The 1153433-nt window shown below is 29.9% G+C and overlaps 13 protein-coding genes, 1 long non-coding RNA gene and 1 other non-coding gene across 48 annotated transcripts; 3 read left to right on the top strand and 12 right to left on the bottom strand.

Moving 5' to 3' along the window:
• Nucleotides 1–54029: 54029 nt before the first annotated feature.
• On the bottom strand, nt 54030–80544 carry LOC129914311 (zwei Ig domain protein zig-8). The gene is made up of 6 exons (XM_055993495.1): nt 80349–80544; nt 79605–79682; nt 72345–72477; nt 54887–55127; nt 54545–54642; nt 54030–54327 (listed from the first exon to the last, which is right to left on the bottom strand). Exons 1-6 carry the CDS (start codon nt 80424–80426, stop codon nt 54185–54187), a joined length of 771 nt encoding a protein of 256 aa, XP_055849470.1. The 5' UTR covers nt 80427–80544; the 3' UTR covers nt 54030–54184.
• A 78614-nt stretch (nt 80545–159158) lies between these two features.
• LOC129918786 (uncharacterized) lies at nt 159159–160700 on the top strand. The gene is made up of 2 exons (XM_055999515.1): nt 159159–160494; nt 160562–160700. The coding sequence occupies exon 1, from the start codon at nt 159199–159201 to the stop codon at nt 160345–160347; it is 1149 nt and encodes a 382-aa protein (XP_055855490.1). The 5' UTR covers nt 159159–159198; the 3' UTR covers nt 160348–160494; nt 160562–160700.
• An 80292-nt stretch (nt 160701–240992) lies between these two features.
• LOC129907488 (uncharacterized protein K02A2.6-like) lies at nt 240993–245849 on the bottom strand. The gene is made up of 2 exons (XM_055983748.1): nt 245583–245849; nt 240993–245530 (listed from the first exon to the last, which is right to left on the bottom strand). The coding sequence occupies exon 2, from the start codon at nt 243543–243545 to the stop codon at nt 240993–240995; it is 2553 nt and encodes an 850-aa protein (XP_055839723.1). The 5' UTR covers nt 243546–245530; nt 245583–245849.
• A 7835-nt stretch (nt 245850–253684) lies between these two features.
• LOC129921144 (transmembrane protein 214) lies at nt 253685–276536 on the bottom strand. The gene is made up of 11 exons (XM_056002835.1): nt 276245–276536; nt 275869–276179; nt 271366–271587; nt 271127–271292; nt 270957–271059; nt 270771–270882; nt 270485–270683; nt 270205–270350; nt 258514–258915; nt 254925–255043; nt 253685–254860 (listed from the first exon to the last, which is right to left on the bottom strand). The coding sequence occupies exons 1-11, from the start codon at nt 276372–276374 to the stop codon at nt 254746–254748; spliced, it is 2025 nt and encodes a 674-aa protein (XP_055858810.1). The 5' UTR covers nt 276375–276536; the 3' UTR covers nt 253685–254745.
• Nucleotides 276537–279681: 3145 nt separating this feature from the next.
• On the bottom strand, nt 279682–280409 carry LOC129905715 (transmembrane protein 230). Of its 3 annotated transcripts, none has more exons than XM_055981257.1 (3): nt 280255–280366; nt 279984–280197; nt 279682–279924 (listed from the first exon to the last, which is right to left on the bottom strand). In XM_055981257.1, exons 2-3 carry the CDS (start codon nt 280173–280175, stop codon nt 279739–279741), a joined length of 378 nt encoding a protein of 125 aa, XP_055837232.1. In that variant the 5' UTR covers nt 280176–280197; nt 280255–280366; the 3' UTR covers nt 279682–279738. The 3 variants fall into 3 exon arrangements, with proteins under 3 accessions (XP_055837232.1, XP_055837231.1, XP_055837233.1); XM_055981256.1 differs by having other exon boundaries at nt 279683–279924; nt 280296–280409; XM_055981258.1 differs by having other exon boundaries at nt 279683–279924; nt 279984–280289.
• Nucleotides 280410–283187: 2778 nt separating this feature from the next.
• LOC129905864 (uncharacterized) lies at nt 283188–284486 on the bottom strand. Its single transcript, XR_008770667.1, has 3 exons — nt 284331–284486; nt 283594–283687; nt 283188–283525 (listed from the first exon to the last, which is right to left on the bottom strand). It is a non-coding gene; the product is annotated as an uncharacterized LOC129905864 (long non-coding RNA).
• A 5923-nt stretch (nt 284487–290409) lies between these two features.
• Nucleotides 290410–343073, bottom strand: LOC129921508 (protein borderless). 5 transcript variants are annotated; one of them, XM_056003363.1, is made up of 8 exons: nt 342594–343073; nt 335004–335665; nt 295755–296262; nt 295522–295670; nt 295150–295410; nt 294799–295027; nt 291044–291250; nt 290410–290973 (listed from the first exon to the last, which is right to left on the bottom strand). In XM_056003363.1, the coding sequence occupies exons 2-8, from the start codon at nt 335499–335501 to the stop codon at nt 290501–290503; spliced, it is 2325 nt and encodes a 774-aa protein (XP_055859338.1). In that variant the 5' UTR covers nt 335502–335665; nt 342594–343073; the 3' UTR covers nt 290410–290500. The 5 variants fall into 5 exon arrangements, with proteins under 5 accessions (XP_055859338.1, XP_055859340.1, XP_055859337.1 ...); XM_056003365.1 differs by having other exon boundaries at nt 342625–343073; XM_056003362.1 differs by having other exon boundaries at nt 342652–343073.
• A 12968-nt stretch (nt 343074–356041) lies between these two features.
• LOC129905734 (protein turtle) lies at nt 356042–1059201 on the bottom strand. 13 transcript variants are annotated; one of them, XM_055981294.1, is made up of 13 exons: nt 1059077–1059201; nt 1054972–1055525; nt 504954–505302; nt 462226–462347; nt 430905–431187; nt 422968–423209; nt 412551–412595; nt 399874–400144; nt 398935–399798; nt 393696–393782; nt 386069–386482; nt 376116–376209; nt 356042–358109 (listed from the first exon to the last, which is right to left on the bottom strand). In XM_055981294.1, exons 3-13 carry the CDS (start codon nt 505243–505245, stop codon nt 356276–356278), a joined length of 4548 nt encoding a protein of 1515 aa, XP_055837269.1. In that variant the 5' UTR covers nt 505246–505302; nt 1054972–1055525; nt 1059077–1059201; the 3' UTR covers nt 356042–356275. The 13 variants fall into 13 exon arrangements, 12 of the variants coding, with proteins under 12 accessions (XP_055837269.1, XP_055837268.1, XP_055837267.1 ...); XM_055981293.1 differs by lacking the exons at nt 1054972–1055525; nt 1059077–1059201 and adding exons at nt 552812–553516; nt 555197–555217; XM_055981292.1 differs by lacking the exons at nt 1054972–1055525; nt 1059077–1059201 and adding exons at nt 552812–553516; nt 555094–555196.
• On the bottom strand, nt 780459–780965 carry LOC129905736 (uncharacterized). The gene is made up of 2 exons (XM_055981302.1): nt 780708–780965; nt 780459–780610 (listed from the first exon to the last, which is right to left on the bottom strand). Exons 1-2 carry the CDS (start codon nt 780876–780878, stop codon nt 780470–780472), a joined length of 312 nt encoding a protein of 103 aa, XP_055837277.1. The 5' UTR covers nt 780879–780965; the 3' UTR covers nt 780459–780469.
• Nucleotides 781384–782580, bottom strand: LOC129907449 (uncharacterized). Its single transcript, XM_055983688.1, has one exon. It carries the CDS (start codon nt 782578–782580, stop codon nt 781384–781386), a length of 1197 nt encoding a protein of 398 aa, XP_055839663.1.
• A 6970-nt stretch (nt 1059202–1066171) lies between the features above and the next one.
• LOC129906751 (ubiquitin-60S ribosomal protein L40) lies at nt 1066172–1067119 on the bottom strand. Its single transcript, XM_055982646.1, has 2 exons — nt 1066988–1067119; nt 1066172–1066726 (listed from the first exon to the last, which is right to left on the bottom strand). Exon 2 carries the CDS (start codon nt 1066711–1066713, stop codon nt 1066327–1066329), a length of 387 nt encoding a protein of 128 aa, XP_055838621.1. The 5' UTR covers nt 1066714–1066726; nt 1066988–1067119; the 3' UTR covers nt 1066172–1066326.
• A 2648-nt stretch (nt 1067120–1069767) lies between these two features.
• Nucleotides 1069768–1072174, top strand: LOC129905639 (putative lipid scramblase CLPTM1). The gene is made up of 2 exons (XM_055981168.1): nt 1069768–1070077; nt 1070148–1072174. Exons 1-2 carry the CDS (start codon nt 1070042–1070044, stop codon nt 1072002–1072004), a joined length of 1893 nt encoding a protein of 630 aa, XP_055837143.1. The 5' UTR covers nt 1069768–1070041; the 3' UTR covers nt 1072005–1072174.
• A 3939-nt stretch (nt 1072175–1076113) lies between these two features.
• On the top strand, nt 1076114–1091565 carry LOC129920419 (ral GTPase-activating protein subunit beta). 16 transcript variants are annotated; one of them, XM_056001691.1, is made up of 16 exons: nt 1076114–1076634; nt 1076698–1076917; nt 1079368–1079394; nt 1079471–1079869; nt 1079933–1080193; nt 1080297–1080731; nt 1084663–1084767; nt 1084825–1085016; nt 1085080–1085509; nt 1085567–1085775; nt 1086062–1086286; nt 1088427–1088567; nt 1089002–1089610; nt 1089668–1090828; nt 1090889–1091144; nt 1091203–1091565. In XM_056001691.1, exons 1-16 carry the CDS (start codon nt 1076443–1076445, stop codon nt 1091315–1091317), a joined length of 4977 nt encoding a protein of 1658 aa, XP_055857666.1. In that variant the 5' UTR covers nt 1076114–1076442; the 3' UTR covers nt 1091318–1091565. The 16 variants fall into 16 exon arrangements, with proteins under 16 accessions (XP_055857666.1, XP_055857653.1, XP_055857651.1 ...); XM_056001678.1 differs by adding an exon at nt 1088853–1088870 and having other exon boundaries at nt 1084825–1085509; nt 1089056–1089610; XM_056001676.1 differs by having other exon boundaries at nt 1084663–1084755; nt 1084825–1085509.
• Nucleotides 1091566–1093640: 2075 nt separating this feature from the next.
• LOC129907158 (uncharacterized) lies at nt 1093641–1099652 on the bottom strand. The gene is made up of 3 exons (XM_055983234.1): nt 1099389–1099652; nt 1098614–1099331; nt 1093641–1093855 (listed from the first exon to the last, which is right to left on the bottom strand). Exons 1-3 carry the CDS (start codon nt 1099482–1099484, stop codon nt 1093782–1093784), a joined length of 888 nt encoding a protein of 295 aa, XP_055839209.1. The 5' UTR covers nt 1099485–1099652; the 3' UTR covers nt 1093641–1093781.
• A 6046-nt stretch (nt 1099653–1105698) lies between these two features.
• Nucleotides 1105699–1105770, bottom strand: Trnad-guc (transfer RNA aspartic acid (anticodon GUC)). The gene has a single exon. It is a non-coding gene; the product is annotated as a tRNA-Asp (tRNA).
• Nucleotides 1105771–1153433: the final 47663 nt, after the last annotated feature.

The raw sequence follows: 1153433 nt of genomic DNA, 5'->3' as shown, positions 1-1153433 counted from the left end.
TAAAAAACGTGAAAAGCTAGGCCAATCCTGACTTCGTATTCGGAATCAGCATACAAAAATCCTTTGGAAAATTATAGTTTTATTAAATTATTGAAAATGTCCTTATGCCACTATTCCACCCCTATATTGTCTCTATTTGACGTTGCATATTTTTTAAGCTTAAGTTTATCTTTAATAAGTTTAGCTGATTTTATTATCCTTTTTAGCCCTGATTTTTCAATCGTCAGTTAGAGTATCAGAAGAATAAATGTCAATATAAAAAACTTTTATTTCTAGGAATAAGACTTTTTATCTGGCTATTGAAAAATTGGCTCTTAAAACACAATTTGACTCAAAGAACAATTTCAAGAAAATAAAAATAAAATTATCTATAATTTTATAAAATGAAACTAAATTTTTATTTTAATCAATTTTGACGAATGTATAACTTTATTTGATAGAGTGCTCATGTCAGTAACTGTTAACTTATAATCTCCTTACGTCTTCTGCAAATTTCACAAAATTCATTTGAGAACGTAAGATTTTTGCCAATTCCGAAAACTAAAATCCTTGATTGAGCATACTCCAACTCAGAACCAAAATCAGTTCGATTTTTCATAAAATAATTAAAAAAAAAAATACCTTTTCTTCAAATTTTCCCCAGTGTATTCTATTTTTATCCATTGTTTCCTCAAAATACAATAACAACAATAAATTCTATCAGCTCTAAACGTATAAAAAATAAACCTACGCTTTGAAACATCATAATAAATCCTTTCAAAACACTTGTTTTTGAAATGAGTTATTTCAATCAACAATAGACATGAAAATAAGAACCCCATTACACACTTAATTATGATAAAATTTATTCTAATTGTTAGCATATAAATAAGTTGTGTTAATTTGTTTTAAGAGCGAATGAATCTGCCTACACTCTGATGTGCTTTATCCTTTAAACCCCCAAAGGACCTTGCAGCAAGGAGTGAGAGAGCACGTGATGGGTTTAGAGTGGTTGGTAGAGCGAAGAATACTTCATGACGAATTAGATTAAAATAATTTATATATTGTTCATACCAAGTTGGAAATTCTACGAACCTGGTAGAGAAACAAGAGAGGTAGCTTGAATTTTGATGTTCACCAAACACGTCATCATATCATCACAATCCCAGTACAAAACAAAATGAATAAAAAAACAAAAAAAAAAATACCTACTTCCTGGCAAAAGTTTTACGCGGAATAATACCATCACTTTCCTTCATATCTCTCCTGATGCGATGCTGCGAGTCCTGACAAATAGCTGCCAGATATTTCTGAAGATAATTTATGATAACGCGCTAAAGTACTTTTGTGAAGAATGTTTTCAAAATGTACTCATGTGGTAGGCACTTTGTAATGAAGATTCGGCTTTACTCTACACAATTCACACCTCTTTTTTCCGCCCAACCATAAGGATCTTATAATTTTGTTTACAAAAAAAAAAAAAAATAAAAATAAAAGGAATTCACAATGACAGCGAAAATTGGAGTGAGAAGAAGTGGGAATACAAAACAGAGGGAAAATAGTTTCACTTTAAAAAAAAAAAGTCGTCGACAATGACTACATCATCATCATACGTTACGATACGATATGAAACGATGAAAGACTTCAACATAGTTGTTGTTTTGTGAACAAATATGTGTGAGCGTGGGATATTGGAAAAGTTGAAATCATTGAGGAAGTTTTGCCCTTATTAAAAATATGGCCAACTCAGAATTTACAAAAAAAAAATGAATCAATTTTTTTTTTGGAATGATATGAATAATTTTATTAGTAAACGAATGATAGTTGACTGAAATTGCTAGCTCATTTTCATAAATAATTTTCATAAATTTTGTGAAATGATAAAATCATTATGATGACAAAAATAGATTCTCCAAATGGGCCAGACATTATTGTAATTCTTTCAACATATTATTTTTATTTTGGTTAAAATTTCCGAGTCGATGACCTGATAAAGTGATACCTAATATTCATTCTTTGAATAATCACAAATGAGGAATTTGGTTGGAGAATGAACACTTTCCTACAGTAGGTATCAGACAAGTTGACATGAGCTCGAAATCTTTGAAGGATCAGAGAAAAATAAAAATAAAATATCGCCCTAACTAAAAAAATTAAGACATAAATGCAAAATATATTAGGAACCATGTGCACTAGGGCGTATACGTACTTTTTAAGTTGATGAATTACATTTTTTTGTAGTTTTACTTCTTTACTGACATGATTATAAATTTTTTGCAGCAAGGATGCAGAATCAAAAGAGTGTTTACAAAACTTTTCACGGAAAAGAGGGGGAAGAGAGTGAAGTTAACAACATTTTTAACTTGAAATTTGTGAAAAAAAATTTCTTTTGTTATAAAAATCAAGAATTTAAAATTCTACAAAATTATCTTGAGTGAAAAGTGTTTACTTTTTATACTATTAGCCCAGGAAAAATAGATTTTTTCAAGAAAAAAATTTGTAACAGGTTAATTTTTTAGTATACAGTTTGATGTTAGGTTGGTTTACAATCTGTGAAAAGTCCTGAAGTTTCCTCTGTCCGCTAGTCCCATTAAAAAGGCTAAAAGGTCACACCATTTTTTATTTAAAAAACGTTAGGTTTTAGATAAAAATTATGTTTTACAAAATTGTAGCTGAATTTATTTTGCAAAAAATTGTCATATAAAGTCTTTTATATCACTTACCGTTTAGACATTACAATATTTCAAACTAAACTATGTAAATTGATTAAAATAACAAATATAAAAATATGAAGAAAAACATTATGCAAGTTTGAAGTGATATAATTTCTAAACGTTGTGCATGATACAAGAAAACTTTGTAAAACAATTTTTTGAAAAAAATCCCACCGTTTTTAATATAAATAAAATGCACGACTGGGGCCGCACGTACTTGCTCTTGTAGTTCAAAGTATCTATATCTTAAATAACTATTGGCAATTAAAGATTTTCGTTGAATTTTGAAAAAAAAAACAAAAGTAAAAAAATTGCATTTAAAAATTTTTTTTTCAAAAACTTTTTAGAATTTTTTTTTATGGGAGGTATACGTTCTAGGCGAGATATTAAAAAACAAAAAAAAAAACCAACCTTGGAAATTACAAAAAAACTATCTGTACCAAATTTCATGAAAATCTATAGAGCCGTTTAGCTACTTGTACAGATGGACGCACGGACGCACCGACGCACAGACCGACGGACGTCATGACGATACCCACTTTTTTGGACTTCTTGATTATCGTAATGCTAGTTTTGATTAAAACCTCGAAATTTTTTTTGACACGAAACCAATACTTGCCCTATAGAGCAAGTAAAATAAAATGCACGACTGGGTCGCACGAACTTGCTCTTAGAGTTAAAGTTGCTTTAATTTTTAAGACTTTTTATATAGAAATTTGGAAAAAAAAATAAAATTCGTTAAAAAAAAAAAAAAATTAAATAAAATCTGAAATTAAATTGCCCTCCAAAACAAGTATGCAGTTTTGATTGATATATTAAGATGCATTTTTAAAAAAAAAATTTCAAAATCGTTAGGGCCGTTTTTTAAAAAACTAATTTTTTATAAATAATTTTTTGGAGAAAAAGTTTTAAAATAAAATTGGTATGCCATTCTTTAGAAATCACTAATCAACATCTAAAAACAAAATTTCAAAAAAATTCAATGTCCCGTTTTCGAAAATTTGATTAAAAAAAAAAAAAAATTCAAAATTTTTTAAAAAATCCAAAAATTAATTTTTTCAAAATCTTGTTTTTGGTTTATATTTAAATTATATAAATGCTTCTTCACAAAAAGTTTCGTTGAAATCGAATAAGCAGTTTCGGAGATAATCGGATTTGAAAAAAACGGTTCTATGGCAAGTACAGTTAATAATGATTCTCAAAAAAAATTTTTTTCATTGAAAGATAGACCTTAGCTTAAAACTAACATTTGAATTTTTTAAACAAAATCGTTAGAGCCGTTTTCGAGATATTTCAATTTTACTAAAATCGGTATATGACAAGTAAAGTTATTTTTTGTCCAAAAAAATTAATTCCAAAAACCCCTCTGGAGAGTCGCCAAATAACGCTACATACTAAGTTTGACATTAATCGGTCCATCCGTTTAGGCTGTAGCTCCTTATACAGACAGACAGACAGACAGACAGACTGACAGACAGACAGACAGACGGACTTCCGGGACCCACTTTTTTGGCATTCATCGTAATGTCATGGAAAAATGTTATCTCAACTTTTTTTTTTGTACGAATGCATAACTTGATATATAGTACCTATATCGCAAGTAAAAATGTTGTGACACTTTTTAACAGTTTTTTTGGTTTCTGAATATCTCGTATATGACTTACCCAATTTCAACAAAAAAATTTAAGCAAATGCATTTAAGTAAACAAAATTTTAGAAAATTTTCAAAAAACACATTTTTGGATTTTTTAAAAAATATTTCATTTCAATTTTTTGAAAACTGCTTAGTGAAATATTTCCAAATTTTATTTTAAGCAGATATTATTTAATTATTTCTTCAAAATTACATGTTAGAAAATGTTAAGGTATATACAAAAAAATATTTTTTTTGAAGAAACGGCTTACCTAAATGATTTTACCAGATAGCGTAATGTATTTTATTAATTATAAGAACAGATTTCTTTTATTTTTTTTTAACATTAGCAAAAATGCTTTAAAAAAAATCACATTTAAATTTTTCTAAAATTTTTTTACTAAATAGTTTAAAGATAAGAGCTAATTTTAATATAAAAGCAGGGACGTGTGAACCAGTTGTACACTTTTTTGTAAATCAATTAAAGACATCAGAAGAAGAAGGGATTAGGTGCCAAATTTTTAGTTTTGAGTAGCTAATAATCGTTTAAAGTTTTTGGCTTACAAACTGTTTGAAAGTAAATGAGAGAGATATAAGTTCAAGTGACCTCAACTCCAAAAATTTATAAAGCGTTTCGCCCAGGTACGACCAAAATAAGGCGTCTTAGTAAGGGTACGACAGATCTAACTGATGAGCCGATGATGCCAACATTTAAGTTATCATTTGACACATTTTATCCGATGGAAAAAAAATTTAAAAAAAACTCTTAACCCCTTCACCTTCATCTTCTAATGTCTTCAATTAATTTTTATTATTTTAAACTTTTACTTTACATTTCATATACCCAACCAACTAAAAACTGATTTATAACTAATAAATAATGTGTTTTATTTCCATTTCATAGTAAAAACTTTAAATGCATATTTTCTCAAAAATTTATTAATTATCATTGTTAAACCTAGCATTTAAATATCTTGAAGTATGGATTAAAGTTAAAGATATATCGATTTATAAAAATCATACGAACAAATTTATGCAAAAACAAACACACTTAATGTTTGTACATATGTATGAACGAACATGTGTATTTGTGTGTATCGAACAAATAGAAAATACAGCAGACTCTTTTAAAATTTATCACAAGAATTTTTATTTTGTACTACCTATATGCCCTTTAGACAGGAAGTATATAATATCAATGAACCATGCGTAATGTTGTGCAATCAATAAATCGTCTCCCTTTTTGCGTTTTCCCTTAATTAGTGGTTGGCATAACATTTTCAAAAGATTTTATTTTGACAGGAAAAAAATTAAAAAAAAAAAACAAATAAAAAAAGAACATTTTTATAGGTAGTCGTCTACGTCGTTGTCGTCATCGTCATCATCGTCGTCTAAAAGGTAGAAAAAAAAGGAAACTTTTGTAAAAGAGAATAATTTTCAAAGGTAATTTTCAAAGGACCGTTATCAATCATTTTTATTTCCAAAAGCAATGCCAACATTTTTGCGGTTATGACAGGAGGTAATAAAGTGTCTTATTGAGATATATTGCCTTTTTAGATTTTTTTTTTTCATACATTTTTAATATTTTTGTTTATTTTAATAAAAGTTTCTTGTTTTTTTTGTGGTTTTGTGTGTTTGTATCATTAAATAAATTAAAGATATAAAACATTTATAAAGCGGCTTAAAATAAACAAAACAATTAAAAAGTTTTTTTTTTAGAAAATTAAAAGTTTATTCAATTTTTTTTTTATTAATTAACTGAAAAGATTGAATTTATAAGGCAACATAACAAAGCCATTATGAAGCTATATTAGAATTTCCATAAATTAACAATGTGGGTACTTAAAATTCGAAGCCACACAATTATTTACAAGCTTGAAATTAAATCTTTTTATACAAATATTTTCAAATAATTGAAAGCTAACATAATATCTAAAGAACAGATTTAAAATACTAGAATAACGATGACGAAACACCAGTAAATGTGAAAAAAAAAAAATATTTAAAATTTGTATTTTGTTAAGGCGTGTTACTTTAGTATCATCTCGCTATTATAAACAATTTTTTTAATAGATTTTTATGATTATTCATATTTTTTTATCATTATTCAATGGACTGGTAATTTTTAGTCAAATACTAAAAACCTCATTTAAATAAATATCATAGTTTCCAAGGAATTAAACAAAAACTGAAAGATATTTTTTCCTGAAAAACCCCTTTTTGTTTTTTTATTTGCATTTAAATTTTTTATTTGCATTTTAAGCTGAATGCATAGTATCTCAAAAATGTTGTGTCAACAATTTAAGTGGATTTGAGCTAAATTGACGAAGTTATGAGTATTTTAAAACTTCGCTTATGAACGCTTTATTCCAGTTTTCAACACTTTACATCGTTCTCCTACAACTAACTTTATCAAAGTCGGTGTAACTTATAACTTCAAAATTACGTCACCGATTCTTTTTGAAATTTCTAACACCATTTCTGAAGAGTTTTTGAAAAATTTTTTTTAAGTGTGTACCTACTTTAACTCCTCCCTATGAAAAAATAGAGTTGCATAAACAAATAAATTTTAGCTTCAAATACTATAATTACTCTGATTATATATTATATATGAATACAAATATTTTCACCTAAATCACAAAATCAAATGTTTTAGTAAATTCAGTTTTTTTTTTTTTTTTAATGCTAATTCAACTAGTACAAGCTGCAACTGATGTTTTGCGAACTGGTGTGACCAATTTATAGAAATAGAAAGACTTCACTTAATAGTAGCCTGGTTATCTACCTTATAAAGCACATAAGCTTCATCCTGGGAGGCAAAGTTGAGAAAATTGATTTATGACCACGTTTTAAATCAAAACACCGAACTGTTCACTGGAGCGTATACGTACTTTTTTTATACATATGTTTTTTTTTTAATAAATTCTTCAAAGAAAATATTTTTAGGAAATATAGAGAATTATAGAGAACTATCTCGATGATTTTCTCACTAATAACATTTGGAAATTCAGGATATTTTTGCTAATATAACTGAATTCGTTGAAAGGAGTTTACTTCCGAGTAGTGTTTGTTTGCTATGTTCCAAAATTTTGCGCTTGGCAACAATTCACTGTCAATGTGGTAAACCTCATTTCAAATGATATCCTGTTACTCAGTTTTCCTTCCCCGTCACTGCCACTCTACCAACACGATCAAAATCAAAATTGGGAGTAAAATTACACAACAAAAACCGGGAAACGCCCTTTAATAGCTGACGGTAATTCAATCTATGTGTCAAATAGAAATTATTATGATTGAGAGTCACACAGTTTTGTTTCAACACGATTGTGGTTGGATTTTGTTGAAATTTGATGCCTGACATTAGACCCCTAAAATGGTCGGCTATATCACAACACAAATCACATACCAACCCTCTTTGGCCATAAATTAAAAGCAAATATTTACCTTCAACGCACATGCAGCAGCAGCAGCAGCAAACCCAGCAACCACACATCTCTAAGCAAGCATTCAATAACAACAAGGACATACCCACTGTACCACCAATAATCCTATAGCTTGATTGTCGCGCGCCTCGCCGCCACTCGGCCGCAACCATACATCATTGAAAGCGAATCGCTGCTGCCGGCCCGTTCACTTCGCGTCCAGTCCATGGCTGGTGGTTATTACTTTATGCGAATATAGCAAACGGTATCTGAGCGAATGCATTTTGTTCCAATCGCCAGGACCATTGAGGTCCTGCCATAACCGTTTCTGCGTTGCTTGGTCTCCAACACGGTAACCCGGTGACGGCCGGCAGCGGCTGTGTAGATTTGTGTGTGTATTTCAGCAGAAAAGGTATTATAATAGGAACATAATAAAACCTCACCACGGCTACCACTGGTCCCAGGCCAAATGGGATATCCGCAAATAGGATTTTGTGATTTATCGCCAAGCGTAAATCTTCAAAACTCTGTGGCACTCTGTGAAGTTCTTTTGTGAATATAGCCGGCCAAAGGCGGTAGGATCTAGGGTGTCTTTCTGGTCTCCATATACACAAACATTCATATACACTTACAACAGCTATTCATATTGGACAAATAACAAGAAGAACGAAAAAATAAAAGTAGAAACCGAAACGTGCTAAAGCGATTATCGTGTTGAAGGCATTGGCATAATGGCCTTCGAACTAGAGCAAGCTCTGGCTCTTACACACAGACTTGATGGATATTTATTTGCCCGCAAAGATATACCTACTACACGGATGAAGAGTTGATCTTAGAGAGTCTATATAAAGGCTCAGTTCATAGATAAAAACAATGTTTGTATAGTTGAATTCTTTTGGAGAATTTATCCTTTGATAATTAACTGTATAACATAATTGAGATAAAGTGAATTCGAAGCTTGTTCACAGGGACAGTTTTTGTGAAATATTGAAAGGTTTTTTTTTTTTTTAACGACTTCCTGATGGTAGAGTCGAGGATATTTATGTTTTTCTAAGTGATTTGTAGATTTAGATATTGTTTTATTGAGAATAGAAAGCCACAGTGTTATCTTGGGTATCCTCTTTAATATGACATTAATTGATTTTCTTGAATTTCAATTTAGTGGAGAATTTGTTAGTAAATTGCTTTTTTGAATGTTTTGTTTTTATAAGAATTGCCACTGAACACGAATTCGATGTTGTCCAACAGAAATGTTTAAGGCAATTATATTAAATACATAAGTTTAAGTTAGTAAAAATGAAGGTGGGACGGACGGTCTATAAAATGATTTTCATTAAGTATGAAAGGCGTACGTTTTTTCTATTTGAAAAATGGATGCAGTTTTAATATTTTAGTTAGTTTTTGAAATTTATCAGTTATTTACAATTTTTCTTCCGAATTTTGAAGCGAAAATGCAATTGGTACCTATAACGTTCTTGTGCCAGCTACGCTATAAGTGTTTTTTATAGGTGTAGTAAAAAAATTCTTTTTAAAAATACGCTAATAATGTTGAAAAGTGTTGAACTAACAATTTTGGTTGTATAAATTTTTTACTAATACTAACAACTGAAGCTACATTAAGGCTTTATAAGAGCAAAATTGTCAAATTCGTCAGTTAATTTTTTTTTTAAAGGCGTTCAAGCCGAGTGATTGTAAGTGAAAATATTGAATAATTACAAAAATTTCTTCTAGATCTAAATTATAGCCTAATTAAATTTGTTCAAAATAGTTACAAGCACTTGCAAAATTTAATAAAAATATATCAAATGACAAATAGGGTAATTCCAAATATTTGCAATTTAAATTCCGTTAAAAAAAAAAACAAGGAAAAATATTGGTAGATAAAATGAAAAATCTAATTTGAGAGCAGTGGCGTATCCAGAAAAAAATTTGGAGGGGGCTAGAAAATGTTTCAAAAATTTTTTAAGAGGAAAAATTGTACTCACTTTTTTATTCGCCTTTGATCGAGAGTGAAGAGCTGTACTGCGGTACTGAAAGTGGTAAATAGTAGCATTTTACTGCTCTCGACAGATTCGTTCTTTCGCTCCACCTTTCACATTCAAAGTAGTGTTTTTTCTTTCAAAGTTCTTGTATCCCAAACATTTTACACAAACATCCAGGTGTTGAGTCATTCTTGAAGAACACTTTATATCGTTCGAACTTTGTCATGTTCTGAATTCAAAACTGTTTACAGGTTTATTCGTATCACGTCTAGTTTTTGAGCTATATAGGTACTCATTACTATTTTCAATATAAACGCCATGTTCCGCAATTCGACCTAAAGTGAATTGAAATAAATTTTCAATTTCACGTGAAATTAAATATCATATTCTTCATTTCGACCGATTTCGCAAACTTCGAAATTGCTTCGAACTGTCAAAACTCAAGGATCATCCATTTTTATTTTGTTTCTAGAGTGAAATTACTGCTGCTTTGAACAAGGATGCAATTTTATTGGAAGACACATTTTGCGAGACAATATGTAAGTGAAATGCAGAACATAAGCGGTATTGTTGCAAATTATAAAAGAAAAATGAATTAGGTAAAGTGTAAGGCGAATGAGGTTGCAAACACCGAGGCAGTGTTGAATTATGATATTTTTCTTGCCTCATGTGTTTTATGTATTTTGTATTGAATTAACAACAAATAAACATTACAAAACAATAGAAATATAAGTTTTGATAATATTTTGTCAAAAAATTGCAGATTCATTAAAAAGGCACCTTTACGAACAGGACCAAAGTTAAGTGAATTTGATCAGAAAATCTAAGTGAGTGAAAAAATGCCGAACACTTAATTTTACTTTCGGCAAGTGAATGCACAAAAGTGAAATACAAAACGTGAAATTGTTAAAAAACTAATTTTCAATGAAATTCTTTTTGATGTTTAATCAGAAATATGGATTTTTTCGTAATATGAAAAAGCGGAAACTGGAATTTGTTACCATTAGTTATGTTGATTTTTAAATATCAAAAATTTCAATTTCCAATATCTTTGAGAAAAATATTATTATTTTTGAAAAAAAAACAACGTCAATGAGCCCCCCCACCCTCAATACGCCACTGTTTGAGAGTCACACTTCGTGATTGTTAAAAAATACTCTTTGAGGTTTTTACACTTTCCTGCAATGATTAGAGACATTCTAATAATTTAAGGGCCAATTTTTCAATAGTCAGTTAAATAGTCAGTTAGTACCCTACTTACAATTTTGCTTCTATAATGCCGTACAGAAGCAACAATTGCATCTGTAAAGCTTTATAGAACCAAAATTGTTTGGCGGGTACTTAGATATTCCCCAGATAGAGATCAGTTTTTCAACAGTCTTATTAGCTTATTCCTTTAATAAATTATTTAATAGAGGAATAAAACTATCTGCTTCTTTCAGAGACGAATAAAAATTATTCTAAAGAATAATCATCAAAAATATTGTGTCACAAAAAAACAAAAACAATTATGAATAAAAATCACGTTTAATTTTGAATATTTATGAATTTGAATTTTTTTTTTTTTTTGTTATTCTGTCGAATAGATTTTTCTTGATTGAAAAATTCAATATTGTTATCTGATTGTTTTTGAGCCTAATAACATTATTCGTCGAACAGTTAACTGTTTGTTTATTAGAAGATTAAAAAATCGGTTCTAAGAGGGCAACATATTATGATTCGAAGAAAAAGCTATTCGCAAAATTACTTTTCGATAAATTGTTTTCGACAAAATGCATACGATGAATTGTCTTCAACGAATTGAAATTTGATGAATTGTTCTTCGCTGAATTGTTTTTTTGATGAATTGTGTTCGAAAAATTTTAATTCGATGAATTTTCCGCTCTTAGAATGTCATAGTTAACCAACCCAAAAGAAATTGAGCGATACTCTTTGACATTTTTTCTTAAACGGAATATTTGTATTCAAATCTTTACGGCAAAATTCACAAAAATAACAAAAGCTATGTTACTGCCTACTTAAAACTGTACGAGTGTGAGACTTTTGATATTCCTGAAAAAATGTTAAGAACAACTGAAAATCCAAAAATATGGCTTTGATTTCACTGTACTGAAATATTAACGTAGAAACTTCTCATTGATGGAATATACCTTTATGCTTACTAGAACAAAGAAGTTACGTTACGTACAAAAATTGCCACTTATGGTCCTTTAAAATTGAATTCAATTTTCAGACATTGAACTTTAATTTTCATGCAAAAAAAATTCAATTTTTTTGAGAATTGTTCCCATGAAAAAATTTAAAAGTGATTTCACAAGCGTCTATTTTTAAAAACGTCTATATTTGGAAAACGTCACACACTTGTTACCCCATTCTCAGAACTTCAGTAAATGGTCTATGAAAAATTTGCATTTATAGGGTTTCATATAAAATTAAAAATAAAATTATAAAAAATTCAAAAAAAAGACATTTTTTTCCTTTGTGGTCCTTTTTTATACCCAGAATAACATCAGAAATATCCAGATACCTGTCATAGGTATATTCCTACTTTTGACTACACCAAATTATATGAGCAATTCAGATACAATACATCAGAGAAAAAGTGAGTGGCTCTTCTCTCCTGCGTTACGTCGCACATAGGAGTATTGTCATCAAAAACTTGGCCATAATTATTTTTCGTGTTTTTTTTTTACTATTTCTGTTTAAAATGAGTATTCCTACAAGAAAATACAATATAAACCTAGTTTTTGTTATTTTTATTTTTTTACCAAAAACTAAAAAATTGATTAATGTCCTGTTACTCCACCTGTCGACATTATTTTTCTCAAATTTTTTTCCCCCTCATCCCTAATACCCAATTCTCAGTTTTTCTTTCTCTCTTCCCCAACCTTAATTAAGATCACTAAAAATAAAGTACACTAATAACATCAGTAAATTTAATTTAAAAATAAAAAAAACGTTGCATAAAGTAAGGAGTATTTTCTATCAGAAAGTGAAAAACTAATTGACCCTCGATTCTCTACAGAGCAACTAAGAGCACCCAATTTTTGTTGCATTATGTTAAAGAATATATAAACTAACTCATAAGTTTCAATTCATCGCAGAATAATGGGGTATACTAAAACAAAATCATTAAAGTTCAAATAATAACTTATCAAAAATATCACCTTTTTAGATACTATTTCTAAGCCCGCATTAAAATAGAAAAAACCATCTAACATTTTCAAAACTTTATTAATATCGTTAACTGAAGAAGAATTCTCCTTCTAAATTTTTTTAGATTTCTATCACAACACTTCGATATCGCATATAGAATAACACTTACCAAAATACTTCGCATTCAAATAAAAATGAGGTAGATGTTACAGTTAACTTTGAACTCATTTTTTAACAAGACACGATCAAAAAACAAAAAAATGAGTGCAGCATATTGACACATGTTTATTTTGCACCCACTTTGCCAAATTTTTTGGTGTCAATTTTGATTTTCAAAAAATCGACTTATGGCCAGGTTTTTACTGCAAATACTCCTATGTGCGTCGTGCGTCGGTTCAATGATCAAAAGGAATATCAATCAGAGAGAGAGAAAGTCCACAATCCAGAATCTGACCAAACCGAAACCTTATTTGTTACCATTTCTATGAAAAAAAAAAAATAACCATGGCAACCCATTTTATTGCTCATTAAATTTAAATTTTCTTCTCTCACAAAGGACGAAAAAGGATGAAAAACGTTCACAACTCCTACGTTTGACAAAATAATAAAATAAAGGAAGAAAAAAAACAATTTGATTTCTGAATGACAAAGGACTTCTGTGGCTGACGCAATTTCTCCAACTTCTGTTCTGATATCGTAGTACACCAGAATACACCAGCCAGGACCAAGACGAGAGTAAAAACAAATGACGTCCCCAATTCTTATGTCATAAGCCACACCACCACCACCATGTTTATTATGTTCGTTCAATTTTGTGCTCGAAATATTGCATGCAATTCAATCAAATTTCCAACAATTGGTTGGAGACCGACTGACGACGGACGACCGACCGACGCACAGTGGTTCCCTCATGGAAAAAACCCAAAAAAGTGAAACAATTTTCTCAATTTTTTTGATTTGGTTTTTCGATTAACAATATATTTAAATACAGAATGCAATCAATTTTAATTTTTTGCATAGCCCTGGTCCCGAGTATACTTAGCTCAAACTAGATTCTTTAAGATTTTTGAAATTTCGTTCTTTTTTTCTGCAACTTTTGACGATTTTTTTTTAAAGAATAGAGCTTTTTTTTTAAAAAAAAAAGTATGTAGTGTTGTTAATGGTATATTTGTCCTTAAGTCTACATTTACCGTTTGTTGAATTTGCTTTTGAATCAGAAAAACCAGAATATTATATAAAGACACCTCTAGAGCGAGTAGTTTTTACTCTTTGTCAGCCTATAAAAAAAAAGCTCCACGATGCTCCACGTTCATTTTAGTATTAATTTAAAGCTTATGATATATACTATTTATGGTGTTAAAACAAATGACCCATTTTGACCCATTCTCCCGTAAGAGCTTCTTGAGTGTAGCAATGCGTGTCACTCAAACAGCACTTGAAATCGGTATTATCGTTTCTAATTTAACGGCTTTTTTGATAAAATAAATTTTTTTATATTATAAGAGGTCTATGTAGTCATCACTGATAAGCCAAAAAATAAATAAAAATCAAAAATTTTCCAAAAAAGGAAAAATATCCAAAAACGATATGAATTTTTTTTTTCAAAATTTAACTTTTTTTGAAAAATTGTAATTTTCTTTGGTTTATCTAAAATTTAAACGGTGTTTAATAATAAAATGTTCAAATAAACTCAAAAGAATTTGATTTTGCTCATAATCACCCATAGTTATAAAACAGCGGCACATTTTCTAAAAACCCATAAAAAGGCCTTTTTTGATAGCTTTTCTAAAATGATCTCAAATGCAAGAAAACATTTTTTAACAAATTAAACTTAATTTATTTGTAGAGGATTAAATGAAATTTTCAAATGTATCCTTAAATTCTCTTTAAAAAGATCCGTTGTTGAGATATTGATAGTCAAAGTCAAAAGTATGGTTTTTGGTGTGATGACTGATATTGCAATCTAAATCGTAAATCGTAGAAGTTTGAAACAAAAAGAATCTTTAGGCCAAATAGTTCTAAAAATAAAAATCATTTTTTCGCTTTTTTTAGAAAACAAAACAAAATTGGATAATTTTGGTATTTGAATAATTCCAAAGATTTAGCTATTTTACCATTAGAAATAAAATATTTAGTTTAAAAATAGAGGAATGTAGCTTTCAATGCTTTTTGTTTTGTCATGAAACGATCATTTTTATACTATCTATCGAAAATCACTAAAAAAATCACAATTTTTTTTTTGTTCCCTTAATTTTTTGGGCTAGTTTAGTAAGTATAAATTTAAGGTGCTATAATACTTATGAAACTTTTTAATTTTTTGCTTTCTGAAAAACCTTCTCTGTATTCAGTTTTAATTTGCCTTAAAGTGTAAGAGACATTTACATTTTTAAGAAAAAAAAAGAACAAAAAAAGGAAATAAAAAGAATAAATATATTAATCAATACAATTTTTAAGAAAATGAGTAATTTTAAAGCACGACACACAATTTTTTAACCACGATGAGAACTCGTTTCATTTAATTTATATACCAAATTTCAATCAAATCAGTCCACCCGTTCGGTTTTTATAGGTTTTTTCCACTTACTCCATAGAAGGGAACCACTGTGCGACGATTGCACAAAGTCTGACATGAAGCAGGCTGAACCGAGACATATTCAGGTACTGATGTAAAATGCATATAGCCAGCAGGAGTCCGCTACACTCTACGAGTCTTAACACTATACACCCCATCCATTTAAATCAGCTCCAAATTTATATACATATATAGAAAGTAGGATGGGATCAAAAATTGCCCACGAATGCAAAAGTATCAGCAAAATTTCGTCGAAATGCTCTTCAACCCTTCCTTAAAGGCTCCTTCGTAATTTTAATAGTATTCGACGTAGTGTAAACACGCCTGCTGTTACTTCAGCTATATACGAGTATATTGCACAGACAGACATAGCGATAAATGAAAGGCAAAAATTGTACAAGAAAGAGTGTGTGGAGGGAGATTGACAAAGGGGCTTTTAAGCGTAGGTATAGGTACACTAACGGTGTGCTGCTCTGCTTTTTCCTGACTCTTCATTTTGTAACTTTTAGTTTGAGTAAAATTGTCCTGGAGGGGCGCACAATTGAATTTACTGAATTCAGCACATCCTTCTATATCAATCTTCTACCACCCCAGCTCCCTTCAAACCTTCTTCTTGTGTTCGATTAATATGTAGTTGAGTTTGGGGATTGGGATAGAGGCGATATTCTAGATACTTTGCTTTACATCCGTACACCAGGCTTAACTTCAATCAATTGAACATTGTGCAGGAACAGAATCTCATTTCCGTATTTTATATTCTCCAGCAACGTATGTTATAAACACGATGGAACAACATTTGCATACAGTCACACACACAAACAAATTTAACAATACCCTGGTACTGTATCTATGTACTGATACTCTCATATGTTTTGATTAAGTATATCGACAAATGAATAGAAAATCCAAATTTGAAATTGCAGTCTAGAATCATATATTGCTATAAATATAGAAAAGATATCCTCAGAAAGTAATAATTCCAATGACGGATTGGACACAAATTGTTCTCAGAAATAAGAGAGAAATGTTTCCGAAAATACCTTCGAGGAGCCTTCATCATCTATTTTATACTTTTTAAAAGATTCAAATTTGAAAATATGGATTGGATATATGTGTTGTTAGATCTTATGATCTGTTTGTATAACCAACCACCTCTAATACATCAAAATCACCACCCCTTTTTTGTAGAGAGAATAGAAATCAAACTAATTTTATGATGAAACCCATATTCACATTGAAACAAGGATATGTGTAATTATAAAAGGTAATTGATAGAACTGGTAATTTAGTTGATTTCGTTTACTGAGGGGGGGGGGGGGCGTTGATTGTTTTAAAAGAATGCTGACGAGTTCATTAATTAAGTATTTGATTTCATGGAAAATAATGATCAAAATTTGCTGTAAACAAAGAGTTTTGAATACACTATCTCGATTTTGAATGAGACTATTGACGTAATGCAACTCTTTTTAAGATATCATAATTAGCTTCGTTTTTGTAAGGAAGTTTTTTTTTATAATTTAAAGACATTCGACAGGATTAAAAAAAAACAAAAAAAATAGTGAGTCTTACATAAATAAAAAACTTTTTGAGGTGATAACGTCTTATAAATCGATGAACCATGACAGCCACCTTAAAAAAGTGACGCCATTTTCTAACGTTACACTCTCGCACTTTCGCAGTGCGGCAAAAAATTTCAATTGAAAATAAACTATTAGAGATACAAAAATCTTCTATAGCTTATTTGAAAGATAATAACCTAAAGCTTAATCCAAATGGAGGATTTTTAAAAATTTCGTCATTTAATAGGGTAAACAGGGGTAAAACGAAAAGATAAAATTTGGGCTAAAATCTAAACGCGAAGTCGTAAAGAATTGATTTTTTTTGCTATAGATAGATGAGACTAATTTAAGAATAACTGCATTTAAGAAAAAATTCTAAAACATTTTGAAACTAAGCTATAACGTTTTGTTTGAACGTTGTACACGTGTTGGGGCTATAACAAAATGATGATTTTGGATAAAGGAAATTTTTTTGACAATTCTAAAGATGCCAGTTGAAAGATGAGGGTACAAAAAATTAGGAGTCTCATACGGATTTTTTTCCAACACTCTGCGTTTCGAAATATGAATTTTTGAAAAATACCTTGTTTTTTACTGGTATATTCGGGTAATTTTTGACTTTTAGCTTTTTTTGGAGCGTTCAAAAAATCTCAAACTTATAGGACATGTAGGTTTTGGCCTTATGCATACATGTGCAAAAACTTGGAATCTTTTACCGTTTTTAACCGATTTTCATCGTTTTTTTTATTTGTATCTTTTTATCTTTAATAGATACAGGAATAAAGTATATGGAGTAATGATAGACCATGACTACGAAAATATGTTTGCGAAGTTTCAATCATTTTCGTAAACACAATTTTGAGATAACGGTAAAATAAAATTTTAGAATTGAACAGGTTATAACTTTTGACCAAGAGCAGATAGAAATTTGACTATGACTTTTATGAGCATCCTGATACAATTACCTTTCATTGGTATATCACACATAACGGTAGACTAACTACAAGCTACACAATGTTAACTCAAGAAACTTGCGAGAACCCTCAAAATACCAGTGGAGATCTGTTGCCCCCCGAACAGCCACCAGTGTGGGAAGTACCGTAATCTCAGTCTGGAAATTCTACATGGTTGACTTTAAAAAATTCTAACTTCTCTTGTAAGCATTTTTGAAATGAGTTTGATACGTCATATGAAAGGTGAAATAATAAGCTTTCACATGGTATAAAATTTTGTATAGGTTGTCAAACAAAAAAATTGATTCCATAGCCTGAGAACATAAAAATAAATGTTTTTTTTTGCTTTTTTTAATGAAATTTGATCGAGTTCAAAAAAATCTAGCTCTTTTTGTAGATGTCTCATAGACCTGATCGATATATATATTTTGAGCTAATACAATAAGCTTTCAGACGGTAAAAAAAAAGATGGTTTTCAATAAATTATTTTTATACTTTTTGCGAATTGTAAAAATTTTAAAATGGTTTTATTCTTAAGAAGAAATACTTGTCTTTAAAATTGCACAATTTTTTTGTAAGCTTTTAAAATAAAAAAATTAATATAATGAGAAAATAAAATAGGAATTTTTTTTAGCTTTTTCTTGTAAATTATGATCGTTTGAAATAAGTAAACGCTACAATTGACAAGCTGTTTTCTGACGACGTTATCACGTAAAATCATCGTCCGTAAACCACCCTACAGACAACCTCTTTTTCTCAACTTTTATTTATTAATTAGTTTATTCTTGTTAGTTTATATTGTTTTTGAGGAATACGCAATAAATACTTTTTGATTTTTATTTTTTCAATAGATAGTTAAATTTTTGTACAGAAAGAACTGCACTTGTTCAACTAAAAGAACTACATCTTTTGTTCTTTGTTCAGATCTCAGGTGTGTAATGTGGGAGTCTGAAGATATTAACATCGAATGAATGTCATTTTTATAAGAGTTGAAAACGATATTACAATAGCGGAAAAATTAAAGGATCCAAAAAAATTCCGAATTTTTGAGGTTTTTCACATCACATAAAAATGGTCGCACTTAAATTACAAAAAAAGTATATTAAAGTTCGAACTTTCTATTTTTTAGAACAATTAATATTTTTTTTATCTACGTGTTCATCTCAATTCTATTGAAACAAAAAAAGAATTTCGAATTTCTTCAGGTTTTTTTTTTTTTGGTCTAAAAACTTGGAAAAATTTTTTAAAACTTATAGTGGAGTAACTAAAGCTTAAAAATTGGCAATATTAGGGAACCCGGCCGAACAGCTTAGATTTCGATGATCTTTTTTTCAACCGTCGGTAATTAAAAATTTTAAAGTCTATAGATTAAAAATTGCCGGTGTTGCAGTCGTGATTTTTTAAATTTAATTGAAGATTTTTGTTAACAAAAAAAAAAATTTTTTTTCGAAAATTTTTCTTTAATTTCATAAATTAATTGATGCCAAAAGATTGTCTAGGAAATTCAAGTAACAAAAATACAGTGGAGTGAGGGACAATCTTCCATCGTTCAAGCGATAGATACAATTTTCTTATTAATTGACTTCAAACACAAAAAAAAATATTTGAACACAACGGCAACACCTACAATATTTAAATATATATTTTTAAAAAGCTAGAAGCTTAGTCATATTTGTAAAATTAAAATTAAGTTAATTGAATAAAGGGCTTTTGCAAGGATGGTAACTGAACTCAAATTTTTGAAAAAAAAAAAAAATTATTGAAAAAATTTTAACATGTTGTTTTTTTTTAAACTTTTTCGTAATATAAAATGCATTTATTTTCAAATTTTTTTGGCCACATTTATTATGATTTGAAATTAAAAAAGGAAATGTCAATATGTATTACGGTTTATGAAAAAAAATTTAAAGTATTTCATTTTTGAAGAACTTTTTTTAATAGAAGTTTTGAAAAAAAATTTTACTTATTTTTTTTTAAGTTCAACATCTAAATATAAAATGAATTTTTATTCATTTAATAACCCTTACTGTTGAAAGTTAAATAGCAAAAATTTAAAGTTTTTATTTACCAAAGTCTTTGAGAAAATTAATTATTTCAATGCAAAAATTCAGTTTTTATCAAAAAACCCATTGAAATTGAAGCAATTTTTAATTTTGTTTCCAAAAGTTTAATATATACCTATTACCTTTTCTGCTTCAGAATTCAACTGATAATATTTATGGCCAAAAAATTTTAAAAAATAAATTCATATTTTATTAGAAAAAGTTTGGAAAAAAGTCATTTTAAATTTTTGTAATAACATTTTTTTTTTAAATTCTGAGTTTGATTAATTTTAGTGGATTTAAATTTAAGAGATAAGAATGAGCTTCTGGTTTTTTAAAAATGTATTTTAAAATATTGTAGGAGTTGCCGTTGTTTTCAAAATGTTTTTTTTGTGTTTGAAGTCAGATTGTGAGAAAATTGCATTTATCGCTTAAACGATGGAAGATTGTCTCTACTACACTATATTTTGTTTCCTTAAATAACCTAGAGAATCTTTTGCTATCATTTGTTTTATGAAATTTAAGCAAAAAAAATGTTTTTTTTTTTCAAAAAAAAATTAATTTTAATTTTAAAAAACAATACGGCAACATCGGCAATTTTTAATCTATAAACTTAAAAGTATTTTTAATTACCTACGTTTATTCAGCTTAAATTTCCTTTTTTTTAAGTTTGATACGAAAATTTCGACGAAGAAATATCGAATTTTGAACAGAAAAGGATCTTTTTGTCTTTAAGCAACGGCGTATACAAGGGGGGGGGGGTCACGGGGTCATGACCCCCCCCCCCCCCCCCCAAGAACTCAAAACTTAAACAAGAAATTGTTATGTTATACTCAATTCCTTTAAGAAAGACCGTTTTCAAAATATTGAAGTTTTAGAACATGAACGAAAATGAAAAGTGAAAAAATTATTTGGTATTCAAACAACCTATTTTACCATTTTTTGGGGATGCGATCATATTTTTAGCGAATGCTATGCTGGATTAGGATTATTTTCATTAGTTCGATAATATTACAAATTGACAGACACTAAGTTGAGTTCCGCTGTAGAGTTTTGTGTAGATTTAAAATCCGAACAAGAACACATATTTAGAGCTTTAAAAAAAAATTGAATTGGGTATGTAAAAAAAAATCATCATTAGAGCAACTTTCCCTATAAAAATAAACGGATTAATCCTCAAGAACTCATCGATTTTTATACATTACTCAATCTTCAATCGCGTTTTAAGGCAAACTATAATTTTAGTCCAGTGAATAGAGACATTTTACTATGAAGCAAATGAAAAAAAAGAGTGTGTGTACACATGTACACTCGACTGAAGTTATACTTCTCATTCAGTATACATATATAAATGAATTTCATTTGATATTTTTAATTTCTATTATTAAATTAATTAATCCACACTTCGTTTTTTACATTTTTATCAAGTGAACAATAAATTAATTCTTTCATCCTCCTTGCGTCCATGTAGTTTTCAATTTAATCTGTGAACTTTACTCATGTTGTGCGGTTCAGAACGTACTATATATGGTTAACTCATTTGAGCTGAGCTGAAAGTGAGCTGAGCTGATGGTTGAGCTGAGCTGTTGGGTGAGCTAAGGTAAAGTGAGCTGAGCTGAGCTGTGATGGGTGAGAGGATACATTGATTTTTATTTGGAAAGTATAATGAAATATGAAGATATTTTAAACTTTTATAAAACACCATAGCTTAAGATGTTTGGTTCTAGTTATTAATGGAATTATTTTAACACATAGATATTTTTATAAATAAGACAGATAATTTTTCGTGATCTTTTCTCTTGGTGTTTTTGATAGTAAATATATTTCTATTTTTTTAGTAAAATATTTCTTTTTTTATCATAAAAAAAAAATTCCGGTAGAATCCGGTTTTTCGACTTTTTTCAAAATTCCGAGAAAATCGGTTTTGAAAGTTGGGGTAAATTTTTTTTTCGAAAAATCCCCGAATCTTTGAACGCTCCTGGAAGCTAAACCGCTTGAGAGCAATTTTTGGGAGTGATGCCAAATGATAGCTTGTGTCATGGGCCTACGCTTTGCACATTGTCAGATTTTTAAAAAATCGCCTTCCATGTTAAACCGCCACATCATGCCTATTTTTTCAGAATCGTGCCTATTTTTTTTTTTACTTTTAAGTTCTCCCGGTTTGAGAACGCGTGGACCTACAGGAATGGGAGTTGTACCCAAATGTAGGTTAGAGTCCCCGCTATCTTTTGGCATCAAAAATTTTATTTTAATTTTCTTCAAAATTCCGCGATATAGGCGTTGGAACGCTTTGATCTAGAGACAGGGGAGTGGTGCCATATGAAAGCTTATATTCTCAGCTATAGTGGTATAATCCGGTTTTTCGATTTTTTTCAAAATTCCGAGAAAATCGCGTTTGAAAGTTAGGGTAAAATTTTTTTTCGAAAAATCCCCGAATCTTTGAACGCTCCTGGAAGCTAAACCGCTTGAGAGCAATTTTTGGGAGTGATGCCCAATGATAGCTTGTGTCATGGGCCTACGCTTTGCACATTCTCAGATTTTTAAAAAATCATCTTCCATGTTAAACCGCCACATCATACCTATTTTTTCAGAATCGGGCTTAACTTTTTTTTTACCTTTAAGTTCACCCGGTTTGAGAACGCGTGCACCTACAGGGATGGGAGTTGTACCCAAATGTAGGTTAGAGTCCTCGCTACCTTTTGGCATCAAAAAATTTTTTTTCATTTTTTTCAAAATTCCGAGATATAGGCGTTGGAAGTTGGGGCGCTCACTTTCAGCTCAGCTCACTTTCAGCTCAGCTCAAATGAGCTTAGCTATGGTACCTAGCTCTAATTTGAGCTGAGCTGTGAGCTGAGCTGAAATGTGAGCTTTTTGCAACCCTGGCAACTTGCCACATGGAAATTACCACATGCAACTTGCCACACGCAACTTGCCACATGCAACTTGCCACACACAACTTGCCACATACAACTTGCCACATGCAACTTGCCACATACGACTTGCCACATGCAACTTGCCACATGAAACATGTAACTTGCAACGTGTTGTGTGTTTTATGTTTGCCGTACTACGGAGTACTGCATTTTTAAGTACTAAAGTACTGCCTACTCTAAAGGTGAAACGACAGCCCTGCTACCCAGGGTGATCGCGTCATAATCCCTTTGACATTCTTGTCAAAAAGTAAATTTTCATACCCACCCTCCCATAAGAAGTATAACTTCAAAAATAGGGACAGGCTAAAATCTTGCAGAAATGAAGTTTTTTGAGGTTTGTTCAATTTTTGGCAAAAATCTCAGTTTTTACTATAACTACATAATTGAATCATCTGAGAATAGGTGTGTTTTTTTGTTTATCTATATAGATTTTGTGCAAAAAAACGACATCGAGATTTTTGAAATCAAAACAATTTACGTGTTAAAAACAACAAAAACTTTATCTGTATAGATTTTTGAAAAATCCAGATAATTATCCAGATTTTACTTTCTCTCGATAAAAACAGTAGTGCCAAGGTAGTTTAATTGTTGTGTTCATACAGAAATATTTGAAAATATTAACAAAAAAAAAAAAAAAGCGGAGAAAACGAGGTTTGAAAAAACTCTCATAGAAAAAAATAATCAAAAATTTGTTTGACATGGTTGCATTGAATATTCGGAAAGCATTGATATTTCATAAATAAGTACATTTTTACAAAAAAATTTTTGGCCGCCATTTTGAAAAATGCCTTTTTGTGATTTTCTCGGCTTCCGTTTGTTGTAGAAAAGATTGTTTTGTCTTGTTTTGTAGAAAAACTCATTCTCTATTTTTTTTTAATTAAAAAACTTTTTTTTTTGTAATGTTTCCGTATAAAAAGTTTTCAACGAAAAAATGTAGGTAAAATTTTCGGAGATAGTCGTCAATATTACATTTTTTTCTCGATTAAGGTTCATCTAACCGAAAAAATCTTATCATACTTTTTGTACAAATCTAAATTTAAATTTATATTATGCACGCCCAAAACTGTTTAAGTTATAACGAGAAAAAATTCACAACCACCCCGAAAATTTTACATTTTTGTGTCACTTCTAATACGAAAACAACACAACAAAAAATTATTTAAAACAAAAATTAGACAATTAATTTTTAATTTTGTCTGTACTGAGGTAATTTATTCAAAAATTATCTTTAAGGTGTAATAGCACCGTGTAGACACGAAACAGAGTGTCATTTTCATCAGTATATAAAACAAAGAAGAAAATTTATTTTCTTTTAAGTTTTTTCTTAGCTCGATATGGTGTATCAAACTCCAAACTAAATTTTTTCATTCAATTTTAAAACAAAATTAAAAAACAAAATTATTTTCAAATGCGATTCGTTTGCCTGAGGTTAAGAAGACTTTTAATTCAAAAGTAACCACTGTTTATTACATAAAAAAAAATTTTATTTTTTATTGTAACTTTTAAAATTACTTTAGGCTAGCGGAAAAAATATATACATAGTTGCTTTTAGGCAAATTATTCAATGGAAGCAAACGAATCACATTCCGTTTTTGTTCGATTCAACTATCACATTTTCCACTTATCAAAATTGTTGTGCCAAAAATTTTGGCATGACCCCCCCCCCCCCAAGAAGTAAACCTGTATACGCCCCTGTCTTTAAGCATCAATATCTCAGCAAACCGCTAATTGCATGAAATAAATTATGGAGTGTTTAGAAATTTTGAATAAATTTAACACAAAAAACAAGTATAGGTTTAAAATTAAATAAACCTTAAATATTTGAAAAATCAAGAAAAAAACGAGCTTTTTGTGGCTTTTGTAATAATCAGGCGCCAAGTTGGAAGTATATCGAGAAAAGCAGTAATGTTGACTGTGCCTTTTATAGCTAATATGCTCACAAAACTTTATAAAGTTTCTTTTCAATCATCCATCAAGCCGTTTTTTGTTCTATTCGATCGAATTTTTGCAAAAAAAATTAAAGGATCACGATTTTAACTTTAAATGATATCTTAACAAACAAATTTAGTTTTCAATTTTTTTATGCATTTCTATATTGTTTAAATGTCATAAATTCAAACGTTTTTATCAATAGAAATGCTAAAGGAATCTAAAAAAGATTTTCTTGATGCCAAATATTTCTTTTAAATAATTGAAAAATAGTGGGTATGTAATAACTCCACGTTATTTTTTTTTTTTTTTCATATTTTGGGGATTTTTCTGATAAGATCTATTGATTTGGTATCATCCAAAAGATTCTACAGTCTGCTCATTCTTTAGCAAGGAGAAAAATTAACGCCAGAGATAACTTAAATTCTGGTATATTTAATCAATAAATATAGTCAAATATACCAAAAATTAGTTAAAAATACCAGAAATTAAGTTAAATTTAAAGCAAACCAAATGTTTTATACTATAAATTCGCTTTGTATTTTCTTGTTTTTAATTTCGTTCGCATTTTTGTTAAAAGTGAGTTATTTTTTTTAAGTTCATTTTGTTTTTTTATTATTTACTTTGACTCTCAATATCAGGTTGATCGACTTCAAGTTCATGGATTGTTTTTGGTTTTGAAGAATTTTGGTTAAAAGTTTAGCAAATCGTTAAAATTTCAAAAGTCTCATATTATAAATTTTTATTATTTTCACTTTTTTTAGTGAATGTTCAACATTTAAGGGCGCTCAATTAAAAACGAACGTTTAACTAAGGAAGTTTAAATTTGCACGAATTAAAACGCCCTTAAGCTATTAACATCCACAAAAAAAAGAGTGTGTGTACACATGTACACGCGACTGAAGTTATACTTCTCATTCAGTATATATAAATGAATTTCATTTGATATTTTTAATTTCTATTATTAAATTAATTAATCCACACTTCGTTATTTTTACATTTTTATCAAGTGAACAATAAATTAATTCTTTTATCCTCCTTGCGTCCATGTAGTTTTCAATTTATTCTGTGAAATTTACTCATGTTGTGCGGTTCATAAAATGTGCGATATGGTAATTTTATGAGAATTGTGTGTGGTTCAGCACTAGTAGTAGCAATATGGAACTTGCAGGGTTGCTACAAAGCTCAAAAGTGAGCTTTTTGAGCTAGCTCACTTTTGAGCTATGTACCATAACTCAGCTAATTTGAGCTGAACTGAAAGTGAGCTGAGCTGAGCTGAGCTGATGGTTGAGCTGAGCTGTTGGGTGAGTTGAGCTGTCGGTGAGCTGAGCTGAGCTGTTGGGTGAGCTAAGGTAAATTGAGCTGAGCTGTGATTGGTGAAAGGATACATTGATTTTTATTTGAAAAGTATAATGAAATATGAAGATATTTTAAACTTTTATAAAACACCATAGCTTAAGATGTTTGGTTCTAGTTATTAATGGAATTATTTTAACACATGGATATTTTTATAAATAAAACAGATAATTTTTCGTGATCGTTTCTCTTGGTTTTTTTTTAATAGTAGATAAATATTTCTATTTTTAGTAAAATATTTCTTTTTTTATCATAAAAAAAATTCCGGTACAATCCGGTTTTTCGACTTTTTTCAAAATTCCGAGAAAATCGCGTTTGAAAGTTGGGGTAAATTTTTTTTTCGAAAAATCCTCGAATCTTTAAACGCTCTTGAGAGCAATTTTTGGGAGTGATGCCAAATGATAGCTTGTGTCATGGGCCTACGCTTTGCACATTATCAGATTTTTAAAAAATCACCTTCCATGTTAAACCGCCACATCATGCCTATTTTTTCAGAATCGTGCCTATTTTTTTTTACTTTTAAGTTCTCCCGGTTTGAGAACGCAGGACCTACAGGGATGGGAGTTGTACCCAAATGTAGGTTACAGTCCCCGCTACCTTTTGGCATCAAAAATTTTATTTTCATTTTCTTCAAAATTCCGCGATATAGGCGTTGGAACGCTTTGATCTAGAGACAGGGGAGTGGTGCCATATAAAAGCTTATATTCTCGGTTACCCGATAGTGGTATAATCCGGTTTTCCGATTTTCTTCAAAATTCCGAGAAAATCGCGTTTGAAAGTTGGGGTAAAAATTTTTTTTGAAAAATCCCCGAATCTTTGAACACTCCTGGAAGCTAAACCGCTTGAGACCAATTTTTGGGAGTGATGCCAAATAATAGCTTGTGTCATGGGCCTACGCTTTGCACATTATCAGATTTTTAAAAAATCGCCTTCCATGTTAAACCGCCACATCATGCCCATTTTTTCAGAATCGTGCCTATTTTTTTTTTACTTTTAAGTTATTCCGGTTTGAGAACGCGTTGACCTACAGGGATGGGAGTTGTACCCAAATGTAGGTTAGAGTCCCCGGTACCTTTTGGCATCAAAAAATTATTTTTCATTTTCTTCAAAATTCCGAGATATAGGCGTTGGAAGTTGGGGGCGCTCACTTTCAGCTCAGCTCACTTTCAGCTCAGCTCAAATGAGCTGAGCTCTGGTACCTAGCTCAAAAGTGAGCTAGCTCAAAATTTGAGCTGAGCTGTGAGCTGAGCTGAAATGTGAGCTTTTTGCAACCCTGGCAACTTGCCACATGGAAATTACCACATGCAACTTGCCACACGCAACCTGCCACATGCAACTTGCCACACGCAACTTGCCAAATGCAGCTTGCCACATGCAACTTGCCACACGCAACTTACCACATACAACTTGCCACATGCAACTTGCCACATGCAACTTACCACATACAACTTGCCACATGCAACTTGCCACATGCAACTTGCCACATGAAACATGTAACTTGCAACGTGTTGTGTGTTGTATGTTTGCCGTACTGCGGCGTACTGCATTTTTTAAATACTAAAGTACTGCCTACTCTAAAGGTGAAACGACAGCCCTGCTACCCAGGGTGATCGCGTCATAATCCCTTTGACATTCTTGTCAAAAAGTAAATTTTCATACCCACCCTCCCATAAGAAGTATAACTTCAAAAATTGGCGAAACAAATGATGGAGAAATAATTAAAATCGAAGTGAACTAAGTTCGACTTAATTCCAAAACGAAATAATAGAAAAACGAAGTGATACAAAACAATGCTTTCCGAAAGTAATTCCAAAGCTGCCTTGTCAAGATAATTTTAAAACCTTTAAATAGGTACCTTAGTTATTGATTTGCTCGTAATGTCGTGAGTTTTTACAAGAAGATTGTACAAACAAGGACCCAACTCTTCACGGTGTGGTAATGTCGTGTTGAAATTATTACCACCGTAGCCTAGGAATATTACAAGGTAAATCGTAACCCTATGGAAATCTTTTCAAGAAGAAGTTGGAGTCCTTACTCATTTACAAATTTTTGGTTTGACTTTTAATTAATTGTAATTCAAACAAAAGTGTATGAATTTAGAATATTTTGAGGAACATAATTATGATTTCAAATCTCAATTGTTTCCCTTTAAAAAAAAATAGCAAAAAAATTGGTATCATTTTTATTTCTTTTTGTTAAGTAGTATTAATATTTATATAAGCTCTTTAGTTTGATATGAAATTGAAAAACTGTTTTCAAATCCCTAAGCTCTACTTTTTTCTTTTACCCCTATGATAATATTTTTTCCCCAAAAACTACATCAAAAACCTCATAAACAAAAAACAAAAAAAAGAGTGTGTGTACACATGTACACGCGACTGAAGTTATACTTCTCATTCAGTATATGTAAATGAATTTCATTTGATATTTTTAATTTCTATTATTAAATTATTTAGTCCACACTTCGTTTTTTTACATTTTTATCAAGTGAACAATAAATTAATTCTTTCATTTTCCTTGCGTCCATGTAATTTTCAATTTATTCTGTGAAATTTACACATGTTGTGCGGTTCAGAACGTACGGTATAAGCTTAACGAAACTAAATGAATTGCGCATAAAATGTGCGATATGGTAATTTTATGAGAATTGTGTGTGCTTCAGCACTAGTAGTAGCAATATGGAACTTGCAGGGTTGCTACAAAGCTCAAAAGTGAGCTGAGCTCAGCTCACAGCTCAGCTCAAATTTTGAGCTAGCTGACTTTTGAGCTATGTACCATAGCTCAGCTCATTTGAGCTGAGCTGAAAGTGAGCTGAGCTGATGGTTGAGCTGAGCTGTTGGGTGAGCTAAAGTAAAGTGAGCTGAGCTGAGCTGTGATGGGTGAGAGGATACATTGATTTTTATTTGGAAAGTATAATGAAATATGAAGATATTTTAAACTTTTATAAAACACCATAGCTACGGTAACCATATTTCTGGAAGCGAAATCCGGTACAGATAAAAAAATTCGTTGGATCGTTTTGAAAATATTGATTTTTCAAATAAAATCAAATTTTTTTAAATGAGTTTTCATAATTGTTCTTCAATTCTTCTTTATTTTGATATCAAGATTTCCTAAACGATTTTATGGGAGGTTTTTGTTGCAATCATTTAAGTTGTTTACGAAATCAGAGATCAAGAAAATGGTTTTATAATAATAAAAAAAAATATTTTTTTGATCAAAATCGGGAGAGCTTTTTTTTCAATTTTAATTTTTTTTAAAAGATTTTAAAAATTGTATGATCTTTAACACAACTTTTAACTTTTCCTCAAAAAATTTGGAATCTATCTGGGTTCCTTACTCTTCCATATATGTTGTTCTTTATTCGAAAACATTTTACCTGGTGGAACTAAATAATTGACGAACATTAAAAAAAAAACTAAGTGGAGAGCCGAAACGAAAATTTTCATACAAAACCAGCACAAAATTTTGCTTTTCGTTGCACAATACGCAGCTTAGGTAACAAAATTCTTACCTGTGCTAGAATATATGGAGATTTTTCAATCATTTGTCACTCCCATTTATTTGTCCAGGCAATTTTTCTTGCAGCAAAAGTTTTTTGACTTTGGAGACTTAGAAAAATTTTCGTTTTGCTTCAGCAGCGTACTAGGCTTAGGCATTATCCGAAAAATTTGAAAAATTTTAATTTCCAGCCACTGTTTTCTTGTTTTCCGTACAAAGTTTTTAAAATATTGAATACAAAAATCAGAGAATGTCCGAATACGGGACAATAACGGGACAAATTACAAAATACGGGACACTTATACGTCCCGGGTTTCTTAAATAAAAACCCGGGACAAGCTGTAGAAATACGGGACAGTCCCGGGTAAACCGGAACGGATGGTCACCGTAACCATAGCTCAAGATGTTTGGTTCTAGTTATTAATGGAATTATTTTAACACATGGATATTTTTATAAATAAAACAGATAATTTTTCGTGATCTTTCTCTTGGTTTTTTTAACCCTAGAAAGATAATCATAATATACGTCTCAGAGACATATGATTCTAAAAAAGATTTTTGGTCTTATGTTAACACTTTTTGTCATATTTATATTTATTTAACTCATTACTTAGATTATTTTAAAGAAAAGATATAATAAATCAAATCAATTTAACAAAAACCCAGAAATTTGAATTGAATTAGATAAAACAGTTCTTTACACGCCATACGTCTTACAGACGTATATTATCTTTCTAGGGTTAAGCCTGGTACGCTGCTCGCGCTAAATTTTAGCCGAGATAAAATTCCCATACAAGTTATCGATAATTTGTATGGGATCCATTTTAGCTCAGATAAAATTTTTCGATAATTTGTATGGGAGCTAAAATTTAATGCGAGCTGCGTACCAGGCTTTAATAGTAAATATATTTCTATTTTTTTAGTAAAATATTTCTTTTTTTATCATAAAAAAAAATCAGGTACAATCCGGGTTTACGACTTTTTTCAAAATTCCGAGAAAATCGCGTTTGAAAGTTGGGGTAAATTTTTTTTTCGTAAAATCCCCGAATCTTTGAACGCTCCTGGAAGCTAAACCGCTTGAGAGCAATTTTTGGGAGTGATGCCAAATGATAGCTTGTGTCATGGGCCTACGCTTTGCACATTGTCAGATTTTTAAAAAATCGTCTTGCATGTTAAACCGCCACATCATGCCTATTTTTTCAGAATCGGGCTTAACTTTTTTTTTACCTTTAAGTTCTCCTGGTTTGAGAACGCGTGTACCTACAGGGATGGAAGTTGTACCCAAATGTAGGTTAGAGTCCCCGCTACCTTTTGGCATCAACAAATTTTTTTCATTTTTTTCAAAATTCCGAGATATAGGCGTTGGAAGTTGGGGCGCTCACTTTCAGCTCAGCTCAAATGATCTAAGCTATGTTACCTAGCTCAAATTTGAGCTGAGCTGTGAGCTGAGCTGAAATGTTAGCTTTTTGCAACCTTGGCAACTTGAAACATGTAACTTGCCACATGCAACTTGCCACACGCAACTTGCCACATGCAACTTGCCACACGCAACTTGCCACATACAACTTGCCACATGCAACTTGCCACACGCAACTTGCCACATGCAACTTGCCACACGCAACTTGCCACATGCAACTTGCCACACGCAACTTGCCACATGCAACTTGCCACACGCAACTTGCCACATACAACTTTCCACATGCAACTTGCCACATGCAACTTGCCACATACAACTTGCTACATGCAACTTGCCACATGAAACATGTAACTTGCTACGTGTTGTGTGTTTTATGTTTGCCGTACTGCGGCGTACTGCATTTTTAAATACTAAAGTACTGCGTACTCTAAAGGTGAAACGACAGCCCTGCTACCCAGGGTGATCGCGTCATAATCCCTTTGACATTCTTGTCAAAAAGTAAATTTTCATACCCACCCTCCCATAAGAAGTATAACTTCAAAAAACTTATTAATCCTCATATAAAATAAAAAGGAACTCTGCTGTCAAAATCCTCTTAAGAACTCACATTCATATTTAATCTTGGTTGCATGATAAATTCATTTTCCCATTTATTTTCGGTGGTCGAAGCAATATCCATCCTGGGGGAAAGTAATTACCAACTCATCCGACACCGACACCCCAATCTGCTGCTATTGCGAGAAAACTATGTTGGTGAATCGTTCAAGCTTAAGTTCTCTCTTCTTGAGGCATATTCAATATCGTTGAATGTTGTCGACGTCGTCATCGTCATAGTCCTCATCACCATCGTTGTCAGTATGGAAGCCATAATACAAGCAAAAAAAAAAAGGATAGCAAAATCCAACTCTACTATGGTATCTTTGCTCTAGCTCAGACTCGAAGTGAAAATATTCCATCGTTAAGCCGAACGCATTTATTTCTGGTATTTGCTCTGTTTGTAATTAGTGTTGACTACACTCCACTGCAAGCATTCTGGGGCAACTCAATGGATAGGATATTCATTCACCAGTTGTTCCCAATTGAACCGAAGAAAAGGATGAACTTTGGAGCTCTGTGGAGCATATACAAATATACACATACAAGAGTAGCAAGGTATTGGAATCCTTGTACGAAGGCATTCCATTTGCGAGCTCCTCTTAAGGCTCATTAAGAATAATAAATCGAAGGGAATAATTGAATTAGCATTTGCGGTATTAACTGAAAGAACTTGTGTGTGCTTTAATCCTTTCTCGGAATCAGGGCTGATGAGTCTATTGATTTTTTGTTCAGTTAAATTTCATCTTTTCTTTCAATTTTGTTTAAATTCTTCAATTTTTTTTCTTGTGTCTGTAACTTTTTCCAAAACTTAGTTATTTTAAGAAAAAGACTTGATACGCAAACCAATTGGTTGGCTAGCACTGCTTTACAGATGAATTTTGATGAGGAAACCTGAAGTTTTGTGTAGAAGTATCTAACTATGATTATGTAATATCACCAGTGCACTACTAACAGACTACTATACTCTAACTGCTTTATGATGATGGGTGGCAATTGAAATTTATTTTCATTTTCAAAAATTAAATTCGACTTAATATATGCACAATTTGATTCAATGATTTAAACGAATTTTATTATTTATTCCCTTTGAATATCGATAAAAGCTTTTAAAAGAGTAAAGTGATGGTATTTTTTTTTAGTTTTTAATTTAATCAGCTTTTCATGTTAATTACATTAAGAAATTTGGAAAAAGTTATTTGAAATTCAGAAATTAGGGTTATAAATTTTGAAAGAGTGTTAATTTATGTCCTTAATACTTTAGTGAAGATTTACAATCTTACACTCCACATTTATAGTATGAAAATGCTCTTTTGAAGTAAGTTGTAATTGAAAACTGCCCTACATTATAGTGAACTTGGTTCAGATTTTAATTTTAATAAAATGCACTACTGAGTTAGTTAATTACAATGTTAAAATTTTTTTATAGTTTTCATAAAAGAATAATATTATATTAATTTTATAATTAAAAAAACCATTAATTTTCTATTATTTACATATTTAGAAAACACATTTTTAATTGGTTTTAATCTCTAAATGAAGTATTCCATTAGATTTCCTGTACAACAAGGAATTGTTGGTTTTTATTTTTGAAAATTGTTGGAGCCGTTTAAAAAAAATTATTTTTTGTATAGTAAAAATTTGTGAACATTTTCCTAAAAAAAATTGTTAGGTATTTAAACAAAATTTCATGAAAATTTAATGATCACGATCACTTTTGACAAAAAAATTAAATTAAAAACCCAAAATTGATTTTATTTGAACATATATAAATAAGTGTAGTTCGCGGGGTTTTTGCTTTGTTTTTGTTAATGTACCTAAATACTATAGCTGCAAGAAATAGCGCAATTTCTTAAATTTTGTATGTTACCTACTCCCTGATGGTTAACAGGACGATTTTTGCATTGAAAGGCACTAGTAAGTATCAGAATAGCTGAAAAAATCGCGCAATTTTTGTCATTTATTCTGTTACTTGCTAATGCTTTTTAATATGTAAAAATCTTTCTGCAAACCATCAGGGAATCCACAATAAGCTGCACTTTTCAAATTCTGGGTCCTTGTCAAGAACCGTCTTTGATAAGTTTAGTTAAGCATTGCCATGTAGATTATGAAAAATGAAAGAAGGCCCAAAATTGTCTTATTTCCTGGGGGCCTAATTTCATAATGAAATAATATATTCGATAATGAAATTAGGCCCCAAAAACAAAATGATATAAGGCCCCAAAAGGTGAAACAATACCCAAAAATTTGAGAAATTTCGTTGTTGTTGTTTTGTGTCTTTTTTTATTTATTTATTTTTTTTTTTTTTTAATTTTATTATTGGGCCTTATTTCTGGGGCCTAACTTCGCAGAGCCAATATTGTTAGGTTAGAAAAATGTAAAATGCATTTTTTAACCGACTTAAGGAAAGGAAAGGAGACAAATCTGAATTCGTCTGTTTTTTATTTTCCGTTTTGGACCTCAAAACTTTTGATTGGGTGAACCGATTTTGATGATTTTTTTTTTATTTGAAAACCGATGCTATCATTGTGGTGCCATTTCAGTTTGGCCCAATTCAGACTATGCCATCTATTGGAGAAAGAAGTCGGTTCTTATTTTTTTTTTAAATATATTATTAAAAATTATAATTCATACACAGAGAAAAATAGACCACATAAAATAGAACAAAAACAATAAGATTTCTCTATGGTTTTCATCCAAGAAGGAAACCTTATTAAAACAATCGGGTTTTCCTTATTGTTTTAAAATCAGCAAAAAAAATAAAAAAAACGATGACCAGGCTGGGAATCGAACTGGAGACTTCAAATCAGTAGTCGCCCACCTTACCACCTGAACCAACCTGCCATGAAAATATTGATCGCGATTTTTGTTCTAGTGCTAAGTTGCAAAAAAAATCAACTTTTCAGTCAAATTTTAATAAGATTTTCTCTATAAAAATAATAAGAAATCTCCTTAAAAAAACCTTATTAATCGTTGATTTTAATAAGATTTCCTTATGAAATGTATGGACAGTAAAACAATATGGCAATCTGTTAGTTTTTAACGGGTCATATTTTTCTCTGTGTACTTAAAACATCTTAAAAACTAAGTTCCGAAAAAGTAATTATTTAACCCTCTACTGCATACGAAGCCAAATATGGTTTTGTCTGTTTGTATGCACTTTTCTCTTTTCTGTCACAAAAAAAATGGTAAAGATTAAATACAATCCTCTTCTTTGTGTTTCTGAGAACCCATAGAGATAGTTTTTTCGTGTGTCCGACACAAAATTAAGGTATATTTTATGATCACAGGTGAGTCGATCAGTCGTGTGCATTGAAATCGAAAATGTAGAATATATTCATACTTTAAGTGTTAATTACTGCGTTTGTTTGGAAAGTAAAGTGGAATTAAAAATTTATTTTTGATCGATTGTCTAATTGTGTATGCTATGAACCAATTTTTGTTGAAACAAAATAATTGGCCTGGTCTTGGGAGGGCAAAAAGTACGGAAGCCATATTTGGCTTCGTATGCATTAAGGGGTTGTAAATCTACACAATTTGTTAAATTTTTTTGTTGGAAAATTTTGTTTCTTTACATTGTTATTTTGCTTGGAAGTAATGTTTTGCTTCAGAAATGGAGCCCCTTCGCCTTTAGAGACATTTTTCTCATGTTAACCCCATTTCCAGCGGCGTAACCTTTAAAATTTTAGGGGGAGGGGGGCTCACCAATTATATTTTTCAATAATTTTATTACTTTATAGTTTTTGTAAGATCTGGGAGTGGGTGAAAATGTTAGAGCAAGACTAACTTCGACAGTGGAAAGAATGTGAACCAGAAGAAATGTTTAAAACGGACGAAAACAAATTGCTTTTCTCGGTTCCATGTCTTTAAATGAGCCAAATTTGAATTAATTCGTAACCTTTTGTAATACAATGTATTTTTTACTTGCGATATAGGTACTATAGGGCAAGTTTAGGATTCGTAAAAAAAATCGAACTCGAGATAACAATTTTACATGACATTACGATGATGGAGAATGCCAAAAAAGTGGGTCCCTCAATTCTGTCTGTCTGTCTGTCTGTCTGTCTGTCCGTCTGTCTCTATCTGGAGCTGCAGCCTAAACGAGTGAAGTGATTTTCTTCAAACTTGGTAGTTAGCAGTTTTTGGTGATTCCCTAGAGGGGAAATTGAAATTTTTTTTTTATGACCAAAACTAACGGTACCTGCCATATAACGGAAATAGAAAAGTTAATTTTTTTCAAAAACGGCTCTAACGATTTTGATTAAAATTTTTGTGTGTAATACTACACATAAGGGCCAACTTTTTAAATAAAAAAAATATTTTTTGTACCGTTATTAACGGTACCTGTCATAGAACGGTTTTTTTTGTTTCTGAATATCTCGTACAAAATTAACCCGATTTAAATGAAAATTTTTATACAAAAGTGTGTAAGTAAAGATAATATTAAAATTTTAGAAAATTTTCAAAAAACCCATTTTTGGTTTTTTAAAAAATATTTCAAAATTTTTTTTTGAAAAATCAATTTTTTGAAAACGGATCAATGAAAAATTTTGAAATTTAGTTTTTATGTGTAAATTAATTATTTCTTCAAAATGGCATACCAACTTTTTTTTTGAAAAATGTTAAAAAAATTTTATATATAAAAAATTATTTTTTTAAAAAACGGCTCCTACAATTTTCAAAATTTTTTTTCTAAAAATACCTTTTTATACGAGAAATAAAATGGCATATTTGTTTTTTTTTTTAAGATATTTTAAAACGGAGTTTTATTAATTATAAAAACAGATTTAATTTTTTTATACTACTTATGAAATTTCTTCAAAATATCGAATTTTAAATTTCTTGAATAAAAAGCTTTAACATTATAGTTACTTTAAGCATAAGAGCAAGTACGTGCGACCCCAGTCGTGCAATTTATTTTACTTTATTTTGTTTTTAAATGATAAATATTTATCTTTTGATGTTTTTAATTGTATTTTTTACATAATCTGAATAAATAAAATTTCTTACCCCTTAATGCATACGAAGCCATATTTGGCTTATAAACAAATTTTTTAAACAAATTAATTTAAACAAATTTTTTAATGAAAACCGTTTTGAAACAACCCAAAGAACCCATGTAAAGCATTTTTTAATTTTTTCGTCCGCTAATATTAATTCATGCAGTAGAGGGTTAAAAACTGAGTTCCGAAGAAATAATTATTTACGATTAGTTTATTTTTTTAAATTGTATTTTAAGGCATTATAAATGCTTCTTCATAAAAAAATTTAATTGAAATCGGTTATGGTCTTTAAATGATGATAGTATGTATACAAAATTATTAATAAACACTGTGGTTTTGAGCTCAAAACGCGTAATGCAATTTGATTTCATTTATAAACAAGAATTTTTTGAAGTTCTTTTTAAAAATTTCGAGGTTTATTTAATATTTTTTTTTAATATTAAACATTTTCAAACAATATTAAAAAAAATGATTTTATTCTGAAGAAATGTTTAACAAATTTCAAAAGTATTTAACTGTCCCTTCTGAATTTTTTTTTAATAAAAACAAATGCTGAGAAATTTTATAAGCTATAAAGATCAAAATATATAACTTTAAAATTTTTTAAATTGAATCGAATACAAAAAAAAAAAAATCATGTGTGCAATTCACACGTGGTAGAAGTGAAACCTTAAAAAATCATTTTTCTTGCAAAAAAAATAGAAAAAATCTACCTATTTTTATTCTACCAACCATGTTTTTTATATGACAAGCTATATAAATTTTATATCATCTGAAAGCTTATTGTCTAAGCTCAAAATATATATATCGATCAGGTGTATGAGACATCTACAAAGAGAGCTAGAATTGTTTGAACTCGATCAATTTCCATTAAAAAAATAAAAAAAAAAACACTGATTTTTGTCTTCTCACGCTATTAAATGCATTTTTTCCCTAATAACCTGTAAAAAATTTTATACCATCTGAAAGCTTATTGTCTTAGCTCAAAATATATATATCGATGAAGTCTATGAGACATCTACAAAAAGAGCTAGAATTTTTTGAACTCGATGAAATTTCATCAAAAAAAGCAAAAAAAAACATTTATTTTTATGTTCTCATGCTATTAAATCAATTTTTTTGTTTGACAACCTATACAAAATTTTATACCATGTGAAAGCTTATTATTTCACCTTTCAAAATGATGTATAAATCTTACTTCAAAGATGTCTACAAGAGAAGTTAGAATTTTTTAAAGTCAACCATGTCGAATTTCCAGACTGAGTTTACGGTACTTCCTACACTGGTAGCTGGTCATCGCCAACAGATCTCCACAGGTGTTTTGAGGTATTTTAAAATTTTTTTTCAATTTAAGATTGTGTAACTTGTAGAGCACGTAACGTTATGTGTTATATATCAAATAAAAGGTTATGTTATCAGCATGCGTATTAATGTTAAATCAAATTTGCATGTGCACTAGATCAAAAGATATAACGGGTGTTGGAAAAGAACATCTTTTTACCGTTATCTCCGAATTTTGGATATGAAATTAATTGAAATTTTGTACAATTATAATTTATTTAATTACCTATCTACAGTACAAATTTCATTCATCTATCTATTAAAACAAAAAAGTAATAACAAGTTGAAGTCGTGTCGCGTTTTCGTTTCATCTTGTTTCAAATCACTACGATACTAAAGAAGTTTTCACTTCAATAATCAAATAAAATTCATACTCTATCTGGCTTTATTGGATTCAAAAATGCAAAAAGATAAAAAGAAGACATTGAAAATCACTTTCTAGAAGCTTTGAAGAATAAATTAAAAGAAAAATTATCAACTTATAAAAAATAGTATATCCCTGCAATTTATTTAATTTCCATTCGAACTCAATTCCATTTCCTCTTAGTCATTTTCTGAAAAAACATTTGGTTTTGAATCATTATAGTTTCTCTATCAGCAACCTGAAAAGACTGTATTTCAACTATTTCTCAAACGGTTTAAAACTAATTTAAACTCGTAACCATTTAATGTTTTTCTGAAAATCAATTCCAAAAGAAAATAGCTATGTTAACAAATTCCAATTAAATAAACGGTTTTACGTCATTTTTTTTCCATTTTCTCATTCAAAACCACACATGTGTATGGTTTCTTCGAAGTAATAAAAGAAAAACACAACATGTAACCACTGACTTTGTATAAAATATTTGAATAAAAAAAGATTCCATAATTGGTTTTCTGATTACTAAACCTTTACGTTGCATTTTTCAAAACGAAGGATATGCGAACAAACATATTGAGTTGAAGGATTCAATACAAAACAAATTGCCACTAGAAACTGTAATTCCATGTAATTTCATTGTTCTGGTTCTCTGGGAGATCAAAAATAGTTACCTTACCTGGTAATATATTTGCAGGTTAGACAAAAAGAATTCAACATAAAAACTTTTCAAATATGTCCCAGGTCAGGATTTGAAAAGTTAGTCCTGATGACTGACCAGCACTTTTGAAATAATTTTCAAATGTAATTTAAACGAACCACATGTTGTGTTTTTTTTTTTTTTCCTTGTTTAACAAAATGACAATAGGTACCTACTTAGTTTAGTGCTTAACGGTGTAATGGTTTTTAAATGATTTTTTTTTTTCGTTTCATGAAGGTGAAATGGTTTTAAACGAAATACGGTTACGGTTTAATTATTTTTTGAAAATTTTTAAAAACTTTAAATTAATAAGCCAGATCCTTCGTTAAAAAATCCTCTTAAATGATTTTTTGATTAGAGAATCCTTGGAGATTTTTATTCTAAAAATATACATCTACTCAAATCAAGGCTAAAAACAATAAAACAAAAAACCTAAGCAACTTAAATGTATAGGTACTTAATTTTGTGATGATGCAGAGTAGTTGAAATCTCTGACTTTTTATTTTCATGGTTTTGTAAATCAAGGAAGAGTATCCTAATTTTTGAATAAAAGATTTATTCGTTCATACCCAAAACACAAAACAACAAAAACAAAAAAAACTCAACTCGATTGTCTCCTTGTTTTTTTTTTTTTATTTATTTACATTGGACTTGTCGGCTTTTCAGGATGACAGTTGTTAGCTGGCTTTAGTTGTTATTGTTGTTTTTTATGTCTCTATTGAAGTACTCCAAGTACTAGAAGATTGATTTCGTGTTATGGCTGTTTTATTGCAATTTGTTTCGGTTTTCATGTTCCTTTTGTCATCCTTGTTTTTTATATCTTTTTTTTTTTGGATTGTATAGAAATGTATCCCTATCATGGAAAGGAATTTTGAAAAAAAAAAAAAAAAAATGGTTGGATAATTTCATCAGTGTTTGTTGTTGCATGAAGCGTTACATTGCGAACGAGACAACACACAAAAAAAAAGGATAACGAATTCGCAGGATTTGAAGATAAAATTTTTGCAGGAATTTCCTATCCAACGTATATTTGTATCCAATTAAACGGGGATGGATATAAAAATGGTTTTTATTTTTAGTCGTTGCGAAAGGTAGATTAGGAGAGACGAAGCATTGAAATGTACACTTTACAGCAATATTTTATTTATTTACATACATAGATACTTGCTCGTATATTTTATGTTTTGTAAAACCTTAGATAGTCAAATATAAGCTTAAGTACTACGACCATAACCACTTGTAAATTCAAGGTCATTAGCTGATTTATTGGAGATTTTCAACGTTATCAAGAAATGGTCCTAGTTTTGATTCTTGTACAAGAACCAAAGCTCTTATGTTCCTTGTTGTTGATTGACAGCTTCAGATTTGGATATAAGAATACCTGGAATGAAAAAAGCTGTAAAAACTGAATTTCAAGCATCAAAATTAAAAATACTATAAATATGCGCGTCAATGTTACGCAAAACCGAAAACGAAAAACCGAAGTTATGAAAGACCGAAGTTATGAAAAACGGAAAAAACGAAGTTATGAAAAACCAGAGCTATGAACACCAAAGCTATGAAACTGGTTTTTGGGTTGGCAGCCATTGAGATGAACGATATACGGGAGGAACCTACCAAAAAGCTAGAGCGTATAGGCTGGGTCAAGGCAAGAAACAAATTGTATGGGACGGGGTGTCTATTCCCCTCCGTTTAGCCGGGATGGGGGATTTTCTAAAAAAATGACTTAATTTGGTGTTCATAACTCTGGTTTTTCGTAACTTCGGTTTTGCGTAACTTTGACGCGTGAAACTCTGTCGCGCATAACTCTGGTATTCATAACTCCGTTACCATTTCCTGGGAACCAATTACCCTTAAAGACCAATACTAATATATGTAGCTAATCACCCTTAAATGCAATATATAAATTCAGTTTAATAAAAAAAACACCCTTTCATGCTTATGGTTTTTTATATTCTTGATGCAAATGACCATCGAAGTATTTTAAATTAACCAATTTTTTAAATCTACTACTATTCTTGTTGCACAACAATCGTTCTCCCTTAGAAAAAACACCCTTCTACACAAAATATTTCGACTCTTTTTTGGTTCTTGGTTTTCATTGCAAATGAAACTTTCATGTCAAATTTTATCTCCGAACCATCATGGGAAGTTGTGTTTTTTTTTTTAATGTGCCTGTTGCACTGAAAATAGTAACTATGTACATCAAATGGGCATTTATAGTAATTTGGGTTAGTCGTATAAATTAAAAAAAAAATTAAATAACAATAAAAAAAATGTTATAACCATAGAACAGTGGTTACAAAAAAAATAATTCAACTTTTTCTAAAGCAAAGGAGAAAAAAATTATTTGGTTGCTAAATTACCAGTTTAAAAGACAAAATAAGTGGATTGGCTCATAATATTAGCTCTTAATAAAATTGCATCTAACAAATATTGGATGTATTTCGCAGCCCAATCGGATTGGGAATTCAACACAAGTTTGAAAACGTAAACCAACATTTATGATAAGGTTGTATTAGGCCAACAGGATCAAAAACCTCAATTTTTCTTTAAACTGAGATCATAAATTTGGAAAAATTCAGAACAAGCTGTTCCAAAGCCCAATTTTATGCCCATGATTAAACTAACAAACAAATATTTTTTTTTACTTTGCATTTTTGTAAGCACTGTTCCACGGTTATAAATTTTTTTCACTGTAATGTATGAATTTTTTTCTCAAGTAGAAATTTTTACTTGCTCTATAGGGCAAGTATTGGTTTCGTGTAGAAAAAAAAATTGAGGGGGTTGGGGTCAAAATTCTGCCGGGGTCAAAATTCTTTTGTCAAAATTCTGCTTTCAAAATTCTGCTTTACAAAATTCTGCTTTCAAAATTCTGCTTTTCAAAATTCTATTTTTCAAAATTCTGTTTTTCAAAATTCTGCTTTTCATAATTCTGTTTTTCAAAATTCTGCAAAAAATTAAAAAAGGGTTTGGAAATGTTAAAAAGCGCGCGCTTTTTAAAATTTTCCAAACCCTTTTTTAATTTTTTGCAAAATTCTGTAAAATCATCTTCTTGAAAACTGATCTGCTTATTTGATTACTTACCTAAATAATTTGTCATTCTTTGAATGCATATTAATTTTTGTTTTATAAATGAACAAATTTGAAAATATTAAGAAAAGGTTTTTAATACTAAACATTTCCGAAAATAATTTAAAATTTTTTAATTTGTCAAATGAAGATGAACATTCAAAAATTTTAATAAGCTATAAAAAAAAACAGAATTGGGAGAATTTTTTTGTTTAAGTATAAGACTGGCAGAATTTTGAAAAGCAGAATTTTAAAAAGCAGAATTTTGAAAAGCAGAATAGAAAAAAAGCAGAATTTTGAAAAACAGAATTTTCGTTAAAAAAGCAGAATTTTGAAAGCCAGAATTTTGAAGCCAGAATTTTGACCCGATCCCAATTGAGGTTTTAATCAAAACCAACATTACGATGATGGAGAAGATCAAAAAAGTGGTTTTCGTCATGCCGTCCGTCGGTCTGTGCGTCTGTGCATCCATCTGTACATCGAGCTAGGGCCTAAACGGATGGATGGATTTGCTTGAAACTTGGTACAGATGATTTTTACGTTATTCCCTAGACCCGTTTTTTTTTTATTTTTTTAATATCTCCTTTTTAACGCATATCTCCCATATAACGTTTTCGAGGTATTACAATTTTCTCGAAAACGGCTCTAACGATTTTGATTAAATTTGGTATACGTAATAGACTTATTGATTCTAACAAAACTGCGTTTTTAGTTTTTCAAAAATTGACACATTTTTTAAGTTCATATATTTCATCAAAGAATTAGTTATTTTATTTAAAATTTACAGAGATCATTAAGTATAAAATGTTAAAAAAAATAGTTTTACAAACATTTTTGAAAAAACAAAATTTTTAATTTAATTTTTAAACTTTTTATTTTTTTTTTTTTTTTTTTTTTTTTTTCTACAAAATCTTAAATTCCCAATAGATATTTAAGATAAAGATACTGTGAACTACAATTCCTGCATTTTATTTCTATTTGGTTTTGGAACATTTGATGCTTATACATTCTTTACCGGACACCCTGTATATTATTTTATTTTTTAAAAGAAACTATACCAAATTGTTGCTTTTGTTTTGTAAATACAAATTATATCAATTCAAATTAAAGTAAACAAAACATTTTATTTTGTCAAATAATACTTTGGTTCACTCTGTTATTAGGTTGGTACAGTTTTTTCTCAATTAATAGTTTTTGTGCTAGAATGTCCAACCGTATCTCAAATTTTGTTATTATCGGTTATTTTCAGAATATAACCCCTCCACAACACAAATTTAAAGTCGAATTTACACCAAAAATACCACATTAATCTATGCTTTTCTAATGAAGAAACCACCCATTAAATGCAAAAAATATTCATTGTAGTAATAAAGTCAGACAAACCACAAGGTAACCTTATCCGACCACTTCTTTTTACTTTTTTTTATCAGAAAAAAATTATTAAAAATTTAAGAAAAGAAGATTAATGACAGAGTAAATACAATTTTTTTTTTAATCTAACCCTCAAACTCCTTGAAGAAAACTTAAAAGTTGTTTATTGTTTTCATTTCTTTTGTGAATAAAAAAAGTAAAAAAAAACTTCATGAACAAAGTGTTTTCAGAGAAGAATAAAAAAAAAAAAGTAATTTTGTCAAATTATACTATCTCAAGATTTTTGCGTCACCAACTTTTATGTGACTATAAATATTCTTGCTACTATAAAAAAGGATAAAAACAAAGTTTTTTTTTATATTTTGTGATATTCCGTCTTTCTTCATTAAATCTTTCAACAGAAATAGAAACACCACCTGACCCCAAGGATTTCTCTAGCAGCAATGACTTTTTGGCCATTCATTTGAAATTGTATATCTTCAACAAAATTTATTTGAACTTCAAGCTGACAAATAAGTTTTCTTTTATTTTTATTTTTTTTTTAATAATTTCAATCGAAAGTTTTTGCATTTTTGCATTATTTTATATATATTTTTCTGTCTCAAAAAAAATGAAAAAAAAAAATAAATAAATATTTGTCCCTCAATGCGTCTTCATCATCATTCGTTCTTTATTCGTTTTTCCCTCCAATATATATTCGTAGAGAAACTGCAAAAATGTTGAGCGCTTTTAGAAAAAAAAAAAAAAATTGGAAAAAAAAGTTTAAGTGAAACTCCGATGCAGTGTATCGGTTGTTGTTTGCATTTGGAAAACTTTTTGATTCCATTAGGTGGCTGATGGAAATCCTTGTGTGCAAGAAAAATGCTATAAAAACGTCTTTCGCTAAGTCAGCACTTTTATGGTTTATCCTGTATCGCCCTCTTCATAGAAAACGGAAGAAAAGAGAGAAAATGTTTTCTTTGCTTTATTTTTTTTTTTTTTTATTTTCTGAGTCTCTTTGCTTTGGTATGGGTTTTCTGGGTATTGATATAGATTATGTCCTTGTCACATGAATTTTGCGAAGAGTTTTTCATTTCACCCATTTTTACTGATGATGATGATGATGATGAATGGAGAAATACGGTTTTCATGTAAATTTTCGTCCCAAGGAGTTATGTTTTTTGTAGATGATGAATTCTTGGGTTTTTTTTTCTATTTTTCTTTTATTTCCAATTCAAATTTTTGAATAAGAAGAAGAAATTGTAATTCAGCTGGACTGGGACTATGAAAGTGTGTTTGTACACTCAGAGAAAAAAATCCCATAAGTCGGTAATGGGACTACCATTAATGAAAAAAAGACTCTTTTTAATAGTATTTCAATAGTTTTGTACCATTGTATTAATAGTTTTGAAACTATTATTATTTATAGGACAGAAACTATTGATTTAATAGTAAATACTATGTAAACTTATGGTATTTACTATTGTATTAATAGTATCGTACTATTAACTGTCTCGGAATTCGAAAAATAATTTGTAATGGTGTATCCCATTAGATAATTTTTGTTTTAATAAGACAAATACCATTGGTTTTAATCGTATATACTATAGTTTTAATAGTACTGTACTTTTAACTCTGTCGAACTTCGAAAAGTAATTTTTAATGGTGGATCCTGTTAGATTTTTTATGATTTAATAAGACAAGTACCATTCGTTTTAATCGTATATACTACAGTTTTAATAGTACAGTACTTTTAACTCTGTCGATCTTCGAAAAGTATTTTTTAATGGTGGATCCTATTAGATGTTTAATGATTTAATAAGATAAGTATTATTGGTTTTAATCGTATATAGGTACTAATAGTACAGTACCATTGGCTTCGATCGTAAACATACATTCTTATTTTAGTATTGTCATATTGAGTGTTTCATAAATATTTTAGACTAAAATTTATAGTTCATACTTTTGTTACGTATTATCAGCTCAAAATATTATTAATATTGAATATTTAAACATAACTACACAAATTTAATAGGATTATTCACGTTGTTGATTATATTATGAATTATTATTTAATCTAATAAAAAGAATTGCCAATATCTAAGGATTGCCAGGAATGTAATGTAACACGACAGTGTTGCCAGAGTTTATATTAATAAAAATCATGTTAGAAGTAAAATTATACTTATATGAAGATTTTTTTTAAGAAAAAGAGATATTAATTCGACAAACTACTATAACTAACAGAAGATTACTTTATATGTATGTATATTTCAATCATTTACACAGTTATGAGCGAGTTAGGAATAGCATTTGATTTAATTATAAGTAAATAAGGAAATGCACGACTCTGTAACCCGTACTTGAAAGAGTTAAGAACACCCACAGGATTTCATCCAAATCGTTTAGCCGTTTTTGAGAAAACATTTTTGGTGTTTGGTGACCCTTAAATTCGAGAACATTTAAGAAAGAAATCCTAGACCTTATCAAAAATTTCAGCTGTACTAAATCTCAACTAAATCCTCCAAGCCTTTTTATTTGCCTTTGAAAAGAAAAAGACATAGGTCAAGGAAGGGCCTATATATTTCATCGCAGAGTTCCGGAAAATAAAATCTCAAAAACTGCAGTTGCAATACTTGCTCTATGACTATAACTTCTATAGGTAGAGCAAGTAAAAGTAATACATATATATACAATCAATATGAAACATAAAATTAATAAAAAAAATAGTATATTTTCGAAAGTTAATCGCAATTTATCTTTGCTGACGGGCTTAAGCATTGAGTTTTGAATTGTCGGAGTTCATGTTAATGAAATTACAATTTTTCTCAAATTGCGTAGGTAAGTAATGGAAGGTAAGTAAAATATTAGTGAGCTAAATACAAAAAAGGGATACAAATTTTAACTACGTAATACATATTTCAATCGAAAATATTTCAAATTTTCTTAAAATAAAAGATTCTGCAATGTTTTTTTGCTAATAATCAATAATCTTAAATGCGATAATATCAGACGCCGCCAGAGTCCCGTTATATTTTCATGGTATGAATACCATTAGTAAACAATTTTAATAGTATATACCATTAACCTTAAAGTTAAACCATTAAAACTTCAGACTTATAATAGTATATACCATCAACTTCAATGGTATCCGATTAAAATGTGGAATATTTTTTTTTTAATTCTTGAAATTCTCCACATTCGTTTCGTTAATGTCCGTGAGTGCAGACCTTTTCAAAAACTTATAGAATTTATCAGAGCATAGTAGTGAGCTAAATAAAAAAAGTGATACAAATTTTAACTACGTATGCTACATATTTCAATCGAAAATAAGTCAGGTAGTATTCCTTACTTTAAATTGTTAAAAGGTTTTTCAATGTTTTTTGCTAATAATTTTTCAATAATCTAAAATGCTATAATATCAGACGTCACCAGAGTCCCGTTATATTTTCATGGTACGAATACCATTAGTGAACAATTTTAATAGTAGGTATATACCATTAACTTTAAAGTTAAACCATTAAAACTTCCGCTAGTATAAAAGAAAGTGTTCGATTAAAAACCCTTTTCTATTATTATTTTTAAAAAGCTATGGATCCCTGCGCACTTGGCAATTTATTGCTTATTGAAAACTAATGCGAATTAGAAAATGAACAAACCATACATGTGGAGGGCAGCATTATTCTCGATGCATCATCTCTTGGAATGCAGAACAACGCAAGCGAGCAAAATGAACCTAAGGAATTAAATTGCGAAAAATTTGGATTCGACGAAAATGTGTTTAAGCGTGTGGCAGGTACCTTCAAAACTATTCCCAAATTTTTAAAAATAAACTCATTTCACATGCATTTAAGACAATGGTTTCGACTTGGAGAGCCTTTTGGTTGCAACCGAATCGGAAATAAACGAGTTATTTCCAGCTTCTCTCTTAGGCACAAGGGCAAAATTTAAGTTTCATTTGAATTTCTGGAGAAAGAATGTATGTACAATATATTTGAATGATAACTTGATTTAAAGCTTAATTTTTTTTTTTAATTAGCCACCGAAAAATATTTCTGAGGCATGCAAGAACTGGATTGAGTCAAATTACTTAGAACCGAATTCCAGTTCAGTACATAGTAATATAAGTTCACCCTCATCTTCACATCGGTCCTTTGAAAATGATTCGATCTTTTTCGACAACAACACATTGAAAGAATTGTTAAGCCAGACAGAGAGGGGTCAGAGCATACTTAACTCTTATGATGAAGAAAAGCATCACTCGGACATACACTTGTAAGTTATCATTCATATAATTTCACTTGGAAATCTGAATAAATAATAGTAGTAAAATTTTTATTTCCAAAATACATACTTCCAGGTTGAAATCGACTATAATATCCTGAAACCAAACAATCAATCGCAACTTTTCAAACTCTGGCCTTCATTCATAAAACAAATCGTTCCCGTGAAGGAGAAAGGTTCATGGGCTCTATTAAACGATCTCGAGAGTATTAGCGCAAGTAGGTGTATCCTTCTTTTTAAATACATATTAATTATTTTTAATTTTCAATATTTTATATTGCTTCCTGCTTCCTTGCCCATTTCAATTTTTTCTATCCTCATTTGTTAAGTTCCTTTTTTTAAGCTTTAACTCGTGTAAGCTGTTATCATAATTTAAAGAGTTAAAAATGTAAAACAAAAAACAAATGTCATGGCACTGTATAACGTATTTCGACAGTCCACCAATTCATATCCATTTCTTACCAAATAATCATAAAAGTTTTTAGACTGAAAAAAAATTAATCTACTTAATTGAATTAATTTGAATTAATCTTATACAAGTATCTTAAAGTGTTGAGACTAACAAAATAATATTTATTTAATTAAATGAATTAACATTTAAAAGTATTATTTAAGAAAATGTTATGGTTATATAATTATAATAAAAGAAATTTTAAAAATTGCAAATTTTGCTGTTTACATATTTAATAAGGTTTCTTTTTGAAAAATTTGTGGATAAGTTCGGCATCTGGTAAGCTAAGTGAATATTAATAAAAGTTCAATAGTACACTATTATTAAATTAATGGTACAATACTGTTAAATCAGTACAGTACTATCCAATGAATAGTATTACAAATTAATGGTAAGATACTATAATATTAATAGTACAGTACTATTAAATTAATAGTATACTACCATTAAATTAATAGTAAGATACCATAATATTAAAAGTACATTACTTTAAATTGATAGTAGGTATACCACCATTAAATTAATAGTCTTATACCATTATATCAATAGTATCATACTCTTGTTTCAATAGTATTAAACCATTAATGTGTGTGTTCGAAATTATTTAAACTTCGAATTTCGATTTCGAAATTTCTTTCTTATTTCGAAATCTTTTATAGGATATACCATTGAATTTATAGTATGAACCTATTATTTCACATCGCCGAAACATAATGGTATGAAAACCATTGAAACAAAAGTACAAATCCTATTGACCAAATTTAATAGTAGAAAACTATTGGAACAATAGTTTTCCTATTGATTTTATGGGATTTTTTCTCTGAGTGTATGTTTTCTTGTCACTTTTGTGAAGGAAAAAGGACCTTTGCTTTTGTATTCTTTGTCTCTTATTTTTTTTTATTTGATTGTATTTAAGCTTTTTTTTCATTTTTTCTGTTCTGGAGTGCATTTTCTTGACAGGACATTTGCATTGTTGTCTTTTATGTTTAAGTAATGAAATTGTTTCGTTTTTCTTTTTTTTTTTTTTTTGCAGAAAGAATGTCACTTTGTTGTGTTCTGTTTCCTATGATTGGTCATTTTTCTTTAAAAAAAAAAGAAGAATAGCTTCTTAGGAAAGTCTGGACAATTTACATAATGTTTACAGCAAATTAACTTCTTTGGAATGCAATTTAATATGAAAAATTTGAAAATGCTTGAATAAACTGTCATATGCAATGCATGGTTATTTGTGAGGAGGAAAAATTTTGAAAATTTTTCTTGAAAATGTTTAAAGGACTATAATCTTTTATTGAATCTGTAATGCATCAATAGGAAATAAATAAAGCGTTACTTCTCAATTGCATTATTTAGAACGATCTTTAACGATTGATAGTGTTCAAGATCCCAAAAGTCTTACTACAATGGTAGGTACATGCAGCTGGAAATCTTCGAAAGAAAAATAGTGCGCATCTCTACTAGAATGAACCATGAATACCACAGACACAAAAAGCTCTATACCTACAACGAAACAAAAAGTTTATCTACAAATGAATAGATATATCCTCCAGAATCTACACCGATAAAATAGAACAGCTTAGAAGAAGCGGATTTTGTATTAAATTAAGCAGATTTCTGCATGTGGTTTTTTAACTTATATATTATAATTTTTATATCAGGACATGCATTAGCTTATGGGGATCATAAAATTAATAATTATAAATTATTTCATTTCAATTCAATTTTTTAAAATTATGATTTGTAGAGAATATCCTTTTTTCTTGTGGACAAGGAAATAGCACACATTCCGGAAATCATTAAAATAATCACTATTAAGCAAACATTTTTACAATTTCTAATAAATTCAATAATACTATGTTAGTAACTTGTTATAAATTTTCTATGGGGTTAAGATCGTGAATTTGAAATGGCTAGGTGCAAACATCAATTTTTTCGTCCGAAACCCTATCTTGTACTATATTTTTGGGTCATTGTCTTGTATGAATATCTAATTAACTGGCGAGAAATATGGTTTTTTGGTATTCTAATGTAATATTAAGATAAAAGAATATTAAGACAATTCTGCCATTCACCTAACCAATGGGTCCTTAACATGCCAGGAAAATGTGCCCAGACCATTAGAGCCTATCCTCCTAGTTTCATCGTCTTGAGATAATACTTTGGCTTGTCCTTTTTACATTTTTAGGGCGATGGACAAAATGTTCTGTCATCGGTTCCAATGCGGTTAACCATTATTTCATCACTCCAAAAGACTCTCATTCAAAACTGCATGTTTTTATTCAGATGTGTTTAAGTTAATTTTAGGCGATCTTTGATGTGTCTTTTTATATCATTGGATTTTTCTTGCTTACCCATCTATACAACTCAGCATCATTAAGTATCCTTCTTAAAAGTCAGCATGACACTTTTTTCAACGAATTCTATATTGACTTCGGGCAAAATCGTGTGAGATGACTTAAAAGGCCTACATTTGCGTTTCTTTGTGATCGCTCTATCCACTCGTATGGAAGTTTTGCGGCGAAAAAGTTAACGCAATTTAAATTTGTATTTGCTCTTTCTAAATAAATCCCCTTATCCATTACTTATTCGAAAAATGTTAAGTTTAAGCTAATTGAGAAGGATTTTTCCCTTGAATGAAGATCGAAAGTAACTCTCCTTTTTTTCTTAGTTTAATGATTTTTTTCTGCCTATTTATTTCGAAAATACTTGTTAATTAAATAGTAGCAATAAAATAAATGCATTTTCGTTTACAACTTTCGAACGCGGAATAAAAATTTAACGGCTAAACAAATGTGTGCTATTTCTGTGTCCACTAGCGAAAGAGACAGGAAAAGCATTATATTGCTAGTGCAAATTAACATAGAAAATAACGGTACTTTTAAGATATTTTTGTCTCCATCACTTTATTTCGACAATATACCAAAAGAAATTAAAATTATAAAAATCATTCCTAAAATCTAAAATTTGATTCGCATGATTTTTCTCAATAGTGTGCTATTTCTCTGTCCATGAGTAATTTTTTGTGGATTATATTCAAACCCACCGAAACTCCTTCCTGGAAAAAAAATCTCTTTCATCAGAAAATAATTTTATGAAATCTCAAAATTCTTTGTTCATTTGGGGTCCTGCAGCATTTTTTGATTTTCATTAAAAAAAAAATATTTTATTTTCTTAAAAATATTTTTTTAAATTATAGGATCAACTAAAACAATTGGGTACCATTATTCTTACTAATTTTTTTTGCAATTAGCTTACCATTCCTTAAAAAAAAAAAAATAACACCGTATAAAATGCACAGCTGGTTCGCACGTATTTGCTCTTACAGTTGAAAGCACTTTTATAATATTAAACTTGTTGACTAGATGAACTGTCCTGTCTATACAAATTTTAAAGAAATTTGGTTTATATGTATAGTGAAAGAGCCTACATAATAAATGAATTTTCGTTACTCCACTAAAAATGCAGTTTTATTGCAATTTTTTTTGAATATTATCTTTGCAAGGTAAAATCAAAATTGTTAAAGCCGTTTTTGAGAAATTTGCAATCATTAGAAAATTTTGTATGGAAGGTACACTTTCTTAGCAATATATAAAAAAAAAAACAAACAACTTTCAAAATTCAATTATAGCTCAGGGAAATTAGTCAAAATATGGGCATGAAATCGCATTTTTCGCATTTCGGGACAAAATTTTTTTCTTGAAATTTGTTCGGGTGGTTGTCCTTATCATAAAAGTCAAGTTTTATTTTTTTTACTATTACCAAAATATTTCCTATTTCCCAAAAAAAAAAAAAAACACACTCTTTAAACATAACTGTTTTATAAACCGTCAAAAACATTTTTAGGGACTTTAAGGATTCTTTGTCATGGCTTTATATAAAATTTGAATTTCTCTAGTTTACTATGTTTTGCATACATAGGTTTCGGTTATATGTTACTTGTCATGGTGAAAATACAAGCATCCTTGCGTTCAATTGGCAATAGCTTATCATATTGATTTTTGATTCTGTTGTTATAAGATTCAGCATCACCCCTTCTTTTCTCACACACAAAAAAAACCAAAATTTGTGTATAGGCTCTTTTGATCTTTTATCCTTATTGCAAAAGAAAAAAATTTCATAGTTTTGTTTTATTTTTGAAGCCTACTTTCACTACACTTATTCTGGTAACTAAAAAAAATACATTTTTAATCTTGAATTTTTGTACTAGTACATTGTGACAGCATTGTTAATTCTAAAGAAATACATTTGCTAAGTAGGTAATCAGCGGTGAGAAAATGCATCAAAGATTTTTTTTCAAAATTATCCTTGAAGCGATGTCATTTGGTCAAAACATTAATTAATCAAGAATTTTGCAAGGATATTGCAAGAATGTATGTAGACTTTTACGTTTGGTATCCGGTATAGTTGTGTATTAGGGTGTGTCAAAATGCTAAAGTATGGAATATTCAAATGTAATAGCTTTTTAAAGTTGCATTACTTATCAAAAATAAATCCTGCGTTTACAATTTTCATTTTAATTAATATCTTTGACTCGCTCAAAATATAGGAATAAATCGAAGAAATTTGAATTTTTAGAGATTTTTTAAATATATGAAAACAAATATATTAAATATATATTTTTATAAGAAAAAACTTTTAAGCTTATATTAGTTGGAATTGAACACTTAGTAAAGAAGCTGCGAAATAATATGCGAAGAAAAAAAATCATTTTTTCATATAAAATCGTTGTTTTCCTTACAACTTCAACCGATTTGAGCGAGCCAAAGACGACCCTAATAAAACTTTTGACCACTATTACATTGCAAAATTAGGGTACTATTTTTCGGCCATACAAAAGTGACACACCCTATTGTGTATGGACCAACAGCAATAATTTGAGATTGCATTATTAATTTTGCAAAACAAAAAAAAAAATTAATGGTGATCTAACACGACGTAAAACCTACTCAAAAAATGCGTTTTTGACAAAAACGTGAGAGTGAATTTTTAACTTCAGTACTTCAGAATCGGGATCAACACACAACAATTTTTTAGAAAAATATGGTTTAGTTCAAGCTCGCAATCAAGCAGTGTTATCAGAAGACACTGCAGAAACCCGTAATGAAGCATTTTCGGTCACGATTTAAAAAAAAATTCAAGGAATTGTAAGGTCAAATGCTCTTTAATGCAGAAGGTGTTTTTTTTTCAACAATATATGTGCCTCAGTTAACATACTTGAGGCGCCTTTCATGTCCCTTGAATGTCCCTTTGATAAATTAGCCTTTTCCTGGAATATTACATATCTACCTACATTACATAATAAAAATCTTTAACACACATTTTGCCTATCTAAAAGTTACCTCACTATTCTTTAAAGTTTTAATTTCAGGCATTACAGCTTAAATGTAAAAATCCAAGAAATTCTTTTTTTCTCATTTCATGGAAAAAGCTGATAAAATAAATCCACGCTTGGTTGCCAAAAAAAAAAAAAAAAAAAAAAACACTTTTGAAAAATTGCCCACCAGTGTTAAGTAGAACTTCATCCAGCCTTTTTACCAAAAATTCTGATTAAAAAATTCTATAATTTAATTATTATGAATCTTTGCGAATTTTTAAAATAGTTCTTCTAGGAAAATACCTACCGTCATTATAATTCGTAAAAAAATTCCAATAAAATCCAAAAAATCCAAAAACAACATACAGTTTTCTTATGAAATTTAAAAATCACTTTATTTTGTATTTTCTCTTATTTTTTGTTTTGTTTTTGTTCTTATTTGCTTTTAAAATTACCTTCGTTTATATAAACTCTAATTAAATCTAAATAACAATTGAATATATTACAATATATTACAAATGCACTGTGGTGGCCATCTTGCCTCCTTCCACTTCCACTGCATCTTCCAACTATCATGATGGCAGCAAGGATTCGTCCATTAGTATTCTGATAAAACACCACATGATATGAGCGAATAAAATTGACGATGTTTTCAAACTCCAATGCCATCGTTGCTTCATGGCACTGCTCTTCTGCATTGCAGCTGGATTCTCGTCTGACGATGGTAACGCAAAAAAAGGCCATCGCATCATCCAAATCGAATTGCATAGAGTAGAAGAAAAATGACACAAGTAAAAAAAAAAAAAAATTGAATCAGATTAAAACCAATTTCAGTGGAAAAGTAGTGGTGCGCGAAAAGTACACACAAACACACAAATGCAACACTGCGTTATGCTCGCCCACACGATATAGACAGATAGAAACAAACTCACCATTGATTACATGAACCATAACGCTGGCGCCTTCCGCCGTTGTTGGCAAACAAGTGTAGTTCCCCGAATCGGCTGTTTGAGCATTGGCAATACGCAGTCTGGTGTGTTCGTATATTGGTAGAAAGGACATGAAAAGAAATCGCATTTGATTAGGAAACAAGGACTAACTTCGGTTAGGTATATTGGAGAGAGAGAGAGTGTAGAGTTTTGAGCTGGAAGCTGCGATAGCAAAATGAACACCTCATTCATGTGGATGTCCAATTTGCTTATATGATGGCACATGGAAATTGTATTTTTTTCTGGGTAAAATAGGATGGGTGATTATTTGCACGCTTTACTAACCTCGATTTGAGGATATCACCTAACTGTGATTCCATGGAAATGCGTCGAGAGAGATCGATTGCTGCATCATTTGGATGCACAGCGAACGGTGTGATTATGTAGGGTCCTCGATACCAGTGAATTGGTCCAATGTCCTGTGATGAGGGCTGTTTCACATGACATGTTAGCGTAATGGCGCTACCAACTTTGACATACAAATCTGGTGGTCCGGATATGAATGCTTGTGAATCAGCTGGCGTAACTGTAACAAAAATATTCAAAACAAAATTAACACGCATAAAATATTTGGTTATGGTTACATTATTAAGTTTATTTGGAAAATTTCGGAGAAAATTTGAATTAGGATTATAATGTTATGTGGAATCAGAATCATATGTGTGGTTTTGATTATTTCACACTTTAATGTCCTTTTTTATTGGGAAATTTTTTACAAGGTATATTCAGGTAATATTTATATTAAACAACTGGATTGGATACTTAAGAGATGGTTAAACTTTATTTTTCTTTAAAAAAATATAGCGAAGCATTCAACTATTTATTTCCAAATAATTTTAAGGATTAAATTACCTACTCATTTCTATATGAGTTCTATAGAAACATTTGTACCTAAATTATACGGGAAAAATAGCACATGTCCACTAAAGAAATTTTTTTGAGTAATGCAAATTAAAAAAAATAAAATGCACGACTGGGTCGCACGTACTTGCTCTTGTAGTTCACAGTATCTTTATCTTAAATATCTATTGGAAATTTAAGATTTTGTAGAAAAAAAAATCAAAAAAAAAAAAATCAAAAGTTTAAAAATTAAATTAAAAATTTTTTTTTTTTCAAAAATGTTTTTAAAAATATTTTTTTTTAACATTTTATACCTAATGATCTCTGTAAATTTTAAATAAAATAACTAATGCTTTGATAAAATATATGAACTTAAAAAATATGTCAATTTTCGAAAAACGGCAACGCCATATTTCCATTCTTCGCATTTTTTGAGAAAAACTAAAAACGCAGTTTTGTTGGAATCAACAAGAGTATTCCGCACACCAAATTTGATCAAAATCGTTAGAGCCGTTTTCGAGAAATTTGCAATACCTCGAAAACGTTATATGGGAGGTATGCGTTAAAATGGATATATTAAAAAAATAAAAAAAACGGGTCTAGGGAATTACGTAAAAATCATCTGTACCAAGTTTCAAGCAAATCCATCCATCCGTTTAGGCCCTAGCTCGATGTACAGATGGATGCACAGACGCACAGACCGACGGACGGCATGACGAAAACCACTTTTTTGATCTTCTCCATCATCGTAATGTTGGTTTTGATTAAAACCTCGATTTTTTTTTTCTACACGAAACCAATACTTGCCCTATAGAGCAAGTAAAAAAAATAGATAAAATACACTGGCCAACAATTTTCAACTTTTTAAAATTTTCCAGAAAGATTTATATCAAATTTTATAGATTTAAAATAATACTGGTTTCTTTCTAGCAGCTCTTGTTTTTGAAATATTTAAAATATTCTTACTAATTTTTAAGTTTTTCTAATTTTAAGCGTTTGTTAAAATTTTCCAGAAAAATTTATATTAAACTCAATGTATTTGGGGTCATTTTTTTCTAGAGCTGAATTTTTTGAAATATTTTAGTTTTCCACATTTTGGGGGTTATTTCGTACTTATTTTAAAGTTATGCTTATTTTAACTGTTTAACCTAATGCATTTGGGTTCACTAAGCCCAAAAATCACACTGGTTGCTTTTTAGGAGCTCTTTTTTTTTTAATTTTGAAAACTTGCATTTTGCTTAAATTGCTATGTTAAATTTTATATTGCAACTAAAAACCATGCCAAATGGTATACCTTAATCATGCCAAATGCCTTATCTGAAGAGGAAACGCTAAAGTTACGATACATAGTTTTTGTGTAGGTATTGGTAAGGTGCCTCACGATAAGTCAACTTATGAGTCCAAGTGAGAAGTGAGTTCCACCCAACGAAATGAAACGACAAATTTTTGTATGGACTAAAGGCCGTAAAAAGCTATATTAAACACTTTAAGAAATATATAAAATTGTGTTTAAAATTAAAAAACATAAATTTTTGTATACAAAAAAATTTAAAAAAAAGTATCGAAAATTGTTAAATGAATTTTCAAAGAAAAATTGGTAGTATGCAATAAAATAAATAAAGAATTAATAAAAAAAAAATTGATATTAGCTTTTTTAAAAAATTGATTTGGTTAAGAAAAAAAAAAAAAATATTTATTTTTTAAACACATAAATAATTTTTTTTCCAATTTTTTTCTTAATTTCAACATAAAAGTAACTGAATCGTTACGTTGTTGCAATAAAAAATGTTTTGACACCGGCTAACCTACGAGAAATTCAGACATCATGAAAATCATCAAAAAATATTTGTTTTTATTTCGAAGTACGGCTTTATTTGCCCACGTTCCTTCTTTTTCATCATTTTTTCTATATTGGTCATAGGGTATGTACCGCTCGTTTGGTTCTTACGAAGTTTAAAGTACCTAATTTAAACTTTAAAAAATCTCCATCAACCTGTTAAGGCTGTTAGAATCAGTTAAGTAAAAATCCACACGAATAGTATGACAAAAAAACACTTTTTGGATTTTTCCAACATCTTAATGCTGTGTTTGATTAAAATCTTGACTTTTTTTTACACAAAACCAACACTTTTCTTATACACCATGTAATAATTAATCATTTTTATCAAAAAAAAAAAACAAAACCAACTTCCATGGATCAAAACGGGTTTTATGGTTTGTCTCATAGTTTCTATAGCCAGAATTGAACGAATTTGAAATGGAACCACACTGCAGGCACCAGATTTCCAATACAAAAAGAACTATCAAAATTGGTACACTCAGTCAAAAGTTATGAGGTAACGTACAGACAAATTGAAGGAATTAAATGGGCCAAAATACTATTTAGTGTCTAAAAAGTTGTCCCTTTTGTTGAATTTCATTTTTCTTGAAGAAAATGTACAAATTATATTCAAGCAACTCACTGCATTGAGTTCTTAAATAAACATTATTTATATTTACAAGTTTGAAACCCAAATTTGGGCTGAATTGTTTGCAAATCACCATAACATTGTGATGTATCTTGGTAACGCAGTGGTCTTCAAAGTTTTAATTTTTTTTTTTTCAAAATTTACTGCCCTAATTAGGCATGAAAAAGTATTTTGGCCCAAATACCTTCTCCTTTTTGGAAGCCGGTAAAAAATCATAAAAGTTCGATTACTCTCTGTTTGAGCAATATTTTGTTTTTTTTTTTACTCTCTAAATTCTATACTTATGCCACTCAATTTTGAAATGGATTTTCTTTATCTTTAATTCACTATGGCGAATTCAACCAAAAATAAACGGATTTTATTAGTGCAACAAAATTTTGAACTGTTTTTTGTCTTGATTGAAATAGGTACTGAAAAAATATTCAATGTTTCTTAAAAGGTATTAGGCATTGAGGGATTCGAACCTTGGATCTCTGGTTCAAAATAAAAATCGTTCAACTCTGAACGGAATCTGTATGCATATTGTTGGATTTGGCGTTTATGCCACACTACTAACAGACTTATTCACCATGAATCAAGCTTTTTCGTTAATGTAGTTGGTATTCATCGATTCACATTTACGTCAAAAAAGAAAAGACATACAAAACTAAAACTTAAACATTAAGGCCCAATTTATTGACTCTCCATTAAACTTAAATCGCCATTAAAAAAGGGAATTTTAAAATTAAAAACAAAATTCGTTTAATTCAGTCTCTGTTAAGGATTTTTTTTGAAGTTTGAAATCATTAACTAATTGAGCATTAAATTTAAAAGTCCTTTTAGTTAAAAGCCAAATTCGACCTTTTAAGGCCCAATTTATTGACTCTCCATTAAACTTAAATCGTCATTAAAAAAGGGAATTTTAAAATAAAAAACCAAATTCATTTAATTCAGTCTCTTTTAAGGATTTTTTTGAAGTTTGGCATCATTAACTAATTGAGCATTAAATTTAAAAGTCGTTTTAGTTAAAACACCAAATTCGACCTTTTAAGAGGAATTTTTAGAGCTAATGAAGGTTTTTAAACAGAATTTCTATTTATTCACTCTCCGTTAGCGTTAAATGTCAAATTATATACTATTTTATTATTTGTTATTTGAAAGCTTGTCAATTAACAATTATAAAAAAAAATTATAAATATGGGAAAAAAGTCTATTTTCTTGGTTTTAAGTGACGTCGCGTCGCTGACCAAAAAATTTATAAGAACTCTATCGAATGATGGAAGGAATAAATAAAGAAAAATGGGCCGATACAAATGTCTATTAAATTATGGGTATGGATTACATTCTTCAAAGATAGGCCTAACATTTGTGTAAATGTTGTGACGTGATAAAGATCAAATTCTGTTCAATCTACTGCCAATTTTTTCTGTGTGTAACTTTTGTGTTCAATCTATTGCCAAAATCAAGCTAGCCAGTTGATTCTTGAATTGCACTTTCGGGTGAAAATCGCTTATATTCCAAAACCAGTTGTCTTTTCTTCCAAGCTACATTCGACGGTTATTTTATAACGATGCATGTGCTTGTGCATAATGTAGTAATTCGTTTTCGGAGGATATCCCACTTTAAAATATCAACATATATGTGCTTCTTCATCCTTTTTAAAATGTAAAAAAAAAAAAAATTAAATCTTTTTGACTTGGCAGAATTTAGCTTTTGACAGATTTTTTATCAAAATAAATTAAAATTCAATGGGATTTTTTTAACGGAGTTTTAAACTTAAAGTTTCCATTAAAAACAAACTATTTAACTAAAGGAGAGTGAATAAGTAGAATATTTAATGGCGTGTATTTAATTGCTTCAATAGTTTAATGGCGTTGTTAACTAAAACGATGAAATCCAATATTTAATGGAGGGTGAATAAATTGGGCCTAAGAGGGATTTTTAGAGCAAATGAAGGTTTAAAAACGGATTTCTATTTATGTCAAATGTCATTTCAGTTATTATTTCATTATTATTTTATTTGAAAAAAATTTGTTCGTGAACAAAACAAAAATTATGTATGTACCTACATTAACAGTCCAGCATAGAATATTTTTGTAGGGACATTATGTAGGTATTTGTTTATAGGTATTCCATAAATAAGTTACAATTTAAAATGACTACGGCTCGCCAGAAATTTTTTTTCTATGGGTATGACGTACGTATGAGGGTTAAATAGACAACACTTAATTTAAGATTTTTCTAATCTACTTCGCCGAGCGCAGAAGAAGCATATATAGTAATAGATCTACCAGAAACTAGATCTTCTTCACTTTAAAAGAATCACGAGGTAAAACTAATGAGATGCTACATAATGTAATCATCCCAAAACATTGCAATTGTAACAGTCTTTGGTTACCCCTGATTGTACATATATCGTTATTCTCGTCAGTGTGCTTTCGCCTGGCGTTTTACGGCTCCAAAATACTTACGGGCCAAAGCTTTTATGTTTTTTGTATTGTTTTTCCTTCCTTCAAATCTTCAAATTAAAAAAAAATTGATTTCACAAATTTCTGCTTTTGACAGTTTTATTTTTCAAAAACTAAAAAATCCCTAGGATATTTTTAATGGAGTTTTAAATTTAAAGTTTCCATTAAAAGTAAAGACTTTAATTAAAGTAGAGTGAATTAATTAATGATTTGACAGTTTTATAATTTTTAATGGAGCCTTTAAAAATAATGGAGAGTGAATAAATTGGGCCTAAATGAATTTTTTAATGATGAATACTTAAAGGCGTCAATAGTTAACAACGCTGTTAACTAAAACGATAAATTTCAAAATTTAATGGAGGCTCAATAAATTGGCCCTAAAACACTATTAAAAACAAAACAGATTGTTCGAAATATCGACGAAAAACTTTTTTCAAAAGCGACCTCAAGCCCGATTACGATTTAAATTTTTGGGATTAATTATTTTCAAAAAAAAAAAAAAAAATTCTCATAAAAATATAGGCCTTGGTAAAAAACTGATTTTTTTTTTCAACAAAGAAATCAATAAATAAAAAACCCTCTTTAAAATCTCCAAAAACTGGTATATATCAAGTTTGATGTGAATCTATTCATCCGTTTAGGCTGTAGCATGTAGCTTTTAAAATGGCGGCCGTTTGTTATTAATAATAAGAAAAATAAAAAAAAATTGAAGAACAACAACGTTATTTTTATGGTTTTGTAAAAAATATGAACCCATCCATAAGTTATTTTGAGTAAAAATTGCTGAGCTTTATGTCAATTTTTTCAAACAGTGGAAATGCCATATAACTTTCTGTTCTTCTGAATACAAAAAAAAAAAAAACAAAAAACAAATAAAAACGGGTACAATCAAAATTGTAAGAACCAAATTTAAAAAATACAAAAATCTTACTTAAGTGCAAGAAAATACGAGATTTTTTTTGAACTCACGACTCAACTCACATTCAAGTTTATTTCAAGAACAAAAAAAAAAATCACTTCTGACCTTGAAACATTCTTTATCTGTCTATGTTCAAAAAGACGTATTCGAATAAATATGATTATACGGTCTAGGAGACTTAAAATTTTGTTTCCATTGAAAAGTTTTTACATAGGTATTGTAAGTAGGCTCTTATATAACTTATTACGAATGAATTTAATAAAAAAAAAAAAAACCAAAAAAAAAAAATAAAATCAAAATGTTTCTTTCTAAATGTTTCTTTTAAAGGAAACCTCTTTAAAAAAAGAAAACTCAAAATGTGTAATAATCGGCTTTTCAAAGAACACATTTTTATTGTAAAGCTATTCCATTAACAGTCTCCAACTCATTTCTGATTTTATCTTCTTTTCCATAGAAAAAAAAATAAAACCTTTTATCCAATAAACATAGACATCATTTTCCAACAAAAATAAAAGTAAAAAGTTATCATCACCATCACTCGCTATAGCTAAGCTCTTTCACCTTTGTTTTCATTAAAAATTTCTTCTTTTTTTTTCTGCATTAAAGAGAATATCTAGGACAGCTTGATGACCATCACAAAAGCAAAACAGAACAGAAAAAAATCTCTAAAACCTATAAACTTCTCAATTTCTCTCCTGAAGCCATAATCATCATTCGAAGCAAGAGCTCGTATTAAAATGTATTGTTGTCACAGTTTATATCCCGATCAGCCGAGTCCTGTGCAGAATCAAACCTAAAAAGTCAAAACCATTCAATCGTCGTCATCATTGTCGTTAGTTGTTGTAACGCAAAAACCAACATCAGGATCATCATCATCATCAGAAGAAAGAGAGAGAGAGAAAAACCAGGCATTAGTTATTTCTGCCAGAAGCGAAAAAAGGCTCATTGGCCCATTATTTCTTGTGTTATAGTATAGAGGTAGTTGGGGCGCTGTTGGCTGGCCTGTTTACCGGACAAAAGTCATAAAATTGCGGTATTGAAACAAATGGTGGACATTGCCGACATTTTACCGTTGATGATCCAGAAGCCATCAATCCCATCAAACAAACTTAACTATGGCATCCGTATAACAGCTTTAACCCCTCAAGGACCCCCCTCAAGCCCCCTTCTAACCTCATTCTCTCTCTATAGATCCCCTTGGGATTGAAATTGAACCACCCCCATCAGAGTGTTAGTGTCAGTGTCAGGGCAAGCAGGTTTGCTATGATGCTTCGATGATTTGACGCTCTGATGTGTTATATGCCTTCAAGTTTTGGTCCAAAAAGCCATTATCGTGTTACTTGTGTAGTTGGGTTGGGGTTGGGAGTCTCTGGATGGGGATAGCTGGTTACAATGGCTTTGGCCTGAAGAGGGAAATAATGTTTTCTGCTTTAGGTTTTTTTTTGTTGTTGTTGTTGGTTTCCTCTGGGTTTTTGGTGATGAAATGGAATCATTACCAACGGATTGTGCTTATTGCTGTGATTTCGAATGGTCCACTGAATGTGTGATGGTAATTTGAGGAATTATTTAACCTCAATGTTTTTGCTTTTTTTTTTTTGATCAGATTTGTTGTTGTTGTCCTGAATGATATGTAGGTACTCGGTATATACGAGTATTGGGCAATAAATTAGGACTTTTCTCAATATCGGAATAGGAAAATTGTGGTAGCGAAATGGTAATGGAAGTTAAAGGAGTTGGGGGTGAGTGTGTTAATTGGATTTTCCATGATGTGTATAGTCCAGTTTAGTAGTGCAAATCATTTAACTAACCTTCCGGAAGGAAGGAAGGAAGTTAGGTAACTATAACTAACCTTCGACGACTTTATATGTGCACTATTAATGATTAAGCTTTATTAGATTTCCACCATTTTTGTATCAATGTGTGTGTGTAGAGGATATTTCTTATTATATAGAATGAACTGTGTGAATTATTATGTAATTGATTATACGCTTAAATTTGTCTTATTGATGCCAAAGATGATAACGACCCACTAATTGATTGAAATCACAAAATTATTCCGACACACACATCAGGGGGGTTCGTTTTCATTTCAAAATGAAGACATTCAATCCTTGATTATTGTTGTAGGAGTAAAGTTTATGTGTGTATGTAAATATATATTCTCGTGGAATGGAATTAGAAGCGATTTGTGTTGAAATAACTAATCAAATGGTAAATTAAATGCCAAGTATGTGACAAGATTAATTAAATAGAAACCTTTTACTGAAATAAAAGAAGAAAAAAAAAACAAAAAAAAATGGAAGAAATGGTATAATTTGCTGAATTAAGTTTATTTTAATACTTTCGATATAGCTTTGATTTGTGAGAGAAATTTACGTAGGCGCATAAATTTTGTTAAAGCGAATAACTCCCACATAGTTTGATATATTTGTTTCAATTACCGCAAGAGGTCAGTGGATGTTTGTTCTTTGAAAATATCCTTTTTAGGTAAGTAAATGTACAGCTGCCTACAGAAATGTTAATGCGAATTACAAGGAATACAAATTTTTGGGCTAATTGGAATTTTGGAATCAGCATTTAGAAAGAAGAAGCTCAAAGTGTTTAAAGGTCATCGCCAGACAATATTAAGGCCTCGTCATTCCAGTAAAAAACGAGAATGTAAGCAATGTACAGTTAAATAAAAAAAAAAACTAAGAATTGTAGCACTTGTACTGCAACAAGTTATTTTCATTTTGCTCTAAGCTCTAAGGTATACCTATGATGTCAAAGCTTCTCATGAACTAAATTATGATAAAATGTTCAAGAATAAGATAATAATGTCTGCTAAACCTGGAATAATGTGATAATGATGCGATTTAAGAAAATACTAACCATCACTCCTCCAACTCCTCAAACTGCTTCCGAAAAAAAATGTAATGTTACGCTTATTAAAACGATTTTGTAAAAAAAAATCGATGAAATAGATTAAATTGCGTATGAATAAGCCAGAAATTAAGAAAACAAATCTACCTATGTGAAATGCTTTTTGTGATGGTGAACTTATTTTTACTTGAATTTTTTTTTTATGAACAAAACTAACGGTACCTGCCATATAACGGAAACAGAAAAGCTAATTTTTTTTGTCAAAAACAACTCTAACGATGTTGATTAAAATTTTTGTGTGTCGTATTACACATCGCACCTCCGGTGGTACAACGACGTAAGTGCAAAAATGTTTATTCTTCAGAAAACTCGATTAAACATTTTGAAAACGTTTGAAAACAATGTAACGGTCCAAAGGAATTTCTGCCCCCTGGATTCAAATAGAACATTTTCAATTGGGTCTTTGTTTCATCGGAAGGAAATACCTTTTCTTGAAACTATGGCATACTTAACTCAGAAAATTCAAAATTTGCACTTACGTCGTTGTTCCACCGGGGGTGCGATAAGAGCCAACTTTGGAAGTAAAAAAAAATTTGGGTACCGTTATTAACGGTACCTGTCATACAACATTTTTTTTTTTGATTTCTGAATATCTCGTAAAACATTAACCCGATTTTTCAAAAATACCTACATATTTCAAAATTGTTTCTTGAAAAATCATTTTTTGAAATTTTGTTTTTATGTGTAAATTTATTTCTTCAAAATGGCATACCAACTTTTTTTTTTTTGAAAAATGTTATAAAATTTGTCTATATAAAAAATAATTTTTTTAAAAAACCAAATTTTTTTACTAAAAATTTCTTTTTCATATATGTATTAGAAGTCAAATGGCATACTTGGTTTTGTGTAAAAGATCATTTAAAATGGTATTTTTAGTCATTTATAAAAACAGAATTTAATTTTTTTTCACTACTTACCTATGAAATTCCTTAAAAATATCAAATTTTAAATTTTCCCTAATTTTGTTCAGTAAAAATCTTTAACATTAAAGTAACTTTTGCCATAAGAGCAAGTACGTGCGACCTCAGTTGTGCATTTCATTTTTTACTTTATTTGCGACAGTATACATAGGTACACTCGAAATTGTTTTTAACAAAATCGTTAAAGCAATTTTTGAGAAAATTAAGATTTTGCAGTAAAAATTGTGATTCGTTTTACCAAAGTTAGTCCAGGATATCTCAACTTGGAATTACCATGGTTGAGAAAAAGTGAAAGAAGTGAAAAAAGTGAAAAAACCAAATTTTGATTTTTAATAGGCAAGTAATTTGAAAAAAAAATTTTTTGTCATAATTTTTGAACTAACTCACCTAACGATAAATAGTGATGTAATTTGTTTTAATTACTAAGGTTAGTTGAGAAAAATCAAAAAAGTACTATTCGTGTACTGAAAAATAAATCACCATTTTATATTTGTTTTTACTTTTGAAAAATATTTGGATAGATTTAACTAAGCATGTAGCTTTTCAAGGTGCTCATACGGCAAAGCAAAAAATCAATGATTTTTACACTTGAAAAAATATTTCTATTTTGTGGTTTAAGATGAAATGAAACAAATCAACTAAACAGGAATCAATGTTATATGGACTGCATTGATTAAATGTAAGAATTATAAGTCAAATAAATAACATTTGAGGCGTAATGCCTGCACCATCACCAGTGGATTTACTATGTCTAAATTATAATTTAAAAACAGTCACTGTGGTGTATGCGTACTATTATTTTTTTTTTATTTTTCTAAGGCGAATAAAAAATAATGGATAAAATAGGATAGCGAAAATAAAAGTTGGGCTGTCCTGGGCTAACCTTGGGCAAACAAATCACAGTTTTAAACTAACTATTTTTTCACAAGAAATAAAAATCAAAATTTGTTCGGTTTCTGAATTCTGATTGAAAAAAAAGTTTTTGTTGTATCTTTAAAAAAAAATTAGTGGATTAATGAAAGAAAAAGCTGGGCTATCCTGGGCTTACCTTGGGCAAACGATACCACAGTGCAAAAGCAACATTTTTTACGATAAATAAAAAAAAATATTTTTTGTGATTTTTTAGGTTAAAAGGGTGGACGAGTGCAAAAAAAATCTTTGGTTATCCTCTGCTAACTAACCAGGCAAGTTAAAAAAAAATAATCATTTTTATCAAAAAATCAACACCGACTTCCATGAGTCAAAACTGGGTTTTATGGTTTTTCTAATAGTTTCTATATAGCAATAACTGGACGAAAGTACCATTACCCGGCCAGCAGTGAGCTATGCAGCAATGGCCCTAAAAGCACAACCACCAAAGGCAGCAACACCCAAGCCAATAGCACCAATGAAGAACCAAACACAACAACGGCAAACCAGGACTCCAGCAAAGAGCATCCCAGTTAAGACAGGGCCAACTAAGCCGACCAAACCAGCATCTACATCAGCACCACCACCGATGAATCTCAACAACGAAGTTGAGCGCCTCTTCGGAAGTGACCTCTTGTCAGTGATGCAGAAAGCCCGGAGTGCCGTTCCGTCTAACTATGGGCTTCTGAGTGATAAAGATAAGTCCGCGGCCTTAGCCACCTTCATCTACACACTATGTCATTAAAGAAGCTCCGCATACTGACGTACAATGTCAATTCATTGTACAGCCTGGAGAAGAGGACATCATTCAACTTGTTCTTGAAGAACAACAGCCCAGACATCGCCCTCATCAGCGAGACCAACGTGACACGGAAAAATAACATTGACATCGTTGGATTTAACACCTTCCGACAGGACAAAGCCGAGAACCGAAGAGGGACTGCAATTTTTGTAAAGAAAAATATAAGCACCAGTGAAACCATCATCAAAGGACTCTCGACCAGTGAAGCTACTGCCGTAATCTTAAACCTAGGAAGAGATGAGACACTCACCATAATAAGCGTGTACTTCAAATGCAATTCCAAGGCCAAAAACATCCAGAGTGACTTACAGACCCTCAACGGCACACTCTCGAGAAGCACTTATGGACTCATCGGCGGTGATTTCAATGCTAGACATCACCTTTGGATGGATACAACAATCAACACTGAAGGGAAGGCAATATCCGACTGGTTGGATTTCAACAGTGCCCAACACTCGTTAGTTGTAATTTCTCAACCGAAACCAACCTACCCAAGAACACCTTCAACATTGGACTTCTTCTTAGTAACATCAAATTTTGTGCATATTCATCCTGATTTCTGCAACTTTATCTGTTCAACAGTATCCAGCGACTCGGACCATGAAGCAGTTCAGCTCAGTATTAAGCTTCATCAGCCCATCAACTTAGTGACACAACCAGCGGAACACTTCATCAACTATAGGAGATTGGATATAGACAGGCTGCAGAGAGAGGTTGAACAATCCATCACTTTCCCACCACACAACAGAAATCTCCAGAATGTTGAAATTGATGCTGCTATTGATTCTCTGGAAACGGCAATCACAAGTGCACTGGACAATCAAAAACAGCCGAAGACATCAAAGGACCGCTACCAACATCTTCCAGTACACGTGCAAAATTTATACGCACACAGACAGCGGTTAAGAAAACGCCTCCAAAGGATCCACAAACGGGACTTAAACACATCAAATGCCAACTACCGGACAGTGTGGAGTGAGCTGCAGTGCACCAACATCATGCTCCGTAACGCCATTCAACACTTCAACAACACACAGTTCCAGAAGAGACTGCAGTCAATAAAGCCCGGACCTGATGCCTTCAAGAATATCAACCGAATTGTTGGACAGAAGTCACCAATGCCGGAAGTTATTAACACCAACAATGGAGAAGCAACAACATCTCAGGAAAAAGCAGAAGCATTTGCAGCCCACTTCGAAGGTAACTTCACACCGAACCCTTCCGCAGACCCAGTCTTCTTACAGGAAATGGAAGCATCCATCCGAAGGACCTTAGTACCTAACATCGATGTAGCAACATTCAGCAACACCAATCCCGCAAGTGATCCAGTTGACAGCCCAAACCTGAGCACCCCAGAAGAGATTGCCGAAATAATAAGCCTATCCAAACCTAAGAAATCAGCCGGACCGGATGGCATTTCCAACTTCGTCATTAAGAGGCTCCCGCAGGCAATATTAATCTTCTTAACCATTATCCTCAACAACTGCATCAACAACAGCTACTTCCCGCAGAAATGGAAAACTGCAAGAATCGTGGCAATTCCTAAGAAAGGTGCGAGGAACATTATATCTAATTACAGGCCAATTTCTCTTCTCAACAACCTAAGTAAGCTCTTGGAAGAGCTGACACTGAGGAAGATCAAGAAGTTTTGCAGCGATTTCAACATTATCCCAGACATGCAGTTCGGCTTTCGGGAGAAGCACTCCACACTGCATCCGCTCATGAAGTTCCACCAAGACATCACCTCAGCTTTGAACAACCATCAAGTTACCGTCGCATGCTTTCTGGATGTCGAGAAAGCATTTGACAGCGTATGGATAGAAGCCCTTATCCATAAACTTCATTTACTAGGCTTCCCTGTAGCACTAATAAAAATCATTTTTTCTTTTCTTTCTTCTAGGAACTTCTTCGTACAAGTGGAGGATAGAAAATCAGCAAAGAAGTGCATTAGAGCTGGAGTTGCCCAAGGATCAAAACTTGGTCCCTTCCTCTATAGTATCCTGACGTCAGACCAGCCGCTTGCAAGTGAGTGCGAGAACCTGCTTTACGCTGACGATTCGCTCACATACTACAAGTCCGTCTCGCCAACGATAGCTGCCAAAAAAGTTGAAGCTCACATTCGAAAACTGTATGAGTTCTACAGTAAATGGGGTATCCGGATCAACTCATCCAAATCGGAATTACTGTGCTTTAGACGAACAGGAGGACGAAGCATTCGGTCAGCTGCAAACTGTAGGAGCATCACACTTACACTACCTGATGGTACTAAATTGGCAGCCAAACGCAACGTGAAGTATTTAGGGATCAACTTTAACGAGCTCCTGAGGTTCAACCTTCACTCTAGGTCTGTCCTGAAAAAAGCCAACTACGCCTTCCATCGCCTTCACCCCCTGATGAAGAGAAGAAACGGATTAAGCCAACCAACGAAACTTCTGATCTACAAGCAGCTTCTACGACCTGTCATCGCCTATAGCTTTCCGGTATGGTATACCATTTCCAAGACAGCCATGAAGGAACTTCAAATTTTTGAGAGGAAAATCCTGAGGATCTGCACCGGACTTTACTTCGATCGACAGCGACAAAAATACTACAGCAACGAGCGACTTTACGAGGAAGCAAACATCATGACGTTGGAAAAGTATCTGCTGCAATCTGCAAAGAAACTTGTCGGAAGCATCGCCAACCACCCCAATCAGCTGATGAGAAGCATGAGAACCCAACAACGACATCCCGAACCCAGATACCTTAGTGCTTTGGATATTCTGGATGAACACATAATCCCAACCGACAACGAGGAAGTAGTTTACTTTTACGCCGATACGCAATCGGCCTACTACCGCGGCTAAATGCCATACCACCCAACCCACCATTATCAATACCACAACTGGACAACCGGGACGGAACACCCCGAGGATAACCTAGTCAGCAGACTTGTAAAATTAAGCCTATTCATGTACTATATTTATATATATTTTATCTTTTATCCATTGTATAAGGTTAGGCCCCATATGTGCCAACAAATTTTATATCAATCAATGTATCTTATTAGAAATAAGTTAAGCTTAAGTCAATTGTATATAGAATGTTCAATAAAACAAAATTGAAATTGAATTGAATTGAAATCGGACCACACTGCAGGCACCAGCTCTCCAATACAGAAAGAATTATCAATTTTGGTTCACTTAGTCCAAAGTTATGAGGTAACAAACATAAAAAAATATATATATAGCCGAATTGAATACCTCCTCCTTTTTGGAAGTCGGTAAAAAACAGCATTTGGGGGTGCCAACTTCACAAAGCGAAACTTGCCTTATTTCAAAAGTAAAAATGTTTAAAATAAGGTCCAAGCAATTAAACAAAAATTTTCCATTTTTATATTTAGTATTTATTGATCAAATCGGAACTAAACATTTATATTAAATATCTTTTTAGATCATTAAGCCTTGAGGTGGAATTACACGAGCATTAATAAATAGCTCAAAAATATACCCAGCAATTATTTTTCTAGGACCTTATTTCTACGAAATTGTTGCATTGTAAAAATTACGTAGTATTTATAAAAATTAAAGAGGTAAGAGCCTTCACTTTGAAATTTTTTTAAATCGATGAATTTTATTCTATGAGATTTTAATTAAAACCAACTTTAAAATGATGGAGAAATACAAAAAGAAGTTGTCTTTGTCACACACAATTCATGCGGCTGTGAGTGAACACATTTCATCTGCCTCAATTTTGGGTTTATTATTTTTTTATTTTGAAAACTGTTGAAAACATTGAACTTTTGTTTAGAAATTTTGGTTTAAAAACCCCAGCTTATAAATAAGATGGAAAAAAACAGAGATATTTGAAAAAGAAAAATGAATAAATAAAAATAGCGGTGGAAATGCGTGAATTTCAAGAAATATCAATCAGCAAATTTTAAAATTCCAATACCAATTAGTTCATATACATATTTGTTTTTCCGGTTTTCTACATGCATACAAATTATACCTTAAATTTTGAAAAAAAAAAAAAACCAACATGGTATTTTCAATGAGAGCTTAACACACTCACCATGATCATTATAGTTGATTTACTTGTTCAATTGAATTTCACTCAAGTGCATCCATGTTAAAGCCTTATCCCAACATGTTTTCGAGGAGATATGAGTGCTATATTTGATAACTTAATGAAATAGGAGATTTAATTTTTCCTGGAAAGTATTTTGCTTTATAAAGTCAATTGAACCGTAGCTCCACTTATTTATAGAAAGCAAAGTTTTCAACCAAAACACTGCCAAAACCTACACATTTTCTTCATGTTATGAAATGATGATAAGTTTAATTCCTAGAAACTTATAATAAGTTTCAGAAATTTAATCTGCCAAATTCAACTTCAACCTCCAACCCAACCCAACCTTGTTCATAATCCAATTTAATATGATTGAATCAATTTATGCTTCCCTCTAAACAGTCAAAACAATATATTACCACTTCAACTAACTGAAACATGCAATTTTTCAAAATCCAACTTGAAATAAATAAAGCCCCCATTATTTTTCAAAAAATATACTATATACCCGTAACTATTTGTAGGAATCTAAAATGATTTATCTCCCACTAAACTGGGCACACGACTTCAATATACAAAAAAAAAAACACAACCAAACAATCACTTGCACATCCTAATGTTCTAACACCGTATTCTTGACTGCCATCATCAATCCCGACTTGAGTTTTTGATACTAAACCAAACTCATGACAACCCACGAATCCTTAAAAGAGGGGTAAACGGGGGTAACGTGTAAAATATGGGAGGTGGAAGATGCATGTCGTGATGGCATTGCAGCCACTCGCTTATCCTCATAAAACATTTCCACAAGCCACACAAACATAAAGACTTCCAACCAAAACCAAATGGGTTGGTGTTATCCTCAAAATACACAAGGAGCCATTCCATATACCGCCACCGCCAGCCACTATATCCATGAGAGACAATGACTAATGGACTCTACAACGGTGTGCACAGTGGCGGCGGTGACGATACCATGCTAGCTATGGTGGGAAAACTCCCATGTCGTCCTAAAATCCTTTGTCTTGCAACAACTGCAACAAAATAACAAAAAAAATAAAATAATAATAATAACTAGACCAGAGGTAGCTACTTCACATCCCTTGTTACGCCTTCCGTGGCGCTACCTCAAATAATAGGAAAAAAAAAAAACAATGAAAATGTGAACAAAAACAACACGAAAAAAAAAATTAAACGAACAAAAATGTGGCACACAGGTTCAAAGGCTCCACAAGCAACATTATTACAACCGCCACCAGCATCACCTAACATAAATTCCTGTCCTAGAATATTTTCAGATCATTACCACAAAAACTTTGCCCCAGATGTTGCTGTTCATGGAACGATGACGATGGTTATGTTTCTGGTACTATTGCGGAAGAAGGGGCAACAACTAATGATTACAAGTCAACATCCTTGGGAACATCTCTCACTCACTCACTATACTAACTCTGTGACTCACTCACCTATGACGTTCAGCCGGAATGCCATCGAGATTTTTGGCTCCGTATTCACTTGGCACTCATAGATTCCACTATCTCGAGGCTGGGCGTATTTCACCTGCAAGGACCAGTCCTTTGAGTCTTCTGTCCGTATGACCTGTAACAAAAAGACAAGAAAAAAAAAACAGACAAAAAAATTAAACAAGAAAAGAAACATTATTTATGTTTTGCTTCCATTTAGGATTTCTGGGTTTCACAAGATATCCACCCACATGAATATTTATGTGCAAGTAAAAGATGTCCTTTTTTGGTTTTAATTAAACCAAAAGTGTATAGGGTGAGATTGTGTTGGTTTTTCGTAAATGTTAATGCGTTTTTATTATGCCTACATGAAATAAATTTTTCTTGTCTGAAGGTGAATTTTTTGGGGAAAGGTTAAACATTATTCAGAAGAAATCAATGTCTAGGATCTGGTGGAAGGATATCGAAATATTTTGAAAAAGTATTTTCTTTACTGGGAAATAAATCTTAATATGCATTAGATCTGTTTAATAGGTTATTGAGAATACCTTTTTGAAGAATTTAGTTTACAGGCAATTATTATTGATTATATTTGAGTAGGATCTTAGTTATACTTTAGACTAACTGCCTCATAGATTTCTGAGAACATTGAATTTTATCCAAAATTTTCGGTGCACCTTTAAAAAATGAGAATTTGAAAATTTTACTCCAGACAATTTTAGTTGAAGTTTCGATTTTATATTAAAGTAAGTAGGTACCTTATAAAATTATGCAGTATTTAATTTTCTATTTGCAAAAGTTTTCGATTTTAAAAAAATAGGCTTAAAATTGGGCATTTTGAAAATTGGTACAAATAACGAGGGAATAACGAACAAGAAGTAACCTTGATGGAAGATCTTTTGAAAAATATTCTGGATTGTGGTCAGAATTTCTATTCCTAAGACCGATAATTTCGATTACGCTAAATTTGTTTCTTTTCACGAACTACATATATTTGATATGATCATAGAAAAAAATTTTGAAAAATTTATGGTAACAATTTTAAAAAGATACAATGATAAGCTCAGAGCTTACACAACATTTAATATCTGAATTGCACATTTTAAGCCCAAGTCGGATTGAAAAAAAAAAAAAAACATTTTTAATCATTCATGGGATCAAAAGGTTTCAAAACTTCTTTCACGAAAAACAATCGAAATCTTAGAAATATAAATTACCTAAATATTTCTCAGTTTTCTTCTCTTAGAATCACAAGTTTTGTCGTTACTTTCAGTTCAATCACCGTCAATCATCATTACACTTGCTATCACTTCAAACATTACCTCTCAAGTCTCAATACCAAACAGAGGCGGATTTATAAATTTTCATGGTATAGGCTTTTCAGTTTTTGCCGCCCTTGCCCCTTCATTTTTTTTAAATTTATATCTCGCTTAGAAAGTGTACCTCTCATACAAATTTTTCACGTTATAGCAAATTACTCGAAAACGGCTGTAACGATTTTGATTTAACTTTGAAGACGTAATACTCAAAGAAATCTCAAAAAAGTCAAATAACAAGAAAAAAATTTTACATATTATAAAACTTTACCCTAAATGTCGGCTCTTCCCCAACATCAAAATTTTTTTTAATACCTACTTAGTGCCTAAAAAATGTCCCTTTTTTTAATTTCATTTTTGTTGAAGAAAAAGTACAAATAAGTAGAAAAACTATATTAAGTTATAAAATTAACATTATTCACTACAAGTTTGAAACCCAAATTTGGATCGAATTGTTTACAAATCACGGCAACATTGTGGTTTAAATATCTTGGTAACGCAGTGGCATTTAAAGTTTTAAAGCTGATTTTTGGTAATAAGGTGAAAATGTTATTTTATAATGGATTAAAGTATTACCATTCTGTGTCAACCAAAATATATGAAAATATATTGATAAAAATGTCCATATTTTTTTCAAAATTCACTGTCCAAAGGGATAACTTTATAGGCACTAAATAGTATTTTGGCCCTTATATAGAGCCAGCTCTTAAAATCTTGAAGTAAACTAATGGGGTTTTCGTTTGGTAAATTTATATTTTGATCTATAAATTGATTTTTGTTCGTTTTGAAACGAATACGTTTTCAGATTGATTTTTATTTGCTATAGTATTGGTGTGTATTTATCTCTGTGATCTAAGCAGCGATCGCAGTTGTCAAAAATATTGATTCCACAGTTGATTTTTTTATTCGAAGATGAACTGGACGAATAAATTAATTCACTTAAAATTGCTTCCATTTGAATACAAAACAATTTTAATTCTGTATTGAAACCGAAACAAATTATTATCAAAAAAAAAAAAATTGTCAAACTCATGGATGTCAACAATGGTGCAGAGTGGTATTAGTAAAAGAGGGGTAAATCTAAAAAAATATTTTAATTTTTAAAAAATTAGTGGTGCGCGTGGTGTTTCGGTTTTTGTGCGTTTTTCGTCGGTTATTTCAATTAATTAAGAATTACGGTCTGACATTGGTCGCTAAATTGTCATGTTTTGACAATTTGGCGAATAATGTCATTTGGGAATATATTACCTTTTTATGTGTACTGTGCAAAAAATCAGTTTTTTGACAGATCTATATCAAAAAATAAATTGATTTTTGTACCAAACGAAAACCCCATAACAAAAGTGGTTTATTTCGTGCATTTTATTTCAATGAGTTTGACTTCCGCAATTAAATGATGGAATCAAGAGTCACTTCGGTTAAACCACAGCTGTGCACAGGTTTGTTCTTAACATTATGAAAATCTTGGGTAAAATCACAATGTCGCGTCATTAAAATCACTGGTTTCCCCGATAAACGAAAACATCCCGACTTACTTTGGAAAAATTACATAACATGCTGTACGATTGTGTTTTTTTTTTGCTTAAATCATCTTCAAAATCTTCGGTAGCCGGGAAAAAAATAAATCATTGAACGTGTCGTTTAAAGCACGGGTTGGCCACTAAAAACAAGGGTAGGGTTAGTTCGGTTAAATAAATGATTTGGTTGCCCCCTTAAAATCACGAGATTCTTCTTTAAAAGTCACGGTTTCCACCCGAATCTTTGCTGTATTTACGCCAGTAAAACACGGATAGCTTTGGTAAATCGCTGGTATTTTTGTACAACCATGGGTTTCCCAAGTAAAATCACATCAACTTTTTCAAATATATACAAGTACATATGATAGTTCATTAGTCCTTTTTATTCTCAAGTGAAAACTCCTAAGGAACGTGATTATTAAAAAAAGCACGAAGGTTAAAATATGGTTTTTTGCGTGTAATTGTTCTATTTTCTTAGCGTATTTTTTTTTTAAAGATTTTTCTATAAAAAAAAAAAACAATTTAAATCACAAAATTACATACATATATATAAACTAGCCAGCTCGTAGCCTCCAAATAGTATTTGGACTGGCATGTATGGGTTGTTAGTGAAAAAAAGGGGAATACATTCACCCCTATTACGTAAGTCGTTTGTACTAAAACGACACAAAAAACGACTCGCTCTGAACGCCAAAATTAAGTCTTAAGTAAAACAATTATCGTGTCATAGGAAAGAGGGGCGAAGAGCGAAGGGGACTGCCAAATAAATTTCTGATTTAAGACAAATTGTATCTCCCACAGCAAGTCATTTTAGTATGCTGTTTTAGAATATGGAATGTGCAATGACTAACGGGAGAAAAAAGTCATTGGAAATTTTTTTTACAGAATTATATCTGCAAGACATCAGAAAGTCGTCATGGAAAAATCTTTTTGACTTCTTTGAGGTGAACAGATCGGTCCCCAAATTTGCCGCCCCTAAAATCTGCCGCATTAGGCTCCAGCCTACTCAGCCTTCTGGTAAATCCGCCTCTGATACCAAATACTTGGATAAAGGTCTTATGCTTCTTACGAAAAATGCATTCATAATATGAACTTCACACGAAACGGTAATATCTCTTCGTCACACATACAATTTTTATAAAACTTCACATTTTGTGTGCAGTTTTTCAGTTTTTATATTTGACATCAGTCTTATATTTGTTGTACACTTTTGTCTAAGTTCCCATATATAATTTTGCATTAGATAAACTATCACCTTTGTGGGAAAATTTATCAAATTTTGAAGTCCCTTATTTGAAAAGTTTTTGCACCTACTTAAAAGCTGCTGTTATGCTGAATTGTAGCAAGTTTAGTTATTGTTTACTGCTACCAATGTACTAATTCTATAATACCTACTTAAAAAAAAAAAGTAGTAGAAAAAGCACAAAAATTTCGCGATTTTTCGGCCACCACGTGGTTAGCACTGGGGTTTCTAAGCTCCAAAGTTAGTTTTATATTATTGGTATTTTTCCTAACAACATATCAACAAATCATTTCGCTGCAATTTTTTGCCTAGGATATCTTTAGTGAGGAGCCTATAATTAATTTATTTCAAAAAAAGAATAGACCTTTTTTTTATATAAAAGAATGTCTGCATTAAAAAAATGATTTAATGCATAATGTGCCCATTATAAAAATATATTTTTTTTTTGCAAAAACGGCTCTAAAGATTTTGATTAAAATTTTCGTTTGTAATATTACACATAAGAGCCAACTTTAAAAAAAAATATTTTTTGTACCGTTATTAACGGTACCTGTCATAGAACGGTTTTTTTCGTTTCTGAATATCTCGTACAACACTAACCCGAATTTAATGAAAATTTTTATACAAAAGTGTTTAAGTAAAGGCAATATTAAAATTTTAGAAAATTTTCAAAAAACGCATTTTTAGATTTTTAAAAAATATTTCAAATTTTTTTTTTTGAAAATCAATTTTTTGAAAACGGATCAATGAAAAATTTTGAAATTTAGTTGTTATGTGTAAATTAATTATTTCTTCAAAATGGCATACCAACTATTTTTTTGAAATTGTTAGAAATTTTTTATATATATATATATATATATATATATATATATATATATATAAAAAATTATTTAAAAAAAAAAAACGACTCTTACGATTTTCGAAAATTTTTTTCTAAAAATACCTTTTTATACAAGTAATAAAATGGCATACCTACTTGGTTTTTTTTTAAACATCATTTAAAACAGTGTTTAATTAATTATAAAAACAGATTTTATTTTTTTACACTACCTATGAAATTTCTTGAAAATATCAAATTTTTCCTAATTTTCTTGAATAAAAAGCTTTAACATTAGAGTTACTTTAAGCATAAGAGCAAGTACGTGCGACCCCAGTCGTGCATTTTATTTAAATATTCTTCTCATTTCTTACAATTGTCACTATTTGGCCTTACACTTGCTACTTCTAGTACAATATTAAATGTTAGGTCAAATAGTCAAAATTCCAAGATGGAAAAAAAATTAATTCACCCAATTTACATTGATTTTTTTAATGCATAAATTTTTTTTATTTAAAATAAATATTTTTTTTTTAAATTTCAAATTCATTTTTTTAAATGAAACTAAAATTTAACTGAGTCTGTCGTTTCAATACTTTTCTTGTCCATACTGCTTCGTACTTTCATAAACTAAGTAAATCTTGCATATTTTCATTTGCTGTTAAAGCTGTAGGATTAGAGTTTCCAGAATAATTGTTCAAACTACGGATTTTTATCCAAGTATTTATTAATCTGTTGTATGAATCATTACGGAATTTTGCGGTTAAAGATCCACAGAGACCCAAAATTATCCTTAAGTCTATTCCAATATGATTTTGTAAGATGTGGATTACTTCGCGCAGCGAACAAAAACAATATGAATTGATTCACAAAATGATTTTTCAACATAACGCATCAATCGTTGGTGGCGATCTTAAAGCAGCTTATCTGTTTGTAATGACAACATTTGTAGTTTCATTAAAATTTTTTTAAATATTTTTAAATCCTATTCACAAAAGTAATGTATTGTGTGGGTAAAAGATTGTCTTACGACGTTTTGTTTTTTTGGAACAGACTTTAGGTTAATCCAAGGATAATTTGGACCTCTAAAAATCTTTACTAGCTGGATTGTATTCTGATCCCCACGCTGATAAAAATAAACGAGATGAGAAAGCCGAAACTTAAGTTAACTATTCCATCAACTCTGCTTTAAAAGCTATTAACTTAACGCTTTAATGTGAAGAATTAACTAACGGATGAAAGAAACAAGCAGTTTTTTCGTCATTTTAATTTAAACTTAACCCATTTGAGGATCATTGGGATTAAAGTTTTATAAATGCTTCTTTACAAAAAATTTAATCAGCATTTTGGGAGAAATTCACAAATTAATAATTATTTTTATCAAAAAAAACAAAACCGACTTCCATCGATCAAAACTAGGTTTTATGGTTTTTCTCACGAACTTGAAATGGGATAACACTGCAGCCACCAGCTTTCCAATACAAAAAGAATTATCAAAATCGATTCACTCCGTCAAAAGTTATGAGAAAACAAACATAAAAAAAAAAAATACAGACGAATTGAATACCTCCTACTTTTTGGAAGTCGGTAAAAAAAAAAAATGTTGCCGTCACAAATGATTTTCGAAAAAAAATTAAAAACTAATATCTCTGGGGTCGAACTACGGCATACGTTCGTTAACGTATGGTTGCTATGCGTCCTTATTTTTTTCTACTAATTATTTTGTACTTATTAAATAGAGAGAGCAATAGTCAAAACGTTAACGTATGATTGTAATCGTGTGCCGTAATTTGACTCCTGTTTTTTAACAAAATAGAAGTAGGTAGTCGTTTGTGTGAAATTTGTACTTTTTTTTTTAATTGTAAGCCAAATTAACTTTAATCTTAAAATGTAGACTCCTGTTATGAAAATTTTCTTTGTTCATTATTTCCTCAAATTTTATAAAAGGTCTGAAAAAAACCTTCATCCTAACTCTAAGTTTACCAGAAAGAATTAAATTCAGTTCCACTAAAAGTTCATGTTTTGTTTTTTTTTTTTAGCAAAAACAGAAAAACGTACAAAATTGGCTTAAGTGAGTTATAAGATTCAACTTACTTAAAATACTTAAAATCTTAAGCCAAAGCTTATAATAAGGTTAATAAAATAAATGAATAAGCTTGTTATATACAATATCTATAACACCATTCTAGTTACTTAGCTTCATGTGTGCGTGTTGACCTTAAAATAAGTTTCATTACTTAAAACAACAACCATTTTCCCTTAAAATTCACCTCTTTATGCTTCACAAAAAACCTTCCACTACACATATCTCAACGCCCTTGTATGATGCATTAAATAACAAAAAAAAAAAAAAACACATAACATCCATACCTTAAAGCGCTCATCTGATGTGTAGGTTAGGATGCCTGCCGTCAGTATATGCAGATCTCGCTTCCGTATCCAAGATATCTATAAAAATAAATTGAAAAGACAAGAATGTGAAAAAAAAAATAGAAGACGAAAAAAAAAACTTAGAACCGGAAACAGGATAGAGTTTGCCACTACGAAAATGAGAAAGAAGGAAAGCAAAAAAAAAAAAACCAGCATTACAGCACTACAAAAAATTCTATTCTTTTTTTTTATGCATGCGTCATCTTCATGTTCATCTTCATAATATTCCCCCAAGGGCAAGTAAGAGTATAGTGGCATAAACGTCAGTGTGGAACCATACAAAAAAAAAAAAAAGAAGAAAGAATAGAAAAAAAAACACGCAAAATGAAAGAAACTTTTGAAGGAAGTTTTCATGTCCTTCGTTTGGAAAGACAAATAATAAAAGCATCTAGATACACTTAAACAGGATGTTATAAGAAAAATGAGCAAGAAAAAAAAACAAGAAAAACTAGTTGTTTCAAGAAAAACACACACAAAAAAAAAAAGAAGGACCAAAAAAAGAATAGAATAAAGCAATGCTTTTCATTTTCAGGATGATGTAACAGAAGAGAGGATATAAAATCTATTGTCTACCGGAAGGGGATATAACACTCTTCGTCTTCTTGCCTTGCCCTTGTCCATATAACCATTTTGTATCATCTTTTCTATATCAAAAAAAAAAAATATATATATATTTATACTAACCGACTTGTCACCTAGCTGTTCGACACGACAGTTAATTGCTGCCGTTTGTCCAGCCCTTGCTGTGATGTTTCTGGGCATTCCAAAGTCAAATACAGGTTGAGCTGCCAATGTGTTTAAATGTTCAAGGTTTTCGTAGTCGTCTGATGATAAGGCTGTGGGATTATCGTTTCCGAGAGCTGAAAAATATATATAATATACACAAAAAATATTTTATATACATAGATAGAGACAACAAAAACGGACAAACTACAAAATTAGTTGGATAAAGATTAGTGTCGTTAAAATTCATGAGATAAATTGTCATTAAAAATAATAGATGTTTATTTTAGCATGAAATTTTAGTTTTGTAAAACTAAATTGGTTCAATTATTAGGGTTTGAGTTTCCATTATAAAAAAAAAAACGAAATAGTTTTTATCTAAAACATGAAGTTAAATTATGATAATAGGTAAAGCTTTTTGCAAGTTCAACGAGATAAGGCTATTATGTCAGATATTAACTTTAAAATTGGATGTTTAATAAATTCAAAATACCCTACCTCTATCTTTTATTTATTATAAGCTTTTAGTTTGATGGGAGATCCTAAATATTAAAAAAGATATGCAATAGTAGGTGGGTATGTAAAATGTTTTGTATTTACTAGCTTGGAGAAAAATTAAAACAATTTCAAATGGTAGGAAGCATATTTTACTATTTCTATTGCATTTTAGAGTTCATGAGAAAAATATTGTATTATCTGATTTTCAGACTCTAAAGATATATATAATGACCATGGCAAGTTTAAATGCAAGTTATAACATCATATAATGAAAATATTTAAAAAAAATTAGTGATCTCTTGATCACGTAGTACCGATCTAATGATTAATTTTGGATTTTTTCAGTCAACTGTTCAAAGTTTAACGACAAAAGGAACCCAAAACTGACATGAAGTATGAGAAAAGTTGTTATAAAGTTAAGATTTATGAAATTTAAATATTTTCTACTTTAAAAAGTTCTGATCAAAAATCGGTGTTGGTTTAACTCCCTAGCTCAAAATGCAGATAATTTTATGAATCATGAACATTATTCAGTACCATATTGTTTTTTTTTTTACTTGAAACCGCACTTGTATAATTATCAATGTTTGGTTCCCACATTTAATGACTTTTTGTAAAGCCTTTAAATTTTTTGAAAGTTGTTTAGCGAAGTGAAAATAATAGGTTCTCATAATTCATGTAAGCTTTTATTAAGCCCTGATTTTTCAATCGTCAGTTAGACTATCAGATGAATAAAAACTGCCAAATGTCAATATAAAAAAAACTTTTATTCCTAGGAATAAGCTCTATCTGAGGTTTGTCTGACTATTGAAAAATTGGCCCTAAATAAATTAAAATTTTATTTTTAACTTCCGTCATTTTTTTTTTTTGGCATATTTAAAAAAAAAAAATCATGGTTTTTTGTTTTAAAAGCAATTTTGTTATATTTCCGGACTTTTCCCGGTCATGATTTTTTTATTTACTCAATGTAAAATTTATCAACCGCTCAAACCCGCTTATTTCTTATTGGCAGGAGTTTAAAGTTTCAAGTTTTTTTTTTTTGTTATTATGTACATTCAAACCCGCTTAAGTGAAACGCCAAAAAATGTTTGAGTTTATTTCTTTTAAGCAGATTTGTCAGTTATGCTAATTTTCAATGAAAAAAACTACAATTTCAAAGCAATAACATGTAATATAAGACAGATTCTGAGCCACTTTGGCTAGCTTCCTACACAATCGAACAAAGTAAATAAGCACAAAGTACTTTTCATCTATAATATATATCTGAATTTTTCTGTTAAAATGTAAGTTAAGCGGGTTCTAATGTACATGCTTACTTTAAGAATAAGACTATTGTCTAATAAGTTGTATATGGTTTTAAGACAAAATAAATCATAAAATAATTTTGGCCGTCTAAATCTGCCAAATCGACCTATGTAGTATTAACACAAGTAGCGAAAAATTAAGGTATACATTTTACCGATTTTTACTAATCAAAAATTGACAAAGAAACTCGTTCATATCGTCTTACTTGTCTGCTGGTTATAGATTTTGCAGAGCCACATTAGGTACAAAATCTTAGTTCATAACATTTTCCTCTAGATGGCGCAATAAAAGTAGATTTTTTGTCACTTAAAACCAGAATACAAGACTCTTTTAATGATGTTTTTTTTTTGTCAAATGACGATAAGTAGTTTAGTTAGTTATTAGTTATTTATCCAAAAAGTGAGTTTATTTTTTCAATGTACATATACATTATGTAAATATATAAAATGAAAATACACATTCAACAATTAATATCCAAGAAAAATTTGTGTTCGCTTTGGGGCTTCTGAATTAAAGTTCGTGAAAAAATCAGCACTTAAAGAAACACATTTTTTTATAGAATTTTCAATTTTCAATTTTTGCGGGATTTTCGAAAAGCAATAAATTGGCCATTTCCAGCTATCTGCAAAAAACCCCATATGTCACTAGCTTAAAAAGTTTCTTACCGGGGGCGATAATTTGAATACAAAGTTCTTTCTTGTTATTAAAATTCCAAGCAAAGTTATTGAAAAATGAAGTAATATAATGAAAAACCGACATAATAAAAAAATTATCAAAAAATATTCTGGATACAAAATTTTTTTTGTATGAAACCAAAATTGGTTCCTCCCAGTTTTTAAATGAATTTGATAAGAATTTGTATAGAAATAACACAATACTTTCAGTGTATTGAAATGCTTCGAAAACCTATATTCCCTTTTAAGATATATGAAGACACAAATCCTTACATTTTTCATATGTATTTAATTCGTTTCATAAATCGATTGTTTTTTATTCCCTTCAAGTTCAATAAAAAGGTCAAATAAAGACATGTAGACGACTTAAGTAAGAGAATACAAATGATAGAGACCAATCTTATAGGTCATTTGTCCACATTTCCAGACAAAACTTCAAAATTATTTTTTTCTTACTACAAAAGCCGTCCAGGACTAACTTCTGCAAAAGAAAATTCCATTGTACATTTATACACATATTCATATACTCGTACACAAAAAACTTATTACAAAAAGACAATAAATCTATTGCTTTTGGGATAATATAATGAAGGTCCTCATCTCTCACTCTCTAAATTATCCCTTTTGACAGCCAAAAATAGATATTTTTATTTTCATCTTTATTATTTTTGGGTCAAGAAGACCGAAATGTTATTTAAGAATCACAATCAATTCAGATCACGTTCACCCCACTGAATTATTGATAAACTCTCTAACACACATCAGGTATATATATTCAATACCCAACTACTACACACATAATACTTTATTTTATGTCAGAAAACATTAATTTAGTGGACTCTACTAGCTAAGGCATGAATGAACTGAAAAAAAATAAATACAGTATTCAATAATAATATACCATCACCACGTAAAAGCACTCAAAAACTTCATACCATAAAACCTCGAGGGTTGATTTTTGAAATCAACCAGAATCATAAAATTGTACTAAAAATGCCACTTTGCCTCGAATTAATGGATAACAATCACCATGGATTACAGCTGCATATTATTATATAAACGGATAGTCTGAAACATTTTTTTTGTTGGTTTTTGGCTTTTGTTTTCGTTAAATACACAAATCAAGGAAAAAAATAGCCACGGTCACGTTTTCGAATGCAAATATGGAATAATATAATATAATTAGAAACGTGCGATATAGCTTATACATATACATCGGCGGAAGCGAGTATTTTGGGAAAATGTGTCGAACGAAATTATGTATGTACTTGTATTAATCGAATAAAGGATCTGATATGATAGTTGTTGAAGGCTACATATGAATATTTCGAGGCAATTACAATATTATTATAATGTTTCTGATGATGGGTTCAAGTGCGTTGGAGTTGAACGATTTCCATATTGAACCATTTAAAGGATTCAATTTCATGAAATATATTAATCAGTGAAGATACAATCAATATAAATGAACGGAATTTGTATATTAAATACTTATTATACGGGTCATTAATTCTACTATATATTTTAGCAGGCTTGAAATTATTATGGAAATCATTGAATTGATACACCGAAAAAAAAAATTGATAATAAAAGCTATCAAATTAACATTTTTGAGTGACAAAAGTCGTCCAACAATTAAAATATCAATTTTGATATGATTATCATATCATTTGGACATTTTTTTAATTTTAGGTGGATAGTGAACATTTCACTTTTACAATTAAAATATCAATGTTGACTAGATTTTACGTTTCAGTTTATTAGAATGATATTTTTTCTTTTTCTTTTTATTATTTTAATTATTCAAAACATTACTGAAAGTGAATACATTTTTTAAATATCAAAAAAAAATTCAAAAATGTGATATTTAAATATCACCCTGATAGAATATTTTTTGCTGATATTTAAAAAATGTTAAATTGATAATGGTTTTTTTTTTTCGGTGTACTGAAGTTATTCAAATGCAAACATGTATTATAAGTTTGTTGATTTATTTTGGGAAGCATATAAATAAAAGGATTTTAATTAAAAAATAAAAAATTATATTAAACTTTGTTCCCATAAAAATTATGCATATTATTCCATTTAAACATTAGGTTATTCTTTTCTCATTTGAAGATCGATTGTCAGATTTATGCAATATTTTACCAATAGAAAATTGTTGCAATTGCTTTTGTCCCTTATTGGTATACTGCCACAATACTCAATATTTTAACAAAAGTTTAAAGTCATATTTAATTTAATATTTAATAGTCACTCAGGCATATGAGTATTTTTTTTTATCTTTTTTTTATAGAAAATGCTGTGAATAAAAATTAAACTTTTCATGCCATTTTTGGACAATAATTTTCCTTCATTTGAAAATATAATCTAATCTAAAATTTAAACGGTTTTTATAAATAAAATGATCAAATTAACTCAAGTAGAGAATTTGATTTTGCTCATATAATAGTGATAAGAATAGTTAAATCCCTCAGAAAAAAAAACTGTTTGATAAATAAATCTGTAAATTTTCTGATTTCATTTATTTATATTGTGCTTCAATAAAATTAAGCCTCATTTTAATCTTATAGCCCATAGTGGTAAATTTTCCAAAAAATAGTGGAAGCTTTTCTAGCTTGATCTCTGATGTGTAGCAAATCAAAATTTATAAAAATATTGAATGTATCCTTAAATTCTTTGTAAAATGATCCGTTGCTGTACTATGGATAGTTAAAGTCAAGAGTAAAGTTTGATGACTGATATTTCATTACATTTCAGAAAAGTAAAAAAAAAGAAACTCAAAACTTATGTCGTTTTCGATTGGTTCTCTGGAATCATTCAAAAGCCTTCTGAAAGTGTTTTATTCGCTCGAATTTGACAGACAGAAAGCTTCTCAGAATAAAAATTCTCTTCTCGATTTCAAAACAGAATTTACTCAAAATCACTAATATTTAAATAAATTAAACGTCAAACCAAATTTCCTAGTAGAAAATTAAAAACATTTTATTGGATTATTCACCAACACAGATTTAAAATTTCAAAATTGAGTGGAAGCGATTCAGACTGTTTTATTGGATTTCAGAATGAGTGAATCCTTGAGTGAGGCCAATCGAAAACGACATTAATAAAAAATTTCTTAAAAAAGCTGCGTTCCTTTGGAAATATTTATCTACTGCTTAGTACTTAAAGCTGCTTTGAACTACTTTTTCAGTATATCAAAAGTAGTTCAAAGTAGTTTTAAGTACTAAGCAGTAGATAAATATTTCCAAAGGAACGCAGCTAAAATAAAAACAAAAAAATGTTTTAAATTTTGATTTTAGGAAATTTCTATGATTAATTTGAAAAAATATATACATATGTATTGAAATGTGTATTTGTATATCCTTTTATATCATATTTATCAATACAAAACAGCCAAAAGTAATTTTTATCAATAAGATAATTAGAAGGGAATAGAGTCACCGTGGCGTATACGTAACTTTATTTTCTTTTTTTTTTCATTTTTTTTTAATTATATACGCTATATATTATTTTTTAACTCAAAGCAATACTTTTTCATTAAAAACAGGTTGATATATTTAAAACCAGTTTTCAGCAACTAATCTTAAGAATTTAACCTTAACAATATTTGTATTTGTAGTATTTGACAATTATCAAGGAAGAAGAAAAAGGAGAAACTTAAGTTTTCAACTTTATTTCCAGCAAATGGAAAAAACAAATTAATTATGTAGTATTTTGTATTGAATAATGTTTAGCTGAATGGGTAATATAAAATTGCTAGTTTTTTTAGTTTTTTGAAAAAGGATTTCAAACTAACCTATCTTTAATTTTAAGTTCAGCAAGATTTATGAAAATTAAAAATTTATCAAAACTAAAAACTGCTTATTCAAGCCAAATTATCATGATCAGAAGAAAAGTGTTTCTAGAATTTATAGAATTGATTAAAACAGTATCATTGTATAAAATATAGCTTATCGCTACACAGGTAATCATATGATGAATCATCATTGACAGCCCATCAAATGGCAAGTCAACACAGAGGACATTTTTTCGAGAGAAACAATAAAAAAAAAAAAAATACAACAACAACCAAAGAAGTTCCTTAAGCAAAGAAGAATATTCAAATAAAAACAGCTCAAAAGTAATATGTTCAATTCGAAACTTGTGGTGACTTTTCTTATAATAGGCTGCCAAATGATAAGTTGCTTTTATTTACGTGTTTGCTACTACAGTACTGTGTATTCAAAAAGGAAGTACGATTGGAGTACATATTTGAAAAAGGTAATTTTTGAACTGTTTCAAAGTGACAAAAATATTGAAACTTCAACTCAAGTTTACATGGTAGCAGTTCAATGGTCTGTTTTTAAAAGTCGTTTGGTCTTGTTCAAAGAAAATCAAAAAAAAAATTTTTTATTACATTTTGTTTGAAAACGGGTCAATAAATATTTTAGAAATTTTATTTTTGGGTGCGAATAACATTTTTTTTTTATTGTGACCCAGCCTTTTTTTTTTCGTTATTGGCAAACTTCAGAGGTAAGTGGTTACACGAGGTAATTAAGCAGAGTGAAATTTTCATTTGCCTCTAAAATATTTTTTTTTTTACATTCTTAGAATTTCTTAAGGTCTCCATTCTTTAGCCAAAAGTACATTATTATACTTTCTTGTATTTAGGTGATATTGAAAGAAATTCCACAGACAAAGTACTCCCAACTGTCTTAGTCATAAAAACAAAAACATGTACCTAAAATCAACCCATTTGTACTTTTCATTTCAATACATCATTCATTTAGATGACTTTTATGGTTTGAGAAAGTAACGAAAAGTTTTGCGCTTTATTTTTCTTGCAAAAAGAAAAAATTGTCAATCAACTTTGATTCTTGTTAATTCAATCAACAAACATACAACATGTCGGCTTATTTCTTGTCAACATTTCCACTTTCAAAATCCCTAAATATAATATCAACTTTTTTTTTGAATATAAGTCACCTTAAGACGTATTCCATAAAAGCCTATACCTCAAAATTTTGTGTTTGACATTTTTATTTTTGTTTTTTTTTTTTTGAATTTTGTCAACACACGTGTGTATTTCTGTGATCCATCCCACATGCAAATATTTTTTTAACATTAAAGTGCAAACAAATCATCAAGTTTCAAATAAAAAAAAAATATAACTCATATTCTTTATTTATTTATTTTACTTTACATATATTTGTCACACAAACTGAAAAATGACGTGTGTTAGGCACATGTACACTTAGTGAAATCTCTTTTCACTCAATTTACATTTCTTCTTCTTCTTCTTTTTGTTTTTTTTTTTTTTTGTTAGAAGTTTTGATTTTTTGGTTAAGTTTATTTTGATTTCTTGAGATATTTTGCATAATTTAGATTCTCAAGTGTTTGAAAAGTTTCAGATTTAAGGTGACAAACAGGATGTGAGTTAAAACGACTTTTAAACAAACCTTTTTTTTTCACCTCAACACTGAATAATTTCGTTTGCACACAAATAAAATGTGTGTGTTCTCCTCTAAGGACATCACACACGATGACAACTTCGGATGTTTGATTGAACGTTGAACACATAAAATATTTACATAGTAAAAAGGATGTCAAAAATAAAACCTCCTTCATGGATTCTGTGAATTTTCACACTCCCACTTTAACCATCACTCTCTTTCAAAAAAGTTAGCAAATAAAGTTATTTTAAATGAAAATTCTAATCCTTATGATGGTACAAAATTTAAGAACACGAAATGGAATAATCTTTAAAGATTACAAAATACGACAGCATAATCACCAATAAAATTAATGACTTTGGCCCCCTAAAGGCACTTTTTAAGCACAATTCAATAAGACGACATGAATCCATAAAACGTGCCTTTTAAATATATTTTCGTATTCAGCCATTTACAGTCATTCAAGCATTTACCGTCTTGTCTGGGAAATCTATTGCTTTAGCGCGCTTTAGAAACGTGGTTAAATCATTGATATAAATCAGTGAATTATTTCCAATTGATTCCACATTTAAATTCGAGTCGAAATCAGATTCGGAATGATTTTGTTGTGACAGGGGCGTAAAGTGAATGTTGTTGAGGAGGGGTAACTTGCTATGAAAATTTGTTTGTCCTGAGTTGTAAATGATCTGCGTGTTTTCAATTATGTAATTGAGTCGCTGGCTGTAGGTTGGTGATTTGTTGTTTTTTCGTCCTATCCCTTAACTCATTTTAAGAATCATTAAAAAAAGTGGCTTCGAATCCACTGAATTCCCCCCTTCCCAGTAGTTTGTGAGTTTAAATGGTTTTAACAAACTTCCCAAGATACATACTATGAAATTCTTGAGTACTAAATGATCTTCCTTAGCTTTTTTTTTTAGTGCTGATGATCATTTAACAATATTTGTAATAATCATGACTGTGGAAAACGTCAGATTGGTCTTAATCGTAACTGTTTGCTGATGAATATTGACAAGTTAAAATTTATTTTAGTTTAGATTTTAAGTCAAATGCATATAGGTATGAGAAATCCATCTTTGCTATTTTGTTTCATAAAAAATAAATAGATTTCTTTGATTTAGAATGACCCACACCTTAAAAATTCAATTATTAAGTAGTTCACTATGGTGTATACGTAATGTTTTTTTTTTCTTTGAAAACTTAAAATATTAATACAAACTTCATTAATGGGATTGATCTGATGATGCCAATGTTTGGGTTGAAAATACAAAATCTAAAAAATCGCACCAAGAGGTACCTTAAAAAGAGGTTGTCTGTAAGGCCGGTTTACGGACGATGATTTTACGTGATAACGTCGTCAGAAAACAGGTTGTGTGCTTTTGTTTAAAATGAGTCATTTGAAGGGTTTACTTATTTCAAACAATCATAATTTACAAGAAAAATCTAAACAAAAATACCTTTTTTATTTTCTCATTATATTAATTTTTTTTATTTTAAAAGCTTAAAAAGTATGCAATTTAAAAGCCAAGTATTTTTTAAGAATAAAACCTTTTTTAAATTTTTACAATGCGCAAAAAGTATAAAAATAATTTATTGAAAACAATTATTTTCATCAAAAAAAAGCAAAAAAAACATGAATTTTTATCTACTCACGTCATTAATTCCATTTTTTTCCCTAACAACCTATATATTTTCTTAGCTCAAAATGTATATATTGATCAGGTCTATGAGACTTCTACAAAAAGAGCTAGAATTTTTTGAACTCTATTAAATTTCATTAAAGAAAGCAAAAAAAAACATATATTTTTATGTCCTCACGCTATGGAATCAATTTTTTTGTTTGATAATATATAATTTTACACCATGTGAAAGCTTATTATTTCACCTTTCATATGACGTATCAATCTCATTTCAAAGATGCCTACAAGAGAAGTTAGAATTTTTTAAAGTCAACCATGTCGAATTTCCAGACTGAGATTACGGTACTTCCCACACTGGTGGCTGTTCGGGGGGCAACAGATCTCCACTGGTGTTTTGAGGTTTTTCGCAAGTTTCTTGAATTAACATTGTGTAGCTTGTAGTTAGTCTATCTCTATCGTTATGTGTGATATACCAAATGAAAGGTAATTGTATTAGGATGCTCATAAAAGTTTAATAAAATTTCTATCTGCTTAAAGATTCCAAGTTTTTGCACATGTATGCATAAGGCCAAAACCTACATGTCCTATAAATTTTGAACGCTCCAAAAAAAGCTAAAAATCAAAAATTAACCAAAAATACCCCTACAAAACAAGGTGTTTTCAAAAATTCATATTTCGAAACGCAGAGTGTTGGAAAAAAATCCGGGTTGGGGTCGAAATTCTGTATGTTGCAAAATTCTGTATTCAAAATACTGTATGCCAAAATACTGTATGTCAAAATTCTGTATGTGCAAAATGCTGTAGGAACAAAATTCTGAAAGTCAAAATTCTGTATAGCAAAATTCTGGGTGGTCAAAATACTGTATTTCAAAATTCTGTACATCAAAATTCTGTAAATCAAAATTCTGTAAAAATGCTGTAAAAAAATATCGTTTTGATAATGTAAAAAAGTGCGCGCGCACTTTTTTACATTATCAAAACGATATTTTTTTACAGCATTTTTACAGAATTTTGATATACAGTATTTTGCCGTACAGAATTTTACAAAACAGAATTTTGCATGTCAGTATTTTGTTCATACAGTATTTTGACGTACAGAATTTTGTATTTACAGTATTATGACGTACAGAATTATGGTATTACAGTATTTTGACCCCACAGAATTTTGTCGTACAGAATTTTGACAAGCAGAATTATGACCCGCTCCCAAAAAATCCGTATTAGACGCCTAGTTTTCTTTTCCCTCATCTTTCACCTGGCATCTTTAGAATTGTCAAAAAAAATTCTTTTACCCAAAATCATCATTTTGTCATAGCCCTATCACGTGTACAACGTTCAAACAAAACGTTATAGCTTAGTTTCAAAATTTTTTAGAATTTTTTCTTAAATGCAGTTATTCTTAAATTAATTTATCATTAAAATTTAGCTTATTTTTTTTTTAGTTTTCAAGAAATATGGTGCAACAACGACACAGATCCATAAAGACCAGTCAAGACTGAATTTGTATGGTTAAAGTTGCACTACCTACTTAAGATTTTGAGAATTACTAAAAACTCATCTCTCTCAAGTTTAAGCTTATCGTTTCATCAATTTAGGTCATAGCTGTATGTAATGGAAGGCTTTTTTTTAATTCTCATAACCTTGGTTTTAATTAAAACATCGAATTTTTTATGACACGAAACCAAATTTTGCCCTTAGAGAGAGTAAAAATAGTTTTTTTTTTAAATTTATAAATGCAAAAAAAAAGGTCACATCAAAACAATACACGAAATCAGAACATCAAAAATATCATTGATAGGTTTCAAAAATAAGATTTTCAAAAAAAAAAATTATTATTTTTTTTTATTCAAAAATATTTTTTTTTTTTTTTGTTTTGAAAATTCTATCAATTTTTAACATAACATTTTACTAGAATAAAAATTATTCAAACAAAAATGTTTATTCAAATCGGCTTAGTTGTTTTCTAATATTGAAATTATTATATTTTTTAAGAAAAAAATCGTTGAAAGTCGTTTTGCAGAAAGTCGTGTATAAAAAAATAAAATGCACGACTGGGTCGCACGAACTTGCTCTTGAGTTAAAGTTGCTTAAATTTTTAAGACTTTTCATACAGAAACTTGTGAAATGTGGGTATATAAAAACAAAAAAAAAAACACAAAAAAAAAATTAAATTCATTTTTCAAAAAAATAAAACAATATCTAAAATCAAATCGCCCCACAAAACAAGTACGCAGTTTTATTTGATATATTAAGGTGCATTTTTAGAAAAAAAATTTTCAAAATCGTTAGAGCAGTTTTTTAAAAAACTAATTTTTTATAAATAATTTTTTCAAAAAAAATTTTAAAAATAAAATTGGTATGCCATTTTGTAGGAATGAATAATCAACATCTAAAAACAAAATTTCAAAAAATTCAATGTACCGTTCTCGAAAATTTGATTTTTCAAAAAAAAAATTTCAAATTTTTTTTAAAAATCCAAAAATTAAAAATTAAAAAATTGGCTTATGTTTAAATTATATAAATGCTTTTGTATAAAAAATTTCGTTGAAATACAATAAGTAGTTTTGCAGAAAATCCGATTTGAAAAAAGCGGTCCTATGGCAGGTACCGTTAATAATGATTTTTAAAAAAAAGAAATTTTCTTCAAAAGATAGACCTTGTTTATCTCAATTTTTTTTTGTACGAATGCATTACTTGATATTTAGTACCTATATCGCAAGTAAAAATTAGTGGGAGTTATTTTTAAAATGGTTTTCCAAAAAATAAACACATACAAATCATTTTTCATTATTTTCATACTTTTTGATACCTTTAATATAACATTTTTGTCTCATTCAACTTTTGTCAAAATCATCTAAAAAAAAGTTTATCTTGCTTAAAGTGGTTGTAATGTATAGTTTTTTATCCAAAAAAAGGAAGCTAAAAAACTTTTTTTAATACATATTTCTTTAATAGGGTATTAAGTAATTTTTTCTTTATTATTTTCTTGCAGAAAGAAAACACTTTTTGGGGAGTTTGACCCTGTGTAATATTTTTGAGACGCTTTTATCGATGACATTGGGAACACAAATCGAAGATTTTTAAATTGTTTGTTGATTTTACTGTCAGTTATGATAGTGCTTAAGTACGTATACACATTTTATTGAGAAATTTCAATATTGATTTCGCGGTACTTTATTCTTCCAATTTTCAATGAAAAAAAGGAGCATCTCTTTCCTTCATTCTTCAAAATAAACGTACGTGCCTGGCATAAAAGACTTCCTTTTAACACGTTTCAAATGAATTATTACCGCTACTATCTGGCTTAATACACAAATACATTTTCTATATCTCTCGTAAAAATTTATACTGAAAATGAGATCAAATCAATGGCTTTGCTGATACTGCCACTGCCACCTTTTTTTTAATTTATCAGTTCATTAAGTGAATTGAACACAACTCTAAGATCATGATTCACGATTTATAGCTTATGTCGTTAAATAAAAATCCTGTTGTTAAGATTTTTTTTATCCACAGTAAAGAGAAAGGTAAGAAAAATCCTTATGTGCCTCCATCATTATTAGATACTCGTCGACTTATTTATCCATTAAATAAAAGTATCTAACTTGAATGTCACAATTTTTTGCACAATCATCTCGTCGGTCTTGTATCTATATTAACTTTCACTTATTCTTAATTCATTTGCAAACAAATTCGTAAACATGATCCATTCACACACATGTTCATGACACTTAACGACACGAACAGGAAAAAACAAAAAAAAAAGGACTCCCTAAACTTCAAACAATAGCTTATGGAGTTATGTCCTCTATCGAGTAACCCCATATCTTTGTATCTCTATGTTTCCTTTTTCAATTCATCTCAATTCTGATAATAGTCTTTTTTGTTTGCGATTCCATCTAGCAAATGTCAATATTTATAGATTTTCCGCTAAAGGACTCTCAACACAATGATAATTGCATATATAACAGAGAGATATCCTATTCAATATGTTTTGTTTGTGTACACAAACAGAACTATTTTTCTTTCTTTTTTTTTTGTTTCTTTTTGAAGGCGGCTCTTTTCGTTTCATTTAACTGTATTTCTTGTCAATATAAGAAAAGTGTCAGGAGAATAGAAATGGCTGAAACAGAAGAAAGTGGGGGAAGGGGGAGAAATGACTTCCGCTGTTATATTCTTATAATGTTACCGAAACCACAGTGTCTGTAAGTGGTATTCAGTTAATTGCCCTCAAAGTGGATTCAATGGTTTGAATAGGCAATTACGCATTTTGTTTGTTGGCGTTTGCTTAACTGCTTTAACATCGTTAATGGCTTTTAACCTTAAGAACTGTTCTAGTTGCCTCTGGGTGGAAAAACTTTTGCTCTATAAGTTTTAATTTTTTTTTGTAACTTTTTTTTATAATACTCATAAAGGCGGTTTAGCGAATAAATATAAAAAAAAGTGAACAGATGGTTTGTTTTTTTAATTATAGTTTAAAAGTTGAAAGTTTAAAAACAAACTTTTAAACGAAATTAGAAATAATATTTGTATCTATTTTGGTGATGTAAAGTTCGAATTGTTTTTTTTTTTTTTCGAAATAATAATAAAATTGAAGTGCTTTTTTCAAGATAGATTTTGAAGGAATGCTAGTGGAAACCGTTTTCTTCCAATCCATAACATAAAGCAGTTTACTTTAAATTTTTCCTAAAAGACAGAATGTTGACCATTATCATTTTTTTAGCATTCTGTTTTATAATTCGGTCCAAAATATTTATTTCTTAAATCTATAAAAAAAACCATTCGTCCACCAAAAAATTTAAAGTGTTTACAAACCGAAAAAATATACACTTTCAATTAAAATCGCGTTACTTATTTAACTTTGATTAAACAACACTTTTGTTGCTGACAATTAAATTGATTTTTTTTTTGTTTTCTATATTGAAGTAAGTATAACTTTGCCAAAGTAACAAAAACTTTTCAACTGTAAAATGTGTTTCCACTCAAAATATTATTTGATTGTTATTATTATATTTTCCACCCTATTCCACAGTAAAACAAAAAAAAAATAAAAAAAAAAAAACTTTCTTGTTCGTTGTTCAAACTTGAGTTTGAACTAATAGAAAGAACAAAGCAAAAAAGTTTTTATTATTTTTTTTTTTATTCATTTATTAACAAAGCAATAAAAACGAACAAAATTAAATTAAATTTAAATGATGACAACTCGACGTGTTGAATATTATAGTTAGATTTTCATGTAATAAGCAAGAAAACATGAACAAGAGTTAAAATGCTTTAAAATTTCCTTAAAATATTCTTAAACTCATTTAAACAAACCATTTGTTAAGTAAGAGCAAATTCCTTTTGTCCTTTGGAAAATTTTTGAGGTTATGTCATTTTCCTTTTTTTTTTTACTATGTTTAAGACATGTAAAAAGCTTTTTTTAAACAAGAAACGAAAAATATACTTCAGCGAGAAAATTGAAAAAAATTGGTGAAAACAAGTAAAAGATAATCAAGAAAGCCGATTTCCGCCAGTAAGTAAAATAGTGAGGAGGGTCTATGTTCTAATGTCGTTTTCTATTGACTTTTGAGATTTTTGTGTAAAATTCTCAGATTTTCCACTGCAAATAGAATATGAAATCTAGTTTTGTAATTGTGTGCGAAATCTGTGCGTATAAAAAAAAATAAAACAACAACAAATGTTCAGACAAATGTCAAACAGAGGAGTGTGTGTGAAAGTGCGTGTGTTTGTATGCGTGAATCTTGATAAAAATCCAGAATCAGATTCTTGAATCTCAGATTCATTTTTTTGTCATTTTTTTGAATCTCAGGACGCAAATAGATCATGAAATCTGAGATTTGTCCACCATTTCCCCTCTTCACCCCCCCTTTCAGCTGTAAAATTCACAAATCTCATTCTGAGATTCGTCAATAGAAAACGACAAAAAGAATGGTTTCAAATTGAGATTAAGTATTAAAAAAAAAAAAACACGATATTAACATAAAAAAAAACAGATTTGTAAAAATATCAATTAGAAAATGCATTTAAAATTTTAAATACAATATTTAGATATTACAAATAAAAAAGGGATTACATAAAAAAAAAGGATTTTATTTGCAACCAATAATGTTTTGCATTAAAAATAAAATTTCATTGCAAATTACTGAATTTTTATTGAAAATAATATTTTAATAAAAATATTTTACAAAAACAAAGTTATTGCGGATGAAAAATTATCTGCATTAAAAAAAAAACTAAAACAAAAATTATTCAATTCAAAATGTGTTCATTAAATATTTTCCGAATATTCGTTCAATTTCTTACAATTTTGACTATTTAAAATAGCTCATGTATCAAATACCAAATGCATTAAAAAGGAAATCATTTTTGTACAATGTTAATTTCCGTATTTTGTTAATATCAACTGCTTTCTTATATAATTGTATTGCCTTTAAGTCCTAAAAGCTAGATACACCAATACAGTGCCACTTTATTGTACCTTTATACAACTCTGAATCATTCCAAAACAATAAAAGAAAGGCAAAAAATGTTTCAGTCACGAAAAAAAAAAATTAATCAATCTAGTTTTCTGTTTTTGTTTAAAAACAAATATGAGCATTGAATTTTGAAAACATAATTAGTACTTAATTTTATAGGTACAATTTTGAACAAAAAATTATTCCAATTATGGTTTTTTTAAATTAATTTTTCAAAATCTATTTCATAAGACAGCATTATTTTTAAACAAAATGAAGGTCGAAACTTTTGTCTTTTCAAAAAGATACAACACGTTATTGTAGGCATAGGGTAAATTAGGGCATTATGGCATACCTAAGCACAAACTCAAATAACTTTACAATGGACAACAATTTTTACTTCAATCATTGTTTTTTATTTAATTTCATAAAAACGTAATATAAATAAATTAAATAAGAATACAAATTCAAGCTGTTTAACAAAAAATAAATTAAATTCAAAATAGTCCAAAAAAAAAAACATATTTCCCTATGTACAGGCAATATGGCGTATATTCGGCATTTCTGAAATATAATTATAAATAAATTTTCATAAAATTAACGTAAAATTGAGGTTATTTTCAAATTAAAATGCAGACACTTTATGTAAGTTACCTATGAAATTAGTTTTACATTGAAACTTCATAATTGCATTATGGCGTAGTCTTGAATAATGTCGCGCCATAATGCCCTTATTGCATCTGCGCCATATTGCAAAATATGCAATTATTCACAAAACACCAAAAACACAATTCTTACTTCATTTAAAATACTACAAGTCGTATAAAAATCCAAAACTGTACTTTGCATTCCACTCTTCACAGCAAACACGTGCACTGTATAGTATACTTACCGATATAAACACAAACAAAAACAAAGCGGTATTATATTGGAACCCAGAACCGGTAACATTTTTTTGTTTTCTTTTTTGTTTGGCACAAAAATAATAGCACTGACCTGTGATCGTCACAAGGCTAGTGTTCGACGAAGACCAAAGTTTCTGCATTGGTTTTATTTAAATACGAGTATTGGAAGTATGGTAGTTGAGAGGTGCGCCATAATGCCCGAAGTTACCCTAACCGTTGATTTTGAATAATTTTGTTAAGGCAGTTTTTTAGAAAAATGTTTCTCCTGGATAAACAAGGGGGGCGTGATTAATCAGAACCAAATAAGTCTGAACTCCAAATAGAATTCAAAAGTTATCTCTGAACACGAAGAGGCTTCCACAATCAATGATGACCTTTGTTGCAATAGTTTCAAATAAATTCCAATTTTTTTTTCTTCAAAAACTACGACTAAAGTTCTAGGTCCGAATTCATCCATCCTTTTTTTCGCAATCTAAAAGGTGCTGTAACATAAAATCGAAAGTTATGGTTTATTATCTCTTGAAAACTCCTCAATAAATCACTTCTTTCTCATTAAAATAATTAACGAACAGTCTTTAACGAATTTAATATAAGGTGCTTATTAGTAATAACTGCTCAAATACTTAACCAATCGTGATATCTTCATCAATGGAAATCTATTGGTGTTTAGTGTTCTTAACATGAACATTCAAACTCAAGAATTTACTACAAAGAAACGCAACAAACTCCCTTATATCGTGTGAAATAGCCATATTTCTTCAAATTAAAAACACATATACCTATATTTTGTTGTTGTTTTATGTTTTTGGTTGGCAGCACATTATTTGTTTCACAAATGGCTTTATGCTTCATTAGAATTAGTCCAGACTTGAGTCCAAACCGCAAATAATTTCAGGAAACAGACTTAATTTAGTTTCTTTTTTTTTTTTGTGAACCATTAGCAGAAATACATTTCACTTCAATACACACAGGCAAACACACACACACACACCCACACAAAAGCAATATAAAGTAAAAACCTTTTATGTTCTTCAATATGTATGTATATCCAAAAGATTAGAATTTTTGGGCAAACAAATCGTATAACGGCGGAAGCTGGTGTAGAAGCAGCACCATGAGAAAAGACTAAATCACAATGAGCCGCTCGTAATAATGGTCCATTATTTTACGTCTAATGTATTCTGCTTGTTTGTTTCAATTATCTTTCTTATGTTTAACATTTTTCATTTATTACACCAATTATGGTTATAGGCATCATTAAATGGGATAACCAAGTGAGATGAGCAAGGATATACTATACTTAGAAATTTTGTTGTTTTTATTGTGAGTGAAGGTATATCGTTTGGCAAAAATCTTTGGAAACTCGAGTCTTATTGGTTTTGAAATTTTAATGTTTTTTGAGAGGAAGAAAATATGGGAACAGGAACAGGAAGAGGTGGTTTTTTGTGTTGAATTATTCAATCGATGGTTTAAATTTGAAGAATTTAAAATTATCTTTGAAAATAAATTGAGCTGAAGAGCATAAAGTAAGTTCTCATAAATTAAAACTTGTAAAAGTAAGAAAAACCACTTGTTTGGAAACTTGGAGTTGAGTGTTATATAACCCTTAAAAGGAGTGTTATTTAAAATTTAAACAATTAATCAAAAATATCAAAACCAAAAATCTTTTGAAAACAAAAAGAAGAAAAAATAATTTTGCTCATACCTAAGCGTTTTTTTAAAGAACTAATAAAAAATTAAATAATAATAAGTAAAAAAATCAATGCCTAGTAAATAAAATGCACGAATGTGGGCGCACGTACTTTCTCTTATGGTAAAAGTTACTCTAATGTTAAAGTTTTTTGTTCAACAAGATTAGGAAAAATTTCAAATTTGATATTTTTAATGAATTTCATAGTGTAAAAATCGATTTCACAAAACCAACTATGCCTAACATTTAAAGTTTTTTTAAGAAAATATTATTCAACACATAAAAACGAAATTTGCATAAAATTCTTCAACCCGTTTTCAAAAATTTGACTTTTCAAGAAAAAAACTTTAATAGTTTTTAAAAATCCAAAATGTGTTTATTTGAAAATTTTCTAAAATTTTAAGATTTTGGTTAGTTAAATGCTTTTGTGTAAAAAATTTTCGTTGAAATATTGGAATAGTCACAAACAAAAAAAAAACGTGTTATTTGTTACATAACAAACAATATTTTTATATCAAAATCGTTAGAGTCGTTTTTGAAAAAAAAAAAACTAAATTTTCTATCTCCGTTAGAGTAAAGTCGGGTATTGTGGTATACATGTTTCTTTTTGGAATATATTTTGGAAAATATTGAATCAAACTAATCGCAAATTTGTGAAGATGTGCAATGGTTTATTAGTTTCGTGTTTTGAATGTTTTGCAATGGTTATTCGTTTCTGAAAAAAGTTTTATATCATAATGTGCGATGACCTCGAAAATGCCACATTTGGAAAGTGGAGGGTAATGTGGTACACATAAATCTGCTAATGTGGTTTACTCTTTTTTATTAAGAATGAAAGAAAAAACAACAGAAGTTTAAAAATTACTTGTGTTTTGTTAAATTTAAGATAAAATATTAATTTCATTGTTGGCATATTCTAAAGGAGTTTACTATACCACATTAGAGTATTGTAAGTATACTACATTAGCGAAAACAGTGATATTGTACAAAAAGTTAAAAAAATATATTAAAAGTTAGATTTGAATCAAACTTATATCGAAATCACGTAAATCAATAGCAAACTGTTCTACTTAAAAAATACATTTTTGTTAATATTGCTTTTTAAACGCTTGGGAATGCATTTTGTAAAGCTCCCAAAAAAAGTCCACGTAACCGTTTATAAATATTTAACAATTTTTTGAAAAGTATGGAATTTTTTGTGCTTTTGAGCAAGCGTTTTCGTTAAACAAAAGTTGTCACCTATTGCTTCAAAAAACGTCCTTCTATTGTGTTTAGTTTCTTAGAAAACAATGTGGACCACATTAACAACCTACACCACATTACTAGAACTTACTCTATATGGTAGGTAGCGTAAGTTTTGTTCCTAAAAAAATTCAATTTGTCCTCTTGGGAATCACCCAAAACTGTCAATTACAAAGTTTGAAGAAAGTATTGGGAAAATGAGATAGCGAAAGAACTATGCTATCTTCTGTGACTGAAAATTTCTCCTTAATTGAAAGGAACGCTGTTAAAGGCGATGTTGTTGGTACAGCGCTTCCATTTGTTTCACAAGTATTCGGTAGCCGAGATAGATAAATCGGCTCTAACGATTTTGATTAATATTTTTGAGCGTACAGAAAAACTATTTCAATAGTTTAAACCGGGATACATACCTATTGTAAGTATTTATTAGTTACTATTTAAAAAATCACATGTTACTATATTAATAGTTAAAATTGACTATTTAATAGTTAATTTAATACGCGTACTTCAATTGACTATTAAAATAGTCACAAAAAAACCTTTTTTTTTAAACTATCTTAAAGTTATCCCGACATTAAAAAAATGTTAATTTGTTTGAAAAACAAGTGTTTGGATTTTTTTTTAAGAAATATTAAAAATAGTAATACAAAATGGCACCCTAAATTAATAAATAACCAACGTGAATGAAAAAGATATTTTTAAAGTTGTTTTAATAAGAAAAAGTCAAACGTTCAAAAACATTGTTTCATCCTTTAAAAATAGGACACATTAAAAAACTGTCTTATAAAAAAACAGACATATTTATACATTGTCATGTAGCCTTTTTTTAAACTTTACTTTCGAAAAAATGATAAATAAGTCAAACAAGATTTAATTACCTAGATACTTTTAATTTGAATAGAAAATATTTCGATACAAAAATATAAACAAAATTTATGATATTTTGTCGTTGCACATACAAACTTGGGCTTAAATCAGCTTATACATGTTTCGTTACCTTGTAAAAGTTTTTTTAAATCTTTTCAAATAATAAAAAAACAATTTTAATGAAACTGTTTTTCTCTACTTTCTAAGACGAAAAAAAAAAAAAAATTAATCAAAAAAAGTAGGTACCTAACAATTTCAAGTTCAACCTATAAAATTTCCATCCTGTCCGCAATCCTTCAATCTTAAATAGGCAATCATTTTTTTTTCATTCTCAATTCACTTGTATGCTTACACTGTAAACATTCTTCCTTATGCGAGTTAGTATTAATAGGACACAAAAGCAAAAAAAAAAAACACACATATCCTATTCCTTTTTGTATATTTTATTTATGTATGTGTGTTGACATCATTTTTTCATGCAAAGTACTTTTGTCGGCATAATAAATGTCTCTCAATCAATTACTCTTTTGTCTAACTGAAACAAACCTATACCTCTCTACTACCACCAGTTTCCCACCGAGTTTATTCTAGAAGCTTAAAGCATGAATGATAACATGATATTATTCACCATCATGATGCTGATCTCATGTCTGAATACAGTGCAAAGTCCTTCAATAAGATAAAAAGCTTCAAGAGAGAATAGGTACACGACCCACAACGACGACAACGGCAAAATGAATATATCATTCTCACCGTCGTCACCACCTGCTGTGACAAAAGAAAAAAAAAAAAAAACGAAAAAAAAAAAAGAAACGACAAGCAGCTCTCGTAACCAATCAAACAAATTTCCACGGGCATGACTTCCTTTTTGCCATACTAAATGTTCGTTTTCAAGAAATATCCTTGAATATGTTCGTAGAAGATCGAGGGAGAGAAGGGGGCTGAGTTTGGTGTTCAAACAAAAATACAACATTCAAGTAAACAAGATAAATTTCTTTTTAAAAACCCCAATTTCCAAAACGGTAAATGTGCTTGCCTCTATAAGGTGTATACAAGTCGAGTATACACACATAAAAAACCTTCATCACGTTTGCTGATGTATTTATCTTTTGCTTCAACTTTACTTTTATATATATACCACCCTCTGAGCACCACCATCCTTCTCTGTCCCCCTTAAATCACTCTTGAATGCCCTCGTTGCGTGCACTTGGAAATCATTCAAAAATTGATTAACGCCAACAACCTTGATGCTTGTAGATTCTCACTCTTATACCTTTTATACACCACCCAACCACCACCCCCTTCATCACCGCAATCATCAACATTAAGCCTTATACACATTTTTGAGGCTGCTAGTTGCGGTGATGTTGATGTTAATGGTGGTACTTCAGCAGCCTGAACATCCCCCTGCAGCGCCATCGTATCCTTGTGTCAATCGATTTTCACTTAAATATTCCACGTATCCAAATTTGTGTATGCAAACGCCATATCCATCCATCTAAATATTTTATAGCCAGCCTCTCCTAGTGGCCAACAATATCTTTTACAAATAACGATTTTTATGTACGTCTCCAGCTGACAAAAACTATTTAGGTATCCAAAATCCCCCTTTGCCCCCTCACAACAGAAACCCAAACGAAAAGCTTCCGAAAACCAGTTGATGCGAAATAATAGGACACTTGGACTATTTAGCAGGAAAAACAGAAAATTTGATTTCCCGAAAATTGCAAATTATTCGCATTCGCGGTTCCACGCCTCGTCGTTTTGCGGCAACCTTATGGCTTTTGGAGAGCTATAGGCTACAAATAAATTTCGACCCCCAAAAAAGGTTTGTGTGTTTAGACTGCCACTAATTTGACATTTAATGGAATGAATGCCTGGTAGCCCATTGCTCTCTTATATTAGACCGAGTTTTATACTATTTGTGAATTGTTTTGCAGAAAGGCGGAAAATTCCGCGCCGGAATTTACTAAAAACAATAATTCCGCTAACAAATTCTGTTTATTTGTTGCCTCGAAGCGAGGATATCTATGACAGTATCCTTTCGCATTCTATTGCGGCCACATTTTCATGGAATCAAAAATTAAAAAAAAAAAACTTTCGATGACACTTTAGACGCCTACGATAGAGGATATTGTTGGGGGTTAACCTCTAAAAGTGTCCTTAACTGGTTGTGATTTGTTTCGTCGCACTCGAAAAATGTGAAACCACACCAACGACGATTTGTTTTGTGTGTGATTTCCTGTGTCCTGATCCTGGTCGTCCCCAGAGGAGAAATTGCCCCCTTTTTTTTATGACTGACAACAAACGACACTAACTTTTTCATGAAACAAAATGGTGGTGGATTATCAAAATCAAAACATCTCCCACAATGTTAACTGTGAACAATTCAAGTGGATTTGATCAGATAGATTTGTGTTGTGGCAAGGGATAAAAAGATGGTTTGAGAAGAAAGAACAGTTTTTGTTATTATTTTTCTTCCTGAATAGCTTTTTATAGAGAGTAGGAAGTTTTTTTTTTTTTTTGATAAGCATTTTCAGTTATTCAATGACAAAAAGGACTTCCTTTTAATCATAAAAATAAAAATGTCACTTTTCTTTGTGTGTAATGTGTATGTGTGAGTAATGCAACTTTTACTTTTTTTTTTTTTGTATATTTTTCTTACCTTCAGGGGCTTGGGGAGATTTGCCTTTTTCTTTTTTACTTTTCTGAAAGAAAAATCACACAACAATGTCGGAAGATACTTAAATATTATTGAAGTGTAAGTAGGAAGTGTTTGCTTGCCAAATTATAGATAACAAAATGTTATGATCGTTTTTCTTTTTATGTACAGTGTGAGTGTCTTTTTGGGGTTAGATTTAGGTCTATTAAGAAGTTTTTTTATGGTTCAAAAGTTGGTTAGATATTTTAGAGAAAGGATAATATTTTAATTGATAAATTAACAATTTTACCTTTTCTATAAATTACAGTAGAACCATTCAAAAACTTACAAAATTTTCAGAAAAAGTTAAATTTCGAAAAAAAAAAACATTTTATACCATTTTTGGTATATTTAATATAGGTATTTCTTTATTTACAAAATTTTACTTTTTTTATGGTTTCTTTAAAATTTAAACGACATTCATTAATAAAATTCTCAAAAAAAAAAAATTAAGAAAATTAATTTTGCTCATGCAAAAAAGGTGTTTTATTTCTTCTCAAAAAATTTGATCCCTCAGAACAGAAAAACTGTTGAATAAATCTGTAAATTTGCTGAAATTAGGCTTGCACATAACCGCATACTGACCCATATATGGTTTATCGATTTCATATCGATTTATTCCCGTTATATTGCACCAAATGTCAAAAAGAAAAAACTTTAATAAAACTATGTCTATTTTACTTTAATTAACCGGTTTTTATTATCAGTAAGAGAGTCGTGATTCTGAAATAAACTCATTGTTTCAAGAGCATGTCTAAAGTGCAAATCAGTGAATAAAAGTGTGAACTTTTCAAGTGTTTTTTTATAATAAATAAGTAAGTTGCATCCAATTAAAAATAAGTTTCGTATGAATTTATTATACTTTTATATGTTTACGAAGTTTGTTTTTTTAATAATTTTTGTCTTTTTTTTGCGTTTTTTCCAAAACACCATATATGGGTTATTATGCGTTGGCGACTTACATTACTGATTTTTGTGGGAATTTTATTTTTTTTTTTTTTGTAAAATGATTTCGAAGACTTTCTTTGGAAAAAAAATAAGTGTGTTAATGCTAAAACTGGTGATGGCTTTCGAAGTGATGATGATCTAGCTTCAGATTCTGGCCCTTTTTAACATCAAACAAGCCATCTCCGAGCACTTTTGCAAATCTGTAACACCTACAATGTCACGAAAAAGAGGATGCCCTTCAGCTTTGGCAGGATATCAAAGCAGAGATGGAACAAAACAAAGCTGAGGGAGTTATATACAAGTCACGGAAGTCCAGCCCCATCTAATCCCCAAACTCCAATTCACTCACAACAACCAAGGGCAAAAGCCGTTGAATTCAGTGCTAACTGAAAACATCGACCATATCCCTGAATGGCAAACAAAAACACCAATATGTCAAATTTACTCACTGAAAACATATTGTGTACGTGTAGAAAATGGAAGGTGTTCTTCTGCAACAATGATGAAAGAAATAGTTTGAATAAATTCCATGAATAAGGAAAGTCCAATGTAATAAAAACATACTTTACAAAGCATACCTTGAATGCATACTATACCATATATGGGTTATTAATTTTTTGCATATATGGTTTATGTTTCTAAAAATTTATATATAAGTAAAAAAATAAAAAATGTTGTGTAATGCCTTTTTTCAACCCCTAATAAGGCTAAAAAATTGTTAAAAAATTTTTTATTTCATTTCGTTCATAACACAGCCACACAAAAAAAAATAAAAGTTCTGACCTGGGATTGCGACTAATCCAGATTCGAAGTCAATTTTGCCCTATCACGTCAGGTTTCTGAGATGTCCTAAAAAAAATGTCAAAACCAAAAAAAAACAAAATTTCTTATCTGGGGTTGCGTTCAGGTTTTTCATATAGTTTTTGGGTTGCTAAAACTGAATCCGAACTTTATTTCTCGGTATTACGTCAGGTTTTTGAGATATCCTCAAAAAATGTCAGATAAGAATTTTTTTTTTAGTTTATACATTTTTTGAGGATATTTCAAAAACCTGATGTGATACGCCAAAATAGACTTCGGATTCGGTTTAAGCGACCCAAAAACGAAAAACGTAGTCGCAACCCCAGATAAGAACTTTTGTTTTTTTGGTTTTGACATATTTTTTGAAGATATCTCAGAAACCTGACGTGATAGGGCGAAATCGACTTCGAATCTGGATTCAGCGATCCAAAAAATATATGATTAACATATTCGCACACCCAGATCAGAGAATTTTTTTTTTGTTTTCGTGACATTTTATGAGGTTATCTCAAAAACCTGACGTGATGGGGCAAAACGGACTTCGGATTCGGTTTCAGCGACCCAAAAGCTATATGAAAAACTTAGTCGCAACCCCAGCTCAGAACTTTTAAATTTTTTTGTGTGGCTGTGTAATTATTCATGCAGTAGAGGGTTGAGGCATTATTTTAATTTTATCATCCATAGTAAAGCCCAGCGAATATGTATGTACCTTCAACACATTATGAAAACGGTATTTCTTTTATAAAAACATAAAATGAAAACCTTAAATTGAGTTCACATGTAAAAGAAATTTCATTTACCAAAATTGTTGAAATGCATCCAAATATAAGTTGAAATATAATTAATTAAAATTTCTTTTTATTGTGTTTTGCGTACTTAATTTTAGGTTTTGTGATCATTTTATGTAAATCTATGGGATTATCAAGATTTGATTGTTCTTCTGAAACTTTAAAGTAAATATTAGTTTGTTCATTGATTTCTTTTTAATCTTACATTCCTTTTTCGTATTTTTTGTATTTATTATATTTTTTGTAAAAGGTTTTAATTAAATGCGTTACCATATTTTTCCGTTTTCTTCAACCCCTTATAAAATGATATATAGTTTTCCAAATAACCTAATTAAACTGTCACCATCAGCTTCACCAACATTTTAAACTTTATGCAACCTGATATTGATGCTGACTATGTTCGTTATTACCACAAAACTTTTTAAACCCTTAAAAATAAAAACTATTTAAAAAAAAAACTTTCCAACCATAATACCAAACGAGATACATGTATTTTATTACCTCAAAACAAACTTGTTAACTTTTCTCGAACGAACACAAAAACTTGTATCGTATTGGAAAATAATGTCAAAATAAAGGTATCGCGTCTCATATCGTTTATATCGTAAGCACATGTTTCAAAAACTCCTCTGAAGTGTGTTTACACAAAGTTACGCTCAAGCCATACACACACATAGTCTTCGTTGCAAAATAATAATAATTGGAAGTGTAAAATTAATTTTATTTCTCATCGTCGTCGTCGTCGTCGTCGTCAGGCAAAAGGGAAAACTTTTTACCCTAAATTCTGTGAAATCACTTGATGCTGACTCATTGCCATCACCCAACAGTCAGTCATCTCCACCTACACGAATTTGTGCCAGGAAAACTTTTCCCTCCATCAAAATTGGAGTTGTTCGTATCGCGTATCGCGTGTTTCCAGGACTCATAAGGTATCGTTTATTTAAATTTCATAAAATTCTATCGATGGTAAATTTGAGCCCTCACACTTTATCTCCCCTAAATAACCAGAGGATATAGGTGGGTATTAAAATAATAACACTAAATTACGAAACACTGCTCTGAGATTCCTGTGAAAACCCTCAAAGCGAAATATCCCAACACGAGACACGACACGATGACGATGTAAATATCTTGTCAGATATTCAAAAATTCAGGAAGAACAAAAAAAAAAAAAAATCCAGGAGCAACACAAATCTACATAAGTACACAGAAGTTATGCAAAGTTCATTTGCGTATTTTTACACATTTTATTGATAAACATTTGAACAAAAAGTTTATGCCTCGAGAGAGGAAGATCCGTCTCGGAAGGACCACGGCCAACAAAAACAACAAAGCGAAGGAATAAAAATAACTTTATTAGCTGGGCTCAAGAGCTTCCGTTTGTCGAATGGAGCGCGATACAGTCGTGTTTTTCTTCCGGTAACCTTATCGACGTTCGAGTCCTTTTTGCTTCCTTATCAATTGCACTATAAGGATCCACGAAATCCAAACAATTGTATCCCACACCAAACAAACGAATTTCTTCACCGAGAAGATACCTTTTTGAAAGCCTCTCAGGGCAAGAAAGACGTTATATCGATTCCATGGGTATCCCCCAATACAATTCTTCCCCTAAATCCCACTTGAAGGAGCAGTTTCGACACACACAGACACAAACGAAACAAAAGTATCCCTTCGCTATTAGCAAAGATAAATACCAAACCAAATAAAAACAATGACTTTCCAATCGAATCATTTTGCTAGAGCACACTGATATAGATACAAAGATAGACATAGAAGATACGCAAATACTTTACCTACTCATTCCTGAGGCAAATTATAGAGGGCAGCACTTTGTGTTTGGTGCTCGAAAAATAGGCTTAATTTAGTTTGCTGTCTTAAATTTTGTGTTGATAAAGTGAATGCGTAACGCGTTGAATTTAAATAATTGAAATTGTTGAACAAAGTTTGAACATTTTTATGCCTTGCAGAAGAGTATTCTGCTGGTAATGTCATTCTGTAAGTCCTGTGAAAGTATTAAAATTGAAGCGAAAGAAAAGTAGTAGAAGAAAACAGCAGCACGACACGAGAAAGTGATTTGATTTCTTTCTACTTTTTTTGTTTTTTTTTTTTGTTTTGTTTTATGTTTGTGCAAACGAAGCATTATTACGGGGCATTACACTTGAAATCGTTTTGTGAAGAAAGAGACAAACAAAAATAAAAGTGAAAAAAGAAGTAGAAGAAAACTAAGGGTCAGTTAAGTTGAACGCCTACTCTAACGCCAACACTAATGCCAATATAAGGACAACGACTATAATACGACACGACGAACGATGATGATGACGATGAAGACGATACTTCCAAGAAAAGTCGTCAACAAAAAGAATGATGATTCACAAAGCAATTTATTTCTTTCTTCCTGGATGTAAAATTGGTTGAGATTTTTCTCAAGAAATGACGAGAAGAAGAAAAAAGGAAAGTTTCTTGTAAATCTTTTTTTTTTTTTTTTTTGTTATTTTCTTTATTTTCTCTTCATTTTTGATCATTTTTCTTTTTGGAAGAGACTTTAACTTGAAGTACTTTTTTATTAACTTGGCAAAAAAGTTTTTAGTCATTCAAAAAAGAAAGAAAAAAATAATAAAAGGACAATAAGTAAAAATGGGATTTTTATCTTTGGTCGAATAATAATTGTTACAAGACAAACCAAGTGTTTGTTGTAAAATGGTTACGATTGATCAGAGTCGGATTCATAAGCAAAAAGTTTCTTATAAAATATTTTTAAATTTAAAAAAAAAAAAAATTGTCTCTCCTTCTAGTACAATTTTGAATTTTTTCTCATCATAATTTAAGAGTGTAAAGTTTAAAAGCTCGCTATCACAAAAATTGTATTGGTTTTTTACTTTCAATCAAATTTTTAAAACTATCCAATTTTTCAGTAGAAACAAAAAAATATTACGCATACACCACAGTGACCGTTTCAGACAATGGCTATAAAATAAGTTGTTTATAGCTTCTAGACTTCAAATCAATCGAAAATCTTTTGAAGTCCGTCCCTGGTCATTTCTAACATTAAGTTTAGCTTGTAAATAGTTATTGCTTATTGACCATAAAAAGAGCTCAATGTACTTAAGTTGAGTTTATTATTTTTTTAATGGTCTGTTAAGGCTCTAGGTTGAATTACCACACATAAGAAAATTGGCAAATATTTTGCTTTCATTTAAATATTATGTAGAAAAAAAAAAGAATGTTAAACATTTTTTATAAGAAATGAGTAATAAGTACATTTTAATGACGCATATGTTAACATTTTGTTTAGGACTTATTTAAAATAAATTGTGAGAGTAGAAAAGAATATATTTTTTCATTTTCTTGAAATACAGTGATACAAATAGAATTTGTCAGATATTTTATTACTTTGAAAAAGAAAATGTATGTGGCATGAAAGTTGATCGCCGGAAAATGCATCGAAAACAATTCTTTGAATAACAATTCATCGAAAACCAAACTCTTTTTTGGATAATGGTAGTGTTAACGCAGCCCTATTTTTCAGGCAAGTCCAGCTCTGGTTGGCCGATAATAATGTCATATGAGGAGTGAATAAACAAAAGGCCGTATTTCCACTTTTCATAATTTCCATTTTGTAATAAAATCGGATTTTTTAGGCAAAACTACACAATGTTGCTTTAATGGAAGTTGCATGGAAGTTACCAAAAAAAACCTTTTCGATTGAAAAGCAGGCTATTTTTTTTCAAAATACAAAAAATAATATTTTGCTGAAAAAAAAATTAAAAATAGGTTAAAACATAACAAAGTAAGTTTTAACAAACTTTTGTTAAATTCCAACTATTTATGTAGAATTTAAAAATAAAATCCCAAAAATCGTATTTTCGCATTTTTCTCACTATTTTTAAAGTCATACAAAAAAATGAATTGAGTAAATTTCTAGATATTTTTACTATCTCCAAATATATTGTTTTATACAGGGCGTCTTCTGACACAAATCATAGTAAAATACCACGATTTTTGAAAACCATCCAATATTTGATTATGACTGTGAGCAATTTATTTTTCCCCTTTTATACATTATTTAGCATTATAAATTTTAACACCGCCTTTACTAATTTTTAATTTTATCACAAGAAAAAGAAAAGGAAATTATCAGGTTCTCGTACAAACTTGTTGTGGGTATGTTAGCCTTCAAAAAACTCTTTAAAGAACTCAAATATTCTGACTCCATGATTTCGGCCCGGGATCGGGTCAAAATTCTGGCTTCAAAATTCTGCTTTTTTAACTTTTTTTCAAAATTCTGCTTTTTTTTCTATTCTGCTTTTCAAAATTTTGCTTTTTAAAATACTGCTTTTCAAAATTCTGCTAGCATTATACTTGAACAAAAAAATTCTGCCAATTCTGTTTTTTTTTTTTTATATCATATATGCGCTGACTAAAGAAAAATACACCTCATTAATGTAATTCAACATTGGTAGTTTCCTAAATTTTTTTGTTTAAGTGTCGCAAATATTTTTTAAAATGCATAGAAATTAAAAAATTTTGAATTATTTTCGGAAATGTTTAGTATTAAAAGCCTTTTCTTAATATTTTCAAATTTATTCATTTATAAAACAAAAATAAATATGCATTCAAAAAATGACAAATTATGTAGGTAAGTTATCAAATAAGTATAAATAATTTTTCAAGAAGATGATTTTAAAAAGAAGGTTTGGAAAATGTTAAAAAGCGCAGAATTTTGAAAAACAGTATTATGAAAAGCAGAATTTTGAAAAACAGAATTTTGAAAAGCAGAATTTTGAAAGCAGAATTTTGTAAAGCAGAATTTTGAAAGCAGAATTTTGACCCCTGCAGAATTTTGACCCCAACCCTTTCGGCCCATATTCTGATTTTTATAAGAAAATATGTTTGTCTGTATATTTGTATAAATTTCTATATATGGGGAAAAATCATAAAGTTTGAGTTCAAGTCATTTTTTTAAATTAAAAAAAAAACCACTTCTTAAAAGATGTGTTATAGAAAATTTCTAAATAAAGACCAAAAATCTGTAGAATTATTTTTTTTTTTTTTTGTAGAACGGTTACTCAGAATTTTTTTTTAAATACCTATGTATTTTATTTTGAAATATTTTAAAAAGTCCATATTTATTGAGGATTCGAAAGATTTTTAACTCTTCTTTGTGTAAGAATATTTTTTGTCAAAAACTTCCATTACAAAAACGATTTTTTAAAACATATTATGACTCTTTGACTTCTAAGGTCATCCAGAAATCTTAGTCAAGTGTTTCTGACTTATTTATTCAGCATTTAGGATCTGGTTCTTCTGTTTAGATTGGAAAATAATTATGCTTAAAAATAAACTTTAAAAAATATATACATACTTCAAAACCTATTCATAAAAATATTTTCAGATATAATTTTCGAGCTCTATATGGGTAAAAATCCTTACGAAAAGTATAACGGTATTTAATGTCCAAACATAATTTATTTGTTTTTGCAAACTAGTCATACTTTAAGGCTATTACTACCAACTGAAAGAAATAGCCACTTTTTCTAATCTTTCATACTCCAAAATTGACTTCATTCCAACAAGCTGCCAATAATTCTACTCCAAGTAGTTCAAGCTGTCTTCCAAAATCTTGGAAGTATTGCTATTTTATGTCAAAATTATGAAATCACTCAAAAACTCTATTTCTCCCAATAAATAAAATATATTTCATACTTGAAATCAAAACGATTGGCAAACGAATGACATCAAGAAAAAGTGACACATAGAAACAAGTTCACACAAGTTCATGCAATCGATTTGTTTGTTGTATACAGCTTCTTTATCATTTCCCCCTCCATTTTCACTTTTCAGAAACATATACATTTCAAATACATCGAAACATAAAGGAAAAACAAAGATTTATTGCACCATTTGTTTCATATATGAAATATCCGAAGACTTGTGTGTGTGTGTTAGAAATTTGTTCTTTTGGTTTTTGTTACTTTTCAAACAAAAAAAAAAAAAAAAAATCAAAAAAACACCATCTGTATAAATAGAAATTGTTGGAATGAGGAATTCACAACACATAAATTACGGATCTGCTATTTTGTAAGATGAATTATTATCTGCATGTATGGGTTTTATCGTCTATTATAGCTCCTTCCAAAAGCAATTTGATTTCCATTACAATTTCATGTGAATAAAAAATTGAGATAATATGTTAAAAATTTTGCTTCTTTTCTTCTACTGGCGAGAGGCATCATATGTTTCAATATGTTTGCCTAAAATATTAAACCAAAAAAAAAAAGTCAATATTTAGACAAACCAACAAAAAAGGATGTTTTATCACACACAAATTGTACGGCCAAAAACCACACGACGGACGAAGGATACTTTACATAAATAAAATCAACGCTGATTTTTCACTTTTCGTAGCGCAACTTTTTTTGGAAATCCTTATTGGGATGATCACTTTCCAGTAAAATAAATCTCCACAAAGTACACTCAAACTATTTGCATAAGACTTGAACAAAGTTTTATCGAATTTTTCCTTAATCCAGTGAAACAGTGTGCTGGTCTGTGTTCGTTGTACGTTTTTCAGTGTTCACAAAAACTTACACTGCGTTGGATATATCCTTCAAAGTCTCCCCGGAAAATGCAGATGAAAAATTAAATGCAAAAAAAAAATAAGTTTCTTTCTTACTTTTTGGCCATAAAATAAAACAAAAAAAAACACTCTAAAAGATGGAGAAAAAACTTGTGGGAAAATACGAGTATATCTTCTTAAGGACCATTATGTTTCAGACAGATGTGGATAAGAAATTAGAGCTATCACTTTGGGAATGTTAATAACTCCACCAGAATTGCGGAACAGTTTTATTCATGGACAATCGCTTCTCAATTTTATGAAAAAAAAAAAACCATGAAGAAACCAAAAAATAAGAGAAAAACAACTAGAGTAGAAGAAGTTTTTCGACATCTTAAAATCTATCGCTTCATAAAATAATAATTTGCAAATTTTTGTTCAAGTTCTTGAAGCTTGTTTTAAAAGTTAATTGAATTTATGGAATTATTAAATTAATTATCTTTTTAAAGTAAATATGATCATGTTTCTGAATATTTCCAAGAATTAATTTGAAATGTATTGTGAGGTACTCTAGCTGAGGTTTAGCTCGCCTAATATGAAGGTGGGATTTTTTTTTTCTATTCAAAATTCGATTGCTGATATGGATTTTTTTTTTTTTTTTAGCAACAAGGAACAATTTTAAAATGGTACCATTGCACCACTTGGAAAATTTAAACTTGATAAAAATGTTATGCTAAATGCAACAAAATTTGTTTTACATACTTCAATTAACTTTGATATATCGTCGAACCGCGAATCTGCCTTTTTCATCATCTTTAAGGAATTTTCTTAAAATATTACATATTTTAAGAATCTTACTATTTGAAGTCAAGTTACATAATATGTTTATATTTAATTTAATACAAAACTAAATTTTTTTCAAAAATTTGTTTCGGAAAGTCGTATTGATGTATCAATAAATCATACAGAACAGAAGTTAAATTAAAGACTAACTAAAAATAGTTAAAAAATAATTCAAATCTTAAAAACTTTAGAGTTGTTTCGAACAAAGTTCGAATGTCATTTTATAGTAACTTTAAATCAACATCTAAATCTGGAATTTGAAAAAAAAAATTGATTTGTTTAAAAATAAAATGCACGAACTTCTTCTTACAACTAAAAAATTTTTATATACAAATTTGGTAAATGTATAGCAAAAAACTTCAAATTCGTTCTTCAAATGTAAAAACCAACTCCTTAAAATGAGCTCCAAAAAAAGTATGCAGTTTTATTTCTCTTATAAAGATGCATTTTTTATAAAAAAGTAATTTTTTTATATGAAAAAAAAAAAAAAAAAATAGAATAAATTTGGTATGCCAAGTTGTAGCAACATATCTTTGGCGCCGGGTACAAAGGTGTTAAGTCAGAAAATGTAGTTTTGAGGAAAATGAACTTGAAGTTTCAATTTTTGTTTGTAAATCTAAATATTATTATTTTTAAAAAGTAATGATGCAGAAACATCATTTATTAGATCTATTTTAATATACATATGTCGTTGACCAGAAAATGACCGTTTTAAACAAAAAAAATTGTGTTGACTTTACACTTTAGAGCCATTTAGTCTTCAAAAATAAACTTGGTCCAAAGGTGTTAAGTCAAGAAAAATCTTTGTTTACATTGATAACAAGGTTTAATTTATAAAAGAAAGTTGGAAATATTAATGTGATTAATTACCAAATGTGAAAATTCTTTTTGAAATAATATAATACAGTAGAAAAATCAATTTTCGTTTTTTTCGTCCTCTTGACTTAACGCTTTAGGATCAATTTTTTTATTTAAAAATTAAAAATTAATGCAAAAACAAAGGAGTTAAGTCAACTTACGCCCTTAGTGCCATACAATTTAAAAAATTTTTGACTTAACCCTTTGTACCGAATCATTTCTAACAGAAGAAGATACGCTAGAGCTATGGCGATAGGACCAAACGAAAGAGAAAAAAAAAACTGGCTGAAGTCCAATAAAAATCCGAAAATCGATTTTTTTTACTTAACTCATTATTTGTACTTGAATTTTTTAATCAAAATCGTACGATACGTTTTTGAAAAAAATTAAACTTTCCCAAAATTGGTATATGACAGGTACCGTTATTTTTGGTCAAAAAAAAAAATAATTCCAAAATCCTCAAGTAGCACAAAACCAAAAGTCTAAAATACACCAAAATATTTGGAGTATTTTTTGCACTTTCGTGATATACATTTTTAACATTAAAAAATACACCGTTTTCTCGTATAAAATAAACACCGGTGGTTAAAAAATTATACCGATTTTCGGTATATAAATAGCACTAGTGGTATAAAAACGAATTTTGTCGATATAATAGTAAAATATTTTTAATCGCTGTCTTTATTTTTAAAATGGCAGCCAGTCGAATGTCATTTTTTCCTGAAAAATATGGCGTCTCCCACTTACGTAGTTTGGTGTTTTTATTTCTCCAAGGTGTACTTAATAAACCAAAGTATAGTGTACAAAATATACCATTTTGGTTGCTTTCAGAATCGAATCATTTTATGCACCATTAATGGTAGGTATATTATAAAAACAACTGTAATCATGCATATTTTGCTCTGAATTTTAAAAGGAATATCTAACTTTTGCACCGAAAAGACAATGGTATAATTTTTACACCACTTTTTTTTACAAATACACCATTTGTTTCAATTTGCTCAATTTTACACTAAAATTTATGAATTTACACCAATTTATACACCAGTGTGCTACTTGAGTCCCCTCTGTACAAGACCCAAAAACTGTTACATACCAAGTTTGAAGTGGATCTGCCCATCCATTTGCATGGGCAGAAAATTGTTATATCAACTTTTTCTTTTACGAATGCGTAACTTGATATACATATAGTACCTATAAATCGCAAGTAAAAGAGTGTTCAAAATATTTTTAAAAAATTAAAAAATGGTATATTCCGAAATTTTAGTTTCGATTTATTTAATTTAAGTTACATATGTAAATGCTTTCTAATATAAGCTTTTTCTGGAAATTGGGTAGATTTAAAAACAAAAATAAAAATGTTTTAATTGGAAAACTGGTAAATGAAAGCTACCATTATTTTTGGGTCTAATTCCAAAAACACATCTAGCCTTTTTTTGAATGAATTTTTTTGAATGAATTCACCTTATTCTTTATACAGGTCCATTTAATTTAATTTTAAATAAATAAGCATTTTTTTCATAAATAAGTATTTACCAGTTCTTTGGGAAAATTGTACCTTTACCTACCTTCTTTTTCCTAACACAAATTCATTTTCATATGTCAACTCGTCTCGTTTTATTTTGTGACATGATTTTACAATACAAATGTTTCAACCGTTTAAATAATTTCCGCATCTATTCAAAAATTCATTCTACATTAACGATCCATTAAAATGGTGTCAAAAATTAAATTTATTTCTGCTTTAATAGCAAATCATTAAGAATCTATTTTACAAATCGCATCTGCAGGACGTTTTTGTTACTTAATTAACACATTTAAAATAACAATTGTTTCAATTAATGATTTGAAGGATATTTTACTGCCGAACACCCTCGATATAAGAATATTAAAATAAGGCATCTTAATTTTTATTACTTTTTACTCTATCAAAATAAGTATTAAATCTTTTAAAAATCTTTAAATAAAGATTTATACCAGTTTAAAAAATCTTAATATTGAAATAAAAATTGGCACGATATTTATTTTAAATCTCATCATTTGTTTTATTACCAATCATTTCCATTTAAAAAAAAATAAATCAAAGAGATCCATTTTCTAGGAAATAAAAAAATACGCATAATAAAATCCCTTAACCAATTTTATATTTTTTTCATGATAAACGGATGCAAAAAGAATATGAGAACCTGATATTTCATGGAATGAAATTTATTCACAAAGTTTTCTCAGAAGTTTCCAATGAGTCTTAAAACTCTTGCAGCATTTTTTGTTTTCCAAGAATACCCCCCATGGATTTTTGTCTTCCAATCTAGATATCTGTTTTTATTTCTTTGAATAAATATACAAAAAAAAAATTAATGGAAATCAAAAATAAATACCTGGTATCCATTGAGATATCAAAACCATTACAAAGAAATAAAAATCACACACGAGCATAAACATTTTTTAAAGAAAATTAATTATAATTTCCTTACATCGAAAAAAAGGATAAAACAAAATGAATAATCATAATTGCCTTTCCTAAAACAAAAACCATAAAAAAAAACTATATCAATTTAATTCAAAACCACTTAAACCTCATAGAAAAACATACACCAAAGCGCAATAAAGACAAAAAAGGAACTTTTAAAAATATACTATTTCCTGCCTTTTTTCCATTATTCTTGGCTCAGTGTGTATATGGATATAGCGTGGCATGAAAATAATTGTTTCATATCCTCAATTTAAAGAACTTGCCTGCAGCAGGATTCTAAAATATGTATGTGTCGGTGTCTGGGCTTTCTATTTCTATTAGATTGTATTAGTGTTGATTGCAAAACACTTTACTTTTTCTCACATAAACCTCTCTTTCTTTCCTTTGAAAGTTTTTTGCTCTTTTGAAATATTTCATATACGATTATTCTAAGTGGCCTTGTACTTTTTTTTTTTTCCTTCATTTTATTTGACTTAGGATTCAGGATGCGTTATTTTCTTCATTTCTTTTTTTTTTTTGCGCTCCTTTCTGTTTGTGTGAATAATGCCTGAAGAAATTAATAAAAGATTACACATTTGATTTCAACAACGATCGTCTGGCATTATAAAATGAATGAAAAAGAAGACGAAGGACTTGGGTGCTACAACACATATCGAAATGAAAAAAAAAAAAAAAAAAAATGTTACGTATACGCCATACGCACATGTATGAATTTGTACATTTATATTATAATTGTGTGTAGAAGAGCCATAAGGTTTCCTTTTTATACATTTTATAATTATTAAATCAACATTAGGGATTTTTTTTTTTTCTTTCTTTTTCATAAAAAATTTTACAATAAAGCCAAGTTTTTTTTATTGCTTGTTGTAAATTGGGATTTATTAAATGTTAAGCCAATCGTAATATGGGCTCCCTTTAAAAAATAAAAATTTGTGACGGCAACGATACGTGGCAAATGAAAATATATAAAAAATGAGAAGAAAATTTTATGGTATTTTGTATGCTTATTTTGTCGGTAATAAATTCATAATTATTAAGTCCTTGGCTATAAACATGTCGAAGATGAATTTGGGTCGATTATATTGTTAATATTGTTGGTGATGGTTTGGTAATAACCAAATGGAAGGAAATTAACATAATAAACACAAGGAGTGGTAAGTTGTAAATGGAAATTTTATTATAAATCGAAGAACTGAAATTAAGATAAAATTTTACAATTTCGGAAATATGTTTTTCGTTCGGTGTTAAGAAACATGCGAATGATCTATTTTTGGTAAATAAAATAGTTCCTTGAAAACAAGAACAAAAAAATGCAGATTTTATTCTCATTTCAACTTAAAATAAAATACACGACTGGGTCCCACAAATTTGCTCTTAGAATTACAAACTTTTTTTATACAAATTTGGTTAATGTATAAAAAAAAAAATTTAAATTCGTTCTTCAAATGTAAACAACAACTCTTCAAATAAAATTGAGCTCTAAAAAAAGGTAATGCAGTTTAATTTCTTTTATAAAGATGCATTCTTAGAATAAAAATTTCAAAATCGTTAGAGCCGTTTTTAAAAAAGTATTTTTAATAAAAAGTAGAAGCCGTTTTTGAGAATATGTATTAAACTTTTTCAAAACTGGCATATGACAGGTAGCGTTATTTTTAGTGAAAATAAAAATTAATTCCAAAAACCCTTCTGTACAGGATCCAAAAACTGCTACATTACAATTTTGAAGAAGATCGACCCTATCCGTTTAGGCTGTAGCTTCTATGTGTTTCATGACATTCTTTTAAGAAAATCCAATGACCTCGAAAAATAATAAATTTCTTTCATTTTAATATAAAACTGGAATAATTAGGTGTCAACTATGAGGAACAAAATTTAGTGGATATAGAATAGTTATTCTATGAGAAAGTAATACCAAAAAAAAATTTAGGATGTTTCGAACACAAAGAAAAGAAAACTCGAATGACTCAGTCTTAAAATTTGAAGTCTCTATTATTCAAACTAAATTTTATTTTATTTATTAAAATCATTGATTTTTTTATTCTATTTTAAATAATTTTAAAGAAAACGCTCATCTTTCAAAAAAAAATTCGTACGTTTCCTACCTGTGACAGTAATTTATCCTACCCATTTATAACTCTCTTCTTTATAAATACAATCGTTTTTATATTATTTCGCTTTTAAAAAAAGTTAAAAATAGATTCTCTGGAATTTTATAAGCAAATACCCTACTTCAAAATCACTTCAATTTTCATCCCACCCGTGATAGTAGATAAAAACTTGTTAATTTTCAATAAAATATTAAATAGCGTAAGGGGTACAATGGTTGGCACCCCCGATTTTTGTACCAATCATTGGCACCCTTCATGCAATAAAGCATTTCACAAAAACTACTATGCCCAGGAACAAAAATCATTTTTTTTTCATAAACTGCATTAATTCTCTACAACTGTGCATATTTATTTTTTTTTCTATTTCATTCTCAGTTCCTTTTAATTAGTAAAAAAGTAAAGCCGTTCTAAGTTCATGAAAAAAGTGCAAAAAATACAGTGTTCCCGCTAAGGACACTGAATTTGGTAACTGTCCGTTTTTGATTATTTTTTGAGTTTTTGGATGAAAATTTATTTTTTTTAGCTTAACAATATAATAAATTAAATGTTTTTGATTGTTTTTTATATGAAAAATATGTTCAATATAATTAAAAAGGGGTGTCAATCATTGGTCCCATATAAAGTAGTGGTTTTATTATTGGCAGGGGGGTGCCAATAATGCGTGCTTTGGGACACCAATCGTTGGCACTGCCAATAATTGTACCTTTAAGACCGCCAATAATTATACCGTATATCTGTTATAAATATATGTTTGAAAAATGGGGAAAAAAGAGCTCAAAATAATTGATAGATTTGCCAACTCGGGACAGATGATTTGTACGTGATTTCCAAGACCCGTTTTTATTTTATTTTAATATCCCGTTCTTAACTCATATCTCCTGTATAAAGTTTTCGAGGTATTGCAATTTTCTTGAAAACGGCTCCAACGATTTCGATTAAATTTGGCGTACACAATATTCTAAAAAAATTCTTACAAAAAAAGAGTGAATATGACGTTTCTCTTTTTTGCGAAAATTACATAATTTTTGTTAAATTTAAACTTAAAAAAAAAAATTAAATTCCAAGAACTATCTAAGATAAAAATATGTAATTTGAAATGCAAGAGCCAGTACATACGACCCAGTCGTACATTTTATTTAATTTTTTTTTAATTGCGTTAAATGAATATTTTTTGTTATATTAAACTGTCTTTAACTAAATTTTAATAAAAACTATCATGAAAAACATTCGTATTTCTTTCAATTTTGAGGGTGCCAATAATTGTACCTTTGTGACAATGATTGTACCTTTTGGGTAGCTTGTCCTATTTTAATATTTTAAAAATAGTCTTTGTTTTCTCAACATTTTTTTCTAATAACATTCAAGTCAGAAATTCTTTAAACTTTAATTTGACATATAAGAATGTACGGCGTACATATAACACATATTCCTAACTCTTCAAATGCGAGAGTAATTCGCAATTTAAAGTGAAAAAATGCTTAGGGGTACCAACCATTGTACCCGTTACGCTAGACACATATTTCTTGGCCCAATTTAATTAATAAAAACATTTTACCGTTTGCATTATGAAAGCCTACAAAAAAATTAGGTATTTTTCTTGGACTTTTTTTCAACACATAATGCTTTCTAATTTTTTTTACAATTTATACAAAAAAAAACCCTTGCATTTTCTTTTTTTACAGATTGATGAAACTATTTTGAGAAGATTTTTGGTAAAAGTGCATTTAGTGATTGCTTATGAAATTGCGCATAGTTTTCATCACTGCATTACCAATCATCGACCACGGCCTTAATAAAAATGAACAAAAAATACGCAAACAAAATAATTCTAACTACCTACGATTAAAAGCTTCAACTTATGACAATTTATCATAACGTATTAAACTTAGTAGTAAGAAAACCTATATATTACCATAAATGCTAAACAAAACTGGGGATAAAAAGTAACGCATTGTTATTTCATTAAAAGCGCAAAATCATACCTATACAAATACCTTTACTTTTAAAAAGTTGATACCAAGCTACTCCTTTTGGGCGAAAAGTATGCAAGTTTCACTTTGTAAGACGATTTAGCAATCATTCTGTACTGTTTGTACATCATATGAAAATGAGATAAGAAAAATGAATATAATAACTGCGTTACTTTTTTAAAGTAACGCAGTGGAGCAGTTGTTAATTAATTAATTATATAGTAAAAATTAACCTAATCCGTCTCAGCAATTTCTTGTGAATTTGGTACATAACAACACTGAGCGGTTGCCGTTATAAGACCAAATTTTGGCACCCTTTCTTACTTCAAAAAAAAGAACAGTTATGATGTAGCAGTATTTTCTTTATCATTATTGTTTTTCTTAAATTCAAATGATAAATTGGAATAATTTTTGATGTAAGCTGAATTTTGAAAAATTTGAAAATTCTCTTCAGATTTCAATTTCAATTTGAAATTCTAAATCCACAAAACAGAATTCTTAAAAACAAAAACAAAAATGAATTTGGTTTAAAAATGCTACAAGGGTCAATTATCAAAACCCAATAAAGTGTAAACCTTCAATCACAATTTGTTTATTTTTTTTTTTTTTTTTTTTTATTGTCTTCAATTAACAACAGGAGGGTCTATTTATAAATTTTTCCTTGACCCAAACTAAATTTGGGTATTATTTTTTTGTTGTCAATTTGTCGATGAAATTGAATCTCTAATGAAGAAGGATATTCGATCAGAGATTTAACTCTAATAAATACAATATACGTAGGAGTCTGTATAAATACTTTTTTGTTTTTGTTGTTATTTTCATTAACAATTGATTGAATCAAATGGACTATAAACAAACTTTTAGTCATTTCAGATTAAGATTTACACAAAAAAGCAAAAACACAAACAACAGAATTGTTAATTGTAAGTCTAAGTATTGATGATTTGTGTTTTATATCTTCTCTTCTCTCAAATAAAATGAGAATATTTTGTGAATGAAAGAAAGAATAAAAATGTTCAGAGGGTTTATAAAAATCTAGAATCAAATGGAAATGTTGTTTATGAAGTCGGGTAACAAAAGAATTGCAAATAATCTTATTTTGTTGTTTTTTTTTTTTTTATTTTATTGAGAATGAGATTGTTATTTATTCAAGTGGATCAAGAAGATATTTTGATCTACATATACATATCAACAAAATAAGGAATAGAGTCTAGGTATATGGTTATACTTAATTAATCAATATTACATGAAGTCTAAGTGTTTTTTTTTTTTTAGGATAAGCTCTGGCTTTTTTTACTTATAATAATGGAAGAGGAGAAAATTTCAATTTTGTTGGTTTTTGAAGATAAAATTAAAGAAGAAAAAAATTGTCTAATTAATTTCACAGGTCATTGATTCGTGGTAAAAAAAAAAGAAAAAAAAACAGCAGCGGCCCTAAAGCTTATACACTTTCTTACAAGGAATACTGGATATGCGAAAATGCGTACCAGGATTGGAAAGAGAAAAATGAAATGATTGAAATTTAAATCTGACCCAAATCGAAAAAAATTGTAATATTGAAGAGAAATAGAAGCGTCAAGAGTAGTGATGGGAACTATCGAATAAAAACTATCAAACTATCGATAGTTGTTCATTCATTCATTCATTCATTCATTCATTCATTCATTCATTCATTCATTCATTCATTCATTCATTCATTCATTCATTCATTCATTCATTCATTCATTCATTCATTCATTCATTCATTCATTCATTCATTCATTCATTCATTCATTCATTCATTCATTCATTCGATAGTTTTAAATCATTCATTCATTTATTTAGTTACTATTTTCATTCGAATAGTTTTTTCATTCGAAAGTTTTTTCATTCGAATAGTTTTTTCATTCGATAGTGTTTTCATTCGAATAGTTTAGTTACTACACCGAAAAAAAAACCAATATCAATTTAACATTTTTTAAATATCAAATTAACATTTTTTAAATATCAGCCAAAAATGCTCTATAAAATGTGTTTTATGATATTTAAAATGTTAAAACAACATTTTTATTATCAGGATGATATTTAAATGTCACATTTTGGAATTTTTTTTTGATATTTTATTATCATTTTTTCATATCAATTTCTCATTCCAAATTATTGAAAAATATTAAATAAAAAATTATTAATGTTTACTAATTTTAAGGCGCTTTGTGTTTTTTCGAAGTAAAATGTATGATTTACTGAGAAAATTTGATCGGCACTAAGATTTTACTTCACATAGTTTGGGGAGAAAATAACAAAACAATTATATCAACTATAATAGAAAAAATAATATCACCATTATTTTGTAAAGAATATTCCCTTTCAGTAATGTTTTGAAAAAAGAAAGAAAATTCTTAAAATAATAAAAATAATAAAAATGAAAAGGAAAGAAATAGGTTTCATTATAATTAACTAAAACGTAAAATCTAGTCTACATTGATATTTTAAATGTTAAAGTGAAATTTTCACTATCCACTTAAACTTAAAAAAATGTCAAAATGATATTTTAACTGTCAAAGTGAAATTTTCACTATTCCACCTGAAATTAAAAATGTCAAAATGATATGATAAAATATCAAAATTGATATTTTTAATTGTTGGACGACTTTTGTCACTGAAAAATGTTAATTTGATAGCTGTTATTATCAATTTTTTTTTCAGTGTATTTTCATTCCAATAGTTTTTTAATACGATAGTTTTTTCATTCAAATAGTTTTCTGAAACGATAGTTTTTTTATTTGAATAGTTTTCTTAATGAATGAATAAATGAATGAACTATTCGAGAGTTCAAATCATTCAGTTACTAACTAGTTCAAATCATTCGAAAGTTCCCATCACTAGTCAAGAGTAACCCATAGAGAAAATAACGCAGGGATAACTTTACAACTGCTATATTTAACATGATTTCTGGTATATTTAACTAATTTCTGATATATTTAACTACATGCATTATGATTAAATATGCCAGACGAAAAAAGTTCTTTTTTCTCCGTGCGTGTGTACATATGCAATTGAATCATTTATTTTCAAAACATGATAAGAACATGATTTCAAATTTTTCAGGAGATGAAAAAAACGTTCTATTTGTAGCAAAATGTATAAAAAAATATATTTTGTAGAACTTTTACCTAGCTACAGAATATCGTTTGGTATTTACTTTTTGGACCGATTGTTTAAAAGATAAAAAATAAAAACGATTTTGGACTTATCATACTTTGAAAATAGGGTAAAATCGGGTGAAATGCGCGGCGGGAGAGTTGGCGCACTTTAAATATATTTTACATTTATTGCTCTAAAAATGTATGAAAAATATTTTTAGCTTTCTTTAAATATTTTAAATCAAAGTAGCCAGTACTCGTTTTTTTGTCTTTGATACAAAAAATAAAAAAAGATTTCAAAGTAAATCATGTGATGATTTTTTTCGAATTTTGTTTTCGCTCTTTTTTTTTGTTACGATATTTTGTGAGTCTTTGGGATCTTAGATGCCCTTGATACACCTATACATACAAGAGAGTATAAGTTATGCATTGCGTGCGAAATCTGAGCTCTATTTCTATCGGCTTTTTATGAGTGCTTACGAATAGGAATTATGAGAAAAAAGGTGAGATGGCGCAGTTTTTTGCGGGTGAAATGGCGCATTCCGTACTAGATTTTTTTAATTGAGTAGTGTTAGCATGTGCCATATCACCCTCAAAATATTTTTTTTAAGTAATTCAGCCAAGTTCAGATTTTATAAAAAAGACGACTAGTTGCAATCTATCATACGGCATGCATTGGTGCTTGACTCCTTCACATCCTTCAACCATTTGTGCAATGAATTTGGCAATAGAAACCTAAAACAAACTCATGCGCCATCTCACCCACCCTACAGGGGGAGATGGTTTTTTTTAAACTTTTTTTCTATATTAATTTAAAAATATAAATTTGAAATATAAAATTCTGTAAAACAAACAATACGTTGGATATTGAATATAGAACATTTTTGCATTGTTAGAAATATGAAATGTGGTTTACTTTGAAAAATATGACAAAAACAAAAAAGGTATGCCATCTCACCCGCTTTTACCCTAAACGAATGTGAAATTAGTTTTAAAATGAATATACAATTTTTGTAAAGCCTCAATCTATCAAACAATTGCATTTGGGAATAGAATATAATGTTTCGAGTAGTTATTTTACTTGAAAGACGCTTTCAACTTAAGATTTCGAGTCAGTAGCAGTGTTGCCACAAGCTGAAATGAAAAGTCGCTAGGCCAACCCCTAAAAGTCGCTAGATTGGCTCAAATTCTGGAGACAAAAAGTCGCTAGAAGTCGCTAGAAAAAAATTGTAAAATAAAGCACAACAAAAATTTATTTTTGAATAACTTTTTTTTTTTATTTAACAAACAAACTTATATAGAGTAACAAAAAACAAATAAAGGTACAGCAAAAAATAATTCAGTCTCATTGTTAATAGGTATTTAGAAATCAAGATAATTTTTAAATCTTTTGGAATAAAATACTTAGTATTTATTCTTTCAGAGCCAGATATCGTGGGTTTGAGCCCAACGGTCGGCTCAGAAGTTTTTTTCTAAATCGCCAGCTTAACTGAAGCCACCTGTGCGATAATATGAGACAATTTTCAATATATAATAAAAATAGTATTTACGTTTCACAACTCAGAAATGCTTGGCTTCAAAAGTCGCTAGAAAAGTCGCTAGAAATAATCTAGCGACATCAAAATATTTTTTGTCACGGAAGAAGTTGAAATGTCGCTAGATCTAGCGACAAAGTCGACAAAGTCGCTAGAATGTCATCCCTGGTCAGTAGTCAGCTTCTCTATGTGTAGTAAATTACTCATAAAAAAGTTGCTGTTTATTTTCAAAAGATGATAAGTCCGGGACTTTATGATGTTTTGACAATAAAATTTTTTTTCGCTTAGCTGTGAAATCGAATATAGACTGAGAAGATGCTTCATATTTTGAAGGCAGGTGTGGTTATCCCCCAAGAACATATTCGTTAAAAAAACGAATTTTGAAAAAAAAGTGGACTTATCATGTTTTGAAAATAAACGATTCAATTGGTTTGGTGATTGATTTAAATTACACTGGTTAACAAAATTAAACTTTTTTTTTTGTTGCCGAAACAAAAATATACTTTTCTGAAGGTTTTTGGTGTGATGAACTCGAATCTGAAGTCAAAAAAAATTAATCAGCTCCCGTTTTTGAAATATTACCGTTAGAAAATGCAGTACTTCGGAATTTATTCTTTTATATAAGGAAAATTTGTTGAGCATATTTAGTAACGGTTTTCATAAGTACTATTTACCACCTTTTTAAATCTTTCCGATATATTTTTTAATTGCCCGAGATATCCTAAGTTGTTTGGTATTTTTATAAATTTTATAACGTCATTATCTTCTATATGATATATGAAGCCAAACCCACTTACTTCAGTTTGAGATATCTCGGGCAATATAAAAGATATTGAAAAGATTTAAACAGGTGTCGAAAGATGAAAACAGTTCTTATAGAAACCGTTACTAAATATGCTCAAACAATTTTCTTTATACAAAAGAAGAAGGTCCGAAGAATTCAAAAAAACGTATTTATGCATTTTCTAACGGTAATATCTCAAAAACGGGAGCTGATTAGTTGTTTCTGACTTCGGATTCGAGTTCATCACACCAAAAACCTTCAGAAAAGTATATTATTGTTTTGGGCAACAAAACCCTTGTAAACCACACAGAGAAAAATAGACCACATAAAATAGAACAAAAACAATAAGATTTCTCTATGGTTTTCATCCAAGAAGGAAACCTTATTAAAACAATCGGGTTTTCCTTATTGTTTTAAAATCTGCAAAAAAATAAAAAAAACGATGACCAGGCTGGGAATCGAACTGGAGACTTCAAATCATTAGTCGCCCACCTTACCACCTGAACCAACCTGCCATGAAAATATTGATCGCGATTTTTTTTCTAGTGCTAAGTTGCAAAAAAAAATCAACTTTTCAGTCAAATTTTAATAAGATTTTCTCTATAAAAATAATAAGAAATCTCCTTAAAAAAACCTTATTAATCGTTGTTTTTAATAAGATTTCCTTATGAAATGTATGGACGGTAAAACAATATGGCAATCTGTTAGTTTTTAGCGGGTCATATTTTTCTCTGTGCAGTGTTATCTAAAGAATTTTGTAAGTATTTCAATGTCTCTTAAACAAAAGAGATCCACTAATTTTTACAGACATCATAAAATGGGTCCCAATTGTTTTCACTCATATATTTAAAAGAAGTGCTTCAATTTTACCAAACACACTTTCAGACTTTTATACTCAAAACAAATGTAGGTATAAATGCTCTTTTTGTCAAACAACTTATCAGACAAAAAGTTAGCTCTTTCTTATCATAAAAACCAAAAAAAAAAAAGGATTCCTTTTTGTATTCACAAGTCCTTGAAATAAGAAATTAGCCCCCATTTTCTTATTTCACATTAATTTTTGGTATTTGGCATCACACTACGCTCACGGCACGAGTTTTAATTTTAATCCTTTTGTCAAAGCTATTCCGCATTCCTCTCAAACTCTCTCTGTGACTTGACTTTCATTGTCTTCTCAAATAAAAAATAACAACACATAATGTTAGAACACACACGTCACTCGTCATCCTGGTATGAAACACAGAATACAACAGTGTGGAGGCTCTGAAGGAGCATTATATGGTTACGATTTAATGGGAACGTGTTTAAATGGAAATGTGGCTCTAATGACTGTCATACTTTGCCATTATTCAGCAATGGTGCCAGTGTACGAGTTTTTCTTATACCTACACTCACTCGCGCTCCCTAACTTCCCTGTCATTTTAACTCGCATCTAAATAATCCCTTTCATTCACATATGAATGAATGCATGTTACGTGAGTGGTTGTGTTGATGAGGTTGGTTTGGTTTGGTTTTGCGTTGCCGCTTTTACCTACTGTTACGCTACTACACTTCTTCTCCTATTCTTCTGTCATAGATGTTCTCTCTCTCTTTCTGTTTTCTATTTGAATCTCTGGAGATGACTCCTCTCGGATATATGAATTGAAATAGGAGAGCTTCTTCTTGTTGTTATTTGTATCGGTTTGGAATTCATATTTTTAGCACGTTCTCAAAAGTCACAAAAATATGCTGTTCACGAGTGTGAAGGAGCCGTTCGTATTTTTTTTTTTCCTCTCGAAAACAAAAATAATAATAAAAAGGCACAAAATCATCATATGCACACATACTCTCCTTATACCAAAAAGAGAGACACGACAGTGAAAGAAAAATAAAAAAAAAAATACGAAAGGATTGTGTCAACGACGTCCTGCAGTGATTTTTAAATATGTGTACATGAGTTTGTGACATCTATAAATATGCCACTCAAAAAAATCTTGTGATATATATATTTTTTTTTCTCGTTTTCATTTTCTTTTTAAACGACACACCCAAGCCATTGAGTTGGTGCGTTGTTGGAGGCGACCAGGCCAGGCCAGGACAGTGTGAATGTTTTTGAAAGATGTCATACTATTTTATAAGATGCATGTAATTTGGAGTGTTTTTTTTTATTTTTTATTTTTATTGTCCTGCGTATATTCTTTTTATGGAACACGTATAAAATAAAAAGAACACCCATAAAAGGGATCAAAAAGTTATTAATTTTAAAGCTCTCGAAATAAAGTTATTTGGAAAAAAGACTAAAATATTTATTATCTATAAGGTTTCGTTTGAAAAGGACCTTTGAAATTAAAATGTTAATGGCAATTTTGTGGAAGGCATAATTTTCGATTTGAGCAGTTACCTATGCGTAAGGACAATAAAATGAAGTCGTACAAATTTAATTGGAAAACGATTATTTTTAAAGTTTCATACCAGTTCTCAAAACCTTGTTTTTCGAAACATGTTTAGAACTACCTCTAATTGGATATAAGTAATTATCACAAATGAGTTAAGTTTATCTGTATAACACCCCGTTCACACTAAATCTAGATTTCAATCAAAAACCTCCAAATGTCATCGGAATCTACTACATTTTTCATACATTAGAAGGTTTAAAATCTATTTTATAATCTAGATTACTGGGAAATCTTCTCAAAATCTACATTCATGCTGTACCTTTTTTGTAAAGCTTGTGATTTAATTTTTATTTTAAAAAAAGGTGTTTTTCAAAATTAAAAAAAAATAAAATGTTTTCAAAATTCATTGTTTTAATTCAAAAACTCATTAGTTTTAATTCAAAAACTCTAACCTTTTTTTTATTTCTGACTTAGGTACTCGTAAACCATTTGATTTTATAGAACATTTTTGAAAAAAAAAATATTTCAATAGCCTTAATGTTAAATTTTTCAAAAAAAAAATATTTTTGAATTTTTAAAAGAATATTCATTTTTTTTTAATTCAATTTTTTGTTTTATAGCAAAAACACTTATTTTTCAAGAAGAAGGTGGTTTTTTAAAGATGGCAGCCATACCCTATGTGAAAATTATTTGACTTACAGAATATAAGTGAGGACACTATTAGGTTAATCTCCACCAAGTTTATGCTTTAAAAAAAATGTTTTGATATTATGTATAAGAAGCTAATTATGTAAATTTAAACACATTGCTTAAATTTTTAAGTTCAAATAATTGACAGATTTCAAAAAAGGTATATAAAAAAAAAACATTGAGTTTAAAAAATGTAGTCATATAATTTTACCCAAAAAACAATTCAGGAAAAAAAACCTTAACACAAACAAAAAAGGGTAAAAAGTGTGCCTGCTTTAAACTTTCAGCGAAGAACTTTTTTTTTAATTAAAAAAAAAAGCCTAAAAATCGGTCATGTCAACTTAAATTGAAATCTGGAATAGGAAAATTTCCTCCTTAAGCTTTCCAACTCCTTCATTCCACGAACTTTTTTGACCCACTCTCGTATAAGGCACCGATTAAGATATTTATACGGAAATTCAAAAAGTTTAATTTAAGTTTGATTTATTTTAATTCAATTTAGCTTAATACAAGCGATTTTTATTCATGAAGGTATTAAAGTCAATAACATTTGCTCATGACCAACTTCTTTTACATCAGACTCATATTGATAACACTGCCCAACACACAAAAAATTTTCCAGAACATTGCACTGGTTAACAAAATTAAACTTTTATTTTGTTGCCGGAACAAAAAAATACTTTTCTGAAGGTTTTCGGTGTGCTGAACTCGAATCCGTAGTCAGAAAAAATTAATCAGCTCCCGTTTTTGAAATATTACCGTTAGAAAATGCAGTACTTCGGGACTTATACTTTTATATAAGGTAAATTGTTTGAGCATATTTAGTAACGGTTTTTATAATAACTATTTTCCACCCTTTTAAATCTGTTTAAATCTTTCCGATATCTTAAATTTAGTGTGCTGATTCCAAAAATAACATTAGTTTCTTTCTAGCAGTTTTTTTTTTTTTTTTTTTTTTTTTTTGTAAGCTTAGAACAAGCTTTTAACTACAATCAGAGGCTCATCATAAGTGCATGTTAGTGGTTAGTAGACAAAAAATACAACCTCCCACATGCACAATGTAAAACAAAATAATTACGAACAAATTTACAAGTTATAAAATTATAAGTACAAAAAATCCAACATGTATAATTTATTTAAAACATTGATTAACAGTCACGATTGTGGAGCACTGGTTCGAAACAATGTTTTTAAACCCATTTTCGTCAAATAAAAGTCTAAGGATGAATGGTTCGAGTTAAAAAGTTTACTCATGCGACTAAGAGGCTCATTAATACCATAGTTTGTTCTATGAAAGTCGATATGCAAAGGTTCAAATCTTCATAGGAGGTGAGATCCACCCGGATAATTTATACCAATACAAGCTAATAGATCAGGGGCGTCAATTTGGGAATTAATAAGCTGATGAAGAAAGATTAAATCATTATTTACACGTCTCTGTACTAAAGTTTGTATCTGAAGAAGTTGAATACGATGTTCATAAGGTGGCAAGTTGAAAGGGTCGGTCCAAGGAAGACCTTTTAGAGAGAAGCGTACAAAATTGTGTTGAATAGATTCGATTCGGTTTTTATGAACTTCATAAAAAGGACTCCATACTTGAGAAGCGTACTCAAGATGGGGTCGAACGTAGCAGTTGTACAAAGATAGAGTAACAAATGGATCATCAAATTCATTTGCCCAACGTTTAATAAAACCAAGCATTGAGCTCGCTTTATTTACTATAAAATTGATGTGTTCAGTAAATCCTAAATTTGAACTAAATTGGACACCCAAGTCTTTGAAGCTAAATACTCGACATAGCTTATGTTGCAAGATGTAGTAATCAAAAATAATAATGACTCGTTTTCTCGAGAATGTAATTGTTTGGCATTTAGCTGGGTTAAGTGAAAGGCCATTTTTACCACACCAAACATTAAAACTGTTAATATCGCTTTGAAGAAGGATACGGTCATTGTCAGACTTAATTTCTTTAAAAATCTTCATATCATCAGCAAATATGAGAATATCACTTGAAGTTATGCACGAGATTACGTCGTTTATAGCTAAAATGAATAAAAATGGGCCTAGGTGACTTCCCTGAGGGACGCCAGAGTTGGCTATAAAAAGATCTGAAAGACAGTTTCTAAATTTGACCTGATAGGATCTTTGGTTAAGATAAGATTCTACCCAGGCAATAAAAATACGTGGAAAACCTAAAGCTTTTAATTTGAAGATTATTATTTTATGACTAAGTTGATCAAATGCCTTTGAAAAGTCAGTGTAAACGCAGTCAACTTCATTACCTTTTTCTAATGCATTTGAACATTTATTTAAGAAGCTAAGAAGATTAGTTGTAGTAGATCTTTTTCTTACAAAGCCATGCTGCTTTTCACTAATCAGATTTTTACTAAAGAATGCTAGACTATCACAAACAACTTGCTCAAAAACCTTTGGAATGCAGGATAGTTTCGAAATAGGCCTATAATTCTTTATATCTGCCTTATCACCCTTCTGCTTTCGAAATAGAGCTTAAACGAAACCATACTTTTCTAAAGCATTTTTGTGTGCTGATGCCGAATCCAAAGCCAAAATTTCACTGTCACGTCAAGTTTTCGAAATATTTGAACATTAACAGGTCAAAAATGCATTTTGTTGGTGCTTTTGGCGTTGAATTTCATCACTGTTAAATTTTTTTTTGCAAAACTAATTACGCAATCTCCAAAAGCCATAATCGTCTTAAATATGTTTTTTTTTAAACAATTTTTTTTTTAAGATATTTGGTATAGAAATTTATAATATCTCAAAATCTTGGTGGTTAAGGTAACTTATAGTTTTTAGAAGCAGATTTGAAGTAAATTCCAGTTTTGGACTCCTGACTTGGATAAAAAAAAAGCAAGATATTACGGAAAAACAAATATTTTAGATCCAACATAAAAAATATTTCATTCAAGATTAGTGTTTGGGACTTTATAGCGAAAATAGTGATGAGCAGAGCTCAAAAACTAGACGTGCTGGAATAAATTTGTTAACAAATTTGAAATCAGCCCGGTCAAGTTAATTAAAATCACCTTACAGAGTTCTTGCTCCCGAATTTTTTTTTTGTTTTTTGTCGACCAGTGTAATTTGTGCAAGCAAGCAGTTAAGAAAATACCAACCTAAAAAAAACATAAATGAGGTGTGTTTTGGTAAAGTAAAGGCATATGCTATGAAAAAAAGCAGAATTTTTTTGTAAAAAAAAATGGTGGCAGAATTTTGAAAGACAGAATAGAAAAGAAGCAGAATTTCTTCAAAAAACCAGAATTTTGTAAATCAGAATTTTGAAGTCAGAATTTTGACCCGCTCCTTTATCGAACATATACTTTTCTCAGATCTTTCCAGAAAAAAAGCAATTCGACAATTAATTGGAATTTGATTCAATACATTTTTCCGATTATTGATGGCAAACTTCCTTTAAATTTGGATTTTCCTACAGTGCCAAAGATACATATAAATTTAAGGCAGTTTTTTTTCCTATGCATACATGTTCAAAAAAAAATCTCATTATCTTCAAAGTTCAAACGAAAGAAAAACCAATAATTCATTTAACCCAAAAATTTCTTTTCTATATCCCTTAAAAAAAGAAAATAATTAATCTTCCAATTAGAGAAAAAATTTAAATAGAACGCGCTTTGAAATCTACTTTGGCTCTCATTCTCTCTTGAGTTATTGAAAAACTTTAGTCATTATTTTTTTTTTACGTTGTAGGGCTATAAATCTCTTGTTTGATTTCATAATATTGTTTTAATTGGATAAACGAATTTTGTAGTATTATACTGAAAGGGACCGCATTGTGGATTTCAATGTATAGGCTACTGTGGTGTATACGTAACATTTTTGTTTTTTGTTTTGTTACCATTTCCTCTTTTGTTGATTTTTCGCCTACAATATTATATAACAAAACAGTCAATTGGAAAAGCAGTTGGCTGAAGTATTTTGTTTGTTATAAATTGATTGTGGTTCTCGGATTTTTTTAAGGATACTCCAAAAATGCTTATTTGTGTAAGAAAAAAAATAAGTTTGTTGGAATGATAAATTTGTTTTCAAATTAAATATTATCAAATTTAATTATGTTGTTTTTGAATTGATGAGAGTCCTTTAAAGAATTTTCCCACTTGTATTTTGTAAGTCCTTTAGAAAAAAACCAAAGCAACCATAAACTATTATTAAATTAACTATGCACAAGCACATCATTGACCATCAGAGACAAGTGCATATACATATACTTGATGACAACCAACGGATGACGACACGGACATCTCCATGACAGACCATTATGTTTGTCTAAAATATGTGCACGTTGTGCATAGTTTTCATATCGATGTCATTAATTATTTGCTACAACTTAATTGTGATAATATCCTTCTGAAGAGGACCATAACAACTGACGAAGCACGGCAATAATAATCGTATGTACGTGTACATGGTCGTTATAAGACTGATTGACCGTGTTATATTGAAGTTATAACGTTATCTTGTATAAGTATTCCGCAGTGACATAAGCCAATTGGCAATTACTATATAATATTATGTGTCGAACTCATGTAAAAGTGTGTGTATGTGGGGCATTGTTTGTTTATTGTGTGCTCAACCAATAACTAATTATTTGTCATTATTATACCATGATTTCAGGAAATTGTAGATATTAAACCCAGCACTTGGACAAAATTTTGGGAACTGTTATTATCTATAGACTTGTTATTATAAGTATACATCCAAAAGAGGTTATTGATCTCTTTGGTCAACGGTCAATTTGTGCCTAATGGTCTACTGCTTAAATTAGAATATTCAAAAGAAAAAATTTTAGTTAGATATCTCTCGATAAATACTTTGTCTAATATAAAGAAATGTTAAAATTAAAAAATATATATATTAATTAAATAGCTATTTATAAAACAATCTGACTCATGGCCGATTTCACGAAAGGCTTTTATATGTTTAGCAGGCTTTTAAACCTTAAAATGGGATTTTTCGGTATCATATCAAGCACTTTTAATTTAACAAGATTTTAAACACCCTTGAAAAATAAATTGGCTCATTAAATTTTAAAAGTATAAAGTGAATAATATTTAATTCGTTTTGAAACATTTTGCATTTCACACATTTCGCTTATTACAAAGAAAAAAACTATTTCTTTTTCCAGGGATGTGAAGAGAACTTAATTTTAGCAAAAATTTCCCTTTAACAGATTGGTGAAACCAAAAATATATTTAAGGGCCCGATAAAATTTAAAAAGGTTTTTGATAAAAGTGCTTTTGGTGAAATTGGACATCAATAAGGTAAATTTAACCTTCATGGGACACTAGGGTGTATACGTAACATTTTTCTTTTATTTTTCCTTCTTGATCAACAAACGAAGCTGCCATTTGATTTTTTGTATACCAAAAAATAATAAGAAAATAAATTTTCAATATGGTTGCAGGCTTTTTTAGAAACTAAAATTTTTTTCAATATCAAAATTAAGAAACATTTTTTAAAAAATAAAGTAGAAATATTTAAAACATGAACCTGTTCTAAAAATGTTGATTTAATTTTACAAAAAGTGTTTTTTTTTTTTCATAATTTTGTTCAATTTTAAGATTACAGTTTTTAGTCATTTTTGATTGTCGTGAACTTAGAATAGACTGATTTCTTTTAAATTTGCACCTTCCAATTGAACTTAAAGGTAGGTAGGTAGGTGGAGATGGCGGTCATAAGCAGCCTAGCTTGATGACCCAAATAGCGCAAAATGCGCCGTTTTGATACCACAACTTGTGAAACCTATGAGTTATAAATGGGTTAATTGGAATAAAGTGATTTCAATACGTACGAGTGTTTAGGCTAGCCTAAAACCACTTCGTTGCATTGAGGAATGAGATCAAGTCTTTGATCTTTAATTCTGAGATGTTATTTATATCGTTGAAAAATGCACTGCCCAGAGAGAGCATTCTACTTCTAGCAAGGGCAGGACATTGGCATAGGAAGTGGAATACCGTTACTTTTTCCTGCTGATTCAAACAACTGCGACAAAAGGTGTTGTAAGGAATACCTAGCTTTGCTGCGTGTTCTCCTATCGGCCAATGTCCTGTACATACCGCAACGATCCTGCTAATTTCTTTTCTGGGTCTAGAGATTAGGTCATATGTTTTGGATTTATTTTAGGTGGGCCAGATTTTTCTGGATATGACGCAGCTAGTCAAGTTGTGCCACCTATTGTTGGCTTTTGTTAGGTATTTTAAGAAGATATCGCCCTTCATGACTCCCATGGGGATGTTAACTATTTCTGCTAGAGACTCATGAAGGGCCGATCCTTGCCTGGCCAGTTCATCTGCCTTTTCATTACCTTCAAAACCACTGTGACCTGGGATCCAGATGAGAGTGATTGTGAGGCTTCCACTCAGCAGTGAGAGTTCCTCTCTGCACTGCTGAACTAATTTGGAAGATGTCGTGATCGAAGCAATTGCTTTTATAGCTGCCTGACTATATGTAAGTATAGCTATGTTTTGGTTTTGATTTGGATATAGGCTAAGTAATTTGCAAGCTTCTTTAATTCCCAGCAATTCCGCTTGGAATACACTGGCAAAGTTTGGTAGTCGAAAGGATTTTGAGATATTGAGGGATTCAAGTAGACACCCGCACCGACCTCACAATCCATTTTTGATCCATCAGTGAAAATGCAGGTGTCGAAGTCTCTCGTCACAATGCCCTCTTCCCAGTCTGATCTAGTATTCAAAATAGGAGTGCAGTAGTCCATTGGTGTCAGAAGCATTGAACTTAAAAATCATGTAAAATACAAAGTAGCTTATCAATTCTTTAACATTTAGTAGAATGGAATCTAAAGACCAACTATATATTGTTTTGGATTAATTCATTTAATTCACATTAATCGTTTAGAAATGTTTTATATTTTAATATTATTGTCAAAAGCGCACTATTTTAATACAAAAATTCTGCTTTTATCGAAATAATTCTTTCAAATAAAGTATTTTTTTTTGAACTATAAGTATGATTTTATTCTGAATAAAACTAAAAATAGCTGAAATTAATTTTGTAGGTTCTTAATGAACACCAATTATTTGGCAGGATCAAGTCACAAATTAAATGTTTATCTTACCCTTGGATTCTGAAAAGAAAAAGAAAAATATTAAATTATTATTAAAATATTTAAATATTTACTATTAACAATTTTAAATGAATAAATATAATGTCAGCAAATTTTCAAAAGTAAAAGTAGTGACCATATAATTTTCAACAATATTATTAAATTAGACTCAGTGAGCATAAAGATTTCTGTTTGAAAAATATTATATATGACTGCAACTTTATCATCCACATTCAATTCAATTGAATTGACATTTGTGTTGCCATTTTGTTGTAAACAATAACAAGAGTGTCCTTCAATAGTATCTCTTGTGTATTTATTTTTTTTATTGCTATATGAAATATCAACAAACAAACGTTTCACTACAAAATAATAAATAACAGCATTTATTTCAAAATGCATCACAATAACACACACAATTCCAGTTCAAAGGATACACTTTTTAAATGGTTGAAAAGGAAGCAAACAAAAAGAATTGAAAATAAATTATACATTTTGTTAAAAACAAAACTTTTTAAAATTATTCAATAAAACATATTATTTTTATTTATTGATCAGTTTATTTCAATAAAAATGGATGTTTATCTTCAAAAGATTGAATTTTTATGAATTAATAAAGTATTAGGTACCTACCAATAAAACCCTTTCGATATTTATCTTAAAATATACTTAAAAAAGTTATTTATGTTTTTGTTTTAATTTTTTATAGTTTTTAATGAATTATTTTTTTATGTATCAGCACTATAAGAAAAAAAAATCTTCAAAAATGTGGTATACCTACTTTCCAAAATGTTTTTGGAAATTATTTCTCAAATTTTTTTTTTAATAATTCCTAAAAAAAAATAGTATACAGTCATAATTGAAATTATTATGATAAGCAAGAAATCCTTTCATCTATGTCACACCTACTTTTTTCAATCGCTAAACCGCCTGCAGTCAGGTAGAACAAAATACAAAATCAAAACGATTGTCAACACATAAATAAATATAATACACAATTCTTGTCACGTTGCTCTGGGGATTTATATTTCCTATACTCATTGGTTAAAAAACATCCCAGCTAAACCGACTTCTAGTGTTTTTGTTGGGATATACTCTAAAATGTAGGTGATGCTAATCTAAGGGTAAGCTATCTGTTTACTAAAAAAAAGTAGACATTTAAAAGCACGAATATTATCATTCAACTTTTGAATTCAATTGAATATTGGTTATATTGGTCTATTCGCATTCAAAAACCGAAATTTTGTTGTACAAAAGGCAGTGATCTAAAAAATTTTGTCTAAAAGTTATTGTAATTTAGTTTTTAATTTTTTTTTTTTTTTTATACCTACACAAACTTCAAACACTTTTTTTTTCTGAAATTAGGTTTTTATATAAAATGAATAATACTAAATTTAAAATCCGATTAGCTCATGTAAAAGTTGGAAATAAAATCTATATTTTGAATTGGATTTATTTGACTATTGTCATATTTTTAAAAATTCTAAACATGATCTTAAGTGGTGCAATTGAACTGTCAATAAAGCTCAATTTGGCTAATTAATTTCAATTACTACAAGATCTTTGAAAAATACATATACCCCAGAGTGACTCTCCAAATCAAACCGCAAAAATTTAAATATAAAAACTGTTGAAAATGAGTAAATAAAATTGGCAACTGAAAATCTTATTGTGTCAAACAAAATTTTATCAAATTTATAACAACAATATTTTTCTTTACAAATAACTTTTAAAAAACATTAAGAATTTAGTTGGTATGTGAATTTTTTGTAGCTACGTTGGTATGAACAAAGTTTGAAAAATTGATTTTTTTCGAAAAAAAAAATAATCTCAAAATTTTAACCAGAAGATGTTTGTAAACAGGAACAACTGTTTGACGATGTTGTTCAATTTTGTGTCTCAAATTAATTAATTTTACATAATGGAAGATTTTACAAAAACATTGTTTTTAATTAAATAATTCAATTTTGTAACTAAAAAATTAAAAAAAATTCAATGCAAAATGTATGCATTAACAATTTTTTTTCAAATTTGGACTATTTGGTCTTACATTAAGTTCATTATTATAGAAATAGCTAATGTATGGGCAAATAGTCAAAATTTTAAGAAATTCGACGAATATTAAAATCAAATATTTAATGTAGATACCATATCATTTTTTACTTGCGATATAGGTACTATAGGGCAAGTTTAGGATTCGTAAAAAAAATCGAACTCGAGATAACAATTTTACATGACATTACGATGATGGAGAATGCCAAAAAAGTGGGTCCGGCAATTCTGTCTGTCTGTCTGTCTGTCTGTCTGTCTGTCTGTCTGTCTGTCTGTGTGTCTGTCTCTATCTGGAGCTGCAGCCTAAACGAGTGAAGTGATTTTCTTCAAACTTGGTAGTTAGCAGTTTTTGGTGATTCCCTAGAGGGGAAATTGAAATTTTTTTTTTATGACCAAAACTAACGGTACCTGCCATATAACGGAAATAGAAAAGTTAATTTTTTTCAAAAACGGCTCTAACGATTTTGATTAAAATTTTTGTGTGTAGTACTACACATAAGAGCCAACTTTTCAAATAAAAAAAATATTTTTTGTACCGTTATTAACGGTACCTGTCATATAACGGTTTTTTTCGTTTCTGAATATCTCGTACAACATTAACCCGATTTAAATAAAACTTTTTATACAAAAGTGTGTAAGTAAAGATAATAATAAAATTTTAGAAAATTTTCAAAACACGCATTTTTGGTTTTTTAAAAAATATTTCAAATTTTTTTTTTGAAAAATCAATTTTTTGAAAACGGATCAATGAAAAATTTTGAAATTTAGTTTTTATGTGTAAATTAATTATTTCTTCAAAATGGCATACCAACTTTTTTTTAAAAAAATGTTAAAAAAATTTTATATATAAAAAATTATTTTTTTAAAAAACCGCTCCTACAATTTTCGAAAATTTTTTTCTAAAAATACCTTTTTATACAAGAAATAAAATGGCATATTTGTTTTTTTTTTTTAAGATAATTTAAAACGGAGTTTAATTAATTATAAAAACAAATTTAATTTTTTTATACTACTTATGAAATTTTAAATTTCTTGAATAAAAAGCTTTAACATTATAGTTACTTTAAGCATAAGAGCAAGTACGTGCGACCCCAGTCGTGCAATTTATTTTTTAATGCAGACAAATTTTTACTATCAATACAAATTTTTTTTAATGCAAAATATTTTTGTTTGTAATAACAATTTTATGTTCAATGCAAATATTTTTCAGTTACAATAAAATTTTTTTCTCAATGCAAAATACTTTTAGTTGCAACAAATATTTATTTTTAATGCAAATTTTGTCCAGTTACAATAAATATTTTTTTTAGTGCAATTTTTTTTATTTGCAAAAAATGTTTTTTTTTTTTTTAATTTGTAATGGAAAACAAATGCTTATTTACAACCTTGCTTAGTACCTTACAGCGGTCATCAAATAGACCCAAACATAAACAAAAACTTAACCTAAAATCATACCAGGAGAATTTTAAAAAGACTATCTTTCTACATAATCCTCTTATTTTGCACTTATTTGAGGCTAAAAACTTTTCCTTTTTATTAATTAAGACTTTGCACTTTCATTTTTATAAAATCAGTGATATCTGATTTTATTTCATTCCTACCCTTTTTAGTTTCAAAGAACCATTTTAAAATTGTTATCTAGCGTTTTTACTATAAGTGAATTTTAAACATTAAACATGGAGAGTTCCACTAACTACGAGTAATTTGTTTATATTTCAAACATAGCAGATAAAATGAACAAAAACGTAAAACTTTTGTGTGTCCTTTTATTTTTTTTAATGTCAAGTGGTGTTTTAGGTGCTGAAGTCTAGGTAAACTAACTTGTCTAAGTATCTTGAAAAAAAATACATAAAAAATAAATAAAAAAAATATTATTTTATCTTCTATGACTTTAAGCTATGAGGTGTGTTTGGGTTGGGTCAGTGCTACAGGACTTGGTTTATATCCTTATAGAAATATTATAAGAGTGTGTATTGCACATTGTTGGATTTATTTTCCTTTTTTGTTCTTGTTGTTGTTTTGTCTAAATGAATCCATAACTCTCTTCAGATAGTACACTCCATTTCACATGGGATCACCACTAAGGCTGGACGGGACAACACGACCTTACCCTCGAGCTGATGCCTTTGAATCGATAGAACAAAAATTTGTTTTTTTTTTCTTCGGTTGCTACTTTGTTATGTACTTTCAAATGGTCTTGCCTTTTTATATATTTTTTTTTTTTGTTTGAGAACATTTATTTTTGCCTCCATCCTATTCAGTCAGTAAAAAAGAAAAAACAAAAAACAAAAAAGAAACACAATTTGAATATTTCTGCATCCATTTTTTGTTTTTTTTTTTTATATTATTTTTATTTTATTTTGTTGCCATTGTGCCACAATTTAGAGGTTGAACTGGAGGGAGTTTTGTTATGAGTTGCGTCCATTGGCACACTGCTGCAATGCAGTAGAATCCGTTTTATTTTATTTGTTTTTTTTTTTTTTTTCGAATGGAAAGTATGTGGGAATGAAATGATGGGGGTAAAATTGTTGGTTGTTATACTTGCCCAAAAAAATATTTGAAGAAATTTCGAAGGATTCAAATAAAATAAAACTCTCTTTCTCTTTTGTGTAGACAGTTGTAGCAGCACCAACAATACCAACAACAACAGCACTAGCAGCAGCAGGCATGGAATTAAGAAGGATGAAAATAAATAAAACAAACATTGCGTTTTTATGTTTGACTAAAATGCAAAACCAGGAGTCTAGAAGTGTATATACTTTTACTTTACACCAGCAGAGCATAAGTTTTCGTTTATTAAAAAAAAAAAAACATATATCTCGGGAGGTAGTGTTGTGAAAACATATTAACATTGATTACTTTTTTTTTATTCTAATGAAAAATTAGTAACCTTGGCGGGAAATAAAACAAGTGAATGGTGCAATCCAAGGATATTTAAAATAAAAATTTACTATATCTATTAGCGGTCATTGAACACAATTTGATTCAGTCTCAATTGAAGGTTATAATAATTTTCCAGATAAAAAGGTTTAATTTTTTCAAGAAAAAAATTGCCAAAATCAACAAACAATTGAGGCAAAACTAAAAAAAGTTATGTGTTTGACCAGGATTTAAGTTTGTATTTATGTAATGTATGTAGCACCAAAGCTTCTTTAAAAACGTATTTTAATTTGAGGTATCATTCGAATCGTCTTGCTTTTCTCAATGAACAAATATGTAAAAAAAAAAAAGTTACGTATACGCCGCAGTGACCATTTATGTTCAAGCTTTTAAAATGTTTACTTTGTAACTTAAGGTAATACCTGATTCCAAATATAGACAGAGAGCAATTGTGTGGTCCGAAATGGCAAACCTCTCAAAAGTGTAAACAAAATGAGTCAAGTGAAGCCAATTGTGCTTTTTACTTGCGATATAGGTACTATATATCAAGTTATGCATTCGTACAAAAAAAAAAAGTTGAGATAACATTTTTCCATGACATTACGATGGTAGACAATGCCAAAAAAGTGGGTCCCGAAAGTCCGTCTGTCTGTCTGTCTGTCTGTCTGTCAGTCTGTCAGTCTGTCAGTCTGTCTGTCTGTCTGTATAAGGACCTACAGCCTAAACGGATGGACCGATTAATGTCAAACTTGGTATGTAGCGTTATTTGGCGACTCTCCAGAGGGGTTTTTGGAATTAATTTTTTTGGACCAAAAATAACGGTACATGTCATATACCGATTTAAGTAAAATTGAAATATCTCAAAAACGGCTCCAACGATTTTGTTTAAAAAATTCAAATGTTAGTTTCAAGCTAAGGTCTATATTTCAATGAAAAAATTTTTTTTTGAAAATCTTTATTAACGGTACCTGCCATAGAACCGTTTTTTTCAAATTCGAATATCTCTGAAAGTTCTTATTCGATTTCAACGAAACTTTTTGTGAAGAAGCATTTGTATAATTTAAATATAAACCAAAAATTAAATTTCCAAAAAATAAGTTTTGGATTTTTAAAAAAATTTTGAAAATTTTTTTTTGAAAAATCAAATTTTCGAAAACGGGACATTGAATTTTTTTGAAATTTTGTTTTTAGATGTTGATTAGTGATTTCTACAAAATGGCATACCAATTTTATTTTCAAACTTTTTTTCCAAAAAATTATTTTAAAAAAATAGTTTTTTTAAAAAACGGCTCTAACGATTTTGAAAATTTTTTTTCTAAAAATGCACCTTAATATATCAATCAAAACTGCATACTTGTTTTGGAGGGCAATTTAATTTCAGATTTTATTTTAATTTTTTTAAAAAACGAATTTTATTTTTTTTCCAAATTTCTATATAAAAAGTCTTAAAAATTTAAGCAACTTTAACTCTAAGAGCAAGTTCGTGCGACCCAGTCGTGCATTTTATTTAAAATGGGATAAGAATAATTTTCACTTTTTTTCAATCTTAGTAAGCAGTTTTATTTTTCACTGTCAAAGCTCTTTTAACCTGCTCAAGTTGAATACAAAAAACTCTGAAAACTCGAGCTCCAAAAACATACATAAACTCAAAATCGTATGAAAAATAATTACTATTTAAATTTTCTGAAAAATTCCTTTCGAATGTTTCGTTTAATTAGTTCTAGCTATTCAAAAAAAAATATTTTTTGAGTCAGTTGAATTAACAGGAATTTTTTGTAGAAGGCTTTAAATAAGCCTTAATATTAAAATTTATCAAAATTGTCAAAAAATATATTTTGTTAAATTTCCAACAAGAATATGTCATGCGCGTTTTATTATTATAATTTTTCAATTTGTTACAAAATTAAGAACAAAAAACGAATTTTTAAAGATTTTCTCGATTTTTGGACCTCAAATATCTATTCAACGGTTAGATAAACGAAAAAAGTGTTTAAGGCCTTTTTTGTAGAGCGTTCAATTTCCTACAAGAATATGAAAAGAAATTTGCTAAAAAGTCAATTAATAAAAAAAAATTTTTTTTAGTAGAAGCTTGATGTAAAAATGGAAAATTGCAAAGCGGAGCGGAGGACCTTTCCATTAATATAAAGAGCTCATATTTGGTGTGTATATTCTAGAGGGATCTAGCAATCGATTTTTCGGAGTACCAAATCAAAAAAAAAAAATTCGATTTTTTTGACCCACCCTAATGTATATGTTTTTGAACAAAAATATTGCTGAAAAATGTTTGAAAATTTACAAAAAATTACATGTTAGATTAAGGCAATTTTTAGTGAATTATTTAAATTAACAGACGTTAAAATCGTCATACGGACGCACCGACACGCAACGCGATGTTTGACTTATACATCATCGTAAAAAATGTTTAGAGACGAAATTGAAATGATATTTTTAGGACCAAAATTAACGGTGGAAAAGATTGTTTTCTCTTAAAATTTTGATTAAAAAATTACATGCACTTTTGTGTATAAGGTCCTTCTTTTAATATATACCAAACATTTTTTGAGCTTCTATTAACTGTCAAAGAACCGTTTTCTTGATTTATGATTTTCTCGTGAACCACTCCACCGATTCCAACGAAAATTCCTAAACAAACACGTTTTAGTGACCTCAATTTAAAAATAAAAATAAAATCAAAACAATCGATTTTGGTTTTTTTTTAAACGGATTTAAGAATTAACTTTAAATTTTGTATAAATATGTAGAAAAATAATTTACTTCAAAAATCAATATTAGTTTTATTTTTTTTTTTATTTGCAAAACTTCTATATTGTTTAAGTATCTAGTACCTAATTAAAAACCATTTTTCATTTAAAATCTACTTTTTTTCATAAAAGTTAATAACAAAATTAAATTAAATTATTATTATTATTTTTTGAAGTTTATAAAAAATACGTGAGAACCAGAGGTGTTCTTTTTTTATTTGATTTTAAATGCATTTTTTTTTTTTTAAGTTGATAATATTTTTTAGATTAAGTTTAAAAACTCTTCTGGAGCAAATAGTTCATGATTCTTCCAAATTATTACCTCCATATTAAATAGGAACAATAAAAAGCAAAATGAAGAATAATATGATCATTTCATATCTTTGTTTCTTACGTTATTTATTATATATCTGTGTTTCGGTCCTCAAAGGGCATTGGCCTGTCATCTGGACAAAAATTATGATGACAATAAAATCATTACCATTTTGATAGCTTTTACAGATTTCTTTAATGCTCTTGTTTCAACTGATTTTATTGTTTTTTTCAGAAGAATCTATTCGGGTTTTAATCACTTTTCCAATTTTGAGTTTTTTTCATCACAATAGGATATAACTTTTTTAAAATCAAAGTATAAATAGAGAAAGAGAGTGTATTCAACAGTAAAACACAAACATCCACTAACCTTGAACCCATTAAATACTTTTTTTAATGTTAAAAATAATGATTAAAGAATTTTGTTTTTTTTTTTTTTCAAAATATTTTTGCGAAGTCATTAATTTATTAAAATTAATGACCATCATTTCAACTTCATTACTACCCTAAGAGCTTACATTACCAACGTTAGCTCTCAAACTATATAACTTTTTAGCCAGTTTTGCCTCCTCTTATACTGGAAACAGATGGGATCATGCCTGTTTGTATTTTTATTGGAATTAATTTTAATTTACTGTAACACACAATGCTTTTATAAAAAAAAAAATAAATAAATAAAAATACATAAATGTGGTCCTTCGAAGTAGGTACTGGAACACGGAACTGGAGGTTTAAGGCGTTCGACTATGAACTGACATAAAATGTGTAGGCTTTAAAAGGATTTCATTTTTTTTCTATCTACTTCTTACTTTACAAGCATGAATGACAAGTCGTGCATTCGTGGAAAAAATTGAGATTTTCATCAAGAAAGCGAAAATCCAGGATGGACACGAAAAAACAGATTTGTTTCAAGGCTTCAAAATTAAAAGTAAATATCTTAAAAGCCTTGCAACATGCCAAAGTTTATCTATTTTTAAGCATTTTCCAGGATTTATTGCTGAAAATTTATACAAAATTAGTTTGCAATCAATTTGAAACTAATTTACATCCATTTTGAAACTAATTTGCAACCAATTTTAAACTAATTTGCAATTGAATTGAAATCTATTTGTAAAAGATTTAAAACTGAGTTGCAACCAATTTAAAATTGTTATAAATTGGTTTTAAAAGGCTTTTGCAACCACTTTGAAACTATTTTGCAATCCATAGGAAAAAATACTTATCTACATCTTTCAATTGCAATAACTTGCGACACAGTGTTATATTTTATTTTTCATTGGATTAAGTGAAAAAATGTGATGAATTCTCCTTTCAACATCATAAAGTTTCAAGAGTAAAATTACGCACTAAGAGTAATGCGAAAAAAAGTATGAAATATAATTTTTAAATTGAGGTAGATTTTTTTTTTTAAGTTGCGTATACTCGTACAATGTACACATCCAACGATAAAAATTGATAATTATTTATATCTTTTTTGTAACGCGAGTGAAAATCACGCTCATTTTGGAAGATGAACAAGAGTGTAGATATATGTACGAGTATGAAAGCGTATGTAAATTAAATGTGAGAATAATAATAATTTCTTCGAAAGGAGATCATCTTTATAATATATATGAGATAAAACGGTGAATGATCCATCAAGGCCATCAAGGATACTTAAAATATATTTTTTTTTTTTATTTTTGTGTCTGTTCATTTCCATAAATTTTGTTGAACCACTCTCATATATATATTTAATGTGGTAGGCGGACGGAGTATAGTCATTTACATACATATATTTTCTGAGTATTTTATATGGAATTAAAATTGCATTAATATAACGAGAAAGCTATAAAAAATCCATTTTATCAGAGAATGAAGTTGAATAAATGCCTTTCGTGGTGGCTTATCCGAAGCTTGTTTGTTGTGTGCAACTGCAAATGTATCGGGTGATAGACTTTTCACTCTTGGATATTAAGTATCTTCAGGATGAAAAGAGAATATTGTTGAGTTTTTTTTTATTCTTTTTTTTTTTAATACCATCAGTGGTTGAGAAACTTCGTAAAACTTTTTTTTTTTTTTTAGGGTTTTTTTCGTACTTTTTAATAATGTAGGCTTCGCATTTTTTTAAATATATTCAGGTAGAAAAATCTTTCAAAGTGTAAGTTTTAATTAAAAATACATATTTTTTTTTCTTTTTATTTTTAAGAAAAAATAGGTAAAATTGCTTTTAAATCTGAAGAGAAAACCTTTATATTAATTGGCAATGTGAAAGTATGGAAAACACAATTATTATTAAAATCTCACTTTTAATAAGCCTTTGAGATAAAATTAACCATTCGATGAGAAGGTGTAGTTTTACAGATACCATCAAGACCATCATGACGATATTTAATGGGTTTAAGCTTGTATGACCCAAAGCTGCCAATATGGAGTTTTTTTTTAATATGGATAATGCGCTATCGGGCAATTGCATTTCTGAATGCTGAATTTAAAAAAAAATTTATATTATGGATGGAAAATTTATTATCATAAGTCTTTTTTCTTGCAAGTGGCCGAAAAGAGAAATAAATTAACTCCTTGTAATGAAATTCTTGCAGGTTTCTGTTTACACCTCTTTTTAATTTATGGATGTAAATTGGTTTTCCAAGAAGCCTTAACTAATTGATTTTTGTATTTGTTTGGTGTTCGAAGGATACGTTATTTACTTAATTAAGATTATTTTATTTCCTATAAAAACAGGTAGATGATGAGTGAAACACATATTCCTTTTGTTTAAAAAAAAAAATAATATAATAATAATAAATCTTCTGTTTGCTTTCTTTTCATTTGTGTATACTCTTAAGCAGAATAAATTGAAACTTTGCACAATTGCTGCTGACACACTAGCTTGAAGGCTACCATTCCAAAATATTTCCGAGAATTTTGTTTGCTCTTAAGTATTTTGAATGAAATGAAACGGGAAGTAATTCACAGGGGAAAATAATTATATTTTACTATATTTATTTATTATAGGGTAAAGTCGAGTGATATGGCACCCTTTCAATATCTCCCACTTAATGACTTCTTTTCAAAGCAAAAAGAGCAAAATAGAATTCAGTCTGACGTAAGCTTTCAGTGGATGCATTCGGATCCGCAGTAGCCATTGCCACTTAAATTTAAAAAATTAACAAACAAAAAAATGGGTTCAATTTGAGCGAAAAAAAAAATTGTAAAATTGCTGTACGTGTGGTTCCAAAAGTATTTGACGCCGAGGTCATTTTAACACAAAAACAACGGTAACGGTTGTATTTTTGTGTTTGCTCATTGCCATAACTAAGCAAACGTGATTATTCGTGTCATTTGAAGAAAACAGAAGTGTAGTCAAATGGGGGATATGGCACCCAAGAACTTCGGGATATATGGCACCGGTGCCATTTCCCCCGCATCTACTTTTGAACCTATTTATTTTTCAACTGACAATTGCATTTACAAAAAACTTAAGCAAACCAGCCCAAGTGGACTCAAACCCAGATCACAGCAGCCGTTGGAGCTGCTGAATGTCAAAAAAAGCGATTTTGCAATTCCCTTCACACGTCACTACATTAAGAAGGCTTCTTAAATGACCAGAACCTAAAAATTTGCCAAATAGCTTTCAGATTGACTGAAAAGTGCGGAATAAGGCAGTAATCATCATTTCACTTTTGGTCTCATGATTCGTGTACGTCTTTCAACAACACATGCAACAAGTTTTACAAAAAAATATCAAGAAGAAATGAGGCTATGAGAGCAATAGTGGCGTAACCGATTTTTTTTCAAAAATGAGTTTTTCATAAAAACTTGGTCTCTTAATATATCTACTTTATTACAAAAATAGATTTATGCAGCTAGATACACTCAGAACTAGATGGCACTCAAAAAAGTGTTGTTTTGAAAAACCCTGTATCTTAAATCACTCGTAGCTCAAAAGAGGCTTACGCCACTATTGTTCTCATAGCCTCAAATAGGGTGCCATATCACCCTCGATAAGGTGCCATATCACCCTCCATTTTTTCAATCATGTTTTTATTTTTGCAAAAAATAGCAAGAAATTATATTTGAATTACACTTATGTACCTATTTTGCATTTAAGAAATAGTTTTAAAATAAACCTGCCTTTGTTTGAAATAGATATCTTCTTTATTTCTCAAGTAATAACGAAAAACAAAAATGGGTGCCATATCCCCCGACTTTACCCTATTAAAATATTGTAAAAAATTGTAAAAAAAAAAAAACAATTTATGTTGTATGTTGTTATGTGGTCACTGGGGCGTATGCACGACAAAGACTTTTTGTAACTAGAAGAGGTTGCATTCATATAAAATTATCTTTAAAAAAGACTATAAATTGAAACAAAAATAATGTGATTTTTTTTTAGTATTTCTAATTTTTGATAATAATAGTTTCCATAGTTACTTTTGCATACATGATAGGGCAGCCAAACTCAGGCCAAAACGTGGCGCATAACTCATAGTATACACTAGCCCAAAAAATTAAGGGAACAGAAAAAAATTGTGATTTTTTAAGTGATTTTCGATAGGCTTTATTCTTCTAGTTTTAGGATTAAATGTTGAATTATTTTCTTTCTAACGGTAAAATAGCTAAATCGTTGGAACTGTTCAAAAACCAAAATTTTCCAATTTTTTTTTTTTGTTTTTACTTTTCTCTTATAGTCTAAGATCCGGCCATAGGACGACCTACCCTCATCGTTATACCAGTTGAGAGTTATATTTTCTGAAAGCTAGTGTCTTAGGAAATAAATTGCACATGGGTTGCCAAGCGATATCCTGTCAAGGCATAGGGTTGCCAGGCCTTAAAGTTCATTTTTGCAAATTTTTGAAAATGCAACTCTGCTTAAATGGCAAGCCTAAGAGTTATAAAAAAAATATAATGTCATAGGAAATTTAATTTAAAAATTTTAATTTTCAGGATTTTTTAAAATTTGAAGTTTGAGTAGGGTAAACAAAGGTAAATTTAGAAAAAGAGCAAAAATTTATTTTCTAAACAAAACGTGATAGAAATAAAATTGAAATTGGAATCGATAGATATTATAAATATATGAAAGCCACACATACAAATAAAAAATGTAAAAAATCTACAACGCGAGATATAGTCTTTTTAGAGTCATGATACTCCAATTCGATATTTGAGAAATAATTCACCAAAAATCAGAATGAAAGATTTTTTAAATAAGTTTTATGTGATAAGTTAAGAAAAATAAAATAACTTGACACGTGTCTGTCAAATTTTTAATTTAACTTACCGTTTTTGCGAGGGGATTTTTTGAAAAGGTGCTTATTTTCGTATTTCAACATATTAAAGGAAAAAATCCCGTCATGGGACGACCTATCCACCTCATTATACCAGTTGAAAGCTATATTTTCCTAAGGGTAGTGTCTAAAGAAACAGTTTGCACATGGGTTGCCTAGCGATATCCTGTCAAGGCATAGGGTTGCCAGGCCTTAAAGTTTATTTTTCATTATTTTTGAATACGCCACCCTGCTTATACCCAAAACCAAAGAGTTGTAAAAAAAATATTATGTCACAGGAAATTTAATTTGAAAATTTTAATTTTCAGGATTTTTTAAAATTTGAAGTTTGAGTAGGGTAAACAAAGGCGAATTTAGAAAAAGGGCAAAAATCTATTATCTAAACAAAACGTGATAAAAATAAAATTGAAATTGGAATCGATAGATATTATATATATATGAAAGCCACACATACAAATAAAAAATGTAAAAAATCTACAACGCGAGATATAGTCTTTTTAGAGTCATGATACTCCAATTCGATATTTGAGAAATAATTCACCAAAAATCAGAATGAAAGATTTTTTAAATAATTTTTATGTGATAAGTTAGGAAAAATAAAATAACTTGACACGTGTCTGTCAAATTTTTAATTTAACTTACCGTTTTTGCGAGGGGATTTTTTGAAAAGGTGCTTATTTTCATATTTCAACATATTAAAGGAAAAAATCCCGTCATGGGACGACCTATCCACCTCATTATACCAGTTGAAAGCTATATTTTCCTAAAAGTAGTGTCTAAAGAAACAGTTTGCACATGGGTTGCCTGGCGACATCCTGTCAAGGCATAGGGTTGCCACGCTTTAAAGTTCATATTTTGAGTTTTTTTGACAACGCCACCCTGCTTATATGGTAAGTGTTAGAGGTGTAAAAAAAATTTATGTCAGAGAAAATTAAATTTAAAAATTTGAATATTCAGGATTTTTAGAAATTTGACATTTAAGAAGGGGAAACTGAGGTAAATTTAAAGAAAGGTCAAAAAGCTATTTCCTTAACAAAGAGTGGTAGAAAAAAGATTGATACTGGAATCGATAGATATTGTTAAATTATATAAGTCACACATACAAACCAAAAATGTAAAAAATCTGCTACTCGAGATATGGACGTTTAAAAGTCAAAACCGTGAAATTTGATGTTTGAGAAATAATTCACCAAAAATCAGCACGAAAGGTATTTGAAATAATGTTTATGTTATTAGAGAGCATAAATAAAATAACTTCGTACGTATCTGCCAAATTTTTGATTTGACTTAGTTTTTGGTTCCTGTGGATTTTTGAAGAATAACACCGAAACAGTGAATTGAATTGTAAAAATCTGTAATTCTTCAAAAATACACAGGAACCAAAAACTAAGTCAAATCAAAAATTTGGCAGATACGTGTCAAGTTATTTTATTTATGCTCTCTAATACCATAAACATTATTTCAAATACCTTTCGTGCAGATTTTTGGTGAATTATTTCTCAAATATCGAATTGGAGTATCATGACATTAAAAAGACTATATCTCGAGTTGTAGATTTTTTACATTTTTTTGTTGTATGTGTGGCTTTTATATTTTTATAATATCTATCGAATCCAATTTCAATTTTATTTCTATCACGTTTTGTTTAGAAAATAGATTTTTGCATTTTTTCTAAATTCGCCTTTGTTTACCCTACTCAAACTTTTAATTTTAAAAAATCCTGAAAATTAAAATTTTCAAATTAAATTTCCTGTGACATAATATTTTTTTTACAACTCTTTGGCTTTGGGTATAAGCAGGGTGGCGTATTCAAAAATAATGAAAAATAAACTTTAAGGCCTGGCAACCCTATGCCTTGACAGGATATCGCTAGGCAACCCATGTGCAAACTGTTTCTTTAGACACTACCCTTAGGAAAATATAGCTTTCAACTGGTATAATGAGGTGGATAGGTCGTCCCATGACGAGATTTTTTCCTTTAATATGTTGAAATACGAAAATAAGCACCTTTTCAAAAAATCCCCTCGCAAAAACGGTAAGTTAAATTGAAAATTTGACAGGCACGTGTCAAGTTATTTTATTTTTCCTAACTTATCACATAAAAATTATTTAAAAAATCTTTCATTCTGATTTTTGGTGAATTATTTCTCAAATATCGAATTGGAGTATCATGACTCTAAAAAGACTATATCTCGCGTTGTAGATTTTTTACATTTTTTATTTGTATGTGTGGCTTTCATATATTTATAATATCTATCGATTCCAATTTCAATTTTATTTCTATCACGTTTTGTTTAGAAAATAAATTTTTGCTCTTTTTCTAAATTTACCTTTGTTTACCCTACTCAAACTTCAAATTTTAAAAAATCCTGAAAATTAAAATTTTTAAATTAAATTTCCTATGACATTATATTTTTTTTATAACTCTTAGGCTTGCCATATAAGCAGAGTCGCATTTTCAAAAATTTGCAAAAATGAACTTTAAGGCCTGGCAACCCTATGCCTTGACAGGATATCGCCAGGCAACCCATGTGCAATTTATTACCTTAGACACTAGCTTTCAGAAAATATAACTCTCAACTGGTATAACGATGAGGGTAGGTCGTCCTATGGCGGGATCTCCTACTATTAAGATTGTGGGAAATTTGTTTCTGATAAAATGATAATTATTTTTAGAAAGGCTATTTATTTGGCTTTAAGATTCATTTTGTTTCAAACTTCTACAATAATTTTTTTTAGACTTTAATATCAAATATCTCAACAACGGATCATTTTGAAGAATATTCAAGGATAAATTTGAAAATTTCATTCAATTCTCTACAAAGGAATTAAGTTTGCTTTGTTAAACAAAATGTTTTCTTATTATTTTTGAGATTGATTTAGAAAAGCTATCAAAATAGGCATTTTTACGGTTTTTTAGAAAATTTACCGCTATTTAATTTTTATGAGTGATAAGATTAAACTTAAAGCTTAATATACCTGAAATTAATATGCAAAGTTTCAGACTTATTCATCGAACAGTTTTTCTGTTGTGAGCGTTTGAACTTTTGAGATGAAATAAAACACCATATTTCTGCAGGTCTAAATGGCTTAGGTACTTCTTTGAACTTTTTTATGAGCAAAATCAAATTCTTTTGAGTTTATTTGAACATTTTTTTGATAAATATCGTTTAAGTTTTAGATAAATGAAGGAAAAATTAAAAGTTTTCAAAAAAAGTTAAATTTAACAAAAAGCTTTTTATAAGATTTTTGGATATTTTTGTCTATTTTTAAAGTTTTTTGTTTTTCCTTGGTTTATCTAAAACTTAGTAGTTCCTCATCAAAAAGTCATTTTCGAAAAAAGTGTCGCTCAATACATTCTTACGGGAAGGTATCGATATCATGCTCGAAATAAACAAAAAAAACATCCATTTAATTTTAATTTGAAACGAAAAGACTCTTAGAAAATTTTCCAGTCTTAATCATAATATGGTTTTTGAAAATGTAAGTAAATGGTGTTTTTAAGTTTTTTTTTTTTTTAAATCCTCAACGTAACCACGTAACAAACCTAAAAAATTAGAAAACGAGTTTTCTTTGATATATCAAACTTATTTGTACTTGATATTGCCTTTGATACGTGAATGATATTGCCTTTGATACGTGAATAAGTTTAAAAAAAAATATTAAACTTAATTTTATTTTCCTTTGAATTCAATTTTTCTATAAACCAATATTTTCTCTAGCAAAAAAAATATCCACGAAAATATATAAAAATCTCAAAATAAATGATAAAAAGATTACCAAATCCCTTTGGAAAATGACGACGATATAGGTTAGCCACTTTAATCGATTGGCAGATTTTGCTTTCGTAATCTTCATATCGTTACGACGTATCACTATCAAAAAATAAACCTCTCCTATCAAACTATACGAAAATGGATAAAAAATGTAAAAAAGAAAATAATCATTTCACATCCGGTCGATGTCGTTAAATTTCACAATGTTTTCCTTTTAAGAAGACTTGTCTATTATATAGTTTGTGGGTGTATTTTTCTTGTATTTCAAAGAAATATACCGTCGTCTTCTAGGATGATAAAATTTTTGCGGATTAAACGATTATTTGGTATCAGAGAAAACATAAAAACTGTTCAATCATTTTCTTCGAATCGATAAACAAGATTTTTTTCGATCTTTTTTTTTTCTCAAACTTTTTTCTAGAGAATTGAGTCTACATACTATATTACACTTATAGTTTGATTGATTGCACTGCCACTCTGCCACCATAGAGGATGGAAATGAAACTATACCTACTTTACTTATATCATTTGTATGTGAAGGAATGTGTGTGTGATGGAGGTATGTATTGTTGCAAGGATAACAATGCTGTCGAGTCATGATGGTGTTCTCATAATACTATGTGGCATCTCAAGGATGAGAATCTATATTATCCTAGTATAGGACTGAAGGTTTCTTTTTTTTTTGTATTGCAAATTTCTTCCATCATACAAGGTGGGAAATAACTGCATTAGCGATGCTATACAAATCACCTTGGTAATCAAGTATTTGAAAGATGCAATTTGTATGATAATCGGTTACTTCAACAATATGAATTATTAAGGTGGAGGATTTAAATTTAATGCACTTCAACATTTATGATAATTCCAGCAGGGTAATCAAGGAATGTAATACAAAGTTAAGGACTAAAGACACTTCCCTGGTGTACACCAACTGTGATTTTGATGTCCCTCAAGTTAGCAGATTAAATTCAGCAGAATATAAGTTTTATTATTGGATCTTTTAGTGAAAAAATTAATGTTCTGCTAACTTGATTTAAAGTTAACAGAAGAATTACCAGAAAATGCCTTAAATTGTAAGTATAAGAATCGGTTTTTGTATAATATTCAAAAAGTGGTTTTCGTCATGCCGTCCGTCGCCGTGCGTCGGTCTGTGCGTCTGTACATCGAACTAGGCCCTAAACGGATGGATGGATTTGCTTGAAACTTTGTACATATGATTTTTACATAATTCCTTAGAACCGTTTTTTTTGTATATCTCCTTTCTAACGCATATCTCCCATTAAACGTTTTCGAGGTATTGTAATTTTCTCGAAACGGCTCTAACGATTTTGATTAAATTTGGTGTACGTAATAGTCTTATTGATTCTAATAAAATCAATCTCAAAAAATGCGGAGAACGGAAATATGGCGTTGCCGTTTTTCCGAAAATTGACATATTTTTTAAATTCATATATTTTATCAAAGCATTAGTCAATTTTAATTTAAAATAAAAAAAAAATGTTTGAAAAAAAATGTTTAATTTAATTTTTTAAGTTTCGATTTTTTTTTTCTCGACACTAAACAAAATCTTAAATTTCCAATAGATTTTTAAGATAAAAATATAGCTTAAGTTTCGTTTTTTGATTAAATTCCACTTTTTTTTCGAGAAAATTCGACTTGAATAAAATTAAGTGCTCGATTAATTTAAATCAAGTGCTCCATTTTCCGAAGAATTTTCCGAGATTTTCCAGTAAAAAAAATATTCCCATTTTCCATACAAATCAATGTTCTACTACCTTAAATTTCGTTTAACCCTCTACTGCATGAATTATGAACGAAATGAAATAAAAATTTTTTTTACAATTTTTTAGCTTTATTATAGGGGTTGAAAAAAGGTATTACATAATTTTTTTAATTTTTTTACATATATATACATTTTTAGAAACATAAACCATATATGGGTTAGTATGCAGCAAGTCGATTTCCAGCAAACAATTAATAACCCATATATGGTTTAGTATGCATTCAAGGTATGTTTTGTAAAATATGTTTTTATTACATTGGACTTTCCTTATTCATGGAATTTATTCAAACTCTTTCTTTTATCATTGTTGCAGAAGAACACCTTCCATTTTCTACATGTACATGTACACAATACGTTTTCAGTCCCCAAATTTGACATATTGGTGTTTTTGTTTGCCATTCAGGGATATGGTCGATGTTTTCAGTTAGTACTGATTTCAACGGCTTTTGCCCTTGGTTGTTGTGAGTGAATTGGAGTTTGGGGATTAGATGGGGCTGGGCTTCCGTGACTTGTATATAACTCCCTCAGCTTTGTTTTGTTCCATCTCTGCTTTGATCACCTACCAAAGCTGAAGGGCATCATCTTTTTCGTGACATTTTAGGTGTTACAGATTTGCAAAAGTGCTCGTAGATGGCTTGTTTGATGTTAAAAAGGGCCAGAATCTGAAGCTAGATCGTCATCACTTCGAAAGCCATCACCAGTTTTAGCATTTACACACTTATTTTTTCCATAGAAAGTCTTCGAATTAATTTTACAAAAAAAAAAAAAACCCATATATGGTGTTTTGGTAAAAACGCAAAAAAAGACAAAAATTATTAAAAAAACAAAAAACAAACTACGTAAACATATAAAAGTATAACAAATTCATACGAAACTTATTTTTAATTGGATGCAACTTACTTATTTCTTATAAAAAAACACTTGAAAAGTTCACACTTTTATTCACTGATTTGCACTTTAGACATGCTCTTGAAACAATGAGCTTATTTCAGAATCACGACTCTCTTACTGATAATAAAAACCGATTTATTATAAAAAAATAGACGTAGTTTTATTATAGTTTTTTCTTTTTGACATTTGGTGCAATATAACGGGAATAAATCGATATGAAATCGATAAACCATATTTGGGTTAGTATGCGGTAGAGGGTTAAAAAAAATTTAAAATATCAATTTTTTTCGACCAAACAAATTTTTAAAAAATAGATTTTTTTTTGTAAAACATCGATTTAAATGGAAAATGTCTGAAAATTCTTCGGAAAATGGGGTACTTAACTTAAATTAGTCAATCACTTAATTTTACAAGAAAAATATTTTTTTTTTTTTTCGAAAGTCAGGAAAAAAAAATTATTTATGGAAAAAAAATGATTTCAAGGAACTTTGTGAATCATTTTAATAATTCAGATTCCGTTATATATTTTATCAGAATCGGTTCATCTGTTCCATTGTAACTTCTAAATTAATTTTCATGATTTGACGAATCAGGCATCGTTGGAAAGGCCTTGCTTGTTTGCTTGCTATTTTCTATGTGATGAAATACAAGCATTATTAATAAATTCTCAACAAGGTATTTCGGACTTAAGTATTCATTTTTATCTAAACTCTCAAACTCTACTTTTAATTACAACAATGTGCTTTTTCGTCCACAATTTTATGTATAAATACAAAAAAATTCATTTAAAAGTTTTTTTTCAACAATTTATTAAATGAATGAATAACATAATACGCGTTAATTCCATTACCTTAACATAAAAAATAAAAATATTTAACATGACACGGATTTTATTCAAACTTATAATAGCGAGCGTTATCATTATAAATAATATCCTCATTAGTGGCTAAAAATATAATTTTTTTTTTAACATTCAAAGAACATAAATATAAATATCATAAAACATAAAACTTTTGAACAAAAAAAAAAAACTCTCTTCTCATTATGCGTTTATATTTTTTAAACTAAGTAAATCCACTCTATTCATACACATTGCCTTTCATTATTCACATTAACTCGACATCAGGAGCAGCACGGGATTAGAATAAAATAAAGTGCTTCACTGATTCTAGTCCCCCAGATTCCAGAGTCCACACACATATTATTGCTATAAAACTTGGGTCCCCTTATGTCTGAAAGGTGTGACCTAGTAAAAATTAAAATGAATAGAGAATAGTGATGTGATAAAACATAAAGGAATTTATTCATAATGTTAAAAGGATTTATTATTAAAATTTATTTAATAAAATTCTAGTAAAAAAAAAAATTGCTTAAAATTCCATGATCATCATATTCTGAAAATTTATTTTTTTTTTTTCTCTTAAAAAAGATGTAAATTAAATTAAGTTGGTTCTCGGAATGTATGTGTATACATCATTTGAATAATTAAAAACGCATCTTTTTACTTTAGAAAATTATTTATTTTTTTTGCCTATATATTTCGAGGTCTTACTTGCCTCATCTTCAGGGTCTAAAAATTACAATATGCGTTTTAATAAATTATATTAACAAATAATTTGAAATAAAAAATAAATTACCATTGAAATATTTTTGAAAAAATATGAACAATTTTCTAAAAAGTTATTTCGACATTTAAAACAATTGAAAAATCAAACATTAATTTTAATAAAAATTAAAAATTTTTTTTAAAGTATTGTTCAAAAAATATTTTAGAAAGTTTAAATTTAGTTACTTTGAACATTTCTATTAACTATAAGGTTATAATAAGTGTTTGTATAATCCTTTTTATCGGTTTTATAGTTACATACGATTTGTTCATTTTTAATAATTTGGTTTACTTCTTGAATTTGTAATTTTAATTTATTTCTTTCAAACTTTAGAATTTTTGCCCCATCAAAATCAAACGAATGTCCATATTGTTTCACATGTTCAGCCAAAGCAGCAACATTTTTTGTATTTGAGCCCTCTATAACTTTTTTGCATTCATTTTTGTGTTGGTCAATTCTCGAGCCTAATTTCTGGATAGTCTCTCCAACATATAATTTAGTGCAATCATTGCATTTGATAGAGTAAACTACTCCACTATTATCAATTTTGTTAATTTTCTTTTTAGTATTAACGAAAAATTTTGAATTTTGGTTTGTTGGTTTCATTGCTAATTTAACCTCAGGTACAAAATATTGGCAAACTTTAGATATTGACTCACTTAATTTAGGAATATATTGTTTAGAAGAATAAATGTATCTATTATTACTTGTTAATTTATCACACGATCGGTCATTATTATTAGATAAGAAACTATAATTACTTAAGTTAAAACGTTGAGGTGCATCAGTTTTTGCTTTGAAATTATCGCTTTTAACAGAAGAAATAAGTTTATCAATTATTTTAACTGGATAATTATTTTTTGATAATATATTTTTGATTTTTATTAAATTATTATTCCAAAAAGACTTATGGCTAAAAGTAAATACTTTTCGAATAAAGTTTTTAACCATATTAAATTTCATTTGAATTGGATGTGCAGAGTAATAGTTTAATAAACGGTTTGAAGCTATTGGCTTATGATACCTAAAACAAAAATTCCTAAATCAACATTTATGAACCTTTTAAAATTTTGTCTTGTGGATTGTAATTATTTTTGTTTTAAAAATAAATATATAAAAATGAAAACTGGACTATTCATGGGATCATCTTTGGCTCCTATACTTGTCGAATGGGTTTTGGATGAAGTAATTCTTCAAGCCTTAGAAAAACTTGATTTTAACCCACAGTTTTGGATGGCCTACGTAGATGACCACTTGACATCCATTCCAAGAAATAAAATCGATATGGTTAAAACAGCCCTAGAATCTTTTGACAAAGATATAACATTCACTTACGAATCAGAAGATATTTTGACAAACGAAATTAATTATTTGGATGTTACAGTTAAAAGAAATAATGATGGCCAAATAATGACTAATTGGTATCATAAGCCAATAGCTTCAAACCGTTTATTAAACTATTACTCTGCACATCCAATTCAAATGAAATTTAATATGGTTAAAAACTTTATTCGAAAAGTATTTACTTTTAGCCATAAGTCTTTTTGGAATAATAATTTAATAAAAATCAAAAATATATTATCAAAAAATAATTATCCAGTTAAAATAATTGATAAACTTATTTCTTCTGTTAAAAGCGATAATTTCAAAGCAAAAACTGATGCACCTCAACGTTTTAACTTAAGTAATTATAGTTTCTTATCTAATAATAATGACCGATCGTGTGATAAATTAACAAGTAATAATAGATACATTTATTCTTCTAAACAATATATTCCTAAATTAAGTGAGTCAATATCTAAAGTTTGCCAATATTTTGTACCTGAGGGTAAATTAGCAATGAAACCAACAAACCAAAATTCAAAATTTTTCGTTAATACTAAAAAGAAAATTAACAAAATTGATAATAGTGGAGTAGTTTACTCTATCAAATGCAATGATTGCACTAAATTATATGTTGGAGAGACTATCCAGAAATTAGGCTCGAGAATTGACCAACACAAAAATGAATGCAAAAAAGTTATAGAGGGCTCAAATACAAAAAATGTTGCTGCTTTGGCTGAACATGTGAAACAATATGGACATTCGTTTGATTTTGATGGGGCAAAAATTCTAAAGTTTGAAAGAAATAAATTAAAATTACAAATTCAAGAAGTAAACCAAATTATTAAAAATGAACAAATCGTATGTAACTATAAAACCGATAAAAAGGATTATACAAACACTTATTATAACCTTATAGTTAATAGAAATGTTCAAAGTAACTAAATTTAAACTTTCTAAAATATTTTTTGAACAATACTTTAAAAAAAATTTTTAATTTTTATTAAAATTAATGTTTGATTTTTCAATTGTTTTAAATGTCGAAATAACTTTTTAGAAAATTGTTCATATTTTTTCAAAAATATTTCAATGGTAATTTATTTTTTATTTCAAATTATTTGTTAATATAATTTATTAAAACGCATATTGTAATTTTTAGACCCTGAAGATGAGGCAAGTAAGACCTCGAAATATATAGGCAAAAAAAATAAATAATTTTCTAAAGTAAAAAGATGCGTTTTTAATAATCTGAACTAAAAGAAGCAAAACAAAGAAGGTAATAAATAAAATAATTACATATAAAGTTCAACATAAAAAACAAATAAAATATATCATTTGAATATTTTGATTTAATATTTGAAATATGTTTTTTTTTTTCAGCTGATACTGATGAAGTATGTATGAAAAATTCTAGAAAACGTGTGAAATTAATTACCTACTGGAAATGGAAGAAATTAAATTAAATTTTGTTTGATTAATACACGCATATAGTAGATATGCAGGAATGTAAAATCACATAAATAATCAATTCTGAAAGTTAAAAAATTGATTGCCTGTAAAGTCGGCTTACGGAATATAATTTTTCGTGATAACGTCTTAAGAAAACATTTATGAACAATTTCATACTTTTATGAATTGAATGGGGTTGAAATATTATCAATAATAATATCTTTTCTAAAGAATTAAACAATATTCAAGTCTATATGTTGCGTAAAAAGTACAATAATATTTTAGAAATCACTAATTTTTCAAAAAAAATATTTATTTTCTTCGTTTGTTTTTTTTTTTAGTTTAAGAAATGCAAATTTTTGAACACAAACGTTAATCAACTTCACTTTTAAGTCCTGTAGGATTTTAAAAACTTCTAAAAATAAGATAAAACCACTCAAAAATATCACTTAAAAATAGGTGTGTTTTAAAGTTCATATTTCGAAAATTAAGGCCTCAGAAAGTCCGTATCATACCCCCATTTTTTTTTTTTTTGCATTATCTTTCTATTAATAAAACTCAAGTTTCTTTAAAAAATATCCCCTGCGTATAATAACCAGATTGGAGACGGTCTTGCATTCTTTTTAGAAGGTGTTCATAACTCAGTAGGTATAGATCTTTTTTAGAATTTTTTCAACACTTCTGGCATTCTTCTAATAAATTCATCTATGGTTTAAAAAAAAAATTCAATTGTCTACAACCTACCATCTAAAAAATATTCTGTTTTAAGGGGGGAAATCCCTCTGGAAGACAGCTATTTCAATAATTTTTTTTTGGAAAACCGAAAGCATTTATTGAAATTTGGAAAAGTATATGATATTATTGACATTATGAAGTATTGATACAATTTTTTTGAAGTAAAATAAAAACAAAATGGCAGCTCTACAGCTCTTTAAAGTTGGCGTCCACAGTTTGCGTCGTGCAATGCCCAAGTCCAGAAAATTATTTATAATCAAAAAAGAAATTTTTTTCAGGTTGGGGTCAAAATTCTGCCTGGGTCAAAATTCTTTTTTCAAAATTCTGCTTTCAAAATTCTGCTTTACAAAATTCTGCTTTCACAATTTTGCTATTCAAAATTCTGTTTTTCAAAATTCTGCTTTTCATAATTCTGTTTTACAAAATTCTGCAAAAAATTAAAAAATGGTTTGGAAAATGTTTAAAAACGCGAGCTTTTAAACATTTTCCAAACCATTTTCTTAATTTTTTGCAGAATTTTCTAAAATTATCTCCTCGCTGCTTATTTGATTACTTACTCACTTTGTCAGTTATTTTTATGTTCATTGTTTAATTGATAAATCACATTGTTTGTTTGATAAACCAATAAATGAAAAAAAAATTAAGAAAAGGTTTTAAATGTTAAATAATTTCGAAAAATAATTAGAATCTTATTAATTTATCGAAAAATTGATTAAGAAAGGAATATTTTGTTGATATGTACCTACATATATTTCTTTTTAGTTTCTAATAGTTTTCAACGGTTTATAGATGTGAATTATAAGAACGTCAGTCGATGCATTATAACAAATGTTTGGGACAGTTACACAATAAACAGTAAGGAAAGTAGTTAAGTTGCTATGAAAAAAAAACAGAATTAGCATAATTTTTTTGTTAAAAAAATATGCTGGCAGAAGTTTGAAAAGCACAATTTTAAAAAGCAGAATTTTGAAAGGCAGAATAGAAAAAAAAACAGAATTTTGAAAAACAGAATTTGGGATCGGGTCAAAATTCTGGCTTCAAAATTCTGCTTTTCAAAATTCTGCTTTTTTAACGAAAATTCTGATTTTTTTCTGTTCTGCTTTGCAAAATTCTGCTTTTGAAAATTCTGCTTTTCAAAATTCTGCCAGCATTATACTTAAACAAAAAAATTCTGCCAATTCTGTTTTTTTTTTTATAGCATATGTGCTGACTAAAAATACACCTCATTAATGTAATTCAACATTGGTACTTTCCTAATTTTTTTTGTTTAAGTGTCGGAAATATTTTTTAAAATGCATAGAATAAAATCTATAACTTATTGGAACCGATGTTGTTTAATACAAAATATTCCTTTTCTTATTCAAATTTTTGATTATTCATCTTTATTTGATAAATTAAAAAAAATTTGAATTATTTTCGGAAATGTTTAGTATTAAAACAAAAATTAATATGCATTCAAAGAATGACAAATTATGTAGGCAAGTAATCAAATAAGCAGACAATTTATCAAGAAGATTATTTTACAGAATTTTGCAAAAAATTAAAAAAGGGTTTGGAAAATGTTAAAAAGAGCGCGCTTTTTAACATTTTCCAAACCCTTTTTTAATTTTTTGCAGAATTTTGAAAAACAGAATTTTGAAAAGCAGAATTTTGAAAAACAGAATTTTGAAAAACAGAATTTTGAAAAGCAGAATTTTGAAAGCAGAATTTTGTAAAGCAGAATTTTGACAAAAGAATTTTGACCCCGGCAGAATTTTGACCCCAACCCACAGAATTTTCGTAAAAAAAGCAGAATTTTGAAAAACAGAATTTTGAAGCCAGAATTTTGACCCGATCCCATTTTTTTCCAATAAAATATATTTATACGCATTGCATGAACCTAAATTTAGTAAAAAAAAAAAGTGTAAAAATAAAAATTAGAGACAAAAAAAAAACGAAAAAACACAATGTTTTTTTAATAACAATTTGTTAAAAAAAATATTTATTGTCAAAATTATTTTAAACTTTTAGGTTCATGCTATGGCCAATAAGTTAACGAGTAATTTGCATTTTATTTCAAGTCGATAGCTTCATTAGTTTTTGAATAACGTTGCACGGCGCGGAAAAAAACGCGTTTCGAGAAAAATGCGTTTAAAATTTTCGTTTTTGTACTGTGGTAGATTCGGAGCGCGTAGGTTTCCGGACCATCTAGGGACTTTTGATGATTCCTTTAAGGCTAAGACCACTGAAAATAGTTCTTCGGTTGATAAATGAATTTTTTAAGCAAAAAAAAAAATAATGCAAAATTAAAAAAATTCCAAAGGGATTTCCCCCCTTAACAATCTCATTTTACCTCTTTACACCCAATTTAATTTGATTTTTTAAAAAATTCTTTGAAAACGTTCACTTTTATAACCTTTAAAATAAGTTATTGTGAATTTTCGTTTCTATATAGTTTATTTCTAATTTTTAATTGCAATATGAAAGAACTGTTTCGAGTTGGCATTATTTTCAATTGATTTATGTACCAAAACCAATCTTTCAATTAGTTTTGAAGTTAACAAAAAACTTAACGTACTGAAGAATTTATTTTCATGCATGCATGTGTATTTTTTTATGGACTTAATTAATTTACCTTTTATTTTATCATTCCAAACATTAAACGTTCCCTAAAATATCACACATTTAAAGACTAATACTACTTGACAAGGGAATGAAATTAATAGTCCATTTTGACCTGTAAGCCTAAAAGCTACGCTATAATAAAAGTACTGCTTCCTGACCATTAAGTAAAAAAAAAAATTGCCTCAAAGGACATACACCAACTTTAATACATGTCTTCTATTTTTTTTTTTCTTCCCCTCTCAAAAAAGCAAAACCACAAAATATATGAACCCACATGTGGTGCTTTTAACAGTGGTAATTTTTTTTATTTTATTTTTTCGTTTGGTTTCCTCATGTTTCTGCCTTTTGTTAGACAGAATCCTTTGCCTTTTCACACGAGTCTTTTGGGGAAAAAAAATTATGTGGCACAGCTTTTGTATAGTAACTTTGAAAGAATAAACTTTAATAAAAAAAACAAAAAAAAACAAACTACATGTTGTGTTATTGTCATATGTGTTTTTTGTTAAACAATCTTGACCTCTTTACCTTTCTTGAGTAAGTAATTTTTGTTTTGTGTTTCGTGTTGTATGTGTTTTTTTTTTTTTTAGTTTTCTAATGTTGTCATTTTGAAAAACTTCCTGTTATACAATAACCTTCTTACACCATCACCATCATCATCATGCAAAACTTCAAAAGAAATATTGTGCTACAACGGAAGACATACCTCCTACTCATATAAATTGGATAACATAGAAAAACTTTGTAAAAATAATGAACTTTGATCAAAGGAAGTTAGAATATACATAAAATAGTTGAATAAGGGACAGGAAATCGATGGTATGGTAGAAGAGAAGTAGAAATTTGACTTTGAAAACTTTTCAGGAAAACGAAAACAAAGAAGAACAAAAAAGAAAAACATAAACAAAATTAAAATGTGGTTTTCTTTGTAAGAAGAATTAAGAAACATTTGAAAATTCGATTATGTAAGAAATAGTTTCTTTTCATTGCAAAAACTTATAAAAAATATATGCAAATAAAATGAGACCATTCATTGAATAGAGAAACAGTAGTTTTACCATCTTTTCCAAGAACTAGGGTCGTATCATTTTTATTACAAAAGACCTTGTTTTTGAAAGTTATTTTTTTTTTTAATAACAAGATAAATTGGATTATTTGGAAAAACAATAATTCTGAATAAGAAAAATACATCAATTTCTTACAAAATATTCGTTCTTAAATAATTTTTGAGAACCTTTCAAAGTTCTTCAAAATTTGTTCAATAAAAATGATTTTTCAATATGCTTTGATGAATTTTCATTTTAAATAAAAAAAAGGAAAAATATTTACAAAATTCAAAAACAGCATCTTTTCAAAGAAAATCATAATTTAATATCATATTGTGATTCTTGAATTTCATTAAACACATCAAGTAAATTACCTGAAACACTCTACTTCATGAGTGAATATGAATGACATAGACACGAGTACCATTCTTTTTTTTTTTTTTTTGTGAGAAAAAATTGTTCTTTCTTCTGAATGACAACATTTCAGTGAAAAAGTCTTTCTTGGATGTTTGAATAAAAATTATCATCTTTCCACTTCTATTGTAGAGCTGAATGGAGTTCTTTTCCACACATAATAAAGAATCTTTGCTTTAACGATATATCATATTTTTTTGTTTATTTACTTGAAAAAAAAAAGAAAGAATACATTTCGTTTTTTTAAAACGCACATCGTTAGAAAGGATTTTCTAGATTTTTTTTTTTTCTTTGAAGAATTTTCATGCATCCTGCCATTATGTAAATAATTTAAAGTACAATCCGGGTCTTTTAGTTAGATATGACTTAAAAATGAAAATAATGTCGAATCTTTTAAAATATACTTTTGAATTTTAGATGTTTCAAAATTCACTGAAAAGTTCACCCAATATATAAACAAAAATCATTAAATTTGTATTAAACCTATCCAAAACTTTGAGAATAACCTTATAAAAGGCTTTCTAGTGTAAAATGTTTAATTTAAACTAATGTTTGTTTACATGTCTAATCGAAGGAACCGTAGTGTTAATAGATGTTGAAATCAAGAATCATCTTCAGGTGTATGTTTCTTGCACACATAAATATTCAACTTGATGAAAATACGTAAAGTGAAACGATGTGAAAGATATTTTCTCAGAAATAGTCTTTATGATTGGAGCTCATTGAGTATAGGTACCTTGGGGAATATTTCCAGCATTTTGCACATTTATTCTTTTCATTCCCGAGTGTCGATTTTTTCATATTTTTCTTCTTTTTTTTTTCAAATACATATATGCAGCCACAAACAGGAAATTCTTTACGAATCTTTTTATTATTATGTACTTTGTGAAAATTGTTGATAAAACCTATGCACTTGGATTAAAAAAAATTACAATTTTGCTTTTTCGTAAGTACCCTTAAAGGTTTTAAAGTAAAATAATTTAAAAAATAATTTAAAGTATTAAAAAAAAAATTTAATGACTTGTATTTACAAGTGGTGTGAGTCACATAGTGAACTTTTTTAATATACATAAATTTATTCAATCGAAAAAAAACATGTGTGAAATTCACACGTGGTAGAAGTGAAACCTTAAAAAATAATTTTTCTTGAAAAAAAAATTACACCATATAAAAATGCTTACAAATTTTCTTAAAGACTAAAGCCGTACTAATATTTTTACAATTCGCAAAAAGTATAAAAAAATTATTTATTCAAAACAATCATTTTTCATGAAAAAAGCAAAACAATAAAATTTTTTCTTCTAACACCATTAAACCCATTTTTTTTAAATAAATAATAATAAATTTTATATCACCTTATACAGGGTGTCCTGTAAGAAATGGATAAGCCTGAAATTACTGATAGCTACACTTGGGACTGTTCTAAAACCAAATAGAAAAAGTTTCTATCGCAACCAGTTTAGAAAATATTAGCTTTTTTTCGTTCAGTGTATATTAAATTTCATCATCTTACGTTTTCACCACAACCACGAATGAATGAGTTTAATAAATTTCTTTTTTTTAAATAATTTTCTACAATAATTGACTCATTAAAAGTTTAACTGTTGAACCTTTTCTTTAAAACAATTTTGGAATTTGTTTTTTAAATGCAAAATGTAAAAAAAAAAATTTTATCAAAATTTTTAAACACCTGTGGTATACAAAAAATTCTATAAGAACATACAGCCATGGACAGAGAAATAGCACACTATTGAGAAAAATCATGCAAATCGAATTTTAGATATTAGGAATGCTTTTTATAAATTTTTTTCTTCTGGTATATTATCGAAATAAAGTGATGGAGACAAAAATATCTTAAAAGTACCGTTATTTTCTATATTTATTTGCACTAGCAATATAATGCTTTTTCTGTCTCTTTCGCTAGTGGACACAGAAATAGCACACATTTGTTTAACCGTTAAGTTTTTATTCCGCGTTCAAAAGTTGTAGACAAAAATGCATTCATTTTATTGCTACTATTTAATTAACAAGTATTTTTGGAAAAAATAGGCAGAAAACATCATTAAACTGCGAAAAAAGGGAGAATTACTTTCGAGCCTCATAGTCAAGGGAAAAATCCTTCTTAATTAGCTTAAACTTTAAATTTTTCGAATAAATGATGGATAAAGCCATTTATTTGGAAAGAGCAAATAGAAATTTAAACTCTGAAATTAAATTGCGTTAACTTCTTCCCCGCAAAACTTCCATACGAGTGGATAGAGCGATCACAAAGAAACGCAAATGTGGGCCTTTTAAGTCATCTCGCACGATTTTGCCCGAAGTAAATATAGAATTCGGCGAAAAAAGTGTCAAGCAGACTTTTAAGAAGGATACTTAATGATGCTGAGTTGTACAGACAGGTAAGCAAGAAAAATCCAATGATATAAAAAGACACATGAAAGATCACCTAACATTAGCTATAAAACATCTGAATAAAAACATGCTGTTTTGAATGAGAGTCTTTTGGAGTGATGAAATAAAGGTTAACCGCATTGGAACCGATGACAAAACATTTGTCCATCGCCTAAAATGTTAAAAGGACAAGCCAAAGTATTATCTCAAGACGATGAAACTAAGAGGATAGGATTTGATGGTCTGGGGCGCATTTTCCTGGCATGGTAAGGACCCATTGGTTAGGTGGATGGCAAAATTGATAAATTCTTTTGTCTTAATATTACATTAGAATACCGAGGAACCATATTTCTCGCCAGTTAATTAGATATTCATACATGACAATCACCCAAACATGCATCAGAAATAGTACAAGATAGGTTTTCGGACGAAAAAATCGATGTTTGCACCTAGCCATCTCAAATTCACAATCTTAACCCCATAGAAAACTTATAAATTGATGTCAAGGTTAAGCGTGGGAAAAGGAAATTCAAAAATTCAAACGATCTTTGGGCCAGAATCAAAGAAGCGTGGTGCCGTACTCCACAAAGTGGATACCAGACGTTAGTTGAAAGTTTACCAAAGAGGTGCGAAAGAACTTTGAAAAACTGTGGTCTACTAACAAGTTACTAACTTAGTAGTATAGAATTTATTGGAAATTGTAAGAATTTTTGCTTAGAAATGATTTTTTTTATGATTTTCGAAATGTGGGCTATTTCTTTGTCCACAAGAAAAAAGGGTATTCTCTAGAAATTATATTTTTAAAAATTGAATTGAAATAAAATAATTTATAATTATTAATTTTATGAATTCCCATAAGCTAATGCATGCCCTGATGTAAAAATTATAATATATAAGTTAAAAGGTCCCAAATAAATCCAATTTTTGTAAGAAAAATCAAAAGTGTGCTATTTCTTTGTCCATAGCTGTAGGTGGCCAACTTTTGAAAAATATGCGCTTTTGAAGAGGATCTCAGAATGGCAACAAATTTTATCTTTTTGAAAGTATTTAGGAAGTAATTGGTACCAAAAGCTAAAAAAAAAACGTAGTAATTTATTGAATTAATTTTACTTTATTATCTTAATTTTATTCATATTACTGTCACAAATGCATGAATTGCATCGGTTTTTTCTAAAGTCATATTTTACAATAATTCTTTTTGTACATAACCATTAAAAAAATATTTCAACTTTTTTTGAAATGCAAAGTAGAAAAAAATATGGTTCAAAAAGACAAAAAACTGTAGGTTTTGAAAGTCCATATTTTATCCAATATTAGCCGTATTCAATTTGTGTGACCATTATGTTGAAAGATAAAGTATCTTCTTTTCTCCTTTACATGTTTAATATCTATAAATATTTATATATTAAATTTTTTTTTAAAAGGATACACATCGATAGGAAATTTAATTATCTACAAAAAATTGCCTAATAAAAATTTTCAAATTGGGCTTGCTTTTCAAGTTATAGACAAAAACTCAAAAAGTAACAGAAAAAGTCAAAAATATTGATCGTTACAAAAATGGTGATATCTTTATAATTTATAAATAAATTTTGAAGAAAATTATCTTTTTATCTTTGCCAGAAAGTGTGCTATGCCCTAAAATTTTAAAACTATGAGGACTCAAAAGATTTTGATTTTTTCTATTAGTAATAAAGTTTTTTTTTTCAGAAATTTTCTTTAAAAACTTGATTTTTTTTAAATGTTTTAATACATTGCACTTAAACATCTGGAGTGACCCAGAAAAGTTGTTCTAGTGTTTGTTGCTTATTTACTCAGCTTCCAGGCACCGGCTTTTCTGTTCAGATTAGTCGTTTATTACTCAAGATATAGCCCGAATACTAAGTAAACGACAAAAAACTTTGAAAAATCATATCTCGAAAACCTATCCATAAATAGTTTTTTAAGTTAAGATTTTTGAGTTTTCTGGGCTCAAATCTATACGAAAAGTATAACGGCACTTGGTGTCCAAAAAATTTATATTTTTTTGTAAACTATGTAGTGTTATTTTTTTTTATTTATTTTTGAAAATTTTGCTGTGAGAATCTACGTGGGTCAATTTATTTTAAAATTCAGTTGGTCAGAAAGTTGTTTCATTTAATTTTTTTACAGAGTCAAAAAATTAGAAGGTATGTAATGAACCCTTCATTGCATGAAGTTGCAAGAAATATCTGGAAATCAAATCAGCTATTTCGATTTTACGACATTAACATGGCCATTGCTGATGAAGATGATCAGCAAATGCAGTTAGGTAGTAACGGTATTTGCCATCATAAAACCGTTTTCTTGATTTCTGACTTTCTTTTAAACGTTTTAAGTAATGTAAACAATTATTGTGTTGTACGTAATCGTTTGAACCCATTAATTTTAAAATTAAGAAATAAAAAAAAAATAATTTTTGGATTTTCCCAAAAAAAAAAGAATATTTCTTTTTTTTTCAAATAATAATTTTTGTTTCGAAAATGGTTAAATACTTTTTATGAAATTTCAGTTTTAAGTATCAAGGCAATTAATTTTTGATTGCAATTCAATTTATTTTTTTTTTTAATTTTAATAAATGATAAAAATCTTTTGTAGCCCTTTTTTGAATAACTTTACTTAACTATACAAAAATTTTCAAAAATAAAAAAAAAATGTATTTAATTGAAATAAATTATTCAATATATAAAATTAAAGTTTTCACATTACTCAAAAAAGGAATGAAACCTTTTTCTAAAATCCAAAAATATGTTTTTTTTTTCGAATATTTTACTTATTTTCAAATTATCCCTTAAATCGGTTAAATCTTTAAAAATTAAGTCAGGAAAGAAGAAACCTTCTATGAAATGTAGGTACAGTAAATAACCATTTTTTTGACGTGATAACGTCTTATAAATCGATGAACCATGGCAGCCACAGTGCGGCAAAAATTTCAATTCAAAATTAAAAATAAACTATTAGAGGTACAAAAATCTTCTGTAGCTTATTTGAAAGATAATAACCTAAACTTAAATACATTTGAAGGATTTTAAAAAATTCCATCTTTTAATAGGGTAAATAGGGGTAAAACAAAATTTATAAAAGCGACAATGTAAAGAGTTGAATTTTTTCAAGCTATTAATGGTTTTCTAAAGCTAAAACATGAGCTAGACCTTTGACAAAGTAGTGATTATAGGAAGGCGAATTTTTTTTTTTTTGACAATTTGAAAAACGTCATTCGGAAGATAATAAAAAAAAATTTAGGGGTCTGATACGGATTTTTTTTTTAAGTCTGCGTTTCGAAATATGAATTCTTGAAAAACACCTACTTATTTTGGGGCATTTTTGGGTGAGTTTTTATTTTTTTAAATTTTTTGTAGCATTCAAAAAATCTCAAGCTTACATACTGTGCGCATACATGTGCGAAAAATTGGTATTTCAAAATGGTTTTTGACCGAATAACGGGAAAAACAAGTTTTTTTGTCCTAAGTTTTTTTGACCTTTTTTAACCGTTTTTTATTTTTATCTTTTTTTCTTCAACAGATAAATAATTTATATTGCAAATAGATAAAAAAAATTCAATCAATTTTGTAGTCACAATTTTGAGATAACGGTAAAATAAAGTTTTATTATTCAACAGGTTCTATCTTTTATTTTGATTTAACTTTATTGAGCATCTCGATGATGTTACCTTTCATTTGGTATATCACACATAACTGTACATTCACTACAAGCTACACAATGTTAAATTAAAAAAACTTGCGAAATACCTCAAAACACCTGTGGAGATCTGTTGATCATGGAATTTCGACATGGTTGGCTTTATAAAACTCTAAATTTTTTCTAGGCATTGCAGAAATAAGATTGAAACGTCATATGAAAGGTGAAATTATAAGCTTTTACATGATATACAATTTTGTATAGGTTGTCTAAAAGAAATTGATTCAATAGCTTGAGAACATAAAATTATATGTTTTTTTTTTTTTTTTGCTTTTTTTAATGAAAATTGATCGAGTTCAAAAAATTCTTGCTCTTTTTGTAGATGCCTAATAGACATGATCGATATATATATATTTTGAAGCAATAAGCTTTCAGGTGGTATAAAATTTATTATAGGTTGTTCTATCAAAAAAATGAATTTTTTTGTGATGGAAATGATTTTTTCACTTTTGTCAAAAGAAATGATTGTTTTTAATAATTTATTTTAATACTTTTTGCTCATTGTAAAAATTTAAAAATGGTTTTATTATTTAGAAGAAATATTTGGCTTTTTAATGATATAATTTTTTTGTAAGCTTTTAAAATAAAAAAAATTAATATAATGAGAAAAGAAAAAAGTTAATTTTTTTTAGCTTTTCTTGTAAATTATTATTGTTTGAAATAAATAAACGCTTCAATTGACTCATTTTAAAAGCACACAACCTGTTTTCTTACGACGTTATCACGTAAAATCATCGTCCGTAAACCGCCTTTACAGACAACCTCTTTTTTTGTATCTAATTGCCACTGTATCTATGCACACTTGTTAATAAAATCGTTGGACTATTTTTGAGAAAAATAAATTTTTCTTTTATTTAGTTTTATGGCAGGTATACTTAAAAATAAAATTTCAATTAATAACTACAAAATTTAAAGAAAATCATTTCAACCGTTTAACACATTTGAACACAAATATTTGTCTGGTTTTATTTGTGTAAGTATTTTGTTTTTTTTTTTTCTTTTTATCAAATTCAACAACAAAACTCATAAGCATTTAAATATGTCAATTTTAAATTGACCTTAAATATATTAAAATGAAGGTATTCTTCTTAAAGTTTCTAAAATGAAATAATATTTATTTAACAACACCTACACCAACGACCGGTGGGAAATGGTCATGTGGTTTTTCCCAAAATACCTTCAACCATACACCTGTGCAGACACACATAAACACAAACATAAAGCTTTTGAATAAATTAACCTTTATTTAAATTGAAGTTGGAAAAATAGAGGAGTGATAAGAAAATAGTTTTAGAGAGAATTTTTTTCATAACCCATACGAGACCACACGAGAAGCAAAAGGATTTATTTATTTATAACAAGGAAGTGTAGGAAATGTATTTTATCAAGTGTGAATTGTGTGTTTTTGTTTTTTAAGTCTTTAAAGTTGTCTGAGGTGTTTTTTTTTTTTTTTGCTACAACACCTCAATTTTTCGGAATTCAAAATGAGTTGGTAAGCAAAAAAACTATGAACACGTGCTACCAATTGCTTTTATATTTTAAACACTTTCCAGGAATCAATTTATTCATTTAAAATCGATATTTTTGTGTTGCCAAAAGCAGTCTACACGCGAGTAGGTATCAACAAAAAATCTCTCATCAAAAACTTCTAAAGCCTCTTGTTTCTTTCTCATCATCAATTATATTTACTTTGTTTCCGCCTATAAATAATAATTATTGCTACAAGACCTATGAAAACAAAATTTTTTGTTTTTCCCCTGAACAAATTGCAATTACCAAAACATACACCACCAGATTGAACTTTTAATCAAGAATTTTCTAGGAACACCGAACACAAAAATATAACTAAGGTTCAGCGCCGCGCCGTGAATAAACAACTTTGTGAATGTTTAAATATCCTATTGATCAAAAACACGTATATTTAGCAATTTCCGCAAGTAAATACTCTCTCATATTGAAAAAAATAAAAAAAAAAAAACAAAGGAAAAAAAATATCCTTCGAGAAAGGTAATTACATTTTTTTAATGTTCTTTGAAATTCAAGGCAACAGCAAAGTAAAAAAAAAAAAAGTTCTAATTAACTTCACGACCTCAAATATATTTATTTAATTTTTCTTTTTTCATTCTTAAACCTTGAGGGCAGCATTACGTTTTGAAAAATTTTAAGATTTTTTTTTTCTTCTTGATTTTCCAAGTAAAATGATATTAAACAAGGACTTTCTTCAAAGTGTTAAATTCCTTTTATTGCTCGCATAAAAACTCTAAGGCGGTGTTTTATATTAATTTTTTTTTTTTCTGAGGTCCTTTTGCGCTGAGTAATTTTAGAGGTTTATTTTCAGTTTATTTAAATTCTTCTTCTTTGCTTTCTTTTTCAAGAAAGTAAACACACAAATTCATGATGTTTATTATTTGCTTATGGGATTCATGACACTGTGTTGGCATGGGGCTTAACCACAAAGTGAAAAAAAATAAAAAAAAAAAATCCTTTTTTTTTAGAAGTCACACGCATACATAAACATAAAGTTGTTATTATGCAACCGCTTTTTAAGAAGTAACTGGAGCAATGCCTGCTTACTTATGAGTTTTTTCTTTAAGCTCCAATAACCGTTCCCAAGGTTTTAAGGCAAACATTAACTCTTTTAACGCTAATTACGTTGAACACTTTACGCATACACGGAACGCATGTCATGCATGTGGCAAACAACTTAAGAAAGCTTTCTCGCGGAAAGATTACAACCCTCAGGCTCAGGGTGTTTTTCTCAAATGGTTCTTGTTGTATATATATTATGTTTGTGTGCTTGACTTAAGAAAATGTTTTTTTTTTCTTATTTCCTGGGTATGATGTTGTAATCTTATAAAATGAAGAGTGTGCTTGTTAGTTGGAGTTCTTGCTGCTGATGCTCACCCATTTTTGTGGTGGTGTTTTAAATTTTCCCAAGAATGAAATTAATGTGAAATGACATTAAATTTATTTAACACCTCCATTTAGAGGAATTATGGTTAATAGAATTAAAAATGTGTATTGTAAATTTTTGGGTAAAATGTGATAAATATAAAAATAAACTTATTAGAATTTCGATTGCTTTAAGATCGTTCAGCGTGCTGATTCCATTTATTTAAATAAAGTACTCTGGATCCACTTTGACTTGATCTTTGAAGCAATTTTTTTACCTTCCTTGCCCCTGAGAGCCTCGGGTATAGGTAAAAGATCGTTTTCAGTCATTTGGTTGGTGTAGTCTAGGTTTCATAGCTTTTTGAACTATATCTACGTGTTTTTACAGGTCAAGGTGTTGTAATTCAAATTATTAGTACGTTTGTCCACATACACTGTGGCGTATACGTGCTATTTTTTTTTTTTATTTATTTAGTGGATTTTTACTTGCGATATAGGAACTTATAGGGCAAGTGTAGGATTCGAAAAAAAATCTAACTCGAGATAACAATCAGATATACGATGATGGAAAATGCTAAAAACATGTGTCCTGCAATTCTGTCTGCCTGTCTGTCTGTCAGTCTGTATGTACCTCGAGCTATAGACTAAACTACTGGAGCGATTTTCTTCAATCTTAGTATTAAACAGTTTTGGGTAATTCCTTAGAGAAAAAGTATTTTTTAAGACCAATGCTAACGGAATTGAAAAGTTACTTTTTTCAAACACGATTCTAGAGAGAAGATTGAAATATTTTTGTATGTACCTAATAAAAAAATATTGTTTGTATTGTTATTAACAGTACCTGCCATAGAGTCTTTTTTGATTTATGCATTTCTCCTTAACCCTTTCGGAAACAGCGTTACTCTCATGTAACATTTTTTTTTAAAATTCGTAAAAAATATTAAATTAAACAATTTTTTGGGTTACGATGGCTTAATTGAAAGATAATAATGCCTAGTTACTGGATTATTATAGAAAGTTAATCAAATATCATACCTTTAATTTTTTTTTATCGAAAAAGGGACTGAAATTCACATATTTTTTTTTGCAAAAAAAAAATTTTTATATATGGTCATAATTTTGAAAAAAAAAAGATATAAAAAATGTTAATGCAGAAAGTGTTTTGTTTTTTAGCTTAAAAGAAGTAGCATACATTATAGTTTCATAAAAAGTTATTTTCTCAGTTCTCCGACTTTTTTTGGTGATCATACGCAGTGCATGTTACTTACATGTAACATGAGAAAAACACTTTTTGCTATTCATATTTCTTAGTTGTGATGTTTTTGACCCGATAATACCGAAAAAAAAACATTTTTTAATATTGATTTTCATAGCTTGGGTTCGAAAGGGTAAACGACACCACATAGCCGATTTCAACCAAAATTTTTATGTTTAAACTTTAAAATAATATTCACTTTAAAAATTTTTTTTATGAACTGTACTCCAAAAAACATAAACAAAAATTATGAATTTATTTTCATTATTTTTGTTTTCTGTTTTCTTTTTCCTTTAAAATAATGGTTATAAAAAACTTTTACCAAATAATCACAAAACACATTTTTGTAGGTATTTAAAAATAGTATTTTGAAAATGGGTTGATGAATTTTATCGAAATTTTGTTTTTATAATTTAAATGGCATACAAATTTTTTTCTTCTGAAAAATGTTAGAAAATTCGTATTCTTTCATTAAAAAGTTATTTAAATAAATTGCACGACTGGGGTCGCACGTACTTGCTCTTATGCTTAATGTAACTATAATTTTAAAGCTTTTTATTCAAAAAATTTAAAATTTGATATTTTGAAGAAATTTCATAAGTAGTATAAAAAAATTAAATCTGTTTTTATAATTAATTAAACTCCGTTTTAAATTATCTTAAAAAAAAAAAACAAATATGCCATTTTATTTCTCGTATAAAAAGGTATTTTTAGAAAAAAAATTTCGAAAATTGTAATAGCCGTTTTTTAAAAAAATAGTTTTTTATATATAAAAATTTTTTAACATTTTTCAAAAAAAAAGTTGGTATGCCATATTGAAGAAATAATTAATTTACACATAAAAACTAAATTTCAAAATTTTTCATTGATCCGTTTTCAAAAAATTGATTTTTCAAAAAAAAATGTTGAAATATTTTTTAAAAAACCAAAAATGCGTTTTTTGAAAATTTTTTAAAATTTTAATATTATCTTTACTTACACACTTTTGTATAAAAATTTTCATTTAAATCGGGTTAATGTTGTACGAGATATTCAGAAACGAAAAAAACCGTTCTATGACAGGTACCGTTAATAACGGTACAAAAAATATTTTTTTTATTTAAAAAGTTGGCTCTTATGTGTAGTACTACACACAAAAATTTTAATCAAAATCGTTAGAGCCGTTTTTGAAAAAAATTAACTTTTCTATTTCCGTTATATGGCAGGTACCGTTAGTTTTAGTCATAAAAAAAAAATTTCAATTTCCCCTCTAGGGAATCACCAAAAACTGCTAACTACCAAGTTTGAAGAAAATCACTTCACTCGTTTAGGCTGCAGCTCCAGATAGAGACAGACACACAGACAGACAGACAGACAGACAGAATTGCCGGACCCACTTTTTTGGCATTCTCCATCATCGTAATGTCATGTAAAATTGTTATCTCGAGTTCGATTTTTTTTACGAATCCTAAACTTGCCCTATAGTACCTATATCGCAAGTAAAAAAAAGGGCTCTTACGATTTTCAAATTTTGTTTTGCTTTTTGTACAAGAAATCAAACGGCATACTTTGTTTTGTGTAAAAGATTACTAAAAACGGTGTTTAATTAATTACTCTAGTTTACAAAAAAATAAAAAATTTTTGGACACCAAGTTCCGTTATACTTTTCGTATAAATTTGAGCCCATAAACTCGAAAATCTTATCTAAAAAAATATTTATGGATAGGTTTTCGAGATATGATTTTTCAAAGATATTTTTTGTGTTTCCGTCTATAACTTGAAAAGGAAGCCGAATATGAAAATTGGTATTAAGTAATTTTTTGTAGATAATTAAATTTCCTATCGACATGTATTCTTTAAAAAAATTTAAAATTAAAATACCTATTCTAAAAAACTAATGAAAAACTATTCGAATAAGAGAAAAACATGACATTTTTAGTGTTTTTACTAAATAGCTATAGTCTATTTTTATCCTTTAAGCATTTATAAATATTGAACATGTAACGGAAAAAAGAAAATACTTTATTTTTCAACATAAAGTCACAAAAATTGAATACGACTAAAATTGGATAAAATATGGACTTTCAAAATCGACTGTTTTTGGTCTCTTTGAGCCATTTTTCCTTAACACATGTTTTAAAAATGGTGATTAGCAGTGGTTTTATTGTATGCATTTGTTATTTAAAATTACTTCCTTAACATTATAAAACCACTTAATGCAAACATACCTATTTGCAAAACTTAGAAAAAATTAAAACAAACAAAAAATCTATTTTCATTTGAAACATTTTATAAAATTAGAAAATAGTTTTGGGATTTAGGATAAACGATATCATATAAGATTGTATTTTAGAAAATGGAGTATAAATTGATAAACATAAAAAAACATACAAAACTCCTAATTACAACTTGTAAAATGTGTTAAAGAAAAATGACTGAAATAGACCAAAAACAGTCGATTTTGAGAAAAACATGTCCCTTTGAGAATTCAAAATGCGTCTATTTTTTTCAAGTGCATTTTTTAATTTTTTGTCAAGTTAAGATAAATTTTAAATAGTATAATTATATTTTTGTATTTTCATATTAGGTAATTTTTAGTTTCCCGCAATTTTTTAACAGACACACCGAAATTATGACTTACAAGTCTGTCAGTTTTATACGTGCTTGAAACACGTAAAATGCATTACATTAGCTTACCAACGCTGAAAAAGAACGTTTGTCAAAATATTTTTTTCCCTACAAAAATTAGTACCTTTTATACAAAAAATGCAGCCTCAAAGCATAATACCAACTATATGACTGACATTGACCATCATGAGATTCACCATAATATACTTAATAAATAACCATCAACTTCCTTATTTTATTTTTAACCGTTACAGATTATTCTCATCAGTTAGAAAAATGTTCATTTTGTCAAAATACTTTTTCCGACTGTTGTAGGTACATTTACGAAATTTGTACCTACATAAAAAGTTTAAAAATATTAGCAACTTGATGAACATGTAAAATAGTTCCAATGCGTCCCTGCGTCACATTTTTGTGTGAGAGTCACATGCGTAGTCAAAAATAAAATAACGATTTAAAAAATATGAAATAATTTATAACCCAATATTTAATGTTCAACTAACCCAAAAATAGAACTTTCGATCCTATGTAAGTTGATGAAAAATGAATTATAGTTACGGTGACCATATTTCTGGAAGCCAAACCCGGGACGGATAAAAAATTCGTTGGATCGCTTTGAAAATATTGATTTTTCAAAAAAAAATTAAATTTTTTTTAAATGAGTTTTCATAATTGTTCCTTTTGTTGATACATATCAAGATTTCCTAAACGATTTTATGGGAGCGTTTTTGTTGAAATCGTTTAAGTCATTTACGAAATCAGAAATCAAGAAAATGGTTTTTTAATAATGTCTGTTAATAACTTCTAAAAAAATATTTTTTTAATCAAAATCGGGAGAGCTGTTTTTTAACATTTTTATTTAAATGGTTTTGAAATTGTATGAACTTTAACACAACATGTCCTTAAAAGTTTTGAAACTTATCTGGGTTCTTTGCTCTTCCATATGTTGTTCTTTATTCGAAAACATTTTTGCTGGTGTACCAACCTGACAAACAGAAGCTGGAACTAAATAATTGAGGAACATTTAAAAAAACTAAAGCCTAGTCTAGAGGCAAAACGAAAATTTTCATACAAAACCAGCACAACGAAAATTTTGCTTTTCGTTGTACAGTACGCAGCTTAGGCAACAAAATTCTTACCTGTGCTAGAATTTATGGAGAGTTTTTAATCGTTTTTTTTTTACTTTGGAGACTTAGAAAATTTTTCGTTTTGCTTCAGCAGCGTACTAGAAAAATTTTAATTTCCAACCACTGTTTTCTTGTTTTCCGTACAAAGTATTTAAAATATTGAATACAAAAATCAGAGAATGTGCAAATACGGGACTATCACGGGACAAATTACAAAATACGGGACACTTATACGTCCCGGGTTTCTTAAATAAAAACCCGGGACAAGCTGTAGAAATACGGGACAGTCCCGGGTAAACCGGGACGGATGGTCACCGTAATTATAGTATACCTACATGTTCTTATTTTCTTTCGTTTCTTCTCACTCGTACTTCAGAATTACAAGTTCAAGTTGTAGATTTTATCGTTACCCAAGTGTTTTAAGTTAATAAAATTGATTGTTCGTATCAAAAGAATTTTTTTTTAAACATTTTGGTAGGGTTTCAACGAAGAACCAATATGCGGTAAGCAAAATGACTGCGCAATAAAATCATAAATATACTTTCTATATAGGACTTGATACCTTATTGACAATTTTCTTATTCTTATTTAGTAATGAACAAAAAAAATAAGTCCATTAGCATTATTAAGACATAAAGTTCTTGTCATTATCTCGTATATATGTATATGGTGTCAGCTTGGGTAAGAACTTACCTAATATGCCATTATTTGATCCTTTCATATACTTTCACCAACATCCTCTGCACCAAAATGTGTGTGTGTGGAAAGTCAAAGTAGATCTCAAGATTAAGATATGATAATAATCAACTCAGTATAATACCACACGCATCAAATTAATTTTATCTTAGGAGAGAATATTATTTGATATGCGTCCATATGTATACTTGCCTTGTCCATATAAAGGCCAAACTAAATCGGCACTAATTGTACGTTTATTTGTCCACAAATGTGAAACTTTTCCTCTCTGTCGAAACAGGGTGCTTTTGTGGCAACTTTGAATAAAACTACAATTTGAAAGATTGAAGCTAGAAAGACAAAGTTTTTTTAAGAATATTCCAAAAATGCATTTTTTTTTATATGAAAGTTAAAATTTGAGGTTTTTCACAAAATCATTTGGTCTTTCTTTCAAAGATTTTTCAAAACATATTTCTTAAATATGAATTTCCTTAGAATTCTATATAAAATACCCTGTTTGAGTACAAAGCTTACCAACACTCATACAACAAAATACGACTATATACAATTTGCATGTCAAATTACAAGATGGTTGTATTAACCTTAACCACAGCAAAACATCAAAAACTTCTTCTTCTTCGTCTTCTTCATCTGATGAATAGAAATGGACAAGAATTCATGTTCAATGTCCAAATTATAAACTATGTAAGACATACGATGTATAGAAGACATGTTTCTTTGAGACAAACTCTCGAGTATAAATGAACAAATAAATATGCTTTTTGCTGACCCATACCTTAATTAAGTCATAAATTCCAACCTATTTAGGTCGAGAGAACTGTGATTCTGATGCTGGTACAAAATATAATGAAGGTAAATAACATTTCGCACGACATTTGACCTCTTATTGCAGTCATCATCATTAGCATCATCATCATCATCAACATCGTCATTCTCACCCTCATCATCAACATCACATCCACATCACTTTGATATTTGAGTGAGCAGCAGTAAAAGAGGTGTGTTTCATACTAAATTGAGCTCATCATTTTAAAGAACTTTAGCTTCCAGGACACCACCCAAGACCCAACACACAAGAAAACGAGGAAGATGTGGTGTAATTTAATGAATGTTCGTAGAGAGAGAGAGATTTTGTAAAAGGTTAAAACACAAGATTTGCTTAGGAATAAATTTCCGTTAAATGAAGTAATATCCGCCATTAATCCTGGTGTAAAGGATACAGAAAGTCATCCAGGAAGATTTCAAAGGTGGGCTTTTTCTTTTCTTCGCAAATTTTTTTTTTGCTGACGAATACGAAAAAAAAGAAAAATATAATGTGAACGTATGGTGGTCATTTTGGATTCTCTTGACTTCAGAAAAGTGATTATTTTTCAAAAAAAAAAAAAAGGTATTAGTTACAAATTCCGCACACGGACAAAATTAGTGTCCTCTGACATTTCATGGCTTGAACCAATTTTTCAAAAAAAAAAAAAAAACCTTCTTTATTGATCGACAGATACTAACAAAATATAATAATGCAAACCAAAAGTTAAGTCCCTCAGGTGATAATTTTTTTTAAGAAGACTTCTCCGAAAATAAAGCATGAACCATATAAAATTTGATTTCAAAATTGTTCTCTGTTAAGTCGGTTTGATGAAAAATTGCATACTTTTATGAATTGAATTACAATCACTATTAAATTATTATCATTATTAAAATTACGTTTTAAAAAAATTGGTATCCCATTTTGAAGAAATAATTAAATAACACTTAAAAACTAAATTTAAAAATATTACACAAAGTCAATTTCAAAAAAAAAAAAAAAATTTTTATTCACTCAGTTTGTTAATTTTGTTTTTTAATTACTTTCGTAAACTTTTTTTATAGAAAACATCTATTTTTTTTAAGAAAATAAACTGGGCTTTAATAATACTCATTTACGTGTTTTTATTTTCAATAAAATGATATGAAAGTGAAAAAAAAAATAAACAACTTAAAAATGAAGAAAATTGGGTTTGATGCAAAATTGCGGAGAAACGGCTCACAGTGGACAGAATAGGTCGATTTGTGATATTAATTACTTTTACTAATAATACCTAAGAGATTTTTTGTCGCTTTATTTGGTTTTGTAACTAAGGTTAAAAGTCTTCTTGAATTTTATGAACTTTTTTCCATTAAAATTATTACTTAACTCCAGGAAATTAAGTAAGGGGACAAAATATTAATACATTTGATAAAGTCTATAATTTTGAATTATGTTTTTTTTTTTTGTTTAAAAAATGAACTTTGTTTTAAGAAATAGTTCTTTAGTTTAACCTGAGAATAAAATTGTATGGGAAGGGGGCATTTTTCTGAAAATTTAACCTAAAATAAAAAAAAATTAATAAAATCAAGAAAAAACCTAGCAATAGCTTTTTTGAAAGCTTATTTTGCATTCTTTCAAATGTTTTTCGATTTAAGCAGGTTTCGCGAATACTTTTTGTGAAATAAAATTTCAAAGTCAAAACTTTGAAAAAAAATTGCTATGTAAGGTGGGACTTTTTTGAAAAAACCTTATAGCCGTATCAATTTTAATTGGAAAAAATTAATAATAAATTAAATTACAAAATATTTTAATAAAAAAAAAGTAAAAAAAACCAATAACTTTATATAAAAATCACCCTGTTTCACGAAACTTCTTATAATAAAATAAAAAAAAAAAAACTTTTAAAAAGAAAAAAATATTGTTTATACGTAATTGGTGCATAATTGCCAAAAAAGAATGATTTTGTATTTTATGTTAATAATAACAAAAAAGCACTTTCTTTAAAAAAAAAAGTTTTTTGAAGTTCAAAATTTTATTACAAATATTTTAGGCAAATATTTAGCAAAGGTATTTATATGGGCTAGTAGAGTAATTACTTATGATGCTTTTTCCATTTTTAGACTAGCTAAATATTTGCCTAAACAGAAGATTTTGAGAAAAAAAAACTTTAAGCTGCGTTTCAAAGAATTCATTATTTTCTCATTAAATTTTTAAATATAAGACATTTTTTTTTTAAATTTTTTTAAGAAGAATTATTACATACTTTCGTCTATGCGAGACATTTTTATTTTATTTTTTTCCCAAATAATTTTGAGCTTAAACAAAAAACAAAAGAACACCTTTTTAATTTCTTATTAAAAACTGAATTTTTGCTCTTAAACTCTCAACTTCAACCGCATGACTAAACATAAATCAGAGGCTTTGAACAAAACAAATACGCTCATCTTATCAATTTTACTGTTTAGAACACGTGCTTTTTTTTCCCATAGCTTTAGTTTAAAAGATAACCTTTATATCACAACACTATATGGGGCTGCCCCACTGTGCGGCTGTCCGCAGAAAAAAAAGTTTTGAGTCAAACTAAAACTGTAATAAATTCTTAATTGATTGTAAAAAAAAATCTTTCGAATCAGACAAAATCATAAAAACCGTCATAACTCGAAAATGGGACGAAAACGGGAAAATTTCCCTTTAAGATTTTTGACTTAAAATTACTCAGGAATCCATGGTTTTCATTTGGGGCGGTGACTGTGGGACACCCTGTATATTATATTCATACCAAAAATTAGTTAAATATAATAGAAATATAACTGCTTTATTTCCTTTGTGTTATAACCTAAAAGTTAAGATTTTCCTCTTTAATATATAGTAGTTTGAAGCATTCTTATCCACTGTTAAATGTCGCATAAATGACAACCGTCATCAATTGGTATTTCTAATAATACAAACTATACGGATCTAAACGTGACAGAAAAAAAAACTTTACTGTCAAATCGACCAGGTATTATGGACATTATTGTGATTAAGTTTACCTACACATTATTTCTTTGCCACTTCCTATACAAATGAAAACAAATCAATCTTATCTCAATTAAGAAACTGACATCTGATCATCTGTCAAAATTAAGTCCGATCTTATGACATATTGAAATATTCGTCAAACCTAACATCATAAAATATTATTTGCCTTTGTTATTTATATTTGTACCTTATACATCAATACTAATTACCACATGACATCCAATATGACTATACGAAAATTTAATTCTGTCAGAATTAAATTCCTCAGGTTGCTTGCTTATTCATCAACATCAAAATTCAATATTATACATAAATCTAATCTAGTCAGGTCCTTAAATTAATTGACTCATCTTCATACAATATTGATATACAAATATTTTCATGTCACTCTCTCAGCTCTAGCTATACCTTATCCCAGGTACCTAGGTTATACACACACATAAGCTTACTCATCCTTCGTCTTCTAAACCCTCAACCAGCATATGTTTAACATTCAACATAGAAGAAGTTGTTGCTAAATTTATGCTTCGTGCCAATGTGACCATGTGTGTCAGCTCTGTTGCCGCTGCTTGTTTTTTGATCTTTGCAAAAAAAGGTATACAACCATTTGACATTTAATATTCCGCTCACGAAATTGATATATAATAAAGCTTTGACACCTGTTTGACGTTAAAAGAGTCAATTATATTTTGACATATCGCAATAAATAAAATATGTATAAGAAACTTGGCCAGACTTTATTGATTCATCAGTTAATCAAAAATTTATCCGACAATGTCAAGGATCTTTCTATAAGTATTTGAAGGAACCATTTATATTTGACATATCAAGAAGGACATATGTAATTGCATTAATTTTGACAGATTTTGTCCATGAACAACTTTACTTATCTATTTGAGTTTGACATTTTGAGAGGATAATCCATCAATGTCATTCTCGTGTCGTTCAGATTTTTAGTTTCAAGGACTTCTTTTTTTTTTTTTTAAATGTCTCTATTAATTTTGAAGATTTATATTTTTTTTGATTTGTTGTTGTTTATTTTTTTATTTGTTCTAAAAGGATAGTGTGGGAGTGTGAATAAATATATTGGCAGTAAGTCAGACATATTTTTTATTTGTACCACTCTCTGAGAGTTTTTTCTTTTGACATTTTGCGATTCGAGAAAATCCAATTGCAAAAGTGTCTTTTTTTGTGTTTTGCCTAAAAACAAAATAAAGCAAAACTAGGAGCAGGCATGATGAAGTCTCGAAATTTTATTATCCTTGTAGGGAAGGTAGATACGAGGAGACGATATTTATGTTTGTATATCAAAAGGAAGGTACCTATACAAAATTGCCAAAGTAGGCAGTAGGAATGCATGTGAAGCAAAATCAAGTTAAGTTTGCCAAAATTAAATTACCATATAAATTGGTATATACCAGCACACAAGGGCGCATTCAAATATATATTCTCTCTATACTTTTTGCTATACAAGATGGGCATGGCAAACTCTGTAGATATAACACATCCACATTCGAAGGATGATTATTATGTTTCGTTCGTTGAAACATTCATATTTCTCTTCATCATTTTCCATAACGGACTTGGAGATTGTTTCTTTTTTGGCAATGCGAAAAGTTTCCAGATTTTAACACACACAGCAGCTCAGCTACGTGGCAAATAACTTACGAGTTACGAGATATTTTGCGAGCTGATTTTGATTAAGTGTGTGTTGTCAGAATTATATGTTGTATATAGTGGTATAGAGATGCGATGGTGGTGTGAAATTATATTATTTGTAGAAAAGATGTTTTGAAATTGTGTCCCATATTGTGATGTTGGGTAGCAATATATTTTGAGAAATATATTTCAGTAAAGTGAACATTTTATTTAAAATTTAAGGTTTCCCAGAAACAGTCTAAACGGCTCTAACGATTTTGATTAAAATTTTTGTGTGTAGTATTACACATAAGAGCCAACTTTTTAAACAAAAAAATATTTTTTGCACAGTTATTAACGGTATCTGTCATAGAACGGTTTTTTTGGTTTCTAAATATTTCGTACAAAATTATCCGATTTCAACGAAAATTTTTATAAAAAAGCGTTTAGGTAAAGACAATATTAAAAATTTATAAAATTTTCAAAAAATGCATTTTTGGATATTTTAAAAATATTTCAAAATTTTTTTTTGAAAAATCAATTTTTTTTTAAACGGTTCGGTGAAAAATTTTGAAATTTCGTTGTTATGTGTAAATTAATTATATCTGAAAAATGTTAAAAATTTTTTATATATAAAAAATTAGTTTTTTAAAAAACGGCTCTAACGATTTTTGAAAATTTTTTTTTCTAAAAATACCCTTTTAAACAAGTATTTGTATTTTTTTGTTAAACATCATTTAAAACGGTGTTTAATTATAAAAACAGATTTTATTTTTTTACACTATACTTATGAAATTTCTTGAAAATATCAAATTTTAAATTTTTCCTAATTTTCTTGAATAAAAAGCTTTAACATTAGAGTTATTTTTAGCATAAGAGCAAGTTCGTGTGACCCAATCGTGCATTCTATTCTTGATCAAACTCTGCAGGAGTTTAAAAAAATATAAATTAATCATTGATTTTTTGAATTGAATATTTCCAATGATTTTTCTTTTTTTTTTTTTTTGATGTTACAAGGAGTAGCCATAAAAGAAAATCAGTCAGACGATTAAATCCAAATATGTATAGTGAAGGGTAATCGATTTTGATTCACTTCATTTACAGTCGTTTGACTAGCAAAAAGTTCCCAGACAGACGCGCTGACATGAAGATTTTAGCATTTTTTTTCACATAACTTTGCATCAGCATTTTATGCAGATGTCTTTTGAGTTCATATAATTCCCTGAAAGACATTTGCGTGGTCGAATTTTATTTAGGTAATGGAGTGTCTAATTTTATTTTAATTTGAATGAGCAGATTTCTTTTAAAAGTTATGATATACTAACACAGATTATTAAAAAAATGAAGACCTTTTAAAAGCCTATAATAAATAAATTATTTGATGAAATCTTATTTTTCTTTGAAGTCTCTGTTGGACTGTTGGATTAAGCAGAGAAAGGACTGCCAGAAAAGCAATTGATTCCACTTTTATTAGGCTATTGCATAGATTTTATCGCAGGCCATAGAAACTTTTTTTTTTAAATCTGATTTTCTGCCAAACTACTAATTCAATTTCAACGATTTTTTTAACAAAAGCATTAATATAATTTTAATATAAATCAGAAATAAAATTTTGAAAAAAATTATTTTTGGATTTTAAAAAAAAATTAAATTTTGTTTTGAAAAATCAAATTTTTTAAATTTAAGTTTTAGGTGTTGATAAGTAATTTCTGCAAAATGGCATATCAATTTAATTTTTGAATTGAAAATTAGTTTTTTTACGATTTTGAAATTTTTTTATGCATCTAAATAAAAGAAATCAAATTGCATACTTGTTTTGGAGTTCAAATTGTTTTCAGATGTTGTTTTTTTTAACTTTGAAAAAAAATTTTTTTTAATTTTAAATTTTTTTAAATTTTAAATTTCCATTTAAATTTTTTTTTACATTTTAGTAACTTTAACCCTAACAGCAAGTTCCTGGGTCGCAGTAGTGCATTTAATTTTTTTTTGATATTAATTGTAAATTCAATTAATCTCAGAGAAAAACTTGAATTAATATCAAAGAAACAAAAATACTGCATACATAAAAAAATAAATAAATAAATTATAATTGCATAAGTTGATAAAAAATGCTGTGCAATAGCTTTACCGCGGCAGTCGCTGAGTGGAACAAATTTTTTTTAAACATATTATGCACAGAAGACGTGTTTTTTTGACAAACCTATCCGCAGTAGGATTTCCCAAATATCAACTCTGAACAAAGAGAAAGGAAAACGTAAACTTATAAACTTTGTCGAAATTCTATCAGCAGCATAGGTTAGAGTTGAAGAATATAAAGAAAATAATAATCGACACGATAAAAAACTTTACAAAGTTAAAAAAAAAAATTAATGAATCCATGTTCAAAAAATTGATTTTTGAGTTTTTTTTAATACAAAAAATAAATTTTTTTTAATACCTAAAAAAAAAAATGTTCATGCCTATTTGGAGCGTCATGTATTTTAATGACTCCAAAAGGACCAAATCATAGTTATTTTAGGTTGAAACAGCTTTCCTTCAATGTTAACATTCAAATTTTAGGAAATTTAAGGCAAAACAAAACAATGATAAATCAAACATCCTGGTAATTATAAAGCGAAAGAAAGACAGAGTCATGTAAAATATTCAACATTCATGAACACATCCCTTATACACGTATCAATTACTGACAGCTTATCGGTTTCATGATACAGGTACAATAAAGGGATATTTCCAATGGCGGAACAACGTACATTACCAACAAAGGACAGCTTTAGGTTTTCGAAGAATTATAAATTCCACTTGGTTTTCAGTTCAATAACCAATTAAACATTGATGTCAAGATTAGAATTCAATGAACTTATCATACACAAGCGTTTTAGAATTACCAAAGGAGAACTGGGGCATGAATGTGGAAACGAATATGAAAATACGAGGTTTGAATCATAGAAAATGAATTCAATAAATTAGAAGAAGAAAGAAAATTGAAGACAAAACGGAACCCTGCGGTACACCAGCGTTTATATACACTTAAAAAGTAATTTTGCTTCGTTTAAAGTTCCTATTTAGCAAATTTCAAATTATGTTTAAGAAAAAAGTTACTCATACACCACAGTGAACAAAAAAGTTAAGCTTTTGTATGCTCCTATAAGCAGATCTTTGATTGTGAAGTGAAAATTAATATTGAATAATACATAGTCAGAGTGTTTACCAACAATATTTATGCCAAGCTAAGCAACTGCATTACAAAAAATAACTCTTCTATTATTTTGAAACAAAATCAGAACAAAAAAATTGCTTTTTGTTCTTAATCCCAATAATTACTTCTTAGTTTCAAACTCGTTTGACTAAATAATAGACTTTATTTATAAAGTAAAATGTTCGCTCTATAAAAAAATAAAGAAATATTTTTTTACCATGGGCATTGTTAAAATTTTAAACAAAAGGTATTTTTTTTTAAACTCCTTTTGTGTAAAAAAATATCCTTTAATTTTTGTAAGAAAATATTTTGAAAAGAAACAAACAATTATTAAAAAATTATTTTCATCAATTAAATAAAAATTTCATTGTGGGTAGATACCTTTCATAGTCCTTTTATAACCTTGACCTAAATTTTCACAATATAATTCATCTTTTTCTTTTTTTTTTTGTTAGTCGAAGTGAACACTTGAATGAATATAGTTCCTAAGACAAATAGCTTTCTCTTAAAAAAAAAATTCCTCAAAGTCATTGTAGGAAACACTTTTATCTTTTCTAAGAGGAAATAAGACTTTTTGTTTGTTCGTCCCACAAAATTTATTGGAATTTTTATTGATGGTGGAATAAGAAGAAAGGTTAGAGGCAGCAAGAAAAAAAAGAACAAAAAAAAACAGACAAAAGTCCTTGGATGTCACAGCAGAAATAAAAAAGTACCTCCTATTATTTGGCATAGAATTTAATCCACGAACCAAAAAAAAAAAAAATAAAGCAGTCAACGAATGACGATGATAAGACATGAGGATGATGATGATTTTGATAAAATATATAAAAAAAAAATAAAATAAAAACGATGATCCTTAACCGGAGATGAGAAGTAATAAGGGATTAGTTTACCAAGTTTCTTGAAAGAAATTATAATGAAATATAACTATCTTCTAACCGCTCATCATCCATTTATACAAATATAAGGAAGATACTACACTCGTTCATTGAATTGTGAAAAGTGCAAAGAGTAAAGAGTATGAAAAAATAAACTTTCAAATCATTTTTTCAAGCACGAAATTGGAATAAGAATTTATATAAGTATAAACTTACTCTCCACGAGATTTATCATCTTCGTTTTTTCATCTTCGTTAATGCTCTTTTGGAATACTTATACTTTTTTTTTTGGTGGTACCAACAAGAAAGGTCTGCGATATAAAAATTGAAAACGAACAGAAAATCAATTGAATTCAATCCTTGGCAAGGATTGAACTTATTTTTTTGTGTCTTTTAAATTGGTATTTAGTCTTTTTCTTCTTTTTTTTTTCTTGTATACATATGCAACGCTTGGAAGAAGTCTCGCTGAGACTGAAGAAGAACATATAATTCAAATTATGGCAAGAGTAGCAAATCAATTTAATATAATCTGGAATCATATTATATTTTTTTTGGTGAAGTAATCATTTTCTTTTTGTTGGTTGTTGTTTGTTTTCAATTTTCTTGATTTTATTTCTTTTTTCTTTGTAAATGGTTGGATTTATTCGATTTGAAAGTACAAAAGCAATCTTTCATTTCATATTACATCTACTGAGGATAGTACAGAAGAAAAATGTGAAATTTGTATCACTACGTTTTAACGATGAAAACGTGACTCAATATCAAGCATATGAGTAAAAATACAAGAGGACGTTCTGACTTCAAAAATGTATTAAACCATAATGGTTCTATATTTTCATGCTTGTTTGAATACAGTTTTTGTGAAATCTAATGTTTACAATTGATTTTTGTAGTTGATTTTTGAAGTTGAAAATTCTAGATTCTGTTAAAACTTTTCAAACACAATGTAATGAATTCTCAATATTTTCAAAGGAAGTCGAAAAATCTGTCTAGAGCTGCAAAATAAATTTAGTGAATAATAAGGATTCCTTCAAACAGTAATTTTCAAGAAATTAAATGTACAACTGGGTTGCACGTACTTCCTCTTAATTAAAAAGTAGCTTGGATTATTAAATCGTTTTATGAATTCATAATTTTTTTTAAAGAAAGTAAAAAAAAAATAAAAAGTAGTATAAAATGTGCTTCCAAGTTACAAAAACATCTCTAAAGTGGTGTTAACCTCCAAACGAAGTATGTATGCCATTTAATTTCTTGTATTAAAAAAATTGAAAAACGTAAAGGCAGTTTTTTTAATAGCCTTTTTTTTATAAATTTTCAAAAAAAAAAATTAAAAAAAATGGTATGCCGTTACAGGGTAATTTCATTGTTATGGGTGGTACACAGTTTCATTTTTTGTTCCTGGCTTGTGTATTTTTCACTGCATTAAGTAATTAATAGCTTGAACACCTTATATATTTAGTTGTTAGTAATTGTTTAAAATAACATTTTGTTAACCAGTCTTTCAATGTCTCAAACTCTTATGATAAGATGCAACGGGTGTGACGTTAGAAAATTGATTCAGTATACTTCGGTGACTCTTAAAAGCCATATTTTGGATTTTTGAATGAAAAGTCGTGGATATCGTATTCATAATGAAAGGAGATTTTATTACGTTGCCAGAAAGCATATATTTCAAGGCACTTAATAAAAACAAAATGGTTTTTTAACAATTCAAAAATGTAACGGGTGTGACATATTTTTGTAACGGGTGTGACACTGTATGAAAAATATAGTTTTAAAATATATAAACATTAAAAAAAAAATCAATAACTTCAAGTTTCAAATATTTAAGCATTATTTACACAACAAATATTTTTTTTAGGGTCAGATTCTCAGTTATTGTCAGAATAATTGAATCGAGATTTTTTTGACCAAATAACCAATTTCAATTTTGAATAAAAATGCGCGTCTACCGTCAATACATAATAAATAAAGCTCTGGCTTTGGAAACTTTTAGAATGTTAATTTTTCTCATATTTTTCTAAAAAATTTCTCATTTTTTTTAATTTTTAGATTGAGGAATAAGAAAAAAATTAAACTAATATGAAATTATTAAAATAAAATGCAAAAGAATTTAAATCACATTATTTAATTTCTTATATTTTCACTTTAATTTTTTTTACTTGCGATATAGGTACTATAGGGCAAGAATTTTTTTTTTTAAGACCAAAACTAACGGTACCTGTCATATAACGGAAACAGAAAAGTTGATTTATTTCAAAAATGGCTCTAACGATTTTGATTAAAATTTGTATGCTTACTGTTATTAATAAGAGCCGCCTTTGATAATACAAAAAAAAATTTTTGTACCTTTATTAACGGTACCTGCCAAAGAACGGTTTTTTGGATTTATAAATTTCTCATAAACGACAAAACAGATTTCGACCAAATTTTTAATACAGAAACGCTTAAACAATCATTATTTCAAAAAATTTTTAATTTTTCAAAAAACACATTTTTGGATTTTTAAAAACTATTTCAAAATTTTTTTTTGAAAAATCAATTTTTTGGAAACGGGTTGGTGAAAAATTTTGAAATTTCGTTTTTATGTGTAAATTAATTATTTATTCAAAATTGCATATCAATTTTTTTTTTTTGACAAATGTTAGGAAATTTTAATATATAAAAAATTATTTTTTTAAAAAACGGCTCTAACGATTTTCGAAATTTTTTTTCTAAAAATTCCTTTTTATACTAGAAATAAAATGGCATACTTAGTTTTTTTTGTAAAAGAGCATTTAAAACGGTATTTAATTATTTATAAAAATAGACTTTATTTTTTTGCACCACTAACGAAATTCAGTGAAAATATCAAATTTTAATTTTTCCCTTATTTTGTTCAATTGAAAACTTTAACATTAGAGTAACTTTTACCATAAGAGCAAGTACGTGCGACCCCAGTCGTGCAATTTATTTATTATGCGTGGAACTACCCTAAAGTGGAAATTTTGATATAATATTAAAAATAATAAAAACGTTTAATTTTTAATATTCAACTGAATTTTTTGTAGGCAGAAACGGGACGTTTTTCATTTTATGCAAATCATTCTGTATAGGAGCAAAGCATACAAATTAAATAAAGTACATTATTGGGTCGATCGTGCTTGCTCTCATTTTTTCAGACTACTTATTTCTTAGCATTGCATTTGGTTAAATGTATCAAAAGGAACTTTCCAAAAAATCGATTTTTTTTTTAACTTTTTATTGTAATTTGAATGCACAACATCCTTTTGAATTTGGTTAATCCATTAAGCCGAGTTTTTTGAGCAAAAAATGCACTTTCCTTATTTTTATGTTATTCTTTATAAGAGCATTTAAGCAATGTTGACATCTTTTTTTGATTGATTAGATATTAATTTTAATAGCAAATATGATTTTGTACCCGGTTTTTGGATTTTATTGGGATGTTCAGAACACCAAAAAACCTTTGAAAAAAATTTAATTTTAGCAACAAATCGCCTGTAACCTCAAGACTAGTTAAAAAACGTTGTTTTTTGCATTTTCTAATTCTATCGTCTGATGTACCTACTTTATCACAAAATTAAACTTTAAAATAAATTTAGTGATAAAGAAACTTTATAAAAACATATAAAAACATCATAGTTCATAGATTCCACATAATCTAAAATATAAGTCTCCATTCTAACACATTTGACTTAACACTAATCTTAATTATCAACACACATACACAAAAGAAGGTCCTCATTTAAATAGTCAATTGAAAACTCATATAAATGTGTATCAATCTAAATTTAAAAAAATAAAAATCACATCATTACCAATTTATAAAACTTTTTATCAGAAAAACCAACAAAAACAGAAATAAATAAAAATATAACAGAAGGAAACATTATAGAAAGTATTGATTCTGCTGTGGTTATGTCCTTGTGAAGATACCAACTATCAAACTATGTTCATTTTAAATAAACACTAAAAACAAAACAAATAAAAAAGTTTTTTAAATATCAATGCCATGCCAATGCTCTAACACACCTTCATAATTTTCTCTCATTTAAAATTTCATTGTTGTGTCCTCCGATGTGATACATAAGTTGTTTCACCTCACTTTCCAACATGAAAAAAAAAATAAAACAAGGACTCCCCCACAATCTGAACATCATATAGGATATGAATGGTTGCTTGGTAACCAAGCTAGTTTGTCTACACCTGTCGATGGTTATGGATATTAAAAACATAAAAAAAAAAAAATAACGAACAAGAAAAGATATGTTCTTGATTATTATGACAGAGAAATAAAATACAGATACATTTTTGCCATTTCCCCCGTTTATTTGAATGAAAATCTGAAGTTGTAACGATTTTGTTGAATTTATGTCCTCTCCGAAAGGACATCAATCTTTTTTTTTCTCATTCAAACTTTCTCCTCCATAACACAGGTAAAGGATATACACTGAGTGGTTATTCACAGAACATTCTATCAGAGAGAAAGAGAGTTGTGAAATGATATGGTATCGTCCTGGAAAATGTGAAGCAATCATTTTGAGCACTTTTGACGATAAAGTCAGAAATATTGCAGGACACGACATCATCGTATACAACATACACGTACTCCGCACTCGAATACCCAGGTTATATTGAGTAGGGGGAAGATTTATGTATGGAAAATTATCCGGAATTGTGAAATTGTTATTTTCTTAAGAGCATTGTGCATTTGAACAAGGGGAACATAGAATTTAAAAAAAATCCTTGAATGGAAAATGATTTTAATGTTGAAAAAGTAATCATTCATTCGTATACAAGAAGATGATTCAATATTTGAACAAGCAATTAAGTTTATGACAAAAAAAAAAAAACAAATGCATACAAATTGTAGTGGTTTTGGGAAAAAAAGGGAGAGATTTCAAAAAAAGGATACAAAGAATGCTAAAAGGAAAATTATTTTTTAATAAAGAATTTTTGTATTTCAGTGGAATCACATAATTAGAAAAGTTAGGTTTTATTGTTTAACTTCTAATCAGAATTACTTGAAACATATAATAAAAGGTCCTTGTATATTGTTGTAAACCTAAGATATTGTTTTATTTGTTTAAATAGCTTTCCAATATTCAACATTAATTTAATTTTACCTTTGTTCATTTTGTTTAAAAAATATTTATTAAATAGAAAAAATTCCATCAAACTCCTCAATAATATATTTTTTGAAACAACAAAAATCAAAAATCCTATATTTTTAACCAACCATTGGTGTTAATAAATGCCTTTATATTAAACAACTAAAATTTTAATTAAAATTCCATTCAAGTTCAATTAATTTAAAACAAAAGATAGATACCAAGAATTATTTGGTCCATTGAATCGTTAATAATTCAATTGCATTTTTGAAACCATACAAATATACATACATACCCACGAGCATATGTAGTATGTATGTATTTGTGGTTTTCTATAAATCAATATATTATTAGGGGGAAGTGGTCACCCTTCGTACAGTTTTTACTTATTTTTTTTTAGTTATTTATTTACTCACTCCAGCTTCGAGAAAATGGACTTTATTTGTAATATGTATATTATTACACTTTACAAAAAAATTTGACACTTTTAAGTCAAAGGCTTAAATAGTTATAGCCATTTTACTGGGATTAGATTTTTGTACGAATCCTCCCCACCCGTGGGGTACCTTCGTACAGCACATGGGGTACATTCGTACAGGATATTTAAAACGTTAATTTGACTAACTTTTGATTTATCAAATGCCAAATTTGAGTTTTAAAACATTTAATTACTTATTAGTTTATTAATTAATTGAACTTGACTCAGAAAAAAAACAAAAACAAATAAAAAACTTAATTTTTCGCGATTCGACGATTCTGAAACAAATTATTATTTACATATATAAAAATACCAACCTTAATTTACTATAGAATGCGAAAAACTTATTATAGAGGTTTAAATTTCATTTCAATAAAACTGTAACTCCGTGTTTTGATTGTTATCTGCTCAAGAAAATTTACTGGCGGGCATACGTATGCGTACGAATGTGCCCCATGTTTGACTGTACGAATGCTCCCCAAGCTGTACATAATGCAGAAAAATTGATTTTTGAAAAAATGTACTGAGATTTTGCAATATTTATAATTAAAACACAAATTTAACACTTTAATCAACAATTCTTCATTACTGTTTAGCCAAAAACATACTTAACTTAAACACAACATGACATCAAATGTACATAAAAAAATTACTCAGAGCACTAAAAAACACTAAAAGTCTTGTGGCGACCGAATTCGTTGCACTTAGGATTCAAAATTTATCTAGCAGCTCGGCGCCTACTATGTCTATGCACACTAGTAAGCACGTGTTTGAATACCGTTTAGTTTTTGTTTTAAGCTCACTGTACGAAGGGTGACCGTGTACGAAGGGTGACCACTTCCCCCTATAGTTTTTGGTCATCAAAATTAAATATTCAAAGTTTCATCCTTTATCAAATATTTATTTTATTATTTTTTTTTTTTTGTTTTGAAAACACAAAAAAAAATAAAACATAACCACAAAATGGAATTATTAGAAGACTACTAGCAAGTGTTATTTTCCCATTTTTAATCAACTGATGGTTCTGCTCTATTATTTTCCATTAAAATGGTATATAGAGAATGAAACAAATATTTTATGCAAGAAAATATTCATTTGGTTTTCTATAGAACAGGTGCATTCACACATTTCAATAATAAAAAAAAAAACTAGTTTAACCATAAAAATAAAAGTCAAACAATTATTTTGTAGTCTCTACTCATATTGAAAAATGAAAACTAAATTTCATTGTTTTTATCTCTGATGAAAATAAAATAAAAAAAAAAACAAAAATAATATGTACATATTATGTACACGTAAAAATAAAAAATAAAAAATATGTTTTTCTAACGTAATTATTAAATTTTCTCTTAAATACTCCAATTTTTTCATGTTAAAAATTCATTTAAAATTATTGTTTAATATATTTCTTTAAGAGAAATTTTGTAACAAGTTTTGTTTAAAAAAAACGCGAAACAAATAATTTCAACATTTAAAATGTTAATTGTCCTTGCAGATGTATCAATAGTGACATTTTCATATTGCTCACATACCTTTTACTTGCCCTTTATAATGAAGAAATTATTGGTTTCGTGTTAAAAGTTTTCGTCGATGATTATATCAAAAGCATTGTCATTTCTTGACAAAAAGTCATGAAATGTGTTAAGCTGTGCTGAAGGATATAAGTATGGAGAATATGGAAAAGCTGCCAACATTTTTTTATTCAAAATGAAGACTCCAAAATGGCGAGCAGAATAAGCATGCATTTTTTTTTTCAGAACAGTATATACCTAAGTTAAAGATTTAACTTGATTGATATCAAAAAGATGTTCAATTATATAATAAAACAAATACCTTCTTATCCTCGTACAAATAAAGAATTTGTTTTATTATATAACTAGCTGACCCGGCGGACTTCGTTCCGCCATTTTTTGTATTTATTTTTAATTTTCGACTCTATAATTAGTTAACATTTTAAATGAAAAAGGGAATCAAAACTTGAAAAGTTCGTAATACAGGGCCTATGAAAAAAATCCGTTTTAGACCCCTAATTTTTTTTTTAAATATCTTTCTCATGGTGTAACTCAAATTTCTGTGCAAAATTTTGAGTACCTGTAATTAGTCAATACCTTTTTTAACTATTGAATAAATTTGTCTATCATTTAAAAAAAAAGTCAACTCTTTACGACTTACCGTTTAGAAAATAGCCTCTTTTTTCAATGTCGTGTTACCCCTATTTACCCTATAAAATCTTAAATTTTTTTTTGCCTTAAACCTTCTCCTCTTATGCCTCTTTGATTAAAAAAAAAATTAAGAAAATAAATCAGTCGGTGTGGCCGGTTAGCGAACGTACACAAAACCAAACTTTAATATATGTATATATATTATATAATTATACAACTCGTACAGAAATTCCAAATATAATTCTATAAGATGTTCAATGCTGAGTTTTGGTTAATATTTAGTATTTATATTTAATATTCATATTTAATGAAAAATAATAATCAAAATTTGTTGAAAACAAAATCTGAAAAATGTCAAATTGGGTAAATGTACCTTAAGGCCTTATATTAAGCTATTTCTTGTATTTTTTTTAAAGCAATTATAAAAATTGACTTTTTTGACGTTATAATATAAAGAAACTGCTGAAGTAAAGATTATTGCTATATACTATTCGTTAAAAAGAAACTGCTAAAGTAAAGATTTAAAAAAAAAACTATCACATTATTGCTATGAGTCAAATTTTCAAAGCCGACTTCTCGAATTTGATACTTTTTTTTGCATATATTGCAAGATTTATATGTTAAAAATAATATTCCAAAGTATTGTTGATAAATGTCAATTTTGTTAAAAGTTATAAACAAATGAAATTTTGTACGTCTTTTTGTTAAAATGACTCTCAGTAATAAAAACATAAAAATTAATGAAATTTGGTACACATTATTATCAATTGTACACACAACAATTTACTAAAAAAACAAAAAATTATTTATAAATAATTGATTTTATTATAAACAATAATTGCATTTTTTACTAACTTTTGGAATAGGTAGGAAAACCATTTTTCTTATATTCGATTTGAAATTGTATAAGCTTTCATTATCTAAAAGAAAATTTCAGTGCAAATCATAGGAAATAAATTGCACGACTGGGGTCGCACGTACTTGCTCTTATGCTTAAAGATACTATAATGTTAAAGCTTTTTATTCAAGAAATTTAAAATTTGATATTTTGAAGAAATTTCATAAGTAGTATAAAAAAATTAAATCTGTTTTTATAATTAATTAAACTCCGTTATAAATTATCTTAAAAAAAAAAAACAAATATGCCATTTTATTTCTTGTATAAAAAGGTATTTTTAGAAAAAAATTTTCGAAAATTGTAGGAGCCGTTTTTTAAAAAAAATGTTTTTTATATATAAAAATTTTTTAACATTTTTCAAAAAAAAAGTTGGTATGCCATTTTGAAGAAATAATTAATTTACACATAAAAACTAAATTTCAAAATTTTTCATTGATCCGTTTTCAAAAAATTGATTTTTCAAAAAAAAATTTTGAAATATTTTTTAAAAAACCAAAAATGCGTTTTTTGAAAATTTTCTAAAATTTTAATACTATCTTTACTTACACACTTTTGTATAAAAATTTTCATTAAAATCGGGTTAAGGTTGTACGAGATATTCAGAAACGAAAAAAACCGTTCTATGACAGGTACCGTTAATAACGGTACAAAAAATATTTTTTTTATTTAAAAAGTTGGCTTTTATGTGTAGTACTACACACAAAAATTTTAATTAAAATCGTTAGAGCCGTTTTTGAAAAAAATTAACTTTTCTATTTCCGTTATATGGCAGGTACCGTTAGTTTTGGTGATAAAAAAAAAATTTCAATTTACCTCTAGGGAATCACCAAAAACTGCTAACTACCAAGTTTGAAGAAAATCACTTCACTCGTTTAGGCTGCAGCTCCAGATAGAGACAGACAGAATTGCCGGACCCACTTTTTTGGCATTCTCCATCATCGTAATGTCATGTAAAATTGTTATCTCGACTTCGATTTTTTTTACGAATCCTAAACTTGCCTTATAGTACCTATATCGCAAGTAAAAAAGTTATGGGCGTTTAAACGTTGCAAAATATAATTTTTTTTTACAATGGTACGATTAAATTGTGTGAAACTAAAAATATACGCGGGCGAAAACCTATTACGTTTTGTAGAACTTGTTACACCAATTACAAAACGGTATTTAGAAATTCCGTAACTCCGCAAAATTTAGAACTTAAGGCCAAAAAAAGGTTCCTACGTGTTTTTTCTTTAAAATTAATAATATAAAGAAACTACTGAAGTAAAGAAGTAAACATTATTTTTTGCAAAAAACTTACAAAAATATGTTACCTTCTCTCAAAAAAACACACTTTTACCCAAGAGATCATTCTAATTATGGTTCCCATGAATATTTAAATTTCTTTTAATGTGTTACCCGAATCTTTGGCGTTCTGGTGATTTTTTTTACAAAAATCGAAAAACTACCATTTCACCCAAATTAGTACAATAATGCATGGTTTCTATACCAAATGTAACGTTATTTATTATTCTTTTTTTTTTTAAACAACCTATCTATGATTTTCTAATAGATTTTCTAACTTTAGATTCTTACTTCCAATTCCAAAGGTAACATTATTGCTAGATTTCAATAGGGTACATTTACCTTTTCACATGAAAAAATTTACAGGCTTATTTAATTCATTTTGAATCGACTTCGTAAAGGTACAATTTTACATTATTTTTTTAGACTTATCGCAGATTTTTCCTATATCTAAAAAAAAAACACCCTATCACCAAAAATTGTAATAATGGACGTAAAGATCCTTTGTTCCTTTATCGTCTTAAACCCCCTTTTCCATTTCAAATTTTATCAGTGTGTAATGTATAGACTCTATTGATGGAGTCTTTTGATCCTTCTTCCTTATTATTTTTGTAAAAGGAATTAATTTTGTGTACCAAGCAAATAAGTTCTGAATATATAATGACTTTTATTATTTCTGAAAATAATAATTATTTTTAAACGTTAAGTCGTCACAATGACGCTGAATATACATAACTCGACCTACTGATAATATCAAAAATATTGAAAGACAATTTTCTCGACAGCCCGATCCTGAGTTCAACAAATTTGAGATAAACATGTGTAATTTACTATTCTTTTGTTATAAAGAAGTGGTGTCTAGACTGAACATTTTTAATTATTAAAATCAAAATAAAAATAAATCATCAATAAGAAAAAAAAGGATATCATTCTTCCAATGTTCACCACAAATAGATTAATGATTCTATACCCACATCAAGTACTACTTCAAATAAAACACCTATTTTTAAATGCATCCACAACAAGAACGAACTTCTTTCAAAAGAGCACCCACATTATTTTTTAATTAAAAAAGCTACCTACTATAATACAAGGTTCATTTCAAAAGGACTTCAATTGAAATAAATCGATAAAAACCTGTAAACCTTTCTTTTGTTTTCAACAACAAAGCTCATTCACGTCCTCCTTAGCTTAAGTATGCCGTTCAATAATAAACTAATTAGTAAATAAGAGACTACTATATCCGCACAACAACTAGGTACACACAGACAAGAAGACGCACATGAAGCACATGAGTTGAGTTGAGTATAATCCTTGCTATACAAAAGAACGCCTTTCTTTCTATATATATATTTTTTTTTATTTTTTCATTGAATGCACGACATACATTCAATGCATATTCTCTGTACTGGAACCGCAATTAACTTGTGACCTCGAGGGAGAGAGAATGGCTTTTTAATTTTCTTTTGGCTTAAACAGAAAATAATAATTACACAAAAAGCAAAACATTCCTGCCTCGTTGGAGTAATACAATATCCAGCTATAAAACGGGAACTAAAAGAGCCAACAACGTGATGGAAAAAGCCTAAGGATGTGTGCGATGCGAACTCATGTGAATTCAAAAATAAAAAACAAAAATGAAAGAGAAAAGAGAGAAAAATAAAAAAAAAAAAAAAAGACAAGACAAAAGCCTTTCAAAATACTCACAGAAGCAGCATGTTGTCTATATATCACCTGTCAAGGATATGTTTTGCTGCCTCCCCCGCATACACAAACACTCATGATGCTGAGTTTTGCTCTCAACCTGATGATGATGATACAGGTAGGTGGCTTTGAAAGAAGAAAAAATACCAACCTATCTCTTCGCGGTTAACTGGGTTTGTGGTAGCAAAAAGTTGAAAGTCTTCATTTCTCTTCTCCAATATCAATTTATTTTTGCGTTTTTTCTTGACAAAATATTTACAAACTTTTTAGACAAAAGAGATCTGTATAGGTATGCATCTAGATTCAATTAAGCAAACCTCTTTCATTTATATATTTTATTTTATTCCAGGTAATTAAAATACACACACCAGAATTCTACGAAAAAGTAATGAATTTCAAGATGAAAGAATTCTGAATATCTGCAGTCTAACTTTTCTGTATGTCTAAAAATGTTTGCTTATTGTAAATAAGGATCCACGTGCAAGTATCATGACAACTTGTGACAAGCACAGAAATTTTCATTTGCATGTAATGAAAATTTTGTCTCACTTTTTGTTTTTTTTTTTTTTTTTAGTGAGAAAAATATTAATTAAAAAAAAATAAATAATATGTTTTTCTCACTAAAATTTGGAAAATTTGAATGTCTAATTGATCTAACTTTACCGAAATGAAAAATCCGAAGGCTCAAAAATATAAAATTATGAAACGAGTTACTTAAAAAATACAAAAATCGAAAAAATATAACTTTTTTTTATTCCATTTCACTTTTTTTATATGACAACCTAAAATAAATTTTATACCATTGGAAAGCTTATTGTTTCAGCTAAAAATATTTATATCGACCATGTCTATACAACATCCACAAAAAGAGCTAGAGTTTTTTTAACCCAATTAGTTTTCATAAAAAAAGCAAAACAATCAATCTCTTTTCTCTTCTAATCCCATTAAATCCATTTTTAAAATGACAACCTATAATAAATTTTATATCATTATTATTTCACCTTTTATATGACGCTTTAATCATTTTTCTACAATGCCTACAAAAAAAAGTAAGATTTTTTTTTAAATCCAACCATGTCATTTCAAACTTAGATAACGGTACTTCCTACACTGGTGGCTGGTCATCGGCACAGGTGTTTTGAGGTATTTTTCAATTTTTCCAATTTTTCAATTTAAGATTGTGTAACTTTTGGAGCATGTACCGTTATGTGTGTTATATCTAATAAAAGGTTATGTTATCAGCATGCGTATTAAAGTTAAACCAAATTTGTATGTGCACTAGATCAAAAGATATAACGTGTATAGAAAAAGAACATCTTTTTACCGTTATCTCAGAATTTTGGAATATGAAATTAATTGAAATTTGGTACAATTATAGTTTATTTAATTATCTATCTACAGTACAAATTTCATTCATCTATCTATTAAAAAAGTTATAGCAAGTTGAATGTTCGTGTCGCGATTTCGTTTTATCTTGTTTTAAATTACTACGATACTAAAGAAGTTTACACTTCAAAAATGTGAAAACGTTAATCTCTGATTTTTTAAAACTTTTTTACTATGATAACCTACAATAACCTCATACATCAGGGGCTTGTTTCAGAGCTTAGCACATCAACTATATCAGCGACCTCAAAAATCAAATGTTGAGTTCGATTGAACTTCGAGAAATACTTTTTATGATCTTATGATCTATGTTCAATAAAGTCCAATAGCCCACACCAATTAATGTTTTAAGTCGTTGTTATCCTATATAGCTAATGAAATTGGCCCCAGCCAATGTCTAAAATTTAACAAAATAGTTTATGATTTTAGCTCAACAAGAGAACTCGAGTGTCAAACGCAAAATTGACAAAAATGCATGAAATGTCGAAAAAAAATCGAACTTTTTAAATAACTTTGTTGGTGTTAGTTCTAAAGAACTAGTTGAGGACCAAATTATATAACTTGAGTCTAAAATAATTTTTTGTTGACGTGATAACGTCTTATAAATCGATGAACCATGGCAGCCACCACAAAAAAGTGAAGTTATTTTCTCCCGTTCCACTTGAAATTTTTCTCAGTGCGCCAAAAATTTCAATTCAAAGTTAAAAATAAACTATCAGAGATACAAATATTTTGTATAGCTTATATTTGAAAGATATTAACCTAAAATTGAATACAAATCAAGGATTTTTAAAAATTCCGTCATTTGATAGGGTAAACAGGGGTAAAACAAAATGGCAAAAATTGGATATTTTCTAAACGCGACAATATAAAGAGTTGAATTTTTTTATCGTTAGATAAATTTATTACAAGACTGACAATGGTTTTAAAATAATTCTAAAAAATTTCAAAACCAAGTAATACACGGTTTTCTAAAACTAAAACATGAGGTAGACCTTTGACAAAGTAGTGATTATAGGTAGAGGAAATTTTTTTTGACAATTTAAAAAACGCCATTCGAAAGATAATAAAAAAAAATTAGGGGTCTTATACGGATTTTTTGAAGTTATACTTCTTATGGGAGGGTGGGTATGAAAATTTACTTTTTGACAAGAATGTCAAAGGGATTATGACGCGATCACCCTGGGTAGCAGGGCTGTCGTTTCACCTTTAGAGTACGCAGTACTTTAGTATTTAAAAATGCAGTACGCCACAGTACGGCAAACAAAACACACAACACGTAGCAAGTTACATGTTTCATGTGGCAAGTTGCATGTGGCAAGTTGTATGTGGCAAGTTGCATGTGGCAAGTTGCGTGTGGCAAGTTGCATGTGGCAAGTTACATGTGGCAAGTTGCCAGGGTTGCAAAAAGCTAACATTTGAGCTCAGCTCACAGCTCAGCTCAAATTTGAGCTAGGTACCATAGCTTAGCTCATTTGAGCTGAGCTGAGAGTGAGCTGAGCTGAAAGTGAGCGCGCCAACTTCCAACGCCTATATCTCGGAATTTTGAAAAAAATGAAAAAAAATGTTTTGATGCCAAAAGGTAGCGGGGACTCTAACCTACATTTGGGTACAACTTCCATCCCTGTAGGTACACGCGTTCTCAAACCAGGAGAACTTAAAGGTAAAAAAAAAGTTGAGCCCGATTCTGAAAAAATAGGCATGATGTGGCTGTTTAACATGCAAGGCGATTTTTTAAAAATCTGACAATGTGCAAAGCGTAGGCCCATGACACAAGCTATCATTTGGCATCACTCCCAAAAATTGCTCTCAAGCGGCTTAGCTTCCAGGAGCGTTCAAAGATTCGGGGATTTTTCGAACAAAAAATTTACCCAAACTTTCAAACACGATTTTCTCGGAATTTTGAAAAAAATCGAAAAACCGGATTATACCACTTTCGGGTAGCTGAGAATATAAGCTTTTATATGGCACCACATCAAAGTGTTCGAAAGCCTATATCGCGGAATTTTGAAGAAAATGAAAATAAAATTTTTGATGCCAAAAGGTAGCGGGGACTCTAACCTACATTTGGGTACAACTCCCATCCCTGTAGGTCCACGCGTTCTCAAACCGGGAGAACTTAAAAGTAAAAAAAAAATAGACACATTCTGAAAAAAAAGGCATGATGTGGCGGTTTAACATGGAAGGCGATTTTTAAAAAATCTGATAATGTGCAAAGCGTAGGCCCATGACACAAGCTATCATTTGGCACCACTCCCAAAAATTGCTCTCAAGCGGTTTAGCTTCCAGGAGCTTTCAAAGATTCGGGGATTTTTCGAAAAAAAAAAAAATGTACCCCAACTTTCAAACGCGATTTTCTCGGAATTTTGAAAAAAGTCGTAAAACCGGATTGTACCTGATTTTTTTTTATGATAAAAAAAGAAATATTTTACTAAAAAAAATAGAAATATATTTACTATTAACCCTAGAAAGATAATATACGTCTGTAAGACGTATGGCGTGTAAAGGAAATGGTAACGGAGTTACGAATAACAGAGTTACGCGCGACAGAGTTACGGCCGTCAAAGTTACGCGAAACCGAAGTTACGAAAAACTAGAGTTACGAATTCTAAAGTTATGTTAAGCTATGACATGTGATTTTTGGGTTGGCAACAATTGCGAGGAACGATATGGAATTATGGAAACATAAATAAGAGAATATCGATACGTAGGTGCAATATTAATGAGATAAATAAGAAGTTAATTTCAATTATGTCCCCCAAACTTACATAAGTATACTTATATTTTTTTTCTATTTCAACGTTTTTGCGATCTTCTCACAAAAACAAAACCATATATGTAATTATCTTTACCTATCCAATCAAAATTTTACAAGATTAAATAACACCCATTTTCGCTTTACTCATTTACATAGTTCTGTATTTCCATAATTCCATATTTCCTCGCAATTGTTGCCAACCCAAAAATCACATGTCATAGCTTAACATAACTTTAGAATTCGTAACTCTAGTTTTTCGTAACTTCGGTTTCGCGTAACTTTGACGCTCGTAACTCTGTCGCCCGTAACTCTGGTATTCGTAACTTCGTCGGTTTCCCCGTGTAAAGAACTGTTTTATCTAATTCAATTCAAATTTCTGGGTTTTTGTTAAATTGATTTGATTTATTATATCACTTCTTTAAAATAATCTAAGTAATGAGTTAAATAAATATAAATATGACAAAAAGTGTTAACATAAGACCAAAAATCTTTTTTAGAATCATACGTCTCTGAACGTATATTATGATTATCTTTCTAGGGTTAAAAAAACCAAGAGAAAGATCACGAAAAATTATCTGTTTTATTTATAAAAATATCCATGTGCTAAAATAATTCCATTAATAACTAGAACCAAACATCTTAAGCTATGGTGTTTTATAAAAGTTTAAAATATCTTCACATTTCATTATACTTTCCAAATAAAAATCAATGTATCCTCTCACCCATCACAGCTCAGCTCAGCTCACTTTATTTTAGCTGACCCAACAGCTCAGCTCAGCTCATCGACAGCTCAGCTCACCCAACAGCTCAGCTCAACCATCAGCTCAGCTCACTTTCAGCACAGCTCAAATGAGCTGAGCTATGGTACCTAGCTCAAAAGTGAGATAGCTCAAAATTTGAGCTGAGCTGTGAGCTGAGCTCAGCTCACTTTTGAGCTTTGTAGCAACCCTGCAAGTTCCATATTGCTACTACTAGTGCTGAAGCACACACAATTCTCATAAAATTACCATATCGCACATTTTATGCGCAATTCATTTAGTTTCGTTAAGCGTATACCGTACGTTCTGAACCGCACAAGATGTGTAAATTTCACAGAATAAATTGAAAACTACATGGACGCAAGGAGGATGAAAGAATTAATTTATTGTTCACTTGATAAAAATGTTAAAAAAACGAAGTGTGGATTAATTATTTTAATAATAGAAATTAAAAATATCAAATGAAATTCATTTACATATACTGAATGAGAAGTATAACTTCAGTCGCGTGTACATGTGTACACACACTCTTTTTTTTTTTTAAGTCTCTGCGTTTCGAAATATGAATTTTTGAAAAACACCTACTTTTTGCGGGGTGTTTTTGGGTGAGTTTTTATTTTTTTTTTTTAAATTTTTCGTAGCGTTCAAAAAATCTCAAACTTATAGAACATGTAGTATATGACCGTGCGCATGCATGAGTATTTTAAAATGATTTTTGACCGAATAACGCGAAAAACAAGTTTTTTTGTCCCGATTTTTTTGTTTGCCATTTTTAACCGTTTTTTATTTTTATCTTTTTTTTCTTCACCAGATAAGTGAATGAAATTTATACTGTAGATAGATTATATACAGGACAATTTTGTAGTCACAATAAATAAAGTTTTTTTTTGCAACACGTTCTTTCTTTTGATCTAGAGCTGATGAAAATTTAATTTAACTTTATTGAGCATGCTGATATGAGATATTTCCCAAATTTAGTCACTATCTGTTCGATAACTTTAAGTACTTTTTATTATGTAAAAATAATATTAGAAGACACTTTTTTACTGGAATTTACTGAACAATCGATCTCAAAAATGTGTTTATTTGCTTGTTTCTGTTTTTGACAGCATTTTCTTATCAGAGCATACAATTTTTTTTTAACATCATTTTAAAGTAAAAGTTTCATTCAAAAAACGTGTACGTGCATATATGTAGGTATGTATTTGGAACATCAAAGGTATATTTTCACAATTTTATCAAAGTCCAGCTTTTTTGGTTAAATAAAAAACAAAAAAATTAGTTTTTGACTTTTTACTCAATATTTTTGAGATAATGTAAAAAAAATGATCTCATAAATAGTTAAAACCCCATTTTTGTGCCCCACCCCTCTTCCGGCCATCTGTTGCGATCCAATCGAATTTTCTGCTAATCATTCTTTTAATTTTCAATTTTTGACGTCCAAAAATGGCCGAACGGAATTAAAAATACTCACAGCAACAAATTCAAAACTATCCTAATTTTTACACCACAAAAATTCTCGTACTGGATGAATAAGTTGGAAAAGAAAAACAATCCATTAAAACTTTTGAACTTTTGGGATAATTTGTTTTTCAAAATTTTTGTCAGAACTATGAAAGTGGAGTAAACTTAAATAAAGGTTTGCGGTAAGGAAGTTTGAAGTTTGGTCGAAAAATTTTAATAAATCGGAGAGTGGCATACCCCTTAACTTCAAAACTAAAAAAAGATTAATTTTTGGACATTTCTAAGAATTTATTTAACAAAAAAAAACTATTGGATTCTTTCAAAAACCGTACAATGCAAATGTTCAGTGGGTTCTCTACTATAGAACTACAAAACCAAACTGCATCAGTTTTGCGCATTACGAGTAAACCTTTCCCTTTCTAAATTCTGACAAACATGTTTTTTTTTTCGACCAAACATTGGGTAGCATAAAGATGACCTTATCAATAGTAGTAAAGAAGAAGAAAAAAAATCATGTGTGCATTCACACGTGGTAGAAGTGAAACCTTAAAAAATCATTTTTTTTTTTTTTGAGAAAAAAAAATTAAAACCATTAAAAAGCTTACAAAATTTTCCTAAAGAATAAAGAGATTCTAACATTTTTACAATGCGCAAAAAGTATAAAAATAATTTATTGAAAACAATCATTTTCATCAAAAAAAAGCGAAAAAACACGTAATTTTATCTTCTCACGCTATTAAATGCATTTTTTCCCTAACAAACTATAAAAAATGTTATACCATCTGAAAGCTTATTGTAAGAGCTCAAATTATATATATCGATCAGGTCTATAAGACATCTACAAAAAGAGCTAGATGAAATTTCATCCAAAAAGCAAAAAAAAAACATTTATTTTTATGTTCTCATGCTATTAAATCAATTTTTTTGTTTGACAACCTATAAAAAAGTTTATACCATGTGAAAGCTTATTGTTTCACCTTGTATAATGATGAATAAATCTTATTTCAAAGATGTCTACAAGAGAAGTTAGAATTTTTTAAAGTCAACCATGTCGAATTTCCAGACTGAGATTACGGTACTTCCTACACTGGTAGCTGGTCATCGCCAACAGATCTCCACAGGTGTTTTGAGGTATTTTTAAATTTTTCAATTTAAGATTGTGTAACTTGTGTGATATATCAAATAAAAGGTTTTGTTATCAGCATGCGTATTAAAGTTAAATCAAATTTGTATGTGCTCTAGATCAAAAGATATAACGTGTGTTGGAAAAGAACATCTTTGAATATGAAATTAATTGAAATTAATTAATTGTACAAATTTAATTTATTTAATTACCTATCTATAGTACAAATTTCATTCATCTATCTATTAAAACAAAAAAGTTATAACAAGTTGAAGTCGTGTCGCATTTTCGTTTCATCTTGTTTCAAATCACTACGATACTAAAGAAGTTTTCACTTCAAAAACGATGAAATTGACCTGATGGACTGACATCCCTGAGGCACTTTACATGCTTTTTACATAATCTTGAAGTACATAACTTTGGTAAAGAATCTTTTACATCAGCATGGAGACAACAAGTAAAGAAAATTCGAGAATAAAAAAATTTTAAAAGTTAAAGCCCCTCAAAGCAAAATTAAAACTTAAAAAAAATAAATTGTGTTCCGTTTTTCATTTCAAATCCTTACACGTGACCAAATTTATTAAATCTGCTCATTATGATTCTTTGATCTTTATCTAAAGAAATTTTTTTTCTACCTACATAAAGTATAAGTACAAACTCTCTATTAAATGACCTATTAAATGTCAAAACAAAAAAAAAACAAAAACTTTGTCCTACTTTTTTTTAAATAATTTTTTCTTCGAATTTGTTCCCATTTTTTATTTCACAAAATCAAAGCAAAAAAAAAAATAAAATATTAAATTTAATTGGCCCAATAAGAAGGCCAATCAATCGCCCTACTTTATCCTTGATTTGTTGTCATATAAATAAAACTTCTTCTTCCCTCGGATTTTCAAACAAAACTTCTTAGCAAAAATCAAACAAATCAAACAACAAAAAAAAAAAAACAAAGTTTAAATGAAATAACGAGTTCAAAGTTCACTTATATAGCTCACAAAACTTCTCTCTCTACCAATATAAATGAAAGTTCGAATAGTACACGAGTGTATAAGTATATCCTATACGATTGATAAACCTGCCAATACTTAAGCTCTTCAAGAGTAATTCCCTGATGTTTTAGTAATTACAGTAAATAGCCACTACTCGTGTTGCTATTAATGATGGTCCTTACTTTTCGACGTTCATGAATCTTAGAATCCATAAAGTTCCAAAACAAAACCGAAGTAAAAAAAAAAAAAACAACAACAATCCTGGAAGAACTCAAATACTCGTATACATATGTGAGCTAAGGTAATCAAGAAAGCGTAACTTTTTGAACCTCTCTGTGATCTGGGGGCTTTCATAGCAATGGCGTCCTGTTCTCCATTAAATGTAGACAAGAATAAAAAATAACTTTCAAAATCCCATATATCCTCTGATATATCCCCCCCCCCCCCCCCCTACCACCACTATTTTGCCCTTTGCTCTTAAAGACTTCTCTGGTCACTGATGGTCTTGGTCTATGGCCGTCAGCCATGCATTTAGGTATTATAGTCAGTTCTTGTTCTTTTTTTTTTTTTGTCTTTTAACTTTTTTTTCTGCTGTTTTTCTGTATCCCATTGTTGACAAACTTTTCTGATTCTCGATATCTGCACACACACAGGAGAGAAAACTTTTGATTCCTGTTTCGTTGTAGTTTTCTATGCCATGGTTAAAGTTTGTTACAAGTTTTAGGTTCCATCCTTTAGATACACTTTTGGGTTTTGATACTTTAGAGATGTATAGGTTAGGTTGTATAGTAGCTATAAGCTTGTAGCAGAGCAGGTGGGCTCATTCGATTGCTACTGGTACAAGTTTCGCATGTGAAATGAGAATAAGTCTTGCTGCTCTGCTCTGCTCATCCCTAACGTACGTGATTTGGTTTATTTACTATACGGCAGTAGAGTTAACGTTGCACCACTTCGTAGTCGTTGCCGCCAACTATCAACCACCATTGCTGCCTGCCGGATATGATTCGGATAAAAGGTATATAAAGAGTGAAGAATCTAAGCAAGCACACTTTTATATTTCGTATAAAAGATCATGAACTTTGTTGCTTCCTTCCCTGAATCTGGGGAGTTAATTTCTTCAATATAACGATACTTATATATGACAGCAACAAGTAGGTAAGGTATACGGAAGTTCATTTCTTGTTAAGGCCAGGTGTGTGCTTGTACTTCGAAAGGAGTTTTCATTCATTTTTATTTTCTATTTTTGTATTGGAACAATCAGAGGAACTGCATTGGATGTAATAAGCAGGTACAAATAATAGACTAATTAGTTTATTTCAGTGAGACAGTGAACAAATAGGGTATTTAACCGCAGTGTAATGTTCTTCGCATTTTTGAAGTTACATGGAAACTTTTTGGTTACATGTTTGGGAATACTAAAATACAATTTAAAATACAAACTGGAGACAATTAGTTTATGCAACGGCGGATCCAGGGGGGGGGGGGGCACGGAGGAACGTGCACCCCCCCCCCCCCCCCAAATGGTTTAGGTATACTTAAAGCAAATAAAATTATAAGAGTTGTTAAAATATATGAATAATAACAGAAAGAACTTGAGTGAAACTCTTGTCTATTTCTGGCTGGAAATGCGAATTTTATTTTTTTTGGTATTCAAAAAAAAAATTAATTGTATATGCAACTCTATTTTTTCATAGGGAGGGGTTGTGTACTTACACATTTAAAAAATTTGCACTTTTTTCTTTGTTTTATTTAACATTAGTGTTTTTAAAATAGCGCAACACGCCACAACATTGCATAACCTATATATTATTGAAATGCTGGATATATAGAACAATTTTGCATTTCAAGAGTTTGCCCAAGTTTGCAACCCCGAAAATAAAGACCCCTTGAAAAAAAAAACTCCTCAAAAGCGACCCTTAATTTTAGATTGTTATAAATTTTATGTTATTAAGAAAATTTCTCCAGGGATACCTTTAAGAATATGTAAAAAAAAAAATAGTGTTCCAAATTTCAAACAATCGGTGCAGTAATTTTGAAGTTATGAGGGACACCGGCTTTGAAAACATTAGTTGTGGCGAGAACGATTTAACTTAATTTAATTTAATTTAATTTGAACTCTGGACTAAAAATTTCGTAAGCGAAGTATTAAAATACTCATAACTTGGGCAATTTGGCTCCAATAGACCTACAATTTGAGCACAATATTCTTGAGATATAAAAAACTTTAATGCAAATAAAAAAAAAAAAAACAAAGCTTGGTTTTCCAGGAAAAAAGTATGTTTCAGTTTTTTTTTTATTCTTATGAACTTTAATATTTATTAGACTGAATTCTTTAGTATTTGACTAAAAACTACCAGGTCATTAAATAATGGTATAAATACATATGTCCATAATATTGCAAAATTTTATACAAAATCAATTAAATAACGAAAACATTTTTTTTTTTCTAAATTTCATCTTTAAAACTTAATTCCTCAAAAACTAGAGTGAAACAAAATAAAATAAAATAAAATAAAATAAAATAAAATAAAATAAAATAAAATAAAATAAAATAAAATAAAATAAAACAAAACAAAACAAAACAAAATAAAATAAAATAAAATAAAATAAAATAAAATAAAATAAAATAAAATAAAATAAAATAAAATAAAATAAAATAAAATAAAATAAAATAAAATAAAATAAAATAAAATAAAATAAAATAAAATAAAATAAAATAAAATAAAAAAAAAAAAAAATAAAATAAAATAAAATAAAATAAAATAAAATAAAATAAAATAAAATAAAATAAAATAAAATAAAATAAAATAAAATAAAATAAAATAAAATAAAATAAAATAAAATAAAATAAAATAAAATAAAATAAAATAAAATAAAATAAAATAAAATAAAATAAAATAAAATAAAATAAAATAAAATAAAATAAAATAAAATAAAATAAAATAAAATAAAATAAAATAAAATAAAATAAAATAAAATAAAATAAAATAAAATAAAATAAAATAAAATAAAATAAAATAAAATAAAATAAAATAAAATAAAATAAAATAAAATAAAATAAAATAAAATAAAATAAAATAAAATAAAATAAAATAAAATAAAATAAAATAAAATAAAATAAAATAAAATAAAATAAAATAAAATAAAATAAAATAAAATAAAATAAAATAAGATAAAAAAAAATAAAATAAAATAAAATAAAATAAAGAATAAATTACTAACTTTAAGAAAAGTTATAGCACAGGATTGTACATACATTTTAGGATTTTTAATATTTTTTTTTCTCCCGTCTAATCGTGAGGTAAGTGGGTAAGCACTTAATTGGATTTTACTGTAAGTTTTTCCGAATAACTTTTTTGTCATTTGGTACCTATTTGATGTGGAAAATGTGCCCAAATATATTTTGCGTCGTTAAAATTCGCTGCTTGTCAGTCAGTCGTATGATAATTCACTTTATTTCTAACTGTTATTACTGATTTTTTTGCCAGTCCGTCCCTTCTGCCCCCCCCCCCCAGAAAAAAATCCTGGATCCGCCCTTGAGTTTATGTGTACACATTGGAAGTTATTTAATTTCAACAATTGTGCCCATGAATATGAAAGTGGACTAAGTCACTTTTTGCATTGTTTAAAGCAAAACTTACATAATAATTTTCTTATAACGATTTAATTATATTTCTTTTATGAAATCACTAGAGCGGCAATAAAGAAGTTTATTAACTGCAATTTCGCTTTCAAATAAACTTTACCCCTTAAATAATAATTATTTTAAGGCTAGATTTGAGGGGAGTGACTTAGTCCACTTTCATAATTAAGGGCACAATTGTCGTAGAGTTTTTGTAAGATTTTTATTTCACTTGAGTCGTTTTGTAAACTTTCTAACCAAGATTTCAATAAGATGCATCTTAATCAAAGTACTTTTAGCTCATATTTCAGCTGTGCTCAGCAAACCTAAGACCTTTTGTATAAGCTGAACTAAGGACTTAGAGAGAAGTAAGCTGATTTGTTTGATAAGATAAGTTAGGTTATTATACTAAGTCTGATTTACAATTAATTCTAATAGTGAAAATTACCAATTTGATAAAAAGTGAAAAAATGGATTCCACTTCGTTTTTAGCTTTTTAAAATACATTTTTTCTACTTTGAACTAAAGCTTAATGAGAAGAAAAAACTTTATCATGATAAAAAAAATTTGAATCTATCACTGAAGGGTGCCTATTTAAGATTTATTCTACTGGAAATTGTCGTCAAGCTTCCTCAAAGAATTCTTTTTTTACCCAACTCTCAGTAAGTTTCATGACAACTTCCTGCATTTTTATCAACACCTACTTTCTACAATTGCAGGTATTCCAACAAAAAATAATGTCTCTTAGCCCACAATAAAACCAACAGTTTTATTGTGGGCTTCTCTTAATTATGCTAAACTATCTTTAAAATGTTCACAGAATTTAAAACATTTGTATTGAAACTAGAAGGCCCTGAAGACCTTTCCAATCGAACCAGTCTATTTATTAATGTGACGCTAACCTTGTAAATGCCACAAACACCAGTTTTTTTATATTATATAAAAATGTGAATGACTTCTACATAATGTAAGGAGTCGGAAAATGGTCCAAAAAAAATCACTTCTTTTTTACAAAAAAACATTCATTTGAAATTTTGAACAGTTTTTTTTTCAAATTTAATGGCTTGACGCCTTTAAACTACTTTGTAGCTTATTTTTTTTATATCCAGAAATATTTTGTTTTAAGCTGTGCAATTTGCATGTGCAGATTTGGTAAGGTTTCATTGGCTGTCAGACCGAACTTTGAGCTCAAAGCAAGTACAAATTTTTAGAATTCAAAAGCCAATAACAAAAATATGTCAGTTTAAAAAAAAATATCTACAGTATCTATACTAAAATTGAAGTTGGCACCCTCAAATGCTGATTTTTTTTTTCAAATTGAATGGTGCGACTGCCCAAGATTAGCCCAAAATTTTTTTTCGCTAGGTCACCCTTAGTTCTAAAATTGTAACGTAATTATTTTGTTTTCACCTTAAAAATCACAATAAATTTGTTTTCGCGTGCAAAAATTGTGGTTGGTTTGCCTAACGTTAGCCAAGGATAGCCCAACTTTTTTTCCTCATATCACTATTTTTCTAGATGATGCAATAAAAAACTTTTTTTTGAAGTTATACTTCTTATGGGAGGGTGGGTATGAAAATTTACTTTTTGACAAGAATGTCAAAGGGATTATGACGCGATCACCCTGGGTAGCAGGGCTGTCGTTTCACCTTTAGAGTAGGCAGTACTTTAGTATTTAAAAATGCAGTACGCCGCAGTACGGCAAACATAAAACACACAACACGTTGCAAGTTACATGTTTCATGTGGCAAGTTGCATGTGGCAAGTCGTATGTGGCAAGTTGCATGTGGCAAGTTGCATGTGGCAAGTTGTATGTGGCAAGTTGCGTGTGGCAAGTTGCATGTGGCAAGTTGCGTGTGGCAAGTTGCATGTGGCAAGTTACATGTGGCAAGTTGCATGTGGCAAGTTGCATGTGGTAATTTTCATGTGGCAAGTTGCCAGGGTTGCAAAAAGCTCACATTTCAGCTCAGCTCACAGCTCAGCTCAAATTTGAGCTAGGTACCATAGCTTAGCTCATTTAAGCTGAGTTGAAAGTGAGCTGAGCTGAAAGTGAGCGCCCCAACTTCCAACGCCTATATCTCGGAATTTTGAAAAAAATGAAAAAAATTTTTTTGATGCCAAAAGGTAGCGGGGACTCTAACCTACATTTGGGTACAACTCTCATCCCTGTAGGTCCACGCGTTCTCAAACCGGGAGAACTTAAAAGTAAAAAAAAAAATAGGCACGATTCTGAAAAAATAGGCATGATGTGGCGGTTTAACATGGAAGGCGATTTTTAAAAAATCTGACAATGTGCAAAGCGTAGGCCCATGACACAAGCTATCATTTGGCATCACTCCCAAAAATTACTCTCAAGCGGTTAAGCTTCCAGGAGCGTTTAAAGATTCGGGGATTTTTCGAAAAAAAAATTTACCCCAACTTTCAAAACTGATTTTCTCGGAATTTTAAAAAAAGTCGAAAAACCGGATTGTACCGGAATTTTTTTTTATGATAAAAAAATAAATATTTTACTAAAAAAATAGAAATATATTTACTATCAAAAACACCAAGAGAAAAGATCACGAAAAATTATCTGTCTTATTTATAAAAATATCTATGTGTTAAAATAATTCCATTAATAACTAGAAACAAACAACTTAAGCTATGGTGTTTTATAAAAGTTTAAAATATCTTCATATTTCATTATACTTTCCAAATAAAAATCAATGTATCCTCTCAACTAACTTTAACTTTCCTGTACTTAGACTATAGTTTTCAGATCAATAACTTTCGACTTCTACATCGCATGACTTTCAAAAATATACCAAATTATTGGAAATTTGATGGTCTATAACTTTAACATTATTAAAATTTATGTAACTAATACCGGGAATGATAAAATCTTAAAAAAACCGAAAAAAAAATAAATTAAAACAACATAACCTTAAAACTATTGGCCGCTCAGAAGAATAATGTATTACAAAGAAAAAGATAATTAAATTTCAAAGAACTTTGGTCCAAAAATCATTTCTCTAGGATAAATAGTTTTGGATATATAGAGCGATTCGCGTTTTCCAAAATGGCGGATTTCGCCAGGGGGGTGGCGTCCCGAAAACCAGGACTTAAGCTTTTCTAGTGTCCCTCTTTCAGATTTGAAAAATTCAGCCGTCCTATATTTCGTTCCACAATTATGCTTGTTTTTTTACTAACTTTCCTGTACTATTATTGTTCATAAATAAAAATGTAAAAAAACGAAGTGTGGATTAATTAATTTAATAATAGAAATTAAAAATATCAAATGAAATTCATTTATATATACTGAATGAGAAGTATAACTTCAGTCGCGTGTACATGTGTACACACACTCTTTTTTTCATATCAGAAACCGAAAAAATTATGATTTTTTCCCTGTCAAAAAAATCCTTAGTTTAAAACCGTGGTTTGTTTGCTCAAGGATAGCTCAGAATAGTCCAACTTTTATTTTCGCTATCCTACCCTTAGTTTAAGAATTATAGAACCATTATTTGTATTCACTACACAAAAAAAAATAGTACGCATACACCACGGTGACCTTTTTTTTAATTTATATGTAATTTAGAAAAAGTAATAAAAATACTGGTGTTGGCATTGCACCTCAAATGTTATTTATTTGACTAAGAATTCTTACTTGAATGAGTGCAGTCCATATAACATTTCTGTTGAGAAACTTAAGTTTATTTGTTTTATTTCACCTTAAAAACCACAAAATACATATATTTTTTCAAGTGTAAAAATCATTGATTTTTTTGGTTTGCCATAATAATGTATAATCTCTCCAAACATTTTTCAAAATCAACAACAATTCATTATAAAATTATGTGTGAAGTGATTTCTTTTTCTGTACAAGAATAGTGCTTTTATAGGGCCATTTTTTTCACTATTGCTCAACTTGAAGCAAACTCTCGAGTTTGCCAACTTGAGAGTTGACTTTAACTCGAGAAATGAAACGCAAGTTGTAGTTTCTTTTTATTCACTTATTATTTTCTCAACTCTCCCGTTGAAGATCTAAAGTTGAAAAATATCCCTGGGATAATATGGAAAAAAAACAGTCATTTACCTATGTATTTAAATTAAAATTTGAATCTGTTATATCGATAGCATATTTGTATTTTATTTTGTGTTTAATTTTTCGATTTTTATTTGCTTTGGAATATTTATTCGTTATCACAATAACTGCCATTAAAATTTTGACAGAAAAATTTAAAACAAAAAATCTGAAGCAAACTCTCAAGTTTGGTCTTCAAACTTCTACTTTTTAGGTAAGTTGAGAAAACTGGAAGTTTAACAACCCTCGAGTTTAAAATCGAAAGTTGAAAACGTCAACTTTGAGTGAATAAAACCAAATTCGGAAGTTGCGGATAAAAATCCTCAAGTTATGTTCAACTCCGAGTGAAAAAAAATGGCCCTTAAGACCTTTGTAACCTTACTTAAAATTTTTTTTTTTTTTTCAAATTACCAACCCCTTAAAAATCAAAATTAGTTTTTTCAGTGTAAAAATGGTCCTTTTTACACTTTTTCGCAATTAACCATGCTAATGACCACGACAAATATTTGTGTCGTTTTCGATTGGAATCACTCAAGGATTCACTAATTCTGAAATTTAACAAAACAGTTTAAATCGCTTCCACTCAATTCTGTTTTTTTGTGTTTGTGTTTGTTTTTCTGTGAAATTTAAAATGTCAAACATGGCATACGACTTAAAAAATAATTAATAGCTGCGTTCCTTTGGAAATATTTATCTACTTTTTAGTACTTAAAGCTGCTTTGAACTACTTTTTCAGTATAGCAAAGTAGATCAAAGTAGTTTTAAGTACTAAAAAGTAGATAAATATTTCCAAAGGAACGCAGCTAATATTTAAAGAAAATTGTAGCTAATTTTTAACCAATTAATGGGAAATTCATTTTTGGAAAATATTTTAAAAGTATAATTTATTTGTTTGAAAATAAATTAACAAATTAATTGCAGAAAACAAAAGAAATTGAATGAAAAACAGAAAAAAACAATGATTGAGTGTTTCTTTGACATGTAAGTATAAATGTATTAGTGCTTCTTGATTGGATTCGGATTTGAAATCGAGAAGAGAATTTCTCTTCTGAGAAGCGTTCTGGCTGTCATTTCATGCCAATAAAACGGTATCCAGAAGGCTTCTGAATGCTTCCGAACGCTTCTGGACGTCCAATCGAAAACGACAATAATCAAATGACAAATAAACAAACTTCAATTTATTTATCAAGTTTCAAGCTACAAATTTCGGAAAAAACTGAAAAATAATTGAAAAAGCAAACTTATTTTCTTTTTTTTTTTGATATTTTTAGGCTATTGATTATGTCGAAAAAAACATGGCAATAAGGAACTAAGACGTTCACGGGTTTTTATTGCAGGAATCGTTCAATGGATTATAAGAGAAGACAAAACCGCGGAGTGCTATTAAATGAGAGGGTGGAAACTGAAGAAGAAGATAGGGGTGCAAAAGCCATCTTTTTGGTTTTTTCAATATATACCTCGTAAACCAAGCAAAATTTTGATATATTGCAAATAAAACTTTTTGTAGAGAATTTAATTTCCTATTGGAATAATGTTCTTTAAAAATTGGAAAAAAAATTTCCATACCAAAATAGTGGAAACAATCATAAAAAAATATCAAAAAAATCGATTTTTTGAGTTTTTTTTGCTTTTTTAGTTGTACATTTTTTTTTGGGGTTGAGATAGACATAAACATTGCTCCAAAGAAAAAAAAGAAGATTAAATTTCCTTCAAAATGCTGTGCTAACTAAATTTTTTCATTGAAAATTAACCGAAGTATGGCCATTTTAACCAATCTTTTTTTTCGCATTTTTAGTTTTACTCAAGTAAAACAGAAACATTTGAGGGGAAAGTACGATAACTTAAGCACCAAGAAATGATAATGAGATTTTGTAGAGGGGTTAAATACAATCATTGTTTACTATGAAAGGGGGGGTCTATGTCCCCCCGTTTTGGAGGGAGTGGCAATTTTCTAAAAAAAATACTTAAAATAAAAAAAAATATTAAAAACCAACGGCAACACTTATAGTTTTGATTGATACTTTTTCTAAAGCTAGAATTATAAACTCAATATTAATTTTAAAATGAAGTTATTTTTTTAATCAATTGTTTTTGAAATAAACGAGTGATTCCGATAAAGAAAGTATTTTGTCTATTTTTCAATTTTCTCAAAAAGAGGAAGGCATAGGAACATTATGATTTTCATAATTTGATAAGAAATCAATTAAGACAGTTTACTTTGTCGATCAATTTCGTATTGAAGTCCACAGTCATTGTGAAAATTGTACTCAATGTGCTTTTTAAACTTTTTTTTTCACAAGTTTTGACTTTGAAATCGGGTATTTCAAAAACAATTGACTAAAATAACTTCATTTTAAAATTAATATTAAGTTTATAATTCTAGCTTTTGAAAAAAGTATCAATCAAAACTGTAAGTGTTGCCGTTGTTTTTTAGTAATTTTTTTTTTCATTTTAAGTATTTTTTTTTAGAAAATTGCCCCTCCCGCCAAAACGGGGGGACATAGACCCCCCCTCTCATAAAAAACAATGATTGTATTTAACCCCTCTACAAAAACTCATTATCAGTTCTTGGTGCTTAAGTTATCGTACTTTCCCCTCAAATGTTTCTGTTTTACTTGAGTAAAACTAAAAATGCGAAAAAAAGATAGATTAATATGGCCATACTTCGGTTAATTTTCAATGAAAAAATTTAGTGAGCACAGCATTTTGAAGGAAATTTAATCTTCTTTTTTTCTTTGGAGCAATGTTTATGTCTATCTCAACTCAAAAAAATGTACAACTAAAAAAGCAAAAAAAACCCAAAAAAAATCGATTTTTTTGATATTTTTTTTTATGATTGTTTCGACTATTTTGGTATGGAAGTTTTTTTTTTTTCAATTTTTAAAAAACATTATTCCAATAGGAAATTTAATTTTCTACAAAAAGTTTTAATATATCAAAATTTTGCTTGGTTTACGAGGTATATTGAAAAAAAACAAAAAGCGGGCTTTTGCACCCCTATCTTCAGTTTCCACCCTCTCATTTAATAGCACTTCGCGGTTTTATCTTCTCTTATAACCAATTGAACGATTCCTGCAATAAAAAACCCGTGAACGTCTTAGTTCCTTTCTAAACGACATAATCAATAGCCTATTTTGGCTTTTTGTTTATTTTGTTTACGCGCTTACTCTTCATGTGATTTTGTTTTAGAAAATTGTCGTACTACTCCATTTTCTTTTTTAAATTAAGCTTTATACTTTTAATCGTATACTTTTTTGTAAAAAAAAAAATTTATGTTTTTTTTTTTTCATTTCAAATTATGTAGTAATTAATTTGTTTTTATTGTTTAAGTTTTTCTTAGGCATCTAAACATTTCGTTATCTGACCAAACTACAATGATATGACAAATATAGTTATATAGTGTTGCCACACAGAAGTCAACTTTAAAAGTGGTAACCGTATTTTTTTCTTTATTTTTCGTATCAACTTTTCTTTCATTTGATACTGATTTTAATATCTTTACCAACTAAATTATTCGACGGTCTAAACAGCGAACAAATACATTCTGTGTGGAAGCAAATCAAATTTTTGGCTGGAATATTCCAATTTTTTTTTTAATAAATTTAATAACACACCAAATGCGACATTTTTTCGTGACCCCTTTTTTGCGCTTTTTCATATTCCCCCAACAATTTTCAGAACTAAAAAATGTACTATAGCTTTTGAGGTTTGTATCCACCGTTCGAAGTTTTGTTTTCTCAAAAACTGTAAACTTTATTAACTGAGTACACAAAAAATTGTTTATTGACGATCTACCTCGATAGTTCCAAGTTAATTAAAATCTGGATCCATCAGAATGAAAAGTCAAATTTTTATGTAGACACTAAAGGACGTTTAAGTTTATATTGAATTTATGTTTTAAAAATATGTAGTCATGAGTATCCAAAAAATAAATAACTACACATTTTCTACATACATAATAATGAAATTCGCTGTAAAAGTGAACAAATTGAATTTATTTTATTTTATAAAGTTCAAATAAATTGAGTTTATTTATATTTTATTTTATCTGTCATTCACATTTCGCTATAAAACCAGTAGCAGCTGCTGCCACTGTTGGAAGATTGAAAGTATTGACGAAAATTTCAAATATGTGTACGTGTAATTAAATTCCGAATTCCTGGTAACTGACAATATTCATTACTGATATGGTTCTCTTTTAAAATTTTCTAATTGAATAACAATTGAATTTATACAAAGCCAGACGAATGCACACACTTTGTTCTTTTTTGATGAAAACAATTTTATTTAATTGATACTTTTAAATTAATGCAAAATAAATTGCAATATATAGTTACAATTTGTCCATATTTTAACAGAAATTAATTGTTTTAAAATTAAAAACACAAAAATAAAATTTAATTTAGTTTTAATTCAGTTAAACCTTAAACTATGTTTGCATTTATTTTTAAATTAAATCTCAATATTTTTCATTAAAAAAGTATTTTATTTCAAATGAATTGACTAATTAAAAATAAAAAAAAAATAAGTATTGATTTTAAATTAAATTATTTTTTTTTTAGAATGGCCTCAGTTTATCCAACACAAAATGTTTATTACATCCCCAAAATTAAGGAGAAATTTATGTATGTATTTGACCTTAAAAAATAATAATAACTATGTAATTTTATGTATAATGTTTATTATCAATTCCTAATTGAAAATCCTAATTAACGTTTTGGAAAGTGTTTCATGGAAAATTTCAGACAAACAAACAAAAAAAAAAATAGCATTATAATAACCAAACTCATAAATTTAATGGGGAGGCCATAATGAAAATTCGATTATAGCAATTTCGTAAACAGAAGCAAATTTATTTATTGTTAATCAATATGTAGATTAATTGTTATTCATTTATACAGATTTTATACAGGAATGGAGGTGATAAAATGTTATTAGCTTAATTATTGTAATAATTTTATATTCGTTATATACTCGTTGTTATATTAAATATGGACAAATCTAGCATTTTTATTTAATATTTCTATCACAAATAGGTTACATTTATTTGAATTGATCAAGGCTATGAGATAGTATATTTTTTGTTATTAATATGTAATTATAAAGGAGGGATAACAAAAAACAAACATGTTTGCAATTCACACGTGGTAGAAGTGAAACCTTAAAAACACATTTTTCCTAAAAAAAAAATTCGAAAAAATCGATTTTTTTTCTTCCATCACCTTTAAATCCATTTTTTTATATGACAACCTATAATAAATTTTATATCATCTGAAAGCTGATTATTTCACCTTTTATATGGTGCTTCAATAATGTTTCTGCGATGCCTACAAAAAGGAAGAGTTTTTTTTTTAATCAACCATGTCGAAATATCAAACTGAGATTACGGTACTTCCTACACTGGTTTTTTTGTAACTTGTGTAACTTGTACGGCACGTACTGTTATGTATGATATATCAAATGAAATGTAATATTATTACCATGAGTATTATGTCGTTTTCTATTGACTTTTGAGATTTGTGTGTATAATTCTCAGATTTTCAACTGCAAATAGAATATGAAATCTAGTTTTGTAATTGTGTGCGAAATCTGTGCGTATAAAAAAAAATAAAACAACAACAAATGTTCAGACAAATGTCAAACAGAGGAGTGTCTGTGAAAGTGCGTGTGTTTGTATGCGTGAATCTTGATAAAAATCCAGAATCAGATTCTTGAATCTCAGATTCATTTTTTTGTCATTTTTTTGAATCTCAAGACGCAAATAGATCATGAAATCTGAGATTTGTCCACTATTTCCCCTCTTCACCCCCCCCCCCCTTTCAGCTGTCAAATTCACAAATCTCATTCTGAGATTCGTCAATAGAAAACGACATTAAAGTTGAATCAAATTTGTGTGTGCTCTAGAAAAATATAACGTGTTTAAAAAAAGAACATCTTTTCACCGTTATCTCAGAATTTTGAATATGAAATAAATTGAAATTTTGTATAAATTTCATTTATCTTCTATTAAAACAAAAAAGTTATAATCAATTGATTTTTCCTGTCGCTTTTTCGTTTCATCGTGTTTCAAATCAGTGCGATACTAAAGAAGTTATCACTTCAAAAATAAATGAAAAAAAAAGCTTAAATAATGGAAAGTAAAACAGGCTATTTTTTTGGTCGTTGTTTAATATTTTGCAAAATATATTATTTATTCAAAAAATTAAAAAAAAAAAAACTTTATGCATTGGCTAAGAAAGCTGATATAATAATCAAACATGACATTACGTTGGTTAAGAATGTGTAAACAGTAGGGTCTTATAATTCCGCCTGTCAGTATTTTTGTTGTAAGAGGAACTAAGACCTAAACCAATGAAAAATAATTGGCTCAAGGGATTTTGATGAAAAAAAAGTCTATGTTTTGTCGTTTTTTTTTCGAAAATCATTTTTTAAGGTTGGTACCTATAAACAAAAACTCTTCTTTTTTTTAATAAATTTTTAAAAACAAGGCGTTCATTTTTTTCTAATTTAGTTTTATGTGTTGATTAATAAAAGCTTCAAAATGGGAAACCAATTTTATTTGAACTTTTTTTTTTTCTTTAAAAATGCATCTTAATAAAAGAAATCAAATTGTACAGTTTTTTTTAGAGGTCGAAAAGATGTTGTTTTTTTCCTTTGAAAAACTAATTTTCTGTAAAGTATTTTTTTGTGATTTTTGCAATTCCTGGGTCAAATAGGGATTGGATTCGAATTCAGCCTATAAAAATACATTACCATAGTTAGATCTCTCGAAGCATTTTTTTAGAACATTTGCACTATTTAGTTCATAAAATGTATTTCCCGATGTTCAATCGGACTCAGCTACTGATATTTGAAGTCGCTGATATAGTTCTTGTATCTGTATGAAGTAAGCTCTGAAATAGTGTTCAAGAAACTTTTTCTTTGTACGCCGGTTTTAATTTAATCAAAAATCAAAATTTAGACTAAAATTTAAAACAAGTGTAATTTTATCTTGTTATTCTTATCGATATAGCATGTTGCAGCAAAATGTGTTGTAATAAAAGATAAAAAAAAATTAGTCTTTGAATTTGTTGATGCATTTTAAAAGATGTCACCCAGAGCAATTTGTGGCAGTAAGAAGCCAGGATCATGTTTAAAGATGTCGGAATACACCTGATGATGTACAAAAAACAAAAAACTGTGAACAAAATTTTATTACGCTTTGTCAATTTTAAGAAATCGCAGATTTTTTTTTAGGTGTTTGCAGATTGTATAGTGGTCTGGTTTTGTGGGAAAAATATGTCGTTTTTAACAAAAGTATCTTTTGGGTGATGGAGAAACAAAAAACGGATATAACATTTTCGAAAATGGCTCTTACGATTTTGATAACAAAAATCAAGTGTTATTTATTGAAAAGGCTTTTTTTCGACGAAAATATTTTTTTTTTCAAATATAATTACTACCTGCGATAGAACAATTTTTTAAATAAATTTTTTATAAAAACAGATTTAAAAAAAATCGATATGAAATGAAGAAAGGACAGAAAACAAATTCATCAAACACTTTTCAAAAAAAAATTAATTTTTCAACCAATTTCTTCAAATTTCAAAAAATAAGTAGGTATTAAAGGTATTTTTCGAAAAAAAATGTAAACTTTAAATGCGTCTGTATTAAAATATTCGCTGCAATTGGTAAAGTAATATAAGAGAAAATCAGTAACCAAGAAAATGGTTGTCTGACAGGTACCGTTCATTGTGGTACTAAAAGTAGATTTTTCCCACAAATACTAAACTTGCCCTACAATATATTAAACTTAAAAAAATTTTATTATTAAATAAAAACTTTTTTTGGAAAAATCAAATTTTCGAACAAAGCACTTCGATTTTTTTTCACAAAAATATATAAATCAATTTGTTAAGAAATAGGTACAACGGTTTTTTTTAGCTCAATTTTTTTGAAAAGTAATTTTTTTTTTCAAACAAATTTAATTTTTTATTTTAATTTACATAAATTTTTTAAAAATTGCAGCAACTTCACCTCTTAGAGCAATTTCGTGCGTGAAGCGTGAAGGATAATCCAAGTGTTCAAGGCAATTTTAAAGTAGGCTATTTATAAAGCACACCAATCTAAAGCCTCTTTTAAAATTAGTGATAATAATAATTTTAATATCTACCTGTAACAAATAATATCTTTAAAAGGTAATTTATATTATTATTAATTATTCCGTAGTTTGTTCATTTTTAAGTAATTACATTGAAGTAGGTGATAATTATATTTTGGCTGTCATTAAAATGGTTTTAAATTTACTTAAAAATTATGACCAATTCAATTTTGTTTCTTTTTTTAATAATTGCGTATTTACATAATATACTCATAATTTGTTGCTGGGATTAAAAAATATTTTTTCTGGCATGACATGAAAATCTGTTGATCTACTAACCTACTTAACTGCTTACAATGTTCAACCAAGGATAATAATAATATTTTTTTTTTTTGGTATATTTTTTTAACTGAAATTTATTTACAACCACTTCAATTTGCCGCGGGTCATTAAACAACAAAAAATAATATTTATACCGCTCTTCCACCACCCAATTATACAAATTTTTCTAGATCATCCTTTTAGCCATAAATTTTATAAAGTTTCCTGGTACTCACTGGAGACCATTTTCATTTTCCAACTCAATAAATCATCTAGCAGACGACAAAAACAATACACAAAAGCCCGACCTCGGGGTTCGTCGTTTTGGTATATAATAGTCACTTCCCTTAAAAACTTTTTGTAGAGTTATTAGTTGTTGTTATCCTTTTCTTTACTCTCTCTCTCGTTTATTGTTGTGAACACAAAGTCTTTACTAAAATTCTATGACATCCCAACCATTAGCTAGCTATATCGACAATGAGAATAAGAATTCTTTTTTTTTTTTGCTAGATGATTTATTATCCCTCTCTTTTACCTGAACCTGGAACGCAGACATAGAAATTCGAGAGAAGAAGATCTAGATATGTTTGTCTCCATTATTCAGGTATTTTGTGGAAGCGATAATCTTAACGACACAATAGAAAACAATAAACCAATATCGAATCGAAAAACAAACTTCAAGGACTAAGAAGAAGGACTCAGTAGAAGAGCAAGAGGTAAAAAGAAAAAGGACATACCAAAAGTTTTCACATTAATAATGAGAATCAGCAAAGTTAATCCATTTGTCAAACACATCCTGTGTGTTCTGCGGGGCTATGTTTATATTGCATTCACTTGTTCGTCGTCCTGCAGGTTCAAATCCTGCTCCTGCTCTTCTTGCGTCTGTTTCTGCTTCTGTTGTGGTTTCTGCTGCAGATATTCCAATTTGCTATTTCTATTTGTCTGATGCAGTAGTTGAGGGTGTTGCAGGTTGTTGTTTAAACGTTGTTGTTTACTTAAATGCTGATAACAATCCTTATCCATCAACATATTTTCAAACATACAACCAAAAAAAAAAATAAATAAATAAATCACTACAAATATTTACACAACGGTTTGATCCTTGTCACCTAGGATTTTTTTGTTTTCACTCATAATTTTATTTGATTATCATTATACAAAACCCGACAACACACAAAGGACTAACAATAAAACTAATTTCAAGGACCAAAGCGACCGCACACAAACATCAATTTAATAAAGGATCGAATGCCAGCAGGATTCATTCATCCGTCAATAACCGCACTCGAAACCTACAAATATGATAACATTCACACAGTATGGAAATTTGTGTCCGGTATTTACACTAATTACACGCGCACAATGTAGCCTTCCGGGTTTTGAACTGACGCTATATATATACTCATCATTATTAAACTAATTTTGGAGCATTATCCTGAGAATTGCCCTTGCACTTGCTGCATACACATCAGATTCTGGTCTGCTGCCATTATTGTGTATAGTTTGCAACAGCACTGATATACACAGAACAATGTTGACCAACAACAAGCTTGTTTGTCTAAACAATAATCAGATGCAAATTACGAAAATGGTTTACTCTCTCGAACAAAGAGACACAAGACCGTCATTCAAACGCCTCGCTCGTCGCCCGTGTTAAGTGAATTCCACCTGCCACGTCAAGTATGGTGAAGGACTCTCGAGGGGGGCTTCTTACACACACAAAAAGGGAATACAGAGGATAATTGTATTTTGTGTTGTTTTTATTCTATTCGCCGACAGGGGTAATTGGTTTTGTTTTCAGAGATATACTAGAGAGACTTATCAACATGCAACGTCACCAATCCAGAAAAAAAAAAAAAAAAATCGTCCTTTTTCGGGATAGGTGTGAACAAGTTATAATAGCAACACGCGAGATTTCGAAATGATAAACGTTCACGTAAACGTAACTTTTCGTAATCGTATAAGACACACCAACGAGAAAACGAAACAATCCAGAAGGAACGAACTGTATACATGCGGTGTTGAGACCGTATTAAAATCTGGGAGATTTATCGTGGTCCTTTCACCTTCATCTTTATGGTCCTTTTATCTTCCTACCCATCTGGTTTTTGAAGAAGCTTTTCGCCGTAAGTTTTATATTTTGAGAGTTAGTCCGAAAATTCATTTTTCAAATGGATTCCACAAGAAAAGCTTTCTTGTTTTTGAGGGGAAGTGAGAACACTTTAATTTTGATTTGATTTCCCCTCAAAATTTCTCCAGATAAATTAACAGAGTTGGTGCTTTTCACCTCAAATGGAAATTTGTTTGCTTTTTTTTTTGAATCCACAAAATGAGCTTTGAAACTTTTTTTTACTTTATAAGAATTTAATCAATTAGTACCGTTAAATGAATGATGCAAAATGCTTTAAACCCTTTCGGGATGTAATTCAGGTGATTAGCCACAGAGTTTTATTCATATGTCGCAGAGAAATATAAATAACAAATAAAAATTGAGATTTTAGACATGGTTAAACTTTTGATGGTACACCATGTGTATTAGACTGATTCAAAAAAAAAAAATTTTTTTTGTTCAAAGCATTACCGAAAATATTGTTGGAAATGACGAAAAAAAAATACTGTAAAAGTTTCAGCCCTTAATATTAACATTAAGTACCGCCGCATCGCAAATTTCTATTTCCCATATGATTTACATGGGAAAGATTGTGTTTTTGATTTTGGAATATTATAACTTTTTAACGGTTTATCAAAAAGGCTAGATTTAATCATTTTCTTATATAAAATTGAACGCTTTACAAAATTGCAATTGTAAAATTTAAAAAAAACCGACGCGAAAAAATAATTAAAATAATTTTTAGTTGAAAAAATGAATAATTCGAATTTATTGAAGAAATCTAATATGATAGTATTAGGGGTTTGAGAGTTATATTAAAGGATCTGTGAAACCAAAACACAACATAGAATACAAATATTCGAAAAGTTTGCCAAATTTTTTGAAAAACTTAATAGTTTCGTCAAAAAATTAAAAAAAAATGAAGAAAAAATTACATTTTATATTTTAAAGTTGAATAACTTTGAAACGGGGCAGTTAATGAAAAAAATTGTCAAAAGCATTTTTGTAGAGCGTTCAATTTTATACAAGAAAATCTAGCCTTTTTGATGAACCTCTAAAAAGTTATAAAATTCCAAACTCAAAAACACAATCTTTCCCATGTAAATCATATGGGAAGTAGAAATTTAGTATGAAGCCGTACTTAATGTTAATATTAAGGGCTGAAACTTTTACAGTCATTTCCAACAATATTTTCGGTAATGCTTTGAACAAACAAAAAAAATTTTTTTTTTGAATCAGTCTAATGTGTATACCGCGTATCTCAAAAAGAATTATAAACATAAAAAAATTGACATTCGTACTGTTGGGACAAATATTGTTCTATGGCCAAAATGTAAAAAATCTCAAAATACTGAAAATATAGCAATATGGGTATCTTTCAAATGATAGGTAATTTTTAATAAACCAAAAAATTACTAATTGTATTGTAACCTAGTTTTTTGGCAATTGACAAGATATTGACAAAATTAAACCCATTTTCAAAATATTGCAATTTTCAAAAAACAATGAAATTATAATATTGATGTCAAGTGAAAGTTATTTTTTTATTGCAGGCTAATATGTAGATGTACATTAGGATGCTTTTTTTTACAACCATTTCTTTAAAGCTTAGGTAGAAAGAAATTTTAGGTAGAGAAATTTTTTGTTATTATTTGTCGCCAAAAAAACACCGTTACTAGTCATTGTTACATGAGTAGTTTTTACTTCCTCTATTGGGCAAGTATTGGTTTCGTGTCGAAAAAAAAATTGAGATTTAATCAAAATCAACATTACGGTGATGGAGAAGTGCGAAAAAGTGAGCTTCGCAATTCCGTTCGTCCGTCTGTGCGTCTGTGAGTCCATCTGTTAGCATTTTCACAGCTTAAACGGGTGGACAGATTTTCTTCAAATTTGGTAGGTAAAATGGAGATGATTTTTATGGAATTCTAAAAGTTGATTTTTTTGTTTTTTTATATATCTCGCTTAGAAAGTGTACCTCCGATATAAATTTTTCATGTTATACTAAATAACTCGAAAACGGCTCTAACGGTTTTTATTAAACTTTTTAAGGCCCGTCGGGACTTATTTCGTTTTTTCTACTTGGAAGTAGAAAACAAGAACATCTGAACTTCCAAACTTCATTCTTTAAAAAAAATTTAATGTTATGTGAAGTTCAGAGCTTATAAACGTCAGATGAATAAGCGGGGATACATCCACTTTATAGGATTTGGGGTGGAGGCAAGGTTGAGTGAATTCAGTATTCTTTTAGTTTCCTAGAAACTTTAAAATTTTGAAGAAAATATGCTCACACCCAACCTAACACCCACCTTAAATCGGTGCAGGGAACTAACTTAAAAATTTCATCTGTTGTGCGTAATAATTCTACTTTTCCGTTATATTCCATCATTTATGGCGGCAATTAATTGGCCAAAAAAATTTAAAAATTGACCAAGGATTTAAGAAATACAGGGTGTGTCATGCTAACTTTATATGGAATAGGGTTAACAAAAAATAGATTTTATTTTTTTTTTGAGAAAACCAAAAGAGATAGTTTATTTTCGATTTCACGGCATAATTACGGCAATTAAGCTTTAAATAATTAGCTAAAAAAAAATTGAAATTGATCAAAAATTAAAAGTTGTCATGCTAACTTTATATAAAGTTAGCATGACAAACTTGGTTTACCGATTCTGACCAAACTAAGCGCGCGGAAATTTTTTTGACTTCACGGCATAAACACGGCAATTATGCGGCAATTACTGAGCCAAAAAAAAATTAACTTTTCAAAAGTTGTCATGCTAAGTTTATACGGGTGTGAATTTCGTTCCAAAAAAAAAAAAAAATGTTGTTCCCACAGTCAGCGAGAACTAACTTCCCAAAAAAAGTGAAATTATTTCCTACTCTAAGTGAAGTAATGTCCCATAAGAAAGCCGCAGAATCCCCTTAAAGTTCACAGTTTTTATTTTATAAGCAAATTAGAAATTGAAAACTCATACAAATGCCTTCAAAACGATTTTGTTTTTTTGCTCTCCTATAAAATTTGCTAAAATGGAGTTACACACTTTTCTGGTTTCACCTACGAAATGTTTTTTTTTTTAATTTGTAGAATTTCTAAGTCAAAAACTGTAGTCTACATTTTCACCTATCGAAAACTTTAAAATTTACAGAAATTTGGCAAAAAAGAATTTAAGAATTCCAGAATTTTGAAATACAGATTTTTGGATTTAAAGAATTATGGTATACAAAATGTTGGCAATTATGTTATTATTATGACCCCAAACCCAAATTTAATGTATCTGAGTTGAGGAAGAAAAATGAAAAAAAAACAAATAAATATAAAATAAAATAAATGTGTACCTACACTGTTAAAAACTATTTTTAGGATAATAAGAAGATTTAAACCTTAAATTTAGTTTATTTCCACTTAGTTTAACACGGAAGTCATCTTGTCAAAAAAAAAATAATGAAAAAAATGCTGAAATCTATACTTGCTTTAAGGTAATCTTTTTCTCTGTGTAAAAAAAAATTAAATTGCGAGTCATTTTCAAAATGATACAAATTATGATATAAACTGCTTTGGTCGAAACTGCATTATCTAAAACTGAGATTTTATACAATTTAATTACTCATTTCTCTCTAAAGTGAGTTTTCTTAAAGAAATTAAACTATTGTTGCAATATAGCTGTATCTACAAATTCACATATTTTTATTTAAATTTGTTCAACCTTTTTGCAGTAAACTTATTATGCAAAATTTTTAAATATTTGTGTGTTCTCATCTCATGTATTGGTAATTTATTTCTCAATAAACCTTATTAATCAAAATGATTAACGTCATTACCAAAGTATATATACCTACCAAAGCAACCACTACATCCTTTAGGCTAAGATCATCAACCACATATTTGACACATCGGTCACTATCACCTAATGCGTAATCTCAAATAAGCCAAAATACAATTTCCTCTGGTATAATATGATATTGCCAATGGCATTAATTAAGCTCCACTTAAATTATATTAAACTCGATGCAGTTGGTTGGTTATCCATATCCATATGAGAGTTTCGAAAACACCAAACATCATGATTTTCTGTCAAAAAAAAAAATAAAAGGAAAGCCTCCAGCCTTTTGCTATCATCATCCAGAAACTGTGGTTGTCGTTGTTGTTACTAATATTTAATTCAAGTGAAAAGCACATTCGACGCGTTCGTATCATATAAATCCACTGAAAATTTGTTTGTTACTGAAAATAATACTTGAATGTGTGTGTGTAGTGTATATTTGTATGTAAATATAAAATATACTCAAAATCACAAGCAACAACCTTGGGGGTTTTCAAATGAGACTGATGGTGATGGTCACAGGTTGTGGGATGCATGGATGAGAGTCGAAATATTATGGGTGGTGTTTCGCGGAAAATCAGATGAATTTTCCCATTGCTGAAAAAGACACCAACATGGCCTTTTAACAGCCTTGGTGATGCAGTTAAATGTTGCCAACTGTGGTTACAAATCTTTGGAGTCTTCTAATTTTGTTATAAAATAAGTGTTGGAACCATTCAAATACCTTTCAAACATAACAAATCAATAAAACAAACGGGATGCCTCAAGGTTCCATTTTATTTCTGAATTCTTTTAATACAAACTTTAATTCTTGACAGTTTCCCGAGTAAAAACAGAAATTGAGTTTTTAAAGAAAAAATCTTGTCCGCCACACCATAGCTGCACCACCGCCGTTTGGCGGAAAATTTCAGCGCACCACTGCACCACGACTGCACCATGTGCGCAGCATTTCATTTTGAATTAAAAATTCGGTGCACCATCGCCGCACCACGACTGCACCACGTCCACACCATTCCATTTTGTATGAAAAAATCTCTGCACCATGATACATAATTTTGGGTTATTGACAAATAAAAGAAAACTTCCGACGAGAAGAAGATTCGAACCCGATTAACCAGAGCACTTTCAATTAGAAGTGCAACGCCTTAACCACTCGACCACCAAGTCATGTCTGTACGCACTGGCAATTTGTTGCTTAAGTCAAAATAACTTTGAAGACGACTTAAAAATTTGTATAAGTACCAGAATAGAATTTTTGATCATGGTGTAGACCCACGTCTGGTGGCGATGGCGGTGGTGCATTGCATTTTTCATTCAAAATTAAATGGTGCAGTCGTGGTGCGGCGTTGTTGCACCGATTTTTTTCATGCAAAATTAAATGGTGCGGCAGTTTGGAAGTTTTTAGAATGGTGCGCAAGTGGTGCAGCAAGCGCGGACGTGGTGCAGCGGTGGTGCGGCGATCCATTTTTACTCGAGTTCTTTATGCATGACTAAACTAATATCAAAGTATTTGGTAACAATTGAATTAAAGGATGATGATGATACAGAACTTGTTACATATTTAACCATAGATGGAATCAGACGAAGAATTATTGCTGCATGGTTCACTTGGGTTATGTGTCGAAATTTCATTAATTCCTGCTGCCACTCTTCCCGGTTACTGCGTGTAACTCAGTCAGCACTGCACAGAATCTCCTTCTTTCAGTTGTGTTGGTCTTGAAATTGCAGAGAGATAAATTAATAAACAGCGAGGAAATATATAAAGCCTTTATATATGATGTGTGTATGTTTTCAAAAGGAGTGCGAATTTTAAATAAATGCATAAATTTTATAGAATTACCAAGTACGAATGCGATATCTGTCTTGAGTGTAAGTAGTTTATTAAATTTAAATGAATAACCAACCATTATTGCGAAAGAAAATATACACATCTCTTGTAATTTTACAAAGAAAGGATTTATAAAAAAAAAATTGCCATATGAAATGAGTGTGTCCTTAATTATTTTTGACTGTAATTTTTCTCTCGAGAGTCTTAATTCTTTTTTTTATGATTTATCAAACTATTACGAAGGATTGAATTGATAATATAAATAATAAAGAATTGTGAACAATGAAATGTGATTGTAAATAAGGTCCATTAAAATATTGACCTACTTGGCTCATTAAAACGAAAATTACTTTGTTTTTATGGGTTGTTCGTCTGTGAGTGGTCGAATGTGGTTAAAGAGAATAAAAGGCAATCGACTTGTGTAATCTATATAACCACAGTAATTAATGAACTTGTGGCTCTGAAAGGAGAATTATCGTAAATAAGAAATTTACTTTTGTTAACAAAAATTTATGAGGTCTGTTTATCTTAGGAGAAATCGATTAATGATATGAAAAAAAAAATAAAGAACATTTATATACCTTAGAGGTTTTTCTGTTTATTTTTTAACACTGACGACAAGAAATTATTGAATGCAAGTGTTTATTAAAATCAAGGTGTGTAGGAACGAAGAGCGAAGTTATAATTCACTTTATTTGCAAGTTGTGCACGTGCACTGTGGCGTATGCGTGTTTTTTTTAGGCAAGTTAATTCCTACAAAATCCACCAGTTGACTTTTTTTAAACCCTAAGTGCAAGATTAGAGGAGGTTTTGACGCTGGATCATAAAATCTGGCTATACGACATATTATTTCAAGATATGTAGAATACTCTTAATCAAATGAGACCCTACAAAGCACTCTTAAAAAATTTATAATTTTTATTGAAAAGTGAAAACTGTTAAAAAAACAATGGAACGCTAGTAAAATATGGCACTATAGTTTTATTTCTCATAGATACACATAAAGAATAAGGAAAGTCCATTTAAGTTGTTCAGGTGAGAAGGTATTTCTTGAGGCAAAATGAGAGGATTTGCAAATATGTAGTACCGCAAGACCCTGTATATTAGGGTGTGTCACTTTTGTATGGCCTAAAAAAAAGTAGGTACTCTAATTTTGCAATGTTATAGTGGTCAAAAGTTGTAATAGGGTCTATGGTTTCATAATATGTAAAAAAGTATTATAATATCGTTATCGTTGGCTCGCTCAAATCCGTTGAAATTGTTAAGAAAAAAAAACGATTTTATATGAAAAAATGATTTTTTGAAGTGAAAACTTCTTTAGTATCGTAGTGATTTGAAACAAGATGAAACGAAAACGCGACACGACTTCAACTTGTTATAACTTTTTTGTTTTAATAGATAGGGAAATGAAATTTGTCTGTAGATAGGTAATTAAATGAATTATAATTGTACAAAATTTCATTTAATTTCATATTCAAAATTCGAAGATAACGGTAAAAAGATGCTCTTTTCCTACACACGTTATATCTTTTGATCTAGTGCAGATACAAATTTGATTTGACTTTAATACGAATGCTGATAACATAACCTTTTATTTGATATATCACACATAACGGTACGTTTTCTACAAGTTACACAATCTTAAATTGAAAAAATACCTCAAAACACCTGTGGAGATCTGTTGCCGATGACCAGCCATTAGTCAGTGCAGGAAGAACCGTAATCTCAATTTTAAATCTCGAGATAGTTGGCTTTAAAAAATTCTTACTTTTTTGTAGGCATGGTAGAAACATGATAATATGTGAAATAAAAAGCTTGCAGATGATATAAAATTTATTATTATTTAAGTTATTAGGTTGTCATATAATATAAAAGATATGGATTTAAAGATGATGGAATAAAATAAGGTAAATTTTTTCGATTTTTATTTCTTGCAAAAAAAATAATTTTTAAGGTTTCACTTCTACCACGTGTGAATTGCACACATGATTTTTTTTTTCCTTCGCCTATTATTTCGCAGCTTCTTTACTAAGTGTTCAGTTTCAACAAATATAAGCTTAAAAGTTTTTTCTTGGAATTATCACGAGAAAGCCTAAAAATGTTTAATATATGTATATATTTTTTTTTTTTTGTATCCAAACAGCGCAGTAAAAAAAAAAAAGTATATTTCAAAAACCTATAAAAATCCAAATTTATTCGATTTCTTCCTATATTTTGAGCGAGATAAAGATATTTATAAAATTGAAAATTGTAAATGCAGAATTTATTTTTAATAAGCAATGCAACTTTTAAAGCTATTACACTTGAAAATTTCATAGTTAAGCATTTTGACACACCCTACTGTATATGAAATATTTGTGAAATTCGGTGAAATAGTCGTTCGTTTTGTAAAGCTTGTTAATAATAGTAAAACGATAGGTACATATTTTTTTCTCTGGTTAAGGGCTTACATTTTATTGGCCTTCAGACATGAAAAAATGTTTTAGAACAATAATATTCATATTTAAAAGATTACATCGAATGAAGATAACAATCGTATGGGGACCCAAAAAAATTTCAATTTCTTTCCTAGGGAATCACCAAAAACACTTTACATCGTCCTACTGGCTGTTGCCTGATTTAAAATATTTTTGGAATATAACCAACTTTAAGTAACATTTTTGCACAAAAAATTTTAAAATGCAAGAATTCTTTAAAAAATCATTTTTGAATTAAACAAATTTTTTTAGTAAAAATCCACAATTTTTTCTATACTATGTACATTTTATTTTGCGGTTAGTATATTCTTTTTTAATAGAATGAAGTTTTTTTAAAATTTTTATTAAATCGACTTTAATGGTATCTCTTTTTTTATATTCTTTGTTAAACAAGAAATTAAATGGTAATATGGATTTAAAAATGATCTAAAAAAATGTTTTTGTATACTATTTTTTATTTTTATTTTCATTAAATTTCTTTAAAAAAATTTCTTTGACATAAAAAAACTTTGATATTTGTAGTTACTTTTATCATAAGAGCTAGTCAATGTGACTTAGGGTAAGGTCGGGAAGATTTAAAAGTATTCAAAAAGGATGTTTTGACAATTGTTTTAAAGGAGGAATTGACAGGGTGTCAAATCCTCCTTCTTAAGTCAATAAAAATATTATAAAGTAAAACGACCATTTTCTCTTATTTTAGAATATTAAACATGTCCAACATTTATAAAAGAAAACATCCTAACCTAACCTAACCTTACCTTACCATGAAATAAATGTTGAAAATGTTATTAAAGTGCAGTGCCGCAAAATTTGGTATTGATCGTATTAGACTTAAAAAAAATACAGGAAGGAAAACTACAACATTAGCTCTATGGGCGTAAGAGAATATAGAAACATTAGGTTCCTTATAAGTTAGACAAGTAATTAAATTACTTTTTACTAAATGATCAATTTTATCAAAAAAACAAAACCGACTTCCATCTTCCATGGTCATAATTTTTATCGCCAGAACTGAACGAAATTAAAATGGGAGCACACTGCAGCCACCAGCTTTCCAATACAAAAAGAATCATCAAAATTGGTTCATTCCGTCAAAAGTTATGAGGTAACAAATATAAAAAAAAAAAATACAGACAAATTGAATACCTCGTCTTTTTTGGAAGTCGGTAAAAATAGCCAAATTCGTGAACATTTAATAATGAAAAACTTTTGAGCCGTGATCATTTGTCAAATGCTCCTCTCCCTGTCAAAACCTCTTTATGTCAATGTCAAATCATCTTACCCCGAAGGAGGAATTGACAATTTGGAAAGGTTACAAAAAAGTCTATATCCCAGATACAAATACTTAAACCATTATTTTATGTTGCTAAAATGATATTTTAACATATCTAATATATGAAAGTTTTTAAAATATAAGTAATATATTTGGATTTTGAGATATATTGCAAAGTTTGTTAACTTGTCAAATCATAACGACCTTACCCTACTCGTACATTTTATTTTTTAATGCAAAAAAACTTAAACCATTTTTTTAATGAAAAAAACAAAATGCAAAAACTTTTATTTTTATTTCAAATCCTGTTAACCTACCGTTGCTTACATTAAATAAATAGTTAAAATTTTCATAATTTTCTGCCTACATTATTTCAATATTTTTTTCTTTATCAAGGGGCACGGTAGTGCCCAGCCAAGTTCTCTAGCAACTTTGGCACTACACCCTTATTTACAGGAAACAACTCAGGCCATTTTCGACCCCCCTCTAACTTCCACACCAAAGATGCTAGAAATTTCAAACTCACTACATTTGTTGAGCTCGTCAAAACCAAACACCTCACAAAATTTAAGCCTCCTACGATGAGTAGTTTCTGAGATATAGGGCTTCAAAAATCGCAAAAACCGTAACTGATTCACTGACTCACTGACAGATCATCAAAAATATGGAGAACTTCCCGATATCGTAGAAACTTGAAATTTTACACGGTGATATGACTTGTGGTGTATACAAAGGAAAAAATCGAAAATTTGAGATTTTCAATTCAGGGGGCGTGGCATCCGCCCATTTCCGCTGAATTTTCATCATATATTATAGAGCACTTCTGATTATCGTAGAATCTTGAAATTTGGTAGAATAGTAGAGCTAGTAGTTTATACAAAGGAAAAAATTTAAAACTTGAGAATTTCAGCCAGGGGGCGTGGCAACCGCCCATTTCCGCTGAATTTTCATAAATTATTATAGAGCACTTCTGATTGTCGTAGAATCTTGAAATTTGGTAGAATGGTGGTGCTGGTAGTTTACACAAAGGAAAAAATTTTAAATTTGAGAATTTCAGCCAGGGGGCGTGGCAACCGCCCATTCCCGCTCAATTTTCATCAAATATTATAGAGCACTTCTGTATGTCGTAGAATCTTGAAATTTGGTAGAATGGTGGAGCTGGTAGTTTACACAAAGGAAAAAATTTAAAGTTTGAGAATTTCAGGCAGGGGGCGTGGCAACCACCCATTTTCACTGAATTTTCATCAAATAAAGAGATTTTATATTCTACAGCCATACCTTGCAAAAAGTAGTGAAATCACAACAAAAACATTACTGTTAAAAAAGAGCCAAGTTCTCCTATGTTGAAATTATGCTGGCACAAAAAGTACTGAGATGTAAAAGTGTACCAAGTTCTAAAGTTTGGGTTCAAATTCGTATCAATAAAATTTTGATTGTTTACTTGGCAATTTTTGAAATAACTTTAAAAATCGATGGTTAAGAAAAATTGTCAAGTAAACAATCAAAATTTTATTGATACGAATTTGAACCCAAACTTTAGAACTTGGTACACTTTTACATCTCAGTACTTTTTGTGCCAGCATAATTTCAACATAGGAGAACTTGGCTCTTTTTTTAACAGTAATGTTTTTGTTGTGATTTATATTAAAATAAATGCTTCATTTATAAAGAGATTTTAAGCTTGTTCAATGTTCAATTCTGCTCGTTATGGGAAAACTTTTTTGTTTCAAGATATTAAGATCACTAGAATTAATTTTTATCAAATTATGATATGTATCTACAATAATTAGAAATTTGTGAAAATTTGGAAACATTATTTTTAACATTTTTTGTTTTGCTTTGAAATAGTTAATTCATTTGCATATTACATACGGAATTTCTGAAATAGAAAATTGTACATGTACATATTTAAATATACATAATATACAACTAAAGTTCAACCAGAAATTACAAACACATAATACCTATGCAAAAATATTTTTACAAATTATTTTCCAGCGACCCAAATAATTCGCCACCCATTTGGTTTGGGTTTATGACCTGAGTTTGCAAATCGATACCTTTATATTTTACTAATTTAATAATTTTTATTAATAGGTATCTTTTTTTTTTGTATTTTTGACTTTGAACCTTTTCAAGCATAACGACACAGTATCAAATTCAAAGACCTTTGAAATTCACAATTTTTAGATAACCTATTGACTCCTTGAATAAAAGGATACCATTTCAGGAAAAAGGTAGTTAATTTAATTATATCTATTTCTATAACTCTGTCCATTATAATTTTTGACAAGAGATGGGAAAAGGTAGTTGACATGAATAACAATACGAAACACGAGTAATTTTTGTATTTTTTCTTTTTTTCTAAGGGATAGGCATTCATAAAAATATTTGGGGAGGTATTTTAAAAACTCCCACCTACAAGTAAGGTTAACCTATCCATCAGGGTTAAAAATGAAAATTACAAAATAAAATTAAGTGTGTATTTTTATTATGTTTTAATATGAGATAAGAAAAAGATATGTGTGTCTTCAATATTTGAGTTCTTGATGAAGAATATTATAATATTAAAATAATATTTGAAAGGAATTTTCATCTTTCCAAACCTTTTTTGTAAAACATGGACAAAAGAACACGTGAATTTATTGGTAGAAGATAATATACACTGTACATCAAAGGCCAGAATTGATACAGGCCCGTAGCCAGGGGGGCATTGTGGGGCAATTCCCTACCTTAAATTTAAAATGCCCTATAGTGAATAGGTATACCTTTAAATAGTCCTACCTTGGAAAATGCCCTACATTAAAAAATGCCCTACCACCAGAAAGGGATTACCTTCAAAAATACCCTTTTTTATAAAAATGCCGTACCTACATACATACATTCAATAATTCCCTGCCTTAAAAATGCCCTACCTTAAAACATGCCCTACTTATGAAAATGTTTTACTTTCAAAAATGCTCTAGCTTTTAAAATGCCCTTACTTCAAAAAGGATATGTCCTTTTAAAAATGCCCTACCTTCAAAATAGCTCTAGCTTTAAAAATGCCCAACTTATAAAGATGCCATAGCTTCAAAATTGCTCCAGCTTTAAAAATACATTGCCTCAAAAATGCACTACCTTCGAAAATGCCCTATTTATGAAAACGTTCGAACTTCAAAAATGCATTACTTATTGTTATATCCTATGTTCGCAGCTCAACGGTTGGCATTCAAGTGATCCCTCTTGCAGAGAGATTTTCCCGGTTCGGCACGGTTGACTTTGACTTGACGTTTTATTATTCAGACCTGTTCGATTGTTATTTTATAAAGACTTGTTCGATTACTTATTCGGAATGAAACTCGATACTACATATACTTTCCTCTTTTTTTTTTTTTTTTTTTTTTTTTAAAATCAAATACATATTTTTTTTTTTTTTTTTTTTTTTTTTTTTTTACTCTTCTGAAAGGTCATATTCTAGAAAATGATTTGGCATCGTTCGCTTCCTTTTTGGTGCTTGTGTTTCTTCCATTGGCAATGTTTGCACAGGTGGGGATGAGGGAGTTGCCGATGCTGCCTTAAAAACACCCGGTGGTACTTTTCTTACATGTGCTACATTTCTTCGATACTCAGTTCCTGTGTTTGGGTTTTGAACCGTTACTTCAGATCCTTTTCGATCAACCACTTTGTAAGCTACGGGCTCAAATGTAGTAGCAAGTTTATTTGTAACTATCTGGCGCTTCACAACAACATCATCTCCTTCTTTAACGTCACTTACTTTTGCGTGACGCTTGTTGTCGGCATAGCACTTTCCTTTCCACTTTTCTCTAGCATCTTGATCTCGGACTTCGTGGTCAACGTCTTCGTGGTCACCGTCTAGCAGTTGGTTGATTGACGGTAATTTGTCGCGAATATTTCTTTTAAACATTAACTCCGCAGGAGTTTTTAAAGTTGTTGAATGCGGTGTCGAATGGTACATAAGGATATAGTCTTGCAAGTCCTCCTGCCAATTCCCTTTTTCATTCTGAGAAATGATTAATCTTTTCAGTAACGATCGGTTTTGGCGCTCGACCTCCCCATTTTGTTGAGGCCAATATGGAATTGTACTAATCAGCTGAATGTTATTGGTACATAAATATTCTTTGAATTCGTCACTTATAAACTGACGACCGTTATCTGCTGTTACTGAAAGGGGTAACCCAAAGCGAGCGAAAATTCTTTTAAGGCGTTTAATGGCCTCTGAAGAATCTATCTTTTTCATGACTTCAACCTCAATAAAGCGGCTATAGTAATCAACGATAACGAATAGATGATGACCTGAAGGTAGAGGTCCACAGAAGTCAATGGCAAGATGTTGCCATGGAGCCGATGGTAATTGCGTTCGTTTCAGTGGTTCCGGAGGTACCAATGCACTTGTTAAAATGCAACCTCTGCATTTTTTCACAAACACATCTACTTCAGCATCGATCTTTGGCCACCAAACTTTGGCTCTTAGTCTTCTCTTCATCAAAGTCATACCAGGATGGCCTTCGTGGGCCAATTTAAGTGCTTGTTCACGTAGCTTTTCAGGGATGACGATCCGTGTGCCACGTAGCAAAATTCCTCCCACAAATGACAGTTCGTGCTCAAAAATCTTAAACGCTGAAACATCATTTATCCAACTGCCTTCAGCCATTGCTTTTTTAACTGCTTGTATTTCGATATCTGTTTCTGATTTTTCTTCAATTTCTTTTAATTTGATTGCTTTTGGTTCTGCGTACGACATAATCCATTTAATGTACTCTTCGGTATCAGTGCTTTCATCCAATTTCATATGGACTTGTTTTATTAGACGAGATAAGGGGTCAGCAATATTGGATTTGCCGGGCTTATAAATGACCCTGAATTTATATGACATAAGGCGAATAACCCACCGTTCTATACGGGCACAAGGTTTTGATTTTGGTCCAAACAGAGTTTCCAATGCCTTATGATCTGTGATTAAATCGAAATGTCGTCCAAACAAAAAGAAGTGAAACCGTTCCACAGCCCAAACTAATGCTAATGCTTCTTTCTCGGTTTGTGCATAATTTTTTTCAGGTGCTGTCAAACTCCGACTCGCATATGATATGATCCTTGAATCACCTTCTTGTGTTTGGAGTAAAACAGCCCCTAGACCTACGGGACTGGCATCAGCTATAACTTGTGTTGGGCACTTTACATCGTAGTAACCAAGAGTCAATTCATGCGTCAGACTTTGTTTCAACAGTTCAAAAGCTTTCTGTTGATTACAACCCCATTGAAACTTAACATCTTTTTTTGTAAGCCGACGCAGTGGTTCGCTAATTGTGGCTAGATTTGGAATAAATTTGCTGACGTAGTTGACCAAACCTAAGAAACTTCGCACTTCCTCAGCATCATTTGGCTCTCGAAATTGCTTAACTGCTTCCAATTTGTCGTGCATTGGTTTGATTCCCGAGCCTGACAGCCGATGGCCATTAAAAGATATTTCAGAAACAGCAAATTCACATTTTTCCTTGTTTAAAGTGACATTAAACTTTCGCATTCGGTCTAGCACTTTTTTCAATCGTAAATCATGAAGTTCTTTTGTTGGTGCAAAAACAACAATGTCATCAATGAATATTATGACACCATCACAACTACTTAAAATCTGTTCCATCAACTTTTGAAATATTTCAGGGGCACATGTAATGCCGAACATTAACCGCTTATATCTGAAAAGTCCTTTTCTGGTCATAAACGTCGTAATCTCTCGTGACTCCGGCGAAATTTCAACCTGATGAAAAGCTTGCTTTACGTCCAATTTTGTAAAAACTTTTGCATCACCCAAATGCGGTAGAAAGTCATCCATTGTCGGCAGTGGATGGTGTTCACGTTCAACCGCTAAATTGGCTCGCCGCATGTCCACACAAATCCGTATATCATCCGACCCTTTTGGGGCGACTACAATTCCGGATACCCATTTGGACACTCCATCAACTTTTTCAATTATACCCTGTTGCAACATTTCTTCGATTTTTTCATCAACTCGTTTTTCTAAGGGTGCTGGAATACGACGGTAAGGCTGAATAACACCTTTTACATCTGGCTTCAGTGGGATATCGACCAGTACACCCTTAATTTTGCCAAACTGTTTTACTTTTGAGTCATTCGAGATAATATTTTTGTTCAGGTTGATAACGTTTACGTCAGATGTATTTGGGTTTGCATTATAGCCAATTTTCAAAATACCTATTGAAACGCGTTCAAGAAGTAATTAAGTGAAATAAAGCAATTTAATATAATATACTATACCTAAGGCTTTGGCAGTATCATGGCCAATTAGTATCTTGCCAAACTCATCTGCTACGTAAAACTCCGCGTAAGACTCCCGATTGGGGACTTTGATGAACGCAGCGAATTTCCCCAAAATGTTCAATTTATGACCACCGTAACCACGGAACTGGAAATCAACTTCGTTGGTGCGTTCCGACATCTGAATATTTTTAGCCTTCAACTCAATCCATGACAAACGATCTATTATGTTCCGTTTTGTTCCCGAATCCACAATGACCTCAACATCGACACCCCCAATGTTACACCAAATGGTGTTATAGACTTCATTGTTATCAACCATGAAAACATCTTCATACTCACTCTCAATACCTTTCAAATTCTGGTCAATCATTTGAACCGATTCACGCTTGGTATTCTTAAAGTGTGGCTCATCTCCATCTGCTTTCCGTTTTAAAGTATACTTCTTCATTGCCAAATCTCCTCGCATAAAGCATCGCCGAGCAAAGTGGTCCTTGCGACCACAACTATTACAGCTCTTGCCTTTCGCTGGGCATTTTGCGTCCGAAGCCTTATGTCCTCTTAGACCACACCTTCCACAGATGGTATTATTGAAATTATTGTTTTGGTCCCAAGATATTTTCTTCGATTTTATTTGGCACGCGCTCTCACTTTTCTCATGCGGCTCAAGATTGGGAATGACTTCCTTGCCCTTATCAAATGTTCTTTGTTGCTTTTCCACAACTTCGTGGATTTGAGCCAACTTGACAATGTTATCGAGATTCTCATCTCCTCTTTCAAGGATTTTCCGACGCAAGGCAATTGACGAACATCCGATGGTGATTTGGTGTTTTATACCGTCTTCCAGTTGAAGACCAAATTCGCACCGATCGGCCTGTTCACGCAAACGCATTAAGAACATGTCGATGCGTTCATCTTCGCCTTGTTTCATTTGATGAAACACATGTCGCTCAAAAGAAATGTTCTGCTTAGGCTCGAAGAAAGCACACAACTTTGACACTGCTCTATCATACGAGCACGTATCAAATTTGAAGTAGCCAGACGCCAAGGGTCCCCTTTTAGTGTCTTCCACGTCTTTGTCCGGCAAAGATGCATAGACCGTTTGGACCTTGGGGCCAGCGTAGTGCAGCATCCAATTGAGTTTGTTCTTGTTTTCGTTTAAAGCAGTCGCTTCTGCAAAAATTTCAAACGAACGGAGCCACACTCTCCATTGGTTTCGGCAATTCGTATCGGTGTTAAACTCAAACGGTGGTGGACCATCTCCTTGACGCATCATCTCTAAGATAAACAGAGGAAGAATAAAAAAAAAAAAAACACATGAACACGCTGTAACTCTATATAAAATTTCTTTTATTGTAATTCTACTTTCAGGCAACTCAAATTGTGAATCCATTTTGTTTTTCACTCTTATAACGGAATCTTTGTTGGAAGATTACATTCCCGTTGCATTGCAAAAAAAATGAATTTCCACTACATGTACGACGACTTCTCTCCCCTTTAGTCATCACATTGGATCATCGACTTCTCTCCCCAATGTAATAATATAATCACAATACATAATTCACAAAGGATCGTCGACTGCTCTCCCCAATGCGAAACATCTTCTTGTTTAATAAAATCATCACACTTTAGATCGTCGACTTCTCTCCCTAAAGCAGATTTTTTTTTCATTATTTCCAATAATTTCTCCGTTATTTGCTGCATGAATAAAAGATAAAACAATTCTTTTTTTTTTTGGATATTCACTTACCAAAACAGTTATTGCTTCTATGTATAAATGTGTCGGAATAAATAAAGCCACTCTTCTTTTCCTTTTTTTTTCTTTTTGTATCCTCGTCGCCAATGTTATATCCTATGTTCGCAGCTCAATGGTTGGCATTCAAGTGATCCCTCTTGCAGAGAGATTTTCCCGGTTCGGCACGGTTGACTTTGACTTGACGTTTTATTATTCAGACCTGTTCGATTGTTATTTTATAAAGACTTGTTCGATTACTTATTCGGAATGAAACTCGATACTACACTTATGAAAATGCCCTTCTTTTAAAAATATCGTGGGCATAATTTCACTATGGAAAAATACCCCAATTTGAGTCTTATATATCATTTTTTCTTTTGGGGCCTTATTTTCTGGGGCCTAATTTTGTGGAGCTGAGTTCAGCACACAAAAAAGCCTTTAGAAAAGTTCAAATTAAACGCATTTGCATAAAAATGCTAATTTTCAATTGATGTTTAAGGTCTTACAATTCCAACAATGGAAAGAGTCTACTATGTTCAAAAATTATTTGAGTAAACTCGAGGATAGAACCGAAAAAAAAGTGCAGATTTTTTACAAAAAAAAAAAAATTAAATTGGTTGTATTATTGTGCTTGCTCTATTGGGATTTCAAGAAAAAAAAAAAAAAACAATGAAATAAATTAGATTTCACTACATATGTATTTGTCAAACATTACTACTATAGGGTACTACTATAGGTACTATAGGGCAAGTTTAGGATTGGTAAAAAAAATCGAACTCGAGATAACAATTTTACATGACATTACGATGATGGAGAATGCCAAAAAAGTGGGTCCGGCAATTCTGTCTGTCTGTCTGTCTGTCTGTCTGTGTGTCTGTCTCTATCTGGAGCTGCAGCCTACACGAGTGAAGTGATTTTCTTCAAACTTGGTAGTTAGCAGTTTTTGGTGATTCCCTAGAGGGGAAATTGAAATTTTTTTTTTATGACCAAAACTAACGGTACCTGCCATATAACAGAAATAGAAAAGTTAATTTTTTTCAAAAACGGTTCTAACGATTTTGATTAAAATTTTTGTGTGTAGTACTACACATAAGAGCCAACTTTTTAAATAAAAAAAATATTTTTTGTACCGTTATTAACGGTACCTGTCATAGAACGGTTTTTTTCGTTTCTGAATATCTCGTACAACATTAACCCGATTTTTATACAAACGTGTGTAAGTAAAGATAATATTAAAAATTTAGAAAATTTTCAAAAAACGCAATTTTGGATTTTTAAAAAATATTTCAAAATTTTTTTTTGAAAAATCAATTTTTTGAAAACGGATCAATGAAAAATTATGAAATTTAGTTTTTATGTGTAAATTAATTATTTCTTCAAAATGGCATACCAACTTTTTTTTGAAAAATGTTAAAAAAATTTTATACATAAAAAATTATTTTTTTAAAAAACGGCTCCTACAATTTTCGAAAAATTTTTTCTAAAAATACCTTTTTATACAAGAAATAAAATGGCATATTTGTTTTTTTTTAAGATAATTTAAAACGGAGTTTAATTAATTATAAAAACAGATTTAATTTTTTTATACTACTTATGAAATTTCTTCAAAATATCAAATCAAGGGGCACGGTAGTGCCCAGCCAAGTTCTCTAGCAACTTTGGCACTACACCCTTATTTACAGGAAACAACTCAGGCCATTTTCGACCCCCCTCTAACTTCCACACCAAAGATGCCAGAAATTTCAAACTCGCTACATTTGTTGAGCTCACCGAACCGAAATTCCTCACAAAATTTCAGTGAGGTAGTTTCTGAGACAAAGGACTTCAAAAATCGCGAAAACCGTAACTGACTCACTGACTCACTGACAGATCATCAAAATTATGGAGACCTTCCCGCTATCGTAGAAACTTGAAATTTTACATGGTGATAAGACTTGTGGTGTATACAAAGGAAAAAATCGAAAATTTGAGATTTTCAATTCAGGGGGCGTGGTAACCGCCCATTTTCGCCGAATTTTCATCAATTATTATAGAGCACTTCTGGTTATCGTAGAATCTTGAAATTTGGTAGAATGGTAGAGCTGGTAGCTTATACAAAGGAAAATGGGCAACCGCCCATTTCCGCTGAATTTTCATCAAATATTATAGAGCACTTCTAATTATCGTAGAATATTGAAATTTGGTATAATGGTAGAGCTGGTAGTTAATACATAGGAAAAAATTTAAAATTTGAGAATTTTAGCCAGTGGGCGTGGCAACCGCCCATTTCCGCTGAATTTTCATTAAATATTTTAGAGCTCTTCTGATTATCGGAATATCTTGAAATTTGGTTGAATGGTAGAGCTGATAGTTTATAAAAAGGAAAAAATTTAAAATCTGAGAATTTCAACCAGGGGGCTTGGCAACCGCCCATTTCCGCTGAATTTTCATCAAATATTATAGAGCACTTCTGATTATCGTAGAATCTTGAAATTTGGTAGAATGGTAGAGATGGTAGCTTATACAAAGGAAAAAAAATAAAGTTTGAGAATTTCAGCCAGGGGGCGTGGCAACTGCCCATTTTCATCAAATATAGAGATTTTCAATTCTACAGCCATACCTTGCAAAAAGTAGTGAAATCACAACAAAAACATTACTGTTAAAAAAAGAGCCAAGTTCTCCTATGTTGAAATTATGCTGGCACAAAAAGTATTGAGATATAAAAGTGTACCAAGTTCTAAAGTTTGGGTTCAAATTCGTATCAATAAAATTTTGATTGTTTACTTGGCAAATTTTTGAAATAACTTTTAAAATCGGTATTTAAAAGAAAAATTGTCAAGTAAACAATCAAAATTTTATTGATACGAATTTGAACCCAAACTTTAGAACTTGGTACACTTTTATATCTCAATACTTTTTGTGCCAGCATAATTTCAACATAGGAGAACTTGGCTCTTTTTTTAACAGTAATGTTTTTGTTGTGATTTTAAATTTCTTGAATAAAAAGCTTTAACATTATAGTTACTTTAAGCATAAGAGCAAGTACGTGCGACCCCAGTCGTGCAATTTATTCAATATACAATGTATGTATACCCCCAAAATCTGGATTTAGGGCAACCAAAAACAATTAATAGGGTATTCCCGATTCGATGCTAATGGTCTTGTATCGTTGCAAAAGTGTAACATTTTCTTACATTAAAACAACCAAATATACAGACTTCAATTTTTTTTACACTTTTGTACTTTTGCTATATGTATAATAAATACAATGGTGCAAAATTTGTCTATTTGTAGTTGTAGTAGTAGAAAAATAAAGTTTAGCAATTTTACACTTTTTAAACTATTACCAATGACCTACCTGATAAAACCGTATCCCTACCTTAAATTCAACTCTGGCTACGGCTAGCTCATATAATAATATTTGAAGTTTGAACCCTTTCCTACAACATTATATGTTGTATCACCTACATCACTATAAGCAGTTACATAACAGTCTCACACTTACATTAACAACATTTTAATATTTTATTAGGCATAATGCATAACTTTTAATATAAAAAAAGCTAATTCTGTCCCAATATTTTTTTTAGCTATATGTACCTCAAGAACAATTTTAAAAATTAATATTCAAAATTGTAGAAAATGGCATACACACTTGCATGACAAGAGAACAAAAGTTACCTCAGTTATCATAAAGAATTTCTAGCTCCTTTTCAACTGTCCCATATGTGGTCTATTTAAATGTGTCTTGACATTGTTTGTGTTCTCATTTTTAGTTGACAGTCTACTCTTACAAGTCTTAAAGAAGATTTGAAAACCATTGTCCAAATGAGATAACAACAAACAAAAAAAGCCTCAAGCAAAAAGTTTTTTTTAACATCTTTGATTATTCGAAATGTAGTTTTCAATTTTTTGAAGGTTTCTGGGGTAGAGAATATTCATTAGTTTATGTTGGCTGTTGGCTCCCATATATGTATGTATGTATTATTGTACCATGTGCATCCCACCTGAGCTTGTGATGTTTGTATAATCTTTAAGAATGTCACAAGATCTCATTATTCTTAAATTAGCAAACAAAAATAATAATTGTTTAAATACTTTTGATGAAGGAGAATGCGAGATTTTTGTGCCAAGTGTTGATTTTGTTAATTTTATTAAATAAATAGCCATGCGTAACATTTACCTTATATACCTATGACCTATGTATGTAAAACTGTCTCTTGATGTTTTGTTTCAAAAGGAAAAAATATCACACATACGCCATAGTGACCCACTTCAATAATAAATAAAAAATAATAGTGCATTCGAATGTTGAGGTTATTTCTTTTTATTTTAATGAAAATACATATAGTTACTTTCAATGAGAAGTGACTTTTGAATTGATCCACGAATTTTTGCATTTACATTTTGGCAAATGCAAAACATTAGATAAGCCAAGAAACAATTTTTTTTTTGGGCTTAATATTTTTTTTAAAGTATCATCCACTAAATGAAGAAACTTTTGCAGTGTTTTATTACACTGGTCAACAAGGTTTTTGCCACAAGAACCAAAATATACTTTTCTAGTAGTTTTGGATGTGCTGAACTCGAATCTGAAGTCAGAAATTTATTGGCCTCCGTTTTTGAAATATTACCATTAGAAAATGCCAAAAAACGTCATTTTGGCTATTTTCTATGTTTTTATGTGGGGTAATTCATTATGAATAAATTTGTAACAAGGCCTATAAGAACTGGTCTATATTCTTTTAAAAAATGTTTAAATCTTTCCGATATCTCTTTTGCTGCCCGAGATATTTAAAATTTAAGTTGCGGTCTTTGACTCAGACACAGCACTGGCCAACCAAACTAAACTTTTTTTGTCACAAGAACCAAAACATACTTTTCTGAAGGTTTTTTGGTTGCTGAATTCGAATCCGCAGTCAAAAAAAATTTTACTAGCAATTGTTCTTGAAATATTACAGTTATAAAATGCAGAAAAAATGTTTTTTTTTTAAACGGTTATATTTCACGAACGGAGGCTAATAGAATTTTTCTGACTGCGGATTCGAGTTCAGCAAAAACCTTCCGAAAAGTATATTTTGGCTCTTGTGGCAAAAATTCTGTGACCAGTGACTTAAACTTTAGATTAAGTTTAGTTTCTCTTTGGCTTATTAACTGAATTTAAGATATCTCGAGCCATAAAAGATATATCGGGAAAATTTAAACAGTTTTTGAAAGAAGAATATCTGTTCTTATAATCACCGTTACAAATTTGTTTTCAATGAATTACCCCACATAAAAAAAGAACCTCGAAAACAGCCAAAATTACATTATCATTTTATAACAGTTATATTTCAAAAACGGAGGCCAATCAAATTTTTCTGACTTCAGATTCGGATTCAGCACCCCAAAAACTACTAGAAAAGTATACTTTGGTTCTTGTGGCAAAAAAAAGTTAAATTTTGTTGACCAGTGTTATTAACGTAACTCAGTAAAATTTAAATTGCGGGTGTCAATGGTGCAGTGGATGTGGTGCTTGACTGCTAACCTAGAGGTGTGGGTTCGAGTTCCAGCTTAGGCAGCACTCTTTAATTTATTCCCTATCTTCAACTGGACGCAATTCGTGGTATTATATGAGATAAAAATCTTCTGATTCTCAATTCACTGTACCAACAAAAATCTTTCCTATCTCTCTATTCTTCTAACTAGGCCGTGCAATTTGCATTTAAAAGACATAAGGTCTTACAGGCATATAGTTAAAATTATTATTATTATTATTAGGTATGTATAAATAACAATAAACGTTTCGATATAATCACAAAATCAATTTATCGCAAATTTTCTACGAATCCCGAAAAACGATCACAAAATCTGTTGGTAATGATGACCATTTGTATGAAATTTTCTATCACCAACGGATTTAGTGATCGACTTTTAGCAAATTTTAGTATGTTTGTCAAAAAAAGCGTATGTACCTTGAAAAAACATCATTGTAATAGATTAACAGATCTTGTATAGTTGAACTTTTGGCGGTTGTCAAAATCGGCGGCAAAGCGTGATTGTGTTTCTGCTTTTACAGAGAGCAAATCAAAGACGATCACGTTTTGACTATCGTTTTAATGAATACGGAATGACCATCAGGTAAATGCCAAAGGAAAACGATAATTAAGAGCCAAAAGCAGACCTTAATCCAAAACGACTATCGTCCTCTTCATATAACCTGAAAAAAAAACGAAAGAATTCGTTCCGAACTTGTCGCATTTATGTAATATATTCTATTGTTTTTGAAAAACGAATTTTTTTTTTATAGAATCTGGCACAAGGTTTTACCGTCGACTAATTATAGTTTGGGTTTAACCTAGACAGCCTCCAGAAAGATGGAGGCTTACCAGGGTTTTTTTTGCGAATTTCATAGTTTTCAACATGCTTTAAAGAGGTTAACTAGTCCTTTTCTTGCTGGATAAGTCCTAAAATTGTGTTTCCTAAGTCTCCTGGGAGTCTTTGCTTTCTGATGAGGAATCCTTCCCTAGGGCTTTCATTTCCAGCTCCATGATATAAGGGTTCAATCTGGGATTCAAAGTGAACTACGCAAAAAAAAATTGTCTTTTTTTTGGGTAATTTTTTGTTTTGTACAGATTCATGGCTGATTCTACTCAGTACTCTTGTGTTTCTTTATTAGCTTAGGCCTCAGTTATAGCTATCAGTAAAATCCATCAGTAAAAATTGAAACATCAGGAATCTGAAATCTTTTACTGATGAGCGTTTATAGCAATCAGTAAATTTACGTCATTAAATTAAATGTTTATTTGACATTCGCGCCTCAAGCAATTTTTTTTACTGTTGATTTCATCAGTAATTTTTTTAATGATGGCACCGGAAAAGTAAAAAAATGGAACGCCATCAGTAAAACGAAATGGAATTTTTTTGGCATTTGACAGTCAGCTGTTCAGTAAAATGAAATTTCATCAGTAAAAATTATAAAATGAATTTGTGTATACAATTTAACACAACATGGATTTTACTGATAGCTATAACTGAGCCCTAAGACATAATTTGCTTAGCAGGTAACGGGAATTTTAACTTGTAACAATATATGCCCTAATTTCAATATTTATTTGCGAAATGCTTCCAATTTTTTTTATGAATCTGAGCTTTAACATGTTCAATAGTTTGATACATGCTTAAAATAAGCAAAATGTATTACTTTACCTTACCAAAATTGAAAAAGAATTCTGGTCAAAATACTCAAAAAATAGCACTTCTAATACAAAAAAAAAGCTGCCTGGACGCCAAATTTCACTCATATGACTTACTTTGACCACCATGAGATTCATTAGTAAATAACCATCAACTTTACCTATATAAAGTTTAACCGTTAGATATTATTCTTATTAGATCGAGAATTGAAAATCAGTCAAAATAATTATGCCGACGACTGTATAATAGAAACCATATTTTTTGCATTTTTAATTCCAGATTAGGATTAGGACAAAAACAAACAATTTTTTTTTTCACTAATTAATTTATTATGTTCATGTTGGCAAACAAGAAAAAAAAATTCCGTGGGGAAATTTCCGATAGTAGGAACTTGTCCCCGAGAAGGGAAAAATTCCGAGGGAAAAATATTTCCCAAGGAATTCCCGATAAGGTTGATTATCGCCAACATCTAGCCTTCTCGTAAATCTCCAATAGCACTTTGTTTCCCTTATAATGAATTTGTCATGCGAGTGTCATATCACTTGCATATTTTTCATAACGTTTCCGCATTTTTTTGATTCCATTTCACCATAAAAATCCTACCCAAAAATTAACTGTTGCATGCACTTTTGCTAAACGGTCCACTGTGTAGCGATCAAACCCTACCCTGCCTCTGCTGAAAAGAAGAACTCACCTTTACAATTAACTCTAAATGGGATCGAGTTACGTTTGTAAAATAAAAGCACTGGAAACTATTTTACAACGCTTTTTCTTTCCGTCTCCTTAAACAAAAGAACATACAAGATCCTTTTTTATATTTAAACAAAAAATCTCGTTTTTTTTATTAATTTTTTTTTATAAACAAATTATAAAAGGTTTTCATTATAATAAAATAAAAAAAAAAAAAAACAAACCAAAAAAATATCATGTCAAAGCAAATTTTTTTTGTTTTACCTTAATTTAAACTAACTTGTCATTATAATAAAGAGAACAGTACAGTAATTATTGGTAATAATGGTAAAGATTCAGTTCTGGAAATGTTTTTTTTTTTTAATAATAATAAAATGTGCTGATTATGGAACGCATCGTTTTTTATTTATTTTGATAGTCTTACAAAGCTAATATTTTTTTACTATTTTTTTTTATAAAGCTACAAATGACTAAAAAAAAATAGATAAACACTGAGGAAATAATCTTCTTTAATAAATCATGCAATACATGAAATTTTGTTGTAACATATTCATTTCAATCATTCGTGGTGGTGTTCAAAGTTCAAAAAATATTTGTTTGATGTATTTGGTCAAAAATACAAAACTGATTAACCAAATTAGCGCCTATGTCTTACCAACTTAATTTGAACTACATAATTCTTTTTGTATGCAACTTTAGGTCTGAGCAGTGTTAAAGTAACAGGTGATGATGTTCCCAACTGCTAACTTTCAAGCTTGATACACTCAATTTGACAAATTTCGAACGAATGATTGAATTAACTATACAATCGTAAAAATATTGCATTCCGTTTTTTTGTATAATGGCCATATTTTCAACAAATTACAAAAAAAAAAAAAACATAGTTATACGACTAATGAAGTGTTATATTCTAACAAACAATATTTCCAAAAAGACCGTTTAGCCAAAATAAATACAATCAAAATAAACTAAGTATGTTTGTTTTACGAACAAGAGAACCAGAGTTTGAGGATCAAAAATGCACATTATAATGTTTCTGTTTCCGTAATCGTAATCATTCACACAATTTTTTATTTAGATTTTGTTTGTTTCTTTATTAAATTTTTTGTTTACTTTTTTTCTCTTAAAAAATAGACCTAAAATTTGTTTTATTTTTTTTTCCACTTTTTTTGTTTTGTTTTATTTCCTTTTTCTGATGTGTGTAAAGTTTTTTTGTTGACTTTTTTTTAATTTTTTTTTTGTATTTTGTTTTTTTTTTTCTATTTTTAAATTTCAAATTCAATTTATTTATAATTCACTCTCTCGTTTGAATTCGGATAATTTTCTATCCGAATCATTTCCGTTTCGCCCATGCGTCCATTTGTTGACTAAACTCATTAGCATACTTGATAACTGCAACCTGTGTTTGGTTGAGAGCTTTACCAAGATTTTCAGGCGATAATGATCCTCTGCAATGATTGAATTGATTATAAATTTGTTTAAAAATATTAACAGAAATGATGAAAAACTTACACAAAAACATTAACTTTAAAGAATTCGGTAATTTTTCCGATGCTGTCGGAAATAAGCACTCGTGTTGAAACTGTAACATTTTCGAGTTTCTGCGGCAGGCCGGGGATATAACTTTCCAACTGCAATACAAAAATTGATATTAATTTAATGTTTTTTAAACAAAGAAAAAAAAAATCATACAATAAAACTTAGAAGAACACTCAAAAATTTTAAAATGTTTTTTGGAAAATTACCATTTTCAGTATAAAACTAAGAATTTGAGATTTACATTGAACCGAAACGCACACATTTACTTCTACAGACATAATTATTGAAATGCAATACGAAACGACTGCTAAGGAAATTTCAAGTAGACTACGAGGTATTCATTGAGCCCAAGCAACAATTCATTTATTAAGCAAATTACATCACATGCAGAATTGCTGAAATGTTGATTATTGAAACATTAAAATTGGTTTTGTTTCAAAGGCCAATGACCGGATATTCTTGTATGGAAAAAAAAAGTTGCAAATAATTAAGCTGTCACCGTGACGTAGAATACTGAATTAATGTAAAAGGGAATAAAATAAATTCTACACAAATTAAAAAGTATGACGTAAAAGATTTGTCGGAAAGAAGGAAGTACGAGGGCAAATTGAAAATTTCTAGGCCTGACACATATATATCCAATCAACTAAAATATTTAGATCCAGCGTAAGTTTAAATATCATAAGCTCATATGACAATTTCCAAATTTGTACCTCATTTGGTTTGGTCACAATGGGTACGTTCACGTTAAACTCGTCTTAAGGTATCTGGATACCTTTGTGTTGTTGTAATCCCATGTTTAATCATAGCTGATCGTGAACATGTGTTGACAAGCAAAAAAATCCAAAGGTATCCTAAAAATTTCTGGATACTCGTGTATATTATGGAAAATTTGAAGAACAACTGATTCGTGTTAACAAACGTATCGGATACTTAAGTATCTTGGATAGGGTATCTATGCGTACGTGAAAGCACCAAATGATTTCTTTTAAATCTTCCTCAGTAATTAGTCGTTAAATTAAAAAAAAATAAATATAGGGCGGTGATAAAATGCTTTGTTTTGGACGTTTTATCCTCAAATGAAATTCATTGGAAGATGATGGAAACTTACGCAGAATCTCGTCGTTCGTTGTCAACCGTCAAAATATCAGCAGCTGAATTTAAACGTGGAAATTAAAAAAAAAGAACCCTTGGGAAAGGTCCATAGGTGGTATTTGGTGATGGGCGTGTGAAGAAAGGTTAGTGAAACAGATGAATCTGTGAGGATATCCGAAGAAAGTGTTCAAAACATCTTGCACAAGCAATTACCCAAGCACTAAGCAAGGTGGTTGCTTCTTTTGCTTAGTGCTGATCAAAAATAAAGACAAAAAAAAAGCTCACAATAAAAATTCCAGAACAATGTTTAGGAAGGATTCGATTGATTTTGTGCGGTGATGGTAACCATGGACGAGATAGGGGTCCATTACTTTACGTCAAATCAAAAAAATATTCGAAAATTGATGGAAGCCTGAGGTTCCGCTCAAAAACACGAAAAAACGATCGTCTACGCCAAAATTAATGAGAAGAGGGTTGGATTAAAGACGAAAAAAATTTCCACCCGAATACAAAAAAAAAACAAGGTTTTCAGTGTTCAATTAGTATAACCTCATTGCATTCTTTTGATTCTAAATAACTGTTTTAACAATATTTTTTTTGGATTTTAATACAACATTTTTCGGTTGCAATTCTCTCAAATCTTTTTTTATCAGGATACTCTAGCTAGTTCTTGCCTTAAAATTAGTTGACAAGTTCCCCCAAGAGTTATTTCGTCTAGGCTGCGTAACTCAGTTTTCTGAATTTATGGAGAAGGAGGTAAATGAAACGTTCATAATAACGTAACTTCTAACTCCAACGTTTCACTTCACGCCTTTTATTGTCCCGAATAAAAAAATAGGATTTGAAAAAATATTTGAATAAAAAAAACATTTCCAACAATGGATGAAATTTTTTTTAATTCTTCACGAATGATCAATGCTTTATAAACAATCGTTCAGGACATTATAATAATTTCCTTCTAATTATACCGGCTCACAAAAAATCGCATTTAAGTTGGGGATTTATGCAATTCACTTCAAATTGGAGGATGGAGGACTGACTTCAGATTCGTATTCAGCACGAAATACATAAAGATTTGTAGGTCCGGTCAAAAGTACTGGCCACTTTTTTATTTTGTAGGCCTGTATTATTTATTCGTGTTATGAGACCAGTTGGGGAATTTTTTGTTTCTTTGAAATTTAACCGCCATAAAAACGAAAAGCAAGCATCCTGAAAGTTGGTTTTGTTAAAAATTAGTCTTAGGCCTAGTTTTCCATTGCGAGGTTTTGCACCGTGTTAACTCAACTATTTTCTTGAAGTAACGATAGTCAGCAAAATGTAAGTAATATTCTAGGATTTTTGACAATGTTGTCAACAGGCTCAAAGTTTTTGCTCAAATGCTGTTCTAGCTAGGTGCTCATGCCTAGTAATTAATTTTTTTTTAAATTTATCAAGTGAATTATGTTGTGACGTGGTAAAGTTTTTCGTGATATGTTTTTTCTTTCATAAAAAAACACTAGTAAAGTGATGTTTTCACATATTTTGTTTTGTTCATTTAAATTCGTCTCTAAGTATATTTAGCTTGAAGTTAAAACAAAACAGAATTAATCAATGAAATATGAATGACTCAAAACTAAAGAAACATGAAAATCATTAACTTGGTTGTCGGAAGCATGCGTGCTTATCATATTTAAGCCAAATTCCAACTCCAAGTCAAGTCCTATTACAATATAATCAGTTATTAAGGGTAACAAAGTCTAATATTTCAAAGCTGATGAGCGCCCTGTTCCTTTTACTTTTGAGAGCTAAAGCTTTCAGCAAATGTTGGTATAGATGTCTATAGCAAAACAATGGGTGGGGAAGTAAAGAATTATATGGTTTTTTTTTTTGCCTTATAACGTGGACCACACTAGCTGTACGTAAATGTTTTACAAATGGTTCTTTAAATGGCGAAAATTGATTGCTAATTTTGAGCTCATAATTTTATACAACTCTTAATTTTAATAAGTAGAAGCCAATGGTTGAGTATATTTTGCAGCAGATATTTATTTTTGGGAAATATTTTTGGAAAAATTTAATTAACAAGAAGTTTTTTTGTTATCGATAATAACTTCTTTATCGAATAAATATTAATGTTTGGTTATACTACTGAGACTTTTGCTGACCATTTTTTAATAAACAATTACAAACATTATAGGCGCCAAATAAGGATACTATTGGCAATTAAATTTATCTGAATCTATTCACAACCCCAAAAATAAGTGGGTAAGTTTCTGCCTAATTTTAATTCATTCAGAATTGATAAATCGGTAACTAATTAATAATAATATATTTTGTGATAGTTTTTTAATACGAATCAAACAAAAAAAAAAACAAATAACGTCAAGTTATTAGAAACTTAAAGCTCATAAAAAGAATTTTCTATTTTGAGTGCAGCGTTCATGATATTTTAAGAAAAATTCTAAACAAACAATTAAATAATACTTACAGCTGCCGATACAACTGGCCACTTAGCCACAGCATAGTCTTTAATCATTCCGCACGCACTGCACGCTGTATTGCGAGCTAATTTAAACATATCGCATGCCAATTGCCCAACCGGTGCCATATAACCCGGCACCCTTTGTTCGGCCCACTTATAACCTCGTGCTGTATTTGTCATTACAACAACATAACTCTTCTCCACATGAGGCAGTAAACCGGCATTCTTAAGCATTTTTCCTGTAGCGGAGTTAGCAAATACACCTTTGCCATTTGTATTTGTATCATAATGCAGTACGCCAGCGATAACTGCTAATAACACAATACTGCCAAGGAACCATTTGCAACCACATGAAGATTTCCCCGCTGCGGTTTTTTTCTTTTGTTGTGTTGATTTGTCTTGAACATTCTAAAAAATCAGAAAAGAAAAGTTTAATATTTTATTTTGATAACAATTTAGTTTAAATTTTAATTTAAAACATGTATGTTACCTTCTTGGCCTGTTGTTTGGTTTGTTTGGCTTTTTGACTCTTTGCGTTTTGTGCCATTTTTGTTCTTATTTTATTTATAAAATAAAGTTTACGTAGCAAAAATTTGTTTTATTTTTTTGAAATAAAAAAGAGATAAACTGCAAAAAAAAAATTGGAGATATTGAAGACAAAATTAGCATATGAATTGGTCATAGGTATCATCACGATGATTTAGAAAGTGCTTTCTAGTTTGGTTTCAATGAGGCCCCACACAGGTAACATTTTTACTATGAATCAATTAATATGGAGTGAGATTTATTTATATTTGTTTCTGTTAAAGGAATCATGATGACATCATTAAACTGTTGTCTAGCAGAATGAACAACTGCATTGACATTAACGACCATCGATCTAATAGAAATTAATTTGCATTTTTTTCCGGGTCTCTAATATGAACAAAGCAAAGATAAAATTGGTTGAAAACGAACATTTATTTTCACTCCATGGAGTTTGCTTTTAAATAAAATATTATTTATTTGTGTGTGAGAATTATACATAAAGTTATGTCGTAACACAGGTGTGATATGTAAATAGCTTTTGTACTTTGTATTTTTTTTTTTATTTTAACATTAAATGCTGAACTTTTGTATTTACTTTTGAACCAGAGTTGCGTTATGAATAGAGAATGGTTAAGTAATACATTTCCCGAAAAACATTATTGAATTTGTGCTGACTGTTGGGAGTATACACAAGTGTTTTTTGCACCTTTTTGGTTGTTCTACGTCATATTTAGTATTATTCATTATGTCACACTCGCAACTGTTACACAGATATAAAAGAGAGGCAGATGACTGGTAGGACTATTAACCTTTGAAATTAGCATAAAGACAAAGTATATTTTGCATAATCTTTAGATAAATTATTTTTTCAGTTTTTTTTTTTTTGGGTGGAACAAACTCACTAGGATTTCTTTCTTGTTTTGGTAAATTTAAAGAACAACAAGATACAATCTATATAAATTATTCAAACAAAAAGGTTTCGATTACTTGCGTCATTGCATTAACAAAGCTTTTTTGTTGTAATTTTCAATTTACGGTATTTCTATTTTTTCGATTAAGTGCATTTTACACAACAAAACTACATTTGTTTTTGAAAAATGTACAAAAGGTTAATGTTTATTAACTTTGTAAGCTAGATTAAATTTCTGAGATCACAGAAATCTGAGCAAAATTTAGTTTGAGATTCAGATCAATTAAAATTTCAGATAATTCACTATTCAATGCAAATTACCATTGAAAGCAATTATGCCAATAAATGATTAAGTTCCGATTAAATCAGTGACAAGTTATCACTGGTCTACATGGAGTATTAGACAGCAATTATAGTCTCGTTGCCGAGGTAATCATAACTCTCCCACGCATTTGTATTCTTCAAAAACTGTAGGATTCTTTGATACCAGGGGTGGAATTAGCGTTGTGATAGTCGATATTTGAGCAAAATTGTCGTTTATTGACACTGTCAACTACCGATATCGCGATATCCGTTTCCACCTCAGCACTTAATTTAATGTCATAGGATAAGGCAATTATAATTTATAATTCAAGTGAGTTATGACAAGTGAGCTTATCGAGAATTTTTAAAAGATTTTCAATGATAAATAAGAAATATACAGTTATTTATAACCGCTCAGAACTAGAAACCCCATTAATTATAATTTAATGTTCAGTAATAGTTCTTGTTTACATTTCAAATAAATCAATTCGAAGTCGATAAAAGTCATTCACTTAAACACTATCATTATGCTTATCAATTTATTATACGATAATGAGTTTATTTCAGGTGCGGATATAAAGGTAGGGAAAAAGTTTAGTTTTTTTGGCATATCTATTTCAAGTAAAATTATAGTTTGTAAGATTTATAACGTCTTAGAAACAGGTATTTTAAAAAAGATTTTTAAAGCAATACTTATTGTTTGTTCAGCAAGTTGGAATAAAGTAAATATAAATTTGAAAATGTTTTCATAATTTAGAAACTGTTCAACGTCTCTGCGTCTTAGAATAAAAAAAGTGAAATTTTTTATTGCAGAGAGTGGTGTTTGAGGTTGAATTTGACCCAGAATTTCTAGAGTGAGAGGCCATCGCACAGGGTACATCGTACTACAGAAGAAAATATAGTTATGCTCTTCAAAAACAATTTGGTTTAAAAGCACATCATTTAGTTTTCCCTCAAGCAGACCGGAAAGCAAAAACCTCTTTTATGATGAGTTGTTTGAATATCGAGCCCGTGACATTTGGACAACTAATCGACATTTTTCCACTATTGAGATCGAAAAGGAAACAATTTTTGCTCTCTAATTTTATCAACAGTTGCTCAAGAAAACACACAAATCAACACCTACTCAAATAAATGTAAGAGCAAAAATAGAGGTTTTTAAACTCTGTTGTCGTTACGATAAAATGGCGGAAAAGCCTCATGAACAGAACAAAACTAATGCCTTCGAAAACAATATTTGAAGCTCATTTAACTCTAGTGCCAACATCAAAACAAAGAGATGCACTTATGTAAGGGAAGGAAGTAAATCGAATGGGTCCAGAGATAACAATTTCAGATATACATAGACCATTATTGCGTTTTTTTATCGATAAACAACTTTTGTTGTTAGTCGATCAACACAAAAAAAACCAAAATATTGTTGAATTCACTAAAATAGAGTGTATTACATATTTACAAAAACAAATAGGTATCTTTGTGAAAAGAGATACACATTACCAAAATAGATATTAATCTTTATCCCACAAAGTATATGGCACAAAATTATTTTAAAAACATAGGTGTCAAATAACTTTGACAAATTTTGGTCAGCCAGAAAAATAAATAATACAAGTGAATTTAAATAAGTAATAAATTACTTTCTTGGAGACAATATGAGTTCTTTAAATAAATAATAGATACAAAATATTATATATTATTTATTTTATAAAAGTGAACTAAAAACTTTTTTATTTCTAGGTAGGTATTCCAAGAAATAAAAAGTACCATATTGAAACTGCATTAAAAATTTACAAATAACTTAAATTATGCTATGAATTTTTTTAAATTTCTTAAAAAGTCATTAAAGACAAATCAAAACGAACGTCTACCTATGCATCAGGCAGGTACCCTGATCAAGTTTCTATTAGTAGTCTCACCCTATAAAATCAGAAACATCCAACCATTCAAATGGGAAAACCGCTTCGGATGTGATTAGAAGCAATCAAAGATTAAACGACTTATTAATGAACAACTTGAGAAATAAACAAAAGATGTAAAAAAAAAACAGGTTATTTTGTTTCTAGTTAGATAGCGTCTAAGAAAAAATTGTATAGATATACTTAGGGTACCTAAATATCTACCTAGATCAGGTAAGTAGGTATGTTATAATATGAATGAATTTTAATTATTTTCTATTCAACATGCATAAATAGAAGAAAAAAAACTTGCATTTTGTGCAAATGAAAACCCATTGAAATTGTAGGTAGGTAGGTACACAAAATAATTTGCAATAAAGGGACAAATTACAGAAACAAATGTATGCAAAATATTAAAATAGCACATTTTAATTAATTAATAGTTCCTATGCATGTGCTACATATTTGCAGCAACAGCAACTAACAGATGATAACATCTGACCTAAAGACTCAAAACATCAGTTCCACTAGCCCTAGTGTTAATGAACGTTTATCTTTCAGTCAGAAATGTCTACGTGTACCTTTAGCTGCCTTCATATTAGGTACACCCAAAGGATTCATCTACATTAATATACCAAGGTACATATTGTGACAAAAAAAAAAACATTTCACAAATTGCCTTTATTTTTTTTTTTGTTCTGCGCTCTGCAAAAAAAAAACCGTGAACAATTTAACAAATTACAAATTTTCCAAATGACCTATATTTCCATTGGAGCATGTGTAGAGTGTGGACAGAAATATAATTCCCAAGCATATTATACCTACTTAATACCATTCCCGCCCTCTTCTCAATTAAAAAATACGAAAAAAAAAAGAAAAATTGATTAAAGTTTGCACAACAGACACGCGTCAGACTTTGTGTGCAAAAGTTTGTAGTTGGGAAAATGTATTTAAAAAAAAAAATAAAAAATGCTCCTCTTTTCACTCTCTTTTTCAAGCACTTTCTAATTTTTTTTTTTTTTTTTGTAATTTGAAAAAAAGAAAGAAAAATTTCTATGTATGTATATATGCCACGTGGTGCAACTTGATTGGCTCCTAACAAAAATTTATAATACAACAAATTGCTAAATAAATTAAAACAAGGGAATAACACAAAGTTTACAATCCAAATGGAGGCTATCAGTCGTCCACCTTTTCTGAGTAGGTAGGTATTAAAGTAACCAAGGGGGCGCAATTGAGTTGAGATAACAAGCCGGCTTTTGCACTGATAAGCTGTTTTGTTTCCCTTGAACTATACCACCATTCTGCAAAAGCTGCAGTTGGTAATTCTTATCACTTATCAAGGTATTTTAAAATTTAAATTTATTGTTCTTCAATTTATAATCAAAGGTTCAAAAGTGGATGACAAAGTGTATCAACATTCACCACAGAGTGAAAAGAAGGAAAGGAAAAAAAATAAAATTCCTAATATTCCTCCACGTAGGCACATTATTTGCTGCCACCATGACGCACCGGGAGGAAGCAGTCGTCAACGTATACAAAATATAATCTCGCTTATCCCACACAGAAAAAAAAGGCAAGACAAAAAAAAAACTAATGGTGGATGCTCCGAGTTGGATCGAGTTTTAATGATCTGCTGAAAGGGGGAAATGAGATTCTAGTTTTTTTTTTTTCTTTCACAGAAAATTTTAGTTTTTTTGCTGACCAATAAAACAATAGAAATGTGATTTGTACAGAAAAAAGATAAAAAATGTATCTAGATACTTTTTGGAAGAGATTGAAAAAGTATGACGTTTTATATGCAAAATATGTATAAAATCTTAAAAACCACCCCAGAAAGAAAAGCACTTTCTCATCGCAAACAAATAAATTTTATAATAAAAAAATTTCTTTTCAAGTTCTTACGCACTTTTGTTGAAACTTTAGGTATTACTCAAAGATTCCACTGAGTTTTATTGAGAGTATATAGAAACCACGGAGAGAAAGATTTACAACTTTAAACAAAAAAAAAAATATATTTGATAAATGCATATAATTTTTTTTATGGGTGTAAAATTTCTTTTTTCGGTGGAAATTTTTTCTTTTTTTTATTAAAAAAAAAAAAATATTAAATATATCTTCACCTCAGAGCTCACGTCAACTAATAACCGACAGTGTATTTTTTTTTTATTTGGTGTTTTCAACGGGGCGGCGGCGGTGGTAGTAGTGGTGAAGTCGAAATCGTTGAAGATGGCCGATGTTGAATATTATTCAGCTATTGTATTTAAATAGCGGAATGGAATTGAAATTAAAATCAATAAAAATGGCTGGCAGTTGCTTGCAATTTTGCAAGCAAACATGAAATGATGTTGAATATTTGAGGAAATGAATTGCTGAATTGATTCTTATTAGAAAATATGGTTTGTGTATGAGGAAGATACAAACAAGTGGAGATGAAATTGGCAACAGGTGGCGCTTTAGAATTTCGGTTAAATTTAAAAATGAAACGAAAATGTAATTTTTCAGCTGAAATTCTTAGGCCTGTTCCTTTGGGAGGTGGCAAAGTACTACTATACTCTGTCCGATAAAAATTGGCAGTGCAGGGAAGATAGGGCATTTGCATCTCACTCTGCTTCACGCTTTCTGGATATGTCTATCACATAAAAAAGCTCACACAGCGATGCCGTATTATCTAAATTGTTATTAAAATGTTTCGAAAAGGTACCAGCGTTACCATTTTGTCAGTAAAATTTCACAAAAACGAAAAAAAAACATCAAATTTTCATTTAACGCCAAAAAAAATTCACTCATTTAAGACGCAGCCCGACCCCACGTATGGGTAAAACAAATTTCCTGTTGAAATGTTAAAATGTTGACATTAACTGTTTTCCTACATACACAAAATAAAAATCAAAACACCACGACAACACATATGCTTTTTTTCGTTCTAAAAGCTTAAAATTTTATGAAGGAAGTTTACCAATGGAAACTCTTATGTATTGTGAATACTTTTAATAAATAGCATTTATGACCAGGGATGGGACTTTGCTGCAAATTTAGATCTACTGCATTTTTTTTCAAGAAACGAATCTACTGCCTTTAAATAAAATCTACTGCACTTTTTGTTTTAAAATAAATCATGTGAACAAGATTAAACCCGAAAAAAAAATAATTTTTCAATTTTACTTTTACCCTATTATAAGTTCCGTGCGGAAAGTTGTTCACGTTCATATTTTGAACTTTTTTTTCAGGTAATGAGTGAGGAAGTCGACAGGTCTTTTCTAACTAAAATTTTAGTGACGAAAATGTAAATTCCATTCGGGACAAAAATGTTTCGGGTTGAAAATTTCCACGTGAATCTCATGTAAAAATGTTATGAACATATTATTTTTGTTTGATCGTGTTTCTGAATGCATACATTTTTGTTTTGTTCTGTTTTTGTTATTTTTTCTTAAAAAGAAATGAATGTCTAGTTTTCGTTAATTTTTATGAAATTGTATACAAATATAAAAATCTACTGCGATAAAAATGAATCTACTGCGTTATTTGTTCAAATCTACTTCGACATTTTTTTTCAAAAAGTCCCATCCCTATTTATGACTGAGTTTCATTCTTCCACAGATCGTGTGGCAGATCGGTCATAGGAGGATGTACTTCGCTTAATAAAGAAATAACATCAACAATGCCATGGCGCGTCTGTAGTGTTCTTGTGTGTTTCAGGGGCATAGTTTTCGTGAATTGCTTTTTAGCAATCGTTAGGTCCCATTGATTTTGAAAAAGCTCTCCCATAAGGCCTGTACTGCCAATTTTTATCGGACAGAGTATAGCAGCGTTACCGTTGAAAATTTTTGAAAGTTCGCTAAAAAAGTCGCTTTCAGAAAGTCGCTATTTGAAAAAAAAGTCGCTAAACCGTTTTCATATGTTTTTACATAGTTGTTTAGTAACAAAGTTTTTATTAACAACAAAAAATAACAAAATTAGAAACTAAAAAAAACAGTCTTCATTTTAGGAACTTAAAGTTAGTTGGACGCTACGCTTAGACCGTTAACATTTGAAGTATACAAAATTTGATTTGAAGAAGAAAAAAAGCTTTCCTATATATTTTTTACCTTTCCAATTTTCATTGTGTGTGTCTGTGCGTTCTTGTTTGATTTGACATCTGAATAGGAATGTGTGTGAAGCAGTGCAAAAGAACACACCACATGCATAAATGGACTTTTAGTTTGAATTGAAGTTGTGGGTATGGAAATGGATGAGTTTATGGGTAGGCAGAAACAAGAAATAAAATTTAAAACTTGAACTAACATAAAAAAAAACTAGACCGACTACTGCACTCTTGCGCCATTATTTTATTTGTTTGAAATTTTTTTTTTCAATTTCATTTGCTAAATGCTTGTGTTCAGCATTCAACTCGGTCTGCTCAGTTATTTACTTCTGAGTCCATCGATCGCGCTCTGAACAAGCTCAGAATACGTTCAGAACGAAAAAAGAAGCACACATTTGAAGCTCTAAATGTTCAGAGGTAAAAAAGAAATACAGTTTTTAGAAAAAAAAACAAAAATGGCTATTATGAAATTGGTGAATAGGTCGCTTCGAATAAAAAGTCGTCGCTTGGTCGCTAAGGCTTCAAAAAGGTCCTGATAGCGACTAAAGTCGCTTAGCGATAACGCTGTCTACTAGTAGTTTAATAGCGATTTTCAAAGTGAATTACTCGGTCATTTTCGATTTTGACAAAAATTGTCTTGTTAAACATTTCTCTATGACTCATATGTTTCTAGTTAAAGTAGAATCTCGATAACTTGAACACATACGAAACCAGGGGTCGAATCACGGCACACGATTACGATCATACGTTAACGTTTTGACTATTGAATTAGAAGAAAAAGATAGGGACAAATAGCAACCATACGTTAACGAAAGTATGCCGCAATTCGACACCAGGCTTGTTCAAGTTATTGGATTGTTCAAGTTACTGGAACATATAAAAAAGCCTTTTTTTTTTTGTATGAATTCAATTTGTTATTATAAATTAATGTAAATGACACAAAACACAATTACAAAAGTAGTAACTTATATTGAACTTCTGTTGAAATACAATTTATTTGTTAGTTATAGAGCTTCAAATATTTAAAATATTCAACTTATAGTCAGCAATAAAAAAAGTTCAAGAAAGTAGGATGTTCAAGTTATTGCATTGTTCATGTTATCATATGTACAAATTAGCAAGATTCCACTGTAATTTTAAAATACTATTCCCTTACTGAGCTTAAACGTTATAACCTCTTTCGAGTATTAACGTTAACGGAGTGTCTTTATATGTTTTTGAGGGTGAGAAATCTAGCTGTGATGTTACTTTTTGCAAATTCCTGAAATTTTATAAACAAAAGGCACTATCTTAAAATCGATAAGTGTTATGTTAAAGAAAGTAACTGATGTTTTACAAAAGAATAAAGTTTTGAAATTTTCAAATGGGTCCATTATGGGCAGAGATATGTTCAATTCTTTATTGAAACATGAACAGAGAGAAAGTTATCTTCATTATATCATTAGTATTGTCTTACGTGCTCGAATAAATTATTTTTTTTTTTTTTGTTAAGTTTAAAATCAATTTATATTTTTATTTTAATTCAAATTTGCAGATCTAGATCTTTCGGTTGATTTAACCTTCCTTGTAATTTAATCACTACACTTCATTGTAACTACTCTCGTTAAGAAAAATCTATTTAAGAACGTAATCCACTTGCCACTACAAATTTTTATTATTTATTTTTTAGTTTTTCGACAGCTATCAAAAATTTTGTTAAAACAAAAACTCTAGAGAATGTTCTATAAAAGTAAACAAAAATTATTATTCTACGACCAATAACGGCCGAGAAATGGCGAACGACGCATACGGTTATTTTGTTCAAACTTTGTGGTTTTAGAATCCCCAAGAGTTACTCCTCAAAATAAAACAATAAAATTCTCCTAAGCAATTTTTGTAGATATATTTTACTAATTCCACTGGACCAAAAAGAAAACCCATTCTTTTTACTGAGTATCTGCAATAACTTCTCTATTTTTCGTCTTTAAATCAGAATTGGTGAAGCACTAATTTGGATCGTCGAATAGGAACGAGTTTTACACCAAGAGCATCTTCATTTGGGAGTACTCCCCGATTCGGAATGCGAAACGAACAATTATCTTTTAATCCTCTTTTTTTTATTTTGAAGTTTGTGTGTCACTATATTTTTGATGGATTTCTAACATTACCACATAGGTAAATTTGAATAAGGAAATAGTTTATTTGACCTCACTTAAATTTTTTTTATATCGGTTACCATTTAATTCCAATGTTTTTAAATTTTATTTTATCAAGATAAAAAGATTACACAATTATTAAAAGAATGGACTTTACAATTTGAAATTAAAAATATGTGAGTGGATGCGTACGTCTTTAAATCCCGAACAAAACAAACGATTTCAGAATTACGTGGAGTTAATCCGGACAGTTTCGGACTATACGTGTGAATACTACTCGAGTTTCATTTTCAAACATAGCAAATCATCTCGAAATGACTTTCAACGAGAAATTAAAACGTACAAAAAAAAACAAATACATTGAAAAAAAAATACAGGGTATTTAAGATGTCAAAAGATATCCGCAGTCCCATTTTTTAACATTTTTTCAATGTAAGAAAATTATTTTCATAATTTTCATAAATAACACTGTGCAAGTTTTTTGAAAAAAATTTTTGAGACAGGTGCGCGATTAACTGTTTCGCCCTATTTCAGACCCGAGAAATCCATTGGCATCATTAGTTTTTCGATTTATCGGTACGACTTCGAACAAAACTTTTTTTGAAAGTTTTTTCAATTATTTTGAGAATTTTCCACTGTTTTTAGTGATTTTTCAATCAAACAGTGTTTATATTGCTAATACTTCTGCTCAAACGTTATTTGCTACCAGTAAAAAGACATTGTAAACAATTTTGAACAATTTATTTAAAAGTTTAGTGATTTTTTTTTAAAAAATTAAAAAAAAATCGAAATTTTTACATTGTTTATCGTTTTTTCGCTGTTGTTGTTCTCTTTTGCACAAATACATTGCATGTTTTCCATTAAAAATTAATTTAACTGTTGATTTAGTGTTGGTTAAACTTTGACATACTATCGATAACAAAAAAAATATCGAGTATATCGATACTTCACAAAACTATCGATAGTTTCAATACTTCCAAATTATTTAACCACAAGGCTACCGATACTATCGAAAGCTTTGAAATTAATTAAACACAATTTGAACTACAAGTTAAGTTTTCGTTTGACATTGGATGTAAACAACGAATTAACATAGTGTTTGGTAGATATCGATAGTTTCCATTGTCGATTGTATCGATAGTTTTAAGAAAAAACTATCGATAATATCGGAAGCCTTGTGATAAAATAATTTGGAAGTATTGAAACTATCGATAGTTTTGTGAAGTATCGATATACTCGATATTTTTTTGTTATCGATGCTATCGATAGTATGTCGAAGTTTAACCAACACTAAATTAACAGTTAAATTAATTTTTTATTGAAAACATGCAGTGTATTTGTGCAAAAGAGAACAACAACAGAGAAAAAACGATAAACAATGTAAAAATTTCGATTTTAAAAAAAAATTTCAAAAAAAATCACAACTTTCAAATAAATTGTTCAAAATTGTTTACAATGTCTTTCTACTGGTAGCAAATACCTAACGTTTGAGCAGAATTATTAGCAATATAAACACTGTTTGATTAAAAAATCACTAAAAACAGTGGAAAATTCTCAATATAATTGAAAAAACTTTCAAAAAAAATTTTGTTCGAAGTCGTACCGATAAATCGAAAAACTAATGATGCCAATGGATTTCTCGGGTCCGAAATAGGGCGAAACAGTTATTCGCGCGCCTGTCAAAAATTTCGACTTGCACAGTGTAATTTTTAAGCCACTTTTGATTGCAAATTAAAAAAAAAAATAACCAAACAACAAAACCAAGAAATTTTATTTAGTACTTACCGATATTTTTATAACAATTTAAAATTAGGTAATTTGAAATATTTCAAAAAAACTTACCCCAAACAATGAAAGCAAATCATCCAAATGTGGATCCCTTTTTTTGGCCGCAGTTAAATCCTGGTTAAGCTGCGCTGCAACTACAAGGAATTCATCAAATGCTTTCGAATCACGCAATTTAATCGCCGATCCATCCCATTGTTGATCTGTTTAGAAATAGAAAAAAAAGAGATGATAACATATTTAATAATAAACTTTTTTTTAAATCAAAAGAAAGAATAGGAACTAGACAAAAAAAGATAAAAAATAATAATAAAGTGATTACAATATTCATACTTACAAATTTGTTGTAAAAGCAAAAACGACGGCAACACATTTTTCTTGTAATTCATTTTCCAAACTTTAAAACATTCGTCACCGATGCTCAGGCAATCGATGCACCCATCAATTTCAACTTGACTTTTTGTGGAATCTTCAATATCACGGAATAGATTGAGGAAGACGTTAGCATGTTTTGATGAGCTCTCGATGTATTTTTTCTGTAATCAAAAAATTAAAAAACGAGTTTTTAATCAAAAGATGGTAATCATTTCAATTATGTTATCAGTAACATTATCTTAGCTTACCAAAAATAGCTGAGAACTCTTCGCTAGCACCTGCTGACACTCCCTTGGAATGCTATATTTTACTTTTAATGCATTATACAAAACAAAAAAGTCACTTTGACTCATAACTAATCTAAAAAGAGGCGAAAAAAAAAAACAAAAATCAATAAAATCGATAAGATACCAGTTTAAATGGTAATAATTTACTTTTGGTTGCCACCGCTGTGCGATAGAACTTTTTCAATATAATCGGTAACATATCGAGAGTAGCTCTTCATTTCAATCACAGGAAGCATAATATTTTGCCAAACTGAAACAAAAGAATAAATAAATAATGCATTATTTATACCCACTTAATGACCCTTTTGTATTCATACCTTTAACACCAACATTAACATCACGAAAACCACCTTGTCCAACACCCCATAAAATACTCAGTCCAATGTTGCTTCTATTTTGATAAGAATTTCTTAATATCGCAGTCTTTGCTAAGCTGTTCGAGCACACTGTTGGCCAATTTTGAGCAACAATTTGTAGAAGAAGCTGTAGGGAAAGAAAAGCAAGTCCAAAAATTAACAAGAACTCAAATATAAAAGATGATAATAACTATTCTTACCTTATAACCAACAACAGATTTGTTCTTTGATAGCTCTTCAGTCATTCTAGTTATCAATGTATCGTAAAAATAGGACAGATTTACTTCGCCCATAGGTTTGAAAATATCAATTATTGCAGTCTTGAGGTTTTTCGGTAAAACATTGCTTGGATAGAGCACAGCTTTGCCCGAGAATGTTGGATCACAATCGAATGGAAGGTGCGAGTTAAAAAATGAGGCAATCTAAAGTAGAAAGATGAATTATAGAATTTTATAGAAAACATATTATTGGTATATTTAAAATATTTTGTCAAAAAATAATAAGCGAAATGAAAGACATACATGAAGATTTAAAAATGAGAAGGAATTAATTGACATATTTCGAGTTTTGAGTAATCGTCTTCGTCGGGCAAAATTTTTGGAATATGGCATTTTGTATGCAAATGAGAGAGATTCCAAAAAAATTATCTAAGGCTAACTTCTATTCTAAGGACACTAAATGAATGGCAATAACACCAACATTTGAGTTGTTTTTTGTCCCGTTTATTGGATAGAAAAAATAAAATAAATCGAAAATGTCACTTAACCCCTTGCATTCTCAACGCTTCGAATATACATAGATCAAAAACTTTAATAACTTTGTAGTTGCATTTCCCAACCAGGCAAATGTACCTGTAAACAGGGTTTTCATGCATTCTAATATTTTAATAATAACATTGGTCAACAAGGTTTTTGTTACAGAAGCCAAAGTATACTTTTCTATACAATACAAGAAGTTACAAGAATGTAAATAAAACGTTTTGTCAATATTTAAAAACGATTGGCAAAGAGCTTTTCGAGATTTGCTATTAAAAGCAAATAAACATGAGATATACCAAAACACGTTGATTTCAACTTAAAATTTCTCGAAGAAGAAAAGAGATATTTAAAATATTGAAACGGATTTAGAAAGACAAAATTCAGTTCTTTTAGATACCGTTACAAATTTATTTAAAGCAAATAACCAAACGCTAAGAAATAACTTCGAAAACTGGTAAACAGCGGAATTTTCGATGTCCTAACGGGAATATCTCAAAAACGTGATGTGATAGAATTTTTCTGACTTCGGATTCGAGCTCAGCACACAAAAAACCTTTAGAAACGTATACCTTGATTTCTGTAACAAAAAAAGTTTAATTTTGTTGACCACTGTAATTAATCACGCAATTTATTTCCTTATGAAAAATTAAACAAGCTAATTGAATTATATGAATAACAAAAAGTTGCCTAAAAAAACTTTCTTTTAACAAAAATTTAGACTTTGAAAGATTCGATTTTAAGATTGAAAAATCTTCATGATGTTAAAACTTTTAAGTTCTCCCTTTCAATTTTCTTCTATTCGATTTGGAAGAAGAACAAAGTTTTAAAGAATATAAGATTAATAAATAAAAAGTATAAAGAAATTGAATCGGTCATTTCAAAAACAACTTAAGCCCAACAATTTGAATTTTTCAGGACCCCATAAAAACTGTTTCATGCTCAAGCAAACCAATCGTGAAGGACTTCTTATGCTTAATTTAGTATTGGAGTTGTGAAAAACTAAAAAATGTAAAATAAACTTAACAGTCTATTAGAAATAATAACGAAAAAAATCAGAAAAACTGTGTTGAACTTATGTTGATTTCCGTTTGAAACAGAGACTTTTGTAGCAAATCTAATGATCTCTTGTGGCAAATGGATATTGCCAAGAAATTCAGGGCTATTTGCCATTTAAATAATTTATGCTGAACATAAGCTCTTATCCTCCTCAGGTACAAAAAACCCTGCCAAAAATGTAAAACATACAAATGTTCACATTAATGTCAAATACTGCGGTGGGTGTGAAAATTTGTGCGTAAAAAGGTGCAAATTTTATTAAAAATCGTGATCAGGAATATTTGATCCGGGAGCAATACAAAATTATCTTTTTTTGCAAATAGAATTTGAGATGCCAATATTTCCCGGTATTTTTTTATCTCGTTTCAGAAATAATTTTTTTTTTAGGTTAGGTTGTTTTAACAACGAAAAGAATACGTGGTAAATAATCTTTAACGTATTTTGTATATGGCTTATTTTTAAAAATGTATCTTTAAAATGTATTTATGAAACTTGTATTTATTTTGCATATTTCATTATTATTTAGGTTCATAAACATATTGTCTATCACTCTTGTTTGGGGTGGATCACCAATATTTTTTCTCATTTCAACAAAAAATAAATGTAATAATTTCTCATGGAGCGGTTACTAAAGTAAGATGTTCAACTGGATTCACTGAAGTTATACTGTCATGTGCAAAAACTGAGAACGATGTTTAAAAGGCGTTAACATAAAACAATCTAACAATATCGACGTTTCGTGTTTAGATGTTGCTTTGGTTTGGAAGAGTATTCCAAGAAGGGGTTGTTATTTCGAGATCATAACAATTATCGGAAAAACAAGAAGTCAAACTTCGCCGAACCCTGGTAACTAGAAGAAAATGGCTCAAATTTTTAAACGATTTTGTAAAATGCTTAAGTCATTTTAATAAGTTGCTAAGTCAAAAAGCAGGCTGATTTTTAATTTAGAAAATTACTAAATGGCTAAGGCATTTTACTAAATCGTTTAAAATTTTGAGCTAGTGTTTTTATTTTTTTTTTATATTCCGTTCCGTTTCCGGCGTGGCAAAATCGCATCGTCACCTCCTCGCGGTGCCCGCTGGATATCCAACTAACGACGAGCGTTGGATCCATCCGATCCACGAGCTGAGTCACCTGAGTTATCTTTTCAGGAACTAGGAGCAAAAGAACAGAAATATCGCTCTGAATGCACCAGCTCACAATTAAATCCAAGAGCGTCTGACACATATTGTGCGGCACACTGGTCAGCATCTGTACCCTGTGGGGCGGCTGAATATAAACTATGGATAGAAGTAACTGACCTATTTATGGTACCAAAACAAAGTTAAAAAAATTATGACAATGAACAAAACGACTAGATTAAATACCCCAGGTGGCAATCCAGTTAAACTGGTAAATCCACTATCTTTAGAGGTCGGTCCTATGGATTCTGGGGAGGACCAATTATTGCTTATAAATATTGAGAGACGGAGTTCAACGATGCAAAGAACTCCCTCAAACAAATTTACTTCAGGGGTTACATCACCGACAACCCCAAACAATACTTCTTCTTCCTTTTTTCCCGGTTTTGTATTGTTCCATTTCTAAGGCCAACTGAATGCTGGTGGTTTTGCATTTGCTTGTACCAGGAGTTTTTAGGCCTACCTTTCTTTCTATTTCGACAACCCCAAACAATACTATTGATGTTAAACACATCAGCGAAAAAGGGACCAAGAAAAATGAAGAGATCGACATTACAGATCAACAGAGTTCCATGGAAGACAAAGAGATAGACCAATCAAAATCAAAGAACTACTTTGAAGAATGGCAAATTGAAATAGCGGCAAGAAAACAACTTGAAGTTCTAGTTCAAAGTCTTCAGCTGCAAGTGAAAAAACTCTAAGAGAAAGTTTCCTTACTTGACAAGAAAGTCCACGCTTCAGTTAAGTCAGAAAAAGAAAAATAAGCGTATCACAAAGAAACGTAAACCAAACGGGAGTCCTGAGATTTGTTCAAGAAATCAGAAAAGCTCTAAAACCGAAAATAATAAAGAGTTGTTTACAGAAACTAAAGAAGCGAATAATGTGATAGCTGTTGTTAAATCAAATTCTCACGCTAAAGGCAGCACAAAAATTACACCACCGCCAATTATGATCTCAGGATTTCCAATTTTTGGAGATCTTAAGATGTCGATCTCTCAAGATTGGTCCTGATAAAGAGGTGGTTTTAGTGGTTAAGAGTCCCACACTACTTGGTGTCGAATACTGCCAAGTGTCTTTTGAAGATTTCCTCCCGTCAAAAAAAAAAAATATTCCGTTCCGTGTTTACTCTTGTTTTGTCCCTTTTAAAAGAGAATACATGCAGTGATTCAGAAGAACTTTTTTTACCTGGGTTACAGCAGATACACTATCAAGAACCAGTTCTATAATAATTGTGCGGGAGAAAATTGTCTCAAGAATACCATTTATATGTATGCAGACCAGTTTAATTTTCTAAAGAAATAAGCAAGAACAATAGAAAGATCAGAAAAATGAAAAATTAGTTCTTTTCCATTTTTTTTTTTTGTTTTCTAAATTTTGAAATTGAAGTTTGATATTGCATAGATATGTTCTCTTTAAAAAACTGCAGAATCTCATCTTTTATGATACTAAATTTTTTAAAAAATACCTATGAGTTTTTGACTCTTTTAAAAATAAAAGTACTTTTGGGTTTCCCCAGTTAGGCTTATCTAATAGAAACATGACCTGAAAGTGTAACATCAGCTAAAACTTGAACTTTGTTCACTTTATCAGTTGTAAATTATAAAATCTGATGTGTTTGATATCTTATCAACAAAAAGTAACATTTTGGGAAATGGAAGGTTTATTAGAGATTAAATAAACGAAAAAGTAAAATATTCCATCTTCTTACCTCCCTCAGCCAATACAATTCATTTCCAGGGAATGTCGATCTCAATTGTTCCATTAGCCCATTGAGTTCATCTGGAGTTATTTTCAATAAAGCCGTTTCCAAATTCTTTGGCTTTGGTGGAGCCGAAGGTGCTGATGATGATGATTTTTTACTATTGCTCTCATTGTTGTTGTTATTATTATTGCTTTTGGATTTCTTTGCGGGAGATGACTTGTTGCTGCTTCCAACTGCTGCCGACTTTTTTGGAGATTTATTCTCCTTGTCTTTAGAACTTTTATTACTAAAAATACTTTTTAATTGATGTTGAGGAACTAAGAATAAAAATGATATAAAATTAAATTAATTCTCTCTCTCTTCTCCAAGTGGGAAACCTTACGAATTTCTTCCAAGCTTGGACCGGCTAATGCAAGACGTTTCTTTTCCGTGTGCGCTTCAACTTTCTTTTCGAGATTGCGCTGTTTCTTTGACTTGGTAACAACTTCCCATTGATTTGATGATGATGACATTATTGAATAGTTTAATTAAATGCAATTTATTCCAACAAAAAAAAACAACAAATGGAAATTGTTGAAGAAATCAATTTTTTATTTAATTATAAATCAAAAATGAAAAAAAGATAAATGCTATGGCCTCTACTGACTGCTGTCACACGGTAGAAATGGGAAATAAAAAAAAAAGCTGTGACGTTGACGCCTTTCTGTTGGCTTTGGCGGTGACAGTTTGCGAGAGTGAATTTTTTACCGAAATTCATCTGAAAATTCATTTCAAAATGAATTCAGCAACTATTTTATGTCGTTTTCCAAAATTCAAGGAGTGACACTCCTAGCTATATAATCACTCCCAAAGGAGTGATTTCAAATTCCAAAATTGAAAAAAGAGTGAATTTTTGGAGTGAATTCTTCACTCCCAAAATTTTAGAGGAGTGACGGAGTGATTACCAATACTTCTGCATTTGACTTCATGGACTGCTTGTCAAATTGTTGGGTGGTTGTTTTAACTTTTTTTTGTGAAGGAAATTATATTTATTTACAAAAAAAATTCAATAAAGTATTGTAAAAAATCACTAAAAGTGAATTTAAAAGATTGTGTTATTATTTTATTCATTATTTCGTATTACAAACACATGCAAAGCAAAAGTCAAATCACTCCACTTGTCAAATTCTTCGTGAACAAATTCCAAAATTGCACAAAAAAGGAGTGATTCACTCCCATAATTTTGGAAAACGACATTAATTACCCTAGGGCAGCGTTGCCGCTGTGCGAATTTAGTGACATTTTGGCACCCTTTTTTAAATTCGTGCGACCATTTAAAAAAACTGTCTATTTTACCCCTTTTTGATAAATACTGCAACTTTTTTGACCCCATCTTTAAAGCCTAGTACGCAGCTGAAGCGAAACGAAATTTTCCATACAAAATTTCGTTAACAAAATCTTGAACGAAATTAAATTTGTTTTGTTTTTGCTTTTAAACTTATTTTCTGATGTTTTTTCTTGATTTTTTATTTTTTATTTGTAGTTTTATTATTTTTACTCTGCTATAATAACCAGAGTCACTGGCCATAGAACTGACTTGGCGATTGCCACCCGGGCCCTCAGCTATCCCATAGTTACAAAATAAAAATATATAAAGAACATGTGAAAAAAAAGAACAAATACAAATTTCAAACAAAGAAAAGGGGCCCTTTAAAAATGCAGGCCCTTACTCTAACTTTTTGAAAGTTATATTTATAATAATTATATAAGAAGTTAAAAGGTTTGGGGCCCCAGGGGTGTACAATTGGACATACCCTTGTACCGGGCCAGTGCCACGGGGCCCCCACGTACATAATGCTAGGGCTCCACGATAGATTGTATTTGGGAAGAAACAGGATGTAAGAAATAAACAACGAAACAAACAGATACCTATGATGTGCACTCAGTTTCCTTATTATCACATAAGATATGTTTCCATCTTAAAGCCTGCCTGGTACGCTGCTCGCGCTAAATTTTAGCTCCCATACAAATTATCGAAAATTTTTAGCCGAGATAAAATGGATCCCATACAAGTTATCGATAACTTGTATGGGAATTTTATCTCAGCTAAATTTTAGCGCGAGCAGCGTACCAGGCTTAAAGACTTGAATCAACAAAACAGAATAGATACAAATTATTGGGGTTTTCGCGTACCGTACTTGTCCTCGGGTCTTGCTTGTACCTAACATTATTGGACCCCTGTACAAATAAAATGGGTTTGTAAATTCCAAATACAAACTTAAATTATTTTTATTCCAAAATCACAGGCGATCTTTTGTGAGCTTTTCCACACAGTGGCCCCAAAATAAATGAGAGGGTATCCTTTTCTATAGATTAAAAATTGCCGGTGTTGCCGTTTTGATTTTTTAAATTTAATTGAAGATTTTTGTGAACAAGAACAAATTTTTTTCAAAAATTTTTCTTAAATTTTATAAATTAATTGATGCCAAAAGATTGTCTAGGAAATTCAAGGAAAAAAAATATTTGGGAGTGAGGGACAATCTTCCATCGTTCAAGCGATAGATGCTATTTTCTTATTAATTGACTTCAAACACAAACAAAAATATTTGAACACAACGGCAACACCTACAATATTCATATATACATTTTTTTAAAGCTAGAAGCTTAGTCATATTATGTAAAATTAAAATTAAGTTAATTGAATGAACGGCTTTTGAAAGAATGGTAATTGAACTCAGATTTTTGAAAAAAAAAATTATTGAAAAAATTTTAACATGTCGTTTTTTAAACTTGGTCGTAATATAAAATGCATTTATTTTCAAATTTTTTCGGCCGCATTTATTATGATTTCAAATTATAAAAGGAAATGTCAATATGTATTACGGTTTATAAAAAAATTTAAAAAGCATTTCATTTTCGAAGCACTTTTTTTAATAAAAGTTTTGAAAAAAAATGTAACTTATTTTTTTTTTTAAAGTTCAACATCTGAACATAAAATTATTTTTTATTCATTTAATAACCCTTACTGTTGAAAGTTAAATAGCAAAAATTTAAAGTTCCTATTTACTACAGTCTTTGAGAAAATTAATTATTTCAATGCAAAAATTCAGTTTTAATAAATTGAAATTGAAGTAATTTTTCATTTTTTTTCAAAAGTGTGATATATTTTACCTTTTTTGCTTCGAAATTCAACTGATAATCTTTATGGCCAAAAATTTGTTTTAAATAAATTCATATTTTATTAGAAAAAGTTTGGAAAAAAGTCATTTTAAATTTTTCTAACAACATTTTTTTTTAAATTCTGAGTTTGAGGACCATTTTTTCAAAAAGTCTTGATTAAACTTAGTGGGTTTAAATTTAAGAGATAAGAATGAGCTTCTGGCTTTTTAAAAATGTATTTTAAAATATTGTAGGTGTTGCCGTTGTTTTCAAAATATTTTTTTTTGTGTTTGAGGTCAGAATGTTAGAAAATTGCATTTATCGCTTAAACGATGGAAGATTGTCCCTTACTGATTTATATTATATTTTCCTTAAATTACCTAGAGAATCTTTTGCTATCATTTGTTTTTATGAAATTTAAGCAAACTGGTTTTAAGCTCTCAGTGATCCCCTCTATCGTCCTATGAAAAAAAATTGCACGATCTAATTTTTTCCATTTCAGCTTAATTTTTTGTACATCCCGACTGGGCTAATACGAGTTTCGTTTGATTTTGCTAAAAAAAAATTTCTACATGGGACTTTTTTGCCTGCTGATGGTGACTTTTTTGCGATCTTCTCGAATTTCCCAGCGGCAACACTACCCTAGGGGTATGTTCAAAAAGTACGATTTATATTTTTTTGGTAAAATTGAAAATGTTTATTAATTGCACATAAAAAAAAATTTAATTTATAAAAATATTAAAAAATAGGAATATCCTCGTAAGTAAAGCCGTCTTTTTTAAAAAGAATACATATTAAAATGTATCCATAATAACCTCCAGGAATAAACATTAATATTCCGAGCATTAAAAGTGGCCAAACACGATCTTCATATTTTGCATCAAAATAACCGGCTGATATGAGAATACTGAGTGTGATTGAAATCTATAAAAAAACATACAAATTGTTTTATCTTTTAATCAAATTGTTTTGGATAAACTTACTCCACCAAAAATCATAAATCCTGTTATAAGAAACATTTGTTTCCACGGGATTTTTCTCTCCGGTTCAACATCGAATTGGTCAGCAGAAATTCCATCGGCTGTGTCATGAGTTGATGGATCGATGATGCGGGTGTAATCGCCTCTATTTACATTTTTTCTACCGCGATGATGAACACTCCCGGCCGTTGTCATTTTTTATATCACAATGGAATAACTATTTACAAATTAATAAAGAAGTAGGTTATTGAAAAGTTGTTATTAACTATTTTACCATAAAAGGAAATTTATGTTGAAAAGATAAAAAAAATTTACTTTGTTGTTTTGTTTGCACTGAAAAAGGTTCTGAGAAAAAAAATTCCCGTTTTTTGTTTTGGGTAAATGTCATTTGTCTTGTGTGAAATGTCATGTGTTGCAGGGGAATGAACTAGAGAGCGTTCATGGGTGAAGAAAAATTTTCAGCTAGTTAATACGATAAGGGGGAAACACAATGAAGTGATAAGCTAAAACTTAGTACACACCTAAAGCGAAACGTAATTTTCCATACAAAAATAGCACAACGAAATTTTTGTTTTGTTTTTGCTTTTTTGTATTTTCTTGAATTTTTGTATTTGTATTTTTATTATTTTGACTTTGACATAATACTTGATGGTATTTTTTCGTTAACATGTTCGCTGTCAACTTTGGAGACTTACAACCATATTTATAGAAGAAAAGGTTGTTTAACTTTAAACCACCTCTAAATAGATCTTAAGTACAAAATGTGTATTTATAAAGAATTTACACATTTAAGCAACGTTGCTTAACGATTGCTTAACTTAAACGCCGTTCACCACGTTTAGAGCTTGCTTAGAGCGATTTTAAGAATGATTTGACGACATATGAATTATTACTAAGATCGTGAGCTCAGTATGATGCTATTAATTTATCTAGGGTTTTGATGTGAAGATATCATTTTGTTTTAAAATGAAATTATTTCCTAAAAGGAGCTTGAATTTTAAATTGAAATTAAAGAATTGAAGAATATTAATAATAAAAAAATTAAAATGTCGTAACAAAATCATCGTCAAAGACCTAATCAGTGTTTTTGTTTGCAGCCAAATTTAAGAATATTTGTTTACAAATACTACTTACAAAATGTCAAAAACCACGTGATGTTTCTAAAATGTAGTAGTATTTTGTATTATATTAGTTAATTTCCCCTCATTTTTTGACACAACTATCGTTTAGTTAATCATCTGTGGGAACTCGATTATAAATTCAAATTTAAGCAACGTTGCTTAAAGACGAATTAAATATTTAAGCAAGCCTAACTAAATAACCTTTAAGAGCCGATTTAAGCAAATCTAATAAATATGGCTGTTAATGTTTTTTCGTTTCGCATCAGCTGCGTACTAGGCTTAAGGCCTAGTACCCAACTATAACACAACAGCTTCTGTGCAACAGCTTGTATTGAGCTTGCGAACTTGTTTAACAACTTCTAATAAGTTGTTTAAATAAATACTGTTAAGAAAACTTAACCGAAGAAAGCTTGTTTTTCGGATAAACTTGGTTAATGAATTTATAGTAGCTTTACAGAAAATATCAAGTTTTATAATTGATTTTTGGTTTTGATATTGAATAATCTAGCTCGGACACTTTTTGGTTTTGACATTGAATAATTTAGCTCGAAAATTTTGTTTGTTTTGACATTTCTGCTTTTTGAACTTATTAAGTTTTTGATTTCAATAATAAATAATGAATTTACTAGGACGGTCGAGTGGGTAAAGTGGTGGACTACCACCAAGCAGATACGAAGTTCGATTTCTGGGTGTATTAAGGAAATTATATACTTTTAAAATTATTATTAAAAGATATACTACAAACTAATAGAATGTTATATATAATTTCAGATTAAAAGATCAAATTCATGATTTAAAATCTAATCAAAACCAATTAAAGAGCTATACAAGCTATACATACAAATCAAAATCAAAAAATTCAAGAAAAAACATCAAATCTTCGTTCAAAATTTCGTTATTTTTGTATTTTTGTATGACTTGAGAAAGAAATTTTGTTTGTGTAAAAAGTTTTTTTTTTTTAAGTGAAAAAAAGCGACAGGAAAAATCAATTGATCATAACTTTTAAAAGATAGATGAATGAAATTTATACAGTAGATAGGTAATTAAATAAATAAATTATGATTGTGCAAAATTTCAATTAATTTCATATTCAAAATTCTGAAATAACGGTGAAAAGATGTTCTTTTTCTAAACACGTTATATCTTTTGATCTAGAGCACATAACAAATTTATTTAACTTTAATACGCATGCTGATAATATCACCTTTCATTTAATATATCACACGTAACTGTACGTGCTCTACAAGTTATATAATCTTTAATTGAAAAACTTGAAAAATACCTCAAAACACCTGTGTAGGTTTGTTGCCGATGACCAGCCAGCAGTAGAGGAAGTACCGTAATCTCAGTTTGAAATTTCGACATGGTTGGCTTTAAAAAATTCTTACTTTTTTTGTAGGCATGGTAGAAATATGATTGAAGCGTCATATAAAAGGTGAAATAATAATGATATAAAATGTATTATAGGTTGTCTTTTAAAAAATGGATTTAATGGCGTTAGAAGAGAAAAGAGATTGATTGTTTTGCTTTCTTTTATGAAAACTAATTGGGTTAAAAAAATTCTAGCTCTTTTTGTAGATGTTGTGGTCGATATAAATATTTTGAGCTGAAACAATAAGCTTTAAGATGGTATAAAATTTATTTTAGGTTGTCCTATAAAAATAGTGATGGATTTTTTTAAAATGATTTTTAAGGTTTCACTTCAACCACGTGTGAATTGCACACATGATTTTTTTTTTAAGAAGTTTGGAATAAAACTTCTGAGGTGACGCAGAAAAGTTATTCTACTGTTTGTAACTTATTTTTTTCAGCACAGGTGGAGGTTATTTTTAATTCACAACAAAAAAATTTTAGAAAATTATATCTCGAAAACCTTTTTGTTCTATTTTGATTAATGCGATTTCTCAGGTCATCAGGAGGTGTTTCTACGCACAAAAAATATCTGCTAACTGAACAGAATTTTTCTATTACCTTAACAGATTATTATATTTACCAAATAGCTTAAAAAAAACCCTCGTACAGTTTGTTAGTGAAATGTATTTATTATCTGGTATAAATGGAAAATGTAAAAATTTAAAAAAAACAATAGATAAAAAGTATGTATATATTTTACGAGAAAAAAATTGTTTGGCATAAGTGTTAGGTATAAAATTATTTTTTAATAAAAATAAAAAATAGAAATTGTTTTTTTTAGTTTTTCAAAGGAAAGGACAGCATTGCCATACACCATGCTGCATTCCTCAGTACTTTTCCAGTAGTAGAATTCGCAAATACGCCTTCACCGTTTATTTGTGTATCACCATACAATATGCCGGCAATTACTCCCGCAAACACAATACCGCCAAAGAATACTTTTAAACCAAAAGCAGCTATGTTAACTTCATTATTTAAATTCTTTTGTTGTGTTAATCTATCTTGCAAATCCTTAAACAAAAAAAAAAATACATTTATTTGATTAAAAAAAAAACTGTACAGGAAATTTATTTTCTTACATTATGTTTACTGTTCTTAGTATCTGGAGTCCTTACATATATTCCCATGATTCTCGTTTTGCTTAAATTATAGTTGGCACTTTAGAATATCTTTCTAAAAAAATATAGTGTAAGTACAACAAAAAAAAAAGCTGCCGACAGCTTTTTTGTATGAAATAAATTTTCCAAACCTGAACGTCGACTGTCAGGTGTGGAGTTTTTTTTTATTTGAGACTTAGGAGATCCTTTAATCAGAATGAAAATATTGCATATAGCTAAACTAAAGAATCTAATATATTTTGTAAATGAATACGAATATATTAGTAAAATATACATTTTTAGAACAGTTTTATATAAACAGATGTTATGTTGAACCATGACATTTTTAAATTATTCCCATAAAGCTTGTGCTAGAAATGTGAACGCACCCCTTAGCCTATATTATCAACCATAATTCTGTTGAATTGAAATTAATGAATGAATTGTTTGATATCGATTTTTCACACAAATGCTTGGTAAATAAAGAGCGAAAAACTCGAAACTGCAACTTTGGATCGAATTTTATTTTATAAATTTAAATTATTTTATGAAATCAAAATTATGTTTTTTATTGATACAAAATATTTATTTTTTAAGATGTACTTCATGGAAGAGAAATTACATAGCTCTAGGTAGAAACGAAAGACACATTTTGGAAACTGTTCTTAAAATAGAATATGTGTTTATTTAAAATATAAGAAAATTATTGAAGTAGGTACCTATTTTTCCTTTTTTAATTCAAGACAACTTTAACTCAATACCAATTTTGTTTAGATATAAATATACATACAAAAAAAACTATTATTAATTGAACAAAAATTTGAACACTTTACAAGATGGGTTATCAAAATAAACAATGAATTTGACAAAACTAACTTTTGGCGTTTACTTTGTATTTCAGGTCAACAATAGATGCGTTCTACTATCTATAAAACGTGAAATTTATCTGCGTTCAGGTTTAAAGCCCTTAGTCAGCTATTACATGAAGCCTCAAGAGGCGCGACTCTTTTTAAACATAATGAGTGCAAAAGAGAAAAAAATCATGTGTGCAATTCACACGTGGTAGAAGTGAAACCTTAAAAAATCATTTTTCTTGCAAAAAAAAATCCTTCAAATCCATGTTTTTTATATGACAACCTAAATAAATTTTATATCATCTCAAAGCTTATTGTCTAAGCTCAAAATATATATATCGATCAGGTCTATGAGACATCTACAAAAAGAGCTAGAATTTTTTAAACTCGATGAAATTTCATCCAAAAAGCAAAAAAAAACATTTATTTTTATGTTCTCATGCTATTAAATCAATTTTTTTGTTTGACAACCTATGTATAAAAAAATTTATACCATGTGAAAGCTTATTGTTTTACCTTGTATAATGATGTATAAATCTTATTTCAAAGATGTCTACAAGAGAAGTTAGAGTTTTTAAAAACAACCATGTCGAATTTCCAGACTGAGATTACGGTACTTCCTACACTGGTAGCTGGTCATCGCCAACAGATCTCCACATGTGTTTTGAGGTATTTTTCAATTTCTTCAATTTAAGATTGTGTAACTTGTAGAGCACGTACCGTTGTGTGTGATATATCAAATAAAATGTTATGTTATCAGCATGAGTATTAAAGTTAAGTTAAAGCAAATTTGTATGTGCACTAGATCAAAAGATATAACGTGTGTTGGAAAAGAACATCTTTTTACCGTTATCTCCGAATTTTGAATATGAAATTAATTGAAATTTTGTACAATTATAATTTATTTAATTACCTATCTACAGTACAAATTTCATTCATCTATCTATTAAAACAAAAAAGTTATACAAAGTTGAAGTCATGTCGCGTTTTCGTTTCATCTTGTTTCAAATCACTACGATACTAAAGAAGTTTTCACTTCAAAAAGATGAAAGAAAAAATTATCCGACCGGTGACTCGTGGGTCGTGAGTCCGAGACTCTTTTTTGACGTTTCTTTTTCCACTTTTTCTTTTTTCAACATTCCCTCTCATTTCATTTTGCTTCTTGGTGCAATACAACAACAACAAATTTTAAATCAAAAGAGAAATGTCAAATTTGAGTTCTTGACTCAAGAGGCATCGTGTAATAGTACTCGCCTCACAGAATGATTTATCAAAAGAAAATTCGAAAAAAGAGTCAAGCCCCTTAAGGCTTCGTGTAATAGCTGACTATCACAACTCAATCAGTTCACTGACCACTGCACAAATAGAGAAAGAAGACTTGGTTTTCACAAAAAAAAGCCTTAATTAATTACTTTTTGAAAAAGTACAAAAGTGAATGTTTTTTTTCTGGCTAGCGCAATTGTTTTGTGAAAAAGAGTATACAAATTCTAGGGAGTTTGGTATTAATAACACAAGTCCAAAATCGTCTTTTTGAGATAAATGCATTTTAAAGTTAGGAAAATTCATCCAAATTCAGTTTTATTTAATACAAATGTATAGGGATTCAATTTTTTTTTAAATATGTAATAATATTTACACAAATAGATAAAGTAAAAAATTTGAATTTTTAAGCGTATTTATATGTTTTTATTGAGATATGTTGTTTTGACCAAACTATTTTTCGTTCAAGAATAAGATTATTTCGAGTTGTGTCCTTATACAGGGTGTCCCAAAAGTCAACGTCGAAACGAAAACGGTAGATAGGGTAGGTGGTGACGGTTATTTTGTGAGTTATGGGCATTATGTGACGGTTTTTCATGTGCCGTGACTACAAATCTTAATTTTTCTCATTTGTTACGGAACCTTGAATAACCCTGCTACCAAATGCATTTAAAAATTTAAACTCAGCTGCTAAGTACTAAAAATTTTTACATGACTCTAATTCAATGCACCGTAGTGTAAAAAAAATGCACAACGATGTTATTTAAGTTTTTTGTATTCTGAAAGGGTACAAAACTTAAATAATATGGAAAAATTACCTAATAAAAAAGTCGGATTTCTTAAGAAAAAAAATTTATCTCGGTTATAAATGGAATATTCGCAACAATGTTGTACCATTTTAAAAATAGAATTGAACACACAAACTTTTAAGGTAACTTGCCGAAACAACGTAGTGCATTTTTTTTTAACATTACGGTGCATTGAATTAGAGTCATGTAAAATTTGTTAGTACTTAGTTGGGCAAAAAAGTAATATTTGCTTTAAAACTGATGCAGCTGAGTTAAAATTTTTGAATGCATTTGGTAGCAGGGTTATTCAAGGTTCCGTAACAAAAAAAAAAAAAAAAAGTTTAAACATTTTTGATTGGTCAAAACAGCATAAGTTGGAGTTATGCCATTATGATAAAACATAATTTTAGAAAATGGAGTTAAGTGTGGTTAGGATCATTGAATATCTTTGGAAAGAGTTATGCTGTTAACGAAAAAAGTTTTTTTTTTAAAAATAGTTCTGCATACTTAACTCATTTTCGAAAAAAATGGACTGTTAATACCAAACTCCATAGAATTGATTTTTACACCAAGAAACTAAACTTTGTATCTTTATTTTAAGTTTTCCACTCGGAAAAACTATCAAAAACTACGTTAGAAAATTATCACTTTTGTACTCTTTGAGAAAAATTTTTGTGAGTTATCAACATCAAATTATAAAACATAAAAAAAAATGTTTGTTAAACCTTTAACGATACATGCCATAGAACAACTTTGTTGATTTCTGATTTTAAGGAAATTTTTTATAAAAAAAACGTTTTAGCGACCTCAATATTAAAACAAGCAAAAACATTTAAAAAATAATTTTTGAATTAAAAAAAATCCTTTTTTTTTTCTGAAAAATCAAGTTTTTGAAAACGGATCAATACGTTTTTTGATACTTTGTTTTTATGTGCCGATTTATGTTTTCTGTGTAATGGCATACCGAATTTAATTTTACATACATATATGCATTTTAAAATTTTTATTTCTAAAAAATAATTTAAAAAAAGAAAACGGTTCTAATGCTTTTCAAAAAAAATGTAAAAATTCTTTTTCATAGCCTATGTAGATCGAGCTATTAAATTAAATAAAAATTATTCTCTTATGAGTTTTATACACAGCTATTTGTTTGCCGTCATAAGGTAACGCATCTTAAAAAAACACTCGAATTTAATATGAGCAGATTTCCTTTGGAAATGGCAGACAATTGGGCTTTTAAGCCAAACGTCAGGGTCGCAGAAAAAAAAAAAACAGACAAAAAAACTTTTGACATTTCAATTTTGAGGAAAAGTGGCGTGTATTATGCATGCATGCTTTTGTTTTCCTCAGAATTGATTTGATTTGATTGGTTGGTTTTTTCTTGTACTTCTTTAATAAACAGTTATGATAGAAAGGAAAAAGACAAAGACAGATTGCTTAAAAGCCCAATTCATGAGTTAGATGATTACTAGATCTAGTACTAAAATCTACACAGCATGATTTGCTCAAGAAGATAGACATATAAATAGTAGATAGAAATGTGTAGTTGGCAGTAATAGATTTTTACTCAAGAGTAGGAATAATTAAAAGTTTAGAAAACGACATTAAAGTCACAAAATTATGCTCATGCGTCATTGGTTTTTTTTACTAAAAAATGAAGCGAAAAATTGTTTTTCTGATTTTAGTACAGGAAAGTTAGTAAAAATAAAATGCACGACTGGGTTGCACGAACTTGCTCTTAGAGTTAAAGTTGCTTAAATTTTTAAGACTTTATATAGAAATTTGGAAAAAGAAATAAAATTCGTTTTTTACAAAAATAAAATAAAATCTAAAATTGAATTGCCCTCCAAAACAAGTATGCAGTTTTGATTGATATATTAACATGCATTTTAAGAAAAAAAATTTTCAAAATCGTTAGAGCCGTTTTTAAAAAAAATAATTTTTTATAAATAATTTTTTGGAAAAAAAGTTTTTAAATAAAATTGGTATGCCATTTTGTATAAATAACTAATCAACATCTAAAAACAAAATTTCAAAAAAATTCAATGTCCCGTTTTCGAAAATTTGATTTTTCAAAAAAAAATTTTCAAATTTTTTTTAAAAATCCAAAAATTATTTTTTTGGAAATTTTATTTTTGGTTTATACTTAAATTATATAAATGCTTCTTCACAAAAAGTTTCGTTGAAATCGAATAATCAGTTTCGGAGATAATCGGATTTGAAAACAACCGTTCTATGGCAGGTACCGTTAATAATGATTTTCAAAAAAAAATTTTTTCATTGGAAGATAAACCTTAGCTTAAAACTAACATTTGAATTTTTTAAACAAAATCGTTGGATCCGTTTTCGAGATATTTCAATTTTACTTAAATCGGTATATGACATGTACCGTTATTTTTTATCCAAAAAAATTAATTCCAAAAACCCCTCTGGAGAGTCGCCAAATAACGCTACACACCAGTTTGACATTAATCGGTCCATCCGTTTAGGCTGTAGCTCCTTATACAGACAGACAGACAGACTGACAGACAGACAGACAGACAGACAGACAGACAGACAGACGGACTTCCGGGACCCACTTTTTTGGCATTCTCTACCATCGTAATGTTATGGAAAAATGTTATCTCAACTTTTTTTTTTTGTACGAATACATAACTTGATATATAGTACCTATATCGCAAGTAAAAAAAACATTTTGCATGTCACATACATTTTTTAGCTTTCCACTTTTTTACGAAACATAGTTTCGAACATCAAAAATGGTGATGGCAAATTAGATAAATCATCGGCCCAAAATTACAAGGTTCTAAGCGCCATTTTTACAAAAAATGAGTTATGGGTATCGTTGGATTCGTATTTTCAAGCGCTATCGAATGAGCGTACTGGCATCTATGTAGCAAAATTGGAATATTGAAATAGAACTTTGAATTTCTTATTTTTGTACATAGAACCTTCAAATTGTTATCAAATTTCACTGTGCAAGTCGAAATTCTTGACAGGCGCGCAAATAGGTAACTGTTTTTCCCTATTTCGGACCCGAGAAATCCATTGGCATCATTAGTTTTTCGATTTATTGTTACGAATTCGAACAAAATTTTTTTTGAAAGTTTTTAGTAATTTTTCAACCAAAAACAATATTTATATTGCTTATAATTCTGCTCAAACTTTATTTGCTACCAGTAGAAAGACATTTTAAACAATTTTGAACAATTTATTTGAAAGTTTAGTGATTTTTTTGAAAAAATTAAAAAAAAAAAATCGAAATTTTTTACATTGTTTATCGTTTTTTCGCTGTTTTTGTTCTCTTTTGCACAAATACATTGCATGTTTTCCATTAAAAATTAATTCAACTGTAAATTTAGTGTTGGTTAAACTTCGACAGTCTATCGATATAATCGATAACAAAAAAATATCGAGTATATCGATACTTCACAAAACTATCGATAGTTGCAATACTTCCAAATTATTTTACCACAAGGCGCTATCGAATGAGCGTACTGGCATCTATGTAGCAAAATTGGAATATTGAAATAGAACTTTGTGTTTCTTATTTTTGTACATAGAACCTTCAAATTGTTATCAAATTATTATCGAAAAAAATTTATGTATTTATTAGCCACTTTTTTTTTTGGTAAATAAAAATCAAAAATACGGGCTATGTTCCACATCAGACGGATTGTAGTTTTATTATTTTCTTTATTTTTATTATTTTCATTTAAAATCAATTTAAATTTAACAAGAATATAATTACAATATTAGAATTGTACAATTTTTGAATAACATTTTTTTTCTTATAGAACAGAACACTTTTAGCAAAATAAATAGACAAAGAAAAAAGGAAGATTTTTTTTTTTTGAAAATCGATAAAAGATAGTGGAAAAGCAATAAAGAGAAACCAAAAAAAAAAAAAAAACATCAGAAAGATACAAAAGTATATGGCTTAAGAAGAAAGTTGTATGGATGTATTTTATTAATTTTTATTTTTGTTTAGGTATCATTAATTTTCTCATTATTGCTCTTCAAGTGTCGAAAGCAACTCCGTTTGACATACAAAAATGCACAAAATGCTGTCACCAAAAAAATCACTCCAACTGCACTGCCTATAACGACAGCTCTCATTTTACGATGAGATGGCACCACCAATTCTAGCTCATTGCTAGCTTCTTGATCCCCGTTTATCGATTGGCTGTTGATCTGAACTTTATAAATAGCATCTTCTTTAAGGTGTCTCAGTTGATAGTAGGTGTCAATAGTTTCAGCCGATCCGATGAGATAGTGTTCGGGTTCTCGCCACCATCGAATCACATACAATCGAAGGCTATCCAAGCCATGAACCGGTGGATCCCAATGCAAAAGGTAGCCATGTGAGTTTTCCAAAGCTGTAAGGTTTCTTGGTGGTCCAATGCGAGTTGATGGTGGTATTGGATCATGAAACTGTTCTGGTTCACTAAAATCCGAACCTTTACCAATAAAAAAAAATTAAATTCAGATATAACGGCAGAATAATGATAATTAAAATATTATAATTACCTTTGGTAGAATAACGGAAAAGTTTGCTGAACATCCCGTCCCCATATCGATCCTGACTAAGCACCATAAATTCATATTCCCGGCCGGGTATGAGATTTTTGATTGTCGCCTCCATAACGTTCTTTGTGAGGATTCGCATTGTGCGCCATTCAGCTGCATCCGACAGTCGATACCAGACGATATATTCCAAATTGGGTCGCAGATAGCCTGTCAATATAAAGAAAACACAAAATACAAAATAGATGATGTGAGTATAATAATGTTCGAAGCCACTATAAACGTCCCGATGCGTTTTGTGGGGTCGCGGCGGACGGGCGGCGCGCGGATGCAACGTCCAATATACGACTCGGACGAAATCATCATCTCTCACTTATTGTCCTATAAAAACCAAATATCATCGCATCCTTGTTAGCTTAAATTTTGTTTGCGTCATAATAGCCATTTGGTGTATTGAACCATGCATCATATTTTGTGACTCCTATGCGTCAGGGTGCACCCTGAAGCCATTAGCGTTTTGTGGTAACAATTAGCCACAAACGATTTATGGCTTCTATAGTATCTATATGTTTGAAGGGGGGGAGGTGACACGCGAGTTGAGTTATAAAGCTAGGGTATGAGATGTATGATTCATAATTTTGAATATTTCTCAACGTACGTATAGAATAGAGTACATATACGAATATATGAAGGGGATGTATTATATGGATTTTGAGTTTTGATGGATGACCGAGGGCATCGCTGATTGGATGCAGAGTTGCTGATGCAAATCATTGATCCCATTTATCTTTATTTTAGTGCGAATGTAGGTCAAATGGATGATTCTCAATATTATTGGGTATTGATGTTTCTTTGGGATTCGGAAGCTTAGAAATATTGTGGGTAAATTTTAAAAGTAAAAAGAAGTAAAAAGAAGAAGAAGCAAAAGTTGTGACTTTAGGACATCCCGACAAACAATTTTGGTTCTATAAAGCTTTACAGATGCAATTGTTGCTTCTGTAAAGCATTATAGAAGCAAAATTGTTAGTGGGGATGCAACGAATATTGTCAGTAAATAACACATTTTGTGTCAATGGTGTTTAGATTGCAATTTTATTTCCAATAATGATTATTTAGCCTGAGTCTTTCCGAAAACAGATAGTTGAATTATTTTTACATATAGGGCCCTTTTATAGGTCGCGTGTCGCATGTTTGACTCAACTCGAACGATTTGGGAAACAATCATTTATTGGTATTCCGATAAAAAAAACTACGACGTTCACAGTCAAAATGAAGAAATTAATGTGAAAATATCATTTTTAAAACCCGAAATTTTTAGCGATTCGCAAGTCATAATAAGGCTCATAGTATTTTTGTGCTAATTACTAATACTAATAACTTAAAAATGGTAAATCTACTTAAAATTAATATATTGTGGTTATGACATTTCCCAAAAGTTTCTTTACAAAGTCTTTATTTTTTAATGGTTAACATTTCCCATTCAATAAGTTCTTTCTTCATTTTAGAGAAATTCATAAATTTTATTTATTTGGTTGAGTAAAATAGATACTGAATTTTTCAACAGTTGAAGAAATTAATTAATTTAAATATTACAATCTCTAATATATAAAAATCTCATGTCGCAGTGTGTTTGTTACCAAACTCCCCCGAAACGGCTGGACTGATTTTTATGAAATTTTGTACACATATCGGGTAGGTCTAAGAATCGGCCAACATCTATTTTTCATACTTCTAAATTGCTAGGGTGGTCCAGCCAAATTTTTTCATATCTTCTTGGAACGATCTTTTCAAAATTTTGTGTGTATTCGGGAAGTTTGAGAATCGGCCATTCGACCAACATGAATTTTCATATGATAAATTGGTTAGGGTGGTCCAACCAAAAAATTTTCTATATTTTTTTGGAATGATATAAAATTTTGTAGGTAGGTATATCGGGTAAGTCTAAAAATCGGCCAACATCTATTTTTATACCACTAAATAGTTAGGGTGGTCCAACCAAACATTTTTTTTTATGTATTTTCGGAACAATTTTTATGAAATTTTGTGGGTACATCGGGTAAGTCTAAGAATCGGACAACATCTGTTTTCATACCATAAATGGTTAGCGTGGTCCACTCCAAATTTTTTTTTCTGAACGATTTTTTCAAGTGCTGGCTTTATATTGTTTTCAAAGGGTTCAAAAAAGTTAGTTTTCCAACTCATATGAATAGTCTAAATTCGTAATATTTCATATTCTTAATACAGAAACTTTAAGCCTACAAACATCAATCATGATAATGCGATCAATAGAACTCAAAAAACACATTCTTTTATTTATAAAGACCTGTATTTGATGTTGTGACCCGATTTTTTTTTTTGGAAAAGATTGACACACTCCAAAATTTAAAGTAAATAGTAGAAGAGGCGTAACGAAGTCCGTCGGGTCAGCTAGTATTAGATAATTTAGTGATAAATTGTCGATTTGAATAATTAATTAATCTTTAAAGATTAAAAAAATATTTCCGTCAGTAAGTTCTATGTGATTTTATTCAGTTTATGGGGAAAAAAAAACGGGTTGGAGTCAAAATTCTGCCGGGGTCAAAATTCTTTTATCAAAATTCTGCTTTCAAAATTCTGCTTTACAAAATTCTGCTTTCAAAATTCTGCTTTTCAAAATTCTGTTTTTCAAAATTCTGTTTTTCAAAATTCTGCTTTTCATAATTCTGCTTTTCAAAATTTTAAATTTTAAAATTTTAACTTTTTCCAAACCCTTTTTTAATTTATTGCAGAATTCTGTAAAATCATCTTTTTGAAAATTTGTCATTTTTTAAATGCGTATTAGGTAATTTTTGTTTTATGAATGAATAAATTTGAAAATTTTAAGAAAAGGTTTAATATAAAACATTTCCGAAAATAATTAAAAATTTATTAATTTATCAAATAAAGATGAATGTTCAAAAATTTGAATAAGAAAAGGAATATTTTGTATCAAACAACATCGGTTCCAATTAGTTTACATATTTTATTTGAAAGAAAGTCAGTATATGGAATTCAAAAAATATTTGCGACACTTAAATAAAAAAAATTAGGAAAGTACCAATGTTGAATTACATTAATGAGGTGTATTTTTCTTTAGCCAGTGCATATGCTATAAAAAAAATACAGAATTGGCAGAATTTTTTTGTTCAAATATAACACTGGCAGAATTTTGAAAAGCAGAATTTTAAAAAGCAGAATTTTGAAAAACAGAATAGAAAAAAAGCAGAATTGTGAAAAACAAAATTTTCGCTAAAAAGGCAGAATTTTGAAAAGCAGAATTTTGAAGCCAGAATTTTGACCCGATCCCAAAAAAAAACAACATACAATTGAATCTACGCTACCGCCGCGCCCGTTGCAAAAGAGCTTTCTTCGTCAATTTTCAACCAATTTCAGTTTTTTTAACCACCTATTTTAGAAAGGCCTTTTGATAAAATATGCAGTTTAGGTAAAAACCCTAGACCTTATGAACTCAAGAATATAAAAAAAAGATGGTGTATTCTTCCATAAGTAATATAAAAATAAATCGCATAACTTTTGGGAAGATGTACGCATTTTGAAAAATTAAATTTGGTTTATTGTATTCCCAAAAACGCTTTAATAATTTTTTTCACTTCAATAAATTCTTGCTTTCCAAACCTTATTCCTTTCTCCTTTAAAATTCTCTACTTATGTATATATGTAGATAGTTGTTTATAGGTTCAAGTTATTTATCTTTACCAAACCCCCAAAAATTGTCTCACCTGGTTGCCATCGAACTGTAATCGCTGTCTCTGTACTGTTTGCTGTCAAATTATGCGGAGGCCTTGGAGCCACGTTTTCAATCATCAATTCCGTGTCGGCTGTTATAGTCGCTGCCCCATTTGTAGCTGAACATTCATAGATGCCGCGATCTGATTCAACTATTCCCTCGATGGTCAAATTGCCTCCTTCGATTTTGTATCTTCCCTCTGGCAATGGTATACCATCTTTCTATATACATTCATATAAAATATACAACACAACAACACGAAGTATAGACAAATCCCAATCAAGCGGAAAATTCCGTGTATGCATCTTAAGTAAACACACATAACACACAACTCAGAACTCACCCTTGTCCAAGCCATTGTTGGCAGGTGATTGCCATCACGTTCGCTAGCCTCACACGAAAGCTGTGCATTTTCGCCAAGCTTGTGAATGTAAATCGGTTTCGGACTGATGGTAAATATTGGCGGCCTCTGAACAATCACATTAATGATTGGTGATGGTCCATCCGTGCCCAACTCATTGTATGGAGTGCATGTGTAGCTGCCCGAATGATTCTCATCAACTTTGCTGAAGAACAAGCTGCCATTCATTTTATAAAAGACACCCTTAGAGAGAGAGAGAGTGGGCAAGAAGTGGTAAGGGGCAAGAATAACATGCGCATACATTAGACATAACAAAAATACCTTTAGAAATTAACAATTCTGCGATATACTTACTGGAACGTTGTACGAATCGAAAAGCAATCCATCCTTCTCCCAGCGAAGATTCTTCAATGGCGGATTGGAACGGAAGTGACAGTCCAAAACTGCTGGCTGACCATAAGGTAAGTACACTTCCGGCGGTGAGTAAATCACTTTTGCTTTGTCTATAATGGTTTTGAGATAGGAAAGGATTTCGGAATTTAAATTAAGCAGCGAGTTCGAAGTGTTTCGCTATTTGTTAGACTTACATTGAATATTGAGATAGGCCTTGGCTGTTTGCACTTCCCCATCGTTATTTTTCACATTGCACTCATATTCACCCAAATCACTCATCATGGTCGGATCAATGCTCAAGCTGCCATCGGGACCCATACGCGAACGACGTTGAAGGTCTTGTTGTTCGTTCAAAGGGACAGCATCCTTGTACCATGTTACTTTCGAGGTGTCCGGGTATTTCATGACACAGTGGAAAAACGCAGTCTGTCCTTCCATTATAGTTTGATTGATGGGTGGGATTTTGATCAAAGAACCACCTTCGACAGTGAGTTGGAAAAATGTACCATTGTTGCGATAGCTTGGCGTTCGATTTGGAAATATAATCTGGCAGTGGTAGAGACCTTGATCGGATTCTCGTATGGATGTTAGATTGGCTGAAGCTTTGCCATAATCGTTGTGATTGTCGACCAAACTTAAACGGCCTGAGAAGAGTTCGCTGGTAGAAACATCGCCATCGTACCATGTGAAGATTTTTTTATTCTGCAATATATATTTTTAAAATAAAATTATATTTCTTTTATTGTACTAAAATAGGTTAAAAATCATGTTTGAGGTTTTAGACAAGTTATTAATTTAGTGAATTTGATATGGATAAGTGTGATGTACTAAAGATATTAAAATCAAATTGTGGTTAGTGAAGGGATCTTCATTATTAATTTACTTTTGAGTTTAAATTTGATACCTGTCTTTGGCATGAACCCATTTGGCAAGGCAAAGATTTATGGTTATAAACTAATATTTATAGGCACTTGGCTGGTGAATGGTAGTGCATTTAAGTTTATTCAATAGATTACACTGGTTGGCAAAAAACAAAAAAAAGTCGGGAGCAAGAACTCTGTAAGGTGATTTTAATAAACTTGAGTGTGCTGAATTCAAAACAGTTCACAGTTTTTTTTCCATCACGTCTAGTTTTTGAGCTCTGCTCATCACACTTTTAGCTATAAAGTCAGAAAAACTAATTTTAAATGATATATGTTTTTAGACATTTGATCTAAAAATATTATTTTTCCGTAATATTTTGCTAGTTTTTCATCCGAATCAGGAGTCGAAAACTGGAATTTATTTCAAATCTGCTTCAAAAACCATAAGTTTACTTAACCACCAAGGTTTTGAGATATCATATTTTTCTATACCTACCAAATATCTTTTAGAAAAAAATAGTTTGAAAAAAAAATAAACGTATTTAAGACGATAAAATATAGCTTTTGAATATTGCAAAAGTACCAAAAAACGCGTTTTTGACCTGTCAATATTCAAATATTTCGAAAACTTGACGTGCCAGTGAAATTTTGACTTCGGATTCAGAATCAGCACACAAAATTTGAAAATTCCTTTAGAAAAGTATGGTTTGGTTCATGCTCCATTTTCGTTGCCAACCAGTGTTATCAGCAAAGAATACTGCAAATTTTTATTTAAATGTACCTATACCTACTTATATTAATTGGTAAATTGCCTGGAAATACTTTAACCAGAGAAAACACTTAAGTTTATTATTTTGTTTTAAAAGGAATCGAAAAATTAAAAAAGTATAGGAATATTCTTTTTCGGGGAGGCAGTTAAAACTGTTTCACCTAATGCTTCAAGTTTTATTAAACGGTAACGCTCACCTAAAAGGAACACCTATAGCATTTATTATTACAAAAATTAAATTGACCAGGAACACAATTAGGTAGTTGTTTTTTTTTTTTGTGGGTGCTGAAATCTTCAAACTAAACGAGTGTTCATAGAAAGTTTGGACTCTCACCGCACCAAGAACCACTAAAAAAGTTCAGATGGATTTTATCAAGTAATTTATCATTCTCGGAGATAAGTTACGTATTCTAGTTAATTTTTTTTAAAATGTTTCAAACAACGTGAAATCAATGAAAATCACCTTGATTTAACTAGTATTTTAAAATCAAAGTAAAAAAAAACATTGATTCTTAGTGGTTTCTTACTTTAAAGTATTTTTAATCAGAGAAGTTAATTTTTGGAACAGTTTTTAAATCCAATTTTTTTTCGTAACAATTTTGTTTCTACAAAAGCCTTACACAGAATACTTTATACAGGGTGTCTCAAAATTAATGGATGAAACGAAATATGGTGATAGGCCAACTTAAGGGTTCTCGGAATTTGTATGGTGTGCCACTGGTTTATTATTTTAAAAGCTTGTATTGCAGTTTTCAAAAAAAGTAATAAAAATTTCCAAAGTTGAAGTTAACAATTTAAATTCAACAAAACAGGGTTTTTTAGAGCTGAAAACCGTAAAGATTTTGGGATGAACAAGTTACCAAATTCTGAGAACCCTTAAGTTGGCCTATCAGTATATTTTGTTTGATCCATTACTTTTAGAACACCCTGAATATGAGCTTAATTTTAGTTAGTGTTATATTGAATTTAAGCATTATGAAAGTAAAGTTCTATGAAAACTCAACAAAAAACTAAGTCCAAAAACTAAAATGTTAACCAAAATTCGAAAAAAAAAACACTAAATTTATGACAAAAACTATATTAGTTTAACAAAAATTGAAAAAAAAGACAGGTACTTTTATATTTGTTTTATTTGTTCCCAAGAAAAAACTTGTTTAATGGTTATTTAATTAACAGATTCGCAAGTTTAAACCACTTCTATCATGACCCAAAACTAATGACATAAACGTAGTGGTATTTTGGCTCCTTTTTTGTTGTTGTTTTTTTTATTTTTGTTGAGTTTTTTTTTAATTTTTAGAGTTTGTAGTTTTTAGAGTTTTTTTGTTTTTTTGTAATTTTTTAGAGTTTTGCATTTTATTTTTAATTTTTATATTTTTTTAGAGTTATTTTTATTATGCTCTGTGTATTTTTTTTTTAAATACATGTTTCGTATAACAGAAAAAGATCCCACATTAAAATGGATTTCAGGACAGTTAAGGTCCTCAGGCACAACAATACCTTTTATCGATTTTCATCGTGAGAACCATTTCTCTTGAATCCATGTTGACTTTTCGCATTAATTAATAAAAAAAGACGTACTGATCACCAGCGAGTTAGCGTGACCTTTTTTCCATTTTTGATTTAAGTTTAAGTTTTTCTATTAGAAAAAAAATTAAGAAAATGGCGAGAAAAAATTCTAGAGAAAAATGACACCTTTCCTTGAATATCAAAAACTAAGATACTTATAAACATTCGGTTTTTTTTTTTTTTTGTAAGTAAATGAGATCATTGAATTTTGTAAAAAAATTTAATACTTTATTTAAAAAGTTTGAACAAAAAAAATATAAACTTGAAGAAAAAAAAATATTTTTTTTTCTAAGATGATGACTTTAAAATTAAATTTCTCAAATCCTATTTACTCATTAAACTTCAAATAAACATCAAATTCAAGTAGTATATTTGAGCTTTCAAAAAAGACATATGACATTATAATGTGCTTTTGTTTTTGTCAAAATTGTTTTCCTATTCGAAATTTCCTCCCGCGTGTATATATATATAAATTTGGAATCTTGAAATCATTCTGAACAAATCTGCATCACAGAAACCCAATCACCATGTAATTTGGCCTTATCTGGAGTCGATACCAATGCCCAGTGGTGGTTTCAACAGTTCATATTAATATTATTCATATTATATAACATCGGCAAAATACACGAACTTTCTAAATCACTCTCTTCGAATCATTTTCGTAATATTTTTTTAGCTTACGGTCAGCTTTTTTGACAAATGGCGTTTTTTAACAGACATTTTCACATAAAGTATATTCACATAAAGTATATACGGTGACCATATTTCTAGGAGCGAAAACCGGGACAAATAAAAAATTCGTTGGATCGTTTTGAAAACATTGGTTTTTCAAAAAAAAGATAATAAAACGAGTTTTAATAATTTTTTCTAATATTGATATCAAGATTTCGTAATAGATTTTATGAGAGAATTTTCGCTGTAATCAATTAAGTCGTTTACGTTTAAGTCAGAAATCAAGAAAATAGGTTCTTTAAAAAAAATTTTTTAAATCAAAATTGTGGAAGCTAATTTTGAAATATAGCTGGGATCTTTCCTCTTTCATATTATGTTGTTTACTATTTGAAAAAAATTTTCAGGTTTAGCTTTTCAACCTGACAAACACAAGCTGGATCTAAATAATTTTAAAACTATAAGAAAAATTAAAAGAAATTTTATTTTCCAACAAATTTTTTCTGGTTTTTCGTACAGAGTATTTAAAATTTTGAATACAAAAATCAGAGAATGTGCGGAAATACCGGACAATAACGGGACAAATTACAAAATACACTTATACGTCCCGGGTTTCTTAAATAAAAACCCGGGACAAGCAAACGAAACACGGGACAGTCCCTGGTAAACCGGGACGGATGGTCACCGTAAGTATATATGACTTCTATAAAAATTCATGAATGTGTAAAAACAGTTTGTTTACATGTTTCAGCTTGGTTTATTTTTCAACAATGTGGTATGTTTAAATGTTTCTTATTGTTTTTGCCTTATTTGTTACTTTAATCTCAAAGAAAGCCAAACAATAGAGATTGTCATTTAAACTTATAAACTTTATTATCGAAATGGGTTACTGTGGTGTATGCGTATTTATTTTTCTTTTTATTTTAAAAAACAAAATCTAACATTGACTTTTAAAATCAATCAATTTACCCTTTTATAATATTTTTTTCGAGCGGTTTTTTCAATATTGCTAAGATCATGAGGAAAGGAAGTTTTGTAGGGCAGATTTAACAAATAAACAAAAAAAAAATTCAGTGAAATTTTTTTTTGTTTTTTACTCGTATTTTCTTGTTGCAGAATTCCAAACATGAATTTATTTAAATATTTATTTTTGTATCATTTTCATGCAAAAGCTAAATTCAAAAATCACAAAAAGCGGTCTCTCTAATTTTAACAATTCCTTTGTTTTACATTTGTATCTATCCGTACAGACTAAAAAATGTACTTACAATATCAAATTTTCAAGACATTTGTTTTGTTCAAAATTAAGTTCTTCTACTTAACTCAAATTTTTTAAACAGCAATTAGTAAAGTTTTTTTTCAAAATTTTTAATTGTTTACGCACCCCCTCCTACGCAAAAACCCGATTTAATTAATGCCAAAACCAAATTTGGAATAATAAAATTATTTGTCTCTCTATTAATATTAACAATCCTAAACAAGTAGTCAGTTATTTCTCTGATTGTATCCCCCCCTTTAAACATTCATCAACAATTTGTCTATTTATAGATAACATAAAATTTACTCAGAGATTATTTGTATTCTTTTTAATGGTTCACTCGGGCGTATGTGGAACTTCCTACCCACACAATATGTCGTCCACACACACTTAAATTGATAATGATACTACCGGCATTGATAACAATTTCAGAAAAAATAAATCGATCATAATCGTTCCCCCGGTTTAAAATAAAAAAAAAATTTGCAAACAAGACGTGGATAGATGTGGTCTCGTCTAGAAATACATATAACCGCCCCATATGAGTGAATGAAAAATTTGCATTTTTGTCTACCTTCTTCTCCCGCCAACACTTATGAACAAAAATTCCTCTGAAGCCTCCAGTTCCAGCCCATTGGGACATTTTATCATTCATAATCCTCTCAGACGATGTTCATTTTTTATATCTTCTAAGAACTTCTCTCGTCACTTGAATGATTTCCTTTGCTCTTACAAAAAAAAAAAAATAAGAATGTTCCCATGGCATTCAGCTAGTTGTCAAAACCAAACCCCTCTCAGTCGGTGGTCTTCCCCCAAGTTTGCTGTCATAAGTTGCCTCAATGAAAATTAATTTATGGAAATATTCCCCGCTAGTAATTTGCTAATCAAATCGCAATTATCATAAACAAGTCCACAAAAACACAGCCAGCATATTACCCGTACCCAAAGTATATACTATATAGAGGACCGCCATCGCCATCAGTATGACAACGGACCTGCAGTTGACCCTGACAGTCATTTTACTAGAAGCAATAAGAACGTTTAGTTGTCGTTTATGTCAAATCTGGTACAATTCAGCGTACAGAGCTTATACCTCTAGCTAGCTAGTCGGCTCTTGGCTCTTGGCACCACCCGCTGATTACCTGAACGAGTAAAAATTGCCCCATATACATATACCTACAAATAGCGAGCGGTGTTTACGCCGATGATGATGTCAAACTTTCTCTCAAGTTCAGTGTTATGCAACTTTTTATATAGCGAGCGCGGGGGTGGCAGGCAGACTTAATTTGATTCCACATCAGATGTGCCCTCTTCATTACACTCGGACTCAGAGGCTTTTGGGGGCAGATTTTAAGTGCCCCCTTAGGCATATCGTGTGGCATCGATTGGGCATGATGATGATGATGATGATGATGATGATGATGAGCTTTGTTTTAGCGCTGCTGAGTGCGAGAGGATTTCATGGAAGTTAGATATCTATAAAGCATAATTTTCGTGCCCGGCCCGTTTATAAATCATAAAAAGCATATATACCTCGTCGCTATGCACTATGCAAATTATATTCAAATTGTGATGAGTCGAACGGAAAACCCGCCCGTCTCAACTCAAACCGAACGAACGTGAGTCGAGGCGACACGTCAAACTGAAAGCGTATAGGCAGTGCGCGCATATTGCACAAAAGTGCACACTGGTCACTTGCCTTAGAAATGTACAGGTGGACGACATAGCGACAATGCAGGGGTAGTGCAAAGCTACTATATAGTGTATTCGAGTAGGAAATCATGTGGCAGAGGCATTACATTGTGGGGCAATATATATTGCGGAATCTAAATTAGTCACAATCAACGCGTATTGTGGACACTGGTGTTTCGAGTGCTTGGTGTGTTTTTGTTATCAACTTGCAACATTGATGGCATGGAATGGAGGCCATTTTGATTTATAGTCATGGCGCACAGAAGGGAGCATTCTGGTGTGCATATAAGTTTCGTCAAGCAATGCTTAAAATGGTAATATATATCACGACGTGAAATAAGGAATTGATTATATTGTAAGGGTTGGTTTTTATTGATATAAAGGTAGGTGCGTAAGTTTTCGCTTTGAGAAAAAATTAAATCGAGATTATAATCAAATTGATATCACGAAGACGATAATAGGAAGGAAGTTCACAGACTTTACTGTCATTTGGTCGGATGGATGTGATCAAACGAAACTGGATGGTTTTCAAAAATGAACCCCCCTAATAACAAATGTGCGAAAATAAAGGCTTACAATCGTATGTAATGGTTTGAGGTGATCCTTTGGAAGTCATAACTTTTTTTTTTTTAGATATATGACGAAAAGACATGGCGCATGGCACTTACAGCACCTTACTTGACAGATTGTGTTTTTTTTGTCACCCTTTTTTACATTGTGATTCTTTTCATTTCAAAAATGCAAGAATTGTCAGATATTTCTCTGAAATTTAATCCCAGAGTTAATTCACTAAATTTTGTGGTTTTTTAACTGATCGTTCTTATCAAACAAATATCAAAACTTTTTGAAGGAAACACATTAAGCTGTTAAGAACATAAAAGCAAAAACACACTTTTTCGACAAGTAAAGTATTGATATTGTGTAGGGGAGAAGGGGGTACATTTGACACTTAGTTTTTAAAGAGCTATATTTTCGAAAACTGTTAATTTTTTCCAATGTTTTGTTTTGTATATGATTTATTGACTATTCAAGATTATACTAACAGTAAATTTTTTTGTTTTACCATATTACAACATTTAAAAAAATAATGTTTTCTAAAAAAAGTCATTTTGTCAAAAGTGCCCCGGGACCGGGGCACATTTGACTTTAAAAGTGGTACATTTGACAATGGTGGATTAAACCCCACATCGTGTGCATTATATTTTTAAAACTATCAGCGAATTATGCTTGTCTATTGTTTAATTAGAAAAAAAAAATTTGGTTTTAAACAATCTTGTTTAGTAGATAGCAAAAAAAAAAAATCAAAAAATTTATTTTCTAAAAAGAAGAAGAAAAAAACAAAAAACCATAAAATATTTCAAAAAATCTCTCCTTTTAAATCTTAATCAAAATTAATCGATATCGATTTATTTTTAAATAATTTATTTAATATATAATTCACCAAAATCAACGTAAAACTGTGCCCACATTGCAAAAGTCAAAGATGCCCCGAAGGAGCCACAGAACTGTTTTTCTTTTTTTTCAATAAATAATACTATTTTTTTACAAAGCTGGTTTTAATTTACTTAATTTTAAGCTTAGTGCTATCAAAATATTGATTCACCATTAAAAAAACTGTTTTATTAGGTTCAGAAATCGCTTACATACCGGTGGTCAAAAATTAGATCAGAATTACAGAAAACACGAAAACACGTGGTACTTCGCGAAAAGTTAATGAAAGACTGCGAAATTTCGCAAAATTTCTTTAAATCAAACTAAGATTCTTTCATCATTCAAACTATTGTTAATTAAGGGCACGATCATACCGAAAAACCCAAAGTCAAATGTGCCCCGGTGTCAAATGTATCCCCGCTTACCTTAAGTAAAAACTAACAAAAATAAATGCATACGGTTTTTTTTTGAATGTAAAATTATGGAAGAACCTTCTCAATCAAATTTAAAAGTCTTATGATAAGAACTTACATTGCCTTTACTACTTTAAAGCTTTTAAAGTAGTTATATCATGTAACTGGTTTTTTGCATGAAAAAAAGTGTCAAGCCAATTATTGCATGTACTATTTTTATTTACATAGTGAGCAATTTAAAAAACAAAAATAAATATTTTTTGATTTTTTTTGTTTTCATTTAAGAACCATAGATCTTAGACAAAAATATAAATACGCTCAAAAAACAAATTTTTCAGAAAACAAGTTTTCTTAGTATCGATCTATTTTTGTATATAAAAAAATTAATTTTTAAAACAAACCAAATACCTTCCTCTAATTTTCTAAATTTTTTATATTCGATTATGGAATTCGGAAACACCCTGTTTTGATATGATATCTACACAAATTTTCATATTAATTTCAAAATAATTTATGATATTAAGTGCCATTTGAAATAAAATAATTTAAATTTATACCAACCCTATATCATTAACTATACCAACGATATAATCACTCAAACCAGTTACTTAAATGTCTCTTGTTGAAAATGCATTTAAGTTTTGTTTATGCAATTGTAATTTAAATTAATAATTACTTACTACTTATTATTTGTTACTAAATAATATGTATATTTGCTCGTAAAACTTATGCATGATGCATCAAAGCTCACACAATTGATTTTTTTTTTCAATTTATAATACAAATTTCTCTAATACTATGACTCATACACGGTTAAAAATTCTGGAGTATTTTTTAATACTTTTGGTGTTTCATATAGGTCTACACCAGAAATGTATTAGAATTTAATACATGACAAATATTAAAATTTTTTAGCTAATACCAAATGTATTAAAGTTTAATATAGTTGTATTAAAAAATAATACAGTTTATATTAGAATTTAATACCAAATGTATTAAATTTCAACTATTACATATTAAAATTTAATCTTTTTCTATTAATTTCTAATAAGAATTTTATTAAAAGATAATACAATAATATTTCAATTTTATACCAAATGTATTTAAAGTTGATAAGATGTACTTTTTTTCCAAAATTCATTACTGAAAATAAATATTAATCATAAATAATATAATAATGGTGATATTATTTTCTCTAGTTTATCTGTTTCACAAACTGTGGCATGTAAAATCTTACTGCCGATCAAAATTCATCTGCAATGTATGCATTTTGCGTCGAAAAAACACAAAGCGCCTTCAAATTAGTAGAAATTTACAGTTTCTGATTTAATTTTTTTTTTTTTTAGAAAAGGTACCTCAAACAATTAATTTTTTTCTTTTTTAAAATGGCTGCTGACGTCGTTTGATTAAAATTTAATATTCTTGTATTACAATTTAATACTTTTCATATTAGTTTTTAATAAATTTGTATTAAATTTTAATACAATTATATTAAAATGTAATACAATTTACATTAAAATGTAATACAATTATATTAAAATGTAATACAATATATTAAAATGTAATACAAAAATATTAAAATCTAATACAGCGAAAATTCAATACAAGATTAGAATTTAACCCACGGAGATTATTTTCTAATAATTTTTGTATTAAAAGTAGTAAACTTGATACTTAAATATTGAAATTTAATACAAAAAAGATTAAAAATAATTTTAATATTTTGGAATATTTTTTGTATTGAAAATTGATTTAATACAAGAGCTGTATTAAAAACTACTCCAGAATTTTTAACCGTGTAAGAACTTGGATTTCCGTATTTACAAAGAGGATTTTAATAATTTTTTAGTGTCTTTTTTCAATTGACATAATTTTAAATCAGAAAAATGCGTTATTGAGTAACATTTTTTCGTCTGATTTATGAAATGCCAAAAAATATATTTTTAAATTTTTAAATAAATTAAAAATTTTGGTATAATAATTCTTTTTTAACCGGCTTTAAATGGTTATAATATTTCTTTAATATTTTTGAGATTTTCAAAAATAAAACTAGTTAAACCAAAGAATTTTATGCATTCTTATTTAAAAATTAAAATTTTTTTTGAATTATATATCTACTAAATATCTTTTTTTTACTTGCGAATTGCGATATAGGTAGGTACTATATCAAGTTATGTATTCGTAAACAAAAAAAAAGTTGAGATAGCATTTTTCCATGACATTACGATGGTAGAGAATGCCATAAAAGTGGGTCCCGGAAGTCCGTCTGTCTGTCTGTATACGAAGCTACAGCCTAAACGGATGGAGCGATTAATGTCAAACTTGGTATGTAGCGTTATTTAGCGACTCTCCAGAGGGGTTTTTGGAATTAATTTTTTTTAGACCAAAAATAACGGTACTTGTCATATATCGATTTTAGTAAAGTTGTAATTGCTCAAAAACAACTCCAACGATTTTGTTTAAAAAATTCAAATACAAGTTTTAAGCTACGGTCTATCTTCTAAAGAAAAAAAATTTTTTTGAAAATCATTAACGGTACCTGCCATAGAATCGTTTTTTTTTTTTTCAAATTCGATTTTCTCTGAAACTGCTTATTCGATTTCAACGAAACTTTTTATGAAGAAGCATTTATATAATTTTAATATAAGCCAATAAAATTTGAAAAAAAATTATTTTTGGATTTTTAAAAAAATTATGAAATTTTTTTTTTTTTAAATCAAGTTTTTGAAAACGGGACATTGAATTTTTTTGAAATTTTGTTTTTAGATGTTAATTAGTGATTTCTATAAAATGGCATATCAATTTTATTTTAAAACTCTTTTTCCAAAAAATTATTTATAAAAAATTAGTTTTTTAAAAAACGGCTCTAACGATTTTGAAATTTTTTTTTCTAAAAATGCATCTTAACCCCTTGTAACCCAACATCGTAAATTTTAAAATTAATTATGTCAATCGAAAGGGCTTTAGCTATAATAAAACACGTATTTTTTAAAAATTCAATAAATTCATTATTTGCTTAGTTATTTCGAAATTTACGCAGTAAAAAAAAAGTTTAAATAATTAATTTTTGTATATAAATGCAAAAAATCGAACAAAAAGCTATCTAATATTTATTTTTAGGCGCATTCCTAAAATCTAAAAATAAAACCCCGTTAGTTTATGCACGAAAAATATTTTTTCTGAATTTCGTAGTTTTTACATAAATTTGCTTGTTTTCCAAAAAAGCCGAACTTTCAACATTAACTGCCAACTAAAAACTATTGGTGCTATTTATTAGAAATATGGCGCATTATTTCGATAAAGCAATTCTTAAAGATTATGTAAGAAGCTTTAAAAGAATAAAAATATGTTTTTTACAACTTTTGGGCGATCTTTTTCGGTTTGTTACAGAAATGTCACATGGGGCTACAAGGGGTTAATATATCAATTAAAACTGCATACTTGTTTTGGAGGGCAATTTGATTTCAGATTTTATTTTATTTTTTTAAAAAACAAATTTTATTTTTTTTAAATTTTTTTTTTTTTACCTATATAGGTAGTAGTTACCTACATTTTCCAATTTTCTATATAAAAAGTCTTAAAAATTTAAGCTACTTTGACTCTAAGAGCAAGTTCGTGCGACCCAGTCGTGCATTTTATTTTTTATTGGTTTTGAAACAATTTATCTTAATTATTTTCATAAGGGACTGTTTAGTTGTTGGTCACTAAGGTTTGAGTTTTGGAAAAGTTCTATGCAACGATGCTTAAGATTTGCAATTCTTTGAAGAATTAAACGTGTGTCGCTAACCCTAAAATTTTACCCTTTTTATCTACCTATTTGAGAATTTTTTTCATTGATTTAGTAAAAATATTCAAACAACTCTAAAAATTCTTGTAAAATTATGATTGATGAACAAATAAAAGTAATTTACGAGACACACAAACTCAGAGAATTCGTCATAAACAATTTACTTGTCCACTGCCATAGTTGTTGTCCCAGATTTTTTTTTCAATTTTATTAAACAAACAACACACCGCCTAAAAATTCTGAAGGGTGTAACACAACAAAAATAAACACTTGAATAGATGAAGTACCTTCTGCTGCCTAGTAAAGGTACTATAGCAAAAATGGTATGTCAAGCCCTCAAATGAAGCATCTTTTTTTATGTTTTTATTTTTTATTATTTCAACAACAAAATAACACAAGTGCATTCAGAGACAACATTTCCATCAACTTTTTTTTCAAGCATCCAATCCTCCATACAACCGTTTCCGACTTTCAAAAAAACCAAATAAAAATAAAAAAAATTACATAAAGGAAAAAAAATCATAGCGGGTGATGTCATGAAAGTGCTATGAACTGTGAAATTCCATGGACCATTGGTCCAGATTGAAAAGCAGACGAATGATGGTCTTTTTTTTGTATGTGTATGTTTGTGTGTATTTTTGTATGTTGTGATGTATTCAGTGTTCCCTGATTCACGAATGTTCAATTGTTGGTGGCCATTGTCAATCAGAGAATTCGAACGCGTACGCGTATAAAAGAAACTCTCGCGCCTGCTGCCACCGCGCGCCGCACCGCCACCGCACCAAGCGCCGCGGCCGGCTTTTTCTGCTGGTTAATCCGTCCGTCATTCATGTTCACGATTCTTTAATTTATTTATTTGATGCATGCATTGTCGAATGTCGGGTGCTCCTGTGCTCATGAATTAAACTTAATTCAATCGACATGGTGTAACGCAATTTGATAATATCGGTTTGCTGCGTAGAGTTTTTTTTTTTTTGCTTTGTTTGTTTGCCGGCTGATTGGGTTTAGAATCTGTTTTGGCTGGCCGGAGGGGCACGAGATGTGTGTTGTGACACTGGGATCATGGGCCCAGCCTTTCAATTAACTTAATCATTGTCCGTTTCGTCAACGTCGGATGACTGATAGTAAATTTGATGAAATATTTAGCCGAAAGTGTAGCTGGCACAGGATGATGATGATGTGATTCACTAATCGCATTTCACATCCTTAGATTGAATTATCTTGGTGTGTGTGTGTGAATTTAGTAAATACCATAATGCATTGATGATGACGATATTGGATGACAAATGCAATAATAGCTGTGGGAAATCGTCGGTCGTCGGGAAAACTGCCGCCAAATGTATATAATTTGATGAGTTTCTTCGATCAATTTCTGACAATTAAAACAATGGCCGAGAGCGGGTATTTATTAGCAAAACCGAACAGAACTACTATAATATGAGGATGAGATATTATCAATTAATATTGTAGGAGTTTATTTATAATGTTCCGTCTTCATATCGTAAAATGCAAAGGTCAGTGGACAATTTAATTGTAAAATTAACCAGAGGAATTTTGAAATGCGACAAATTTTATAATTAAGAGCTTGAAGACAGAAGTTGTCGTCGTTGTCGTTGTCGTATTGGATAAGTGACTGCGATATGAGAATGAGGGTCAAAAAAGATGTTTATTTTGTCAATTTAGTTTAAGAAATCTTGGTTTTTCATTTGGGGATGAATCAAATCATATCTAATTAAGTCTGGTGTTCCATTTTAATAACGTTTTATTTGACTATTTTTGTATATCTTAATTATTTTAATAGAATTTTCTACCACTTGTTGAATTTATATTTTAACAAAGAAAACGACGTCAATCCTAATAAAATAATCACATAAGCATTTTTACCAAATTTTGTTGACGCAACAATTAAGAAGTAATTAAGGAAATAAATCTACATGAACCCAAATACTAGATTGAGAAGCTAGTCTTTTATTTGTTTTTAAAACTTAACGAAATAAAAAAATATTCATGGGGTATTACAACTTCACGATGTTGAAAGTGTGACTTTTTGAAGTAAAAAGTCTTCATTAAAAAGTCTGCATATTGTATGAGAACTTCAGGGAGTGAAAAGAGTGCCTTTTTGGAGTAAAAAGTCCTCATTAAAAAGTCTGCATATTGTATGAGAACTTCAGAGAGTGAAAAGTATGCCTTTTTGGAGTAAAAAGTCCTCATTAAAAAGTCTGCATATTGTATGACAACTTCAGAGAGTGAAAAGAGTGCCTTATTGGAGTAAAAAGTCCTCATTACAAAGTCTGCATATTGTATAAGACCTTCAGGGAGTGAAAAGAGTGCCTTTTTGGAGTAAAAAGTCCTCATTAAAAAGTCTGCATATTGTATGAGAAATTCAGGGAGTGAAAAGTGTGCCTTTTTGGAGTAAAAAGTCCTCATTGAAAAGTCTGCATATTGTATGAGAACTTCAGAGAGTGAAAAGTGTGCCTTTTTGAAGTAAAAAGTCCTCATTCAAATGTCTGCATATTGTATAAGACCTTCAGGGAGTGAAAAGAGTGCCTTTTTGGAGTAAAAAGTCCTCATTAAAAAGTCTGCATATTGTATGAGAACTTCAGGGAGTGAAAAGTGTGCCTTTTTGGAGTAAAAAGTCCTCATTGAAAAGTCTGCATATTGTATGAGAACTTCAGAGAGTGAAAAGTGTGCCTTTTTGAAGTAAAAAGTCCTCATTCAAAAGTCTGCATATTGTATAAGACCTTCAGGGAGTGAAAAGAGTGCCTTTTTGGAGTAAAAAGTCCTCATTAAAAAGTCTGCATATTGTATGAGAAATTCAGGGAGTGAAAAGTGTGCCTTTTTGGAGTAAAAAGTCCTCATTAAAAAGTCTGCATATTGTATGAGAACTTCAGAGAGTGAAAAGTGTGCCTTTTTGAAGTAAAAAGTCCTCATTAAAAAGTCTGCATATTGTATGAGAACTTCAGAGAGTGAAACGTGTGCCTTTTTGAAGTAAAAAGTCCTCATTAAAAAGTCTGCATATTGTATGAGAACTTCAGGGAGTGAAAAGTGTGCCTTTTTGAAGTAAAAAGTCCTCATTCAAAAGTCTGCATATTGTATAAGAACTTCAGGGAGTGAAAAGAGTGCCTTTTTGGAGTAAAAAGTCCTCATTAAAAAGTCTGCATATTGTATGAGAACTTTAGGGAGTGAAAAGTGTGCCTTTTTGGAGTAAAAAGTCCTCATTAAAAAGTCTGCATATTGTATGAGAACTTCAGGGAGTGAAAAGTGTGCCTTTTTGAAGTAAAAAGTCCTCATTCAAAAGTCTGCATATTGTATAAGAACTTCAGGGAGTGAAAAGTGTGCCTTTTTGGAGTAAAAAGTCCTCATTAAAAAGTCTGCATATTGTATGAGAACTTCAGGGAGTGAAAAGTGTGCCTTTTTGGAGTAAAAAGTCCTCATTGAAAAGTCTGCATATTGTATGAGAACTTCAGAGAGTGAAAAGTGTGCCTTTTTGAAGTAAAAAGTCCTCATTCAAAAGTCTGCATATTGTATAAGAACTTCAGGGAGTGAAAAGAGTGCCTTTTTGGAGTAAAAAGTCCTCATTAAAAAGTCTGCATATTGTATGAGAACTTTAGGGAGTGAAAAGTGTGCCTTTTTGGAGTAAAAAGTCCTCATTCAAAAGTCTGCATATTGTATAAGACCTTCAGGGAGTGGAAAGAGTGCCTTTTTGGAGTAAAAAGTCCTCATTAAAAAGTCTGCATATTGTATGAGAACTTTAGGGAGTGAAAAGAGTGCCTTTTTGGAGTAAAAAGTCCTCATTGAAAAGTCTGCATATTGTATGAGAACTTCAGAGAGTGAAAAGTGTGCCTTTTTGAAGTAAAAAGTCCTCATTCAAAAGTCTGCATATTGTATAAGACCTTCAGGGAGTGGAAAGAGTGCCTTTTTGGAGTAAAAAGTCCTCATTAAAAAGTCTGCATATTGTATGAGAACTTCAGGGAGTGAAAAGTGTGCCTTTTTGGAGTAAAAAGTCCTCATTGAAAAGTCTGCATATTGTATGAGAACTTCAGAGAGTGAAAAGTGTGCCTTTTTGAAGTAAAAAGTCCTCATTCAAAAGTCTGCATATTGTATAAGAACTTCAGGGAGTGAAAAGAGTGCCTTTTTGGAGTAAAAAGTCCTCATTAAAAAGTCTGCATATTGTATGAGAACTTTAGGGAGTGAAAAGAGTGCCTTTTTGGAGTAAAAAATAATTATGAAAAAAACTGCATATTGTTTGAGAACTTCAGGGAGTGAAAAATGTGCCTTTTTGGAGTAAAAAGTCCTCATTGAAAAGTCTGCATATTGTATGAGAACTTCAGGGAGTGAAAAATGTGCCTTTTTGGAGTAAGAAGTCCTCATTAAAAAGTCTGCATATTGTATGAGAACTTCAGGGAGTGAAAAGTGTGCCTTTTTGGAGTAAAAAGTCCTCATTGAAAAGTCTGCATATTGTATGAGAACTTCAGAGAGTGAAAAGTGTGCCTTTTTGAAGTAAAAAGTCCTCATTCAAAAGTCTGCATATTGTATAAGACCTTCAGGGAGTGAAAAGAGTGCCTTTTTGGAGTAAAAAGTCCTCATTAAAAAATCTGCATATTGTATGAGAACTTCAGGGAGTGAAAAGAGTGCCTTTTTGGAGTAAAAAATAATTATGAAAAAAACTGCATATTGTATGAGAACTTCAGGGAGTGAAAAATGTGCCTTTTTATAGTAAAAAGTCCTCATTAAAAAGTCTGCATATTGTATGAGAACTTCAGGGAGTGAAAAGTGTGCCTTTTTGGAGTAAAAAGTCCTCATTTAAAAGTCTGCATATTGTATGAGAACTTCAGAGAGTGAAAAGAGTGCCTTTTTGGAGTAAAAAGTCCTCATTAAAAAATCTGCATATTGTATGAGAACTTCAGGGAGTGAAAAGAGTGCCTTTTTGGAGTAAAAAATAATTATGAAAAAAACTGCATATTGTATGAGAACTTCAGGGAGTGAAAAATGTGCCTTTTTGGAGTAAAAAGTCCTCATTAAAAAGTCTGCATATTGTATGAGAACTTCAGGGAGTGAAAAGTGTGCCTTTTTGGAGTAAAAAGTCCTCATTTAAAAGTCTGCATATTGTATGAGAACTTCAGAGAGTGAAAAGTGTGCCTTTTTGAAGTAAAAAGTCCTCATTCAAAAGTCTGCATATTGTATAAGAACTTCAGGGAGTGAAAAGAGTGCCTTTTTGGAGTAAAAAGTCCTCATTAAAAAGTCTGCATATTGTATGAGAACTTTAGGGAGTGAAAAGTGTGCCTTTTTGGAGTAAAAAGTCCTCATTCAAAAGTCTGCATATTGTATAAGACCTTCAGGGAGTGGAAAGAGTGCCTTTTTGGAGTAAAAAGTCCTCATTAAAAAGTCTGCATATTGTATGAGAACTTTAGGGAGTGAAAAGAGTGCCTTTTTGGAGTAAAAAGTCCTCATTGAAAAGTCTGCATATTGTATGAGAACTTCAGAGAGTGAAAAGTGTGCCTTTTTGGAGTAAAAAGTCCTCATTCAAAAGTCTGCATATTGTATAAGACCTTCAGGGAGTGGAAAGAGTGCCTTTTTGGAGTAAAAAGTCCTCATTAAAAAGTCTGCATATTGTATGAGAACTTTAGGGAGTGAAAAGTGTGCCTTTTTGGAGTAAAAAGTCCTCATTTAAAAGTCTGCATATTGTATGAGAACTTCAGAGAGTGAAAAGAGTGCCTTTTTGGAGTAAAAAGTCCTCATTAAAAAATCTGCATATTGTATGAGAACTTCAGGGAGTGAAAAGAGTGCCTTTTTGGAGTAAAAAATAATTATGAAAAAAACTGCATATTGTATGAGAACTTCAGGGAGTGAAAAATGTGCCTTTTTGGAGTAAAAAGTCCTCATTAAAAAGTCTGCATATTGTATGAGAACTTTAGGGAGTGAAAAGTGTGCCTTTTTGGAGTAAAAAGTCCTCATTCAAAAGTCTGCATATTGTATAAGACCTTCAGGGAGTGGAAAGAGTGCCTTTTTGGAGTAAAAAGTCCTCATTAAAAAGTCTGCATATTGTATGAGAACTTTAGGGAGTGAAAAGAGTGCCTTTTTGGAGTAAAAAGTCCTCATTGAAAAGTCTGCATATTGTATGAGAACTTCAGAGAGTGAAAAGTGTGCCTTTTTGAAGTAAAAAGTCCTCATTCAAAAGTCTGCATATTGTATAAGACCTTCAGGGAGTGGAAAGAGTGCCTTTTTGGAGTAAAAAGTCCTCATTAAAAAGTCTGCATATTGTATGAGAACTTTAGGGAGTGAAAAGTGTGCCTTTTTGGAGTAAAAAGTCCTCATTTAAAAGTCTGCATATTGTATGAGAACTTCAGAGAGTGAAAAGAGTGCCTTTTTGGAGTAAAAAGTCCTCATTAAAAAATCTGCATATTGTATGAGAACTTCAGGGAGTGAAAAGAGTGCCTTTTTGGAGTAAAAAATAATTATGAAAAAAACTGCATATTGTATGAGAATTTCAGGGAGTGAAAAATGTGCCTTTTTGGAGTAAAAAGTCCTCATTAAAAAGTCTGCATATTGTATGAGAACTTCAGGGAGTGAAAAGTGTGCCTTTTTGGAGTAAAAAGTCCTCATTTAAAAGTCTGCATATTATATGAGAACTTCAGAGAGTGAAAAGTGTGCCTTTTTGAAGTAAAAAGTCCTCATTCAAAAGTCTGCATATTGTATAAGAACTTCAGGGAGTGAAAAGAGTGCCTTTTTGGAGTAAAAAGTCCTCATTAAAAAGTCTGCATATTGTATGAGAACTTTAGGGAGTGAAAAGTGTGCCTTTTTGGAGTAAAAAGTCCTCATTCAAAAGTCTGCATATTGTATAAGACCTTCAGGGAGTGGAAAGAGTGCCTTTTTGGAGTAAAAAGTCCTCATTAAAAAGTCTGCATATTGTATGAGAACTTCAGGGAGTGAAAAGTGTGCCTTTTTGGAGTAAAAAGTCCTCATTGAAAAGTCTGCATATTGTATGAGAACTTCAGAGAGTGAAAAGTGTGCCTTTTTGAAGTAAAAAGTCCTCATTCAAAAGTCTGCATATTGTATAAGAACTTCAGGGAGTGAAAAGAGTGCCTTTTTGGAGTAAAAAGTCCTCATTAAAAAGTCTGCATATTGTATGAGAACTTTAGGGAGTGAAAAGAGTGCCTTTTTGGAGTAAAAAATAATTATGAAAAAAACTGCATATTGTTTGAGAACTTCAGGGAGTGAAAAATGTGCCTTTTTGGAGTAAAAAGTCCTCATTGAAAAGTCTGCATATTGTATGAGAACTTCAGGGAGTGAAAAATGTGCCTTTTTGGAGTAAAAAGTCCTCATTAAAAAGTCTGCATATTGTATGAGAACTTCAGGGAGTGAAAAGTGTGCCTTTTTGGAGTAAAAAGTCCTCATTGAAAAGTCTGCATATTGTATGAGAACTTCAGAGAGTGAAAAGTGTGCCTTTTTGAAGTAAAAAGTCCTCATTCAAAAGTCTGCATATTGTATAAGACCTTCAGGGAGTGAAAAGAGTGCCTTTTTGGAGTAAAAAGTCCTCATTAAAAAATCTGCATATTGTATGAGAACTTCAGGGAGTGAAAAGAGTGCCTTTTTGGAGTAAAAAATAATTATGAAAAAAACTGCATATTGTATGAGAACTTCAGGGAGTGAAAAATGTGCCTTTTTGGAGTAAAAAGTCCTCATTAAAAAGTCTGCATATTGTATGAGAACTTTAGGGAGTGAAAAGTGTGCCTTTTTGGAGTAAAAAGTCCTCATTCAAAAGTCTGCATATTGTATAAGACCTTCAGGGAGTGGAAAGAGTGCCTTTTTGGAGTAAAAAGTCCTCATTAAAAAGTCTGCATATTGTATGAGAACTTTTGGAGTAAAAAGTCCTCATTAAAAAATCTGCATATTGTATGAGAACTTCAGGGAGTGAAAAGAGTGCCTTTTTGGAGTAAAAAATAATTATGAAAAAAACTGCATATTGTATGAGAACTTCAGGGAGTGAAAAATGTGCCTTTTTGGAGTAAAAAGTCCTCATTAAAAAGTCTGCATATTGTATGAGAACTTTAGGGAGTGAAAAGTGTGCCTTTTTGGAGTAAAAAGTCCTCATTCAAAAGTCTGCATATTGTATAAGACCTTCAGGGAGTGGAAAGAGTGCCTTTTTGGAGTAAAAAGTCCTCATTAAAAAATCTGCATATTGTATAAGAACTTCAGGGAGTGAAAAGAGTGCCTTTTTGGAGTAAAAAGTCCTCATTAAAAAGTCTGCATATTGTATGAGAACTTTAGGGAGTGAAAAGTGTGCCTTTTTGGAGTAAAAAGTCCTCATTCAAAAGTCTGCATATTGTATAAGACCTTCAGGGAGTGGAAAGAGTGCCTTTTTGGAGTAAAAAGTCCTCATTAAAAAGTCTGCATATTGTATGAGAACTTTAGGGAGTGAAAAGAGTGCCTTTTTGGAGTAAAAAGTCCTCATTGAAAAGTCTGCATATTGTATGAGAACTTCAGAGAGTGAAAAGTGTGCCTTTTTGAAGTAAAAAGTCCTCATTCAAAAGTCTGCATATTGTATAAGACCTTCAGGGAGTGGAAAGAGTGCCTTTTTGGAGTAAAAAGTCCTCATTAAAAAGTCTGCATATTGTATGAGAACTTTAGGGAGTGAAAAGTGTGCCTTTTTGGAGTAAAAAGTCCTCATTTAAAAGTCTGCATATTGTATGAGAACTTCAGAGAGTGAAAAGAGTGCCTTTTTGGAGTAAAAAGTCCTCATTAAAAAATCTGCATATTGTATGAGAACTTCAGGGAGTGAAAAGAGTGCCTTTTTGGAGTAAAAAATAATTATTAAAAAAACTGCATATTGTATGAGAACTTCAGGGAGTGAAAAATGTGCCTTTTTGGAGTAAAAAGTCCTCATTAAAAAGTCTGCATATTGTATGAGAACTTCAGGGAGTGAAAAGTGTGCCTTTTTGGAGTAAAAAGTCCTCATTTAAAAGTCTGCATATTGTATGAGAACTTCAGAGAGTGAAAAGTGTGCCTTTTTGGAGTAAAAAGTCCTCATTCAAAAGTCTGCATATTGTATAAGAACTTCAGGGAGTGAAAAGAGTGCCTTTTTGGAGTAAAAAGTCCTCATTAAAAAGTCTGCATATTGTATGAGAACTTTAGGGAGTGAAAAGTGTGCCTTTTTGGAGTAAAAAGTCCTCATTCAAAAGTCTGCATATTGTATAAGACCTTCAGGGAGTGGAAAGAGTGCCTTTTTGGAGTAAAAAGTCCTCATTAAAAAGTCTGCATATTGTATGAGAACTTCAGGGAGTGAAAAGTGTGCCTTTTTGGAGTAAAAAGTCCTCATTGAAAAGTCTGCATATTGTATGAGAACTTCAGAGAGTGAAAAGTGTGCCTTTTTGAAGTAAAAAGTCCTCATTCAAAAGTCTGCATATTGTATAAGAACTTCAGGGAGTGAAAAGAGTGCCTTTTTGGAGTAAAAAGTCCTCATTAAAAAGTCTGCATATTGTATGAGAACTTTAGGGAGTGAAAAGAGTGCCTTTTTGGAGTAAAAAATAATTATGAAAAAAACTGCATATTGTTTGAGAACTTCAGGGAGTGAAAAATGTGCCTTTTTGGAGTAAAAAGTCCTCATTGAAAAGTCTGCATATTGTATGAGAACTTCAGGGAGTGAAAAATGTGCCTTTTTGGAGTAAAAAGTCCTCATTAAAAAGTCTGCATATTGTATGAGAACTTCAGGGAGTGAAAAGTGTGCCTTTTTGGAGTAAAAAGTCCTCATTGAAAAGTCTGCATATTGTATGAGAACTTCAGAGAGTGAAAAGTGTGCCTTTTTGAAGTAAAAAGTCCTCATTCAAAAGTCTGCATATTGTATAAGACCTTCAGGGAGTGAAAAGAGTGCCTTTTTGGAGTAAAAAGTCCTCATTAAAAAATCTGCATATTGTATGAGAACTTCAGGGAGTGAAAAGAGTGCCTTTTTGGAGTAAAAAATAATTATGAAAAAAACTGCATATTGTATGAGAACTTCAGGGAGTGAAAAATGTGCCTTTTTGGAGTAAAAAGTCCTCATTAAAAAGTCTGCATATTGTATGAGAACTTCAGGGAGTGAAAAGTGTGCCTTTTTGGAGTAAAAAGTCCTCATTTAAAAGTCTGCATATTGTATGAGAACTTCAGAGAGTGAAAAGTGTGCCTTTTTGGAGTAAAAAGTCCTCATTCAAAAGTCTGCATATTGTATAAGAACTTCAGGGAGTGAAAAGAGTGCCTTTTTGGAGTAAAAAGTCCTCATTAAAAAGTCTGCATATTGTATGAGAACTTTAGGGAGTGAAAAGTGTGCCTTTTTGGAGTAAAAAGTCCTCATTCAAAAGTCTGCATATTGTATAAGACCTTCAGGGAGTGGAAAGAGTGCCTTTTTGGAGTAAAAAGTCCTCATTAAAAAGTCTGCATATTGTATGAGAACTTTAGGGAGTGAAAAGAGTGCCTTTTTGGAGTAAAAAGTCCTCATTGAAAAGTCTGCATATTGTATGAGAACTTCAGAGAGTGAAAAGTGTGCCTTTTTGAAGTAAAAAGTCCTCATTCAAAAGTCTGCATATTGTATAAGACCTTCAGGGAGTGGAAAGAGTGCCTTTTTGGAGTAAAAAGTCCTCATTAAAAAGTCTGCATATTGTATGAGAACTTCAGGGAGTGAAAAGTGTGCCTTTTTGGAGTAAAAAGTCCTCATTGAAAAGTCTGCATATTGTATGAGAACTTCAGAGAGTGAAAAGTGTGCCTTTTTGAAGTAAAAAGTCCTCATTCAAAAGTCTGCATATTGTATGAGAACTTCAGGGAGTGAAAAGAGTGCCTTTTTGGAGTAAAAAGTCCTCATTAAAAAGTCTGCATATTGTATGAGAACTTTAGGGAGTGAAAAGAGTGCCTTTTTGGAGTAAAAAATAATTATGAAAAAAACTGCATATTGTTTGAGAACTTCAGGGAGTGAAAAATGTGCCTTTTTGGAGTAAAAAGTCCTCATTGAAAAGTCTGCATATTGTATGAGAACTTCAGGGAGTGAAAAATGTGCCTTTTTGGAGTAAAAAGTCCTCATTAAAAAGTCTGCATATTGTATGAGAAATTCAGGGAGTGAAAAGTGTGCCTTTTTGGAGTAAAAAGTCCTCATTGAAAAGTCTGCATATTGTATGAGAACTTCAGAGAGTGAAAAGTGTGCCTTTTTGAAGTAAAAAGTCCTCATTCAAATGTCTGCATATTGTATAAGACCTTCAGGGAGTGAAAAGAGTGCCTTTTTGGAGTAAAAAGTCCTCATTGAAAAGTCTGCATATTGTATGAGAACTTCAGGGAGTGAAAAATGTGCCTTTTTGGAGCTTAAAGTCCTCATTAAAAATTCTGCATATTGTATGAGAACTTCAGGGAGTGAAAAGTGTGCCTTTTTGGAGTAAAAAGTCCTCATTGAAAAGTCTGCATATTGTATGAGAACTTCAGGGAGTGAAAAATGTGCCTTTTTGGAGTAAAAAGTCCTCATTGAAAAGTCTGCATATTGTATGAGAACTTCAGGGAGTGAAAAGTGTACCTTTTTGGAGTAAAAAGTCCTCATTGAAAATTCTGCATATTGTATGAGAACTTCAGGGAGTGAAAAGTGTGCCTTTTTGGAGTAAAAAGTCCTCATTAAAAAGTCTGCATATTGTATGAGAACTTCAGAGAGTGAAAAAGGTGCCTTATTGGAGTAAAACGTCCTCATTAAAAATCCTGCATATTGTATGAGAACTTCAGGGAGTGAAAAGTGTGCCTTTTTGGAGTAAAAAGTCCTCATTTAAAAGTCTGCATATTGTATGAGAACTTCAGAGAGTGAAAAGAGTGCCTTTTTGGAGTAAAAAGTCCTCATTAAAAAATCTGCATATTGTATGAGAACTTCAGGGAGTGAAAAGAGTGCCTTTTTGGAGTAAAAAATCATTATGAAAAAAACTGCATATTGTATGAGAACTTCAGGGAGTGAAAAATGTGCCTTTTTGGAGTAAAAAGTCCTCATTAAAAAGTCTGCATATTGTATGAGAACTTCAGGGAGTGAAAAGTGTGCCTTTTTGGAGTAAAAAGTCCTCATTTAAAAGTCTGCATATTGTATGAGATCTTCAGAGAGTGAAAAGTGTGCCTTTTTGAAGTAAAAAGTCCTCATTAAAAAGTCTGCATATTGTATGAGAAATTCAGGGAGTGAAAAGTGTGCCTTTTTGGAGTAAGAAGTCCTCATTTAAAAGTCTGCATATTGTATGAGAACTTCAGAGAGTGAAAAGTGTGCCTTTTTGAAGTAAAAAGTCCTCATTAAAAAGTCTGCATATTGTATGAGAAATTCGGGGAGTGAAAAGAGTGCCTTTTTGGAGTAAAAAGTCCTCATTAAAAAGTCTGCATATTGTATGAGAAATTCAGGGAGTGAAAAGTGTGCCTTTTAGGAGTAAAAAGTAATCATTAAAAAGTCTGCATATTGTATGAGAACTTCAGAGAGTGAAAAGTATGCCTTTTTGGAGTAAAAAGTCCTCATTAAAAAGTCTGCATATTGTATGAGAACTTCAGAGAGTGAAAAGTGTGCCTTTTTGAAGTAAAAAGTCCTCATTCAAAAGTCTGCATATTGTATAAGACCTTCAGGGAGTGAAAATAGTGCCTTTTTGGAGCTTAAGTCCTCATTAAAAATCCTGCATATTGTATGAGAACTTTAGGGAGTGAAAAGTGTGCCTTTTTGGAGTAAAAATTCCATATTGAAAAGTCTGCATATTGTATGAGAACTTCAGGGAGTGAAAAGTGTGCCTTTTTGGAGTAAAAAGTCCTCATTAAAAAGTCTGCATATTGTATGAGAACTTCAGAGAGTGAAAAGAGTGCCTTTTTGGAGTAAAAAGTCCTCATTAAAAAGTCTGCATATTGTATGAGAACTTCAGAGAGTGAAAAGTGTGCCTTTTTGGAGCTTAAAGTCCTCATTAAAAATTCTGCATATTGTATGAGAACTTCAGGGAGTGAAAAGTGTGCCTTTTTGGAGTAAAAAGTCCTCATTGAAAAGTCTGCATATTGTATGAGAACTTCAGAGAGTGAAAAGTGTGCCTTTTTGGAGCTTAAAGTCCTCATTAAAAATTCTGCATATTGTATGAGAACTTCAGGGCGTGAAAAGTGTGCCTTTGTGGAGTAAAAAGTCCTCATTGAAAAGTCTGCATATTGTATGAGAACTTCAGAGAGTGAAAAGTGTGCCTTTTTGGAGCTTAAAGTCCTCATTAAAAATTCTGCATATTGTATGAGAACTTCAGGGCGTGAAAAGTGTGCCTTTTTGGAGTAAAAAGTCCTCATTGAAAAGTCTGCATATTGTATGAGAACTTCAGAGAGTGAAAAGTGTGCCTTTTTGGAGCTTAAAGTCCTCATTAAAAATTCTGCATATTGTATGAGAACTTCAGGGCGTGAAAAGTGTGCCTTTTTGGAGTAAAAAGTCCTCATTGAAAAGTCTGCATATTGTATGAGAACTTCAGGGAGTGAAAAATGTACCTTTTTGGAGTAAAAAGTCCTCACTGAAAAGTCTGCATATTGTATGAGAACTTCAGAGAGTGAAAAGTGTGCCTTTTTGGAGCTTAAAGTCCTCATTAAAAATTCTGCATATTGTATGAGAACTTCAGGGCGTGAAAAGTGTGCCTTTTTGGAGTAAAAAGTCCTCATTGAAAAGTCTGCATATTGTATGAGAACTTCAGGGAGTGAAAAATGTACCTTTTTGGAGTAAAAAGTTCTCATTGAAAAGTCTGCATATTGTATGAGAACTTCAGGGAGTGAAAAATGTACCTTTTTGGAGTAAAAAGTCCTCATTGAAAAGTCTGCATATTGTATGAGAACTTCAGGGAGTGAAAAATTTACCTTTTTGGAGTAAAAAGTCCTCACTGAAAAGTCTGCATATTGTATGAGAACTTCAGGGAGTGAAAAATGTACCTTTTTGGAGTAAAAAGTCCTCATTGAAAATTCTGCATATTGTATGAGAACTTCAGGGAGTGAAAAGATTGCCTTTTTGGAGTAAAAAGTCCTCATTGAAAAGTCTGCATATTGTATGAGAACTTCAGGGAGTGAAAAGAGTGCCTTTTTGGAGTAAAAAGTCCTCATTAAAAATTCTGCATATTGTATGAGAACTTCAGGGAGTGAAAAGTGTGCCTTTTTGGAGTAAAAAGTCCTCATTGAAAAGTCTGCATATTGTATGAGAACTTCAGGGAGTGAAAAATGTACCTTTTTGGAGTAAAAAGTCCTCATTGAAAATTCTGCATATTGTATGAGAACTTCAGGGAGTGAAAAGTGTGCCTTTTTGGAGTAAAAAGTCCTCATTAAAAAGTCTGCATATTGTATGAGAACTTCAGAGAGTGAAAAGTGTGCCTTTTTGAAGTAAAAAGTCCTCATTAAAAAGTCTGCATATTGTATGAGAAATTCGGGGAGTGAAAAGAGTGCCTTTTTGGAGTAAAAAGTCCTCATTGAAAAGTCTGCATATTGTATGAGAACTTCAGAGAGTGAAAAGTGTGCCTTTTTGAAGTAAAAAGTCCTCATTCAAAAGTCTGCATATTGTATAAGACCTTCAGGGAGTGAAAAGAGTGCCTTTTTGGAGTAAAAAGTCCTCATTAAAAAATCTGCATATTGTATGAGAACTTCAGGGAGTGAAAAGAGTGCCTTTTTGGAGTAAAAAATAATTATGAAAAAAACTGCATATTGTATGAGAACTTCAGGGAGTGAAAAATGTGCCTTTTTGGAGTAAAAAGTCCTCATTGAAAAGTCTGCATATTGTATGAGAACTTCAGAGAGTGAAAAGTGTGCCTTTTTGGAGTAAAAAGTCCTCATTAAAAAGTCTGCATATTGTATGAGAACTTCAGGGAGTGAAAAGTGTGCCTTTTTGGAGTAAAAAGTCCTCATTGAAAAGTCTGCATATTGTATGAGAACTTCAGAGAGTGAAAAGTGTGCCTTTTTGAAGTAAAAAGTCCTCATTCAAAAGTCTGCATATTGTATAAGAACTTCAGGGAGTGAAAAGAGTGCCTTTTTGGAGTAAAAAGTCCTCATTAAAAAGTCTGCATATTGTATGAGAACTTTAGGGAGTGAAAAGAGTGCCTTTTTGGAGTAAAAAATAATTATGAAAAAAACTGCATATTGTTTGAGAACTTCAGGGAGTGAAAAATGTGCCTTTTTGGAGTAAAAAGTCCTCATTGAAAAGTCTGCATATTGTATGAGAACTTCAGGGAGTGAAAAATGTGCCTTTTTGGAGTAAAAAGTCCTCATTAAAAAGTCTGCATATTGTATGAGAACTTCAGGGAGTGAAAAGTGTGCCTTTTTGGAGTAAAAAGTCCTCATTGAAAAGTCTGCATATTGTATGAGAACTTCAGAGAGTGAAAAGTGTGCCTTTTTGAAGTAAAAAGTCCTCATTCAAAAGTCTGCATATTGTATAAGACCTTCAGGGAGTGAAAAGAGTGCCTTTTTGGAGTAAAAAGTCCTCATTAAAAAATCTGCATATTGTATGAGAACTTCAGGGAGTGAAAAGAGTGCCTTTTTGGAGTAAAAAATAATTATGAAAAAAACTGCATATTGTATGAGAACTTCAGGGAGTGAAAAATGTGCCTTTTTGGAGTAAAAAGTCCTCATTAAAAAGTCTGCATATTGTATGAGAACTTCAGGGAGTGAAAAGTGTGCCTTTTTGGAGTAAAAAGTCCTCATTTAAAAGTCTGCATATTGTATGAGAACTTCAGAGAGTGAAAAGTGTGCCTTTTTGAAGTAAAAAGTCCTCATTCAAAAGTCTGCATATTGTATAAGAACTTCAGGGAGTGAAAAGAGTGCCTTTTTGGAGTAAAAAGTCCTCATTAAAAAGTCTGCATATTGTATGAGAACTTTAGGGAGTGAAAAGTGTGCCTTTTTGGAGTAAAAAGTCCTCATTCAAAAGTCTGCATATTGTATAAGACCTTCAGGGAGTGGAAAGAGTGCCTTTTTGGAGTAAAAAGTCCTCATTAAAAAGTCTGCATATTGTATGAGAACTTTAGGGAGTGAAAAGAGTGCCTTTTTGGAGTAAAAAGTCCTCATTGAAAAGTCTGCATATTGTATGAGAACTTCAGAGAGTGAAAAGTGTGCCTTTTTGAAGTAAAAAGTCCTCATTCAAAAGTCTGCATATTGTATAAGACCTTCAGGGAGTGGAAAGAGTGCCTTTTTGGAGTAAAAAGTCCTCATTAAAAAGTCTGCATATTGTATGAGAACTTCAGGGAGTGAAAAGTGTGCCTTTTTGGAGTAAAAAGTCCTCATTGAAAAGTCTGCATATTGTATGAGAACTTCAGAGAGTGAAAAGTGTGCCTTTTTGAAGTAAAAAGTCCTCATTCAAAAGTCTGCATATTGTATAAGAACTTCAGGGAGTGAAAAGAGTGCCTTTTTGGAGTAAAAAGTCCTCATTAAAAAGTCTGCATATTGTATGAGAACTTTAGGGAGTGAAAAGAGTGCCTTTTTGGAGTAAAAAATAATTATGAAAAAAACTGCATATTGTTTGAGAACTTCAGGGAGTGAAAAATGTGCCTTTTTGGAGTAAAAAGTCCTCATTGAAAAGTCTGCATATTGTATGAGAACTTCAGGGAGTGAAAAATGTGCCTTTTTGGAGTAAAAAGTCCTCATTAAAAAGTCTGCATATTGTATGAGAAATTCAGGGAGTGAAAAGTGTGCCTTTTTGGAGTAAAAAGTCCTCATTGAAAAGTCTGCATATTGTATGAGAACTTCAGGGAGTGAAAAATGTGCCTTTTTGGAGCTTAAAGTCCTCATTAAAAATTCTGCATATTGTATGAGAACTTCAGGGAGTGAAAAGAGTGCCTTTTTGGAGTAAAAAGTCCTCATTCAAATGTCTGCATATTGTATAAGACCTTCAGGGAGTGAAAAGAGTGCCTTTTTGGAGTAAAAAGTCCTCATTGAAAAGTCTGCATATTGTATGAGAACTTCAGGGAGTGAAAAATGTGCCTTTTTGGAGCTTAAAGTCCTCATTAAAAATTCTGCATATTGTATGAGAACTTCAGGGAGTGAAAAGTGTGCCTTTTTGGAGTAAAAAGTCCTCATTGAAAAGTCTGCATATTGTATGAGAACTTCAGGGAGTGAAAAATGTGCCTTTTTGGAGTAAAAAGTCCTCATTGAAAAGTCTGCATATTGTATGAGAACTTCAGGGAGTGAAAAGTGTACCTTTTTGGAGTAAAAAGTCCTCATTGAAAATTCTGCATATTGTATGAGAACTTCAGGGAGTGAAAAGTGTGCCTTTTTGGAGTAAAAAGTCCTCATTAAAAAGTCTGCATATTGTATGAGAACTTCAGAGAGTGAAAAAGGTGCCTTATTGGAGTAAAACGTCCTCATTAAAAATCCTGCATATTGTATGAGAACTTCAGGGAGTGAAAAGTGTGCCTTTTTGGAGTAAAAAGTCCTCATTTAAAAGTCTGCATATTGTATGAGAACTTCAGAGAGTGAAAAGAGTGCCTTTTTGGAGTAAAAAGTCCTCATTAAAAAATCTGCATATTGTATGAGAACTTCAGGGAGTGAAAAGAGTGCCTTTTTGGAGTAAAAAATCATTATGAAAAAAACTGCATATTGTATGAGAACTTCAGGGAGTGAAAAATGTGCCTTTTTGGAGTAAAAAGTCCTCATTAAAAAGTCTGCATATTGTATGAGAACTTCAGGGAGTGAAAAGTGTGCCTTTTTGGAGTAAAAAGTCCTCATTTAAAAGTCTGCATATTGTATGAGATCTTCAGAGAGTGAAAAGTGTGCCTTTTTGAAGTAAAAAGTCCTCATTAAAAAGTCTGCATATTGTATGAGAAATTCAGGGAGTGAAAAGTGTGCCTTTTTGGAGTAAGAAGTCCTCATTTAAAAGTCTGCATATTGTATGAGAACTTCAGAGAGTGAAAAGTGTGCCTTTTTGAAGTAAAAAGTCCTCATTAAAAAGTCTGCATATTGTATGAGAAATTCGGGGAGTGAAAAGAGTGCCTTTTTGGAGTAAAAAGTCCTCATTAAAAAGTCTGCATATTGTATGAGAAATTCAGGGAGTGAAAAGTGTGCCTTTTAGGAGTAAAAAGTAATCATTAAAAAGTCTGCATATTGTATGAGAACTTCAGAGAGTGAAAAGTATGCCTTTTTGGAGTAAAAAGTCCTCATTAAAAAGTCTGCATATTGTATGAGAACTTCAGAGAGTGAAAAGTGTGCCTTTTTGAAGTAAAAAGTCCTCATTCAAAAGTCTGCATATTGTATAAGACCTTCAGGGAGTGAAAATAGTGCCTTTTTGGAGCTTAAGTCCTCATTAAAAATCCTGCATATTGTATGAGAACTTTAGGGAGTGAAAAGTGTGCCTTTTTGGAGTAAAAATTCCATATTGAAAAGTCTGCATATTGTATGAGAACTTCAGGGAGTGAAAAGTGTGCCTTTTTGGAGTAAAAAGTCCTCATTAAAAAGTCTGCATATTGTATGAGAACTTCAGAGAGTGAAAAGAGTGCCTTTTTGGAGTAAAAAGTCCTCATTAAAAAGTCTGCATATTGTATGAGAACTTCAGAGAGTGAAAAGTGTGCCTTTTTGGAGCTTAAAGTCCTCATTAAAAATTCTGCATATTGTATGAGAACTTCAGGGAGTGAAAAGTGTGCCTTTTTGGAGTAAAAAGTCCTCATTGAAAAGTCTGCATATTGTATGAGAACTTCAGAGAGTGAAAAGTGTGCCTTTTTGGAGCTTAAAGTCCTCATTAAAAATTCTGCATATTGTATGAGAACTTCAGGGCGTGAAAAGTGTGCCTTTGTGGAGTAAAAAGTCCTCATTGAAAAGTCTGCATATTGTATGAGAACTTCAGAGAGTGAAAAGTGTGCCTTTTTGGAGCTTAAAGTCCTCATTAAAAATTCTGCATATTGTATGAGAACTTCAGGGCGTGAAAAGTGTGCCTTTTTGGAGTAAAAAGTCCTCATTGAAAAGTCTGCATATTGTATGAGAACTTCAGAGAGTGAAAAGTGTGCCTTTTTGGAGCTTAAAGTCCTCATTAAAAATTCTGCATATTGTATGAGAACTTCAGGGCGTGAAAAGTGTGCCTTTTTGGAGTAAAAAGTCCTCATTGAAAAGTCTGCATATTGTATGAGAACTTCAGGGAGTGAAAAATGTACCTTTTTGGAGTAAAAAGTCCTCACTGAAAAGTCTGCATATTGTATGAGAACTTCAGAGAGTGAAAAGTGTGCCTTTTTGGAGCTTAAAGTCCTCATTAAAAATTCTGCATATTGTATGAGAACTTCAGGGCGTGAAAAGTGTGCCTTTTTGGAGTAAAAAGTCCTCATTGAAAAGTCTGCATATTGTATGAGAACTTCAGGGAGTGAAAAATGTACCTTTTTGGAGTAAAAAGTTCTCATTGAAAAGTCTGCATATTGTATGAGAACTTCAGGGAGTGAAAAATGTACCTTTTTGGAGTAAAAAGTCCTCATTGAAAAGTCTGCATATTGTATGAGAACTTCAGGGAGTGAAAAATTTACCTTTTTGGAGTAAAAAGTCCTCACTGAAAAGTCTGCATATTGTATGAGAACTTCAGGGAGTGAAAAATGTACCTTTTTGGAGTAAAAAGTCCTCATTGAAAATTCTGCATATTGTATGAGAACTTCAGGGAGTGAAAAGATTGCCTTTTTGGAGTAAAAAGTCCTCATTGAAAAGTCTGCATATTGTATGAGAACTTCAGGGAGTGAAAAGAGTGCCTTTTTGGAGTAAAAAGTCCTCATTAAAAATTCTGCATATTGTATGAGAACTTCAGGGAGTGAAAAGTGTGCCTTTTTGGAGTAAAAAGTCCTCATTGAAAAGTCTGCATATTGTATGAGAACTTCAGGGAGTGAAAAATGTACCTTTTTGGAGTAAAAAGTCCTCATTGAAAATTCTGCATATTGTATGAGAACTTCAGGGAGTGAAAAGTGTGCCTTTTTGGAGTAAAAAGTCCTCATTAAAAAGTCTGCATATTGTATGAGAACTTCAGAGAGTGAAAAAGGTGCCTTATTGGAGTAAAACGTCCTCATTAAAAATCCTGCATATTGTATGAGAACTTCAGGGAGTGAAAAGTGTGCCTTTTTGGAGTAAAAAGTCCTCATTGAAAAGTCTGCATATTGTATGAGAACTTCAGGGAGTGAAAAATGTGCCTTTTTGGAGCTTAAAGTCCTCATTAAAAATTCTGCATATTGTATGAGAACTTCAGGGAGTGAAAAGTGTGCCTTTTTGGAGTAAAAAGTCCTCATTGAAAAGTCTGCATATTGTATGAGAACTTCAGGGAGTGAAAAATGTGCCTTTTTGGAGTAAAAAGTCCTCATTGAAAAGTCTGCATATTGTATGAGAACTTCAGGGAGTGAAAAGTGTACCTTTTTGGAGTAAAAAGTCCTCATTGAAAATTCTGCATATTGTATGAGAACTTCAGGGAGTGAAAAGTGTGCCTTTTTGGAGTAAAAAGTCCTCATTAAAAAGTCTGCATATTGTATGAGAACTTCAGAGAGTGAAAAAGGTGCCTTATTGGAGTAAAACGTCCTCATTAAAAATCCTGCATATTGTATGAGAACTTCAGGGAGTGAAAAGTGTGCCTTTTTGGAGTAAAGAGTCCTCATTGAAAAGTCTGCATATTGTATGAGAACTTCAGGGAGTGAAAAGTGTGCCTTTTTGGAGTAAAAAGTCCTCATTGAAAAGTCTGCATATTGTATGAGAACTTCAGGGAGTGAAAAATGTACCTTTTTGGAGTAAAAAGTCCTCATTGAAAATTCTGCATATTGTATGAGAACTTCAGGGAGTGAAAAGTGTGCCTTTTTGGAGTAAAAAGTCCTCATTAAAAAGTCTGCATATTGTATGAGAACTTCAGAGAGTGAAAAAGGTGCCTTATTGGAGTAAAACGTCCTCATTAAAAATCCTGCATATTGTATGAGAACTTCAGGGAGTGAAAAGTGTGCCTTTTTGGAGTAAAAAGTCCTCATTGAAAAGTCTGCATATTGTATGAGAACTTCAGGGAGTGAAAAGTGTGCCTTTTTGGAGTAAAAAGTCCTCATTGAAAAGTCTGCATATTGTATGAGAACTTCAGAGAGTGAAAAGTGTGCCTTTTTGGAGTAAAAAGTCCTCATTGAAAAGTCTGCATATTGTATGAGAACTTCAGGGAGTGAAAAGAGTGCCTTTTTGGAGTAAAAAGTCCTCATTGAAAAGTCTGCATATTGTATGAGAACTTCAGGGAGTGAAAAGAGTGCCTTTTTGGAGTAAAAAGTCCTCATTGAAAAGTCTGCATATTGTATGAGAACTTCAGGGAGTGAAAAGTGTGCCTTTTTGGAGTAAAAAGTCCTCATTGAAAAGTCTGCATATTGTATGAGAACTTCAGGGAGTGAAAAATGTACCTTTTTGGAGTAAAAAGTCCTCATTGAAAAGTCTGCATATTGTATGAGAACTTCAGGGAGTCAAAAGAGTGCCTTTTTGGAGTAAAAAGTCCTCATTGAAAAGTCTGCATATTGTATGAGAACTTCAGGGAGTGAAAAGAGTGCCTTTTTGGAGTAAAAAGTCCTCATTGAAAAGTCTGCATATTGTATGAGAACTTCAGGGAGTGAAAAGTGTGCCTTTTTGGAGTAAAAAGTCCTCATTGAAAAGTCTGCATATTGTATGAGAACTTCAGGGAGTGAAAAGAGTGCCTTTTTGGAGTAAAAAGTCCTCATTGAAAAGTCTGCATATTGTATGAGAACTTCAGGGAGTGAAAAGTGTGCCTTTTTGGAGTAAAAAGTCCTCATTGAAAAGTCTGCATATTGTATGAGAACTTCAGGGAGTGAAAAAAGTGCCTTTTTGGAGTAAAAAGTCCTCATTGAAAAGTCTGCATATTGTATGAGAACTTCAGGGAGTGAAAAGAGTGCCTTTTTGGAGTAAAAAGTCCTCATTGAAAAGTCTGCATATTGTATGAGAACTTCAGGGAGTGAAAAGTGTGCCTTTTTGGAGTAAAAAGTCCTCATTGAAAAGTCTGCATATTGTATGAGAACTTCAGGGAGTGAAAAGAGTGCCTTTTTGGAGTAAAAAGTCCTCATTGAAAAGTCTGCATATTGTATGAGAACTTCAGGGAGTGAAAAGTGTGCCTTTTTGGAGTAAAAAGTCCTCATTGAAAAGTCTGCATATTGTATGAGAACTTCAGGGAGTGAAAAAAGTGCCTTTTTGGAGTAAAAAGTCCTCATTGAAAAGTCTGCATATTGTATGAGAACTTCAGGGAGTGAAAAGAGTGCCTTTTTGGAGTAAAAAGTCCTCATTGAAAAGTCTGCATATTGTATGAGAACTTCAGGGAGTGAAAAGTGTGCCTTTTTGGAGTAAAAAGTCCTCATTGAAAAGTCTGCATATTGTCTGAGAACTTCAGGGAGTGAAAAAAGTGCCTTTTTGGAGTAAAAAGTCCTCATTGAAAAGTCTGCATATTGTATGAGAACTTCAGGGAGTGAAAAGAGTGCCTTTTTGGAGTAAAAAGTCCTCATTGAAAAGTCTGCATATTGTATGAGAACTTCAGGGAGTGAAAAGTGTGCCTTTTTGGAGTAAAAAGTCCTCATTTAAAAGTCTGCATATTGTATAAGACATTCAGGGAGTGAAAAGAGTGCCTTTTTGGAGTAAAAAGTCCTCATTAAATATTGTATGAGACCTTCAGGGAGTGAAAAGAGTGCCTTTTTGGAGTAAAAAGTCCTCATTGAAAAGTCTGCATATTGTATGAGAACTTCAGGGAGTGAAAAGTGTGCCTTTTTGGAGTAAAAAGTCCTCATTTAAAAGTCTGAATATTGTATGAGAACTTCAGGGAGTGAAAAATGTACCTTTTTGGAGTAAAAAGTCCTCATTGAAAAGTCTGCATATTGTATGAGAACTTCAGGGAGTGAAAAGAGTGCCTATTTGGAGTAAAAAGTCCTCATTGAAAAGTCTGCATATTGTATGAGAACTTCAGGGAGTGAAAAGAGTGCCTTTTTGGAGCTTAAAGTCCTCATTGAAAAGTCTGCATATTGTATGAGAACTTCAGGGAGTGAAAAGTGTGCCTTTTTGGAGTAAAAAGTCCTCATTGAAAAGTCTGCATATTGTATGAGAACTTCAGGGAGTGAAAAGAGTGCCTTTTTGGAGTAAAAAGTCCTCATTGAAAAGTCTGCATATTGTATGAGAACTTCAGGGAGTGAAAAGTGTGCCTTTTTGGAGTAAAAAGTCCTTATTGAAAAGTCTGCATATTGTATGAGAACTTCAGGGAGTGAAAAATGTACCTTTTTGGAGTAAAAAGTCCTCATTGAAAAGTCTGCATATTGTATGAGAACTTCAGGGAGTGAAAAGAGTGCCTTTTTGGAGTAAAAAGTCCTCATTGAAAAGTCTGCATATTGTATGAGAACTTCAGGGAGTGAAAAGTGTGCCTTTTTGGAGTAAAAAGTCCTCATTGAAAAGTCTGCATATTGTATGAGAACTTCAGGGAGTGAAAAGAGTGCCTTTTTGGAGTAAAAAGTCCTCATTAAAAAGTCTGCATATTGTATGAGAACTTCAGAGAGTGAAAAGTATGCCTTTTTGGAGTAAAAAGTCCTCATTGAAAAGTCTGCATATTGTATGAGAACTTCAGGGAGTGAAAAGTGTGCCTTTTTGGAGTAAAAAGTCCTCATTTAAAAGTCTGCATATTGTATAAGACATTCAGGGAGTGAAAAGAGTGCCTTTTTGGAGTAAAAAGTCCTCATTGAAAAGTCTGCATATTGTATGAGAACTTCAGGGAGTGAAAAGTGTGCCTTTTTGGAGTAAAAAGTCCTCATTGAAAAGTCTGCATATTGTATGAGAACTTCAGGGAGTGAAAAGAGTGCCTTTTTGGAGTAAAAAGTCCTCATTGAAAAGTCTGCATATTGTATGAGAACTTCAGGGAGTGAAAAGTGTGCCTTTTTGGAGTAAAAAGTCCTCATTTAAAAGTCTGCATATTGTATAAGACATTCAGGGAGTGAAAAGAGTGCCTTTTTGGAGTAAAAAGTCCTCATTAAATATTGTATGAGACCTTCAGGGAGTGAAAAGAGTGCCTTTTTGGAGTAAAAAGTCCTCATTGATAAGTCTGCATATTGTATGAGAACTTCAGGGAGTGAAAAGTGTGCCTTTTTGGAGTAAAAAGTCCTCATTGAAAAGTCTGCATATTGTATGAGAACTTCAGGGAGTGAAAAGAGTGCCTTTTTGGAGTAAAAAGTCCTCATTGAAAAGTCTGCATATTGTATGAGAACTTCAGGGAGTGAAAAGAGTGCCTTTTTGGAGTAAAAAGTCCTCATTAAAAATTCTGCATATTGTATGAGAACTTCGAGGAGTGAAAAGTGTGCCTTTTTGGAGTAAAAAGTCCTCATTGAAAAGTCTGCATATTGTATGAGAACTTCAGGGAGTGAAAAGTTTGCCTTTTTGGAGTAAAACGTCCTCATTAAAAGGTCTGCATATTGTATAAGACCTTCAGGGAGTGAAAAGTGTGCCTTTTTGGAGTGAAAAGTCCTCATTGAAAAGTCTGCATATTGTATGAGAACTTCAGGGAGTGAAAAGATTGCCTTTTTGGAGTAAAAAGTCCTCATTGATAAGTCTGCATATTGTATGAGAACTTCAGGGAGTGAAAAGAGTGCCTTTTTGGAGTAAAAAGTCCTCATTGAAAAGTCTGCATATTGTATGAGAACTTCAGGGAGTGAAAAGATTGCCTTTTTGGAGTAAAAAGTCCTCATTGAAAAGTCTGCATATTGTATGAGAACTTCAGGGAGTGAAAAGTGTGCCTTTTTGGAGTAAAAAGTAATCATTGAAAAGTCTGCATATTGTATGAGAACTTCAGGGAGTGAAAAGAGTGCCTTTTTGGAGTAAAAAGTCCTCATTGAAAAGTCTGCATATTGTATGAGAACTTCAGGGAGTGAAAAGTGTGCCTTTTTGGAGTAAAAAGTCCTCGTTTAAAAGTCTGCATATTGTATAAGACCTTCAGGGAGTGAAAAGAGTGCTTTTTTGGAGTAAAAAGTCCTCATTAAAAAGTCTGCATATTGTATGAGAACTTCAGAGAGTGAAAAGTATGCCATTTTGGAGTAAAAAGTCCTCATTTAAAAGTCTGCATATTGTATAAGACCTTCTGGGAGTGAAAAGAGTGACTTGTTTTAGTAAAATGTCCTCATTAAAAAGTCTGCATATTGTATGAGAACTTCAGGGAGTGAAAAGTGTGCCTTTTTGGATTGAAAAGTCCTCATTAAAAAGCCTCCATAATGTATGAGAACTTCAGGGAGTGAAAGGTATGTTTTCATGTAGTAAAAAGCCTGCATTAAAAATTTTTCATAATAAATGATAGCTTCAAGGAATGAAAAATGAGTTAAATAATTTAAAAGTCTTCATAATTTGGAGTAAGAATTCCTCTTATCATTATAATTACGTGAACATCAGTTAAGTTTAAAACAAAATTGCGCCTCATTGATTTAGTTTGAAAGGATTAGGTAAATAAAAATAAACCAATAGATAGTAACTAATAGAAAATATGTTTAATGGTGCATTTTATTAAGTTTTTTTCTATACAAAATAACATCAAAATGACTACCCATTAAATATAAGAATATTTTACAATTTTCTGGTCTAATAAAATGTATTTTAATTAGAATTTTAATTACCAACGCTTCAATTACCAACAACATAAATGGCGCCCAACGTTCAATTTTCGCATTAAAATGTATACACAATTTATCATAAATGGATAACCGCATATACAAATTAAAAAATAACAAATAATAATACCTATACACTCTCTTTTCTGGTTAAAATGTGTTTTAATAGAAATAATATTAAATTTCCACACAGCAGCAGAGTTTTAGCCACAAAATTTCAATAAATAATTATTTTATTTTATTTCACAGAGGGCGCGGTGTTTTTTTGCAACATAATTTAGATTAATCTAAACATAAACAATTCAACTTTAACATTCCTATACATATGAAAAGGCATAATTTACCTGTTCAAATTCGATACCATTTATCAAACAAAAGATTATTTCTAATGATTACTCTGCTCTCTGATCTAAAAGCTACATTCATGAACGATATTATTATGCCAATGTTGTCACACTTTTTGCGTCAGATGTGTTGATGGACGATTAGGAAAAATCATTAGGGAATATATGGTGTCAAATGGAGTGACAAATAAACTTTTCATATGAATTTCAATGGAAAATGTAAACAAATGAGCTCCAACCTACAAGCCTACCTACAGTAATAACGTTGTTTTTTTTTTTTTGGTCAGGATTGAAGAGGTGGGGCTGCTGTATGTCATTCAATAGTGTCTGTGGCATTTTGAAACTTTACACAAGCCCACAACACTGTTTGGGCTGCATCTATGATCTCTTTATTTATTTGAATCATTTATAAATTGTATAGGGTTAAAGGGTGTTCCATTTCAAGCTCCACTTAAAATAAAAATAATTTTAATAATTTTATATTATTTTTCTTATTTTTTCTTCGTTACTGAGAAATGAGTTACTGCTATTTCACTGTTAGTTTTTAAAAGAGAGAATTAATTACCCATTTTTGAAAGACTAATTTTTTGTTGACAAAATATTTGACATAGATTTCCGGGTTCAAAAGTTTGTCACCTTTCTATGGAACACCTTGTTTGTGTTTCTGTTTTTAGAGAAACAATTTTCCACTTAAGAAGGAGTGATTTTTTGTTGAAAAAAGTTGTTTGACAAAGATTTCCGGGTTCAAAAGTTTGTCACCTTAGAATGGAACACCCTGTTTGTGTTCTTTTTTTTATTGATACTTGATCCACAATTTGCCATTTCGAACAATCACCCATTCACAGTCTCAATTTGACGTTTTATTAGTTTTTGGAACCTGACGACATGCGGTAGCCATTTGTAATTCAATATTGAAAATGACATAATTTCCAATTTATTTGAAAACTCAAAATGAATTTAAAAAAAAAAAAAAAAACACCGAAAAAGTGAGAGAGTATAGCTTACGAATGAATTAATAGAGAAATTTATAGATAAAACAAAAAAATTAGAAAGAGATAGAAAAAACAAAATGTTTAGATACAAAAATAAAAAAGTCGCAAACTTACTTACATCTTTGCTCCAATGGACAACATATGGGATGTGATAATCGTATGGAAAGTCAACGCGACAGTTGAACACGACATACGATCCGACCTTGCCTTCCAGATTCATTGGACTTGAGTGCTCTCTGCTGGCTTCGACACAGGATATATTAATTAGTAGAAATAATAGTAGACCATAGACGATGATAACTCTATCGACTATGGCAGATGATGATGATGTTGTTGATGATGGGGATTTAGAAGACGCTATTGCTGGTGGTTGCGATATTGTTGTTGTTATTTTTGTTGTTGAAAATAATGACATTCGAATTGTTTTGTCAAAGTTCAACGTCATGATTTTTAAATGACGATATAATGAACTGTCGAAATTATTGTTTTTCGATGATAAAATAGATTTTATATGATCTTTTTGACAATTTCGTGATTTTTGTTCGTCACTTTTAGTTGAAGACATTAAGTTTTTTATTGTATTTTGAGTATTTATTACACTGGCATTGGGACACATTTTGACATAGTTTTTTTTTTTTGGTTTTTTATTATTTATTATTATGGTTATAAATTTTATATTTTTTTTTAAAGTAAGATTTTTTCGAACAATTAAAAGGTTGGGTTACTTCCAATGTTCAACTTAGCATATGCACTGCACATTCAAACGACATCAAACGCTCACTAAAAGGGAAGATTTTGAAAATAACAAAAATTAATAAAAGTAGGTAACTGTAGAAAGATTAGGCTGCTATGTAAACAACAGCTATAAACTTCTTGTGGAAGTCATGCTAAAAATAAATGTGGAAGTCTATTCTACACATTAGGATGTGTAACATAAAAATTTGAACAATTTCTTGAATACAATTATTGAATCATCAGTTGTTGTAAGAACAGAATAATTACATTTTTTTTTGTTTTACAATTTGTAAAAAATTAGTAAGTCTGTCCAATTTTTGAGAGTTTCGAGAGAATTCCCTCAGAAGAAATAAAACTATGAAAGACTGCCAAAGTGTTTTTGCGAACAAATTAAACAATATTATACAATTTCATATTAATTTAAACAAAAAAAAAAAAAATAAAATGCACGACTGGGTCGCACGAACTTGCTCTAAGAGTTAAAGTTGCTTAAATTTTTAAGACTTTTTATATAGAAATTTGGAAAAAAAAAATAAAATTCGTTTTTTAAAAAAATAAAATAAAATCTGAAATTAAATTGCATTCCAAAACAAGTATGCAGTTTTAATTGATATATTAAGATGCGTTTTTAGAAAAAAAATTTCAAAACCGTTTGATCCGTTTTTTAAAAAACAAATTTTTTATAAATAATTTTTTGGAAAAAAAGTTTTAAAATAAAATTGGTATGCCATTTTGTAGAAATCACTAATCAACATCTAAAAACAAAATTTCAAAAAAATTCAATGTGCCGTTTTCGAAAATTTGATTTTTCAAAAAAAATTTTCAAATATTTTTTAAAAATCCAAAAATTATTTTTTTCAAAATTTGATTTTTGGCTTATATTTAAATTATATAAATGCTTCTTCACAAAAAGTTTTGTTGAAATCGAATAAGGAGTTTCGGAGATAATCGGATTTGAAAAAAAAACGGTTCTATGGGAGGTACCGTTAATAATGATTTTCAAACAAAAAAAATTTTCATTGAAATATAGACCTTAGCTTAAAACTAACATTTGAATTTTTTAAACAAAATCGTTAGAGCTGTTTTCGAGATATTTCAATTTTACTTAAATCGGTATATGACAAGCACCGTTATTTTTCGTCCAAAAAAATTAATTCCAAAAACCCTCTGGAGAGTCGCCAAATAACGCTACATACCAAGTTTGACATTAATCGGTAAATCCGTTTAGGCTGTAGCTCCTTATACAGACAGACAGACAGACAGGCTGACAGACGGACTTCCGGGACCCACTTTTTTGGCATTGTCTACCATCGTAATGTCATATAAAAATGTTATCTCAACTTTTTTTTTCGTACGAATGCATAACTTGATATATATATCTATATCGCAAGTAAAAAAGTCATGTGTGCAATTCACACGTGGTAGAAGTGAAACCTTAAAAAAAAAAAATTCTTGCAAAAAAAAAAACTACCTATTTTTTATTCTATCTCCTTTAAATGCATGTTTTTTATATGACAACCTGCATTAATTTTATATCATCTGAAGATTATTGTTTCAGCTCAAAATATTTATGTCGTCCATGTCTATACAACATCTACAAAATGAGCTTATTTTTTTCAAACCAAATCACTTTTCATTAAAAAAGCAAAAAAAATCAATCTTTTTTCTCGTATCAAACATATTTCTACCATGCCTAGAAAAAAAATAAGAATTTTTTAAAGCCAACTATGTCGAAATTTCAAGCTGAGACTACGGTACTTCCTACACTGGTCATCGTCAACAGATCTCCATAGGTGTTTTGAGGTATTTTTCAAGTTTTTCAATTTAAGATTGTGTAACTTGTAGAGCTTGTACAGTTAATTGTGATATATCAAATGAAAGGTTATGTTATCAGCATGCGTATTAAAGTTAAATCAAATTTGTATGTGCACTAATCAAAGATCAAAAGATATAACGTGTGTAGAAAAAGAACATCTTTTTACAGTTATCTCAGAATTTTGAATATGAAATTAATTGAAATTTTGTACATTTATAGTTTATTTAATTACCTATCTACAGTACAAATTTTATTTATCTACCTAATAAAAAGTTATAACAAGTTGAATGTTCGTGTCTCGTTTTCGTTTCATTTTGTTTAAAATCACTACGATACTAAAGAAGTTTTCACTTTAAAAACTCTTTTAATGCAAAAGAGAAGTAAACGCGATTCAATTTACACAATCACCACAATCTGATTTGTTTTCTTCTTTTATTTGTTTGTTTGACATAATGTTAATTTTTTCATTTGACAGAACTCATATTTCTGTCCAAAGAAATTCTTGGGACTAAATTTGTCAGGATGAGGAAATTTTTACTATCTCGGGAGCGCTTTCTTCTACGAAACATAGCACAATTTTTAAAGTTGGGAACAGACTCGGTACCAAAAATAACTTAATATTCCTTAATTCGAAAGTCTCAGACTGAGTGTGATACGGACCTTTGATACTCTACATTAATATAATTTTAGCGGTCTTGGTGGAGCCCGATGTAAAATTTCATCACCTTTTGCTAGAATTTATTTAACTGTTTTTTTTTTAACTGTCGTCGCATAATAGTTTGTCAACTATTAAAAAAGCTAGGCATTCCTCACTGTGCATATCCGTTTTTAAATTGTTAATTATACTGTTATTAATACTGGTCAACAAGGTTTTTGCCACAAGAACCAAAATATACTTTTCTATATGTTCCTGATGTGCTGAACTCGAATCTGAAGTCAGAAAAAAATTTTATTGGCCTCCGTTTTTGAAATATTACCGTTATATAAAATACTAAAAAAAAACGTAATTTTGGTGGTATTCGAGCTCCTGTTTTTATGTGGGGTAATTCCTTATGAAAAAATTTGCCTATTTGCCAGTGCCTATAAGGACTGGTTTTATTCTTCCAAAAAATGTTTTAATCTTTCCGATATCTCTTTTACTGCCCGAGATATTTAAAATTTAAGGATTGGTCTTTGACTCAGAAACACCACTGGCCAACCAAATTAAGCTTTTTTTGGCACAAGAACCAAAATAAACTTTTCTAAAGGTTTTTGGGTTGCTGAACTCAAATCGACGATCAGAAAAATTCTATAAATATAAAATGCAGAAAAAGGTTTTTTTTATAACCTTTATATTTCAAGAACGGAAGCTTATAGAATTTTTTTAATTGCGGATTCGAGTTTAGCGACCCAAAAAACTCTAGAAAAGTATATTTTGGTTCTTGTGGCAAAAATTTTATGACTTAAACTTTAGATAAAATTTAGTTTCTCTTTGGCTCACTAACTGAAACTTAAGATATCTTGAGCAATTAAAGAGATATCGGGAAAATTTAAACAGTTTTTGAAAGAATCACCGGTACAAATTTGTTTATAATGAAAATTTTGTTGACTAGTGTTATTTAATAGTGATCGATAGCACCGAAAAAAATATTAAGAAGTCGAAAAAGTAGTGAAATACTCCTTATTTACAAACATCTTTTAAACTCTTTTTACTTTAATATTTGCATTAAATTTTGTTATCTTGTTTTGCATGACCAATAAAACTTTCATATCAAATTAATACATTTTTTTTTTTTAATTAGATATACTCTAATATTTCTAACAATGTACTTACTTCTATAAAAACTTATAAAATCATATTTCTTCCAAACCTTGCACACTACTTTTAATGTATTTATATTAGGGTGGTCCTTAGGAAAAAATATTTGGGACGCCGCCTAGATTGGTTCCAAATCAGGAAAAAAATGCCCTAATTTTTTCAAATTTGTATTCCTAACCCTTCCTGACCCTATTTCATTAAGAAGTTTATACGTATGAATGATCAAACATCCACCCTTTACCCAACATTGGACACAGAATATCGCTCCTGCTCTTGTTACTTCTTATTAAAATAGGGCCAGGAAGGGTCAGAGATAAAAAAATATGAAAAAAAGGTTTTTTTTTCTGATTTGCAACCAATCTAGGGGGCGTAGCACTCAATTTTCGCAAAAGAGTAAAATAAAGACCACCCTAATGTATAAGTATTAGGAAAGTATGTATTAAAAAAAAATCTGATACTTCTCGTATTATGTGTGATTGCCAATGCTTGCTAACAAAGTGTGTTATAATATTAAAAGTTGTGTATGTTAAGCTGATCGCCTCGAAATCCTTTTAAGGGACAAGTCCACAGTCGTATTTTTGTTTTAATTTATGATAATGAAACCTATTTCTTTCTTTTTCATTTTTATTATTTTTATTATTTTAAGAATTTTCTTTCTTTTTTCAAAATGTTACTGAAAGGGAATATTCTTTACAAAATAATGGTGATATTATTTTTTCTATTATAGGTGATATAATTGTTTTGTTATTTTCTCCCAAACTTTGTGAAGTAAAATTTTAGTGCCGATCAAATTTTCTCAGTAAATCATACATTTTACTTCGAAAAAACACAAAGCGCCTTTAAATTAGTACACATTAAGAATTTTGTATTTAATATTTTTTAATAATTTGGAATGAGAAATTGATATGAAAAAATGATAATAAAATATCAAACAAAATTTAAAAAATGTGACATTTAAATATCATCCTGATTATAAAAATGTTGTTTTAACATTTTAAATATCATAAAACACATTTTATAGAGCATTTTTGGCTGATATTTAAAAAATGTTAATTTGATATTTAAAAAACGTTAAATTGATATTGGTTTTTTTTTCGGTGTACGTCTGTATTTTTTTGTTTGTTTGTTACCTAATAACTTTGGACTGAGTTAACCAATTTTGATACTTCTTTTTGTATTAGAAAGCTGGTGCGTGCAGTGCGTGGTCCCATTTCAATTTCGTTCAGTTATGACTATAGAAACTATGAGAAAAGCCATAAAACCCAGTTTTGGTCCATGGAAGTCGGTTTTATTTTTGACGTGATAACCTCTTATAAATCGATGAACCATGGCAGCCACCACGAAAAAGTGACGCCATTTTCTAACGTTACACTCTCGCACTTTCGCAGTGCGGCAAAAAATTTCAATTAAAAATTAAAAGTAAACTATTAGAGATACAAAAATCTTCTATAGCTTATTTGAAAGATAATAACCTAAAGATTAATCCAAATGAAGGATTTTTAAAAAATCCGTCATTTAATAGGGTAAACAGAGGTAAAACGGAAAGATGAAATTTGGGCTAAAATCTAAACGCGAAATTGTAGAGAATTGATTTTTTAGCTAAAGATAGATGAGATTAATTTAAGAATAACTGCATTTAATAAAAAATTCTAAAAAAATTTTAAACTAAGCTATAACGTTTTGTTTGAACGTTGTACACGTGTTGGGACCATGCCAAAATAATGATTTTGTGTAGCGAAAATTTTTTTTGACAATTTTAAAGGTGCCAGGTGAAAGATGAGAGAAAAAACATCAGGGGTCTGGTACGGTTTTTTTTCCAACACTCTGCGTTTCGAAATATGAATTTTTTAAAAACACCTTGTTTTTAGGGCTATTTTTTGGTAGTTTTTGATTTAAGCATTTTTTTAGAGCTTATAGATCATGTAGGGCTTGGCTATACGCATACGTGTGCAAAAAATTGAAGTGATTGATTGATTTTTGACTGAATAACGGAAGAAACAAATTTAAAAAAAACAGTTTTTTTTTACCGTTTTTAACCGTTTTTAACCGATTTTCATAGTTTTTGATTTTTATCTTATTTTATTCAACAGTTAGAGAAATAAAGTATGTTAAGCAATGATAGATCATAACCAGGACTATATGTGTACAAAATTTCAATCATTTTTGTAAACACAATTCTGAGATAACGGTAAAATAAAATTTTAGAATTCAACAGGTTATAACTTTTGACAAAGAGCAGATAGATTTCAAAAAATTCTAGCTCTTTTTGTAGATGTCTCATAGACCTGATCGATATATATATATTTTGAGCTTAGACAATAAGCTTTCAGATGGTGTACAATTTTGTATTAGTTGTTAGGGAAACAAATGGAATTAATGACATGAGAAGATAAAAATTCATGTTTTTTTTTGCTTTTTTTTGATGAAAATGATTGTTTTCAATATATTATTTTTATACTTTTTGCACATTGTAAAAATTTCAAAATGTTTTTATTCATAAGAAGGAATACTTGGCTTTTAAATTGCATAATTTTTTTTGTAAGATTTTAAAATAAAAAAAAATTAATATAATGAGAAAATAAAAAAGGTATTTTTTTTAGGTTTTTCTTGTAAATTATGATTGTTTGAAAAAAGTAAACGCTTCAATTGACTCATTTTAAACAAAAGCACACAACCTGTTTTCTGACGGCGTTATCACGTAGAATCATCGCCCGTTAACCGGCTTTACAGACAACCTGTTTTTTTTTTTCATTTCATTTAAAAAATTTCCTTATACGAAGCACCAAATAGAAGAAAAAAAATTTAGGGACTCCTTCATTCTAGAAGAAGCAATGTAATTTGGTATTCATAAGGAAGTATATTGTTTTCTCTATAATACCAATAGAAAGAAAAGGATACCGTAAATAGCAATTATTTTATACATCGTATATGAAATGGAAATGTTGTTATTGATAACTGAAAAATAAATAAGTCAAAGTTTTTTGCGAAACAAGATAACATTTCTACATTAGTTTTTCCCATTTTGTTTGGAAACCTAAGTTTGATTGCTTTGCTTAGTGTAAAAAAAAGTCCATTTATGTAAATTATTATTTATCATTTGTGTTTTCTGTTTATGTTTAATTAAGTTACTACGACTGAACTTTTTTCCATAATTGATGACAACAAGATAATCTAATCTGAATGTGGAAATAACATTGCATTGCAATGTTGCTATGCTTGTTCATTGCTACTATTTTTTTTTTGCACTAATTAATTTAAATTGTAAGCTCTAAGTTTTCAAACTATTGTAGCTGGTACTTAAAAAAAATTCTCTGTTACTGCCAAATTCGATTTAAATTTTTATTCAATTATGAGAAAACCTGGTGTAAAAGGTTTGTTTTGATGGGTTACACTTTGATAAGTTATGTTTTTGTATACTTCACAAGTACATATCGAGTTGACACAATTATTATCCTTGTTGATTTTTTTTTTGTTTTGAAAATTGCAACGATTCAGAACATCCGCAACTTATACAATCGGTCAAGACTCGTTCGTTCGTTTAAAAAAAAAAAAAGAACCAACTTAAATTCAATCAATTCGCGTGTTTTTTTTTCCTTTTTTTCTTGCAAATCTTATTTATTCACTTACACAAATAGTGTAAGTGACACAATAGAGATCTGTAAATTGTACGTAAATTTTTTTTTTTATTTTTCTTTCTTCACAATCGTATAAAATTTTATTAGATACTTTTTGTATCTTTGTATCTTTTTATATATTTTTTTTTTTTTAATTTCTTTAACGAATTTTAGTCTCGTGTCTAGCTCACTAAACTCCAATTCATGCAACCGACTACAACGAGAATACAACCGAAACTAAACTGATGCTTTAGTGAATGATACAATTTTCTATCCGATTAGATACTTACTGGTTATACTGATTCGCACTTAGTATCTCAAAAGTCTTTATATTTTTTTTTCTGTACTTTCATCATGTCAACATGATTATAACGATCATCGTGTTGCATTTTGAAGACCCACAAAAAAAAAAAAAAACATTAGAATGCTGAAGCTGACAGACGGGGATGTTTATGATATTGATATGAGCTTTGTGGTTTTGGTTTTTGAGCTTAAGTTAGACTTTTTAGTGAGTGAGTTTTTTGTTTTTTTTTTCAAGACTTTGTACAAGATCTCTCCAAGCATCGACATACCCTCATTAAGTTTACTAATAAAATTTAGGAAGCATATTCTTTTTACTAGGGTTGCCGCTTACGTTTTATGCAATAATATTTGTACTTAACATTTTTTTCTCGACATTTTGTTCAGTATTTCATATTATTCAGGTAATTTTGTACAGAAGACAATTTAAGTAACAATAATGAATAAAAAAAAAATATGTAAATAATATAACAAAATGAGGTTGATAATCTTCTTTCCAGAACAAAAAGGGTTTTCCGCAGAATTTAGTTTTTTTTTTGTGAATTCTCTTTCTTCAAAATATATTTCTAGGGTGATTGGTTCAAATCAAGATACTCAAACCAATTATCCTTAAAAAACAACCTTTCACCAATTAAATGCTTATGGTCTGTTTTTGATTCTTGATCCCCCAATGACCAAAGAAATATTTTAACCAATTTTTACTTGCCATATAGGTACTATAGGACAAGTTTAGGATTCTTAAAAAAAAATCGAACTCGAGATAACAATTTTACATGACATTACGATGATGGAGAATGCCAAAAAAGTGGGTCCGGTAATTTTGTCTGTCTGTCTGTCTGTCTGTCTGTAAGAACCTCGAGCTACAGCCTAAACTACTGAAGTGATTTTCTTTAAACTTGGTAGTTAACAGTTTTGCTTGATTCCCTAGAGGAAAAATTGAAGTTATTTTTTTAGGACCAAAACTAATGGTACCTCTGTCATATAACGTAAACAGAAAAGTTGATTTATTTCAAAAACGGCTCTAACGAGATTTTGATTAAAATTTTTCTGCTTACTGTTACAGATAAGAGCCTCCTTTGATAATAAAAAAAAATATTTTTGGTACCGTTATAAACGGTACCTGCCATAGAACGGTTTTTTGGATTTATGAATTTCTCTTAAACGACAAAACAGATTTCGACCAAAATTTTAATACAAAAACGATAAAGCAATCATTATTTAAAAAAAATTTTAAATTTTTCAAAAAACACATTTTTGGATTTTTAAAAAATATTTAAATTTTTTTTTTTTTTGAAAAATCAATTTTTTGGAAACGAAAAATTTTGAAACTTTGTTTTTATGTGTAAATTAATTATTTATTCAAAATTATATATAAACTTTTTTTTTGAAAAATGTTAGAAAAATTTTATATAAAAAAAAAATTATTTTTTTAAAAACGGCTCTAACGATTTTCGAAAATTTTTTTCTTAAAATTCCTTTTTATATTAGAAATAAAATGGCATACATAGTTTTTTGTAAAAGATCATTTAAAACGGTATTTAATTATTTATAAAAACAGATTTTATTTTTTTTTTGCACCACTAACGAAATTCCGTGAAAATATCAAATTTTAAATTTTCCCTTATTTTGTTCAATGAAAAACTTTAACATTAGAGTAACGTGTGACCCCAGTCGTGCAATTTTTTTTTTTTTTAATTATTATTTTAACAGGGTGTTTTAGTGCTTGTTGCACAATGTTCTTTTCCCGAAAAAACACCCTTTCAACCAAAATATTTCGATGCATTCTTTTGATTCTTGGTTCTCAGTGCAAATGAAACGTTCATGCCGAATTTTAACCCTGTACCGTCATAAGAAGCTGATTTTCTGAAAATATGTGAAAATATGAACCTGTTGCACTGAAAAAAGTAACCGTATTTAAAAGGACTTTTATAGTCAATTGGAGTTGTTGTATAGATTTGGTTTTGATTTTGTTAAGCTATGATTACACGCTCAACGAAATCGGTCAACGTGTTGACTCTCTGACGTCAGGAAAAATCAATATTTTCTCTGTCATCTCACCGTCAACGTTCACAGTGTCAATGAATAAAACATTGACTATCACACAATTGACACTATTGCGTCAATGTTGTCCCAAATTACGTTGATGCGCAGGCGTGTCAACGTGACGTTTACTTATCAGTGTCAACGCGTTGACTCGTGAAACATAGATGATCACACAGTTTGACACAAAACAAAAAGTCATAACCGTCAAAAAAGAAATTTTTTTTGTTGAGGAAATAAAATAAATATTGTGAATTTATTAATATACAGTACCTACCTGTGTACATAATTATACAAAATTATATAATGAATGTACATATAATATATTTTCATTTATATATAAAAAAAAAACAAAACTTTTGAATAACTCTGGCGGTCTTCGATATTTTTCCGATGATGTTATCAGGTTTCCACCATCATCCGCCTTTTCTGCTTCCTTATTTAATCCATCAAAAACTGCTTTGGTAGCTTTTGTAATTTTATCCTTAGCCGCTCCTTTAGACCCAGATTTATATTCCAAGGCGATTGGCCAAAGTTCAGCGCTAATTTTTGTTTCATCAAACACTGTGGTTTGGATACCAATCTGTCGAAGGTTCTCAAATTTAAAATCGTCACGGTTGTTTATCCATTTGAGAAGATATTCTTGATAACGAGCTATCTACTTGCTGGGACATTTTTTTTTTGTTCCTCTAATCGTTGTTGGTGTCTGAATTTTTTCTTTTGTCGAACTATGAGTATCTCTTTGATATTTTCAGGCTTCTCACTTTCTGCAAGTTGTTCAGCGGTAAGTTCACTTAATTTTCAACGTCATCGTCAGGATTTACAGGAGTTTGTTCATTTTTGTGTTTCTTTTGATCGGCAGCAGTCAAGCTGACTGCTTGTTTCATTCGATTGGATTTTATTTTGGGTTTTGTCGTAACTTGCTTTTTTGGTGTCCGGGAGCTTCTCTGGATCTTTTTTTGGTGGTGATTTCCTGTTTTTGGAAACATCACTTTTCTCAAATTTGTTTTAATTTTTAGGACTTTTGGATATTTTTAAGAAATCTTTAATTTATTTATTTTAACCATCGCCGATTCGTATCAAATGAAAATTAAAACAAAAAGAAAAAAATATGAAGAAAACAGAAAACACACTGAAATTGATATCGACTGAACCGAACTCGTCGTAAAATTGAAAATGTTTTTGCCATTATGTCAGCTTTAAAATTTTAATATTTTTTTTAATACAAAAAATCCTGTCAAACTGCTACGATGACACGGTATTAAATTCTGCCCCGTCAACGCTGGGACAGGGTCATTGCGATGACACTCAGTCCTAAAATTCCGTCAACGCGTCCCAATGGCATTGACAGAGAGATTACACGGTCATCGAAAATAGTCAATGCGTTGACCCAAAAATGTGTGTCACCGCGAGTGTCATCGGACCCGTCAACGCAATGACAGCAGTTTCGTTGACGATCACACGACGTGACACTCTTGGGACAGATTGTGACGTCATTTTTACGTCAGAGAGTCAACGCGTTGACCGATTTCGTTGACTGTGTAATCATAGCTTTATATTAATAATATTATGCAGTTGTTTGACGATGATGGCCAAATTCCAAATGGAATTCGGTGGGACTTTGGGTATATTCATACCTAAGGGTATTGTGTCAACAATAAAAATGCTGCATATAATTTTTTCGGACAGGCCTCTTTTATGTCTAAATTCCCTGGCCTTTATATTCAGCAAAATAATTTATTAAACAACCAAAAAAAAATAAAAAAATAAAAATGTTACACATACGCCATAGTGACCGCTTTGGTTTGCACTCTGAAGTCTGATACTGCATATTTTTGCTAACGCTATAACCGTAACATTTTTAAGTGGTAGAAGCCGTCTTGTTGTGTTTAATGTTTATGTATCAAATCCAACGTTTTCAGCAAATAAATTTAAAATTATTATGACTTTGTTTAAATTTTTAAATGTTTCTTATCAAATCAACACACCCATAGGAACCCGGAAAATCTACATTTCTGTTTCTTCAACCCTAATTTAAAAGACATTCAAATCTTAAGACACAAGCATAATATAAGACAAACAAAATCTCTTAAACAAAAAATAAAGCATCGTCTGTCTTTGTAGATTTATCATCGTTTAAACTTAACTAAGTATAATCACAGCTCGCTAGCAAGAGGATAATGATTTTCAACTGACAATGATGTGCTTATAAATGTATGCGCGATACCATTCCATCTATGATGGGCGTTTTTAAGTTCTTTGGATTGAGTCTTTTTAGTTCTTAGTGAGTTAAACATAAAATTTGTTCTTTTGTTTTTTTTTTTTTTTGTTTATTTTGTGTCATATTGTAGCACGTAAGTATGTCTTATATTCTTAATTGAATTACTGCAAAAGTGTGTTAGTATCATCATAATTTTTTGAGGAAAAGACCATCATCATGCAAAAAATGTTTTTTTCATGTCTTACTATTTGTACTAGACAATGTTCAAGTTGTGTTTATTTTTTTTTTTCTATTTCGTAACAATTATGTGGGTGTAGAATAGAATTTGAATAACATCAATTATTACATGATTTTTTTTGTCTTACACATTTTTAACTCACATTACATGGTAAACATAAGTTCAATTAAAAAAGAGGTCAGATAGTTTTACAAAAAGCAATTATATGTATGGAAGAACTCATCGTTATATGGTGACAATTACTTACATGTTACAAAAATAAAACAAAGAAACCCGCCTTTTTCACAATGAAAAGAGCATGTTTTTTACTTCACAGTAAAAAAAAAAAAAAAAAAAAAACAACAACTTAGAGGTAAAGAAAGAAAGAATTTAACTGCATGATTTGAGGAGGTGATTTCCAAAACCAGCTATCTGACCTGAAGGTAGTTTTGAGTAAAATGCCAAAAACCTTTACTTCGTAAAGGTATAGATATAGAGCAAAATAATCTCTTACACAGAGAAATATATGACCCGCTAAAAACTAACAGATTGCCATATTGTTTTACCGTCCATACATTTTATAAGGAAATCTTATTAAAATCAACGATTATAGTAGAGTAACTAAAGCAAATTATTAGGGAACCCTCTGATTTTGACGATTTTTTTTTTCAAACGTAGGTAATTAAAAATACTTTAAAGTCTATAGATTAAAAATTGCCGGTGTTGCCGTATTGTTTTTTAAAATTAAAATTAATTTTTTTTTTAACAAAACCATTTTTTTTGCTTAAATTTCATAAAACAAATGATAGCAAAAGATTCTCTAGGTAATTTAAGGAAAATATATAAAAGGTAGTAATCGACAATCTTCCATCGTTTAAGCGATAAATGCAATTTTCTAACATTCTGACCTCAAACACAAAAAAAAATATTTTGAAAACAACGGCAACACCTACAATATTTTAAAATACATTTTTAAAAAGCCAGAAGCTCATTCTTGTCTCTTAAATTTAAATCCACTAAATTTAATCAAGACTTTTTGAAAAAATGGTCCTCAAACTCAGAATTCAAAAAAAAAATGTTATTAGAAAAATTTAAAATGACTTTTTTCCAAACTTTTTCTAATAAAATATGAATTTATTTAAAAAAAAAATTTTGGCCATAAATATTATCAGTTGAATTTCGGTAAAAAAGGTAAAATATATCACACTTTTGAAAGAAAAAAAATGAAAAATTACTTCAATTTCAATGGTTTTTTTTTATTAAAACTGAATTTTTGCATTGAAATAATTAATTTTCTCAAAGACTGTGGTAAATAGGAACTTTAAATTTTTGCTATTTAACCTTCAACAGTAAGGGTTATTAAATGATTAAAAAATAATTTTATGTTTAGATGTTGAACTTTAAAAAAAAAAATAAGTTACATTTTTTTTCAAAACTTTTATTAAAAAAAGTTCTTCGAAAATGAAATACTTTTTAATTTTTTTCATAAACCGTAATACATATTGACATTTCCTTTTATAATTTGAAATCATAATAAATGCGGCCAAAAAAATTTTAAAATAAATGCATTTTATAATACGACCAAGTTTAAAAAACGACATGTTAAAATTTTTTCAATAATTTTTTTTTTTCAAAAATCTGAGTTCAGTTACCATTCTTTCAAAAGCCGTCCATTCAATTAACTTTATTTTAATTTTACATATATGACTAAGCTTCTATCTTTTAAAAAAATGTATATTTGAATATTGTAGGTGTTGCCGTTGTGTTCAAAATTTTTTTTTGTGTTTGAAGTCAATTAATAAGAAAATTGCATCTATCGCTTGAACTATGGAAGATTGTAACTCACTCCCATATATTTTTTTTCCTTGAATTTCCTAGACAATCTTTTGGCATCAATTAATTTATGAAATTTAAGAAAAATTTTTGAAAAAAATTTGTTTTTGTTCACAAAAATCTTTAATTAAATTTAAAAAATCAAAACGGCAACACCGGCAATTTTTTATCTATAGACTTTAAAGTATTTTTAATTACCGACGTTTGAAAAAAAAGATCATCAAAATCTAAGCTGTTCGGCCGGGTTCCCTAATATTGCCAATTTTTGAGCTTTAGTTACTCCACTATTAATAAGGTTTTTTTAAGGAGATTAATTCGCGCGTTGAAAAGGCCTAAAAAATTACATACATATCTCATTTTCCGATTTTTTCCGATAGCTGGTTTTGGAAATCAGCTCCTCATTTGAAACTGTTCACTTGTATTGAAAAAGTTGTCATAGAATTCCTTTTGTCTCTTAAATCAACTTAATTTTTTTGTCCATGTTATTTACCAGCAAAAAACAGTTTTTTTTTTACTTTTAACGAATTTGTAAAAAAATGATATTGAAAAAATTAAAGCTATTAAAAAAACAGTTTTTTTTTTACACTGATCTGCAACGAAAATAGAGCTTGACCAGACCATAGTTTTCTTAAAGATTTTTGTGTGCTGATTCCGTCAAAACGTCGACGTCGAGATACAGTATCGTAATTTTTTTTGGAAAACTACTTAGGTACCAATGTATATGCAATCTCAAGATCACAAAAATTTTTTTTTTCTGTTGAATGTGGAAACTTTTATATGGAAAAAGTGGTCTAAGTCGTTTTCCTGACAGCCATTTCTACCTAACCTAATCTATATAGAAAAAATAAAAAAAACTATCAAGTTTGAACTAATCCCTTAAGGGGGGAAATCCCTCTGGACGACACCTTTTTCAATATTTTTTTATGAAAAACTGAAAGCACTTATTGAAATTTGGAAAAAGACAAGATATTACTGACATTATTAAGTATTGAAAAAATTTTTTTTGAAATGAAAAAATAACAAAATGGCGGCTCTGGAGCCTTTCAAATTGACGCCTCTAGTTTACGCCGTGCAATGCACAGGTCCAGGAAATCATCTTAAACCAAAAAGGAAATTTTTTTCCGTTAGATGATATTAGTACGCATTGCATGAACCTAAATTTATTTTTTTTAAATAAAAAAATAAAAATTAGAAATCAAAAAAACGAAAAAACCATGTTTTTTGTACAAAGAAGTAGTTAAAAAAATATTTACTGTACAAATTTTATTCAACTTTTAGGTTCATGTTGTGGCCAATAAGTTAAGGAGTAATTTGCTTCAAATTTCAAGTCGATAGCTTCATTAGTTTTGAGTTACATTGCACGGCGGCGCGGAAAAAAACTAGTTTCGAAAAAAATGCGTTTAAAGTTTTCGTTTTCGTACTATGGTTGGTTTGGAGCGCATTGGTTTCGGGACTATCTAGGCACTTTTGAGGCTTCATTTAAGGCTTCATTTAAGGCTAAGACCACTGAAAATAGTTTCTTCGGTTGATAAATAAATTTATTACGCAAAAAAAAAAAATATTGCAAAAATAAAAAATTCCAGAGGGATTTCCCCCCTTAAGTGGCTTCGGCTGTACCGAAAGATAGAAACAAACAGGATACATTAATATTAATGACTTACTAACTCTGAAAAAAAAAGACGAAAGATGCAATCTTTCCCCACCTGAAATTTGAATTCTTTTTTCCATTCATCTATAAATGCATACTTACGAGTATCTTTTTAATTTACGTATTTATCACACATTTCAAATTAAAACACCTTTCAATTTATTTTAATAATTTTTTTTTGTTATTTATTTTCAGTTGTTTTTTTTTCTTCATTAAATTTCACTAACATATATGTACTTCGAACGTAATTTATATAAAACATCATTTTTACCTTATTCCTTTTTTTCTTGTTGTTCATGTTGTTTGTTTTTTTTTTATAATCATTGTTTTATTTTCATTTTTTTATACAGATTTTTTTTTTTGTTTTGTAAAATATTTTATTTTTAAAATAAAATATAATAAAAAAAAATTATAAATAAATTGTACCAAAAGAAATATTAATTCTCATTTAAATTTAACTTAAATAATACTTATATAAAAATTGTTTAACATAGTTGAGTATACATTATATAATTTATAAATAAAATAATTATATGTTTTTTTTTTTTTTGTTTTATTTTTCAAAATACGTATGTACAAATATAATAATTTTAAATGCTACATCAACTATAAATTAAAATAAAATTATAAATAAATTAAATTTTTTATTATTTTTAACTTATGAGTAATAAATAAAATTGAACTTAAGAAAAAAAAAATATTGATTTCTTTAATGATAATTTTTCTCGAGTTTTTTTTGTTTTGTTTTTAATTTCTTATTTTTTTATTGTGAACTATTAATTGCTGTTAGTTTTTTCTTAATTCAAAATGTTACCTATTAGTGTGTTTCTTTCTTTTCTTATTTATTTTAATCTTCTGTTTTTTTCATTTATTTTTCTTTTTGTAGTTTTAATGAATTCAATATTGGATTGTTGTTTTTTTTTTCTTTTTTATATATATTTATTTTTGATTGTTTAACTATGTACGAAGTTTTTTTTTCTTCTCATTTCGTTCGTTTTAGACATACGTACTTTATTTTTTTTTCTTCAGTTTAGAAATCATGAAAAAATCGTTTCGATTTTAAAAAATACAATCAAGAAGAACGGCGTGCTTCTTAATTAAATTTACGATATTTTTTCTTTTGTTTTTTTGTTAGTTTTAATTTATTTTTGTTCTTATATAAATTTCACTTAAAGTTTCAATAATAATTATAAAATAAATATTATATAAAATTAAAAAATAACATAAAAAGAATTTGTACTATATAAAAATAAAAATACATGGTAAAATAATATGAAATGTTTTTAAAAATATAAAATTCTTATTTAAAATTTTCGACCAATTGGTTAACTTTGTGCCATATGTTTTTGTTTTATAATTTTATTTTTTATTAAAAAAATAAAAACAAAAAAAAAAAAAATAAAATAAATAGATAAAATTTATTTTTAAAACAAAAAGTCTTTATGTTAAAAAAAAAAATAATTAAAGCTTGATGTTTAAGAAATATCAGTTTGTTTTATATTTTCATTTTTATAAAATAGGATAAATAATAAGGTTTTTCTTCCCATAAAGAAGTAAAATATTTCTCTTAAATTATAATATGGTCGATAAAGCGTTAGATTTCTAAGTCAGAATTAAGTTTTTTTTTTTGTTTTATAATATTTATTGATTCTTTTTTATTTTTATTTTTTTTTTGTTTCTTAAGACCTAGTAATTCTCCTCTCACATTTGTTTTAAGTTTCAATAACTTTTACAAGATACTTGCGTTTTTTCTTTTTTTTTTGTTGTTAAATGTTATTTGATGTTTTTTTTTTTTGTTTTTGTTTAATTTAATGTTTCAATAATGAAATAACTATTTTTTGTTATAATATTTTTTGTTAAAATTTTTCTGCGACCAATTTGAGTTTACAAAGTTTAAAAAATAATATAATATATAGATTTGATGAGAAAAGATTAAAAGAACATTTATATAACTTTTAACTGAAAATTTTAAGTTTTTTTATAAGGATAAGTGAAAGGTTATTATTAAATAAATACTGGCAAGATTTAAACGGCATAGTTTTATATGACTTCGAGGATACTTAAATAACACCTGAAGAAAAATCCAATCTGTGGTTTGAGTTCAAATTGAAAATTCTTATTTTTACTCTCTGAAAAAACTTCCACTTTATGACTCATTTTGTAGGTTTTTTTCAGAAATGATATTAGAAGTTTTTTTTTTGTAAAAACAGCTTGCATCGAAACTTGGATCTCCTTCTAAAATATGAAATAATTTCTGATCTATTTCTTAAATAGGCACGCTACACTTTTTGAAAGTTTAATATTATCGAGCTTCTTTGTTCTGAAAATGGTAAGTTCAATCGCCAGACATGAATTCTTTTAGCTTTCTTCATTTGGACCCATATCGAAGGATGAAGTGATTTTAATTGTCTGTCTCTTTGAAGCGAATCCATTTTGGGCAAATTTAATTTGGACAAAGGATAAGTTCAATCGCCTGGCAGGTGCTTTTTGGTGGCGGTTCTTTTATAGTTAATATTAGTTTAGGTGAGGTGAATACTTACACATTCCATTGGAAAGGAGTATTTTGAATCTATTTTTGGACTCACTTCTGGTCAGAAAATTTATTTGGGCCCTCTTGTTGTGTGTTTAATTTATTACTTCTCCTTGTGGCTACTGAAAGAATTAGGGTTTTTATACTGGGAGATGGAGTAGTTTAAACTCCTTTTTCAGAACCAATCTCTCTTATGAAATTCAAAGCTCAGCCTTGAGCCAGATACCACACGCATAAATGGTTGATTAAGACATCAGAAATACAGAAATTTGCTTGGCAAATAAACTCTTTTAAGCTGAATGCAGAAATTAAGTTAACCAGTGTTTTAGAGGCAATCCTGTTCATGAACATTTTACGACTAGTTTAGAGTATGTTCGGTAACCACGAATCAAAAATGTTAACTATTTAATTCAAGAAACAAGTTTTTTTTGCTTTTTAGCTATACTTTGTTTGAGCTGAGTATTGAAATTCAAACTGGGAGTATCAAAAATGGATAACTTTTACCTTTAATATGTTCGGTCGCCTCTTAGAGAATTTATCAACAGTTACTTGTTTTTTTTCAAAGTATTTTGGTGTCTTTTTTTCGTTCTTACATTAAAGCGGGTAACAAAATTTGGACCCTTGCTTGGCGACTGAACTTTTTTTCCAAACAAACAACTAAAGTTGGGAAACTGAAAGTGATTTTGAATACAAGATTCAAATTCATTTATCCTCTATTTATAAAACTTTAATAACTTTAGCTGCTAAACATACTATCTTTAACTGAACCAAGTCAACATGTGTACACCTTGTTGTCATTTTTAATTCCTGACAAAAAAAAAAAACCAAATTGGGAGCTGTTTTTTCAAGGATGTTTAGTTTTAAGCTTCAAAAAATCAGCCGAGGGCTCCTCACCGAATATTGTCTGCTTTTACCTCAAAGTCATTTGCGAGTATAAAGGTTTTCTACTATAAAAACTATTATATAGTTTTGTTATTTAAATAAACTTAAAAAAAAAATCAGGGGCCTGATTTTTGTTGAAATGTTATACGAGATGTCAAATAGTGAGAATGTTATGACTGAGAAAGAGGTCACTTTGCTTATAATTTTCTATTAAATATATTATTATTTTGAAATTAAAACAAAAAAATTAAAACTTAAAACATTTTAAATGTTATTTTCTATATTAAAAAAAAATAAAAATAAAAAAAAAATATATAATATATTCGCAAGTAAGATTCGTAATTTCCATTTTTGTTGTATGCTTCTATATACTTCACTATAGTACATGATGTATAATATTAATTGTTGTTTGTTTTTTTTTTTTTAATTTAAATTTAAAATTAATTTTTTATCAATAAATGTGCACCTATTATTATTATATTTAAAATTTAATTCATTTGTTAAATATTATTTGTTTGTCTCTCTTTTTTTAATGCTTAATTTTTTATTTGGTTTGTTCTTTCTAGTTATTAACCAAATAAAAATTTATTATTATTATTTAAAGAGATACTGTTTTTTTTTTTTTTTAGTTTATTATTTTTTATATATATAATTTTTTGTTTATTACCATTGTTTTTTTTAAATTATGAAACGTTTTGTCATTATTGTGGTTTTTTTTTTCTATATAATTTTTTGTTTTTATTTGGATTTACTGCCTTAAAGTAAAATGTTATTTTCTATTTAGTTGTTATTTTATTTTTCTTATATTTTTCTTTCTAAATATTTTTTTATATATTTTTATTTTAAATATTTTATGAAAGAAAAATTAAAAAAAAATTTTTTGTTTGTTTTAAGTTTGAAAAGATTTTTATATATTTATATATATTTTTTTGTTTGTTTTTTTTTTTAAATTTATGTTTCTGTGTTGTAATTTTTTGGAAATTTTTTTTTATTTTATTTTTTTCTAAAATATGAAATTATAATTAGTATTTACAGTTTAGTTTTTTTTTTAAATTTAAATTAATTTGTTTTATCCTAAATAATTATATTTTTTTTTATTTTGTGAAGTTTTTGTTTTATTATTTTATAATAACCATAGCCATTTACTATATATGTTTTTGTTTTTGTTAATTTTTTTTTTATATTTATAAATTAATTGTATAATAATTGCGATCTTATCGATTTTTTTTTATTTATTTTTAAGTTCTATAATTATTTTTACAGTTAAATTTATAATATAATCTGTATGATTTTTGTTTTTAATAATTTTATTTTTTTGTTTGTTTTTTACAATTAAAATTAAATTTATAATTATGGTTGTTTGTTGTGTACGTTTTTTTTTTTTTGTTTTAATTTTGAAAATGTATGTCTAAGGTTTTTGTTTTTTTTTTTTTTTTAGAAATTTTATATATTTTTATTTTTAATTATAATTAAATTTACCTATAACTACTGTTTTTTTTTTTACTTAGAAATAATTCGAGTGCTCTTTAAAAAGTTCGAAGGATGGGGTGGCGTGTTTTTATTTTTTTCTTTTTTTTTTATATTTTTGTAGTTCATAGCCATTGCGCTGTTTTTTTTTGTAGATATTCTATATTTTTTGATGTGTTGTTGTTGTTGTTTTTTATTGCTCTAAATCGGTCTCATAGGGGGATTGTTATTTTGAAGGTTTCTAAGCGTGCTGAGTTTTATATTATGTTATTTTTTGTCTGTCATTTTTTTAACACATACTTTCCAATTCCACAACTCCAGCCCGTTTCATTGCCTGACGCTTTCGATAAGCGTAAAATTCTTCCTTCATCGCTTGTACACGCGTTTCAATGTTATCATAGCGTGTACTAGCGCCATAGCGTTGCTTACGCATTGGCGGGCCTAGAGTCATTGCGGCAGTTGGTGGCATTCCCGAAGTTGCCGTATGGAATATTCCACCGACTGTACTTCCCGTATCGATATTGAGCAAATTGAGATCATCGCGCGGTCCACCGGTCGGTGTTGAGGCACTTGGAGTCGGCGTTGACGGATCGAATTCATAGTGTCCGTCGACACTGCCAACGTCGACTGCCTTGTGTACGTTGACTGTATCGGTGGCGGCATTTAGACGCGATATCATGTCCAACCAGTTACCCATTGTGTATGGTGGAGTTGTTGGACGTTGTTTGAGACTACCGCCGGTTGTGTTGTAGTTGTTGTTGTTGTAATATGGCAGCGTTGATTGTGTACCCACTGTCGCTGATGCGTTGGCTACTGCTGCTGCTGCTGCAGCAGCAGCAGGATGATGATGATGGTGATGATGCAGGCTATGATGATGATGATAGTGCGGTCCTGGATCTTGATAGTAATATGATGTGGATGGAGGTGGCGGTGGTGGACGATACGGAGGCAGTAGTCGCCATTCACTTGTACTCCCCGAATGATGAGATCCATGCTGCTGATTCGATGTATTCTTGCTGCCAAAGCCACTCGAACTGGAGCGGCTTTCTGGCGAAGCTTCTAAACCCATGCCACCGGACGGTCGATAGTGGGCCGCAGCGAAATTGAGATGTGGCAGTGGGGATAGAAGTTCGGAATGGGAGCGGGTCACACGTGAATGGCGTGGATACCATCTCGTTCTAGGCCGATAGCTGTGATATGGTGTTTGCGATTGATAGTATCCGCGCCATGACGGTGACGGTGGTATATGCAGCGGAACAAAACCTTGATTCATGCGTCGTGTTTCCTCTTGAATTGTCCTCAGCGAGGGCAGTTCATGAGAATAGTAACGATGGTAGCGACTTCCGGCGGTGTTTCCAGAAGCAGTTGCACCCAATCCACCGCTAGATGGCGTTGGAAAGGATCTTTCAGCAGAACTCGGATAAACTGTACTCAAATCAGAGAACTGATTAGCTGCAGGTGACCATGGCGAGTGTATACCAATTGTACTTGCCGGTGAGCTGGAAAAGATCCTCGATACCCTCGATGGAGTGTACAAGTTTGGTGTAATTGGTGTTTGAGGTACTGCCAAAGTGTTTATATGAAGGTTTTGATGTAGTGGTCTCGAAGCTGGTTGTGGCAGATTTCGATAAACATTCGCATATTGCTGATTGCGAGGTACATTTTGATAGCGTCCCGCACCAACACGCAACAGACCACCCAAGCCATTCAAGAATCCCCTTGCCGAACTATTCGACTGAAGACTGAGTTGACTGGGAGAAGCGACTAATGGACGTCGCCATGAGGCACGCGAGTTGATAAAATTTCGTCGTGCTAGAAATCCTCCATCATCACTGCTGGAGTTTTGAGATCCTGTGCTGTTGCGACGTTCACCATTCTTATTATTGTTGTTATTGTTACTGCTTTTAGAATCTTGTTGTTGAACATCTGGTGTTTCAGAGAGTACGAAACGTCCATCCACAGAACGATGAATTTGACCAACACTTCTTCGATTGCCATCTATTTCGTCGATATTTGGTGTGCTATAAATAGAATGACAATTTGTACAACGATCTGGTGGCCAAATCCAATGGAGAATGGTTATGAAGACAGTGGTTACACTTGATATTCTGGCTTGTTTATATCTGAAATAATATTGAAGGAGTTTGTTAGTAATTTATGGTAGTGGAAGGATGTAGAACATCTATAAACATTAAACAAAGAAAGAATGCAATGCAGCAACATAAATCACTCTGAACACATGCAACTGAATAAAAAATTTAACAAAGATTTCTATTAATTGTCTTGGTTGACATAAATTGAAATATCAAGTAAAATAAACTTTTAAGTCATCTTGAATACGGTGCCGGACTATTTAGTTATGTTCACAGTGAACAGTAGTAAAACTATTAACGAGGGTAAGGTGGAATACCTGTTCGGGTAAGTTGCGTCAGAAAGGCGATATCGAAAAGGTTGTTAAAGGCTCTTAATCACACAGAGTAAATTTGTTTCAAATTTCAAAGATTAAGGCGCTATCCGCTTAGCAAAGATTAAGGTGGTCGAATCAGGTTCAAGTCTAGACTTAGTTAAGTGTTTGTAAGTCTTATGTAATGCTCTGCACGCAGCTTTGAAGAACTAGAATGAACTGTTGAACTGCGTGCTATCAGTAGCATGATCACGGATATTCATCAATTAATAAGAGTGAGCTATACACATATAAATTCTAGAACCTTTTTTCATGCATGAAAAACAGTTTTTTTTTGTAACAGCACGTGGGAGAAGGGGAAACGTTGAGTTACCGGGGCCCCGGGGCAAGACTAAATTTTGGGGCTCCTATTATTATTTTGGGGCCCGTTTAATATAGAAAATATAAACAGATAAAAAAGTTTACGTATACGCACTACTTTTTTTTGGGGCCCCTGATATATCATTTGTTGGTCGCAAAGATTATTCAAGTAACATATTTTGGGCAATAAGATAATTTATATAAATTTTCTTTAAAAAAAAAACCGATTTATTTTTTTGGGGTCTCAGAGGTAATATTTTTGTTTGACATAAAATATTATGTGGCTGGAAGAATATAATTTTTCGCTCTATTGTCCGAGGTGATTTATGCCAAATTTTTTGCTTCGTTACTTTAAAAAAAGTTGCCTTTTCTGCATTGTCTTCAGTTTGGGCCCATGCGTGTTGGGGGCCCCGGAGCACAGCCCCGCTTGCCCCAATGGTGTGTACGCCCCTGGAAGGAAGTCCCATAAAATATTAAAATTCACAGTCTATTCAGGTTGTGATTTTTATAAGTGTCTGTATTCATGGACCAAAATTTTGCGTCTTAGTAAGGGTATGACAGCATCAAACTGATGAGCCCACTGTCATACCTGGGCGAAAAGCATATGGAGTTGAGGTCACTTAAACTTTTTAATTGAAGCATATTATATTCCGACTGAGTCTTGAAAAAAAAAACTTTAGCACCATAAAAAGAATTTTGTTTTCTAGAGAAAAACTAAAAGCAGTAAAGCCGTTTCAGAGCTGAAAAATTTCTCTCTGCAGGTCTAGGCTATAGTTAGGGTCTTTTTCTTTTATCTTCCCGATACGTGGGTCGCAAAATATTCTGCATTTTTATATTTACAATAGTTGCATTTGTAAAAAACACTATTAAACTGTAAAGTTTGAATATGGCACTTTGGCCGACACTTTATATCGGAATTGAAAAATTTAAAAATTTTAAGCTTAAAAAAAGAGGTAGGTAATTAAAATTTTTAGTCACCAAAAACTAGTTTTTACTATTCAGGATTCCACTAAAATAAGACGAGCTTCAAATGGAACGGTCAAAATTTTCAAAGAAGTTTAAATTTTTTTTTCTGTTAACCTTAGCTTTTCAAAACAAAGTTTGTTTTGCAAAAAAATAATTTTGTTTTTGGTGGGTTTTATTTCAAATTGAAACTTTAAAAGTACCATTCCGGTTTATTGTTGGTACCAATGGAAAAAAGTTTAAAAATGACTTTAATAAAAAAAAAAACATCCAGTCATTACAGCTTTTCAAAACAAAATATATGATATAAGCCGAACCGTAGTTCGAACGCTTTTAAAAATATTCAGGGTTTTTGAAGAGTTTACCGTTGCATGTGCGGTTTCGCTTCATTAAAGTTGAATCTTGAATCTAGGTGAATACTAAAAAATGTTTTTCTGAATTTCACTTTTTTTTTTATCTTAGAAGCTCCAGTTTTAAAATAAGCGTTTGGGCTACAAAATTGGGGTTTGCACTAAAAATTTTGAATAGAAAAACTACAATTACTTGTAGAAACTTTTTCAAAAGGTCAATTTTTTCTGTAACTTCAGAATTATTTTAGAAGAAAATTCAATGGTTAAAAAATCAAGCGATGTAAAATTTTTTTTGTTTGTGCAACAAATTATCTATGATTAAAATTATTTGAATCCTCCATAAAGTACTTGCCAATGTAAGGAACGTAAAATAATAGAAAAAGAATCATCTATGTGTAAAAGTAGCTTGATGATGCGTTTCAAGAAAAAAAAATTTAAGAATCTCAAGACAAATACGAGTTATATACTCGTTATTAGAAGCCTATGTACTATTTGAAGACGAAAAACAACAAATACAATATTTCAGTAAATTACTTAAAAGATATTATATGAACGGGCACTAAACCTAAAAATGGACAGCATATTTTGGAAATGGAGGAATAAACAATAGTTAATAAACAAATGTTGGTATTCCTCAATGGAGAATACTTGGTCCTTTTTTTTTATAGTGAATTATAAGAAGAATTATTTTATCCACGAAAGTTTTGGGGGATGCGCTTATGATGCGCCGTGTTTTTATATTATTACATACTTTCGGAGAAGAAATATTGATTTTTAAAAGAACAGATTTACAGTGAGTTGAATGTTAGAAAACCGACTTTAAAGATTAAATTTAGATTAAATTAAATTTTTTTTTATTGCATTCAATAACTGAAAACAAAAACAGAACAATATAAAGCAATTACTATTATTTACAATAATATAATATGCACCAATGAAGACAAAAACAGGAAATAATAACAAAAACATAAAACACAGCTTTCAAAACACAATATTAAATATAAACAACAAACAAAAACACATTAAATTGAGAGAAAGAGAGTAGTATCACAACAAACCTTTAAATCTGCATTAATAATATACGTCCCAATGCACACACACACACACACAGAGTTACACATTATTATTATTATTATTTTTCCAAACCAAAAAAAAATCAACAACGAGCAGAAAAAATTTGTTGCACATCATTTTCCATTATACACAACAATATTATACGATATTGGAGCAGCAGGATATTATATATTGAGATGAATGTATTTGGATATAATGTGTGTGTGTGGTGTATAGTTTAGCAATAAAAGCATTAAACATCCATTTAGAATCCGTTTTCGAAGGCAATAAAAGCGAAAATAAATAAAAACAACAAAAAAAAAGTAAAAGAAAAAAACAGGGAGAAAAAACAACAATGTATTATGTAGTTAAAGAGAAAATGATTTTTTTTTTTTTCAAAATATACATAAAATATTGAACAATATTAATTCATTTGCAATAATCCAACAGAAAAAAAAAATAAAGTAAATACAACAAAAAATCCTTTTAAATAATAAAAAAAATTCTTATTAAGGATCAAAATTAACGGGGAACTTTGAAATAAAATAGGAATTCGACATAAGCCCCAGGATTACTATTTTTTTCTAAATATCTAAAACCAAACCAGTCCCCCATTAAACCCTATATACAAACTAAATTTTTCACTATTACACCTGAGAATATGTAAAAATTAAAAAAAATCAACAACAAAGTGTTAGGAAATAAAATAAAACACAACAAAAACACCTATAAAATTGAATTCCTTTTGGAATAGTGAACATTTGGTATTACCTACCAGCTTTAGCGTTTATTTACTAGGTTTTATGACTTTTTATGCTGAAAATGCAATTTTTGATGCCAACGTCATTGTAGCCATTTCAAATTCTATTCTTTTCCTATGTTGCAAAAGTTACTATGCAATATCATGTGGAATATAAAGAATACAAAAAAAAAAAAAAACCAATACAACACAAATGAAAATTCAAACGTTGGGCGCCATTTAAGAGCTTAAATAATAAAACGCGAGTATGAGGTAGGGGAAACACAGGTAAGATTTGATAGTTGAAGTTTATTTTGAAGCAAAGTGATTTTCTTTTAAACGCTTTTCAAATTGTATAGCAATAAAAGTGTTAAAGTACTGATTTTATGGATTTTTCAAAAGAATACAAAAATATGAGGTATTGATCAAATAATGTAGTGATTTTTAATATTTTTAGAATATAGTAATACAATATTCTGCCAATTTTCTATAACAAAATTTGCCAACTTAGTCAATCGTATGAGCTTGTAAACACACGTTATTTATTACTTTCAAATAATTGTACAATTGTGGAAAGCGTCCAATATTTAATTGGCAGATAATTTTGTATTCGTTATTGAGGTAAATTTTAAAAAGTATTTTTTTTTTAATTTCTTAAAAACGGCAAAACATTTTTTCATCCGGTTTTCTATTGTTGACTAAAAAAAACTTTGAACAAAAGATAGACATTTTTTTTTGTAATTTTTTTTTTCAAAGTTTTGAAATTGAAAATTATTTTTTTTCAAAAACACTATTCCTTGAAACACCTTTATTTTTTTTGGCTTTACAAAAAAGTGTAGAACGTCATAGTAGGTGTAATTTTTAATAATTTTCCAACTAAGCTAAACGATTTTTTTCTTCTCTCAACACAACTTCTAAATAAATATTCATATTCTCTAACATCTGTTAGAAAAATTGTTTTACAATGAGTCTAACAATTTTTGCTCTAAAAAATCTTCAAACCAAGTAAACAGACAATTTTTAATTATAAGACAAAAAATTGTCGGCAGTTGTCAGCCGATTTTCTACCAATGATTTGTCTAATAAAAATGTTACTTTTTTCGTAAGTGTCGTAAATATATGGTTGAAGCATATTGTTAAAGATCAAATGATATAAAATTTATTATAGGTTGTCATGTAAAAATATTGAAAATATGATGTCTAAAGAAAAAAAAAGTAAATTTTTTTCCCTTTTTTCATGAAAAGTATTTGATTTCAAGAATTAATTTTTATACTTTTTACAAAACTTATAGGCTTTATAATTATGGCTTAAGGCTTTTTAAAGGTATAATTTTTTGCTATGACTATTCATGATAAGTGCCCAAATCACAACATACAAATTGTTCTTAGCAAATAAATTCCACATTTAATTATTCACAAAAATGGACTTTGAAGTTGTTAATAGATCATCTTTCAATTGACGTTAAATATCCTTATAGTGTCCTGCATGCCCGAAAATTTCACGGATTCAAAAAAATACACAGGGTTACCTTAGCCGTATATAGGGGGGGGGGGCGGCGTTTGGGTGTTTAACCCCCCCCCGAAATTTTTTTTCAGAAAATCAAAAGATACCTATATATTATAAACATATACAAGTCTAATATATGCAGCACTAAATGATTTGTTTTTGTATTTTAGTGATTTGATTACCTATATGAAAATCTCCCTTAAAATCACTACCAATTTTGCATCGTTGCAGAAGCTGTCGATGAAGTTTGTATAAAGGAAAACAAAAATTGTTTGGTCCATTACAAAGAGTTTTTATCTCTTTGACCATTTCCTTAACACTATGTTAACACCTTAAAATGCTCTTTTAAGAACCCTTTAAATACCACAAGTACTTATGCAGGGTTTTTGGTGCCGGGACTAAACTATGCTTTTTCAAAGGGTTTCGGTGGCCGAACTCGAATCCAAAGACGTACTTATTCGATCACATCTCGTTTTTGAAATATTACCCTTATATCTATTTAAATCTTTCAGACATCTTTTCTACTGTCCGAGATATCTTCAGTTGCTTATTACCCACCATGTTAACCTTAAATCCAGTATGTAAGCGAAAATAAATGTATCGATTTATTCAGAGACTGTAGTACCTACCAACGCTAGGAAATAACCTCGAAAACTGGTAAAAAGCTGGATTTTCGATTTTCTAACGGGAATATCTCAAAGACGCGATGTGATAGAATTTTTCTGAGTTCGGATTCGAGCTCAGCACATAAAAAACCTTTAGAAAAGTATATCTTGGTTTCTGTAACAAAAACCTTGTTGGCCATACTCAAAATAAAAAAAATGCGATTATACTTTTGCAATGGAAGAAAAACTTGTTTTTATTTCTAAAAATTATAAGAGAAAGTAACGGGACTTTTTGTTCTTCTCAATATTCTTGTTTTTTGATCCCCTTTAATAAAAAAAAATGGTATGGTGTCGCTGCAATACTCGGTTTTATATAAATAGCATTTTTATATGGTGCGGTTATACTTTTGCAAAGCACTGTATTTACAACATTTCGTTATTCTTTTGTTTCAAATTATAAAATTAAACAATTTCAGTTTATTGTTAAATTTCAAAGTGAAGTATAACACTGGTCAACAAAATTAAACTTCTTTTTTGTTACAGAAACCACGGTATACTCTTCTATAGGTTTTTTGTGTGCTGAGCTCGAAGCCGAAGTCAGAAAAATTCGATCACATCACGTTTTTGAGATATTCCCGTTAGAAAATCGAAATTGCCGCTTTTTACCAGCTTTCAGGGCTATTTTTAAGCGTTTACTTATTTTTTTTAATTGAATTTGTAACAGTTTCTAAAAGAATTTAATTTTGTCTCTCTAAATCCGTTTAGATCTTTTAAATATCTATTTTCTTCCTCGAGAAATCATAACTTGAAATCAAAGTGTTTGGGGCATCTCATATTTATTTGCTTTTAATAGCAAATATCGAAAAGTTCTGTACCAATCGCTTTCAAATTTTGACACAATTCTTTTAGAAACTGTTACAAATTTAATTTAAAAAAAAAATAAGTAAACGCTAAAAAATAACTTTGAAAACTGGTAAAAATCGGCATTTTGATTTTCTAACGGGAATATCTCCAAAACGTGATGTGATAGAATTTTTCTGACTTCGGATTCGAGCTCAGCCTATAGAAAAGTATACCCTGGTTTCTGTAACAAAAACATTGTTGACCAGTGTAATTAGCTCATGTGAAACAACTTGGATTATTTAAAATTTTGGTTTTTAAGTATTGCTAATTTCATATAGAACTCAATAGATAGAATGTGCCTGTCAATTTTCTGCTACAAAATTTCAGTGCAAGAAAAAGTCCATTTTTCAATGTTTTATATATTAAATTGTACGAAATAATTTTTTTTATAAAGCCTTAGAATGGTTAAAATTTGTTTCTTAAAAAAAATTTTCTTGCTCGCTAAAGCTCGCAATTTATATCAACCAACTTATTACTCTTGTACCTACAAAACTAGAGATGCCGCTGAATATTCGGCCATTTTTAAATTCGTTTACCGTAAGCAGGGCTTTTTTAAACTTTTAACTACGAATTCCTCTCCTAAAAAATACTTAAAAAGGATATTGGCAAATTTTTCGCTTCTACACAGTTCAAATGACTATTTGATTTAGCGGGATTTAGAATCGACTGCAGTTACATATAGTTGATACAAAGTATTGTGATTTCAAAAAAAAAAATTTGTTTGGTCTGAGCTAACCCCCCCCCCGAAATGAAATCCTAGCTACGGCTATGAGGGTTACTACGTGGCATAACCCAATTTTTTGTAGGCTCTATTAAATTTGAAATCGACACTCAAAAGATGAAAAAATTAAAGTTTGTATGCGATTTAACAGTTTTTTGAACTTTTAATATAATAAAGAGCTAAAAATAAAGAATTTATAATTGCTAGGGCATGTAAAGCGAGGATCATAAATGTTCCAGCCTTTAAAACGAGTCCTCGAACTCAACTCCAATTGACTCGGATGAATAACTTCTTCCCAAACTAAAAGGCACATAACTAGGAACTACACTGACTTAAGAAGACTATTAGTCAAAATAGTGGTCTACCCTGAAATATAACAACTATAAAAAATAATGTGAATAAAAGTAAATAAATCTTCAAAATCTATATAAATTTTAAATAATCCAAACTGTTCCCAATTTCCCACAATATCCCCTATAAAATTGAAAGTGTGAGAAGGTTGTTAAATTTGGAACGACGGAAAAAAGCCATTAGACGCGCAAATATCGAAACGTACTTAAAAACTGATTTCGATATGGTATTTATGGGCCAGAGATCCTTTTTTTATTGCCACTTTATGTTATACTTCCGCATGCGAAATAATGTTTTTGCAATTGGTTATGGGTGGCGGATTGTTGCTGGTATAAGGTGAGCTTAGATGAGAGGCAATGATAATTCTGCTGGCTTTTGATATTGGTCCTTTATAGCACAAAAGTATATATTCTCCACCACCTTCACTTTATTTTAATAGTAAATCATTGAAGGAAAAAATATTTTTGTAAAATAAAGGACCAAACCAAAGACAAAGAAAAAAAACATTCCAAGTCAAATAGGTACCACAATTCAAATGGCAAACAAACAATAAGCCCAGCATAAAAAAAATTTAAATCGACATTTGAAATAATTGCCCAGCTTGGAAAAGGTATAAGAAGAGCAAAAAGATTAGTATGTATTGAAGGAGTATAAAATAAGACGTCATCTGCGACGTCCTTGAATACGGACACATGCGGGGGTGTGTATGCTTTATAAACGTTTACATTTGAATCCTTTTATTTTTGATTCTTCAAGCAAACAGTAAGTTATGTTGAATAAAAGAAATAATCATACCGCTATCTGAATGCGAAGACGACAACGGATGACGACGGAAAGAAAATATGATTCAAAAGGATATGACTCCTGGGAAGATGAATTTAATATGTCAAGATGATGGTTTTTTACACGTAAGAGTATGAGAGTGTGTAAAAAGATGATAGAAATAAGGTGTGTGTATTTTTCTGATTTTTTGTTTGCTCAACACACATGGTTATATTCCTTATACACACACACATTTGGGTTAAAATAATGGCATACTGGAAAATAAATTATTCTAAATTTATGTTTGCTTTTTTTTTTTTTGAAGGATTCAAAAGTAACGACACGAACAATGGCATTCGATGTGTGTACACACCTTTCTTGAGAAATATTATGTATATTTTTCGTTTTGTTCATTTTTAATATAATTTCTTACAAGAAGAAGAAGAATGAGATAATAAGGATTTATCATGAATGTATTTTTATGTATATGAGTATTATAGAGAGGAAAAGAATATTTATTTTGATTGAAGTGAGAAAAAGAGATTTCAGTGTGGGTTTAACTTAATGGAAAGTGGGTTGTTGAAATGTCAATTTTCGTCGTCATTGAGGTAAATAACGATTTATGATGCGGAGTTATATAATATGAATTGGAATTCTGTGGCATTAAGGATATTTGTTTCTTTTTTTGTTTTATTTCATTTTTTTTCTTGGAAATAGGTATATTGAGGTACTTTGACAGAATTGTGGATTATTTAAATTAGAAATGCAAACATGTTTCAAGAAAATAACAATCAATAATTTATAAAAGATTAAATGTTATGATCTAAAATGGAATAGATATAATGTTATATATGGTTTCTTGGCTTTGGTATAATTGACTTTGTCATTAGGTATAGTAAATCAGGAAACGATAAAACATGACAAGCAAAGAAATATCAGTCACATAAAACTTTAATAAGCATTAAAAATTGTCTCTGAAAAAAATGTTGCGTATACACCTCAGTGACCCATATTAATTATAATCTAAGTAACATGCTGTTGATTAAATAAATTAAATTAAATTAAATAAGGTTTAAAGAAAAAAATAATCACTAATCTTGAATGGTATTTTTGTAAGCTAATACTTTTAAATTTTTTCTTTGAAAAATTTTAAGATACAAAAGATACAAAAGATAACGGACCGAAAAAATTATTTTGCACTTAAAAAAGAGGTTGTCTGTAAAGCCGGTTTACGGACGATGATTTTACGTGATAACGTCGTCAGAAAACAGGCTGTGTGCTTTTGTTTAAAATGAGTAAATTGAAGCGTTTACTTATTTCAAACAATCATAATTTACAAGAAAAAGCTAAAAAAAATACCTTGTTAATATTAATTTTTTTATTTTTAAAGATTACAAAAACATTATGCAATTTAAAAGCCAAGTATTTCTTTTTAAGAATAAAACCATTTTTAAATTTTTACAATGCGCAAAAAGTATAAAAATAATTTATTGAAAACAATCATTTTCATCAAAAAAATTATCTTCTCACGTCATTAATTCCATTTTGTTCCCTTACAACCTATAACAAATTTCATGCCATCGATCAGGTCTATGAGGCATCTACAAAAAGAGCTAGAATTTTTTGAACTCGATCAAATTTCATTAAAAAAAGCAAAAAAAACATTTATTTTTATGTTCTCACGCTATCAATCAATTTTTTTGTTTGACAAACCTATAAAAAATATATATAATGTGAAAGCTTATTATTTCACCTTTCATATGACGTATCAATCTCATTTCAAAGATGCATACAAGAGATGTTAGAATTTTTTAAAGTCAACCATGTCGAATTTCCAGACTGAGATTACGGTACTTCCCACAGATCTCCACTGGTGTTTTGAGGTTTTTCGCAACTTTCTTGATTTAACATTGTGTAGCTTGTAGTTAGCCTACCGTTATGTGTGATATACCAAATGAAAGGTAATTGCATCAAGATGCTCATAAAAGTTTAATAAAATTTCTATCTGCTCTTGGTCAAAAGGTATAACCTGTTGAATTCTAAAATTTTATTTTACCGTTATCTCAAAACTGTATTTACGAAAATGATTGAAACTTCGCACACATATAGTCGTAATCATGGTATATCATTACACTATATACTTTATTCCTGTATCTATTAAAGAAAAAGAGATAAAAATAAAAAACGATGAAAATCGATTAAAAACGGTCAAAAAACGTGTTTTTTAGAAACTTGTTTCTTCCGTTATTCAGTCAAAACTCACTAAACGATTGCACATGTATGCATAAGGCCAAAACCTACATGTCCTATAAGTTGGAAAAAAATCCGTATTAGAAGCCTAATTTTTTCCCCTTATCTTTCACCTGGCATCTTTAGAATTGTAAAAAAAAAATTTCCTTTACCCAAAATCATCATTTTGTCATAGCCCCATCACGTGTACAACGTTCAAACAAAACGTTATAGCTTAGTTTCAAAATTTTTTTAGAATTTTTTTCTTAGATGCAGTTATTCTTAAATTAATCTCATCTATCTTTAGCAAAAAAAAATCAATTCTCTACGACTTCGTGTTTAGATTTTAGCCCAAATTTCATCTTTCCGCTTTACCCCTGTTTACCCTGTTTTAAATGACGGAATTTTTAAAAATCCTTCATTTGGATTAAGCTTTAGGTTATTATCTTTCAAATAAGCTATAGAAGATTTTTGTATCTCTTGTAGTTTATTTTTAATTTTGAATTGAAATATTTTGCCACACTGCGAAAGTGTGAGAGTGTAACGTTAGAAAATGGCGTCACTTTTTTGTGGTGGCTGCCATGGTTCATCGATTTATCACGTCAAAAAAAGAAATACTACACCGCACTGTGGGCTAAAGGCTATTTTAGCTGGAATTAATTATAGAAATTCACGAAATCGTCTAAAATTGCAATTTAAGGCATTAAAATGGTGTCGAATGATATAATAATGATAATTTTATGACACAACAGATTCTAATGGTAAGAACATCACCAAAATTAAGCGAGTTATTATGTAAAATGAGGTTTTCAAATTTACAACACATATAATTGGTCTAAAAAACAAAAAAAATGGGTTCTTTGAAGTTTGAACGCATCAAATTCGAAAATGGTATCATTGAAGCGAACAAAAGTTGTTTTTGCTTATTATGGAATATAAAATGTTAATGGAAATAACAAAATCGTTATTTGAAAACATTCAACTCGTTTTCTTTTCATCGTAAGTAGGTTTTCTGAATGTTTTGCTCCCTATACTTTCGGAGTTACAGCGAAAAAAGTTTGCTCTTGTAGGACATAGTTTTATATAAAACATAAAGCCATATAGGCTAGCTACTTTTTAAAATTATTTCTAGAGTGTGCCTACGCGTGCCTTTTTTTTTAAAGCTTAGGAACATTCGTTTTATATGAAATCGGTGCTAGTAACATACTTTACTTTAAAATTTATACACAAAAGTTCAATATAATAACAATTTATTAGCAAATACTATATTAAGATACTTCACTCATTGATAAACGAGCAAGCAAAATTTTCACAATCAATCCGTTAAAACAAACTCAGTAAACGAATATCTGGATAGAGGAAAAAGTGGCCTTTTTTGTTTTGTTTTTCGAAAAATTGCTTTCGACTGTGTTTTTTAGGTAGCCAATGACCTCAACTTTTAATGAGAAATTATAACTAGTCCATTTATCTATCGAATGAGACCAAAATTATCAATTTTGGAAGAAGTTGACATTTTTAATTAATTCCAGCTAAAATAGCGTTCTAGCCCACAGTGCACCGGTTTGAAGAAACCATGGTTTAGTTGTTCTAGACGTACGGGTTTCCAAAAAGAAAAAAAGAGCTTGAAGTAAAACACATCCTATTGTCTAGACTGGGATGGCTCTTAATATCACCCTATACCAACTTTACAAAAACGTAGTGTTCAACGAACTACTTATTGTCATACGATGACAATGATACATTGCGAGTCAGGGAAGCATCTTCACACAATCTTTCCCATGTAAATTATATGGAAAATCGAAATTTTGCGATGCGGCAGTACTTAATATTAAAATTAAGAGATGTAACTTTTACAGATTTTTTTTCAACATTTCGAACAACATTTTCGATATAACTTTGAACAAAAAAAAAATTTTTATTTGAATCAGGAAACTTGTTGTATCCTTTACGGAGGTGCTACGCTATGAAGAGGATGGCTATTTATAGTAATGTAACTTCTTGTAGAGCATCAAATAAAAAGTCCATAAAAGGCGGTTTTTTTAACAGTACTTTGAATTTCATATCAAACTTAAAAATAAATTTCGCATTGTTCTTCCAAATTCCAATATTAAAGACTCAAATAAATTTTGGTTTGAATTATGACAAGTTGTTTGTCATAAATACCTTAAGTTAGTCTAATTTAAATCTTATACTGTCTACCTAGGTGCTTTTACAAAATTCTCAAAACAGATAAAACAAAACCCAATAAAAGGTACAAAATTGTAAATTTTAATTAAATCTAGAATAGGTTAATTTTATTTTACCACAAAACCACCACACACTATCTCGGTAAACTATGTAAGATTTAAACCTGGTAAAACGAAGATTTAAAGACTATAATGTCTTCTTTTACATTTCCATTTCAAAGTCAGATCTCAACCCTTTAGGATAGAATATCCATCACTTAGAATGTTACCTTTTTCTCAAGAAATAATTGTGTGTGTATAGTCAATTTTATTGGTATTATTCCTTGAGCAAGGATATATACCCTTGATAAAGTTAACAGGATATAAAATAACCCTGCACTAACGAGCTTTTAATCTACAAAACATTATCTATACTGAAATAGCACTCACGATTTCCGAGTAGGTATATGCCATGTTAGCTCACAGCACAGCCACCGAAACCAAAATTGCAAATGCAAGGAAGATTCACTTTACTATAAACCTCCTTGTTCTATATAAAACCAACTCTTCGTCGTATATTTCTCTACTAGATGCGATGTGCGATGCGATGCGGTGTACGAAATAAATTTCTTGAATTTCATGGTTAACCCAAATTACTTTAAAATTCTGCCTTTTGTGGCACTGAAAACGCACTCTTTATTTTATTTCTTTCTCTGTTTTTTTTTTTTTTTTTTTAATTTAAGTGAAAGAATAGCGAAACAGGGAGACTATGAGCTTAATTTGAATAAAACCACTCATTTCACAATAAAAATGCACTCTTGTTGCCGTTAATTATTCAACACCCTGTTTCGTAATGAAATATTTTTTTTTTTTCATTCCACACACACATACACAGAGATATACACTAGTATCCTCTATCTCTTTCATCATATAAGTGTATAATGTGTTTAAGTTGTGAATGTGGATATGTGTTTGTATATCTCAAAGGATATATGTTAAGTTTTTTTTTTTTCTCTTTATGAGACAAGGCCATTTCATAATTTTTACCGTCCGCTTTTGCCAATGCAACATGCCTCTTGTATTTCCACCTCTGATGAAACCTGCCATTGCTGCCACCCCTCATACTGACAGTTTCCTGTTGATGGTTAATAATGTATGCATTTTATTTTTTTTTTGAAAATGGTGGAATTTTCTTTTGTTTTAATTTTTCACATTTGTGAATTTTATGTGTGTTTCCCTGCAATAAAAATGCACAAAACAAAGAGAGGAAAAAAGATATATGAACATAAACTTTGTAGATATATGTCACTTTATATACAGTTTTAAAGTAGGTGGCTATTTTTCAGTTTCTATTACACAAATTAGCATTGAAACGAGGGCTACAAATTTTGCACACATATAAATAAAATGAGAAAATTAATGGAAATAAGGATACAAAAAAAAAAAAAAGTGAATAGTTTATAAAGGCTTTTATATTTTTTTGAATAATTTGATTCACAGAAGGCCATAGATATGTTTTCGGTGTTATTTTTTTTAAGAAGGATTTAGAATTCTAATTCAAATGGTTAGTATAAGTACTGTTATATGTGCTGATTCTAATGGTAAATCCAAAAGAAGTACTAATAAGTGGCATACAAGAGCCTTTTTAGGTTTTGGGAGTATGTTCTATTGAACTGCCGATTTTACAATATTTTTTAAATTCGTTATCTCTAATAAAATTAAGCGTTTAATTGTGGCATTTTGATTAAAAAACGCGATAAAGTGCTTTAAAAATATTCTAAGAAGAGTTATCGAAGCTTTTAAGTATTGCTTTCGCAATGTAGGAAGGTTACCTTAACCATAAGAATTCACTTAGGTACAATACCGTCAGCTCTACCTACCTATCCTCCACACAGAGCTGAGTAAGTTAAATTAATCAAAAATTTAAATATAATAGCAGTTTTTCTGTTTAACTTTTATGCTTATATGAATTTTTTTTAATGATAAAATGACGGATTATTTCTGGGTCACTGTGGCGTATGTGTAACTTTTTTTTATTACATGAACAATTTTTACGGATAATGCAAATTTGTTCAATTCTTCAGTAATTAATTAGATGAATTGAGCTTTCTTCAAAATTATCCAACCTTTAAAATGTTTAAAATGCTCTTGTTAAGGTTCCCATGTGGGATGCAAAAATACAGTCAGTTGAGAGTGTGTATTAAAATAGCTTGAACGAGGGAAAAACAATGTCCATTTTTAAAGAAGTTTAAAGTTACAAAATCGAGCCAAGAAACAAAGTATTGTGTCACTCTTGGCTTAGTTTTCCTTTAGGTTATTTAATATAGGTATTCGACAAAATTATTTTAATTTTGGAGACTATTAAGTGAAAGTAATATTTTGGAGACCATTAAGCTTAAAGAAATATTTTATTCTAAAATTATTAGAAATTTTACTAGTTTGATACAGTAATTTTGTCAACAAGTCCTTAATGAAAAACTCATGATTATTATAACCACCATTTATTTCAAAACTTTTCTGAAATCATTTCGAAGTAAAATTGTACCGTTCGAATTTATGTTCAGCTTAAACGTAGGAAATTCAAATTGTGTTTGGAAAGTTTTGATGGAAAAGTATCAAAATTTGAGACTCTACACGGAGAAAAAAAGACATGCCAAAAACAAGAAGAATCTGTTTTTAATTATTAGCCCTCTATCGGCACACGGATGCGAATTTGGCATAACAAAAATAAATAAAATGCACGACTGGGTCGCACGTACTTGCTCTTGTAGTTCAAATTTAAGATTTTGTGAAGAAAAAAAAAAAAATAAAAAAAAAAAAAAAAAAAAAATCGAAAGTTAAAAAAATTCAATTTTTTTAAAAATTTTTTGAAAAACTTTTTTTTTAATTTTTTTTTACATTTTACACTTCAATACCTATGATGTCTGTAAATTTTGAAAAAATTGACTTATGCTTTGATGAAATATATGGACTTAAGAAACATGTCAATTTTTGAAAAACGGCAACGCCATATTTCCGCTCTTGGCATTTTTTGAGAAAAACTAAAAACGCAGTTTTGTTGGAATCAATAAGAGTACTGCGCACACCAAATTTAAACGAAATCGTAAGAGCCGTTTTCGAGAAATTTGAAATACCTCGAAAACGTTATATGGGAGATATGCGTTAAATTGGAGATATTAAAAAAATTAAAAAAAACGGACCTAGGGAATTACGTAAAAATCATCTGTACCAAGTTTCAAGCAAATCCATTAACCCGTTTAGGCCCTAGCTCGATGTACAGATGGACGCACAGACGCACTGACGCACACACGCACAGACCGACGGACGGCATGACGAAAACCACTTTTTTGATCTTCTCCATCATCGTAATGTTGGTTTTGATTAAAACCTCGATTTTTTTTTTCTACACGAAACCAATACTTGCCCTATAGAGCAAGTAAAAAATTAAGATTTTTCAAAAAAGTGGTCCCAAAAAGTCTCTTTATAAGAGTAAAAATATATTCTTTTGAAATTGTGAATACAATATTCGAATTTCTCGGAAAATTCTACATCAATTTTATACACATGATTCTTTATAAAATATTGAGACCGAAAAAAGTTCTAGCCACATAAAAAAGTATAAACCAAATTCGCGCCCGTGTGCCTATCACGTCACAAAAAAGAGGTGTGCCTACAGAGGGTTAAGCTTGGCCAAGAAAATTTCCGTCTTAAATTAAGCGAACAAATCTTCTTAATTTCTTGAATGTGGAAATTTAAAAGAAATAAAGTTATTATAGTAAGAAAATCTTGTTATTTTAATGTGATGACATTTTAATTTAAAAAGTAAAATAAAAAATTGGCTACAACTCTGAGTTACTAGGCGAGTGTTTTACCTTCAGGCTTTCTTTTCATATTAATAAGTTTGCTAAAAGAATTTATATTGAATATTTTAATTTTTGGTTATGTTTTTTATATAAAAATTAAATGAAGTTCACTTTAAATTAAAAAGAGTTTAAGTGGATTACATTTTTTTTAAAAGAAATCTTATTTCTTTTAGAATATCTATTGGATTTGAAATATACAGCATCTTTAAACAGAGTGTATTTTTCTATGTGAAGGGTTGTCACTAATAAATAAAAGTATTATCAATTTTTGAATTATTACATTTTTAGCAACTATAGAAACTTAAAAAAAAAGAAAAATGTTTTTGGGATAAATAGTTTTCCATTTTATTTAAGAAAAATAAAAAGCTTACCAAATCCCTATGTTTCATAGAATTTCAGAATTAAATTTGTATTTATATAGTACTTTCCGAACTATACAGCGTTCATTGTATTCAATTCACCTTTAATGAATTATTTCCCTATTTAAAAAAAAAAAAATTTGGTGTCAATAGAAATCTAATTTACTGGATTTATGATACCATTTTTGTATACAAATAAAATTATATCCTTTTTATTTATATCAATTTCAAATAAACCTAATCTAATTATCCTCCATAGAATCGAACTTTAATGACCAAAAAAAACCCCATAATAAAAAAAACACTAATTCAAAATATTCAATCAGAATAAAATAACATTTTCTAAATTGAATTTGGGGATTTTTGAAAAGGATTAAAATACAAAATTTAATTTATAAAAAAAAAACACTTTAAAAGAGAATATCATTAAAAAAACAAAAACTTATAATGGACACAATGAAACGCATATAATGACACCAATTAAATAATGACACAACTATGTAGTGGAAATTAATGATTTTGCTTACGATTTTGGTTATGACATGATGGGCCTGGAACTATAAAAACGGTTTCGTAATCCCGATAATATTCGGAGTTATTCCTGGGAATGATTATTTTTTATGGTTTTTTGTTTGTTTTAATGTTAATGAGAATAATTAACAAAACAAAAAAAAAAATGAAAAAAAAAGATTGGCAAAAAGGAAAATAATTTTTTTTGCAGCATAATTAAGTTTATATATATTTTTTATTTTTTAATTTAATAAATAAAAAAAAAATACTTGTTTTTATACTCACTTTTTTAAAGGCACTTGACCACTGGAATTACAGCCCGTACGATTGGCGGCAATGTTACGGGCATCAGTAATCCTGCAAGCTACCATGTTGAACTCTGTAATCGAATTATTTCTAAAATTAATTTGGTTATAGCATTGGCCATCCTTAAAATATATATATCTTGTTTAAATTGTTTCTGGCTATGGATTACACATAGAACATCAAACAATATTATACTCCACCACCATTACATTCACTATATAGATATACGAGTATAATAAATTTTATCTAAAAATTTATATATTTGCACAGATTTTAATTTATATTTTTGCATTTATTATTTAAGTTTTTTTTACCTTAATTTAGATTACATTTTTACGTAATATTTACATTTAAAATACGATGCATTGAAAATTGGGGATGCATTTATATTTTACTTTTTCCAAATTTTATTATTTATTTAATATTTTACCAAACACCACCGCAATAATAATAATAATAAAAAAAAAATATAATCATCATCACCAGCAATTAGTAATAGATAAATAGATACTTTTTACTCTAAAAAAAAAAAAAAAAAATAGATAGCAGCATTTTAAGCCTACGAGTATGTGTTTTATACTCATTATCATTACTCAAATTATTTAGCATTTTAATGTCTAATTTATTTAAATTTTCAACTATCTCTAAGTAAACACACATTTTACATATAAATTTTTGTTTTTCAAAATTATTTTTTTAATTTAATCATTCTCACTATGATATGTAATCAAATTTATTTTGTTTATTTTAATTTAAACTATATAAATGTAATTTGCTTATTACGTTTAAATTTATTACTTTTTTATGTTATATAGCATAATCATATGGAGGGGAGCACACACAAAAATATATATATTAGGACACGGCTCTGGTTGAAAGTTATGGAAATTTGATGGTCCAGGATGCTGATGATACCTTCCTTGAAAGTTTAAGTAGAACTTTCGAGGTTGGTTTTGCCGGGTGAAAGTTTGAATTTATTTTTTGATTTTCAATTTTTGGTTTTTTTTTTTTTTTTTAGTTTCAATTTGTATAGAAAAAAAAATCAATGAAGTGTTTATGTATGTGTGTGCGTGTGAATGTGTTTATTTTTTATTTTTTTTATGTAAAACTAATTCGAAAAAAGGATTTCAATTGATTTGTATACAAATAAGTTACAAAACATAGAAAAACAAAAATAAATACATGATGAAATGAAATTTTTTTTATTTGTGCAATATTTTGGGTAGGTAGATGAGGAGGTATTAACTAAGTTCTTTTTTTTTGTATCATCTAACTACCCACCTTTTTGATGATACCTTTGATAGTGCAACGATTCGATTTAGGTTTAACTTTATTCATAAAAGATTATATTCTATGTACATTCAAATAAAATGGTGAAGGACAAACATTTTTATGATCAAAATTTTTGAAAAATGCTATTATAGAGGCATTTTTTTTTTTGTTTTTTTTTTTTGCTATCAGCTATGCAGTGAAGTGAGAATATTAATTGAGGTTTTTGATGCATTTAGTGTGACTTTTAAAGGCTTTGTGGGACAGTGAAAAAAAAAATAAAATGATTATAATGTTAGTTTTATTTCAGAATATTCTTCAATTTTTAAAAAGACTTTAATTTAATTATACATAATTAGAGGCCGTTTTTTTTACATATTTTGGTTTTGATCTTTTGAGATTTTTTGATACTTAAACTACAAAATTTAACTTTCGTTAATGAAATTAAACTCGTATTTTGAAAATCAATTATAAGAGAATTCAATTTTTTATTCCTTTAAGTATCAAAGACCGAAAAGCTTCTGCTTTTTTTATGACTTCATTATTAGGTATTTATTTTTTTAAATCTTTTGGACCACAGATTTGTGTTTCATTGAACAAATGTAGCTTAGATTCTTCTTAAAGAAGAATATCGTTTAAGAGTTCTGTTAATTTTGTTTTGTATTTTATTATATTTTGTGAAATTAAAAAATTAAATTAAATTAATTAAATTTTTAAGTTTTTTTTTTAACATTCAATTTAATAGAAAATATAAAAAGTTTTAAAATGACTTAGATTTCCAAAGATTGAAAGATTTCGGTATTTATTGGCATTTAATTAATTTTTGACAATAATACATTTGACACTTTTGTCCGAAAACTTGGGATGTTCATTTCGCCATAACCACAATCGACTCTTCTGTTAAAAAGTAAATCTACGAAAATTAGGTAGATACTTGTTCTATTAGTTTTCGAATCATATTTTGACTTACAAACTACCATACAATGGAAAAAAATTCAATGCTGACACTGAGGTAGTGGAAACAAAGTTTGCTTTTTAATTTATCTGGGTAGATGAATAATTTTAAAGGCAACGAGTATAAATTATTTAGAAAACTCGTGTTTTTTTGTTGGTGTTGTTGGTTATGAATAAGAAACCAGATACCTATTTTAATAAATCTTCGAATAAGTTTTAAAGTTTTTATTATTCCTTTTATAATTGAAAACTGAGTTTGGAAATTTAGCTAGAATTACACTGGTCAACAAAATTTAACTTTTTTTTTGCCACAAAAACCAAAATATACTTTTCTTGTAGTTTTTGGGGTGCTGAATCCGAATCTGACAAATAACTGTAATATTTCAAGAACGAGGGCTGATAGAATTTTTCTGATTTCGGATTCGAGTTCAGCAACCCAAAAACCTTCAGAAAAGTATATTTTGGTTCTTGTGGCAAAAACCTTGTTGACCAGTGTTATTAACTGACAAAAAGAAAAAAAAAGTAAATAGATACATATCTATTTGAAAAAAAAAAATAATAGATTTCTCAACAAAACAATGTATTTTTGGTCCCAAATTATGTAAAATTCTTACTTGTTTTTTCCTTAAACATGACCATTTAATTTATCGTGATGTGATTCGACGTCAAAAGTACCAAAAAAAAAAAAAAATGCGTTTTTGAACTGTTTATATTAGAGTAATGCAAAGACGCGACGTGCTAGTGAAATTTTTCGGATTCGGAATCAGCACACAAAAATCCTTAAGAAAAGTATGGTTTGGTTCAAGCTCTATTTTCGTTGCCGTCCAGTGTAAAAGATAAACTTTCTTTAAAATTGCTTTTACTAGTATCAAAATTTTTTTTTTTTTTTAATCAAAACATTTTTTTATTACAAAATCGAAAAAGAATATTTAGAGAAATTTAAGAGGGTGATCATTTTACAAAAATTGTAAGTGGTCAAGAAATATTAAAAGGTGGCCAAAAGTGGTCATTTAAATAATCATCTTTAGGAAAATTGAAAAAAATTACTTTTTTGCGACTAAATTAACACACGGTTAGAAATTCTAATAATATAATAATGGTTATATTGATTTTTTTCTTTTTTAAAATGGCTGCTGGCGTAGTTTGATTAAAATTTAATATTCTTGTATTACAATTTAATACTTTTTATATTAGTTTTTAAAAAATTTGTATTACATTTTAATACAATTATATTAAAATGTAATACAAAAATATAAAAATCTAATACAGCGGTATTAGAATTCAATACAAGATTAGAATTTAACCCGGAGGTTATTTTCTAATAATTTTTGTATTACAAGTAGTAAACTTAATACTTAAATATTGAAATTAAAATACAAAAAAGATTAAAAATAATTTTAATATTTTGGAAGTATGTATTAAAATGTAAAATTTTTTGTATTGAAAATTACTTTTACAAGAGCTGTATTAAAAAATACTCCAGAATTTTTTACCGTGCTAAATCATTCCCCTTGTTTAAAAAAAAGCATGGTATGATATTGTAAAAGTTGCCATTAATAATTTTTTTTATTTTGGCCATGTTTTTAGAAAGCTGTACTCTCTCCTGAACAGGAAGATGAGACCTCTCCTTGGTATAGCATGTACAATTGAGGAATAAATATTATGAAAAAATGTAAAAGTGAATAAACATAGAATTAAATAAATAACGTATAGAAGTTTGGATGTAATGAGTTTTAAAAAACGAATTAAAACCAACATATGCAGAGTTTCCAGTGGGATATGATAATTTGTCAATTTGTTTTTAAATTAGCATCTAGTTTTATCCCCATACGCAGCGATTCTACTAAGTTTTAAGGTTTACCTAAAAAGACGTCCACATGTTGCGTGCGAAACTGGAAGCAGCGAGCTAGCTGGATGGAGAAGCTTGTTGGTTGAGGTCCAAATCTAAAATGGATCTTAGCCGCCAAATGGCGCTGGCCACCTTAACAAATATTTTTTTGAAGATATGACGAAAATTTTGTATTTTCTCGATAAATTCATAATAACGTACAGTAAGAAAGTTTTTACTTTTTCGGTTATAAATTAAGGTTTGAAAATAAGTTATTACCGGAGAGAGGATTTATTTAAAAAAAAAAAAAAAAAATGATTAGGGCTCATTAAAAAATGATAGTATGGTAAAAAATACTACTATACTATTGTATGATTTAGTTCGTTCTTGAGATGAAGTGGGCCTCAGAACTTAAACTCGTACAAAACACTTTTATTAAAATAATTATTACCTTTTAGACTTTATGTCAAAATTTACGATTCTTTTTTCTTACGATTCTTTCAAAAAAGGAAGATATTAAGAGAATAAATTTCTATGATTGTGACACCTATATAACTTTGCATCGGAAATATACAAAATATGAGAACTCATAATATTATTCCTTATATAGATTATTTATTTTATTATGAAAAGAAAAGATAATGGTATTTAACATTAGAAAAATGTATATATTAAAACCTCATAAATGACATATGAATATAATAATATATTTATATATGTGCACATTTATCTACGACATTTAACTAAACACTCATGCAACACAAAAGCCATTTATAAAAAAAAAAACATTGTGTGTACAATAACTGAAGAATCTTAACAAAACTTCCATGTTAGTAGGTACATCAAAAAAAAAAATTGATCATAAAAATGTTTTCACTTAAAAAAAAAAAAAGAAACTCCGTTTCGAGTCAAATGGAAAACTAATTTTTCTTACAATAATAAAATTTTAACAATCATTTTTTTTTTTCTTATAAGGATTTTTTATAAAACTTAAGAAAAAAAAAATTTAAACTAAGACTGATCTGAAAGTTGTCTTTGATTTTTTCTTACTAAAATTTTGTTTGTTTTCTTATTTATTCCATGCTTGGGAAAAAATTATTTTTTTTTTTTTTGAATCTTGTTATTAATATCAAACTCAGATCAGTTGAATTAGGATTTAACTAAACTTACCCAAAATTTACCACCCACCTTTACACGAATAAACAAACAAAAATATAATTACATTAAGAGTATAAAAATTTAAATTTAAATCGAAAAAAATTATTAGTTGCCAAAAAAATGTTTCGATTCGTCAAGTTTTTTTTTTTTTTTTTTTAGTTTTTTATCGACGATATTATTATACATCAGTTGCGTAACACATTTATTACTGTCGTTATGGGGTAGATATTTTACCAATTTTGTGCGTGAATTGTTTACAAAAAACGTCTGCCCATTTTTGTTGAAAATGATTTATAAATATATTTATAATAAAGCATTTTTTTTGTAGAAAAAAATTGTATCATGTTTCTCTGTCTGTCATAGAGGATCTTAGTTCTGGGCAGTTAGAACGATAAAACTAAGACCAACATTTATTATGTTTGTAATTTTTACAAAATTTCATTTTGATCTGTATTTTTTTGTTTAGTAAGAAAAATAACCCTTTTCAAATTTTCTATATACCTAAATTAATAAAATTAAGAATAAGAAATTAATAAAACAAATAAAATAAAACTAATGATAGAAAAATTTGTATGTTTTTTTTAGTTTTTTGTAAATTGCATGCAATAACTGTCACGATCGCTATAGTATTTTTGTATTTTTTTTGTTTTTAATTTGGTTTTTCTCTTTTTTTTTGAAGAGACAATGCAATTTTTGAAAAGTCGTTTTTAATTAAATTAAATTTTTTGTAATTTTTATTTGTTAAAAATTATACCTATAATGTACTTTATTTTGTTTCTAAAAGCACAAAAATTTGTCAGTTGAACACCATCCTTAAATAAGTAATTAACGATTTTTTTTATTTTTACTTAAATATAACATTGATTTTCAGTTAAGCAGGTTTCATTAAAAATTGTTGTTCACATAAGCGTAACAGACTGTTTGTACATGTTTCACACAAAGTGTAGACCATTTTTTTTTTTCATTTCAAATTGAATTGTAGATTATTTCGATTGCGATCACACATATCGGAAACAGCCGATTCGATGTGCAGAGATTTTTCAATCAGCAGATGCGACATTTAATTAACAAAGGATTGAATTAAAATAAAAAAAAATAAAATAAAAAAAAAATGTGTCACGGTTTTAAGGTAGGCAGTGTTAATCAATTGTAAAACATTAATCGCTTTTGTGTTTGTGTCAACCATAAAAGGATGACAAAATACATACACACGCATGTACCTACATAAAACCACATATGGAAAAGATAAAAAAAAAAAGAAAACCGATAACATTTTATATTTTCATATGTTTCACATAAATGAAATAACGTGTATCTATACATTGTATGACAGAAAACAGTCAAATGTGTACATATAATTGAAAATCTGTTATGCTGATTGTTTCGACAGATTTAAAATCAATTTTGATAAAATGTTCATACATGTTGTGTAGGTGGACACCTTATATTGAATTGAAGCATTTAATATTCAAGTTGTAAGGTCATAAGTTTATAATATGCCATCAACTGTTTATTGGATACGTTCCAAACCTAAAGCATTTATTTTGAATAATATTGAAATTTTTTGAGAAAATAAGCTGCATACTTATTCATTTACCTTTAAATAAAAAAAAAATAATTCAAATTTTATTCTTGTTTATTTTAAACAAAAAAAAAAAAGTGTTTCAATTTAATTTTTTTGATCAAAACAGGCACAATTTTTTTAGTTTAGTGGAAGACAATTGTATTAACAAATAATAATTTTTAGCAATTATGTTTGTATTGATAAAAATATTCAAACTTATTTATTTACTAAAGATAAATCATTTTTATCATTTTAAGTGAAAACTTCTTTAGTATCGTTGTTATTTGAAACACGATGAAACGAAAAAGCGACACTAAGGTCCATTTTCTTCACTCGGAGTTGAACAAAACTTGAGAATTTTTATATTAAAAATTCTCAAGTTATGTTCAACTCCGAGTGAAGAAAATGGACCTAAGTTAATTCATTATAACTTTTTTGTTTTTAAAGATAAATGATTGATTGAAATTTAGACTGTAGATAGGTAATAAACAGGGCTCTACAAAATTCATATTCACAATCCTGAGGTAACGATCTTTTTTAAACACGTTATATCTTTTGATCTGGAGCACCCATAAATTTGATTTAACTTTAATACACATGCTGATAATATTATGTTTAATTTGATATATCACACATAACGGTATACGTGCTCTACAAGTACCGTTTAAAATACCTCAAGTACCAAGTACAAAATACCTCATAACACATGTTGCCGATGAAAGGCCAACAGTGTAGGAAGTACCGTAATCTCGGTTTGAAATTTCCACATGGTTTGCTTTAAAAAATTGTAACTTTTTTCTAGATGCCGTAGTTACAAATATGATTAAAACATCATATTAAAGCTTAAATAATAAGCTTTCAGATAATATAAAATATATTATAGGTTATCACATAAAATAATCGACTTGAAGGTGGATGGAGCTTGATTTTCTTGTTTTGTTGGATGAAAATTCATTGCCTTCAAAAAATTGTAGCTCTTTTTGTACATGTCGGACAGATGTGATTGAAGAAAATATTTAAAGCTTATATAATAAACTTTCATATGATATAAAATTTATTATAGGTTGTAATATAAAAAAAAATGGATTTAAAGGTGATGGAAAAAAAATGTTAGATTTTTTAGATTTTTTTTCAAGAAAATTGATTTCACTTTTACCACGTGTGAATTGCACACATGATTTTTTTTTTAAATTTCAAACATTTGATTTTTCAAAAAAAAAAAAAAAATTAAATGTGTTATGTGTTATTTGACAATTGTAATAATATAATATTTATGCACAAATACTTATTATGTGATGGTTATGCAGAGGACATTTTTTTTATTTTTACGTTGAAGTATCTTAAATTTGATCTAAAAATACGAAATTTTTTTTGAGTGACCCAGTTTTTAACTCAAGTTCAAAAACTTTTAAGTAGTAAGTATTGATATTAGGGGTAGATATTTCTCGTATCGTTTTTTTTTTTAAATATTTCTGTAATTTTATTTATGCAATATATGTACAATAGGACAAGATTAGGATTTGTAAAAAAACGAACGCAATACAACAAAAAGACATGACATTATCGAGCTACTGCCCGTAGTACTGCAGTGATTTGCTTCAAACTTAGTAAGGGGTTTGAGAAATTCCCTAGATGAGGAAATGATTATTTTTGGGACTTGTCATACTACTTGACATTACTTGACATATGAGTCAATATGGTAATAGTTGCTTTTCATTTTATTTTGATTAAAAAAAAGTATGTGTACCATCGCAAATAATTACCTTCTTTTAAAAGAAAAAAAATTAATATTCTCTGAACTATTATAAGGAACCGTTTTATTTCTGTAAATACCATTTTTTTTTTTTGAAAAACCAATTTTTTGAAAACGGACCAATGAATTTTTTTAAAACTTTGTTTTTATGTGTCGATACTTTTCCAAAGTATATCAACCAAATTTTTTGTTCAAAAATTTTCGAAAATTTTTATTTATAAAAACCTATTTTTTTGTAAACAGTGTTAAAAACAATTATTCTAAGAAATTTGTTTATACAAGAAATTAAATAAAAATAAATACGTGTGAACTAGACGTGTATCTTATAAACTTAAATTCCTGTAATTTTGTGATACAGGTTGTTAACCGGCCTGGGAAGATCATTTTTATGTTTTTTATTAAATGTGAAATTTTTGTTATAGACATTTGAGTTTTGAAATTATTATGATACCTACTGATGATCTTATGTTGGTTTAATACAAAATATGCTTTTATGTATGTTGGTGATAGAAGAGAAGAAAAGTGTTTAAAAAGATTGTATTAGCTATAATCGTTTAAGCGATTTTGGCTTGTGGTGATTAAATCATACATTTTTAAAGTATTAATTTATTATATAAAGTTATTAGGTTTTTTTTTAAATAATTCTTTTGTGATAAATGCTGCAGTGCTAGACAGCTGAATAGAGTTTACATACCGCCTTAAATTATATTAATATATTTCGATTTTTCAAAAATTGCATTGCCATTTCAAAATTTAAGTACAAAAAATAAACACTTTTTATATTATAACCAGTTGTTGTGGCTTTTTCAAATATTTCTCCAATAAGCGTGTGCTTTGTAAGCGTACGCACATTCGCGTTGAAGTCTGTGAGTTTTGTTATCTGTTTTTTTTTTTTCAAAATTTTTAGTATTAAGCAAAGCAAACACCCATATAATATAATTAATTTACTGATCTACATCAAGCACACCAAAAATATTACACAAAATATAAAGAAAAAGCAACTAAAAATTTTATTTATATATTAAAAAAAGCTTATAAGCATCTCAATATTAGATATCGAACCAAAAAACACAAAAGGCAGTCCCGAATAGTTTCAATTGTTATTAATAGCAAATGTATTTTCAAACAACATAAATTTAAGATAAACCTAATAATGTAAATTCCCTTAGTTTTTTTTTAATTTTTAGTGTAAGAAAATGTTTTATTGAAAAAAAATTTCATATTAAAAATATGTCCACCAAAGCCAATTTATGATAAAATTTTGGTTTGTTGTCTCAAAGAAAAGTATATATTAGTAAACTACTATTTTTTTTTTTAATTTTTGGATATCGCAACAGCATCCCAGATAATTAAGCCATCAAATTAGATTTTTTTTTTAGTTTGTTAGGCTAGTATTACAGTTTTACCTTTTTCCTGTTTTCGTCGTTTACGTTTATTGCAAATTTTTACGGCACAAACCGATAAAATGATCGCAACAATAAAAAACAGGATCCCCCCAACGACACCGGCTGTAATTGCTTTATGTTTGACACGAGCCGGCACAGGGAATTTAACTTCATCGCTGGATTCGAAACTTTTTTCAGAATTTGCTAGAACACGAAAATAATATGTACGACCGCCGACTAAATTCTTAACTAAGTATTGCGTTTCTTCTGGCCGAATTTGGCCACGATTAAGCGTCTTCCAATTTGAATCGGTACGATACTTAATTGTGTAGAATTTTACGATATGGGCACGTTCTAGTGGTGATTGCCATGATATTAAAAAGCCATTTGATACTTCTTGAACGGTTAAGTTGCGTGGTTGACCTGGTTTTGGACCTGTTGGAAAGAAAAGTTGTTTAGAACAAATTCGTTTTTATTTTTTTTTTAAATAATAACTAAAAATTAATAATGTTTGTATGGTTTTGTGTTTTTTATTTTTTTTTTAAAGCATGCAAATGTAATGTGACAAAATCGATGATATATGAAAGTATGATTTGATTGTGAATGCTCTGCACATGTTTTAAAAGCGTGCTTAATAATAACTAAAGAAATCTTTAAAAAAAAACATGCAAATGCAATAATCTAGTTTTTCTGTTTGAGAATTATGCTATTTAAACAGTTAAGCAATTGCTTAGTTTCATAGTTGTTATTCAAAATCATTCAATCATGCAAAATAATTTACCAAATTTTAAAATACTTTACGATACTTCCAAATACTTGCTTGAAAAAGAAAACTTCAAGAAGTATTTACATTAGTGATGGGAACTATCGAATAAAAACTATCAAACTATCGATAACTGTAAAATATTTATTCATTCGATAGTTTTAAATCATTCATTCATTAAGTTACTATTTTCATTGGATAGTTTATTCATTCGAATCGTTTTTATAAATAATAGTTTTTTTATTCGATAGTTTATTCGATAGATTGTATCCGATAGTTTATTCGATAGTTTTTATTCGAATAAATAAATGAACGAATGAATGAATGAATTATTCGATAGTTCAAATCATTCAGTTACTAACTATCAATAGTTCAAATCATTCGATAGTTCCCATCACTAATTTACATATATCATTGATGACGATTCTGTAACAATTTTTTCTTAAAATTTACCAAACTATGCGGTAGAGCTAAAACGAGGGTACCTATTGTATTTGAACGGTAAGCACTAATGTATGTATTTTCATAAGTTCTATCTAAACTTTTAAACTTCTGATTATAATATGGTAAATAAGGAATCGTTGAAAGCACCTAGCTTGTTAGATAAGGGATAACTTAACTTCTGGTATATTTAATCACAATATAGTTAAATATAACAGAAATTAGTTAAATATACCAGGAATAAAGTTAAATATATCAGAAGTAAAGTAATTTGCTCTCTGTGCATTAGAAAAAAAAATCTAAATCTAAAAAAAACAAATACTCCAAATTGAGGTTGCTGTTGGTAGTAAAAATCAAATGAAATAGAACTGAAGAAACAAAAGCCAATACCTTTTCATTTTTATTAATTACCAAATACCTTTAAAAAAGAGATTTCGATACAAAAAAGAGCCCCAAGCACACTTCCTGGATTGAACGTTGCTCTTCATTTCGTGAATTCCTTGTTTTTTTTTTAATGCATTTTCGATAAAATATTTTTAAAATTATTTTTCGTTATTTCACCGAAGTATAGTAGGGTAGAGTTGCCTATTTTCGACCGTCTCCAGTTTCCGGCCCCTTTCGGAAAATCGTTATAACTAGGGATTTCATAGGGTTTATTCCAAAATTTTGCTTTTATACTGTTTATTACTTGGCACAGCATACGAGCGAAAATTTGGAATAAACCCCTTTGAAATCCCTAGTTATCACGATTTTTGAAAGGTGGCCGGAAACTGGAGACGGCCGAAAATAGGCAACTCTACCCTACACAATATTATTATATCTACTCTTTTGAATTCAGCTAAAAATTAATGCATATCGTCGGCGGAAAGCATAACACCGTGTTACAAAAATGAGGTTTCAAAATATACGCGGGTGGAGACCTATCAGGTTTTGTAGAGCTAGTCGCACTGATTACGAAACGGTATTTGAAAATCCCCATAACACCCCCAAAATCTGGAGTTACGGGCAAAAAACGTTTTTTTGGACCTTCACCCATTGAAAAAATTCTGATTGGAGATAAATATACCTTTTCAACAATGTATAAAACATGTAACTCGGTTAAACCACTTAGAATTTATAAGCTGTCAAAGTTCAAATATTCCATTTTTTTCGTCATTTGCCCAACTTCGGCATCAATTTAAAGTATATGTTTTCAAAACAACATGCTATTTAAAAAATATATTCATAAACTATATCTATTTCCCAATCAATCGAGGTATTTTTTATGAAAATCACTCCAAAATTGGCTTAGAAAAAAAAAATCTTCGATTTCAACCCAGATACAGAAATTCGAACTTTTAGGTATAGAACAAAAATGTTGTTTCGGCACGTAGTAGGATAACCTGGGCGCCAGGATTTGATAATGGGTTTTTGTAGAGGAGCTCAATACAAACATTTTTTTCTTTGGAAGGGGGGTCTATCTCCCCCCGTTTAGGTGGGAGGGGCAATTTTCTAAAAAAAAAATTATCAAAATAAAAAAAAATTATTAAAAAACAATGGCAACACTTACAGTAATAAATGATACCATTTCCGAAAGGAAAAATTGTACATTTGATTCTAATTTTTAAATCAATATAACATAACCAATAGTTTTTGAAATTTTATACATTGTTGAAAAGGTATATTTATCTCCAATCAAAAACTGTAAAAAAATCGAAAATGGGTAAAAAATTGTCGAAGCTAGAATTTTTTCAATGGGTGAAGGTCCAAAAAACCGTTTTTTGCCCGTAACTTCAGATTTTGGGGGTGTTAGGGGATTTTCAAATACAGTTTCGTAATCAGTGCGACTAGCTCTACAAAATCTGATAGGTCTCCGCCCGCGTATATTTTGAGTGTTACACCGTGTAATTGTTCTAAATCCACTTTTTACCGAAAATGAGATGATGATGCAGTTTTACTTATTTGAGGGCGCTCTTTCCAGATTTGAAAAGCGTTTTTGTCTAAAAAATTTCTTCAGCAAATAATATAGGTATTATATTAAATTATATTAAATATTAAATATATTAAATATAATTAAATGGGACATAGAACAATAAAAGTAAGCAAGTAGCCTTCTGAAAATAAGATCCGAGTATTCTTGATTGTTCAAGTCCCATCATATTTTGTTCTAAGTCCACTTTTTATTTATTTAAGGAAAGTGCGTACTTGTATAGGAATTGTTCTATGTCTAATTTTGGGTTTGTAGTTTTTAAAAATATTAAAAAATAGTATGTATTTATTAATGAAGTAATTTTGTATGGTTTATTCAAAAGGAAAGAACAAACTTTATAAAAAAAACATAACTTGAATTACGGACGAGCAAAAAAATATCGCTTTCAATCAATTTGAAACTTAAAAATCGTCCGCTGAAAAATTAGCTTTTTGTGATTTAGAACAATTTTGCTTTCTGCCGACACGATTATAATGGCGAAAAAAAAAATGTACGCTACGAAAAAATTTTAAAAATAAAAAGTGTTAAATTAATGTTGTTTTTGCTTCTACACAAACAAAAATTTCATTTATATTTTATTTGTTTTTTATGTTGAACTTTATATGTAATTATTTTATTTATTACCTTCTTTGTTTTGCTTCTTTTAGTTCAGATTATTAAAAACGCATCTTTTTACTTTAGAAAATTATTTATTTTTTTTTGCCTATATATTTCGAGGTCTTACTTGCCTCATCTTCAGGGTCATTGAAATATTTTTGAAAAAATATGAACAATTTTCTAATGTCGAAATAACTTTTTAGAAAATTGTTCATATTTTTTCAAAAATATTTCAATGACCCTGAAGATGAGGCAAGTAAGACCTCGAAATATATAGGCAAAAAAAATAAATAATTTTCTAAAGTAAAAAGATGCGTTTTTAATAATCTGAACTAAAAGAAGCAAAACAAAGAAGGTAATAAATAAAAAAATTTCATTGTTTCAAAAGCAATAAATTAAGAGACAAGAAAGATCTAGCAGCTTTTCAACAACCTTGATATTTACTGTATTTAAATAAATAAAATTTTCTTTAAAAATCGTATAGTTAATCTTTTTATATCATTTACTGCATTTCCAAACATTTCCTCAAAATCTGATCCGTTCAATTTTTTTTTTTTTTAATAATAATTTTTTTTTTTTTCAAAAACTTCAGCGAGTAATTAATCTTTCGTTTTTGTAATCGGTTAAGCCGTTTATCCATTTTGAAGTTTTTGTTTTTTTCTCATTTTAAGAACTGTTGCGATTTTTTTTTGACCTGGCACATTTGAGATCACAGAAATTCTCTGTCCGATTGCTTTTAATTTAGATTTAAAAAGATTTACAATGCCACGCCGGATTTTTATGATTTTTATTTTTATGATAACATATGATTATTTTTTTTGCTCATGATATTTCGGTACAAAATTGATTAATATTGATTTACCAAAGAATAATTTTGGCTAGTACAAAAAGTGTGATATAAAATCAGCTCAAGTTTTTGTTTTTCTTTTCATTCCTGAATTTTTTTTTTAATATTTAAGATGAAAATAAATAAGAAATTTGTCTTATTATAACGTAAAGCTTAATGTTGTCATTGTTTTTTGGTTAATATTGGATTAAAATGAAAATGGTTATTTCAATTATTTGACATGGTTGGTTATTGCCCTTATTTGTGTTTGAAATATTATAAAATTTAATTTTTTTAATAAAAAATGGTCTCAAATCATAAAGTTATATATAAAAATATGTTATGTTCATAAAAATATGTATTTCTTAAAAAAAAAACACATTTTCCATTCATTTAGGGTATTTTCTTCGAAAGCTAATTCTCATTAAATGATTTTATCAACATCAAAGCTTTTTTCAAGCTACTTTTCTAATTTTCTCAGAATTTTCATTTAATAAAATATAACAATGTTCGGCAAATCTAAATTTCAAATCTTTGAATTTCCACCAAATCAAATTCTTATACCCTGATTCTCAGAAATACAAATTTCACAACAAAAATCTTACCTTCTGAATGTTATATACAATAAAAAAAAAAAAACTGATTTTAATCTTGTAATTCATTATTAAATTATACCCTTGTGACATAATCTCCTTTAGGCAAAATATATTATCAAAGAAAAATAAATACATACTGATGTTGTTGAAAAAACCTCTTAACAGCTGTGATTGAATTATTAATATTAAAAAATTTCAACAAAAAAACAATATAAAATCAAAAAACAAAAACAACATCAATAAGTCTTAAAAAGTAACCTTTTTGTGTTATGATTAATTATTTCGAAAATTTTCCAAACAAATATTTCCAAGCTACACGTTTGATACAAATAAAAGGCATTCTTTCGCCAGAGAAAAAAAAATGAAAATAACAAAAACGATCGAACGAATATAACAAAAAAAAAGGATTTTAACATCTCCCTTCCAAAAAATATTTTCCTACCTTCAGCTTTTCATGCGATGATAATTTAATAAGCGGCATAGCAAAAATTTTCATAATTGCTTAATTAAACTTTTCTCATAACTGCCTTTTTTTTTGTATAATTTTTATGATTATTATTATTTTTTCACTGAAATTTTTCGAGAGAGTGCAAGTTTTGTAGAGAAATAATGATGGCTAGGCGGGTAATAGGGCCTATACCATGTTAATGTATAAACCCATAATAGACTCCCCCTTGGGATAACCAGTACAAAAAAAAAAGAAGAAAAAGAATAACAAACTTTTCCCTAATTTTTACCAATATTTTATCCCTTTGTTTTCTGAAAGTTTATATTTTTTGTTTTGTTCCTGTTGGGCGCGTTAAGAAACACCAAAAAAAAAAAAAAATTATAAATAAAAATACAGAAATGGATCATAATAGCAAGTGGTGCTTATCTACCCCAAACCATTCGCCATAATTAAATTTCATATTTTTATTTGTATTGTTTTGGGTAATTTTCCTGGTATTTTGTTTCCCCAAAAATAAAAAAAAGGACTAAAAAAGAAAAGTTTTATCAACAAGAAAAAAAAAAAAATCCATACCATATACCTTTAGCTTAACTTAACTCTACTCACTTATTCATAAATTAAATACTCAACAACTAGGCAAAACATGCAAATGGCTCAACAGGATTCGTGTTAAAATATAATTATACCCACTAAACAGAACATAAAAAAAAAAACAGAAAAAAAAACATAGAAAAACGCGTAATAATAAATCTAAATTTACTACTGACTCAGGTCACAAAATTACAAGAACTACAACTACCACCAACGCTCACGTACATATATAAAACAACTTTTAACATTCTGTCTTACAAGTGCTTTCATTTTCCCAGGACACTCGTAAAAAAGGGAAAATGTTAAAAAAATTAAAAAGAAAAAAAATAAAACAAACAAAAGGACGAAAGCATTCATCTTCGAAACGCGAAGTTTAATTTTTGAATTTGAATCAAGGATACGTAGGATTTTTATACCTACACACTCAACACATAAAACAACAATTGAATAAGAAAGAAAAGACAAAGGACTCCCCCGAAAAAAAAAGGATTTATTTTTCTTTAATTTAACTCAAGTTGGGTGTTTCTTTTGTTTTTTTTTTTGTTTTTTATGTATAATTGTGTGTGTGTGTGTGTTTTGTCCTTATGCAAATCCTTTTTCTGCCAAAAAGGCCACTATAACACTTGTCATTTCATCCACTTCAAGTTGTTTGTTATTGTTGTTTTTGTCGTCGTTCGTTGTCGTCCTTATGCCATTGTGTGTTTGTTTAGTATGGAATGAAAATAAATCCTTTTTTATTATTTCTTATCCTTACAACAACGAAAACGAAAAGAGAGGGAGAATATGAGAGAGTGTCTTTGGTTAAATTGCCTTGTCTTATCCTTGTCTGTTTGTGTCTCTTGATTTCTTGTATTTTTTTTTTTCTGTAATATTTAATTTTTTCAGGACTCTCATTTTATGTTTTGTGTCTAAACAGAAATTAAAATGGATTTCCACAATAAATAACGTTGCTTAAACCTTTATCCCAAGTGTTATTATACTCGTAACTCTCTTTTTCCTCCCCCTCTTACTTCCTCCACCCTCTTTTTCCATATGAGTATGTCTGTATGATGTTTAGTCTTTAAATAAAGTTACGCGACATTTACCCCAAAAAGGTTTAATTGAGCGTGTTTTCAATGAGAAAAATACAAGAAAAAGAATACAAAAAAAAAAAAAATTATCTTAATATGAGGTTAAGGATATTCAACCGACAGAAAGTTTCTACACGTCAATAAAAAATTAAACTAATTAACTTAAAAGACCAAGAAATACAAAAACAAAAAAGAATAAGAAAAAAAAAACACAAAATCTAATTAAACGAAAGGAAAAAAAACCAACCCACAAGGACATTTTGTGTGTGTTTTTTAATATATATAATTTACTTTTGTGCATGTGTATTTGTGTGTGTGTATTTTTTTGTAAAATATATAATGTATACCTCTTAGTTTGAGTTTTGGAGGATTATAAATTATAGAGCCATTGGAGTCTGTTCGAAAGTGCATTTCATAGAATTCTAATATTGTGTCTGGAATTAATAATAATTAAAAAAATAAATTAAAAATTAAATTTAAATAAAAAAAGGATATAATCTAAAAAAAAAAAATACAAAATCATTAAGGTTCCTTTTTTTATAAAAATTGTATATGTTCAACAACGAAAACAGAAAATACCATAGAACAACAAGGTTGCGTGATAATAAAATATTACGTATACGCCATAGTGAGTGTGTTCAACTTCGGTTTGTTGTTGTTTGTTGGAATTTAATTGGTAACCTTGGCATACTATTTTCAGTTTTTCCTTCAATTTATGTATATTTTTTCTCTCTCTCTCTCTTTCTCTCTTATTGTTTTTTTTTTGTTTATTTATTATTTTCATTTTAACTTTGTTGTTTAAGGGGGTTCATATTTTTTCCTTCTATACTATGATTCTATGACTGACTGACAATATGGTGTAGTTATAGTTTTTTTTTTTATGAACAAAACTATTCTAATTCATTGTAGATAGGTATAGGATTTTTTTATTACTATTTTCCTTGAAAACTCATTTGCATACATATTTTATAGAAGTTTTTTTTTTTTGTTGTTTTGGAGTTTTTTTTTTATATTCGGAAACTTACTGTTATTGTTCGATTGAAAGGTAGGTGGAGGTACATACTTGTAGGTATGCAATAATAATAATAGAATGACTGATGTTGCGTGATATATATTGAAGGATATTGACTTGAAATTTTTATAAATAAACATTTGATTGACATATATGGGTTAGATTCAATGTTTTTTTTGTTGAGTTTATAGGTAATACAAAAAAAAATGAGAGGTTTAAATTTATTTATGCAAGACAAGGTAGTATTATTACCTTAATAGTATGAAATAATATTAAAGTTTGAGTTTGCATTTAATTGGGATACTACATTTTTCTTTTTAATAAAAATATGTTGTTTTTTTTTTTTGTTAAATTAAGGATTTTGGCTTCAAAATTGGAGATTTATTGGAAGTCATAAAGAATTGCATGCCTGTGTGTTTTAAACAGTAATTTGGTCTTTAATACAATGGTTGGACAGATTAGTTTTAGTTTGTCAAAAAAAAAAACTTTAAAATAAAATCAACAAATATGTTAATTACCAAGATTTTTTTTGAATAATTGGTAAGACGACATTTTATAATGTATAGGTATAGCTAATTTCTTATCTTTCTCGAAAATAAACGGCCAAAATGAGCCAAATCTGGCTGTACATAAAAATACTTTTACGTTTGTTAATCTTAAAAATATTCAGAAATTGAAGTGTTGAACAGATTGCGAAATAAAAAGGTCTGCAAGAAATTTCACACTGTCCTTAGTGAGTGGATGTCCTTCATTCAAGATTTGAGGCTATTTTAGCATTTGAGAGTGGAATAAAGTTTGGAATTAGTTCAGATTTTATATCAACATTAAGAGATATATTTTAAACTTTATAGCAATTGTTTATATTTCATGGAGGCCTAACGAAATTGCTCTTAGAGTTAAAGTTGCTTAAATTTTTAAGACTTTTTATATAGAAATTTGGAAAAAAAAATAAAATTCGTTTTTTTTTTTAAATAAAATAAAATCTGAAATTAAATTGCCCTCCAAAACAAGTATGCAGTTTTGATTGATATATTAAGATGCATTTTTAGAAAAAAAATTTTCAAAATCGTTAGAGCCGTTTTTTAAAAAAACTAATTTTTTATAAATAATTTTTTGGAAAAAAGGTTTTAAAATAAAATTGGTATGCCATTCTGTAGAAATCACTAATCAACATCTAAAAACAAAATTTCAAAAAAATTCAATGTCCCATTTTTTTGATTTTTCAAAAAAAAAATTTTCAAAATTTTTTTAAAAAATCCAAAAATTATTTTTTTCAAAGTTTTATTTTTGGCTTCTTCACAAAAAGTTTCGTTGAAATCGAATAAGCAGTTTCGGAGATAATCGGCTTTGAAAAAAACGGTTCTACTAAACGGTTTACTAAAATCGGTATATGACAAGTACCGTTATTTTTGGTCCAAAAAAATTAATTCCAAAAAATCCTCTGGAGAGTCGGCAAATAACGCTACATACCAAGTTTGACATTAATCGGTCCATGCGTTTAGGCTGTAGCTCTTTATACAGACAAACAGACAGACAGACAGACAGACAGGTAGACAGACAGACAGACAGACGGACTTCCGGGACCCACTTTTTTTTGCATTGTCTACCATCGTAATGTCATGGAAAAATGTTATCTCAACTTTTTTTTTTTTGTACGATTGCATAACTTGATATATAGTAATTATATCGCAAGTAAAAATTTAAATGGTCAAGAATATTTGACGATTTAATGTTTTTCGAGTAAAACATTTTCATATGAAAAATTCTCTTTTGATCTTTTTTATTTTTATTACATTAACTAAGAGGAAAAAAAACGTAACGTTAATTATTTCAAATTTGATTAATCTTTAAAAAAAAACTTGCATACAAATTATGGATAAATGGATTATTCTTTGACTTATTAAAGTTGAGAATTCAAATATCAAGTTTCGAGTATCAATTTGGATCAGTGTTGCCAGAGTATTTTCGAGGCAAGGAGCCGATTTTGAAAAATCTTGGAGCCAAAAATAGCCGCTTTCAAAAATGGTAAAAAAAAACGCAAAAAATTCTTGTGGCATGAGATTTAAAAATGTTGTACTTTCAATTTTCAAATAACGTTTGCTTACCAAACTTCAAGTGTAATTATTTTTTTCATTTTGTTGATATATTTTAGTTTTCATGCTCTTTTACGGGCGTAAAATTAAATTTTAAATGAAAATCAAATCAAAATGCAAATTAATTGTCACATTCACATTTTAGGTGGATTTTGGCTGTAAAATGCTTTCATTTGAAAGAAGCCTGAAATCGCCAAGTTCGAAATTAAAAGAGCCAAAATTCGATAAATCGAAAATCAAAATTTTAAGGAGCGAGTTAAAAGTTCGAGGAGCCTGTTTGGCTCTGGCAACACTGATTCAGATTATTATAGTAATTTTTGTATAGTGAGCTTTCATGTTGGTAAAACAATCGACCAATGGTTTATAAAAGCTCTGCGGGTTTTTAAAACTGCTTGGACCTTCAAATCTTCTATAATCTGCAAAGAAAGTTTTTTGGAAAGGTGATGAAAAGAGGATTTCCGCATAGCACAATATCTAGTTTGGAGATATTAAACAACGATCTTATATGTAAGAAAAAAATTTTATTTTAAGTGACAGATTAGACCCGTAAAAGACTATAGGAGCCCAAAGTGATTACAGATTTTGTTATCATGACTTTCTGCTTCATTGACAAAACTTGAGTCCCATTGTTTATTTGATAACGATTTATTAGAAACCTAAAAGTTTTGAAATTTTTCGTTTTGGAGTTATTTATCACAAAATGATATAACCAAAGTGAAATGCTCTTAGTAATGGCAGTTTCTCAAAATTTGAGAAGGTATTAAGGAAAAGTTCACCTTCATTAAATTTCAACGTAATACAAAATTAGGTATAAAAGTATTTATACAATTTTGAGACTTTTAACATTTAAGGACATAATGTACACTAAAATATTACACTACAAGGATTTATGTTATGTTTGATAGATTCAAACGAATTTTATTCGTCGCGTCAGGTTTGTGTACCTGCTAAGACCTAAATTTAAAGTCAAATAAAAGTAAAATGAAATGAAAAAGTTAATGAAATTTAATTTTCGGTTAATTTGGGGTATGATATGATAGAGAGTATATATGTCCTTGTTGAAAAGGGTTTCAATTACAACTAATTTGGTTAACATTTCTTACAATTTTGAAACAGCAATGAGGGCGAATTCGAACTAAGCACACCGATTATTATCTTTGCGTGGTATAAATTCGGATTTTGTTTTTGAAAAGATGATTAATTTTGTATCATTATTTTTTGAATAAGCTTTCATCTACTGAAAACACAAAAAATATTAATAGCTGAGAATCTGTTCTGAATTAAAGTGATAGCTTCTTTTTAACTATCATATTGTTAACCTAACCGCCTTGTTAATACTTAAACGTACTAAATGAATTCCATATATTTTAAGAATTTTCAATATTATCCAGATTGATTCAAATGCCGTGATGTAGCACAATATTATTTCCGTTCACTTACATGACATTTTTTTTTATTGTTTGGGGTGTTTTAATGTTATTTATTTTTTATATAGGAAATAAAAATCAACCTAAAAGTATTAAAGCTATAAAAAAAAAACTAAAAAATATTTGTAGTTTGTTGTACAGCCGTTATTTTGAATTAAATAAACTCAAGAAAAGCAATTATGTAATATTAATAATTATAATTTTAAAAATATTATATGTTAACAAAAGAAAGGAACATAAAACATCACTAAACATTCCACATACAACATTTTTTAAATTTATTTTTAATTTTTTTTTTTAAATAACAGAATCGCATGCTTTCTTCCATCATTTATGTTTAAAGTTAACATCCTTTTTGGTATCTTATATAGTACAAGTACATTTAAAGTAACAATATTAACGGTGGGTATAAAGGAATATATACATCTTCCCAAGCAGAGCTAATGATTTTATAAATATTTAAAATATTTGTATGACTGTATATGTGTGTGGTAGATATTATGTGTTGTGTATGTGTTATTTTGAAGCATGCCAAAAATGTGTCATATGTTTGTGAAGATGAATTGTAAATGAAGGAAACACAAAATGATGATATTAAGAGCTCATCATGAGAATGATATCCTCATGTGACATTCGCACGTCACGTTTACAGAGCTCACAACACAACCCAAAAAACACACACACATTCTCACAAAAATAAAAACAAAAAATATCTTTTTTTTTTTCACTGTCTAAATGATTAATTATGTGTGTGAGTGTAAGTTTGTGTGTGTTTAAGGAGTCATTTGTCAGAATTTCGTTGTGTTCTGTTGTGAAAAATCTCATGTCTTACCGGCCTCGTCTGGCATAAGTTGAAACACATGATCTGGAGGTTGGGTCGCAGCTTTGACGTTACGAGGCGCTGCTGGGGCATCTTTAAAAAGAGAGAATACACACGCAAACCAGACAAAGAAATGTTGTATAAGGAATAAGTTTACAAATACACAGGACATTAAAGTGTCAGTAAAGGATATTTTGCAAAGGAGTTAAGGATATAAGAAAAATTCCAACTCACCAAGTGTCCGGACAGTCATCACTTTGCTCATCATACCAGCACCGAGGGCATTACTCCCCACCACCTGGAACTCGTAGGTCATGCCCGGCGCCAGGCCGTTAATCGTCACCTGAGTACTGCCCGATGGAGTCACCGATATCGTTTGCCAGTCCGAGACGCCAGCCTCTCGGTACCATATCGTGTAGTCCTGCTTATACTCCTGGCCGCCACTGTATCCGGGCATCCATTGCAGCGTTATCGAAGATTCGGTCGCCTTACCCGTGATATTGTACGGTGCATGCGGCTGAGTACCTTCGATGACCAGCTGGGTTGCCGACATTAGGGTGGCCACTTCGTTCGACACCACACACTGATAATAGCCAAAGTCCTCTCGCCTCAGGCTCTCGATGGTTATGTTGCCGCCATTGATTTTCACGCGACTTTTCTGCGACTCGGTTAGTTGAACGCCATCTTGTTTCTGCCACTTGATTGTGGGCCGCGGAGTGCCTTCCGCTTCAATAGCATCGCAGTGCATTTCCACGCTGTCGCCAACCTTTCGCTGATACAGCGTCTCCGGTTCGACAGTGAATATGGGCGGCTTACGCACCAGCACCTCCATGGGACCGGAAGAGCCCTGAGTGCCCTGAGCGTTGTACGGGGTGCAGGTGTAACGCCCCTGATGATTTTCACCAACGCGTGTGAACAAGAGCGAACCGTTGTTCATGATGACAATGTCCTTGGTCTGATATGGCTCGAGGAGAAGCTTATCTTTGATCCACGTCACGTATTGTAGGGGTGGATTCGACTTAATATAACATTGAACGACACCGGCAAGTCGAAAGGGTAGATATTGTACAGTTGGTGTGAAGGTCACTTTGGCAGGATCTTTTTAAAAAAAAAGGATATAAAAAAGGACATAAGTTGTTTATTCGCTTCAAGTAACAGTAAAAAAAAACTCACATTCAACATTCAAATAAGCCGAAGCACTTTGCGGATCTCCAATACCATTTGATACTTCGCACAGATACTGTCCGGAATCATCAGCACTAACTGGATTTATAATAAGGGATCCATCCTTACGAATGGTGACACGCGTATCTAGCGAGGCCACCTCACGTACGGGTGAACCCTCACGAAACCATCGAACGGTGACATTACCAGGCATGGCTTTTGCCTCGCATGAGAACATCACCTTCTCGCCCTCGAGCTTCGTTTGGTTTGTGGGCGGCACCTGTATTTATTAAAAAAAAAAAAAAAAACGGAGAACCAAAAAAAAAAAAATAAAATAAGGGAACAAGAGAAAATGGAAACATGAGCTGGTTTTAAAGGGTTCTTTTTATTTTTTTTGTTGGTATTTTTAATGAAAATTATTCGAAAATAAAAATTGTTGAAGTGATTAAAAACTTTGTGCATATGAAATGATTGGCAATTAAAATTACAAAAAAAAAAAACATAAAAAAAAAATTATAATTAATTAATATCATAATGAAGTTAGTAAACATGATGGAAGGCAATGAGGTTAATAAAAAAAAAAATTAAAACAAAATTTTAAGCCCATCAAGAGGTAGACAGATGGGAGGCTAGAGAAACAGACTTTGGTAAGCGGTATGGTATTTTTTATTTTTTGGTTTTCCTTGTCAACGTTTTGAATTATGGTGTTACACATGAAGAAGCTTTTTTATTGGCAAAATTTATGGTTGGCGGTTGTTTAAAAAAAAAGTTGAATTTTGTTATTTTTTTTCTATTTAAAAATATCAAAATCGATGAAGTTTATTTAAAAACAAAAAAATTAAAAATGCGGTTTTGTCAAAATGGATAACATTGTTGGTTGATTTTTATGACATTATTTTGAAGGCAATTAACCATCAGGCAATTGTAATTAATTAGATTGCTAATTTATTGAGAGAATGGATTTCGTTTTAAATTATTTATAGATTGCTCATATTCATATCCAGTGACAAAGTGTCAGGTTAATGACACAATTATGTCAAAATTATTAAGATTTCTTTGCAATTGAATTTTATTAAAAAAAAAAAACATAATACAGCTATTTTTAAAAACGATGATTTTCCTTTTTGCTTCGTTAAGTACTAATTCGTCATGATCATGAAGACTTTTTTTTTTATAAATTCGCATCTTAAAAGAGGTCTTGAAGTCATACTTTTTACTTCGTGAAGTCTTTATTCATCATAAAGACATATTTCTTTCATAAACTCGCATCTTAAAAGAGATCTTAAGGTCATAGTTTTTTCTACCTGAAGTCCTTATTCATCATGAAGACTTTTTTCTTTCATTAATTCGCATCTTAAAAGAGGTCTTAAAGTCATACTTTTTACTTCTTGAAGTCCTAATTCGTCATGAAGACTTTTTTCTTTCATCAATTCGCATCTTAAAAGAGGTCTTAAAGTCATACTTTTTGCTTCGTAAGGTCCTTATTCATCATAAAGACATTTTTCTTTCATAAATTCGCATCTTAAAAGAGGTCTTAAGGTAATACTTTTTACTTCGTGAGGTCTTTATTCGTCATGAAGAGTTTTTTATTTTTCATAAATTCGCATCCTGAAAGTGGTCTTAAGGTCATATTTTTTGCTTCGAGAAGCCCTAATGTGTCATGAAGGCTTTCTTCATTCATAAATTCGAAGTCCTGATTTGTCAAGAAGGATTATTTGTTTCATAAATTTGCATCTTAAAAGAGGTCTTAAGGTCATACTTTTTTCTTCGTAAGGTCCTTATTCATCATGAAGACTTTTTTCTTTCATCAATTCGCATCTTAAAAGAGGTCTTAAAGACATACTTTTTACTTCTTGAAGTCCTAATTCGTCATGAAGACTTTTTTCTTTCATCAATTCGCATCTTAAAAGAGGTCTTAAAGTCATACTTTTTACTTCTTGAAGTCCTAATTCGTCATGAAGACTTTTTTCTTTCATCAATTCGCATCTTAAAAGAGGTCTTAAAGTCATACTTTTTGCTTCGTAAGGTCCTTATTCATCATGAAGACTTTTTTCTTTCATCAATTCGCATCTTAAAAGAGGTCTTAAAGACATACTTTTTACTTCTTGAAGTCCTAATTCATCATGAAGACTTTTTTCTTTCATAAAATCACATCTTAAAAGAGGTCTTAAAGTCATACTTTTTGATTCGTAAGGTCCTTATTCATCATGAAGACTTTTTTCTTTCATCAATTCGCATCTTAAAAGAGGTCTTAAGGTCATACTTTTTGCTTCGTGAAGTCGTTATTCGTCAAAGAGTTTTTTTTTTCATAAATTCGCATCCTTAAAGTGGTCTTAAGGTCATATTTTTTATTCGAGAAGTCCTAATGTGTCATGAAGGCTTTCTTCATTCATAAATTCGAAGTCCTGATTTGTCAAGAAGGATTATTTCTTTCATAAATTTGCATCTTAAAAGAGGTCTTAAGGCCATAGGTTTTGCTAAGTGAAAAACTAATTCATCATGAAGAGCTTTTTTTCTTTCATAAATTTGCATTTTAAAAAAATTTTTAAGGTCATAATTTTTGCCTTGGGAAATCCCAATTCATGATAGAGTTTTAAAGAAAAGGAAGGTGAAAGCTCTGGTCGCACTTTAATGAAAACTTTACTTTAAAATTTTAAAATGGTATTCTTGGTAAAAATTGCCATTTAAACAATAAGATTTCTTAGTAATAAGAACCAATAAGAGAGTCAAATTATTTGAATGCATTATTATTTTTTTTCCGTTAATTTCTTAAAAAATGGAACACAAAATACTTTTGGTATACATCAAAAATTTTTCATAAACTTTTATTAAAAGAAAAAAACGGTAGGGAAAAACGGAAAAGCTTGTGGTAACCAATCTAATTCTATCCATATTTTTCTCTTTTTTGTTGGATGCGAGTATGCGGGCTAGGTTTCTTTCCTGGTTAAGAGCGTTTAAAATTCTTTATCAAAATAACAGGGTAAAGATTGAAGTAAAATGCCACTTTGCATCTATAAAGTTAAAAGAGAAACATAAATTATTCATAATGACTGCAATATTTTTACATCCCATTTGTAAAATTTCTAAACATTTAAACTTTCAATTTTATCGGTCTAAAAAATGTAACTATTTTTAAAAATCGATCTGCGATATAGGACAAAAAAGTTACTCATACACCACAGTGACCGTTTAAGTTTAGTAAAATTAAAGAACCATATGGGATGGACTGTAACACCGGAGGTCAGAGTTATAAAAATACACAAACAAATTAATTGCGCTATAATCAACCAGGGATCACAAAGATCCTTTGAAAAGTTGATATAATCTTATGGTGTTATTATAACTTTAAAGCTTGCAGTTCTATAAAAGAAATTATTTAAATACATATACATAAATGCTTTCACAAAGAATAATAATAATAGTAACAAAAACCTTGTCTATTTTGTACACATAGCTATAATTTTATTTATTCCAATACAAAACAAAAACTAAATAAGCTTAAAATATTGATATTTTCAATTTCTAAAAAGAATTTTGATGGACTTGTGTATGTATATATCAAATTTAAAACCCTTGTCACATAAAATATAACTTCTTAATTTTCCAACTTTATCTATTCATACCTTTATATTTGAATAATAAACCTATTTAATATTCATCTGCAATAATATTTCAATTGAAAGAAGTAAAATTATTACCTCCTGTATACCTTTCTATACCATAATTTCATTAATTTTACCAAAAATAATAAATAGAAATTAGCCACAAGCGCCAAAAAACATGTACAATTTTAATTTAAATTAATTCTCACATCAATATCCTGGCTTATTAAGTTACCTTTTCCCTCCCCCAACAAAAAAAAAAAACAACAACAACAAACAAAAACAATAATGAAATTACTATACTTCCATATATAATACTGTGATATTCATTTCAATAACGCCCATGATGCTGCACACGCCTCTCATCAAAAATAACCAAAATTTAATTAGTCACCAATCAATGTTGGATCAATCAATTCATATGACTATAATAGAGGTTAGGGAACACATAACATTGTCTGCTGATGTTCTCTCTGGTTCTAATGAACACACCATTTCATCCTTCCTTAACTACTCAACTCTCTCTGCTCTGCTGTGTAACTTGAATATATGGAAATTGAGGGTGTGTGTGTACAAATGATATAACCATTAACCACACTACCACACTTACATTTATACTAGAACAGTGTCATCCAAATTGAGATCAGATAGTAGCAAAATGCCCCACTTCCCTCAAGGGATCAATCCATTACCGGAAAGAATGAAATAAAGGGGCGACAGGACATCAAACCCAAGGACATTGGTATACGGTAAATACAATTACATCACTTTGATCTCAACTCTCTGACTATTTTCATACTCCTTCCCCGACCGACTTCCTCTTCTCTTCTCATCACATCAGTCATGTTTTATGTTAAATGAAGAGGTCCTGAATGATATGTTTTGTCTATAATGCCTGTGTGTGTGTGTGTAAAAGTTGATGATGTGTATTTTTGTTTACACACATCCTTGATAAAATTCTATTCGTACCAACCAAACTAATATAAATTTGCATGATGAAAGAGGATTGACTCAATGTTTCTGGAGGAATGGATATAGGGACAGAGAAAGGAGAAAGCAAAGTCATATCCTTCCTTCGTTTTCATTATTCCCAGCTTGGATTCCTTCCGGTGTGGAAAAGGCTCCTCTCGTTCTGTGGTGGTATATGGTTCGGTATAATGTCCTTGCACATTCTTCTTATATTTTTGCCTGTTTTTCGTTTTTTTTTTGTTGTTTTTTTCGTTTCCTCTGTTTGTCATTTTTAATTAGCCCTCAGCTAACGAAGGACAATTAAATTGAATCAAAACAGGAGCACAAACACACACACACACACAGTGTTGGGAGTGAAATGGCAAATAATCAATTTCAAATGTTACGTTATAGCTGGGTGAACTGTGTTTTTCGTGGTTAAGTTTTGGGTTTTATTTTTTCTGCCGGATGTGTGGGGTTTTTCGGTAAATAAAATGGGCGGATGGATAAGACTAACAATAGAATAAAAGGAGGAGGGGGGGGGGGGGGGAGGTTTTTGCAAATTTACTGTTTGTTTGTTAGCTTTTATAAATGATGTTATCATCTCCTTCTTTTTCGTTTTTCTTCAGAACAGAGATGTTTTTGAGGATCCTTTCTTTTAAGAAAAATTTATTTTTGTTTTTCTTTGACTCTTTTACCTAAGCTTATTTAGGGTTTATGGACTTTTTCGATATTTTTCTTCAGCAATTTTGAACAAAATTTCAAAAAATTTTTTTTTCAAAATTTGTTCGCTGTTATCTCAGGAAATAAGGAACCGATTTATATTAAATTAGTTTCATTGTTTGCTTAAAAATATAGAGATAGTTATAGGATATTTTTAAATTCAGAAAAGAGAAGGTTTTGAGACTCCTTTCATATAAGAAAAATTTACTTTTTTTCTTTGACTTTTTTCAGCTTCTTTTGGGGTTATGTTTTTTTGTTTGATATTGTTCTTTACTCAATCAAAAATTTGAATCAAAATTTTCAAAAAGAAATTTTTTGTTGAATTTTTTCAAACTTTGTTCGCTGTTATCTCAGAAAATACTGAATCAATTTATGTAAAATAAGTTTCATTGTTTGACCGAAAGCATAGAGATCATAAGAGGATATTTTTAATTCAGAACAGTGATGTTTTTGAGGATCCTTTCTTATAAGAAATATGTAGGTTTTGTTTTTTCTTTGACTTTTTTCAACTTCTTAATGGCTTATGGCCTTTTGAAACATTCACAAATTTTAAACAAAATTTTCAATTTTTTTTTAAATTTTTTTCAAACTTTTTTCACTGTTATCTTCGAAAATACTGAACAGATTTATGTTAGATTTGTTTCATTAATTGCCCGAAAATATAGAGATAATTATAGAGTATATTTCAATTTCATGAATTGATTTCATTTCTTTGAAAAACTTATTTTCTGAATCTTTGCTAGTAACTCGAAAACAGGTTTTTTGAGGATCTTTTATTAAACTTTGAAGCCTAAATTTTGAACCAAAAAAGAGGTAACCCTGTTCTTAAAGTCACCTGAATTAAAGAATTTATTTCCTTCTTTCTAAAGGATAAACCTACTTTGTTCTACATACATGGATTGAACTTTTTCATACACAATCTGAATTTCTAATTTAGTATTCTTCTCATGTTATTCTAGCTCTGGTGCGCCTATCCTATTAGGGGTTTATTTTTTTTTTCTGTGTGTTTTTTTACTCTCTCGTTTAATTTTACTATGTGAAGGGATGGGGCGCTTAGGTTTTAGGTTCCTGAGATGATTTGTTAATTTATTTACATTCTGAAACCTGACTTTGGTGAATTTATTTTATTTAAGAAGATGGTTTTTTTTTGTATACCTAAACTGTGTGGGGGAGGTCATGGGTATTTGTATGTGTGATGCTACACTTTGCATAGTAAGCAAATGATTTTTATTTGCAGAAAAAAAAAAAGAATAACTCACTCGGAATGAACTATAGTTTATGGGCCACCTTTGTTCAAATATACGATAAATAGGTATAGAAATATATTTGCACGAATGAGTTGCACGTTTTTGGCCTTGTTTGTTAATGGTTTGAGGAGAGGAACACAAAAAAAAAGCCAAATCAATTGGTTTTATGGTGTGGTAAAATGCTGTCAAAGGTTTCACATTTTTTTGTATTTTGTTTATTTTTTTTTTTTTTTTTTTGTAACATGTTGATTTTGTTCATGTTCAAAAAAACATGGTTTCACTTTGAAATATATTTGAAAAATGATTTTGAAAATGAACAAATTCCTAGAATTAAAGGAAGTAAAGGGGATAAAAGGGATTATAACTTCAAAGATCCTACGAATAGGCTATTGTTTAATGAGGAAATGGAGATAAAAAGAATAATAATGTACATAAATTCTTAAATTTTTAGTAAAAGTTCTCGAATTTGAAAAATATGACATTTTGACATAATAATGATCATTAAGGATTGTTTATATGGTGGTTAATTGTTTTTTGAGAATAATTTTTTATGAAATTAAGAGCCTTTCTTTTTAAACTTTTGAACTTTAAAATTAAAAAAAAAAATTAGAAAAAACACCAACAAATTTGTTATTGGTATTTAATTTTTTTGTTATTTGATTAATAAGATATTCAATTTTTAGAAATTATATACTGGGCTGACTTTTAAAAACAACGGGCTAAAGTAAAAGAAAAGTTTTCTTGAAAAGAATTGTAGATTTTGATTTTCTACAGGATACCAATATACAGTTTGAAAAGAAAGATTATCGTCTTACAAAAAAAAAATTACGTCCTTTAAACACAATTTTTTTTATGTACATATAACAATTATATTGTGTACTACATAAAAAAAATATTGTGTACTTAAAAAAAAAAAAAAAAACTAGTATACCTACCATTTTTATGAAATTATTTATCAACACTTACAAACTAAGATTAAACAAAAATTATCCAGCCTTTTTCAAAAAATTGATTTTTTAAAAAGAAATTTAAATTTAAATTAAAACGAACTCGAGATACCAATTTTACATGACATTTAGTAGAGTAACTAAAGCAAATTATTAGGGAACCCGGCCGAACAGCTCTGATTTTGACGATTTTTTTTTTCGAACGTAGGTAATTAAAAATACTTTAAAGTCTATAGATTAAAAATTGCCGGTGTTGCCGTATTGTTTTTTTTAAATTAAAATTAATTTTTTTTTAACAAAACCATTTTTTTTGCATAAATTTCATAAAACAAATGATAGCAAAAGATTCTCTAGGTAATTTAAGGAAAATATATAACAGGCAGTAAGGGACAATCTTCCATCGTTTAAGCGATAAATGCAATTTTCTAACATTCTGACCTCAAACACAAAAAAAATATTTTGAAAACAAAAGCAACACCTACAATATTTTAAAATACATTTTTAAAAAGCCAGAAGCTCATTCTTGTCTCTTAAATTTAAATCCACTAAATTTAATCAAGACTTTTTGAAAAAATGGTCCTCAAACTCAGAATTAAAAAAAAAATTTGTTATTAGAAAAATTTAAAATGACTTTTTTCCAAACTTTTTCTAATAAAATATGAATTTATTTAAAAAAAATTTTTGCCCATAAATATTATCAGTTGAATTTCGAAGCAAAAAAGGTAAAATATATCACACTTTTGAAAGAAAAAAAATGAAAAATTACTTCAATTTCAATGGTTTTTTTTTATTAAAACTGAATTTTTGCACTGAAATAATTAATTTTCTCAAAGACTGTGGTAAATAGGAACTTAAAATTTTTGCTATTTAACTTTCAACAGTATAAGGGTTATTAAATGAATAAAAAATAATTTTATGTTTAGATGTTGAACTTAAAAAAAAAATAAGTTACATTTTTTTTCAAAACTTTTATTAAAAAAAGTTCTTCGAAAATGAAATACTTTTTAATTTTTTTCATAAACCGTAATACATATTGACATTTCCTTTTATAATTTGAAATCATAATAAATGCGGCCAAAAAAATTTGAAAATAAATGCATTTTATATTACGACCAAGTTTAAAAAACGACATGTTAAAATTTTTTCAATAATTTTTTTTTCAAAAATCTGAGTTCAATTACCATTCTTTCAAAAGCCGTTCATTCAATTAACTTAATTTTAATTTTACATATATGACTAAGCTTCTAGCTTTTAAAAAATGTATATTTGAATATTGTAGGTGTTGCCCTTGTGTTCAAATATTTTTTTTTGTGTTTGAAGTCAATTAATAAGAAAATTGCATCTATCGCTTGAACTATCGAAGATTGTCCCTCACTTCCATATATTTTTTTCCTTGAATTTCCTAGACAATTTTTTGGCATCAATTAATTTATGAAATTTAAGAAAAATTTTTGAAAAAAATTTGTTTTTGTTCACAAAAATCTTCAATTAAATTTAAAAAATCAAAACGGCAACACCGGCAATTTTTAATCTATAGACTTTAAAGTATTTTTAATTACCGACGTTTGAAAAAAATGATCATCAAAATCTAAGCTGTTCGGCCGGGTTCCCTAATATTGCCAATTTTTGAGCTTTAGTTACTCCACTAATTACGATGATGGAGAATGCCAAAAAAGTCAGTCCGTTTTTGGATTTTTAAAAAATATGTCAAAGTTTTTTTTTTTTTGAAAAATCAATTTTTTGAAAACAGTTTGATGAATTTTATTGAAACTTCGTTTTCATGTGCTGAATAATATTTTCTTAAAAATGGCATACCAATTTTTTTTTTCGAAAAATGGTAGAAAATTTTTATATATAAAAAATTATTTAAAAAAAAACGGTTCTAACGATTTTTGAGTTTTTTTCTAAAAACTCTCTTTTATACAAGAAATCAAGTCGCATACATGGTTTTGTGTAAAAGATCATTTCAAACGGTATTTAATCTTATATATAAAAATGAGTTCGTTAACTGTGTGTGGCCGATAAACTCGCGTTTGGCTGGTCCGATTTTGGTAATTTTTTTTTTATTTGAATGGTATTAATAAGTAGATGGTTTGTATCAAAAAAAAATAATACCTTTTCTCGCATCTTTACACAACTGTCAATATGAACGAGTGAAGAAACACTCTCTCTTTTTAAAAATTTTAACTTAGCTTAATTTGTAAAAAAAATTATTAAGACAGGCTTTCAAAATAATTATTATTGTTTATAGTCTGATTTTGAATATTGTGATGCCTGTCAAGGTTTGAATTAGCTTGAAGCAGAAACTCATTGGGATCCAACGCTTTCTGGTGCATTGGTTGCTCTAATCTAATCAAAAAAGGATAACGTGATATTCTTAATTTTAGGGCAAGGACCCAGTCTAGCATAGATATAGAAGCTTCGAGCCTCGAGCCCGGATAATTACCAGACCGGTCCAATTCTTATTTTTTTGTACCGAGGAATAACGTGGCATGCGCTTAACTTTATGGCAAGGATCGCAACTTGCATAAACATAGAAGCTCTGATCCTTTCTCTGCCACCGGGTACAAAGGGGTTACATAAGTCGTAAATGATAGTTTGCAAAAAAAAATGCGATTGAATTTGAGGTAATGTATGAAAATCGATGAATTTTTGAGCATTGATCCTCTTATTTTTATAGGAAAGAGTTGCTCTAAATTTATGTTTTTAAAACCAAATAAAAGAGAAAAAAGAGATTATTCTTATTTCATCAAAACCCGAAAATGCAATTTTGTGACTTGACCCCTTTGTACCCGGCGGCAAAGAATTATTGGCTGTTCTGCTATTTAAGTGCTGTTCTGCTATTTCAGGGAAAGGCTCCCGACCAACACAAAAATGAGCTTGGGAACGTTTTGATTCTACGATTTCAGAATAGGCTCGAGGCTCGAAGCTTCTATATCTATGCAAGACTGGGTCCTTGCCATAAAGTTAAGAATGTCACGTTATTCCTTGAAATACAAATTTAAGTATTGCACCGGTCTCATAATTCTCCCGGCATGAATTCCATAGGAAACGTCTTTTGGGGCTTATCCCTTTTTGTACGTTATTTTGTATCAAAAAGTATGAATTCTTTGACTTTTTTTAAGGCAATCCTTATCAACATGATAAGCGCAGGTAAATGGGACAGAAAAAAAGTTCAAGACATTTAGACAAAAACCAAAAATTTTATTTTTTTGCTTGGGCCTAATAATATGGCAAGGCTTTTTGATACACACCATTTTTTGTTTTTGCATCTTTGATATATGTAAATATAGCATATGGTTTTCTTACTCGCTAACAGCCAACATATATGTAGTTGACAATGGGAAAAAACAGGATTCACTAAATTAATACCACATATTTTTAAAGATAGACCTTATTTATGGTTATAGCAAATGCCAATGTTACAGAAAATTGAAGACGCTTAAATTCAAATGGGAAAACTGACTGAATCATTGGACCTTGAGAAATCAACACATCTTCGCCTTTGAATTTTCCACAAAAAATGGTAGCTTCAATTAGCCATTAACTTCTTTGACTTGCTTTGAAGCCTTCAGAATCAAGTGCCATTATTCCATTAACAATGTCCAATAACTGCTTAGATTACAATATTGGTTAATGTTCATTACAATAAACAAGTTTTTTTTCGGTTTAAATTTATTTTCAAATAGGTTTTATTTTTTTAAAAGTGCACTCAGCGAAGCGGGTGGGGTTAGCTAGTTTATTATAAAATCTAATAATGATCAATAAAAAGCTTTAATATTACAGTTACTTTTTACCATAAAAGCAAGCACGTGCGACCCCAGTCGTGCATTTTATTTTTTAAGTTTTAATATAAGTGGTACTTAAAAGCTTCGGGATGAAATTTTTCGTTTAAATCGGCTAAATTTTTTTTGTATCACGTAGATTTGAGCTGCTTTTAAAAAAAATTATTTTATTTTTTATGATAGGTACTTGTTAGTTTTGGTATTTAAAAAAGAATTACGATTTAACTTACAGTTGGAATAAAAAATTTAAAAGCTGCTCTTTATGCGGTTTTAGAATAAAACTATCAAATCACATTAAATTTTGTGGAACGTAAAACTTGCCAAATTATATCATTTGTGCTCTAGTGAAAACAGGCTATAAGTCGTTTATAAAAGTAAAAGAATTATCGAGCATATCATCCACCAGGAAAATCACTGTTCTTTTACTATATCAATAGCATAAAGTACCAATGAGACAATCTTCTATTCCACGGTCACTGTGGCGTATGTGTGATATTTTTTTTTTTAATGAAGATTACAAAAATGTTTAAAGTGTTAAGAAAAAAAAAAAAACAGGAGTACGAAAGCCGATTCAGGTACATTTTTTATGATCGATTGTTTTCATTTCATAGCATGTTACAGAAATAAAGAGAGTAACTGTCAACGAACTCATTAAAAAAATTGTGTTTTTTTTTTTCGAAAAAAAAAAAAAATTTATTTATGATTAGTCATTGTCTTTTTGGCCAGTTGCATTTGGTGAGTCATTAAAAATATATAAAACGGGGCGATAAGAAAAAGTTCCATACATAAAATTCTAATTTTGACAATTTTGGAGAATTTTTAAAAATTTCAATCAAATAATTTTTATTGTATTTTTCTTTTAACACAAAAACAAGCATGTTCTATTGACTGAAGCTTTATTCATGCATTCTTATGATATTGTTTCTAAACTTTAACGAAAAAGTTTAGTCACGTTAATTTTGCTTATTTTTTTTTTAAGAAATATTATGTATTTAAGCTGCATGAGGATACAAAATTACATCAAGTAGATTACATCCTTAAGTTAAAATCATGCTAGCTCATTACAAACGACAACATTCAAATTGAATTGAGCCATTTTTTTTTTTTAATTATTATTTATGGTTAACAGAACAAAATATATAATAATAATAATGTTTGACAAGCAATTCAAACAAGCATTAACTCAATTTGGCCTGAAGTTTGTAATTTGGAATCAGGCTTCAATTTCTATACCGTAGAAATATTATGTTTGTATGTAATTTAAGTAAATTAACTTAATTATATATATTTTTGGTTAAACAAAATAAAAAAAAAACATAAATAATAAATAAATTTCAATTCTGTGTTGGTTTTAGTTTTTTTTTTTTTTTAAAGAATAGAAGTAAGTACAAGTAGTTTTGTTTTTTTAAGCAAGAAAAAAAAAAAAAAACTTACAGTAATACCGACTTTTTTTAATTCATCGGCTTTACCGGTATCCGGCTGGAAAGAAGAAGAAGAAAAAAAGAAAAAAGAATACTAACTGTCATACCGATTTATGGTAAAACTTTTATAATAATAACAATATAAAATTATTATTTTTTTTTGTAGAAACGATGCATAAATTAAAAATAATTAAATATTTAGTTTTTGGTAGACTTAAAATGAAATGTAGGTATAGAAACAAGAAGTACACAAAAAAGAGAGAAGAGATTGGTGGGTATTGGTTGCATTTTCGGTGTTCTTGTAATAACTTTTGGTATGTAAATGTATTAAATGTTGATAACATAAAGATTTTATAAAAGTGAAATGTAGAAGGGAGTATTATAAAGAATTATTGTTTAATGTAAGAGAGAAGCAAGTTGAATGTAGTTTAAAGGTACAATGTAAGAGTTTTAAGAATGTAGGCGTTTTATGTTATGTTTATTTTTCTGTTTTTTTTTTTTTTGTATATTGATTGATTGATTTTAGCAAGTAAAGCAATCAATTTAAGCAGGCAAATATAATTATTACAACACACGAAATGGGTATACCTATTTTTTTTTTTTTGAACAATCTACATGTATCAATTTAAATGTAATAATAAGCCAAGTTGAAGTTTTTTTTTCAGAATTTTCAACTACCTATCAAAAAGAGTAAAATTCGTTTTATGTCTTTGTGGTAGATCCTAATATTTCTTAAGAATATCAAAATCTTTATACATATTGTAATATTGTAAAACAACTATTAAATTTTTTACCCTGAATCGACTAGATCCTAATAATTACTTAATATTGAAAACAGTCAAATACTCTTGCAGGTATGGCGAAGGTATGTTTCTATAATATTTTATAAAGGTTTCGTCAGAAATATTTTTGATAAAGCAATTAAATGCACTAATATTCGACAAACACTTGCTCTTCTAGTCAAATTAACTTAGGCTTTTCTTTCAGGTGTCACAGGCACTTGATCTAATGTTAAAAATAGTGAAGAATGTTAAAGCTTTTTTGTAAAATATCCGTAAAAAAAAAATAACTTGTGTACTTATAAAAACAAAAAAATGTTATTCCTACAAAAATATTAATGAATACTCAAAACTGAAATTAAAAAAAAAAAACATTTGACGCCTTTGAAATTCAAAAAAAAAAAACAAAAAAAAAGGTTTTTCGAGATTCAAAAATGTGTTTATTGATAATTTCTTTTACGTTTTGACTCTTCAGTTTGCTTAAATGTTTTGCACCAAAGATAGCCCGTATTTAAAAAAAGGTTTCTTAAAAACAAAAACAAAACAACTAAAACAAAATTTCATCAATTTTTAATCTACAAGTAAAACTATTTTTTTTTTTGTTTTAAGTTATGTAACATGTAAACAAAAGCGACCGTATAAAAAAATCTATTAAAAAATTCGTTAAAATTAGAAAGTAAGAGGTACAGAAACGTGTCTATGACATGTATGGTTTCAAAATTAAGTTTTTTTGTATTATTATTTTAAAAGTAGGATCTGTTCAAAATATAGTAGGTACCTACAGTACAAATTATTTTAATTTAAGCCGTTAAAGCAGTTTTTTTTTTTTAAGAAAATAAGGTTTTAAATTTTGGTCGTTAGCAAGACTCTCAATAATTCCTCAAGGAAAAAAACCCAAAACTCTTGATTTCATATGCGTAGTAGGGTGGGTCGAAAAAAAACAGTTTTTTTTTTGTCGAATTTCAAATCCTAATAGCCCGGAAAAGTTGTGAATGTTAAAGACTAAGAAGGGTTTAAGAAATTATCAAAATCGGTTAATAACTTCTGCCTCCAGATCGTCCCTAAAGCTTGAAAAAAAAAGTTTTAAAATTGTGTTTTTAGAAAAAAAAAAAAAAAATTGACCACCCTAACATATTATTTTTTGTAAATACATAAAAGCTTTAGAAAACTCTTTTATCAGCTAAATATTAAGTAGAAACAAACATGGTTCAAATTGTTTAAGGACTTCTGGCGTTTTGAAAATTGTCGAAAAATGGCAAAATTCCTATTTTTACGATAATTTTTCATAAATTAAAGACTATTTTGTAAATTATTATTTTTACCAAATAAGAATAAAAAATGAAGTTGACACAATCAGTGAATGTCATGAACTCACTGAAGATTTAAAAATCTGTCGGTCAAGAGGGTTTTGATTATTTTTCATTCTCCTCGCCGCACAGTGGGGTCGGTTTAGAAATGCTGTTTTATTTAATCAACTCAAAAAAATTTTGCGATTTCTGAATAATTTGTTTTGTTTATTAACTCGTGAAAAAAGCTTGTACTTTTAAAGTAAACGAAATATTAAATACCTACGTTCTTATAAGTTTTGAATGCGTAGTTTTTATTTTAAGGGGTTATGAATTTCGTAAAGATGCATATATATTGAATATTTTTCTGAAAACATAGCATATTTTCCTTAATCAAGATTTTGATACGGGTTCATAAAGTTTTTTAAAGCTTTGCTCATTTTTTAAAAAATTTTGTTTCTTAGGTATATAAGAGAGCAAATGGCTTGGATTTCAAATTCTTCTAAAACCGTGTTTTGCAATAAAAAGCAGATTATATGTTTTTTAAATTTGTTTTGTTTATTTTTTATAAATTCTCACAAAAAAGGCTTCTAAGCAAGTACGTTCGACCAAGTTGTGCATTTTATTTCTGTCGAATTTCAAAACTTTTGTGAAAATTTTGTGTGGGAATTGCACTTATAATAATGTGGTAATCACCATAAATTGAGTAAACTCAACACATTTGTCTTCGTTTAAAAAAAAATGAAAAAACACAAAATTTTATTAAAAAGTTTAAGCTTTTATAGACTTTTGCACTGTAATTAGCAATTACAATTTTTTAATCCGTTTGAAAATGTAAGCAAAGTGAAGTGAAAATGTAGTGCTTAATTCATTTTAATGCAGCTCATCTCATCATCATTGTACTAAATATATTTACAATTTTAAGAGAAATTTTTAACAAAAAAAAAAATCATGAAGAAAAATCCCCTGAAGATTAAAATCAAGCCCTCATTCATATTAACCTCAAAAGCATAACGATTTTAACACAAATTCAAATTAATTTTCAATAACAAAAACAAACACGTCTCCTTAACACAAAATTTCTTCCTCATACAAAAAACACAAACAAACACCAGAACACACACACACAAAGACGGTTAAGGCTAATTAAGTTTGTTTTTAGTGAGTTCTTAATATATAATCAGCGGGTTACTCTGTACGTTCTTGTGGTAGCGCATTAAAAAGCAAATTCAAAATTCAATCGCGTCTCAAGTTATTTTTCTTTTCGAACCCCCATCGAGATTGAATAAATTTATTTCAAAAGAAGAAAAAAAGTATTAAAAGTTTTAATATTAATTTCTCTTCAACACATACATACATACATCCTGCAAAGTACACCAATACATTGAAAATACCAATATAAAAAAAAAAAAAAAAAATACAAAGCAATATAACAACATCAACCCAAAAAGTCTTATAGCCCAAAAATTTCATATAAGCTCGAATAAATTTATTAAATTAGAAACTTTGTGTCACAATAGCGATAGCATAAAATAAGCGAACTCATTATAAGAGTTAGAAAAAGTTTTCCTTTTTCTTGTTGTTTTTTTTTCGTCTTTTTCTTTGTCGTCTTTTTTGTTTTGTTTTGTGCTTTCACCATTTTCTCTGGAAAAGTTTTTCAGCGAGTTTTTGGCGTCTTTGTTGTTAGAGTCAATGGAGGGATTTTAAGGGAGTAGATACTATTTGGCTTTAACTGCATTGGAAAAAAGAAGTTCAATTTTAGCCTTTGAAAAATAGGGATAAATTGTGACGGAAAGTTTAAACAAATTTATTATTCACCCTCATTCTTTTACTAATCAAACACAAAAAAATGAAAACAAAATTCTCAAATGCAAATGAAACAGTAAGAGGTGACAGAGATGTTGTTAAAAAGGGAGCTTGGTTCTTTGAAAGGTGAAGGAATAGTTTAATTTCAAATCAACTTATTGATATTTCCGGGTCAATCAATAGATTTAACTGGAGCGATTAACTTTCAATTTGACTAGGACAGTTCGTTAATTTTAACACAGAAAGCTTTTGAAATACAGCAGCAAATTGTTGATTTTAACAGAAAAACTGGTTAAATTAATTAGACCACTCGTTGATTTAACGGGATCAATTTTTTCAAATTAAACGAGGCTATCTATTGATCTGAGGCAATGGGTTACTTTTACAGTTCATTTATCGAAGAAGTCAAGGATCCATATGAATCTGCTATTTTTAGCAGAAAAAACCTTTTAACTTAAGGAATGCAACGTTAATGGATCAATTCATTGGCTTAGAAGGAGCAGTTATTAATTTTGTTTTTCGGTGCAATGCAATAGCTCGATATTACTTAAGATATTGTAGAATTTACCAGGCCATCCAATTGATGGTATATCACAGGTTTCCCTTTTAAGAATTAAATGTTGCCTGGTAAGTATCACAGGATGTCCTGGTTAATACATAAGTATCACCAGCTGCCCAGAAAGTATAACATGTTCTTTTGCAAAGTATCACAGTTTTGAAAATTGTATCACAGCTTTGAAAATATGACAAGTTTCCTTGGTAAATTAATCGGATTGACCGTAAATAACAAATATTTCCCAGGTTAGTATCATAGATTACCTTGGCAAACATTTTCTGTTTTCCAAATAAGTATCACAGACGCCCAGAAAAGTATCACTTCTTGTTGCACAGGAAAGTATCACAGGTTGCCCAAGTTACTATCACATGCTGTTCGAAAAAAATTTATAAGTTCTACTGCGAAGTATAACATTATGCTGTAGAAATTGGTTTCCCGGTAACTATCACTGGTTGACCGTGAAAGTATCACAAGTTTCCCTGGTAAATTATTCGGTTTGATCACAGGTTTCTCAGGGTGCCCTGGCAAATATTACAGGTTGCCCCAATAAGTATCACAGGTGCTCCAAGTAAGTATCACAGATTTCTCTGAATATTTAACATAGCAGAGTATCACAGTTTACCCTGGTATGCATCATCATGCTTAGAAAAGTATCACAAGTTCGCCGCAAGAATATCAAAAGTTCTTTTTGAAAGTATCACAGTTTTCACAAATTTACCGGTTCCCCTAATAAGTATCATTGGTTGTTCAGGAGAGTATTACAGATGTCCTTGGTAAATATCACAGGTTCTCCTGATAAGTTATTCAGATTGACTATAAGTATCACAGGTTTCTAAGAAAGTATCACAGGTTTCCCTGGCAAATATCATAAGTATTACGGGTTGCCTCGATTAGTATCACAGGTTGAATAATGGTGAAATAATTTTCGTTTATTTTTGTTGATTTTCGCAATATTATTTCTTTGGATGAGGAACGAAACAAGAAAAAGTGAAACGACTAAACAGACAAAGTGAAACAACAACAGTAGATTATGATGAAGAAGTAAATAATGAAGAAAAGGTGTCCTTTCTTAAAGTAGCTCAATGTGCCGTTGTAGCACGTTAAAATTTTTCACAGAGCCAGGTAAGGAAATTTTAAGAATAAGTTTTAATTCCTATTTAAGAATAGGAGGACACGAAGTAACCAACAAGTTACCTTAGCCCTCTATATTTTTTTCTTCCTTGCCACTTTATAAAATTGATGCTATTTAATTATTTAATTATACTTATGTACTCAAAAATATTTGCATACAATATTATAAAAGGTAGATTGAGTGCCCTAGAATGGTTTTGTAAAAGCATTTTATATATTTTTGTATTTTTTAATTTATTGTTCACATTCTTTTGTTTTAAAATTTTGTATACATCTTTTGTTCACTTGAAAATTTTAATTAAATAACTGGCAGTGTTTTTTTTTAGTTTAAAATAAAATTTAAAAACAAAAGTTAATTTTTGTTTCATTGTTAACGTTGTAGCCACACAAAACAATTGCTTTTTAGACAAAGTCAGCGTCCCCATATAACAACGGACGTGCGCTTAATAGCCATTTTTTTTTGTTTAAAGGTTGTGACATTTTTTATGTTTAATGTAAGTAAGTACATTAGTACTTATACCTACCTACAAATATATTATGCATATTATGTATGTATTATGCACATAAACCTTTATTGTTTGTTGTTATATAATTTTTGGTATTTTATTATAATTCCTTTGCAAACAAAAATATAAATTATGAACCTTTTGTTATATTGTTGTGAATACATCATAATACCCTATTTCTGTACTCATATTGAAACTCAATTGTTTAATTTATAATAAACCATGAACTGAATGACAAGAGAGTTGAAAGTTGATACAATGAATTTCAGAAAAGTACCTAACTAAGTTATTTTTGGAAAAGCTATTTATGACTGCATTTATGTTGTTGATGGTGAATTAATGTTTTAGTTGAAATAAAATTAACAACTTGTAAGCTGAGGCAAGTCGTCAAGAGTTGACTTAAAGTTTAAATAGGTAGTTCGTGATGAAACACAATAATTGTTGAAGGGTAGAAAATATCAGAGGAACTAAACACCTGTTTTCCTTACAAAAGATCCCTATTTCTTAGAAAGTTTGTTACAATAGTTAAGATTAAAAGAAGACAGATAAAGCAACAGTTGAGAAGGTGGTAAAGAGATTTCTTTCATCTAAGTTTTAAATTCTTAGAAACTATGAAAAAAAAAACAATTCAAAGTTTTTAAGAAAATACCTAGTCAGAAATTTGTTAGAAAATAATGAAGTATTTCTTCGAATATAAAAATAATAGTATAAAATAACTTATTTATAAGATTGAGAAATAAAAATCTAACATTTAACTTATAGCCACTAGTTTATTACTTCTAATTATCATAATGTTTCGTTAAAAGAACCAAGGACCTTTAGAAAAATCTAAAAGGAGAGAATTTTGACAGCTGCGTTTAAATACATGGAAAATATTTCTTATCATGTTCTGTTTCTTTTCTTTTAAAGAGTTTAAAATAGCTTTGAAAGGTATTTTTGATCTCACAATCTATTCTTAAGATTTCAAAGTCAAGAAATTCTACTTACATTTTTCAATTCAAAATAATAACTCTGAATGAATGAATAAAAATAAAACAGACAAAGTTGAACATACGTTTATCAAGTTAACTTATCATGATTGCAACAGATAAGTGAAATTTGAAGAGTCGCAAGTACAAAATAGAGAAACATAAAGGATGCTATGAAATAAAGCAAGGTAATAAGAGTGCCATCCGTACAAAAGAATTACTTGGTAGTTTTTTTTTTGGCTATTTTGAGCTCCATATCGTTAATTTGGCCTGAGGTGTAAAAACAGTAAATACTTTTACTTGTTGAAGAATACATTTTTTTAAGTGAATTTTTCAGTTGCAGTTTTTTCTAATGCAAATTATTTTTATTTGCAATAAATATTTTTTTTAAATTTCAACAGCATTTTTTTTTTATTGATATTTACAACCCTGATTATATGTATACCTCGAGCTACAATCTCAACTACTGGAGCGATTTTTTTTTTTTTTTCAAACTTGGTAGTTAATCGTTTCAGAGAGGAAATTGAATTTTTTTTAAGGATCAAAACTAACGGCATTGAAAGTACAAAAGTTTAAAAACATTTTTTTTTTCATTCCTGAACTTCTCGTTAACTACACAACTGATTTCAACGGGAAATTTTAAACGAAAGCGCTAAATCAATCGTTAATTATATGTATAAATAAATTTTCAAAAATGACATTTTTCGTTTGTTTTTTTTTTAAATATTTCATTTTTTTATTGAAAAATCAATTTTTTGAAAAAGAGGTGATTTTTTTCGAATTATTATTTTTAAGTTTGGATTGCAATAAGGTTTTTTTTTTTGCAAATTTTTAGAAAATATTTATTAATAGAAAAATATTTTTATTTTATTTATTTATTAATAATATTTTTTTGCAACTACCTATGTTAGTACACACTCTAACGATTTTCAATTGGCAGGGATTATTTAACAGATACAAGTACATCCTAATGCACGACTGGGGTTGCACGTACTTGCTCTTGCAGTTCAAAGCACTTTTATGTTAGTTTACTTGTAGATTTTAAGAGCTGGCTCTATATAAACTAAAACACATTTAGGGCAAAATTTTGTTAAATGAAAAAATTGTTTTTTTTTTTATTTGACTTTTTTTTTTGGAAAAAATAAAAATTCAGTTTTATTGCAATCGCTTTGAATATTACGTCTGCAAAGTTGAATCAAAATCCTTAGAGCCGTTTTCGAGATATTTGGTTTAAATTGAAAAATTTGTACACTTTCTAAGCGAGATATACAAAAAAAACATTCATAATTCCATAAATATTATCTGTACCAAATTTGAAGAAAATCCCTCCACCCGTTTAGGCTGTGGAAAGCTGACAAAATTTTCTTCAATTAAAATGCAACAAAAGCTAGCTATGTGTGCTCAGTGGGCTTAAGTCGTTTACTACCCGTATCACTTTACTCTAAATTTTATGACAAAAAGGTAAAGAGTACAATTCTTTCAAAATATTGTTTCCCCTAAAATATGCAATTGTATTTTAGCTCACCATAAAATCATGTCGGAAATTACTTAAGAAAAAAAAAAAAATAAAATGTTTTCGCTATCCCTTCGACACACATAGGAGTATTCTGGTCGAAAAGCTGGACAAAAGTCGATTTTCTAAAAATCAAAATTTTGAATTAAAGTTTTTACAAAGCGGATGCTAAATATACATGGGATCATACAATGCACTTCTTTTTTTTGTGGTAAAGTGTTTGGTGTGTCAAAACAAGTTCAAAGTCAGCTGTTTATTTTCTGGAATTTTTTTTGTAATTTTTGCTGATTTGGTGAGTATATTTAGAGATTGATTGTGAGCAAGTGTGCTTTTAAACATTAAATTTTCATATGAAAAATACAATTGCAGGTATTGAATAATAATTGAAGAGTAGTTATGGAAATATTAAATTTTTTTTGTTTGAGTAAATGACAGTGGGAAAAGAGTCTGCCACATATAGATATTTTTATTACTTTTTTTTTTAAAGTCTAAGTGTTTTGTTATAGTATTCCCTCCTATTCTTCTTCGATACATAGATATATGATAACAGATGGTTGAATAAAAGAAGGACTATTAGAAAAAGGATGTACATAAATACGGCAACATCCTGTATACAATTATGGAAATAATATCACTAATAACTGTTGATAATTTATACAAAATGTAAGTTTTTTAGTAAATTTTAGTAATCATAATGTTGTGGAGCATTAACAAATTGGTAGTTTTTTTGTCCCAAATTTTGGAAAAAAATTTCTTGAAAAAGTTCAACTGTTCAATTTTTTTTTACCAAAATGAATCGACATCAAACTCTAAAACATTTCGATCAAAACTAATGAATGCTTATGACTTCATGTATGTATTTGCTTTAACATCATTGAAAACCATTAACCGCATTACCCAAGACTTTTAAAAATATAGCAACAAAAAAATGATGATTGAAAAAGTTATGTTTTTTTTTTTTCATTTTTTTAACTAAAATATGAATACTGTCGATATTTTTTTTTAACAAATATTGCTTCTTTTTTTTCTTAAAAATTAAAGCAAATGAAATATGCGTGGTGATTTGAAGAAAAAAAACCCGAATTGGAAAAAGAGAAGGTTGATAATTTTTGTTGTCCTTTTTTACTTTTTCCAATTGAATTTTTTTTGTTTGATTTGAAATTTTTTATGAAATAAAATGGGAAACACATTTATTAAATAAATTAATAATAATAAGAATAATAATTAATTTTTTTTTGTTGCAAAATTAATGCTCTGAAAATGCAAAAAATGCATTAAATCTAATGAATTTGATAAATATTTTTTTTATGTAAAATAGGTAAATGAAAGGGGGTGGGTTTTTTAAGGATAATTAACACGAATCATTCAATAGGGGGCGACAACAACACAAGAACTACCGAAAATATTTCATTTTGGCTATTAATTATTTCTTTTCTTTTCGATTTCGATTTTTTTTTTTCAATTTTTTTTTCTAAATTTTAAATCTCAATTAAATTCATTTAAGTTATTATTTGCCAATTCAACAATAATCATATTTTGTTAACTATAGTGTGGAAAATTAGGGAAATGAAAATTAACAAAAATGCCAATTTTTATTCTGTTCAAATTAAATTAAAAAAATAATTTAAAAAAATTACTAAAACTAAATGGAAATGAAAGTTATTATAAAACAACAAAACAAAATTAAATTATTTAATTAAAAGAAAATCGAAAAAAAAACTAAGTAAAAATGTAAACTAAACAAGAAAAAATTGTGTAACTTTTTTTTGTGTAAAATTTAGAAAATAATATAAAAATAAATTTTGTGTTTTATTTAATTTTTTTTCTTGTTTTTTTTTTTTCTTTTTTTTTTTTTGAATTTGTTTTGTCATCTTTTTCTTTTTACCATGATTACAGCGCCGCCCGCTATTATAACACGGGCCGTATGGGAGACTTGTCCCTCACCATTGCGTGCAATGCAGGTGTACTCTCCGATGTCCTCGTTTCTGATGGTGGAGATCCGTAACTCGGTACCATCATTAAAGATGCCAACAGTAGAGGATGGATCAACGGGATTAGCATCTTTGTACCATAGAATTTCTGGTGTTGGTGTGCCATCGGCTTGGCAATTAAGAATAATTGAATCCCCTGAAAATAAATAGAAAAAACACAAATATATAGTTGTTGTTATTTTGAATGAAATAATTTTTTAATTTTTTGTATTTTTACAACTTTAATGAAAAAACTTGGCAGAGTTCCAAATATAATTTTTGATTATGAAAAAGAAGGTCCGTCGCGTCGTTCTGCCTGTCTATTTATTAGAACATATAGCTAGTTACTGTCTAAACGGATGACGTAAGCAAAGAAAAATATGCCAACTTAGTTACTTTTGAAAATAGATGAGATCTTAGAAAATTTCAATGAATTATTGATTTTTTTATTATTGAAAATCTGTTCTTCAAAAGTTATAATTTTTTTTGTCGTTTTTACATTTTGTTACAAGCGTTCTCATACGAATCGAAAAAAAAACTTAGAATGCGGGATAATTAAGTCGATATATATAGCAAAATAATTAATCGCTGTCTTTATTTTTCTTGAAAAAAAATATGACGTCACCAACTTATGTAGTTTGGTGAATTTTATGTCAGGTTGTACTTCCTACACCAAAGTATATTGTTAAAAATTAATGGTATATTATAAAAATGGGTTGGGGTCAAAATTCTGCCGGGGTCAAAATTCTTTTATCAAAATTCTGCTTTCAAAATTCTGCTTTACAAAATTCTGCTTTCAAAATTCTGCTTTTCAAAATTCTGTTTTTCATAATTCTGCTTTTCAAAATCCTGCAAAAAATTAAAAAAGGGTTTGAAAAATATTAAAAAGCGCTCGCTTTTTAACATTTTCCAAATCCTTTTTTAGTTTATTTCAGAATTCTGTAAAATCATCTTTTTGAAAATTTGTCATTTTTTAAATGCGTATTAGGAAATTATTGTTTTATGAATGAATAAATTTGAAAATTTTAAGAAAAGGTTTAATATAAAACATTTCCGAAAATAATTAAAAATTTATTAATTTATCAAATATAGATGAATGTTCAAAAATTTGAATAAGAAAAGGAATATTTTGTATCAAACAATATCGGTTCCAATTAGTTTACATATTTTATTTGAAAGAAAGTCTGTACCTATATGGCATTCAAAAAATATTTGCGACACTTAAATAAAAAAAATTAGGAAAGTACCAATGTTGAATTACATTAATGAGGTGTATTTTTCTTAAGCCAGTGCATATGCTATAAAAAAAAAAAAAACAGAATTGGCAGAATTTTTTTGTTCAAATATAATGCTTTCAGAATTTTGAAAAGCAGAATTTTAAAAAGCAGAATTTTGAGAAACAGAATTTTCGCTAAAAAGGCAGAATTTGGAAAAGCAGAATTTTGAAGCCAGAATTTTGACCCGATCCCTATAAAAATTTCAGAATATCGGTGTATTTTTCGCACGGAGTTTTTAAAAATATGTTGAAATTTTGTACAGAAAAGACAATGGTATAATTTTTGTACCACCTTTTTTGACAAATGCACCATTTTTTTTTTATTTTATCAATTTTTAAATTAATGAATGTTCACCAATTTATACACCAGTATTCAAAGTTGATTTCTTAAAATTGCAAGTGTTTTTACTCACTGGTCTTGACAAAAAGTCATACAATTTGGTACATTGAAGGATATTAGTTTAGAAATACATATGAAAATTCTGCCAACCTTTTTTTTTTTAATTAATTCTTAAGTCATGATTGACACTTTTTTGACATAAATTTAGGGCCCCAATTCCGGAAGAGTGAGTTTTTCTGTGTTAGTTTCTGCCTTGTTTCTAAATCAATTTACACGTTTTTTCGTGTACACAGAGGAATTCACTCTTGCGGAGGCAAATTTCACTGGTCAGCAACGAAAATAGAGCATGAACCAAACCCTACTTTTCTTACGGACTTTTGTGAGCTGAGTCTGAATCCGAAGTCAAAATTTTACTGGCACTTCACATTTTTTTAAATAATTGAATATTAACAAGTCAAAAACGCGTTTTTGGGTATATTTGACGTCACATTACATCACCGTTAAGTTATTTTTTTTTTGAAAAATTACCTATGAAATCTCAATGCCATATTAAAACTTCGTATTTGTTTTTTTTTTTTTTTCAAAATTATTTTTTTTTCTCAAAGATATTGAAAATAAATTTTTGATAAATATATCAAAATGTTGCTTGTTTTTTTCAAAGTCATTAATGGTTTTTTTGAACAAAATTCTAGTTTGCGTCTTATGATTTGGACCGAAAAAATATATATTTTTGATTAAACATCAAAAAGAATTTACTAATTGGAAATAAGTTTTTTGGAGATTATAGTGAAAATAGTGATGAGTGTAGCTCAAAAACTAGACGTGATAGAATAAATCTGTAAACCGTTTTAAATTCAGCAAACTAAAGTCAATGAAAATCACCTAACAAAGTTTTTGCTCCCGACTTTTTTTGTTTTTTTTTTTTTTTTTTTTTTTTACCGACCATTTTTTTAGCTTATAAAATGTTCTGAAAAAGAAAATTTTATTCATTTATGAAATGAAGGTTTCTCAAATTCTAATAGTAAAGCCATTCTTAGTATCAATATAAAAAAAACCTTATTTAGTTTTCTACAATAGAATAAATTTACGCTTCATGGAAAATGCTTTTTTTGCTCAATAAAGTTAAACCTTCTATGTCTTAGTTTTTCTAACATTTGTATTGTCACTCTACTCACTGACACACAAACCTAGCAACTACCTCAATAAATTTCTTTGAATCATTATGAGTGTAAAATAAATTGTCTCATTCAAATCTAACGGTTGGTGGTATATCCTTTTTATCAAAAGGACAATTCATAATTCTCGAATAATGTGCAATCCATAGCATCTTCCTTTTTAATATAAAACAAACAACAGAATAGAACCATCACCCGTCTGTGTTTCTGCTTTACGCTGCGCTATAAATCTTAAAATCCTTATGCGGTTCGCCATTTCTTTGTATTGTTGTCGCTTGTCTCCATTTGACAACAAAATATGCATGTTTCTATGATAAGAGAGAGAGAAAAAAAAACGTCAGAGCCACTATGTTGTGACTTCTTTAACCTCCTGAAATAACATTATTATACCCAGCGCTTCCTTGTAAAGGACTCTGGAAAACCAACACTCTATGCGCGAACCTTTAAACAAAAGAAAACAAAAAAAAAAAAAATTGAAGATGACAAAAAAAAAAAAAAAAAACATTGAAGATGTCTGCGTGTGTATCCCGGCGAGTAGTGTTGAATATTCTTTCCAGGATAATGATTAAGCCACCATAGTGTAGATGATGATAAGCAAAAAAAATGCACAGCAGGAATGCAAACAAGCAAAAAGGGGGGGGGGGGGGGCTAGACTAAGACTATATCCTGGCGATATGGTTGGTTGGACTAGGACTCTTAGCAAAGCAATTGATAGTCTCAAGAGAGTGGTGAAGAGACAGCAGTGCACCCACATTCTATGCAAAGCCACATGGATGCTGGATCCTTTGATGGGCATCATCATCATGTGGGTTAGGTCAGAAGGGAGAAGGGAGGAAGTGAGTATAATAATTATAAAGCATCATGCTGGAGCAGCATGAAATGACACTTCCTTCCTGAGATTACATCTTGCTGTTATCTACTTGAAAGTAATTTCCCTACGATGTTTCTTTTCTTCTAGGTTGTTTATCCTAGGTTTTTTTTTCTTGGATATATCCTTTTTTTTTTGTGTTATTATTTTTTTCTTTTTTTTTTGCTTTTAGAATGTTTCCAACGAATGAACGAACGAACGGTGTCAGTTTGCGCAAGCACGCGATTATGCACATATTCCTTTTGTTTACCAAAAGGATATCATCGTGCACTATAGATAGAGGTAGGTTAGGTACATTTATATAGAACCAAGAAGGATAGAGCACAAATTTTCTAAGATGGGTTTCTTAGATTGTTTTTTTTTTTTTTCTTTTGCTCATCAAAAGCTTCCTCTATATTTTTTTATATCCTTTTTATCCTTAAAATATAATCTGACAAAAAAGGACAAAAATAGGTAAAAGGAAAGATGTCAAAACAAAAATATAGCACGCATTGAAACGTCCATCCAACTATAACAGGAACATCACTAATGTCCTTAAGAATACTTTGACTTGTCTCCTTTTTCTCTCTCTATGAAGGTGGGGGGAGGTACTCTATCACCCACACTTTTTCCATCTCTATCTCTCCTTCCGGTGTATGTTATCCTGTTTAGAATGCTTCACAGTAGGAAAAAGAAGCTTTGAATCTAAAGTGTTATTTATTTCACTCATTTCGTGTGTTCTAGGAGAAACGAGAAAGATGAAGAAGGAGAAGATGATGATGTTTCTTGAGTTTTTTTTTTTTTTTTTACTGAGAATGAGTTTATTTACAAAAAGGATATGCTGACACTTAACAGTAGTGGAGCTGTTCAAAGCTGACATTTGTCATTAAACTTAGAATGGATTTGTTTGTTATTTTTATCTTAGGTATATTTTTTTTTGTATTTTATTTTTTGTTGGATAAGATGTGAATTATATGTTCTTCTCACGTACGTCATTATTTTATATGTGTTTTTTTTTTTTTTTTTTGAGATATTATGTGTACTTAGACTTTTGAGAGATTTTGCAAAGTGACTCCTTGCTAGTAGCTATCTCTGGTAGACAGCTTTGTTTTTTGATGATGTGAATATTTTCCCAATTTATATGTGTGACAAGAGAAGTTGTTGCAATAATATTTGACAGGGGAGTTCTTAAAGCCATTTCCCCGAAAACTGTAACCGTGTGAAGTTGTTTTAACACACGTACAGAAATATGGGCTTGAGTTGAGTATATATGTAACCTATCTACTTTGAGTAATAATTCATGACTAAGATTATGTGTTTGTTCCTGGTAGATGCGATATATACAATTTCTAAGTGTGTTGATATTTCATATGCAAGCAATGTTGTGTTTCTTAAGTTAGAAGACGTCTTCGTTGTCAAAATGTATTATACCTACTCAAAAACTATGTATGTTTGAAGCAACTTGCAAAGTTAGCAATTTATGTTACCTGTCAAAATAAATTGAGTCTGGGAATAGCTTCTTTTTTGTGTGGGGGACATAGAGATGAAATTAGGTGTATACAGTTTTGAATAAGCTGTAATATTTATTTGATTTAGTGTAGCTATCAAGGTATAAGGATTAATATTATTCATAGAAAAATTGTCAAAATTCAAGAATTTAATTCACAAATATTTCAAGTGAGAATCTGATCTTGGTTTACATATACTTTTCTGTTATTTTAAATTTACATAAAATTCGTTGCTTTATTCAAATTATATAAATTTTATGACAAAAAGTTTGAAAAAGTAAAGATTGCTTCATCCAAGTCTTATAAGGAGGTTTTTAGACGTAAACAGTTTGGTTGGAGAAAATATATCACCATCATCAGTTTTTGTTGTAAGGAAAAAGGTATTCTATCTAATTTCGTATTGAAAATTTTAACAGAGTTTTGTAACTTTCAAAGGATATAGAAGCTATTAAATAATGCAATCTGTCTCAAGTATAAGTAAGTTTTGATGTTTAAAATGTATTTAAAAAAATTAGTAAAAAAAAGTACGTATACACTACAGTGAACGATTTTGAACGCTTTTTTTTTTAATTCATATACGTTGAGCCCTTTGGAAAAAAAATCTTTTGAAAAAAATTCTGATCAATAAAAAAACTATTCCATAGAGTTAAATTGGATCCATTAGCCCACAATATGACTTCTTCAGTGCATTTATAAAACTTTTTGGTTAACGGAGGAATAAAATGTTTCTTAGAAATAACAATTTTTTTTTAGGATCGGAAATATTTATAAAACTGGATTGTTATTGCACTATAAATGGTAAGTGCCCCACACAAGGTTCGTTAAGACTGATTTAATTTCCAATTCCAATTTTTTGATGCCAATTAAGTCAATAAAAATATTATATTTTTTAATCAGTTTTCCAGAACCTTCAAGTCAAATCGCTTTAAATGCCCTTTGAAAAATTTTTAAATGATTGTTTCATTCATAAAATTTAAAGAGCTATTCAAAAATATCCTATCACTACGGTGACCATATTTCTATCATTCTGAAAATATAAATTTAAAAAAAAAAAATTAAATTTTTTAAAATGAGTTATAATTTTTCCTTAATTTTGATATCAAGAATTCTTAAACGATTTTGTGGTAACATTTTCGTTTAAATCATTTAAGTCGTTTACGTTGAAGTCAGAAATCAAGAAAACAAGTTTATAACAGTTTAAAAAGTATTTTTTTTAATCAAAATCGGGAGAGCTGTTTTTTTTTTATTTTAAATGATTTTGAAACTGTCTAATGTTTAATTCAACATATAACATTTCCTTAAAAGTTTTGAAATTTAGCTGAGTTCGTTACTCTTCCACATGTTGTTCATTATTAGAAAAAAAAAATTTGTCTGGTGTAGCTTTTCAACCTGGCTGGAACTGAATAACTGACGAAAATTTTTAAAAACTTATGTTTTTATATGTAAAATTAGAAACACTTTTATACTTGTTTTCCGTAAAAAATATATAAAATTTTGATTAAAACTATCAGAGAATGTGCAAATACGGGAAAATCACGGGACAAATTATAAAATACGGGACACTTATACGTCCCGGGTTTCTTCAATAAAAACCCGGGACAAGCTATAGAAATACGGGACAGTCCCGTGTAAACCGGGACGGATGTTCACCGTACCTATCACAGATAAAAATTGTTGTGGTCTAGTCTTTCACCATATTTTTTCGCAATTAACAATGCCTTTACATTTGGTGGTCATAAGGATACTCTGGCATGCATTTTTTTCGATATCTTTTTCAGTACCTACTTCAATTTTTTTTCAAAATCTATGGAAAAGTCATAAAGATATGATAACTTTTTTTACCGATCAAAATTTTCGACTCTTTTTGTTGTTACTTTTTGTTTTTTGTCTATAACTTGAAAAGGAAGCCGATTTTGAAAAATTTTATTAAGAAATTTTCTGTAGATAATTAAATTTCCTATGGCTATATATACTTTTACGAATGTTTAAAATTAAAATATTGTAAAAATCTTAAGAAAAACTATTCAAAAAAGTGAAAAAAAAATGAAATGTTTTTATTAAATAGTCTATTTCTATGTTTTGAGAATTTGAAGTATTGAACATGTAACGGAGAAAAAAAAATACTTTATCTTTCAACACAATGGTCCCAAAAATTGAATACGGCTAAAATTGGATTAAATATGGACTTTCAAAATCTACTGTTTTTGGTCTTTAACTTATCATATCTCGAAAAAGTATCAATAAACAGTTTTTAGATACAATTTTTGAGTTTCCTGGGCTCGTATCTATATGAAAAGTATAACGGCACTTGGTGTCCAAAAATTTTTTATTTTTTTGTAAACTAGTGTATCTTTTCAAATTAATTTTCATATTAATTAATCCTGATCACATGCTGTAACTGTAACCCAAATGTTCAAATCCGGATTTTCTAAAGGCATATTTTTTACCTGGAAAATAGAACCCTAGCCGCTTCAGTTAACCTTTGGCGTTTTGTATAAGAACATACATAGTCTTTTTGAAAGGTCCATCTAAGGCATCTTTGTGGTATACTTTTGGGCCCAATTTTTGGGTTACTTTTGTGACAGACTTTATGTAAAATGTATTGAAAAATCAAAAGCTTATACAAACTTTAAATTTCACCAAGATCATTTTTTTGTTCAAAATTTTATATTTATATATTATAAGAAAAAAATAATAAGAACTCACCTAAATTAACGTATATAATATCTTCTGGTGTAACACTAAAACGTGGCGGTGCATGTACATCTAAATGGAACCATGTACCGTTCTTATGTTGTTTTGGATCACGATTTAAAAATACAACTTTACACTCGTACCATCCCTGATCCGCTTCCTTAATGTTGGTCAAGTTGAGTGATGCCGAACCAAATGGTGAGTCCTGTGACACACGGGACACGCGTCCCTTATAACCTTCTTCGATGTGTTCTGGATAACTTTCGTACCAAATGTATATGGGTAAATCAGATCCCTGTTATAGTTTTTTTTTTTTTTTTTTAAAGAAAATTTAAAATAATTTCAAAATCAATTAAAATTATATAATCATTATAGAAGAATTTTTTAAAAAAATTCTTAATTATAAAATAAAAATTAAATTATAAGAAAATTAAATATAATTTTTTTTTTTTATATATTTATAAATATGAAAGCAATGTTTATATACATTATATAGGTTAGTTTCTTTTTTATATATATATATATATGATATATAGAGAATGTATATATATATGCACATTTAATGCGAATGCTGATTTAAGTTTTAATTGTTTTATTAAATTATTTAAATCTCAAATGCTATAGCAGAAGTTTATTTTATACTTTATTTTTCTTATATACAAAAAGGCGTTCATATACAACATGCCGAAATTGATGCATACATATTTACAAATAAAAAAATATATATAAATTTAATAGTGCCATGCGTTTTTATTTGGGATGCAATATTTTATAAGAGATTGTGTCAAAATTAATAAAAAAAAAAAAATAAATAAACAAAAAATGGTGTGTTTTATCCTTTTTATTTGTGTGTTGTGATATGTGTATAGCACCTACGAGGACATTTTGCAAAAGGCTCCACCACAATGTCGTGTAATGTAATTAGTTCAACACTGATTTTGGTGTTGCCCATATAATTATTTATATACAAAATAATAAAAATAAAAATTATATGCGGATATAATATGTAACATTATACCCCAACAAGGATAATAATATTCGTATTGGATATATATATATATTTTTTTATCCTGTGGAATTTATAGGTAAGTAATCATGTTATTTTATTTTCAGTTCACGTTTATAATATGGCTATGCTATGTCCTGCATACACAATTCATTGCATGTTTTGCTACACATATATATATTGGTTTGTATGTGTGTATGTGAAAATGTGTGGGTTATTTTTATCCTTTTTGTGGTTAATGGTGTCCGGTTGGGAATTTTTTTTTTGTTTTTTTTTTTTTTTTTAATTTTAAAAACTCTACGAACGCATGTGTTGTTTTTTTTTTTTTTTTGTGAAACTGTTTTGTTCTAGGATAGATGAGTTTCAGAATTGATTTTCTATAGTCGAGGTTTAATATATTTGTATATATATTTTTAGTTATTTTTTTTCATTTATAATATTTTTCAGCATAAATTATACCACGATGTTGTATAACTGTGTATGTGTTTTCAATTTTAAAAAAATATATTCATAAATCAACCAGAAAACGTGTTTTATATGAAAATGAAGGGCTTTGCAAAAATATATAAACACGAAACCACGCAAAATGTTTCCTCAAAGTTATTTATATAGTGCAATTATGAAAGCAATTTATCACACATACAAAAAAAAAAATGATATAAACGACAAGGGTTTTTTTTTTGATTAAAATTTGCTGCGATATTGGAATTTAAATTTTTTTTAGAATATCGAGAAAAAACATAGCATACAATTAGGCGTAGTTTAGGTTTTTGTTATGACAAAAAATCACATTCTTTTGTACAAAAATATCTCGAAAAGTAAAATTAGCTTGTTTTTTTTTAAAGGTAGATTACGGCTAAAAAGGTTTTATTAACATTTCCATTGCAACTTTGTTTTGCGTAGCGAAATTCATTTTGTCTTTTTCTTGTTGAATTTGTGAATCTCAAGAATTTTTAAGCATAGTTAAGTCATCAATAATATTTTAATGGTATTTCTAATAGTTTCTATGGCTTTAACTGAACCAAACTAAAATGGGACCACATTGCAGCCACCAGCTTTCCAATACAAAAAGAATTATCAAAATTGGTTCACTCAGACCAAAGTTATGATTTAACAAACATAAAAAAAAAAAATAAAAAAAAAAAAAAAAAATACAGGCGAATTGAATACCTCCTCCTTTTTGGAAGTCGGTAAAAAAAAAATACAGGCGAATTGAATACCTCCTCCTTTTTGGAAGTCGGTAAAAACATAGACGAAAATTGGTACAGCATAAACCTTTATTAGATTGTTCCGAAAAAATTATTCTCTTATAACACTTATACTGAAAAATTCTTGTGCAATATTTTCAAAATGTATGTATAACTTGCCTTGCAACTAGTACTTTATTATTATAATGCAGCTATTTGGTAGATATTTCTTGAAGAAAAAAGTTTAAAAGACCATTTTGCTGAATACTTCGACCTTGTTACACGGCTACATAAGAAATCGTCGGTTCGAAGGAAATACGCGCTAACTTCATACGATTTCAATAGCAGTTAGTGAGTTTTTCCTTTTTTAATTCAGAACCTCAAAAGTAGCAGTAGGTTTTAATTATTTAATTAAAAGTTTTGAACTTTGTATCACTCGGAGAAAAAAAAAAAACATTTTTGCTTTTATTATGTTCGCCTAAATTACCACATTTTTGGAATTCACTTACTCATAATTGAAAAAGTAAGTGTAGTTCATTCAATGAAAAAAACCTCAAACATTTTGAAAACAAGTCTAAAAATTTCTAAAATTAGTATCTAAAACATTTCTATGTATTTCTATTTCTTAATTTTAGCCAATTCTGACATATTTCCTATTTGTTTTCGTCAAAAAATTTACTATTTTGGTGTCATATTATTGCCAACTACCTATATTTTAATCTTTTCGGTATCTCTTTTTTTTGTGATATCTTGAGATATGTATGTTGAAATAAATATACACGTTTAAGCATTACCTACCTCAAAAAGAACCAAAATAACGATTTTTTTTTTTTTTGCTTTTTATAACTGTAATATTTCAAAATCGGACTCCAATCGAATATTTCTGACTTTGAATTCGAGTTCAGCACCACTAAGACCATCAGGAAAGTCTTTGAAAAAACTCTGTAGGATAGGTCAAAAAGTAAAAAATGTATGGTTTGAAAAAGTCAAAACAATATTATTTTGTTTGAAGATAACTATTCAAAAATTGGTCCCGAATAAAAAAGGATTATGTTCGAGATATGTATCTATTACACATTATACAGGACTCTCGACATCTTCCAATATATAATGTTGAAATTATAATTTTGTTTTGTCAATTTCATGACTTGTATTAAATATAGTTAGGTACCTATATATCAAATTAAATTTTGAATCCTTTATGGAAGACACAAAAAGCTTTATAATTAACACTTGATTCTCCCTCATCTTTACTTTTGAGACACTAAAGACACGGACATAGGTAGATGACCTCCAGTCCAGTGCCACAATGCAAAATTTCGGTGTCTATTTTTTTTCTTCTGTAGGTCAAATTTTAATTTCAATTTAATCCAGCAAAGTTAAGAATTTTTGAAAGTCATTAAGCTTAGAAATAACCCCCAAAGAACCGATTGATCGGCCATTAAAATTGCAAAAAATCCTCAAAAATTCGTTATTCTCTGATTATAGAAGTGTTTTGATAATTTTTAGTCTAGGATTAACCCTCTTTTTTGCGAATTTGGTTTATACTTTTTCATGTCGCTAGAACTTTTTTCGATCTCACTATTTTATAGAGAATCATATATGAAATTGATGTAGAATATTCCGAGGAATTCGAATATTGTATTCACAATTCAAAAATTTTCACCCTTATAATTTTCACCCTTCTAAAGACACTTTTTTGTGACCACTTTTAATTTTTGTCCTACCAAATTTGCACCAGTCCGTGTGCCGACAGAGGGTTAATGTTCAAATCGTATTTAAATTGTAAAGTTTGTTGAAAAGTCGTAAATTATTTATGTTGCAGGTTTGTAATATTTTATTGGGCCAAAATTGAAAATTTTAGTTTTGAAAATTTAATCTTAAAAAATGAGATTTAACGCCATTTTAAGGCAGCTTCAAACAATTATGTTCGTGTTTCTATACTATTTTCTATATAAATCATGTTGTGCTTCTTTCTTATAAATTTTCGAATGTGAATCAATAGTTTTTACTAAAACTAGAAAATATAAAATACTATTCAAATTTTAACTAAGCGTCACAGACAATCGAGAACAAGAATGAAATAAGTATAATTTTATCCACTCGTGTTAGAAAAAAGTAAAGTTTCAATCAAAGAGGCGCAAATATTGAAATCCCCTAAAAATTAATATTTCGGCTTCCAATTTAATAGTAAAAAAAACTGAATAAGCGAGGAACCACTTGTCCCGATAGTACTAGATTCCCATGTCATCATGGGATCATTCAATACAAATTTCGAAAAACGAAAATCCTAACTGTTTTCAACATACATTCATTTTTTGACGTGATAACGTCTTATAAATCGATGAACCTTGGTAGCCACCACAAAAAAGTGACGCCATTTTCTTCCGTTACACTCTCGCACTTTCGCAGTGCGGCAAAAAATTTCAATTAAAAATTAAAAATAAACTACTAGAGGTATTATTTGAAAGATAATAACCTAAAGCTTAAGGGGTTATATCTAGTTGTAAGTGCAAAAAAACCTTCTTTTTTGTGGATTTTTTGTGAAAAGGCATTTAATTATATAAACATAAAGAATATATATCCATATACCAAATTTAATGTATTAAAAGAATTCGCTGTGTATTTTAAAAAAAAATATTGGGTTCCGTTATTTTTGTAGTAGATCTCCTAGACGACCTAAAAAAAAAGGGTGTCTTGCGGTGAGCAAAATTTCTCCGAAACGACTGGAGTATTCGACTTGAAATTTTTACACAATTTTCTTAGATATTTTTGTCAGGTAATGAACGAAGGAAAAAGGTTTTTGACAATAATTCGATTTTTTAAGCCACTTTAATGTGTAAATTTTCGTGAAAAAAAAACGATTTTTTTCTTTGGGAGGCCGCCATTTTGTCAAAAATCAAAATTTTGATTATTCCTTCGTTCATTACCTACATTTGTCTATCCTGAAAATGTATCTTTTTGTTTTTTTTAATTTTAAGTGACTTGGGTCAGAGATATATTGCTCACCGCCAGACACCTTTTTTTTGGAGGTCGTCTAGGAGATCTACTACAAAAATAACGTAACCCTATATTTTTTTAAATACACAGCGAATTCTTTTAATACATTAAATTTGCTATATGGATATGTATTCTTTATGTTTATATAATTAAATGTCTCTTCACAAAAAATCCAAAAAAAAGAATGTGTTTTTGCACTTACAACTAGATATAACCCCTTAATCCAAATGAAGGATTTTTAAAAATTCCGTCATTTAATAGGATAGACAGGGGTAAAACGGAAAGATGAAGTTTGGGCTAAAATCTAAACGCAAAGTCGTAGAAAGTTGATTTTTGCTATAGATAGATAAAACTAATTTAAGAATAACTGCATTTAAGAAAAAATTCTAAAAAATTTTGAAATTAAGCTACAACGTTTTGTTTGAATGTTGTACACGTGTTGGGGCTATGACAAAATGATGATATTGGGTAGGGGATATTTTTTTTTGACAATTCTAAAGGTGCCAGGTTAAAGATAAGGGAAACAAATTTAGGGGTCTGATACGGATTTTTTTCCAACACTCTGCGTTTCGAAATATGAATTTTTGAAAAACACCTTGTTTTTTAGGGGTATTTTTTGCATAGTTTTTGATTTTTAGTTTTTTTTGGAGCGTTTAAAAAAATCTCAAACTTAGAGGACATGTAGGTTTTTGCCTTATGTATACCTACATACATGTGCAAAAAATTGGAATCGTTTAATGAGTTTTGACTGAATAACGGAAGAAACAAGTTTTAAAAAAACACGTTTTTTGGCGGTTTTTAACCAATTTTCATGGTTTTTTATTTTTATCTTTTTGTTTTTAATAGATAAAGAAATAAAGTATATGGAGTAATGATAGACCAGATAGAAATTTTATTAATACTTTTATGAGCATCCTGATACAATTGTATATCACACATAACGATAGACTAACTACAAGCTACACAATGTTAATTCAAGAAACTTGCGAAAAACCTCAAAACACCAGTGGAGATCTGTTGCACCCCGAAAAGCCACCAGTGTGGGAAGTACCGTAATCTCAGTCTGGAAATTCCACATGGTTGACTTTAAAAAATTCTACCTTCTCTTGTTGGCATTTTTGAAATGAGATTGATACGTCATATGAAAGGTGAAATAATAAGCTTGCACATGGTATAAAATTTTTTATAGGTTGTCAAACAAAAAAATTGATTCCATAGGGACATAAAAATAAATGTTTTTTTGCTTTTTTTAATGAAATTTGATCGAGTTCAAAAAATTCTAGCTCTTTTTGTAGATGTCTAATAGACCTGATCGATATATATATTTTGAGCTTAGACAATAAGCTTTCAGATGGTGTAACATTTTTTATAGGTTGTTAGGGAAAAAATGGAAATAATGACGTGAGAAAATAAAAATTCATGTTTTTTTTGCTTTTAAAATTTAAATTAAACGCTTCAATTGACTCATTTTAAATAAAAGCACACAACCTGTTTTCTGACGACGTTATCACGTAAAATCATAGTCCGTAAACCAGCTTTACAGACAACCTCTTTTTCAGATTTAATTTACCACTTAAAATATTCGTCTGGCCGAAAAAAAAAATAAATAAAACATTATTCTTTATTAATATTTATAATGAATTTTGATTTCTCAACCTAAATACAAAAAAATAAAGATAGAAACTTTCTTATTTTTATTTTCGATAAGAAGCTTGAATTTATTGTTCTCCAAATAAATTCATAATAAAAATTGCCAAAAACGAAAAGAAAATGAAATTAAATATTTCTTTTTGTGTTTTCTTCTTTTTTTCATTTTTGTTTTTACGATGATGATGGGATAGAGCTTCTTCAGCCTAAAATTAGATAATAAAATGCAAAAGAAAAAAAAAATATCTTCACATATTTTATTTTATTATTATTCTATATCAAATGAAATATTAAGTCATAAATATTTAATAGATTAACTTTTTTTTATGTGAATTATATTTTTTTTTTCTCTTTTTCATTCTCTTTTTTATATCATACAAATTGATTTGTGTGCATGATCAGGTTTTATCACTTTTTGTTGTTGTCATATAATAATCCAAAAAAAGGAGATACAATCCTTTCTTTTTTTTTTATATATTTTTGTTAATACAATGAAAATTGATGATAGCTTTTAGGCGCAGTATTGAAAGAAATATTTGGATACTATTATGTATAATGTTATGTTTTCTTGTGTCGTAAAAATGAAGTCATAAAATTCAATTTTCTCCCCCATTTTAAAATTGTATGTTAAAGGTTCTTTAAACAGAAAATTTTATTTATTTATATACGTTGTTTTAAGCGAGATTACAAAATATTTAAACTAGGTTAAAAAAAAAAAACGCACTATGCGCTCCAGGAAAGTTAGCGTTAGCTTTTAGGGTAATTCTATGAATGAAATCTCTCTCTTCTACTAACTAATGAAATAAATATTTTAAACCATCTAAAATGTCAAATTCCAAACTTTATTTTTTATTTTAAGTTAATCTCTACCATTTAAATATAAAATCAAAGAAATCTAAGCGTCGTTGTTGATACAAAAAAAATAGAAAACATTTTTTAACTGGAATATTTGCAAGTTATTTTGTGAATTTAATATTTTCTACCTTTTTTTCATTAGAATCAAGATACTTGCTTTATTCAGTTTTTTTTCAATTTTATTAGAGCAATTTCATTTATTTTTTTATTTTATATAAAATTTTAATAAATTCCAAAAGCATAGCGATATCCTGAATGTTTCACTTCACATTTTTTTTCAACAATATTTCCACTTTACTAAATAAAAACAAAAAATAAACAGAAAAAACAAAAACGAAAAACACAGAAAATAAAGTAGATACTTATGAAAGAAGAATATTTCAAGAGCTTTGTATACTGCTGGTTTTTACGGTAGTTTTTTTTTTTTTTTTTTGTTGTTCTTTTTACGTCCTTCATAAAGGATAGGTAAAAATAAAACAAAAAAAAAAATACACACAAAATAAAAAAAAGTATATAACAATAAGTGCGGCCAAAGTTTTTTAATTAATCATCATCTCTCATGAATCCCTTTGAATAAAAATGAAGCTTTTCCATCCGCAGTTGTGGTGTATGGTTGAGTGAAATAATACCACGCAATCTCTTCTTAAGTCGGTATAGGTCCAGCTTCAGAGAATATTCTAACCTCACATATATTGTGTCCTTTTTTTTTTCAAGAATCCCTGAAGCCAATACTTAGAAGAGAAAAAAAAACTATAAACCGAAAATTAAAATATTTCATTTTTGTTTTTTCTTCATTCTTCTTCCATCTTCTATACGAAACCATCCACATTGGAGTCCTTAAGGATGATCCTACGACACTCGTAGATTTCTTGAGAAACTTTTCTCACAAACTAACATTTTTTTTTTTTTTTTTATTTATCTCAGAGTCAAGCGCACACTATCATCCTTTTTTTTTCAATAACATGAGGCACTTTATATAGTTTATACTCTTATCAAGCAGACATAAGGACACGTCGAGGGTATATCGTTTGGCTATAGTCTGTTGACTTAAAATCTCACATCCCTGCTGTGCGTTGGTATAGTATTTTTTCTTGAAAACAGAAAAGTTTTCTTTGCAGTGCAAGCGAGTGTGAGTCCTTGCACAAAAAAAAAAAATAAAGCAAACAACCAGAAAGGATTTAATGTTTTTGCTTTCAGTATTATTTTTTGTTTTGTTTTTATGACACCCTGAGGTTTTATATATCCCCGTAATTATTGTTATACCCCAAAGATGGACATAGTTTTTGCTCAAGATGAGTCCATACCCTTGGGTGTAAGGATATTTATATATGACAAGTGAGCTATATTATGGAGAACGAGTAGTATAGTGCGGTTGGTCTTATACTCGTTGTCGTCCTTGGTTTCGGTATTTCCTCTGTCTTGGCTTTGTTTCTTCTTAATAAAATTATCGGCTGAAGTTTTATGCGGTTTAGGGTCTTGCTCTTTTTTTTTTTGTAACCTTCGTAGCCTTCTTTATTGAAGAACAGAAACAAAAAAAAAAAAAAAAATATTAGGATTTTGTTTCTTATTTTTGTTTTTGTTTTATTTTGTTTTTTCTTCAAAAGAATCTTAAATTGCTTTTTTTTCCTTTGCCTCGTGTATATAGTGACTTGGAAGTGACTTTGAAGAATATCGAACGAAATTAATGTTTTGATGGATAAAGTTTTTTGACTTGATGGCTATTTAATTGCTGGTATGTTGTTTCTAATGGCTTTTTGTGGCCCTCGATTTTGATAAGAATATAGATTTTTTTTTTGGAATGGCAGGAACATCTTCTCTTTCTACAGGAACGTCATTCATTTTTTTTTTGTTAGGAAGAATTAATGCGGAAGTTGATGAGTTTTTTTTTAGCCACAAAGTAGAGATTCCGATTTTATTTTTGGAAAGAAGAAGGAAGAGGTTGATTTGATGTCGGAATATTTTTCTTATTTCTTTTTCGTCAGTAATATCTATCAAGTTAGTTGTTATTTTCTTTCTGAAATCCTGTACATTTTGTTTCCTATCAATGGCTTTGTATGGTGTCTACCAGATAGTAAAGACACCTTTTATCAAATTGTAGAATAGTTTGTCAATATCGAAAGCATTCAATTAACAAATCAAACACTTTGCGGATCACTGTGGCGTATACGTAACATTTTTTTTTGCACAAAAAAAATATTTTGTCAAAAATTTTACGCCAGTAAAAATTGCTGAAATTGTTTAATTTAGAGCAAAGACAAAAAATCAAAGCGGTCTTTAAAAATTATTTAGGTAAAAATGTGTACATTGAAAAATAAAAAAAAAAAAAAAAAAAAATTTGAAAAAAGAAAAAATCTGATGAAATTATTTTTCAATTTTCTCAAAATCTAGAAAAAATACAAACATATAGTTTTCACTGTTCGATAAGGATTTAATTGAGGCAGTTTTCTACATGAGTCAATTTCTTATTAAAATTCACAGTCTGGACAAAAATAGTAATTAATGAGTTTTTTGTGTTTAATTTGTTCATCTATTTTTAACTTTGAAATCGATTATTTGAATAACAATTGGTTGAAATATATTGATTTAAAAATTTAAAGTAAATGTACAATTCTGCCCTTCGGAAATGGTATCACTTATAACTGTAAGTGTTGCCGTTGTTTTTTAATAATTTTTTTTTTATTTTAATAATTTTTTTTTTAGAAAATTACCCAACCCTCCTAAAGGGAGGGAGATAGACCTCCCTCCCATAGTAAAAAATGATTGTATTAAACTTCTGGCGCCCGAGTTATGGTACTACGTGCCAAAATAACATTTTTGTTCGGTGCGCAAACGTTCGAATTTCTGTGCCTGATTTGAAATCGTAATTTTTTTTCTAATGGCCAATTTTTCAATAGTCAGATAAACCTGAGATAGAGCTCATTCCTAGGAATAAAATTTTTTTTTATATTGACTTTTATTCTTCTGATAGTCTAACTGACGATTGAATAATCAGGGCTAAGTCAATTTTGAACTGATGATACCTCGTTTCATTTGGAAATGAATATGTTGCATGTTGTTTTTGAAAACATATACTTTAAATAATTGATGTCGAAATTGGGAAAATTACAAAAAAAATGGAATTTTTGAACTTTGACCGCTTATAAATTCAAGGTGGTTGAACTGAATCACATGTTTTCTAAATTTTTGAAAAGGTATAATTATCTTCTATCAGAAACTATAAAAAAATCTAAAATGGGTAAAAATTAGACGAAGCTAGAATTTTTTTAATGGGCGAATGTCCAAAATATTGTTTTTTGCCTCTAACTCCAGATTTTGGGGGTGTTGGGGACTTTTTAAATACCGTTTCGTAATCAGTGCGACTAGCTCTAAAAAACGTGATAGGTCTCCGCCCACGTATATTTTGAAACCTTCTTTTTGTAACACAGTGTAATTATGTTAAATAAAAGTGTGTTTTTTCGAGCAAGGGAAATGTAAGGATTTTGAATGGAAATTTTATCTCGGAGACATTTTTGTTTTTACTAAAAAAAAAAACACCCTTTCCTAATGGAGCTCTCAAGGTAAACATATTCATTATATCCATTCAACAACTCCAACTCTTTTTTGACCAATTATTAAAAATAGGCAAGTCAAAAGTCAAAGGACCTCATTGAGATCAACTGACTTTCTTCTTTTTATTTCAGTGTCTATAAGAATTCTTGGTGGCAGCAAGAGTTGAAACTGTCTTAAAAAGATCCAAAGTCCTAATCAAAAAATTCAATTTTTATCAGCCAAGTATAGCTGATATATTTGAGTTAGACCTCTTTTTATTGAAATTTGATCCTTTCGATTCGAGATATTTTATGTTTGACATTGATTTTGATGGGTTTTTTTTTGTACCAAATCCAAATTTGCTAATATTTACCTCAATTCAAAATGTTTGTCTGAATAAATTAATGACTTCTTAATGATTTATTGCTATATTAAGCCCTTTTACATTTTTGTTTTGTTTTTGATCTACAAAAATTCTTGTAACTCTATGCAAAATATGAAGTTTTTTTTTTTTTTATTATTTTTATATTTTTATTTGACATCAGATATCTGAATGCTCTTAGTTTTAAAATACCTAATAATTCCCATTGTCGGTTTTATTATTCTTGTACTATTTGTATTTTTGTACCTTTTCACACACCCACTTAAGTTTTGTATAGGTCCTAATCTAAAAGAATCCTATTTTTTTTTTAAGCTTGGAAATTGTGACATGAAAAACGGTCCAGGGCTAAATATCGCCATTATATTTTTTTCAGAATTTTATGCTGTAACCCTTTTTTTTTTTAATATGTAATACTATAGTCACATTCTCTTGTAAATCCTTAAGTTTGATTTATCTCAAAAGAATCAATCGAGTAGGAAGGTTTAGTGCCAGCATGTCGGTAGATATATTTACGTATACAAAAATTCCCTATTTGGAATTTTTTTTCGATATTCCCTTTATTTTGTTTTTGGTATAGCTACCCATAATATTTTATACCAAACGTTTTTATCTATTCACATGGCAATATGGACAGATTTATAAATTGAATTTATTTTAATATGAATAATAAAATGAAATATCCCTTCAGAGCTACAATATTCTCATACATAGTGTCTGTGAATATGGGGGGACGATATAAATTAACAAAAACACACACACATATGTAAGGCATAGTCATATAACCAATACAAGTATATACTTTTAATTATCTCAAAAATAAAAGAGGACATAGAGGTAGACAAAGCCAAAAACCGATGCGATGTTGTATGCCGCTCGAATGCAATCTCTTCTCTGGTCGGCTTACCACTTTTTTTCGGTCCGATTTTTCCTGTCACATATCCGTGAGGTATATTTTTGCATAGCCAGCTTCCTTTCACACACAACAAACTGGTCGCTCTTCATTCAACCCCTTCGTCTGTCCCACAAATCCTTCCTGTGGATGGGGCTATGTTCTGCGGCACAGAGGAACACAATAAAAATAAACAACCAGTTGGGGGACATTCAGTGATTACGGACCACACCTGTAAAATAATTTCAAATATTCCAATGGTGACGATTGGAATATACGACTACGGCGTACATCGTACCGATCCGTACGATTTTTTGAGAGGAGCTGTTTTTTACTACCCTCCAGTTTGTCTTATTTTAAATACCTTTTTTGTATAAAAAATATTCCTGGGTAGCAGGAGAAGAGGTGCATATAAATAAACCGTAAAAACTGGGTAAAAAGGATAAAACAATATATACGGATCCAAAAAACCGTAGGTACGAAGGTATTTTCATTTCGCTATATCAGTCTGTAGGTAGGTATATTTAGTTTTTTTTCGAAAAAATATGCAAGCATATTAATTTACATAAAGGATGAGATATGAAAAAAATATATAAAAATTGGTAAAAGCGTATAAACTGAAAAAAAAAAAAAAAATGAAATTCCACAGAGACTGAGAATGTCCTTGTTATTGTTATTGCAAAATGTTCGTGTAGAATGCAAAAATATAATATATTTATGTATATCAACGTGAAGAGAGTTTTTTGTGAATAAATATACTCGTTAGCTTATATAGGTCTATATTTTTTGTGTGAATATACAAAAAAAAAAAAAATATTGAAAGGTATAAAAAGGCAGGTGTGTGAAATGGTACAGACAACAAAAACAAAAAAGGAATAATAAAAACGGACAATGGGAATTATTATTTTAAATATTAAAACTAAGAGCATTCAGACATCTGATGTCAAATAAAAATATAATTTTATTTTTTTTTATATTTTTTCAAGAATTACACAAACTTAAAAAAAGTTTATAAAAGGGCTTAAAAGAGCTATAAATCATGTAAAAATTATATCAGTGTCAAAAATTTATTTTGTGAATTATTTTTAAGATGAACTTTGTTTTTAGATAAGTAACACAGTTTTCTAACATTTATTTTTTTGCGCCAAAAAAGTACCCTGAGACAGCAAAAAAAAAGTGCTGACCTGGGTTGGATCACGTCAATAATAGTTTTTTGGTCGCCTCAAAAAGTGTTCACGACACTCTGAAACGAACATATTTTTTGAAGTTATCTCGAAAACTTTAAGTGACGCGGTGAAATGGACTTCGGATTCGGTTTCAACGACCCAAAAAACTTATAATTTAGTTAGTCGCACTCCTAGGTCACAACTTTTTTTTCTGGTTTCAACTATTTTGTTCTCAAAAATTCAAATGATAGTCTTTTGGTGAATTTTTTTTTTCGAAAATCATTGATAACCTGTCATAGAACCGTTTTTTTTTTTAACCAAAATACTAATTCAATATTCAATAAACTAAACGAATATTTTTTATACAAAAGCATTATTATTATTTTATTATAAATCAAAACTAAATAATTTTTGGAACACTAATTTAAGGATTGAAAAAGAAATTGTTATTTATTTTGAAAAATAAAATTTTCGAAAACGGGATAGGTACTGAATTTTTTTGAAATTTCGGTGGTATTGATTTAGAATTTCTACAATATGCCACACCAATTTTATAATGTAATGTTTTTTTCCTTTGAAAACGAAATTTATGTTTTTTTTTTAAACATAATGAAATTTGCAAAAATTTCTTTGGCAACTTGAACTTTTGCCGTGTTATTTGAAGCGATGTGTATTTTGCTCATTCCAGGTAGATGTCGAAAAACGCAGATCTTCATCAGTTTCATACCATAACCCAAGCAACACAATTTGGAACTAGTTCATTTTATCCAATATAGACGGTTCCAGACTGAAATTCATCATCAGAACTAAGACTTATAACAAAAAATTTTACTAAAAATTCTTAATTCTTTGATTTTTTTTTTTAACTTTTGATAGCCAAAAAAACCATGAAAAGGCTTTATGAAATGGTTATCGGTAGCCATTTAGTTGTGGAGAAAAGTTACCAAGAAAGAATGGGTATTTTGTAAAGTAGGTATTTCAAAATGAAATTCAGAGTTACAGTAGAAATATACTTTTCAGATTGCATTGCATACTTTAAGGCATTTGTCTTAAATTATTTTTTTTTAATTCAAGTAGGTATTAGTTAGATTCAATACTCTTTCGGGGTCAAATTCCTCTTTTATAAGCTATAAATTACAAACACAAGACCATTAAGAAGACAAGAATAATATTCTCTGAAATCACTGAGTGTGAATTATGAGTTGCAAAGTGCAAAATCGTATAAAGATTTCCATATTTTATTTCAAGTGTTTAAAACTCATATAATACAATTGAATCATAAGTTGTAAGAAAAAAATAAGTCTATTTTGTAAAATTGTTGGGAAAACGCAAAAAACTGAATACCTTCTATATTTTACTGTTGTCAGATGTTTGACCTTCAGATAAAATAAAGATTATTAGGACTTGAGTCGCATGAAATAAAAATTAATTTTATTTCTATCGATTTCTGGGAGACAGCTATAACGGTTTAAATACGTTGGACTTATTCCGTTCTTACAACTTACCGTTTGAAATTTCACCCAAATGCCAAATTTTGAATGAAATCAACATAAAATTTATTTAAAACAAAAGTTTTAATGATATCAATAGATTAACTATTACTATAACTCAAAAAATCGTTTTTTTTTTTTTTTAATTTTGTTTAGGTATGTTTTTTTTTTAACTGTTTTAGATGGAGTTTTTTTTTTTAATTTAAAAAAAAAATAACATTTTTCCAATATTAAATTTGATTCTCTACAACAAGTTTAAAAATCAATTTATCAAAATTATGTTTTATTTACGAAACATATTTAAAAAACCAAAAAGCGGCTTTTGCACCCCTTTCTTCAATTTCCACCCCCTCCTTTAATAGCATTCCGCGGTTTTATGTTCTCTTATAACCCATTCAACGTTTTCTGCAATTAAAACCCGTGAACGTCTTAGTTAAGACATAATCAATAGCCTAAAATCCTGGATTTATTCTGTTTTTCAAACTTATAACATTTTTCAACCCCTGTAACTTCCACACCTAAAAAATTTTTTTTGTTTTTTTTTTTTTTCAAATAAGAAAATGTGAATACACCTAAAGATACTACTTATTCCTTTCTTACAACTGACGATTCAATTATAGATGACATTTTTCGAGATCTAGAATATTATTTAAACTAAATACGGCATAGTTTTAGGTACTTGAAAGTCTGAACTCAGCAAAATCAGTTTTTCTTATCCGCCTTGAATCGATGTTTCGATTTAAGGCATTCAACACTACTTCATCTCGATAATAGTGTCTTTAACTCACAATCTAATTACACTTATTGTTAGAAATATGTTAGCTATTAATCTCAGAAAATCTATATAATTAAAGTACCGTTCATATCGAATTTGTAAAGCCTATCAAACATTATCCATCCAATACAAATAAATTATCATCCATACATTTGTATATATTCCTGTATCTATATCGATGCCATTGAATCTCTTCATTACACTTAAGCTTTTCTATTCATAAGTCAATACACAATATAATAAGCAATTTTACCACACCATCATATAATACAAATGCATTAATAAATTATTATTTCGATTATAATAGCATCGTGACAAAATATACACACATATATGGACCTAGCCCCAAATACTATACATTGATTATATTCAGGGGAACAAACATACCTACTATACGCAGCTATGACTTCTTTCGAATCTGTGGACAGGGACACATTATTATCCTGGTTGTTTGGGAATTGCTTTATGGGTCCCCTTTGGTCGAGTTCGAGTCCTCGTCGTCTGTCGATCGGTCGGGGCGCAATAGTTTAACTAATACCAAAAGTAAAATTTACTATAATATCGAAGTGGCGAATATCGAAATGTGCGTGCGTATATTTCTGTCGCTTAAGCAAAAGCTATTTGTACAATTGGATTGGGTCTCTATACTTACTCTTGGTATATCGATATGAGTGTGTGTATGTGTTTAAATGTCCTCCCAAAATATTAGGACACTTCATCAAAATGGGGATAAATTTATTATGGTTATTATGTCCTTTTGATGGTTAGTTGGTGGTTTTTCCAATCCAATCATTTCGAAAAGTCGGTCTTTCACTGTTTCGATTTCGTTGACAACAATAACAAAAATAACGAATTCAATGACAGCAATGGCGACAATATTCTGGCTTGTCAATATTGGCAGGAGTTTTTGTGGTGGTCTTTTACCTCAATAGTTGGGTATAGGCATTTGAAAAAAGGTGGTAGAAGGAATTTTTTTTTATTCGTCTCTAGGTAAAACCTACGTTGCATATTAGACAGAAAGAGAGAGTCCTGATAAACATCCTGGCAAAGCTAAAATTTTCAAAACTGTCATATATGTGTATGCAATACAAATGTAGTTATTTCTCTCGAGGAGTTTTCTATTTTTTTTTTGTTCAATATTGGATGATTGACGGAATTGTAATCGGCTTTAGTTTTAGCCAAAAAAGGATATTGATAGGTTTTTTTTTTATGATCAAAGTTTTGTTATTTTCTGCTGTTATTTATGTATGGATTGATTGGTGGTGTAAAGATATGGGAGGAAATGTAATTTCTTGGAAATTCTTTTTCTACTTTTGGTGGAGATACTATAGTAGAGTTGTTCGTTAATCAAGAGAAAGAGCCAAAAAAAAAGATGGTTAAAAGCTTTTTGGTTTTGGTTTGGTAAAATGACTAAGTGGACGTGTTATGGAATAATGGACTTTTATGGAAAAAACACTTATGTGTGATAATATTTTATATGAAATACAGTAGATAATTTATTGATTTTCATTTAAGTTGCGAAAAGAAAATATGAGATTTTATGAAAGTTGGTTAATGAGAATTCTGTGCCGAAGAATTTCTTGTTCAAATTAAGTGAAGAATAAATTTGTTTGCGAAAAATATTGATTTTTTGTAAAATTTGTCATTTGGAAAAATGAGTATCTTCTTTTGACTGGATGTAATAAGCTTTTCTGGTCATAAGCGAGTGGAATTGTAGGCCCTTTTTTTACTTGAGATGACAATCATACATGATTTTAATATAATAAACAGTGTAAAAAAAAAGTGCGTCTCATAATTCTGTCTGCCTCTATCCCGAGCAGCAGCCTATAAGCCACTGAAAGAAATTACTTCAAAATTCGAAGTTAAGGGTTTTTGGCAGTTCTCTTGTTGGGAAATTGAATTTTTTAAGGACCAAACAGGGACACCTACTTGTTACAGACCAAATTGAAAAAGGTTGGGTTTCTCAAAAACGACTGGAACAATTTTGATAAAAAAAAATTATATGGTAAAAAGGGTCGTAGTTAACAAAAAAAATTTTTTTTTATTGCCCATTTAATAAACGTATACCTACTTGCCATAAAACCGTTTTCTTGATGTTTGTATTTCTCGAAAACGACCCAATCGATTTCAATGAAAATTTGTTGTCAAATAAATTTTTGTATTAAATATAGAAAACTTAAAAAAAAATCTTTTTTGGATTTAAAGTGGTTGTCTGTAAAGCCGGTTTACGGACGATGATTTTACGTGATAACGTCGTAAGAAAACAGGTTGTGTGCTTTTGTTTAAAATGAGTCAATTGAAGCGTTTATTTATTTCAAACAATCATAATTTACAAGAAAAAGCTAAAAAAAATTACATTTTTTTTCTCCTTATATAAGTTTTTTTATTTGAAAAGCTTACAAAAAAATTAAACCATTAAAAACCAAATATTTCTTCTATCAATCTAACAATCATTTCTTATGAAAAAAGTGAAAAAATCACTTCCATCACCCAAAAATCCATTTTTTTTTTTACCTATAATAAAACCTATAATAAATTTTATAGCATCTGAAAGCCTATTATTTCAACTCAAAATATTTATATCGCGAGTTTCTATGCGACGTCTACAAAGAGAGCTAGAATTTTTTGAACTCAATCAGTTTTCATCAAAAAAAAAGCAAAAATATCAATCTTTTTTATCTTCTCACGCCATTAAATTAATTTTTTTCTTTAATAACCTATATAAATTTTATATCATAAGAAAGCTTATTATTTCACCTTTCATTTGACGCTTCAATCATATTTTTATGATGCCTACAAAAAATATTAGAATTTTTTAAAGCCAACCATGTCGAAATTTCAAACTGAGAATACGGTATAATTCCCGCACTGGTGGCTGGTCATAGGCAACAGCTCTCCACATGTGTTTTGAGATATTTATGAAGTTTCTTAATTTAACATTGTGTAGCTTGTAGTTAATGTACCGTTATGTGTGATATGTCAAATGAAAGGTTATATTATCAGCATGCTCAGTAAAGTTAAATAATTTGTATCTGCTCTAGATCAAATGAAAGAAAAATAGAACATTATTTTAACATTATATCAAAACTGTGACTACAAAATTGATTGATTTTGCACAGATATAACCGTGACTTTTATCTATCTACAGTATAAATTTAATTTATTCATCTGTTAAAAAAATATATATAAAAATAAAAAACGGTTAAAAACGGTCAAAACATTTGGGACAAAAAAATTGTTTTCCCGTTATTCAGTCAAAAATAATTTTGAAAAACCACGTGCATGCGCACGGTTATACACTACATGTTCCATAAGTTTGGACGCTACGAAAAATTTAAAAAAATAAAAACTCACCCAAAAATACTCCAAAAAGAGTAGGTAAGTGTTTTTCGGAAATTCATATTTCGAAACGCAGAGACTTAAAAACAATCTGTATCAGAACCCTAACTTGTTTTTTTATTATCTTTCGAATGACATTTTTAAAATTGTATATCATATAATCCCAACACGATAAAGATCCCCCTTAACTTTTTTCTTAAAAATTTTCTTTATTTGCCAAGAAAGTCAGTGGAGTGAAATTCTTCATCTTTAATCCAACCTTTTATACATCAAGTAATAAAAATCCCTTTTTTATTCTATAATCAAACTACAAATCTATTGGAATTTTATCTCGTTTATAACGTTTATTTTTTTTTTTTTTCAATTAAAACTGAAAGTTATAAAGAAAAAATCAAAGTCTTTAATTTAAGTGCTTTTCTAGCACGTATCTACAAAAAAGTTACCACCATATTTTTCAATATCCAATAAATACACTATACACATAATCTATACCACCTACGTATATTAATATATAAAGAAAGAATAATTGGCAGCTTATCATTACATAAAAAAGCAAAAAAAAAAAAAATACCATTTTATAGATAAAAATCTTGTGTGTGGGTTCTATTTTCTTATAAGAGGCTTACTTCAAAAAACCACTTCTCTATATTTATACATAGAACCTACAATTCTTTTCTCTATAACAAATAACTTAAGTACTTTAGATTACTTTCTCCCTTAAATTCTTTTAATAAATAGCAAAAAAAAAAAACCCAAACTCTAACTAAATCTATAGTATATGAGTTCCAATACACACTCTAACAACAACAACACGGAATAAAAAAAATTCCTTTAACGACCTTTTATTTTTTTGTTGTTCGTTGTTACTGGTAACAATTTCTCCATCACCCACTTGGTCATTGAGTCAATATTCCACTTAAATAAAAATTCAACCCCCAATCAAACTGACACCTCACCCTCATTCCCTTACCTACTTGAAATCGAAAATAAAAAAAACAACAACAATATTGATGGTAATTCCCATCGAATTGAACTTTGCTGTTCGTTAACTTTTGCTTCTAAAATAAACGACTATTTTTATCCTCCGCAAACCCCCCTTATCCCTTATTATATCTACTTGTATAAGCTATAGAGGGTAGGGTAGGTACCAGGAAATCCCTAAATGGACGACCATTTTGTTGACACCAAATGCCAGATAATTTAATAGCTGTTCATTTCGATGCCAATTTGTTTATACCTACTCTCTTTCTCTCTCTCTCATTCTGATTCTGAATGTTTGTATTTTTTTTTTATTTTTATATTCAATCCCGCTTAATGCAAATTAAATGCATTTGACACATGATAATTGCCCATCTGTATCTATTAATACCAGGATATTTGAGTTTTAACCTTTTTTTTTTTTTGTTGCTCGTCGTCATCGTTGCTCGTCGAAATTATGGCCAACTGATAATAAACACTCATGACACTTTATTTTAAACAGGATTTTAGCCCTCTTTGCCTTTGAGTATATTTACCTACTCGAATATGAAGAGTAAATATATAAAAAAAAAAATACATACAAAAAAATGAAAATAAATGGCTAGACTATGTCATTGAGCTCTGAAACTATAATCTGGGTTAACACTAAAAATATACACAAATACACTCACATTTTATGTATCTGATGGCATAAAACTGAACTGCAGAAATAACCTACTCGTTTTGAAACAGTTTTTTTTTTTTAGAGAGAAAAAAGGACGAATGAAAATTGAATCAGGATCATCCCCCCCAAAGTACTGGTAGGTATTTCTAACGCTTCGAAAAGTTCAACAAAAAATTATTTCTAGCCAAAAAAAAAATTCTTCATCCCCCTCGTCTTCGTTAAAAAAGAAACTTTTTCGTTCTGTTGTATCAGAAGCGTGTGTGACAGACTGACAGGATAGAAATTCACAAAGTGGATATAAATATCCTCTTTTGTCGAATTTACCCCACCACCGGCGCGTCGCCGTTTGAAATTTTCAAATTGAGGGACAGTTTATGGTGGGACAGACAATAGGTTAGCAAAAAATTTATGTCTAACCAGACAACTTGACTGATATTTATTTTCTCAGTTAGACAGTCGAGTCTGGAATCTAATATTTGGCCTTCTATATTGACTGAGTTTCTTATTCTTCTTCATCTCCTTCCATTTTGTGTCTTGTGTGCTACATATTATTAGCACTGACTAATTTGGCATTGTACTAGATTTTTTTTATTAAAAAAAAAAAAGAAGACACTTTCACCTATTCAGGGTAAGTACGTGTTTGGCCTCGTAACCTCGGCTATCTTATATTCAGCTCTCTAAGCCAACCTCTCATACCTCCTCTTTCTTTGAGCTAAAAATATATCCTTACCTCTGCACATATTGATTTTCCTTTCGTTTGCTTTCTATTTTTTTTTTTTTTTTTGAGTTTTCTATTTTTTTCTTTTTATATAGTGTGAGGACAATTAGTTCCACTTTCGTTCAAGTGGACACTTTCAAGTCTAGGGCAGAGGTGTCCTAGCTTATTGCAATGACGTTGACATCTTTAATAAGTCATTTGACATTTTTTTTTCTTCCTTGAGTGTGTGTCATATATCATATTATGTGTGTGTGTGTGTGTTTGAGAAGTGCGAGTATGTGCTTGCTCATAGCGATAATAATCGAGGTTAATAGACTTTTTGTATAGGTACCTATTATATGCAATGATGGCCAAGTGAAGGTGGTTGTTTTTTTTTAGTCCTTCGTGTTTGGCAATTGCTATTATTATAGTTATGTGTGAGGAATGATAATAAAAAAAAGATTTAGAAAACGATGTCATGGAGATAATGATAACAAAAAAAATGAAATCACTTTTAGGATTTAAGGAGTTTTTTTTTTTTTTTTTTTTTGAAGAAAAATTATTGCAAATGGAATTTTTTATCAGATTTTTTTTTGGTAATCTTTTAGAGCTTCGATAAATTTTTTTTAAAAATAGGATTGCCTTCAAGAAAAGGCGGAGATAAATGTTTTTCAAAAAATTGATGTAAAAGAACCAGGAAAAGACATGGAATATATATTTTTGAACAAATTTTCTAAAAACATTTTTGAAAATTCAAAAATTACGATGGAATTTTGAAACTACCAAGTTATAATGGTAATACGTTGAAATTGAAATTTAGAACTAACGATTGAGAAAAATTTTTTTTCTTAGCCCTACAGTTTTTGAAACGAGAGTAATGGGTAATGGGTTTAGAGTTGATGACTACAATCAGTATAAAAGATTTTTTTCTAGCATTTAATCAAAGCCAAGTGAACAACAAGGAACAATTAAAAAAAAAAAATTGTGTATAAGAGTAATTCAATGCTTGGTTCTGAAAAGAAGAATTTTTTTTTGCAAAGTTCTTATTGAGCATATTTTCAATTAAAAAACTGCTTCCAAAAAATTATTTTGTAATAGCTTAATATAGTAAATGTTAGCAGTAAGGCTCACTCAAGCTTTTGTTAAAGTACCAGTCGATTAGATGATAACACTGGTCTGCAAAATGTATGTTTTTTCTTCACCTTCAAATAATTTTTTGAAATCATGAAAGATTTGACTTTCCTGAATCTAAATCTGGTTTCAGAAAAATTCTAGCACGTACCATTTTTTTAAAAATGATTTTTGAAAAATATGAGTAATTTGTAAAAAAATAATCTTTTTAGATTCGGTTGACCTGGTACAAAAATAAAACTAATAACGAATTGAGCTCAAATTTGGAGGACTTTTTTCTCATAACATGATCTATCATATGACACCAAATTTGTATTTATTAATTAAAGCTTAGATATATTTTAAGATACTAGGTAATTGACAAAAACAGCAAAAATATTGAAATCCTGCAGTTTTTAAATAAATTCCACATGTACAAAAACACCTTAATTAAGGAAAATGTAAAATCTCAACACCCGTTATATATACAAAAGTGAAATATGTAAAGAAAACTATAATAAAATACATTAAAACAAATATATTGTTTTGTAATTTTATATACTATTTTTCTATTTAGAAATATCTTATTTGTGATAAACCATTCGATACACTGCCTTCTAAATCTTAGAATTTGTTTCTTCTAGGAACAAAAGTATAATTTTTTTGAACGGTTTTTGATGTGCTGAGTTCGAATCCGAAGTCAAAAAGAATGTACTAGATTCTTGTCAGGATCTTGAGATATACGCGTTAGAGAATCCCAAAATCAAGTTTTTGGTTAGAAAATTTCAAAAAAAAAACTACTATAACTCAAAAACAGGAGCTTATTGAAATTTTTTGAATTCGGATTCAAAATTAGCATACTTAAATCTATTAGAAAAGTATACTTTTGTTCTTTGGAGAAAGAAATAAGAATTTTTAAATATCAGTGTCTTTATGGTAAGATAATCCAGTTATACTCAATTTATTTAAATTTAGATATCTCGGATAAGAAAAGAGTTATTGAGGAGATTGAAACTGAATTTGAAGAAGTTCTTTTATAAACCGTGACAAGTTTAGTTGAAAAAGTTTACCAAAATATTGCTTCGAAAACAACAAAAAAATGGTTTTTCGAGATTTTCCAACGGGAATATCCTAAAAACGTGATGTGCTATAGCAATTTTGACCTCGGATTCGGAATCAGCAGAAAAGTATAGTTTCATTAAAAGGAGGATTCCCTTGCAGACCAGTGTGATTAGTCTCTCGTCAGCCAATGGTCGTTTTTGAAGTTTGAACAAAACACATACAAAAATTGTGTGTTCATTTTAGAGTGGTCTGTACGGCTTACCTACCAATCCAGATTCAATCACCAAGACGAAGTCAAGATGGAACTACGTGAAAAAGAAACATAGATGTAAGCTGACGACTCCAAATCGTTCAGCAAAATCAGCATCATCATGCTTTTAAAATGTGGAGACACTAGCTCGAAACTTTCGAACTTGTAACACCTAAGAAAGGAACTGAAGTAAACAAGAAGGAGTAGAAATAAGTCTTTTTTAGGAGATGAAATAGTTAATTTCTACATGGATATAATTTTAGGAATTTTAAGGATTTATAAAACGGACGAATTTGCTAGAATTGGAACGAAAATGCATATCAAAGCCAACAAGTCCAGGGTGTATCATTAAAACAACCAACCAACCAACACCACTATCAAGCATTCCAAGTGTACCTAATCCACGCACCCAGAGTGTACAGTAAAATTTAACCTCATTCTTTGACTGAGAATGTGCCGTTAAAAAAAAACAGTTCCGAACTATACTAACAATCAAATTATTCAGTGTTTCCAATAGGTATTAAAATTTTGCATACATTTTTATCGTTTGATTTTTATAATTCACAATATGTTTTTATCATGATAATGATAAGTAGAAGCAAGAAATGTATTGGAAATCGAGTGTATGCTCCAATATTTTGTGAGACTTGGAAAACCCGTTTTTTTTTACGTGTTCTTCTTCAATACCTGCTTGGATAGTATAGTTAAATATACCAGAAATTAGTTAAATTTACCAGAAATAAAGTTGAATATACCAGAAGTAAGTAAAGTTATATCCTTATGCGTTATTTTCTCTCTGTGGTGTGAGCTTACCCTTTATGAATTTAGATATGTCAAAAAATATTTGTTTTTGTTCGACAGAATTATTAAGGGACTACTTTTAGTATAAGTAATTATAATTTGAGACTTTCAATGGAAGAGTAAGGCAACTCTCCACATAACCGTTCGTTACCGAAATAACCTTTTATGTCACTAACAGGCTTTAAGATTGATATTCTCCGCATTTCTCTAAGGGGTATTAAAAAATTTTATGAAACTCCTTTTATATACAAAATTTCAAAAGGTCTACCATTCGATTTTTAATTAATTGCTACCACATCAAATCTAATCAAAAAATCCTCTCATGTTCCTCACCTGGGCGCCACTTTTTGAAAAAAAGAAGTATTATCAATTCATAACAAATCCTGTGTGTGAGTGAGTATAAATGAATGTTGGCATAAGAAAATAATCAATTTTCTTTCAAAATTCTAATAAAAAAACATGTGCGTGAGTGTTTGAGTACATTTGAAATTCTACCCTTATTTACAAATAGGCAGAAGAAAGTGGGTAGAAATAGGCACTCTATATAATTCTTGTTTTTCAAATTTATCAAGAGTAAAAACCTGAAAGGTCCATAAACCATTCAATATATTGTATCTCATCTCACTTCAAAAATACACATCACCTCTTACGTAGGTAGTATACATCTTTAGAACTTGTGACAAACGACAAAGAACTTGAAGTATAGATGAAAGAAGATGAAGTACATCTAGAAGGTACCTTACCTACAACGTTAGTCGTTTGCAAGTCAGCCAATTATTTTGAAAGTAGGTACATATAGAAAGTATTTTTGGGGAGGTATATAGAATGTGTAATGTGTTGTAGTTAGAGCCCACATATTTTCACAACTCACAAACTCAAAACCTCCCTATCATCTTCACCACCGACAACCTCAGACAATTTTACCAAAATTAAAGTCATAAATAAACCAATCCCATTCCATAGACTCCATCTCTCCTTTTCTGATGTGTGTGCAAACACTTTGGCAATGACTCACGCAACCAAAAAACCCCATATCTAAATTATAGAATCTATATCAGGATATGTGTGTGTGTGTGTGTATATGCAAATGATTCATATACATGGAAGAAAGATCTTAGAAGAGAATGTCTCTGAAAACTTGATTGTAACCATAAATTTAATTCATGATCCTTGCTAAAGATATATACCCTTCCAAGTTTAAGTTATTGTCTCTAACTGAACTCACTCTCCTTCCTTCATCCTTATTTTGGTTGATGGGTTGTGTCTTACCAAATCGTATAATTGTATTTATTATAACATTGAATCAAACAAATACAAAAGGACGATAATATGGCGTTATATCCTCCTTAATTCAAGTTTTGATTTACTTTAACTCTCTCTCTCTCTTTCTTTCTATGAGAAATCTATATATTTACAAGGATAACGGCAGCAAACCATAACCAATGTTTCCACCAACAATAGTTACCAAAGTTGTAGTGATATATATGTACTTGACCAGCATCAAAACCAAAAGTCTTATATGCTGGCATATTGCAACTGTGTGTTGTTTTCACTTTGGCAAAATGTCTTAACTGTCAGTTAAACTCTCAGTTAACCAATAAATTGCATTCTCTTGTTTCTGACATTGTGTCTGTTATTTAATTCCATTTTGCTCCTTCACTTCTATTTCTATTTTCATATATCCTTTTCTCGATGAACTGCACACACAATATCCTTGTGCACCGCATGTCCTTACAAATGTGTCTACAATCTAATTACCTACAAATGAAATGGTATTATGCAGCTAATGAACAAAAGGACGATTTAATCACCACATACATTTATATAAGAAGAACACCCATTGTTATCCTTTAAAATACAAAAAAATAAAATATATTTCTTATTCCTTAAAGTTTTATCATATCCTGAAAAAAAAAAAAAACAACAAAAGGACATACCATATAATCCACCATATTGCCTACACCACACTATTCATTGCATGGTTGTGTTTATAAATGCATTCCACAATCCACAAATTTTTTTTTTTTTTTATTTTCTTAAAAGGACCTCAAATAAAACAAAAAATAAAAAATTGTGTGTGTGTTTGCTTATTATTTTGTTTTATTAGCCGCATTTAAATTAAAAGCAAACACATATGTATATACACGAACAAGAGGATTTACATTTTTTTACTATTTCACAAGGATAATGGGAGAATGTACATCGCACTGGCACTCACCGCAGCACGAAACAAACTATCCCCCAACAACACAAGGCATATAACACAACACACATGCAGCATAAAATGCATACAAAATAAAAAAAACATAAAAACAAAAAAAAATTGTTTTTGTAGACATACTCGTTTCGTATACACTATACACAACACAAAACACAAAAAGCAAGCAGCAAAAATATTTTTCAGATCCTTTATATTTTCTTTTGTCTTATTATTAGCTCTCGCTTTCCATCTTTTACAGGATTTCATTTTAAGGATAAAACAACATAAATTGAATGGAAGACGAAAACTATACAGAAAAATCATCATCCTTAAAGTGTGGAGAAAGGGGGGGGTGAAGATAGGGGGAATAGTTGAGGAGGGGGGGAGAGATGTTGGTAGATAAGTTTTTCTTTTTTGTTTTCTATTTTATTCTCTCGAGTTTTGGATAAGAAGTGTTTTATGTATGTGGGAGGGGAATGAAAGGGGGGGGGGGGAAGGATATGTGTATACAAAAAAGGTTTTTGGTGGGAAAAAAAGCATATGTTTTATTGGTGCTTTGTGTGTGAATTGTGGCAAGGATAAGCTTTTGATAATTATGGTTTATTGCTTTTTGTGGTGTGACTCGACGCGGCTAATGCTTAAAATAAATCATCCGTACTTTGTGTGTCTTGTTATAATATTTAATGCTCTCTCTACTCTAGAAAAAGTTTTTTTTTTTCTTTTTTTTTAGTTTTTTTTTTTGCATATAAATATTTTTTTCTTTCTATCGTAAATTATTATTAGTTTTCTCTTTCTTTTTTTTTTGTACAGAAAAGGACTTTTTTTTATTTTGTTTTGTATTTTTTGTTTCATTAAGCATAATTGCAATTGATATGAAGATAATTTAAATTATTTTGTTTGGTTTGTTTTGTATAGTATTCTTTTTTGAAGTTTAAAGAAGTTAGATTAAGTTTTTTTTTTTGTGCAAAGTTTTTACTAGTGAGTTTTATAAAGTAATATTTTTTTTTTGTTTTCAATTCTAGTTTAAAATAAAAATATTAAATGTATTTATAACTTTTGTGCTGGATAAATGTATAATCCTAGATAGGCAAAATATTTATAGAATGGAATTAAATAGATGAAATAAATGAAATTGCAATGGTCTTGAATTCAGTTTTTTTTTTTTGCAGATTTTGGAACCTATAATATAATTTTAATTCATATTCTCAACTCTTTTTCTAAAAAAACAGTAGTCGGTTTTTTTAAGTTGAAAATTCACATTAAAATAAGATGAAGCTCACATTAAATTTAACTGAGTTAAAGTGGAATCATCTTATTTTAAGCGGATATCACTTTATTTTAAGGTGGTCAAAATTTAATGTGATCATCATCTTATTTTAAGGCGCCCTTTTTTTTCTCCGTGTTTGACAAATTACAATTTTATTTATTAGTTGAAAGGAGAACAGAAAGGTCAATTCCTAATTAGTTGCAAGTTTTGTATCAATTTAAAAAGTTTGCATTTTAAGAGACACTGTGGCGTATACGTAACTTTTTTTTTAAACAAATTTCTTGTTGGTTGAGGTAAATGCCTGCAAAGATTGATAAATCTCTATTAAAAATGCGTATCTAAATTTATCTAATACTTTGGAACAATTTTTTTTTTAAACAGAAATAATTGTCGTTTTTACTAGAGCCCGGTAACATCTCGAAACGCTTTGTATATCGTATTAAAAAATCTTTATTAGATTAAATAATAACACTGTATACTTTATAACAATAATAATTTTAATTTTTTTAATTTAATTTTTCGCGATCTAGAGAAGAAATTTTTTTTTTTTTATTTTAAAAACCTCATTTTTTTTTTTGATACATTACCTACATTTTTTTGAAAAATAATGTTTTTAGTTTATTAAGAATTTCAAACCAAATATTTTTTTGGAAATTGTGCACTTTATTTTGTATAAATCTTAAACGGTGATATATTTTACAAAGTTGTTTGTGGTTTTCAACAAAAAAGATTTTTAATTTATTTTGTCTAGATGTAGTTTGTTTGGAAAATAATTCGGTTTGAAAATTGTCAAAAAAAAAAAAAACAAATGTTTTTAAGCCTTTTACCTTTAAACAGTGACTTTGTGTTTTTTTTACAAATAAGCATTTGTGTTTTTATTTCTAAAGTCTGTTTTTAGAAAAAAATATTTTTTTTTTTTAATTTTGTCAAGAGACAAAATTTAGAGTTTTTCGGATATGAAAATATCGGTTTCTTTTAAATTTTTCTTAAACGCTTTGTGCTAATTAAAAGCGGTCACTGAACAATGAACATTAGCTTTTTCTCTTGAGACTTTATTCTAAACTAAAACCAAGACATATTCCAATCTGAGTTATTTGCTATTTTTAAAATTGGAAAATTACTGCACAAAAGTGTTTTCCTAATAATTTTTTTGTTTTTCCTCTTAATCTTTTATTCCTATTTATTAATTTTGGTTTTTATTTCAAACTAATTTTCAAGACCATCTGAACTTCAAATATAAAAAAGTTAACAAAATAAAACCAATAAAGTGCGCTCGAATAAAATAACAATTAAACAAAAAAAAGTTAGAGAATTCATATATTAAAAAAAGAGTGAAAAGTATTTAATTTGCATTTAGTAAGTATTTCATATTTTGTATTTGTTAGTAAAGTTTAAGTAACTTTGTTTAATGTTATATTTGGAAGACTAAAGGTACCCTCATTTTAATGTTACGAGTAGTTTTGTGCTCAGTATAGTTCTACATTATGAACACTTTTTTTTTTAAATAATGTAATAATTATTATTAAAACATCAAAAATTATTTTAGTTATAAGAAAAATTAATTAATTAGTAGAAATGCACACCCAAAAGTAAGGGAAGAACAAAAAAAAAAAAAAAAACACAATTTAATTCATAAACCAAACACATTTTTTTTTATGTATGCAAATTGTATTTATTGTATTTTTTTTTTGTGTTTGATGGATTTACCCTTTTTTAATGATTTGATGTTATGGATTTTTTTTTTCTATGATTAGATTAGTTATTAAAAACTAAAAAAAAATTCTCAAATCCTAATTCTTCTCTCACTCTCTTTTTTTCATTTTTTTCATTAAATAAATTATTCAATTTTTCGATTTTTGTGTGTCTCTTTTCTGTAAAAAAAATTATTGGTTTCGTGTACTTTTTTTTTGGAAAATAAAATTTAAAGCAAAAATCAAAGCTTGTATATGGATACTTTAATTTGTGTAAAATATATTCTTTTTTGTTGTTTAAGTTAAAATTTTTTTATGGGAAAGCGAATATAGAGATTATATTATATTTTGTGTAACTATGAAGCGATCATATTTTACTCAAAAAAAAAAAATTTAATTATTTATTTTTTTTTAATTTTCAATAAAAATACGTTATACAAAAAATGTATAATAATGAAACAATTAAAAAAAAATTCAGTTAAAAACTTTTTTTAAAAAGGATTTATTCAACTGAATGGATTCGGAAAAAATGCCGTTTCATGGATAAATGATTAAAAAAAAGTTAAATTCACTAATTAAACAACAAATTTATTTGACAGCCAATTTTTTGTTTTAAGTATTTTTTTTTTTGTTTTTTTCATTTTCAAGCCAATAAACCACACAAATTAAAACTATACACCATTCTTGCATTTTATTTTTTTTTAATTTAAAATTAAAAACAAAATTTAAAAATTAAATTTTGAAATCTAATTGATTTTATTATTATTTAAACTTTCTAAACGACAAACATTTAGAACGATTTTGTTAAGGATATTTCAAGAAAATTATAAAATATGAAAACATAATCATCTATGAATTGAATGAAATGTTAAACTAAAAAAATAAAATTAAATCAAAGACCGTTAAAAATGGACACATCAACGCGACATTATATGAATAAATTTAAAATTTAAATATTTTCTTGTTAAATAAAAAAAATAAAAATTATGTATACTTCTAAAAATGTTAAGTTTTTTTATTTTTCTGTTTCTTTTTTATTTTGTTTATCAAGCATTAAATACTCACGGAAGTTTTTTTTTTTTTATTTAAAAAAATAATAAAATATTTTTTTTCTCATGTATATGTTTTTTTTTTTTTAATTTTTTTGTATTTTGTTTTCTATGTCAAATAATATCGTGGTTTTATTTTTGTTAATATTTTATTTTATTGTTTTTTTTTTTTTTTTTTGCTTGGGGATAACGGTATTTGTTACGTTCATATTACACGCATTTTACATTTAGAATATATGGAATAAAAAAACAGACGATATTTTTATTAAGAGAGTATAGAGAAGATTTTTGATATCGTACCGTTTCGCTCACCTTCTTGTCCCACTGCAGGACATATGGCACTGGATGATCGTTGGGAAATTCGACGTGACAGTTGAATATAACGCCTTCACCAAGGATTGCTGTAATGTGTACAGCATCTTCTGCAAAGATACAAAAAACAAATAATAGAAAAATTGGTTAATACAAGTTTTAGAAATTTAGAAGTGGGATATACATAGATTAAGTAAAATTTATTTTTGTATCAATAAAATTTTGACATAAGAAAACAAAAAAAGTGATTGGGAGGAGGGGAAGCAAAAAGAAATGTCAAAGAAAAAAATGTTACACATACACCATAGTGACCCGTTGATTTATTTGTATAAAATTTATTTTTTCTGTTATTTTTTTACAGAAAACCATTTTCATCCACAAAATCGAAAATAATCATATCTACCTACACGTAAATATTCGTTCAATCTTTTCAAAGATCTATTAAATGACCCATTTGTTGCTTAACATAGTCGTTTGTATGTGTTGGAGTAAGGAAAAAAATGTATCTAACTAAATCATCCAAAATAACAAATTCAACATTTCAACAAAACAACAAATTGAACAACTAGATTCATCTTTTCATTTTATCTTCCTAGCACCTGACATCTGACAGGAAGATAATCAACATGGGTATTGAAAAATCTCTGAAGATATCTACTACCTTTATCACTTTTTTAACACACAGATACATATGTACTTCTATTTATATCTGGTTTATCCTGCAGGTACATGAAAATCAATCGCATTTATTTAAAGTGTGTTGTTGTTTCTATTTTTAGTTATTCGTTTTTGCCTTGCACTATGAATAAACTTACATCAGTTTTTTACTATCGTCCTTTTCGAGTGCATATGTATATTTGCGTGAATGTATGTATGTATTTGTATAAAATATTTTCAACAAGAGTACGATGGCCCCATTTCCTTTTTTTTTTTTGCTAGCAAAGTGTTTCCGAAACCTTTTCTATATCGCACAGGAAAGCACATACCTTTAACACTTGTATTACTCTCTTTCTCTCTGCATTGCACAGTTATACACTCTTTTCGAGGGTCATTTGTACTATTGAAGTGTTGTAAATTACATCACGTTACGGTGATTGGGTGTATCCATCTATAAGCACTAAAGAATCTTTAGATACATCGATATAACAATTGTGTGATCAGAAGAAATGGAAAAAAAAAAAATAGAACTTTTGCAATGAACAGATGGGAGTAGAAGATTTAAAGGAAGACCCCATCATGAAGAATTGTGACTGATAAATACACATCTTTTTTTTAGGTTTTTATCAATTTGTTCAAATTGAGAAAGAGTTTTTCAGATATAGTGGATCTAGTAAGAACTTTCTTCCAATATCTAATATTTTGGTGGTTTTTTTTTGACGTGATAACGTCTTATAAATCGATGAACCATGGCAGCCACCACAAAAAAGTGACGCCATTTTCAAACGTTACACTCTCGCACTTTCGCAGTGCGGCAAAAATTTCAATTAAAAATTAAAAATAAACTATTAGAGATACAAAAATCTTCTATAACTTATTTGAAAGATAATAACCTAAAGTTGAATACATTTGAAGGGTTTTTAAAAATTCCTTTATTTAATAGGGTAAACAGGGGTAAAACGGAAAGATAAAATTTGGGCTAAAATCTAAACGCAAATTTGTAGAGAGTTGATTTTTTTGCTATAGAGTTTTGTTTGAGTTGTGCACGTGTTGGGGCTATGACAAAATGATGATTTTGGGTAGGGAAAATTTTTTGTTGACAATTCTAAAGATGCCAGGTGAAAGAAAAAAAAATAAGGGTCCAATACGGATTTTTTTCCAACACTTTGCGTTTCGAAATATGAATTTTTGAAAAACACCTTATTTTTAAGGGGTAGTTTTTGATTTTCAAACTTAAAGGTAATATAAGTTTTGGCATTATGCAAATATGTGCGAATTTTTGGAATCTTTAAGTGAGTTTTGACTGAATAACGGAAGAAAAATGTTTTTTAAAAACACGTTTTTTGACCGTTTTTAACCGATTTTCATTGTTTTTTATTTTTATCTTTTTTTCTTTAATAGATACAGAAATAAAGTATCAGGAGTAATGATAGACCATGACCACGACTAAATGTGTGCCAAGTTTCAATCATTTTCGTAAACACAATTTTGAGATAACGGTAAAATAAAATTTTAGAATTCAACAAGTTATAACTTTTGACCAAGAGCAGATAGAAATTTCATTAAACTTATATGAGCATCCTGATACAATTACCTTTCATTTGATATCACACATAACGGTAGACTAACTACAAGCTACACAATGTTAAATCAAGAAACTTGCGAAGAACCTCAAAACACCAGTAGAGATCTGTTGCCAGTAATCTCAGTCTGGAAATTCGACATGGTTGACTTGAAAAATTCTAACTTCTCTTGTAGCCATCTTTGAAATGAGATTGATACGTCATATGATAGGTGAAATAATAAGCTTTCACATGGTATAAAATTTTTTATAGGTTGTCAAACAAAAAAATTGATTCCATAGCGTGAGGACATAAAAATAAATGTTTTTTTGCTTTTTTTAATGAAATTTGATCGAGTTCAAAAAATTCTAGCTCTTTTTGTAGATGACTCATTGACCTGATCGATATATATATTTTGAGCTAAGACAATAAGCTTTCAGATTGTATAACATTTTGTATAGGTTGTTAGGGAAAAAATGGAATTAATGACGTGAGAAGATAAAAATTCATGTTTTTTTTTTTGGTGAAAATGATTGTTTTCAATAAATTATTTTTATACTTTTTGCGCATTGTACAATTTTATTCTTAAGAAAATAATAAAAATACTTGGCTTTTAAATTGCATAATTTTTTGTGTAAGCTTTTAAAATAAAAACAAATAATATAATGAGAAAATGAAAAAGGTATTTTTTTTTTTGCTTTTTCTTGTAAATTATGATTGTTCAAAATAAGTAAACGCTTCAATTGACTCATTTTAAACAAAAGCACACAACCTGTTTTCTGACGACGTTATCACGTAAAATCATCGTCCGTAAACCCGCTTTACAGACAACCTCTTTTTTTTAACAATATAATACACATAAAAAAATAAATACAAGTTCTGATAGAATTATGTGACGAAATGTCATAGCTAAGAAAGATAGATATTTTTCATCTTTTCATATTTATTTAATTTATTGTCAGAACTTTAGTTTATTTTTACTGTGAATTATATTGGATAAACAAAATTAAAAAAAAAAAAAAAATATAAGATATCGATATATTTCAAAAAGCTCGAAAACAAATTTTCAGAAATTCCTTTACGATTTTACACTTCGATTTCTTTATAATTCACACTCATTTTTTTCAATAAATTAAAATTGTGGGTTTCTTTCGTATTTTTATAGCTATCATGAATTGACTAACACTAAAATTATTTTTCGTTTCGTTAAGCATTTAAATATTAATTAAAAACTGTCAACGACCTTAAAGTATATTCACTAAAAATAAATATCAACCTGCACTTTCACCTTTTTTCCACCTCAAGGGAAACATTTCAAAATTTAGTTTTCTCTCATTCCTGAAGGTTCACTTAATTTTCTACCTGGAAGCTTCCCCCAAGGCAATACAACCAGGATAAGTAATGACAACCCAATTTAATTGCAAGTTACTTAAATAAAAAAAAAAAAGTGGTAGAAAAAAAACCCCTCCAGATGTAGTATCTCAAACCTACAACAACTATATTGCACAGAGAAGGAGGCCATTTTTGTCCTTGTCAACGTTATCGTTGGGTTCTATTATTCTTCCACTTGACTTTTCTTGTAATTTTGTTCTTTCTTTCTTTCTTTTTCTTCTTCTGCCGTGTGTTTCTCTGGGTAAAAAGATGGTGTGTATTATGTCAACCCAAAACGGAAACAATAAAAAATGAAACACATTTCTTTCATTTTCTTTCTCATGACTTCTGCTACATAAATAGCATGATCAGTAGCAAAGTCTTGAAGGAAAAAGACTAAATGCAACAAAAAAAAAAAAAAAAAACAAAAATGTTCTTTGTATAAATCAAAAATGTTTTATTATTTAACATGCAAACGAATCTGGGAAATTTTTCTGTCTTTTCAGTTTTTTTTTTTTTTTGTTCACATTTTTTTAAGGGGTTGATATGACACACATTTATTTTTCGTCAGTAGGTACCCTTTGAGACCACCAACCCCTTTCTCCTTTTTTTCTACCTAAGGTAGACTATAAAATGAGATAGAAGATGCCACAAACTTGCCATCCATATATTCCCCAAGTGTGTTTGTACAAATTTAAAATCGAGGGTTGACACAACCACTGGGGAATTCAAGGTACCTTACTCACATAATATTCATCCCCATTGCTTACCACCTCAACATCTCTCACTGCTGCTACCGCCGCATATTCATCTGCATGAATTAAATTACCCACGAGGATTTGTTCAAAAATGTGGGTCCTTGCGTCGTCGGTCGTAGTCGTTGTCGTCATATCGTCGTCATCGTAGTTGAGTTTGAAATTGTACGAGAGTTGGGGTTTTTTGAGGGAGGCATACGCTCACAGACAGAGAAAACTTCTGTGATGACTAGAAGTGGCTGAGTGGCGGCGCGGTCGGTGATAGTGGTTATGGTGGTGGTGGTGGTGATGGTTGTGCGGTGCGGTATAGCAGGAGCAGCGCGGTATAAAGCAAGTTAAAAGCAAGGACGCAAAAATATATATTCTGCAAGTGAATAATTAGAGCAGAAAATTTATGATTCACTGGGATGCTTTCGTCACCATCATAGTTGGTTGGGTTGGCCCGATACGATGCGACGACCAAGTCATGCCATCTCTCATACTCCAGATATTATATACATTTAGTTTCCACCCCAGCCAACTTTTGAATGGCTCAAGTTTAAGCACACTCTTTGCCAACTGACACAAAGGAATCAAGTCGTTGAAAATGACAGAAGTATCAAAACGAGAGATGTGTTTAAGCCAGTTAAGGGTTTACCTATAAATTCTTCTTAATTAATGGCCGTTCATACACTTAGTATCCTGTTAGAGCGTTTTAAAATTATAACGAGCAGACGTTTTTTTTTTTTTTTTTTCGTGGTACGAGTGAAGGTGATTATAGATTTTTGACAAGGATTTCTGCAATTCATAAAGCATTAAGATAAAACGTGAATTTTTGGTATGAAACTTTTAAATTTTAGATTTTAGAGCGAAATTCAGAGTTGTCACCGAAGTAAAATTTTTTATTAAGTACAAGTCTGAGATTGTTTTTTTGAGTTTTTGTTGGAATTCATAAGCTAAAAGTTAAAGAAACCCTTAGGTTTTGGTAAAAGTATTTTAAAATTATGCAAATAACTCAAAAACTTGATAATTTTGGGGAAAATGTAGGTATACTTGTTTTTGAAAAATATTTTTAATTTGGGTTATCAACGAAGTTAAATAATAAGCTAACAATAGAATGGAGTCAAATAGCAATTAATTTGAAGTGTATGAGGTTTGTATGTTAAGTATTGAAGTAAATTTTAGTTTAATATAATTACATATTAATTTTAAAAGAAATTTAAACAACAAACAAAATTGTTTTTAAAATATCGTAAAACAATCGATCCGGGGTTGTTAAAAATCATTTTTGAAAATATGTATTTGCTTTAAATTATAAGCTAAAAAAATTTATTGCACTTAGAATTCAAAAAAAAAAAAAAAAACAAAATTTATTGAAAATGCTTCAAAGACCAAAAATACTAGATTTTGAAAGTCCATATTTTATCCAATTTTAGCCGTATTCAAGTTTTGTGACCATTATGTTGAAAGATAAAGTTTCTTCTTCTCTCCTTTACTTGTTCAATATCTATAAATGTTCAAATGATAAAAACAGAACATTTAGTAAAAACATCAAAAATTTCATTTTTTCTCTTTTGTGAATAGTTTTTCTTAAGTTTTTTACAATATTTCAATTTTAAAATTTTTTAAAAGGATACACATCGATAGGAAATTTAATTATCTACAAAATATTACGTCATACAAATTTTCAAATTCAGCTTGTTTTTCAAGTTATAGACAAAAACTCAAAAAGTAACAGAAAAAGTCGAAAATATTGATCGTTACAAAAATGGTCATATCTTTATAATTTATCCATAGATTTTGAAGAAAATTATATTTTTATCTTTTCCATGAAAAATTTAAATCAATGAGGATTCGAAAGATTTTGATTTTTTCTTTCAGTAGTTTTATTTGCAGAAATTTCCTTTAAAAAATCGATTTTTTAAAAAAATGTTTTAATACATTGCACTTAAACATCTGGAATGACCCAGAAAAGTTGTTCTAGTGTTTTTTTGCTTATTTATTCAGCTTTCAGGTGCTTTCTGTTCAGATTAGTCGTTTATTACTCTAGATATAGCTCGAATACTAAGTGGGCTAAAAAAAAACAATGACCAAAAACTTTGAAAAATTATATCTTGAAAACCTATCCATAAATATTTTTTTAAATAAGATTTACGAGTTTTCTGGGCTCAAATCTATACGAAAAGTATAACGGCACTTGGAGTCGAAAAATTTTTTATTTTTTTTTTGTAAACAAGTGTTATTACAAAAAAAACAGGTCACCGGTAAATTTATCGAATAACAATTCATCGAATAACAATTCATCGAATGGCAATTCATCGAACACAATTGATCGAAAAAACAATTCACCGAACAACAATTCCTCGAATGACAGTTCGTCGAATAACAATTCATCGAATAACAATTTATCGAATGACAATTCATCGAATGACAAATTCATCGAATAAATTATTAAAAATCATAGGTTGCCACCACAATATCGTGACATATCTTTTTGTAAAGCTAGTAACTTTTACTCTAATTTTGCATTTAAATAAAACCGTTTTATTAAACCTTTTTTCCAATTTTTTTTTTTTTTTCAAACACAAAATTTTGAAAAAAAAACTAAAACAAAAATTTCAAACTAATTTTTTTCAAAATTTTATGTAATTAAAAGCTAATTTTGTTTTCAAAGATAAATTTTAACATTCGTTTTTAAGGAAGCAAAGAAAACCCGATGCAAAAATGTATTGTCGTTTTCGAGAAATTAATAAAAAAAAAAAAACAAAACAACTTTTTTTTAAGAAAACACTTAATTATTTGTTTTACGTGGTTGATTTAGTGTTCATTTTCTTTTATTTTACGATGAGTTTGGATGCATTTTCCGCAAATTCTTCGAATGAAAATTCTTCGAATGACAATTCCTCGAATGACAATTCGTCGAAAACAATTTATCGAATCACAATTCATCGAATAACAAATTCATCGAATAAATTACTAAAAATCATTGGTTGCCACCACAATGACGTGCCATACCTTTTTGTAAAGCTAGTAACTTTCTCTTTTAGTTTGCATTTAAATAAAAATGTTTTAGGGAATTTAAAAAAAATTCAAAATTTTAAAATTTTTCTAAGTCCTAAATGTGAAATTTTTTTAAGTCCTCAAATATGAAAAATTTTTCTAAGTCCCGAAAAAAAATTTCTTAGTCCAAAAATATTTAAAAAAATTCTATTTCATATTTCACGACTTAATAAAATTTTTCACATATTACGACTTAGAATAATTTTTTATATTTTTGGACTTAGAAATATTTTCAAAATTTTTAGTTGAAAAAAAAATTCTTAAAACATTTTTATTTAAATTCAAAATAAAAGTAAAACTTGCTCGCTTTACAAAAATATATGGCCATTGAATGAAAATTCTTCGAATAACAGTTCCTCGAATGACGATTCCTCGAATGACAATTCCTCGAATGACAATTCGTCGAAAGCAATTCATCGAATGGAAAATTCATCGAATAAATTATTAAAAATCATAAGTTGCCACCACAATGACGTGCCATACCTTTTTGTAAAGCTAGTAACTTTCTCTTTTAATATGCATTTAAATAAAAATGTTTTAGGGAATTTAAAAAAAATTTCAAAATTTTTCTAAGTCCTAAATGTGAAAAATTTTTCTAAGTCCTGAAATATGAAAAATTTTTCTAAGTCCCGAAAAAAAATTTCTTAGTCCAAAAATATGAAAAAAATTTCTATTTCATATTTCACGACTTAATAAAATTTTTCACATATTACGACTTAGAATATTTTTTTATATTTTTGGACTTAGAAATATTTTAAAAATTTTTAGTTTGAAAAATTCTTAAAACATTTTTATTTAAATGCAAAATAAAAGTAAAAGTTACTCGCTTTACAAAAATAAATGGCCATTGAATGAAAATTCTTCGAATAACAGTTCCTCGAATCACAATTGCTCGAATGACAATTCGTCGAAAGCAATTCATCGAATGGAAAATTCATCGAATAAATTATTAAAAATCATAGATTGCCACCACAATGACGTGCTATACCTTTTTGTAAAGCTAGTAAACTTCTCCTTCAGTTTACACTTAAATAAAAATGTTTTAGGAAATTTTTAAAAAAATTCAAAATTTGAAAATTTTTCTAAGTCCTAAATTTGAAAAATTTTTATAAGTCCAAGAATATGAATAATTATTCTAAGTCCAAGAAAAGTACGGGAAAGTAAGAATTTTGCTGGGAAAAAATTCCAAAATGTATTTGGACTCCAGAACTCGAAAGAGTATCAAGATACCAGCCGAAAACCCTCATTTTGCACACTCGGACCTAGAGTCATTTGGCCGCAATTTAGTTTTTTATAAAAATTTTACTTTTTCACATAACTCACGTATTTTTGAATCTACATAAATAAAGTGTATGGAAAACTTAAAGATAATTTAATTTCCTACAATATATGTTAAATAACTTTTTTCGATTATCCCTCCGGTTTAAGAGTTAGGGTGGTTTTTTTCAAACACGTCAAAAGTCGATTTTCTTATTTTTGTCATATCTTTTTTATTTGAGCTTTTTTTGAAAAATAAATTGTAGTAAAAGTTGTAGATCATTTTATTACCTTCATTTACTATATTAACGGTTTTTCGATTTGACACACTGTTTTCGATCTGTAGGCAATAAACTTCAAAAATTGCAATTTTTTATATAGGGACAAAGGTATTAATAAAGGTTAATTTGCATATAGTCCATTGAAATGTTACATTAACCTTGCATTTTGGATAGGACAAGATATTTTTGTTTTGATGTGTAGGGGGGGGGGGTAATGTGAGTATACAATCTAGTTTTTGGGGTTGAAAGCCCCCCAATTTGGCCGCCATCTAAGAAAAAGGGTTAAAAACGGTTTTTTTTCGATATATTGGAAACCGTTCGTCTCACAGAAAAAATATTAAGACTTTTTTTATTGCAAATTAATTTTTCTACAATTTTGATTAAGGGACTTTTTTCTGTAAAATTGAAAATAAAGAAGTTATTCTTCAAAATAGATTACCATTTTCAAGAAAAAATATTTCATTTGGCCTTATACCAAATTGTATTTTTACTTGCGATATAGGTAGTATACGTATAGTAATGAAACAAAATTGAAAATGAGTATACGAAATTGTTTGCAGTAAAATTATCTTCAAAAACATTCTTAATATTTTTTTTCAATAATAGTATTAAAAAAAAGTTATGACCCTACAAAGATTTTTTCTTGAAAATGGTAATCTATTTTGAAGAATAACTTCTTTATTTTCAATTTTACAGAAAAAAGTCCCTTAATCAAAATTGTAGAAAAATTAATTTGCAATAAAAAAAGTCTTAATATTTTTTCTGTGAGACGAACGGTTTCCAATATATCGAAAAAAAACCGTTTTTAACCCTTTTTCTTAGATGGCGGCCAAATTGGGGGGCTTTCAACCCCAAAAACTAGATTGTATACTCACATTACCCCCCCCCCTACACATCAAAACAAAAATATCTTGTCCTATCCAAAATGCAAGGTTAATGTAACATTTCAATGGACTATATGCAAATTAACCTTTATTAATACCTTTGTCCCTATATAAAAAATTGCAATTTTTGAAGTTTATTGCCTACAGATCGAAAACAGTGTGTCAAATCGAAAAACCGTTAATATAGTAAATGAAGGTAATAAAATGATCTACAACTTTTACTACAATTTATTTTTCAAAAAAAGCTCAAATAAAAAAGATATGACAAAAATAAGAAAATCGACTTTTGACGTGTTTGAAAAAAACCACCCTAACTCTTAAACCGGAGGGATAATCGAAAAAAGTTATTTAACATATATTGTAGGAAATTAAATTATCTTTAAGTTTTCCATACACTTTATTTATGTAGATTCAAAAATACGTGAGTTATGTGAAAAAGTAAAATTTTTATAAAAAACTAAATTGCGGCCAAATGACTCTAGGTCCGAGTGTGCAAAATGAGGGTTTTCGGCTGGTATCTTGATACTCTTTCGAGTTCTGGAGTCCAAATACATTTTGGAATTTTTTCCCAGCAAAATTCTTACTTTCCCGTACTTTTCTTGGACTTAGAATAATTATTCATATTCTTGGACTTAGAAAAATTTTTCAAATTTAGGACTTAGAAAAATTTTCAAATTTTGAATTTTTTTAAAAATTTCCTAAAACATTTTTATTTAAGTGTAAACTGAAGGAGAAGTTTACTAGCTTTACAAAAAGGTATGGCACGTCAATGTGGTGGCAACCAATGATTTTTAGTAATTTATTCGATGAATTTGTTATTCGATGAATTGTGATTCGATAAATTGTTTTCGACGAATTGTCATTCGAGGAATTGTCATTCGAAGAATTTTCATTCGAAGAATTTGCGGAAAATGCATCCAAACTCATCGTAAAATAAAAGAAAATGAACACTAAATCAACCACGTAAAACAAATAATTAAGTGTTTTCTTAAAAAAAAGTTGTTTTGTTTTTTTTTTTTTATTAATTTCTCGAAAACGACAATACATTTTTGCATCGGGTTTTCTTTGCTTCCTTAAAAACGAATGTTAAAATTTATCTTTGAAAACAAAATTAGCTTTTAATTACATAAAATTTTGAAAAAAATTAGTTTGAAATTTTTGTTTTAGTTTTTTTTTCAAAATTTTGTGTTTGAAAAAAAAAAAAAATTGGAAAAAAGGTTTAATAAAACGGTTTTATTTAAATGCAAAATTAGAGTAAAAGTTACTAGCTTTACAAAAAGATATGTCACGATATTGTGGTGGCAACCTATGATTTTTAATAATTTATTCGATGAATTTGTCATTCGATGAATTGTCATTCGATAAATTGTTATTCGATGAATTGTTATTCGACGAACTGTCATTCGAGGAATTGTTGTTCGGTGAATTGTTTTTTCGATCAATTGTGTTCGATGAATTGCCATTCGATGAATTGTTATTCGATGAATTGTTATTCGACGAATTGTCATTCGATGAATTGTTGTTCGGTGAATTGTTTTTTCGATCAATTGTGTTCGATGAATTGTAATTCGACGAATTGTTTTCGACGAATTTTCCGCAAATCCAGGAAAAGACTATATTCTGTAGGCACAACTAATAACAGCTTAAGTAAAAAAAAAAAATTAAGTTTTACTATAATGTTCCTCTTTTTTTTAATTTGCCTCAAAAAACAACTCAATCTTTTCTTAAGATAAGATAGTTTTAATCTATGTTTTTTTTTTGGTTAAAAAATTAAAATTAAAATTAGTTTTAGTTAAAAAATTAAAAATTGGAAAGCATCATAAGATGACTGAAAAATGTTTGTCTTAACTCACATAAGCGGTTATTGTTTGTGGCCACAGTATTATATTGACGTCCAAAAATCCTTAAAAAAAACAAGATGGCTTTATAACAGGTTACTATACTGATACATAAACTTTTTTACGCAGGTAGGGGAAGGTGGCCTAAAATGCATCAGATCTTTCTACGAGTCATTTAAAACCCTGTTCATATTGGTTGCTCGTCTCCTTACTGTAGTTTTTGCAACTTCGAATGTTTTGGATGCTTTTTTCCAGACATCCAGGACTTCCTCTCTGTAGATCGTTTATATTAAACAACCATTTTCAGTATATAAAGATGAAAATGTGAAAGTAAGTATAAAATGGTATGTGAAATTAGATATGCCATTTTACCCGAGTACTAAGTAGGCCATTTTGCCCATTTTGGGTTTATTGAATTTAAACTTTAAACCGAAAAATCTAAAATCGTTTTAAGCCAACTTATTTCAATAAATTAATAAGAAATACGTCATGACTTCTTTTTCCAAAATACAATATTTTTTATGCATTTTTTTGGCAAAAACAAATTTCACACAATTTTAACGAATGTACTTTTTGGGGTGGTTTGAGACAGTTTGACCTGTCAAATTTCAAATAATGGCTTGAAGTTGCGAAAATTTCGTATATGTCGATTTTGCCAGATATACTAAAAAACTGAGTTCATAAAACTTTCTAATAATATTCGATTCTACGATTTCTAACAAGAGTGCCATTTAACCTTGGGGTGCCATTTTAGGCCACTTTCCCCTATTTTAAATGAGTTTTTTTTTTAAATCAAGATCTAAAAATTTGAACTCACTTTTATATTAAATTCCATTTTATTACATGAGCTATGGGATCAACTATTAGGTATGTGAATTACATGTTTTTTTTAATAAAATATAAGAAAATAATATTTACTAGCCGACCCAGCACCCAGCCCTCGAAATTCGAGTGCCAATTTCTTTATTTTTTTTTTATTTGCAACAATTTTGAACACAATTATCAGCGGTGGCGACGCAAAACTGAAAATTCTACTTCATGAGAGTACTATAAGAATATAATATACAATGATTCAACCTCCACCAACATCACTCAAATTTGTCATTTACACCATTGTATATATATTTCTGGGTTCTTGTCTTAGCTTGTAGAAGTTCAAATTTCAGGAAGGGAGAGGGCGTTATTTATCGCACTTCCAGTTGGAATGATATTTGTGGTATGGGGAACTTCCACCAAATGTCATTTCTGGGCTGGTGAAGATTAAAAATGAGAAAGAAGTGCTTCTAGTACTTTTCCACTTGGAAAAGCCCCATTCAGTTTTCCAATAAAATTTTAATGAATGCGTTCAGATATTTATTAGAGATTAAAGATAAGTTCACATTTTATTAAAGGTGCGTTCAGGTGTTGATCTTCAATGTATACCGTAGTAAAAAGGTAATCCATGGTACTGTGTGTGGCAGTGAAATTTTAAGCAAAACATCCCTTTGAAAGTGAGAATCGACATGTTTTAATCAAACAAATCAATTCATAAGGCTTTACCACACCAACTGCGTCGCACGACAACGTTTTTTTTTATGTTAAAGCCATAACTACAATGACCTAAAAAGTGAAAAGGTGGGAAATTTAAAAAAATAAAATTTTTTTTATTTCTTTCTAGCGCTATTTGTTTTTTGAAAAAACTACAAAAATAATTTTTGAAACCAAAAAATAGGCTTTCTGCGTCATTATTTTTAATTTTGTGGTTGGAAAAACTGTCACAAAATGAGTTTGAAAATTTTAACTTTTTGCAAAAACCGGCCGTTGTAGTTATACCTTTAAAAAGTTAACTTAACTGAAAAAGTGTGAAATTTACAAAAGTAAATTTTTTTTTCTTTCTAGTGCTATTTGTTTTTGGAAAAAACTACAAAAATTTTTTTTAAAAGAAAAACTAAGCTTTCTGCATCATTATTTTTAATTTTGTGGTCGGAAAAACTGTCAAAAAATGAGTTTGAAAATGTTCACATTTTGACTTTTTGCAAAAAGTGGTCGTTGTAGTTATATCTTTAAAGCCTTAACTACAATTACCTAAAAAGTAAAAAAGTGGGGAATTTACATAAGTACAAATTTTTATTTCTTTCTAGCAATATTTGTTTTTGGAAACATTTTTGGAAAAAACAACAAAAATTGTTTTTGAACCCAAAAAAAAAGGCTTTCTGCATCATTATTTTTAATTTTGTGTTCGGACAAACTGTCACAAAATGAGTTTGAAATCTATCACTAGTTATACCTTTAAAGCCTTAAGGCTTAACTACAATGACCTAAAAAGTGAAAAAGTGGGAAATTTACAAAAGTAAAAAAATTTATTTCTTTCAAGCTCCATTTGGTTTTGGAAAAAACTACAAAAATTGTTTTTCAAATCAAAAAATAAGCTTTCTGCATCATTATTTTTAATTTTGTGGTCGAAAAAAACTATTAAAAAATGAGTTTGAAAGTTTTCACTTTTTGACTTTTTGCAAAAAGTGGCCGTTGTATTTATAGGTTTAACTGCATTGGCTCACAAAATGAAAAAGTACAAAAGTGAAAATTTTCAAACTAATTTTTTGACAGTTTTTACCTTAAAATCAAAAATAATGATGCAGAAAGCTTATTTTTTGCTTTAATAAACTTGTAAATTTACCTTTTTTTCACTTTTTAGGTTATTGTAGATTAGGAACGTTTTTGTTAGTTTTCCCTGAACCTCATAAGAAAAACGCTTTGTCATGCGGCATTTGGTGCCTTTTATGCAAAAATGTAAACGTCTAAAAGTGAAAACTTGGTAAAATGGTAAAGGAACTGTCAAATTCTTATGATCTTTCAAGAGAGAAAAGGACGAAGATAGATTTCATTGGTATCAAAAGTGTTTACAAAAGATTGGACCTTAGTAATAGACTCGATTTTAATAGAATTCGATTTTAACAAAAAAAATTCATGGTAATAAAACAAACATCTTACATCTAAACTTAGATAACTAAAAAAATGAAAGTTAATAATAGTTAACATGCGATCTTAAAACAACGCACCAATGTGAAACCACCTTAATGTTTTTTGATTTTCGCTGAATACTTTCATTCATTTATACAGTCATGAATGACATTTCATTCCAGTCGATTGGAAATTTTCCAACAGATATTCCAGTTGTTTTTGTTTTTTTTTTTTTTTTTTCATATGGAATTTTAATTTGTTTAATTTCATTATTTCGGTTAAGAAAATGTAAAAAAAAGTGATTCTGCACTTCTAGACGTCATTCTTTTTCGTTCGGTGTATAATTTATCCCCCTTAGGTTTTTGTGGGCCCGGTATTTTGTACCACAAAAACCATGTTCGCCGTTTTATTATATGATGATGATGATGATATTGGAATTCAAATAGAAATAATTAAAAATAATGTTTTTTGCATTATCACCATGTTCATTATAAAATTCCGAGTAAATTATATTCAAAACGATATCTCATCCAACTGACCATCAGAATTCGTAAATCATATTTTTATCAAAAACATAGTCAAAATTACCATTTCATCTGGGTTAATTTTAAATTTTCAAAAAAAAAAAAAAAGATTAATGTATCCTCTGGCACTGACAATCCAAAACCCAAAAACACAAAACATTCCTCAAACACAGCATTGCAGATAAAATAATTTGAATTTTTGAATATACAATCAATTGTGAATTGTTTTTTTGTGAAATAATAATAAAAAACAATTTATTCACATATCCTCTGACTCTGTCATCAACATCGTGCGTGGACTTTTTGTATATTTTCATAACAAAATTTTTGATTAAAATATATTAGCGCAAATCATTTTGCCATTGTTCTTTCTCTTATATGGCCTGGCCATTCCTATGCGAATCGTCTATTGTTATTTTATATTCGATAAACCAAAATAACCAAAGTCGTTTGGTTTTTCATATCGCAGTTTTTTGGTTTTCCAAAAAAAAAAAAAAAACATAAATGTAATTCATTCTAAATGAACCAAAAATACATTGTTTGAGCTATTTTTCTTGTCATAACCAGATGATAGATTCGATTTGATTCTATATCCACATACACACACAAACTAGCCTAAATCTCCAATGTATAACATCACCACATTGAGTCAATGTGTGTGTTTATTTTTTGTAGCAAAAAACGAAGCCTGATGGTTATATTTATGTCCTTTGGTTGAGTTCTTCGGTTGGACGCAGACAATTGATCAATAAATAAATAGGATTTATGTTATCCTCGCGAATGAGGTTTAGTTGTACATTGTACTAGACCAGAAAGAGTAGATGTATGTATGAATAATGTACATATTCTACATTAAGCTAAATTAATTTCTAATAAATACTTTTCAATTGTACGAGTATAGAAATGTTTTCGACAACAAAGCAATTAAACATTATGAGGGAATATTTAAGTTATGTTTTTATGGCTTATAGAAAAAAGGCAATCTTGGTAATTAGATAAGTTGGACATACGGTTTTTTTTTTCTAGAAAAGACAGATCTTTAAATGTAATAAATTTTATGATGTGAAAGGGTGTTTTTTTTTCGAAGAGACAGTAAAATCTTTAATTGGTCCCAAAAAGCCAATGATTCATTTTATTTTTGGTTTTTATGACAAATTAAACGTTTATAATTAAGTTCTTAGACGTTTTACACGAATCATTGGCTTTTTGGGACCAATTACAGATTTTACTGTCTCTTCGAAAAAAACACCTTTTCACCAAAATTTTTTGTATGAAAACTCTTTAATCTTGCTTTCTATCCCAATTTCAATGTTTTTACTAAATTTCATTAACTTGACCCATCATTTTTGTTTTCACTAAAAAAAACACCCTTTTAACCATGGTTATTTTATAGACACTTTAGATTCTTGTTTCTAATCCTAAAAGTAAAATAATTGCTGAATTTCAAAAGGGTACCACTAATCTATTCTAGTATTACCTACACGATTTTTTAAATATACCCATAATTTCTCTACATCTAAAAAAAGCACCCTTTCACATGAAAAAAATTAAAGATTTCTTTTATTCGTAATTCCCATAGGAAAAAGAATATATTTAATGAATTTCGTAAGGGTACCTTTTATACCATTGATTTCAATGGACTTATCGCGGATTTTTCCTATTTCCAAAAAAAAAAAAAAAAACACCCTTTCACCTAAAATATTTGTATAGACTTTTTGGGTTATTGGTTTCTGTTATAAATGAAACATTTTTACCAATTTTCAATGGTGTAACAATTTTATCCAAGTTCTTGTGGTACTAATTCCAAATTTCATCATTTCCTAAAAAAAAAACAGCCTTTCACTCAAGATAATTTTGTACACTTTAAAGATTCTTAATTCTAATTCCAAACAAAACTTTTTCACCAAGTTGTAAAAATTAATAAAATTAATAAACCTTTCTTACACATAACTCAACCAATCAAAAAAACACCCTTTCACAAAAAATATTTTTAAGAACTTTTTGAATCCTTTGTCGTCCCTGCTTTATTTAAAACCTTCATCCCGAATTTCATCAGTGTAGCATGTTTTTCACATATGTTTCGGTTATATTTTACCTATTGAGGTCAAAAAACAAGCACCCTTGTTTTTAATCTGAAATTACTTTTCTTAGAGCAATCGTATTGACTTTATTTTTATGTCATTAGATTCAGCATCAAAAAATACCTTGAAAACATATGATGATATTCGACTAACAATTTTTTTCAGTATACTTTTGACCTTCACCCCCTGCCTCTTGTCCGCGAAAAAACACCCTTCCACCTAACTTTTTTTTATAGACTTTTTTTGTACTTGGTACTTATCCCAAAAGCAATCTTTTTGCCAAGTTTCATGAGTGTACCAATTTTTTATGTTTTTAAATGCCTATTTTACGTGTACAATATTCGAAAATAAGTGAAAAATTTGGAAATATTCTTTTTTAATTTTTCTATTATTAAACAAGTCTCAATTTTCAAAAGATTAAAATTCAAAAACCAAAATTTTGATTTAACAAAACAGCTTTTGAAAGTTTTTTTTTATACACAATGTGAACAACACATTAAATGAATGAAAAATGTATAAAATGTATAACAGTTCGAGAAAATGTGTTTATTTTTGGTTGTTTTTTGTTCTGAAAAACCCTGTTTTGTTGAATTCAAATTGTAATATTTTGCGATCTAACTGCAACTTTGTAAACTTTTATACATTTTTGAACACTACAATAACAGGGCAACTTTTTAAAATAATAAACCATTCTCACACTGTAGAAATTTTTTTTGCGGTGTTGCTCTCAAATAAAAGTTAAAAATTGATTTTTTATAAAACTTGAAACTGTTAGTTAATTTGCAGTGAAATGGCTTATGGACTAAACAATATTTTGATAATTAATTGTTCCTAATTATTTTTCAATGTTGTAGTAAAAGATTTGGAAAAAACAAAAATCAATAATGGGAACATTAAGCAAAATACTGTTGCAAAGTAGGGATTTTTCGAAATTTCACAAGAATTTCATTACATCGAAAACTGTAAGGATTTGGGATGAACAAGTTACCAAATTCTGAGAGCCCTTAAGATCCCCTCTCAGCATACTTCGTTTGATCCATTACTTTTGGGACACCCTGTATATTCCGTTTTCAAAAATTCTATTTTTCAAAATAATCAAATTTCTTAAATCACATTTTGTATGACAGGTACCGTTATTTTTGGTCAAAGAAATTTTATTTTCAAACCCTCCTTAGTGGGTTCTAAGTTGGTAATGGATAGGTCAAAAGTCCATATACATTTTTTGTGAATTTTTGACCCACTCAGGGTCGTTATGAACTTTTTTTCATAAGATTAAAATTGACTGTTCTTTTCGTATGGTAAAAAATGGACAGGGTTATTTTATCTAAAAAATAATTCTTTAAACCGTTTTCTTGATTACATTATCTCGTAAGCCATTTTACCGATTTAAACGAAAATTTTTATGCAAAAGTGTTTTGGGAGCCGAAGTTAAAAAATAAAGAAACATTTTCAACAAATATCAGCTTTTGATTAAAAAAAAAAAAAAACTATTAAAAAAAAATTTTTTTCAGCAGGATTATTCGAGAGTAGCGGTCAGTCATGTGTTGATACATAAGTGAAAAGTAAAGGAGAATAAATTCAAAACACAGCTTAAAGAGTCTTCGAACTTAACTAAGAGAGAAAATAGCATCTGCAATAATTTTATTAAATTGAATTTAAATGTTTTTGAACATAAAACTGAGAAAACAATTTCTATCCCTTCAAGTGGATATAGTTTAAATTATATTAGCCCTTCAATTGTTCAACAAATTTCTCCTTCATCATCAAGACATGACGTTGGAATGACATTTAGAAAAAAATAACACACAGATGCATCTATATTTGGACATCATAAATTGTAGTGGCCCTTATATAGAAAGCACTCCATCTAAGCTATCGTTATCACTATAGCCACCTACCACTTAAACTCAACAGCGCTTTCGCGTTTGAGTAGTTTCATTTGCCCACCACTGACTACCGTCCCCCACTTGGACTGATAAAAATATTCCCATTGACGTTTTTTCTAATTTTTCTTTTTTTGCAAAAAAAATGAAACCAGGCAAAAGATGGCTTCCAGAGAGAGTAGGTTAAGTATATATGAACATAGATAGCAGGTTAGTATGTATAAAGTATCTCTATATCCACACGTATGTTTGCAAAAAGTATCCAATCCTTATTTCATCTCTATCACTCTTTCTCTCTCTCTCTGTTAAAGATGCAAGTATAACCGAGAGGCAAGCCATTAGAAAAAGGAGGTATGATGAACAAAAAAAAAAAAAAATCTTAAAAGCTGTCATCATCACTATCACGGTCCTCGTCATCATTACGATAACCATTAGCATTGGTGACATTGTTATCTGTATCAGCAGTTTTCTCTCTGTGAAGTGACATCTTCTAACAAATACCATCACCCAATTACCCCCCTGGTACCTTACCTAACTGTAACTATAGAGACTAAACGTATAAGGCAATGGGGCGGACATTCGTGCAATTTCCCTCATTTTCTAAACTCTCAACAAACCACCCTCTCATATACATATGATGTGTGTAACAAGGGAGTCCTTTTTATGAGTACATTCACACACACACACATATATAAAGCATGCATACAATTAGCTGCTCTAATTAACTGCTCGACACGATTATCATTTTAACAAATAATAATAATTATAAAAGTTGGCAGTAAGCTTTAAATTAATTTCCATGAGGCTTCGTAAAGTGTTTGTATTTTATATAATGTAGGTTCTCCCTTATGTGTGGGTAAGAGTGGTGTTTGAATATATGCTTGTGTGTGCAAAAAAAAAAAGAGTGTCCTCCTTTACTGGCTTAGTTTCTTGTAATAGGGTTAAGATGTTTGTCATTCTATATACCCCAACGTTGCGTTCATTCTTCGAGGGTAAACGTTGCTGATTAGGATTTCAAGTTAAGAACTAAAAATATAAAACAAAAAAAAAAAAAACAATTTGAAAAAATGAAGAAGAGAAACATGACCAGAAAAAAAAAAAAATAGGGACTATTGAGGACACTTGTCCAGCGGCCAACCGCAGTTGATTGCAATTTTTTTTTATTCTGGGTTCCCTTTTTTACAAGAGAAAAAGATGGAGAGACAAAGGAAAAAAGGGATCTCTATGTAGAGAAAAGATGGAACTTTTTTTTTCAATAGCTGCATTAATTTTTGTCCCCGGAACAAATAAAGGACTTTTCTCTGATAGATAGTAAAACTTTTACTTGGCTATATACAAATTCAATGCTCTTTTTTTTTCTTCTTCTGTGTTCTATGGTGTTTTTGGTTCAGAAAATGCTTAAAGAAGAAAAAAATGTTCTTGCAACTTTTTAGAAAAGGTATATTCTTTGGTTTGGAATTTTTTAAAATGGTATAATTTTTTTTTATCACTTTTGAGGTTTTTTTTGTCTTTTTTTGCTGTGGAAAAAGCTTTTGATGTTTGTCGAACTTTAGTTTAACTTTGATTAATGCAGATTTGTTATGAAAATTTGTAGCAAAGAGTTAAAGATATATGCAAATCGGCAATGAAAAAACTAAGGTATTTTATTTTTAAAGATAATAAAAACAAAAATTACTTCAAAAGTCTTGTTTTTACGCAAATATTTTTGAATCAAACATACAGAAAGATTGCATTTTGTGACTGTAGGTAATTACTTGCAAATAAAATTGAGTCATGATCTTGCAGGAAAGGCGGATGTTGGATAGTGATTTGTTACTCAAAAACATTTATATAGGTTTAAATATTTGATTTTGTAACTACCTAATGTTTATTTAATATTGAAATGCAAAATAAAAATCACTTCGACTAATTATAGGTTTAAACTGATTCTGTATTGGAATATTCAACACTAAAATGTTATTAGCCAGCACATTTAAAATTTTCCTAGACAGATCATTAAAGTAATAAATCGTACATTTTCGGGGTCACTGTGGTGTATGCGTAACATTTTTTTCTAGAGACAAATTTAATCATTAGTTATCGCTAGCTATAATAATTTTATCAATTGTGAATTTTATAATGGATTTTTCGTGTCTGCACATAACTGATTTTTCAAGTACCCTTGTGCTTGTGCCGAATGCTTGGCAAAAGAACTGGCTGAAAACTAGAGCTGAATTACAGCAAATACGATTGGTATTGTATGGTATTCTGAAATTGAATGCTAGCTTATATACTTGCATTTGAGGTATGGAAAAACGTAAAATTTCTAAATCTTTAAAAGCTTTAACATCTTCTGTTTGAAATTGAAAAATTTTGATGATCAATTTTATTTTGATTGTTATTTGAACGCCCGTTCTAGGCGAGATATTATATAAACCAAAAAATAATATTTCTCAGAATTCCATTCAAAAAATTAGATTTTTTTAATTTATTTATTTAGTACAGCTTAATACTAGCTTCAATTTATATTAATTTACAAATTTTAACAAAACATTATAGCATTATATTAGGTATAAATTACAAAATCGAGTAAAAATTTGATTGAAATTTAGGAGATATATTAAGTGATTGGTCAAATAAATTATGAAATCTATTATTGAAAACATTAAATAAACTGAACATTACATTTAAAGGAGAAAAACGTTCGTAATTGGTACGATAGTTTGAGATTAATATACTATTGGGGACATTTCTGAAATTGCGTTGAGGAATATTAAAATTAATGCGAGACAAAAGGTGCAAAGAGTCTATTTTCCCATTAATTAATTTTACAATGAACGAAAAACATAAATAAGACCTTCTATTCTGAAGACAAGGCATGTCAATAAGTTTGAGTCTGTCTATGTATGGGGGGAGGTTGTAAGGGTTGTCCTATCCTAAGCCTCTTAAGGCAAACCGCAAAAACCTTTTTTGAACTCGTTCTAGCCTCGCTATGTGACACTCATAATGAGGTGACCAAACCTGACAAGCGTACTCTAGGATGGGTCTGACAAAAGTTACAAATAGCTGTTTTGCAATAAAAGGATCGGAAAACTGACGTGACTCTCTCTTAATCCAACCGAGAAGCGAATTGGCTTTATTGCTTATGGAATTGATGTGTTCAATAAACTCCAGTTTAGGATCAAATAAGACACCAAGAAAAGAAACTTGACTTACATTCGACAATTAAACTCCATTTAACAAATAATTGAAAGGAATTTTAGATAGTTTTCTCGTAAAACTCATAAAATTACATTTATTGACGTTAAGAAGCAAACAATTACGAACACACCAATCGAAAAATGAGTTAAGGTCACATTGCAACATTTCGCAATCACGAACATTAGAGACGGTTTTAAAGATTGTAACATCATCCGCATAAATAAGGCAATTCGAATGTTTCAAGACGGATGGTAAGTCATTTATGAATATTATAAAAAGTATAGGGCCCAAATGGCTGCCTTGCGGTATTCCAGAATTAACACAAAAGTATTTTGATGGACAACCATTGAAAAGCACCAAGTATGATCTATTTAATAAATAAGATTGAAGCCACTTAACAAAGTTTTCATTAAATCCAAGAGCTCTCAAATTACTTAACAAAATTCTATGCGAGAGTTTGTCAAACGCCTTGCTGAAGTCTTTGACAATTTTCGTCAGAATTATCACAGATCGAAGTATCACAGTTTAAAGTATCACAGTTTAAAGTATCACAGTTGTTAGTATCACAGTTAAAGGCGCCTTGAAAAAAGTCTGAAAATAGTTGTGTAATAACTCGAGGGTCATGGCTAGACATTTCATTTGACTTTAGAACAGATGGATATGGACACGAACTTGTTTAGGATTCATTTTGAGATCTCTTTGCACCTTTTGTAAATATTCCAGATACTTTAAACTTGTAATTCTATTAAAGTTATCTCTAGCTAAACAAAATCTGTTGAAGTCTGCTTCACATCGCGATAGCTTGTAGGCTAACCAACATTTATTTCTGTAGTTTTTAAGGTTTTTTACTTCACCATCGTACCAATTTGGGACAGAAGATCTCGATTTTACAACAGAAAGAGGTACGGATTCAAGAAAACAATCAAATAAGATATTATAAAATTCAAAGACAAGAGAATTAACGTTTAAGCAATTATTTAAACATGACCAGTTAACAAGAGATAAAACCATATTTAATTTAACAAAATCAGTTTTTTTTTAAATTAAAAGTATACAAATTTTCAGTGAGATCATTATGAAAATGATCAGAGTCAAGAAAAGTAGAAAAAATAAGTGATGGATGATGATTATCTTCTTTTACTAGAGACTCGCTCGATTTTTCAACAGTAATATCTGCATCTGAAGTTGTCAAAACCAGGTCAAGAATTTTTCCATTAGAATTTAATACATCGTTAAATTGTCGTAGTCCAATTGAAGTTAAATCATCAATAAATTTTGAATCATCGGATCTCAGATTTCCAGCTGGCAACATTTTATTTGTTTCCATACATCGAAACCAAGTAACGTTGCTTAAATTAAAATCGCCTAGGCAGATTAGTTCATCACGATATTCTAATAAGTCGTTGACAAAACTTAAGAACTCATAAGCCTTATTGTAGGCATACTGCGGACTTCCTGGGACAATATACATCGTTACAATATATAGGTTTTTGTTTTTTAAAGATATTTTAACGCAGATAAATTCATTGTCAAGGGCTACAGGAACATGAACTGGTGTAGCTATAAACGAAGATCTTACGGCAATCAAGATTCCGCCGCCTACCGTATCAATATTTGGATCCGAATATCGGTCACGTCTAAAAACATTAAATGTGCTATCAAAAAGTTCAGAGTCTTTGATGCCAGCATTCAGCCAGGTTTCAGTAAGAGAAATGACGTCATAGGAGCAGGAGGTTGTAGAAAAGTAAACCTTGTTGGTCTTAGTCCGAAGTCCTCTTACATTTTGGTAAAAAATGTCAATTATTGGCGACGATTTACTTGTCTTGTAAAATTTTTCCGAAAAGGGTTACGAGTATTGTTCCTTTTGTTTACAAAATCATGGACGATAATTTTATCCGGCCAAAAGGTATGATCCAATAGTTCATTAAAAATGTCATTAGTAACATAGAGTTTAAAAGAAGCGTAGTCAGAATTTTTTGTTGGTAGTTGTTCAATTTTAAGTTTTGAGTTTGGAAAACGTGACTTTATATGTGTACATATGTTATCACAACTTCTATGAGGATCGAAATTAGATAAAAATATACATTTAAATCTGTCTGCTGCCTTAAGTGGGACATCAAGAGAAGATTCAGATTGCGCAGTTTCAGAAGATTGAATAGTTTCGTTGATAGGTGTTATGGACGATAATAAATGCGAATATTTATAAATATCAACTGATGACAATGGCAATATTGAGGATGAAGACGTCGTACACAAGGTCGATAAAGATGATGAAGTTGAAGGTGTTACAGATGAAAACGGGAAAATTTGAATTAGTGCATTAGAAACAGGTGTGATAGTTGACGTAGTTGATATTGTAGATATAGAGGTTGATGACGTAGAAATGGTTGTAGTTACACATGTTGACGACGACATTGATGACACTGAGGACGAAGAAGATGTAGTGGCGCATGATGAAGGTTGTGGCGATGATTGTGTACTTGAAGAAGTTTGCTCAGATGTTGTAGGAGTTATTGAAGATGTGGAAGTTGAGGAAAGTACAGATTGAGGAGTTGGAGTAATACTTGACGAAGAGGGGATAGGTGTTTTAGGAAATGGAAGAGAAACAGAAATGGGTGTTTCTTTAATAATTTTTTTTTGTACGGGTCTGCACAATCGGTGAGAGCGCTGCATTTGCTCTTTTGAGAGTATTTCTTGTAACACGTGAAATACTGGGACGATCGTTATTTGTTGGAGATTGATTACAAGATGGTTTTTTTAAAAGGTCAATTTTAGGGGTTTTAGGTGTGATTCCTTTCGAAGTGGTTGAATTGATGTTTGTTAGCTGCTCAGATATAAAAGCAACCGCGTTAATTAATTTATCAACCTTTTCGTTTAAGGTGTTAATGTCTACTCTGAGAGAGTCAATTATATTTGAATACATTTTAAAAAATTCGTTGTGATGTGACTTGAAAATTATTAATAGTTTTTTATTGTTCTTTTTTTAATTTTTTAATTTTAAGACAAAAATTTTTATTTTTTTATTAGATGTGTACCAAATTTAATTCAAACTACTACCTAATTAATTTTTTGAAACCAATGCATAAAACTTTAATACAAATTTATAAATCAAAAATAAAACTGCAATTTGTTTCTTTTTTTTAAATCAAATTTTCGGGAACGGAGCATCTTTTTTAAATTTTGGTTTAATAAATTGCTACAAAATAGCATAATTATTTTTTTTTTTTATAAATGATATTTTTGAAAAATTAGTTTTGAGGGTTTTTTTTTATGGGATCGGGTCAAAATTCTGGCTTCATAATTCTGCTTTTCAAAATTCTGCCTTTTAGTGAAAATTCTGTTTTTCAAAATTCTGCTTTTTTTCTACTCCGTTTTTCAAAATTCTGCTTTTCAAAATTCTGCCAGTATTATATTTGAACAAAAAAATTCTGCCAATTCTGTTTTTTTTTTTTAAATTTTTTATAGCATATGCACTGGCTAAAGAAAAATACACCTCATTAATGTAATTCAACATTGGTACTTTCCTAATTTTTTTTTATTTAAGTGTCGCAAATATTTTTTGAATTCCATATACTGACTTTCAATCAAATAAAATATGTAAGCTAATTGGAACCGATGTTGTTTGATACAAAATATTCCTTTTCTTATTCAAATTTTTGAACATTCATCTTTATTTGATAAATTAATAAATTTTTAATTATTTTCGGAAATGTTTTATATTAAAATAAACCTTTTCTTAAAATTTTCAAATTTATTCATTCATAAAACAAAAATTACCTAATACGCATTTAAAAAATGACAAATTTTCAAAAAGATGATTTTACAGAATTCTGCAATAAATTAAAAAAGGGTTTGGAAAATGTTAAAAAGCGCGCGCTTTTTAACATTTTCCAAACCCTTTTTTAATTTTTTGCAGAATTTTGAAAAGCAGAATTATGAAAAGCAGAATTTTGAAAAACAGAATTTTGAAAATCAGAATTTTGAAAAGCAGAATTTTGAAAGCAGAATTTTGTAAAGCAGAATTTTGACCCCGGCAGAATTTTGACCCCATACCTTTTTTTATATTTCATTTTTCTTTAAGCGATCCGATGAAGTTTAACAATTTTACCGACTTCCAAAAAGAGGGAGACATTCAATTCGTCTGTTTTTGTTTGTTTTTTTTTTTTACTTTGGACTGGAGTGAATCAATTTTGATTATTCTTTTTGTATTGGAAAGCTGTGTGCGGTCCCATTTCAATTTTATTCAGTTCTGCCTATAGAAACTATGAGAAAAACCATAAAACCCAGTTTTGATCTATGCAAGTCGGTTTTGTTTTTTTTTTTTTTTTTTTGATAAAAATGATTTTATTTATAAAATTCCTTAAACAATCAAATTATCATTATTTCTTAAAAAGAAAACTTTTACATTAAAACTACTTCTACCAATCAGGCGTTTTAAAAATTCAATTTATCTGAAATCAAAATAGTTTCTCATAAATTTTCTCATAAAATCAAAATTAATTTTTCACTGACTTCCCTTTACTTTATGCCCCCATCAATTTTAACAAATTAAGGACAATTAAGTCATAAAACGGTAACCAATTACTATTCAATGTTTTCAATTTCATGAAACTACTTGAATTTATGTTTAACCAAATATCCTTTTCTCCACTATTTCGTGGCACAAACTACCCAAAAAAAAAGTACTCCAAAATTCATATATAAAAGTAGTAAAACTTTTAAATTATAATACAAAATGAACGAATTTTTATTACCGCATTCTACAATACCCATAAACGCTGGGATTTTGATTAAGTCTCTCCTTAACCAACCATCTCCACAAGTTACATAAGTTTCCTTCAACTCTAAAAAAAAGCGCGCAGTCTCATTCTTCGTCATTGTCGTTGTCGTCGTCGTCGAGTCGTTCATTAAAATCATGTTTCAACGCAAAAATACAAAGGACCCATCACGTAATCCGGCAATTTACCAAAAAAGCTTACTCCTGTCTGTTGTCGCTCCTAGGATCCTTAGTCCTTATATAGAATATATTCCTATCGGATCCTTTTTATTGGAAAAGGTGTCTACACGTACATCTACCATTTCTTATCAGGCATATAAGAATGGAAAATATACGAAAGCCCACCAAATCGCGCTCTCTTTTTAGACAGGTAAACGAACGAAGTCGAGGTACTTACAATCTTTACCTACGACCAAGTATACCTTACCTATGGATGTTTATTACGACAACGCGATACATAAGGATAAAACTTTGAGTAGCGTCCTTATAAATTGGTTTTTGAGAACTGTTTTCGCATATACCTACTTCCTTTTCCTCCTCTTTTCTGGGCATAATATATTTGTTCAACTATTTCTTGGAAGCATTATTCTCCTCCAGTCTCTCCAGTCTTTTGCAAAAGTTGTTAAAATTGATGTCCTTTTTATTCAAAAAATATACTATATCGCTATCATTTTGTTGGCACGTGTTTCCTCTTATAGAACTACATAGGTACAGATGTGTCCTTAAAATTTAAAACTTTAATTAAGGAGTAGGAATAAGAATACAAGAAGAAAAAATTAAAGGCAATCATTCGAATCGCACAAAAAGAGGAAGGAAATATTCTTTGATTCTCCCTCATTTTTTTTTTTTTGTTTGCAAAACTTTTTAAGTTTTTTTTTGACAATTTATATCCTTTTTTGTTGTGTCTCTTATTTCGATGAATAGTATGCATGTGGGTGGACTACAATGACTATAAACAATCTCCTATAAAAGGAACACTCTCCATTTTGGGTTTAATTTGTTGTAGGGTTCGTTTGTTCGTCCTTTTTTTCGTCCTTTTGGGTAGCAAAGTTATGTATAACAACAACAACAAAAGCCTACACACTATCATCTCCTCGAAGAATGTTATTTCCGTGAAGAGGCAATCATTTTTATAAGCACAACCGAGCGGGCCTTCTACCAGCAGCACAACCGGACGCAGCCTTTTGAATTGTTAGTGTTTTCATGGTATAATAAGAATACCATTGGAATTATTTAATTTTAATTAAAAAAAAAAGAAGACATTTTTGTTTTTGAAAAATAAACGAAGCAAGAAATGAAAGTGTCCTTGTAAAGGATTTCCGCCTCTTATTTCCATTGTTATTGTTCGTTTTGTTTTTTTGCAAAAAAAAAAGGAAGTCGAAAAAGTAGCTATTATGTATACCCACCCACCTACCTTTTTACCTACCTTAAAAACTAAAAATATAGCAAAAGATGTGAAAAAGGTGAAGAGCTACCTTTTATTTTTTGGAAAGATATCAACAAGAAAAAAACACACCCTAATGATTAAAATAAGGTAATTAAAATTTCACGATTTATTTACTCAAGTGAAATCGTAATTTTTACACCCAAAAAAGCTGAAAACTGAAACTGGCTAGAGAGAGCACAATTAGCAATAAGCAGCTTGCCAAACACATTTTTGGGGGGTTTAACTAAAAAAAAAACTATAATTTAACTTCAGGAAAGAGGAAAAGAAGAAATTATTTGAAATGGCACATTTTCATAATTAAATAAAATTGGCGAATATTTTTGCAAGAAGAAAGGATATGAGTAGGTACTTAGCACTTTAATCTTTTTTTAACAGACTGTCTAAATGGGGGCAGTGTAATTAATATAAAAAAGTGCTATTACGTAATTTGAATTAATTTTTGTATTTGACTTGAGATTGCATTTGATTTTTGATATTTTAGTTGTGTTATTGGCCATGAATATGAAAGTAAAGTACCGATAGATAAAACAGCTCACGTTTTTTTGGTCCATTTTTTTTTTTACATTTTGAAAGAAGATCCAATTTTTTTTGACTGTATTGTTGAAAAGTTTTTCAAAAAGTGTTAAAAAAAAACTATTTAAATTGGCATTGTTGAAATGATTTAAATATGATTTCAACACAGTTTTTATATTTTTAAAAAATAATCAGGCTGGATTGTTGAATTAAACAACAAATGTAATTGATTTTAAAAAGATTTTTCTTTGGATGTTGCTATTCTATTTTCGAAAAAAAAACATAATTATATTTTACTAATATTTTATTAGAACCAAAAATTATGGTGCATTGGAATATTTAATTTGTCTCAAACGCTTCTCATACGATATTGAATAAGAAATTCATGTGCGATATTTTAGGAAATAACTGATTTTGATTTTATTAGCTTTTGTATTTGACAAAAATCACTTTTATTTGGGACTGATATAAAATTTTATTTCCAAGAACCCTTCAGAATGACTTAATTGGTTTCAACAAAAAAAAAAAAATTAACAAAAAAAAAAAAACTCAGGAAAATAATGTAGGTACCTATACAAAAATTTAATTTAAAAATTTAAAAAAATTGCAAACAAATATTTTTGGATATCTTTTGAAACATTTATTTCAATTCGTTTTTAAAGAATTAATTTTAAATTTTGTTTTCGTGTGTTGAATAATAATATCTTTAGGACTAAGATTTAAGAAAAATATTCAAAAACGACTCTAACAATTTTCTAACAAACTCCTAAAAATTGGTATACTTGGTGCTTGGAAGGAAAAATCATTTGAAAAAAATTCATTTGAATTTTTAAAACCAATTTTGTATTTTTGTAATTAAATTGAAATTAACCTACATATCGACGGTTAAACTTCATAACCTCGTAAGTCGAAAAATTCGAAAAAAATATTATTAATGCAAACAATTCAGAAAATTCAGAGCTATCTTTTGGTATATTCAGTTCAACATTTTTCAGGAATGACGAAATTCAAAAGCTCTTATTGATATATCATCATACAAAAACAAGTAATAGTCTATTGAATAGACCCTTTTGGATGGAACAAATTCGTTCAAGAGTTTTTATTGCTGATTATGATTCCTTGGCATACAAGAATACTCCAGCCAAAAGTGCTACTAAATCCATTGGTGCATTTCTGAGAAAACGGCAACACTGGTCGGTTTTCAGTTTTTTTGATTTAACTCGAAAACCAAGCCTGACTTTGAAATTGTTCAAAGACACTTTTCATAGCAAATTAAATTTTCTGTCAAGTTAAGATGGTTAAAAAATTTTAAAAATTATTTTTGACTAAAATTCTAACCTAAAATCAAAGAAAAAAAAGTTAAAAAATTGACAATTTTATTTTTTTTTACTAAATCAAGGGGCATTTTGTGTATGTAGCCGAGACGTCCAAACTTTGTACTAATGAAATAAAGTAGAGGTAAAATCCTTTGATAATATGCAATTTTTAATTTTTTTTGTCAAGAAACAACTTAAATGTACCTATTCAAAAACTAGCACTTTTTCTAAATTTTTGACTTTTTTAGTGAAAAGCAAGTTTTTAAAACTCGATAAAATCCTATTAATTGGTAACTTTTAGACTTTTAAAGTAAACATACTTCGAGGGATTGATTTAATATAAACTAAATATGACAAACAAAAAAATTTATTTGCATCCTTATGGCCTTTTGTGCAATTTTGTGTATGTGCATTTTTATAAATTCGGGTCGAATGGATGGACGGAGAGCCATTAGCTTTGGTCTATTGCATAGAAGAACATTTAATACCAACTCTTTTACTGTTTTCAATGGCCTGAAAAACAATTCTTGTAAAATCTGCGACCAACGAAAAGTTTCTCTTGAAAAACGAAAACAATACTCTAATGAGTTTGAAACAAAATAGCTCAGGCAAATTAGTAAATCAAATTGCACTTTTCGCGGGACAAATTTTTTTCATGGAACGTGTTTAGGTGAATGTCCTGAATGAATTTTTTGGGATGATAAGATATCGGGAACAGCCGCCATCTTGGAAAAGAGGTCGGTGCCGTTTTTATTTTATAACTCCATTTTTACTCATTTAAACCAAAAATGTCCGAGGATAAACTTATTATCAATTAAATTATCTAAAAAATGATATACAAATGAATTCCGTGAGTTAGTTAAATTCAATTTTATAGTCGGTCAAAGTCCGGGTTCTTCTCGCTCGGTTAAGACAATATGACATTTTTTCAAATATCTGAAGAACTTTTGATTTGTTTGGGATTTTCTTCAAGAATGAATTATAGCACTTTTAATTATCTATGAAATGAACCCTTTATTGTTTTTGTAACCATCACATTGTAGAAGCAACCAAACGTCGAGGTCATGATATACGATTTTTTAACTGAACTTATTTGGGATTTCAATAGTTCAAATAAACAATCAAAAATTAAACACAATAGTCTCGAAAAGGTAACGGCTTACACACCTCATATCTTGAGTTATACTTATCGTAATGCTGAGATTGAGGTGTTCATGTTTTGGAAAAATGACAGGGCATCAGTTCTTATATTTAGAATCTTAAATAGTGTCACTTTAGCTTATTCACGTTAATTGGAAAATTCACTTCATTTAAAACCTCGAAAACCATATAAAGGTTAACATTAAAGATTTCAAACTTTGAATTCAATATTTAGACGAATATAGTTAAAAAACTGTTTACTTATATTTTGGTTATACCTACCTCCACTTCAAAAATTTGCTCGGTCTAATAGAAGAAAACTTGTTATTTTCTCACTTTTGACTAGTAGAATGTGAACTTCGACGTTAGATGGCTTATACATTATGTTGGTTACAGTTTAGATAAAGGGCTCATTTTATAGATAATCAAAAGTGCTATAATTCATTCTTGAAGAAAATCCCAAACAAATCAAAAGTTCTTCAGATATTTGAAAAAATATCATATTGTCTTAACCTTGCGAGAAGAATTTGGACTTTGACCGACTATAAAATTGAATTTAACTAACTCACGGAATTCATTTGTATATCATTTTTTAGATAATTTAATTGTGAATAAGTCTATCCTCGGACATTTTTGGTTTAAATGAGTAAAAATGGAGTTATAAAATAAAAACGGCACCAACCTCTTTTCCAAGATGGCGGCTGTTCCCGATATCTTATCATCCCAAAAAATTCACTTTTACGATAAGGACATTCACCTAAACACGTTCCATGAAAAAAATTTGTCCCGCGAAAAGTGCAATTTGATTTACTAATTTGCCTGAGCTATTTTGTTTCAAACTCATTACAGTATTTTTTTCGTTTTTCAAGAGAAACTTTTCGTTGGTCGCGGATTTTACAAGAATTGTTTTTCAGGCCATTGAAAACAGTAAATGAGTTGGTATTAAATGTTCTTCTATGCAATAGACCAAAGCTAATGGCTCTCCGTCCATCCATTCGACCCGTATTTATAAAAATGCACATACACAAAATTGCACAAAAGGCCATAAGGATGCAAATAAATTTTTTTGTTTGTCATATTTAGTTTATATTAAATCAATCCCTCGAAGTATGTTTACTTTAAAAGTCTAAAAGTTACCAATTAATAGGATTTTATCGAGTTTTAAAAACTTGCTTTTCACTAAAAAAGTCAAAAATTTAGAAAAAGTGCTAGTTTTTGAATAGGTACATTTAAGTTGTTTCTTGACAAAAAAAATTAAAAATTGCATATTATCAAAGGATTTTACCTCTACTTTATTTCATTAGTACAAAGTTTGGACGTCTCGGCTACATACACAAAATGCCCCTTGATTTAGTAAAAAAAAATAAAATTGTCAATTTTTTAACTTTTTTTTCTTTGATTTTAGGTTAGAATTTTAGTCAAAAATAATTTTTAAAATTTTTTAACCATCTTAACTTGACAGAAAATTTAATTTGCTATGAAAAGTGTCTTTGAACAATTTCAAAGTCAGGCTTGGTTTTCGAGTTAAATCAAAAAAACTGAAAACCGACCAGTGTTGCCGTTTTCTCAGAAATGCACCAATGGATTTAGTAGCACTTTTGGCTGGAGTATTCTTGTATGCCAAGGAACCATAATCGCCAATAAAAAGTCTTGAACGAATTTGTTCTATTTTTGCTCTGGAGCTCGGGTCTATTAAATAGACTATAACACAACATATTGTTTTTTGATTTCTGAAAAACTTGAAAAAACGACTTACGAGGTTATGAAGTTTAACCGTCGATATATACAAAAAATACTTTAACCATTCTAAGCTAGCGTGCAACCCAGTCGTGCATTTATTTCCGAAGGTTTGACTGGAGTATTTGTAATCAAAAACAAAATTTTCAAAATCTAAAAAAAAATTTAGAATACATCTCATTCTATCAGTATCTATCTCATTCTCAGTAATTCCACACTTAACTCTAAGGGTTGTTTAAAAAATTTAAAATATAAAAAAACACACAATTTGCTGTACTGTAACTCTGAAATTATAACTCCTAGACAAAAATGATGTCCTAGAAAAAGAAAGATTAATTAATTTCCAATCTAAAAAGTCCTTTCTAGTTTTCTGTAGGACTAGTCTTTCTCGAGATATTGAGACAAATGCGTTTTTCAAAATGGCGGTAGCCCCACAAGACCAAACAATACGCAATCTGAGATTTGTACTTGGGATAAACCCATCTTCAATACTGCATTCAAACTTAGCTGACGTCATAGCTTTTTAAAGATTTTTCCATTGACTGAACTATAGTTTCTATTCTTATTATTTAATAGGCATATTTCAGAGCGTCTTTGTGTATTTGCTTATTATAAGGTTTTTGTATGTTTTATAAAACTATTTTATATATAAAATTAAAGGTAACACATTAAGCTATCGAAAAATTCCAAAAAAAAGTGCATGTCACCACTGAATATTTTGATATTTCGATGTGCCAAATGCCTCGCTTAAAAAAATCACATTTTGAGAAGTAAATACCTAATATGTATTATTTTTTTTAACAAAGAAAAAAACTTTTGATACAGATTTATAGACAAGAGAAATACCTTTCATTTGATACCAATATTATTTCTGTACACCCATTATTACGCATTCTACGATTAATTGTTCGAAAAATTAGCTGAAATCTTGATTGTGAAATCCGAAACTTCAAACTCAAATATCTCCAAAACCCCACTAACGAATTTGAAAATATTTTACCCACGTAATGTGCTTACAGTCACCTTTCATTTAATACCCATTTCGTTAGTGAACACACTGGGCCCAAAAATGTGCCATCTCCTTTTTTGTATAAGAAGTTCAAAAAATTAACTTTAAATTTTTTTAAATCCCGATTTTATGTTCAATAATACTCGATTTATAGTATTTTTCATTGCTGCAAGTAAGCTCCGAATTAAGGTTGTAGGATTTAATCTGCTATTCTAATAGCTGCTATCGTTCACTTTGCTCTTCCACTGAGCAGAGAACAGTTGCGATTGCTCTTCAAATATCTGCTCATTTCTCAGTCTTATCAAAAATACAACAAATCATTCAATTTTGCTCTGTTAATTTTTTTTTCTTATGCAATAATTCACATAAAGCGATCAAGTGAACAGGAAGAACAGTACAAATGTTATATGCTTTTCATGATTTCACTGCTCTTTTATAAAATTTCACAGCTTTTTTATGAGTTTTCTGTTTCTCATGTCTTATGATTTTGTTAACGACGAATAAGCAGATATGAGAAGAAAAGTTTACCATAATGATTACGAGACATAAAGAGTTCAATATTAAATACCATTATTTTAGTACAGATATTCAAGGAGGTATTTCTTATTAAAAAATCCCAAATGGTAACTTTTTTTATTTATAATGTATTCCATATTTTTAATCATATTTTAAATCAGGAAGAAATTTCAAAAGTAATTTTCTGTTTTTAAGGCCCAATTTATTCACACTCCATTAAATTTAAAGTCTCCATTAAAAACGGGAAATTTTAAATTTTATATGTGATTTGACAGATTTTTTATTTTTAATGGGGACTTTAAATATAATGGAGACTGAATAAATTGGACCTAAGAGTGATTAAATAGCAGCTATTAATAGGTACTCTTTTTAAGTGCTGCTCAGTACTATCACTGCTATTTAAAATCACTCTTTAATACACCCCTAAGTATTTGATTTACACTAACAGATCGAAATTTAACGTATTGTATACGTCTGACGTAGTTTGAACCAATGATCCTTTAGTTTGCAAGTATAATGGAGCATAAACTTTTGGTCTAGACAGAAAAACAATTTGTCGTTATGTCAATGAGAAATAATTAATGTTCAGCACAATTAAACATTGAACAGAGTTTTTCTAGTGAACGAACAAAAACTAATTTGTTTTTAGGCTCCAGATTAAAATGTTTCTACTCCTCCCCCTCCATCTCTTGTATTAACAACTTTGTCATAAGAGTACCAAATAATGTTTATGTTATGGATTACCAACGAAAAGATTAATTAATCCCTAAAAAGGTCCTTTTTGAACAAATTATTCTTTTCATTTAATACAATCACATTATCATCTGTGTCTCTTTAGCAAAACAAAACAAAAAAACTAGAAACAAATTAATCTTTCAGACAAAAGATTGTTAGAGTATATACAGGGTGTCCCACAGTCACCGCCCCAAATGAAAACCATAGATTCCTGAGGTCATTTTAAGTCGAAAAACTTAAGAGGCAATTTTCTCGTTTTCGTCCCGTTTTCGAGTTACCAGGGTTTTTATGATTTTTGCTCTCTTGTCCTTTAACTGGCCTTATCTTTGCCAAACAATGTTTGATTTGAAAGATTTTTTTTACAACCAATCAAGAATTTATTACAGTTTAAGTTTGTCTCAAAACTTTTTTTTCTGCGGATAACCGTTTCTCCGCCATTTTGCATCAAACACAATTTTCTTCGTTTTTTAAGTTGTTGTTTACACTTTCATATAAATTAAGTAAAAAAAACACGTTAATAAGTATTAATTTTTTGTGCTTTTTATTAAAGCCCAGTTTATTTCCATAAAAAAAAATCAGTTTTATTTCATAAAAAAGGCTACTGAAATTAAAAAAAAAAAATAAACAAACTGAGTGAATAAAAAAAAATTATTTTTAAATAAAAAAATAATTTAAATGAATTAAAACTTTTTCTGAGCTTTGTCTATTTGTTCTTTTCTTAACCACAATAGCTCAGAAAAAGTTTTTAATTCATTTAAATTAATTTTTTATTTAAAAATTATTTTATTTTTTTATTCACTCAGTTTGTTTATTTTTTTTAATTACTTTCAGTAGCCTTTTTTATGAAATGAAACTTATTTTTTTTTATGGAAATAAACTGGGCTTTAATAAAAAGCACAAAAAATTAATACTTATTAACGTGTTTTTTTACTTAATTTATATGAAAGTGTAAACAACAACTTAAAAAACGAAGAAAATTGTTTTTGATGCAAAATGGCGGAGAAACGGTTATCCGCAGAAAAAAAAGTTTTGAGACAAACTTAAACTGTAATAAATTCTTGATTGGTTGTAAAAAAAATCTTTCAAATCAAACGTTGTTTGGCAAAGATATGGCCAGTTAAAGGACAAGAGAGCAAAAATCATAAAAACCGTGGTAACTCGAAAACGGGACGAAAACGAGAAAATTGCCTCTTAAGTTTTTCGACTTAAAATGACCTCAGGAATCTATGGTTTTCATTTGGGGCGGTGACTGTGGGACACCCTGTATACAGCAAATAGGAGAGGCACTTCTACGGATTAAGAGTAGACCAAAATCATCAAAAAGAAGATTACACATAGAATCCGATTTGCAAGTCCATTATACCGAATATCCTTCAACGAGGTATATCATCAATTCAATCGATGCGTTTTGGTTCATTCATCCCAAGAATATATACGAAAAATCTACAAATGAATCCACACCAGAAAGCGAGAGAGAGAAAGAGATCATCATCGTTGTCGTCGTCCTTTCTGTCAAGTGTCATCCATTTGCTTTTACTATTCGTACGTGCTAACATCCTATCACACACAAAAGCTGATGGCTTCTAAGGAAACTCAAGGACGATATAATCTTAGAACAGCACATTCATATAATGAAATCCTACAACACACACGAGATATGTACGAACAAAGAAACTTCAAATTTTCCATGACCAAAATACTTCTTTATCTTTCTCTTTAACACCTTATAGGAGTGTTATAACATCCTTCTCGATACGTCGTCGAAATATAATCACGTCGTCGTCGGCAGTTATAACTAGAGCCTACTATTGCACGTGTATTAAGGTACACGTGCTACACGTGTATTTAAATAATTCGTGCCGAAGCACGTGTATTTGTAAATACACGTGTATTTATATTTACACGTGTATTTATATTTACACGTGTAAATAGCGTTCGAACAGGTAGATTTGGTGGCGATTTCCTAAAATATGTATTATATTGAATGAAAAGGATATTGTTCAGGTTTTTGCGGTTATTGGCTAGATTTACACATTGAAATTACACGGAAAATTTAATTGGAAATTCTTATTCAACCCTAGCCATATAAATCTTGGAAAAAAATTTTGACCCGATTCCCATTATCGTATCGAACTGAACTTTGTACACATATGAAGTTTGGATTGCAACGCAATATTTTGGGGTCCGAACTCAGGGGAGGGGCATTGGGGGGTTGAAACACCCCCAAATCTATTTTATCCCATTCTAAATATCGCAAAAGCTTTTGTAGGTAAATTGCAAGAGAGGGGCTTTGGGAGCTCATACCACCCAAGCAAATTATCATCTTCTTTCAAATATTATACGACTAAAAAGTAAAAAAATAAAGCAGATTAGATTAGATTACCAAGCAACAAAACATATAAAATAATTAAATTGACTCCATGGAGTCCCTTTAAATGCCGTCCAAGCAGAGGCGGCGGAAGGGGTGTGCGAAGTGTGCCCCAGCACACGGCCCCGCGCTTAGAGGGGCCCCGCAGGCGCTAAATGAAAATGTCTCAGAAATAATAAAATCCGAAAAACCATGTCTCTTCTCTTTATTCAAAACAATCAAATAATTGAAATTGGCTTGTTTCCACTCGATTTCCATTTTGCTAAAGTAGGAAAGAAAAAATAAATTAAACAATTTAAGATTATTGTTTTTTTTTTCTCAAGTGAAGCAGATAATTAGTTTGCCAAGCAACTTGGACTATCTAAATTTTTGCTTTTAAAATTCCCAACTAATTTAAAACTCAATGAAATGAATACATTTTTTGTTATAAAATCTCAGTGATAAAAACTGTTTTTTTTTTTTTTTCCTTTTTCTATTTTGCAATTTTGTATAGGTATTTAAAATTGAATGAAATAATTTTTTGTAAAGCTTAAGAATGGGTAAACTGTATTTCCCTTAAAAAAACTCTTTGCTCGCTTACGCTCGCAATTTATATAAACTGATTTTTCACACTTTCTACCAATTTCACACTTTGTTAAGGACTTAAGAACATTTCTGTTTTCCGCCGCCAATTTAATGATTAAAAAGGACCATTTTATTCAGTGGAATTTTCGAATTTTCGCTGTTCGAAATTCCGTATTCGAACACATTTTGCGGATTCAATGATGTTTCAAAATACGGACGGATTTACAATCCACCAAACTTTAAAAACCCGTTTTAAATCAAAAATTTTGCTCAAACAAACATGCAAATAATTTATGTTTTTATCTGTTATTTCGTAAAAAAAAAAAATTTAATGATTGATAAGTATCTAACAGAGGAAAGCAAACATCAACAAAAGCAATTTCAATTTCTTATATATCTTCCTGTATTTAGCAGGGAGAGCCCCCTTTGTTTTTCCGGTCTCTCCTTCTTCGACTCAAAAGCAAAATTGAATCACCAATTAAAAGAAGCAAAAAGTCCTCAATATTCCTAAAATTACATTTTGATGTACATAAATTTTGTCTCTATACAAAAGAAAGAAAAAAAAACGATTTTCTAATAGAAATAATATATACAAGTGATTTTAAAAAACAATAGTTTAAAGAATGAAACAAATCCCGGCCTTATTTCCTTCTTCCTACTGATAAATTTTAATTTTTTATTTTAATATAGCAATGGCACTCAGCTATATTACAGGTTGTTTGAAAAGTGTAAGTTTTTAAATTTTAAGACTAGCCTAACCACATTCTTAGAACCATCAAATAAAGAAGTTGTGCAGTTGTGAGTTTTGCCAACAATTAGATGAGATGGATTTATTCCATTTTTCCAATTGGTAATTCAATTGTTATTTTTATATTCTAAAAAAGAAACCGAGAACAAACTGACGAAAACAAGAATTTCTACATTAAAATAAATAGCTAAAAATTTCTTTAATGTCGTTTTCGATTGGTTTCACTCAAGGATTCACTCATTCTGAAATCCAATAAAACAGTTTGAATCGCTTCCACTCAATTCTGTTTTTTTTTTGTGTTTGTGAAATTTCAAATGTCAAATAAATTTTATTTTTTTTCTTCCAAACGAAAAAATTATGAAAAATTATAAATCTGAAGACGACGATGAAGAAGAAAATGGTTAAAAAAATATATCATTGCATTAAGGTACCCATTTTAACTTTCTAATTAATTTTAATTTCATTAAATAATAAATTTTTGAATGACAACAAAAAAAGAATGATTGAGTATTTTTTTGTTGACATTTTAGTGTTCATGTATTAGTGCTTCTGATTTTAAATCGAGAAGAGAATTTCGCTTCTAAGAAGCATTCTGTCTGTCATTTTTGTGCGAATAAAACACTTTCAGAAGTCTTCTGAATGATTCCGGACGCTTCCGGACTGCCAATCGAAAACGACATAACAATTTTATTAAAAAGCAATCAAGAATTAGTTTTTATTATGTCGTTTTCGATTGGTTTCACTCAAGAATTGACACATTCTAAAATCGAATGGAACAGGTCAAATCGCTTCCACTCAATTCTATTTTTATTTTATTTCTGTGAAATTTCAAATGTCAAATATTTTTAATTTTATTATTTTTTTTTTTTTTCTTGCAAATGAAAATCATGGCGTTAGAGTTGGAAAATTATAAATTAATGTTCGAAAAAAGTGGTCATTTATCCATTATTGTATGAATTTTTGATTTATAATTAATTTAAATTTCAGAAAACAATAAATTGTTGAATCAAAAACAAAAAACATTGATTGAGTGTTTTTTTTTTTTGACATGTGAGTGAATTCCGATTTGAATTCTGATTTGAAATCGAGAAGAGAATTTCTCTTCTCAGAAGCGTTCTAGCTGTCAAATTCGAGCGAATAAAACACTATCAGAAGGCTTCTGAATGATTCCGGACGCTTCCGGAGAGCCAATCGAAAACGACATTAGTTTCTATATTTTGATGAAGAAAGTTTGATTTTTATTTTTTATTTGAATAGTCAAATTTTAGAAAATTTTGCATTTAATTTTTCTGAAATTATTTGGAATGTAGATAAAAAATTTCTGCAAAATTTCGTTATTTGCTTATAAAAGAAATCAAATTGCTGAAATTCCTTCTAGATCTTGTTATTTTGTTTGATTTGAAGAACGAATTAATTTTTTTTTTGATATGTATGTACGTTTTAGAACATTTAACAAAAAATCTTATTTATATAAAAAGTTTTTAAAATTAAGCAATCTAAAACTTAAGAAAAAGTTCGTGAGATCGAGTCGTGTATTTTGTTTTTCATCTACAGCCCTGTTCCATTGGAAGTGGTAGTCTTCTAATAGTAGATGTTTTGGTTAATCTAGTACTATCATCTACTGTCTTGGAAATCGCTAGTTAACTACTAGTAGTACTTTGCCACCTCCCAAAGGAACAGGGCTTACATTGAAATGAAACGTTTTGTCTTAAGTTTGTTATTACAATTTTTAACTTGAACTTGGACGGAAGATTTGATAAAGTATCTTCAAAATGATAGTCCAAATTCATTTTCTCAGGGGCCCCGAAAATTTATTCTAGCACACGCCTCATTTTCGTCTAGCGCCGCCTCTGCGTCCAAGGGCTCCGGTTGTTCCACCGGGACAAGAAAAACGGTTGTTTTGTTGTGAACTACATAAGTCACAGTAGGCATTTGTCCCTTCTCGGTGGGCATATTGCCATACCCAACTCCTTGGCTTCATATTTTAGTTTTATTTTAAAATTTATTTTGATTGAATTTGTCGCTTTATTTATAAAACACCTTTTACACTTTCACTATGAACTTAGTAAACCATATGATCTTCAAATAAACGGTGATTAACAAAAAAAAAAAAAAAAAACATGTAACAGTTGGTACACTTTCTTCTGAGAACGACACAGTAGGCAATATGCAATTATATCTTGGAAAAATTTATTAGCTTTTTTTTAATGAAAAGGAACATCATTATTTTTAATTTTTGAATAAATTATTTATAAGGTCTTCAAAAAGTTCAAATACTATTTTTCCAATTCGAACTATTTATTTGCACAATAATCTTCAGTTGTTTAGTTTTAAAAACTTTTATTTTACCCCCAAAAAGCAAAAAAATCATTTTGTTTCGTATTTACACGTGTAAATATAAATACACGTGTATTTAATAAATACACGTGTAAATAAGATACACGTGTAAAAGTTTTTTAGATACACGTGTACACGTGTATCGGGTACACGTGTAATTAAATACACGAACAAAATCGTAGGCTCTAGTTATAACCCTCCCATAGAAGTTTATTGAGTGACTTGTGAACGGGTTCGAAGATACTCGTACTCGTGGTATATCCCCGTGAATTGAAGTGACTTATATCGATGCAGTATGCATGATAATTTTACTGCTGATTGCTGCAGTAATCTAGAGGTCTCTGTTCTCTACACTCTTCCAAGAACCAAAAGGAGGTTTTAATTAATTTTGCATTTCCTTCCCATTTTTGGTCCTCGCACTAAAGAATCCATCTACCTTACACTCGTAGGTATACAATGGAATGTTATAAAAGATGGATTGGGAAAGCCTATAAGTCCTGAAGAAGTCGAAATCGAACAGAGGCAGATGTTGAAAGTTTTCCGCTCTCACAAGATATTTCTCGAATTAACAACCTCAATTCAATCAGTCGATTCGGTCGAGGGGGAGGGGGGGTAAGGGCTATTGGGCAATATCACATCGTAAATTGAATCAAAAATCCCTTTTCCGGGTAAAATTATTGAATACACACGCAACAAGGACCTCACTCATTCTCCCGATTGGGGAAACATTCAAGTGTCATCGGCTTTTAACAATTGTCATCGAGTACACACAGAAGAGAAGAGCCGACGAGAAATACCTACTCATATGGACGGGACAGAAACATAGCCGTCAACTGGCTCAATCATCATCGCCTGTCTATTGTTCACCGCGCCATGTCCTGAAATTGAAAATTTTTGCTCATACACAGAGCAGAGCATTCATCAGGATTCGTGGTGATGCGTTACGTTGGTTTGATAGTTGAGAGCTTGAGGGAACCAAAAACGAAATATTGGAATGATTATTTGTTCTCTTGGCTTAAGAGCGTCAAGTCAAAAATTCATCGATGACGTTTTTGAAACCGAATTCATGATCATACCTTCGACGCATTGAATCCATTGAATTGCGAAACAAAATTGAACATACAACTTGAGAGAACAAAAAGGTAATTTTTCACTTTTGACTGGATAGAACTTTTATTATTCATGGGAATCAAAGGTAAGAGAGAGGTGGAAAAATAAATTGAAAGAAGGATTTTGTTTTTTTTTTTTTTAACATACCTGGAATATTGGCAAATGTAGTTTTTGTTAGTATCACAAAAACAAGAAAGACCAGCTCCAGGGATTTGAAGAGTTCGGTTAGATTTTGCGTTGTTCGAGATATGATTGAATAGTTTTTACGATAAGTTGTTGTTGCAGTTTTTACTGCAGTAGTTTTTGTTGTTGATTTATTAGTTTTGGTTGTTTTTGTTGTTGTTGTTGTTGTTGTTGTTGTTGTTGTGGCGAACGATGATCGCGACCGGCTTAATGCCTGACACCACCGGTAAGACCCAGGGTCCGCACACACGCCCATGCCTCTGGTCCCATAGTCAATGCCGCTAACGGATCGTCCTCATTGCAGCGGCGTCACCTGGAATTGAAAGAAAATTTTATTTATATTAAAAAACGATTTTTTTCGAGTTAGTAAATCTTTAAAATTTTTGAAAATTATTAGTTGTTAACAATTTTGCCTAAAGTCTAATATGGCTCCTGTAGCTCATTTTCTTAGCTGGAAAGTTATTTAAAAAAACCTGGTTGGGAGTATGCGCCAGTAAATCTGCCGAATATATGGTAAAATAGACCATCTGCTTTATGTACAAGTTACTCAAGACATTTGCAAATTTTGAAAATTTTGTGTCATGTTTTTACAATTCTACTAAATTTTTTAGTAACACACTTCATAAATACCTGTAATTTAGTGGTATTTTTTATGAAAACATTTTGAATTAATTCAAAACGGGTAAATAAATTGATAGAGACTTTTAACTTTTCAAAATAAAAGTCAATTCAGTGTGGTTTTAGTCCATAAAATAATGGACATTGACAAAGGTATATCAAAACCCATTAGATTCTTTGGTGAATGCCCATTAAAAAATTTCTGTTAAAACTTAACTTTAATATACTAAAGATAGATAATAGGCAGAACTATATCAATGCAAAAATTCAATCAATTTTGTAGTCACAATTTTTTCTGTGGAGATCTGTTGCCCATGACCAGCCACCAGTGTGGGAAGTACCATATTCTCAGTTTGAAATTTCGACATGGTTGGCTTAAAAAAATTCTAACTTTTTTTTTGTAGGCATCGTAGAAATATGATTGAAGCGTCATATGAAAGGTGAAATAATGAGCTTTCTTATGATATAAAATTTAATATAGGTTATTGAAGAAAAAATTAAAACGAAAAATCGAAACGAAAAAATTAAACGAAATAAAAAGAAAGGTAGGCCTAAAAACTCCTGGTACAAGCAAATGCAAAAACACCAGCATTCAGTTGGCCTCAGAAACGGAACAATACAAAACCGGGAGGCTTGCCGCCGATTTCTGAGGTCAACCCGGCGAACCCCACAGGCGGATCACTAGTGTGAAGCAGTAACGTGGGAAGGTTATGATCCCCTCGACATCGAGATCATAACAGCGCCGAGAAAAAAGGAAGAAGAAGAAGAAGAAGAAGAAGAAAAAATTAATTTTATGGCGTGAGAAGATAAAAAAGATTGGTATTTTTGCTTTTTTTTGATGAAAACTGATTGGGTTCAAAAAATTATAGCTCTTTTTGTAGACAAGCATAAGCTTAATAAATATTAAGAGCTAAAATAATAGGCTTTCAGATGGTAGGGTCAATGTGGGTAAATGTAAACAGGGGTAAATGAAAACATGGCTCATAACAAGCTTCAGTTAAATCTATTTGATGCATACATAAGTACAAATCGCGGACGCATGTATCTTTTAACTTATACGTCAAGCTCATTGCTGTCAAGAGAGAATTCATTCGACGAGCGTATTTTCCGTGAAAGATAATTTTTTAAAGTGCCAAACAAGTCGTTAGTCTTTCAGAAAAATTAAATATTTTTGCAGATTCAATAAAGTCAGTATAATTTGCAAATATTTTTTTGTTTTTAATTTTGATGTAGATTCTATGTGATACAAGCAAATTTTAAAATACAGGACATTTATGTCGATTTGCATGTGTTTACATTTACCCCAGAATATTTTTCATAATGGGTAAATGTAAACAACGTATTCTGGGGGTAAATATAAACATACATTTTTGGTGAAATTATTGGTTTTAATAAAAATAACATATTTTAAGTCAATTACTACTGCTAAAGTGCCGCGGAGTCACATTTTAAAGTAGCCAACACCATCATTTTCAGTGGATGATGTTGCAAAATCGGCCTTTGACGTAAAAAAACAAAAAATATTACGTTCAGAGCTGCTCAGGATGCATATTGGGCGCCTATATAAAGAATCAAAGGAAGAAAACAAAAACTTTTATTGGAATTTGAAAAAGTTTTTGTCAAATACCTTCTTGAACGTTTTTCAAGTTGTTATCCATATGATAAAGAGGAAATTCTAAATTTTATACCACCGTTTACATTTACCCCGAATTTGCAAAAAAACACAAACATGGTGGGGTATTTGTAAACATGCCATATTTGACAGTAATGTAAACAATTTGGGAAATATTTGTTTATATTTATAAAGAAGAATTGCCTTCATTTCATATTTGCATTTGAAGATACCATTCAAGTTGTTCCGTGAAAACATAAAAAAATCTAAAGTCGAAAGAAAAAAAAGACATGAAATTGTTTACATTTACCCACATTGACCCTATAAAATGTATTATAGGTTGTCATATAAAAAAAATGGATTTTTGGGTGATGGAAGTGATTTTCTCACTCTTTTCATAAGAAATGATTATTTTTAATAAATTATTTTTATACTTTTTGCTCATTCGACGATATCACGTAAAATCATCGACCGTAAACCGGCTTTACAGACAACCACTTTTTTTACGAATCCAAAACAGTTAAAAAACAACATTTGAAATTTCAACCGCGATTTCGTTTAGCAAAGTACAATGTTAATTAAAAACAATTTTTTTCCATAAATCTCTAGGTACATTATTGTCAGTAAAATTGCATTAAAAACTGAAAAAAAAAAAACACTTTCATTTAAAGATTATAATAACACGGTGCGACACTGAAAATACACCCGAGAAATAACATAGTGTAGGCTGTTCGTATGGTCGAATAATGCATAAAAATATTTTTGTTATATTTTTGGAACCCTCCATTTTTTTTTTATTTACAAAAAACCATTTTTACAGACCTTACGATGTAATCTATCCATATTTCAGTCATTTTTCTAACAACTCTCAATATGTTATATGTTTTTGGAAAGAGGATTTCCAGATCTTTTGAATGATGTATATAAGTCTATTGTTTAAACAAATTAAGTGTAGGTTTTTATCCCACAAATCTTGAAAAAGTGATTTTTTTCCCAATTTTTTCAACTTTACCCAATTTTTTTTGCAAAATAAAACAAACAAAAAAATAAAGTAAGGTTATATTCTGAAAGAATATACATTTAGGCACAAATTGGCGTATTTTTTTATTGAATTTGACCAAAACTGCAGAATCTATGCTATTTTTTCGTAAATAGAAAATGTGGCTTTTCATGATGTGAATTGCAAGGTGCACAATAGGGTGTTCATTATTTTAAAATAATAAGAATGTCTATGCTCCTAGGATCTTATATGGTTGGAAATAAACTAAAAAAAATATTTTCCAAGTTTCAAGTCTCTAACTTATATCTAACCTGTGCCGCCAAGCGGTTGAAGTTTCTTATGGGAATAACATGGGGTTTCTTGGACCTTGTTCGATCAATTTTAAATTCCAGCCAAACCATTCGTTCAAAAAATTTAAAACTTTACAGACTCAAATTTAATAAGTGTAGCTATCATGTGAAAATTTTTCAGATTTGTAATTGTTATAATTTTAGAGATTTAGCTTGGTAAAAAAAGTCATTTTTTCAGACTTTTTCAAAAATCGCTTTTTACCCGTTTAATGTCAAAAAATTAAAAAACATACATTTTTAAACACAAATAAGCGTAGAATGTATATTTAAAATTTATATTCAATTCAAAGTTATATAATTAATTAGTTTTTTTGTTTATTTACTACAGTACTTTTTCTTAAATCGGGAACACGTTTTTTGAATATCGATGTGACTTGAAGAATGAATACAAAACTAATTTTTTATATAACTATGAATTGAATTTGCATTTTAAATATACATGCTATGCTTATTTGTGAATAAAAATGTATGTTTTTTAAATTTTTTGCATTAAACGTGTAAAAAGCAATTTTTGAAAAAGTCTGAAAAAATGACTTTTTTTACCAAGCTAAATCTCTAAAATTATAACAATTACAAATCTGAAAAATTTTCACATGATAGCTACACTTATTAAATTTGAGTCTGTAAAGTTTTAAATTTTTTGAACGAATGGTTTGGCTGGAATTTAAAATTGATCGAACAAGGTCCAAGAAACCCCATGTTATTCCCATAAGAAACTTCAACCGCTTGGCGGCACAGGTTAGATATAAGTTAGAGACTTGAAACTTGGAAAATATTTTTTTTAGTTTATTTCCAACCATATAAGATCCTAGGAGCATAGACATTCTTATTATTTTAAAATAATGAACACCCTATTGTGCACCTTGCAATTCACATCATGAAAAGCCACATTTTCTATTTACGAAAAAATAGCATAGATTCTGCAGTTTTGGTCAAATTCAATAAAAAAATACGCCAATTTGTGCCTAAATGTATATTCTTTCAGAATATAACCTTACTTTATTTTTTTGTTTGTTTTATTTTGCAAAAAAAATTGGGTAAAGTTGAAAAAATTGGGAAAAAAATCACTTTTTCAAGATTTGTGGGATAAAAACCTACACTTAATTTGTTTAAACAATAGACTTATATACATCATTCAAAAGGTCTGGAAATCCTCTTTCCAAAAACATATAACATATTGAGAGTTGTTAGAAAAATGACTGAAATATTGATAGATTACATCGTAAGGTCTGTAAAAATGGTTTTTTGTAAATAAAAAAAAATGGAGGGTTCCAAAAATATAACAAAAATATTTTTATGCATTATTCGACCATACGAACAGCCTACACTATGTTATTTCTCGGGTGTATTTTTTTTTTTTTATTTTGTAGCACAGTGTAATTTGACATAAAAATCGATCGAATAAAAGAAGAAAAAAAAAAAAAAGAGTGTGTGTACACATGTACACTCGACTGAAGTTATACTTCTCATTCAGTATACATATATAAATGAATTTCATTTGATTTTTTTAATTTCTATTATTAAATTAATTAATCCACACTTCGTTTTTTACATTTTTATCAAGTGAACAATAAATTAATTCTTTCATCCTCCTTGCGTCCATGTAGTTTTCAATTTAATCTGTGAACTTTACTCATGTTGTGCGGTTCAGAACGTACTATATATGGTTAACGAAAGTAAATGATTGCGCATAAAATGTGCGATATGGTAATTTTATGAGAATTGTGTGTGAAAAAAAATTATGGGTCTTTTTTTTTGTATTTAGAAACAGTTTTCCCACTTAGGAACTTGATTCAAAAATAACGAACGCCCTAATGTACCATAGCTCAGCTCATTTGAGCTGAGCTGAAAGTGAGCTGAGCTGATGGTTGAGCTGAGCTGTTGGGTGAGCTAAGGTAAAGTGAGCTGAGCTGAGCTGTGATGGGTGAGAGGATACATTGATTTTTATTTGGAAAGTATAATGAAATATGAAGATATTTTAAACTTTTATATAACACCATAGCTTAAGATGTTTGGTTCTAGTTATTAATGGAATTATTTTAACACATAGATATTTTTATAAATAAAACAGATAATTTTTCGTGATCTTTTCTCTTGGTTTTTTTAATAGTAAATATATTTCTATTTTTTTTTAGTAAAATATTTCTTTTTTTATCATAAAAAAAAAATTCCGGTACAATCCGGTTTTTCGACTTTTTTCAAAATTCCGAGAAAATCGCGTTTGAAAGTTGGGGTAAATTTTTTTTTCGAAAAATCCCCGAATCTTTAAACGCTCCTGGAAGCTAAACCACTTTAGAGCAATTTTTGGGAGTGATGCCAAATGATAGCTTGTGTCATGGGCCTACGCTTTGCACATTATCAGATTTTTAAAAAATCGCCTTCCATGTTAAACCACCACATCATGCCTTTTTTTTCAGAATCGCGCCTATTTTTTTTTTACTTTTAAGTTCTCCCGGTTTGAGAACGCGTGGACCTACAGGAATGGGAGTTGTACCCAAATGTAGGTTAGAGTCCCCGCTATCTTTTGGCATCAAAAATTTTATTTTCATTTTCTTCAAAATTCCGCGATATAGGCGTTGGAACGCTTTGATCTAGAGACAGGGGAGTGGTGCCATATGAAAGCTTATATTCTCAGCTAGCCGATAGTGGTATAATCCGGTTTTTCGATTTTTTTCAAAATTCCGAGAAAATCGCGTTTGAAAGTTGGGGTAAAATTTTTTTTCGAAAAATCCCCGAATCTTTGAATGCTCCTGGAAGCTAAACCGCTTGAGAGCAATTTTTGGGAGTGGTGCTTAATGATAGCTTGTGTCATGGGCCTACGCTTTGCACATTGTCAGATTTTTAAAAAATCGCCTTCCATGTTAAACCGCCACATCATGCCTATTTTTTCAGAATCGTGCCTATTTTTTTTTTACTTTTAAGTTCTCCCGGTTTGAGAGCGCGTGGACAGGGATGGGAATTGTACCCAAATGTAGGTTAAAGTCCCCGCTACCTTTTGGCATCAAAAAATTTTATTTTCATTTTCTTCAAAATTCCGCGTTGGAACGCTTTGATCTAGAGACAGGGGAGTGGTGCCATATGAAAGCTTATATTCTCAGCTAGCCGATAGTGGTATAATCCGGTTTTTCGATTTTTTTCAAAATTCCGAGAAAATCGCGTTTGAAAGCTGGGGTAAATTTTTTTTTCGAAAAATCCCCGAATCTTTGAATGCTCCTGGAAGCTAAACCGCTTGAGAGCAATTTTTGGGAGTGATACCCAATGATAGCTTGTGTCATGGGCCTACGCTTTGCACATTCTCAGATTTTTAAAAAATCATCTTCCATGTTAAACCGCCACATCATACCTATTTTTTCAGAATCGGGCTTAACTTTTTTTTTACCTTTAAGTTCACCCGGTTTGAGAACGCGTGCACCTACAGGGATGGGAGTTGTACCCAAATGTAGGTTAGAGTCCTCGCTACCTTTTGGCATCAAAAATTTTTTTTTTTCATTTTTTTCAAAATTCCGAGATATAGGCGTTGGAAGTTGGGGCGCTCACTTTTAGCTCAGCTCACTTTCAGCTCAGCTCAAATGAGCTAAGCTATGGTACCTAGCTCAAATTTGAGCTGAGCTGTGAGCTGAGCTGAAATGTGAGCTTTTTGCAACCCTGGCAACTTGCCACATGGAAATTACCACATGCAACTTGCCACACGCAACTTGCCACATGCAACTTGCCACACGCAACTTGCCACATACAACTTGCCACATGCAAGTTGCCACACGCAACTTGCCACATACAACTTGCCACATGCAACTTGCCACATACGACTTGCCACATGCAACTTGCCACATGAAACATGTAACTTGCAACGTGTTGTGTGTTTTATGTTTGCCGTACTGCGGCGTACTGCATTTTTAAATACTAAAGTACTGCCTACTCTAAAGGTGAAACGACAGCCCTGCTACCCAGGGTGATCGCGTCATAATCCCTTTGACATTCTTGTCAAAAAGTAAATTTTCATACCCACCCTCCCATAAGAAGTATAACTTCAAAAACAAATGCGTCGATGAATTGAATCGACATTTTTGTAGAATTTTTGTGCTCATATTAGGTACATCAACATTACTGGTTTTCTTGATACTTCAAACTTAGTGAGTTTTAAAACCCTCGATAATTTTCTTGTGCCATCAACAATTGTTGAGATATTGATGTTTTAAGACAAAAAGATCCTTTCCATTCTTAGTTCAATATCTCAGCAAGAAGTGATCGTTGCGAGCTTTAAAAAAAAGCCAATTTAAGCTGAATGAACAATAAGTTCATCCAAATAGTGGTTAAGTTGGGAAAAAAAATCCAAGACCAAAAAATAAAACCGAAAAAATTTCAATTTTTTTTTTTTGTTTTGTTATTCATTATATTAGTGAGCGGAACATGTTGCTTGAAAATTTTTTTCATCGTAGATAAAATAAATCTTAAATTTAAAAAGTTTGAGATTTAAAATTATTTTTTCAAAAATTCAGCACGATGTGTAATATAGCATAAATAGGAGTATTTTTCATTTTATTTGAAGAAGTTGAGATTGAGTTTTTACATTGAAAGAAGGGTTTGTAATTTCCAGAAAACTAGAATCAAAAAATTCAGTCACATATTTGATGAACCGGACAGGTGAAACAATAGGTTATTTTCTTCGTAGTTCTGTCAGTTTATATTTACCAATATTGTAATTTTAGAACTAGCTAGTTTTATAGAGCAAGTCAAAATAAAAAAAAAATATGTAAGTATATTCAATTTCAAACATTGAATTTTGACCTATTCAAAATCATGGCATTTGGCATGTATCATGTACCCATGTAACTTCTACCTATACCCTTTTTGTTATTAGCCATTGGATACCTACCTAATTATAAAAATCTTACTTCCGGCTGATTCATTTCAAAAACTTCAACTTTTTGTTTTTGAAGTTTTTCGAACTATATCCATTGCTCTAGAGTTGGTGTATTTTATTTCAAATTGACCACAAATCGAATTTTACAAGCATCATACGATTCTAAACCACAAAGGAACGTACATATATAACAATACGCGATTCTATAACTAACCTGGATATCCTTCAAACAAGGACATTATAGTCAATTTCTCATGCACACAGTAAACACACGCATACACACAAACACACCAAGCTGCAGTAGCAGCAATGAGCACACAATACACAAACAGCCTCTGGGAAATTAATCTCGGTCGAGATTATTTGATTTTCCATTTCCGTTTGCATCACTCTGACAGTGTCCATCCGGCCATGGATTTTCTGTGTGGCAGAACTATACCTACTACTCTCTCTCTTTCTCATTCTCTTTTTGTATGCATACACACTTCATATTATACACAAGTGGAAAAACGTAAGGATATAGCAGCTAGCTACCATTCCACCTGCCGCATTGGATCAAGTTAATTATTTGAGAAATCCTCACCAGGGAATGCAATTGTCCTGTCCTGACTATATATACCCTCTCCTCCTTGATTTTTGAGCCCCCTTCGTCCTCGAAAGTATGCATTTATATTACAAAAACCATCATGATGAGGCTATAGTAGTAAAGGATATAGTAGAGAAAAAGGGGGGATTGAATTTATAAGCAGCTTTATGACGTGCGCAATATACAGTTCATAGATTGCAGTTTTGGAAAAGCATCTAGTAATGGACGATTCTGTATTATATGGAAGTCAACCTGCTGCCAGTTGATGATGCACTTCATTTCTATATATACTCCGTTATCTATATGTAAAATTTCTATAGTTTTGAGTTTATTTTATGGAAATTGTGTCATATACATAATAATCATGACGAACTATAACAATTAACAATCTATTGAAGTGGAAGAAGAACAAGAGGAAGGAAGGAAACACTACTGCTGGAACTATAATTAGGATAGCGATAGTGGATAGTTCTATTTTCTACTCTGTGGAAGAATTGCCTTAAATTATTCATATCGATCATTTATTTTAACACAATGGTGAGTGAAAGTTCATATTTAAGGATCAAATCGAAGCCAGGAAGGAAGTACAAGCCAACTTAATTAGTGAACATTGTTTGACTGCTTTTTAAGACAGTAATTATCTCCCTAACCATCATTATCAACAAATTTACTAACAGTAACTATTTTCCAAAAAATGTTAAAATCGTAATATCCGTGACGATTCCTAAAAAGGTTCCAAAAACTCCAACTGCCGGCCAATTTCACTTCTCAATAACCGTGTCACCTATTTTTGATAGCCACCTTATGCAAAATTGTACGGCCCTAAAAAGCTTGGCACTCAAAGGGTTAAATAAGATATTGGAAAAAATGATACCTACTCAGGAAGTTTTGGAATGATAGTAACATCAAATCAGAAAAAAATTGGAAAAAAAATCATTGCAAATAAAAAAATTCCTGCATTAAAAAAAACTCAATGCATAAGGGTAAGGAGATGACCCATTTTTCTATGATGCCTGGGACCAGGGCGTACACCAACGAGACTAGTATCAAATAAAAGCTTATATTGAGCTCTATTAGTGAGCCAAATATTTTCAAAATTGGTTTTGGTGATTTCGAGATATTTGAGTCTGAAGTTGGGGACGAAAAAATCAGAAAAATCGGATTTTTCCGAAACATATCTTTATAGCATCCGAAGTATAGAACCTAGAAAAACAATTTTGGTACCAAATATAAGGTTAAAGTAATACCTTTCGACTGATATTAATATCCTTAACTTATGTTCAGTATTTTTGTATATATGGTTCTTAGACTTTTTTTGAAAAAAATTCCTTAAGACTGATTTCTACGACTGATATCTCGAAAAAATAAACTTTGACATACACTTTTTTTTACGCCAATTCAATCTTTAATCAATATCCTTTTATTTCATATACATACATTACATTACTTCAAACAAAACCATATTTTAAACAAAAAAAAAAACTTAAAAAAAATTTTTTTTTTTAAATTAATATAATTTTGTTCAACTTTAGCTTAATTAGCTTTGAAAATATTTGGCTCACTAATAGAGCTCAATATAAGCTTTTATTTGATACTTGTCTCGTCAGTGTACGCCCTGGGCCCAAAAATGGGTCATATCCTTTATGCATTAAATATTTTTTTTTTTAATAAACTAGCCCAAAAAATTAAGGGAACATGATTTTTTAGTGATTTTCGATAGGCTGTATTTAGTAAAAATGATCCTATCATGACAAACCAAAAAGCATGTGAAAGCTACACTTCTCTTGTTTAAGGATTTTTAAACTAAATACTTTATTATTTCTAATGCTAAAATAACTAAATACCAAATTTTTTTTTGTTTTTACTTTTCTCTAAAAAAAACTGAGAAATTTTTTGTGATAAAATGATTATTATTTTAAGAAAGGCTTCTACGATTTTTTTTTAAAGTGCAATATTAGTCATCAAACCAAAAACCATACTTTTGACTATCTATATCTTAACAACGGATGACTTTACAGAAAATTTAAGGATTCTTACATTTGAGATTAATTTAGAAAAGCTATCAAAAAAGGCCTTTTTACGGTTTTTTAGATTAAACTGAGACTTATTTATTGAAGCTGAAATTAATATGCAAAGACTTATTCATCAAACAGTTTTTCTGTTGTGAGGGTTTGAACATTTGAGATGAGATAAAACATCACATTTTTGCAGCTGTAAATTACTTACTTTTAATCACTTTTTTATGAGCAAAATCAAATTCTTTTGAGTTTAACAATTTAAACTTTAATATTGAACCTTATGTAAGACCAAAGAGTCAAAATTGTAATTGCAATAATTGTTTTTTTTTTAATGCAAAATATTTTTTGTTGCAACAAATATTTTTTTTAAGCAAATTTTTTCAGTTGCAATAAATATTTTTTTTTTTTAAATGCAATTTTTTTTTTCATTTTCAATACCTTAATATTTTTTTTTAATTTGTAATGGAAAAGAAATGCATTAAAAAAAAAACGTGTGTGTACACATGTACACGCGACTGAAGTAATACTTCTCACTTTTTTTTTTTTGCAAAACTACAAATTTTATTTCTAATAGGTAACATTCATTAATTTCTAATAACATACCTAATAAGTTCAGGACTAAAGATATTGCAATAGAAAACAATACCATTCTGATTAAAGAAAGCCGACTAGGTTCTTCAAAAATTTCACATCTTATTTCACATAATTATATCGATTAAAAAAGAATCGATTTTTTGTTTAGTACAACAGACTTCGCGAAACTTTTGGCAAATAGTAGTAATGGAATGACGACACCAGAAAGAGATGCGTATCTACGGGAACGGGTAGTTGTATGAAAAAATTCCAAACCAGAAAGTCAAAGTTCACGTGTGGAAAAGTTTCTCATGTAAACGTCGTCGCCGTTCCAGCTTGGAATTTTTCCACACGTGAACGTTGACGTAAATCACCGGTTTGGAATTTTGTTCATACAATTACCCGTGTGGAACTTTTCCGGCTTGGAATTTTTCCATACCGTAGTGCCACCGTATTCCTTTTTTCGATTTTGGTTTACAGCTGTGGTGAGTTAAAAAATTTATTTTTCCAAAAAAAATCTAAAAAAATTGGGTGATTTGCCTACGGCCTCTAAATCACGTGATTTACCATACAAATATAAATCTCCCCAAAACAAGATTTAGGACGTTTTTGAATTGGGTTAAATATTTAACCTCTGTTAAATTTTCGACACTATTGTGGTGAATAAAAAATGTTAAGTTGTTAAAAATTTAAGCCATACAACTGAAAATTTTTTTATTCACCTCAATAGTGTCAAAAATTTAACAGAGGTTAAATATTTAGCCCAATTCACACACGGCCTTATAATCGAAATCGAAAATGAGGAAATCAAACATACCCAAACACACAGATTTTGATGTGCTGAACGCACTCATTTTCTTTTTTGACAACATATGAAAAAAATGTCATAATAAGCGGGTTCACATTGACCAACTTACCGGACAGACCAGCTGCCATTTGGTCTGACCGGATCGTATTTTGATAATGTGAACACACATCCGACGGCCACCCAACTAACTATTTCGATGTTATAACGATGGTGAGAAGCTTCTCGTCATGACTAATTTCACACCTAAAAGACTCATATAACCCTGTTTATCATCAAAAAGGCCCCCTTTTTTCACTCCTATTAAACTTATGAGAAGTGCAATGAAATACTCCTGTAAAGTTTCTCATCAGTAGCCGAAAGTGGTATTCGATCCTATAGGTGTGGGAAGAAGTACACTGTAAGACTACTGTAAAGTTTGTCATCAACAAACGAAAGTGGTGGAGGAGAAATAAAAGGTGAGGGAGGATATAAAAGGAGGGGAAATAAAACGAGGAGAAATAATAAGAAATTAAATTGTGTTGCATTTATGTTGATTTTTATTTTAGTATTAATTTATTTTTATAAAGCTTATCTGAGGAGCTAGACCCAACTAGCACAACAGCTTCTATAAATTGAGATCTCGCAGGTACTACTTTTTATACAACTTGTATTGAGCTTGCTTCAGAATTTAATTGCTTATAGAAGTTCGAACTTGTTTAACAACTTCTAATAAGTTGTTTAAATACTGTTAAAGAAACATAAACGAAAACAAAATTGTTTTCGGAAAAGCCTGCTTTATGAATTTATACAAGCTTTACAGAAATTACCAAGTTTAGTAATTGATTTTTGGTTTTGATATTGAATAATCTAGCTCGGACACTTTTTGGTTTTGACATTGAATAACTTAGCTCAGACATTTTTTTTGACATTTCTGCTATTTGAACTGATTACTGTCCGGTAAGTTAGTCAATGTGAACCCCCTAATGGAAGATTTTAATTATTTTGTAATTTTCTCACAATTTCGCGAAATATTGCTTTAAATAAATTAAATAAAGGTTTAAGACAGTGAAAGAATCAGTTTCATCCAGAAGTATTGAAATTGCAATCCGATTTTTGTAGAACTGTCAAAATAAATTTTCTTATAAATCATCTCATGCCTGTGGAAACATCATTTAAATCTCCCACGCTAAATCTAGATTTAGTGTAAGTGGAGATGGGGCATTAAACAGCAATTATGATATATGTTCCATAGTGAATTGGAACGGAATTCTTTTTACCTGCGCTATATGACAGTTTATGATTGGGGAAAAATGGGATTTTAAATATGACCTGACCGATGGTAAAGAATGGGAAAATGGGTCCCGTAATTTGGTCTATCTTAAGTGTTTTTGGTTATTCGTTTTTATACAAGAAATCAAACAGAATTTTAGTTTTGGTCAATTGAGATTTTTCGGAGACAGGTTTTGACAGGTCTCTCTGTTGGGCTATGTTTACATTGGACTTACTCAGCCGATTTATTTTAACGTAAGTCCACCCCATTATGTTCAGATAAAAAGCAGTGTGAACACAAGGATTGTCTTCTTTACTTCGCAAAAAAATGTTCGTTTTACTATGACTAATGATCCATATAGATCATGATTACAAAATAAAAAGATCTGGATCAATCGCTATTTTGTATTTTTCATGTGGATGAACAACATACAACACTTAATGCTGCTTTTTTTAACAAAAATTAGTTCCATTTTTTATAAGTATATGGCTTTTGTATGTCCGTAGTGAGAAAAAAAAATGGATCATGAGTTGAAAAATAAAGAAATATGAGCATAAATTATCCAGACCGTTATATTTTGTAGTCATGATAAATGGATCATTGGTCATACTAATAGGCTGTTTTTAGATAGATAATTTCGCAAATAATCTCATTTCGAATGTCAAATCGTATAGGAAAGTTAAGCGTGATCTCCGTACTGGGCTTTTGGCGAGAAACTCACTTCGTATCGTGTGAACATGCGTTTGTATTAAGTGCACAATAATAATGCACATGTAGCTGCTCAGTTATTTAAGATTGGTAAGTACTTCTGTTATAATTTTTTACCGCACTGGGATAAAATGGCGCTACTTGCTAATCCTTTTGACAGTTCCTGTCAAAAAGTAATTTTTTAGTCCACCGCCGGAAAAGAAGTATTACTTCAAAAATGATTTTTTACAACCCCGATTCATATTGCTATCGATAGTTGTTTGAAAAGTCGAATATAAGGTAATCCGGATCATCACTCATCAACTATTATGCATCAGACGATCAGAAATGCAAGGCAATCTTTCTGCTCAAAACTGAGGAAGCAATATTGACGCTACTGATTGCCTGCCAAACAGAACGCCTAGTATTTAAAAATCAATTTCAAGGTTCTGAGATTCAACCCTTACCCACGTTTGGTCTTTGAAAGAACCCACACATAAGTTTTTTTTTACAAATCCAGCTTTCTATTCAAATGAAATACGTTTACAGGACCCTTACATGCAACTAACTTATTTTTATTCCATCAAGCATTATATTCAATTTTTATCAAGAGATTCCTGGTAACAAGCATTCATAAGTTACACAATTGCATGTTCCTCTATTCATGACTCTGCATACCATAATCATATGCGAATATTTTCTAGGAACCCAACAAATTAATTCCATGTCCTTTTTTTTTGTAGAATTTATTTAATCTCATTTCAACTACTGTACTGTTTGTCCACAAATAAAAAAACCACATGCATGTCTCTAACATTTTTCTCAAGAAATTTAATTTACTTTTTTTTAAAGGAGCGGCAATAGTGTGAGTGTGGGTGATTATAAAATATAACCCAAAGGACATACAAAAAACAGTTTAGGTACTAAACTCCCTCTGTAAACCTACATGATTTAAAGTTGCAAGAAAAAAAAAAAAAAAACAAAGGGAAAAACTAAACTAAATCATAAAAGAAAAAAAAGTAATAACTCTAAAGCTTTGGCTTAAAAAGAAGGACGAACAAATTGTAAGTAATTACACGACACAAACACGACAAAATGTGCTGCTGTTAGAGTTATTTTTTACTCTAATTTTATATTATTTGTTTCTATGTGTGAGTGTCATTTTTTTTTTTGCTATTGTAATCAAATGTTAAAAAAAAGGATTGTGACTTCAACTTCAGTCAGGGACCTTGGGATTAATTAAGATTTCTTTTGTATTTCAAATGATTTTTTTTTTTCTTCCCTTTTTTCTGTAAGCAACATATGGAATATAATAATCGTGACTCTTTAGACACATGAGTAATCTTTGTGACTCATATGAAAAGTGTTCATGTTCAGGAGAGAAAAAAAAAAATAGCAAGTAAAAAGTCTACAAAGGACATTTAGAATAATTCCAATTACATGTGTACAATCCTTTGAGTCATTAGAGCTTTTGCGGGATATTTTTTTTATTTTTCATTTTCTCTGTTCTACAATCCAAGTAGGGATAAAGTATAAAAAAAGAGAAAAAAATATATTATGAAAGATTAAAATCACCATCTAGTTGGAGAATTAATCAGCAAAAGATATCGCTTTGGATTGTTCATTTATTCATTTTGGAAAAAAAAAAAATATGGTTTAGGTTTTTGTTTTATACAAATATCGTTTGGTACAAATATCGTTATTAATTTTTTTTTAATGACACTAAAAAACATGGTTCGCTCACGATTTGGATAATGTTTTTGTCATTTTTTGAAATCATTCCAAAGAATTTCAAAATTGGAAGAAAAAAAAAATTATGATTTTTTTTTAATATTATTCATTTCTTTGTTTTTTGATTTTAAAGAAAAAAAAAACTTGAAAAACCTCAACAAATTTGGAACTTTTTTGTATCCCTTAATATTAGGAGCGGGTCAAAACTCTGCTTTTAAAATTCTGCTTTTCAAAGCATTTTTTGAAAAAAAAAAAAAATTAGATAGTATCGCAAATAAACAAAATTCGAATTTCAAATTAAATAATTTTCTAAACGATTTGAAATTCGAAATGTGATATAATTCAACTTAAATACTTTCCAAACTGTTTGATGGTTATTTGCAGCATTTTTTTTCTCGATAGATAGCAAGTAGCACAATTTAGTATTCATTTATTGTAAAACACTTTTGTTATTGTATAGGTTCACACTCAGTGAATTTCTGTAAGTAAGAAGTATAACAACTTTAATCTAAGATGCACTCTTTTTTTAATTAATTTTGTGATATTATAAATTAATTAATTTTTAATTAATTTTTCGAAAAAAAAAACCACATAAAAAACCATTTCTCAATATTTTTAAATTCATTGATTTATCAAAAAAATAATAAAAAATTACAAGGTTAGTAAGAAATCAAAAAATCACCAAATTTAGCGAGAAGATGATTTTACAAAATTCTGCAAAAAATTAAAATATGTTAAATGTCAGAAAATGTAAAAAAACCGTTTTTTAGCATTTTCCAAAACCTTTTTTAATTTTTTTGCAGAATTTCCTGAAACTGAATTATGGAAAGCAGAATTTTGACCCTAAATCCTTAATTTTTTACACGAGTGTATACATAATATTATATGGTTGGGAACCCTAGTTAGAGGTCTTGAGTTTTGTTTAGGATAATTTCATATAAGATCATTAACTCTTTTATCAGGAATGTTGGGACATTTCTGATGATTAGTCAGACCTATTGACTGTTGATTTTCTGGTCACCTTCTTATTAATTCAACATAGCAATTTCTTGATCTTGGTATCGTACTGCTTTGAGCAGAATACAAAAATCCTATCACAGAGTTTAATGAAATCTTGAAAATATTTAAAACTTCATTCAAATTTGTGTTTAATTTTCGTTATTTGAATCAAGAGAGAAAAAACAGAGAGAGATGCTCATCACCAACCTCTCCAAATTAATATAAAAATTTTAAAACTTAAAGTCAAAATTCAGTTCGTTGATCACTTAAACAAGTATCTGCTTCTGTAAAGTAACTTCAAACCAGACTGCTTAAAGCCATCAAAAGTTAATAAATTAATTTATCTAATATTTTATGTCTCCCAAGGCTTATCACAGCCTGTATACCTCTAAAATCTTGCTTACGAAAGATTTAAATTACTTATCTTTACAAAAAAAAATATATATAAAAATATATATAATCCTTAATGAAAAACGATTTTATACAAAAAAAAAATTGACTTCATCATTGTTGCTTAAGGTATACCTAAGCTCGACTATTATGAATTTTCAAACCCATGCCAACGAACTTTTGAAAAAAAAAAATTCAATTCTCCATTTTTGTCGTCTTCAGAGAAGAAGGCTTCTTGAGAATATATTTTTGTCCACCATACGAAAAAAGAAAACGACATAATATTGGCAACACGAAGAAAACGAAGGGTGTTCGGCAGTCGACTAAATTAATGTGAAATCTTTTAGAGCAGAAAATTACTTCACCCAAGAAGAAGAAGAAGAAGAGTGAGTACAGAGGAGAAAAAAATTGTAAAAGAGAGACAGAGAAGAAAATTTTATTACGGTAATAAATTACTATGAACGAGTACACTTATTACATAATATACTCTAGTACTAGTACCTAACGTGTACAGCAAGTGTACAGTGACCTTCTTGAAAGGACATGACGATATACCTTCCCTACTCGCTTTTCGGTCCGTTACATATATTTATAATACACACTGACAAAATCATGAAAAGTTGTTATAAACACGGCAAAATATTATAATCCTGCCTCTAGGATGTTTTTTTTTGTTTTTCCTCCACATTCCTTTTTCTAGTCTAAGAAACATACATATATCAAAGAAAAGCTATTACTACTATGAAGGTAGTTGGAGGTACTTTAGATTTTTTCGTCCTTTTCGTCTACTTGGCAACATAGCTGAATCATATACTCCATTAGAGTTGAGCAATGTTGCTGATGGAAAAAGTCAAAAAAGCAGAAAAGCACATCAAAGAAAGTATGAGAGAGAAAAAAGGACGAAAAATATCCATTTATAGCGGGGGGGGGACTTAACATGCCAATTTCAAGTTGTTTATTACTTCGGTTGTTTTAAGACACAAGGTGAACAAGTTGAAAGCTCAACTGATACTCTGGTATAAAAGGGGATAAGATTGAAGTTAAAACTTTTCAAATAAACTAGATAAGTAGGTATCCTTAGCTACCTAATATTGGGAATACCCAGGCGTTATAACTCCCCCTCTTTTGAAGAATGTAAGACCTCGAGTTCTGAATTTATGGTTAATACTTCAATTTATAACATGATGTAATCGAAAAAGTTTCATTTTGAAAACATTTTTCCCGTTATTTTTGTTCAATATTCCTTCCATTTCTTCCTTTTTTCCGTCAGAGTCCGTTTTCCGTTGTTGGTACAAAATAATTTTCTATAAAGGATTCATATCTGAGATGCATAAGGATTCATGTGTGTGTACGCGCAACACTCTTTCAATCCTTTGGCAAAAAAAAAGGATAAATAATAATATTAGTCTCTCTGATGTGGATGTTGCGGGATTATGGATATGGATACCGTTCATGATAGATATATAAAGTAAGACGCCTCGAGTGCAATTTTTATGCAGATTTTCTTTGATATATCCTTTTTTTTTTGCAAAAAAAAAAAAAAGTGCATATAAATAATATTGGCTATGCTGATGGTTTTTGTGTCCTTTTTTTTCTCTTTACTCTTTATATTATACTAGTATATTGATGTTGATGTCGGTTAGAGAGAAATTTTTGTATACCCAGAAAAGCTTCAAGCTTATTTTTATGTTCGTTTATGATTTGTTTAATGCTGCAGGCAGGCTGCATTGGGAGGGAAACGACGACTACTTTGTCGTGAGATACCTAGAACATTTTTATAGCCTTTTTGGAGAGAATATTTTATGCGTTTTTAAAAATGTGTATAAGTCTAGATAAAAAAAAATTTTAGTTTCAGGCAAAATGTTTTTTTATGAAATCATGAGCTTATAATAATAAAAGGAGAAAAATGTTTATACTTGGGAAATGTTTTACACAAATGGGTTCATGGCTTATATTGTGTCTAGGTTTGTTTTTCCGGAGGCTACTAGAAGGAATTTCTTTTGACAGCCAATACTTCTCAATAGGCCAGAAGTTTTTGAATGATATTGTCATCTTTGACACTAAAATTCGATATAGTTGGAAAATAGTGGATTTTTTTTCTTTATGATTATGGAAAAAGTTATTGAAAGGGATTTTTATTACGTCTTTTTTAAGTTTGAACTATTAGATATGAGCCCTGAATTCTTTTGGAAGTAGACGTTTTAGTCAAATAACACTGGCCAACACATACAAATTTTCCAAAGTGTTGTTTATCCATTCTTACTAAATTTAGGGTGCTGATTCCGAAAACAAAATTAGTTTTTTTTTCTAGCAGCTCAAGTTCTTGAGTTATTCATAAAGTTTTTTTTATGTAAATTTTTTTTTTTGTATTTTTATTTTACTTACTTAACCAAAATACAATACACTCAAAATAAATTTTTCCAGGAAAACTTTGAAAACGCTTTGAAATGAAAATATATTAAAAAAAAACTAGAGCTCCTAGAAAGCAACGAGTGTGATTTTTAATCTAAGTGAGCCTAAATGCAATAGGTTCGACAAAAATTTTCTGGAAAATCTTAACAAACATTTAAAATAAGCATAACTTTAAAATTAGTCCCAAAAATGTGGAAAACTTAAATATTTCAAAAAATAGAGCTCCTAGAAATAAATGAATGTGATTTTTAGGTTTTACTGGCCCTCAATACCTACATTAAGTTTAAATTCGAATAAACGCTCAAAATTAGAAAAACTGAAAAATTATTATGAATATTAACCAAATATGAAAAATTAAATATTTCAAAAACTAGAGCTGCTAGAAAGAAACCAATATGATTTTTGAGCTTACTGAACCCAAATCTATAAAATTAGATATAAATCTTTCTGGAAAATTTTAAAAAGTTGAAAATTGTTGGCCAGTGATAATTGCTTCGTTATTAAAAAACCTTTTAGGATTTAACTGTAAGGATTTTACGGTATAGGAAAGAAATGCTTTTTTGTGGAACGAAATATAGGAAGGATGATTGTTTTTAGATCTAAAATAAGGTTGTTAGAAGAACTTAAACCTTGGTTTTCATGCCGCTATCCATTTGACGAGACCCGCCATTTTTAAGAACTCGAATTTTTCTTTGTCGGCGGACTTATAAGTTTAACCAAAAAAAGTGATTGTGAATGAGGGATTAAGACAGTGGATTGAAAAAGGATCTAAGATAGTTTTGCAATTGCAGCCATCAACCATTTGATGCCATTATCTGTCTCATGGCCTCGTCAATTCATTTAGTATTTCATATATCTGCCTGGAGAACAAAAAATTTGGTTTTTGATTAATGGAAGAAATGATTCTATTTGTAGTAATTAAGTCGTTACAAATCAGCATCGTAAATTTCCGGTCGCTTAACTTTTAACAAAGCATTACTTAAAGAACAATCCAAAGTTGAAGTTCTGATAGAATTTAACTTTTATTTTAGTTCAATTCTGAGGTCTGTACGAAATTAAGCAAAACATTTTGTATGAAATTTGATGCGGAACCAAAACTTTTGCCCAATATTCAATTTTCTTTAAAAACAGTCCTTCTTTTTGGAATTTTGTGTTTTTCTTTAAGTTGAAAGAGAAACATTTATTTTCTGGTTATATTTTCCATTAAAATACCCTATGGTCAACTTTAAAGAACCATTCTAAATATTAAAAACACAATATACTTAGTTTGTTTTAACACAAAAATACAAAAAAAAAAAAAAAAACAGTAAAAACAAACAAGACAAAAAAATTCTTCAAACACTCGATTTACTTTCAAATTTCATTCCGAATGATTCCATCATCATTCTTCTGTGTTTGCATGCATCACAATTCACACAATACAATTCAAAAAGTAATCGATGTCTATACTCTATACCGGTTGTTCAATTTGAATGCATTTCAATTCATTGAACTTAATTTCTTCAAAAAAAATTCTCCTTCTTTTATTGAAAAAGCTGTGTATGGGTTTTTATCAAGTGGGTTCTTTGCACGTTGCACTTTGAATTGTCTATCAGGATGTTCAACACGATGATATCCTTTTATATTTTTTGATCACTGAATTGCATGCACACACACACAATCTAACATCAACACCACCCTCATGCAAACATTTCGTCATCTCTCGTTTATAGAAGAAGAAGAAGAATAAGAATACTATTACCATGCAGACATCTTATATTTTTGTTTCTCACAAAAAATACAAAAAAAAAAAAACAACCATAACCTGGGTGTTGAAAGTTTCTTTCATTGCTTAAGTGCTTTCGCCTCCTTGTTTCGTTTGTTCAAACTATTTTTCCAATACGAAAAAATTCACATAGAAAAAAAAAAAAAAACAAAAATAATCTTGCAAGTGAATCCTTTCTTCAAGATTGTTTCCTTTCAATTGTTATCCACGTTTTCTGTGTTTTTTTTTTTTTTTTTTGTGAAAATTTCTACCAAAGCCTTTTCTCACTCTTGACAAGGCATTGAAATATCCTTATATCCCTGCATTTATCCAAGACCACTGCACACAACATAGCAATGTACATTCAACATACCAACCATCTACAGACAAAAGGATATTTTTTTTTTATTCTTCTATTTTTTTTTTTTTGAGATACAAAAGCAACACTATGAAATTTTCTGGAAGATTGCAATTTCCTTTCTTTCAATTTTATATATTTTTTTTTGCTTTCAATTTTGTATATTTTGTCGTGTCCTTTCTCATATAGTCTCATCGTCATCGACGACAATGTCGTGAAGGAATACCGTCTGGTGTTTTTCAAACGAGTTTATATTTTTATATGATCCTTTTTTTTTTTTTGTCTTCGGTTTTCGTTCCTCAAAAACCACATCAAAACGAAAACTGGGAATATATAGAAACGACAACGTCCCCGATCAATTTCTTTAATTAAATCCGTCAATTTTCAAAGTTCATTCGTGCATAGTCCTTTGGGAAAATTTAAAGAAAATCTAAAATAAATATATACAAAAAGTCGTGATGATGTTTATATAGTTTTTTTTTTTTTGTCCTTTTGTATATTCCTCTCACACATGGTTTAGCGCCAGAAAAAACACAGAAGGACTCGTTGCTCCTTGTGAGCATCAATTCAATACTGATCGATACACCATAAAAACATGAGAGGCGAGTGTTTGAAATTTCAATTTTATAATTGAAAAATTTCAAAGCTTTGCAAAAGAATCCTCTGTGTCTCTCTCTTCCTGATGACGACGACGTCTAACGTCATATTTTTTTTTTTTTTTATTAGCGGTGACGGGCAGGATGCTCATTGTTTTTAAATTTCCCAGTTTGAGTGTGTGTTATTTTTATATCAAAGGATCAATATAAATTATATAGAAATATATATATTAGGTTTAAGCTGTAGCAGCAGCAATATTTTACTTCAAAGACATGTCGTTCAAAAAGATTGCGAATTGATGATTAATTGCAATTTGAACGTTATACCTATATTACACTACAAGGACTACAACTCTGTGTATTACTTTATATAGGTTTCATGTTCAATATCCTTCCAAAAGGGATATGTTCTGTGTTAGTAATAGAAAAAGAAGGATACAAAAAAATAGAGGGAAAAAAATACATGGTCGAAGAAAAATCCAAATGCCAGTTGGAAAATTGATGACGACCTCAGGTTTTCATTTATTTTCTCAACACTCTCGAGAATCTAGCACTAGCACTATATTGCTTTTTTTTTTCCTTGATGGTATAGTTTTTTATTTAATTTTTTTTTTTTTTTTGAAATATAAGTTTGTATGTGTGAAAGGATACCTAAGGTTGAGGTAGGATATACTGCTGATGGCAGTTTGCATGTGTGTATACATTTTTGCCATATATTGTAGAAGAAGAGAAACGTATTGTTATTGTCAGCAATATCCTTTTCCTCGTCGCGAATCCTCAATATTTTTTTTTTTTCTATTTTTTCGGTTTTTTTTACTATTTTTTTTTTTTTTTTTTGCAAACTAGAAGTTTTTTTTTCAGGTTGAAAGAAAGCACTTTGAACAATTAAAAATATTCGAAACAGTTGTGGTGCTGTCAGTGTGTGTTTTCTATTTTATAGAGAGCAAGAGAAAGAGTGGCAACATAGAAAAAAAAAAAAATATATAAAAAATAGAAACGAAGTCTTAGCATATTGTACCTTCTATATGGTGTATAAAGGATTGGAGTATATGGCATTTGTGTATCGATAAATTCAACCTGGCTATACTCGTACATGGCGTCAGAACAATATTAATTCCGCAGGTTTATCTACAACAAAGGATCTATTTTTAAGGAAAAAAAAAAAAAAAAATATACCACGAGAATATGTATTGAAGAGAATATCGATTTTTTTATGTATATTTCCTTAATGGATGGAGGGAATTCTATTTTAAGTTTCACTGTTTTTTGTTGTTGCTTAACTCTAACCAACCTAGAATGGTGTTGAGTGAATTTAAATTTAATTTTAAAATACACAATTTGTGACTGTATACAATTTTAGAAAGATACTTGTTTTGAGATAAGAACGATATATTTTCTTTAAATTTGTTTATGCTAAAAGCCATTCAGGAGCAGGAAGAAATACATTTTTTTTTTTAAATAGTTCGTAATTTTAATGCGTATTTTTAAGGTGTTACCGACTTACATTTCAATACACTCTGAAACTTCTTCTGCATGATTATGTGTTTAATATTATGGTTATGGTGAAATTGATACCAAGAACTGCCTTGAAAAAAAGATTTTTTATTGCAGCATTAATTTGATAAGATTTCAAAATAATGGCTATGTGAAGTTGGCACCCGCAAATGATATTTTTTTTTCAAACCTGCCTGGCTCGATTGCCCAAAGTTAGCACAGGATATGCCAAGATTTGTTTTTGATAGCCTACCCTTAGCTCTAAAATTATAACGGAATTAGTTTTTTTTTACCTCAAAAATCACACAAAATATTTTTTTTGTTCAGTGTAAAAATTGTTGGTTTTGCACGGTTGTTCGTTTAGCACAGGATAGCCCAACTATTTTTTTTGTATGCCACTATTTTTAAAAAGATACAACTTTTTTTTTCATATCAGAAACCGAAAAAATTGCGATTTTTTTCCTGTATTAAACTCTTTTATTTTTGCTAAAACTTATTTACAAAATTATAGAAGAATTAGTTTTTATTCACAAAAAAAAAAAAAAAAAAAATAGTACGCATACACCACAGTGACCTCTTTTTAATTCGAATTTTTAGTTGATTGAATGTACTCCATATAAAATTTCTGTGAAAAAGCTTAAGTTGATTTGTTTCATTTCACCTTAAAAAGAAAAACCACAACATACAAATATTTTTTCAAATGTAAAAATCATTGATTTTTTTTGTTTACCATATAAGCACCTAGAAAAGCTACATCCTTAGTAAAATGTATCCAAACATTTTTCAAAAGTAACAACAAATATAAAATGGTGTGAAGTGATTTCATTTTCAGTACACGAATAGAACTTTTTAGACCTTTCTAAACTAACCTTGGTAATTCCAACAAATTACAGCTGTTTTTTTTGTTAGCCCATCCTTAGTTTAAAAATTATGACAAAAAAACTTTTTTTAAACTTCTAATCCTTAAAAATCAAAATTTGTTTTATTATTTTTTTTTTTTTTTTCAGTGTAAAAATTAAAATGTTGACTATGCAATTAAAATGTTGACAAGCGAAGCACGTGTCTATTTATTTTCAGTTTTAAGTGCCTCGTTCAAAACAGCTGTTAATGATCTGTGCTAAACACACCGATTGTGCGGAAAGTTTAATAGAAGCTTTATCGAAGCTCCAACATGTGAGATTCGATTTTTTTTCTATATTTTTAGTTGGATATTAGACTGCGGTTGCTGGTGTTACTTGGCAAACTTTTGTTTTCATGTTTAAACGTCTTTAAAGAAGCTGTTAGTTAATACTTTCTTAAACTAGAATTACCTACTTTTGATAGAATCATTATAGAAGCCTTAGAGAAAAATATGAATACTGGGTGTATAGCTGTCAAAAATCGAGATGACTTCAATACTTCCATTTTGAACAATAGCAACAACAAAATAAAAAATCTATCATTGCTTGAATTATATTGAGATACCTAACCTTGAGTATCTATCAAAGAAAGACTCTCACACCAGATAAAGTGAGTAAAAATAGAATGAGAAGTAGAAATAGAAATAAGGTTCAAATACGATTAGCTACGCACACAGCACAGATATAAATAATAAAAAAAAAGTGTTGACTCATAAAAATAAAGCACAAAGATTACCATTTTTTTATTTGAACACCTTTTACTATAGCTATATAGACGTTATTTGGCATTGACTTTTATCAATTCCAAAGAAAACCTCATCCTTCTATTCTATACCTTACCTAACTTTATTCTCGCTTTCATGATAAATATCTAATATAATTTATTTTTTTGGTTGAAGGACTTTTTTGATCAATATAATACAATATTTAGACATACAAAACAAAATCCCCCCCAGAAAATGACAATATGTTTTGCTTTGGTGTATGGGGTTATAGAGGTAGGTAGGTGTTCCAATAAAAAAAAAAAAATAATCCGAGAAAAAAGGTCTTCCCACAAAGTAACAGCAACAACACCGACAAGAAAAAAAAGGATAATAATACAATATTCAAAGAAAAGAACCCTTTTTTTTTTTGTTGCCATCACTTAAATTTCCCACCCGCGCTTCTTATCCGAAATACTTCCTTCAAAATGATAAGAAATTGAAGAAAAGAAGACGAAGAAAAAAAATTGACAAAAAAAAAGGATATAAACCACCTCACTTCCGCCTTTGATGTATTTGTCATACAAAAGAAAGTGATGCGCAATTGACAATAATTATCGGCTTCACTTCGTCTTCTATTCTATGAGCTTCTCTTCGCCCATCATCTTTTGCTATTACTTTCTCTGTCGGTCTTTGTTTGGTCGCGCTATAGGTTCTTCCTGCCTAAAAGCAAATCTCACGAAATCCATAAAAACCCATTATCCTTTTCACTCAAGTGCGCTCTGGGTGTCATAAAAAAGGAAAAAAAACCATTAATTAAAACGAGAAAATCCCTCCGTTTTTTTTTTTGTTCCTTTACAATAATTTTTTTTTTTTTTTTTATTTTTTTTTGCTCAGTGGCATCATGGTGACAGGACTGCTGCAAAGGTGTGTGTGTGTGTGTTTGTGGGAAAATAATAACAAAACAGAAACAAAAATCCCACAGAGAAAAACCATGATACAGCAAAACGGACGTGTTTTAAAGGACATTACATGTTCCCAGTGATGTTATTATTTTTTTTTTTTTTTTGTATCATCGCCCTTTGAATTTCCTTTTCCCTCTATTCCTCCCATTTATGATCATAAAACTAATTTTGAAAGGACGACTGTATAGCAGAATATATGGTATACTCGAGAAGGTAGAATAAAATGAACAGGTAGGTAGTACACACCTACAGAATTCGCCCTACATAATTTCGAACACTTCCGGTATCTTTAATGGTAAAAAAAAGAGTGTGTGTACACATGTACACGCGACTGAAGTTATACTTCTCATTCAGTATATATAAATGAATTTCATTTGATATTTTTAATTTCTATTATTAAATTAATTAATCCACACATCGTTTTTTTACATTTTTATCAAGTGAACAATAAATTAATTCTTTCATCCTCCTTGCGTCCATGTAGTTTTCAATTTATTCTGTGAAATTTACACATGTTGTGCGGTTCAGAACGTACGGTATACGCTTAACGAAACTAAATGAATTGAGCATAAAATGTGCGATATGGTTATTTTATGAGAATTGTGTGTGCTTCAGCACTAGTAGTAGCAATATGGAACTTGCAGGGTTGCTACAAAGCTCAAAAGTGAGCTGAGCTCAGCTCACAGCTCAGCTCAAATTTTGAGCTAGCTGACTTTTGAGCTATGTACCATAGCTCAGCTCATTTGAGCTGAGCTGAAAGTCAGCTGAGCTGATGGTTGAGCTGAGCTGTTGGGTGAGCTAAAGTAAAGTGAGCTGAGCTGAGCTGTGATGGGTGAGAGGATACATTGATTTTTATTTGGAAAGTATAATGAAATATGAAGATATTTTAAACTTTTATAAAACACCATAGCTCAAGATGTTTGGTTCTAGTTATTAATGGAATTATTTTAACACATGGATATTTTTATAAATAAAACAGATAATTTTTCGTGATCTTTCTCTTGGTTTTTTTAACCCTAGAAAGATAATCATAATATACGTCTCAGAGACGTATGATTCTAAAAAAGATTTTTGGTCTTATGTTAACACTTTTTGTCATATTTATTTAACTCATTACTTAGATTATTTTAAAGAAGTGATATAATAAATCAAATCAATTTAACAAAAACCCAGAAATTTGAATTGAATTAGATAAAACAGTTCTTTACACGCCATACGTCTTACAGACGTAGATTATCTTTCTAGGGTTAATAGTAAATATATTTCTATTTTTTTAGTAAAATATTTCTTTTTTAATCATAAAAAAAATCAGGTACAATCCGGTTTTACGACTTTTTTCAAAATTCCGAGAAAATCGCGTTTGAAAGTTGGGGTAAATTTTTTTTTCGAAAAATCCCCGAATCTTTGAACGCTCCTGGAAGCTAAGCCGCTTGAGAGCAATTTTTGGGAGTGATGCCAAATGATAGCTTGTGTCATGGGCCTACGCTTTGCACATTATCAGATTTTTAAAAAATCGCCTTCCATGTTAAACCGCCACATCATGCCTTTTTTTCAGAATCGTGTCTATTGTTTTTTTACTTTTAAGTTCTCCCGGTTTGAGAACGCGTGGACCTACAGGGATGGGAGTTGTACCCAAATGTAGGTTAGAGTCCCCGCTACCTTTTGGCATCAAAAATTTTATTTTCATTTTCTTCAAAATTCCGCGATATAGGCGTTGGAAGGCTTTGATCTAGAGACAGGGGAGTGGTGCCATAGGAAAGCTTATATTCTCAGCTACCCGAAAGTGGTATAATCCGGTTTTTCGATTTTTTTCAAAACTCCGAGAAAATCGTGTTTGAAAGTTGGGGTAAATTTTTTTTTCGAAAAATCCCCGAATCTTTGAAAGCTCCTGGAAGCTAAGCCGCTTGAGAGCAATTTTTGGGAGTGATGCCAAATGATAGCTTGTGTCATGGGCCTACGCTTTGCACATTGTCAGATTTTTAAAAAATCGCCTTGCATGTTAAACCGCCACATCATGCCTATTTTTTCAGAATCGGGCTTAACTTTTTTTTTACCTTTAAGTTCTCCTGGTTTGAGAACGCGTGTACCCACAGGGATGGAAGTTGTACCCAAATGTAGGTTAGAGTCCCCGCTACCTTTTGGCATCAAAAAATTTTTTTTCATTTTTTTCAAAATTCCGAGATATAGGCGTTGGAAGTTGGGGCGCTCACTTTCAGCTCAGCTCAAATGAGCTAAGCTATGGTACCTAGCTCAAATTTGAGCTGAGCTGGGAGCTGAGCTGAAATGTTAGCTTTTTGCAACCCTGGCAACTTGCCACATGTAACTTGCCACATGCAACTTGCCACACGCAATTTGCCACATGCAACTTGCCACACGCAACTTGCCACATGCAACTTGCCACATACAACTTGCCACATGCAACTTGCTACGTATTGTGTGTTTTATGTTTGTCGTACTGCGGCGTACTGCATTTTTAAATACTAAAGTACTGCGTACTCTAAAGGTGGTACGACAGCCCTGCTACCCAGGGTGATCGCGTCATAATCCCTTTGACATTCTTGTCAAAAAGTAAATTTTCATACCCACCCTCCCATAAGAAGTATAACTTCAATAATTTATTATGCACTAATACTTGTACATGATGATGAAAAAAAAGACATCATTTCCTTTTCACCAGCTCAGTGTGTCCTTGTGTGTGTGTGTGGAGATGTGGATGCTTAATCTTTACCTTACATAAATATATGATGGGAACAAATTGTGAAAACAAAAGCTTTAAGCGAAAAAAATTAAAACTTGGTCGGAGTTCTTCATCGTATATAGCCTTTGCTGGAATTTATATCGAAGAAAAATATTCTGAGAACGACAACGATGTTGTCGTCGCATGAGATGTCCTCTGTGAAGCTGGTGGTTTGGGGTTGGTCCTGAAAATCCATTTAGATAGATAGATAGATAGATAAATTCTTTATTTCATAAAATTTTGTTTCACAAATTTCTTTTCTTAAGAATAATGACATGGCTATTCTGCCGTCTGCCTGATATGACATTTCGATTAGTGTTTAAAAGAATATAAATGAAAGAATATAAAAAAAGTGACAGTTTTTTTTTTTTTTTTTTTTTTTTTAATACGAAACTAGTAATAAGTTAATAATTATTTATAGGTTTACAAAATTCAATAATACAATTTTACGATAAAGTTTATTATGTTTATTAATTTTCAATTAGGTACATAAAATGATATCATTTTAACAATTTTAATATGAGTTGAAACACAAAAGATACCAATTTTGAAATGATTAGAAACACAAAAAATTTTAATATAATTTCAATTTTAACGTGATTTGAAACACAAAATTCAATTATCCAATTTAACGATAAAGTTTATTATAGGTATTAATAAATTTTGAATTTATGAAATGATTGATTCGTTTTAACAATTTTAATATGATTTGAAACACAAAAAGATACCAATTTTGAGATGATTTGAAACACAAATATTTTAATACATTTTCAATTTTAACGTGATTTGAAACACAAAAGATATCAATTTTTGTTTGGTGCAATGAACTGCAGTAACCGGAGATTTACAAATCAAAACTATTTCGATAGGTTAGGGCGTGTTTGCAGTACTTATACAGGGAAGACCATCCTAGAGCTCCGTTAAGAATTTCGTATAGTCGATTTACATCGACATAACTTACGTCGAAATACAATCGTCGAATTTCCTGCAACATTGGACAGGTTGCAATAAAATGGATTATGTCTTCATTCTCTCTTCTATTGCAGAGATTGCAAAGTTGTGGCAAGTCATCTCGATGGGGCATAAAGTTTAAGTTTAACAGTTCGACTCGTGCTCTGAATACGTAACTTATAGCTTCAACCGAAAATTCTTTCGAAAAATAGTTTACTTCTGAGGGCATCTGGTGATCAAGGTTCTTATATATGTTTCTAGAAGTTGTTTCTGTTGCTCTAGAAAGATGTTGTATGTAAGTTTTTTCATCAATTTTTGCAATGACATTAGCAAAAATCCCCGGCCATTCATCGACATTTGTTTCATTGATGGAAAGATTAGTCTCATGGGCTATGGCTAATTCATTCCACTCCTTAAATGGAGAGGCCCTCGTTTGCAACAATCTTACCATCATTGATTTGTGAAGACTTCTTCCGCTTCTTTTCATCACTCTTATCAAATAATCGGAGTTTGATTTTAGATTCAGGATGTAAAGTGGCGATAAACCAGATTCTACATGAATGGCATAGTTTGGCGTTGAATTTGGTAATCTAAATAAGCGCTTGAAAAAATGTCTTTGTAATGCTTCAAAGTTCTCCATATAAACATATCCGAAGACCTGGACACCATAATCCATTTATATCTTGTACAGAAAGCTGTAGCAAAACTTTGAGTAAACTTTAATATTACCACCCGCCTTGCTCTTTTATGTCGTAAATTTTGAAACATAAAGTGAAGAAAAAAGTTAGCAACATAGGTAAAAAGGAAGTTCAACACATAAAAAAGGATTTTTTTTTTATTTTTATCAACTACAATAATTATCCTGCGGTTTTATTACTTGGGATTTTTTTTTTGAGGTAAACTGCAAAATCCATTACTTGTTTAAAGACATATCATAGGTCTTGGAAAAGTTTTTATCTAGTTCCCAGTTTTCAGAACTCTATAAATGGCAAATTCACTGATTGAAAGGTTTACGAAAAAACCCCTTGAATATGCGAATATCTAAAAAAAAATTTTTGTACGAGTTTTGGGTTACGATCAAAAGACCTTTGAAAAATTCATAGAATCACATTTGAATAACAAACAAATTTTTTTCAGAGATACTAATTGTTTGGATATTTTAATTCTTTAACTAATTTTCAAATCACCAACTTTGCACTACCTGTTCATCAACCTTACCTTATTTTTTACATCAATAGATAAATTTTACACGATGGTGGTCAAAAATTGTAGCAAGAAATAATCATTTAGTCAAAATTATTGCGACAGCTGTAATTTTGACTATGACAGAAGAAAGACATTTTGAATCCTGTCTTTTTAACATGCACTCAAAACTCTGGCTTGTCAAGAGATAAAAAAAAATTAAAAATTTTTTGAGATTTTTATAGTCACTGTATTTCTCCTCAAAAATGATCGTATTGAAATTAAAAAAAAAATATTTCTTTCTTTTCGATGAAAAAAATGTCCAATCAATGTTTTCCGCTCCTCAAAAAAAAAAAAAAAAATTCGAATTTTTTTTTTTGTCTATGAACTTGAAAAAAAATTCGATCTTAACATGTTTATTCAGCTTAAAGCAGAATGGGCTATTGGACGTTTGGCGGCCAGTAATGAAATTGGTATCAAATGAAAGAACTATAACGTAGGAAAATTTTTTACTATGGCCGTTTCGTTGTATTGCATTTGGAATGGAAAATATTGCAATATTAGTGTTGTTAATGCATTGGGCAATATGCGAATATATACTATTTTAATTAAATTATGAAATATGATTTTATGTCATTTTTTCTATGATTTGAAACCTCAATCTTGAATATCCGACTAATGGAACTCAAAATATAAGCTTTTGAAGCCAACCACTTCAAGATTTTGTTTTTGAAAAACAAATAAAAAATTGAGAAAAAAGGCTTAAAATAGACTTGAAATTGATGTTTTAAAAATCCAATTTTTTGGGTTCTATTGGTTGGATATCCAAGATAAAGGTTTTCAGGCTCAGGGAAAATGACATATTACACTGGTTAACAAGGGTTCTGTTGCCGGAACAAAAATATACTTTTCTGAAGGTTTTTGGTGTGCTGAACTCGAATCCGAAGTCAAAAAAATTCTAGCAGCTCCCGTTTTTGAGATATTACTGTTAGAAAATGCAAAAAAACGTTTTTTTGAGTTTTTCGGACCTTATTCTATTGTATAAGGAAAATTGTTTGAGCATATTTAGTAACGGTTTCTATAAGAACTATTTCCCATCTTTCGATACCTGTTTAAATCTTCTCAATATCTTATGTATTGCCCGAGATATCTTAAACTGAAGTCAGTGGGTTTGGCTTCATATATCATAAAGAAGATAATGACATTATAAAATTTTTAAAAATATCAAACAACTGAGGATATCTCGGGAAGTAAAAAAGATATCGGAGAGATTTAAACAGATTTAAAAAGGTGGTAAATAGTTCTTATAAAAACCGTTACTAAATATGCTCAAACAATTTTCCTTATATAAAAGAATAAGGTCCGAAGTGCTGCACTTTCTAACGGTAATATCTCAAAAACGGGAGCTGCTAGAATTTTGTTGACTTCGGATTCAAGTTCAGCACACCGAAAACCTTCAGAAAAGTATATTTTTGTTGCGGCAACAAAAAAAAAAGTTTAATTTTGTAAACCAGTGTTATCATATCTTGCACACGTTCAATTTTAAACATTGAGACAATTTGCATTAACTTTTAAATGCAAAAATGCATTTTATCGATTTGTGAAGAACGTTAGAAGGATAAAACTTCTGCACAATGTATGTAAGACTTAACTACATCAAAAAACAACAAAATCGTTCTTGGCCGCGGAACGTCCAAGTTCCATACAAAATTGCCCATTCTCCTTTGCTTTTTTAAACGTTCGATACAATCACTTCGATATCGAGATTTCGAGCTTTGAATGGAAAACGATCTTTTTGTCTTTAACCATCAGAGTATCTCAAAAACAACTACTGATTGCACAAGAAAATTAGGAGGGTACATATGTAAATTTAAAAAAATAGGTTGGTTTTTTAATATTTTTTATTCCTTACATTATCTTGAAAGATCAAGGAAAGGAAAAAAATGCAATTTTGGTGGGTTTAAGGATAATCGGAAGCTTATGAAAAATATCGAGAAAACCAGTAGTATTGAGTTTTACCGTTTATTATTCTCACAAAAAACATTCAATTTCTATTCAATCTATAGAGGCGTTTATTTGCGAATATTTGATCGAATTTTTGGAAAAAAAAAAAATAAAGAATTACGATTTTGAATGATCAGAAAAAGTTTTTTTTTTTTATGCATTTTTATTTATTTATGAGGATACAAAATTTGAACAAACAAAAATTCCAAAACTTGTATAGTTTTTTTTTTTTTGCATTTCAAAATTTTTGATGATTTTAGAAAAAATAAATGATATTTTCGTAAACGGAGGGTGGAAAAACGATAATTTTTGTTGAGCGTTTTAGAATATTTCGTTTTTCAGACTTTTTATAAAAACAAAAAAGAACGACAAAAGGGGGACAGTAAATTTTGAGGTCGCATAAATTTTGGCTTTGGAGCTCGTCAACCGTTTTTTTTTTTTTTTTAATTTTAAAATTAATTACGTATTTCGATTTCCGCTAAGCGGAGAGCTCAACTAAAAATGTTAAATATTTGATATTGATTACCAGAAAAGAAAAGGCACAACCTTTATCTTTTTTTATAGTCACTCAAACGACTCAAACGCTCATTTTATAGATTTTTAAGCTGAACATCAAATTCCTTCACAACTTTTCTCTATGATTCAAAGTTGCATGTTGCTCTTATTCATGACAATGATGTTCAGAGACAGTACCACTGGAAAAAAGTCTAGTTTAGAATTTTCTTTAGGATTTTTTCAAAGCTAAAAGTAACGGTAGAGTTTTTGTTTTCTTTATGTAACGAGCAGCTCAAAAGGCCAAAAGCCAAATCAAACGCTTCAATAATTTGAAAAAGTATTTACAACGTCATTGTAGTTACATTATGATCAAAATTGTATAACTTATAACCAGTTGGAAGGCAAGACACTACACAATTTCTTATTTCTTCTTATTTGTTAAATTTTGATAAGTAATTTAAAAAATGGGAGGAAACAATCATGTTCATAAAAAAAAAAGAATTAAATACTGGAAAATGTCCCGAGCTACCAAGTTTAAAGCTTCCTACATAAATATGTAGGTATGTCAAGTTCTACAAGAAACTAAAAATATTATTCTCAATCAATCTTTTCTCTATTTATTTCATTTTCATCAATCTTTCACAATTTGCTATAATATTTCCTTAAAAAATGGACCAAAAATCAATATTCTTCAGTTACTGTCCTTGTACCTACTTTAAAAAAAAAGTTTAAAAATTCATTATTTTTTTCTTTTTTTTTCTTTTTTGTCAAATTCCTCTTTTTTATCTACCCCATAAGAAAAAAAAAAAAAACTAAACTACTATAACAGTATATCAAATTTATCTATAGCAAGAACACCCAGACCCAAAAATTTTGGCTTAACCACAAAAAAAAAAAAAAAATCATAATACAACACCCTATCTCATTCTTTAGTCTGTCCTCGATCCCAATATTCTTTGAAAAATAAAGAAGAAAATATCAATTTTCATTATATTGGGAGCAAAGCTTTTCCTTATAGATTTTCATTATTATTATTATTTTTCTTTATAAAAAAAAATCCTTACTTCCTTCATATTCTTTATACAGACTAAAAGAGACACAAAGACATAGAGGTATTATTATATGGAGACTGTATAATATGAAAAATATTTATTCGTTATCTGAAATTATCTTCTTTCCCTATTTGGCAAATTTCCAAAGATTGAAAACAAATAATAAAAAAAAAAAAAAAAAAAAACAATAAATACACACACAAACACATAGCTATTACTTTACTAACTTAATGGTTCTATTTTTTTTTTTTTTTTATAATTCTCTTCCGTCCCAGATATTATTTTCAATACAAAAGGACCTGCTTTTCTATCAATAATGTAAAGAAGGATACGCTTCGAATTGATAACAGGATAACTGGTGATAACTTATAAAAGCAAAAAAAATAAATAACACAAAAATTGGCAAGGATATCTTCTGTCCGTCATGGTAAAAATATTGAAAAACTTTTCATATACACAGGAGAAAAAAAGATATCCTGTTCAATTAGCCACAGGTGACTAAGAAAACATATATCGGGATAAACCAAAAAGATGCGATTATAGTGCCATGCATTCTGTCTTACCCTTCTCGTCGTATCAAGAGGTGCCTTAAACATTACAAGAAAAGCAAATGGCGGATATGTTCCACTTAAGGAGCTTACCCCAAAAACTATCCTTAAACAATAAAACGAATAATCATGGGGCGTGAAGAAAACTACACCACACTATCACCAAGGACCTTAAGGAGTTTGAGTTTGACACAACTAAAACTGGCAAGAAGAAGGAAGAAAAAATAATATCACAAACTCCTCATCGAAAAAAAAAACTAAAGGGGGGGAAGATATATATTTGCTTTCTGAACTTTATCCAAACTTTTAGCTCACATATCAGCACAGGGAGCAAGAGCACATCGCACATCGGTTTGGTACAAGTAATCGTCCTTGTATGAAAGTGCAGTAAAGAAAACCTGAAACTAAAAGGAAAATAAATAATGGGAGTTATAAGTTTTCATTTCCAACCAACCAACCAACCAACAACTATGCACATAGTTAACTTTTGTTTTTATTTGAAACAAGGATATTTTCTTTTTTTTTTTTGTATTTTCTTCTTCTTGTTCCTTCAACAGCAGAAAAAATATATAGAAAAACAAAAATAACTTCAAAATAAACTTTTTCGCTATATTTTGTTGTTTTTTTTTTCGTCCTTTTTTGTTGTAAAAGATATCCCTTTTGTAAGGAAAGGGTAGTAGAGACTATTGGGAGTGGAAAAAAGATATGTAACGATGGGGTAGGGTATAAGTTTTTCTTTTGTTTGTTTGTTTGTTTGTTTTTTTTTTTGAAAAACGTGAAAACTTCGGACAGATATCCGTTAATTTTGAATTCTTATATAGGAAAATGGAATATTTCCAATTTTTTTTTTTTTTTTTTGAATTTACTGTTTGGCGAAATTGTTTTAACGAAACGAAAAATGTTATTTTATATCACCATCCCATGCAGAAGCAGGACTCATGGGATATTTTGTTTGTTGTTGTTTTTTTTTTTGTTATATATATTTTTTTAAATATTGTTTGACAAAGTTGAAATTATATAGAAAAATGTATTATGATATAGTTATTTGGGTTATTGGTGGATATCTATATTTCGAAAGACCCTAAGGAGAGGTTTGGAAACTTATTCTTTTGGAAGGCCTACAAAATTTAAAAAAAGTTCTAGTTTTCAAAGTTTATTTTTTTAAAAGAGATAAAGGAATAAAAATTTACTTCAATAATAAACATTTATTTTTATTTTAATGGGAAGGAGAGAAAGGAAAACTTTTATTTCATTACACCCACAATATTTAACCTTTAATATTATTTATCAAAACTATTATGTAACTTTAAGCTTTTATTTTAACTTTTGTGACATTTATGATATAATTAAAAATGATGATGATTGAAAATTTTCTCGACTTTTTGAGATAGCGTATCGCGTACAATGGTTGGCACCCCTAAGCATTTTTTCACTTTGAATTGTTAATTACTCTCTCATTTAAAGAGTTAGGAATATTTTTTATATGTCAAATTAAAGTTTAAAGAATTTCTGACTTGAATGTTATTAGAAAAAAATGTTAAAAAAAACAAAGACTATTTTTAAAATATTAAAATAGGAAAAGCTGCCCAAAAGGTACAATCATTGGCACCCTCAAAATTGAAAGAAATAAAGTGTTTTTCATGATAGTTTTTATAAAAGTTTAGTTAAAAACAGTTTAATATAACAAAAAATCTTCATTTAACGTACATAATAAAAAAAAAGTAAATAAAATGTACGACTGTGTCGTATGTACTGGCTCTTGCATTTCAAATTACATACCTTTATCTTAGATAATTTTTGGAAGTTAAATCTTTTTTTAAGTTTAAATTTAACTAAAAATTATGTCGTTTTCGCAAAAAAGAGAAACGTCATATTTCTGCTGTACAATTTTTTTGAGCAAAACTAAACACGCTTTTTTGTTAAAATTTTTTTAGAACATTGCGTTCGCCAAATCTAAAACAAATCGTTGGAGCCGTTTTCGAGAAAATTGCAATATCTCGAAAACTTTATATAGGAGATATCCGTTAAGAACAAGATATTAAAATAAAATAAAAACGGGTCTTGGAAATCACGTACAAATCGTCTGTAGCGAGTTTTTGGCAAATCTATCAATCCTTTTCAGCTCTTTTTTTCCCATTTTTTAAACATAAACTTATAACGTATACACGGTGTAATTATTGGCAGTCTTAAAGGTACAATTATTGGCAGTGCCAACGATTGATGTCCCAAAGCACGCATTATTGGCACCCCCTTCCAATAATAAAACCACTAGCCACTACTTTATATGCGACCAATTATTGACACCCCTTTTTAATTAATTTGAACACATTTGTGATATAAAAAACAATTAAAAACATTTAATTTGTTATATTGTTAAGCTAAAAAAAATAAATCTTTATCCAAAAACTCAAAAAATAATCAAAAACGGACAGTTAGAAAATATTGTACTTCTTTTTTAAAATTTAACCAAAAAAAAAAGTTAATTATTTTTCTTCTTTCGATAGCCCTAAACAAAAAATAAGTTTTACCTCATACATATTTTGTAAGGAAGAATATGGACTAAAATATTTTAAGTCATGTGTTGTTCAGAACATTCCATCCTTAAGAAAAACATATGTTTTCGCTTTTAATTGTCTAAAAGATCGCGTATGAAGAAATATGTCTTGATATGTTTTAAAAAAATATCAAAATCCATATAAAGTTAAAAGAAAATATCTTAAAAAAAATAAATTTTTTTTTTGTTAAGACGAAAATCTGCAATCTTGACTTTTGACTTAAATTAGAAAAAAAGGATAAAATTGTTTACTGACTTTTAGCAATTCATTATACAGGATGAAATAAAGGTCTTTAAAAATGTTCCATAAATGTATGTGAGTTTTTTAGAATAATTTGAAAAAAAAAACAAGATATACCAATTTGAAACAGTTTATTTTTATTGCTACGTTATCTCAATTTAATGTGCCAGAAATAATTTATATTTAAAAAAGAGTCATATTTAAAATCAAAAATTTGTATGTAATATTTTCATATCATTCAAAATGAAATAATTAATTTGATATTGTTCTTTCAAATGTAAAAATATTATTTAATTTATTTTTTTTTTAATTACGAAAACACCTTTGAAGTATATTATTAAGATAAGAAAATTTTTTGAAAGTTCCATTTACAGAAAAATTCGACTTAGAGATAGTCGACGGTAAGTCCTACTGAATATTTAAAAACTCTGTTGTTGTTGTTATATCCTGTTTGTTATATGCTTTTCATCTAAGTTGAAATCTCTAAGTCTGAAGACCTATACATATCTTGAATATCCAATCAATAGAACCCAAACTATAAGCTTTTTAAAATTACAATTTCGAGTCAATTTACAAAGTTTTATTATTCAATTTTTTGTTAGTTTGAATCGGCTGAAAACTGTCAAACTATATCTCGAAGTTGTTGGTTTAAAAATCTTATATTATGAGTTCTATTGGGAATAATGTTTTAAGACTCAAGGAAAACGACAGATCATCATATTTTATATTTTAAATTAAAATATAATTCAATCACGGTGGGCTGGAAGCATCGATAGGTTGCACAAAAATTGTCGACAAAAACTGCAAGTTGTTGATGATTATATGTGCAAAATCAGTTGGAATTGAAATCCTAGCTGCTCCTTTTCAAAAATTATTCATATTTTTGTATTTCTAATCGGGACAATTTGAAATAAAAATCAAAAGTTCTTAGGCGACAAGAATTGATAACGGTATTTTGTAGAGGAGTTTAATACAATAATTTTTTACTGTGGGAGGGGGGGTCCATTCTTCGTTTTTGGCGTCAAAATTCATTTGCACGGCCATTTCTGGACGAAAAGTCATGAAATTTGGTACACTCAATGATAATAGTATGGAGAATACAAAAAGGCTGCCAACTTTTTTATTATTCAAAATGGCGGCTCCAAAATGGCGGAAAGAATGAGCTTTAAAATAGAATTTTCATTTTCAAAACAGTATATAAGCTAGAAATTGGGCTAAATTCATGTCAAAAAGGTGTTAGATTTAAGATTTAGGATTCACAGATTCATATTCTTTACAAAAAAATTAAAAATTTTGAAAACAAAGTCCAAAAAATACCAATTTAGTAAAACACACTTAAAGACCTCTAAATACGCTATTTCATGTATTTTTTTTCACTTATCACAATTTTGAGATCTCTTCTATTTATGTTTCATAAGAAAATTGAAAATATTGGGGTTATATGGTTGCCAACTATGTTTTTAAGTAAATATAAGAAAACATGATATAATGAAAAGTTACAATGTTCAATAAAACTGAGAATTTATTTTTTCCGTAAACCAAAATATACTTTTCTAATAGATTTTAACGTTCTAAATTCAAATCCGAAGTCGGAAAAAATCTATGACGTCACGTTTCGTAGATAAAAATTAATTTTGATCTGCTTATATCTCAAAAACGTGAATTTTTACTTTTTTTATTAAACATATTTTCGGGTTTTAAGGATTTTAGATTCTCTGTCTATAGTTTAAAATGTTTTGATTCTGGGTTTTTGGATTCAGTTTTCTCGTGAATCTAAATTTTCGGAGTTATGGGTTTTCTGGATACAGCACATTGGGGTTGTACCCGTCTTCCGAAAAAAACTACTCATCGTTTTTAGTATTTAACTAAATGAAAAACGCCATTTTAAGAGCGAAATCATCTTATTTCATAATGTAATAACTTTGTAAGTTTTAAGTAGATTAGAAAATAAGTGTAGGTACTACAAACTAAGCATTCCAGTTTTCTTAAAAATAAAGCTTAATATTTGGACTTTAGTAAAGTCTTTTTAATCAACTTTGTACCACCAGTTAGGCTGTAAAAAAAAATATTTTTCTGTTTGTAAAATATTCTTACTCAGTTTTTACTGGAAAATTGGGCCTAAAACGAATTTTTAAAGAACCAATCAATCACAATATAAACACATTGATTTTTGTTCCTTCTCTCCATATCAATCATACAAAAATAAGTTTCAATAAAATTTCATAAATATTTGATCAACAAAAATATTCAATACAAAAAACAAAAATATTCACATTATTACAACATCATCATCATATCCATTGCGAACCTAAAAAAAAACCTTTGTAGAAAAAAAAAAAACTTTAAATTGCATATTAAAATGTAATACATCCCAAAGGTAGTCAGTTGTAATACCCTAAATTCTGTCCACAACATAAAGCAAACCCATTAAACACACACTCATAGAGATGTTAAAAAAAAAAGAAAAAATGAAAAAAAAAAAAAAAAAAAAAAAACTTAAAGATAAATCGCACTCTGTTAACATTAATAAAAAATAAGCTTTATAACATTCTCTCATTTTTTTTTTCTTCTCATTCATTTTTTGTGTTGTGTTGTTATATTTTATGAAGTAGAATTTATACAAAATGTGCAAAAGTATATATATTTTTCTTTATTATAAAGCAGAAAAAAAAATCTTCTCTAAAAAACATAAATCAGTCAGGTAAATAAATATATAGAGCTTGCAACAAATAATAAAAGAAGAGGGTGAATATAAAAGGAAAATAAAGGACCCTTATACCCATTGGCAAATTGCCCAAAGGGATTTTGATGCTGCGAATGGTCAAAAGGACCTTCAGAGTCCAGAGAGAGAGCACAAACACACTTACACACAATCATCCGTTGATTGATTGCGAAAAAAAAGCGACGAAAGGATAACAACAATAGTAACAAACAACAACAACAAAAAAAAATAAAAAAAAAAATAAATAAAGAATTGACCAGGTCGAATGGACAACAACAACAATAAAACTACACACCAATTCCCCCCAAAACACCTGAAATTTTTCATCATTTTTATTCTTTTTTATTTTTTTATTATTTTTAAAGCGCCACCTTGAGTAGCTATTGCTGGCTATCTGTGTCCATTTTTTTTTGGTATGTAAAGGATACTCAGAGAGGTGCCTGTGTTCATGACACCTCTTTTTTTTTTATTCATTTTTTGTTGTTGTTGCTTGAATGATTAGATGGATGTTTCTGCTTTGCTTTGATTGACAACCTTTTTTTTTTTACTTTTGAGCTTGCCTTTCAACCCCAACCCCATCCATCGTTCAAAAAAAAACTTTTTTGATGAATCTTAAAAGTTTTATAATAGCCAAACATCTGTATCCTCCCCCCTCCTCACATAACCGAAAAAAAAAGTAAAAGGTTGATGGTAAAAAGATTTCAAAAGAGTTTAGTTCATTTAAATTAAAAAAAAAAAACAAAATTGCTCTTTGAAAAACTTTTTTTTTTATGTTTATATATTTTGGGCCTCTCTCTATTAAAATTGAGAAGAAAAAAAAAAATAAGGCACACAGTTTGTAAACTCAAGTCATTTTTTAGAAGGCCAGTTAAACGAGTTTTTTCTTCTCTTCTCTTTTTTGAGCGCAACAGCAGCTAGCTTCAGCAATATTTATGACATGTTGTAGATCGGAGCCACATCGGACAGATACTATTTATAAAGCCGCAGGGCAATCTGTGAATTTTTTGGGCTCAATTTCATTTTTGAGGTTGAAGTTGAAGGGAACAGAAAAAAAAAAGATAAAGATACAAAAAAGATGAAAAGAAAAACTATATCTTCTCTCTGATGGTGATGGTGACCTGAGGTACAGGTAGATGATGTTGATGATCATCATCATCATGTATAGCCCTTTTGAGTGGGCCTATAGGTTGTCATGAACAACAACAAACGAAATATCTGAGAAATAAATAAAACTAAGGTTACATTGAAGTTTTAGATACTCATACCTATGAAAAAAAAAGAAGAATTTCGGGTGTGTCTGAAGAGTCCGAACCAAATCTAATTTGACTGCAGAGGCTGAATTTAGAGGCTTATAAAGTCATATTAGGAAAAAAATTTTTGAGAATTGTTGAAGGTTTTCTTGGTAAACTATTTGTAGAGGTACCTTTTACTTTTGTGTCGTGGGTTTTTATTTAATGTTTATTATCTTTTTGTCTATTTTTATGTTTGGGTAACTCGTAACTCGTAACCTATCTACCTACATTTTGAGATGATGAAAAAGAAGTGAACAATTATGGCAAAATATTTTGTGTGTTTTCAACACGTCATTATAAAAAGATATTGGGTACCTTAAGCTACCTATGAAGGTAATAAATTAAGTACATTGACTTGTGAAACAATTTGTAGGTAGGTACTTTTATTTTCTAAGAAATTTTTTTTTTAAATGAAAATTTAGTATTTCAATTAACTAATTAATTTTTTTTTTCATTTTTTGGGCTGATGGAGTCACTATAGAATCTTATTATGAAGCCATACTTTAAGTTCATGAATGTAAAAAAAATAAACATACATTTTGTGTATACCTAAGAAATGTTTTCAATTCAATGGTTTCTAATTTTTAATTCATTCAAGTCAATGAATAGATTCTTAACAAAATTGGAAACCTATTTAAATTGGAAGTATTCACAATAAAAACAAAACAAAAATCTTGTTAAATATTCTATGAACATATTTTCCTTTTGATTTAATATTAGATGATGATATTAATGCACACCATTGTCATTTAAAATTGACATAGATAATTAGAAATTATTTCAATAAAGACTTGAAACGTCAGAGATATATGTAAATTTTCTATAAGAAAGAACCACAATTTTTACATTTCATTAAGATTATTTTTTTTTCTAGACCATGTCTTTTAAGGACTTAAGTCTCTGATACGGATTTTTTCCAACACTCTGCGTTTCGAAATATGAATTTTTGAAAAACACCTTGTTTTTTAGGGGTATTTTTGGGTAATTTATGATTTTTAGCTTATTTTTGGGGCATTCAAAAAATCTCAAATTTATAGAACATGTAGGTTTTCGCCTTATGCATATATGTGCAAAAACTTGGAATCGTTTAGTGAGTTTTGACTGAAAAACGGAAGAAACAAGTTTTAAAAAAACACGTTTTTTTACCGTTTTTAACCGAATTTCATCGTTTTTTATTTTTATCTTTTTTTCTTTAATAGATAAAGGAATATGGAGTAATGATAGACTATATGTGTGCGAAGTTTCAATCATTTTCGTAAACACAATTTTGAGATAACGGTAAAATAAAATTTTAGAATTCAACAGGTTATAACTTTTGACCAAGAGCAGATACAAATTTTATTAAACTTTTATGAGCATCCTGATACAATTACCTTTCATTTGATATATCACACATAACGGTAGACTACACAATGTTTAATCAAGAAACTTGCGAAAAACCTCAAAACACCAGTGGAGATCTGTTGTAATCTCAGTCTGGAAATTCGACATGGTTGACTTTAAAAAATTCTAACTTCTCTTGTAGGCATCTTTGAAATGAGATTAATACATCATATGAAAGGTAAAATAATAAGCTTTCACATGGTATACAATTTTTTATTGTCAAACAAAAAAATTGATTCCATAGCCTGAGAACATAAAAATAAATGTTTTTTTTTTTCCTTTTTTAATGAAATTTGATCGAGTTCAAAAAATTCTAGATCTTTTTGTAGATGTCTCATAGACCTGATCGATATATATATTTTGAGATAAGACAATACGCTTTCAGATGGTATAAAACAGGTTGTTACGAAAAAAAATGGAATTAATGACGTGAGAAGATAAAAATTCATGTTTTCTTTGCTTTTTTTTAATGAAAATGATTGTTTTCAATAAATTATTTTTATACTTTTTGCGCATTGTAAAAATTTAAAAATGGTTTTATTCTTAAGAAGAAATACTTGGCTTTTAAAATGCATAATTTTTTTTGTAAGCTTTTAAAATAAAAAAATTAATATAATGAGAAAATAAAAAAGGTATTTTTTTTTTAACTTTTTCTTGTAAATTATGATTGTTTAAAAAAAGTAAACGCTTCAATTGACTCATTTTAAACAAAAGCATACAACCTTTTTTTCTGACGACGTTATCACGTAAAATCATCGTCCGTAAACCGGCTTTACAGACAACCTCTTTTTTTTCTAGATCATGTCTTTTAAGGACTTAAGTCTAGCCTTAGTATTAATTTTTTTTCAAGTAAAGCGCAGCATGTAAGAAATTTTTTGAAGCTCTTACCTAAGTTTTTTTTAACAAACTATGTTTTTTTTTTGGAAATCGATTTTGTTTGTTATTTCGAAGTTGTTATTTGTTTGATTTTAGAGTTTCCATTTGAAGTAGTTGTGATTAAACCGATTTTTGAAAAATTCGACTTATTCGAGGTTACTGAGTCCTTTGAAGTTCCCCAAACTTCGAAAGAGCTCATTTTTTTACTATTGACTTTTGTCTCAGATATCTTGAGAACAAGTGTAACAATATTGACATGACCTTAATAGATTGAAATAATTTTGAAAACAATCAACAAACATAATGTAGATATGTTCTTAAAGTAATAAGTAAGTAGTAACTACAAAAATATTTAAAAAATGTTTTTCGAATTTAATTGTTTGAGAAAAATAATGTTGTTTGGTAAAAATCATATGATATTCCTATTTAAAGTTTTAATTTTACCCAAAAACAAAAAACCAAAAAAAAAAAATACCGAAGCTTTTTACAGATTTCAACAAAAGTTGTTCAAAAGTGGTTTCAGGTCAGGAAATTTATCAGAAAAAAGTAACCCATATTGAAAAATCAATACCTACATTAAAATGATGATTTGATAATTTTTATTCAGATTTGTTCAAAAACACGAGTGATGGCATACGTTCTTATTAAATTACAAAGGAAAGCACCTACTCTTACACTGACAAAATATTACAATATTAATAACACTGGTTTACAGCCAAAATGGACACTCAATCCCACTATTTTTTTTCATACGTATACTTTGACCTCAGGGGCTCGAAAATCACTTTAAAAGAATTACGATGGATACGTTTTCGAGATATGATTTTTCAAAGTTTTTGTCGTTGTTTTTTCCAGCCTACTTAGTATTCGGGCTATATCTTGAGTAGTAATCGGCCACCTGCACATTTTTTCAAAATCGAGTTTTTAAAGAAAATTTCTGCAAAAAAACCTTTATAACTGAAAGAAAAAATCAAAATCTTTCGGATCCTCATAGTTTAAAATTTTTTTGTGAATATTAAACTTTCTGGCAAGGAAAAAAGATAATTTTCTTCAAAATCTATGGATAAATTATAAAGATATGACCATTTTTGTAACGATCAGTATTTTCGACTTTTTTTGTTACTTTTTGAGTTTTTGTCTATAGCATGATGATGTGTCCTTAAAAAAAAATTAAATTAAAATATTGTAAAAAACTTAAGAAAAACTATTCATAAAAGAGAAAAAAAAAAAAAAAACGAAATTTTGGATGTTTTTACGAAATGGTCTATTTTTATCATTCGAGTATTTATAGATATTGAACATGTAAAATACGGCTAAAATTGGATAAAATATGAACTATCAAAATCTACTGTTTTTGGTCTTTTTGAACCATTTTTCTTTTCTGTTTAGTTTAGTCGTTTATTACTCAAGAAATAGTCCGAATACTAAGTACATAGACTAGAAAAAACAACGAAAAAAAACTTTGAAAAATCATATTTCGAAAACCTATCCATAAATATTTTTTTAAGATAAGATTTTCGAGTTTTCTGGACTCAAATCTATAATAGTATAACGGCATTTGGTGTCCAAATTTTTTTTATTTTTTTGTAAACTAGTGTGTGATCGTTACCGACGACTATAATACTACTTGAACTAGTGAGAAAATTACGAATTATTTCACTCTTTAATATAATAATACTATAGCTAGTTATAATTTTAACAATAAAACATCTTTAGATATTTTAACACTGCACTACTATGCCAAAATCGCTTTTTTTTTCAAAAATATTTTCTCGTTTATGACAATAATTTTTTGAAATACGTCTCCTCGACTGATTAAAATTGTTATTTTTTGAAATTTTATTTTTTTATATTTTTTTAAATATCATTAACTATTTTCAATTTCTTCAGCTATTAAACAAAATAAAAATAAACAAAAGTTACTGAAAAAGTTATCTGTTCCAAAGTTCTCAATATAATTTCTAAAAAATGTTTGAAAATCTGTAGTTTCCAATTTATTTATTTTATTGCTATAATTGCCCTTCACACTACAAACTTTATATCAGTCCAATCGACAGTTAAATCGTGGTTAATCAGTGAAAAAAAAAGTTGGAACTATCGAAGAATACAAAATTTAAAGAATATTAACAAGATCATTATAACTTGAGGATTTTTATCCTCAACTTCCGAATTCGGTTTTATTCACTCTAAGTTGACATTTTCAACTTTCGATTTTAAACTCGTCTATTTTTGATTGCCCTTCCAGCTTCTTCAGCTGGCCAAATGTATTTTTATAAGGTTTTATGCTATTAAACAAATTTTGCTTAGCAAAAGTAAAGTTTTTATTTGGATTACCAATATTTAATGTAAAATTAAATGTCATGAAAATAAGAACTAGCTAATTCAATTTGTTATTCAACTTAATTATGGCAGTCATGGTTTTTATGCAAAAGAATAAGTTCATAAACAAAATTTAATTTGTTGTCAAGGTCGAAATACTTATATAATGCATTCAAGCTTTGAACTCTCGTTATAGTACCAAAAAATGTTAACCCAAGCTTGTGAATTACTAAGACGAATTTATAGACTTAAATATTGACATTTAGATGAAGTTCAAGATCGTAAGTTTTTATGTAATTTTTTTTTTTGAGGAAATACATTTAATTATGTATATTGACCCTGCTCTTAAACGTAGTACAATATTTCTTAGAAATTCGAAACTGTCATTTTTAACTCAACAACAGAATACGCTGTTAATTTATACCAATCATTCAACAATATCTTCTCATTAAAAAATTCCATACAAAATCCTACAAAAAGGGAAATCCTTTTTAACATTTAAAATTTATTCACATATCATACTTCACTTAATGAGATGTCATCGTATGCAATTAAAAACAAACTATACAACCTAAATGTATCCTTTTTTGTATATAATTGTAAACAAAACACAAAACAATTGTACTAACAACTGTTTCATTGTGTCCTGTTTCCTTTTCAAAATTTGTGTCCTCTTATCCAACTAACCAAAAACAACTAAAAAAAATTACAGCAGAACAATAGAATATTTTGTAACAATACAAAATAATATATATCTCCACTCATATTCATAACAAAAAAAATAGAAAAAAGGAAAATATATGCATAAATCCTACCTTTGTTTCATATTCATATCCACTCTTATAGAAAATCAGCTTTGTTGTTGGATTGTTGGTTAAAAAATTTCGTTCCTATATGAATAGTTTTGGTTTGGATGATTTTTTTTTTTTTTTTTTTGTTTTTCACCAAAGATGAATTTTTTTTTAGAGAGAACAACGAACGATGATGATGGGTATAGGAAGGACTATTTCAATACAATGTTGGGCGTGTGTTTTTTTTTTTTTATTTTTATTTCCGAACAATAAAAATCAAACAAAAACAGGAAACACACTCGACAAGAAAACAAAAAAAAAACGAACAAGAAAATAAAAACACTTTTCTTTTATATATATTTTTTAGAAAAACAAAATATAAATTTATGTATATATTTTTATTTTTGCGAAAGGAACAAAAAATGGAGATTCTTCTATTTCCTTTTTTGCAATTTTTTCTATTCAACTTTCACTCACGTCGTCGTCGTCGACTATTTTATTTTTTTCGCTTTTTCTATGTTACTTGTATATGATGGAATAAATTGATTTTTTTTTCACATCAAGGAAGCACTTGCTTAACTATATATAAAATGAGATGTTTGTTGTTTATCCTCTCTGTTTTACACTCTCAAATTTAACACGAATAGGTCAAAGTTCAAGGATTTTTTTTATATTTCATATATTAACACAAATCAGATATAGTATCACTTTAAGTTATAAACGAAATTTCTGAAATAGAAAAAAAAAAGGATTTTTGTTGGTTGAAGTGATGTGAAATTGTGAAAAAATCCTTAAAGCACAAACTACCACACTTGGCACACACACATACACAGAATACAAAATTTTGACACAACACACCCAGCCAATTTGACATTTGCGAAAAAAATAAAATAATAGGAACACGTTTTTGCAAAAGAAAATTTTTGTTTTCAAAAAATTTTAAGGATATCCTGTGGGAGGAAAAAACAAGGTCTTTCATTCGAAACTAAGTCACACAGTATTTTGGTTATCCTTAATATTTCTTCATTAATAATTTTCAAATTTGAAAAAAAAGGACTCAATAATTAAAAACAAGAAACACACAAAACTGTGTACAGAAATATTATATTCAGGACACACAGGAATAAAAAAAATAAAAAAAAAAAATTCACCACACTGCGCTGCTGCTTGCTAAAACTAGGATATACCAGGATGATGATGAACGTAACCGAAGAAGAAACAGAACAGAAAAAAATACACTGCCATAGAGAGAACTTTGTGTGTTCCTTTTTGGGAAATGTATATTCGTTTAAATCCAGCAAATCACAGGCAGAAAATTGTATTTGCCAGCCAACACAACAGCCCCAAAATATCCTTTTTTTGGACACAAAAAATATAACAAAAAAAATTTATAATAATAAATTTCCCAACCCGATATATTGGAATTTGGCCCCAAAAACTAGATCCACTCTCTTTTCGTTATAAAAGACCAAAAACATGTAGGTCCTTTTTTTATTGTTGGATGAACCATATTTTCAGGGGAGCAAGCAAGAGTAACATTTATTTTCAAATTGAGTCAGTGGTGAATTTTCCATCACTCTATGCCAAAATAGCCCACAATATTCCAGTACTAAAGGACGAAGCACACTCAATGTCAAACGATTGGGGTGGGTTCTGATTCTGACATACAGAGAGGGAGCACATATAAAATATTGGACACCACCACAGAGAGGATGGTGATGGTATAGTCAGTGTGTTGTTTCGACATGGTGTGTCGAATATCCTGCCAAAAATTTCTTTCGTTCAGAATTCACAGATTGAGGGTATATTTTCGGGTGGTGGATTTTTGCTGGTGCGGTGTCGAATGGGGTAGTGTGCCATTTTGGGGTGGTAAACGGGCAGAAATGGTGAACTAAAGTGATGGTGTGACGTTGGTGTGGTGGTGGCTCTGGGAAAATTTTCACATTTTCAACGTGTGCACCCGCGCGGGTGTGGTCTTCTAAGGATATTTTTTTTTCTTCATTCATTCAACTATTTTTTTTTTTTTGTTAAGGATTAATCCTGCAGAGTTAATATTGAAAGTTTTTTTTTTGTTTCAATTTTATCACAAAAAATATAAAATTTTTCTTTTCACATAAAGTCCTTTAATTTATTAAAATTTTTTCATTCACATAAAAATCAAATATCCTTCAAGGATATATATAATTTTTTTTTTTTTTTATTATTTTTGTATCATAAATTTCAGGTGTCACAGTAAAAATTATCCTTTCAAAGGACCTACACTAAAACCGTATAATACAAATTTTATATTTTTTTTAAATAAGGACCTTTTTTTCGTGTATATTGTCCTTTTTTTCACAAAGATTGCTCTGATTTAAAATATTATAATTTTTTTTATTATGATTTTTTTTTTTTTTTTTGTAAAAATACTTTAACCGCGATAGAGTCCCGTAACGAACACAGACGTTTAATATAACGGCACAACACAACTGAGAGCTGAAATCAGAGAGCCCACACAAGAACCCGTATGCTGTTTGGTTGACTCGCTGACATTTCTGTATGATGGGAAATTTTCAAAACCAGGCACGAAAATTTCATACAGATATTTGATTGTTGTTGTTGTTGGTGTTTAACCCTCGATGTTCTTCCAGATTCCACATACAAAAGGGAAAATTTTTTGTATCACTGAGAGAGATATATATAGGAAAATGAGAGTTGGGATTTTTTTTTTTTGTGATGTGAGAAATGAGATGACCCTTAGCCTAGTAGCACGAGATAGAGCCATGAGAGATAGAGTATACACGTGCGCATAGGATAGATGAGAAGCTGGGTCTTAAAAATACTTTAACAACAGAACCTTAAAAATTGAAAGAACCACTTGATATGGTAGTGGACCTAGAAGTCAGTTTTTTTTAGGTTTATTCTTGAAATGGGAGAGAAGAACTTGTTTCGTGCGAGGAATTCTTCTTCACCAAAAATGCATAGTAATTATATGATGATATTTTACTCTCCTGTACCTTTACGCCTGGTCATTTGAAACGGGACCAAAGAAAAGGGTTAATTGACATTTTTGTGAACCTGTTTTTTATTTTTTTTTATTGAAGTTGTTAATGTTTGTGCGCACGATGTTGTGTGTTGTGTGGAGTTGAAGGTAAACAGACACAATTGGAGTTTTTGTATTCTCTTTTTTCGTGATGTGAACTTCCTCTCTACGCACCAGCAGATTATTGTGTATTTTTTTTTTCGTTTAAATTCACCACGACCTTTACGATGTGTCTTGTATTTTGTTTGTTTTTTTTTTTTTTCTTTCATTTCTTCTTCTTTAAAAATATGCCCAAGTTTAATTTTTTTTTTGAGAGATACAAATAGATTTCTTCCCACGATTCATTCATTCAATTTTTATTATGGGGTGATGAAGGCAGGGTGTTGTGTGATGGGTCATTATCACAATTTATATTTTGCTCATAGATCTGCTGGTGCAATTGTCAGAGTTGAGAGAGTGGAAAATTATAATGAGAGTTGGGTATAAATTAGATATTTTATATTTTGTTTTATATTCACCAATACAACGCCCACTAAAAAAATTATATTATCATAATCATCTATTTCCACGATACAAAGTTTTTTTTTTAGCTATGAAAAACGCACATGAATCCTTATATTTTTGCAAAATGAGAGCACAAATTTTGAGAAGAGAAAAGATAATATAGAGTGAGTTTTTCTTCTGGTACGTATAACATAATATACCTGCAGTGTGAGAAATTCCCAGGCAGGATTATCATCAGTAAGGGTATTTTGTGTGGATGTGTGTGAGAAGAGAATGGAAAATATTTAGATTCATAATGTTATATGGAAGAGTGAGTTTTTTGGTGTGTTCTATGGAGTAATGAGTGAGTTTTGTAGTGAAAGTGTTGCTGTGGTATATTTTTAATAAGTACTTAAGCTATTTACTATCGAAAATGCCGAACATTTATATTTAAAATAAGAATTTTTATTTAAATAGAATTTTTATCTATCAAACGAAAGAGCTGATAAGCGAACTTGATTTTGCTTATTTTTTTATTATTATCTATTCTGTTGGCTAAAACAGATGAAATTTTGTTGTTTTACCTTGACAACAATTAAAAAATAAGTGAATTGTGAGAAACAAAAAAAAAAAAAAAACTTTTGTAATTACAAATTATAGTAATTAAAATATAAAGATGGTTTATTTTCCACATTATTGTGTCTTTTAATTATGGCCATGTTCTCTTGTGTTTTTATTTATTATGTCATCTTGCGTTAACACTTTATCTTATAAGTAGTTTTTGTTGTGTTTTATGGTGTATTAAAAATATCTTGATGGGTTAAAACCCTTGGTCAAGATCAGTTATGTGCAGCGGCAAAAACAGAATTGGGAAAAAAATTCATTTATTTTTATTTTTTGTGTTTTTTTTTTTATTTTTCTTGAAGTTTTGAAGTTTAAGAAAAACTTTTCAACAACAGAGAAAAAATCTCTTTTTTGATGTTTTCACTATTTATAGCTTATTTATTTGTATTATGCGTAGGTACTAATGATAACCAAAGATAATTTACCATTAAGCAACTATAATTGGATGAAATGTGAACTTTCAAAATCTTACGATTTTTATGTTTTTTTTTTTACAATTTTTTTCAAGAAAAAAAAAAAATACATTTTGGTTTCTTAAATATTTGATTAAAATAGGAGAATATATATCGAAATTTGGTAAACAGTCGATTACTAACGAAATCTGATTTTTTGTGTATATACCGCGACTGAAGAAAAAGTGAGAAATGGATCTTGCTACAAATATTTAGAGCTTACTTGCTAAGTTTATTTTAAGAGAAGCTAAGAAATCAATTTCGATGCAGAAATGACGGAACAAAAATGAATATCAATTCAAGTTTTTTGTACTAGCAGCGATTTGTCCTAGATATTCAAAAATCCCTTAATCTTGACCAGCTTCAATAGATTTTAAGAAAAGTAACAACATATTTTCACTCTGAATTCTTTGAGTAAAACACTCAACCATTTGTGAGTTAAATCATTTTTCTTCAAATTTTTCAATCTACTCAAATCGATCTATGTCCTGTACCTACTCATGAAAATGTCCGTCTTTCGTCGAGTTGCGCTTCTAAAATTTCCTTTCAAAAATCATTCTCTCTTTTAATTTTCCTCTCTATTTCTCATTCTCTCTTGAAAGTCCTTTTTATCTGGGAAAATTGAAAAAAGTCCTTTTTATTGGAAGAATAACAAAAAAAAAAAAAACAAAAACAAAATATCCCTTACTCATGGCGCAAGGTGTGTACCTATATCTAAAACTACCTGTCATAGATCATCCCTTAATCCCGAAGGGATAAGTTCCAAGCAAAGCGAATTTACCCTCGAAACAATATCTTGGCATAGGTGAGGATATTTGTTTCTTTTTTTGGAAAAATATATAAATAAACTGTAACTTATTCCTCCTTTTTGCTTAAATTAAAAAAATATATTTACAAAAATGTAAATATAGAAAAATCAAAAAATATTTTTTACACAGAATAGTTTATGAAAGTAGTTGATGAACGTAAAGTTCCTGCAACATGCTCGTTACAGTTTTGTATTTTTTTTTTTTTTGTTTCATTTTCATTCATCCAATATAAGGGTTAAGGTAGATATATCCTAGTTATTGGCCTACTTTCAAAATGATAAGCACAAGGAAGCGCTGCTGTGATGCGGTTGTGTGTATGTGAGAATGGATATAAAGATAGATAGATGCAAACAGGGATCGGATAGATACTTTGACGATGTCAACAGTAGAGTTTATCTAGGTTATATTTGAAAAGGAACAAAACCGAAACAAGGGAAGGAGGTTGTAATTCTGTTGTTACAAGGGTTGTTATTCGAGATACTGCAGAGCATGTTTTTATGGTGTAGATTTAGAGCTGCAGGTTTTGTTTTTTTTTTGTTCTATTTTATTAATATTATTTGTAATGTAAACATATTAGCGAAACACACTTAATTTTAGATACTTATTTCAGCGCACCATGATTGCCTTAATTTTTTTTTAAAGTTTCTAATAGCTTTTCTATTATTCCATTCACTCTACTTCAAGTAGCACTGTGATACATTTTACAAAGTAAAATTTAATAATTTTAAGAAAACACTGAATCCAAGAAATTTTGCAGCATCGTAATCTTGTGGCAAAAAAATGTGATTTTTGAAAATTTAGCTTGATTTTTCAATTATGAAAAGATTTGTTTTTGGATATTCAGTGAGCATTTTAAACTATTGGGAGCACATTGATTCAATAGGGTAGACGAAAAAAGGACTTTGTCATTAGAAAAAATAATGATGGTCATAAGAATAAATTAATAAAACACTATGTTTATAATACATTTATCGCAGAAAATCGGCCCCCAAAGTAAAAAATTATCATGGGTAAGAAAAAACTAATTCCATTTAAAAATTAATATCTGAGCAATAAACAAAGATATTATAACATTTTAAATGCAGGTACAAAGAATAGCATTTTTTTCTAAAAATCAAGACATTAATTAAGTTTTTATCATAAGTATTAACGGAGTTATTAACATTAACATGAGTAAAGGCATACCAAAGTAAGCGTTTTCTTAAATCATCGCTAAAGGGTATCAATTTTGCAGATAGAGAGTTACTGTGAAACAATATTTTTCTTAGAACATACCCAAGAATCATCCCTCCAAATGTTCATATCTCATTAAGGGACACCCTGTAGATGGCAAGTCGGAAAAAATAAACGTTAGAAAGTATGGGTCCCAGCACAGAGCTCCATATAACTGCATACTTACTATAATATCATTATAATCAATAAATCAGTAACTATGTCACTGAAATGAGATGAGACAAAATGATTTAGGCAAAAACCGCCAGCCAGTAGGTTACTTTTTCAAATTGAGTAACGATAACACAATGTCAATTAGTGATGGGAACTATGGAATAAAAACTATCAAACTATCGATAGTTGTAAAATATTCATTCATTCGATAGTTTTAAATTATTCATTCATGTAGTTACTATTTTCATTCGAATAGTTTTTTCATTCAATAGTTTTTTTAATAGAATAGTTATTTTAAACGATAGTTTTCTCATTCGAATAGTATTTTTAAACGATAGTTCTTTTATTCAAATAGTTTTTTTATACGATATTTTTCTCATTCGATAGTTTTTTTTCATTCGAATAGTTTTTTTATTCGATAGTTTTATTCGATAGTTTATTCGATAGTTTTTATTCGATAGTTTATGCTATAATTTATTCGATAGTTTGTATTCGATAGTTTTATTCGATAGTTTTTATTCGAATGAATAAATGGATATAGCTCAGGGCAATTAGTCAAAATATGGGCATGAAATCGCATTTTTCGCGGGACAAAATTTTTTTCATGGAATGTGTTCGGGTGGTTGTCCTTATCATAAAAGTCAATTTGTTGGGAAAATTGGAGGTTGGGAACAGCCGCCATCTTGGAAAAGAGATTGGTAGCGTTTTTATTGAATAGCTCCATTGTTATTCATTTTAACAGAAAATGACAAAGGTAGGACTTATTAACAATAAAATTATCTAAACAATGATATACAAAACAATTCCGTGAGTTGATTAAATAAAATTTTATAGTTGGTCAAAGTGCGGGTTTGTTTCGCAAGGTTGGGACAAAATGACATTTTTTCATATATCTGACGAACTTTTGATTTGTTTGGATAATTCTTCAAGAATGAATTATATTACTTATAATTACCTATAAAATGAGCCCACAATCGTTATTGTAACCATCGTATTGTAGAAGTAATCTAACTCCGAAACTCTCCATGTACTAGTCAAAAGTGAGAAAAAAGCTAGTTTTTTGCTAGTAGGCCGAGAAAATTTTAGGAGTAGAGGTATAACCAAAATATAAGTACGCAGTTTTGCTGCCATACTCGTGTTAATGTCGATTTCAAAGGTCTGACAACTCTAATTTTGGGCTTTATACGGTTTTTGGGGGGTTAAATAACGTAAGTTTTCCAGTTAACGTGAATGGGCTAAATTTATACTATTTGAAATTATAAATATACAAGCTGATGCTCTATTATTTTTCCTAAATCTGGACACCTTAATCTCGGCTATGGGGTTAATAGAACTCACGATGTAAGGTTTTTTAACTAACCATATCAGGCTTTTCAATTCAAATAAACAAACAAAAATCGAAACAAAAAAGCCTCTAAAACATAATCGTATAAACGGCTTATATCTTGAGTTCTATTGGTCACATCCTCAAGATTGGGGTGTCTAGATTTAGGAAAAATAATAGGGAATCAGCTTGTATATTTATAATTTCAAATAGTATAAATTTAGCCCATTCACGTTAACTAGAAACCTTACGTTATTTAACCCCCCAAAAACCGTATAAAGCCCAAAATTAGAGTTGTCTGACCTTTGAAATCGACATTAACACGAGTATGGCAACAAAACTGCGTACTTATATTTTGGTTATACCTCTACTCCCAAAATTTTCTCGGCCTACTAGCAAAAAACTAGCTTTTTTCTCACTTTTGACTAGTACATGGAGAGTTTCGGAGTTAGATTACTTCTACAATACGATGGTTACAATAACGATTGTGGGCTCATTTTATAGGTAATTATAAGTACTATAATTCATTCTTGAAGAATTATCCAAACAAATCAAAAGTTCGTCAGATATATGAAAAAATGTCATTTTGTCCCAACCTTGCGAAACAAACCCGCACTTTGACCAACTATAAAATTTTATTTAATCAACTCACGGAATTGTTTTGTATATCATTGTTTAGATATTTTTATTGTTAATAAGTCCTACCTTTGTCATTTTCTGTTAAAATGAATAACAATGGAGCTATTCAATAAAAACGCTACCAATCTCTTTTCCAAGATGGCGGCTGTTCCCAACCTCCAATTTTCCCAACAAATTGACTTTTATGATAAGGACAACCACCCGAACACATTCCATGAAAAAAATTTTGTCCCGCGAAAAATGCGATTTAAATTACTAATTTCCCTGGGCTAATAAACTATTCGATAGTTCAAATAATTCAGTTACTAACACTACTGTCATTGACACGAAGAGGTGGAATGATTGAACTTTTTTCTATAAATTTCATCGATGTATCTGCTATCCGGCTGTTCTTTTTGACTTTTTTTAACTTCCAAAAAAATGACTACTTTTTTAAAGTTTCAAATTTTGTATGGAATTATTTATTGATAATAATCTAATATGTAAATCATTGGCAAGGTCTTAAGTTTGCACTACGTCAATATTAATTTTTTGCAATATTCTTCTTTAAAGAAAAGAAAGCAGATTAATATGATTTACAGAATACTAAAATAATTTTATTTCTTCCAAAAAAAAAAAAAAAAAAACAGTTAACGAAATTGTTATAAACGGCACTATATTTTGAAAACCATGCGGTGAAATGTAATCGCTTTAAGCAGCTATAGACCAGTGCCAATCCGGTTTTCAGAAGGCAAAAGTTGAACAAATTATTAGCAGCATAAGGGTGGTGGGAAAAGTTAGGATAAATGGTATATGAAAGGGGAAAAATAAATTGCCCACAAAAAAATTGGGGGAAAGGGGGTGGGTGGGCAAAAGAGTGGGGTGGGTGTCAAAAATCATGGTTTTTTACGATTTCTGCCAAAATTAGACGTCCTATCGAAAAAAGTCAAATGCAAAAGTTGTAGGTAGTATAAATGTCTACAACTTTTCCTCAAACAATTTTTTTCTATAACCTCAAAAATATTGAAAAAAATGCTAAAATACGATTTTTTTATTTTTTATTTTTATCTTTTACAAAAATAGCTGGATTTTAACAAAACTTGGTTAAAAATTACTTTGTTATGTTTTCTATCTATTAAAAATGTTTTTTGAGCAACAAGTTAATTTTTGGATTTTTGACGAATTTAATTTGAAAAAATAGCCTATTTTTCAATCAAAAAAGTTACCGAAAAAATTTTTGATCTTTGAAAAGTTTGGAATGCAATTATTTAGCTTAAAACCGTTTTTTAAAGATTGTGTGGAAAAACTATACTTTTGTGTTAGAAAATATTGAGAACAATTAAAAAAAACAAAAAAACTATTTTTAAGATTGATTTTTCCGTAAATGACAGTAATATTGGCGAGAAATAATTTTCCATAGAAACCAAATTATACTTTTATAATGATCATTGACCTTTTTAATTTGAATCAAGCACTAGAATAGCTCTAAAGTGAAAAGTTTTTGAGATATTAAATTTTGAACGTCGCAAATATGTACTATTTTTCTGATTTTTGGCATGGTAATATGTCAAAAATGTGATGTGATAGAATTTTTCTGACTTCAGATTCCAGCTCAGCGCACAAAAAACCATTAGAAAAATATTATACTTTGATTTCTATAAAAAAAACTTTTGATTCGTTTTCGATTTTTTTTTTTTTGTGATTCAAGAATATATTCATTATATATAATACAGTCAAATAAGGAGAAAAAAGGGGTAAATCTCGGAATGAATGTTAGTAGAATTTTTTTTTGCTCAATATCTTCCTTTTGCCATTCTATAACATATCTCAAAAGTCTAGAAAAATCTCATGTCCGCTTGTCGCGATTTCAAGGTCAAATCGCGAAATGGAGATTTTCAAAATTAGCAAGAATAGGCTATGGTATTATATACATATATGATACATGATTTCAAGGTATTTTTTAATGCTGATTCCAAAAAATCTAAAATCAAGACAATCTGACGTCTTTGGAAAAAGTTATACCTGTTTTTCATCTGTCAACTCATATTATTATAACAGTTGCAAACTTACTGCCGAAAAACCCTTAAAAGTTATAATAGATGAACCAAATTTTGCAAGAAGATTTTAGAATCCATCATTATTTAAAATCAAGACAAACCATTACAAAAAATATGTATACCTACGAAATAATGGTATTTTTTGATGGAGGTTCAAATTTTAGGATATGCACTAAAGAAGATTCTTGTTCATCTTAGGAATAGGTGCTAATAGGCTAATTTTTTCATTTTAATCTTTGTTTGGATATTCTTTAACTACCCTCAAAAATCTAAAAAAATCTCATGTCCGCAAGTCCTAATTTTCTTGGTTTGAAGATAAGGTGCAGATTTTAAAAAATTGAAAAACTACACTTCAGATATTTGTGTAAGATCAACATGAAAAAGGTGCATTACTTTTCAGGGATGGTCAATTTGACTTGTTTGTGAGTTTTTTTGGAATAAGTGTTAAAAGATACCTTTAAATCATGTCGCTTATGTTGGTATACATATAAAAATTTAAACTTTTCTTATTAATTTTTTAAAATCTGCACCTTATTTTCAAACCAAAAAAATTAGGAATTGCGGACATGAGATTTTTTTAGATTTTTAAGGGGAAGTTAAAGAATATCCAAACAAAGATTAAAATGAAAAAATTAGCCTATTAGCACTTATTCCTAAGATGAACAAGAATCATCGTTAGTGCATATCCTAAAATTTGCCCCTCCATCAAAAAATACCATTATTTCGTATTAATATATATTTTTTGTAATGGATTGTTTTGATTTTTAATAATGATGGATTCTAAAATCTTCATACAAAATTTGGTTTATCTACCATAACTTTTAAGGGTTTTTCGGCAGTAAGTTTGCAACTGTTATAATAATATGAGTTGACAGATGAAAAACAGGTATAACTTTTTCCAGAGACGTCAGATTGTCTTGATTTTGGAATTTTTGGAATCAGCATTAAAAAATAACTTAAAATCATGTATCATATCGGTATATAATACCATAGCCTATTTTTGCTAATTTTGAAAATCTCAATTTCGCGATTTGACCTTGAAATCGCGACAAGCGGACATGAGATTTTTCTAGACTTTTGAGATATGTTATAGAATGGCAAAAGGAAGATATTGAGCAAAAAAAAATTCTACTAACATTCATTCCGAGGTTAAACCCTTATTTGACTGGATTAATAGTATAATTGTGCAAAATTAGAACAAAAAATCAATCAAGCCGTAAAGAAGATATATGGAAATAATACAAAAATCTGACGCAAAGTCCAAGTAAAAAAATTTCATCTTGTTACAGGGGGAGTAAGGGGTATATAGATAAAAAACTGAAAAAATAGAGGATTTTTTTTTTGAAGTGAAAACTTCTTTTGTATCGTAGTGATTTGAAACAAGATGAAACGAAAAAGCGAAAAATCAATTGATTATAACTTTTTTGTTTTAATAGATAAATGAATGAAATTTTTTTCTGTAGATAGGTAATTAAATAAACTATAATTGTGCAAAATTTCATTCAATTTAATAATCAAAATCCTGAAATAACGATAAAAAGATGTTCTTTTTCTAAACACGTTATATCTTTTGATCTAGGGCACATGACAATTTTATTTAAGTTTAATACGCATGCGAATAATATTAACTTTCATTTGATTTATAAAAAACTTGAAAATACCTCAAAACACGTATGGAGTTCTGTTGCCGATGATTAGCCACCAGTGCCAGTGTAGGAAGTACCGTAATCTCAGTTTTAAATTTCGAGATATTTGACTTTAAAAAATTCTTACTTTTTTTGTAGGCATGGTAGAAACATGATTGAAAAGTCAAATAAAAGGTGAAATAATAAGCTTTCAGATGATTTAAAATTTATTATTTTTGAATTTATTAGGTGGTCATATAATAGATATGGATTTAAAGGTGATGGAATAAAAAAAAGGTACATTTTCTCGATTTTTATTTTATGCAAGAAAAATAATTTTTAAGGTTTCACTTCTACCACGTGTGAATTGCACACATGATTTTTTTTTTTTATTTATTTGGAGACGATTAAGCCGATGTCTTAATTAATTTTCGAAAAATAAGCAAATAAGAACCGGCCTAATATGTATTTAAGCCTTCATAGCTACTTTACTTCGTATCCTTCTTCAACAAATGAGGTATTGTTGAAATCGTATTACTCGTCCATTGGTTAAAATAGCATTTAACTGAATATAGCGCCCTCTAGAGGCAAAACAAGAAAACATTTACTAATTTTCATCAGTATTATCAACGTAGTCTTCTTTCGAAGTAAAGGCTTTTTTGTCATGGTGGAGTAAAAAAGGCTGTGATATTGGTGATATATTTCATTCTGTTTAATGTAATTTTCAAATAAATTGACTGAATTACAAATAACATAAGTATAATTCCGTTTAAACCTTTAAAAAATATTTATTTGTATAAATTATATTTATACGCGCAATATTAGAAGTTCCACAAGCTGTTGCGCTATTTATGCTTAATAAATCCATTTTATATCTTTTTAAACGGCCCATACATATGGTGACAAAGAAAACATATTATTACGATGACGACGATGAAGTTGAAAAACCCATCATTGTAATAAATACCGAGAGGGGTAAAGGGTCTAGTTGGGGGCTTACTACTTGAATAGAAAAACGATTACTCACTGTGATTTAGGCCAATACCACCACCATACCGACTGCTTCTCGTCACCACTGTTCCGTCCATATACGAGTAAGTTGAATATATGAAATAGCTATTTTTGGCATAAGGTTTATTAGATCAAGGGTATTATAATATTGGTTATGAGATACATTTCCATCAACCAAAAAAAAAAAAAAACAAAAAAAAAGAAAGAAAAATATCCCTGATGGTGTTGTTACGTCACTTGAATAAAATAGAGACGAGCAAAAAAGGGGTTACTCTCTTCGTTGACATCGTCATCTTCTTCTTCATCATTCTTCTTCATATATACTTTTTCCAATATGTCATTCATAAAAAGCTTAAAAGCAACCATTTAATATCATGTACATGTACAGTTTTTTTTTTTATAGAATCATTGCAGGCATCATGAGTTATTTATTATTAGAATGTATGTTGTACACCAAGGTTGAACTATATTCACTCTCTATGGTTTAACCTCCCAGGAAGAAAATATTGGCTTTTCACAGGAGTATTCAATCAATTCAATATAAAGAGAAAATAAAGCAAAACATGATGAGGTTGCATTTTCAATAAATAGAAGTACACATTTGGGATATGACACAATCAACTTTCTTGTAACTTTTAAGGCTTTAATGCTTTAAGGTATTTCCTTAGAAGGATCAAATGCATTAGAAAAGTAAATCGTCCCAAAGGCGAACGAGCCGCTGAATGAAAACAGGGTCACCAAATGCGTCAAGAGCATTTGCGACACACTTAAAGCGTTTAATGGCGTTGAATTTATTAAAAGAAACGAATACCTCACAGAATAGTAAAAAACACCAGGACAGTTTAACTTGCAGGGTTGTCAATTGTATCAAAAGCGTCAGGATATACATAAATATGCAAGTCAACCTAGTGCTTGAAGTGTCAAATCTGTCAAGAGTATGAAATTTACCAAAGATTTTAAAAGTATTATGTCCGCGTTAAGACTTTTTAACACAAAAAGAACTTTAGGAATCACACTCACATCAGAAATGTATAACACAAGTAAAATCATCAAACGCGTCAGTTGCGTCAGCTGACAAGATCGTCAAATGCTACAGGAAATTCAAACGAAAATAAGGGATGGCGGTTGTTAGTACAAAGACCGGTTTTCGGTTTTCCTGGTTTTTTTCCTTTTGGACCGGCCGGTTTTAAACCGGGCAAAAAAACCGGTTCTCGGGTTTTTTTGCTTGATTAGACAGTAAAAAAAAATTAACCTCATCCCTAAGAAAATCTTTTTTTAGTTTGATTTTGTTATAAGAGTTCTTAACTCACTCTTAGTAGGAGTTTTGAGGAATTTTTAAAGCTGAATATGAATGAAAATTTATAATTATATGGTTAGTTGAGAGAGGGAATGCATGTTTTGAGGGTTTTCAGTCATTTTGTCTCGTCGGATCTTTTTTCGGTTTTTCCGTTTTTTTTTTTTTGTTAAAACCGGTTTAAACCGCGAGGACAAAAAAAACGAAAAAAACGGTTGACAGAAGCGAAAAAACCGAAACCAGTTTAAACCATCTGGTTTTTCCCATCAATACCTGATGTAACTCACATGAGACGCGCTAAAAGCGTTTAATGCGTCGGAGGCGTCAAATGCCTTAAGTATCGAAAACACCAGAATTATGTAACGTGTTGGGTTGTCAAATGCGTCAATAGCGTTAGGATTATCGGTGAACGATATGGTTTTCAATGCATCAAAGCATTCTTTTTCATACAGTTCTATAGTTTCTAGAACTTCATTTTTGAGTGATAGGAAGAACAACAATCTATATATGATGTTGAGAAGTATTAAATGCGCCTAGATTGTCAAAATTGTCAAAGGCTCTAAACGGTCTTAAGAGTCAAAATCACGCCAAGGATCTTAAACAAAAATGGAGTTTTTTTTGGAATTGCGCTCTCATCAGATGTGTCAAACGCGTCATTGGCGTCAAATGCGTTGAGAACATCAAATGCTTCATAAAAGTAAAATGCAAATAGCCCTTATATTCGCATCAGAATATCGAATACTTCATTATCGTCAAACGGGTAAGGGATGCCAAAAGCACCAGGACGGTTAAACATATCAGGGTTACTAAACTCGACAAGGCCGTCAGGACAGAATTATAAAGTGCATTAAGGTTGTCAAATGAATGAAAGTATTTCGTTTTGATTTTTTTTTTTTTCTCTGAATATGAAGAAGAGAAACAAATTCTTTGAGAACCAATATTTTAAGCTGCGAGTGAGCGAGGAGTGTCAAATGTTCCAGGGCAAATAAGATGTTCAAACTTGCTGAGGGCTTAAAAAATTTCAACTCTTAAAAGTATCAAACACAAAGTCAATCTTTTTACTTTGTGAACTTAACTTGAAGACTTTCTATTCAAAAAGCCTTTTTCTTTCGTCAAGTTTTTTAAGATCACGAAGTCACACTATTTACATCGTTAAGTGCTCATATGCACCATGAAGATTTTTATTTCAAAAATCCATATCTTTCGTGAAGTTTTTGAAATTCACAAAGTCTTACTTCGTTAAGTAATCATACAAACTGAAGACGTTCTATTTCATAAAGTCTTATATCCTTCGTGAAGTTTTTTTAAGTTTACAAAGTCACACTTTTTCATTCGTTAAGTGGTTTAAAAGCCACCGGTTCTGGTTCTGGTTCTGGTCTTGTTCTAACCTGGTCTGATCTGAGTCTAACCTGGTTATGAATATGGACACGTCCATTTCTGGTTTAGCTCAGGTTTAATTCTGGTTTAGTTCTTGTCTTTTTCGATTTGCTGTAACTTTTTTTTAAATCGTCCTATCTCGTGATTTGTTTCCAACTTAAAAGATATTTAAAAAGAAACTGTTTGAATAACTTAATACATAGAGGTTTCTCCGTTAAGCTTTGGTCCACTCCATCCAAAAGTACCAAAAAAATAAATAACTAAAGTAAAGGTAGATGTATTTATAGGGATCGGGTCAAAATTCTGGCTTCAAAATTCTGCTTTTCAAAATTCTGCTTTTTCAGCGAAAATTCTGTTTTTCAAAATTCTGCTTTTTTTCTATTCTGTTTTTCAAAATTCTGCTTTTTAAAATTCTGCTTTTCAAAATTCTGCCAGCATTATAGTTGAACAAAAAAAAATTCTGCTAATTCTGTTTTTTTTTTTTTTATAGCATATGCGCTGGCTAAAGAAAAATACACCTCATCAATGTAATTCAACATTGGTACTTTCCTAAATTTTTTTATTAAGTGTCGCAAATATTTTTTGAAATGCATATACTGACTTTCTTTCAAATAAAATATGTAGGTATACTAATTGGAACCGATGTTGTATATTCCTTTTCTTATTCAAATTTTTGAATATTCATCTTTATTTGATAAATTAATAAATTTTTAGTTATCTTCGGAAATGTTTAATATTAAAAACCTTTTCTTAATATTTTCAAATTTATTCATTTATAAAACAAAAATTAATTCGCATTTTAAAAATGACAAATTATGTGTGTTGTAAGTAATCAAATAAGCAGATAATTTTTCAAAAAGATGATTTTACAGAATTCTGCAAAAAATTAAAAAAGGGTTTGGAAAATGTTTAAAAGCGCGCGCTTTTTAACATTTTCCAAACCCTTTTTTAATTTTTTGCAGAATTTTGAAAATCAGAATTATGAAAAGCAGAATTTTGAAAAACAGAATTTTGAAAAACAGAATTTTGAAAAGCAGAATTTTGAAAGCAGAATTTTGTTAAGCAGAATTTTGAAAGCAGAATTTTGACAAAAGAATTTTGACCCCAACCCGTATTTATAAGGAAAAGTACTCATAAAATCCTATTATTTGATTTAACTTTTTTAAGAAGATTCCATAATCACTGTTATGGTCTTGTTGTCAGATTTTAGATTTTCAAAAATCACTTTCTCTTTCCATCCGTTCCTCATCTCTGGAGAATATATATAAGGAGATTTATATTTTGGACTTTACTTACAAAGAAGAACAAAAAGAAAAAACGACTAATTCTTATAAATTTTTTTTTTTTATCTTTTCTCTCTCGTTGAAAGGAATAATAAAATTTGCAAATTTTAGATCCAAGATTTAGATAAGTTTTTCTACTCTCTGTCTCTCTCGTTTAGACAAAAAGTAAAATGAGTGTCCCCTTAATCCGTAAGCAAGGTAACATCACCAAAATAAAAAAGTTTAAAATTGGCTCAATTCACAATGCCCTGAGTCCATAATGACAAAGTTACAAAAAAAAAAAAAAAAAATTTTTTTTTTTAAGTAGATACTTTTCCTCTAATTTACTTACCTACTGTTCAAGGACATAAAATGTCCTGTAGAAAAGTACCATTACTTTTGATGAACATTTCTTTCGTTTTTGGTTATTTTTTTTTTTGTGTATAATTTTTTTTTTTTTAGTGGGTAATGTTGTCCCATTACCAGTCTTATTTTATTTATGTACTTCTCTCTGTCTACTATCTCTCTGTGTGTTGGTGGTATACACAACAGTACCAGTAGCGAGAGAGAGGTCAAAATGAATGTGAGAAATAGGACAATCCCCAATTTAAAGGATTTATTAGGTTTCAAAGCGCAAAGCCTTGCCCATTGTTGTCATCAGCGACCGACGACGACGACGCTCGACGACAACAAAGGCAAATGGCAACAGAAACGGAGCGGCAATAGCAAAAACAACGACACAATGGCAACAGCAGCGTATACAAGGTGCTTACACAAATCAAATTCCATTTAACAATCTCGCCTTTGTGCTAATACCTTAAAATTTATACCTTGGCCGGTCTGTGCTTTACGTTGGGGGATTATGACTTAGAGCTCCCATCAGGATAAAAGCCTTCATCAGCTGTACACAAATACACACTCATACACTCACAAAAAAAAAAAAGCCGCCTGCTTTATAATAGTGGCCCCAACCTCCCCTTACCAAAATGCCAACTTTAATTTGCTGAGCAATCGCTTAAGGACTCTCTCTATAAGACCATTGGGATATCCCTTTGAGTTGAGAGACCACCAAAATGAATAAGTAAGGGGAGATAGGCTTCCTTTTTTTTTTATAACATTTTTAGCCATTCCGCACCACTCAAGCTAATTTTTCATTTGCTATTTTTGCTAGGGTGTAATTATAAAGAACTATGCTGTGTGCTCTTTGGTTACTATATCGGGAAGGATTTCATGTTCATTATTCATTTTGTATGTGTTTACTAAACCAAGCCATGCCTGCTGCATGGACGACTGCCTCCAATTAAGACATTTAAGCAGACGTAACCCAACTGGCCTTCCATGTCTTTTCTGTTGCAAAAAGCCATTTTGACTCATGGTCGATGAGGGACATGAAGGGAGTTAGATGATGATGGGGTAGAATGGTGTAGAACTAGGTAAGAAGGTACTTCTATTATATCCATCGCCGCATGTCCCTCCAGAGAAAAGGGGAATGATGGACGGGGAGAGAAAAAAAAGCTGAATTTTAAATTTTTTTTAGATAATCAAGTTTTTATCCTTTTTTAGCCTTGTTATTTTTGTTAGGTGCTTTGTGTTGTTCTTGGCAGTTTAATTACTGTAAATTGGGACATGGACATGACTCATTTAGAGAGAGTAGGGGGAATGGGGAGAAGACAACGACAAGGACCTACTAAACGAGAAGAAGACTACGACAACAACAACAACAACAAGGAAGACGTAAAGGACGACATTTTTAGTATCTTGTTATGTTGTTTTATTATCCTTTCATTTTTTTTTTTCTGTTTTGTTTTGTTTTTGTTGTTGGGGTTTTTACTCTAAGAAAAGAGAAGACTATGAAGACTTTGTGAGAAGATCTAAGACGATAGGTCCTTGTTTTATTTGGTGTTGTTTGTTATTTTTTTTTTTTTTTTTTGTTAACATAAAATAGACAACAACAACAATAATAACAAGAGATGATAGAAGAAAAAAAAAAAAAAAAAAAAAATAAGAAGCGTGTAGAGTTTATAACTTAATAAATTTAAAATAACTTTATTTATAGCGTGCCTTATTGAGCAATAACTTCGCCATGAATGCTTTTATGGGTTTTTCACTTTACTAAGAGAGAGCGAGAGGGAGGATTTTTTTTTAAGAAGAAGAAAAAAAATAATAATAATAAAAAAAAACTTTAGACAACTTTCGGAAAAGGACTTAATATCATATGTGTGTTTGGAATGTTCCAAACAATTCAAATAAATCAGGATAAGTAATAGGAAATAGTGCTCAAATTTTAAAGTGTTGTGATGGTTTTTTTCCTTTATTTTGCTCTTGAACACATGATAGATACATATATGAGTATCAACGTGAACGTATACTGTTAGAGATGATGAGACATTTTTTTTTTTTTTTTTGTGAACACTAACCTAGGAGAATAATAGAGAAACTTGTTTGAATTATAAGAGGTACTTAAAGGGAAATTCTATTCAGTTTTCGATAGGATTTTTGGGGGGTTTTTCTCTCATCTATTAGAGTGGTTTTGTGGTAATAAACGATAATAGTTTGAAGTTTTCTTGGAAATTGATTTTGGGTTTCTTAGAGGGAGTTGGGTACATGACGTACCTACTTGAAGAAAAATGACATATAAAAGGTATATGATTTTTTTTCTTGTAAATCATAGACACTTTTTCAAATCGTTGATAGACTTTTGAAGGTCCGTCAAGCTGGGTACGCCACAACCGAAAATCCAAAATCTGAGTATGCAGGAATTTGTTGCTAATTTGTTGCTAATTTGTTACCCCAATCCCGAATTTGTTGCTCCTGCCCTTACCCCTTAAATCTGTGGCGTGCCCAGCTTGACGTCAAGCTGGGTACGCCACAAATTAAAATTCAAAATTTCAAAAATGTAAGTACCTATGCAGGAATTTGTTGCTAATTTGTTGCTAATTTGTTACCCTAATTTCGAATTTGTTGCTCCACGTTTTGCCCTTCAAATGCACATTAACAGATTATGCAAAAAAGCTAAATCGCCCAAAAATGATCGCACAGTCAAAAAAGTGGTATCAATAGAAAGAGGTCCTTGAAACCTTTTCAAAAAGGTCCATATCAAGTTTTTATTCCAATCCCTTCATGTCCAAAATGCCTTGTGGAGCTTGAATGCATTTGTGGAACATATGTGGATGAAACGAAAAAACGCAAAAACACGTAATACTCAAAATTTCAAAAAAATAAGTATGCAGTAATTTGTTGCTAATTTGTTGCTAATTTGTTACCCCAATCCCGAATTTGTTGCTCCCCCCCTTACCCCTTAAATCTGTGGCGTACCCAGCTTGACGTCAAGCTGGGTACGCCACAACGCAAATTTGAAAATCTAAGTATGCAGGAATTTGTTGCTAATTTGTTGCTAATTTGTTACCCCAATCTTGAATTTGTTGCTCCACGATTTGACCTTCAAATCGACTGCAACAGATGAAATTTTGTGGAGACTTTTTATCTATACGCTTTTTCAAAAAACTAAAAACGCCAAATTTTTGACAGAATTTGTTGCTCTGCAAAAAGCTATTTTTAAATTTTCTATCATTAATTAATCCCATCTTACAGGAGGAAAAATAATTTTTCGATGACGTCATCCAACAACGCAAAAAATCGTAATACTCAAAATTTCAAAAAAATAAGTATGCAGTAATTTGTTGCTAATTTGTTGCTAATTTGTTACCCCAATCCCGAATTTGTTGCTCCCCCCCTTACCCCTTAAATCTGTGGCGTACCCAGCTTGACGTCAAGCTGGGTACGCCACAACGCAAATTTGAAAATCTGAGTATGCAGGAATTTGTTGCTAATTTGTTGCTAATTTGTTACCCCAATCTTGAATTTGTTGCTCCACGATTTGACCTTCAAATCGACTGCAACAGATGCAATTTTGTGGAGACTTTTTATCTATACGCTTTTTCAAAAAACTAAAAATGCCAAATTATAGACAGAATTTGTTGCTCTGCAAAAAGTTATTTTTAAATTTTCTATCACCACCCAATCCCATCTTACAGGAGATAAACTAATTTTTCGATGACGTCATCCATCAAGCTGGGTACGATAAAACACAAATTTTAAAATCTAAGTACGCAGGAATCTTAAGCTATTTTGTTGCTAATTTGTTACCCTAATCTCGAATTTGTTGCTCCACGATTTGACCTTTAAATTGGCTGAAACAGATGCATGATTTTGAAACTTTATGATACAAAGTTAACAATGCATAGATTTAATACTCTTTGCAGATTAATGCTCAAATCTTTAATTTGATGTAAAAACTACCTTAAAATACTGTTAAAAACTTCCAAAAACAGAACATAACGCACTTAAACCAACTAGCTGCAGGTAATTCAATGCTCTTTAAAGGCTACGTCATTTCCAATATTTGGATATACATACATACCTATCATTACCCTTTCATATTTAAAAACCTTTAAAGGCTGGACCTACCTTCAACCTACTTTACTCCCTTCAATAAAACGCAAAGTAAAATTCAACACTCCAACTTGATTTTTATGGATGCTCCTCAATTCTTAGTTTAATAAGTGTTAGGTACTGCTACCCATTCAATTCCTATATTGCCAACAGCTTTTTTGTTCTATTTTTCCCAGAAGTTAGGTTCCTCAATTTCAATATATAAAAATAAATTGAATTTAACGTATTTTTGCATCTTCCTATTTTAAACATATTTACTATATAGGTAACTTCTTCAATATCCTAGAAAAACCCTTAGACATCTTCTGAAAATACCCCCAATTTTTTTCCATCTTTAAATTTATCTCTATAGCCCTAGTTTTGGAGAGATGCATTTCATTTACTACCACACTAACGACCTAAGACCTCAACTCAATTTATGTACCTACTATTCATCCAATCAGATTATTGCGATTTGCGACTTATTTTTATATTATAAAAACAAACCAAATACCTACATAAAAATGTGTACCTACATTATACTAAATACAAAAAAATCACACATTGATTTTCTATTTTCATAGAAATAATCGAGTGTGTATGCGTTGACTTTAAATTTGACTCCGCCCACAACGGTCTGCTTTGATGAAAATAATACATATACTATTACAATTAGTTAGTATCTATATCTACGCACTACGCCTTGAAATGTTTTTTCTTTAGTCGGCCTCAGACCTCTAGTAAGGTAAGTACCATGTACGTTCTTTAGAGGCAAAAATGTTATGAAATAGGAACCTACATTTATAATGTTATAAACACACATAGGTAGGTAGTTTCGTAGGGTTTTCAGTTGAACTGAATTTAAAATTTTTAATTCTGGAAATATGTAGGTATGTGCAAGTTTTTTTTTTATGTTTTGGGTCTGCTATTGATGTGATGAACAACGCTGCATATTTTTAGGGAAAAACTTTAAATTCTAATAAACTGAAGACCCGCTTATTGTAGGTATTCTAAATAAAATTAAAACTCTTAGGAAGGTTATAACGGTATTTAAGTGAAGGTTGAAACGTCTATTTTTTTAACTTAAAGTTTTTGCTTTATATTATGTAAAGAAATGAAGAAATATTTTTGTTCATATGTTAAAATGTGCAGAAGCAATTATTATTGCTTTTTGTTTAAGATAGATAGATTTTTTCTGACTTCGGATTCGAGATCAGCACACAAAAAACCATTAAAAAAATATACTTTGATTTCTATAAAAAAAAAAACTTTTTGACTGGCGAAATCGAACGGGCAGAAATAATCGAATGCCTTGTTCGAGTTCACTAGTCAAACAGTTTTTTTTTATAGAAATCAAAGTATATTTGTTTAATGTTTTTTGTGCGCTGAGCTCGAATCCGAAGTCAAAAAAAAAATCTATCACTTCACATTTTTGACATATTACCATGCCAAAACATCACAAAAATAGTGTTTTGGACGTTCAAAATACAATATCTCAAAAACTTTTCACGTAAGAGCTATTCTAATGCTAGATTCAAAATAAGAAGGTTAAAGGCCATTAGAAAAGTATAATTTGGTTTCTATGGAGAATTATTTCTCGCCAATATTACTGTCATTTACGGAAAAATCAATCTTAAAAATAGTTTTTTTTTTCAACTTTCTCAATATTTTCTAAAACAAAAGTGTAGGTTTTCTTAATCTTAAAAAATAGTTTTTAATCTAAATACATAATTGCATTCCAAGCTTTTCAAAAATGAAAATTTTTTTTGGTAACTTTTTTGATTGAAAAATAGGCTATTTTTTCAAATTAAATTCGTTAAAAATCCAAATATTAACTTTTTTCTCAAAAAACATATAGAGCGGGCGGCCACTGCAGAAACGCTCAACTCATCGAGCTAAAAAAAATTTCAAATGGGAAGTGAAAGAGGGTTATTAGTAGTTACGAAAACCACAGGTCTTCCCGTTCGCATCCTGGCACGATTGGCGTGGATAAGTACATTGTGCATCTCATAGAGTTAAAAGACAATATTGGTGTCAAATTAAAGGTAATATTGTCAGCTATCAAAATTCAGAGGTTTTCCGGGTGAAAGTCTGGCAGTTTTGTCATGCACCCCGTTTTAAGGTTAGAAGCGATGAAAGTGAGTTTTTTCATAAAGTCTTGTTTTTTGGTATTTTGGTCGATGAGTTAAGAGTTGTTTCACTATAAAATAAAAATAAGAGTTATTAGCATTTAAATATAAAACGATGTTTTGGAAAAAGCTTGATAGGTTATTAACAATGACCCAAAGTATATGCAAAACTACGAATATTTTACGAAAAAGTCTCAAATAATACGCTGCGCCCCTTACAACTTACCGAATTAAAAGGCGAATTTAATTTCAAATTAAAGCTAATAATGTCTTTTTTTGAAAACCAGAGGTCTTCCAAGCCACATCTTGACATTTCACCCCCCAGCTTGGAGGAACGTTATAAGTGAAAAACGATCCTAACCTTAAAACAAGCTGCTTGACCTAACTTCCAATTTTTGGCTTGGAAGACCTCTGGTTTTCAAAAAAAGACATTATTAGCTTTAATTTGAAATTAAATTCGCCTTTTAATTCGGTAAGTTGTAAGGGGCGCAGCGTATTATTTGAGACTTTTTCGTAAAATATTCGTAGTTTTGCATATACTTTGGGTCATTGTTAATAACCTATCAAGCTTTTTCCAAAACATCGTTTTATATTTAAATGCTAATAACTCTTATTTTTATTTTATAGTGAAACAACTCTTAACTCATCGACCAAAATACCAAAAAACAAGACTTTATGAAAAAACTCACTTTCATCGCTTCTAACCTTAAAACGGGGTGCATGACAAAACTGCCAGACTTTCACCCGGAAAACCTCTGAATTTTGATAGCTGACAATATTACCTTTAATTTGACACCAATATTGTCTTTTAACTCTATGAGATGCACAATGTACTTATCCACGCCAATCGTGCCAGGATGCGAACGGGAAGACCTGTGGTTTTCGTAACTACTAATAACCCTCTTTCACTTCCCATTTGAAATTTTTTTTAGCTCGATGAGTTGAGCGTTTCTGCAGTGGCCGCCCGCTCTATATGTTTTTTGAGAAAAAAGTTAATATTTGGATTTTTAACGAATTTAATTTGAAAAAATAGCCTATTTTTCAATCAAAAAAGTTACCAAAAAAAATTTTCATTTTTGAAAAGCTTGGAATGCAATTATGTATTTAGATTAAAAACTATTTTTTAAGATTAAGAAAACCTACACTTTTGTTTTAGAAAATATTGAGAAAGTTGAAAAAAAAAACTATTTTTAAGATTGATTTTTCCGTAAATGACAGTAATATTGGCGAGAAATAATTCTCCATAGAAACCAAATTATACTTTTCTAATGGCCTTTAACCTTCTTATTTTGAATCTAGCATTAGAATAGCTCTTACGTGAAAAGTTTTTGAGATATTGTATTTTGAACGTCCAAAACACTATTTTTGTGATGTTTTGGCATGGTAATATGTCAAAAATGTGAAGTGATAGATTTTTTTTTTGACTTCGGATTCGAGCTCAGCGCACAAAAAACATTAAACAAATATACTTTGATTTCTATAAAAAAAAACTGTTTGACTAGTGAACTCGAACAAGGCATTCGATTATTTCTGCCCGTTCGATTTCGCCAGTCAAAAAGTTTTTTTTTTATAGAAATCAAAGTATATTTTTTTAATGGTTTTTTGTGTGCTGATCTCGAATCCGAAGTCAGAAAAAATCTATCTATCTTAAACAAAAAGCAATAATAATTGCTTCTGCACATTTTAACATATGAACAAAAATATTTCTTCATTTCTTTACATAATATAAAGCAAAAACTTTAAGTTAAAAAAATAGACGTTTCAACCTTCACTTAAATACCGTTATAACCTTCCTAAGAGTTTTAATTTTATTTAGAATACCTACAATAAGCGGGTCTTCAGTTTATTAGAATTTAAAGTTTTTCCCTAAAAATATGCAGCGTTGTTCATCACATCAATAGCAGACCCAAAACATAAAAAAAAAACTTGCACATACCTACATATTTCCAGAATTAAAAATTTTAAATTCAGTTCAACTGAAAACCCTACGAAACTACCTACCTATGTGTGTTTATAACATTATAAATGTAGGTTCCTATTTCATAACATTTTTGCCTCTAAAGAACGTACATGGTACTTACCTTACTAGAGGTCTGAGGCCGACTAAAGAAAAAACATTTCAAGGCGTAGTGCGTAGATATAGATACTAACTAATTGTAATAGTATATGTATTATTTTCATCAAAGCAGACCGTTGTGGGCGGAGTCAAATTTAAAGTCAACGCATACACACTCGATTATTTCTATGAAAATAGAAAATCAATGTGTGATTTTTTTGTATTTAGTATAATGTAGGTACACATTTTTATGTAGGTATTTGGTTTGTTTTTATAATATAAAAATAAGTCGCAAATCGCAATAATCTGATTGGATGAATAGTAGGTACATAAATTGAGTTGAGGTCTTAGGTCGTTAGTGTGGTAGTAAATGAAATGCATCTCTCCAAAACTAGGGCTATAGAGATAAATTTAAAGATGGAAAAAAATTGGGGGTATTTTCAGAAGATGTCTAAGGGTTTTTCTAGGATATTGAAGAAGTTACCTATATAGTAAATATGTTTAAAATAGGAAGATGCAAAAATACGTTAAATTCAATTTATTTTTATATATTGAAATTGAGGAACCTAACTTCTGGGAAAAATAGAACAAAAAAGCTGTTGGCAATATAGGAATTGAATGGGTAGCAGTACCTAACACTTATTAAACTAAGAATTGAGGAGCATCCATAAAAATCAAGTTGGAGTGTTGAATTTTACTTTGCGTTTTATTGAAGGGAGTAAAGTAGGTTGAAGGTAGGTCCAGCCTTTAAAGGTTTTTAAATATGAAAGGGTAATGATAGGTATGTATGTATATCCAAATATTGGAAATGACGTAGCCTTTAAAGAGCATTGAATTACCTGCAGCTAGTTGGTTTAAGTGCGTTATGTTCTGTTTTTGGAAGTTTTTAACAGTATTTTAAGGTAGTTTTTACATCAAATTAAAGATTTGAGCATTAATCTGCAAAGAGTATTAAATCTATGCATTGTTAACTTTGTATCATAAAGTTTCAAAATCATGCATCTGTTTCAGCCAATTTAAAGGTCAAATCGTGGAGCAACAAATTCGAGATTAGGGTAACAAATTAGCAACAAAATAGCTTAAGATTCCTGCGTACTTAGATTTTAAAATTTGTGTTTTATCGTACCCAGCTTGATGGATGACGTCATCGAAAAATTAGTTTATCTCCTGTAAGATGGGATTGGGTGGTGATAGAAAATTTAAAAATAACTTTTTGCAGAGCAACAAATTCTGTCTATAATTTGGCATTTTTAGTTTTTTGAAAAAGCGTATAGATAAAAAGTCTCCACAAAATTGCATCTGTTGCAGTCGATTTGAAGGTCAAATCGTGGAGCAACAAATTCAAGATTGGGGTAACAAATTAGCAACAAATTAGCAACAAATTCCTGCATACTCAGATTTTCAAATTTGCGTTGTGGCGTACCCAGCTTGACGTCAAGCTGGGTACGCCACAGATTTAAGGGGTAAGGGGGGGAGCAACAAATTCGGGATTGGGGTAACAAATTAGCAACAAATTAGCAACAAATTACTGCATACTTATTTTTTTGAAATTTTGAGTATTACGATTTTTTTGCGTTGTTGGATGACGTCATCGAAAAATTATTTTTCCTCCTGTAAGATGGGATTAATTAATGATAGAAAATTTAAAAATAGCTTTTTGCAGAGCAACAAATTCTGTCAAAAATTTGGCGTTTTTAGTTTTTTGAAAAAGCGTATAGATAAAAAGTCTCCACAAAATTTCATCTGTTGCAGTCGATTTGAAGGTCAAATCGTGGAGCAACAAATTCAAGATTGGGGTAACAAATTAGCAACAAATTAGCAACAAATTCCTGCATACTTAGATTTTCAAATTTGCGTTGTGGCGTACCCAGCTTGACGTCAAGCTGGGTACGCCACAGATTTAAGGGGTAAGGGGGGGAGCAACAAATTCGGGATTGGGGTAACAAATTAGCAACAAATTAGCAACAAATTACTGCATACTTATTTTTTTGAAATTTTGAGTATTACGTGTTTTTGCGTTTTTTCGTTTCATCCACATATGTTCCACAAATGCATTCAAGCTCCACAAGGCATTTTGGACATGAAGGGATTGGAATAAAAACTTGATATGGACCTTTTTGAAAAGGTTTCAAGGACCTCTTTCTATTGATACCACTTTTTTGACTGTGCGATCATTTTTGGGCGATTTAGCTTTTTTGCATAATCTGTTAATGTGCATTTGAAGGGCAAAACGTGGAGCAACAAATTCGAAATTAGGGTAACAAATTAGCAACAAATTAGCAACAAATTCCTGCATACTTACATTTTTGAAATTTTGAATTTTAATTTGTGGCGTACCCAGCTTGACGTCAAGCTGGGCACGCCACAGATTTAAGGGGTAAGGGCAGGAGCAACAAATTCGGGATTGGGGTAACAAATTAGCAACAAATTAGCAACAAATTCCTGCATACTCAGATTTTGGATTTTCGGTTGTGGCGTACCCAGCTTGACGGACCTGACTTTTGATATCAACGATTTGAAAAAGTGTCTATGAGTTACAAAAGTCACAGATAAGAGATAGAAAACATTTTTTTTATATATTTTAAAGCTCAAAGAAAATCGAAGCCGCAGTGTTATTGGGGCTAAAATACTATTTAGTGCCTAAAAAAATGTCACTTTTTTTGAATTTCATTTTTCTCGAAGAAAAAGTACAAATTAGTAGAAAAACTATATTAAGTTGTAAAATTTAAATTATTTACAAGTTTGAAACCTAAATTTGGATCTAATTGTTTACAAATCAAGGTAACATAGTATTTTATCTTGGTAACGCAGTGGTATTTAAATTTTAAATCATATTTTTGTTATAAACTATTAAGAACATTTAATTGAAATTAATTTTTCTGTGATTTAACTTCATAAAAGACTTACTTTGTTCCTATAGTTTCAAAAAGCAATATCAGAAAGCTTAATTATATGATTTTACAAATAAAACTGAAATTTGCAGTAAAGTAACGCAGTTGTTTGGTTTTGATCACTTTGATAAATGTAGAAATATCATTCCAAACATAACGGTGCAAATGTTATTTTATAATAGATTAAAGTATATCCATTCTATGTCAACTAAAATATAGGTATATGAAAATATATTGATAGAAATGTCCATATTTTTTTCAAAATTCACTGTGACAACTTTTTAGGCCCTAAATAATTTATTTTGGCCCTTGTACAAAATTATTTTTTACTTGATCTGTATAGTAAAGTGACCATATTGATTAGACCATGCATCAAATCCGGTTGCTCTGATTTTTGGAACACTTGTTTAAAGTTTTGGTCCAATGAACATCCAAGTTTTAAGGCTCGAATTTCGAAATTAACATCGTCGAAATGTAAAATATGTTATAAAATATTCCTGTATGCGCCCAAAGATTTCCCTTACCTAAATATATATTTTTTTTTTTTTTTTTCAAAAACTATAGGTAGGTACAGTGTTTTCTGTTTTTTATATACTTCTTTGTTGCTTTTTGATTTTACTTTTTTTTTTTATTTTCTGACTCAATTAATTATTCAATTTAAAAAATTATATTAGACTTTTTTTTAAAACAATCAATTTTTAAAAAATGGGACATTTTTTTTAAATTTATTTTGGTGTTATGTGATTATAAGTTAATTTACAATTTGTTTTCTTATTTTATTTTTATTTAATTAAAAATATTAGGTAAAAAAAAAACAGACGATAACTTTTTTTGGAGCTCATCCTCTTTTAAAAAGTATTATTATACTATTGAATAATAGCACAAAATTTAAATCGATTTATTAAAATGGTGAAACCAGTCAAAAAGCAAACAAATTTTTATATTTTTAACTATTTTAAATGGCTTACAATTTTACTAACAAGTTTAAAATTTTAATCCAACGTATGGATTTTTATTACCGTACTTTTAGATAAAATGTTTTAAAAACTTATGCAACATTAACTCTGTGAGTTGTTTGTTTATAGATCTTGCAAAAAAACAAGAAAAATCAAATCAAATCAAATACAATTTTTGATGTCTATCTAGATCCTACGCTTCCAAGATATGGATAGCAAAAAAAAAAAATTTAGATACAAAAAAGAGGGTTTCTTAGTTATCTTAAACTTTTATTAATTTTTTAATATAGAAAGTGTACCTACAAAGTAAGATTCCATTTGAAATGAGGCTTTATTTATACGCGTATGAAAGTATTAGGTCAGCTAGAAGAAATAAAAATCCTGGTTATGAAAAACTGTGAGCGCTCCGACTTATAACTCGACGATTAAACAGCTCCAGTATGCGGACAATATCGGACAATGGAAAGTCTTTAGTGAAGCGTGCGAGGGCCCTTAAAACACTTATTTATGATTACCAAACAGAAATTATGGAAATTAAAAAAAAAGTTACAAAATACAAAAATTATAATAGCAATATCCGAATCCATTTTAAAAGTAATAAGTTCAGCATATTTAACTTAAGGGGTTATATATATGTAGTTGTAAGTGCAAAAAAACCTTTTTTTTGTGGATTTTTTGTGAAGAGGCTTTTAATTATATAAACATAAAGAATACATATCCATATAGCAAATTTAATGTATATTAAAATAATTCGCTGTGTATTTAAAAAAATATTGGGTTCCGTTATTTTTGTAGTAGATCTCCTAGGGGACCTAAAAAAAAAGGTGTCTGGCGGTGAGCAAGATATCTCTGATCCAAGTCACTTAAAATTTAAAAAACCAAAAGATTCATTTTCAGGATAGACAAATGCAGGTAATGAACGAAGGAATAGGCAAAATTTTGATTTTTGAAAAAATGGCGGCTTTCCAAAGAAAAAAATCAATGTTTTCCACGAAAATTTACACTTTAAAGTGGCCAAAAAAATCGAATTATTGCCAAAAACCTTTTTCCTTCGTTGATTACCTAACAAAAGTATCTAAAAAAATTGTGTTAAAATTTCAAGCCGATTACTGCAGCCGTTGTGGAGAAATTTTGCTCACCGATAGACACCTTTTTTTTTGGAGGTCGTCTAGGAGATCTACTACAAAAATAACGGAACCCAATATTTTTTTAAATACACAGCGAATTCTCTTAATACATTAAATTTGCTATATGGATATGTATTCTTTATGTTTATATAATTAAATGCCTCTTCACAAAAAATCCACAAAAATGAAGGTTTTTTTGCACTTACAACTAGATATAACCTCTTAAATTTAAAATAAAACTATTTACAATTTTTTTTTTTAATTAAATAAAATCAGTGTTTAATCAAAGTATTTGCAATGAATTATAAAACTTTTTATGTACAAAATTCCGTAACAAAGATAATATTAAAAATGTGAGTTTCTACTAAAACTTTAATAAAATTGTTTAAACTTTCTAGAATCATGTGCTTTGGGTTTATCCATTGGTTTTGGTTTCCGCTACTGATGATCAAAACCAAAATTTTTTAACTTTTTTAAAAGAACTTACTTTTTTATCTGTCAAATTCAAAAGACGTTGCATCATACCTGAAAAAAATAAGAAAAAAAAAAACATAAAAATGAAAATGAAAATATTAGTTTACTATGAAAATAAGAGATTTGATTTAATTTTAATATAATAATTCGCACATGTAGTACAAAAGTGTCATAACTCAAAAAACACATTTTTTAAGTTTTTGACAAAAAAAAAAATATTTGAAATTTTCCCGGACAAATCTATCTAGTTACCATGGATATAATTTGAATAGTTTTTATTCCAGAAGGTAAAATGTCGTTTTAGATGTTTTATTTGAAATAAAAAGTACTTTGACAAAAATGACATATTTTTAGTTGTGATGTGATTCTTCTTGGAATAAGTTGTTTCACAAATATTAAAAGTGTCTTAATTTGAATTGTGTCATTTTAGTAAATCGAGTGTTGCATTTTGAATTGAAACACTTTTGCTAAATTTTCTGGGGAAAGAATTTGTTTCATTTTAGTTGATTGAAAATGGACACGTTCAGGAAATGTTAGGGACTAGATATTTAGGTAACGTCACTTTCTGAACGGAAATTTGAGCAAATTGACTAAATTAGTTTGGATTCGCCATTATTTTCAAATTTCAAAATTTACTTGGGAATTTTAGAGATTGCATGGGGCAGACACCAAATTTCACTGCACTTTAATAAATAAATAATATTAATAAATTATAACCTATAATGCACTTTTTACTCGTTTTTCACAAAAATAAATTTAATTCTGCTACCTTAATTCTGTACCGTAACATGGGGTTACTTTGCCCCGGCGGGGGTAACTTTGCCCCACTGACGAAAAAAGTTAGTTTCTTGATTTACGCTCAGACATGTTAGATTCTCTATATCGAAGCTACTGTAATATACACACACACATATATACATCTGCCACGTGTTGCAACGAACCATCTGCCGGCAGTTTTTAAGAAGCAGTTGACCTTTGAATTTGAGGCAGGTAATTCGTGTTTTTTTTGTGGTGAAAAATTTGGTGTGTAAAACCAGTTGTGTGATAATTTACAAAGTAAGTACAAATATTCTAGTTATGATATTATTTTGTTATTACTCTGCGCTTGTCATTTGTTTGTTTAATTTATAAATAATAATTATTGCATTTTTTTTATGTGACTAAGCAGTTTTTTGTTTGTTTTCGGGTTACTTTGCCCCAGGAGCAATTTATTTTTATAATTAAATGTGTTTTTATTTCTATGTATGTTTTTATTGTTTTTAAAAGTGAACTATTTTTTCGTTTGTAAATTTTTATTCATGTTTACTTTAAACTTATTTTGGTTAAATTAATGAAGTTTTCTGTTTTTTTCTTTAAATTCGTATTTATTTATAATCAATTAATGAAATAAAAGAGGCTGTTTTGTTTTTTGTAAAAAAAAAGAGTTGTGTGTGTATTTACAAATTTTTTTTCTTACAGATTTGAAGCTTTGATCCAGGGCTATTAAAATAGAATACTAACTTTGCTCTAGCTCTTTAAATACAGGCGGTATAGTTAAAAACTTCAGGTGGAGCAAAGTAACCCCGTCCCTTGGACTACTTTGCCCCACTTTTCAACTTAAAAAACAAAATATTTTTACTGTTATTTGAATGTTTTTTTTAGAATTAATGCATTATTTCATGTCTTATCAATGAATTAAAAGAAAAAAACAAACATATACAAAAATGTCTCTACCATTTTTAAGAGGTTTTCTAAAAATAGTGCAAAAAACGGAGCAAAGTAACCCCATGTTACGGTAATTAAAATGTTGACAAAAAAAATTTCAAAATTTTTTAGGGAAAAATTTCTTGCCTAACTTTCCAGTCAGCTTTCCAATAAAATTACCTAAATTGGAAGGATTTTTTTTGACAGTTGACCAATCAGAGGCCGAGAAATTACCTAAATATTTAGTCCCTAACGTTTCTGAACCTGCCCATTATCGTATCCTCTTTGTATTATTTTAAGTTACAACACTTTAGATAAATGAAAAGTTGTAATTTAGAGTTGATACAGTTTTGTTGTTAATTTAAAAATATTGCTTTTAAAGCTCATTTAAATCACAAATGCTTCCAATTTTTTATGAAACCTTAAGCTAGCTAGGGCAGATATTTTACAAACACTTCAACTCAAAACAAACCCTATTTTAGTACATTTTTGTATGTTTTTCGAGTTGTGACACTTTAGACGAATTAACTTCTAGCTACAAAAAACATGGTGTCTTCAAATAAGTCTGAAATTTTCTAAGCACTTCGTCTGAAAATCCAAAATTAAATTTTTTCGTTCGTTGTGTTCTAAACAATATTTTGACATAATTTAGATGAATAAAATATTTCAACGGCTTATAGGTTATTAAGCTAGTCTCAAAAAAATGTTTGTGATTTCTTAACTTGAGTATCTCAAATCCCTGTTGTGATTCATCTTACCGAAATCTCTTTTATAATGTGATTTTGTGCTTTGGTCTTATAGTTTTCTTAAAACCTATGTTTTTTTTTCCGAAGGTGTTTATAATGAGATCCATGAGTACCTAAAGAAAAACGGTGCTACCAAAGAGAATTTCTGAATAATTTCCTATTCCAAATAAAGCTAAAAATATCAGTTTAAGAGAAGGAAAGGCTCCAAAAGAGGTGTGATGAGTAAACGACACTGTATTGAAATAATATTCAATTATTTATTCTAAACAAAACATGAAATCAGTGAAAAAACTTGACTTAATTATTTAGAATGAAGTACATCATAACTGTCACAGGTCAAAAAAAAATTTGTCTTAAGTGGCTGAACTCAAAATAATACATTATTTTTTGTGTGCAAAGATCACGAAAATTGTTATAACTCTAAAAACGTGAATTTTCAAGGTTTAAGATAATTAAAATGATGCTGGTTGTCTAAAATTGGTTAGAAGTGTATTTCCTCTTCTAAAAATTAACTAATTAATAAATATACTCATTCTATTCTCGGTAAATTGGTTTATCGCCTCTATTGAAAAATGAAGATTTTTGAGTTGTGACACTTTTGTACTACATGTGCGAATTGTTATTATTTTTCAGAAGATGCCTACATAATTCAAGATTTAAGATAACTGCAATAGTGTATGTATATTGATTAGGAAGCCTCTGTGACAACGTAAATTTGAAAATACAATCGTAATGTTTTCTGGGTATGACATTATTTTCTTTGAAGTTTCTTCAGCTCAAAAAAAAAAAAAAAATCCTAATAAATTTTTAACAAAAAATATCTATGCATTCATTTTATCTGTACAATTTATATTTTTAATGATTTTCTTTTTGTTCAGAATCTTCCGAAAAACTACTTCAAATTTTAATCAGTTGTTTTAAAGAGTGATTTCTTACATATATAGTCATCATAATGTAAACATAAACATATCCCATTCCATTGATTTCATTTTGTCTTTTATCATTCAACACCGACAAAAATAAAGAATAAACAATAAATTAATGTTTTTTTTTTCAAAAATCCAAACGAAAATTAACACTTCAAATTCTAACATATCAGTCTTATCAATCTGTTCGTGTCCCATAAAATACAAAGAAACAAAAAAAAAAAAAAAATTGAAAAGAAAACAATTTATGCGATACATGAATTTATAAGGGAACCGCAGCGTTGACAGCCGGCGCACTGTTGTCCAAAATGACTTATCTCGTTGCAAAAATCATAACTTTTGAACGGATTGAGGTAGCGGTACAATTTTTTTTTTAATTTGAAGGAAATTTCCAGGGCTGTTACACCAATGAATTTAAAGAAAATTGTTTTACAGGGTGTTTAGGAATCATCGGCCGAAAACCGATTTTCTTAAAAAAAAAAATATTTAAATTAAAATTGGTATGCCATTTTGTAGAAATCACTAATTCACATCTAAAAAAAGTTCAGATTACACTTTTCCATGATATTACGATTATAGAGAATGCCAAAAAAGTTGGTCCCGGAAGTCCGTCTGTCTGTCTGTCTGTATAAGGATCTACAGCCTAAACGGATGGACCGATTGACTTCAAATTTGGTATGTAGCATTTTTTGGAGACCCTCCAGAGGGGTTTTTGGAATTAATTTTTTTGGGCTAAAAATAACGGTACTTGTCATACACCAATTTCAGTAAAGCTGTAATTGCTCAAAAACGGCTCCAACGATTTTGTTTAAAAAATTCAAATGTAAGTTTGAAAACAAGGTCTATCTTCTAATGAAAAAAATTTTTTTAGAAAATCATTATTAACGGTACCTGCCATAGAACGGTTTTTTTTAAATCCGATATTCTCCGAAACGGCTTATTCGATTTCAACGAAACTTTTTTTGAAGAAGCACTTATATAATTTAAATATAGGCCAAAAATAAAATTTCAAAAAAAATAATTTTTGGATTTTTAAAAAAATTTTGAAATTTTTTTTTGAAAAATAAAATTTTCGAAAACGGGACATTGTATTTTTTTGAAATTTTGTTTTTAGATGTGGATTAGTGATTTCTACAAAATGGCATACCAATTTAAATTTAAACATTTTTTTTAAAGAAAATCTGTTCCTTCTGCCTTCATTTTTTTTCAAAGTACAAAATCTCGGCAGTGCGCAAGCATGCGCAGCTAAATATTTTTATTTTGGATCAACAATTGATTGGTACACATACCCTATTCGGCTTAATGCATGGAACCGAATGGATTTTTTACGGTACCTGCCATAAAACCGTTTTTTTTCAAATCCGATATTCTCCGAAACGGCTTATTCGATTTCAACGAAACTTTTTGTGAAGAAGCACTTATATAACTCAAATATAAGCCAAAAATAAAATTTAAAAAAAAATAAATTTTGGATTTTTAAAAAAATTTTAAAATTTTTTTTTGAAAAATAAAATTTTCGAAAACGGGACATTGTATTTTTTTGAAATTTTGTTTTTAAATGTGGATTAGTGATTTCTACAAAATGGCATACCAATTTTAATTTAAACTTTTTTTTTAAAGAAAATCTGTTTTTGGCCGATGATTCCGAAACACCCTGTGAAATAATTTTATTGAAATTCATTGGTATAACAGCCCTAGAAATGTCCTTCAAATAAAAAAAAAAATTGTACCGCTAACTCAATCCGTTCAAAAGTTATGATTTTTGCAACGAGATAAGTCATTTTGGACAACCGTGCGGCGTTAACCCAATGTAAACATTTACGGAAAAAGGATATTGTATGGATGATGAAAGAAAAGAAGGGAAGCTGTATCTATATCTGGGTGTGAGAATTCAAAGGCGCTAGAATATCAATGACTTTACAGAAACGGTCGACAATGTGAATACGAGATACAAGGGCTATAGTGACAGTCTATATATAAACCAAAAGCGACACATGACACCGCCATAACACCATCCCTATGCTATATTCTATCTAAGACCCATCAAACGCTGAATTGCATATTAGAATTGGTGCGGGCGTGAGACCCTCGTCAAGTTGCATTACAAACACTTGTGTGTTGGCAAATAAAACAAACAAACAACATTGTTTCCAATAAGATTGTCTGGTGTATTAGGGACACGTTTACGTTATGGTACATTGTAAGCTACGAGGCACAAATCCCCCGATCGTATTCCAATCAACACTTAAGTGGACCTTCACTCTCTTGGTCATACACATATAATATGTATTGTATAATGCTTCAGGGTACCCAGCGAGTATGTTATACATTACATCATCTTGTACAGTTCCGTTTTTGTCCTTTGAATATAGTCAATTATATATTATAAGGTAGACGATAGCTGCGATGTAGGTATGTGGTGGTAAGAAGAACTACAACAACAACGGGTAATACAAGAGACTTTTTGGTTTAATTTTTATTCTACGACATTAAAGTAAAATGTCAAAAGTCCTCAAAAGTCCCATATGTGTGCATACAAAGTTATTCAAGTTTTGATGTCAAAAATGTAGGTTTTTCATATATAACATTGAAACGGGAGAGGCTATCAAAAAACAGTATACGGATGACTTGTAGGTTTTGTAATTCCCTAAAAAAAATGTTATGACATTTTTTTTCTACGAGATATCGTTTAGAAGATATCGTGATTTTAAAACGTGTCAAATGTCGAAAATATCGGTTTTTTGCCTATTTTTATTTTGGTCAAAATTCAAAAATTTCGAATTTGTGCTTCTAAAATATGAGTTTTTTTTAACATATATTTTTAACTCGTATATTAGGTATACTATAACGCTTTCCACAAAATAGCTGAAGATATGCTTTAGTAACACTTATCGTTTTAAAGGTAGAGCGTTCAAAAAAGTGGTATATATAGAAATATCGTTTTTCTGTCTATTTTCGTCAAATGGTCAGTGTTATATAAACAAATTTTCATAGCATGCGTGGATTACACGGTGTTACAAAAATGAGGGTTTAAAATATACCTACGCGGGCGGAGACCTATCACGTTTTGTAGAGCTAGTCGCAGTGATTAAGAGAAACGGTATTTAAAAAGTCTCTAAAAATCTGGAGTTAGGGGCAAAAAACGGTTTTTTTGACCTTCACCCATTGAAAAAAATCTAGCTTCGTCAAATTTTTACCCATTTTCGATTTTTTTTACAGTTTCTGATAGGAGATAAATATACCTTTTCAACAATGCATAAAACATGTACCTCGGTTAAACCACCTAGAATTTATAAGCTGTCAAAGTTCAAAAATTCCATTTTTTTCGTCATTTATCCAACTTCGACATCAAATTAAAGTATATATTTTCACAACAGCATGCTGTTTTAAAAATATATTCTAAAATAATATTTATTTCCAAATCAAACGAGGTATTTTTTATGAAAATCAGTTTAAAATTGGCTTAGAAAAAAAAATTTTTCGATTTCAACCCAGATACAGAAATTCGAACTTTTAGGTATAGAACAAAAATGTTATTTCGGCACGTAGTAGGATAACTTGGGTGCCAGGATTTGATAACGGGTAGAGGAGCTCAATACAAACATTTTTTTCTTTGGGAGGGGGGTCTATCTCCCTCCGTTTAGGTGGGAGGGGCAGTTTTCTAAAAAAAAATTATCAAAATAAAAAAAAAAAACTATAACTAAAACTATTTGTTTCTATGTCTTCTAGTTTTTGAGAAAATTGAAAAATTATTTTATCAGATTTTTCTTTTTTCAAAATATTTTTTGTTTTTATTTGTTTTTATTTTTCAATTTTCTCAAAAACTAGAAGACATAGAAACAAATCGAAAATGGGTAAAAATTTGACGAAGCTAGATTTTTTTCAATGGGTGAAGGTCAAAAAAACCGTTTTTTGCATCTAACTCCAGATTTTGGGAGTGTTAGGGACTTTTAAAATACCGTTTCGTAATCAGTGCGACTAGCTCTACAAAACGTGATAGGCCTCCGCCCACGTATATTTTGAGTTTTACACTGTGTTATTTGTTTTTTTACTTTCAGAGAGAGAACTACGATAAAAAAAAAAAAACAAAAAAAAAAAAAACAATGTAAACTACAACAAAATAAGAACATATCATAAAAACCCATGAAGAATTTGTGAGTAGTGACGAAACATTGGGTAAAAGATGAAATAAAGTTTTTTTATTTGCATCTAAAATAATATGACCAAAATAGCCTGCATTAGAAAAATATAAACCTACAAATATTCATTAAAAAATTGATCACATAAAACATACTATAATATATTCATCTTTAAGTCTTTAATATTTCAGTTAAAGTTTACCTTTTCTTTTCTCGCGCATTGGTCTCTCATTGATGGAATTCTTCATTTACTTGAAAAATATCATAATATTACCACTTTGAAATTTTCAGTTGCTTTCTTCAAGTTACAACTTAAGCTATTATAGACACAAAAACCTACATTAAAGACAGGATTTTTAATAATTCTATTATTAAATAGGGTAAAAAGGGGTAAAATGACGTGGTAAAAAAAGTTTACAAAAGGTAGGTCGTAGAGAAATGAAGTTTTTACTTGCGATACAGGTACTATTATATAAATTTATGCATTCGTACAGAAAAAAAAGTTGAGATAACATTTTTCCATGACATTACGATGATAGAGAATGCTGAAAAAGTGGGTCCCGGAAGTCCGTCTGCCTGTCTGTCTGTAAACGAAGCTACAGCCTAAACGGATGAATTGATAACCATCAAACTTTGTATGTATTGTTTTTTGGCGACTTTACAGAGGGGTTTTTGGAATTAATTTTTTTGACCAAAAATAACGGTACCTGTCATATATCGATTTTAGTAAAGTTGAATTTGATCGAAAACGGCTACAACGATTTTGTTAAAAATATTCAAATGTAAGTTCTAAGAAAAAGTCTATCTTGCAATGAAAAATTTTTTTTTGAAAATCATTAATAACGGTACCTGCCATAGAACCGTTTTTTTTTAATCCAATTCGCTCCGAAATTATTTATTCGATTTTAACGAAACTTTTTTTAAAAAAGCATTTATATAATTTTAACATAAGGCAAAAATAAAATTTTGAAAAGATGAATTATTGGATTAAAAAAAAAAATTGAATTTTTTTTTTTAAATCAAATTTTCGAAAACGGGAATTTGAATTTTTTTGAAATTTTGGTTTTAGATGTCGATAAGTGATTTCTACAAAATGGCATACCAAATTTATTTTAAAACTTTTTTTTCCAAAAAATTATTTATAAATAAAATGCACGACTGGGGTCACACGTACTTGCTCTTATGCTTAAAGTTACTCTAATGTTAAAGCTTTTTATTCAAGAAAATTTAAAATTTGATATTTTCAAGAAATTAAAAAAAAATTAAATCTGTTTTTGTAATTAATTAAATACCGTTTTAAATGATCTTTCAAAAAAAAACCAAGTATGCCAGTTTACTTCTTGTATAAAAATTATTTTTATATATAAAAGTTTTCAAACATTTTTCAAAAAAAAAGTTGGTATGCCATTTTGAAGAAATAATTTATTTACGCATAAAAACAAAATTTCAAAATTTTTCATACGTAACAAAAAATTGATTTTTCAAAAAAAAACTTTTGAAATATTTTTTAAAAATCTAAAAATGAATTTTTTGAAAGTTTTCTAAAATTTTAATATTACCTTCAGCTAAACGCTTTTGTATGAAAATTTTCGTTTAAATCGGGGTATTCTTGAACGAGATATTCATGAATCAAAAAAACCGTTTTATGACAGGTACCGTTAATAACGGTAAAAAAAATATTTTTTTTATTTCGAAAGTTGGCTCTTATGTGTAATACTTCACTTAAATATTTTAATCAAAATCGTTAGAGCCGTTTTTGAAAAAAAAAACTTTTCTATTTCCGTTATTTTTTGGGCCTAAAAAAAATTTCAATTTGTCCTTTAGGGAATGACCCAAAACTGTTAACTACCAAGTTTGAACAAAATCACTCGAATAGCTTAGGCTGTAGCTCGAGGTACATACAGACAGACAGACAGACAGACAGACAGACAGACAGACAGACAGACAGACAGACAGACAGACAGACAGACAGACAGACAGACAGACAGACAGACAGACAGACAGACAGACAGACAGACAGACAGACAGACAGACAGACAGACAGACAGACAGACAGACAGACAGACAGACAGACAGACAGACAGACAGACAGACAGACAGACAGACAGACAGACAGACAGACAGACAGACAGACAGACAGACAGACAGACAGACAGACAGACAGACAGACAGACAGACAGACAGACAGACAGACAGACAGACAGACAGACAGACAGACAGACAGACAGACAGACAGACAGACAGACAGACAGACAGACAGACAGACAGACAGACAGACAGACAGACAGACAGACAGACAGACAGACAGACAGACAGACAGACAGACAGACAGACAGACAGACAGACAGACAGACAGACAGACAGACAGACAGACAGACAGACAGACAGACAGACAGACAGACAGACAGACAGACAGACAGACAGACAGACAGACAGACAGACAGACAGACAGACAGACAGACAGACAGACAGACAGACAGACAGACAGACAGACAGACAGACAGACAGACAGACAGACAGACAGACAGACAGACAGACAGACAGAATTGCCAGACCCACTTTTTTGGCATTCTTCATCATCGTAATGTCATGTAAAATTGTTATCTCGAGTTCGATTTTTTTTACGAATCCTAAACTTGCCCTATAGTACCTATATCGCAAGTAAAAATTAGCTTTGTAAAAAAACGACTAAAAATACATCTTAATAAAACAAATGAAATTGCATACTTTTTTTGGAGGGCAATTTGATTTCAGACGCTTTTTTATTATTTTGAAAAACGATTTTTATGTTTTTTTTTTTAATTTTGTTTTTTGTTTTTGTACTAAATTTCTATTTAAAAAGTCCTAAAAATTCTAGCAACATGAACCCTAAGATCAAGTTCGTGCTACCCAGTCGTGCATTTTATTTTTTATCGATAGATAAATTTATTGGAAGAATAGCAAAAGTACTAAAAAAATTCTAAAAACAAATGTTCTGAGTTGTGAACTTTTTTGTTTTTAAACAATGGAATGGGTAGGTACACCCTTGACAAAGTGGTATTTATAGGCAGGGGAAAAAATGTATAGAAACTTGGGTAACCTTTTGAAAAGATAGTGAAAAACAAAATTTCGGGGTCTGATACGGATAATTTTCAAGACTATAGTGTTCGAAATATTAATTTTTGAAAAACACCTGTAAATGTCTGACTCATCCAAAAATGAGTTTTTTGATATTTTTCTATAGAAGTTGATCTATAGAAACTCATTTTTGGATGAGTCAGACATTTACAGGTGTTTTCAAAAATTAATATTTCGAACACTTACGTATTGAAAATTATCCGTATCAGACCCCGAAATTTTGTTTTTTATTATCTTTTTAAAAGGTTTGTCGAAAACGTAACGGCGCGATATTTGTCTCATGAATTTTTTTAGCAAACAAATTTTTAATTTTATTTGGAAATTTAATAACTTCAATAGAGAAAGTATAATTTTTTGATATTGATTAAACTGCTTTTTTTTATATTAAACTTCATATTAGTAAACGGCTAAATTTAATCACAAAATAATAAGAAAGGTTTATTGATTTTTGTACACTTATAATTTGTATGAAGCAGCTACTTAACTTAATCCTATTACATTTCCAAACAATATTAATCTGTAAATTAATATAAACATAAAAAGTATCTATGTTAATTTAGTAATGACAATAATAAACAAGGTAATTTCATTAATCCATACTCTATTCAATTTTTGTTTGTATACAATAAATTATTAATTATTATTAGAATTTAATAATTTACGTTAAAAAAAGCTTTCAGTTTAAAAATTAAAAAAAAAAAAAATATCAAGCTATTACTGAGTTCATATTTTAAAACTAAAATAATTCCAGGAAAAGCTACAAAATACGATTTATTAACTCTTTACCTTTTATCAAAATTGTAGCACGTATATATGAAATTATATTGTTGTTTTATTAAAACGAAAAAAAATAAACTAATATTTTATGCACACACATATCCCGGAGATCCAATTTTAATAAATTTAATAAAAAACACAAAAAGTGATACAATTTAATGAACAAATACACTGGAATTCCAATACAGTCGAGAGCCATTATTTGGGCTGCTGCAATTTTACTCTTTATTAAAAACAAGGGTTCTGAAAACATTTTAATGAAAATCATAAAATCAACTTTACTACCTACTTGAAAAAGAAAAAAAGACAAACAAAACAGATAAAACCTCCTTAGAAGCCTAAAAGATTAAAGGAACCTATTTTGGCCATCTGCCATCTGCTACAAAAGTTACACTCTTGTGTGATTTTTTTGTTTTTTTTTTTGTCTGCCTTGACGGTGAATAATATTCTTCAATTCTTGGTATTGCAAAAATTTTATAAAAATTCTGTTTCATGTATCCGATTTCTACTGTACATTATATGGTGTTATATTGGTTGCATCAAGTTTCGTATCATAAACTCTGTTTTATTAAAAATTTTATCGCATATTTTTTTTTTCATTTGGCTATTTGCTTTGATATAAAATAAAAAACAAAAATTTCGAACAGATTATTATTTGAAAAGCACCTGCTAAATTTCGCTGGTTCCCTCATCCTTATCCCTACATTCATATACCCGTCATCATAATCGACATTGACACATCCCCATGCGGGATTAAATTACGCTTCCGCTAGACATATAAATATTTTTTTTTTTTTCATTCATATCCTTTGATATGAACTGAGTTTTTTTTTATGTTGCTTTGTTAAGCGCGTTTGGCTAATACCGGACATGTGATTTGCTTATTTTATTTATTTAGTACATTTTTTTTTTGTGTGTGTGTACTTTGTTATATTGTTGGCCTTATTTTGAAATTTTTTGATGGGGCCATAGCCATATCAGGAGAAGGCTATTTACCCATATAAACCACTTCGTCTTTCCTGCCCCTTGTATTTGCAATATTGAAAACAACACCGAGACTAAGCAAAACAGGAACAGGATATTATTTGGTTGGTTTTTTATTCTCTATCTCTCTCTCTCTCTTGATTTTTTTTTTCTCTCTATGGAGTACTTTATTTGGTTTGAAAAATATCCAATTTGTTATGATACTGAAATCCATATTGTTATTTGCGTCAGCATAATACATTAATTCATGACCCTGAACTTTGCCGACAATTTAACTACTGGTCTTTGGACTTCTGCCGCTGCCGTAAAACTCAACTGATTTTCAAAAACTTAACGGCAATCGCTTCGTCTCAACAAATACTCGATACGCCATTTTTTAGTTTTTTTTTATTTGCCGTTTTTACGAAGTTTTGGCCAAAAGAGTCAGAAATTCCCAAAAAAAATGTCGTCTAAAACTTCAGACCTCTGCCACTGCCGTAAAACTCAACTGTTTTTCAAAAACTTAACGGCAATCGCTTCGTCTTAATAAATACTCGATACGCCATTTTTTAGTTTTTTTTTATTTACCGTTTTTACGAAGTTTTGTCCAAAAGAGCCAAAATGCTCAAAAAAAATGTCGTCTAAAACTTCAGACCTCTGCCACTGCCGTAAAACTCAACTGTTTTTCAAAAACTTAACAGCAATCGCTTCGTCTCAACAAATACTCGATACGCCATTTTTTAGTTTTTTTTTATTTGCCGTTTTTACGAAGTTTTGGCCAAAAGAGCCAAAATGCTCAAAAAAATGTCGTCTAAAACTTCAAACCTCAAGCGATTGCCGTTAAGTTTTTGAAAAACAGTTGAGTTTTACGGCAGTGGCAGAGGTTTGAAGTTTTAGACGACATTTTTTTTTTGATCATTTTGGCTCTTTTGGCTAAAACTTCGTAAAAACGGCAAATAAAAAAAAACTAAAAAATGGCGTATCGAGTATTTGTTGAGACGAAGCGATTGTCGTTAAGTTTTTGAAAAACAATTGAGTTTTACGGCAGTGGCAGAGGTCTGAAGTTTTAGACGACATTTTTTTTTTGAGCATTTTGGCTCTTTTGGCCAAAACTTCGTAAAAACGGCAAATAAAAAAAAACTAAAAAATGGCGTATCGAGTATTTGTTGAGACGAAGCGATTGCCGTTAAGTTTTTGAAAAACAGTTGAGTTTTACGGCAGTGGCAGAGGTTTGAAGTTTTAGACGACGTTTTTTTGAGCATTTTGGCTCTTTTGGCCAAAACTTCGTAAAAACGGTAAATAAAAAAAAACTAAAAAATGGCGTATCGAGTATTTGTTGAGACGAAGCGATTGCCGTTAAGTTTTTGAAAAACAGTTGAGTTTTACGGCAGTGGCAGAGGTTTGAAGTTTTAGACGACATTTTTTTTTTTGATCATTTTGGCTCTTTTGGCCAAAACTTCGTAAAAACGGAAAATAAAAAAAAACTAAAAAATGGCGTATCGAGTATTTGTTGAGACGAAGCGATTGTCGTTAAGTTTTTGAAAAACAATTGAGTTTTACGGCAGTGGCAGAGGTTTGAAGTTTTAGACGACATTTTTTTGAGCATTTTGGCTCTTTTGGCCAAAACTTCGTAAAAACGGTAAATAAAAAAAAACTAAAAAATGGCGTATCGAGTATTTGTTGAGACGAAGCGATTGCCGTTAAGTTTTTGAAAAACAGTTGAGTTTTACGGCAGTGGCAGAGGTCTGAAGATTTAGACGACATTTTTTTTTTATCATTTTGGCTCTTTTGGCCAAAACTTCGTAAAAACGGTAAATAAAAAAAAAACTAAAAAATGGCGTATCGAGTATTTATTGAGACGAAGCGATTGCCGTTAAGTTTTTGAAAAACAGTTCAGTTTTACGGCAGTGGCAGAGGTCTGAAGTTTTAGACGACATTTTTTTTTGATCATTTTGGCTCTTTTGGCCAAAACTTCGTAAAAACGTTAAAAAAAAAAAAAAACTAAAAAATGGCGTATCGAGTATTTGTTGAGACGAAGCGATTGCCGTTAAGTTTTTGAAAAACAGTTGAGTTTTACGGCAGTGGCAGAGGTCTGAAGTTTTAGACGACATTTTTTTTGGGAATTTCTGACTCTTTTGGCCAAAACTTCGTAAAAACTGTAAATAAAAAAAAACTAAAAAATGGCGTATCGAGTATTTGTTGAGACGAAGCGATTGCCGTTAAGTTTTTGAAAAACAGTTCAGTTTTACGGCAGTGGCAGAGGTCTGAAGTTTTAGACGACATTTTTTTTGAGCATTTTGGCTCTTTTGGCCAAAACTTCGTAAAAACGGTAAATAAAAAAAAACTAATAAATGGCGTATCGAGTATTTGTTGAGACGAAGCGATTGCCGTTAAGTTTGTGAAAAACAGTTGAGTTTTACGGCAGTGGCAGAGGTCTGAAGTTTTAGACGACATTTTTTTTGGGAATTTCTGACTCTTTTGGCCAAAACTTCGTAAAAACGGCAAATAAAAAAAAAACTAAAAAATGGCGTATCGAGTATTCATTCAGGCGAAGCGATTGACGTTAAGTTTTTGAAAATCAGTTCAGTTTTACGGCAGTGGCAGAAGTCCAAAGACCAGCAGTTAAATTGTCGTCAAAGTTCAGGGTCATATTAATTCTTTTTTGAATAATAAAACTGTAGTGAACTGTTTTTTTTTTTTGTGAGGAAAGAGAATAAAATGTTCCTTTGGGATGAATATTGAATGTTGTATTGAATATTCAAATTGAATTTGAGGAGAATGGAAATGGTATTAGAAATTATTTGGGGCTATTTTTGGATATGGTAATATTCAACCAACAAAATAAAAAATTATGGATATTTTCGTGTCATAACTTTAAATAAAATTATATTTTGTACTTGAAATTTTGCTTCGGGTAACATAAACCATAGATAGCCATAGTGGCTTTTTAATATTATCATTTTTTTTTTTCAAATCGAAAGTAAGTTGATATGAGTAGATAGAAAAATGTATCTAATATCATATTTGTTATTTTTAAGATTTAAAAAATTGATATTGCGGTAGTTTACTTGGTGTTAGCCGTCTGTTTTCAAAGTGCCTTCAGAGTACACAATAACTACAATACAGTTTTTTTTATCTTTTATTTGTTTTTTATGATGAACTTTTTAATTATTTTATTTATTACCTTCATTGTTTTGCTTCTTTAAGTTCAGATTAAATTAAAAAAAAGTGGGTTTCGTCATGACTTCCGTCGGTCGGTCTCTGCGTCTGTACGTGCGTTTATACGCGCAGGTGCGTCCATATGCACAAGTACATGAAGCTGCAGTCTAAACGGATTTTGTTCAAATTTGGTGCAGATGTAGAAGTTATTTCTTTTTTTGTTTTTTAATAACTCACCTAAATTTTGCTTCCCATACAAATGTGCCCTTAATTATGAAAGTGGACTAAGTCACTCCCAAAAATGGCATCAAATCTAGCCTAAAAATAACACTGTGATAGTTCAAAAAACTGACAGAGGGCTCTTATTTCTACTAAAGATAATTCTAGTATGCTGAACACAATGGCGTTCTTAGTTTTTCTGGATTAAGTCAAATAAGAAAGATTTTTGCGTTTGAAATTTTGTTTGCACATGCCAAAACTAAGGGTATAAAACACCATATATTTTCCAATTTTTGATTTTTTATCGATGAAAAATGATGCGAAATTAATTTTTTTTGGAAGTATTATGCGTAAAAGAAGTTATTTGAAAAAATCTGTCGAATAACTATTTAAATCATTATTTAATGGCAAAAAACGTCGACTTTTCTTTAACTTTTTCTTACATTTTTTAACTATAAAGGTACAAATATATGCGAAAACTCAACATTTTTTATGTACATACCTTTTATGTGTTAGTACTCTGAAATATTATACATATGTAGATGTAGATATTTAATTAAAAAATCAGGCATGATATCAATATTTTTATTTAATTTTTTTTAAAGTTCAAAAAATCATTTTTTTTTTCAATTTGTTTTAAAATTAAAACATATTTACTATTACTTCCATCTGCATTATATGAGCTCACATACACAACACATAATTGTGATTGTCACAGTCCATCTTTAACTTACGGGGGTTTTTCACTTAAACGAACCCCGTTTAACTGAAGAAAATATTTAAAGATCAGAAAAGTGTTTCAGATAAGCGGGTTTTTCTCTTAAGAGGGTTTTTATGCTACTTGAGCCCATGGGCGTTTTGCCCCCTTCCGATCTTACCTGATATTCTAGAATATGTTTTTTACTTAAGGTTCAAACCTTTAAAATTCATTCTTTCACAAGAAAGTACTCTTGAATAATCAACTTTCATTATAAAGAATAAGTTAAAAACTTTAACTATCTCACGGTTAAAAGTGCAACTTACTTTTAACATAAACGGTAACAATTTGTTGAAAAATCACAAGAGTTTCGGCGTTTCAACCAAACATGCTCATACTTTTAGTCTAAGAGCCAGCGACCTAAAGTTTGCAGGTAATTGCTTAGTATTCACCCCTATGAAATATGTTTAAGGACATCCCCAGGCATGTTACTGCAAAAAAAAAAGTCTCGTGAGACGTGGCAAAAACGGTCTGCCAAGCACTTGAATGTGAAAAAAATTTTAAATTAAGAACTCGACCTTAAATCAAAAAAAAAAATATTTAAAGAGAACGGCAACACTTACAAAACTAAACGATACCTTTTTTTAAAGGTAAAAAGTTATACTACTTTTTGGTTTTTATATAAATGTTTTTTGATGAATAGTTTTTGAAACAAAAAATTTCAAACACAAAATTTTGAAAAAAAATTCAAAAAAAGTTCAAACAGTTTTTTTTTCATAAAATTTACCCAATCAAGTATTATTTTTTTTTGTTTTAATTTCTCTTATATATTTTGAGTCAAACACCGAAAACTAAAAGTCAAAATCTCTTTTACTTTTCGAGAAAACTGAAAATTACCAAACCTTCTATTTTTTCACCAACGCCAAAATTACGGCTATTAATTATGTCTTTCAGAAAGGAAGTAAGATGTTCACGGGTTTTATTGCAGGAATCGTTCAATGGGTTATAAAAAAGATAAAACCGCGGAGTGCTATTAAATGAGAGGGTGGGAACTGGAGATAGGGGTGCAAAAGCCCCCTTTTTGGTTTTTTCAATATATCTCGTAAACAAAGCATAATTTTGAGATATTGTTCTTAATAAATTTTGTAGAGAATAAAATTTCCTATAATAATAATGTTTTTTAAAAATTTATAAAAAAAATTTCCTTAACAAAACAGTCAAAACAAACAAAAAAAAAATCAAACAAAATCAATTTTTTTAGTTTTTTTACTTTTTTGGTTGTGTCTCTTATTTGGGCTGAGATAGACATTAACATTGCTCTAATAAAACATAGAAGATTAAATTTTCTTTGAAATGCTGGTCTCATCAAATTTTTTCATTGAAAATTAACCAAAATATGGCCATTTGAACCTATCTTTTTTTCGCAGATTCAGTTTTTCTCAAGTAAAAAAGAAAAATTTGAGGGGAAAGTACTATAACTTAGCAACCAAGAATTGATAGCGGTTTTTTGTAGAAGGGTTAAATACAATCATTTTTTACTATGGGAGGGGGTGTCTATCTTCCCCCGTTTAGGCGGAAGGGGTTATTAAAAAAAAGAAAAATACTTAAAATCAAAAAAATTTATTAAAAAACAACGGTAACACTTACAGTTATGAACGATACTTTTTTCAAAAGCTAAAATTATACACTAAATTTAAATTTTTAAGTTAAGTTATTTAAACCGACTATTTCGAAATAAACGATTTCAAAGTCAAAATTTTAGAAAAAAAAAGTTTAAAAAACACGTTGATTACTATTTTAAGAATGACTTTGGATTTCAATACGAAGTTTATCCATAAAGTAAACAGCCTCAATTGATTTCTTATCAAAAACTGAAAATCATTATGTTCCTATGCCTTCTTGTTTTCCTTAAAAAATTAAAAAATGCAAAAACTACTTTCTTTACCAGGCTCATTCATTTATTTTGAAAACAATTGATTTAAATAACTTAACTTAAAAATTTAAATTTAGTGTATAATTTTAGCTTTTGAAAAAAGTATCGTTCATAACTGTAAGTGTTACCGTTGTTTTTTAATAAATTTTTTTGATTTTAAGTATTTTTCTTTTTTTTAATAACCCCTTCCGCCTAAACGGGGGAAGATAGACACCCCCTCCCATAGTAAAAAATGATTGTATTTAACCCTTCTACAAAAAACCGCTATCAATTCTTGGTTGCTAAGTTATAGTACTTTCCCCTCAAATTTTTCTTTTTTACTTGAGAAAAACTGAATCTGCGAAAAAAAGATAGGTTCAAATGGCCATATTTTGGTTAATTTTCAATGAAAAAATTTGATGAGACCAGCATTTCAAAGAAAATTTAATCTTCTATGTTTTATTAGAGCAATGTTAATGTCTATCTCAGCCCAAATAAGAGACACAACCAAAAAAGTAAAAAAACTAAAAAAATTGATTTTGTTTGATTTTTTTTTTGTTTGTTTTGACTGTTTTGTTAAGGAAATTTTTTTTATAAATTTTTAAAAAACATTATTATTATAGGAAATTTTATTCTCTACAAAATTTATTAAGAACAATATCTCAAAATTATGCTTTGTTTACGAGATATATTGAAAAAACCAAAAAGGGGGCTTTTGCACCCCTATCTCCAGTTCCCACCCTCTCATTTAATAGCACTCCGCGGTTTTATCTTTTTTATAACCCATTGAACGATTCCTGCAATAAAACCCGTGAACATCTTACTTCCTTTCTGAAAGACATAATTAATAGCCGTAATTTTGGCGTTGGTGAAAAAATAGAAGGTTTGGTAATTTTCAGTTTTCTCGAAAAGTAAAAGAGATTTTGACTTTTAGTTTTCGGTGTTTGACTCAAAATATATAAGAGAAATTAAAACAAAAAAAAATAATACTTGATTGGGTAAATTTTATGAAAAAAAAAACTGTTTGAACTTTTTTTGAATTTTTTTTCAAAATTTTGTGTTTGAAATTTTTTGTTTCAAAAACTATTCATCAAAAAACATTTATATAAAAACCAAAAAGTAGTATAACTTTTTACCTTTAAAAAAAGGTATCGTTTAGTTTTGTAAGTGTTGCCGTTCTCTTTAAATATTTTTTTTTTTGATTTAAGGTCGAGTTCTTAATTTAAAATTTTTTTCACATTCAAGTGCTTGGCAGACCGTTTTTGCCACGTCTCACGAGACTTTTTTTTTTGCAGTAACATGCCTGGGGATGTCCTTAAACATATTTCATAGGGGTGAATACTAAGCAATTACCTGCAAACTTTAGGTCGCTGGCTCTCGGTCTATTTCAGACATGGTCGATCATACCAAAAGCCACTTTTTCATATTGCAAGGTTTGCCAGTTGTTTTATTATTATTTTTTTTTTTTTTCATAAAACATAGTAAGAAAACGATTTTGCCCCCACTTTCCCTACATATGTATTGCATTTAAACTTTTTGTAATTTTTTATTTTATAAACTAAAAAATTAAAAAAAAAAAACAGTGTTTTACTCCTACTTTTTCACTCTTAAGCTTAACCATTATTGTAGATAGGTAGGCACTGCCTATTCGTATTTGTAAACAAAGCCATATTCTATCCTGAAATACAAGATCAAATCGCTGCATTTTAATTTAAGTAATACGAAAAATATTAGAAAAATTGAAGAAAAATCGACGTTTTTTTGCCATAAAATAATGATTTAAAATGTCATTCGACAGATTTTTTTTCAAATAACTTCTTGTACGAATAATACTTGGAAAAAAATAGATTTTCCATCATTTTTCATCGATACAAAATCAAAAATTGGAAAATATATGGTGTTTTATAGCCTCATTTTTGGCGTGTGCAAACAAAATTTCAAACGCAAAAATCTTTCTTATTTGACCTAATCCAGAAAAACTAAGAACGCCATTGTGTTCAGCATACTCGAATTATCTTTAGTAGATATGAGAACCCTCCTGTCGGAAAAAAAGTTCCATTTTCGAACACAGTGTACCTAATTATTATTTAAGGGGTAAAGTTTATTTGAAAGCGAAATCGCAGTAAATAAACTTCTTTATTGCTCCTCTAGTGATTTCATAAAAGAAATATAATTAAATCGTTTTAAGAAAATTATTATGTAAGATTTTCTTCAAACAATGCAAAAAGTGACTTAGTCCACCTTCATAATCATATGCACAAATGTTTCGATTTTTTGCATTGTTCGCGAAAACGGACATAGTAAAAAAAATTAACAACGAAGAAAAAATAACTAAAATAATAAAAATTATTAAAACTATTTTTATTTTAAGTGGAGCGATTGAATATAATTCAATTTATAAGTTCAAGTGACCTCAACTACAAAAATTTATAAAGCGTTTCGCCCCAGTACGACAGTGGGTTCATCAGTTAGATCTGTCGTACAACGGGCATACATTTTCTAGGTGTCTGAATTTAAACAAATTCCCTTAGAATATAAAATTCACAGTATATTCATGCTGTGAGTTTTATATAGTGTCGGTAAACATCGACCAAAATGAGGCGTCTTAGTAAGGGTACGACAGATCTAACTCATGAGCCCACTGTCGTACCTGGGCGAAACGCTTTATAAATTTTTTTAGTTGAGGTCACTTGAACTTATAAATTGAAAAAAAATTAACAAAATAAAAAAAAATATTTTTTTTATCAATATTTTTTTCATTTTATCCTGATTTCTAGCCTAATCTAAATTTCCAAGGGTTAGCTAATATATATGTACGTGAGAAATAGTCGTGTGTTGATTTTTTATTTTCTGGAGCGTGTCTTGAAAATTGTTATTGAAGTTTAGTCTTGTATGTTCCATTCCTAGTCCAGAGCATAAGTTTCAGATTTTTCTTAGCGACCCCGTAAGGTGAAGTTAGAATTGTATACCTTCCGGAAGCAAGTCGATAAGTGTTCGGTTTCCAATAATATAACCGTTTTCTGATTTCTGACTTTTTTTTATAAACCACTTAACCGATTACAACAATTTATTTGTAAAATAACCTTTACAATCAATTTAAAAATTTCCATTTTGGACTTTTTGAAATTTTTTCGAAAAGGGATTCACGAATTTTCTTGAAATTTTATTTTAATATATATTTTATAAATGCTATAAAAATTTAAAAATTCTAAGTGATGCAGTCGTGCAGTCGTGCATCCTATTGAATATCTCCAATGAAATGCATGTAACATTTTCGAGGCATTGCAATATTCTCTAAAACTGCTTTAACAAATTTGATTTGGCATTCTAAGAACTTTAGTCATTCTAATAAAATTCGGATAATGGAAATATATGGCTTCTATGAAACTTTCATCTAGAGAAGAATTGCCTTAAATGTCGCCTCAATTACACCGAAAAAAAAACAACATCATTTAATCATTTTTTAAATATCAAGCTAAAAATCTTATCATTTCATCAAAAAATTCTGGAAAAATGTGTTTTATGATAATTAAAATATCAAAGCAATATTTTTATTATAAGGAAGATATTTTAATATGACATTTTTGAATTTTTTTTTGACAATATCAATTTATCATATCAATTTTTGATCTGTTTTTTATTCCAAGTTATTGAATTATATTAAATAAAAAATTCTTAATTTGTACCAAATTTGTACTAAATATGTAATAATTTAAAGGCGCTTTGTGTTTTTTCGAAGTAAAATGTACCTATTGAGGAAATTTGATCGGCAATAAGATTTTACTTCACATAATTTCAGTAATGTTTTGTTTCATTTTAAAGAAAAAAGAAAGAAAATACTTAAATTAATAAAAAAGAAAAAGACAGAAATATCATCATAATAAACTGAAACGTAGAATTTAGTTAATATTGATATTTATATTGTCAAAGTGAAATTTTCAAATTTCATTATCAACCTAAAATTAAAAAATGTCATAATGATAAGATGATTATCATATCAAAATTGATATATAAATTGTTGGACGACTTTTGTTACTCAAAAATGTTAATTTGATAGCTGTTATTATCAATTGCGAATATATAATTACATTTTGAGAATCTTAGTTTTTTGTATAATTGAATATTTTGTATTTTTTCTTCACAATAGATTTATTTTCACACTTAAAATTTGACTTGGCAGCATTATTTGGTGTAGAATTTTAATTAGGATTTGCAGACTCGGCACGTCCAAATGTGCCTTTTGTTTAGGAACCGTATAAATGAACCCCAAAATTTAAATTTTTGTAATGCACTACGAATTGTATTTTCAAACTAAACAATGAAATATTTTTTTTCGTCTTTATTTTATGGATAAACGCTATTTCCTATTTGCTCGTCGTTAAGTCTTTGATGAAATAGGGAGTTCATATAGGTTAGATATAAAACAATAATGATCCCAATACAGATCTCTGCGGAACTCCATATAAAAGTCGATGTTCTATAGGTACGGTGACCATATTTCTGGAAGCGAAACCCGGGACAAATAAAAAAAATCGTAAGATCATTTTGAAAATATTAATTTTTCAGAAAAAAAAAATAATTTTTTTAAATGAGTTTTCATAATTTTTCCTTATTTTGATATCAAGATTTCCTAAACGATTTAATGGGAGCATTTTTGATGAATTCATTTAAATCGTTTACGAAATCAGAAATCATTTTTTAATCAAAATCAGGAGAGCTGTTTTTTAACATTTTAATTTTGTTTAAATTAATTTGAAATTGTATGATCTTTAATTCAACTTTTAACTTCTCCTTAAAAGTTTATAAACTCTTCTTCTTTACTCTTTCATTTGTTGTTCATTATTCGAAAAAAAAAAATTTCCGGGTGTAGCTTTTCAACCTAAGAACTAAAACCTAGTCTAGAGAAAATTTTCGTAGGTACGTAACCAGCACAACGAAATCGTAAGGGAAATTTTTTCTTTTCGTTGCACATTACGCGTTCTAGCCAACGAAATTCTTACCTGTGCTAGAATATTTGGAGAGTTTTCAATCGTTTGTCACTCCCATTTATTTGACCAGTCAATTTTTCTTGCTCCAAAAGTTTTTTAACTTTGGAGACATAGAAAAATTTTCGTTTTGCTTTGTTAGCGAAAAATTAGAAAAAAATTAATTTCCAACCACTGTTTTCTTGTTTTCTGTACAAATATTGAAAATAGAATGTGCAAATACGGGACAATCACGGGACAAATAACAAAATACGGGACATTTATACGTCCCGGGTTTCTTAAATAAAAACCCGGCACAAGCTGTAGAAATACGGGACAGTCCCGGGTAAACCGGGACGGATGGTCACCGTATCTATAGGTAATATCCACTTACAAGTACATCTTTGGCTCTTCATTTACTAAAGTGAAAATTATCATTAGTCAACACCATTGCATAAATTACAGCATACTCTTAGAATAGAATCTTCAGCAGATTAACTTGGTCGAAATTCAAACTAGTAGGTAACTTTATTAATTTTTCAAATAGCTTTGAAAAAAAAATGAGAATAAACTAGATTGGTCTATTGTCACTATTTCAGAACGTTGATGAATTGAACTTTTCCAATATGCATAAAATTTAACTTTGTTCAAACAACATAAAGCACACTGATTTAACATCTCATCCTCTTATTCATTTTGCTTTACAAACAAAAAAAAAAATAAAAAGAAAAAAAGAAAAAAAAACTTATCAAACCTCATTCTAAAATATCCAGTCACCAGAAGAGAAGAAGAAAAAAAAAAGAAAAAAAAAGGAAGCAAATTTCATTCAAACATCTTTTTTCAAATTCAAAAAACTGATTAAACAAACTTTTTCTTCGACGACCTTTTGCCAGCCACCATTATCGTTTCTTGAGAAAACGCACCCATACCACCCTCAAACCACAGCTGCAACCGCGCATTTAAAAAAAAAAATATAAAAATTCTAGAAAATGAAGAACGAACGAAAAAAAAAAGAAAAAAAAAACCTAAGAAACTGTTCTTGATTGGATATTTAATTCGATTTTTTATCTCAAAAAATAACTCTCTGATTTGAAGTTCTCTTCTACTACAACACTCCTTCCGCTCGCAAAACTTAAAATAAAGTTATTCTTCTTCGGGGAGAAAAAATTCCTCCAGAGTTCTAATAAAATGAAGACCAAAACGGGAAGAAACTACACAACTCGAACTTGAGAAAACTAAGCCCCATGAAAAGAGAAATAAATCCCGGGTCTGGTCTTTTTCACAAGTGGTGGTGATTGATAGCCGAGATGTTTAAAGAAACTTTGTCAACGTCCAACGAACACAAAACGAAAAGTTTTACAAAAAAAAAAAAAAAAAACTAGGATTTGGATGTTCTTCTGTGTTCTCCTTCTTCATAGTCCTTTTTTTTCATTCCAAAGTTCAATGGCTAGGGCCACTTTCTTAAACGTGTTCAATTATTATGAATTCATGCTATCGGATCAATCATAAGGTCCTGTGTGCCACAGCAGAGCTATATAAGATTCTTCCGATGCGTATTGGTAATTTATTTTAGTGTTTTTCCCTAAACTCCTTCCCCCCTTTTTCACTATCAAATACTCTCTAATATACTTTCATTTCATTTAAAATTCAAACATCGTACAAGACTCGAAGCTGTTCTACCAAAAATTTAAGTAGGATGTCAGGAGTCAGGACTCTTTCATAACTCAAAAAATGAGAATGAAGAAGGATACCTTCAGTTATATTCTTGTATTGGTCCTTTTTTTTAATTTTAAAACTTTAACCTTTTTAGAAAAAAAAAGAGAAAGATCTTTCTCTGTTGGTTTCCTTCATCGATTCATCCTTTCACCAAGCAAAACTAGACAACAACAACAAAAGGATATCAGAAATCGAACTGCAAAACTAACAGAAAACTAACTAAATGCGGTGGTCCTTGTTTTCTCGTATCGCTCGTTGCTGGCTGTCGATGTTTTATAAAAGTCCCAACTAAAGGGAAAGATTCATTCTTTACAAAACAACAATTTTTATTGATGGCGCATCCTTTTTACAAATCCGTATTTCAGGATTTCGTTTCGAAGGATACTTTTATTTTCACAATTGTGTTCATCGGTTTGTCGTTCTTGAAAACTAGAAGCTTTTGTTTTCATTTGGTTTTTTGGGACTTTTTTTTGTTTTTTTTTTTTTTGTGAGTGTCCTGCTGCTTTAGGAGGATTTTTTTTTGTGCAGAGAGATCATATCTTATGCGGTTGTGGTGTATTTTAAAGTTTCTTTTCTCTAAGATTTGTTTTTTTCTTTTTCGTCGATTTTTGTATCTGAAAGAAAGAAATATCTTTGTGTGCCTTGAGAAATATAACTACAACGACATCGATGATGACGATGGGTTGATGGTTTGCGAGAGAAGAAGGCAAGAGTTTTTAATTCAATTACATAGTCTTTGTAAACCGCAACTTAAATTGAGATGGGAAATCGTTGCTTGAACTTAATACTCTGTCGACGGGAGGTTTTATAATTTTTTTTTTTCGTTTTTTTTTTGGTAAAGTTTTTCGGGGAATAAAATAAAGATAGAAAAAAAAATAAAAACTTAAAGGATAGAATTACAACAAAGAGAGAGGACAGAATAAGGTTGAATTTTTGACCTTTTTGATTGAATTGGTTGTTATAGTTTCTATGGTTCCATTGAAATTTGTTGCTATACAGGTTTAAGGTTGAATTAAGGATGTGGTGAATTTTGTATAAACCCATTTTATTTTGTTGTTTTTTTTTTTTTGGAAAAAAAGAAGAAAAAGGGAATGGATAAGAATAAAAATATAATATTGTAGGCCTTGTACTTATACGGATTTGTTAAATTCATAAGCAAAGTATTCTTTAACGATGAAAATTTTTTTCTAATTCTGGGGTTAAAATTAAATCTTGCAAAAAAGTAGTAAGATTTAAAGAATTTTGTTCTTTAATTTTGGGAACAGTTACTGCGCTTCAAACTCTCTTTACGTTATGAACACTTTTTGGTAGTTGAATTCCCTTAACTAGATGCACAGAATGGAGGAAGAATTATTTAGAATTATTGAAAAAATTCATTTATGTGTACTAAACTCTTTCAGGACTATTTTTTTTGCATATTGCATTAGACAGGTGTAGGTATCTTGAGCATATTTAATAAAGGAGCTCTCCTCAAAAAAAAAAAAAAAAAAACATGAGTGTACTATTCAACAAGTCTTTTATTTGTATGACAAAATAGATCCTTTGTTGGGAAATTGCGCTCAATTAATGATGGGAACTATCGAATGATATGAACAATCGCTCAAAATAGATTTTTTTTTAATAGGTAATTTAAAAAAAATCTATTTTGAGCACCATCTGGTGCATCTTTCCAATCATAAAGATCCTTGCAAATTTTCTATGTGACAAGTCCTTTTTAAGATATTGAGTTATGGCGGCCGCCCTACAAAACCTAACATTACGCAAACTGAGGTTGATACTCGGAATAAACCGTCAGAATAAACTTAGCTGACAGTTTTTTTTGTCAAATGTAAAATGTAAACTTAATTCTTAACAGGGGAAATCCCTCTGGTATTTTTACTTGCGATATAGGTACTATACAGGGTGTCCCAAAAGTAATGGATCAAACGAAATATGCTGATAGGGTAACTTAAGGGCTCTCAGAATTTGGTAACTTGTTCATCCCAAATCCTTACGGTTTTCGATTTAATGCAATTCTTGTGAAATTTCGAAAAATCCCTACTTTGCAACAGTATTTTGCTTCCTGCGACCATTATTGATTTTTGTTTTTTAAAATTCTTTTATAAAAATATTGCCAAATAATTGGGAACAATTAATTAATCAAAATATTTTTTATTCCATACGCCATTTGCAAATTAACTAACAGTTTCAAGTTTTATAAAAAATAAATTTCTAACTTTTATTTGAGAGCAACACCGCAAAAAAAATTTGTACGGTGTGTAAATCGTTTATTATTTTAAAAAGTTGCCCTGTTATACTAGTTTTCAAAAATGTATAAAAGTTCGCAAAGTTTCAGTTAGATCGCATAATATTACAATTTGAATTCAACAAAACAGGGTTTTTCAGAACAAAAAACAACTAATATTTTTATAAAAGAATTTTAAAAAACAAAAATCAATAATGGTCGCAGGAAGCAAAATACTGTTGCAAAGTAGGGATTTTTCGAAATTTCACAAGAATTGCATTAAATCGAAAACCGTAAGGATTTGGGATGAACAAGTTACCAAATTCTGAGAGCCCTTAAGTTACCCTATCAGCATATTTCGTTTGATCCATTACTTTTGGGACACCCTGTATATCAAGTTATGCATTCGTACAAAAAAAAAAAAAGTTGAGATAACATTTTTCCATGACATTACGATGGTAGAGAATGCCAAAAAAGTGGGTCCCGGAAGTCTGTCTGTCTGTCTGTCTGTATAAGGAGCTACAGCCTAAACGGATGGACCGATTAATGTCAAACTTTGTATGTAGCGTTATTTGGCGACTCTCCAGAGGGGTTTTTGGAATTAATTTTTTTGGACCAAAAATAACGGTACTTGTCATGTACCGATTTTAGTAAAATTGAAATATCTCGAAAACGGCTTCAACGATTTTCTTTAAAAAATTCAAATATTAGTTTTAAGCTAAGGTCTATCTTCAAATGAAATTTTTTTTTTGAAAATCATTATTAACGGTACCTGCCATAGAACTGTTTTTTTTTTTTTTTTTCAAATCCAATTACCTATCTCCGAAACTGCTTATTCGATTTCAACGAAACTTTTTGTGTGGAAGCATTTAAACAATTTAAATATAAACCAAAAAACAAATTTCCAAAAAAATAATTTTTGGATTTTTAAACAAATTTTGAAAATTTTTTTTTGAAAAATCAAATTTCCGAAAACGGGACATTGAAATTTCGTTTTTAGATATTGATTAGTGATTTCTACAAAAAAACATACCAATTTTATTTTAAAACATTTTTTCCAAGAAATTATTTATAAAAAATTAGTTTTTTAAAAAACGGCTCTAACGATTTTGAAAATTTTTTTTCTAAAAATGCATCTTAACATATCAATCAAAACTGCATACTTGTTTTGCAGGGCAATTTGATTTCAGATTTTATTTTATTTTTTTAAAAAAGGAATTTTATTTTTTTTTCCAAATTTCTATATAAAAAGTTTTAAAAATTTAAGCAACTTTAACATTTTATTTATTTTTGCATTAATTTTTGTTTGCGTAATAAACTCATTTATCAACCGAAGAACTATTTTCAGTGGTCTTAGCCTTAAATGAAGCCTCAAAAGTCCCTAGATAGTCCCGAAACCCACGCGCTCCCAACCTACCACAGTTCTACGAAAACGAAAACTTTAAACACATTTTTCTCGAAACGAGTTTTTTTCCTCGCCGCCGTGCAACTTTACTCAAAAACTAATGAAGCTATCGACTTAAAATAAAATGCAAATTACTCGTTAACTTATTGGCCATAGCATGAACATAAAAGTTCAATATGATTTTTACAATAAATATTTATTTTAACAAATTTTGTATAAAAAACCATTGTTTTTTCGTTTTTTTACCGACTTCCAAAAAGGAGGAGGTATTCAATTCGACTGTATTTTTTTTTTTTTTTTTTTTTATGTTTGTTACCGCATAACTTTGGACTGAGTGAACCAATTTTGATAATTCTTTTTGTATTGGAAAGCTGGTGGCTGCAGTGTGGTCCCATTTCAATTTAGTTCACTTTTAGCCATAGAAACTATTTTAAAAACCATAAAACCCAGTTTTGATCCATGGAAGTCGGTTTTGTTTTTTTGCTAAAAATGATTATTTTGGTCTCTAATTTTTATTTTACACTTTTTTTTTACTAAATTTAGGTTCATGCAATGCGTATAAATATATTTGATTGGAAAAAAATTTCTTTTTTGATTATAAATAATTTTCTGGACTTGGGCATTGCACGGCGCAAACTGTAGACGCCAACTTTAAAGAGCTGTAGAGCCGCCATTTTGTTATTATTTTAATTCATAAAAATTGTATCAATATTTCATAATGTCAATAATACCATATTATGTTCTTTTCCAAATTTCAAAAAATGCTTTCGGTTTTCAAAAAAAAAAAATTATTGAAAAAGCTGTCTTCCAGAGGGATTTCCCCCCTTAAGGGTAAGTCTTGACTCAAACCATTTTGTTCCGTTTTGTCAATAATGTAAGCAAAATTCTTAATAATAATAACAAAAATTTATTTTTGTATCTTTTACGACAGAAAGCTTCAAAAGAAAACTCCTTTGTTTTGCTATCATTGATCTGATTTCGAGACAAGTTCTGCATATTCAAACTTTGGCATTAATTGATTACTTTTCTACCATACTCTTTCATTCCTATAAAAGAAACACCATAACATTCGTCCAACCAAAAAAACACAGAAAAACAAATAAATAATGATCTTACAACGACAGCATCGGCTATATATAGGATATACAAATTCCCAATACCAATACCAATCGACATGGCTATCGCCATCAGTTCCAATCAAATGCCAAAGCTTCTCTCTATATCTAGAGTGTTGTTCAATGTTCACTTAAACTATAAGCTATAACCATCAGCTAGGACCAAAAACACAGAGAATTGAACTGACTACCCAGACTATGACTATGACTACTCCATACGACTACGATAGACAGAGAAGAGAAGAGACTCTTCAATTTTGTTCGGGCGCTTATCCCTGACCACAATCGTCCATCAAGCGCATGAGAAATCCAAACTCTAAGCAAACTGACAGGATTATTCGTTTTCCATCCGTGGGTCCTGGTGCCGGAGAGTATCTAACCCCTTCTGGGAATGACCAGCATCCAGATGCTGATGTTCTATATACTCTCTGCCACTGACTGGCAATATGTGAAATGTGAGTAAACCCAGCCACATATACAATTAACCATCGAGAGTTCGAGATTCCTCCAATAGGTTTTTTTTTCGTTTTTTTTTTTTCTGTACAGACTTTTCAGGACACGACCGACAGTTCCTCCCGCTCACTCAGACCATCTCTCTCAGTCAGAAAATGCCACCTGGAACTTGTACATTCGCTCTCTACTGTCCATTGCCATTCGGATGATCTCTATGGGGATTGCTGTCAATAATACGACTACGAAGCGCGTGGGGGTTCCAACGGTTTGGAATTCTGAAATTGTGACTGGCTGGGTATACAGCTGGCGTGATGGTAGCTGGTGGCGATTGCTGTGCGATGGCGGCTAGAGGAGTTATTTGTGAAACAACGGAACCTATAGCAGATATCATTATTTACTTGCATGTCAGTTGCCCTGTTGAGGCAGCAGGGCTCATCAGCTTAGCCCGATGGTTGATGACGATGACGTTGATGGAAACCAACCGGGTCATTGCTGAAAAAAAAAACTAGAGAAAACATGTAAAAAAAAAGGATTTCAAGTTAATCCTTATACTCCAGTCAAAGCGTCATTTGACCTTGCGATGAGAGGCACTGTCTGTTTTTATTTCATGGATCGATAGGGGTATATTTAAAAGGCTTAAACCCAATTTCTCACCACCTGATCATTCTTTTTAGCGGAGTTATTCACAAAAATGCATTTTTTGGGATATTTTACTTCTAAGCTAATATCTTTGCTCCAGATTATCGTAGACCAAAAACTAAACATACATTCTCTTCCTTATAATATTTTCTATCGTTGTATGTAATTTCATTGTATTTGAGTGAGTAAATATAAAATGGCAGCCGTTTAAAGTCAATTTCTTGTTGTAAAAAAACACATTTTTGTCATTATTTCGAAAAAAGCTTATATCATGATTGACATTTTTCTGGCCTATTTTGTAGCCCTGTTCATGTCCTGCATTTTAAAGAAAAAATGAGCTCTTTATCACCAAAGATGGCTGAGCTATTGATAAATGAACGCATGCAAAACCGGTGCGAAAACACCCAAAAATATCGTTTTATGGGAATAACTCGACTTCAGAATGTCCTACGGCAAAAAATAAAGGAATGAATTGTTCGTTACAACATTTTCTATCAATTTAGTGCACATTCTTTTTGTTGAAACAAATAAAAAATAAGTAATATTAAATCAAAGTCGTTTTTTTGTTTAGCAAACTCTTGCCTCATTATTTTGCAAACGGTGCGAGTATTGGCTAAGAAAATAAAATATTATTGTAGTCCTTTAAATTATCTACAATTTAAAAAAAAAATTAGCTTTCTACGACCCACGGGAGCCGAGTTATTATAATTTTAAGAAAGCATTAATCCGTACGAAAATTCAAAAAAATTTCCCTTGTTTATGATTCGAATACTAGTTCTCAGTGAGAGGGGTTGTTTTCATTTTTTCTTGTTATAAGAGAATTTGTCTTATGTTTTTCGTTGGTCATTTGGACCTTTTTTAAAAAATTAATTTCTCGGCTCGTGTGGGTCGTAGAGAGCTAATTTTTTTTTTAAATTGTAGATAATTTAAAGGACTACAATAATATTTTATTTTCTTAGCCAATACTCGCACCGTTTGCAAAATAATGAGGCAAGAGTTTGCTAAACAAAAAAACGACTTTGATTTAATATTACTTATTTTTTATTTGTTTCAACAAAAAGAATGTGCACTAAATTGATAGAAAATGTTGTAACGAACAATTCATTCCTTTATTTTTTGCCGTAGGACATTCTGAAGTCGAGTTATTCCCAAAAAACGATATTTTTGGGTGTTTTCGCAACGGTTTTGCATGCGTTCATTTATCAATAGCTCGGCCATCTTTGGTGATAAAGAGCTCATTTTTTCTTTAAAATGCAGGACATGAACAGGGCTACAAAATAGGCCAGAAAAATGTCAATCATGATATAAGCTTTTTTCGAAATAATGACAAAAATGTGTTTTTTTACAACAAGAAATTGACTTTAAACGGCTGCCATTTTATATTTACTCACTCAAATACAATGAAATTACATACAACGATAGAAAATATTATAAGGAAGAGAATGTATGTTTAGTTTTTGGTCTACGATAATCTGGAGCAAAGATATTAGCTTAGAAGTAAAATATCCCAAAAAATGCATTTTTGTGAATAACTCCGCTAAAAAGAATGATCAGGTGGTGAGAAATTGGGTTTAAGCCTTTTAAATATACCCCTATCGATCCATGAAATAAAAACTGACAGTGCCTCTCTGCGCAAGGTGAGGCCCTTTTTTACGACGCTTTGACTGGAGTATTACTCAGAGTGGAAATTGAAAAAAAAAAAAAATATATAAAACTGAAAAAAAAGGATCCTACACAACACACCGTGGTTCCACTTTAATCAAATAAAAAAGGCTGTGTTTTTGTACGATTGACTGAGATATATAAAAGTGATGGGCCTGATGTGGAAATCAAGTGTGTGTGGAGCTTTCATATAGAGGGCACTTTTGCAGCTGTTGTTGCTCTGATGCCTGCCTGACGAAAAAAGGGCTAACACACATAAAAGGGAAAAGGACCATTTTTCAAAATGACGACGACGACGACGATGATGACAACAAACGACCGATATCTCGCTCTGCTGCTAGGCACTGGATTAATCGAAAAACCGTGATCTGTACAAAATGGTTGGGTATTAGAATAATTCCATAGGGATTTGTTCTTTTTTTTTGTCGTTCGTCCTTCTTCTTTGGAAAGAAGAACAGGAAGTTTTTTTTTTTTTTAAGTTACATAGCTGGGATTAGTTTGGTATGTCTCTTAAAAACCTTGAACAAGGATATTCAATTTAAAGCTCAAAAACCGTGTGGATTCATACATTTTTTAAGATCCACATAAGTGCTTTGAATTTTTAAAATTATCATCTTACCAAATTCAAATGTTATCTACACAATAATCCTCTTGTACTTTAAAAAAAACTTGTTATTTAAGCTTCTTGCAACCAAAATTTGTGTATAATTTGATCCTTAACCAAAAGTTGGGGGTCCTTTTCCTTCCTCTCACCACCATCAAATACCATTTCAAGCTTTAAATAGTCAATTTTTTGTTGAAAAAGACCAGGACACATATAATTTCCCATTTGGCAAATGAAAAGAATCAAGACAAGACACAAAAATAAATGGCGGAACCCACTTTCCTTTTTGAAAACACACACAAACACACTAGTTTATAATAACAAGAGTAGGCACTTTAGACAAATTCTACTAAATGGAATCCTACAATGAGGACTATTTTGTTAAAAAAAAAGAAAGAAAGAACAAAAAAAAAAACTAAAAAGGGAGACAAAAGCTTTTTGTATTATGTCTCTAACAGGAAATTTTACAAAAATATTCAAACTTTCACCCGTAATCTTTTCAAAAAGAATATGAAAGGACCAAAAAAAAAAAACAAAAACTATACTTTGTACCTACACCACAGGACAATTGAACTGACTTTCCCCAAAATAAAATTCCCCCTCACCTTAAGGGCATTTTTTTTTTTGTTGTGTGTGGTAAAATGGTAATCTTCCACATAGGCACATAGAAAGGTAAGGATATTTTTTTTTTCTTATCCTTAAATGGTTCGTAGAATTGGGATACTGTACCGTATCGTACTGGACCTCATGAAAAAAAAACGTTGACATTCTTTGTGAAATGTGAAATGTTAAGGGAAAATGAATAATTTCCTTGGGCTGTAGCGTGTGACAAAAACAAAAATTGTATCCCTAAGGCGTGGAGGGGGTTACTTTGACATTGCCTATTTGTGGGTGAGTTTTTTTTTTTTGTTGTAAAATTGTATTTATGCGTGTGATGGAGTCGTTATTTAAGTGTGTATGGGCAAAAGTGTTTTGAGGGTTTGTATGTACGTGATTGTTATTATTAGATGGTCAATTCTTACTCAGTAAGTACATAATGTACTGTTATTTTGTGGGGAGTATATGGTTGGATAGCTGCAGGGAATTACCATAGACGAAGAAAAGGAAATACAAATTCTCAGAAGCTCATTTCAACCCTGGAGCATTTAATGCTTGATATCTAGAAAACGTCACATTCAGTATGTTTAGACGAAATACATATTTAAAAAAAAAAAAACAAAATACTGAAAATTTCCATGAAATGCTGATAAAGCAGCTTGCAATAAATATCAACACTCGAGCAAATAGTGGAGTTTCACACATGTTAATAATGGCACCTTGCAATAAAACTAATTTATTATTGTCTCGTAAACAACTTGAATGATTACAATGAAAATAAAAAAAAAATCATGTGTGCAATTCACACGTGGTAGAAGTGAAACCTTAAAAAAATCATTTTTCTTTCAAAAATAAAAAAATAGAAAAAATCTACCTATTTTTATTCTATCACCTTCAAATCCATGTTTTTTATATGACAACCTATATAAATCTTATATCATCTAAAAGCTTATTGTCTAAGCTCAAAATATATATATCGATCAGTTCTATGAGACATCTACAAAAAGAGCTAGAATTTTTTGAACTCGATCAATTTCCATCAAAAAAAGCAAAAAAACACGTATTTTTATCTTCTCACGCTATTAAATCCATTTTTTGCCAAACAACCTATACAAATTTTTACACCATCTGAAAGCTTATTGTCTTAGCTCAAAATATATATATCGATCAGGTGTATGAGACATCTAAAAAAAGAGCTAGAATTTTTTTAACTCGATGAAATTTCATCTAAAAAGCAAAAAAAACATTTATTTTTATGTTCTCATGCTTTAAATCAATTTTTTTGTTTGACAACGTATACAAAATTTTATACCATGTGAAAGCTTATTGTTTCACCTTGTATAATGATGTATAAATCTTATGTCAAAGATGTCTACAAGAGAAGTTAGAATTTTTTAAAGTCAACCATGTCGAATTTCCAGACTGAGATTACGGTACTTCCTACACTGATAGCTGGTCATCGCCAACAGATCTCCACAGGTGTTTTGAGGTATTTTTAAATTTTTTTCAATTTAAAATTGTGTAACTTGTAGAGCACGTAACTTTATGTGTGATATATCAAATAAAAGGTTATGTTATCAGCTTGTGTATTAAAGTTAAATCAAATTTGTATGTGCACTAGATCAAAAGATATAACGTGTGTTCGAAAAGAACATCTTTTTACCGTTATCTCCGAATTTTGAATATGAAATTAATTGAAATTTTGTACAATAATATATTATTTAATTACCTATCTACAGTACAAATTTCATTCATCTATCTATTAAAACAAAAAAGTTATAACAAGTTGAAGTCGTGTCGCGTTTTCGTTTCATTTTGTTTCAAATCACTACGATACTAAAGAAGTTTTCACTTCAAAAAAAAACTTTCCAAAAATTTGGATTTTATAAAAAATATTCAATTTATTTTGAGATTAAGATACGTCTTACGGAATGCAGAGTACAGAATGAAAATATTCAAGAAAAAAAAATGTAATCCCTAAATAAAAAGTTGCCAAAGTTCAGATTTTGAAGGTGTAATGAAATTTGTTATCGAATTTTCCGCTAAAATTAGTTTTAAGTTAGCGGACAAAATAAGTTTCGCTTACATCCAAATTTGTAGCATTTGAAATGCTTTCAGCTAATCGAGCTACAAAATCTAGTTAACCCTTTCGGACCCAGCGTTACTCTCATGTAACATTTTTTTAAAAATTCGTAAAAAATATTAAATTAAACAATTTTTTAGGTAACGATGGCTTAATTGAAAGATAATAATGCCTAGTTACTAAATTATTACAAAAAGTTAGTCAAATATCATACCTTTAATTTTTTTTTATCGAGAAAGGGACTGAAATTCACATTTTTTTTTTTTTTTTGCAAACAAATTTTTTTTTATATATGGTCATAATTTTGAAAAAGAAAATATAAAAAATGTTAATGCAGAAAGTGTTTCGTTTTTTTGCTTAGAAGAAGTAGCATACATTATAGTTTCATAAAAAGTTATTTTCCCAGTTCTCCGATTTTTTTTGGTGGTCATAGGCAGTGCATGTTACTAACAGCAACATGAGAAAAACACATTAGTTTTGCTATTTATTATTTTGGAAAATAACTTTTTGCTATTCATATTTCTTAGTTGTGATTTTTTGTGACCCGATAATACCGAAAAAAACATTTTTTAATATTGATTTTCATAGCTTGGGTTCGAAAGGGTTAAGGTTACTGCAAAAAAAAATATTTAAAAAACGTTAAATATTTAAAAAACTGTTTGACCTAAAAAATTGGATTTTCCACTAAAAAAGTTTGTTTTCAAAAGTTACAACTCAATATTTAAATCTTCAATTAAAATATAAAATTACCCATAGCTACAATTAAGTATTTTTGTCCGCTTACTCGAGTCTTATTTTAGCGAAATTTTGAAAAAAACATTAAACTCTTGGAAACAAAGTTTATGGATTTTGTAAGAATTTAAAAAGCTACAAATTTGGATGCCAGCCAAACTTATTGTTTTTAATCATTGCAGATTTTGTCCGCTAACTTCAGATTTATTTTGGCGGAAAATTAAAAACCATGTTTAAATTTCAAATTTTTTATTTGTGAAACAAATTTGCATTACATTAGCTACAATTCCTGAGCATATTTTTTTTTGAAGGCGATTACGTCTTATACATCGATGAACCATGGCAGCCACCACAAAAAAGTGACGCCATTTTCTAACGTTCCACTCTCGCACTTTCGCAGTGCGGCAAAAACTTCAATTAAAAATTAAAAATAAACTATTAAAGAAACAAATATTTTTTATAACTCATTTGAAAGATAATAACCTAAAGTTGAATACATACTGAATTATTTTTAAAACTTCCCTATAAAATAGGGTCTAAATAGGGGTAAAACTAAATTGCACAAAATTGGATATTTTCTAAACGCGACAATGTAAAGAGTTGAATTTTTTTTTATTGGTACAAATTTGTTTCAAGACTGACAAAGGTATTGTAAAAATTCTAAAAAATTTCGAAACCAAGTTATTAATGGTTTTCTTAAAACTAAAACATGAGGTAGACTTTTGACGAAGTAGTGATTATAGGTAGGGGAAATTTTTTTTGATAATTTGAAAAACGTCATTCGAAAGATAATAAAAAAAAAGTTAGGGGTCTAATACGGATTTTTTTTAAATCTCTGCGTCTCGAAATATGAATTTTTGAAAAACACCTACTTATTTTGGGGTATTTTCCGGTGAGTTTTTATTTTTTTAAATTTTTTTTTAGCGTTCAATAAAACTCAAACTTGTCCCAAGTTTTTTTGGCCGTTTTTAACCCTTTTTTATTTTTATTTTTTTTTTCCAACAGATAAGTGATTGATATTTTGGTCACATTTAATAATGTTCTATTTTTCAACACGTTCTTTCTTTTGATCTAGAGCTTTATTGCGCATGCTGATAGTATTACCTTTCATTTGATATATCATACATAACAGTACATTTACTACAAGCTGAACAATGTTAAATTAAAAAAACTTCAGAAATAGCTCAAAACCCCTGTGGAGATCTGTTGCCCATGACCAGCTACCAGTGTGGGAAGTACCGTATTCTCAGTTTTAAATTTCGACATGGTTGGCTTTAAAAAATTCTAACTTTTTTCGTAGGCATCGTAGAAATATGATTGAAGCGTCATATGAAAGGTGAAATAATAAGCTCTATCTAATGATCTAATTATATTAAATTAAATATATAAAACTAAATAAATATGATTTAATGGCGTGAGAAGATAAAAAAGATTGATATTTTTATATTGATATGAAAACTGATTGGGTTCAAAAAATTGTAGATCTTTTTGTAGATGTCGCACAGACATGGTCGATATAAATATTAAGAGCTGGAAAAATAGGCTTTCAGAAGGTATAAAATTTGTTATAGGCTGTTAAATAAAAATAATGGATTTTTGGGTGATGGAAGTGATTTTTGGGCAAAAAAACTTTTTTTTGCATTTTCTAACGGTAATATCTCAAAAACGGGAGCTGATTAGTTGTTTCTGACTTCGGATTCGAATTCACCGAAAACCTTCAGAAAAGTATATTTTTGTTTCGGCAACAAAACCCTTGTAAACCAGTGTTATTCTATAGACCTAGATAAACTTTTTCTTAGTACCCTGGGCTTAGATCAATTTATCAATTTAAAACGTCTTCTTCCTATTTCATTTCTTCACATTTATCAGAGCCCAGGGGCCCAGTTACGCAGGAATGAGTTTTTTTATGTGAGTTTTTCTCAGCCTTGTTCTTAAGGCAATTTACACGTTTTTTCGTGTACACAGAGGAATTCACTCTTGCGGAATTGGACCACTGATCTTAGAATTAAATGATCCTGAAGGTCTTGATTTCAACTGCAATTTGAGTTTTCAAAGAAGATGAAAGATATAATGCTTTTAATAACTCTAACAGAGATGTCAATTTTTTTCTCATGTTGATCAGGGTTGAAAACTGTCCACAATTAAATAATCCTTTTTTTTATTAAGTTAACCAAGAAGAATTTAATTTCATAGAGTACAATCATTATCTGTCGTTATTTTCTAAAAAGTCATTTTGGGTCAGGAAGATGTAGCCCCATTATTTTTAGAATGCTAAAAGTCAAATGATTTAAAATCCTTCATTAAAGATCCCCCATATTTGAAACTTCAAGGGAAAATTACACTTAAAATTTTAGTTCAGCTTCACTTAACATTTCCATAGTACTTAAAGCTTTTAGTTTAATCCCTGTCAATTAACCCAACAGCTTCAAAACCAATAACAAATACTCGTATAAGTATATACTTATACGTATTTGCCTTGTGGCTGGAAAACTTTAACTCCACTCAACCAAAAGATTAACCACATACCTAACCGAATAATAATTACAATTAATACACAATTAAATTGTCCGTTATTAGGGTACGACTCGACTGTCGTCGTACAAACGACGCATGATGTGAAATAACTGCTGTTATGGGTTATTAGAAAGAAAAAAAAGAAAAAGCAAATTACCCACGCATAATCGTAGTTATATACAAGTAACAGAAAATAAAGCAAAGAGAGACCATCAGAAATGCCACTCTTACTCCTGTTAAACCCGCATCTTTCACCAGGATATAACACATTTATATATTTTCCGACCCAAGTACCCTTCCCTCTTCTCAGTCCCATCCAAGTAAAATTCACATTCAACCATTTCTGTCGCTTATGCTGTGCTACTGCTGCAGTTAACTGCCTTAAAGGCATATGCTACATTCCTTCACATAACGCGCGAGGATGCTGCGACACAAACACCACACTTCAAAGATAGAGAAAAAAAAAGGACTCTCAGTTTTATTCTACAAAAGTACCAACATACGAGGTATGTCTGTCTGTTTATGTTTCTGTTTATGTAACAGAGCACAAGATTTGCCGTCAGTGTTTTTATGTTCGTTTTGGTTGGAAATAAAAATTTACTACAGATTGCAATGACAGCCATGTCAATGGTGGATGGGAATGAGATTGGGCACCACTGCCACTGTTGACGACGACACCATGATGTCCTGGGTATATCATGTTGATGATGATGATTATGATTCCGTGCCAACATTGGCCGGAAGACCTAATTCCATTTTGACCTGCTTCACATCTTCTCTCTGTTGTAACTTTAACGCTCTACGAAGCAAAAACATCATCAACTTCAGTTTCAGTATCATCATCATCATACAAATACCATTGACACTCACACAAATAAGGATTTCACACATATATTCACAATAAAAAGGGGGTAACAAAAAAAAAAAAAAACAAGAAACTTGAATCTTGCATCGTTATCATACATTTGCACCATCATCGTTAAATATTTAAGATTCTAATTTATGTGTGGCAGTTTTGTGTTTCCTTTTTTTTTTCGTTTGGTACCTGACTGACTGACGAAATATATGGGAGGACAAGGACACCTCTCTCTCTTATACGACATTAGGTACTGAGGTTTTACCCAACCCCCCTGCAACACCATATACATCCTTTAGGACACCAGAGTGTTGTTTCAAGCTGTTTTGCAAGGCAGGTAAGTGCTTATAATAATTTAACCTTATAATAATTTCGAAATGAGGTACTCAGCTGAGTGAGTGGCATGGCGTGGTATGGTTTTCTAAACAAGGACACGATATGTATATTCTAAGCATTTTTAGTCATGGTTACCGCTATGGTAATTTTTTGTATTTTAATTTTTTTTTGTGCTAAGAATTGACTTTTAATCGACTTTTCTGGCCAAACCAAATATACATACCTACAACAGAATAGCTTTCGAGTAAAGCGAAAAAAAAAATGAGAGAAATTAATGACAAAAGCTAAAATGCAGTTTTAATAAAATAATTTTTAAATACATACTGAAGTTTTTTTTTTTAATTTAAACAACTTCAGTATCGTAATCGATTTTAAAGGAATCATCTTTACTGGCTCACTGCTGTCTATTTTCTTGGTTTCTGAATATCTTGTACTTGTAGGTACACATCTAACCTGATTTCAACGTTTTTATTTTTAATAAAAAAGCGTAAATAATCTTAATATAAAAATTACACATTCTTGAATTTTTAAAAAATATTTATTTGTTTTTTTTTTAATGTAAAATTGTTATATCGTCCCGTGAGTTCTTATTTGTCCTATAGACCATTTTTGCCGAAAATGAGTTATAAATGCCACCTTATATTTTCGACCACGCTCTTTTGACTGCTGCAATCAGAATCGTCCTATTCCTTTTAGTTTTCGAGATAAAAAAATGATTTTGTACTATAGACCAAATTTTTTCGATGAATTTTATGCTTATTTGTCCTAAATACGTTTTTGTATGCAGTAGGACAAATACTGGTTTTATAATTATGCAAAATTTGGGCTTAAATTTCCTATATCCAATAAAGTCATATTATTCACACAAAATGACTTAAGTCTCCATAATAGCTTCTCCAAGGAAGAGGTGAAATACTCAAATTGTCAAATTTTGAAGTCATTGCATTGACAAAAGTATCGTTGCTTAATGCTAAGGTAACCATCTCTAATGAAAAAAAGAAGGACATCATCCATATCGTCCCGTTTCTGTGTGAACCACGTAGTATCTACACAGCAAAATTTGTTCAGTTTTTAAAAGAAATATACATTTTTCTTGATTAAAAGTACCTATGAATTGAACAAAAGGAAATCAAGTTATGTTTAAGACATATTGAATGAGTTGTCTCTAAGCTAAAACCCTTGTATAATATTTTCGTTTATTTTTTAAACTCAAATAAAGAATGTATTGAGTTTCGATTTCAATAAAAATTTTTGGGTTCCTATTTTTTCTGTTTTTGTGTCCTATATCCAATACAAATTCCAATGGAGAAAAAATTTTTAGCTTTTGTTTTTCATGTGTCTGTAACTGTATGAACAGGTGTCCTATGTCCATTTTACTACTTTTTTTTAAAACTCAATTAAATCAATATTGAAAAACCCTAACATGCAGATTGCTTTATGTTTGGTTGGGAAAATATCTAATCTTTCAAAAAACATACAAATCACTGTGATTAGGCTCAAAAAAATAAGCAAACCACCAGTTTGAAGTTTAAAAACGCTTTCCTGAAAAGTTAAGTTTTTGGTTTATAGGACAAATAAGAACTCACGTGACGATATATAAAAAATGATATTTAAAAAAAAAAAACTCTAACGATTTTTTTTAAGTTGCTTTTCATGTAAGAAATCAGATGGCGTACTTCGTTTTGTGATCTAAAATCATCAAAAACGGTGTTTTTGTTTTTTTTTTTACGTTATCAGAAATTCTGGAATGAAATCAAATTACAATTTTCCAAAATTTTTTTTTTTTACTAAAAAGCCTAAAGATAAATTGTACTTTTGCTATAATAGCAAGTAAGTCGTGCATTTTTTTAACCACCTACAGTTAAAAAAAATTGAAAAATTAGGGGCCAAAAGAACACTTCTGCCGAGATGTTTTTTTTGGGTATGGTTTGTTTCGCTTTTCTTATTTCGGTTTTTGATTATTTCGTCTAAGCATTGAATAATTACAAATAGAAGTGGACACCCAGGGAAACTTCCGCTGTAAAGTTGCTGTCGCTAATATCGTGCGTTGAATTAAAAAAGCAAATCCAACAATCCAAAAGCAAAGCCAACAATCCAAAAGCAAATCCAGCAACCCAAAATCAAATCCTTAACATCTTATACATATAGATAAAAGTTTTCCTATTTCAAAAAGTGGAGATAGCCTAGAGGATAAGGTGAATGTCTGTTAAGTTAACCTGCTTAAGTACGAATCTGACGGGAAAATTGAGATTGTTTTTTTTTTTTTACATTACTAAAATAAAAATTAATTAAATTTCTCAAAAAAATCTCCGCAAAAAAAAAAAAAAAACAATTTCATATTTTCCCGGTATTCGAACCTAGGCCAGTAGGAGTAAAAGGCATCGTCCTTGTTCTCTACACTAATATGACTTTTCAATATACGAAAACTTATATTAATATAAGCTCTTTGATATGTAGGTATAATAATAATTATTAATTTTTTTATGAAGGTTTAAAAAAATTATTAGTTAAGACTCAACTCGAAAATACATAATAGTTGAGGCGCAAACATGTAGTTCATCTATCTTCCGGTACTCTTGTAGTTGCAGAGTAATCTGCGGTGTCACTCCTATTTGTAATTATTCAATGGTGTAAGTCGATTCGCTATTTTATTGTTTCGTATTTTTGTTGTTTAGTTTTTTATTTATTTCGTTTTTCCTTATTTCGACAAACTTATACTCCGTTTTTTTTTCTGACTTCGTTTTTAGTTTATTTTGTTGTTGATTACTTCGTTTTTTTCATTATTTCGTTTTGGAATGAAGTCGCATTTGGTTCACTTGGATTTTAATTATTTCGCCACTATTTGTTTCGCCCATTTGTCTGTGGATGTAAATAGCCTAAGGGCGTTAAAATTCGGGCAAAAAAAAAAAATCGCGAAAAAAAAGGTGGCGAAAAATTCGCCTCATTTTGAGTGCCTGTTAATTTTTAAAATGCCCAAAAAAAAAAAACTACGAATTCGCTACAATTTAAGGTAACAGATCTCTTATATTAAAACGATTTGCTTATCTTTAATCCAATAGTCTTCAAAACCCAAAACAATCCACAAAACTGAAGACGGAATAACCAGATGCCAAAATAAACTAAAAGCGAAATGAACCTTGGCGAAACAACTCATTGGACTTGTAATGAAAATGCGAAATAAATTAAAATCAAGAAGACACAAGGCAAAGTTATAGTTGGGCGAAGTGATCGAAATACGAAGTAAACGAAAACCTAAATAAAGGATGGCGAACTAATCAAAAAAATTGTGTCAAAAACGAAATAACAAAAATCGAAGTAAAAAAGGCGAAACAATAGGCACCCGACTATATGAGACTATCTGAAGTACAAGGTTAGTTAAATTATTAACTCTACAAGACGAGACAACAAATATTCTAAGTTGTTATTTTAACAAGCAGAAACAGCTATCAGTTTTCCAAGGGTAAACTCAAACGGTCACTGTGGGCGTATGTGTAACATTATTTAAAAAAAATTCTTTTGCTATCTTGTTAACTTGTATAGATTGTATGAACTATCTTTATTATTTAAAAGAAATTTGTTTGATAAATGTACGAAAAGAGCCGACATATCGTCGCCCTAGTATTGGAGTGCCGTATACGCCAAATTGCATTTTTTGAACTAGGTATGCAGTCGTATGTTTTCGAAGTTGCTCTTTTCAAATCTGCTATCCGGTTTCTTCTATCTTTTTTCGTTGCCAAGATATTCAGTTGCTAAGATATTCACTATTGTTTTGACAAAAACAAGAAATTTTGGCATTTACGTCAAATTTTTCATGCAATGCAAGAAAATTTTGAGAATTGTTTTGACGTACGTTATGTTTTTTTTTTGACGTACGTACGTCTATATGAATAAAAGAAACTTCTGATTTTCATGGCGTATACGGCAAACTCATTTTGGACAAAAATTTAAATATTTTGAAAACTAAACGAATTGCAGATGTCCAATAATATATGTATATAAAAGACACATTTTAATTATATATCATATTCAAATATCAAAAAATACCAGCGGTTAAATCTTTCGCAATTATCTTCCGAACATTTAAATGCGATTTCCCAAAAATGTAAAAATGGCGTATACGGCACTTCAATACTAGGGCGACGATATATGACAGTTTTTTTTAAGTGAAAACTCTATGTTTTTGTTATTTGAGTTCTTTGACAAAAAAAAAACTAAAAATGCAGTTTTATTTAAATTTCTTTGAGTATTTTGTTCACAAAGTTTATTCAAAATTTCTTGAACTGTTTTCGAAAAAAATTGAAAAACTTACTTTTTTTTTTCATTTCAATGTGATGCACAAAAGCAGTAAACAAGTACAGAGTCCTTAAACGATAATTCATTTGTCAAATTGAGATAGGTTATTAAGAAGTATAATGAGGGAACAGACACTAATATATAATAATCGGCTGTACGTTTAGATTTTGAACAGAATTTTTTAATAGCTTTAGTTTAAATTTTGAAAAACAATTTTTTTTTTTAAGTGGCAACCATGCCTCCTCCTGTGCGATATTATAAGTATATGTGTTTGTGATAATGAAGGAGAATGTTTATCATACAACATTTCTTTTTTTGCTTTATTTTTGACGCTTTGTATAAATTATATAAATAAGGGTGTGGATGTTGTATGATGGAGGGTTCTAATAGTGGGCGTTTATGGTTTGTCAGTGCGGTAAATTAATTATGAATCAAGAGTTAAAAAGCAAAGGACATAATCACAAATAATTATAATATGTGGTTTGTTATAAGAGAGTGTGTGATTGTGTTTATGAACATAACAACAACAATGTAATTTTTGTTATAAGGACTATTTTGTCGTCACTCATTGACTACTCTAAAACAACTCAAGGGTATTATATAATAAAGTCCTAGAAATCAAATAAGAAGGCGTTAAATGGTCTTGTTTTTAAAAGAGTAAGTTCTTTTACTTAAATAGCAATTATGGAATAGGTTACAGACACATAATTTTCTTAATTTTATTTTTAATTTTAAATAATGGGCTTTTTTTTCCTTGACATTTCATGAGATAATGTGTAATACAAAAGAAGATTTAAGAACAAAAATTTGAAGGAGATATTTTCTATTTAATTAACCGGTATTGACTGTAAAATGCTTACTATAACAAAAAAAGAAAAACAACTTAAATAATCTACACAAAACATAATCGTTTTTTTAAAAGCCTCTTTCCTCGATGTAACATTCCTGTTTTGAGCAATAAAAACATCTATGTAACGATATATTCAAACAATATACGACTTTGATTGATGAATAAATCTTTTAAGCCAAATTGTTATGTAAGCTTAATTTTAGCCCACTTAAACCAACCACGATTTCCTCTTGATATAACATCTCAATCTATCCCATCAATCTATCTCAAAAATAAAAAAGCACCAACAACACTCACACAATTGTATTGGGTAACAAAAAAAATCATTGACTACAATAATTCATATTCGAAAATCGTTCACTTTTTCACTTCTAAATAATAATATACACACCAGGATATATACAAATACACATACATTATCCTATATTTACATCAAGAAGAAGCAAAAAAAAAAAAATATCCATACAAATAAACACCCACCATCCCCATGTAATATTTGTGTTCACTGTGTTGGATCAACAAAAGCACGTTATGCTACTTAAAATATTGGTCCTTGATCCTGATTCTGTGTGAGTTTATTGGTAATTGGGAAAGGAAAAAAAAGGCAACAGTAAAGAAAAAAAAATTCTGAAGAATTTCCATGTCGACTCAAGAATAATTTCTTTTTTTTGTTCCTTTTCTCAATTTAATCTTGATTTTTCCCTTAACGTCAAGGTTTTTTTCTTTTCTTCCTTTTTTCCTTTTTTTTTCATTTCGAGTCCTTGTAATTGTGAGACTCTCATATTGCAATTGATTGATTGAGCACCAGCTGATTAAATTCTCAAGGAAGCCATAATTAGTGTCAGGATGTTTTTGTATGAGAAAAATGGCTTTTTTTGCGCTGCTGTGTGAAGATATTGTTGTTGTTCGTGGAGCTTTTGATAGACGCGCCTGCAGAAGATCGTTATTTGGCGTTTGGGTTAAAGTGTTTGAGTTGATGGACTTAACGTCTTATTCTTATTCAATGTTTTTTTTTTTACTTCTTCGATTTGCTGCTTTCAATCGGTATTGAAAGAAAAAATAAATTTTTATTTCAGTCTGCATTTTCTTGAGGTCCTTGAGAAAAGTTTGTAGAAAAAAAATTTATATGGATTGAAGCTGGTCATTTTTTTCAATTTTTTTTTTTTTTTTTTTGTGAAGAAAGTGTTGCTACGAACTTCTTGAATCGAAAAATTTGATTGGGAAGCAAATTCATCTTCAAGTAAATGAGGATAAAAGGAACTTAAGATCCATACTTTATGTTGCAAAAAGAAAAATTGCTGATTAAAAAATTTATTTTTACGATTTTAATTTTTCTTGTCTACCTTTCAGTCCTATCTAGATGTGACATTATAGAATCTATAGTGAGTCTGAGCATTTGAACATTTTTATAAGAGGTCAATAAATGTAAATTTTATTATTTGGGCAGCTATGTATATGAGATTTAAGAAAACAAAAAATTACAATTTCTATAAAAAAAAAATGTTACGTATACGCCCCAGTGCCCCATTAATTGTCGTTATTTAATGGACTGTTTGGTTTGTAGAAAAATGTGTCTAAAATAGTATAGCAAGGGGATAGAAGTCTGATGGTATTGTGCATCTGGTGTCAAAATGTATTATTTGGTGATTTTCTGATAAAATTATGAACTTTCTTACTTTGTTCAAAATAATTTTAAATGGTTGTTAAAACCTGTTTTATATTCACTTGATATTGCTAGGGAAAGAAGTTCTAAAGCTGGTAAATGTTTTGATAGTTTCATATTAATCCTTTTTGATTCATTGGTGAAAATCTATCTAGCTTGAACCAAAAATGTTAGTCCTAAACCCAACAGCCAAATCATGACTCTTCTAACGATACTTAATTTGCCAAATATTAAAAAGTATTTTAGAAGTAATAAATAAACTTGTGTTGATTAATAGTTTAACAATGATTTTCAAGAGCTAGAACTATGTCAAAAATAGTATGGGAGGGGTGCCTGTTTCATTTATTTTGTTAAAAAAAAGCTTTAGAATAGATTTTAAAAAATTTCTTTTCAACTCAAAATTTTGGAAAAAAAATTGAAAAAAAAATACGAACTATTTTGATATTGATATAAATAGCTAAGTGCTACAAAGAATTATACCAGTTATAATTTATTTTCTTTTATTTTTTATTTTAAAAACTCGAGATAATAAACAGACTTAAGACTTTGTAATTTAGAGTTTTTGGTGATTTCCAGAGGGAAAATTGTATTTTTTTAGGATCAAAATTAACGATAGTACTAACCATTTACCTAAGGTAGAAGAGGTAGTTTAAATGATTTTGATGAAACAATACATGCACTAGCACTTTTGAAATGAAATAAAATGCACGACTGGGGTCGCACGTACTTGATCTTGTAGTTCAAAGTATCGTTATCTTAAATAGCTATTGGAAATTTAAGATTTTCTTTAGTGTCGAGAAAAAAAAATCAAAAAAAAAAATTGCAAGTTAAAAAAATTTATATTAAATTTTTTTTTCAAAAACTTAAAAAAAATTATTTATTTTCAAAAACTTTTTTAAATTTTTTTTTTATTTTTGACACTTCAAAATTATGTCTCTAAATTTTGAATAAAATTAACTTATGCTTTGATGAACTTATATGAACTTAAAAAATATGTTAATTTTTGAAAAACGGCAACGACATATTTCCGTCCTCCGCATTTTTTGAGAAAAACTAATAACGCAGTTTTGTAAGAATCAATGGGAGTATTACCTACACCAAATTTAATCAAAATCGTTAGAGCCGTTTTCGAGAAAATTGCAATACCTCGAAAACTTTATATGGGAGATTTGCGTTTAAAAGAAGATATTAAAAAAATAAAAAAAAACGGGTCTAGGGAATTACGTAAAAATCATGTGTACCAAGTTGTAAGCAAATCCGTCCATCCGTTTAGGCCCTAGCTCGATGTACAGATGGACGCACAGACGCACAGACGCACGGACCGACGGACGGCATGACGAAAACCACTTTTTTGATCTTCTCCATCATCGTAATGTCGGTTTTGATTAAAACCTCGAATTTTTTTTTCTACACGAAACCAATACTTGCCCTATAGAGCAAGTAAAAATATTTCTTATGCCGTTATTAACGTACAAAACTGTCATTTGACCGTTTTCTTCAAGTCTGAAGGAGTCTTAACGAAAATCTTAGTACAAAATTGTTTAAGTACCTTAATGTTAAAAATAGAAAAAATTTCGAAAATATAATTTTAGGATGGTTAAAAAAAAAACTCAAAAATATTTTTGGAATTTTCTTTTTATATTTAGTTTGTCCTTTTTTTTGAATTTTAATATTTTCTTTTTTCAAAAACTTGGTATTTGAAAAAAAAAACGGCTGTAACGATTTTCAAAAAAATTGATTTGGTTTAGATGTGGAACAAGACACAAGAAATTTTTTCGCATACTTCCTTTGGAAGTCAAAACTTTTTAAATGGATGTTTTTGTAATTTTTAAAAACAAACTTTGTATAGTTATAATTTCAAGTTTCGGTTAATTTCCTTTATAAAATTAAATACATACCTATTAAAAAAGAAAATATTATAAACAAAAAAATCTTTTTACAATTTTTAAGACAACTTAAGTATTTTAAGCAACTTTAAAAACAAGAACGTGCTATCTAGTTGTAAATTTCAATTTTTTCGAAGCTATACAGTTCGAAAAGTTTTGTCGTTCAAATTCTTCAAAAAAGTCGATGTTATTATTAATAACAGATGCATTCAGCACATGATAGTAGTCCACAACGAACCAAAATAATTAAATAAAAAAAAAAAAAATGGGTAAATTCAGTTCGGAGTTTTGTGTGTCACGCCACAGTTTAACAATACGTGAATTTCCAAAAAAAAATTGAATCTTGTTTAATATACTGGAATAAACAAAACATCGTTAAACCGCAGAAAAAAAAGGTCAAGGAAGTGAAACCCAGTGATAGATTGTTTTTTGGTGCCTTTCAAAATCTGCGAACAAGGCTCCGAACTCCGAACTTGGATACACTTTTTTTGCTGATATGGAATTTAAAGCTCTTCTATAGTGCTTATGTTCTAATTTTTGCATGCTTTAACACTATATCATAATTTATGTTCTTTTGTTCAACTTAAATATGATTAAGCTCCACATCAGGAAATATGTCTGAAACAACTGCCTTTAGAAAAAAAAATCCAATACATACTTCTTGTAGCAGAAAATATGCTCGAAATATTCATACAAATATTCGTCTTTTGTCCTTTATATTATTATTTTTTATTTTTTTCACTTCACATTCATGCGTTTCCACAGAAAAAATGCACTTTCTTTTCTATTAATATTTGAACTTATGTAAAGAATTCTTTGAATTTCCTTCAAGGACATAATCATTGTTAAGGGAGCGGATGCTTGCATATAGAAATAACGAATGCGGAATGCACATAAATAAATATTTACAACAAATAAAAAAATAAGATGTAGATGATATAAAATGAGGAATAGAGAGAACATTTTTTATTACTCCTACAGCAGAGACCACTCCATATCGCCAGTATGGTATTTTTCTTAAATCATTTTTTTTTTTTTTTATTTCCAATATTTAGATTTTTTTCTTGTCCATCATTGTTATCCTTCTTTTCATGTTTTATTTCTTTTCTTCGCTCTTCTTCTATTTATTTCTTCGTACATCCCGTTTATATTGGGTTCTCCTTTATGTTGAACCTTATTATAATTATTATTGGAAAAATTGATTGACATTCCTTTTGAATTCCCACACACAAAAAAGGACACGAAATTAACAAAAATAACAAAACAAGAAATATAAAAGAATAAAAATAAAAGAAAGAACTAACCGAAACAAAAAAACAAGCTGAAAAGAAGAAAAAAGAAATAAAATAAAAACTAAAGTTTAATTAAATTTGCCTCTCCGTTAAATTCGAATGTCCTTGATGCTTTCTGATGGCTTGTTTCTGTTTTATAGTATGTAGGTTGGTGCTGGTGATAACGATGAAACTGTATACAGACTTTATAGAAAAGAGGATACACTCTCCTCCTTGCTAAAAAGGAAAATTGGAAAATTCCTTTTTCAATCGATGAGTTTGTTTTAAAGCATCATCATCATCATCATCTTCAATTCAATCAGTTTGTTATGATCCAGCCTTCATTCGACCACTGTGTTCTCTTCTTGTTCAACAATCTTTAGAGGCGGGCAGTACAAGATGTAATTTTTGAAATTTTGTTAACAAAACGAATCAAAGAAGAGAGTCCTTGTGAATTATTTTCATTGAAAAAGATGATGAAGACAAAGATCTAAGGGTACCCATATTATAATACACACAATGCCAATTTATATTATTGAGGAAATATTTAAGCATTATTGCATGTTGATGTTTACAAACTGAAAAAAAAAAAAAAGAGACAACAACAAATGTCTAAATTGGGCTTATTGTATCAGTTGAATTAGATAAAATGATTTTTGGTTTTTAATAAATTTTATAGCTTTTTCTTAGAAGATATTAATAAAGATTCGGTTTCTGGAGAGCAAGAATTTTTGTATATAAAATATAAGAAAGCAGAGATGATATTGAACGATTTGTGTTTCTGATATGATTGATATGATGAAATATTGATTTAATTTAATGAAAATGAAGACTATTTGATATATTTTCCTAAATAAGCTTAATAAAAGAGAAACATATTACATATAAGTTTTAGGAATTTTTTGGATAATGAATGGGAATTTCAGGCAGTGAAACGTGTGCTTTTTTTAAATAAAAATAATGTATTAGAACTGCAAGAAGTAAAAAGTGTGCCTTTAAGGAGTAAAAACTCCTCATTAAAAAGTCTGCATATTGTATGAGAACTTCAGTAAATGAAAAGTATGTTTTTTCGGAGGAAAAACCCCTCCTTAAAAAGTCTGCATATTGTATGAGAACTTCAGTAAATGAAAAGTATGTTTTTTCGGAGGAAAAACCCCTCCTTAAAAAGTCTGCATATTGTATGAGAACTTCAGTAAATGAAAAGTATGTTTTTTCGGAGGAAAAACCCCTCCTTAAAAAGTCTGCATATTGTATGAGAACTTCAGTAAGTGAAAAGTATGTTTTTTCGGAGGAAAAAGTCCTCATTGAAAAGTCTGCATATTGTATGAGAATTTCAGTAAATGAAGAGTATGTTTTTTCATAGGAAAAACTCGTCCTTAAAAAGTCTGCATATTGTATGAGAACTTCAGTAAATGAAAAGTATGTTTTTTCGGAGGAAAAAGTCCTCATTGAAAAGTCTGCATATTGTATGAGAATTTCAGTAAATGAAGAGTATGTTTTTTCATAGGAAAAACTCGTCCTTAAAAAGTCTGCATATTGTATGAGAACTTCAGTAAATGAAAAGTATGTTTTTTCGGAGGAAAAAGTCCTCATTGAAAAGTCTGCATATTGTATGAGAATTTCAGTAAATGAAGAGTATGTTTTTTCATAGGAAAAACTCGTCCTTAAAAAGTCTGCATATTGTATGAGAACTTCAGTAAATGAAAAGTATGTTTTTTCGGAGGAAAAACCCCTCCTTAAAAAGTCTGCATATTGTATGAGAACTTCAGTAAGTGAAAAGTATGTTTTTTCGGAGGAAAAAGTCCTCATTGAAAAGTCTGCATATTGTATGAGAATTTCAGTAAATGAAGAGTATGTTTTTTCATAGGAAAAACTCGTCCTTAAAAAGTCTGCATATTGTATGAGAACTTCAGTAAATGAAAAGTATGTTTTTTCGGAGGAAAAAGTCCTCATTGAAAAGTCTGCATATTGTATGAGAATTTCAGTAAATGAAGAGTATGTTTTTTCATAGGAAAAACTCGTCCTTAAAAAGTCTGCATATTGTATGAGAACTTCAGTAAATGAAAAGTATGTTTTTTCGGAGGAAAAACCCCTCATTAAAAAGTCTGCATATTGTATGAGAACTTCAGTAAATGAAAAGTATGTTTTTTCGGAGGAAAAACCCCTCCTTAAAAAGTCTGCATATTGTATGAGAACTTCAGTAAATGAAAAGTATGTTTTTGCGGAGGAAAAACCCCTCCTTAAAAAGTCTGCATATTGTATGAGAACTTCAGTAAGTGAAAAGTATGTTTTTTCGGAGGAAAAAGTCCTCATTGAAAAGTCTGCATATTGTATGAGAATTTCAGTAAATGAAGAGTATGTTTTTTCATAGGAAAAACTCGTCCTTAAAAAGTCTGCATATTGTATGAGAACTTCAGTAAATGAAAAGTATGTTTTTTCGGAGGAAAAAGTCCTCATTGAAAAGTCTGCATATTGTATGAGAATTTCAGTAAATGAAGAGTATGTTTTTTCATAGGAAAAACTCGTCCTTAAAAAGTCTGCATATTGTATGAGAACTTCAGTAAATGAAAAGTATGTTTTTTCGGAGGAAAAACCCCTCCTTAAAAAGTCTGCATATTGTATGAGAACTTCAGTAAATGAAAAGTATGTTTTTTCGGAGGAAAAACCCCTCCTTAAAAAGTCTGCATATTGTATGAGAACTTCAGTAAATGAAAAGTATGTTTTTTCGGAGGAAAAACCCCTCCTTAAAAAGTCTGCATATTGTATGCGTACTTCAGTAAGTGAAAAGTATGTTTTTGGGAAGAAAAAGTCCTCATTATAATGTCTGCATATTGTATGAGAATTTCAGTAAATGAAGAGTATGTTTTTTCATAGGAAAAACTCGTCCTTAAAAAGTCTGCATATTGTATGAGAACTTCAGTAAATGAAAAGTATGTTTTTTCGGAGGAAAAACCCCTCTTTAAAAAGTCTGCATATTGTATGAGAACTTCAGTAAATGAAAAGTATGTTTTTTCGGAGGAAAAACCCCTCCTTAAAAAGTCTGCATATTGTATGAGAACTTCAGTAAATGAAAAGTATGTTTTTTCGGAGGAAAAACCCCTCCTTAAAAAGTCTGCATATTGTATGAGAACTTCAGTAAATGAAAAGTATGTTTTTTCGGAGGAAAAACCCCTTCTTAAAAAGTCTGCATATTGTATGCGTACTTCAGTAAGTGAAAAGTATGTTTTTGGGAAGAAAAAGTCCTCATTATAATGTCTGCATATTGTATGAGAATTTCAGTAAATGAAGAGTATGTTTTTTCATAGGAAAAACTCGTCCTTAAAAAGTCTGCATATTGTATGAGAACTTCAGTAAATGAAAAGTATGTTTTTTCGGAGGAAAAACCCCTCCTTAAAAAGTCTGCATATTGTATGAGAACTTCAGTAAATGAAAAGTATGTTTTTTCGAAGGAAAAACCCCTCCTTAAAAAGTCTGCATATTGTATGAGAACTTCAGTAAGTGAAAAGTATGTTTTTTCGGAGGAAAAAGTCCTCATTGAAAAGTCTGCATATTGTATGAGAATTTCAGTAAATGAAAAGTATGTTTTTTCGGAGGAAAAAGTCCTCATTGAAAAGTCTGCATATTGTATGAGAATTTCAGTAAATGAAGAGTATGTTTTTTCATAGGAAAAACTCGTCCTTAAAAAGTCTGCATATTGTATGAGAACTTCAGTAAATGAAAAGTATGTTTTTTCGGAGGAAAAACCCCTCCTTAAAAAGTCTGCATATTGTATGCGTACTTCAGTAAGTGAAAAGTATGTTTTTGGGAAGAAAAAGTCCTCATTATAATGTCTGCATATTGTATGAGAATTTCAGTAAATGAAGAGTATGTTTTTTCATAGGAAAAACTCGTCCTTAAAAAGTCTGCATATTGTATGAGAACTTCAGTAAATGAAAAGTATGTTTTTTCGGAGGAAAAACTCGTCCTTAAAAAGTCTGCATATTGTATGAGAACTTCAGTAAATGAAAAGTATGTTTTTTCGGAGGAAAAACCCCTCCTTAAAAAGTCTGCATATTGTATGAGAACTTCAGTAAATGAAAAGTATGTTTTTTCGGAGGAAAAACCCCTCCTTAAAAAGTCTGCATATTGTATGAGAACTTCAGTAAATGAAAAGTATGTTTTTTCGGAGGAAAAACCCCTCCTTAAAAAGTCTGCATATTGTATGAGAACTTCAGTAAATGAAAAGTATGTTTTTTCGGAGGAAAAACCCCTCCTTAAAAAGTCTGCATATTGTATGAGAACTTCAGTAAATGAAAAGTATGTTTTTTCGGAGGAAAAACCCCTCCTTAAAAAGTCTGCATATTGTATGCGTACTTCAGTAAGTGAAAAGTATGTTTTTGGGAAGAAAAAGTCCTCATTATAATGTCTGCATATTGTATGAGAATTTCAGTAAATGAAGAGTATGTTTTTTCATAGGAAAAACTCGTCCTTAAAAAGTCTGCATATTGTATGAGAACTTCAGTAAATGAAAAGTATGTTTTTTCGGAGGAAAAAGTCCTCATTGAAAAGTCTGCATATTGTATGAGAATTTCAGTAAATGAAGAGTATGTTTTTTCATAGGAAAAACTCGTCCTTAAAAAGTCTGCATATTGTATGAGAACTTCAGTAAATGAAAAGTATGTTTTTTCGGAGGAAAAACCCCTCCTTAAAAAGTCTGCATATTGTATGCGTACTTCAGTAAGTGAAAAGTATGTTTTTGGGAAGAAAAAGTCCTCATTATAATGTCTGCATATTGTATGAGAATTTCAGTAAATGAAGAGTATGTTTTTTCATAGGAAAAACTCGTCCTTAAAAAGTCTGCATATTGTATGAGAACTTCAGTAAATGAAAAGTATGTTTTTTCGGAGGAAAAACTCGTCCTTAAAAAGTCTGCATATTGTATGAGAACTTCAGTAAATGAAAAGTATGTTTTTTCGGAGGAAAAACCCCTCCTTAAAAAGTCTGCATATTGTATGAGAACTTCAGTAAATGAAAAGTATGTTTTTTCGGAGGAAAAACCCCTCCTTAAAAAGTCTGCATACTGTATGCGTACTTCAGTAAGTGAAAAGTATGTTTTTGGGAAGAAAAAGTCCTCATTATAATGTCTGCATATTGTATGAGAATTTCAGTAAATGAAGAGTATGTTTTTTCATAGGAAAAACTCGTCCTTAAAAAGTCTGCATATTGTATGAGAACTTCAGTAAATGAAAAGTATGTTTTTTCGGAGGAAAAACCCCTCCTTAAAAAGTCTGCATATTGTATGAGAACTTCAGTAAATGAAAAGTATGTTTTTTCGGAGGAAAAACCCCTCCTTAAAAAGTCTGCATATTGTATGAGAACTTCAGTAAATGAAAAGTATGTTTTTTCGGAGGAAAAACCCCTCCTTAAAAAGTCTGCATATTGTATGAGAACTTCAGTAAATGAAAAGTATGTTTTTTCGGAGGAAAAACCCCTCCTTAAAAAGTCTGCATATTGTATGAGAACTTCAGTAAATGAAAAGTATGTTTTTTCGGAGGAAAAACCCCTCCTTAAAAAGTCTGCATATTGTATGCGTACTTCAGTAAGTGAAAAGTATGTTTTTGGGAAGAAAAAGTCCTCATTATAATGTCTGCATATTGTATGAGAATTTCAGTAAATGAAGAGTATGTTTTTTCATAGGAAAAACTCGTCCTTAAAAAGTCTGCATATTGTATGAGAACTTCAGTAAATGAAAAGTATGTTTTTTCGGAGGAAAAACCCCTCCTTAAAAAGTCTGCATATTGTATGAGAACTTCAGTAAATGAAAAGTATGTTTTTTCGGAGGAAAAACCCCTCCTTAAAAAGTCTGCATATTGTATGAGAACTTCAGTAAATGAAAAGTATGTTTTTTCGGAGGAAAAACCCCTCCTTAAAAAGTCTGCATATTGTATGAGAACTTCAGTAAATGAAAAGTATGTTTTTTCGGAGGAAAAACCCCTCCTTAAAAAGTCTGCATATTGTATGAGAACTTCAGTAAATGAAAAGTATGTTTTTTCGGAGGAAAAACCCCTCCTTAAAAAGTCTGCATATTGTATGAGAACTTCAGTAAGTGAAAAGTATGTTTTTTCGGAGGAAAAAGTCCTCATTGAAAAGTCTGCATATTGTATGAGAATTTCAGTAAATGAAGAGTATGTTTTTTCATAGGAAAAACTCGTCCTTAAAAAGTCTGCATATTGTATGAGAACTTCAGTAAATGAAAAGTATGTTTTTTCGGAGGAAAAACCCCTCCTTAAAAAGTCTGCATATTGTATGCGTACTTCAGTAAGTGAAAAGTATGTTTTTGGGAAGAAAAAGTCCTCATTATAATGTCTGCATATTGTATGAGAATTACAGTAAATGAAGAGTATGTTTTTTCATAGGAAAAACTCGTCCTTAAAAAGTCTGCATATTGTATGAGAACTTCAGTAAATGAAAAGTATGTTTTTTCGGAGGAAAAACCCCTCCTTAAAAAGTCTGCATATTGTATGAGAACTTCAGTAAATGAAAAGTATGTTTTTTCGGAGGAAAAACCCCTCCTTAAAAAGTCTGCATATTGTATGAGAACTTCAGTAAGTGAAAAGTATGTTTTTTCGGAGGAAAAAGTCCTCATTGAAAAGTCTGCATATTGTATGAGAACTTCAGTAAGTGAAAAGTATGTTTTTTTCGGAGGAAAAAGTAATCCTTAAAAAGTCTGCATAGTGCATATTGTATGAGAACTTAAGGGAGTGAAAAGCATGCCTTTTCTAACTTCATCAGCAAAAGTGTGTTAAAACATTACTATTTTTTCCATTAAAAATATTGCAATGCAACATAATTTACACCAACTTCAAATAACATAATTTTCCAACTAATTTCAAAAAACTTTTAAAAAACCATCTTCTCTCGCACAGAAAAAGCAATTTAAAATACAAATAAAATAATAAATCTTTGATAATAATAATTCTTTTATACAAACTATCAATATTAAATTATTTTCATTATACAAAAGTCAACACATAATATCGGCCAAAATTTGTAAAAAAAAAAAAACAAAAAACTCACCCAACCTAGAAGAGCAAGAGCACTGCCATCATCAGCTAGAGGAAGTAAAACGTATGCCAAACATGTTCATAACTCGTAATAGTAGTTAAAATTCATAATTAAATTTTCACACCCCACACAACACAGAAGCTAAGGACGAAAATTTTGTGCCAGACAACCTCTCGCAGTAGTTTGTCGTCCTTTATGTGTTGCCACAACTCCAGCAACACCAAAATAGTGTTCTACAAATATTGCCACCCCTCCTTTTTTAACTAGGATACCCCAGTGTCTGTGAATGTAAAGAGGTAAAGTTTTACACTTCACACTAAACACATGGAGTGTAATCAAATAGAAAAAAAAATGAAACGAAAAAAAAAAGTGCAAAGTGAGTAATTTTCATTAAAACGGCATCCAACCGATTCAGAAATCTCCAAAAGCCAAAATTTGTCTATGCACGCAAAATACAAGGAAAAGCAGCAAAAAAAAATTAGAGGAGAAGAAATTCAGCAAATAGGTTTTCGGGTTTTCCACTAGGACCTTGCAGGGCAAACAAAATTTCTTGAAACAAACACAACCCGAGGCAGATGTACTAGGTAGAGGTTGATATGGTATGAAGAGTGTTTTGTATGGACAAGGACATGCAGAGTTGAATTTAGAATCCCTTTTCAAGCATCACAGTCTTCAGGGTAGATTTTAACTTTTATTTTTTTTTTCTGATTTTATGCTGTCGGTGATTTTCACACCCTGTGCTGCCACGGTTGTTGGCCAACAGAGAGAGAGAGAGGGGTAGTGCTGTGCATGTATATTCGTTAAAACTGAGTTGGCATTCGTTGCATGCTTTTGGGCTTAGGACAATAGTGCCAACAGGGCTCTTCATTGTTAATGCAAACATGAAACCTATTACGAATTGAACGAATCGCCACAGCTCAGCTAACAGCTAGAAGTTATTCTGAGATTTTGCTATGTGCCCAAAAGGGTTTTTGTGCGAGCTAGCTCTGATGGAAAAGAGAGACGTTATACGAACAATAAACACACCATAGAGTACCTCAAGGGAGTGTGCTATGGCTATATTTTTATTTTTTTTTTTTTATTTTTCGTAAATTCATTTTGAAGGACTGTATATAACTCGAAACATGAAAACAACAAAATTATTTATTTAGGCCACGTTAATTGACTTTACAGTTTTTATTTATTTAAAAATATGATTCCAGTCAAGAAACTTCATTAATTTTATAAATGTAATTGCAAAAAAAAAATATGAAATGCTCATCACCTGTGAAATGGAAAATATAAACATTTTTATGATTTTCGTTTCATTATTCTTTCGAGCCATGTATTTTTATAAATAAGATATTTTTAAAGTTGTAGATTTTAAGTAGGTAATACTTTTCGTTCTTTAGTTAATGATTTTTTAATTTTATCATTTAGGGTGCATATACATTAGGGTGTCTGTTATATTTCAAAGTGAGATTTTCGGGGAAGACACCCCCCAGGTGGAAATTTAGGACCTAAATAAAGAGAATTTAGCACAAAAAAAATTTTTGGAGGTCATTTACCCGTGCCTTTAGTGTCATACTTTCCCCATATTTGTATGGGAAATTTTTAACTTTTACATACATTTTTTTTTCTCGAGTTAAATCATCTATTTTAAAAATTTTTGTTGATTCTGCTTGACGGGAATTTTTGAATGTGCTCTTTTAAAGGAACTATTTTCTAACCAGAATCAACAAACATTTTTCAAAATAGATGATTTAACTCGAGAGAAAAAAAATTGTATGTAAAAGTTAAAAATTTCCCATACAAATTTGTAAATTCCCCTTATTTAGGTCATAAACTTTCGATATGGGGGTGTCTTCCCCCCAAGTTTGATAAAAATCCAAACTTTAAAAAATCGCAGTAATTAGGTACTAAAAATTTATACCTAATTACTGCGATAAATTGCATGTTTTAAAATTTTTTTTTTAAGTCCTCAATAACTTTTTTTCACATCAGACTGCCTTAAAAAGCATTAAAAAATATAATATTTCCATAGTCTATATTTTTAATTTTTTTAAATCTTCATCTTGCGGTTAGACCTTAAAAAGTGCATTAGGTATAATCTTTGAACAACAACAACATCTTGAAGGTGCTACACCAAGTGTTTATGGCTAGAATTACAGCACTGTTTAACGGATGCCAATCCGGTCATCAGACTCCTTTATTCCATTTTTATGTGGTGCTCAGTTTAGTAATTTTTCATTTAATTTGAAAAACTTTTTCCGTCACACTTGAGTATTGAACCTAGGCCAGTACACTGCACTGCGCCACCTCATCACTTAATTACCTTCACCCAATTGTAGGCTTTTTAGCTTATCAACATTTGAAATTTGATAAGTTTTTTTCGGCTCTTTCAGGTTTTTCTCCATATATCTACTCTTAGGCACATCAACTTACACTTGCTAAAAATTGCGATTTGCAGATATGAAATTTTGACTTTTGAGGTAAGTTATAAAATGCCAAAAACATTACACTAGTTAACAAAAAAAATAAAAAAAAATTGGACACCAAGTGCCGTTATACTTTTCGTATAAATTTGAGCCCAGAAAACTCGAAAATCTTATCTAAAAAAAATATTTATGGATAGGTTTTCGAGATATGATTTTTCAAAGATTTTTGTCGTTGTTTTTTCCCATAGAATACTTACTATTCGGGCTATATCATGAGTAATAAACGACTAATTTGAACAGAAAAGACGGCGCCTGAAAGCTGAGTAAATAAGAAAGAAACACGAGAACAAACACAAACATTTTTCAAAAATCGATATTTTAAAGGAAATTTTTGCAAACAAAAAATCATTATTACTGAAAGAAAAAATCAACATCTTTCGAATCCTCATAGTTTTAAATTTTGTATGTGTAGTACACTAACTTGCTGGCAAAGATAAAAAGATAATTCAAAATTCTATGGATAAATTATAAAGATGTGACCACTTTTGTAACGATCAATATTTTCGACTTTTTCTGTTATTTTTTGAGTTTTTTCTCTATAACTTGAAAAGCCAGTCGAATTTGAAAATTTGTATTAAGTAATTTTTTGTAGATAATTAAATTTTCCATCGATATGTATTTTGAAAAAAAATTTCAAATTAAAACTATTAAAAAAACGAAATTTTTGATGTTTTTACTAAATGGTGTATTTTATCCTTTGGGCATTTATAGATATTAAACATGTAAGAGATAAAACAAAAATACTTTATCTTTCAACATAATGGTCATAAAAATTGAATTAACTAAGAATTTTTTTTTTTTAAATAAAAATTTGATAAATCGCAAATCAAAATTTTAAGGAACGAGTGAAAATGTTCAAGGAGTCTATTTTTGCGATAAATAGCCGGCTCTGGCAACGCTGAAGCCTAATACGCAGATTGAGTTGAATTTCAACTCCCATACAAAATTCTCTACAAAATTCAGCTGCAGGTTTGTTGTACACATAAAATCACAAAAACGGAAAAAAAAACATCAGGTAAAAGTTAGTGTTAAAAAATGATGAAGTGAAAAAATAAAAATTATTATTTTATGAATGCTCTTAAAAAACTTTTAAATTTTAAGCAACTTTTAAGAAACAAAATAGATCACAACAATTTCAATGACTGTGTTGACAATTAACAAATTTTTGATCGCGGATGTAAGTTAAATGGAACAAAAGGAACCCAAAGAATTAAGCTTTAAATCTTAAAATTTATCTCCTTGTCAAAAGTTCTTAAAATTAAAATTATATTTAAACTCAAAAATATCTGTTTTTGTCTTCTCCTCATGTTAATATCGTTTTTTGTATCAAAAAATTGTTGAAAATGTTCCCCTTTTCTTTTGACTATTCATCAAGCCTGTCCATTTTTATGTTCTCTTGTTGTAGAGCAAAAGGATCATTTGCCATGGAATATCAATTCATATATGTAGAGGATTACTTCATTTGTGGTGAATAAAATTCATGAAAAATATAAGTTTAATTTATTTATGAATCCATAACTTGCTTTATAGGAACTATATCCCACCAACTAACTAAAAGATATTTTTACCCCGACTAAGGCGGCACATGATTATAAGTCGTTAGGTCCAAAAAAAGTCTCATAAAAACCTTGGATTCACTTGGATAAGTCAACATATAAATAAATTCTGAACAAACATAAATGTCCACTATAAAGTAGGTAAAAGTCATATTTCTTACTCTTGCCTTATGATCTAATATCTAATTAATAATCCGCTTACAAGAAAAACTCTATTGTTTTACTCCCTTAATTAAATTCTTAGCAACTAAAGATAATTATTAATAATTCCTTATTTTCTCCTGTTGACACAACTGCTCCTTATTTTCTTAATATTCCTTCCCTCCCATTTCAATATAATTACTTCCATCCAAAAACCTTAACTTAATCCCTCCATTTTAACTCCTTTTGTGCAGATTGTATATATAAAATTATTATATCGATCGCCATTGACCATTTTCTCTAAGCTTTCTCCATCATTAGGACATCATTAATGCGGATGATCCACCCTAAAATATTTAAAGGAAAAACACAACAACAAGTAAAAAAAAAAAAACTCTTAATGAGGATACACCTCTCGCTCCTAATATGTAATCATAATAGTACCACAAAATAATGTTAAACGGAAGGATTTGAAACTTTTTTGTCGATGTCTTCTATATACACAGCTACAAACCAGCTAAATGGTGGTTAATACATTATAATCTTCCCATTCTCCTCCCCCGAAAACCGCCATCCCCATTTATTCTAACTGGTTTTGTGGTTTCGAAATATTAAATTTAAAAAGTTTTTTTTTTTCTCTCTCCTTGTTTTTGAGCAGTGTTTTGGTTTATTTTTCATATTTTCAGGTGCGGCGATGGTGGAGTTAATTTCGACCAAAAATAAAACGAACAGGAAACCCAATTCTATTTAAGGCAAAACTCACGAGCTGTTCTTTCACAACAACAACAAAAAAAAAAAAAAAATGATATTCAACATTTCCGGATGTTTGAAATTATTTAGAATATTTGATGAGATTTTAATTAAGTTTTTTAAGGATTCTCTGTTGATGGGGAATGCGCGTGGGAGTATAAAGCTTTTTGCATTAAATTCATGGCTAGCCCATTGATAACGCATTATAAATAAATATCAATGCAAAAACTATGTTTAGCGTGGAATTAAAACACTATACAGTTTTGGATCCGCTTTTATAATGACACTAAAATTCGAAGCTAGTTTGGAGGCTATTTAGAAATTCATTGCGAATTGCATAGCAAATTTAACACCTTTTCAGATAAGTTCGCCACTCTGGTTCTGTTCGAGCGATGACGCAACCACCAAAAACACAAAACCCAGAGAATAATGTAATCAAATCATATTTTAGAATCCTGCTGAATTCGAGAGTTCTTGGGTATAAAAGTGTGTATATTTTATTTGTGTGTGATGGCGAGAGCGATGAATTTTCCATTAAATCCTTTTAATTATGAAATTTGAATAATATGTTGTTGAGTTGTTAGAGCCAGGCCCAGGATGCTTTAGAAATTATTTATGAAACAGAGAGCAATCGTTATATTACATTGCCGCATGTGTGAATATTGCAAAATGGTATACAATTTAGTGATTAATTGTTCCGGTTGATGGTTGTTGTTGATTTGATGGTCGGACAGAGTGTGGGGACTCTGTGGGTAGTATTGATGGAAATCTGATTGAAAGCGGTAAATAAGGATATGGTTTTGGGGTGGCTTCAATCTATATTGCATCAGAATTATATAGTTGATCTGATGACAGAGGATCACACAAACCCGTTGTTCCATGGAATTGACAGTAACAACTGATTTGGGCAATGTCAATGGTGGCATAATGGTTATATAGTCAAATGCATTTACCTTTTCGGGTAGGATTTTAGATTTTGTGTAGCCAAGGGTTAATAGAAAAGTTGCATAAGTGATGACAGTGGAATTGAAGTTTATATTAAATAGAGAGAGAGAGAGAAAGTTGGATATTACTTTGAACATTATTATGGAAACAGTAAGCATATTATTTTGCAATTGAAATATCTCAGAAGTTTTAATTTATGCAATAAATAAGAGATAGGTAAAATGAATATATTTTTGACTAACAGCTTAGTTCAATGGAAAAATATTTAGTAAAGTCAAATTAGATTTTGATATACGAATAATAATAAAATGCACGACTGGGGTCGCACGTACTTGCTCTTATGCTTAAAGTTACTCTAATGTTAAAGCTTTTTATATAAGAAAATTTAAAATTTGATATTTTCAAGAAATTAAAAAAAATAAAATCTGTTTTTATAATTAATTAAATACCGTTCTAAATGATCTTTCACAAAAAAACAAGTATGCCAGTTTACTTCTTGTATAAAAAGGAATTTTTAGAAAAAAATTTTTCGAAAATCGTTAGAGCCGTTTTTTAAAAAAATAATTTTTTGTATATACCTAAAAATTTTCTAACATTTTTCAAAAAAAAAGTTGGTATGTCATTTTGAAGAAATAATTTATTTACACATAAAAACAAAATTTCAAAATTTTTCATAAACCCGTTTTCAAAAAATTGATTTTTCAAAAAAAAATTTTGAAATATTTTTAAAAAATCCAAAAATGAGTTTTTTTTTTTTAATTTTCTAAAATTTTAATATCACCTTCACCTAAACGCTTTTGTATAAAAATTTTCATTGAAATCGGGGTGGTCTTGAGCGGTAACAAAAATATTTTTTTTATTTCGAAAGTTGGGTCTTATGTGTAATACTACACTCAAAAATTTTAATCAAAATCGTTAGAGCCGTTTTTGAAAAAAATTAACTTTTCTATTTCCGTTATATGACAGGTACCGTTAGTTTTGGTCCTAAAAAAAAAATTTCAATTTGTCCTCTAGGGAATCACCCAAAACTGTTAACTACCAAGTTTGAACAAAATCACTCGAATAGTTTAGGCTGTAGCTCGAGATACATACAGACAGACAGACAGATAGAATTGCCGGACCCACTTTTTTGGCATTCTCCATCATCGTAATGTCATGTAAATTTGTTATCTCGAGTTCGATTTTTTTTACGAATCCTAAACTTGCCCTATAGTACCTATATCGCAAGTAAAAATGTTTAAAGAAATTTCTTTGAAATCCAGGCCATTGTAATTTTTTTTTTTTTAATTTTACATTAAGGTACTAAAACGTTTTTGTAATTTTTGTTGTTGAAATTAATCAAGTCGTTAATGAGAAAGTCTGAAATAAAAAACGGTTCTATAGCTGGCACTCTTAATATCGGTTGAAAAAACAAAAATTTTGTTTTCTCTAAAGTAAGGCGTTATTTTGGACAGTACCTACTCGCTTGCTATAACATGTAGGTACTATTGAGTAAGTTAAGGATTTAGGACGATGAAAGAGAATGCGGAAAAATTGGGTCCCGCAATTCTATTTCTGTCTGTCTGTCTGTCTGTTTATTTGTTAGTCTGTATCTATCTTGATATATAGCCTCAACTACTGGAGCGATTTTTTTCGAGCTTGGAAGCTAGTTATGAATTCTATATGATTCCCTATAGGTTAAATTGAAATTTTATTATCATGACCAGAGAAAGGATTTTTATGCACTTAAAAACCCAAAATATGTGCATAAAATATGCACCTTAAATCTAATAATATGCGCTTTAAAAACTGAAAATATGCATTAAAATAAATTAAAATACAAAAAAATATCAGAATTCCGACTGAACTTGACAAAATAACAATACAAATAGAAAACATAAAGAGATAAAATTTTTCTCAAGCACAAATCTGAGATGAATTTTCTGAGTGTTTGTCCAAGTATTTACTTCAAAATTTGCACAATTGGAATTTATTAGCTAAAGTAAAGACACCCCTAGGTTTTCTTAACGTAATTAGTAGCTGAAGTGGACCAAACGCAAGACCAAATGTTCACTTGAGTAAAATTTTTACTTGAGTAACGACTCTGAATTCCGCTCAAAATCTTCCAGAATAAAACAAACAAAACATTAAATTTAAATTTTATACCTATGCACATGCAAACAAATCATTAGAATAAATTTTGTTGGCATACACCATAAAATATTTCCTGAAATTTTCAATGACAAAAATTCTGCCTATTTGGCCTGGCTTAAAACTGTTTGAACATGGAACATGGAAATGCTGTTCAAATTAAGTCGGTGTCATTGGAGAGTTTTTGAACGCAAGTATCTCTCTACCAGGATGGTTTTTAGTGCATATCCCAAAATTTCCCTTTTTTTTAAATATCAATTTTTCATAGATATGAATGTTTTTTTCATTGCATTTTTTTGATTCCTAATAATAAAGGATATGAAAACCTTCATGCAAAATTTGGTTCCTCTACCATAACTTTTAAGGGTTTTTCGGCAGTAAGTTTGCAACTGTTATAATAATATGAGTTGACTGATAAAAAACAGATATAACTTTTTCCAGAGACGTCAGATTGTCTTTAGATTTTAGATTTTTTGGAATCAGCATTAAAAAATACCTTGAAATCATGTATCACATGTGTATATAATACCATAGCCTATTTTTGCTAATTTTGAAAATCTCCATTTCGCGATTTGACCTTGAAATCGCGACAAGCGGACATGAGATTTTTCTAGACTTTTAAGATATGTTATAGAATGACAAAAGAAGATATTGAGCAAAAAAAATTTCTACTAACATTCATTCCGAGGTTAAACCCTTATTTGACTGGATTATTAACAAAATTTTATTTTTGAAAAATTTAGGTACCTAAAAGTTATTTTTTTTTTAGTAAACGGCTCCAACAATTTTCAAACAATAGTGCTAAAAATTCTCTGCTATACCTTTATACAATCAAATGGCATACTTCGTTTGGAGATTAAAACATTAAAAAAGGTGATTTCGTAATTTAAAAATCAACTTTTATTACTTTTTTTTACATTTCTTATAAAATTAATGATAAAATTAAAATCAAAATTAAAGTTTATAAAAAACTTTGAGATTCTAAGCAACTTTAACCAGAAGAGCAACCCAGCAGTGCATTTAATTTATATTAGGAGCGTTTGAACTGTTTTTGAAAAAAAAAAAACATTTTCTATTTTGGTTTTTTTTGCGTTGAAGACGATGATTTTAATATAAAAGTAGAACATCGTTAGTTTAAAGTGGTTTACATTTATATAACATCCTTAAATCCAAGTTGTTTCAACTTTGAAAAGAAAAAGCATCACTGTTGAAAAAGATTGTGTTAAAATGCAATACAAGCTGAAGTCCGAAAAAAAAATAAAAAATTTCTTACGTATGAGGAAGCATCCCTAGAAAAAAAGTCATGTGTGCAATTCAAACGTAGTAGAAGTGGAACCTTAAAAAACAAATTTTTCTTGCAAAAAAAAATAAAAAATCTACCTATTTTTTATTCTATCTCCTTTAAATATACATGTTTTTTATATGACAACCTATATTAATTTTGATATCATCTGAAAGCTTATTGTTTCAGCTCAAAATATTTATAACGTCCATGTCTATACAAAATCTACAAAAAGAGCTTATTTTTTTCAAACCAAATCACTTTTCATCAAAAAAGCAAAAAAAAAAATCAATCTTTTTTCTCTTTTAACACCATTAAATATATTTTTTTAAATGACAACCTATAGTAAATCTTATATCATCTGAAAGGTTATTTCACCTTTTATATGACGTATGAATCATATTTCTACCATGCCTAGAAAAAAAAAATGAATTTTTTAAAGCCAACTATGTCGAAATTCAAAGCTGAGATAACGGCTCGTACAGTTCTTTGTGATATATTAAATGAAAGGTTATGTTATCAGCATGCGTATTGAAGTCAAATCAAATTTGTATGTGCACTAGATCAAAAGATATAACGTGTGTAGAAAAAGAACATCATTTTACCGTTATCTCAAAATTTTTAATGTGAAATTAATTTTGTACATTATGATAGTTTATTTAATTACCTATCTACAGTACAAATTTCATTCTCCTATCTATTAAAACAAAAAAGTTATAACATGTTGAATGTTCGTGTCGCGTTTTCGTTTCATCTTGTTTCAAATCACTACGATACTAAAGAAGTTTTCACTTCAAAAAACAATAAACGTAGGCAGTTTCTAAATAATCTTTCGGGGTTTTTTTTTTTTGTTCAAAATCAAGAGTAATCTTTGAGGAACTCTTTATTCAAGTAAAATACAGCCTCTGTAAGTGAAAGTTCAATAAATAACTTCCTAGCTTTAATCGAATTCGACAAACCAATTTGAAAGAATACAAAGACACACTTTTCGCAGATAACATAAAAATAACAACAAACTTAAACACCATCGAATGAAAAAGAAAGAAGAAAAAAAAAAGGAATATAGTACAAAAAACAATTCCCTGTCGAGTTCTTCACATCGATAGCTCAATTCATAAATAAGCTGCCGCAGTTTCTGCAAGTTTGTACCAATTTTTTTCGATTGCAACTATCGAACAACCTCAACTCGTGTTGGAAAATAAAAAAAAAGAATAAAAAAATGAGAAAAGAAATTCAACTTCTTCATCCTCTTCGGATGGCTGTTTCGATTTCAATATCAATTCCTTTTTTTTTGTGTGTTGTACTTTTTCCTTCATCCATATACAAATGTCATCCTGTATTGTTTGTGTCTTTCCTTCGGTGAGGATTACAAGAGAGTCCTTGCTACAACTGCGATACTGCCTCAGTTGCAATGCTTCATGCAAAACTCCAATATGGATGACCGTTTTTTACTTGCTCTATAGGGCAAGTATTGGTTTCGTGTCGAAAAAAAAAATTGAGGTTTTAATCAAAACCAACATTACGATGATGGAGAATTCCGAAAAAGTGGGTCCTGCAATTCCGTCCGTGCGTCTGTGCGTCTGTGCGTCTGTGCGTCTGTGCGTCTGTGCGTCCATCTGTACACATTTCCACAGCCTAAACGGGTGGATGGATTTTCTTCAAATTTGGTATAGATGATTTTTATGGAATTCTGAAAGTTGGTTTTTTTTGTTTTTTTTATATCTCGTTTAGAACGTATACCTCCCATACAAAAAAATACGATATTACGAATTTCTCGAAAACGGCTCTAACGATTTTGATTAAACTTTGTATACGTAATATTTAAAGCAGTGGCAATAAAACTGCATTTTTATTTTTCTCAAAAAAGTCAAATAACAAAAAAAAAATTTTTTCATTTAACAAAATTTCGCCCTCAATGTCGGCTCTTCCCCAATATCAATTTTGTTAAAATTTAGATCCAGCTTTTAAAATCTACAAGTAGACTAACATAAAAGTGCTTTGAACTGCAAGAGCAAGTACGTGCGACCCCAGTCGTGCATTTTATTTTTTTTATTCTGAATAAATTCACTGTTCTTGCCACAAGCAATAGACCAGTTCTTCTCTAGCTTCTGTGTAAATTGGCAGTAGATAGGTACAAAAAAAAAATAGCAAAAAAAAATCAAGCAACGGCGAGAAAAAAAAAAGGAAAAAGTAAGCCCGTGAGATAGTACCAGCAGCCGCCTAGAAATAGAACAGAGAGAACAACTTCATGAAAAGAACACACACAGAATGCCAGAGAATATACAATATTCGTTCGTGACACACTCGGGGGCGTATACGCTACTTATTTTCACACTTTTGAGTTCAGAACGCTGCAAGGCAGCTGCATCAACACTAGGCGAATTATACTCTGTGCTATTCTACGAAATGGTGGTGATACTCTGATGCTTTTCCTGGCCCTTTCCATATATAGTTGATATAGAAAATTGGTAGAGCGGGTTTGCAAAAGGAAGACAGCAGGTTCTGAAGTGCTTGCCTTTCGGTGCTCGAAATCTGCATGTGAGATGTTAATGGATGGAAGAAGATATCTCTTTTCTATGCTTTCAACTTGTGCACTAGAAACTATTGCATGCGGCATCCAGGAAACTGATGGAAAATTTGTTTCTATTTTTTTGTCTATTTTTTTGTCTATTTTTTTTTTTATTCCTATTACTGTGTATAGGTAGAAGATATAGGGTTGAAGAAGGTCGTGTATTGCAAACGTAAAATATTTATTGAACTTGATTAATTTTATTTGTAGTGTTTTTTATTTATGAAATTAAAGTAATTTTAATGAATCTGAAAGTGCATGTTATTATTTAAGCTTATAGAAAATGGTGTCTTGGTCTTCTAAAAATTTACCGATATTATGTATAAGATCTTGGTGCTTTTCTTCTTAACATAGTAGGGAACAACCATATTTACCATATTTATGTTAAATAGTACTCATACACCATAGTGAACACACTATAAATTAATAAAAGGGTTTTTGATATTGCAAATTAAAGTGATGTTCGCAGCGTTAATTCTTCTTTTCTTCAACCTATTACCCAACCCAACCTACTAATTATACATAGATTAAGTTATAATAGATCAAAAATTTATTCAAATCATTAAGATGCACTCCCTCTCTTTGGGAATTTTTTTTGTTTTTTTGTTCATATTTAAATTTGGATATAATGAGACCATTGCAGCTTAACTGATTTTTTAAATTTATTTTTTTAATAATCATTTTTAGCAAAAAAACAAAACCGAATTCCATGGATCGCAACTGGGTTTTATGGTTTACTCATAGTTTATCGGACGAAATTGAAATAGGACGAAACTGCAGGCACCAGGGGTGGAATCGGTTAAAATGATATTTGACTATCATATTTTTTACTATCAAATTTGAGGTAATCGTTTTGAGATCATTTTTAATTTTGGTTTAATTGGTATCATTTGGTTTTGACATCTGTCAAACGTCAGTAAATTTCAAAATGACCGATGAAGAGTTTCAGTTTTTCAATTATACAATAATTGAGAAGATAATTATTAAAAACGTAAGTTAATATTTTTTAAAATGCTTAAAATAATAATTTATGACTTTTATATCTACCTAGCAAACAAAACTCGAAAAGTATCGCTTAAAAAGAATCCCACAAAATATTGTATAAACTTTCAATGGCAAATCCAAAATGTTGAATATACTCAAAAAAGTATCTTATGTTATTCGAAAATTTTGTACGAGTCTATTAAAAACACGAAATATTATTTTGAATTTTTTTTTTTTTTTTTTGTGTACAAAGGTATGATTGTACATTACTTTGAGTCGGAGAGGTAAAATATAATTTAATTTGTTCTTCAAGTCTGACTCTTCTATTTTCTATTTCATATTCATTTACTTTATTTTAATTTTGTAGGCTTAAAATAATTGCACAAGCACAAAAATATTCATTTTTCCTAAACAAAGTAAAACCACCACGAAAACCAAGAAAAAAATATGCTGCAAATGTTAAATTGTATCAAATTGACACCTAAGGTGTCAGTTGAAAAAGTCAAAAAAATATGATAGTCACTTTTGACTATCATCTTACACAGACGAATTTTCCTGAATTTGACAGTCAACTATCAAAAATCAGCTTACACAATTCCATACCAGCTTTCCAGAATTATCAAAATTGGTTCATTCCAGTCCAAAGGTAACAAACATAAAAAAAAACAAAAATACAAACGAACTGAATACCTCCTCCTTTTTGGAAGTCGGTAAAAAACTAATACTAATGTTTATTCTTAAGAAAATCAGGCCATTTGGGAAAAACTACATCAATGGTATATCAATAGTAAATTGTTTAAAATCAGTTATGTTAGTATGCTTTTCATAGCTTCATGTTGTAATAGAACACTTTGCACACCATTTTACAAATTAATTGAAACTCAGTTTGTAGTCAGTGAAAATAACTGATCATTCTATTGTCATTCAATTGTATGTCTTCTTATAAGTTCATACATTTAAATATTTGAGATATCATTTAAGTGTGTTTTAAAATTGCACACATTTTTTTTTTTTTTTTTTTTTTTTGAAAATAAAGTTAATTTAAAAATTAAAGTAGGTCAAAGATTACCTGTTCTCATTTGGTTTCAACTTCATTGCAAAATTATTACGAAATACATAGTTGAATCAAGGTTTTCATTGATTTAAAATACTTAAATGGGGCGGCTTAGCAACAAAATCGTGCACTTTGTGATATAAGAATGAAATTAACATCGTTGGTAGTATGCTGGCACAAAAAGTACTGAGATGTAAAAGTGTACCAAGTTCTAAAGTTTGGGTTCAAATTCGTATCAATCAGATTTTGATTGTTCTCTTGACAATTTTTCTTAACCATCGAATTTTAAAGTTATTTCAAAAATTGCCAAGTAAACAATCAAAATTTTATTGATACGAATTTGAACCCAAACTTTAGAACTTGGTACACTTTTACATCTCAGTACTTTTTGTGCCAGCATAATTTCAACATAGGATAACTTGGCTCTTTTTTTAACAGTAATGTTCTGGTTGTGATTTCACTACTTTTTGGAAGGTATGGCTGTAGAATATAAAATCTTTTTATTTGTTGAAAATTCAGCGGAAGTGGGCGGTTGCCACGCCTCCTGGCTGAAATTCTCAAATTTAAAATTTTTTCCTTTGTGTAAACTACCAGCACCACCATTCTACCAAATTTCAAGGTTCTACGACAATCAGAAGTGCTCTACCTATAATAATTTATGAAAATTCAGCGGAAGTGGGCGGTTGCCACGCCTCCTGGCTGAAATTCTCAAGATTTAAATTTTTTCCTTTGTGTAAACTACCAGCACCACCATTCTACCAAATTTCAAGATTCTACGACAATCAGAAGTGCTCTACCTATAATAATTTATGAAAATTCAGCGGAAATGGGCGGTTGCCACGCCTCCTGGCTGAAATTCTCAAGATTTAAATTTTTTCCTTTGTATAAACTACCAGCTCTACTATTCTACCAAATTTCAAGATTCTACGATAATCAGAAGTGCTCTATAATATATGATGAAAATTCAGCGGAAATGGGCGGATGCCACGCCCCCTGAATTGAAAATCTCAAATTTTTCAAGTTTCTACGATATCGGGAAGTTCTCAATAATTTTGATGATCTGTCAGTGAGTCAGTGAGTCAGTTACGGTTTTTGCGATTTTTGAAGCCCTATATCTCAGAAACTACTCATCGTAGGAGGCTGAAATTTTGTGAGGTGTTTGGTTTTGACGAGCTCAACAAATGTAGTGAGTTTGAAATTTCTAGCATCTTTGGTGTGGAAGTTAGAGGGGGGTCGAAAATGGCCTGAGTTGTTTCCTGTAAATAAGGGTGTAGTGCCAAAGTTGCTAGAGAACTTGGCTGGGCACTACACCGTGCCCCTTGATATAAGAGTTATTTTGAAATATTGGGGCACCTTGTATGCCATCCGGAAGGGTAGATACAAAAGTTTTTCTGTTTTGCACTCAATTACATAGTATAGACATGATTTCGAGGTATTTTCTAACGCCCAATCGAATAAAATCAATACCAAAATGGCTCGACCATCAAAAAAACTCTTATATTGAGAACTACTTCTTCTTCTTCCTTTTTCTCGGCGCTGTTATGATCTCGATGTCGAGGGGATCATAACCTTCCCACGTTACTGCTTCACACTAGTGATCCGCCTGTGGGGTTCGCCGGGTTGACCTCAGAAATCGGCGGCAAGCCTCCCGGTTTTGTATTGTTCCGTTTCTGAGGCCAACTGAATGCTGGTGTTTTTGCATTTGCTTGTACCAGGAGTTTTTAGGCCTACCTTTCTTTTTATTTATTTATATTGAGAACTACTTACGATGTTAAATTCATGCTTTTATCACAAAAAGCACGATTGAACTCTTTTTTAATGCTAAGGCCCACTACCTTAACTAAACTAATATTTTTCGTACCGAATACTATATTTAGACCGAAGTTAGGCCCTAACCTACAAAGTATTATATAAAGTAAGTTTTAAATATTCCTATTATTGAAACTTAAGTTTTTTGAAGTGAAAACTTCTTTAGTATCGTAGTGATTTGAAACAAGATGAAACGAAAAAGCGACAGGAAAAATCAATTGATTTTAATTTTTTTGTTTTGATTGATAGATACATGAAATTTATACTGTAGATAGGTAATTAAATAAACAATAACTGTGCAAAATTTCAATTAATTATATATTCAAAATCCTGAGATAACGGTAAAAAGATGGTCTTTTTCTAAACACGTTATATCTTTTGATCTAGACCACATGCAAATTTTATTTAACTTTAATACGCATGCTGATAATATTACCTTTCATTTTATATATAACACATAACGGTACATGCTCTCCAAGTTACACAATCTTAAATTGAAAAACTTGAAAAATACCTCAAAACACCTGTGGAAATCTGTTGCCGATAACCAGCCACCAGTGTCGGCATTATTGTAATCTCAGTTTGGAATTTCGACATGGTTGTCTTTAAGAAATTCTTACTTTTAGAAATACATGGTAGAAATATGATTGAAGCACCATATTAAAGGTGAAATAATAAGCTTTCAGATGATATAAAATTTATTATAGGTTGTCATATACAAAATATGGTGATGGATTTTTTTTGCAAGAAAAATGATTTTTTAAGGTTTCACTTCTACCACGTCTGAATTGCACACATGGTTTTTTTTTTATTTTCTAAACCTACAGAAGAATTGTTTTAATTATTATATTAAAACATTCCAATTAATAGAAAAAATATAAATTATAATATAAATATAAATTATAATAATTCTGTTAACAATTTTAATCAAATGATAACTTCAACTTACATATGTACATTTTATGCAGCATAGTTTTTTTTTTTTTGCTGGAACATCCTCCAGTTCATGGAGTAATTGAAGGCCCTCGCCACCCGTATAAACTTAGCATGACAACTTTTGAAAAGTTAATTTTTTTTGGCTCAGTAATTGCCGCATAATTGCCGTGTTTATGCCGTGAAGTCAAAAAAATTGCCGCGCGCTTAGTTTGGTCAGAATCGGTAAACCAAGTTTGTCATGCTAACTTTATATAAAGTTAGCATGACAACTTTTAATTTTTGATCAATTTCAATTTTTTTTTTCGCTAATTATTTAAAGCTTAATTGCCGTAATTATGCCGTGAAATCGAAAATAAACTATCTCTTTTGGTTTTCTCAAAAAAAAATAAAATCTATTTTTCGTTAACCCTATTCCATATAAAGTTAGCATGACAAACCATCTATTTCTTAAATCCTTCATCAATTTTTAAATTTTTTTGGCCAATTAATTGCCGCATTGGGTTAATATAAAAACTGCAAACTCAAAAAAATTGCCGCGCTTTTGGTTTTTTCAAGGATTTAAGAAATAGATGGTTTGTCATGCTAACTTTATACGATATGAGGCCAAAAACAGTTTTTAATTTTTTTTGAAAAAACCAAAAGCGCGGCAATTTTTTTGAGTTTGCAGTTTTTATATTAACCCAATGCGGCAATTAATTGGCCAAAAAAAATTTAAAATTGACCAAGGATTTAAGAAATAGATGGTTTGTCATGCTAACTTTATACGATATGAGGCCAAAAACAGTTTTTAATTTTTTTTGAAAAAACCAAAAGCGCGGCAATTTTTTTGAGTTTGCAGTTTTTATATTAACCCAATGCGGCAATTAATTGGCCAACAAAATTTAAAAATTGACCAAGGATTTAAGAAATACAGTGTGTGTCATGCTAACTTTATATGGAATAGGGTTAACGAAAAATAGATTTTATTTTTTTTTTTTTAGAAAACCAAAAGAGATAGTTTATTTTCGATTTCACGGCATAATTACGGCAATTAAGCTTTAAATAATTAGCAAAACAAAAAATTGAAATTGATCAAAAATTAAAAGTTGTCATGCTAACTTTATATAAAGTTAGCATGACAAACTTGGTTTACCGATTCTGACCAAACTAAGCGCGCGGCAATTTTTTTGACTTCACGGCATAAACACGGCAATTATGCGGCAATTACTGAGCCAAAAAAAAATTAACTTTTCAAAAGTTGTCATGCTAAGTTTATACGGGTGCCCTCGCCCTCCAGGTTAGAGGCTGCTTCCGAGTAAATTACAGATGAGTTAAGCCTTTATTTTGAATTAAAAGCTATAACGGTGTAAAAAATACATATTTTCTTCAGCTTATATTATAAGGTAGAATCACATCAAAAACTAACCTTTTTTTAGGCAGTCACACTAGTTGTGCCTTTTAACCAATGACATACTTCATTTGTTTAGTTCAAAATTATTTTCAATTTTTTTTAATTCATACATTTTGTTTAAACAAAAATGAAAAAGCTAATTGGTGAGGAAAGATAGACCAAGAGGTTTAAAAAAATTGATTTCGTGAACTTTTATGGTGGGCATCGAAGTTTCATTTTCTATAGCCAAGTCGGTTCAAAATCCCAAAAAAACCCCCTCTTGGCTTTTTTTTTAATCGCATTTAAAGCACAAAGAAGGAAACGAGGAAATGATTGATCAAGCTGGAAAATGTATGTTAATGGAATCTGGCAATATGACACATTATTTCAAGGTATTTTCTTTAATGTCAAACAAAATCCCGATACGACTGCCCTAAAAATGTAATTTGGTTTGCACAACAAATTAAAAATTAAATTTTGGCAATGTGGTTTCAGTTGTCATACCGATCAGGAATGAAGAAAGTGTATTTAAATTTTAAACTTGCCTTTTTAAGAAAAATGGAAGAATATGGAAACAGTATTGAAAAACAATTTAAATAAAAACTAATACGTTTAAATTCGCCAAAAAGTAGACACAAATTTGATATATAATGAATAGGAGTATTTTCAAGGGATTATGTGAGCTTAGCATCTATGAGCAACTTCTCGCTACTTAATTTGTATCTTATGTATTATAGTTTCAACTCCTTTTTATAAAAACAAAATATCTCCACTATTGTATGCAAAACAAAATAACAAAACAAAGAAAAAAAAAAAAAAAAAAAAATCAAACACTGTATTATCCTTGCAAAGTTCACTAATTTTTTCATACAATTTTCTTTTATTTTTTCCTATTTTTTTTCTCTTTTCTATTTTTCATGCTTAAAAAAAAAACTTTGTGTTAAAGTAACAATGATTCACCTCATTTCATTCAGGTGTGGAAGGATATAGAAGAAGTCATGAATATGTGTGCTTAGGATGAGAGAGAACGTGCTCTCAAACAATTGCTATATCAAAAAAAAAAAAAAATGAAATGTGAACAAAGTAGAAAGAAAAAAAAAACTAAAATGAAAAGCAGAATACACGATACACGGACGAACCCAGTTTTGTATTGTATTATCCTTTTGCATTTTCCACTAAATGCATCTTCACTTGACCTGGAATATTAATTTAACTTTCTTTTTTACTTTTTTTTTGACTACTTTTTTTTTTTTTTGTAGTTCTGTCCTTTATTTCACCGTTATGTAGGATTGTAGAAAAAAAAAAATGGAGGAAAAAAAAACTTAGAAAGAGTAGGTAGCTATATCCTCTTCTGTAGTTTAATGCTGTGTGTCTAGTGCAGACTTTTTCTCACGTGAAAGTTCGTTGCACACACACAAAAGTGATGGCAAATTATTATGCGCTCATGGCCATTTTTCTTCTGCTGTCTTATTTTTATCGCGCCAAAAATGTTACCTACTCTGCTTCTGCTCCTGATGCTCTGCTCTATGACTGCCTGCAACCTCCTGGCAGGACTCTACTTGTTTTATATTTTGTACTCCTCTATAATATGTGCTCTGACTGTGCCTGTGCCCCTTGCATGTATGCAACTTTTTTTCTGTACTTACTCAAGTGTGGTATTGTTCTTTTAACTCATGTTTCACATGTTCTATTCCCCTCTCTCTCTCTCAGTCTTTATGCGTAATGTGTTTTTGGGTGAAGGTTGGTGCAGGATGTGACTTTTTGTAGGTTAGTCACTAAATTGTTAAACATTCCATTCCAACACACCCAAACACACACAGAAGAAAAAAATAAGTTCAACAAGAACCTGGGAAACACTTAGGAACATTGAAAAAGAGAATTGAAAAGTGGTGTGTTGGGTCTTGTGTTGAAAAAAACAGTTTTGTACAAGTAGGATAAGCATTTAGTCACATTGCCCCCGAAGGAAGAGGGGTAGAAGGGGGTTAACTTTGCAAATAAAACTGTCCAATTAGGCGATTAATCAAGACATTTTTTGACAAAAAGTTCAAAAAAAAAACTGGAACAATCGTTTTAGCTGAGTGGTTGGCGACCTTTTGGCTTGAGGCTAAACAAAACTTTAAGTCGAGAGTGATCCTTTGATGTGAGAGAGAGGGCTTTTTTTTTAAAAGAATGTCAAGTTTTATTTTTTGTGGAACTAGGACATTTTTTGAAAAGAGAAGTAGATTTTTGCAGTCCAGTAGGTAAATTAGGCATTAAATTGCCTAAAAGTATGCTATGAATTATCCTAAAAGTATGCTATAAAATTTTCAAAAAGTAGGCTATAATCGCAATAGACGTAGTAGATACTAGGATTTTTTTTTAGCAGAAAAGTAGATTCTTGCAGTCCAGTAGGTAAATTAAGTATGAAATAGCCTAAAAGTATGCTATAAAATTTTCAAAAATTATGCTACAATCGCAATAGATGAAATGGTTTAAAACCTTTTTCGTCTGGACACTCATTGAATAGTCAAAAGATCCTTAAATCGTCTAAAAACCTTAAATGTTTAAATTGAAAACTCATCCCCATTTTTGAACCCCCCCTCTCTCCCTCAATTTTGTGGTTAAAGAATCTATTTACTTAAAAGATTAAAAGCGAAAAAGATCAAAAAAATAACTGACAAAAATTTCTGAAAAAACCACCTCAGTAGGAGTAGAAGCAATAAATAAATATACAAGAAGGAAGAATGTCAACCGCCTGCCTATAGGCTTTAAAAACTGGAGCCCCTGATGAAAACGTATAGAGCCGACATAAAAAAAAGTGAAAAAAAAGAAAATAAATATCACAAGAAGCATAATCAAAATACGAAGCTGACAGGTTGTCAAAGGTGCGCCCTACCTATCCTACCGTGAGCCTTTTGTATACGTGAATCACGAAAAAAAAGGAGGAAGCACAAAAAAAGAGAGAGAGAAAAAAAAACTGAAATATCCTGTGCCTACGTGAGGTATAATTTTTGTTCCTTCATTATTCCTCCTCTCAAAGGGAAAACAGAAAACATAAATGAGACAACGCAAGGACGTTGTAGGTAAATTTACGTAATTTATATCCCTGCGTGATATACCCCGTTCACATACACACACACACACACATAAAACACTGCGAAGACTGACTGTGAATTGAACTCATTCACATTCGCGTTTTGTCCTTGCTGACACATTGTTCTTCTCTCCTTTTTCCCGATAAAATATATGTGAAAAAAAGAGATCCTAGAAAACAGTCAGTAGAGCCTATAGAACGGTGGTATAGCAATATTCCTTTGCAGGAAAAATCGACTGATAATGATAATGGCAACCAGATATGAAACAATACCTGTTTGTTGTAAGGTTTCTGCTTTGTGTCTTGTGTGTGTATAATAATGTGTTTGGTGTGGTAAAAGAGGACTCTCTTGTTGTAAATAAAAATTGTGTATCGCCTCCACACATGACACAACACCATGCCTATACTATTCAATCATTGTTGGGTGACTTTGTAATGAAATTACATTTCTTCTAGGCTTTTGTGGGACTTATTTTTGTGAATAATTGATTGGGTGTTTTGTGTTATATTAAAAGGACGAAATGGCAATTAGTGTGTGTGAATTTTTTTTTTTTTTGTTAGATATGCTTCATTGAGCTTTTGCGACGTCTTTTAAGAAGTAAATGAGGTAAAAGAAGATTGGTTAGTGGTAGGTAACTCAGCAAAAAAAAATGGAAATTGATGGATTAGGTAAAGGAACTGTGTTTTTTTTTTTTTTTTTGAAGAAGGTACAAGTTAATTGGTATTTTTAATATTAGAAAAGTCATGTCTTTCTTTTTGTTTTTATTGGTTTTAATATTCCGCTTGTGTTAGACGTTTTAGCCCAAAATTGTCTTCATTATTTTCACTATGTCACGGCATTTAGAGTCTTTTAATAAAGATACGTTTCTTTTGTATTTTTTGCAAAATAAAAAAAAAAAATACATATCTTTATTTCAGAACACATTATAAAAATTTGCAATGAGAAACAATATTTAGTATATTAAGATAGCAACGAACAAACTTAAAAAAAAAAATTGAATGTTGCCATTAAGGGGCCTAGTCAAAATGAGAAAATTCACCCTGTTGAAATTTTTAATTTATTTTTTTTTTTTCAGTAAAATCGTACCTTTATCTAAAAAATGATAAAAGTATCTTAAAAAAAATGTTAAAACCTTGAACAGGTACGAAAAAGCTGATTTATTCGTTTCTTCAACGGTCTATTTCGATTGTTTTCTGTTTTCTATTGAAAAAAAAGTCCAACTAATTGAAAAATTAATCAAAAATCAATCAAAGACAAATTTTTATTGTCCTGTATTTCCTTACTCTATTCTTTTTTGTAGGCAATGATGAAACGAATAGGGGAGAAGAGCTGTCATAATATCAAATTTCACAAGGCACAATTCGAAATTTCAAAGTGCCAAATTGTATGGGGAAACTAAAAAAATTAAATATTTTAATTATAAGAATTTATCCTTACATAACAAAATTTAAATAGTAAATTGTATGCATTCGACTATTTTATAAAACGAACAGAAAAAAAAAATAAAAATTTTTGAAAACTAATTTTAAATTTATCAAGTGAATTAAAGAGTTCACGTGAATCGAGTAGAATAATAGGGCTGATAGGATTGAATCTATAGAAATTGTAATTTCAGCGAAAAAGATTATGTGTAAATATTTTATTTCCATTCTAAGGCTAAAGTCTCAATGAAAGCAGTTATAACGCATGTATGCAATTTCAATGGATTAATCGCTGAAGCAAATTCACTCTAATGGGATGGTTTTGATGAACAGCTTTTAATCACTAAGATAAAAAAATTAGTCACCAAGAAACGAGTTTTAAACTCTAACACACACTCAGACAGAAAAGAAAACAATACACTTTTGTTATACATTGTTAATTTATTAAAAATACTTTTAACTTAGTTTAAACACAAAAAATTGTTTGAAATCGCTTTCACCAATTAGTTAAAAATAGCTTTCATCGAAACCACAATTTAAAAAATATGTATTTACAAGCGATCATCGCTTACTTGCGCCAAAAGAAATCATTTTCATCAAAACTGTTTGCAGTTCTTTGACGAGTTGAACTTTTAAAATTTTGTATATGTTTTCTTCGGGAGCGTATCGGAATCCCGATTTTTAAAATCTCGTTTTTCGAAAATCCCGAAAAACGGTTTTTTAAATCCCGTCTCTTAAGTACCGATTTTTTAAAATCAGAAATCCTGCTCACTCAAAATCTCAATCAATTATAATCAAGCATTTTAAAATCGGGACATATCAAAAAAATCCCGTTTTGTTACAAAATACAAACACTAACGATAGAAATGACAGTATACCTACAGTTGAACACATTATGAAAACAGTATTTACTTTTATAAAAACATAAAATGAATAAAACATCTAAAACTAAGTTCAAAATTAAAAAAAATTTAATTTAATGAAATTAAAAAAACTGTCCAAATGCATCCAAATATAAGTTGAAATGTAATTAAATGAATTTTCTTGTGATTATTTTTTATTTTCTTATATATTTTTTTATAAATTGTATTTGTTAGAGGATACACTAAATTGTAATTTAGAAAAATCTCTCACTTTTAATTTGTTTTAATTTTTTATCATCCCGATTTTATTTTAAAAAATCGCGCGATTTAAAAAAATAATAAAATAACTAGCTAGTTTTTATTGAAAAATCGATTATAAAGTAGTGCTTATATTTTAATTAAGGGTATTGAAATGTAGGTACCATCTGGTAATTAAATACATGCCAGTACATTCATTTAAAAAAGGAGAATTACTTAAAGGAATAAACATTACAAATTTAATCGAAATAGTGGGTACGTTTTCGAGAAAATTTTAAAAATATGTATGTATATCCAAAATTTTGTATGGATGGGGGTATACTATTACCAGTATTAATTACCTTGTCGATGAAGAAAAACCGGAAAAATAATTTTGTCCGCATAAAACTGACAAATACCCCTATGTGCGAAGGATGTTTATGACGAAAATTACTTATTTGGGCTTCTCCATCATAGAGCAAGTAAAATTATAAAAAAGCGGGATTATCAAAAGCGGGATCATAAAAGGATTTTAAACAACGGGAATAAAATAGCAGCATATCGAACCCAACAAGTTTTTTTTCTCAATTTTAAAATTGTCTAAGATTATTATTTTTATAAGACATCAGATTTACAAAAAAAAATTAAACACGCGCAGGATCATACTAACTTGATCTTTCAGTAGAAATTTGTGTATTTTTTAAAATTCTTTAATAAGAATTTAATAAATGCTATTTTTTTAAAGAAAATATGCAAAACTTGATGGATTGATTTTATATTTGAGTGATAAATCGAAAATCTCCATTTAAGTCTATTTCAATTTTGTCGCGGTTAAGTTTCAAAAAGCTTTGAACAAAAAAAAATATCTGAAAAAAGTATTTTGTTATAATATACACAAAAGCGGATAAGCATAAATTGAATGCCTCTTCTTTTTAAACAATTTGTTTTTGCTAAGAGTTCACTTTTAAAATAATACATCATAAACACAAAAAATATTCATCATTTGTTTTTTCTTGGGAATGTCATTCTTAAGCCTTAACTACATTGGCTCAAAAAGTGAAAAAGTACAAAAGTGAACATTTTCAAACGCATTTTTGTATAGTTTTTCGGGCTAGAAAATTAAAACAATTGATGCAGAAAGCTTATTCTTTGGTCTAAAAAACAAATCGTATACTCTTTTTCACAAAACAATTTCGCTAAGCAGAAAAAAAAATAATTCCACTTTTGTACTTTTTCAAAAATGTATGTAGTTTTTCAAATGTGTATGTATAAGTTAAGCCTTTAAGTTGTACCCACCACCCCATTGACCTGTTAAGGCTTGCGTCAACACAGCAAACTAGGCTGACTATATGAACAAGACACGAAATGCAAAAAAATTGTTCCTTCAGCCTAGATATTTGAAACTTTCATTCTTAAACGTTATAATATTGACGAAAACGGAATATTTTTGTACTTTCTATATTTGAATCTTAAACTGGTGTAAAGGAAACAAATTTTTTGAAATATATTGCTGAACTTCGGAACTAGGGGTTAAAAAATCCATTTTTCAAATTCATACGTGATATACAAAGGTACAATTTATTTTACATTGAAATTTAATGAAAAAAAATTCTTTGAGGTGTAAGATTTCAACCTGAATTCGATATTGAGGTCGCGTGTGAATTGAGTTGAATATTTAGGAAATGATAAAGACACTATAAAGGTGAACATAAAATTTCAGCTTTTAAAGATATATCCTGATGTTCTGGGTGCAGATTAAATTTGTGTTTATTGTGATAAACGGGGTTTTGTGTAGTTTTGCAAATAAATGTTCAAAATTTTTAAGAAACAAAGAAATTTGAAAAAATAATTCAAGGACGTTGACCAAACATAAAACTCAAAGCACAACGCGTTTTGGGAGTTTGAAATTGTAAGGAATTGGTAATATGTTTTTAACACAATTTAATCTTTTTTTTGCAGCTTAAGGAAACTTTCAAGCCGTCAAAACGTCAAAAATGTATTAATTTAATATTCAACACATATTTGGATGTCAAAAATTTGTCTTTGGCTATATATTTAACCCAATTAACAGCCTAAGAGATAAGAACATTAATTTTTGGTTATTTCTAAATAACTTTTTTTCTATACAAACCATCAGTAAGAGAAAAGTCCATTTCGTCGCCTCAATAAAATATTGTCGTATGTGCAAAATTGAGGTTTTGAGATTTGAATGCAGTTTTGCTAATTGATTTTTTCTCCTTCGTTCTGTGAAATCCGTATTTCGATATCTGTATCCGTTTCCGAGATAATCGCTATGCATTTTGTCGTATGTGTAGGCTTACAAACATTTTCAGTGGCTTTTTGTCGTAAGTGCACAGAAAACGTGCACATACGACAAAAATTATCACATACTACAATTTTTTCATACAAATCAGTGTTTTTCTTCGTTCGGTAAATTACTGTCGTATGTGCTGTTTTTGCAACACATACAACAATATTTTACTGGAATTTCAGTAAACGTTTGTCGTTTGTCCCATAAGGAAATACACTGACGAGTTGCAATCAAGAGGTCGAGCAGGTCGGACGAGTCGACCTGCGCCAAGTTTATCCGAGGAGCTTTATGCTCTATGTTATGCATACAAAATGCATAAAATAGTGGTTTTATGATTTTATTAATTAAGCATACGTAAAGAAAAATTGGATGATGAATTCTTTGATGCCGATCTTTTAGGTTCCCCCAATGTTTCGAATCCAGTGGCAATGAAAACTTGGCCCTACGAAATTTGTATGAAGCTTTTATCGTGCTATCTTAAAAATGTAATAATTGAATAGTAATGCCGACTTTTCACGAGTCGATTTTAGCCGCACGATATGTCGGTCGACTAGGATTTTTCTATGGGGACTGTCACTTTAGTCGCCTGCGACTTACGTTCACACGGGTCGAAAAGCTTCGCGGCACGTGAAAAGTTACCATAACTTAATTTTAGTAAACTGTGATCTCATAAATTCTAAAATTGCTTTAAAAATAATGTACCTATTATTTTTTTTTTTTCTATTTATGTGATTTTTGATATTTGATATTTCTCACTTCCAAATTAAAAAAGTTCTATCATTTTATAGGTGAACTGCTTCTAAACCAATTGTTTAGAAGTTAGATGTAGGTATGTTATTTAACCATTGATGTTTTTGTTAAAATTGAGTTTAGCTAGACTCGGGTTATTACCAAGAGCCAATGTGATTTTAAAAAGTTTATAAATTAACGTTAATTATTTGTTTTTTCGCATTGAATTTGACATCTATTTGTCGTATGTCGTAAACAAGTGTCGAATAAAACTTTGCTTATTTTTGTCGTATGTGTCATCAATTTGTCGTATGTGTTTGGCTAACAAATAGTTTCTGTGAAAACGTTACATACGACATCGGCATATTGGAGAAAATTGACTATTATTTGTTTCGGATTGGAATATTGAAATAATTCTAACATAATTCAATAGACAAATATTTTCGAGAAAAAAAAATCTGAACTTTAATTGCGTTTTCCCAAAAGTAGCCGAATGTTACATACGACATTATTTTATTGAGGCGACGAAATGGTCTAAAAAAACTACAAAATAAATTTAAATTTTTTTTTTACAAATTATAAGAAAAAATAAACAAAATTTTTTCAAACAAAAATTTAAATGGAATTTGTTAAAATATCAAGTTTAAATCGGAAACTAAAGCAATTGGCAAAAATTAATGAAAGCTTTCGCAGTTGGGTTGCCAAAGTGTAAATTCAAAATATAGGGATTAATTTTCTAACAGAATTCAATATTCCGTTCCCGAACAGTTAATTTTTTTAATTTTTTTTTTAAATCACAAATAGTTTAACATTTTGTTGTTTACGAAAATTTGTTTAAATTGAACTAATTTTTTTATGAATGTTTGCAACAAAAAAGTTTCTATGGCAACAACATACAAAAAATCAAAATCATTGAACCCGTTTTCGATAAAATTACAATACTTCAAAATAGCGATACTTCAAAATAGCGAAGGTATCAAAACGAGATAATAAAAAATAATTCTTCCTGAATTAAAAAAAAATAAAATCAATCTACTCATTGATTTCGAGTAAACAAAAAAATAGGAATACATGAGCGTCGTGGCATTTTTTTAATCAAAGTTAAAGCTGTTTAAAGTATAAATGTGTAAGGCCATTTTGTTTTGATAAAATCTTTAACAGACTTTCCCAATTTTTGAATACTATAAAAAGTTAGAAATTAGATTTTTTTAAGTAAGGTACTCGTAAATAAATAAGAGCTTCAAAAAAATACTGCGTCTTATTAAAACTTTTGTTGAAACTCGAAAAATAACCCAATATCTTGGGTGTAGTTATTTGGAAAAAGTTTATAAAAAATAGATGTTGTCTTAGCTTTGCCATAATGAGAATAAAGTACAGAAAATTTCCCGCTTTGTGGTTCAAAATTACATTGGAGTTAGTACGCAATTAATAAGTAATATGCATATGAAAAATAGTTTTTGAGTTTCAATTTTGAGCGAAATGTGATTGAATTGCAACTACAAATTACATATATGTAATTTAAAAAAATACAAAGTCACGGAACTAACTCAAATTATTAAATTAGATTTTGAGCAACTCGTGAAATATATATTATTTTTTTTTTTCGCTTGATTGTACAATTAATAATTGTGCCCCTTCGGTTGTAGTTCTACCTATTGAAAGGTTGCCAATCTGATTATTACACTCTCTGATTTATTACACTTTTTTTATTTGACAAGACTATGTCCCTACTCAAAGAAATAAAAGGAATGTGAAATATGTAGTTATATAATTCTAGCCATATGAACTGATGGTAACGATATTGTTCACCACAAAAAAAGTATTCAACTTATTATACAGCTCTGTGTTGTTATAAAAAAAGCAATATTTACCTTTTTCCTTCAATTTTTTTTTTTTTGAAAATTCGTACCTGAAATTGGAAAAAAAAGTTTTATTAAAATCAAAGCTCTAGAAATTGAAGTTTGTTTCAATTAAAATTTTTGAAGTGAAAACTTCTTTAGTATCGTAGTGATCTGAAACAATATGAAACGAAAACGCGACACGAACATTCAACTTGTTATAACTTTTTTGTTTTAATAGATAGATGAATGAAATTTGGACTGTAAATAGGTAATTAAATGAACTATAAATGTAAAAAATTTTAATTAATTTCATATTCAAAATTCTGAGATAACGGTAAAAAGATGTTCTTTTTCTACACACGTTATACCTTTTGATCTACTGCACATATGTACATTTATTGATTTAACTTTAATACGCATGCTGATAACATAACCTTTCATTTGATGTATCACAATTAACTGTACGAGCTCTACAAGTTACACAATCTTAAATTGAAAAACTTGAAAAATACCTCAAAACACCTGTAGAGATCTGTTGACGATGACCAGTGTAGGAGTACCGTAATATCAGCTTGAAATTTCGACATAGTTGGCTTTAAAAAATTCTTATTTTTTTTCAAGGCATGGTAGAAATATGATTCATACATCATATAAAAGGTGAAATAGCCTCTCAGATGATATAAAATTTACTTTAGGTTGTCATTTAAAAAAATATATTTAATGGTGTTAAAAGAGAAAAAAGATTGATTTTTTTTACTTTTTTGATGAAAAGTGATTTGGTTTGAAAAAAATAAGCTCTTTTTGTAGATTTTGTATAGACATGGACGATATAAATATTTTGAGCTGAAACAATAAGCTTTCAGATGATATCAAAATAAATATAGGTTTTCATATAAAAAACATGTATTTAAAGGAGATAGAATAAAAAATAGGTAGATTTTTTATTTTGTTTTTGCAAGAAATTTTTTTTTTTAAGTTTCACTTCTACCACGTGTGAATTGCACACATGACTTTTTTTATTTTGTCTCTTTTAAATATTTAAATTAATTTGTTTGTTTGTTATTTTTAAATATACCTACATACATAGTATAAATAATTGTTATGATAACTAAAATGGTATAGATACTTCTCTTATTGTTAGCTTATACTAATGGTGCCTATAGTACCTACGCTTTTTGAATTGGGTGTATGATAAAAAAATGTTAATTGCAAATAAAGAAAATAAAATACAACTTAACTTCAAGTGTCAATTAAAATTACACTTTTTTAACAATAAATACCTTATTATCTCGAATATGCGCTCATAATCAAAATGTAAATAATAATTAAAAACCTCAAATGAGACTTTTATAAGAACAATAAAAATGTGTATAATGTTTGACCTCAGCTTCATCTGTTTTCATCCCATATAACCATATATATAAAATGCAATTTGAATTACTATTTAAAACATAATAAATCCCAATTAATGAAAAAATCTTTTTTCCCAGAAATCATTATCATTATCGCACGCAGCCAAAAGAACTGTGGTATTAATCAAAAAAGCACAACTTTCCAATTCCCCAACAACCAAACAACCGACACACAAACTAAAAATGAGCAACTTTTTCTGCATAACAATGATGATGTTTTATTCCTTTTTTATTATTAAAAAATTTGTAAATATCTCATCCGTAAATATCCTACAAAAGCTCTCCCTTTTTTTTCAACTTGATGCACACACAATTACTCGCTCCTCGCAGGACTCGAAACCAACAAACTCAGTTTCCAGCTATATCGTCATTTCGTCGTTCCTACATGCTTCAATCATTTTAATATGATTTAATTTTTGAATTAAAATCTAATATCTAATAAAGCCTCGGTTATTCATTCATTCACAACCCAGCAGAGAGAGAGCAGATACAAGGATATAAAATCTACTCAACTCTAAGGATGTTCTGACTTTTGTTATGTCGCATCGTATCGTTTCTCATTCTAGCTCTGCATGTTTCAGAGAGTCGGAAAGTGAACAAAAATCATACAGAAAAGAGAAAAAAGGATCTCTGAAACCAAAGAAAGAAAATGAAAGGATCCAATTTAATTTTCCAAAAAAACGACAGACTGGAAAAAGAAATATCTACTATAAAAAAAAAAACTGAAAAAAAAAATATGAAAACTCTCCATCATCCAGCTTTAGCTCAGCTCGGAGTTGTTCAACTGCAGGCGCATAGATAAGAGAGCCGCCCGACACAGCCCAACAGTAGTAGGTACTTCAGCCAATATCCTGGCAATGGTAGGTTTCCGTCGTCGTCGTCATCGTCGCTGCTGGCGTCGTGTCGTCCTACCTCACCATCACTCTTGTATTCATCCCATACAATGGCTCATACGTATTATGTTAATGCCAGGTAAATGCGCATAATAATTTCATAAATTTAATGCTGGTGGTTCCTTCCATCCAACCATAACAAATCACATCTGCATATAAGTTTTATTGCGCACCGCTTTTCTTCTTCTCTCCAACCAACCAACGTGGAACTTTCTGGCTCTGATGGCTGCACGCGGCATAGCGGGCTAGGTAGTTTAAGCAGCAGCGGGCTGAGGCTAGAAAAAAAGGAAGTGAGGCGCCCCTTTTTGTCTGACTGACTGTCTGCCAGGACTTTTTTATTTTGTCATAGAATACAAAAAAAGGATATTTTTTAAACTTGGCAGAGTGTAGACTTTTTCGCAAAGTGGGGGTGCACCTTGATGGTAATAGTAGCAGAGTAGAGTTTTAGTAGTGTGTTGGTGTGATGTGGGATAGGTATAAGGTAGTCCTAGAAATAAAGGACTGCGGGATATATTAGCATTTTTCAACATTTTTCGTATTCGGATTGGGATTTTAAAGTGGATATAAAGCTATAAACCAGACAAATAGCGGACTCACTCACTATAGGCTGACACACATGAGATAAAAAAATAAAATAAAAAAATATTGAGTAAAAATGAGGGGGTTGGATAGGTGAGGATAAATTATTTTTTTGTTTCTTGTTATTTTTTTCTTTGTGATTTTTTTTATTTTTGCGGGGATTATTTGGTAGACAAGCAAACAGATAAAGCAACAGAGACAGACGACGAATGAGATTTTTTATGTTTTTTTTTTGTATTTTTTTTTTTTAAACAGATGTGGGAGACATGAAAATCGTTTATTTGTGCCAGCAGCAGCGGATGGCTAGAGTGATAATAATGTTTAACTCTTGTTATATCAATTGATAATTCACAGATTAATGTATCGGAAGGTGAGCAGATTGTAGAAAAAAAATATAAAAAAAAATTAAGTGGGTGGTTGTTTATGGTATATGGCGTATACGTACTATTTTTTTAATTTGTTTATTTTAAACTTTTTTTTTCAATTTCGAAACATACGGGCAATTATGCTTAAATTAATCTGGTGATAATTATCATTCAATGCATAATTTAAAGATGAAAGAAAGATGATTTGCTTGATTGCATAAGAGGATTTAATGCTTTTTGTTGTTTTTAAGTTTGTTATTAAAATACAGAGTGGATAGTGATGTGAATGGACATTATTTAAAAATGTATTTGAAAATTAAAAGCATTTCTATGCGGAATATTATTATATCATATATGTAATTAAATTTTCGTTATACGATTTTTTTTTTTTTTTTTTTTTTTTTGAGAAATCCTAGAAATACGTTTTTAACAATTATCTTAAATATAGCATGTTTTTATAAATTTATAATTTGTAACTTCATATTCCCAAGATTCAAATTTAAAAAGTTAATACTGCCTGCGTGTTCGGGTTTCAATTATTTAAAGCTTTGAAACTTTGATACGAAAAAATTGAAAAGCATATAGCGCGACAAAATGTTAGTAAAATCCATCTTGGTTTTTTGAAACAAGAAATTTCATTTCCACCATACAAATGAATTTAGTTATTTGTGTATATTTTTAAGTTTTTTTCTACTTTTTCAAGACAAAAACACTTATTTGTTCCTTAAATTTCGTGTTAAACAAGTTTTAAATCCTTAATTAACATAAGTTTATCGCGATTTAACGAGATAAACGAGTGTCCAAGTGGACGGTGCGATGAATAGAACTTAAGATGTAAACTATTTTAACCTATCTTTGTTTTTCTACTACTAATATCAATAGTATCTATCACGGTTAAAAATTCTGGAGTATTTTTTAATATTTTTTGGGTTACATATAGGTCTACACCAGAAATGTATTAAAATTTAATACATGACAAGTATTAAATTTTTTAGTTAATACAAAATGTACTAAAATTTAATATAGTTGTATTAAAAAATAATACAGTTTATATTAGAATTTAATACCAAATGTATTATATTTCAAGTATTGCATATAAAAATTTAATCTTTTTATATTAATTTCTTATAAGAATTTTATTAAAAGACGCCCTACCCGATATATGTACAAAATTTCATATAAATCGGTCCAGCCGTTTCGGATTAGTTTGATAACAAACACTGCGACACGAGATTTTTATATATTAATATTAGATTATACAAAAATATTTCAATTCAATACCAAATGTATTTAAAGTTAATAAAATGTATTCTTTTCCTAAATTCATTACTGAAAATAAATATTAATCATAAATAATTATAATAATGGTGATATTATTTTCTCTAGTTTATCTGTGGCATGTAAAATCTTACTGCCGATCAAAATTCATCTGCAATGTATGCATTTTGCTTGATTTAATTTTTAGAAAAGGTACCTACCTCAAAAAATTGATTTTTTTTCTGGCTGCTGGCGTCGTTTGATTAAAATTTAATATTCTTGTACTACAATTTAATAATATTACATTTTAATACAATTATATTAAAATGTAATACAAAAATATTAAAATCTAATACAGCGGTATTAAAATTCAATACAAGATTAGAATTAGTAAACTTAATACTTAAATATTGAAATTTACTACAAAAAAGATTAAAAATAATTTAAATATTTTGGAAGTATTAAAATGTAATATTTTTTGTATTGAAAATTGCTTTAATACAAGAGCTGTATTAAAAAATACTCCAGAATTTTTAACCGTGTACTTTATTTTAATTAGAATTATTTTTAAATATGGTCACTGTAGCGAATGAGTAATATTTTTTATCTAAAAACTCATTCAAGATTCAGATGATTGCAAACAAGGTTATTGTGGCTATAGGGAAAATAAAATAATAGTAAAATAAATAAAATTGATGTTAAAAATGCTAAGATCGTTCTTAGGATTGTTAAATAACGTATATTAAATTTAATTTTTTTTACTGGACACATAAAAATATTAAAAAAAAAAGTTTGAAAAATAAAGACAACAAAAAATGAAAATTCTTACTTCTACCTATATGAATTTAAATTTTTTGGTTTCTTGTTGATTGTAAGGAGATTTTTGTAACCTTTATTCTAACGGAGGGACTTTGCACTGGTATGTTGGCGAATAAATGTACGAAGCCTAATCTGTGCAATAAATATCACTTTCAGTACTGTTAGTCATAGAAACATTAAGAAAAATTAGATTAAAATTAAATAAGTTACAATAATTAGTTTTTTTTCCACATTTTTATACCGATTTTCTAGCCGATTTTTTTGTATCCTTTTATATTGAGATCACTATCCGAATGAAAAAAAATAAAATAAAGTTATAATGGGAAAAACTTTTTATAATGTATTCATATTCATGCAAAATCAAGAAAAAAAAATAAAAATTATGAAAATGTGAATATATCCCTCCAATACTTGTCTGATAAAATAATAAACAATATTATCTTTAACCAATATATAAGAATTGAAAAGTGCTTGATTCTTTTCTTCATCTTATAATCATCAAACAATTAAAAACTCACTGAGCCCTATTCTGAATGAATTCTGGGAAGAATGGCTCCTATTCAAAAGGCTTCCGATAATTGTGCTCCCTTTTCGCTTTTCTATCATTATTTTAGAGAAGAGAACAAAATTAAATTGGAAAAAGAACGAAATTCTAAGAATTTTTCGATTGGGAGTCCTCCAAAACTCATTTCGCCGAGAGCTTTCATTCTTATATATTTCTGTTACAACAATTTCTTGGAATTATAATATTTAGGCATTTCTTTTACTCGAATTATATACATGAAATGTTTTTTAAATTTTATTTTCAATCCTAGACCCTAACCATAATATTTATATTTATTTGAATTAATTTGTTTTTTTTTTTTTTCAGTTTTCTTCCAATAATTTTAATTTCAGAATCCTAAGAAAACTTTTTTTTTCGAAAATCGACTTAAATTTTTTTCTTTGTATGGTAATAGAATTACTTTCTGCAATTCTATATATTATGAAATTTTAAGCTTTGATAGGTCAAAAATGCTTCTTTCCTTTTAAGAGGCTTTTCTTCTTTTCGAGACCCTGATAATGCTTTTTGCCAAAATAAAATCAGTCACTATTCTAGTACAACCATATGACTTATTAAAACATTAAAGAACTCTTGAAACGAACGTATATTAATTCAAAGGGATCAACTTTATTCAACCCTTAAGTTACTTAAACAGGCTCTTTTTTTTTTTGAAAATTTACCTATAATAAATGCCAACTTAATTTTACTTAAAGGCAGGGCTGCATTGAGACGCTTAAAAAAAAAACTCTATAAAAGTAAAAATTTGTACTTAAATAAGTAAAAATAGGAATAAATACTAGGGTGGGTCAAAAAAATCGAATTCTTTTTTTTTTGATTTGGTACTCCGAAAAATCGATTGCTAGACACCTCTAGAATATACACACCAAATATGAGCTCTTTATATTAATGGGAAGGTCCTCCGCTTCGCAATTTTCCATTTTTACATCAAGCTTCTACTAAAAAAAATCATTTTTTTTAAATCGAAAACTTGAAAAATTATAATAAACAAACGCGCAAGACATATTCTTGTAGGAAAAAGATTGTTTCACAAAAAATGTCTTATTAACTTTTTTCATTAATCTAACCATTCTAAAGATATTCGAGGTCGAGTTAAAAAAAATATAAAAACATTTTTTACTTTTCAAAATTTTCTAATTCACTGGAAATTCATTATTTTCAAATTAGCAAGATATATTCTTGTAGAGGCTTAAACGTTCTATAAAAAATTCCTCACAATCAAATTGATTGCTTTAACCGTTTAGAAGATACCTATTCTCGTATCCAAACCAATGCCCACTGATTTCAGTAGTTTTCTTATGACTCGTATGCATTGCGATTTGGATACGATTGTCTTCTAAACTATTAAAGCAATCAATTTGATTCCATGGAATTTTTTATAGAACGTTTAAGCCTCTCAAAGATATCTTGCTAATTATAAAATAATGAATTTTCAGTGAATTAGAAAATTTTGAAAAGTAAAAATGTTTTTATAATTTTTTTTAATTTTGAGCTCGAATATCTTTAGACTGGTTAGATAAATGAAAAAAGTTAATAAGACATTTTTTGTGGAACAATCTTTTTCCTACAAGAATATGTCATGCGCGTTTGATTAGTATAAACTTTCAATTTGTTACAAAATTAAGAACAAAAAACGAATTTTTAAAGATTTTCTCGATTTTTGGACCTCAAATATCTATTAAACGGTTAGATTAACAAAAAAAAAAGTACATGGCTTTTTTTGTAGAGCGTTCAATTTCCTACAAGAATTTGTAAAGAAATTTGCTAAAAAATCGATTTAAAAAAAAAATAATTTTTTTTTAGTAGAAGCTTGATGTAAAAATGGAAAATTGCGAAGCGGAGGACCTTCCCATTAATATTAAGAGCTCATATTTGGTGTGTATATTCTAGCGGTGTCTAGCAATCGATTTTTTGGAGTACCAAATCAAAAAAAAAAAAGAATTTCAATTTTTTTGACCCAACCTACTTCATCTCAAAATAATCAAACAAACATTACTGGTGCATCCAATTTATTTAAGATCAATTCCAAAAAAACTGACAATTTTAATTTTTCATAAGCACTATCTATCCTAACCATCAATGTTGTTTTCTACATTTTTCAATACAAAATTTCAAATAGAAGAATTTCAAATTTGTTCCTTCTTCTTCATAAAATGTATAAAATTTAACATTTTTCTAACTCCGCACATCACAGGATATAATGCAAAATAGAAAATACAAAATCTTTCAAAAATTTTCAAACCAGAAAACCTCTGTTTTGTCCGCAAATACCGCAATGCACCTCCTGCCACGTAACCATACTTCTATCCGAACTTTAGATATAGAATTGCTACCTTATTTTCCTGCTGCATTTCACTGATGCATTTTTAATTCATGTAACGAGCTTTCGAAATTTCTGCATGCGGATGCTACTTCTTCTGCTTTCTATACTTTGGCATGTCTAAGCTGGTATAGTTTGTGTTTCCATTTATATCCTTTTTTTTTTTGTTAGAAATAACATCACACACACACACACTCAGACCATTGAGTATGCACAAATACAATTGCGCATCTTTTTAAGCTCAAACCTGATGCGGATTTTAAGTATTTACTTCACTGATCAGACGAATCAAAGTTAAGGTTTATCTATGGCATGTCGAAGTCGTGCATTTCGTCCTTAGTGAACGTGAACATTGAGCATTTGTACAATTTGTAAAATGCTAAAATTCTTCCTTCTTTTGTCGTCCTTCTTTACTGAAGGACTCTGAACCACACACATAGAGTTGGTATGAGGATGAGGATAGGTATCGTCGTTGCTCCTTGTTGGCCAAATTGAACATTCAAAGTCCTCCAACAGTGCTACTTTCTATGCTAGTTTCTACTCAAAAAAAGGAAAAAAGGACACCATATCGTAGAGTAGAGATTGTGTATGCTGTTGTGTAACACAATGTGCAACATGTGGGATTAGGTGCGTAGCGAATCCATGTAATAAGTTGCAGTCGTTTTTGTTCTAATTCATGGGCTAGGCTATATGGGTACAGTGCAATAGGGAGAGACAGGAAAAGCGAGACGGTACTTTTAGTCGTCCCTGCTGCCATTACCATAGCGGGATATTTTTCATTCTTTCTTTTTTTTAATGGTGTTCTTTGTGTGTGTTCTTGCCTTTAGCTTGACGTCAAATGAATGTGTGTTTTGTACATATATTTTGTGTGCTATTGTACTGTCTCCTTTTATATATGCGAAGGATACGTGGATTTAAGATTCAATGCAGGCGTTGGAATCATGCATTCAGGATTTAACAACACAATATAACAACAAAAACAACTCATTCGAGTGAACCAATTTACCAGTCAGTCGGTGGCGGTAGTGGATGGTGTAGGGGTATTTTTGTATAGGCGCAACTATTCACCCAACAGATACACAGACACACAGAGCCAAGTGCAAGAGCAAGGGTTAAAGGAGAAAGAGAGAGAGAGAGAGAGAGAGAGAGAGATATGCTACATATTTAGGAGATACCTTTGTATCCAATTGCATCCTGGCGGAAAGGATTGTTTGTTTCGAAATGAACGTAATTTTCCGGTATTTTCCATTGTTAAACCTTCCATGTTGGAATTGTTCAATGGGGGGGTTTTTTGGTTGTTATTCTCACTCCTTTTTGTCATGTATTCTTTTTTTATTTATTTTTTTTGCAGGAATAGACAGTGGGTACCTTTAAAAACCTTTATGTTGGATGCTTAAGGTTTGTCCGGACTTTTAGTAACAATAATCTAAAAAACGATATACATTCCTATATGTTGAATTTTTGTTTTGGTGGTTGTTAAAGATTGGAAAAAAAAAACGTGTGTGTACACATGTACACGCGACTGAAGTTTTACTTCTCACTTTTTTTTTGCAAAACTACAAATTTTATTTCTAATAACATTCATTAATTTCTAATAACATAGGGTAGAGTTGCCTATTTTCTGCCGTCTCCAGTTTCCGGCCACCTTTCGAAAAATCGTTATAACTAGTGATTTCGAAGGCGTTTATTCCAAATTTTCCCTCGTATGCTGTTCTAACAAATAAGAAAACAGCATAAGAACAAAATTTTGGAATAAACCCTATGAAATCCCTAGCTATAACGATTTTCCAAAAGGTGGCCGGAAACTGGAGACGGCCGAAAATAGGCAACTCTACCCTACCTAATAAGTTCAGGACTAATGATATTGCAATAGAAAACAATACCATTCTGATTAAAGAAAGCCGACTAGGCTCTTCAAAAATTTCACATCTTATTTCACATAATTATGTAGATTAAAAAAGAATCGATTTTTTGTTCAGTACAACAGACTTCGCGAATTATTTACGACAAGTAAAACGCAATGAGATCGATTTTAATTCGATTTTAGAAGAAGTTTGTGTATGGGCAATTCCATGGTAACTCACGTTACATTCACAAAAATTTCCAACACATAAATAAATTTTTTTTTTCAATTTTAATGTAAATTGATACGAAATTACTATCCATGAATGGAGCATAACTATTACTTTCATAATTCACTAAAAAAATTGTCTTTATTTTTAACATTTACTTGGGAAAAATAAAAGTTTGATGGTAACTCACGTTACAAAAATCGGACACGAATTTTAAGGGTCCGACAGTATGAAGTTTTTATGTGAAATTAAGTATCTTAATTTGTTTTCAATGAAGATTCCATACATACAAAATTACAAGCTTTTAATATGAGTGACAAAACCAAACATTTTTTCAATATTTCAAGGAAAAATTTTTAAATATTTAAGTAACTCACGTTACATTATTTTGGTAACTCATGTTACCTGCGATTTGTGGTTCCAAAAGTAAAAAAAAGATGCATTTTCACTCAAGTTTTGTTTTAATCGAATAGTGTGTAACGAAGCTTGCTTAAATGTTAACTTATTTTAGCACTCACCAGGGGATATTGTCATCGTCACTATTAGACTCATCATATTTTCAGTTTGCTTGTTTTTCCGTCATTTTCATGTGAAATTCTTCTGTTGCTGGCAAGCTTATGCTATAAAAATGCTTTAAGATTATTAAACTCCCTGAATTTTTATGTTGCTATTTATAAATAGTAATTTTCTAATAAAAAAAGTAAAAATGACTGCATAATTTGTTCAAAATTCGTGTCCACTTTTTCATGGAATTACCCGTATGGCTTTTCATTCTTGCAGGGAAGCTGCCTATGTAATCAATTTATATTGAAGGTTTTGAGTGAACAACAACAACTTGTGTGTACTTTCAAATAAACTACAAGAAACAAGAATCTTATGTCAAAATTCAAATAAAAAAAAAACACTACTGGAAAAGTCAAAATGACATTTTCCTATAGCGTAGATAACTCAGCAGCTACATGTGCATTATTTTTGTGTGCATTATTGTGCCTGTTCACACGTGAAGAACGTCTAGGGTTATGATACGTGAAGAATTACTTCTGCGTATTTTGTTTTTCATTTTATGTTTAAAGAAAAATATAAAAATGGTTTTGAAACCAAATTTATGTTTTTTGCATCTTTGTTTAAAATTTTGTCACAAAATGACTTTGTAAATTTGCACTTTTCTCTTTTGGCAAATAGTAGTAATGGAATGACGACACCAGAAAGAGATGCGTACCTACGGGAACGGGTAGTTGTATGAAAAAATTCCAAACCAGAAAGTCAAAGTTCACGTGTGGAAAAGTTTCTCATGTAAACGTCGGTCGTCGCCGTTCCAGCTTGGAATTTTTCCACACGTGAACGTTGACGTAAATCACCGGTTTGGAATTTTTTTTCATACAATTTCCCGTGTGGAACTGTTCCGGCTTGGAATTTTTCCCTACCGTAGTGCCACCGTATTCACTTTTTCGATTTTGGTTTACAGCTGAGTTAAAAAATTTATTTTTCCGAAAAAATCTTAAAAAATTGGGTAATTTGCCTACGGCCTCTAATGGCCCTATTCTGGCAAACCTCACAAGTTATGAGGACCTCACAAGGTGAGCTGATTTTGATTTTGTGAGGTTTTCGCGTCACAAAAACTTTCGAATTTGTGATCTGCTCTGAAGGAGGTCACAACTCACAAGTAGGTTTTTTGCTAGTAAGAAGTTTGTGAGAAATAAATTCTTACAAAATCGAGTTATGATCACCTTGTGAGGTTTTTGTGACTTGTGAGGTTTGCCAGAATAGGGGGGTAAATCACTTGATTTACCATACAAATATAAAGGCTTGGCCACACCGGAGGGTACATGCGGTAGCGGTACGGGTATTTGTATGAACAAAATTCCAAACTGACACATCAACGTTCAGATGTGGAATTTCTTTCATACAAATACCCGTACCGCTACCGCATGTACCCTTCGGTGTGGCCAAGCCTTAAAGGCTTGGCCACACTGGAGGGTATGCGGTAGCGGTACGGGTAGCGGTGAGGGTACTTGTATGAAAAAATTTCCAAACTGACACATCAACGTTCAGGTGTGGAATTTTTTTAGTACAAATATCGTTACCGCTATACCGCATACCCTCCGGTGTGGCCAAGCCTTTAAATCTCCCCAAAACAAGATTTAGGCCGTTTTTGAATTGGGTTAAATACTTAACCTCTGTTAAATTTTTGACACTATTGTGGTGAATAAAAATGTTAAGTTGTTAAAAATTTAATGGGCTCTGGGACCAGGTTAAATTTTGTTGGCAGATGTTTTTTTTTTATTGAAAAGGAGTAGTATCATGGTAGAAAGAGGCAGAGAAAAATATTAAACAATAAGCTATACAACTGAAAATTTTTTTATTCACCTCAATAGTGTCAAAAATTTAACAGAGGTTAAATATTTAACCCAATTCACACACGGCCTTATAATCGAAATCGAAAATGAGGAAATCAAACATACCCAAACACACAGATTTTGATGTGCTGAACGCACTCATTTTCTTTTTTGACAACTTATGAAAAAAATGTCATAATAGGGGGGTTCACATTGACCAACTTACCGGACAGACTAGCTGCCATTTGGTCTGATCGGATAGTATTTTGATAATGGGAACACACATCCGACGGCCACCCAACTAACTATTTCGATGTTATAACGATGGTGAGAAGCTTCTCGTCATGACTAATTTCACACCTAAAAGACTCATATAACCCTGTTTATCATCAAAAAGGCCCCCTTTTTCACTCCTATTAAACTTATGAGAAGTGCAATGAAATACTCCTGTAAAGTTTCTCATCAGTAGCCGAAAGTGGTATTCGATCCTATAAGTGTGGGAAGAAGTACACTGTAAGACTACTGTAAAGTTTGTCATCAACAAACGCAAGTGAAGGAGAAATAAAAGGTGAGTGAGGATATAAAAGGAGTGGAAATAAAACGAGGAGAAATAAAAAGAAATTAAATTGTGTTGCATTTATGTTGATTTTTATTTAAGTATTAATTTATTTTTATAAAGTTTATCTGAGGAGCTAGGCCCAACTAGCACAACAGCTTCTATAAATTGAGATCTCTACTACTAATACTACTTTTTATACAGCTTGTATTGAGCTTGCTTCAGAATTTAATTTCTTATAGAAGTTCGAACTTGTTTAACAACTTCTAATAAGTTGTTTAAATACTGTTAAAGAAACTTAAACGAAAAAAAAAAATTGTTGTCGGAAAAGCCTGCTTAATGAATTTATACAAGCTTTACAGAAATTACCAAGTTTAGTAATTGATTTTGGTTTTGATATTGAATAATCTAGCTCGGACACTTTTTGGTTTTGACATTGAATAACTTAGCTCAGACATTTTTTTTTGACATTTCTGATATTTGAACTGATTAAGTTTTTGATTTCATTAATGAATATACTAGGATGGCCGAAAGTAAAAAAGAATTCTTTTTTGTTTTTGTAGTTGTTTTTTTTTTTTTAATTTCGATAAGACATGTATTAAAGAGCTATACAAGTTCTTCCGAAGCTATCTGTCAAATCTCACAGCTTCGGTAAAGCTTCATTTAAACTTCTTAAAGAGTTTCAAACTTGTATAACGTTCTCCTTTTTCCATGCCCAACAACCTTACTAAAGTTTAAAAGAAGCTGAAATGTAGCTTTTGTAATATCTTAACCGAAGCTGAAATTTTAGTTGGGTATTGTGTAACAAAAAATAAAGTATCTTGGCACTACTGTTTTCATCGAGATAATAGTAAAATCTGGATAATGATCTGGATTTTTCAAATATTTATACAATTAAAGTTGTTGTTGTTGTTTTTAATGCGTAAATTGTCTTGATTTCAAATGTCTTGATTTCGTTTTTTTGAGCAAAACTCTATGTAGAAAAACAAAAAAGCACACCAAATAGCACAAACTTAAACAAATTTTGAATTCATTTAAAAAATAAAGAAATATCTAATTGTTAAATATAATTGAGAAAATTGAACGAAATTATCATCTTTAAATTGTTTGCATTTCCGATTTACAATTGTAGAGATAAAATTTAGTAAAGCGCGATTTGTATACTGGACTTTTGGCCAGAAATTCACTTTCTACCGTGTGAACATTAATTATTATAATGTGCGCAATAATTATGCCCATGTAGCTGCTAAGTTATTTAAGATTGGTACTTGTAATAGAGCTAGGTGGCGCTACTTGCTAATCCTTTTGACAGTTCTTGTCAAAAAGTAAATTTTCACAGTCCACCGCCGGAAAAGAAGTAAAACTTCAAAAAAAGTTTGTGAACCAGACAAATATTTTTTGTTAGTAAACCAAAATGAAACTAAGAGAAACTGAAATAACATTCTAGATAGTCTTATACATTTCTATCTTTTGCAATTATTAGTGATGGAAATTAATCCTTACCAAGATGGACTTCAACTTCATAGCTGGTATACAAAGTTGAATAATAAAAATAATGAAGTAATCTTTTGAAAACTATAAATGTACTATTAAGTCTACTAGCTGGCAGCAGATTTCTTGCGCGAGAGGAATCAATTGAGGCAGTTTTCTATACCTATGAGTCAATTTTTTTAATCAAATTCACAGTCTGGACAAAAATAGTAGGAAACTAATGAGTTTTTTTTAAATTTTTTTCGCCTATTTTTAACTTTGAAATCGATTATTTAAAAAAAAAAATAGGTTGAAATATATTGATTTACAAATCAGAATTAAATGTATAATTCTGCCTATTGGAAATGGTATCATTTATAACTCTAAGTGTTGCCGTTGTTTTTTAATATTTTTTTTTTATTTTAATAATTTTTGTTTAGAAAATTACCCCTCCCTCTTAAAATGGGGCAGATAGACCCCCCTCACATAGTAAAAAATGATTGTATTGGCGCCCAAGTTATCGTACTACGTGCCAAAATAACATTTTTGTTCCGTGCCCAAACTTTCGAATTTCTGTGCCTGGGTTGAAATCGTAATTTTTTTTTTTCTAAGCCAATTTTGAACTGATTTTCATTAAAAATACCTCGTTTCATATGGAAATAAATATTACTTGTTGTTTTGAAAACATGGAATTTTTGAACTTTGACAGCTTATAAATTCTAGGTGGTTTAATTGAATCGTTTATTTCAGAAACGACATAAGTCCATGAGCATAAACTTTTCAGGAGCAACAAAAAACTGTTTTTTACTTAAAATTCCACCACACTTCAAATTTAGAGTATGCCGAGTTATAATCTAGCCTAAGATGCATTTAGAAACCTTTAAAATATAAACTTTTTTTTTGGTCTTTGCGGGGTTTTAAGCCTTTAAAGTCGGTGGACTTATGTCGTTTCTGAAATAAACGAAATTTTTGTGGTAAAACTTTTGTTTTTATTTAGCTATAGCTTTTGAACCCTACTTTCGATTTTAATAAATTAAATAGCAGTAGATAGAGTAAATCTTTACCTTTTTATAGATGTATAACTTAAAGGCTGGCGTGTCATGATGTTTGCCAAAAAAATTTAAAACTGATAAAATGTCATATTATTCAAGAGCTAAAAATGCTGCCACCACCAGAAATCTGGCTATAACTTTTGAATCCTGAGTACAATTTTAATGAATTTAATAGATATAGATAGAGTAATTCTTTACCTTTTTATAGATATTATAACAAAAGGGGGTGCGTGTCAAGATTGCTGCCAAAATAATTTAAAACTTGTAAAAATTCATGTATTTAACAGTCAAAAATGTTGTCACCTGGTGAAAATTTTCCATATATTTTGAGCCCTTTTCTTTCAGTTTTCGTATTTTGGGGGGTCTGACATACTTAATTTCTTTTCAGAAGATGAATAACTATACATAAATGAGAAATTTCCAAAAAAAATTTTTTGGAAAAAGTGGACTTATGCTGTTTCTGAAATAAACGATTCAATTGAATCACATGTTTTATACACTTTTAAAAAGGTATAATTATCTTCTATAAAAAAATTAAAAATGTGTAAAAATTTGACGAAGCTAGAATTTTTTTTAATAGGTGAAGGTCCAAAAAACCATTTTTTGTTCCTAACTCCAGATTTTGGGGGTGTTAGGGACTTTTTAAATAACGTTTCGTAATCAGTGCGACTAGCTCTACAAAACGTGATAGGTCTCCACCCGCGTATATTTTGAAACCTGATTTTTGTAACACAGTGTTATTATTGTTAAAGCAATTTTTTTTTTTTGAAAAATTATTGAATTTTTTTATTTATACCTAGAATATTTTAATACCTATCCAAAAAAATTTTAAATATTTTTTATTGTAAGAAAGCTTTATTTTGAGAAAAAACCGTTCAAAAAGATTTTTTTGTAATTTAAAAAAGAAGTTTTATTTATTTTATATTTCATTAAAAAATAAATTATTTTGAAGCTTAACATGGGTACTTTTACAACGTTTGAATATTCTAACCATCTCTAACTATAAAATCAAGAACATGCGACCCAGTCGTGCATTTTATTAAAATTTCAATTCACAACTTTCGTTCATACCAATTTTAAAACCTAACTTCACTCACTTCATAATCTACTCAATCTACTCGAGGGTTGGTCATCTGACAAAAAATAGACCTTATTGATATACGATATACGATATTAGTGCTATTCGGCATTCATTAAAAAATCGAGCTCAAGATTATAATAAAACCTTTTTCTTGATTTCTGAATTTCTTCTAAATTACTTAAATTATATTTATTTTAAAACGAAAATTGTATACAATTACCGGTAAGTAGTAGCTATGGCTATCCTTTTTTGGCTACACATATGTGAAATATCAGAGCACTGAAAAGATTGGCAGTCAAAGGATTAATATTAAAATTTGAAAAAAAAAAACTAAGTGATGCAATTTTAGAAAAACATTCAATCTTTTAATATATTTTGTACACTCGTCTGCGAACAGTGTTTTATCCCTTTGTGAAAAATCATCTTTCTTATTTTAAGAAATGAATATTTTTGTTAGCTAAAGAAAAATTTTATTGACATAACTAGCAACGTAATATGAGAACCTCAGAAATCAAGAATTTTGACAATAAACATACATGTTTTGGGTACGCAGTGTTTTACGGTCGCCACATCCGGTCTAAAGACCGAAAGGATAGGTTTTTCTATGAATTCTATTTTCATTCATAAGCCTTTGCTAAAACGTAATCTATCAACTATTACCTACTTTAATAGTATTACTTAAACTTCTTCTATCTTTTTAAAAATCAGCACTTTTCTACTTTTAAAAATACAAATTCAGATTTCTTAAGTAAAAAATTTGTATCTCCGCTATTTATGGAATATTCTCAACAATGTTTTAAGATTTTAAAAAGAGAATTGAACTCACCAACTTTTAAGGCAACTTGCCGAAACATCGTAGTGCATTTTTTTTACACTACGGTTCATTGAGTTAGGATCATGTAAATTTGTTTAGTATTTATAGTTGGGCAAAAAAGTGATATTGGCTTTAAAACTAATGCAGCTGAGTTAAAATTTTTGAATGCATTTGGTAGCAGGGTCCAGGGTTATTTGAGGTCCTGTAGCAAAAGAAAAATTAAAAAAAACTAAAGGTTTGTAGTCACGACACAGGAAAAACCGTCACAGGGTGACCATTATTTCGATTTTTTTTCGAATGCCTATAACTCACAAAATGTACCTATGCGATTTTTTTTTATTATTTTTCTGGTAACTGTCACCACCTACGCTATCTACCGTTTTCGTTTCGATGTTAAATTTTGGGACACCCTGTATACGAAATTATATAAAATACATAATGAATGATTAGAATTTGTCTTCACATTATGTAAACTTCTTCCAATTTTTTTCTTTAAATTAAAAAAAAAAAAATAAAGAAAAAAAAATTAAGCCTAAGGTCACTCTTAAGAATAAGAAAACACAGAAGTAAACGAAATTCATTCATGCGTATTGTTTTATTTTTAATTAATTTGTTTGATGTTGCTTTTTTTCTTATTTTCTATATTTAAATATGCTTTATTTTTCTGTTTCAATTGCCTTTCTTTATAAAAAAAAAAAAAATCGCTTAGGGTGATTTCAATAGACTGAATAGAATTTTAATTTCCTTTTCATTAAGAAATAAATCCTTAGAGCAGCCATATAAATAGCAATTTCCAAATCAGAGAATATTTACAAAAATAAACAAATGAAAATCAATTACGAAATTCCATGATTTTGTTTCGTTTTGTGTTTTTTTTTTTTTGTTTAACAAAATTAAAATCTTAAAAAACAAGAACATTATTAAAGAAACCATCATAAATTTAAAAACAAAATGAACAAAAACCATAACGAAGAAGGAAAGAAAAAAAAAAAATAAAGCATTATTGTTGAGTGTCCACCCTAATTAAGTAGTAATTTTCTTACAAAATTGAGATACCTAACAAAAGAAGATGAGGCAAACTACAAAAAAAAAAAAAAAATATAAAAAAATGTGGGGTCTTGAGTAGGAAATATGACAGCGTTTGACTTCCACCCAAAAGGAGAACGAGATATCCATCACTTTTGTATAACATTTTTTTTTCTCATTTTCATTGGTCATTTTTTTTTTTACTCGTTTTGTATTTCTTTGCTAAATGTATTTCCTGGAAAATGGCTGACGTCTGTGGCTGTTGGTCAACCGCTATTTCAGCCATTTTATGACTTAAGGCAATGTCACAGTCACACAAATGGTCCAAATTAGTTAAATAATAAATTTTCACGTTTCAGTTGAGATGACGCTAAAAGCTCCTCTGAGAATAAAATAACTAGGTATCGTTCAATTTATTTTTTTTTTTTTCAATGTGGTTGAGGAAGCGGTTTTAGGTTTTTAGTTTAAAAAAGAGCAATTGTGAGTATTAAACAGAAATGTTATTTAATATAGGACTTTGACTCAGATAAATTGAAGTTTTTCGAATATGAGTAAAGAATATCTTTAAGGGCTTTAATTACTTTTAAGTTCGTTTTAAGTTAGTTTTAAGACCAAAAGTCGGACAAGGTTCTAATTTTGTTTCTAGTTTATTGATTTTGTTTCTACAACGTAATTTTTCGCTGTGATGTAAATCAACAAAAAAAAAGTGGTCTAAATATGGAAACATGTGGCACACCATTCAGAATACTCAAAAAGCTACATGAGCGATTTTTGGTGAGAGCAGTTTGTTTTCTGCCATTAATATAAAAGACTCATGACTCATGACATGACTCGGCCTTAGAAAAATGTAAAAGAATGAAAATTTTCCATGCCAATAGCAAGAAACGGAAGTATGGCTACTGTCGTATTCGTGACAACATTTTTTTTTTGACGTGATAACGTGTTATAAATCGATGAACCATGGCAGCCACCACAAAAAAGTGACGCCATTTTCTCCCGTTCCACTTGAAATTTTTCGCAGTGCGCAGTGCGGCAAAAATTTCAATTCAAAATTAAAAATAAACTATTAGAGATACAAATATCTTTTATAGCTTATTTGAAAGATAATAACCTAAAGCTTAATACACATGAAAGACTTTTAAAAATTCCGTCATTTAATAGGATAAATAGGGGTAAAACAAAATTGCAAAAAATTGGCTATTTTCTTAACGCGATAATGTAAAGAGTTTAATTTTTTTTTAATCGATAGATAAATTCATTGCAAGACTGGCAATGATATTGTAAAATATTCTAAAAAATTTCAAAACCAAGTAAAAACATGAGGTAGACCTTTGACGAAGTAGTGATTATAGGTAGGGGAAATTTTTTTTTGACAATTTGAATTTTTGAAAAACACCTACTTATTTTGCGGTATTTTTGGGTGAGTTTTTTTTTTTTTTTAATTTTTCGTAGCGTTTAAAAAATCTCAAACTTATAGAATATATAGTCTGTGATCGTGCGCATACATGTGCAAAAAATTTGTATTTTAAAATGATTTTTGACCGTATAAGTGGCAAAACAAGTTTTTTTTTGTCCCAAGTTTTTTGACCGTTTTTTATTTTTATCTTTTTTTCTTCCACGGTAAATAATTGAAATTTATGTTGTAGATAGATAATAGACAGGAATATATCTGTGCGATTTTGAGATAACGGTAAAATTTTATTTTATTTTTCAACAGGTTCTATCTTTTGATCTAAAGCAAATACAAATTTGATTTAACTTTATTTAGCATCCTGATGATATTATCTTTCATTTGGTATATCACACATAACTTTCACTACAAGCTACACAATGTTAAATTAAGAACTTGTGAAATACCTCAAAACAATTGTGGAGATCTGTTGATCATGAATCGTAATCTCAGTTTGGAACTACGACATGGTGGGCTTTAAAAAATTCTTACTTTTTTTCTAGGCATAGCAGAATTAAGATTGAAACGTCATATGAAAGGTGAAATAATGAGCTTTCACATAATATAAAATTTTGTATAGGTTATCATTGAAAAAAATTGATTCAATAGCGTGAGAAGATAAAATTATATGTTTTTTTTTGCTTTTTTTTTAAGAAAATTGATTAAGTTCAAAAAATTCTAGCTCTTTTTGTAGACATGATCGATATGTATACATATATTTTGAGCTGAAGCAATAAGCTTTTAGGTAGTATGGAAGTGATTTTTTTTACTTTTTTCATAAGAAATGATTGTTTTTTAATAAATTATTTTAATACGTTTTGCGCATTGTAAAAATTTAAAAATGGTTTTATTCTTTAGAAAAAATATTTGGATTTTTAATGGTATAATTTTTTTTTTTGTAAGCTTTTAAAATAAAAAAAATTAATATAATGATAAAAGAAAAAACGTAGCTTTTTCTTGTAAATTACGATTGCTTGAAATAAATAAACTCTTAAATTGACTAATTTAAAAAAAAAGCACACAACCTGTTTTCTTGTGACGTTATCACGTAAAATCATTGTCCGTGAACCGGCTTTACAGACAACCTCTTTTTTTTTTAAATCAAGCAATGAAAAGGACAACAACAAAACAAAGTCAAACGTGCCTTAAATTTTATCACCTCTTTCTTTCTTCTACTTCATAAACATAAATCAAAAAAGCAAATTCTGATGATATCCCTACCTTTACCTTCTTCCAATCTTGTTTCATATAAAATATTTTCTTCAAGTTCAATCTTTTCAAAAAGTTAATGTGTGGAAGAAAAGGTGTTATCTTTAAAACGATATCTTTCTATTCCAAAAATTCAGGCCTACAAAAAAAGGAAGCTTCAAATTTCCTTCAAAAAAAAAAAAAGGTTTTTCATCAAAATAATCATTTTCTTTCAAAAAATTTAAGGATGTTCATATGTACTTTCATATAAGTAAACGTGTGTATGTATGTATGTGTGTTTTTGTGTGAAAAGATAAAATATGAACTGATTCCCTGAATACTAAAGCCTCTTTTCTTCAGCTTTTAGTTTTTTCTTGTTTATTTTTTTTTTTTTTTTTCATCAATGTTTGTTGCGTTATACGCACGGAATTCCAATCATCTTACGGCGGTTATTCTTCCTCTTATATATTCTCCATAGTCATACATATTCCTTCGTCAAAGCTCTACTTTATTAAACTCTCCTGGTCCTTGGTGTGATGTGTATAGATGTTTTGTTTGTAGTTTAGCCTGCTATTCATGAGATCAAGATAGGAATACCAAAACAAACAACAACAACAAAAATCTGTACTCTCATAGAAAGATGGATAATATGTGTATTTCATTATAATGATGTATGTATGATGTTTTTTTTACTCCACACGGAGGATGAAAATCAACAAAACAAAATAGAACACAAAAACACAGAGAAAAAAAAAATAAACCAAAATATCTACTAAATCCCATCACATCCTTCATCACAACACAAACTAACTAAATATATTGCTGGACAGTTTTTTTTTTTGTTCAGCTTTCTCATTTTCTAGGGAAGAGAGAGAAAGTGTGGAAAGTTGTATATTATTATACAACCGCTGCATACACTTACATTTCATATACACAGTAAAAAAAAGGACATTATGAGCGGATGACCTTGTTTTTGGGGGGATTTCCTTTTTTTGCCAGGATTCATTATACAACATACAACGAGTACATCATACTCATAAAGGTACTCTATACTAACATGGATGTATGGTCCTGAAATATCTTTGGCTTTAATGTAAAATTTTCAATTGGTATTCTGTTATTCAGAAGTCGCATACATCCACACAAATCGAAATAAATAACACACAGACAAACTCACGACAAAAAACGATATAGAGAAAGAAAAGATAATCAAACTCTGATGTGATGAAGAAAATTCATATTCCGTATGATTGATCAGGTTCGTCCTTGACTTTTGCATACCTACGTAAAATTGTCATAAAATTTTTATTGTTTGCTTTTGTGTTTTAGATTTTTTTTTTTTTTTTTTGTAATGAAGAACGAAAGGGAATAAAGTACCTTCGTTTGTCAACAGATATACGAGAGTACATTGTTTGGAAGCAAAAAAGTAGATTGCAAAAGGTCATGATGTAAAACGAAACTCATGCAGATGAAGTATTTTTTGTTTGTTTTTTGTTATTTTCTTTTTTTAATGTTTTAATCAAACAGGTGATTTGAATTTGTAAAAAGTCTTTTGAGGCATTTTTTTTTATACATATAGAACAGAAAGTTCAATTTAGATTGATTTTGCTTTAATCGAAATTTTTCATCTCTGATTTTCGTTTTGTGATGTACAAAAAATAATAATGAAGTACTCATTTTATGGAATTCTGAGAATTTGGAGAAATCACTTTTGCAGTCTCTATAATAGGAATGATGACTCTACCCAAAGATGGATTACAACATTTAACATTGACGGTGAAAGGCAAAATTTTCATCCCCTAGAACTGGACGAAGTGAAGGAAACTTAATTTTAAGAATGCTGCTGAAGCTGATGCACAAAGAGAGAAATTAACGCAGCCAAAACCTACTTTATGAATAAATACACCAGGAATTAAGTTATCCCTAGCGTTATTTTTTCTCCGTGTAGTTTTACTGTCGATAAATTTAAAGTAGCAGAGGAGGACAGAGAGACGCTGTGAACTGCACCCATTACAGAGTATTCGGTACCTCAATATCTCTGTTGTAAGATATGTGAATGTCTGAAGCTCTTCGTTAACAAGCTGATAGATCCTTATTAGTGTGCTTTTAGAACAATAAAGTGCAGCATCGATTAAATATTTACATAAGGTACGGCACATCTTGAAAAAAAAAAAACACCCAGAAACATCAAATCAATATCCAACGATTTCAAGGCCGCGTATGACAGTATTTAATTAGACGAGCTATGCCTTGTTTTGAATATTAAGCTCGTCCACCACCAAAGGCACCATCTTTCAAAAGTCCGTCCACCTGATTTTATATTCCGGCGATATTGACAATTGTCTCATGAGTTCTTGCAATAGCATGATATCTTGAACTTATCTACGAGCGTATGTTTTTTCTTCAAAATTGGTCCCAATAAACCGAAATAAAATATAATTCACTTTTTATTCCAAATGCATAATATATATTTTATCTATTTTGGACTTTTATTTCGTGGTTATGTAGGTAATTGTATCACTATTTATTAGAAAAAGAAAAAAAGTAGTTCATGATTTTGCCTTTAAAGACGGCCATTACACGGTGTAACACTCAAAATATACGCGGGCGGAGACCTATCAGGTTTTGTAGAGCTAGTCGCACTGAATACGAAACGGTATTTGAAAATCCCCTAACAAGCCCAAAATCTGGAAAAAAAAACCGAACCGGTTTTTTGGACCTTCGCCCATTGAAAAATTCTAGGTTCTACAATTTTCTCAAAAACTAGAAGACATAGAAACATATAGTTTTCACGGTTTGATAAGAAATCAATTGAGGCACTTTTCTGTGTGAGTAATTTTTTTACTAAAATTCACAGTCTGGACAAAAATAGTATAAAATGAGTTTTAAACATTTTTTTTTGCCTATTTTTAACTTTGAAATCGATTATTTCAAAAAATATTTTTATATTATATTGATTTAAAAATTAGAATCAAATGTACAATTTTGCCTTTCGGAAATGGTATCATTTATTACTGTAAGTGTTGCCGTTGTTTTTTAATAATTTTTTTTTATTTTGATAATTTTTTTTTAGAAAAATGCTCCTCCCACCTAAACGGGGAGAGATAGACCCCCCTCCCAAAGAAAAAAATTTTTGTATTGAGCTCCTCTACAAAAACCCGTTATCAAATCCTGGCGCCCAAGTTATCCTACTACGTGCTGTTGTGTTAGACATTAATCTATTATGTCTCACACTAACCATAACCCTCCACAATAATTGAATTTAATTCAAGGGCACCAAGAGTAATTCGCTGTGTAAACAAAACAAACGAATACTCAAATTAATTGGGCCAATAATAATTGTAAACACCTGGCCAATGATTCAACTTCAATAATAAGTTGAAGCGACGGCAGGTCGACGATCCGGTGACAAAACATACTGGATCGTCACAATTAAAATAAGCGAAAGAAAACTGCTGATGGGTCATATTGGTTATTAAGTGTTGATGGCTCATATTGCGTCACCAAGAAATTGAGGATGACGCAAAGTAAGGTAAAAAGAAATTAAGTAGGTATAATTTAAAATATAGGTTAATAAATAATAAGCAAAGAATTGCCCAAAATTGCAATGTATGCAATATTAATTTTGTAATTGGGTAATTCTTTGTATTTCAATTTAACAAATAATAAATAAAGTATTAAAGTATTACCCAAGATTGCGATGTAAGCAATCCTAGTTTCGTAATTGGGTAATGCTTTATACTTTACATTGTATACTTTAGTTTTATAAGTATTAGTGAATAATATTAAAAGAAAGTTGTATAAATAGTCTAAAAATAATTAAGAGAAGTTCAGAAGCTCAGAAGCATAGAAGTCAGAAGCATAGAAGTCAGGAACTTAGGCGATTTCCAGAGGATCACTTTGTAAACTTTAATTCAACCCAAATAAACGTAAGAATATTGTACAAACAAATAATTAATCTTTTATTTTCTTGTTTTCAGAAAGTGGGCCTTTGTTGCCTCTAAATAACTGGCCTCCAGTGTGCCTAATAGCTGGACAATAGGGAAACGATAGGGAAACGATAGGCAAATAACTTTAAAGGGAGAGGAACCCATTTGTCGGGTTCACATCCCCTGCCTTTACGGCAAACCGTTCTCAGTAATATTCGTTACGTATGAAAGATTACGTAACATTTATGGCGCAGCCGGTAGGATGGTATGGCGTTTGGAGAATAAACAATTGCCTTAGAAACTGAAGCATCCTCCAGCTTCAGCATGCCATCCTACGAACCTACAAAAGAAGGATTTTAACTGCAATTTCGTTTCCACTGACATGCTTTTATTTGAAGTCAAGTCACTTCAAACTTTTAATTTACTTCCTGATTTCAATATTTAAAAATAAAATAATAAAATAAAAAAAAAAAAAATGAAATTTTATCCTAATAAAATTCAGAATCAAATAAATTCACTCTTGTTATAAGCAAACCAACATAAACGATAAAAAATGTCGTTAGGCTTTGAAAAACTTCTCAAGCTATCACACGGCGTTCCTGAATTTTCGGGAGGGAATGACCCAAGGATAGCACAGAAGTTACAAATTTTTTGGACATGCTTACGTCCCATTCAAAATCACATACCTAAAATAGATGAAAAACTATTCATAGAAATACTGACTACTCGGTTACGAGAGGGTGCCCTTGACCTTATATCAACTTCAAAGCCCTCTACATTCAAAGAGTTTGAAGAAATCCTAAACAGGGCATATTTACCAATTGAAGATTATAATGATCTGGTAAATAGTTTAATCACCAGTCGCCAAAGTCCATTCGAGACTTTGAATACTTTTGTAAGTAGGCTTCGACATTCGTTAATACAATGTCGAGAGGCAGCAGACATTAAGTATGGTGATCAATCTGATATTGTAAAAAATCAATTAGAAGATTTTGCTAAATCAGCCCTTGCTTCTGGGATCTCAAACAAGCAATTAGGCCAATACTTGTTTACTTTAAGAAATCAATCTTTAGAAGAACTAATAAGAACCGCTTTTAGCATGGAAAAACACGTGCAGAGAATGGAAACAATACCACTCTTACATACATCGTGCAACCACACTCAAGCGGCCGCGCCTACTTGCAATGATCTAAATACTTTATTACAAGCGAAAGAAAATATAATATGTAGCTTCTGCAGCATTAAAGGTCACACAAACATTGAATGCCTTGAACGACAAAACACTCCAATTTGTCAACTATGCAAAAATTACGGACATGAAGCAGAAACTTGCAGAAAAAGCTTCAACAACAGCAATCAGAACTACAACACGAGTAATCAACAAAATAACTATCACAATAATCAGAGAACTCAAGATCAAAATAGATCAAACCCTTTTAGAAATTTTTATCCAAACTCTCAAAACCGAATAGAAAATAACAATGAAAAACGAGTATTCCATATGGAAACCGTTTGTGATTTTTGTGGAAGAAAAAATCACACAATCAGTGAGTGTTCTTTCAGAAATAAGTGGGAGAATACCCAGTCGGGAAACTCCAACTAGTCGACCGAAAGTTTCCCCGTTCGACTTCAAATAGAATTAAGACAAATTTAGGGCAATCCCATTGGAAACACCAAGTTCCAAGGAAACCTGATCCTATACAGGACTCAGAATTATTAACAATAAATAAAAAGATAAATTTACCTTCAATAGAAATAGGAATAGGAGTCGGTAGAAACAAAACAACACGGTTATTGGTAGACACCGGCTCAGAGGTTAGTCTCCTTAAAAAAGGAGCATTAGGATATAAAACGTTCATAAACACTAAAAAGAAGTTAACCATTAACACACCTTGTGGTTCTGATCGAACATTAGGAGAATGTATAGGAAAAATTGAAATACCAACACTACCCAAATGTGAATTTCAAGTTATAGAAGATGACCTAGCCATCCCAGGTGATGGAATTCTAGGGTATAATTTTTTGGGAAAATACTGTAATGTAGATGGCCCAAACAAATTATTAACATTTTCACAAATACACGAAAGTATCACGGGAACACACGTTGGTGAAGTGTTCAGTATCCCACTGCTAGAATCCGATGTAAATACAGAGAATGGGTTGCCCATTTCGCACAATGGAAGTTGTTTCACGAGAAATCACTCGCACGTGTATAACTCAAACGAAACACAGCAACAAACCCAAACAAGCCACAATCAAAAGGTGAGGGGAAAAGGTTCAAACACACTTAATTTGGAGAAAAAATTACTTGAAGAAAAATGTAGTTTGCGGCGCAACATTGCGACCGGCATAGACAAAGATTCTGAAAGTTTATTGACCAACAATTTAGGTTCCTTGAACACAACCACTAGTTTGCAATTACCAAAGTCTCAATATCTGCCTCGCAAAGTGGAACAAAAAGACGATGGGCAAAAAGTTAGTGCAACTGGAGAAGAAGTAAAACTGCAGAAAGTATCATTGCGACGTGGCTCTGGTAAGCAGAAAAAACTATCTCTCAGAAAAAGGAATATCAGAACTAAAACACCTTCGTGTACCCCAAACAATGGTATTTCTTCAAAAATACAAGAAGAAATTAGAAAAATGATGAATATAAATATTTCTGAAAATAAACATGTAAAAAATAATAAGAAAGGTCATAGGAACCAGAAGAAAATAGGTACTGCACACACAGACCACAATTTAAATAGAAAAATTAATCAAAATACACTGCAAACAGCGGACTCACAAGAAAAAGAAACAATAAATGGTTTTCACCAACAAACAAATGAAATTATAACACAAGTAGAAGAAGAAGAAGTAGAAGATGAAAATTTAGCTCAATTAATACAACCTCAAAGGTTAGGAAAAACAAAATTACAAGAAATATATAATTTAATAATAACATTATCATATACAATTTTACATACACTTATATTAATAAGCACACCTATCCAGGCAAAGGTTATAACATTATTATATATCATTATAAATAGACTAATATTAGTAAACACATTTCTTCAGACTAGAATAGGTAAACAGAATTTACCACGTAAAAATGGCGACACATATAAAGAAAATATTAGTTTAACTTTGAAAAAGGAAATAAGAATTCCTCCCAGATCAAAAAAGATAATCGAATTACCAATACAAAATGAAGAAGCAATGATTTGTTTAGGAAAAGAAATAGAAGATGGAGTATTTTTAGGAAATTGTTTAGTTAAACATAACAAAAATAGTATATTAGTTCCAATAATAAATACAAAACAACATAAAATTAAAATACATAATATTGATTTAGAGTTAGTTCCTTTAAAAAATTATAATATAATAAATCTTGATAGGAATTTTACAGATACAAACCACGTATCATGTTATTACACAAAAACGTCAACAATTAATGAACAAAAAAGAATAATAGAACTTAAACAGAGTTTAAATAAAGAAAAAACTTTAAATAATGAAGAAAAAAAGGCCATATTAGATCTTTGTGCACAGTACAATGACATATTCCATTTACCAGGAGACAGATTGACTCACACAAATACAATGACACATGAAATACCAATAAAACAAGATCAGGCCCCAATAAATACAAAAATGTATAGACTACCTGAAAAACAAAGAGGTATTATAAATGAACAACTTGCTGAAATGTTGGAAAACGATATAGTTCAACCAAGCAAAAGTCCTTGGAACTCACCACTTTTAGTAGTACCTAAAAAGGCGGGTCCAGACGGTGAAGCACGATGGAGAGTTGTTGTTGACTTTAGGAAACTTAACGATTGTACAATAGGGGACGCTTTCCCACTACCGCGAATAGAGGACATACTCGACCAACTAGGACATGCTAGATATTTCACTACACTGGATCTTGCAAGTGGTTATCACCAAGTACTTGTCCATCCAGAAGATAGGGAAAAAACTGCTTTCAGTACAGCGTATGGACACTATGAATTCAAACGAATGCCATTTGGACTCAAAGGAGCCCCGGCGACTTTCCAACGACTCATGAACTATATACTAACTGGACTACAAGGTTTAGAATGTTTTGTATACCTGGACGACATTTTTGTTCTATACCTAAAAGTTCGAATTTCTGTATCTGGGTTGAAATCGAAAAATTATTTTCTTTAAGCCAATTTTGAAGTGATTTTCATAAAAAATACCTCGATTAATTGGGAAATAGATATAGTTTTAGAATATATTTTTTAAATAGCATGTTGTTTTGAAAACATATACTTTAAATTAATGTCGAAGTTGAACAAACGACAAAAAAAAATGAATTTTTGAACTTTTACAGCTTATAAATTCTAAGTGGTACAACCGAGTTACATGTTTTATACATTGTTTAAAAGGTATATTTATCAGAAACTGTAAAAAAATCGAAAATGGGTAAAAAATTGTCGAAGCGAGAATTTTTTCAATGGGTGAAGGTCCAAAAAACCGTTTTTTGCCCGTAACTCCAGATTTTGGGGGTGTTAGGGGATTTTCAAATACCGTTTCATATTCAGTGCGACTAGCTCTACAAAACCTGATAGGTCTCCGCCCGCGTATATTTTAAAACCTCATTTTTGTAACACCGTGTTATTATTTTGACAAAGATGCTCAGAGCCCTTTTCCAGCGAACAAGCAAAACTATTTCATTGATACCTCATTTTACAAAATAGGATAAGTAGTTTAGAAGCTATGATGGAACAGATGAACATAAATGCACACAGACTAGTCCAAAAAAAGAGTGTGTGTGCACATGTACATGCGACTGAAGTTATACTACTCACTCAGTAAATTAAAAGAATTTCATTTGATATTTTTATTATTTTTATTTTATATTATTATTAAAATATTCAAAGATCGTATTTTTTTTAATAATCTCAGCTTATGGTATTCTTAGGAAATTTTTTGATTTTATCTCCGTACCTTAACCCAAGACCAAGAAAAAATCTTTATAATTGGAAATTAAGAATCTTCATACCAATTTCAGGGGCTTAATTTTTGAGAAAAAAAAAAATAATTTTATCTACGATCGATGGCCTTTATATCAATACAAGTTTAGTTTAAGTCTATGTTGTTTTCTCTTCCTTTTATTTTTGAGTATTTACGTTTTTGTTTTTTTGTGGCAACATGCCACATGCACTTGCCCCATGATTCATGCCACATGGTAATTGCCACATGCAACTTGCGACATGAAACATGCAACTTGCCACGTGTTGTGTGTTTTTTTACCGTACTGTACTGCATACTGCATTTTTAAATACTAAAGTACTAACAACTCTAAAGGTGAAACAACAGCCCTGCTGCCCAATTGTCTCTGAGATAGCGATCGCGTCAGACTCCCATTGACATTCTTGTCAAAAAACAAATTTTCATAACCACCATAAGAAGTATAACTTAAAAAAACAGACAAATTTTCTATAGCTCCAATAAATAATGATTTCCATATCTTTAAGTCAAATATCTAAAACCACCATTATTAATTGAGTGGCTCAATTTTAACGGCTCATAATGCTCCACTCGCTTCAGCTTTTTGATAGATTTTTCCCCAAAACTAGAACACAAATAAATTTATTTCTCCATAAAATATCAGTCAATACGTGCATAAAATTTGATCTGACAAAAACAAAACACAATAAGATGCTAAACTCCGCGGAAGGGCGGCCATTTCGTCGAAATTCCTTGAAAGCTATTTGTCACTTGTGTTAACGAATTCAAATTGCAAACCAAACTGCAGCGACACACCACATCCACTTGGCTTCCACTTGACCCTCGCACCGCGTACCAATATACACTCCCCAATCACTATCCCACAAAGACATCAAACCATATCACAATTGCGCGATATTCAAGCTCATATTCTGCATCTATACTCTACAACAGTCTACAAGGTACATAAATAGATTCCTGTCAAATTGATATATTGGACATCTCGTGCGATGACTGCTCTAAATGATACAGAATCTCGAAATTGTGTCCATGTCCGAATCACACTCGCTAAGCATATATATGTGACAAATAATATACTATATAGAGATGTATATCCTACAAGGATATGTGTGTGTTTGTGTGTGAGGATATTTGCAGGATGCAGATGGGATATATTGAAAATTTTGAAATATTTATATTTGCCATAAAGCGATAGCTTAGCTGATGGCAATGACGACTGACGAGGACGACAACGACAGCAACACAGAAACACTCCAACAACAACAACAACAAGGACGACGACTACGACGTTGACAACCATCACGCTCCCATCGCACCGCTGCGCTGCTGTTCGTTCGCTCGTTGGTTGATGATAATGATGCTGATGATGATACGAACGGCTTTGGTGAGCTGTTATTCCTGTGTAAGGATGTGTCATGTCGGGGACGATGATTAATTGCTTAGCATGTTCGGCATTCATAAATATTGCACAGGACTCCCGTTGAATTTAAGTTGATACTGATACAGTTTCCATATACATATATGGTAGAAGGAAGGTAGGCCGGTATAGGTTGTTATATAGGCTTCATAAACTTGCTCTGTACACATCATCTCTCTCCCCCTCTTTTGTGATATATTTATATCTGGGTAACGCCCGTTTCTGTATTTTGTTTACCATAAGCAACAGAATTCATCCCGTTTTGCTGCTGCTACTCTCCTACTCCTTGTCACCGTCACCCACAACAAAACACAATATTTTGCATTCGCATTTCTAAGGCCGCTTCTGCATTTGCTGTTGCTGGTTGCTGGTTGCTGGTTGAGTTTCCTTAATTGAGGGTGCATGTTAGAGCAATATGAAGGAATATTTAGGTCACTCTGCTGCTGCTCAGTGATGGCAGAGTGTTGGGATGCTGGGAATGTGTTCTATAAGCTTCGCAGGATAATAATTACAGTTAGTGGGTGCGTTTTATTCATATATAGAGGAACAAGGGCACATCGTCATTTGTCGTCGACGAGAGGCATTGTTTTTGAAAGAGAGAAACTGGAATTATGAAAGGTTAAATGTTTGGGTTTTCAGTTGAGCGCTGTGTGGCTTTATTGACCTTCATTTAAATGAATGGTAAAATATTACTCATAGCCATAGACATCTGGATTATAATTATTTGGGACAAGTTTTGATGGACATTTAAATAAGAAATAAAATTGAATTTCAGTTGACTTTCAAGAGAGGATATAATGTTTATAAACAGTTGAAAAAAAAAGTTGAAATATTTTATTTTGGTTTTACTGAATTCTATTGAACAATACAATTTGCTTTAAGAAAATGAGGAGACTTTCTTGTTAAAAATTTTTAAAAATTAGAATTTTTCATGAAAAATGTCTCTCGATATAGAATTGCAGATTTTCTCAATTCCGTTCAAGGTACTTTGAAATATGTAGTCAGAAGTGTAAGCCAATTTGCCAAATTTTTTCACAATTTTTTTTTTTTTTTTGTCACTTATTAGGCTAAATAGCTAAGTCATGAAACACAATAAACTTTTATATAATCTTCCCTTTTGCTGCTAAAAAGGATTAGTTTTATAACAAATCGATTTCCATTTGTAGTGAATCGGTACCATATTGAATGAGATAAGTAATAGATTCAAGTAGATACTTTACCAGTAGACCATGCTCGAGCTAATTGATACCTCACATTGAAATGCAATGTTTTTTTTTTCGAATGCACTTGAAAAGTTGCATACTTTTAAGAAAAAACATTGCATACTTTCAAGAAGAAAATATTGCATACTTAAAAGATACAAACATTGCATACTTAAAAGAACTTATAGAGGCCTTCTGGCACTTGAAAATACTAGCCCTCCTTAGAACGGTTCAAAAGGGTCTTAAAAAGGCCTTTTTTAACTAAAATTTACAAGACTTCCTCTAAACACTTCTAAGAAGTCTTAAGTCTTCTTTCCAAAATGGTTGACTTGCGTAATCAAGTGAATAAAAAAGTGACATTTTATTGAGTTTATCAGTGTCCAAAACTGAAAAACTTTTTGCAATGTTTTAGCACTTCAAATTCATACATTTTTACAAGATATTCTTATTTTACAGTTCATACTCTGTTTTTTTTTCGAAAAGTGGTATAGACCTTCGAAAAAGTGGTTATTATAGTAAGGGGAAATTTTTTTTACAGAAATTTGAGTTATACCAATGGAAAGATAATGAACAAAAAACTCAGGCGTATCCAATGGATTTTTTTGTAAGATCCTGATATTCGAAATAATAAGCTTTCAGGTGATATAATATTTATGTAAGTTATCATAAAAAATATGGACCAAAAGGTTTATGAACAAAAAAAAAAAACTAATCGCATTAACCTCTCTTTTTTTTTAGATTTTTAGATAGTACGAAATTTATAGTAGGATGTCATGTAAAAACATAGACCAAATATTGAGCGAAGGAAAAGCAATTAAGATTTTTTGCTTTTCCGTGAAAAACTAGTGATTTCAAAAAAATTATAGTTTTTAATGAAAATATAGTATTTAATTAAGTTTTATTATTAATAAAAAAAGATAACTTTTGGACTTTTGGCTGGTATTATTAAAAACCAAGAAGAGAAAAGAGTATATGTACATATATCAAGTTATGCTTTCGTACAAAAAAAAAAGTTGAGATAACATTTTTCCATGACATTACGATGGTAGAGAATGCCAAAAAAAGTTTGTCCCGGAAGTCCGTCTGTCTGTCTGTCTGTCAGTCTGTCTGTCTGTATAAGGAGCTACAGCCTAAACGGATGGACCGATTGACCTCAAACTTGGTATGTAGCATTTTTTGGAGACTCTCCAGAGGGGTTTTTGGAATTAATTTTTTTGCACTAAAAATAACGGTACTTGTCATATACCGATTTTAGTAAAGTTGAAATTGCTCAAACGATTTTGTTTAAAAAATTCAAACGTAAGTTTTAAAACAAGGTCTATCTTCTAATGAACAAATTTTTGTTTGAAAATCATTATTAACGGTACCTGCCATAGAACCGTTTTTTTTAAATCCGATTATCTCTGAAACTGCTTATTCGATTTCATTGAAACTTTTTATGAAGAAGCATTTATATAATTTTAATATAAGCCAAAAATAAAATTTCGAAAAAAAAATTTGGATTTTTAAAAAAATTTTGAGAATTTTTTTTTGAAAAATCAAATTTTCGAAAACGGGACATTGAATTTTTTTGAAATTTTGGTTTTAGATGTTTATTAGTGATTTCTACAAAATGGCATACCAATTTTATTTTAAAACTTTTTTTCCAAAAAATTATTTATAAAAAATTAGTTTTTAAAAAACGGTTCTAACGATTTTGAAATTTTTTTTCTAAAAATGCATCTTAATATATCAATCAAAACTGCATACTTGTTTTGGAGGGCAATTTGATTCCAGATTTTATTTTATTTAAAAAAAAAACGATTTTTTTTTTTTTGTTAGGTAACTACTATATAGGTACATTTTCCAAATTTCTATATAAAAAGTCCTAAAAATTTAAGCAACTTTAACTCTAAGAGCAAGTTCGTGCGACCCAGTCGTGCATTTTTTTTTTGTTATTACGTAAAATTATCTTCTGTAAACCGACTTTACAAACCAACACATTTTTTTTTATATTAAAATAGAATCCTTAAAGAATTAATAACTTCTTTTAGTCCATTTTCAAGATTCTGTAAGAAAATACATTTTAATATTTTAGTTGCCAACTAGTTTCGCTTGTATATTCCTAAATACTCATAAGATTTTATACTTTTAAAATTTCATTAAGTTGGGTTATTAATTTTTTTTTTTTTTTTAAGAAAGTGCACATATTTGTAATTTTTTATTTTGTTATGGAAAAATAATTTAATAAACTATAACAAAACATTTAAGGATACTTCCACAAAAAAAAAAATCCTTATTCCTAAGAAAATAAACAAACTTATATGTATCTAACTACCTCCTTTTTTCTTTCAACTATATTAAACAAAACAAAAGTCTTAGAAATATATCCCCAAGGAAATCTATTTAAGTAATGGACTAATGGAAACCACAAACTTACATAAAACAAACAAAAAACTGTTTGCACTCCCCAGTGTTTTTGTTCAAAAAAAAAATAAAAACAAGAAAAGGAAGAAAAAAACTTGACAAACATAAGACAAATCCACACTCCTCAGTCATACCTCCTAGATATCCCAATATAGTCGGTACCTATACCAGGTAGGTTATGCACTCGAGCAAAACCTATCCTAACACTACCTCTAGCTATAAAGCTATAATAAAATATAAAAAAATATAAAAACAAGACCCATTCGTCTATGAACCGCTGTAGGTACCTAACCTACCTTATACTAGGAACAAATATACATATAAAAAAAAAATGTATCTATACATTTGTTAGATACATATAAGTAGTATGTATTTGGAGGTACATTTCCTAGAAACATAAAAATGTCATCCTCTGTTTTTCTGTTATCCTTTGCCAAATAATGGAAAACTTTTATTGTCGAAAAATGTTGTTGCCTCGCCTCTCTACATAGTATAGTATAACAACATATCCTCCCCCCCCCTTCCCCTTTCTCAAAACCACACCATGTTGGCATTCTCAAAAACCCAACAATGAAAAGTTTGCCACAAAAATGTTACAAATATAACAGCCACCGCCAAATATACACCATTTCCATATGTCGCTGCTGTCGCTGTGCCACCAGCACTCGTCTCCACTTAAACCATATAAGAGTGGCAAAGCTTATATGGTGGCGGTGGTGGGGGTAGCTAGCTTATATAGGCCCTCCACCAGAGAAATTGTCTGTTAAACATAATACAAAAGGTTTGGCCCCCCCAGAAATTATACAAAATACAATATTCCAGTGTAGTACACAAAAATATACGAGTAAGCAAGGCTATACAAAACTCTTTCTCTCAAGGACTTGGGGTTTTTCGAAAGAAGTCTGTGTCGTGGACAACACACGACCAACTGAATAACGAAAGAGGAACATAAAGTTCCATTTAACGATTGGAAACAAAACAAAGAAAACAGAAAAAAAAAATAGAGAATTATTTTGCGAAGGACGAAGCAAGGAACCGCCACACATATGGGATTTGGACATTGTTGGGTTTAGTGCATGTAATAGCCCCCCGCCCCCACCCCTTTTCAAAAAAAAACGCCCAATCACATGAACCACTCAAAAACAAAACTTGTCATAAATTGCATAAAATTTATTCACTTAATATTCGTGTGCGGATGTCGATGTCTGCTCCTGCTGTTGCTCGTAATCGGGTTTGAGTTTGGGTTAAAGAGGGTTTAAGGCTAGGGCTCAAGCTTGGAGCATAATAAATTTGCTTACTACTTGCTTTCTGTTTTTGTGTTGTGTTTTAATTTTTTTCTCTGGTCGTTTTTTTTTTTTTTTATTTCTCCATGTAAGTATGAGTGTAGAACTAGATTAACAGGATACAAAGACCAAAAAAGGATATAAAAACCCCCCTCTCACACTCTGCAGCGGTATCTCTATTTTCTGGGACTCTAGACTAGTTGTTATCTGAATTATGGTCAATGTGATAATTCAAAAGCAGAGATGAGTACAGAGAAGCGGCCGGTCGGTACTCTTCCACACATTCCGTGGTGACACACACGATTTTTGTGTGACGATATAGTCTTTTCTATGAAGTTAGTTTACTGCTTTTTATGTGGTGGCAGTGGGGGAGTAGAGAGTGTATGAAAAAAGGGCGTTGGGGACAGTCAGTTAGAATTTAAGGTCTGTGTTGTTTTTGCTGAACTGTAATAAACGGATACCGAGTGCTACAGACAATAAATAGCTTAGTGCTGATAACAAAAATACGGTTAAAAAGAAGAGTTACGGTCAAATGAAATAGTACAAGAAAAGTCCAAAGCTGATAACACTGGTCAACAAGGTTTTTGCCACAACAACCAAAATATACCTTTATAGTAGTTTTTGATGTGCTGAACTCGAATCCGTTTTTGAAATATTACCGTTATAAAATGTCAAAAAACTTCATTTTGGCAGTTTTCGAGGCTATGTTTTTATAAGGGGTAGTTCATTATGAACTAATTTGTAACGGTGTCTATAAGAACTGGTTTTATTCTTTCAAAAAATGTTTAAATATTTCCGATATCTCTTTTACTGCCCGAGATCTTTAAAATTTAAGTAGCGGTCTTTGAATCAGAAACAACACAGGCCAACCAAATTAAACTTTTTTTGCCACAAGAACCAAAATATACTTTTCTGAAGGTTTTTGGGTTGCTGAACTCGAATCCGCAATCAGAAAAATTCTATTAGCCTTCGTTCTTTGAATATTACCCTTATAAAATGCAAAAAAAGGTTTTTTTTTATATAACGGTAATAATTCAAGAACGTAGGCTAATAGAATTTTTCTGATTGCGGATACAAGTTCAGTAACCCAAAAAACTTCAGAAAAGTATATTTTGGTTCTTGTGGCAAAAATTCTGTGGCCAGTGAGTTAAGCTTTAGATTAAGTTTAGTTTCTCTTTGGCTGTTTTAATTGAAACTTAAGATATCTCGAGCAATAAAAAAGATATCGGGAAAATTTAAACAGTTTTTGAAAGAAAAATATCTGTTCTTACAATCACCGTTACAAATTTGTTTTTAATAAATTACCCCACATAAAAACAATACCTCGAAAACAGCCAAATTGACGATTTTTAGCATTTTATAACGGTAATATTTCAAAAACGGAGGCCAATAAAATTTGTCTGACTTCAGATTCAGATTCAGCACCCCAAAAACTACTAGAAAAGTATATTTTGGTTCTTGTGGCAAAAAAAAAGTTAAATTTTGTTGACCAGTGTAATAAAATACATATTTTTTATATTTTTTCTTTTTTATTTAAGAGTAAATGGGAAAGTTGACCGAAATGAGGATTAACAAAAGAAATGATGGATATTTGATAGAGAAATCAGATGAACGTGTTGATGATGAATGTTGAAGGTTCTAAAACTTGTAATTTTATCTCATATTGCCATTACAAAATACAAATGTAGTTTTTTAATAGGTACTCTACTCACCCTTGACAAAAGTTGTTTAAAAAACTCTACAACATCATTGAAATGTAAATGTTGGTTTGATGGAAATGTTTAACGTTTGAATTTTTATATAGCTTACATTCAACAAAATTTAATTTGGCTTAATTTCTTCATACCACCGAAGCTAATTTGTATAATTAAAAAAATATTATATTTAACCCTCTGTAGGCACACGTCTTTTTTGCGAATTTGTTTTATACTTTTTCATGGCGCTAGAACTTTTTTCGGTCTCACTATTTTATGGAGAATCATATATGAAATTGATGTAGAATTTTCCGAGGAATTCGAATACTGTATTCTGTGGTCACTTTTCATTTTTGTCCTGCCAAATTCGCACCCGTGTGCCGACACAGTGCAGCAGTTTTGGTATTTACTGTGAACATTTTGAAATTTTGAAAAATTTTCCCAGACCGGCCATTCAAACGATTTGCAGGTCACTGTGGTGTATGCGTATTATTTTTATTTAAAGTCCAGTAAAAAATATGTGAAAATATGCAATTTATTTTTAAATCAAGTCTTAAAAAAATGCATTATTTTTGATGCAAGGTCCTCAATTATCCTTGCTTCACAATGCCGCTTTATGGTCGCTTTAAAATGACATAAAAAAGCATTGTTCCTGAACTGCAAATTTCGGCAATTTTAAACGTCATAATTCATAATAATTCCATAAAATTTGCAGTTCGTTGAACAAATCTGAGTTTTGACAGCTGTTAAAAAAAATTAATGCAAATCAGAATTAAAAGAATTTGTTTGGCAACATCCTAAAGAAAAAAATTATAATAAATAAAAATTTGACTTCAACTATTGGTTTTGTTGCTAATTTTTTTTTTTTTGTTTAACCAAAATATAACAAATCTAAACGTCAAACGCGCGCAAAAATTGAAATATTTGGACTTTTGTTTCGAGCTCGCTTCATGTTACGTTGGTTTGTGTACATACTAATGAACTCCGAAATGTAACGTGAAGCGCAAAACCCTATTGTGAGTATTTTGCACATTTTCCTATGCTTGAACTTTTGCATTGACAACAAATTTCAGAAAACAATACATTGTTGAATCAAAAACAAAAAAAATTGATTGAGTGTTTTTTTTTTTGACATGTGAGTTAATTCCGATTTGAATTCTGATTTGAAATCGAGAAGAGAATTTCTCTTCTCAGAAGCGTTCTAGCTGTCAAATTCGTGCGAATAAAACACTATCAGAAGGCTTCTGAATGATTCCGGACGCTTCCGGAGAGCCAATCGAAAACGACATGAGTTTTTATTTTTCGGTGAACCAGAGTATCTATACTTTTCTAATAGATTTTAATATTTTGAATTAAAATTCGTATTAAAAAAAATTATGACGTCTCGTTTGGAAGATGAAAACTTATCTCAAACTTCATTTTTCTATTCGGACTTTGCGTGAAGAAAATTGCAAATGATTTTTGACGCCAAAAAAGTACCAAAGGCACCATTGTTCGTCGTTCTGTTCGTTTATGCCTTTATTGAACGGATAGATAGTCCAGTGCATTTATGATGTTCATACATGGGCCACCCAGTCAGCAGTTTGTTTATTTGCTCATTTGATAGAGCATTGGTTGAATGTCATTATGTTGATTTTTCGCACTCGTGAAATTCACCTTTTGGACCACATCTTGGATTTTAGTTTTTGTTAAATATCTCAATTTCTTTTATACAAAACACGTAGACAATTAAATTTTGCGTCTTTTATTTTCAAAATACTTTTTCGATATTCTAAAAATTAATAAGTTGCAAGTCAAAAAAAAGTTAAAAAAAATAACGATAAAAATGGCAATTTTAAAGTTTTGAGCACTTTTTATCAAAATTGTGAAAAAACAAAAAACCTTGTAGTCTATTGAATAGACCCTTTTGGATGGAACAAATTCGTTCAAGAGTTTTTATTGGCGATTATGATTCTTTGGCATACAAGAATACTTTAGCCAAAAGTGCTACTAAATCCATTGGTGCATTTCTGAGAAAACGGCAACACTGGTCGGTTTTCAGTTTTTTTGATTTAACTCGAAAATCAAGCCTGACTTTGAAATGGTTCAAAGACACTTTTTATAGCAAATTAAATTTTCTGTCAAGTTAAGATGGTTAAAAAATTTTAAAAATTATTTTTGACTAATATTCTAACCTAAAATCAAAGAAAAAAAAGTTAAAAAATTGACAATTTTATTTTTTTTTACTAAATCAAGGGGCATTTTGTGTATGTAGCCGGGACGTCCAAACTTTGTACTAATGAAATAAAGTAGAGGTAAAATCCTTTGATAATATGCAATTTTTAATTTTTTTTGTCAAGAAACAACTTAAATGTACCTATTCAAAAATTAGCACTTTTTCTAAATTTTTGACTTTTTTAATTAAAAGCAAGTTTTTAAAACTCGATAAAATCGTATTAATTGGTAACTTTTAGACTTTTAAAGTAAACATACTTCGAGGGAGTGATTTAATATAAACTAAATATGACAAACAAAAAAATTTATTTGCATCCTTATGGCTTTTTGTGCAATTTTGTGTATGTGCATTTTTATAAATTCGGGTCGAATGGATGGACGGAGAGCCATTAGCTTTGGTCTATTGCATAGAAGAACATTTAATACCAACTCTTTTACTGTTTTCAATGGCCTGAAAAACAATTCTTGTAAAATCCGCGACCAACGAAAAGTTTCTCTTGAAAAACAAAAAAAAATACTCTAATGAGTTTGAAACAAAATAGCTCAGGCAAATTAGCAAATCAAATTGCACTTTTCGCGGGACAAATTTTTTTCATGGAACGTGTTTAGGTGAATGTCCTTATCGTAAAAGTGAATTTTTTGGGATGATAAGATATCGGGAACAGCCGCCATCTTGGAAAAGAGGTCGGTGCCGTTTTTATTTTATAACTCCATTTTTACTCATTTAAACCAAAAATGTCCGAGGATAGACTTATATCAATTAAATTATCTAAAAAATGATATACAAATGAATTCCGTGAGTTAGTTAAATTCAATTTTATAGTCGGTCAAAGTCCGGGTTCTTCTCTCAAGGTTAAGATAATATGACATTTTTTAAAATATCTGAAGAACTTTTGATTTGTTTGGGATTTTCTAAAAGAATGAAATATAGCACTTTTAATTATCTATGAAATGAGCCCTTTATCGTTACTGTAACCAACATAATGTATACTTATCTAACGTCGAAGTTCACATTCTACCAGTCAAAAGTGAGAAAATATCAAGTTTTCTTCTATTAGACCGAGCAAATTTTTGAAGTGGAGGTATAACCAAAATATAAGTAAACAGTTTTTTAACTATATTCGTCTAAATATTGAATTCAAAGTTTGAAATCTTTAATGTTAACCTTTATATGGTTTTCGAGGTTTTAAATGAAGTGAATTTTCCAATTAATGTGAATAAGCTAAAGTGACACTATTTAAAATTCTAAATATAAGAACTGATGCCCTGTCATTTTTCCTAAACATGAACACCTCAATCTCAGCATTACGATAAGTATAACTCAAGATATGAGGTGTGTAAGCCGTTATGTTTTCGAGACTATTGTGTTTAATTTTTGATTGTTTATTTGAACTATTGAAATCCCAAATATGTTCAGTTTAAAAATCGTATATCATGACTTCGACGTTTGTTGCTTCTACAATGTGATGGTTACAAAAACAATAAAGGGTTCATATTTCATAGATAATTAAAAATGCTATAATTCATTCTTTAAGAAAATCCCAAACAAATCGAAAATTCTTCAGATATTTGAAAAAATGTCATATTGTCTTAACCTTGCGAGAAGAACCCGGACTTTGACCGACTATAAAATTGAATTTAACTAACTCACGGAATTCATTTGTATACCATTTTTTAGATAATTTAATTGATAATAAGTTTATCCCCGGACATTTTTGGTTTAAATGAGTAAAAATGGAGTTATAAAATAAAAACGGCACCGACCTCTTTTCCAAGATGGCGGCTGTTCCCGATATCTTATCATCCCAAAAAATTCACTTTTACGATAAGGACATTCACCTAAACACGTTCCATGAAAAAAATTTGTCCCGCGAAAAGTGCAATTTGATTTACTAATTTGCCTGAGCTATTTTGTTTCAAACTCATTAGAGTATTTTTTTCGTTTTTCAAGAGAAACTTTTCGTTGGTCGCGGATTTTACAAGAATTGTTTTTCAGGCCATTGAAAATAGTAAAAGAGTTGGTATTAAATGTTCTTCTATGCAATAGACCAAAGCTAATGGCTCTCCGTCCATCCATTCGACCCGAATTTATAAAAATGCACATACACAAAATTGCACAAAAGGCCATAAGGATGCAAATAAATTTTTTTGTTTGTCATATTTAGTTTATATTAAATCAATCCCTCGAAGTATGTTTACTTTAAAAGTCTAAAAGTTACCAATTAATACGATTTTATCGAGTTTTAAAAACTTGCTTTTAATTAAAAAAGTCAAAAATTTAGAAAAAGTGCTAATTTTTGAATAGGTACATTTAAGTTGTTTCTTGACAAAAAAAATTAAAAATTGCATATTATCAAAGGATTTTACCTCTACTTTATTTCATTAGTACAAAGTTTGGACGTCCCGGCTACATACACAAAATGCCCCTTGATTTAGTAAAAAAAAATAAAATTGTCAATTTTTTAACTTTTTTTTTCTTTGATTTTAGGTTAGAATATTAGTCAAAAATAATTTTTAAAATTTTTTAACCATCTTAACTTGACAGAAAATTTAATTTGCTATAAAAAGTGTCTTTGAACCATTTCAAAGTCAGGCTTGATTTTCGAGTTAAATCAAAAAAACTGAAAACCGACCAGTGTTGCCGTTTTCTCAGAAATGCACCAATGGATTTAGTAGCACTTTTGGCTGGAGTATTCTTGTATGCCAAGGAATCATAATCGCTAATAAAAAGTCTTGAACGAATTTGTTCTATTTTTGCTCTGGAGCTCGGGTCTATTAAATAGACTATTGTTCATCTTAAAATTTTCTACAACTCTGCTATAGAATTTATTTTTGTATCGCTTTAATTAGAAAAGTTATTAATACTTTTTTTGTGAAAAAATACCCCTTTATTACGAAATGAATTGACTTAAAAATAAAAAATTGCAAGTCCTGAAATTTTCTCTTGTTACACAGAGCTAAAAAATACTCACTCATCACTTAAAATTCCAGATTTCTTAAAAAAAAAGTTTAAAAAAAATGCAAAGATAAAAAACACAAACAAAAAAAAACATTTTTTAACAAAAAAAAAGTAGTAATTACTTTTGTATTTATAGCGATACAAAAAAAAAAAAAGTTGTATAGCAGAGTTGTAGATAATTTTAAGATGAACAATCTTTTCTCGGAAAGTTTTTTTATAATTTTGATAAAAAGAGCTCAAAACTTAAAAATTGTTTTTGTTTTCGTTTTTTCACTTTTTTGGCTTGTAAGTTTTTTAACATACAAAATATCGAAAAAATGTTCCTCACATAAAAGACGCGAAAATTAATTTTCTATTTTTTTGACGTGATAACGTCATATAAATCGATGAACCATGGCAGCAACCACAAAAAAGTGACGCCATTTTCTAGCGATACACTCTCGCACTTTCGCAGTGCGAAAAAAAATTTAAATTAAAAATTAAAAATAAACTATTAGAGATAAAAAAATCTCCTAAAGCTTATTTGAAAGATAATAATCTAAAGCCTAATCCAAATGAAGGATTTTTAGGAAATTTAGTCATTTAATAGGGTAAACAGGGGTAAAACGGAAAGGTGAAATTTGGGCTAAAATCTAAACTCGTGGTCGTAGAGAGTTGATTCTTTTTGTTATAGATAGAAAAAACTGATTTAAGGATAACTGCATTTAAGAAAAAATTCTGGAACACCGCTATTACGTTTTGTTTGAACGTTGATCAGGTGTTGTGGTTATGACAAAATTTTGATTATGGATAGGGGAAATTTTTTTTGACAATTCTAAAAGTGCCAACTGAAAGATGAATGAAAAAAAATTAGGCGTCTCATACGGATTTTTTTCTAACACTCTGCGTTTGAAATATGAATTTTTGAAAAATACCTACTTTTTTAGGGGTATTTTTGGGTAGTTTTTGATTATTAGCTTTTTTTTGGAGCGTTCAAAAAAATCTCAAGTTATATGGGACATGTAGGGCTGATAAATGCGCATACATGTGCAAAAAATTGGCATTGTTAAAAGAGTTTTGACTGAATACGGAGAAAAATAAGTTTTAAAAAAACAGGTTTTTTGGCCGTTTTTACCGACTTTCATCGTTTTTTCTTTTTATCTTTTTTTCTTTAATAGATAGAGGAATATTTTATATGGAGTAATGATAGACCATGACTACGACTATATGTGTGCGAAATTTCAATCATTTTCGTAACCACAATTTTGAGATAACGGTAAAATAAAATTTTAGAATTCAACAGGTTATAACTTTTTACCAAGAGCAGATAGAAATTTGATTAAACATTTATGAGCATCCTGATACAATTACCTTTCAATTGGTATATCACCACATAACGCTAGACTAACTACAAGCCACACAATGTTAAATCAAGAATTTGTAAAAATTTAAAAATGGTTTTATTATTTAGAAGAAATATTTGACTTTTTAATGGTATAATTTTTTTTGTGAGCTTTTAAAATAAAAAAATTAATATAATGAGAAAAGAAAAAAAGTATTTTTTTTTGTAAATTATGATTGTTTGAAATAAATAAACCCTTCAAATGGCTCATTTTAAAAGCACACAACCTGTTTTCTTACGACGTTATCACGTAAAATCATCGTCCGTAAACCTGCTTTACAGACAACCTCTTTTTTTTTTGTATACACAACTTTAATGTAGGATAAATAGAAATCGAGATTTTGAACAAAAACTAAAATCCAAGATGGCGGCCGAAAGGTGAATTTCACGATTGCTAAAAATCAGGGTAATGATATTCTGTCTATTGTCTATCGAATGTGCAAAACAAATTTGGGGGTGGTACAAACTGCTGGCTGGGTCAAATTATAAATTAATGCACTGGACTAAGATGGAAGTGTTCTTAAAAAATAAGTAATCAAAACCAAAATATTACTATCGAACATCTATGCGGCTCTATGTTATGATCTTGCTCCAGATGTGTTGTTAATTAGGTCAAAACAGACACAAATCTGTAACTCTATCATCATGTCAGTTTTGAATAAAATCTTGAGTTTAATTTTTAACTTCAGGAATTGTTAAATTTTGCCTGTATGGTAAGTTTAAAAATGACTTTCTTTCATCCACTCTATACACTACACAGTAACAATAAACTTAAAGTATTTACTTTGTAAAGTACAAAAACCCTGTGGCAGTATGATGTTAAATTATGGAGCAGTCATTTCTCATTGACTCTATTTTCCATGTTTACGAGTAAACATAAACAATTTTCCCATAGTAAATGGTGTTAGTGTGATGATGGTGTTGTGTATTATTATGGTGCTATGCTTTCTGCCCTTTCATTCGATTTCTGTTTTTGGCAGAGTCAACTGCCTGACTTGGAAAATATCTCCCAGATACATCATTGTGCCCACTGAGACTGTTTTATTTTGATTAATAATCCAAAAAGGAAAATTTTTACTTCTTTCTTCAAAAAAAAAAAAAAAAGAAGAAGACTAAAAGCAAAACACACGCATACAAACACACATCCCTTTCACCATCTGACTCTCCCAACAAAGAAATATAAAAAAAGGAAGTCAAAGTCCTGGAAAAAGGACTTAAGTCAAAACGAAACCATAGCAAAATATTCATCTTAATAAAACATTTTCATGTTTTTATTATAATATTGAAATGGGGGTCGGTGTGTTTTCGACGACGACGACGACGGTCGTCATCGTAAAAATATAAAAGGCGTTTCCAAAAATGAAACGAATAACAAGGATCCTTCAAGGCTTCGCACTTCCTAATGTGTGCGATTAGAGTGCACCACAACATTATACTGAATATTCTATGTTTATACAAGGTCACTATATCGTCCCCTAAGCAGTTTATAATGGTGCCAACATGGAAATTGATTATGCAGAAAAAAATGTGCTTTTATGGTTTTTCTTTTTTTTTGCTTTTTTTGCTTTTTTGCACCGCCTCTAGGGACCACTATGAAGAAAGGCACAAAAGGGATGATGATAAGGCTAAAGAACTGACTGAGAGAAAAACAAGGTTATGTCGATGAGTTATATTGTAAAAGACGCCAGAAAAAAAGGAGAAACAAAAAATGGTCAAGGATGATTGTGATTAAATATTTTCGGAAACATTAAAATTTATGTTGATGTTTTAATTTTTGAAAGAATCCTTATAACAACTGTTATCGCGCTATGACTTGAATTTATGTATATTAAGGTGATATTAAGGTATCAGTTGTAATAAGATTCGAAGGAATCATTAAAGTGAAAATATTCAGAATTATCAATTGAAAAGATCATCACCTCAATTATCGTTATCGGTCTTTTTTTGTTTGGGTATCTATTTTTGTCCTTTTTATTATTATATTTTAAGATTTATATACACCTCTTCATTTGAAATTTAAAATTTGCTTTTTATTTAAAATTGCAGTAATTTATAGTGCTATAAATGCAAAACTTTTTTGAAATCGTTGGAACCGGTACCGAAAAATAACATTTTACCTAGAAAATATCGATTGAGAGGTTTGCGTTTTGAAGGAGTTAAAAGAAAACAAAAAAATTGTCTCGGAAATTTCTTAAAAATTATGTATGTCACAACTCAAACCAATAATATAATCTATCTATCGGTTTAGGCTCCAGCTACAGATACACACGCGGACGGCACACGGGTGCGAATTTGGCGGGACAAAAATAAAAAGTGGTCACAAAAAAGTGTCTTCATAATTTATAATTCACATTTTTTTAAATTGTGAATACAATATTCGAATTCCTCGGAAAATTCTACATCAATTTCACATATGATTCACTATAAAATAATGAGACCGAAAAAAGTTCTTGCGACATGAAAAAGTATACACCAAATTCGCAAAGAAGAGGTGTGCCTATAGAGGGTTAAAAAAGAAATTTTTATATACTTATGCCAAAATACTATTTGATGCATCAACGTTTGTCGTGAAGGTAATATAACTAAAACTGTGATAGAATTATTCAAAATCACGTTAACATTGTGGTAACGCAATTGTTTTTCATACAAAAATCTGGTGTCTCCAGAGTATGGTAAAAGTTATCGCATTATCTCGTTTAGAACGTTGTATATGCTTATGCATATAATATAAAATATTTACATCGTGTTCCCAGAAAGCAACGAAATCTTAACTACTCTGCGTTACCAAATGAAAAAAAAAAGTTTTAAGGTTACTTAAGTAGTTGGACTTGTGGTAACGCTTTAAATAAATGAAAGCAATTGGTCCAAAGGAATAAGTTAGACGAATTAAAAGCTTTACAGTCACTGAAAAGGTGCAAGTGTTTACTGCGTGACCACTGAATTACCGCATTGCAGAGAAATTTGTATATTATGTAGGTATTTGTATTCTAATACAAGTTTTTTAGTTAACAGCTTACAGCTTTTACAGTGACCACATTATATGTTTATTTTTTTAATTAAATTTATATTTACGATATAATTAGATATTTTCGACTTCGCTGATGCTCTACTGCGTTACCGTAAAAAATAAACTGTTGCAAAAATAAAAAAAATTTATATTAATTCAGCTAGTTGTATCAACTTCCTAAAGTAAAAATTATTTGTACTTAAAATAATATTCTGGTACTAAGATAACCACTGCGTTACTTTATCACCAGTTTTTTTTTTATAGATTTCTCAATCTTTTTTGGGGTTCTAATGATTTTAAAAATGCCTTCAGTTGAAGCTTGTAACTGTAATTTTGAACTACTTTTTTTTTTACAAAAAAATAAGTTTGTAAGTTAAATTTTGGTAACGCAATTATTAAAACTATCAACAATATATAATTGAAATTAATGTTTTTGTGTATTAACTTAATGCGAAATTTCGATTTTTATTTTAGTTTGAAATTGCAATATTAGAAGCTTGCTTTTCGATAAATAAAACTACATTTGTAATAAAGTAACGCAGTTATATAGTTTTTATATTGCTTTGTAGATTAATATAACTTTCTTAGAAATTTGTTTGAAAAATACTTTTCGATTAAAATTTATAATCATTTTCGTATACCTAATACAATAAGATGTCACCATCTTAAATAAAAATCATATATTTATTGTGATTATTCTAAAAAATGTCGGTGTTTTTTTATTTTATTGTCTTTATGATGTGACGCTAATTCGCCAAAAACCTAAATATTTTTTCTATTTTTAATTAAAAAAAAAAATATATCCTTATTTTTTTTTAAAGATTCTTTATTCCTCCTAAAAATCAAAAACAATCTTTTGTCTTATCTCCACACGTGTTTTGTTAAAAAAAAAAAATATTAAACAAAAAACCACCATTGATTTCCTCATTCTACTTTTAACTTTTTTATTTTTATTTTTAAAATGAAAATAGAATATACAAAAAGAAATATCCTTCAGGCTACGCTAAACAACAAAAACAAAAAGTTAAGTTATACTTTCAAAAACAGTATTCATATCCGGAAGCGCATATATTCCAAGAACAGTCAAAACATAAGAAAAAAAGAAAAAAAAAACAGAAAATTGAAATAGGAATAAGATGAAAATAAATAAGTAGGTACTTTCTAGTTTTTCCTAGGGCAGCAAGTTGAAAATGGAATTTTTCTCAAAAAAAAAAAAAAAAAAAAAAAATTATAAGATCCTGATTTGTAAAACAAAAAAATAAACCCCGAAAATATTTTTCTTCATTGCAACATCGAATAACGTTCCAAAAGGGTAAAACTCGCTTCTTTTCCTTTTAACCATTCCAAAAATATTTAAAGTAAGTATTCAAATTTACTCGTGGCTTTTGAGCTTAATATTTTATTTTTTGTGTTCTAAAATGAAGGATATTTTGTTGGCAGTCGTGTTGGTAGTGAGAAAATGGGCAGCGTTAGAATTCAGCTTTAACTCCTTGGGTTTGTTGGTCCTGTTTCTATATAGCATTTCACATTTAATAAACGTTTATAAGAAATATTTACTTTGACTGTGCTCTCTCTAATGGTATTTACCTACTTTGTGGTCAAAAAATATGTAAAATAAAGAAAAAAAAATGATTATGATTTCTAACATTTAGATACTTTTTGCTATTACTCGTTATTTTAAGTGGAAAACAGTGTTGTTTTAGCTTTAAAAGAATTTTTTTTCTTTTCTTTAATTTTCTTTTTATTTGCATGGAGATTTTAAATGAATTTTTTTTATGCGTTTCAAAAATTTGTGATAAAAAACAAATAATTATTAAGAGATTATGTGTAATGTGTGTTAAATAAGAAAAAGAAGACCACATTTTGGCACAAGGTGGTTATTTATACGAAGATTTATAAAAAATACGTATGTAAGTTTTTATGCGAAAAAAAAAGATGTACTGATACAAGTACTCTTACTGGAACTCATATTGCAACAGACACTGGTACTAAAAATGGAACTGATATTCGCACAGATAATCGTAATGAGGCTTGTACTGAAAGATACTAATACAAATTGTTAATCGTACCTTCTTACGGAAATGATACTGATATTTAACTTTCAATTAATACTGAAACTAAAACTGATATTAGTACTGATACTGGAACTGATACTTTTACTGAAATTCCTACTGATATTTTAAGGATACAAATACCGAAACTCGTATTAATACATGAATTCATGAATAATAGTTGACTTGATAGTGGTACTGATACTGGAACTGATTCAAATAGGTACTTATATATAAATTGATAATCGTACTGACAAAACGTACTGATACTCGAATTGATACACTACTTGTGAGATTGATGATGCTTTTCGTATTGACACTGGTACTGATAACGGTTGTGATTCTGGTACTTGCATTTGTACTGATGCCACGTAATACTGATAATGATAGGTACTGTTACCGATACTTGTACTTATAATGGCAATGATATTGGAACTGATACTTGTACTGATACTCGTACTAATACAATATAATAATAATACTCATACTCAAACTCTGATTTAAACTGGAACTGATACTCTTACTCATACTCGTACCGATCCTCAAACTTTAACTCATACTGAGACCGGTAATGAAAATGGTACTGATAATCGTTATAATGCTAGAACTGATAGCGGCACTGAAAACAGTACTGATGCTGAAACAGATACTTAAACTTTTAGTCGTATTGACAAAGCGTACTGATACCGGAACTGATACTTGTACTAACACGGGTTAAGATGTTGATTGCAGACTTTTCCTACACGAAGCAAAACTTATAGTCTTGTAAAGCTCCACCGAACAGTTAAATTTGTCAAACCACACAAAAATTTTAATTACATATCTTTTTTTTTTTCAATCAGCATTTATTTATTATTTTATTTTCTAGACAATTTTTTCATAAATCCAAATTACCATTCATTAATTTTCAATATTTCAAAAATGCAAAATTAATGGTTAACAATGTAGTTACCTACAATAATTTTCCATAGAAAACTTCAATCGAAACTCGAACAAGTAAAACCGTCAAAAAGTTATACCAAAAAATGTCACGTTTTCGTTTTAGGTCATATCCCGGAAGGTGATTGGAAAAATTCATTCTATTCCTATACAAGAAAAAATATTATAAAAAGAGAGAGGAAGAGAAAGTTATTATAGTATAGTATATGGTTAGCTAGTTTTCACCTTGTTGTATTCAAACTGGAATTCATGAAAAATTCATAACCTCAAGGACTTTTTTGTGGTGGTTACTTTTATAATAAAATATTCTGAATCTTTTCTATACTTAATAAAGAATACACTAACTTTGGTATTGGGCATAAGGAAAAAATATATATATAATATATAAAATAAAACTCAACCGAGGTTTTGACAACCCAAGGGATCATGATGGAAAAGTATAGTACGTGTTTGTGTATGTGTGGATATCAGTGAACAAGCAAAAATCAATAGAAAGTGTTAGAATAACAATTCAAAATATGGTATAGTTTTTTTTTTTTTTCTTTTTTTTGTGGAATGATTTTTATTTATTTACTATTAAAGGGTAAATATTGATATCATACAAAATTAATTTAACATTTAAGACTTTTGTAAGAAATAGTCTACGAATAAAAAAATAAGCTACTCATTTACTTACGTAACTGATTTTAACAAAACAAGAAAAGTCATGTAAGGGCAGATAAAATTAATCTAAAAATTGTTTAAAGATGGAAGATTTTATGCTTCAGCAAAATAAAACTGGGATTTATGATGTTTCAAGAACTATAAATTTGAAGCTAATGGTCCTTTTTTTTTGGATATTCCCACACCAATCTCTGATTTAACCGGCTAAAACAGTGATTTGAACAGAAAAATTTGTGATTTTAAACAAAGCACCTGTAATTTGCGGGAGCTATCCGTTATTTTGAGTTGAAGGACATTCCTGCAAAGTGTTGATGAATAGTTGTTGAAGAGCTCTTAGACGTTTTTTGAATTAACTTCGAGAAAATATTTTAAATAAATTTTCTTATCAAAGTAAATTCAATCAAATATCGTTTTGACGTGTCCAATTTTAATTGAACATTGAAGATAGTTGATTTTCATGATTTCTTATTAGCTTTTTCTAAAACTTCATTTTTTGAACACTACAACAATGTTTTGACTTTAAGAATAAGGTATTTACAAAAAATTATCAATCTGTCTTCATGCTCAAAAAATATGTTAAAAATTTAATTATATTAATGGGTCTCACGTGCTTGCTCTCATGACAAAAGTTGCTTGTAATATAAAATTGTTAGAGCAGTTTTTTTTTTAAATTTTTTTTTTTAATGCACAAATTTTCATATTTTCTGAAAAAAAAATGGTTTGTCATTATTTAAGGAATAATTTTTTAAGGAATGGTAAATCGACAAATAAAAACAAATTTTTAGGAATGAGTTTTCAAAAAAAAAAAATTACTTTATTTTTAAATCCAAAAATTATTTGTATGAACATTTTTCTTAACTTTAACATTAAAGTTACTAAACCTTTTGATACAACATCTTTCATTGTCAGACATCAAAAAATGGTTCTACGGCAAATACCGCTATTTTGCTATTAATAGCAACTATTTTTTAGTATAATAAGCTTCCGATTTTTGAAAATGGCTAAAACAGTATGAAGCCTATAAGAAGCTATTAAGCCATATTTTCGTTTAACTAAAGTAAAACTAATAATATTCTCCTTATCCGGTTTTAACTAAAGTAAAACTAATAATAATCTCCTTATCCGGTTATGGAGGACCTATGTAATTGGGAGTGATTAATCAAGAAGGGAAAAAGAGGTTGTCTGTAAAGCCGGTTTACGGACGATGATTTTACGTGATAACGTCGTAAGCAAACAGGTTGTGTGCTTTTGTTTAAAATGAGTCAATTGAAGCTTTTATTTATTTCAAACAATCATAATTTACAAGAAAAAGCTAAAAAAAATTATCTTTTTTCTTTTCTCATTATATTAATTTTTTTATTTTAAAAGCTTACAAAAAAAAATTATACTATTAAAAAGCCAAATATTTCTTTTAAAGAATAAAAAAAATTTTTAATTTTTGCAATGCGCAAAAAGTATTAAAATAATTTATTAAAAACAATCATTTCTTATGAAATAAGTGAAGAAATCACTTCCATCACCCAATTTATTATAGCTTGTTACATCAAAAAAATAGGTTATTTTTTTGATGTAACAAGCTATAATAAATTTTATACCACCTGAAAGCTTATTGCTTCAGCTCAAAATATATATATTAGGGTGGGTCAAAAAAACTGAAATTCTTTTTTTTTTTTGATTTGGTATAAAAACATTTTTTACTTTTAAAAATTTTCCAATTCACTGAAACGTCATTATTTTCTAATTAACAAGATGTATTCTTGTAGGGGCTTAAACGTTCTACAAAAAATTCCTTGGAATCAAATTGATTTCTTTAATCGTTTAGAAGATAATCGTATCCAAATCGCAATGCATACGAGTCATAATGAAACTGATTCATTTATGGTTTATTTATGGTTTTGATGACAAATTAAACATTTATAAATAAGTTCTTACACGTTTTACGCGAATCATTGGCTTTTTGGGACCAATTAAAGATTTTACTGTCTCTTCGAAAAAAACACCCTTTCACCAAAATTTTTTTTATGAAAACTCTTTATTCTTGCTTTCTATCCCAAAATCAATGTTTTTACCAAATTTCATTAGGGTGACCCATCATTTTTGTTTTCACTCAAAAAAACACCCTGTTAACCATGATATTTTTATAGACACTTAAGATTCTTGTTTCTTATCTTAAAAGTAACATAATTATTGCTAAATTTCAATAGGGTACCACTAATATTGCGGATTTTCCCTATTTCCCAAAACAAAAACACCCTTTAACCTTAAATATTTGTATAGACTGTTCGGGTTCTTGGTTTCTGTTATAAATGAAACATTCTTACCAAATTTCATTGGTGTAACAATTTTTTCCTAGTTTTTGTGGAATTAATTCCGAATTTCATCATTTCTTAAAAAAAAACACCCTTTCACTCAAGATAATTTTGTACACTTTTTAGATTCTTAATTCTTATACCAACCAAAACATTTACAATAAGTTTTAAAAATTAATAAAATTTAAGTCAGCTGTTATTATACCTTCCTCACACACAACTTAACCCATCAAAAAAACACCCTTTCACCAAAAATAATTTTAAGAACTTTGTGAAACCTTTATCCCTGCTTTATCTTAAACCTTCAGCCCGAATTTCATCAGTGTAGCATGTTTTTCCCATGGGTTTCGGTTATATTTTACCTGTTGAAGTCAAAAAACAAGCAACGATGTTTTCAATCGGCTATAACTTCTCTTAGAGCAATCGTATTGACTTTATTTTTATGTCATTAGATTCAGCATCAAAAAATACCTCTGAAACATGTGTCATATGATGATATTCGACAAACAATTTTTTTCAGTATATTTTTGACCTTCACCCCCTCCCTCTTGTCCGCGAAAAAACACCCTTCCACCCAACTTTTTTTTATAGACTTTTTTTGTACTTGGTTCTTATCCCAAAAGCAAACTTTTTGCCAAGTTTCATGAGTGTAACAATTTTTTTTTTTAATTTCTTGATTTAATGTACTATTTTACCTGTTCTATTAGATAAACGAAAAAAGTGCACAAGGCCTTTTTGTAGAGCACTCAATTTCCTACAAGAATTTGTAGGGAAATTTGCTAAAAAATCGATTTAAAACAAATGATTTTTTTTTAGTAGAAGCTTGATGTAAAAATGGAAAATTGCGAAGCGGAGCTCATATTTGGTGTGTATATTCTAAAGGTGTCTAGCAACCGATTTTTCGGTGTACCAAATCTAAAAAAAAAAAGAATTTCGATTTTTTTGACCCACCCTAATATATATAGATCATATGTCTATTAGACATCTACAAAAAGACCTAGAATTTTTTGAACTCGATCAATTTTCATCAAAAAAGGCAAAAAACATATAATTTTATCTTCTCACGCTATTGGATCAATTTTTTCAATTATAACCTATAAAAAAAAATTATAACATGTGAAAGCTCATTATTTCACCTTTCAAATCTTATTTCTGCGATGCCTAGAAAAAAATTTAGAATTTTTTAAAGTCAACCCTGTCGAAATTCCAAACTGAGATTACCGTATTTCTCACACTGGTGGCTGTTCATGATCAACAGATCTCCACAGGTGTTTTGAGGTATTTCGCAAGTTTTTTAATTTAACATTGTTTAGCTTGTACTGAATGTATAGTTATGTGTGATATATCAAATGAAAGGTAATATCATTAGGATGTTCAATAACGTTAAATCAAATTTTTATTTGCTCTGGATCAAAAGATATATTCTGTTAAAAAATAGAACTTTATTTTACCGTTATCTCAAAATTGTGTTTACGAAATTGATTGAAATTTTGCAAAAATATAGTCCTGTCTATTATCTATATAAATTTCATTTATTTATCTGTTGAAGAAAAAAAGATAAAAATAAAAAACAGTTAAAAACAGTCAAAAAACTTGGGACAAAAAAACTTGTTTTTCCTGTTATTCGGTTAAAAATTTTAAAATACCAATTTTTTGTACATGTAGGTATGCGCACAGTCATAGACTACATGTTCTATAAGTTTGAGATTTTTTGAAGGCTACGAAAAATTTAAAAAAAAAAATAAAAACTCACCAAAAAATACCCCAAAATAAGTACATAGGTGTTTTTCAAAAATTCATATTTCGAAACGCAGAGACTTAAAAAAAATCCGTATCTTTCGAATGACGTTTTTTTAAATTGTCAAAAAAAAAATTTATTTCGCCTATCTCTTCTGAGGTGCTTATTTAGTATGCTTCTCTTTTTCCCTTGGCCAAAGTTGGTCCTCCATTCCTGATACAAATACTTTTAAGTATTGGTGACTTTATTATAATAATTCGGCTGTTTTTTTTTTTAAGGCAGTATTCATACTTTATTATATTGTTGTGTTGTATGGTATGGTATGAATTTGGAACTTACTATAACTAAGGATCGAACTAACTGGAAACTCTATCATAAACATAGTTGACAACTACTAAAGGGTAACGTTAAAATAACAATTGTCTTTACCAAAAGATTAAATAAGATTTCATGAGCAATCAACCACGACCTGCTGATGTATACATAAATATGGTGACTTCTAGAACTATATAGCTGCGTCATCTTTTCGAATTGACAAGGTCCCGTTCTCTTTATATCACGAACTCATTCATCGACGTCTAGTATATAGAGAATGGTAATCGACATCATCGGTAAGGAAAGGCAAATATATGAATGGTGGAGGCAATGACTGGCTCTGATGTAAGTCTAAAGGTTTTTCCGCCCATCACCCACCACTTCATATCGAAGGTTTCTTGTCCTTAGGGGTTATTACCCGGATTTCTTTTTTTTTTTTTTCTATATGTAAAAACTATATGACTGAAGTTGATGCTTTTTTTTCTTTACCCCTATCTCCCCTTTCTGATCCATTTCATTTGGAATATTATACTCATGATGAAGAAGACGAAGGGTGTCCCTATCAAACTTGAACAGAAGTGGCTCAAAGCTTAAGGCAATATAATACCCATCCGAGAGACTTTCTTATGCATGATTGAGTCCTTATGTAAAAGTCATCGTCTCGCATATTGAATGGTAGGCTTTGCTTGCTGCTGCTGCTGCTGCATTTAGAGCAAGAAAACAGGACACGAGAGCAAGCACACACAGGATAATACAAGTGCAGAACTCAGCAATGCAAAGTACACACATCTCGCGCGAAGGCAAATGAGTTGTCAAGTTCCTAACAGAAGTAGAAGAAGACGATTGCTAAACGAGGTAAAGGGAAAAATATAGTCAGTGCGCTTCTTAGTGTGATTGAAGTCACTTTAGTTAGAAGGAAATCAATTTCCTCTGCACCGAAGGCTTCTCTATAAAAAAAAAAAACTATACATCAAGGATTACATGCAAGTATTTGAGTGTACAATCTAGGCGGATATATATTGTCATATATATACAATATAAAGGAAGGCCTCCTTGGTTAAACGAGACATTCATCCTTTATTCGACGAAGAAGAAAAAAAAAAATTGTACTTCATCTGAACAATTGAAATGCATACGAATGTCATTTGTTTTCGGTCTTGGGTTCCGTTCTTCTTCTTCTCAAATTTTGTGAAATGCCTAAATGTACATGCTCTATAGCTTTTTAGAATAATGGAGTCTTTCTACGACGTGAGTGTATTAGTTTTGTATAAGAATTTGGCAAATATACACACACTCCTCCACTTGGGAATGCTGTACCTATACTCATAACAAAAAACATGGAACATTTGAAAATATTTTTGAGTATATTTGCCTAGAACTTGAAGCCTTCTGAATGAAAATTGAATTGAAGGCTTTGCCATCATCAACATCATAGAAGAGTTTTTTTTGTATCCAAGGCCGTATACCAATTTATACCATTTTCTCTAGAACCTATCCTTTTAGTTGTTGGTCTTTTTATTTTTCATTTCTATATTAAATGAAAATTCGTCCTTTTCACAGAATTGAAAATATTATGTAAAGGTAGTTGAGTTTGAAGATTCTATAGAAAACAACATACAGTCTTTCGTCTGAAAATAAACTAAAGTGCAAATAACAAACGAAATTAAACATTTCAAAAAAGGATATATGCACATCAAGTAGAGGTATTTATGGTCTTAAGGACAAATGATTGTATATTTGTGGTTTTTTTTCCACAAAAATTTTGAGTCTTAAAAGAGAGAGAGAGAGAAAATTTGATGATAAGGAATTTAAGGAAAAAAGGTCAAAATCTTTAGATTTATTTGACAGAATACAAAAGGATTGTTTTGTGTGGTCTAAAAAGGAAGATAGATTCCTTGATAGAATATCTAAGGAGGTTTTTTGGGGAGAATCTCAATTTGTACCAACATTTATTAATTTGTATTGATGTCAGGAGTTTGTCTTGGGTGTATTTGAGGGGTGTTTTTGTATTTCTGTCTCGATTGGAATTTATTTTTATGCAAAATTGACAATGTAATTGTGTGGTTTTTTTTGTCTTTATTGTTGTCATCATGTAAAATTATATGTGTTGTGTCTGTTCATGAGTGCGGTATTTAAATGAATAAAAAAAAGAAATGTCAGCAGGATCTGGTTTTGAAATTGAACAAAAAGAAATATGCAAAAAATGATAGTAATGCAAATGAAAGTTATTTGTGTGAAATATAGGTATATTTTGACAATATTAATTAATTGCATTTTATTATTATTTTACTCTGTCAGATTCAGTAAAAGTATTTTATTGAAAAGGTATCGAAGCAAGTAATTGTCAATATCTCATTCTCAGAAGTTTTGTGATACATTTTAATAATGTCCTGGTTTTATTGATTTTTAAAGAGGTTGCAAAATGATTCTAAAGGATTGAAACCAACTCTGCCCTATAAAACTGCTCTATATCTTTAATTTCTCAATTGATAGTCTGGTAACCTTATTATTATAAGACTAGCTGACCCGGCGGACTTCGTTCCGCCATTTTTTGTATATATTCTTAATTTTTGACTCCATAATTAGTTAACATTTTAAATGAAAAAGGAAATCAAAACTTGAAAAGTTCGTAAAATGAGTTTAAAAATATTCACTTTTAAACTTTTAGCAAAAGTGGCCTATGTAAAATATGGCCTATGTTAAAAACGGCCAAAAACCTTGGGACAAAAAAACTTGTTTTTCCCGTTATTCGGTCAAAAATCATTTTAAAATTTAAAAATTTGTAAATGCTTGCGCATGACTAAATCCTACTTCCTATAAACTTGAGATTTTTTGGAGGCTTATAAAAATTACAAAAAAAATTAAAAACTACTCAAAAATGTCCCTAAAAATTAGTTGTTTTTCAAAAATTCAAATTTCAAAATCCAGGGCCTATGAAAAAAATCCGTATAAGACGCCTAAATTTTTTTCTTAGTATCTTTCCAATCGTGTAACTCAAGTTTCCGTAAAAAATTTTCCCAACCTTTAATAAGCCTTTTGTCGAAGTTCTACCAGATGTTTTCACTGCACAAAAACCTTCACAACTTAGTTTTGAAATTCTTTAGAATTTTTGCAATACCTTTTTCAACCTTACAATAAATTTATCTATATCATTTAAAAAAAAAATTCAACTCTCTACAACTTACCTTTTAGACAATAGCCTCTATTTTCAATGTGATGTTACCCCTATTTAACCTATAAAATCATTAATTTTTTAGCCTAAAACCTTCTACTCTTATTCCCCTTTGATTTTAAAAAAATAAGCAAAATAAGTTAGCCGGTGTGGCCAGTTGGCGAACGTACAAAAAACCAAACTTTAGTATATATAAAAAGCAAAAAAATCATGTAATTTTATTTTCTTACGCTTAAAATGTGTTATCAAATGAAAGGAAATATTATCAGGATGGTCAATAAAGATAAATCAAATTTTTATAAGCTCCAGATCAAAAGAAGTAATATGTTGAAAAATAGACTTTTATTTTACCATTATTTCAAATTTGTCATTACAAAATTAATTGAAACAAAAAAAACAATTGTACAAATATAGTCTTGCCCATTATCTATCTACACTGTAAATTTTATTCATTTATCTATTGAAGAAAAAAAGATATTAAAAAAAAACTGTTAACCCTAGTTTACCGCACGCAAAATAATGCAATAACCAAACTTGGGGGTTCGCGCGAACCCCAAAGCTTTTATGCACCTCTAATTGTTCATTATCAACAATTTGATGTAATGTCTCTTTCTTTTATTGATTAAGGTGACAGTTGCGGTGTCTTTTTATGATAACACGTATATATAACAGGTATATTTTTGCCAAAATATACCTAATAAAAATTGTTGAAAATAGTCCATTTAAAGTCTTGGGGTTCGCATGAACCCCAAGTTTGGTTTGTGACTTTTTTTCAGAAAAAAATTCCAGAAAATTATATAAAACCGCTTTTATGGAAAAAAGACAAAAAACGTAAACAAAAATGAATTCCGTTCACTGAGTTTTCATCCCAGGTCGAAAAAACGATTTAGAAAAAAGTTAAACATGCGTTGGGGTTCGCACGAACCCCAAGTTTGGTTTGTGACTTTTTTTTCAGAAAAAAATTCCAGAAAATTATATAAAACCGCTTTTATGGAAAAAAGACAAAAAACGTAAACAAAAATGAATTTCGTTCACTGAGTTTTCATCCCAAGTCGAAAAAACGATTTAGAAAAAAGTTATAACCATTTAAACATGCGTTGGGGTTCGCACGAACCCCAATTTGTAAACTAGGGTTAATAACGGACAAAAAACTTGGGACAAAAAAAATTGTTTTTCCCGTTATTCGGTCAAAATTTTGTACATGCATGCGCATGATTGAAACCTATATTTCCTATAAGTTTGAGATTTTTTGTAGACTTTAAAAATTCAAAAAAAATAAAAGACTACTCAAAAATGTCCCTAAAAATTAGGTTGTTTTTCAAAATACAAGGCCTATGAAAAAAATCCGTTTTAGACCCCTAATTTTTTTTTAATATCTTTCTCATAGTGTAACTCAAATTTCTGTGCAAAATTTTGCGTACCTCTAATTAGTCTTTTGTCGAAGGTCTATGACTGCAAAAAAACCTTCACAACTTGGTTTTTTGAAATTTTTTTGAATTTTTTTAATACCTTTTTTACTATTGAATAAATTTGTCTATCATTAAAAAAAAGTCAACTCTTTACGACTTACCGTTGAGAAAATAGCCTCTTTTTTCAATGTCGTGTTACCCCTATTTACCCTATAAAATCTTAAATTTTTTTGCCTTAAACCTTCTCCTCTTATACTTCTTTGATTTAAAAAAAAATTAAGAAAATAAGTCAGCCGGTGTGGCCGGTTAGCGAACGTACACAAAACCAAACTTTAATATATATATAATAGATTAAAACAATTTTTAAAACAATCAATCTTTTCAAAAAATAAACTGTCGCTCTATTTTTCTTTAATTTGATGGCATCCTTTAAAAGTTATATGTAACCTAAATTCTAACTCATGCATTCAATGCGTAGTGAAACATTTTTTTTTTTTATAATAGCTTGACTTCTCAGTCATAAAGTGACACCGACACCATTTGGCACATGATGTGTTTTGAAAATCTTATATACAAAATATATACATCCCAGAAGACAAAAAACAAAAAAAAAATCTAAAGGATTTTGAGTGCATTATGACGGACATAAATCACAGAACATTAACATCTGCTTAAGCATTTTCATGATAATAATGCTTGGAGCTTTTTCTCCTATATAAACTTTCTATTATGAGGAAACAGTCTTTCATTTATATACAAAGTGATATATGAATGTATAGAATTTTAGAGTTATACCATTCAAGTTAATGCGGTAGAAATATCCTTTTGGGACTTTGTTGTCACTTTATATGCACTTTATTTTTGTATAGAGAGAATTTGAGTATGTGAGTTCATAGAGAGTTTTTATTTTTAGTACTAAACGAGGTTTATAGAGTATTCTTTCTTTTGTAACAAATATTAAACAATGCTATACAAAACTATAAAATATATCAAAGGTTCATTTTGAAAACTTCCATCACAGAGTTGTATTATACATATATGTCTGAAATGAACTCATTTGTATCAATTTTCAATAATTTTAATTTTTAAAAATGTTACGTATACACCACAGTGCCCAGCAATCTCTATAAAAATGTCGTTTGCTCTTTATTTTCTTAAAGATTTTCGGAACAACAATATAAAAAATGAACTTTTCTGCAAGCAAATCAGAAATAGCAAACAATTTAACAATAAATATCTAAGTCGAAGTGGCTTTTTTTACTACAAAGCCAACTATGTGTTTATAAATGATGTTTTTCTAAAAAATGATTTTTTTTTTTTAAATAAAAGATTATATGTACACGGTACTTGCCATAGAACCGCTTTCTTGATCTTTCACTTTTTCCTGAGTGACACGACCGATTTTTTGTGTAAAAACTTTTTAGTAGCTTTAATTTTAAAATCCAGAAAAAAATTGAAATAAAATAATTTTTGGGTTTTGAACAAAAAGTTTAAAATATTTTTTTTAAACGGATGAATCAATTTCTCACTGAAACTCTGTTTTGTTTTTATGTGTTGATAAGTATTACCATTGAAATACCAATTCTTGCAAAATTTTTATAAAAAAAACTACACAAATACGTACCTATTTAAAAAAAAAAATAAAATTGTTCTAACGTTAAAAAAAAAAATTTAAAATCTCTTATACCGTAAATTAAATGGTATACTTAAATAAGAGGTCAAAACCATTTGAAGACATGTTTTTTTATAAATTTAAATACTATAGAGGAAACTGAATATTTTTTAAGGATCAAATATTACCGGAAAATGCTATAGAACAAAAATGGAAAAAGTTGTTCTTGTCAAAAACGTTTCTAACGATTTTGATTTAAAAAAACACATGTAGGGGAAAGGTGTGAAGAGTGAGACAGTGCAAACAGTGAGACAATCCATTTTTCTCTTTCCTGAAAATAAGCACAGTAACGCTAGTTTGGGTCAAAACGTTTATTTCCCCGTCTAATTTTGTACCGACTAAATTAAAGCTGTCCATTTTCCTACACCGTAAAATATCACACAAAGTAGTTTTTGGAGTGTTATAAAAAGAGTGTATAACACAAAAAAATCTGGTTAGTGGACAGAACTTTTTTTACATATGTATTATATTTATATGTTCTTTCATAAAAAAATATCATGTAATTAGAATTCCTTCTCGTTTTTTGTAATTTTATATTTTTCCGAAAAATGACAAAAAGTAAACAGTGAGACATTATTAAGAAGCAAACAGTGAGACATAAGATTTAAAAAAAAATCTATTATTTTAGCATGACTTCAATATGATCTCGTAGTGTTTTTTCTTTCGTTTTTGGGCTTTTTGTTACATTTTTTTGAAAAAAATGGGTTAAAGTAATATAAATTAATTAATTATATACTTGTTAATTACCTAATTATTTGACGTTTTCGTTAATTTTTTTTTCTCCTACAAATGTCTCACTGATCGCACCCTTTGCAAACAGTGAGACGTTTTGACTTTTTCTACATTTTAGCCCAATGTGATGCTCTTATTCATTCTTTAAATACAAGTTTTTTTGCAACATTAAGATAAAATATGTCTTAAACTGACTTCAAAGTTTCGTTAAATTATCTTGAAAACATTCTAAGATATACCAATTTAAAAAAAGGGTATCTCACTGTCCGCACCTCTCCCCTACTAAAGCAAAAAAAAACCCTACTTTTTATATAAAAAAAATATTTTTTTGAAAGTTATAAATGTTTTTTGTCATAGAACAGGTTTTTTAATTTCTAACTTTCTCCTAAATTACTTTACTGATTTAGACTTAAATTTGCATGCAAAAGCGTGATATTATAAAAATTTCCAAAACTTTCAATTTTAGATTTTTTATGATCTATCTTTTATGAAAAACACTTTTTTTTCAAAAATCGATATTAACGGTACTTCCCATACAATATTTTTTTTTAGTTTCTGACTATCTCCCAAATAATTGGTTAAATTTTAAAATGCCTTAAAATAAATCAAAATCAAAACTTTTAAAAATTATATTTTTGGATTTTATAATTTTTTTTTTTTGAAATTTAAAATTTTCGAAAACAAAAGATTGAATTTTTTTTTTAATTTTGATTTACAATTACTACAATATCATTTATAAAAAAATATTTTTTAACGGTGATTTTGTTTTTTTTTTTCTCTAAAAAAATATCTAAATAAAAGAAATCAAATTGAGTACTTTTTTTGGCGCTTAAATTCACTTATGATGTTGAAGGATGAATTTTACATTTTTTTCTAATTTTATGTATAAAACATATTCCAAATTTTAATTTAAAAAAAATTCAAAAAATCCATGCAACATGATTAGAGCAAGTTTGTGCGCCCCAGTCCGTTCTTATAATAGGTATTGTACGAAATAATTAATTGCATAAAATTTAAGAATATGGTTAGGTTAATGAAATTTCAACTTAAAAAAAAAATTGAAAACATTGAAAAGTAATCATGCATAACCCTTCTATAGCTACATAAATGTATGCTGTTTCCTGACTTTTCTAACTTTGACAAAAGGATTCATCTGAAGCCCAACTGCCACTTCAAGGTTTATACCTTTTAAAAATAATGTTAAAAATAAATTATATATATTTACAGAGATTATGTTGTAAATGCTAAGCTTTTATTTCCCAACCCGTTTTCATTTGTATATATGTATTTCTTTTTAATATTTATATTTTTATATTAAATTGACGTCAAACTCAAAACTCAATAAACAAACAATCGGCCTTATAAATCATAACATTTTGGTATTATAAAAACTTTATCTTCTCTCTGAAACTGACCATCCATATAATTTAAGTTTAGAAACAAATTCTCTTGATTTAAAAAGAAAAACCTTAAAAAAAAACACACACATACAAACAGTAAATGAAAAAGAATTTTCAAAACGAAGGCCGATGAAGTCTATTCATAGAAGTTTCAAACTGTCCATTTGAAATAAAAAAAACACAAACAAACAAACATACAATTCATACAGATAGACAAAAATACCTACACAGAATACGAGTATAGAAAGTTTCTATATATAACCAAAAGTGTCTCTGATGCAAAGTGTCCGCAATGTCCACATCCAGTTATTCGTAATCCACCCATAAAATCCTATTTCATATTCAAAGTCCTTTAAAAACTCCGAGAGACTCCAATATTCTCTGAACTGGCATACGACTTTAACTATGTACTGTGTACCGTACTTTACAGACGTATTTGTATACGTACTTACATATATGTATAATGCCAACGACAACTGCTCGACTCAACTCGACTCTCTCCTCGACCATTTTGAATAATTTTCAACTTTTCCATTTAAAATGTCATTTGCAAAATCTCAGAAGGACACGATTGCAAAAATCCTTCCGCATCTCATTCTTTCCATATCTATCTCTATACTCTATACACAAAGACTATACACAGATAGATACTTCCTCATCCTTTTCATATATGCATTTTGCGTGCCATAGTAAAAATATCCTTTTTTTGCCATTTTTACTCCTATAGTCACCATTTAAGTACACTTCATTGCTAGGATATAGAATAGAGAGTTGTTCTTCTTCTTCTCTTTTCTTTGGTTTGTGTCTGTCTGTCTTTCTGTCTGTCTGTCATTCTTGATGGTCTTAATATTTTCTCATAGACCAAAAAGTACTTTGCAAATATTATTCAATTTCGAATAGTTGCCTTAAAATATCCTTCTGTCAGTGAAAGAACTTAAATTTTACACGCAACTTTTTGCTTCCAGCCTTTTTTTTTTTTTTTTGGAAAATATCAGTAAAAATTTTTGCCTGTGAATGTGAATCCTACTTCCTGTGTTGCTGCTGCTGCTGCTTTTGCCTCTTTTCATGGACAGGCATTTGAAATGCATTTCTGTGTGCATAGAGTTTGGCTCTGTAACTGTTGTATGTGTGCCTCTATTGCATCTCCATTTTCCTGCTAAAGTACATGTAAATGACTAAAATTTGCGCATTCTGGGATCCTATAGAAATGGGTAGGTATATGAAGCTAGTGGAGGTATAGAGCGGTAGGTTATGGATTTTCTTTTTTGCTTTTCACAAAAGTCGCGCCAGCATAAGTTCTATAGATTCATGAAAATGTCATTTTCAGTTGGTAATGTAGTTAAATTTCGAAAGAACGGACGAAATAGGGCAAAAGAATAAGCTTCTCTCTGTGTGCAACTGTGCAGGAGCAGTCAGATGAAAAATATTCACAAAGTGAGAACCGCATGGTAAAAGTAGTAGAATGCAAAAGCAGGTCCGGGTTATTGAAGAAAAATGGGGGTCAGAACATTCGAAGCTCTGTGCCTTGACTTGATTTTAGTTCAATATTCCATTATCGTATAATAAAACAGGGGTTCTAAACCCCCTTTTATTTGCTTCGCTCTCACCAAACCCCCTCCCCACATTTTTCTTGTCGAAATACATTCGACGAGCATGCAATACTCTGTGCCTTGCCTTGATTTTAGCAAACATTTGATAATCTGTGCATTGGCTTAATTTTAATAAAATACTTCACTATCTTATTCTAAGACAGGGGATTTGAACCCCCTTTGTTTTATCTCTCTCTAACCCCTTCCAACGGACACTTTTGTTTTTTTTTTTTTTTTAAATACGTCCATCAGACTGATACACTTTACTAGTTGATTAACAACTTCTCTTAAGATCCGCATTACAAAAAATACATCACCTCATTAATTTTCCTTTAATCCGGATACGGGCCTGAGTCAATTGTTCAAAACCAGTAACATAGAAATTTATAGAATTTTGAGTAATGGTCTAATTTTTTATATATTCAATGAAACATTTTTGCGGATTTAAGTTTTTGCATTCTAAAACAGGGGTCCTGAACCCCCTTTAGTTCCCCCTCCCCCCTCTATTTGACCTCGTAATGCCGTCAGGAGATACACTCTACTGGTTTTCTTGAAAAAAAAAAAAAAATAAATACAAATACAAAAATATAGACCCCTTCCCAGCTTTTGAAAAACCTTGTTACGGACCTGAACTAATAGAACGAAAAAGCGAAAATATTCCTGGAGAACCTGAGCCTCTCTGGAGTATTTATGTTCCTTTTTTTCAAAAGAATATTTGTATATATTCTATTTTAGCATTAATCGCGCTTAATCGGGGGTTGTGGACCCCTTTGTTCCTGAAACTCCTCCCGAACTCAGATTGCTAATTGATAAAACCTTCTCTAAGAATCAATTTAAAAAAAAAATAATAGTCCCCTCCTCAACTTTTGATAATCCTTGTTACGGACCTGTGTAAATAGGGCTTGCATATGAAATAATCTGCAACTTTGCGCTCCACTCATTTTCACATTATAGGGGGAATATCTGTGGCAAGAGGCTTAAGCGTAGAAATATTCTTGAAAGGGGCTTCAAACAATACAGAATGTTAAAGGGTTGGTAGGTAGTTAAAAAGGGGGGGTCTTGAGTCTGGCATTATATATCTGAAGGCTTACAGCGTCATTTAACTGTAATCTCTTGCCAACACTCTGTTAAATGTCTTATCATTACCACTTTTTTTTTATTTCTTCTTAATTCCTTTCCCCTGTCTATACTCTACCCTCATCTAAGCTAGGATAATAATAAATTGGACCAAAGAATATTTCAATGGATTAACGAGAAACAAAATAGAAAAAAAAAAAACAAATTCGAAATAAATTTGTGTGTGTTTTTGTTTAATTTGTCTTTGTTTTTTTTTTTTATAATTTTTTTTTTGTTTGTTTTATTAATTTTTTATCATTTATTTTACTTTTTCATTTTTCTTTTCTTTGAATATTGTCTTTAAGTGTGTTTGTGTAGCAGAGAGAAAGAAAGGATGTCAATTTTTGCTCGTAAGCTTAATGAGAGTAAATAAAACATCAATTGAACTTGGACTTATTTGCTGACATTTTGCCAACTCCACAAGAAAATAGAGATAGATATTGGCTTGGAAATGTTTTTTTTTTTTTCTTACAATTATTTTATTGTGTCCTTTCGTTGTTAGGTATTTGATCTGGTTGTTTACAAAAATCTAAACGAGAATCAATTATTTTGACCTGTCTTTAGATGGGACACAAAAAAAGGGATTTGAAATAAAATAAATAGAAGAAAGAAGTGAGAGAAAGGAAAAGCTAATGGGTGTGCTTTTGTTTAGTAATTTTATTTTAGAACACCATCTTTTTTATATTTGCTTCAATTAAAAAACAAAATGGTTTGTATGTTATGCATACGTTAGAAATTCGAACTTGAGATAACAATCGAATAACTCTCCAGAGATTTTTTATAATAACAAATGTTTCATGTAACATTGGGTTGGAAAAACATTACAATGGGAAAAAAAATGAACAAAAACATTTTTGTCTACATTTGTAAAAACATTGTTGCTTTTAGATTATAAATTTATTTTTTACAACCCTTCTGTAATTATTTTAATTTAGAAAACTTGAATTTCCTTAAAAAACGACATTCATTAAAGAAGTTTATTCTTTTTTCTAGTCAATAGACCAGTGCCGAAACCTTCAAAAACATTAAAAAGTAAGAAAAAATCATAGTAGGATAAAACCCATTGGAAAAGGAGGTGAATATGATAAAAATTAAAGGAAAAATAAATTACGGGCGAGCCGAGTTCGGGAAGTGCGTGGGTTGAGTTTTTAATGGTAAAAAATGGTATATCTCGATTTCCGGCAAAACTACAAGCTCTATGGAAAAAAGTTGTATGGCAAAGTTGTAGGTAATAAAAAGATCTACAACTTTTGTACCAACAATTTTTTCACATAACCTCAAAATTTATATGAAAAATTCAAAAAACCGAGTTTTTGGTTTTTTATTTTTATCTTTTTTAAAAAGATGTTTTTTTCTACGAAATTTGGTGAAAACCTACCTTATTATGTCCTTAATACACAGTAATTTATTTGATTTGAAATATTTATTTTTTAACCTTATTTTGACTAAATACCAAAAAAACACCCTAATTTTCAATCGAAAATTCACGTGTCAAAATATCAGCTTTTTTCAAAAAATCGGTGGGTAATTTGTTTGTTAAAACCTCTACTTTCTGATGGTGTAAACAAAAATTTACATTAGTATACCATAGTGCATATTCTCGGAAAATGCAAAAAATGAAAAAAGCTTAAATTCGAAAAAATGTTTTTATCATTATTAACAATTTTGGCCTATTTATTAAAATTTACACTTTAATTACTCAAAAACCATTGGATTTTATGTTACATTGATAAATCTATTGGTTTTTGAGTAATTAAAGTGTAAATTTTAATAAATAGGCCAAAATTGTTAATAATGATAAAAACATTTTTTCGAATTTAAGCTTTTTTCATTTTTTGCATTTTCCGAGAATATGCACTATGGTATACTAATGTAAATTTTTGTTTACACCATCAGAAAGTAGAGGTTTTAACAAACAAATTACCCACCGATTTTTTGAAAAAAGCTGATATTTTGACACGTGAATTTTCGATTGAAAATTAGGGTGTTTTTTTTGGTATTTAGTCAAAATAAGGTTAAAAAATAAATATTTCAAATCAAATAAATTACTGTGTATTAAGGACATAATAAGGTAGGTTTTCACCAAATTTCGTAGAAAAAAACATCTTTTTAAAAAAGATAAAAATAAAAAACCAAAAACTCGGTTTTTTGAATTTTTCATATAAATTTTGAGGTTATGTGAAAAAATTGTTGGTACAAAAGTTGTAGATCTTTTTATTACCTACAACTTTGCCATACAACTTTTTTCCATAGAGCTTGTAGTTTTGCCGGAAATCGAGATATACCATTTTTTACCATTAAAAACTCAACCCACGCACTTCCCGAACTCGGCTCGCCCGTAATTTATTTTTCCTTTAATTTTTATCATATTCACCTCCTTTTCCAATGGGTTTCATCCTACTATAATTTTTTTTGGTTTCAAAAATTATCGACCCTGGTCTACAAGGTCTGTTTTTGTTTTCTGTTTTTAAATCTTTAAAATATGAAAATTAAATACCTAATCAAATTTAGTAGAAACATGAAAAAATATAAACATTCTCACATAAATAAAAAAAAAAGAATTTTTTCTATACCTAAAGGTTAATAAAAAAAAATCGAAATAAAAGTTATAGATATTTTAACAAACTTAAGTTTGTTAAAATATCTATAACTTTTATTTCGATTATTTTTATTTTTGATAAAAGGTCTACTTTTGCTATAAATCGTAAAAATAAACACGTTCTTATACCACTTTTCAAAACTATTAACCCTCTGTAGGCACACCTCTTTTTTGTGACGTGATAGGCACACGGGTGCGAATTTGGTTTATACTTTTTCATGTCGCTTGAACTTTTTTCGGTCACAATATTTTATAGAGAATCAAGTATGAAATTGATGTAGAATATTCCGAGGAATTCGAATATTGTATTCACAATTCCCAAAAAAAAATATTTTCACCCTTATAAAGAGACTTTTTTTGACCACTTTTTTGAAAAATCGAAATTTTTTTATTTTTGTCCTGCCAAATTCGCACCCGTGTGCCGACAGAGGGTTAATCATAAATTTCTCATCACTCAACTTAAGGCCCTAAAAGAAGTTTTCGCACTTGACTTTTGTCATTAATTAATAAGTGACTGCACATGTACGTTACAGTAAATTCTTGTTAAGCAGTTGACTTTTGTAAATTTTTTAGATAACTATAATTTTTTTGGTGATTTTTACAATGTTATGGTAATTAACTTCTTTCATTTTGATAAAATAAACATTGTTTAATTAAATTTTTGTAAAAAAAAAAAACTTTAACAAGAATTTATAATAACTTATTTTAAGAAAAGTAATTAGAATGATACCAACTTACTCATTAAATCAGCAGTTGTTTGCATTTACCTGAAAAAAAAAAAAAAAAAAACTTAATTAAATAAACGTTAGGAGATTAAGTTTTCTCTTAAAAGTACCTATATTTTTTTAAGTAAACAAAAAGCATAAATGATCTTGATATCAAAGTAATCATAACTCTCCCCACCTATCTGCTATTTTTATTTTCGATTCAAGGATCCAACTCATCATCATAATTACCCGTGAAAGTGTCATAATTTTGACATCTTAGGATATATGGATTTTTCATGAACTAGAAATCAGTCATCCTGACAAATTTTAAGATTTTACGGGTATCTGTCAAAAACTGAGATTAATTGCCAACGATGTCTACCTTTCATGAACAATTTTCTTCATTTCTGTCCATTAAACCAAGTTCAATACAAAATTGTTGACAAAAGCGGAGCATTAAAAATAAGTTAAATATTTACAAAAACACATTTTAAATGAAAATCGAAGATTTGAATTTTTTTGAAATATTTATCTTTGTGCCACTCAATATATTATGCACTTTTAAAATCCTATCTTGGATGGCATTCAGTTATGAACGAAAAAATAAAAAAAAAATTGTTTAGTCAATTAGGTACTCAACTACACAGTTTTTACACTATTTTTTCCCCAGATAATTTCTTGTCATGTTTACTTTTCAGAAGGGCTGTGAAATCTATGTCACCAAAAATAACAAAATTTCTACTTCATTACATTTTGCTCTATTTTGTATGACAGCGATAGTTTTTGATATTTCATCCGGTTTTGTTAAGCGGGTCACTGTGGTGTATGTGTAATTTTTTTTCACATCTTAAAATGTTTAGTTCTTCAACTCTATTAATCCTCTGAGTTGATCTTTTTTGAGCATATTCTGAACTAACGAATGGTTAAATTAATAAAGGATTTTGTATATAGAAAAAAAAAATACTTTTATTTAGTAGTTTTTGTCATTTTGGATTTTCTCAAAAACCAGAAATTATTTTTTAAAATCTTGACAAGAAATTTATATTTTTCTTTTAAATTAAATTAAAATTAAATATAATTTAAAATTATAATTTTTTTTAATATAAATCATAACAGTTTCTAAAGAACTATTTTCCTTCTTTCAAAAACTGTTTAAATGTTTGCAATATCTTTTTTACTGCCCGAGATATTTTGAAATGAAGTAAGTGTGTTTTTATCAAAAAGGAGATGAAAACGTGATATCTGTTTGATACATAACAAAAAGCCAAAAAACTGACGATATTTCGAACAATAAAAAAGATATCGAAAAGATTTTAAAAAAATCTTGAAAGAAGGAAAATAGTTCTTATAGAAACCGTTATAATTTAAATAATAAAAAAATATTTCTTTACATAAAGCATAACCTCAAAAGTAGTTTTTTTTACATCTTCTAACGGTAATATATCAAAAACGTTAGCTGATAGGATATTTCTGACTTCAGATTCGAATTCAGCACACCGAAAACCTACAGAAAAGTATATCTTAATCTCGGCACCAAAAACCTTGTAGACCTGTGTTATTTATCAAAAACACACATAAAATTGATAAATAATTGCTTCGTACTCTCTGGAATAATAGAAATTTCTTAAAGACTCTTTTTGTTTTCAATCTTTTCATGTTCAATGAAAAAGTTATTCATTGAAACAGTTACCAACCTCAAAAAAATATATATAACATTTTCAAGGGATTAAAAAAAATATATATGAAATTCAGTATTTTGTCCTTTCATCTCATGCAACCCCATGACATCGTAATGAACCTTACAAAAAATGCAATCATTTTTATATTTTCCTCATTAAAAAACAAAACCTAGACAAACTCATTCTACCAATAAGTTCGATGCCAAACGAATTCCACTGATTAATGCCATTTTTTTTTAACAAGGTTCAATTGTGATTGGATGCCAAAGCAAACTAATGCTATATGGTTTGGTTGTTAGATATCTTTGTGCGTTCATCATTATTTTCTGTTAGTTTTTTTTTTTACTCTTCTTTTAGAAACAATCATACAGGACTGTGTAAATATTGTTAACAAATTCAAACACTTAAAAAAATAAATGCACGACTGGGTCGCACGAACTTGCTCTTAGAGTTTAAGTTGCTGAAATTTTGTTGACTTTTTATATAGAAATTTTGGAAATATACTTACCTATATAAAAACAAAAAAAAATAAAATAATAATTTTTATAAAAATAACCAAACCGACTTCCATGGATCAAAACTGGGTTTTATGGTTTTTAAAATAGTTCCAAGAGCTAGAAGTGAACGAAATGGGACCACACTGCAGCCACCAGCTTTCCAATACAAAAAGAATTATCAATATTGGTTCACTCTGTCCAAAGTTATGAGGTAACAAACATAAAAAAAAAACAGACGAATTGAATACCTCCTCCTTTTTGGAAGTCGGTAAAAAGCATAAAATTAATTTTTTAAAAGAATGAAACAAAATCTGAAATCAAATTGCCCTCCAAAACAAGTACATATGCAGTTTTATTTGATATCTTAAGTTGCATTTTTAGAAAAAAAAAAATTCAAAATCGTTAGAGACGTTTTTTCAAAAACTAATTTTTTATAAATAATTTTTTTTGAAAAAAAGTTAAAAAAAATTGGTATTCCATTTTGTAGAAATCACTCATCAACATCTAAAAACAAAATTTCAAAAAAATCCAATGTCCCGTTTTTGAAAATTTGATTTTTCAAATAAAAATTTTAAATTTTTTTTTTTAAATCCCAAAACTATTTTCTTCAAAATTTTATTTTTGGCTTATATTAAAATTATATACATATAATGCTTCTTAACAAAAAGTTTCTTCGAAATCGAATAAGTAGTTTCAGAGTAAATCGGATCTAAAAAAAAAAATAACGGTTCTATGACAGATACCGTTAATATCTAATGATTTTCAAAATAAAATTTTTTTTATTGAAAGATAGACCTTTTCTTGAAACTTACATTTGATTTTTTTTAACAAAATCGTTGGAGCCGTTTTCGAGATATTTCACCGTACCATTATTTTTGGTCCAAAAAAATTAATTCCAAACACGCCTATGAAGAGTCGCCAAATAACGCTACATACCAAGTTTGACATCAAAAGCTTCTATCCGTTTAGGCTGTAGCTTCGTTTACAGGCAGACAGACAGGCAGACGGACTTCCGGGACCCACCTTTTACTTACTCAATAGGGCAAGTATTTCGTGTCAAAAAAAATTTCGAGGTTTTAATCAAATTTAACATTACGATGATAGAGAAGTCCAAAAAAGTGGGTTTCGTCGTCCGTGTCGGTCTGTGCATTTTGATTAAATTTAACACACGTAATGCTGTACAAAGTTCCAACAAAACTGCATTTTTAATTTTTCTCAAAAGAGTCAAGTAACGAAAAAAATTTTTTTTATTTAACAAAAATTTAGTTTCCATGTCGGCTCTTCCTCTACATAAACCAAATTTCTTAAAAATTTATATAGACGCAGAATAACTACAAGTAGACTAACATAAAAGTGCTTTGAACTACAAGAGCAAGTACGTGTGACCCCAGTCGTGCATTTTATTTGGTAAAAATATAATAAAGTTGCAAGTTTTGGAGACTTGACATTATATACTTACAATATTTAAAAAAAACAATGATAAATTCCAAGATTTTTCTTAAAATTTGTTGTGTTAAATTTTCTGGTATCTCTTTTTCTATATTTTTGCAAATATTTCAAAATTCAAAAATTGAAAATGATGTTTGATTTTGAAAATCAAATTTTGATTTTCTTATCAAATGTGAAATTTAGATTTAGTAGAGTAACTAAAGCAAATTATTAGGGAACCCGGCCGAACAGCTCTGATTTTGACGATTTTTTTTTCAAACGTAGGTAATTAAAAATACTTTAAAGTCTATAGATTAAAAATTGCCGGTGTTGCCGTATTGTTTTTTTAAAATTAAAATTAATTTTTTTTTAACAAAACCATTTTTTTTGCTTAAATTTCATAAAACAAATGATAGCAAAAGATTCTCTAGGTTATTTAAGGAAAATATATAAAAGGCAGTAAATGACAATCTTCCATCGTTTAAGCGATAAATGCAATTTTCTAACATTCTGACCTCAAACACAAAAAAAAATATTTTGAAAACAACGGCAACACCTACAATATTTTAAAATACATTTTTAAAAAGCCAGAAGCTCATTCTTATCTCTTAAATTTAAAGCCACTAAATTTAATCAATACTTTTTGAAAAAAATGGTCCTCAAACTCAGAATTTAAAAAAAAAATGTTATTAGAAAAATTTAAAATGACTTTTTTCCAAACTTTTTCTAATAAAATATGAATTTAAAAAAAAAATGTTTGTCCATAAATATTATCAGTTGAATTTCGAAGCAAAAAAGGTAAAATATATCACACTTTTGAAAAAAAAAAATGAAAAATTACATCAATTTCAATGGTTTTTTTTTATTAAAACTGAATTTTTGCATTGAAATAATTAATTTTCTCAAAGACTGTGGTAATAGGAACTTTAAATTTTTGCTATTTAACAACAACAGTAAGGGTTATTAAATGAATAAAAAATAATTTTATGTTTAGATGTTGAACTTTAAAAAAAAATAAGATAATTTTTTTTTCAAAACTTTTATTAAAAAAAGTTCTTCGAAAATGAAATACTTTTTAATTTTTTTCATAAACCGTAATACATATTGACATTGCATTTTATAATTTCAAATCATAATAAATGCGGCCAAAAAAATTTGAAAATAAATGCATTTAATATTACGAAAAAGTTTAAAAAACGACATCTTAAAATTTTTTCAATAATTTTTTTTTTCAAAAATCTGAGTTCAGATACCATTCTTTTAAAAGCCTTTAATTCAATTAACTTAATTTTACATATATAACTAAGCTTCTAGCTTTTAAAAAATGTATATTTAAATATTGCAGGTGTTGCCGTTGTGTTCAAATATTTTTTTGGGATCGGGTCAAAATTCTGGCTTCAAAATTCTGCTTTTCAAAATTCTGCTTTTTCAGCGAAAATTCTGTTTTTCAAAATTCTGCTTTTTTTCTATTCTGTTTTTCAAAATTCTGCTTTTTAAAATTCTGCTTTTCAAAATTCTGCCAGCATTATATTTGAACAAAAAAAATTCTGCTAATTCTGTTTTTTTTTATAGCATATGCGCTGGCTAAAGAAAAATACACCTCATCAATGTAATTCAAAATTGGTACTTTCCTAAATTTTTTTATTTAAGTGTCGCAAATATTTTTTGAAATGCATATACTGACTTTCTTTCAAATAAAATATGTATACTAATTGGAACCGATGTTGTATATTCCTTTTCTTATTCAAATTTTTGAATATTCATCTTTATTTGATAAATTAATAAATTTTTAGTTATTTTCGGAAATGTTTAATATTAAAAACCTTTTCTTAATATTTTCAAATTTATTCATTTATAAAACAAAAATTAATTCGCATTTAAAAAATGACAAATTATGTGTGTAAGTAATCAAATAGGTAAGCAGATAATTTTTCAAAAAGATGATTTTACAGAATTCTGCAAAAAATTAAAAAAGGGTTTGGAAAATGTTTAAAAGCGCGCGCTTTTTAACATTTTCCAAACCCTTTTTTAATTTTTTGCAGAATTTTGAAAAGCAGAATTATGAAAAGCAGAATTTTGAAAAACAGAATTTTAAAAAACAGAATTTTGAAAAGCAGAATTTTGAAAGCAGAATTTTGTTAAGCAGAATTTTGAAAGCAGAATTTTGACAAAAGAATTTTGACCCCGGCAGAATTTTGACCCCAACCCTATTTTTTTTTGTGTTTGAAGTCAATTAATAAGAAAATTGCATCTATCGCTTGAACTATGGAAGATTGTCCCTCACTCCCATATATTTTTTTTCCTTGAATTTCCTAGACAATCTTTTGGCATCAATTAATTTATGAAATTTAAGAAAAATTTTTGAAAAAAAAATTGTTTTTGTTCACAAACATCTTCAATTTAAAAAATCAAAACGGCAACACCGGCAATTTTTAATCTATAGACTTTAAAGTATTTTTAATTACCGACTTTTGAAAAAAAAAAAGATCATCAAAATCTAAGCTGTTCGGCCGGGTTCCCTAATATTGCCAATTTTTGAGCTTTAGTTACTCCACTAATTCATTATTTTGAAATTCGATTAATTGAAACGTCTTTTTCAAGGCTTCAATTTTTGAATTTTGAAATATTTGCAAAAATATAGAAAAATAGATACCAGAAAATTTACCACAACAAATTTTAAGAAAAATCTTAAAATTTATTAGATATTATTTTTTTTTAATTTAGATTTTTTTAGTATTTTTAGAATTAAAATTTTTACTTTAGAGTCCTGAAGAAGGGTGTAATCACGTCCGAAACGTCGACGTAATATTAAATCACCAAGACAGGCCTACAGCCCACTTAGGATCATAATTTTGATTGATAAAAGGTCACGAAAATAGGATAAATTAAGCACATTCACGTTAAATGAGGACTGTCTTGTGTTGAACCCAATATGGACACAAAATAGTATAAATCGATATGTCCCTTATTAATTCATTCTTTATTTTATCTTAAATTGGTATGTTTGTTTAATCTGTATTTCGTCTTTATTAGGATTTCTTTTTTTAATTCCTTCCAGCAAACCATTAATTTTATCTCCTTAATATGAACTTAAATTTTTTTAACAAAGGGATTTAAAAAACCGTTTCTGATGAAACAAATTGTTGAACATTTCTTGAACACAGCACTGTATTGAGGTTGAATTTATCAATATCCAATTGCAACTTTTAACCATAAGAGAGCAAAGTGTAGAACCATGTTTAACCTGAATGCACAATACAGAGTCGAGTCGAGTCTCTATATCATTCAAAACTTCTGCGTTCCAAATCCATCAATTCAATTCCTTTGAAATTCTAACCTTCTGTCTAGTCCGCTATATTTGAAAATCATACGAGTTGAACCTCGTATACAAAACTGCATCATCACACAAACGTATGGTAGGAGGGTACATATATATGCAAGAGTACTGAAAGTATGAGACTATAAGGATACACATGGAATACAAATCAAGAGCAATCAAAGGAAGCAGTTATCTCAGTGCATTGCATTTGATAGAAACGACAAACAGACATAATGATGAATTATTTCAGAGGGATACAAACTATCAGCAGGCGTATTCATTATATCAATGTTTGATACATGCAATGCACTAGCACTATCTACTACTTTGTTGGCTTCCTTCATACATAAATCGATTGAGATACAAAATATCCTCCTGATGCCGATGAAAATGATGATGATGATGACGAAGGACAACGACGACGACGACGATACTAAAGCTGAACCAACAACGACAACAGTGAACACACTCTCTGACGAAGAAGACACTGCCGATGACGATATCAAGGATTGCCTCGTCAGGAGCTGAAAGTGCAAATCGATGAAGCGTGTATTTAATAAACATTTCATATACGGACGTTATCGGAGCTCGCATCCCCGTCGTCATTGCCACATATCGAGGTCCTATTCGAGCTTATTCTTATTTATTTTTTTGCTTTTTTACTCTTTTCTTGGAGTGAATTTGATCGAATTGGTACCCGATACTCGATATACCCGATATACCCCGTTTTGGTCCCCTCCTACAAGTATACTACTATATTTCAGTAAAAGAGGATGAAAATCATTGCAAATGAATTCTTTTGTAAATGCTATAGAGCTACACACACACACTTTTATAGAGTGTACTATGTAGGTTAGCCTTGAGCCAAGAGAGCAGTTTATTGACAAGAGTTATAGATGATATGATATCTATATTTTCTACTTCTAGGCTAGGTACCGAAACGAGTACCGAACAGAAAATGAGGCCATATTTAATCTTCATATAGAAGAACTGTCATCGGCAGTGATTGAATAACCATGTATTTATGAGAGTTTAATTGAGACAGCATTGCCAAGTAGATATTAAGTTAAGGAGTAGAGTATACACATCCTCGTAGAATAGGTATAAGGCAGGTAAAAAGTATAGAGATTTTGTGAGACAAAAAAAGGGGGTATTTTCTGTCGATATTTTTTTGACATAATTTCAATTTGTATGCAAATTTAGATCAAATCACTTAGAGAAATTAGAAATTTTGTGGATTTAATATTATGGTTAGGTACTATTTAAATGGAGTCAAAATCCAAATGAAATTTCGGAAAATTCGGGCTAGTACACATTTTATCCTAAATTGTGCCAAAAAACCACAGACTTTTTGACTTAAATTCTTTGTATTTTAAACAAGCTCTTTTAAATTGAACTTTAAAAAGTTCTATAAAACGAATAAAACTTTTGACCCTTAAAAAAAACCATAAACACGTTTTTTTTTTTGTACTATCGTAATTCATGGTAGCGCTATTTATTTTCACCTCGTAATGTGAAAACATTTTCACATAATTCATCATATTTCATGTGGTTATAGGTGAGGTTTTTTTTTTTATTATACATCTACATTTATCTACCCTTGTGATCTATTTGATAAAATGATAAACTTTTCAAATAAAAAAAAAAAAAAAAAAAAAAAAGAATAAAATGAGAGAAAAAATATCTGTGAAATATATTATGTCATTCGGGGAGTGTTATTTGTCAACGGCGAAAATAATGACAATGACGAATTTTGTGTCCTCTATTCTTTTATTCCTTTGGTCGTTTTTTTTTTTTTTTTTTGTTTTTGGTAACAAGGAATAAATTTCATTTCATCTTAAATTCGATTTAAATGAGAGTTGAATTTAAAGAACTTTTTTAATATAGAAAATTAATTTTTCAGAGTAATTTGCGATAGAAAATGAGTTTTAAAAATAGCACTAACATCAACCATGATATTAGTCCAAGAGCTAGTGGCACATTTGACTAAGGTAGCTCTTCTAAGGCTTAAATTTTGTACAGTGGTAGTTTTTAGCATGCTAAGTAAAAGAATCTTGGTCTGGCAGGCCTCAGCTGTGCATATCATAAAATGTAACTTTCAACTTTTTATTCAAAACATTTGACTTTAAAATCGATTATTTCAAAAACTATTGATTAAAATAACTTGATTCCAAAATTAAAATAAAGTGTAATATTCTGCCTTTTGAAAAATGTATCATTCATAACTGTAGGTGTTGCCGTCGTTTTTAAATAGTTTTTTTTTTTTTATTTTGAGTTCATTTTTTAGAAAATTCTCTTTCCCTATTAAACGGGTGGAGATAGACCCCCTAACATAGTAAAAAATTCTTGACGAGTGTTCGACTCCTTTATTACCAATAGCATGATTTTGATTATTAAACAATATAAGGCGCGTTTTTTCTACAACTCAGTAGCTACTCATTTTTTTTATTTTATTCGAAAAACAATAAAAACAAATACTTACTTGTGTAATTTTTATTATTGTTTTGCGAATAAAATCAAAAATGAGCAGCTACTGAGTATTAGAAAAAACACGCCTACAATAATATCGGAACACAAAAATTAAAATTTATGACTCGGTCGCATGAACTTGTTCTTAGAATTTAATTTTTTTATAATTGTTTTAATATATAGGCATTTGGGTGGTCGTTATTTAAAATAAAAAAAAATTGGAATTTGTACTCTCCCAAGGGCTTATATGGTTGGAAATAAATTTAAAAAAAAAATCATGTGTGCAATTCACACGTGGTAGAAGTGAAACCTTAAAAAATCATTTTTCTTGCAAATAAAAATATAGAAAAAATCAACCTATTTTTATTCTACCACCTTCAAATCCATGTTTTTTATATGACAACCTATATAAATTTTATATCATCTGAAAACTTATTGTCTAAGCTCAAAATATACATATATATCAATCAGGTCTATGAGACATCTACAAAAAGAGCTAGAATTTTTTGAACTCGATCAATTTCCATCAAGAAAAGCGAAAAACATGTGTTTTTATCTTCTCACGCTATTAAATCCATTTTCTTCCCTAACAACCTATAACAACCTACACCATCTGAAAGCTTATTGTCTTAGCTCAAAATATATATATCGATCAAGTCTATGAGACATCTACAAAAACAGCTAGAATTTTTTAAACTCCATGAAATTTCATCAAAAAAAACATTTATTTTTATGTTCTCTTGCTATTAATTCAATTTTTTTGATTGACAACCTATAAAAAATTATAAACCATGTGAAAGCTTATTGTTTCACCTTGTATAATGATGAATAAATCTTATTTCAAAGATGTCTACAAGAGAAGTTAGAATTTTTTAAAGTCAACCATGTCGAATTTCCAGACTGAGATTACGGTATTTTCTACACTGGTAGCTGGTCATCGCCAACAGATCTCCACAGGTGTTTTGAGGTATTTTTAAATTTTTTTCAATTTCAGATTGTGTAACTTGTAGAGCACGTAACGTTATGTGTGATATATCAAATAAAAGGTTATGTTATCAGCATGCGTATTAAAGTTAAATAAAATTTGTATGTGCACTAGATCAAAAGATATAACGTGTGTTGGAAAAGAACATCTTTTTACCGTTATCTCAGAATTTTCAACATAAAATTAATTGAAGATTTGTACAATTATAATTTATTTAATTACCTATCTACAATACGAATTTCATTCATCTATCTATTAAAACAAAAAAGTTATAACAAGTTGAAGTCGTGTCGCGTTTTCGTTTCATCTTGTTTCAAATCACTACGATACTAAAGAAGTTTTCACTTCAAAAATATTCCCTAAGTTTCAAGTCTTTAACTAAATTTTAAACAGTGCCGAAAAGCGGTTGAATAACATGGAAATAACATGGAGTTTCGGACCTTGCCAAATCAATTTTTAATTCCAGCCAAATTATTTGTTCCAAAAATTTGAAACTTTGCAGACTTAAACCTTATAATTGCAGCTATCACCTAGATTTTTTTTTCAAATTTTTAACTGTTATAATTTAGGAGATTCAGCTTGGGAAAGAAAACCATTTTTTTTTCGTACTATTTCAAAAAGTCGCTTTTTACACGTTTAATTTCAAAAAATTCAAAATTAAACATTTTAATTCACAAGGAAGACTAATAGTATATTTAATATATGAGTAACAAATAATTTGTATTTAATTCATAGTTATCTTATATATTTAATTAGTTCTGTATTTATACATATATACATTAAAAAAAAAGTATGCCAGATGATTTTTTTTAATAAGATATATTAATTTTTAGATTATTTTAATTACCTATGTATGTAACTTTTCATGAATAATTTTTTTAAATGAAGTCGGTAGGTATGCCATATTGGAGTTATTGTTTATCAACAACCAAAACCAAAATTTAAACAAAAATTAATTTACCGTTTTCAAAAATATTTTTAAAAATTCAAAAATGTAATTTTTAAAATTTTGACTTATACACAGCAATACAGGGTGTCCCAAAAGTAATGGATCAAACGAAGTATGCTGAAAGGGGATCTTAAGGGCTCTCAGAATTTGGTAACTTGTTCATCCCAAATCCTTACGGTTTTCGATTTAATGCAATTCTTGTGAAATTTCGAAAAATCCCTACTTGGCAACAGTATTTTGCTTCCTGCGCCCATTATTGATTTTTGTTTTTTACAATTCTTTTACTAAAACATTGACAAATAATTAGGAACAATTAATTAATAAAAATATTTTTTATTTCATGAGCCATTTCGCTGAAAATTAACTAACAGTTTCAAGTTTTATAAAAAATCAATTTCTAACTTTTATTTGAGAGCAACACCACAAAAAAAAATTTGTACTGTGTGAGAATGGTTTATTATTTTAAAAAGTTGCCCTGTTATTTTAGTTTTCAAAAATGTATAAAAGTTTCCAAAGTTGCAGTTAGATCGTAAATTATTACAATTTTAGTTCAACAAAACTAGGTTTTTCAGAACAAAAAACAACCAAAAATAAACACATTTTCTCGAACTGTTATTTGTTTATTTTTCTTTGAACAAAAGCCTCTATTTTTGTTTTTATTTTTGCTCTGAAAAACCTAGTTTTGTTGAACTAAAATTGTAATAATTTACGATCTAACTGCAACTTTGGAAACTTTTATACATTTTCGTTCGTGATGGTTATCCTACTGAAAAAAGATTTGCAAAAGTTCAGAATTATAAGGTTTCACCTGCATATCCAAAATTCACGTATTTTATGAAAACATCAAAGGAGTCCTTATCAAACCTTCAAAACAAGTTATTTCGACTTTACTTATAAAACTATTGATGGAAGCCTTAAATTCATAAAAGAAATTCTTCTTCTATTATCTTTTTGATCTCGTTTGAAATTCCTGTAAACACACTTTTTCATTGCGGAGTCAGGTTTATCTTACTCCACTTTCTATGCTTCAAGTCAATGAGTTTAAAAATCTGTATTAACAAACTTTTTGTAAACTACATTGTTGTTCAAAATATCGAAAAAAAAACTGTTTGGTATGTTCGTTCAACCAAATAAAAAAAACACTTTTTGAATTTTAAGTGAAAATCAACACGAAAAAAGTATATAATTAATGCCTAAACAACTGTTATATTGACCTTTTACCTACCTGCTTAAATAACAAAAAAAAAAACTGTAAATTTGAATAACAAGCTGATGCAACCAACACCATTAAAACAACAAGAAGGTAAATTTCAACAAAATCCTAAGAAATAGACACTTCTTCTTATCGCCTCTTTTATATAAATCTCATCCCACTTCAACACCCACAAAACAGTTTGTCTTAAGAGAAAAAAAAAATTCCAAACAACAGTTATGTTACAACCATCGTTGTTCTCAAATTTTCTTGACAGCATGAGTAGAAACAAGAAGAAGAAGAAATATTCTCATATTTTAACATCGAAATCGATAATTCTTCACAGCGAGTCCTGCTGTCGATATCAAACAGGACAAAAAAAAATCCAACCAGCATAAATATCATGCAACACGCAAACAAAAACAAAAACCAAAAAAAAATCAGAAAAAAAATAAAGGACGATAGCGGAATATTCAACAACCCCCGCTCGCATAACAAAGATATTTATAGCTCTAGCTTTGGTTCTGAGATTCTGGAAATCAACCAAAAAGGACAATGAAGTGAACAAAAGTCGGTTAAATGGAAAAAGTTCCTCTCTTCCGTGATTTATGCTAAATAGGCTACTTTACTTCACAAAAGTGTAACACAGAAGAAAAATAAAAAAAAAAAAAAAACTAGAAGAAGAGAAGGAGAACAATTTAGCGGATTCATTGAATCCTTCAACTGATATTCAAATTGGAGGTGATGCGGTCGGCGGCGATGGTGGTCGTGGTAATGGTATTGGTTGGTTATTTGTAGAAAGAGGCAAGCAGTGTCAGCATGATGTCAACTGCGAGAACAACTAAAGGAACAATCCGTTAAACAAAGTGAAGGATCCTTCAACTTTCATCCTGGACTGGAAAACACAGCCAAAGCATAAGAATGAACATAACAAGGCATCCAAAAGAGAAAAGGACACAAACAAAAAAAAAAAAACAAATTCCCACAAAAAAAAAATTAAGGCAGAAAGAAAAAAAAATTTCGACTTACAAACTTGTACATAGTTTCTGTGAAGCAAGTTGACTTGATCTGTGGTAGGTGTTGGTCGGTTGGTTTGGGTGGTTTTTGCAAAACTTTTCTCAGCAACCCCTTTCATTTTTTCCTTCCTTCTTGCAACAAGAAATAAACAAAAATTAAGAAGTAAAAAAAAAAGGAATGAGAAAGAAAAATGTCTTCGGAAAGAGATCTAGAAATGTGATAGTGACAGGTTGGTTTGAATCTGTGACAGTTTTGGTATTTTTTTTTTTTTTGTTTTTTAGCTCCTTCTGATATGCAACGAAGAATATTTGCATGTTGACAATGATAACCATTGCATACAGCAGTAAAATGCCCTTCAGCAGAACACCAAAAGATAAAAATATACAACTTTCAAGTTGCATTTGGTGGTTTTCCTAATTTTGAACTTTGAGTTTTTTTGGGATGTGTTGTCTTGGGTGGAGAGAAAAAGTAGAGAGAATGACATTTCGTGCTAAAAAGTGATATGTACGAAATGTAGAATATTATCTCTTCTACGATTAAAATTTAGTTCCGTCATTATAAATTTTTCAAAAAACCAACCAGCAGTGGAATTATTTTTTTTTTTTTGTTATATATCTTTAGGGGGCTTATAAAAAGGATACACTGTGATTGTGTATCATTTTGTATTTATTTTTATTTATTTTTTGTGTAAAAAGAAAACTCATCACTCTCTGGTTGGCAAATGAACCACCATCATCAAAAATTTTGATGATGATGATGATTTTTCTCCCTATATTATCCTCGTCCTGATCCTCTGATTCTCCTCTACAACAACAAAATCACAATATCACATCCTTATTGCATGTTTCTTGGGCAAAAGTTTTGCTTTTCTTTTCTTCCATTGATTTTCTACCATACCACCCATTGTCCTTGCTGTGTTGAGGCTGGGCTGGCACTTGAAGCTGGCTGCAAAAACATCACAAGATGAGCTAAGTCGGTGGCATAAATCCTTCCGTTCTTCTATACATCATGACAGTTTTTTTTTTGTATATGGTTGTTTTTTTGTATAAGTATGTGTATGTATTTGTGTTAAAAACAAAAGTTTTACCATGTAAATTGCAATTTAATGATCAAAACTTGATGAGTCCTGCAGAATTCTTGCGGTCCAGTTTGTCGTAGTTTGGTTTTTAGGGTAGCCCCAAAGGCTTGCTATATAGAGGTATATAATCAAAGTTGCTCCTTGTTAAGAGAGCGTCAGATGATGATGACAAGGCGACTATGACGACCAAACCATAGCATTTCACCAAACCAAAACGCACGACGACTAAAGACCTAACGGCAAGGACGAAGATTGTACGACGACGGATGGTTTTTATAACACTAACACCCCTGAAGTTGTTTTATGGTCTTATATAGCTCTCTGGTAGTTTTGTAGTAGAAGGGTAAAGAACCTTCTAAGTGATGGCAATTTATTGTTTTGTTGTATATCCTTTATGTTTATGTTTATTTGTTGTTGTTATTATAATTTTTTTTTTTTTTTTAGTTTTTTTTATTATTCTTTGTTTTTACTGTTGCTTTTTTTTTTGTTTGGTGTGTATTTTTTATTTATTTTTTTTAATAGTTGAAAGAGGGGAAGCGAGAGAAAATTTAAATTTAAAACGAAGAAATGAGAATTTGCTTTTAAGAAGGACAAAAAGGATAATTTATGAGCAGGCTAAATGTTGGCAAATGGGTGGTCGATTAGGAAAATTGCTTGCACCAACTTTATATATTATAGAGATGGTATAGTTTTTTGTTGTTGTTATTTTGTTTTTTTTTTGTGTTTGAATGCAATAAAACCACTTGATGAAGAATATTTAAGAGGGAAAATTATTATGGTGTCGGGTATATAAAACAGAGGAGATGGGGGCTAATTTTAAGTGGTTTTTTTTTTGAGAAAGAACGAAAGTGTGGCGGGTTGTTAATCAGTTTTTAAAACTTAATTGGAAAAATATATAAGAAGTAAGAAACGTTATTTCTTGGAAACGAGGAGAAAAACTGAGAACTAAGATTATGTGAAATATTTAAGGTTTAGTTCCGCCGAGTATGATGTTAGCCACAATCTATTGGTAATTTAAATGAGGGAGAAAAACTACTTAAAATCAAAGAAAACCACGTTGATTCAATTAATTTTCGAAATAGGATTTGCGTTAAATATGACTATTTTAAAATCAATGTAGAACATCGTATGTTTAAAGGGGTTTACAGTTATAAAACATCCTTAAATCAAAGATGTTTCAACTTTGAAAATTTAAATGAAAAAAGAAAAAATTTTCAGCCGCTGGGGATCGAACCTTTAACTTCCGGGTACCGGGTCACGAGATTAATGTTTTACCAACAAGCTATCACATTGTTGGGAATTTGGGGTGATAAAATGCAAAAAAAAAACTGAAGTCCTGAATATTAATACATATAAAGATGTTTCATGTTAGGTTTTTCAACGTTTTAAATCAACGTTAACCAAATTAAATTTTACGTTGCGTTTTTTCCCTCAGTGCATCAGACAACCTCACTCTTGTAATTTACTTTCTGAACTTTAAACATCGTTAACGTTTTTTTTTTTCTCGTAGTGTATCTGAAATAATTAACTTTGGAAAAAGGGGGGAAAATTATAATCAAATTTTAAAGTTTTTATTGACAAAGCGTTTCTGTTTTAAGGAGGCTTTCAAATGAAAGACAAGGGTTTTGAAGTAAAATAAGAAAAATAATTCGAACCTCAGTTTGTAAAGTACGTTAAAGTATCAAAAGCTGATCAAAGCTTAGTTAAAAATTCTGGAGTGTTTTTTAATACAACTCTTGTACTAAAGCAATTTTCAATATAAAAAATATTGAATTTTTATACTTCAAAAATATTAAAATTATTTTTAATCTTATTTGTACTAAATTTCAATATTTAAGTATTAAGTATTTACTACTTGTAATACAAAAATTATTAGAAAATAACCTCCGTGGGTTAAATTCTAATCTTGTATTGAGTTTTAATACCGCTGTATTAGATTTTAACATTTTTGTATTACATATTATATATTAAAAATATTGTATTACGTTTTAATATAATTGTATTACATTTAAATATATATTTATATTAAAATATAATACAAATTTATTAAAAACTAATATAAAAAGTATTAAATTGTAGTACAAGAATATTGAATTTTAATCAAAAGACAGGAGCAGCCATTTTAAAATAGAAAAAAATCCATTGTTTGAGGTACCTTTTTTTAAAAAAAAAAAATTTTAATCAAAAATCGTAAATTTGTACTAATTTGAAGGTGATTTGTGTTTTTTCGAAGCAAAACGCATACATTGCAGATGAAATTTGATAGGCAGTAAGATTTTACATGCCACAGTTTGTGAAACAGATAAAACAGAGACAATTAGATCACCATTATTAAATTCTAATATAAAATGTATTATTTTTTTATAATACTATATTAAATCTTAATACATTTTGTATTAACTAAAAAATGTTATTATTTGTCATGTATTAAGTTTTAATACATTTATGGTGTAGACCTATATTTAACCCAAAAGTATTAAAAAAATACTCCAGAATTTTTAACCGTGTAATAATAATAAACATAGAAGTTTGAGGTGTAATTATTTCTCTGAGCAAAAAGTAAATAGGCTGTCTGAAACCTAAAAAACATTTACTTCATTACTTCAATGTCTTAATCATTCAAGTTGGTTTTATTACAGGTGATTGATATATATTCAAACAGAATGAAAAGTTACTATGGAATAAATTAGACCGTGAATCATAAGTTTATTGAATTTATTTTAAATGTCCCTAAAAACAAATCCCATTATAAATAAAATGCACGACTGGGGTCGCACGAACTTGCTCTTAGTGTTAAAGTTGCTTAAATTTTTAAGACTTTTTATATAGAAATTTGGAAAAAAAATAAAATTCGTTTTAAAAAAAAAAATAAAATCTGAAATTAAATTGCCCTCCAAAACAAGTATGCAGTTTTGATTGATATATTAACATGCATTTTTAGAAAAAAAATTTTTCAAAATCGTTAGAGCCGTTTTTTAAAAAAACTAATTTTTTATAAATAATTTTTTGGAAAAAAAGTTTAAAAATAAAATTGGTATGCCATTTTGTAGAAATCACTAATCAACATCTAAAAACAAAATTTCAAAAAAATTAAATGTCCCGTTTTCGAAAATTTGATTTTTCAAAAAAAAATTTTCAAAATTTTTTTAAAAATCCAAAAAGTATTTTTTTCAAAATTTTATTTTTGGCTTATATTAAAATTATATAAATGCTTTTTCACAAAAAGTTTCGTTGAAATCGAATAAGCACTTTCGGAGATAATCTGATTTAAAAAAAAACGGTTCTAGGGCAGGTACCGTTAATAATGATGTTCAAAAAAAATTTTTTTTATTAGAAGATAGACCTTAACTTTAAACTAACACTTGAATTTTTTAAACAAAATCGTTAGAGCCGTTTTTGAGATATTTCAATTTTACTAAAATCGGCATATGACAAGTACCGTTATTTTTGGTCCAAAAAAATTAATTCCAAAAACCCCTCTGGAGAGTCGCCAAATAACGTTGCATACCCGGTTTGACATAAATTGGTCCATCCGTTTAGGCTCTAGTTCCTTATACAGACAGACAGACAGACAGACAGACTTCCGGGACCCACTTTTTTGGCATTGTCTACCATCGTAATGTCATGGAAAAATGTTATCTCAACTTTTTTTTTTTGTACGAATGCATAACTTGATATATAGTACCTATATCGCAAGTAAAAAATAGGTATACAAAACCAGTTATATTATGTACCTACATATTTACTAATTTTTTTCATCGAAGAAAATGATTTTTAATGAAAAATTAATATTTTTGAATATAAGCAAATAATGTTTTTGTTTTGTCCACCACTTACAATAGAAAATTTTAAAAAATAATTAAGTTTGCATTAGTTCCTTAAAGAATTTAATTTTTAAACAAATTTTGCTATTGTTAATATAAAAGTCCAATCATGAAAGAAATTGAAAAGAAAAAATAATAAATTCATTGTTCAACAGTGCCACCCGTGATGATAGGATGCCCCACCCATATCAATGATTACTTGAAATTATTATGGTTTTTGAAAAAAAAGTATTGATGCTAATGATTTGTAGAATTCTTACAGATCTTAGTGAGATAGTTGCAACTAAAGTGGTTTAGATATAGATATCTATCTCTCATAAGATATATTCTTATATCCAACAACGTTATCCAATTTTTTATTTTTGAATTTTTCTTAAAACAAAACTAAATTAATTAACAAAAGTATTTCTAAAAATTGCTTATCATACAAGAAATCAAAAGACGTAGGTATGTGCTGTGTTTTGAGGTCGAAATCATTTAAAACAAAATTTTACAGGGAGCGAGTCAAAATTCTGGCTTCAAAATTTGGCCTTTTTTTACGAAAATTTTGCTTTTTTTCTATTCCGTCTTTTAAAATTTCTACTTTTTAAAATTTTGTACAAAAAAAATTCTTCTAATTCTGTTTTTTTTTTTCATATCATATGCGCTTACATCTCATTAATCCATTACTTTAATTCAATTTTACTACTTTCCTAACTGTTTATTGTGTAACTGTCGCAAATTTTTTTTATAATGCATAGACTGACTTTCTTATAATTCACATCTACAAACTGTTGAAAACTATTGGAAACTAAAAAGCAAGATAAAAAATATTCCTTTCTTAATCAATTTTTGGACATTCACTTTTATTTGATAAATTAATAAATATTAAATTATTTTTCGAAATTATTTATCATTAAAAACCTTTTTTTCGTTATTTTTTAATTTACTGATTTATCAAAAAAAAAAAAAAAACAATGAACATAAAATAAAGGTGAGTAAGTACCTAATCAAATAAGTAGAGAAGAGATGACAATTTTTTCATTTTTTGTAGAATTTTGTAAAATACAATTATTATTTTTCTTTTATATTGGATAAAAATAAATAAATATTCAAAAATATCAAAAGATGTGTTTTAATTAAAAACTGAACTTAAAAGAAGCAAAACAAATAAAGTAGTAAATAAATAAAATTTTATATATTTTTAACATTTATTTTGAATAATAAATTGTTTCATAAAAAGCTTTAGAACAACTCAGAGTTTTATCATAAGACCTGAAGTTTTCATACAAAAATTATTTCATGAGAATATTTTTTTTTTTTAATTTAACTTATATACTCTACTTTAAAAACCGATTACGTTACAATTTGAAAAAAAAAATTATTTTCAAAGATTTTTCTAATCATTGTTAAATATGTACACTAAGGGAAAAGCCACCATAAAACAACGTGAAATCAATGAAAAAGACATTGATTTAACTATAATTCGGAATGATTTTGCGTTGAAGATGAACATTTTAAAATCAACGTGGAAAATAGGTTAATTTTTGATGGTTTCGCATCTTAAAGTCACATAAATCAAAGTAGTTCAACTTTGAAACAACGACGTTTCAACTTCAATTTATTTTTTTTCTCAGTGTAAAGTCATGGGCCAGATATACTTTAAAGAAGAACTCATTTCTATATTTATTAAATAGTTGACTACAGTTTTTTTTTTCTCTGGCAACTTTTTTGTTCAACACTCCATATAGCATGTACATTAGGGCGTTCATTATTTTTTAATCAAGTTCCTAAGTGGAAAAACTGTTTCTAAATAATTAAAAAAAATCCTCTCTAATTTTTTTAGATTTTTTATTTTGACACTAGATGGCGCCCCAAGAGGGTTAAAGTTTTTCATCATTTGAAATAGGTAGGTATGTGTTGACTTATGAGGCCATTTTTTTAGATATAGACTTCAATCCAATTTTTTTGATGAGGTTCTTGTGTACAATAAACAACGTTTTCAAAAAGGTATTAACCATTTTTCTAGGACCAGAGGTTTAGTCAGGACATGCATGTTTTTTTTTTTTTTTGTATTTTATTTTTCATGCTATTTCATTTGCTTGTTTTAATAAAACATGCTTGCTTTAATAAATCTAAAAAAAACATGCATGTCCTGACTAAACCCCTGGTCCTAGAAAAATGCCTCTCATTTACTTTTGGTTTGAGTCTGGTTTCAAATTTTGTAACAATTTTGAAAGTTTAAATTTTCGTTCACTGTGGCGTATGTGGAACATTTTTCGCAAACAATTTTTGTTCGTGATTAAGAATTTTTTTTTTTTTTAATTAAAGACTACTTAATCTTCTTGTATTATTTTCTTCCTATTTAAATTATGTAAGTTTATGTATAAGGGTCACATTGATAGAGGTACCAGAATTTTACTGGCATTGGGCCGATTTACACGAAATATTCTTTCTCAAAGAAAAATCTGCACTTTCTACAAAATTTTCTAACAAAGGTTAGCAAAAGAAACACTACGCAAATAACTCTTTTTTTTCAAAATACATAACTCAATTCTCTTTTTTGATTGAATTAATTTTTGATGAGCTCCTATCCCAAAAAACTGCCAATCTAAAAAAAGTAGGTATCATTATAAAAAATTTAACCAAGTGCCTAAGTTTTAAATCAAGTTTTACTCACAATTTATTTTATAAAAAAAATTAAACAATTTCTCTTCAATATCCTTTTAATCTCCTCAATTTGTATCTTTCAATTTGAAGAAAAAATAAAAAACACAAGAAAACAGTTTGAAAATTCATTATATAACAAATTCGTAGACAAGTTGCACTTCATCATTATTGGTAAGCCCATTAGTTAGTTTTTTTGTTTAAGGGTAAAAACTCTAATTCTCTTGAAAGTTTAAGAGTACAGAGAGAGTCCTTTGCCTTTGGGCCAAATTCAGTTAATCAATGTCAATTTATTCAATTTATTACATCAGTCGCATCGTAGTACTTCTTCGACTTTCTTAAATATACAAGAATCTTTTAAAAGGTCTTTTGACCTCTTTCTTTCTTCTTCAGTGTCTGTCTTTGTCTCTTCTTCATCATCAGTTTACAAAGCAGTTAAAAAATATTTGACTGACATCGACATGTAGATTTGAAAAACAAAAAAAAATAGAAAAGAAATAATAAAACCCTTTTGCATCTTTTGGCATCTTTTAGTTTCAAATTGATGTATGTTTGTGTATTTGAATGCAAAAAGAGGAGGTTTTTCATGAGCAAAAGGAGATACTATTGGACTTGAAAAGATAAAGTTTCATGAAGTCCTGTGTTGTCCATTTGATGTTTCATCCTTTCTGTAATGCAATATTTTTATTTAAACTGAAAGCTTGGCAAACAAATTTATATAAGAGAAAATATATAAAATACATTCGATTTTAGCATCATTTGAGATTGATCGACTGGAAAACACACTCAAGGAAGATTTTGTTTCGAGTAAAGTTTTTTGTTATCCTTTTTTAGATGGTTTTCTAAGTTTTGGTCAATATTTTTAATATTTTTAAAACACAAAGTTTTTAAATTTTATTTTTATACACTTTTTTGACAAAAAATATAAAATTTTATACCTATGTTTTTTTTTCCTGAAAGGATAACAGTGTACCAAAGGATTTTAGTTAAAATATTTCTGAAAAAAAGATTATCGGCACCAAAAAACAATCAATCGAAAATTCCCACACTATCGATGGATTTTTTTTTTAATATGAATCCAGATTGAGCCCTCGCATATGTTACCGAAATAGCTCAGGTTGAATTTTCACGCTACATTGTATCCTTTAACGTTTTTCATTAACAAACGCCTACGTTCTTATTGCTTCTCTTTGATACTGATGACGATGATGATGACGATGATGACTCTTTAACACTCTTCCCATGTTCGCACTTAAAGTGTTGATAATTCTCAAGGATCATAAATTAAACAGTAAGCCAAAAAGGAAACCTTTCTCAATATTGATTTAATTCATTTTTTTTTTTTTCGGTTCTTGTGTTCTCTGTGAAAGTGATATATTTGGGGATGCCTTGGAGCATAAAACAGCATGTGCCTTATGCCATCACGCTGTGTCACATTTCAGAGAGACAGAGAAATCTCACTCAACATTCGCGTTCCCGATGTAAAATAAAGGACGACGAACAAAAAAAATGATCAGAAATAAAATAGATGATGGAGTCCTTTTTTTTGTTGTTGCTTCTTCTTCTTCTTCTTCTCTCATTTGGGAGAATTCAATTTGTCGACGAAGAAATAATCAAAATGAAAAGTTTTACAAATTTATATTTGGATTTTATGATTTGGAAAATTAATTTCTTCTGCGAGTTACGCTGCGCGACTTTTATCCCTAGAATTTTGTTTAAATTTCCTTCAACCCCTAAAGCTGGCAAAGGAAAAGGGAGGGAACAAAAAAGGAACCATGAGTACACAGCAAGCCACCATCATCCCACTCCGACATATTTTTTTTTTTTTGGCTTGATAACGAATGCCGTTTGCAAACAAGTTCCGCTTGTTTGAGTCTGTTTCAAAATTAAAAATAATAATACACAAAAAAAAAGGAAAAAACAAATAAAAATAAGCAAAAAATCGAGAAACGAAAATAACTCCCCCATTGCGCGTCACCCTTGTGAAACTTTTCCAAATTCATTTTAATATTATATTTCATTTCGTTCATATTCACCCAAAAGGATCTGGATTTTGCCAGATTCCGAACTGAATCTGGATCCTGTAGATTTTATTATGGTATAACTGGGTAACAAATTATTTCGGCTTTTACTGGCACTTGCTGGCTATACCGACGTTTTCTATAACGAGGTAGGTATTATAGTCTTTTGGTTAAATGGAAAGCCGAAGCAGCAAAATACGCAGTTTTTCATAAAAAAAATTGTTTTTTAAAAATCCTTAATGAATACAGGATGTAATTGTATGCATATGTGTATGTAAATATGCCGAATGTTATATTTTATTTTAAAAATGAAAAAGAAATATATTTATAACGAATGGTAGAAAGTTTTTATTTTATATTCTGGGTCTACAAAAAAAAAAAAAAACTGACACTAATTGTAATAAGAAAACTGAGGAAGAATCATATATTAATATTATTTTAACGAGGATAATTTTGTATTTATCAGATCTGTTCTCTTTGGGGATATAAATTAATGAGTTCATCTCTGTACATATACTACTATTGTAACTGGTACTATCAAAAGAGCTCATTATTAGCTTTAAAATGAAAACTCTATAACTTATATAACTTTGGGTCAGATGAAGAAGTTTTTTTTATTGTTGGCTCTCTTCATATAATGTCAAAATGGTTATTCATTCAATTGCAATTTTTTCTTCCTTAGACTGAATAACTCAAGATTTTGAAATAATTCCATTTTTGAGTAAAGAGGCAACCGCACTAAGTCACCTAGACTGACACGACTTCTATGAAAAGTTTTATTTTCTTAAACTGTTTATACACTCCGCGAAATAATTATAAGGACAAATTTATTTGATTCGTGTTAAGATATGTAAAGGATATTATTTTGTATTTCTTTTATGAATAAGGAGATATGTATATGGGGGATTGTTTCTCACCATTTGTTTTAATTTAATTCATTAGAATACAATAATACAGTTATTTTTTCCGGGTCTGGAGCGAAATAATTATAGGGACACATCTGATTTTTGCACTAAAAGTGAGGTTTAGCGAGATCAAATGTAAACAAAAGTAGGCAAAACAGTTAGAAAATGAATTTAAACCCATTATGACCATTAAATAAGTTAAACTTAAAAGTTTTTCCATTTTTCATCCCAGAACCTATGCTTTTTGCCGAGGCGAAGGAGGGCAAGTTTATGTCTCGACAAGAGCGCCGTTTTTCACCATTTACCTTCACAGGAATGGGCTTAGTCCACCTCCATTATTTAGTGCACTTAACATACTCTCACTTCCAATTTCATTTTCTCGAAAATTTCTCTTACTGTCAAATTCTTACGAAAAATACTTAATTTTTTGTCACTTTTGGCTCTCTCTTCGACCAAAGGCTTCCTCCCTGATCGTTTTACTTAAACATACATGTCACCTTTGTAAATTAAATTATCAATTACACAATCGGACGTTTCTAATCCTCCAGTTTTTCCCATTTACACAAGCCCTATTCATGGTAGGCCTCGATTTTGCCCATTTCTGCCTGGATCAAGGATTTTTCACGCCTTATTTTAAAATAACCGAAAAATTTAACTTATGAAATGGTCATAATGGGTTTAAATTCATTTTCTAACTGTTTTGCCTACTTTTGTTTACATTTGATCTCGCTAAACCTCACTTTTAGTGCAAAAATCAGATGTGTCCCTATAATTATTTCGCTCCAGACCCGGAAAAAATAACTGTATTATTGTATTCTAATGAATTAAATTAAAACAAATGGTGAGAAACAATCCCCCATATACATATCTCCTTATTCATAAAAGAAATACAAAATAATATCCTTTACATATCTTAACACGAATCAAATAAATTTGTCCTTATAATTATTTCGCGGAGTGTAGTGGAGTAACTAAAGCAAATTATTAGGGACCCGGCCGAACTGCTCTGATTTTGATGATCTTTTTTTTTGTCAAAAGTTGGTTATTAAAAATACTTCGTCTATAGGTTAAAAATTGCCGATGTTGCTGTATTGATTTTTGAAATTAAAATTTTGTTTGAACTAAACCATTTTTATTGCTTAAATCTCATGAAATAAATGACACCAATAGATTCTCTAGATAATTTAAGGAAAAAAAAAATGTAATTAAAAAATTTTAAATTACTTTTTTTTCAAACTTTTTCCTAGTAAAATATGAATTTATTTAAAAAAAAAATTATTGGCCATAAATATTATCGGTTGAATTCAGAAGAGAACAATTTAAAATTACTTCAACTTCATGGGAATTTCTTTTTTGATAAAAACTGAATTTTTGCTTTGAAATAATTGATTTTCTCAAAGACTTTGGCAAATAAGAACTTTAAACTTTTGTTACTTAACTTTCAACATTAAGGACTATTAAATGAAGAAAAAATTACTTTATATTTAAATGTTGAATTTAAAAAAAAAAAAATTAATTTTTTATTACTTGCTCTAGGTATAGGGCAAGTATTGGTTTCGTGTAGAAAAAAAATTTGAGGTTTTAATCAAAACCAACATTACGATGATGGAGAAGATCAAAAAAGTGGTTTTCGTCATGCCGTCCGTCGGTCTGTGCGACTGTGCGTCCATCTGTACATCGAGCTATTGCCTAAACTGATGGATGGATTTGCTTGAAATTTGGTACAGAGGCTTTTTACGATATTCCCTAGACCCGTTTTTTTTATAATATCTCCTTTTAAACGCATATATCGATGTATTGCAAGTTTCTCGAAAAGGGCTCCAACGATTTGGATTAAATTTGGTATACGTAGACTTATTTATTCTTACAAAACTACGTTTTTAGTTTTTTTTTCAAAAAATGCGGAGAACGGAAATATGGCGTTGTCGTTTTTCAAAAATTGACATATTTTTTTAATTTCATATATTTCATCAAAGCATAAGTCAGTTTTATTAAAAATTTACAGACATCATTTTGAAGTATAAAATGTAACACAAAATATTTAAAAAAAAATTAAAAAAAAAAAAATTGATTTAATTTTTAACTTTCTCTTTTTGTAGATGTCTCATATACCTGATCGATATATATATTTTGAGCTAAGACAAAAAGCTTTCAGATGATATAAAATTTATATAGGTTGTCATATAAAAAACATGGATTTGAAAGTGATGGAATAAAAATAGGAAGATTTTTTCTATTTTTTTCAAGAAAAATGATTTTTTAAGGTTTCACTTCTACCACGTGTGAATTGCACACATGATTCTTTTTTTTTTTGTGTTTTATTTCAATTTGTGAGAAAATTGCATATATACCTATCGCCTAAACGATGGAAGATTGTCCTCCACTTCCATATAGTTGTTTTACTTTAATTGCCTAGACAATCTTTTTTCATTAGTAGGTAAATTTATGAAATTAAAGTAAAATTCTTGAAAAAAAAATTTGGTTGTTCACAAAAATGTTCAATTAAATTTAAAAAATCAAAACGGCAACAGCGGCAATTTTTAATCTACAGACTTTAAAGTATTTTTAATTATCGACGTTTGAAAAAAAAAATCATCAAAATCAGAGAGCTTTATTCACTCCACTATTAGGAAATATTGAATCAGGCATGATTTCAATTTCAAATAGCTTTGAAGATTCTCAAACTGTGAAACGATTACCGATTTTTAATTATTCAAGTTTTTTGCTCAACTCTTTTGTTTATAAATCGTCAACACAAACAAATGTATGATTGACATACATAATTGATTTTGACAACATCGAGATACATATAACAAACAAAATTGGTTAAATACACTAGTCGGCAAAAAACTAAAAAAAGTCGGGAGCAAGAACTTTATAAGGTGATTTTGATTGACCTTAGTGTGCTGAATTCAAAACTGTTTACAGATTTTTTCTATCACGTCTAGTTTTTGACCTATACGCTATACTCATCACTATTTTCGCTATAAAGCGTCAAAAACTAATATTTAATTGAGTTTTTTTTATGTTTAGTCAAAAATATATATTTTTCGTAATATGTTGCTCTTTATAAGTCCAAATCAGAAGACGCAAGATGGAATTTGATTCAAAAAACCATTCATTACTTTGAAAAAAAAAAATAATCAATATTTTGTGATATCTATCATAAATTTCTTTTTTCAATATCTTTGAGAAAAAAAAATAATTTCGAAAAAATATAAATACCTTTAGGTAGTGTTAATATGGCGTTTTGAGATTGAATAAGTAGTTTTACAAAAAAAAATTAACGGTGATGTAATTCGATGTCAAATGTACTCAAAAAAAACGCGTTTTTGACCTATTAATATTCAATTATTTCAAAAACGTGACGTGCCAGTGAAATTTTGACTTCAGATTCGGACTCATGTACACAAAATTCCGAAAAGTAGGGTTTGGTTATTGCTCTATATCCGTTGCCGACCAGTGATATTAGCGAAATATTTCTTTGCAACTGTTTGATGAACGTAAATAAATATTATGCGTTTCCATACAAAATTGAGTGTTGTCATTCCTTATCTATAAATACTTCAAATGTAAAAAATCTTCTAGTTCTATTTTACATTTTACCTTAAGATCTGTTGCAGTCTCTTCCGGAACTCTTAAATTAAAAACTTAAATATTCTACCTTTAAAAACATTAATTAACTTTAAAATAAAACTCCATTAATACGACTTAGTAATTAATTATTCTTATTTTTTTTTTTTTTGCGCAAGAAAATACCATAAAAGCTTCTTTACTCACGCCTTGAAAATTATAAACACTAAGATATGGTTGTTGTTGTTCTATATATGTAAATAGATAGATACTAATGCTGTTTTTATTATATGGTACAATTCTGCAATTTACTATTTAGTTCCCTCAATTCCACCATAATAATGCAAGCGTGCAAAGTAATGCCCCTAAGAGTTTTGCACTCAAGCTCATTTCAGCTTGGCGCTTAATCTTTTAAGAACTTACTGTATAGTCGTGCTCCTTTCAGAAGGATGCGCATTTAATTATGTAAATTCATTTTATCAAATTAACGAATTGAAAAATAAGAAACTAAAAAAAAAAAATTGAAATAAAAAAAAAAAAAGAAATTAGTCCAAGGAAACACATTGTATGATGTGCTTTTTTGCAAGGATGAGTACCTAAGTGTAGGTAGAACGAGTAGGTATATGTTTTATTTATAAGGAAAAAAGTACAACAACAACAAGAAACTATTATTCATGCAACAATGGCCCCGTTGCAACATTTTTTTCTAAAGGAAATAATATATGGAATCCTCAAAAACGAACGAATGACCAAAGGAAACAATGAAAACATAGAAAAAAATTAACATGTAAATGTGCAGAGAAAGAACAAAAAAAAAAAAGAAGGAAAAAAAACAAAGTAATCCCGGACCATTATCCGCCATTTCAGCGGTGTGGCACACAAATGGGGACAGGCGGTGTTTTTGTGTTAGCTTTTGGCAAACAAAATGGAATTCCTTTGATGTTGCTTTGTTTTCAAAAAGAAGCAGACGGGACGACGACAACAACGACTACTGTAAGACTTGTGAAATGTACACCTTTTGATTTTATTTTTCAGAGGAATGTAAAGAGAATGAAAGTAGGAGGGGGAAAGCAAAACATGTGTGTGCTTTTAAAGGTATGTAAAACATATCCTTTAGCAACACCATTATATCCTTGAATCTTTGATGATGTCACTACAAACAAAAATACACACAAAACACGTAATGTTTTTCGGGTAATGTACAAATGATGTTGAACATTTTGTTAATTATTGTATTTTATTTAGTTGTTGTTCGTGACTATGGAGGAAAATGAATTCAAGAGGCAGGTAAAATTGGAACATGTTTACAAAAAAGAATTCAATCAGAACACATGGTGCTTGTGTTTATACATAATGGTAGGGTCATAATATTCCTGAGACAAAAGAAAAAAAAAATACAAAAAAATAATGTAGGCAACTATAATATTGAAAATTACAAAATGAAGGTGCTAGGCAATATGTTCAAATATGTGAGCAAATTAGTAAATAGAAATTAAACTATTGACCTTGAATTTTTAGTTCAAAAAGGAAAATGACATTTTTTATAACCGAATGCTCGGTGATATTTGATAAAGAGAAATTGGTTTTCATTCAGATTAATTTGAGCTCTTGTTATTTAAATACGTTTTAAATACGTTTTATTCCAAAAATTAAAGTTAAATTTCGATTAAATGGATATTTCTTAAATTTTAAAACTATGATTTTCACAAAAAAAGAGGTTTTCTGTAAAGCCGGTTTACGGACGATGATTTTACGTTATAACGTCGTCAGAAAACAGGTTGTGTGCTTGCAATTTAAAAGCCAAGTATTTTTTCTTAAGAATAAAACCATTTTTAAATTTTTACAATGCGCAAAAAGTATAAAAATAATTTATTGAAAACAATCATTTTCATCAAAAAAAAAAACAACCTATAAAAAATTTTATACCATCTGAAAGCTTATTGTCTTATCTCAAAATATGTATATCGATCAGGTCTATGAGACATCTACAAAAAGAGCTAGAATTTTTTTAACTCGATCAAATTTCAATAAAAAAAGCAAAACAAACATTTATTTTTATGTATGTTCTCAGGCTATGGAATCAATTTTTTTGTTTTGTTTTAATAAAATTTCTATCTGCTCTTGGTCAAAAGTTATAACCTGTTGAATTCTAAAATTTTATTTTACCGTTATCTCAAAATTGTGTTTATGAAAATGATTGAAACTTCGCACACATATAGTCGTAGTCATGGCCTATCATTCATCCATATACTTTATTCCTGTATAAAGAAAAAAAGATAAAAATAAAATACGATGAAAATCGGTAAAAAACGTGTTTTTTTTAAACTTGTTTCTTCCGTTATTCAGTCAAAACTCACTAAACGATTCCAAGTTTTTGCACATGTATGCATAAGGCCAAAACCTACATGTCTTATAAGTTTGAGAATTTTGAACGCTCCAAAAAAAAAAGCTAAAAATCAAAAATTACCCAAAAATACACCTAAAAAACAAGGTGTTTTTCAAAAAATCATATTTCAAAACACAGAGTGTTGGAAAATATCCGTAATAGACGCCTAATTTTTTTTTCCTCATCTTTCACCTGGTATCTTTAGAATTGTCAAAAAAAAATTCTTTTACCCAAAATCATCATTTTGTCATTGCCCCAACACGTGTACAACGTTCAAACAAAACGTTATAGCTTAGTTTCAAAGTTTTTTAGAATTTTTTCTTAAATGCAGTTATTTTTTAAATTAATCTCATCTATCAATCAATTCTCTACAACTTCGCGTTTAGATTTTAGCTCAAATTTCATTTTTCCGTTTTACCCCTGTTTACCCTATTAAATGATGGAATTTTTAAAAATCCTTCATTTGGATTAAGCTTTAGGTTATTATCTTTCAAATAAGCTATAGAGGATTTTTGTATCGCTAATAGTTTATTTTTAATTTTTAATTGAAATTTTTTGCCGCACTGCGAAAGTGCGAGAGTGTAACGTTAGAAAATGGCGTCACTTTTTTGTGGTGGCTGCCATGGTTCATCGATTTATAAGACGTTATCACGTCAAAAAACTCTTTTTGTTTTGATGGAATACAATTGATTTCATAGTCATTCAAAAATTTATAGGTACATATCGTCGGAGTTAAGGTTATACAGAATTTGGGCACTGTTTTTAGTTTTTGAACTTGAAAAGTCAAAGATTCATTATAAAATTATTTCTCTCCTAAAATTAACAATTAATAAAAGAAGAAAAAATTTTACTTAAGAACTGCTCGATAAAACAAAAATTTGCATATTGTGCAAAATGCAAGTCAAGCTCGAAAACATTGAAGTTATCAATTTTTTACTCAAACCTATTTGACACTATTAATAGACCTTTCAACATTAGCACAGTTTTTTGCAAAAAAAAATTTACCCAATTGAGTTTGGCAATTGCACATAAAGCCATAGGGCCAGGGTTTTGTCGGTAATGCATACGAAGCTATACAAAAAAACAAGTAACAAGTTATAAAATATAAAATTATATTATATTATATTCAGAAGGGGAAAAAGTAGTTATGTATTACTGGTTTGGAAGAAAACCAAAATTACTTCAAATTCACATAATTTCCTTGATAAAAACTGAATTTTTGTATCGAAATATTTGATTTTCTCTAAAACTTTGACAATTTAGACCTTAAACCTTTTTCTATTTGACCTTCAACAATATAGGCTATTAAATAAAGAAAATATAATTTTACATTTAAAAATGTTGAGCTTTTAAAAATTAAATGGTTAAATTTTTTTCAAACACTTTTATTATAAAAAAGTTCTTTGAAAATAAAACCCTTTTTAATTTTTTTTATAAATTTTAATACACATAGTAGGTATATGTGCAAATATTTTTCGCAGGTCGGTATCCTTCGTTTATGAATAGAAAGATTGTCAGAAATTCAATAAAAAAAAGTCATGTGAGTAGTATGTTTTGGTATGTTCTGGGACAGAGGGTGCACAGGGTGCCAACAGGGTGCTATCTTAATGCATGAGTATAACTGAGAGGGTGCTATAGTCAAACACGGGGTGCGATTGTACGTGGTTGGTGTGAATGAGAGGGTGCTATGGCAAAGCAATTGTGCATTGAAATGTGTACGAGTAAAATTCCTAAAGTATAACTGAGAGGGTGCTATAGTCAAACACGGGGTGCGATTGTATGTGGTTGGTGTGAATGAGAGGGTGCTATGGCAAAGCAATTGTGCATTGAAATGTGTACGAATATAAGTGATAAAAATACACTGCTTCGTGATGTGCGTCCTGGCTGCAGGTACCTAGTTGAAATGTGTACGAGTAGAAGTTATGAAAATACACTGCTTCGTGATGTGCGTCCTGATTGCAGGTAGTTGATGCTTATGGATGATAATGCGAGATCAATGGAAAAGGATCTTTTTAGTTTTTAGATGAATGAGAAAAAACAAAAATCCTTGATCCTTTTTTTCATTTGACACATTTTTTTTTTTCTATGCTCACTAATTGTATTGGTATTGGCTATTTTAGTGATAGTCCAGTGCATTTATGATGTTCATATATGGACGACCCAGCAGTTTGTACCACCCCCAAATTTTTTTTGCTCATTCGATAGAGCATTGGCTGAATATTATTACCCTGATTTTTCGCACTCGTGAAATTCACCTTTCGGCCGCCATCTTGGATTTTAGTTTTTGTTCAATATCTCGATTTCTATTTATCCTACATAAAAGTTGTGTATACAAGAAACGTAGGCAATTAAATTTCGCGTCTTTTATGTTAAGAACACTTTTTCGATATTCTAACTATTAAAAAAGTTACAAGCCAAAAAAGTAAAAAAAACCGAAAAAAATGACAATTTTAAAGTTTTGAGGACTTTTTATCAAAATTATGAAAAAACGTTCCGAGAAAAGATTATTCACCTTAAAATTCTCTACAACTCTGCTATACAACTTATTTTTCTATCTCTATAAATACAAAAGTTATTAATACTTTTTTGTTAAAAAATACCCCTTTTTTACGAAATGAAGAGACTTAAATATAAAAAAATTGCAGGTCCTGAATTTTCTCTTGTAACATAAAGCTTTAAAATACTCACTAATCATTTAAAATTCAAGATTTGGTAAAAAAAAATTTAAGAAAAAAGTAAAGATAAAAAACACAAACAAAAAAGAGCATTTTTAACAGAAAAAAATATTAATAACTTTTGTATTTATAGAGATAGAAAAAAAAGTTGTATAGCAGAGTTGTAGAGAATTTTAAGGTGAATAATCTTTTCTCGGAACGTTTTTTCATAATTTTGATAAAAAGTCCTCAAAACTTTAAAATTGTCATTTTTTTCGGTTTTTTTTACTTTTTTGGCTTGTAACTTTTTTAATAGTCAGAATATCGAAAAAGTGTTCTTAACATAAAAGACGCGAAATTTAATTGCCTACGTTTCTTGTATACACAACTTTTATGTAGGATAAATAGAAATCGAGATATTGAACAAAAACTAAAATCCAAGATGGCGGCCGAAAGGTGAATTTCACGAGTGCGAAAAATCAGGGTAATAATATTCAGCCAATGCTCTATCGAATGAGCAAAAAAAATTTGGGGGTGGTACAAACTGCTGGGTCAAATTATAAATGCACTGGACTATGAGAAAAAAAAAAAATGTCTCAAATATGTACCTGCCTACATATCTTAAAATTAAAAAAGAGGAGGAGAGTATTTAGAGTTAGAAATTTGAAATTTCGTTTAAATACTCCCCAATTTTTATGATTTCCATCAGTTAAGAAAAACAATTTCAATTAGCTATAACAATTAAAAAAATAAAAAATGTTCACTGAACTCGAGTTATATATTGAACACTTCTACTCCGTGTGCTGGGAGCACATGGAGCTGCAGATGTTGTTCAGGGAGTATCTGCGGATGCTCCGAGAAAAACCGGACTTTGGAAGACTAGTGGCGCTCTACCATGGGGCGAAGATGCTTTACCTGCTGGCGATAGAGGATGGGTTCGAGGTCGAACCCCCACCCCAAATTAATTTTAACAATTTTTTTCTTTAAATTCTTTTTATATTTTTTATCTTATAAATGCACATATTTTTTTTTTTCAATATAAATAAAAATTTAAAAAACATATAAATCATTTTGTGTTATTTTTTTTTTGTATCCAGTTGCTTCTCTTTTTTCAGTTGTTTTTTTTTCAGTTCAATGCTGTTTTTCTTTTTTGTTGGGTTTTTTTTTATTTCTTCGATTTTTTTTTCTTCATCTACAACGTCTTCCTTCTCTGTGGTTCCTTTAGGTTTTGTAGACTCTTCCAGTTAAACATAAAACTGCCATTTATTATTTTCAGCAATATGTGTAATGTATGAAAACGCCAACTAAGGATACGGATGGCAGTTCCAAAAAAAAAAAAAAAAAAAAACACAGCTAATAAGTCGTCTTATGGTAGAGATATCCACGAATTATGTTCAGATGAGAAACCAAGCCATTTGACGTAATATTGATCTTTTTTCTTTTTAAGTATTTTTTCAATGAGGTATGTATCCGGGTATTTTGTTTTTTGTAATTCAAGATCATAGAATCCACCCTTTATTGGTTGTCCTTCAAAGTCTTCCAACAAATAAGTTACAGGGTTTGTATGTTGAACTTTTATAATTTTAAATATTTCAGTTGTCCAATTTGGAGTGTAACCTTTTTCAAAAATATGTTTATATTTACTTATTCTAACGAATTCTCCAACATGAAATTTGGGTGTAATATGAAGTTTGATATGATTGTATGCTTTAGAGAGTATTTGCTTTTCATTTGAGAAATTAATTTTTGATGGTTTCATTTTTATTGTGCGATGAATTGTATTATTATATGTTTCAGTTAGCGATTTTATCATATCAATCCAACGAAATGAACCATTTGTACTAAATTCCTTCCACATCTTGTTCTTCAAGGTGCGATTAAACCGTTCAACAATTGATGCTTTGAGTGCACTGAATGTAGAGTAGTGATTTATTCGATATTTTTTCATCAGATTTAAAAAAAATTTATTATAAAATTCTTTTCCATCATCAGTTTGCAAGTTGTTGGGTCTGCGGTTTCCTTTTAATATACTTTGCATTGCAGCAGTTACATCCATACCAGATTTACTTTTAAGGGGAACAGTCCAAGCAAACTTAGAAAATGCATCTATGACTGTAAGAAGATAATGATAATTATCATTTTCCGATGAATAGACTCCCATTTCAACCAAATCGGCTTGCCACAATTCATCAAGTCCTTTTATAATGACTCGTCTTCTTTTGAAATTTCTTCTTGCTGGCTTGTGTAATTCATCAACAATGTTTCTTTTGCTCATCTTATAATTGATTGAATAAAAAAATGCAATGTGTTTTCTTTTTATAATTTATTTATTCTAATCTTTTATATAGTAACAATAGTTTTCTAATTTTTACTAATCTATTTTCAAGCATGTAGCACGCACAAGTATCTGGTCCTTCTTTACACATATTTGATGACCATGGACAGTTTATGAAATGACAGCCATAAACAGTATTAGTAGAAGATACGTTTTCAAATGTTCTGAGAAAGGATATACTTGATATAAGATATTCATAGTGTTCATCAAGTATGATATGTTTATTCGTTTTCAGGAAGGTTAAAATTTCGTTAAAAATATTTGTTGTATTTATCTCTGCCATTATTATATCTTTTCACATTCCTTACCAAAAGAAGAGTGAAATCAATTTTACTTTTTCCGTGGGCTATAGGTCATTAAAATTTTCTTCATTCGACTAGATTAGACAAAAGATTGTTTTTTTTTTTTCTCGAGGGTTATATAGACGTTTTGAATGCATTTTTTATCCTTTCTCATAACCGTAATAAAAAATTTCATTTTTATTACCATAACACATTTTCTTGCACCGTAATAAATCCGTCTTTTTTTATATATTGACTTTTTTATATACATATGTATATATTTATACATATATATATATATATATATATATATATATATATATATATAAATATATACATATATATTAGCAGGTAAACAGCATAAATATCAGTTTTAAGATTTGTAAGAAGGTATTCAATTTTCGTGAGTGTAACAAGCAAGTATAGTTTTGTTTAATCATTTTCAGTTTTTCGTGTTTTCAAAAAAACTTATAGTTCCATTTCGTGTTTCGATTTTCAAATTCTGAAAGTAATCCGTTTTGTTTCGTGTTTTGATAATTAAATTTTCTGAAAGTAGTCAGATCTTATTACATCAAATTCGTTTTGTGTTTTGATATTTAATTTTTCTGAAAGTAGTCAGATCTTTTCTTTTTTCCTACGTTTATTAAAACTTTAAGTACCTAAAAATGTTCGTTTGCCAAGTTTGCCAGAAATCGTTTACTGTGAAGAGGTCGTTGGTTAGACACCAGCTAAATATTCATCCTGCTGAAAAAGTAGTCTTCGAATGTGATATTTGTTTAAAAGTTCTTTCAAGGAAGGATAAACTTGTGGAACATACGAAAAACCACCATTCAGCTGGAGTTGATGTGGTAACTTATGAAAGGTGTACTAAAAAAAGGGAGCTTTCTCCACAACCTTCCACTTCTACATCGAGAGCTGTGAGCTTTAAGAAACCACGGATTTCATTTGAAGCAAATGTTGATAAAAACAGCAGGAAAAGGGAACTTTCACCACAGCCCTCAACATCGAGAGCGATTCAAAACAAAAAACCGAGAGTTATTTTTGAAAGGTGTTACATCTGCAATGTGGATGTTGAGGAAAACAAAATGCAAGAGCATGAGTCAACATCTTCTCACAAGAACATTTTGGATACACTCTTTGAGGGCGACGATGGAGAATTTGCGGTAGAAAACATTCAGAGGATACCTACTATAAGATGTGAGATCTGTGATGAGGATATAGAAGAGAACAAAGTGAGAGAGCACGAACTAAAAGCCTCACATAAAAACCTTATCGATCTAGTAACATCTGGAAATGGGTATGAACTACCGCAAGATAATGAGCGTTGCGAGATATGCAATATCAATGTTGAAAGAAATAAAATGACCCAACATCAGAGAAAAGCTTCTCACAAGGCATTAATCATGCAACTTTTTTCTGAAAATGTGAGCGTGATCAACCAAGCATTCAGGAATCGGATTAAGACCTATAGCATAAAGATAATCGATGAAAGTATCTTAGATGTTAATGTCTTATTTGCTAAGCAGAAATCATTGATCAAAGAACTGTTGGAAAATGAAATGGGAATATTAAGATCATTCAAGATTAATATTGAACTTTTCGGCGATTTTGTTAAGTCGGACCCAAATTCTGATGAGCTGATTTCCGATGTTAAAAGCATGCAGACGAAGATGTGTGTAATGCTGAGTAATAACGAAATAGAAGAGAAACTCCAAATATTGATTGAAGAAATCAAAATTAAACTAGAGGAATTTCAAGAAAAAGATAGCGGATGGGCTTTGCTTTCATTCATCAGACTTGAAATTAATTTAAACAAATATCAACCTCTAGGAGGCTCAATTCATTTTACCTTACCAGATATAATAAAAAATAAACACGCATGCATAAACGTCGAAAACCGGGATGAATTCTGCTTCAAATGGTGCATCGTAGCTGCTATGTATGAAAATGATGAAATAGCAAGACCACAGAGAACTTCATCATACAGGTGTGAAAACAATATTGCTGATGATGTAATTGAAGTGAATGGGAGACTTTTGAACTTCAAAAACATGATATTCCCTCTGGCAGTAAGAGATGTTAAAATCTTCGAGGAAAACAACCCTGAGATCAGCGTGAACGTGTTCGGATATGAGATAAGTGAGAAAAATAATCTCCAAATTATTGGTCCATTTTATCACACAAAAAAAGAACAAAGTAAACACATAAATTTACTCTTTTGTGAGAATAATGATGGGACAAAACATTATGTATGGATCAAGAATATTTCTCGGTTAATAAGATCACAACTAACCACAAACATGAGAAATGGTCATCTGTGTAATGGCTGTTTACAATATTTCGCAAGTGATGACGTGATGAAAAACCACAAAAGTGAGTGTTGTAAGGTAATTACAATAATGCCAGAGGGAGATAAATCTTCAGTTAAATTTGAAAAATATGGACGTAAACTGGAAGTTCCATTTGTTGTGTACGCTGATTTCGAATCCATTTTGCTCCCAATAAGTCAGCAGCAACCAAACCCGAGCTTTTCATCAACAACGGATATTCAACAACATGTACACTGTGCATTTTCTTACTTCATCAAATGTACATTTGATGAAAAATATAATTTGGAAAGAACTTTTGTCGGTAAGAATCATATTTAAAAAAAATTTTCTTTTTGCTTGAATACTTTTTTATTTTTATAACATATTTGTTTTGTTTTTATATTTTTTTTTTTTTAGGTGAGAACTCATCAGATAAATTTGTTGAGATGCTGGTGGAAGATCTTACTCATCTCTATAAAGAAGTTATTCAAAAACCAAAAGACATACCCATGCTCTCAATAAGAGAAGATTTTCATCAAAGACATTCACCATGCTGTCATATATGTAAGTTAAATTTTAAGATTACTGATGTAAGGGTAAGAGACCATTGTCACCTCACTGGGATGTATAGAGGACCAGCTCACGGTCATTGTAATCTAAATTTTAGAGTACCTAAATTTTTCCCCGTACTTTTTCATAATTTTTCTGGATATGATTGTCATCTTTTTGTTAAGAGTCTATCGAATATACAAGGTGATGTTTCAATAATTCCATTGAATAAAGAAAATTATATTTCTTTATCCAAACGGATATATTTAGACGCTAAAAACACTTTCGAGATACGGTTTTTAGATTCTAATAGGTTTCTTCAATCGAGCATTTCATCCTTAGCTAAAAATTTATCACCTGATGATTTGAAGCTTACCAAGAGCGTTTTCCATAACATCGAATCATTCAATTTGATGCAAAGGAAAGGTGTTTTCCCCTATGATCATTTAGATTCATGGGATCGATTTGAGGAAACCTCTTTGCCATCTAAATCTAAGTTTTACAATAAAATGGTAGATAAAGAATGTTTAGATGAGGAATATAATCATGCTCTTAAGGTATGGAGTCACTTTAATTGTAAAACATTGAAAGATTATATGGTTCTGTATCTCAAAAGTGATGTTCTTCTATTAGCGGATATTTTTGAAAGTTTTAGAAAACTTTGTATTTCGATTTATGAACTCGATCCTTGTCATTATTTTACAGCTCCTGGGTTATCATGGGATGCTATGCTCAAAACGACAAAAATAAAATTAGAGCTACTAACCGATATTGATATGTACAACTTCTTTAAAAGCGGAATAAGAGGTGGTTTATGTCAATGTAGTCACAGAAATAGTGTAGCTAACAATAAATATATGTCTACCTACAATCCAAATTTGTCATCTGAATATTTAATGTATCTTGATGCTAATAATTTGTATGGATGGGCAATGTCACAATCTCTTCCATATGGCAATTTTCAATGGGATAATCCTGAGCTCTATACTTCAGAGCACATATTAAACATTAAAGGTGATGATGTTGGATACGTATTAGAAGTGGACTTAGATTATCCATCGAGTATTCATGACTCACACAATGATCTACCGTTTTGCCCTGAAAACATAGTCACCCCAGGATGTAAAATTCCAAAGCTAATTGCTCACCTTAACTCGAAGAAAAAGTATACAATTCATTTGAAAACGTTGCAGCAATGTATTTCTAACGGTATGGTATTAAGTAAAGTACATCGTGTGATGAAATTTAGCCAATCGAATTGGCTTGAGAAGTATATAACACTTAATACTGATTTTAGAAAAAAAGCCAAAAACAAGTTTGAAAAAGACTTCTTTAAGTTAATGAACAATAGTGTTTATGGGAAAACTATGGAGAATGTGGAAAAGCGGAGAAGAGTGAAAATTGTTTCAGAATGGGATCCGCAAAGAAACCAATTTTCAGCAAGAAAGCTGATTGCCCATCCAAGTTTCCATAGCGTTAGCGTATTTACACCAAATATGTGTGCTATTGAGATGAGTAAGGGAAGTGTCACACTTGATAAGCCTATTTACTTAGGTTTTGTCGTTCTAGAACTCTCCAAGTGGTTGATGTACGATTTTCATTATGAATATATGAAACCGAAGTTCAGCGATAAAATTCGTTTAAATTATATGGATACAGATTCATTTATTTATTCCATTTTTACAGAAGACTTTTATGCAGATATTTATAATGATGTTGTCAATCCTGAGAGATCTAGGTTTGATACTTCTGAGTATCCTATTGATAACATACATAATTTCCCTTTAAATAATGGCAAGGTATTAGGACTCTTTAAAGACGAGAATAACTCAAAAATTATGACAGATTTCGTGGGATTAAGAGCCAAATTATATTGCTTCAGAGTTGAAACCGGTGAGGTGACAAAAAAAGCTAAGGGAATAAGAAAATACATTACAAATAATTTAGAATTAAGAGATTATAGAAATTGTTTAATTAAGAAACAAAATATTTTTAAGAAAATGTATATATTTAGAAGTAAACAGCATTGTATATATACGCAAATGTTAAATAAGAAAACATTGAGTTGTGATGACACGAAAAGGTATATACGAGCAGATGGTAAGAGTACATATGCCTGGGGTCATAAAAATATTCCATAGATTTAAAAATTCATACTTTTCGTTTCATGACAACTCAATGACACTTTACTGAATGATGAAAAAAATAAAAAAAAAAAAGAATAAAAAAAAAAAATAAATAAATAAAAATTAAATAAAAAATATTTATGTTGAATTTTAAAGAAAAAAGTTTTATTTTTATTTCTATTTTTTGTTCACAATTATGGAAGGAATTTTGTAATTTCTAATTTCACTGATCGTCCAAAGGGGCCTTTGTAAATAATACAAAATGTTGCTGTCTGCGAATGAATAGATTGAATGGTTTTTTCAGATAGCTTGTTGTATCGTGCTGGAAGGAATATCTGAAAAAAGTAAGAAAAAAAAAAAATATAAATTTAGTTGTTTAAAACAAAAAGGAACAAATATAGTAAGATAAATGCAATAACAAAATATACTTACATCGTGTCCACCCAGATCTACAACCAGCTTTTCTCCAAATTTAGTTTGCACTTTTTTGATGCCCATAATTGGATATCTATGATTTTGTTCTAACTCTCTTATATTAATAAGAGTATTGAATTCAGATACGTTTTCAATTTCTGAAATTTCTTGTTGGATTTCTTGATTCATTTTGAATGTGAATATAAAACAGAGTTGACTTTTCGGATGCTACTAATAAAATTTAAACTCGAACCGTCCAATTTATACAGATTTTCTCTCCTCCAACTCCATTTTATTTAATTGCGCTTGGGTAAATGGTTTAATATTGTTTATTTACTTTTTTTTTTTTTTTTTTTTTTTTTTGTTCCCTATTATTTACTCGAACTCCATTTTCTTAAAATTACGCGTGGGTAAATATCTTATTTTTTCATCTTTTAAGACGCATCCAAAAAAAAAAATGTTTATATATAGATACCTATATTTATATATAGCTCCTTTTATGTTCTAAGACAAATATGGGTGAGTATGTATATATGTGTTTTGATAATAGACCTTTCAGACGTTAGGTATATATTTTTTTTTTCTATGCAGCTGAGAGTAGAGTTTATATTGATTTTCTTATCAGATTATTTCTGAACATGTTTATTCCTGTTTTTTTTTTTTTTTTTTTGTATTTTCGTTGCAGCAGGTTCAATTATGTAAGTTTTCTGACTTCGCCCGTTAATGGACTGTACTCAACAATACGATCATGAATAATCATGCAATATATCGATGTGTTTTGTGGTACAGTTGCTGTTGTTTTGATTTCAAGTTTTACATCCACAGGAGCAGATTTAATGGATTCGTTTTGTCGCGAACAATCAATTACTATAATTGGTGCAATTTCTTTATATTCTTCTCGTGACAATAGCGGTTGCGATTGCTTGTTGTAATAGGATTGCTGAAATCTGCTATACATATCATATAGAATAGCATATCGTCCAGTAGTAAAATCAACATTCAAATCTTCACGGGGATATGATTCTGAGTTCAGATGTACCTTAACATTACTCAATGTGCAATGATCGAATTTGCTCACATCTTTACCTTTTTGATTTTTTCGATTTGATTGTAGACCAATTATAATATATCTAGGTTTTTCGAGTTGACTAGAAGTTTTAATTGTCCATATATGATCGGTGGCTGCTGGAAGTGAAGGATATTCATACATTTCCCAGTTTCTAAAATGAATTTGAATTGGTTTTGTTTGTATTTGCTTCAATAGGTTAAGTTTTTCCACATCTGCTAGAGTGATGTGAGGAACTCTCCATTGCATTTTTAAAATTTTGATTCTCAAATCATCTTTTTCCGAAATGAATGCATTCTCATCAGTTCGAGTACGAATTAAAATCAATTCATGTCTCGCATTTGTTATTATCTTTTTATAATCTTCAGCAAATCCTAATAGATTTTTTAATGGGACACAAAAGTTAAACGTGCCAGATGAAACCAAAATGTTCTCCTTTCCATACCATGATGCATTTTGTAGATTTTTACTTTCAATTTCATTAAAGGATATGTAATTTTTTAAAGAAGTTGTGATTCCAACATTTTTATTACATTCAATATCCACTCCATTTAATTCATAATGTATTTCTTCAAAAAGAAATGCCATTGCATTATTAGATAATCTTCCTGTCTCTGAAATTAAGTCATCTGATTTCTTAAGTGTTCCTTCTATGTAAATGAAACTTTCACTGGGGAGAATACTCAGATCTTGTTGTTGAATAGAAATACGTATTTCATCACTTGAATTGTATGACTGCAAAAATGGTGAGTAACTGTGGTACTCAATTTTGGAAATGCTATTATCATAACCAGGTGTTTGGGTTATATTCAATATTCCACTCATTTTTGATTTATTTTTTAATAACTCTTTTATTTTATTTTTAAAACAAAGCCCAAAGACTGAAGATATGATTTATTTTCGGGTGAAAGATTTGGTCTTGTCAGCTTTGTTGTCCTTGTAGAACTAATTGAATTATCTCCGTTGTGTTGGGTTATATTATTATAAATTAACATTATGGAACGATGGTTTTAAATGTAAGCGAATGGTTATTGTTTCTCCTCTTAAATTTATCAACTCTCCGTCTTGATCAACAAGCTTCAAGGAAATTGAACTTATTCGTTTGACATTCACGGGTAAATAGATGACGTTCCTCGGAACTTCAATGATTTTATATCCAGGTCCTGTCTCTGGTGAGAACTCATGTATTGTATGTACTGGGATATTGTTGAGATACGATCCAGTTATAATATTACATTCAACTCGTATAACATTTACTTTATTTATATCAACAGGTAAGTCTGAAATGTGTAATAAATCAGCTTCCAGAACTCGTTTACTGAATCCCAATAATTTGCCTATCGATCGTTCTTTTTCAAAGTGTAATGCTTCTGTGCTTCTCACTTCACATTTCAATGTGTTATTGTTTGCTTTGATTTTCATTGAAATTGGTAATTTTTTTCGTTCTAATTTGGATTTGATAAAAGTTTGAATGTCATCTATTTCATATGACCCTGTTGGAATTTCGATAACATGTGATCCAATATGAAGCAGATTATTTCGGTCATCAACATTTGGTATGGAATTATATGTTTGAAAATCTATTAGACCACACACGTAATCTTGATTTAAATATAAAGGTGGAAAATACTCCGCCGTTAGATTAGAAGTATTCCCGCTTAAAGATAGTGTTAGCGACATGACAATAAAAAAGACAATGAAAGTTTTTTATGAATAGTTTGTTATTTATTGATAATAGCACTTATATAAAAATTTTAAACATAAATGTCCACAATTTACTGAATCATAATCTTGATACTTAATATAGTTATATTTAATATTTTTACCTAAATACTCGATTATTTCAAGCGGTGGTTGAAGATTTCCAAAACTATCAAAATATTCTATGTGTTTGCCCTTTTTATAATACGCTACCCAATGTGTTCCTGCTCCATTCGAAGAATCTAGATTCACTATTCCACATTCATTTTTAAATGGTTTACTCTTTGGTAAATTGTCACGCATAAAAACTCCTCTGAAATGTGGTAGTATCTTCTTGGCAAAATTTCTCAAATCCACTTCATTCAATGCACGCTTGGGTAGCGATTTTATAAGTTTTTTGACTGCGGACTTAAATAAAGACCAAGACCTTTTCTATATGGTTTCAGATGCAAGCCGTTACCTACTGAAATAGCTTCCATTCTCTTATTATGACGTTTTTTTTCATCCAGTTCCTTTTTTGCGTTATTAGCCTCGTTGATAGCTTTAGCGATTCCTGTTACACCTCCGGATAAGGCTCCAAGAGCTGAAAGTCCAGCGAAGAGGGGTACAAGAAATGGAATAACACCACCAATTTTCGGTACTGAAATAACTCTCGGTGTTTTAATGTTTTTTCCATTGTTCTGAATCGTTTTCTTAGCAACTGACAAAGCTACTTTTATAGCTTTTTCGAGATTATGTGGTTTTTTCTTTTGAAGAATTCTACCAAGATTTTTAATTGTTTTATTAAAGGTAAGTACGTTTTTAGACTTTATTTTTTTCGAATTATTTGTTTTTTCACTTTTTGAGCAACCCATTCCTAGTTTTACTTTTGCTTTCATAAGATTAGTAACTATCATAGCATTTGCCCGTTCACTTATACCTGCGTCCTTCGATGTTACTCGTTTCCAGGCTTCTTCAGCTAAAACCTTATCTGCTGTATGTCGTTCAGATGTATTTTCAAATTTAGAATAGGATATATCGTGTTGTTTGCATGCCTGATCAAGTAAATTTATTCCAGGATCACCTCTTGCTAAACGTTTTTGAAGTTTGGTTCCAGGTCCACAATATTGATAACCAGGAAGATGTAGTTCTACAGGTAACTTATTGATTACTGTATTTATTAAACCGTCTCCACTCACGACTTTTGGTTTACTGACAAACTGATTTGAAAAATCAAACATTTTTATAGAAATAAAACTAACTTTTTCTATATATTAACAAATGAACGGGTTGTAACGTAATGAGAATTTTTAAATATAATCCTTATATTTTAAGGAAATTGTTTAGTATCTTTCATCATGCGTTTCATTAAACAACAACAACTTCTACCAGTAAAAAATATGGATTTGAGTAAAAGTAATGAACCAAGAAAACATGGAAAACTATTACCCAATAGCATAAGAGGTTTAATTACAGGACCATCAAATTGTGGGAAAACGAATGCTATGATGAGTTTACTACAACATCCAAATGGATTAAAATTTGAAAATATATATATTTACTCAAAATCATTACATCAACCAAAATATGAATTTTTACGAAACGCTGTCAAACCAATAAAAAATATGGGATTCTTTACGTTTTCCAATAACACTGAAGTTATATCACCTGAAAAAGCAAAACCGAATTCTGTATTTATCTTTGACGACATTGCATGTGAAAAACAAGATACTATAAGAAACTATTTTAGTATGGGACGACATCATTTAATCGATAGTTTTTATTTATGTCAAACATATACGAGAATTCCTAAGCATTTAATACGAGATAATGCAAATTTTTTAATTGTTTTCAAACAAGATAACATGAACTTGAAACATATTCACAATGATCATGTCAATTCTGATATGCTATTTAATATCTTTCAAAAACTATGTGCGGAGTGTTGGAGTGATGAACATGGATTTTTGGTTATTGATAAGGATAGCTCATTGAACGAAGGACGATATAGAAAGGGCTTTGATCACTTTCTCAAATTATAAAAAGATGCTCATTCTAAACGGATGCACGTGTGACAATTTTCTTTATGATCAATTCGAAACACCTCAAAACAGATAAAAGCAGTTCCAAAGCTGTTTAAAGCGGTTCAAAAGCAGTTTAAAGCGGTTCAAAAGCGGTTTAAAAGCAGTTTAAAGCGGTTCAAAAGCGGTTTAAAAGCAGTTTAAAGCGGTTTGAAAGCGGTTTAAAGCGGTATAAAAGCGGTTCAAAAGCAGTTCAAAAGCGGTTTAAAGCGGTTTAAAAGCGGTTCCAAGCGGTTCAAAAGCGGTTTAAAAGCGGTTCAAAGCGGTTTGAAAGCGGTTTCAAAGCGGTTTAAAGCGGTTCAAAAGCAGTTCAAAAGCGGTTTAAAGCGGTTTGAAAGCGGTTTGAAAGCGGTTTGAAAGCAGTTTGAAAGCGGTTTGAAAGCGGTTTAAAGCGGTATAAAAGCGGTTCAAAAGCAGTTCAAAAGCGGTTTAAAAGCTGTTTAAGAGCGAATCAAAAACAGTTTCAAGAGCTGCTGAAAAGAAGTTGATGATCTAAAAACATCATATCCTATTTCTATAAAAAGCACTTCACAAACGCAGTTTACATCAAACGTTCAGTAATGTTCTATAAGAGTAGTACAAAGGAATTCAGTGTACAGTCTGCAACAGTACAAAATCGTTCAACATGGTTTAAAAAACGTTGTTCATCAATCAAAACTTCGAAACTCAATATTAAAATATCATTAAAACCAATTGAAAACTTCATTCATAATATTCGAAAATTATTAACAGATTGCTGCAAAAATAATACAGCTTCGGTATGATGTATATAAATGAGGAACTAACAAATGAGCTCATTAAAACTACTGACGCTCTTCGAAAGAAATATAAAGAATTGAAGAATGGAAAGGAAGCATTCGAAACACAATTGGAAGAAACCTTTAGACCAATCACTAACCCTCTCAAAGAACTTCTTACAAAATGAAATGAAAAACAAAACTTCTTTGAAACTCCATTAAATAAATTGAAAACAACTTTTGATGACGATTTTGCTACCCCTAATGCGAGTGGTATTACTTCAGAAACTCCAAAAAATATTAATTATAACAATAGTAGAAATAGTCGTTCACGAGTTCGTAAACGTTATAAGGTTCGGGACTTTGCTACTCAAATAGAAGAAGACGATTCTTACAATGAAATGCCACAAAAATATGTTGATCTACTTTCGAATGAATCAAATACACTCGATAATGTGTATGGTGTCCAGGTTAAAAATGGAAAATGGTTAATTGGTGATGGAGAATTTAAAATTATCGGAAAAAAAATACAAATAAAGGACAAAATCTATGAGGGAACAAATGGATTATATGAATTAATATTCAAAAAGAATCCATGTGAAAAGATCTACAACGATAAAGATTTAAAAATATATAAGGATATATTAGAAGATACAAATGCATACAGACGTTCACATAATTCTTCAAAACAAGTCCTAGGAAACCGCGGAAAAAAATATAAGGAAATTATTAGTAAATTCATCGAAAGCAATAATACTGCTTCTGTGCACATAGGAAATGGATTAATGGAGTTAACTAAAAACAAAAAAGACTATATCTTCTGGGATGATCCTAATGAACTCGTAGTTAGATTGAGACTTCTTATCGCATCATATCAAGCAGGAAATAATAATCATTCGAACGAAATTAATTCTATTATAGAAGAATTAAGAGAATATAATATTATTGAATAAAGATGAGTGTTGACAAATTTGGAAGATTTTCTCATCATGCTTCAAAAAGAGGTCGACCAGGACCGAATGGAGAACGTGGAGAGCAAGGAAAACCAGGACCACCCGGTGAAGGATTTCTGAAAATGCAAAATGGTAACTACAATTTGAACTGGAAGCGTCTACAAAACCTACAGGAGCCACAAGAGAAAGAAGACGCTGTCACGAAAAATTATGTTGATGTAATAATTGAAGAATTAAAAAACGAAATTAAAAAAATTGTCTCGGACCTTGCAAAGCAGCTTCGTCATTAAATATTATAGTATATATTTCTGTGTAAACAAAATGTTTACTTTTAGTAAAGATTTAAAAATATATAAGGATATATTAGAAGATACAAATGCATACAGACGTTCACATAATTCTTCAAAACATGTAGTAGGAAACCGCGGAAAAAAATATAAGGAAATTATAAGTAAATTCACCGAAAGCAACAATAATGCTTCTGTGCACAAAGGAAATGGATTAATGGAGTTAACTAAAAACAAAAAAGACTATATCTTCTGGGATGATCCTAATGAACTCGTAGTTAGATTGAGACTTCTTATCGCATCATATCAAGCAGGAAATAATAATCATTCGAACGAAATTAATTCTATTATAGAAGAATTAAGAGAATATAATATTATTGAATAAAGATGAGTGTTGACAAATTTGGAAGATTTTCTCATCATGCTTCAAAAAGAGGTCGACCAGGACCGATTGGAGAACGTGGAGAGCAAGGAAATCCAGGACCACCCGGTGAAGGATTTCTGAAAATGCAAAATGGCAACTACAATTTGAACTGGAAGCGTCTACAAAACCTACAGGAGCCACAAGAGAAAGAAGACGCTGTCACGAAAAATTATGTTGATGTAATAATTGAAGAACTAAAAATCGAAATTAAAAAAATAAAAATTGTCATGGACCTTGTAAAGCAGCATTAAATATTATATTATATATTTCTGTGTAAACAAAATGTTGTAAATTATAATATGAAAATAAAAATTAGATACCTATAAAATGAAAATAAATTTACAAAATGAAAATAAAATGAACATATTTTGTTTTACTTCTTTTGAAGAAAAGACTTTTTTTTCTCACTAAAATAGAAAATATTTGTGAGCATAGAAAAAAAAAAATGTGTCAAATAAAAAAAAGGATGTATGTAGTAGTATGTCAAATGAAAAAAAGGATCGACAAAAAGATCCTTTTCCATTGATCTCGCATTATCATCCATAAGCATCAACTACCTGCAATCAGGACGCACATCACGAAGCAGTGTATTTTTATCACTTATATTCGTACACATTTCAATGCACAATTGCTTTGCCATAGCACCCTCTCATTCACACCAACCACATACAATCGCACCCCGTGTTTGACTATAGCACCCTCTCAGTTATACTTTAGGAATTTTACTCGTACACATTTCAATGCACAATTGCTTTGCCATAGCACCCTCTCATTCACACCAACCACGTACAATCGCACCCCGTGTTTGACTATAGCACCCTCTCAGTTATACTCATGCATTAAGATAGCACCCTGTTGGCACCCTGTGCACCCTCTGTCCCAGAACATACCAAAACATACTACTCATGTGTGCAATTCAACACGTGGTAGAAGTGAAACCTTAAAAAAAAAAATTTCTTGCAAAAAAAAAATAAAAAATCTACCTATTTGTTATTCTATCTCCTTTAAATATGTACTTGTTTTTTATATGACAACCTATATTAATTTTGATATCATCTGAAAGCTTATTGTTTCAGCTCAAAATATTTATACCGTCCATGTCTATACAAAATCTACAAAAAGAGCTTATTTTTTTCAAACCAAATCACTTTTCATCAAAAAAGCAATAAAAATCAATCTTTTTTCTCTTTTAACACCATTAAATATATTTTTTTAAATGACAACCTATAGTAAATCTTATATCATCTGAAAGGTTATTTCACCTTTTATATGACGTATGAATCATATTTCTACCATGCCTAGAAAAAAAAAAAGAATTTTTTAAAGCCAACTATGTCGAAATTTCAAGCTGAGATTACGGTACTTTCTACACTGGTCATCGTCAACAGATCTCCATCTGTTTTGATGGTATTTTTCAAGTTTTTCAATTTAAGATTGTGTAACTTGTAGAGCTCGTACAGTTCTTTGTGATATATCAAATGAAAGGTTTTGTTATCAGCATGCGTATTAAAGTTAAATCAAATTTGTATGTGCACTAGATGAAAAGATATAACGTGTGTAGAAAAAGAACATCTTTTTACCGCTATCTCAGAATTTTTAATGTGAAATTAATTGAAATTTTGTACATATGATAGTTTATTTAATTACCTATCTACAGTACAAATTTCATTCATCTATCTATTAAAACAAAAAAGTTATAACAAGTTGAATGTTCGTGTCGCGTTTTCGTTTCATCTTGTTTCAAATCACTACGATACTAAAGAAGTTTTCACTTCAAAAAGTTCTGTAGTAGGTGCGTTCCGTGATAATAATTTTGCGTTTTCGAGAAATTCGCAACACGCAGCACCCCGTAAATGTTATATGATACCTAGATAGAAAAAAAAAACCTTCAGTATTCCAAACATCATCTGTACTGAATTTTAACAAAATTTTTTGACCCATTTATACAGTGAAAATGTGTACAACCAGCTGTAGAACGGTGTAACGAAAACCACCTTTTTTTGTATAAACGTAATGTTGGTTTTAGTTGAAATTAAGAACTAATTTTTGTTTCAAAAAGTAAATAAAAAGCCGGATTGGGGTCAAAATTCTGGCCTTGTCAAAATTCTTTTGTCAAAATTCTGCTTTTTAAAATTCTGTTTTTCAAAATTCTGCCTTTCAAAATTCTGCTTTTCGTAATTCTGCATTACAAAATCACTCGCTTTTTAACGTTTTCCAAACACTTTTGTAATTTATGGCAAAATTTTATAAAATCTTTAACAGATATGTATGGTTTCACTTGAAATGTAACTTCAATTTTACTCAATCAGATCAGGGGCGTATACAGGTTTACTTCTTGGGGGGGTCATGCCAAAATTTTTGGCACAACAATTTTGATAGGTGGAAAATGTGATAGTTGAATCGAACAAAAACGGAATGTGATTCGTTTGCTTCCATTGAATAATTTGCCTAAAAGCAACTATGTATATATTTTTTCCGCTAGCCTAAAGTAATTTTAAAAGTTACAATAAAAAATAAAATCTTTTTTTATGTAATAAACAGTGGTAACTTTTGAATTAAAAGTCTTCTCAACCTCAGGAAAACGAATCGCATTTGAAAATAATTTTGTTTTTTAATTTTGTTTTAAAATTGAATGAAAAAATTTAGTTTGGAGTTTGATACACCAAATCGAGCTAAGAAAAAACTTAAAAGAAAATAAAGTTTCTTCTTTGTTTTATATACTGATGAAAACGACACTCGGTTTCGTGTCTACACGGTGCTATTACACCTTAAAGATAATTTTTGAATAAATTACCTCAGTACAGACAAAATTAAAAATTAATTGTCTAATTTTTGTTTTAAATAATTTTTTGTTGTATTGTTTTCGTATTAGAAGTGACACAAAAATGTAAAATTTTCGGGGTAGTCGTGAATTTTTTCTCGTTATAACTTAAACAGTTTTGGGCGTGCAAAAAAAAAAACATAATATAAATGTAAATTTAGATTTGTACAAAAATTATGATAAGATTTTTTCGGTTAGATGAACCTTAATCGAGAAAAAAATGTAATTTTGACGACTATCTCCCAAAAATTGTACCTACACCCAGAGAAAAAGTCGGTGTAAAATTGCCTTAGACGCCTAAGGCAAAATTTTTGAAGTTATACTTCTTATGGGAGGGTGGGTATGAAAATTTACTTTTTGACAAGAATGTCAAAGGGATTATGACGCGATCACCCTGGGTAGCAGGGCTGTCGTTTCACCTTTAGAGTACGCAGTACTTTAGTATTTAAAAATGCAGTACGCCACAGTACGGCAAACATAAAACACACAACACGTAGCAAGTTACATGTTTCATGTGGCAAGTTGCATGTGGCAAGTTGCATGTGGCAAGTTGTATGTGGCAAGTTGCGTGTGGCAAGTTGCATGTGGCAAATTGCGTGTGGCAAGTTGCATGTGGCAAGTTACATGTGGCAAGTTGCCAGGGTTGCAAAAAGCTAACATTTCAGCTCAGCTCACAGCTCAGCTCAAATTTGAGCTAGGTACCATAGCTTAGCTCATTTGAGCTGAGCTGAAAGTGAGCTGAGCTGAAAGTGAGCGCCCCAACTTCCAACGCCTATATCTCGGAATTTTGAAAAAAATGAAAAAAACATTTTTTGATGCCAAAAGGTAGCGGGGACTCTAACCTACATTTGGGTACAACTTCCATCCCTGTAGGTACACGCGTTCTCAAACCAGGAGAACTTAAAGGTAAAAAAAAGTTAAGCCCGATTCTGAAAAAATAGGCATGATGTGGCGGTTTAACATGCAAAGCGATTTTTTAAAAATCTGACAATGTGCAAAGCGTAGGCCCATGACACAAGCTATCATTTGGCATCACTCCCAAAAATTGCTCTCAAGCGGCTTAGCTTCCAGGAGCGTTCAAAGATTTGGGGATTTTTCGAAAAAAAAAATTTACCCCAACTTTCAAACACGATTTTCTCGGAATTTTGAAAAAAATCGAAAAACCGGATTATACCACTTTCGGGTAGCTGAGAATATAAGCTTTCATATGGCACCACTCCCCTGTCTCTAGATCAAAGCCTTGCAACGCCTATATCTCGGAATTTTGAAAAAAATGAAAAAAAATTTTTTGATGCCAAAAGGTAGCGGGGACTCTAACCTACATTTGGGTACAACTTCCATCCCTGTAGGTACACGCGTTCTCAAACCAGGAGAACTTAAAGGTAAAAAAAAAGTTAAGCCCGATTCTGAAAAAAAAGGCATGATGTGGCGGTTTAACAATGGAAGGCGATTTTTTAAAAATCTGATAATGTGCAAAGCGTAGGCCCATGACACAAGCTATCATTTGGCACCACTCCCAAAAATTGCTCTCAAGCGGTTTAGCTTCCAGGAGCGTTCAAAGATTCGGGGATTTTTCGAAAAAAAAATTTACACCAACTTTCAAACGCGATTTTCTCGGAATTTTGAAAAAAGTCGTAAAACCGGATTGTACCTGATTTTTTTATGATTAAAAAAGAAATATTTTACTAAAAAAATAGAAATATATTTACTATTAACCCTAGAAAGATAATCTACGTCTGTAAGACGTATAGCGTGTAAAGAACTGTTTTATCTAATTCAATTCAAATTTCTGGGTTTTTGTTAAATTGATTTCATTTATTATATCACTTCTTTAAAATAATCTAAGTAATGAGTTAAATAAATATGACAAAAAGTGTTAACATAAGACCAAAAATCTTTTTTAGAATCATACGTCTCTGAGACGTATATTATGATTATCCTTTTAGGGTTAAAAAAAACCAAGAGAAAGATCACGAACAATTATCTGTTTTATTTATAAAAATATCCATGTGTTAAAATAATTCCATTAATAACTAGAACCAAACATCTTGAGCTATGGTGTTTTATAAAAGTTTAAAATATCTTCATATTTCATTATACTTTCCAAATAAAAATCAATGTATCCTCTCACCCATCACAGCTCAGCTCAGCTCACTTTACTTTAGCTCACCCAACAGCTCAGCTCAACCATCAGCTCAGCTGACTTTCAACTCAGCTCAAATGAGCTGAGCTATGGTACATAGCTCAAAAGTCAGCTAGCTCAAAATTTGAGCTGAGCTGTGAGCTGAGCTCAGCTCACTTTTGAGCTTTGTAGCAACTCTGCAAGTTCCATATTGCTACTACTAGTGCTGAAGCACACACAATTCTCATAAAATAACCATATCGCACATTTTATGCTCAATTCATTTAGTTTCGTTAAGCGTATACCGTACGTTCTGAACCGCACAACATGTGTAAATTTCACAGAATAAATTGAAAACTACATGGATGCAAGGAGGATGAAAGAATTAATTTATTGCTCACGATGTGTGGATTAATTAATTTAATAATAGAAATTAAAAATATCAAATGAAATTCATTTACATATACTGAATGAGAAGTATAACTTCAGTCGCGTGTACATGTGTACACACACTCTTTTTTTTCTATGAATGTTAGTTTTCGAGCATAACTTGCCTTAGTTCTAAGGCAATTTATGCTCGAAAATCCTAAGCTAAATTTACCTAGAATAGGCTAATTTGCCTTAGATAGATAAGGTGAATTTTTTTCTATGGATGTTATTTTTCGAGCATAACTTGCCTTAGGACTAAGGCAATTTTTGTTAGTTTTTTAACCTAGAACTAAGGTAATTTTACCTTAGGCCTAACAAAATCTTACCTAGGGCCTCAAATGTTAGTTTTCTAACACAATTTTGCTTAGGACTAAGGCAATTTGTGTTAGACTTTTACCTAGGACTAAGGTAATTTTACCTTAGGCCTAAGCTAATTTTTTTTTGGGGGAAAATTTTCCTCAAATGTTAGTTTTCTAACACAATTTTGCCTAGGACTAAGGCAATTTATGTTACACTTTTACCTAGGACTAAGGTAATATTACCTTAGGCCTAAGCTAATTTTTTTTTGGGGAATATTTTTTTCAAATGTTATTTTTCTAACACAATTTTGCCTAGGACTAAGGCAATTTATGTTACACTTTTACCTAGAACTAAGGTAATATTACCTTAGGCCTAAGCTAATTTTTTTTTTGGGAAAATTGCTTTTTGCGCCAAAAAGAATGAAATGTTTTCCTTTTTTCTTCAATTAAAAAAAAAAGAAAACACTTCAATGACTAAAACGATTATTGAAAAACAATAATAAATTTGTGTTTTTTTTTTTTCCTTTGTATAGGCATGTATACCATAAAAAAAAAACGAAAACACACATATTTTGTTCGTTTTTTAATAATTATCAAAAAATGTTTTTTTTTCACTTTCAACGAAATTTCGTTATTGTTGTTGATCGGCCATCATGGTTTGATTGAAAGAATTTTTTACCTAGGGCCTAAGCAAATTTTACCTAGGCCTAACGTAATTTTCCCGGCAAAAATTTCAAAATTTCTTGGTTACCTTAGGTCTAAGCTAATTTTACCTAGAACTAAGGCAATTTTCCCTCCAAAAGTGCGAAAATAAATAAATGTCTGTAATAAATTAAATTATTTAGAAATACAAATTTTTCTTTAAATAAATAATTTGTTTGATATGAATATCAAATAAATATATAGTTACACATTTGTATTTTAATTTCCGACAGAATATATTAAATAAGTTTTTTTGATTTTCGCTTTCGTTTAGAAGTTATAGCGACTTTTGTGAAATAAAACATCTCGCAAACAAAGACATGAAATTTTTACTTTTTTCGTCATATCTTTTCTATTTTTGCTTTTCTTGAAAAATTGTCAGATATAAAAGTTGTAGATTTTTTAATTCCCGACAGAATATACTAAATAAGTTTTTTTGATTTTCGCTTTCGTTTAGAAGTTATAGCGACTTTTGTGAAAAAAAAACATCTCTCAAACAAAAAGACATGAAATTTTTTCTTTTTTCGTCATATCTTTTCTATTTGCTATCTCGCAAACAAAAAGACATGAAATTTTTTCTCTTTTCGTCATATCTTTTCTATTTTTGCTTTTTTTGAAAAATTGTCATATATAAAAGTTGTAGATTTTTTAATTTCCGACAGAATATATTAAATAAGTTTTTTTGATTTTCGCTTTCGTTTAGAAGTTAGAGCGACTTTTGTGAAAAAAAACATCTCTCAAACAAAGACATGAAATTTTTACTTTTTTCGTCATATCTTTTCTATTTTTGCTTTTTTTGAAAAATTGTCAGATATAAAAGTTGTAGATTTTTTAATTCCCGACAGAATATATTAAATAAGTTTTTTTGATTTCCGCTTTCGTTTAGAAGTTATAGCGACTTTTGTGAAAAAAAACATCTCTCAAACAAAAAGACATGAAATTTTTTCTTTTTTCGTCATATCTTTTCTATTTTCTATCTCGCAAACAAAAAGACATGAAATTTTTTCTTTTTTCGTCATATCTTTTCTATTTTTGCTTTTTTTGAAAAATTGTCATATATAAAATTGTCATATATAAAAGTTGTAGATTTTTTAATTTCCGACAGAATATATTAAATAAGTTTTTTTGATTTTCGCTTTCGTTTAGAAGTAATAGCGACTTTTGTGAAAAAAAACATCTCTCAAACAAAAAGACATGAAATTTTTACTTTTTTCGTCATATCTTTTCTATTTTTGCTTTTTTTGAAAAATTGTCAGATATAAAAGTTGTAGATTTTTTAATTCCCGACAGAATATATTAAATAAGTTTTTTTGATTTCCGCTTTCGTTTAGAAGTTATAGCGACTTTTGTGAAAAAAAACATCTCTCAAACAAAAAGACATGAAATTTTTTCTTTTTTCGTCATATCTTTTCTATTTTCTATCTCGCAAACAAAAAGACATGAAATTTTTTCTTTTTTCGTCATATCTTTTCTATTTTTGCTTTTTTTGAAAAATTGTCATATATAAAATTGTCATATATAAAAGTTGTAGATTTTTTAATTTCCGACAGAATATATTAAATAAGTTTTTTTGATTTTCGCTTTCGTTTAGAAGTAATAGCGACTTTTGTGAAAAAAAACATCTCTCAAACAAAAAGACATGAAATTTTTACTTTTTTCGTCATATCTTTTCTATTTTTGCTTTTTTTGAAAAATTGTCAGATATAAAAGTTGTAGATTTTTTAATTCCCGACAGAATATATTAAATAAGTTTTTTTGATTTTCGCTTTCGTTTAGAAGTTAGAGCGACTTTTGTGAAAAAAAAACATCTCGCAAACAAAAAGACATGAAATTTTTACTTTTTTCGTCATATCTTTTCTATTTTTGCTTTTTTTGAAAAATTGTCGGATATAAAAGTTGTAGATTTTTTAATTTTCGACAGAATATATTAAATAAGTTTTTTTGATTTTCGCTTTCGTTTAGAAGTTATAGCGACTTTTGCAAAATAAAACATCTCACAAACATTGAATTAATGAATGGTTCATAGATTTTAGAGTGACTCAAGCTTTGGAACGATAGAGACATAACTAAATGAAACAGCGCATAATGTGTGCTTTTTGGTAATAAATAATGTGTTTTAAATAAATACGAAAATTGTATAATATTCCATAATATTCATCAAATCAGATGTTTGGGATCACCAAAATGTAACTAGGAAAACTTAAAAATATAATTTTTGAGAAATTTTGTTCACTCTTATTTTAACAAAGTCAAATAATAGTTCTAGTTAAAAGTCGCGTAAACTTTATGAATAATAAAGAAAACCAAAACAAAAATCAAGAATACATGTATTGAAAAATTGATTGTCAGAAATAAGATTTATGTGACAAATGCAGTGAAAATGTAAAATGATTATAATGATTTACTTTTTTCAATTATTGCCCCAAATACCCCTTAAGGATACGCCCGTGTCTGATTTTCCCGCCACTATTATTCTATTATAACTTTTACCAAATCAAATTTTACCTAGGCCTAAGCTAATTTTACCAAGGCCTAAGCTAATTTTACCAAGGCCTAAGCTAAGTTTACCAAGGCCTTAGGTAATTTTGCCTAGGCCTAACCTAATTTTACTTATGGATCAAAGGTAAATTCACCTTAAACTATTAAATTCATTTATCTGTTAATTTAAAGTAATTTACATTATTAGTTGACTATTTGACGCCTTTGTCCTACTTTTCGCAATGTAAATATAAACGAACGAAAATAACCAAAATATGCATTTGTTACCCTGCTTCACTTGCTTTTATTCTTCTTCACTTTATACCCAAAATGCCCCTTAAAGATACGCTCATGTCTTGTTTTCCCTCCAAAATTATTAGTTATAATTTTTACCCAAGCTAATTTTACCTAGGCCTAAGCCAATTTTACCTTAGGATCGAACATAAATTTACCTAGATCTAAGCTAAATTTACCTAGGTTCTAAGCTAAATTTACCTTAGGCCTAAGCTAATTTTTTAGTGACGCCATCAAATCACCTTAGAACTAAGGTGATTTTGTGTTAGTTTTGTTAGAATTGCCTTAGTCCTAAGGTAAATTTGTTCTCAGATCCCGTTTTTACCTAGGACCTAAGGTGATTTTGTGTTAGATTTTTGGAATTGCCTTAGGCCTAAGGTAAATTCGTTCTCAGATCCCGTTAGAAAGCGTGCTTGCACATGATTCTCTTCGTAAATTCATGGCGTGCAGTTCAGTTTAGTGCTAAGAAATATTAAACGTGTAAAAATTGTTTTAAAAAGTGAATTATAATATCAATAACCAAGAAAAAACAAAGAAAACAAGACATAAATACTGAGAACCAGTTAATTAAAACAAGCGTTTTGGAAAATATATCAAAGTAAGTAAGTAAGTAAAGCAACAATCTTTTTTATACAATTTTATCATTATATATTTGCATTTTTATTTCACTCGGAGTAAAGTACTTATTCAATATTTCTTTTTTATTTATTTAATAATACAAATCGTGTGAACTACTCTATTAAATTAAATTAATCTTACAAAATAAGTTTTATTTTGGGCAAGTTTCCTTTTTTATTTGATCTTTGCTTCTGTCCATAAAGATAATTCTGTGATTTAAAATTATTACTTTGATTATTGCATTAAAGCGGCGCGGCAGCCGGCATAATTATATTGAATCTTGAATCTATATAATTTTAAAGAAATTTTGAAGAACACAGAACTATATTTCAATTAATATAAACTAAGCAAAAACTGAAAAAATACATACCTTATTTAAATAAAACGAAATCGAAAAAAAAAAACTAACCAAAAAATCAAGAGGTCACGCTTGAAAATTGTAACAAAACGAAAAGAAAAAGGTATGCTTTTTACACAATTATCATTATTTTGGCATTTAAGTACCAGGCATTCATAATTTTATGCCCACAGAAAGTTTTTGTTTTCCATTTTTTAGTTTTGTGAGCGGTTTGCTTTGAATTTGGAATCTACATTATATACTTATATGTTTGAATTCAATGCGTTTCTGGCTAACTTTTTCAAGCTCGTTACGCTTGTTTTCCATTAGTTACAGGCAGAAACCACTTTGACCCAGTTACTTACTTACTTGGTTCATTTTGTTCAATTTTAAAATACTTATTTTTTTCTTAACTCTAATAAAATTGTTTCTCTTACATATAGACTCATTAAAGCCGATCAACAATTCAAAAATCACCATTCCTTGAAGTAGAATAATACCCAAAACAAGAGCTGATAAAAGAAAAGTGAAAAAACTAAAACAAGATTGGTCAGGAGTTAAAGAAAAAGGTATGATTTTCAATCAATGATTAGATTTTTAAGTACTAGCCATATATCTATGCCGCCGGGTACAAAGGGATTAAATCACAAAGTTGTAATATTCGGGTTTTTAACAATAAACTCTTTATTCTCTTTCATTAGACATCAAAAACATCAAGATAGAGCTAATCATTCCTATAAAAATAAACAGATCAGTACTCAAAACCCCTTTGTACCCAGCGGAAAGATGTAAGAATTTGTCCACCGAAAAGTTTAAACTGTTTTTTTTTTTTTTTTACTTTTGGGAGCTGATAACTCAGCAGCTTCACAAAGTCCAAACTCATTTTACATGAACTCAATTCGAAGACCAATTTGACCCAGTTACTTACTTACGTGGTTCATTTTGTTCAATTTTAAAATACTTATTTTTTTGTTAACTCTAATAAAATTTTGTCTCTATACTTTACATATAGACTCATTAAACTCGATCAACAACTTAAAAATCACCATTACTTGACGTAAAATAAGACCCCAAAACAAGAGCTGATAGAAGAAACGTAGAAAAACTTCAACAAGATTGGTCAGGAGTCAAAGAAAAAGGTATGATTTTTAATCAATGATAAGGTATTTAAGTACTAGCGATATAGAAGAATATGTCCACAGAAGGTTTTTATTGCTTTTTTAAGTTTTGTTAGCTGATTGCTTTGCAGCTTAACAAAATCCAACCCTATTATACATCAATTTTTTGAATTTCATATCTAAATTTGTATCTCTAACTCCTGATTTTTTTTACGAAGAAAAAACACATTTAACAAAACTTAGTTGAATTTGCAATCTACAATTTCATCTTAAACTTTAATCGCAATCGATTTTGTTGTATAATTAAAAATTACAAACATAAGCTTGATAAACCACCATTTTGATTTGAAACAATTTTAAAGTAAAAAGTTTTCTCACTTCTACTCGGCAGCTACTGAGTCAAGTTTGAAAACTTTATCATTTTGAATTGAACATTTCAGTCCTTCAAATCATTCTTATTTTTGATCTAGAGATTATTTTACTTTCTTTTCTATGAGCTATACTAATTTTTCAATTGGCACGAACTATTTAATAGTGATGGGAACTATCGAATAAAAAGAAAAACTATCAAACTTTCGATAGTTGTAAAATATTCATTCATTCGATAGTTTTAAATAATTCACTCATTCATTCATTTAGTTATTATTTTCATTCGATAGTTTTTTATTCGATAGTTTTTTCATTTAAATAGTTTTCTTAAACGATAGTTTTTTCATTCAAATAGTGTTTTAAACGATAGTTTTTTCATTTGAATTGTTTTTTCATTTGAATAGTTTTTTCAAACGATAGTTTATTCATTTGATTAGTTTTTTCAAACGATAGTTTTTTCATTCAAATTGTTTTTTCAAACGATAGTTTATTCATTTGAATAGTTTTTTCAAACGATAGTTTTTTCAAGAGATAGTTTTTCATTTGAATAGTTTTCTTGAACTATAGTTTTTTTTCATTTGAAAAGTTTTCTTAAACGATAGTTTTTACTTTCGAATAGTTTTCTTAAACGATAGTTTTTTCATTCTTATATTTTTTTTATTTGATAGTTTATTCGATAGTTTTTATCCGAATGAATAAATAAATGAATAGATGAATGAACTATGATAGTTCAAATCATTCGATAGTTTCCATCACTACTATTAAATGACTAAGATAATTCTTTTTGAAAATAAAATACTTAATAGATTCAGTTCCGAAATAAAAAAAAAAAACAATTCTTATTCATATTACAGTCAACAAGCTGAAAATGCATTGCGTTATCTGTTCAGAAGAATTTAATTGCTTAAAAAAATTATTCATGCATTTGAAAATTCTACATGGTTGTGATAAAAAAAGCAATTTGAAATGCTTTGAAAAATCATGTCAACAAATATTTAATGGATTATCTTCATACAAAAGACATTTAGGCACCCATTTCTTGGCAGAGGTCGTAAAAATGTTTTCTACAGAAAACTTGGTTGGTTTTTGGGGTTCAAACTAGAGCCTACGATTTTGTTCGTGTATTTAAATACACGTGTACCCGATACACGTGTACACGTGTATCTAAAAAACGTTTACACGTGTATCTTATTTACACGTGTATTTATTAAATACACGTGTATTTATATTTACACGTGTAAATACGAAACAAAATGATTTTTTTGCTTTTTGGGGGTAAAATAAAAGTTTTTAAAACTAAACAACTGAAGATTATTGTGCAAATAAATAGTTCGAATTGGAAAAATAGTATTTGAACTTTTTGAAGACCTTATAAATAATTTATTCAAAAATTAAAAATAATGATGTGCCTTTTCATTAAAAAAAAGCTAATAAATTTTTCCAAGATATATTTGCATATTGCCTACTGTGTCTTTCTCAGAAGAAAGTGTACCAACTGTTACATGTTTTTTTTTTTTTTTGTTAATCACCGTTTATTTGAAGATCATATGGTTTACTAAGTTCATAGTGAAAGTGTAAAAGGTGTTTTATAAATAAAGCGACAAATTCAATCAAAATAAATTTTAAAATAAAACTAAAATATGAAGCCAAGGAGTTGGGTATGGCAATATGCCCACCGAGAAGGGACAAATGCCTACTGTGACTTATGTAGTTCACAACAAAACAACCGTTTTTCTTGTCCCGGTGGAACAACCGGAGCCCTTGGACGGCATTTAAAGGGACTCCATGGAGTCAATTTAATTATTTTATATGTTTTGTTGCTTGGTAATCTAATCTAATCTGCTTTATTTTTTTACTTTTTAGTCGTATAATATTTGAAAGAAGATGATAATTTGCTTGGGTGGTATGAGCTCCCAAAGCCCCTCTCTTGCAATTTACCTACAAAAGCTTTTGCGATATTTAGAATGGGATAAAATAGATTTGGGGTGTTTCAACCCCCCAATGCCCCTCCCCTGAGTTCGGACCCCAAAATATTGCGTTGCAATCCAAACTTCATATGTGTACAAAGTTCAGTTCGATACGATAATGGGAATCGGGTCAAAATTTTTTTCCAAGATTTATATGGCTAGGGTTGAATAAGAATTTCCAATTAAATTTTCCGTGTAATTTCAATGTGTAAATCTAGCCAATAACCGCAAAAACCTGAACAATATCCTTTTCATTCAATATAATACATATTTTAGGAAATCGCCACCAAATCTACCTGTTCGAACGCTATTTACACGTGTAAATATAAATACACGTGTAAATATAAATACACGTGTCTTTACAAATACACGTGCTTCGGCACGAATTATTTAAATACACGTGTAGCACGTGTACCTTAATACACGTGCAATAGTAGGCTCTAGTTCAAACTAAATTCGCTTTATATTATAAACTTTAATTACAGGGTTCGTACTTTGTTCGAGGGTTTAACAAAATCCCCCCCAAGAGTAAACTGTACGACCGATATAGAGGACAACGAAGATCTCTAAAGCAGCTCTATAAAACTGATCCCAGGTCATCAAAGAAAGTTAAACTGGCAGAAGTGGAAGATAATTCCAAAGAGGATTGTGATGAAGAACCAATAAACGAGACCGAGATGCAAAGGGTTTGCGACGAGCTGAAACAAAACCGGGACTGGGAAACAGTTACTAAACAATGGAAACAAACTATGCCATTCAGGATGGATATGATTTCCCAAAGCTCTGACATTGACCTCCAGACAGTCCTTCAGGAGTGGCCGCTTTACAAATATTCACGAGCGCCAGAACTGGTAAGAACATTCGTTTTTAATAGGTTTTTATAAGATCAAAAAGCGTAGAGCGCATTTTGTTAAAGCGCTCGACGCTTTCTGATGTAACCATTTTTGATATAAGCCAATTAAATTGGGATAAAAGAGTATTTTCAGTTATATAAACTGTGTATATATTTTATATCACTAAAAAATTTCTTCAACTTTAATTAATTACATTGATGTACACAATATCTATAATCTTCTACATAATAGTATGTTTTATTCTGTCTATTAACAGATTGCCATGGATTACAATTTTATAAAACCGAATAATGGGTTCAACTTCACCAAATGGGAACAATTTTCGAAAATAGCCCTAGAATTGTTCACAGCGAGGATCAAGTGCAGCGCTCTTAAATCATTCCTCAATGAATTCAGGGAGAATATTGACGACCTTGGCATAGGTAGAACCTTGTTTTTATTTAAACTCTTTTTTTTTTTAATTCTGTTTTATTTTAATTTTTTAATTATTTTTTACTTATGACGTATTAATTTATTTTCAGATAACGTCAATATTGGCTATGCAACTCTGTTACATGGAGTGTTGCCTCCATCATCGCAGCAGTTTAATGGTAAATCGAAGAAATTTACAATTGAAGATTCAAAATCATCTTTCACTCTGGAAGTGGAATGTGCAGGCCAGGTCGAACCTATGCTAAAAATAAAAAGGGAGGAATGTTTAAAATCGAAAACAAAACTTCAGCCCCTAATAATTGTTGTTGGTGAGAGATTTCATTATAATAATTTTTATGTGTCCTTGGACAATATTATGTTTAAATTAGATACTTATTTGGACTGCATTATTTTTTATTTAAAGCTCGTTTATGTATTAAATATTCAATACCCTCCACAGTGTTTTTCGGTATGGGTTTTTATACAAATGCTTTTCTTTAATATTCAAGACGGTAAAAAAATACCTTCTGTTTCAACTTTACTAAATGATATCAATGCATTAATTAATTAAATTATATCAATGTATTAATTTGTACAGTCCATGTTCTACATATACAGTACTGGACAAAATAAAATACGCACTATCCGAACTTTCTTATTTATGCTTTTCTCGCTCCCCAAGTCATCAATAAAATATTCTTAAGTAGTGATTAAGAAAGTCTACTACTATCCTTATACGGTTCTGTCGAAATAATGTAAAAAATGCTTGAAACGAGAGAGAAAATAATTTAAGTTCTTAATTTAAGTTCTCACTAAAGATTATTTTATTGATAACTTGGGGAGCGAGAATAGCATAAATGTGAAAGTTCGGATAGTGCGTATTTTATTTTGTCCAGTACTGTATTTAATGTATTGCTGAAGTGAGTTTGTAAAAAGAAAGCATGTTCTTCCATTAAAAAATCTAAGAGTAATTTATATTTAATCTAAGAGTAATTTATGTTTAAACAAACAAAACGAAAATAAATTATATTTATAATTATAAAATTACATGATTTTTTTCTTTTTTTCAAAAAGGATTTTTTTCAGCTATGGATTCACCTAAGGAAATAGGTAAAAATTACCTAGGAATAAGGTAATTCACCTAAGGAAATAGGTAAAGATTACCTAGGAATAAGGTAAAATCTGCCTAGGAATAAGGTAATTCACCTTAGGAAATAGGTAAAATCTGCCTAGGAATAAGGTAATTCACCTAAGGAAATAGGTAAAAATTACCTAGGAATAAGGTAAAATCTGCCTAGGAATAAGGTAATTCACCTTAGGAAATAGGTAAAATTAGCCTAGGAATAAGCTAATTCACCTTAGGAAATAGGTAAAATCTGCCTAGGAATAAGCTAAATCACCTTAGAAACTAGGTAAAATCTGCCTAGGAATAAGCTTAATCACCCTAGAAACTAGGTAAAATCTGCCTAGGCCTAAGCTAAATCACCTTAGAAACTAGGTAAAATCAGCCTAGGACTAAGGTAATTCACCTTAGGAAATAGGTAAAATTGAATTCCGAAAATGTAATTCACCTTAGGAAATAGGTAAAATCTGCCTAGGAATAAGCTAAATCACCTTAGAAACTAGGTAAAATCTGCCTAGGAATAAGCTAAATCACCCTAGAAACTAGGTAAAATCTGCCTAGGCCTAAGCTAAATCACCTTAGAAACTAGGTAAAATCAGCCTAGGACTAAGGTAATTCACCTTAGGAAATAGGTAAAATTGAATTCGGAAAATGTAATTCACCTTAGGAAATAGGTAAAATCTGCCTAGGCCTAAGCTAAATCACCTTAGAAACTAGGTAAAATCTACCTAGGCCTAAGCTAAATCACCTTAGAAACTAGGTAAAATCTGCCTAGGCCTAAGCTAAATCACCTTAGAAACTAGGTAAAATCAGCCTAGGACTAAGGTAATTCACCTTAGGAAATAGGTAAAACTTCGGAGGGGAAATTTTAAATCACCTTAGGAAATAGGTAAGATAGGTAAATTTTATGTTAGGATTTAGGTAAATTTGAAAATTTTCGATTTGCCTTAGGAAAATAGGCAGAATTAGCCTAGGACTAAGCTACCCCAAAATTGCCTTAGTCCTAAGCAGAGTTAGCCCCCGAAATAGGCTAATTTTACACCGACTTTTCTCTGGGTGTACATTTTTTCGTTGAAAACTTTTTATACGGAAACATTACAAAAAAAAAAGTTTTTTAATTAAAAAGAATGAGAATGAGTTTTTCTACAAAACAAGACAAAAAAATCTTTTCTACAACAAACGGAAGCCGAGAAAATCACAAAAAGGCATTTTTCAAAATGGCGGCCAAAATTTTTTTTGTAAAAATGTACTTATTTATGAAATATCAATGCTTTCCGAATATTCTCAGATGATTCAATTATGTAGTTATAGTAAAAACTGAGATTTTTGCCAAAAATTGAACAAACCTCAAAAAACTTCAGTTCTGCAAGATTTCAGCCTGTCCCTATTTTTTTCCATTTGCTTCATAGTAAAATGTCTCCATTCACTGGACTAAAATTATAGTTTGCCTTAAAACGCGATTGAAGATTGAGTAATGTATGAAAATCGATGAGTTCTTGAGGATTAATCCGTTTATTTTTATAGGGAAAGTTGCTCTAATGATGATTTTTTTTTACATACCCAATTCAATTTTTTTTTTAAGCTCTAAATATGTAATCTTGTTCGGATTTTAAATCTACACAAAACTCTACAGCAGAACTCAACTTAGTGTCTGTCAATTTGTAATATTATCGAACTAATGAAAATAGTCTTAATCCAGCATAGCATTCGCTAAAAATATGATCGCACCCCCAAAAAATGGTAAAATAGGTTGTTTGAATACCAAAAATTTTTTTCACTTTTCATTTTCGTTCATGTTCTAAAACTTCAATATTTTGAAAACGGTCTTTCTTAAAGGAATTGAGTATAACATAACAATTTCTTGTTTAAGTTTTGAGTTCTTGGGGGGGGGGGGGTCATGACCCCGTGACCCCCCCCCCTTGTATACGCCGTTCAATCAGATAGTTGCTTGCATACATTTTTGTTGTTGAATCAAAATACCAATTCTTTCGCTAAAAAAATTGAAGTTCTCAACATACAGCCACATAGCTCACTCAATCATAATTTCCAATACCATTCAATTTGAATTTCATCCAATAAATGTCATTTCTATCTGAATGTCCTTATTGTTTGGTTTTATTATATTTTTTTTTTCTGCAAGGAATTGTGAATATGCATTATTTTCTGAGAAAAAAAAATGAAATGAAATGAAATGAATTTCAATGGAAAAAATTATTTCCAACTCTTTCATTCCAGAAAAAAAAATATATATATATAAAAATATTATAAATGCTTTTGGTTCTATATAGGACATAACTTCATAAAAATATAATATATACCAATACCTATCTCTTCTCCCTATCTTCTTCTATACAACATAATAGTATCAATAAGGAATAAGAAAAAAAAAAAATAGACTTGAATTCAATAAAATTCCCGAGTAAAAAAGAAAAAAAAAAAAAAAAACAAAAAAAAAAGTATAAATGTCCATTTTATAGCATAGGTTTAGTTAGATATATGTATATGACCAGGATCTTAGAAATTGGATTGAATGAGGTGAGATAAAATAAATGAACGAAGAGACAAAAAAAATCTTTCCACTTCATAGATGAATCGAGTTTGATTGCAAAAAAAAGAATTTTTTTCTCTCTCTGTGCTTTTTCTATATTCTTCGATGCCAACATCAGCCAGCTCTTCTCTGAAGGACTTTTTTGTCTTCTATTTATACTTCGTCTTTTTTATTATTAAATATTTTTTTTTCTAACATTTTTTTATATTGCTTAAAACCTTAAAGGAATGACAATGTAAATGATGATGATGATGGAGTTTAATTTTTCCTAGCTTCAATTTAAAAGACGATTTACATGCGTGTCGATTGTTGAGAGGATAATTTTCAAAGAAGATATAAAATTGAAACCGTCTCTTCGATGTTAGAGAGAGGCGATGAATAGGAAATAAAATGAGATCGCTTCAAAATCCAGAGCAAATAATAATGTCCTTTGAAGTTAAACATCTATTTTGCTTACGAATAGCTACTTAAAAGAAGATGTTGACATTTCATTCACTTTCGGTATTTGATATCTACTCTCTTTCGTTGGATCCTTAGAGAGTAAGTAGTCAAACGGTAATGAAAATTTTGTAAAATACTTCAAAATTCCAATTCAAGAAGGATTAGATATCATCTATCTAGATTCTAGACGAAGAGACGAACCGAAAAGAAGATACCTAGGATACGTATTGTTAGAAATACATTTGATATCTTCATAAGATTTCCTCTCTAGAGCAATCACATGGAAAATAGAACAAAATTAAAGAAGTATCCTTATTTAAGAGGCGAAGAATGGTGAGAAGAGGAAAAGGAAGAAAAATTTGAATAACATCCTTTTTTGCATAAAGGTTGCCAATGAAAAATATAAAAAAAAAGGAAGAAAAAAAATGTTTGATTTTTTTTTTTGTATCTTTTCGTTTTTCATTTTTTGTTTGATTTCGTTTCTTTGCTAATTTCTTCTTGTTCGTTTTAGCTTTGGGGGATATTTTATAATGCACAGCAATCAGAAAGATATCCTCGTTATTGTGTCTGACTTGCCTCCTCTTACCGAAACCGTTCTTCTACCTCTATAAACCTACTCTATACTCCTTCGCATATTTATGTTTATATTCTATTCGAAAGGACTATCAAGATATCCGTTTGGAAGTTCATTTGTTATATTTTATGAATGTTCATTTGACTTCTGTTATCTTGGTTTTCAGTTTTTTTTTTTTTGTTTTCTTTAATATTTATTTGTTTTTTATTTATTTTTGGATTTTTGGCTTATGTCGTTATGGGGTATTGATTTTATGTGTGTGGGAGTTTTTTCAGAATTTATTTGTATAAGTATTTTTTTTTTTTCTTATTTTGACGTGAATATTGTAATTATGAGAATCACTTTGAGGGAATAAGAGGACCAAATTTTTTTGAAAATTTCTGGTAAACTTTTAAAGGGGATTTTAATTTGATTCGTAGATAAATATGAAGGTTAAAAAAGAAATGTCGTATAGAAGGAACTGGAAAGTTAATATTAATTTAAATTTACTTGTTTTAATTTTTTATTTTTTTTTTTTTTTTTTTTTGTGAATTTTTTGACTAACGCTGAGCCTTTTAATAAGCTAAAACACTTGCGTCAAATATTTACATAAATTTAATCAGAAAGTTTAACCAAGAAGCTAAATCTATGAAATGTTTCGCGAGTTTCTATGAAGAGGCATGTCCCGGACATGTTCGGGGATTTTAATACAAAATAGTTGGCAGCTTTTTCGTATTCTTCATACTTATATCTTTCAGTGTACCAAATTTTAATGACTTTTCATATGAATTTAAACTCAAAAAGCCTGAAAGGCACAACCTTGCCACGCAACACCGCGACACGACGCACGAGACAAAACGCTACATGATGTCACTCTACGCGCTACAAAACGCAAAAAATAACTTAAAATGCCAAACACAGTGGGGGAGTACTACTAAACAAACGGGACATGTCCGGGACACGTCCGGGACATGTCCGGGCCATGTCCGGGACATGTCCGGGCCATGTCCGGGCCATGTCCGGGACATGTCCGGGCCACGTCCGGGACATGTCCGGGACATGTCCGGGACACGTCCGGGACACGTCCGGGACACGTCCGGGACACGTCCGGGACACGGGCCATGTCCGGGACATGTCCGGGACATGTCCGGGACACGTCCGGGACACGTCCGGGACATGTCCGGGACACGTCTGGGACATGTGCGGGACATGCCCGGGACATGTCCGGGACACGTCCGGGACATGTCCGGGAGATGTCCGGGACATGTCCGGGAGATGTCCGGGACACGTCCGGGACACGTCCGGGACAAGTCCGGGACATGTACGGGACACGTCCGGGACATGTCCGGGACATGTCCGGGACATGTCCGGAACACGTCCGGGACACGTCCGGGACATGTCCGGGACATGTCCGGGACATGTCCGGGACACGTCCGGGACAAGTTCGGGACACGTCCGGGACATGTCCGGGACACGTTCGGGACAAGTCCGGGACATAACCGGGACATGTCCGGGACACGTCCGGGACACGTCCGGGACATGTCCGGGACATGTCCGGGACACGTCCGGGACACGTCCGGGACATGTCCGGGACACGTCCGGGACATGTCCGGGACATGTCCGGGACACGTCCGGGACATGTCCGGGACACGTCCGGGACAAGTCCGGGACACGTCCGGGACACGTCCGGGACAAGTCCGGGACATGTCCGGGACACGTCCGGGACAAGTCCGGGACATGTCCGGGACACGTCCGGGACATGTCCGGGACACGTTCGGGACAAGTCCGGGACATAACCGGGACATGTCCGGGACACGTCCGGGACACGTCCGGGACATGTCCGGGACATGTCCGGGACACGTCCGGGACACGTCCGGGACATGTCCGGGACACGTCCGGGACATGTCCGGGACACGTCCGGGACAAGTCCGGGACATGTCCGGGACACGTCCGGGACAAGTCCGGGACATGTCCGGGACACGTCCGGGACAAGTCCGGGACATGTCCGGGACACGTCCGGGACATGTCCGGGACACGTCCGGGACAAGTTCGGGACACGTCCCGGACATGTCCGGGACACGTTCGGGACAAGTCCGGGACATGTCCGGGACATGTCCGGGACACGTCCGGGACATGTCCGGGACATGTCCGGGACACGTCCGGGACACGTCCGGGACATGTCCGGGACACGTCCGGGACACGTCCGGGACAAGTCCGGGACATGTCCGGGACACGTCCGGGACAAGTTCGGGACACGTCCGGGACATGTCCGGGACACGTTCGGGACAAGTCCGGGACATGTCCGGGACATGTCCGGGATACGTCCGGGACACGTCCGGGACATGTCCGTGACATGTCCGGGACACGTCCGGGACATGTCCGGGACACGTTCGGGACAAGTCTGGGACATGTCCGGGACATGTCCGGGACACGTCCGGGACACGTCCGGGACATGTCCGGGACATGTCCGGGACATGTCCGGGACATGTCCGGGACATGTCCGGGACATGTCCGGGACATGTCCGGGACATGTCCGGGACACGTCCGGGACATGTCCGGGACACGTCCGGGACAAGTTCGGGACACGTCCGGGACATGTCCGGGACACGTTCGGGACAAGTCCGGGACATGTCCGGGACACGTCCGGGACAAGTTCGGGACACGTCCGGGACATGTCCGGGACATGTCCGGGACACGTCCGGGACAAGTTCGGGACACGTCCGGGACATGTCCGGGACACGTTCGGGACACGTCCGGGACATGTCCGGGACATGTCCGGGACACGTCCGGGACATGTCCGGGACATGTCCGGGACATGTCCGGGACACGTCCGGGACATGTCCGGGACATGTCCGGGACATGTCCGGGACATGTCCGGGACACGTCCGGGACATGTCCGGGACACGTCCGGGACAAGTTCGGGACACGTCCGGGACATGTCCGTAACACGTTCGGGACACGTCCGGGAAATGTCCGGGCCATGTCCGGGACATGTCCGGGCCATGTCCGGGCCATGTCCGGGACATGTCCGGGACATGTCCGGGCCACGTCCGGGACATGTCCGGGACAAGTTCGGGACACGTCCGGGACATGTCCGGGACACGTTCGGGACAAGTCCGGGACATGTCCGGGACACGTCCGGGACAAGTTCGGGACACGTCCGGGACATGTCCGGGACATGTCCGGGACATGTCCGGGACAAGTTCGGGACACGTCCGGGACATGTCCGGGACACGTTCGGGACACGTCCGGGACATGTCCGGGACATGTCCGGGACACGTCCGGGACATGTCCGGGACATGTCCGGGACATGTCCGGGACACGTCCGGGACATGTCCGGGACACGTCCGGGACATGTCCGGGACACGTCCGGGACAAGTTCGGGACATGTCCCGGACATGTCCGTAACACGTTCGGGACACGTCCGGGACATGTCCGGGCCATGTCCGGGACATGTCCGGGCCATGTCCGGGCCATGTCCGGGACATGTCCGGGCCACGTCCGGGACATGTCCGGGACATGTCCGGGACAAGTTCGGGACATGTCCCGGACATGTCCGTAACACGTTCGGGACACGTCCGGGACATGTCCGGGCCATGTCCGGGACATGTCCGGGCCATGTCCGGGCCATGTCCGGGACATGTCCGGGCCACGTCCGGGACATGTCCGGGACATGTCCGGGACACGTCCGGGACAAGTTCGGGACACGTCCGGGACATGTCCGGGACACGTTCGGGACAAGTCCGGGACATGTCCGGGACACGTCCGGGACAAGTTCGGGACACGTCCGGGACATGTCCGGGACATGTCCGGGACACGTCCGGGACAAGTTCGGGACACGTCCGGGACATGTCCGGGACACGTTCGGGACACGTCCGGGACATGTCCGGGACATGTCCGGGACACGTCCGGGACATGTCCGGGACATGTCCGGGACATGTCCGGGACACGTCCGGGACATGTCCGGGACACGTCCGGGACAAGTTCGGGACACGTCCGGGACATGTCCGTAACACGTTCGGGACACGTCCGGGACATGTCCGGGACACGTCCGGGACATGTCCGGGACATGTCCGGGACATGTCCGGGACACGTCCGGGACACGTCCAGGACATGTCCGGGACAAGTTCGGGACACGTCCGGGACATGTCCGTAACACGTTCGGGACACGTCCGGGACATGTCCGGGACATGTCCGGGACATGTCCGGGACATGTCCGGGACATGTCCGGGACATGTCCGGGACACGTCCGGGACACGTCCAGGACACGTCCGGGACATGTCCGGGACATGTCCGGGACACGTCCGGGACAAGTCCGGGACACGTCCGGGACAAGTCCGGGACACGTCCGGGACATGTCCGGGACACGTCCGGGACAAGTTCGGGACATGTCCGGGACACGTCCGGGACAAGTCCGGGACACGTCCGGGACAAGTCCGGGACACGTCCGGGACAAGTCCGGGACACGTCCGGGACATGCCCGGGACATGTCCGGGACACGTCCGGGACATGTCCGGGACACGTCCGGGACAAGTTCGGGACACGTCCGGGACATGTCCGGGACACGTTCAGGACACGTCCGGGACATGTCCGGGACATGTCCGGGACACGTCCGGGACACGTCCGGGACACGTCCGGGACAAGTCCGGGACACGTCCGGGACAAGTCAGGGACATGTCAGGGACACGTCCGGGACATGTCCGGGACACGTCCGGGACATGTCCGGGACACGTCCGGGACAAGTTCGGGACACGTCCGGGACATGTCAGGGACACGTTCGGGACAAGTCCGGGACATGTCCGGGACATGTCCGGGACACGTCCGGGACACGTCCGGGACATGTCCGGGACATGTCCGGGACACGTCCGGGACACGTCCGGGACATGTCCGGGACACGTCCGGGACACGTCCGGGACAAGTCCGGGACATGTCCGGGACACGTCCGGGACAAGTCCGGGACATGTCCGGGACACGTCCGGGACATGTCCGGGACACGTCCGGGACATGTCCGGGACATGTCCGGGACACGTTCGGGACATGTCCGGGACACGTCCGGGACATGTCCGGGACACGTCCGGGACATGTCCGGGACATGTCCGGGACACGTCCGGGACATGTCCGGGACATGTCCGGGACATGTCCGGGACACGTCCGGGACATGTCCGGGACATGTCCGGGACACGTTCGGGACATGTCCGGGACACGTCTGGGACACGTTCGGGACATGTCCGGGACACGTCCGGGACACGTCCGGGACATGTCCGGGACATGTCCGGTACATGTCCGGGACATGTCCGGTACATGTCCGGGACACGTCCGGGACAAGTCCGGGACACGTCCGGGACAAGTCCGGGACACGTCCGGGACAAGTCCGGGACACGTCCGGGACTTGTCCGGGACACGTCCGGGACACGTCCGGGACATGTCCGGGACATGTCCGGAACACGTCCGGGACACGTCCGGGACATGTCCAACAACACGTGACACGTCCCTTGTTTTGGTCATTCAAGCCGGATTTCTCCAATACAGTCAACATGAAAATGAGGCTTTAAATAAATCACTGAACTCATTTTCATATGTATTTATATTTAAAGTAAGCTACTATTTCAAAACATTAATAAATTTAACTCTTTTCGTTCAAAAATATAAAATTCCTTTCTTCATTATACCCAAAATATTCCCCTAAACTTTTAATGAACCACAATCAAGTCAGCCAACAGGGCGAGTGTATGAAATATGATAAAGAATTTTATTACGAAAAACTATTTCAACAAAATGTATATTATTTCATCTGATGGCTAAAAAAGGTCTTATACAGATCAAAAATATTTTGGGTAAAATAAAAAGAGTTTTTTTTTTTCCTCATAAAGATACAGATACATATCCTAATCATTTATGATGAAAAGGGAGCATATCACTTACATTAAAATTAAATCTGTACTCGCTTCATGGGTAAAACTCAACAAAACTATATGCTTTGCACTGCACATATCAGCAGCATACTTCTACTTCTCTGCCATAAAATATACAACACACAGTTCATCGTACTAAACAACCAAAACCATGCGATTTGGTTAAAATTCGGCTCCACATCCGCCAGAGTATGCACCAGGAAGCCCGAAGGTGCACTACAGGAATATATATAAATATATGTACTCTCTCTGTTAGTGGCTAAACTTGGATGTGTGGTTTAACCATACTGCCTCACCACTCTCTTTCGCATCTCTAGCTTGTTCTAACTTTAGATATGCAGCTATATTCTGTTTTATGTGGATAGTAGACCATCAGGGGATATTAGAAGTTGGTATATTGTTTGGTTGAATCCTTTTGGGGCTTCCTGCAGATCGCATTATTTAACGCTGTATGAACAATATCCCTCATTGCGGTGCACAGCTATGTTGTTTCTCTCTCCCTCTCTCTTTGTCTTGACGCAATGTTTCTAGCCTTTTATATTTACGAGTTATATTCTCTCTGTGCAAGTCCAAAACTCTGGTGCTAATAAATTTCGACATGGATGCCTGAACTGTATTCGTGTATACAATAGAACGCACAAACAATATCCTCTCCTCTCCTTTCTCTCTCCTCTCTTTGTCATCTCCCATTACGCAAAATACAATTTGGAAGTTTTCCCACCCAAAAAGGAACCACGGAAACGACAGCACGAACACAAAAATATGTGATAAAAAAGGCAAAAGCCGTTCGAAATTCCACAAAAGTGTGTTCCCTGAAAAACAGGCACCACCACCAAAATCCATGGATGGTGGAAGTTAAAAGGGACAACGACTGTCGACTTTCCGCGCTGTTCAGTGCTCCGCATGATAATATGCTACTGCTATTGCAGCCTGCATGTGTGTTTCATTTAATTTTCCTAGTTTCCCTATATCACCGCTTGCACCACCCCAGAAGGACAAATGTTGGTCGGGGAGGCTGTGATATCCTTGCTCCCTAAAGCCGATGGTATTATACACATGCTGAAGGACTCGCCTCTTTGCCATCCCTATTCTAGTTGTAGTTGTTCATTTCCTGACCGCGAGAGTGCGCGAAATTACAACAATTTTCGAATTGTGGTTTTTGCAAAAAATAAAAAAGATTTTTCTGTGTTCACTGTGTCGAAACCCATAATGGTTCGTAGGGCAGCAGGAGCAATCATCAGATAAAATGTATTACTTTTCTGTTAAAAGAAGGATAAAATAGGACACAGGAGGAAGGGAAAGGATGGCATTGAGAGAGATCTCATTTTACTTCTTTTCTTTAATAAAAAAAAAAATTTTTTAAAAAAATCTATACATGTAGAAATACTGTAGGTTATGAACAATTTAAGGATACATCCTTTCTCATCCTTTTTGGGGGAGACAAAAATCAATAAACTTTATTCGAAGCATTAAACATAGTAAAGGAAGTGTTTTTTTTTTTTGTCTTTCTTCTTTTCAAAGTCAATCTTTACAAAAAACCACATCTATCACATTTTAACCATCAACCTCGACCACCTACCTCTCACTGTTAGTCCTTTGAAAATTCCTTTAGTTTTTTTTTTTTCTTTGAAATGTTGTTGTTTTCGATTTAACATTTTGATGATGTCCTGCAGACAGAATAGATGGTAATGGAATTTTCTAAAACCCCAAAGTATCTTGAAACTACCACGCGGTGTCCCAGTCGGTCAAACCAAAAAAAAACCTGATGTGATGTAAGGAATTCTTGAAATTTCATTTCTTTTCCAAAATATCTTCTTGAGAGAGGGGAGTTTGAATTTTTGTGTAAAGAACAAAGCTAAATCAATATTGTACCTTTTATAGATAGATAGGTGGAAACAACACTATATTTCAATCAAAATTAGGGTCTTTTCATCAATTTGATTTGTTCGGATAAAGATTAAAGGGGAAACAGGAACGGAATTACTTTTTAAAGGCCTTTAAAAGAAATTAAGAGAGGACATAATTTTCATGCAAAGAAAGTCTTTCATAAAGAAAAAACTGTGACTTCAAAAACTTTAAAGACTTTATAAAGAAACAAAGCAAAAAATGTAACTTCAAAAAATTCAAAGACTTCAAAAAAATAAAAATAAAGAACCGAAGCCAAAAATATAACTTCAAAGACTTCAAAAATATTCTTAAAGACTTCATAAGGAAATGAAGACAAATTTGTGACTTTAAAAACTTAAAAGACTTCATTGCGATGAGACTTTATGAAATCAAAAAACTTAATAAAACGTGAAAAATGTGACTTCAATGACTTAAAAGACTTCATTTACAATGAGACTTTATGAAGTTATAAATTTTAATAAAATGTGACTTCATTATTTTAAAAGACTTCATTAACGATGACTTCAATAACGAAAGTGTGACTTAAATAACTTAAAAGATTTCATTGACGATGAGGTTGAATGAAATTAAAAATCGTCATAAGACACGAAAAATGTTACTTCAATAACTTTAAAGACTTCATTGACGATGAGATTTAATGAAATTAAAAATCTTCATAAAAAGCGAAAAATTTGACTTCAACAACTTAAAAGACTTCATTGAGGATGAGAAATTAAAAATCTTCATAAAAAGTGAAAAGTGAGACTTCAATAACTTAAAAGACTTCATCGAAGATGAGATTTTATGAAACTAAAAATATTCATAAAAGGCGAAAAATTTGACTTCAAAAACTTAAAAGACTTCATTGAGGATGAGAAATTAAAAATCTTCAGAAAAAGCGAAAAGTGTTACTTCAATAACTTAAAAGACTTCACCGACAATGAGATTTTATGAAATTACAAATCTTCCTAAAAAGCAAAAAATTTAATTACAACATTTTAAAAGACTTCATCGACGTTAAGACTTTATGAAATTATCTATATTCATAAAAAGCGAAAAATTTGACTTCAACAACTTAAAAGACTTCATTGAGGATGAGAAATGAAAAATCTTCATAAAAAGCGAAACATGTGACTTCAATAACTGCACAGAGAATGAGAAATTAAAAATCTTCATAAAAAGCGAAAAATGTGACTTCAATAACTTCACAGAGAATGAGAAATTAAAAATCTTCGTAAAAAGCGAAAAGTGTGACTTCAATAACTTAAAAGACTTCTTCGACGATGAGATTTTAAGAAATTAAAAATCTTCATAAAATAAAAATCTTCTTTCAAAAACTTATAACACTTCATAAAGAACCGAAGCCAAAAATGTAACTTCAAAAACAACAAAGACTTCAAATTTTTTTATAAAGGACCGAAGCCAAAAATGTAACTTCAAAGACTTCAAACTTTTTCGTATAGACCTCATAAAGAAACGAAGAAAAAATGTGACTTCAATAACTTTAAAGACTTCATTGACGATGAGACTTTATGAAATTAAAAATCTTCATAAAAAGCAAAAAATGTTACTTCAATAACTTAAAAGACTTCATTGAGAATTATAAATTAAAAATTTTCATTAAAAGCGAAAAATAAAAATTCATTAAATTAAAAAAACATGAAAAAAAAATTATTAAAAAAAAACAAACAAAATGTGACTTCAAAAACTTCACAGACTTCATTATTATGAATTATGATTATAGTTCGTTAGAAAAGAGATCTTCCTAGAGGGCCTCATTGATATGATTTCTTTTAAAAAAGGCGGGCATGCATTGGCTTACATAATTCTTTTTAAAGCCTTTAAAGACACCAAGAACCTTCCTCATTGATTGAAAACAGCATGAATTATATTCCCAGTCAGGTGCTCTAGACATTAAATTTTCCACCCTACACGATGATGATAGTATAAAATAATTCAGCGCCCCATTGCCCTGGACATCCTTAAATGCCCAACCATTATTCACATTTCACAGGACTCACATAGTCACATCGACACCACATAGACCATCATCATCACCCAAGAGTATTCAATTGTTGAAAGGACATTCTTCATTTTCTTCATTATATTCTACTCCTTTTTTTTTTTGGTAAGAGTGTTGATTTTCCGTTTTCTTTTGTTATAATGGAAACTTTTCAAATATTGTTGTACGTTTTTGTGCGAAGTAGTAGTGTATGGCAAGAGCCTTAAAGGATTTATGCAGTTGAAGGGTAATTAATTCATTTCGATAGGCATTCTCTTGCTATTGTATTGAGCTTTTTGGCATACAGCGAAATGACTACGACTGACACTATGGTCCTTTTAAATTCTTGAAATTCAAAATGTTAGTTAATAATGTCTCTTTTCTTTTGTTCAAGAAAAAAGAAAAAAAATGATAAAATCAAAAATTAAAATAAAAGTGAAAAACAGAAATTCGGGTGAATAAATTGAGAGATAAAGTCCTTGTTCTCCTTTTATTTTTATTGAATATTTGTATCGTGTCCTGTCGTGATGTTGATGAGGATGGAGATGTAGATGGAAATGTAGAAATAGGGTTGTTGGCCATTTGCTATATAGTGTGGTTTTGTTCTTTGTGGGTTTTTGTTCTTTTTCCTTTTTGGGTTTTTTTTCTTTTGTTTTGTTTTGTTCCTTTTTTAAAAGTATTGTTATTAAAATTTTTGGTTCTTTCTGTTATTGAAGTTACGAAATTGGAAAACGAATAAATGGCACCACCACAAGCAGCAGCAAGAGTATTAGAATAAGGTATAAGGTTATTGTTTGTATGAGCAAAGGATTTAAGTGTCCACAATGTTTTTTGTTGAAATTGAAATTTAAATGTCAATTTTGGATAAATTGGTATTAAGCATATCGTTGGAACAATTTCTATAATTTTTTATTGTGATTGAATTTTTGGCGAGTGACAGGAATTTAATAAAGTTTGAATTAGAATATGAAAGGAGATTGACATTCATGTTAAGACCAATTTTGTTTTGCGGGGATAAATTTTACAAAACAAAGTTTTTTTTTTCTATTATTTAACTTGATATTGGTTTTAACCTTTAAATTGACATCATAACCCATTATTTTGTTTTTAAGATTTGCCTGGATTTTGAAAGTTCCTAACAAAAACTTTATTTTTTAAGCATTAAAAAGAATATTTAGTATAAGAAAAGTATTACGATAGCAAAAATATCAACGGCTTTAATTATTTTATACCATCCATGTTCATTCACTGTGGCGTATGTGTAACATTTTGTACATATAAATAATAATGTACAAATATGTAATAATAATAAAATATTTTTTTTTTTATTTAGCTTTTTAAGAAATTAAGCTTTTAACTAGTGATGGAACTATCGAATGATTCCAACTATCGATAGTTAGTAACTGAATAATTTAAACTATCGAATATCAAATGAAAAAACTATCGTTTAAGAAAACTATTCGAATAAAACTTAAAAAAAAAAAATTAAATTACTACATTTTTAATACATGTTAAAAATATTTTGATTACTTTCAAGAAATATGTAATTTTTAACATGCAAAAATTCTCTATAGGTTTTGCAGATACCTATTTGTATTCAAACAATTGTAATTTACTGAATTTAAAAATTAAAAACTTCCAAACCAATATCCTGAATGACAAAGAAAAAAAACAAATTTTTTCCAAATTATTGGATTTTGATTTTTTTAATTGTTTTTTTTTTTTTTTTGGTTCGTTTACATAAAATTTAATTTAAAAAGAGGTTGTCTGTAAAGCCGGTTTACGGACGATGATTTAACGTGATAACGTCGTCAGAAAACAGGTTGTGTGCTTTTGTTTAATATGAGTCAATTGAAGCTTTTTACTTTTTTCAAACAATCATAATTTACAAGAAAAAGCTAAAAAAAAATACATTTTTTTATTTTCTCATTATATTATTTTTTTTATTTTAAAAGCTTACAAAAAAAAATTATGCAATTTAAAAGCCAAGTATTTCTTCTTAAGAATAAAACCATTTTTAAATTTTGACAATGCCCAAAAAGTATAAAAATAATTTATTGAAAACAATCATTTTCATCAAAAAAAGCAAAAAAAACCATGAATTTTTATCTTTTCATGTCATTAATTCAATTTTTTTCCCAAACAACTTATAAAAAATTGTATACCAGCTTATTGTCTTAGCTCAAAATATATATATCGATCAGGTCTATGAGACATCTACAAAAAGAGCTACAATTTTTTGAACTCGATCAAATTTCATTAAAAAAAGCAACAAAAAAAAAACATTTATTTTTATGTTCTCAGGCTATTTAATCAATTTTTTTGTTTGACAACCTATAAAAATATATACCATGTGAAAGCTTATTATTTCACCTTTCATATGACGTATCAATCTCATTTCAAAGATGCCAACAAGAGAAGTTAAAATTTTTTAAAGTCAACCATGTCGAATTTCCAGATTGAGATTACGGTACTTCACACACTGGTGGCTGTTGGGGGGGGGGCAAAAAATCTCCACTGGTGTTTTGAAGTTTTTCGAAAGTTTCTTGATTTAACATTGTGTAGCTTGTAGTTAGTCTACCGTTATGTGTGATATACCCAATGAAAGGTAATTGTATCAGGATGCTCATAAAAGTTTCATAAAATTTCTATCTGCTCTTGGTCAACAGTTATAACCTGTTGAATTCTAAAATTTTATTTTAACGTTATTTCAAAATTGTGTTTACGAAAATTATTGAAACTTCGCAATGGTAGTCATGGTCTATCATTACTTCATATACTTTATTCCTGTATCTATTTAAGAAAAAAAGATAAAAATAAAAAACGATGAAAATCGGTTAAAAACGGTCAAAAAACGTGTTTTTTAAAAACTTATTTCTTCCGCTGTTCAGTCAAAACTCACTAAACAATTCCAACAACAATTGCACATGTATGTATAAGGCCAACCTACATGTCCTATAAGTTTGAGATTTTTTGAACGCTCCAGAAAAAAGCTAAAAATCAAAAACTACCCAAAAGTACAAGGTGTTTTTCAAAAATTCATATTTCGAAACGCAGAGTGTTGGAAAAAATCCGTATGAGACATCTAATTTTTTTTCTCTCATCTTTCACCTGGCGTCTTTAGAATTGTCAAAAAAAATTTCCCTTACCCAAAATCATCATTTTGTCATAGCCCCAACACGTGTACAACGTTCAAACAAAGCGTTATAGCTTAGTTTTAAAAATTTTTAGAATTTTTTCTTAAATGCAGTTATTCTTAAATTATTTGTATCTATCTAAAGCAAAAAAATACAATTCTCTATAATTTCGCGTTTAGATTTTAGCCCAAATTTCATTTTTCTGTTTTACCTCTGTTTACCCTATTAAATGACAGAATTTTTAAAAATCCTTCATTTGGATTAAGCTTTATGTTATTATCTTTCAAATAAGCTATAGAAGATTTTTGTTTCTCTAATAGTTTATTTTTAATTTTTAATTGAAATTTTTTGCCGCACTGCGAAAGTGCGAGAGTGTAACGTTAGAAAATGGCGTCACTTTTTTGTGGTGGCTGCCATGGTTCATCGATTTATAAGACGTTATCACGTCAAAAAAAAAAAAATTAAATATTTTTTTAAAAAATCAAATACCTTCTATTTTTTTTTGGAATATTTCCTGAATTTTAAAATTAAAATTAATCAAATAAATTTGGTTGCTTACTATATAAGAAAATCAGAAATCAAAAAATCAGTTCTATGGCAGGTACCATTTATAACCGTTCATAAAATGTTTCTTGTATTTAAAAAGCATCACTTTTAGAAACCGGAGACAATTTTTTTGGTAAAATTGTTTGAATCGTTCTTGAGGGAAATTATACATTTTTTCATTTTGGTCATATCCCAAGTACCGTTAAAATGATTCATACTTTATGATGTTATGGGCTAGTAGACAAGCTGCATATAAATTATGGGAAATTTTAGGATATTGTATATTTGAAAAAGGAAAAAAATAAATTGCCCACAAACAAAGCAGGGGAAAAAGATAGGGTGAGCGAAATTTTCTGATTTTGACAAGTTTTTTTTTAATTCAAGATTCAAAGATTTTTTAAGATCGATTTTTTCATAAATGGCAGTAATTTTGGCAAGCTTCTTCAAAATTCAGTTGGACAATCTTAACATCAATACAAATCATCAAAGGTTCTTCAATTACAAATGGTCAAAGGGTATTTTTTTTTTCGTTTTCTTTTACTCTACACACCAAAATTCTACAAATTGCAATTGTATACTTTATGCAACTCAAAGCGCATTTGATCTTTGACCATTATATAAGGTACTTTAGTTCTACTTAAATTTGAAAAAAAAAAAATTCCTTTACTTTTTCTAACACAAAACCTTTTTAAACTTTTAATTTGAATAACGTAATTGGCTTTTTGTAATACATCTTGCGATTAAATAAGAAATTGAGATTTTTCTTAACAACTTCTCAAAGTACCAATACATTCTTCTTTAACTATCTTGTTGCTGTGGTTTTTGACTTTTATATCATTTTACCTTTGATGAAAAGTTGGTTAAGCACTTAAAAATACGAACGTCAATTTCAAAACACGAACCAACTATCATTCAATTTGTTTCGTGTGTATCATTCATTCCTCAACTCGTTTACAAAAGTGCCAGGTACCTTTATACTACTACTATTTCCTTTTTTACTATCAAAACACACTTATTAAATTGAAACTCAAAGGTAATTCTACAGGTACAACGAGAGTATACACAAGTTTTTGTACCTCTATTTCTCGTAAATACGTACACTCGCATACAAACACTATTAACTAACAACTCACAGCATATAAAGTACTAGAACATAACTTTAGCAAGGAAATGTCTCTTCCTTAATTAACTTTACCTTTATTTGTTCTGTTCTTATTTTTCTTTTTTTTTTGAGTGTATGTGTGTATATTTTTTTCTGTGTAAAAAGAAAATTCCTTTTCTCTGAAAACAACAATATAAATGACAACAAAAATGTCATTTGAGGACTCTGAACACAACTCGTAACACCTTACCGCAAGGAAATTAAATCCTTACAAAAGTTTTTAAACGCAGCTAAAGACAGAGTTGGGGATATACGTTACAACGTTACATTTAAAATACCTACCTACCAACAATTGTTAAGGTAAACTTTCGAAACAATCCTGAATTGCAAAAAATAGAAAGAGAGAGAAAAGGGAGAAAAGTTTTGTTTTTATGTTACGTTAGATTATAATGGTTAGAGATATGCTGACAGTGCAGTGCTGGAAAACCTTTGGTAACCGTCCCGTTTTAACTAACATAACTCGTATGAGCACCAACATTTTGAGATTTCTAAACTTTAACAATTTATATAATTTTTCCCAAATTAATTAATTTAAATTAAATTTAAGAATAAAATTAAAGCTAAATAGTTAAAAATTTGAAAAAAGTAATCAAATAAAAAGTGCAAAAAAAGGTTGGTCACCACTGCATTAGAATCACAAAGCCTCTCATAGTCCTTTTCAATTTAGTTTGGGTAGACATATTAAACGACAAGATCCGTATTATATACTTTTGCGTTTTATTCGTTGCCCCAAAAATGTCGTTAGTTTGTGAAGCTGGAACGTTTGTTTATTTTTTTTTCTTTTGTCGTTGTTGTTTTTGTTTTACAAAACAATCCTCTCTTATACTATATCTGTATATAGAGATGCGGAGGACAAACTAAAGTTGCATCTCTATGTTATTCCGGTGAGATTATTTCATTGAAAAAATTTCATTAATGTGACAGGGACACGATTTTGTCCTTTCAGTTTTTTTTTTTTTTTTTGCAGAAATATAATAAAATGAGAGTTTGTTGGTATTTTGTAATATACAAAATATCTTGGGCAAGAGTTAGAAGGTCACAATATTACGATATTCTTTTTGACTTGTGATTGTAAACTTTGAAGATTATATTATTACAAATTTGGCTTTAAATATTTGTAATTAGCTCATAAGGTTATTTTTACTCTTTTTTCGAAATATGTAATAAGGGCATTTTTCAATAAATATAATTTAAAATTATATATTTTTAGTTTGTTTTGCTGAACTTCAATATTTTTTATTTTTTTTTTTAATTCTATTGCTTTCTTAAAAAACGCAAATTATTTTTTAATAAATTTGCCAATATATTTCGATGTTATAATCAACCTCATCTTAAGGGCTAAAAATAATTATAAAATAGGCATTTTTTATATATGTATTTCAAATAAAAAACAGGCTCAATATTTTCAAAAATATGAAGCAAATAGTCTCTCAAAAAATGATCTTTTAATATTAATATTTAGAGGTGCCTTTTTCAAATTTTCTATTTTCCATATAAATAACATAGGAAAAAAAATATTTTTTTTTTTTAATTTTACTAACTTTACAATAAGGCATTGTAAAAATTAACTGTAATATCAATGTTACAGGAAATTGAGCGCACTGCAAAATATCTGTTGGAAATTTTTGCATAGAGTGAACCCATTTGAAGTTATTCAAACTTAAAGTTCAAAATATATGAAATTATGACTTTTTTGGGTAAACTATAGAATGATTATACATTTACATAGTTCGAAAATATTGTTAGAAATGACAAAAAAAGATACTGTAAAAGTTACAGCCCTTAATATTAATATTAAATTAAGGTGAATTACATTTACCATAAATATTTAAAACAGAAGGTAGCAAATAATAACCCAAGCTTTCATTTGACATAAAATTCAAACAAAACAAAAATTTCGATTTAATTTTTCTTTTTTCTTCTTAAATTTCTTGTTTTTTTTTTTTTTTGGTTTTTCTGATATGTTTTATAAACGAAAACACCATTAAAATGAAGAAAACAAAACAAAAATCAGCCAAATCGGTTAAAACGTTCTCGAGAAACTCACTCTGATCATAATTAGTTGATTGTATTTACCTGGAACAAAAAAAAAAAAAAATTAAACAGCCATGAGTAAATTTATTCAATAAATCTTTTTTTTTTAAATTTTAAAATATATTTGTAGAAAAAATTATATAAAAATTAAAACTATTAAAATTTAGTTATTGTAATATTTGAAAAAAAAAAAAATCTTGTAGGTGCAACCACCAAGTCTTATTGTTGGAGTTACAGCTGTTTCAAGGATGGTCAATTTCATAAACATTTAATAGGCTTTTAAACTTTTAAATTACGTTTTTTGTACGGAACAAATGTCATTTTAGGATGTAGTATGGTAATTTTTCATTTTAGTTGAAAAACTAAGGCTACAGTAAGTCCTGAGTGGTTGAGCGGCAATCCTAAGCGACAGTTTTAAAACCCTACAAATGCGTAAAATTCGATGAGTTCGATTTTTATAAGTGCCAATTTTTTTTTTTTTTTTTTTTTTAATTTTAAATTAGATAAAGTTGGTAAGCCATATTGTAGTAAATATATATTAACTAATAAAACCTAATTTTCAAATAAATCGGATGACGCGATTTCGTTTTTCCAAAAAAAAAAATTTCAACATTTTTTAAAAAATCTAAAAATTTATTTCTTCAAAATTTTATTTTTGATACATACTAAAACTATAATATGAATGCTTTTGTATAAAAAATTTTGATAAAATTCAATAAGTCATTTGAGAAAAATTCAGAGTTGAAAAAAAACGATTCTCTGACAAGTACCGTTAATAAAGACTTTAGAAAAAAAAAACTCAGTTTTTTTTATTTTATCGTTAAAGAAGTTTGTTTTCTGAAACTAAGGGCTAAGAAACTTGTCTTGAATTTCCTTATAAAATTTTCACGTATTTTCTTGATAAACTACCTCAATTCAAGCTTTTTTACATTTTTATAGTTTTTATTTTAGTAGCTAGATAGATAAATCCATTTTATCTATATGTATCTATTTTTTCAGTGAAATAATAGAAAAATAACAAAATAAATTTTTGAAGAAGGAAATTCTTCTCACTTGGAAAACCAATTTTCGGAAATACGAATGGGATGGTTAAATTTTCAGTTTTTTTTTTTTTTGTTATCTGGTTGATCCCATCCGTTTCCATCTTCAGGTTTTCTATCAAAATTCCCATATACAATATCCGGGGCTTATGGGACTGGAATACCATACCTGTATACCATTCATACATGTACATTTTGTATACAAAAAAAAAAAAATACGTGCGGTGTTGCCTATATAAATTTAAGCACCTATCGTGTTCTACTGAAGGTGTCCTTGATGCGAGGCACGTTCGTAGGAAAAAAAAATAGAAGAAAAAAAAAATATATTCAACAAAACAAATATACAAAAAAATATAAGGTAGAAATGTTTGTATGTTGTTGATACAAAAATATACCGGAAATCGCAGAGGAAATATTTGGAATTGAAGAAAGGATAAAAAAAATGTTTATTCTCGTATGTGTGGATATTTTTTTGCCATGTTTTTTTCCGTGTTGAAAGGATAATTTTTGTTTGCCTTCTTTTTTTTTTTTTTGGTTGTGTGCATGTTTTAGTATAGGTTAGTTAGTTAGTTATTTTGAAAGAGAAGGAGTTGAAAAATATCACCACATAATGCAACAAATAATACCATAATTTACCATTTTAAGACTTTAAGCTTCAAGGAGGTCTCTTTTTGTCATCCAGGTTCAAGGGCAGAGGAATGGTTGTAAATACAAATTTCAATTTTAGTGACTTTTTTCTGGATTTGAAGGGATTTTCTGACTTTTTGGCATTTTTAAGATTTTTTCTAAAATTAACTTGGCTTCAAAACAAATAATTTCCAAAAATTGCCAAAATCGTAAAAAGTTTTCTTAGAAACCGACCCAAATTTTGGGTTATTCACTTAAGAAAAAATTGATTTTTTTTAAGGCCCAAAATTAACGGCACTTGCTATAGAAAAAAAAATGAAAAAATGCATTTTTTTTCTCAAAAATTAATCTGATTTCGATTTGAAAAAAATAAGTGTACCAAGTACTTTCAAAATAAAAAGAATGTATTTTAATAGCTTTTAATTATTGTATTTTCCATAGAACATTTTTTTTTATTTCTGAATTTTTCGTCAACGGAAATTTTTGTACAAAATTATTTAAGTGATCTTTATTTTAATATTAAGAAAAAATTGAAAAAAAGTACACTTACGTTATCCATGAAAAATGTTGTTTTTGCCATGAGAATAACGAATATCTATTATACATATATATTAAAGTTTGGTTTTGTGTACGTTCGCTAACCGGCCACACCGGCTGACTTATTTTCTTAATTTTTTTTTTAAATCAAAGAGGCATAAGAGGAGAAGGTTTAAGGCAAACAAAAATTTAATATTTTATAGGGTAAATAGGGGTAACACGACATTGAAAAAAGAGGCTATTTTCTAAACGGTAAGTCGTAAAGAGTTGAATTTTTTTAAAATGATAGACAAATTTATTGTACAGTTAAAAAAGTATTGAAAAAATTCAAAAAAAATTCAAAACCAAGTTATGAAGGCTTTTTTCAGTTATAGACCTTTGACAAAAGACTAATTACACGTACGCAAAATTTTGCACAGAAATTTAAGTCATTAGAAAGATATTTTAAAAAAATTTAATGGTCTAATACGGATTTTTTTCATAGGCCCTGTATTTTGAAATACAAATGTTTGAAAAACAACTAATTTTTAGGGACATTTTTGAGTAGTCTTTATTTTTTTTTAGAATTTTTAAAAGTCTGCAAAAAATCTCAAAGTTATAGGAAATATAGATTTTAATCCTGCGCATGAATGAGTATTTGGCATAGGCAACTTTTGCTAAAACTTTAAAAGTGAATATTTTTAAACTCATTTTATGACCTTTTCAAGTTTTGATCCTCTTTATCATTTGAAAATTAACTAATTACAGAGTCGAAAATTAGAAATAAATACAAGAAATGGCGGAACGAAGTCCGCCGGGTCAGATAGTATAAGTATATAAATTTTTTCATGTGAAAGGGTGTTTTTTTAGGTATGGAGAAAATGTGGGTTTATTAGAAAAACTAAGTAAAAGTACTGGTACATTATTGAAATTCAACAATTATGTTACTCTAGAGATTGGAAACAAGAATCTAAAGTGTCTTTAAGATTATCATGGTTAAAAGGGTGTTTTTTTTTTTGAGTGAAAACAAAATTGAAGTTCCACCCTAATAAAATTTGGTAAAAACGTTTCATTTGGAATAGAAAGCAAGAATAAATACTTTTCATAAAATAATTTGGGTGAAAGGGTGTTTTTTCACAGTAAAATCTTTAATTGGTACCAAAAATCCAATGATTCATTTTATTTTTGGTTTCGAATACCAACTGAACGTTTATACTAAAGTTCTGAGACGTTTTACAGGAATCACATTTTTTTATTTTATGTACTATTTTGCTTGTACTAAAGAAATTGATAGATGAATTCATTAGGTGTTGAGTTTTTAACTATTTCCAATGTGTGATAAATTTCTTTAATGAAAATAAATTAGTTCCACAATTAATTTAAAATATTCTAAGAAAACATTGACATGACTGAGTAGACGGATAATATTTAAAATTCAGTTAAAATAAATTAAAAATGCCAAAATGTATTAATTAACATTTAAATCAATTTTGATGTAATTCGTATTTTTTATTTTTTAAATTAACTTTAAAAATTACCTTTCTTCATAAAAATATACAAATTTTTTACTTAAATTACCACTCTGGTTGAATTCTTGTACCTCATTTTAAATACAGAGCTTATTAACACACAAATTAGCATGCTTTATTTAAATCTGAACAAAAAAAAAATAAACAACTGTTCGTAACTAAAAATTATCACATTTTTACTATGAACAATTACGCATCAACACAAATTATAAATTATGAAATTTTAATCTACTTAACGAATCATCACTAATGGCAAAATGCCAGTATTGCATTAAATTAAACTATAAAAAAAATCAATTGATATCCACTTTGCAACAACATCAAAGTAATAATATTATTTCATTTTTTTTTTTTAATTTTATGTAGAAAAAATTAATTATATAAAAATTATATACATACTCAAAAGCCTCATAGCTACTTAAAATATAATAAATACCTTTAGATTTTATTGTTAAAGAGGTGCTCTCTGTAATTATTAACAATAATCATAAAAAATTATGCGAGATTTACAAAAAAAAAACATACTCGTTCTTTTCTAGTGGTTATAATATTTTAAAAGTCATAATTTTGTATTAAATTTAATTAAACACCACCAACAAAAAATACAAACACCCACACAAATTAAGCTTAAACAGAAAATTCCACAAAAACGTGGAACCATATGCATAAACATACTCAAATACTATACATTTTTTTCTGGTTTTTTTTTTTTTTTTGTATTTTTTGCTTTTCATTAGATTTCCTAAAGGAATTTCTGTGTTTCATTCCACAAGCAACCATAATATTTCATTATGCTTTTGGTTCGGGCATAAGGGATCGCATATGTGTTATGCTAAACATTTGTTACGATAGTTTTCACTCATAACGCAACATTACCCAGTTAATTTGCGACAACCTTCCATCCACCGTGAAATAACCCCTGTATACATATTCGACACAAAGCTCTCTTTGCCTGCCACATTTCGTTCACAATAATTCCGCAATTCCCATCACAGCATCCATACCGACCTTATGAACCTATATCACCCATGAACACCCTAACATAATATTATAAAATAAATATCCTTGCTATATTATTCGACGGGCCTACATTCAGAGAGAAAGGATCTAGAGAGAGAGAGAGAGTGAGAGAACGAAAGAGAAAATTCATGTATTTGTGTAATTAATTTCAATATGACTGGCAAATGGTAATAAACATTAAAATAAAAATGTATGGCAGCCTCATAACCGAGCATCCTAATTTTAATTAAATTTTTCATTACACACCGTTAACTCGTTCGGTTCGTTCATAGCGGTTGTTGGGGTTCAGTAGGGACCTCTCAGTGAGAGAGCCTACGAGTATAGTGTTTTCAACAATCCCCCCCTTCAATTCCATACTCACCTACACTAAATTGAGATAGAAATGAAAAACAGGACGAAGATAATATAGGTCCTTTGGGGGTAGTTTGGTGTTGTAACAGTCTCCGCACGCAATTCGTATATACACAAAAACATAAAAACAATAAAGTGTCGTTATATAGACTGCTGCTGGAACCTCCTGTCATGTCCTGGAAAACACCATGAATTCCAACATCAAGGATATCTTATCCCAAAAGTATAATTTTTAAATTCGTTTCATGGGATAAGGGATTTTCAATATACTTTTCGAAATAGGGTTGAGGAGGTATAAAAACCTTCTTTTTTAGACAATCAAATAAATCCTTCCGTCAAGGACCACATTTTTATATGCACACACAAATAATGTGGTTGTAATAGCAAAAAGTCGATTTACCTACTCTACAGCAGGACTCGTGTAATAAAGCCATAAAAAAAAGCAACAAGGCCTGTTTTCTCCTATTATACGACAGGATATTTCCATTGCCATTATAGAGCCTACAACCTACACACACACACAGGACATGGCATTAGTCAGGGTGCCTATACAAACGTTTGTTCTTTGACAGGCTTTTCTAATGGCTTTTGTTGGAATACAAAAAAAAAAAATTAAAGAAAGAAAAAAAAAAAAGTTGAAAAAGGAAAAGAAAAGTATTTAAAAGGCAAAAAGGGACACACATTTGGCTTTAAAAAAATTTTCTACATCACATGCGTTTAACCATCGCTGCACAAATTGGACAGAAGTGGGGGTAAAAGCCTATAGAGAGCCTTAAGGCGCATAAAATTCTCTAATACAATATAACCAAAACAGCATGTTTGGCTACAATTCAACATTCTGACTGGGGGCCCCCCCTATATAGCTTTTGTTGGTCAACCAACCGAGATATTCATCTTTTTCTCTATGAAGATGGACCATTATTTATCTATATGTATGTGTGTGTGTGAGTACTGAGTATGTGTATATTTTGTATCTCTGGGATATTGTACAAAAGATTCTAAGAGGTATTGTGTTTTTTCTGTTTTTTTTTTTTTTTTTTTAAGTTCGAACTGGAATGCTTTGGTAGAATAATCCTAAAACACTTTCAGTTGGCATGACATGAATAGACAACAAAAAGGACAACCGAACAAGCAACTAAGCGGACATGATAGAGTGTGGTATGCATATTTTTTACTTTTTTTTTTTTTGTAAAGACCAAAAGGATTTTGAAAATTCTTTGGCAAAGTTGAAAATTTAAAGTTTTTTTTCTCAATTAAGAAAAAAATGTGTTTTTAACAAAAAAAATATTTTTGAATTCTGAATACAAAAAGGACTTTGAATACCTCCACCTAAAACCACATCTAAAATATATATGTATAATAAGTAATAAGTTTATACAAACAATTGAGATTTCTGATTAAAATTTAGTTTTTAGTCATGTTATAAATCATTTTCTTAGAATTACGAATAAATATCTTTTTATCATTATCCACGATGTTCAACAAACACAATATAAATATGTAATTTTAAATTCAAAACCTAATGAAATCCAAATCTATCAAACTTAAAATTAATTTAATTTCTTAGGAAATTCAAAAACTGGCCATGAAATAATATAATTAATTCAAATCTGACAGCTGACCGACATAAATACTTTCTCAAGTAAAAACTTATTTTGGAATCTTTCACTATGTAAATAGGTATATTATTTACATATAGTAATGCTCTTTCATTATAAAACAGATTTTATCAAGTGTACGAATAGTTTTTCGAAGAATATTCATTTTGAAATAAAAGGTACAAATTTTAGGATTGTTCAAACATGTATGAGAAGTTAAATAAAATCTTGATTATTATTTTTAGCTTAATCATGTGTAATAGCCTAACTTATTTAACCCGAATTTTAATATTATTTGTTAAAGAGAATGATTTTATAAAGAAATCAGTCTTTATAGGTTGGTAAGCAAAACACAACAAAAAATTTCAGAGTTTGTACCACAATTTTAACTTTAAAACTATTAAAAATAAAATGAACAACTCGCTCCTGCAAAACTTGTTTTACCATAAAAGTTGCTATAATTTCAAAGTTTGTATGAATAAAATTTCAAGAATGATTTCTATTTGACAATTTTATTTAAAAAAAAAATCCTAATAATAAGGAATTTAAAAAAAATCAATTTGTTTTCATATACAAACCACTATAATCAGCCCTATCGAGGTATCCGTTCGGAGAAATTTTTGTTTTTGCGATTTGTTCGAAATCGGAGAATTTTCTATCGAGGTATCCGTTCCGATTGACATATCGGACAACCTTCCGATAAAACATGACGCCCAACAACGCATTGCGACTTTTTGACAGTTGTGTATACCTTGAACGAAATGTAAGTTCCGATCGGAACGGGCTATCGTTTCGGAACTTTCTCCGAACGGATACCTCGATAGGGCTGCATATCTTTATTAATGTTTTGGTTTTTAACACCTAAAAATGTATGATTTTTGGTTTTCTGTATAGCAAAATATATATTCTAAATTCTAAAATTTTAATTTTTTTCCAAAAAAATTGGTATGTTTTTTGAACATTAAAAAATATATTTTTTTATATTTTGTAAAGCTTTTTACATCGATGTTATTTAATCGTTCATGTTATAAAATTAGTTTTGACATCCTAGTAATGTGTCATATTATTATAAAATTTTATAAATTGTATTTCTTATAAATTTAGATATTTGGATATTTTTACTTTTAATAATTTACACTGCTTAATTAAAGTATTGAGGGACCAAAATATACTTTTTCTAAAAGTTTTATTTCTGAGCTGACCTTAAATCCATCTACCACATAAAGTTTTTAGGATATTTCTGTTAGAAAATCAAAAATAAAGTTTTTAACAGTTTTAAATGTGCTTATTTGTTTTTGTAATCCATTTTTAAAATAACTGTTTTTTTTTTCGAGAAATCTTAAATAACAAATCTCGAAAATTTCTTAAGCGATAAAATTTTTACACAACGTTTTGTTTACATTTCCGTTAGTTCTTACATATGTATATCCTTGTCAGATAGTTAAATTAAAAATTTACTAGTCAGAAAATTTATAATTTTTTTAATAAGAACCAAAGAGCAGCCTGTTACAAATGTTTTCCTTTAAATGCGTATAGCGTATTTTTACTTTCCTATAAATATAATATAAAACGAAACAGTCAGACATTTTTTTTTTTAATTAAATTTTTATTTAATTGATGATTTTTGAAGTGAAAATTTCTTTAGTATCGTAGTGATTTGAAACACTATGAAACGAAAAAGCGACAGGAAAAATCAATTAATTATAACTTTTTTTTTTTAATAGATATAGATAGGTAAATGAAATTTATACGGTAGATAGGTAATAGAATGAACTATGATTGTACAAAATTTCAATTAATTTCATAATTATTCAAAATCTTTAAATAACGCTGAAAAGATGTTTTTTTTTTAACACGATCTAGAGCACATAATAATTTGTTAATATAACCTTTCATTAGATATATCACACATAACGGTACGTGCTCAACAAGTTACACAATCTTAAATTGAAAAACTTGAAAAAAAAGTACCTCAAAACACCTGTGGAGATCTGTTGCCCCGATGACCAGCCACCAGCTTAAGAAGTACCGTAATCTCAGTTTGAAATTTCGACATGGTTTGATCTAAAAAATTCTTACTTTTTTCTAGGCATCGAAGATATATGATTGAAGCATCATATAAAAGGTTAAATAATAAGCTTTCAGATGATATAAAATTGTTTATAGGTTGTCACATCAAAAACGGATTTAAAGGTGACGGAAGAAAAAAATGATAGATTTTATTAATTTTTTTTTTTTTTTGTAAGAAATATGAGTTTTTAAGGTTTTACTTCTACCACGTGTGAATTGCACACATGATTTTTTTAAACAAGGCCTCATTTTAAACCTTTGTATGCATTTATTATATATGTATGTTTGTTTTAACTTAAAGCCAAGAAAAAAATAAATAAATAAGTTCATTTTAGTTTTTTTAATAAATGATTTAAGATAACTAACTATATTTGTTTTCGATTTAATATAGCTTTTTACAGCCGTTAGTCCATACAAAAATTTGGCGTTTCGTCCCGGTGTATGGACTAATGGCCGTAAAAAGCTATATTAAATCAATAATTTAACAAGTCCAATTAAATATAGTGCTTTACTGCTTTCAGTAGTTTATAGAATTTGTATTATAAAACCAATCTTCTTCTTCTGTATATATAATATATAGAAGAATGGGTAACCCTAAAAAAAAAACTTTGAGGCAACTTTCCACTTGAGAAAATATTTATGTCAATCAGTTGTTGTCAGATATGAATTAATTATTTTCTTGGTTTTTGGGGGGCTCTTGAAGTTTTTTATGAAATAATATTGATAGATGATTTCATTAAGTTTTGAGTTAATTTTCTTTTTGGTGTGGTAAGTAAACTATTTGATGAAATGACTTTTGATATCCAGCTATTTTGTATGTTTTTTCAATAAATCTGAGAACTTTCATAAATATATTTTTTCTTAGTGGAGCTCATTAACAATTCAAAACGTAATATTGTAATCACCTCAAATACGAATAAATTTTCATATTTCCATTCTGTCTAAAATACCACAACCAAATTACTTAATTCAACCATTTTTTCTATATCTGGTTCTGTTGTATGAGATAAACAAAATACACCAAATTCAAACTTCCAAAAAATACTCTTCCATCCCTCCAGAGACAGACCAGAAAAAAAAAATAGTAACCTCACCATAAATCATCAACAAATACATTTTACTCGTCGATGGTTGTTGTCGATGAAATTTTAGGTTAACCGCAGCCGCACAGTGACACAGTAGTTTAGAATATTTTATTTTATTTCGAAAACACGTAACTCGTGAGTCGTGCCGTCATCAAATCAAATTGTATTCAAATCTATCATCAAAAAAAAAAAAAAAAAAAAATACACGTACAAAAACTGAACCGCATAGAAAATTGTATCCTCTTCCTTTGGGTCAATTAGTCTAATGCTCTACGATTCTGTGATGATGTTCGAGGTTGGTCATCACCGACCAACGAGTTTATGTAAAATTAATTTCTCTCATTTTTTTCATCCATAATTTTAAATCCACATCTGCATCTTCTTTTTTTCTTCTCTCCTTTCGAGAACTTCTATAAGACATATTATTTAAGGTGTACCAAAGCTAAAAGTGTGAGCAATTTAGGTTAATGGAACTAAAATTAGAAAACTCAGTTAAAACTGACAACGAGGTGTGAAAGATACGTCGAAAGACTGGCGAACTATACCCAGGATAGAAGCGCCACAGAAAAATAAAGTCAAGGAAAACTACGACCAACCGGCAACACGGAGAGAAAGCTTGTCCACCCCGCATCCTGTGAGTCTGAGTCGATTAAGCAGAATTGCACAAGCTGTATCCTCCAGAATTGCTATATGAATCTACAAACTAAACAAGCGCATAGTGTGCGGTGGTCGGTGGGCTAAAAATTGAGTGGGTTGAGCGTATTTGAAGGGAGTTGGAATTGTTTTTCATTTTCCTTTTTTTTTTTCATTTTAACTTTTACACATAGAGGAAGATATAGGGAATGAAAGAAAGTAGTATAAAGAAATAGGGTAGCAGACTGTAACGTTAGAATAATTGGCTTGCCTCCAAGCATTGCATTACAATTGCAGCAAAAGCATATAAAGTATAATCTAACAGGAATAGGATAAAAGAGGAATTGGGATCTATTTTTTTTTCTTTTTACTCTGTAATGCAATTATTTTCCAATAAACCGAAGGATTTTACTTATAGTTTGTGAGGTTAAGTTAAATTTTTAATTTTTTTTTATTTCTTAAATTTATTTAAATACATAAGAATGTTTTTGAAAGAATTTGAAGTTTTCTCTCTTATGAAAGCATTTAATTTCATCTGAAAACTATTCACGTATCCAGTAGGCTGACCAATTTTTAAATCAATTAGAGTATTTTTTAGGATGTAATAAAGAATATATTAAAATTTGTTGCTATATTTTAAACATAATGGTCATACTAAAGTTTTTAATGTTAATTTAACGATGCTTCTCTATTAAATCAACACGACCTTTTGTCAAACTACTTTTGTCAAACTTTTGTCAAACTATTGCTCATGTTAAAGTTACATTTATGATCTTAAATGAATCTATATCACTGAGGGAAAAGCCACAATAAAACAACGTAAAATCAATGGAAACCACATTGATTTAACTATTATTTGGAATGATTTTGCGTTGAAGATGAAAATTTTAAAATCAACGCTGAAAACAGGTTAATTTTTGATGGTTTCGTATTTTAAAGTCACATAAATCAAAGTAGTTCATCTTTGAAACAACGACGTTTCAACTTCAATTTATTTTTTCCCTCAGTGTATTTCTTTCCTTTTCTTTTTTATTATTTTTATTATGTTCAGAATTTTCTTTCTTTTTTCAAAACATTACTGAAAGAGAATATTCTTTACAAAATAATGGTGATATTATTTTTTCTATTATAGGTGATATAATTGTTTTGTTATTTTCTCCCAAACTACCTATGTGAAGTAAAATCTAAGTGCCGATCAAATTAGTACACATTAAGAATTTTTTATTTAATATTTTTCAATGATTTGGAACGAGAAAATGATATGAAAAAATGATAATAAAATATCAAAAAAAATTTCCAAAATGTGACATTTAAATATCATCCTGATAATAAAAATGTTGTTTTAACATTTTAAATATCATAAAACACATTTTAAAGAGCATTTTTGGCTGATATTTAAAAAATGTTAAATTGATATTGGTTTTTTTTTCGGTGTAATCACGAGGACTCCAGTTTTTAGTTATACAGTATGAAGTTTGGATTTTGGGTTTTGTAATTTTTGGGACATAAAATATGCTTGAAAAATATAAGATTTTAAAACGATTTAGAGGGTAAACCCAGTAAAGTCAACACTTTACAAAAAGAAGTAAAGTTGGGTTAAGGTTTCAAAAAATCGTTTTTTTGTTGCATCTTTTTATTTTTTCTATCAATTTTTTGGTTTGGCAAAATGAATTTTAGTTTATTGACGTGATAACGTCTTATAAATCGATGAACCATGGCAGCCACCACGAAAAAGTGACGCCATTTTCTCCCGTTCCACTCTCGCACTTTCGCAGTGCGGCAACAAATTTCAATTAAAAATAAACTATTAGAGATACAAAAATCTTCTATAGCTTATTTGAAAGATAATAACCTAAAGCTTAATCGAAATGAAGGATTTTTAAAAATTCTGTCATTTAATAGGGTAAACAGGGGTAAAACGGAAAGATGTAGTTTGGGCTAAAATCTTAACGCGAAATTGTAGAGAGTTGATATTTTTGCTATAGATAGATAAAATTAATTTAAGATAAACTGGGCTTAAGAAAAAATTCTAAACAATTTTCAAACTAAGCTACAACGTTTTGTTTGAATGTTGTACACGTGTTGGGGCTATGACAAAATGATGATTTTGGGTAGGAGAAGTTTTTCTTGACAATTCTAAAGGTGCCATGTGAAAGATGAGAGAGAAAAATATTAGGAGTCTAATATGGATTTTTTCGTACACTCTGCGTTTCGAAATATGAATTTTTGAAAAACACCTTGTTTTTTAGGGGTATTTTTGGATAGTTTTTGATTTTTAGGAAATGTAGGTTTTTGCATTATGCATACATGTGCAAATTGGAAATTTGGAATCAATTAGTGAGTTTTAACTAAATAACGGAAGAAACAAGTTTAAAAAAAAAAACAGTTTTTTGACCGTTTTTAACCGATTTTCATCGTTTTTTATTTTTATCTTTTTTTCTTTAATAGATAGAGGAATAAAGTATATGGAGTAATGATAGACCATGACCACGACTATATGTGTGCGAAGTTTCAATCATTTTCGTGAACAAAATTTTGAGATAACAGTAAAATAAAATTTTAGAATTCAACAGGTTATAACTTTTGACCAAGAGCAGATAGAAATTTTATTAAACTTTTATGAGCATACTGATACAATTACCTTTCATTTGGTATACCACACATAACGGTAGACTAACTAAAAGCTAGACAATGTTAATTCAAGAAACTTGCGAAAAACCTCAAAACACCAGTGGAGATCTGTTGCCCCCCGAACAGCCACCAGTGTGGGAAGTACCGTAATCACAGTCTAGAAATTCGACATGGTTGATTTTAAAAAATTATAACTTCTCTTGTAGGCATCTTTGAAATGAGATTGATACGTCATATGAAAGGTGAAATAATAAGCTTTCACATAGTATATATTTTGTATAGGTTGTCAAACAAAAAAATTGATTCCATAGCCTGAGAACATAAAAATAAATGTTTTTTTGTTGCTTTTTTTAATGAAATTTGATCGAGTTCAGAAATTTCTAGCTCTTTTTGTAGATGTCTCATAGACCTGATCGAAATATATATTTTGAGCTAAGACAATAAGCTTTCATATGGTATAAAATTTTTTATAGGTTGTTAGGGAAAAAATGGAATTAATGACGTGAGAAAATAAAAATTCAAGTTTTTTTTTGCTTTTTTTGATGTATTTTTTTGTAAAAATTTAAAAATGGTTTTATTCTTAAGAAGAAATACTTGGCTTTTAAATTGCATAATTTTTTTTGTAAGCTTTATGATAATGTACAAAAGTGCATTTTTGAGTTAAGACTCCTATTGAATCGGGTAATATTCGGATACAAAACAAATTTTTGGAAAAAAAAGAGATGTTTTTTTTTTCATTTTTTGAAAAAAAAAAAAATATTTTGAAAGCAATATTCTTAAAATAACCACTTTACGAGCGCAATTTTTTTTGGAACAGTGGTTAGAACACTTTTTCAAAATTAAAAAAAAAAAACAATAAAAGAACTTAAAAATCGAAAAAAAAACGGGTGCTAGATTTTTTTTTATTTTTTCCCGTAACTTACGAAATATTGCATTTATAGAGGTTCAAAAATTTGGAATAACTTTTAAAGCCTGGAGCAATTTTCAAAATATTTTTTTTTGTAAAAAAGGAGGGTTAAATCAAAAACGGTTTTTTGGTTCTAAAACCCCCATTTTATAAATTATTTCGAAATCAATTTAGAACATTTCAATTTTACAATTTGTTTAAAAATATCAATTTCAAAAGAAGGGGTGTTAAATTCACACAATCCTTTTTTCACAGAACGATAATAATTATTATATTTATTATAACGAGCAATGGTAAAGGCCTCTCCAGACTCTTTTCGTCAATACAAAACTTTTGAGACATGTAAAGAAAAAGTAGAGATTATTTTCAGAGCTAACACTTTTTTAGCACAACTTATCGTACCCATTTGGAATAAAAAAGCGTGCAAAAGAAATTCTTTTTAAAAAGTCTATTTTATCGTATGAGTTCTCAAAAATTATCTATTTACGAGAAGGCTCTGAGAATGGAGACAATTTTTTCGCCACTACCAGCGATTATTTAAATACCATATTTTTAAATACCCTTTACAGACAGTTAGAGCCCGAAAAGATAGGTATGTTCAAATTATAAAATAAGAACATATTTAGAGGTTACTCGTTAAAACGCTACTTTTAGCACCGCTTTCGAAGTGTAGCCCAGTCGGGATGTACAAAAAATTAAGCTGAAATGGAAAAAATTAGATCGTGCAATTTTTTGGATTAAAACTAAAACACGTTTTAGTGAATAACTAGGCCATTTTTGATTTTTGACAAAAATTATATAGGTAAAACTTGTAATAAATTTTTCTATATGACCCATAGTTTTCGAGTTAATTTGAAAAAAAAACTATACCCCTACTCGGCATAAGATGGATTATTGTAGGGGCTTAAATGTTCTACAAAAAAGTCCTTGGCATCAAATTGGTTGCTTTAACCGTTTAGGAGATATTCGCATCCAAGTCGCAATGCATAAGGACCATAAGAAAACTATTGAAATCAGTGGGCATTGGTTTGGATGCGAATATCTTCTAAACGGTTAAAGCAACCAATTTGAGGCCAAGTACTATTTTGTAGAACATTTAAGCCCCTACAATAATCCATCTTTCTAATTTAATAATAATGACTTTTCAGTGAATTAGAAAATTATGAAAAGTAAAAAAAGTTTTTATATTTTTGTTTAACTTTGACCTCGAATATCTTTCAAATGGTTAGATTAATAAAAAAAAAGTTAACAAGACCTTTTTTGTGGAGCAATCTGTTTCCTACAAGAATATGTCATGCGCGTTTGATTATTATAATTTTTCAATTTGTTACAAAATTAAGAACAAAAAACGAATTTTTAAAGATTTTCTCGATATTTGGACCTCAAATATCTACTAAACGGTTAGATAATTCAAAAAAGTGTATTTAACCTTTTTTGTAGAGCGTTCAATTTTCTACAAGAATATGTAAAAAAAATTGGCTAAAAATTCAATTAATAAAAAAAAAAATTTATTTTAGTAGAAGCTTGATGTAAAAATGGAAAATTGAAAAGCGGAGGACCTTCCCATTAAGATAAAGAGCTCATATTTGGTGAGTATATTCTAGAGATGTCTAGCAATCGAGTTTTTGAGGTACCAAATAAAAAAAAACGAATTTTGGTTTTTTTGACCCACCTTAATGTGTACTGTTACTGGTTTTATTTTTAAATCCTTGTACAGTGCGCAGCTCAACAGAAGCAGATGAATTCGATAGATTTCGTGGACGATTTTTTATTCACCGAAAAATTTTATAGAGAACGCGCCAGAAACCTATATTTGAACCCGAACCAATGGCTCCAAAACTAAGTTGGCTACACTGGATGAAAGCAATTCAATTAATTAACTTCACTATAGTAAATTATATTATCAATTAAACAATACGCATTCGAGTCTTCTTAAAGGAAAGTTAACATATCTAATCCCCATTTAAGTTCATTACCGACCCCCCCCCCCCCTCCCCACCGATGTTCTTTGATAAATTCAAATTGCAACTTCTGACCCTTTGTAAAGGTACTTTTAGCTGTCAATCAACATTAAACTGACAGTTCTTTGAAAATATATTATAACTCTCCTCTTACAAAATCAAACAGACCATTTGCCTTCAACCACATTATTACATTTGCATAATATTAAGCTTTTAATATCGAGATACAATTTGCTCACTCACAATTTCAAAACTGTCTATTAAAACCAACTCTATACCATTGAGATTCCTTTTGTATAAACCAACAGCATGTGGTTGAAATTATTTCTCTAACTGCCAAAACCATTCACATCACCGTGCGTCGTCGTCGTCGGTGGTCGTTACTCGTTGTTGTCGTCATCCAACCGCAAAATTCAATTCCCTCAACGATATTGTGGAAACCTTCTCAAAATTTATTACACAGGATCATGAATCACTCCCCCACCTCTCCCACGACTACTGCCCACATTCTCTACTCCATATTACGATCCCATTCTAATAATAATCATCGACTCTCTCTCTCTCTCTATATCCAATAAACCATTCAATGCCACACTCATATCCTTTTAATTTGCCAATATTAAAAGCAATCAGGACAAACCAACAATAACAAAAATACCAAAACAACAACAAAAACAGCAACACTCTCTTTTCTTTCTCAAAATAAACAAAACAAAACAAAATGGAATGGAACGGAACCAAAAAAAAAAAATATCCTTCTTTATTATCCTCGCTCGAACCCCCAACTCAACTCAGAACCTCGGAATCTATATACACAGATTCAATCAATCGATTGTGTGAATAAAAACAAAGCCAAGAAAATTGGAATGAAATTTAATAGGCGGGTGTGGCGACGGTGTGCGTTGGTTGTGTATTATTAACTGGGTTTTCCCAGTCGGTGGGGGTATAGAAAGGATACCACTCGTATTATAGTGGAAATAAAATTCACTATGCCTGATGTGGTTCTATTGATTTCAATGGAATAATAATTAGAGAGGATCCGTCCTCATTGCCTCTTCTTCGAACCTCAATAATACACCATCCCTATACCCAACCTAACCTTTGTGTATCAATTCTCTTGTTACAATAACCCCCCCACTTTTCCTTAAAGAGTCCTTGTAAAAGGTATCGGTGCAGAACAGCGGACCCGAAAAATAAATAAGAAATTAAAAGGATATCCTCTCTTCTCGCAATGTGGTGGGTATAGAGGGCAGCAGCAGCGTCGGGACTTATTTTGGTTTTTGTGCTGGACGGAACGGACTTGTGAACAATGGATGGGGTTGCATCAAGAATCGATAAGCATATCACGTATTTGTGATAAATTTTTCTTATTCGTATTTTTTTCGTTCATTGTTTCTTTTTGTTCATTTTGAAGAGTTCTTCTTATTGCTGATAAATGAGGATATGGTTCATGAAAGATATATAAAAATGCAGATTTCGAGTGAAAATTAAGTTTGCATGGAATTTATAGTAGATATTTCTTTGCATAACTGTAAACAATACTTTATTACTAGACTTATTATGGTTGGAAGCTATAAAATTTGAAAAATAAGAAAAATACTACATATGTACGTATTTTATTAGCCTTAATGTCCAAATCAAGAAACAACAAAAAAACAAAATTGTTTTTGTATTAGAAAATATAAATTTTTGACGTGATAACGTGTTATAAATCGATGAACCATTGCAGCATCCATGAAAAAGTGACGCTATTTTCTCCCGTTCCACTTGAAATTTTTTGCGGTGCTGCAAAAATTTCAATTAAAAATTAAAAATAAAATTTTGGAAATACTAAAATATTCTATAGCTTATCTGTAAGATAATAATCTAAAGTTGAATAAAAATGAAGGATTTTTAAAAATTCCATCATTTAATAGGGTAAATAGGGGTAAAACAAAATTGCAAAAAAGTGGTTATTTTCTAAACATGAAGTTGTAGAAAGTTGAATTTTTTTTTAATCTATAGATAAATTTATTGTAAGGCTAGCTATGGTATTTAAAAAAAAAATCTAATCTAAGAATTTCAGAACCAAGTTATAAATGATTTTTCAAAACCAAAACAAGAAGTAGACCTTTGACAAAGTTGTGATTATAGGAAGGGGACATTTTTTTTTTGACAATTTGAAAAATGCCATTCAGAAGATTTTTGTTTTCAAGTCCTTGCGTCTTGAAATATGAAATTTTGAAAAATACTTACTTTTTAAGGGTATTTTTGGGTAGGTTTTTTAATTTTAGCTATTTTTTGTAGCGTTCAAAAAATCTCAAACTCATAAAACATGAGACATGTCTCATTCGACATGTTTAATTAGACATCACTTACCAATTCCAGGAGCTGGTCCGATGTTAACTCGTCGACGACCACGGACCTACTGAACTAGTGATGGGAACTATCGAATGATTTGAACTATCGAATAGTTCATTCATTCATTCATTTATTCATTCGAATAAAAACTATCGAATAAAACTATTGAATAAAAACTATCGAACAAACTATCGAATAAACTATCGAATAAACCATCGAATAAAAACTATCGTATTAAAAAACTATTCAAATGAAAAAACTATGTTTTAAGAAAACTATTTGAATGAAAAAACTATTCGAATGAAAATAACAAAATAAATGAATGAATGATTTAAAACTATCGAATGAATGAATATTTTACAACTATCGATAGTTTGATACTTTTTATTCGATAGTTATCATCACTATACTGAACTATAGGTGTGTGGTGTGGCCCTTTTTATAGCAAAATTATGATCCTCCGATCCTCCCACAGAAATATAAATAATTCAATATTATTTACTTTTGTGTTTTTGTTTTTGCTTTGTTAGTAGGAGTAGGTACTCCGCCCCTAGGTTTGGTGTTTTAATTTTTTTTTTTTATTGTTAATTTACAAGATCAGAATGACGGTATTGCTTGTTTTTTGTGGTAAGATTCTAAAAGGTTGAACGAGATAGTACTCGTATATCTCTAAATAAATTGAATTTATATCGAATTTGCTGGCTTTAAGAGCTACAGATAGCACTGGTCTGCAAGGAAATCCTCCTTTAAATAAAACTATACTTTTCTAAAGGATTTTTGTATGCTGATTCCGAATCCGAAGTCAGAATTGATCTAGCACGTCACGTTTTTAGATATTCCCGTTAGAAAATTTCAAAAACCCATTTTTTTTTTGCTGTTTTCGAAGAAATATTTTGGCATAATGTAATATTTTTCAATTAAAATTGTTACGGTTTATAAAAGAACTTATTTTTTTCATTCAAATTCAGTTTCAATCTTCTCAATATCTCTTTTCTTTTCCGAGATATCTTAATTTAAGTAAGTTAAGTAGGTTTGGCATATCTTATCATAAAAAAAACTGATCTCTAAAAATTAATATAACTTTCTCCCTAGAGCAAAAATATACTTTTCTAATGGACTTTAGTGTACTGATTTTGAATCTGAACTCAAAAAATTTCGGTCAGCTCTGGTTTGTGAGATATAGTAGTTTTTATTGAGATTTTCTAAGAAAAAACTTGATTTTGTGATACTTTAATACGAATTTCTTAAAATCCTCAATTGATAGAATTTTTTTGACTGCGGATTCTAACACAGCACATCAAAAACTATAAGAAAAGTATACTTTTGTTTCTAGGAGAAACAAATCTGAAGCTTTACAAGGCAGTTTATCGAATGGTTTATTACAAATAAGATATTTCTAAATAGATAAATAGTACAGTGCTGCTAAAAACATTCCGGATTTTTTTGTCATTTTCATCAAATAAAATTTTATAACACAAAACTGAAACAAAATATTGTTTTAGTATTTTTTCTAGGTCATTCATATATCAGTTAAGCAATTTCAACAGAAAACAAAGACCATTAACACATACAAAAAAATTAAAAATTGAAAAATGAAGTAAAGCCAGAATTTCGGCTGTGAAAAACTAACCGGATGTATTAATGTTTATGTTTAAAGTTAATATTTTGTTCAGAAACCTTTGTTTTTTAAAACTGCTTGGCACCAACGAGGCTTGGACACATTAAATAAAACCGAACTAGGAATATGCTTTTAGTCATTTTTAAAAGCTACAAGATCGTTAATTGATGAGGTGTGCTTTTTCTTCTCTACCTGTCACTTAAAGATGGCCCAAAAATTTCCAATTGGGTTCAAGTCGGATAATTGTTCTGGCTATTCTAAGCCAGGAGTATTTTCTACACCAAATTACTGTTTTTAAGAGCTTTTAAGAATTTTTGGCATTATAACTTGCAGGAAGAGCCAATGTAAAGGTATTTCTTTCTCCTTTTATGGAGCCATTATCGACTTCAACATCTCTCCATTCTGGAGATGATCCATAATTCTGTTGATTTGGTGTATCGGGGTAGAGCATGCAGCTAGAAAAACCCCAAACTATCAATGACCCTCTGCTGTGCTGCACGGTGGGGAGCATATTGTTTTGGTTTCAAACATGAGCGCCTGGCTGCCATTTTACAATCGGAATAGAACAACTTAAAATTGCTTTTATCATTGAAAAACATATTTTTCCGGTTTGTTATCGAGCAATTCAGATGATTTTTTGTAAATACAATCATGATGAAGTATTTTTATTTTAAAATTTAAAGTGTTTCTTAAGATCCTTTCATTGCCTACCTTTTTAGACAATGTTTAGTGTTAAAGAATGACTATTTTCCGAACGGAAAGAGATTAAGACCAAATCTCTCAAACCCTTCCTTACTGTACTTTATGTTGAAGGCAGATTAAGCTCCTCACAAATAGTTTAAGAAGTCGCAAACGGATCTCTTACCAAAGAACTCTTTATTCGCCTATCAGTTTTTAGGGATATTTTGTTATGGCATCCACCCAAGTGATCTGCTTCAACTGATTTTTCTCTTTTCTACTTTTTGACAATATCATACTCACTTGACGTTGCAATTTACAACATCCCAAAGGGATACCATTTTGTTTTATTTCGGTTTGAATGTGTTCTACGACTTAGTAACGAATTTTATGACTATAATGCGTTTTTTCCGTTATTCCATTAAATAATTTATACAATTCACAAAGCTAACAACTTTGTTTGTCACCAAAAACAAAAATTTTACAGAAATGCCGCTTAAAACCGTTACCTCAACACCGAGAATCAAAATCCTTGAAAAATCCGGTTAGTTTTGCACTGACGAAATTCTGACCTTCCTTCATTTTTCAATTTTAAAAATTTTTGAATGTATTAAAGAACATTTTTTTGTGTTCAAATTCCTTAACTGATATATTAACGATCTAGAAAAAATATTAAAACAATATTTTTATCCAGTTTCGTGTTATAAATTGATGAAAATGACAATTGATGAAAATGACAAAAAAATCCGGAATGTTTTTCACAGCACTGTATATAAAATTACAAAACACGTAAAAATTTTGTTAAATGTATTTTATTATGGTTTTCTTTACATATTTGACTTTTTAAATATAATGGGCGTTGATATTTTTTTATATTTTCCTTAATTAAGGTGTTTTTGTTCGTGTTGGATTTACTAAAAAGTAAAGAATTTCGATATTTCTGCTTTTTTTATAAATCAGTATTTTAAAATATGAGTAAACAATAATGTAAAAGGACATATTTGGTGTCAATCGATAGGCCGCCATATTACGAGGAATAAGTCCTCCAAATTTGAGCTCAATGCTACAAATAGTTTTAATTTTGCACGAGTTCAAATAAATCTAAATCAAATAAATCTAAAATCTTTAGAAACTACCCACATTTTTCAAAAACCATTTTTACAAAAATGGTACCTGATAGAATTTTTCTGAAACCAGATTTAGATTCAGGAAAGTCTAATCTTTCATTATATCAAAAAATTATTTGAAGGAGAAAAAAAAGTTAAATTTTGCAGACCAGTGTAACTTGCGAGACTTATTGCACGTAGAAAAAAATATTCTATTGTTGTATAATTTAATCCTGCCTATTTTCATTAGATGTGTTCTTTTTTGTAGTGGTAGGGTCATAATCTTCAATATTTAAAGTTTTTTTTTCTCATTGATTTTAGATTTTGTTTTTCTTTATTGATTTAAAATTAACCATCATAAAATAACTCATGCATACATTTATTTAATATGCATAACACAAAACATTCTTTATTGATACCACTATGAATTAATTTATTTAAAATTAAAAAAAAAAGTCTTGAATTCCTTTATATTTTTTCATCATCATAATCCTAATTGAGTTCTTCAAATAAAAAAATTATTTAAAATAAAAATAAATTTTCAAAAGCTTATTGCAATAAAAATAAAATAAAACCAAATTCATATATCACTAAGCAAATTTGTTCGTAATTTAAACTAAGTGCATTGCTAATTATTATAAAATGCTCTCTCTTCAGAAAAACTTATTGGGAAACAAGTTTTGTGATGCTGGGGAATAAATCCTTGTTTTTTTTTGTATTTTTTTGTTAGTTTAGTTGCACTCAACTGAATTCGACTAAATTTTATAACGCTTAATCCCAAATACACGTTTGTTGAATAACACATTCACTATTATCTCGTTGTATAACAATGAAAAATAAACAAACGAACACAAAAAATAAAAAAAAAAAAAAAAAACAAACCAGTAATCATATTAGGGATTTTCAAAGCAAACAAGAAAACACTAAAAAAAATACACACACACACACAAACTAACACAGGCAACTATGACTAGAAAAATCCTTATGTGGTAACTGGTAATGCTTTCAAGTGCTTGGGCACTAAGCATTAACCTACCGAACTATTTTTACCAAAAAAAAAAAAAAGAAAATGAAACTAAACTAAGACCAAACTTTTTTTTTATCGTTTCACAAAATTTCCCAAAAACTCTCTATCTCAAACTGAACCAAAAACCGAATGCATTAAACTCCATTAAAGCTATAAAAGATAAAAGTTAAAAGCATTGTGAATATTTAAAATCACGTCGCGTTGTGTGGAGAAATTTTTGCCACACCATCATACCTAGGAACCCGAGATGTGATGTGGTTTGGCGACGTTAGGGAGAAAGGGTGCATGGAAGAAAGGAGTCATCGTCGTCCTAGACCATCCAGATGTATAAAAATAGGAGAAATTTATCGTACATCTAAAATCTTCCAACAATTGAACGTGATAGTTGAAAATTTTAAGCACGTGAAAAAGCTTCTTCATCTCCATCCTGGGTGAACTGAACATAACATAACATAACACAACCATATCGACCACTATTCCAAGGTTTATTTAAATTACCACAAACAGAGAATAAAAAAAGGGATATGTAGGTAAGGTAGGTAAAAATCCAGGACGAAAAAAAGGACAAAAGTGTGAGTGGATTTTGTGTGGTGCCTGCTATACTCTTTCTCGTCCTTTCTGGTTCATTTTTCTTCCTTCCGACACGTGTATTATATTCCAAGGTAAATGATGTTTCCTGGGTACTTACTATCTGTGTCCATCTGTGTTCTCGTCGTCGTGTAGTAGGTAGTATAAGGAACAGCAAAAAAAAAAAAATGGGTAAAAAAGAAAGACACAAAAAAAAAAAAATATAATAATAACCCACAAACAGTAATATCAATAAATTTTATTCGAAAGCATAATGTCCCTGGATGGTCGCATTCTGTTCCTGATGGTTTTTATTATATTCCTGTTTTTCTTCTTCTTCTTGTTTTTTTTTTTTTTTTGTTCTTATTCTATACCTTTTCTGATGGTGGCTTGCTCCTTCTTCGATAGTTATCTAATAATAATTTTATTTTTAAGTGAAAATGGCAATGGATGTTCCGGTTTTCTTCTTCTTCTTCAATTTCTACTAACATAGATTTTACCTATCTACTTCTTGTATCTAGTATACAAGATAGATACCTCAAGAAGAAAGAGAGACTATGAATATTGCGTCCTGTGCGGTCCCTGAAGGATTTCCATTTTCTACATAGAGAAGAAAAGCTTGGTTTTGAGTTTAATAAATAATATGGAACATTCAAGTTTTGTACGTGACTTTAGATGGTTTATTACTTTTCCAATATTTCTTGTGTTTGGCTTTATTCCCATTTTTGAACTCCCATAACCTAACCACCAGAATATTATAATGTTTTGAGAAAAGACACAAAAAGATAGAGGGTGGAAGCTATTTTCCACCAAAGTAGAAAGTAGGTTGCAAGATTTATTTTAACACTTCACAAAAAAAGCCATAAAAGATAAATATTTTCGATTCTAAAGTACCTGCCTAATGGTCACCAGATTTTAATGATTTCCATTAAGCAAAAGTAAGATGGAAATTTTTATTTAAATTGAAGCCATTTAGGAAATCGAGGGAGTGGTTAAAATGTTAAATTGAATTTGGAAAAAACAACACCTATTCCAAAAAAAAAAATACAAAATTAACAAAACAGGGTCCCTTTTTATTTGATGGAAGAAAGTATTTGTTTATGTTTTGTTCTGTAAAATTCTTCAAAACAGAAGCTGTGAGGTGTTAAAACTCCATTTTTAACCAACTTTTAATATGGATGAAGATCTACCTTTTAAATATTAAAGTAAAATAGTCACTATGGTGTATGAGTAACATTTTTGTATTCTATCGAAGATAGAAGCGAATCAAATAGTTGGATTCTGGTGTTTAAAGACTTATTGAAGATGGAACTCAAAGAAATAAAAATCTATTAAGAAATATAATTACTTAATGAAATAAATGAAATAAAAAGTTTTAATTTCGGAGTTAAAAATAATTCATTTGAGCATTTAACGAAGTAAAAAGTGTGACTTCGTGATCTAAAAACACTTCACGAAGATAAGACTTTATGAATTAGAAATTTTATCTTGTTGTATGGACAGACACTTAACGAAGTAAAATGTGAACTAAAAACACTTAACGAAGGATAAGATTTAAGGAAATATTAACTCTTCTTGTTACATTAGCACTTAACAAAGTAAAAACTGTGATTTTTTTAATTAAAAAGAATTGACAAATAATTAAACTTTTTAAAATAAAACGACGTTCTTATATATGGGAAATTAACAAATTCAAAGTGCGATTTTGTTTCCATGATTTATGAAGACTAGACGAGAAAAATGTGCGATTTTATGAACTTAAAAGACTTTACGAAAGATAATACCTACTTTATGAAAGAAAAAGACTCCATGATTTTTTATGTAATGACAAGCCTTCATGATTTTTGGTAACAAAAAGTTATCATGATTTTTGGTGATATGACGAAGAAAACGAAATTAATGAGACGTTAAGAAATAAAAATTCTATATGAATTTTGAAGACTTAACAAAAAAAAATCCACTAAGAGTTTATAAAATAAAATGTCTTCATGATTTTTGGTGACTTAAGGAAAAAAAAAATTAATGAAACTGTATGGACTATAAGATATTCATGATTTTTAATGACTTAACGAAAAAAAAATTCACCGAGCCCTTAGGAATAAAATGTCTTCATGACTTTTTATGGCTCAACGAAAAAAAAAATTCAATGAGCCGTTATGAATAAAAATTCTTCATGATTTTTGTTGACTTAACGAAAAAAAAATTCACCGAGACATTAGTAATAAAATGTCTTCAAGATTTTTTATGACTTAACGAAAAGTATGAGGACTTCACGAAAGATAAGACTTCACGAAAGATAAGACTATATGAAAAAAAAAATCTTGATGATTTTTCATGGAATGAAAAGCCTTCTTGATTTTTGGTGACTTAACGAAAAATATTTCAATAAGACCTCTTGGAATGAAAAGTCTTCATGATTTTTGGTGACTTAAGCCTAGTATGTTCTTTTTGATAACAAAAATTAGTGGTGAAAATTTTTTTTTCTTGAAAAAAATGACTGTGGTGAACAGATAACAATTGTAATTTTTTTTCACAAAAACATTGTGATGCACATTTTAATGCTAGAAAAAAAAATCCTGGTGAGCATAAATTTTTTTTCGAATTTGGTTTACAGCTGTGGTGAATTAAAAAATATATTATTTTTTTCGGAAAAAATCTAAAAAAAATCTCTCCCATAATGCATTGGTTTTTTTTAGAAGAACTGTATACTTATTTTTAACGAAAAAAAAAGTTCGATTTCATAAAATTTATATTCTTGATGAAGTATGAAGAAGTTTCATGAACTAAGACGACTTCTTAAGGAATGATTCTTTATGGAATTTAAGTCTTTAGGTTTAGTTACTTAACGAAAAAATCAATTGCGATATCCAAAAGAAAAGGGCTTCCAGAAAAATTCAAAATTAAAAGTCTTCATAAATGATGTTGGGGAATTAACGAATAATATAGTACGATTTTATGAACTGATTATAGGTACTTCACGAGACTCTAGGACATAAAATGTATTCATTAAAATCAAGACTCGACGAAAAAAGTGTGACTTCGGTAGTTGAAAATTTGTTCACGAATAAATATTAAGTCTTCCTGAAGTAAACTGCAACCAGATATAGACAAAAAAAAAATCATCTGTGCAGTTCACACGTGGTACAACTGAAACCTTAGAAAATCATTTTTCTTGAAAAAAAAAAATCGAAAAAATCTAACTTTTTTTTATTCCATCACCTTTAAATCCATTTTTTTATATGACAACTTATAATAAATTTTATATCATCTAAAAGCTTATTGTTCTAGCTCGCAATATTCATATTGACCATGTCTTTACAACATCTACAAAAAGAGCTAGAATTTTTTGAACCCAATCAATTTTCATCAAAAAAAAGCAAAAAAAAAAATCTTTTTTTCTTCTAATCCATTTTTTTTAAATGACAATCTATTAAAAATTTTATAACATCTGAAAGCTTATTATTTCATCTTTTATATGACGCTTCAATCACTACGATACTTAAGAATTTTTCACTTTAAAAACAAAAAATTAATGAATTTTTAAAAATAAATTAATTTTAGAAATGAGTTTAATTTAACAATTAAAACACTTTATCTTGGTCTTGAAATTTTAACCTCCAAGCCGCCATCAGTGTCTATAAAAAATCGACTACAGCTTTTATTTCAGGACGTTTAACAAATTAATAGTTTTTAGGACACTAATAAGCTCTAAACTAAAGCCTAGCAAATAAATTGAAAAAAACCTTAAACTCAGACACAAAAAGTTAGAAAATTGTATATTTTTTTTTTAACTTAAAAGGATTTATATGCCTTATTACTATGCACATTTTTAAAAATATACAAGTTTATTTAAAAAAAAAAAACAACAACAACATAATACAAGCACATCACAGAATGGCTTACTCACGCAGAGCATCAAACTGTAAAGACTCTTTAGCTCAAGCAAAGTACATTTTTCTTCTTGCAACGTAGGTACCGTGTTGTATATCTAAAGGAACACAGTCTTTTAAAGAAGAAAAAATAAGAAGAATACAAAAAGAAAAAAAGAAAGGAAGGAAAAGCGTTTCCTGTTTACGAACTTAAACGTCGTCGTCCAGGACATTAGTTTTCATACACGTTACTGTTTTATGCATTATCCCTTCAGGACATGAAAGAAAAATAACACCGATGCTTCTGCTGTTTTTTTTTTTTTTTTTTTTTTAAGCCAAGTTTGTGGGTGAAAACAGGTTCACAGCACAAAAATGGAAAAAAAAAAATCTTCTAACCTGAATGCACTCATGGATGCATTCAGTAAATAAGAAAAAAAGAAAACTATGACGGAGAGCACGAGACAATTGAGAAAGAGAGAGCGAGAAAGCCATTGAATGACAATAATCTTAGATGATTTGAAAACTGAACACGTCATTGTATACGTTTCTAGACGTCTTGACTTATAACGTGATATCTTATACATTCCACCCTCTAAATACACCCACCCAAACCCCCTTCGATTCGTGGAGCCTGCACTTTAGAATTACACGATACCAGCTCAAATCTTAAAACGTTCGGTCGCTGTGATGGGTAAATGTATATAACGTGTGTAGAGCTGTTTGTATGCAATTTGCGTAAGCGCAACATTTGACTGGAGGTGATATTCGTATTCTTTGTTCGTTTTGATCCGTCATTGTCATTTTTCTAAGTAGGATTTTATTCAACCACCAAGTTGAAATCCTGAGGCAAACGGATTTACTACATACATTTTCTTATTAGGGTCGAAGATGGTGGTGAAAGGATGAGGGTCTTAGAATCGGGGGGGAATGAAGGAGTTGAATTGGTGGCAGGAGTATAACCAGAGTATACTCTCTAAGATGAGGACGACGATGATGACGACGACGCCGGCGTGCTTATGAAATAAAGAAGGTTATTAACGTTGTGCCATGTTAACGCTATGCAAACAACAAACCCGTGTTGGTAAGGATAAACTTTTACAGTTTTGTTTTATTATTACTTTTTCGTGTTGTTGTTGTTGTTGGTTTTGTTCTTGGGCCTTCATTTTCTCTCATGTGCTTTTATGTTTAGAGTAGTCTTTTTATATATATATATTTTTTTTTTTTTGATTTTGGTTTTCGTCCTTTTTGTTGTGGTGGTTTTCTGTGTACATGTCTTAAACAAGAGGCTTTAAGATTTTTTTTTTGTTCCCTTGTGTTTCAGTTAATGACTACTAAATGACTTACGAAAAAAAATTTAACACATGCATAGGAAGTGTGCATGAAACCTCGTATGTGTGCGTGTCTTTGTATATTGAAGGATCGAAACGAGATATGAATAGAAATTTGTTGTAACTGATTTATGCAAGGATGTATAAATAAATTTGGGGATTTGACAGATTACGTGTGCGAAAATTGCAAAGAAGAAAAAATTAACTCGAAGGGGTTTTTTTTTTTGGAGCCATATTTGTATGTATTATATGACACAAACGAATATGTGTGCCTTTTTCGTTTATTAGTTGTAAAAAAAGAACACACACACACATAATTTTGAGCATTATTTATGGTTTTTTTTTTAAGAAGCATAAATAGGATGACAAGCTTAACCGATGTTAAGCAAGAAATCACAAGATAAAGAAACCAATCAACAAAGCAAACAAAAAAAAGTATGGATAACAACAAAAAAAAAAACAGCATATTAAATTGGGAAATATATCATCCATGCATGGATATCTTAAACTTTTGGGAACTTAAACAATCAGCGTAAAATCAGTGTAACATTAATGTCACACTTTGTCACATACTTGGGGTTAGAATTTTCTTGTTGGGATAATTTCATGTGGTTTTTTAGAGATCAGGATAACAAAAGGAGCAATCGCACTTCAAAGTTTTTCTAAATCTAGATACATACAATAGCCACGCATTTTATTGATTGAGATATGATTGCTAAAAAGGATAAATAGGGTCTGAAATGATGTTCGAAAACATTGTCCTCTTAGAAGAATAATGTTTTATTCCTCCTGTTAGAACAAAAACTGTATCCAAAATAAAAAAAAATACTCATACGCCACAGTGTACGTCTCACATCACGTTTTTTGACAATTTTAAAAACTTTATGAATAGTAGGTACAGGAATTCTAGAATTATTTTTTTTTGAATGATTTTTTCAGATCTGAAAGTAGGGCATTAGTATAGGGACGCCCGGTGGCATCTCCTGAAAAGAATCACCATTTTCAAAAACGCAATTTTCCCCTTACCTTTGAAACTATTAGTTTAACCGAAAAACCGTTAGTAGAGGCAAGACCGCCTATAAGACCAACACCGTTTTTATACTATTGTTTTAAGTATGATCCAGCTCAGTTGAAACGCCAAAAAGTAACGGTAAATTTTTTGATTATTTATCAAACGTTCATGTAAAAGTAATTAGTATTTTTAACAGTAAAATAATTAATATCTTATAAGTCGGATAATTTGCCGAAAAAGGAGTCGTAAAGATACAATTAAAAAAAAAAACATAAGTAGGTATTCCAGGTAAGATCTGAATGGGGCTGAACTTGTTTATAGAACAACATTGGGAATTCAGTAATGTTAATATAAACCGAATGTTCATCATAACTTCGTTTCCGGAATAAATTTTGATACGAGCAAAATCTTCAACGCATCCAAACCGAACCTCATGATTTTACAAAATTTTCAAACAAAAAAAAATTTAAATTTTATAAACTAAAAGTGCAAAAATGTTTTTAAATATATTGCATCACGACTTAATAAAAGTTCCCTAAAATACTTAGCTTTTTAAAAATTTTATACGAGAATATTTTAAATTTAATAATATACGAAATCTATAAAAAGCTTACCTACAAACTAAATTACAAAAATTTTGTATAACCTAACAAAAAATGTTTAGATTTTTTTTTCTTGAAAATCGTAAGAGCCGTTTTTTAGAAAAATTGTTTTTTAAATATAAAAGTTTTCAATTATTATTTAAAAAAAATATATACAGGGTGTCCCAAAAGTAATGGATCAAACGAAATATGCTGATAGACCAACTTTCGGACTCTCAGAATTTGGTAACTTGTTCATCCCAAATCCTTGCGGTTTTCGATTTAATGCAGTTTTTGTGAAATTTCGAAAAATCCCGACTTTGCAACAGTATTTTGCTTCCTCCGCTCATAATTGATTTTTGTTTTTTACAATTCTTTCACTAAAACATTGCCTAATAATAAGAAATAATTAATTAATCAAAATATTTTTTATTTCATACGCCATTTTGCTGCAAATTAATTAACAGTTTCATGTTTTATAAAAACTCAATTTCTTTCTTTCATTTCAGAGCACCACCCTGAAAAAAAATTGTATGGTGTGGCACTGGTTTATTATTTTGAAAACTTGTCGTGTTATTGCAGTTTTCAAAAATGTATAAAAGTTTCCAAAGTTGAAGATAGAACTGAAGATATTACAATTTAAAAGCAACAAAACAGGGCTTTTCAAAAAAAATAACAAAGAAAAATAAACACATTTTCTCGACTGTTGTTTGTTTATTTCTTTTTGAACAAAAGCCTCGAATTTTTGTTTGTTATTTTGCTCTGAAAACGTCTGTTTTTTTGCATTCAAATTAAAATATCTTTATTTCTAATTTTAGGCTTATCCATTTTCTACCGGACACCCTGTATACAAAATATTAGTTAACAAATAAAAAAAAGTTTGAAAAAATGCACCGTTTTCGAGAAATTGATTTTTCAAAAAAAAAAAACATTTAACTTCTTTTAAATCCAACAACTTTTTTTTTTATAAGAAACTTTACGTTTATATAAAAGTTAATAAAAACTTCTGGCACAAAAGTTTACTTTGAAATCGGTTAGTCGTTGTAACGAAAAAATCCGACATCAAGAAAACAGTTCTGTGGCAGGCCCCGTTAATAATGGTGCAAAAAATATTTTTTCAATTTCAGAAGTACGATCTTTTTTCACAACTTACTTTCCTTTTTTACTCGCTCTATAGGGCAAGTATTGGTTTCGTGTAGAAAAAAAAAATTGAGGTTTTAATCAAAACCAACATTACGATGATGGAGAAGATCAAAAAAGTGGTTTTAGTTATGCCGTCCGTCGGTCTGTGCGTCGAGCTAGGGCCTAAACGGGTGGATGGATTTGCTTGAAACTTGGTACAGATGATTTTTACGTAATTCCCTAGACCTTTTTTTTATTTTTTTAATATCTCCATTTTAACGCATACCTCCCATATAACGTTTTCGAGGTATTGCAAATTTCTCGAAAACGGCTCTAATGATTTCGATCAAATTTGGTGTGCGGAATACTCTTATCGATTCTAACAAAACTGCGTTTTTAGTTTTTCTCAAAAAATGTGGAGAACGGAAATATGGCGTTGCCGTTTTTCAAAAATTGACATATTTTTTAAGTTCATATATTTCAGTTATTTTATTTAAAATTTACAGAGATCATTAAGTATAAAATGTTAAAAAAAATATTTTTAAAAACATTTTTGAAAAAAAAAATTTTTTTTAATTTAATTTTTAAACTTTTGATTTTTCTATTCTTTTATTTATGTTTATTGTATTAATCTTTCTCCATAATCTCTTCGTCTTCAACAAAGAAAACAAAAATACAAAACAAATTTGTATGCTAATGAGACAATTGCACAATAAAAATCTTTCACATGCAGTAGGTATCTATTCCATAGCGGACGGTCATGGTCACCATATAGTAAATACCCTTAATCCTCATTGCATTTCACCTCAAGTCTTCAACCAAAAATTTTTTATTTCCTCCCCATAAACAAAGAGTAAACAAAGTAAATTATGATATTAAGAATATAAAACCCTCTTCCCTTGTTTCTTCATACCTCATAATCGTTGTTCGCATAAACAACCCATTCATACCTACAGTTATCTCCTTCTTCTTCATAAACTTGGCGAACTTCCTATCTAACAAGAAAAAAAAAAGAGACAGACAGACAGACAAAGAGAAGTAAGGTAGTAGGTAGCTTACAAAATATATATCTGATGCATATGAAATTCTTAATCCCAACAGGATGCGACTGACAGGACCGTAAACGAGCCGGAAGCTCTTAGGCAATTAACTTTCCCATTTAAATGCAAACACAAAAATCCCTTATTCAACTGTCATACTCTTATGGTAAACATTCTATTTATATGTATATGTTTAAGTAGAGGTTGGTTATATTGTTGATACGAAGGACGAGACAACGATGACTATGATGCGATAACGCCAACACCCGCCACCACAATCAGCCATATACCTGCTCTGCTACCCACAACAAAGAAGTCGTCCTCGCTTAAGCTTTTTTTGTGTTCCACTAAAAACTGTAGTAGGACTTTGACTTTGTCTTGTGTATATATCATGCCACAAGAATACAACAGCAATGTTAAAGATCATTACATAAGTGCGACTAGAATAAGGGGAATTTCACTTGTCAGTTAGATATTTATTGAAATAACATTAAAAAAACACTTTTAAGTGGGTTTCTAATCAAAATCGGTACCAGAAAGCCAACACAAAGCTTTGAAAAGGTCACTGGCTTTACTCATATCAAAAGTTGATTGACAAGACTGGTTAAAGATTAAGAGAGCTTCACGAAGGGAGACAAACACAATCAAGAAATTTTGAATCCAGAAAACCCCAGAATCCCGAAAATTCAGAATCCATAAAACCCATAATCCCGGAAATCCAAAATCCCGAAAACCCAGAATCCCGAAAAACAAAAATCCCGAAAACCCAAAATCCAGAGAAGCCAAAATTCCGAAAATAAAACAGCAAAAATAAAAAAATTCGGGTTTTGATTTTTGGGATTTTGAGATTTTGGATTTTAGGCTTTCGAAATTGTGGATTTTTGGGATTCTGGGTTTTCGGGATTTTAGATTTTCGGGATTTTGGATTTTGGGGGTTTTGGTTTTTTGGGATTTTGGTTTTTGGGGATTATGACCCCAACCCCTTCACGAATACCCATATCAAGGTTGCAAGTTTTTCTTCTAACCAATCTTTTCCGTCAAACCTTTAAACCTATTTCTAAAAAAAAGTAGCCAGATTCAAAAATTTTTACGACAGGAAAGTCAAAAAACTTTCTTTCAAGAAATACCCCCAAGAAAACTACACATTGCCCTTCATCCTAGGACAACATTGAAAGAAGGCACAACTTTAGAACTTTTTCTGCATAGGTACCTGGTTTATTTGTGCGAAACAGAGATTCCTACATGTGTCCCGTTTGTGTATAGCTATTTCACACAGTTCTAGTAATACATGGTACGTGTGGGAAGACAAAAACCTTTAACCACCTGTGCCACAGGGTATAGAGAGGGTTTTGTTGTTTTGAGTTCTACACCTGGTCCCCAATAGATAACAACATGTACCCATTATAAGTCCTAAAGATTTCTGCATCGGGATGCATAATATTCTCGTCGGGAAAGGATGCTCTGCTCTGGCATCAAGGATAAAGTTATACACGACGAAGACGACGACGTCACACAAGAAAAACAGCAAAACTGAATTAAGGTCGGCCGGTGTCACAGAGTGTGTATATGTGTGTGTATGTGCGGAAGAAGTAAAACTTTTTAATCGAAAACTTTCGTCTCGCTGATGTTCAGAGATTTTCTAATTGTGGAGGTCCTTTATTTTTTTTTTTTTGTATACAAAAGTAACCTCCAGCTGTTTGACTTCCCTAATCCTGTTGGGTATATAGCCCTCATTCTATACCCTCTATCCAATACCCAAACCCATCTTGTCTAGCTGCATAGATACTTTATATGATGGCAAGCCTTGTTGGGAAGAAGTTTTACCAATATCCATACCCTGCAGACGTTGCAGGGTATCCTTTTTTTTTTGTGTTGTTCCGGGTTCCTGTTATTGTTGTTGTTTTGCTTTTGTTAGAAAGCGGTCTTGTTGGTGGTTCACATCCTGATGCACACAGCACACGTAGAGTAGAGGTGGTATATGTATGAAAAGGTTGACAGGTTTCTATTCTATTCTGATGTTGGCAGTAGTTGGCGAGGAGGTTAAGTTGAAGGGTTGCACTTTGCGGAACTATACCTTTTTCATAGATTTACTACAGGTACTTTAAGAAGCCATATACATGTTTCGGCTGAGGTTTTGAAGAGATTTTTTTTCTGTTGAAAAAATGCGCGGATGCGTCTGTTTTTGTGGCTTTCAGATTTTTTTTTTTTAAGTTCATGAGATGTACTGTGTGTCACCAACAGTGATGTGCAATTTGCTTGCTCGCTGGTAGTGAAACTTTTTATTTCGAAATATTGACAAGGATGTTTGTTGTTGGTTATGATGGATACAGATACTTTTTGATTGGTTTCGCATGTCATGTTAAATTATTTTTTTTTTTGATTTTTTCTTGTTGTTCTTTTTTATATTTTTGTAAAGCATCAGGAAATAAATTGGATACTAAAGTTAGAAAAACTTTTGAAAGGAATATAAATGACTTTTGTAAATTGGCTTATTTTTTGAATTTTCAAATTATCAACATTGAAATGCTTTTACGAGACAGTAAGAAAGTATACTGTCTGGTTAAAGAAGGTTGAAATAAAAATTAAATATATTTTGAAACACAACAACTTGCTCGTTTCTTTGACATTTCTTTTTTTTTATTATTCTTCTTTAAATATATGTCAGCTTGATTATTTTTTAAATTTGACAGGGTATTTCTATATTGTCATGAGTGGACTTAAAAAGATGATTGATTTTGTTGCTAAAAAAAGCTCTGGCGAGTTTTAAAATACTTTGACTTGGTATTAAAAAATTAATTAGTATTCAAATTAATTTCTTTAAACATGAAAATTAGTCTTAATAAATTCCAAGTTTGGAACAAGTGCGAGTGAATTACTCTCAAATATAATATATGGGAACGGGTCATTATTATGTGTTCCAAAATTTTGTAATTAAAACTCAAAATTTATAAACTGATATTTTTACTGCCTATTAAACAATTTTTATTAAATTAACAAATACTGCAATAGCTATAAGCCATTTGCATATAACGTTAGTTGGGGAGAGCTCCGTTAGAATTGAAAAATATACTCCAAAATTCTGATAAAAAAAAAAATTTTTTTTGACACTAAAGAGAAAAGCGCACTTTTTTTCACTATCAAAACAAAATTTTCAGAATTTTGGAAAATTCGTTTTAAAATTACAAAAAACAACTTCTTAAATGGTTTGGTCCTCCAAACGAAGTATATTATTTAAAACAATTTTAAAACTGGTCCTGTACATTTTTATAAATAAAATTTTTTTTAAATAAAAAAAAAATATACATACGATGACACTAAAAACTAAATAGGCAATCAAAAACAAAACTTTTAAAAATCATTGCCTAATTTAATTTTTGTGTTGTAGCTAGTAATTTTTGTTAATTTTAACATAAAAGTTGTTCAAATGTTTCCTGATATCAAATTAAAAAAGTGGTTGTCTGTAAAGCCGATTTACGGACGATGAATTTATGTGATAACATCGTAAGAAAAAAGGTTGTGTGCTTTTGTTTAAAATAAGTCAATTAAAGAGTTTATTTATTTAAAACAATTATAATTAAATAGAAAAAGCTAAAAAAAATTATCTCATTTTTCATTTCTCATTATATCAATTTGTATTTAAAAAGCTCACAAAAAAAATTATACCATTCTAAAGAATAAAACTATTTTTAATTTATTAAAAACAATCATTTCTTATGAAAAAAGTGAAAAAATCACTTCCATCACCCAAAAATCCATTTTTTTTTATATAACAACCTATAATAAATTTTATACCACTTGAAAGCCTATTATTGTAGCTCAAAATATTTATATCGACCATCTCTGTGCAACATCTACAAAAAGAGCTAGAATTTTTTGAACAAAATAATTTTCATCAAAAAAACAAAAATATCAATCATTTTTATGTTCTACACTGAACCAAATCCTTACGTAAATACAACGAAAAAATTCGTTGAGCCAACGAAAATTTAATTAATTTTCAGCCGGTGAAAAATTTAATATGGCTTTCATACGTTAGTGAAGAATTTCACCAATTAACGAAAACTTTCGTATTTTAATGAAATTTTTCATAAAAATTTTTGATCGAAAATTAATGAATTTTTACATCACTTTACGAAACTTTTTCATCAATTAACGTAAAATTTAATTAAACACGATGATATTTTTCGTTGGTCAATGTATTTTTTCATTAATATATGCAAGGAACTTTCGTAAGCTAACGAATTTTTTCGTAAATTTTATGAATAGTTTAATAAAATTACGAAAAAATATTCGTTAGCTAACGAAACTTTTCGTTGTATTAATTATTCTTTTAGTAGATTATACTTACTTTATTTTCGTAAGCCTACGAATTTTTTCGTAAGCCAACGAAATTTTTCTTCCCTAAAATTTGGAATAAAAGCCTGCTGAAATTCAAAAAAAGTTGAGCGAAGCGAAATTTTTTTCTAATTAAAAACAAAAACATTTGTTATTTTGAACTTGAATTTTTTGATTTTTAATCATGAAATAAAAAAATTAAATTAAATACACAGAAAATTTTCAATAATACTGTTTTTCTTCTTCTTCAAAGAATTCCTTTATTGTTCTTTGGGTCGCGATTAAGTACCCATCCATAAAGTACATTAGGATGAATCTTTGGAATCTGAAAGGAAACAGAAATAGAAAAACAAAACAAAAAATTTAGAATATTTTTTTTATATAATTATATAGGAATCAATGAAATCGAATTTTACTTACTTTCCTATAACTCATTTTGGTCATCAATTCTTCCAAGAATTAAATTTGGAGATTTTGTGGAATAGTGACGATATATTGCTCGTGGTGGGACTTTGAACAGATCTTGAAGAATGTCTGGCCTTTTTCGATATAAATTTCGATTCTCTCCATTTTTTGAGCATACACTCAATGTTATCTCCGTTGGGGATAGTGTTGAAGTATCTACAGGTAAAGGGATCCCTTTTCCATAATTTTGTGAACGTCGACACACCTTTTGTTCCCTTTGAAAAGATGAAACATAACCAAAATTATTGCGAGCTAGTATATAATTATAATGATTATTGTAAATAAATTATTTATCTTACCTTCACTACTTTATTTTAAACTTTTTCAGCACACAATTTTTTTTTAATTTATTCCGCGTGATTGGCCTGCGCACTTGCGGGGTTTAATATTTTCTGTGAGATGTGACTTCGACTACCACGAATGCACACAAGAAACGAAAATAAAGCGTGCTCTGTATGCACTTTTTCGTTAGTCTACGTTTTTTCGTAAAACAACGATTTGTTTTTGTTAACTGATGTATTTTTTCATAAGCCGATGTAAAATTTCATTAGTCTATGAAGAATTTCATAAGCCAATCATTTATATTCATAAATTGATGAAGATTTTCGTTAGTTAATGTAGAATTTCATAAGTTGATGAAATTTTTCGTTACTTAATTAAAATTTTGATTAAGTAAGGAAAAAATTCTTATTTTTATTCTTTAAAATGAGTATGAAATTTTTCGTTAAGTGATGAATCTTTTCATTAAATTGGATTTTTTGGCACAAAAAAGGGAGAAAAAGTGTATGAAACGTTTTCATTAATTGATGAAGGTTTTCATATTACGAAAAATTTCATATTTTCGTTGAGCCAACGAAAGTTTCGTTGGGCCAACGAAAATGTAGTGTATGAAACGATTTTCGTAATTTTACGAAATTTATTATTTTCAGTGTAAAGCCATTAAATCAATTTTGTTTCTATAACAACCTATATATTATTTTAAATCATAACAAAGCTTATTATTTCACCTTTCATATGACCATTCAATCATATTTCTACGATGCCTACAAGAAAAGTTTGAATTTTCTAAAGTCGACATGTCGAAATTTCAAACTGAGAATACAGTACTTCCCACACTGGTGGCTGGTCATGATCAACACATGATCTCCACAGAAGATTTAAGGTATATCTGAAGTTTTTTAATTAAACATTGTGTAGCTTGTAGTAAATGTACCGTTATGTGTGATATATCAAATAAAAGGTAATATTATCAGCATGCTTAATAAAGTTAAATTAAAATTTGTATCTGCTCTAGATCAAAAGAAAGAACGTGTTGAAAAATAGAACTTTATTTTACCGTTATCTCAAAATTGTTACTAAAAAATTGATTGAAATTTTGCACATATATGTATCCTGCCTATCATTTATCTACAGTATAAATTTCATTCATTTATCTTTTGCAGAGAAAAAGATAAAAATAAAAAACGGTTACAAATGGTCAAAAAACAAACAAAGAAACTTGTTTTTTTCCATTATTCGGTCAAAAATCATTTTAAAAAAATACATGCGCATATGTTCTATAAGTTTGAGATTTTATGAACGCTACAAAAAATTTATGAAACAAATTTTGAAATTGAAATTTATGAATAAAAACCCACACAAAAATACCCCAAAAAAAGTATTACTTTTTCAAAAATTCATATTTCGAACCCAGAGACTTAAAAAAAATCTGTATCAGACCTCTATTTTTTTTTTTAAATTATATTTCGAATGGCATTTTTTACATTGTCAAAAAAAAATTTCCCCTACCTATATTCACTACTTTGTCAAAGGTCTACCTCATGTTTTAGTTTTCGAAAACCATTTATAAATTGCTTCTGAAATTTTTTAGAATTTATCTATAAATTAAAAAAAAAATCATGTTTCTACAACGTCGCATTTAGAAAATAGTCACTTTTTTTCAATTTTGTTTTACCCCTATTTACCCTATTAAATGACGGAATTTTTAAAAATCCTTCAAATATGTTCAACTTTAGTTCCATATCCTTCAAATACGCTGTAGAAGATTTTTGTATCTCTAATAGTTTATTTTTAATTTTTAATTGACATTCTTGCCGCACTGCGAAAAATTTCAAGTGGAACGGGAGAAAATGGCGTCACTTTTTCGTGGTGGCTGCCATGGTTCATCGATTTATAAGACGTTATCATATCAAAAAAAATATTTAAAAAATTTATTGAAAATACTGATATATTTTTCAAAAACGCTTTAAATTCTTTATTAAAATCCAATAACTTGGCCTACGCACCATGAATTTTTTTTTTTTTTTTTATTTTTGTAATTGTAATACATTTAAAGTTTTTTGGAACATTAAAGATCGTTACGAAACCATTGTTCAGTTTTTTCAGTTCACATACATACCTAACTTTCTTTTCTTAGAAGCAAATTCAATAATTTATAAAAGTTATCCTTTTCTGACTTTAAACTATAATAATTCCCTTGATGCCCCATATTTTCTTTGAAAATGGGTTTTTACTCTCCTTAAGGAAATCCCTTCCGGGCATCTTGTCGGTACACAAATAATATTGAAATATGTTATACTAAAGGCTTCTTCCATACAGAAAAGGTATTGTCACGGGTAATCAGTTCAGTGGTGGTAATAAGGTGGTATCATTTATGTTTCTTTCAAAAAATAAAAAAATCATGTAACATAAAATTTATGAACCGTAAGGGGATGTGGTTGCTTGCTTTCAAAGCTCAGCTCGATGTTCAAAGGAAGGAAGGAAGCACCAGATAGCAATTTATTTTTCATATTCATTCACGCAGACTTAAGAAAACAACATGTATCATCATGGTAAACAAAAACTTTTAACTTTTATTGGTTTTTTGGGTGTTAAAGGGGGTTTATTTTCCCCAGCGAAGTAAATTACTTGTTACTTTACCACACCATTTTGACCTCGAAACTAATAACATTAAGGGTTTCCTTTTCTGGTTGGGTATTTCTATAAATTTCATTTTGTTGCGAGAGGGTTGGAAAAAGGGTGTTTTTGTTATATGGAAAATGTTAAAACACATTAGGTACATATATTAACAACAGTTTCTTATACTTTCTCCTTTTTGTTGTCAAAAAAGTTTCCCGAGATGAGTTTTGAAAATCTAGATTGTTTAACTTCAAAAAACCATTAAAATCCTTTGAAACTTAATTGTACCTGCCTTCAAAACCAAATAAAATACAAAACGTAAGACTAATATTGGTATTTTAGTTAATGGTGTTCGTATTTCATATTCACAGACTTCTTTCATGCCTAATTTGCTGGTTCATTAAAAGAGAGCTCACCTACTAACAATTTTCTCGTCTTGAATTTATCAAACTTAATTTTTCTTCTTTCTCACGTATTTAGTGTAAAAGAAGCGACTTGAGTTTCATTTAGAATTCTCTGTCCTGGTTGATGGGTCGTTCCAATTTCAGATATAGTAACTTTAGAAGGGATAAAAGCTAAAACAATCCCTTGGAGGGTGCGATGGAAATGGAAGCAAAACCCAACAACTTGGAGAAACCTAATGAAATAATTAACCTTTCTCGTTTGTCACAAATAATTATCCATCTGTCTGTGGCAGATTCACTTGACGCCTTTTTAGTTGCTGCTTTCGTGTTGGTGTTGGTTGCTTCATCATAATACTTTTAGTACTTAAGTTTTGTTCTTTTGGGTTAATTTTTGAGAAATGATTTTGATTCTCTTGAGTTATTATGATAATTCAACATGAATTAATGTCGTAATTTATCTGTTTGAGTTTTTATTTGTCGGTTGGTTTGAAATTACTGAATTTTATTTTTTTTTTTAATTTTAAATGTGTTTCTGGATAAGTCAAGAACACTATTTTACCATGTTTAGCTTGAGATTTCTTGAAAATCGGGTTTTTTTCTAGACTGAGAGAAGAATTTTTCGAAGTGTCTCTTGGCCCAGTTTCATTTGTATATCGTCAAAATGAATTGTTTTTAGAAAGTCAAAGCTATACAATCGATTTTAATGAAAATGTGTACTCTAAATATTTATAACCGCAAAATTAAAAAAAAATAATCTTTTTTATCAAAAAAAAACTGGGTTTTATGGTTTTTCCTATGGCTATAACTGAACGAAATTGAAATGGGACCCCATTGCAGGCACCAGCTTTCCAATACAAAAAGAATTATCAAAATTGGTTTACTCAGTCCAAAGTTATGAGGTAACTTTTGGAAGTCGGTAAAAAAATAAGATTTTCGAAAAAATAACTTTACATACATAAGGGTATTTCAACAAATTGTTTTTTTTTTCATAAATAATTTTTTTTTTTTTTTTGAAAAAATTAAAAAAATAAAATGCACGAACTTGCTAAGAGTTAAAGTTGCTTAAATTTTTAAGCGTTTTTAAAAAAAAAATAAAATAAAATCTGAAATCAAATGGCCCTCCAAAACAAGTATGCAGTTTTGATTCATATATTAAGATGCATTTTTAGAAAAAAAAATTTCAAAATCGTTAGAGCCGTTTTTTTTTTAAAACTAATTTTTTATAAATTATTTTTTGGAAAAAAAGTTTTAAAATAAAAATGGTATGCCATTTTGTAGAAATCACTAATCAGCATCTAAAAACAAAATTTCAAAAAAATTCAATGTCCCGTTTTCGAAAATTTGATTTTTCAAAAAAAAAATTCAAATTTCTTTTTAAATTCCAAAAATTATTTTTTTTAGAAATTTTAGTTTTGACTTAAATTTGAATTATATAAATGCTTCTTCATAAAAAGTTTCATTGAAATCGAATAATCAGTTCCGGAGATAATCGGATTTGAAAAAAAAAAACGGTTCCATGGCAGGTACCGTTAATAATGATTTTCAAAAAAAAAATTTTTTCATTAAAAGAAAGACTTTAGCTTAAAACTAACATTTGAATTTTTTTAAGAAAATCGTTGGAGCCGTTTTCGAGATATTTCAATTTAACTAAAATCGGTATACCTATGACAAGTACCTACCGTTATTTTTGGTCCGAAAAAATTAATTCCAAAAACCCTTCTGGAGAGTCAAATAACGCTACATACCAAGTTTGACATCAATCGGTCTATCTGTTTAGGCTGTAGCTTCGTTTACAGACAGACAGACTGACAGACAGACAGACAGACAGACAGACAGACAGACAGACAGACAGACAGACAGACAGACAGACAGACAGACAGACAGACAGACAGACAGACAGACAGACAGACAGACAGACAGACAGACAGACAGACAGACAGACAGACAGACAGACAGACAGACAGACAGACAGACAGACAGACAGACAGACAGACAGACAGACAGACAGACAGACAGACAGACAGACAGACAGACAGACAGACAGACAGACAGACAGACAGACAGACAGACAGACAGACAGACAGACAGACAGACAGACAGACAGACAGACAGACAGACAGACAGACAGACAGACAGACAGACAGACAGACAGACAGACGGACTTCCGGGACACACTTTTTTGGCATTCTCTACCATCGTAATGTCATGGAAAAATGTTATCTCAACCTTTTTTTTTTGTACGAATGCATAACTTGATATAGTACCTACTAGCTGACCCGGCGGACTTCGTTCCGCAATTTCTTGTATTTATTTCTAATTTTCGACTCTGTAATTAGTTAATTTTGAAATGAAAAAGAGGATAAAAACTTGAAAAGTTCATAAAATGAGTTTAAAAATGTTAACTTTTAAACTTTTAGCAAAAGTGGCATATGCAAAATACTCTTGCATGCGCATTATTAAAACCTATATCTCCTATAAGTTTGAGATTTTTTGCAGACTTTTAAAAATTCCAAAAAAATAAAAGACTACTCAAAAATGTCCCTAAAAATTAGGTTGTTTTTCAAAAATTTTTATTTCAAAATACAGGGACTATGAAAAAAATCCGTTTTAGACCCCTAAATTTTTTTTTTAATATCTTTCTCATGGTGTAACTCAAATTTCTGTGCAAAATTTTGCCTACCTCTAATTAGTCTTTTGTCGAAGGTCTATGACTGCAAAAACACCTTCACAACTTGGTTTTGAAATTTTTTTGAATTTTTTCAATACCTTTACTATTGAATAAATTTGTCTATCATTTAAAAAAAAAGTCAACTCTTTACGACTTAACGTTTAGAAAATAGCCTCTTTTTTCAATGTCGTATTACCCCCTTTTACCCTATAAAAATCTTAAATTTTGTTTGCCTTAAACATTCTCCTCTTATGCCTCTTTGATTTAAAAACAAAATTAAGAAAATAAGTCAGTCGGTGTGGCCGGTTAGCGAACGTACACAAAACCAAACTTTAATATATATAATAGATATCGCAATTAAAAATTACTTTTGTATGTATACAAAAATCAGGACTATAATTTTATTAATAAAGCCATTAATTATAAAAAAAAAAACTTTATAATATTCGAAGTGGTAAAAATTCGCTAATAGGCGGCCAAATATTTAAATTTTTAATAACTAAAACATAAAAATAAGCAGTGCAAAAAAATTTAACCGAATGTATCCGGATTGTATTACAAAATAAATAATTAAAAAAGTTAATTTAAAGAAAAAAAAGAAATATTGAAAAAGGGTCTATTTCTCTAACTTTAAAAGTAGTGCATAAAACGAAAAATTATAAAAATTTATATAAAGTAAGTCGGTCGAACATACCTACCATTTTGGTTAATATGCCATTTTTCAATATTTTTCATTTTGGCAAAAATAAACTTTTTCAATTTTTTATAAGAATATACAAAAACTATGCCCTTATAGAACCCAGTCCAATATTTTTCTAAAAATATTAGTCTAACGTAAATATTGTTCCTGAAAAAAAGTTTTTTCTTGCATATTTTTGGTTTCCCTAGAAACACATTCACTGAGGTGTATGAGTAACCTTTTTTTTAATTGAAAAATCTTCATGCAAATTGATATATTCATGAGCAATTATTTAGGCGAATTGATCTTTACTGAACATTCTCTAAACTTTCAAAGACAGTAATTTGCTGGTTGTGTGATAGTTAAGCAGTACTTAAGAACCAGCTAAGAGTGGCCAATGGTGTAATATAGATTTAGTAGGCATTTGGAACATGCAAAAATTGTCTAAATTTGATATTTTCAATCTATTTTAATAATACTTTTTCCAATTGATAAAATTTTTGTCAAATTTAGTTATTAAATTTTCTAAAAAAAAAATTGTTTAATTTTTTCATTTATTAAACAATACTAAGTATTTTAGATAGAAAAATTAAAATGAAATAAAACTATTAAAATATTTTATCATAGTCAAAATCGTTATCATAACACTTTTTCTTGACTGCCAACGCACACACATGTTTCAATCTTATAAGGGCTTTCATATCTACATAAATAAATAAATAAAATAAAAGGACAAAAAGGAAGAAGTTCTATTCAATTTGTACCTTTTTGTGTTATTTGCATAGTAGTTTTTTTTGGAATTTCATTATGTGACTGGATACGCGATGCCTACTCAAACTTTTTTCTACCCAAATACTCAACAACTCTCAAAAGGATAACCAAACACAAAAAGGATGTTAAGGAAATTTTATTTTTCACACACGCATTCTTATATCACATCAACAGAAAATAAGATAAAAATAAAAAACAAAGAAAAAACTAAACAAAAAAAAAGCAAAGAAAAAAAAGAACAAAAAATGTTGAAACATCAACAAAATGACAAAATTGAAGTGAAAGGCTTAAGGATTCAAAATTCAATTTTCTTACATAAGTTGTTTTGTGAAATGAAAAACACGGTTATACGAGTAAAAAAGGTATGGAACAAGAGGACTCTTCAACTCTTGATGTGGTTGGATTTGAAGGAGCTTTAAATAAAGGAGTGTTATTTTCAGAGGTTATGTAACAATAATGGGATGTTATTTTTGGTGTTTTCTCTCTCTATTTGTTATGTTTCGCAAAAACAGCTTTTTTTTTCTGTTTTTATAAAAATGGAAATAAATCGTAGAATTACGAATATTGAAATGCCATTATTGTATTTGCCATAACCTGAGTGTAGGTGTGTATTTGTTTTGAAATTATGAAAAATTGAATAAGGAGAGATTTCTTCGTGTTTTTTGTTTATTGCGAAAATTTGTGCAAATACAATTGGATTAGAGATAAATACAAATAAATGTTCAAGATATTTTGGATGTAAAAACTCATATATTCATATCGATGGGGAGCTTAGCTTGATGAAGATTTATTTGTATTACGAAAATTGCTTTCAAAATTTCTTGTGTGTTTATATAAAAGACAAACAATCAATGCAAACCTATAGAATGGAAAGAAAAGGAATGAGGAAGAGTTATGTTTGATTTTTGATATAACATAGGATTACACAACAACAAAACTGGATAATAAATAATGTTGAAAGGAGAGTTTATAAGGAATTTTAATCAATAACTCAAAATCTAATAATATCGATAAGGTAGAAAGGTACTAGGGTTAAATTTACCCTTATTAATGATAAATACTATGAATTTAGCCCGAGGATCTTGTGATAACTAATTTTTCTTGCTTTTAACACGAAACTATTTTGAAAATCTTTAGTTTCAATATTGGAATTAAGGCTTCAGAAACAGAAAATAGTATTAAAATTTAATTTAATTAAAAACGAAATGTTTTTGACATCGTATAATCCTGTCAATGGGTTTAAATCACCCCCTCAAGAGTCAAATCGTTTACTGAAGGGGATGTAACAAGAAAATTGTGGTGTAATAGTAGTAGTAGTTTATTTTATGTTATTAAAATTGATTGTGTTCAAGTAATAACACTGGTCAACAAGGTTTTTGTTACAGACACCAAGATATACTTTTTTATAGGATTTTGGTGTGCTGAGCTCAAATCCGAAGTCAAAAAAATTCTATCACATCACGTTTTTGAGATAATCCCGTTAAAAAATCGAAAATGCCGCTTTTTACCAGTTTTCGAGATTATTTCTTAGCTTTTGGTTATTTGTTTTAAATAAATTTGTAACGGTTTCTAATAGAACTAAATGTTGTCTTTCTAAATCCGTTTAGATCTTTTAAAAATTTCTTATCTTCTTTGAGAAATCTGAAATTGAAATCAACGTGTTTGGTATATCTCATATTTATTTGCTTTTAATAGTAAATCTCGAAATGTTCTTTGCCAATCGCTTTCAAATTTTGACACAACGTTTCATTTACATTTCAGTAAGTTCTTATCTTGTTTTTAACAAGAAAAAAAATTATATTTTTCTCACTAGTAATTATTTAGTATAAGTATCTGACACGGTCACGCTTTGATCACTGCGGTCACTGCGATTCACCACCTTCGCAAATATAAAAACTTGCAAGATTCTAAATGGAACGTTGTGTCAAAATTTGAAAGCGATTGGCAAAGAACTTTTCGAGATTCGCTATTAAAAGTAAATAAACATGAGATATACCAAACACGTTGATTTCAATTTTAGATTTCTCAAAGAAGATAAGAGATTTTTAAAAGATTTAAACGGATTTAGAAAGACAACATTTAGTTCTATTAGAAACCGTTAAAAATGTATTTAAAACAAATAACCAAAAGCAAAGAAATAATCTCGAAAACTGGTAAAAAGCGGCATTTTCGATTTTTTAACGGGATTATCTCAAAAACGTGATGTGATAGAATTTTTTTGACTTCGGATTTGAGCTCAGCACACCAAAATCCTATAAAAAAGTATACCTTGGTTTCTGTAACAAAAAAAAAGTTTAATTTTGTTGACCAGTGTAATTATATTTATTGTATAAGCTGGAGAAAGTAAATCTTCCTCTAAACCAATCGATTATTACATTATTTACAAAAAAGCTAATTTTTGAAGGTGCAAATATCCGTAATTTTTCAAGTGAAAACTTCTTAAGTATCGTAGTGATTTGAAACAAGATGAAACGAAAAAGCGACAGGAAAAATCAATTGATTATAGCTATTTTGTTTTAATAGATACATTAATGAAATTTATACTGTAGATAGGTAATAGAATAAGCTATAATTGTAGAAAATTTCAATTAATTTCATATTCAAAATCTTGAGATAACGGTGAAAAGATGTTCATTCACGTTATATCTCTACAAGTTTCACAATCTTAAATTGAAAAGCTTAAAGAACACCTATGGAGATCTGTTACCGATGACCAGCCGCCAGTGTAGAAAGTACCGTAATCTCAGTTTGAAATTTCGACATGGTTGACTTTAAAAAATTCTAACTTTTTTTGTAGGCATCGTAGAAATATAATTGAAACGTCATATGAAAGGTGAAATAAAAAGATTTTAGATGATATAAAATGAACTATAGGTTTTCATTTAAAAAAGTAAATTTAATGGTGTTAGAAGAGAAAAAAGATTGGTTTTGTTGCTTTTTTGGATGAAAATTGATTGGCTTCAAAAAATTGTAGCTCTTTTTGCAGATGTCGGACTGTCATGATTGAAAAAAATATTTAAATCTTAAACAATAACCTTTCATTTGAAATAAAATTCATTATATATGTTGTCATATTTAAAAAAATGGATTTTAATATGATGGAAGATTTTTTATTCAAGAAAAATAATTTTTTAAGGTTTCACTTCTACGACGTGTGAATAGCACACATGATTTTTTTTTAAATTAAATGATGCACAATAGTTAGTTGCTTTAGTTTTAGTTGTTTCATTGTTCATTAAAAGTTATAAAATATTCTATTTTTATAAGTTATTTATAAAAAAAAAAAAAAAAACAAAAAAGTCTGATGACTTAGTCTGAAAGTTTTTTTCAATTAAACCTTTTAACTATCTGTTTAATGTTTAATTGATAAATATTTAAAAGTAAAATTAAAATTCAAGTATAAGATAATAATATTTCGAAAGTAAATGTTTAACTTTACAATTGCAATACTACGAATATCTAAAAATTCAAAATTTTTTTAAAAATAAACAATATATATTATATTTATTGGTATTTTATCACAAATTAGTTAAAAACATTTATTAATTAATCTCACTAGCTGAGTCCTTAAACAATATAAAAGGATGTAATGTTTTCTTATGTAATTTTATTAGTACAATGATTAAAGTGACCGAGTTCATAAACCAAAAAGCAATTGATTAAGTCAAAAATAAAATCCTTAATTTTTTAATTTTTTTTTTTCATTGATAGGTTCGAATTTTATTAAGAACTAGTTTTTAAAATTTTTTAAGAAACTGATACTGATAGAAAAATTAGTTTTCTATGAAAAAGTCTTGAACCAATTCCAATTTTATGCAAAAATTGTTTAAAACAAAATTTTTATGTCACTATAATTTTGTTGATTTTATTGACAAATAAAATGCACGACTGGGCCGCATGTACCTAAATAAAAGTAAAAAAATTCCATTTAACATTTTTTTATTTTTTTTTACATTTTACACTTTAATATGACAAGAAATATTTGTCTGCAAATTTTGAGTAAAATTGGCTTAATCTTTGATGAAATATACGATATTAACTAAAAAACATATCAATTTGGCAGAAAACGGCAACGCCGTTCTCCGAAGTTTTTGTGAAAAACCAAAAACGCAGTTATATTATATATACGTAGGTACATCATTACGTGTGCCAAATTTAATCAAAATCGTTAGGGTCGTTTTCGAGAAAATTGCAATACATCGAAAGGTTTGTATGGGAGGTATACGTTCTAGGAGTGATATTAAAAAACAAAAAAAAGAAACAACCTTGGAAATTACGAAAAATAAATATCTGTACCAAATTTCATGAAAATCTGCCGAGCCGTTTAGGCTGCAGTTTTTTGTACAGATGGACGTACGGACGCACCGACGCACAGACCGGCGGCGGTAGACGTCATGACGAAACCCACTTTTTTGGACTTCTCTATTATCGTAATGTTAGTTTTGATTAAAACCTCGAAATTTTTTTTGTCACGAAACCAAAACAAACCCTATAGAACAAGTAAAGCCCTTAAGAACAAGTAAAAATTTAGTTTATGTATTTTTCTTTTTTTTTATACAAACAACAAAACCAAATTAATTGTGAACTAAAAACAAAATTACATTACATAAATAACGCACTGCATAACAAACATTTTCACAGCTCCAAAATCTTATTTTAAGTAAAGGCAAGAATCCTATTGACCTCAAATTTCGTAGCTAAGAGTTTTTGGTAATTCACTTGGGGGAATTGAATTTTTTTTTAGGATAAAAACTAACGGTACGTACTTGCTGCACAGTCAATATCGAAAAAATTGTGTGTTTTCTAAGAAAGGGTTTTGCGATTTTGATTTACTAAGTCGAATAAAATCCTGCTTTTGTGAAAAAAAAATTAAGCCACGTTATTAAATCTACATTCCATTAACCCTTTCGGACCCAGCGTTACTCTCATGTAACATTTTTTTAAAAAATTCGTAAAAAATATTAAATTAAACAATTTTTTTAGGTTTCGATGGCTTAATTGAAAGATAATAATGCCTAGTTACTGGATTACTACAAAAAGTTAGTCAAATATGATACCTTTAATTTTTTTTATCGAAAAGGGGACTGAAATTCACATTTTTTTTTTTTTTTTTTTGGTGGTCATAGGCAGTGCATGTTACTTACATGTAACATGAGAATAACACATTAGTTTTGCTATTTATTATTTTGGAAAATAACTTTTTGCTATTCATATTTCATAGTTGTAATGTTTTTTACCCGATAATACCGAAAAAACATTTTTTAATATTGATTTTAATAGCTTGGGTTCGAAAGGGTTAAATCGTTTTCTTGATGTCTGACTGTCTAGTAAATGATGTAAGCTATTTCTAAAAAAAAAATTTGTACAAAACTTTTTACTAGTTTTAGTGTTGAAATCAAAAATTTTCAAAAAAAAAAAATAAAATTTCAAATTTTATTTTTGAAAAGTCATTCAGAAAACGGATCAATGAAAAATCAAAAACTCTTTGTTATATAAGAAATTTTATGGCATACCTACTTTGTTTGCCGATCAAAAAAACCTAAAAAGGGTTTATAATTAATCTTCTTACAAAAAAAAACTTTTAAATGTTCTTTTATAAAATTTTAAGAAGCTTTTAACAAATTTTAACACAATTACCTACGAATCGTCCACTCCAAAAATATATTTTAATCATTTTATTTCTTTAACATTTCTTGAGAATCAAATCAATCTTCTCTTCGTATGCTGAATTCTGTTGCCACTAAATAGAGTTTGCTCTTTTAAAGCCCTATGTGATGTATTATTATTGCGGCTTTCTAATTAATTTATTCTTTTGAAATCTAAATCACAATTTATTAATTAGCTTGTCACATAAAATCCTGTTGCCAATATTTAAACTCCCCAGATTAAAAAAATCTATATATGTATGTATGTATGTAACGCACATTAGAAATCACCTCAAACATTTTTTCAAAAACCAATTCCCCCATAACCAAAAGAAAATAAAAAAGGAAAAAGAAATTAAAGATAATGTCGTGAACCCAATTTATTCACCAGATTCTTCTACCATAAATCACATTTAAATTTTCTCAAAATAAAATAAAATATAAAAAAAATTACAAGAATTACACTCACACACATTTCTCTAAACCATGGTTTAAGTCCCTTTTATTTTATTCAAATGACTTTAAAGAAAAAAAAAAAAAAAAAAGACATTTGCCATGTAATAAAATTCCACTCGCACTTAAAACATTGATGGAATTTTTGTCCCATCAAAAAAAAACCCCAACCTCTCTCTCTCTGTTTTACATCTACAATCTGTCCTCTACACACATACGCTTAACGCAGAAAAAACATACATACTTCTATCCATATAACCAAGCTAACGCGCGCACACCTGTAAATTTCGAGACCATTAAATAAAATCTACCCAAGCATTAAACCCCTATTTCCAAGAGTGTCCGTTTTGTGCCAAAGCATCTCTCTCTCTAAGAATATAAAACGAATTAAGAAAAGTTAGAAGAAAATAGGGTTTAGGGATGGGGTAGGGCTAAATTGTGAGTATAAAGAAAAGGTTGAATAACAATTTTCTTCACCCCATTACGTCTAACGAAAGGATTATTCCTGTGTGTGTTATGCCATCATCCTGAATCTAAATGCGAAAATGTCTCCTCAATTCACATGAAAAGTATTTTGCTACAGGTAAAAGCATACATATTTTTCAAAAGTCTATGTGTTTGTGTGTGTATATTATAGCCATCAATCTTACAGTTATTATTATATTCCCTCTTGCCTATATCCTTTGAATAAAGGTCATCAGCTGAGAGAACAAAACTGATATCCCACTCAAAAGGAAAAGAATGGTGGGTGGGTAAAAGATGTCGCACAAAACAGTTCTAAAAGGATAAGAAGGAGTTGTGCAAAATACAAGGAAAGCACTCATGCCTATTAACCGACAACCAACAACACCTTAGCCATTATATTAAGCCCGAAAGAAGACAGAAGACACAGCACACACACACACACACAGATGGCATAGAGAAAACGACGACACAAAATAGAATGATTCCATCAAGGATCCTTGAAGTATTCACCTTATTTTCATAAGAAAGCATCTCCTGTGCCACAATCCTGCTTGTACATCATCATCATATCCTTCGACCAAGAATTTTCATATTTTCTTTTTTTTACGTATTCAACAAGAAAAGGTGTGATATGTATTGAGAAGGACAACGACAAACAACAGAACGACAGGACTCATCTCTAAACTCATCACTATATCAACACCCACACACACACACACACAAACACATGCAAAATACAATTCTTTTCGTCGAGAAAAACTTAGAAAAGTGAGATAAACATATATAAAATGGCAATATTTATGCACGCAGTCGTATGAAATATTTAGGTTATGTCATCATACCATCGCCATATCGCCATGACTATAGCCATCATATCAGGTGGATGGATGTTATCCTGTTTTATTTGTTTTGTACGTGTTTGATAATAAGTGTTGCACGACCTGAATAAATATAACCAAACACTTTCTTTTTCGCACGGCACGTAGTAAAAACACAAAAAATATATGTGTGTTATGGAACAAAACAAGAGGTTCTTTTGTTTTCTATTCTCTCTTTTTTATATGGAGATGGTCTTCCCAACAGCCTCTCCTCCCTCAGCCTTCTGTTTTGATGGTCTACATTCCTATCTCTATGTTTTCGGTGGACGGATAAGGATTAAAAGGAGTGGGTGGGAGGCACGTTATGGCCATGGTAATAATATTAAAGATGTTGTTTTGCGAGTTATATGGACTCACAGGACAACAATAATATCCGAGTTTCATTTCTTAAATTTCTATGTTTGTCCATTGACACACTTTAGTGGCTCGTATAAAAAGTTGTTCGGCAACAAGAAGAAGTATTATAACATTTTATTTCTGTGTCGTGTTTTAATATTTTTTTTGGAGTTATGTGCCTATAATTTTTTTTTTTTTTGTTTAGAAGGACCAGAACCAGTCCTTAATGTGACATCGACAACCATTTTGAATGAGAGGATATTATCTTTCATTTGGTTTTGTGACAAATTTGTATTGTATAACAGTTGAGAGTTGTATTAATAAATACATGCATTCTAATTTGTTTGTGATCTTAGATTTACTTTGTTATTTTTCAAATTATTTTGTAGTCATTTGCAGAAAATTGTCAGTATTGAGAGCACTTAAAATATTTTAGAAAATTTTTTTGAGCAAAAACATACATTTTTATGAAAGTCCATTTTTCAGTTATGGGTCAAAATCATGGAGGTGGAAAATTTGATGTCCGAGCATTTTGACGTGATAACGTCTTATAAATCGATGAACCATGGCAGCCACCACAAAAAAGTGACGCCATTTTCTAGCGTTACACTCTCGCACTTTCACAGTGCGCCAAAAAATTAAAAATAAACTATTAGAGATACAAGAATCTTATATAGCTTATTTGAAAGAAAATAACCTAAAGCTTAATCCAAATGAAGGATTTTTAAAAATTCCGTCATTTAAAAGGGTAAAAAGTGGTAAAACGGAAAGATGAAATTTGTGCTAAAATCTAAACGCGTGGTCGTAGAGAATTGATTTTTTTGCTATAGATAGATGATCGGATTTCTTAAGAAAAAAAATTGTATCTCGGTTATTTATGGAATATTCCCAACAATGTTGTACCATTTTGAAAAGAGAATTGAACACACCAACTTTTAAGGCAACTTGCCGAAACATCGTAGTGCATTTTTTTTACACTACGGCTCATTGAATTAGAGTCATGTAAAATTTTTTAGTACTAAGTTGGGTAAAAAAGTAATATTTTCTTTAAAACTGATGTAGCTGAGTTAAAATTTTTGAATGCATTTGATAGCAGGGTTATTCAAGGTTCCGTAACAAAAGAAAAAAATGAGAAAACTTAAGATTTGTAGTCACGGCACATGAAAAACCGTCACAGGGTGACCATATTTTCGAATTTTTTTCAAATGCCCATAACTCCCAAAATATATGGCTGCGATTTTTTGAAGTTATACTTCTTATGGGAGGGTGGGTATGAAAATTTACTTTTTGACAAGAATGTCAAAGGGATTATGACGCGATCACCCTGGGTAGCAGGGCTGTCGTTTCACCTTTAGAGTACGCAGTACTTTAGTATTTAAAAATGCAGTACGCCACAGTACGGCAAACATAAAACACACAACACGTAGCAAGTTACATGTTTCATGTGGCAAGTTGCATGTGGCAAGTTGCATGTGGCAAGTTGTATGTGGCAAGTTGCGTGTGGCAAGTTGCCAGGGTTGCAAAAAGCTAACATTTCAGCTCAGCTCACAGCTCAGCTCAAATTTGAGCTAGGTACCATAGCTTAGCTCATTTGAGCTGAGCTGAAAGTGAGCTGAGCTGAAAGTGAGCGCCCCAACTTCCAACGCCTATATCTCGGAATTTTGAAAAAATGAAAAAAATTTTTTTGATGCCAAAAGGTAGCGGGGACTCTAACCTACATTTGGGTACAACGTCCATCCCTGTAGGTACACGCGTTCTCAAACCAGGAGAAGTAAAAAAAAAGTTAAGCCCGATTCTGAAAAAATAGGCATGATGTGGCGGTTTAACATGCAAAGCGATTTTTTAAAAATCTGATAATGTGCAAAGCGTAGGCCCATTACACAAGCTATCATTTGGCACCACTCCCAAAAATTGCTCTCAAGCGGTTTAGCTTCCAGGAGCGTTCAAAGATTCGGGGATTTTTCGAAAAAAAAATTTACCCCAACTTTCAAACGCGATTTTCTCGGAATTTTGAAAAAAGTCGTAAAACCGGATTATACCTGATTTTTTTTATGATTAAAAAAGAAATATTTTACTAAAAAAATAGAAATATTTTTATATATAATTAACCCTAGAAAGATAATCTACGTCTGTAAGACGTATGGCGTGTAAAGAACTGTTTTATCTAATTCAATTCAAATTTCTGGGTTTTTGTTAAATTGATTTCATTTATTATATCACTTCTTTAAAATAATCTAAGTAATGAGTTAAATAAATATGACAAAAAGTGTTAACATAAGAATAAAAATCTTTTTTAGAATCATACGTCTCTGAGACGTATATTATGATTATCTTTCTAGGGTTAAAAAACCAAGAGAAAGATCACGAAAAATTATCTGTTTTATTTATAAAAATATCCATGTGTTAAAATAATTCCATTAATAACTAGAACCAAACATCTTGAGCTATGGTGTTTTATAAAAGTTTAAAATATCTTCATATTTCATTATACTTTCCAAATAAAAATCAATGTATCCTCTCACCCATCACAGCTCAGCTCATCTTACTTTACCTTAGCTCACCCAACAGCTCAGCTCAACCATCAGCTCAGCTGACTTTCAGCTCAGCTCAAATGAGCTGAGCTATGGTAAAGTCAGCTAGCTCAAAATTTGAGCTGAGCTGTGAGCTGAGCTCAGCTCACTTTTGAGCTTTGTAGCAACTCTGCAAGTTCCATATTGCTACTACTAGTGCTGAAGCACACACAATTCTCATAAGATAACCATATCGCACATTTTATGCTCAATTCATTTAGTTTCGTTAAGCGTATACCGTACGTTCTGAACCGCACAACATGTGTAAATTTCACAGAATAAATTGAAAACTACATGGACGCAAGGAGGATGAAAGAATTAATTTATTGTTCACTTGATAAAAATGTAAAAAAACGATGTGTGGATTAATTAATTTAATAATAGAAATTAAAAATATCAAATGAAATTCATTTACATAATACTGAATGAGAAGTATAACTTCAGTCGCGTGTACATGTGTACACACCTACACACACTCTTTTTTTTTTTATTATTTTTCTGATAACTGTCACCACTGTTTCAATAAATTATTTTAATACTTTTTGCTCATTATAAAAATGGTTTTATTTTTAAGAAGAAATACTTGGCTTTTAAATTGCATAATTTTTTTTGTAAGCTTTTAAAATAAAATAAAAATAATATAATGAGAAAATAAAAAAGGTATTTGTTTAGCTTTTTCTTGTAAATTATGATTGTTTGAAAAAAGTAAACTCTTCAATTGACTCATTTTAAACAAAAGCACACAACCTGGGGTCGAATTACGACATACGTTCGTTAACGAATGGTTGCTATGTGTCTCTACCGTTTTCTAATACTAGAGACAGAAATAGTCTAAACGCTAACGTATGATCGTAATCGTGTGCCGTAATTCGACCTCTGTTTTCTGGCGACGTTATCACGTAAAACCATCGTCCGTAAACCGGCTTTACAGACAACCTCCTTTTTTTAATCAAAATAACATTTATTTAAAGCTTTTTTCTCATTTACCAATTAAAATAGTTGGCACGCATCTAAGAATATATTTGTTTCGGTTAGAAAAGTTTCCATTTCTTTTTTATTGCATCTAATATATCCAAAAAAAGCGTTCCCGGACATGTCCATAACTCAAAAACTGGAAATCAAATGGCTTAAAATCACATGAAAGTTAATTATTTTTAAGTATTTCTTTTCTTAACACTACATATACACAATACTCTTTATTAATTGGTATATCTCGTACAAACAAATTATGTTTTGTTATTTTTTATATATTGATAAAAGTTGTCCCAAGAAAAATGACGCATAATACCAACATTTATTAATGTATCAATAATTTAATCATCTAACGTACAAAAGTGCTGCAACCAGTTTTTAAAGATAATTCCATACCTTTTTTTATGGATAAATATATAAAATGTATGTTAGAAACTAGTTTTAGTTTCATTTTTATGTACCGTACATCAATTAACCGTCATTCCGGGAACACTTGTTTTGGGGTATAGCTACATTGAAATTTAAATTTGTTGGTGATATTATGATCAAAAATCGAGGCCACTACAATATAATTTCAAAAATATTTCGTTTTACTTTGTTACATAAAAAATAAAAATAAATTAAGGTCAAAACGTCATTTCCGGGAACGTCATTTCCGGGAATGCTCTTAGAATCTGAATAAATAATGTAGTCTTACACTCATCATTTCGCATTTTTTGGGTATTTTTACTCAGTATCCTATCTAAGTATATCTGTAAGAAACAATTTTATGAAAAAAATTACAACAACAAAAACAAAAGACAAAATTACTTATGTTTCGGAGGTGCATAAAATCATTTTTTTATAGAAATCGGTCTCTGCTCCAAGAAATAAAGTTATATTTGATTTTGTGCTTTACCTTCAGGCTGGATAGGATACTAGTGTGATAAACTGCTACTAAAGCTAAAGTCTAATAAAAATTTAAATATTGTTTCAATTGTTTCAACTATCAAACATTAAGAAGATTTCCACATTAATTTAAAATGATTTCCTTAATATTAATAAGTATCCACATAGATTTTATATGGAATCTTTTAATTTTTAGTCTTTGGAAAATACTTATCAAAATTAAATGAAATTCACTCTAAATTTAACAGAGTCCCATGCGGATTTCTATTATATTTTAAGAAGAAATCGTACTGAAGATGGGATATAAAGTGGTCATCATCAATTTTTAAGGTACCTTTTTTCTAAGAATACATTTGTAGTGGAGTATGTGTCTTTGTTCTCTCCCTTTAAATAGAGACAATTTTTCGAAACTGCATTATTTTAAAAAATTTACTCAAGCTTGGATGTTCGGGGAATTCACAGGCTTCAGATTTGTAATGGTGTAATTTTGTTAAGGTATGCACTGAAGGAATCACATTGGTACTAAGGCTTATATTTCATGCACACACAAAAGTCTCATCGTTCATTTCCCTGATTTATCAAACGTGTTACCAGCTATTTAAGAGCATAAAAGGCTTCCGAGTAAACTCATTTTTATTTTATTTTTGTATACAAAAAAAAAAAAAAAACTTGATAGTGATGCTTGATTTCCAACATTATTTCTTAGTGATACTCTATATATTTCAACACGTCACATACATTCCAAAATAGAGTACCTGGTTCTTTAATATTTCATTTCCACTTATCCTATACACTCCAACTTAAAAAAAAAAAAACAAAAAAACACTTTTCTCACGACTTGATTGAAATTTAAAAAAAAAAACTCAAACTTCTTACATAGCCTCCTTATCAACTATCCCAAAAGATATCTTTCAATTTGAACCAAAAAAAAAATACAAAAAAGAAAAAAAAGTGGAAAACATCAGGCAAAAAAACCTTAATGCCACATTCAGGATTACATGAAAGAAAAACCCGTTATAAGAATCTTCTTTATTTGCACAAAATACAACATTAATATTAACATCCTTCGGTTAAGGATCTTCCTTCGAGATCCAAATACCCCCTCTCTTCAAAAAAAAAAAAAAAAACTTTCACACATCTTTCTCTCTTTCTATCTCACTCTATCCCTCTTAGCATATGGAAATTTTCCAAGTTTTCCTGGTTGCTATATTTTTTTCCCACCACCACCACCACACACACTCACACTCATAAGATTATGGTCCTTGGGGATACATTATATCCTCACATAGGCTGATATAAATTTTTCGAGGCAATTTCAAAACACCAGCTCTTCAGTTCCTCTTTTGGTCCATATTCAACCCAGCCAGCCAACACTTGACTGGGAAACAGAGAAACAGAAGAAGAAAAACCGAACCGAATTCGAACAAAAAAAAAAAACTGTATAAAACAGGAACGAGAACACACAGCAAGTGCCATTACACGAAATCGTGGAATAAATTATTCAAAAAATGCCAACTTGTATAGCACTTTGGATTGTGCACTTAAAATTTTCATCGTTCGCGTCCTCGCCTCTCATATATAGCCATGGCAATCTTTTTCTCCACCAAGCAAGAGCCTCAATGCCAGATTGTGACCCGAATTTTCAAATCAACAAAAAAAAAAAGAAAGAAAAAAAAAGTTAAAACAAAATAAAAGAAAAACAACCAAAACAAGGGAAAATGTCTTTCGCCAATTTTCCATTTTCTTTTTCGAAAAAACGTTACACACAAGCCAAAACTATTTAAAGTTTAAAAAGTTGTATTTCTCTTCACACTCATACACACACACACATGCTTAGCGAGAATAAAATAGCGTCAAAGTGAGGAAGGGAGTGTGGGGTAAAAACGGCTCGGTACCTCCATATGGTCCAGATTTCCTACCCAGAAAGAGAGGAAAAGAGGACCCTTTAAAGTAGAAAACATCAGGCACATCCCTATGATGTGTTTTTTTGTTTCTACTTCCTGGCCAGAGTACAAACGACTGACACAACAACGATACTATACACGACACAAAAACACTCATATAAGCGAATGTAGAAAAATTGATTTTAATATTTAAATCAAATGAAGAGAGAAAGCGCACAAAAAAAAAAACAAAGCCATTTTCTTATGCAAATAGGTTCGGATTGATTTTATGGGAAATTATGTTGTCTCTCGCGTTGAAAGAAGAGAGATACACAAGTACTCGTGTATAGGGCTGGCAGGCATCCGTAGCCACCGGATCCTCCAATACTTAGGAGAAGGACACAATACGAACAAATCAACTTTAAATATAAATAAAAAATAAAAAAAAGAATGGAGTAAAAAAATTACCATATTAAGTCCTTGAAATTTTTTACTCAACAACCCTCCCACCCTTGTTGTTGGCAATTGATTCATTGGAATACAATTTCTATATAGGTTTTATGATTGACGATCTGATAAGGATAACGATTGCGTAAAGATTAAAATAGCTGACGATGCGATATGGTGGTGTAATTCAGGTATACAGAAATACAGATAGCATTTAAATGAATTGTGGAAAATGGGTATATTATTAGAAAATTGAGGCAAAAATGAGGGGGACATATTTATGAGAAATTGATATGATATTTTTTTTTTCATATATCGTCTTATGTTATAAGAATGACAGTTAAATAAAAATAATTGATTTAGTGCCGAGTTTTTAATAGTTTTATTTTGACTTTTTAGTTTGTTACGCATACGCCACAGTGACCCCAAATTCAATATTTCGATATGTCAATTGCAGAACCTGTCTAAGGCCAATTTTTGAAGACATTGCTTAGTCCAATAAATTGTTAGTTTAAATCTTGCATTATTTATCTTAACATTATTTTTACACAGTATTTTTTATAATATTTGCACTTAAAAATATGGTTACATAAATTTTAAAGAATTTTAAAGATTTTTTACTTGCGATATAGGTACTATATAATTATCAAGTTATGCATTCGTACAAAAAAAAAAAAGTTGAGATAACATTTTTTCATGACATTACGATGGTAGAGAATGCAAAAAAAGTGGATCCCGGAAGTCCGTCTGTCAGTCTGTCTGTTTGTCTGTATAAGGAGCTAGAACCTAAACGGATGGACCAATTAATGTCAAACTTGATATGTAGCGTTATTTGGCGACTCTGCAGAGGGGTTTTTGGAATTAATTTTTTTGGACCAAAAATAACGGTACTTGTCATATACCGATTTTAGTTAAATTGAAATATCTCAAAAACGGCTCCAACGATTTTGTTTAAAAAATTCAAATGTTAGTTTTAAACTAGGGTCTACCTATCTTTTAATGAAAAAATTTTTTTTTGAAAATCATTATTAATGGTACCTGTTTTTTTTGTTTTTTTTTTTCAAATCCGAATATCTCCGAAACTGCTTATTCGATTTCAACGAAACTTTTTGTGAAGAAGCATTTATATAATTTAAATATAGGTAAACCAAAAATAAAATTTCCAAAAAAAATTTTTTTTGAAAAATCAAATTTTCGAAAACATTGATTTTTGTTGAAATTTTGGTTTTAGATGTTGATTTTAGTGATTTCTACAAAATGGCATGCCAATTTTATTTTAAAACTTTTTTTCCAAAAAATTATTTTAAAAATTAGTTTTTTTAAAAAACGGCTCTACCGATTTTGAATTTTTTTTTTTTTAATGCATCTTAGTATATCAATCAAAATTGCATACTTGTTTTGGAGGGCAATTTGATTTCAGATTTTATTTAATTTTTTAAAAAACGAATTTTATTTTTTTTTTCCAAGTTTCCATATAAAAAATCTTAAAAATTTAAGCAACTTTAACTCTAAGAGCAAGTTCGTGCGACCCAGTCGTGCATTTTATTTTATGTTGGGGAAGATCCGATATTTAGGCAATTTTTTTTTTTTTTTTTTTTTGTAATTTCACTTTCTTGAGAAAAACTAAAAATGCAGTTTTATTGCAACTCCTTGGAATATTACGTCGAATAATTTGCTATAATTTCAAAATTTGTATGTAAGCTAAGTACACTTTCTAAGCGAGATATAAAAATGCTATAAAAATCTTCTGTACCTACCAAATTTGAAGAAAATCCGTCCACCCGTTTAGGCTGTAGAAATGTGTACAAATGGACGCACAGACGGACGGACGGAATTATGAGACCCACTTTTTCGGACTTCTCCATCATCGTAATGTTAGTTTTGATTAAATCCTCAATGTTTTTTGATACGAAACCAATACTTGCACTATAGAGCAAGTAAAAAATCCTGTGAAAGATACGACAGCCCTTAACCCATTTCCGGCGGCTACCAGTTCCAGTTGACTTAGAAACTTGAAATTTTACACACTTATTGTTTTTTATCTAATTAGAAGAAATGTGAAAAAAAAATTTTGGAAAAGCAAAAATTCTACCCCGAATTTTAAAAGTCCTAAAAAAGCACGAACAAATTTTTTCACAAAAAAATCTAAAAAAAGGTCGATTAGATAATTGAACTATCTTTCAAAATCTATTTTTAGTTTATTTTAAATTATAATAAGTCAGGTTCCAGAAGTCTTCAAACATGACGTTACGAAAACGCAATTTTAGCCGGAAATGGGTTAATATGGATTAACATGGGTTCATTCAAATTAAAATTTTCCGTATGATTAACATGAAATTTTTTGTTTATGGCCTCAGCTACAGCTGCAATAGAATTCATGATTGAATAAAATAGTTTTTTTTTGTTACCAGCTCCCATAGTAAAATGTGAATTCCTCTTTGTCACCAAAAGACAATGTTTTTGAATGTAATGTTTCTATGACATTCCTTAAATTCATAAAAGATCTTCAAACCTATGTATACGATTCGGAAAAAATGATTGAAAAATGTAGGCATCATTTTCAATATGTACCTTCAAAAGTTAAATTTTGTACAAGAATGACTCTGAAAGAACTTACTCAAATTTCCCTTAACTATTTTAACAAATTGTGTCAACAAATTAAACTAAAAATAAAATATATTTTTTTTATCGAGTCTACGAGACATAATCAACACGTCTACATTCAGCTTATATTTCTCTTAGCTCGTTAGCATAACAATCAAATTGAAAACTTCCACTCATTCCCCCACTAACAAAATAAAACATCCCCTTAAAACTAATTTAACGATGCTATAAATAGCCTTTTTAAAAATTCATCCATAAACAGAAAATTTTTCGGAAACTTCAGAGGCCAACAATCATCATCATTTATCATATAAATTCGTTATACGCTTAAAATGTACCTACTCTACTGCCCCCACACTTCCTATATGAATTTCTACGAGGAAAATAAAAAGTTAAAAATCTCATAAATTCCCAACCAAATGGTCTAAAAGTGCAAATTGTTTTATTTATGGAATAAAAAAAAAGATAAAAAATAAGTTTCGGGTCTACAGTGCGTATACGTAATTTTTTTTTTTTTTGCTAACAGATTTTTCACTAATTTTCTTTGTGATTTTCGAATTTGATGTTGGACTTTACATGTTATTTATGTTCGATCAATTTTTTTGTATCTTTTTTAAGGCATAGCAAGCAAAAAATGTGTAACAAAAATAAATTAAATTCACAAAACTCCATGCCGCTGTAAGAAGTAGTAAATGTAGGTAAGGAAGGTATATGTATGGTTGTAAAAAAAAATTATTCCTAGTAACAAATCATTTTCCATAGATGGGAGGGGTGCCTGCGTGTATACCAGAGAGGACTCTCCTTCTGAAAGTGTTTTATCATATATCTTCCGCTGGTATTTTTTTTTCTTTTTTGTTAATTTTGCTTGCCATCGGGTACCTAGACAATATTTTCATTCCTGGGGTGCGCTCAAAAGGAAGAAACAGAATAAAAGACTATGTGCGGTATTGTGTATTGCTATAGAGGCATGGGGAAGACGCGCAGTGTTGGAAAATTATATTACATAAACACTGCTTGACTACCGCTAGTTTTAATAAAGAGAAATTTATGAATAGCATCGTCGAGAAGATGAGGACACCACATACACTCTTCAACAATAACACAAGAAAAAAAAAACCAGCCATTAGGCATGTTACCTGGGATAGCCACTGTTGCAAACTCTGTTTATATCTTTTAATTATTATTTCAACAACAAGTTTAAATAATTTTGGGACAAGACAGGCGCCTCATTGTCATAGTGAAAACCAGCGCAGTAAGGCGTATTTCTAAAACTTAAACGAAAGTTAAACAACGCAAGCCGAAAATTCGAGACATTCTTTTTAAATTTCGAATTGATTACACTGGTCTGCAAGGAATTCATCCTTTTAATAAAAATATACTTTTCTAAAAGATTTTTGTGTGCAGCACTTTACGTTTTTAGGATATTCCCATTAGAAAATCTCGAAAACCCATTTTTTTGCTGTTTTCGAAGCAATATTTTGGCGTAATGTAAACTTTTTCAACTAAACTAGTCACAGTTTCTAAAAGAACTTATTTTTTTCTTTCAAATTTAATTTTAATCTCCTCAATATTTTTTTTTCTTATTCGAGATATCTAAATTTAAGTAAGTTAAGTAGGTTTGGCATATCTTACCATAAAGAAACTGATCATTAAAAATTCATATTTCTTTCTCTCAAGAACAAAAGTGTACTTTTCTAATAGATTTTAGTATGTTGATTTTGAATACGAATTCAAAAAAAAATTCGTCCAGCACCTGTTTTTGAGATATAGTAGTTTTTTTGAGATTTTTTAACCAACAACTTGATTGTGTGATTCTCTAACGCGTATATCTCAAAATCTTGCCGTGCTAGATTCTTTTTGACTTCGGATTCGAACTCAGCACACCAAAAACCATAAGAAAAGTATACTTTTGTTCCTAGGAGAGACAAATTTTATTTTTTTAATAAATGCAAAATTGTGAAGCCGAAAATGAATTTATGCACCCTTTAAGTCCGCGTTATTTTAAACCATTTGTTTTTGCAACTAAGTGGAAAATATTAGACATTTCGCTGGCTGAGAATTATAGGGTTGTATGTCAACTCACCTTAGTTTTGAGAAAATCGATCTCAAAGTTTTTTAAGGCTGGTTTTTGGATAAAATAGTTACATAGCAGTAAAGTATTGATGCAATTTTATAAAGGACCCTAAACAAATCATAAAACCATGAAAAAAACATTAATTTTATCACAAAAAAGGATTCTATGAGCATTTTTGAAAAATGACATAGAACCTTTTTATGAAAAAATTTGTAAAAAAATTTGAAAAAGGTTCTATGTTCAACATAGAACCTTATAGTTATAAAGAGTTTACATGTAATAAATGGATTTTATATGAAAAAAAGTGACTTCATCGTGAAATAGGCTTTGATTTTTTCAAGTTTTGCACAAAACAGTCAAATTCTATTTTAAATAACAGAAAAAAATACCACAAATCACGTTGTTGCATTTATAGAAATTTTACATATTTGTATTAGAAATCTTATTAATTTAAGAGGATTGGATTTTAGAGGAGTATAATCTAGATTCTAAGTGCTTTATTTGTCTCCATGTATAACGTAAGTAAATTTGCTTCAATTTAAAAAAAAAGTTTTATTCGATGAAACTATAAATAGAAATAAACTAATATATAATTGTTATGATAAATAACGAAGAGTTCACTTCGGTTAGTAGAGTAAAATCTTGACCTTTGAAAAAAAAATACTCAACTAAAAATTAGTTAATTTTTTGTTTGATATTTTTTTTTTTTGTGGTACTAAGGTGAAAGCTGCATCTCGTTTGCAGTTTCTTTATCCTAGTATATCTTGCTATCGGCTTTAGGTTTGTCCGAAGGTACTTTTTAGGTACTTTTTGAGTTTTGACTTCTTTTGTTTTGAGTTAAGGAATCTAAGTGTTTCTTTAACTTTTGGTTTATTAATACGAACTATGAAATTCCCAACCTCGATTATGAAAAAGAAGTTTTCAAAAAATCACTTCCAATTCTTGGCTAATTCTCTAATTTAATTATAATGCAAGAATATCTAGGTTAGGTAATCCGAATGAATTATTGCAAAAGTTAAGGTTGGATAGTACATATTTTGGTTTAAAGAGTACAGAACGAGATACAAAAATTCTTTGCTGTTTAGCAAACGCGCTGGAGTGAAATCCGCCAGCTTGATAGTTGATAGTCAAAAACGACGAATTATGGAGCAAAATCGTCGTTTTTGACTGTCAATTATTGACTATCAAGTTAGCCGACTCCACCCCTGTTGTTCAATACCAGCGAAACATCAAAAGATCTTTTATTTTTACGTTAGTTAAAAAAAAGATCATTTCCATAAGATTTCATTTTGAAAAATTTGCGTAAAAAAGTTCTATGTAACTTAAATCATTTTTTTGTTTGAAAAAAATCAGTAAAAGGGTTCTATGTTGCAATTTGAATAACATAGAACCTTATTATATTAACACATTTATGTGAAATCATGGAAGTTGTATGTCTTTTTTACCTGTACCGTCGCCATTAATTTTTTTCAAATTTTTTTTTTTAATTTTATCTGAAAGCCGCTGAAATTACGAAAATTTTGGTGTATAAAACTCATTTTTTGTATTTTGTATGAAATATACCCTTATAATTCTCAGCCAGCGATTTGTTATCAAGATAAGAACACACTATTATTATTTACTACTATTGATACTAGTAGTAAGTACTTGTTTTATTCTTAGTTCGGCAAACAACAGTGTCATTTAAGTAGCGTTCTTTTATAATTAGACAATGAGGCATTCATATTTCATTATAATTACTAAGTTTCATCGATAGTGACTTTACACATTATAATGACATCAAATTATTTTTAGAAAGATATATTTTATTTCGAAATGGGTCAAAACTAATGCAAGGAAATTTATAGGTCGAATCCAGCTGCAAAGAAGCTACCAACTGAACTTGAAAAATTTGGTCAATTAGTTCAATTTATGTACACTTCGACAATATCCCTAAAGAGGTCTCTTCACAATGGTTTTTTTTTTTATTGTTTTTCCTTTTTTCATAAAATTTGAAATACAAAAAATTAACATTTCAGACCAGTTATGCATCCAAACAATCAAAATTAACGAAGTTACTATAATACAAGCATTTTTCGACAGCAAGGTTGAGTCATTGTCGACTTTATTTCTTTAGCGAATATTTCAAAACTACAATTTTGACCTGTTTTAGTAGCGTAGGATTTTTTTGATATATTTTTTTTATATACATATTTTTTTATATAGGTACATATTTTTTTTCTTAAAAATTGAAAACTTTTTTTTCAGCTCACCATAATTTTTTTAATGATTAAAAAAAAGCTATTTATTTAAAAAAGACACATTAATAATAATCCTCCAATTAGGTTGCAACGTCTCTAACACTGGGCAAAATGGAAATCATTTTACGCCCTTAAAATGTTGTTTTGATATAAGCTTTAACATTTTGTAAAAAACAAATACTTCTCAATTTTCTATCCAGCAGATTTCAAAGCTGCCATTGGTTTAACATTTTTTAACTTTCACATTTGTTTTAAATCAAAATTTGAAATCAAAATTTAAAAGACTAGTCAAATAAATTACACGGAAACGAAAACAGTCTTCTGTGATGAAAAAGTCTAAAGAAAATGGTTTATTTATTGTAATTATTTTATTAAACTTTTAGGTTCATGCAACGGCCAATTATTTAACGAGTAATTTGTCTCTTATTTCAAGTCGATAGCTTCATTAGTTTTTGAGTTACGTTGCACGGCGCGGAAAAAAACGCGTTTCGAGAAAAATGCGTTTAAAGTTTACGTTTTCGTGCTGTGGTAGGTTCAGAGCGCATGGGATTCAGGACTATCTAGGGTCTTTTGAGGCTTCATTTAAGGCTAAGACCACAGAAAATAGTTTAGACAAAAAAAAATAATTCAAAAATAAAAAATTCCATAGGGATTTCCCCCTTAAAAGGTATTTAAGATCTACTTTTCTGTTACTTTAAGATTATTTCAGGAGTTGAATGGATGACGAGAATGTCCAAACAAATTCACACTTTCTGTGCTGAAACCTTACTCAATCTATAAAACTTAGTTAAACATGATACATTTTACAAAAATCAAAACTTTATAAAACTCATGAACATTAAGAGTAAGGTAGGGGGACCAAATAAGGCCCTCTTTCCAATAAGGCCCACGTGTCAAAAAACACAGATGAAACAAATAACTTTGCATATGTAAACCAAAGAATTTTAATAATTTTCTTTTGTAAAAGTGCATGTTCCTAATAAGGGCCAAAAAATAAGGACTGGGTCTTATTGCGCAAACGCAAATTTTGTTTTTATTTAATTGTTTTTTATTTTGTATTCTGTGTTTCAGACAAAATGTGAACTTTTTCCAAAGAAGGATATCCATGAATTGTTGTTGTGCTGCTTTTTTTTCTTTTTTGTTATGTTTTTTTTGTTAAAATTAAATTTTTTGTTTATTTGTATGTTAAATTGAAGAAACTTTTTTCTTATATTTTCTTATAAAATAAATTTAAAACAAAATATTATTGAAACACATTGATTTGTTTGTGTTTTTACTTTCAAAACATTGTTTTCCTGTTTGCAATTTTGCGAAATTCTTAAGAAAAATGAGTGGGCCTTATTAAAACCCCATATTAAGAATAACGTAAGCTTTTTTTTAATATCGAAAAAATATACTTTTCAATACCTAATAAAAATAAAAAAAATAACAAAATCATATTCTTTTTAGTTTGCTCGGAAATTCTCAAAAATCTAGAAGATATTAAGAAAAATCTGTTAGGTGGGCCTTATTTGGCCCCCCTTGTTTTGTCAAAAGATCCTGGTTCCGTGGGTATTACTATGTTTGGCCTATGTTGTTTTCCATACATTTAACCAGACATTCATTTTAATTAACCAAACCTTAACTACTGCAACGATGTTGATTTAAATACAAACGTTAAAATATATCGAAATACAACTCAGTTGGCAATCATGATTTTTTTGTAAAAACACCACAGTAAGCAACAGCAGCAACAGCAACGACGTCATACAAAGGCAATAATAAAAGCGACACCAAGAAACTACTTGGGAATTGTATTTTATTACATTTACCAACCAGGTCTCCATGCCAACGACGGTTTTTCATCTCATGAAGCGGTGGGAAATAGTCCTGCTGTTGCATGCAGTATAACCCAACAACCATAATACCAACAAAGCGTCCCAGTGGCACACATATATCACATTAAAACCTTTTGTTCTTATTGTCCATTGCCACTAACGTCGTTGTGTCGACAACGACACGTCAACAACAACGACAATATAACGATGCTACCTTCGTCAGGACTGCATTCAATTTTTTTTTTCTTCCTTTATTTTATTTTTTATTTTTTTTTTTTTTTTCATTAAGATGATGCTTGAGAGATCTTCGCATCTCAATTCAAGGTGGACATCAGAGACAAGAGTAGTGGCAATTTACCGCCCACTTCAAGTATATGGTGGATTGATGTGTCATATAAGAAATTGGTTAATAATAAAGTGGCTCAACGTTGAGTGATGTATGTCTGACTGTAGGCACTAGGCCAGTGACATATCAGAAGCCGGAAGATTAATTATTATCTCTCAAACCATCCGCACTCGGGTTTATATTATGTCCCTTTTGTGTGTCCTTAGATAAGTTAAAATGTGTCCTTCGGTAAGGATATGTACTGTGAACTTAAGGATGTGACCTAGATATCCTTTTTTTTATTTAATCTTGATTGTGTTCCTACAAAAGAGTAAGAGAGAGAGAGAGAGAGAGAGAGAATGAGAGAAGAGTCCGCGTGATAAATTCTCGAGTATATCCTAAGTTCACACTTAGTGTCCTTGGGATTGTCCATTAAATGACGTCAATGGAGTTAGTTGCCGATGCTACTATATTGCTATTGCCGGAAAAACGGCAACATAAAACTGTACAACATTTCTGAAAATGGGTGGAAAAGATTAATGGCATACTTGAAGATGTGTTCCAACAATTTTTGTTCATCGTCCTTTTTTTTCTCAGAGCTTTAACTTTTTTTTTTTTTTTTTTTTGAATTTTATTTTTATCGAAACAAGAACAAGACATGAATTGGATAGAAAGAAAGAGAGCCAGAGGATATATAGAGAGAAAAATATATAGTGATGGTGTGGTATCCTGTCCTGGCAATGAAAAGAAACTTATTATGCAGTCTTTTCGCTCCGCTTAGATAGGATACGGCATAATGCGGAAGTTAAGATGAAAAGAATGGCTCTTAGGGATTTGATGTTTTGCTGCTTAGCTTGTCTGATGCGATTTTGTGTGTTGTAGGTGCACGGAGCAACTAGGTCAAATTTATTTCTAATTTATGCATAAGGTGGATTCAACCATAATGTTTAAAGTTTGTTTTTATTTTTTTTTCGTCCTGTTGGTTTTTTTTTTAGTCAAGGATTTGTTTTTCTTTATTTTTTGTTGCTAAATGACAGGATTAAAAGATTTAGTAGGTTAAGGTAGGGTTTAAAAAAAAAAGGCAAACACAAAAAAAAAAAGGACTGATTGGATCATTGTTAGCGAAAGTAAGGTGATCAATATAAATCGTTTTGGCACGTTGGCAATTTTTAATTGTTTGGAAACTGATACTGAGTTTATATATTTTTTTTTGTTTTCTTTGTTGCTTACGGTAAAAAAAAAGAGGTTAAGCTAAATTCTTTTACTTTAGTTCAATTAGCTAATTAGAAATGATTGGGGTTTGTTTGATAAGAAAAATAAAAAAAAAAAACACAGAAACCTTTTAAATCTCTTTTTGTTCATTATAGAATGGTGTTTCAATGAAACTAGATAAAAAAAGAAACTTTATAAATCAAAGTAAATAAGGGTTTGAATTTTTTCGGGGATAATTTTATTTTAAAGTAATTTTTTTTGTTTGTTTTTTTTTTTTTTTTAATTTTGGTTTTATGAGTAAACAGGTTTTGGCAGGCTTTAATTTGTTGATTGGTTTGGATGAGATTGAAAAATAGAACACATCATATAAACTTTCAATGTTGGTGATAAGCCAGTTGGAGAAGAGTTAAGCTGAACATGACAATAAAACTAATGTTAATTACAAATTAGGAAATTGAAGTATACGCAGGTTTCGAACATAAAGACAGCCCAATAGTTTTTATTTTACTTATTTTTTATTTGCTTATAAGTAATTCTTATATCATTTTTCTTTTCATCAAAAACATGCACCTGTTTTCTTGAATTTTAAAAATGTCCCCATTTTTTGCGTTTTATTTTTATTTTAAGATATGAGTATGAATGTTGCTTTACAGACCGCGTTTTGGTTCTTTTTTATATTGACTATAAAATAACAAATAAACGTAGGTAATTTAAATACTTTTGATATATTTTATATTTTGGACTGAAAGTTTGTTTCCTTAATACCATTTCTGTACGGTTACATTATATTGGAAGCAGTTTATTCAGGTTACCTTACATTATATAGAAGAAGCCAAATTTTTTTGTGAACTATTCTGAGATCAAAAATATAAAATTTAACAAATTTTTTATCACAGCAAAAAAATTTCTTTTTTAACCGGTTGTGAAGAAAACTATTCGGACTGTAACGTTACAAAAAAAAAGACTATTACGTTACATTTGCGATCTAAGTTCATGTAAAGAGCTAGATTTACATTTAAACTGCAGTTATTTAAGCAATTGGTATACTCTTGTATTTTCACTTCAAAATGTTTAAATAAACATAAGAAAACAAATATGAAAAAATAAAAAAATGCAGAAATTGCATCTGCTTTTGAGATCTTATAAGACCTCCCTTTAAAATTATTAATTTTTATCAAAACATTAATTCAGAAAACTTGGTCGAGAAATTGAAAAAAAAAATTAAATTATAATCTTTGAGGAGTGACTTTTTAAAAGTTGATAAAATCACTTTTCACTTTTTTCAAACTTTGACAAAAAGTGTTTTTATCCCATTTGGAAAAGTCACTTCTCATTTAATAAAGTAAATACAATTTAAGTTTAATTTGTTGCTAGTTAAATGAGACCTTCAGTAATATTTTCAAAACAAATTGTATTTGTGAATATAAAATCAGTTCATTATGTTCAAAATAAATTTAATTCAAAAAAGTCCATAGACAAAGACATAGCTATAAGAATGTTTTTGAGTTTTCTTCTTCTTATTCTTATCAGGTGGTTTAACAATGGAAACAGTAAGATTCATACCAAAGCTTGCGTGAATATTTCCATTTGGCGATTAGCAATGGTTTTTGTTATTTTGATGAACAGTAAACAAACCTGAAAGTAAAAAAAAAAAATAAGGTTTACTAGATTTCTTATAAATTTTTTTTTATACATAAATATGTATGTCTTAACCAAGTTACTAGAGTTTAAAATTAAAAAAAAATTATGCATAAAATTAAATTATGAAGAATGTTTTTGCGTTAAAAATTCGAAAAGAATTATTTTCATTAAATTTTATAATAATAATTGTTAAAAAAAAAATAATTAAACTTAGAAAACGTTATGAAAACAAATTTTAATCGTTAAATTACTTTTTTAAATTATATTTTCATGTACCTAGTTATTGAAATTGTCTATTTCGATTTGAAGTTTGTTTTGGAAAAGCGAAAGTCGATATTTTTTTATTTTTTTTCGGTAAGAAATTACCATTATAAAAACTTTTAAAATTCTCAAATTTGAAAAATCTTTGGGTTCAATCATTTTTAAACTCAAAAAAAAAATTTTAAGATTCAAAAAATGTTTTTTTTTTATTTATTAAATGTGAATAGTTTATATTTTTATTTCCAAAGTTTTAAATTATTTTAATAATTTATCAATTAATAAATGTAACAAAATAATACTTTAATGTAAGTTTAAACAATTTTTGTAATATTGTAAAAAGTTTTTAATATCATATTTAACTTATTTATAAGAATAAAATACCCCTGAAGAAGTCGAAAAATAACGACGAAACGCAGGGAAAAAGTATGAAATATAGAAGGAAGTGACCAAAAAAGCCTGATTCAACATAAACATTAATAGTTCAAATAATTGGTCAAATTATCATTAATTCAAAAATGGTTTCCTTTTTCTATTACTTGTAACTAGATTATAATGAGTTTTGTATGATTATTCAATATAATAGAATAGATTTTAAAATAGAAAAAGATAATAGAATAGATTTAACAATAGAATTTAATATGTTAAGAATTTTTACTGACCCTTTGAGAAGAACTTATTCTAACTGTGATTTTTTGTTTAATAAAAACGCTCCAAAATAAAATATTACTTATAAAACCTAAACTTATATTTCCCTCGAACAAATTTCCTTTCGCCTAAGATATTTTAAAGAATTTTGTTCGCGATGTTAATATGAGGAAGAATGTTGTTTCTTATTACTTAATTTTCAACGTCAATTTAAAATAACAGAAACGAAAAAAATATTTTGATCTTTACCTACTACTTTCAAATAGACGAGAACTAAAATCCACAAAAACAGAAAATAACGTATAAAAAAATTATTGCAAATTAAAAAATCACCTTGACAACAAAATATATTGAGAATATATATCTTCAATTTGGTCCTTATCAAAAGCTCCATTTTTTTTTTTTTAATATCCAGAATCACATTAAATTAAAGATTCAAATCATTAAAACGATTTTTGTTTTTTTTTTGTTCTGGGTCTTATGTGTTTTTTGGTTGTCCTTGTTAAACTGTCTTTGAATACCCAAAAGGTACGGGGCTTTAAAAAGTTAAATCAAAAATAACAAGCAAATCCTCTTAAATCTCTCAGAGATTAGGATTTTTTTTTTTCTCAAAATTCCCTATTTATAAGTCAAAGTTAAAATTCATATACAATTTTATTTGTTCATAATATGTCCCTTCGTCTTCGTCTATACACATTTATGACGGTTAGGTTATTATACAAATGACCTTGAATGTAGTACATACAAAAGTATATATAACCTATACAAATATTCTAGATCTGCCAAAAATACACATTGCGCTCTCTGCTTCTTGTTCCTTGCTTTATTGCTGGTTATCCACAAGGATACCGCTTTAGCTGTTACACATGTACACGATAAATTCATCAAACAATAAGTATATTTATATATCAAGACATACCTTGGCTCTGAGCCCCCTGACGCCTTTAGCCTGACGGTAGAATAATATCCTGTATGCATGTGGTGTGAGAGAGAGCGAGAGAGTTCTTTTTGCTTTTGCCTTGAGAATTTATATGGCAGAGCAGCTAGCAGCGAGGACAAGGAAACGGATAAAAGATTTACAACAGAATTTCTCGTTTCCTGTGAGTGGAAAAGTTTGTTTTATTACTACCCACTAAGCACAAAGTATGGCTGCACGAAGCGAAGATGGAGGATGCCGATTTTCATAATAAATATACATTTTCAAAGTATCCTTTTTCAGGGTCGGAGTTTGAGGAGTTATATGATGGAGTCTAGTTTTGTTTCTGTTTCTGACTATGACTCTGATTTTGATTCTCTGTGTCTGCTGAGTATAAAAGGTGATGGGTTCAAAAAATAGATCAGGACTTTCTATTCTCATTCTTTTGTTTGTTTAGTTTTGTTTCATCTTTTTTTTTTATGGAAGTTTGCTACTGCGGAATGCGGCTCCCCATCTGATTTGTAGGCAGGATATTTTTTCTCTTTTTTTAGCTCTTGTCGTATTTTTTGATACATATCATTCTCGTATACATATAACCTGGTCTATCTCTTACTGTTGAGTTGATCCCAAAAATGCCAGAAGGCTAATTAAACTGTAAGCTGAAAATTTAATGGTCTTTTTTTTTTTTTTGGGTAGACAAATTATGTTGGTTCGTGAATGAGAGGAAGTTTTTTTGTACGGTTTTTGTATTGGAGTGTATATTCTTCGAAGGGAGTCCTAGAGAGTCCTTCACTATACCACTTACAGTGAATTGCAAGTTGAAAATTACTTTTCTTCAATTTAGCCTCTGTTTTGTAAGTAGTTTGGAGCTGTAAGTGGGGATGATGGATCTTAGCTTTATACTTTGTATGGTTTTTATTTTTTTTTTGTTATGAGTTGTTTTCTATTGGTTTTTGGGTTTTAGTTAGATTATTTTGGGCTTGTTATTTCCTCTTGTTGTATTTTAAATTCCTTAGAAATAAGGATTTTTAGTCGACTAGTTACATCATTGAATTTTTTATCATGTAAAATTCAATAGAAATTGATATTGTTTGTTTGAAATAAGTTGGTATTTTTGGATTTTCTAAAAATAACTTTACTTTGCAGAATAAATAATATCAAATATCATTCATAAGTCAACAAAATAGGATTCAAAGCTTTGTTGTCATATTTTTTCATTTTTATTTCAACTCATTCATATATTATAAACAAGCTCAATTTATTTGTTGAGTAAATTTTTGTGGGGATGTGATTTTGAAAAGTGCTCGCGCACTTTTTTACATTATCAAAACGATGTTTTTAAAGCATTTTTACAGAATTTTGATGCTGTACCTACAAAATTTTGAAATACAGTATTTTGACCAACCAGAATTTTGTTATGCAAAATTTTGACTTTCAGAATTTTGTTCGTTAGCATTTTGCACATACAGAATTTTGACATACAGTATTTTGGCATACAATATTTTGAATACAGAATTTTGCAACATACAGCATTTCGACCCCAACCCATAAAAAAATAGTCCATAACTTTTGCCTTTAGACGGCATAAAATTCAATGAAATTTGAGGTCATATTGTCTATCTCATTTCTCAAATTTTGATAATTATTTTAGAAACTAAGATGAACATAATATTTGCATACCTGCAAAACACATAACCCTTCTTTTAACTTTAATGAAGTTCACTGATATTTAAAAAAAAAATTTTTTAATCAACCTCAAATCCTTAAATCATCATCCACCACAAAAAAGAATTTTGATAGCTTGGAGTTTTTAAACAAAGAGAAAAATTTGTGTTGGGGTCGAAATTCTGTATGGGCCAAAATTCGGATTTCAAAATTCTGTATTTTAAAATTCTCTAAATTCAAAATTCTGTATTCTAAAATTCTGTAAACACAAAATTCTGGATTTCAAAATTCTGTATTCCAAAATTCTGTAAATGATAAAAAAAATTGTTTTGATAATGAAAAAAAGTGCGCACGTTTTTTTTCATTATCAAAACAATTTTTCTTTTATAATTTACAGAATTTTGGAATACAGATCTTTGGTATTTTCTTTGCAGAAAATGCTTTGAAGTAAAGTGTCTCCAGAATTAATTTGGATATGGCAATGACATATCTTGAATACCAAAATACGAGTAATATTTAACCAAGAATCTTCATTATGTACATATTTCATCAAATTGTTTTTTGTTATTTTGTATTTGTTTTTTTGTAAGGTAAGGGTTTATTTTTCTTTTATCGCCATTTGCTGAAACAAAACTGAAATATTTAAGTAGAACATAAACTCATATTCCTTAATTTTTCCTCTGCGTAGACTGTCGCATAAGGTTTTATGTAGAACATAAATTCTTAAGTTTCGTTTTAGCAAACAGCTCTTATACACTGTTATACTTAATTTTTTTTAATTGATTATAAATTGTTCAACAAGAATTTTGGAATACAGAATAATAGAAAAGCAGAATAATGGAATACAGAATTATGTTCATACAGAATTTTGGTCATACAGAATTTTGGAATTCAGAATAACGACCCGTTCCCGAAAAATTTATTAAAAATTCTTTTCACAACAAACTGGCAAGACATGACACAATTAATTGACATTTTCTATTTAAATGTGAGAAGAATTTGGACTAACAAGATATCCTATTTGATAATGTCTTTTAAAATGATGACCACATCGAACATTTTCCGTGTTTTTTTTTTCTCACAGTCTGATGTGCATGATTTAGGAACTGATTCTAATCAAAGAATGCAAGAAAAAAAAAACACTTTTAAAATTGCAGTACGAAGTTATAATTATATCCTTTCGTTTATACTTTAATTCATAACAAAAAAAAAGAACCCCCCATTGCATTGTCGTTCGAATTCCAAAATAACAATGTCATTCCAGGACATCAATTCGGAATTTCACAGAATAACCATATACTGCCGCACCTTTGCTATCCCCTTTCTTACTCAGCAACTGATAATAAATAATTGCTTCGCACGAATGTGCAGCGTAAACAATTTAATTTCGTCTGTCAACTGGAGTTTCCAGCGTAAATTTCAAGGGACGAATGAATACATCATCCTTATCCGTATGGCGCGTAATATTAATGTCCTCCGCTTAGTGTTTCCCTTTACATTTTCTACCCTATAACTGTTGTTAATATACAAAAGTGTTGGATTATTATGTGTGTGTGTAATAATTTCATTTTTTCTGTCTGTATGTACATAAATAATTATATACACACTCGAACTTATGTTACCTCTACCTACCGCACATGCTGCACAATTACTGCTTCCTTAATTATGCAAATTTCTCCAACACTATAAGGGAAAGTGTGCTGCGTTGCACACAAACAAAAACAAAAAAAAAAAAAACAGTTTTCCCATCACACAAAACAGAGACGAACCGACGACGACTGACGCAACGCACACCTCCCGATGGATCCTTCAAATTACCGCAACAAATGGCAAAACATGTCAAACTAAAAATGAAGCTCCATAAAGCAAAATGACAGCCTTGTAGTGTAATATGTTGGCGTGGCGCGGCAGTGGGCGCAATGCCACCGTACAGCAGGACTTTGCCCTAGGTATAATCAAAACGGTATGTGGAGCTTGAAGTGTTATGTTGGCTGGGTTCCTGGGACTCTATACATACCTCTGTTTATAAGTTGTGTTGGCATTAAGGATTGGTGTGAAGTATTTTTTGTTTTTTGTTTTTTTTTTTTTGTAAGCCTCGACAACTTTGCAAATGTTCAAAATGACTTTTGCTCATTTGTTAAAACGCTGAGCCAAAACATGTCTGCTATCATGGCTTGGATCGGGGATAGTGGCCGCAATTCATGCCACCGACATCCACCATGCCACGTTGAAGCTGCCATATATTACATTCGCTATATAGGAAGGGCCATGTGCAAAGGGTGTCGAATAAATAGATATAACGGTGAAGGATGAAGACTGAAATTAAAAATTCTTGTTTTTATTTTTTTTTGTTTTCATTTTTCATCCGCAACAGGACATTACCACATTGTCGTATGAGAACGAGTGTCATGATTTACACATGAGTGGCGCTTTCCTAATTGATATGATGTCTAGACTTGGATTGCATTTTGTATTGTTCTGGCTGAATTCCTTGTTTTGTTGGTTATAATAATTAAAAAAAAAAAAATAATAACAACCATCGACAAGGGTAAGAATTAATTATTTGAAAAGAAGAATGTTCCTATAGAAATTATTTCATTCGAAAAAACCTTCATAATCCCCAAAAGAGATACTTTAAATTGCAACCATTGTGTTGTCGACCTAAGAAAAAGAATTGAAAAAAATTATCGATACACTCGAATTGCGTATGATTTATTCTCCCGTCCACCTGATAAAATTTTGAAGTTCGCATTTTCACTGATCTTCAGATATAAAATTTTTTTATTAAATTGATTTAATTTTTTATCACGTTGTTTAAATTTTCATAATTTTGGTCAACGTGGTGTATACGTAATTTAAGAACAAAATATGTTGTTGGCTGTTTATAAACCAAAATTTAGCTCCACACCGAGGAAGTTTTAAGAAAAATAAGCCAACAAACTCATTTTACTTCTTATTGGTAAGTTTTATAAAATTTTTAAGGTTCAGAAATAACAATGAACCTTAAACTTGGACTGTTCATGGAGTCCAAGTAAATGGCTCAAAAGGAATCAATTGATACTATTGGTGAGTTTTTTTCAAAAACCAGAAATTAATCTCAGCAATCTCCAGAGAACCACTCGTTATTGTGGTTTGGTGGTTTAAAAAGTCTCAAAAATTAAGTCTTAAAAGGCTGGTTTCAGGAAAAAAATAATTTTTGAAAAAGTATCATTATACGTAGGTCTTAAAAACCAATAAAAAACATCTTTTAATTAAAATAAAGTGTTTATTCATTAATATTTTTTTGTAGGATATCTCATCATTAAACAAAAAATTTAAAATCCTGAACAAAAGATAATACGTTTTGAAAAAACGTCTAATAAAAACCCGTCTTGTTGATAATATTTTATATTAAAAGTCCTGCCAATTTATAATTTTTTCATACAACATAGTACAAAAACCGTCTTGCCCCCACTTCCCCTACATATAAGCGTAAGAAAATCACAAAACCAAGTTTTATTTTTTGAAAATCAATATCTCAAAAACGAAATCTTATGTAAAATTTCAAATACTGATCGAAAAACGGCATATTTATCAAAATTCATTATAGAAAAGTATACATTTATTCCTGGGACAAATAAATATGATATTTTTAGATCAATTTATTAAATTGTATATAAAACCTATCAAACTTAATCATATTTGGAGAAGAAAAGAGATATTGAGAGAAATAAAAATGAATTGAAATGAAAAACAAGTTCTTTCATAATTTCTTCAAAAATAACAATAAGCTGTTTTTTTTTCGGTTTTCAGATTCGGAATCATCATTTTTACCACTATCCTAAGCGAAAGAATGTTACCTTCTTAGAAACTTGGGCATTGTTCTTTCATTACAAACAAAAAATATTAAAGGAGCTTGTTTTTTAATCTCAAAAATGTTATATTTGGGCAAATGGTTAGAAAAGACAAAAACTAAGGAAGAGAAGTCAAATGGTATTTAGGAAAAAATATTTTTCTTGAAAGCTTTAAAAATAAGAAAATATTGATTGTTATTATCAAGTGCTTGTTTATATATTTTTAAAAATTGTTTTTCGTTTAAATAATTGCGCTTTTATTGCCTCAAAAACATTACAGCTACTCGTAGAATCCAGCGATTGCAACGGCCGACGGGCACCCCAGAAATACGAAAAATTTACAGTTCAGTTTTCAAGGGATATCAATGAAAAAAGGATTAATTCCCGGTTATTTCAATACTGTGTCACTTTATTGTGTCCTCCAACAACTCTGAATGTACAAAAATAAAATAGAAGAAAACTTAATATTTCATAAATTAATTTTACCAGCAAGCCCAGCCACGTAGAAACAAAAAAATAAAGGGCTTTCTCTAATAAAAAGTAGTTTTCGATAATTTTTTCAATTTCTCTAAAACGAAAAAACATTTTAAAATACTTAATAACATACTATTTTGAGAAAAACTAGTTTGTAATTTTTGTTTGAAAGATTTTTTTCTAAATTTTGAGTTTGAAAATATTTTTTTCAAAAACTATTCTTTGAAAGAGCTTTATTTAAAAACATAATAAAAGAAAAAGTTATTAGCTTTCCAAAAAAGTATAGGAAGTTATTGTAGATATAACCGTCGATTTTTAATGATTTTTTTTTTCAATCTAAGTCAAATTCCTAAAAAATTTGCCCTCCAGGCTAAAAAAAGGGGAATTAACCACCCCCCCTCCAATACGATGGTCTTATCTCAACCAAATCAAACCGCTATGGGTTTCTGGCAAATTGCTGGTATATTACCTTGTATAAATAATAAAAAATGTTTAAACAAAACATAATTCATGTTTTTGAAATTAATTCCACAAATTCACCATGAAGCTCTAAATGCCGGTAGCGACCTCTAAATATTATTCAATTTTTATAAATTTTTCAGACAATTTTTTTTTATGACAAAGAACAAAATGGCGGGTTGGGACGGTCAAAATTAAAAATTAACAAAAAAAAAATTTTACCCAATATAAGGCGCACCCTAATATCAGTGTTATATAAACAATAATTAAAACGAAATTTCGAAAAAGAAATCATTAACCCGTTTTCAAAGGCTTCATATTAGATTTTAATTTTTTTTTAATCCAAAAATGTGTTTTTTTTTTTGAAAATTTTGTCAAATTTTTATTGTACGTGGAAATGAATTTATTTCTATTAAGGTCTTCAAAAATGGAGGCAGTTAATTTATATAATTGTGTTACATACTAATTTTGGGATACAATTTTGTTTTCTATAATTTTCTCCATAAACACAAAGACAAAAAAAAGGTGATCATTTTCAAAAAGGGCTTAAACACCTCAGTTAAAATTTAAGCTTAACAGTTTACAAAAAAAGTAATAAAGCTCGGTTGATTTTTTTTAAATACTAAATGACTTGTTAACTATAACATACAAGTTTTATATAAGTAAATTTTGTATCTTAGGTATCAATTTGATCCTTTTTAACTATCTAAAATACCTCTTTACACAAACGTAAATTCCAAAAAAAACAAAATTCTCAACATTAATTAAGAAAACTAGAAAATATTGATCTTATATCTATTTAACATATTAAATAGATATTTTCTTCCTTTTGTGCCTCCAGCACGTGCTGTCTAATCATCAAATAAATTATTCCAATTCACTATGGAAAACCATATAATAACCCTTTTTCCTTATACTGAAGGTATATACCCACCAACAAACCTAAAAATAAACCTAAAAGCAAACACCATCATTTATAACTACTTCCTTTCTCCATATAGTATAGCAGTGCCTCCATTTATTTTAGAAAACATGTCAAAAACTTTGTAACCCTGGAGTTAATTTACACTCTCCTTTCCTAATTACGATCTACATATAAACGTGTATATAGTGAAAAAGACCTTAAGTGACTTTCCTTTCAACACTCTCTTTTCTACCCTCTAACTCTAACACTGTGGAAAAATTCCAATATCATTAGGCAGCTAAACTTTAAAGGAATGAGAAATATATGTATATTTTGGAGAAAGACCTTATGCTATAGATGAAGAAAACAAAAACTTCTCCTACGGGAAGCCACACCTTGAAGAACAACTTCAAAGTTATCAAACTTAGATGAATTCCTAATTTTACCCTAACTCCTGGTTTGATGAAGTTCGCACAAGGGACAACTTTGAGTCCTTTTCCGCCCTATTTAATTATGAAAAAAGACTATTGCTCTTTGCTAGGTCCCGCTGCGTTAGCTCGCTGTTCACATTGTCATCGTTGTCTATGTTTCTGTCGTCGTTGTCCTTGCCAACATCGTCTAAGAGAAAATCTTTACTTTAACTATCTCGTATCTATGATGTCTATTTCACAAAGAAACCTCATTACATTGTTGACATAGTGTTTTTCATACAAAAAAAAAAAAAACACTAATATTTTATCCATTCAGCTTTCTAGTGTAGACACGGCACACTCACAAACCATTTACATCCTTTTTCTAGCAGTGCCACATCCGCATCCTATTTTATTGTCTAGCAACCGGCTGAAAACTCTTTTCAGCACTTAGCCAGCAGAACTTTATTCAAAATTACCGCCAAACACGAATATAAAGATGGCGGCTGCGATACACACGGATGTTGTGCAATATTAAGGCTATTGCAAACTCTCATATAAAGAGAATCCTGCCAACTGTGTCCTGTGCATCCAATGCTTTTCATTTTTCAGAAATAGAATATAGTAGTGTTGTTGTACTGCCGATATCGGGGGTCCTTCTGCGGATTCAAACGGTTAAGGATTTTATCTTTTTTTTAGATTTCGAAATAAGGGAACTATCGTCCTGTCCAAAAGGATACACATAGTTTACCTCTCTTGCTGTATTAGATTCTAATAATGGCGAAAAAAAAAACAAAAATCGAACGTTGGAAGTAATTTTGCGAAAAAGGACATCGTAGGTACGCGAATTTGTGCTTACATCGAGACGATAAATAAATACAAGCAATGTTTATGTTATGTCGCAGATTGGTTGAAATCTGTTGGTTTTTTTTTCATGTTCGTCCTTTTGCAGATTAAATTTTGTAGAGAAAAATATATATTTTCAACCATAAGTCCTGTGATTATTTTGTCCTTGATGTTTTTTTGTTTTTGTTTTTGGTTCCAAGAAGACAACAACTATCTTGTGTCCTTTCAATGAAATTCAAGGAATAACATCATGTGACTTTTTTTTGTTACTTTCAACATTATATCAAGCTAGTTGACGGAAATAGCTATATACACTGGTATAGAACATATATTTGATTGAAAGAAAATTGTTCTTGGTCATCGACAACGACGACGGACACAAGGGAAAATGATGAAATTATTTTTTGAAATGGCCATTTTAGCTAAGGACACAAGACATATTGATGTGGTTAGCAAAAAAATAGAAAACATTTCTGAACTCTCTGGAGAATATTGAACAAAATAAAATGATGTGGATGTTATTTGATTAAGATTGGGAACGTATAGTTTCAAAAAAAAAAAAAATTAAATAAAATGTCCTTAAATACCCATATATTATTTCCTTTGGGATTTTGGTATCTATATTTTTGAAAAGAAAAAATAATTTTAAGACAATTCAACTCTAAGATGAGAATAAATGTATTAAATGATTTTTTCAATGAGTGAAATAAATATAAAGGAGAAATTGAAAAATTTTTAATTTTAATATTAAACATTAGTTCTGACAAAATTTATTTACGCCTAGTGCTTTTGTGACAAAACGTCAAAAAAATAAAAAAAACTGCTGCTTTTGTCTAAAACACCTTTTTAAGTATTTTTATTCTTGAGACATTACAAAGAGATTTTCATAGGAGTGAAAAGCAAGGATGTTTTCTTCGACCAATTTTTTTTCTCGGTGTTATTTACTGACTATCTGCCAAAAGTAAATGCAGTAATACAAATTGGAATCTTACTTTACGCAGTCAAACAAGCCAAATATTAAATGCTGATGGAGCTGATAAGCAAATAAAATGCACGGTTGTGTTGAACGTACCTGCTCTTATATTAAAAGTTACTTGAAATATTACAGTTTGTTAAAAATTCGTAAAAGAATTTTTTTTAAAAAAAAAAACTTATGAAACAATAAAACAAAATTGTTTTAAGGTAAAAAAATCATCTAATTAGCTCCTTGTATATACCAAAAGAATTTTCAGAAAAAAAAAGTTTAAAATCGTTAGAACAGATTTTTTTAAATTTTTTTATTAATTACACGGTGTAACACTCAAAATATACGCGGGCGGAGAACTATCACGTTTTGTAGAACTAGTCACACTGATTAAGAAACAGTTTTTAAAAAGTCCCTAACACCCCCAAAATCTGGAGTTATGGGCAAAAAACGGTTTTTTTTACCTTCACCCATTGAAAAAAATCTAGCTTCGTCAAATATTTAATCATTTCCGATTTTTTTACAGTTTCTGATAGGAGATAAATATACATTTTTAACAATGTATAAAACATGTAACTCGGTTAAACCACCTAGAATTTATAAGCTGTCAAAGTTCAAAAATTCCATTTTATTTTTCGTCATTTACCCAACTTCGACACCAAATTAAAGTATATATTTTCACAACAACATGCTGTTTTAAAAATATATTCTGAAATAATATTTATTTCCAAATCAAACGAAGTATTTTTTATGAAAATCAGTTTAAAATCGGCTTAGAAAAAAAAAATTTACGATTTCAACCCAGATACAGAAATTCGAACTTTTAGGTATAGAACAAAAATGTTGTTTTGGCACGTAGTAGGATAACTTGGGCGCCAGGATTTGATAACGGGTTTTTTAGAGGAGTTCAATACAAACAGTTTTTCCTTTGGGAGGGGGGTCTATCTCCCCCCCCGTTTAGGTGGGAGGGGAGTTTTCTACAAAAAAAATTATCAAAATAAAAAAAAATTATTAAAAAACAACGGCAACACTTACAGTAATAAATGATACCATTTCCGAAAGGCAAAACTGTACACTTAATTTATTTTTTAAATCAATATATTATAACTAATAGTTTTTGAAATAATCGATTTCAAAGTTAAAAAAGGTGAAAACAATTTTTTTAAAACTCATTTTATACTATTTTTCTGCAGACTGTGAATTAAAAAAAAAAAATTACTCAAACAGGAAACTGCCCCAATTGATTCCTTATCGAACAGTGAAAACTATATGTTTCTATGTCTTCTAGTTTTTGAGAAAATTGAAAAATTATTTTATCAGATTTGTCTTTTTCCAAAATATTTTTTGTTTTTATTTGTTTTATAATAATTTTTTTATAATAATTATTATTTCTTTTTTTTGAAAAAATATTCTTAGCAAAATTTAATATGCCATTACAAAGGAATAAGTAGGTAATCGAAACATAAAAACAAAGTTTCATTAAAATTGATTTTTCAAAACAAAAATTTTAACCATTTTTTAACGCTCAAAAAATCATTTTTTTTCTTTTTTTATTCAAAGTTTAACATAAAAGTTACTTAAATGTTTTCGTGCAAGAATTTACCTCATTGGAATCGGTTTTGGCGTTTAAAAACTCAGACATAAAAAAAAACGGTTTATGGCAAATAAACTTCGTTGGCGAAAAATTTAATTTATTTAATTGATAAAAAAAATATAAAAGGAGCTAAGAAAAATACATATTACACAAGAACACAACAAAGAAATGGAAAAAATCAAAGATTACCTTTCCGTTGATAATGACGTTGTCATTATGCTGATATTAATCCCGGTAAACCAAGTTAAAACCCAGTGGCGTACGTTGAGCCGCCGCGGCCCCGGGGCAAGATTAAATTTTGGGGCCCCTTAGATAAAAAAAAGTACGTATACGCCATACATTTTTTTTGTATGGCTTATTTATTTTTAGGTTTGTTTTAATGTTTTAATATGTTCGTAATGCACTTTGCTATACTTACTTAAAATTTCTATAAATAATTAATAAAAGTAGTAAATACTTGTACTAGGGCCCTCCAAAATTAAATATTTAGAGACCCCTAAAATACAAATTTTTTTTTAGCTTTATTGATAGTTCTTCGGTCCTCTGTTCTGGAGTAATATGTACACATTTGATTTTCCATCATCAAACATAGTTTATTTGTTTTGGGGCCCCTGAAAAATTATTTTTGGGGCCTCAAAATTAAGTGCTTAGAGGCCCCTAAAATATAATATAATTTTTTTGGAGCCAAGAATTAATAGGTATTGGAGTCTCTGTTCTGAAGTAATATTCGGAATGCCACCAATAACGTAATGTTTTTATTTTGGGCCCTGATGTATTTATGTTGGGGCCCCTGAATTGATATTTAATTTTCCGTTTGATTGTTTTGAACCACTGAAGTAATAGCTTTTGAGTATCCTCAAATAATATTTGTCATGCCATCAGAAAATTTGATGAATATTTTTGGGCTTTTGGTAATAGATTTTGGGGCCCCCAAATTAATATTTGACTGCCTCTCAACTAACGGGGTTCCTGAAAAATTATTTTTGGGATCCTTCATATAATATTTTTGGAGCCCTGAAGTCATATTTTTTGGGGCTCCTAAAGTAATATTTAGTAATCCATCAACAAATGTAGTTTAATTTAAAAAACATTTTTTTTAAATTTAATTTAAAGTAAAGGCTTTTGGGGCCCCTGGCCTGAAGTTGTTTTTTGCTTTTTTGGGGCCCCTTATGTATTATTTGTGGTTGCAAAGATTTTTCAAGTAATATTTTTTGGGGCCCTAAGATAAAATCATAATTTTTCTTTTATAAAAGCAGTTTATTTTTTTGGGGCCCCTGGGGTAACCTTTTTATTAAATCAATATAATATTGTGTGGCTACCAATGCATTATACACTACACTGAATGACATAATTTGTCTCCTTTGTATCCGAAGTGATCCAAATACATATTAATTTACTTCGTAACTCAATTTATGCTAAGAGTTTCCTTCTCTGCATTGTCTCCAGTGAGGGCCCTGGGGTCGGTCGGGGGCCCCGGGGCGCCGCCCCGCTTGCCCCAAGGGAGTGTACGCCCCTGTTAAAACCCTAATTTAACAATATGTTTTAGTTTTCAACAAGAAGTCAAGTTCACGTGTAGCATTTTAAAGTAGCATTTTAATATCAACTTATCAATAACTAAATCAAAATTAAACATTCCAAGGACTCAATGACATTTTCCCTTTTATTCACCTTCATTTTAATCTAAATACAAAATACCAACCATTTCCCTCTGACTATATCCTTTATCCAATTCCATGAAAAAAAATAAAATATTCTTAAATTTTTTTAATTATTTCGTAATTACTCCATTAAAACTACATTTTATACTTAAATTGAATTTAATTGCTTAATGTTATGCAACTGGAAAGCTTCAGACATCGCATAGCGTTACGTCAAAGGCAAAACTGAATTTATCTTTTTAAATATTTCTTCTTTTTTTTTTAATTTTTATAAAAAGAAAGAAAAAACATAGCTGCTCTCGGCAGAAAAATAAAGAAGAAATAAATCAGCGTTTTCTACCCAAATGAGCTGCAATATATGTATGCAATGCAATATAGATTCAATTTTATAGGGTAAATTGTTTATTAAAAGTATTTTTTAACTCAATGAAAATAATTATGTTGAAGATAGTAAAATACCATAGTAAAAATTAAATTAAAAAGTTTTTGAGGAATGTATTTTTTAAGAAAATTGCTGTTTTCTAAAAATTACACTGGTCAACAAAATTTAACTTTTTTTTTGCCACAAGAACCAAAATATACTTTTCTAGTAGTTTTTGGGGTGCTGAATCTGAATCTGAAGTCAGATTAACAAATTAATTCATAATGAACTACCCCACATAAAAATAGAGCCTCGAAAACAGCCAAAATGACGTTTTTTGACATTTTCTAACGGTAATATTTCAAAATCGGAGGCCAGTAACAATTTTTTGACTTCAGATTTAAGTTCAGCACATCAAAAACTACTAGAAAAGAATATTTTGGTTGTTGTGGCAAAAACCTTGTTATCCAGTGTTATTTCTATGAGTTTATTTTTACCCAACATTTTTTTTCAATCTTAACTTCAAAAAATTCAATATTTTTTTCTGTTTGTTCAATTTCTTCTCAATCAAAAAAATTAACCTGAACTCGTTCTTCAAGGGAAAAAAAATACCAAAAACATAGGGTATCATTGTTTTTTTATATTTTGTCCCTGTAGCTTTCCTGTATCATTTGGTTGCAATTAACCGCATTTAAATTAAGATGACTAGATAAATTAAAGTTGCATCAGCGATAAGCATGTTGTCATCATTTCAGGGATCCTCTTGTGTGAATTTATATAAATGCATTTCCCTCGCTCTGCACCTCGCAGACAAACGAAAAAAAAAAAAAGGACGACGACACACTTTGACAGCAGACTTGACAGACCCACATTCACTCGCCATTATACATACATATATATTTGAACATAGGTACAGTAATTATGAAATGCAAAAAGCATGGATATAAATCCTTTCAGCCATGTCATAGAGTCATATCGTTCGTTCTTAGTCGAGGTATAGTATCCCTTTGAATATCCTGGCTTTCATTTACTTTTTCATTATTTTTTTCAGTCTGGTGCAATGCATATCCTTATTTGAGAAAATTCATGTCTACAAAGGTGAATAAATTAACCTCTTTTTTTTTTTTTTTGGTGTGGTTTTACATATAAACATAAAAAAGTTCTTCATTAACTGGTGTTGGAATGAAATTCTGCAAGGACTTTCGTCCTGCGGCTTCTGACGTGGTATAGAAACAAATGTTCTAGTTGTAAAATATTAGTTTGGAACATTGTAACTTTTATTTTGAAAGTTCAAATGGAACAGGTAGTGACACAGAATAACAACAAACAACACACCAACATAGAACGGAACACTTTGACATGATACATTGAGTATCCTGGGTGTCCTGTCCATAGCTTTTTCCCTCAGATATCTATACCAATTGGCAGCAGAATAGATTCAGTCGTCAAAGTATTTGAATTTTGTTTTTTCGTTTTTTGTCGTTGTTTTTTGTATAAATTGGCCAAGCAAACACAAAAAAGTTCAAAATACATAGACTAAATATTCCCCATGAGATTCCAGAACATTCCAACTGAAGACTGACGTTTTTGTGAATCTGAGTATTTTTTGCTATGTCCTCAAAAAATACAACAACAAAAAAAGTTTTAACACACATATCGACGAGTACAACGACGACAACGATGACTTGTGTATAATTTTCCAGTACGACACCCAGAGAGAGGTGGCAAGCCAAACCCATGAGCCAAATAGTGCACAAGGTTTCGTGTGAAATAACATTTTTCCCTGGGAATTTCTTTGTGTTGCCAAACTATTGATCCTTGAATAGACACCTAATGATTGCCAGGTTGGAAATTGTTTGCGGTACACCAAATGTGTCGACCTTCTTTTGAAGTGCTTTCGGGCATGAATTTTACTTTTTTTGATACAATATTGTTTTTTTTTTTTTTGGAATGGAGACAATTTTTTTATTTGAATTGTATTTTCTACCATCAGAAATCGATCTTGTCTGTGAAGGACATCAAGTAAGGGGTTTATGTGTAATGTTTTTATAACGAATGTTTTCAAGTTTTTACTTTGAAGGTATTGTAAGGTATTGTTATGGAGTGAGTTTTTTCATTGCGTAGTATTATTTTGGAAGAAAATCATTGACCGAATAAAAGTTAAGGGGTGAGGAAACCGAGCAAGCAACTGGTTTACAAACTATGGTCTAAGATATAGCCAGAGTTAAAAGGAACTGATTCGTGTTGTTGTTGTTTATCAATCTAATATCATATTGATTTATGGGTTTTTGTTACTATTTTTGCTAGTTAAAGCTACAGATAAAAATCCCTTCTAAAAATGTTCACTACGGTGTATGAGTACTTTTTTTTTAATTTAAATCTATGACTTATCTACTACTCTTCTAGGAAGTTATAAAAATTAAACTTGATCTCTTTGGTATTTTATTATAGGTTGCGATAATAAGAGACATTTTAAAAGTAGGTTTTAATATTTCTTCCTCTGTATCTTTCCATTGTTTTCACTGGTGAAATGTAATGTTTTCGTAATGCTCTCAGTAAATGAAATATTTAAAAAATATCTAAATCATGGCAAAACATTCTGTCTGTTTTTTTGTCTGAGTGTTTGTCAATATTTTGAGCCGCAGCCCAAATTAACGAAATTCGGTAGTCTTGCTGTTTGGCTAAAATAGAAAAAAAAACTTGTTATTCTAAAAACAAAAAACGACTAAACGATATTTTTAATGTAAAAAAATAATTTTTTGAATCATTACTTAACCGATTTCACGGACTTACCGTGATAATTACAACTTTCTCACATAAAATATGAAACGGCTCGACACGTTTCGATAAAATAACACTTATCGTGGTCACGAGATGACTGATGGTTTGATGGTGAGTGTTGTTGTTGTTTTTTTAAGCTTTTATTTTCTCACACGGAGATTGATTGAACCATCGGAACTGCAAACACCAACAACATCAACACAAAATACCAACCGGCACAATCTCCGTGTGAGAAAAAAAAGCTTAAAAAACAACAACAAATCTCGTGACCAAGAGACGTTACCATATCATATTTTATATGATAAAAGTTGTAATTATCGCGGTAAGTCCGTAAAAATAACAATGGCTTACAGCCAAAATGTAAAGTACTTTGACCTCAGGGACTCGGAAATCACTTTAAAAAAATTACTTGGATACGTTTTCGAGATAAATTTTCGAGATACGTTATCGAAATATGATTTTTCAAAGTTTTTTGTAGTTGTTTTTTCCAGCCTTTGAAAAAAAATTAAAATTGAAATATTGTAAAAAAACTTAAGAAAAAACTATTCAAAAAAGAGAAAAAAACGAAATTTTTGATGTTTTTACTAAATGGTCTGCTTTTATCATTTGAGCATTTATAGATATTGAACATGTAAAGGATAAAAGAAGATACTTTATCTTTCAACATAATGGTCACAAAATTGGATAAAATATGGACTTTCAAAATCTAGTACTTTTTGGTCCTATTCAATAAATTAAGTACACAGAGAAAAATATGACCCGCTAAAAACTAACAGATTGCCATATTGTTTTACCGTCCATACATTTCATAAGGAAATCTTATTAAAATCAACGATTAATAAGGTTTTTTTAAGGAGATTTCTTATTATTTTTATAGAGAAAATCTTATTAAAATTTAACTGAAAAGTTGATTTTTTTTGCAACTTAGCACTAGAACAAAAATCGCCATCATTATTTTCATGGCAGGTTGGTTCAGGTGGTAAGGTGGGCGACTAATGATTTGAAGTCTCCAGTTCGATTCCCAGCCTGGTCATCGTTTTTTTTTTTATTTTTTTTGCAGATTTTAAAACAATAAGGAAAACCCGATTGTTTTAATAAGGTTTCCTTCTTGGATGAAAACCATAGCGAAATCTTATTGTTTTGTTCTATTTTATGTGGTCTATTTTTCTCTGTGTACTTTAATAAATTATCATCTAGTTTATTAATTTGTTTATTTGTTTCTAATATTAATAAATTATTCTTACTGCGTGAATACTTTTAATATTACAAACAATGAGCAACTTTTTAAATAAGAGCAAGAGTATGTACCACCCAGTCGTGCACTTTGTTTTTAAACTTGTAAGCGCATCAATTAATTTAGTTATCTTTTTGTCAAGTTGGATAGAATGATGAAAATACCAAAAACAGGCTAGAAATATGTCGGTAGTATTACATTATTATATAAATAACATTTTAATCTTAATATATGCAAAAAAAAAAAAACAAGCGTTCCCGGAATGACGGTTACGTTACTTATTAATGAAAGTAAAAACTACTTATAACATAAATTTAACTATGAAAATACGTGTGCATCTATGTATGTAATTTCAAGTTTAAAAATTTCTTGCAGGGCCATTTTTTTGCTAGATGATATATATTTTGACATTTAAGGTATTTTTGTACAATGAGTCATATTTGTTGGGACAATTTAAATGAAAAAAATAAAAAATTCTTAATATTTAATTTTTTACACAAATATATTAAGGATATTGTGTTAAAGTGGTGTTAAGAAAATAACTTAAAGTGTTTTTAAGTTTTTGAATTTTATAACGCTTTTTTTTTGGTATTTTTAATCGATAGCTAAAAGTACTATATTTTTGGATGGATATCATTATTAAAGCCTTTAAATGTTATTTTGATTTTTAATAAAATGGTTGAAACTCAAATTTCCCATTTCCTGGATTTTGGCCCGTTTATCAAAATTATTCAAAAAAAAAATCAGCTCTTGCAATTTTCATTTCTTCTACAAAAATCATCTAAATTGTCGAAATTAAATGACTTGCTTCAAATCATTTGTAAAAATACTTTTGAATGAAAGAAAATAATTACATAGGTATCTATATTAAAGAGTACCTACTTATAAAATTGTGCACGTACTCAATTTACACATTCTTTTTAAATATTTACCATCAATAAGCTTTGAATAAAATGTTTAACCAAAATTTCTTTGATGTCTTATTGATGATGAGTTTATAATATTAAATTGTCTGCTTTAGATCATTTTCAATACAAAAATACTTCCAAATACAAAACAGAATCTAGGCCAATTGCAAAAAATTGAATTCTTTCCTTCCGGAATTTCCAATTAGAATTGTTTTGGTGATTTTCCCTAACGAACAAATCGTCGTCATCGTCCGTTCCCACAATAGAAATCAACTCAATTTGTTTTAATTTCAAAAATTTCCATCTTGTTGTGTTCCTTGAGATGAATTTGTCCTTCCTTGGACTTTGTATTCTCTAACATTCAACACAGACACACACAAATAGCCATAACATTTTCAATTTATAGAACAGAAAAAATCATTTGCACAAATACACACACACACAAACAAAATGTCTACATTCGAGCCTATATAGCTTCTAGCTCTTTTATATTCAAACGAAAATAAAAGAAGAAAACGAAAAAAAAAAAAGAAAGAAAACAATGCCTCCAGTCAAGGCACTTAAATCCTTGGAATTGTGTTTTCAATCTTAGAACACACAATTTGTGTAACACAAATAAACGCCAATTTATTTTCTTCAGGTTGTGTCTGTGCGGTTTCACTTGAATCAAAAATTTTCCTCTTCTTCTTTCTAAAAATTTCATTTCATCGTCTTTTTTTTTTCTTTCTCTTCTTTTATTCTACTCTTCTATCTATCCTGTGGATTGCCTCAAGCTAGAGATGTGTGTGTACTCGTGTGTTTTCTTTTTTCCTAGAGAGTTGGTGCACACAAAAGCGTTGTTTCGTATTTGAGTTGAGCCGGAAACGGAAGATGCTGTGTGCTGTGCTTTGCTATTATGGCGGGTGTGTGTATGCGAAGTGTGTGTTGGAACAATGAGGATACAGAGTACAGAGAAAGACATTATGACAAAAACATGTGTCACTGGGTTAACCCTGGAGATTTTAAGTTTACAAAACTTATTTTTCTATCAAATATTAAATCCTTTAACATTTTGAATTATATTTCTTTCTCGCTCTTATCCTTTTTTATGTGTTCTAGGATTCTCCCGGTTGACTTTCAAATTTTGTATTTTCTTTTAGGTGAAGGATTTATCCTTGAAAAAAACAATGCACCACAAAAATGTTCTTTTTTTCAATTCTCTTGAAGCCTCTGGTTTTCACTCAATTTAGTTTGGCTTTTCCATGTTTACACTTGATGGAATTCTTTGGTTTTTTTTGTGTCTATGTACTTTGGCCAAGAGTAGAGGTATCCCTTGACACTGTGTCAACATTTGACTTTTTTTGGTAGATCGATTGGTATAGATTCTGAGAAATAATTTCTATTTGACTTTTCAACTCAAAGCATTTTTCAATTCAGTTTTTTGGTTCTTCTGCTGTTGCATGTGATTGGTGGTATAAGGACAAGATGAATTGGAAAAAGGATCTCCATTAAATTTAAGGAATTTATTCAAATGATTACGTCTTCATGTTAAAGTTCTGAGTAAACAATCTTGAGACGGAAGTATCATCTTTTTTTTGCTCATTGTTTATTGATATACAATATATTTTGGACTATGCGTGAATGTATGATATAGATGGGAGAGGATGAATGAAATTTGATAAACCAAAAGTAGGTACTATAAAAATGTTAAAGAAAAGAAAGCACATATTTTCTTGATGTTATTTTTTTTTTTTTTTTTGTATTCATCTCCTAACGCATATAAAAGCATCTCGTCACTATAAAGATTGATGGCTTTGTTTGCGCTGAGATTTGTTTAGATTCACCAAAGGCAAAACAGAGTACACTGTGGCTGGTGTGGTGGTGGTGGTGAGGGTGGATCCTTAGAGCAGATATGATGTTGTCAAAAGCATTATTTGATTGATGTTTGGCAATGGCAAAGACTTTTTACAAGTAATGGGATTTATTTTCTTGTTTACATTACACAATTTTTTTTTTGGTTTGGTTTTATTGTTGTAGTTTGTGTGTGTATTTTGTTGTGGTGATATGTTTCGATTGGTTGCTTTGTGACGCAAAGTATGATTGATTTGGGTATGATGATTAAAATTGTGATATCTTATTTTTTGACCAAATTTGAAATAAATCGAGGAGGGTTTAAGTTTGAAATGGACGTTGGATATTATGGTAGATCTTATATTTGAGAACAGGGCAGGGTTGAGTTAGTTTGTCCAAAAAAAATAATTAATTAATTTAATTTGAACCTAGTTTTTGACGTTTCGTTATTTTCATGTTTTAGTTTGTCAAAGTTTCATTTTTCTAGTTAAAATTTCTCAGAAAAGAACATCTGTTTCATTCAAAGTTATAAAATACAATTTTGATTAAAGTGTTAACTATAGGCCTTGAAATTTACCGTAAAGTTTCTATATTTTAAAAAATTTAATTCTATAAAAGCAATACCTATTATATTATTTGTTATACTAAATAACAACAACAACAACATTTTTCTTTTCATTCATTGTCAAAATTATGTCTATAAATGGTTTAGTCCTTCATGGAAGCACCCAACATAAACTGTGGCTGTGTTTCTAAATATGTAAATTTTTCTAAAATATAAGAATGCTATAATGAGAACGAAGTAAGGAAAACTAGCACGAGAGAGTTTCAATCTATTATCAAAACAATATGTAGGTATGTATATAATGTAAAACAATAGTTTTGACTCCGTTTTAAGCTAGTTAACCTTTACCTTTTCTACATAGGTGCTTAAAATCCATCTTTAGAAAGATAAATCGAATTATAAGACTAGGTACTAAATGAAACGAGACACAATTCACAAAAAATAATTTTTAAAAACACTCATACTCCATAGAGAACCGATATTATTCGATAACACTGGTCTACAAAATTTAATTTTTTTTTTCTCCTTCGAATAATTTTTTGATATTATGAAAGATTGGAGTATCCTAATATCTAAATCTGGTTTCAGAAAAATTCTATGAGGTACCATTTTTGTAAAAATGATTTTTGAAAAATATGGTTCGTTTCTAAAAAATCACCCTTTTAGATTCATTTGAACTTGTATAAAATTAAAACTACTATAAAATTGAGCTCAAATTTGGAGGATTTATTCTTCATAATATGACCTATCGATTGACACCAAATATATCCTTTTACATTAATGTTTACTCATTTTTAAAAATACTGATTGACAAAAAACGCAGACATTTCGAAATCCTTAATTTTTTAGTAAATCCTACATGAACAAAAGCATCTTAATTAAGGAAAATGTAAAATATCAATGCCTATTATATTTAAAAAGTCAAATATGTAAAGAAAACCATAATAAAATACATAAAATAAAATTTTTACATGTTTTGTGATTTTATAGGTATACTATTTTTCTATTTAGAAATATCTTATTTGTAATAAACCATTCGATAAACTGCCTTGTAAGTAAGGCTTCAGATTTGTTTCTCTTAGAAACAAAAGTATACTTTTCTTTTAGTTTTGGATGTGCTGAGTTAGAATCCAAGGTCAAAAAAATTCTATCACGTCAGGACTTTAAGATATTCGTATTAAAGTATCACAAAATCAAGTTTTTTTTTTAGAAAATCTCAAAAAAACTACTATATCTCAAAAACCAGAGCTGACCGATTTTTTTTTGAGTTTGGATTCAAAATCAGCACACTAAAGTCCATTAGAAAAGTATACTTTTGTTCTAGGGAGAATTTAATTAATTTTTAGAGATCAGTTTCTTTATGGTAAGATATGCCAAACCTACTAAACTTACTTAAATTAGGATATCTCGGAAAAGAAAAGAGATATTGAGAAGATTGAAACTGAATTTGAAAGAAAAAAATAAGTTCTTTCATAAACTGTATTAATTTTAATTGAAAAAGATTACATTATGCCAAAATATATCTTCGAAAATAGCAAAAGAAATGGGTTATTGTGATTTTCTAACGGGAATATCTAAAAAACGTGACGTTCTAGGTCAATTCTGACTTCGGATTTGGAATTTGCATACAAAAATCCTTTAGAAAAACATAGTTTTATTTAAAGGAGGATTTCCCTGCAGACTAGTGTAATTTTTAAGCTCACTTAAAGTAATTTGAGGCAAAGCAACATCTAAAAAAATAAGTTTCGAGATAGTTTACAACCAAAATAATAATCTAATAAAATTGGTTCACTTGGGTGTATGAGTGTTTTTTTTTTTTTTATTTGTGTTAAACCAAGACCAAATCCATATCCGGCTTAAATTGTGTCTTTTTTTCTTTGAAAGATTTTTATTTGAAATAAATGAAACAAACAAAATTAGGAATGAAAATCCAGTTGGAAAAGTTTCTTATGCAGTTATATTTCATATGTGTTAGATGTTAGAATATAAATCTTGTTATTTTCTACATTTTATCAAATGTAGCAAATGACACTTAACATAAATAATAAGCGCTTGTATTTTTTTTTTTAACTTATTTTGTGATTTTAGAAAATTTCTGATAGAACACATCACGAAAAGGTTGTGAAACCCTGGTCCAAGGCAAGTTTCAGATTCCTAAGAAATCGAACTTGAGATAACAATCACACATGATGTAATGATGATAAGGAATTGGAAAAAAGCGTTTTTCGCAATTCTGTCTGTCCGTTTGCGGAAGTGATTTACTTTAAACTTCGTAGTTAAGAGTTTTTAGTGAGACATTTTTAGAGGAGGAATTGAAATTTTATTTTAAGGACGGTTCTTGCCATACGACTAAAATAGAAAAGGTGGATTTTTTTCGAAAAAGGCTCTAACGATTTTGATTTTAAAAAAATAATATGTACTGGGGCAAATATAGTCTGATATAAAAGAAGGTTTGATATAAAAAAAATATATTTGTTTAAACCGTTTGTAACGGTAGGTACCTGCCATAGAACCTTTTTATTAATGTCTGATTTTCTCGTCATCCACATCACTAATTTCTAACTAATTTTTAGACAAAATTAAAATAAATAAAAAATAAATAATAAATATTTTTTGGATTTCTTAAAAATATTTCAATTTTTTTTTGAAAAATCAATTTTCTGAAAATGGAAAGATAATTTTTTTTTTAAATTTAGTTTTTATGTGTCAATTAATATTTCATTTTTATTTGCGTACCAAAGTTTTTTTAAAGTGTTTCAAAATTTGTATACCTACCTACATAAAAAATATTTTTTTTTAACTAATTTAAAAAAATCTAAAAATTCATCTTATACAAGAAATTTTATGACATACTTCGTTTCTAGGTCAAATTACTTAAAAAATTTATTTTGTAATTTTTTAATAAAATTTTATATAATTTTCAAGTTTTAGTTAAATTTCTTAAGCTATTAAAAAAAATCCGTTTTATGAATTTTTAAAATTCTTTAATTGTTTCAAGTCACTTTTGACGAAATAATGTCTGTTTTCACTTTCTAATAAGCAGGTTTCAAATGTACTGCGTACCTATGAGACTTAAATTAAAATTAAATTGAACAGTGTTGCAAATGCTTAATAATTTTCGTGAAGAACCTAAGCCCAATGGCCAAAGCTCTCAATTGGTCGTTAAGAAGGTCAAAGATCCCTCTTGTGGAAGTAGGTTCCTCTCACTAATGCGGGTTTAGAACTAAATGATAATAAAAAAAAAAGTTGATGCATTTTTGTCACGATGAAAAAACTCAGCTGCTTAATCCTACAAGTGACTTAAGGACACGATTACAGTTTTGTATCCTTGATTTTCCAGAATCAACAAATTTTGGGCTATGCACCAAATTTGTATTTTATTTTGTTAAATTTCAAGGAACAATTTTCGATGTCTGTCTCAAGGAGTCTTTTTTTTTCAAGTTCACAACCATTACTCGACCTTAATCAGTCAAAAAATAATAAGAAAAAACGAATATAGTCTCATATTACATACAAATGATGGTGATTGGTGGTTTGAAACGATAAGCGAGCTTTTCGCTTCCATCCTTCCACAATAATGTCGAAAGGAGAGAAAAGCCTTCGACGCTTCATTGCTTTCAAATAAGTTTTTTATCCTTGATTTTTTTTTATATTCTCAATTCGTTATTTTTTTTTTTTCTGTAAAAAAGGTGATGTTATCCATTTCTTTTTCATACAAAAAAAAAAAAAAAATAAAGAAAATTTCTTGTCCTGTAACCTTTGCTTATCAACCATCCATCGACGGTCGTTTGAAGACATTGTTTGGCTGTCGGTTTCATTATATTTTTTTTTTTTTTCTATCCACCACAAAACCCATCACACACAAAAAAAAGTGTGAAGGGAAAGGGCGAAATTTAAAGAATTTTGTGGATTCTGAAAGTAACATCAATGGCCAAAGGATATATTTGAAAGGATAAAGGTAAGATGGATATACCAACAGAGAATTGCCGGATGAAATAAGATGCCACCACACTAACTCCTCTCTCTCTCTTTCTCTACGTCCTACGTGTATACTCATTTAAAGCTTAAAGATTTTTGTTTTTCTTCTTCTTATTTTTTTCTTCCTTTTGTATTGATTGTATTCTGGTGAAAGAGAGCAGAAAAAAAAGAAGATATATTTTGATGTCTTGAGATTTTTTTTTTTTTTTTCTTATGTTAGTATACCTATCTGCTTCAAGGATATAGGCATCGGCATAAAATGTTTCAAGATTTGTTAAAAAGAAATCTCTTTATTGAGAAGGGATTTGTTTGGTTCTATTGATTTTTTTTTTTAATACCTTTAAGATTAAATTGAATTTATTTTTGAGGTTAGGTATGGTTGGGAATAAAGAATACCAAGAATACCAAGAATACATCCTCTAAAGAATGGTGAACCTAATAAAGTTTAACTTCTGATTGAGTGAGAGATGGAGAGATCAACTTTGATAATACTATGAATGACAAGCAACTCTGAAATTTTGTGAAAGTTTTTATTAGGTGGTAGGTAGGTTTTAGAATTTAGACAGTAAAAGTTAAGGTGTCCTTTCTCTTAAAAATAGATTTAGATTAGCTTACGTTCCAGGTTAAAGCAACAACACAGACAATACTTTCGGTTAATGAATAGAAGATGTCGAATTTTGTAGAAATATCTCTAAGGTACTTACAATTATATCATAAGGTTTTGTACAGGGTGGTCTTGTTAACAAAAGTGTTTTTCATGAAATTTGTATCAATTGGTTATTTTCATACAAAACAAGGCTACTATTCAAGATAAATAATTTCGTTGCGAAGACCAAGAAATCCGCTAAAGCTAATTTTCTTTTAAAAAAAGTTGTTATTGTAATATTTTATTTCAATATTCTTAACCAAAACCACCCTGTATTTGCAAAACAGAAATTTTGAAGATGAAAGAAACTCATAATTATATCCAAGGCTTAAGTTGAAAAGTTTTCCATCTGACCGAACTTTATCTTTGTAGTGCTTTAATTTTCAAGATAAATATAAAGAACCCAGCAGATGCCTAAAGGTGTTTGGTCGGATCATCTTAAAACAATCGCTTTTTCACAAGATATAGTTCCTACCCTCTATATTCTCTACAATTTTGTGTGTTCTAGTGATGGTATAGATAGATACGATGATTGTGTGTCGTTCTTTATAAATTATTAATTTTCTAACTTTGGCTGTTTCATTGATTTTTGGTCAACATAATAATCATCCATCCAAGAAAAGTGTTGAAGCATTAGGTAATTTTCAAGTTTTAAGGATTTTGCGTGTATAGAGATATAATCGTTTTATCTAACGAACAGATTTATAAACTAAAAATAAACTATATAAAAGGTGGTCTTTAGACAAATTTTCAATTTAGCAATAAATGAAATATTAAATGAGAAAATGTGGTGTTGGAGACTATGATAAACCGACCTGAGCTAACCATAAGGCGATATTTTTGAAAGATTAAAGGACAATTTAAGGAAAAGATTTATTTTAATCGGAAAACTTGTTTGGAGACAAAACTTAATATCGTATTATAGAATCCATTCTTTTGTAATTTTTTTTTTTTATGTTTGTTACCTCATAACTTTGGACTGAGTGAACCAATTTTGATAATTCTTTTTGTATTGGAAAGCTGGTGGCTGCAATGTGGTCCCATTTCAATTTCGTTCAGTTATAGCCATAGGAAGTATTAGAAAAATCATAAAAATACATGAAAAAAATTGAATTTTTATATTTTTTTATCATAATTTTACCAACTACCAGTTTTATAATTTTCCAAATAGGTACTCTTTGAAGAATTAAAGCTTATCTTATCAAAGTGAAGAAAGAATGTTTAAAATAAAGCAGGGACCAAAAATATTAGCCCAGTCATTTTAGTCATTTTTAAGCCCAATCTGCGGAAAAATTCCTACTGGGCTGAATTTTGGTATACAGCTTAATGACGGCTTTGTTATGAAGATGTGAAAAATCGACATTGATATCGTGTCCGCGTTAAGAGTTATAGGGGTCAAAAGGTCACAAAAACTGGTTTTTCACGATTTTCAGCAAAACGGTAAGTCTTATCAAAAAATATTCAATGCAAGAATTTTAGACCAGATTATTATATATAAAAAGTGTCATGACACTTTTTTTCCTAAGACCCACCGTTTCTTAGGTATAACGATTCAAAAAGTTGAAGTTTAGTTGTAATCGTCATAATCCTATTCCTGAAAAAAAAAAACTCCTAACTGAAAAGTTCCTGAAATTTCATTATTTTTTTAACTTGAATTTCGTTCCTCAACTGTTAAGAATATGGGGAAACCAAAAAAAAATGGAAATTTTCGCCATTTTTCCGATTGGGGCCCTTCTCCCGAAACCATTTCCCTGGGAATTTTTGTTTAGAATATGTCTGAAAATATACAGGGTGTGCAATAGAGAATGGACAACCCTAAAACGGCTTATAGCTACACTTATGATTGTTCTAAAAACAGATAGAAAAAAGTTCTATCGCAACCCAGTTCATAAAATATGGACTTTTTTTCGTTCAGTGTATTTTAAATTTTATCATCTTTCTTTAAAAATATTCTGGTATAAATAGAATATTTTTAAGAAAGATGGCCACCTAGGTTTCTATAGATTTATTTTATACCACAGGTGTTTAAAATTTTTCATAAAATACTTTTTTTACATTTTGCATCAAAAAACAGATTTCAAAATTTTGTTTACGAAAATGTGCAATAGCTATGAAATTTTTAAAGTGTTTATGTACTCATCCAATTATTGTAGAAAATTATAAAAAAAAGAAATAAATAAAATTCATTCATTCGTGGTTGTAGTGAACGAAAACATAAGATGATAAAATTTAAAATACACTGAACGAAAAAAAGTCCATATTTTATGAACTGGGTTGCGATAGAACTTTTTTCTATCTGTTTTTAGAACAATCATAAGTGTAGCTATAAGCCGTTTTATATATTATATAAAGTTCTTGTTTTTTGTGAAAATGTGTTTTTTTAAGGGGTTGAGTTATGTATGAGAAATCTATCATAACGGATGAAATAAATTTTTTTTAAATTTTTTAAACTTGGTGAAAAAGTTTTGTTATAAGAACTTAGAATTTTAAGAGTCTACAAAATTATCTTGAGAGAAATGGTGTTTATTTAAAAGAATAGTTGAAATTCAGAATTAGTACCACAAAAACTGGGGATAAAATTGGTACCCCAATGGAAACTGTTCAAAAATATTCCGTTTATAATTGAAACCAGGAATCTCAGCAGTCTATAAAAATATAATGGTAGGTACCTTACAAACTTTATTATAAAATTTATCTGTGCCTTGGGAATAAACTAAGTCTATAAAAGTATTTCGTATGAAAAGGTGTTTTTTTGATGTTTAAATAAAATGTGGGTTTACTGGAAAAACTAAAAAATAAAAATGGTAGGTACACTGGTAGGTACACTTATAAAATTTCTATAGTATCTATAAGAATATCGTATTTAAAAGGATGTTTTTTGAGTGAATTTTCTCCGAAAAAAAAAAAATCTTTTAACCCAAAATTATGCTATGAAAACTCTAATTTCCTGCTTTCTATCCCAAAGGCAATGTTCTTACCAAAATTATTTATTATTAAAGCAATCAATTTATCAACACCTTGAACCAAAACCGTTTTCGAAAAATTTTTTTTTTTCCAATTAAATTTTTTTTTCAATCCATAATTTATTTTGTTTTCAAAATTTTAATTTTTTATTTATACTAAAACTACTAAAATGCTTCTGAATGTAAGATTCAATGAAATTGAATAAGTCATTTAAAAGAAATTCAGTTTAAGAAAAAGATTTCCGAATACAAAATTGTTCCATTTAAGAATGCCCGAAACCTAATATTTGAATTTGCCTAACAAAATCATTGCAACAATTTTTGCAAAAAAATTGAACTTCTCCAAAACTAGTATATGACAACATTATTTTTGGCAGCCTTAATATTAAAACCTTACTATAATAAAAACACGTTCTCAGATTTTTAAAAAATTAATTTGAAGTTTTTTTTTTAAATCAATGTTTTAATAACGGGTGGACGATTTTTTTAATTCCTTTTTTAAGAATTTTCATAATCATTTTTATCAAAAAACAAAACCGACTTCCGACACTTCAAAACTGTGTTTTATGGTTTTTCTAATAGTTTCTATGGCCAGAACTGAACGAAATTGAATTTGGACCACACTGCAGCCACCAGCTTATCAATACAAAAAATCAAAATTGGTTCACTCAGTTCAAAGTTATGAGGTTACAAACACAAAAAAAAATACAAACGAATTGAATACCTCCTCCTTTTTGGAAGTGAGTAAAAATGGTGTACTATCTTTTCTTTTTCAGAAATGCTATAACATACACAAAATTATTATTTTACAAAACGATTTTCAATATTTTAATTTAAAAAAACGTTTTTCCATTTTTTTTTTTTTTACATTAAACCAAATCACATGCTTCATATTGTTCTCAAAATTATTTATAACAGTGTTTAAGTAAAAATAAAAACAAATTTTATATATTTTTACATATCTTATGAAAATCCTTAAAAATCAAATTATAATTAATATTCCAGCCGTGCCGTTAATTAATATTTCATGCACCTCTTTAGCTTATGATTGTAAGATTTTTATGACCTCAAAAGGCACCAAAACTTTCCCAAATAACTTTACTTCACCTTTAACCTTCACATGTGAATTAACAGTGTTGTTGTCAGTAAGTGTTGACCTTATTATATATGCAATTCTAAAACCGGGATGCCTACATTTGTCGTCCTTTTTTTTATTTTTATTATTATTTTTTTTTTTTTCATTTATAAAAATACGTAAAAGTTGTTAACGGAATCTCGTAAAAAGAACTAAAACAGAACATACACTCTCTATAATAAGAATAGGAACATCTATTGTTTTCAATGAATTTTCAGTTTTATTTGCTCAGATTTCGAATAAAGCTAATTGAAAAAAAAAAAAAATCCCTGTCTATTATACTAAAATTCAATATTGCATTTAATATAGGGACGAAATTTGTTCAATCCTTCAGTATATAAATTACCATAATTTTACCTAAGAACTAAAACGATTTTCTTTTTCCCTTGAAAGTATTCAACATTGAAAAGAAACGGTTATTTCAAGTCCACCCTTACCATGCAACGATTATAATTTCAATGCATAAAACATAAATCACGCCATATAAACTCCAATCGTTATTTCGAAAGTGAGTTAAGAGTCCTATCAATCTATGTATTGTCAATCTATAAGTACATTATACGAATAAACTACTGTAGGGAATAGAAAACCATCAAACAGCCTTGACCCCGTTTTGTGTGGATTGATTGGCTTATAAATGTTTACGCATGCTATCGATCTTTTTCTATTTTTTTTTTTCTTCCATTGTAGGTATAGACAAGTTGCAATACTCTAGAGAGAAGAAAAAAAATGTATATAATTTCAAAGGACTACTCGTATTAGTATGTGAAAAAAAGAACTCTTTATAAGAAGGCTAAGAAATTTGTTTGAATGTATGTATGTTCAGTTTTGTGTCTATTTATGTTCAATTGACTATAGTGGATGAGTATGTGGTCGAAATATATATTCTCACTCATTCATTCATTCAGTCATTTTATTTCATTTCATTCAATCGTTCATAGTCTTTTTGCTTATTTATACAAGATTGATTGGTCATGGGAGTTTCTTTAAGGAACCTCACTAAATTACCTATGAGTAGGCAATAAAGCACTTAATGAATTGCTACTATCTATTATCTACTATCTTTCGACTAACAAATATAGCAAGTATTGTTGTCATTTTGGATAAGAAAAACAAAAAAAAAAAATAAGAATCCGGAATAGATAATTTGTCATGACTTCATCGAATTCGGAAAGAAAACCTATTAGACACGAATTGGTTTTCGTTTTAGTTGGACATGTTGATGTAGTATTTGATAAATTCCTTTGACATAAATTATGCATTTTTTTATGTTTTTGGAAAGAGAAATCCGACAGCTTACAAATATTCAAAAAGACTAAGATCTTTTGATGCAAAACTGAAATAAAATAAAAAAATATATATGACTCGATTTCCTACAAAAAGTTAAAATTTTAATTATAGGCATAATAATTATAAAAACTCCAAAATGAAAAATTTGACGAATGCGAAAAAATAACTTTTTCTCAGGTTCGTGCATCAACTCTTTCGTTTGAATCATTCAAGCATCCTCATAAGTAAAATTAAAGATTTAAATCTCTTCCACTCAATTTTGATGTTTTTATTTTGTGTTCTTAAGTGCTTAAATTTGTGTTTTTGATATTCACACAAACAAATAGTGCATCTGATTATATTCTGATGTGTTTTTTCCTTCTCAGACACGCACTGAAACTTTTATTTTGAAAAATCACTTTTAGTGAAGTAACTAAAGCAAATTATTAGGGAACCCGGCCGAATAACTCCGATTTTAGTGATTTTTTTTTCAAACGTTGGTAATTAAAAATACTTTAACCGCTAAAGTTAAAAATTGCCGATTTTGCAGTATTTTTTTTTTTTTTTTAATTAAAATTATTTTTTTTAAACAAACCAATTTGTTTGCTTACATGTCTGAATTAAATGATACCAAAAGATTCTCTAGGTTATTTAAGGAAAAAAATATATAATATGTGTGTAGTAAGAGACAATCTTCCGTCGTTTAAGCGATAGATGCAATTTTCTCTTAAACTGACTTCAAACACAAAAAAATACAATTACAAAGTTAAAATGACCTGAACTCCATATGCGTTTCGCTCATGTATGAGGTCATTTAAAGTTTTTAGTTGAATTATATTCAATCGCTCCGATTGAAAATAAAAATAATTTTCATTATTTTTTTCTTACAAAAAAAAAATATTTTGAGCACAACGGCAACACCTACAATATTTTTAAATACATATTTAAAATTCCAGAAGGTCATTCATCTGTAAAAATTTTAATCTTCTAGATTAAATGAAGAGTTTTTGAAAAATTGGTCCTCAAACTCAAAATTTTGAAAAAAATATTATAAAAAAGATTTAAAATGATTTATTTAAAACTTTTTCGTAATAAAATATTTTTTTTTTTTTTTTTTTTTGAATTTTTGTATAGAAATAGTTAATTTTCTCTAACATTTGACAAATAAGACTTTCAAACTTTCGCTACTTAACATTCAACAGTAAGTTCTGTTGAATGAAGAAAAAATAACTTTATGTTTAAATGTTGAACTTTGAAAAAAAAAAACATAAGTTAAAAGTTAATTTTCTTCAAAAATGAAATATTTTTTAATTTTTTTCATAACTGTAATACATATTGATATTTTATTTTTTGAATTCAAATAAAAATTAATATGTCAAAAAAAAAAAATAAAAAATAATGCAAATTTTATTACGAAAAAGTTTAAAAAAAAAGTAATTTTAAATTTCTTCAATACATTTTGAGTTTAGGGACCAGTTTTTCAAAAATGATGCATTCAATTAACTTAATTTTTACAAATAATAATAAGTTCCTAGCTTTTTAAAAATGTATGTTAAATATTGTAGGTGATGCCGTTTTGTCAATTTTGTGAGAAAATTACATTTATCGCTGCGTTGGAAGATTTTCCCTCACTGTCATATATTTTTTTCTTTTAATTTTCTAGGCAATTAATTAATTTATGAAATTTAAGCGAATTTTTTGAAAACAATTTTTTTTTTTGTTCAAAAAAAAACTTCAATTAAATTTAAAAAATCAATACGACAATAGCGGCAGTTTTTAACCTATAGAGGTTAAAGTATTTTTAATTACTGATGATTGAAAAAAAGAACATCCAAGCTGTTCGGCCGGGTTCCCTAATATTTCCATTTTTTGAGCTTCAGTTACTTCACTATTCTTCGAAAACAAAGATAACTAATTTTTTTTAAATTTTGGTTCAAGTTATTGCCTCAAATATCTGCAAAATGGCAGATTTTAATAATTTATAAAAAATTAATTGTCTTTTTTTTGAAATGGCTATAAATAAAGAATTTGTGGCATTTTTTTTTTTTTGAAACTCCAATTAAATTTACAAGTTAGTTGTTTTTTTTTTCATTCATTTTTTTTCTTATTTACAACTTTAAATCTAGGATTATTTTTTAATCTTTGATTTAAAGTTTAAGTTTTTCTAAATTGTAGCTTTCATTTTAAATAAAAATTAATTGAAAAAGAAAAATTAAGAAAGACAAAAACATCGATTCTCAAAAATAAACAATAAAAAATATACCTATATTAAAAACTGAGTTTAGCCATTCATATCCCCTGTATGAAAAAAAACATTGGCGTTAAATCTTAGGGTGGGTCAGGGGCAGTGACACATTTTTTTTTAAAAGTGTGTTTTTAATAGACAGATCTACAGAAAATACTAACATCACTTCAGCTACAGCATTATCTTTAAGGTCAAACTTATTTCTGTAAAAATCGAAAAATTCTAACATCAAAAAAATAACAAAATTAAGTATGTATGACTGAAACTTCATTATTTTCAAATAAGCAAGATATATTCTTGTAGGGGCTTAAACGTTTTATAAAAAATTTTTCGGAATCAAATTGATTGCTTTAATGGTTTAGAAGATATTCGTATCCAAACCAATGCCCACTGATTTCAATAGTTTTCTTATGACCCGTATGCATTGCGATTTGGATACGAATATCTTCTAAACGGTTAAAGCAATCAATTTGATTTCAAAGAATTTTTTGTAGAACGTTTAAGCCCCTACAAGAATATATCTTGCTAATTGAAAATAATGAATTTTCAGTAAACTGGAAAATTTTTAAAAATATAAAATGTTTTCATAATTTTTTTTAACTTTGACCTCGAATATCTTTAGAATGGTTAGATTAATGAAAAAAGTTAACAAGACCTTTTTTGTGAAGCAATCAATTTCCAACAAGAATATGTCTTGCGCGTTTGATTTTTATAATTTTTCAATTTGTTGCAAAATTAAGAACAAAAAACGAATTTTTAAAGATTTTTTCGATTTTTGGACCTCAAATATCTATTCAACGGTTAGATAAACGAAAAAAGTGTTTAAGGCCTTTTTTGTAGAGCGTTCAATTTCCTACAAGAATATGTAAAGAAATTTGCTAAAAAGTCAATTAATAAAACAATTATTTTTTTTTAGTAGAAGCTTGATGTAAAAATGGAAAATTGCAAAGCGGAGGACCTTCCCCTTAATATAAAGAGCTCATATTTGGTGAGTATATTCTAGAGGTGTCTAGCAATCGATTTTTCGGAGTACCAAATCAAAAAAAAAGAATTTCGATTTTTTTTGACCCACCCTAATGTATGTACATGTTCTATATTTAACACACTTTTACCCGCAAGCACAATAATAAATGTACCAAAAAAAAATGTATCAAGACGAAAAAAAATGTTATCGCAATCTACAAACAGATGACAGAACGTCTATCATAACAAAAGGTAATTTCCTAAAGCATCCTTCACCCAAACGGAAGCGATAATACTACACAATAAGCAACACACACAAACTCACACACAATATTCTTCAAAAGCAAATCAAACCCAACAACAACAAAAAACATGAAAAATAACAATAACTCATTTTTCCTGATTGCATTTGAATTTAAAGCGCCAAGAGATAAGAGTCATAAGAACGATGACAAAAAAAAAACAGAGGAAGAATATAATATCAAATACAGGAACATGAAACAACAACAAGAACCAGTAAAAAAAAAATATATAAAAATCTCAAAGAATAGAACGAAGAAGAAAATCACTGATTCGTTGTTTGAACAATAAACACAATCAGAGTGTGCTCAAGGACCTGCACAACACAACGATATTCCAAAGAGACATAGAATATCGAGGTAGACGACATAAGACATGGAAGGAGAGATGCCAATCCGCACGGAGACAATATCGTGCTAATGGTAGCCAAGGACCATATCGAATGCCCGTGACAATCGTTAAACGCTTCTTCTCTTTCATTTTCTCTGAACTGGTACTTTTACCCAGGACTCCACCAGGACCACCACAATATCCTTAGAAAACCTAACCTAACCCACCCACAACTTCTCTAGTTACCAATGTAGACCGTGCGTCGTCGTCGTCTGTCCGTACGTTCGTTTCATTGCTCAGTCATAATGGCGCTCAATCATACTTCGTTATAGCAAAACCTCGAAGAACAGCAGTGTCCTTAATAGTGGCATTTGGTATATAGTTGTGGTATGGCGTGGTTCGTGTACGAGACACAGGACATGTAATTCAGATAAATGAAGGAAATTGCGTTGATAATTTCTGTGATCTCTACTTGACCCCCATACTCTTCTTAGGTTGCCACAATTAAAGTGAAATATAAGTTGCTATGGGAAACAATAAGTAAAAAAAAAAAGAGAAAAAAACACCCAGTCACGAAGAAAAGGACGACAAGGATGTGTAACATCAGAAAAACAAAAAAAATAGAATGAACGCAACAAAAACATCAAAAGAACAAAAATGATGATGACGAGGACGACAACGATGACAATGACAACAGGAGAGAGAAACCCATCAAGATGTCAAGCTAAAATCGATGCCTGTCTGTCATCATCGCTGCAAATAGCTTTCGAGTGTCCTGCGGTTATTGCCATCTAGGCGATTTTCCCATTTTGTTTCCTTTTTGTAGGAGTGGAAATTTCATGAGAAGGATCCTGTAGGGCAATATCAGTGAGGGAATTCATTTTTTTAGAACTTTTCGTAGTCTTTCAGTTGATTTAAATCAGTGATGCCACTTTATTGGGAATTACTTTAAAAAAATTTTAATGGATTTATCTGTTTTGCTGGTCATAACAGCTTCTTTGTACTGCTTTAAAGATAGTGTTTTTATCTTTTTAAATATTTGGTTTAATTCAAAACAGTGTTGCCACTTAACTGTCATAAATACATTGAATAAATGTCAACATTGATAAAGAATTCTTTCTACTTTTCAGAATTTAAGGGTTTATAATAAATTTTTTTTTAAATTTCCGAGATACATTCTATTTTTTCAACAAACAAAAAGAAAACAGTGTTCCCACTTTACCGAATATTTTCAGTGAAAATGATTTTACTTTTCTCATACTTTAATATTGTTTCCTATCAATACCCGATAAACACTTTTTTATGTTCCAATCAGGGCTACCACTTTATTAGGAAGTTTTTTTTACTAAGAAAATGTTGGTTTATTTCTAAGTTGAATGAATTTTTACATTTTTTTAACATTTTATGAAATGTCATGAAAATTTTTTTATCAGTACTCGAAAAAAAAATAATTTTGTGAAACAAGGATCAAAAAAAATAATGATGACGAGGACGACAACGATGACAATGACAACAGGAGAGAGAAACCCATCAAGGAGTCAAGCTAAAATCGATGCCTGTCTGTCATCATCGCTGCAAATAGCTTTCGAGTGTCCTGCGGTTATTGCCATCTAGGCGATTTTCCCTTTTTTTTTTCCTTTTTGTAGCAGTGGAAATTTCATGAGAAGGATCCTGTAGGGCAATATCAGTGAGGGAATTCATTTTTTTAGAACTTTTCGTAGTCTTTCAGTTGATTTAAATCAGTGATGCCACTTTATTGGGAATTACTTTAAAAAAATTTTAATGGATTTATCTGTTTTGCTGGTCATAACAGCTTCTTTGTACTGCTTTAAAGATAGTGTTTTTATCTTTTTAAATATTTCCCTCAGTTTAAAACAGTGTTGCCACTTAACTGTCATAAATATACTATTGAATAAATGTCAACATTGATAAAGAATTCTTTCTACTTTTCAGAATCTTTAAAGGGTTTATAACAGCTTTTTTTTAATTCCCGAGAAACATTCTATTTTTTCAACAAACAAAAAGAAAACAGTGTTCCCACTTTACCGAATATTTTCAGTGAAAATGATTTTACTTTTCTCATACTTTAATATTGTTTCCTATCAATACCCGATAAACACTTTTTTATGTTCCAATCAGGGCTGCCACTTTATTAGGAAGTTTTTTTTACTAAGAAAATGTTGGTTTATTTCTAAGTTGAATGAAATCATTTTAGATTTTACTCAGTGGCTGTCGTTATTCAGTGTTGTCATTTATTTATGGAGAAGTAAGAATTTTGTTTTATGGAGTTTTCTTAGTATTTTACCGAATCTAAATCAGTGATACCACTTTTCCCGAATTTTATTGAAGATATGGTAACTGATTTCATTTTTAATCAAATTATCTTGGGGTTGCTGTTTGTACTGGAGATATAATTTATCCCCTAGACATCAACGAAACAATCTATTTAAAGAGCAAACATTAGTGATGCCACTTTATTGAAAGACTTTAAACTGAAAAAGTATTGTGTTATTACAGCGTCAAATTCGTTTTTTTCCATTCTCAAGCCATTTTATACAAAAATCCCCCAAACAAAATAATTTTCTTTCGTCCAACAAGTATCAGTGATGCCACTGTAATAAATACTTTAGTCAAATCCGACCATACGTTTGGTGTTATTAACTTATTGTTTCTCTCCAGAATCAGTGAGAGAATTGAAAATACCTTTTTTATAGTGTTGCCACTTTAAAAAATTTAACAAATTAACAGGGATACCATTTTGCATACTATTTTAATGGATTGTCTCCATGATAGATTTTGTTTTGATAAAGTGTCATCACTGAAGTTGAAAAAAAAAACCATGATTGCAGTTAAGTGACTCCTTCTGGGAGAGTTCCGTGATTAAAGTACTTAGTGGTTTGCACGCGTGTTCGATGGCGGTAGAAGCCATTCAACTAGAGCCTTTGTCCCTTAATGTCCTTAAAATAATTACACAAAGTTGTATGTGTGTATGTTGTGAAACAATAGGCTTATTTCTTGGCCTCAGTATTACCCTTCATCTCTGTGCCTCCTAAATGTATACAATTAAATTTCCACACATTGAAAACAATGAAACTCCATCACATTTATACTCAAAGAAGGAGAGAATTAAATTGCAATAATAATGCAATCGAACTCAGCATGGTGTTGCTGTTTATATTATATAGAAGGAAACTTGCGAATATTAATTAAGTAATCTCCGCCATTATGGCATGTGTTATATGATGGTACTGATTATTTCAATCCCTTGCTCAGTTATAGTGTAAGAAGGTTAAGGAAGGTGCGTATAGTTGTTGCTATAATCCTCGAACGTATGTGTACGGGTGTATACTTACACTCTGAGTAGGCTGAGGTGTTTGATTGCATAAATATGTGCTCAGAAGCCAACAATGGGATTACACATTAATGTCGGCGAAAACATCCACTTAAAATTGACCTGAACTGTATATTGGTCGGTTTTGGTAGCCTCCGTATAATATTGGGTAAGAGTTAATGAGGATAAACTGCGCGCGATGTGGTTAAGTGGAGGATATGTTTTGAGGTCTACTACACCAGATTATAGGAGTTTATCGTGTATAAGAAGATAATTATATATTTTTGCATGATTTAATGAAGGCAAGCAAAACCTGGATCAATTAATTTATTTTATGTCCAAAAAAAAAAACACAATAGTTAATTGATTGTAAAGATTTTCGAGGATATTAAGGATAAAAATAAAACCATTTTTTTTTTTCTTTTTTTTAAGTGGGAGTAGTTTAAAATTGCGTTGCAGATGATATTATGGATAAAAACCGTTTTTTGTTAAAAGTACCATAAGTAGCTTAAATACTATTTAAATAGTGTCAAAAACTGTACCTAACTTTTAATATTTTTTTTTAAACCAGCAGTAGTGGAAATCTTCCTTGTAAAAAAGCGATTTTTTTTAATAGATAATGCTTTCAATTTGATATAAATTCTGGATAACAATAACTTCAAGCTTAATAAGTAGGTATTACCTACGTACTTAATTAAGTTCACTGCATACTATCCGTTTTAATAAAATAAAGTTAAGGGCTTATACATGATGTGGAAGGGATCGGGTCAAAGTTCTGGCTTCAAAATTCTGCTTTTCAAAATTCTGCTTTTTTAACGAAAATTCTGTTTTTCAAAATTCTGTTTTTTTTCTATTCTGCTTTTCAAAATTCTGCTTTTTAAAATTCTGCTTTTCAAAATTCTGCCATTATTATACTTAACCAAAAAAATTCTGTCAATTCTGTTTTTTTTTTTATAGCATATGCGTTGACTAAAGAAAAATACACCTCATTAATGTAATTCAACATTGGTACTTTCCTAAATTTTTTTGTTTAAGTGTCGCAAATATTTTTTAAAATGCATAGACTGATTTTCTTTAAATAAATTCTATAAATTATTGGAACCAATGTTGTTTGATACAAAATATTCCTTTTCTTATTCAAATTTTTGAATATTCATCTTTATTTGATAAATTAAACAATTTTGAATTATTTTCGGAAATTTTTAGTATTAAAAACCTTTTCTTAATATTTTCAAATCTATTCATTTATAAAACAAAAATTAATATGCATTCAAAGAATGACAAATTACTAAGGTAAGTAATCAAATAAGCAGATCATTTTTCAAGAAGATGATTTTACAGAATTCTGCAAAAAATTAAAAAAGGGTTTGGAAAATGTTAAAAAGCGCGCGCTTTTTAACATTTTCCAAACCCTTTTTTAATTTTTTGCAGAATTTTTAAAAACAGAATTATGAAAAGCAGAATTTTGAAAAACAGAATTTTGAAAAACAGAATTTTGAAAATCCGAATTTTGAAAGCAGAATTTTGTAAAGCAGAATTTTGAAAGCAGATTTTTGACAAAAGAATTTTGACCCCGGCAGAATTTTGACCCCAACCCGATTTGGAATCCAAATGGAGACAACTTCGTTATGTGTACAATTTTCAACACTTTATTTCAATTCAATTTTAACACTTTATTTCATGATTTTTTTATTTTACATGGTACAAAAAATCTTATATGAGAAAAAATCAATTTTCTACTGTTATGATGCAAAGATCAGTTTTTTTAAACGTTTGATTTAAAAACTTTTCCAACTCACTTTTTAGGTCGTTTTCCATATTTACCTGAAACGAAACAAAGAAATATCACACTATTAGAAATTTTTTGAACAAACAAAATTATAAAGAACTATTTTAAGAAATAGAATGTAGAGTGAAATATAGTAAATAGTTGAAGAGAATTCGTTCATAATAACCGTCAAACTGTTTTTAAGAAAAACAAGCTTTTCAAAAATAAAAATCGCAGGAATAGAGACCACTACTATACTGTAATCGTTTTTATAAATTTCATTAATGTCCTCGAAGAATTTCAAATGTTTAAAGTTGGTTGGAATTTAAAAACTTTTTAAAAATTAATAAAAGAATTTTGTAAAAAAACAAAAAATAATATAATATAAATTTTGGTTTAAAGTCACAAAAAAGTGTATTTAAATGGACCTATGTACAAATTGTACATACGAAGTTTTTATCCCATTTAATTTCTTGTATAACAAAGAACTCTTGGGAAATTTTTTTTTTTTTTTTAAAGGAAATATTAATAAATAAAATCAAAGTCCATCAAACGAAAGTGTCAATAAAATTTAACCCATTTTCGGCGGCTAAAAGTTCCGGTAGACTTCGAAACATGAAATTTTACACACTATCTGTTTTTGGTCTAGGTACTTAAAAGAAATGTAAAAAAAGCTTTGGAAAAGCTTCTGGTTTTCCGGAAAATTAACGTTGCGTTTTCGCTCGCAACGCTAGCAAAAAATTGGCCTTCTGGCATAAAGTATAAATCAGTTTCATTTGAACATCTTATATATAAAAATGAGTTCGTTTAGTGTGTGTGGCCGATAAACTCGCGTTTGGCTGGTCCGATTTTGGTAATTTTTTTTTTTGTTTGAAAGGTATTAATATGTAGATGGTTTGTATCAAAAAAAAATAATACCTTTTCTCGCATCTTTACATAGCTGTCAATATGTACGAGTAAAAAACCACTCTCGCTTTTTAAAAATTTAAACTAAGCTTAATTTGTAAAGCTTTCAAAATAATTAAAAAAGTCTGATTTTTAGTGAAACAAATAATTATAATTATTTGTTTCACTAAAAATAATTATTCGTCTTGTGATATTAAATGTACATATGGACTTCACAAATAAAATGTATATCTCTGATTTTCATTGAGGACAAATAATAAAAGCATTGGCACATCAATCAGAGTTATGGTTTGTATCTACATATTATATATATTTCTCCTGTGCGTTTGTTTGTGACCCTACTCCTAAACGACTAGACAGATTTTTCTGAAATTTTGTGTGAAATATATGTGAAAAGGTCCATCCGAAACAAGTTTTGTTTTATAATTGGACCCGGTAGGTGGCGCTGCTGTCAAGTTATAGGCAAATTCCATATTTGAGGTCGAATAACTGAACAGATTTTTGTGAAATTTTGTTTTATAATTTGATCCAATAGGTGGCGCTGTTTTCAAGTTATAGGCAAATTCCATAGGTGGGGTCGAATGACTGGACAGATTTTTGTGAAATTTTGTGTTATGACAAGGTTCATTCTAGACAAGTTTTGTTTCATGATTGGACCCAAAATTGCATATTTTGATTTTTGTGAAACTTTTTGTGTCTGATATAATTTATTCGAAACATGTTTTGTTTCATAAATTGGTCCCGGTAGGTGGCGCTTTTGCCGAAGTAGTTATAGACAAATTTCATATTTGGAGTCCGAAAGACTTGACAGATTTTTGTGAAAGTTCGTTTGTGTGATAAGTTCCATCCATGTTTTGTAAATTATAACTGTATGCGGTAGGTGGCGCTGTTGTCAAATTATACATAGAAAGACTTGACACTGTTGTCAAGTTATAGTTAAATTCCATATTTGGAGTCCGAACGGCTGTATAGACTTTTATGAATTTTTTTGCGTTTGATAAGGTTCATTCGAGACGGGCTTTGTTTTATAGTTGGACCCATTGGCGTACGTTGAGTTGTCGGGGCCCCGGGGCAAGACTACATTTTTGTGACTGGCTACCAATTCACTGAAAAATATAATGTGTCTCTCTTGTGTCCGAAGTGATTCATGTCAAGTATCTTATCTTTTTGCTTCGATACTTTTATAACCAGTTGCCTTCTCTACATTGTCTCCTTACGGGGCCCTGGCGTGTTGGGGGCCCCGGGGCACCACCCCACTTGCCCCAATGGTGTGTACGCCCCTGTTGGACCTGGTACGTGGCGCTGCTGTCAAGTTATGACCAAATGCAATAATCGGGGTTCAAAGAGCTCATATTCAAGGCTAATAAAAACAAACACGATTTAAATCTTTAAAATGTTATTTCCTCAATTAAAATTGTTTACCACTAAGCTATATCTCACAGTTGAAAATTGGTATGATAAACTGAAACTTAAAATTTGTTTAAGTTGTTTCAACTACCAATTTATTAATACAATTTCCGCATTAATTTAAAATGATTTAATCTTCTTAAGAAAATATTTTAATATTTAGACGTATGTATAGAATTAAGACGGAATCTTTTCATTTTAAGTCGGTTTCTTTACAATTTACAAGAAAAGATTGCTACTTTTTGAATTTCCTAAATAGCCAAAAAATATCATGATACAGTCAAATAAGGTGAAAAAAAGAAGTAAACTTCGGAATGAATGCTAATAGAATTTTTTTTTTTGTTCAATACCTTCGGTTTGGCATTATATAACATACCTCAAAAGTATAGAAAAATCTCATGTCCGCAAGTCGCGATTTTCAAGGTCAAAGCGTGAAATGGAGATTTTCAAAATAAGCAATAAAAGACAATGGTATTATTTTCACATATGATACAATACTTTGAGGTATTTTTTAATGCTGATGCCAAAAAATCTAGACAAGATCAAGACAATCTGACGTCTCTAAAAAAAGTTATACCTGTTTTTTAATTGTCAACCCATATTATTATAACAGTTGCAAACTTACTACCGAAAAACCCTTAAAAGTTATGGTAGAGGGACAAAATTTTTCATGAAGGTTTTCATATTCATTATCATTAAGAATCAAAACAAAGCAATGAAAAAAACATTCATACCTATGAAAAATTGGTATTTCTTGAGAAAAGGGACAATTTTGGGATATGCACTAAAAAACATCCTGGTACAATCTTATAATTAGTGTTGATATTCTAATTTTTTTGTTTGTATCTTTGTTTGGATATTCTATAACTTACCTATGTCAAAAATCAAAAAAAAAATTTTTGTAATCAGCATTAAAAAATGCCTCGAAGTTATGTAATTCTTGAAATTCTAATTTTGAAAATCTCCATTTCGCGATTTGAGCTTGAAAATCGCGACTTTCTAGACTTTTGAGGTATGTTATAGAATGCCAAAACGAAGGTATTGAGCAAAAAAAATTCTATTAGCATTCATTCCGAGGTGAAACCCTTATTTGACTGGATTATCAAATTTTAGTAGCGATTGCAAGTGATTGAAAGGAGTTCGAGACACATAAGATTAAGTTTTTAAAAAATTTTTTTACTATTTGACGCAAAAAACCCGTGCCAATAACAGAAAAAAACAGTGGCATGCATACAACATACATATCGCCTGGGAAAGCAAAATTATTGTAACTCCATATAGGATCTATAATACATTTTGCTTTCCGCTGAAGATTTATGTTGTTATACCTTAATAATAATATTAATGAAACTTCGTACACATTCCAATTAAAATTATAATAGATAGCTGTCAGACAAATGGTTTGCTTTTTTTAATACTTTATACAATTTTATGTTTGTGTTCCATATATCAAGTTGTGGCCCGATTTTTTTGTATTGGAAAAGGTTAACACATAACAAAGCCAAAAATTGAAAATAAATACAAGAAAAATGCGGAACGAAGTCCGCTGGGTCAGCTAGTTTTTATGAAAAAATTAACAAAATATAAATACACTGGGTATTGAAAAATTGTTGAAAACAAAATGACAAAATGCGTTCAAAAATTAAATTTTACTAGAGCTCGAATTTTAAAAGTCCTAAAAAAGCACAAAAAAATCCAAAAACAGGTCAATTAGATAATTCAACCATCTTTCAAAATCACTTATTAGTTAATTTCAATTTAAATTCAGTTATGTTCCAGAACTCTTTAAACATGACGTTGTGAAAACACAACGCTAGCCGGAAATGGGAATGATCCATTTTCATAAACTCAATTTTTCAAAAAAAAAAAAGATGATTTTTTTTTAATCCTTAATTTTTTTTGTTGAATTTTTCTTAATTTCAACATATTAATTTGAATGCAACTAGAAATTGTGAATTAAATTGAATAGATTAATGATATTACACTCCTGCTCAAAATTAACGCACACTTTTTTCTTCTTTAGCTATACCCCTGCATCTTATTTAAAATGGCTTTAAAATTATTTGTTGTATTTTTTTGTGTTTGCTTATTGTTTAGCAAGTCAGAAAAATGCTAAACTGAAACAGTATTATCAACCTAAAAAAAGATGAACCAAATTTAGCAATTCAAGGTCTGAAAACTGATATTAAAATAATTTTTGTTTTTTAAGAAAAAAAATGTTAAAAAATGGAAGCGCGTGACAGTTCTTACCAATAATTTTATTCAATACTTGGCATTGTCTCCTCTAGCGCATATGATAATTTGGAGTTGTCTATGCATTCCACAAATTAAATTTTGAAAGTTTTGTTGCAACTTTTTTTTTTACTGCAGTTTTCTGTTGATCAAGAATGCTTAGAGGTGGATTTCGGCCGCAAATGTATTTTTTTCAACATCTCCTAGACATGTTTTATTGAATTGAAATTAGAATATCTGTGTGGTCATTTCAAAGCTGGCATATTTTAACCTTGAAGATATTCTCAAACCACTCTAGCATGCATTATCGTGCATCAGACTCAACTGTGGACCAAATCTAGGGGTGATTGGAACCGGATGCTGTTCGAGGATATCAGTCAAGTATCTTTGGGTACTTAAAGTAGGTCTAGGTGACCTCACTAACTCCGTAGGTGTTGTAAAGCAGAGTTTACTCCAATAAAATTTATGACTCATCTCTAAAAGGTTCGCGGGTTGACAGATAGACTTCAGCATACCGCTCCAAATCTTCCCCACAAACACTTTATTCCATACATTCAATTTAAGCTAACTCCTGTCTTATTTGAGAAAATAACCACGATACTGTGAGATAAAGTAATAGTAGGACTTTTTTGTAAAATAAATATGACGTGCGTTAAATTTGAGCAGGAGTGTATATAAATAAAATAAGCAAAAATATTTAATTAATTTGCACTAGAATTAATTTAATTTGCAAAAGAGTGAACCAAATGTATGAAATCTGTAAAAAAAAAAAAAAGCATGCAAACAAAATTGGCTGGTTTAAAAAGATGAAATTCTTAAATTCAAAAATAATCACATCTTTTCCTTTAATGAAACTTTTAAAATCAAATTGGCTATGAAACTTTTAGAATTTTTGCCCTTATTTATTGAGAATTTTTTTTTTGCCTCAATGAGTATTAAAAATCTAGTTCGTCACATGCTTGCATAAACATTTTCACTCCAATGATTATAACTGTTTTTCAATATCTTTTCCATAAATCTTTAAAGAGTTCACACGAGAATGAAAAATATAAAGTAATTCTTCAAAGGTAAAGAAATAACCGCTAACTCCCACAACTATCTTTAGATTGTGTAATCGATACGCCTACAATACATCTTCTTCTCTATATACATAAATTCCATCAACAACAAAATTTTATTTTAAGACCTAGAAACAATGAAATCAATATCCCTAGATATAGATAGGAAGTTGCATTCTTTGAATATAATTCCTCACTGTCATTCTTCTTCTGTTTCAAGAATAATACGCCAACACATTCCGTTTGCAATTTAACGGTCAACTTTAAACTATGTTGTTGGTATTTGTGTTGTATCTATATACATATAAATGAATAACCGTTGTTGCAGCAGCAAAATGAAGAATTTCTCACGTTCTTTGTTCCACAATAATTTCCACATTGATGCTATAATACAACACGAATTCGAATTGTTTCGAGATAATAAAACGAATACAAAAAAAAAAACAAGTTAAATAAAAATAGTCCTAAGGGCTGCCAGAGTGAGGTAATAAAATATTCAAGAGGAAGCAATCGCAATGTCATTCTCTCTCTTTTTCTGCCACCCGGCCGCTGCCACCGCGCCCGCCATCATCATGAGGACGGGACGTGGGAAATTTTCCTTATTTTACTTCTGATGTATCTCTATTTTACGAGTTACGAAAGTATAAAGTGGAAAGGGCATCAGCCTGCAAAAAACAAAAATGTAAAATGGTCCAATCGTACAAAATTTTTTAAACAATCCATTCCGTCTGTCTGTCCGCCTACTTAATTTGCATTCCCTGCAAAAATAATAAGTTCCAGGTTACGGATGAAAATATGAAAAGTATGTAGGTATTTTTTTTTTTATTTAATTTTATTCTTTTACGGTTCAGTATGAATTGGTAGGAGAGTTTATATGGATGCTTTGTAGGTACCAAGAAATAAAACACTCCGGGGTCAAATAGCTACGCGGTGGACTCTTGTTCGGCAGGACGGTTTATCATAATATTTTCACTTGCAATAAGGGTAAGTTATAATTTTAGGCAAAATTATCGGAACATCAAAAATTCGGTTATTTTTTAAAGGTTTCAAAATTTTCTTTGGACTTGGAATTCAGTTGGTTCCTTCTGCAACATGTTGCTGCAACATTTTAGTGTCAAATCGAAGAATTTTCGGACAACTATGTTATTTAAAAAAAACAGTAATTGAGCAATATGTTGCGATAATTTTGCGAAACTTTTGTATGTAAACAATGTTTATATACAAATTTATATAAAGTAGCAATATTAAGGGATATACATACATTAATGTTTTGACGGCAGATTTAATCTGCCTAAACAGGATCAAAAAACGTTCTATTTGTATCAAAAACACCAGCAACTTGTTGCCAATAATACAAATTTAAAGCAACATGTTGCCAGTTCAATATTTAAATCTTAAATATTCTTTTTAGGATTTTTAAAAATAATTTTCCAAAATGTATTCATCCATAAGAAACTTGAACAAATACGTGCGCCTTAAGCATAAACATAAATCCTGTACCTACGTCTTCCTACTTCTTATAGTATATATCATATGTAAAATTACCTTCACCATTAAGGCATTACGTGATATCATTAAAATCATATCAAGGATAATTTGAATATTTTTTTTTATTGCTTTTTTTCCTGCCAGTGTTTCCTCTTCAATGTTATTGGGCGGACGACCGACAACGACGCCAACGGGCCAGGTAAAGGCGGTTGGGGGGCGTACGCAACGCATTTCTGATAAATGGCCATACAATCAAGGTAATTCTTCCACCTTGATGGAGATGATGGTTTGTATATTTACACACATATATATTTGTAGTTGTGGTAATGGTAGAGTGAAAGAAAAATAAATGGTGGACAATGCGCCTCAGAGCATCAAGGCACCACAGTAGTAGAGCTAAGAGGCTTTTTTTATTTCTGCTGAGGTCGTCATCGTTGTCGAATTTGTTAAATGAGGCGCATATAAGGTTATTTACGAATATAAAAGAGAGTTGGTGACATAAAAATTTATTTACGAGGCAAAGGCACAAATGAACATTTAAAGTACTTTCCGAATTACTCCCGGAAATTATGTAGAAATCATTACAAATCAGAAAAAAAAAAATCGAATGAATGGAAAAATATTTTTTTCATTGAGGTGGACATTTTCTTTACTTTGGCAGAAATTTTTTTTTTAAATTGTTGTGGATATAGAATTGGGTCCTTTGATCTATAGTTCTTTTACATTTTAAATGAATACATTTTTTTAATGGAAAAGCTTTCATTATAAAAATCTAAAATAAAATTAAAATTATGTTAAAAAAATTCTTAAACCATGAATGGAATTTCGAATATTAACCTTCTGTAGGCACACCTCTTTTTTGTGACGTGATAGGCACACGGGTGCGAATTTTGTTTATACTTTTTCATCTCGCTAGAACTTTTTTCGGTCTCAATATTTTATAGAGAATCGTATATCAAATTGATGTAGAATTTTCCGAGGAATCCGAATATTGTATTCACAGTTACAGAAAAAAAAAATTTCACCCTTATACAGATACTTTTTCGTGACCACCATTTTTTTGAAAAATAGTAATTTTTTTATTTTTGTCCTGCCAAATTCGCACTCGTGTGTCGACAGAGGGTTAATTCAAAGCTTAAAAATTCCTTGCAAATTAAATTTTTTGTCCGAGACTAGTCTAACAGCCTTTTTCGACAAGAGTCCATGTGAGATAAATTCATTAATTATATAGGATCATTTTGAATGCCAAATCGCATTGGAAATTATTTCATTTGAACTTCAAAATTAAAAAATATTTCGCGAAACTATCTCATTTACAGGCTAATGTGAGTTAGCAATTTTACATATCGAGACTTTACAACAATTTTATCATAAACGACAACGGAGTTTATAGAAAATCTCTATTACTTTTTGTTCTAAGCCTTATATATAATATTATAATATAATAAAATATTTCATAATTTTTAAATGAATCCAATTCTAAATGTAAGAGAATTGATAACACTGCCCAACACACAAAAAATTTATAGGCCGTTGTTTATCATTTCTTACTAAATTAAGGGTGCTGATTCCAAAAATAATACCTTTTAGTTTTTTTCTAGCAGCTCTAATTTTTAAATTATTCATACATGAAAATCCATAGAAATTCATACAATTTTTTTTTGTTATTTTTTTTTTAATTTTTGTTTTGTATTTTTATTTTACTTACTGAATCGAAATACATTACATTCGAAAAAAATTGTTCAAACAAAACTTTAAAAACGCTTGTAATAATAAAATCTAAAAAAAAATAGTATGAAATTACCCCAAAAATGTGAAAAATTAAAATATCTAAAAAATAGAGCTCCTTGACAGCAACCAGTGTTCAGGCTTAGTGAACCCAAATGCATTAGGATTGATAAAACAATTTTTGGAAAATGTTAACAAACAGTTAAAATAAGCATAACTTTAAAAAAAGTACGAAATAACCTCGAAAATGTGGAAAACTAAAATATTTCAAAAAACAGATTTCCTATAAAAAAAATGAATGTGATTTTTAGGTTTAATGACCCCAAATACATTGAGTTTAATATACATTTTTCTGGACCATTTTAATAAACGCTCAAAATAAGAAAACCTTAAAAATTAGTATGAATATTTTTCCAAAAAAAACTAGAGCTGATAGAAAAAAAAAACCAATAATATTTTTGAGCTTACTGAACCCAAATCTATAAAATTTGATATAAATTTTTCTGGAAAATTGTTGCCCAGTGTAATCAGCCCTTCCACTAATTCCATCGTAATAAATCTCCGCACGGAGAGCTACATCCCGATTTGTGACAAGCTGTAATCACTAATTCCGAGTGGAATCGAAAAAAGCTTTGCCGCATTGAAAGCTTTCATACTCGTTTTCGAAATAAGCTGTTTAACGCCAATACGTTAGGAAAACTATTTCTGTTCCTGTGTTTCAATTTATTAAAGGAAAATCAGTGCAACAATGCTTGAAAAAAAATGGATTCCTTGTATGTGACAAATTTGAATCCGCATTCAGTACTACACTGAAAAAAAAATTTGATAATAATAGCTATCAAATTAACATTTTTGACTGGCAAAAGTAGTCCAACATTTAAAATATCAATTTTGATACCTATATGATAATGAAAATTTCACTTTGACAATTTAAATATCAATATTGACTAGATTTTAAGTTTCTGTTTTTTTTTTATAATGATATTTCTTTCTTCTTCTTTTTCTTGTCAATTAAAGTATTTTCTTTCTTTTTTCTTTAAAATTATACTTTTTTTCTGTTTTACTACTTTATGTATTTTCTTTCTTTTTTCTTAAAAATGAAACAAAACATTACTGAAAATGAATATTCTTTATAAATATAATTATGGTGATATTATTTTCTCTATTATACGTGATATAATTGTTTCATTATTTTCTACCAAACTATGTGAAGTAAAATCTTATTGCCGATCAAATTTTCTCAGTTATTTATGTATATTTTACTTCGAAAAATTACAAAGTGCCTTTAAATTAATACAAATTAAGAGCTTTTTATCTAATATTTTTCAATCAATATGACAAATTTATTGATTACATATAAAATATCAAAAAAAAATTCAAAAATTTGATATTTAACCCTCTGTCGGCACACGGGTGCGAATTTGGCAGGACAAAAAATAAAAAAATTATGATTTTTCAAAAAAGTGGTCACAAAAAAGTCTCTTTATAAGGGTGAAAATATTTTTTTTCGGAATTGTGAATACAATATTCGAGTTAATAGGAATATTCTACATCAATTTTATACTTGATTCTCTATAAAATATTGTGACCAAAAAAAGTTCTCGCGACATGAAAAAGTATAAACCAAATTCGCACCCGTGTGCCTATCACGTCACAAAAAAGAGGTGTGCCTACAGAGGGTTAAATATCATTCTTATAATAAAAATATTGTTTTGATATTTTAATTACACTAGTTTAACGGACACCAAGTGCCGTTATACTTTTCGCATAGATTTGTGCCCAAAAAACTCGAAAATTGTATGTAAAAAAATTTTATGGATAGGTTTTCGAGATATGATTTTTCAATCTTTTTTTTCTTTGTTTTTACCAGCCTACTTAGTATTCGGTATTAATTTTGTGTGTATAGTACACATTTTGGCAAAGATAAAAAGATAATTTTCTTAAAAATCTATTAATAAATTATAAAGATATAACCATTTTTGTAACGATCAATATTTTCAACTTTTTCTGTTACTTTTTGAGTTTTTGTCTATAACTTGAAAAGCAAGCCGAATTTGAAAATTTTAATTAATTAATTTTTTTGTAGATAATTAAATTTCCTATCGATGTGTATCTTTTTAAAAAAAATTTAAAATTGAAATATTGTAAAAAATTTAAGAAGAACTATTCATAAAAGAGAAAAAACGAAATTTTTAATGTTTTTTTTAAATGGTCTATTTTTATCATTTGAGCATTTATAGATATTGAACATGTTAAGGAGAAAAGAAGATACTTTATCTTTCAACATAATGGTCACAAAACTTGAATACGGCTAGAATTGGATAAAATATGGACTTTCAAAATCTACTGTTTTTGGTCTTTTTGAACCACTTTTCTTTAACATTTCCTATCGAACCAACTTAACAACTCAGAGAGCCTTTGAGCTTGGGCATTATTTAGTGTTTTTGAACTTTAAAATAATAAAAATTATAATTTTTAACCAAAAAAATTGTAAATTACACACAACATGTAAATAACTTTAATTTTGCATAAATTAAACTGTTTTCATTAAAACTTTGACACGAAAATATTCTGTCGTAGAAAAAAAGGATTCCATTCCATTTCATTCCACACGAATTCAGTGATTCCTGTGTTTTACGAATTTCAAAAATCGTAGAACTTTTTCCACTCCGAATTTACTACGATGGATTTTGAGATAGTTTTATCGGGAAACGTAGGATATTTTTACGATGGAATTTGTGATAAGGCTAAATATTTAAAAACATGTTGAAATCAATTTTTTAAATCATTTTTGGGTGGAGTTACTAAGTGGCAGTTATCAGGTTTGGCCGGCGATATTCCGAATTTTGTTAATCCCGTAAGACACAGCAACTTTTATATCAGAGGTATGTATTTGTATATGGAAAGTAAGACATTTTTTTAAAAAATCTTTTTTTCAAATTTATGTTTTTGGTTTTATATGCCGCTAAATTTTCAGTCAACTATAATTATTTATGTAAAATAAAACATTTCTAACTCCGTGCTCCTTCAAATTCATAAATTCTATATCAAGTTTGATACTCAGCTCTTTTGTTTTATTTATATAATATTTTCTTTCAAATAAACATTTTGTATGTCTATTTCTTGGGTCCGACCGATGCGACGTAATTTACTTAAAGCTCAGGAAGATAGAAAAAAATTCACTTTTTAAAGGTTTTACATTCAATATGCGAAACTGATGCAAAACTGAAAAAGCTCAAAACCAATTTGAGGTTAACCGAAGGACTTATTTTGTTCTTCTTAAAGCAAAAAAGTGTTTAATCTCCCCGACTAACAGTTATCTTACATAATTCCAAGACAAACAATATTGGAGGACGACAAAACGATCCATAAGAACATGCCTGGAAGAGAATTTCCTATAGATGATGATGGAATCTAAGCACAACAACATCACCATCATCATCGTCATCATCATAACCCGAAGTTCATTCACACTATACCCTGGCTGTTTATTTTGTCCCGCCATAGAATATAATGAAGTCACGATGATGACGACGACGATGATTGCAGATTGTTGTTGTTGCTTTGTGATAATAGTGGTCATTTGTTTCGATGGCAAAAGAAGCCCAGGTGGAAGCAGAAGCAAGCCAGGAGCGATATCATCACAAGATCCAATGTTGACTTGGCATTATACCACCATAATGGGAAAATTAATTTTCATTTATGACGAAAAACTACCATAACGACGACGAACGCGACGTATACATATTTTTGCTACTATGTAGGAACGGTAGTTCAAAGTCCAGCGTAATGCAGGAAATTCCTGGCTCGATGAAAAAAAAAAAAACTTTAAGAGATTTATTCCAACATGATATGGCTAGGTTATGTGCCAGTCAAGATGTTGTTTGTTCCTTGCTTTTGCTCTAACCGTTCTTTTTTTTTTGTATTTGATTGCTCAAAGGTGTGCAAGGAAGGCTTAGACTATTTTGAAAAATTGCTAAGAGTTTTCTAATGTAGTTCATATCACGCAAAGGAATAAAAAAAAAAAGAATATGAAAACATTCAGGATTCGTGGGAACACCTTAATCATGAGTTGCAAGTATATGATGTTGAAGCTATTGCAACAGTAGTAAGAGTGTTGTAAGAATGATGTAAAAAATTTGATTCAACTTCTGCGTGTTTGTTCATATTTATCAAAGTTATGTTGAACAATATTAAACAAACACGACAGGAATTGCAACTTGTAAGATTTGGCAAAAAAGTAGATACTTCTTATATGGTATTTTTTAACTGTTACCAGTTTAAAAAGGGAGGATAGAAAAATGTTAACATTTGGTATGGTATTGCATGAATGTTTTAAGTTAGAAGATGCATTTATTTAACTTTTAGGATATTTACCTTAGATTAAAATACTTCTTCATAATTGTATAAGAAGATTGTTGTAGCACGTTTATGAAAATAATAAGATACTATTCCCTAAATATAATGTAAATAATTAAAAAGATATTTTATTTATGTCGGGTGTGATCGAAAAGAACTCGGTATCTTTGTTTAAAATTTAAAAATCAACAAATTGTTCTTTCTTTATTTATTTAAACAGAATTGCCAAGCATTTTTTTTTAAGACACTTAAAAGTTTTTAGATATATAAGATTTATTAATAAAATTTAGCCCATGATTTTATGCAAAGCACACTGTAAAAAAAAATTTAGATTAATATAAATTGTAAGAAATATATTACCATATTATAAAACGTTTTTTAAAATTTTTTTTCTTGTATGCTATTAGGTTGGAGTCAATATCGCAAAAATCTAAAATCTAATAAAATCCAAAAATAATAAAAACCTGAAATTCCGAAAATCCAAAATTCCGAAATCATTAATATACTTTTGCCAATTTATTTTCGGGATTAAGAGTTTTCGAAATTTTGGGTTTTTTCGATTCAATTTTTTTTTTTTTTTTTTTTTTCTTATTGGATTCTCTCACATCATTTACAAAATTTTTAATAAGGCTTAAATATGAATGTCTATTTTCGACTCAAACCCCGAAAAAGCTCGTGTAATAAAGAATTTGGAGAATATATGGACTTTTTCGTAAATGACTTAACCAATTTCAACAAATTTTTATAACAACAATGTATTCAGTTCTTAAACTAAAAAAAATAATTTTTGGATTCTTTAAAAATATCTAAATTTTTTTTGAAAAATTACAATTTTGTAAGGGGATCAATGAATCTTTTTTTTTTATTTTTTTTTTTTATTCGTTCCTTAATATTTCCTAATGAAATTTTTTTGAAAACATTTATACCTACATATATAAAAAAAAATATTGTTTTTAGAGGCTCTTAAAAAAAAAAAAACTTCTACAAATTCGTTGTCATACCATACAAATTAAAGCAGACTTCATTTTGAGGTAAAACTACTTAAAGAGAAATGTTTGTGTATTTAAAAACAAATTATATAATATATGTAATATTTTTTTAAGGTTTTAGTAAAGTTATTTATTGAATTAAATTAAAGATTTCACACAAAAAGCCTTTATATTACAAGCAACATTTACGATTAGACCAAGTACGCACGTAACCAGTAGTGCATTCTTTTTTTTTTTATTTAGCACGAAATGTTACTCATACACACCACAGTGACCAGTTATTACAAATAAGTAGATTTACATGCATTATCATTTATATACTTCTCAAATGTAATAGTGGAGTAACTAAAGCTAAAAAAAATGGCAATATTAGGGAACCCGGCCGAACAGCTCTGATTTTGTTGATCTTTTTTTTTCAAATGTCGCTAATTAAAAATACTTTAAAGTCTATAGATTAAAAATTGCCGCTGTTGCCGTTTTAATTTTTAAATTTAATTGAAGTTTTTTGTGAACAAAAAATTTTTTTTCAAAAATTGTCTAGGAAATTAGTATAGGAAAACAACTATATGCGAGTGAAGGGCAATCTTCCACCGTTTAGGCAATAAATGCAATTTTCTCACAAATTGACTTCAAACACAAAAAAAAAATATTTGAGCACAATGGCAACACCTATAGTATTTAAATATACATTTTAAAAAAGCTAGAAACTTATTAATATTTGTAAAATCAAAATTAACTAAATTGAGGAAATGGTTTTTGAAAAAATGGTAACTAAACTCAGATTTTTGAAAAAAAAAAATTACTGCCAAATTTTATCATGTCCTTTTTAAAACTTTTTCGTAGTAAAAAATGCATTTATTTTTAAAAAAATTTTGGCCACATTTATTATGATTTGGAATTATAAATTGTCAATATGTACCTATAACAGTTTATGAAAAAAATTAAAAAGGATATCATTTTCGAAGAACTTTTTTTAATAGAAGTTTTGAAAACAAAAATTAACTTATCCTTTTTTTTTTAAGTGCAACATTTAAAAAATATAAAGTTATTTTTTTTTTCATATAAATAGCCCTTATTATTGAAAGTTAAATAGCAAAAGTTTAAATTTCTTATTTGCCAAAGTCTTTGAGAAAATCAATTATTTGAATGCAAAAATTCAGTTTTTTATCAAAAAATCCCATGAATTTGAAGTAATTTTTAATTTTTTTTTTCAAACTGTAATATGAATTACCTTTTCCTATTCGAAATTCAACTAATAATATTTATGGCCAAAAAAATTTTTAAAAATAAATTCATATTTTACTGCGAAAAAGTTCGAAAAAAAAGTCATTGAAAATTTTTTATTAACATTTTTTTTTTCAAAAATTCTGAGTTGAGGGCCATTCTTTCAAAAACTCTTGATTAAATTTAGTGGAATTAAATTTTATGGATAGAAATGAGATTCTGGTTTTTTTAAAAACGTGTATGTAAATATTGTAGGTGTTGCCGTTGTGCTAAAAATTTTTTTTGTGTGTTTGAAGTCAGTTTGTGAGAAAATTGCATGGACAAAATTACAAAGCGCCTTTAAATTAGTACAAATTAAGAGATTTTTATTTAATATTTTTCAATCAATATGACAAATTTATTGATAAAAAAATATCAAAAAAAGTTCAAAAATTTGATATTTAAATATCATTCTAATAATAAAAATATTGTTTTGATGTTTTAATTACACTAGTTTGCAAAAAAATAAAAAATTTTTGGACACCAAAATTGCATGGATAGAAGATTGTCTTTTACTCCAATATATTTTTTTTTTCCTTTAATTACCTAGAGAATCTTTTGGTATCGTTTATTTTCCGAAATTTAAGCATAAAAATGGTTTTGTTCAAAAAAAATTTAATTTTAATTTTAAAAAAACAATAGGGCAACATCGGCAATTTTTAACCTAGGTATAGACTTGAAAGTATTTTTAATTACACCGGCACACAAAAAAAAAAAGTGTCATGAACCAGAAACCAGACCTATCTTTCTATATGTTTTTGGGCACGCTGAATCCGAATTTGAAGTCCGTTTGGCCCCATCACCCTCCACTTTTGAGCTGTGAGTGCATTTTGTTTGAATTTTTATGACTTTTTTGGAGTTTTTTGCATTTTTCTCAAAACTGAAGGGTGACCGGGCAAAACGGACTTGAAAATCGGATTCAGCGGTCCCAAAAACATATAGAAAGATAGGTCTGCTTCCTGGTACATGAAACTTTTTTTTTTTGTGTGCCGGGTATGACAGCGACATGTCGCGACAGTGCTAGCACACAAAAAAAAAAGTTGTATGAACCAGAAACCAGAGCTATCTTTCTATATGTTTTTGGGCACGCTGAATCCGAATTTGAAGTCCGTTTGGCCCCATCACCCTCCAGTTTTGAGAAAAGTGTAAAAAAGACCCCAAAAACTACCTTTTTTTGAGTTTTTTGCATATTACTCAAAACTGGAGGGTGACAAGGCCAAACGGACTTGAAATTCGGATTCAGCGGTCCCAAAAACATATAGAAAGATAGGTCTGGTTGCTGGTTCATGAAACTTTTTTTTTTGTGTGCCGGTGTTACCAACGTTTGAAAAAAAAAGATCATTCCTTACCTAATAATTTTCCTTACTTACTCCACTATAAAATATAGCTATAAAATAGTTTTTTTTTTATTATTTTAGAGCAAATGTACGACTTTATTTTGTTCTTGCAACATGTTTTTCCATCTGTACAATTTATTTTCCTTGTAAATTAGTACTTGTTTTTTTTTTTTTAATGGAGGGTTTAAATTTTTTTAATTTACAGATTAAAAAATTCTTTTTGTTGACAAAAAATCAAAAATTAATTGTATAACCCTAAACAAAACAAAAACACATATTTTTAATATATGCACATTTCGAGCTGAAATCAAATAAAACAAAAGCAAGACAAATCTTTTCAAAACTCATGCTTCAAATTTCTGATAAAAGCTAAACGCATGCCATGTTCCTTCACATTCTATATAGTAGCTACTCTGTACTCGTATATCCGCTTTTCAACACAGTTTGAGCTTCAGTAATAAACTTCCAACCATCACAGCCTTCCGTCTAGCCACACACTTCAGCTTTCACAGGAGATTAATTATACAGAAACCAAATTCAAGCAGTTAATTAATTTGATATTTGCTCGAATTCTATTGCTGCTCCTCTTCAGTGCATATAGTATGTATGAACGACATACTCCTTTGCTCCTGTTTTCCCATCACAAAATCAGCATCACATATATTTCATTAAATTTCACAAAACACCAAAGACAGAGAAGGAGATAAACAGCAGAGCACAGGTCTCTTCCTGATGACGCTCATCCTTGCAACGCTTCCCAAACATCAAACCACAGCCATCATAGCTCAAGACATCTATAATGGGCGAGAGGTTAGAATAACCGCTTCTGCCGACACAGTCGCACCACCGCACCGCACCACACCACTTCCATCACCACTATATTCCTGCCGCTAGATGAATCTACTCGAAAGTCGAAATCCTTGTGATGGTGGAGGCAGCGGCTTTGGCGGCGGCGGCAGCAGCACAGGAGCATAAAGAGAATATACCAAAGAAGCACTTGTGCCTGTGCCTTGAAAAGCCACAACACTGAGCGTTAGGAATGTACATTGTACCGTACCCTACTATATACCAAAGGAAGCAATAGACACTACGACTGTGTTAGAGTAGAGTATTATATCATTACTGACAAGCAACGAGGATGACGACGATGCTTCCTTCGCCCGTTCCCAAGTTTGACTTGAAAATCCTTGGAATTTCAATTTATCCTTTTCAGCGAAGACGAATGAATAAACGATAAAATAATAATACAAAGCAGAGCGAAGGAAAAAAAAACAAATAAATCCCGTTGAGGGCGAGGGTGAATTTTTGAACGGAAACGGAATGCACTTGAGTCAATATTGCACTCAACTCTCTCTCTCTCAAATAACTTTGTCAAAACAACGAAACTTCTTCATAATTTCCCTCGAATGGGGTAGAACGTAGAATGCCATTCTGGTGAATGTTAGCTATTTCGCCTCTCTCATCAAAAGACAGCATATTAAAGCCATGGAGTGTCTGTATTTATCTCTTTCTTGCATTCATTAAAGGCATGCAAAGGACAAAAGGTATTTATTAAAAGATTTCCCAAAAATGGGTTATTTATTTTAAGGTGAAAATTAAAAGTGAGATTTTTGAAAAGTTTTGAAAATTATTTTCAAGAATTTTACGACGACTCGAACTATAGGATAAAAATACTAAGAAAACTCATAAATATAGACTGCGGCGTTGCGTGTTAAGCAAAAGTTGATCATCTTTGAGTTTGATGCCACACTTTCTGTTGAATTGGAATTTACCCAAAAAATGTAGATATTTGATGAGTTTTGAGAGAGAAAGTTCACTTCTCATACTTGTTGCTATAGTTTGTTGAATTCAAAAGATAAATTTTAAGTTGAAAGTTTTTCGGTTTTCTTAGAAGAACTTTATGCAAAAGTTTATAATTGATTATGAAGCCGAAAGGGAAATCGCTTAATTTTTACTTCGATATTAATTTTATCATTTTTGCTAAAATTTTTCTTTATCGACAGAATTAATAATTAAATTTTTTATTTTTCAATCGACTTTTATTGGCATGTTGACTGTAACTTTTAATACCGATTTTTCTAAAATAATATTGTGTTATAGAAATTGACAGAATTATAAGGACTTTGTTTTAAGAGTTTTATCTTATCATGTTCAAATGTTCAGTTTAGCTATAATTTGTCGGTTTATAAACGGACATAGTAAATTATTCTTCAATTTATCGCCAAACTAAAAAAAAAAGCTATTGGGTGAATGTTCCCCGAAATGGAAGATATTACTCAAGTAGCACAAAAGTCTAAAATACACCAAAATATTTGGAGTATTTTTTGCACTTGAATATAAAAAATATACCATTTTCTCGTATATAATAAACTCCGCTGGTTAAAAAATTAAACCGATTTTGGTATATAAATAGAGCTAGTGGTATAAAAAATGAACTGGTTTTTGGTGAAAAATTATTCCTTTGAAATTGAAAAATACACAATAAATCTATGCATAAAATGCACCATTTAAATTATTCTGATTTATAATTTAAACCAAAGTTTATTTTTTAACCTTAAATAGTTTGATGAATTAAAATGTAGGTACACTATTTCTTATGAAATAAATGAAAATAAATTATTCTCTATCACAATACAATTAACTAATGATTAAATATGAATTTGAGTGCCTAATTTAAGAACGAAACAAATTCCATCTACTGATTTTAGATACTACACCGTCTAAAAATCGAGCACCTCAAAAATTTCAATGAATTAATGATTTTTTTTTTTCGATTTTAAAAATCAGTTTTTCAAAAATAATAATTTTTTTGTTGTTTTTATATTTTTTTAGAAGCGTTCTCTTATTATAATATAAACGAATCGAAATAAAGTAAGAATGCGGGATTATTAGGCCGATATAGTACTATCATAGGCGGATTCAGGGGGGGGGGCACGGGGGCACGTGCCCCCCCCAGAACTTAAAGTTCATACTTAAAGGAAATCAAACTATAAGAGTTTTATTTTTAATAAAAACAGAAAGAACTTGAGTGAAATTCTTGTCTATTTCTGGCTGAAAATGCGAATTTTGTTGTTTGTTTCATCCCTTTCCCATGAAAAGCTCCACCTCACAAATAAATAAACGATTTTTCGATTTAAAAAAAAGTGAATTTTCAAAGTGATTTTGGTGAAAAATTTTGATATGGACATCGAATGACATTGAATGATATAAAAAAAATAATTGTATATGCAACTCTATTTTTTCATACAGAGGGGTTAAAAAATTTGCACTTTTTTCGTTGTTTTTTTTCAACATTAGTGTTTTTAAAATAGCGGAACACGTCACAAAATTGCATAAACTATACATTATAGAACTGCTATATATGTAGAACAAACTTGCATTTCAGAAGTTTGCCCAAGTTTGCACCCCGAAAATAAAGACCCCTTGAAAAAAAACTCCTCAAAAGCGACCCTTACTTATAGATTTTTATAAATATTATTTTATTGAGAAAATTTCTCCAGGGATACCTCTAAAAATATGTAAAAATAATAGTGTTCCAAATTTCAAAAGAATCGGTGCAGTAGTTTTGAAGTTATGAGGAGCACCGGCGTTGAAAACATTAGTTGTGGGGATAACGATTTAAAGTTTTGAACTCTGGACTAAAAGACTAAAACGTTCCTAAGGGTAGTATTAAAATACTTATAACTTGGTCAATTTGGCTCCAAGAGACCTACGATTTGAACACAATATTCTTGAGGTATAAAACAATTTAACCCCTTGTAGCCCCATGTGACATTTCTGTAACAAACCGAAAAAGATTGCATAAAAGCTCTACAAACTATTTTTTTTTTTCTTTTGAAGCTTCTAATATTATAATCTTTAAGTATTGCTTTATCGAAATAGTACTTCAAATTTCTAATAAATAGCACCAATAGTTTTTAATTGACAGTTAATGTTGAAAGTTGGGCTTTTTTTGAAAATAAGCAAATTTGTATAAAAACTACGAAATTCAGAAAAAAATAGTTTTTGTTTTTGTTTTTTTGCTTGAATTTTTGAATTTTTATATAAAAATAAATTATTTAAACTTTTTTTTTACTCCCAAAATATCGAAATAACTAAGTAAATAATGACTTAATTCAATTTTTTAAAAATACGTGTTTTATTAAAGATAAAGGCCAATCGATTGACTTATTAATTTTTAAATTTACGACCTTGGGTTACAAAAGGTTAATGCAAATAAAAAAAAAAAAAACTGGGTTTCCCGGCAAAAAAGTAGGATTCAGTTTTTTTTGTTATTCTTAGGAACTTTAATATTTATTAGAATGAAGTCTTTAGTATTTGACTAAAAACTACTAGGTCATTAACGAATGGTATAATTATGTCCATAATATTGCAAAATTTTATACAAAATCAATTAAAAAACGTAAACATTTTTTTTTTTCAAAATTTCATCTTTAAAACTTAATTTCTCAAAATCTATTTGGTGAAACAACTTAAGTCAAAAAATTAAACAAAGAATAGATTACTAACTTTAATATAGCACAGAATTGTACGTGCATTTTCTGATTTTTTATATTTTTTTCTTCCGGCTAATCCAGGAGTAAGAGGGTTAGCACTTAAGTGGCTTTTACTGTAACAAGAAAATGAAAATTTTTCCTTCCGAATAACTTTTTGGTCATTTGGTACCTATTTGATGTGGGAAATGTGCCTAAATATTTTTGGCCAGGTTTTAGACCACTGTGGGTCGTTAAAATTTTCTGCTTGTTAGTCAGTCGTATGGTACTTCACTTTATTTCTAACTGTTATTGCTGTTTTTTTTGCCAATCCGTCCCTTGTGCCCCCCCCAGAAAAAAATCCTGGATCCGCCCCTGAGTACTATTATAGTAAAATAATTAATCTCTGTCTTCATTATTTAAATGGCAGCTATGGAAAAATATGACGTCTCCCACTTATGCAGTCTGGTGAATTTTATGTCCACAGGGTGTACTTCCTGCACCAAAGAGAGTGTACAAAATATACCGTTTCGGTTCATTTGAGAATCGAATAATTTTATGCACCAATAATGGTGTATTATAAAAACCATTGAATATCGGCGTATTTTTTGCACGGAATCTTAAAAGAAATGTTGAAATTTTGCACAGAAAAGATGATGGTATAATTTTTATACCATCTTTTTTGATAAATACACCATTTTATTCAAATTTCTCCATTTTATAACAAATTTAATGAATTTACACCAATTTATACACCAGTGTGCTACTTGAGTATCTTTTTTCTTTTAAAACAGAAGGGCTTTAATAAACTATAATATGACTTAATTTGTTTGTTTAAAGACCAATTTCTGTTAAAAAAAGATCGTTTTCTTGTATGTCAGAAATACCTAGGGCATAAGTGTTTTTTTTTGTTTTTTTTTTGTTTAATTTTTAAGACAATAAGGAATCCGTTTAAATTCTGTTAAATTTGAAGTTAATTTCATTTCACTTTGACAAGAATTTTCCTTAAAAAAAAATACGATTTCCTTTTAAATCTATGTGTTATGCATAATATGCATACTTAATAGTGAAGTAACTAAAGGAAATTTATTAAGGAACCCGGCCGAACAGCTCTGATTTTGATGTTTTTTTTTTTCAAACCTCGTTAATTCAAAAGTATTTTGAATTAAAAAAAAATTAAAAATAAAGTCTATACCTAGGTTAAAAATTGCCGATATTGCCGTATTGTTTTTTTAACAAAATCATGATACCAGAAGATTCTCTAGGTAATTTAAGGAAAAAAATATACGGAAGTAAAAGACAATCTTCCATCGTTTAAGCGATAAATACACCAACCGACTTCAAACACAAAAAAAAATAATTTTCAACACAACGGCAACACCTACAATATTTTTACATACACGTTTTTAAAAAGCCAGAATTTCATTTCTATTTGTAAAATTTAAATCCACTAAATTTAATCAAGAGTTTTTGAAAAAATGGTCCTCAACTCAAAATTTTGGAAAAAAAAATGTTATTAAAAATTTTTAAATGACTTCTTTTCAAACTTTTTCGTAGTAAAATATGAATTAGTTTAAAAAAAATTTTTGGCCATAAATATTATTAGTTGAAAAAAAATTAAAATTACTTCAATTTCATGGGATTTTTTGATAGAAACTGAATTTTTGCATAAAATTATTGATTTTCTCAAAGACTTTGGCAAATAAGAACTTTAAACGTTAGCTATTTAACTTTTAACAATAAAAGTTATTGAATGAAGAAAAAATTACTTTCTATTTAAATGTTGAACTTAAAAAAAAAAATAAGTTAATTTTTTTTTCAAAACTTTTTATTAAAAAAAGTTCTTCGAAAATGAAATACTTCTTAATTTTTTTCATAAACTGTAATAGATATTGAGATTTTCTTTTATAATTTAAAATCATAATAAGCGTGGCCAGAAAAAATTTAAAAAATAAATGCATTTTATATCACAAAAAAGCTTTAAAATGGTCATGTTACCATTTTTTCAATTTTTTTTTTTTTTTCAAAAATCTGAGTTTAATTACACTGTGTTCGAAAATGGAACTTTATTTTTCCGACAGAGGGCTCTCATGTCTACTAAAGATAATTCGAGTATGCTGAACACGATGGCGTACTCAGTTTTTCTGGATTAGGTCAAATAAGAAAGATTTTTGCGTTTGAAATTTTGTTTGCGAATGCCAAAAATGAGGATATAAAACACCATATATTTTCCAATTTTTAATTTTTTATCGATGTGAAATGACGGAGAATCTATTTTTTGAGAAGTATTATTCGTAAAAGAAGTTATCGAAAAAAAATCTGTCGAATGTCATTTGAAATCATTATTTTATGGCAAAAAAACGTCGATTTTTCTTCAAATTTTCTGGTATTTTTCGTTTTACTTAAATTAAAATGCAGCACTCGGTGGCAACGATTTGATCTTGTGTTTCGGGATAGAATATGGCTTGAGAGTGAAAAAGTAGCAGTAAAACCATATTTTTTCTCAAATTTTTAGTTTATAAAATATAAAAATTACAAAATGTTTAAATGCAATACATATGTTGGGGAAGTGGGGGGCTAAATCGTTTTCTTACTATGTTGTATGACAAAAAAAAATAAAACTGGCAAAACTTGCAATATGAAAAAAGGGGCTTTTGGTACGATCGGCCATGTCTGAAAGTATGAGCAAGTTTTTTTGAAACTCCGAAAAAGTTACGGCAACTTTTGTGATTTTTCAACAAATCATTACAGTTTATGTTAAAAGTAAGTTGCACTTTTAACAGTGAGATAGTTAAAGTTTTTAACTTATTTTTTTTTATAATGAAAGTTGGATATTCAAGAGTATTTTTTTGTCAAAGAGTGAATCTCAAAGGTATGAACCTTAAGAAAAAAAATAGTTTTTGAACTTAAAAAAAATTTAAATAAAAATATTGATACCATGCCTGATTTTGTAATTAAATATCTACATCTACATATGTATAATATTCCAGAGTACTAACACATAAAAGGTGTGTACAAAAAAATTTTTGAATTTTCGTATAAATTTGTACCTTTATAGTTAAAAAATTTAAGAAAAAGTGAAAAAAAAGTCGACGTCTTTTGCCATAAAATAATGATTTAAAATGTCATTCGACAGATTTTTTTTTCAAATAACTTCTTTTACGTATAATCCTTCCAAAAAATAGATTTTACATCATTTTACATCGATACAAAATCAAAAATTGGAAAATATATGATGTTTTATACCCTCATTTTTGGCATGTGCAAACAAAATTTCAAACGCAAAAATCTTTCTTATTTGACGTAATCCAGAAAAACTGAGTACGCCATCGTGTTCACCATACTCGAATTATCTTTAGTAGACATGAGAGCCCTCTGTCGGTTTTTTGAACTATCACAGTGTTACCATTTTTTGAAAAATCCTTCACTCAATTTACTTAATTTTAATTTTTCAAGTATGAATAAGCTTCTAGCTTTTTAAAAATTCATATTAATATATTAAAAAAATTGCATTTATCGCCTAAACGATGGAAGATTGTCCTTCAGTCCCATATAGTTATTTTCCTTTAATTGCCTAGAAAACCTTTTGGCATAAGTAAATTTATGAAACTGAGGCAAAATTTTTGAAATTTTTTTGTTCACAAAAATCTTCAATTAAATTTAAAAAATCCAAACGGCAACAGCGGCAATTTTTAATCTATAGACTTTAAAGTATTTTTAATAACCGTCGTTTAAAAAAAAGGTCATCAAAATCAGAGCTGTTCGGCCGGGTTTCCTAATGTTGCCATTTTTTTAGCTTTAGTTGCTTCACTATAATAATATTAAAAGTCTTTCTTTAAAAAAGAAAATCATTAAGAATTAATGTAAAGACATTCTAAATATTTGCCAGTTATTTTTTGTCAGATGCATGGTTATTTTGTGCGTCAGCGAGTGTTGGCCGATAAAGCAGTTGCAGTTTATCATACTAATTTTCAAAAGTGAGATAGCCTAGTGGTAATGCAGAATGCACTCGCCTAGTGACTCATGAGTTGTTCTCTTTTTTTTTTAATTAAAATATCTTGAAACGTGGTGAGTCTAAAGGGCTTCAGATAAAGTTTATATTCTAGGAGTTTCACGAAAAACTAACTAAACGTAGCCAAATTATTCACAGATAAAGACGGTAACGGAGAAGACAAGTATACGGGTCTTCTCCATCTGCGAATTTGATTACTTTTTATTAGTTTTTGCTGAAACTTCAAGAACATCGACTTTATTATGAGTCCTTTTATTCTCACCAAGTTTCAAGAAAATAGATTGATTTTGCAATTAAGATTAACTGGAAACAAGCATCAATATTCCCTCTCCGTAAAAAAAAAAATTAATTTTTACGAAAAAAAAATATTTTTTGAACGAAACATAATTTATTAATCAAATTGTTATTAGTGTCCATCTTTCTATGGTACTCGACATCATTATCAGCCAAATCGTATAGTTTAAACCACTAAATTGATTTTCTATAAGTACACTATTGTATGGCTGTAATTTAATTATGCTTGAAAAAAAAAAGTAAAAACCGTTTTCTTGGTATTTGCTATAGAATCGTTTTCTTGATATCTCAATGAACCGTGAATGACACGACTGAATATCGATGAAAATTTTTGTTTGGAAAAGTTTAAAAATTTTTCAATGAAAAATCATTTTTTTGAAAACGGCTTAGTAAAATTAATTGAAACTTTGATTTTAATGTTTATTACACTAAATTTTTTTTTTGAAAAAAATATTTTGTTTAGCTTTAATATTCCCAGCATTTTTACCATAAGAGCAAGTACGTGCCTTTTATTCAGTTAGTTATGAGATGATCTCTGAGTTTGTAAGATAAAAAAAAATTGATTTTTTTTTTGTTTAATGGGTAAACAATAAAAAGAAAAAATCTAGTTTTCAAAAATTAAAAGCAAAGCTAAAAATTCTTTCTTGTGCAAGAAATTGAACTGCAAACGTAGTTTAAAGATTAAAACCATTATCAAACATGATTTTATATTAAACACCATTTTTAATTTTGTTTACATTCCTTAAAAAAATAGATTAAAATTAAAAAATTATTAAATTATTAGGTAGTTGTATAAAATATTTAGACAAAAACTAAGCATTTTTTACCATAAGAGCAAGTAAGTAAACAACAAAATTCCGATATTTTGTTTTAATCAATATATCGAAAAATCGATTTTGAAATTATTTCAAAAAATTATGAATTTACTATTTTTTTCAAAATGCTTTCAATTTGTAAAAAAATTAATAGACTAGAAAGTACCATCTTTGTTTACCTATACCTATTTGAAAATTCGTTAACAAAATAAAGGTTAAATTCAATTTATTCTTTTTTTTTTTTTTTTGACCTCTAACATCTCTTAACCTATCGCACCACATAAAATACTTAATAAACATGTTCATTGTATAATATGTAAAAAAAAAAAAATTGCAAAGCCATTAAATTTCACTACGAAATAAATTCTGACAAACCGCATAAATAACTCCTGATCTTAACAAACACAAATATAAAAATCCATTTTCACAAAATCCCTCTCTAAAAGCTTTACCCAACCTACAAAAGCAATACAAGGATTTTCCTTGCAAAAAAAAATTTAAATAATTTGCCGAGAAATATAGTGAAAGAAAAAGAAATGGGGAAAGGGAAGTAGGTACACTTAATTGAGATTAATGTTTGACTGCAATTATCATTTCAAATGCTGCGCTTCGCCACCCACAATTTCCATGGAAAATGTTCATTTAACATATTGAATTCAACGCGCAGTATACCACCATTAATCTCACACCCCAAGTATACCAACCCTCTTTCGCCGCTGTAAATTTTTCGTTGGTATCTTAAAAGCATCCTTCAATTTATTTTCCAACCCATAGCCGAAGCCAACTCTATATAGCTGATTCTACTACAACGCAAAGCTAGGCTGCATAAATGGCAAAAACCAAATTGGTTTCACCTTTCCGTCTTCGAAATGAATTCGGGAAACTCTGAACTAAAATGCTTTGAGAAGAGTCGTGTTTTGTGTGCTACTACTCTATAATACTCGTTCGGCGGCGCGGCGGCATCGTCCTATCGCAATAATAGCTTTGCAAAAGATTCCAACTACTTGCACTGGCAGATGTGATAATGATGCTGTGATGGTAATGATTGTTGCGGGGGAGCCTTGCTTCTAGAGTTAGTTAGAGAGAGCGTTAGCGGAACTTCTTTTATACATGGCACATGCACACCAATTACACTAAACGGTATGTTTAGAAGAGGGTCCTTTTACCTATCTTTGCTATGCAATATGCATTTTGTGTATATGCGAATCAACCCAAAGGGAACACACCTTTTTAGCTGACTCGACTCTTTGCTCAGGTATATCTACTTAATACATTAAAACTATGTGTGTGTGTGTAGAATGATAGTCCTTCAGTAACCAGAACCGCACAAGGTAAACCAATCCTCTGCTTCCTTGTTCTCATTCAAGATGCATTAGTCACATCCGCAAAGGTACATGGTGCCAAATTGAGAGGAATGACAATAATTTGAAGGCTCATTGAAAGCATACTTATCGCTTGCTGTCGTCGTCGTCATCGTTGTCGTTGTCGTCGTCGTTTTGATGTCATTGGTTTCGTTTTGCATCATAGACTATGACGATGGCGACAATGAAGATGCTGATGATGATAATGATAATGACGACAACAACGCACGGTAACCAAATGATGGTTGTCGATTTGTGTTGTCTGAGTCCTTGAAACCAACATATTTCTCAGGATTTCAAGTGAAATAGTGATATCTAGAGAGGTATTGTTTTTGTGGTAGATACTACAAGATTGAAGTTGTCGGCCTTGTTAATTGAAATTATTGCCAAACACGAGATTTTTTAACACACATTTTACACATCTTCAATTGATAAATTATATGTTATTAAAAAGGATGAAGTGTATTAATTGTTGTCCATTTGACAAAATTGATAGAAGAGGGAAAAAAAATAATCATGTGTGCAATTCACACGTGGTAGAAGTGAAACCTTAAAAAATCATTTTTCTTGCAAAAAAATCGAAAAAATCCACCTTCTTTTTATTCCATCACCTTTAAATCAATTTTTATATATGACAACCAATATCAATATCATCTGAAAGCTTATTATTTCACTTTTTATATGACGCTTCAATCATATTTCTACCATGCCTACAAAAAAAGGAAGGATTTTTTAAAGCCAAACATGTCGAAATTTCAAACTGAGATTACGGTACTTCCTACACTGGTGGCTCGTCATTGGCAACAGATCTCCAATTTTTCAATTTAAGATTGTATAACTTGTAGAGCACGTACCATTATGTGCAATATATCAAATAAAAGGTAATATTATCAGTATGTGTATTAAAGTAAAATATGTGATCTAAATCAAAAGATATAAGGTGTTTAGAAAAAGAACATCTTTTCACCGTTATCTCAGTATTTTGAATATGAAAATAATTGAAATTTTGCACAAGTATACAGTATAAATTTCGTTTATCTATTTATTAAAACAAGTATCAATTGATTTTTCCTGTCGCTTTTTCGTTTCATCGTGTTTCAAATCACTACGATACTAAAGAATATTTCACTTAAAAAAAAAAAAATAAAACAGATGTTTTAATTACTTACTTTCCCAGAAATGTTTAGCAACAGTCGAATGGGTTGCATTGCTCCGGATTCCCAAATTTGTATAATAGTCGAAAAATCTGGTGATGAGTGTTAAGATGCTCGTCTTCAAAAACAAGGTTAAGAAAATCAGTTGGTTAAGGTTGATCGCACATCGACAAGATATATAGAGAAATGGCTTAAACTTCCATCCTTAAGCGATTCAACTTTCGATTAATACTTGCACAGTTTTGTTAAATTTAAAAATAGTCAAAGGATTCGGAGTTAATGATTCAGGGGCAACTATCCAGGCACGTATCCAGGGGGGGGCTTGGGGGGCTGAAGCCCCCCCCGAAATGATTTTCGCTATACAAATTTTAATAATGTTGTACAAATTTTTTTTTTTTTCGTAAAAAGGGCTAAAAATTAAATTTATAAGCAGTTTCGTCTATAATTTTCATTAAATATGTGTGTTTTTATGTTACGACTGGGCTTAGTTGGACAAAAAATTCGCAGTTGGGGCTAAGCAGTTTAATGCCAGAACACCTTAGCCCCTCGATTTAGCTAAGCCCGAAAGGCTAAGGTGTTGTTGCATTTAACATGGAAATTGCTTAGCCCCGATAGCGTTTTTTTGTCCAGTTTAGCCCGTTCGCGGTCGTAATAAAAAAACACTTTATGTCAATTGATGTCAGCTGGAGCTTTTTGAGAGGGGCTTTTAGGATAGAAAAATCTCAAAGCAGATAGAAATAAGGAATAAATTAAACTAACATTATTTTATGAAAATACTTACATATAACCACTTATCTACTTTTTAAAACTAAAAATTTAACTAAGAAACGTTCAATCTGGCAGACGGCAACCAAGCCATGTCATTACTTTTTTATATCTACCAAAATTGTTAAACAAAATTATAATAGAAATAAAATAAATAATAATAATGCATAATAAGAAAAAGAAATAAGAAAATCAGGAAAACTCGTATCATTTGGCAGACCATAGCTTTATTTGCCCTGAATTTATTTTTACATTTTTATTTAAGAAACTATTGTGTTCGTATTTGTTTCCAAATTAATAAGCCCATATATTTAAAGCTCTTGAAATGGACTTTTACTTATTTTATTTACTATACATACCTACATAGGTATTTTAGAAAAATTGGTGCAAATTTTTTTTTTAATGCTAGTTTTTGGTTTTATAAATTTTGTTTAATCATTATATCAAGATTTTTTTTTAATTCCTATACGAAAAAATGGTTCTCTAAAAATTATATAGGTACCTACTACTAATATATGTCTAAAGAAAAATTTCCAAAAATTTTAAAGAGTGTCGAAACAGAGCAAGAAATTTGGTCCCCTTAGGTTAGGTTATAGTGGTTGTCGCGCGAAGTACCCAACACACTTAGACCCTTATGGTTCCATTGTGATAACACAATAATATTGCAAAATGCACATGATGGACTAAGGACCCAGAAGCATAATGTGCATCTTTTGATATCAGAAAATAATTCCCATCCTGGGTGGGTCTTTGATTTGGATGTATAGGATATGAAATTCTTACTGAGCCAAGTGAGCTAATTCAAAAATAAAGTGCACTAACAATTTATTATGGTTTGTTTAAGTAAGGATGATACCTAGACAAAACTGTAGCCGTATGAGGCATGATAGATCTTGTTAGCTTTTACCAAATCGGCTGGTTTATGAATGTTTTTTGTGGATACGTCTTACCACAACATGCAATTAAAGTATGCATTTTCAAGTACATTTTACGGTAAGAAGGCACCATTTACACGGTTTTGAACTAAACTTTTTCGAATCGTGGAAGGAAATTCAATCATAAGGTATCGTTTTTTTTTTCTACGTATCATCCTTATTTATGAAAGTGCATTTTTAGTGCACTTTATTTTGGAGTAACTTCAATTGGCTCAGCAAGAATTTAACATCTTATACATCGAAATCAAAGACCCCTCCAAGATGGAAATTATTTTATGATATCAACAGATCCACATACCTACTTAATGGCTGTGTTTTTTTGGCATTGCTATCCGTATCCGCAGTTGGCGTTTACATGCATCACAAAAACAATATGCAGCTGCCGATAAGAATAGAAGTTAAACCAAGATGCAGATAGAATTTTGCCGAACTGTATAGGTCTACGTTTTCCTTTCTCTTAGTGCCTGCATATATTTATATTTGTGTTCAGTATTAATATGTGGGAAATTCTACTGGGAATAGCTTTGCCAAAAAAACACGCCTAATGGGTGTGGGTCCTTAGTCCATCATGTGCAATTTGCATAAAAACAAGCAAAAAAATAATCTTAGGTTATGGCACATTAAAAACTAGAACTAAAACCAAGACAATTTAACTCCCCTGAAAATAGTTTTGCGTGAAAAAACACTATACATAATTCGAAATTATCGTCATATAGCATGGTTTTTTGAGAAAAAATTTATATTGGTTTTCTACCGTTTTTATTACATTTAGCATGTAGTATTCAGCCAGTCTTTATCTTATAAAAAAAATTGTTCACCACATTTTGAGCCAAAAAAGAGTGTGTGTACGCATGTACACGCGACTGAAGTTATACTTCTTATTCAGTATATGTAAATGAATTTCATTTGATATTTTTAATTTCTATTATTAAAGTAATTAATCCACACTTCGTTGGGTGAGCTAAGGTAAAGTGAGCTGAGCTGAGCTGAGCTGTGATGGGTGAGAGGATACATTGATTTTTATTTGGAAAGTATAATGAAATTTGAAGATATTCTAAACTTTTATAAAACACCATAGCTTAAGATGTTTGGTTCTTGTTATTAATGGAATTATTTTAACACATGGATATTTTTATAAATAAAACAGATAATTTTTCGTGATCTTTTCTCTTGGTTTTTTCAATAGTAAATATATTTCTATTTTTTTAGTAAAATATTTCTTTTTTTATCATAAAAAAATTCCGGTACAATCTGGTTTTTCGACTTTTTTCAAAATTCCGAGAAAATCGCGTTTGAAAGTTGGGGTAAATTTTTAATTTCGAAAAATCAACGAATCTTTGAACGCTCCTGGTAGCTAAACCGCTTGAGAGCAATTTTTGGGAGTGATGCCAAATGATAGCTTGTGTCATGGGCCTACGCTTTGCACATTGTCAGTTTTTTAAAAAATCGCCTTCCATGTTAAACCGCCACATCATGCCTATTTTTTCAGAATCGTGCCTATTTTTTTTTTTACTTTTAAGTTCTCCCGGTTTGAGAACGCGTGGACCTACAGGGCTGAGAGTTGTACCCAAATGTAGGTTAGAGCTTAGAGTCCCCGCTACCTTTTTTTTCATTTTTCATTTTCCTCAAAATTTCGAGATATAGGCGTTGGAAGTTGGGGCGCTCACTTTCAGCTCAGCTCACTTCCAGCTCAGCTCAAATGAGCTAAGTTATGGTACCTAGCTCAAACTTGAGCTGAGCTGTGAGCTGAGCTGAAATGTGAGCTTTTTGCAACTCTGGCAACTTGCCACATGGAAATTATCACATGCAACTTGCCACATGCAACTTGCCACATACAACTTGCCACATGAAACTTGCCACATGCAACTTGCCACATACAACTTGCCACATGCAACTTGCCACATGAAACATGTAACTTGCAACGTGTTGTGTGTTTTATGTTTGCCGTACTGCGGCGTACTGCATTTTTAAATACTAAAGTACTGCCTACTCTAAAGGTGAAACGACAGCCCTGCTACCCAGGGTGATCGCGTCATAATCCCTTTGACATTCTTGTCAAAAAGTAAATTTTCATACCCACCCTCCCATAAGAAGTATAACTTCAAATAATTTTTTAAATTTTTATTGCATTTTATCTTTTGTTGCAGTTTATCATATTAATTTATTATCAACAGTGATGTAACCTAATCTTAAAAAACTCTTCTAGTAACCCAAGAATTGTAGGATCGATCTTCTTAGCAAAAAATCATGCAGAAATATTTTAATTTTATTTCAAAATCTTCTAGTTAAACAATATTTGCAAGACGTACTTTGTTTTTTTTTTCACAGTGTTATCAAAGTTTCTTACTCTTTGACTATCTCTTTAATGACCTAACCAATTTCCACAAAATGACACTTGTTATTTTAAATTTTCCTAAAACTCATTTTTGAACTTAAAAAAAAATTCGAGTAGATGAACTTTTTTGGGCTGTGTGAAGTTGGCACCCCCAAATGATAATTTTTTTTAAATTATAACGGAATTATTTTTTTTTTTTTTTTTTCACCTCAAAAATCACAAAAAATAATTTTTTTTTGTATTCAGTGTAAAAATTGTTTGTTTTACACTGTAGTTCGTTTGGCCAAACTTTTTTTCTTTATTACACTATTTTTTCAAAATATACAACCGAAAAAATTGTAATTTTTTTTTTTCTATGAAAAAATCGTTAGTTTAATAGAGTGGTTTGTTGTTTGCCCCAGGGTAAGCCCAGGATAGCCCAACTTTTATTTTCGCTATCCTACGCATAGTTTACAAATTATAGAAGAATTAGTTTTTATTCACCAAAGCAAAAAAAAGTACGCATACACCACAGTGAACTTTTTTGTATCCACTTGTGTTTGCATTCCGCCTCAAATGTTATTTATTTGACTTAGAACTTTTGCTTGATTGAATGTTATCCATATAACAATCCTGTTTAAAAGCTAAAGTTGACATTTCACCTTAAAACAGACAACATACAATTATTTTTTCAAGTGTAAAATCATTGATTTCTTATATAAGCACCTAGAAAAGTTATATGCTTAGAAAAATATATCGAAACATTTTTCAAAAGTAGCAATAAATATAAAATTGTGTAAATTCTTTTTTAGTACACGACAATAATTGTTTAGAACTTTCTGAAGTAACCTTGGTAATTTCAACAAATTACATCACTTTTGTCGTTAGCCCACCCTTAGTTCAAAAATTATGACAAACATTTTGTTTGCAAATTGTCAATTCCTTAATAATAAAAAAAAAGTTTTCAGTTTAAAAACTATAATATAATATTGAATTTACGATGGTTGTTCCAACAAATCCTTTAACTGTTTTTGTTTATCCTTCTTAGTTAAAAAATTTTAACACAAAAACTTATTTGAAAACACATATGTAGATATAAAATTTATTTGTCTCACATTTTATTTAAATTAGTCAAAGCAAAGCTTCGTGAGTTCAAAAATGTAATCTAAACATTTTTGAGCCAAATTCTTTTGTCCACCTTTTGTGCATTTTATTCAAAATGTGTTTCGGTACTAGTTGCAAATCCACTCATTTTTCTCGAAAACTGTCTTCTCCTTACATAAAAATTAGAGAAGAATGTCTTTATTATTCATTGTATTAGTGTACCATTATTTTTAACAGCTTTCCGCTTATATTTTGACTGTTGTAATAAAAATATATTTATCTTTTTATAGAAAGGAAACATTTTTTTTTTTATATTTATATTTAAATTCAGTCCCATATTTCAATAATATGAAACAAATAAATAAAAATAATAACACGTATACGCCACAGTGTATGTGGACAATGTGCAAATACATATTGTGAATTAAAACTTAAGCCTTGTTGCAAATACACCCAAAATCGAAATTAAATAAACACTGATGCATTCAATAATTGTAATATAGTTCTACATATAAGTATACATACATTTTTATTTCTTGTGAAATTGATAACACGGTGTTACAAAAATGAGGTTTTAAAATATACGCGGGCGGAGACCTGTTTTGTAGAGCTAGTCACACTGATTACGAAACAGTATTTAAAAAGTCCCTAACACCCCCAAAATCTGGAGTTAGGGACAAAAAATGGTTTTTTTGACCTTCATCCATTGAAAAAAATCTAGCTTCGTCAAATTTTTACCCATTTTCGATTTTTTTACACTCACATAGAAAATAGCCTCAATTGATTCCTTATCGAACAGTGAAAACTATATGTTTCTATGTCTTCTAGTTTTTGAGAAAATTGAAAAATAAAAACAAATAAAAACAAAAAATATTTTGAAAAAAGAAAAATCTGGTAAATTAATTTTTCAATTTTCTCAAAAACTAGAAGACATAGAAACATATAGTTTTCACTGTTCAATAAGGAACCAATTGAGGCAGTTTTTTATGTGAGTATTTTTTTTTTTTATTAAAATTCACAGTCTGGACAAAAACAGTATAAAATGAGTTTTAAAAAATTTTTGTTCGGTTATTTTTAACTTTGAAATCGATTATTTCAAAAACTATTGATTATAATGTATTGATTTAAAAATAAGAATTAAATGTACAATTTCGCTTTTCAGAAATAATATCATTTATTACTGTAAGTGTTGCCGTTGTTTTTTAATAATTTTTTTTTAGAAAACTGCCCCTCCCACCTAAACGGGGGGATATAGACCCCCTCCTAAAGAAAAAAATGTTTGTATTGAACTCCTCTACAAAAACCCGTTATCAAATCCTACTACGTGCCAAAACAATATTTTTGTTCTATAGCTAAAAGTTCGAATTTCTTTATCTGCATTGAAATCGTAAAATTTTTTTTGCTAAGCCAATTTTAAACTGATTTTCATAAAAAATACCTTGTTTGATTTGGAAATAAATATTATTATAGAATATATTTTTAAAACAGCATGTTGTTGTGAAAATATATACTTTAATTTGATGTCGAAGTTGGGTAAATGACGAAAAAAATGGAATTTTTGAACTTTGACAGCTTATAAATTCTAGGTGGTTTAATCGAGTTAGATGTTTTATATATTGTTGAAAAGGTATATTTATCTCCTATCATAAACTGTAAAAAAATCGAAAATGGGTAAAAATTTGACGAAGCTAGACTTTTTTCAATGGGTGAAGGTCAAAAATAACTCCAGATTGTCCCTAACTCCAGAATTTGGGGGTGTTAGGGACTTTTTAAATACCGTTTCGTAATCAGTGTGACTAGCTCTACAAAACGTGATAGGTCTCCGCCCGCGTATATTTTGAGTGTTACAAAGGGTAATTTTTAACATATCTACCTATAAATTAAAAAAAAATTTTTTTGATTTAAAAGTTTAAAAGGTAAATTATGTTGAAAATTGTTTTACACAATTTGTATTTATTTGATATTCTACCTGAGGGAAAATTAAGCTGATTTAATAGTCAAAAAAATATTCTCTATAAGAAATCCTATGACAACATTTCTATATCACCGATCCGGCAAGAGATTTCAAATTCCCGGACTTATGACCCTTAACTAATCAATAATGTAAAGTTATCTTTTCTTAATCACAAAACTTGTGTAAATAAAAAAAAATCTTAACCCTTCAATCAACACCAACATTTAAGGGGTTGACAATTAGAACATTGTGGTTTATATTTATTTAATTTTGTCGAACCCATAAACCCAAAAAAATTAAAGAGGTCAACCTGATTATTATTTTACTTACAACAAAAGTTAAATAAAATAAACAAAGAAAATTTAACGCCTTTTATGTGAGTCCAAAGTAGCTATAAATATTTAAATTACTCTTTTTTCCAAATTCATATATAAATTTAACATTTATGTTGAAGGCATTCCCCTTACAAAAAAGGCAAGTCTTTTCGTTTAGAATTCCAAACCAAAATGAAACAATAACACTAGATTCTGGGGTTTAAATTTCACCTTTCCTTCTGTTTTTCGCCTTAATGACATTGAAAAAAACCCCAGTTTAACCACATTTGTTATGGTCTTTCGCATTATATTTTATTTAAAGAAACAGAGGACTGCTGGCGAGCTGAAAAACCTTCCTTAGGGATGGGTTTTTTTGTTTTCTTTTTTCTGCCCAAACTATGTATTTGCATATGAAAATTATACGCCTTTAGGGCGAATTCAAACTCTTAATGTTGAATATACCCACAATTGCATACTCTAGCACCCTTTTGCCTTCAACAGAAATACAATTCTTTAATCCAAAAAAGACTACATATAAAAAGGCTATATTTTTTACCTTCTTTACTATTACGTTATATGAAGCCTTCGGGGTTTGAATGAAGAAGCCAAACAGCTAACAGGAGAGAGGGTAGAAGGGTGCTTGGCTGCTGCTGCTGCCAGAATTTTACTATTGTGCCAGAAGCACAAGCCATTGTGACTCTTTGACCTTTGGTCTACTTTCTAGTATCAGTTGAAGAGACACAAGCCGTTGAAAGGAAGGGGGGGTTTTGAAGTGCTATGAGAAATGGAAAAAAGGAGTAAATAAAGCATACGGCTGGGCTCGGTTCCTGCAAGAAGAGGATGAAAAATCTTCCTTTTTACAATTCATACAGTTGGCAGGTCACATCGTTTTTATGTGGACACAGAACTGCACTGCACTCCTCGCGACGATGACGACGACGATCCTTAATTCTGTACCGCTTTTCGTTCCGTTCTGATGGGGCCTCTGCTTTCATGATGCGCACCCCTCCACCGGAACCAAGTCTCTTTTTTTGTGGCAGCCCATCACATTGAAGAGAGATATCTATGCTCATTCGTAATTTGGACGTTGAGGTTGGTTGGCGTTATTGAAGCCAGCTTCATGCCTCTGCATACCATTTACCACTTAAAAACATTTCAAAAATTTAAGGGGTTTTTGAGGTTTGCCTTGTGTTTCGTGTTTTTTTTCACATTTCTACCTTCTTTTTGTGTTGTTTTTTTTTTTTTTTTAATTTTTTTCTTGCCTTCAGCTCAGTGATTCTATCTTGAATATATATAAAACCCGTCTGTCGTCCGGAGAGAGAGAGAGGACGAGCGACGACGAATCTCATCATGATGGCAATGTAAACGTGGCAAGAGTCATCTCAAAAAATCCCGAGGGCAAGTGGATGTATCATGATGTTTTCTTTTTCCATTCTTTGCTTAATTTTTCCGTTGGTTTTTCTTCGTTCTTTCATTTTTTTGTTTTTTTTTTTTGCTTTTTGCACCACTGAGTCCACATGCCCATTCGTTTCCCTAATGAGAAAGATGGGTTTTCCACAAACATAGAGTGTGCCGGGGAGAGGGCCAAGAGACAGGACAACGGAAGTGGAAAAGATGGCGAAACCTTCTCATCCATCCACTTCTTCCCCCACTCTGCTCTCCAACAGAAAGAAAACGAGAATAAAAAAAAAACACCCTTTTCTCTTCTCGTCTATAGACATATTCACAGAGTGAAAAGACGACTGGTGAAAATTAATACTTGGAAATTTTAATTGCTTTGCAGTCGACTTGTAAGGGGCTTAGAGACTACGTCAAAAAAAAAAATTATCTGTTTCTGTTTTGTAGTGTGGAACACAGAGGGGAGCTAGGCTTTTTCTTTAGGGAAATAAAAACAACATACAAAAAAAAAAGCCTCTGCCTCTGCTCTGCTATGTTGAGAGGAGGTTTAACAAAAAAGAAGAAGAAAACACAAGGACCATGATGGATATGAGTATGAGGGTTTTCAATTTTTGAAAAGCTTAAACGTTATGCACTCCAAACCGAAAACATTCAAGGCTAACATGAGTTTTGTTTTTTCATCTTCTTCTTGTTTATTTAGAAAAACCTTCTCTTTTACAGTTTTTTGTTTGACGGAATTTCAGTTTAAGATTTTTTTTTTGAGAGAGAGTTAATACCATTACCAGGCAGAGTTAGCTGGATGTATGGATGGCAACTTTGACGTAAGCTTGATCTGTGGGAGATATACTCAAATGTTTAAGGAATTTCTTCCATGTCAGAAAAAAAAAAAATAAAGGATTCTGGAAAAAATAAGCCTGTAAGGACTGACAAATTAACATTGGGGTGGAACTTTTATTCGCATCGTTACTTAAAATTCTTATTATTTTTTTAACCTGGAGTTCTGGAATGTGCCTTTATTTTGACTTGAGCGATTTGTGTTTTTTTTTTCATTCACCATTATTTTTGGGCCCATATTAATGATGGTAATATTTCTTGCAAGTATTAGTTACTAATTTTTTTAAATACCTACCACATTCAATAGGCAAATTAATTTTCAAAAACAAAAAAAAAAATATTTAAAAAAACTTTACAATTCGACTTTATTGACCAGTGTTACCGTTTTCCAAAAAAAAAAAAAAACACACAGCTCAATTTTGTAACTTTTTGCCATTTCCATAAGTAATCACAGATCCTATAGATGAAAAATTTTAAGGATTTTTTGTTTTCCTTATTCAAAAATTAAAAATGAAAATATGATTTTCATTCAATGATTTTAAGGGAAAATTTACATTAAACTGAAAGGTTCAGAGAAAAAACAGAAGCACAAGTCCATTCCAACTAATTCCGAGAAGAAAATTTTTTCATCCATACAACTCAGTACTGAAGGCACATCATTTATTAATTTTTTTTAGCAAGATTTAAATTTGTTTTCTGAAAGTAAAGGATTCTAAAAGAAAGGATGGACCCTTCAACTGTTATTGATAAGTGTCTTGTTAAAGAAATATATATTTAATTTTTCAAAATCTTACATTTTCCACATTTGAGACAAAAATTTAATCGACATACCTGAAAGAAAAGAAATTTAAATGATATAGGACTAGTTTTGTAAATTTAAAAAATTATAAAGAAATGTTATCTATGTTTTGTATAAATAATATACATATGATTCCAAGCTTAGATTAAGTTCCACGAGTTGCAATTTTCGAGTTTAAGCTAGGATGTTTAGTTTCATAAAATAAAATAAAAACATTTTTAGAAAGTTTTAAAAATGAAACAGTCCGATAAACTTGACTTAAGTTATGGCACTTTGCAATGAATTATTAGTGTAAAGCCCAAGGTGCTCCAGTTTATATACATTTATTTTTACATATTTATCGTTACTACGAGTTCACATAATACATACATATGTATACTAAATATACATATATTATAGTACACGGTTAAAAATTCTGAAATATTTTTAATATAGCTCTTGTATTAAAGCAATTTTCAATACAAAAAATATTCCATTTTAATACTTCCAAAATATTAAAATTATTTTTAATCTTTTTTGTATTAAATTTCAATATTTAAGTATATTAAGTTCACTAAGCCCTACTTGTAATACAAAAATTATTATAAAATAACCTCCGTGGGTTAAGGTTGAGGTACCTTTAAAAAATAATATCACCATTATTATATTATTTTTGATTAATATTTATTTTCAGTAGGTAATGAATTTTGGAAAAATAATACATTTTATTAACTTTTCAATACATTTGGTAGTGAATTGAAATATTTTTGTATTATCTTTTAATACAATTCTTATTAGAAATTAATATAAAAAGATTAAATTTGAATATTCAATACATGAAATTGAATCCATTTGGTATTAAATTCTAGTATAAATTATATTATTTCTTAATACAACTATAGTTAATTTTAATACATTTTGTATTAACTAAAAATTCGTTATGTATTAAATTTTAATACATTTCTGGTGTAACCCAAAAAGTATTAAAATATAATAATAATATTTTATCTCTATTATCTCTATTTTTGCTGTTTCACAAATTGTGGCATGAAAAATCTTATTTCCGATCAAAATTCATCTGCATTTTATGCATTTTGCTTCGAAAAAAACACAAAGCGCCTTCAAATTAGTACAAATTTACAATTTTTGATAAATTTTTTTTTTAAGCACCTCAAGCAATAGATTTTTTTTAAATGGCTGCTGCTGTCGTTTGATTAAAATTCAATATTCTTGTATTACAATTTAATACTTTTTATATTAGTTTTTAGTAAATTTGTATTATATTTTAATACAATTATATTAAAATTTAATACAATACCGTAACATGGGGTTACTTTGCCCCGGCGGGGGTAACTTTGCTCCACTGACGAAAAAAGTTAGTTTCTTGATTCACGCTCAGAAATGTTAGATTCTCTATATCGAAGCTACTGTAATATACACACACACATATATACATCTGCCACGAGTTGCAACGGACCGCCTGACGGCAGTTTTTAAGAAGCAGTTGACCTGTGAATTTGAGGTAGGAAATTCGTGTTTTTTTTGTGGTGAAAAATTTGGTGTGTAAAACCAGTTGTGTGATAATTTACAAAGTAAGAGCAAATATTCTAGTTATGATATTATTTTGTTATTACTCTGTGCTTGTCATTTGTTTGTTTAATTAATAAATAATAATTATTGCATTTTTTTTATGTGACTAAGCAGTTTTTTGTTTGTTTTGGGGTTACTTTGCCCCAGGAGAAATTTATTTTTATAATTAAATGTGTTTTTAATTCTATGTATGTTTTTATTGTTTTTAAAAGTGAACTATTTTTTCGTTTCAAAATTGTTATTCATGTTTATTTTAAACTTATTTTGGTTAAATTAATGAAGTTTTCTGTTTTTTTCTTTAAATTCGTATTTATTTAAAATCAATTAATGAAATAAAAGAGGCTGTTTTGTTTTTTGTAAAAAAAAGAGTTGTGTGTGTACCTACAAATTTTTTTTTCTGACAGATTTGAAGCTTTGATCCAGGGCTATTAAAATACAATACTCACTTTGCTCCAGCTCTTTAAATACAGGCAGTATAGTAAAAAACTTCAGGTGGAGCAAAGTAACCCCGTCCCTTGGACTACTTTGCCCCACTTTTCAACTTAAAAAACAAAATATTTTTACTGCTATTTGAATGTTTTTTTTAGAATTAATGCATTATTTCATGTCTTATCAATGAATTAAAAGAAAAAAACAAATAGATACAAAAATGTCTCTACCATTTTTAAGATGTTTTCTAAAAATAGTGCAAAAAACGGAGCAAAGTAACCCCATGTTACGGTATACTTAAATGTAATACAAAAATATTAAAATCTAATACAGCGGTATTAAAATTCAATACAAGATTAGAATTTTCTAATCATTTTTGTATTACAAGTAGGTAGTAAACTTTATACTTAAATATTTAAATTTAATACAAAAAAGATTAAAAATAATTTTAATATTTTGGAAGCATTAAAATGTAATATTTTTTATATTGAAAATTGCTTTAATACAAGAGCTGATGTATTAAAAAATACTGCAGAATTTTTAACCGTGTATAGTAAAGCGATTTCCTTTAAACATTTTAGTTGAAGGTCTTAACTGATTCCTAATTTTTGTGTTTTGAAATTAAAAAAAAAAATATGTCTTTGAAGATTTATTAACGGATCCTTTTCTTCACCTTTTTTTTAAAGGTTTTACAATTTTGTATCAAAATATTTTATATTAGATATTTAACGATTTTAATAACTTTTGAAATTATGTTTCTTTCGTTTTTTTTTTCACTTAGAGTGCAACAGAAAGACCAGGACTTTATGATAAAAAGAGGTATAGAAAGAGGTTATTAGCAGGGTGTTCCATAAGTAATGATCCAAACAAGATTTTCTTAAAGATGAACCCTCACATAAATCTTTTTGGTTTTCAATTAGATGCAAATTTTGTTAAATTTCTGAAAACACCTAGTCTAAACTGTCTTTAGTTAAATTTGGGGAAATGTATGTGTTAAAACATTTCTTTATCTATGAGTACCCGCATGTATACGTTACTTTTGATACTAGTACCCGCATCAATAATATCGTTACTCGTTACTTTCGTATACTTCGTTATTTTCGTATATTTCGTATGTTTCGTATGTTTCGCATGTTTCGTATGTTTCGTTACTTTCGTTACTTTCGCATGCTTCGTACTTTTCGTATATTTCATGTATTTGATACGTTTCGTATTTTTGGTATTTTAAGTATGTTTCGTACGTTGGTATGAGTGAAAAAATTTTTTTTTTTTTTAAAAACCAAAAACAATTTGTATAATCTAAGCTACATTTTAAAGCCCATATTTCAATTTTCTCGAAAACGGCTCTAACGATTTCGTTTAAATTTGGTGTGCGCAGTACTCTTATTGATTCTAACAAAACTGCATTTTTAGTTTTTCTCAAAAAATGCCGAGAGCGGAAATATGGCGTTGCAGCTTTTCAAAAATTGACATGTTTTTTAAGTTCATATATTTCATCAAAGCATAAGTCAATTTTTTCAAAATTTATAGACATCATAGGCATTGAAGTATAAAATGTAAAAAAAAATTTAAAAAAAAGTTTTTCAAAAAATATTTAAAAAATTGAATTTTTTTAACTTTCGATTTTTTTTTTGTTTTTATTTTTTTTTTCTCCACAAAATCTTAAATTTCCAATAGATATTTAAGATAAAGATGCTTTGAACTACAAGAGCAAGTACGTGCGACCCAGTCGTGCATTTTATTTTTATTTTTTTTTATTTTTTCGACAAAACTTTGGTAATTTTTTGTAATCTTTTCAGTAATCTTATCACAATTCTTTAGAGACCTTTATTTCAAAAGTACATCGCGCAGATCTCGGAATATTAACACTTCAATACAACCATGTCGAACAATTTTTCATTTTTTTTTTCTATTGACAGTGATTTTCAAACCTCGTTTTCTCGGCTTTTTTTTTTAGTTGAAAATTTTGCACTGAAAATTAACAAATTTTTTCAAAAACCAAAACACTTTTGTACATTCTTAAGCAACATTTCAATACCATTAACAAAAAGGTCATAAGCACATTGGTTTCGCCATGGGTATATTTCGATCACATAGAGAAAATACTTAAACGTCTCTTTTGATATTTCTGTATAAATTATTATTATCGATAACTCAACTATACCTTGGCACTACTGTTTTTATCGAGACAAAAGTAAACTCCAGATAATTATCTGGAGTTAGCATTCCGACTACGGTAATGATATCGATACGAGATGCTAAATGCACTAAATTGAGTGTATCACTTCGTTTCGTATCTCATATATCGGATGATTAAGTATTGAAATTGGAATGGGGTCGTTACTCGTATGTTTCGTTACTTCAGTACCCAGTAACGAAACATGCAAGTAACGATACTGTTTAGAAAGTAACGTTTCGTTACTCGTTACTGAAGCAAATACCCTCATTTTAGTAACGAATACATACGATTTGCTACACCTCTAATCTCTAATGATATTTTGCTACAAATTAATTAATCAGTTCGAAATTTAAATAAAACTCAATTTTAAAATTTTATTTTGGATACTCTTTCATTATTATTTATAAAACTTGTCTCATTATTGTTCTTTTCTTAAATTTATAAAACTTTCCAAAGTTGAACTTAGAACGAGAAATATTGCAATTTGAATTTTAAAAAAACAGGTTATTTTCAGAGCGAAAAACAAACAAAATAATCAAAATCAAATTTGAATAAATAAATATTCCACATACGCCAGAGTGACCCACTTCGACGAAAGCTTACAAACTAGGCTGTAACTTGGACGAATATTTTTCATTTTCCCAGCTTAAGGTTTTTTCAAATGTATTATAGTTGTTAAAGAAATAAAGAACATTGAATATCGAAAAGGCCAGACAAAATATTTCATGAATTTTTATAATTGGCTTTTTTGAAAACTGATGCCAATCGTTTTGAAGTTTTTTTCTTCTCGAAAAACCACCTTAGGATACAATGGCTTTTCGTAGTTGTTTAAAAAGTTGTTAAAAAAGAAAATTGTCAAATTTGTTTTATGAACATCCTTTTGACTGAAGCAATTACAAAACTCCTAAATAACCTCAAATCTTAATCAAAATCTTTTCTAAACTGTCACCAGTTCTGCTATCCCAAAAATATATTTATGTATCCACTCTCTTCTAAATTCTTATTTGTAATTCATTGCATGAGTACGATTTCTTGACCCGTAACGATTAATACCCTAAAAAACTATATAGTGTTGTGTTGTAGTCTTCCATTGTTGCCATCATTTTGTCCTAACAATACACAACAATGCTTCGTTTTGGAGACATTTCCTTTTGTCCTTTGCCATCACATCATTTGCCATTTCAATTTTATTCCACTGCTATACTCTATGTGTGTATGTCAGTATGAGTGCAGTAAAGCGGAAGGATCCATTAAAAAGAAAAGTGAGAAATATAGGATCGGCTCTTCTTCGACTGTGTGTATAAATATAATAGTTAAAGTCAGAGAACAAGCTACAACCACCCGGAAAGAGACATACTGAAATTGTTGTCCTCTTATAAAATTCCAATCGAGGCCAAAACTATTACACAGCTTGCTTCTGGTTCTTCTGCCATTGTTGTATCCTCCTACAAAACATACAACAACAACAGTCGAAAAGGACGAACAGGAACAACAACATCAACATCAAAATAAAGAAAAAATTGGATCCTATGCATATCTCGTTCGTCTTGTGAATATTATTATATTCAAGTTTACTTGTCGACACATACTCCACCGCACTCCATACACTCACTTCTTTGTCTGCCGACAGAAAGATGAGAAACCAAACAATCACTGATGCTTCTATAGAGTAGACATGGACCGGGACTGGGACCCCAACAACGCCCGCCCGCAATTCGCTAGCTCTGATGGCATCCAAAGTCCTTATTTGTTGTATTCCGTTAGGCATCCTTTTTGCATTCATAGTATAGAACCAATTTAATGTTTACAACCATCTGCATTCCGAAAAATAAACAGCTTGCACACTCAGTGTATAGTGAAGTGAAAAGTGTAGGGTACCACACAGACTGAAAGGAAAAATATACGTCCTTCTCTTTTTCCGGATAAGGGATTGGGGGGGGGGGGTAAGGGCAACTTTAGGAAGGACGAAGGATCAATGCTTACGACAGAGGATACATGAGGATTGAGGATGATATTTGCCAGCAGCAGCTTAAGTTGTTAAGAAATATTTTCCACCAGTATCCTTGCCATATCCTTTTTCTTCTTGCAACCATCACACAGAGGTCATCAAGGTCTCTCTCTCTTTCTTTGTTAACAAAAAGCAGTCACTAACTACTGTTTAGATAGTCTATTAAACAAGTTGAATGGTCCATAGTTTGCCGGGGGCGTTGTTTCAATGAGAAATTCTCCAAAGTTAACCATTATCCTTTGCCCAAAATGACGAGAAGTTTGGGTGAGATGCTGTGCTGTGATCCTAACATTTTGACGCTTAAGTTGTCTGTTGGCTGTTTATTAAGTCGAATAGGATTGTTGATAAATATCTTCAAGTATCCTGGCACATATTATGGCTACGTAACGTAATTCCGTTTATATATTTCCAACGAAATTGCCCTCTTTTTTTTTTCAATGGAGGACGAACTCTCGCAAACAGTGTATAGAGGTACTCAAGTTAACACATTTAACAGGTCGTCTTAGTTTTTGTGGGAAGTGAACTTTATATATAGTTGTTGTTTACGATGTAACGAATGCGTTTCGTTTCGAAAATTCACACATACACAAACAAAATTGATGTGAATTTCTCTCTTTCCGCAGTTTTCTTTCTTTTTTTTTTTTTTCTTATGGTGGATATCCTATTTGTGCCACCAATGATGATGACAAGATAACAGTTTCAGTTTCAAAATAGATATAAAAGAAGAAGACGAAAATAGAAAAATAAAGAAAACAACCGGAAAAGGATATAAACAATGAACAGTTTCACGACTGTAAAACTGCCAGAGGAGTGAATTAATAGGAGGTGATTTCAACTTAAGTAGATTTTGTCTATATAGAGCATAACATAGTTTGGTGGTCCTTTTTCATTGCGAAATGATGTTTCTGAGTGTGTGTATTTGTGTAAAAATTGATGTGATATCAAGATTTAACTTAAAATTTGATTTAATTTTTTCAACTGTATTGCACCGAAATTAAGTTTTTTAAGATGAAAAATCACAGCTTGTCAAAGGCTTTACTAAAGTCAGTGAATACGAAGACTTATAGAATTTTTCTGATTGCAGATTCGAGTTCAATAACCCAAAAACCTCTAGAAAAGTATGTTTTGGTTCTTGTGGCAAAAGTTCTGTGACCAGATTAAGTTTAGTTTCTCTTTGGCTTATTAACTGAAACTTAAGATAACTCGAGCAATAAAAGAGATATCCGGAAAATTTAAACAGTGTCTGAAAGAGGAATATATGTTCTTATAATCACCGTTACAAATTTATCCACAATGAATTACCCCACATAAAAACATTGCCTCGAAAACAGCCAAAACAGCATTTTATAACTGTAATATTTAAAAAACGGAGACCAATCAAATTATTTTGACTTCAGATTCGAGTTAAGCACATCAAAAACCTTTGAATACCTAGAGGAAAAATTTAAAATTTGTGTATTATATTGAACTGTGAAAAGCCTTTTTTCAGGAACTAAAGGAACTTTTTAAATAAATATTTTACAAATCAATAGCTCTTTATCTCAAATTTTAAAAAATTTGATTTATAAGGGTAAATAGGGGTAAAACAAAATTGAAAAAAGTGGCTATTTTCTAAACGTGACGTTGTAGAAAGTTGAGTTTTTTTTAATTGATAGATACATTTATTGTAAGGCTGACATTAGTCTTGAAAAAAATTCTAAAAAATTTCAGAACCAAGTTATAAAGTTTGACAAAGTAGTGATTATAGGTAGGGAACAATTTTTTGACAATTTTATAAACGTCATTCAAAAGATAATAAAAAATAAATTTAATAGTCTGATATGGATTTTTTTTAAGTCTCTGCGTTTTGAAATAGAAATTTTTGAAAAACACCTACTTTTTTTGGGGTATTTTTGGGTGGGTTTTTATTTTAATAAATTTTTCGTAGCGTTCAAAAAATCTCAAAATTTAAGAACATATAGTCTATGACCGTGCGCATGTTTGCACAAAAAATTAGTATTCTTAAAAGATTTTTTACTGAATAACGGGGGTGAAACAAGTTTTTTTGTCCCAAGTTTCTTGACCTTTTTTAACCGTTTTTTATTTTTATCTTTTTTTCTTCAATAGATCAATAAATGAAATTTATACTGTAAAAAGATAATAGGCAGGACTATATTTTTGCATAATTTCATAATTCATAATTTTGTAGTCACAATTTTGAGATAACGGTAAAATAAAGCTCTATTTTTCAACACGTTATTTCTTTTGATCTAGAGCAGATAAAAATTTAATTTAACTTTATTGATCATGCTAATAATATTACCTTTCATTTGATATATCACACATAACGGTACATTTACTACAAGCTACACAATGTTAAATCAAAAAACTTCAGAAATACCTTAAAACATCTGTGGAGATCTCTGTTGCCCATGACCAGCCACCAGTGTGGAAAGTACCTTATTCTCAGTTTTAAATTTTGACATGGTTGGCTTTAAAAAATTAGAATTTTTTTTGGTAGACATCGTAGAAATATGATTGAAGCGTCATATGAAAGGTGAAATAATAAGCTTTCTTATGATATACAATTTTATATAGGTTGTTAAAGAAAAAAATTAATCAAATGGCGTGAGAAGATAAAAAAGATTAATATTTTTACTTTTTTTGATGAAAACTGATTGGGTTCAAAAAATTCTAGCTGTTTTCTTATGACGTTATCACGTAAGATTATCGTCCGTAAACCATAACCAACTTTACAGACAAACACTTTTTTTCTTTAATATACTTTTTGATATAAAACATATTATTTTTAAGACCTGAAAACATTCAACCTAAAGAAAAGTGGAATTCACCCATTATTATTCTTATATGTTTCTCATTTGTAATTCTTGAACTGATTTCCCTCCATGTGATTTCTGATTTCTGATTGATACCTTACATAAATTCACCCTCTATGGGGTCCTTCTTACAATATTGACACATGATGTGAAGTGTGAATTCATTCTTTGTTGACAATCAACCCTATCTTAATTGAAAATTGTGTTGAAATTCATTTTAGTAGTCAACAACACACTTAAGTGAAATTTCAATAACTGTGTATGAATAAAATATTATTGTAGATTTAATTGCATCAACATTATCCTTATAATATCACAAACAAATCATTCTAACATTCCCACCCCCGCACCACCACCTATCCCACTCATTTATTTCTTCCACTCTCACTCTCACTTATAGGTTGAATGGCTTTGGCATTGATCCCATCAGGAGCATTATAAATATGCTATCAACGTGAGAGAGAAGCAGAACCCCATTAAAGCTGCTCCGACACTTTGCAAAAGTTAATTCATCCCAATGTTCTCTCTGTCTATATAAGTATAATATTCCCTTGATCCCATAAAGCATCAAATTTATCTTATGTTTTTTTTTTTTTTTTTCTATACTTCTTCATTCTCATCAGCATCCAGTTGAAAAAAAACCCCCCCTCATAATAAACGACGCAAACAACTTACATAAATATCTGAATTTGTTAATGAATAATGCGAACTCATCAATCCAACGAAGTGAAACACGTGAAAGGCATCTTTCAGAAAAGGACATTAACCATTTCACTTAATTTCAATATTCAAAAGTTCAGAAATAATTCATTGTGGGCTGGTGAGGAAGCGGAGACTTGAGAGAATACCTATCCTATACAACCTACTGATGCTGATGATGATGCCTGTGCCATAAGGGAGAATGATGCCAAAAAAGCTTCGAACCGAACATAACTGGAACTGAATGGACCAACGACGAAGAACGGTCGTCCGTGTCGCCTCCTGATGGTTGTTTATGTTTGTATGGATGTTTGTCAGGGTTAGTTAATTTTGTAGCAATTTTGAAGTTTCCAAACAACTTGGAAGAGAGTAAAAGGCAAACAAACACAAGGCACAAAAAAAAAACAAGAAATAAAACAACAATAATTTACACAACAAAAAAGGGACACATCCTTATATTTTCCTATCCATATATCCTCAAAACGAAACAAAGGTACTCCCTTAAAGCCCATCCATTAACATTCCTTATGCTTTTTCAGCAGCAGCAAAAACCTATAGACTTTTGTAGAGTTATTGGATATGGCATTATATTTCGGCATTATTTTGTGTGAAATATGAATGTCCTTTTCTGGTTAATATTAGTATTTTCCAGTTACAGAGAGAAATGATAGTTGATAAATTATGGATTTAAAGTTGTTGTGTTTTGTATAGAAAATCTTCACACATATAGAGATTTCGAAGAAGAAAGTTTTTGTCATTTACAAAATTATGTTGAATATGCCTATAAGGAAGATGAGGATGCGAGAGGCACACACACACACAGGATGTCTGTCAAAAACAGCAAAGTGTCCCAAATGTAAATTTATCTTTTTTTTTTTGTCTTCTATTTATATGGGACTGAAGTGTATTAAGTTTTACAGGCAAAAAAAATTAATAGAATTTTCAGCTTTTTGAGGAGAAGTCATTATTTTGAAGAGATTATTCTATTTTTATTTGTTTTTTATGAAGGGCTGAAAACTGAGGATAACATGGGTACTAAAGGATTAACATCAACAAAATTAAATTAAATGATTACAATAACTATACAACTGCTGGATTTTTTCGAATATGGAAACCCTTTATCGAAACTCAGTATGAATTTTCAGAATTTCATAATTTCCCTATACATTTACTATATGTAGGTTAGGGTGGGTCAAAAAAATCGAAATTCTTTTTTTTTGATTTGGTACTCCGAAAAATCGATTGCTAGACCCTTCTAGAATATACACACCAAATATGAGCTCTTTATATTAATGGGAAGGTCCTCCGCTTTTAAATTTTCTATTTTTGCATCAAGCTTCTACAAAAATAAATTATTTTTTTTATAAATCGACTTTTTTGCAAATTACTTTGCTTATTCTTGTAAGAAATTGAACGCTCTACAAAAAAGGCTTCAAACTCTTTTTTCGTTTATCCAACCGTTTAATAGATATTTGAGGTCTAAAAATCGAGAAAATCTTTAAAAATTCGTTTTTTGTTCTTAATTTTGTAACAAATTGAAAAATTATAATAATCAAACGCGCAAGACCTATTCTTGTAGGAAACAGATTGGTCCACAAAAAAGGTCTTAAGAATTTTTTTCAATAATCTAACCATTCTAAAGATATTCGAGGTCAAAGTTAAAAAAAATATGAAAACATTTTTTACTTTTCAAAATTTTCTAATTCATTAAAAAATTCAATATTTTCTTGTAGGGGCTTAAACGTTCTATAAAAAGTTCCTTGGCAGCAAATTAATTGCTTTAACCGTTTAGAAGATAATCGTATTCAAATCGCAATGCATACTTGTCATAAGAAAACTATTGAAATCAGTGGGCATTGGTTTGGATACGAATATCTTCTTAACGGTTAAAGCAATTAATTTGCTGCCAAGGAACTTTTTATAGAACGTTTAAGCCCCTACAAGAAAACATCTTGTTAATTTGAAATATTTAATTTTCAATGAATTAGAAAATTTTTGAAAAGTAAAAAATGTTTTCATATTTTTTTTTAACTTTGACATCGAATATCTTTAGAATGGTTAGATTATTGAAAAAAAAATTATTAAAACGATTTTTCGGAGTACCAAACCAAAAAAAATAAATTCGATTTTTTTGACCCACACTAATGTAGGTACTTTACAATTATATTTATGTTTTTATATTTACAAATGTATTTTTATTTTACTTACTGAACCGAAATACATTACATTCAAATTTTTCCAACAAAACTTTTAAAACGCTTGTAATAATGAAATCTAAAAAAAACTAGTATAAAATTACCCCAAAAATGTGAAAAATTAAAATATTTAAAAAATAGAAGCCCTATTATCTATTATCTAGAAAGCAACCAGTGTGATTTTTAGGCTTAATGAACCCAAATTCATTAGGTTCGATAAGAAAATTTCTGGAAAATGTTAACAAACAGTTAAAATAAGCATAACTTTAAAATAAGTATGAAATTACCCCCAAAATGTGGAAAACTAAAATATTTCAAAATAAAATGCACATACTTAATCTTGCAGTTCAAAACACTTTAATGATATTCTACTTGTATATTTTAAAAGCTGGCTCTAAATTAAAAAAAAAATAATAACATTTGGGAAGAGCCGACATTTAGGGCAAAATTTTGTTATATGAAAACATTTTTTTTGTTGGTGACTTTCTTGAGAAAAAATAAAAATGCAGTTTTATTGCCACTGCTTTAAATACTACGTATACAAATTTTAATCAAAATTGTTAGAGCCGTTTTCGAGAAATTCGCAATATCGTATTTTTTTGTATGGGAGGTATACGTTCTAAACGAGATATAAAAAAAAAACAAAAAAAAACCAACTTTCAGAATTTCATAAAAATCATCTGTACCAAATTTGAAGAAAATCCATTCACCCTTTTAGGCTGTGGAAATGTGTACAGATGGACGCACAACAACCGCACAGACGCACAGACGTACGGACGGAATTGCTAGACCCACTTTTTCGGAGTTCTCCATCATCGAAATGTTGGCTTTGATTAAAACTCATAATCACCAAGTTTGTAGATTTGAAAAATTCGAAAATATTCATAAAATCATATTGAATTGCTTTAAATTTAATGAACAAAATATTGCGCATACACCACAGTGACTCGTAAATTCGTATGATAAATGATTCTAAGGTAGATCATCATTATTTATGCTTTTATGGTTTTAGTGGGAATATTTCTTTCAATAATTTTTTTCCAAATTGCTCATGAATTCACTAAAAATTTTGAAAAACTGCAATCAATGTTTTTTCTTAACGAAATTGAAATCTGAAGGTGCGTCAAAATTTTTTTCTGCGGCTTTCTTTTAATAAGTTACATTCGATGTATCGCCTGAGGTTTCTTTCAAGGGGATCTGCCACTAAATACTTACATAAGTGTTGATTCAATTTTGACAACGTTGATTGAAAAAAATATGTGTGTCTTTAACTGCATTTTTTTTTTTTTTATAAATATTTTTAGATTATTCCCGTAATCTCAGTAAAGCTTACAAAAAGTTATTAACGTTAACAAAATAAAATGCACAACTTGGTGGCACGAACTTGCTCTTAGAGTTCAAGTTCCTTAAATTTTTAAGACTTTTTATATAGAAATTTGGGAGTTGTTGGTATATAAAAACAAAAAATTAAAAAAAAAAAAAATTAAAAAAAAGAAATAAAATACATTTTTCAAAAAAAAAACAACATCTGAAATCAAATCATCCCACAAAACAAGTATGCAGTCTTATTTGCTATATTAAGGTGCATTTTTAGAAAAAAAAATTTCAAAATCGTTAGAGCCGTTTTTTAAAAAACTAATTTTTTATAAATAATTTCTTGGAAAAAAAGTTTAAAATTAAAATTGTTATGCCATTTTGTAGAAATCACTAATCAACATCTAAAAACAAAATTTCAAAAAAATCCAATGTCCCGTTTTCGAAAATTTGATTTTTCAAAAAAAAATTTTCAAAATTTTTTTAAAAATCCAAAAATTATTTTTTTCCAAATTTTATTTTTGGCTCATATTAAAATTATATAAATGCTTTTGTATAAAAAATTTCGTTAAAATACAACAAGCAGTTTTGCAGAAAATCAGATTTGAAAAAAAAGCGGTCATATGGCAGGTACCGTTAATAATGATTGTCAAAAAAAAATGTTTCAAAAACTAACATTTTAATTTTTTTAACAAAATCGTTGGAGCCGTTTTCGATAAATTAAATTTTTCCGAAATTTTTATATGACAGGTACCGTTATTTTTGATCCAAAAAAATTAATTCCAAAAATCCCTCTGGAGAGTCTCCAAAAACTGCTACATAGCAAGTTTAAAGTCAATCGGTCCATCCGTTTAGGCTCTAGTTCCTTATACAGACAGACAGGCAGACAGACTGACAGACAGACGGACTTCCGGGACCCACTTTTTTGGCATTGTCTATCATCGTAATGTCATGGAAAAATGTTATCTCAACTTTTTTTTTTTGTACGAATGCATAACTTGATATAATATAGTACCCTATATCGCAAGTAAAAAATACTTATATCTAAAAATATAGCTGAGCTCTACTACAAGTGCAAATAAAAGCGACCCTTTTTAAATAATTGTTCTCACTTAATATTCTGACGATTCATTACCAAGTCGTCCCAAGTATTTGAATGCTCAAAAATCGCTTTAAGAGAATCGAAGTAACTTTATCTTGCAATGGTTTGTAAGCAACCATGTGAACCATTGCAGGATATCTTAAATAAAGATGGAAAAAGTTACTCAACTAAAATAAGATTGACGCTAACGAAAAAAAAAAATCTTATTAAAAACTTTGATATTTATATTTCTTAATGCAACCATTTTTTTCAACATCTCGCTCAAGTAATTGAGAGTTGACCTTGTCAAGGCAAACTTTAATAGATGGCTTATCGTTTTTCATTCTCTTCAAACAAAAAGCGTTTGCCATTGAACACAAGTCGAAAAAAAAATCCATAATACCCATGTTTCCACCCATTTAATGGATCCAATCAATCCTATTGGGAGAAAAAAAAAAACGGAACTAACTAAGTCCTTAAATCGACTGGAAGAATATGGCACAACTGATATTTCCCTATAGACAGGAAACTACCCCCAAAAAAAGAAAACCAATTTCTCTTTTACGCATACACAGTCTTGAATATATTCCTTTTTTCTTAAAATACAATTTCAACACACAAATTGGGGTCTTCAATTTGAAAAAAAAAAACCAAGAAAAGAAAAAGCTTCAGAAGTTACATATACATACTACTTCCTTGCTTAAGCCTGAACAAATTTATGCCTCATTAGATGGATGCCCTTGTGATTTTGTTTCTTTTTTTTCTATATTCGTGTATTTCTTCCTTTTAAAGCTTCGTTTTCGTCGGTGTATAGTGAAAGAATGAAAGAAAATCAAGCCCAACTGGGTGACATTAGTCTTTAAATTTGTTAAGCCCCCCCCCGCACACACAATCTTATCGATATTACACTTTGTCAGTGAATAAGTTTGGCAACGATATTGTATTTCAGTTGAGTGAAGCTGAGGAGGTGCGAGTCCTTTGTGGGTAGGTTTTCAAAACCGCTGAATTTACTTAGGTCTCCTTCGTTTTCTTTTTTTTGTAAGGTTGGGTTAACCATTTTTTTTTCTCCACTTTTTTTCCTGTTTTCCAAAGAAAAAAAAACTTACAAAAGGCCCTGTGAGACTTCTGAAAGTTATGATTGGAAATGATTTTCTGATGATGTCTTGGCATAGTATAAAGGGTAGAATGAAAAAAAAGGAAGAAAAAAAAAGTTGAATCCAATTGCTTGAAGTTGCTTTCTGCTTCTGTTGATTTTCTTGATTCTCTCGAAATTGAATGAGTGTAATAAAAATAAATGACTCAAATGAAAGGGGTGGCTGCTGGGTGGTTAAGAATCCGATATGTGGATGTTTTAACCCCGCTTATGTGAAAGGTGGATCTTTTTTTTGAAAAACACACAGAGCAGATATATTATAAACGTGTGTAGATGTATTACCCCCTCAGAATTATGCGGTTATTCTCTATAAGATGTTGTTTTGAATTAAATTTCTCCTCGTTTGAACTCTTCACTCTTTAACCAGTTTATGGTTTTATTTTGAGAAAGATAAGTGAAAAGATGGTTTTCGAGATGAATTCTTTCCGTATGATGATTTGGAGTACTTTTTTTTTTTTTTTTTCTGTATTCTTTTAAGTTTGAAGGCAATTTGCAAATTGCATCAGGGATGAATTGTTATGGCACATGAAGAGGTCTTTTGAGGTTTAAGAGAATTACTCCATTGAGAAAGTGCATTAAAAATTTAACCCGTAAAATGAGAATGTGCAATTTAAATATGCATTTGGAATTTATTCAGAGTAGCTACGTAGGTAGCCTTTAATGTTACCTTTGAGACATGACATAATACAAAAATATGAAATAAATGGGGTTTGGGATGTTTGATATATGTGTATGAAGTAACTTTGCAGTAATCCTTTTAGTTTGACTTTCTTAATAATCATGATGGAATTTTTGAGTTATTTTGAAATGAGATTAGAGTTACTTAGAAAAATATGTGAATGTGAAGTATTTATATTCAATTGAAAAATTCTTGTATTTTGAGGTATTTGATCCTTTTGCTATTATCAAGATCCTTCAAAGATACTGTCCCTACAAAATATACCTTCAAAGGGTATGTAAATTTTCATTAAATTTTTTCAATTAATAAAAATAACATTATGGTAAAAACGCTCTCGGTATGGAAATTTGGGGACTTATACATGAATTTTATTTTTTTTAAATACATTCAATGCTCGACTGGGTTCTACGAACTTGCTCTTAAAGATGAAATTGCTTAGTTTTTTTAAACTTTTTATATATATGTACAAATTTGATACCTAAATTTTAAAATAAATTTGAAATAAAATTCATGACTGAGTAGCAAAATTTGTTAGAAGTATCTTGGATTATTTAAACTTTTTGAAAATACCTAAAAAATTTAACTAAGAAATTTAAAAATGAAAACAAATGATCATAAAAATTGTTTTAAAAGTCACAACTTTTAATGGTTTTAACTTTCAAACGAACACAGCCATTTAATTTCTTTTACAAAGAGTTCTTTACAAAGAGAATAAAACAAATTTGAAAATCGTTTTTTTTTTATACAAACATTTTCAAAAAATTTTCAATAAATTTTCAAACAAAAATTTGGAATTAATAAGGAAATATAAGTCGACATATACAAACAAAATAACATTCATCCGTTTTGAAAAAATTTATTTCAAAAATAAAAAAAAATTGAATTATTTTATTGAAACGTTTTCTTAATTTTATAATTATTTAAGTTACTGAAAAGAGTTGGCACATAAATTTTTAACTTTAAGCATTCTCTTTAATCTAATATATAAAAATCTCATGTCGCAGTGTTTGTTATCAAACTCCTCCGAAACGGCTGGACTGATTTTTATGAAATTTTGTACACATATCGGGTAGGTCTGAGAATCAACATCTATTTTTCATACCTCTAAATTGTTAGGGTGGTCCACCCAATTTTTTTTATATTTTCTTGGAACGATCTTTTCGAAATTTTTTGTGTATGTCGGGAAGACTGTGAATCGGCCATTCGACCAACATGAATTTTCATATGATGAAATGTTTTGGGTGGTCCAACCAAAAAAATGTCTATATATTTTTTTTGGATGATTTTTATAAAATTTTGTAGGTATATCGGGTTAGTCTAAAAATTGGCCAACATCTAATTTTATACCACCAAATAGTTAGGGTGGTCCAACCAAAAATTATTTTTATGTATTTAGATATTTTTGGAACGATTTTTATGAAATTTTGTGGGTACATCGGGTAAGTCTAAGAATCGGCCAACATCTAATTTCATACCATAAATGGTTAGCGTGGTCCACTCAAAATTTTTTTTTAACGATTTTTTCAAGTCCTGGCTTCATATTTTCTTCAAGGGGTTCAAAAAAGTTAGTTTTCCAACTCATATGAAAAGCCTAAATTCGTAATATTTCATATTCTAAATACATACCTCTAAATTGTTAGGGTGGTCCACCCAATTTTTTTTATATTTTCTTGGAACGATCTTTTCGAAATTTTTTGTGTATGTCGGGAAGACTGTGAATCGGCCATTCGACCAACATGAATTTTCATATGATGAAATGTTTTGGGTGGTCCAACCAAAAAAATGTCTATATTTTTTTTGGATAATTTTTATAAAATTTTGTAGGTATATCGGGTTAGTCTAAAAATTGGCCAACATCTATTTTTATACCACTAAAATTTTTATCCAACAAAAAATTATTTTTATGTATTTAGGTATTTTTGGAACGATTTTTATGAAATTTTGTGGGTACATCGGGTAAGTCTAAGAATCGGCCAACATCTACTTTTATACCATAAATGGTTAGCGTGGTCCACTCAAAAATTTTTTTTTTTGAACGATTTTTTCAAGTCCTGGCTTTATATTGTCTTCAAGGGGTTCAAAAAAGTTAGTTTTCCAACTCATATGAATAGCTTAAATTCGTAATATTTCATATTCTAAATACAGAAAATTTAAGCCTACAAACATCAATCTTGATAATGCGATCAATAGAACTCAAAAAACACATTCTTTTATTTATTTGATGTTGAGACCAGATTTTTTTTTTTTTTGAAAAGATTGACACACTCCAAAATTGGAAGTAAATAGCAGAAGAGGCGTAACGAAGTCCGCCGGGTCATTACAATCGTTTTTGAAGGTTTCATTTAGAAAATACAATGTTTTCAAAAGCAGGGGTCGAATCACGGCACAAGATTACGATCATACGTTAACGTTTTGACTTTTGCTGTCTCTATTTAATCAGTAGAAACATAAAGGGACACATAGCCACCATACGTTAAAAGGTATTCCGTGATTCGGCCGAGATTTATAAAGAGCTGTATTTGTAAAGTGCCGTATTGGTACAATGCTCAATTTGTAAAATGCTGAATTTTTAGAATGCCGTAAAAACCCTTATTGAAATATTTATGGAAAAAACGTTTGAAAGAGTTTATAACTTTACATTGTGAAATTTTGTGCAGTGCCGCATTGTACTGCGCATTTTACATATTTTACATATTTTACATAGGCCACATTTTGCTAAAAGCTTTATATTTTTAAACTCATTTTACGAATTTTTCAAGTTTTGATCCCCTTTTTTATTGGAAAATGATAACTCATTACAGAGTCGAAAATTAGAAATAAATACAAGAAATGGTGGAACGAAGTGCGCCGGGTCAGCTAGTTTTTATATAGAATTTTTCAAAAAATCAGGCAAGATTAGTTTTTGAAAACTAAATGAAGTAACTTTCGAAAACTCTCACAAATTTTTGAAAATTTCTTTTTAATTTTTTTTCAAAAACGCAACTTACGTGAGTTTTCGAAAAAAATTCTATATAGCATTTTTAATGCCCAAATTACTATTTTTCAAATCTGGTTTTGAAGTTATTTTATAAGATGGGCGTTTGAATATTCATCTCTGAAAACTTAATAAACTTTTTTTTCGAAAATTCGAGTACGTTTTATTTTTTACGAATATCATAAATAAGTACACCTTAGTGTTTCGGACTCAGCGGTAAATTCTATGTCCTCTCAATTCTTACAAATAAGCTACACGCAAACAAGAACGGTGTTTATTTCGAAAAGAAATACTTAGAAATATCATACAAAGCATTTTTCAAACCTACTTTGGTTAAATCAAATTTTTCATAAGTTTTGGTACCAATTAGCGTGGGTTAACGATCAAGTCTGCTAGTGACCGCCATTTCCACCTACCATATAACAACAAGAAAAACCAACTTCTTGAGTTGCTCAATTCAACACAAAACATCTATTTTAATTTTAAACCCAAAAACAATTCTAAGACTTGATTTCATTCAAAACAATAGCATTCGTGATTGAGTATATTTCTAGATGCATCTCAATATTTATAGATTTTCAGTAAAATTCATGATATTTGCTGTATAATCTAACATTTTAAATATTTGCCAAATGCGAGTATCTCGCTATTGTTTCCATTCTATAATATTGGATTAGAGATCGAAATTATAATACATTCCTGCAGCACTTTCATGATTACCACTTACAGAGAAATTAAAAACCACTTAAATACTAAATAAAACAAAATTTGACTTTTAGAACTGAATTCTAAAAAGTATGACTTTTAAAAGTGTGAATGAAATGGTTCCTCTGATCTCGTAGGCAACTCTAAAAAAAGTCATTGAAACTTTTTTTATTAAAGAATCTACAAAATAAACTACAGAATTCTACCAAAGTGGTAACCATAAAGTACTTTATTCTATCCAATGCACATGGTATACCTATATGGAAATTCGACATAATATTTGGGTTAGCAAAACATCTATTAATTATTCTGTCCGCAGCACATTCTAAACATACACACACACACACAAGTATTTTCATACATATAGACATATCCACATACATACATATATTTGCTATAAATTGTATCTAAAACATTCAAATATGCAAGCATTGGGGGACCGTTTATCGCACTTAGGCAATGCCAAACTATCTCATTTACAATTCTATCAATTTCAGTTTGGGGGGGGGGTTCGGGTTCGGGTTCGTGTGCTATTATTTCCGACTTTGCCTTTCTGTCTCACTTTATCTTCAATTACCTCAAATTGCAATAATTTGCAAACTTAATTAATTTCTCTCCTAGCGATTGTATATGCTGCTGGAAGTGCCACCCTTATAGCTCTCGCCAAAAAACAGCCTTTTTGACTCTTCTCTATAACGTTGAATATTTACTGTTTTTGTTGTATATTGTATATCGCAAGCGTATACCAAAAATTTTGTAGAAAGAGGTAAGCCTATCCAATACTGTGGCTACCATCAAATTCTCTGGCTGCGAAATGTTCATACACAATATACAACAACAACAATGAAATTATTTGCGATTACTAAAACAACCTACAATATCTGTTATACTCGCTACAACAACAACGAAGGAGGAGAACGGAATGGAACGAACGCAGGCTTCGGTTGAATTGGCGGAAATTTTCAAACCCAACATCGCAATTATTGCTAAAAAAAAAAGAAAAAAAGATTTGTTTGCACACGACGCCGCTGACGCTAACGCTTAGGTACTCCCTCCAAAAAAAAACCAATACTACCCACATGCCACATGGACGCGAACGGAGTCCTCTTCAGCGTTCTGCTGCTTCAGGATGAAAATAACTGCACAATGGTGGTAAAAAGATAGAATTTCGAAACGTTTGCAGGAAGAGAGTGTTTTCACATTTTGGAAGCCCTAAGCTAAGTAGTAACAGTGGCATCGACATCATTAGTTGATATACACATAGAAGAGGGAAGTGGAGGTATGTAGTTTGGGTTTATAATGAAAATTGATCCTAATGGTGTTTCTGTTGGTTTCTGAGCGAACATTAAAGTTGTACGCCAAAAACCAATATGGAATTTTCGGGATACCATTGAGTATCCGTTTTGTAAAATTGAGCAACGTCTGCCATTTCTCTATCTAACGCAACAAAACAAAACGATGTATACTTTTGGGATGAAAAATTTTTTTTCACAGAAAAATGTAAAATAATAGATAAAAACTAGGTGAAACATGATGGGAAAACATTTCCGACTAAAACAATTTTATGTAACATAAATTTGTATTATTATTAGAAAATATTTTAAATTATTTCATATTTGTATGAGGGAATTGGAAAACTTAAGTTACGGAATTTTTGTATGGTTTAGAGAGGAAAGTTGAACCCACGCTACACGCGAAATAAAATTATTTCTAGTGACCTATTCATTTGAGTGGTAAATATACATACCAAATAATTGATAGCAGCTACATACAGCAGGAGTTTAATCGAAAAATCAGTAGTGATTTCTACACGGTAACTGAGCAACCGGTTTTATTCCTTCGAAAAGTCATACCATTGGGCAGATTTCTGATAAAAGTCACTCCCTTGCAATACATGGAACCGATTTTTATATTCAGTAGCCATCTAGATGTGTTCCAAAAAATACACTGACGCAGGGTAATTTCTACGAAAACTTCAGAATAAAATTATTGATGAAAAATTGCTTTGTGACATAATTATCGATTTTAAACGGAAAAAAAAGGCCAACTTAAAATAAGATGATATGGGCAACAATAATCCCACCACCGTAAAACAATAGGATTCCCGCTTAAAATAAGTGGAATCCGCTTAAAAAATTTAAGATGAACTTCATTTAATTTGTATGTTAATTTTCATTTTAAAAAGATGACAAAAATAAAAATTTAAAAACTTAAGTCAATCTTCAACTTTTTATCATTTTATCATACTTAATTCCAGGGGCGTACGTTGATTTGTCGGGGCCCCCGGGGCAAGTCTAAATTTTGGGGCCCCTTTGATAAAGAAAATAAGAACAAATAAATAAGTACTTAAACACCCACTTTTTTTTGGGTGGGGGGGGAAGGCTGATTTGATAATCATTTGTTAGTTGCTTAGATTATTCAATTCAAGTAATATTTTTTGGGGCCCCAAGATAATATGTAATTTTTCTTTTAAAAAAGCAAATTATTTTTTTGGAACCCCTGAGATATTTTTGTATATGAAATATTATGTGGCTGGCTACCAATTCATTATACATTACACTGAAGATGAAGAATATAATTTGCCTCACTTGTGTCCGACGTGATTCATGTCAAATATCTTATCTGTTCCTTTTTTACTTATATATGTATGTAACTAGTTGCCTTCTCTGAATTGCCCTGGCGTGTCGGGGGCCCCGGGGCACTGCCCAACATGCCCTAATGGTGTGTACGTCCCTGCTTATTTCCAACTATGAGATAGACTAAGCTGATTATGGAAATCGCCTTGTTACCCAAAAATTATAGGTTCGATCCCCAGTGGCTGCCAGTTTTTTTTTTTCTTTTATTAAAATGTGTCCACTAAAAAAAAAAAAGATGACTTTCCGGTAAATTAAGTGGATTTTTTTTAAATTTGCTCATTCAAGAAATTAAGATGATTTGTCCGCTTAATTTAAGACGAAGTCATCTTGCCAAAACAAACATGCAGAAATCCGCTTAATGTGGAATCCGCTTGTTTTTAGGTGGTCTTTCTTCTCCATGTACCATACTGCAAAAAGTCGTTTAGAATTTGAAAAAGTCTGAGAATCGTGCATTCTAGTAAAATTTTAGTAAAAATGCCAAAAGTATACCGTTCACTGATTATCAGGTCCAAAAGCCTCCCGATAAAAACCAGAAATTTTATAAAAGCCTATCTAATGTAGTTGCCTTCCATAATGCAGATTTTTAAAACATTGAAAGTAGCTTAGCTACCGAAGCAGTGTTTATTTTAAAGTTTATCAGGTTAGATTAGGCAACTGCAGATTAGTGGTACCTTGTTCAATCTGGAACACTTTAAGTCCTTGGTTTCTGTTAAAAATGAAACATTTTTACCAATTTTCATTGGTGTAACTATTTTTTTCCCAGTTTTTGTGGTACTAATTCTGAGTTTCAACACCCTTTCACTCAAGATAATATTGTACACTTTATAGATTCTTAATTCTTATACCAACCAAAACTTTTTCATCCAGTTTTAAAAATTAATAAAATTTAAGTCAGCTGTTATGATACCTTTCTTACACATAACTCAACCCATCAAAAAACACCCTTTCACCAAAAATATTTTTAAGAATTTTTTGTTTTATCCTAAACCTTCATCCCAAATTTCATCAGTGTAGCATGTTTTTTACATGGGTTTCGGTTATATTTTACGCCGATTCGGCTTTATTTCACTTTTTCAGTGAGGCAAATCCTGCTAAGTGGAGCTTAGGAAAAATCTCTATGTAACCACCTGCAGTCAGTTTGGTATTGAAATGCCATATTTTTGGCACAGGGACATAAGGCCCATGGAATAACAGTCACTATTTATCTGTGGGGCTTACGTCCCGCTTGAGTGAGACATAAGTTTCAAATTAAATGTGGGGCTTATGTCAAACTCAGGTTGGACAAAAGACCCACCAATAAAAGATGGGCGTTATGTCTCACTAACAAAGAATTTACAAATTATAAAATTATCTCCCAATTGGATAACTGGATTTGGGATAGTTACATAAGCCGATTCAATAGTGTATCCAATCAAGGGGATTGCAGCAGAGCAGCATGCTCCCAGCCTCCAAACATATTTCACTGTTTATAAACCTAAGTCCTGGGTTTTATTGTTTTATTTATGTGTATACCAAACAACAAAGATATGTTTGTGTTATAACTTAGCAAACGGGAAGCGAAAAATAAATTCTTACATAAGAATCTATTTAATTTTTGGAACCCAAACGCGAAGCGGAAAAAAATTTTGCCCACGGGAGAATCAATTTTGATGTGTGAAAATAAAAATCACGCGAATTTGTATTTTCACACCTTTTGTAAAGTGAAATAACGCCGAATTTTGGAATTCGGCGTTATTTCGCTCGGCGTTATTTCACGGCACCTTCCAAAAGCAAACTTTTTGCCAAGTTTCATGAGTGTAACAATTTTTTATATTTTAGATGCCTATTTTACCTGTACTATATTTAAAAAATTCAAAACTAAGCTAAATTATGTCAGTATGTCAGCGTTCGCAGAAATTACGTTCCCAGAAAAGACTTGTTGGCTGGGGCGTTCGAAATTGAAGACGGGTAGCTAGAAATCGAACTTGTCCGGAAGAAGTTAAAAATAAAGATTTTGAAACTTGGGTGTGGTTGTGGGCTATAAATAGTTAAAAAATTCAAAACCAATAAATAGCTAACTGCATATTTTCTTAGACTTTAAGACTCTCCCAACAAGGCACTTGCATTATTATTAACTTTTAAAAGTCTTTTTGTTACAAAATTTCAATTCAGGTAGTAAGAAATGAGAAAAGAAATGTAGGTAAAAAAAAAATTACATTAAAGCGTATGTATGTATCTTGGAAGCTAATTTTTCTCATATATAAAAATCAAGAATCAATAAAACTATTCATCCCGCAGACTCTATATTCCTTTAAAAGTCCAGGCTTTAATTTCAAAGTTTTCAGTCTACACTGTTTAAAACGTTTTTCAACCAAATTTTCTACTCAAGTAAGAAATTAATTAAAAACTTCAACAAAACTAAAAATAAATTTGGACAAAACTTAAACAAACATAATACGGTACAGAGACAAATTCCACTACCCAGTGAAATAGAAAAAAAATAATACTTTTAAAGCCATTTCAATCTTCGTGACGTTGTGTCCGAACAAGAACAAAGTCAAAAGCAGAAAATTTTACGTTTTACCAACAAATGTAATATTGTTTGTTTGTTTGTGTGTTGTTTTTTTTTTTATAATAAAAATCCCTTGCAGGTCACAGTCTCACAGTACAACTTTTGTTTCGTCAACTCTTTCAAATGTCTTTTTTTGTGTGACTCTCTTTCCATTCAGAACTGGACAGTTTGTTTTTTTAAGAGTTTAAATAAATAAATAAACAAAACTAAGTAAAAAAAAATAAAAAAAAAAAAACAAAAATAAACAGAAAAATGTGCCCCTGCAGTGTAACGATAAAAATTAAAATATTCAGAAGGACGACAAATTTTTTTTTTTATTTTTCTCCATGACTTTTACTCTTCACTTGAGTTTTTGAGCCCAAGCAAAAAGAGTTTCTTCTCTTGTGATACCGTGTGCAAATGTTACATTTTTTTTTTTGTCAGTTGTTTTTGTTTTTAACACTCTGAATCGTTTGATTAAGCTATTAACAAAATAAATCTAAAACTTCCTGAGTAGTAGAACCAACGAAGACTCAAAATATTACTCATACACCAGAGTGACCCAGATCGAAAAGAGTTTAAAAATGCTGTATCTTTGTGAACTTTTTTCTATTTTTCTGTAAGATTCCTATTTTAAATGAAATCAAATACATTTAGGTACTGGATTTTAAGAACAACTTCCTTTTTTCTCAAGGCAGAAAAATATACCTATTATAATATAATAGTGGAGTAACTAAAGCTCAAAAATTGGCAATATTAGGGAACCCGGCCGAACAGCTTAGATTTTGATGATCTTTTTTTTCAAACGTCGGTAATTAAAAATACTTTAAAGTCTATAGATTAAAAATTGCCGGTGTTGCCGTTTTGATTTTTTAAATTTAATTGAAGATTTTTGTGAACAAAAACAAATTTTTTTCAAAAATTTTTCTTAAATTTCATAAATTAATTGATGCCAAAAGATTGTCTAGGAAATTCAAGGAAAAAAAATATATGGGAGTGAGGGACAATCTTCCATAGTTCAAGCGATAGATGCAATTTTTATATTAATTGACTTCAAACACAAAAAAAAATATTTAAACACAACGGCAACACCTACAATATTCAAATATACATTTTTTAAAAGCTAGAAGCTTAGTCATATATGTAAAATTAAAATTAAGTTAATTGAATGAACGGCTTTTGAAAGAATGGTAATTGAACTCAGATTTTTGAAAAAAAAAATTATTGAAAAAATTTTAACATGTCGTTTTTTAAACTTGGTCGTAATATAAAATGCATTTATTTTCAAATTTTTTTGGCCGCATTTATTATGATTTCAAATTATAAAAGGAAATGTCAATATGTATTACGGTTTATGAAAAAAAATTAAAAAGTATTTCATTTTCGAAGAACCTTTTTTAATAAAAGTTTTGAAAAAAAATGTAACTTATTTTTTTTTAAAGTTCAACATCTAAACATAAAATTATTTTTTATTCATTTAATAACCCTTACTGTTGAAAGTTAAATAGCAAAAATTTAAAGTTCCTATTTACCACAGTCTTTGAGAAAATTAATTATTTCAATGCAAAAATTCAGTTTTAATAAAAAAAAACCATTGAAATTGAAGTAATTTTTAATTTTTTTTTTTTTTTCAAAAGTGTGATATATATTTTACCTTTTTTGCTTCGAAATTCAACTGATAATATTTATGGCCAAAAATTTTTTTTAAATAAATTTATATTTTATTAGAAAAAGTTTGGAAAAAAGTCATTTTAAATTTGTTTAATAACATTTTTTTTTTTTTTTAATTCTGAGTTTGAGGACCATTTTTTCAAAAAGTCTTGATTAAATTTAGTGGATTTAAATTTAAGAGATAAGAATGAGCTTCTGGCTTTTTAAAAATGTATTTTAAAATATTGTAGGTGTTGCCGTTGTTTTCAAAATATTTTTTTTGTGTTTGAGGTCAGAATGTTAGAAAATTGCATTTATCGCTTAAACGATGGAAGATTGTCCCTTACTGCCTTTTATATATTTTCCTTAAATTACCTAGAGAATCTTTTGCTATCATTTGTTTTATGAAATTTAAGCAAAAAAAATGGTTTTGTTCAAAAAAAAAATAATTTTAATTTTAAAAAACAATACGGCAACACCGGCAATTTTTAATCTTTAAAGTATTTTTAATTACCTACGTTTGAAAAAAAAATCGTCAAAATCAGAGCTGTTCGGCCGGGTTCCCTAATAATTTGCTTTAGTTACTCTACTACTATAATGGTTTTAGTTTGCTCGGTATTCTGAGTTATTTTTTATTTTTTTTATTTTAAGTTTTTGGAAAAAATAACGATCTAACCAAAAGACCCACTTTGTACACAGCTACCACATTAAGTTTTCAACTTATTTTTTTTTTTCGTTCTTAAAAAATTAATGCTCAAAAAAAAAAAAGGGTTAAGCTACCAAAAATAAAACCCAAATTCTCTCTGTTTGTGTTTTATATTCCTTCATTAAATTTTCCCTTTTTTTTATTATTCCCAGAATTTAAATTTGTTCAGCTCTATATCAAGTCTGTTATGCTGTCGCTGTCGCGAGCTGGCTGTGTGGCACCTTTTGTGTTCAATCACTCAAAACATTTAACACCTACTTCGTCTCAATTTGCGCGCCACCCAGGAAGTTCAGCGTGAATGAAAAACCAAAAAGAGTATGAAGAAAAGGACAACTTCACTTTTAAATTTAACACAACAACGAAGAAGAAAAAAAAATGGCAGCCATATCCCCAACCCCAACCCCCAATCTGCAATTAATTTTTACACAGAAGTTATGAACGGAACCATTACCTCTTTCTGTAATGGCTTGGGCTGAGGCTGAAGCTGGTGGAAAAACGAACCGAATTAAGGTACACAGAGCTCTTAATCTCATTAATGAATATTTTTTCCAAAGCGAAAATGTCGAAACCTTGCTTATGAGCTTTACAAAGAAGGGCGTCAGTTTTTATCGTCTCTCCCATCTGTATGAAGTAGAGCAAAGTTGGTTATCGACAAAGTAAAAATATAAGCCAGGCAGCAGAAATAGAAGGGTTGGAAGAGGATATCGATGCGAGGGAAAAGCAACGGTTTAGTGTTAGCTCAGGTGGAAGTTCAATGTATGTATATCCTGTGGGAGCCCGTGGTGTTTTCTCAGGGATTATCCTTACTACAACGACGAACCAGTCGCAGAGTAAGAGACGTCCAGATAACTACAGTCTCTAAAAATGATTTTTATCCTTGCTTCTAACTTTTCTGTGCACTTTTCATCAATAAACCTTAGCGTTCTCTCAAAAGAACAACAAGACTAAAAGAAGAAAAAAAAATACATCACATCAACTAGCGTAAAAGAAGAAAGAAAAATATTCCAGCCATAAGGGATAAGGAATGGGGATAAACTAAAAAAAAAAAAGTTCTTTAGGGTGGGAAAGCTGGTAGCTGTAATGTCAACTGGGATTATGATGGTTGAACTTTGTTAAATCCAGTTTTAGAGAAGATGCAACTAAACAGTTCACTTATGCCCTACAGCTGGATTCTAGTAAAATGTCCTTTAAGTCCATGCATTTTAAGCTTGTGTATTGGCCCGAGCAAAACGCCTGACATGACGTGACGATGCTCAAGCTATCTCAAACTCCATAAGTATATGAGAACTCTGATGCTGCTGCAAAAAAAAAAAAAAAACTAAAAAATCTCTACACTCTCACTGCCAACAGATGGATGCTGTTAGAATATTTTGTAAAATTTATGTTATGCACATTTAATGAGATCCTTCCTTGCGTTGAGTGCTTCTGCAATATAGTTTTTAGTCCTGATGAAGACGAAGACGGTAAATGGCAACGACAACTATACAACGATGACTGCAGCCGGAGCACCAGCAAGATGTTGGTGGGAATCAGTGAACTTTGAAAAGTTTTGTACCCCATTGATTGGGAGTTGGAGGTTGCATTGCAAACCTTCTAAGTTAAGTTTCATAAATAGAATGGGATGAAAGTCGTCGTCGTTGAGTGGGTGTGGAAATTTCACTTCCTCTTTTTAAGTACCTTCTACACCTCTTTTACGGTGGTGAATTTCTGCTTCAAAAAATTATAACTTTCTTCTTGTGTCAGTGCAAACGAAAACTTATTCAATATTATTTTTTATTATTATTTTTTTCGTTTTTGACTGAAACTCTCTCTCTCTCTGTCTATCTTTTTCTTTATTCAAAGGCGTCGATTTGAAATTCTTTTAGTTTGGTAAAAGTTATTCAAAAGATTTGTGCGAATGCATGCCTTTTTTTTTGGTGGCTGGTGATGGTAAATAAGTTATAAGAATAAAAAGGAATCCAACATGCGGATTGTTATATTAAGTTTTGATAAAATTTTTTGAAAACTTAATAGAATTCAATTCAATTTTTGGGAGAGAAATCAAATTTTGGATTCAATTGAGAAATATGATAGGTTTTACAGTGGACAGTGGCTGCAGGAATGTTTTTTTCATGGTTAAGAATGTTTAAGATTTTTTATAAAAGATGCGACTATTCGTTTATTCTGAAATGATTGTCATGCATGTTAACATGCTCTTGCCTCTCACTGAGTTAAAATATAAGATTGGCGTCAAATTAAGTTAAATAATGTACTTTTAAAATTCCGATGCAAGTCGAACTCTTATTTGCTTATTATAATAAAAAATGTTTGATGAATTTTAGTAAAATTGAAGAAGCTGTTCCATTTTATTGTAATTGTACAATTTTACTTGCCTTATGCAAGTTAGACTAAAAGCAACCAGTTTTTTTTTTTTATTTAGAATTTTGAAGGATTTTTTAGTTTGTTGTGAAAATTGTTGTCTACATACCTGCCAAAACCCTTAGTATTGCATTTTTGTTCAGATGGTGCAAAATTTGATTTGATCCATGAAAAGCGCCTCTGAATTAGAAAACAAAAAAAAAAATGAACGACTGTTTAAAGTTGCTTGGAATACTAAAGCAATTTAAACATTTTTAAATAAAAAAGATAAAAACAAAAAAAAACAATGATTAAAATTTACAAAAACATCTCTTTAAATGGTTTGACCTCTAAATGAAGTATAATATCTTATAATAGCATACAATTTCTTGTATAACAAAGAATTTTTATAATTTTTCTTTTTTTTGGAAAATCATTGTTACAAAAAATATAAGATTTTTTCACATACAAATTTTCAAAAAAAAAATTGGTATGCAATTAAAAAGAAAATATTAATTGACATATGAACATATAAAAATAAATTTTCAAATAATTGATTCCTACTTTTTCAAGAAACTGATTTTTGAGAAAAAAAAATTTCTAAACCCACAGTCCGTGGCTTTTGAAAAAAAGCTCAAGATTAAGTTTATGAATATTAGAATTGTGTTGAAAAGGTTGGTGTAGTAAAAAAGTTGGTCTAATAAATAAAATAAAATAAAAAATCTTGATTGGAATGAAATTTCGATTCTCTGTTCTTAGTCCATCATTTTGTGTTTAGTTCAATTAATATACATGCGAGAAAAATTTTTAAAAATTCCTAAGGTAGATATTTTTTTTTTCAGAAATAAGAAAAATCGATTCGTATGGAATCCTGTATGTCAATATAAGAATTTCTAAATTCTATACGTACACAATTCTTTATATGAACACTTGCTGACCCGGCGGACTTCGTTCCGCCATTTCTTGTATTTATTTCTAATTTTCGACTCTTTCAAATGAAAAAGAGGATAAAAACTTGAAAAATTCATAAAATGAGTTTAAAAATATTAACTTTTAAACTTTTAGCAAAAGTGGCCTATGCCAAATACTCATTCATGCGCATGATTAAAACCTATATTTCCTATAAGTTTGAGATTTTTTGCAGGCTTTAAAAATTCAAAAATAAATAAAAGACTACTCAAAAATGTTAATAAAAATTAGTTGTTTTTAAAAAATTTTTATTTCAAAATACAGGGCCTATGAAAAAAATCCGTATTAGACCCCTAATTTTTACTTGCGATATAGGTACTATAGGGCAAGTTTAGGATTCGTAAAAAAAATCGAACTCGAGATAACAATTTTACATGACATTACGATGATGGAGAATGCCAAAAAAGTGGGTCCGGCAATTCTGTCTGTCTGTCTGTCTGTCTGTCTGTCTGTCCGTCTGTCTCTATCTGGAGCTGCAGCCTAAACGAGTGAAGTGATTTTCTTCAAAATTGGTAGTTAGCAGTTTTTATTGATTCCCTAGAGGGGAAATTGAAATTTTTTTTTTAAGACCAAAACTAACGGTACCTGCCATATAACGGAAATAGAAAAGTTAATTTTTTTCAAAAACGGCTCTAACGATTTTGATTAAAATTTTTGTGTGTAATACTACACATAAGGGCCAACTTTTTAAATAAAAAAAATATTTTTTGTACCGTTATTAACGGTACCTGTCATAGAACGGTTTTTTTCGTTTCTGAATATCTCATACAAAATTAACCCGATTTAAATGAAAATTTTTATACAAAAGTGTGTTAGTAAAGATAATATTAAAATTTTAGAAAATTTTCAAAAAACGCATTTTTGGTTTTTTAAAAAATATTTCAAAATTTTTTTTTGAAAAATCAATTTTTTGAAAACGGATCAATGAAAAATTTTGAAATTTAGTTTTTATGTGTAAATTAATTATTTCTTTAAAATGGCATACCAACTTTTTTTTTGAAAAATGTTAAAAAAATTTTATATATAAAAAATTATTTTTTTTAAAAACGGCTCCTACAATTTTTAAAATTTTTTTTCTAAAAATACCTTTTTATACGAGAAATAAAATGGCATATTTGTTTTTTTTTTTAAGATATTTTAAAACGGAGTTTTATTAATTATAAAAACAGATTTAATTTTTTTATATCGAAATATCGAATTTTAAATTTCTTGAATAAAAAGCTTTAACATTATAGTTACTTTAAGCATAAGAGCAAGTAGGTGCGACCCCAGTCGTGCAATTTATTTTATACTAACTTATGAAATTTCTTCAAAATATCGAATTTTAAATTTCTTGAATAAAAAGCTTTAACATTATAGTTACTTTAAGCATAAGAGCAAGTACGTGCGACCCCAGTCGTGCAATTTATTTTTAATATCTTTCTAATGGTGCAACTCAAATTTCTGTGCAAAATTTTGCGTACCTGTAATTAGTGTTTTGTCGAAGGTCTATGACTGCAAAAAAAACCTTCTCAACTTGGTTCTGAATTTTTTTTGAATTTTTTCAATACCGTTTTTAACTATTGAATAAATTTGTCTATCATTTAAAAAAAAAATCAACTCTTTACGACTTACCGTTTAGAAAATAGCCTCTTTTTTCAATACCCCTATTTACCCTATAAAATCTTAAATAATTTTTTTTCTCCTCTTATGTCTCTTTGATTTAAAAAAAAAATTTAAGAAAATAAGTCAGTCGGTGTGGCCGGTTAGCGAACGTACACAAAACCAAACTTTTATATACAGGGTGTCCCACAGACACCGCCCCAAATGAAAACCATGGATTCCTGAGGTCATTTTAAGTCGAAAAACTTAAGAGGTAATCAATTTTTTATTTAAAAATTATTTTTTTTTTAATTCACTCAGTTTGTTTATTTTTTTTTAATTACTTTCAGTAGCCTTTTTTATGAAATAAAACTTATTTTTTTTATGAAAATAAACTGGGCTTTAATAAAAAGGACAAAAAATTAATACTCATTAACGTGTTTTTTTTTTTACTTAAATGATATGAAAGTGTAAAAAACAACTTAAAAAACGAAGAAAATTGTGTTTGATGCAAAGTTGTGGAAAAACGGTTGTCCGCAGAAAAAAAAAGTTTTGAGACAAACTTAAACTGTAATAAATTCTTGATTTGTTGTAGGTAAAAAAAATCTTTCAAATGAAACTTAGTTTGGCAAAGATAAGGCCAGTTAAAGCACAAGAGAGCAAAAATCATAAAAACCGTGGTAACTCGAAAACGGGACGAAAACGAGAAAATTACCTCTTAAGTTTTTCGACTTATAATGACCTCAGGAATCCATGGTTTTCATTTGGGGCGGTGACTGTGGGACACCCTGTATATAATAGATAATCATTTTTATCAAATAAAAAAACAAAACCGACTTCCATGGATCAAGACTGCGTTTTATGGTTTTTCTCATAATTTCTATAGCAATAACTTGACGAAATTAAAATGAGACCACACTGCAGGCACCAGCTTTCCAATACAAAAAAGAATTATCAAAATTGGTTCACTAAGTCCAAAGTTATAAGGTAACAACAACAAAAAATACCGATGGAAGTCGGTAAAAATGATGTTATTCAAATTAGTAAATTACACTGGTCGGCAACGGATAAAGAGCAAGGACCAAACCCTACATTTCGAGAGGAATTTTGTGTGCTGAGTCGGAATCTGAAGTCAAAATTTCACTGTCACGTCACGTTTTTGAAATAATTGAATATTAATAGGTCAAAAACGCGTTTTTTTGGGTACATTTGACATCGAATTACATCACCGTTAATTTTTTGTTTGTAAAACTACTTATGCAATCTCAAAACACCATATTAACACGTCCTAAAGGTATTTATATTTTTTCAAAATTATTTTTTTTCTCAAAGATATTGTAAAAAGAAATTTATGATAGATATCTCAAAATCTTGATTATTTTTTTTTTTTTTTTCAAAGTAATGAATGGTTTTTTGAATCAAATTCCATCTTGCGTCTTCTGATTTGGACTTATAAAGAGCAACATATTACGGAAAATATATATTTTTTAATAAACATAAAAAGAAACTCAATTAAAAATTAGTTTTTGAAGTTAGTTTTTATAGCGAAAATAGTGATGAGTAATGAGTATAGCTCAAAAACTAGACGTGATAGAAAAAATCTGTAAACAGTTTTGAATTCAGCACACTAAAGTCAATCAAAATCACCTAATAAAGTTCTTGCTCCCGACTTTTTTTAGTTTTTTGCCGACCAGTGTTATAAGAATACTGAAAATTAATACGCAAGATTACCCCAAAGATTTTAAAAGCCTCAAAAAAAAATTAAAATTAAATTTATTGCGATAAAGTAATCTCTAATCCTGCAGAAAATCATTTCTCAGCCTTAAAAACTGACGGAGAAGGAACACTAGTTTTGTTTTAGAAACTAACTTTTTGCATACAAAAATAGATCGTACTAAATTTAAAACTCGTTTCCTGAAAAGCCTTTTTTTATTAATTATGACAATGTTCAAGTAAATGAGAGATATGGTTTTCAACGTTTGATAAGGGAATCAATAGTAACAATTAACTTTATCAGATAATTTTGAATTTTTATCCAAAGTCTTGAAATGAATGATGACTGAATGTGATTTTTTCTACATATAATTTTTTTTCCTCAAAATTTTGACTTTGAAATGAATTATTTAAAAAGCTATTGCTTGGAATAAATCCATTTTAAATTTAATGCGGAATTCTTACTTTTGAAAAAGGTGAAATTTATAACTGTAAATGTAAGGTTAGCCTCTTCTTCCATAAGATTTGGATTTTAATTTGTTTGTTGGTTGTTCTTAAATAGAGCTGTAGCAAATCGTATGTATTAGTTACTAAAATGCGGGTATTCGCTTCAGTAACGAGTAACGAAACGTTACTTTCTAAACAGTATCGTTACTCGTATGTTTCGTTACTGGGTACTGAAGTAACGAAACATACGAAACGTACGAGATACGAAACATACGAGTAACGACGCGATTCCAGTTTTAATACTTAATCCGATGTAAGAGATACGAAATGAATTTGTCGCATTTCGCATCTTGTGTCGGTATCGTAACCATAGTCAGAATGCTAACTGCAGATAATTATCTGGAGTTTACTTTTGTCTCGATTAAAACAGTAGTGCCAAGGTTCAATAATCATTGTGTTACCGATAATTTATACAGAAATATCAAAAGAGACGTTTTTGTATTTTCTCTATTTTACCGAAATATGTATATCCACGACGCAACCAATCTGTTTATGGCCTTGGTGTTAATGGTATTGATATTGAGCTTAAGAATGTACAAAAGTTTTTTGGTTTTTCAAAAAATTAGTTTATTTTCGGTGCAAAATTTTCAACAACAAAAAAAAGCAGAGAAAACGAGGTTTGAAAATCACTCTCAGAAAAAATAAATGAAAAATTGTTCGACATGGTTGTATTGAAGTGTTAATATTTCGAGATCTCTAAAGAATTGTGATAAAATTACTGAAAGAATATAAACAAAAAATTACCAAAGTTTTGTCTAAAAATTTGGAAAAAAATCAAAAAAGTTTCCACGTTTGATTAAAAAAAAAACGAAAAAAATTCAATATAGCTACTTTTAAACTCTTATTACATTAGAATGCCGCAACTAATTTTTATGTTTATGACCTTAAAATGTAGCTTAGATTAGAGAAATTGTTTTTGGTTTTTTTAAAAAAAAAATTTTTACACCCTTATACCAATGTACGAAACATACTTAAAATACCAAACATACGAAACGTATCAAATGCATGAAATATACGAAATGTACGAAACACACGAAGCATGCGAAAGCAACGAAAGTAACGAAACATGCGAAACACACGAAACATACGAAATATGCGAAAAATGCGAAACATACGAAAGTAACGAGTAACGATATTATTGATGCGGGTACTAGTATCAAAAGTAACGTATACATGCGGGTACTCATTTTGTCGTTACTTTTACAGCCCTATTCTTCAAATAACAGTATATTTTATGTGTTATATTTATTTGTTTATTTTGTATATGTATATCTATTAATTTTAACCATCATTATTTAAATTTGTTAAGGATTTATAAATTTTCGTGAACCCATGTAAACGTTTCAAATTTCGTTCAACATCATTACAATGACTAATGTTTTCTTCAAATTTGAGTATGGTTTGTAATGTTTTTCTTCCCCATTCATATGGATCTATCTTGAAAAAAAACATAAATTTAAAATATTAAGTTAAATATTAAATTATCTTGATAAATTTTTTTTGTAAAGATCAAAAACTTTGATTCAAAGTTAATTTTGTAAGAGTCCAAGTTCACTATGGCGTATGAGTTACTTGTATTGCTGATTCCGAATCCCAAGTCATATCTTGAATATAAGTAAAGTGCAATATACCACCATTTTATACCTTGGGCTACGGCAAAGGCAAAAAGAAGGTTATATTATGTTTGACAGATTTTTATGTAGGTATGTTCATCTCTGCCATCATATCTTCTAAACTACTTATCGTTATTTTACAAATGAGGTATCATTGGAAGCATTTTGGTTGTCCTCTAGTTAAAGGTTATTTGACGTTGAATAAAATTGTTAATGGCACCCTCTAAAGACAACATTAACTTACTATTTCTTTATTACCAAACTATTTACATCATACGTCGCAAGACTATTAAACAAAGCATAAATAAAGAAGTAAGGTCCTTTTGCTGTGCTTAGCGTGACTTACATTTTTTGTTATGACTGTTACATACTTCAAACAAAAACTGCCTCTCAACTTAAAACAATAAACCAAATTCTTCAAATTTCAATTTACTACATATAATTTGGAAGCTATTTTTATCACAAAGAAACCTTTTCGAACTGAGGTAAGCAAGCAAGTTAAAAAGAAAAAAAGTCTTGAGTTGTTTCGTGTAAATGATTAGTATAGCGAGGTAAAATTATTCTTAACTTAAGTTTCAAAGGCAAAACTTTCAAGTCAGTCCTTTTTTTTTCTACTCTTCGTTGTTCAAAAGTTTTTTTAAATGATTACATAGTATACTTTATACTCTGTGCTAGTGATGTAGCGCTCACTTTGGAAATATAGTAAATCGCTAAAAGCACTCTCCTGGTTTCTATAAAATGGAGAGACGATGACGACGATGACGATGACAAGCCAGAGAGCTCTCCTTTTTGTTTCTCATGCAATGCAGTAAAAGTTTGTTCATTCTTACGACCATACCTTTCTACATAATTTAACACTTAAAATAAAAACAAAAGTATATAAAAAGCTAACAAAAAAAGCAGCGAACAAAAATGCAAATTATGAATTCATAATTAGAACCTTTAACTACATTATTTGTTGTCCGTCGTAGTAAGTCCTGGCTTGAGAGTAAATATAAAATAGAGTTAGGTTAGGTCTCGTTCGTTGTGTTGTCGTGTGGCACATTGTGTACACAGTCAAATAGCCGATATGAACGGACTTTGGACTTTAGACTTTTGGCAAAAGGGGTTGAGTTTCTGGTTGAACTCTCTGAAGCTTGAGTTTGTAGATTTAGTATGGAATGAATTTGAGCAGTGCATTATCATTATTCGCTCATTTCATGGAATTGGGTCAGCCTTCCACTTTTTTTTTTTTGTTCACTTTCTTTTGAGGAAATTTTGTTTTTCTTACAACATTGGACGCAGTTTAGCACTCTTAAGCTAATTGCCAAGCATTGAAGTTTAGCAAAGAAAAAAACAAACTATTTTTAAGTCATGAAAGAAAAGAATGCAAATGTCAGAGAGGACGAAGAAAAAGAACACAAGAGACACTATAACATAAACAATGGAATACTTTTTGAGTTTTTTTTGAAAAAATTGCGTGCATTTAAATGTTTTTTATAAAAGTCAGTTGATTCGTTAAAAAAAAAACACACACACACAAATTATAGGTAACTACAATAATGGGGGAAAATTATTATCAAGGGTCTCCCATATCTTGAGAAAGTTTTTTTGTTTATCTACAAACTACGATATCCTGCAAATTGAAATGGAAACTTCAATGAAATGGGTTCAAGTATTATGCTGTAAAAGGGAAACTTGAAACGAACGCAAAATGCCTTGAACAGTAATTAATTTTTATCAGGAAAAAAATTTAAAAAAACAGCGGCTAATTATTTTATTCGCCAAAGGAAAACTGTATCAAAGAGAAGCAATTACTTTTTTTTCTGTTTCTCAGTGCTGCTCAATTAACTAATAATTTTCTCTGATTTTTATTTTTTTTAATAACTTCACAAACTTTTTCTTAGGGGATCTGTTTTTGTTCTTTTGTTTTGGGGTTTAGCTTTTCTTTCAACTTATTTACTTAAATTAAATATTATATTTAATTTATTTAAGCTTAAGTGTCGAAAAAAAAATATTTGATAAATCTGCATCATGATTTTCATGCACTTTTGAGAAAAGTGTTCGATTTCAGGAGGAAAAAAAAAGACGAACAATAATATTCAAGTAACAATTCATTTTCTGCAAGTTTAAATTTCCTGAAGTCAGTACCTACCTACTGCTAAAGAGCATGTGGAACAAAATAATTTTTTTTTTTTACAAGATATGATTTCAAATTTGGCTTCTTTCAGGCCTATCAGAGAAAAAATCTGAAGCATAATACATGCTCAAATGAACTTCGAAACTATTAAAATAATGCTCCCTGATATTCGTTTTAATTATTTTGCAATATATGCAATAGGGTGGATCGATTTTGACTTTGTTTTTTTTTCGAGTCCGTTCAGTGAAAGAAAGTTGTGCCTGTAAAACTAACAAAAATGTATTCTTAAAATATTAATATAATTTAATTTATTTCTGCCCCAAGCCCTCTGGATGCTTAAATAGGGATATTTCTTACATTTAAAAATGTAAGGGGCCGTTATTCTGTATTCCTAAATTCTTTAGGTATGACCAAAATTCTGTGTTTTAGTAAAAAAAATTCTGTATGAACATAATTTTGTATTCCATTATTCTGCTTTTCTATTATTCTGTATTTTAAAATTCAGTAAATCCAAAATTCTGTTTTCAAAATTCTGGAAATTCATTATTCTGCTTTTTGGAATTCTGTGTATTCCACACCTGTCTTTCCTGTTAAACAATTTGTATTCAATTAACAAATTAAGTACATATAACAGTGTATAAGAGCCGTTTGGTAAAACGCAAGTTAAGGATTTATGTTCTACATATAACCTCATGTGACAGTTTTAGCAGAGGAAAAATCAGGGAATAAGAGATTATGTTCTACATACATACATAAATATTTAAGTTTCGTTTCAGACCTTACAAAAAAAGACAAAAAAAAAAAATAAAAAATAACAAAAAAAATGGTGTAGTATGTATGAAGATTCTTGGCTAAATATTACTAGTATTTTAATATCCAAGGTATGTCATTCAAATTCAATCCAATAGCTGTAAGTCATATGGAAATTAAGTGGGGAGGTACTTTGCTTCAACATTTTCTTCAAAGAAAATACCAAAAATCTGTACTCCAAAATTCTGTAAATGATAAAAGAAAAATTGTTTTGATAATGAAAATAAGTGCGCACTTTTTTCATTATCAAAACAATTTTTCTTTTATCATTAACAGAATTTAAAAATACAGAATTTTGAAATCCAAAATTTTAGAATTTTGAATTTACAGAATTTAAAAATACAGAATTTTGAATTTACAGCATTTTAAAATACAGAATTTTGGATTACAGAATTTTGGAATCCGAATTTTGGCACATACAGAATTTCGACCCCAACCCCAAAGGGGAGCGGGTCATAATTCTGCTTGTCAAAATTCTGTGCGGCAAAATTCTGTGGGGTCAAAATACTGTAAGACCATAATTCTGTATGTCATTAATCATTATACTGTAAATACAAAATTCTGTACGTCAAAATACTGTATGAACAAAATACTGACATGCAAAATTCTGTTTTGTAAAATTCTGTACGGCAAAATACTGTATATCAAAATTTGTAAAAATGCTGTATTTTGATGTACAGAATTTTAAAATACAGTATTTTGACCAACCAGAATTTTGCTATACAGAATTTTGACTTTCTGAATTTTGTTCGTACAGCATTTTCCACATACAGAATTTTGACATACAGTATTTTGGCATACAGTATTTTGAATACAGAATTTTGCAACATACAGAATTTCGACCCCGACTCGAAAGAAAGTTGTTCGAATGCGTTCCTATACTTACGAAACTAGTTTATACAAGTCATTATTTTTTTTTTTTTTGTTAAACCAACCTGAATTACTAACTGGTAGCTTTACTTTTTACTACTTTACCACTTGTTTTACTCAAATGTCTTTTTCCTTAATGTCCTTTTTTAATATTTTTGGATTTTTAGAGAATATTTTTGATTTCATATGGTATATATTTAATCATTTTAAGCGCATATTTTGTCATGGTAAACGTTGATTTACTGTTCAAAAAGCTAGCATAACACATATTTAAATTAAAACTTAAACAAAATAAGAAAATTTAAATTTTAGCCGGAATTTTTTCTTTGTTTTTTTTATTTAAATTAATGTTTTTTACAAACCAATTTTAAATAATTATGTTATACCTTTTAAATTGTCGTCTTCAACTCAAAATCATTCCGAAAAAAATTGAATCAACGTGGTTTTCGTTGATTTTAAGTTGTTTTTTCCCTCAGTGTAACCGTTACAGATTATTCTCATACGATCAAGAAATGTTCATTCTGTCAAAATACTTATTCCGACTCTTGTATTTTTAGAGCTTAAAAACATTTTAAAAAAAACTGTTCCTTAAATCTGCACAATTCCTTTGTATCCTTTAAAATGTATCTTCGTCTTATCATCAAATATCAAATTGTTGACTAATCATATAATGTAATTTAATAATAATCAAAATCAAGCCTTTCAACTGCCCTTTTTTCTTAGTTTCATTCTTTACTTTGTAGGAAATAAATACTCAAAAGAGTGTTAATACATTTATTTTATAGGTAGGTACAACATAGTTTCTTAGTTTCTTGAATTTTCTTTCAGATCATTGCATTTGTATTGCTTCAGAGTTGACTGTTGACTTGACGACCTACTCACAAGTCACAACAACTACATAACACAAATAATATAAAGTCCCACTTTAGAAAGCTTATAGAGGAAGCCTACTCAACTCATCAGCCTGTCGAATGGTCTACAAACAACATGATAATAATTTATAAGAGGATTGGTTTCATAACAACGTGTGATTTAAATCGCCGCCGCCGACTCTATTTAAGTAGCTATATCTCAACGTTATAGAAGTGTTACACAATTATTGTGTCAGACATGAGTCTTGAAGTGGTCACCAAAGCAACCTTTCACGCTTTCACAACTAAGAAGCTTTGTTGAACTCAATCTCGTGTAATATTAAATTACATACAAATTCTAAAGACTTCAATAACACCATTCACATGCTCATCAATATTTTGATATTTACGTCCATGAGGCTTTATAAACTTATCTTAAACTCCTCCCAAAAATTGTTTCATGTTTACAAAGCATATTTTTGTTTTCATCACCTCTCATCTCTCTAAAACCCATAACCTTCGTTGCATTTTACTGCACACCTGAATTCAATGAACAAAAGAGCTCCCTCTGATGATCAAAATGCGTATAAAACAAAAGACATAAAATCGATCACATTTTCGCATTAATTCAAGTCTATGGAATAGAGAAACAGTTGCCTTTGTTTCCAACTGCCTGATATTATTATCCTGTCGGGCAGATCAATGAGATTGCGACATTCATCCGAAAATGGATAGAATAGATGATGATGATGCAACCAACTCTCTATGGAAGAAACTTTGATGGTAAAAAGGTGTGCGTATGATGCAGCTGTATCACAATGACGAGAAATCACCAAAGGATTTTGGGGAGGTACAGGTAAATAAAAGGTACGTAGTAGGTATGAGTTTTATGCCACAAGTTTATTATAAAAAGGATATAGGCTTTAGAGATGAAATTTTAGTAGATGAACAGTGGGTCCTAGATGAGTGGTGTAAAAAATGCATAGGTATGCTTTTATAAATAAGATGACGAAGGACATTGAAAATAATGTCTGTAGTTCTTCGATGAATATTGAAGCAAAAACAATTAACCACGAAATTCAGAACAAAATAAAGCCGAACTCATTCAACACCCTTGTTGACAGAATTCTTTGAAAGAAGCTATCACTAAAATGTCTTCATAATGTATAAGAACTTAAAGGAGTGAAAAGTGTTGGTTCATGGAGTAAAAAGTCCTCATTAAAGAGTCTTCATAATGTATGAGAACTTCATACATTATTACTGCCTTCGTGCAGTAAAAAGTCCTCATTAAAAAGTCTTTATAATGTATGAGAACTTCAGGGAGTGAAAAGTATTGCTTCATGGAGTAAAACGTCCTCATTAAAAAGTCTCCATGATGTATGAGAACTTCAGGAAGTGAAAAGTGTGCCTTTTCGAAGTGAAAAGTCCTCATTAAAAAGTCTTCATAATGTATGAGAACTTCAGGATGTAAAAAGTGTGCCTTTTCGGAGTAAAAAGTCCTCATTAAAAAGTCTGCATAATGTATGAGAACTTCAGGAAGTGAAAAGTGTGCCTTTTCGAAGTGAAAAGTCCTCATTAAAAAGTCTTCATAATGTATGAGAACTTCAGGAAGTGAAAAGTGTGCCTTTTCGAAGTGAAAAGTCCTCATTAAAAAGTCTTCATAATGTATGAGAACTTCAGGATGTAAAAAGTGTGCCTTTTCGGAGTAAAAAGTCCTCATTAAAAAGTCTGCATAATGTATGAGAACTTCAGGAAGTGAAAAGTGTTGGTTCATAGAGTAAAAAGTCCTCATTAAAAAGTCTCCATAATGTATGAGAACTTCATGAAGTGAAAATTGTGCCTTTTCGTAGTAAAAAGTCCTCATTAAAAAGTCTGCATAATGTATGAGAACTTCAGGATGTAAAAAGTGTGCCTTTTTGGAATAAAAAGTCCTCATTAAAAAGTCTGCATAATGTATGAGAACTTCAGGAAGTGAAAATTGTGCCTTTTCGAAGTAAAAAGTCCTCATTAAAAAGTCTGCATAATGTATGAAAACTTCAGGATGTAAAAAGTGTGCCTTTTCGGAGTAAAAAGTCCTCATTAAAAAGTCTGCATAATGTATGAGAACTTCAGGAAGTGAAAATTGTGCCTTTTCGTAGTAAAAAGTCCTTTTTAAAAAGTCTGCATAATGTATGAAAACTTCAGGATGTAAAAAGTGTGCCTTTTCGTAGTAAAAAGTCCTCATTAAAAAGTCTGCATAATGTATGAAAACTTCAGGATGTAAAAAGTGTGCCTTTTCGGAGTAAAAAGTCCTCATTAAAAAGTCTTCATAATGTATGAGAACTTCAGGAAGTGAAAAATGTGCCTCCGTGGAGTAAAAAGTCCTCATTTAAAAGTCTGCATAATGTATGAGATCTTCATGATGTAAAAAGTGTTCCTTTTCGGAGTAAAAAGGCCTCATTAAAAAGTCTTCTTAATGTATGAGAACTTCAGGGAGTGAAAAGTATTGATCATGGAGTAAAAAGTCCTCATTAAAAAGTCCTCATTAAAAAGTCTTCATAATGTATGAGAACTTCAGGATGTAAAAAGTGTGCCTTTTCGGAGTAAAAAGCCCTTATTAAAAAGTCTTCATAATGTATGAGAACTTCAGGAAGTGAAAAATGTGCCTCCGTGGAGTAAAAAGTCCTCATTTAAAAGTCTGCATAATGTATGAGATCTTCATGATGTAAAAAGTGTTCCTTTTCGGAGTAAAAAGGCCTCATTAAAAAGTCTTCTTAATGTATGAGAACTTCAGGATGTAAGAAGTGCGCCTTTTCGGAGTAAAAAGTCCTCATTAAAAAGTCTGCATAATGTATGAGAACTTCAGGATGTAAAAAGTGTGCCTTTTCGGAGTAAAAAGTAATCATTAAAAAGTCTGCATAATGTATGAGAACTTCAGGATGTAAAAAGTAAGTAAAAAGTCCTCATTAAAAAGTCTGCATAATGTATGAGAACTTCAGGATGTAAAAAGTGTGACTTTTCGGAGTAAAAATTCCTCATTAAAAAGTCTTCATAATGTATGAGAACTTCAGGATGTAAAAAGTAAGTAAAAAGTCCTCATTAAAAAGTCTGCATAATGTATGAGATCTTCATGATGTAAAAAGTGTTCCTTTTCGGAGTAAAAAGTCCTCATTTAAAAGTCTGCATAATGTATGAGATCTTCATGATGTAAAAAGTGTTCCTTTTCGGAGTAAAAAGTCCTCATTTAAAAGTCTGCATAATGTATGAGATCTTCATGATGTAAAAAGTGTTCCTTTTCGAAGTAAAAAGTCCTCATTAAAAAGTCTTCATAATGTATGAGAACTTCAGGATGTAAAAAGTAAGTAAAAAGTCCTCATTAAAAAGTCTACATAATGTATGAGAACTTCAGGATGTAAAAAGTAAGTAAAAAGTCCTCATTAAAAAGTCTGCATAATGTATGAGAACTTCAGGATGTAAAAAGTAAGTAAAAAGTCCTCATTAAAAAGTCTGCATAATGTATGAGAACTTCAGGATGTAAAAAGTGTGACTTTTCGGAGTAAAAATTCCTCATTAAAAAGTCTGCATAATGTATGAGAACTTCAGGATGTAAAAAGTGTGACTTTTCGAGGTAAAAAGTCCTCATTAAAAAGTCTTCATAATGTATGAGAACTTCAGGATGTAAAAAGGAAGTAAAAAGTCCTCATTAAAAAGTCTGCATAATGTATGAGAACTTCAGGATGTAAAAAGTAAGTAAAAAGTCCTCATTAAAAAGTCTGCATAATGTATGAGAACTTCAGGATGTAAAAAGTGTGACTTTTCGGAGTAAAAATTCCTCATTAAAAAGTCTGCATAATGTATGAGAACTTCAGGATGTAAAAAGTGTGACTTTTCGAAGTAAAAAGTCCTCATTAAAAAGTCTTCATAATGTATGAGAACTTCAGGATGTAAAAAGTAAGTAAAAAGTCCTCATTAAAAAGTCTTCATAAAGTATGAGAACTTCAGGATGTAAAAAGTAAGTAAAATGTCCTCATTAAAAAGTCTGCATAATGTATGAGAACTTCAGGATGTAAAAAGTGTGCCTTTTCGGAGTAAAAAGTCCTCATTAAAAAGTCTGCATAATGTATGAGAACTTCAGGATGTAAGAAGTGCGCCTTTTCGGAGTAAAAAGTCCTCATTAAAAAGTCTTCATAATGTATGAGAACTTCAGGATGTAAAAAGTAAGTAAAAAGTCCTCATTAAAAAGTCTGCATAATGTATGAGAACTTCAGGATGTAAAAAGTGTGCCTTTTCGGAGTAAAAAGTCCTCATTAAAAAGTCTGCATAATGTATGAGAACTTCAGGATGTAAGAAGTGCGCCTTTTCGGAGTAAAAAGTCCTCATTAAAAAGTCTGCATAATGTATGAGAACTTCAGGATGTAAAAAGTGTGCCTTTTCGGAGTAAAAAGTCCTCATTAAAAACTCTTCATAATGTATGAGAACTTCAGGAAGTGAAAAGTGTTGCTTCATGGAGTAAAAAGTCCTCATTAAAAAGTATTCATAATGTATTAGAACTTCAGGAAGTGAAAAATGTGCATTTTCGGAGTAAAAAGTCCTCATTAAAAAGTCTGCATAGTGTATGAGAACTTCACGATGTAAAAAGTGTGCCTTTTCGGAGTAAAAAGTCCTCATTAAAAAGTCTGCATAATGTATGAGAACTTCAGGATGTAAAAAGTAAGTAAAAAGTCCTCATTAAAAAGTCTGCATAATGTATGAGAACTTCAGGATGTAAAAAGTGTGCCTTTTCGGAGTAAAAATTCCTCATTAAAAAGTCTGCATAATGTATGAGAACTTCAGGATGTAAAAAGTAAGTAAAAAGTCCTCATTAAAAAGTCTGCATAATGTATGAGAACTTCAGGATGTAAAAAGTGTGACTTTTCGGAGTAAAAAGTCCTCATTAAAAAGTCTGCATAATGTATGAGAACTTCAGGATGTAAAAAGTAAGTAAAAAGTCCTCATTAAAAAGTCTGCATAATGTATGAGAACTTCAGGATGTAAAAAGTAAGTAAAAAGTATGAGAACTTCAGGATGTAAAAAGTGTGACTTTTCGGAGTAAAAATTACTCATTAAAAAGTCTGCATAATGTATGAGAACTTCAGGATGTAAGAAGTGCGCCTTTTCGGAGTAAAAAGTCCTCATTAAAAAGTCTGCATAATGTATGAGAACTTCAGGATGTAAAAAGTAAGTAAAAAGTCCTCATTAAAAAGTCTGCATAATGTATGAGAACTTCAGGATGTAAAAAGTAAGTAAAAAGTCCTCATTAAAAAGTCTGCATAATGTATGAGAACTTCAGGATGTAAAAAGTGTGCCTTTTCGGAGTAAAAAGTCCTCATTAAAAAGTCTTCATAATGTATGAGAACTTCAGGATGTAAAAAGTGTGCCTTTTCGGAGTAAAAAGTCCTCATTAAAAAGTCTTCATAATGTATGAGAACTTCAGGAAGTGAAAAGTGTTGCTTCATGGAGTAAAAAGTCCTCATTAAAAAGTATTCATAATGTATGATAACTTCAGGAAGTGAAAAATGTGCATTTTCGGAGTAAAAAGTCCTCATAATGTATGTCCTCATCTGCATAATGTATGAGAACTTCACGATGTAAAAAGTGTGACTTTTCGGAGTAAAAAGTCCTCATTAAAAAGTCTGCATAATGTATGAGAACTTCAGGATGTAAAAAGTGTGCCTTTTCGGAGTAAAAAGTCCTCATTAAAAAGTCTGCATAATGTATGAGAACTTCAGGATGTAAAAAGTGTGACTTTTCGGAGTAAAAAGTCCTCATTAAAAAGTCTGCATAATGTATGAGAACTTCAGGATGTAAAAAGTAAGTAAAAAGTCCTCATTAAAAAGTCTGCATAATGTATGACAACTTCAGGATGTAAAAAGTGTTACTTTTCGGAGTAAAAATTCCTCATTAAAAAGTCTGCATAATGTATGAGAACTTCAGGATGTAAAAAGTGTGCCTTTTCGGAGTAAAAAGTCCTCATTAAAAAGTCTGCATAATGTATGAGAACTTCAGGATGTAAAAAGTGTGACTTTTCGAAGTAAAAAGACCTCATTAAAAAGTCTGCATAATGTATGACAACTTCAGGATGTAAAAAGTGTGACTTTTCGGAGTAAAAATTCCTCATTAAAAAGTCTGCATAATGTATGAGAACTTCAGGATGTAAAAAGTGTGCCTTTTCGGAGTAAAAAGTCCTCATTAAAAAGTCTGCATAATGTATGAGAACTTCAGGATGTAAAAAGTGTGACTTTTCGGAGTAAAAAGTCCTCATTAAAAAGTCTGCATAATGTATGACAACTTCAGGTTGTAAAAAGTGTGACTTTTCGGAGTAAAAATTCCTCATTAAAAAGTCTGCATAATGTATGAGAACTTCAGGATGTAAAAAGTGTGCCTTTTCGGAGTAAAAAGTCCTCATTAAAAAGTCTGCATAATGTATGAGAACTTCAGGATGTAAAAAGTGTGACTTTTCGGAGTAAAAAGTCCTCATTAAAAAGTCTGCATAATGTATGAGAACTTCAGGATGTAAAAAGTGTGCCTTTTCGGAGTAAAAAGTCCTCATTAAAAAGTCTGCATAATGTATGAGAACTTCAGGATGTAAAAAGTGTGACTTTTCGGAGTAAAAAGTCCTCATTAAAAAGTCTGCATAATGTATGAGAACTTCAGGATGTAAAAAGTAAGTAAAAAGTCCTCATTAAAAAGTCTGCATAATGTATGAGAACTTCAGGATGTAAAAAGTGTGACTTTTCGGAGTAAAAATTCCTCATTAAAAAGTCTGCATAATGTATGAGAACTTCAGGATGTAAAAAGTGTGCCTTTTCGGAGTAAAAATTCCTCATTAAAAAGTCTGCATAATGTATGAGAACTTCAGGATGTAAAAAGTGTGACTTTTCGAAGTAAAAAGTCCTCATTAAAAAGTCTTCATAATGTATGAGAACTTCAGGATGTAAAAAGTAAGTAAAAAGTCCTCATTAAAAAGTCTGCATAATGTATGAGAACTTCAGGATGTAAAAAGTAAGTAAAAAGTCCTCATTAAAAAGTCTGCATAATGTATTAGAACTTCAGGATGTAAGAAGTGCGCCTTTTCGGAGTAAAAAGTCCTCATTAAAAAGTCTTCATAATGTATGAGAACTTCACGATGTAAAAAGTAAGTAAAATGTCCTCATTAAAAAGTCTGCATAATGTATGAGAACTTCAGGATGTAAAAAGTGTGCCTTTTCGGAGTAAAAAGTCCTCATTAAAAAGTCTGCATAATGTATGAGAACTTCAGGATGTAAGAAGTGCGCCTTTTCGGAGTAAAAAGTCCTCATTAAAAAGTCTTCATAATGTATGAGAACTTCAGGATGTAAAAAGTAAGTAAAAAGTCCTCATTAAAAAGTCTGCATAATGTATGAGAACTTCAGGATGTAAAAAGTGTGCCTTTTCGGAGTAAAAAGTCCTCATTAAAAAGTCTGCATAATGTATGAGAACTTCAGGATGTAAGAAGTGCGCCTTTTCGGAGTAAAAAGTCCTCATTAAAAAGTCTGCATAATGTATGAGAACTTCAGGATGTAAAATGTGTGCCTTTTCGGAGTAAAAAGTCCTCATTAAAAACTCTTCATAATGTATGAGAACTTCAGGAAGTGAAAAGTGTTGCTTCATGGAGTAAAAAGTCCTCATTAAAAAGTATTCATAATGTATTAGAACTTCAGGAAGTGAAAAATGTGCATTTTCGGAGTAAAAAGTCCTCATTAAAAAGTCTGCATAGTGTATGAGAACTTCACGATGTAAAAAGTGTGCCTTTTCGGAGTAAAAAGTCCTCATTAAAAAGTCTGCATAATGTATGAGAACTTCAGGATGTAAAAAGTAAGTAAAAAGTCCTCATTAAAAAGTCTGCATAATGTATGAGAACTTCAGGATGTAAAAAGTGTGACTTTTCGGAGTAAAAATTCCTCATTAAAAAGTCTGCATAATGTATGAGAACTTCAGGATGTAAAAAGTAAGTAAAAAGTCCTCATTAAAAAGTCTGCATAATGTATGAGAACTTCAGGATGTAAAAAGTGTGACTTTTCGGAGTAAAAAGTCCTCATTAAAAAGTCTGCATAATGTATGAGAACTTCAAGATGTAAAAAGTAAGTAAAAAGTCCTCATTAAAAAGTCTGCATAATGTATGAGAACTTCAGGATGTAAAAAGTAAGTAAAAAGTATGAGAACTTCAGGATGTAAAAAGTGTGACTTTTCGGAGTAAAAATTACTCATTAAAAAGTCTGCATAATGTATGAGAACTTCAGGATGTAAGAAGTGCGCCTTTTCGGAGTAAAAAGTCCTCATTAAAAAGTCTGCATAATGTATGAGAACTTCAGGATGTAAAAAGTGTGACTTTTCGGAGTAAAAATTACTCATTAAAAAGTCTTCATAATGTATGAGAACTTCAGGATGTAAAAAAAAAGTAAAAAGTCCTCATTAAAAAGTCTGCATAATGTATGAGAACTTCAGGATGTAAAAAGTGTGCCTTTTCGGAGTAAAAAGTAATCATTAAAAAGTCTGCATAATGTATGAGAACTTCAGGATGTAAAAAGTAAGTAAAAAGTCCTCATTAAAAAGTCTGCATAATGTATGAGAACTTCAGGATGTAAAAAGTAAGTAAAAAGTCCTCATTAAAAAGTCTGCATAATGTATGAGAACTTCAGGATGTAAAAAGTGTGACTTTTCGGAGTAAAAATTCCTCATTAAAAAGTCTGCATAATGTATGAGAACTTCAGGATGTAAAAAGTAAGTAAAAAGTCCTCATTAAAAAGTCTGCATAATGTATGAGAACTTCAGGATGTAAAAAGTAAGTAAAAAGTCCTCATTAAAAAGTCTACATAATGTATGAGAACTTCAGGATGTAAAAAGTAAGTAAAAAGTCCTCATTAAAAAGTCTGCATAATGTATGAGAACTTCAGGATGTAAAAAGTAAGTAAAAAGTCCTCATTAAAAAGTCTGCATAATGTATGAGAACTTCAGGATGTAAAAAGTGTGACTTTTCGGAGTAAAAATTCCTCATTAAAAAGTCTGCATAATGTATGAGAACTTCAGGATGTAAAAAGTGTGACTTTTCGAAGTAAAAAGTCCTCATTAAAAAGTCTTCATAATGTATGAGAACTTCAGGATGTAAAAAGGAAGTAAAAAGTCCTCATTAAAAAGTCTGCATAATGTATGAGAACTTCAGGATGTAAAAAGTAAGTAAAAAGTCCTCATTAAAAAGTCTGCATAATGTATGAGAACTTCAGGATGTAAAAAGTGTGACTTTTCGGAGTAAAAATTCCTCATTAAAAAGTCTGCATAATGTATGAGAACTTCAGGATGTAAAAAGTGTGACTTTTCGAAGTAAAAAATCCTCATTAAAAAGTCTTCATAATGTATGAGAACTTCAGGATGTAAAAAGTAAGTAAAAAGTCCTCATTAAAAAGTCTTCATAAAGTATGAGAACTTCAGGATGTAAAAAGTAAGTAAAATGTCCTCATTAAAAAGTCTGCATAATGTATGAGAATTTCAGGATGTAAAAAGTGTGCCTTTTCGGAGTAAAAAGTCCTCATTAAAAAGTCTTCATAATGTATGAGAACTTCAGGATGTAAGAAGTAAGTAAAATGTCCTCATTAAAAAGTCTGCATAATGTATGAGAACTTCAGGATGTAAAAAGTGTGCCTTTTCGGAGTAAAAAGTCCTCATTAAAAAGTCTGCATAATGTATGAGAATTTCAGGATGTAAAAAGTGTGCCTTTTCGGAGTAAAAAGTCCTCATTAAAAAGTCTGCATAATGTATGAGAATTTCAGGATGTAAGAAGTAAGTAAAATGTCCTCATTAAAAAGTCTGCATAATGTATGAGAACTTCAGGATGTAAAAAGTGTGCCTTTTCGGAGTAAAAAGTCCTCATTAAAAAGTCTTCATAATGTATGAGAACTTCAGGATGTAAGAAGTAAGTAAAATGTCCTCATTAAAAAGTCTGCATAATGTATGAGAACTTCAGGATGTAAAAAGTGTGCCTTTTCGGAGTAAAAAGTCCTCATTAAAAAGTCTGCATAATGTATGAGAACTTCAGGATGTAAAAAGTGTGACTTTTCGAAGTAAAAAGTCCTCATTAAAAAGTCTTCATAATGTATGAGAACTTCAGGATGTAAAAAGTAAGTAAAAAGTCCTCATTAAAAAGTCTTCATAAAGTATGAGAACTTCAGGATGTAAAAAGTAAGTAAAATGTCCTCATTAAAAAGTCTGCATAATGTATGAGAACTTCAGGATGTAAAAAGTGTGCCTTTTCGGAGTAAAAAGTCCTCATTAAAAAGTCTGCATAATGTATGAGAACTTCAGGATGTAAAAAGTGTGCCTTTTTGGAGTAAAAAGTCCTCATTAAAAAGTCTGCATAATGTATGAGAACTTCAGGATGTAAAAAGTGTGCCTTTTCGGAGTAAAAAGTCCTCATTAAAAACTCTTCATAATGTATGAGAACTTCAGGAAGTGAAAAGTGTTGCTTCATGGAGTAAAAAGTCCTCATTAAAAAGTATTCATTATGTATTAGAACTTCAGGAAGTGAAAAATGTGCATTTTCGGAGTAAAAAGTCCTCATTAAAAAGTCTGCATAGTGTATGAGAACTTCACGATGTAAAAAGTGTGCCTTTTCGGAGTAAAAAGTCCTCATTAAAAAGTCTGCATAATGTATGAGAACTTCAGGATGTAAAAAGTAAGTAAAAAGTCCTCATTAAAAAGTCTGCATAATGTATGAGAACTTCAGGATGTAAAAAGTGTGACTTTTCGGAGTAAAAATTCCTCATTAAAAAGTCTGCATAATGTATGAGAACTTCAGGATGTAAAAAGTAAGTAAAAAGTCCTCATTAAAAAGTCTTCATAAAGTATGAGAACTTCAGGATGTAAAAAGTAAGTAAAATGTCCTCATTAAAAAGTCTGCATAATGTATTAGAATTTCAGGATGTAAGAAGTGCGCCTTTTCGGAGTAAAAAGTCCTCATTAAAAAGTCTGCATAATGTATGAGAACTTCAGGATGTAAAAAGTGTGCCTTTTCGGACTAAAAAGTCCTCATTAAAAACTCTTCATAATGTATGAGAACTTCAGGAAGTGAAAAGTGTTGCTTCATGGAGTAAAAAGTCCTCATTAAAAAGTATTCATTATGTATTAGAACTTCAGGAAGTGAAAAATGTGCATTTTCGGAGTAAAAAGTCCTCATTAAAAAGTCTGCATAGTGTATGAGAACTTCACGATGTAAAAAGTGTGCCTTTTCGGAGTAAAAAGTCCTCATTAAAAAGTCTGCATAATGTATGAGAACTTCAGGATGTAAAAAGTAAGTAAAAAGTCCTCATTAAAAAGTCTGCATAATGTATGAGAACTTCAGGATGTAAAAAGTGTGACTTTTCGGAGTAAAAATTCCTCATTAAAAAGTCTGCATAATGTATGAGAACTTCAGGATGTAAAAAGTAAGTAAAAAGTCCTCATTAAAAAGTCTGCATAATGTATGAGAACTTCAGGATGTAAAAAGTGTGACTTTTCGGAGTAAAAAGTCCTCATTAAAAAGTCTGCATAATGTATGAGAACTTCAGGATGTAAAAAGTAAGTAAAAAGTCCTCATTAAAAAGTCTGCATAATGTATGAGAACTTCAGGATGTAAAAAGTAAGTAAAAAGTATGAGAACTTCAGGATGTAAAAAGTGTGACTTTTCGGAGTAAAAATTACTCATTAAAAAGTCTGCATAATGTATGAGAACTTCAGGATGTAAGAAGTGCGCCTTTTCGGAGTAAAAAGTCCTCATTAAAAAGTCTTCATAATGTATGAGAACTTCAGGATGTAAAAAGTAAGTAAAAAGTCCTCATTAAAAAGTCTGCATAATGTATGAGAACTTCAGGATGTAAAAAGTGTGCCTTTTCGGAGTAAAAAGTCCTCATTAAAAAGTCTTCATAATGTATGAGAACTTCAGGATGTAAAAAGTGTGCCTTTTCGGAGTAAAAAGTCCTCATTAAAAAGTCTGCATAATGTATGAGAACTTCAGGATGTAAAAAGTAAGTAAAAAGTCCTCATTAAAAAGTCTGCATAATGTATGAGAACTTCAGGATGTAAAAAGTAAGTAAAAAGTCCTCATTAAAAACTCTTCATAATGTATGAGAACTTCAGGAAGTGAAAAGTGTTGCTTCATGGAGTAAAAAGTCCTCATTAAAAAGTATTCATAATGTATGAGAACTTCAGGAAGTGAAAAATGTGCATTTTCGTAGTAAAAAGTCCTCATAATGTATGTCCTCATCTGCATAATGTATGAGAACTTCACGATGTAAAAAGTGTGACTTTTCGGAGTAAAAAGTCCTCATTAAAAAGTCTGCATAATGTATGAGAACTTCAGGATGTAAAAAGTGTGCCTTTTCGGAGTAAAAAGTCCTCATTAAAAAGTCTGCATAATGTATGAGAACTTCAGGATGTAAAAAGTGTGACTTTTCGGAGTAAAAAGTCCTCATTAAAAAGTCTGCATAATGTATGAGAACTTCAGGATGTAAAAAGTAAGTAAAAAGTCCTCATTAAAAAGTCTGCATAATGTATGACAACTTCAGGATGTAAAAAGTGTGACTTTTCGGAGTAAAAATTCCTCATTAAAAAGTCTGCATAATGTATGAGAACTTCAGGATGTAAAAAGTGTGCCTTTTCGGAGTAAAAAGTCCTCATTAAAAAGTCTGCATAATGTATGAGAACTTCAGGATGTAAAAAGTGTGACTTTTCGAAGTAAAAAGACCTCATTAAAAAGTCTGCATAATGTATGACAACTTCAGGATGTAAAAAGTGTGACTTTTCGGAGTAAAAATTCCTCATTAAAAAGTCTGCATAATGTATGAGAACTTCAGGATGTAAAAAGTGTGCCTTTTCGGAGTAAAAAGTCCTCATTAAAAAGTCTGCATAATGTATGAGAACTTCAGGATGTAAAAAGTGTGACTTTTCGGAGTAAAAAGTCCTCATTAAAAAGTCTGCATAATGTATGACAACTTCAGGATGTAAAAAGTGTGACTTTTCGGAGTAAAAATTCCTCATTAAAAAGTCTGCATAATGTATGAGAACTTCAGGATGTAAAAAGTGTGCCTTTTCGGAGTAAAAAGTCCTCATTAAAAAGTCTGCATAATGTATGAGAACTTCAGGATGTAAAAAGTGTGACTTTTCGGAGTAAAAAGTCCTCATTAAAAAGTCTGCATAATGTATGAGAACTTCAGGATGTAAAAAGTGTGCCTTTTCGGAGTAAAAAGTCCTCATTAAAAAGTCTGCATAATGTATGAGAACTTCAGGATGTAAAAAGTGTGACTTTTCGGAGTAAAAAGTCCTCATTAAAAAGTCTGCATAATGTATGAGAACTTCAGGATGTAAAAAGTAAGTAAAAAGTCCTCATTAAAAAGTCTGCATAATGTATGACAACTTCAGGATGTAAAAAGTGTGACTTTTCGGAGTAAAAATTCCTCATTAAAAAGTCTGCATAATGTATGAGAACTTCAGGATGTAAAAAGTGTGCCTTTTCGGAGTAAAAATTCCTCATTAAAAAGTCTGCATAATGTATGAGAACTTCAGGATGTAAAAAGTGTGACTTTTCGAAGTAAAAAGTCCTCATTAAAAAGTCTTCATAATGTATGAGAACTTCAGGATGTAAAAAGTAAGTAAAAAGTCCTCATTAAAAAGTCTGCATAATGTATGAGAACTTCAGGATGTAAAAAGTAAGTAAAAAGTCCTCATTAAAAAGTCTGCATAATGTATGAGAACTTCAGGATGTAAGAAGTGCGCCTTTTCGGAGTAAAAAGTCCTCATTAAAAAGTCTTCATAATGTATGAGAACTTCACGATGTAAAAAGTAAGTAAAATGTCCTCATTAAAAAGTCTGCATAATGTATGAGAACTTCAGGATGTAAAAAGTGTGCCTTTTCGGAGTAAAAAGTCCTCATTAAAAAGTCTGCATAATGTATGAGAACTTCAGGATGTAAGAAGTGCGCCTTTTCGGAGTAAAAAGTCCTCATTAAAAAGTCTTCATAATGTATGAGAACTTCAGGATGTAAAAAGTAAGTAAAAAGTCCTCATTAAAAAGTCTGCATAATGTATGAGAACTTCAGGATGTAAAAAGTGTGCCTTTTCGGAGTAAAAAGTCCTCATTAAAAAGTCTGCATAATGTATGAGAACTTCAGGATGTAAGAAGTGCGCCTTTTCGGAGTAAAAAGTCCTCATTAAAAAGTCTTCATAATGTATGAGAACTTCAGGATGTAAAAAGTAAGTAAAAAGTCCTCATTAAAAAGTCTGCATAATGTATGAGAACTTCAGGATGTAAAAAGTGTGCCTTTTCGGAGTAAAAATTCCTCATTAAAAAGTCTGCATAATGTATGAGAACTTCAGGATGTAAAAAGTGTGACTTTTCGAAGTAAAAAGTCCTCATTAAAAAGTCTTCATAATGTATGAGAACTTCAGGATGTAAAAAGTAAGTAAAAAGTCCTCATTAAAAAGTCTGCATAATGTATGAGAACTTCAGGATGTAAAAAGTAAGTAAAAAGTCCTCATTAAAAAGTCTGCATAATGTATGAGAACTTCAGGATGTAAGAAGTGCGCCTTTTCGGAGTAAAAAGTCCTCATTAAAAAGTCTTCATAATGTATGAGAACTTCACGATGTAAAAAGTAAGTAAAATGTCCTCATTAAAAAGTCTGCATAATGTATGAGAACTTCAGGATGTAAAAAGTGTGCCTTTTCGGAGTAAAAAGTCCTCATTAAAAAGTCTGCATAATGTATGAGAACTTCAGGATGTAAGAAGTGCGCCTTTTCGGAGTAAAAAGTCCTCATTAAAAAGTCTTCATAATGTATGAGAACTTCACGATGTAAAAAGTAAGTAAAAAGTCCTCATTAAAAAGTCTGCATAATGTATGAGAACTTCAGGATGTAAAAAGTGTGCCTTTTCGGAGTAAAAATTCCTCATTAAAAAGTCTGCATAATGTATGAGAACTTCAGGATGTAAAAAGTGTGACTTTTCGAAGTAAAAAGTCCTCATTAAAAAGTCTTCATAATGTATGAGAACTTCAGGATGTAAAAAGTAAGTAAAAAGTCCTCATTAAAAAGTCTGCATAATGTATGAGAACTTCAGGATGTAAAAAGTAAGTAAAAAGTCCTCATTAAAAAGTCTGCATAATGTATGAGAACTTCAGGATGTAAGAAGTGCGCCTTTTCGGAGTAAAAAGTCCTCATTAAAAAGTCTTCATAATGTATGAGAACTTCACGATGTAAAAAGTAAGTAAAATGTCCTCATTAAAAAGTCTGCATAATGTATGAGAACTTCAGGATGTAAAAAGTGTGCCTTTTCGGAGTAAAAAGTCCTCATTAAAAAGTCTGCATAATGTATGAGAACTTCAGGATGTAAAAAGTAAGTAAAAAGTCCTCATTAAAAAGTCTGCATAATGTATGAGAACTTCAGGATGTAAAAAGTGTGACTTTTCGGAGTAAAAATTCCTCATTAAAAAGTCTGCATAATGTATGAGAACTTCAGGATGTAAAAAGTGTGCCTTTTCGGAGTAAAAAGTCCTCATTAAAAAGTCTGCATAATGTATGAGAACTTCATAATGTAAAAAGTGTGACTTTTCGAAGTAAAAAGTTCTCATTAAAAAGTCTTCATAATGTATGAGAACTTCAGGATGTAAAAAGTAAGTAAAAAGTCCTCATTAAAAAGTCTGCATAATGTATGAGAACTTCAGGATGTAAGAAGCAGCGTTGTGCAAATGTGCCCAATTGGGCCATTTGGCCCAAGAATTTATATTTTGGCCCCGTGCCCAGGGCCAACAGCAAATGGCCCCATTTAATGAAATTCTTTAATTAATACATGCATTTTTACAAAATAAATTAGTTGAATTAACAACTTGATGATTTTTTTAGTAGTTATCGACTAAAGATCGATTGTCAAAATATTTCGCGAACGCATTTACTGAAGAGAAAGGACGACAAATGATATTTGTTTTCCTTTATCTTTATATCTAGTTTAAACCTGATTGATATTTTTATTTCATTGGGAAAAAGACTAAAATGATTTATAAAAGTTTATGGCCAAAAAAAAAACAAAAACATTTAATAAAATCCAAAATAAATTAGATATATTAGATTTTTAAGAACCAATTTTTCTGGCCTTGTTCGGTAGTTCGGAAGCCCCGGTTGTTCGATCTTCATAAAAAAAAATTTGGGGACTTTATTTATAAAGTTATATCTAACATAGAAGAAACAGTTTGGATTTGGATCAAATAACTTATTCGGTCAAACCAATAGGCTGCGAGATATAGATCAATTACAGTTTTCCAACATTGCGGAATTCGCCATTTGGTGATGAAATGATCCAAAGACCAGGGCTTAAAAGCTGAAACACAATCACTCTTCAGGGCGTCGCTTCGTTGCGTTACGTTGAGAAATCCTCAAAGCGCGCTTCTGTCACTTTGACTTTGAACAGCTGATTGCAACATAAAATCTGCTGTCAAATAAAAAAAAACACAGTCACTCATAAAATTATTGGGCCAAGTCTTTATCTTGATTTAATTGTGGAAAAATGAAAAAGGATATTAATGTGTTTAAAAAATGCATAGAAATTTGTTTATTCTTTAATCCTATAGTTATAAAAACAAAACCAATCAAAATATATTGTTTTTAACAATAAAACTCAGTCTAAAACATCATTAAATTTTTTTTGTTTTTAATACGTAAATTGTTTTGATTTAAAATATCTCTATGTCGTTTTTTTGTGCAAAATCTATATAGAGAAATTAAAAAACACACATAGTTTTGCAATAATTTTTTTTTTTATTCACATTTGGCGCAATAATAATGTGAGCGACTGTAACTATGTCTGTTAAATGTCAGAAAGCGAGCAAAAGTTCAGTCTGGTTGAACTTTTGCTCGCTTTCTTACGTTTCCTTACGTTTGTCAAAAAAAGCGTACGTAAGAAAAGCGTCATTGTGTGAGGATACACAGATTTCCTATAGTTGAACTTTTCGCAGTTGTCAAAATCGACGGCAAAGCGTGATTGTGTTTCAGCTTTAAGTTTTTCTATTACCTTCTTTTTATTAGACTATTATTATTTAGTGACCCTTTTTAGCGACCGTTTTGAGTTTCCCAACGGCAACACTGCTTACTTGTATCTATAGACTATAATACCTACTTATGTATATCTTTAGTTTGTGTTTAACTTATCAGAAAAAATAATTAAATAAACAAAATATACCTAGTTTATGTGTTTTGGCATGTGTTTTTAAAAAAAACTTTTGCATGAAAAATGAAATGGCCCCTAAAATGTTGAAATGGCCCCGAAAGTGGCCCCTTATATTTATTTTCCAGGAACAACGCTGGTAAGAAGTGCGCCTTTTCGGAGTAAAAAGTCCTCATTAAAAAGTCTTCATAATGTATGAGAACTTCAGGATGTAAAAAGTAAGTAAAATGTCCTCATTAAAAAGTCTGCATAATGTATGAGAACTTCAGGATGTAAAAAGTGTGCCTTTTCGGAGTAAAAAGTCCTCATTAAAAAGTCTGCATAATGTATGAGAACTTCAGGATGTAAAAAGTGTGACTTTTCGAAGTAAAAAGTTCTCATTAAAAAGTCTTCATAATGTATGAGAACTTCAGGATGTAAAAAGTAAGTAAAAAGTCCTCATTAAAAAGTCTGCATAATGTATGAGAACTTCAGGATGTAAAAAGTGTGCCTTTTCGGAGTAAAAAGTCCTCATTAAAAAGTCTTCATAATGTATGAGAACTTCAGGAAATGAAAAATGTGCCTTTTCGAAGTGAAAAGTTCTCATTAAAAAGTCTGCATAATGTTGAGAACTACAGGGAGTGAAAAGTGTGCCTATTCGGAGTGAAAAGTCCTCATTAAAAAGTCTTCATAATTTATTAGAACACCATGAAGCGAATAATAAAAAAAAATGTATGAAAACACATTTTTTAACATACAATAGGCTTTTAATTAATTTTTTGAGCTCATTAATAATAAAAGTTAAGAGTATTTAACACATCGGATTAATCCTCATAAAATCTTTATTTTAAGGAGAAAAATGAAGCTTCTTTGCATAAAAATTAATATTCATGTGTGCTTATGACATTCTAATCCTTTTAATTTATAAATGCAAAGACTCTTAACCGACATTTTCACTTTGCTCAATTCAGTCACCTATCAGACTTGTTTTCATTAAAATTAACAATCAAAAGAATTTAATTGATAACTTATCTACTTCAAGTAACTACTTAATCAGAATATACATACTATGTACATATGTATATTCACTGTTGGTGTTATATGTTCGTAAACCATCACACTTTGTAACTTTCGGATAAAAATTAAATTAAGAAATTGCTGTTTTGGACATGACGACACACACGAAGGCCGAATATTTTTTTCCGCGAATAAAGTGGCAACTGACATTGACTGTTAAAGCGTAAAAGGCAAAGGCAACCAATTTATTATTCGTATTCTGATGAACAGCATTAAAGAAGATGCAAAGAATAAAATAAAATGAATGATTAAATGAAAAAAAAAATCAAAAAATCACTTGCATCGTCAGAAGATTAATGGTTTGAAATAAAGTGAATGAAAGGCAACTCCGGAAGCGGAACCAAAAACCAAAACCAGGACCAGAACAATGCGTTGTGATAAATGATTACAAAAAATAAAAAATATTTTTGTTTATTATTTTTGTAGGTTCATCAGTTTGAAATTAAGGGAAGTTTTTTGATGTGTTATTATGACCCTTCTTTTAGGGGAGCAAAAATTTGGGTTATGTACATATTTGACCGGTTTTTTGTATGTATTACAGCACGTGTGTTCCCTTATAACTTTTAAGATTCTTGTCATAATATATATGAGGTATTTTTAACAGCGTATTACATGTCCGCTGGTTATAGGCTATGTAACATTTTCAAACATGATGTTCTCTTAAGCCAAAAATTATGAACTATCCGGGTTTTGGTTTTTCATCTTTTTTTTTAATTTATATTGCTTACACTGGTCAACAAAATTAAACTTTTTTTTTGTTACAGAAACCAAGGTATACTTTTCTATAGGATTTTGGTGTGCTAAGCTCGAATCCGAAGTCAAAAAAATTCTATCACATCACGTTTTTGAGATAGTCCCGTTAGAAAATCGAAAATGCCGCTTTTTACCAGTTTTCGAGATTATTTCTTAGCTTTTGGTTAGTTGTTTTAGATAAATTTGTAACGGTTTCTAGTAGAACTAAATCTTGTCTTTCTAAATCCGTTTAAATCTTTTAAAAATCTCTTTTCTTCTTTGAGAAATCTGAAGTTGAAATCAACGTGTTTGGTATATCTTATGTTTATTTACTTTTAATAGCGAATCTCGAAAAGTTCTTTGCCAATCGCTTTCAAATTTTGACACAACGTTTCGTTTACATTCCATTAAGTTCTTGTCTTGTTTTTAACAAGAAAAAAATTATATTTTTCTCACTAGTAATTATTTAGTATAACTTATCTGACACAGTCACGCTTTGATGTATCTCACCGCGATTCACCACTTTCGCACATATAAAAACTTGCAAGATTCTAAATAGAACGTTGTGTCAAAATTTGAAAGCGATTGGCAAAGAACTTTTTGAGATTCGCTATTAAAAGTAAATAAACATAAGATATACCAAACACGTTGATTTCAACTTCAGATTTCTCAACGAAGAAAAGAGATTTTTAAAAGATTTAAACGGATTTAGAAAGACAAGATTTAGTTCTACTAGAAACCGTTACAAATTTATTTAAAACAAATAACCAAAAGCTAAGAAATAATCTCGAAAACTGGTAAAAAGCGGCATTTTCGATTTTCTAACGGGATTATCTCAAAAACGTGATGTGATAGAATTGTTCTGACTCCAGATTCGAGCTCAGCACCCAAAAAACCTATAGAAAAGTATGTCTTGATGTCTGTAACAAAAACCTTGTTGACCAGTGTTATTTATTATAATTTAACCAAAAAAATATATAATAATTCTATTTTGATTTCGTAATTAACAGTAAAAATATTAAAAATATTTTTATACATAATTTCTATAAACTTTGAATTTAAATTTAATTTAAAAACCACCATTTTCTACCTGGAATTTCACAGCATTAAATCTAATTGACTCTTAACTATTTCAAACGAAGCCAAAACAACTCATTAGCTGTTTATATTCACCATTTTGTTGTTGTTGTTTGGTTTTTATTTTTCTGCGGTTCAGCTTTAGGTGGTGTTGAAAACAAAATTTAAAACTAAAAAATACTTCTGGTTGCACAAAGGAGTTTCAAATTAAAAAAAATTGTTTTTATTTTTCCCTTCAATGTTTGATTTTATTTTTTTTTTTAATTTTCTCAGCTAAATTAGTTTCGGTACACTTTTTATATAATATAAATCCCAGAGAAATAGAACCAAATTATTTTTGTTTTTTTGCTATCACCTTTTTAATAAACCAACCAACAAATTGAAGGTAACAACAATCCAAACCCATTCCAGATTGACCATACCTTTTACCTACAGAAATAATGAAAAACAAAAAAAAAATAGTTAAGATAAATGTGTGTATCCTTGAAAGTACCAAAAGGACTTTTTCAGTTGTTGTCTAGAAGGATATAAAAAAAATACTTCTACTCGTACATATAGATACTTTAAGTGAGATGAAATCCACTTAAGCTTTAGACAACTTATTTTATTTCGTCAACTCTTAGAGTATCGCTATATCTATGTTGGTATAATAAAGTTCTTCAACAAAAGGCTCTTTGACATTTTACCTTTTGAAATAAATAAATAGAGTAAACTGAGTGAGCGTTGCAGAAAGATGAACAAGTACCTAATCCTGATGCATCGTCTGTATTTTGTTGGTACCTATCTATCTATCTTGGAATACTTTTTTTTATCTTGCAGTCAAGTGAAAGAGAGGTATCATGGTTTCAAAGTTTTGAAAAATATAATAGAAAAAGTTAAGAGGTTTTATATTTTATACTAAGATATGGATTTTTTATTTTAAGGATAGTGTAGAATTTAATTAGGTTAATGCGAAACCATAGAACAAAAAATAATGGTAACATGACGGAAAAAAACTTCCTAAATAAAAAGAATTCAAGAATATGAGGACTTAATGAAATAAAAAGTGTGACTATGCATGGAGCAAATCGACTTTATTGAGACCTTCCCTAATAAAAAGTCTTCATGAGATATGAGGTCTCAATGAAATAAAAAAGTGTGATTTCACAGAGAAAATCGGCGAAATAAAAAGTCTTCATGATGAGATATGAGGTCTTAAGCCCAATTTATTCACTCTCCATTAAATTTAAAGTCGCTTTAAAGTAGATTTGGCATATTTTAAATTTTTAATGGTGACTTTAAATTTAATGGAGAGTGAATAAATTGGACCTTAATGAAACACAAAATGTGACTTTACTGACTAAAACGACTTAATTTAAGATGAAACCTCCGAAATAAAATTCTTCACGAGATAAGAGGTCATAAAGAAATACAAAGTATGACTTCACGGGGGAAAAAGCCTTGATTTAAGATGAGATCTTCCGAAATAAAAGGTTATCATGAGATATGACGTCTTAATGAAATATAAAATGTGGTTTTACTGAGATGAGTAATACGACTTTATTTAATATGAGACCTTCCAAAATAAAAAGTCTTAAAGAGATATGAGGTCTTAATGAAATAAAAACCTTGATTCATGGGGGAAAAAATCTTCATTGAAGCTAAGATCTTCTGAAATAAAAAGTTTTCATGAAATAAGAGGTCTTAGTGAAATACAAAATGTGACTTTACTGAGTAAAACGACTTGAGACCTTCCAAAATAAAAAGATTTCACAAGATATAAGGTCTAAGTTGTCTAAATTAAATCACGGGGAAAAAAGCCTTCATTGAAGATGAGACCTTCTGAAATAAAACGTATTCATGAAATAAGAGGTCTTAATAAAATACAAAATAATACTTCACTGAGTAAAACGACTTCATTTAATATGAGACTTTCCAAAATAAAAAAAACCGTGATTCACGGGAAAAAAAACTTCATTGAAGATAAGATCTTCTAAAATAAAAAGTTTTCATGAAATATGAGGTCTTAATGGAATACAAAATGTGACTTAACTGAGTAAAACGACTAAATTTAAGATGGACCTTCCAAAATAAAAAGTCTTCACGAGATTTCAGGTTTAAGTGAAAAAAAAAGAAGTGTGACTTCACGGAGGAAAAAGCATTCAATGACGATGAGACCTTTCGCAAAAAAAGTTTTTATGAGATAATGAGGTTTTAATGAAATAAAAAGTGTAACTTTACAGAATAAAATGACTTCATTTAATATGAAATACAAAGTCTTCATGAAATATGAGGTCTAAAAGAAATAAAAATTATGACTTCATGGAATAAAAAAAATTTCATAGAAATAAATATGAAATAAAAATTCTTCACGAGATTCATGTATCGTATTTTATAAAAAAAAAAATACTTGTGGCTGAGAGCTAGAATATTATGAGATCCTATTTTGAAGTTTAACAATCACTAAGAACCGTCATAATATAATTTAGTTCATAAGCCGTGTGTTACACTTATTTGCAATAACTACGCTCACTTTTATGAGTAAAATTCCTAAGTTTAAGTTTAGAATTTCATTTTCATTGATGATTTAATAGTTCCCCTTCGAATAATAAAGTGTGCGTCAAATGTGTGAAATGTTTCTTCATTAAGTTCAAAATTTCTAAGGCCTACTTAGTTTATTTTGATACCCTTCTTCCCACTTATTCACTTAAATTTAATTTACTTTCAACAATTTGAAGATTGATTTACCTATAATAACAGTTACATACCATGCACACATATAACCCTTTTACCTTTTCGTCAATTTATTTGTTCATTCTCATTAAGTTGTCATTGTTAAGTCATGAAAACCACTATACTACTTCCAGTTCCGTCTACGCTTGCTAACTTGCCTTTCCCTCTTTTCTTCTTTAACCACAAGCACTTTGCAATCTTAATTTAAACTCGTCAATATTACAAATGTTTATAGGTAGTGTATATACAACTACAACCTACCTAAACTGAGCGCACAAAGTCAATGTTATTAGAAGGAAACAATGCTTATAGCTCCAAGTGTAATTGTCATTATCCAAAGACAAACCTCCTTCGATTTTCCAATCCTCTTGATATTATTTGTGTTGTGGTGGTTACTTTTGTAGATGACATATAAATTCATACACAAACATATACAACCAACACACATACACAACTACAAAAAAAAAGCGAAGAGCAAATATCTTAAGACAACAAGAAGCTTCAATTGAAGAGATATTATACTCTCGTATCTATGGGATACCTTACAATTGTTGGGTTTGGTACAAGTCGTTATATGTACTTTAGGTACTACTGTCAAAGCAAAAAAGAAAAAGAAAAACCAGATTCAACTTTGAGTGTACTCAACAGAAACAACAACAAAAAACAAGTACACCCATGCAATACTACTTAAGATGAATAAAGCTGGAAAACCTGCTTTAGTCGTAGGACAGCAACTTGAGGAAGTAAAATCCAAACTTCAATCAGCTCCTCCAGCATCTTTTTTTTTTTCAACTGTCCACATCGCAGAAGCATCAGAAAGATGCACAAACAAAGAGCTCTAGGTATGTGATAGAATGTGCCCCTCTAAGAAGTATGAGCTGAAGAGCCCAACCAAGTGAAAGTCGTTAAAAGCAAACAATTATTGGGTCACGTTAGCTTCCTTATCCTAATCCTACTTGACGCACCTCACAGAACCCACACGTAATAATTTTAGATGGACGCGCGCCCACGAATTCACCCAGGATTAACCAGAAAGTAATATACTAAAGCGCCATATATCACATACCAATCATACCAAACCCAGTATCTCCAATAGATCTCAAAGTTGTACACAAAGAAAACCAGTTCTATAAAAGACTCAAGACTGCGGTAAGTTGGTAAACAAAGATTCTTCTTCTCTTCTTCAGCAATTTATGCGAAACTCTATTTAAAAATGCACATGCTTACTATTGGCGACTCATTTGTAATAGCTTGATGGTGAAGTTTTGAACATCACAACAACTTTAGCTGCCGAAGAAGACGATGATGATGGCGGGAGATTCAAAGTCAGGGTCATAAAAAACAGCACGATGCAGAATGCGGCATGCGAGTGTCGTAACTTGTAACATGCACGTCACATGAAAGAAAGCCTTTCACTTCACTGAGATGCTTCTTTCTTTGGCGATGAAGATGCGAATTCACATCAATCTGCTCGTGTAAGGTTTGCCAATGTTGTAACTCTTGTAAGAGCCCCGGCCAAGATGGGTTAAGTTGAATGAACTTCATAACATAGCTCAGGTGACTTGAGTTTAACTTGCCGCTGCTGCGGCCAAGATGGAAGAAAAACATAAACGAAGTAACAAGTTTTTTTTTCGCTTTTTTCTTTGTCTTTTTTTTAACTTAAATGAAGACGACGAAGTTGCTTGCTTACAGCACCTTAAGAGGCGCGCTTTTAAATCTTATTTTACTTATGTTTGATGTTGATGCTGATGATGTTATGTAATGTCTGAGCTGCGGGTCTGGAGTATGCGAGATGAGACGACTGATGGTATAAATGATTCATAAAATAATTGTTTGTTTCTATGGGATTCAAGATTGTGGTTTCACTTTTTTTTCCCATGCTAATTGGCGGTGATATTAATAGTTTACTTCATATGGAAATTAGTTTTTTTTTTTTATAGTGTCATGTCATAAATCTTTTAACTTTTGTTTTTTTTTATTATTTCGTTCCTATGGAAGGTAGAAGAGGTGAGAGAAGTTAACATGAATTTATTAAATCAAAAGATTTTACATTATGAAGAATTTTCAAGGTTTTATTTTGATAAATTAAGTCTACAATTTTATAATTTAGACCATTGACAAATTGGATTTAGGATTTATGGTTTAAATTATAGTCCAGTAATTTTAGGAAAAATTCCTACTGGGCTGAATTTTGGTATAGAGCTTAATGACGGCTTTGTTATGAAGATGTGAAAAATCGACATTGATATCGTGTCCACGTTAAGAGTTATAGGGGTCAAAAGGTCACGAAAAGTTTTTCGCAAATATCTCGCGATCTATTGATCGGAGGTCATCAGAGGTTATATAAAAATTGATGGTCTTGAAATTATCTGCAACATATGCCTAGCACATTTGTCTGTAAGATGAACCGTTTCGCGAGTAGAGCGCAGAGAAGGTGACTAGATTGCACTCACATACGAAAAAATGCTTTGAACTACTTTTTCAGTATAGCAAAGTAGTTCAAAGTAGTTTTAAGTACTAAAAAGTAGATAAATATTTCCAAAGGAACGCAGCTATTTTTGGTTTATTTTGCTCGATTTTTTAGGTTTTTATCGAAGTAGCTTAAATTTTTTTAGTTTTATTAACTTATCTTATTACGTTAATACGAATCAACTAAAAAAAAATAAAAATGTACACATTGGGATAAAAAATATTATTCAAAAGGGGGAACCACGTTTTTTGGAAATGTTGTATGTTTCCCTTTTTTGTACAATAAGTGCCTTCATTATTAAGAACACACTTTTTAAACATGGTTCAATTTTAGTTTTGAGCTTGGTATAAACCTTAAATTACCATTAAGCCTTTTCAGCAGCTAATTTTGTAAGGTCAATGTGGGTAAATGTAAACAGGGGTAAATGAGAACATGGCTCATAACAAGTTTCAGTTAAATCTCTTTGATGCATACATAAGTACAAATCGCGGACGCATGTATCTTTTAACTTATACGTCAAACTCATTGCTGTCAAGAGAGAATTCATTCGACGAGCGTATTTTCCGTGAAAGATAATTTTTTAAAGTGTCAAACAAGTCGTTAGTCTTTCAGAAATATTAAAAATTTTTGCAGATTCAATTAAGTCAGTACAATTTGCAAATACTTTTTAGTTTTAAATTTTGATGTAGATTCTATGTGAAATAAACAAATTTTAAAATACAGGACATTTATGTCGATTTGCATGTGTTTACATTTACCCCAGAATATTTTTCATGATGGGAAAATGCAAACAACGTATTCTGGGGGTAAATGTAAACATATATTTTTGCTGAAATTATTGGTTTTAATAAAAATAAAGTAGTTTTAGTCAATTACTACTGCTAAAGTGCCACGGAGTCACACTTTAAAGTAGCCAACACATCGTTTTCAGTGAATGATGTTGCAAAATCGGTCATTGACGTAAAAAAAAATAAAAATATGACGTTCAGAGCTGGTCAGGATGCATATTGGGTGCCTATATAAAGAATCAAAGGAAGAAAACAAAAACTTTTATTGGAATTTGAAAAAGTTTTTTTTTTCAAATACCTTCTTGAACGTTTTTCAAGTCGTTATCCATATGATAAAGAGGAAATTCTAAATTTTAAACCACTGTTTACATTTACCCCGAATTTGTAAAATAACACAAACATGGTGGGGTATATGTAAACATGCCATATTTGACAGCAATTTAAACAATTTGGTTAATATTTGTTTATATTTATAAAAAAGAATTGCCATCATTTCATATTTGCATTTGAAGATACCTGTCAAGTTGTTCCGTAAAATTATATTAAAATCTAAAGTCAAGAGAAAAAAAGACATGAAATTGTTTACATTTACCCACATTGACCCTACTGTTATAAGGTATTCTGCAACTTTTCTCTTGAGAAGCTCCAAACGACATTTTCTATGGAAAATTTCCGCAGCCCAGTAGCCCAGTAGGAATTTTTCCGCAGATTGGGCTTAAAAATGACTAAAATGACTGGGCTATTATTCAAAATTTGGTGTAACCAGTTTAGAAGAAATTCAGAAAAAAGAAAATTTTAAATTATTCATACTGTAGATAAAAAGTTCAATTTCCGAATAGAACCTTTAAGTTTTGTAAAAGGATTTAAAGCCTTTTTTACTCAATATTAATTTATTCTACTCAAATAAAACTAAGTTAGTTAGAACAACAGGTATTAAAAATAAATAGACATATGTACATTTTATTTCGCAAGCTCCCATCTTTAATTCTTAACTAAATTTTTGTTAAGTCCTTATAATATATCTTATGAAGACTTTTTATTTCAGAAGATTTTATCTTCAATGAAGCAATTTTTCTCCGCGAAGTCATACTTTTTATTTCATTAAGGTCTCTTATCTCATAAAGACTTTTTATTTTTTAAGGTCTCATCTTCAATGAAGACATTTAATTCCGGCAATAACACTTTGACTTTTTATTTCATTAAGACCTCATATTTCATAAAGTCTTTATTTCAGAAGGTTTTATCTGCAATGAAGTCATTTTAGTCCGTGATGTCATACATTTTGTTTTTTTAGGACTTTTCTCATCTTATGAAGATATTTTATTTCGGAAGGTTTCATCTTCAATGAAGTAATTTTACTCCTTGAAGTCACACTTTAACATTACAACATTTCATAAAGATTTTTTATTTCATAAGGTCTCATCTTCAATTAAATCATTTTACAGCTGAAAAATTTGTATTTTAAAAGATGTCATCTACAGAAATCGATATACTAAATGAAGTCACACTAAGACCTCATATTTCATATAACATGCAGTCTTTTTGTTACGGAAGGTCTTATTTTCAATATAATCGTTTTACACTTTCTATATCATTAAGACCGCACAATTCATGAACCCTTTTAATTTTGGAAGTTTTCATTTTCAATGATAGAAGTCCTTTTATTCCGTGAAGTAATACTTTTTATTTATTTAGGACCTCATATCTCATAAAGAATTTTTTTTTCGGAAGGTTACACGTTTATTTTATAAATGACTAGAGTTCTGCTGTCATGTAGCTGCAATGGCAAAACAGAATTTGGAGGTCCCTGATAAATTTGTCGTTCCATTCGAAACTACACTGAGGGAAAAAACAACTTAAAATCAACGAAAACCACGTTGATTCAACTATTTTTCGGAATGATTTTGCTTTGAAGACGAAAATTTTAAAATCAAAGTAGAACATCGTTAGTTTAAAGTGGTTTGCCGCTGGGGATCGAACCTACAACAACTCTTGGGTCTCTAGGCGAATGCTTTACCAACGTGCTATCTCACTGTTAGAAATAAGGGTGATAAAATGCAACAAAAGCTGAAGTCGAACAAAAAAAAAATTCTTACATTGTTTCAATTTTATTTTAAAAGTGTTTCATGTTAGTTTTTTTTAACATTAAATCAACGTTGAACATACTACATTTTACGTTGCGTTTTTTCCCTCAGTGTACAAACTAAAAAGTCTGAAGAATAAAAGTACTGCTAATAACTTTTTTTCGCAATCCTTATGCTCGTTTTATAATATTTGGATGTTATTTCGAATTCGGTTTTTCTTACAAGTCTTAAACTTGGTTCAACAATTTCAATGAAGAAATTAATTTCCACAAGTAGAGAACTACATTTTTTAAGGACCCACATTTTTACCGAAAAATGCATTAAATTTAATGTTGAATTTTTGAAAAAAAAAACTCACAACAATTTTATTCAATGCACCTTTTCTTTTGTACAGCTTAACAATTCCAGAAAACCGCATGTGCTGGAAACTCTTTTCTACTTTTTTTCAAAAGAAAACTCATTTCAAAAAAAAAAAAATAACAACCCTTAAAAGTTAAAACGCATCAGCTGCAAAAGTTCTTCTTTCTGAATATCCTCATTGCAGCAAAGAAAAAAAAAAATTAAATAAAACAGAAACAACTTTTTTTTGTACCTCCTTGAACTCGTGTGAAAATTGTTTTCCTTAAGTTTTTATTTTTTGTCGCTTGTATAATGCAATTAGCATTTTAAGTGGATGCCGACCACTCATGTGGTGGATAAAATGTCATTTTTTTAATTAATGTTCCGCAGGATTTCTTCGTTGTTTTTTTTTTCCTCCTTGCAAAAGTTAGCTCTTACAAGGAAAATGTCGTCGTCATCGTTATTGTCGTTCCTGTTTTTATATATATTTTTGTTTGTGTGTTGTTTCTTTTCTTTCTTTCTTCTACATTTACCTTGTCTTGTGTATAGAAATACAATGAAAAAAGTGGCAGGTGAGAGATACAAAAAGACCACAAAAGCCCCCACTTGTTCAGAAACAGAAAACACAATGTTACCAATGACCAAAAAGGACATATGTTTTGTTTGGTCAGTTGGTCTTGGTCGGTATCCAGCATAATAGTATAACCAAAGAACAAGTTTGGATGCATTTAAAGTGCAGGAGCACAAAAAGCATCATTCATATTATTGTCCTAAAGCAACAGGTGTTGGATGATCCCTACAAACAATTTCTTCCAAACTTCGTGCTCATGAATGTGTGTCTATATAGATTAATTGGATATGGTAGTTTGAATTAATTGCTAAAAGCAAAGCATTTTGTTTTTATTTGGTTGCCAAATGACTGTTCTCACACAACCAAAAGATAAACAAAATAAACAGAAATAATTAGTTGAATAAAATTATGTTTTTTTTTTTTTTAAACCAACTTCATCATTTATTTCAAAAACTAACACAAACAGATTGAACTCACTCAAAAAAGATCATATAATTAATATTTATTTTGAATATAATTAGGCATAATTATTCAATATTGAATTCAATTGATTGAGAAAATATAAGCTTAAAATAACTTTTAATACAAAAAAAAATATTATTATGCATAAAACTGAATTTAAAAAAAAGTTTCAAAAACAAAATTCATCTCAATTTAAATGCTATTGAGTTATATTTTTTTTGTTTTTATTTTTATGAGATCCAATTCATTAATTCAAAGTTAATTAAATGAATAAATGATATTCCAGTAGAATAAAAATGAGATATAGGCATTTTAGTATGGCTCATTCGGTAATTTAAAAATTAGTAAAACCATTAGCTACAAACAAGGGCTTTGAGTTTGGTTTGTATTTGTTGAATAAAAGAAAATTGAAATTATAAACATAAAACATGAATTACTAAATAAGGTTAATTTAATCTATTAGTTTATTCAGAAAAATTTAAATCTAACCAAATTTTTGTGGCCTATACTTTTAATTAGACTGTGCTCTGGATTATTTAATTTAAATAGATTTTTAGATAATATAAAGAAGAAAATATGCATTTAATAACTTTGAATAGGAATTGAATGCAATAATCAATAATATAGATTTTATAGGATTATACAAATTTTAACCTTTTGGTTGTTTTTATTATCGCTCATATCGTAAAAGAATCAAATAGACGAAAAATTTTAATATTTTTGTCTGATATGCTATAATAGTCTATTGAATAGACCCTTTTGAATGGAACAAATTCGTTCAAGAGTTTTTATTGCTGATTATGATTCCTTGGCATAAAAGAATACTCCAGCCAAAAGTGCTACTAAATCCATTGGTGCATTTCTGAGAAAACGGCAACACTGGTCGGTTTTCAGTTTTTTTGATTTAACTCAAAAACCAAGCCTAACTTTGAAATGGTTCAAAGACACTTTTCATAGCAAATTAAATTTTCTGTCATGGTAAGATGATTAAAAAATTTTAAAAATTATTTTTCACTGAAATTCTAACCTAAAATCAAAGAAAAAAAAGTTAAAAAATTGACGATTTTATTTTTTTTTTACTAAATCAAGGGGCATTTTGTGTATGTAGCCGGTACGTCCAAACTTTGTACTAATGAAATAAAGTAGAGGTAAAATCCTTTGATAATATGCAATTTTTATTTTTTTTGTCAAGAAACAACTTAAATGTACCTATTCAAAAATTAGCACTTTTTCCAAATTTTTGACTTTTTTAGTTAAAAGCAAGTTTTTAAAACTCGATAAAATCTTATAAATTGGTAACTTTTAGACTTTTAAAGTAAACATACTTAAAGGGATTGATTTAATATAAACTAAATATGACAAACAAACAAATTTATTTGCATCCTTATGGGCTTGTGTGCAATTTTGTGTATGTGCATTTTTATAAATACAGATCGAATGGATCGACGGAGAGCCATTAGCTTTGGTCTATTGCATAGAAGAACATTTAATACCAACTCTTTTACTGTTTTCAATGGCCTGAAAAACAATTCTTGTAAAATCAGCGACCAACGAAAAGTTTCTCTTATTGAAAAACGAAAAAAATATTCAAATGAGTTTCAAACAAAATAGGCCAGGTAAATTAGTAAATCAAATTGCATTTTTCGCGGGACAAATTTTTTTCATGGAACGTGTTTCGGTGTATGTCCTTATCGTAAAAATGAATTTTTTGGGATGGTAGAACATCGGGAACAGCCACCATCTTGGAAAAGAGGTCGGTGCCGTTTTTATTTCATCCATTTTTACTCATTTAAACCAAAAATGTCCAAGGACAGACTTATTCACATTGAAATTATCTATAAAATGATATACAAATGAATTCCGTGAGTTAGTTAAATTCAATTTTATAGTCAGTCAAAGTCCGGGTTCTTCTCGCAAAGGTAAGGACAGTATGACATTTTTTCAAATATCTGAAGAACTTTTGATTTGTTTTGAATTTTCTTTAAGAATGAATTATTGCACTTTTAATTATTTATAAAATGAGCCCTTTGGCTCTTATTTCTGATTGCGACTTATTTCTGATTTTCTTGTATACGACTTAGATTATTCCAACTAAAATGCTAAAAAAAACATTTTAGTAACTGAAGAACATTTTCAAAAAAATAATTTTTGGGTTTTTAATGAAATATTCATATATTTTTTTCGAATTCAATTTTCTTAAAACGGAAAAATAAATTTACTTGAAAATTTGTTCTTATTAATCGATTTATCTTTCCTTTTAAATGGCATACGAATTTTTTTTTAACTAGGTATTGGAAATTTGTATATACATATAAAAAAATCAGCTGCAATAATTTTGAATATTATTTTTTAAATCTGTTGTCGATTTTCAACCATTTTTATGTGCGTGTAAAATTAATTCGAAATAGAGGGGGATTTGAATTTACCTACCATCCCCAACAATTTTTATATGTGAATTCTTCACAAAAAGCATCTTATAAGTTATAACAAAAAGTCGGGTTTCTGAAAGCTTAAATCTATCCGCAATACGCAGTCAAAGAAAGGCTTTTCGATTGCATTCTGTAATAGCCAAGAAGATAGGCTAATTGAACCAAGAGTAGAATTCTTACAAATTAAAAAAAAAAAAACAAAGAAGCAAAAACCTGTAAATTTTAAATGGGTATTTGCAGCGCCATCACTTTTTTGACCAATCAAATTACATATTAAATTGTTTATCTTAAATGTCTTTTTTTTAAACAAAAACTTAATATCTGATCTTGATTAAATGTACATTCAGGTGGTGAGTCAATAAATCGATATTTTAAAATAAAATTCATAAAGGAATTGCAACCACCTGTATACTTTTCGATGAAATGTATAAAATATTTTTAACCGCCCGCCGCAATATTTTTGAGTAAGGTTGTTTTGAATTATTATTGATTATACTAACGTTGATTATATTCGAGGTAACTAACATTTATAGTTAGGTATTTGTATTCATACAATTGTGAGAACATGATAAATTTCATAAGAATAAAATTGATCTCGTAATGCAATTGCTAAATATTTTTTTACTCCAAAAGCCTCAAAAGAAATTAAATTTTAATAGTAATAAATTAATTAGTATCTATAAAATCTTTAAATATTCTGTTCCAACATTTAAGATTCTTGTTTTTAATTAAAATAAGTAACTTTTCTCTGAGTCGTTCTTTTCTCGTAAAAAGCATATTTCTATTTAAAAAAAAAAAAGTACGTACAGTAGCGAGCAAAAAAAATGCAAACGAAAAAAGTTTAAAGAGTTTTGAACAAGAACTAAGTTACCAAATTTGGCATATTGAAACAGTTTTATTTTCATTAAACAGAATCAATTTGTGGAATATTTTACTCCAAAACCATTTTTGGGTCAAAAGTCTACCTAAATATGCGTTTTAAGACGATCAAAAAAATGCAAATGTTTTTATTGTTTGCATTTTTTTTGCTCGCTACTGTATACACCACAGTGTCTCAAATAAAAAAGGCGTTATTCCCATCAAATGTGACCAGAATAATTACCACATATCAAAACTGACCCATATTTCTTAGCTTTGAATTTATTTTATCATCCATATTTACAATCGTGGCTGACTGAAAGTTTATTTTAAGTCTCCAGAGCATTCGACTCTCCAAGTGAATGGGGGTTGGGTTTTCATTTCGTTGCTTTAGGGATTTTGTGTTCAATCTATGCCAGCCATACCAAACCCATCCCCGTGTTGTATAAATTCTCCTTTGTACCTCCCAAAAAACTGGATTTTCCGATATCAGCTCTCGAAAATCAAATATTCCATTAAGGCCTAATTCAAGTTGAATTTTATTTTGGTTCAATGAGGCTATCTAATAGGAGTATGTACCTACTACATACGGAAAAGCAGAGGAAGGGAGAGAGAGAAAATGAGGGTTTTAGTAGTCCTGGGTTTGATTTGAAGAAGTCGATTTTGGTCGCCAAGGGCGACTGTCTGTACACTTGAGTAAAAATAAAACGCCTGCCTGTTTGCCTCTGCCTGGACCATTATGTCCATTGATTTCTTCAGAAATATATACGTATAGAATATATTTATGTATATAGGTAATTGATTTTTACTGGAGCATTACTCCATTTATTTCCGGTTCAATGGTAGATTTTGTATTCGGTTGATTCGTTTGCGGGTGTCTGCTGGTTTTACTCTTAATGGACATCATACAGACTTAGAAATCAACTATATAGGTACTAAGTACAACAACTGAACACTCTTGGTCATTCAGAACAAATCAGATATTAATGCAGATGAAGAAGAGAAGACAATGATTTTACTCTATGTGGATGTTATATAAAGACAAAACGACAGATCGGAACTTTTGATGTCCCAATGAGGATGTACAAAATTAAGTGTATTGTAATTGTTATTTGCTGGACATGAATCGATTTGAACCTACCTCACTCTCACTCTCACTCTCTCTCTCTTCTTCTCTTTCAATTTCATTAGTTTGCTTTCATTTCTAACTAGTATATATTGGCATTTAAATAGGTTTTAGGCAAATTATGTACTCGATTTGTTTTTGTTCATCTAAATATTCTATTGGAAATGGAAATGGTTTGATTTAGGTGAATTTTTACCGACTTCCAAAAAGGAGGAGGTATTCAATTCGTCTGTATTTTTTTTTTTTTTTTTTTTTATGTTTGTTACCTCATAACTTTGGACTAAGTGAACCAATTTTGATAATTCTTTTTGTATTGGAAAGCTGGTGGCTGCAGTGTGGTCCCATTTTAATTTTAATCAGTTTTAGCCATGGGAACTATTAGAAAAATCATAAAACCCTGTTTTGATCCATGGAAGTCGGTTTTGTTTTTTGATAAAAAAGATTATTAAATTAAATGTTGTTGTTTTCATTCCTCCCACGATTTAATTTGACATTTGTTGATATTGAATTTTCAAAATTGCAAGTTATGCTAAAATTTATTTAAAAAAAAAAAACAATTTAAATGAATGTTTATGGATGTGCACTTAATATATAAGTTTAGGAAGTTTACAATTTTGCATTTTAATTGATTAAAAGAGATCGTTTCTTTTTTCTTTTTATTGCAAATGTTAAATAGACCTATTTGCATATATTTAAGTTGATTTTTTTTCTCAATATAAGGATATCGAAATGCCTATGAATAGCACTTTAACTAGGAAAATTTATTAGTTTTGAACTTTGAATTATCATTATTAGCATTCAGTTTAGTGGATGTCCCTCAAGACCTCAAGCAGAGCAAAGTGAGCAAAACATAAGTTTTTTTATTGCATATTTTAGTGCAAATTAGAAAGTGCCTAAAACTGTTAGTATGTATAATTATGGGGTTTCTTAATAATATTTTGGTTCTATTTAAGTTCTTTTGAAAAAAGAAGTAGGTATATGTTTTAAATTATGTAAATCTCGAATAATTCAAATTAAGTAGGTATCCCATTTCAAGAAGAATTTTCTGACATTTCCGAAAAAAAGAAAAATACTTTTTTTCCAAACAAATCTATGCTTTTTTTAACTTGATTTTAGTTTTTTTAACTTTTCCACTTTTTTCGACATAATTCGAGTTGAATAATTAAGTGCTGACTTATTTGAATCTATGTACATCATTTTTCGAAGAAGTTTTTGAAATGAAACTATTTTGATTTCACTTACAAAATTTTACCCGAAAAACCTAGTTTCCACTATTAATACAAAAATATTTCACTTTTTTACCACGCTGTATAAAATCATTAAGATCAAGCTCTGTGAGAAGAAAAATTATAAATTCTTTTCTGTAAAAAAAATGCAAATCCGTTTTTTATGTACTGTTTTCCCACAAAAAAAAATGACTTATACTAATATAACATTACTTTTTAGATTTAAAGATCATGGTACAATTTTTTTCTGGAAAATAAAAGTGCTGGCCGAAAAAGTCGATTTTTAAAAAATGTTTATTAACCGGGTTCATTTGTTCAAAAAAATTTGATCAAAAAAATGACATTTTTTTTTTAATTTTATACTATGAAAAAATTGATTGCTAGACACCTCTAGAATATGCTCACCAAATGCGAATTTTTAAAGATTTTTCTCAATTTTGGACCTCAAATATCTTTTAAAAGGTTAGATAAACGAAAAAAGTGTTCAAAGTCTTTTTTGCAGAGCGTTTAATTTGCTACAAGAATATGTAAAGAAATTTGCTAAAAAGTCGATTTATAAAAAAATGATTTTGTTTTAGTAGAAGATTGATGTAAAAATCGGAAAATTGCGAAGCGGAGGACCTTCCTATTAATATAGGTAAAGAGCTAATATTTGGTAAGTATATTCTAGAGGTGTCTAGCTATCGATTTTTCGGAGTACCTATAAAATTAAAAAAAAAAAAAAAAGAATTTCGGTTTTTGTTACCCACCCTACTGTGCATTTTGACCAAAAAAAAAATCTAAAAGCGTCATTTAAAAAATAATTTAGCTTATGGCACATGACCTTAAAGTATTTTTCGATGCAGCATCTCACATGGAACTAAAACCATGAAACCTAATCTGATTTGTAAAAAAAAAAATTTGTGTGAAAAAACAATTTATAGTGTGAAATTAAGAAGCGTCTCATAACTAGTTCCGGGGATGTTTTTAAAAAAAAAAAAACTTGCATGTTTATTATCTACTATTAATGTCCTTTCAAGCCATATAGGTATCATTTTTATCGGTGCTAAATTTTTTCTCCATATATTCTTGGAAAATTCTCTTTCAAGTCGTTTAATAAATATTTGGTTAATTCTTGGTTTGGAAAGTTCTTGTATAAATTCTATTAATTTATTAAAAATTATATTTTGTGTAGTTATTATCTATGTATATCTAGAGCAGGGTTCGGACTTAACTTCGATCGAAGTAGATTTACTTCGATTTTGGTAAAAAAATAAAATCTTCTTCCCAACTTCTCTTTTTCAGAATCTACTTCTATTTCTTGATTGAAAAATATTTTTCAAATAATAAATTTAGAGAAAGGGATTTAACTTCAATTTTAAATCTGGTCGAGGCATTGAGAAATAAAGCTCAACTGAAATCTCAAATGATGAATGGAGGTCAATTATTCTTCGAATTCAAAATATAAATAAAGTTTATCAAAGTAATTTTGACTGATTTTGGAGAATTCCTGATCAAAAATTTGTAAGATTATGCTGAATTAACCGTTTTACCAGAAAGCACCGTTACAATCACTAGATGAGAAAGGTTTTTTTGGAAAAGATCATAATAAAAAAAAGTAAAAAAAAATAATTTTGTTGAAAAATAATTTTTTTAGAATAAATTTTTGTAAATAAATGTTCTGAAAATTTAATTTTGAAATCTACTTCCGAAATTTGGGATCTACGTAGGGTTGCCAACTTTTTTAAGAAGGAATAGAGTATATTTGATTTCAGAGACGAAAAAAAGAGTATATTTGAAAAAAGAAGAGTACCATTTATTTCAAGTCCTGAAAATGTATTTTTTTTGCTTCTTACAGTACAAAACAATTTTTTGTTGTTTTTTAAAATATGTGTATCGTGTATGACTAAACGTTCAAATTCAAAGTTCATATACATTAAGAGCTCATTTTTGATCAATTTCAACGAAGCCCTATTCCTCTCCTCTCGAAATTTCATATTCAAGACCGAAAATACTCTCTCAGTGAATGCTGAAGTTCCAAAAACAGATAGAATATGGCTTACAATTTTTGCAGTTATCAATATAATTCATAGAAATTAAAATATATAAGAAGGTTAACTCAATTTTAAATACCTTGATATTTTACAAGAAAAAATCTAATATTTTGAGGTCTTAAACAAAACAAAATAAAATAGAGAACAAAATTTGAATTAAAAAAAAAATTAAAATTTTAGTAAAAAAATTAAATTTTAAGTTTGACTAAACACAAAACAAATAGGTCGTACTAAAACAATGAAAAAAATTAAAGTGTTTTGTACTCTCTAAATTACAATTGCTCAAATTTGGAAATTATAAGGTCGAATATTTTAAGTCTCGTTTTTTTTTTCATTCAATTCTATCTTTAGAAATATGAAAGTTATCCACCAATTTGTAAACGTGGTGGTACACTCAGCCTTAAGTAAAAAAAGAGTATTTTGACGTACTCTATCAGAGTTATAGATTATAGAGTGCACATACGTGAAATAGAGTACAATACTCTTTTTAAGAGTACGGTTGGCAACCCTAGATCTACTTCACTTTTTTTTCAAATTTGCTTCGAAATTTTGAAACTGAAGTCCGAACCCTGATCTAGAGTTTGTTCTCAAGATTTTAGATCCGGAAACCATTTTTTTTTTTGTTTTTTGTATCCTAAGGTTTAATTTTTCTCTAAGCCCATAACGTTCTTAATTTCTGAAATGTAATTTGTAATTTGTGAAAAATTCCAATTTTCCAAGACGTATATAGAAATAAATCCAATATACTCGTAGAGTCAAAAAGAAAATTGAAGCCGTTGGTTGCAAAAAAACTGTGCCAATAGATTTTCCATAAAATATGGACATAAACGAATAATCACCAGAGCATAAGTTTGTAAATAGGTACATAGATATACCCATTGTAATAATGCCATCCAAATAAAAAAAAAAGAACAAATTGAAAAAGAAAACTACACCATATGAATCGTTTTATTAATTAAACCTTTTCATACCAAAAAACCAATATGGGGTTTCTATACCATGTTATTTGTTGGCATGCGAAAATTGAAATCCAAAACCGTCGTATATGTTGGGGAAATGAGTGTCACTTCGCATTCGCACTAAACGATGTAGAAACATTCTGTTCATTTTCGTACATAGATATAAGCTCCTCCCTAACCATTTTAGCTAGGAAACTGATTTCCAATTAACTAAAAGCTCCTTCTATTGCTTCATTTGTTCTTAATTGCATCTGGGTCTGTGGTTAATCCAATTTAGGGGTACGAAGAGCGACAGCTACCACAAACTGGGTAGAATGGGGAGCCTTAGGGGGTTTTTTGTGCAATTGAACTCTCCGTCAGCACCCAGCACGTAGCAATTCCGTGTTACATTTTAATTTCTTTTTATAGCAACGACGAGTATACAAGTCAAAAATTAGGTTTGAGGGGAGAGATTGAGAGGGAGAAGAGAATGCTGTATAAGATTCTCGCCGCACCATCTGTGCTTAAGTTACTTGAGGCAGGAAGACAATTGCCCCCCCCTAATCCTGAGAAAGGGGATAGAAAAAAATAAAAGATATGGAGGCAACTTTGTTGGCTTGGCTTGGCACTCACCTGATTAACACCGTTTCGCTGCACACGTCCTTGCTGGCTCTGACGATCTTGATCCCTGCTAATGATGTCTGCTACTGGCTGGGAGGACTGAGTAGTATATGTTTTATGTTCCTATTCCTATAGGTTTTATCTGGAGTATGAACTGGATTCTTCTTCTTCTGTATTTTTTTTTTATTATTTTATTTTGTTTTTGTTTTATTTCTATGGGTGTAATGCTCTTAATCCAATTTAACGGGGTTTCTCATATTATTTTTTATTATTTTTTTTTTTTTTTTGTTATTTACCGAACTCAATTTAGAGCATCTAGTTAGGAGAAAAAAAACGAGGATAGTTAGGGATTTTGCTTTAAACTTTTGTGGCCTTATTCAGTTGATTTTTTTTCACGTATCAACACGAGGTTGTAAACAATTAAAAAAAACTAGAAAACCAAATGGATTATTTTTCAACTACACTATAGGGGCAAGAACGTGATATATTCGCGAAATGGCAATTTATAAATAAATTCTCTATGAGAATTTATGCAGTATGATTAACGAATGGTGCAATCATTAAATCTGAAATTAAAGAAAAAAAAAATATTTAAATGAATGATAAGAAATAATGTGTTTATTTATTTAAATAGAGAATAAATTAGTTCTAGGAAATGCTATACTTTAGTGAGCTTATAAAATAATGTTTTTATATTTGATTACGATACGGAATAATAAACTTTGTTTGTGATATCAAATCAAATGGTTTTACTTTATGAAAAATAAAATTCTTTCTTCAAAGGAAAAAAAATTTCATGCACGAATTCAAGATGCATTTAAAGATGACAAAAATTTAAAAAAAAATAATTTTTTCAAATATTTTTTTGAAAACAGAATATGTAGTTGAAAAAAAAAGTTGGCAACCGATATTTTGAAACTCCGAATTTCCTTACATTTCTAAAACTATTCATTTAAAAGTTTGGTAAGGGAAGATTTTAAACAACTTCTTATATATGATTTTGAGCTTTAAGACATTTACGGAATTTGATTTTTCTTATCAAGATGCATTTTTAAGAAAAAAATCAAAATCGTCAGAGCCGTTTTTGCTATTTTTTTTTGGAAAAGATAAACTTTTAATGGCATACCAAGATGCCATTATGGAAATTATTAATAACATACAAAAAATACCTACACCCAAACTGAAAAAAAAATCAATATTCCGTTTTCGAAAAAATGATTAAAAAAAAACTTTATAAATTTCATTGAAATTTAGCAAGTGTTTAGGGAGAAAATCAAACGTAAAAAAAGGGGGATTCCGCGTTGATAATAATTTAAAAAAAAAACTTTTTTTTACTTAAGTAACCTACATCCTACACCTTATACAAAAAAAAGTCCAATTTAAAGAAACAAAACAAAATTAGGTACTTAAGGTAATTGGAATTGGATTGACGTTTTGCAATGCCAAAAAAAAATATAGCTTATAACTTTCTGGCAATCGCAAAAGAAGAATGTGGAATACATTCGTTTTGATTCAAACTGTAATATTTCTATAAAGTATAACTCTGGAACAAGTTGACTTTGAAGGTGCTCAACCACACTAAAAGAAAGAGGTTGAAAAATTGAGATAAACTGCGTTTCTAACTCATTTTTCACAAAAAGTGGAATAGATTGTTTTTGATTCTAGGGGACACATTTAGCATTAAGCAATCAACTAAGCCAAATTGAATGCAGTTTTTGCTAAGGTAATTTCAAATTTTTGTTTTCATAATAACTCATCGATTTTAACCGATTAGCTGTGGTTCAATTCTGATTCAAGTAGCTATATGTACTGGGCTTTTTTAACGTTTAAAAATCTGTAACCATGGCTAAACCTTAGCTATACTACCACCGATTTCAGAAGAAATCTCTTGATAATGAAAAAATATAGAAAGTAGGATCTGTTTGGCGACATGGAGTGTTTGGTTTACGTAAAAGAACGATTGGATTAAATTGTTTAGTTAGAGCATGTTCATTCGCAATGAAAGTGTATGTAAGAAATTAAAAAAACAATTATTTATGAACGAATTTTAATATTTTTATTATAAAGCTTAGTATACAGTTCTTCTAGCAAAAAAAAAAACAATGCATTTCTTATGGGAGAGATTTTTTAGATTTTTTCCGAAAGAAAAATATTTTTTAACTCACCAGAGCTGTAAACCAAAATTGAAGAAAAAATTTATATTTCCCACGACTATAGGTACGGTGACCATCCGTCCCGGTTTACCCGGGACTGTCCCGTATTTCTATAGCTTGTCTCGGGGTTGATTATTGAAGAAACCCGGGACGTATAAGTGTCCCGTATTTTGTAATTTGTCCCGTGCTTGTCCCGTATTTGCACATTCTCTGATTTTTGTATTCAATATTTTAAATACTTTGTACCGAAAACAAGTAAACAGTGGTTGGAAATTAAAATTTTTCTAATTTTTCGGATAAAGCATTAAGCCTAGTTTGCTGCTGAAGCAAAACGAAAATTTTTCCAAAGTCAAAGAACTTTTGCTGCAAGAAAAACTGCCTGGAAATAAAAAATTAATGGGAGTGACAAACGATTGAAAACTCTCCATAATATTCTAGCACAGGTAAGAATTTCCTTGCCTAAGTTGCTTATTGTGCAACGAAATACAAAACTTTCGTTTACGATTTCGTTTATCTGGTTTTGTATGAAAATTTTCGTTTCGTCAATTTTATTTAGTTCCAGCTTCTGTTTGTCAGGTTTCTACACCAGGAAAAATGTTTTCGAAAAAAAACAACATATGGAAGAGTACAGAACCCAGATTAATTTCAAGCTTTCAAGCTTTAAGCTTTTAACAGTTTAAATGCTGTGTTAAAGATCATACGTCTGTGCGGTTGTGCGTCCATCTGTACACATTTCCACAGCCTAAACGGGTGGTACAGATGATTTTTATGGAATTCTGAAAGTTGGTTTTTTGTTTGTTTTTTTTTATATCTCGCTTAGAAAGTGTACCTCCCATACAAAGTCTTCAATTAAAAACGATTTTGATTAAACTTTGCAGACGTAATATTCGAAGCAATTGCAACAAACCGGCATTTTTAGTTTTTCTCAAAAAAGTCAAAAAAGTGTACCTCCCATACAAATTTTTAAAATTATACCACATAACTCCAAAATGGCTCTAATGATTTTGATAAAATTTTACAAACGTAATATTTAAAGCAATTGCAATAAAACTGCATTTTTATTTTTTTTCAAAAAAAGTCAAATAAAAAAACATTTTTTTTTTTGCATTAAACAATATTTTGCCCTAAATATCGGCTCTTCCCCAACATCAACAAAATACAAGTAAACTAACACAGGGGCCTAAATGGATTGATGGATTTGCTTGAAACTTGGTACAGATGATTTTGACGTTATTCCCTAGACCAGTTATTTTTATTTTTTTAATATCTCCTTTTTAACGCATATCTCCCATATAACGTTTTCGGAGGTATTGCAATTTTCTCGAAAACGGCTCTAACGATTTTGATTAAATTTGGTATACGTAATAGACTTATTGATTCTAAAAAAACTGCGTTTTTAGTTTTTTCAAAAAATGCGGAGAACGGAAATATGGCGTTGCCGTTTTTCAAAAATTGACATATTTTTTAAGTTCATATATTTCATCAAAGCATAAGTCAATTTTATTTAAATTTGCGGACATCATTTTGAAGTATAAAATGTAAAAAAAAAAAATTTTAAATATTTTTGAAAAAAAAAAATTTTTTTAATTTAATTTTTAAACTTTCGATTTTTTTTTTTTTTTGATTTTTTTTTTTCGACACTAAACAAAATCTTTAATTTCCAATAAATATTTAAGATAAAGATACTGTGATCTACAAGAGCAAGTACGTGCGACCCAGTCGTGCATTTTATTTTTTATCAAAAAGAACTGTATACTATATACTTACAGTAAAATAAGCCCAAAAGTCACAACTGAGCTAAAATCCTTTGGTTAAGTAAATTTTCAAGCTTGGAGAAAAAGCATGTTAACAAATACAAACATTTACAAATAAGGATTTGTTTAAGATTTTTCAATATTTTTATATTCTAATAAGAAATCAATAAAGAATTAAATAAAGTTCAATACGAGTTCATATTAACTTACCTCACTTGTCACGAAAATTCTCCTTCCTTGTAAGTTTCACAGCTAAAAATATTCACACAAAAATTTAAATTGATAAAACCGTTGAATTAAAAAAGAATATTGAATTCAATACATAAGGACATTCACGTCGATTTTATATGAACACACACGAAAAAAAAAACACTCAAAAGAAATATTTATTCGATTTATTCGTATAACGTTTAATCACATTAATTCACTCGTTATCTTGTCTTGTTTTCGTGCAAAAAAAAAAAACAAGGAACAACAACAACAAAATAGAGTAGGTAGATAGATATCTATAAAGATATACAAAATTCACATACACACAAGCGCCCTCTTTTGTACTTCCATATATTCAGTAGATTTATCTTAAGAGGCTTTTCAATTTAATTTTTTCTTTCTTCTTTTATTTTACTATTTTTTTAGTATTCAACTATACAACTACGATTTTTTCGTTTCTAGAGCAAATAATCCGTTTATTATGCTCCACATTCACAGAATAACGCCCTTGGGAGTCGTCCTTTTTTGTCGCTTCGGATGACTTCTTTTTTTTATAACTTTACTTCTTTATGCACCACATGGTATAAAAATAACTTTTGCAATTTCAACGAAAAAAGAGGACAAACAGGAAGTTTTTTTTCAATTCACATATACACTTGTATAAGTATAGAACTCAATCGAGATTCAGAATAATCAAAAGGACATCACTTCCTTATTAAGATATTCGACAAAAACAAAAAATACAGGATCATACAACTTTGCACATACAAACTATGCATTCAGAGCGAGACAATCCGAAAAAGATTAGTTTTTTTTTACATAAAATAAAAGCACTCACTCAAAAAATATACGTTAAAATCCAAATATCAAACAAGTTGGCCTACAGATGGCCTTATTGTAGTACTATTTTACAGTGCTTAAGTGCGACCAATGGAATGTTGATTGTATAGCTTTAGGTTAAGTATACATATAACAACATATGCTATAGGTTTTCCTACCGCAACGAACTCGTTTAGATGTTGATAACTTTACGAAATGTTTCAATTGGGCGCCATTTATTAGAAATGCAGATATAGGGCTTCGTTATTGTCAGTCCCTTTGATATAAAATGTCACAAAAAACAGACCAAATATTATGCTTTCAATATTGACTAATACACCATCCTACATTTGGACGCATAACCAGGTTTTTTTTCACGCACTCCCTCTCCCAAAAAACACAGTTTCATAAGCGCCCACAAGTCATAGCTATACACAAAACTTGATTTTTGGCGATAAACAATAAACAAACAAAAAAAGCAAAACAAACTTCTTGTTTACAATTCTTGGGTCTCAACACAATCCGGCATTACATCCATCAAAACTACCAAAATAGAGAGACAAAAATAAAGAGAGCGAGTGAGACGATAGTATAAATACGGTTATCAATTAAAGAAAAACGCGAAGAAAGATTCAAATATTTTGAGGTTTGTTTTTTTTTTTTTTTTTTTTGGTCAAAACATTTCACACGGAATTCGGGTTTTCTGCAGGTTGCAGCGTCCGGTACCCAAAACAGACAGAGAAAGAGAGACTTGACTCCGAAGAGAAGCCACTTTATTTGTTCAGCACGGAAGAGCGAGAGTGAGCGAGAGAGAGAGGTAAAACTTCGAGTTTAAAAGTATCTTAGAGATACACAGCTTTAACAATTTTGTTGCTGAAGTTATAATTGGGGGACACCTTGAGTGGTTTTATTCAAAATCAAAACACAAACAAAAATATAAAGTATAAACACTTTCAAGACACTTGTTTTGGGGGGGCTTTGAATACAAGGCGATATAATCTCTATCTCTGTCCAACGCGAGCAACAACGATCCAACGAGTTGAACAGTCACCGAACGTCTGTTTGAGTCTGGCCTCGGTCGATATTCGAACCCAACCGTCGTCATAGCCATAGCCGTCGTAGCCATAGCCATCGTCTTATTCGTCGTCGTCGCAATCGTCGTTGAAGTGGAGTTGTTGTGGTAAGAGCACTGGAGGAATCTTCTATATCTCTGGGGCTACACGGTCTTTTTTGGTTTTTTTTTTCTTTGCCATCTATAATGCCAAAGAACAACGAAGACCCAACGAAGAAGAAAAAAAAAAAAACAACTATACAAAGGTATAGGAATTATAAAAATACAACAACAACATCAATAAAATAAAAAAAAACACTAGAGGTATATCGTTGAGGTACCACCAACCAATACCAAAGCCAATCCGCTTTATTGGATTCTGGAATTGGATGCAGTTCAAACCAGGGCACAAGGTGAGGTGGGGATCGGATGCCTCTACCTTTACCTCTGCCTCTGGGATGGTGTATCCGCAAAAAAGAGCCTACTCAGGTTACGTTCAACAATGATGATGATGATGATGATGGTAGATGGTATGGATGGGTATTCGGGGGCAACCCTGTCCAGCACTTCTCCCTTTTTTCGATTTACAATCCCTTTGTGGTTTAATTTGGTAAAGAAATTGGCAAGAACCGCATTGTGCACAGAGAGTGCCTTTTTTGTGGGATTCCTGACCTGGCGTATGCGGCATGGCGCGGTGGTTTTTTGGATGCTTGTTGTTTTTTTGGTTCTTGTTGTTGTTGTTGTTCTTTTAGTTATTTCATGTTTTTGTTACCTACGCGCGCAAAACGAGTTGTGTACCTACATATTTGGCCCGCAATGGAAGCACGAATCTCATAAATTTCGCATTCCAGTTGAGGTTCACATGGCTTCTATTTATTTGTGTTCAGTGGTTGTTTTTAATATTTTTTTTTTATTTTTGTATAATTGCTGTTGGAGTGGTGAATCTGATGCCCACCGGCATCGACCAAGACAGCTTTTAGCTAAAGTTGGTTGAAAGGGGCTGCTATATTCTCTCAGAACCGGATTTTTGATATTTTTTTTAATCAAAAATATTCAAAAAGTGAAGTTGGGGATGGGGAGGCATTCAACGGGTGTAAAACTTAAAGATTTTTTTCTCTTAATATTATGTTTCAACCTATGCTCTTTGGAAGTGTTTGGGATTTGTATTGAAATAATATTCATGCGTAGGAAGCATAAGAAAATCGCTTTTAGCAAGATGTGTGGAAGCTGTGTGGATGGTATAAACGAGATGAAGTAAGATTTTGTTACATTTTTGGTTTGAATATTTGGTTGTTGTTTTTAAACTTGATAATTTTGGTATCCAAAAAGCTTTGAAACCTTGCAAGTTTAAAATTTTAAATTTTAACAAAATTTGTAAGCTTCATTCAACCAGCTACTTAGAAAATCTTAATAACGATTATATTTTTTTAAATAAGTTTTTTTTTTAACTAACTAATTGTTGCATAATAATAACATAAAAAGCTAGGTTACGTAGTTTAAAAAAAAATGTTTTTAGTTGGGTCACTCTGGTGTATGTGGAACTTTTTTTTTCTATTTGTAACAGTTTATTAAAAAAAAAATCTACATAGCTTTGGGCCAAAATATTTTGTAAGTCTAAATGTTATCAGAAGCAAAAACAAAGTTCAAAAGTTAAAACTCTCTTTTATGGAAAACTTACGTAAATGAAACCTTATATTTTGATGTCGAAAAACAGGTTTTGTACTACTTTCAATAAACTAGTAGTTGTCATTGGCATCCATACATAACTTTGTCAGGTTCCATCCTACTACCTAATTTTAAGAAGTTATCACTAATCAATTTTCAGAAAACTGGTAACAACTTTTGAGGAATTTTTTTTATCACTTCACAGTTTCACAGATATCGGGAATTGACCCCCAGGTGAAAAATTAGAGCAGCCTTTTTTGATGTCGTATTTTTATTTATTTGAAACCAAGTTTTACCAAATTTTAGTAGCATACTATTCTCTTTAAAAGTTCTTGGCTTATATTTCATACTTGTTGTATTAAAAAACTTTTCATAAAGAAGTATAATCTTCTTGAAACGGTATTTATGAAGCGGTGTAAACTCTGGGTAAACCTGGTAAATAGCTGTCAAACAAATACAAAATTTGACACATTTACCACTTAACCACATTTACCCAGATTTTACACCGTTTCATGAATACATAATTTGTTGTTATTAAGATCACTCCTATTCTATCTTTTTTAGCACTTTTGTAAGTTTTTTCAACAAAAAGAACAAATTAAAATCCATAGACCTATGTATGACAGAGAACGCCGAATATTAAATAAACTAGATTTAAAACGATAGGTATCGTTTTTCTTTGGATGCTATCACCAAGTCTTAGAGGATATAATATATGGAGTGCTTGTGCTGTTAGTTCCGTGAGCTTTTATAGAGGGCTCTAGTTTCTTTAAGTTTTTCGATGAGTGCATGCCTCCATTTTATTTTCATTTGATGACTGTCATCAACAAGCGTGTTTCTTTACAGCTGCGGAACCGGACTCGCACTGAAAAACGAAGGCAGCGACCCCTATCCATGCATATGGCTTTACAATGTATTAGGTATATTATATCCTCTAAGCACCAAGTCTAATGGCTAGAGTAATATTATCCCTGTTCCATTGGAGGTGGTAGTTTACTCATGAGTAGATCTAGTACTACAAATAACACACGATCTTCTACTCGAGGAGATACGAAAGTGTAGTTGTTGTAGTAGATTTCTACTCACAAGTAAACTACCATCTCCAATGGAACAGGGCTATTTTTGATAGCTAACAGATCACCAAACTACTCTATTCTCTTTATTTGTGATGCTCATGGTAATTTTTCATTTTAGTTGACAAACTTTTTTCCTCCACACTTGAGTAATAAATCAGACCTAGCGAGTTTCAGACGTTAGTGCATCACATCACATAGAACGCTTCCTACAGTTGCGAATATTCGCAAATGCGGAACTTCCGCATCCGCAATAATCAATGCGGATTTTCATGCGGGTGCGGATGCAGAGAAGATGCGACAAGAAATAAGTTGGGTGGAGCCCGAGCCAGAAAATGGCGCGTACTAGTGGCAGTCACACCGAGTAATACGTCTATTACAGGTTTTTTTAGGCAAGACACAGAAAAAATGCAAAAGTCTTAAATATAGTCCCTTTTCACATCCACATCCGCAACATTCCTAGTACGCACTATTCGAACTTGAAACGAGAAAGATAATCACGAATTCCATTAGTATCGAAAATTTTGTACGATTCCCGAAAAAGTAATCACAAAATTCGATCGTAGTGACGATTTGTATGAAATTTTCCATTACGAACGGTTTCAGTTTTACGTGATTGTTTTTTCGGGAATCGTAGCAAATTTCCGATACGAATGGATACTAATGAAAAGTTAGTACCTGAGCATTTCTTCACATTTATAGGACCTGATCTAAGTTCACAACGCGGTCCTAAGAATTAATTCGTATAAAACTGGTCTGTCATTTTGACAATATTTTGTTACCTATTTGAAATTATTTTATTTCGATATTTCAAGAAATAAACAAAACAAATAGACAAAAAACAAAGATTAAAGATATCATCATTGAGGAAATATTAAAAAAAACTATAATAAATCTTAAGAAGACCCAATAAGAAAAGAAATTAAAGTTCATTCAAGAAGTGTCAAAATCAAAAATGAAATGTTATGATCTATTTTAAATTGGCAAAGCTAATAACCAGATCACCAACAAGAGACGAGAGATTTATTCAATAATCTGGGCTAGCAACGGATGAACCACCAGTCGCCTACAGGAAGAATAATCATATATGTTAAGCAATAACAAAAACAGTTTGCATTTATGTACATAGATGTGTAATAGATACATGTTTCAATAAAAATAACAAAAAATAAGTTTTAAAAGGCGCATTTATTTGTTTGATGTGTTTATGTCTCATATATGTAAGTCATCGGTGCAAATCGCATTATTTTACCATGGCTTGTAGACGAGCTTGCACATGCCCATAGCCTTCAAAACTATTTGTAAATAGAACAAACATATATTTTGTATTCGAAAATAGAAGATTGATGTTGGATATCCGTCTGTGATACTGTGGTTCAAAAATTGTTGCACCCAAAATATGGACCCGAAAGGTCATACTTTAGGTAGTCGTAGGCTACTACTTTCCAGGTACGAGTATAACTTTGCTCGTAAATGGCTTCCAGCATTTCTAGAAATGCAAATGCAGAAAGTTTTTAGAAAGTTCGATATACATTTTTGTTACTTTTACTCAGGAAGTGTTCTTTTGTTCATTCTTCACGTTCTGGTATTGCACTTCACATTTCAGGTGTTCTTGGTAAATTTAAAAAAAAATCATTCAATTCATTAAAATCACCAAAAAATCATGAAACAACACCCAAAAAAATTAAAAAAATCTGTAAGATATCTCTTAAAAAGAATGAAATTCATTGCTTTGATTCAAGTACTAACCGCTAGACTACCGATTTCGAGGTCCTAACAAATACCTAGTCCTAACTAATACTCGGTACCAATTTTTTGTGAAGAAATCAATTGGTACAGATTTGAGTACTAACGATTGGTATAATGACCATGTATTAGCCGATTTTGAGAAGCTAACTAGGACCAAGTCCTTACTAGTACTCGCACCTAAATTGACTGTTTAAGGACCTAGTACTTGGGTGAAGAAATGATTTAATACTGATTTAAGTACTAACTTTAGGACTAGGACCGGTATTAGCTCTAGGACTCTGTTAAGAAATCGGCCGTAAGCATCTTATCTTAGTGCTTAGCACCAAACTTCCAATTCTAAAGGGACCCTGTCTACAAAATTCCTATTGGAAACATAAAATGGTATTAAGTTAAAATGTTTTGAAGGAAATCTACTATCTATCGAAGAACTCGAAATACCTTCTATCTTGAAGGCAACAGCCGTTGTACTTAGCGATGAGCCGTCATTTAAATTGTAAGATTGAACAACAACTATCAAGTCACAACCAGCCAACTTTATAAAGTAGATAAAATGATACAAATTAAAGTTAAAGTTTCATCTGAAAATGATGCCAGTACCCTTTACCGTTTGCCGAATGCTCATATTCCAAACCAATTCAAACAAATTGGCAAATCCTATACTTACTTTATTGTTCATTTCACTTTTCTATCCTGTTGCTCTTTTTGCTCCGAATACCAAAATCTCTAAAATAAAACCAATTTTTCTATGAGTCAACTTATGCGACACAGTTTATTTTAAAAAAAGAAATTTCCGCAACTCCACATGGAAGAAGCTTCTCCATAAACTCGCGGTCTTCTCCGAACAACAAAAAGACCACATAGAAAAAAATAAAAAAAAAAGTAATTCCAATCGTCTACTTCAACTTCTTCTTGGGGCGGAGATTGTTGGTGTGTCCACACTTCTTCTTGCGGCAATTTGTGGCCCTTGGGTGCAACCTGGCGTAGCACTTGCGGCAAATCATCTTGTCGCAATTGTATTTTTGTGCCAAAATACGCAGAGATGGCTCAATGATACCACCACGCAGACGGAGCACCAAGTGAAGGGTGGATTCCTTCTGGATGTTGTAGTCGGACAGAGTGCGACCATCTTCCAATTGTTTTCCGGCGAAGATCAAACGTTGTTGGTCTGGGGGAATTCCCTCCTTGTCTTGGATTTTGGCTTTGACATTTTCGATTGTGTCAGAGGGTTCAACCTCCAAGGTAATCGTTTTTCCAGTTAGGGTCTTGACGAAGATCTGCATTTTGGGTGTTTTTCTGCAATGAAATCGAAAATGGTTTTAATTTTTAATTGGAATTTTTTGGGGTATTTCACAAAAGAAAGTGACGTGTTTCAGACAAAAAGGTTTGAGGTTAGAAAGAATGCGTCGACACAATTTTTTGGATTAAATTTCACATTTTCTTTTATAAATTTACTATAAATTGTTTAAGCAACTATTTTAGCTTATTTTAATTAACAATTTAATAAGAATTTAAGATATTTTATTAACTTTTTTTAACAATTTTTCTTAAGCTCACCTATAAAACGTGCACCAAATGCCAATCACAAATTGAAAAGAAGTTTTCCAAGATGGCGGGAAATTTTTATGAACGAACTGCCATGTTTTATTTTTGGTGGAACTGCCAACGTTGATTAATTTTATTTTTAAGTTATCGAGAAGTGGGAAATTTTTTCGATAATATTTCTGTCGATGAACAATGCGAGAAAAACAATAGGGGTATTCACGATCTGGTGCAACAGGCCTAGTAAAAATGTAAAATTTTATTTTTTTTACAATAGATCGTGAACGCTCCTCTTCTAATCTATAGTAAATATTGAAGCATGAATGAAATCCATGATGTTTTTTTAACGGGGTTGTTCCTCCACCGTTATTTCTTCTTTTTTCCTTTTTTTTTGAAATTTAATTCTTTGTTTTGTTCGGGTTAATTAATTTTCACAAATTATTTTACATCAAAAGGAACTAAATTACGGGACAGGAGTAGCGACCACAGTACACATAATAAGGTAATATATTCCGAACGTTGTCAAAATTTCTTTGTCAAAAATGGGCACCAATCTGTCAGGTCGGCCTTTAATTTTTATATTTCAATCGCAGTAAACAGGAAATTTGTTTTTGTTTTAATTTATAAAATGTCATTTAAAAATATTATAAATTGAAAAATAACAAATTTTCTTCGTGTTTCATCGCGGAAAATGGTAAATAATTGTTTAAAAATTAGTGGTGTGCGTGGTTTATCGATTTTTGTGCGTTTTTCGTCGGTATTTTAAACAATTAAGAATTCGGTAGCTGACATTGGTCGCCAAAGTGTCATGTTTTGACAATCTGGCGACCAATGTAAAGCCTGGTACGCTGCTCGCGCTAAATTTTAGCTCCAATACAAATTATCGAAAAATTTTATCTGAGCTAAAATGGATCCCATACAAATTATCGATAACTTGTATGGGAATTTTATCTCAGCTAAAATTTAGCGCGAGCAGCGTACCAGGCTTAAGTTCGGAATATATTACCTTTTTATGTGTACTGTGCTCCATAAGGCCTTATTATAACATCCAATGCAAATGATAGTTTCCTTAGTGAAGCTATAGTTTCCCTAAAATGTTTCATTGTTTTGTAAAAAGGCCTGCATGAGGTCGTTTTACGCTGTTCGTCACAAGCTATTAGCTTGTGGATTGCCTGTGGAGGAATTTCTTGGGGGAAATTCGGTTATGTGCGCCAAAATGATTTGCATAAGACTTGTCCTTCTTCTTAAACAAGTCAAAAAATTAAGAGTTATTACTACGTATAGGGGAAAATTCCTAGAACTAGGTAATATTATTATTAGTGTAAGGTAAAACTTATTCATAGAATAGTTAAATTTGTAAAATATGTTTTACTAGAATCTTAAACTGAAAAGAGTCATACACTTTTTTGGATGAAGGTTTATTTTACTCTACGTAAAGAAAATATTGGTACTCGTAAGGTATATACTACTTTATTTTGTTCACCATAATTTTCTTGTAAAAATTACTTTACGGAGCCAAGAAATGTTCAATACGTAAGGTAAATTTTACTTAAAATCTAGGGCTTTTTACTTTAATTTCCTTACTAGTCATATGGAGTATAAAATACTAGATTCATTTTTCTCCGTGTATTGATAATAATTTTAAAAGTATATAATCTTTTTACCACACCCAGGAATCGAACTTCGTACCTACTTGGTGGCAGTCCGCCACTCAACCCACTCGGCCATCCTCTTTCTTTTTTTAACATTCCCTTTCATTCTTTTTGCTTCTTGGTGGAATACAACAACAACAATACTTAAATCAAAAGAGAAATGTCAAATTTGAGTCTTTGACTCAAGAGGCATCGTGTAATAGTACGCGCCTCATAGAATGATTATCAAAAGAAAATTCGAAAAAAGAGTCAAGTCTCTTGAGGCTTCATGTAAAGCCTGGTACGCTGCTCGCGCTAAATTTTAGCTCCCATACAAATTATCGAAAAATTTTAGCCGAGCTAAAATGAGTCCCATACAAATTATCGATAACTTGTATGGGAATTTTATCTTGGCTAAAATTTAGCTCGATAAGCGTACCAGGCTTTAACTGATATTTACAAGGCTTCTTCTTAACACTTCTAGATAACCTTAAGGAGACCTCCTTTTCATTCCAAAATGGATGACTTGCGTAAGTAAACCTTAAACTAAACCTATACAAACAATAGCTTGTCGAATGGAACAAAATGGACCTAATGCAAGTTAAATTGTTACTTGGGGTGTACTTGGCTTAAAGCCTGGTACGCTGCTCGCGCTAAATTTTAGCCGAGATAAAATTCCCATACAAGTTATCGATAACTTGTATGGGATCCATTTTATCTCGGCTAAAATTTTTCGATAATTTGTATGGGAGCTAAAATTTAGCGCGAGCAGCGTACCAGGCTTAAAATTATAAACTCATTTCCACATGGAGAAGCCTGGTACACAAATCGAGCTAAATCTTAGCTCCCATCATAATTTGTATGGGAGCTAAAATTTAGCCTGCGTACTAGGCTTCGTTTCCAAAACAAAATAACTCAAGAAAAACCATCACAAAACAATTTGAAACTTTTTCTTGTACTTATTTTTGTACTTTTTCCGTCAATGTAGTAAAGGCCTAATAAAGGCTAAATATCGATATGTTATCGAAAATTATTTCCCATCCATCCCTATTTCAAAAATTTCCCTTCCATTCCACAACCCCATCCAACTTCACTTCATTTCTTCAAACATGTGATTTGACATTTTACTAAAAAAAAATTCCATCTATCTCCTTCCAACTCACACTCTTCATTTAAATTTTCTTCTCATATCGTTTTAAAGTGTAGATTCGCGAAGTGGTTTCTACACGAAAAAGAAAAAAATTAAATATAAAAATTAATAGAATTTAATTAATCGACAAAAAAAAAGAAAAACACAATAAGAACAATTTAAATTTTTCTCAAAACGAAAAAATGTCTATAAACTAAAAAAAACTCCCAAAAGCAATACATTTTAATTTTTTTCTTCCACGAATCTCTTTCGCGATAGAAAAAAAGAAAAAAAAAATTCCACTAAAAAATGCCACAAACCGATCAAAATAATACATCGGATCAGGTAAATACTATCCACTCTATTGAAGAAGTCATAATTATATGACAATTTTGTTCCCAAAAAAAAAAATTAGGTTGCACCCACAGCAACAGCCGATGGCAATGTCCAACCAGCCGAAGGAGAAGCAGCAGCGGAAAACCCTCGTCTGCCCTCCAAATTGGAATCATTTTTCGCTGTAACCAAATCATTGATATTGCGTGCCCTCATTATTTACTTTATTACGTCATTCTTTCGACGACCCGCACCAACCAACGAAACAGGCACCGACAAATCATCTTCAACTGCCGCTGTCGGACCCAAAATCAACGCCTGGAATTTATTTGAAAATGGTACACTCTTTGATTTACACGTTTATCTTTCAGAGAGTTTCGATGATGTAAATTTCGGAAATCCCGCCAATCTCGTTTGGCTCCAAGAAGGCCTAACTTATGGCGATTGGGTCTCTGGACCAAATGGCGATGGAACATACTCTCACAGTTTGACTATAAAAGCTTCCGAGAAGCTAATGAATAATGGTTCAATCTATTTGCATTCCTATGTGACTCGAGCCGGTGAAAGCCCCAATCCAAAGAGTCAATATTATGCCAAAAAATACATGGGTTACACTCGCAAGCAATTGAATAAGTTTAAAAAGATCCGAGTTAATCGGAATTATAATCTGTTGGCTGGAGAAAAAGAGAAGCCCACAAAAGACATAGAGCTTCTTAAAGACACTATTGTATCCCATTGGCATCCAAATTTGACTTTGAATCTGGTCACAGATCAGACAAACTGGGCTCAGGGTTCAATTCCGCCGCCACTCGATGAATACGTTCAATTTATCGAAAGCGGTCGCACTTATCTGCCAATTTTGTTTATCAATGATTATTGGAACTTACAGAGGGAATATACTCCCATAAATCAGACCACACCGGCTCTGGAACTCCATTTGACCTATCAGCCATTGAGTATGTTCAAATGGCAGCTATATGCTGCTCAATCGATGAAGAACAAATGGGCTGGTGGAATGTTTGGAGAGATTATGAATGCCGGCGGGGCAGTGGCTGATGAGAATGATGAGGATCAGGATTCCATTAAGGAAACACTCCTCGAGACGAATATATATCTTCTCGGTTTGACTATAGCCATATCAATCTTACATTCCGTGTTTGAATTGTTGGCATTTAAGAATGATATTCAATTTTGGAATAACAGACAGTCCCTTGAGGGTCTTTCTGTGCGTTCGGTGTTCTTTGGTGTATTCCAATCGCTCATAGTTTTGCTCTATGTGTTGGACAATGAGACAAACATAATGATTAGATTATCTTGCTTTGTTGGTTTGGGAATAGAAGTTTGGAAGATTCATAAGGTCGTCGATATTAAATACGATGGATCAGATAAAGTTCTGGGAGTCTTTCCACGTATATCATTCAAAGATAAGAGTTCCTATGAGGAAAGCTCAACCAAAGAATATGATAATTTAGCCTTTAAGTATCTAAGTTGGGCTTGTTTCCCACTGCTTATAGGTTACTTTGGTTATTCACTGTTTTATAATGAGCACAAAGGCTGGTATTCGTTTGTGCTAAATATGCTTTATGGATATTTGTTAACATTTGGATTCATTATGATGACTCCACAACTCTTTATCAACTATAAAATGAAATCAGTAGCGCATATGCCATGGCGTATGATGACTTATAAATTCCTAAACACATTTATCGATGATATATTTGCATTTGTGATTAAAATGCCAACAATGTATCGATTGGGATGCTTCCGTGATGATATTGTCTTCTTTATATTCTTGTATCAGCGATGGATGTATAAGGTGGATCATAAGAGGATGAATGAGTTTGGTTTTTCGAAGGAAATGGAAGAGGAGGCGGCTTTGAGGAAGGCTGCGGGAGGTGGGGGAGCGATAAAGCCAGCGGAGGAGAAGAAGAAGGATTAAGGAGATGCAGATGCAGACAGATAGGACAGACACACAAATGAATTTTTAAAATAAAAAGAAATATTTGTTAATTATTCTTTATTTTGATTTATCAATTTTTAATGTACAATTTTTTTTGTTCTGATAAAAAAAAAATATTTATTATAAATAATAATTCCGAGACAACAGGGTGTTTCGTTTTTTTTTTTTAAATCCCAGTATCATTTTTGAGTAGAATCTATTTTGTAAACTTGTCTAGTTTGTAACTTATTTCCTCCTCTTTAGATCATTGAGATTGTTTTTATGTCTTCATATAGTTTAATTTCTGTAGTTTAATTGTTTATGCATTTTTTTTTCTTTTTGGTTTAAATTTATTAAAAAATCAACAATCTTAAATCTTGTTGAGAAAAAAAACGCATAACTTATTAATAAAATTATCATAAATGTAAAAAAATCTCATTTTCTGTCTCTCTCTCTTTGAACTCATTTCAGTATCATGTGGATGATGTTTCTTTTATTAAATAATGTAAGATCTTTGAAGTATAAAGAAAGAAAAAAAAGCTGATATAAAATATACATAGGAAAATTATCATAACGAAAATTTAATTTTTTTTTTTCTTATTCGTTTTTGTTTTATTGAATTTGGTTTAAAAAGCAAACAATTCATTATCTTGACGTTGATGATGTTGATAATAATTTTTTTTTCTGTTGATTTTGCTTACTGACGTGGCCTTTTAGCGAGTTAATAAGAGTTGATATACGTTGTGAATTAAATGACGACGAATAAGAAGCATTTGTTGAGTCATAATTTAGAATGACGATGATATTCTAACAATTCGGTTGATTTTAAATTCATCGTTCATTAGCCTGGCGTTATATAAATGAATCATTTAGCTTCTTTTGGATTGTTGGTTCGAATAAAAGAATAGTGACGCTTAGGGCCGGTTTTTTCACACTCGATTATCTTTTTATCAAGGATTTTTCTATGGAATAATCCTCGATTAAAAGATAACCGACTGTGAACAAACTGGCCCTTAATGTAGTCAGGAGAAGTATGAATTAAGTTCCCTTTTTTTTGTTCAAGTATTGATGGGGATTACTAAACACCATCACCTGATGAAATGATATTCCCTTTGAAAAATCCTCTCTAAAAATTTAATATAAAGATTTTGACCTGCATTACGAAATTATAAAGGAATCAAATTTATGTTTGCAAAATTTGTTAAGGGGGGAAATCCCTCTGGAAATTTTTATTTTTGCATTAATTTTTGTTTGCCTTATAAATTCATTTATCAACCGAAGAAACTATTTTCAGTGGTCTAAGCCTTAAATGAAGCCTCAAATGCCCCAAGATAGTCCCGAAACCCATGCCCATTGAACCTACCTCAGTACGAAAACGAAAACTTTAAACGCTTTTTCCTCAAAACGCGCTTATTTGCGCGCCGCGCAACGTAACTCAAAAACTAATGAAGCTATTGACTTGAAATAAATTGCAAATTACTCTTTAAATTATTGGCTATTACATGAAAAGTTCAACAAAATTTTTACAATAAATATTTTTTTTAACAATTTGTTTATAAAAAAAACATTGTTTTTTTGGTCTCTAATTTTTATTTTACACTTTTTTTACTAAATTTAGGTTCATGCAATGCGTATAAATATATTTTAGTGGAAAAAAATTTCTTTTTTGATTATAAATAATTCTCTGGACCTGGACATTGCACGGCGCAAACTCGAGGCGTCAACTTTAAAGAGCTGTAGAGCCGCCATTTTGTTTTTTTTGTACTTCAAAAAAATTGTATCAATACTTTATAATGTCAATAATATCACATACCTACTTTCCCAAATTTCAATAAATGCTTTCAGTTTTCCAAAAAAAATTATTGAAAAAGCTGTCGCCCCAAGGGATTTCCCCCCTTAAGTGAACATGTGGAATTTTTAGCCTGGCCTATAATTCTGTATCCACAATCAATAACCGCTTAAGTTAGTTAAGAAAAGCAAATCTGAGTTTCAGTATAATGTACCGCATTTTTTTATTTGCCTCAATAACAACTCAATCTTTTCTTAACTCGATCTAGATGGTTTTTATAAAAAAAAAATAGCAAATGTAGACTTTACGGACATATTATTCACTAGTTTAAAAAATACATCTGGATGTAAACAATGTCAAATGTCAAAAATAAATCCAATTCCATAATAATCACTACTTAAATCCAATCTTAAATCCAATTTTTTAAATCCAATCTCGTTAAATCCAAACAAATTTAAACTGCTCTCTGGAGGTCTGTTTAACTTTATAAATCCAGATGTAAAATTAATTTTCACAGTGTTCAGATGTTTTTTCACGTATTTTGTGAAGGAAAAATAAAGATAAATGCTAATTATACAAAATTTATTGAATAAACATATAATTTTTTTTTGAGTGAATAATATGACCAAAAAATTAAATCCTTGGATTTATGAAATTCAGATTTAATGGATTGGATTTAAAATTAACTTAAATCCAAACTAAATCCAGAGTGAATAATATGGCCGTTAAAAATGGAAAGCATAATAAAACCACTCAAATATTTTTTTTTCTTAACGGTTATTGTTATTGTGGCCACAGAATTTTTAAATAGCCAAAAGTAGTAATAAGGTAAGACATGAGAAAAATAAAATAATGACAGTTACAACAACAAACTCGTTTCAGACGCGTTTTAGAAGCGTTTCAGACGCGTTTCGGACGCGTTTAAGACGCATTTTGGACGCGTTTTGGACGCGATTAGGACGCGTTTTGGACGGGTTTCAGACGCGTTTCGGACGCGTTTTGGACGCATTTTGGACGCGTTTTGGACGCGTTTCGGACGCGCTTTAGACGCGTTTTGGACGCGTTTTATACGCGTTTCAGACGCGTTTTTTACGCGTTTCGGACGCGTTTTAGACGCATTTAGGACGTGTTTTGGACGCGTTTCAGACGAGTTATGGACGCGTTGCGGATGCGTTTTCGACGCGTTTCGGACGCGTTTCAGACACGTTTGAAATGCGTCCAAAAGGCATCAAAAACGTGTCTGAAACGCGTTTTGGACGCGTATTACCGAAGACGCAGATGCACTGCGGCGGGAAAGATTTCGTATTACCATAACCCACCGTTGAGGAAGTGCTAGAATGACATTTGACTTTGTAAGTGTCAACAATCACATAATTATGTCGGTAAACAGTTTAGTGTGTTTTTGTGGATCGATAATACAGTTCATCCCGGGGAGTTCACGGATTGAAATTTGATTTGGTTGCGGATCGAGTAGTTTATCCCTGCGAGTGAATCACTGCATCTTTGGTAATAGTCATGATTAAATAAAATTGAAGCGGTAACGAAAATAGGTATGTATATTGAAGCAGTTTCTATGGCATTCTATTCAAAAGTAATACAATATACAACCCAGATTCAGTGCAAAAAAAATCTTTCAAAAAAAAATATTAAACAAAACAATCTTACACTAGAACAAAACAAAATTCATGTTCAAATAAAATTAAATTGGGCCTATTCCGCAAAATCTTTTATTCTGCTATGAATTTTCTGTTATATGAATGATAAAAGATCTCAACCATAAAAGACCTTTATAATTGGTATAGCCTGGTACGCTGCTCGCGCTAAATTTTAGCTTCCATACAAATTATCGAAAATTTTTAGCCGAGATAAAATGGATCCCATACAAGTTATCGATAACTTGTATGGGAATTTTATCTCAGCTAAAATTTAGCGCGATCAGCGTACCAGGCTTATTCAGGAGTTCGAACTTTTATAAATTTCTATTATGAAACTTCGAAAATTAAAATCTGCTATAAACAAATCAAACAGAACTTAAATCTTTTACTTTTACTTATGAAGTATGTTCAACGAGGATTTTTCTAGATCAGAACAGGACAGGAAAGCACAGTTTCGTGAGAAACGTCAGAACAAGTTAGAACAGTCATATAAACGTCACTCTTGTCAAAATAAACAAAAAAACAAATTGTAAATTATATGAATTACCAACATTCTGCAAACTTACCCTACCTTATTCACACCTAACATCCCTGTACAAAAAAATAAAAGTTTTCCACAAATGTCACATAAAAAAAAAAATGAAATCGAACTGTCAGTTGTGGAAAAAAGTTGAAAAATTTGTACGCAAAATTTTTCCAAAAGCTAATTTTTTGTTTATTTCTTAGAAAAAACCTATATATATGTTTCTATAACTTATTAATAAAACCATTAAACCTTTATTCCTAGTATTTACTGATGAAAAATATAAAAATATATTCAAGAAACTTACTACAAAACTATTTTGAATGAAAACACAAAAATGTGCCCATAAGAACAGTATAAAAAAAGAAAAACTCCGGTTGGGAAATGCTCACGTAGATTGATTTCCTGTTTTTTTTTTTACAAATTTGCATATGATTATTTTCATTTCATTACCAAATTCATTTCTTCATTATGTATTCGGAGTGGGCTTCGCTATCTTCGACTATTGCATCGAATAGTGCCGAAGCACAATCTTCGAGTGTGCTAAATAAATTTCCAGCTTCAGCGGGCAAAGAAGTCGCTGTTTCGGTTGTTAAGCAGCTGGCATCCAATTTGGGTATAACACAAAATGCTGAACCAAGTCATTTGGTTAAAGATGAAGAGGTTTTGATTTGAAATTGAATGAAACCTCTAAAAGATGTTTATTGGGTTTCTATCTTTTTATAGGTGACTTGGTGTATGGATGTCATTTGTTTTGGTTTATCACTGCCACTACAAGAACATGAAACTATTAAAGATTGCGTTAATGTGTACTGTGAATGGTTGACTGCATTACATCCAAATCCAAGAATAAGTGTCCCAAAACCGATTTGCGATGATCCAAATATGTATTGCCGGAAAGTCATCAGTCACCTTCATAATCTTTTTGTTCCACGGCAAGGAGAAAGTAAGTACTATGAAAAGTTCATATAGATATTTCTATGATATTCAGCATCAGCTATACTAATACATTTTCAGGACTTTTAAACAAAAAGTATTTATTCTTTCGTACTCTTTTCTATTTTGAGGGTTAGGGTTTGGGTTATTGGCTATTCACAATATTCTAAATAGTTTTTCTAAATTTCTTTGTGTTGATTGGGCTCTATGAGCAACCTTTTTCAAAACGAATTTTATCAATCCTATATGGATTGCCATGATCTCATAAACCCCTATTACGATTATCAACTATCAATTGATAGTTGATAAATACTGATCATTTTTTTAACGGAATTTTTCAATTACATTTCAAATAATAACGGTTGGCATCATTCTTTGTTTTTAAATTGTTTGCAAATTAGATAATAAGAGATCCAAATTTATTTTTTATCAACTATCAATTGATCGGGGGGTAATAGGGGTGATGTTCTAAAAGAGTCCCTCATTGGTTGAATGGGAACAAATTTGGTGGAATTACAGTTAATCACTCTGCATCATATTAATAACAAATCTATTAAAAAGCTACTGTTATTTGTTCTTTGCAATCTTATCTAGGTATAACCGAGACATTTCCCACCGATATAAGATCTATACCTATTAAGTCGGGTGTCTATTGTTTCGTTTTTTTCTTAAATTCAATTTCTGGTGTTACGTTTTTCACACCATTATTTTTTATTTGTTCGCAATCCTTTATTTGGTTTTTTGTTTACTTCGTATTTCGATCAGTTTGTCCAACTATAACTTCGCCTTATGGTTTTATTGTTTTTTTTTTATTTGTTTCGCATATTTATTACAAGTCCAATAAGTTATTTCGAAAAAGTTCATTTTGCGTTTTGTTTATTTTGACATCAGTTTATTTCGTCTTCAGTTTTATAGATTGATTTGGTTTTTTAAGAATTTTGCTTTAATGCTACGCAAATCGTTAAAATTTAAAAGGGCTATTATCTTAAGATTGTAATAGTTTTTTTTTTTATGTGAATGTTTAGAATAAATTAACGCAAATTATTCGCCACCAATTGTTTCGTTAGCCTTTTGTGGTTGTTAATAGCTTAAGGGTGTTAAAATTTGCACGAATTTTAACACTTAACATGCACACAAAATAAACAAAACAAATGTAAATCGAAAAATTTTATATCGAAGTAAACTAATTCCAAAACAAAATAAAAGTAAACAAAGTACATTGCAACATAAAAACCAAAATCAAAGTTATAAGAAAGCGAAATATGAGTTTGTCGAATAAGGAAACGAAATTACTGATGCTTTTCTAAAATTAAAGTCGTAAATTGATTTTTTTTTAAATTCGAACCTGTTAATAAATTTATACCAAAATGTTATACGAAATAAAAAAAAATGGGTTGATAAATTAATTTTTTATAACTATTCATCAATATTTTAGTAATTGTAAAAAAATAAAAATCAATAATGGACAGGGGAAGCAAAATACTAGTTCAAAGTAGATGTTTTTAGAAATTTCACAAGAACTGCATATAATGAAAAACCGTAAGGATTTAGAATGAACAAGTTACCAAATTCGAAAAGTCCTAAAGATGGTCTTTCAGCATATTTCGTTTGGACCATTAACTTTTGGTCATAGTAGTGGTAATCTCTTGAGCCTATTTTTCTTTTTAAACTTACACAACTGTCAATACGTCCGACCAATTGGACTTCATGAAGTATTTATTCAAACTGATAAACTTTTTCAAACACCTATTGATTTTTGGAGTCGCTGACGTAGTTGGTGTAGTCACTGACTTGGTCTCTTTCCTAACTGCTATGAACGGAATCTAAGTCCGCCTTTACTTGTACTATTACATTTCTTAACACTGAAAAACATCCGGCCTTATAAATTCGTTTAGTCCACAGCAGAAGTGATTGCATATAGGAGGTTTCACCTAGAGAAACGAATTTTCAGGTGTTTTTTTGTTTTACACTACAAGCTGAAATGAGAAGCAAAAATCCCATATTGTAATTTTCGACGTGCATTTTTAATGAAACCAACACACCAAACACTCACATAAAATAAATGATTGTGTGTTTTAGGAAAGGAGAGTACGAGTCGGGGGCGGTTATATCATCTTCCCTATAGTTTTTATCTTCATCAGCATTCTCTTTTTAAATATGCTCGTTATCGAACCAAAAATCCTAAAATCACTCTTCAATTATCTAGAAGCTCTCTAGAATTATTTATAACAAATGTGTGACTCGGGTTAATTTGATCCATTAGAAAGGTTCTTCTTCTTTAAACAACTAGATTTGGAGTGAATTTAAGTGAGACACGTGTTTATGTTGTTTTTTTTTTTTTTTTCTGTAAGAGAAACTAAGCATCCTCATCCCTCATCCAAACAGATATTTCTTGACAAACTAAATTTTCTATAAACTCTTTCTCTAAAAACACTAATTATTTTTTTAATCTTTTGCAAGTCTTACCTTTTTTGTATCAACCACTGGGTATGTGTTTAAATCCCCTAACAATCCTCTAGTTACGAAAACTTGAACTTATAATAATGTAATTCCTTATACATAGGTGCTGATAAAATCAATCGACAAGCAGTTCTTTGTCATCGAGTTCTGCGAACCCTCCAACAAACTGCACAAATATCACAAACAATGAATCGTGACACATGGGAATCGTTACTTTTGTTCCTGCTGGCAATCAATGAAATCCTTTTGGCTCCGCCAACAGTCAAAGATGATGTAGGTGATCAGCTTTGTGAACGTGTGCTCAGTGTACTCTTTGAAGTTTGGCTCTTGGCATGTGTCCGGTGCTTTCCATCGCCATCATTGTGGAAGACGCTTCAAGAATCCTGTTTACTTTGGAGACATCGAATAGCTTTAATCGAACAATGGAATCGAGTAAATTTAGCTTTAACCTCACGATTAATAAATTTTATGTATGGACCTACATTTCCCGAACTCAAAATCTGTAAATATAGAAAAAAGCTTTAAAGAAGTTAAATTTTGACTAAAAGACTGATATCTGTTTTAGCTGATGAAGATGCACAACTAATCCCAAGTGGAATAACAAATGACTGCATTGCACAAACATGGTATCGCTTCCTGCGGACAATTGGAAATCCAACAGCTCTATGCTATCCGCATGTTATAAGCAAGTCTTCACATTTTATGCAATGGGCTCTGACACGCGACAAAGGTGCTGAACCCTATCAACATCCATGTTTACTGCTCCTTCCTCAAATATTCCTCAAGGCGATAAAAGGAATCTCATCACAAGTCGATGCATTCTTGGGTAAGTTACACACCAATATTAAACCCACTACCAAAACACATTCATCAGTATTCTTATTAACTCTTTTTTATGAATTACTTAACTTAACTTTCGCTTACTACAGGTATCTATCAGCCATCGCATAGCCACGATGAAAATATCACAAATCTAATGGACATTCGTTCATCATTGAGCGATGCCATTCACGGTAGCGGTTCTGGTTTAAATCATAATACTCATCATTTGTTTGGTTTTAGTACTGGTGCAGGTGGTGGTAGTAGTAGTAAATCGGGAGCCACCGAAGGTAGTGGCTCTTCGTTTCTTAGTGGCTTAAGTGGCAATACGGCCACACATGCTCTTAACGCTATAATTGGCCATCACCATCATTCGTCTAGTGCTAGCAGTAGTTCGTCGTATGGAACTCCATTAACATCAACAACCTCGGGTTTAGGTAGTAGTGTTGCAACAGGAGAACATTTACCACATTCACCAACGCCACCATTGCAAAGGCGTTTGGCCAAATCTTTTAGTGTGGCGCCATCTATATCACAACAAAAGGGTGTGGTCTTTAAACTTATATCTTTGACTTGATTTTTCTTTCGAAAGCAAATCATTAATGTGTGGTATTTGTTTGTAGTTTTTATTTAAAAACTCAGCTTTTGTGCTCGTCCTTAATGCTTTTAATGATTAGTTTCTTCTTTTACTCTTGTTTTGTCCTGTGATCATTGTTTCATTTTTGTTGTTTTTCTATTCACTCCAATCATTTGTTCTATCCTAAACGACATTTTGTTACGAATCCTTACCGAAAAAAAATATCAAGCAATTCATTTTATTTGAAAACACCATTAAAATTTCCATTACCAAAGGATTCTGAGATAGTTTTTTCTCAGGATTCCAAGCTGATATCGGATTTATGATTGAATTTATGACATCGCCAAATCATTCTTTCCTATTTTCCAAATTAAGCTTTTTCTATCATAAAGAGTGTTTTCTTCAACTAATTTTTCATTTGCGTGTATGTCCATTGACCATTTCATACCATTTATTAGTTAAGATATTATTTTTGACTATTAATTCCTAAATACATCATTCATTTTATTTCTATTTAATAAATAAAAACATTAAATTAAAAAGAATAGGAAAGAATTTATAGTTAAATATTTCCGAACACAAACATCGACTGGTAATCATCTCGTCAGCTTTTTAGAAATAATGAATTAGGAAGCTGCAATGATGGTTGAATTTCTATTGAATTAACAAATAGACGATGTTTAATTTTCTTCACTTGGCTTGAATCCATCTTTTTTTAAAATCGATATCGAAAATAAACTTGCGGCACTATTTATCCATGAAAGGCTATGGTCTAATGACTAACAACTCTCAAACATTTCTGTGTTTATTAGTCGGAAGAATAGAGGGAACCCAAAATTTTCTACCGAGTCTGAACGGCAGTTATTCGTTACACTCTTGGAGGTTTAACGTTACCAACTGTCTCACTCTCCTTAATATTTACTCTACAATCAACCCATCCTTAAAAGTATCCGAGATATTGGTCTTTTTTGTGATCTTCAACTTAATTTTCTGACTTATAAATCCAAGTCAAATGTGCCTCATTCTCTTTATTATATTACCTTCGTTGAAAGTTTGCCTACCATGGACGATTAATATCTACAATTTTTACTTGCGATATAGGTACTATAGGGCAAGTTTAGGATTCGTAAAAAAAATCGAACTCGAGATAACAATTTTACATGACATTACGATGATGGAGAATGCCAAAAAAGTGGGTCCGGCAATTCTGTCTGTCTGTCTGTCTGTCTGTCTGTCTGTCTGTCTGTCTGTCTGTCCGTCTGTCTCTATCTGGAGCTGCAGCCTAAACGAGTGAAGTGATTTTCTTCAAACTTGGTAGTTAGCAGTTTTTGGTGATTCCCTAGAGGGGAAATTGAAATTTTTTTTTTATGACCAAAACTAACGGTACCTGCCATATAACGGAAATAGAAAAGTTAATTTTTTTCAAAAACGGCTCTAACGATTTTGATTAAAATTTTTGTGTGTAATACTACACATAAGGGCCAACTTTTTAAATAAAAAAAATATTTTTTGTACCGTTATTAACGGTACCTGTCATAGAACGGTTTTTTTCGTTTCTGAATATCTCGTACAAAATTAACCTGATTTAATTGAAAATTTTTATACAAAAGTGTGTAAGTAAAGATAATATTAAAATTTTAGAAAATTAAAAAAAAACGCATTTTTGGTTTTTTAAAAAATATTTCAACATTTTTTTTTGAAAAATCAATTTTTTGAAAACGGATCAATGAAAAATTTTGAAATTAAGTTTTTATGTGTAAATTAATTATTTCTTGAAAATGGCATACCAACTTTTTTTTTGAAAAATGTTAAAAAAATTTTATATATAAAAAATTATTTTTTTAAAAAACGGCTCCTACAATTTTCAAAATTTTTTTTCTAAAAATACCTTTTTATACGAGAAATAAAATGGCATATTTGTTTTTTTTTTTTAAGATATTTTAAAACGGAGTTTTATTAATTATAAAAACAGATTTAATTTTTTTATACTACTTATGAAATTTCTTCAAAATATCGAATTTTAAATTTCTTGAATAAAAAGCTTTAACATTATAGTTACTTTAAGCATAAGAGCAAGTACGTGCGACCCCAGTCGTGCAATTTATTTCCAAAGATAATGCTTTTTGTTTCGCTAAATATGGGGTATTTTCCCAAGCACATCTTCTCTTTCGTCCGGATTACAGAGCTTACACATGATGGGCCAGTCCTCCGTTGTACAATTTTTAACAATTCTGCATGCAAACTCGACTTTGTAATAAATTGTTCTCAAAGCCAAATTTTTTGGAAGACGTGAATCTTTCATATTTAACCCTCTATAGGCACACCTCTTTTTTGTGAATTTGGTGTATACTTTTTCATGGCACTTGAACTTTTTTCGGTCCCACTATTTTATGGAAAATCATATATGAAATTGATGTAGAATTTTCCGAGGAATTCGAATACTGTATTCACAATTCCAAAAAAATGTATTTTCACCCTTATAAAGACACTTTTCTGTGACCACTTTTCATTTTTGTCCTGTCAAATTCGCACCCGTGTGCACGTGCTTTCCAAATATTCGGAGTTTAAGAATAAGAAATCATCTATGTGACATAAATTCTGAGATGGCGGAATAAAATTTGAAAAAAGGGCAGTCTCGAGTGTAGTTCTCAAAAGGAAAAATGCACAGCCAAGATTTTAAAACCTTAGAATTATTTTTTTTTCCAAAATATTTCTGATGTTATTAATGAAAGATATGAACTTGTATTTGGAAACCGCATTAGCATTTTTTCGGGACTGACACAATTTTTGTGGTTTTCCACTTCTGGGGAGAAATTATTAATGCATTATTCATGATGATAAATAATTATTATCAGTGCGGGTAAAAGTCTTTAAGTACGGTACTACGAAGTTGAAGACTCAAAGCAGCTTCTTCTTTGGATTGGATTGTCGATGATATCAAGCATTGGTGTCATCAAATCAAAAATACCTTTTCGTGCACAACTGGTGCTTTGGGTGATAGGTAGTGTTTTGAGCCATACAAAAAAGCATTAGATGTGTTTATAAATTTAGCTTAGATAAAATTTTAGGGTTGTCAGGGTCCGAAAGAATAAATAAAGACAGCCTTTATTACAAATGAAGTTACATAGTTCATTAATTTTCTTATATACCCTGTTCCTGATGCTGATTATTGATAGCGTTAAACAACTGCCAAGCCACTTTTAGCTATTTATTTATTTGCTATGCTTTGATTTCAATTCTTTTAAAGTTTGTATTCATTTAAAATATTTGTTTGAAAAATAAAAATCATTAAAAATTGTGTGTTAAATTTCTTTTAAATAACCGCCTAGCACCTGTTTTGTAGAATTGAATTAGTAGATTAGTTATCAAATTTTATATAACCTTTGTAATCTTTAAGATGGTGATAATTAGCGATAGAATCTAGTATTTGCTTATAGTTTCATTCATCTCAAAACTTCAGTTATTTTGTTAATTACAATTGGTTTTAAGTTTTAGTTTTAACTTATGACTTTATTAAATACTTGAATTGCAGTTAAAACAAATAAAAATAAAAAGAATTAAAAATAACTTACCTATTAAAGTGTTTGACTATATTAATGCAATTTTATTTGTTTTTGTTACAAAAAATTATGCTTTTACTTCACTTCTTTTACAAGCATTAAGTAGATTTTAATTTTTTCTGTAGCCTAGTTAATTTAAATTTTCTTAATGTTTTTGTATCAATTTGAAAAGTCAGTTCCTACTTTTTTTTTTATAGATAACAGTTGGAAAAGTAGATATAGATTGAGGGGCGTTAATGCCCTTTTAATTTTACAGATGTTTTTGAATGAATTTGTCTTATCATTACTTTTTTTCTTTTTTGATAAAAAATTAGTAATATAATTTTGTTCTTCCAAAAGGTTTAAGTAAAGCAGCATTGATTGGGTTGACCAGTTCTCGTTCACAAAGCACTCAACCGCCACTCACACCAACATCTGGACCTCCATCTTCGAGTAGTTTAAATTGTAAAAACAAAAAAGAATCTTTATAAAATGATACTAAATTTTTTTTTCCTATTAAAGCTCTTCCATCCATGGGTTCGGAGCCACGACCACCATTGGCACCAACTCGTCCATTGTGCAATAGTGTACTTCATCTATTTGGTGAATGGTTATTTGAAGCTGCTTATATTGGTGGTGAATCATGGTTGGCGAATGCAAAGCGTCAAGCTTCTGAGGCCAGCAAACGACCATCATCAATGGTAATGGAGAATCGTAAGGGGAGCATTTCATTGTCACATCCCAATTCTAATAATGATCCTGCAAATCTTCCCCGAGGATTGACAATAGATAAATTCGAATCAGGACGTGCCGAAGCAATTGGAGCTCTCTGTAAGATATTCTGTTCGAAGAAAACTGGTGAAGAGATACTCCCCGTTTATTTGGCACGTTTCTACATGGCTCTACAGCAGTGCATGAAGATAGTTGAAAGCAAAGAGTGTGATGAAACTTTGGCATCAATTCTGTTGAACTCTTCAGATTTGTTCCGTTTAGATTTAGATGGAATTCATGTTCTATTACCAGCATTTATATCGGCTTTGGAAGTTGTGCTGCCTGATAAAGATTTAAAAATAAAATCCCTGGCAGTGAACTACAACAGAATAGAATTACGAAGAGCTTCGATTAATATTTTACTTTCGATGCTAGCGCTGCCATTGCATTTTCAGACTTTACAAATTCGTGATTTAAATAATGAACATCCAGAAAAGTGAGTAACTTTTTAAATATTTCCAACAAAGAAATAAAAGACTTTTATTTGTTTCAGAATTTTGACTTTTATCCAGCTTAAGCCGCGCCTGGTGAATATTCTAATGAATGCCCTACAAGTAGAAACCGATGCACAAAATACCCACATGCTGTTGGGTGGACTTCTACTAACCGTTCAGGACTCTGTTAATTTTGAGGAAAATGAAATGAAAAGAGATGAGCCCACATCTTCGCCGCCGCCAGGCGAAACAAACATCTTCAGTTCAGGTTTGAAATTGTTTTTCGTTTTGAATTTCTTGCGTTTGCGTCTTTTTCGCTCTGTTTTTTCTCTTCAGCTTTCTCACTCGTGATTCAGCTTTTTGTGCGCTCACATTCTATTCTCTTTTTTAAGATTCATTTTTGTGTGTCTCCTTTTTGTGTTTTTTTTTTAATTTTATTTTTATTTTTTAGTTGTATTTTATTATTTTCATTATTTTATGTTGTTCCTTTCTTTCTTATGTTGTATGTTCTGTGTTTTCAAAACAAAACAAAAACAAAATATAATAACGTGTAGCCTGTTCAGAAAGATCAGCTTCGATAGCAAGTGGCGGAAACATTAGTTTGGGTCCGCAGAGTACAGCGAATATTGGAAGTGTTAATGCATCAGGAGGAAGTGGACATTTTGCTAAAACTTCGTTTGGACGTGATAGTTCTTCGCAACATGATTATCCCAGTTTGACTGTCTCTGATGATTTCCCTGTGGAATTATTGCAAGAATTTGAGACAGCTTCGGTCTATGGTAAATTTATTTAGTTTTTTTTTTAATTTAATTTTTTATTTTTAATTTTTTTTCTTTTGATTTTTATTTTTATTGTACATAATTTTAATTGTTTTTATTTCTTCTTTTAAGCTTTATGTTTTTTATTATTATTGCACATAATATGCAATTTAATGTTTGTAGCTAATATATTTTCCAAATTTTATTAAAATTAACATTTCATTTTTTTTTTTAAGTTACCATTTCAATACAAATATGCAATAAAGCACAACAAACACAATGTCGTAACTAATGCTTTAAAAGCAAATACTCTGGATTAATTTTAAGCAATTGATATGCTTTTCATACAAATTTTTTATTTAATTTTCTGGAGTTAAAGAAAAAAAGTGATTATGATTATAAGTTAGCCGGAAGATGTATGAATTTGAGTACATTCGAATATAAAAAGTATGTTAATGTTATTTATATCGTCGCTCCGGAGGGAGTAATTTGAGTGTCAGTGAGTTTAAATTTGGTTCAGAATCAGGTTGAAAGCAGACAGATTTTAAAACTAAAAATTGCTAATATTTTACACTCAAAAGTAGATTGAACACAAAAAAAAAACAGAAAAAGCTAATTGAATGAATCAATGAGCAAATTTTACAGGGGACAATTTTTAAGATTCAAATTAATTGAAAGCGGTATTTTTTTGCTCGTCGCTAATTCAATTTATGTTTTTTATAAAGTTTGTTCTTTCCTTTTGAAGAAACCATTAATACAAGTTTTCTTCATTAATAAATACAAACTATTTTTTTATAGTTTTAAAAACTAAAAACCCAAAATTGGACATAGAACAATTCCTATACAAGTACGCACTTTCTTTAAATAATAAGTGGACTTAGAACAAAATATGATGAGACTTAGAACAATCAAGAATACTCGGGTCTCATTTTCAGAAGGTAACTTACCTGTTTTAATTGTTCTATGTCCCTTTTAATTATATTATCTGCTGAAAATTTGTTTTAGATAAAAACGATTTTCAAATTCGGAAAGAGTACCCCCAAATTAGTAAAACATATCATTATCTCATTTTTAGTAAAAAAGTGGATTTAGAACAATTTTGCTTTCCGCCGACGATTTGTAGAACACAACTGAAGTTTATACTTTCTGCGTTTTTTTATGCCACCCGAATTTTAAACTTTGCTATAGTAAACCACTTGCTTTCTTGCATTTTTAAAAAGCAAAAATAAAATAAATTAATAAAAAAATTCCACTTTGGTTTGATTTCAAATTGTGAAATTTTTCGATCTAAACATATTTTATATGAGTAAAAAAATCAATTATTTCTGATAGACTCGGCCTTCATGAGCAGAAGTGGTTAAAGCTTTGCATTTTTCTTAGATAAAAAAAACTCTAAATAACGAATTTCTAAGTTAAGACCGAAAGTGATTTTGGAAATGATTCATAGCAAAAATTGTTGCAATTTTGGAAAAGGTTTTTTTTTTTTTTCAATGCTATGATTCTTCAGTTAATAGTTGTTAACATTTTAAAAACGTTTCATTCCTTTAAATAGATCTGGATGGGATTTTTCTGTGATATTGTATACAATGTGAGGAGGTATTCAATGGAAATTCAGTGTTTGGGCTCTATTGTTAAATAAATATGTTGAGGACTAGCATATTCGCCAGTGCTGCTGTTTTTTCTTAAATGGTGCATAGAGTAGATATATTCAAGAATCGGTCATATTTTATGCAGCCCTGAACCCGTACTTTAATTGAACTTATATAGAAGTTGTGGTTGATAGTCCTGAAACAAAAAAAAAAAATATAAATAAAAAACTAGATTCACCCGCAGCTCTGTTGGATTACTTAGCGCCAATTTTCAATTTAAAGAAAAAAACTAGATCTAGATCTTATTAAATTTTTTTTTTCAATTGCCTTCAAAACATAAAAACATAGCCATACAGACAATAAATAATCAACGTGAATAGTATCAAAAATCAAATTCCATTTCGTCTGTTAAGACAAACATTAGACATTACATTTTCCCAAAATAAATACAAACCTCATAATTTTTAAACCATTAAATTGCATTCATTCATTTGGACAATCATAATTTGCTTAAATTGATTTTTAAAGAATAAATTTTATTTTTAATCCAACCTATTGCTGCCATTTTACAGACAATGCACATGCTCTCTTTGTACGAGCCACATACCTTGTGTGTCATCGTTTAATTTCATCATGGAAGACTGATCTCAATGTATCACTAGCAGCGCTCGAGCTCCTTTCGGGGCTTGCGCGTCTCGAGATTCGGGATTCAGGTAAGTAATTTTTAAAATTACAAAAAAAAAAACAAAAAAAAGCCAAATAAAATCTAACCCTTGTAAATATTATAAATGTTGTAAGGTTACAATTTAAAATTAGATAAAAAATTAGTTTAAAAAAAATTATATCTAATATTTGCATAATATGGTTCTAACCATCTCTCCAACCTCTTTCTATTTCTTTTTAACAAAAAAAAAAAAACCTATCCAATGCCCAAAAAATATTCCTCGTCCAATTATCTTAAAAAAATCAAAAAAATACAAAAAAACAAAAAATCGCAGCCAGGAAACTAACAAACGGTAATAGACACTCACTCATTTTACTAACACTAGCACTTTTTGTTTTCGTTTCAAAAAAAAAAAAAAAAAACAAACAAACAAACATCTCTTTCGTTCGTTCACATAAATATCGTTCGAACACCATTGTATAGAACAATTAGTAGCAATTGAAGAACCAAGTCAAAATCTAACGATCATTTCCACAGACGCTCTAGAATGCAAGCGAGCGGTGAAGTGGATATGTGACTACATCTGTTATCAATGTTCGAGACCACCGCCTGCCCATAGCAAGGATCTGCATAGTACCATTGTTGCTGCATTCCAATGCACATCTGCTTGGCTAATGCAACATCCATATCTGCTGCAGGATCAAGATTGCTTTAAAACTGTGATTGAAGTTGTCGAATTGGGTATATCGGGATCGAAGAGTATTGGCAAACCTGGTGAGCCTCCAAAATACAAAGATCAAAAGGAATTGAAACCAGTTTCGATGAGGGTTAGAGATGCTGCTGATATCCTTTTGACAATCATCATGGAACAAGTTGGTTATTTTCCAAAAGAATGTGGTGCCTCTGAGACAATTTCGTCTTTGTTGGATGAAGTTAGATTGGTCAAGTTTTGTAATTCGGTTGATGCTAAAACTGTGACCACAGAACAGGCTATACAAAAGTTTAAGTATTTTGTAACGGAAAATAACTCCATTCTCGCTTTGCTGGAGGAGCCGCTGGGAAATGTTGAGGATCCACAACCTTCTCTTACATGTAAGTATTCATATCTGTGAAAACCCTTTCGTTACACTTCCATTTCTCTATACTTAGTACTCCTACGAAGTCCTTTTGGTCGACATGTGTGGAATCTTCAAATGCGTTACCTTCCGCGCAGTAAATCTGGCAAAAAACACACTCCTGTGAATCCAGGACGACCGGTACCAATGAACGATCCTCCCAAGCGGGTAGAAGTCATTCAAAAAAACTACCCCGATGGCGTGGAAAAGGCCAAACCATGTGCTGCAGATTTCTCCATTCCCACTTTGGATAAAGTGCGTGAGCAATATGGTTCTGATTTAATGAATCATTGGGATAAGTTAATCGAAAATCAAGCAATTCAAGAAAAACAATGTTGGAAAGCAATTGAAAATTCAGGTGAAGTATTACATCGTACGCCCGAGTGTGTTCCTCCAACACCGGTTCATGAATATCAAACAGCTCGTTTGTTCCTATCACAATTTGGATTTATTTCCTACGAACCGGAAGAGAAAATGAGTGAAATTCCAGGCTATCGGCAACTTATTGCTTTAGATTCAGATCGGAAGAACTTTGCTCAAGATATCAATTTTTTAGATAGATTGAGTACAAGAAGTCATGATACAGTTCATGTGTTTTATATGAAATCTGGACAAAAGACAGCTGAAGAAATTATTGGCAATATGAATGCAGAAAATATTAAATCACTGAGTCACAATTTTGGGAAGATGTTATTGACTCTAGGTTGGCCAGTGGATATACAAGATCATTGTGGATGGACGGGGTCTGTTTCAACCAGCTGGATACTGAGAAATAAAAATGAAAAACCTCGAGAGGAATCAAATGACTTGAGATTCAATGGAAAGTCTAGTGTTTTGTATTGGGCTGATGTAAGTTCAGAAATAGCTTTTGTAGTTCCAACAGAATTCAATCGACAAAAACAGACAACGACTAGTACTTTAACAACGACAACGGATGGAAGTTGTTTGTCGCATTCGGCAAGTGATAAAAGTGTATGGAATGAAAAAAATGTTTCAGCAGATGCTGCAAGTAGTAAATCCACAGTAACGGGGGCAAAACCGCGAACTTTATCACTCGAATTAGATCAATCAAAAGAACCAATTCCACCGACAAGACGAAAAAATGTTACCAAGCCATTGTTGCTGCCACAGCCACCTGCGAAGATTTTAGTTATATGGATTGAGAGTTATGAAGATCATCTTAATTTTCCAATTGGTAAGACTTTTAATGCAGAAATCTTATTCAAAATTATTTATTTTATTATTTTTTTTGTAGACGATCTCCTGTGTTACACTTCAACTGGTGAGGAATCTCAAATATCACAAACTCCAAAGGCCAGTGATTGTCATGTGATATTTTTGCATGCTCTGCAGTCTGGATTACTGCGAGTTAAATTACAAGGTCCAAGTGGTCGTATGAGTTTTGCGACACCTCTAGTCGATGGTATGGTGCTAAGTCGACGAGTTGTTGGTAATTTGGTGCGACAGACGGCACATAATATGGCCAAACGAAGACGGTTAGATCATGATGGGTAAATAGACATTTTGGAGATTAAAGAAATCCTAAATTTATATTGAATATTTTTTTAGTTTCCAACCACCCCATGTCAGACGCCGACTTAAAGTTCAAGATATAATTCAAAAATACAAATTTAATTTTACACAGCCGGAACTGATAGCACATCTTTTCAAAAAATCAGCGTAATGTAGTTTTTTTTTTTTAACCCAGTATTAATACGGCAAAACAAAACGAAAACAGTTTACATATATATAATATATTTATAGTCTTATTTTTTCACTCACTTCCTAATCTATATTACTTTCTATTATTAATTTTAAATTAATTATTATGATTATTATTGTTAAAGCATTTATAATTGTTTGTTTTATTTTTTTTTGAAATTTTAATTTAATTAAATTAATTGTGGTGTATGGTCAATCATAAAAAATGATTTTAGCTTTAAGATAAAAAACAAATAGTATTTAATTTTAATAAAATATTTTAAAAATCAATGCAAATTAAATACAATGGTTTGAAATTTTTCTACCGGCAGTGATGGATGATGACAAGATAAATGCTGATAAAGTTCAACAAAAATTTGTTCCAAGCCTTTGATTATTTCGTTGACCTTAGTTATTTTTATTTGTATCTTAGCGTCTTTTATTACGATGGGAGACCTAGAGGCAACTTTTTATACAAGTAACGAAGCAAAAAAATAAGGTATTTAACATGAATCACTTTGGACACAAGAAAGACACATTATATTCTTCAGTGTAATGCATAATGAATTGGTAGCCAGCTACATATTAATTCATCTAAAAAAATATTACTGAGGACTTCAAAAAAATATATTGCTACCTTAGAGCCCCAAAAAATATTACTTAATAATCTTAGCGACGGAAGAATGATACATCAGGGGCGAAAAAAAAAGAGAAGGGTGTATAAGTACTTTTTTATTTGTTCTTATTTTTTTTATATCAAATGGGCCACACATCAAAGATTGTGAATATTTTTAAATTCTAAAAGTCCTACATAAAGTGGATTAATAAATCATATCAATTCTTTTCCTTGTTAGGAATCTAAAGCTCTTATAGCAGCAGCTTTGTATATCAATTCCAAAATTTATATACAAAGTATTATTTTCTTTCAAAGTATTTTAACAGTTATTTTTATCACATAAAATGTTTTGAGAAATTAAAATGTTATTGCACAACAAAACTTTTTATAACTTTTTTCTTTTTTTTTTTAAATAAAGGTGTAAATTAGCAATAGTTTCAAGACTATTTTTTTTTTTAAATTTGTATTTAAAAAAATTTATTTAAAATAAGGCCTAAACGATTTGGTAAAGTTATTGGCTCTTTGTAATAGACCTGAATTTAGAGAAAACTCGATTTCAACAAAAAATAATACATCTCACTTCCACATTAAAATAGGGCTATCATATTAAAATAGACTTAGTTAAAAGGTGAACCGACTTCCAAAAAGGAGGAAGTTCTCAATTCTTCTGTATTTCTTTTATGTTTTTTACCTCAGAACTTTCGCTTGGGTGAATCGATTTTGATAATTTTTTTGTAATTGAAACCTGATAATAATTCTGTGGTAGGAATTTAGCGTTTTTTCCGTAACATGTGAATAGCCTCACCGCATGTACTATAACTAAAGCGAAAGTTATTTGAAGATTTTTTTAAGGAAATAATATTGTCCTGGCAGCCATTATTAAAACTCTTTTCCTTCTAATAATGCTTTCTACATAAACAAAATAAACACGTTAGTTAATTTCAAACGCTTTTGTACGTTAAAACCTTGAAGAGCCAGTTTTCATGATTTTCTAACAACGTTTTTATGAGAAATCCGTAGTTTCGATCCGGTTATTTTTTTTTATATAAAAAGGATTATTCATTACTTTTTACAAACATTTTCATACAAAGTTTTTTAAAAAGTCCTTTATAAGATTGCATCAATACTTTGGTGCTATGTAACTATTTTATCAAAAAAAAAAAAAAAAGAAAACAGTTAAAAATTTTGATATCGAATTTCTTAAAACGGTGTGTTGACATACATACCTACAAATCGAACCCTATAATTCTTAGCAAGCCATATAACGTTCTTACAAAAACGACAAGAAAATGCTTGACAATCGAATTTTGAAGAAGAATGAAAAACTAGGGAACTGTAAGCCCTATTCTGAATGAAAACTTTCAAGGAATCGCGTTCGGAGGGAAAAGTGTTCCAAATCAAAAAGTTTATGAAAATTTTGCGCCTTTTTAACAGCAAAATAAAAACAATGATATTCTTGGAATTTTTCGATTGGGAGCCATTCTCCTCCGAACACATTTTCGTAAATAGCGGAGTTTAATCCGAACACCTTTGTTTTGACTCTTCTTACTATATCGGGTAATCTGAAAGCACGATAAACCATTAACCAAAATGTGAGAGGTTTCGAAAATGTAACCTATTTAATGAATTCTTAATTTTTCATTTTTCAAGTGTCAAGAGTTCTAATTGATTGAGACAAGTTTAAAAAATGTAAAAATTTCATTATGTAAAATCAATTTAATTAATTAATAAATAACAAACATCATGTAATTTTATCAAATACAAAAAAAAAATTGAAAGTTTATTATAATAATTGTCTACAATTATGTCGTCTATATAACGAGAAAGACCATCATCCACCCGAAGTCCTTGCTATATAAATATCCATAATATCATCAAACTGCTGAACAACTGGTTCTTTTCGTCCTAAAAATTAAAAAAGGTAATTTAAATAAAAATCTTACGGTGAATTTCTTCACATAACTCCTAGGCCAGCTTAGTACCCGGTCTAGCTAGACCTGGGGTCGAACTACGGCATACGTTCGTTTACGTTTTGACTATTACTCTCTCTATTTAATCAGAAGAAAATGATAGACATAAAGCGTCAATACGTTAACGTTCGTATGCCGTAGTTCGACCCCTGGTCCTAGCACTGGTACTCGGTCCTAATGAAAAGTTAGTACCCGAGCATTTCTTCACATTTATAGAACCTGATCTAAGTTTACAACGCCGCCCTAAGAAATAATTCGTTTAAAACTGGTATAACTGTCATTTTGACAATATTTTGATGCTTGAAATATTTTATTTTGATATTTCGGCAGATTTTACAAATAATAGACAAAAAAGAGTCCATTCATAATTTAAATAATTTAAAAAATACTGTGATGATTAAAAAGAAGCCAATAAGAAAAGAAGATAAATTCTATCAAGAACCTCCACAATCAAGAACGAAGAGAGTGTCACGATTTTGTACATAAGGGCCGGAAAGCCTGATAGCTAGTTCACCAACGAAGTGGTTAATTCAATAACCTGGGAAATCAACAGAAAAACCAGTTGCCGACCGAAAGAAAAACCATATACAAATAAGTAACAGTTTGCGTTGCGGATGTTCATATGTATATTATATATTTCAATAAAAGTAACATTTTTGAAAACTGAATCTTTACTGTTTTTGTGCAGTTATGTTTTTTTTGGCAGTCATTGGGCGAATCGAATGAAGATAATTTTTATCATAGTCTCAATACTTTTATTTATAAATAGAATCCTCTTGCAAAGAAATTTTGTGTTACCTCTTATAGGTACTTCTGCACATAAAATAGTGCTGAAAGGTGATATTTAGTGTGAAAATTGTATGCGAGTGGCTCCATTTTTGGGTCCTTAATTGACAGTTCTAAGACTTATGGGGTTTTCGTTTGGTAAATATATATTTTGATCTATAAGTTGATTTTTGTTCGTTAGGAAACGAATACGTTTGCAGATTGATTTTTATTTGTTATATTATTGGTGTGTATTTTGTGTCTCTGAACAGGGCAGCAATTGCAGTTGTCAAAATATTGACTCGAACGTTGATTTTATACTGAAGAAAATTGAGCTAGACGAATAAATTTATTCAAAAAGAAAGGGGGCAAAAGCCCCCTTTCTGGTTTTTTGCATATATATCTGGTAAACGAAGCAAAATTTTGAGATGTTGCTCTTAGAGAATTAAATTTCTAATAAAAATAATGTTTTTTAAAAATTGATTGAATTGATCATAAAAAAATATCGATTTTTTGAGTTTTTTTTTACATTTTTGGCTGTGTCTCTTTTTTGGGCTGAGATAGGCATTATCATTGCTCTAATAAAAGAACGGAGATTAAATTTCCCTCAAAATGCTGTGCTTATTATCTTTTTTCATTGAAAGCTAACCGAAGTATGGCCATTTGAGCCTATATTTTTTTTTCGCATTTTCAGATTTACTCAAGTAAAAAAAAAAACATTTGAGGGAAAAGTACGATAACTTAGCAACCAAGAATGGATATCGGTTTTTTATAGAGAGGTTGAATGCAATAATTTATTACTATGGGAGGGGGTGTCTATCTCCCCCCGGTTAGGCGGAAAGGGCAACTTTCTAAAAAAAAATACTTAAATTAAAAAAAAAATATTAAAAACAACGGCAACACTTTCAGTTATGAATGATACTTTTTTCGAAAGCTTGAATTATCCACTTAATTTAAATTTTAAAGTTAGGTTATTTCAATTAATTGTTTTCAAATTAAATGGGCGAGCCTGGTAAAGAAAATAGTTTTTCTATATTTCAATTTTCTAAGAAAACAAGAATGCATAGTAACATAATGATTTCCAGTGTTTGATCAGAAATCAATTGAGACAATTTACTTTATCGATAAACTTCGTATTGAAATCCACAGTCTTTATTAAAATAGTATTCAGTGTGGTTTTTAAACTTTTTTTTTCTAAAATTTTGATTTTGAAACCGTTTATTTCGAAATAGTTGGTTTAAATAAATTGGTTTTAAAATTTAAATTAAGTGTATAATCCAATCTTTCAAAAAAAGTATTATTCATTTTATGTTTTATACTATTTTATCTTTTAATTTAATTTTTTTATTAAATATATTTAAATTATTTCATATAAACCAATTATTTTCTTTATTCATATTTAATAAATCATTAAAATTTTCTTTATTTTTAAATTAATTATCTTTAGGAGGATTACCTCCTTTTTTAGGATTTATTCCTAAATAATTGTGTTGCCGTTGCCGCCTAAACAAAATCAATGCAATCTGACGTATCTAAAAAAAGTAATGGCTCTTTTTCGTCCGTCAACAAAAAAATTAGCTTATTAGCAGTTATTCCGAGGTTTCAAAAGCCTGTTTTTTAGTGCATACCCGAAATTTCGCGGTTTCTCAAAAAAAATCCATTTATTTTTAGATATACAAATGTTTTTTTCATTGCATTGTTTTTATTCTTAATGTTGATGGATATTAAAACCTCCATGCGAAATTTGGCTACCATACCATAACATTTAACGGGTTTTCGGTAGCAAGATGGCTACTGTTATGATAATTCGGGTTGACGGACGAAAAAGAGCCATTACTTTTTTTAGATACGTCAGATTGCATTGATTTTGTTTTTTTTTTTTGGAATCAGCGTTGAAAAATACCTTGAAATCATGTGCTGTATGTATGTATATTTAACTCTATAGTATTGCTTTTCAATTTTTTGAATCTGTGCTTAACTTGGTTTGACCTGAAAAATTAGGACTTGATTTTTGAGGGTAGTTAAAAAATATCCAAACAAAGATTAAAATGAAAAAATTAGCCTATTACCACTTATTCCTAAGATGAACAAGAATCTTCTTTAGTGCATATCATAAAATTTGCCCCTTAATCAAAAAATACCATTATTTCGTAGGTATACAGGGTGTCCCAAAAGTAATGGATCAAACGAAATATGCTGATAGGCCAACTTTAGGGCTCTCAGAATTTGGTAACTTGTTCATCCCAAATCCTCACGGTTTTCGATTTAATGCAGTTTTTGTGAAATTTCGAAAAATCCCGACTTTGCAACAGTATTTTGCTTCCTCCGCTCTTAATTGATTTTTGTTTTTTACAATTCTCTCACTAAAACATTGCCTAATAATAAGAAATAATTAATTAATCAAAATATTTTTTATTTCATACGCCATTTTGCTGCAAATTAATTAACAGTTCCATGTTTTATAAAAACTCAATTTCTTTTTTTTATTTCAGAGCAACACCCTGAAAAAAATTTGTATGGTGTGGCATTGGTTTATTATTTTGAAAACTTGTCGTGTTATTGCAGTTTTCAAAAATGTATAAAAATTTCCGAAGTTGAAATTAGAACGAAAGATATTTTAATTTGAATGCAAAAAAACAGACGTTTTCAGAGCAAAATAACAAACAAAAATCGAGGCTTTTCAAAGAGAAATAAACAAACAACAGTCGAGAAAATGTGTATATTTTTCTTTGTTATTTTTCTCTGAAAAGCCCTGTTTTGTTGCTTTTAAATTGTAATATCTTCAGTTATATCTTCAACTTTGGAAACTTTTATTCATTTTTGAAAACTGCAACAACACACAAGTTTTCAAAATAATAAACCAATGCCACACCATACAAATTTTTTTCAGGGTGTTGCTCTGAAATAAAAGAAAGAAATTGAGTTTTTATAAAACATGGAACTGTTAATTAATTTGCAGCAAAATGGCGTATGAAATAAAAAATATTTTGATTAATTAATTATTTCTTATTATTAGGCAATGTTTTAGTGAAAGAATTATAAAAAAAAAAAACCAATTAAGAGCGGAGGAAGCAAAATACTGTTGCAAAGTCGGGATTTTTCGAAATTTCACAAAAACTGCATTAAATCGAAAACCGTAAGGATTTGGGATGAACAAGTTACCAAATTCTGAGAGCCCTAAAGTTGGCCTATCAGCATATTTCGTTTGATCCATTACTTATGGGACACCCTGTATATATTTTTTGTAATGGATTGTTTTGATTTTTAATAATGATGGATTCTAAAATCTTCATGCAAAATTTGGTTCATCTACCATAACTTTTAAGGGTTTTTCGGCAGTAAGTTTGCAACTGTTATAATAATATAAGTTGACAGATGAAAAACAGGTATAACTTTTTCCAGAGATCAGATTGTCTTGATTTTAGATTTTTTGGAATCAGCATTAAAAAATACCTTGAAATCATTTATCATATGTGTATATAATACCATAGCCTATTTTTGCTAATTTTGAAAATCTCCATTTCGCGATTTGACCTTAAAATCGCGACAAGCGGACATGAGATTTTTCTAGACTTTTGAGATATGTTATGGAATGGCAAAAGGAAGATATTGAGCAAAAAAAATTTCTATTAACATTCATTCCGAGATTTACCCCTTTTTTCTCCCTATTTGACTGTATTATTTTTATTGAAAATTTAATTCTCTTCAAAAAGTGTTAAGAGCAATATCTCAAAATTTTGCTTCGTTCTTCAGTTTCCACCCTCTCATTTAATAGCACTCATTGAATGATTCCTGTAATAAAAACCCGTGAACGTCTTAGTTCCTTTCAAAAAGACATAATCAATAGCCTATTAGGACTAGGACCGGTATTAGCGCTAGGACACTGTGAAGAAATTGGCCGTTATTGATTTATCTATGAAATACTTACTTCTAACAATTGGTCGAACATGAGCCAAATTAGTTGGACTTAATTGTATCTCTTCGATGTCTTCTTGTGAATTAGCGTCATCTTCTTCATCGACAATTTCTAAACGACGTTTACGTGCTGGAGTTGGCGTCGTCTTTGTTTTTTCTTCTTCTTGATGTGTCTTCACTGGTCCACCTCTGACAACGCTTTGTAATGTATCTTCTGCCATTTGAACAATTCGATCTATTGAATCGATCGAATCTTCCACTGAACGAGAATCAAATGGAATTACAATATCCGAACCACTTTCAACTGGAGGTGAGTTATTTTCTTCTTCTTGTCGTTCTAATACTCTCCTAACAGCAGCTTCAGCTTGTCGTCGAGCCATAATTAGCTCCGGGTTTTTTGTTGTCTTACGAATTGAATCTCTTAGTGACAAATAATCAGGTTCCATTTGAACAATCTTATCGATTGTATCATTCGAAGTTAAAGAACGTGAATCAAATTGAATAACATTGCTAGAACTATTATTATTTGCATTATTATTGCCATCTGAAGTTTGTATAGCTGTGACATTGGTTCGAGTTGAATTTTTGCTACTATTTGTCTTTGATGAGACTGATTTAATCGAACCATTTGTGATTGAAGTTGAAGATCGTTGACTTGAGTTTGTGGCTTTTTTGTATTGATAAATTTTTTCGAATTGTTTGAAACATTTTAAACATAAATATGAATCATCCTATAAATAATTTACTTTGATTTAATATATTTATTTATTAGAAGAATCATTTTTTACCTTAAATTCTGGTTGAGCTATTCGAATAAAATTAATTCGTGCTTTTTCTAATCTTTGAAATGGACCAGTTTTTGTTTTGCACATATAACATGGCATTTTGTGTGTGTTTTTAGTTTATTTTTGGAGACATTGAATAAATAATATTATTAAATGAAAATTGTTTTTTTTGGCGCCTAGTTTTTTTTGTATATAAAACAAATTTTAACAAACAAAATATTAATACATAAACTGATAGGAATTTTGATGAAGGACGAAGGAAATTGAACTTCAAAAATTCAAATAAAATTGTTGCTTCCAGTTTTCCAATTGATACATTCCAGATGTCACAAATTATGTTGGTAGTACTGTTTTTAACACCACGAACACAATGATTAGTTAGGGTTATAATTATAACTGTATTAATACAGTAGGGGGGTTCACATTGACCAACTTACCGGACAGACCGATTGTCATTTGGCCTGATGGCTGAATTATATTTTTCGTTCACACTCATCAGACAATTTTCATCAAAACCCATTTTTCATCTTATTTTTAATGTATCTTTCACCTATTCTGCTCTCAAATTCAAGAGAATGGATTATCACTGTCTGCCGGACAGACATGTCGTTCAATTGACTAACATGTCCGTCCGACCACCAAAAAATCAAAATTTTTTGAAAACCATCCGGCAAACCGGACAGGTCGTCGGATGGGTGTTCACACTATCAAAACAGCATCAGATCAGACCAAACGGCGGCTGGTCTGTCCGGTAAGTTAGTCAATGTGAACCCCCCTAGTAACACAGCGTCTCCACTGAGCATCCCTTCAAGCAAGAAAACGGAGTTCAGAAAAGACAGTCCGACCTCCGACCGAGAAAAACGGGGTTGCACTCACACACTTGCAACTTTTTGTATATGAACACAAAGTCGAAGGAGAAATCGTGGTGAAAAAACCAATACATATAAAATCGGCTCCACGGTGATTATAATTTCCATACTAATTTGAGCCGCTTTTGGACCTGTTTCTGAGCCGAAGTCGGACTCAGCTCCGCCTGAGGCGGAGCGTATTCGGACCGAGGTCGGACTTGTTTGCTTGAAGGGGTGTCACGGGCAAATGTCAAAATGTGGATAAGGTAAAAAAAAACGTTAAATGTGAACCCTGACTTTGGAAGTTCATGCATATTAGGTGTGTTTTTTTGTTTATATCTATATAGATTTTGTGCAAAAAAACGACATTGAGATATTTGAAATCAAAACAATTTACGACGTGTTAAAAACAACAAAAACTTTAGGTATCTGTATAGATTTTTGAAAAGTCCAGATAATTATCCAGATTTTACTATCTCTCGATAAAAACAGAAGTGCCAAGTTACTTTAGGTATTTGTTGTTTTATAGATATTTTTTACAGAAATATCTAAAAATATTAACAAAAAAAAAAAAAAAAAAACCGAGAAAATGGGGTTTAAAAAAAGTTCTAATAGAAAAAATAATCTAAAATTTGTTTGACATGGTTGCATTGAAATGGTAATATATTCCGAGATATACGCAATGCACTTTTCAGATAAAAGTCGTAAATGGATTCTGATAAGACTGTTGAACAAATATATATATAAAATTACCAAAGTTTTTTTTTCGAAAAATTAGAAATAAAAATAAAAAAGTTTTTTAAAAAAATCGAAAAAAAAATTCAATATGGCTACCTTCAAACGCTTATAAGACAAACGGCGCAATTAATGTTATCATGGTCTTAAAATGTAGCTAAGAACATACAAATGATTTTTGGTTTTTTGTTAACAAAAAAAATTTTGTGAATCCAACATGGATGCAAAGGCCATATGAATGGTTTTGGTTTTTTGTGAAAAAAATTTTTTGAATCCATCATGGATGTAATATGGCCATACCTTTACGGAGTTAAAAAAACACAGGAGCACGACACATTTTTGATAGACAGCTGCCAAAGTGTATGTACAGTGGTGCCAAACATCCCGACAAACAATTTTGATTCTATAACGCTTTACAGATGCTACTCGTTGTTGCTCCTGTAAAGTATTATAGAAGCATAATTGCTAAAAGGGATTTGAACGGATTTAAAAAATTTCGATGTTGTGTTTTCGCACAAAATCTATATAGATAAACAAAAAAAACACACCTATTTTTAACCCAAAATTCCTGTTTGGGTAGGTACTCTGAAACTGAGTATAGTTTTTCACAAAAAAAGATGGCCGTGTGCAGGGGCATACGTTAAGTTGCTGGGGCCCCGGGGCAAGACTATTTTTTGGGACTTCTTTGATATTGGGGGCCCCTTTATTGATATAGAAAAGATCAAATAAAAAATGACTTATACGACCTAAGAAATATGTATTATTTTTTTTTTAAACCGATTTATTTTTTTGCGGCCCCCTGACGAATTTTTTTTAAGATGAAATATTATGTGGCTAGCTACAAATTAGTTATGCATTACAATGAAGAAAATAATTTGTCTATCTTGTATCCGAAGTGATTCATCTCAAATATCTTATCTTTTTGCTTCGTTACTTTTATAATAAGTTGCATTCAAGGAATTGTCTCCAGTCGGGGCCCTGGCATGTTGGGGGCCCCGGGGCACCGCCCCGCTTGCCCCAATGGTGTGCACGCCTCTGGCCGCGAGAGAGAAAACAATTTCCCCTTCTTGGGAATTGCTGCCCAACAAATTTCTTCGGACAAAAATCTGAAATCTGTCAAAAGGTAATGCTTTTCTCCATCCTCGATTCCCTTTTTTTTCACCCAAGAAAATTTGTTTTCCCTTTTTTTTATTTTAGTTTTTCCCGTTTAAATACATGTACTTTTGTATGTAAATTGTGTCAAATAATTAAAAATTAAAATAACCGATGGCTGATAATTTCGTAAATAAATATTATAAATTTGAATATGAAATCGAAATGAAATAATTATAGCGAAATTATCTCATTTGAGCTCTATTTGAAAAAGGAAATACCCAACTAACACAACAGCTTCTGTAAAATGAAGTCTCGCAGGTATGTATGTACTACTTTTTATACAGTTTGTATCGAGTTTGCTTCAGAATTTACATAATTGCTTATAGAAGTTCGAACTTGTTTAACAATTTCTAATAACTTGTTTAAATACTGTGAAAGAAATTAAACCGAAGAAAGCTTGGTTTTTGGATAAGCTTCGGTTAATGAATTTAAAGAAGCTTTACAGAAATTACCAAGTTTTGTATTTGATTTTTAGTTTTAATATTGAGTAATCTAGCTCAGAAACTCTATGGTTTTGACATTGAATAATTTAGCTCGGACATTCTCATAAAGGGTCAAACTTGTATAGCGTTCTCCTTTTTCCATGCCCAACAACCTTACAAAAGTTAAAAAGAAGCTGAAATCACAGATAATAAATTATACAGATGTCTTATTCATATGGAGAGAAATGATATATGAAACTGAAATTGACCAAAAAAGAGCTTTTCCAAAAGCTTTAAAATATTCAGTAAATACACACAAAATCATCTCGCTCATCTTTTTTCTTGAAAAAAAACCTCTTCTTTCCTATGAGAGTGAGTGAGAAAAAAATTTCCAATTCAAAAAGAGCTTTTTCAGCTTTATTTTTGAAAGCTCCTTGCCTGGTAAGGCTTGTCTGGTAAGGAAAAAAATGATTCATATTTTTCTGAGCAGACAAGATATCTGTATGATTATATTATCTGTGCTGAAATGTAGCTTCTATTATACCTTTAACAAAGCTGAAATATTAGTTGGGGATCTTTCATCTCCACCCTAAAAATTATTCAACAATTTAGGGTCTTGTGGCCGTTATAGTTCATACACCCAATAAACTTGTAGTTTTAATAAAAATTGTGAAATAATAGGTGCAGGGAACAAAGGTAAAGGTAGTTTCTTTACATATGGGAAAAACTCTACTTGCAGTGAAAAACAATTTCACTTTATGCTTATTTAAAAAAAAAATTGGATTCTGTTCTTTTAAAAAATTAAAGGCCTGAAAAATAAAAACAAGAAATTTCGACTTAGACTAGTTTAACTTAAAAAATCGAAGCTTTTAGCACATCATCTTAGAGCATTTTTTTTAATGCTGGATCGCATGAACCAAAATCTGACTGAAAAAAATTTTTTATGAAAAAAGGTTTTATAGTTTGAAATTAGGAATCTTTATAGCAATTTCCGGGAATTTTATACGATTGATGCCCTTTCAAGTCATTTAATGTCCTTTTTCGACAAATTATTGTAAGAGTCAAATAAAATTATGAATTATATAGCGCCATGTAGCTTACGAAATTCTTTTAAGAATTGGCGCCCAACGGGGGCTCATTCCTAGCAAAAAGGAATGCCCTGGTTTATTTGTCTTGAAAATATAATTTATTAACTAGGTACCTCGAAGTTGTAAAAAAGTGATCTATTAAAACTGTATACCACTTTAGGTATAGCAAAAATAATTTCGAAATAAATCTGAAACTTTTGACCTTTAAAAGTAAAATATGTTATTTGGGTAAAAATTTTTCAAATTTCTCCTAGGTATCACGATATAATCCAAATTAAATGTGTTGGAATTTAATTTTCGGTTGTTGAAACAATTTTTTCTCAAATACAAACCACTTTAAGGTTCCTCTATTCTTTATTTAATTATTTTTGTTTCTTCTGTCACCTTGGTTCTAATCAAAACGACATTTTAACATGTCTGTATATCATCTCTAAGCCCTTACATTATACATATTTTCATCTCATCCGTGTTTTTTTTTTTTACAAACACCACATTTATGATATTTGATATGTTCATTCTCTATGTTTCGGTATAGACCCCCTTAAGCTGCTAACCTCTGTTGGGTGCCTTCTCATATTTGACATGTATCCAAAATTTTAATTTTTTTCGCATCTCTTAAAAGAGGAAGCATGGAATTAACAAAAAAAAAAAAAAATAACTCCACAAAAAAAATGTGTCCTCCTTCTCATCTTCACTTACGTGTCTATTGCCATGAATATCCTTAGAGGGACATCACATGCGAGATATGCGTCTGTGGGGGAGATAAAATGATGTTCATTCAACACCTTAATTCTCTCCCCCTTTTATGATTTGAATTTTGCTTTTTCAATTTATGTTACTTTTTTTGATACCTTGCTTATAATATTATAGCATGAGAATGTTGTGTTGTAAAAAGAGGAAAAAATGAGGTCGAAAAGTAAGTCCACTTTTCCAATTAAGATATATTTTTAGAAATAAATTATTCAAAATCGATAGAGCTGTTTTACAAAAACCAAATTTTTAAATAAATAAATAATAAATCAATAATAATTTAATTTAAATAATTAAATAAAAATAAAATAAAAATATATTTAAAAATAATACCTAATTAAAAAAAGAATCAAAAATATTATTTTACTGTTTTTAAAACAGTTAAATTATTTTTTAAAATAAAAATATAATAAAAATAAATAAAAAAATAAAAAAAAAATAAAAAAAAAAATAAAAAAAAAATAAAAAAAATATTACTTAATTGTTTTTAAAAAATTAAATTATTTTTTTACAATTCAAAAATTTTCTTTTCGCTAGGATTCTTTCAAAATCAATGCAAATCACTTTGAATTATGACACACAACAGAATATTCTGAACTATTTAACTGGGAAAAAAGACGATCATCAGCACCAGGAACCAAAAAAAAAAAAAAAATAAAAGAACGAAAATGGTGAAATAGGTCACGCCTTCTTGTATCCTTTTGGTAATAAGTTTGGACACGGTTCAGTCGAGTGAACCGAAAAATGTGTTCCTTTGGTCTAAATGGATTTTTGTTGTTGTTTGCACTTGCTATACATATTGCATTGCTGAATTATAAGAGGTAGTGTGTTGTGTAGCAGTAGCGTGTGAGGAATTTTTTCAGTTTTTTGGAGATTCAAGCGTCAATCAAAAAAATTTTAAATTTTTCGGTTATAAAAAAAATTGTTTTTTTTTTTTGAGTTTTTTTTTTTTATTTTTTAATATTATTCAGGGGCGGATTAAAAAGCTACATGCGATGGTGGCAAGTTAATTAAAGAATTTGAATCACCAGAAGGTGTTCGGTTGAGGTGGGAGGCTTCAAATGTTCAACTTGTAATATTTTTTTTTAAATAAATTTTGACATTGAAAAATAAGAATAATGAAGGAATGTTGATGTAGTTTGAAAAATTTATGTAATAATGTGTGCAAACCTGATTTTATTTGCTTCAAAAATAAGGTTGATTTTTGGATTAAACTAAATGATACAAGGGTAACAAATTCACTAGTATTTAAATTGAAATAAAAAAAAAATAAAATAGTACAAATAAAAAAATGTTATCATCTTCAAATACCTATCTCCCCGACGGGGAATTGAACCCCGGTCTCCCGCGTGACAGGCGGGGATACTGACCACTATACTATCGAGGATGTTGAAGGCTACTGGCGGATCTATCCAAACGATATTGTTTCAAGTAAAAATGTATTTAGTAGTAATAAATTAAAAAATAATTTATTTACACGAGTTACCTACATTCTATGAAAATCAGTTGAGATTGACTTGAACGGTTTCAACCCAATACAAAAATGGAAAAATTTCATGACTATCCACCCAATATAGGTTTAAAATTTTGGAATATTTATGGTTTGAATCTATAAATTAAAAACAACATAATCTAGGGCAAGCATATGCCTAAAATCGACACTTTGACAGGGCGAGTAAGGGGTATAGATACAAATCTGAAAAATTGGAGGTCTTTTGATGCATATCTTAAAAGGGCTGACCGAATCAGGTATTAACTTGCTAAGGTATACTGATTTCAAGAACTGTGAAGTTTGAAATTGTCATGAAAACTTGGAAGCAGGAAATTCGATTTATGAAAAATATGACCAAAACAAATTGGGGGCCGAGGGTAAAAGAATTATAATAGTTTTTAATTTCTTCCAAAACTTTTTTTTTTAATTTAAATAGGTACATTTTATTTATAAAAAAATAGTTTAAAAAATATAGTTTAAAAAATAGGTCAATTTTCGCAAAAAAATCCATTTTGGGAAGAAATGCATTTTGAGAAAAAAATTAAAATTACGTGGACTAAATTTGATCGAAAGCGTAAGACCCGTTTTCGGAAAAATTCCAATACTCCGAAAACGTCTAGCAAGCCATGCAAAAATCGCAATGGAATATTTTTTCAGCATCTTCATCGAATAATTGAAGGTAGAAAACCTATTGCGAAAGCTCTTGAAGCGATTAAGGTCCAGTTTTGTATAACTTCAAACGTAGTTACGGTTGAAACTCTTAACGAGGCAGAACGTATGCAAAGCACCTTCCGGTTTGGTTCAATAAACGCTTTAAGATCGGTGGTGTGGACCTTTACCTTAAAGTAACCTGCAATATGATACTCTTAGTTCGGAGAAAGACAAATTGCTAGAAAAGTTTTGTTCATATAATTAAGCTGCAATGGGAAGAAGGAGAGGAACGTGGTTTTAGTGCTGTAAGAATCTCACACTCCTATGAACACGCGTTTGAAGCTTCTCATAGAGTCTTTTGAAAGTCTAAACTTTTCACATGAAAAAAAAAACTCTAATACTGAAAATACTGATAATGCACACAGAGCTTCTGCTTCTTACAAATTCTATAATCCTAAAGTAATACTTTAACATCTTTAAAACCCTTGTTTACTTTGAAGATGTATTTATACACAAATAAAACCTTTAAGAGTATATTCATTAAACTTATCTACATTCCATTCTGTCTTTGCCATTTTTTATACAAAAAAAAAAACATTTCCTTCTGTTGAATCAAATAAAAACCAAAAAACAACAAAACAAACAAAAAACTAGCAAATCTCTCTGCGCCATTTACATAATTCCTTCGATTGACTCAATCCGCCATAGTTACTCCCGGATTATAAACTCCCACTCAAGGAGTCTATAAAAACCTGTAGCTGCTGGTACCATGGCATTAGGAACACAACCATGCATCGCCTTGATCGTCTCCCACAATCACACATATCAAATCTCTCTCTCCTAGGCGACCGCACCGCGCACCACAGAGAGAACTCATATCAATCTGTTCTAGCGCAATGTTTTTGCACCGTGGGCACATAAACAGTCCCGAATGCTCAACACAAGGGCCCTAATCCGTGCGCACATATGACAACATTCTGAATGTCAAATTCTGAAACCTGAAATTGTTGTTTGCGTGTCTCTGTCTCTTTGGAGCTAGATCACCACCAGAGACCCAAGCAAGAACATACTCCACAACTCCATCTCCATCTTGCCTTTGCCATATAAATATATACGATTCTGTTCCAGCCTTCGAATCTAATGTACACATATCAAAAGGACACCTCGACAAGCGGACTGGGACACCTACGACAATTATGTGGGTGGGTGGGGCAAGATATTTTCATCTATGCTCCATCGCGCCCCACAGCCCTCGCTGTGTCCAGGTTTTGCCCGTGACACTTGATAGGTATTAATGTTAGGCAAGACCTGATATATTGCCTAGTGGAACAAATTATGTTTCGTATAGTCTCTGTTCGAGGCGAGTGTCTGACAATATGTCATTGAGTTTTGTAGACGAAGACGCATGGCACACAGAACACTGATGAAAAAAACGGGATCTGCATCTGAGTTGTAGCAACTCGCGCGTCGTTCACATATTCGTTCCAATATCCCGCTCGAGCCGATGCGCGATGTCGAAATTGGTATTTTTTTTTTTCGTTTCGTTGTTTTAGCCCGAAACAATTGGCTATATGTAAACCTCCTGGCTTCTATTTATGATGGGATGAGAATAATTCCCTGATGTGACGGTGGTGATCATCATCACGATAGAGATCTCGTCGTAGTCGTGAGACATCATCGTTGTCATTGAGCGGGCCTAACCTAACCTTATAGCCAAGAGTTGCACAAACAGGTAGCAAGTATTTGCCCTAAGGATATTGTTTTTCCACTCCACATCAACGGAGACTAATAAAAGGAACGAGTGAAGAAAGATATGAACGAAACAGCGAGATCAGCTCTTTTGGTTGTATGGTATTTGCATTTGATAGCCTTTCAGGACATAAATAATGCTCAGCACAAGTTATTAAAAATCTCGGGCTTGGAATGGGTAGAGAAGGGAAAAGACAACACACCTCATCTGACAGAGTATACAGTGCGCCGCCGCGCCGGGAAATGAGTGCCATGTGGAATTTTACTTTACTATTATCAACTTGAAGTCAGGACGCTGTTGCTGATGGAAGATGTTTACTTGTTGGTTTGGGTTATCGTCTCGTTTGACATTCTTCATAATATAAAGTGGACATTTTCAATTAGGTGCACATTTCCGGGTAGGTTAGGTAGGTACTTTTATTTAGTTCACATTCAGTCAAGTGACAGTGTGGAACAGTTGAAGTGTACACAAAATATGTCAGCACCAAGGAATTAAATGGAAAGTCTTTACATTCGACAGCTCTTATTTTGAAAATAATAAAAAAAAATACTTGTAAGACGGTGTTAAACTTAATATAAATAGAAATTTTAATTAAATGTGAACCAGAGATGATTCTAGTACAAAGTTCAAAATAAAGTTTCTAAAAGCTCTGCTTTTCTGCTGAGTTTTTTAACGGAACCTTGAATAACAATGCTAACAAATGCAATCAAAAATTTTAAAGCAGCTGCATGATTTTTGAAGAAAATATGACTTTTGTGCACAACTAAGTACTCAAAAATTTTACATGACCCTAATTCAATGAAACGTAGTGTTAAAAAAATGCAAGTTACCTGAAAAGTTGGAGTGTTCAATTCTCTTTTCAAAATGGTATAACATTGGTGAGAATATTCCATAAAGAACGGAAACAAAAATGTTTTTTGTTGAAATGTCCGACTTTTTTTATTAGGTAATTTTTCCATATTATTTTATTTTTGTACCCTCTCAGAACTGAATTTGTATTTTTCGCAGTAGTAAAGTGCTGATTTTCTGAAAGATAAAAGAAAAGTAATAGTTGGAAGGCTACTTTTTAGCATAATGTAGGTTTATGAATGAAAATAGTGGCAAAAACCTATCCTTTCGGTCTTTTTACCGGAAATGGTAAACGTTTAATTTTGGGACACCCTGTAGAATAAAGAATAATTTTAATTTAATTCAATCCTTTATTATAAAAGAAATGTAAAAAAAGTATTAAAAGTTGTTTTTAAAAATGATGAACAGACCTTTTTAACCTTCAAAAAAAGCATGCCATTGGATAAAAATATTTTTTTTTTTAATTTTCGAAAATTTTTCAAAAAAAAAAAAAAATTAATTTGGTATGCCATATTGAAGGATTTATTAATTAAAGTTTTAAGAAAATTCATTAATTCGTTTTGAAAAAAAATTGATAAACAAATTGATAATTTTGATTTTGGCCCTGGTTTCCTCCGTGCCACCACCACTTGCATACTTGAAAATCAAGTATGCAAGTGTAATTAAAGAAAATCAAGAGGTTAAATTAATTGGTGAGCGATAGATATGCATTTTATACATATATCAACTGTTTTTCCAAAAAATAAAATATTACGCATACGCCCCAGTGACCCATTCTAAAATATTACAATAACACGCAGATGAATTTTTTTTCGATTTTTTAAATTTAAGTGTTAAATTAAATTATTCCAGCTCTTCGATCTACAGTGCAAATTAATGAAAAGAACCAACTGAAGAAATAAGCACTTTCGGGAAGAACCATCAATTTTCGCGAACAAATTTAAAAAGAACTCTTGCATGGTGAAAAATAAACAATTTAAAGTGCGAAAATATTTGAAAAATACACAAGTCAGTTTACTATTTAATGAATTTTACTTTCTAAAGTTTTTTTTACGAACAACGAACGAAAAATAATTTGAGAGAAATCACGTCAAATTTTCATCCAACTTTGAAAAAAAAAACTTTGATTCTTTCTGTAAATTTTCATTACGATTACTCGTTAAAAACCAACTGACATTTTCCAAATGGCTTGTTATGAAATTGGATACGTTTGTTTTTTAGCCATTCTTTTTTTTATTGGTTTCGTCTTATGAGTTGCAGCAGAATAAATATCAGAATCAATTTTGAGGTGTGAAAATAAAAATTTGCGCGAATTTTTATTCTCACACCTCAAAATTGATTCTTCGGTGGGCAGAATTTTTTTTTTCTCTTCGCGTTGGGGTTCCGAAAATTAAATAGATTCTCATGTAAGAAAATTCTTTTCCGCTTCGCGTTTGCCAAGTTATAACACAAACATATCTTTGCTGTTTGGTATACACATAAATACAATAATAATATAATTTGGAGGCTGTGATCGGCTTAGGTGGGATATAACAAGTGCAAAATCGGGAGATAATTTTATAATTTGTGAATTCTTTATTAGTGAGACATAACGCCCATCTTTCCATTGAGGTTCTTATGTCCAACCTGAGTTTGACATTAGCCCCATATTTCATTTGAAACTTATGTCTTACTCAAGTGGGTCCTAAGCCCCACAAATAAAAAGTGGGTGTTATGTCGATGGGCCTTATGTTCTGTGCCAAAAATATGGCATTTCAACACCAAACTGACTGCAGGTGGTTACATAGAAATTTTTCATAAGCTCCACTTAGCAGGATTTGCCTCACTGAAAAAGTGAAATAATGCCGAATCGGCGTAATTTCACTTTGTCATTGTGAAATAACGCCGAATTTCGGAATTTGGTCGCATTTGGCTCGGTGTTATTTCTTCATCGGCACCACTTTAGAAATGGGATATTGAAAATCAGGATTCCGATACGCTCGATACTTTACGAATGATGTGAAATGGTTTATTCTGGTTCTAGCTAATTCCCTCATATTTTTGACTAACATTTGAAAAACTTTGTTTAAAAAAAAATAGTTCAAAGTAAAATCATCACTAGTAGGCCTTACCTAAATATATTTTACCTCCCTATAAGCACCTATCACACTTCACCTTTTTATGAGATATGAAAAGCTATCAGTGCAGTGCCCCTTTGCCTGTGCTGTGCATCCCTAAAAGCGTCTCCTTCATCGTCATCACATCGTTCGTCCGTCCACCTTGCTGCAAAAAGAGAGCTTGCGTTCGTAAAATGCGTCCCATTTCGTGCACCTTGAAAAAATGTTACCGCTGCTGGTATACCCTGTTTATAGCGCACAAGGTTCTGTCTATCCGTTCAGGCGTTATTTGAGGCATTAAGTGCGTGTGTGATGTCAAAATTTACATACGAAAAGGGCACAAAAAAAAAAAAAAAAAATAGCAATCCTCGTCTCCCGAGTAGCGGTCTCCTTGCGCCAACATACCCTAAAATAATCTTTCTTTTTGCTCCCCCTGGGGGGATGGAAATAAATTAACACAAAAACCTCGGAGGATAAGAAACGCGACAAATGCCATCATGTGCTGTAGCAGTGCACAGGAACACACAAACGTGCACAGTCACCATCAGCCAAATAAGCGAGAGGGACGACTCAGGGACATTGTAGACCCGGCCAAAAACATACGTACACACATACCTAAATGCATCATCATCATAGAGGCTGCATAGCTCTGGCCGGGCCGGGACAGCGACTGACGTGACGCGACGCAAAGCAACAACGGTTGTGTGTGAGAGAGATTCCTGTGCGACCAAGCAGCCAAGCCATTTAAGCCCCGCCGAGCTCCTCGAGCACCTCGAAAGTGGAGAACATTATAAATCAGACTTTGCAGGCTATCTCTGCGCGCCGTACTCGAGCGCTGTGCAAATGACTAATGTATGTAGCGCGCGATTCGCCATGAGGGAATCTACTATACGGTCCGGGCGTCCAACTGACAACGATGACGATGGTCATGAATATGGCGGCGGGATAATATAATATTTCCAGGCCGTGGCAGGACGGAGACGATTGCTCCTCATGATAGTGTGCGGTGGCGTGGATGATGACTTTCAAGGTAAGTACATGTAATACCAGCGATTGACAAAATTATGTTTTGGTTAGTTTGTTGCTTGTGGTGCCTCCGTTCCGCGCCTTCTCCCTTTAGCCTTCCAATCTTCTTCCTTTACTTACATGCATCTATATAATATTGTATAGATGGTGTGGATCGGAGAGATGTTCGGAGCGTTTGTGTTCTTGTGGTGTGCAAGTGTATGGCGTTTTGGGTGGTAATTGATGTGCTACTAGAGAAGAGGTTGTATTTTGATTGAGCCCAAGCCAAATGATAGGCTATATAGGGGTGAATCTATTTGCATTTAAGTGTTTTTAAGAAGGAAAATGTTTGTTGTAATTATGAGAAAAAGATATGATTGCAGAGACACACTGTACATGTTTTGTTTGTTTGGAAACTTAAATCAATAAGAAGACTCAAGAAATGCAAATATTTTAACACGAAAACAACTGGTCTCGAAAGGAGATGCAATACATATTTACTAATCGGCACAATTTTTTATAATTTATTTTTTTTTTTATAATTCTGTCACGTACAGACAAATTACGTGACGTTTTTAACATATAATTATCTTCATTTAAAGTTTTTGTTTTAATAAAAAAATTAGTTAAACATTTCAAAGCTAAGTCCTTAGTTGATCTTAGTGAAATTTTTCAGTTTTTTATTTTTATTTTTTCAAAAATGGTATACATATTCAAATTAATTTTGTTATTGTTTTAACACAAAAACACTCAACAAGCCCAATTAGTTTAATTTTTTGTCAAAGCAGTACGATGCTTTTTTAACCATTTTTTAAACTTTAGTCTGAAGAGGTCACTGTGGCGTATGAGTACCATAATTTCAACAATTTTCAATTGGATAAGGATTTTTTTTCTTTTTTTCAAATAAAGAAATAAGTTAACATTTTTGAACCCTTCTCACCATTTGTTTTATGTGTAGTTAGTGGAAATTTTACATAAAAAAATTTATGAAGTCATGCCTTTTTAGCTTTTAACGGTTGCATAAAATTAGACCACTAATGATTAGACCAATTATAGTGATAAAGAAAAAAAGAAAACAAATTTACAAGATTGAATTGTTTTGTAATTTTATTACTTTAAATCAATAAAACGTCACGTGTCGGTCAATGTAACATAATTTTTCGATTAAATTTTTATTTTATATGCGATGGAATTTCGCATACACAAAAAAGTATTTGATACACAGATTAAAATTAAGCCTATTCCTGCATTGTTTTTAGCCAAAATGACTTCCGAATTGAATGGAAATCCACTTAATTTAAAATGTGAATCTTCTTATTTTTAGGATAATAAGAAAATTATCATCTTGAAGTAATCCGCTTAATTTAAGGTGATCTTTTTCTCTATGTAGTGAACTATTCTTCCTATATTTACAGCAGTGAATTTGCAATTTGGACTTGTTTGTTTTTGTTCCCTTGTTTTTATGGTCAATTTGACACTAAAACAAATGTCAAAAATATAAATGAGCTTGAGAAGTTCAAAAGTCAAATAGGTATAAATCTAGCTTAAAATCTTAGAGTACTAAAATTGCTCCGGATATGGGAACAAAGTTAAAAAAAAAAAATACTAAAATGGTACTACCGATGTAATTTCTTCATCAAAAAGCATAAAATACTGAACAAGTGTTCTGGTTACTGCTGGAATTAGATAGGCAGTGTAAATGAATCAAATTCAATTAAAAAATGTCTGTTTATTTTTGGTTAAACATTTTAACAAAAAATGGGAATTGTACATTTTAATCACAAGTCCAAAGATACCAAAATAAAGAGATAACGGTGAAAAGATGTTCTTTTTTTAAACACGTTATATATTTTGAACTAGAGCACATAAAAACTGCTATACGCATGCTGATAATATTACCTTTTATTTGATATATCACAAATAACGGTATGTGCTCTACAAGTTACACAATATTAAATTGAAAAACTTGAAAAATACCTCGAAACACCTGTGGAGATCTGCTGCCACCCGTCACCAGTGTAGGAAGTACCGTAAGCTCAGTTTGAAATTTCGACGTGGTTGGCTTTAAAAAAATTCTTACTTTTTTTGTAGGCATGGTAGAAATATAATTGAAGCGTCATATAAAAGGTGAAATAATAAGCTTTTAGATGATATAAAATTTATTATTGGTTGTCGTTTAAAAAAATGGATTAAAAGTGTTAAAAGCGAAAAAAGATTGATATTTTTTGCTTTTTTGATGAAAACTGATGGGGTTCAAAAAATTCTGGCTCTTTTTGTAGATGTTTGTATAGACATGGTCGATATAAATATTTTGATCTGAAACAGATGATATACAGGGTGTCCGGTAAAAAATGATTAAGCCTGAAGTAGCTGATAGCTTAACTTATGACTGTACTAAAACTAAATAGAAAACATTTTTATCTCAACCAGCTTAGAAAATATTAGTTTTTTTTCGTTCAGTGTATTTTAAATTTCATCATCTTACGCTATCGTTCACCACAACCACGAATGAATGAATTTTTTAAATTTCTTTTTTTTATAATTTTCTACAATTGTTGACTAAAACCATAAGCACTTAAATATTTTCGATGCAAAATGTAAAAAAAAACTATTTTATGAAAAATTTGAAACACCAGTGCACAGTGGGTCCCGCCATAGGTCAAAAATAAAAAAAGTAAATGTCAATTTTTTAAAATCCAATGATTAAACAACGTTCTACAATCTCCCATCGAACCAACACCAAAAAAAAAATTGACGGTTACCCTTTTTTTCATTTCTTAATAGCCATTCAAAGTCGGTATATAAAAAAAGGTACAGTTTTTTTATCGCTGCAGTTATAAGGTGTGAACTTGCGATAGTGATAGCGGGTGTTAAAAATTGTGAACAGTATTAAATTGTTATGGATATTAAGCGAGAAGGTTAATACTTTCTAAAAACATAAATTATATTGTTAAATAACATTAAGGCTAATTGTAATGGGGCTCGTTAGCGAAGCAATTTTAACCATTTTTATTTAGCTCAATTTTCATTAAATTAGAGATTTAGTTGGTTTGCCTTCGAGTGCCCTCTACAATTTAAGTTCTCAAATGAAGAATACCGTTCTACCTTTCGAAATAATAGAACCTTTTTTCCCCTTTTTTCCCCTTTTAGAGTAATACGAGTTTAAATGACGATACACGGAGAAAAAAAAAATACAACGTAAAACTAAAAAAATTCCTTTTTGGCACTATTATTTTTATTAAAGACTGAACTAGAGGGTAAGGGTAAAGTGCTCGACTGACAGGCAGGTCCATTTCCGGTATTAACCATTTTTTTTTTATTTTCAAAAAAAAAAATTTTTTTTACCTTTTTTTATTTTTCTTGAAAATGACCAAAATTTTAAAAAACTGACTTGATGCATTTTTTTGCAATAATAAATCATATAAAATGATAATACAGGTGTTTCATTAAAAAAAAATGGTCATTATATTTTTGACCGCACTTTGTATGGGAGGTGACCCACTGTGCAGTGGTAAAAAAAAATCTATAGGAACAGGTGGCCAACTTTTTTAAAAATATATGCCTCCAAAAGGGATTGCAGAATAGTAATAGTTTTCTTCAAATCTAGAGTTACTTAGGAAGTTATTGGTACCAAAGTGCAAAAAAAGCCTATTAATTTAATAAATTATTTTAACTGTAAAATCTTAAATTTTTCACATTGCTGCCACAAATGCATGGATTCCCTTAATTTTTTTTTAATCAGTTATATTTTACAATAATTCTTCTAATACATAACCATTACAAAAATGTTATAAATAACAGTTGAATTGTGGCTATAAAAAAGTAATTTAGCTTCTTTTTTTTTTAAATACAAAAATAGAAAAAAATTATTTGTTTTGCTAATTTGCCAAAAATTAAACTTTTACCTAAAGAACACACTGGACTGGATTTATTAAGTAAAGGTTGGTTTATCATTTTTAAATAATAAACGTTTACAAAAATTAACAAAAATCTGTTCTGGATAAATCAATTTTTCAAAAACTCACCTTCTTTTCTAATTTTTTTTTTTTCAGACGAACTATAGTATTTTTTGTTTCATTAGATTCCGCTCTTTTTCTTTTCTGCCCTAGACCCACATTCTTTTTGGATTTTTCATACAAATTTCTTTAATTATAGAGCTAAACAGTTCTTTGAAACTTAAATTCGGTTGTTCTGGAAATTAGTTTGAGCATAACTTTTTTTGGATTTCAGCCTGGAGTTTTTTTGCCCAAAAAAGATCGGTTTTAAACTAAATATCTTTATAGATATTTAAAGGATAACAAATACCTTTTAAATTTTGTATAACTCTATTCCTATACTTAAAGAAAAAAAAAAACAGCACTTAAGTTAAAGTATTTTTGTAATAAAAAGAAATTCAGCGTGCCATTCCCATTTTAACAATAATTCTTAATTTTCCAGCATTTTTGAAAACTATCTCCCAAAAGTAGTTAAAATTCTTTATCTAAAATTGGAAAAAGACATCTCTAGCCGATAATTACACATGAACCAAAAAGTTTTTATTTTTCCTCAACTTATAGTCACGAAGCCCTTGAAGAGAAAACTTTTATATATTTTTTGTCTTTAAATAGTTTGAAGCACGAAAATCCTCCTCCTCTTGGGATCAAACTTGAACTGCCAACTCCAAATTTGAATGCTAATTCACGATACAATTTTCAATTAGTGATATTTTGCTCAGTCTTCTCCTTTGCGTCTTAGCCTTATATCCTACCTGTGTATACACCGCACCATCATGATCATGCACATCGCCCGCGTTGCCAGCACAAATCATCATTCGCAGCAACATTGCAGCCGGCACGTAGTTAAATTAATTAAACGAACGGTTCTCCAGTTTCGGTTTTTATGGTTTCCCCCATAACAAATTTGGAGCTCTCACATCCCAAACCTCAGATAGCTCTCAAACTCACAGAATCGTTGGAGAGAGGAGACCCAAAAAGGCGGCTAATGCACTTTGGTGCAAAAACGTGTGCTCCTATGGAAATTCGAACAAATTTTTATTACCCAAAGAACTTGAAACCAAAGAAAATAAATAAAATAAACAAAAAAAAAGAAATAAAATAAACAAAAACACTCAAATTTTTGTCTTTTGGTCAAATCTCGCTCAAAGATGAGCCTTCTATACTTACTCCTCATCAGATCGTGCATACTCTTTTATTCGCAATTATCATGCAAGATTGTCGTCGTCGTCGTCGTCGTCCTCGTTTTGTTTTAGTTTTCAAAGCCTGAGAGTAGGTAGAGGTAGTACCAGCAGCAGCAGGCTCGACAACTGATGGTCTTTAAAGCTCCAGCTTCTCCAGGAAGGAGGAGGGTCTTCGAAATTTGAAAATTTGAATTCATTCGTTTCCGTACACCATCACAGGAGGGCATGAAACTGCTAATGAGTTTCATCACGATTTTTGATTTCCATACAAAAATTTTTGCAAAAAACAAAATTATATTTCTTCATGGGTTTTTGAAAAAAGAGAGATATCGATATACCGAAAAACACAGTTAAAGACCTATCAAAAGTTAGAAAGAGAGACTAAATAAAAGAGAGAGAGAGTAAGAGGTATAAATTTGAATTTTTCAAGACATTTCAGCAGTTGAGTGCAGCTTTCCGCCAGTCGATCATCAAGCACCGCTTCTCCCCTTAACCCACTCCGCGCCTCACCCACCTTTTTGCTTATCCATAAAGTGACTCGCATTCCTTTTCTCATGACAACCACGAAGACGAAGTAGACTACCACGGATACGGGAATGGCAATAGCAACGGCATCATACACAGCAACGTCAACGGAAAGCGGCAAGGAAACGGCACGGCGGCGCGCTGCGCTGCGCTGGCGTATTCCCTTTGTGCACAGACATTGCGTGTTTTTGTAATATTCCTCAAAAGATAAAAATGTGACCAGGCACCATGGGCAATAACTTGACTAATGCTACATGCTATAGTTATAGGTACCATGCAGTGCAATCTCATAGCCGAAGATGAACCAGCACCATCACCCAGCAGCACCACAGTGCACAGCATCCACAAAGCAGTACCAAAAGACCGAACGAACGAAATAAAGTTGGGATAAAAATACGTGTGTTTTCTCTGGCTGGCAGTCGATGAAGCGAGAACTGAGTATACAGACCGTGTGTGTTGTGTTGGATAGGTCTCTAGTGCAACGAACGTATAAGAGAGACGATGACGAGAACGACTATAACGATGACGACTGCGACGACGACGATGAACAAAACCAAAAAAAAAAAAAAAAGCATCTTAACAATAATAATAACAAATGAAACTAAGAAAACAGAAGAAAAACAATCTGAGCCCTATGGTCTTGAGTTATTTTATGGGGATTTTGTGAATGATAGAGGTAGTGGTGTGGTGAGTCGCTGCTGTCGAATCTCTTGAAAGTAACCTAAACCTTCGCCTCGGCTCGGTAGTATAACTTGAAAACAAAGTAAGCAACTATACTACCTGTGTGTAGGGAGAAGAAACACTTGTATGGAATTTTATGTTGAGTATGGCTTAGAAATTTTTATTACTTAAAGATGGTAGAAGACACTGATGTTGAGGGAATACAAAATTCCCTTTGATTTTATAAAAATTTCCCCCAGAAAAAAAAAATATTATTTATGTAGAAAAAACAACTCATGGTTTTCATGATTTGAGTCCTCCCCGATATTAACTGATGCTGTCCATTGCTGATTTTCAGTCCCTCAGCAGATGAAGTTTAACGATCAATTCTACGATACCCGAAGTTAACGGATGGAAACATCTACTTAAAGCGACAATAGTTTTAAAGACATAATAAAAATAGTTATGTAAATTGTCCGAAATATTAATACTATGACCTATGTCATCTATGTCATCGATCACAGATTAAGAAAATTACTTTTACGCGGAATCGTTCAAGTAACAAGTATTTCGCGTATGTGCTAGTTGCAATCAGTAGCTTCATTCTTATTAAGCTATCTTTATTGACACTGGCAAAATTTTCCCTTCTTTATGATTAAACAATAGCTGAAAAGTAGGTCACTGCGAATGGTCTGCTTGCCTTGGATTTTTTAAAAGAACTTGGCTTCCAGTCTTAGAAGCTGCAAACAGTTAGGTACTCTGTTTTTGAACAAAAGATTCATAAACGCCGCCGCCGGCCGTACTGTGGGCTAGAACGCTATTTTAGCTGGAATTAATTATAGAAATTCTCGAAATAGTCTTAAAATGCAGTTAAAGGTATTAAGATGATGTTGAATGATGTAATAATGATAATTGTATAATGCAACAGACACTAAGAACAACAACAAAAATAAACGAAATATTATATTAAATGAGGTTTTCCAATTTACAACAGATATTATTGGTAAAAAACAAAAAAAAAAAAAGTTCTATGAAGTTTTAAACGCATCAAATTCGAAATGGTGTCATTGAACGCGAACAAAAGTTGTTTTTATTTAATATAGAAGGTAAAATGTTAGTGCAAATAACTTGTCATCGTAAGTGTTTTTTTTTTTGAATATTATGCTCACTATACTTTCAGAGTTAGAGCGAAAAAAGTTTGCACTTGTAGGACATAGTTTTATATAAAACATAAAGCCACATAGTCTAGCTACTTTTTAAAATTGTTTCTAGAGTGTGCCTCCTCGTGCCTTTTTTTAAAAGCTTAGGAACATTCGTTTTAAATGAAATTGGTGCAAGTAGCATACTTTACTTTAAAATTTATAGACAAAAGTTCAGTATAATAACAATTTATTAGCAAATACTATATTTGGATACACTACTTATTGATAAACTAGCAAAATTTTCGCAATCGATATGTTAAAACAAACTCAGTAAACGAATATCTGGATAGAGGAAAAAGTGGCCTTTTTTGTTTTTTTCGAAAACTTGCGTTTCGATTGTGTTTTTTATGTAGCCAATGAATGTTTTGACCTAAATTTTGAATGGGCAATTATAGCTAGTCCATTTATTTATCGAATAAGACTAAAATTAGCAATATTGGAATAACTTGACTTTTTAATTAATTTCTGCTAAAATAGCGTTTTAACCCACAGAACCTCTGGGGAACTTTAAGTCACATGAATCAATTATAGTAGTTTTTTTTTTGCTTATCTCGAGATCCTGGTCGAGAATGTACTTATAACTGGAAAATTGGTCCTTCGATCCATAAAAAAATTCGATAATGTTGGAAATTTGTTAATGACTCCAAATAATTTTAAACAAAAACTACCGCCAGCTTTAGCATTACACAAAGCGTACCACGTTTTTTAAAGTCATTAAAAAAAAAATCTAAAATTTTTGAAAAAAAGAAGAAGAAAAAACAAAAAACCATAAAATATTTCAAAAAATCTCTCCATTTAAATCTTAATCAAAATTAATCGATGTCGATTTATATTTAAATAATTTATTTAATATATAATTCCCCAAAATCAACGTAAAACTGTGCCCACATTGCAAAAGTCAAAAACTAATACTATTTTTTTACAAAGCTGGTTTTAATTTACTTAATTTTAAGCTTAGTGCTATCAAAATATTGATTCACCATTAAAAAAAAACTGTTTTATTAGGTTCAGAAATCGCTTACATACCGGTGGTCAAAACAGACGGTGGAAATACAGAAAACACGTGGTACTTCGCGAAAAGTTAATGAAAGACTGCGAAATTTCGCAAAATTTCTTTAAATCAAACTAAGCTTCTTTCTTCATCCAAACTATTGTTAATTAAGGGCACTATCATACCGAAAAACGCAAAGTCAAATGTGCCCCGGTGTCAAATGCACCCCCGCTTACCCTATTGTTATAGGGGCTTAAACGTTTTGCAAATAAGTCCTTGGCATCAAATTGATTGCTTTAACCGTTTAGAAGATATTTTATGCAAATGAAGCATCCTAGCATATCATCTCTTTCCATTATTTCAATCTTCAGTCTTTCTCTTTATAGAAAAATCTTTGTTAATTAATTACTAAACTTCGTTTAATTTAAAACAATATCTCATTACTTGCATTTAATTAAAATCGACTTCGAAAAAGCGTTAACAAGTTTTTTTCCATTTTTGACATATTTTTGAAAATATTTTCGGGGTTTTGTTAAAAAAGTGGTCGAACTGCAATTTTTTTAGTGCAATAGGATATCGTTTTTCAGTGCATCTTCAATATTTTTGCAAAAGATGAACATTACTGTGTTTTTATGGTCTTTTTTCAGTCTGTCGATTTTTAGTGTCATCTAAGAATATATTTCTTTGTCAAGAGTACGAGTTTGACCAATTCAATCTAATTTACAAGTTTGCTGAAGATTTTAGTAGCTTGCTTAGAGCGATTGCATAGTTTCCACTATGTTTTTGAAAATCCCTCTTTTCAGGCACCACCATGTTTCATAAGAGCGATATACTAATCCACAATGCACAAACTAGCTCGATCACATTGATTGATTGAATGACGTTTACCAGACAGTTTTGGAATCTTTAAAATCTCTACCTTTCTTCCCATCGGTAGCTGCCCTGCTTTATGGAGTCCGAACAAATAGACACAAAGTAAGTACACATACCGAGCTTGAACGCCTTGAAATTGCGTTAATTATGTAAAATTTTCAAGTATTTTTGTCATAAAAACTTGACAAGAACATTTTCATTCTACACTATACAATGTATAATGTAGAATGAAAAATGTATAATATACATTCCAATATCGTGTGAAAAATGTTAATGCAATTCATATGGCAGTTTACAGGGAAAAACAAACACGGCTATTATTTTCTGAACTGATTGTCAAAATACGAACATTTAAGTATTTATCAATGAATGTTACTACATATTGCGTTAAAGGTTTTTTTAAGCACAATTCACTAATAAATTGACTTATTTCTATTATTTTGTCACTATTGTGACAGCAACTATGACAGCTTGTCAGTTGTATCAATCCAGTGTTAGTTGTCTAAAACAGGTAACAAAAATAATGACACTTTGACAATTCTCTTCAACCAATTTGTGTTTCATTCTATTTTCAAAGCATTTTATTCAAATTCTTTTCCCAAAGAATAACACAAAAATTCCCCTACTCCATCGAACCCTATAACCAAGATCGAGTTTTTAAACAAAAACAAAAAAAAAAATCTTTGAAAATGCATGCTGTTGCCTAATTTTTGTTTCTTTTTTTTGCCTACACACGTTCAAAAAGAATTTTCGTTTCCTCCTTTATAGTTCTCTATTTTGTCGCAACATTTTGTGTCTTTTTCTTATTCGTTTCTAAAACTTTTAACTAAAAAACACAAAAAAAAAAAAAAAAAAAAAAAAAAAACAACAAAGAATTAAATACCTGTCGTCTGTGTATATTTTGTTGTTGTTCTTGTAGCTCCTTCTTCTACTATCCCATGTTTCCTTTACCAAAAATTATGGATGAAAACAAAAACAAACCAACCGGCTTTTTGTGTAGATGTATAGATAGATCGTAATGGTTGCCCATGCATTGCCATCAGCTTCAAAACGCCGCCATTCCAATAGTTTTTTTTTTGCATTATGTATGCGTGCAGAGAGAGAGAGAAAAATTGAGAGACTTAATATTTTTACAAACAAACAAAATTTTACTCAGAGGATCACAATAGAACGAGAGAGAATGGAAAAGAAAAACCTGCTTTTAAACAGCCGTAAATAAATGAAAGAACAATAAAACGTCAGAGACCCTAGTTCAATTACCTACAATCAAAGTCGCCACCTCAATGAAACAGGTATTTGCTTGTAAAAAAGAGACACAACTCTGCTGCGCACACACATAAAAAATAAACAAGATGAGAGAGTTTAGTTTGAGATGGAGTTGGAGCAAGAAATATCTAGCAAACTTGCATGTATTGCTGTTGGAGAATGAAGTGAGCAAAAAAAAAAAGAGAGCGAAACCAATAGTTTTATGAAGGTGTTAAACTAAAAAATTTTGTTCAAAAACCTGATCACCATGGATCGACAGAGAGAATTTTTTTTGGCACGCTTGGAAAAACAGGATTGCCAAGCCCCAAAATAGAAAAACTGTATCAAAAAAAATGGCCAAACTGTTTAAATCAAACCAAAGCAAATCTATCTTCGTTTAAACAAAAGAGTTGAGGTTCGAACTTTTTTTTTTATTTAATTAAAAAAATTTGGTTTAATTCTTCACTTTAACTAATATTTTGAGAGACTATTGTTATAAAGACGTTGAAAATACTTACATGATTCCAGGCATAAAGCAGCCAGTTGGTAACCCTGAATATTTTCTAAGCTGAATGTTTTCCTGGCTGTATAACAAGTAGATGAAAAATAGAGAATTACCAACCAACAGGTATACAAACAGATTTATGAATGTATGTTTTCTAATACGAATACTTTAAAGAGAGAGAATTTTCATGGTTTCTTGCTTGCATACCTGTATTTTATTATTGTGTATATGTGTTAAAGTTAGAGTATCCACAGGTGAGTGGGAGAATTCAAAATTTACGCAAACGCAACAAACCATGTTAATAAAATTTTCTTAGCTTGTTTGTATAATATTTTTCTCTCTGTCTCTCTCTCTCATTTTCTCATTTATATACGAATGATTGAAAATTCGATCTTGTCGATCCTCATACAGTGGCCATCATCATATTCTCCAGTTTTTAAATGACCGCGATTTTGAGAGGTATCGTTTCGCGGATTTAATAATTATTTTTCTTTTCTATACAAAAAATATCTCTCTTTTTTGTGTGTGATTTTTCTTTGAATTTTCATTTACGATTGGAAATTTATTTTCGAAAAAAAAAAAAAAATAAGTAACTAATAAAATCGGAAAAAATATTTAATTTTAAAATTTTACAAGTGTGCAATTTTGTTAAAAAAAATGAAAGAAATTGAAATCCTTATTTTATCCCAATTTATCTGTTATAAATATGAAGATTAATAAAATTGAAGTGATGTGTGAGTTAAAGGAAAAGTGATAGAAATTAAATAATAATACAGAAATTATTTCAAGAAAAATTTGAAAAAATATAAATTGAAAAGGTAAAGAATGTGAAAAGAAGAAAATAAAAGTTTTGGTTTATTAAGTTAAAAAAATTAAAAAAGTGTATTTCTTACCTGGTTACTATTATAATGTTATACCAGCGGCAGTTCATGCACCAAACAACTTCTTTTGGATTACTTTAAAGTTATTGGTCAACTCTACATACTCTTATACTATTGAGTACTTTCTTGGATTAAATTACATACTCTTGGATTATAAATTGAATAAGTATAAGAATTTATTTAATTATTTTAGGAAAAAGGGACTGTTTTTCGTGAACGAAATGAAAAATTGTGAAAATTGCGAAATTTTAACAATTAATTAATTGGGAGAGCGCTCCGGCAAGTTTAGATTATGATTTTGGTCGAATTTTTATACTTCTACTGTAGGAAATGGGTAATTTCACTAAAATGTATCTTTATTCTTAAAGTGATTTTGTGTTTTTGTTTATTTTTTTGTCTAATTGAGTTTAACTATTTTTTGTGACACTTGCAAGTAAGCAAACTTTCGTAAGAGCACAATAAGGACATTATTTTTTTATTTTAAAATGTTTAAAATAGCTTATTTTAAGGTGTTTTGAAAAGGAGGTTGGAGTTTCAACCGTTTGATTTGGTTTTTTTTTTGGTTTGTTTTTTTTTTTTTCCAAAAACTGTAGAAAAATATGACCATCTGGGGTTTTGGATTCATATTATAACAGGCACAGTTATTTTTAAAAACTATCCATTATTCATTTAGGAAAAAGTGGAAAGATTTTTGTATAGGTTAATTGTCGGGAAAAAATGTATATCCCTTTTAAATATTTGTTGTTATTTTTTGTTTTCATTTTTATTTTTGGTATTTTTGAATGGATGTACCTATTATGAAATCTGGAAAAAAAAATATTTAGAATGCATACATTTTTTACCGTCGCTTTTAACCATTTCCATAAACATACATAAGCGCTTGAAATTACACAAAATCGAGTTTGTTACTCAGCTCTTTTGTTTTAATTATTTTTCTTTTGAAAAGTCAGTGAAATTGAAATTAGGAATTCTTAGACAATGACTCGTGCAATTTGAACCACTTTGAATTTAAAGCCAATTCCGGTTACTTTGGCATGCGTAAAACAAAAAAAAATAAAACTTTAAATGCAAAAAGATGTTAAAGCTATAAAAGCTATATTGTAATAAATATTAATATACATCGAGCCCTTATTTTATCGGTTTTGAAATATAAGTTGAATAATGTAATGAATAAATTACATATTTTTGGGCGTTCAATATTTTCTCAATACTGAGTAATCGGTTTAAATAGCAACAAACAACAAACTTTTGACTGTTCGGGAAGGAAAGATACTAATAGGCTGTAAAGGTTCTCTCCGGGTCCGGAAGATCGATCCCAATATGAAATTTAATTTTCACCTTTTTGACATTAGAAAAGTTTTAGTTTTCACTCTATTTCTCTTTAAAGGTTATGTTAATAAATATCAATAAAAATATAAATTTTAAAAATCGACTTGAAAACTCAATTAAATTTTAACTCAGAGTTAAATACTCTAAGCACTGATAAAATGACTCTCTAAAGTTCATAAATATTTTTTTAAACGTCCTTTAAAAAATTCTACTCACTGAATAAGCCAATATAGAATTAGTTTGAAGCAAAAAAGTTCAAGTTTTTTAAAGCTTAAGCCATTTGAAATGTAGCTTAAAAACAGAATTTTTGTGTTCGAAATTTTGATATTATGAACTTTAAAATAAAAATGTTTTTTTTCAGGCGTTCCTAGACAATTCAATATGAATTAAAGTTTCATTTTTAGGCATGTTTGAATACTTTACTATATAATTCTATGTTGAAAATACGGAATAGATAAGATTTCAATTGGGTTTTAGTATTTTTGTTTTGAGTTAATTGTTAAGGTACACAATATTTTTGTTTTCAATTTAAACAAACAGCCCTATTCTGCAATTCTATTCACGTGAAAGTCCTTAAAAGAAGCGTTATAATGGCAGTAAAAATTAAATTAAAAAAATATTTTTTCTTTAAAATTTCCAAAACATTCAAAGATGGAGGTTTTTCACTGCCAATTTGGAGTAATAAATTATGTAAGTCTTTTAATTCACTTGAATCGAATAGCAGTATAGGGATGAAAACTTTATTTTCAAATAATTTTAAAATTATCATTTCAAAATAGGATATTATTAAAATTCAGTTGAAATTTGGTACTGACAGGATAAAATTAGTTCATGAATATTATCGACTGGTTATTCTACCTGGTCCAAAGTACTACCATCATTTGTTATGTCTAAACCATTTTTTAAAAGGAAAATGGGAGGGAGGGAGGTTGACGGAAGTGATATTTTGTTTAGCTTAAAAAAGTGTATTGATGCAAAAATTCGGAACAATTTATCTGCCTCAAACATATACTTTTTCTTCCAAAGAACTTCAGCTTTTATTCTAGTTCTGAGTGTAGTACAATTTCATCAAAACCCACTCAATACACTCTTGTATTTAGATATAAGACGACAGATATTGGACTTTTTAATGCCAACAAAGATCAAATAAAAAAAACACATAAATTTGGTAGCAACATTTTTGACAAAAAAAAAAAAAAAAATGAGTTATGAAGAAAAAAAAAACTAAATATTTCATTTGAGTAACATTCCATCAAAGCACCATCATACAATAATAACTCAACCTACTCACAGAAATACAAAAAAAAAAAAAAAATGAATACTTAATAGAAGAAGATACGAAGTAAACTTAGACATCTTCTCTCACACAAAACACTTCTAATCAACTTAATTTATTACCTCTTAGATTCACCCTTGTTTCGGTGTTTTGTTTTCTAAGAAATTCCAAAGTATATACGTATAAATTTTTTTTATGGGAATATAATGATGATCTTCATCATCAAGAGCTAAAAAATAAATTAGTGAATGTTCAACAGCACAACAAAATAACAAAATAAAAACAAATTAAGAAAGTTCTTTTCCTTTTTTTTTATTTGTGTATATTTTGTTGTTCTTGTATTAATTACTGAAATCAACCAAATTTGTTGTATGACCAAATAAAAAAAATAAAAAGAAAACATTTCTGCTTTACTTTGAATCTGATGTAGAATTGTCATTAATTTAACAAGAGAGAACTTACTTCATAAATTATCAAGTTTTTGCGTCAACTCTTTCGTTTTTCTAGACTTTATATAGAATAATCAACTCCACAAAACGCCCACACACCACAATAATAATTATTCTCGAAGGTAAACTTAATCAAACAGATCGATCAAGTGATTGAAAAGATTTATACAGAAACTACTATTATGGCAGAGAGTCTAATTGTAGCAACACCTCTCTATAGATGGTTTGGATGGATGAGGAATACAACACAACACAGACAATTGCTTTAAATTAAAATTAATGAGAATAATATTTAATTAAGATTGTTTATGGTTGTGGTGCGTGATCTGGCAGTTTTGTTGCAGAAAAAAAAAAATAAGAATATAAAATGAAGACAAAAAACAACACACAAGAAGAGGAAGAAGAAGATTATTGTTGGTATTGTTATGCTCTTCGATTGTTGATGGTACATTCAACTGAAGGCGTTTAGCTATTTCTACCATTAACAGTTGCTTGTTTGTTAGATGTTCTTGATGGTGCGCAAGAATTAAAGTTCCTATATGTTCTAATTTCATGAATTTTACCGTAATAAATGATTAATTTTGTTTTTTTTTTGTACTACAAACTTTTTTAAGTTTTAAATTTTTTTTTATCAAATTCTATTCTCATGAAATCAATACAAATTTTGGTAAACTTTTTGTTCTTAATAAATTTAAATTTGATACCTTTTAATGCTTCGGTTGCAATAAATTGTGTTTTTTCGACTTTTTTTCAAGGTACAAATAAATATTTCTTTCAATCTTGCTAATGGATTCCTTTTTGTAGAGAAAAGTTTGTATAGAAAGACATCTGGGAAATACAAAAAGAAACAAAACTATCAGTTGCTTTTTGGACAGCAAAATTAATAGCTTAGTCATTTAAGTCGCACATCTTTTCATTGATTGTGTGTATTTGTTTTCAAACGAACTTTAAAAAATTAAGAAAAAAAATATACAATCCAATTCACATCTATTTATGACTCGTTTTCGTTCTTTTTTCATTTTTTTCTTGTTAGAAACACATTTCATTTTTAAAGAATAAAGAAAAAAAATGTGATCCTATAATCTAACAAAAGACACGGTCACCATCAGAGTAAAAAAAAAAAATTAAATCATTTTAAGAAGTTTATTAAAGAGGTAAAGTAAAGATAACCCATCTCACCTTTAATATACCTACACACTTAGCGCAGCGGTTTGTATCTTATTTATCGTAGCCTCATCCATAAATATATAAGAATTTTTTATTTGGAAGAAGTGAGAAAAAAAGTTAAGGAACATCAGACAGACAATGACAATGAATGTATAAGATGAAAAAATGTCATTTTAGGATTATGTTAATGGTTTTGGGTTCGAAATTAGAATTGGGATCGATATTGTTCGTTGTGAGTGCAGAGAGTGGAATGGTTTTTGTGATGATATGTAGATTTTATTTTCTTGTTAATATCAGTTAACTGTTTATGTGACACTGCCAATTTATAACCTAGTTATTTTGTGTATAGAATGAAAACAGTTAGGTACTCTTTATTTTCAATGAAAAGAGGTTTTTTTTCTTTTTTCAAAGGAATAAGAATATATTTCACGGAAATATAAAATATTATTTGTCAATTATGGATTAAAGTGGTTTTTTGTTTTGCGAATTGCAATTTAATAGGGTTTATTTAAAAAAAATATCTTGTACTTGATTTGACTTTGGCGATCTTAAAAAAGTAAAAATAAGTTCAAATCTAAAACAGTAAGGGCCAGTTGTACAAACGTGGTTCAGCTTAGGATCATAAATTTTACCCACCGATTTCGGCGGATTAGCTGCGGGTCAACTTCGGTTCAAGCATGGATGTGGCTATTTTTATATATGTGGACCTTGCACCATTGCTAAACCGGAACCTTACCACCGATTTCAGAAGATAAAAGTTGATGAACCACGGATTAAATATTTGTACAACTGGCCCTAATTATGTAAATTTACTGCCACCTCTTATTGAAAAAATAAATTGCTCTTCAATAACATTTAAAATAATGTAACAAAAGAATTTCTATAAGAAACAAATATTCGTAGAAAAAGATTAAAATTATTTTCTATTCGTGGAATTTTCTACTCTGTGGAATTTAATTCTAAACAAATTCCATTTTAATGAAAGATTTTCAAGTTATTTTTTTAATAACTTCAAAAACACAAATGATGCTTTTAGTAAGGAAAATAATTTTTTTTTCCATGCAAACTAAAAAAAAACTCTTTTTTGATCAGGGTTAAAAAATGTCGTTAAACTGTGAATTGAAATGTAAAAATCTGTAATTCGTCTAAAATATACAGGACCCAAAAACTAAGTCAAATTACTTGTATAATTAAACAATTTCTATCGATTCCAGTATCAATCTTTTTTCTACCACTTTTTGCTAAGGAAATAGCTTTTTGACCTTTTTCTAAATTCACCTCAGTTTCCCCTTCTAAAGTGTCAAATTTCTAAAATTTCTGAATATTTAAATTTCTAAATTAAATTTTCGCTGACATGTAATTTATTTTACAACTCTAACACTTACCATATAAGTAGGGTGGCGTTGTCGAAAGAACTTAAAAAATGAACTTTAAAGGGTGGCAACCCTATGCCTTGTCAGGATGTCGCCAGGCAACCCATGGCAACTGTTTCTTTATAGACACTATCTTTAAGAAAATATAACTTCCAACTGGTATAACGATGAGGGTAGGTCGTCCTAGGCGGGATCTTAGACTATTACAAGGCCGAAAAAATTAAATTCTGAAAAAAAAGTAGTTTTTGTATTTTTCAACTTTCTCAAAAACTAGAAGACATAGAATCATACGGTTTTCACTGTTTGGTGAAAAATTAATAGGTAGAGTTAATTTAATAAGTAGTTTTTTTTTTTTAATTTAAATTCGAAACTTCAAAAAATTATTCAGTAAATGTGTTTTTTTAAAATTTTTTTCCTGAAAATTTTGACTTTAAAATCAATTGTTTCAAAATCTATTGCATGAAATAACTTTATTTAAAATTAATAATTAAGTGTAAGATTCAAGCTATCAAAAATGTTATTATTTATAACTGTAAGTGTTGCCGTTGTTTTTAAATATTTTTTTTTTTAATTTTTAGTCATTTTTCGGAATTTTAAATTCAAACCCTGCTTGCGGCAATATTTTAAATGACAACCCTGGTTTATTTTAATCAGGAATAATAAAACTTTTGTTTTGCATTAGAATTAAAAAAAAAAACAATCAGATGGCTGTGCAAAGTAAGCTTACAAGCCGAAAAATTAAATTCTGAAAAGAAAGTATTTGTTCTATCTTTCAATTTTCTCAAAAACTAGAAGACATAAAATCATACGGTTTTCACTATTTTGTTAAAGGACAATAGGGGCAGTTAATTTTTTTTTAATTCAAAACCTTGAACAATTTTTGAATTTTCTCAAAATTTTGACTTTAAAATCAAGTATTTCAAAAAACTTTGTTTGAAATAACTTTATTCAAAATTAATGAATAAGGTTGATGTTGTAGCTTTTAAAAAAGTCAATATTTATAACTGTAAGTGTTGCCGTTGTTTTTAAATATTTTTTTTTTTTTGCCAAGCAACCCCTACTTGCGGCATGATTTTGAATGGCAACCCTAGTTTATTTTAAAGAGGAATAATAAAGCTTTAATTTAGTATTATAATTTTCAAAAAAAAACAGATGGATGCAATTTGCTCCAAAAGTGTACCTCTTTAGACCTGGCAACCCTAGGGTTGCGGCAAGCTGTGACCAGGCAACCCTATTTTTTTGTAATCTTTGCGTCATTTCTTTTGATATGATGTACATTTCATCAAAAAAACAGATAGATGCAAAATCGAGCTGTTAGATCCTGTACTATTATATGCCAGTATGCCTTTAGTTATTGTCCCAAAAAAATTAGCATTTGTCCCCTAGAGGACAAATTCTAATTCACGCAAAACTGTTTACTAGCAAGTTTGAAAAAAAATCGCACCAGTAGCTCAGGCTGTACCTCGAGGTACAAACAGACAGACAGACAGAATTGCGGCTCCCAGTTTTTTGGCATTCTCCATCATCGTAATATAATGCCTAATTGTCAGAACGTGATTTTATTTTATGAGCACTTGTTTTCATATGGTAATAAATCATTTTCGTTCGCATTACATATATGCTGATTCGATACTTGCTTTAAAATTGAGTGCGTTGAGAATTTTAAGCTTCAATTTCTACAAAGTACTAAAATATTTTTCTAAAACACCGGATATATTTAGTAGAAATCGTAATTTGCGTGTAAGCCTCAGATATGTCGTTCAAGTCTCCACCATTAAGAAAGCACTTAGTCCAAATTTGCGTTTTCAAGTAATGCAACCTCACCCGTCTCTTTAATAATAATTCATATGTAGGAAAGTTATCTTAAGATCTTAGTTATGAAAGAGTTGAATCAGTTTTTCTTAAAAATATTAAGTCTCAAAATTAATTCTAGTACGTTAGACTTGGCACATAAATTTGTATATCTTTAAATTATGAAATTCATTCAGGGGCGTATCGACAAGGGGTGTGGGGGGGTGTGTCACCCCCCCACGATTTTCCGAGTCGGCAAATCAGTCGGCAAAAATTTATCGCCGAATCATTTTTTGTATGTACAAAGGTGTATGTATTTAAAGTTTGGCTTGATCGTGTCCAGTACGAGGTAGGATTTCCCGAGTCTACAAATTAATGGCCAAATAATTTTTTTTAGCTTACGTACGTAGGTGTATTTAACATGTGGTTAGCTCGTGTTGTGTCTTGTAATCACATTGGAATTTTATCCTTTTCCTTTAGCCTTTTGATAGAATAGAACCTACAAATACATACGTTAAATTAAGTAAAGAATTCTGACAATTAATTAACCATACGAACCCTGAAAAGAATCTTGGATATTGATTTTATCAGTTCTTTATATTTTCCCAAAAATGTCATGTTAAAAGTAAAAAATTTAATAGAAAATCTAGGAGTGGAAAATTTGTTCCTTTTTTATGCTTCATTGTTGGTACAATAGAGAATAGAATCATTTCTACTAATAAACGATGACGAAACTCAAATAAATGCATTAATAAAAAGTTTATCTTTGATGGCTGAAAAATTAAATATTAATCCTGAAAATGATTTTTTGAAACATCATAGGTACAACTCGTCGGTTTCCAAAGAGAATTGATGAAAATCCTGAAATCGCTTCTGTTTTTAATTTGGAAACATTTTATAGGAAAGAGTTCAAAATGGTTCTTCAAGCTTTTACATCACGCGTAAAAGATAATTTAACCATTTTTGAACCTTATTAAGAAATTTGAAAATATCCGCTTCTAAGAGAAAATGCCACAATAGAATTAGTAGAATCTATTGTGGAATTGAATCCTATTTTTTTTTTTTAAAGAAGATGTGTTTTTTCTTGCAACGAATGCTCGAATTTCGACGACATTACCAAAGAGGTATTTAAACTAATAAATGTAATTCCGTTAGCCTTCAAGTTAGTTTGCTACTTGTTTACCGCTCCTATGACGTCATCTTCTTGTGAGCGTTCACAAGTTCTTCACCATGGGTGAAGAAAGGTTAAATTCGTTCATGCTGCTATATTCCTCAATAGATATAGTTGATAAAATTCAACTAAGCTAGGCTGCCGAAAAATGGGCATTGTTAAAAGTAAATTTTATGTACATGTTTTATGTTAATTTTTTTGAAATTAATAACTTTAATTTTAAAGACTAAAATTTTAAAGACTACAAATGTGCCTAATTTAATTTCTTTTACCAAAAATATTTTTTTTTATTATTAAAGAATGTATACCTAATGTTTATTTTTTTTCTGTTATTATAGGTTAATATTTTAATAATTAAATGCTTAATCGTAAAAATTATAGTTTTATATCTTTTCTCAATTATTAAAAAAAAAATCGGATGAAGTCAGCAAATTCATAAAATGAGTCGGCATTTCACTGAATCTCACCCCCCCCCCCATGGCTTGGACCCTCGCTACGCCCCTGAATTCATTGTTCAGAAATGTATCGAATTTTATTATAAAAAGAAGTAATCAAATACGTAAAGTTTAAGACTTTATATCTACTACCGGTGATATGCTTAGATTTAAGAAAAACTAAAGGCGGTTTTTTAACTCCATACAAAAATAGAAATCCCCAGTAAGCATAAGTTTGACGACATTTACTTTCCAAATACTGAAATTGCTGTTGTAACATACATTTTACATATCACTTTTCACTGACATGCATTTAATAATTAAGAAAAAAGTATAAAGTTAAATGAGATTCCACAAGATTTTATCAATATTTAACGTTTTATTCTATAGTTCAAAAGAAGTCAAAAATATTTTATTTCTCTCAAAAGCTAGTAAAAAAAACTGTTACATCTTCGTATGTAATTAAATTAGCTGACAAAATTGTTATTACTTAACCTGGAGTAATGTTATTATTAATTTAGTTCTGAAGAAGTCATAAACCTTTTATTATAACTCGCATTCATCATCAACTTTATAGCGTTTTCATAAATTAACACCACTGATCTTATCTCTCATTAGATATTAAACTACCGTGTAAAAAGTGCTCAACATTTAACACCAATGTTCTGCCTGTTAGAGCGCATAAATCACTTTTTCACCATCAATTATATAAAAAACCAAAAGCTTAAGCTTCCAAAACCCAACCAACCAAATAAATGCACACTACTACCATACAATGTTGCACAATTTTCCATAACATCCCTTTTCTCACGTGTTTTGCCAGCAAAAGGTGAAATTTTCAACACCAGCGATTTTTAAAAACAAAACAAATATCCTCACCACTAGAATTGCTATGTATATTCAGAGATATAAATACCTTATGGCGTGTGTCGGTGTCGGCGGCATTGTGGCGGTGGCACATGATTTTTTTCAAGCTTAGCTAAGCATGACATATGGTCTACTCTAAAGTGGAATGCACTAGCACATTATTATTATTATTATTTTTATAAGCTTGACTCAGTGACTCTTTTTTTGTTTATCTCCAGAGTAGGTACTTTTAATTTAATTTTCCTTCAAATCCATATTGGGTTGTAACCACACACAAAGGTGATTGAGAGTAATAACAAAAGTCAACGAAACCGCTGCGCTGACTGCGTTACGTCGCGTCGGTCGTCGATCGTTCGGTCAGATTGCCGAGTGATGGCTCAGTGACAAGTCTGCTACTGCCACCATATTGATGAGATGACAGACCGAAAAAAGAAAGAATTTACTGACAAAGTGAAGAAAAATCTACCTGCGGATAAGTTGATTATGACCATAAAACCATAAACCTATCTTCCACTTACTACTAGAGCATTATAAAGCAATGAATGCAATGGTTGATTGCAGAGACATTGTTGCTGGAGCTGAGGGAAAGAATTGCGTAAGATAGTTTACATTTTTGTCGTCGCTTCTTGTTGTTGATCAGATGGCTATGTTTCATGAGAATATAACCAAATTAAGTTGGTAGCCAATTAGTTGTTGTTGTTGTTGTTGGAGTAGTTGGCGGACTTGTAACGCACGTATGTTTCTTGGAAGTAAAGAGTAGGTCATATGATGAAAGAATTACTAGTAGAACAAGTACAGTAATGAGCATTACAAAAAAATTTGGAACAAATTTAAAAAATGCCAAACATTTTTTGATAAAATGTTATTTTTAGTACAGTTGCAATCACATAATAAATTTAAATCACTTAGCTGCAGAAAAATTCGTTCAAGACTTGCTAAAAATGAGAATCTAAAGCACATTTGAAAAATTTTGGTTCCGAAATTAGTCCAAAGAACACATACAATTTTGTATATTATATTTTTGATTTTTTTTTTTTTTTTCAAATTTTTACATAAGTTTATTTTATCAGACTTAAAAAAAAAATGCGATTATATTGCCTGAAGGGCCTTACGGATATAAGATCCATCCATTTAAAAAAATTTAGGCGACATCAATAAATAAAAGGATAAATTCACGTTTATCTAATCAAATACTGTGCCACTTTATTGTATCCTCATCAGGGTCGGACTGGCCATATAACTGACTTGGCGATTGCCACCCGGGCCCTCAGCTATTCTATAGTTACAAAATAAAAATACATAAAGAACATGTAAAAAACAAGCACAAATTAATTGGTTTTGTAAATTCCAAATACAAACTTAAATTATTTCAATTCCAAAATCACAAGCGATCTTTTGTGAGCTTTTCCACACAGGGGCCCCAAAATAAATAAAATCCTTTTGAATATCTGCAACATGTTTTTTTTTTCACCAAATATATTTATAAGGAAAATGAGAGCGAATGTTTATAGTTTCAAGAAAAACTCTGAATTTCATAATGAGTGCAAACAATCTTAAATTAATACAGGATTTTATTAGTTAATTCTTCTGTCTATAAGTCTAAAACTCATGGGCCCTTAGGAAAAGACTCGAATATAGAAAAACTCGATTTTAGCAAAAAAAAAAAGTAATATGTAGGTAGAAATAAAGCAAACATCCTACTTCTAAACTTGGAATTGGATAAAGTTGTTTTTTTTTTTGTTCTTTTTCTACCTTAATTAGAAAGTGTACCCCATACAAATTCTTCAAGTTATACCAAATAACTGGAAAACGGCTCTAACGATTTTGATTAAACTTTGCAGGCGTAAAACTGCATTTTTAGTTTTTCTCAAAAAAGTCTAATAACAAAAAAAATTATTTTAACAAAACTTTGCCCTGAATGTCGGCTCTTCCCCAACATCGACAAAATTTATATAAATTTGAAGCCCTTACAATCTGTAAACTAACATAAGTATTAGTTTACAGCAACTACGTGACACAGTCGTGCATTTTATTTACTTTGCTCCTTTAATTGGCAAATAATTCGCCACGCTCTGTTGTTTTTAATAACTTAAAATTAGCAAAAAGTTTATTTTTAATAATATATTCGATCGGTAATGTAATCGGTAACTCATTTTTTTTTTTTGAAAAATGTGTGTTTTTTGTTCAATGGTATCGTATTTTGTTAATATCTTTCAATATAAAAAGGAATCAACTCCAAATACGCAATATATTTTTGATAGTTACTGGTTTTTCTTTTTATATTGTTAAGTGTAATATGGTACTCCGTTTTTTAAAAGTTTGTTATATCGAAATGCAATTGGATGGAGTTACATCACTTTTATTTTGAGCGACATAAAAGTTGAATTCAGTCGCAATTTATGACAGCGATTGGCTTTAAAAACTGACCTTACCAAGTTTTCAATTTTATTTGCTTTATTTTTTTGTTTAAGGTGCTCTTGAAACTTAAGCCAGAAGTGTAGGTACATATAAAAATAAAAATTTGTAATTAAAAGTTGTTGTATACGGGTGACTATATGACTCTAAAGCCATATTTTAAATATTTAGCAGAGGATACATTTTTGACATTTGAATGTCTGGTGAATAAAACATTATCTTTATCTCTTATCTCAATTTAGCTGTGTGAATTTGGATACATTTATAACGTAGATAAATATTTTTTTTCTGCAAATCGAAAGAAATAATGATTTAAAAAAAAGTATAAATATTAACAATTTACAAACTTCCAACACGCGTTGTCATGTGAATTTTATTTTTGTGTTGCCATTAATGGGTAACTAACAATTTTTTTCATCATCAATAAAATGAAATATATTGAAAAATATAAATTTTTCCTAATATACACTCATAATTTTGTACTACTTTTTCAATTTTCTTTCTTTATTTTCAGTTTTTGATTAGTTATTGAAAAAAATACTCAAAAAATTCTGCAAAAAATTTTTTCTCTGAAAATAAAAATTAAACCGGCTCTTAGAGCAGGATAAATTTTTGACAACTGAAATTATCCTTTCACCTCAAAAGTGTCAAAAATATATTCTCGGCTTAGTATTTAACCCGATTCACACACGGTCTAAGGCCGTGTGTGAATTGCGTTAAATAGTTTACAACTTGTAAAATTTTTGACACTATTGAGGTTAATAAAAAAAATTTCAGCTGTATGGATTACACTGGTCAACAAGGTTTTTGCCACAAGAACCAAAATATACTTTTCTAGTAGTTTTTGGGGTGCTGAATCCGAATCTGAAGTCAGAAAAATTTGATTGGCCTTCGTTTTTGAAATATTACCGTTAGAAAATGTCAAAATACGTAATTTTGGCTGTTTTCGAGGTTATGTTTTTATGTGGAGTAATTTATTATGAATAAATTTGTAACGGTGACTATAAGAGCTAGTTTTATTCTTTCAAAAAATGTTTAAATCTTTCCGATATCTCTTTTATTGCCCGAGATATTTAAAATTTAAGTAGTGGTATTTGAATCAGAAACAACACTGTCCAACCGAATTAAACTTTTTTTGCCACAAGAATCAAAATATACTATTCTGAAGGTTTTTGGGTTGCTGAACTCGAATCCAAAATCAGAAAAATTCCATTAGCCTTCGTTCTTCAAATATTACCGTTATAAAATGCAAAAAAAGGGTTTTTTTTATAACGGTTATATTTCAAGAACGGAGGCTAATAAAATTTTTCCGAATGCGGATTTGAGTTCAGCAACTCGAAAACCTTCAGAAAAGTATATTTTGGTTCTTGTGGCAAAAATTCTGTGACCAGTGACTTAAACTTTAGATTAAGTTTAGCTTCTCTTTGGCTTATTAAATGAAACTTAAGATATCTCGAGAAATAAAAGAGATATCGGGAAAATTTAAACAGTTTTTCAAAGAAGAAGATCTGTTCATATAATAACCGTTAAAAATTTGTTTATAATGAATTACCCCACATCAAAACAGAGCCTCGAAAACAGCCAAAATGACGTTTTTTAGCATTTTATAACGGTAATATTTCAAAAACGGAGGCCAATCAAATTTTTTTGACTTCAGATTCGGATTCAGTACCCCAAAAACTACTAGAAAAGTATATTTTGGTTCTTGTGGCAAAAAAAAAGTTAAATTTTGTTGACCAGTGTTATTATTGTTTAGAATTTTGTCTACCTTTTTCTGCCATGATACTCCTTTTTAATAAGAAAAAAAAACAAAATAAAAGCATCTGCAAAAAAAAATTAACTCAAATTTAACCAGGTGCCAGAGCCCAATAAATTTTTAACAGCTGAAAATTTTTTATTAACCTCAATAGTGTCAAAAATTTTACATGCTGTTAACTATTTAACACAATTCACACATTGAAAAAGCTAATTATTGAATCCGACCTTTTAGACTGCTCATATGAACGGGGTATTTATACATATCGCTGACTAAGAAAAATATACATAAACACAAGGCTGGTTCAAAAAAATCGATTTTTTTTTTGATTTTATACTCCGATAGATTGCCAGACATCTCTAGAATATACTCACCAAATATGAAATCTTTGTATTAACGGAAAGGTCCTTCGCTTCGCAATTTTCCATTTTTTATATTATCCTTCTACTAAAAAAAAAATCATGTTTTTATAAATCGGCTTTTTAGCAGGTTTCTTTACATATTCTTGTAGGAAATTGAACGCTCTACAAAAAAGGCCTCTGACACCATTTTCGTTTATCTAACCGTTTAAAAGATATTTGACGTCCAAAGATCTTAATTTTGTAAAAAATTAAATTTAATTAAAAAATTAATTTTAATTAAAAAATTAATTAAATTATTAAACATACATACAGCCCTATAATTCTCAGCAAGCGATATAAAAAAAAAATATTAGTGGGAGCTAAAACCAGACTAAAAGTTCCGTAGAACTGTCGGTTTTTCTAGGGTGGGCCATTGATTTTCTAAGGTGGGCCTGGCCCACCCAGGACCCCCCCTTCCTACGCGCATGGATGTATATTTTCTTTTTCGTTAAAATAGAGTTCGAGTCTATTACTAAGGGCTAGCTATTGCCCATTTGCAGTTGCAAGTTCAAAAATTTGAAAAAGTTATTCCACTTTTTAATAAAATTTTCCACTGTTTGTGAAGAATTTTCAAAAATTAAAAATAATGGTGTTTTCGTTTGGTAAAAAAATCAATTTATTTTTTGATCTAAATCTGTCAAAAAAACAACAATTTTTTATCTGTTCAACCACAATTAAGTAGTCGCAACAACAGTTTTTTGACAGATTTAGATAAAAAAATAAATTGATTTTTTTACCAAACGAAAACATCATAAAAAAATTCCACACATTTTCTTATGGTGTTTGCGTTTGGTAAAAAAATCAATCTATTTTTACTTGCGATATAGGTACTATACAGGGTGTCCCAAAAGTAATGGATCAAACGAAATATGCTGATAGGCCAACTTTAGGGCTCTTAGAATTTGGTAACTTGTTTATATCAAATGTTTACGGTTTTCGATTTAATGCAGTTTTTGTGAAATTTTAATAAATCCCGACTTTGCAACAGTATTTTGCTTCCTCCGCTCATAATTGATTTTTGTTTTTTACAATTCTTTCACTAAAACATTGCCTAATAATAAGAAATAAATAATTAATCAAAATATTTTTTATTTCATACGCCATTTTGCTACAAATGAATTAACAGTTCCATGTTGTATGAAAACTCAATTTCTCACTTTTATTTCAGAGCAACACCCTGAACAAAATTTTTATGGTGTGACCCTGGTTTATTATTTTGAAAACTTGCCGTGTTATTGCAGTTTTCAAAAATGTATAAAAGATTCCAAAGTTGAAGTTAGAACTAAAGATATTACAATTTAAAAGCAACAAAACAGGGTCTTTCGAAGAAAAATAACAAAGGAAAATAAACAAATTTTTCGACTGTTGTTTGTTTATTTCTTTTTGAATAAAAGCTTCGATTTTTGTTTGTTATTTTGCTCTGAAAACCTCTGTTTTTTTGCATTCAAATTGTAATATCTTTCGTTCTAACTTCATCTTTGGAAACTTTTATACATTTTTGAAATCTGCAATAACACGGCAAGTTTTCAAAATAATAAACCAGGGTCACACCATAAAAATTTTGTTCAGGGTGTTGCTCTGAAATAAAAGTGAGAAATTGAGTTTTCATACAACATGGAACTGTTAATTCATTTGTAGCAAAATGGTGAATGAAATAAAAAATATTTTGATTAATTACTTATTCCTTATTATTAGGCAATGTTTTTGTGAAAGAAATGTAAAAAACAAAAATCAATTATGAGCGGAGAAAGCAAAATACTGTTTCAAAGTCCTAATTTATCGAAATTTCACAAAAACTGCATTAAATCGAAAACCGTAAAGATTTGGGATAAATAAGTTACCCAATTCTGAGAGCCCTAAAGTTGGCCTATCAGCATACTTCGTTTGATCCATTACTTTTGGGACACCCTGTATATCAAGTTATGCACTCGTACAGAAAAAAAAGTTGAGATAACATTTATCCATGACATTACGATGGTAGAGAATGCCAAAAAAGTGGGTCCCGGAAGTCCGTCTGCCAGTCTGTCTGTCTGTCTGTATAAGGAGCTACAGCCTAAACGGATGGACCGATTAATGTCAAACTTGGTATGTAGCATTATTTGGCGACTCTCCAGAGGGGTTTTTGGAATTAATTTTTTTGGACCAAAAATAACGGTACTTGTCATATACCGATTTTAGTAAAATTGAAATATCTCGAAAACGGCTCCAACGATTTTGTTTAAAAAATTCAAATGTTAGTTTTAAGCTAAGGTCTATCTTTCAATGAAAATTTTTTTTTTTTTAAATCATTATTAACGGTACCTGCCATAGAATCGTTTTTTTTCAAATCCGATTATCTCTTAAACTGCTTATTCGATTTCAACGAAACTTTTTGTGAAAAAGCATTTATACAATTTAAATATAAACCAAAAATAAAATTTCCAAAAAATAATTTTTGGATTTAAAAAAAAAATTTGAAAATTTTTTTTTGAAAAATCAAATTTTCGAAAACGGGTCATGAAATTTTTTTGAAATTTTGTTTTTAGATGTTGATTAGTAATTTCTACAAAATGGCATACCAATTTTATTTTAAAACTTTTTTTCCAAAAAATTATTTATAAAAAATTAGTTTTTTAAAAAACGGCTCTAACGATTTTGAAAATTTTTTTTCTAAAAATGCATGTTAATATCTCAATCAAAACTGCATACTTGTTTTGGAGGGCAATTTAATTTCAGATTTTATTTTAATTTTTTAAAAAAACGAATTTTATTTTTTTTTCCAAATTTCTATATAAAAAGTCTTAAAAATTTAAGCAACTTTAACTCTAAGAGCAAGTTCGTGCGACCCAGTCGTGCATTTTATTTAATCTAAATCTGTCAAAAATCTGTTGTTGCGACTAATTTATTTAAACGACAAGGCATTTTTCCATCCGATTTAATGTTTTTGTTTAAAAACAGTTGACATGGAATTTTGAAAACATTATTAGAAGTCAAATACATAAAATTTTTAAAAAAATTTTCTCCTTTTTTTTCAAAATTTTGATTTTGAAAATTTATTTAAAAAAAAAAAACTATTTGATTAAACACCTATAAATACAAAAAAAAGACGACGTTTTTAATAATTTTTTTTCAAATTACCTAAAACAATTTTGCAGAAAATTGCACTTTTTTGTGTAGAAATATTTTATTCTCGTTTTTTCTTTTAAATTTTGTCCTTTTGTTTATGGTTTAAAATTTAATAAATTTTTGTTAAGAAGAAGACCTCTAAATTTTTAATGAACAATAACCCAAATTTACGACATAAAATAAACATATGTTAATACTTATTTGATTCTTTTGGAAATTCGTTATTTCCTTAATAAAAATTATTCTTTGATTCAGTACATTTTTGTCACAACAGAGTGAGTCTTAAATTGATATTTTTTTTTGAGGAAAAGGCAAGTTACCAAAATCGAACATGCCAACATAGACTTCTGACAATTTTTTTGTCCCTTTTTTATTGGTAGTCACTATAACGTTTATAATTTTAAGCTCAATATTTGTTGCTTAAAACAGGAGAGAACGATTAATGGGAAAATGCCTACAATTGTACTTATGTTATTTGTATCTCTATAACATTACATTTAAAGTTTAATCCATGCTCATAAAGAATTGGGAAATTTCCCGCGCTTTAGCTGTATTAAAGAACCTCAAACCATTGATAGCTTTCTTTAAAATGGTAAATGGAATACGGAATACGTCAGTTTGTACATTTTTTTACAGTTTATTGCATGAACATGTTTAATTATATAAGATGTACTTTGTACTTGCATAGCATAATAATGAATCATTAAAATTGATTTCTGAAAGACCTTTATTTGCTTTAATGCTATTGCCATCATTTTTTGGAACATTTTGCCACTATAATTTCCAACTGGTGATAAATTATGCGCATAAAAATAATAAAAGATGTTTAAAAAAACATAAACTTTTAGTTTCTAGTCATAATTAAAAAAATATTTTAACAAAATTATGATCTTCAAGAAAATTTCGTTCAATCCTGCAAATACAAATCAACTGGTATTATAAAAAAAAAATAGAACTCTTTCAAAACCTTTAAAAGCCTTACGACAATAATACATCCACATTTGAAGCCATCAAATAAACTGTCAATTTTTGTTTTAAGTAATTCTTTGTTAAATTTGGCTTAACCCAGACACTTCACTGGCAGGTAAATTCTTATAAATTTTAACAAGATGAAAAGATGCCATTACTTTTTTTATGTTTGGTGAACAAAAATTCAACTTAGTTCATAAAATCTGAATTAAGACAAACATGTTTTTGAAGATTTCTTACTTTAAGAAAAAACAAATAATTTAAAAAATATTTTGTATATCACACTTATCGTCGCAACGTTAACGCACTTACACATATTTACCATTTATTATATTTATAGCCTATAATAAAAATTTTGAAGTCCAAATTGAAAATTAAAACAATCGGGGAAATCAAATAATTTTTCTTAATTTTTTTTTTTCAAATAATTGTTAATAATGCACTAAAAATCAATTAGTATTTAATTCCTTCATGTTAAATTTTAATAAATCATAAACAAAAACAATACAATTTAAGTATTATTTTGAATCTGTGATCTTATAAGTAATAACTTTAGTAAGGAATTGTATTGAAAGTAGTTAATTTATTTATTAAGCAATAAAATCCCAATAAATATTAAAGACCATTCACTATTTTTTACATGAAAACAGAACCTCCAAGCAATAAATTTATACTAAAACAAAAGAGTTGATGCACGAACTCGAAATAAAAAAAAAATAAACAAAATCGCATGTTTGCATTAAATATTTGAATATTTTGATGGCCTGCAATGACCTAAAAAAAAAAAATAGTTACAAAGTTATCTGCAATTTTTGAGCCTACCATCATATTAATACACAAAAATCGACAAGTATCACGTCGGTCGTCGTCGGTCATCAGAGAGAACCCCCGAAACCACTTAAGCACGTTTTTAAAAAATCTTGGCTACCGCTGTGCATCTCTTTTCATCACCTTGAAGTTGTCTCACTTTTTTGTTTGTTGTACCTATGCAGAGTTCAAATATTGAATTGAAGTAATTTTTTTCGATTTGTTTTGATTCTATTCTTCAGTTTGTTTGATTTGATTTTTTTTTCATTCCATTGTTAATGATAAAAAAAACATAGGTATACAAAAAAAAAAAAAACAAAAAAGAGAGCCTGTGAGAGAGAGAGTTTAAGTGATGGTATTGGTGAGAATCTCTCAACAGACACAAACAAAGTAATTTAAGCCTCTCTTCACTTTGTGTGTATGTGTGTAGCTTTGGTATTCTTCCTTCGTGAGAGGGTTACCATATTTCAACTTTTTTTTTCTAAGCGTATCGTAAATACTCACTGAGAAATCTCTGCATCAAATTCAGCTTCTAATGGCTCTCTTTTGAGCTTGAAATTTCTAAGTTGTGTTTGTGAACGATGTTTGAGCATGAATATTTTGAATTTACCACAAAAATACCAACATAGTAGAGTAGGATAGATGAGTCAATCGGCTCTATAGTTTTTTTCTTTTTAAAATCTCCTTTGAATGTATTGCGCCCCTAGACAGAATGAACAATATAGAAAAAAACATGGCTTTTGTGAATTGTGAAACTCGATGAAATATGTTTGTCATCATCCTAGGAACTTGATATAGTTATAACTATACATTTGTGACAGATAAAAATGAGCTTAGATAGAAAAATGTATTTTTGAGGTTCCTTAACAAAAAAAAAAAACGTCCAAATTGAATCTATTAATGTGTTTTTTTGTGGTTCTCTTTGAGTTTTGTTTGTTTGTTCTGCGATTCGAACTTTTTTTCTTTGCTTTTGATTCTTTCTTTTACTCATGTTTTTTTTTTTTGTTTTTATTTTCTGTTTCATGTGTTTGAAGAGTTTTTCTTTTTCTTATTCTTTCATTGCATTCAATTCTATACTCTGTGTGATGTTATTCCAAAAGGATTTCGTTTTATTGGAACATTCCGCGTGCGAAATGTGAATGCAATACGAAAAGTCTTTACGTTTTGAGTTTGTTTTTTTTTTTAATTTTTTTTTTTTCTTTGACTCAACTTTAAAAGGATGCTGTTGAAAAATTTCAAAAATATCAAAAAAAAAAAGAGCAAAAAATCTTTTGAAAATTAATAATTTTTGTGTGTTATGAAATGAAGAGGTGTGCTAAAGGCATATACACGAACATACAAAAGAGAGAGAAATTCAGAGAACGCATGCCGGCTGCAAACCCTTTTGATAAATACACTTTTAATGAGTTTTGTTGTTGTTGTTATTGTTGTTATTTTCATTTTTCTTGTTGGTATAGTAGGTATAGTTGTTATTATTGCACTGATGGAATTGCTGGCCAGTTTTACCAACAAGCTGATGTGAATTTTTAATTTTTGCCTTACGCACATTAGCAGTGCTCTGTGGAGGCAGGCTGACTTGAATTTTTTAAAGACATATTTTCTTGTAGGAGAAAATAAATATTTTATGAGTATATAGAGCTTATAGTTATTTTTCTTGGAACATTTTTATGATTTTATGGAATTAAAAAGGACAAGTATTAAAGTTATACCTATAAACAAGAAAAAAAAAAATAAAGCAAAATATAATGATGAAAGGGAATTTTTAAAGCAAGTTTGTATGTAGTTTTTTTAGCAAAAGGGCAATGAAATTGTTTAAATTAAAATTGACTTTTAGGATCAAAATTGATTTATGATTTGAAGGAATGTCTTCACTTCAAAACGTTTTTTTTTTTGTAAATATGCGTCCGTTTGCTACTGCCTTAAATGGACATTTATGAAATTTTTTATTTTCTTTTGCTATACAAAGAGTAAACAAATTTATAGCTCAAGTTCGAATATTTGTAGTTTGAGAAGAAATCAAACACATACCTATTATTTTTTTAAATAATCAATACCTATTATTTTTTTAAACAATAATATGTAACACATTACATTTTAAGATCGGAAAAACCGATGTAGAGCGTGAAAGAACTATTTAAAACTCTATTTGCAACAATAAATTAAATTAATAAGTTTTTTTTTTTCTAAACGACACGTTTCATAATTTTTCGAGTTATTTAAATAATAGAGCTTCAATAAGTCTCTTATAATGCCTAGTCTTATAAAAACTGTGGATTTTTTAAAACTTAAAATAAAAAAATTGCTTTTTTCCTTTTAAATACAAATTTTACAGATTTCTAGGGCAATTAAGGCTGCATTAGCCAGAGGACTAGGTTCAAATCCATATTGAGAATATTATCTATCCAAAAGAAAAGTGTGTTATTTCAAGTGCAAGATTATTCAAGAAAAAAAAAAATGTGTAAATTATAGTAAATTGCTTCAAACTTTTAAGTATTTATGAATGAAAACCCTTAAGGTTCTAAAAACGAAGTAGTTAAAAACTAAGTTAAATGCTCAAAAAATAAATATAGACTGTTTAGTAAAAACATCAAAAATGTCATTTTTTCTCTTTTCTGAATAGTTTTTCTTGAGTTTTTTACAATATTTTAATTTTAAAATTTTTTTAAAGTTTACATTGTTACATAGGAAATTTAATTATCTACAAAAAAGTGTTAAATAAAAATTTTCAAGTTATAGACAAAAACACAAAAAGTTACAAAAAGAGTCGAAAATATTGATCGATACTAAAATAATCATATCTTTATAACTTATCCATAGATTTTGAAGAAAATTATCTTATTATTTTTGCTAGAAATTGCACTACATACACATACACATACATATAAAACTATGTGGATTCAAAAGATTTAGATTTTTTATTTCAGTAAAAATTTTTTTTTGGCGAAAATTTACTTTAAAAATCGATTTTTTAAAAATGTTTTGATACATTGCACTTAAACATCTGCAGTGACCCTAAAAAATTATTCCAATGTTTGTTGCTTATTAATTCAGCTTTCAGGTGCCAGTTTTTTTGCCAATTATAATTTAACTTGATACGGAAAATACTGTCCATGAATGTAGTTTTAAGAGTTTTTCTGTCAAATTAAAAATTAAAATCTTTATTTATTTTTAGTGAAGATTTCATTATGCATAAAAATTACAAACAAACTTTTAAATTTAGTGATATAACCAACATTTGTTCAAAATTTCGAGGAAAACTTTGAAAATATTTTGGTAACTCACCTTACATTAATATTAATTTAGTAATTCATGTTACCTGTGATTTTTTTTTATAATAATAACACTGGTCAACAAGGTTTTTGCCACAACAACCAAAATATACTTTTCTAGTAGTTTTTGATATGCTGAACTCGAATCTGAAGTCAGAAAATTGTTATTGACCTCCGTTTTTTAAATATTACCGTTAGAAAATGTCAAAAAACATCATTTTGGCTGCTTTCGAGGATATGTTTTTATGTAAGGTAATACATTATGAATAAATTTGTAACGGTGGCTATAAGAACTGATTTTATTCTTTCAAAAAATGTTTAAATCTTTCCGATATTTCTTTTACTGCCCGAGATATTTAAAATTTAAATAGCGGTCTTTGAATCAGAAACAACACTGGCCAACCAAATTAAACTTTTTTTGCCACAAGAACCAAAATATACTTTTCTGAAGGTTTTTGGGTTGCTGAGCTCGAATCCGCAATCAAAAAAATTTTATTAGCCTTAGTTCTTGAAATATTACCGTTATAAAATGCAAAATAAAGGTTTTTTTTATAACGGTTATATTTCAAGAACGGAGGCTAAGAGAATTTTTCTGATTGCGGATTCGAGCTCAGCAACCCAAAAACCTTCAGAAAAGTATATTTTGGTTCCTGTGGCAAAAATTCTGTGACCAGTGACTCAATCTTTAAATTAAGTTTAGTTTCTCTTTGGCTTATTAACTGAAACTTAAGATATCTCGAGCAATAAAAGAGATATCGGGAAAATTTAAACAGTTTTTGAAAGTAGAATATCAGTTCTTATAATAACCGTTACAAATTTGTTTACAATGAATTACCCCACATAAAAACAGAACCTCGAAAACAGCCAAAATGACGTTTTTCAGCATTTTATAACGGTAATATTTCAAAAACGGAGGCCAATCAAATTTTTCTGACTTCAGATTAGGATTCAGCACCCCAAAAAATACTAGAAAAGTATATTTTGGTTCTTGTGGCAAAAAAAAGTCAAATTTTGTTGACCAGTGTAATTGAAAAGATGCATTTTGACCAATGTTATTTTGAAATAGAATATTGTGTAGCGAAGTTAGCTTAAATTTTAATTTGTTCACATTCCGTATCCACTTTTAATGAAATTACCCTTAAGAGCTTTTAAATAAAATTCAAATATAAAATGTTTTGCTTCAACTTTCTGTAAAGCAGAACATTGTTTAACTTTGAAAACATTGGTATTTACTTCAATTAATAAAAAAAAAAGTTTTCGAGGTTTGCTACTCAGCTCTTTTGTTTTAAAAAGAACTTGGTGCAAAGTTGAAATAATCTAGTTGAATTTTCATAAAGTAACTTAAATTTCAATTAGTTTGTTGTTATTTCCAATATAACTATATAATTTACTGCAAATTGAATGAGAATTAGTCCAATAATCTGAACAAAAATAGAAAGTTGAATTGGTTTTTTTTTTCAAATGCAAATTAAATGATACAAAATTATAGCACTTGTTAGTTAAACTAAATGAAATCGTGACATAAAATGATGGTAAATCAAAATAATTAACCAATCAAATGTGCAATATTTATCAAAATAGACAAAGTGATAATTTATTAATAAGTAGACAAAAAAAAAACCAGCTAAACACAAGTTTTCAAAAATGTTAAAAAAAACCTAGATAGAAATTATCTGCTAAAATTTACATAAAAATCATAAAATATTTATTTATCAAAACATAAATTTAAATTCGTTTTTTGGTAATTTGATATAACAAATTCATATTTTTTATTTTAACGTAAGGCAGTGGTTGAATAAATCAAACAAACTAACTTAAACATTTCTACAAATAACCAATATCTTATGTGCTTACTTAAATTAATAGCACCATTTAATATTCTGTGCTTATCGAATTATAAGCGGTCGTTAAACAGTAGCTCCATGCACACACTATACCGACTCGTAACTCTCTAATGTTTATTCATGATTTTTTATTCTTTCGTCTGCAACTACCTACATATATTCTTTACTAAAATCCCCATCACATAAAAAAAACTCTCAACAAATGACTCATAAAAAAAATCAATTAATCTCTTCATTTCATTATCTTAACGTCACAAAAAAAAAAATCCATTTTGCTTTTACGTAAAATTTGCACTTCCATAAGACATTTTGTCAGTTTAACAGCTAAAAAAGTGTCTGACATATAAGAGAAAAGAATACAAAAGAAAATCCATCAAGGATACCCAAATTCCTTGAATCGAATTTAGTCAAACATAATTCCTTTGTTAATTCCAGGAATCTTCCAAACCAACCTTACCAACCGCACAGGTCTCTCTTTATATAAAGTAGTTTTCTACCAACTAAAAAAAAACACACACCATCGGTTGTCGTTTTAGATTCCATTCCTATAACGAAATTCCAATTTTGTTTTTTTCTTTCAGATTTTTTTTTTTTTTCATTTTATTTTGCTTGTTTTGAAAATCCTGTTTTTTGACCTAAAGAAATATTCGAAATACGAATGAGAATATAAAATAGAGATGGATTAGAAAAAAAAAAAACAAGGAGAACAAAAAAAAAAGAATCCCTGAAGTCGTCGTCTTCGTCGTATGGATGGTTTGGTCTTCAAGACGACGACGACGATGGAAGAAAAAGAACACAGGTAGCACGGAGCATAATTTTAACTTGAATTTTCACCTGTATGTGAGGTTATCTTGATTCTATTCCATCTCTGTCACTTGGATCTTTTCATCTCTTTCCTTTTAGTTAGAATTTTCACTTTGGATTGAAGAGTTTGTGCCGCGTTTGGGATACAAACACATACTAAACTTGTTTTTCCCTTTCGTTGTCATAAATGTTTCTTGTAGCCGTTGAAGTTGTTGTTGCTATTTTTGTTTGTTTATTTGCTTTTTTTTTTTTTTTTTTTTTTAGAAATATATCAATAAAATTGTTCGTCTTTATCGTCGAATAAATACCAAAAAAAAAAACAAATATTGAAACATCTTTCAAAGGAATATATAAACTAGACTATCTTGTCGGTGCATTTGGGTCTTTTCTTTTCTCTTCTCTAGTTTTGAATTGATTTTTACTAGAGCGTGCGCTTGAGCGCATGTTTTTTTCTGTACTGTAGGCCATAAAGTGTTGGCCATTACAACCAAATTTTCTTGTTTGTCTTGCACACACAAACAATCTATCTATCTCTGCGTGTGATGTGCACTCCGCCGCGCCGCCCCGTTTTGGTCTTTTTTGCTTTGCTATTACTTTCTTTTACTTTGGATAGCTTAGGTTTTCTTATAAGCAAGTTCAATAGTTGCTCACGCGCTAAAGAAGTTAGGCAGAAAGAAAAAATGAAAACTGTCTATCTGTTTTTTTTTTTTTTATCTTTTGTATCCTTTAACTTCTTTTACAATACACACATGAGTACTTACTTGGTGGAAGAAGAAGTAGAAGTTTTCCAAGAAGTCTCTAGGGAAGAATAAAATTTGTTGTAACATATTTATTCAAGGTTTTCTCAACAAATATTTGATTGTTAAGGAATGGATTGATACTATATTGTTAAGGAATTGATTTACAACATTTTGATTATAATATCAGCAATTGTATTTATATTTTTTCAGCCACTTATTTATAAGAAAAGTAACCTTGTAAGTTTGACCTAACCACTTACATGTTTAGCAGGGTAGATAAAGTAGAACTGCATTATTGTTTATATTTTTTTTAAGCATATGACGAAATTTACATTGATTTACCAAATAAATTGTAAAATTTTGATCGATGAATATTTCTTCGAAAAGAATAGAGTTTTTAGTGATATATGTATTAAAAAAAAAAATTCCAATGATCATAATATCATTTACATACTTTTCTTGAATAGGCTAAAAAATTGAAAAAGTATAAATAGAGAACGAAGAGGCTATCACTTTTAAATATAAGCAATAATACAATTTTTGATGGTATATAAAAGGCCATACATAATATGTGCAATTTATAATTTTAAAGTTTGTTTATCAAATCTTTTGTTTGATTGAATTTTGTATTTACTTGCTGGACTATGGCTTAGTGAAATAAGTTAAGTGTTCAGTGAATCAGGAACCAAAACCTTAAGTCACACCCCGAGTCTAGAGTAATAAGTTCCCAAACCCGATACCGATGAATTAAATCCCTAGAATTCTTGTTGCCAAAGAATTAAAATTGTAAATTTTACAAAAATGAAAGTAAATGTTTAGGGACTTGGACTCCATAGTGGATTCATTTGCAATCTGAGTGGGACTTAACTTAATTTAATTTATACATAATTTAATTTTATACGTTATGCATTAGGGCATTCTAAAGGAATTTTTGGATATTAAAATGACAGGGAAAATAGATCATAAAGTAACAAGGTACGTTGGAAGTCGTTTTATCCACTAGCGATCAACAAACATACACGGAGTAAACATAACGCCAGGGATAACTTTACTTCTAGCATATTAAATCAGAATAACCTTCAAGATCATGTTATTATTTAGTTGATTTCATCATAATGTACATGATTAACTGAAACTTGTTCGTAAATCTTATAGATTAAAGGGCAGCTCAGATAATCAAGCCCCCTCCAAATTCTGAAATTGCTGTTTGTCTTTGTTTGAGCAAGAGCCTTAGCTAACGTTCATTGACGTCGAGGTAAATTTTTTTCGGATTTCAGATTCTTCAGATCATTTTTTTTATATTTTCATGTCGAATTTTAATCACCATTAAATTTTGCAAAATTTCTTATGCAATCTCAAAACACCGTATTTTATCGATTTAAGTATAATATTTACGTTGTTTTTTTTCAAAAATATAAATTGAAATTTTTGATATTTAAAACAAATTCCAGTTTCCGCTTTTTCATATTACGAAAAAATACATATTTCGGATTAAACATCAAAAAGAATTTCATTGAAAATTAGTTTTTGACACTTTCACGTTTTGTTTTTCACTTTTGTGCATTCACTTGCCGAAAGTGAAATTAAGTGTTCGGCATTTTTTCACTCACTTACATTTTCTGATCAAATTCACTTAACTTTGGTCCTGTTCGTAAATTTGGTGAATTTTTAATGAATCTGCGCAATTTTTTGACAAAATATTATCAAAACTTATATTTCTATTGTTTTGTAATGTTTATTTGTTGTTAATTCAATACAAAATACATAAAACACATGATTCAAGAAAAATATCATAATTCAACACTGCCTACGTGTTTGCAACCTCATTCGCCTTACACTTTACCTAATTCATTTTTCTTTTAAAATTTGCAACAGTACCGCTAATGTTCTGCATTTCACTTACATATTGTCTCGCAAAATGTGTCTTCCAATAAAATTGCATCCTTGTTCAAAGCAGCAGTAATTTCACTTTAGAAACAAAATAAAAATGGATGATCCTTGAGTTTTGACAGTTCGAAGCAATTTCGAAGTATGCGAAATCGATCGAAATGAAGAATATGATATTTAATTTCACGTGAAATTGAAAATTGATTTCAATTCACTTTCGGTCGAATTGCGGAACATGGCGTTTATATTGATAATAGTAATGAGTATATAGCTCAAAAACTAGACGTGATACGAATAAAGCTGTAAACAGATTTGAATTCAGCACATGACAAAGTTCGAACGACATAGAGTGAATGTGAAAGGTGGAGCGAAAGAACGAATCTGTCGAGAGCAGTAAAATGCTACTATTTACCATTTTCAGTACCGCAGTACAGCTCTTCACTCTCGATCAAAGGCGAATAAAAAAGAGAGTACAATTTTTCCTCTAAAAAATTTTTGAAAAATTTTCTAGCCCACTCCAAATTTTTTTCTGGATACGCCACTGTCTTGAATAAAATATACAAGTTTACCTCATTATAGTAGGTGCAGACTATTTTTAAATATTTTTTAAAACTAAAAACCCAAAATTGGACATAGAACAATTCCTATACAAGTACGTTTTTTCCTTAAATAAAAAGTGAACTTAGAACAAAATATGATGGGAATTAGAACAGTCAAGAATACTCGGGCTCATTTTCAAAAGACTACTTCCCTGTTTTTAGTGTTCTATGTCCCATTAAATTATATTATCTGCGGAATGAGATTTTTTTGACAAATTCGGAAAGGACACCCTCCCATTAGTAAAACTGCATCATTTACTCATTTTCGGTAAAAAGTGGATTTAGAACAATTTTGCTTTACGCCGACGATATATTTTTATTTCATTAAACAAATATGAGATACACCCTGTTTAAAAATATTGTGTTTGTTTTTCTTACTTCTTCTCAATTCCATACTTTTAAATCAACAAAAGAAAAAATTATTAAATAAATGGTCAGAATTAAATTACAGTAAAAATACACCTGGACCACCTCTCGAATACAATACTAACTAACAACTCAAACAACATCAACACATACAAAAAATACCCAAAAAAAAAGTGATTTGTTACTCTAAATTGAATGAATCTTTTTAACAAAAAAAAAAGAAGGCCTAAAAAACACACCACTGAAAAAGTCAAACAACAAAAAAAAAAAAAAATCTTTTAATTTGCATTTTCAGGCTGAGAAAGAATATCACACCATAAATTACTATAA

The sequence above is a fragment of the Episyrphus balteatus genome, chromosome 1, assembly GCF_945859705.1.
Source record: "Episyrphus balteatus chromosome 1, idEpiBalt1.1, whole genome shotgun sequence".
NCBI lineage: Eukaryota > Metazoa > Arthropoda > Insecta > Diptera > Syrphidae > Episyrphus > Episyrphus balteatus.
Note: the sequence above shows the minus strand (reverse complement) of the source record. Positions and strands in the feature narration are given on the sequence as shown.

Coding starts and splice junctions, on each gene's coding strand:
- LOC129906751 (XM_055982646.1), bottom strand. CDS start 1,066,713: ATGCAGATCTTCGTCAAGACCCTAACTGGAAAAACGATTACCTTGGAG.
- LOC129907449 (XM_055983688.1), bottom strand. CDS start 782,580: ATGAGTGGAATATTGAATATAACCCAAACACCTGGTTATGATAATAGC.
- LOC129905639 (XM_055981168.1), top strand. CDS start 1,070,042: ATGCCACAAACCGATCAAAATAATACATCGGATCAG. Junction 1,070,078..1,070,147: donor AAAATAATACATCGGATCAG/GTAAATACTATC, acceptor AAAAAAAATTAG/GTTGCACCCACAGCAACAGC.
- LOC129907488 (XM_055983748.1), bottom strand. CDS start 243,545: ATGTTGCAACAGGGTATAATTGAAAAAGTTGATGGAGTGTCCAAATGG.
- LOC129905736 (XM_055981302.1), bottom strand. CDS start 780,878: ATGAATCAAGAAATCCAACAAGAAATTTCAGAAATTGAAAACGTATCT. Junction 780,611..780,707: donor TAGATCTGGGTGGACACGAT/GTAAGTATATTT, acceptor TACTTTTTTCAG/ATATTCCTTCCAGCACGATA.
- LOC129914311 (XM_055993495.1), bottom strand. CDS start 80,426: ATGCCCAGAAACATCACAGCAAGGGCTGGACAAACGGCAGCAATTAAC. Junction 79,683..80,348: donor AACAGCTAGGTGACAAGTCG/GTTAGTATAAAT, acceptor TTATTTTTATAG/ATATCTTGGATACGGAAGCG. Junction 54,328..54,544: donor TATGGTTCATGTAATCAATG/GTGAGTTTGTTT, acceptor TACCATCGTCAG/ACGAGAATCCAGCTGCAATG.
- LOC129905715 (XM_055981256.1), bottom strand. CDS start 280,175: ATGACAACGGCCGGGAGTGTTCATCATCGCGGTAGAAAAAATGTAAAT. Junction 279,925..279,983: donor GATTTATGATTTTTGGTGGA/GTAAGTTTATCC, acceptor GTTTTTTTATAG/ATTTCAATCACACTCAGTAT.
- LOC129918786 (XM_055999515.1), top strand. CDS start 159,199: ATGAAAACTGGACTATTCATGGGATCATCTTTGGCTCCTATACTTGTC.
- LOC129921144 (XM_056002835.1), bottom strand. CDS start 276,374: ATGTCATCATCATCAAATCAATGGGAAGTTGTTACCAAGTCAAAGAAA. Junction 271,588..275,868: donor AATTGTATTGGCTGAGGGAG/GTAAGAAGATGG, acceptor TTTCTACTTTAG/ATTGCCTCATTTTTTAACTC. Junction 258,916..270,204: donor ATTTGCTTTCATTGTTTGGG/GTAAGTTTTTTT, acceptor CTGATTTTTTAG/AATGTTCAAGACAAATCAAC.
- LOC129907158 (XM_055983234.1), bottom strand. CDS start 1,099,484: ATGCCATGTTATATGTGCAAAACAAAAACTGGTCCATTTCAAAGATTA. Junction 1,099,332..1,099,388: donor TAGCTCAACCAGAATTTAAG/GTAAAAAATGAT, acceptor AATTATTTATAG/GATGATTCATATTTATGTTT. Junction 1,093,856..1,098,613: donor TGTTCGACCAATTGTTAGAA/GTAAGTATTTCA, acceptor TTTAATTTTTAG/GACGAAAAGAACCAGTTGTT.
- LOC129921508 (XM_056003363.1), bottom strand. CDS start 335,501: ATGTGTCCCAATGCCAGTGTAATAAATACTCAAAATACAATAAAAAAC. Junction 295,411..295,521: donor TCGATTCGTACAACGTTCCA/GTAAGTATATCG, acceptor TCTCTCTCTAAG/GGTGTCTTTTATAAAATGAA. Junction 295,028..295,149: donor CAACAATGGCTTGGACAAGG/GTGAGTTCTGAG, acceptor GAATGTATATAG/AAAGATGGTATACCATTGCC.
- LOC129905734 (XM_055981294.1), bottom strand. CDS start 505,245: ATGGGCGTGTGTGCGGACCCTGGGTCTTACCGGTGGTGTCAGGCATTA. Junction 400,145..412,550: donor TAAAAAAAGTCGGTATTACT/GTAAGTTTTTTT, acceptor TAATAAATACAG/GTGCCGCCCACAAACCAAAC. Junction 399,799..399,873: donor GGCTTATTTGAATGTTGAAT/GTGAGTTTTTTT, acceptor TTTTTTAAAAAG/ATCCTGCCAAAGTGACCTTC.
- LOC129920419 (XM_056001673.1), top strand. CDS start 1,076,443: ATGTATTCGGAGTGGGCTTCGCTATCTTCGACTATTGCATCGAATAGT. Junction 1,079,395..1,079,470: donor TTTTTTGTATCAACCACTGG/GTATGTGTTTAA, acceptor CCTTATACATAG/GTGCTGATAAAATCAATCGA. Junction 1,080,194..1,080,296: donor ACAAGTCGATGCATTCTTGG/GTAAGTTACACA, acceptor CGCTTACTACAG/GTATCTATCAGCCATCGCAT.